Source organism: Lathamus discolor, chromosome 1 (genome assembly GCF_037157495.1).
Source record: "Lathamus discolor isolate bLatDis1 chromosome 1, bLatDis1.hap1, whole genome shotgun sequence".
Lineage (NCBI taxonomy): Eukaryota > Metazoa > Chordata > Aves > Psittaciformes > Psittacidae > Lathamus > Lathamus discolor.
The window spans coordinates 106,273,962-107,269,760 of NC_088884.1; the positions used below are offsets into that span (position 1 = coordinate 106,273,962).

General features: G+C 40.5%; 1 protein-coding gene and 1 long non-coding RNA gene across 13 annotated transcripts; both read left to right on the forward strand.

Moving 5' to 3' along the window:
* The first annotated feature begins 383,023 nt into the window (after positions 1-383,023).
* On the forward strand, positions 383,024-901,970 carry ADGRL3 (adhesion G protein-coupled receptor L3). 9 transcript variants are annotated; one of them, XM_065689629.1, is made up of 24 exons: positions 383,024-383,050; positions 384,009-384,154; positions 473,337-473,403; positions 561,937-562,189; positions 620,292-620,505; positions 677,331-677,440; positions 717,704-718,504; positions 752,457-752,537; positions 791,999-792,304; positions 794,416-794,519; positions 802,696-802,881; positions 806,677-806,715; positions 819,479-819,662; positions 820,483-820,605; positions 822,613-822,821; positions 823,494-823,670; positions 834,309-834,518; positions 835,022-835,242; positions 842,377-842,443; positions 843,843-843,934; positions 861,687-861,855; positions 864,701-864,826; positions 867,409-867,505; positions 890,263-893,391. In XM_065689629.1, exons 4-24 carry the CDS (start codon positions 562,135-562,137, stop codon positions 891,066-891,068), a joined length of 4,377 nt encoding a protein of 1,458 aa, XP_065545701.1. In that variant the 5' UTR covers positions 383,024-383,050; positions 384,009-384,154; positions 473,337-473,403; positions 561,937-562,134; the 3' UTR covers positions 891,069-893,391. The 9 variants fall into 9 exon arrangements, with proteins under 9 accessions (XP_065545701.1, XP_065545755.1, XP_065545693.1 ...); XM_065689683.1 differs by lacking the exons at positions 383,024-383,050; positions 890,263-893,391 and adding exons at positions 383,199-383,563; positions 898,730-901,970; XM_065689621.1 differs by lacking the exon at positions 383,024-383,050 and adding an exon at positions 383,199-383,563.
* A 56,117-nt stretch (positions 901,971-958,087) lies between these two features.
* On the forward strand, positions 958,088-985,394 carry LOC136007299 (uncharacterized). Of its 4 annotated transcripts, none has more exons than XR_010609597.1 (5): positions 958,088-958,117; positions 976,069-976,251; positions 978,856-978,930; positions 979,796-979,969; positions 980,739-985,394. It is a non-coding gene; the product is annotated as an uncharacterized LOC136007299 (long non-coding RNA). The 4 variants fall into 4 exon arrangements; XR_010609595.1 differs by lacking the exon at positions 958,088-958,117 and adding an exon at positions 958,163-958,348 and having other exon boundaries at positions 979,796-979,985; XR_010609594.1 differs by lacking the exon at positions 958,088-958,117 and adding an exon at positions 958,163-958,348.
* The last annotated feature ends 10,405 nt before the right edge of the window (positions 985,395-995,799 follow it).

Below are 995,799 nucleotides of genomic sequence, written 5' to 3' on the forward strand. Positions count from 1 at the left end.
CATTGCCCGGGTTATTGACGACTGTGAAACATGTGCTGCAATTAAGAAAGCTAAATGGTTAAAGCCTCTTTGGTATGGAGGACAATGGCTGAAGTACAAATACAGGGAGGCGTGGCAGATTGATTATATCACAATCCCACACCAACCCGCCAAGGCAAGCACCAGGTGCTTACCATGGTGAAAGCAACCACCGGATTGCTTGAAACATCCGCTGTGCCCCACGCCACTGCCCGGAACACTATCCTGGGCCTTGAGAAACAGATTTTGTGGTGACATGGCATCTCAGAGAGAAATGAGTCAGACAATGGGGCTCATTTCCGGAGCAACGTTATAGACACTTGGGCCAAAGAGCATGGCATTGAGTGGGTGCATCACATCCCGTACCATGCACCAACCTCTGGGAAAATCGAATGCTACAATGGGTTGTTAAAATCTACACTGAGAACAATGGGTGGTGCGACTTTCAGACATTGGGATACACACTTACCAAAGGTTGGTCAACACCAGAGAATCTGCCAACAGGGCTGGACAAGCCTGGTTGGGACTTTTACATACTGTAAAAGGGGATAAAGTTCCTGTGGTGCAGATAAAGAATTTGCTGTCAAAGACAGTATGGGTTATTCCTTCTTGAGGTAAAGGCAAACCCATTAGTGGGATTGCTTTTGCTCACTTCTATAGCCCACCAACTAGATGTCTTCAGGTCACCAGCAAGGGGCCCTGACTTTCGTTCACCCATCATCCCAACAAAGAATGAACTTTGACAAAATCAGACAAACTCAGCAGTGACCAGACGAGTTCTGTGGTGTCATCAGCAGGAAACAATCCAGCGTTGCACACTGTCTCTTCTGCTCTGAAAGACTTGCAAGAGATGGATCCCCATATCATGGACTGGATGAACTCAGCAGCTTTATAGGGATTGATACATGGACTAAGGTATGATATATCTTTATCGGTGGGTAAAGAACTGGTTTTGGTGGATAAAGAACCGGCTGGATGGCTGCATGCAAAGAATTGTGGTCAATGGCTCCATGTCCGGCTGGAGACCAGTAACGAGTGGTGTCCCTCAGGGATCGGTGTTTGGACCAGTCTTGTTCAACATCTTTGTCGGTGACATGGACAGTGGGATTGACTGTGCTCTCAGGGAGTCTGCTGGTGACACCAAGCTGTGTGTTTTGGTTGATATGCTGGAGGGAAGGAATGCCATCCAGAGGAACCTTGACACAGTTGTGAGGTGGGCTGATGCCAATCTTATGAATTTTTACCATGCCAAGTGCAAGGTCCTACACCTGGGCTGGAGCAATCCCAGGCACAGCCACAGGTTGGGCAGAGAAGAGATTCAGAGCAGCCCTGCGGAGAAGGCCTTATGGGTGTAGGTCGATGAGAAACTGAACATGAGCCGGCTTCAGTGTGCGCTTGCAGCCCAGAAAGCCAACCGTATCCTGGGTTGCATCAAAAGGAGCACGACCAGCAGGTTGTAGGAGGTGGTCCTGCCCCTCTACTCTGCTCTCGTGAGACCTCACTTGGTGTATTGTGTACAGTTCTGGTGTAGGACATGGAACTGTTGGAACAAGTCCAGAGGAGGGCCACGAGTATGATCAGGGGACTGGAGCACCTCCCGTATGAAGATAGGCTGAGGAAGTTGGGGCTGTTCAGCCTGGAGAAGAGAAGGCTGCATGGAGACCTCCTATCAGCCTTCCAGTATCTGAGGGGGGTCTATAAAGATGCTGGGGAGGGACTATTCATTAGGGACTGTAGTGACGGTACAAGGGGTAACGGGTTCAAATTTAAACAGGGGAAGTTTAGATTGGATATAAGGAAAAAATTCTTTACTGTTAAGAGTGGTGAGTGTCGTGGTTTAAATTGATCCACACAGCTCGTCCACTCACTCCCCGCCTTCTTCCCCTCCCTCTACTCCTGGAGGGACGGAGAAGGGAATCAAAAAGAATGCAACTCCCACAGGTTGAGATAAGAACAGTTTAGTAACTAAGGTATAACACAAATCACTACTGCTACCACCAATAATAATAATGATAAAGGAAATAACAAGAAGAAAGAATACAACACCTCAACACCAGCTGACCAATAACTCAATAACTTGTCCCACTCCCCCCAGCCGATCACCGACCGATACCTTGTCCAACCCTGCTGTCCTAGCCCTTCTGGGTAACTCCCCGTTACATCCTGGGCATGACGTGCTGTGGTATGGAATACCTCTGGCTAGTTTGGGTCAGGTGTCCTGTCTCTGCTTCCTCCGAGCTTCCCCTCCTCCCTGGCAGATCATGAGGCTCAGAAAGTCCTTGGCCAGACCAAACATTTGAGCAGCAACTAAACACATCAGTGTTATCAGCACTGTTCCCAGGCCAAAAAAATCAAAACACAGCACTGCACTAGCTAGTAAGAAGGAGGAAAATGACTGCTACTGCTGAACCCAGGACAATGAGGCCCTGGAATGGGTTGCCCAGGGAGGTTGCGAATGCTCCATCCCTGGCAGTGTTCAGGTCCAGGTTGAACAGAGCCTTGGGTGGCATGGTTTAGTGGGAGGTGTCCCTGCCTATGGCAGGGGGGTTGGAACTAGGTGATCTTAATGTCCTTTCCAACCCTAACTATTCTATGAATCTATATCTCTCTCTTTGTGTTTGTGGATATATATATATATGAGACAAGAGTGATGGTATATTGAAAAATGTGGGATCTGAGCATGACGTGAATGGTATGGAACAAGGGCTGGATACTATCCTGGGTTCAGCAGTAGCAGTCATTTTTCTCCATCTTAGTAGCTGGTGCAGTGCTGTGTTTTTGACTTTCAGCCTGGGAACAGAGATGATAACACCGATGTTTTCAGTTGTTGCTAGGTAATTTTTACTCTGACCAAGAACTTTTCTGAGTCACATGCTCTGCAAGGGAGGAGGGGAAGTCGAGAGGAAGCAGAGACAGGACACCTGACCCAAACTAGCCAAAGAGGTATTCCATACCACAGCACGTCATGCCCAGTATATAAACTGGAGGCAGTTACCTGGAAGGGCTAGATTGATGCTCGGGTCAGGCTGGGTATCAATCGGCAGGTGGTGAGCGGTTGTATTCTCTTCCCTTGTTATTTCCCTTATCATTATTATTATTGGTGGTAGCAGTAGTGGGTTTGTGTTATATCTTAGTTACTGGGATGTTCTTACCTCAGCCTGTGGGAGTTACATTCTTTCGATTCTCCGCATCCCTCCAGGAGCTAGAGGAGGAAGAGGGGGGGGAAGTGAGCAAGCGGCTGCGTGATTCTGGGTTGCCAGCTGGGCTTAAACCATGACACCCAGTTTCAAACATTATTATCAACATGTAACAAGATTACTATAGTGGTTTTATTTCTAGCTGTGCAAGATTACTATAGTCCAAATATTTTAAGACAGATAAGAATGCATAAGACACAAAATAATGTTAGTAATTCATTGCACAGGTAGACTTTTGTTGCTAGAAGAACTGAAAATATTGTAAGAATCAGAAGAAGAATATGCCACTAAATAAAAACTTACAGAATCTATTTTTGAACAATAAGATGATCATTTATCATATTAGGGGTTCATCTAAATATACTGATGTTTCCTTAATATTTAATAATGTGTTGATATCTATATATGATAGAGGTTGATGTACATTTAATTTCAAAATGATGTATCTGAATACAGATCTACAATAAAGTTTCAAACAAAGCAGGAAAAGAACTGAGCCTCCTTGTATCCTTCAGCTAAAAATCAAAACAAGCTTTTCCTTGAAGTTGCCAGGAGCACTGGGCTCTCCCATAGCACAGCTATAAACCACATATGCAATCATCTCACCGCTGTACTGGAAAATGAAATCGTGACTAGTAAGAGTGCCCAAAGCTGCTTTTGAATAAAACTTCTGTGGGAGGAAAAAAACCCAAAAAACCCAACCACAAACCAACCAACCAACCAACCAAAACCAAAAAACAAACAAACAAAAAAAAACCCACAAACAAACAAAGAAAAGAGAATTATCTGAAACTTGGAAAAGTCACTGAATTCTATTGCAGTTACAGAAATTGAAAACAGGTTGAAAGGGTCTTAACTGCAAAATCATGTGGTCTGTTTTTGGTTGTTTTTTTTTTGTTTTGCACTGTAAACTGTACCTGCCCGCAACTCAGTTTCCCAGACACAGGGAGTCAGGGGGAAGGCCACATCAGAAGCATATGCTCTCTTAAGCAGAGGTCTTTGGGAAAAGCCATCTATTAAGACCAAGACCCCCTATTTCAAGCACCTGAGTCATGCATAATGTTATTTCCAAGTACCACAGGTGCTTCATATCTGTTTTGAATAAATCAGTTAACTTCTACAGAATTGCTTCTTTAACTCCATGCTTTGTGTATGATTAAAAACAGAAGCACTGACATCTCTTCTGTAAGGGTACTTATGGCTGCACAGGAAAGAGGAAATAAAAGAAGCTTTCTTGTCTTGTTTCACATTCCAAGGATATTTAGATACCTGGTTTTCCACATATGCAGGTACCTAGCCAGCCTTACCCTGAATATGGCTGGTACATCTCCCTACACTGATCAGAATGCAGAGTTTAACACCCACTTATTTGGAAAGAACATAATTAACACAATAGAAAACTTTGTTTTAAATGTTGCCATGGCTGAGCTTGTTGAAAATTAACCTCATATTGAATTCCTGCAGTTGATGCTTCATTTACATTTCAAATGGGACTTAGATCCATTGAAAGAAGTTTGGGAAGTGGTGTGTGCATCTTTATTTTTTTAAAAAGCTTTTAACATCCAGAGATTCTTTTCTTCCTCAGGTTTCACACTTGGCAAGTAGTTGCAGGCTTCTCAGTGATTTTCATTTTGACCTTTTATTTAATAAAAATATGCTAGATACAGTTTCATTTACTTTGCAAATATTTATGATTGTTCCAGCCTTAACTTTTTCCCTATCATACTAACAAATTAACAACATGACACTGAACCCAATGCAAATGCTTCTTGCCAGAAAAAGCATTCTAAAGAAAGTCATGTTCAAGTTCATCAGAATAATTTAGGAATCATTCAGAACATAATTAGAGCACCTAAGCAGAGATCTGAACTCTTTTTAAGACCCTAAAGGAGAATTACACTTATGCCAGTAACTTCATAACTGATTAGAGACAGATTGAAATTAATTTGGGGGTCCATATTTTGTGCTACTTTGTCTACTTTGAGCCATGGTAACATTTCCCAAAACATGCTACCACAAACCACATGCACAAAACAAGGTTAATTTCTTCATAAAAGCTCATTATTGCACAAAACTTACAGTTTTAAGTTCTTACCAAACTTCTGATAGCCTTCAACCTCCCTTCTGTGATTGAGGGCATACTCTCTGCTCTCACAGTTTCCCTTTCCTACACCTATTCCACTATGGTCTGTTCAGCTTCTGTAGAAATTAACACAGTAATCTTTGGGATTTACATCTCTTTATATTGTGTTCACTTGGGTTAGACACTTGTAAAAGTTTAATTTATAGTTTGTGATGGCAGCTCATTATAAGGATAAAATCATAGAAGGGTTAGTGTTGGAAAGGACCTTAAGATCATCTCGTTCCAACCTCCCTGCTATGGGCAGGGACACCTCATCCTAGAGGTGCCTTCCTTTCCAAACAAATACTTCAAAAATCTGTCTTTAAAGCAGTTTCCATTCATACATAGAAAAATTCAAGCTAGCATCATTCAAATACAGACAAATACAGACCACATGAAGATCTATCAGCTGCATACAAAATATGTATCCACTTATTGTCAATTTTTTACTTGATTCTGTGCATAAACAATTGATAGCAACAATCCAGTTGATCTGAAGTGGGAGTTACTGTTTTTGCCTCTTCACAGACTTCCTCCCACGCTCTCTGCTCTACTATGGAGTTTTGAAGACTCATAACTGCATACTAAATAGAACTACTTAAATCTTGTTGTACTAGAATAGTAACTTATGGGCTAATCAGTACAATAACTAGGCTTAAACTGAAACCACATAATGATCCAGGCTTAATTCAGGAAAAGAGAATATTGAAGATGAACATTTATGGAACCATGTTACACAGGAAATGTCTGCTGGACTGACTGCAGAAAAAGAAGCCCAATGAATCAGAAAACCAATCCAAATAAATATCTAAATAGCAGATGATTGTGTTGCTAGGACTTAAGCACCAATTTGTTTGCTCTGTATAGCAAAAAATGCACTGTGGTGACCAGAACAGAGCATTGGTTTATGAGCAGAAAACTATCTCTCCAGTAGTATGTTTGAATTGCCTCAGGTTCTGTCACAACATCAGTAAAATAGATTGCTACCTAAAAGTCAAAATGAGACATCAGGCACGGTTATATTTTCTCTATTGGAAGTACTTGTGAAATACCAAAGCTTTCTATGGAACAAACATAATTTTCGTCCTCCAGTTTTCTTAACTTCAAGCGAACAGGTCATAAAAAAATCCATTCCCCTCTCAATGAGGCTGGTGACAGAAGTAAATTTACCCACATATACAAGGTACAGAATAGAGCAGTAATCATGTAGCATATTTGGTGTGCACGAGTTGCTGCACAGGCCCTCCAAAAAAGACAGACCTTTATTTAAATATAGAACTGCAAGTTTAGAGCTAAAATTAATGATCTGCCACTGGATCACTGCAACAAGAAACATTACATTGCACAGACTCAGGCTGGGTCTGAATCTGGCTTAATGTATTATAAAGTTCAAAAAACTCTTGTGTCCGTAAGGCTCCAAATAAAATTACTTTCTTTCTGCATTTGTACATACATGTAAATTAGGTTATAACAAACAAGATGAGCTGCATCTTAAGAAAAGTAGTTTAGAGTGAGAGTTATGCTGCAGTCTTCTTTCATTAAATATACCTTAAATTAAAGCCTAAGTACAAGAAATCGACCTAACAACTTCAGTTAAGGAATATCCTCTTAAATGACTTTTTCCTATGTAACATCATGAAGTCTTACAAAAAAAAAAAACCCATCTTTATGCCTATTTTACTAACTTGCCACACTTTAAGAAGCTACCCATTTAAAAAGAAAACACTTCTAATTTACTGTTCCAGGTAATAACACATTAGTAATCAAAGATTAAAACACACCTTTAAAGGAATTAATTCTGTTTAATAAATAAATTTCTATCAAATAATTATTCTTTTTATTATTTTAATTAGAATTTGCCAAATGTACATTATTTTTACTACTAGAGCAGGCAATAAATTATTTATGCATTTAGTTTTATACAGTTTACAGGCTTGACAAATTGCTTATTCTGAATGACTAAATAATCTATCACTTTTTTAGTATAAAGAGGGCAAAGTGCAAAAGAATCCTAATAAATTTACTAAACACTTGTCTATGTACAGAATAAAATTAAACAAATTAAATTACAAGTTCAGTTGGACACATGATTAAGCAGGAGAATGTTCTCAGGGTGCCAGAGCTTGATAATAAATTGCAATGAATCTAATAACTAATTGCTTCTTGCTTCTAGAAATGTCTGCATTTTAAAATGATTTCCAATGCAAGCTCAGGGCAAAATGTGTTCTTTTTGCTTTTTCCAAGACACTTGTTCAATCAAAGCAGCACAAATAACCGAAGTTACTCCTCCCCACTCCACATATGCCCTCTAAATATTAGTACCGCATGTCAAACAAACTAATTCCTCAATCTAAAGTTTTCCATGGTAGGTGTACTTCAGTAGCCTGTCTCTGGGATGATGAATAAATGCCTTCAGGAAGAAGTAAAAGAAGGACCTCTACTGTGATGTCCCCCCAGCATGTGCTTCCAAACATCAGCAGCTGTTGTTCCAGCTGTATAAGGAACAACATCCAATAAAGGAACTATTTTCAGACTGGTACTGCACAACAGAGTCCCACTCATTATTATTTTCAAGGAAACATTACACATCATTTAGAAAGCCAAAGACACTTCAAGATCACACTCTTTTATTCCCTATAGACAAAAATCAAACCAATATCATATTTTATACACAATACTGATTTTTTTAGGAAAAAAAAAAAAAAGACAAAAAGGACTAGATATACAAGGAGGACATCCAAGGATGGTAATAAAGCCTTCCAAGGACAGTTTCAGGTGAATGTAGTAGCTAGAAAAAGCAAAAGCAACACAGGCTATACTAATGAGCTGTAGACTGTCACACAGGAACAGTTATGTCCTTGAAAGGTGAGCACAGAACTCCAAAGGCGACCCTGGAGTTCATTATGCCCTTTCTGACAAATTACAGAGCCTTTTACTGTTGTAAATCTCCATCACATCAGTTCTTTGGGCAAAAATCAAGTTACCTTATATCTTTCTCCTAGATAGCCAAGCAACCCAATTTATTCAGTTTTTATACAGTGCATGCTCTCCAAACACCAACTCAGTTTTGCAATTGTTTGAAGAAAAACAGTACATCTTTTTGATAAAGTGACAGCTAGACTGTGCCCAAGTATCACTGCTTTATTGTACATATTTAGTTTGGGTTTGTTTTTTTTTTTTTTTTGCCTAGTCTGCTCAAACTGGTCTAGCATGCCAGATAATATTCAGAGATTCAGATTTAAAGAAAATGCAGAACTTGCCTAGAAACTGCAATTTATCTTGCCCTTACAATTCTTCTGAAAGAATGGCCACAAAAGCAGACAGATATCAATCCACCTGAAGAATACCCTCAGTGTCAAATTTGTTTGAAGTGTTAGAAAAACTCTAACAAATTTCGGAGAGAAACCGAAGGTACTGACATACACTAAATGCCGCAAAGTGCTTGCTGTAATGTTGGCAACTGAAGAACGTAAGCAGCAACTGTCACTAAAATACAAGGGTTCCTCCTTTTACTGCTCCTCAACTGCCAGGCCTGCAGTTTCTGCAGCAGTACAGTGTTTGAAACCCCAGCTTTCCACAGCATACTCTCCTACTCTTTTTCATTGATGCTAAAAACTCACTTCTGGAGACAAACAGCTTGAGGCACAGACTACAGCTACAAGTTTCAGAAGTATTTGGATAGGAATCATTAGATCATCAAGATTTCTTTGAAAACATGGTTAATGTTAAGTGTGTGACTCTAGAGTATTCAGTTGGCCATAAACTGTCTCTGACTCCCAGTTCCTCAAATAACTAGTGAAGTAGTTCTTCCTTTAAGCAAAGTTCTCATCTGAGGCTGACTCATGTAATTGACATCTGACTAAAACCAGGGTTTCCCATATCCCAGGAATATTTTCACTTGATAAAACAGTTGCCAATCACACTAAAAACTAGATTTCAGGAGTGCCATATAGCCTCTGCAAAGGCCTGACTTGCAAAGCTTAGCAGACAGTTAAGCACTGGGAGAGAGGTTTGGCACTTCTTTCGTGTTTTCAGGAAGCCTGCCCCAGCAATCAGACCAACCTCTTGTACTACAACAGCACAGAAGTAGCTACTGCTACTGGGACTGCCCTTTTACAATAGGGAAATCATAGCCAGTCTCATAAACATTTGCCAGCCCTCCTCCTCCTTCCCTTTGATTCTCTGCATCAGTTGCTAGGCCCCTACAAAAGAAGGGACTAATACTCACAAATGTCACCGAGCATGAGCTAAGAGCTTCCACCAATAAGCTCCCTAAACCAAAGGTCCAGTGGTGGTTGCCTGCCTAGCACTTAAGATTCTTTCTAAGCTTTCAGTAAGCCAAACCACAGTAAATAAACCACCTCTGTAAATGAGTGACCTTCACCATGAAAGTGAGTAAAAGAAGGCCAAGAGATGCAATCAGGGTAATTTTTAATGAACCTGAATGACTTCTCACAGAGTACCTTGGTTTTTCCTCTCTTCTTATACCCAACCTTCACCATTCATATATTGAGCACCTGCCTGTCTTTCTAGTGACACTGAAGCTGTGCTTTAGGTCTCAGTTCAACCAATAATACCAGTGCCAATGTGACTAAAGTATCCAAATAGCTACCTGGTCCCAGATGACTGGATGATTGGTTGTGGAAAGCAACAAACCCCCATGTCTCCCTCCTCCTTCCAGAGCAGCTAAGTAATAAATTAGGACTTCTGTTTCTGCAGTTAGTTAAACATTGGGGTTTTGGATTACCAGCTAGCACTGATGTAAAAGTCAATCACCTAGGTGTCCACTGAGATAAGATCCCTTGACCTCTAATCCTGATTTTTCACTACTTCTTAGGAAGAACAGGCACAGAGGTTTTCAGCTGGCATTAAAGCTTCTTCTTTCCAATTAAAAATTATAGACAGTAGTAGGTGCAGAAGGAAAGAGCTTACAATTAATAAGGCAGATTGGTATCATAGATGATCAAAAAGACTATTCAGTTAATTTTCCTTCTCTGCCACCAAGTTTCTCTACAACTTACAGGCAAGCAGCTGCAGTTTGTGCAGTGATACTCTTGAGGCACCCCCAATGCCTCCTGTCAAGCCAAACCAGAATTACTTAAGCCATGACTTATATTAAAGTTCTGACCAGCCACTTCACTACATGTCACCACGACTGGCAAAGGTTTATCCTAGCTATAGGGTGAAATCTCATCTGATACTTAACACACACTTACCATATGGGACAAATAAAAACCAGTAAAAGTAAAAGCAGCTGCTACCCATTTCCCAGTAGCCAGGCCATCCATATAGAAAGCTGGCAGTCCATGTTTCAAATCCTTTTTCTGTCAGGTGGGATTTGAATTCAGAAATCTCAAATCCCCAGTGAATGACTATAGCTTTCAAAACTGTGGAGGAGGCCTCTGATGAATATTCCATACTGTACAGAATATTTAATCATTCATCAGCTCCTTAAATCTAGTACACAAAACGCTGACTGGGGAAAGCTGTATCCCAATCCATGCTGAAGTCACTAATTTTAGAAAAAAAATCTTAACTTCAAAACAGACTGACTGAGGACAGCCCACCCCACAATGTTACATAACCATGCATTAAGAGGTCCTGCCTGTGAGAAAATGAGTATGAGCTGAAAGCCTACAAACAAGTTTGAAATTTGAGTTTCATGAAAGCTGGGAAAAACCCCTCTGATCACTGGACTTCTGCACATACACCTCTGCGTCCAATCTCACAGTTTAGCATAAACTACTGCTAACTACAGCCCAGCCCTGCAGTATTTTTCATTACATCAGGCAACAAGTGCTCTGGTTTCATTATCTATGCCTCACTGTGCATGCTGGTGACTCTGACACAGCACCTGATTTGACTTCTTTCAACAATATTCATGCTGTTTTGCAAAACTTATGTTAGGTGACATATGAAGATTCAAGAACCAGATTCAGATAAACATGCATCAATGTTTTTTGCCAGCAGTTGTCTGAAGAAAACACCTGCTTTTCTGCATAATCCATACGCTGGGTGCTACCATACAGTTTTGTACCCTGCTCATGATTCATCATGTTTCTTTAGCATTCAAATGCACTCAGAGGTATTTCATTTATGAACTAAGCCTATGGGGGTGCCAAAGAAACAAACAACCACCCTTTTTAGAATAACCTAGCAACAAATACCAGTCCAGGGCACAGCAATATAGGTTCAGATTCCCCTTCACTCAGTCAAGGAGAGAATAAGAGATGTTCTCTGTTCTTTCTGTGCTCCTGCACGGAACTTGAAAGAACTTCAGCCACTAGTCTGGAGCCACATTCACACTTACTCATGAGACACGATTCCTCTTCCACACACACTTTTATTGATGTCTTCTCTTCTGCAGCAAGTTTTATGCAACAAAACTAGTGGCTAGAGAAGACAAGTATCTTCTCCATCTGTGTTCAGTGTCTACTTTACTAAAGGAGAGCTAAGAAAATAGCTAACCCCAAAGATCTGTCACACCTAAATGTGGGTTAGGCACTATGCTCATCATCTTTGCCAAATTCTTTCGCTCTTAAGGACACTGCAGACAAGAAAAATGTAGCACTCTTGGCTAGATGGATGGCTACGGAGTTTGTATTTCAGTAATAAATGTGACAGTTTTGGACACCTGGACTAACTGACTAAAAAGCCAGCACATTTCAGGAAAATTTGAGACAGCTTCTGGGACACAAGACCATTAGAAGAAATTAGGCTTATAGTGATATTTTATCATTGATGTTTTTAGATACAAAGGCTTTGTCATTACCTTAGAAACACTCTAAAATCCAGAGAATTGCAGTGCCATTCAAAGAGGGAAATTTCATATGAAGTCTTCCATTCTTGCTGAAAATTTCCACAAAAGGGAGAGAAACAAAATCATAGAATGGTTAGAGTTGGAAGGGACCTTAAACCTTCTCAGAGAAGATTGTGCCTTTCCTGGTTTAATCCTTTATTTATTTGAAGCATTCTAAAATTCAGCAAGAACATTCTAATAATAAAAAAACCTAAAAGGTTATGAAAAAGATAACGCAAAGTTCTGTTGAATTGCAAACTTTTATGAAAGCTGTTTTCATGCTCTTTAAGAACTGGGACATAACAGAGTAAGGCAGCTTACAAAAGTTGGCTGCTGCTGCATGCTACCAGGGGACCAAAGGTAAAATATATATCAGAGAAAAAAAATAAAAAACACATATTTCTAGAGTCCCCTGATCATCCTCGTGGCCCTCCTCTGGACTTGTTCCAACAGTTCCACATCCTTTTTATATTGAGGACACCAGAACTGTACACAATACCCCAAGTGAGGTCTCACAAGAGCAGAGGGGCAGGATCACCTCCTTCGACCTGCTTTTGATGCAGCCCAGAATACGGTTGGCTTTCTGGGCTGCGAGCGCACACTGCAGCTGGCTCATGCTCATTTTCTCATCAACCAACAAACTCCTCAGGGCTGCTCTGAATTTCTTCTCCACCCAACCTGTAGCTGTGCCTGGGATTGCTTTGACCCAGGTGTAGGACCTTGCACTTGTCATGGTTGAACTTCATAAGGTTGGCATCAGCCCACTTCACAAGCATGCCAAAGTCCCTCTGGATGGCATCCCTTCCCTCCAGCATAGCAAAAAAACCACACAGCTTGGTGTCATTGGCAAACTTGCTGAGGGTGCACTCAATCCCACTGTCCATGTCACCGACAAAGATGTTGAACAAGACCGGTCCCAACACCGACCCCTGAGGGCCACCACTTGTTACTGTCTCCAGCCAGCCACGGAGCCATTGACCACAACTCTTTGCATGCGGCCATCCAGCCAGTTCTTTATCCACCGAGTGGTCCACTTGTCAAATTGATGTCTCTCCAATTTAGAGATAAGGATGTTGTGTGGGGCAGTGTCAAACGCTTTGCACAAGTCCAGGTAGATGACGTCAACTGCTCTACCCCTGTCCATCAGTTCCATAGCCCCGCCATAGGAGGCCACGAGGCTGGTCAGGCAGGATTTCCCCTTAGTGAAGCCATGCTGGCTGTCACCAACCACCTTGTTGTTTTTTATGTGCCTTAGCATGCCTTCAGGGAGAATCTGCTCCAAGATTTTGCCAGGCACAGAGGTGAGACTCGTCTGTAATTCCCTGGGTCGTCCATTTTCCCTTTCCTGAAAATAGGGGTTATATTTCCCTTTTTCCAGTCATCAGGAATTTCACCTGACTGCCATGATTTTTCAAATATGATGGACAGTGGCTTAGCAACTTCATTCACCAGCTCCTTCAGGAACCACAGATAGATTTCATCAGGTCCCATGGACTTGTGCATGGTCAGGTTCTTAAGATGGTCTTGAACCAGATTCTTTCCTACAGTGGGCCCAAGGTCTTCATTCTCACAGCCCCTGCGTCTGTCTTCCAAGACTTGGGTGGTGTGGTCAGAGCATTTGCAAGTGAAGATGGAGGCAAAGAAGTCATTAAGAACCTCAGCCTTCTCCAAATCCTGTGCAGCCATTTCTCCCAATAGCTTCTGGAGAGGGCCCACATTGTCCCTAGTCTGTCTTTTATTTGCAATGTTCCTATAGAATCCTTTCCTGTTATCTTTCACATCCCTAGCCAAGTTTAGTTATAACTGGGCCTTAGCTTTCCTAATCTGGTGCCCAACTTCCAGACAACATCCCTGTATTCTTCCCAGGCCGCCTGTCCTTGCTTCCACCTTTTATAAGTCTCTTTTTTCCCTCAGAGTTTCCTCAGCAGCTCCTTATCCATCTAAGGAGGTCTCCTGGCCCTCCTGCTGCACTTCCTTCTAGTTGGGACTCAACACTCCTGAGCTTGTAGCAGGTGACCCTTGCTTATCAGCCAACAGTTTTGTCATTGTCAGTGAGGTGACATCTCTCTCGTGGGGTTTCCTGCCTTGTCTTGCTTGGTGGATCAAGCAACAATCTCAAATGACAGCAGTAACTTTGTCTTGATGGAGAAAAATTTCACATGTAACCTGGAAGGTGGAATTTATGCTAGATACATAGTCACTGAAATTTTAAGAAAAGCTTCTGTTCTGTTCACCATGTTTAGAAACACTGTGAAATCCAAGACTTAATTCTGCACTTCATTACTTTTACGGCATTACAAGCCCTTGCTTGATTTGGCATATTCCACTCTTTCATTCTCAGTTCTCTTGTTGCTACAACTATTTCATAAGGCTGTACCCATGCCTTTACTTCATTTCTTTGTGGTTTTGTCCTGAACAATCAACAATTTTAAAAGGATTGTAATGAATGGTGTTGTCCCTTCAGCTGCAAGAAGGGTCATTGCATGGTGTAAAAATACATTATAAAGTTATGGGACTTGGTTTGAAAACAGATGAGGAAGGGAAGCAAGGTAATGTAAGTAAAATCATAAAATGAATTTTTTGTATCATTAATTCTGATAACTGATCTTATTACTTTGGAAAATTGTTATGGCATTCTGCTAGAAAATACTTATCCTAATCTAAATTTCAGAACAGCGTTTTTTGGCGAATCACTGTAAGTGCTATTTTTAATCAATGAAGTAGAGCTAATTTAGATTTCAGAGGCTTCAAAAATGAGAGTGGCAAAGCCACTTCTCTTTAGCATATCATATCCTCATTCATGTATACATTGCCATTTAACCTGAAACTATTTTGTATGATGTTAGCACAGATCTCACAAAACCTAAGGGCTATGAAAAAAATAACGAGAAGTTGTGTTAAACTGCAAACTTTTACGAAAGCTGTTTTCATGCTGTTTAAGAACTGGGACATAATAGAGTATGGTAGCTTACAAGAGTTGGCTGTTGCTGGCATGCTACCAGGGGACCAAAGATAAATAAATAAATCAGAGGCTGTAATTAGGTGGTTTATGTGCAAAATAACCCTCTGAGCAAGGCTTAGCACCAGCTGCTGCAGTTGATATAATTTTCCTATTTTTGTTCACCTTCAAGGTGTGGTGGGCATTCAGGAAGACCGAATAAATCACTGTCTCACCCTTACATGAATCTACCAGAAAGATCCTTTTAAAGCCTTAATTTTGTGGAGAAAACAGGCTGCAAACTGTGGTAGTTACGAGGTGTCAACCTTGCTATCTCACCCCCCATTTCTCTTCCACACAGTAAAAAAAGAGCCAGTCCCATGACATAAAGGAGTCCTGTAATGTCTTTTACATTAACTTACAAAGAGCTCACAATTAACTAGAACAGTCTTATTCAGTCACATGCTTTCTAGAGTTGAGCCCCATTTAACAGCAGTCCGTTCTTCAAACTACAATAAAGTTATTACGATCAGTTATATTGTCACTAGATATGGTTAGAATATTGACTTCGTCAGTGTTTTTGTTACTATTATCTTTGTTCAAAAAACCCCTCCAAATCTTTCAATAAAATGTTATGAGAAACAAGAGCAATGCAAGTGTTGCATCAGTTCAAGCTGTGGTTTTGGGAGACCACCGTTTGTCACCATAGTTTAAAAAAAGTATTTACATATCATCTGATTAAAACTAGAAAGAACGCCCTGCTTTGAGCACAGGAGAGGCCTAGATGACCTCCAGAAGGTTTGTATTCCAACCTGAATATTGTCACTGAGAAAGAACACAGAAACTGTATTTCAAGCAAGTTTGCTGGCAAACCTACCATGTATTCATTCTTGACCAGTCCTACATTTGAGTTGCTACATTCACTGCTAGGCAAAATGTCTTTTCTGTAGTGGTTTAAAAACAACAACAAGCTTTATCTTTTTCCTCCCTAATATTTTTCAAATATTTTCTTTATTTTCCAATTTTTTCTCATTTACCCAGTATGCTTTACCTACACCTTAGCTGCAGATGTGAGAAATCAGGATGCATTATCACTGTTACCTCTTGCTGGCACAGCCAGACTTTTGCTGACCTCCACTCCAGAGCTATTCTTTCCGCAGCTCTGACCGTGTTGCCTGACATATATCATATATGAGACACATGAAATATATGAGAAAGGAAGAATTGGGGTATGCTGTAATCCATAATTAAAGTTTTTTTTGCAACCTGTGGAGCTTCTAATGATATGTTCAGCAACCCCATAGAAAAGCATTAAATAGACAAGTCAGCTGAACAGCAGGTGAAGCAGAAGACTTTGCAGTACATATTTCTCACCCTAAGGCCTGGGTCCACATTTCCTCTGCATGAAAACCCACATATAAAACTGATTCTGCAAAGGAAATATAAAACTGACCCTCTACCACAGATGCTTTTGCCTTTGTCTCACCACCGGATGGAATTTCTCCTTAAAACACATCATATCGCCTCATTAGACAAACGTCCTTTCTGGCTCAAGAATGTGTGCCCACAGTGTTATGGTCAGGTAGGAGAAAACTGCTGGGACTCTTCTTTCTTGAAACTTTCGCCAACCTGGCCCTAAACAAACATATTTTGTATTACAGAACATTGTCTACCTTCTGAGAGTTTTGCAAGGGAGAAATAAAAAGAAAGGGCCCGCTCTTCTGTTCAGGGGAGCTGAAGAGGTTCAGTACTACCAAAACCAGAATCAAATGTCCTCAGAAAAACAAACAAACAAATAAACAAATAGATAAAAATCTTCTGAATCTCAATCAAATCTCGCAGCTTGTTTTCTCTTGATGATTCTGGACTAACATGTATAAAGATATTAATTAAGCTATAAACCTTTTGTTGGAATTAAGCCAGTATTGCCACCTTGTATTATAGGATCATATACTCATAGAATTGGTTTGGGTTGAATGGGACCTTAAAGACCATCTGTTTCCAACCCCCCTGGCAGGGACACCTTCCACGAAGCCAGGTTGCTCAAAGCCCCATTCAACCTGGCCTTGAACACTGCCAGGGATAAGGCAGCCACAGCTTCCCTGTTCTAATGTCTCACCACCCTCACAGTAAAGAATTCCTTCCTTATATCTAATCTAAATCCACCCTATTTCACTTTAAAGCCATAACCTTCTTGCGTTGAGAGCCCCTGAGTTAGATGCAGTACTGCAGGCGAGTCTCAGGAGAGCAGAGAGTCAGAATCACCTCCCTTGACCTGCTGGTCACACTCCATGCACTTGCACTTTGTACTCTTCTTCCTGTCTTCCCTAGGTCTACAGCACTTGGATTCATCCTTTTATCTTAGTGTCCCATGTTCATCCTTATTATGCCTCCCAGCCAGCTCTCTGTAAGCCTTGCTAGGCAAAAGCATCACAATTATCTTTGCCATTTCACTTCTTAGCCTTTGTCTCCCCTTCACTTACTTCTTCTCACTTTCTTTTTTTCATTTCTTCATGTCCATTGCTTCTCAGCATCTCTTGACATGTCTGTCTGACAAAAATCTCATCTAAAGCATTAAAATAGATGACAGAAGGCTGAGAAGAAACAGCTTAGTGATGGCAACTTTTCTTGACCACTGTCTCCAAGGGAAAGAAGAAAGGCTCAAACACAGTGATTTTATCCTGAAAAAAAATATTTTAAGCATTTTAGGATCCAGCCATAGTAGATGGATACTATGAATATTCTGTTGCACGTTATCAGTATGTACCTCTTTTACTAGGAAGAGTGATATTCTATTGTAGTCTACTGGTGAACATACATTAAAAGTCATTCTTGGCCTAAGTTGCAGAGTATGTGAATGTGTTAGGGCTATGCCCCAGCAAACCTAATAGTTTTGTTTATGCAGTTAAAGACCATGCATTTTGTCTGGAAATTCCCATTTCAGGCCTTGTCGTTTTGTCCACCTTCTCATCCTCACACGGCTCACCTAGCCTATGCAAGATTCCTTGTGTAAAGACAGATGTGTTTGTAAGCAGTTGCAGTATTTTCTCGTTAGACAGTTGATACATATAGAAAACATAGATTTTTTTTTTCCAGGAAAGGCTTTAATTATCTGATTTTTCACAAGTTATCTCAAACAGGGTATTCTTTCAGATGTTGCCCTGGTTATATATTTAGGACATCTTGTCTATACTTCTTACACCATATCAAAACCAAGTCTTCATGCCTAGAGGAATGTGGACAGGAAAAAAAATGTACTGCTTCACATGAAAGTGCATTTTTCATACTAGTATTTAAGGAAGGAAAAAGCACCAGCTGAAAAACAAACTTCTGTTAACTAAGCCAGCTTGAAATATTTGGACTTTGAAAACATTCTGTCTGGAAACACTGACTTAAGGGATACAGGAAGGAAAGAAAAGAGCATTGGAAACCAGATGAGAGGGAAGATGTATGCATCAGTAATTTATAGACATGTGCTTGGTTTCATGGGCTAGCTTGGATCCAAAAGTTCTGCATGACGATTATTCTGTAGAGCCCAGGGTTCTCTGAAATCTGAGTGTGGAAAGAAGATAATTCACCATTAGACATTGCTATCACCTCAAAAATTAATATCTCTTGATGTGGCATATGCATGAGACTAGTCAGGAAGTGTTAATCATTTCCGAGTCCATTCAGAGTTGTCTCTTGTCCAGTAATCTCATACTTCTAAATATTGTTGTCCAGAGGTCATCAGCCAGTCATTCAATTGGTTTTCCTTGGATACCATTGTGATGTCTACATGTCTCCTAGACTTTAATAGGTAGATCTGTGAAGTAGGGAAGAATAATTTCCAACAGGCTGACAGGTCCTAGCAGCACATACAGGCTTAGTGATCTCCCAAAGATCAAGCAGGTTTGTGGCAGAGCAGTGATGGTTATAACTGGGGCTTTCCAGAAGAGATTGGTACAAGCAGGAATCCTTGCTTGTGGCTTTTTGAGGCACTTCCATGTCACTTAGGGTCACTGCTTCAGGAAATCTGAAATCACAGGTATCCTGGGTTTAGCAGTAGCAGTCATTTTTTTTCTCCTTAGTAGCTGGTGCACCTGGAGACACTGGCGAGATGGGAGGTGGGGCAGCAATCTGCTTCAGTATTTGCCACTCTCATTGTAAAAAATTTCTTCCTCAAATCCAGCCTGAATCTCTCCTCTTTTAGTTTGACACCATTACCACTTGTCCTGCCACAACCAGGCCTGCTAAAAAGTCTTGCCATTTTTCTTGTAGTCCCCTTTTAAGTACTGGGAGGTTGCCTTAAGGTCTCCACAGAGCCTTCTCTTCTCCAGGCAGAACAAGCCCAGTTGTCTCAGACTTTCCTTACAGAAGAGGTGTTCCATTCCTCTGATCATTTTTGTGGCCCTCTTCTGGACCCTCTCCAACAGGTCTGTGTTTTCCCTATACTGAGGACTCCAGAGCTGGATGTAGTGTGGACCTACCATTCTTCTTGCTTTTGTCTCCTTTCAAATAATTGTGATTATTCCTGCTGTCAGATCTCTACCCAAATGCCTGGTACTTGTGTCTGGGGTTCTGCATCCTTGATTTAAATGCTTGTATGAAGAACTGAGTTTGCATACCCCAAAAGATATTTCTTGATAGTACTACTTTTTAATTTATTTCTTTTGAATGGGTTTTCAGTCATGCAAACATAGGGCAAATCATACCTCTCTTTTAAGGCCAGTTATAAAACTTACAGATACCTGCAGAATATTAATGGTGTTTTAAAATTATTTATTTATTTATTTTTAAATTCAAGGTCAGAACTATTTTCCTCTATCCCCTATAACATCTAAAACATACAGGCCCCCAGCTTTTGGGGGGCTTCTAGAAATTATGTTAATAAATTCCTTATTATCCCTGAGGGGAAGTTGTTCAGCCCATAAAAAGAATCTCCTTTTCCCCACATATCGAGACAAACAGTAACTCTTTTGTGTGTTTATAACCAATTGAAGGAGCAAGTTCCTGCCTGCAGTTAAATCTGAACTGAGGTGGTGATTTAATACAGGGTTCAACTTTGCCTGACATAAAGATACGTGGTTTACCCAGAAACTCTGATGTTGCAAGCCAGTTATCTCTGCAGCCTATTTATTATAGTTTAAATTTTGTCTGAGGATTTGAGGGAGAAAAGAAAAATATATAAAAAAAAAGGTTTTCTTTTCTGGGGGATGTTTGGAGAAAGGGATGAAAGTGCTACAGTTTTTCTCTGCTTTTCTCGGGGTGTCAAAAGGACATGAGCCCTCTTTGACATATTAAATGAAGATAATTAATTGAAAGCTTAGTGTGTAATCACTCATGCCAGAAGTTTACAGTCCTTAGAAGAAGGAATACTCTTCTTTAATATACTGTCTACCACAAATTACCTGTATTACTTCATATCAATTTCAGTCTTGGAGGGCAACATATAAACAGTAAAAAACATGTTTCATCCAAAATGGATCCATAAAATACACCCACTATTTTTGTCATTGACACTTCTCTGTAGTAAATGCATTCATGAAAAGTGCTTGCATACGTGGAAAAATTTAAAAAAAAGAAAAAAGAGGAAAAAAGTAGTCTTAGACTGAGGTAGTTACAGGGAAAACTTCAGGAAAATTCATCCTGTTCTGAAAAAATGTAAGGCATTCTGTTATGTAGAGTTTTCTGCTTGTTAACAAGAGTGCTCAGATTACCCAACACAGAAAAGTTGTAAAGTGTCAACTCTAGTAAGAAATGAAGCTTTGCTCCTCCTAAAAATCACTGGCTGCCTCACATTCCTTTTTTGATTCAATTGCTGTTTTTTTTAATGAAGGTCAAACTTTCAATCCCTTTCAATAGCACTCTAGCCTCCATAGCATACTTCTATCTAGCAGATTTATGTTCCTCCACCTTTTGCCTTCCTGATGTAGCTTTTGGGCTTTCTTAGGGAAGTGTTAACATACGATGAGAAAATATTATTTTTTTCTCCACTGTTATTGTCTATTTGTGGGGTCCATTTTGCCTCAAAGCTTTTGGAGTTGGAGAGCTATTAGTCTACTGATGAAAGACTGGTATCAGCTTCACAGTATGCACAGAAGCCAGTGCAGGAGAAAGACGGTTCTGAACAGGGAATTGCCTTCATATCCTATGCTCAGTGCCATTGGGAACAATGTTGAATTTTGCCAACAGCATGTTCTGTTTCTGTCTGTCTTCCACCCAGATGACTCAAGGGGCCATAAGGTATCACATAGGAATAGTAATTTCATGCCTGAGGGAACTCAAGGGCACAAGAACCACGTACAGTCCCCGTTTCTACAGAGCTACGGTCTTACCCATTACTGGGTTGATCCTGCTGAACAACTACAGCTAGGAGAAAATGGACTTGAGGGGAGACACACTTCAGTTCTGAAGTTTGTTTCAGAACATTATTACTTTCTTTGCTTTCAGTTAGCTAGTTGTAAGAAAACTAAAGCAGTACAGTGGTTATTATCAGTGAGACCTCTAATTCCCAATAAATAGCAATTCCTTCCTCCCCTGAGACTCAGTGAATCCAAAGGCACTGTTTTCCAAACAGCCTGAAAGCTCTATCTGTGCTGAGATAATTAATCCTGCCCACTTCCTTTTCCTGGGACATGTGTAAACACGTGGGAGGAGTGGTGGTGTAAGGAATACTTTTACTATGCTGCATATGCTTGAATTATGTTCTTGGTTTCCTGTGGAGATGGGTCTGAAATTAGACTCTTCAGACAATATTTGATACACTGGACTCTTTTCTGAAATGTTGAAAAAAACTTAGGCGAGTTGAACACCTGCTTGTGCAGAGGTGTTCAACAACTTCTGTCAGTTGTGGAATCCTGTGCAGGACCTCCTCCCCAGTCCTTCAGCTGCACAAGAGATGCAGAAAAGCAGGTGATTTTCTGATGACTATCATGAGCAAAAAAATGAGAATTACTGCCTAACACTCCACACTACAACGCATCCTCTTATTCAGCCTCCAGATCCAACTGCAAATCTCCAAAGATGTACTGAGGTGGCACCTTGTCTGAGAATGCAACACTTTGTTTCTCCTCACTTTGTTTTCATGTTCACCTCATGCTGTCTGATTTTTCAGAGAAATGGGATGTATTTCAGGCCAGAGTTAAACTTGACTTTATCCTGTTACAAGTAACCTGCAGGAATCCTCTGCAGGAATCCCTTTCTTTCTGATAAATTACAAGAGCAGAGAAACGTTAAACCATTCAAGGATGAAAAACAGGCATTGTAAAAAAACAGAGAAGTTATTGTTGTCTTTATATCTGCTGGTTTGTCGCTGAAGACATTCCTAGTGCTATCTGGTTACCTCTGTGTTCTGAGTTACTCCATAACATCTTAGTTTGTCTCTACCAAAAGTAATGAGCTGATAGCATTTGAGGTCTCAAGCCATGACAGCTAGTCTTTGGAAAGGTATGAGTGTCTAAACCTATTCACCTTTCAGGTAATGTGACCTGGCTAGCATAATCTTGTTCCCTTGGTCTTTTTGTCCATATTTGTCTTTATTCAGCCCCCCTGGCTCAGTTTCCTGTCTCAGAGTAACTCCGAATTAAAAGTATTACCTCCCATTAAATTAGTCATGCTTGTATTTAGGATGTGCTGTCATTCTCCTGCATGTCTGATGATCATGGTCATCACTTGTCTTCATGTGCCATCCACTCTGTCTCATAGAGCATACAGGTAAGAGTGCGTGTGACAGCTGGATAGCACTTCTTCATTAACGTAAAGGCTGGAGGTTTGTGTAAATTCACATGATTCACTGATTTCACCACATTTCTGTTAGCTTACACCAGATGAAGGCTTGGTCCAGTGTTTTTCTTCCTGCTTTTCCCCTACAAGCCTCCGGAAAATCTCTTATGTGCAAGCAATGAAGAAACACCTATCCTTATCACCTCTTCAGACTCCTGAGTAGTATAGACATATGATTCTATGTAAGCACAAAGGGAATGTCTAATTCCCACTCTTAAAATGATAAAATAGAAATACTGCTCCCATGTGTAGATGACTCAGAAAGAAACTTAAAGGTGAATTTTAATTTAATCCTGAACCAGAAACTCTGAAACCTGGAAACCAAGTCTAGCTGAAAGGCTGTGGCACTTGGCTCTCCACGCTGGAGTTTTAAAGTGAGAAATAAGCCGGAGTTCTGCTTTCTCTCAGTATCAGCAAGGCTTCTACTATGCAGATCTCCCATGTTACTGAAGTGGTAAATCCTTTTAAAAGCAATAGAAATTATGTAACTAGATGTTGACTTCAGTCAGAGAACTAAAATTCAGATGCAGCCATTTAACTCACTTGCAAGCTCTAAGAAAAGAGCTTACGTACTTTTAAGAATTTGTGGCTCAGCGCCTGTAGGACGGATATTTGTCTGACTTAACAAACCTGGTCAATACAGTCATGAAGTTAGTGTAGCTATCTGAATTTACATTTATGTATCGCAAGCTCTGGTTTTTGAACTAGCCTATTTCAGGCTTTTTGACAGAATAGCAGAGTAAAAAACATTGCATTTGAAAGCTTTCATTAAATTATCGGCTTAGGCAGTCAAGAAAGAACTTCCTAAAACTTGCAGGAGGGAAACAGAGAAGTACATTTTCTGCTTAGAGAATATACCAGAAGGGAGTTCCCCTGGAGAAAGGAATCTCTCTGAGACCTGGTTTCTCTATTTTTGCAGTCAGAAATTGTGGTAAAATTAGGCACTTCAAAAATCAAGCATAGGTCTCTCAAAACACCTCAGTGGCTATTTGCATTTCTTCTGAGCCAGTCTAATACCTTGGGAAAAGACTTGCTAGGTCTTTCTGGAAAATGAAATGCAAGCACTTAAACATGTACCTACTAAAAGGTGATTAATTAACTTTCTGGGATGTTTTCTATTTGGTGTAATTTACTGTAATGCATCCATCAGGACAGTTAATTTAGTGATGCAGACACAACTTGAAGAAATGCTACGCCAGCCAAAGTTAACGTCTTTCCCTACCTTGTGCTGGAGATTACTAAAAACAGTTTATTGCTAGCTGTTGTAGTCTCCAGTGGTATCATAGTTCATCTACTGTGTTCATCATCCTCTTCGTCTGAGGAAGCAGAATTTCTCACTGACTAACCAATGGCTGTGTGCTTATTGATTGATACCTTTTTGGATTAACTATTTTATAACTGCCTCATCCTGCTAGGAAGCTAAGCAAAAGAGCAGTTTCACCTTCTTGATGCATGCTACAAATTGCCTACATCAGAAGAGGTTTCACTTTTGAACTCTTTTAACCTAACTGGTAGTCAACAAAGCATGACAGATCTTAAGCTTGATTCTGCTTTTGAGGTGGTGGTGGATATACAGCAGGACAACATATTGCAAACTCAGGAACCTGCTTCTGCCATGGGTCTTCTAAGAGTTGCAATTTAGACTATCAACTGCAGTGTTTCCACTCATGTTGCCTACTTCAGCAGGATATACAAGGAAAGAGTGAGGCATTCTCAGACAAGGTGCCACCTCAGTACATCTTTGGAGATTTGTAGTTGGATCTGGAGGCTGAATAAGAGGATGCGTTGTAGTGTGGAGTGTTAGGCAGTAATTCTCATTTTTTTGCTCATGATAGTCATCAGAAAATCACCTGCTTTTCTGTGTCTCTTGTGCAGCTGAAGGACTGGGGAGGAGGTCCTGCACAGGATTCCACAACTGACAGAAGTCATAGCAAGGGAGCGGATTAATGACAGGTCCATCCCTTAGTGTACTGCAGTATGCTATTATGGATCCTCAAGATAGCTGGGAGCTAACTACAAAAGCTTTGTGGCACAAAGCAGCACAGAAGCTTCTTACTATAATCCCAGTGCAGCTGCAGTACAGCAACACTGCCCAAAGTCATTTTCCCTGGTAGGTAGACTATGGAACATAAAGCAAAGCAGAAATGCAATGAGCAATCTAGAGGCTTCTGGTTCTAGCACACCTGAGACTACATATGGAAGAGATTGCAGTGATTTTATAACCTTTCCTTGCACAGTTGATTAGTTGCTTTATTTTTATAGTGTGACCACACCTTTGTTCTCTTCACTAAGTTTGTCATACTTCCATGTGTTGCCATGAGTCAGTTCATATCCTTAGCTGAACTCTGTGCTGCACCTGTGCTTCAATTTCTGTATCTAGGTATTACTTACCACACATACAGCTTTTGTGTTAGACTCATTCAGTTTCGGTTTTACTTTGGTTTCATCTTCTACTTATTGATAAGCAACACAGGTTGCTTTGCTCCTTCAACATCCATTAATATTATTTTTCTGGAAAAAAGTTTGACTTATAACTTTTTTTTTTTTAATTGATGAGAGGAAATATAATTTAGCCCTAAAGCCATTGTCTTACATTCCTTTTAAATTAATGAAAATAGTATGGATATGAACTGGCTTTTTGGACAGTTCATTTTATCCTTTAGTTGTTATATTTTCTGAGGGATTTTGTGGAATGATGAACTGGAAAACAGAAATAGGACAAAAGCTGGAGTGTCATCACATTGCTTTGTTTATTGATAAAATTTGGCCAGGCAGCCACTAGACTTTTTAAACAAATGCAGATTTTGGAAGTGTTTCATCTTGTTGGAAAATCCTGTTTCTTTTTTGCTTAGTACAAGTGCAACATTTTCAGAGAGTGAACTGCAGACTAGAAGGCTGAAGAGCTGCGTAGCCTCTTTGAGTGAAGACAACTAGCAGCGGAGTCCTTCAGAGGTTTTCCATTGCCTCTTCTGAGGAAATGACAGTAGCATCTCAGTTCTGGAGAATTCTTGCTTTACTGCATGCTGTGACAAGAACTCCTTCCTCTCTAAGCAATGTCTTTTGAATGAATCTGAAGGTCAGTTCCAGTGACAGCTCCCTTATTGCTTTTAGAAAGTATGAAAATATATATCCTTACAGCATAGATCTCCCAGGGTGGTTTGAATAATGTTTTTCTACTTTACAAATTGTCTCTAGGTAATGTACCACAGAGGAAACCCTTTATGCCTCTGAAGGCATATGTCCTGCACGTTGTGTATCAGCTCTGAGGTACATATATTTTTTTTAACAGTATCCCTTGTGGTCAAGTCTTCTTCCATGCACACACCATTTCTTTATTACTTTTATGGGCAGTGCATCTGCAGTGTCCATTACATAGATTAGTGTTTACTGTCTCTCAATGTGTTACATTTAGAGTACAGCTTTATAGTACATCTCCTCTCCACTGTCTTACTATTAAATACTGCTGTTCGGCCTTTCCTGATTCTGCATTTTTTTTTTTTTTAGGAAAAAGCTTTCTTCCAGTTGTAGTTATCTGCTCTTTTTCAATGCATTTTTTTCCCAATGCTATAAGTCAGTTCTCACAAGGGCTGGCTAAAGGAATAGGTGAGAACACAGCTAAATGCAACTTTCAGTGAAGCAGTGAAGTATCAGGCCTGTTGTACTATGCTAAAAATCATTTTCAGGCCTTAAGATCAAAAGTACTTACAACCCTAGCATAAAGAAGCTAAAAATGTGACTTGCAGCAGAAATATCTCCCTGTATTTGGACTGGGGTTCTTTCTTATCAAGTGCTTCTTTTTAAATATTAGTAGTCCACTAATCTGATTGGCTGACAGATCAGTTAAGTGATCACATTTATCTAAGGGAAGTAATGGTTTTCATCTGGCTCCTCCTTGAGACATGACAAGATCTGTGTCCCTTTACTGCCATTAGAGCTCTAGCACAAGTGCAAGAGTGGACTGTAGGTTACTATATCTGGGACAAGAATAGCTGAATAGTTCATACAATGTTTCCTGAGCCTTTACAGTTAAGCTCTAAAGCGCACTTGGTCCTATTTGGACAGGGCTGGAATTGCTATCCTGAAAATAATGGTGGCTCAGGATGTGTTGAAGCAGCTGTGGGCTGTTCAATGCTACAGTGGCAATCTCTACTGCATTATTGCAGCCAGAACTGATTCCGAGTCTTTACCAGAGTGCACAATCATGTCAAGCACTTCAGTTACCAAGGAAAGGCGGGAGGAATTTTTGAATTACCAATAAAACAATAAATAATGTACAAAGAACTTGAGTTGCAAGGCGTTTGAATATTTCATGTATTTGGAAGGAAAAGATCCTTTAATACTTAACAGAAGTAATTATCCATGTTTTGTGACTGAGGCTGAGAATGTATTCTAAATGATTTCACAGATGCATTACCTTTTACTAGTTTGTCTAAATTGACCTCTTTTTAAATAAAGAATGGCACATACCAGAGAAAATAATACAGATTCAGCTCGCTACCTACCCATTATGGTAAGGGTGTTCTTTCAGAATACCTGCCTGTACAGAAACTTGCAGATACAAATGCTCATCTTCTGCCCAGTTTGAATCAATTTGCCTAGAACAGGTAGACTTGTCCAGAAACAGTTAGACAGGGAATCTCTCTCTCTGCTCAGCTTCAGAAGGAAGACTCCGTGCTGCCTTCCTTCCCCATCACATTATCTTACACGGGGGTAGGGCACGCATTCTTTCCTTGCATGTCATGATGCAGTGTTTTATTTCTCCCAGCACCATTAAGAAAGACTTTAATGTGGGGTATACGATTTCTTAGGCTGGGCATTTAAAGAAAATGCCAGAAGACGCTTCTGACTTGCAGCAACTTCAGAATCAGCCTTAAGTATAAAAAAAAAAAAAAAAAAAAAACCCACAACAACAAAATAAACATATTCCACTATTAAATCCCTGCTGAATAGCCCAAAATCCAGTTTCCTCTATGGTATAAGGTAAAACTGCCACGAAATCTTATTGTGGTCTTTCAGTACTTAGAAGGAGTATATAAGTAACATGGGGAGAGACTTTTTAGCAGGGCCTATTGCAATAGAATGAGGGGTGATGGTTTTAAACTAAAAGAAGGAAGCAATGTCCTTTCTGTTTCAGGTTAAGTCAAGATGCCTTAGTCAACAGCTTATAAGCAGATTCCCATCTAGTTGCTATACTGGAGAGTCCTAAGTAGGGTGTAAACATTCCCTCTTTATCTCAGCGATGCCATCAAATTTTGGCTTCTACATGCTTGTTTTAAGACTGTCCAAGCAGCCTTAAAGTGCAATGTGATAGCATGGAGAAAAGGCCAGTGTAAAAAGGTCTCCTGGCAGAAAAAGAGATTGCATCCCTTGGTGTGTAGACATACTTTCATGCTCCTTGCCTTTGAACGAAACCAGCCTGACCACCAACTTCATTGCAGGTTATTTGCTTGTTTAGTGGTATTAAGGTTCAGCTGTCACCTGTTGTGTAAGTAGCCAAGGTTTCTAATGTCTATCTGCTATTCAACTACTTTATTTACTTTATTAACAGCTGATGCCAAGTTCTAGTGCAACTCTCTGGCATACTCAGCCTTTGAGCACAAGGGGGTTTCAGATAAAGAAAAGAAATGAAATTGACTCTGGCTAATAAAACCGGATAAAATGAATCAACAGCCTCCTCATACAGTGAGCGAAAGGCAAACCATAACTTGATGCAGATTGCAGGTGAGCTAGAATCCAGTGACCTGTGCCGACTGGTAACAGGAGAGATCTGGAGCAAGCTTGTGGGCATTTTTATTTTAAATTCTTCATAGAGTCTGAAAAATATTCCATGAGAGTGCAATTCAGCTAACAGCACTTTGTAATTAATAGCTCTCACTTGTTTTTTCCTCTTACACGGACACATTTGCATGCAGACAGTATCCGTCTCTATGTGAGCCCTTCTGTTCCTACTGATCCGTCAGCTGAAGTCATAACCCTTTGCTTGTGACATCAACATGAGTTGCTGTGTAGGTGATTATGATGTTAAGGAGAGCAAATTATAACTTCAGGGGAGGAATGAACAGAAGGAGCTGTTCTCGGAACTCATACTGCTTGCAAGCAAATACCCACATTGTCATAATACAAATGCTACAGTGAAAGACTGGCAGAATATAGAACCTGCAGGCAGAAAATAATAGTAAGCAAAGTAGCTCCCAAAAGTTCTCCATGAATAATAGACTAATTGGGAAAAAAGAAAAAAAAAGTGAATATTCATGAGTTGCTAGATTTTACCTTTTTTTTTTTTCTCTGAGCAAATATCCCTTCTGAAACTTTTACAATTTCAGTGCTTTTCTACTTTTACTGTTTCAGCTTCTTAGGTGTGTGCCTCTGTCTGCAGGCAGTTCTTTTTGAACGCAACCTGGCTACTCAAAGTCTACATTATACAGCAAAGTTCTTCCCTGGAAATGAAACTGCAGAACCTAAGCCAGACTTCACAGATGCACACCAATGTGTTGGATGTTTGGGCATTCTTGCGCAGAGAAGGCGCAGGAAATGGAGGAAGGTTGTCAAAATTATTTCAAATGTGTGCTTTTTAAAATATATCACAGCAATTTTCTGCAACTATGGTGTACAGGTTAACTATTATACATATCTTGGCAATCAGGTGACACAAACGGACCTCTGATGCTCACTTACTTTACTTAGCATTTTTGTTTTTTACTGGTAATTTCTCACTAAAAATATTTAGTAGAAATAATTGTGACTAGAAAGATCAAAGTTTTATTCCACTAGATATGGAGAAGAGAATAAATTATTCATTGCCTCAAATTGTTTAGGTTTCTGAGAATACCATAATAGCATTTTAGTAAACATTTACTACCAAAACGTCACCCGTTGAGGGTGAGGTTTTCATTATGTCTTTCCTAGTGCCTTAAATGGAAATTGTGTTAAAAACCCTATTAAAAAACCTGAAACTAGTTTGTTTGTCAAGGATAAAGTTAAATAACTTTAGCATATGTGCTATATCTACATTTGTATTACAACAGCCTGTTGACTGTTATTACCTGTACTGCTGACTCTTTACTACTTCCTGTTTTGTCAGTGTTGTCTTGGAGACATTTCTGATTTTCTGTCTGATTTTGGTTCTAAGGTGAAAAGAAAATTGAAAGTCTTCAGAAGCACACTTTTTAGTACTAATTAAAAGATGGGTGGATTTCAAATACTGGTCTATTCTTTTCCCTTGAGTCAAGGTCACTCTTAAACCTACACAGCTAGAAAAACCTGCTGCTGGGGAAGTCGTCAGAAGTAGGGTCCATTTCCCCTCCACTGGTGAAACAGAAAACATTTTTCTTCCCTCATGTTATTTGGAAAACTTGCAAAATATTCACAACCAAATTAAAAAAAAAAAAAAAAAAAAAAGAAGGAAAAAAAAGTAGTCAGTTTTCAGGTATACTTATGACCCCCAAAATTTAACCTCTTTTCACACTTGATTCAGGTGAGCTGAATGTGCTCTCTGACTTTGTGCACAGTGAGTAATTCTCTTTCATTAGCATTACTCCTTTCTCTGTTTGGCTTTGCTATTCTAGGTTTGCTTATACCAGGTAATCTTCCCTGATTCCTAGGGGCTATCCTTAGGCAAACAAGCAATACTGCAGACACCATTTTCTGGTGAACCCAGTCACGATTTGTAATCTCAGTACTTGTCCACACACTGCAAGACCAAGCCTGAGTGCAATGCTAGAATGCTGTCTTATTTATTTAGACTTTTTATCTACTATGGTCAGAGGTAGCTCCCTGTTTGGAGGAAAATGCATAACACCTTGGATTCCTTTAACCATGAAGCCTCCAATACTAATATAACTGGACCTGTGATACAAAATAAGATACAGCTTCCTCCTCCTGTTAAGATATCTCCTAATCTTCTTTTCAATAGGTCAGAACCCCTTGATGTATTTCAGCAATCATATGGAAAGCAGGACCTGATGGGAAAGGTAGTTCAGATCAGGAGGTCAGGTCATGAAATGAAACAGGGACCATTTGGTGGCTGAACTATAGCTGCCAGGAGGTACCACAGTAGCATCTCAGAGTCAGCTGAGGTACAGTTACACACCAGAACCTGTATTTATATTATCATGTATTTGTGATAACAAAGACAATTTTCATTACCTAGGATTAATGGTTTTCTATAATCCGGCTACAAAAACTATCACTAAAACTTGTTTTGCAAATGACCTTCCAGTGGGACTGGACATAGGAAAAGAATAAGTGCATATAAAATACAGTGGTTAACTTGTGCTTTCTTTAGCTATGTAGTATTCTTTGCTTGTACAAGGTTTTACCAGCCATAGTTGACAGGGATAAGTATATGTTGCACCACTGGCTTAAATATTAAACGCATCTTTTGATGGATGAGCTCAACCTAGTTTCTGAACTAACTAGTACCTCCTTTTTTCCTTTAAGGGGGGAAGGAAGGGATGGGGAAAAATGAGATGGCTGTGGCAATGCTAGTTATTTTTGAGTTGGAAAGCAAAGAAAGATGGCTGCTGAGGCTGAAAGGAAAACATAGTTGAGTTTGATTGAGCTGGAAATGCTAAGCTCATAATGGAGATGGGATTTATTTAATGAATAACAATATTCTTTCTAATTAAAGGGCCTGATTCACCGCTATTTCTGGCTCTGGATAGCACTACTAGTTTCTAATGCCTTTTGTTTTGTGCAATAGAGAAAAGAATAAGCACCTTTCAACTTAAAGCGGAACACCCATTCAGCTGTACTTTGGCTGTTATTATATGCCTACTAAGTCATGCTGAAAGGGGTGAAAACTTCTGCAAAGATTTCCTGGCAGAATCTTGGACCTCTAGGTCTCTGCTGGAGAGATTCCCCTAAAAGTAAAGATACTCACATGCTACATGAGAGAGTCCCATAGGACACAAACAAAGCCAAGACTTACCCCAAGAGCTGCTGGAGGATTAATGGTTTTTCAAATCCTATCAGTTATCTTAGTGTCTAAACACAGATTTTTTTAATCATACCTCTTGGCTTTTCTTTTGGCTTCCTATGACTGAACAGACAAGCAAGCCTAACCAAAGTGAGCTGTGGGATAATTGGACAGCTTTAACAACTGGTCTTGAAACTTCTGGATATAACTTACTCAGTGCACCAGTGCTGAACATTGGAAGCTGTCTGGGCTGCTTTAAAAACTGATGAGATCAAATTTCTTTTGTTATTATTTGGTGTTTTCTCTCAAGACTTCATCTCCTGGTTTTAGTTAGCGCCAGTCAGGTCTACATTTTGGACAGCTTGGCAAAAACTGGAAGATAAGGGTATGGCATGCTGTACAGTGTGAATTAATAGACTGGCCATTTCAAAAGTGTCCACCAGGATTAGATGCTCATCTCCTATTAAAACTAATAAGAACTGGACTGCCAGCTCTAGGCAACTTCAGAGATTGCAGCCATAGTACAAAGGGCAGTAGCTAGGATGGTGGCCAAGGAATTTAAAAAGAGCGCAAGTATTTCTCCACTGCATGAGTCGTAGGAGCAGAGCAACCAGTGCATGACAAAATAGGCTTTTTATCCAGCTTCTGCAGTTACCAATGAACAAAAAGCACAACAGGGGGATTTTTTGCACAAAGAACAGATGAAGCATTTTATGCAAAAGCCAGGAAAGTGGATAAGTTAAGTAGAGCTGCTTCATGTCAGCTTCTATGACACTCTAGCAATAAGCACAAACAACAATTAACACAAAATTCTTGCAACTGGTAAGTGGGAGTCAGATGTCAGACTCTGAATGAGGCCATGCAAAATTTCCCCAAAGAGGTTGTTTTGAAACTCAGTACAGCCCAGCCACGGCACAATACTGAGGTGCTTTCAGACAGCACTAGGTTTACCATTAAAAAAAAAAAAATGCATATAAGTTGTGAATAAGCATATTTCAACCCCTTCCAGTTATTTCTGTGATATGAGGCTCTGGCTGAAGAATTTAACTGTGGCACAAGAATGCTTTGTTTTGAACCAGATACTGTTATGCCATGACATGTGGAACAAGAGCTTAATAACTTTAGAAAACAATTGAGGAAAAAATAGACAAAATGCTCTTTCATCTTAATAACAAAGATGGTGGAGCCATTCTGTCAATACCAATATATTCAAATACTTTTAGACTTTCTTCTCATTATGCACAAGCTGTACTTTGCATTTTATTTGTGAGTATATGACAGCCATTTCATTTGAAACGCATTTCAGCTTGAGAAATCATGAGCTGGATTCTCAAAAGTTTACAAAACAGGGCAGCCTTTTTTCTTGATTTCTGAATATTATCAAGCTAAGAGACATTCTTAAAAGTGCAATGCTGTTGGGGCCTTGCACTGACCATAAGAGGAAAGCTCTTCTCCATAGGAAATTGTAAGTGGAAGGAACTGTTATGTTTTACAGTAAAAAAGACAATGAAAGGAAAAAATATCCATGTTAAAGAAATCTGAAAAGTTTAGGCATATGATTTTTAGAATAAAATGGAGCGTGTGCTACAAGTAAGATGCTCAGAGAGCTTATTTGGTCCCACAGCATCTAGTTTCTTGCCAGCCTTCAGAGTAGAGCAGAGTAGAATAGGAATAGAAATCAGAATAGAATAGGAATCAAAATAGGATAGCATAGCATAGCATAGACTATTCTAGACTAGAAAGCCTCTTCCAGTGGGTGTGTTGGTTTTTTTTTGTCTGAGAACTCGGATATGTGCTTACTAATGCCTGTGGTTAGTAACTGTAGATGTGTAGGCATGAGGGTGAACGGTCTTATGAGGAAGGTTTCCCTTATGATTTCCTTGGCTATATGAATAGTCTTGCACAATGAACCAAATTAAGCTCTGGTGACCAGAGCCCTCTCCTGGAAGATGAGAGGGAAAATAAATCTCTGTTTGTTTCCCAAATGTGGTTTCTGACCATTCGTTTTCTCAGAAGATGCATACTCCTTTTCTGTAATAGTTTAGTGATCTCCTGCTGAGTAAAGGTCAAAGAGCTGTGCCGCCTACCTCTCTGGAAAGGTTTCTGATCTGTACGTCAAAAAACAGAGGAGGTGAGGGAGCATGGGGTTGACCTCTGCCCTCACTGAGGGTAAGCAGCAAGTTACCCAGAACATGTCAATATGTTGGCTGTTTTGAACATTACCTAGATGTAGTTAACTCCTACATGTATGTTTTGCAAATGCTAAGTTAGGTGTTTTGGTGCCAGAGACACTTGCATCTTTCTCAAAGTGACATACAGTGAGCGCCAAGGAGGTCTAGGTTCCAGTCTAACATCTTAATAGTTACAGGTTTGTCTTATATAAAAGTTATAAATCCCAAAGAGGTAAGGAAGGGCAAAGGCTCAGGATCCTGTAGATCATTTCAGTACTGCTTTTTGTCACCTGAGTGGAACATGTTTACCACATAGTTTGAAAATTCAGTGCAATCAGCAATGTAATTTGCCATATTAGACTTAGTTGCAAATTGTCTTGCACTTCTTTTTCCTGGTTGTAATATGTTTGGTTATGCAGAAGGTGTGAGAAATGTCTATAGAGGAAACAAAGTACATATTTTCTCCTAATTCAAGCTAGTTCTGTGATTAGTATGACAATTAGTTTTGTGGTCAAATAACAGTAAGAGAGTTGGGATCTTTTCAAGGGGAAAATCTTTTAAACATGAGGAAGAGGAAATGCAAGTGGTATTTCAATATTAAACTTTAAAGTATTTAGAATAGATTAGTATAATTAAAATTCTTGTAACCCATAATAAAAATAATGACCATGTTCTACTCTTTCTCAGTCCTCTGAAAAAATAGATACTGGTTATTCTAACCTCCACCTCACCTATTTGGATAGATAGTTTAATTTCAAAATAACACAAGGAAGAAGTACTCCCAAATAGATCATTAATTTAATACTTAATAGCTCTCAGTAACTAGAAAATACCTGCACATAGCATGATATACTCAGTGCCCAGCAAATAAGAGAGAGCTGTGGAGCAGCCAATCTAATTACTTAAATCTGCCTACCCAGGGAAGAGTCTTCCTTTCCCTCATTAGCATTCTGAGCCACAGCTGTAGCCTAAGAATAAAGACATGAGATGAAGGGCAATGAAAGGAAAGTAGGGAAGTATATACAGTTTCTTATTTTGCTGAAGGAAAGGAGGGTAAATGGCATAGCCAGGAGCCACAGAGCACCAGGTGAAAGCTGTATTCTGTCCTTTATGTGTGACTGCCACGGGGTGCTGCATGCTGTTTAACATTTCGTTTTGCTGAAAGACTTGCATGTTTCCTAATTACACCTGCTTTGCACCTGGGCTAGGCAAGGGTGTCACATTAGAAAACTACAGGGACAGTCTTTGGTCGAGGAATCCTATATCTGCACTGATAGAGTTGTGACAGTTCTTTTCTCTTCCTCTCAAACTTTTCATCACCCCCTTTCAGGTATCCTCCATGCTGTCTAGGAAATCCTGTTCCCACTCTTCCTTTCCACAAAGAGTAGCTGCAGACCCTCTGCTAAACCAAAATCTGTGCATTGTATCTGTTGCATCTATTTGTCAAGTTGTTGTTAGCATAAAGTTCCTGTGCTTTTATTAAATGTTTCTATTCAAAGGAAAGTGTATAATTTGATAACAAGGTCCTGACTTGTACACTTTACTGATTTCACTCCTACTCACAGATGAGATACCAACAGGGCTGCTTAGAGGTGGGAGAAAACACGTCTTCAGTCTTCCTTGTAAGTGAGATAAAGGAATTTTGAAATTTAAGCGGGTAAAGCAAAGGGGGACATGACCCAGGAAGTAGGAAACCACAGATGTCATCTGTTCTGGGACCCAAAGTTGACTCAACTGCATGCATATATTCCATAAAGACCGTACACAAAAAGGACTTTAAACTCGTATAGTTGTCTTACTGGAACAAGAAATAGGGAAAATTCATATATGCATTGTGATATAAACAAACCTTTCCTCTGTTCTTTATGGAAAGAGGTCTTTCCTTCATAGTTCAAGTCCATCACAGCAGCTTCCTGGGCAGAACAAATTCCACAGAGTGCACTCAGAGCCTCTAGCAATTTTCTTCCTCACAGACCTGTCTGGACATTTCCTCCTTGAAGCTTACCTAGGGTTCTCTCAATTGGCTCATCCCTGCTTTTCACCACTAAACAGTGGTACTGGTGCTTTCACATACAGCAAGTCACCCTTTAGCAGCAGCAGCCACAAAAAGGCAAACAGGCTTCTGTGCTGCATAGAATAAACCTCAGGTGGCGAGCTACCAACCTGAATGTGGAAGCTTGTTTAAGTAGGAGGTTCAGCATTGGTCTGAATACATATCCATATAGCAGGGATGGCTATATGGAAGAAAGATCTCTGAAGCCTGAGCAGGACTGTGGACCCAAAGGAGGCTGTCCTGAATGCTGCAAAGCATTGAGCAAGGCTGGTGATGGTGCATAGCTGGTTTTGTATGAAACTTGCAGCCTCTTCTGGTGGTGCCATGTAAAATAAACACTTGTGTAGAAGTTTTGTGGGTGTTTTTTTTAAGCCCATGCGCATGGTATATTAGCAGCTATTGCATGTTAATGAAGCAATGTGTTGTATCCAGCTGGCTGAATGTGGTGTTGCATTTATACCATGGGAGTGTAGCAGCCTGGTGCTGCCCATTCAGCACATCCTGCCTTGGCTTTCTGCTTTTGTTTTAGCACAAGCTGGTACATACAGCCTTTACTAAAGATGCTTGGGAGCAATCCCTTATTCTGGTTCAGTCTCAGGTAGTGATGGCAGTCTAACCTCACTTCAACACAGGCAATGAGCTCTTACAGGTTTAGAGTAAGTTTAAAGCTAACTTTATATCTGTAACACATTGACTACAGGTGTCTTACCTGTTCATTGTCACTATATGTCCAATCAGATTAATTGTTCTATATTCAATTTCAGAAGATGAAGTTATTTTCTGGGGCTAATGTTTAATATTTTTCCTGGAGATATATATATATATATATATATATTTACCCCTTAACAAATCCCAGTGCCCATCTCTTTGGAATTTCTAATGTTTTGGACTTCTCTTTTTACAGTGCACCTGTGGGATGCAATTTACTGGGCTAGGCCAGCTTGGATTTATTCTTTTCAAGTGATCACATTCATTTATTTATCCTGCTGTCACTCTTTACTATTGTCTCCCTTGTATATGCTTATGTGAGATTGAAAAAGACACTACCCTGCACCAATTTAAGCAGTTGACTTGCAAGTTAAAGGTGCAGGCTCAGGGAAGTATATTCTCACTGAGACTTTCTTGTTCCACACACAGTGCTGAGGGAGGAACACAGGGCATGCATCCCATATGACTGTGAAGGACAGCATTCAGGAGGCTGAATCCAGTTTTCTCTTCGCTGGGGTGAATCTAAGATAAACAAACATACTCGTTTCAATCACTTTAAGTTCCTTGGTAATATGAAACAATTTTATAGCGCTGTGTCTAAGCCACAGGTCATTCAGCCACTTGTCATTGAGATAAATGACTACACAAGTACAGAGGATAGTTCTGAGAGTGACTTTGTGAAAGGGGAGCCTACCTTGACATGAAAGATACTAAACCTGTATTTATTAAACTGTGTAATTTAGGGCTTGAGCTTGGATGGTAGTCCAGACTACCATGTTATTGGTGTTACTTGTTTGGTTTATGATCTGGGTCATTTGATGGGAGTGGTCATCCAGACCAGGAAACCTGGTCACAGGGCTGGGCCAGAAAGGTCATATATTGTCATCAACACAGAAATAGTGAAGTCAAGAACTTGAGCCCAAGCTCTAGCAGGTATCAAGTGTAGTGAATGCCAGATGAGAGGTTCTGGGGCATCTTCCTAATATGAGAGATGGACAGTGAGAAACTCAGGAAACATTAGATTTGAATTTGGTCAGTTTTTCAAGTGGTTGTGATTTGGTGGCTTCTGCCTGTGGGTTCTGGATGACGTGAAAGACTGGTCCAGCTCTGCAACCCATGGATTGTCAGAATCCTTCCTCCTTTATGCTGTCTGTGGGTCTTCTCTGATCTAAAAAAACCCTAATTGTAGCTGTGTGGCATATGACTCTTGAAAGAATTCAAACAAATGAGGAATTTTCGGGAGTTAAACTTGCGTATTTCAACATATTTGAGCTAAGATTTTCTTTTCTCAGACAAGTCTTTAACAAACAGAACAAGAAAAAGTAGGAAAATTGGCTTTCTGCCAAGAACAGGGCTATAAAAATTTCAATATATCTGCAACTTTTTTGTTGCTATTTTAGAATGACAGCATTCTTTCATATATATTGCTTCCTTTTAAATAAATAACCTTCACTTTATATCCTACTTAATTCTGTATGTAAAGGTCTGAATAATATACTATGTCAATTATTTATTAATGTCAAAGTTAATTTTACTAAGTAGATGAAAAGATGAATTGGTTTTGGGGTTTATGCTTTGCCAGTGATAAGGATTTAAAAAAAAAGTGTTTCTGTTTACAGAAGGAGTTAACATTTTATATAACTTGAATGCTTGAAATTTATTGCTCATAGGCTCTGAAATCCTTACCCTTTTATTGGCAGCTGTGTAAAATGCAGAACATACCTGTGCAGAAGGATTAGCAAATCATTATGGTTAAAACGACTGCAGAAGTCATCCAGCATGATGGCAGGCTTCTCTCTCAGTCCCAGTTTAAAAAGAAATTCTGAAACCCTAAATCTGGTCCTAGAAGCCTGGATGCTGCTTTCTTTTACTGAATTGAATGGGTGTGCTTGTTAAATACCTGAGGATATCAGGAGATTGGGCACTTGGAGGTGAAGCAGTGATGTATACTGATGTGCCTGCTGCCAGTGAATATTTTGGTATTGATGGTGCTTCTGCTTCGCTTTGTGCTAGTAGGGGTTTCAGGGCTGTGAGAAGACTTGATCTGGATCTGTTGGTTAACAGAGAATACACATGAAGCATTGCTTTCAATTTGCTGGGAGGTGGGCAGAGTATTGAGTGCTAACTACCAGAACGGAATTGTCATGGCAGACATTGCACTATCTGTGATTCTTTCTCTAACGCTCTGAGATCTGAAAGGGTTCTGAGCTGCAGTGTGAGAGCACTAATGCAACACTGGGAAATCTAGCAGTTTGGGTTTTGGAGCTCTGTTGTGTCAGTTTTAGATTCCCTGTGAATTCCCATCTTAATGGATTGTCTGGAACCTGATTAATGCTTCTTGCTGTAGAACCCCAGCTGACATAAGGGATTGCTTCACTAAAAGAGCTTTATTTCGTGTACCTTTCTGGGAATGCAGAAAGTGCCACCATTGCTCTGATCCTCTGCCTGGCAGTGTTTGATAGCAGAGAATTCATAGCGAGGTGCATGAAACCTCACAGTATCACTGTGTGATATAAGGTAGTTATCTGAAACAAATACTTTTAAACTGCTTAAGGACTTGAGAAAATCATATCCTAAAGCTCCATGCACATGCTTGCGCATTTTCTTAAGAACTATGAAGAGCATAATAAACATGTATTGTTCAATATATTATCTGTCTGTAAATAGTATTGTCCACGGGTAGCTCCTCACTTAAACTGTTTGTTTAACAGCAAAGCTGAGGCAAAGTATTGCCTCTGATACATAAAATGCAGTCTGTGTCATTAACATTTTTGAAGGGTAATCAGATGGTTAAAGTCTCTTATTAATATTATGGAAATATCTCTCTCTGCACGAAACTCTAAAATATATGTATCATGCAAATTACTTGGTTACCCAGTCATCTATTTTGGTCTTCAGAGTTTGACAGTATGGTTGAACTGCCTGCTGCAGCCTGTAAAAAGGGGTCAGATTGCCTCTGGCAAGCTGCTTTTATGGCAAAGGTTTAGAAGAACTTACCTAAACTCAGACTTTTAAGGCTAGACCCTCAGAAGGTGTTGGTATCTAATTTCTTCTCTTAAGAATAACAGAAGCATCCGATACCTCTGCTTGGCTGCTTCTTTTGGGCTTGTTGCATGGAAGTTGTGCCCTTTCAGAAATCTAGTCCCTGCTGTGTTGATAGGCAGGTATAAACAATTACAAGTCTATGTTACAATGTGAGCAAAGGCACAAAGCAGGGCAAGCTAAAAGTGTGGTTTGGTGGGGTTTTTTTGTTTGTTTGTTTTTTTGGTTTGAGGATTTTTTTCTGGCAGCTAACAGCTTCCATTAAAACCTTTTCTATTCTTGTACTGAAGATACAGATAGAGAGTATTAAAACACAAGCAATGGCCAACTTTCTCAGCCTATCTTCATACGGGAGGTGCTCCAGTCCCCTGATCACCCTTGTGGCCCTCCTCTGGACTTGTTTCAACAGCTCCATGTCCTTTTTACGTTGAGGACACCAGAACTGCACACAATACTCCAGGTGAGGTCTCACGACAGCAGAGTAGAGGAGCAGGATCACTTCCTTGGACCTGCTGGTCACGCTTCTTTTGATGCAAACCAGGATACGGTTGGCTTTCTGGACTGCAGGCATACATTGCTGGCTCAACTTCATAAGGTTGGCATCGGCCCACCTCAGAAGCATGTCAAGGTCCCTCTGGATGGCATTCCTTCTCTTCAGCATGTCAACTGAACCACACAGCTTGGTGCCATCAGCAAACTTGCTGAGGGCACACTCAATCCCACTGTCAATGTCACCGACAAAGATGTTGAACAAGACCAGTCCCAACACCGATCCCTGAGGGACACCACTTGTTACTGTCTCCAGCCAGACATTGAGCCATTGACCACAACTCTTTGTGTGCGGCCATCCAGCCAGTTCTTTATCCACTGAGTGGTCCACCTATCAGACTGATGTCTCTCCAATTTAGAGACAAAGATGTTGTGCAGGACAGTGTCAAACCCTTTGTACAAGTCTAGGTAGACGTCAACTGCTCTACCTCTGTCCATCAGTTCCATATCCCCAACAGAGAAGGCCACCAAACTGGTGAGGCAGGATTTCCCCTTAGTGAAGCCATGCTGGCTGTCACCAACCACCTTGTTGTTTTTCATGTGCCTTAGCATGCCTTCAGGGAGAATCTGCTCCAAGATTTTGCCAGGCACAGAGGTGAGACTGACTGGTCTGTAATTCCGTGGGTCTTCCATTTTCCCCTTCCTGAAAATGGGGGTTATATTTCCCTTTTTCCAGTCGTCAGGAACTTCACCTGACTGCCATGATTTTTCAAATATGATGGACAGTGGCTTAGCAACTTCATTCACCAGCTCCTTCAGGACCCACAGATAGATTTCATCAGGTCCCATGGACTTGTGCATGCTCGGGTTTTTAGGATGGTCTTGAACCAGATCCTTTCCTACAGTGGGCCTAATGTCTTCATTCTCACAGCCCCTGCGTCTGCCTTCTAAGACTTGGGTGGTGTGGTCAGAGCATTTGCAAGTGAAGACGGAGGCAAAGAAGTCATTAAGAACCTCAGCCTTCTCCATGTTCAGGGTAGCCAGTTCTTCTGACAGCTTTTGGAGAGGGCCTATGTTGTCCCTAGTCTGCCTTTTGTTTGCAGTGTTCCTAAAGAATCCCTTCCTGTTATCTTTCACATCCCTAGCCAAGTTTAATTCTAACTGGGCCTTAGTTTTCCTAACCTGGTCCCTAGCTTCCTGGACAACATCCCTGTATTCTTCCCAGGCTGCCTGTCCTTGCTTCCACCTTTTATAAGCCTCTTTTTTCCCCTCAGAGTTTCCTCAGCAGCTCCTTATCCATCGAAGGAGGTCTCCTGGCCCTCCCGCTGCACTTCCTTCTAGTTGGGACTCAACACTCTTGAGCTTGTAGTAGGTGATCCTTGAGTATCAACCAACAGTCTTGGGCCCCGCTGCCCTCTAGGGCTATATCCCATGGAACCTTACTAAGTAGGATGTGTAAGGTCCTACAAGCATAGTGAAGTGGTGTCATGAATGACATAGCTGATTAATGTAGCCTTTTCTTAGCTGTTTCTCAAGTGATGAACTTTGTATTTTTTATCTAGAATCAAAGTAAATAACCATGAATGGGACGAGAAAAAAAAAAACAACCAAAACCAACATTTTCCTTTTTTTCCGCCTTCATTTGAAAGTTTTTGCATTATTCAGTGGGGTTTCTATTGTATTGCCTGTTGTTTCCCATATTCCTAGAGAGCAAGAGTGGCAAAGGACAAATATGTTGAGTCTGTATGATGTAAGGATGTTTCTCATTTTCTTTTGAGAGCAGGTGTCCATGGATTTTTTTTTTTTTTTTTTTTAGGCTGCTAGAGTGGTAACGGGAGTTATTTAGAAAAACTAACAAATTGAAAAGTAGCTGTCTACAGAACTGCTCTATGTTCATATGTTTAGTCTGTTCTAGCCATACCTCCTGAGACTTGAGCACAGAGGAGAGGTCTGATATTTTCCATCATACTCTTGCAGGTTTGGGTTTCTGAATATCTAAAAGGAGATGCTAGCCTAAAGTGCCTCACTTGGGAAACTGAGATTATTAAAGACGTTTGATCTGCGTATTCCCAGATGTGTGAATTTTGTGGGATATTCAGTGTGAACTTCCTGACATGTGGTACTGAAAAAAGTTTGAAGGGAAAATGGAAGATGTTATACTATGCTTCTTAGTGCACTTGAGGAAAATAAATTGCACAATGTTAAATTAAATGTCCGTAAGAGATGATTGAATGTGTACGCTGTAATTTTAGATGGGACCCTCTGTACTTAGAACACTTGGACAGGATGCTAAATTGATCATAGAACGAATACTGCCAGTCCCCCTTGTCTTGCCTTAGTTCATTTATATTCTTTTCAGATACATCATCGGGTTTGCTTTTCTCAATTTTTTGTTGTGAATTTTCTACAGGTCTCCTGTAGATTCATGTGTCAAAAGTATTAAAAATAATGGAGTAGAAAAATCTGCAAAGTAAAATTGAAGTCCATTAATAGGAAATGTATACACACAGAAATGCAAACAGAAGTCTGGAGGCTTTCTTCTTGTTTGTTCTGAAATTTTAGAGGATGTCACCACAGTAGAAGTTGGGATGTGTTCATATGTCATAGAAATGCGGAGGTAGACCTGTGCAGTTAGTAGTTTTCACCAGTGTGATGGGTTAACCTTGAGCGGCTGCTAGACGACCACCAAGCTGCTCTCTCACTCCTCCTCTTGAGCAAGACAGAAGAGAAAATATGATGGGAAAAATTTGTGAGTTGAGACAAGGTCAGGAGGATCACTCATCAATTAATATTATGGGAAAACGGACTGTTAGGGGAGATTAATTTAATTTACTGACAATTAATAACAGAGTAAAATAGCATGAAATAAAAAATAAAAATCTATTCCCCCCACCCCCCCACACCCCCCCCCCCAGCAAATGCATTCTACCCAGGCTCAACTTCATTCCTGACAGTCCCTCCCTGTTTATGAGAACAAGGTCCAGTATAGACCCTTTCCTCACAGATTCCTCTATCATTTGGAAAAGGAAGTTATCAGTGCATTTCGGGTACCTCCTGGGTTGCTTATCCATCTACACCAACTACTCTGTCTACTCTACCTACTTCAGTATGGGATCCTCTATGGTATGCATTGTGGATGTCTTTTTCCACCGTGGTCCTTCACTGTCTTCATGGGTACAACCTACATCATCATGATCTTCACTGCTAGCTGCAGGGGAACCTCTGCTACAGCACCTCTCATGGCTTAACCCCAGGGGCAACTAAATACCACATTGCCGCTGGATCACTCTTCAACCCCCACAGAGGGATGGGGAGAAGAACTGGAAAAAAGGTAAAAAAAACATGGATTGAGATATACAGTGTAATAAATGAAATAAAAGTAAAACATAATAATAATACAATAACAGTAATTATTATAATAGGAAACAAAAAAGAGAGGAATAAAACCCAAAAGAAAACAAGTGATGCATGATATAATTGCTCACCACCCACTGGCTAATGCCCAGCTTTGTCCCTGAGCAGTGCCTGACCCCTCCCAGATAACTCACCCCAATTTATATGCTGGGCATGATGTGCTGTGGTATGGAATATCCCTTTGGCTAGTTTGGGTCAGGTGTCCTGTTTGCTTCCTCCCAGATTCTTGCACCCCTTCTCATGGCAGAGCACGAGAGACTGAAAAGTCCTTGATCAGGGTAAGTGCTATTGAGCAACAGCTAAAACAACAGCACAATATCAGAACTATTCTCAGAATAAAGCTAGAACACAGCACCAGCTACTAGGAAGAAAATTAGCTCTATCCCAGCTGACACCAGGACGATGAACAATTTCCCTTCTGCGCTTTGTCAAAGCCAATGCCATCTCATTGATATACAGCACCTTAGGATGTAATTTATTTAGAAAACTTCACAAATTAACGTGAATCTACAGCTGCAGGTGTGAACCTAAGATTCTCTAGATATTTGAACATAGATATTCCATGAATTACACTGCAAATCCCAAACCCTCATTGCAACTAAAGAAGATTTAAAGTCAAGTGACTAAAACTATATCTTTTTCTTTCAGAAGGCATATGTTTTCAAAAGTACCACCTTCTTAATATTAAGCTTTTAGTTATTTTTTTCCCATTTAAATTATTTTCCAGAACACACAAGGCATATGCCTTAATGGAAGGGAGTTTTTCCTCTATTTCTCCATTTATAGTTGTCCCTTGGGTAATCAAGTAGCACTCTTTAGCTGACTCTGGTTTAGTGCTTCTTGGAGTAGTATGAGTTCTAATGCTCTAAAAAATTATGGGTTTTGTGTGTTGCTTGAGCTTTCTAAGCATGGTGGTTTCACACAGAATTGCATTTCAGGCTGTTGGTTAAATTTGATTATGAGGTGAATATCTCTATGTTAATCTTCTACTTACTTTTATGAGGATAACTGGCGAGGTTGTAGAGGGATACCCGATTAATGATATGAGGGAGCAAATGAAGAGTGAGTTCAACTTTTATAAGTGCCAATGGATTTAAGTAGGGCAGAGATGTTATGAATATTTTAAATATCAAAAAAGCTTCAATGGCTGTATTACATACCACAGAATTCACCCAAGAGATGCCGGGCCAAAAGAATGAGACTGAAATAATGCAGTCTTGTAGGAAGATGTTTCTTTTAAGAGAGAAATAGGTTGCCATTTAATTTTCCATTGGAAGCATTCATTTTTATTGGATAATCAAGCTTTCATTCACAACCAAAAAGCTTATAACTACTCCTTTGCAAAAATTCTGCTTAGAATTTTGAGATGTTTTATGAAAAGCAATTTCCTGTTAGTAAGACAGCTATTTTAACTGATTTTTTAATCTGGGAAAAAAAAAATAGTCCCTCATTGCTTTCAAGTTTGAATGCAAAAACATAAATACCTGAATTTTGAGAAAGCCAGAAAAAGAAAAAGGAGGCAGAGGATGAGGAAAGAAACTGAATGGAGGTAAGAAGTGCATACCAGGGTGATAAAGGAAGAGCTTTCCTTCCTTCTGTATTTTGGCTCATTTTGACATATTTTTCACTTTTACACTGGAAGATGTGTTCCATATTTTCCCTATTAAATGGTATGCAATAATAATCCATCTCTACTGGAAAGAAAAGTAGAACTTCACAATAGGAATATTATTCCTGTTTCAGTCTCCTGCTTGTTACCTGCATTTGCAGGAGAGACTTCAACCACTTAAATAAGTTGTACTGTGTGATTGCAATCAAATTGCAAACTGCTTGAGTCATTTATATGGAGAAGACATGCTAATAAAATGTCTTTGGGTATAGACAATGAAAGTAAGTTTTCTCTTGTGAGAAAAAAATCATGCTGCAAACCAAATTCTTCTACAGACGGAAGCCAAATTTAAGGAGCATATATATGGCCAGATTGGTTTGTTGTTTTTTTTTTTTTTTTTTGTTCATTTAGTCAGAAATGGTTCCTTTGTCCCTTACAGGTTTATAGGTGGTGTAAAATGAGAGATCCTCTTTCAGCATGGACAGCTCCCCTGAGTGAAGTGAGAGTACAGTTTTTATAGCTGTGTTTTCCCATTTGATGCCTGTGTAAGGCTGTCAAGATTTCAAAAGCAAATTATATTTGTGATGCTTTTTGTTTTCCATGGGAATTATCATCTTCTAAGGAGTCAGAAGACTCTTCATCTTTAAAATCTAGGTCTAACTACGATTCTTCAAGCTGTACAGTTTCTAAAAGATCTTTTTTCTGTCACATGCTTTTTTTTTAATATATATATTTATTTTTATTTTCATTTCTTGGATATCTAGTTCACAATGAGTGAACTAGCTGCTAGTAAGGCTGCTAAAATGGAAACTCATATAATGGCTGGTTCCCAGTAGAACAACTGGTTAACCTGCTCAGGCTGTGGACTGGTCTTCAATGTCATGTAGTGAGAACAACCCAAGAAATTCTTCACCATTACTTTTCCAGAGCTGAACAATTCCTGTGAGATCACTGTGTTTTACATGGGTGCCAATGCAGTCCACAAGCTAAACATATACTGCTGGGCTATTTGATATATTTAGTGCAGAGATGTGGACGGAAGAGCGTGCCTTAGAGCAGAACCAAGCAGGGCTTTTAAAGAAATTGAGCAATAAGGTATTGTAATTGGCACCTGTCATTGGGTTATCTTCCCTGGGTTGCTGAGATGGAAGGCAGTCAGAGAGCAGAATGCAAACAGCCATCTTTGAATTTATTATCTTGCAGATAATACTATCTCTTTCTCTCAGAAGATGACATTTCTATGAATTAGGCCACCAAATGATGTGACCTTCCTCCCAGGCAATTCTTGCAAGCAGTATTTAGAACTAAAAATACAGACACAGCTACTTTTGTAAATGCTCTTTTCTGTCTTAACTTGTAACTTGTTACTGATAATCAAGAAACATATTTTATACACCCATTGTCACAAAAGAAACACCAATGAGTGGATTCATTTTTCAAGAACTTTTAAAATTAGCTCAGGCTTTTGCATGTGTTCCATGTTCTAAGAAATACCCATGTGCGAAATGAGGAGCAAACCTCCCCATTTTGAAAGGGGTGAAGCCTAGCTACTTTAAGGAGCTTTACATCGGTGTATTGCAAAAGAGGAAATTGTATGAAAGTGGAATTTGACATGTTTTTTATTGATGATTCAGCAAAAGAAACTCAAAGCAAGAATTACAAAGGGAAAACTGATAGGTACTTGATTAATGTTTCCTGACTTTGATGATCAAATCCGCACAAAGTTTTGGAACTGAAATATGGACAATTCACATTATCCTGATCCTGAGGTATTCTGAGTCTCATATAAATTACTTCAGCCTACAAGGAAGTGCACAAAACTGGATGCGAATTTACACTTGTTAATTGTGCAGCATAAAATGTTCAGCAAAGCTACTGATCCTCACAAAGCCTTTGCAGAAATGGTTTGAAAAAAGGGACAGGAGGGCAGCCACAATATTCTTTTAATCCCTGTGATAGTTTTATGCAATAAACAAATTTGTTACTAAAACAAAAATGGTCAATCTGCTCTGTCCAGTGAGCCTTTTTGTCTCCTTATTAAAAAGGAAGGTACTATCTTATGCATCGCCTATGACACTACAGCAGTATTGTTACACTCCTTGTGCTTCCCAGAAGCTGGGTATTGATTCCAAAGCATGCCATATCTACGGTTAAAACCTGAAATGCAGAAGGCTGGGAACTGTGCTGCTGCTTCTGGAAAATGGCTTGGCTCTCAGAGTCTGGATTAAGCTCCTTTCCTCTCTTGCTACTGCTTTTCTGGTGGAGAGGTATCCCCAGATGTCTGTACACGTATGACTATGTTTACCAATTACTCATTTACTGAAACATCTTGAAGGCTACTGCCTCACTGTAGTGAGAAGCTAAACAGCTATAAAATGTCTTCCTAGTTTCATGAAGAGACATCTTATGGCTTTCTTGAAGTGCCCTTTCAGTTGCCCTATCTTGCCCTGAATTTACTGTTAGTGGGGAAGGACATAGCTGCATCATTATTTATTCATTTATTCTTCTGGCAAGCAGTCTGCGAGTTATCTGGAATACAGTTCCCACTAGAAAAGCCATTTTTACTTTGAGTGAGCAGCCTCTCCTTTGTGGCACTTTGCAGTGTGATTGAGGAGGCAACATAATTAGCCATGGCATAGCTGGAATCACCAGATTTTTTTTTAGTTTTACACTCACCCATTTTTTGACCTATGAATCTTTCTTCACTTATTTAGTCATATTGGAATAAAGTGTCTCAATCTAAACAATTAAAATGTCTAGATGTAAACAACTAAATGTCTTTTTGTTTTCAGAGTGCTGGGTTTTAAAACTGTCTTGGTAACCAGTTAAACGGTGAGTATCTAACATTTTGTTTTTCTCAAAGTGCAGGATTGTTAAATACTGGAATGCTGCAAAATATTTTTGCTAGATACTTCTGCAGTATGATGGTCTCTTTTGTATTAGACGACAGAAAAAAAGCTCTTATTTAAAACTATCCCCTTCCAAAAAGCTTGGCCAATAAAATAAAGTTTGAAAGAAAAGACTTGCTATTCTATTCAGTGTTTAGCATATGTGAGAGTAAAATAAACAGACTACCTGTGTTATCTACATGAGTTTGTAGGTGGATAAACTGAGAGTGAGTCACAGCAAAGGTAGCTCACGGAAGGTCTTGTAGGAATAAGGCAGTAAATACCTTTTCACTGATGACCTTCTGAACGGATGTTTCATGCTTCAGTCTACAATGCTGTCCTGATAGAAAGATAGCTACTGCTACTGCTCAAAAACATGTCTCTGCAGTATTGATGAACAGGTGCACTTTGGGATGAATGCATTATAAATCCAAGGAACTTATTAGGGCAAAACTATTTTAGGGTCTGATTAATTTAAGTAAATATTGAAGGAAGGGGAGGATGCTGAAAGGGAGTAATCCATTTCAGTGACTATGCATGACAATATTGCTGAAGTTGGTAAAGATACGTCTATATTTAAATGTATCAGGATTCAGGACACGTTTTGTGATTTACTTATTATGCAGAGAAAATTATTACTGCCCATTAAAATATTACCTTTAACACAAAATAGAAAAGTTGACTGTTGCACCTCAGAGTTGCTAGCTACTAAAAGTATAAAATTAATGAATGTATGAAATATTTAATTACATGCATAAATATCCACGAACAAAATTAATTACTGCATGAAATAAAAGTCATTTATTGCACATAGAGGATCAAATATTAAACATGTGCTGAAGTAAAAATGTGAGCATTTTCATAACTCATAATTGATTTAGATTTCTGTTGAAGTTTTTTTTTATACTGTACAAAAAACATAGATCAAACTCAGTAAAAAGATAAACTGTATTTTCAGTATCTGCAGAAGGTTAATAAAATAAATCTTTGTTCCTGGAGAGGATCACCTGTATGTGCAATTGATCTCAGATATCATTTAGACTTCAAGAAATTAATGAAATAGAACATATGCTTAAGAGTTTGCAGGACTGTAGCCTAAGCTTCCATCATAATGTAATTTCATGCTATTAGACTATAAGAATAAGTACATCTGCAGCTATTGCAGTTCTCCCAGATAAACATCACTCTCATATTCTGATTATTGATACATCAATCCATTGATCTGGCAAACATGTACTTGATATGCAATGACTTAGGTTGTGTTAATCTTTCAGCAAATCCTGTTGCTTTATTGCTAGCTTTGTTCTTCTGCAGTGTATTTAGCTAGTTCTGTTTACAACTCCATCTGTGCAGGTTAAATATTCTGTAGGTTGAAATGAGCAGGAATAAGGTAGTATTATTCTGAACACCTTAAACCAGGTAGTGCCAGTTGCTGTGTCTTAGGAAATTTTGAGAGGCAATGGTAGGAATAGCATGTGCGTATGTATTTAATTAACAATGTTATTTGGGATTCATCTGTGTTAGTGTCATTCTTCTGTTGTGTTTAACAAAACTACTGGAGGTAAAACAGATGCAGTGGTTTTATGAAAATAGAATTACTGCCTGTACCTACTGGGCATACAGGAAATTGCTAATTTGGGGGAAGGATAGGAATACAAAGTGCCTGACTGCTTGAGGAAAATGGACTTACAGGTGGATCCATCCCCTGCTGAAATATATAATACAATAAGTCTTTGAACACTGTTAGCCATTAATAGTGGAAGTAGTAAAAAAGGTTGCTGGTTTATTGATTAGCGTGGGTGGCAAAAATTTGTAACTTAACAGCTGCTCATAAGCTTGAAGAGAAAACATTTCCCGAAACTGCAGACTGCATTTATACTGTTCTACTGGCAGAAAACTCGGAGACCCCTCGTTACAAACAAGAAAAAGAAATAGTTTGTAGATGTCATTCTTTTTTTTTAAGAGAAAGATCATACAGCATTGTCAGTTTGGATGGTGTTTGAATAATTTGTCAAATTCATCATTAGTCTCTATAACCTAGAATAGCTAAAATATTTGCCTTATTAGATGGTGGCAATCATATCCTGAAACTGACTTAATTAAAATCTACCTGAAAATGTAGGTTATAACGTAGTTCCAGTCACTGTCTTGAGAGGATAGACTTCTAGTTATACTTACAAGTTGGCATTTGAGCTGTTGTGTGCAGTTCTTGTTTGAGTGAGAGCCATAGCAAATATTACAGGATGCTAATAACCTGTGTTAACATGATGCTCTATAATTGGAAGCTAGCAGCAAAAACATCCCAAGAATGACCAGAAGTTGCTTGCAAGTTCTAGGCACAAAGCAAATGAAACCAAATTGCCATTTTTCTGAGGTTCAGTTGTGTTCTGTGGCAATGCCATTTTTGAAGGTAACTTCAACAAGTTTTGTTATTTAAGCAAAATTACTGACAGCCTTATCACAACACGTATCACAAGTGTATTGGGTTTTTTGTTTGTTTGTGTTTTTTTCTGATTATTTATCTTAAGTTTAGTTAATTATCATCCTGATACATAAGTTAATACCATTGCATCCTACAAAAAAGCTGCCATGATAGACTGGTGTTCTGTGTTCCTGGGCTGTTATTGAGGCTAAGAAACTCAGAATACTGCAACAGCAGATTTCCCTTAGGAGGTGGCTCATAATGTTTCCTATACACAGTAAAAGCAATCACTACATAAAATGAATGCTCATTCTGAAAGTCCTATAGACTTTGCTTTCTTGCCTTCTCAGAGTGCTACTGTACTTCAAACCATAGACAAGTTCTGAGGTTAGTTTTCAAGGAAAAGTTTTGCAACTGTCTCTGACTATAATTTATGAATTGCTAGTCTGAATCCTTAATGCAAAAAAAGGGAGAGATAGCATCGATAGTGGCCTCTTTGCAGGGATTTTTGGGTACATTTAAGATAGTAACAAATTGGGGTGTTGGCTAACTAAAAAATAGATGCTCTAGTGGGAGGTACCCTGTGGGACTGGAGCCAGAGGCAGCTGATATATTTTACTTGAAGGTGATTAGGGACTTGTTAACCCACAGGTACTGTGGTTGAGGTTGTCAGCAAATGTTACATGTGTTTAAAGATATTCCATTGTTCTTCTGTGAATGGCCAGGTACTCTGTGGCAGTGAATGTTAAACAGAATCCATCGAAGCATTTAAACAGCATATGTTTTAACTTCAGTAGCTGTTCATTCTAAATACCCTGCAGTATTTGAATTCAGGTAACTCGTTACAGACAGTGGAGGTGTAAGACCTGTTTTCCTGTACAGATAAAGTGGAAATGAAAATAGATTCCCATCTACAGATGTGTCAGTTTCCTGAAAGAAGTGTTGGCAAACGTACCAATTGAATGCCGCATTACTACAAACAGTGGAAAGATATATTAAAACAGTTGAGTAATTTATGCCATGTTATTGGCAAAAATAGCCCACGATATGTAAACTTCTTACTAGATTATGCAAATTTAACATAAGCAGTGGTATTACAGCATATTACTTAAGGTTCTGATGTGTGCGTTAAACTGGATTCACTTACAGTCTTTATTATATTGTGAAGAAAAGGCCTTGGATGAACCTGGAACAGAATTGAGTTAGGAAACTGCTTTCCTATCTGGAGTGTGTGTCTGAAGTAGGTAACAAGCAGCTGTCAAAATGTAGGGGAAGATCTCCCCCTGGAGTGCCAGAAGCTCAGGGATTAGCATGGTTAGCTGCTTGCCTTGTAGGAGACTTGATTTAAAACCACAAGTTGATCAGACAAACCAGTGCCCTAACCCTCTATCTTACAACTGGTTACTCTAACCGCTGGCTAGCCTGCAGTTGATGTTTGCCTCTGACTTTTACTCCAAGCTCCAATTTAGAGTTGAGAATTCATTTCAACCTAAACATTTATCAAAGTTGTGGACTTCTGCATTTGCTTATCAATAATAAGCTATTATTTTTTTCACTGAACAAGGTAATTTATCATTCATTTTCAGAGTTTTGTGAAGTGGAAAGAGACCAGAGGTATCAGAAGCTAGTTTTCAAAGCCCCGTTTTCCTGTTATTTCCTGTCAAATTTTTGTTGGTTTATTTTTTCAAGGGGTGAAACACCATGAAACCTTATCCCCTCTTTTCCTATTTTTGGAATATTGATAGCTCTGTCCTGCCTCAACTGTTACTTTTCCTGTAAATTGATAGCTTGGGGTATTAAATCTGCTTGTTAAAAACATTACAACATTCTGTGTCATACAAGGGAGAGAGGATGCATAGTAAACATAGTAAACATCTAATGGGTAGAGAGTTCAGCTTTATGAGGCATTGTAGAAGTAGCTTAATTTCATGGAGGGAAGTGCCTTAACTACTGTACAGAGTAGAGGTAGATCCTAGATTTTGGTGGTAGTTGTTTTTCTTCTTTGCTCCTTCAAAAGGCTGGGTCCTGATAAACCTAAGTGTAACAGTCCTAGAAATGACATAGGTTGATAGCTTTAGCAACTGAAGCCTTTTTGGGCCTTCTCTAGCAGAAATTCAGGCAGGATGGTCCACCAGAACCTGGATTAGTAGTGCAGGTACAAATATGCTAAAAAGAGAGGTACAGATCTGTCTTGGGTGAGAGATGTCACATCCACAGATCTGTCTTGGGTGAGAGATGTCACATCCAACACAAAACCTTAGTCTAGCTGTTTTTAGCCGGAAGGATGGCATACAGCTATACTGCAAAGTATGATGAGCTAAATCACTACAAAACATGATCAGCTAAATTATAAACCCACTGGCAGGGTCAGTGAGTAAAGATATGGTCATAATGGCCTTTCTGATCATGTAGTGCAACTATGACCACTGTGCCAGCAGAAAAATTATTGTATGGCCTTCAAATGTGAAGGATTTTAGTAGCAATGTAGATCTTGGGGGACTGACCAATTGAGAAAAGAGTGATAGAGACCTAGTCTGCTATCAAAGGACTCAACATGGATCCAGCAACTGTTTCCTTAGTTGCTTTGGAACGTATATAGTTATAGGATGGTAGAAATCCGTGTGGTTCCATGTTGTTTCAAGGCACTAGATACTGAGTTTGGAATTTTAAGTTGAATATCTCAGTTACATTGAGAGGATTCAAAAGTACTGGTTAATGCTATGAGGACCCTGATGCTGTAAGTGCTGGCGGGATAACACAAGTTTTTGAATCAAGAGGTTGTTTTATAAGAGACAGTATAGCTGACATGCAGAAATAACTTCAAAGGGTACTGAAGCAGAAATGTTGGAAAGGTTTACACTTGCACATTGTTTCTTATGATAGGGAAAAGCTATGCATATATCATTGTGGTTACATGTCTGCTAGTACTCCTCTGATCCAATGCTATCCTTTTCATTGAATCTGAAAATTATGAACTTCATCATGTCTTGTTAAAGTGCATGAAATTGTGTTTGCAGACACTTAGGCCCAATATAATTGCACTCTGCTAGTAAGATGTAACGCAATACAGATACACTTTCATAACCTCCCTTTGTTTCTCTGCGAAATGTTCCAGAGCAAAAATAATCTCAGCTGTTTCACCTCCAGTTGTCTGCTTCTGAAACTTGGAAAGTAACAGCCATGCATGATTTGGTTAACTTCGTGATGATACCATCTACCAGTGTCTTTTTCAGTGTCAGTTCTTAATCAAATCCAACAAGTAAAACTCAGTGAGGGATAATTAAATTAATCTCTTTCTTGCAACCAACTGCCCTGCACTGTCCAGCACATACCGAATGTAAGAATGTCAGCTACCCACAAAAGAGAAGCACTGTAAAATCTTGGGATGGGTCCCATGCTAATATTGAAAATCCTTCTAGTCAGTACAGGCTGCTCTGTGTGTGATCTAAATGTGTAACAGCAGTCAGAAAGAGAGGACAAAATGGTAGAATCTACATTGGGCCTTCCTGTAGCTTCACAAATGGATGTGGATTTCTTCATGTTTTCTCCTTTAAGCACGCAGACTGCCTCTTTGGAAACTCTGGGGTCTGGAAGTTTGGACTGATAGTTTTGAGCGGGAATTCTTAATGAATTTTTAATTCAGGTCTGCAAAATGTCTGTAGGACGTGTTAAATGAAGGGCGAAAGCTTTACCTGATGGACAGTAAAAGTTTAAGTAATCTGTGACACGTGCCATCTCAGACGTTCCTGAAGAAGCCTCTGTGGTGTTCTACTAAATTTTACAGCAATAAATTACTTCAGTATTAATGGACAGGATTTAAAAATTAATAAAATTAATCCTGAGGTGGAAAGGGAATTAAAACAAACTACTTTGGACTTCAAGGTCATTGTAATTTTATTTTCATCCAACATTCTGCATCAAAATAATTATTTCAAATGTGTGCAGCATTGGACAGGGTCTTGGGTGACAAGGTCCAGTATGAGACATCTGTTCCCATGGCAGGGGGGTTGGAACTAAATGATCTTAAGGTTCTTTCCAACCTTAATTATTCTATGATTCTATGGTTCTATGAATTCGTGATACGACTTCAGGTACCTACAACTAAAGAGCTACAAGGCAGCATTTCATGTTAACGGGTTGAAAGTACACTCTTCATGGTTATAGTGAAAGTGTAGAGAAATCCAAATTTTATTTTAGCTTTTACTATTTGAGCCTGTTTGCTGTTATGCAGTAGCTCTTCCTTTTTACAATCACATATCAGAGTGTGAGTACAGTGGGGTTCACCTGATTCCACTTCCCCAGTGCAGGAGGACTACCTTCACTGCAGGCTTTGGAGGCATGCTAGGAACACAGCATGTGTGTACTGAATCAATTACATTTCAAATAAGTGGTGTCATGCATTACGGCATCACTCTGTACATTACTGTATGTACATAGAATCATAGAATCAGGCATGATTTTGTCTTTGAATTTGCATGTGAATCAGACTAAAATTTAGAGATGGGTTTTACTCTCTCTCCCTTCTTACTTCAGAGATGTATCTTCATAAAGAATGAGCAATCTTTTGAAGTAACATTTTGAATTTTCAAATATATTACAGTTTGAAAGCAGAGGGAAGGATACTGAAAAAGATCTCAGGAAAATAATAAAATCTATCACAGGAGCAGCCAAATGTAATGATCAGCCTTACAAGAAAGTTGAAATTCCTACTTTACTGGCTAACCAAGTACTCCAAAATTAACAAATAATGTTTCAGAGCATTCTCTGAACCCTTCAACACTCAGACTGTGTCTGAATTGTTCAATACTTCATTGTTCAATATTTAGGTTCCTTGCTTTGTTGTTTGTTGTTTTTCTTTAAGAGTAAAATGTAAAGCATTCTCTTTTTTCAAAGACAAAAACCTTCACACAACACACTGAAGACATGGAAACTGGAGTGTTTTGCTAAATTCTTATACATGTAGTACAATTAATAAAAGATGATGTATTTGATTGCCTGAGCCTCACATAATTACTGTTTTTGTTTTTTCTCCTTATGACAGCTCCTTAGAGGATTAAAATCTGTTTTTACTAGAAATTGTGGCATTATCTTTCAATTATGGCAAATGTCAGTGTCTCAAGTTAGGGTTCAGGCTTTGGGTGCAATAGCAGTGAAATTTCAATTCATCATTCACATCTGAATTTCTAGTTGGCTGTCACATGGCATAAGTGTAATATTAAACACCGAAGGCAACATGAACATTGGAGCTTCTCCTGAGCCTTGGTTGCCATGTTGCCTCAGTCTTTTGCAGGGCAAGGATTTTTCTAGAAGACCTCTCATGATTTATGCAAGATATAGGGGCATTTACTTTAGAGCTCTCAACTCCTAAACTAGCCTTGAAAAATAAATTGTATCTGTCTTGTTTAAATTGCTGCAAATTAAGGGACACTATATCAAACAGGTGAAATCAGAATTCTGACCTTTGAATGTGCATAATGTTTCTCATGACAAGTGTAAGTTGTTACAAAGACTGTTCTTCAGAGCATGACCTGATCTTTTCCTTGAGAGATGCTTATGCAACATATCACTTAAATACTAAATTATAGCTACAGCTAAATTGTTCACAGAGCTATTAATTTGGCTGAATGTCTAGCTGAAATCAATAAATCTAGCTGACGTTATGAGACCCTGATAATAGTATTTTTTGATGGGTTGCAACAGAAAGGTTCATGAGCTTCTTCATTAGCAGTAAGTCAACAAATAAAGCTAAGTACTCTTCTCTGCTCAGGTAGTAGCTTGTGCTTGTTAGCACTGGGCTGGGTTCCTTTCCTTCTTGTCCCAATGTCTCAGCATGGCAAGCTTTTTGCTTTATGCTAGCCTAAAGCAGAAAAGTGACTTTGCTAGACAGGCAGCTTGTGCTTCCTCATGGAGAATGCATGCCCAACATATCAGCTTCTACCCTGAACTTGTGAGCTTGAAGAAGAGGGACCAGAGAAGGGGTGTGCTTGGAATTTCTCTACCGTCTTCTAACATATGTCAAAGTGTAAGACAGAGATAGGAAAATTTCAGGATTTCATCTTTGCTGTCCCAAACCACACCCCTTGCTCTTTCTCCTAAATCTCTCTGCCTTGTCTAGTATAAACTCGCAATTATCTTGGACAAGCACCACAGCTGGCTGTGTTTTGCTCTCTTTCTCCTCTCACTTGGTTTAAGCCCAGCCAGTAGCACAGAACCATGCAGCTGCTCGCTCACTCCCTCCTCTTACTCCCCACTGCTCTCGGAGGGATGGGGAAGAGAATAGAAAGAACTTAATTCCCATGGGTTGAGATAAGAACAGTCCAGTAACTAAGGTATAATACAAAACCATTACTGCTTCTGCCAATAATAATAACGATAAGAGAAATAATAAAGGGAGAGAACACAATTGCTCACCACTCACCAGCCGATACCCAGCCTGACCCAAGCAGTGATCTAGCTCTTTCGGGTAACTGCCCCCAGTTTATATACTGGGCATGACGTGCTGTGATATGGAATACCCGTTTGGCTAGTTTGGGTCACATGTCTTGTCTCTGCTTCCTCTCAACTTCCCCTCCTCCCTTGTAGAGCACAAGAGACTGAAAAGTCCTTGATTGGAGTAAACATTACTTAGCAACACCTAAAATCGTCAGTGTTATCAGTGTTGTTCCCAGTCTGAAAGTCAAAAGCACAGCACTGCACCAGCTACTAAGAAACAAAAAAATAATCATTACACCTGAACCCAGGGCATCCTGACACCACAGCTGCCCCATCCCCCGGCATGCTGTGCTATGACCCTGAATATTATAAGATTCAAGAAAGAGCAAAAAAAAAAAATCCACTTGGTCTGTCTCTACTGGAATGACTCCATGCTCTCTATGACCATAAGTCAAGGAAAACCTTCAATAAATTGGCTTGGTTGTTTGAGGTTTTCAAGAGATTCTCAATAGAGAATCTGATATTCATGGCTATGGGGTCACAGAATCTGTTCCATCCCTTTCAAGCCTAGCATGCGTACTCCCTCCTGTACCTTGTGACAGTTTGGTATAGTGACACTGAGACATGTCAAGGTGTTCTGCTTCTGCCCTTTAAGGAAGATGTATATTTAACTCAGCACTTCCTGACCACCAGCTCTGTGTGGGTCAAATTTTTAATCAATTTATTTTATTTACTGAGGAGCATTCCCTATTAAGACTACAAGATGACAAGAAAAACTGATTTATATTAGCAAAATTAATGGCATAATTTCTGTGGAGTAAAAGCACTATAGTTAATGTTATGATAGGTATCAACTTATAGCATTACTAATTATGACTGCTGTCAATTTATAAATAGCAATAGAATATCATTAGGTATGTGAATCATGAAGAGCTAACTTAATAGTATCTTGTCTTGTTATCAGCTACATGAAAATTAGTCAATGGTTGGTAGACATCTTGATCTTCTGCTTTTTGGAGTTTCCACAAGGCCTTACAGTCTTAAATGGAATGGTGTAGTTTATTTACATTGACATTGCGTCTCCAAATATACTTTATGGAAGCTGCACAGCTTCAAATCTACAATATGAAATATATTAAAATCATATTAAAATAATAGAATCATAGAATAGTTTGTTTTGGAAAGTACCTTAAAATCATCTAGTTCTAACCCCTAAAGGGGTGTGTCTGTTACAATACAGCCTCACTATATATCATCTCTAAGGCACCACAGTGCAGTACTAACAGTTAAAAGCCAATTGATTAAAATAAACTACATAAAGATAATTTCTGATACAAGCTTTTACATTCTTCTATAAGCCCGAAAGCGCATATATCTTTAGGTGGAGTATTTGAAAACTTCAGATTCTTTTAAGATCCAGTTTGTTCTGGAATAAGTTTCACCAAAGCAAGTTATGGCACAGAAGAATGAAGTGTATGTGGAGTATGATAAAAGCAGATATTTCAGGGTAAATGTATGCTGGAGAGTCAGAGGAAAAAAACCTCAACAACCCAAACCAGTATGCATGTATAATGGGTAGTACTGACTAATGATACAGTTCAACACACAAAAAATCAGATTTTTTTGAGAAAAGCTTGACATGATCTAGGTTCTATAGCTACAAAAGGGATCAAGCTTTTTGAAGTCAAGGCTAATCAGCAGGGTTATAGGACTGGAGATTCACCACAGTACCATTTTATTAAATGGGCAGAAGTGGGTGAATATAAAATACCACCCTCATTTCATATTTGTTCCATGGAGGCTTAATGAAGCTCCACATACTGGTATTTGCAGTCATTGACACACAAGTTATTGGCATTACCTTAGACAACAACTTATTGAATCATCCATAAAAAGGTCCTAGAGGCTTATTCCATGCTTGATGGAAGAATGTGAGTTGAATTGTCATGTCACTAACTGTGCAAATTAGTTCAAACACATTTCAGTCCCTGAATGAAGTAGTAAAAGACAGGGTGGTGATTTATGGATGTAGTTGCTCAGCCTTTTAATTTCTTCAAGTTCAGGCATATCCAGACATGAAGTGATTCTGAACATCTGTTAATGGTGACACTTTCCAGGATGTCATTGTCATGAATTGAAGAGGGGAAAAGAAAGTAGACAAGAAGGCATGTTTCCCTTATAGACATTGCAGTCCAGGCATCTAGAATAAAATGTGCCCTGCGATCCAGGAAGAGAGAAATGCTTCGTATGATTAAATATTATTTATGCATTTGCACTAATGGCTAATGGCAAACCTACAAAAAATATGACCAGATTGTAAAAGTGATTCTGGGAACCAATTGTAACAGTGACTTGGCCTAGTTATATACTACTTCTCCATTATCCCAACAAGCAACGGCATGCAATGTGTCACTGTTATTCCACAGGCGGAGGAAACTCTTTAAAATTCACAGATATGTATGTTTGCTTTACCCACAAGATTTTAAGTACTTAAATATAGAATTATTGTTTTTAATTAAGAAAATATATAGTATAATTTGCTAACATGCTTTACATTGCTAGAGGTACAATTTGAATATATTAGTGAAGGACTTGTATATCATGCTGGGAAGCAGAATTGGATTATGGCATACTTCTATCTTCCATAATATGTTGACGCTATAGAGTTATGGAATTATGGAGAAGACTTGATTATACCACAAAAGAAATTAATTTGAAATAAGCTTCATGGCTAGGCATTGATGGAGAAGATTGGACAGCTCATCTATAAATTCAGCTAACAATTTCTTTCTCCTAGCTTCACTCCTGTCACTTCAGAATACAGGATTCCTTAAGCAAAACTGTGTGAATAATGCAGCAATATGTTCTGAATTACTGAAGGAATACTCCATCGTCTCAGTACCGATGGAGCAGAATTAAAATACAGTGCTTTGCAAAAGAGCCCTTGGTTTTGGATTTCTAGAATACCTAAAAGTTGGGGTTTTTTTTAGCAATAACTTTCAAGATGTTAACAAAATACCTGAAATACAGAAACTGATCTGTCATGTTAGCTATGCTGCAACAGTATGCAGTAGGCATTTCAGTACTGAAAAACATATCCTGAATAGTTGTGCTGGAAGTCGCAGTGCTAACAATCATGTTCTTTTTTCCAAAGTAAACAGAAGTGTAATTGAGCTGATTATAGTTGTTTACTACTGAACTATTTGACTTGCTTTATCCATATTAGCCAGTCCAAAAGAGGCTTGTTAACAGCGTGCTACTTCTCTGTCTGAAGTCAGTGATGACTATACTTGCCTTTCCTGATACTGTGCCTAAATCTTATATTTTATCATACAGCATGAAGAAAGAGAACTCTAGTACAGTTTCAAACAGCCTGTGCTAAATGATCAGTTAGTATTTTCTTTCAAATATCGACATTTTAAATGCATCAAAAAGTGCATTCAAAGAAATGAGAATAACTACGTAATATATAGAGTTACTTCACAATAAGCTAATTGGTAAACATCTTTCACATATAATCTGCTTGGTAAAAAGTGCTGGCAGATCTTTTGCTTTGCTTGTTCCAGTACAAGTGTAATTTCATTATATATATAAATTTTTAAATTTTGACAATATTTTAAAAGAAAAGTTTAATTCGTATTTTTTTAAAATTCCTAAGAGTTAAAAAAAGCAAGAGATAAGGGGCAAGCTTGGTGTTTTGGATGAGTATGTAATCTGAGCAAAGACTTTGTTTATAACCTGAAAATTTCTGTCTGCTTCTTAACACTTTTAGTGCTCCTGACTTCAGAATAGCTGAACTTCCCACCCCCAGCCTGATCATTTTTCATATAAGCTTAGCAAAATATGGCCTGAAATACTTCAAGCCCAATCAAAACATTACACCTGAGCATACATCCCCTGCCTTCCCTGCCCCATGTCACCACTCCATCCCTTGACATTCCCTACCCCATCCCATTTCTTCTTTCACTGATACCCTCCTCCAGCTTACTGTTAACCACAGCACTTAATACAAGGTGCTCTAATACTGGTGTAAATAAGGGGCTCGGTGAGAAGGAAAATATTTCAGTGGCTTGGCATTCATATGAGTGCCCCCTCTTCCTATTTTGAGCAAACATCTGTGCTTACTAGACATATATTTGGACTTTGCTATAGATGCTCTTTGAAATAAAAAAATGGGAAAGGAATTTAAAAAAAATGCCTCAGTATCCTATCAAGACATTCAAAGGTATTTGAAGTTTGAGGCTCTGAAAACGTGTGCATACTAAGCCGAGTGTAATTACCTAACTGTAAGTATTTTTTTTAGATATTGATATAGTAGAGTAAGCAGGCATGATGCTTAAACACATGCAAAGTTAGTTTTTCAAGAAGGAAAGTCTGAAATTTAATTTGTAAATTAAATTTTCTAGTGTCAGTATTCAGTTTTTCAATTTAAAAATATCATGACACACTGCTAGTGATCTAATCCAAAATATAGCGTTTAAGCCTCAAAGAGTGCTAGGTCTTCAAAGAGCCTTAGAATCCAAACTTTCTACATCCTACCTGTAAGAGGCAAACTATTGCTATTCTCAAAATTATCAAGACCAAAAGACCTGTATCTTTTCTTCTTTCATGTATATTTTTTTCTCAGTGGTGGCACAGAAGAGCTGACAGGCCTCTGTGTGTGTAGTTACACCCTTTTTCCAGGCTGATGGACCTCACCCTTAAGCTGTTCCTGTTGCTAAAGTCTTTGTTCATCTTGTCACCATCTTCTGACCCTTTTTAGCATTGCTGTTGTGTCTTTTCTGAAAAGATCAGAGCTTCATACCATGATAATTTGTAGATATTGCAGAGATTTAATGCCATAATCTACTTCTTCCCTAATAATTCTGAACTTTTTCTGTTGTTTTTGTCTATTGCTGATCAGTGAACTGATATTTTAATGTGATTAACTGTTATTACGTTATGATTCTTTCCTGAGCAGTAACAGGCAGCTCAGAAACTGCCTTTATACACTTATGTTGGGATTGGGTTTTCTTGTTTTACTTCACAGTGAATGTTATCTGCAATTTTAATGCCCAATCGCTCAGTCTTCTTCCTGTGCTCATTCATTCCTCAATATAGAATTAGATTTGCAAGTTATTGGATATACTTATCAGCCTCCCACAGAAATGGATGTTGATTGCTGTGAGGGTTCCTTGTGTAAAAGCTATACACCTCTAGATGGAGTCAGGAGTTTTCATCTGGGTCAGGCTGGCAAATGTAGCTGAGTTTTGCTGCTTCTCATCAGCATTAGACATGATGGACTAGGGGCAGCTGGACACTAAGAGACTTCAGTAGGTTTAGGGTTTTCCTCCTTAATTTCTCCTGCTCTCGTTCTGTGCCACAGGATCTTTCATGAACATTGAATTTGTGGGGAGAATACTGGTTAAGTTTGAAAAAGGCAGAGTATATGTTCCAATACCTTCTTCTGGACCTCAGACATGGATAGCTTAAGAAGATTAGTTATTTGTGGGGAGCTGCTTTGCACACCTTGGGAATTGTTTATGCTTTCCATTTAAAACCTCCTATGGCAGTTACGTAAGACTTGTTGCTTTTTGATCTTTTCAGCTGTAAATATTGGTGTTACATTACATCAAAATTCAAATATGTAAAGGTTGTCAGTCAGAGGGGCTGGTTTCATGCCAGCTGCCCCAGAATGGGAGAGATTTCACTGTCCCATCTCTTGGTGACAGGGAAGCAGACTCACAATCAGGTAGGTGAGGTCTGCTATAGGAGCATGTCATACTCTAATAACTGTCAGGGATGAGGATACTTTACGCTTCTGTATTAACAATCGCCCTAGTAAAAATGCTGTAATTGAAGGCATATGAGAACGTTTTTTGGCAGTAAAGCTAACTTATTTCATAGAAACATGAGCTATAAAGGGGAAGTCCTCTTTCACTGGTGTAACTTGTACTGTTGGTAAGAGGACTTCCTGGTACAATTTCAACCCTTCTAGTGAAAACCAGGCCATCATAAAACCAGACATTACTGAGGGAGCATAATAGCAAGTAATTAACTGCTAAGAATAATACATCTAATGTTTCTAGAAAATGGAAGGAATGCACCGAAAAAGCAACATATGGTGCTGAATTCTTTACAGGGAGAACCTTTGTGGGCCTGCTCTTCTATTTATTCTCTGTGGTTTCCTTCTCCAGTGAATACATTCTGGCATCTGCAAATCCTGTCCTTGGCTGCATAAAGAATAAAAATCCATGCTTTACTACAGAACCACTAACCAGCTTGGTGGGGCTCAACCATTCACACCCTATCCTGAGTGCCATGTGCAGAATAAGAGGCGGATTTAGGTCACTGGCTCACTCCAGCTCACACTGGTCCTACTGGCACATAGGCTTTACTGTGTGCAAATAGCAGCTGGAGAATCATAGACATATTTGCTTCATGGTAGATGGGTGCACACAATGAGCAAACTCCTTACCCTGTCCCTCATTATGGGTCTTTACAGCAGAGTTTCTAAGATGGGAGTTTATGCTGAGATACTGCTAGGTGAGGAAAATGCATTATCTGATGGTATAAGTTGGTCTTTGATGTTTCAGTACCATCATAGACATTTTTGTGAGGTTTCCTTATAAAGGCCAAAGGTGCCTTTTGATCTCTGGATGCACATTTAACCTGAGGTACAACTCTGAATTGCACAAAATCCTTTTGCACACAATAGGTTATGAGAAGATGTTGGGAATTAGGAGAACATCAGAAAGCACATCTGAGTGAGAACATCCCAAGATATTGCTGACAGAGCGCTGCCAAAGCAAGATGAGGAGCTGGATGCAGGGTAATGGCATCAGTGCATCTGTTGAATACACTGATTCTTGGGGGTGCATTAGTGACCCCCCCAGGGAGAAACCTCGTCCCACAACTGTGTGGCACATGACAAACACATCCATCAGGTTGACCTTACAATTTGGAAAAGTTTGAAGCCGCTGTTCCAAGGACAATAGAGACTTTTAGAAATGTTAAAAAATAACCCAACAAAACCACAAAAAAACACAAACCCACCAAATAAAACCCCACCAAAAAACCAAATCCCTGAAATCCCAGAAAATTAATGAAAACCCCACACGTTTTTAATGTCAGGGAAGATCAGAAGCAATGTAGCTTCAGGGAAAACTGGTTTTGAGTATTTTATGTCACTTGGCGATGACCCAGCAAAAGTGCCAATACTCAATGTGCAAGCTAGAAGAACTTCTCTTTTTTAGATTTGTCTCCAGCAAATCTAGAAAAAAGATCATGTTTGAATTGGTGTGAAGGAACAGCTGCACTTAACAGCGTTAAAATTATAAACAGCGTGATGTTTTTGGCAGTTGTATTATACCCAAGCAAATATGTCAATAGCAACTGTGCAAAAACTAAAATTAATATTTTAATGAAACAGCCCTTTGGAACTTCACATAAAGAAACCTGCAATTTTTTATTTTTTTTTTTTAGTTAGGAAAACAACAGCAACACTTAAAAAATGGCTGTCTGGCTCAGTTCTGGTGTGGCCTGTTTCTGGTGGTTGCTCATGCCTTGTGCCACCCCTAAGAGCATAAAGCTAGATTCTGCATTTGCTGTACAGGAGAATAATTTGTGCTAACTTCCTATGGGGATAAGACATTCCAGTAGTCAAAATATGGTCAGACTGAAGACAATGTTCCTATATATAGGTGTTCTCTCTACTCCTAAATTTGACAGTATGCACTGTAGCTGGGCATGTTGTAGAAATGCTTCACTGCTTCTTGCTGAAGAAGGAGTGTCTGTAGTAGAAATTGAAGCTGTCATGCTGTACTGCCTGTCTAAATTGCAAGCAACGATAGAGAAGGCATGGGGTATCAAACACTCAGAACTCAGCTTTTTCTTTGAAAGGACAAATTAATAATTTCTTTGCTTGTGAGTCTAGAACTAAGACACTACTGCATTTCTAGATTTTGAGGAGATACCAAGAGGTGGGGTGAAATCTTGGTAGCTATGTCTTTAGTTATCTCAGGAAAGAGCAGCAAAATCAACTTGAATGGGCATATTATTGATTTCATAATGCATTTCATTGGTTAGTGAGTTTGATGTGCTAAATCTTTGATTTATTATTTATTTTGCATTGTTTTCCAATGCTAAGCATATCACAATGTGTCATCTCAGTGCTATAACTGTGCTGTAACACAGGTACAGGAGAACATAAACGTTTTCTGGCTGAATTATGAACTATGGATTTACGAAAGAACTGCTATGGCAAAGACAAAAGGAAGCTACCTCAGAGAAGGAAGTTTGTGAAGCAAGCAGCAGGATAGTATGATCCTCAAGAAAAGAAATCAACCCAATGGGAACTGAGTAGGGTACAAAATAAAAAAAAACCTGAGAAGTCAGGACTGATTTAGATTATATATAATGAATGTTGAGAACAAAGAAGAGAGTCCTTTACTTTGTCACTTACAGGCTAGCATTCTGAGGGTTTCTGTTGTGAGGTTTTCTTTCCTGCAATCAATAGGGCTAAAAATACTGTTAAAGATCTTGATAAAATGTGAAAAGTGAGCAATGCTGCAACATCTGCTTGTAAACAGACAGGGGACTTTCATGAGGAGAGAAGCTGCAATGCTTTTTGAAAGACAAGATTTCAAAACAAGGTATATTCCTGTGTATCTCCTATTAAGTTCAATGGGAAATATAAATATTTATCTGGAGAGTATATGCCTACAAATTTAAGATGAATATCTGAAGCATATGAGAATGCATACGAGAAATCTGACATTATACTATGAGAAAAGCAGCGAGAAAAAAATGTAGAAGATTAAGTAAATACATTATGTAACTTGATGAATAATAAACAGTATGAAGTTTGTTTATTCATTTATAGCTCTGGTTGGTACCCAAATATTATGCAAATTTGTCTCCTAACACTGTGTCTAGCATAGCAATGTATTTTTATTTTGGCTCTTTGCTACTTTGTACACAGTTTTGCTGTTCATGCTGCTGCACAATAGGTCTTCTGATTGCAGCATGCACTATAATTTAAACCTTGATTAAAAAATGCACACTCTAATGGATCCTTAATGGAGTTCCTTTTTAACGAGGAAAGTAGAAGTGGTAATTAATATTGAACACAAGAAGGTCTGATCCTCGTTTATGTTGAACAATTTTATACCTCTACAGCATTGTAAGGATTCCTTAACATATGACATGTGTTTCCAGCCATGCTAAGATGCACTTGTACTAACAGAGTAGATACAAAAGCTTGGGAATAAGAAAGTCTCAGGCTTTTTTTAAGTTGCGGCTTGTTTTGTGGGGACAGTCAGATGCAGTTCCTCTTATGGAGTTAGCAACGTGTGAAAAGAAAATAACAAAATAAGACTTCTACTGTGTCTCCTGGGGGATTCAGCCTCACAAATATGTGGAAGTATGATCTGACCCAATGATGGGCTCCTAAGCTGATGAGAAAGTGTATTTATTTTTTGTGGTGAAAAATCTCAGTAAAATCTAGTATTGTCCTTTTAGTCACACAAACAACTACTTTAACAAATTATATTTTAAGATAAAATTTTAAATTATGTTTTTACTTTAAAAATGTATTTCAAATTAAACCAAAACAGCAGTTCTGGAGGAAAATGTTAAGCAGCTGTTGGTTTTCCATCCAACATGTGGAAACCCATGCATGGCAATACCACAAGGAACTCCTCTGCTCACCCCAATGTCATGCTTGGCACTAGAGATAGTGGACAGATTTCCCAGCAATTCCTTGCTTTGAGTTGCTGTCTGATGTAAGCCAATGCTTTGCACACTTTTTAGAGCCGCACTAGTGAAGGTGAGGATCTAGCTATGGTGTTTATATAAGACTGAGCTTATGTTATTTAAATAATCTTTAATGTTTAATTTGATGTTATACATTACTTGATGTATACTTACCTATACATTAAATCTTTACAACTGTGCTTTCCTCCTTTCTGTTAATACTTTTCATCTTTTAAGACATCCAGCCAAATCAATAGGACAACTTTGAGCCCATTTCATGTGATCTGCAGCTGGACAGCCCTCATGCAGTGAATGATCCAGAGCTCTTTCTATTGCCAGGCCCTCTGGTCTCATTTTTTATTGCTATTGCCTGCATGTTAGTTGTCATGTTGTGAACAAGTCAGCTGCCTTATCCTTTTTTTCTTCCAGCTGAAAATATTATGGAAGCTTTTGCATGACTTTTCTTGAATTTACTGGATTTCCACAGGGACTAATATTCCTTATGCTGGTTTGAGCAATGGTGTCTGAATGCATTTATCACAACCATTTCCCTCAGTACCACAGGCATCCTCAGGAGATGTGGGGTGAACATATTTATTTTTGCTGTCAACAAAATCTTTTCTATGGAAAAAAAAAAGTTCATAATTCTTCAGTGGCTGTCTTTCCCATTTGAGTCTCAAACTCCACTATTTCGTGGTCACCGCAGCCAAGGCTGCCCTCCAGCCTCACATTCCCCACCAACCCCTCCTTATTGGTGAGAACAAGGTCCAGTATTGCCCCTCTCCTCTTCGGTTCTTCTATCGCTTGGAGAAGGAAGTTTTTATCAACACATTCCAGGAACCTCCTGAATGCCTTGTGCCCTGCTGTGTTGTACCTCCAACAGATATTGGGGTAGTTGAAGTCCCCCATGAGGACCAGGTGTTGTGAATGTGAGCGGTACCTATCTGTCTATAGAGGGCCTCATCCTCTTGGTCTTCCTGGTCAGGTGGCCTGGAGCAGACCCCACCACTGTAATGTCCCCTGTCCCTGCCCTTCTTTTAATCCTGATCCGTAAGCTCTCAGTCAGCTTCTTATTCATCTTCAGGCAGAGCTCTGTGCCCAGCAGCTGTCTTTGACATAGAGGATAACACCCTCTCCTTGTCTTTCCTGCCTGTCGTTCCTAAAGAGCCTATATCCTTCCATTCCAACACTCCAGTTGTAGAAGGCAACATTTCCATTAAATGGCAAGTTCCTAGAGGTAAAACATTCACAGAAGTTAGTAAATGTATTTGATGCAAAACTGTAGTCAGATGAATTAATAAATCAGAAATAATGTAATAACAAATATAGCTGCATCCAAATACTGGTGACAGCTTAGCAGTGGGATCTAGGTGCCCAGGTTACTAGCTTAATTGAACAGCACTTTGCATTTTGTAAACTCCCCAGAGGCTGTTGATAGCTCTTCTAACATGACTGAGTCTCTTTCTGGCCTCATTCCTTGCTGGTTAATTAGGAGAGCACCCAAGCACCTAAGAGAGTGTTTGTCAGAGGTGGCATTCTTTTTCTTTGGCAGCAACACTTCCATCTTCTCCTTCTTTCTCCAAAGGGAATCTCTTTTTCTCAAGTTCAAATCTTTAAATAACTTCTCTGAGCAGGTATTGGCATATTTTGTCATCTTAGTAACTACTGTCAGATTTTTCCAGTGTTTAATTTTTTACTTTCACCTTTTATTCAAAATTGATTATATTTTAGACCTAGCAAAAATAACAACACTCCCCCCACCCTCCAACTGCTGCTTTTCTATTTTAATGACAGAATATTTTTGAGGAATGAAGTGCTAATTATAGTTATTGCTCTCAGTTCTATTGCTGCTTTCGGGGAATTTAAGTTACAGGCTTCAGAAAGATTCAGCATACAAAAAGGGTAGATTTTGATCAAATCAAACAGCACTGGAAAAATGCAAACACGTCAGTTTGAAATTGTTTTTCTAACTTTATTTTTGATGCTTATAGGACAGGAGATGACTCAACTTCTGCATAGAATTCGGGATTTAATAAAGGCAGAGAGTCTAGGATCTCCACTGAGGTGGAGAATTGTGATAACTGCAATTAGATTTCAAGCAGAGGAGCAGGTGACTTCCTTAGGAAAAGTGCAAAGGTGGTGAACTTTCAAAGGATTATCAATATGAAGGAGATAGTTAAGAGCAGAATGAAGGAGAAAGTGGTTACAGAAAAGGCAAGATGGCAGGAAACTTTAAGAGCACCCTAATGGGAGGCACATTAAAACAGGGTGAGGTGCATTTACATAGCTAAAAACCCCCACAATTAATTGTTTTATTTAAGACAAAAGAAATCAACCTTTTAAAAATATAATAGAGAAGTATAGCATAGCACTGAATAGTGTAGCACAGCATATTTCATCTGGAAGGGACCTATAAGGATCATCTAGTCCAACTGCCTTACCAGTATATGGCTGACTGGAAGTTATAACATGTTGTTAAGAGCATTATACAAATGCCTTTTAAACACTGACAGCTTTGGGGCATTGACCACCCTTCCAGGAAGCCTGTGCCACTTTTTGAACACCCTCTCAGTAATGAAATATTTCCCATGCCCAGTCTAAACCCCCTGTGGTGCAGATTTGAACCATTCGCATGTGTTCTATCACTGGCTCCCAGGGAGAAGAGATCAGCACCTTTCTCCCCACATCCCCTCCTCAGGAAGCTGTAGAAAACCACGAGGTTACCCCTCAGCCTCCTTTCCTCCCAGCTAGACAAACCCAATGTCCTTAGTGGCTCCTCATAGGACATGCCACCCAGCCTTATCACCAGTTTTGTTGCCTTCCCCTGGACACATTCAAGGACCTTAACATCCTTCTTAAGTCATGGGCCCCAGAACTGTACACAGTACTCAAGACAAGGCTTCACTAATGCAGAATACAGCAGGATAATCACCCATTTTGACTGGCTTGTTATGCTGTGCTTGATGCACCCCAGGATGTGGTTTGCCCTCTTGGCTGCCAGGTCACATTGCTGACTCACCTTGAGCCTGCTGTCATCCAGCACCCCCAGATGTGGTTCTGCAGGGAAGCTCTTCAGCCACTCTTCCAGTTTATACATTACTCTGTCCCACATGCAGAATCCGGCATTTGGACTTGTTAAATTTCATCTCATTAATCATACCAGCACAAGACGGCAAATTTTTCCTGTGTGGTCTGTAGACCAAATACATCTTCAGTATTTTGTGTGTGAAACATTGCATTGTTTCAGGTTCTTGTATCAGCCCGAATGTTTCAGCAGATGCTTAGGGCAAGAAGCTGGTATTTAACATATAGGCAGCATGCAGTACCCACCTGTTGTATACCAGCCACTGCAAGCAGCTTGAAGTTGCTCATTCCAAGCCAGCCTTGCCACAGAGTGCAGATGGCAGGAGACAGGAGCAGCAAGCAGCCAGACATCATTTGGCATCCAGGCCTCAGCACCGGCCACATGTGAGACATGAGCAAGGCGAATTAGCGTGTTCTTATTGCCTGACTGCTGCCAAGGGCAGATGTCTGCCAAACCGCTGAGAACAAGAGCAGCCAAGAGCTCATCCTACTTACCCTTCCCCTGTGAGGATGACACAGCCAGGATGCCAGGCTGATGCTGCGATGTGGTGACTCCTGTAGCACTGCAGATATTTCAGGGAGGCTCAAAATTTCAGTGGTGTGTTACCTAAGTCCAGGACCTACGTACAGAGTCTGAAAGTCCAACACATGCAGAGCACATTCTATACTTCTACACAGAAGAGTCGAAGTTCTTCTGTGAGGCTGTAGGAAAGAGCAGAATGGCCTTTCTAACCTCAAAACAGAAAAAGTATGCATCAGTAAACAAATAAGCACAATAAATATTTGTGGCCTTACAAGCAAAGACTTTCTGCATCATAAGAATACCAGAAATAGAAATATAGGTTCCTTGACAATGATCTACAGGAACAATATAAATAAAATGCCTACTGAAGACTGATTAATGACCTGGAACAGAAACCTAGATGAATTTAGTTAAGTTAATGAAGTACGACAATGATGCAAAATTACTTCAGAAGGTCCTTTCTTCCATACATTCCATAAACCCATGAGACTTGCAGTCTGCTCTAGAGGCTAGTATCCCCACAGTTCCCTAGGCTTTGATTACTGAGCTGCTCAGCTAATAAATCAACACTCTTGACCCCTCATATGTGAGAGGAATAGTGTGGGAACCACTGTTCTTCCACACAAGACCTTATTCACGCATCCTTAATCAGTGGCAGCCAACTGAAAAAGGTCACTGTTCCTATTTGCAAGAACTTAATCTACTAACTTTGTTAAGATCTGGTGTTGCTGTTGCTGCCCAAATTGTTTCTGCATAAACTAGTGTTGGCACTCTTTAAAATAGCAGGTCTTTAGTAGCCCAGTTTTCAGCTAGAATGGCTCAAGGAGATCTCATACTGTTGTATTGAGTGGCTTGGGCTGGTTGTGTGCAGGGAAAGCCTTCTGTTGATACATGAGCAACTAAATGGGAAACGTGGAAAAACAATAGGTGTTTCCACTGCACAGAGTACAAAACTTCAAGTGATTCTGTGAGAAATGCTTAGTTTTGTGGCAGCCTGAAAACACATTAGGCATCATAGCTGTAAAGTCTGTCTCACATCTGAGCACTGAAGTTCAAGTCCCTGCAGGATTCAGGCAAGCATTAGTCAGCCTATATTTGGTCTGTGCTTTCAAGATTATTACTACAAATAGAAAAGCATGTAGCAGGGTTAGTTCTTATTTTTGGCTTCTGTGTGTTGTGTTTTGTCTTCCCCAAACAAAGCTAAAATTCTGGAGCACAATTCTTTGTAGTTTTCTACTCAGACACACTTGATAAATGCTAGAATAAGTCAGATTATAAATTTGTAGCCTGAGATATAGATCTACATATATATTTTTTACAATGATACAAGATTTATAGTCTTTCTTGTCATTTGCATAGCACTCTATATCTGTGTTAAGTAGTATAAAATGAGTAAACTCCTCACTGTTGCAACTGGGTGGTATTTTACAAAGGCTTTTTGAAGACACATGTCCAGAAAAGACATGAAACAAGAACAGGGCATTTATATGTAGTTTTGGTCTAGTCAAATTAGGCAAAACGTAGCTCAGTCAACAGAAGGATGATGAAAATAGCTGGAGAAAAATGAACAGTACAGATACTGAAAAGTTTCAGGGAAGGGAAAAAAAGGGGGATAAAAAATTAACTGTACTGAGATGGTAAAAACTTCAGTAAATAATGTAAATTTGCCAGTTCTTTATCTTGTCATGTAGTGACAGAAGGATAGGTATATATTAAGTAAGGAAGATAAGAGTAGAAGTTTCTTTTCTACCAAACAACAAACCTAAGGAATCTGTAGCTGCTTCTAGAGCTGCTGTTAAAATTTAGAGGATTTAATACAAAATAGCCCTATCTCCCCCATTGCCAAAGCCATTGGTAGTAAACTGAGTCATATTAAATTAAAAGTTATGAGATATGACTGCCCTTTTGAGGACAGCCAAAAGATGCCAGTTTTTTAAAAAGAGTCAGCTGGTTGAACAATGCATATTATGGTACACTTCAGCCTCTTATTCTTTCCTTTGGTAAATGGGCTGATTGTGATGAAGGTTGTTGATGAAAATCTAAATATATCACTGAACTTTTCTTGAGCCGTGGCTCAGGAATAAGTAAATGCAAGTGTTCAGACTTTAACTGCTCTACCTGTATAATCTTTCCCTGAATTCTGTTCAAATGCAACAGTCAGATTTATGGCTGACCATTTGGTTTTCTCAAATATCCTCATACGACTTCACTGATTCCATAATGGTGACCATTCGTGAAATATTTGTACTTTACTGAAAATATCATCTAAGGAGCAGTCTAACAGCTGTCCTATTCCTCTGCTTTATGTCTGATCACAGAAATTTGTCAAGATCAGACTGAAAAACATTACTGACCATAACATGCATAAATTTGCTTGGTTTTATTTGACTTCTACATTTTACATAAAAAACAAGCTCACCCCTCTTGTATCAGGAAGCCTTACAGCTTTATTGTCTAGAGAGGGCTTGGCTTCACCTCTCTTTTCTCGCTTTCATCCACACACTTTCTTGCAGCTCTTATACATAGATGAGCAAACAATTATTTTCAGCGCTCTTTGGATGCTGACCTGAAAAACGAGCAATATTCATCTACAGTCAGGGGTTGTCATGAGTAGCCTGAGGACAGCCTCCATAGCAAATAAATTTCAAAAACTAATTCTCTTTGCCTAAAATAAACTCTCATGTGCAGCAATTTTGAAAAAAAAAAAAAAACAACCTTTTAAATTTATATCTCCAGCAATATCTGGTGAAATAGTAATAAGAATAAACTTGTTTTCCAAGTGAGACAGTTGCATTTAGTTGTTGTCATGATGGGGGCTGAACTGCTTGTTACTTCTTAGCTTGAAGGGGCTACTGAAAAATCTGGGGAAGTCTGGAACATGAAAGTAGAGATTGTACAGATGAGCTGCATATTGGTGGCTGCAGTTCAATGCAAACTGAAGATGGAAAATTGACCCCTTTTGGCCTTTCCAGAGATATAAGTGATCTTCTATTCAGTTTGGTTTTTTTTAATTTATATGATTTAGTTACAATGTCCTGAATACAATATTTTGCAGGATTTAGCAGGAGGAAAGCCAGATAGAAACATTTAATTTTAAGCCTGTAAGACAGGATTTTCCAAAGCACCTAACTTTTTAATGGAATTTCAGTATCTAATTCCCCTAGAGGTCTTTCACTGTCCCACCCAAATGCATCTGGTTTTCATGGTAAATGAAACTGCAAAACACACTAATCTTTCAGATACATTAAGTGGAGTTATTGGCATCAGAGGTTGCATTTAGAAATTTGCCAGTATGACTATTCCTGTCTCTTTTTTTTCCTTTGAGTTGCCTGATCTTTATTCTACTCCACTTGAAGCTCCCCATTACTCCAAAGCAAAATCCTCAAGTGATTACCCAGGTGTGAGTAATTCAGTATTCCCTTCCACCCTTCCACACAAATAATAGGCAAAGTAGTTACACTCATAAGAAAGTGAGCAAGAGTATTTGAACTAAGAGAAAGATATGATGCCAGGAAAGACTTCTCTGACATGCTGAAGTTCAATATTAATCCCAGTTTTCAAACCTCTCTGTTTTAATGGTTGGATGGTCCTTTGAGGATAGCTCACCCAGAAATCCTATACAGAAGTAACCTTCTGTCCCTTGTTCGGCTTGTTAAAATACGAATGTTTGCATTTTAAACTATTCCTGATTTGCACATAGAGTACAGACTGCATGCTGCTATAAAATTATTGATAGAAAAATAAACAAAAAATTAAGGAGGGGAAAAGATATGTTCAGAGACAAAAATGATTAAATAGCTACAGGGTTGTGTCTTCAACCTTATTCAGCATATTTGAAGTAAGATCCCATGTCTACTCACCTCTTCCTTTCTCCTGCAGCTCAGAAGATTATGATTAGATTAGCTATGATTAGACACAATCTTCTTGACTTTCACAGCACAGCCTTCACCCCCAGTACGGAAAACACCCTACTCTTGGAAGTCCATGGGTAAGCTGAGCTTGGTGCAAGTGTATTACCAAAGTTGAGGTATGCACATGCTTTGGGAATGCAGGGAACCTACAGACGTGGCTAAGTCAATGGCTTAATAATGGCAATGGCTTAACAATGGCAAATAATCCAGTAACGAGCATTTCATACCTCTGCAATATTTCCTGCAAGGCAGGAGTATTTTTGGTCTCCAAAGCTTTCCCAGTTGGTGGGTGTTCTACTTTTCTTAGAACTCTGCTTGAGCACAAGCTATTTTCCACGCCTTTTTGACGCATGATGGTGACTGTGAGCATTCCTGGAAGTTTTGGGTGAAACTTCTCCACCTGCTTTTGCTTCTGTCAGCCAGCTGATGTCAACATTAGCTTACAAAGTTTCTGGCAATACTGAAACACTATGGACTTGTGCTTTTGTTCATTTTGTCAAGGCACAATACAAAGTTGTGCATCTTTGTAAACTTACCTGAAGATCTCTGCCAGTGAAAAACTCACAGAATATGCAGAGGGAAGGTTGTCAGTCTGGGGGGATGTATAAAAGTGACAGCTTGATCAAAAGTCAGGACCATCCAGTACCAGGCAGGTAAAGTGACTGACCATTCTTTGGCTAGAAAGTGGTGTATAGATACAGTGTATGCCACCTCCCCTTCCTTCTTCCCTCCCTCCACACCGTGGACTTTGCATAGCAAACCAGTTGCAAATTAAAAAGGTTATTTAATGACTTCCATGGACTTGATGATCTTAAAGGTCTCTTCCAACCAGATTGATTCTATGATTCTATGTATTTTCCGATAACAATTTCTAACTTTCAAATAGGGAAGGTATTGGTTTATTCCTATGAAGTAGGTACAGGCCACACTGCTGGCTATGTTGATTGATGAAAAGCTCAACATGACCCAGCAGTCTGCACTTGCAGCCCAGAAAGCCAACCTCTTCAGCCTGGAGAAAAAAGGCTTTGGGGGAGGGGATCTGATCAATGTGTATAAGTACCTAAAGAAGGGTGTTAAGAGGATGGGTTGAGATTCTTCTCAGTGGTGCCAGGTGATAGGATGAGAGGCAAAGGGTATAAATTAAAATGCAGGAAGTTCCACCTAAACATGAGAAAGAACTTCTACTGTGACCATTTGAATAAGTTATCCAGAGAGGTTGTGATGTCTCCTTCACTGGAGAAATTCAAGAACTGTCTGGACAAAATCCATGAATAATGTGCTTTAGGTGACCCTGCTTGAGCAGGGAGGTTGTGCTAGATAATATCCATTGATCACTTCCAAACTCAACCATTCTGTGATTCTGAAAGAAAGGGAAATGCAGCTTGTGAATCAAGATGCTCTTAAATCCCCTTTTAAGAAGCTGCTACCCAGGATTTCAGGACCAAAATTTCATCTTTCATACCAGAAAAATTTTGTTCTATATCAAGACTTAGGGGTATTAACTAGCACTTCACTGGGGCACAAAAAATGGGAACTGCCTTCCTCTATATGCCATGGAGACAGAGCTGCTTTCAGTGGCAGTCGAGAGTACCTGAATTAAGCTTCTCAGTTTTCTCTGAAGAGTCTACAACAGTTAAAGATATAAAGCATGAGTAAGCACTCTAGCTGTTCTTCTTGGGGCTGAACTATAAACTAAGGGTAATAGTTGTGGGTGAAACAAGGAAACAAATGAAAAGATGTAAATTGTAAATTTAAAAATATTCATGTAAAAGAAAGGTATTGCAAAAAGCAATTGTAATGAGGGTTCCTCTCAAACTTAGAGTTTGCTTGAAAAAGAATAGAGTCATGAATCAATAGACCTGAATCAATAAAACTTTGTGATTTAGACATGGCTTGTGACGATAACTCCTGGTTTCAGCTGGGATAGTTATTTTCCTTCGGCTTTCTGAATAATGCTGATAACACACTGATGTTTTAGTTGTTGCTCAGTAGCACTTACTCTGATCAAGAACTTCTCAGTCTCTCATGCTCTGCCAGTGAGAACAGGCACAAGAAGCTTGGAAGGAGCAGAGATAGGACACCTGACCCAAGATAGCCAGAGGGATGTTCCGTACCAGAAAGTGTCATGGCCAGTATATAAACTGGGGGGCAGTTGGCCAGGAGGTACAGATTGCTGCTCAGGTAACGAGTGGTGAGCAATTATATTGTGCATCACTTGTTTTTTCTTGGATTTTATTCCCTGCCTCTCTCTTTCTCCTTCTCATAATAATAATTGTTGCTATTATTACCATTATATTTTACTTTATTTAAATTATTAAACTGTTCTTATCTCAACCCATGCATTTTTACCTTTTCCCATTCTCCTTCCCATCCCACCAGTAGTGGGGGGAGGAGAGTAAGTGAGCAGCTGAGTGGTACTTAGTTGATAGCTGGGGTTAAACCAGGAGAATAACTTTGCTTTCCTTGCATAATGCATGGCAGGAACTCACACGGGGCCAAAGACAAGACAACAACTTGAACTTCAAAAAATTTTCAGCACAGAAATGTACTTTACAGCTGTATGTCACTGCTTCAGAAATGGAGTGTACTCATGTGGCTTCAAAAAATTACCTTAGCTGTCTAAGGCAGCTGAAGAGTTTTCTTAGGCTGCTTCTCTGGCAAACGAGGAAAGAGCATCTTTTCTGAAATACCATTCCAGATGATCCAGATTGTCTATACAATTACCTCTAGTCCTGCTTTTCATGGGATGTCTCTGTGAAGGAACCACAGAGGCAGGCTTCGGTAAAGCAGCTGGGAATTGCTGTTATCCTCCTATAGCTTAACACATAATGTGTGTGAAACAAGTTCTAACATTTTTGACTTATGAGTGCTTGATTTTGCAAGCTTAATTTTTGTTTAAGAGTATTTTTCTGTTTGTTCAGCTGTTTGATACAATGATAAATAAAGAGGGTAGTAACCATGTAAAGACTTTTCACATTCTAAGCAGATATTACAACTAGAGAGAGCACATATCAAATTAAGATTATAGCAATCTTTAGCCTTCAAGATGAAATGAAAACCTGCCCAGGGAATCCTTAATGGATACGATTACAAAAGGCTTAACTTTAAATTTCCTGCTGAATGTTTATTAGAACTCTGTCAATGTATCTTTCATGTTTGCTTGCGTATTTGTTCTGCCCCTTCTTTTTAATAATATCTCAAGAACTTGAAAATAAATTGTGTTTTATTATTCAAATAGATTTTTCTTCAGCTTTTTTTAAATACTTATTTGCTGGTTGGTATAGTATTTCTTCAAATGTGCCAAGCATCTGACTGCAATTTGACTAGGGTTTTTTAGGGGGCAAGAAGAGTTACAAGGAACAAGTTTGGCTTTCCAAAGAAGGAAGTACAGCATAAACACTTTACAAGCAATGCCTATGTCAGCTTTGAGACAAAATAAGAAGGTGCAGACTCTGCTCTGACAGAGTTGAATGCTAATTCTATTACAAGTATTTTAAAGTTGAAGTTAGTTCTGCAGCTAAGGTAGTTTCGAAAGAGATTTTTGTTTTGTATTATTGAGAAAAAGGAAGTAAATATATATAGACAAAAGAGGGCCATGTTTATTATGATGCCATCATTTGTAAAATGGGCATCATGAAAGAGTATTCCTTTCTGTTTTTCTGCCCTTGTAAGGTACTGTTTTGTGTTTGTAGCATTCTCATGGTTCTCAATCACTCACTGTCACACAGTTGCCTTACATTTGTCCTTTTGGAAAATAATCAACATTCCCTACTTTCTTCTTAGTAAGTTGGGGTAAAAAATTTAAGTGGGAAAAAATAACTAAAAGATTAGTATCAAGAAGAAGGTACTTTTGAAAACATATGCCTTCTGAAAGAATAAAATATATATACATTTAGTCACTTGATTGGGACTATAAAAAATGGCAATTTTTTTTTATCATATGGATTTCTCAGAATTTGTATTTTAAACCTTTTTTTTTTTTTAATTGTAATGAGGGTTTGAGATTTGTGTATAATTCATGAGGTAGCATGTGATACCTACGTTCAAATATCTAGAGTATTTTAGGTTTACATCCACAGCTGTGGATTCACATTAACTCATGGAGATTTCTAAAGAAATTACTCATATCCCAAGGTTCTGTATGTCAATGAGATAGTATTGGTTTTGATAAAGCTCAGAAGGGAAATTGTGCATTGTCCTGGTTTCAGCTGGGATACTCATTTTTCTTCCTATTAGCTGGTGCAGTACTGTGTTTTGGCTTTAGTCTGAAAACAATGTTAATAACACACTGAAATTTGAGTTGTTGCAAGTAGTGCTTACGCTGATCAAGGACATTTCAGTCTCTCATGTACTGCCAGTATGGAGGGGCACAAGAAGCTGAGAGGAAGCAGGGACAGGACACTTGACTCAAACTAGCCAAAGGGATATTCCATACCACAGCACATCATGCTCAGAGTATAAACTGGGGGCAGTTACCCAGAAGGGACTGATCACTGCTCAGGAACGAGCTAGGCATCGGTCAATAGATGGTGAGTAATTGTACTGTGCATCACTTGTTGTTTTTTTTGGGGGGAACATGACTGGAGATGGGGTTTATTCCTTCCTCTGTTCCTATTTAATTTTAAAATTATTTTATTATTCTTATATTTTACTTTATTTCAATTATTAAACTGTCCATATCTCAACCCTTGTTGTGTGTTGTTTTTTTTTTATTTCTTTTCCAATTCTCCTTCCTATCACACTGTGGAAATAGGAAGAGTGAGAGGCTGTGTGGTACTTAGTTTAAGCTAGCACAGAGAAAGAGTTGTCTTATTTGAAAAGCAAATAGGAATTTTTTCCTGGAAGAAAACACAGATTTATATTGGTTGTAAATTTTCTGACTGTGTGACATTCATGTTGCATGGACTTCATGCTACTCCTCTACACAGATTAATTTAATCCTTTAAAATCTTATTATCTTTTGTATTACGAGTGTGCTGAATTTCTGTACAGTTTTTACTGTGTTTACATACCTGTGCCATTGACTATGCTTCCTTTTTCCTGGCATGAAGTTGATGGAAGCTGTGGGAGTTGATTCCTTATGTAGAGCCTGGCATGATGAATTTGTGTCTTCTTAAGAGAAAATGAGGGCACTCATCACCTGACTGCTTTCATGCAATATTATCATTTATATATACAAAGGCTTTGCAGTTCACTGAAGATGGAAGGACATTAATGGAGTGATAGATGTTCTGGAACTTGAGATTTATCAATTACCAATCATTTTAATGTGCTTGTTCCTGAGCATTATAGGCAGATTTTTGGTTTTGTACTCCAGACAGGCAGAATAGTCCTCTGGCTGAGAACTCCACAGATATTTTCTCCATTTGTTTGGAAAAAAAGACTGCCCCATCTGAGCAGCTCTTGTGGGACAAGATATTCCATTTAACTTGTATCAGTAAGCGATGAGGTGGGATACTTTGAGAGTTTAAGCTGGCATCCCAGCTGAAGATGACTGCCTGTTTGTTAGGAAAAAGGCTCCTAAAGTAGTAGACACATACAAAAAAATTCCTTACCAGGAGAGAGGAACATTTTGCAGCTCTTTCTCCATGGTAGGGGCCAAGATAGAAGTGAGTTAAAAGATTTGTTCTGGTTGCCAAGGTTGGGTTTTTTTGTATTACATCTGGAATGATCTGTCTCCTTTGACTCTTGGGCAACACCCAGATAATGGGTTGAAAGCCTATTATTAGCATTAATGAGCTATAGAGGGAAAGGGAAATGCTCTACCCATCATTGAGGGACTACAAGGTTGCAAGTAGATTCATCTAACAGCTCACAGAACATCTGGAGCAGAAATGGAGCACACATTCATATCTCCTGAGTCCCAGCCAATAGGTCTTGACCTTTTGCATGGTGCTATGCATCTTCTCACCATTAAAAGGTTGCTTCTTGTTTTGCTTTTCTCCACCATAGCACATTGTGGAATTTCTTTACTACAAGATGTTAGTAATAATAATTTATCAGTCTTACTCAGGCAAAATAATTGCGTTGAGATAGAAACTTCTAAGCACTTTGTAAACATATATTCCCCAAAATCATTTTCTTCCATACACCTCTTTTCCAGGACAGCAGAGGGGGCAATAGCATGCTAACAATGCTGGGAATGTAGAAAAAGTGTCCTGTGAGTTGTCACCGTTGTGCCTGTTGCTTCGGAGTGGACCTGATGTATTTAAATACCCTAGATCCCCAGGGCTTTGGTACCCAAGTATGTGAATAAAGCATAACTCCTAGTGAAGCAATGCTTTTGTGAAATTGAGAAAGTTTAAACATAAATTGATAAATTGTGGTCCCAGGCCAATTACTTCATTCACATTATTTCACTCAATTGTGAAGCCCACTGCGTATTCCAGAGTAATTGAATATTTGTATCCTTAATTACAGTCACCATTAGGGAGATTAAGTGGCTCTGTTTTTCACAAATGACAAACCTGCCTTAAAAACCATTTCTTGTCCTTGACCTTGGTGGAAAAGATAAACACATATACCATTCACATGATACAGCTGACACGGAGCACATGCAGAAGACAGGATAATGTGGTAAATGTCTTGGGGCCATGAAAGGAAGGTGGAAGTGCAGCAATGCAGAGACAAACTCAGTGAGCGGTGGATTTTTTTCCTTTCTTTTCTTTTCTTGATTCAGTGACCAACCAACCAACCAAACATCATCCTGAGAGATGGGAATTAGTTTTACTTGGACTGTAACAGCTATTCTGGGGGAAACTGGAGTAAGAGACAAATGACAAAATAAAATATGTATCAATTTGGAAAGTTCCATTTGACCCAAACAAAAATATTTTCAACAGTTCCAAAAAAAACCCCACCAAAACCCAGTAGCTTTATAATGAAAAAGGCGTGCTTTTTGAAACCAAAGTCTCGAAAATATAGCTTAGTGACAAAATTACACAGCTCACATCAGTACTGGAACAAAGCCCAAATTAGCAAGAAGCAATCACTCAGGTTTAGGACATCCATGCAACCTCTTTCCTGGCTGACACTAGTTTTTCCATCAGTGGCATTGTAAGGTTCCAAATATCTTGAGTGCACCACAAGCACCCCTGGGACAGCTATGCTGTACATCTCAGACAAACTGTGTCCACCTCACCACCCTCTTGGCAGGAATATTGATAGCTCTACATAACTGCACCTCCACACTGGTCCCATTTCTCTGCCTGCAGTGACAAGGGTCTTCTCTGCCAGTTCTTGTCTTGACCTGAGAAAATCTTGATTGCTTCAGGGAGCCCACACACAGTGTGCCAAATCCACCTGAAAGGGACAAGTTAAAATAGGCCATGCCCTGATATTCACAAGCACATGGTACCTGTGGAATTATTTATGTTGTGGCTCAGCTGCAAAACAAGAGCAACCCTCCTAGAAGTGCTTACTTCCACAGTTTGCTGCCATGGGTCAGGTTAAGCTGGAAAAGAATTTCACTTTGGTTCCTGCATTTTCTGTGTTCTCAAAGGAATAAAGCATACTTCAGGTGTTATACAATCCACTGACAGAAGTACAGATTTGGGGTCAGAACAGAATGTCTGAAAATTTACTGAATGACCAGGAGAAAAGAAGGAAAGATGATGACTGGGAATATGCATGTAAGGAGGATATTTTGAAGCAGTATTATAGATAAAGAAATGAGGTGTTATAAATCTCATAACTGTGCACAAATTCTTTGGCTAAATTGTTAGGCTCTGGGGTTGAAAATTTATCAATCCAAGAAGTTAGCAAGTCTTGTATCCTTTAACCTTGCTTGTCAAGCCAGAAATGGCAGCTCTAAAGTATGAGTGAGTTTTGCGTATGATCAGTGTTAGCCTGACAGGATGGAAGAGCATTCCCGTGTGCCAGCACAAGTTATGCTCTTTTGATGACAAGTTGTCAGCAAGGACACATTAAGCCATATGAGTTAAATATCCCCACTTTCTACTGTGTTCTTTGTCTCCTTTTGCCTGTGAATTTGGACAGCAATCATGCAGCAGCTAGGAAACAAGAGTGTGCTGGCGTCCCAACTGGCATAAGCCAGCTTTATTCCCTTGACACCAACAGCACAGAGTAGATTAACATGTACATAATGTCTAGCTTCCAGATGTTGTTGATCACCTTAGGTGAACATCTTGGAAGAAGGCTGTGCTTCAACTACTTAAAGAGGTATTTTTAAGGAATAAGAATTTACTTTTTTTTCCAGCAAGGAGCTTAGGAAGGAGGGTTTGATGAAAGGAAGCTTAGAAAGGCTGTTTGATTAAGATGTTCTATTCACTGAAAAAAAGTAACAGCTTTTTTTTTTTTTTTTTCTAATTGTTAAAAGCCAAAGAAATGAAAGAAATGTGCCTCGATTTTAAACAGAAACTTGAAAAAGTTTTGATGAAAAGAGTCCTTCCTTTTAATCTAATTCAGGCGCTAAAAATCTCAGATACTAGCTTTCCTTCCCCTCTGCTATGTGATCTTTACCATCACACCTAGAATACTGTGTCCAGTTCTGAGCTCCTCAGTGCAACACAGACATGGGCAAACTGGAGAGAGTGCAGTGGACCTCCACAAAGATGATGAAAGGACTGGAACATCTCTCATATGAGGAAAATGTGAGAAAGCTGGGACTGTTTAGCCTGGAAAAGGGAATGTTTTGGAGGGGATCTTATCACTGTATGCCAATACCTGACAATATTGTGTAAAGAAGATGGAGCCAGCCTCTTTTCAGTGGTGTCCAGTGACAGGACCAGAAACTATGGACACAAACTGAAGCACAGGAGGTTCCTCCTGAGCATCAGGAAAAACTTCTTCACTGTGGGGATGATCAAGCACTAGCACGGGTTGTCCTAAGAAGCTGTAGAGTCTCCATCCTTGGAGATATAGAAAAGCTGTCTGGATATGGTCCTGGGCAACTGACTTTAGGTGGTCCTGCTTGAGCAGTGGGGTTGGAAAAGTTGACCTCCAGATGTCCCTTCCAACCTCAACCACTCTGTGATTATTACTCCCCCTCCCATATATTTTGTCAATTGTTAATTCCTTCTGTTGAAGCTGCAACAAACCCATGACCAGTTAGGAGCTGAGATAATATAATAAGACAGGCTTTCTAGCATGCAGTTTTACCCTTTAATGAGATAAGTCTCCCTGTAAAAGATCCTTTGATGTTGTTCACCTCCCACGAGATTGGTTCTTTGTGGTTCTTCAGCCCTGTTTTCCCAGAGCATCCACTAGTAGAGTGCCTCAAGTGAGCAACAGTTTTGTAGGCATGAAGTGGTAGTCTTAAAGAGTAAACGTGAGTATCCAACCTGAAGCACACAGGCCCTTAGTGCCTTTGGAGACATCATTCCTTCTGCGTTCCATGCTCTACCTCACTTGAAGCCCAAGCCCAAATAATGAAACCTGTGGCCTGCTGGTAACTCACTGTGCTCTTTGGACCTGGCTAACGTGCAGCATTGACTCTTTATACTTAGCCAGTAACATTCATGAAGGGAAAAGTAAATCAGAGCTCCAGGTCTTTCAAATTCATCCCACAGATCTATAGATTTATACTTTGTTTTTCTAGTCTTTTCATATACTTCACCAAAGTATCATGCTAAAAACTGGTGGCAGTATTTTAGGTAAGGCCTTAACCAGTGCTGAATATAGTGAAAGCAGTATGTCACAAGAGATCTGTGTTGGGTCTGGGCCTCCGATGTCATGCTGTATTTTGTCACATTGCTCCATGCTTTCTTTAAATAGTATAATAAAATTAGGCAGGTGTATTGGGAAGTAGAAATTTTAAAGCTTTTGTTTTTGTTTTAAATTAAAAGATGCAAAGCCATGCAATTAATGATATTTTTCACACAATGTGAAATAAGCTAGGGAAATTTTGATGTACAAATTCATATGTATCTGTCTTTCAAAGGCAGAACTTGGATAGCAGTTGGACAAAGAGGACAGCCCCCTGAAGATAAGGGAACAGCCAACAAGCTTTCCCTCCTGTCTACTTCCTAAAGATAAGAACTTATCTTTCTACTGATCATACACTTGCAATATATATAATGTAAGAGAGAGGTAAGTTTGTCTTCTTTAACTAGAACAAAAATGCTGATTAAGTTTCGGTTTTCAAGGAGTTATCATAAAGGGGATATTTTTTATCATTTATAAATGCTGAAGAACAGAAAAGGAAAACAAAAAAGACTTTTATTTTATAGGTTTGCCCTTTCAAAGTTTAATGTAAAGAAAGATAATATTGTCCCACTAAAACTTAAAATTAATATTTTCTATTAAATGATACTTTTTAATGTTTTCTGAAAGAGCTGATTGATTTTTAGAAGGCTTTTTACACAACTTGTAAGCTGAAGCAAGGCAAGACACTGCATTTGCAGTTTTAGTTTTAAACATTGAATAACTGTATCTGTATAAGGATTATTAATAGAAACAATGATTAAGTAATATATTGTAAGCTTGAAGGGGAATTGCTACAAAGTTGACCACAATGTGCTGAGTGCCATTGATTTTCTATAAATGTAATGTAGACAAGGAAAATTAAAATTAACTGCAAAGAACAAATAAATATATTTTTTAAATCTGTAAGTAGATGCAGAAATTTCTTTGATATGTTCAATGTCCAGCTTTTCCCATTGTAGTGGGAACAGAGTATTCACTAAGAACTGACTGTTATATATGGTGACTGAATTATAGGCAGCGACTTTGACGTCTCGAGACGGTTAACTAGTTTAAAAAGCTTTGAGGAGATTTTTGTATGCCTCTAATTTTTACTAGAGGGACCTAGTTGAAGAAGATGTTCTTAATTCCTCCCTTTCAAAACTTAATCATGATGTAGAGTAGCAAAGGCACAAGGGACAGCCTGTTTCTACATAAAGAGATGAGAGTTGAAGTGTAGGTATACGATCCTTGTACTGCAAAGTACAAGGTGATTTCGGCTGCATTGCCATAGTCTCTCATTCTTTTCAAAATTAAATAGGGAATCAGCGTGCAACAAAAAAACTGCTGGGCAGCACACACACACACACAAAATTATGCAGAGTCCTTCAAATGCTGGGGTCTGTAACTGTTTTTCCCTAGAATTTCATTGGCATGCTGACTTCTTTCACTGCTGATGGTTTCTGTTCTTTTTTCATGTCACTCATTTTCCAAGGGAGGGGAGGGAGGATGGAGTAAAGGAACACTGGGAAAACTGAGCTAGGCTAACATCAATGACAGCTTTGAAATGCAAAACAGTAGGGAGGGATCATCAGGGTGAAAGATGCTGTATAAAAGCAATCTGATTTTTAGCTCAGACCACAGCAGTTCTTGCTACAAGAGCAAGGAGTGAGATATGGAAATTACTCTTAGGTTTTTGGTTGTGGTTTTTTTTTTTTTCCTTCTGTGGGTAAACTTAAACCAAAGAAAGCAGGTGAAGATAACAGGTTTCTCTATACTTCTGGATTACTTAGGATGGTGGTGCCTCTGAGCTTGTATTTGTAGTATGCATTTTCCAGAATGTTTGCACATGTCAATGGTTACCTGACTCTGTTGCAGCCCGAAGATCAGATTTTCAGTTATTTGCAACCTCACCTTACATCTAATGGGTAGGTAAAGCAAGTGGCCATGTCTTTCTATAACCAGTAAATTGAGAGCACATGCATCTAGCTAAGTTAGAGGCTCCCTTACTTCTCTTTGCTTTTCTTTTACCCACTAAAGCCCAGCACTGTTATCTGTGAGGAGGAAAGTATGTCTCAGTTTTCTTATACTCAGGAAATATACCCAGGAAATGTACCCAGAAAATATGCACACATGTTTTTATGACGGAAACACTTGATATGCCTCTGTTTGGCAGAGTACTACGTTACAAGTCTTTTAGTTGTACACAAAATGCTATCTGGAAATCAAGATTAAGCTAGCAGGAGGAACTGAAATAATATCACTATAGGCAGAGGTCCACAAAGGTGAAAAAAAAGCAGATCTGCTGATAGGAGAGTGTTGGCATGACAGTAAACAGCAGGATTAGAATAGGTAAATGTTTCTGGGTTGGTGAGAACTAGCTTTCTATGTTGTGAACAGAAAAGGAGGTTATGGGGACTAATCTTGGTCTTATTTAACTTAACAGGATTCTTTTGAACAAGAATTTTATTCTTTTTCTCTTCCTACTGGGAAATTGGAAGGACTGTTTATACAGGGTGTTTGTCCTCTTTATGGCTAAATGCCCTTGTCGTTATCTTTGTTTTACAGAGGTTATCCTAATGAAATCCTAATAAAAACATTATCATAAATAATAGGCTGTGATTATGAATTATGAACACTGTTGCCAAGGCTTCTGCTACCCACTTTCATGATATCGTAGACTCTCATCATCTTTCTTTTCCCTGAATTCCAGAAGGTAAAATGCTTCAAACAAAAGCTTGGATAAATCCTTGCTTGTCTGCCTCAAAAAGCAAACTGTCCAGACTGATAAGAATGATTACGAGTAAAGTCTTTGGTAAATATGAATGAGGATTGCATTATTCATGATATTTGAATTATATTTATACAGTAAATTAGAAGCTTGTTTCATGTAAATTTTCCCAGGGCAAAGTTTCACAAATTTCTGGCAAATCTGGTTACTGTTAAATTTCAGTTACTGTGACAATATAAACCAGCTTTCTGCTCCCAACTATTTTCCTAGCCTGATGGTGCTTTCAACTTGATTGCAAAAATAAAAGGAGCATTTAATTGCAGTGAAAACATTGTGAAGGCCCTTTGCACTTCCCTCATCACTCAGAAATTCAGAGAATGTTTGCCTTTTCAGTATTTGTCTCAAGTTGACACATATCAATACTTTATCTTAAAAATAAGTTGTTGCTACTTGCAGTCTTTATTCCTACACTCCATGGACCTTTCTGTCCACATTTACTTTCTTTTTTTTTTTTTTTTAAGAATTCTTCTTCCTCAAGAAGAATCAAGTTTTATGTTGTTTATGAGCAAATTTTCATGTCAGTTCTGAACAAAATAGCCATTTTCCATACAGTTATTTCTGAATTCTCAACTTCAGATGCTGTAAAAGATGTTGCTCTTTCTCAATGCTTGTTCTCTCCACCTCTGAACATAAGACATCTTTGGATCCACCAAGTTTTGGTGGTTTTTTTCTTTTTTTAAGAATACAATTTTCCTGGTGTTTAGGTTTAGGTCATACTTCATAGCATAGTCCTCTGCTCCCCAAATGTGACTTATACCCAAATATCTAGACCCCAGCATTCAAGATGAAGATAATATTACATGTCATCTGTGTTACAGGATTATCCATATGCTCAGATTTTTGTATATGAGAGGCTAGTCAGCAATGTATTTCAAAAAAAAGGATGCTTTGTTTGCTTAGTTTCTTTCTAGCTAGAATAGCAAGCTGATGCTCTCCATTCCTTGCTGTGTAAATTGTTCAAGTCTGTCAACCTGTGTGTCAAATTTTGGCATAGATGGTATCTCATTCATGGATATAAGAGAAGTTTGTGCACGTGTATTTCTCTTCATTGTTTGAGACTGGAAAAATAATAATTTCTTAAAAATTAGAGGAAGATGAACACTTTATAGAATAATAATAAGCTTGAGCATGTATGTATTTGTTGGAATTTTTTCTATTTCATTGCTGGTGGAAGGAACTGTGATGGCATCGTTGTATGGCAGCCATTTTGAAATCTGTGGTTGATCATAGACTGTATTTCAGTTCACAGAAACCACCTGTTGTGGTTTAAACCAAATGTATAACTTAAATCCTTAAAACTCTCAAATTGTTAAAACTGGTATATCTATAGAGGATGGTCAATTAATTGTGAAACACAAATGTACTGCGTTGTCTTTGATAAATTAAGCTTTAAATAGCCATCAGTTTTTAACTAACAGAATGATAGAGCATTTTGTGAAATCTCCTATGACTACAACATGCATTTTTTTCTATGCACTAAAACTAAGTGGGAGCCATGCCTTTAGCTGAACTTCAGAACTTTGAAATGCCTTTCCTTCTGTAGCAGAACAATAGCTTTTCATGTAAATGTTTTGTTAACTGAAATGTCCCTCAAGTAATGCATTTAGGGATGAGAAATCAATATATTTAATTTTTGAGTTTTTTCTTTGCATTATTTTATAAATATGGAGTAAAGAAATTACTGAAATGAAAAGTGATTTTAAGATAGAGGGTTAGATTGTTTTGTTTCACAGAGGTAAAAATAAAATGTTTTTACCTGTCTATGAGGAGAGGTGCTCTGCTGGACCTTGGCCTCACCAACAGGGAGGGACGGGTGAGGAATGTAAAGCTCAAGGGCAGCCTTCACTGCAGTGACCACTTTGTGGTCCAAATTGTGGAGTTTGAGATCCTTATGGCAGTGAGGAGGGTGAGCAACAAGCTTACTACTCTGGGCTTCAGGAGAGTAGACTTTGGTCTCTTTAGGGATCTGCTTGGTGGAGTGCCATGAGATAAAGCCCTGGAGGGAAGAGGAGCCAGAGAAACCTATGTAATATTCAAGGATCACCTCCTCCAGGCTCATGATCAATACATCCTGACAAAGAGGGAGTCAAGCAAGACCATCAGGAGGCCTCCATGGATGGTTGAGTAAGGAGCTCCTGAACACACTCCAGCATAAAAAGGAGGCCTACAGAAGGTGGAAGCGAGGATGGGTAGCCTGGGAAAAATATAGAGAAATAGTCATGACAGTCCAGTGAAGTTGCTGCTGACGGGAAAAGGGGAAATATAACCGGCAATTTTAAAAAGGGAAATAAGGAAGACACAGGGAACTAGAAAAGCCCGACAAATCTGGTGGCTTTCTACGCTGGGGCCATAGTGTTGATGGATAAGGGAAGAGCACCTGACGTCTACTTGGACTTGTGCAAGGCATTTGCCACTATCCCATATTACATACTTGTCTCTAAACTGGAGAGGCATGGATTTGACAGATGGACCACTCAGTGAATAAGAAACTGGTTAGGTGGTCACACTCAAAGAGTCATAGTCAATGGTTCCATGCTCAAATGGAGATCAGTGGCAAGCGGTGTTCTTCAGGGGTCAGTACCGGGACTGGCGCTGTTTAACATCTTTGTGGGTGACATGGACACTGAGAGTGTACCCTTAGCAAGTTTGCCACTTTCTTGTTTTTTTGTGGCAGCTCTGTCTGGGTATATATATGTTGGTATATATCAAATATTGAGGTTGTTACGCTTAAGTATTCACCAACAAAAGTTTACTTTGAAGTTGGGTTTGTGAAATTACCATTTGCATCATGCTCATTACTCATATAAGCCACATAAAAAAGGAATTGTATGTAAAGTAAAAGAAGTAATTAACTAAGAAAACAACTGAATATTTCCAAAAGCTGGCTTGCCATTTGGACTCCAAAGATATTCAGACAACTTTGAATACTAAGGTGAGATTTTTTTTCAGTATGACGTCTTGTCTTTGAGCAATTAATGGAGACAAAAAAAGGAAAACAAAATTTGCCCCAAAATATATTTATTGGTAATTTTTTTTTCATCTCAGCTCACAATATATGAAGGGAATTTATGAACTGTTCTGAAATCAGAGTAGAAAGGTAGCAAATATATGTTCATTTATTTTTGTTCAACATGTTTTGTAAAATGTTTTTTTGCTAAAAACTCTCTAAGCAGCATGAGAAAGCTAGTCTGCAATTCCATTGAGTCTTTTAAGGAACTATCATATCCAAAATATAGATCTGAAATTCTCAGCATTTTGTGACTTTGGCCGGTTTTGTGGTTTTCCATTAAAAAGAAACAGAAATTGTTTTTAAATGAGAATGTCACCCTGAGTGCCACAACTCATAAATCCAGACCTTGTTTTAATTTAGTGTGTCAGAAAAAGGCACACTTGTTCATTATGACATTAATTTATTCAAAAGACTACTTTGTCAGGGAAGCCCAACTACTATAACACTAATAATCTCAGGCTATTCACTGAAAAACAAGTATACTTCCTTCTTATGATGTATGGAAGCATACCTGGGTTAGAAAAATGGGTTATGCTTCAAAATGTGTTGGGCTTAGTACCACCAGAATATAATAGAATAGAATAGAATAGAATAGAATAGAATAGAATAGAATAGAATAGAATAGAATAGAATAGTTAGGGTTGGAAAGGACCTCAAGATCATCTAGTTCCAACCACCCTGACATGGGCAGGGACACCTCACACTCAACCATACCACCCAAGGCTTCCTCCAACCTGGCCTTGAACACTGCCAGGGATGGAGCACTCACAACTTCCCTGAGCAACCCATCCCAGTGTCTCACCACCCTAACAGGAAAGAAATTCTTCCTTACATCCAATCTAAACTTCCCCTGTTTAAGTTTGAACCCGTTACCCCTTGTCCTGTCACTACAGTCCCTGACGAACAGTCCCTCCCCAGCATCTTTATAGGCCCCCTTCAGATACTGGAAGGCTGATAGGAGGTCTCCATGCAGCCTTCTATTCTCCAGGTTGAACAGCCTATTGTCATACGGGAGGTGCTCCAGTCCCCTGATCATCCTCGTGGCCCTCCTCTGGACTTGTTCCAACAGTTCCATGTCCTTTTTATGTTGAGGACACCAGAACTGTACACAATACTCCAGGTGAGGTCTCACGAGAGCAGAGGGGAAGGATCACCTCCTTCAACCTGCTGGTTACGTTTCTTTTGATGTAGCCCAGGATATGTTTGGCTTTCTGGGCTGCAAGCGCACACTGAAGCCGGTTCATGTTCACTTTCTCATCAACCAACACCCCCAAGTCCTTCTCCTCAGGGCTGCTCTGAATCTCTTCTCTGCCCAGTCTGTAGCTGTGTCTACATGAATTCCAGTGAAAAAAGTGGCAGAATTAGGATGTAGAAAATGCTGCCAACTGGGTAAAAAAAAATAACCAAGTTCTTTTTGTGCTTCCTGTCAATATATGAGGTGCTTTGGTTATCTCCTTTGAATTTCTGTTGGGGAAATGGAACATTATTTCTAGAAAAAGAGAAACATGGGCTTAAGTCTGTCCGACTCATACTTGACCCTGGTTTCCTCGTTTGGAAAGACACAGAGATGGATGCCCCTGAAGAATGATTAGGACAAGGTGTTTTAGCTAGTGTCCATGAGTAAGATGGAAAGTTTAATATAAAGAATGAGAAATTGTGATCTTTCTTACAAAAAAAAATGTTGCCAGTAGAAATATTTTTTCTGCTAGTATAATGATGCCTAGTATTTTTAAAGGCACTGCATATTCCGCCAGCATGGAGAATGAACTTTGTAATCTTTGGTTTATACCCTTCAGCTGGACCTGCCTCAGACAACACAGTGCTTATGTAGATGTGAACCTCTGTGAGATTTATTCGGATCTAGGAAATCTTAATTATTTGTTATGACACTCTCTAATCTTAATGTGACTTGCATGCCCCAGAATGCTTTTGGAAAAAGAGAAGCTGTTTAGAAAACTAAAATGCCAGGAAAAGAGTGGGTATGTGTAATGATTAAAATCAGTTTCCTTAATATATTCGAAGAGTGAAATCTTCCCATTTAATTGCTAATGTAAAAGTTAATATATTAGTCTGATATTTTCACACTTGTTTACAGAGCAGTACACATCAATAAGGCAGGGAAAGGCATTGCTATGCAAATTATGTGTGACTTTTAAATAATATGGAAACATTTGCTGATTAACAACATCTGGGCAAACCGGGGTATTATGTTCTGTAGCCAAAGGAACTCACACTGCAAATCACATATTAATGCTGGTTTGATGCGGCCTGCTTTTTCCTTTTACATAGGAAACGGAAGGAGAAATACAAACCTTCTTTTAGAGAGGAAAGAGGTAGGAGGCAGAGATGGTTTCTTTATGAGAGGAAAGAGAAAAGGAGACAGCAGTGTCCTTTCCTATGCAATACCTCTGCTTCCATGTGTAGAATCCACACTGAGTTCTGGTAGCCAACAGCTATGGCATGAAAACTGTCATTTTCTATTCATCACTTAAGAAGACATATATATAGTATCATTTTCATAATCTAAAAACACCCATGTACTCAAAAATAAAACCCCACAACTACTAATCAGGCAAACTCTTGTCCATTTTTCTTGAAAATTTACAGGTTTGATATGAAGTGAGAGTCTTCCCAAAGAATAAACCCCTATCTTCTTCCCTGCCAGAGGATAGCTAATTTTGAATTTTCTTGCAATGAGCTGTATTCCATAAGGCATTGACTACTCTGTTGTCTAGACTAGTTCAACCTCCCACTCTGCAGGGGGCAGCCATGGAGGGGTCTTATTCCCTATCCTTATATCCCTATTAGATAGAGGAACCCCTTTGGCTTTCTAGAACCTTCTTGCTGAGACAGGGCTGTTTGCCAACGTGGGAGGTGGCTGACTGAAGGAATGGTACAAACTTCTCTGTTGCAAGCCTGTGTACTGGTGGTATACACAGACATTTGCATCACTTCTAATTATTTCTGGAAAGTATGAGGGAATATTGTCACTCTCTGCCTTTGGTGGGGCTGAGGGTGCATCATTCACTGTGCTAGCTGTTTAGATCCTGCTAAAAACCTCTTCTTCATGAAGACTTCAGCTTCATGTGGTGCACTCAATTGTGGAAGTCAGGTCATGACATGGTAGTGCTGACAATATTTAGCCCCCTTGGATTCTCCTGCTTACCAAGAATCTGGTTTTAGGGTAATTTCTCACTTGCTTTTCAGCCTAAGCCTGATATGGGGAACATCACTGTCAAGGGAGTAAAACCTGAATGCAGGTGAATGATAGGACAGTCCCAGCTGTCAGAGTACAGAATGGACACAGTGCAGAAATGCACAATTTCCTAAGCTGTGGTTTGAATTTTGGATTTGCAGCTGCCTTTGATATTGCTTATATAAGTTGTTGTTTTTTTAAGTTAGAACAGCATCCAGAAGTCTCAGTTGGGATTAGAGCCTCCCAGGGTTACATGGAGCTCAAACTTCAAGGCAAGTAAAAAAGTCAAGAAATGTACAGTTGAAGCTGGTGATAAGGTTCTGATTTGTTAAATCCAAGTCACTATCTCTATGGCCACATTTTTCTGCAGCTACTCAGACCGACTCTGAAACATGCCAATAACCCCTGGTCTGTCAGGGAGACCAAAGAAAATGCAGTCTTTTCCTTGGGCAATTCCGAAAACAATTTCCTGAATGTCTGTCAGATCTTCTAGCTTTCAGGATGTGCTCAGGAGCAATTTTTCTAGTAGATGAAGAGAGGTTGCTAATTGATTCTGCTTAAGGGTTGTGGGTTAGAAAGGTTTATTGTCCTTACTGATGTAACATCTTTGTATTTCCAATTTGTTTAATGTGCCTGGAGAGTTGTACTAAACACTCTGCAAATCAGGGCAAGGCAATCATATGCTTAGTTTTTGCTATGAATTAATCATCTCAAAGACTATGGCAACCTCACCTTTACCTCTTCTCCTCCCACACTGTCTCTCTCTACTTACAGTGTCTTCCTTGGTCCAGACATGCTTGAAAACCAAAAAGCTGCACGGACTGAAACAAACAATAAGAACCTGCAACAGTTATGGTGTGAAAAAAATGGGCTTTGCCATTAAACAGAATCAAAAGTCACTATGAATTCAGGTAAATTTACTGATACATAGTTCAGATGTTGGCAGAGTTTCAACAGGTGTGCTCCCGTTAAAGAGAGAAGTGCTTCAGTGGAATTTCATTCTAACAATCATAAGGCTACTTTTCTCCCTCACTTTAATTTCAACCACAACATAGATTGTAGTTTACTTTGACAGGAGCTTAAATTAAGGGTAGGCCTGTAGGTAGTGTATCTTCTATCCTGGGAATTCTCAATTTTTGCTTTCCAGTGAAATAAAGTAGCTTACAAAGATAGAAAAGAGAGATGAAACTCATTAATAAAAGAACATTTTCTTTAAAGACTGTTCTGACTTCTACATAATTTTTTTTTTGTTGCTTTGATTTGGTGGGGTTTTTTTGAGAGGTGTTACCTTTTTTGTGTCATTAGTTTGTGTCCTTGTGCTTTTTGAAATGTATTTTCCAAGACTGCTTGCTTTCATTGGAGGCCAGTCAGTTTTCTAGTTACTCTTTCTAACCAGAAGCACATCCAAAGTTTAATCCAAGATCCAGCTATTTCCTCAATACTGTGGATATTTAGTATTTCAATATACTTCTTGTAAATAAGCCTTCCAATTTTGAGTGCATTGAATACATTTACCTCCAAGAGGATTTTGAATGAAAAAAACATATATATCACAACTGATTGGAATCTGTTCTTCAGAGAATTAGCATCTACATTTGAGTGTTAGATGACCCAATACAATTTGTTAGCATGATGCTTGTTTTGTAGCTGTCCTAATTCCTGCGAAGTCACAGCAAAAGTGGATTTGCAATAAGGGTTGGTTTTGTTTCATTCTCTGGGTTGATGGGTTGCCAGATTTCAGATTTCAGTGCCATTAGATGGACTGTAATAGAAAACATGTTTTTCTATTAGAAGAGCTATATTTTGTAGCTATAAGAGACAGCAAAAAGGCAGTCTCTCATTACCCTTTTCTACAGATAAATCCACTGTGCATATTCACTAGTTTATTCATATTGATTTTTCATTTTATAAATCACCTTACCATGCAGCACCTTGACAAGCTAACATATTAAAGCACAATATATTAATATTTACTTGCTGCCTAAAAGCCACACACAGACTCTCTTTACTGTCTAATGATACTCAAGCATGAACAAAAAGAGGTTCAAAAAGGAGATGTTTACAATTGGAATGTATCTGATTTATAGCCCCCAAATGTGAAATTATTATAGTTGCAGTAATACTCTTTTGCATAAGCTGCCACAAGTAGAGAGCAGCTTGGTCTGTAAAGACCCATTTTCTAAAATGGGAGAAGTCAAATGATTGGCTCTTCAACATCCAGTAGAAAAATCATAATTTGGAAATTTACTCAAGATGTCAAGAACAGGGAAGGGAAGCTAACTGAAGTTGAAAGAATGCAGCATTTCTTGTGCACCCATTGGGAGATAGTAGAGAAAGGTCTTATTGCCCAAATGGTTGCATTAGATGTGAACTATATCCCAAATAACATAAAGAAGATTAGTTCCCTGAAGCTTATGATTCACCTCTTAGCTGTTTAAGACAAAACCTCACAACTGGAGATGCCTCCGATGCAGTGGCAGCTGGAATACTTAGGAAAGCCATCCCTAAGGAGTGGGGCAGGACATCTTCTCCTATTGTCTTTGAGGGAATCAACTGAGGGAATCAACTGTCTCTCTCTTTTGTTGGGGCCTGCAGAAGGTTTCCCTCTTTTTACTTGCTCTTTGATATGAAGGATTGTGTATTCCTTTCATTCATCAGGTGGTTGTGGCCCACTGAGTGGGATGTTGTGGTCTTTTCTCTCTTCCCAGGGAGGGAAAGTATAGCAAAACTACAGCCATTTACATTGGTGCATGGGGTAAGGATGTTTGCTGGGGCCGGAGATGTGTGTAGAGCTTTCAGAAAGCTTTATTTGGATATGTGCTCAAACATGGTCACCCCTGGTCACACATTTATATTTTAAAATTACTTGAGGACATGTAAGGTTTCTTCTAAGTCTGTGTTAATGTTTCTGTAAAATGAGTGTCTTGCTCTCTGCTTAAATCGTGTGTATGTTCTGAGGAAATTAATGAATTTATCTTTTTCAAGTAGCTAAGGGTTGCAGTTGAAGCAGTAGAATTGAGATGCTACTTTTATTGGTGACTTGTAGCTATTTAGCTGTATAAATTTGCCAAAATTTAAACTTTTTTCTTTTTTTAAAAAAAAATTAATCTGTATTTTTCCTTGCCTTGGTTTCCTTTGTCTAAATATATGAAAATATCGTTTTAAAAATATAAAAATATATTAAAAATATAAAAATATTAAAAAAAAGCAAATAATGTTAAGGTTAAGAGAAATGTAAAAGACTTTTGTTGAACTGATGACAACAGTGTTCAGGATTTGTTAAGGATCTTGAATGTCCTGCCATCCCCATTGCCTGCTAGTGACTCTCATTCTGGGGTCAGGCTTTGTAAGCCCATGTAGTACTTCTAAACAGGGGATAAAGTGACTGGCGAGAGTGTTGGCTTAATCATAGACAGAACTGGGACTCTCTTCCACCCTTAGCTGAAATTAACCCTACCAGTCAGCCACCTCCCTCAGTGTTTAGGTTTCCTCTGTAGCTGATGAATTAGAACAAGTTCTGTCCAGAGTGCAATTCCTCCTAACCATGTCAAGAAACTTCCTTTTCTAGTTAGTGATGGGAATCTAAAAGCTGAAGTTCAAGAACAGGGAGGTTGTGTCGCTAACTTGGAAAACACTCTTGTGAAGTGGGAGAATGGAGGAAAAATTTAAGAACAAATTTTTTCACATAAAAAGTCCTTTGTTATCTGTAAAGCTAAAAGCACTTTACAAAATCATGTGATTATTTTGTAACATTCAACGTGTGTACAGAAACTATAAGCAATTTGTAAATTTATATAAAAGCTGTGTTATAGTGGATAAAACCTGTCTGTTAAATTGGAGATCAAGCTCTTGTTATCAGTTCTGTCACAAATTTTTGCCATCACCTTTGACGGGATGTTTGGGGCCGCAGTCCCTGGAAAGTGTATTTCCCACCAGGGCACTTCAGCGAAATGATTAGGGGTTTCTGCTTATTCCCTGTGCCCATCAAAGATTTCTTTAGAAATCTGTTCATGTTATTCTGCTTCCTAAGAAGTAATGAAGTGCTTACTGACCTGTGGCCTTTCAAATTTATCTTCTATTCCCCTGCTGGCAACAAAAATATCTCTTTGGACAGGGACAGTTTTCAGGCTCTCATTCCTTCATTAATAGGGATGCCCATGGGGTTCTCTCATTGAATAAATACTTATTTCAAAAAATCACTGAAGATTTTTACTGCAATTTACTGTGAGTGCTTGCCAGCATTTTTTCTCCTTCCTAGACGCTGTAGAAGCTTTGGATTTTTGTCACAAGTGTTGCAGTCCTGGTGTTTTTCCTTCTGAGAAAGAGATCTTGTGGTCTGACTAAGAGAAGTTACCGTTGCCAATATGATGTGTAGTTACATCTTTGTTCACTAGAGGTTGTTGTGTACATGCAGGCTCACAAACTGCCCGCTGTTCAGGGATGCCATTGAAGGGAGATGAGGAATTCAGTTGAGGGAGGAGAGAAAAGGGATTTTATTCATAAGGGCTTGGGAGTCTTGGCTTTTGGGTGAATGGTCACTAGTATACTCTGAACATTTTGTTTTTACATTGTAAGATTGAAAATTCAAGCTCCCTGCATCTTTGTTCACATATAACTGTATAAAGGGACAAGTTACAAACTCAAAACTAGCATCCTTTGCTCTAAAAGCCTCTAGATTTTAGTAGCTTTGTGGGTTCAGAGAGTATTTTCTCTACATTGGACCTTGAAATGTGCTGTTTCTTGCAAGACTGAAAACATTCTTCACTACTCAAAATTCATGGTTGCTGTGCCAGCCTTTTGTGGACTCTCCTGGATAACAACATAGATTCACAGGATGGAATAGTGCAGTTTCTGAAAAAAATGGCAATTTTTTTCTTAAATCTCCAACACACTGAATTGTAAATGCCAATGTGAAATCAAACAAAATAAACAAAAAACCTCACCCAGCCCTGCATTCTCAGCTCTCCATGCTCCACCCCACACTTAGTGCTCCTAGCCAGAGTATGAGCCTATTACATGCCATTTTGTAATGGAAACCAAGAGATTAAAACCTAACAGGGGACAGACTTTTATCCATTACCACAGACCAAAGACAGATTTTGTTGTTATAATGTGACATGGGAGCAAGCCATTTGCAGTCACATGACAGGTAGAACCTATCCAACAGACAGAGATATCCAGGAGACAGATGTATTATTATTGCCTTTTTATTTCAGGGGGGTTGGATGACAGCTTTGCTTATGTACTCACCACAACTGCTGATGATATACTGCCTATGGCAGTGTGGGGTTTTTTTGATGGGAAGAGCAGTGACTCTCCAGAAAGAACCTCTGTATGAGATGCCCAGCTGTCTTTCACAGGCTGTTCTTCTGATGCCAGATCTGTTAACCTTCAAAATCAAAGAGGATGCTTCCAAAACTTCTTTGTCTGATTAGAACAGAGAAGAAAGTATTCAGTACTCACTATTTCCTTTATGATGGTTTAAGAAACAAACAAACAAACAAACAAACAAAAAAGCACAAGATAGCAAGGCAGCTGTTCTCTCTATGTCTTCTTTCTCTCACTTTCTCCCTTCCCCAATCTTTGCTCCCTTTTCTGAGGCGGCTTAGGACAGAAGCAGATTTGAAATATGGTCCTGCAGACCTTTCTTTGTAAAGCCCATTTTTCATTTATGTAAATTACAAGGAAACATGTTAAAGACCAGGGTATCATAAAATGTCATCTATCCTGTACTGAAACCACAGGTATTTGATATAGAAGGAAAAGTGGAGTTATCCTGAAATAAATGGAGACTGAAGAATTCTACAAAATAAAATACATGTGAGAGTAAAACAGAGCATTAACTTTTGTTGCCTCCCTCTACCTGCTCTTGGTGAAGTTAGGAGGAAGGAAGAGGAGAGGTGGTACTAAATGACAAATTCAAATACTGCAGGCTTCAAAGGACAGATCACTTTGCACAACACATTGCTGTTAGGTGCTTGTTCAGAGAGCAAACAGGCTGCCATGTAAATGCTTCATCCCTGGCATGTTCAAAGCCAGGTTGGACAGAACCTTGGGTGACATGGTCTAGAGTGAGGTGTCACCCACTGGGGGGATTGGAACTGGATGTTCTTAAGGTCCTTTCCAACCCTAACTATTCTATGATTCTATGTGTCTTTGTGTTATATTGACCTTGTTCTGGACAATGGAAAGGGATCACTGTGTAACGAATGGCAGATTCCTGCATCTTAAAGCAGTTTACAAACTTTTCCATTACTTGGTTTTCCTCATAAAAACCCGGCTGGTAGAGAAAGTCATATAAAAGCATGACAGAATTTAAATTAAAATCCACAATAGTCTATGTGGAGAAGTGTCCTCTCTCCCACTTTGAGTAGTAAGGCATCTTTCTAAATCAACTAGAGTGGACCTAAAATTATGTAAAAACATTTTAAATTCTATTTTGTACTCATTTTTATGAATGCTCTGAATAATAAATCCCTACTTTTAATCTTTATGTCGTTAGCTCCTACTTGTTTACTGTTTTATACTTCACAGGGTTTTTTTTGTGAGGTTTGCTTCTTTAACCATGAAGTAGTCAGGGGTTTATGTAATTATGAAGTCCTGTGTTTTCTAAGGAAACTAGGACAAAGATTTCCCAGGAGGAATTAGCAAATAAATGAAATCTTGAGGAATATAAAACAGCAATGAAACATCAGCCACCAGGTTTACAGATCTCTGATATTTGACAACATTTGATTTAGTTTGTTCTTAAGTATTTTAACTAAGGGATGTTATGTGTTTTACTCTGTGCTGCTGTGTTGGGGTTTAAGAAAGTAGACACAAGAAGATTTGGACTCAGTGAGTTTTGCCTTGTGTCTTATGAGGTTACTATATACTCATCTGCTTCATAGTTTGTCATCCCTCTGGTACTGTTCATTTCTTTGTCCTCCCATTTCCTTTGCTTTAGGCAATCAGTATTTGTGGCAGTGTTTGATACCTTCTGTGACTCTGCCAGAAGCAGAATGACATATTTGTCATGCCAGATTTGCCTTTCTTTGTGCTCACCTGCGTGTCTGTAACTCAGCAAAATAAAATTTAAGGTGAACTTTCTTCCTTTTACCTCTTCCTTGGACGAGACAAAGCTTGTGCTTCATTAATCTTTATTGTAAAACCTGAATTCTGCAAAAATTTGCTGTGGTTTCTCTCAGTAATATTTTTAGTTAAGATGCTGTATTTTGTTTATGTGGCAAGGTTTTCTTAACAGGAGGGAGCTGCAGGAGTGGATTCTGTTGGAAGACACCAGAGCTGCCCTCATGTCTGACAAAGCCAATTTCAGGTGTCCCTAACAACAGCAACTTTGGTAGCACCTCTAGCATAACATTCAAGAAAAGATAAAAATCACTGTGCAGCAGCATCTGGGAGAGAGGAATGAGAAAATGGGGGAGAAACAACTATGCAGACCAAGGACAGTGAAGGAAGAGGAGAAGGCGCTTCAGGTGCTGGAGCAGACATTACCCTGTTGCCTGTGGAGCAGGGTCCTGGCAGGAGTTGTGGTTCATGTAGAGAGAAGTCCATGCCAGAGCAGGTTTTCTGGTAGGACTTGTGACCCCATGAGGCACCCACACTGGAGCAGCCTGCTCCTGAAGGGCTGCACCCTATGGAAAAGACTCATGCTGGAGCAGTTCTTGAAGAATTGCAGACGGTGGGAAAGATGAACTTTGGAGAAGTTCATGAGGGATGGTATCCCATGGGAGGGACCCTACACTGGAGAAGGGGAAGAACCTGAGGAGGAAGGAGCGGCACAGACAATGCTTGCTAAACTGACTGTAGCCCTGTCTGCTGCTCCCCTGTGCCGCCCAGGGGGAGGTAAAGTCACGAGTAAAGCTGAGCCTGTGAAGAGAGCAATAAGGGAAAGGCATTTTTGGATTAGTTCTTAGTTCTCATTATCCTAATTTGTTTGAATGGCAATAAATTAAATTAATTTCCTCAAGTCAATTCTGTTTTGCCCATGATGGTAATTGGAAAGTGATCTCCCTGTCCTTATTTCAACCCACAAGCTTTCTGTTGTATTTTTCTCCCCATCTTGTTGATGGAGAGAGAGTGATAGAGTGGCTTGATGGTCACCTTGGCCAACCAAGGTCAACCCACCACAGATGCCAGTTTCTCCGCAGGAGTCTGAGCTATGGTACACTTAGCTCCCCACAAGCTGGTCTTTCTTTTCAGAAGTATTGACAAGACAGAAGATAGAGCAATGACTGGAGACATAAGGCCTCTGAGCTACAGCGTCCACATGCATAGGAAAAATTTGTTAACTTAAAAATCCAGATCTCATACAAAACTTCCTGTGGTCTGTTTATTTGCATAGTTTTTACACATGTGTTGGGCTGTTTTTTTTTTTTCTGGAAAGGAAGCACTTATAATCTTTTTTTACATATTGCATGATGCTGTCTGTATGGTAGTGCTTACTTTTAGTAGAAGCAGGAGCAGTGGAAATAATTATTGCAAGGCTTACAATTTGCTAGGGAGTACTCATGACTGCCTTTCCACCTAATTATCTGGGACCATGTAGTCTTAATTATTCAAAGAAATAAAAAGGGTGTTTGTAATCCCATTTGGAGATGCAAAGGAATATCTGTCCATGCTTTGCAACTGGCTGCATATATGTTAAGAAAATGCACATCTGTGAAGAGAAATAATTTGAAAGACAGCTAAGGGGTCTGTGTCTGTGTTTGTGCATACTATGTATACATTTATGAAATTGACTTTTATGCCAGAAGTACATTTTTCCTCTAAGGCATTATCATTTCAGTGTTCACAGTGGGTCATGTTGAAGGTTCGATGTAGAAAAGCCAGTTAAACTGTAACATTAGAAAGCAAAGAAACAACAAAAGGTGAAAAGTAGGCTCAGTTACTGACCTTAATTTCTAAATGGAAATGTCTGTCTAGGAGAATTTGAATGAATTATGCTGAGATTTAGTTCTGAACTCAATATATTTAGTAATTTTTTGAACTCAAATTGTCAAACTTCACTTATGTGTACTAGTGGGAAGTTTTGACAGGACTCAGCATCTTTTTCTGGTTTAGGGGATGAATCCCATCATGGAATAAGGGAGTGTGCTTAGTTGCAGCATTCAGGTAAGACTGATGGTGGTTTTTTGCTTCAGCTGTATAAATCTGTACCTGAAACTGTCTTACCTCTTTTAGTTGTCACTGTTCTTTGCATACTAATGAGACCTCCTTGTTTCTAAGGTTTTTGCAATACCCCAGCTAACCGCTGATGTTAGGAGGCTGAATTCAATGTTTCCTATATCCCAACCTTAGAGATTCCCTCCATACTATGTAAAATCCAGCACATTTTCTTCTACCCTGAATTACTAATCAAGTTGGTGAAAGGCAAAATGGTTCCAGCTTGCATGGAAAGCTGTAAGGTTTTTGGTATGCTGTAAGCAGTGTGGAAAGAAGTCTGCTCCAGCGGCCCGATGAGGTGAATGCTGATTCACTGTTAGCTTTGATCTCTGGCTAGAAAGGTTGTCTTATTCCTTACAAATACTCTTTTTCATCTGCTTTACAACCCTTTTCCTAAAAGTATTTAGATGAGTTCTCAACTGAACATAATTGAGTTATGGTGACTTTAGAAATGTCTGCTGAGCCTTGCTAACCAGCTGTGTGACTATTCAGACTTCGCTCCAAGTCCAGAGTAAAAATATTGTTAGTTCTAATGACATCACTGTTTTTTGAGATAAATGTGGACTTGATGTAGATTATTTCCTTCCTTTTATGAGTATGGACAGCTACCTGTATCCTGAGGGATTTTTCATACGACAGCTGATCAGACCAAAATAGAAAGAAAGGCCTGCTGAACTGCAAAGATAAACACACCATACTTATGGGATGCTAAGTCACAGAGCAGCGATCCAGTCACTTACTCTCTCTGCTGGGTGGGGGGTACATGTTCACTGTAAGATCCTCATTGGTCTCAAGTCTTAAAATGTTCGGTAAGGACATGCGCATTAATCTTGTGCTGCCTTTATCACTCGGGGGAAAACCTATTGTGTGCTCCGAATTACTGAAAGTTCTCATAAACAATGACTTCTTGTTTGTTTGCCTGATTTATTGAATCAGAGACTGAAGAGAGTGAATAGCATATGCCATCCTTTTACTTATTAGAAGTCTGCATAGCTGCTACCTGTACAAGGAGGGTCTTTTGGTATGTACTGCTGGATAGGTTCTTCAAGAATCAGATGCATGGGATTTATAAATCACACACATAGTCAGTGATTGTCTTTTGTAACAAAGTAAATCTAGTATAGTCTAGAATAAATACCTATGAATATCAAAACTTTTCTGGAATCTGAAATTGCAGCAGAAATAACTTGGGCAATATCCCACATGAACCTCTCCAGCTTTTGATTATAAAAATCGTAAAGCATTCTTTACCCCACCTTATTGACTTTCCTTGACCTCTGTTTTCCCCATGAGCCTAAGCAGTGAAATATGTGCTGCCACGGTTCTATGCAAAATACCACAAGCTACCGTTCAGTTACTGGTGACCTCTCTATATTAACCACCACCTGGTGTGTTACCCAAGTCATGTCAACAATGCTAAGAGGGTTTGGTGGGGTTGATTCTCTTCTTTTGGGATTGTTGTGTCTTTCCTAACACTACAAGACCATGTGGTATTAGAATTACTCTTGCATCTCTGTGCAATTAGGGACCAACAGAATAACTGTATAGCTAAAAAACTATCACCACCACCTCATCTCCCAAAGCAAATGCTAAAAAAAGAGAAAAGTCTTAACTTTAGGAGTGCTATTTTCAGTATTTGCATGAAACTGAGATCTGCATCTGTTATTGTCCAAGTGGACAAGAAACTGGGGAATATCCTAGCAATTCTGAATATGTTATGGTATCTGTTCAAAATAAAGAGGAATTTGGGGCACTTCTGAAAGCTTGTTTCTTACTATCCAAGATCTCATATTCGAGTAAAATATGGTTATTGCTTATGAAGAAGCTGACGGTTCATCTCTCAAGGCCAAACTCTGATCACAGAATCACAAAATAGTTGGGGTTGAAAAGGTCTTCTGGATATTTGCTAGTCCCACTCTGCTGCTCAGAGCAGGGTCAGCTAGAGCACGATAAATATCTGATATGAAAACAATAGTTTTGGAAAGGAGTTATATGGTCTGACTTGTCCTGTGTTTTAGGAGGCAAGATTTAACGCTCCAGGAAATGCTGTCAGTCTCTGGTCCTACATTACTAATTCTGAAGGTAGAAAAGCCAAAGTTTTTGTTTCAGGAGCCCAGTTTCAATGACTCAGTGCACTGTTCAGACTTGTCTCTAATACTGCCATCAAGGACACCATGCCTGGAGACAATGCCTTGTTTGGGGTCCAAGATTAAATTGTTTTGCGTAACATCACATACTTCTCCAGGCCACCCCATCAATACGAAGGGGCCAAGCAGAATCTGATTTCCAACTGAAGAACTCTTTAGTGGCATAGAAAACCTGTCAGGGATGCAAGGATGTTATTCCTACTATTAATACAATGTAGAAAATATGTGACTAGTATGACATGATGTTTGTTAGCTGCATAAATGATTTACAGTGTTTAGCTTTCATTAAGCTGGACTGTAATCAGATCCTTGTTGTGGTAGGTCAGATGCTTCCCAATATCCTAAAAGAAATAAGTTATCCTTTAGATGCCACTAAGTTTGTTCTGCAACTAGCTTAAACTGTTCAGCAGCACTAACTGCCAGGTTTAAGATTTATGGACTGAGTGAAGAACCAGTGTTTGATATGAAACCATCTACCCTGAATTTTTCTTCTCCCTTTTTCTCCTTCAGTAAATAAACAGCAGCATGGCAATGACAACGTGAAGGAAACTAGTTTCCTTACTTGTCTGCCAGAACTGGGAAGGCTGGAGATCATAATACAAACTGGATGTCATGTTTCAAACCTTGTGCACAACGAAACTATTACCGGCCTTGCTGTCTGATGGGCATCTTGCCAGCAGGTGCAGATTTACACTCCTTTGTTTAAAAATACAGTGAACGCATTCTTTAATATGCAGTCTGGTGCTCATAAACCATTGCATCATCCACATTCAGCTGCTGTGTTCCTGATGTTCTCAGGCTGTCTTCTGTTTCTTGCTACTTCCCAGTTGTCTTCCCATCCTTACTTTTTGACCTTCATTGTTTTTTCTCAAAACCAAAAAATATACAGCTGTCTACCCACCCTTGCCACTAAACTCCTGTTTTACCTTGAGGCAGATACTAATATGCATACGTAATGCATTCCCGGGCTGAGTTTCCTACATAGTTTATACTCAAAGCTCAACAGTGTTATAGAGCTCTATTTTACAAGGTGCCGACATCTTTACGAGTTCTCTTTAGTTTGTATTCCAAATATGTTGCTTAAACTGTTAATTTGGCTTGTTTGCTTACAAATAAGCTATTTATTGTTTAAATGAACCCTTTTTGGCACTTTACTGCCACTTCCTCAATACAGAGTGTTTAACATCTGTCACAGGTTTGTCTTGCTGTCAGAAAATGTCATGCAAAAGCTACTGCTTCCTTAAAATGACAGAAGCCAAGACTGTCATTTTCTCACTGCACATTGCAGCCCCAGGCTTTCAGGCACGCTTAAATTTACTTACATAAGTAAACTGATTTCAAGGGGCCTATGCACAGGAATATGATAGTGCCAATCTGAGTGTTGGCATGGCTTAGACTATGATTAGATATCTCTGCAACCAGTGTCATATTGTTCAGCTCCAGCTGATGAAGCTGCAGGTAATATGAGCTTTTTTAGATCCAAGTTGAGTGGCAGGTGCACAAGAGCTACAGGTTTGTTGTGAAACAGCACTGTTTAGTTGATACTCTTCTTGTGCACTCATCACATTCAAGAGTTACCGAGTTTGCCAAGGGGTGGATATTTAATTCTGTCAACAAAATCCTGCCACTAAAGCAGGGGGAATAGTCATCTGCCTTATGCCTGATGGACTGTAGTTTGTTTAGTCTGATATATTAAGGCTTCAAAGGTCAATCAAGCTTTGATTTGATATTTTCTTAGCCACACTGAACACAAGAACTCCCTGAGATAGAATATATCCTCCATGGAAGCACTGAGGTATTAAAATCCCAAAAAAATTGATGTTCGCTGTTTCAGTGTAACATACACTTCAAGACATCTTGTTTTCCTGGCAATACAGAGTAAAATCTCAAGATGCTTGGATATGTTTGCCTTCAGTAACATCCAAAACGGGATGATAAAATTGGAAGCTTCTGGGAAAAAATGCTTTTCTTTTATCAGGTACATTATGCTTAGTATAAGAGTTATGTTGATAATATACTTGGTTTTGTGTCTGCTCCTTATTTCCTTATCAATATTAAATTTGAGATGGAGTGGGGTATGGCTGTTGACAAAATCACCATGCTGGCTAAAATTGGGGTCATGCTGAATTTGAGTTCCGGCTTCCAGAACTTTAACAAAAATGGACATCACTGACCTTTGATAAATTTACTGTTCTGAAAATAACAAAAGGTGGGGGGTTTGGTTTTGAATTTTTTTTTTTTTAATGGAACACAATATTGTGTTTCCACACCACCTTACTTATCCTGAATTGGTTTCTGTCTTTCAGCTAGTGTAAACTTGACATAAACTGTGAATTACTGGTTTGGCTAGCAATGTCACATTTGTGTTGAATATGTCAGATCTAAATCAAATCCATATTGAAAATACACTCATTAGATAGTCACAATTATAAAGGAACAACCTAGGAATGGAAAGGGTAAAACTGCTTGTTGTCAATATCAGTCCTTTTCTAAATCAAATAAGCAGGTGATTAAATGACTCAGAAGTGTCTGATGATGGGTTTATGCCAGGTTGTAGAGGAGTTACTACGTGCCCGCCTTTAAAGTCCTTGAATTATTCCCATTCTGTCCAGGGACTGCCTCAGGGTGGGTCAAGTAGTTTTGTTTCATAATATTTTCAAATTACTAAGCTCCAGGAGCTTGCTGATCTGCAAGCTGATGAAGGAAATCAGAATAAATAGTTGCCTGCGCATTTCTAAATTACTACATACTGCACTGAACATGCCAAAAGCTCTCCTCCTCCTCTTTCCCAGCCCTTTCTCTGTTTAATACTTTGTCCTATGTTTTCTTGATTATACTGGCACGACTGTTTGTATGAAAAATTAAACCCAGAAAATGGATCTCAGTGAAGTATTGTGAGCAAAGCATGCGACTGGGTGGGGTTTTTTTCTGTTTTAAATTGATTCTGCTTTGATAAACTTCAGAAGATCCCCTACAAAATGTGCGAGTGTCTAAGACCTGAGCTTTACCAGTGAAGAGAATGAGAAATGGGGGTCCTAAATGTTGTTTGATCATCTGGAAATTGAAGATGACTTATACTCTCTTACCTGCAAACGCCGATTGTTAAATGAACTTTGCTTCTAAAGCATTAAGGATTATTATTAACTTCAAAACAGATGAGTGACCAGGTACATTTTAGTGACAGTAAAAAGATGGTGATGTACACATAAATGAAGCTGTTTACAGCAAGTGTATAGCGGAGATCTTTTAACTTCCTTATGTTCCTTATAATAAGCAGGTAATGAGAGCTCATACAGCATTTACACAACGAAAAGGGCCATTTGAAGGCTATCTAAGTAACCTGCAGTTACCAGGAACACTAAAAAAAAAAGCACATTTTACTATCTCTCTACTGTTAAAAGCTCAGTTTTAACTTGAGGGGGGAAGAGGTAATTTTGGAAGCCTGTTTAGCTTGATTTATTTGTGGCTTGAGAGCTCAGATACAAAGGCATATTTGCAATTTAATTCTTGCTGCAAGGCTTGCCAAATACCCTGGGACTTTAATGAACCTGAGCAGGGGGGAGAGACTTCTTTACTTATGAATATGCTTTAAATTAAAAGTACCAACTGGCAGCAGAATTTTGAAGGCTGGGTGCACAACAGGGGGAAAGAGCAAATGGTAGAGCACTGCTCACATCCACAATAGAGGACATTTTTTATCCCTGGAAAGGTGTGCCCTTATAGAGACTTTGAACAGATAATTTTTTCCACCATGCTGCTCCTTGTCCTTTTTCCTGAATGCCAGATTTAAAAGCCTGCTTTACTGTTTCTCCATTTTGATGTATGCTGAGTACCAGAGTCAGAGCACCTTAGGCAGTATGTGCTTGTCTGCCAATTCCATAGGAAGCAGAAGGAACTTTGGAAAAGTTGAAAAATAAAATTCAGCTCTGGAAATTATCTGTCACATAAGTCACTTCTTCCTTACAGTAAAACTGAACTAATGATTTGTTAATAAACAAAGGAAAACAGAGAGCCCAATCCTAGCAAAGACACAGGCAGGGTCCTATGGTGCAGGTGGACAAAACTAGTCAAGCTTTCTTTGTCAATGATAAACATAGAAACTACTTTTCTCCTGAAGCTGAAAGTAGTCATGTTTTCTTTCTGGCATGGAATAGACTTAATTCTTTTTTTCTTCCCCTGCCCCTTTTTTGAAGCTGCTGTTTGGAATGTTGGTGCACCTTGCTTCTGACATGACTTGCTGTAGCTTTTGACATGGAATTGCCACAGCATCAGTAGCAGTCAGCAAGTATTTGCAGGAAGCAAGCACTGTGCCCCTATTGCCTCAGAGAGACTTTCTTTTTGAACTCTGACTGGTCCCTTGGGTTAGTGTGAATCTCAGGACATGTGCAAGTGCCATGAATGTACTCCAACCTTGCCTGCCTCCCAAGTAGATTCCTGCATTCCTCTCAACATAGGAATCCTTCACACTCATGGGACAGGACAAGCGGTCTTTCTGTGCTGCTCGAAAGGAAGTAGAAAAAGATTTCATTTTTTTCCATTGTAGCTATACAGGGAAGTCAAGGGGTAAGCTCCTGGCTGTTCTAGTCCTCAAAGAGGCATACTTCTACCAGGAGATCTTATTGCAGTTAGCGGATTTAACCACAGTCTGTCATGTACAATGATTGGCAAGGATGCTTTAGCACATGTTACCACTTAAAGGTTAAAATATAAGCCAGCTTGCAATTAGAATACCAAATATACTTCATATAGATGTGGTAGTACCAGTCAATTTAGTGTCTTGAAAGAGCCTTACAAGATGAACAATTGCTTTAAAAACTCACACCTGACATACAGACCAGTAATGGTTCTTAACATCACCTTTCTTGGAGAAACTCCAGAATAAATGTGTCACTATATTTTAGACCTATTCTGAGCCCAGGTGTGAAGCATATTTCATTCAGGAGAGGAGCAAGATCCCAAGGTGGGGACTGCTTCCTTGGAAATACCCATCAGTGAGCCCTTGCTCCTGTGAGCCTAAGGGATGTTAGTTTAAATTCATCAGCAACTGCTAATTGCTGTAGTACAGTGGGAGGGGAGAGTCAGTCTCCAGAGCACTGCTGTAGAATAAGTAATAATGCTAATAGTAGTGTGTGAAATAGCTAAATGCCAAATCTACATTAGGAATTACTTGCTTTGCAGGTGTTAAGAAGGTCGTACTTGTCAGGGGTTTTTTTTTTTTTTTCCAATGATTCTGGCATTAATTGACAAAGAAAAAAAAAAACCCCACATTTTTTAACCATGAGTCTCTCAGCATATGTAGATTTTATGCAGTTATTTGGAAAGAGGTATTTGCAAAAAGCTTTGATTCTGGAATTTATTTTTTTATTTCCCCAAAGAAATGCCTGTACTTGCTGATTGCTGGGTCATGGTCAGAGCTCACCGTTATTGTTGTTACTCATTCAGTGAGCTAAAAAGAGTGAAGTTCTTTAACTGCCTGCAAGTTCTAAATGAGCCTAGACTGATTTTTTTTGTGCAAAATGCTGCTGTGTTCTCAGAGATGTTAACTACTGCAGGAGGTGCTGGTTGCTCTAGAGTTTAGAAATGAGACCACTTTTTTTGAACTCTCAGTTTTAGGGAAAGAATCATGGATTCATTAGAGTAAACATGAAGCATCATTGCCCTAAGAAAATAATAAAAATGAAAAAAGAAAACAAATTAAGCTTGGATTCCATAAAGCTGTTTATGAAAACATGCCTTTTTCCGTATGGATGAGAATCTTGCAAAGGAAGGACTGCTTTAAGGTGAGCTTTTGAATAGAAATTTTTGATGAAAAATTTTTGAAGCAACACTACAACATACAGATTTAAAATCTTAATTTCATTCTATTGTGTTTTACAATCTTGACTTCTGTGGTTTCTGAGCTATTCTGATTTTAGGGGATAAATATTTTCCATTGCTGTATACAAGTATAACCCAGAAGGGTTTGTTTTGTCTTCGGGTTGTTTTTAGGAATCTTGCTAACTGAATTGTATAATACCGTTAGATTGATACCATGGCTTTATACAATCAAATGCTGTCTTGCTGGATAACTTGGGGTGAGAGTAAAACATGCAATAAACTGTAGATGTGCTCTGTTTTTTGCTTTGTCACTATACTGTGCTTGGACGAGTCCTGAAGCTCAGACTGTTTTGTTTGGCAGATTGCTTCTAAAACAGCAGCTTGAATAAAATCATCCCAGGCCTCTCTGAGTCAAAATGAGTTCTGGCCACTGGGGAAAACTCTGCTCAGTAGGCTGGATAATGTCATTTCACACTGTTCATTGGAGGAATTAGGGAAGGAAGTTAGATACCTTTCTATACTAAACAGCTTTCTAATCAGTATTAAAAGCTGCTTTCTTAGTTACTGTTCTCTCTTTAGAAAGCACTGCTCAATACTTGTCATTTTATTGATGAATTCTCAACATTTTTAAGGGGTAGATTCTCAGCTCTGCCAGCCTACACTGTTGAATATAGTCAGTGTGGGAAAACTTTTGTTTTTGATGTTAAATTGCATGCTTGATCCCTTCATTGCTGCTGTAAGTGATCAACTAAAGAAGCACAGGTTTTACTTTAATCTACACCTGACTACAACCATTAGGTGTGCATGTATTTGGATATTCTTGGGCAGATATAGGCTGTACTTAACCTAATATGTAAGAGATTTGGGAGTGAAGTAAAATGAATTTTTATTGTGTTTCCAAATATGTCTTCCTAACTAGCATAGCCAAATGCAAACTCAGATAGGATTTAAAGGAAACCCAGAAAAAACTTCAGAAGGTATAATCATTAGAGAGGCTGTGCCATTCCAGCTAATCAGTTTTATTTCCCTCCTCTCTACTTCTTATCCGATTAATGGAACTGTGCTTTTGAGTAATAGTTTTATAAGTGGACCCATACTCAAATATTGCTTGCCAAAAGAAATTCCATTTAGTGTAAATGAAATGTTGCCTATTTGGAAAATCAAATTTCTGGATATGTATTCTTTGAAAGTGTAACGACTACATATTCAACAATAAGTTACCGATACCTGGCTGCAATACTATAACACACTGCCTTTGATGCTCTCTCTTTACACTGCCTGCTTATTTCATAGCATCTTGTTTTAAGGCACCATAGAATTGATGTGAAAATGTTTTGGAGTCTTTGATGCTCAACTGAAACACAGAAAATGACCATAAACATGTCATCAAAACAGGAACTTCTGCATTTTTTTCCCCCCAAAAGCTACCCAATGTTTTGGTGAATTAATCAGGTTTGATGCACCTTTTCTTCTTTATGGAACAGCTGTCCATTACCACTAGTGTTATTCAAAGCCCTTTTCTGACGGTGAAGCAATAGTAGCTGTAGTACTCTCTAATACCAGGTTACTAGTAAATGAGCTGGACCTAGCACACAAACCATTAAATAGTAGCAGAGACGATGCTGCACTGCGTAAAAAGCATACTGCCTTGTGGGATGCCGGCCTGCAGAAGAGTTGAGTGGAAAGATAACCAAATGCATGAAAACAGCTGCTGAATAATGCAATAGGGAGAAAACCCTCTAGGCGTTTCTTTGCATGTGCCCCAAAACATGGGCACAAAATATGTTCTCATTTCTCTCCTTTGTTATCATGCATATTAAAATGTCTCCATCACATCAGGTGAGCCTATATGGTACACTTTGCAGTAAGGTTCCATCTGCTCAACTAGCTCTGCCAATCTGAGATGTGCGGAATAGTCTGTATGCTCTGATGGTTTATGTAGAAGAGGCCAGGCATTAAGAGAACCAAGCATATCACTATCCTGATGTGGGAACCTGGTATGTCTGTTACTGCAGGTCCAACTGATGCACCTATGAGGAGGACATCCCACACATAGCAGCTGTGCAGTACTAATAGCCAGGTATGTTTCTGTGCTGCTTTTTTTCAATCAGCTCTTTCAAACTGCATCCAGTGGCTTCAGCTCTGATGGAGGAGTCTAGGAATGCAGCCTAACTTTCTAGGTTTGACCCAAACATCCTCTTTTGCCTTAGGCCTGTCTTTGAGACCCAAATACTTGGATTTGAGGACTTGCTTGGAAGTTTGGAAGAATCTGAGCTTGTCTTCATCCACTCTGTCTCCAACTTGCACAAGGGCAAAACCAGCTGTTGCCTCCCTTTACCTCCCTGGCACAGGTTATGTAATTCTTGCTATCACTGTAAACTAGAAGCTTTTCACTCAGGAGGACTCATAACATTTGTAATTCATTTCTGCTTGCCAACAGACAGCAACTAATGCTACTGGAGACTGCTTTTTCCTGTTCCCTTTGATATCTACTATGCCTTCACTACTACAGCCTCCCCAAGGAGGACAAGACACAAATGCATGTTGATTTAGCTTTGACTGTTATATGACATATGCAAGTAAATATTCAGACTACTTGACTAGTTCCAGATGCAGTGGCTGCCTCTTATGAAAATATATAACCTGCAAACGATCATTGTGGTATGGAATTGAGTGAGAGCTGCCTCACTGGGTTATTATTAGACAATAAAACAATACCTGCAGAAAAAGAAAAAAAAATAAAATTGCTTTGGAATTCTTCTCTCTGATCTGCTGCTCCATTCAACTCATGTCTTCTGAGGTGTCTGCATGGACTATGACCTATTTCTCCAAGCAGATTTCAGTAGAGAACTGCATGAAAAGGCAGTGTAGAAAGTGCGTAACACTCCTTTCTGTGTGTTGACTGTAAGAATAGAAATACAACAGAACCTTTCCAATATGTCTTCAGCTAATGGAATTTGGAATAAAAATGCCACAACTTCCTATGTCTGGAAATCTGAGAGGGAGTATGAGCACTATTTCATCCCAGCTAACCTGCTTATGTATTCTATGCTGGGGAACAGAATGACCTCTCTTCTTTCACTGGGATGACTGTGAAATTTCCCATTCTGGCAAAAGCAGTGCTCAGGTCCTTAAAAGTCTATAGCTCTGTTTGCTGATGGTGAGAATAATTTTTGTTCTGCATGTTTAGTTGCCAGCCACGTCCTTCTTGGGATGAACACAAGTGCCTCGTGCTTTCCCCTAAACACAGATTTATGCAAAACAGTATCTCCTGCCACCAGGACTTACTCCTTGTACCAGCTGCTGATGCTGATCTAAGTCTGAGCAGGCATGGACCTGTGCTACACTTCTCAGACAGACTTGCCTGAGGGCTGAGCTACGTTTCCAGCATATGGAATAGTTGCAGAAACAGATTCATCACCCACCCTTTGCGAATGTTGTGTGGAATCAACTGAGTCTGCCTGGAGGCAGTTGAAGCTGTTGGGGAAGGGGACTTCAGCTGTATTGAGTTATCTGTCTGTATGACCACACACCCAGCCAGGTTGTGGGACTTGGTCCACTTTTGTAAATCACAGTGAGGTAAGTAGGACAGGTTGTGATTGAATAGACAACTGCTCACTGGGGCTTTGGAGCCACCAGCACCCCTCTTGCCCTACCAGAGTCTTCAAAAAGCAGCTGGATGATAATGACTTCCCCTCACTTAATAACCATACCTAAATTTCAACCAAAGATGAAAGGTTTCATAGTCTATTACAATACATCAACCTATGTAGTACAAACATTTAATTTTGTTTTAGTGCTAATACTTTCTGCCAAAATACCTGACACTTAAATGTTTATTTAAAGTAAATTTACTTGTAGTGGAAAAATGTACTCCAAAATATAACGCTGAAAGTATGCTTGAATCCAGAGTCTCTATAGCACTACTGGTAATTGCCCATTTCTGTGTTGCTGTTTGATTGCTTTTCAAGTAGGTTCACATAAGGCAATTTCTCCTGATGTCCCAGGAATAGGATTATACTTTGCATCCAAGCTTTGGCTCAGTAAGATTGATGCTACATGTTGCAGAGTTTGCACACCATGCCATGTGTCACCATGTTGCCTTGCATATTCATAGGTCTTAACACCTTTTTAGGGAGATTGGGATTCTTATGGAATTGGTGGTAAGAGCTGTCCCAGGACTTGAAATACTTGCTGATCTGAGCTGGTTCTACAGTCAATGGTAAATAATTCAAACTAAAGTACTTTCCTCTATATGTACCAGTATTAAGGGGACTTCATTTACTTACTTTCAGTGGTTTCATCCTCTGCTGTTCTCACCCTGCATTATTCATGTGCAACCTTGCAAATTACTTCTTGTTCTTGCAGCACTGATATAAATCATAGGGCTATTTTCTCTGGAGGACTTCAGCCTTAAGCTCCACAGCTTGTTTTCAAATGAAAACCATGTTCAATTAAGGTGATTTGTTTGCTGCACAAAAATTTAAGTATCTCATACTGCCATTTATAGAGGGGGAAAACTGAGATGATATAAACACAGCATGAATATGTCTCAGATTTTCTGCTTTCACCCTCCACCTGTCTCTTTTCTAGATATTTCCAGCTGAGATGCAGTCTGCTGGAAGAGGGGTGTGATGACAGTGCTACCAGCAGTGTAGGCTGTGAGGCGATCTGCTTTTGTAAATGACTATAACACACCATCATACGCGGTTGCTTGTCTCACTCTGTTCACAGAAGTGGAGAAAATGCTAGGATTCATCTTGCACACACTGGCTTGAAGTTAAGTTCCTAAATAAATAACCTTGTTTTCAAGTCTGCTTACTAGATACTAACCAAAGGAAAAGTGGAGCTGGAAATAATCATCCTTCACTAATATTGTGGGCCTTGGTGTGTGTGGGGGGGAAATGCATGACATTGCTTTGAAACACGGTGTTGTCTGGGGTTTTTATGCCTCTCTCACAGGAGGAGTTAGAAGGTTATTTGGCAAATGAAAATTCAAAGTCATGGTCCTGTGTTGGTTCTTAAGGTTTCTGCAGAGCCTATCAGTGGCTTAGCTCATTGCCCTGCTTTGAGCAGCCCAGCCTCCTGTGCTGCCTTTGGTACATATACCTCGAGTAACGTCTAGTTCTCATTCCTGTAAAAATTGGTCAGGCTGTCACTGATTTGCTTTCAGACACAGTCCCCGTAACAAAGCTTGTTTGGTTAAAAAAAGTGGAATTTCTCTTTCTGTGAAGAGGCCACGAGGAAATAAATCTCCTCCTGTCACAGAGCATATTGTCTGGCCTGTGGGACTAAGAGACCTATTTGACATATTTCGCTGACACTTTTTCTTTCAGCATGGGTGGCTTTTCAGCCAATACTATGCAGGTTACTGGATGGGAATCTCACATAGCTTCAGTCAGACCTTTTGACTTTCAGCAGCTCTGTTCTTGGCTCTGTGTGTGGAAGTCTTTTGCTTCTTAGGCTGCAGATGAGTTCAGTTCTGTTGCCTTTGCCTCTGCTGCATTTGCACCAGAGTTAATGACTTTCATGGAGCAGGTAATGGAAATTCTGGCCAGGGTATCTTCCTGGGCAAACCTGTAATACGTGTGATCTTAGGGCCAGCTCCTCATAAGGGTGAAGTAGAATTCCTTGGTGTTTAATACTTATAAACTTCCTGTTCTTACTCTCCAAGAAAATAATCATTGTTTTCTCTCTTTATGAAAATTAATACTGCTTTCTGGCTTTCTTTAATATACACTGAAGGGTGGGTTGGTTTGTTTGTTTTTCCTGATTTCACTAGTATCTTCTAAAGTTTACCATCAAGACATTGCACCTACAAGGAATTTGCAGGGTGAGAGATATTGTTACCATGTCCCACAAGGAGAAAGAAGTATATTCATAGTGCACATCAAGTCCATCCAAGCAAAAATCTCTCAGTGTCATTAGAAATTATTTCAAATTACATTAATAAAAAAAAATAAATTATATAAAATAATGCATGAAACATTAATTTAATTCTATATGATATTAATTTCGAAATTAGAGTAGGCTTTGAGTTTTGTTATTCCAATTAATCAAAACACATTAAAATTCTCTTGACTCAATTTTTTGATTGCTGTAGAAGAGATTTGCCTTGCTTAATACCATCACAACTTATGAGAGGGGGAGAATACTGAATACATCCACATCTGTTGAGTACTCTCAGTTGTCTGGTAAGACAGTAGAGTAGCATTAACAGAGCTATTCTTATCTGTATTCCATGTCTAGTTAAATCAGAAAGACAAATCAAAATGCAGTGGTCCTTCAGCTGTGCAATAAATAAAAATCCTGTCTTTTCAGATGCAAACAGTATTATGCCCCTTGTTCTGAATGGGCATAGCCCTGTTTATATCTTTAAAGCTTATAGGTCTGACTTGCTGAGGATGTGGAATTTAACACTTCTGACATCTGATCCTGTGAATGGCCCTACTTAGGCTACTAATACCACCAACTCTTGGTTGCATTTGCCTTGGGCATGGTAGAAGTAGATGCATGAAGTGAACCAGTAAACCCTAAGGGTTTTCGCATTCCCATTACACATACCCCTTGGGATTTATTCCAGGTTGCGTTTTGCCTGGTTCAAGGGTCCAAACATCCTGACTCAACACATGTGGTATGGAGCTCTCTCAAGGAAAGCTATCCCATGAGGGTTTGCTTGCTCTACCCACAAGACACAGTTTGAGCTGTTGTCCAAAGTGCCACATGTCTCTCTTTGATAAATGAGGGTGTCACTTGAGTGGACACATCCATGTCCCTGCCTCTGTTATTCCATGCTGAGTTTGGACAGCATTTGTTGCTAGATGTTGTGAAAGGAGGGGTGAAAGACTTAATTCTGAAGCTTATCATCTTATCCAGAAGAATAGGCAAGGGATGATAGAGAAGAAGAGTTGAGAGTTTACAAAAAGAGCCTAGTAAGACTAAAAGGAAGAGAAAAACAGCTTGTGACCCTGTTGTGAAAAGGTGTGTTGGGTCCTGAAGATCCACTTTCAAAGAGGGAATTGTGTATGAAGAAGCTGTGAAAGGTCTGCAGAGCAAATAACTTTTCCAGGGACATGATGTAGAGAGCTCATAGTATAAGAGAAATAAAAGCTGAACAGGCATGGGGTGAGCAACAGAGACAAAGAACAGGAAATCTCTCAGCTGCAAATTCCTGAAAGTGAAGGGAGTACCCTGAGGAAGTATTGCTACAGTCTTGCCTTGTTCTTACTTTTTCCAGTCATAGAATCACAGAATGGCTTGGATTGGAAGGGGCCTTAAAGATCACCTAGCTCCAACTCCCTGCTGTAGGCATGGACACCCTCCACTAGGCCAGGTTGCTCAAAGCCCCATCCAGCCTGGACTTGAATGCTGCCAAGGATGGGGCAGCCACAGCTTCTCTGGGCAATCTGTGCCCATGTCTCACCACCCTCACAGTGGAGGTTTTTTTCCTTATGCTTATTCTAAATCAATCTTCTGTCAGTTTAAAGCTGTTACCTTTGTCCTGTCACTACATGCCTTTGTAAAATTCCCTCTTGATATTTCTTCTAGGCCCCCTTTAGGTACTGAAAGGCTTCTCTAAGTTCTCCCCTAAGCCTTTTCTTCTCCAGGCTGACCAAGCCCAGATCTCTCAGCCTGCCTTCGTAGAAGAGGTGTTCCAGCCCTCAGATCATCTCCACGGCCCTCTTTTGCACTCGCTCCAACAGGTCCACATACCAAAGCTGAATGCAGTCCTACAGGTGGGGTCTCACAAGACATGGAATGATGATCATTACAAGAGATGTAATGATCTGTGGGGCTGTGGGTCTTGCCTGATACCTGTCCAGCTCAGGATGAATATTTGTCTGGCATTTTAGCAGCAAAGAAATGAGAACAAATAAGGTGGGAAGATGGTTTTACTGAAGGCAGTAAGTGCAGAAGTGGATGATAGAATACAGAAGAGAAGCATGCACGGTGATCAAGTGTAGGGTTTGACATATTTCTGTCTGTATGCTGGGAGCAGTGTTGCAACTTAATGTAGCTCTGATGTTCAGGTCACAGTTGAAATCCTGGTTTTGGCCCTTTCTGTCTCTTCCTCTCTTTGCTCTGCTTCTTTGAAATTTGTTATATAAAGTCTTTCCCTCTTTCAGAAAAACAGCCAATCTGTGTCTGGTAAAAATGGTAACTGCAGCAAACAGACCTGTACTGTTAGTGTTGTTCTGGGATGCTTCTTGTACTTTTATGCAATCATGTAATGGTCTTTAGTTAACAAAACCTGATCATAGCAAAGTTTATTGCTGATAATGAATAAGGGATCACTCACATACACAGTTTAAACACTGAAGCTTTTTGGAGAGGGAGGAGAAAAGCAGTGATGTGCACAGCTCTGTGGCTCACAGCTGTTCCAGTGCTGTGGAAACTGAGTTGCTCCAAAACCCGTTGTGCATTTTCAGCTTTAAGACACTTGTATGCACACTTGATTACTCTGAATGAGAAACAGTCAGTAAGTCCAGCAAAGCATGACAAAACTGATAAACTGTGGGAAGCTTGATAAGGCTGTTTGTTGTCAGAGTCTCAGAAGGATGGGACTTGGCATGGAAAACTGGGGGTAGAGAAGGAAGACATGAAAACAGACTGTTGGGAAAATGCACTGATGGATAAGAGACTTATAACTAACCTGTAGAATTGGTAGCTATTGTGTGTAAACAAAAAAGATAACTAGGATCCTGTAATTAAATTGAACTATGTATTAGATATATGGAACTGTTATTTTCTCTTTCTGTAGATGTGATAGATGGAAGCTTAATCTATATGTTTCTGTGAAATTTCTAGATCAGCCACTGTATTGATGTAGGCATGTTAATATATTAGCTCTGCATGTGTTGAAAATCACTTTGTATTAATGTGCCCAAAGCCTCCAAGCTCCAGTCAGAGACCGGAGGAAAATCTGCAGGGTGCATGAGAGAGATTAAGGAAGCTGAATGGAGTTTCCATGCAGCTAATTGATATACCAATAACAAGACAGAGAAAATACAGGGGAAATAAAAATACAGAGACCGTTAATATTTAATGTAAGGTAAAATGTGTGTTTTATTATTAAAAAGTAAAAATCACAAGGAATATGCATTTGCCATTAAACTTTTTCATAGAATTCTTTAAATCGCTGGGATGCATTTGTGAGTTGACACCAGCCAGCAGCCAGACTCTTCACACAGCTGGTCACTCGCTCCCCTGACCAATTGAATGGGCAGAAAACAGAAGGAAATTGAGAAGATTCATGGCTTGATATAAAGACAGGTTAATAGGGAAAGTGAAAGCTGTATGCACAGACAAAGCAAAATAAGGAATTTATTTGATATTTCCCTTCATCTGGCAAATGTTTAGCTACTTTCTGGAAAACTGGACGTCGGTATGCTTATCTGTTCCCCTTCTTTCCCTGAGCACAATGTCATATGGTATGGGATATTAATTTGGTCAGTTGGGGTCAGTTGTCCTGGTTGTGTTCCCTTCAACTTCTTGCTCACTCCCAGCCTACTCACCGGATGGGCATAATAAGACAAATAGAAAACCTCTACACTGTGCAAGCGTTGCTGAGCAATAACCAAACCACTGGTGTGTTATCAATACTGCTTTAGTCACAACATTATGACACAGCACCATATGGACTGCTATGAAGAAAGTTATTTCATTCCCAGCCATAGGGGAAAAATACATTCTTAAATACTGGCAAATCTTAATGGGCAAAGAATGGTTCTCCCACAACACCACGCTACATGTCCCCCAGTCCTCAGTGTATCATTGCAGTAAATTTTCCCAAAGTAATTGCTGTCAAGGTAAGTTGGGAGGTAGGGTCAACAAGAAAGAGGGCTCTGGCTGGGATTCCCAGCTGTTTTGTCATCAGATGTCTCAAAAAAGCACCTGTGTGCCCTGACCAGATAGAAGGCTTAAGAAAAGCAGATTGAGTTTCCATTGGGCACAATAATCTGTTAGCCCACAATGTCTACCATTAGTATTCTGAATTCAGTCGCACAACCCACCAGTGACTTCCATGCCAAAATAAGCCTTTTGCAAGCTGAACCTAACTCAGAGACCTTGATAGAAGCCTAACTTAGAGACCATATAAATTATTCTCTGTAGGAGTTACTCTCCCCTCAAGTAAAGAGAAACCCTCCTTCCAACTTCAGAGGAAGTCTGTACTTTATTTGTGTTGTGCTAGATAAAAATAAGTAAGTACTGTGTGGCTGTAGTATCTCCTAGTTTGTGAGATCTCATGCAGTTATAAAAATCTGAACTCAACCCACATTCTTTGGAAGATATACTAGGCCTGTCCCTAGCAGGGAATTCTAGACGTAACAGCTAAAATTTGAATTTAAAGTTTGGGGCTGGATTTCTACAGGATTTTGAGGTATAAAAAAAGATTTCCAGAATGGGCTAAGGGCCCCCTCCTTTTAGAAATCTTGGTGAAGTTGAAGTGCCTGAATGATTTTGGTAATATTGTTAAACGTTCTTATTCTCATTCCATAAGGTGCCTGGGCTTACCGAAGGTGAGTTTACTGACACACAGCAGTCTGTGTGATTAGGCTGCTGCAATGTCTCTTGTCAAATGAGGAACCACGGTGCTCAGAGTTTCTGATGGAGCTTTGGCAGCTACTCTAGAAGAGGGTTCTGCAGCACTCTGCTCTTGCCCAGAAAAGCTGCCCCCACAAGACTCAGCAGGTCCTCAAGAAGCTAACATTGTGTAGTGAGCATCCACTTCTACAAAGCTTCTGCATTCTTGTACAAGGGGAGTGTCACTTTCAGGAAATGCAATGCTCCCTTGCTATCAGCTTTCCTTCAAATAAAGGCTCTTGTCAGCTGTTCTGTAGCAGGTGTCAAAGCATTCGTTGGCATCCATTGCTAAGGGGAAGTCAGGCTGAACATGAGTCTAGTCTCTGAGGCTGGTCAACACAAGCCAAAGACTGCACAAGGTGGACAGCACACGTAATTGGCTGATGGCCTGAAATAGCCAATATCAAAAGCTATGAAAAGCTTGGTATGGTCCAAAAAAGGCACAAACATCCCTGCACACAAATGCTTCTCAGATATTTAATGCCTTTATTTTAAGTGACCCTTCTAAGAAAAATGGACCAGTCTAGGAGGGTTGCCAGAAAATTAACATAACATTTCTGCTTCCTTTATGCGATAATAGCCAAGGGGACACCTGGAAGGCCTATAAAACGATGGTGCCATTTGACGTCAAGTCCCATAGTTACAGGTTTGTGTTATAGATTATCATACACCCTGGTTCCAAAGCTGCCATAATTTAGAGCAGGATATTTAAGATCTGGTCCATTTCTACACCACAGATAGCTTAATATCATGCCAGTTATGTTGTGATCAGATTTTATTTCTAAGGGATGGCACTATATAGTACACTGGGCCCATAAACACTTATGAAAAGGTGCTTTGCTTTTTACACACTGATTTTCTTTCCACTGAGATTCTGCTGGGAAAGGTTGCTTATGTGGGCAAGTGTGTATGTGATAGCTGCCGAAGGATATTGTCATTCTACTTGTAGACCTCACTGCAAACTGGAAGCTTATGCCAAAACTATGAAAACCAATAATATTCATTTTATTTTTATTGTAAAACAAACTGTACTAAACACATATTTCCTTTAAAATAAAAGGTACTGTTCTTTATTGCGTTTTCCTAGTAAACCCAACTTCATTAGTTTTATTGCACCATTTTTACTCATTAAAATTTAATAACATTTGTTGATGAAGAAAGGAAAGTTAACTAAATTTTAAATAATTCAGTTCTAACTTACTCCCTGTAATATATGAAGATGTCACTTTGCTTGCTGGATCATTTTGGGCTGGATTCTTAAAGGCCCGTCAAGATTTTAGTGGGTTCCCTCAGATTTAATTAACTGCTTGGTTTTATCTTTCATTTGAGGCTCACTTTGTGGCTGGCAGAGTCTTCAGAGGGAAAGAAAAATGAAAAACTTTAATGTCCTATTCCTGTCATTGCCCATACGCCAAATGTGACTGTGGATCTTTCTATATTGGATAAGTGGGGAAAAGGAGTCACATCCCCTTTTCTTGTATTAATTAATGCTAGGGTTTTGTGATTGTCCTGGTTCCAGCTGGGATAAGAGTTAATTTTCTTCCCAGTAGCTGAAGCAGTGCTGTGGTTTGGCTTTAGTCTGAGAACAATACTGATAACATACCAATGTTTGAGTTGTTGCTCAGTAGCGCTTACCCTGATCAAGGACTTTTCAGTCTCTCATGCTCTGCAGGTGAGGAGGGGCACAAGAAGCCGGGAGGGAGTGGAGACAGGACACCTGACTCAAACTAGCCAAAGGGGTATTCCATACCACAGCACATCATGCCCAATGTATAAACTAGAAGGAGTTACCTGGAAAGGATTGATCGCTTCTCTGATCGGCCTGGGTATCAGTCAGTGGATGGTAAGCAATTATATTGTGCATGATAGATGTTTATCTATTTTTCCTTTACCCTTTTAGTTTTATATTCTCTCACCTTGTTATTTCCCTTATCGTTATTATTAATGGTATTAGTATTGTAGTGTACATAATTTTGATTATTAAACTGCTTTTATCTCCACCTGTGGATTTTACATTCTTTTGATTCTCCTTCCCATCCCACACAGGGATGTGGGAAGGGAAGGGTGTAAGTGGCTGCATGGTACTGAGTTACCAGCTGCGTTTAAACCACAACAGTGATCAACATACTAAAATAATTTTTTACGGTAGAATTTTCAGAGGGGGAGGACACCAATACATCTTGAATAAAAAGGAAACATCTGATTTCACCAAAACTCTCTTCTTTTCCTGCAGCATGTGCAAAAAAAAAAGTAATGTTTTGGAAAGAAACAATATTCTGGTCCAGTCAGAGTATTTTAAACACTTTTTTGGCCTCCTTGAGCTTCAGAGTCAGTTCTCTGGAAAGTCTTTATAGGCAGCCAGAACAAAGTCTAGAGTAAGAAATAAGCACATGTTCTCATGTGCTAAGGGAAACTTGTCACTGGTGGAACTTGGTTGTGATGTTGGGTGATGGGTTCTTTGTCACAGTCATTTACACTGATCAGGATGTCTTCATAGAAGAGATAAGGTAACATCACAGAGCATTCACCGAAAGAATGTTGCATGGACTTTACCAAGCAGAGAGGCTGTTGATTTTCAGGCTACTAGCATTGTGTGACCATGAAAATGGCAGTTCAGGTGTTGAAATCTGCTCATTACAATATTTAAGGCAGACTAGTAAGTATTGTTGACATCTGTGGGAGGTGCGGCAAGAGCATCTAGTACTCTGTGGAGAACTGTGGTTAAAGATGATCTTGGAGAGGAGCTGATGAAAGAGCGACTGTGGATGATGGGGAGTGGTAGAGGATTCCTTGAGAGGAAACAACAAGAGCCTCACTAGTTTAGTCTGGCAAAACAAAGACTGGGGAAACACCATCTAACTTTGTAAACATCTGAGATGGAGCAGCACCAGGACATGAGAAAAGCTATTGAAGCCAAAGGGCCAAGCTGTGACTGAACAAGGGAGGTTACCATGAATTTTTGTAGTGCAGAAATTAGGAGGATGTTCCTGTTACCTCAGTGGCAACTTTCAGGAATGGCCACCAAGTGCAAGTGCTTAGGGAAAAGAGAAAAAGATAGTTCAAGGGGGAACTTTTTAGACCTTTGAAGAAAATCCTTTGAGGTAGGGTTATTAGTAGAAGGGTGTTGCCTTCAAATGAAAGTCTCTTTCAGGTTCAGGTTCTCTATAGTCATGACTCTTTTTGGTCTAAAATCTGGCGTGTCTAGGGTGTGTTCAAGGTAATTTTGCTCATTTGCTCGCAGTGAAATCTTAATGTGACTCCAGATTGAAGCCTAAGAGAGAGTAGCTACATTTCTACTACAGCTTTACTGCTGTTAGCAGCTTTCTCATTGTTTTGCTTCAATGTTGCACGTCTTCTGAAGTGATGTTGCAGCCTTCAGATTACTGATTGACTGGCAGTGTGGTGACACTTCCATAATTATGGTCTTCTGTGGGTGTTAATAGTTTTTGAAATGGTATCACAGCTTAATGATTCAGCAAAATTCACTAGTATTTTATAAATACCTGAAGTTACAGATGTTTAGCAGGTGCTTCTATTCCAACTCATTTCACTGTGCAGCAGAAACAGTCTACACTAAAAATGCTTCTTTGAGCCAATTTGCTTAGTTGAGCCAATATTTTCACTAAGAATACATGTCACACATGCATTTATTTGAAACAGATGTTGAATGTTTAGAGCTTCAAGGAGGTTAATAACATTGAGACTTCTAGAGAATAAATAAGAACACAGTTCATTTCCTCTCCTAGCTGTCAAATGATGCAAATATAACTTGGAGTTTTGTACTGATTTTAAAGGAAATAGGTTGTCTACCTATGAACTTTTTAGACAATCATGAAATTAGTTCATGTCCAAATTTACATTATCCTTCATTACAGTTGGTTATTTCAGGGGATGCTTGCTATTTTCTTAAAAGGATTCTGCTATATTAAACAAAGAGCTTCTTGGGATTTGTGTTTATCTACCAGCTTTTTTAAGAATTCATTAAAATACGTAAGAGAAATAAGAGTAGTCTCACTAACTAGCATCTTCGAAGAAGAGCTTGTGCACAAATATGTCATATTGGTTGAAACAGGATAATGCAAGATGTTTACAAAAAGGCCTACTTATTAATTAACTCCCTTTTTTCAGAATTGATCAACCGGTAAACCTAAAATTTCCAGACTTTTGCACTTCCATATTTATAACCTTTGCCTTTATGCTGCTAGTTGCATTGTAATCAGTTGTGCTGTTTTACAGAGCTTAGGTTCCAGTGTGGCAGGATTTGCACAGTGACAAGTGTACTTTTTTACTTTATTTAAAGTAAATAGGGGTGAATATTGACGTATGTGTGTTTGTATCTGATTAATAAAGACAGATTAACTTAAGAAAGCTTATGACACTTCTTATGCTGCTATATAAATTGGGCACAATTCTAACCTATTTATCATTTTTAAATCAGATGGTCAAACATGAGGCTGTTACATTAATTTGCAAAATGACGTCTATTTGCTGGGCATAATGTTAGTTCTTTGGGGTCTGTCAAACACTTCTAAATGAAAGAGAACTTAATGGTAAAATTATAAGAATTTAGAGAGGATTGAAAGCAATCTGCTTTCATTATTTGAAAGCAGTAGCAAATTCACAATTGCCCTTCTGGCATGTGGAACATGTATTGCATTGTTCTAAGTATTGTATTCTAAAGTGTAAATAACTTGGTAATTTTAACAAGTAGTTACTACACCAGAGCTCTGGCTATCTTCTGAGGGTGTTGAAGTGACATTTTCATTGCTGTGAGCACAAGACATGACAGAGTCTATAGGTGGCAGCCACTTAAAACCTAGAAGGGTCTTCCACAATAAGTCTTCAATGTAACATGCAGTATTAACACAGTTGTGATGCTGAAATGGCTGTGACACCATAAAAACTGAAGAATTAAGTCATAAACTCTATAGTTGTCACCTCAGGCTTTTCATTTTCATTATAAGGAGACCTCTTCAATTAAAATAGTTCAAAATGAACCTCTTCTATGTCCAGAAAAGTAGATCATCTGGAACTAATGACTACTAGTCTACTGAATATCGTTACTGCCAAACCTTTCAGATTGAACTCTAGGTCTCTTCAGAGTGTATTTTATAGCTGACTGCTAATACAGTCACTGCTTTGCTTATGGTCCAGATCCAGGGCTTTCTACTGAAATGCCCAACCAAGCTCATAAAGGGCCTGCTGATGTACCTGGTCGTGATTCTTCCAAGCACAGCAGCAACTTGGCTTGATAATGCATAAAGGTTTCATTCAGTGCTTCTAATGAGAACAGGTATTTTGACAGATTTTCCTGTTTTCCTTTTGGTTAAGAAAGAAAATTCTTATACTGCTGAATCAGGAATTAAAGGTCTCGTGTGCAAAGACTCATGCCTCTTGCAAATGGCTGTACCCTGGCACAAGAAAAGCAAAGCATACAGAAATTTGTCACACAATTTGAAGGAAACTTTTCCATGAAGTGATGTTTTCTTAATACTGCTTAGTACTGCTAATCCAGTAATAAAATTATAAAGGCCCCTGTTTCAGAGGAAGTGATAAATTGCTGCTTGGGTGTCTGAAAACTTTGACAATGAATGTAACATTTGATCAAAGCTGAGTGTCAGTATTTTAGAGCCATATGTTTAAGTTCACAGTGACAAAATAACAGGGTGCCTGGGTACAAAACAGAGCAAAAATGAGTTTCTTCTTCAGAGACCTTAACAGGTATTGACTACTGCTGGAAATGTGGCTCCATAGGGGAAATTTAAAGACATTTACGCATTTACCATCTGGCCCATGAAGATATAGAGTGCCCTGGGAGAGTGGAAATACCATTTTTGTTTTTTGTGTTTGGCCTTTGCGTAAGTACCTGCTTTGTTTATGAATGCACTATGCACCTGCAGAGCCAAGGCAGGGAGGGGGAAATAACAGTTCATTATCCTAGGGATAGTGGGGAAGGGAAGGTGGTCTTGATGACCTGCCAACGTGTGCTTGCAGCCCAGAAAGCCAGCCATACCCTGGGCTGCATCAAAAGGAGTGTGACCATCAGGTCGAAGGAGGTGATTCTCTCCCTTTACTCCGCTCTTGTGAGACCCCAAATGCAGTACTGCATCCAGCTCTGGGGTCCCCAACACAAGACAGATGCGGACTTGCTCAAGTGAGTCCAGAGGAGGAGTCAAGACACTGGAATAAATATAGCTGAAAGCTTTCTACATTTTGCAAACCAGTTTTCATTTGAAATACTGATATACAAACAACAAATTATTTGTACTTGAGAAAAATATGTCTGAGGTGGAGTTTTTGGAGCTTATGTTTGTGTTTTACAGAACATCTCCTTAAACTATCCAAGAAAAGAATTATTTCACCCAAATGTGGCATCCTTGTACTATAATATTTCCTGAAAGCTATAGCTCTTTTATATTCCTCATCTTCTTTTCTGATTCAGGCTTCCCCTGACACTGCTTTTCTGTGTCTGTCTTTGATGCAAATGTCCCATTGCTATGGCTGGGACTCTGCCTACAAGGGTCAACAGGGCAGAAGACACTCTGTGCATCTTGCTTCATCAGATGCCACGTGGCAGCTTTCTGAAATGGCTGTTTCAATTTTCAAACTATTTGGTGTCTTGAACTGTCACTGGATAAAACAAATCTCAGTTCTGTATATGGAGAAGCAATGATTATTTTTTCCAAATAGTTTTAGTGGTATGAAAGCTTTAAAATAAATTTTGTTTATAACTGCTGTAAATTTTAGAAAGCCCTGAGTTCTTATTACTCTTATTGTGGGCCTTCTTTTTCTTTTTTCTTTTTTTACCTTTTAGAAGATGTCCATAACAGTCTGCGGCAGTCTGGCAGGACCAGACTCATCCCCATGGAAAAGTGCCAGCACGCATTTTCCAAAGAGGTTTTTTGTTGTGGGTCCTTTTTTTTCTTTTTTTTTTTTTTTTTTTTCCCTGAGAATGTAACCTTTAACACAGGCTCATCATTAACTGCAGTCATTTAACATGAAATGCCTGTAGCTGGGTATTTTCCCCAGTTACCGTAGCAACATCACAGGGCATCAGATGGTGTCGATAAACAAAAATCCACTGAAACATCATTATTTTTGTGCTGCCTCTGTTAAGACAGTTTAGTTTATCTAGGATCAGGTGGTGATGAGTTCAGCTTGTATTTTTGTTCCTTCCAATGACATTAGGTATGTTCATGCATGTGTGGCCTTTGGTATATATTGCCTGTCTACAACTCCTCCTATTCCCCCCAAGGACTGCTGTGCTGGAGTTTGTAAAGAGTCATCAATCCCCCTGCCTTTTTGCTGCCTGCAGTCACTGCAGTTCCCTTGCCGATGACCGGGAATGTCACTGTGAGGTGAAGGGGGCTGCTTCTAACAAGCCTTTTATTTTCCTCTCTGCCACTTAATATTTTACAGCTTCTTTTAACATGACTAGGAAGTAGCAGTCTGTGCATTCCTCCTGGCCTCATATCTCATCAGGTATCCAGGACCATTTGCCCTTATCCTAAATACACTTGTCAGGCAGGTGTTTATCTTGGTGCAAGACCACAGACTTGCTTTTTTTTCTGGCACATAGGAGAACAAAGATGAAAAGATCTGTATAGTTCTCTATAGTTTTCTCCCATTACCTCAGTGAATTACCATCTAAAGACGGATATACCTTATTTCTTGGAAAGGCTTGAGGGAAAACATCTTCAGTATAAGCCATCTGACAGCATCAGTTTCCATATTGAAAAGCTGTTCAAATATTTACAGAAGTGACCTCACTTCTTTTATGAATATTGCCCTTGCCCATTTAACCGCATCTCACAATACTTAAGATCCCATGGAAACAGAACTAATTAAAGCAACACTCACAAAAGCCAGTGTAAATGTCATATTTTAATGCAAGCATCCAGTACCTGAACACAAAACCACAAGCAGAATTTAGACTACTACAGAGAAACAGTGATTTAATTTTAATTTTCTGACATTCATGACACTTGGAGAAAAAAAAAAAAAAAATCACTGAATAACTAAAAATTATATATGAGTTCTTTATAAACACTAGATATCATTTAGAAGAAAGTGTTTTCCTCCCACTGTCAGAAGGATCAGAAAACCTAATTAGTGATGGGCCACAAGGCAAACCTGGTGTAGCTCTGAGTCCACTTGTTCGCAGACGTAGAGTAATTCAGTTGCAAAATTATGATGCTGAGATCATTTATACAGACTTTCCAACAGTAGTGCAAAACATTAGAATAACTCTGTACGGTTACACATTGTTTCCTCTTTTTCTATCTTTTTCCCATCCAATATACGTCATTATCTGTATTCTAGATGTCAAATTTTTAGCTTATGTGAAATGCATAGCTTCTTTTCCAGCACTATACATGTGTCTCTTGAATATATGGGTCAGTACAATGTCTGAGACAGGGTTTACTCACCAGGATGTGTCTTCTTACTACCAAAAATTTCAGCCTAAGATTTTCAAGAAGTCCTATGAAGTACTACCTGAGTGCAAAAGGTTTGTCCATTTTGAAAAAAAATACTTCAATTTTGGATGCTAGAATATAGTGTAGTACCAATATAAACAGTGAAGAGCTTAAATTGTTCAGAAGTGTGCATAACTGTAATAAAATGGGGCACAGCCCACAACAATTGGAAGGAAATTCTCATGGCAATTGGAAAGAAGTCCTAGTAGTTATTGCTATTAGGACTTGGGGTTAGAAATAAATAAAAGACCTTTTTCTATGTTAGCCTCTGGTTCCTCCATGTACACTTCTTGCTTGTAGATATATAAAGAAGCTTCAACGACAAGAAAATTACAATACTGATAAGGCAGTGTCAAAACAGTTTGTTACTGTATAATTTGATCCAGAGAAACATTCTGATTCAATTCAGGGGGTCACAAGTCATTTGTAATTCTGTAGAGAAGTACAGCATCATGAGTTCAGAAAGTCTAACTGCTGAAAGGCAGCAGAAATGCTGAATAAATTCATAATCTGAACTCAAGCTAGATAAAATACTAAACAAGTGGTTCTTTCTAGAGAGAAAATAGTTACCATTCTGCTTTTGTGTAAGTAAAATTGCAAAAGTGACCTCCCTTCTTTTTTGTTTTTCTTTTTTTTTTTTTTTTTTTGCTTGTTTGTTTGTTTGGGGGGTTTTTTGTTTTTGTTTTGTTTTGGGTGGGTTTTCCGTTTTGTTTTTTTTTTTCATTTGCTTAACTGAAGAAGAAATTTCTGCTGGCGAGTTTAGAACCACCCAAGGCAGGCCTGAAAACTGAGCTTTAATTGTAGTTAACTGAGTTAATGGAGGCTGTCATTTATTGAATAAAATTATTAGGAGTCAGTGGCCCAAAAAATATCACAAAATGCTTGAACAAGTGGTCAGTACCAGCCTTATACAGATGTAATAGCTTTTGTCAGGATTACTTCTTCCGAGAGCAGTTAGTATTTGCTGTAGAATTTACCTCAGTAGACATAAAGTTTTTAAGACTTCTTTTTTGGTAGGTTAATCATATTACATAGGTACAGCTTTATAACTTAACACAGAGATTGACATAAGTCCTTGTTTGTCTCAGAACAAGAAGTTCTGAATGTGTCAGATGGTTAAGAAACAGACCACGATGGTACTGCTTGCTCTTCATCTCCTTGGAACATCTTGGAGCTGAGGCTTGCCAGCATCAGTGGCCAGGAGTGTGTCATTGCATTTGAAGTAAGACTGGCTGAAAACTTTCCATTGAAATGTTGAGGGATTCTCCCCAAGGAAAAACAGCTTTTTCAAAAAGCTGGAGGTTCGTGTGTAAATTTATGCAAAAAGCGATTCCTCTCTTGGGAGAGGGGAGAGAAATGTTGAATGAAGGCACTCTTTGTCACCAAAACAGAAGCAGCTTTTCAAAGCTTGTAGCCGTCTTTTTGGCATCTGGTAAATACGCTGAACAGTTTTCTTGGGAATGAAATTCTAAATGCTTATATATTTATTTTTTCTTATGCTGTTATCAGATTATTATTTCAGGTCAACTTAATGCAAACTTTACGTGATAAGAGTTTTGTACTTGAAGATTGGCATTGTTATATTGATTGTGGTTTTCTTTAGTTTTTTTTTTTAGGCTTTGTTGTTCAGCCAGGAAAATGGTGTTGAGCGAATATAAATGAAGAGGTCAAACACCTGCACAGGGATTAACACAGGGAGCAAAAAAGGGTGGGGAGAAAAATATTTAACAACTGGATATGCACTGGTGTTTGTGATTGTGCTTTGAAGCTATACTTCCCAGTTCTAATAGGAAAAAAGGAAAAAAGAAAAAAAAAAAGAAAAAAAGAAAGATTGACAATGACAGAGCAAGAAAACAAGATAAACAAAACAAGATACAACCAAGACATTTCTAGTACAATTTCTTTAAAGTAGACTGCCAATTTAGATTATTTGCTGGCATCTAGGCAATGAGGGTATTGACACAAATATCTAAATCACATTCCCACAGCTTTTACAAACTGCTGCTTCTTTATCTACTTCTTATTGAATACATCTTGTTGAACCTTTCCTATGCAATTTAATTTCTCCCAGTTTGGAATTCTTCTCACTTCTAAAAGTCACTCTATTTCCTATAATTGCTTTGCACTAGCCCAGTAAGTTTTTTTGTTCTTGGTTCAGTTGTTATCGGAGTGGGAGAAGCTCATATCTGTGTGGTCCATTCATTAGTGTGAATAAATGAGACGGAATTTTCTACAGGTGATGTGCTTGCTATTGTTTTCTCTCCTCCAAGTTGTGAACAAATCACAGAAAGAATTAGCATGTTGATTACGCAGCCTTACTTCTCCTGACTAATGAATGGCTGAACAGAGAAAGATTTGTTAGTTGTAACAAATCTCTACAGAAGAGAAATAACATCCCAACGGAAAAGTGCATATATGAAATGTGACTGACACCGATTCTGTTTGTTTAAGGTCTCTTCAGTTTTGGGGACTTTGGCTGCTGTGTGCTGAGTTTGGCTGAAAAAGTCTGGCTACTATACTAAGATGAATAAGTAAGGAAAGATTCTAAAGGGATCTTGGAAGTATTGATCAGTTTTCAAAAAGCATTGTGTTTATTTCTCTGCATAAGTGGAGTGGAATGCTAAAATTTGTATGTTCAGTATGGCTGGTTCAATGTGTTAATGATTTATTGGTTTTTCATGTAGAATGCATGTTTTATACTTAAAAATATTGTGCTAAATGAAATATTTTTTTGTTAAACATCTTTGGTGCATTTTTTTGTAGAGAAAAAAGAAAAAAAAACATGAACTTTGGGAAATAAAAATTGCCTCATTTAAAAAAAAAAATTAAGAAGTTAATCAAAATTGTTAGTGAAAATATTGCTCCCAGTCTTTCAATTAATATAAACTTCTGTTAAAATGAAATCTTCCTGCCTTTCACCTGCATGATGGAAAAAGTTCAATTAAACTGCTGAGAAATGCCGCAGCGTTGTTGTCTGTATTTTAGTATAGTCGGGGAGACACAAAAAGCTTTGAAAGGGTTCTTGTACATAAATGATGAATCAGGAAATACATGTCTTTACAGTGAAATCTTTAGAAAAGGCTAACTGGGAAAACAGGATTTCTGTTCTGTGAACAAATTCTTCAGGGCTTGTTTTTATCCTACACATAAGAGAGGGATGGCAGAAATATTGAAATGTTGAAAATGACGGTATAATTACAACTGGGGTGGAGGGAAATGTTTTCTAAATTACACTGTTTGGTTTCATGTCGGTTGATGCTAACCTAGAGAGGACAGGTTTGCTCTCATATTTCAGCTGAGCTGTAATGCTATACTGTCACCCCTTCTATTTGAACCAAGTTGTCTGACCATGTGCTCTCACAGGAATACTGCCATGTCCAATCTTGTCTTACGAAAGCCAAGCAAAGAGAATTTGTGCCAAAATGCAGTTTTGCTCAGAATTTTCTTCTTTCTTATTTGTCTGTTATTCCCTTTTGACACTTTTTTGTTAATTCTTTCTTCTTTTTAATGAAAAATGTAGTTGAAAAAATAAAAAAGTAAAGGAGAAAATATGATTTTTAAGTGAACATAATGTTAAAGGGTTCTTTCAGTGATTGAGTAAGTTATAATAAAATGCTTAATCTTTTTGCCAGCAATTTAACTGCAGGTGCAAGAGTGTGTTTGCACTGGAACAGTCTGTGTAGTGCAGTGGAATACTTCTTATCTAAGAGGATGATATAATAACAAAACAATGGTTTCATCAAATGATGCACTGTCATAAAACTCAGTATTATACATATAACATCAGTTCATAATAGAGAGTAATGAGTGTATAACATATTTAAATACATTTTGCTTCTGAAATGGGTCATGAACTTCATCTCAACATTATCACATGGGTTTATCTTAACCAGGTGGATGTGAATGCTTTCTTTGTTGTCCCCCACCATGTTGCCCTTGGTCTGGGTATTTCAGGTCTCTCTTTTTTCCCATAGCATCTGTCCAGCAAGTCCAGAACATCACGATCCAACCCAGGAGTTTCCACTTGAAAATAAGCTTGTGAGGCACTCAATGATACTCAAGTGAATGGAGAAAAATTGTCATGTCTATTTCAGAAACAGGATCTTAAACAATAATCTTTACTGTATGAAGAAAGTGTCAGAAAAATAAAATTGCCGGCACTAAATTACTTGATAGCACTCTTACAGACCTGCAATGTTTTTTATCTCCAAAGTGCTTTACTCAGGTTGTTTCTAAAGAGAACTGCTGCTTTGAAACAGCTCATAGTCGTATTTAAAGGTTGCTTAAATGTCTCCAAGCATTAACAGTACTAAGTTCAAAAATTTTTGAGCCATTTTATAATAAAACAAACTTCTTTTCAGTTCCAACCATGACAGAGGACAGTTGTGTTCCCTTAAGAAATATTTTTGCCAAATTGTAAACGAACGAACCAACTCCTCAAAATCCAAGAGTTTCCAGTGTTGAATGACAGCCTTTTTACTTGTTTTCACTAAAGGAAGGCCTGTGGTTCCTGGGGGGTCCCAGCTCTGTTGTTTTACTCTGTACTCGGCACATCCAGCCCTACAAAACAATTTTCCTACTTTCAAACCACTTAGATGAGCAGTAAGCATCTCTTTGAATGCATTCAGCTAATGTACCATTACCCACTGGCATAACTACTGTAGATCAGAAATGCTTTGAGTATATTCTATCCTGTAACATTTACTCTGCCAAGGCTTTTGCGGATTCTGTTGGTAGCTTCAAGCTGCTCAAAAAAGGGAAAGAAATAACCCCTTTTGCATGCAGGCCTTTTTGCTTCTTGGAGAGCAGAAGTGGCTCCCTGTCTCTGATGGACACATTCTGCCTAGAAAAGCTGTTCCTTCACCCACCATTATCACCACTTTAATAACACTACTATGATGCTGACTGGACTTTTTAAGCATCTCTTGTGTTTTTAGCATTCATTGATGCAGCAGCGCTGTGTTAAGCAGCTGAAATGGCCACAAGGGACTGCCTGGCTCCTAGCTCTATGGAGACAGAAGGAGATCCTCAACAGCTTTCCCACAGTAGCCAATGATCTTATCCCTTCTGCTCATGTTTTGCCAAGCATAATGCTGTAAGCAAATATAATCTTTCATCTTCAGCTGTGCCACATGAGCAGGGTACTTCCTCAAGCTCCTCATGTCTGAAGGAAAGCTTGCGCAAGGTTTAGCTAAGTGTTAAAGTGCCTGTATTTGTCTAAATAATATGACAGTATATGCACAGGTGTAATGCCAGATGAGGTCCCCTCAGCTGAGGGGGAGTACTGTGGTGCTGCTGTGTGACCCAGCAAGATCTTGTCCTGACGCCAAGGGTTTTGTGCCAGGAATAACATTGTAATTCTAAATCCACTGCTGGCTGCATGGTGCAGATATTATTTTAAATGTAAAATATATGCAGAAATCACTATTTTATAATGGTTTTATTGGTTTGTTTTGGTTGTTGGGTTTTTTTTTTTTTTGTTTGTTTGTTTGTTGTTGTTGTTGTTGTTGTTTATTTGGGTATTTTTTTAAAAAACCCAAACCCTTCTTTGAGGTCTGCTGGAGAATGTTTCTGCTCAGATTTATCCCCTTCAGATTTTCCTAAAATCATTCAAAAGTGATTTTTCCCAGCCATGAAACTGTTTTGGTTTATATCAACTCCTTGTTTCATTTCCCTGGCATTTACCAGATCACTGAGTCTTGCGAGCATTGCCCTCTGAGTTATAGGGAAAACAGCTAAATGGGAAAGGTGAGCTCATGCAAACAATAGAAAGCTCAAGGCAAATTACTGGGTAAATAACAGATGCTGACAATTTTCCATTAATAAGCTTTTTCACCACAGGGGTCTTGTGTGTATTTGTTCTGACTCTGCGGTCAAGAGAAAAACTTCAGTCCTGAGCACTTGGATATTGTGATGCATCTTTGGTGCATCACATAGATAAGTAAATCTTGCAGTGGTGTAAAGTTCATGTTCCAGCACTAACTTATGAAAGTATAGGTAATGTGCTTCTTAAGCGATTGCTGATCAGTTGGAGTTGGTGAACTCAAGATAAGTTGCAGCCTTCTGTATCTTATAATTTTCCTTTAAATTTTATTTTCACAAAGTATAAGAAAGCTGAAAAGTCTTTTCAGAGTGAGTACTAGCTCAACTTCCATTGCCCCTTGCTCAACCCACGTATTTTAACAAAGACTACAACCAAGAAAATAGAGGTCATTTGCACACCGCAACCTCTTATGTTATCACACCTTCTCTATTGATAAAAAATGCTGACAGGGCCTACAAGTTGTTAGATCCCAGCTATTTCTGTGCCCTGCCTTCTTCAATTATGTTGGGGCTGATTGAATACCCTTCCCTGATATGAGATGGGTTCTCTCTTCCAGCAAAGTGTGAGCCACACGCAGGGAAGAGTGTCTCCTGATGTTGCTCTACATTGCATCTTTCTTTACAGTTTTACTGGAATAAAAATATACACTGGAGCAGACACCTGAAAGATAGCAATGTAAAGAACAGTTTCTATAGCATAATTTCAAAACCAGTAGTGCTTCTTAAAGGGAGAGGGTATATGATATTGATCTTTTTGCTAGAAAATCCTATAGGTCTTAGGTATAATGCTTTCTTTTGTGTGTGTTTATTCCACCTATAAGTTGATTTGATCTATAAATTGAATTATTCTTAGAGATGTCCAATTATTTTCAGCCCAGGCCTCAACTAGTGCAAAAGTGAGCATGGTCCTCCTGCAGTCCAGTTATTCTGCTTTGTGCTGTCCAAGATACTGGTTGTTGTTTCTGAGCAGAGGGAAAAAATTGCATTTTACACTGGGTTGTGAAATTTGAGTTCACTGAGAAGCTGAGAATGTGGCCTGAAAATTTTCTACAGAAAGTATTTTTTGGTGGAAAAAATTAATTATTTAAGCTTGTCTTAAAAAGTCATGCTACTGGTGTCAGTTCAATGTTGATTTGATAACTAGTTCATGTCCAACAAAGGAATTTAAATGAGAAATGTCTTCAGACCGAAAAATCAATGTTACAGTGAACAATTTTTCAGAATGTTTTCTCATCAAAAAGAACAAGAGAATAGTCTTTTGCTCTGCATTCTTTCAGAATGTGATACTCACAGCCTCCTTGTTTTATGTTTGAACTTTTGGATAAAGAGTCAATTCCACTTTCTGGGAAGTTGTAATATTTAATTATAATCAGGAAAAACTTGACAACTTGAACTTCTAAAGCCATTAAATAAAGAAAAATCCTGTGGGTATTTTCTTTTTTCTTTATCTTCTTTTATTTTTTTTCTTTAATCCCAGAAGGACTGATTTTTCAGCAATCTCAGGATTTCTGATAGCCTGTTTTTTAATCCCTCTCTCATCCATCTAGCCAATTTCTTCATACCATAATTATTTTTGTGCAGAACTACTCCTTTAATAAATATGATGAGCATGTAAGCTTCAGTACTAATCACTGATCCTTGAAAAGTTTCTTTACAGATCATTCCTGCTCTCTCTGCCAGCAACAAACCTATACAGTTCAGTTTTTCAGTCTCTGTTGCTGAAGCAGAAAGACTGCAATTTATAGGATGATGCTCAGCTCACCCTGGCTCAGAAATTGAACAATGTGGTTACAACCAAGAAGCAAACTAGATCACCCAGTAGCAGTGGGCAAAGTTCTGGTAGTTCTTGTTGTATGATTGAAATCTAAAGACCACACTCTGGGTTCTTTGGCAGATGTGGAGTTAATACACTGTGGTCCCTCTTTCCCCATGGCATGCCTTGTCCTCCTGGTGGTAGTACTTACCTCTGTGTCAGGCTTCCCACATTATCTCTCCCACGTGGTAAGACTGAGTAAGGTTATCAGCCCCTGCAGTGTGAGGCACCAGAGACGATCTCTGGGATCAGGGCAGGATCAATGCAGAGGCAAATTTGCCTGCCTCTGTCTGCATTAGTTCTTCCCACCTCTGTCTGAAGCATCTGGTGTTGGCTGTTCTTGAAGAGAAGGGACCAAGTTAGATGAATGCAGCCTGGCATGTACTGTGTTCCCAGCCAGCACTGACTGTTAATGAACAAAGCTGGATTTGCTGTTTGTTCTCTTTCCACAATGCATTTTTCATAGAGAATAAATATTGAAAACACCTGAGGCATTTAGACAGGCTTGAAACTCCAAAGAAACCTTTTTGCTTAAATGCTCTGCTGTCTGAATCAAATAAAGTGATAGAGATAATAGATGTTAAGTTATACCACTGGGTATCTATGCCCGATTGTTTCCCGGTATTTGTGAAAAAATCAAAGATTCTGATAAATCCAAAACTGTTTGCAATCTATATACCAGAATCCTGCAGATGACACATGAAAAGAAAAAGAACACTTGATAGTGGTTAAAGAAGGCATGTTTTGCTGTGTACATCCAGTGTCCTTCAGTATGTTGTGAGTGCCATAAAACTTTAGAAAGAAAATTCCACCTTTCCTGACTTCCTGTGATGTTTTAGCACTGTTTACACCACTCTGAATCAGATGCCTACCATATGGACCTGGTATGTATTCATATCAGTGCTGACACCAATCTCCTTCTGCAAAAAAGAAGGGTGTTGCCTCTTCTGAAGGATCCTCCGATGCCAGGACTAGGTGTCCATGTATTCCAGAGGAAGATGGCTGCTTTTAATGGTAGAGAGAGTGTCCCTGTAATAATCCTCTTGGTGTTCCCCTGTCCCAGACTTCTCTGTTCTACTTCACTGCAATTTATCCTGAGGCTGCCTTCGTCCCCAAGTCAGAGAATCAAGGAGAGAGCCTGCAGCCCAGGCTGCATTCTGAATGTGTGAGTAGAACTGGGCAAAGTTATCATCACATCAAAATTCACTCTGCAAACCGTATCTCTCCTAAGCTCCTTTCGTACTCTGGAAGCTCAGGTCAAAATCATTGGAGTTCCAAAGTGTTTTAAGCAATGCCAGGGTTAAGTGTGGTTGATTTGGAAACCGTGCAGGATCTACATCCTTATGTTGCCTCAGCCTCATGTTTGGTTAGAGTGCTTGCTTGAGTTTTGCTGTCCCAAGCAAGTTTGGGAACTATGAGGCACACATGTAGCACAGGTCATATCAAGAGGCTTTATTTTCTTTGCACTGTGAGAGCAACCGCCTCCTACAGATTTAAAGAAAAAAAGAAAAAGGAGAAAAAAAAACCCTTGTGAATTCACTTGTGATTTCTCTCTAGGTCTTGGCTCTGCAGCTTTGCCTGTTGTAAAGTGGTAGACAGCCTTCAGTCCTCCATGGATATAACCATTTCGCAAGTTGCAGTCTTGCTGCTGCTCTTAGTCACTATAAAGGAAGTTCTTTTATCAACAGTAAGTACTAACTTCTGGAGTCCTACTTTCTTAAAACAGGACAGGGAGAGAAGATTATGTGTTTTGGGAGGTAAGAGCATCTGTCCTATACTCTCACTGATTACGGAAAGGCTCCAAGCACACAATAATTTAGAAAGAACATTCTGGAACTGCTTGAAAAATGTGCTGAATGGGTTGAGCTGATTGCTGTGCAATCGAGTCAGTTTGGGATCAAGAGGAAAGACAGGTGAAAAGAAGATATCCATCTCAGGAACAACATAGGGCAGGTGATTGTTTTTATTAATTTTTTTAATTTGTTTTTATTATACCAGAAGGTTTTACACTGGTGTGCTGGTCTTCTCATTGTAAAAATGTGTGTGTTTTTAACAGATGTCAGCATGTCTGTACAAGGAAAAAAAGTTGGGGTTTACTACATGAAATGACTTCTAGAAGTAGAATACTGGAGATGCAGATATAAGTGGTGCTATGTTTTGGAAAATAAAATGTTACGTCAGTATTGGTTTAAGTGCAAATTTCTGAGTCGTAATAGAGTTTCATTCTGATTATTCAGAAAAAGAAAAAACAAAACAGCCAAATGAGTTAAACCACTGGCACATAACCATTCTAACAAAAATGGAAACCCACAGATTCCACTGAAGTATGACTCTTGGGGAATGTGGGAAGGCCTGGGGGCTGTACAAAGGAGCCCAGGAGAGCCAGGCTATGAAAAGAGTTCTGAGGGGGAGACAAACAGCTTAAGAAAAACATATCAAGCTCCAAATTTATTTGGTTCAGCTTAGGCTCATCTGCAGAAGAGTTTTGACTCACTAAACAGTTATGAGAAAGCATAAGGAAAAGGGATTGTGTGATCCTGGGAGAAACTGAATGCATGCATAAGTGGTAATTAAAATACATCTATGCATAAGAAAATCTCTATCTTCCCATAAGAGAAGCTTTGAAGCCCCAGGAAAGGACATTTAATGCATTTTTGAAAGTATTAAGTAACCTTTCATAGGATCCAAAACAATTTTTGACTTGTCAGTGTATACAGAAGGTGTAAACTTCCAGCTTTTCTTTGGATTTCCTCAAAAAAACTGTCTTCTTGCAGTCATTCAGAGCTCTCATCAGGATAAGAACCAAAGTTCAGGATGATCAAAAGTTCAGGGTATCACGAAGTGATGAATAGGAATGCTAGAAGGATGATCAGGGATGATGGCTGATTTGCAATGACGATAACATTAGGGGATGCGCTAGCTGACTTATAGAAACAGCATCCTGAGCTGTGGCAACAGCTTGTGGGTCCAGCTTCAATTAAATGCCACATGACAGCTGTCACTCCACATGTCTGGATGACTCGCTTTCTCAAGACTGAAATTAAAAAGCCCTTGGCCTGTGTTTCCATTTCTAATCAAGAATATTTATGTGGAAGCTGGCACACTCATCTCCTGTAACAAGGATAGCCTGTAGTCAGGCTGCCTGTTATGGGGGAGTGCTCTTCATTCCAGCAGTAGCCTCTGAACCCAAAGAAAAGCAGTCCTCCATGTTCAGGACTCTGGAAGGTGAAATGCGAGTCTTTCCAGCCTTGCCAGTTGTGGTAACCCCTCAGCATATTTGTGCTTACTGGCCTGCCTGTGTACCCCAACAGCAATATTTCCCTAGCCAGGTGTTTAAATGAAGATTTCAGGCATGTGACAACCTAGATAGTAGGGTAATTACGTGTGTGTTTTCCAGGAATATCTTCTATATGCTTATGTTTGATAGGCTGACAGACTGTCTTTTATTACTATAAATTGCTTTTACAGTGTTTTGTTTCAGATGTTCTGTCTTACCAAGAAGTTTTTATCACCTGGCTCAGGAGAGACAGGAACTCTGTTTGAAACAGTCTGTGAGAAACATGCAAATAGCCTGATCCAGACTTGGATGTGAATTTTCATTGCTCCAAAAGGCAATGTCCTTTTAAACTGGGGCTTTTGCTCTGTCCTTGAAAGAGACAGGAGCTAGTTGCAGAATGCAGATCTGTAGGAAAGTTTTCAACATCCTGCTGTGTGATGTACTATACCTTGGATTAAATTTCAGGTCACTTTCTAGCACTGGGTATTTCATTTCTCATCTGTCCTGTGAGTCCTTTACTGTACAATTGTTGATGTCTCTGAAAGCTCCTGCCAACAGTTTGCCATCTGTTTTAAACTAAAACCATTTAGTTTCTCTTGATGTGAGAGAAACCCATCTGATTGATATGAGAATATGAACAGTAGGTGGCCAACTTATCTCTATTTAATGAAAATGAAAACTCACAGACAGTGTGGAGGGGCTTTGGTAATGTTCTCCATATATAGATCCTTCCAGAAAGTCTCATGTAAATCTAAGTGCAGCCAGCTCCTAGATGAGATGTGCAGGATTACAGCTCTAGTTCAAGGGACTGGTCTTTCATCATCACCACTGTTCATTTAAAGTATGCATGAAACTGTTAAAGAAAAACCTTGTTTTCTTGTTTGAAAAGATTCTCAGATATCTTAATTTGCGAGTCTTTAAAATGTCTGTTCTTATGCTCTTTGATGTTCCTTAGTTGCCCCTGGCATGAATCGAGAGAGAAATAACTTCACCCTCTGTCTCTTACAAGATGAATGAGGGTTATCAGGTGAAATTAGCAGGAGGCAGGTTGAAAACAAGCAAATAGAGGCAGTTCTTGTGTATGGCACTTCTGCCCAAAGCTGCACTGGCTGCAATGGTTTTAGAGGGTTCAAGTGGAGACAGGAAAGTTAATGAAGAAATGTACACTGTGAGGGTTTATAAGACAGAAAACCAATGTCTAGCTCAGGAAACTGGAGGCTGGGGAGCATATGAGAGAGATATAGCTCTATGTTTGATTTACTGTGATATTGCTTCCTAGAATACATCTTTTGGCCACTCAGAGGATCCAGAGCCCTTTGGTCAGATCTAGCACAGGCTAGGGATGCAGGGTGGGATGAAGGGTGAGGCACATGATTAACTTTGCTTGTGGATGGGTTGTGAACATCTCTGTTGGATACAGCATAGAGGGCAGGCACTGATTCTGCTGCCATGGACATGGACTGCACCATGCTATGCTATCATCTGCAGAACAAAATTTTCCTTCTGATGAACTGACAGTGACTGCCATGGGACAAAGAAATCCTCTCCGAGCCTTCTTTGACTGAAAGTGGTGTTGGCTTTCAAAAGTGCCTGTCATTACTTCAGGACATTTTTCTCAAATTACAGATCTAAAATGGAAGCAACAGTGAATTATTTTATATTGAAAATACCCATTTAAATTGAGATGAATCAGTGTGAAGCAACAGAGAAATCAATAATGTTGCATCAGAAAAGCTAAAATCTATAGGAATGCTGTTTTCTGGTGGTGCTGGATTTTAGCAGAGATAGTGACTCACAGTTTGAAGGACTCCAGCAGCAGGTAAAAGACCTCAGAGCAGGTCCCACATGTACTGATTTTTCTGGGCTTCTTAGGTTGAGCTTCCCACCAGTACAGCTGGAAAAAGAGGCAGGAGTAAAGGTGGACAGAGGCAGCTGTAGTGAGTAGGAGGCAAGTTCAGAGATAGGGCAGAAGCTAGGATGGAAGATAAGGAAGCAAGAGGAGCACTGCCTAGAAATCTACAGAGGAACAGAAAGGTCTACAGAAATCGTGCCAGTTAAGAAAAAAGATGTCCTGGAAAAATAGGTGTATAAGGGAGGAGGCAGGCCAATCCACAGTATGTTGCACTGTGATGAAATAAAAAGGCCACAGCCTGCAAACTCTTGTCACTTAAGAATCAGGTCAGATTTATGGCTTTACGAGCTACTGCCCTTTATGTTTCTGCCATACTTTTTAAAGTGATCTAATGACATAATGAAACATTTTTCAAAAGCTCTCATTGGGGGATAAAGAAACACACACCTCAGTTCTTCTCAAAGGCTCTTTTACTCCCAAATTAAGCTCTCTTGAAATCTCTCTAGTAACTGTTATTTATAATGTAGCCCAATTGTAACAGTCGCATCTGATTTTTTCCCTTTCATCTATGAAATATTAATGATCATTTAAGGTGCTTGAGAGATAAAGGACAATGGCTCAAATTTTATTTCTTCCAAGTTGCACTTTGAGAATTATTTCCTAGTCTGTCTTTTTCATCATTCCTGATTTGTGAAATGTAATTGAACCAGTGATAGAGAAAAGGAGGGAACAAAAGGAAATCAAAGCTGTGTTTGATCAGTATTGGAATATGTATCAGTTTCAAACCAAATGCTTCTGATAGCTTCCAAAAAAAAGGATATAAAGAAAGAAATTGTATAAAGGGAGAGTCATCTGCAATTGCATTCAAGATCACTGTTAACATTAATTAACAGCACAAAATAAGGGACTCTCAGGGGAGTATTCATTTTCCAAAGATAAGGTAATGGTGTTGTATGTGGTAAGTAATTACATGAATTGTTGCCTTGATTACATCACTTCAAAGAAGGCAGTAACAAATCAGTGCACTAGGCTAACATTTTGAAAAGGCTGCTCTACCACACATGTTCATAGAAGAGAATTTTTCTACCTGCCCCCTCCTCCTATTTCTGAATTTTCTCCTCACTTAGTGTGCTTGAAGATGTATTGCTATCAGTGGCGCATAGCATGTAGAGGAGCAATTGGTGCAGTTCCTAGAACTATTCCTGTAGAGATCCTGCAAGAACATGATGTTGATACGAAGTTTCCCAACCCAACCCGAAACACACTGTGGGAAAATAAGAGTAGGCAGAGAACTTGCCTTGGTTTATTGGAGGTGCCATTCAGGAAAAATGAAAGTCAAAGGGGTCTGGCTCACAAGTGTAGCTGTACCCTCTTGTCTTTAGTTCCAGAAAAAGATATAGACTCTAAAAGGAGTGACAAGCACTTGCCAAAGGAGCCTGGGTGACATTAGAGTTCAGTATAGAAAATGTTTAAGAATTTGATACTGTCCTGCATGACATTCTTGTCTCTAAACTGGACAGGCATGGATTTAATGGACGGACCACTTGCTGGATAAAGAACTGGCTGGATGGTCGCACTCCAACCAGAGCTGCAGTCAATGGCTCAATGTCCAAGAGGATACCAGTGATGAGTAGTGTCCCTCAGGGGTTGGTATTGGAAACACTGCTTTTGACATCTTTCTTGCAACATGGACAGTGGGATTGAGTGCGCCCTCAGCAAGCTTGCAGATTGCACCAAGCTGTGTGGTTCGGTCAATATGCTGGCGAGAAAGGATGCCATCCAGAGGGACTTTGACAGGCTCAAAGAGGTGTGCCAGCACAAATGTAATGAAGCTCAACAAGGCCAAGGGCAAGGTCCTGCCTCTGGGTTGGGGCAATCCCAAGCACAAATACAGGCTGGTTGGAAAATGGGTTGAGAGCAGCCCTGAGGAGAAGGACTTCAGGATGCTGGATGCCAAGAAGCTCAACATGAGCTGGCAGTTTGTGCTTGCAGCCCGCAAACCAACTGTATTCTGGGTGGCATCAAAAGGAGCTTAGTCAGCAGGTCAAACGAGGTGATTCTGCCCCTCTGCTTTGCTCTCATGAGGCCCCACCTGAAGGACTGTGTTCAGTACATAAGAAGGACACAGACCTGTTGGAGTGAGTTCAGGGAGGGTCATGAAGATGACCTGAGGGCTGGAGCACCTCTCCTATGAAGACAAGCTGAGAGAGTTGGATTTGTTCAGCCTGGAGAAGAGAAGGCTCAGGGGAGACCTTATAGTAGCCTTCCAGTTCCTAAAGGGGGCCTACCAGAAATCTGGAAAGGAACTTTTTACAAGGGCATGTAGTGACAGGACAAGGGTAATGGCTTTAAACTGAAAGAAGATAGGATATTAGATATAGGGAAGAATATTAGATATAGGGAAGAAGTTCTTTACTGTCGGGGTGGTGAGGCACCTGAACAGGTTGCTCAAAGAAGTTGTGAATGCCCCATCCCTGGAAGTGTTCAAGGCCAGGTTGGATGGGGCTTTGAGCAACTTAGTCTAATGGAAGATGTCCCATTGCAGGCGGGTTAGAATTAAATGATCTTTAAGGTCCCTTCGAACCCAAACCATTCTTTGACTGTATGATTCAAACTTTGAATATTACCCATTTCCGTTTAAAAGAAATGGAAACTTAATTTTGCTCAGTTTGGGTCTCCAAATTTCCTAAAGCTTTCCAAGACACGCTATTTTGGTCAGCCTAGTGGCTACATCTTAATTTGCTGGGTTTTTCATTTGGGAAGACAATAGATCTTTCCTCACTTCTAAGCAGAAAAGACCAGATAATATTAGTTGTCTGCAAATCAGGTGTCCTTCAGTCTGTTTGGTTAGCTCAGCTCATTCCTGTTAAGGACCAGGTCTGGTGACTGATTTATTTATGATCAACAGCAAAATCTGAATTCAGTTTTGAAGTTACTCTGTCAGTTTGCAGTTGAGGGCAGGAGAGGATGGGAGAAGAACTAGATTTCTATTCATGTCATACCAGCTGAGGCAGCTGTTTCAATCTTATGCTGTCCCTGCGCTCCATGCTGTTCAGAAATACAGGTGCTGAACAATAAAATATGTTGAAAAACAAAAAGGTAGTAGATATCCATATAAAAACATGACAGAAATGTAATCTTATTCTCATTTATCTTTTGTATGCTGATAGTCTGATTTCTTTTTCCTACCTCAATTAAAATTTCATGCTCCATTTAAAAAAAAAACAAAACCAGACAGATGAGTCAGCAGCTCACTAGCAGTGGGTTTAGGTTTTCTTTGGGTTTTGTTTTGTTTTCTTTTCCTAAGGAGATTAATGATTTTAGTTAGGAAAAAAACCCAAACAATTAGAACATTAAAAGCACCACTTTCTCAAAGTTGAGAATATAAGAAAGAAAAGGTTAAATGGATAAATAGAAAGGAAATTGTTCTGCCTTGCATATCTCTTTCAATGCACTGAGTCACAAGTAATCACTTAGAATTCTTATTGCACCCATCCAAAAATAGTTGTTCTTTAATATTGCACCTTATCTTTTCAATTGAACATAACCTCACCTTCTACTTGTGTTCCTAAAATTACTTCTCTCTGTGGCCCGTTTGACAGAAATGGTACAAAATATCATCTGGTTTCAGTTCTTGGCTCATATACTAAAATGTTCTTACACTCCTGAATTATTCTCTGGCTTTTAATTGTCTCATTTTTTTTCTTTCTATTTTTTTTTCTTTCTTTTTTTTTTTTTTTTTTAATGAGGTAAGGGACTAAGGTAACTTTAACATTGTCTCTTTTCCTCTTCAAAAATCAGGATTTGAAATTTAAGCAAGTCCTTTTTGGTGTAAGGAAATGATTCTCTAAATACTGTTCCAAATGTGAAGCTATAAATTTTGAGCAGCCACCTCACACCCACTCTGAGAAGCACCAAGATTTTCTCACAGTGACTGGTGTCACTACAAACATAATGAGAAGCACTGTCCTAAAACCATTCATATTGTTACTGCACTCAAAAATGGTTAAGAATGCATTTAGAAGTCCAATGGAGTAGGACTCTTTCCTTAAGTCTCCCTTGCAACTGCTATCCAGAAAACATATCAACCAGGCAAGAGTCCTTCTTTTTTGAAAACTCTCTTGGATGATGATGATACATGTGTAGCTGATGTTTTTAGCCCTTAGAGCTAGGAGACAGATATAATTCAGAAATCATCCAGCTTCATAGGGTGGAGAAAAGCATTAACTCCTTTGGGTGCCTTGCAAGAAATATATGTGAGGTCTTATTCCACTGGCTGTCCAGACTGTGGGTTTGGCTGGAGCACACTAAATACATTTTCTTGTCTATGCATCCGGCTGCCCATTAGATGGGAAGTAGGTTAAATGTGACATATTGCTTCTCTCAAGATAATTTCTAATACATGAGAAACAGTATGAAAAAACCTAGATAGGTACTCATATATGAAATTACGTATGACTACATCAGACCAATTTAATGTAAATATGGTCCATATATTTAATATTTATAACAACTTAAATGCCTGCTATAACTATTTTCTTTCCAAGGATGAGTTGCTGTGAAGGTGATGCACAGACTTCATTATTGAGGGGAGCTTAAGATATCTGAAATTATCAGAGAGAACTTTGTGAAGACTCCTCTGTGAAGACTTTGTTTAGGCTCCTGAACTGTGCAGTATGTGCCAAGTAGGATTCTCTGCAATGCTTAGATGTCTTTTGCTGGAATTCAGGCCAAGGGGCCCCTCTGCATCTGAGGGCATTTTGAATGCCTTTAAATATATTTGGGATTCATTATTCATGCAGAGACCTGAGGGAAGCAACTGCATTTTAAGAAGTCATCAGCCTTTCCAATCATACTGACTCTCCTCTGGAAAAAGCTCATTTGGAAGCATTTATCCCATTATTTCATATCCCAAGACAGCTACGTTGGTCTAGCTGCAAATTTTTCCTAAAAATCATTGGATTTTTTAAACCAAACAAATCATCTTCTAAAGAATATTTCTGTGGAAAATCTGAGCTTTCAAATATAACACCTCCTTCCCTACAATTTCTTATCTTTCTTGAAGTAGTCTACTCCAAATGAAGTCCAACTTCATCTCATCCGTGGGATAAAAAGTTTAGGACTGACATGGCAAGCCAAATCTTTTGGAAAATTCTGGCATGTGAGCACCAGTTCTGCCCTCTCTGTTAAAAAGTCACATTTGTGGAGGTTTTTGTGTCTCTATGAAGGATATGGGGCCTTTACCAGAACACGATGCTTCAGAAATTTTTATTTCAGTGGTTGCCTCACACATTATGACCTTCAGGATATCTAGACACATAGCGTAGGCATCTCAAATTCTTTGGGCCTATGTCTGCTGGAGCCTGTGTTGCTTTTAGGCTCATGTACTGCGAAAGCATAACCTAGCAGTGTAGCAGTAAAGAATTGTGATCACACAAGTAAAAGTGGCCTTCAGGATGAGTCTAGAGCAAACTTCCATGGTCTACAAATGTGTCTTCCAGGATCATTCTGAAATTATTTTAGGAAAGGCCTAAGTCTGATTGAAGAAAAAAAAAGTTCTGCAACTGCTTTTAACAGGCTGAGTAATGGCAGAAAATTATTTTGAGAATCCCACTTGAAGCATCTATTTTTGAATCAACTGCTATTGGTGGATTGATGCAGAAAAAAAAGTGGATATTTTTGAATAACTGAGAATAAAATTTTGCTTTGACCTTGTTCACATGCCTTTTCATCTTCTTCTCAGTCATAGATTAAATGTATACAGATGTCCATGAAATGCAGGGTTTTAAATAAATGCATTTGGCTTAGTAACCATACCAACATGAGGATAATTAATCATTATTTCATCATCCAGTTGGGGAAATAGAAGCTGAACTGTGTTACTGTGGTAACTGTTCTCATTGTTTGACTACATATTTGGGAATACCACATTTTGAAAGACTCTTCACATCATTTGTGGCACAAACAAACATCTTCTTTCCTGTTTAAAAAAGGAAAGTATTTAATTTTAATATTAATATGCCAAGAGAAAGCCCATGCTACTCTTTAAAAGTGTACTCCACATCACATCTGATAGCCTTGGACATAATTAATTGCAAGTGGAATGTAAAGGAATAGCATGCAAAAATCTCTACTGTAATTCCGAATCATGTGTTGTGCCAATATCTCACTCCCTGCCAGTGTGAGATGATGTACCCTACGTATGGGGTTTGATGTACTCTGGCATCTGAAAGAAACTGTCAGTAGATTTTGGAGATAAAAATGAGAGAACAGCTGCATAGCTCCTAGTAGAATTTACTGACTCCAGGATAATACTTGCTAAGGGTTGTTTGACAATCAAAATCAGTGTGTGCTCCAAGAGAGAATGGTAGCATCACCCAGAGAGGAGGCAAAAATTCAATTCCTAGACATCTCCCTGCCTCCAGTTGTCTGTAAGCAAGCTTTCTTCCTTTTTTTTTTTTTTTCTCCATTACAGCAGTCCTTCCTCCTACTTATTTGCTCTGACCCTAACACTTATCCCTGCTATCTAGCAATGGTGAGAAGGACCATACTAAAGTCTGTAGAAACCTTATTGTCTTTGAGAACAGGAAGATTTTTACCTAATCTGTATGCCTTGATGAAGTAGTCATGATCTGAAACAGGAAGATAGAGTACTGAGATTGAAAATCTGCTCATCTAAGTGACAAACCAGGTAGCAGAGAGCACCATTGCTGCTTAAAAGCAGGATCAGAGCCTGATCGGAAATGCTTCCTCTGGAGCTCTAACCTCTGTACTCCACAGTCCTGGGAGACAGTATAGGCTTCAGGTCAAGCATGCTACCAAGATAAACACCGTGTCTAAAAATGGAGTTGGTGCTACCAGAGAGGAAGCTATGTATATATTCAAGAACACCTTTATCCTCTTTTTGGTCCATGTTGGAACTCTGTGTTTAGTCCATCAGCTTTATGTATCCCAACACTTCATTAATTAGCCTGGAGCCCTTGAAGAACCACAGCATCACCTGCCACAAGGGCATCCTGGACTGGACTGGACTGGACTGGACTGTTGGAATAGAAGGATATAGGCTTTTCAGGAAAGACAGGCTGGGGAGATGAGGAGGGGGTGTCACCCTGTGCGTCAATGACCAGCTGGAGTGTGCAGAGCTCTGCCTGGGGATGGATGAAAAGCTGATTAAGAGCATATGGATCAAGATGTAAGGGAGTGAAGGGACAGGGGATGTTACAGTGGGGGTCTGTTACAGGCTACCTGACCAGGAAGACGAAGTGGAGAAGGCCTTCTGTAGACAAAAAAGAACAGCCTTGTGCTCACAAGCCCTGGTTCTCATGGGAGACTTCAACCACCCCAGTATCTGCTGGAGGAACAGGGCACAAACCATCTAGGAGGTTCCTGGCATGTGTTGATAATAATTTCCTTCTCCGAGTGAAGGAGGAACCAACAAGGAGAGGGGCTCTGCTGGCCTTTATCCTCACTAACAGAGGGCCTGGTGAGGAATGTAAAGCTCAAGGGCAGCCTTGGCTGCAGTAACCATGAAATGGTGGGGTTTGAGATCCTGAGGATGGCAAGGAGGGTGTGCAGCAAGCTTGCTACCCTAGGCTTCAGGAGAGCAGACTTTGGCCTCTCAAGGTGTATGCTTGGGGCAGTGTCCTGGCATAAAGCCCTGAAGGGAAGATGGGTCCAAGAAAGCAAGCTGGTTTCCCCTAACACTGCCTTCCATCTTGTCTATTTTAGGCACTGATTCAGGAAACTCTTCCCAATTACAAACCATATACACTCCATGTCTTTCTGAACATAGACACTAGCATAGTAAAATTATAATGAAAAAGTAAGTTACATGAAAAAAGGCCTTTTATATATTTTGTCTCAGATTCAGTGGTTGTAAGGTACATGGCCTGGCGCAAATTATTTCAAAAGCATTTTTTTAGTTCTGTGTTTAATACCTGGCAGTACAGGAAAACACATTTCGAAGACCAGGTCCTGTGTTTGGCAGCTGTGAAACCTTCAGCAACAATTTTCACCTCTTAGCTTTGAACAGGTTCTATTAAGGGCAAGGGTTTTCCTTCCATATGTGTTTCCTGGGTGCTTTGGGGACTGTAGCCTTGACCTCGAGTTGGATTTGACATTCACACCTAGTCACTGTGTAACTGTTATTCTACTAGAAAAAAGCTGTCTGGTGTCTCTTTAAATCAAGCAGTCTTTCCCAAGGTAGTGCACCTGTATTAGCTTTTCTAGAAATGCCATAGGTTTCTATGTGCACAACAAACACTGTTCCATTGATTTCAGTAAGGTGATAGCTCCCTGAAGCACTACTTTTTAAGGTAACTAAAATAGAGGCTTTGCTATCTAAATTCAAGCATCTAGTTTGACAACAGTGATTACTTTGTTTTAAATCTATCATGAATGTAAGATACTATGAACTGTGTTTATTGTTTTATGCCTGTTTCACACTACACAAGTCTTTCAATAGAAAAAATGACCAACAGGGCTCTACAGTGGGATATTGTTCTCCTTTAAAACATGAGTCCTTCAGAAAGTGATATACAGTGCCACTATAGGCAGATTGGATACTTTACAGGTTATAAAGGTTTGGTTTAGGTTAAACTGCATAAATTATATTGCCTTGATAGTTGAGTAGCTGAGGGGCATCTGTTCTAATTCTGAACAGACAACTGTGATGAGAAGAGCTGGAACAGTGGATAAAGACACACACATGTCAACAGAAATCAATCTTTCCAGAAGGTACCATGACACCTTATAGCTCCTTGAAAGCCCTTTCTTTCATTCTACATTTTAAAGGGTATGACAGATAACTGTTATGGTGCTGCCAAATTACAAGCAAAAGTGTAATCAAGACCATAACTTTGTAATTATTTTGTCTTTGCACTATATCTCATTCAATCTCCAAAGCTCCAAGCTTCATGGATGTATCAAACCATAGAATCATAGAATAGTTAGGGCTGGAAAGGACCTTAAGATCATCTAGTTCCAACCACCCTGCCATGGGCAGGGAAAAACATGGAATATCACTGGAGTATCAGCAAGCCACTAGAACGGTTCAACTTATTTCTTAATTTGCTGCACTGGTAAAAAATAGATGTCCAGATTTCTATAAGTGAATATGTGTGGCTACAGCTGAGGACCAACATGTGCTAGTGGTGTCCAGCCAGCATGAAACCTTCCCTTGCTGAGCACCACATGCATATTAGGGAGTCACTGCTATGTGCTCAATACTGCTCCTGTCACTTATATCCCTAATCCAACTGCTTTAATAGCAATTAGGCTCTGAATTAAGAATCTCTGTGAAGATCTCCTGGTAAAAACTGAGAATATAGGTGCACGTTCTTTCCTCCATTTCCTTGCTGTGGGCAACATTGTAATCTTCTGGCTTTCTTCTGGCTTCTCCTGATCTTGATGATTGCTGTGTCCAGGCTTTCATTATAACCACAATGTAGCCTGCCTATGCCTCTGCAAAGGCAATTGACAAAAGTGGGTGGTTTAGGGAAGTCCATGCAGTCAGACAACCAGGATACATCTCGCTCCTTACTCAGCTCCAGTGCTACCCCTTTGTATGTCATCTTGAGCATTATACTTTACTGGCCTCAACACAGCAGAGTGCTAGACCTGGGCTCAGTTTTTCAGCAGCTGTTTTCATTTAGAAAAAAAAAAAAAAAAAAAAAAAAGATAAAATAATCTATTTGGCAATACTGAAAAGTTTTCAAAATTGTCTCAGATTTATAAAAAAAAAGTAGAAAAAAATTTTGAACCAATCCTTATTTTGGCATTTTTAAGGTTAACGTATTTATTTCTCTATCTAAAATGACTGTGTCATAGAGGAGGAGAAAAATGCTTAATGTAAAGTCCTATATGTAGGACCAGGAGTTAGGTGTCCTTCAAAGAAGGAAGGAGGCAAGCAAAACTAACTCGAAGACTGACATTTTTATAGGGCTTTTTTTCTATGATGATATAAATATACAAAAGCCTCTCACTCTGTCATCTGAGTACTATGTTCAAAAGTACTGAAAAATATCACAGGTCAATTTTTTCCAAAACTGTTTCTGCCAAGCATATCTGCCAAAAATTTGTTATATCTGGCTGTTTTCTGAGGCACATGGAAATGTATTCTTTTCAAAATCTCTCCTTCAAAGAACCTGTCAGCCAGTAGCAGAACTACCCACACACCCCAAACCACTAAATTAACTGTTTGGTAACTCAGACTCATGAGTAACAGAGTGTAGGAAGCCTTCTTAAGCTTGATAAATAATTTATTTTCAATTTAAATTACATCTCTCCTCATAATCTTGTTTCTCCCTACTGACACTGTACAATTGATATTTTGCCTGTTGAGGCAAATCCGTCAATTTCTGGTGCTGCTCATCTTTGCCTCATTCAGCACACTCGCAGTGATTCAGTGTTGAGTTGCCCTGAATGTAAACAATGTGCCTGCGATCTTGCGTGCTGATGAATTTCTCTGATATGCCGATGATGTGTTATCTTTATAGCTGCTGTGGCAAGGCATGTGATTTTATATGTTGTGTCTAATAATACCAGCCTGTTCCTGCAAGAACTGATGACATCCAGAAACACGGAACGTGTTTGCATTAAACCAGGAGTGTGCTGAAGTTAAAGTCTGTCACTTCATGCAGCTCTGGCTCTTGGTGCTCTCTTCTTCATCGAGTGTCTCTTTGAAAAATTATTGCTCTTGCCACCACCCATTGATACCACAGATGTTCCATTATGATACTTCAAAGAAGGGATTCCACTTCCAGGTTTTGACACATGACCAAATAAAGTTCACAAAAAACTTCTGTAGTGAGGTTGTTTGCCTCAAAAACAGCTATAAATTGCAATGGCCCTGATATAATTTTAATCTTTGAGGAATATTTGTCCTGCATGGCTATCATTTGGGGAACCAAGGAAGCAAAGATCAAGCAAGTAGGAACACACAAGGTGAGGACATAATCTGGAAGGGATGAAACCTAGGTTTGGTCATTGTTCTAGGCATAGTCTTTGTGGTTTGAATGAAAGTCTGTGGATCAAATGCAGAACAGGAGGGATGCTCCTTCCTTTAGTTTCAGAGTCTTGAGGCTTTCAGTGTGATTCAGAAGCTGGTGCAGATCATACAACATCACCCTGTGGGAGGCTTCACTCCTGCATGCAGGCAGAACCCAAGAGGATCAGACACCATGTGAATTAGGTGACTACTATGCAGAGGTTTGGAGCTTGTTGCTGGTCACTAGATGATGGAATTAGACTCTTTAGGGAGCAGACGTGAGGCAAAAAAAATGGTATAGAAATGTTGTTCCTGTTTTTTAAAATGTTGCCATTGCTACTATTTCGTGGTTTTTTGTTTTTGTTTTTTTTTTTCCCTAGGGTATGATTCTTCGGCATCTTTTATGCTGTAGACAATTTGCTGTGCTCTGTTTCAAGCAGTTAGGCTATCATAAAAACATAGAATAGGGTTGGAAAGGATCTTAAAATCATCTAGTTTCAACCCCCTTGCCATGAGCAGGGACACCTCACACTAAACCATGTCACCCAAGGCTCTGTCGAACCTGGACTTGAACACCGCTAGGGATGGAGCATTTACAGCTTCCTTGGGCAACCCATTCCAGTGCCTCACCACCCTTACAGTAAAGAACTTCTTCCTTATATCCAATCGAAACTTTCCCTGTTTAAGTTTTAGCCCGTTACCCTTTGTCCTATCAGTACAGTCCCTAATGAAGAGTCCCTCTCCAGCATCCCAATAAGCCCCCCCTTCAGATACTGGAAGGCTGACAGGAGGTCTCCATGCAGCATTCTCTTCTCCAGGCTGAACAGCCCTAAATTTCTCAGCCGATCTTCATACGGGAGGTGCTCCAGTCCCCTGATCATCCTCGTGGCCCTCCTCTGGACTTGTTCCAACAGTTCCATGTCCTTTTTATGTTGAGGACACGAGAACTGTACACAATACTCCAGGTGAGGTCTCACGAGAGCACAGGGGCAGGATCACCTCCTTGGACTGCTGGTCAGATTCCTTTTGATGCAGCCCAGGATACGGTTGGCTTTCTGGGCTGCGAGCGCACACTGCAGCCGGCTCATGTTCATTTTCTCATCAATCAACACTCCCAAGTCCTTCTCCACAGGGCTGCTCTGAATCTCTTCTCTGCCCAACCTGTAGCTGTGCCTGGGATTGCTCCAGCCCAGGTGTAGGACCTTGCACTTGGCTTGGTTGAACTTCATAAGGTTGGCATCTGCCCACCTCACAAGCGTGTCAAGGTCCCTCTGGATGGCATCCCTTCTCTCCAGCATATCAACTGAACCACACAGCTTGGTGTCATTGGCAAACTTCCTGAGGGTGCACTCAGTCCCACTGTCCATGTCACCGACAAAGATGTTGAACAAGACCGGTCCCAACACCCATCCCTGAATGACAGTACCCGTTACTGGTCTCCAGCTGGACATTGAGCCATTGACCACAACTCTTTGCATGCGGCCATCCAGCCAGTTCTTTATCCACTGAGTGGTCCACCTATCAAATTGATGTCTCTCCAATTTAGAAACAAGAATGTCATGCAAGACAGTGTCAAATGTTTTGCACAAGTCAACGTTTTGCACAACATCAACTGCTCTACCGCTGTTGTGGGCTGGCTCCCTGCATCCTCTGGTGATCAGTTGTAATACTGAACCTAAGTTTGTAAGGTCTTAATCACATTGCCTTTATAGATCCTAGATGTGGTACAGGAATGAGCTAAAGAAGACAGGGAAAATGACATTTTACATTCTATCAGGCTGTGAAATACAAAAATTAAAATAAGGGCAAACACAAAGACCAAAACCTTCCAAAACCATGGTTCCTTGAAACACCTCATGTCTTCATCTTTAAAAAAATATGCTATACCATTTCAGAAGAAATTATCATCTGTGCTATATGTGGATCCAATCTGTGATAACAGATTAACTTTCACTGACTTCAGTCATGGGACAATGTCATCCCCCAAGCTGTCTTCCTCTTTGCTGTCCTGGTTTCCCTTAGATCTGTAGGAATGCATTGAGACAAGAGCATTTAGCTGACTGTTCCCAGTCACACCACAAAAATGTTTATCTCTGTATTGACACAGGGTGTCATGCTAATCTTCATGTAGTTTTTCCTCAGCTAGTGATAGCTCCAAATCAGATTATTGTATAACAATGTACTTCTTTGAAATGCTTCTCTAGATGTTTCATGTTAATTCAGTTGTAATGGACCACAATCAGGCAATTGCAATGGTACCAATTTTCATTGCTTTCATAGAAATTGAAGATAGCTTGGTATGTACCCAGAAAAATGCTTCTCCAAACACAAATATATCAATCCTTATGTTCTTGGTAACAATAAATGCTCTACAGCCTTCCAAAAAAAATATCATTATTGAGACACTCATTATAAATGGCTGAAGGTTTGGGGTACAGAGTGTGCTTGTGGGTTTGTTTCATTTGGGGGGTTTATTTGGTTATTTGTTTGGGGGGGGGTGTTTGCTTTTTTACACATGCAGACATGCAACATGTCTTAATGATGTAAATGAGTACAGGATTGCTTTGGTAGGGATCTGAAGGGAAAACACTAGACAGAGAATGAAAATTTTCTTGATGCTGATAGAGCATTAAAAAAATGAAATAACTCATAAGGTATCTATTAAGGCTAAAGTAATGTCAATGGATTGTAAAGAGTCTTCAACATCACATTAGCAAGGAAGAAAATCCAACCCATCGGTATTGCATTGGTACACATGAGACAGTGACATCCATAGGAAAACAGCTAAGAATGTGTTTTCAGGGCCTTTTCCTTATGCTCTTTATTCTTCTGATCAGAGGGGGAAACTATGTCAATCTTTCTGTTTGTGAAGATTTGCAATACTTTTAGTATCCTGGAGATAGAAGCAACCAGTGACATACACATTAAAAGCCATTATGTCTGGAGTCTGCAAGTGGATGTGTGTTTCTAACCCTACCAGTAACACAGAATAGATGCACTCTGCATCTGAAAATAGCAGTGAGAGCCTAGGTCAGTGTTTAGGGTTGTGGTCAACACAATGGATCTGTTACATAGCAGTAGCTGGGGGAAGAAAAAAAACCCAATCAACCAACCAACCAACCAACCAACCAACCAACAAACCAACCAAACCCAACCACCCCCCCCCAAAACTCAACCAAACAAAAAAAAGCCCAACAAAAAAAAAAAAAAATCCAAACAAACTGAAGCTGCTTTCCCTCTTAGATCAGTCCAAACACATTGGAGACATCTCTCTATGTGGGACAACTTGGCTGCCAGAAAAGGCAGCCATCCTCTCAGAGAGGTCATTGCTCAGAACAGTAATTTCCTTTTTGATTTTTTCCCCTCAAACCTCTATTTCCTTGCTCTTTGAGAACAAACACATTATGAAATCTTCAGGAAATGGAAACAGAAGAAAACCCCAGCTCAGAGCAGAATTTGGGGGTAACAGAATTAAATCAGTGAAGTAAGATTGCAGCATGCTGAAGGCATAGTTGCAGTACCAGAACAGAGAGATCCAGCCCAGGAACAGACTAAGGGACAAAATTATGTTGCATTTGACTAGAACTCTGAAGAAAGCAAAAGATCATCTTAGATACACCCTAGCGGTGTGCTTTTGAATACTTCCCTGCCAAACCTCACACATTTAACTTTTGCTGACAGCATTTTAAGGATTACCCATTAAGACATAAAGACCATATAGATACAGAACACCTTACTGTAACAGTACTCTGCAAAATAAAAGGAAAATCTTCATGGCTATTAACATTTTTTTTTTGAACTTTAGTTAACACTAAATCCAGCAGCACAGCAGGAAGTACAATTGTGGCTATCTTTCCTAGAGGAAACCAAGAAAAAGTAGACATATATAATTCAGTTATTCAGTAATTTTTCAAAAGCTTAAGAATGTGGTTCCTCTAAGAATCTCAGGAGATCAAACTATTTTTCCAATCATCATTATTACAGGGTAAGGTTTTAACGTTACTGTTTTTCTTATTAAATTAATATTGGTTTGCAGAGTACAAAATTGAGATTAAAACCCATGAAGAATCAAATCTTACATGTAGCAGCACCATCTTTATGCCTAAAGTGGGGTAATGAAAATTTAGAAGGTTCAAAGTTTCTGACGAGTCAATTTGTGAACCCTTTACAATTAATTCTTCTCAGAATTAATCTCTAAATTTCAACTCAAATTAAGATGAAAATTCTGCTTTTCTTGTGAAGCAAGTAATCTGTCAAATATTGCCTCAGGAGTTTAAAAAACGATCTATTTTTCTCTTTGAAAATTTGAAACATTTCATCAGTACAAGGTATGTGAGAAATGTGTTGATTTCCCCCTTATTTTCTCACAAAAAAAAAAAAAAAAATCCCTTTTAAAAAGTTACACTCATGGTTCTTTTTGTAGCATTGTAACATCTATTCATATTAAAAAATCTTGGTGGCTTTTGAACGGAACTACCCTTTGTTAAAATTACACCTTTGTGAGCACTGGTTCACAGCCTAGCTCTGTGTAAAATAATCCATTTCTCCTGAATGCTCCTCCCTTTCTTATTCTTTCACTGTCTAAAGCTGACATAAGTGCTAGTACTGATGAAGAGAGAAACATAATCTCATAGGTCTAGGTGACAGTGAAATTTTATGTGGTATCTGAGAAAGAAGTGGATCAGGAGTAGTTAAACAGCTCAGGAAAAAGCAGAAACTAAATCAGGATTCCCCTTCCCCATACAGTGAGCCTGGGAGTTCTCCATGTTAGTTGCTTTGATGCATTTTGCAGATCTCTGTCTTACCCAAAGTATTTATCATGCATTAATGTGCTAGTAAGGGATTTTGCCTTAAATTGTACAAATTCAAATTCTTTCAAGTTTTCAATAAATTTCTAAATTTTTTTTTATGTCTTCTATTTTTCTACCCACAGAATGAATGCAGAAATTAATTAGCTTGAAATTCAAATCTGAAATAAGAAGTAAAGAGCAACTCAAGCAATTCTGACATGAAAGATTGTCTTCATGTATTTCCTAGCAGTCCTTTAGATGTGACAGGTTATTAAACTATAATGTATGTTCCCATAGTAACTCCACTTTTCTTAGTAAGCTTTGTTTCTGCATATATTTATTAACTTTTGACCTTAATTGAAATTATGATTAAATATATTGCATCATTCAAGCCTAACTGAGAGAGAAGGTAAAAAAAAAATCCAAAGAAGTTTCAAAAAATAAGAGGGAGAAAAAGGAGCACAACAGGGCAGTTTTCGTGTTGGGCAGCTTAGACAAAAAGGGTTAGAGATAATTGTATAAACATATGCTATAAAGCATCGTGCACCTCCCACTAAGAATTTCTGATGTGTAAAATTACAAAAGGTTTGTGTAGGAGCAGGATAAGTCACTGGTTACAGGAAGGGAGTTTCTTTTTTCTCTATTTCTTATGTAAACAGTAGTTGATAGAAAGTAGCAAAGGATACATAGCTTTGCTTTCGGACTTTGTAGGTCCAGTGAAATTAATTGTGCTATTCTGCAAATAATCTCCATGTATAGTCTTTCTACATGAGGGTCCTATTCTAGCATCTGTCTAGCGATACTCATGCTAGACAGCTACAGCATTTTCACAGGGAGTTAAAGATGACACCTGTATACCTATCAGAGGCAGAGCTTGAAAGTCTTTTGTAACCCTGTTTTGCAGGATTGTGAGACATTGGAAAAGGTTGCCCAGAAAAATTGTGGATGCCCCATACCTGGAAGCGTTCAAGGTCAGGTTGGGCAGGGCTTTGGCTTTGGGCAAGCTGGTTTGTAGAAAGTGTCCCTGCCCATGGCAAGGGGAGCAGCAGGAGGAGGGGGTGAACTAGATGACCTTTAAGATCTCTTCCAACCCAAACCATTCCATGGTTCTATGTCTGTGTGTCCCTTGAGATACTCTTTTGAAGACAACGATTCCTGCAGAAGTAAGAACATAAGGGAGAGGGCTCTTTTCTGACTGTTAGCAGCTATAGCAGAAGGAATATACACAATTGGTTCTCTAGATAGTATTGTAGCACACAGTACAGTGGATAAAATAGGAGAGATTAAATGAGTACCCAGTTTCTCCTTTGAGGGCTTAGAACAATGCACACCGAAATACAAGACCATATAGAGGCCCATAAAAATTACATCTTTTATACTTTGCATGCCATTAGGTGAAGTCAGTGGAACAAATTTAATACAATTTAACGAGATACATGTGTGACAAGGATAACCCCATTCTCACAATCACTTCTAGCTGGAAAATAAAACCATGTGAGCAAGTTTAACAGAATTATCATGTCTGCAGCATCTGACACAAGTCATACATCTGGGGAAGTTTTCTCCACCTGGGAAGTTCCCACCAGGAAGCACTTGAAATATCCTAGCAGTATGTCACTGTCTATAACTGGGATTTTTCTCTAATATATTTAATCTCCCTAGCTGAAACCTGCTTTTCTATAGTGAGATCCAGCATCAGCTGGAGGGCCAGTTTCATCTCTGGCTTGAGTTTTCTTCCTGGACCTATGTGGAAGACACTTGAGCAGCTTTTCCTATTGCTTCATCACCATGGTGTTTGAGTCCTTTGAGGGGAAATGGTTACTTGAACCCAAACACTTTCTACAGCTAAGTCTTCTGGTGGTCATATCCTCTACTTCTCCCAGCTTTCTTTGACAGAGAAGAATAAACAATAGCAGTGTGCTCCCCTGGTATCTTTTAAGTGTACACATGCCTCTATATGAGCAACAGCATGGTCAAAGGAAGGTTTCTTGCAAAGAAAGCTGGAGGTCAAAATATCAGGAGTTGCGGTGATTTCTGGGCTTCTATGTTACTCTGTTTCCAAAAGCTGAGGTATGTCCCAGGATGTCTGGTGTTCTACCCAAATAAGCTTTCCTTTTCTAAGTTTCACACCTGGATGGAATGAATATGTATGGGTACTCTTCAAGTGAATGAGCTGGTCTGGTTTTGCTGTCACCGAGCTCATGGTCAGTTAGGCTAAAATGATCAAGTTCATGTTGTTGCTCCAGATCTGTAGCTTACAGTGGTCCTCACTTTCATTGATATGTTAAACTAACACTAGCTCCTCAGGCTTTCAGGACTGCTATCATTTTCCTCTTACACATCTCCAAAATACCGATGTATTTGATACAAATAAAGTATCCATATAGGCATGCATGTTATGCTGGGCACTCCACTGAACATTAGCAAACAATCAACAATTACCATCTTTACAGCAAAGGAACGCTTTCTGGTATAACTATACTGTCCTACTGTGGAAGCTCCAGGCAGCCCAAATCACAAAAAAAAAAACAACCAAAAAACAAAAACAAATAAAAAAACACAAACCCAAACCCAAAAAACCCAAAAAACTATTACAAAAAAACATGAAAGCAGAACTTACCTAAAACCAAAAAAAAAACCAAAAACCCATTAGAAAAAAACATGAAAGCAGAACTTACCTAAAACTCTAATGCAGGGCTTTTGCTTCCTTCTTTTGATATCTGTAATGCTCAGTGCATTTTCAGTGGTTCCTAGAGTCTTTACCAGCTCTAATGAGAGAGAAAAAGACAAATTCACCTCTGCTTACTAACCTTCATGTAACATTGCAGGTCACTACTATAAAGCCATTAGTTAGTAACTTCTCTTTCCTCAACCTTGGAGATTGAATAGTACCAGCAAATTGATGTTTAAATCACTAGCTATTAAAAGCACTTGGGGTTTGTTTAGTTATTTTCCTTTTGCAATCTCAGTTTCAGAAGAGTCTTGCATTGTCTTACATGTCAAAACCAAAATGTAAAGACAAGGTGTATTTTCTCCCAGAAATAAGCAGATCTGAAAACCTTACTTGTTTATATTTGTGGGTTTAATAATGTTCCATGCTTCTTTAAGCACTTTTGGTCTGTTTGGTTGCAAGGGAACAGGATGTTGTAGCTATGCCAGAATGTTTTACTGGAGCATGGAAAAGATGGAAGTGAATTATAGATACCAATAAAATGGCACCCTGTGTCCCCAAGCTAGCAGACACAAATTTCATTAAAATTTGTATATAAACCAGAAAATAAATTTACCCTTACCCAATGCAGCCTATTAATCAGGTGCAGAATGCTCCATGCAGATTAGCATCCCCTTCACCCCAGATGATCTAAAAAGAAACACAGGAGACATCTTAAATCCCTGGTATTTACTAGTGGAACATTGTTCTGTGATGTTTCACTAAAAAAAGCCACATGCATTAGCAAGCAATCAACTACTTATTGCTTCAAATGGTATCCCAAATTTGCCTTGATTTTCTTGTTGCTCTCTGTTCATAACAACATTCCAATGATGTGTGAGTGATCTGAGGCTATGACCTCGAGTCACTCCACCTAAACTTCCCATTTCTGACTTTCTTGATAGCAGACAGGGTGCAGCAGTACTTTCATCATTAGTTTCCCAAACACACAGTGGTCCAGGAATTAACAAATCAGGTTTGGAAGTAAAAAGGTTAGGAAATGGGTAGGGTAACAATTACTTGTTACCCATGTACTAACTGGCAGATTGGCCTTGTGTGACACACTGATACAAAATCCATCACTGATACACCACCATCACTGCAAATAGGTAGCTGTAGGATCCCAAGGACAGAGTAGCAGGTTTGGGCTCCTCTGGGGAAGTCCAAACAGCTGCTACCTTCTGCTAATGCCATCTTCTTATTTATATCATTCTCAGTTCCTCACAATGTTTTCAGGGGATCAGGTATTAAAGACAGAAATACATTAAATTAAAATTTACCTTATTTATGTGCTGTGCTGGGTAGCAGGTTGCCATAAACTGATCTGTTGATAATGTAGTATGAATGACTTCTCTAAGAGGTTTTCTAATAAATTACTGGAAAAGGTAGCTATACTGAGTGATCATTTTACCTTTTTGTGTTTTTAAAATAATTTTCAAAGGGAAAACCATAGTCTATTGTAACTTAAGTTACTGAAGTTAAATATTTGTGAATGAGATTCTAAATCTTTGGGTTCTGTTATACTTGCACGTGTTCTTATATATACATGTGTATATATATTTATATGTAATTTTCTTAGTTCTGTGTTTAGTAATGTAACAGAGGAGATTACTGATCAAAAATGTTGTACTATAAAAAACAGAAACACGCTTAAAGATGTGAATATTATATCAGGGAAAAAGTTAAGCTTGAAACATATTTGTTTGTATTTAAGGTTTAAGAATAAAAGCTGAGAAACTCATATTCTCCCCCAAGGTTTCAAGGTATCACATCTAGATTTATTGGAGCTCAGACTTTTATTCTGTTGTGTTTCAATCTGTATTAGTAACATACAGGCAATTGGTATAGCCATATTGCTCACACTACTAAAAAGGAGTAATTTTATGTCAGTAGTTTTGTTCTAAACAAGCAGCTGTTTCTAGCTGAGAATCAAATCAGCTTACCTCCATAATCTAGTGCACTGAGCTCCTTAAATTAGACAGAGATGAGTATGCATGGCCAGGCCTCCAGACTTTTTCAAAAGCTCACATCAGCTGCTCAGCTTCTTGGAGTTGAAAGGCACTTTACAAAAGCTCTTCCCATCCCTTGGGGCTGATAGGCTGACACTGAATCAAAAGGCCAGAGAGTTGGTATACAGCTTGAAAAGCAGTAGTTAGGATGCATTTCTCCATAGAGCAGAAAGTCCTGGCAGAAAAAAATCTGTCTTCACTTGAAGGGAGAACCTCCCAGAAATTCATCGTCTTCTGTACTCTTTGGGACACCCACTTTTTACCAGGAAAATCACCAAAACAATCCAGGGCCCCCGAGACTGCAGCTTCATTCCTGTGGCTAATAGTTTATTACTGTGGCTAGGGTATTAGGCCCTTTATCATCACTTTTGCATAACTACAACATGACATGCAGGTAGAAGAAAATATGGGGGATCTTCTTCCTGGTTAGCATGTGCAAATACTAACGTATCTTTACAAAACTTCTTTGATCTTCTTTTACATTTTTTTTTTCTTTTATGTCTCAAATTGCTTTCCTAACAAAATGTCAAGGTAGATTCTTCGGAGATGAGATCTGAATATGAACTGCTCCTTTGGAAGGAACTCTCATTTGAAAAAGTTCTGGAGGGAATAATTCCAAGCAATTGGCAATTTCTTAAAGCTCTCTTCTGTTCTGTTCTATCTGCTGTAGCTTTGCATGGCTGGTCTTGTTATTGAAGCCAATTTATTATGCCATTTAGTCCAGCTTGTCTCAAGTTACCACTTTGGTGGTAAAAACCAACATTGATCACCATTATGGAAATATTTTTAAATGTTTTCCTGTCAGCTGAAATGGGACCTTTCTACTTTGTGCCTCTTGTGTTCCCCATAATTATCCTCTGTTACTGGTCAAGACTGAGAGAGAAATTTCAACACTGTCATCCTGGTCACTCACCCAGCCCGTTTTGCTCAGTAGTCATTCTTGTGCCTTAGTTAACATTCATTAGCAGATAATTGCTTCCAGACCAAAGGTGGGTAAACTGTAATTAGAATCTTTCTGTCAATAAAGGTTTCAGATCCTCTAATGAGTAGGTAGACATGTACACTGCTATGCTCCCTGCATAAGTATTAGTATTCCTATACTGGCACCAAATAGGCCAATTAGTTTTGCTGTTTTTCTGTGCATGTGTGTCTGTTTTAATAATGAAGCACCCTCCATTAAATCCTTCATTTTCCTAATAACTTTATTTTTTGAATGTGTCTTTGCTATCATTTGGCTGTAAAACACTCAAACCTTTATCCTTTATCCTGCTGTTGATGCAGTTTTTATTATACACCTTGATAGTGCCTACCATCGTAGTGCCATGGATCATGACTACATAGCATGTGCTGCCTTAGCAAGCGACCAGTGTTTATGCCACAGTATAACAGGTGGGAAGGGCACCCAGCTTCTCACTAGCTGATCTTCAGCAGGACTATACAACCCAGAGATTTTCTGTGCATAGGACAAATGTGTGTACACTGTAACACATCTTCTCTATGGCAATAACAGAGCAGCATTAAAGCAGTATGCTGTAAGTTACCCCGAGTTCCTTTTCTTTGTGTGGCCAGCACTGAGCACATGAGGGACAGAGAGGAATTACTGAGTTTCATTGTTTCAGCCATCCTTGCTCTTTTGTATAACTTAAAAAAGCCACTGGAGGGGCAGGTGGGGATTCAATCTGCTAGCAAAATACATGTTCTTCTTCTCCTAAGCACCATTCCCCAGAAACTCAGCTTCAGCAATACTGAGTTCAGTGCTAGGAAGGCTTTCACAGGCTTAATACACGTCAGCTTTTCAAGACTAAAAACCGATGTTAAAACTTTGGGAAAAGCCTCTGTGAACTAATGCCCAACACTGCAATAGAACTGCCAGGAGTGAGTATCCCTGGATATGAAACCTTAAAGCCCTATGCTTTTGAGTATAGAATAGTCACTGAAAACTATTTTAGTTGTTCAGGTAATATCTCTGTAATTGGGTTTTATTTTAACCTTACACTTGATTTCCGTTGAAGTCCGCACATGTTTAAGTGTTTTGCCATGTCGTGTCAGGTCATAACACTTGTGGTGCAATATTTTAGGCAGACTTTGGATAAGAGAGTCTTGAGAATTTTTGTAGGGAGATCAAGCTAAACATACACTGTTTCTAATGAGTGGAAAATCCCATCTTTCCTTTCTGAACCAAATTGAGCTATGATTGGTGTCCCTATCTGCAGACCCCAGAGAGGGCAATTCAGTGGAAGAAATTATTAGCTGCGTGTGCTTTAACAAATTTGCAGCTCCATGTAGGTGATGGGAGTGAGGAGGTACACTTCCTGGACAACCAGTTCTGAGTAAGGCACAGCTCTCAGGTGAGCTCAAAGGACAGAACACTTAATCCTTGTCAGGCTGGTAATTTTCAGCAAAAGTTTGTGGTTACATAATTCCTTATCTGGATAAAATAAATGTCTTCCCTCCACCCCAGAGTTTCTTACGGGAAAGAGCAGAGCGATTTGGGAGGGTCTGTATGTGCTTTGGGGAAATCTAGACCTCATATGAGCACCAGCTTGTGGTGCAGAAGCTGCCCTGGCATGCCATGGCACAGCTGGTATTCCAGTGAGAAAGAGGACTTTTGCAAAACGAGGTCACTCTGGCTGTTGCTTTTACCTGTTTCTGGGAATTTTTCTCAGCTGTGCTCTCCATTCTCATTCTTCCACATACAGAAATGGCATTGTGCATTAACACTCAGTACATTCATTTGCACCCACTTTGATTTCATTTGATTTGCCGAAAGACTTGCTAAAAGAGTCCTCCAAGGAAAGTGATCTAAGTGGTCCCATGCCCATTACCTCAACTATACAACCGCTTCTGCATTAAATCACTCATATTACAAAAGAGAAGAGACCAAACAGCACTGCAATCTTTTTCTCTCCTTCACCAAGAAAACTGTTACTAAAACTAAGTAATTTCTAATTAATGTCTTTCTTTGATAAATTTTGGTGATTTTCCATTAGTGAAGTGTTCACAACATGATGACAAATTTTTCAAAGGTCCTCAGAATTGCTCACTGAATGGTGTTGGTAAATAATCCTTAGTATTTCGCTTATCCGTGAACAAATCCTTGCAAATCATAAATCTCAGAAAACAGAGCAATTTTGACTAGACACACCTATCAAATGGCATATTCTTTTGTCCCATAAAATCTGTGAGACACTGTGAGTTTTTGAAGCAAACTCGTTCTATGAGATACTCCATTTCCATCTTTGGTGAATATTCTAATGCATTCACTGCTCTGAAACAATGAATCTTGTTGTAGATAATCTCATTTGCAAGTCAAAATAATATCCACTGAGATGACTGGAAGTCCCACTTACTTTGACTGTCAACTCTGAGATGGTTCCTAGCTTTCAGCTTCCTCTGTACCTGCTAGCTGTGGTGGGGTTAGAGGTAGCAGATCTCCTGCTGTGGCAGATAGAAAGGAAAGAGTTACAAGAATCCACCCATTCCTCCTCTACCTTTGTATAAATTGAAACTTGCTTAGACTTCTAAGAAACCTAAATACCTCTAAGAAATACTACTTCATCAATTCCACATAATTTTGCTCTATTCTTCTTGTTAATTCTCTCTCAGCTTCATGCCATCCTGGCCCTTTATAGTGTGTTCTTTTTTTTTTGTGGTTATGTTTTAACACTAGAGCAGATGACCTATACACTTTACAAGCTGCATACCCCATCTCCACTTACTACACAGTTGAGAGTCTCTGGACCCTAATATTTACCTCAGAGATCTGAGGGAGAAGCTGCAGGGTTACTTCACAAATGAATGATGCTAGAAGCCTCCTGTTGTAGGACTGGTTTGGACAGATAGATTTTCTGGAGGCATTTGTTGCCTGACCCATCCCAGACATCTACCGTAAGCAAGCTAAATCCTGTCCTTGCGGACAGCAGGAAGAAGCAATATCACCTCTCATCTGACACAGTGTCTTGTTCTCTGTCAGCTCTTGCAACTGAAATTGTCCCCCTCTGCTTGGCATAGAAATTTTACTGTGGATCAGGAATACTGTTGGAAGTTATGCTGTCTGTTAGCATCAGAATAGTTAATTTGTTCTTACCATAGTTATTATCTTCAGCATTGTTGTTCTTTCCCTTGGATTCATTAATACATTTGTCCCTTGATCATCTGGCTACCAATTAAAATATGTGGGTTCCTTCATTTGTTTCGGGAGAGTGAGAAAGCAGTTAACTGAGGAAGTCAGCTGTTCTTAATGATGACTGTATTTTTGCAAGAGAAGAGAACCATACTTTTACTCTAGTCTCTATTCAGGCAGAACAGAAAATTCTGGTTTCTCTTTGAGTTCTAAGAGTCTCTTGTTTACAAGGCACAACTGCTCTAGTTCCTTGCTGTAGCAGGGGACAGAAAATGTTTCCATGTAAAACTTCGCCTGTCCCTTTCACTCTGGCACAGAGCTCTCCAGCTAAGATTCCCCCACTGACCTAATTATCTGTTTATTTTGAACCACATCTGGCTTTGTGCATCACAAAAAGCAAACAACCAAATGTGGATGACCCCTCCTTCCCGAAAGACATCAGAAGATCCCCTGGAAAGGCTGGAAGAGCACTGTAGCATCCTTTAATCTCACAACTTTCACATTCGTGTCTGTGTTTTACATTACTGTTGCTTCATGGCTCTTCCCATGCTTACATTGACTTACTGAATGTTCCTTTCATACTCTTACTGGCAGTGGTTCTGGCTCTTTGCAGGATTTAGAGACCCATTTTACTTTCATTGCTTTTCTTTTTTAATCTATGTTCTTTCCAAGTGTTCAAACGCTTGCCTGGAAGCTTAACTTACCCAACTGTCACAAATAATGCTGTGCAGAAGCACAGAGAATCATATCCAGTGAGAAGTCTGCTTTTGGCTGAGGTTCTTAATAATGAAAATTAATCTTTTCCAGGGTGGTGTGGTGGTCACCAAGGAATCACGTAAACTGATTACTGGACTGGGCTTTGAGCAACCTGGTCTAGTGGAAGGTGTCCCTGCCCAATGGCAGGGGGGTTGGAATTGAGTGATCTTTGGAGGTCCCTTCCAACTCAAATCATTCTATGATTCTAGAATTATTTGGGTCACATACCCAAAACCAAGCTGTTTTCTCTCATGGCAGAGCATGAGACTGGGAAAGTCCTTGGTTGGAGTAAACGTTACTTAGCAACAACTGAAAACATCAGTGTTATCAGCATTGTTCCCAGGCTGAAAGTCAAAAACACAGCACTGCACCAGCTACTAAAAAGGAGAAAAAGTGACTGCTGCTGCTGAACCCAGGACACACAAGAATAAGTCAGTCTTGCCCATTAAAACAATGTGAGCCATATTTAAAGAATTCTATAAAGTAAAACAGTCTGTGAAGGGCTTCCAACATTGGAAATCTGTTAATTTTCCTGTAAAAATTGTCCTTTTGACTATCTTTTCTACACACAGTGAACACACATTGGTAAATCTTTTTTTTTTTTTTTTTTTTTAATGCTAAATAAAGAAAATACATGTTTCCACTATTTACCTTACAGATAGATTTTCAAAAAGACTTACAGTCCTACAGTTTTAATGTGTAGCTGTCAACAGATGAAATAAGATGAAATCTTTGTGGAGATGCAGGCCTGAAGTTACTAAACAGACCATTTAACTAGTCTACTTTTTCTTTAATTTCATATACCACATAACAAACAGAAAAGAATTCCAAAACAGAATATCTTCTAATGTCTCTGTGAGCTACTACAAATGAAGACCATCAAATACCCTCTGAAATCTCTGTTCTTAGAATTTGAGCTGACTGCATCTTAGAATTTGAGCTGACTGCAGTCAGTATTTAATTCTGTTACTTGGGCAGTCTCTCACATTCCTTCAAATCTGCACTATATTTCCCAGTGCCCTCAAAACGGCTGTATTAGGAAAAAGGATAAGCTAATGTAGAAAAGTTTAACTGTGATACTTGGTTGCTGTATGTCCCCTGAAAGAAATCATAAAGCACCAAAAGCACAATTTTATTTATTTTTTTTCTTTTCTTATGTCAGGGGGAATCTTATCTCTCTGTACAACTATCTGAAAGGAGGTTGTAGTGAGGTGGGGGTTGGTCTCTTCTGCAAAGTAGCAAGTGATAAAACAAAAAGAAGTGTCCTCAAGCTGAGCAGGGAAGGTTTAGGTTTGATGTCAGGAAAAAAGTCTTCTTTGAAAGGCTTATCAAGCATTTGAACAGGCTGCCCAGGAAAATGGTTGAGCCACTATCCTTGGAGGTATTTAGAAGACTTGTAAAAGTCATGCTTGAGGACATGGTTTAGTAGTGGACTTGTTAATATTAGGTTGGATTCAATGATCTTGAAGGTCTTTTTCAACCTAAATGATTTTATGATTCTATGACTCTGCTATGCATACCTGTGTGGTTTCCTGGGCAGTAACTGCAATCAGTTCATCACAGCCCTGTAGAAAGCCAATATGCCCCACGTTTTTGCCTCATGGTAGCTCAGCAGGGGATACAAAACTAGTCCACTATATCTCTCTACCCTCTTTCTTGAGAGTGTGCTATTTGTCAATCCTAATTACAAAGATAGCAATGCCTGATTTGTTGGGAGACAAGAGAGGCAGGTGGCATGTTCATTTATTAAAATCCAACCCACACCTTCTATTTTCCGTAGCTCTTTGTACCTTCATTAGGATTTACATTTTAAATAATCAGGAATCTAATAAGCCAGCATGGCATCTCATTATCAAGGTTGTGTCTTCAGGTCTCTACATGAAGGGAGAGTTGTGAATTTTTTTCCACTTCATATACCTTGGTTTAAGAGCCTGCTGGCTTGCTTACTTCAAAGTTTCCAGTTGTATCAATGTAGCTTCCGACTTGGCAAAATGCAAATTCAAACCTTTCAGCTGATTCCAAATGGTATACAGTGAGGAAGATCTGGATTTACAAAGCTCTGGCTTGCTCAGTGGAAGTGTTTAATTAGCCATTAACCAAATATCTCCTTTTGATGCCTGGGACCAGGAAGGAGGGGAAGGCAAACAAAGCTTTGTAGGCTTACAGTTTATTCTAGAAATCAGTGGAAACACATTTAGTCCTGTTCTTAAACAGACACAACGTTAGTTATGGCTTAGATACAAGACGTTGAGAGCAACTCAGTGAGAAAGAGGGTAGGACCATATATCCTCTTTGTGAAAATCAGGCGCAGGACAATAATTAAGACAAAATCACAGTATCTTCCTGCTGCTTTCCAATCACTATGCAGGTAATAACAGCTTTATAGATTAAATAGCAAGCTGCATCTTAGTTAGGCAAGTACAACATAAAACCAAGACTAATGTTTAAAGAAATTAGGTAAACATAGTTAGTGAAGCATTGCATCTCATTCATATTAATCTCCAGCAGAGACATCATTGTTTCAGTCACTGATGCAATCATTTGCTTGCCTAAGTATTTTGCTTCCCTCTGTGCATTCTCCATTCATTCTTCCTTTCAGCATTCACCATTTTCCTTGCAGGTGCTCCCAAGGTTAAACTCACAGCCCTCACCCCCTGTTCCCATTTATATTAAAAAATATCTGCAATGTACCATTAACCTCTGTTATGTGGCAGAACTACATCAGCTGGTAGGGGCTGGAAGCATAGTAAAATGTTTTTGTGTTTGAAGACTGACTGGTAGGTTGTTTTCTGCAAAGCCCCACAGTAGACTGGGCTACACTGCCAAGAAAGTTGCTGGAAAACCAACTGTGGTCAAAGGTGGGCAGCCATGTGGCAGCAAAGAAAGACTAGTGCCCCAACCACTGCACTATGTGGTATTTCCTTGCACTGGCTATGTAGGATAATGGGGTGAATCAGATTGAAGGGCAAGTCATCATTTGCACATCTCATGCACACGATCCTTGCTAAATGATACCCTAAGCTAACAGCATGGAAATAGGCAACTAGCAAAGTTGGGTTGATGATTGTCATGTTCTCTTGCTTCTCGTGTCAATGACTTTGCTTGTGCCCTTAGTGACTTGAGTAAATGCACTTGGGAAACTTGGGAGGACATCTTCTTGTCAGACAGAAGAGCTGGGAGCAACAAAACAAGTGAGCAACAACATAAGTCTTTTAAAAGGATCACATTCCTTTGAGCAGCTATATTGCTACGGTTATGTAGGCTCAGTTCTGGTGCAGCTGCTGTTAAAGAGTATATTACTATCAGTAAGGCTGTGCTGTTGACAAGACTCTGTAATTGCAATTCCACCCTCTGACAGAGCAGTGGAAACATAAGAAACATAACTGGTGGTAGGCGTGAACTCTTTGCTACCTGAGATACTCGGTTTATGTTTTTTAACTCTTGACTATATGAGGATTTTAACTGCAGTCACACTTTGTGACTGCAGTTGTGAACAGATGTACTTGACATGTGAGTGGTTTGAGAACAATCAGGAATTAAAAGAAAAAAGTATCTCTTTCTGCTATCCTCCTTTTCAGTATTAACCTTCTTCTATGTAGCTTGGACAAGGGAGTTGTTTTGGTACATTTTTTTGTTTCTTAAGAGAAAAGAAATTCTACAAAAACAGAAGAAAGAAATGGCATTGAATTAGCAAAGATAAAATATGTGAAAATGCAAAGCAAAGAAAAACCAATTGTAAGGAAACAGCATAAGAAAAGAACCTCTTAGCCTCACCAGATGCTCTGTGGGGCAAAGTCTTCAATCAGAAATGTGCTGAGACTAAATTATCCCCGGATCTGATCTAGATCAAATAATTGAAAACTCCCACTGCTGTAACAGAATCAGCTTGCAGAATGACCACTAATTTCTCAGACTGGATACTGATAAGACAAAGCTGTTGCATGTATCTAATCAGATTTATATTTCAATTCCATAGCACACTATGTCCTATGATTTAAAGTTATCACAGCATGGTCGGTGAGATGTGTAGATAAGATGTGCATTTTCTTTAGTACTGAAACATTCTCTCCTGTCTTCACAGCTCTGATGGTAATTTCTGAAAGCAGATTTTCAGAAAGATATATTAGAAGAGGTGTCAAGATTAAGCTACTTCTTTGTTTATTAATACCTTATTAACACCTTTGACCTCCAGATTTTGTTTCTATGTCTGCTAGAGAGCTGCAGATAAACGCCTGCACATGAATAGAAGCATTCTTTACTTTCTCTACCCCTGTTATTTGTGTCTGTGGTTCCCCCCATCCCCAAAAGAAAGACTGCACTCTAGTTATTGTGATCCTAAACTACATGACCTGTCTTTGACTCTTTCCCAGAAGAAGGGGAAAGTGTGGAAAGACAAACTGTGAGTCTTGCTTGTGAAATAATACATAGGAAAAGGAAGCAGAAAAAAGTATTACAGATAGAATAAAAATCTTACTTTTAAAAATCTTTCAATATTTTTACCTACTGTGACTCCAATAAAATGGTAAGAATTCAGTAAATGGTGATTACTGCAGGGGGACCTGGTGTTTATCCTGTTTCTCCCCACTAAGTTACTTCAAACTTTTCTGTGATCTTGTCACTTATTCTTTTTGAGGTCTGACTAACAGTTCTTATTGCACATTACCCACTGTGGTCTTTGGAAATTGTGCAGTGTCACCACTGAGAGTTGGATTTGTCCTTTATGTCCTGATTCACGGAAATATATGCACTCATATCAGCACAGATCAGCTTTAAGGTGAGTACTTTAAGTATGCATGACATTGGGTTACCTTGTTGGATTACAATTTAAGGAGTGTAGATCCAATGATGTTCTCTATTCAATGAAACATGAATCGTCACTCGAAAACAGTCAGGGAAAGGCGGTGCCAAGCATTACTGCAGCTGAGCAAAAGCTTAGTGCTCTATCTCAATACTAAAGTGTCAATTCTTCTCCATCATCAGATCTTCTTCAGTGTTGTCTTATTGATTAACTGTTTCTCTGAGGGAGTTATGCACTTGCTGCTAATATTGCTAGTATAAGTGGTTCAAATTGGGACATCATCTCACAATGCAACAAGAAGTTCTCATGTGAACATCTTTTAGGAATAAAGTTTTCTTGTAAGAAATTATATAGTAATTGCATAAACTATACAATATAACCAAAGGACCAAATACAGTAGCTCAAAGGACCAGAAAGGGGGGTTGGAACTAGAGGATCTTAAGGTCCTTTCTAACCCTAACTATTCTATGATCCTGTGAAAGGAAGAACATCTTCCTCCATGAACAAAAATGGTCTGCTCTACACATTGCCCTGTGGACAAATCCATCCAGTATCTGCCTGATGCTACATAAAAGTGGAGTTCCCAGCAGCTGAAAGGAAGTAAGCTTTTCTCCTATACTCCTATATATACCTATACTCCTCTTTTTATTCTGTCTTGTTAAAACAGCTATTTTAATAAGCCAGATGTTGCTGGGCCTTTCTTACTGAGATCCAGGAAGAATTATCATCACGAAATCATCATAGAACAGTTTGGGTTGGAAGGGATCTCCAAAGGTCATCTAGTTCCATCTTGGACAGGGACACCTTCCACGAGATCAGATTGCTCAAAGTCCAGTCCAATAATCAGTTTATGTGATTGCCTGGTGACCACCACACCACCCTGGAAAAGATAAAGTTTCATTATTAAGAACCTCAGTCAAAAGCAGACTTCTGTGTGCAGAAGTGGAGCAGCGTTCCCCAACTTCTCTGAGCCTCACCACTGTCATAGTGAAGAATTTCTTTCTGTATCTAACCTAAATCTACCTTTTTTCAGTTTAAAGCCATCATCCCTTGTCCTATTACTATACTCCCCGATAAAGAGTTCCTCACCGTTTTCCTTGTAGGCCCCTGCTATAGGCTATCCCCAGAGCCTTCTCTTCTCCAGGCTAACAAGCCTAACTCTCTCAGCCTCTCTTCATAGGAGAGGTGCTCCAGCCCTCAGATCAACTCCATGGCCCTTCTCTGGCCTCACTCCAACAGATCCACGCTCCTCTTATGTTAGGGCCCCCAGAGCTCAATGCAGTACTCCAGGTAGGGTCTCATGAGAGTGGAGCAGAGGGGGAGAATCACCTTCATTGACCTGCTGTTGGTAGATACAATTTGTTTTGCAGGCTGTGAGCAAACATTTTCTGCATACACTAAATTTTTCATCCACCGATACCCCTAAGCCTTTCTCCACAGGCCTGCTCTCAATCCACCCCATCACTCAGCCTGTTTTGGATTGCACTGTTAACTTCTACCTCTCTCACCCTAACTCCCACCAGAACAGAACAGTAGCCCACAGGGAAGTTCTGCTGGGAGCATAACAAATATTCCTTTGTGCTTCCTGGCACATAGTAGAGCCAAGAAAAAAAAACCCTAATTATAAAATACGCTTTAAAAATTAAATGTTATTTGCTACTAAACTTTAATTCTGACTTTAATAAGCTCAGAATTTGTTATACTCTCAGAGGAATGATTTATAACTCTAAAGAAAGCTTTCTGAGCTGGTATTTTTCCATCTGCTCTTCAAAAGAAGGTAGTCTAAAATAAACAACAGGCATAAAATGGCACAAGTCACTAGTTTTGTGCTCATGAAGCATGATCCTGTGGATGGGCTTGAGGGGACAGCAAGAATCAATGAAGGAAGAGTACAAGCAAGAAAGTATCATGGGCGTCTTTTTGGCACATGGCTGTTGCCAGGGAGACTCTGTCTACAGTGTGTCTATAGTGTGGTTGACAGGTACAAGAAACCCTTCCCACTCGACATACTCCAAACCTGTACATGAAGGCCTCTCTGGGCATGCCAAATAAAGCAAGATATATTTCCAACACCAACTGCCACTTACACCTGGAGAATTACAATTTTAATGATCTGGTCTTTATAGCAGGATTAAAATTATCCCCAGAATGTAACATAGATGTGACTGAATGTCAGTGGCTTATTCAACTGGAAGCCTTTCCCACTGAAGGGTGCTGCACAAAGAAAGCAGAGCACAAGAGGCAGGGTATGCATCTTCTATCTTTCCTGAGTGCTTGACACTGAAGAGGAAAACACAGCAATGAGAATTACGAAAGTGTGCTTAAAATGTAGATTGAAGTTACACCTTTGTTGTAGTCTTGAGTGCAATGAGGACTGTGTTAATGAGGGTCAGCACTTGTGAAATTACGTAACAACCCTTGTGCCATGTTCTACATCAGCTGTATGGGTTTACAGTATCATTGCAGTGTACTTGACTGAGGTCAGCTGGCAGGACATCAATATCATTGACGATTTGTATATTGCTTGCATCTTTCTGGGTCTACATTACCTTCTGGAAATATTATGGAGGGTGAGGAAAGAAAGGCCTCTGACATCTGAGCTCCAGGGTACTGAGTATACCAGTAAAGACTTCACTTGCAGCAAAACCACAGAGCTGATAATAAGAGTATTACCACAGAGTTGGGATACTAAGCTTTGAATTGAACTTAGAGGAAAAACAGCAAGGCATCACACAAAACTGAGCTGTTACATTTCATCCCATTCTCTTTTCTGTCCAGTAGATCAAATCTGTTCCATTTGTAATTCTGCTATGCATCACTGCTGGATGATGTACAGGTAATTATCTCTGCTATGAAAGTAACTTGGCCATTTGGTTCTATACCTTGGGAGGGATGTTGAGGAAAGTGCTGCATAATGAGCTGCTCCTGTGATGCCAGGGGAAAAGGATTCAGAGCTTGAGATGGTCCTGGATGGCTCATGATGAGAACAGATGCATGCCTTCAGGGCTTGCCAAGCTGGAAACTCTCCTCCTCTTTTGTCATGGTTCAATCTTCCCCATATGTAACATGCCAAGGCTGCTCAGCTTTATGTTTGCCAGTTGGGAGAAGTGAGGCCACAATTCTCTTTCAGTCTGTGAAGCCTGATCCAAGGTGTTTTACTTCGACAGGATGCTACTAACACAATCTTCCAGGACAACTGCCATCACAATTTGGTCCATTGCAAATATAGTTGTTCTTGTAATTCTGAGCAAGCACTGTTCTGTTTACTGCTCTGTTACGTGAACAACTTCATGTAGCCAGACAGTGGATATTTTTCATAAGCCTGGCTACTTCAGAGCTAGCCAAAACAAGTGACTAATGAAATGGGTCAATGCAGGCTGCAAGTTTTGTGAGATGATCAACTTTTAATGTTATACTATGTCTTAACAGATGTATAGCCATGGCTTCAGCTTTGTCCTGACCTCTATCAAAACATTGTGCCATTCTGCCTGATCCCTGAGGAAATTCGCAGAATAAATGGTGTCTGGAAATTTGCATAACATGAGCTTGTATGAAAGTGACTCAAGTAGATTTTATTCTGGTTAATTCAAGATGAACTTGCTAGGGATTATTATGTAAGAATTTGTTCCATCCATATGGCATCAGGTGGATAGAACTATACGGAGAAGAGCAGCAGTACTAGCTAAGCTGCTGCAGCCAATGTAATGAAGTTATTGTTATGCTCCTTGGCCTCTGTACAGTATGGGGTGGCGCCATCTGTGAGACAGAGCTTGCAGCTGGGAATGTTGGGTGACAGTCCTTGTGAATGAGTGGCTAAGCAGGAGGCTAGGTGGCTTACTCCCTAGCAAGCCCCACATGCTCCACAACCCTAGGTCCAAGACAGCCCTAACTCTCTCAATCCAGAGATCTCCATGTTCTCAGAGTTTGCAGACAAAATTCTATTGCAAGGCATCCCTGCCAACAAACCTCTGTTCCTCATCACAAAAGGCTTCACCAAGGTCACAAGTGTTGATTGCTTCATCTAAAAATAAACAATTTTGAAAACACGAAGCCACTCAAAGAAACAATTCTCTTAATCCAATGTCTGTGAAGTCTTAAGAGAAAACATTTCAGTGTTTTTTTGTCTCCTATCAGATGGAATTTGAACAAATTTAAAAGATGCTTGAAAACCTTGCTCTTATACTCACCTTGACTCTTGTCAAGAAAAGATTCTTCATATCTTATATGCAATGTCAACATTATTTTTTTCTCTAAAATTTCTGAAACATTATTATCTATTTCTCTGGACACTGCTTCTTTAACATGACCTTTAAAGTTATAAAAACAAGTTATGGAAAAGTAAGGGAACAAATCTCTGCTTCAAAACAAGAAAATCAAATCCAAATATCATTTGTTTAAATATTCGCTTTCATGTTTGCCACAAAGTGTACTAATCATATCTCAGGACCTGTTAAGCCTGAAGGAGAGCAGGAGAATACAATGCCGAACACTTCAGAAAAAATGGTTCTTGCCAGGTTAACATTTTAAATGAAGTATCAGCATAATTAATTATGAATTCATTTTATAAATTCAGAAAATTTATTGAGATAGAATTTAGAGAAACTAACAAACTTTAGTGTCTTTACCTAAGTAGACTTCCTTGATTCACTGAGGTTCTGATATTAACTAGATTAATTGGAGAAGAGAAGCCTCAGGTCAACAATCAATCTTAGTGGTAGTAGTCCATTATTTAGTACAACAGGGCCACATGCATTACTACAATACAAATATATGAATCAATTTATTGCTGGTAATAATTCTGATCATTATTGATATTATTATTCCCATAGTATGTATCTATCTCAAATGTCAAAAACGAATAAAAAGGAAATCCTTCATAGTTCCACTATGGAAACCAGTGAAAGCTACAATGACCTAGAAAGTTTCAAATAGTATTAAAAAAGAAGTCTTGGTCACTATCCATGGGATGAGTGCCTGGATTTTCAAAACCACTTTGAAGCCTTCTCCTACACTGTGATAATATCTTGGTCTAAAGATACGCAGGAGATCTAAAAGCTTGAGGAAACAACTGCTAGTCCTTCAGCATGACATGGGATAGTAATATCAATTAAGAGCAATAACGGGTGGTGAACTGAAAATCTTGGTTTCTGTTAGGACACAGCCTCATATTTCTGTATTCTGCTACATGAAGAATTAACTTTGTAGCTTCAGAAAATTGCTTCCAGTGACAAAGGAGAAAAGAAATTAAACAGGAAGTGCAACATATCCATAGTAAAATTACTAATATGAAAACACTAGAGATCTGTGCTAATCATGCATGAGGTGAGTAGCTCGAGAGAGGACGCCTTCAACACCTGAGCAGTGGGGAAGCTCAGCGTCCGGGAGCCTCAACTCAAAGCAGAAGAGCCACCGAGGGAGCCCCACGTCCTCGACAGGGCCTGCCCAGGAGCCGGCAGCTCCGCTGACGCGAGCAGGGACTCACAGGGGGCGGAGCCAGGAGGGGCGGCACCAGCCCTGACTCGTTAAAAACCCGACCCATGGAAGGCGGCGACCAGGGCGGGTCGAGGCAGTTTGCGCGGGCAGGCGAGCGGGATGGTGAGCGCTTGCCATATGAGCGGGGCCGGGTCTGGGGGCTCTGCTCTGGCTGCCCCGGCGGTGGCCAGCGTAGGCACCCAGACAGAGCCGATGAGAGGGGAGGCTGCAGTGCAGGGCTCCGAGCGTAGGGAGTGCCTGCACTGGTCTGGTGAGGGAAAGGTGCACGATGGGCAGGGCTGCACTCGGTGCTCCCTGGTGGAGGCCCTCCTGCAGCAGGTGGCTGAAAGATGTCAGGGAAGCTGAGAGGAAGCTGAAACAGAGCTGCTTGCTCCAGGCCCAAACTGTGCAATGGCCTCAAGCATCCATTGTAGCTCATGGACAAAAGAAGGAGGCCGTTAATGCGGGAAGCTGGCAAACAGCAACAAAACAAAACAAAAAAACCCAACAAAACACCCCCCCCCCAAAAAAAAAAAAAAAGGGGGGAAGAAGAGGACAATTAAAAGCAAGGGGCTTCCTCCTAAACCTTATTTCCCCACCAAGAACTGTTTTGCAGTTCTGCAGGGGGCTAATGAGGAAACATACTCGCACCATGAACAACTGGCTGATACACTGATAAAGAAGATCACTACTGGTGCTGCCAGGAAAAAGCGGCAAGCCGTAGTAGTAGGGGACTCTACTCTGAGAGGTGCTGATGCACCCATCTGTTGGCCTGACCCAGTCTCAAGGGAGGTGTGTTGCCTACCAGGGGCTCGGATCAGGGATGCTGCAGAGAAGCTGCCTGCTCTAGTAAGCCCCACTGACTATTGCCCACTTCTAGTGATCCACATGGGTGCTAGTGATACAGATAGCAGTAGCCTGGAGAGCATTAAAAAGGACTAGAGAGTCCCGGGAGAGGTGGCTAGGGGCTCTGGAGCTCAGGTTGTATTTTCATCAATTCTACAGGATAAAGGGATGAGGACCTTAAAAAGGCTAGGAGGATTGGCCAGGTTAATAAATGGTTAGAACAGTGGTGCCATAGTCAGGGGTGTGGGTATTTAGAACACGGGACCCAGTTTAGGAGGCCAGGTTTACTGGAGGCCGGTGGAACTGGTCTGACAGTGAAGGGGAAGAGTAGTTTTGGTGGGAGGCTTGCCAGGCTGGTCAAGAAAGCTTTAAACCAGATGGTTTGGGAGAGGGGGGCATTATTCCGGGGGAGGATGTTTTAAACAGGGAGGATGTTTAAACCAGACGTTTTGGGAGAGGAGGGCATAACACCGGAGCAGAGAGGGAAGAGATCAGCATCCAGGAGCCTCAACTCAGAGCGACAAGAGCCACTGAGGAGGGAGCCTCAAGTCCTCAACAGGACTTGCCCAGGACCCAGAAGCTCAGCTCCCGCGAGGGGCTGACTCACAGGGGGCGGAGCCAGGAGGCGTGGCACCAGCTGGGAGTGGTTAAAAGACCTACCTAGGGAGCGCGGCGACCAGGAGTCCGGCAGAGAGGGTCGAGGCAGTTTGCGAGGGCAGGTGAGCAGGTAAGGAAGCGGGCTAACCGCCTCATCAAGAGGACTCGCCTGGAGTACAGGAGGAGGAAGGAGTGCTTATTTGTGTGGAGAGACGTAGACGGATTGATTGACCAGATAGATCATGGTTACAACACGATCAAAAGCTATAGTGGGTACTAATGTGGGTATCCAGACTGAGCCTTCCTGCAGACATGCAGCTGTGCAGGTCTCTAGCTGCAGTGAATGCCTGAGCTTGACACTTGTATTGGAGGGAGCCAGTGACACTGCTTGCGTTCGCTGTGAAGCAAATAAATGATCTGCTCATGCAGGTGGCTGAACTGAGGGAGGAGGTAGAAAGGTTGAGAGCCATTAGAGAGTGTGAAAGTGAAATAGATTGGTGGAGCCACACCCTAAGGCAGGGGCAGAGGGAAGTGTTTCAACAAGTGATGGATCCCCTTCCCTCCTACCATCAGACAGAAGGAGAGAGCTTAATGGACAAAGATGTATGGAGGGAGGTCCCTCCTCAGAGAGGTAAGTGAAAACCCTTGCAATCCCTTCCTCCCTCCCAATTGCCCTTGAATAACAGGTATGAGGTCTTGGAAATTCAGGGCCAGGTGAATGGAGATGGTGAGGCAAATCTATCTAGTGAGTCACCTAGGGCTTGTCACTCACCCACATACCTCAGAACTTCCCCAACCAAGAAGAAAAGAAGAGTAATTGTGGTGGGTGACTCCCTTCTGAGGGGAACAGAAGAGCCCATTTGTCGACCGGATCCACCCCACAGGGAGGTTTGCTGCCTGCCTGGGGCTCGGATTAGAGATGTTAAAAAGAAACTCTCTGAACTGGTGCAGCCCTCTGACTACCATCTGCTGCTGGTTTTTCAGGTTGGCAGTGATGAAATTATTACAAGGAGGGTAAGGGCAATGAAGAGAGACTTCAGGGCCCTGGGACGGCTGGGTAAAGGGTCTGGAGCGCAAGTGGTGTTTGCCTCCATACCTGTTGCAAGCAAGGGTGAAGGGATATATAGGAAGAGTCTGCAGATTAATGTATGGCTATGTGACTGGTGCCAAAGGCAGGGTTTGGGGTTTTTCAATCATGGGCTGCTGTATGAGACGCCTGGTTTGCTGGTGGCACGTGGGATACACCAGTCACAGAGAGGAAAAAGGGTGTTGGGGCAGGAGTTAGCAGGGCTTATTGACAGGGCTTTAAACTAGATATGAAGGGGGGGGGGGGGGTTTAACTGGGCCTGTTGGGGACAAGCCCAAGAGAAACATGCTAGGGATTGAAGGATGGCAGACTAAGGAGGACTATCAATCTCTTGTTTCATTTGTGGGAAAGGGTAGTTTTTTAGATCCTGTTCCGCAGGGGAAAAAGGGTACTAGGACTCGCTCCCTGAAATGCCTGTACACCAATGCACGCAGCATGGGGAATAAACAGGAGGAGTTAGAAGTCTGTGTGCAGTCTGAAGGTTATGATCTAGTGGCAATTACAGAGACATGGTGGGACAGTTCACATGACTGGAATGTGGTCATGGATGGCTATGTCCTTTTTAGGAAAGATAGGTCAGCAAAGCGAGGTGGTGGAGTTGCTCTTTATGTGAGAGAGCAACTAGAATGTATTGAGTTCTGTCCGGGGTCGGATGAGGAGCAAGTGGAATGTCTGTGGGTATGAATTAAGGGACATACTGGCACGGGTGATACAGTTGTGGGGGTCTATTATAGACCTCCTGATCAGGGCGAAGGTGTTGATGAGGCTTTCTACAGGCAACTGGAAGTAGCCTCGCGACTACATGCCTTAGTCGTCGTGGGGGATTTTAACTACCCCAATATTTGCTGGAAGACTCACACAGCCAGTCATTCACAGTCTAGGAGGTTCCTCCAGTGCATTGATGATAACTTCTTAATGCAAATGGTGGACATACCAACTAGGAGAGCAGCGCTGCTAGATTTAGTACTCGCCAACAAGGAGGGTTTGGTCGAAGTGGTGATGGTCAATGGCAGCCTTGGCTGCAGTGACCATGAGATGGTGGAGTTTAGGATCCTGTGTGGGAGGAATAGAATACCTAGCAAAGCCACAGTTCTGGATTTCTGAAGGGCCAACTTTGGCCTCTTCAATCAACTGCTAAGGGAAGGTCTCATGGGAAAGGGTACTAGGCAGTAAAGGGGCTCAAGATAGTTGGTCAGCATTCAAGGACTGCTTCTTCCAAGCTCAGGATCAGAGCGTCCCAATGAGTAGGAAATCAAGTAAGGGATCTTGGAGACCAGCGTGGTTAAACAAGGAGCTGCTGGGCAAACTCAAGTGGAAAAGGAGAATCTATGGATTATGGGAGGAGGGGCTGGCCACTTGGGAGGAATATAGGACAGTTGTTAGAGGATGTAGGGAGGCAATTAGGACAGCTAAGGCCTCCTTGGAACTTAATCTTGCTAGTCGGGTTAAGGACAATAGAAAGGGCTTCTTCAATTACATAGCAAATAAAACTAACACAAGAGGCAATATAGGCCCACTGCTGAACGAGGTGGGTGCCCTGGAGACTGAGGATATAAAGAAGGCAGAGGTGCTGAATGCCTTCTTTGCCTCTGTCTTTACTCCTGCAGACTCTCCCTGGGGGGCCCGGATTCCTATAGCCCCAGAAGGAGTCAGGACAAAGGAGGGGTTTGCTTTGGTAGATGAGGATTTGGTTAGGGATCAGCTATGCAATCTGGACATCTGTAAATCGATGGGTCCGGATGGAATGCACCCACGGGTGCTGAGGGAGCTGGCGGAGGTCATTGCTAGGCCGCTCTCCATCATCTTTGGTAAGTCGTGGGAAACGGGAGAGGTGCCTGAGGATTGGCGGATGGCAAATGTCACAACAGTCTATAAGAAGGGCAAGAAAGAGGACTCAGGTAATTATAGACCAGTCAGCCTTACCTCCATCCCTGGAAAGGTGATGGAACAACTTATTCTTGACTCCATCTCTAGGCATATTAAGGATGAGGGGGTCATTAAGAACAGCCAACATGGTTTTATGAGGGGGAAGTCATGTTTGAGCAACCTTATAGCCTTCTATGAGGAAGTGACTAGGTGGAGGGATGATGGTAGAGCGGTAGACGTGGTTTTTCTTGATTTCAGTAAGGCATTTGATACTGTCTCTCACAGCATCCTCATAGATAAGCTAAGGAAGTGTGGGCTTGATGATCAAGTAGTGAGGTGGATCAAGAACTGGTTGAAAGGAAGAAGGCAGAGAGTTGTGATCAATGGCGCAGAATCTAGCTGGAGGTCTGTGACTAGTGGAGTCCCTCAGGGGTCGGTGCTGGGACCAGTGCTGTTTAATATTTTCATCAACGACCTGGATGAGGGAACTGAGTGTACCCTCAGCAAGTTCGCTGATGGCACAAAACTGGGAGGAGTGGCTGACACACCAGAAGGCTGTTTTGCCATTCAGCAAGACCTGGACAGGCTGGATAGTTGGGCAGGGAGAAACATGATGAAATTCAGCAAGGGCAAGTGTAGAGTCTTGCATCTGGGGAAGAACAACCCCATGTACCAGTACAGGTTGGGGGCTAACCTGCTGGAAAGTAGTGAAGGGGAAAGGGACCTGGGTGTCCTGGTGGATAGGAGGATGACCATGAGCCAGCAATGTGCTCTTGTGGCCAAGAAGGCAAATGGCATCTTAGAGTGCATTAGAAAGGGTGTGGTTAGTAGGTCAAGAGAGGTTCTCCTCCCCCTCTACTCAGCCTTGGTGAGGCCACATCTGGAATATTGCGTCCAGTTCTGGGCCCCTCTGTTCAAGAAGGACAGGGAATTGCTTGAAAGAGTTCAGCGCAGAGCCACAAAGATGATTAAGGGAGTGGAACATCTCCCTTATGAGGAGAGGCTGAGGGAGCTGGGTCTCTTTAGCTTGCAAAAGAGGAGACTGAGGGGTGACCTCATCAGTGTTTACAAATATGTAAAGGGTGGGTGTCAGGATGATGGAGCTAGGCTTTTTTCAGTGATAGGACAAGGGGCAATGGGTGTAAACTGGAGCATAGGAAGTTGCACGTTAACATCAGGAAGAACTTCTTTACTGTGAGAGTGACCGAGCACTGGAACAGGTTGCCCAGGGGGGTTGTGGAGTCTCCTACGTTGGAGATATTCAAGGCCCGCCTGGACAAGTTCCTGTGTGATGTACTGTAGGTTACCCTGCTCTTGCAGGGGGGTTGGACTAGATGATCTTTTGAGGTCCCTTCCAACCCTTGGGATTCTGTGATTCTGTGATTCCATTCCAACACTCCCAATCAGTTGCCAGCACCTATAATGAATGCTCGGAGTAATGCAGAGATGTTCCAGCTGCTCCAGCTAATGAGCCGGCTTTTTTTGGAGCTCGGGTCAGATGCCACTATACAAATGCCCGTAGTATGGGGAACAAAAAAGGAATTAGACATGTGTGCATGTCTACGGGGATATGATATCATTGGTATCACAGAAACATGGTGGGATGGCTCCGATGACTGGAGTGTTGGAATGGAAGGTTACAGGCTCTTTAGAAAAGACAGGCCCGGCAGACAGGGAGGGGGAGTTACTATTTATGTTAGGTATAGGCTGGAAAGTATGGAACTCTGTCTGGGGACAGGTGATCAGTCAACAGAGAGTTTGTGGGTCAGGGTTAAAGGGAGAACAGCGATGGGAGACATTACTGTGGGGATCTGTTACAGACAGCCTCATCAAGAGGACTCTGCGGATGTAGCACTCTACAGACAGATAGGAACAGCCTCACGTTTGCAGGCCCTTGTTCTCATGGGGGACTTCAACCACCCTGATAGCTGTTGGAGGCACAGTATGGCCAGGCACACAAGCAATCCAGGAGGTTCCTCGATTATGTGGAAGACAACTTCTTTCTGCAAGTAATAGAGGAGCTCACAAGGAGTGGTGCCATGCTTGACTTTGTGCTCACCAACAGGGAAGGGCTGGTTGGAAATGTGATGCTCCAGGGCAGCCTTGGCTCTAGTGATTACAAGATGGCCAAGTTCGATATCCTCAGGACTGTGAGAAGAGCGTGCAGCAAACTCACTGCCCTGGACTTCAGGAGAGCAGACTTCAGCCTCTTCTGGAACCTGCTTAGTAAGGTTCCATGTGATATAGACATAGAGGGCAGGGGGGCCCAAGTCTGGTTGACATTCAAAGATCACCTGCTACAAGCTTAGAAGTGGTGTGTCCTGACTAGAAGGAAGTGCAGCAGGAGGGCCAGGAGACCTCCTTGGATGGATAAGGAGCTGATGAGAAAATTTTGAGGGGAAAAAAAGAGGCTTATTAAAGGTGGAAGCAAGGACAGGCGGCCTGGGAAGAATACAGGGATGTTGTCCTGGAAGCTGGCCTCCAGGTTAGGAAATCTAAGGCCCAGTTTAATTCTAACTTGGCTAGGGATGTGAAAGATAACAGGAAGGGGTACTCTAATTACATTTCAGATGAAAGACAAACTGAGGACAACGTGGGCCCTCTCTGGAATCTATCAGGAGAACTGGCTGCCCTGGATTTGGAGAAGGCTGAGGTTCTTAGTGACTTCTTTGCCTCAGTCTTCACTCACAAATATTCTGACCACACTACCCAAGTCTTGGAAGGCAGATGCAAGGACTATGAGAATCAAGACCATAGGCCCACTGTAGGAGAGGGTACAGCTTGAGACCATCTTAAGAACCTGAGCATGCACAAGTCCATGGGACCTGATGAAATCCATCCATGGGTCCTGAAGGAGCTGACAAATGAAGTTGCTAAGCCACTGTCCATCATATTTGAAAAATCATGGCAGTCGGGTGAAGTTCCCGACGACTGGAAAAGGGGAAATATAACTCCCATTTTCAAGAAGGGGAAAATGGATGACCCATGGAACTGCGGAGCAGTCAGTCTCACCTCTGTGCCTGGCAAAATCTTGGAGCAGGTTCTCCTGGAAGGCATGCTAAGGCACATGAAAAAAAACAAGGTGCTTGGTGACAGCCAGCATGGCTTCACTAAGGGGAAATCCTGCCTGACCAATTTGGTGGCCTTCCGTGATGGGGCTACAGGGGTAGAGCAGTTGATGTCATCTACCTGGATTTGTGGAAAGCGTTTGACACTGTCCCAACATCCTTATCTCTAAATTGGAGAGACATCAATTTGACAGGTGGACCACTCAGTGGATAAAGAACTGGCTGGATGACCACATGCAAAGAGCTGTGGTCAATGGCTCAATGTCCAGCTGGAGACCAGGAACAAGTGGTGTCATTCAGGGGTGGGTGTTGCGACTGGTCTTGTTCAACATCTTTGTCGGTGACATGGACAGTGGGATTGAGTGCACCCTCAGCAAGTTTGCCAATGACACCAAGCTGTGTGGTTCGGTTGATACGCTGGAGAGAAGGAATGCCATCCAGAGGGACCTTGACATGCTTGTGAGGTGGGCAGATGCCAACCTTATGAAGCTGAACCATGCCAAGTGCAAGGTCCTACACCTGGGTCGGAGCAATCTCAGGCACAGCTACAGGTTGGGCAGAGAAGAGATTCAGAGCAGCCCTGCGGAGAAGGACTTGGGGTGTTGGTTGATGAGAAACTTTACATGAGCTGGCAGCTTGCTCCCGTAGCCCAGGCAGCCAACCGTATCCTGGGCTGCATCACGAGGAGTGTGACCAGCAGGTTGAAGGAGGTGATCCTGCCCCTCTACTCTGCTCTTGTGAGACCTCACTTAGAATATTGTGTGCAGTTCTGGTGTCCTAAACATCAAAAGGACATAGAACTGTTGGAACAAGTCCAGAGGAGGGCCAAGAGGCTGTTCAGGGGGCTGGAGCACCTCCTGTATGAAGCTGTTCAGCCTGGAGAAGAGAATGCTGCATGGAGACCTCCTGTCAGCCTTCCAGTATCTGAAGGGGGGCTTATCGGGATGCTGGAGAGGGACTCTTCATTAGGGACTGTAGTGATAGGACAAGGAGTAGTGGGTTAAAACTTAAACAGGGAAAGTTTCGATTGGATATAAGGAAGAAGTTCTTTACTGTAAGGGTGGTGAGGCACTGAAATGGGTTGTCCAAGGAAGCTGTGAATGCTCCATCCCTGGTGGTGTTCAAGTCCAGGTTGGACCGAGCCTTGGGTGACATGGTGTAGTGTGAGGTGTCCCTTCCCATGGCAGGAGGGTCTAACTAGACCATCTTAAGGTCCTTTCCAACCCTAATTATTCTATGATTCTATGCCATTATCATTTGCAGTCAGGTCATACGTAACAGCAGTGCTGTGAAACAGTTGACAGTCATGATTTGGTTCCTCACAAGGGAGCTCATTTTGTGATTTACTATTAATATTTAGAGCATGATAAGATTCAGTGTATTCTTTTGTGTTGGGTTAAGCATTGTCCTGCAGGTGTCTATCACTGCTAAGTAGTATCACCACATCTTTAAACATTCCTGCAGTTTTCGCTTTGGGACAAAGAGACCCCCCCCACCATGAACCCCTTACTCTCACTCTTCAATCCCCTTCCCCAGGTCTTGTTAGAAGGGTAAACTCAAAGTGACCTGAATCTAAAAGCTGACCTGGTCTATGGTCCCTGGAATCAGGCTCTGTAGTCTGGAGTCTCAGAGTGTCGGACCCTGAGGTGACACACCTAGAAACTGGAAGCTCAATTAAACTGAAATAGGCCACCCCAGCAAACCTTGTCTCACAGGACAAGGAAGCCAAACTAGACAGCTCTATATATTTTCTTTCGTGTTTCCATTGTCACTCAGCCTGCTTAAAACTTGCTTGGGCAACAAGACAAAGCTCTGCAACAGACTTATAAAAACTAAATTGGTTGTATGTCAGGATGCTTGTTTGTTGCTTATCAGATATGTTCTAGCATTTTTTCTTTGCAGGAACAACTTCCCAGCTAGGAGCTAAATATTGTAATCACTGTCATAATCAGTGAAAATCACTTGCTTTGAAAATAACAAAAATATTATCATAATTGTCAAAATGATTGTTCAGTAATTTAGGAATACTTGTTATCTTGCTAGCAGTAAGGTGTGAGCCTGATCCAAAGCCCAGGACGTTCAACGAAAAGCTTTCCATTGGCCTCAGAAGGACACAAATCAGTCCCTGTACTAAGATACAGGAAGAAAACGCCATTGTTGTGAGTGCTGAGGTAGCATACATAAAGAAAATACAAGTGCTAGGGTTAGTGATGTGATTCCTGGAAATAACATGTAAAGTATAATAGCATCCAAACTGGTAAGTCAATGCAAGACAATATTCTTATTCAAGTTATTAGCAATTGGGATTCATAGATGTCTCTACCATTCACTGGATGTCCATTCTGGTTTCTGGCAGCATTTTAAAACTCATTAAATGAAATATTAAACTAATAATAATAAACAATAAGCCTGATCTCGTTACATTCTGGTTAATTATAAAATCATATGTACCTAGTTTTATAAAAAGCAAACTGGTCAAAATGCAAATTGTCCTCACAGAATAGCCATGTAAGGAAAAAGCTAAAGAGGAAAAGCAGGACATAAATCATCTAGTCAGTGAAAAAGAATGTAGGTTCACCCTTCTTGCAGTGCCTGACAATAAAAATACCCCTCACCCCCACCCAATATAAAGTGAATGTATCAACTAAAAGCCTGAAATGCCATTCATTTTATATAGGATTTGGGTTTATGACTGTACCTTAATCCAAACAATTCCTGCACTATTGTTCTGATTTATGACTGGACTGCTATTTATTTAGTGGAAAGGCATCCTATTAGGAAATGATTGTGTCTTACTTCTAAGGAAACAGCAGACAAATCATAGCAAACCCTTTTTTGTGATTACTCGGTGACACTTATTAATGAAATTAAAATTCAGGAGAAAAGATTCTGATAACTGCTGAAGCAGCAGCTCACATTTCCAGATTGTCTGCATGAAAATGACATTCTACACCCCTTGCAATAATATGATGCTTTGGGAAGTGATTGTGGACAATGTTTTCTTATTTAATTAATAGAGGGTTGCACATCATTCAGCAATAAAGCCTGTATGCTCAGCTCTACTGAAAATCATATGTGACTCAAGTAGGGGTTATGCAGGATTTAGGGTCTCCTGTCAAAACCTGCAGTGTTCCAAACCTTCATCAGCTGCCATCTCCCATAGCAAAGTCCACAATTTTCAACAAAGGGTGCAAGGGAACTCTCCTGGCACTACCTGTGGAGGAGAAAAAGTAGTAGCAGACATTGCTACCTCTTAAAGTAAAGCAAAGATGGACCCCCTTTAAAAAACAAAACAAAACAGCTTGGATTTTGAAACACGCGTACTGCTGAGAAGAAAGGGCAGCTAGACAATTTCTCGTGCTTTGATAAACTCTGGCCCCCTTGTTACTACCTTTCACGACCGTGGGATTAAAAACACTCCTGCTTGATTCCTTAGCCTCTTACAAAAGCAGCTTTATGCCTTGTATCTGCACTAACAATCAGTAGAGTAATTAGCAAGCTGCCCATTGAGACACACTTTTAGTGACTGGAGTAGACTTAAAGACAACTCAGAAGAAAGGAGAAAAGGTGATAAATTCATTTGCAACGGGAGTTAATGCGTATGTTATGCAGTAGTGAAGAACAACCTGAATGCATGTGCAGCTTCCATCATAGTTGTATCTACAGCATGTACTTTGCAGTTTCACACCTATTTCTGTCTAATAGATACCTTCTATTCTTTGTTATTTTCTTGGCTCTCTTACCTCACTCGCATCTGCTGGAGAGTTTGCTTTTGGTGGGTTTTATGTGCTGGGATTTTCAAAGTGGCTTAAGGCTATTGACTTTCAATAGGATTTGGGTAGCTAATTGCCTTTTCATTTGTACTTTACAAATTCCAGACATAGCTCTTCTGTGAGTTCATTTTAGTCTTTTACGACTGAATTTCCTGAAATTTTATATCTGTCTTGAAAAGAAACAAAATAAAGTGCCCGTTTTTTTTTTTACTGTAAACCAAAGAATATAGTTGTCCTTCTTCCTTTAAATGTCAAAAGCTCTAGGTCTCTTATCTATTTAAATTAAAAAATACTAACATCAAATGCATTAATTCAAGTCACCTTGAGATCTTGATTCCAGCCTGACAGGGAATCTGTGTGGTGCAGTGGGTCTCTGTAGTCCTTTCTCTGTGTGTTACATGCAGTGGTGCTTTAGAGCCTGTTAAAGGGGCCCAAATGCTGAAAACTTAATGTAGTCTTTGGACTGCCCATTCAGCCTATGTTATTGCTGACTAGAAACTTGTATTTCATTCTTTCACAGCCAACCTACATAATCTATTGCTGTCTGTGAGGTCTGACAACCAGCTTTGACCTCTAGTTGATCAAAGAGTATCTTGTATTTTGTCTCACTGGTGGTTAGCTATGAGTTAAACCCTGCTTAGTGCCAACCTCAGAAAGCAAAATGCAAAAGATGTTTGGTACTAAACAGAAGTAAATTATTCACCTAACACAGCAGATAGCTCCACTAACAATAAAAGAAGAAATAGATATTTTGTAACGGTAGCAGAAGTCTCCCAAAGGCATTCTGAAAGGCAGAAAGAGAGACAGAAAGAGTGAATAGAAGAAGTAAACTGCAGAGTAAGCTTTTTTTATGAACTGCTACCTCAGCATGGGTGAATCAGTCAGCTACACAAGTGAGAGAATTTCACATAGTAAAGAAAACAGGAGAAACCAGAGGTTGTAGGTAATGTATAAAATGCAGGGATAGGTGGAGAGAAGCATTAGTCACTTGTTGCAGTTTGCTCTTTCCTATTTATCTCTGACTTTACTGACTGTGTGGACTGTGGTTTGGCTTCAGGCACTTAGTGCCCTGCTTAGCAAGGGATAGGGGTAGCCCTACAGATGAGATGTGTTGTAAATAGCTTTGCAAATAACTTAAACAGAAGGAGATTTCACTGGAAATGGAAAAGAAGTAAGAATAACAAAGGAAATAGAATATTCTGTAGCAGCTTGGTTTTTTGCCTACGACATTAGTCCTGTGTGACTTTCAGAGGAAAAACTATAAGAAAAGGACCTCTATTAGAGTAAGAATTATTTAAACTCCTCCAAAAAGGTGCTAAATAGAGTTAGCAAATTCTTAAGGTCACACTAGCTTTTGCAGGATTATACTTGCCTAATAAAAGAAGAGTCGACTGCTATTTTGCCAATTAATTCATATAGAGCTTCCAAGATTATTTTGTGTCAGCATACCTCGTGGCAGTTTTAAGTTTCCCATTGTTTCACCTTCAAAAGCATCACCAGACAGAGGGATGTGCAGAAAAGTTAGTGTACCTGAACCTGTGCCTAGTCAAGAGTTACCCCTCCTATAACCCAACTACAGTGACAGTACCACTAAAGGATGGGTATGAGCTGTTTACAGGTAAGTTAATACCGATGACAGTACCAGCTCCATTTCCCTTCCAGGATTCTGATTAATGTTTCTCAGCATTATTTGTCATAAAATTTGGAGTCATGGTTGCTGCTTCTCAGCTTTCCCAAGCACAAAATGTGACTCTTGCTGATTGAGTTATCAAAGCAACCGCTTTAGAGTCTCACATTTCAGGTTCAGGAAATAGTCCTTGTTCAGCAAAACCATGTAGCCCTTTCTGACCACATACTTCGTTCTTGCAAAAATTTTAAAGTGTGCATCTCCAGCAGAACTCTGCAGTCTGAAATAAAGAGCCAGAGTTTGTAGCCTAGATTATCACAGGTTTGGATCTCCTGTGAATTAAACCAAAGGAATAAGTTAAATACACACTGAACAGCATTTTTCAGACTGAAATTTCCCAAGGACATTAGAAGCTTATGTAGAAAACAAAAAAACCACAACAAACATCACCACACCTCCCCCCAACATACCAGTAAAAAGTCCATTTGTGTGGTATCTGCTGTTTAGGTCCTAACTTAATCTTCACCATGGTACCTTCAGACCAGGCTGTATTAATTTCCAGAACTTAAACTAAACAATCATGCCATCCTGCATGGGAAAAGCATAATGTGGAATACAGATAGCTGCTAGGCTAACCCCATTTTTGAATCAGAGCCTGTTTAAAATACAGGAAGCACCTGCAGTTTCCGCTAAGTAAACTGCAAAGAAATTGATTGTAAAAAGATCAAAATCAGATACATAATGCATGGCAGATTCCACCTTGATAATATCATTCATGTTGGGAAGAAATAGCCTGAGATGAGAGAAACAACAGCAAAATCCCCAGGTTATAAAGCTCATCTTGTTCAAAATGACACAATTTAATTACATTAGTAACGAATTTCTGGTAAGTCATTGTATAATTAGGCCAATTTGAGTGGATATGTCAGCAATTACTAGCACAACTGCATTCACAAGTTGCAACTTAATTATTTTATTGAGTGTCAGTGCTCTATATTTGGAAAATTATTGCATTTGGGTAATTGTAATGAACCAGCATGACAGAAAGCTAGTGACAAATATAAGCACATTCCTTGTTTTTGCTGCAGTACTGTAATGAGGTAGAAGACTAGGAGTAGCTGATCAGCCTTTTTTAATTTGTGCTCCTGTATTAGCATTCCACACAATGCCACTAAAAGTAATTCAGTTTGTTAAAGGTATGACCACCAAGCGGTCTGGACAGAGGAAACTTCCTTTTCATACCCATCTCATCTGCCTCAGTAACTCAGAGCATGTTTTCCTGGAGCTTCACCTGTCTCCTTTTCCCCATGACAGTTCAGGGAAGAAAAAGCATTTTACTTGCACTCTCACTGGGTCCAGAGACTCCAGGATAGTTCGTATCTATATGCTGGACTGTGGAAGCAAATCTTGTCCTAGAGGCTCACAGAGCATGAAGGCCAAGGATCTGAGTAGCCCATTATCAGCTCTGGAGTCAGCCCAGCCTGCTTCCTTCCACAGCTGTGACAGATGTGCTGAAGGATAGGAGCATTAGCAAATCAACTCCTGTGCAAAACTGCATGCTCTTCCTTCCCAGCCATTTAAATTTTACTGCCTGGTCTCTCAGATAAACAGTTATATTGTTGTAGGCCCTCTAATGAAAGGAAGAAGGCAAACTATTTTTTCTCATGAGTAAGGGACAGGGTTGATCTCAGGATAGGTCTCTAAGAAAAGTGCTGTAAAGACGTCTTTTGCTGTTATGCAACGAGGGGAAATCTTTCATAAACTTACTGAATTCTTGCTCACCAGAGACAAGCAGAAGTCATCAGAACCTTTGTGTGCTTTGAAAGCATTAAGACCATCAAGAGGGATGCTTAAATTTATAGTCACTTTTATAGGCGACCCAATAGCATTTCTCATCTGGGGACACCAAGACTTAAAATGCAACTAAAGCTAAGAAATTTTTTCTACAGAGGGACAAACTGAACTTCAGAGGCCTAACTTATGAGGTGCCAGTTAAAAGATTTAAAGTAGGGTCAAGCCCAAGTCTTCAGTCACAAGTCACAATCCCATGATTGTCTTAACCCATTGTTCTATTAAAATAAAGGGTAATCTCCCCTCAGATAAAAAATGTTTCATGGGATCGATTCTTTCCCTTTGCCAGCAGAGCTATTCAGATGTAAACTTTCTGTGACCAAAAGTCAAACCACTCTAATAATGTGAATTTCTTTAGGTTACTCGTTTCTTTCTCTTTGCTTAAAATGTTAACAACCCTCATCCAAACTCTGATTTCAAATAGAAATCCTAGCAGTGCTCTATACAGGCTATTTTGATTTGGAGATTGCAGGAGACAGAGTGGATAAAGTTACTAAAATTGGCAAAATATAAATAGCCACTTGGTGTTATTTTCTGTTTCTTCTGTTCAAAGAGTCACAAGGATCATCTTCCAGTTCCCAAGCAGGAATTGGATCACAAAGTCATTTCAAATAGAGCAAATGCTTCTACCATAATTTATGGCAGTACTCTCTTTGTGCGGGATCTCAACATCCCCCAGGTTCCTACAAATGCTGACAGGCCTTGTGTCTGTCTTCTCAGTCCAATGGAAATGGAGAGTGAGAAGCAGAAAAGACCTTGCCTCTGTAAGCACTGCTTAGCAATAACTAAACCACTTATTACCAACACCGTTTTCAGCACAAATCTTAAGCATAGCCGTCATAAGCTACTATGAGGAAATTAAACTCTTTAATATAAAAGCAACATTTCTACTTACTAAAAATCAGAAGAAACAGAAATCAGAAGAAACTTCACTTCCATATCCACTTTTCAGATTTGGAGCTTTAATTCTTTGAGTTTCTTCATGGCAACAAATTCCAATTGCATCTTTCAACCCAAGGGCAAATCAAAGTTTGAAGCTATTTCATCCTCAAGGGAGTTAGAACCTAAATAATCTGAGTAAATTCGAAGTTTGGAAATATTACAAGACACCTATGTGTCCTGTACATTTCTGACCCTACAGAAACACTTCTGATCTTTATATGTCTGCTACTCATCCAAAACCACACATTGTCTTCATGTCAAGAAGCATTTTTATTAAAAATCTCGAACCTCTGTTCCAGGCATGACACCTTTGCATCTTCAGGCTGAAACTGAGCTATTTAAAGTGGTTGAATAATATGACTGGAGATTTTACAAGCAATCAGGAGCTAGTAGAAAGTGTAAATTAGAATGATTATGGCACCGATCATGTAAATTCTTGTAGTAACTAATTACCAACAGACAAAGTACAATCTTTTTTCTGTACTTCTGTCTGCAGAACAGTATCAGTGACCTGGGAAGAATTTATGCTCTAGAGAAAGGCTGACTGGAAAGATAATTGGAAAGAGAAAAATGTGAACAGGATACAAAACCCTGTGCTGCCACTGAAAGATATTGTCAGACTAGTGTTCATGGGCATTCTAGTCTCTGGTTTAGTTCCTGGAGATCATTAATTAACATCATCTGTTTTGGAAATCTGAAGAAAGAAACTGAAAGTTGGAATGGGAAATCTGCTAGGGACTACCTGGCTACTCCAAAGAGGTCCAGACTATACATGTGTTAGAGATACTTTGAAAGTGAGTTATATAAAGGTCTCTAAGTCTATCCAGCAGACCCATCTGATGCCCATCATTGTCAGTTTCAGATGGGAGTTGGATATTTATATATGCCTAATAAAGAACTATGTAACTTTGAGAGCCAAAAAAAAAAATAAATATCACTTTCACATGAAAACTGTTATTTGTTATGGAGTAGCATCTAAAACATGCTGTTTTGTTCTGGTGCATTTAAAATCCCATTTTTCATTGCTGGCAGTACACATTTCTGAGACCTCTGAGGATGAGCTTCAATTATAGAATCCATCTATCTGGGTAACAATAGGCGCAGCACTAGACATCTGATGTTGTTTGCTTAGCAAATGGGAGTTTGTTTTGAAGTGAAAATTCTGCTAATTTTCAGAAATACTTTAATTATGAGAATACTCTTTACAATCTAGTATTTACTGAATCAAGCTCATCAAAAGATTTTTTTTTTTCTTTTCTCATATATGTCTCTTGCATACTTTTCCATAGGTCTTGACAGTCCTCCTTGTCTTAGTTTTCCTGCTAATGTCAGTCAGCAGGAGTATTTATGAATTATTAATTCAGCAGATGCTTTGAGGAAATCTATGTGGCAATTGCATTAAAATTATATTTTCCCAACTTATGACTGTCAGTTCCTCCCTCCATTTCTCAATTAAAATTTGTTTCCCATTTGTGACTGAGCACTTTCACATACTTTTTGAGTGTATGAGTCTGCACAGACGCCTTCTTGGGAGTAAGTTAAATAGAAAAGGAAAACACATAATTTTTACACACAGACCCTATGCCACTACTTAAAGTATTTTAGAAGTGTTGCAAGAGAAACATAATGTTAAAATATGCAATATGTTTTGAATACACTTGCAGTTCATTGAACACATTTCTGTTTGTAGCTGAGCTAAAAGACCAGAAAACTTTGAGATCTACAACTGATTGGTAAGTTTTAACTGTTCATTTTCAGTGTTATTACTTTAAAATTTACTCTTAACAAAACAAAGCAAACAAAACCCTCTGCAAATTCCACCTAGACTGGCTACCCCAGCTAGTCTACAGATCAGCTCAGTGAAATGAAAGAGATAGCAAAATGAAATTTGCTGTAGGTACACTTAAAGTGAAACAGTCTTTGCGTCACACTGGAAGTGATTGCTCTAGGCTGACACCTGCCAGAAACAAGACCTTGGGCTTGTACCATGTGGATAATTCCATTAATATATTAGTTTGGTATTCCATTCTTCCATGAAAATAGCAGACAAACTCAGCAGCAGTCAAAAAAGCATATAAGGTTTTAGTATATTTTAGGAAAACAGTAAAACATGAAAGATAATTATGCCACCATATGTATGCATGGTTGTCATGCTCTTTTAATACTGCATGCAACTTGAAAATGGAATTAAGTCTGAGAAAGGCAGAAAGCAATATTGAAACTCTGAATCAGCTCCCAAATAAGGAATGACTAACTGATTAGTTAGCCTGGGCAAGAGAGTACTGAAAGTAGATATGTTAGTGGTTACAAAACCATGAATAACACACAGGGGATGGAGAGGGATTGACTATTCACTTTCTTCCAGTACAAACATCAAAACTAATCAAATGAAGACAGCAAAAAACACCTGTAGCACAAAATAAAGGACATGGTTCTTCATGCAACAGGTAATAGAACTACCTGCTCAACACCCATCCACCTTGTAGATGAAAGAATTTTGCATGAGTTCAAGGGGAGACTGGATGAAAGCCTTGGAAGAAAGAGCCATGAAGGCATTTCTAAACAGACAAACAGATGAACCATGTCAGGAAATGCCCTGCTCTGCAAGTGGTCTAAGAGCAGGAAAGTATCATATGTGCTCTGCTGGAGATAGAAAAAGATACTAGATGGGACCTGTGAGTTGAACTAGTTCAGCTGCTCTTATCAGTGCTTTCCACTTTTTAATTTCTCTGTATATATTTCTCTCCATACAGTTACACTGCACACTTATAGAGAGTTCAAACAGGATCTTCCCCCCCCCCCAAAAAAAAAAAAAAAAGGCTACAAGCCATAATCTTTCTTAGATTTCAAATTGAGCTGTTTTGTCACAGTGTTCTAGCTTACTCCTCTGAGGAGGGACACAGCAAGGAGACTCCTGTAGTGAGACCTCCTGAACATGCCAGTTCCCTAATTTACTATGTAGAATAAATAATTTTTTTTGTTTGTTTTCACGATGTTGGTCCCTGAAGCACTTTGTTCTTAGGAGGCTGTTGTCTTCCCCTGGGGGGGGGATAGTTGGAAATGATCCTGTTTGAGAAAATAGAAAGCAATCAAACACTTTTTTTTTTTCTCACCTGAAGACAGGATAAAGGCTTTTCACACAGATGTAGAAAAGTTATACAATATTAATCAGGTTTTACTATCATTATCATCAAATAAGCTCAGATTTTACCTCAAGCACTTTTCAGAGAATCGCTTCTGCCACTTTTTGTAATGATAGCAAAACAATTAGTAGAACTTTTCAATCGTATGGCTTTTCTAGATCTAGAAGCTTGTCTTGGTGTAAGAATACTATGGGAGAATCTGTTGTTGGTTTAAAATGAGGGAAAATGGAGCAGATGAATGTCATTAACTCCTGAATTTCAGTGGTCTTTCAGAACATGCTCAGCTTCCAGGTCCTACTGAGATACGCCATACTTAGTCTGGGCTCTTAATACGGTATCAAGAGGGCAACCAGACATGTAAGACTAAATGTTGTCATGAAAGACTGTCTTGTCAGTCATAAACTTCTTTGCATGCCTTTTGATTATGAGCATTTGTGAACATATCCAGGGTCAATCTGCCATAAAGTGTAATTAAAAAGATCACTATTTTGTGTGATGTGTTGGATGGAGAGCCTGAGCTTCGCAGGCAGCTCAATTCTGACCCACCTGTAGGACAGAAAATTCCCCCCTTTTCCCAAAGTGACTGCAAAGAGGCTGCAGAAGTTAATGGTAATGGGAACAAATAAATACATGCTTTCTTGATCATCTTCGGATAGATTTCAGCTGAAAGGAATAGTGTGAACTTGGTATTTCTGAGAAGTTTGAGTGATCTGTGAAATCACTTGTGGAACACATAAATAGCACGTGGAACACAAGGGATTGAAACATTCATTGTGACATTTAATTAAACTGCGGTATGACACATACTTCTGGTGACATAAAGGTTAATGCTGTTAAGCTCTACTGAAAAATATGTGGAATCTTTTATCTTGCTGCTTTATAGATTTCTTTTTTATTTATCTATTTACCTCACAAGGTTTCAGAACTGATTCTAAGGGAAAATTAACAGCCATGATAACTCCTCCTTTTATCAAGATGTTCATCCTTGTCTTCTTATCTCGGCTTCTGGATTCATGTGATTAGCTGAATATCTTTTCCTTTATCAGTAGAGTTTATTTTGTATTCTGGTGACAGGTTTAAAAAAAACCCCAACAACCAGCCCTGCTGTCACCAAAAAACCCCACTGTACTCTGAAAATCTGAATATAGAGAAAGTAGAGTCCCTGGGCACTAGTATGCAGAAAGCTGACAGGAAACATGGCAGCCATCTTTTGTAAAATGTCCCCAAAATTTACATATTCTTACAATTTGAAGTACTCTAATCTATTGTTTTCTCAGCATTTGACGCAGATAAATTTGCACTTAAGTTTTTTGCACAAACCATTACAGAGATTTTTTTCCTGATAGCTACACACAGTATTTTCAACGGAGATTACTTCCTTTGGACAGAAACTTTGAATAAGATAGATGTGGCACCAGTTGTCAAAGTGCCAGGATCTGACAACTAAAGCTGATACAGCATAGTACCACTTTCAAGCCAAAGTTTTTTCTGAGGTAGATGGAAGAGTCTTCAATCAAGAAAACTGATGAATTGATTACATTGTTGTACACGGGCAGAGAGTGAAAGCAGCATACTAGTCATTACTGAAATGAGATTGTGGAGTTAGAGATGAGGTGGAAGGGGGTGTAATGAAATTGGGGAAAGCAAAGAGGATGGGGGTGAGTGAGAGAAGATAAGGAAGGGCCGACAATGCTTATTCAAAAAGGTAGAAGAAAAGACCAGAGAGAGGAAAAAAAAAGGGGGGGGGGGGGAATCCCAAACACAACACAAGTGAATGAGAAGGTAAACAGAAAAACAGAAGGGGAATCTGCATGAGCCAAGTATTATCCTCTCATTTACAATCAATCAGATTTGACTGAAATTATCAGTTATTTACAATGGGAAATCAGTGTGGGAAGATGTTTTCTAGTATTTCATGTGAAAGATGAATGCACCTGCAGAAGGAAAAAAGGGTAGTAGTACTGGAAATACCTAGAAAAAAATTATGATCCAAACCAAAAGCCTTTTATTTCTCAGAGTTTGGGGTTTTCTGGTTTTGTTTGAAGGAGGGTGGAGGCCTTTCTTCCACACCAGGGGACTAGTAGGAGCCGTGGGATTATTTTCTAAAACAGGAGTACACAAATTAGATCATTGCAACTATTTCACAAATAATCCTGGTCTTTCTCAGAGCAAAAAGAGAGGTACACGTAACACCTTGAATTACAAACATATAAGTCAAATACAATCCAAATTCACACGTGTGTGTTCAGGGACTCTAAACTAGGGCTATATCCATCCAGGTACTTTCACCTTTCAAACAACAACATAACAGCTCTGGCATTTCAGGTGGTAATGTGCACAGTGAAATTAAGTTACCCATTGATAAATGTGTATTCAGTTACTCATTTGACAAAGCCGCATCAAGATCACTAATTGGGAAATAGAATAGGTGTTTATTTGTGTCTTCTGTCTAGCAAGTGAGCACTGGCTCATGAAGTGGCACTGGCAAGTGTAGATGGTGATTCTCACCAGCTGTTTCAAGCCAATGGCACCAGAAATGCACAGAAGTCCATTTGCATGGGAAATACGTAGACTCAGGGGAAATAAGTGTCCATCCAGCCAAGGGGGGATACACTGAGGAACAGTGATCAAGAGCATTCTTAGCATACAGTCAAACTGTGATATCCAGGGAGTCATCTAGAGTGCAGAAGAGTTTATGAAGCACGAAGACGTGAGTCCCAAAAGAGCAAGAAAGGTAATAAAAAGACTCATGAGGGGCTGAAAGTTTCATTACATTCTAAGCTGAGAGAATCTTCTTGCATGACTTAGAATAAAAGTCAGGCTTTCTTTACAAAACTCTTGAAATATACAAATCAAGTAGATACCATTTATCTCTTATTATTTCTATTCTGATAGTAAAAGTGAGAAGGCTGAAAAAAATAATAACTAAAGGCAACGTAACAAGGAACTTCCAAAAGGAAAAGCTGAGAAAGGCTTATCCAGGAATAGATCACTGTGGAAAACAGATTCAATAAATGAACTTAACACACATGCATTAAAGAATACATATATACTATATTCATTACAAAAATTAAGTCTTTGCTACACACCAATTCAATAGAACCAAAGTTTAGTTTAGTTTCAATAGAACATCAGTTTAAATATTTTCTGAATCGGGGTGCAGTTTAGGTGTGAAGGAACTGTGGTTCTGCTCTCTCTGTGCTTAGTAAATTTGGTTCTGAGTGGTGCACAGGTTACTTTCATTCTGTACCTCTCAATTATCATCTGTGGGAGTACTATAGAGTAGCTAACTCCAACATAGACAGAACTAATGAATACTTCATGGGACTCTCAGTTATTTTTTAATCACAGCTCCTTTATGAGTTGATGGAATTTGTGTTGACTTGATACAAAGGGAAAATAACACAGCACTTTCTGAAATGTAATAGTGACTACAAAGCTAGAAATAAGCTTAGTTAATATTAAAAATATGAGAAGTACAGAAGAGAAATATAAAGTAATGGTTGAAAACTAAACACATGGATTTGAAAGAATTTATCAGAAAGATCAGTGTAAAAGCATAAGACAAAAATGTTAACTTCTATAGTATGACACTTCTACTCATATTCATCTAGAGGATCAGCTCCTTCCATGAATGTCCCATGAAACCTGATTAATCTCAGATGAGGTCTAAAATGAATTGCAAATCAAATGAGTAAGAAAATCTAGCCTAAACTTCCCATGTTTTTTTTAATTTTTTTTTTTTTTCTCTGAGAATATTGGCAGCAGTATGAAAACTTTAGGTACTCAAAAATTAAATCTTTTCTTCGCCTACTAAACTCCTACCATCAAAGTTAACAGCCGAATCAAAATTGTTAACTCTAAGGTTAACAATTCCAATAATTTAGTTATTTGAATTAATTGGATCCAAGTTTTGTTCTTCCAGACCTCTGTTATTAGGACCAATCTTATGCAGAACTACTATATATGTCAGATTTCAAAACATCCATGTGGCAAGCCCCAATTCGTTGGGCTCATGCATTATTTAAACTGTTGTAAATAGAGACTGTTCTAAAGGCCTTTGAAGTAAATGAAAAGACTCCCACTGACTTCAAAGGACTTTGCATTAGGCCCAGAGTATTTTCTTTGCAAGACTTTTGTACTGGATAAAATTTGATATAGTAGGGAAAGAAGGTGCAAACAAAACTATTCACGGTCTTAAAACATCTTCTTCAGAGAAGTTCTATGAATATCTCATATCAGTCTGTGGTAAACCCATAAGCGCATTTAATTTAGTATAGTTCTTTCTGAAACAAACAAACAAACAAAATATATGGCATTCTCTGGCAAAACTGAAAAAAGTATCTTTTGGGCATCATGCTTTGTGTGCCTCTCCTCATCCAGGGTGATTTTTTTTTTAAAAACTTATGCATTACTGTATTATTTGGATTTTTTGTTTCATACAAAGGTAATTTTAAAGAATAATTTTTAAAAATAAAAGTCTGAAAATTTTCATTTCAAGAGTATCAGATTCAAATATTTTGGAATTCAAAAATTATTTTGTAAAACCTGAAAAGTTTTAGATATTCAATAAAATACTTTTTGCTTATTTTTCCACAGGTTTTACTTGGATTTGTGAATAGATTGGAGCTCCCACAAACTATATTTCTATTAGCGAGGTTTTATTAGGTGCCAAATGTAATGCTTAGCCATAAAAATCCAACTACTGCTTATTTCAGTGGAAATCAAATCTGTGAAATTCAGAGAGATCCCTGCCCAAGTTCCTATGTATCACAACTGAATTTTATAGCTCTTAACATTTCGCAGTGAATCCACATTTTTTTGAGACCTTTTGGATATATTTAACTTTAGCTCCCCATCTTTTTCTTCCCTTCTTCTATATTTATGTGCAGGATTCACATGTAGCATACCCTGAAGTATCTAGCAGGTTGTAGCACAGGCAGGTATCCTTCCACCTTATCTCCCTTTTACCTTATATGTAATAAGATGTGGGTCTTGGAAAGGGTTAAGAATATTTTACTTTCCCTTGTTATCCAGCTAGACACTCCAAAATAGTTTGGAGGAGGTTGTTTGCCATACAGTATACATGCAGTCTTCATAACATTTTCAAGGACATAATTTTTCATTAGCAGTTTTTAGTTCAGCAGCTTCTTTCCACAGGCATGTGGATATATTTTCTCTTACATACAAAATCTTGATCAAAAGTAGATGAGTACTTTCAGATCAGTAACAAATAACTTCATCATTTTAGGTGTGATTTATAATAAAACCAGATGGTTTGTTTTCTTTTGTTTCCACTGGATAAATGCCTGAATAAGTCCCTGGTGTTTGGGTTAGTGTGCTACAGTTTAAAGGGTGTGATCCAAACTGTACCAAAATCAATGCAAATCTTTCAATTGATCACAACAGTCTTTTGATCTGAATTTAATATATCCAACAACTTAATTTTACTTACTGCCAACCTGATGTTATAGATTAAGCTCTATAATGAGGAGACTGTGAGATAACAATTTCAGTTTCCAAGTTTGAAAAAGCTTATGTACAATCTTAAATGAAACCACAAATACAAGGCATTTCAAACAGGAAGACCTGTAGGAATGCAAGTCAGGAAAGAGATGTTAAATGCTTCCTAGACCTAGAAAAATAATTTGGATGTGTGCTCCTGTTTCTCAGGCTAGGGAGTCTTCTCCAGTAGTAGGCACGGTCATGGAGGCCAAATGACTCAATGACCTCAGTTTACTTCCACTCCAATGGTAAAAGCAATGTCAGATCAAAGACACCTTCCATAGCACTTGCAAAATAATGCTGAGTCCAGTCAATTCCTTAAATTCCAAAGCAGAAGAGTGGAAAATGTGGTTTTTCAAGGCCTCAGCAACCCCACATGCTGCAGTTCCATCCTGAGATTAACTTGTGCCCTCTTGCTCATGGGCTTAGTACCTCACAAGTGTGCTGGTTTCCAGCCAATGTGGTGACCTCTCAACTTTACTGCTGACAACAAATAAACTCCATTTCCATGCTCTTCCTGTAGCACCAGCTGAAGTTAACAGCCTGCTGGAAACCATCTCTGGTGAACAGATATGCCATTCCAGTCACCTGGCTGGATTGACCCTGATTTTTTCAACTACCTTGGATTTGAAGATGACCAAAGTTTCATCTTTTTCATGTACTAATACTATTCTCTGTGCTAAAGACTGTCAGCTGGAGACAAACTATCACAAAGAGCTAACCTGGAATTGCATTTGAGACTGTGGAGGCTGATATTTGTTCCTGCTGAGCACTAGACACTGATTCATGGAAGAGAGAAAAGTGCTTCTTCCTTATGCTAAGATGCATATGCCATTGATCACTTTCAGTCAGTGTTACTAACAAAGACAGTGAGCTCAGGGCATGGCCAACATGTACAGCTTTCTTACTAAATACAGGATATTTGTTCATGCTTAGCAATTTCCTTGTGATGAAACAGGCAAGTAAAAGCACGCATTTCATGTCATAAATTCCAGGGCCTCAGAATAAGTCTCTACAACAGACAATCCAGAGGAACTTCTGGGTACAAAGGGTAGGAAAATTCACCAGCATATATATAAATATCTGCCATACCTGGATGATCATAAAAAATATATATAGGAAACTCAGAGAGAATTAAAATGCCCCTAACACCTGCATCTGCAAAAAGCAGTGCCCAAAATGCTGTGCAGAATCAAAGGTTAACTGAGGCACGAAGGAACAACTGGTCAACCCCAGCTGTACAAAGCAGGGTCAGCTAAAGCAGGTTTTCCAAGACTACATACCATTAGATTTTGAATATCTCCAAAGGTGTAGACTCCACAATCTGTCTATGCACCCTGTTCTCATGTTTGATCAACCTTAGGATTTTTTTTTAATTCTGCTTACACAGAAATTTCTATATTTAGGCTTGTCCCTATTTCCTCGTGTCCTGTCATTGAATACCTCTAAGAAGAGTCTGGCTCCATCCTCTTTAGCCTTCAGTCCCTAGTTCCCTCCCCATCCCCCAGTCAGATATTTATACACATTGGTAAGATTCTCCTGGGAATAGATCTTGATAGCTGTATCTATGTGGTCAATTTGTCTTCCTCTTTTGTGCTGTAACCATATCCTCAGACTACACTACATGAAGGTCTAACTGGAAAGGCTACATCGTAGCAGACTAAAATCAGTTCTTGCTTCCATTTATAGATTTGTGGATCATGCTGGGTGATTGACTCCCTCACAACATTCTTTGCTTTCCATTTCTGCAGTCTGAGGATTAAATGCTTTCGGATCAGCGCTGGAAAGTGCTGAACAGTATTTGCCTCACATCTGTCTTGTCTGTATAGCACCTAGCATGTTTACAGTTGTCATGGAGGTTCAGGGAAACCAAAGAATGTCAAAACACCAGGGTCTTGGGAGGAGATCTCAGAGGTGAGAGGATTTATTATGTTATTGACTGCATCAAAAATTGGACAAGGGAGTCCACAAAAATAAATCTGAACCATGAAGAATTCCCTGGTATCTCTAGAGCTGTCCCTCCTGACAGATGCATGTCTACTATCAACTAAAAACTATTAACTAAACTAAAAAACCCTCCTTCATCCTATAATTTATTGCTTGTTTCATGTCCCTGGAACCTAAGTTTTTTGCTAATATTCAAGTGGTGTTTACATTGCTGTAATTGCGGCCTACAAATCCTTGTCCCATCCCTAATAAGCAAAGAAAAGTCTATACTTTTGCTGTTTTACAGATTTTGAAGGCAACTATCAGTACTCCTTTATCTACAGAATTTAGACATTATCACCTTAGTACTGTCAGGCTCCTGGAATGTTTTTGAAGAGCTCCTGTCATGTTCTATTCCATCACGTGCTTTTTTTGAAGGGTAAAGCCGAAAACAAGAACAGCATTTAAACTGGGACCTTGCTGCTACCAAGAATGGAAGTTTTGCTGAGAATGTTGTCTATATGACAAACCTTCCTGGAAGTATCAAATGCTTTTTGCAATAGAAGAACCAAGATTGAGAGCCTTCAAATAGTTTGAATACTCACCTGTTGCTCTGGCTCATGAAGTTATGATATTAGCACGCATCCATACTTTCACACATCTACAAGATGTGGAAGATACCAGTTTTCTGAAAATACATGGGAAGTTGAGTAGAAGTTGCGTCTAAAGCAGCATGAGTCACTTTTTAAGATGAGTCACCCCTCATAATGTTACAATGAGACACAGCTTAGTCAGTGCACAAATACATGTCACCCATCGCAGACATCTTTGTCCTTCCTGAAGGAAGAAATTTTTCATTCTAAGGTAGGTTCATCACCCTTTAGGTGGACTAGCGGCAGAGTGCCCAGCAACACAAACTATATCACACATTATTTCTATTGTTGTCATAAAGAATTAAAGGCTCCAGCTAAGTCCAAAACTCATTGTGGGTACAGACAATTAAACCAGTGGTCAAAATAGATCAGAGCTCACTTGTTTGGATGGCTGTTTTCAAAGTTTTTGATGGAAACTTCATGCCATTCTGCAAAGATACATGAAGATACGACTGCATCCACAACCAGAAACTTGTCTGTGGGTGGGTGCATATATACATGGAGAATATAGGGAGCATTGGTGCTGATGAAATTCTATATGGTAGTGATTTTACTTCATAATCCATTAGGCACTAGAATGTAAGCTGAGAGTTTAACAAGAACAGAGTTAAGGAAGCAGCAGTGAGCTGTGTCTGGCTCTGGCAACTTGTAAACACACCAAAAAGTGGAACTTTGAAGGTTCTTTCCAACCCAAACAATTCTATGATTTTATTTGGGCAAGCTTTATCTAGCCTAAAGTTTGATTTATCTTCTTCTGGAAAACTCCTATCTTCGGCTTCACTCAAATGTATCTTAAGGAACAGGATGTTTAATGAAAATGAAACTGACATTCTTGGTTTGCACTAACCACTCCTCCTCCACAATGGAGATGGAGACAGTGTTTGAATGACTTTTCTGCACCAATAATTTGGATTCCTGTAGCAGAAAATTAATTTACCTCTTCTGTGTTGAAAAGAACCCCATGTATATTCCTGGATCCCAGCTGGACTAGTAAGGAGGAGAAAGATGCAACAGCACATCTAGCTGAAGAAATAGAATACAGAGTTCTTCCAAAAGACAATTATATTTTCATCAGATTCTTGATGGCAAACATTTCCCTGTTGTGTTAAACACAATCCAAGTGAAACTTGGGAGACAAAGAAATTACAAATAAGCAGCGAGCAGAAATAAGTTATAATAACTCTCTTCATGCAACACAGGACAGTACAGTGCTACACATGGAAATTGTGTTAAACAGTAGAAGTAGTGCAGTTTTTCACCAGATACTAGCAAGGATCACTCCTTTCCTATTTATTTTCATATTCTTAAATATCTGCTTCTGAGCAACAGCACCCAGAGTGAAAATGAGGTTACTGGTCTGGATGGATCTTCTACTGTAAAGCTACTCTCATGTGTTAGGAAGATCGCGCTTCTACTCAAGTGCAGAGTCATGGCTATATAAGTACTCTATTTTTAGAGCCAGGATGAGCACATTGAGCACAAGCTTGGGTTTTTTCAATCACGGATTTCTGTTCAAAACAAGGCATAATTCAGCCCAGCACACAAGTTAAGTCCTTCTGGCAGGTCAATACAGCATAGCCACAAGCAACCAAAAAACCTGTCCAGTCTGAAGGGACAGAAATATTAATGCCTACATCAGAGTGAAGTTGACCGTTCCTTTTGGTAGTTTCAGCCATTCTCACAGCCCTTGCTTGCCTGAAAATTTATACATATTGAATAGATTTGTTTCAAACCACCTGCTTAAGAGCAGCGGCTAATGAAAAATAGAAATGGCCTTGGAACAGTTACTGGAAGGCATGTGCCATTGAATGAGAACAGACTAGGGAGCTAGATGGGGGGTGTCAGCTCTGACTTATGACTAGAAAAACTTGCCTGACTTTCCCTACAGAGAATAGTGATTAAATAGGGTGAGACTAGATTGTCAAAGGTCCTCTCCTAGCCTGTGTGTCAGAGCAGAGGAAGAAGATCAGGGTAGTTCTACTTAAGGCCAGTTATATGCTCTCAGAGCTCAGCAGAGTAGACTAACCTTCATATAGTGGATGAGCAGTGTCCTGAGTGGACCAGACAGTTTCGAGGAAAAATCATCATCACAGTCTGGTCATATTTACCCTATTCTCTCCTTAAGATAAATGGCATTGAGGAGTGGCATATAAGTGTTCTTCTCTTGTACTAACTGACAATCCAGCTATTATAGTGGCCCAAATCCTTATGCAGATGCTGGTTGAAGCCTTTTTTTTTTAAGAATTGGGTCATTTGTCTGCTGGGGAAGATTCCTTGGAATTTCTAGTCCTTTCGGCAAAGCAATTCCAGAACTACAACGAAGCAGCCCATGACACAGAATACCTGTAGACCAGACTACAAAATTAGGCTCCCAATATGAGTATTAAAGTACTACAAACCCAAAGTGTTGCTGTTGCTGCTACACACTCAAGAAGATGCTGTTCACCCATATATTTCTATAAGAATATTTATTCTTTCACCTAGAAGGTTCTGCCTGAATCTTAAATACTATTTAGCATACTACGGGGTTTATTTCTGAAATGCAGAATGCAGTCTACAAACCAAATAAACTTTTTGGAACAAAATTTTAACTACATATAAAATCTTTATATAAATATATAAGAATACAAAATACATATAATGAAATAAAGAATTCACTAAAATAAATTCCAATAGTCATTTGGCAAATACATCCTAAGCCTTAATGCATCTCAGAATGTATTAAGACACAAACCAGGATTCTGTGAGTCAAGCTTGAATTTTATACTTTTATGTTCATAGGTTTTAAAGTGATATCAGAAGCAACTTGTTAGGCTATGAGAGAGTTTCCAGTTGAATTCAAAAAAAACACATTCATTTCTAGAATGCAAAATATGGTATTGAAATATGCCATAGAAAGATGTAAGGGACAAAAGAAAATGAAATATTTTTAATTTTGTGCAGAGAAGACAATAAAAACATTGACTTTTTTCCCAGTTATGCAAACACTAATATTACAAAACTTGCTCGAAGGTAGTCAGGACTACAGTGTACTTTTCCAAAGGGTAGGAAGGAAACAGGAACAGAGGAAGGAGCCCAGATGAAACAAATTAATAAGCAGCCCTAGCACATGGAAAAGAAGCTAGTGTAAACTAACTGGCTATTTAAAGAAGCATGTCTTCATTGGGAAGGGAATCCATTTTTCTCCTATGCTTAGCCGTGTCATTGAAATATCGTTAGATCATACAGCTAAAAATATATGGAGAATAGAAGTCTGCCAGAGGTTATTCTGACTAGCTATTTGTCCTGTTAAGATTTGAGTAATTTTTCAGGTACTCTTGTCATGACGATAGGTCCACAACAACTAGCAGTGCATGCTCTGGGTATCATTATTCCTTGAACACACTTTTCATTTGATATGTGATTATTAATCATATGCTTTTCCTCTCTGGCATTGACCACCAACTATCCTTGTGTCAGGTTTAGCTTAGTGCTTACTACTTAGTTACTACTTCGAGTACTTGAATCTCTTGGCCTGTTTAGTGGCATGCATGACCATGGCAGGGATCATGAGCGACAGCAGCTAGAATTCTTCCCTAAATATAAGGGACACTCATCCTGCAAAAGGATGTGTTGCAACATTAAATTACATGTAGTGTATGTGCTCATCAACAATGGTATGAGAATATACCCACTGCAGTTCCTGGAAAAAAATGCAATGTAACAAGAAAACTTGATGAAAATATTTCACAAAAATGTCCTGGTTTTTTTTTTTTCTGTTAAAGTTACATTCAATAATGGTTCCATCCACATAAGTCCAAACAATCTGTGCTGGAAACTTGCCAGCTATTTAGGAGTTCACTCAATTCAACTGCCTCAAGCCCAGGAGCCTGAGGAGAAGTAAGGGTGTATAATTATGGATTGCTACAGGAGTGAAACTAATGTTTCTTCTGTCCTGCTTGTAAGAGAAGAAAAACACACAGAGAGGACGATGGTAACTTGATGTAACCTTTGTATTTTCCTGTTCTTGACAATCACTCAGGATTGAATATCCTCTTCTCTTCCCCTTCCCCAGATAAACTTATTGGCTCTGGAAGCTCCTGTACTGAGGATTCACTCTAGTGCTGTCCCCCACCACCTTTCATCAGGTCCTGGTTTTCAAAAGCTTCCTTGGGAGTCCAAAAACTTTCACGTTTCTGTCATTTTCTGTCTCCATCATCAAGGTGCAAGGTGGCTCACCTCTATTTTACTCACTAGTATCACAGAGAGACATGGACTCAGACACAGACACACACATTTGCCTTTCTTTGATGCTGTCCCTTTCAAAGGGCATTTGAATCTGAAAATAGGTGAGAACTTGAATCTGCTATAGCTCATATTTGTCTTTTAAGCAATACAGAAAATTTAACTGACTGATTTAAAACTAATCAAAGAATCATTTAGGTCAGAAAAGACCTTTCATATCATCAAGTCAAACTTAACACTGCCAATTAGCACACCACTGAACCATGTCCCAAGCACCACATCTACACATCTTCTAAATAACTCCAGAGATGGTGACTCAACTACTTCCCTAGGCAACCTGTTCCAATGCTTAATAACCTTTCCAGTGAATAAATATTTCTTATTATTCAATCTAATCCTCCCCCAGCACGATTTGAGGCCGTTTCCTTATGTCCTATCATTTGCTACTTGAGAGAACAGACCAATGCCCACCTTGCTACAACCCCCTCTCAGATAGTTGTAGAGAGTGGTAAGGTCTCCCCTGAATGTCCTTTCCTCCAGAATAAACAACCCTAGTTTCCTCTAGCTGTTCCTCATTAGGCTCATTCTTTGAATAATTCACCAGCTTTGTTGGTCTTCTTCAGGCACAGGTTTGTTTTGGTTTGTTTTTTTTCCCCTTGATACTGAGGTACTGGAATGTGTCCAAATAAGTTCATTACAAATGTGGGAAGGGATGAAGGCTGCACAAGGGAAGGAAGAAAGCTGGCTTTGGTGGTAGATGTTAAAGATTTCAGAATGGACAAGATCAAACAATATCATTTGATAAGGTCAGTCCTACCTAAACCAGTAGTACTTGAAAATTCACTTTGACACAAGAAACTCAGTGTGCTGAGAAAGCCTTGTTCCGGGAAATAAAAGAAAATCCATTAACTGTGTGTGCACAGCTTTGTGCATATGAACACACATATGAGGTACCTTTGCCCAACACACTTCAAACAGATTATCTGGCCAGCTAGCATTCAGTGGGTATAATTAAATGCCTTTATTTGGATGGGAGATTTTCAATTGTGGTTGTTAAAGGAGCTATCAGCTGAAAGTATTGAAAAAAGATTTCTTGATTCTTATTCCTAGCATTCTGTCAAGTTTTGATTTTTCAGTAGACTTGCTGCACTGCATTTTTGAGCTGAGACAAATCTTTTAGAAGACAGGGACTACACAGTCAGTGGACTTTTCTCCAAGCTCTGATTAGCTAATACTCAAGGTTGAGTTATTCTTGAGAAGCTGTTGTTAGCACAGAGCTAAAATTCCTGGAGAAAAAGATTAACCTCCATGTCATCGGACCCTTCTTTTTCTTGAATTAATAATGTGGCTTTAAATGAAGCACATTAAAGTAAAAATAGGAAAAGTGATGATTCTGTCTCCACTGGAAAACCACCATGTATGACTTTGGGCTCTCTGCTATCCTTCTGAACTCATGGCCTACACCTTTCAGGCACCAAAAGTCTTACCAACTTACAAAAAAATCACAGCAAGTAGATAGACTTCTGCATCAGCCATAAAATTCTGCTAGTGTTGCTATGCTAAGGTTAATACCGTTGCTGGCATAGACTTTCTGGTTGTGACACCATATGTAAGCAATCATTACCAATTCAAATTCAGTACGAATAGGAAAAGTTTAGTTTGTCTGGCATGGACAAAACATAGATTTTCCAAGTGGTATTAAATATACAAGCATCAATACTTTGAAATTGAATTATTTGAAATAAATTTCATGCAGAAGGATAGTAGTATGTTTTGGCAGTGTGTTGGTCGGCCTTTTTTCTAATGCCTCACAATTTTTTTTCTAGGTTAGATGAAGGTATGAGAAAAATTAAAGCCAACACTACTCTGAGCTCTACCTTCCTCATGTCTCACTGCAATATCATAACAAATTATTCAGATGAATTGGCAAACAATCCTCTATTTTAAAATCTTTCTACTAGCTTTCTTCTTGGAAAGGACATAAACATTTCCACTCCCAAAATGAATTCTCTTAGATCAGCAAAATATTTCACATGTATTTTAGACTACAAAGACATATACCATGGGCCACTTCCCATATGTGAATTTCCTGGTAAGTATTCCCTATAGTATTGTGAAGAGGCTTCCAGAAAGCAGTTCTAAGTTTTCAAAATTGGATGACTAAATTCAGACAGTGTGATCTCTCTCCTCTTTTTCTTTCAGCCTCCAGTACTCACAATATAAATTCTGCAAATATATGGGGGTGTGCAACCACCAGTGGAGCACCTGGTTCAGCAATGAGAAGCATACCAGAGCACAAGGTAGGAAGTCTGAAAGCTGAAATGTCTCCAGAAGTCAAAGGAAGACCTTGCCTGTAAGACTGAAGATGTTTATGCACGCACCAGTAGTAGTTAGGATCAAGTGTCCACCTTAAATAGCATCTCTGTGCTATATGGGCCACTGATCTAACCCAGTGAAACAATTCTTATAGGAAGGGTGATACTTCATCACTAAAATGATAGCTATAATAAATGAAGAACAACTTGAAAATGTTCTATGATAAAAATTCATGTGTGTAAAAATATATTTGAAGCCTGTGAAAGATAATAAAGGATATTTTTTAAGGGTTTTATTAGAAACAATCTATCAGTTTGCAGTCACTGGAATTAAAAATTTAGCAAATCCTTATTAACACATAAGGAAAATTTTGTGGAACATCAATTAACGGCAAATAAAATATTAATAAAATATTCATAAACATAACAAAAAGCTAGATCATTACCATTGTCCCTTATGAGCCACACTTCCAGTATAGACAAAGATGTCCTTTGCAGAACATTTTGGGAATGCTAAGATTCCCACTCCATAAGCATTTTAATGAACACCACTATACTAATCCTAGGAATAGATCATCTTTGAAAACATACAAACCCAGACCCTTCCATAAAATATTTATATATACTTGTTTTCATTTTGGTTTTGAACCACTGTTCTTTGCATTAATCTATTTGGTGTACTACTTTCTACTAGACTAGAACTCTTTTATTGAGAATATATCCTTCTGTTCAGTATGACCATCCAAATCAATTTGATACAACCACTTTTTATTTGTGATGCTTGTCTTTTAAGTTATGATATGCAAATGAAGTTAAAATCCTCTTTAAATCTGTAAATCCAGGCACTATACAAAAAAGTTTGTATCTTTATGTATATTATATACTGATTTACAGTAATAATACCTACCATCACATTCTCCAGATACTTTCTGATATTTTTTGAAGTATCTGTTTGGCATGTAAGATTGTATATGAAGGAACAAAACAGTTACATTTGCTCAAGGATATCAATCAAAAGGAACAGAAAAACTAGTAAGTACCTAGAAATGAAGGAAACCCACATTGAGATCTCTTTAATGAACCAGGCAGGGGAAAAAGCTGACACTGTCCTTCATCCCTATTGAATATACCAGGCACTAGAAACTGTATCACTCTTGCTGTCTTAATTATTATAAATTACTTATTACATAAGGCACATCTGCAAAAGGGAGACAGAGAAAATCATACAAAACCAGTCAGCAGCCCAGCAGTTCAACAATCCCAGGAGGTTTGTGCTCTGGCATTTTTCAGGTGAGTCTGCCATTCTCTCCCTCATCTTACTCCACAGCTGATCGCATCCTCCTAAGGAATGTGGTGTAGAAATAAAGAAATCCCCTCTAGGAATTTTTTGGTTTGGTGTCATCTAGTGAAGTCTCTCAGGTCTCTCCCATCATCCAAATACTCAGAGACAAAAGGCCAGAGAGAGACAAAAGTCCAAGCTGACTGCTGTCCACTTTTGCTTATAAGACATTATTCATTTACAGCCACTAAGCCTCACCTCCACTAGTGTTCAGCACAAGAAAGGATGGAGCTAATCCCTTCTGCCTTGTCCCTGACATGACAAGGAGGAAGGTTATGCCTGCTAGCATGGTGAAACAGAAAGCCCTATTCCTGAGCAGTGCACAGAGGTTTTGGGAAAAGGGTGGCCAGGTCAGGTACCATTACTTGGTTCCTGACAATTCTACCATGATATCCAACTGGCAACGCCTTCTGCACATTATTTTCTGTGGTTCTATGAATCATCAGTTCAGAAACATTACTCAAAGACCACATTTTCAAACTCCCCACTCAGCTTTCCCCTGTCAAAGTAAGGAATCTGTAAGGGCCCAATATTTAATTTTCCTTAGTCTCTCAACTTGAGTTTATGATATGTGTTCATGCAAAGCACTGATAAAGAACTACTAGGGAAGAATGATGTGTATTTACGCATGTAAATGCCAGTCATGGGGAACCACAGACAACCTCACAGAATCACAGCCCTGCATGGACAGGCCTACCGTTGTAATCAGAGACACCGGGTTCAGTCCTATGAAATGATAAGCCACAGACAATGTGTCTTTTGTGCCATGGCATGAGATGCAAAGACAGACCAGTCACATCAGGCCTTAAAAAGATGGACACATATCTGTTCTTGAAAAGACTATCTCTACTTGGCCTAGTTACTGGACTTGAAAGCATACCAAGTCCTAGTGAAGAGAAAATGTGGCCTAAACTGTGTGGAGGCAAAATCCCAGAAGTCTGAGTAAGTGGATCCTTCCACTGCTGAGGTATTCAACAGATTCACCTAAATTATATTACCAGTTTTCAGGTTTAGTGCAAAGCAGTGACCATATACTGGACATTTCCAGCAGGAGGAAATTTCAGATTGTTATAGATGCCCTTCTATACTGAGAAGAAGTTTACTCAATGCATAAGCTATTGCTGTCTGGATTTGGTGAAACAAAAGTGAAGTAAAACTCCCATTTTACCTACTGTCTTACTGGGATTTTTTGCTGCACAAAAGGTAAAGTTGTTGAGCCCTTTATAGGAGGCTGCTGTCCATCTGACAATACAGCTGGAAGCATGTTTTCTCTTTTTGACAAAACTGCTGTGGGGAGATTTTTTAAACTTTCTGACTTTAGTAGAGGATTGTAAAAATAATGTGGCAGGGGAAATAGTTTGCTAAAACAGCTGCAGTTTGGTTTTATTTGTCTCTTTCCTCCTTAGCCAATAATTCTTGATAAATGTTATGGGGCTTCAAAATTCAGGTTGAATGGGCTTGGTAAAACAATAAAAGAGTAAGTGGTTTCGTTGTTGAAAGATTACTTTCTTTTTGATCTACAAGCTGGGACATTGCTAGAAGCAATGGTTTTGGTTTTTCCTTTTAAAATTTTCAGTGAAAAGAATTGAAATAATTCTGGCCACTTTAGCAATGTACCCAGTTCCTGATTCTGCACATGCAGTAGAGGTATGCGTCTGTTGCAGAAATATCTGTACCATCTGCTACAGAATTCAAGATCTGCCAGGTAAGAGTGCGTGAGATTGAAAATTACAAGTTTCCTAAGCATCAGTCAAGAAAGGCCAAAACTCCTAAGAAGTCATCTGTGTTATCTTGGAAGAATAGTGACTTTAATATAACTCTTCCCTTTGAGACACATCCTTTCCTTCTCTAGATGATCTTCATATCCTCTTTATGCCTGATATTCAAAATAATTTGTGCTCAACTGGAGTCATGAACGTCTTCTACGTACAATCCTTCTTTTATCCTATACACTATTTACACTTAATTATTAATTTTTAGTTTTATGATCAATTCCCTCTCCCATCTTGTTTTATTCCCCCCTGCCCCCCTCCAGTTATCAAATATGTTCTTTTAAGACTACTGCTGAGGTAGTCATTCACTGAGAAGAACCTACATGTGGTATGACTTCCATACTTTTTTGAGGTACAGAATACCAGTTTTGAAGACAAGAGAAAGGTATTACCCTTAAAACTCATGAAAAGAAACCATATGTACCAGATCTTGCCCAAACTGGGAAAGCAACAAGAGCTTTTATAAGAACATGTTGCAGGAATAGAGTTGCAATCTGTAATCCTATACAAGAACACCAACTGGTGTCACTAACTGACACCAGTTCTGCAGCAAAGATGAGGAAGTTGGCTCTGAACAGCTTCCATCTTGCAAAGGTTGCATATCCTAGCACATACCACACACGCTGCATGCAAGTCATTCAGCAAGGATGCTCTGTCTAACAAGCTGTGGCTGGGTGACTGTTGCCAAAAAGACTGAATAATCAGCAGCCAGGGACCACTAGCACCTACAGCCTACACCCAAAGCTTAACAGATGCAATTCCTGTTGAAGCAATGAATATGCGTACTTTAGGAAAGGGCTCATGCATGCACTGTGAAAGTTACAAAGCAGCGCTCACCAAAACATTAAGGTTAACTTTTTGCCATAATGTGTAAGGTCATTTCAATACATGTTTTCAGGGAGAAATGAAAGAGAATTATTATGTAATTTAAAATAATCCAGATAGGCTGGAATTTACCTCCCTGAACTTTATAGTTTCTTTACAGACAGAATGAGACATCAGCACTCCAGATGGTGATTCATTCCATCTCTGTTGGGAAGGAATGAATCAACCTCTGGTTTTAGAGCTCTCTCCGCTGATTACAGAGAGGGCTTAGATGATTAGCTTATACCTACCACTATTTTAATCACAGGTAAAATTAGATGAGATGGATCCTACCCAATCTGTGTTCCAGATGCCATACAGTTCATCCATAATTATTTTTCATGATGGAAAAATACTTTTAATTGATATAAATTTTATCTACTTACTGCTGTACAGAACTTCTTCCGGTCAATAAATATCCATGTCCAGCAGCAAATAAATAAATAAATTTATTACCAAATAAGATAAATAGATTTTTACCTATAAAAATAAGTAACTAAAGATTGTCTCTGCTAATCTATTATTCTACAAAGTTTACTCTAGTAACAGCTAAGACACACAAAGCCTTTGAAGGCATCATGATGACTTTATCTCAGGTGGTTCCAATAGTTAAGATTTTTGGCCTGGGATCACTGACTGCTGAAGTAGAATCATAGAATAGTTAAGCCACCAATTCAATAGTGTTTCATCCCCACAGTGAATACAAGGAACAAGGAACAAGAAAGGTGCTTCATTAGCAGCCACAATTGCTGTCTTTCTGGAGTCCATCCTCTTCTTCCCATTTCAAATTCAGAGTTCAAATAAGAGTCAATAGAAACACTTCCTGTAGGACGCTGGCTAGCACAACCCTAGCAAGTCACCTGTATTGATCAATGCAATTAGTAGGAAAATTGTGACTTTGAGAAAAAAAAAAAAAACCACTTTTTTACCTAAGCAGCAACTATTGGAACATGCTTTTCCAATTATGTCAAGTTTTGTCTTCTGGAAAAATTGTTGGTATCTCAATATTTTCTGTATTTATTCAATCAAGTGTTACTTTATCCAGATATATGGTTGGCAAAGTAGTTATACCGAGCAGAGCATGGTTCTTTTCTCATGGTTTAAAACATTGCTTATTTTTATCATTTGCTTTATATAAAAGAATCATCTCCTTATTGTGAACATACTCATGTACTAGCTTCTAGTTATTTCCATCTCTCTCTTGTAGTTTAGGATGCAGTTTCTCAAAATGAATGACATTTATTATCCATTCGTCTGTTCTAACTTATTTTTCCACTTCAGCTGCACCTATTGCAGTGGAAATGTGAGGCAGCATAGTGAGAAAATTAAACACAATATTTAAAGTTTCTTTGCTATATCTCCTTTTGGGTCCATCTAATTCTTTGACAAAAGGTAGGTCTTCTGCTGTATTACAATTATTTAGTGCTTTTTACAAAACAGATTCATCATCTCTGAAACTTTTCCACTAACAAGGCTTTTTAAAAAACAAGTCATTCATTGAAAGCTTTTATGTAATTGCTATTCTGTGAGATGTCCTGACATGTCACTATTTAGGGAAAAATCTTGCCACCTGTTCTGAAACTAAAGTCACACACTGAAAAAGCTGAGTCTTGCTAAATTCACATGGCCTGGAAGAGGGTCACTTATATAGCCAGCTGTTCTTGTTAAGCAATAGTGTGAGAGTTTGTAGATTTACAAGGGAACTAGAAGGCAAGCAGTTTCCTCTCTTTCTGCCATAACTTCCACTTGGATTCCTCTACTTGTACAATTTTGAACTTACATAAGATATAATGCCTTCCAGATGTGGAGTGTAGCTGAAAGAATGGAGGAAGAACACTTAAGAAAGCAAATACAATTTTAATCCTTGGGGTTTGGGGTTTTTGTTTGTTTTGTGTGAAGTTTTTCTCTTTTGTCTTGGTTTAAATCTCCTTAGTTGCTGAGGATTATTACAGTTCCTCTGATGTTTCTGTGCATGTTCAGGCCAAAATTAAAAGTTCCTTTCTAACAAGTTTAAATGTTTTCACTGGAACACTGTAGCTATGCTGGAAAAACCAAAATTTAAAGGTTGTTACCTGTGAGCTTGATTGTTTCTACATTTTTGTGTGTAGACAGAATCCTGGAAAGTTTGTGCGTGTATTCTCTATCTATTTTGCTTGTAGTTTCCAGGGGAAGATGGAAAAATGCATATAAAGGAGCATAAAAGCCAGGATTCAGTTTCTTGGAATTTGTCCATGAATTTTATTGCCTGGTGAAGAGTGAGAAGGCAGTAAATTAAAATTAAAATCTTGATTCTTTTGAAACTTTCTTCAATTAAAATATAAGTGTATGTCTCACACAAATTTGGCTTTCATTTTGTGATGAAATTTTCCCCTAGAAGCAGTCTTCATTTTCTGAACACTTCAAATAGCTAAAGAAAAAAACAAATTTGACACCTTTCCCCTTGTTAGACAACAAAAGCTCTACCTGCCTTCATATATAAATTTTTCAGTCACCAGATGCATTTAGTTGAATGGGGAGAAATTCACCCTGGTGTAATGCCATTACCTCCCTGGAGTTTCTGCAATATTGAATTTGGCCCCTAGGAATTCATTATTCAGGCTGGCTAAGCAATGCCATTATGCTGTTCTTCCATGCACGTAGTTTAGCCAGTAGTTACCTTGGGGATAAGCACAAGGTATGGAATATCATTTGGATAGGTTGCTGCAATTTATGAATGACACTATTAATGTGTTGTAGTGAGTATGAGCTATATGGTTTGCTAGGCTATCTCCCATTAAGCCTGAAAGAATCAAAAAGTAGACAAGTCCCCACAAGCTGTTGAGTATTTACAGTATCAAAAATCACATAACACCATATTATTCACTATACTAAATCTAAACTATTCATGTCTACTTGAGGATAGATTCTGTAAGTTACTTGAGAGGCAAAGGAATACTAATGAGATTGCCTGATGATTTCAGAATAGTTGCTCAAAACTGCACTAACCCATGAGGACATAAAATGTAAAAGCATTCCCTTTTTCCTGCTGTCTCTGACTAAACCCCAACTTCCCCACCCTTGGAAGTTCTCCTTCAATCATAAACCACTTAAAAAAGTTGGAATTTAGTTGTGGGGAGAAATATTTCAAAAACATTTTTCTAGTCATGATATTCATGTATACTCTGAACATTTTTTATACAGCTGCAACACAGAAAGCCCTGAGATTAATTTCATACAAGGGAAGTTCTGCTCCCTAACCTAGTCCCCTGCATGTTCTGAAAACAATTCCTATAAACTGCATAGCTTCCAAAGCAGAATATATGTACCTCTAAGAAAGGAAACTGAAAGCAGAATCTCTACTGTAGTCTCCTATTATTTTCTGGGGAAGTAGTTATGATGACACAGCTAGGTGCTTTCAGCTTTCTCTCTTAATATTTCCTGCCAAGAACAGCTTCTCTGTTAAGCTACCTATTTGGTGGATAGAGGTAGAACAAGACGTTTAATTAAAATGTCTTTCCAGAGGCAAATGGTTTCTTAAAAATCTTCATTTAATTAACTTTTCTACTTCACATCCAACAATACTGTATATCTCAAAACCACCTGTATTTTGACAAAATCCTGAAAAACATCAAAGAAAATGGAAATGGAGAACACAGTTTCTCTAGCAATTGCCAGGTTCTCATGAATGCAACCTACAACTCCCATAACTCCCATCTTGGTGCTGCTGAAACAACGCCTTTGGTTCTGTCTCTGTTTCCCTTTTAGCCTTGCTCTCTCAGTGCCATATAGACTTTGTATGACTGCATTATCTGCTTCAGCAGCTGACCTTCGTATGCCTCACTCCCACTCGCCTGTGGGTATAGGAAAGGAGTGAGGGCTTTTTGGAGTGTGAATACTGGGAGCCAAGACAATTATGGAAATACTCCCAAATAGCAAGGCCTGATGAAGATACAGTTCCTCTTTACATGCACTGTTTCAGGTGCCAAATTTGGTATTCATAGAATGTTTTGGGTTGGAGGGGACCAGACGGTTTAGTTGGTGAGTGCAATACTATTGGTACTACAACAAGGATTTGTTTGTACAACCATGTTATCCTTTACAATTCAGTGCTAGATGAAAAAAAAAAAAAAAAAAAAAAGAACACAACAAACAAACAAACAAAAAAAAACACAAAAAAAACCCACAAGACCAAAAAAACCTTCCAAGTCCCAACAAAAACAACAAAACCTTATTGATTGTGTCTGCTATTTTGCTTTCTCCTGGAAGAGGCATATCTCCAAAATTTTGTTTCGTTTTAGTGATTAAAGCAGTGCTGTGAAGTTCATCACTGGTATCACCTTCCTACCATTATCTAAAAAAGATAACTCCTGCAAGACATTTCCATGACTTTTATGCATGTTTTGGTGTAAACCCAGGATTCACTATACGTTATGCAAGAAGGCTAGTCATCATAGTGATTACAAGCGAAGGCCAACTAGTACTAATTGGGCAAGGAAACAACACTTACAAAGGGCCAGTCACTTTTTCAAACTTTTTTATGCCATAAAATCTTAGCATCTTTGGAGAAGGCATGGAAAGGGAGAGAGACGTATAATGCAATAATTTTAGATACACTATCTATATAACAATGATGTATATATAGTTCTGAGCTTCAATAGGGTGCAGCAGTAAGGGTCATATGTTTCTTTCATAATCATCACACACTCGTAGCTGGCCTGTGCATTTCCTATAGGGAACGAGCTCTTTAAAAAAAAAAAAATAAATAAAAATCTCTTTTTTCAAGCAAATTGTGCTGTGAAGATGTTAAATCCCTAGAGATCCTGAGCAATGGTGTTGGAGTTAATAGAGATAGATCAGCAAGATCATCTAAATGCCAGTAATTTCAACGAAATGGGAAAAGGAGCAAAGACGTGTCTATTGACCAGCACAACACAGTCCAGTGTGCTAGGAGCATGATACACACCCAGTTATACTGTGTAGCCAAGAATGAAGGTCCCAGGGACTTATTTCCTATAATGTGGTCCTTCCTGTAGTTGTAACTCTGCATTCTCTTTCATAGATGGAAAGATGCTGATCTCCCAAAAGCAGGGTGCAGAAGTAATTGCCATGACTTCACAAATATGACAAATAATGGCTTGGCAACTTCATCCACCAGTTCCCTTAGGACCTGCAGACGTATCTCATGAGGTCCCATGGACTTCTGCACTTTCAGGTTACTTAAATGATCTTGAACTTGATCTTCTGCAGGAGGCAGTTCTTCATTCTCCCTGTCTCTGCCTTTGCCTTCTATGACCTGGGCAGTGTGGTTGGAGCTCTTGCCAGTGAAGACTGAGGCAAAAAAGTCAATGAGTACCTCAGCCTTACTTCAGCATCATGTTGAGGTTGTGGTTCCTTCTGAGGAAGGAAGCTAAATGAATGATGAGCATGGGCCAAAAAATTGATCTTGCTATATTGGAAAGATCATGGACAATTCACACATAGCAAGCCATATCCAGGTGTACTTCAACAGTTTCTAGAGAAAATTTGAACTTATTTTCCTAGAATAATTGAAGAGCTAAGGGACTGTTATGCATTTTCTTACTGTAGTGGCAAAATTATCAAGGAGTACATACATTTCAAAAAAATAAAGTCCAATTTTTGTTGCTTGGTGTGGTGTGAATAAATCTGACCCTATGGGACAATAAAGGTGTGAGGCTTGTTCAGTATGCCATACAAGAAAGACTTTTTGGATACAGAATAGCAGTATTCTTTGAGAAATCTGTAGAACTGTTCAATAACACAATTACAGAGATAAACAATGAAAAAATAGCCAGGAGGAAAGAGAGCTATAAACATGTGAAAAAGAGCAAAAAATATGTTTTCAGATTAGATTTAATGGAAATAGATGGGCAGAAAGATACAGCCAAGAAGACTGCTAGACATGGCAAATGAAACAAAGGAGAATGCTCCAGCTGTAAGTATCCATACTTTTTTCCTTATATTGCAGACCCCAGAATGTTTTTTCAACTGCAAAAGCATCATTGCTGCTGTTTTGCAGGTAGGCAAACTAAGAGCGATCTGAGGTGACTTACCAAGATCTGATAAACAGCTGGGTCGGAAGTGAGGTATAGGTTTCCCTGTCTCATCCTTCTGCAGCCGTGTAGGAAGAGCACAGGGAGAGCTATAGTCCTCTTCAGGACTTGCTGTGGGATATGCGTGGCATATGACTTGACCCTTCCACATAGTCCTATGTCTCAATGCTCTTTCCCTGAACATTTCTCACTGATCCCAGAAAACACAAGATACAGAGCTAAACAGAAATTTGATCTGACCCAGAATCTCTTGGGTTGTACAAAGATAAAGGCCCGTTTGTCTGATGCTTTGAGAAATGGGAAGGATTCCTTCCTCATAAACATACCTTCTTTAAAATTTTGAAAAGACAATGTTTGATTACTTCATATTTTAATAGCCACATATCTCAGAACCTTGAGACCCATCTATACTGATTTCTGGGAAAATGCCAGTAATCAGCCTGAGGGAAATATCAAAACAAACTCCTCACTGCAATGAAAGCAAATATAATAAAAATTTACAAAAATCAATTTCAATAATGTGACATTTCTACCGGTGGCTGTTTACATCCTATACAAAAGAAAAAGCAAATAACTTCTTTTTTTTTTTTTTTTAATCATCTCAAAAAAAAAAAAAAAAAGGCTGATTGTGAAACAAAAAGTACACCAGAAAGCAAAGCGTTGAGGCACAATATTCTCATATCAACACTGCCAGCCTTCACTCCCATTATCTGGGGCAACAGATGTAGCTCATTATCAGGCTCTCAAACAACTGGGTAATCTCTCTGGCCTCATCCAAAGCTGACCAAAGGCTATGGAACACCCGCTTTAGTGTCAGTAGTACTTTTGGTCATCTTTTTCAAAGCCAGTTTGACAGAGGTAGGACACTGGGGAGGAGGGAAGAGGGTGATGCATTCCTGGTGATGTATTGAACTGAGAATCTGACTTCTCCATGCGAACCATGCACTACTGAATACCACTGATTTCTTCCGAAGAGATCACACTTTCCTGAAACCTTCAAATAATTTCAAAAAGCTAGCTCAAGTCTTTAACTGCTATGGGCAAGTGCACATCTATGTCTTCTTTCAAGGAAATGCAGCACTTTGCATTTATTTCAGCACTGAAGTCCTATAGGTTATATACTATACATTTTATATGTCATGCAACATATAGGTTCATAAAAGAACAACCCCTTCCTAGAAAACATATTTCTAGTCTAGTGGAAGGCGTCCCTCTCCATGGCAGGGTGTTGGAACTAGATGTACTTTAAGGTCTCTTTCAAACCTAACCATTCTATGGTTCTGTGTACCCATTTTCTATAAGATAATATGCATACTATAACAGAAGTATTTTCCATTTATTATACCCTTCTCTATTTACTGAAGGTACTCCACCAAAACCATTTGATTTCCTTTTGTGACTCCATTTTATGTTATGAACTTGAGTAGGCATGTCACTCCTTACTGTGGGATAAGTGAAGCATTAACATTGGTTGATTCTGACGAGTAAGTGGCATGCTGATCAATTTGGTCTTTTGTGAAGACAGGACACTGGAAATATTTCTCATGGTTTTACTAGCTCACAGTTCTTAGTTGACAAGCCAAAGAGTCACTGATAGACCTGAACTCCATTCAGAGAGTGGCTGGTCTTGCAGCAAGTTTACTGATGCATTAAGACAAACCATGAACTCAGAGGACTGAGATAATTTAGACAGATTGGATGCTCAACTTCTGTTCAGTGATTGGATATGATATCACATCACATCTAACTTATCTATACAGTGTTTCCTAACTAGTCACAGCAAAGTGCTTTCTTTACCACGAATCTCAGCTGATAATTGCTCTCATGCCACTCACTAGTTTCAGATAGAAGCAAATGCAGTGTTCTTAAACTTTTCACTTATAGTAGGTGGGTATCTAAGTTTTCACTCACTGTACCCGTTGTTAATTCACCTGCAGTGATTTTGTTTTGCCCTGGACTTCAGGACAAGAACAAAGGACTTTAACCCTTTTTATTTGAAAGGCTTTTCAGGTACAAGAATGTACTTCCGTGCCTATTCTGCCTTTTCAAGGGCGCCTCCAGTATTGCTTCTGAGCTGCTGCAGTATGCCTCCCATCCTAATGATGGCAGAAAAACCCTACACTTCACTCTGTTGACTGCAAGTAAAGCAGACCAGATCAGGGGAAAAGTAACAGGGCACACCCTGCCACAGGGTTTCAAAAAAAAAAACAAGCAGAAGACCATCGACAAAGTGAGAGATGCTCAATATATCATTGCAAGCGAAAAGACTGCAAGTGTTTAATTTAGAACTTGGGAGTTACATAAAAGACTGAGCTAAATCTATAAATGGCAAAATCAAGAGACCTTTTGCTTGCATCCTCCAAACTAGAAGAAATACCATAAAATTATCAGGCAGTACATTTTACATAGATAAAGGAGGGGAGGTCTGGCTACTTATCTTTTGTTTATTTTAAACACAGTTATTTACTAACCTTTGGAATTCGTTGTCAGAAGGTATTTCTAGCAAGATCTAGCAATAAGATAAACTTGGTATCTTTGTGATTGCCTCCTGAAAAATTATAGTAGATGGGGAATGAAATGAGTGTGTTCACGTAACTAACTGACTTAAAGCAAAAAGATGACTATGTAAATACAGGTGTTTGTGTAAGACCTGAATGAATATTTAAGCAATACTTTTTAAAATTCATTTTCTTCTAGTAGCAAGTTATAAAATTCTCTTGGCATGGTCAGCTTCTGAGTCAGCCAAAGTTAGTCATGCATCTCCTGCACTCATCTTATGGTTACATTATACAATCTGACAAGTAAAACTAAACTGGAATCAAATCAATCACCTGATCCTAACAGAGAACATTGGTTTTTTTAAAAAAGAAAACCAAATCAAAACACTGTTTCTGATTACAAGTAGCAGTCATAAACTTAAGCCCTTGCTACAATAAATCAAATGCATCATCCTGCCTTTTATGGGCTAAAAAAGAATATTTTTTAAGGGGAAAAAAAAAAAAAGTACAGCATAAGCAGCTCTGGGTTTTTTTTTAGATCCACCTATGGTGAAGTACAGTCATTGCCTGATTAATGTTAGTAACATTTTCATTCCTTCTAGTTTACAAGTCTGTACATCTGTCAGATCAATTGATCTATTGCAGCAGTGACAGGAGCAGCACTGAATTTTCTCATTATGATCAAAATATGCTGAGTGTTTATAATTTACAAATTTTATATAATCTTAAGCTATAAAAATGTATTGATATTATATATTCTTCTGAAGTGAGAAAATAGGGGAAAGGAGAATATGCTAAAGTGGAGCTCATTCACATGAGTTACAGTAGCATGATATTGCTGCTGTAATCTGTGGGAAGACTTACAGATTCATGAGTAAGGTTAAGTTTAAAACTTGAAATGTGTTAAATTGGGTAAAATGCAAAGACAATGTGAAAAATAAATCCTTGTCCTCCTGGGCTGGTAGTAATTTTCCTGCCCTAATGCTCATGCAATAGCTAGGTGACATGATCAAAGAATCATAGAATGGTTTGGGATGGAAAGGATTAAAGATCATCTAGTTCCAAAGCCCCTGCCAATGGCAGGACACCTTGACTAGACCAGAATGCTCAAAGCCCCATCCAGCCAGGCCTTGAACACTTCCAGGGATGGGATGTTCACTGCTTCTCTACCACACGCACAGTAAAGTACTTCATTCCATCTAATGTAAATCTACCCTGTTTCAGCTTAAAGAAGTTACCCCTTTCCTATCACTACCACAGGAACAGTGTCAACGTATCAGTTAAAAATTAATAAAACCCCTGGAAAGTAAGCTAACTAAAACAATACCCTCTAGTATACGTTGTCTTGGGATCACTAAATAGGAAATAGACATTAGTCTCCAACCATGGCCTTAGGCATCAGAGTCCCCATGTGGAATATGTAAAGCTCCCATCAAAGAATGACTCACCCATGTCTGAAAGGTGCAGAGGTCAGTTCTGTTAATGCCAGTGATGATTTAATACACGTGTAATTGAAAACACAAATGGAAGCTTTAACAGGGCCCCTTTTGAGAATGGTGCCATGTGACTGGAAAAAAATGTATGACACTGAATGACCCTGTGAAGATAGAGTTACAGACTGGCTGTGGGGAGGGGCTAAGGGATGAGGAGATGAAGCAAACTATCAGTGGTGGATTTGGCAGTCCTGGGGTAATGGCTGGACTAGATGATCTTAGAGGTCTTTTCCAACCTCATTGATTCTATGATCAAAGAAGGAGAGTCATGAGACCAAACACTGCCTTATTTCCCTGACTCATTTCTCTGACCAAGCAACCATCCAGGCAGTCAGGATTTCCTTTCCATCCCTACTAACTAGACAAAACTTCTTGAGGAATTTTTTTAACTATATGTGAAATCAGTAAATGCACATGTACATTGTCCTCAGTTGAATGGCAATGGTTTCAGCAGAAACGCTCTTGGAAAGTTTTCTTCTGCCAAGCTGTAGAAACTCCATAGCTGCCTAGCAGATCCAGAACACCCAGTGCAAACTTCTGTTCTGGGAGAGCGGCTATCCTCTTACATGTAAGAATCTATAAAACAACAGATACTATTTGAACCTCCATAATGTTTATACTCATCTGTTAGGTAAGATGTTAAATGCCTCAAGGTCTGAGTGTTTAGAAGAGTCCCAAAGCCTTTAAAATTTGGTGTTACTTTAGAAGTGCCACTGTTAACTCAGGATCTTTGCCTTCTAAATAAAGTGGCCATTCTCCTTCTAGCCCCTATTAAGGTTTCTAGCCCTTAAGCTTCTGGTGGTCATGAGAAGTATAATCTAATTGTGCATGTTGTGCAAAAACATTCTTTTCATCAAAGGATTTAAGCTTATTTCCTACTGTCAAGAGTTTCTAGTTCCTTTTCTGTACAGCAGTTGCAGGTTACCCTTCATAATATTCTTTTTTTTTATTTTCCAAGTTTATTGTGTCACCTTTGATTGGCTCAGTCATTGATGTTGTTCAATTAAGATCAATTGCAATTTCAGCATTACTTTGAACTGCAGCAGTGATACACCTGATCTGTAAGCCTCGACTAATTCAACCTCCCTTTTCAAAGCTTTTTTCCATAACCCTATTCATTCTTGCTGAACCTCAATTAATTTTGCATTTTATTTTTTCAGATCAAGTGCCCAGAACTGAACATAGCTTTTAAAGTATGGATGAGATATTGATATAAAGAAAGGCATTTATAATTGTTTCTGTACTATTGTTTATGCTCTAGCGTCCTCCTATTTTGTTGCCTTATCTCAACAAAGCTGCAGATCAAGCAGAAGACTATATTGATCTGCCAAAAAATCTTTTGTCACATTGTGTTAATATCCCATTCTTGTAACTTTGCCTCATAGCCTAAGACAAAATTTTTAAGATTCTGAATTCTTAGAAACCCCTCACATTCAATATTGCAACTTTCATTCAAAAGATGGTCAATAGGGTTATACAAGGCAACCACATTTTTAAATACCTTCCCTTGTTCTCTATGGAAGGGAATTCTCCAAGTATTACTTCCAGTTGGTTTCACTTTCTTTTCACAGTTCATATTCAAGATGAATAAATCCAAGTGATGTAAACATTTCTGTACCCGTGGCTAGCTTTAGAAAAAAACAGTCCTTTGGCCAGCCCTGCTGGGATTTAGTTTTGTATGCACACTTGATTTTCCTGGAATTATGAATTTCCTTTTGTCTGATATGAATTGTATGGCTGTGGCAACCCCCCCCCCCCCCCCCCCAGTCCAGAATGAGGGTTTGGAAAGGGTTCCTATCATTGTGCCAAGAGATAATTAACTTAGCAATGTTAACACACATGCTTGGCATTCAGTTATCAGACAGAGTAGGAACAGAATGCAACCTGATTTCCACCACAGCCATCTACTGACCCTGCCGTCTGCTCTGTCCCAGCTGCCTATGTATCCGCTGTTCGTCTGCACCCATGGCATCAGTTTGTTCAGACATCAGTAAGCAAAATGGTTAAGTGCCAGGAAGCACTATGAGAAACCCATGCAATTGTTCTTTTTCCTCTTCTAGGACCCTTTTCGTTCCCTGGCTCCTCAACAGCAATTTCATTGTCCAGCTCCCCTCTTCTTTCTGTGTTGAACAACAGGACACTTCAGGCTGGTTTCTGGCTTCCTAGAAAGAGCAAATCAATCTCAAAAATATGTATATGCTGTGAAAATCTATATTCTTAAAATGAAAGTTCAACTGAAATCGCTGAAGTGATGTTTGAATTCCTGTGGTTCAAAATCTCTGTGTTGGAAAGCCACCATTTGTCATGTTTGGTGCACTTGGCCAAGGAAGACTGAAGACAGCATTTCATACAGGGATTCTAATTGGCTTGCAAATATTTTATTATTGACAATGTAAAATGTTTCGGCTTCAGAAGTTGCTGCTTGGAAACAACGCCTTTGGGGTTTAGGGACTCTGGCTACAATATTTTCCTTCAAACCAGCTCCTTTTAGCCCTCAATCACGATGTTAAGAATCCTTGCTTGCTACTGTAATTGTTATTAATTACTGTCCATTCATTTCTTTATTATCTCCTGCCCTGAGAAAATGGTTGCCCATTACTTGGTGAAGGCTCAGATGACAATGAAATTTCCTAGCAGCCTGGATAATATAACAGTTACCTGAATCATAGAATCGTAGAATCATAGAATCAATCATAAACTGTTTTGAGTTTGAAGGGACTTTAAATATTGCCTATTTCCAACTCACTTGCCATGGGCAGGGACACCTTACACTAGATCAGGCTGCTTGAAGTACCATCCAACGCAACCTTGCCCAGGGGTAGGACATCCACATCTTCTCTGGGAAACTTGTTCCAGTGCTTCACCACCCTGACAGTAAAGAATTTCTTCCTAATATCTGTTCTAAATCTACCCTTTTCCAGTTTAAAGCCATTCTCCCTTGTCCTGTCACTACATGTCCTTTTAAAAAGCCCCTCTCCGGATTTTTTGTAGACCCCATTTAGGTAATGAATTTAGGTAATCCACTTACAGTTCCACCTATCTGGAGGATGTTTTATAAAGCAGAAAGGAAGACAATCCCTAAAAGAACCAAAACAACACAACAAAACCCCTCACAGATAAACAAAGACATATCCACCATAAAAAAAAAAAAAAAAAAAAAGTAGCCTGACACATGTCCTCAAGTTTAGAAATATTTTACATTATTACTATTAAGACAGTAGTAGGTTTCTTTCATTCTTGTGGATACACTATATTCTGTAAACAGCCATTATTGTTATATGTTAAGTTTTCTAAAACATCCCAATTAAACAGTCTCTCAAGTGAACGAAGGGAACTCTTTCTTCCTTGGAGGACAGTAGAATCAGTAAACCAGATCGGAAGTCATATTATGAATCTCGAAACAACAATCTTGTTTAAAAACAGCCCACAACATGCTTTCCCTGGCTTGGAGCAACAGCAAATCAATCATGTTGCTATCTATGGAAGAAAAAATTAACGTAATCCTTCTGAAAAAACTCTGCTAAAGGTAGATTTTAGAAAAATGTTAGCAATCCCAGCAAGTCCAATGGTCGCAGTATGAATCTGAAACGTCACTGAAACCCTTTGAAAGCCACTCCTAAATCTTGTGTCAGAGACCTTGGTCAGTCAATATGTTTGGAAAGCCAGTGGCAAATCCTAATTTTTTGAGTTGGTGTGCACTATAGTTCTCACCCAGTTTAACTTGGATAATGAAATTATTTTTGAAATTTAACTCTTCCACATCTGAAGTCCAACACCTCAAACTTAAGCACCTCAATTTTATTTCAACTTTATTTTTAAAAATGATATTATGGGGAGGTTCCTAGGATGGCTGAGCTATGGCCAGTCTATCTGGACTCAGAGTGGGAGGAAGACAGCTGCACTTCAGGATGCAAGTGATGTTGATGGCATTGGGCAAATGTGTGATATTGCATGAGCCAAAGCCAGCACCAGCTTCATAGGAGAAGGGTGAGAACTGGGACAAAGTCAAGAGACGCAGCTCTAGAGATGATGATACTGTGGGCTGGGATCTGAGCTTATTGTACAACATCTATGGAAGTGGGATCTAATGTCAAATTGTTTGCTAGAATTAAATTGTACATTGAAGGCTAATATTTAATCTTGGAATACATACTTGGCTACAGTCTTGGAATACATACTTGGCTACAGAAACAATGGTTGCCAGTGAACTCTGAGCCTAATTTTAATCAATATTTTTTGAGCAGAATGGACAAACTGCAAGAAGTTTCTAATATCGCAAAGAAACTGACCTATTCTGATGCATGTGTTTGACTCTTTTAACCTTATAGAACTAATATTTAGTTCCAGAAGAAGGAAGAGAGGGAATTTCAAAGTGAAAAGGGAAGAAATAAAATGCAAAAACGGAAATCACTGACTTGGGCAATGAAAAATATGTTCGTTGCATGTCGAGGAGGTCAGTCTAGTTAACAGCATCAGTGTGTGCAAGGTTTGGAACAACTGCAAATCTAGCACTCCTGGCTGGAGAGCTAGGGCAAAACAGAAGTTAAAAAAATAAAATAAAATAAAATAAATAAAATAAATCCACTACCACCTTCTTCGCAGCTCACCTTTTTATATTCCAAGCAGATACAAACAAACTCCATATTCGTTCTCTCTGTAGTAATACTTATTTTGGAGTGGGATCAGCAGTATTCTCTAATCCCTATTTCTATTAGTAGTCCTTAGAAAAATTTCAAAGTGACAATTATAAAGTACTGAACCCCGCTACATCAATATGCCAAGCAACAGTTCTTCCTCTAAAGCAACACTGCTTTGTGTAGGAGACGTTTCCTATTCAGGCAGCCCCTTAGACAAATGGACAGCATTTGGGATAGTTCCCAAATATCAGTGACTGCAAAGCAGGCTGAAGTTAAAGAAGGCAGTCGGCCAAAATATTTATCTTTCTTTAACACTGAGAAAGGGTCCTTTGAAAAGTGCCAGGGCAGATTCTGTCCATCCTGATTATTTTGAATAATACTTTGTTCCACCAAGTCTACCCATTGAAATGGAACTGGAAATACCAAGAATCTCCATCAATGCTGTTGGGCTGAGAGGAATAAATATGAGAAGAAAGAATAAAAATCAGATTATAAAATTTAAAAAAGCCAAACACAAACAAACAAGAAATGAATGGACCCAAGATTAAAATAAAATGACATTAAAATAAAATTACATAAAATAAAATGGCATTAAATAAAATTACATAAAATGAAATAATAAAATGAAATAAAATAATAATAAAATAAAATATTCTTTTTTTTTCATCTATTTTTTACTCCACTTCCTGTATTGAGAGCAGAGGGCTGCTTTCTACTCTGTTTTCTGGATATTAATACATGTCCTACTGTAAAGAGGCATTTTCTTGCTTTTTATGGTAGGATGGGTATTAATTATGCCTCTTTACAGTAGGACATGTATTAATATCCAGACCTGATTAGATAAGTATTTTTCCCAACATAGTTTGGTTATGGTTAGATTGCTGTGATACTCTTCTTATGAATCAGCACTCCCACTCAGAGCTATGCAAACCATTTTAATATGTAAGTTTTTAATTCTTTAAGTTTAATAGCAGAACTCACAGGTTTCAAACAAGTGTTGGAGATCATCAGCCTGTGGCTCAATACAGCTGAAACACAAACTGAAACACCCTAGGATGATAACAAACAACAGATAGAATCATAGAATAGTTGGAAAGGACCTTAAGGTCATCTAATTCCAACCCCTGTGCCTTAGGCAGGAACACCTCACACTAAACCATGTCACCAAAGGCTCTGTCCAACCTGGACTTGAACACTGCCAGGGATGGAGCATTCACAGCTTCCCTGGGCAACCCATTCCAGTGCCTCACCACCCTTACAGTAAAGAACTTCCTCGTTATACCCAATCTAAACTTCCCCTGTTTAAGTTTTAACCCGTTAGCCCTTGTCCTATCACTACAGTCGTCAATGATGAGTCCCTTCCCAGCATCCTTATAGGCTCTCTTCACATACTGGAAGGCTGCTATGAGGTCTCCATGCAGCCTTCTCTTGTCCAGGCTGAACAGGCCCAACTTTCTCAGCCTGTCTTCATACGGGAGGTGCTCCAGCCCCATGATCATCCTTGTGGCCCTCCTCTGGACTTGTTCCAACAGTTCCATGTCCTTTTTATGTTGAAACTATATCACCCAAGATTCCATCCAACCTGGCCTTGAACACTGCCAGCGATGGAGCATTCATAACTTCCTTGGACAGCCCATTCCTGTGCCTCACCACCCTCACAGTAAAGAACTTCTTCCTTATATCAGCCTGAACTTCCCCTGTTTAAGTTTAAACCCATTACCCTTTGTTCTAACACTGCAGTCCCTAATGAGGAGTCTCTCCCCAGTATCCTTGTAGGCCCCAATGGGATGGAATGAATGGATGGAATAGGAAAAGTAGAAAAAAAAATAAAAACACAAAAACCCCTAAAAACGTGTGGGAGAATATTAGAAGGCTAATGCAACATGGACCTCAGTCTTATAATTTTCCAGTACTCTGTCCCTACCAAAGTAGCACAGAAATAGAAAAGAAGGTATAGAATAGCTTTACAGCATTTGTCCCACAAATTATATTTAAATGAGAGAAATAATTCAGAGGACAGGACAAGCAGAAGCAGAGGTTTCAGATACAGTGTCAGAAGAGATTAAAACTATTGATGGAAAAGAGAGGAAACAGAAATATCAGAACAGGAGATTTTTTTTTCCTTGCAAAAATAATCTCTGGTACTTCCAGGGTGAAACTGCTTTAATCTGCCTAGGCTCAGCCAGCCATGGAGAGAACGTGGTCTCCTCTATGACAAGACTAGTGGCAGAAATGTATAATATGGCCTGATTCTGCTGAAAGAAAATCTAGAGGAAGCTCCAGTCTTGTTTTAGCTGAATGCTAACAGCTGCCTTCTAAGAAACTCAGACAGGAGCCCCAGGTTACATCCTACAAACTCCAGTGGACAAGAAAATCAGGACTGTAGTGAGAAACACAGCCAAGCATGGGACAAGTTAGAACAAAATGAGAATAATAGGAAAGCAATACTAAAGGGGAAGGTTTTGAAAGAAAAGAGCCGCCAGTATGCCGCCAGGCATCTGTAATGCTGAGGGCAGAGAGAGAAAAAAGCTGTGGGAGATCAACTTCTATAGAAGTAACAAAAGACAGTAGCTAGAATGAAAGAAAACGGGAGGCATAAGGAGAGAAAAACTCTTTAAAATAATCAATTCAAGGTTGACACATAGATATCATTGCTGAAGGCCATGTTACCCATGAAGGTCACAGATAGATATCTTTTTAAATTTATTTACTTTTATAAGGTTGAAATTGACACTAAAACCCAAACCGCTATATTTTCCTTCCCCTCTATTACATGATCCTTACCCTCACTGGTAAGTCCACATCTGGAGTATTTAGGGCTCCCCAGCACAAGAGAGACATGGAGCTACTTGAGACAGTCCAGCAAAGAGCCACATATATGATTAAAGGACTGGAGCATCTCTCGTGAGGAAAGCTTGAGAGAGCTGGAGAAAGGCATGTGCAGAGAAAATATGATATGAAGTGATTTGATAGAAAGATTTGAATTCGTATGCTACTCCCAAGAAGCAGACAGCAAAAAGTGGCCATAATATTCCAAACACGTGCACAAATTGCTTATTTTACACAAGACTCATTATGAATTCTGCATGTCATCTATTTAACTTCATCTATTTTGAAGATTTTCAAGAAATTCTACCTATTATGTGTCCTTTTACTGGATCAGCAGGTGCCTTTGATAGTATCAGCTTAGATACTTTGACTGCAGCCTCAGAAATATATATATATCACAAATGTTTTAGACATCTTTAACTTTTTGACATCTTTCCAAATGGTAATGGCGGAAGCATACTGTAAGCAATACCTTGACATGACCTAAGTCATATATACTGTACTGATGTGTAGTATACATTTCCACCACCTGTCAGAAATTCCTGCATTTAGGATTTTTGACTTTTGTTCTGTTACAGGTCAAGGAGCAGATACTGCCTATCCTGGGCCTCAGTGAGCTTTGGTTGGAGAGAAAGGAATAAAATAGAATCAGTTAGAAAGAAACTGCAGTTAAAGTTGCTGGGAGGGAAATAGTCTGGGTAGAGTTTAATGAGAAATATTAAGTGCAATACTTAGTCCGGCCTTACAGCTCATCACTGCAACACATTCTCAGACACACATGCACACAATCTAAACCATAAATGTAAAAATGCTAAAGTTCTGCATAATTAGCATTATTCTTACTTCCAAAATTGTGTTTGAAATATTAATGTGGTAAAGATTGCAAAGCAGTGCATTAGGCAATTCAGAAATGACAGAAATCACCGGGATTCATTTTACACATGAGCAGTACAGTCCAGAGCTTAATACACAGCAATTACCAATTTTGCTAAAAGAGCTTGCTGGCTCCTAAACTTCATTTAGCAATCTGATGCTCTCAAGTTTTTTAGACCACTTGGGGAAAAATCACCACATTTTGGAAACTTATTACTGCACAAGGGATTAGTAGATGTTTCCACCATCCTCTTTGAGCTCAACCATTAAAGAAGAGGGATATAACTTATTCCTTAAATTCTGCAACTCCCAGTTTTAACTCCCCACAATCAAATCATAAAGTGAGGATGACTCTTTCTGGTTAACATGGCCATTGCCACAGCATCCCCTTGCAGCTCTGCAGAGGAGTAACCATGAAAGTTTTGTTCAACCGTTCAATGTCAACAGGCCTGTTTTGGGCCACTTGAAGGGGGCTCTTACCCCACTTATACCTGTTCCTGGAACACTGTCCTTTGAGTGCCCAGCTTATGCTCAGAGCAGTGAAAGTCCTCACAGATTTTCAGTGCAGCACAGTAGCAAACCTGTATTATGCTCATGCAAAGAATGATTTGTCAGAGACTTTAAACTTGGACAAAATTTAAAATTTGTCCAGTGATTCCAGAACACAACTCTCTGAGACCAGACAACCATGCTGCAAGTTCCCTTCAGAGGAAAACAGCAGCCTTTCCAGAAACTTTCCAAGAAAGTTGTGACTTCCCAGAAAAGAAAGCAAAACCAAAACCAAAAAAACACCACCAACAACAATAAAAATATCAAACAAAAAACCCAAACAAAGCTAAACCCTAAACCACAAAACAAAAAAAAAGACTGCTCCTTATTTTATTTAATCGTTTTATCTGAGACTTTAAAATAATGAAAATGTAATAAAAAGAGCAGGCTGAGACAAACTGCCGTGGGAGGTGTTGGCTGCAAGTATTAAAATATGGCAAAGTTTCGTGTGGCTGAATATAGGCTCTTATAGGGGAAACTGTAAGGTAAACTGAAGGACTGCTGCTGTACTTGCTCTGCCTGTTTATGGCACCACTGCCGTACATTCTGCCATGTGTTACAGGCTTTTTAAGTAACTGTTTATTCTGCACTGTTACCGACTGCACCCTCAGTTTCTGGAGGCCTCATAGGGAAGCTCTGATTTTCTAAAAGCTGTGCCATGACTATGTGGGCACCTGCAGCCTTTGCAGTCCTGAAATCTCTTAACAGCTCCCACGGAGCAAATATATTATTGTAAGTTAAAGGCTGGTTAAAAATAACTAGACAGTGACAATCCTACACCAGCAGTGCAGCAATCTGAAAACATCGGAATTCTCGTTGAGGTACAGATCCAACTCCTCAAAACACATATTTAACATCTAAGGATGTTAAATATCCCCAACTAAACAACCTAAACCCCATAACTGCCACCCCTGCCCCAACTGTTACTCCTATCCCAACTGCTGCATCTACCCCAGCTTCCAACCACTGCCCCAACTGCTGCACCTACCCCAACTGCTGCACCTGCCCCAGCTGCTGCCCATTGGCTACTCCAGGTGTGCCAGCCCTGCCCTCAGCCATCCCAAGTGCCACCAAGATGCCCCATCTGGCAGCCCATCACAGGGTGCAGGCCAGCTGTATCTCAAAACCAACCACACAGAAGTCAGCAGGAGAGGGCTGTGCAGTGAAGCAGGCCTCTGGTGTTTTTAACCCATCAAAGCAGAGTTGCACATTAGGGCAGTTGTGCCAGGTTCCTGCTGTGCTCACGGTCATCCCATCTTGGTGCTTGTGGTCTGGATGACACCAGTGCTGAGAGCTGGCAGTGAAACATAAAGCGAAGGGATGGAATAAATGGTTTCCTTGGGGCAGAGAGCTAACAGAGCGGAATGCTGAGGTGCTGTGCCAGGGTTGGCCTAACTGTGCATTTGTTGATTTTCTCACACAGACTGTGCTAAAGTGACAAGAAGGTTAAAAGCATGCTGAAGCAGTTCAAGAAAAAGACCAAACAAACATCAGAAAGTCATTGTAATTATCTCCAACTTCAATATTATAAATCCAGAAAATTCAGAGATATGGTTTAATTGAAAATAAAGTGTGGAAATGCCCTACACCAACAACATAGAAGCTGACTGCTTTTCCTGAAGAAGCTATGCAATAATAATGCAGTGATGATTAATGTGTAATAGATACTGTGACTACGGATCAGAATACAATTACTTTAAATGATACATTAAATTTAAAAAGAAAAATTGTCATTTTGCCCCATTTTGACTCTAGAGCTTTCAATGGAGCTGCATACATAAAACATGGTTAAAGTACTGATGCTTAGTACTATAGCTATAGAAGAATCCAATTTTAAATTAGTTTCATCTCATAAATATGTTAGAATATTTACTTAGAATTTCATGTAAAATTCATTCTTTGACCAGTCAGTACTATAATTCCAAAGAAGCAAGATTTATCTGTAGTGAAGAGACCAAATCACTGCTTTACATGCAAACTCATCTCACTCTAATGAAGAGCAAGAACTTCTGTGAAATTTGAAAAAGGAATGAACTCACATGAAGAAAACAGGGATTCACCTTCCTCTGTCTAAATCAGACCTTAGCAGCAGTTTCAAAGAGACATAAGTAAACTAAAAGAACAGGAGATGCAATGGCAAGTGAAATTTAATGTTGACAAAGTAATGCATTCAGTAAGAATAATTTATATTCCTACCAAGCTTTAATTTAGCTATTTAAACCTGGAAGAAAACCCTAGACTAAGCTAGACTATTTCTCCTACCCAAAAGAAGCAGTTACAGAATGTTACAAAACATTCAGCATACAAACATACAAACATACATAACATACAGCAGTTGCAGAACAGTTCCAAAAATGTTAAGATTCTAAAGGAAGCTTGTTCTGAAAATGCTATACTAATGGTGGTTCTTCATCAAAGGTGTCACAAAGCACTGTATGTCATAGACAGAAATGGATGATGAGAATTACTTGAGTGTAAGGAAGTGTCTCTTTAAGAAGAGCCAAACACTCAAGTCATTAATTTCAGAAAACAAAAATTCAGGACCTGTCATGATAAAAGCACCCACAGTATTCAAATACGCTGTAAAGGGAAACAACTCTTCTTCACAAGCAGGAATTGAAATCTGAAGATAGAAATCTGAAAGCTAATTATGAGAAAAATTTTCCCATCTTACACATTCCCTTGTGAAACTCATTGCTACTGTGTTGGTAAAATCAGGAACTTGGAAAAACTCTGGGTAAGAGGTGGATATGGAAATTTCTCACAGGGCTTTATACTATATCGACAACAAAGAGTTTTAGTAGGGTTATGGGCCTGACTATCTTGTCATTAACCTTACTCCCCTCTGAAATGTCAATTAAAAGCTGCTGGTGAGAGGAAATACAGGCCTGGATGGACCAGTCATCAGATTCAGCACCACAAAATGACACTTGCCCTGCCACTGTTTCTCTGCTCTTTTTCTATGGCATAGCCACCTGTGACTGGTTTTTAAAACCTTTTCTTTGAAGCATATTAACCTTCTCGCCATCCACATATCCAAATATACTTTACATACGAGTCTAATTTCTCATATTGATTTCTTGGATTTTGGATGTGAAGGCAACAAATCTTTTGTAATCATCTTCCATCTAAAACATTGGATGATGCTATCTTTTTCTTAGAGTGCATCTTAATCACAGATCTGTTTATTTCTTATAGACAGAAAGACCATAAGAGGTTACTTAGCATATTATACAGGTATATAGTATCAGAAGGAGCCTATTTTGATATTGCCCAGTTGCCTTTTTACTTTTCACTGACTCGGACAACTGTTTCACATGTTCATATACGAGATTAGCATCTTTGGATGTTAGCTTCTATTAGTAATAAGCATGTTTGGACAGTGCCTTTTTTTTTTTTTTTTTTAATATCTGTTGACCAAGGCTGTTCTGAAAGTAATAACTTCGCTACACAATACATGTTCACATTTGGAGGTTGTTTGTAGTGAAGAATTTAATAGAACTTTTAATGCTATATGAGAAAGAAACTTAAATGACATGAGAATAGGCACTTGTTTGTAAAATAGGAAACTTGGGTTCAATTCTGTGCTTTAAATGAAATCACATTTCTCAGCTTGAGCCCAGAGTTATGCTAATATGTTCATGTAATCCTCAGGAAATCTGCCTCAAAGCATGGATCCTCTGAAATTTTTAGACTAATTCCAAGGCAAATACCCAGCTTCTCAGTGATGGCTTTCTACCAGTCTCTTAGCTGAATGTCAATACCTGCACAAAACTACTAAGCTGCCATTAAAGTGGGGCTCCTGGGAGAAGGCATGGCATGGAGCACAACACTGCAGTACCTGGAAGGAAAAAAGTCACTGCAGGTTGCTTACCACAACCTTGTGGGTACGGTACCTCCCTTTGAACGTGTTGGTGCACCCAGGGTTAGAATGAATCATCACTGCAGCATCAACACCATATGACTCTCCTCATTAGTGAATACCTGTTGATAACTTAATAGCCTGAAGAAGAGCTGAAAAATGAGACCTGGTGCTGGCAGCCAGCACATCTATTCAGTGGTAAATCTTTCCTCTTCAGTGGTTATTCAAAGCACTTGCTACTACACTCTTGTTTACAATGGCTTAGCTCTGTTGATATTTATGAGTGAAAAGAACACAAGGAAAGGAGGCAATGTGGTATCATCCTAGGAGAAAGAAGTCTGCCTACAAAAAAACAGGATTAATCACACATATCTGAAAACAAACAAACAAAAAAGTCATCAAACCTTGGGAAAAAATATTTCTATACCAAAAAAAAGGTACCCCAATGATATTAATGATATTTTATATGGAGGGCAGAACTGAGAGGCAAACCCAAATTATTTTCCACCAGAAGAAAGGGTGGAAGAGAGGACTGATCTAATCCCTTTTTAGTCCCAGGGAAGAGAGAAGTGGACACATCACTTTTACTGGGGCCTTTGATGAAAAGCATTGAAAGGTCTCACTTCAATTCTAATGTGGAATAAAAATATATATGAAATAATATTCAGTTCCTTAGGAATACAGATGTCCTGTTTACCAGCTTTCTAGCCTTGCACTGATGGGTGAAAAGGGAGCTGAAGGGTCCCCACACAACTCAGCTTAGTTGAAAAACTTCACCAAGATGCCTGCAGCTATGTCCAAGAGTAATAAGAATGCAGTCCAGCTATGATATCTAGCTTGAGATTGCTGTTGCAGCTCTAACCAGATTAAGTTACATCTAGCCAGATTTAATCTCTGCAAATTCTGACCAAATGTCCTGTTGTGACATTTCACAAGAGTGTATTTTTGAGATTTAAAGGACAGAAACTCATTATAAACATAGCACTGCCATAGGGGGAGAGGGCAGTGATGCAGATAGTAAGCAATAATGGCTGTACATCACAATAATATTTGCTTGTGGTTTCCCAAATCAGTAGGCAATCATTGCTTTTCTTTTGGAAGCCATCCTACATCAAAGGACATAGACAAAAATTTCATCGTGGCAATTACAGTCATCATTAACAAGTTCTGCACAGCCTCTGACATGTAGCTCAGTTTAGAAACACAACACTAAAATAATACCCTCCCTATACAACTTTTTGATAATGTTGGACAACATTATCTATTCTACTTATGCAGTGAAATGTAAAATAAACAACAATGTTCATAAAAGAATATTTGCACTATTTTTCAAAGCTCAAAAAAGTCACAGTTCCAGTTTCTACATATAGATCTCACTGATTTGGGGAAAAGTACTAAAAATGCTAAGAACATAGTACTTCATGGAAAGCTTTGCACAAACTACCTTCAGATATAACCCTCTTCATTAATTCCTTTTCTTGAGTAGAAAGGTTTGCATTCTGTATTCAGAGTATGTGCATTTACACACACTTTGCATGTGGGCAGACATTTTCCTGAAGTTCCTCAATTCCAAACACCTCAGATTTTTTTCTCTATTTGCCTGTTTATTCTAATGAAGAACAAGGACAAACTTGGAAGCTTCCAAAACTGCCACAAAAAGTAGTTCTCATTCTCTGGCAAGCTTTAATCTCAAAATAAATTCAACTTAAATTCATGTCCAAGAAAGAAAATAGTTTGTCTCAAAGGTATTAACAGCACACATGCACTTAAATATGTCCGGCTAAAGACACAAATGCACATACAAGGCCAAGGTTTTCAAGATGTTTTGCAAAGTTTTGGATTAGACCTCTTCATATTTACGTTGTCTATGGAAGAAACAGACACACAGCTGTCATTCTAATAAGGAAATGGAGAGTCTAGGGAAAGGATAAAGTTAGGCAAAGGATTCAGTTGTGCAAAATCTGTACAACTGTTAACATTTACAAGGGGTCTGCTCTTATGGTGAGCAGAGGTCGTTAGGTTTTCAATACCATGATAGAATCATAGAATCATGGAATAGTTAGGGTTGGAAAGGACCTTAAGATCATCTAGTTCCAACGCCACTGCCATGGGCAGGAACACCTCACACTAAACCATCCCACACAAGGCTTTGTCCAACCTGGCCTTGAACACCGCCAGGGACGGAGCATTCACAGCTTCCCTGGGCAACCCATTCCAGTGCCTCACCGCCCTAACAGTAAAGAACTTCCTCGTTATACCCAATCTAAACTTCCCCTGTTTAAGTTTTAACCCGTTAGCCCTTGTCCTGTCACTACAGTCCCTAATGAAGAGTCCCTCCCCAGCATCCCTATAGGCCCCCTTCAGGTACTGGAAGGCTGCTATGAGGTCTCCACGCAGCCTTCTCTTGTCCAGGCTGAACAGCCCCAACTTTCTCAGCCTGTCTTCACACAGGAGGTGCTCCAGTCCCCTGATCATCCTCGTGGCCCTCCTCTGGACTTGTTCCAACAGTTCCATGTCCTTTTTATGCTGAAGACACCAGAACTGCACACAATACTCCAGGTGAGGTCTCACAAGAGCAGAGTAGAGGGGCAGGATCACCTCCTTCAACCTGCTGGTCACGCTCCTTTTGATGCAGCCCAGGATACGGTCGGCTTTTTGGGCTGCGAGCACACACTGCAGCCGGCCCATGTTCATTTTCTCATTGACCAGCACCCTCAAGTCCTTCTCCGCAGGGCTGCTCTGAATCTCTTCTTTGCCCAACCTGTAGCTGTGCCTGGGATTGCTCCGACCCAGGTGTAGGACCTTGCACTTGGCATGGTTAAACTTCATAAGGTTGGCATCAGCCCACCTCACACGCGTGTTAAGGTCCCTCTGGATGTCATTCCTTCCCTCCAGCGTATCAACCGGACCACACAGCTTGATGTCATTGGCAAATTTCCTGAGGGCGCACTCAATCCCACTGTCCAGGTCAGCGATGAAGATGTTGAACAAGACCGGTTGCAACACCCGTCCCTTAATGACACCACTCATTACTGGTCTCCAGCCGGACTTTCAGCCATTGACCGTTACTCTTTGTGTGCAGCCATCCAGCCATTTCTTTATCCACGAAGTGGTCCATCCATCAAATTAGTGTCTCTCCAATTCAGAGACAAGGATGTCGTGTGGGACAGCATTGAACGCTTTGCACAAGACCAGGTAGATGACATCAACTGCTCTACCCCTTTCCATCAGTTCTGTAGCCCCATCATAGAAGGCCACCAAATTGGTCAGGCAGGATTTCCCCTTAGTGAAGCCATGCTGGCTGTCACCAAGCACCTTGTTGTTTTTCATGTGCCTTAGCATGCCTTCCAGTAGAATCTGCTCCAAGATTTTGTCAGACTGATAGGTTTAAAACCCTTACTTAACAAGATCTTTGGAGAAATAGAATAAATAAAGTGAAACAAGGAGAGAGAAAGAGAGAAACAGTGAAAAGTTTAGGTATTGAAACATTCAGACTCCCCCTCGCTGACATTTGTAATCACATTTTGAAACTGATGGAGAGTAGTACATCTACTCATTTATAGCAAGGTCTGTACAGTGAGCTTGGATATGTTCAGAGATCGTATTTTTAATGTTTTCCTGTGTCACTAATTAGATTTTGTTTATGAATCAATTTCTCATATGGCTAATCTTAGAGGATGAAGTGTGATTATTTCTTTGTCTTTTAACTTATTTTATGCTTTGCCACTGAATATTTTAATTGGATGTGTTTCACTGAGTAATACAGAACTGAGTTAGGAAGGTATTAGTCATGTTGAAAATGCTGTTATAGTCCAAGAAGAGGATGAAACATTAAGAGTTCAATTTAAACGTATTTATGGATATGTTAAAAGAAAAATATTCTAAAAGCATATTATAAGCTGATGTCCATTCACAAGTTAGTCACTGTGGATAAGAATAAATCTTATCCTTGCTCATTTAAATAACTTTTTGAATTATTGCTAGCAGAAGTATATCTTTTTAGGAATGTATGAAATGAACTGTAACCCATTTGAATTAAATGGAGATGGGCCAGTTTTAATAAGTGGATTTTGTTCTCTTCTTTCATTTTCATGAAGACCATGAAAAATTAGACCAAATTACTTGGCTGCCTCTTTTAGCCCATGCAGAAGGTAAATAACACTTGTGCTTGCCTTGTACCAGCAAATGGCATGAAGCTGCAAAATGAGTTGCTGTATGTTTTCATTGGAGGCCCAAAAAACAATATTAAAAAACAATTACCTCAATGGACTTTTGGATCAGGCTACTTGGAAAGAAATCATAGAATTAGGTTGGACTATCTTTGTCCAAGTGAGTGCATTTTTCACCACTATTTCAAACAACAGCAAGGAGGGGAACTGAAAGGCAACCAAAAGCTTTTTCAAAGATCTCACTAGTGTTAGAATAATACATATGACTGAATGCTCTCTTCATATAAATTCAGATATTTATGAAACATTGTCAAGTAGTTGCTCTGTTTATTACACAAAAGTAAACAATACCATTTAAAAATGACAGTTAAAAATATTTTGGAATATTCTCAATGTATTTTTTGTTCTTTTAAGGTAGAATTAATCTCATCTAAGTTTCGTCATATGAAAGCTGATGTTTTGTCTCAGCTAGACACTCTTTGGACACTTCTTGAGGGAATTTTGGAAATCATAAAGGCAGTGCAGCCTTCTGAGATATGATTGATTGTTTTGTCCAGAAACTGTAAAGGGAACAAACAGAAGGAAATAGTTTGGATTAGATGCCTATTATTTTAAACTAATCTTGTTAAACAAAAAGAACCCATCTTCATACAGATGAGAAAAGCCTGCTTTAAGGTGCCAAACATTTACAATTGCAGTACTGTCTTTTAGTTTTGCAGTTATAGAGGAAATGGAATAATCAAATAATAATACAGGAACTTATAAAAGTTCTTGGAAATCATTTTCCAGTCTGTTCTTGTTACAGGAAAGTCTGTTATCTCTAGCCATTTCAAGGCTTTTAGTAATGTACAATTTACGGATTGCCTTGGGTCATACGAACACACACCTTAAAAATAGCTAGTGGGAGACTGAATTGAAGGTTACAAGCATAGGTAGAAGTGTCTTCTTCTGATCTCATTAGATAATGGCCTTCCTCAATTTTGAGATTACTCTCATTTGTAGAAAAAGCTTTTTATGGGAAGGGAGATTAATTTGAACTGTGGGAGGAGAGTCCTGCTAGGAACAAACTTCTCTTTCCATCCATACCAGAGAAAAGATTTAAATCCCCCAGTTCTTTAGTGCTGCTGGTTCCTTAGGAAATCTGGAAGGATGGTAACCTCTAGCAATAGAATGAATGGGTGGCTGCTAGCAAGAACCTCTTCAACCCTCACAGTCTGCTCTAGAAGAGAAGTGCTCACAACCCTAAGCTAAATGCAAGGTAAAGGAATTCACAGGTAGCATGCAGCAGAAAGTCAAATATTTGTGTTCAGTGGAACAAATCACTTGATCATAACCTTCCTAAAAGTGACTTGTGTGAGCATTTGCTGATGGGAGAGTGAAATTATATCACAACACTTAGCTTTGTTGATATTACTCAGTTACATTTCATTTCTTATTCTTTCTTTACAATATTTTGTTGTTTCTTAGAAAAGATTCTTTGGCAAGACAAAAGGGTATCAGTGATTATGCCAAAGGAGAAAAAAATCCTTGTTACTCTCTTTAAAGTTAAAATGAGTAATATCAAAGTTAGCATTTTTTAAAACATTTCTGTAGGTTCATGGATGATTTAATGATGGTTGTGTTCTAGTGAATTTTACCATGCTTGATGCTTCTATTTGAGTTTTGATTCAGTTTCTAATGTATCCCCTCTGCTAACTTCTGTCTGGGAAATTATGATTGGTAGTGTGAATTTTGAAGTGAAATATAAATGTATTTCTTTTCCTTAAAAGAGCAAATGAGCTTGAGAAAAAAGTACATTGAAACTAGATAGTTTACAATGAGCACCAGTCCCTGGAATAAGCAGAGTGAGGGTGTATATACTACCTTCCTTCACATTAACAGTTCTCTAGTAAGTTATCATCTCACCAAGACAAGATGATAAAGAAAATTCTGAGAAAGGAAGAGCAGATAAAACTGGGAACATCTAGGCAATTCTACCTCTATCCCAGGCAGGTGGCAGCTTTTCTGGCATTACAGAGACTTCACTAGTACATTGAAATTAATCACACAAGTTCACATTCAGTGGGGTCTCTGGTTCAGTATTTACAAGGCAGAGGTCTTTCAGATTGTGTAACTTCACCTTTTTAGTGGTGATGGGGCACTATAGCCAAATTAGACTACATTAATCACCCCACTGTATGTTTAGCTACACAACCACAGAAATGTTTTGAAACTAATAGGCAAGAATAGCTGTCTCAAAGATTTCTGCAAAACCTCAATCCAGGTGTGACATTAGGATGGCTTGTCTGCAAAGACAAAAAAAGTTGTCACGTATAGCTACTGTGAATGAGGAAAAAAAAAAAAGTGATTTTATTTTAGTTATGGCTGTATAATGTCTGCATCTGAGAGAACTATTCTTGAGAAAAAGTAACTCTGTTTGACAGTAACAACACTTTACCTCACTGAAGTAGAAACATGATTTTCTCAAATCATGTTGAAATGAAACCTGATTTTCTCAAATTAGAGAGTGAGGGAATTTTCTTGCTGCTTACTTTTTCACCAAGGTGAATAAAAGAATAAAAGACAAAAGCAATTTTTTTCTGTGTTCTTGCTCCACTCAAACACTAAATAAGGGAATACTGATGAAAGACAGGCCTAAATCACATGGGAAAAACATCAAAGACAAAATAAAGTAAAGTCTTCTGATTGAATTGTAATGTTGCCACTTCTCATGCCTTTTCTGGAACAAATGTTGAATGGAAATGGTTCATTAACTTGTTTGGGAGTTTTGGTTGTGGTTTGTTTTGGTTTGGGGTTGTTTTGTTTGTTTTGCGGTTTGGGTTTTTTGATTTGGTTTGGTTTGGTTTTGCTGTTTTGGAGTTTTTTTTAAAGGAACAAAAAAGAACAGGAATCTGGGGTGGAACATTCTTCCCTTGGTGGGCCAGTGGGAGCCATGGGGCAACCACAGGACGGGAGAAGAGGTTTAACTCAGGGTGAAGATTTAACTCAGGTGCCCCAAATTTAACAGGTGCCACCATGCACATGAATAGCATCTACTGTTATATGCAGGCAGTAGCTTTTGGATGTGCAGTTGATGAGTGGGAAATATGAGAGGGGAGAGCATGGAAGCCCTTCCAATGACTGCTGACTAGCCCTTGCTGGCTAATTAACTGACAAACCAGAAGTCTGACAAAACATAAATCATGAAGAAGATTTGTGAAGTGAATGCAATTGTGGCAATGAGGTTAAGGACGTTTATTGAGAAAAGGGCCTGTTTAAAGACAATAAAATTTCCTGATGACAGTACAGTTTGGTGAGAGGCTAGAAAAGCACCAAGCTGCTGTTAAGAGTAGCTCCTGTTAAGAAGAGCTCTGCCAGGAATAAGTATGTGTGGGTTGAAGTAAACATGATTCATAATTAACTTATGAATGTTAATCAAAAGTCCTGTGGGCTATCTCTAGACTCCTAGTGTATTCAAAGCCTCTCACAGAAGGTATCTCACAGAAGTCTCTCAGTATGAAGAGATGAAAGATGATTCCAAAGGGACCTGATTGGGAACTTGGTGGAAAGTGTTCCTGTGCAGTTCTGTGGTTGGTAATATCATTGCCTTTCTCATGACATCTGCCACTGAGATTAGCTTATTTGCTAAATCTGCTTGGGCAGATTAGGATATGGTACACTTTTAGATGCAAAATCAGAACTGAACAACAATTCAGAGCGATGAAGGCTCATTTTAAAAATTCATCCTTTGACATGGCCAAGAGCAAAAAGGTGCTGGGTGTCTGTCCTGGGTTCAGCAGCAGTAGTCAATTTTCTCCTTCTTAGTAGCTGGTGCAGTGCTGTGTTTTTGACTTTCAGCCTGGGAACAATGTAGATAACACCGATGTTTTTAGTTGCTGCTCAGTAATGTTTACTCTGACCAAGGATTTTGTGAGTCTCATGCTCTACCAAGGAGGAGGGGAAGCCGGGAGGAAGCAGAGGCAGGACACCTGACCCGCACTATCCAAAGTTGTATTCCATACCACAGCACGTCATGCCCAGTATGTAAACTGGGAGCAGTCACCCAGAAAGGCTAGATCACTGCTCGGGTTGGGTTGGGTATTGGTTGGTGGGTGGTGAGTGGTTGTATTCTCTTCACTTGTTATTTCCTTTATCATTATTGGTGGTAGCAGTAGTGATTTGTGTTATACCTTAGTTACTGGACTGTTCTTACCTCAACCTATGGGAGTTACATTCTTCCAATTCTCCTCCCCATCCCTCTGGGAGCAATGGTGGAGGAGGGTGGGGGGGAGTGAGAGAGAGACTGTGTGGTTGAGTTGAAACCACGGCAGTGTCCTGCTCTTCTCCTCTCATTTCCCTCCTCTCCTGTTCCAGTCAGATGCATATAAAGAGTAAACATGGTTAGAGTCTCCATGTGGGTCACCGTGGGAGATGCTCTTGGACTGGGCAATATTGAGGTGGTACAGCAGGAAAAAAGAACAGTATCTTTAATGTAATCATAATCTGTACATTTTCATTTGAAGTGTGAGAATCTGATAATACTCAGTGCTTGCAGAGATTTCCAGTTTGGCCGCAGAGCATGCGAGGTTTATGCGAATCACTGTCAGAGGGCAAGTTTAAATTGTGATAGTACCCTATATGTAAAAGCCATATTTCTGCATCAAGTAATAATGTTGTGTCTCCTGGGAAAGGAGTGGTTGAAATCCATCCCTTGTCACACAGTAACATGCACAATAAATGTAATTTTAAATCCATTACAATGGTGCCAAATACATTAAACAAAAATATGCAGAGGATTTATCCACCAGAAGATTTATACAGATTTCTGAAGTAGTACATCATCATGGGAACTGTCAATTTGAAAATAAAAATTGTCAAACCATCACTGGAACTTAATAAAATCTGTGACAGAAATACACAACAGCTACTAAGTTTTTTAAAAATAAAACCCTCAGCAAACCCACTCCACACACAATTATCACCTCTGTAGACTGCCAAGGAAGCAGTAAATTACTGAAGGATACCAAAAAGAGAAATCTCGTATCTAATGTAATTAATATTAGCAGCGCACCAATTATTACATGTAAGTACCATTGAAAAGCAGACTGTTGTACCTTTAATGGTGGAATCCAGAGGGTTTAACATTCAAAAGATAAAATCCCAGCTAAAAGGTGGTCATTTGTTTTCTCATATTTTTTCGTCTTGGATTTGGATCCCTCAGTGGGCTCCTGACTTGTAAGCCCCACACTCGTTAGCCTCCTTGTTTAAGCTGAGAAAAAAAAGCAAAAAAGTAGTTTTGTCACAGTCTGCAAGTAATTATACAAGAAGAGATTTCTCACACATTGCTTTGGGTGAGCCTTTCCTACCTAAAAGCTTGCCAGGTTTATGTGTTCGAGTTCCAGGAAGCCAGTCTGATGCCTCCTTTGGTCTGAGAACACTACAATGTAATCTTTCCCTTCCACGTGCTTTATGATCCCTTCACCCCATTATTTCCTCGTAGACACAAGATTATATTGCAGTGCTGTCCCGCAAGCATAGGGCTATTGCTCCCTGATTGTCTAGTAATTTAAACACATCTTTCTCAGTTCCCAGATCTTGTGGGTTCTCCAGATTTATAAATTGACCCTTCAAGGACATCTGGCAGTTAAACAGGCACAAAGCCAACATAAGCATTCTATACATGGTTGATCTGAAATCTGATAATATAAGTCTTACTTAGTGCTGTCCTATTTCCCTAACTCAGTTTCTGCATCATGCCTGTCCTTTTTTTGAAGGTAAGTGAAGATTTTGGAAGCAGCCTAGGATCATTCAGTATGACATAGCTTCTTTGCACCACGTGAGCTCACTTTGCCAGCAATCCTGCTTATCTTATTCACTAGTTGTCAGATTCACTTGCAACAAAAACATGCCTGGCTCTCCTTCCCAGAAGACTGACACCTGTTATCACTTCTTTGCCAGTACAGTTTTAAGGTGTTACACCAATAGCTATTTACAAGGAAATTCTTGAGCTGTAAACCTCCTCTGTTGCAGTGACAGGATTACCCTCTGTTGTTACAATCTCACTGTATCACTGGACTTCTGCTTGGATGAGAGGCATTTATTCTCATATGGTTTCATATTTGCTCTCATTTACTATCATATTCTTCATGTTAATTACATGCCAACTCTTGGTAAAATTTCATTAACCACCAAAGTAAATGATAACAAAGAAAGCAGCAGTGTTCCATTCAAAAAGAGAGTTTATGGTTTCATATAGGAACCATAAAGTGATATGACTAAGTGGTTTATTAACAGATCAGGAGGAGTTATAGTGAAATATGGCTGAGAGCTGAAGCAAGACTATTGCAGATTAAAAGAAACCCTTTTCACAACAATAAAATTAACCATTTAAATGACTTGGCAGAGGCTATGATTTCTGTGTCATTCAGAGTCTTCATGGTAAACTTACATGTCTTAAATGATCCGTGTTGGGGCCTTTTCTCAAGCTTGCACAAGGAAGCAGGCTGGACTGATTATCAGAATGTTTCCTGGCTTAAAAAACAGTAGCTTTATTTTATGTATGGTGGCAGTTTCACTGCAAAACTATTTCAGAGGAACTTGGTGGTAGTGCATAGTGTTATAACCTTGAAGAAAATCAACAGTAAAATATAGAAAACCATAGAGAGCTTTTCTATGAAATGACTGACCTGACTGAAAGAAAATAAAGAGAATTGCTTTGGGTCACTATTTTTCAAGAGTCTGGAGATTTAGGTGTTAAGGTCTTCACTCTGGACTTTAATGAAGATGATGTTAAATTGAGCATCTTCACTGAATCCCGTATTGGGGATCCAGAGGTTTGAAGTTATTGACTAAATACACATCGGCTTAAATGAAATCTGGTGAAAAATTTTAATTGTTGTGACACTAAATAGAATTAAATTACTGCAGCATAGCAAATTCACTCTGGTTTAGATCAATGTGTTTTTGACAGCATTTGCTAGTGGCGAAGGATGCTACTATAGTCAGTTCCTGTAGCTGATGCACAATATGTCGTTAAGCTGTGGCAATTCATTTGTGCATCTTCATGCTAATCTTCCCAGCTGTTGGTATATCCTAGATTATGATCAACTTTGTATTATTATACTGCAACAACTGACCTTCTATTTGGTTACAACTTTATTCAGCTTTGTAAAATGCTATTTGGTCTTTTAATACCATGTCTTGTTAATACCATCCTGAAACTCTAGTACCCTGTAGGCTTATTTGAGCTGATGCCCAGAATGTCCTTAGCTGGCCTAATTATTTATTCTTGCTGAACCTGTAACCCAGACATACATTCATGTGTATTGCACACTGTTACCTTTACAATATTGTTATCTATTAACCCCACTTTACAGATGGTGAACTAAAGTAACTAAGTGATAGTGATTGGGACTTTGAAGGACTCAGTATACTTACTCCTGCTTCAAAAAGGAAAATTGCAATGGGTCTGGTAATAGAATCAAACTTTTTCAAGGCAAAACACCACTGAAGTTACATAAGCACTCCTGTTTATTTTACTACTCCCTTTTGCACAGGAAAATACCCAAATCTGAAGCAATATTTGCCGTACCAACATAATCTGGCTTTATTTGCATATTATTGTCATATCGTTTTTGAAATCTGGCAGGCAGAGGTAAGTATGGTCCTGCTTTGGCTGTGGACATCTGGTCACCCTCAAATGGAGGCAGCAATGCTAATTAATTCTAGCAAGACACAATGCCTTGTTTTGTACTGCCATAATTCACTGAAGGCAGTGAGAGCTATACCTCTCTCTGTGAGGTTACAAGCAAGCATGTGATTGGAATATTACTCCAGATTGATTTGGAGAAAACTCCAGGAACAAACTTGCCAGTGAAGTTTTCAAGCTGACAAGCAGGTATTCTTTATTGCGGCGCCAGGAGACACGGGGGATAGCTCCTCCTAACGTGTGTGTCTCTGTTGCTCCACAAGCTGTCCTTATATAGTCCCTGGGCATACATACATTACGTCATTTTCCAGAAAGCTCCCCGCATGCATACAGAATTGTGGTGGTGGTCTCTGAGGGTTGTTTACTTCTTCCAACAATCTTCAACACTTCTGGCAGCCTTTGGAGCACGCGCAGTAGATGCTCATACCAGTTTAATTGGTTCGTTAGCACCGGAGACATAATAATCCTCCTATCCTCCTACTTATCAGTTAGTTTAACTGTAGCCCATCCTGGACACCTGCCATTCCCAGATACTCCTTATCCCTGTGTCCTGTTCTTCTAGACTGTTTTTCTTAAAACTCCGTCAACTATAACGATTTATCTTGTAGAAGAATGCTCAGTATGTTCTCTAGCTGCACTCTATTTTTTTTCTATGTATCATGCACTTTAGTAATTTTCCATTGCTACTGTTACAAAGCCATTACTTAACATTACTTAAAACTGATTCTAAAGGTTTATATATTCCATTTTGTGATTTTCTGTCCCCCTTGTCTCAATATGTATTTCGCATTCTTCTTTATCCTTGATTTACCTCAAAGAAAAGTTCAATTACTCATAACTGGGATAAACACCAGGTTAGTTTGCTGAATAGACCTTTAACCACAAGGAAAGCTTAATATTTGCTAAGAACACCACTGATTTTGTTTATTGCAAATCAACTGCAAAGTATTTTAAATAAACAACTACCTTATCTTTACTTTCTTGACATCCACCTCTGCTCCAAAATCTCACAAACGAAGAAAAATCAAAGCCAATACCTTTCAGTTCCAGTAATCTTTAACTGCCTAATAGTCATAAGTGCCTTCAAAAATACCTTGTTTAATGGAAGAAGTGATTTAATAGGTAAGGTAGCAAATACTTCACACCAGCAGAAAAAGACGGCAATTTAAAAATTCCAGTTGCTCTATTTTAACAGTCTTGGGGTAAAGTGACATTTTCAATACAGTTGCCAATTATTTATGATTCAGCTTCTTCCTTCACTGGATTCATCTCCATTCCAGATTGTTGCATAACATGCTTTTACAAGAAAACTGCAGCTATTGAAACCCAAAGCTGTATGGAAAGACATGGCTAAGTGAAATACTATTTCAGTGACAAAAGTGATATAACAGAATATTGAGGGGGAGGGTCGGATGACAACAAGGGGTACACAATAAACACACACACAGACTTCATTCGTATGCACACCAGATCATATTATTAAAGCCAACTTACTGGCTTTCTAATATTTCCTGTTGGATATCACCGAATATTGTGATGGCAGCAGCAAGAGAAGGGTGAGTAATAACTTAACAGTAATTTCCCTAGTGCTTGTAAATAACAAACATTGTTAGCAAATGAGTGATGGAGGTCAATGGACCATACAGTCATTAGATGGTTTAATGATATGCTGCAAGTTATCTTAGGGCACAGTGCACTAATGACATTCCCAGCCTTCCCTGCAGCAAATAACCTCTGCAACCTGAGATAAGCTGTCACGTTGCACAACACAATACAATAGCAAATGACCCCAAAAGAAAAATTATTTTCTGTTGGAAATTCAATGTGCTTGTATCCATCAAAATCTGTGCTGAGGAGAGCACTGTCCTTAAATCTGTTTTGCTAATTGAGAAGCTATTAAAGGGCAGAAACCAAATGTCCTCAGACTTGTGGCTTATGGGTAAAGAGGTAGTTGAGTCAATTGCAGAATACCTAGCATGTAACACCTTGTTTTGTTTTCCTGGTAGTTGCTTGGTCTTTGCAAAGTCATAGTCCAGGGAGAAAAACCATGAGCAATAAGGGCTGTTTTGTGATAGAGGTCATATGAAAAGTTTGTAGCAGAACCTATAATCTAAAAATCTTTAAATTTATGAAAACTGGTGGGTCACTTGTCAGTTGCAGATTTTGGAGTAAGATGGTAACCAAGTTATCATAGCAGAATTTATATTAGTATGTTAGGTAGGTATAAAAAGGTAAAGTAACTTCAGTGCTACCCCAAAGCTGAAGGGGACCCAATAATAGGTAGTCAGCCACAGCAGGGAAGCATTGATTTTTTTAAGTCTGAAGCATCAGTGACACCGTACTGTGTCTATAGAACCCATTTTGCTCAAACCAGCAGACCAAATGCATACAGCTTTTTCTTTTTGTTACCCCTTCTGTGTCGGTACAGAGAGCTGACAAATCAGACTCTCAATTACTGTGGATGGGATATAGTAAACTTAATGATGTGAGATCGTGTAAAACAAAGTCATGAATGACACTGTGGCAAAGAAGGGACAAGGTATCCAAGGCTTGGATTTTCTCAGAAGAGACACTAAAAATGAAACAGAAGAGTCTCACTTGAATTCTTCTATGACAAGTATGTTTATGTATAGGCAACATATCTACTAGTTAATTGATTTAAAGTAAATTCAAAAGCACTTATTCAATGTTAATATTATTTTAATTTAGAAAGAAAAAATAAAGCAGTAAGAAAAAGTCTGAGAGCACAAAGAAGATGGGGAGTAGGGACTGGATAACCACTGCAGAAGTTACAGGAATCCCCTTTCTCTTGCGATAGGAAGGCTAGCCAGTAAGGTCATGAGCAGGAAGCCATTTACTTCATCTGATGGGTATTACCTGTTACTATGTAACTTTTTAATCTGGTGATTAGTTAATATACGATTGCAGTAGTATGGGTTCCCACCTATTATCACTGCCTCAGCACCCAAAATTAGTACATATAAATAGCAAGGACATTTAGCAAGCTGAAGACGGTGTAACCACACTAAATTTCCAAAGTCTTCATATAAGACTAGAATTGTCAACTCTGTAATACAGTTGTATCAAAGTCTTAAAATTAAGAAACTATATTCTAATTAAATACAGCCTTTGTTACCTGTTCAGAGCACATAGTACTATGAAAATGCTTTAATTTAGATGACTGGAAAAGCCAAACATTGGGTGTTTTCCACAGTAAACAGTGTTTTCCACAGTAAACAGTGTTTTCCACAGTAAATATCATTTTCCTCTCTTACCATCATCCTGATGAGCTACATGAGAAATAATGGACAAAGCTGTAACACAGATCATCTGTTTTTTATAAATGTTATGCTTGAATATTGCTGAGAATGCCCATGTGCAATTTGCTTGACTTTCTGGGAGGAGGGATGGAGAAAGGAATGTTCACTCCCAATATTTTGCACACACAAAGTTGCTGAGACAAATATAAGAAGGACAAAAACAGAAGTGAAATTTATCATATGCTATGGAGAATACTTGTTCATTTATCAGGCTTCTTGATGGGCAGGATTTCCAAAAGGCTCAGCTCTCAGTACCTCCCATTTAGTATAATTGGACCACTTCACTATCAGATGAGGTCTGTATCCTTCAATGAGCTCCTACTTCTAGAGGAGTCATAGGAACACTATCCTACTGGAGACTTTGGCTTCCTCAGTCTCATTTTGTTTACATCAGCCAAAGTGTACAAAAGTTAGCAGAAGACAATAGGCAAATAGACATGGGCCAACAGATGATCTTTTTAGGTCCCTTCCAGCCCTTGGGATTCTGTGATTCTGTGATTCTGTGTAACAGTGTGATCACCCAAGTCTTGTTTCCATAGGCTGACAGGTCACAGAATTGAAGTCAGGCTTCTGAAAGCTAGAAAACTACATATCCTGCTAACTGAGCAAAGGGATGTTTTGAGACCTATAGATGAGAAATATGATTTGCTTTTTCTACTCTTTCTCTTTTTCTTGGCTATTCTGAACTTTCACAATGCAGCACATAGGAGCACTTAATTCACCACTGAAAATCAGAGGCCTCCAAACTACAAAGCACCTTTCCAGGGTTCATCTGTTAAACACACAGCTAGCCACAGACATCGTAAGAGCTCTGGGTTCTTGTGTCTTTCAGGATTAATCCAATTACTTGAAAAACACCTGGGACCTAGTGAGAATGTGACTTCCAAAATAAAACATGAATCATGTTTGTGGGTATGCACTGTCTATCTCTTGAAAGTGAGATTTCATCCCTTCATGGTGTTAATTCCCACTAGAAGTAATGACAGCCAGTGAAGACTCAATGTCAACAAAACATTACCACACTGCAAATAGGTTGCAAAGCAAATAAAATAAGAGATTAAGGCCAGATAGTCTGCAAGGATTAGAGTACCTGGCACTGGAAGGAGAGCTTCAACATTAGAACATGATCAGGAAAGACATAGGGCATTCAAAACACCTAATCTCAGACCCAGGAGCAACCCACTGCAGCTGTGTTGTTTTTTCTGGTGTGATACACAGAGATGCCACCAAGCTCCCACTCACCTCTCCCCTCATGCACTTTTTCTCTGACTTGTTTTTCTGTGTAGCTAACATAAAATTTTCAGAGGCTTCCAGAGCCATGACAGAGCTCTGCAGAGTGGGGCTGTGCTCCTGACAGTGCTGTTCATTTAATACTTCTAGGATGTCTAGGGGGCTAAGCTGCAGCTGGTGTACATCACAGCAACATGAAGAGAGCTCTTGGAGAGCAAGTGGGTGTTTCTTATTTTAAAACTCTCCACCCACCCCTAGCTGTGTGGGACAGAGTTAGTTTTAATGAAGTCCAAAACCTGGACTTCACCCAACTATCCAGATCCTATGATTGAAAGAAAAAGAAAAGACTTAGGTAGAGGCTTGACAAAACTCATCAAACTTACCCTTATTCATGTTACCTCCCCACAAACCTGAGATCTGTCATATCTACAGACCTTCAGTTATTCCATTTAATTACCCCTAAGTACCTAATCTCTGAATGTTCTCTTTTTCCTCCCTCCCATATTTCTTATTAGCTAGATAAGGAAACAAGTGCAAGGCTTGTTTCAGAAGGCAGGTTCACATGGACTTCCTTGGTTTTCCACACTTTGCATGACACAAAGTGAAACCTATTGAAACAGCCATAGCTTTGTAAGAACAGACACAAGAGGTTTTTGTTTCCCAAGTACACTGACACCTGTCACTGAACAGATAGTCCCGATACAGATAACACATGTATGAAACAGTAAAAAAGGTAATGTCAACCTTAGATGTTTCATCTAATTTGGATGGGATTTGCTATGCTAATTTAATGTCCTGCTCTGGAACTTGCTCGGTTTTCTATTAAAGGTTTCTCAGCTGCAGGGCTTAATTAACCAGGATTTTATTTTGGGGGAGGAGGAGTATGAGGAATTGTCTTAAATGGGTGTCATTCCATTTTTAAAGCCTCTCTTACTCTACATCAATTGATCACATAATTATGTGTAATACATTCTAGAGTAACTCAACCTTTGGTCTGCACTACACGGGGGAAATTAACCAGCAGAGCTGTTTGGTAATAACTTCCGTTATTGCCATTTTGATATAAATTCAATTATTCTGGAATAACTCCCCAGTGCAGACATCCAGTTCCAGAATAAAACTGATTTTATTCCAGAATAATTACTTTGCTTCTGAGGGGGAATAATTATTCCAGAATAAAGTCACTTTTATTTCAGAATCATATATGAAGCCATTTACTTGGGAATAGTTCCCCAACAAAGTTATTGTAGTGTCACTTAATTTTGTCATATTCACAAAAATGTTACTAGCCTTCAGCAATGCTGTGACCTATTATCTATGTTTTCATGCTAATCTTCGTAAAATTATGCACTACGATTTAAATGGAATGTGTTAAACTGTGTGAATTTTCTTTCGTACCTTATCTCACACATAGACAGTTCAAGATTTTGTAATAAGCATATATCTAATCTGAAAAAAAAACCAAAAAAGCCCATTTGAACACCTTCCTCTGCATAAATTATATGTTATGATCTGTCAGTGCAACCTGAATTTTATTTTCTACAAATCACAAAAAACAGTCAAACAAACACAACCAGCATGATGCTCACAGAAACCTATTTTGGATTTGGAAATTGACTTGTTAAACATGTAAAATGACTATAAAGGCAACTTTAAAGCAATTATATGTAACAGATCCTCATAGATCCTCCTGAAAGCTATGCTAAGGCACATGGGGGATGGGGAGATGATTCTAGACATTCAGCATGGCTTCACTGAGTCCCCCGCAATGTCCTCTCTAGAGAGAAGGGTGTGATGGGTGAATAGGTCAGTGGATAACAAATTAGCTAGATGTTTGAATCCAGAGAGTAATGATCAGCAGCTCAATGTCCAGGTAGAGATCAGTGAGAAGTGGCATCCCTCAGGCATCTGTATTAAGACCTCAATCTCTTGAGAGGTGAGCCCATGTGAATATCATGAGGTTCAGCAAATCCATGTACAAGGTCATACACCTAGGCTGGGACAACCCCCAGTATCAATACAGGCTGGGTGATGAATGTATTAAGAGCAGCCCCGAGGAGAAGGACTTATCAGTACTGGTGGGTGAAAAGCTGGACATGAGCTGGCAATGTACACTCACAGCCCAGATAGCCAATTACATGCTGAGCTACATCTAAAAGAATGCAGCCAGCAGGGAGGGGGAGATGATTTTGCCCCCTTACTCCACCTCTTCTGAGACTCTTCCTGAAGTACTGCATTCAGTCTGGAGTCCTCTGTACAGAAAAAACATGGACCTATTGGAGTGAGTCCAGAGGAGGGCAGCAAAGATGATCCAAGGCCTGGAGCACTTCTGTGAAGAAAGGCTGGGAGAAGGGCTTGTTCAGCCTGGAGAAGAGAAGGCTCAGGGGAGAGAGACCTTCTTGCAGCCTTTCACTACTGAAAGTGAATAACAAAGATAGGGAAAGGCTTTTTAATAGATCTTGTAGCAATGGGTCAAGGGGCAATGGTTTTAAACTAAAAGAATGTCTATTCAGACTAGATAAAAGGAAGAAAATTTATGATGAGGGTGGTGGAACAGGTTGTAGTGTAGTGGATGCCCCATCCCTGGAAGTGATCATGATCACTTGGATGGGCCTCTCAGCAACCTGATCTAGTTGAAGATGTCCCTGCTTATTGCAGAGGGGCTGGACTAGATGACCTTTAAAGGTCCCTTCCAACCTGATCTATTCTATAATTACATGATTCTATATTTCGGTCATAGTAAGGCTGCAGTCCAAATCACCCAGAAGTATAAAAGCTGAACCTTGGAAACACCATTAACTCACTGATTTTCATAAGTATAAACATTAATAATCTGGTTTTCATGTCTGAGATTTTTCAGCTTTATTTACTAACATTTTGTCAGTGCTTTAGCTGATGATATGGCAGAAGTAGAAGTTCCCAGGTCTAGCATTTAAATATAATGGCCCATATAGAGGGCCAGCAGAAGTTTGGAGCCACATCCCTGGTTAGCCGTACTTCCTCTGAATTGGTTTGATGTTAAAAAAAATATTCCCATTGCATCTGAATCAAATCCTGACTCCGTATTGAAAAGATGCAAATTAATAGGCATTTTATGAAAAATTTTCTATTCCCGTGGTTTCAGTGATGGGAAGCTGAAAGCAAGCAAGCAAGCAAGCAAGAATATATAAAAGAATATGTAAAAATATATATCATCTTGCTTGATATAAAAGCAAGGAAGCAAGCAAGAAAAAATGTTACTTAACCTTAAACAAATATCTATCTATAAATTCAAAGTTTAAATTAAAAAAAAAAAAGAAAAGAAAAGAAAAAAGAAAGGAAAGGAAACCTCTTATGTATAAACAATATTGTTTGGTTTCAATTTAGATCAGAAAGTGAAGTTGATAAACTAGTATTTATTTGAGGTTAGAAATGTTCTTTCACAGTTAGTCTGCTGACTGTGAAAATCATGTATTTTGAGTAGGATCCTGACAGCTTCTGAGCTTGTTCTGTCAGGCACTCAGCACCTGTCAGAAACAAACCCTTAGGTACTTCTTTTTAATACTCAAATTTATATATATTCTATGTTTAGGGAGTTGGCAAATAGGCAGATTGGTGTGTATTTTGAAGAAACACTAAATGGTTCTTCCACAGTATAGTTATAGACAGATTTCATGGTCATTAAATCCTATTTTAACTTTATCCAATAGCTTTTTTTCATTTCTATTGGAAAGATATTTTTACACTGAAAATTGTCCTGATCATGCTGAAAATGAATGAAGATATTTCTGCAAATTTTGTGGAAAGATATTTAGGATTATTCTGGAATTATTAGAACAAATTGTGCCCTGATTTTAATAATCTGTTCTTCAGTTCTTTCAAATCTTCAGTTCTATCATATTGGGGTGAGGTGGCTGTACGTAGAATATAGAGCTTATATTTAAATAATTAAATTATATTAGTTTGGGATCTTTTGGAGGAGTTGGCCAGTGGTTTCAGGGGCAAAATTTCAAGGCATGTATATGATGCCTACCTTGGTTTTAAGCTTGTGAAGACATAGAGTACACTATAGTCACATGACAATCTAAGTTGATTTAAACTACAGACTAGTCTTAGTCTGCAGATGTAGTCTAGGGTACATCTTCTGCACATCTCTCCATTCTTTAATTAAATGTAGTAATTCAAATCCATCTCAAAAGGTCCCACCTGGAAAAGAGAAGATATTAAGTTATAAAAAAATCTCAATTTACAAGACAAGGAGGTTTCCTCTGAATAATCAGCATAGTTCCAAGGGTATGGAAGAATTTAGTTATATAGGTATTTAAGAATTTACATTCTAATCCATTCCATTCAGAGTTGTTTTCATTTAACAGATGGAGAGAGTTTTGCAAACAGTTTTTGCACCTGCAGTATGAAGTAGCTCTCTTCGGTTATACATTTTGGTGACAGTAGACAAAGTAGTACAAAGTGATCTGTATAACATTACTGTGTTCTCTGAGAAGTAGTTTTCTGAATATTAAAAATGGAAAGCTGACTGAAAAGCCTAATAAAACAATATGATGAGCAACTCCTTAGCCAGGTTATATTTTTTATTTTTTTATTTTTCTCATTGATGCCTGAAACTGACACATTTGTTCGTGCTTTAGTTGTATCATTCAAAAATAGCCCATTTCTTTTGACTTTTGATAGTTTTATTTTGTCTCAGACTTGGGCATGCGTAATTTCGAACTAGAATGAGTTTTTCTAGCTCAGGTTTAAGAGTCATCTTGAGAAAATTTCGATATAATTGTAACAGTTTTATTTTCAAGCTGAACTAGCATGTATTAAATGTCATAAATCTGCATTTTTACAAAGCTTGATACTAGTTTGCTATACTAGTAGGAAAACAAAATTATGGGTATCAAGTGCTATTCACACAGAAAACATAAATATTTAGGGCAAAGCACATGCATAATCTAAGAGCCATTAAGGGATTTAGGGCTCTTTTTAGGTGTATGGTTGGTAACAGCCCTCTCTTAATTGTACTCTGCCATCTGCAAGCACATTGCTGTACTCACACCTGACAAAAGGTACAACCAATTCACAACTCCTCTCTTTCAGTAACTTGATTGTGATGTTCCTGTGCATTGCCAAAGGTAACAGAATTACTGCATGCAGACTGCAAAATGATGGTGGTTCTAGGGTTTGGTGCAGTAGTATTGGAGCCATACATTTTCTTCCTGTGTTTTCTTGGCTAGAAATGTGTCCTTGTACTTCCTACTTCCGAGTCCAATGTGTTGTGAAGTGTCTGATTTGCTTGCAAGCAGTGCCTTCTCAGGAAGTCCCAAGAGATCAGATTTATTGAGAATACTGCAGTTAACATTGGACTGGCACTTCTGCATGTCTGGAGTCAAAGTAAAGCTCTGCTGATTGGACAGGCTGATGGGATGCCAGCAATCCCAAGCATGAGCCTACATTCCTTAAATTGATTAGTTTGTACTATTCAGCAACTCATTTTCCTTATGTCAGCAACATTCTTGAAAGCTTTGACTCAAGTCATGAAGTGTACTGTATGTAGGAAGCAAAGAATTTTAATTATACACAGTAATATGGGGAAAAAAATAATGAAACCTGGTGAAGAAGGGGGAGGGGGGCATTATAAACTTACCCAGATACTAGAATTCTAAAGCAAACTCCATTCAGACTCCTGTAAGAGTGATTCTTTTTTTCTCAGTCACATACAATCTCAACCTTAACCCACTTAGTTGTAGTGCACAGTTGTACACTTATAGTGCCTGTGAATGCCTATGCTCAAAGTGTGGGGCTACAAGCACCTAGACAGTAAATACCTGTCTGAATTCTTCATGCATTTCCCCCAAAAATCTGGTAATGGATATTTGGTATGCTTTTGGTTGATATGGCAGAGCTTATACAAATTGGCAGCACCACCCTTGCTCCAGTGGCTGCTTGGGCCAATATCTGCCTCTGAGAGCTGTTGAAAGTATGAAGGTACTGTAGGTCCCCACAAGTGGTTGACAAGGGAATATTAAAGTTTGGACAAGCCATAGCTTCTTCAGTCTCACCTCCAAAACCCAGCTGAATATGTTAACAGGGCAAAAAATGGAAGATTTAGACACTGCCCACCATGGATTTTTTTTTTCCTTTATACTTTGAAAAGGATTTACAAGAAGTAAATTGAGCAGCTAGCCGAAGCTATGTTATCAAAACACTGAGAAATTCAACAGGTATCATCAGATTTCAGTGAACAAATGTCAGGCTTCCTGCCCTGCTGCATTACTTGTGCTCTGTGGGAACACAGTTAATATTGTCTCAGTATTGCTGAAGCAAATCACAGAACAAAACCTGCTGATGATTTTCAGTTTCACATTTCTTTTCTACATCTTGTTGCTAACTTAATTTCATGAACGACATATACAGATGCACTGGACACCTGATTTATACTTCATTACAAGGCTCCCACGTTGCATGGTCTATTGCCTTGCCCTTGTATGCATGCATGGACTTGATTAAAAAAAGAATGAAGGGGAAAAGAAGGGAAAGGCAAGGCAAAGCAAGTCAGGGAAAGGAAAGGACGGGAAAGGAAAGGACAGGTAAGGAAAGGAAAGGCAAGGCAAAAGGCAAGGCAAGGTGAAAGGCAAGGCAAGGCAAAAAGCAAGGCAAGGCAAGGCAAGGCAAGAAAAAATAAGCAATGTTTTCAGAGGCACTCAGGATATGTTTAAGCCTCTAGATACAGTGTATTTTCAGAGAGAATTTGGCTCCTAATAACTTCCACCAGTCTGTATTAAACACCCATAAAAAATTGGGTACTTCCTGTGAAGAATAATAATTTTAGACATTCTGGTCCTGTCATAATTTAAAGCCAGATGTCTCAGACTGTGAAACTGTCACCCCGAATTTTCCCTTTTCCTGTCTAGCACAAGGACCTTACTTTGCAGACTATCACACATACACCTGTCTTTGCTTCACATGTTGGCTACTGTATTTTGTCAGAATGTCTCCCCCTGTGACACTGTGTCAAACAAGTTGAAGACACAGTTTTTGTAATGCAGAGTGACACAGCACAATGTGTCATGTCAGATATATTAAGCACTTTAAGACATCACAGCCCTGGAAGATTTCACACAAAAAGAAACAATTTTTTGAACCCCCAATAAAGTTATAAAAATCCACATGGGATTTGGTATTTATACCTAAGCTTTAGAAGTGCCTCTGTTTTCTGCTTTATGTAGAATCATGTGCACATTTGGCTGTAATGTTAAGGATGTAATTGTCAACAGCTTTTCAAGAGCGTTGTTTTGTAAGGTCAGCCTTAAGGTTGTGTGTTTGGGGGATCTTTTTTACCTTTTTTTTTTTTCCTATGGACATTGAAGATGGCAGCAGAATTGATCCAAAAGATATCAGTATCCTCTGGTAATTAATTCTTTTCCAAGTGATAATGAAGTAGGATTTTATTCAATTTTCCTGTTGCTTTAGCTTCATGTCTTCCCTGTTTTTGTCATATGCGATGATGCATGGCAGCTGGACACACTCAGTGCTGAGGGCTGGTGTACAGAGGGGCTCTGGAAAGCTACAGTAGTACCACCTAGAGGTTTTAACCCAAATTCATGTAGAAGCATGAAGGTCAAAGCCCATGTGATGAGCTATTAAGTTACGAGGATAGGTCAGAAACCTTCCACCTCTCTTCTTTCTTTTTGCCAGGAAATTTATTCCCAGAATAAATTTCTGTACTGTGCTAACAACAGCACTAACGTTAAGTAGACTAACTAGGAGACAGAGCCACATTCTTATACCTTTACATTTTTTTTCCTGATTTTCATATTTTTTAAATCAGTTATTCTGATTAAGACTTATTCTTATTTTGCACTAAAACATAAAATTAACTACCAAATAAAGACCACTGCCTAAACATAGGAAAGAGAACCACTGGGAAGAATGTAATGAGAAGAGACTCCAGCACAGCCACAGAAATACAGTGTCTGTTTAAGTATGAAGATTAATTGACATTTGAGAGATAAACATAGAGGACTTGTTAAGTTTACTGTTGCCAATGCAGTGCCACTAGATTTGTTTAACAGTCTAAGTTAGGTTAAAAAGAACAGTTCCTTTTGTCAGACATGAGTCCCAAAACTTCCTGTATGACTAGAAAGAATACCATCTTTGAGAGATAAGTTTCACACATGAAACCAAAAGGAAGAAACTCCTCAAGCCTTTATAGAAATTCTGGGACTTTTGAGTCACACAAGCAAAGTTTTTACAGGGAGGGAGAGTTTTCAACGCTCATAATTTCACGTTAGTTTCTGGAGGATTTCTGAGGAGTCATATAGAAAAGACTTTTAGAAGTTCTTGACTGAAGCTTAGGGAAAAAAAAAAAACCATAAAATGGTGTCAGCCTGCAGAATAGAGACAGATCAGTCTCAACATATTGGAGAGAAAGCTCAGTGCTCAGTGGACTAGGTTATCAAATCACAAATCACACAGTCAAAGCAAAACTGCGATACCATAAGGAGCCTTAAAAATTCATCGAAGACTGGTCTAGAATAAGGAGCATAAGAGATTACTTGCTTCCTATCTTGAGCACAAACATAGACTTCATCCAAGCTTGAAACAGAGATAAAAACACATCTTGAAAAAAACAAAGGTTGGGGTTTTTTGTAGAAAATGGATGAATGGTGAAAATATGCCTGAAACCAGGTTTCATAGAGATAAAATGTAACCATAGAAAAAACTATGGAGGGACAGAAGTCCATATGAAAAAAATGAGGAAAGCAGAACTATATATAAATCTGGAAATAATAAAGAAAAAGCAATCTTCCCATAGATATGCAAAGCCCTAATATAAAAATTTTCAGCATAATTAAAAGTTTGAGAAAATGTAGACTGAAGAACGCAGTATGATTTTCTATATGTAACTATGTCCAAGAGAACATAATGCATTGATGACAAAACCTTCAGCTTCTTCCACCATAGTACACAAAGAGAGATGGCCTGCAAAGGTGTGTTTCAACTGGCTCAGTCTTTGCCAGCCCCAAAATAGGTTGTCTACCCTGAAACAGAAGGGATTCCTCTACAGTCAGTCCTAGCGAGGAGGTACTAAATAATCTGAAGAGAAGCACCTACCAAACTTCCTTGACAATAAAGGAAGCCTAGAGCACAGCTCAGATTGTATGTCCGAAATGAAGATGGATAAAATTACCTGGGTTGGATCCCATGAAGAATTTGAAGATTCAGATCTCATGAAGGGAGCCAAAGTATCAAACAGAGGCTGTTGGCCAGGCCAGCGTGGGACTAAACCCCAGGGATCTGTGTGATAAAAGAGACCTATAGAGATGTACCCAAGAGTTCGTAGTGCCTGCACTAACTTTCAGTGCAAGAGGTAACTGTAAAATATTTACTCCGTTAATGGTATGAAAAATTTTTGTTTGAGCTGTTGAAGCTCAAACTCATTTTACAAGCTCTAGAATAAATGGAGCAACACATAGTACTGCTTAATTATCATGAACAATGAACAAATATCTTCAAACCCAGCAAACTCAATGTTAAACATGAAAAAGCTCAAACACATTAGGACTTGAAAGTGCCTGCTCCTGGCACCAATGAAATTTTAACCTGTCCCTTTGGAATATCATGCAGTACCAATGTGATTTCAACAAAAGCACTTGAATACCTTTGACCCAGATAAAACAAAACCATTTTGTTAAACACACCATGATTGATTTCCTTGCCTTCCACTGTCAACAGCAAAGAGAAGTTATCTTGCATGGCTGCTCTAATCATGTATGTTCACACCATGAAATTTCACCTGTGAGTTCAGTTTAATCAGTTGGCACATGTAAATTAATGGTTTACTTGCAATGCCCTGAAAAATTCATCCTGTGCACAGAGAACAAGTGCTGTCAGCTTGCAGAGGTTACACTGTGGTTTTATTACGTCAGTGCTTTGTTAAGAACAAAACTCAACTTTACAGTGCAATGAGAAAGTGTCTCTGAAGTCCAGAGCAAGGCTTCTGTGGTCAGAGTCCACCACTATGCTCCCTCCCCAAACTTAATCTGAGAGAGTTTCTTTTCTAGAAGTCTTTTACTGCTATTGACTGCCTGTGTCATATGTCTTCATTAATAGCTGTGGCTTCTGTTAAGTTTATTTACTTACTCCTGCAGCTTTGAATGAAGGACTGCTTAAATTTAATTACTTTCTAATTCAGCTTGAATAGTTAATGTAGGGCTTTTAATTGATAGCTCCTTCTCAGTGATGTTTTGTATCTCACCCTGGTCTGTCCCCTTGGGGGTTCTGGGTAACCTCATTGTCAGGGTTGCTGATTCAAATTGAAATGGATACAAGAAATCCAGATTCGACACTGTGCAGTGTAGCAAATGCGATCCACTTTTAACTTCCAGGGAAGTATGTTCAGAGGGGAACAAATGACTGCTGGGGACAGGAGCACATGGATTACATGTCTGAGAGGTTAGGTTGTCACTGCCTACCCATCTCTTAGAGCCTAATCCTGTCTTAAAATAGGTATGGGTGGATTAATCAGAAAGACTGAAGCAGATATAGTTACAAGTTCATCACTCTAGAAGAGTTGTCAAGGGACAGCTGGCCAGAATGAAAAACATCAGCATAAACTTTGCCACTAAATTAAGCAGCAATGAGCCTAAATGCTTTAATATAACTGTGAAATGATTTTTACTTCTTTTGAAAAATTCTCAACAACTGACTATGTTGTTCAATATTAGAATAAACCAAAGCATCACTCCTCTACTCAGGAAGCCAAAGACTGGTATTTCCTACTCTCCCCTGGGACAGGTGAGACTGAAGTCTAAGGCTCTGGCCTGAATCAGACCCTCTCAGACATGTGTTTTACTTCCTAGAGGAATGCCTTGACTACACTGGACCTTAAGGTGTTCAGGAGCAGACAATCATCCCACCAATAGTTCTGAAGGAGGGAAGAACCTTACTGCTCAGACATAAAGTAAATAATAGTTAGGGCCAATACAGATGGCCAGGGTTTTGGTACAAAGTGAAATGATCTTATCAAAACAGAAGTAACCGTTATGAACTGTTTAAATGAGAACTCAATATCTTAAGATATAGTCTTTGTTGCAACAAGCTTAGAAAATTGTTAAGGTAGAAGCAGTGCCTACTGAGTGATGCTGCAGGATATGAGTCACCACTCAGAGATTTGAATGAAACTTTTTATATGAAGTGTTAAAGAGATGCCCTGTGCAGTATCCCAGACAGACTACTTAGGATGCCATTGACTGCTAGCACTCAACACTTCTTCCTTCTACAAAAAAAAAAAAAAAAAAGGATGTAGAAGCTCTTGTACATGTCAAACTTACAGAGAGGAAAGAATACATGGACTATACTTGTACTCTCAAGTTTTGCACTGAATGCTTGATAGGAATACTCTAGGAAAATCAGAAGTGCAAATATAAATCTTGTAACTATTTCCAGATGGCTGAAACTATCATTTCACTTAGAAAGCCTATTATGAGTTCTTCATGTTATTATTCCAACAGATGTAAAACCAACAACATGCTAGGTACTACACTAGAGAGTATTCTAAGACAATTGTCCAAAGTTACTAAGATGTTTGGCATACATAGTACTCTTAAAGAAAAGGAAAAACCTTGTTCTTTGTGTCATAATCTGGAAACGACATTCTTATATGGTGATCATAAGCTCCAAGTCTATGGCAGTGTATCCACACAGTTTTAGAATCTGCTTCCTATAGTCTGGAAATACACAGAGATTTATGTAGAAATCTGGCTTGTACTGAGTATCATAAGCAGGGCTACATGAAATATTTGCTTGCTTGGTTTTGCGGGAACAACTGATAAGCAACAGCAAGCTTCCATTTGTATATCAAATCAGTCTTCTATTCACATGTACAGAATATTACTATTGTATAAGGATTTAACCAGGCAACATTTTCAAACAGAAACTGTAGCCATACATTCTTGACAGAGATCATACTTGGTCATAAACATATTAATATTTTTTTGCCGTCCTTTCTGAACTTTCTCCAAGTCAGATGAATTGCCAGGCAGTTGGGATTTTGTTTGGTTTTGATTTGGTTTGGTTTGGTTTTTTTTTAAGTTATTCTTCAAAACTCTCTTTTTGCTCTGTAGTTTCAGTGGAGATTAAAAAAATGTGCCTATGTATGTTTCTGAATGTGCACCTGTGCTCTTCTAGTCGCTGTATTTATTTGTTTTGTTCCTCCATTTCTTCCTTTTTCGTTGCATATCTGCCCCCAGTGTGATAGAAATTGCTGCACTCAAACAAACTCTTCCTTTCTCCCTTGGTCAGTTCATCTTTTTCATTTGACCTTGGCATATTTTCTTCTCTGCCGCAATTCCTAAATATTGTTTTCTCTTTCAGGTTCAACTTTTTTGACTTACTTGATCCCATCATCACTTTTATGATTCTTTCTTTAAAAAACATCATAAAAATCTTTCATTTGTTTTCTGTTTTATGTCTTTGTCTCCACTTTCTTTCTTGTAAAAACTCTGCCTGTTTTCTCTGGGAGCTATTAGTTGTCATTCACTGTTTTAGTGCTCCATCACTCTGTTTTCTTTATACTATAGCTTTAGATAACAGAGAATATGTAAAAATATACATAGTTATGTAAAACTATGCATAGACAATACAAGAAAAATACAGCACAAAAATTAGGAAAGTAGACTCTAGAGAACTATATAGCAAAGGGCAAATGCTGTTAGATTGTTTTGATACTAGAACCTTCTTAGATCCTACTTTGCTCCACACAACAGACCTGATAATGCAGTGAACACTTGTGGCTGTGTGCACTCTGTATCGGGTGTATACACTTCTTTCTAAGACTATGTATGAGAAAGGCAGAATGAAAAACTATGAGCAACTATTTAGATCAACTTTTACCTCTTATTGCAATACTTTTCACAAAAATATAGAAGTTAAAATGCAGATCTGGCCATATACACAGAAGTCTTTGAAACATTCAGACCTTAAAATTTAGTATTTTAGAGGTGCTGCTGACAGCCTTTCCTTCAGCATCTCTGACTTTCGGCCTCTGCTCTCTGGGCTGCTGTTATCACTCAGCCTTTCATTTCATATTGAATATGTTAGTAAGGGATTTCTGACATCAATAAATGACAATCACAGTAAATCACAGGCATATTCCAGTTGGTCAGAAAACACCTGATGTATTTTAATTCATTCCCTCCAGTAGCAAATACCTTATGTTAATGCATCGTCAGCCCAGGATCTTTATCAGAAACTTAAGTTCTAAGATAACACCTTTATTTTTGTTATTAATTATGAGGTCTGGGTAAATGTGACAAAATATTTCAGGTGAATAGTTAGCATTTGCAAAGATGTCTTCTGATTGTTTTCTACCATGAATTTATTGGAGACTGGTCATCAGAAATGGTGAAAAATGTATAGTCAGATTGGAGGGAAAACAAAAATTTATTTCATGTTATATGAGGTAGTTCTTTTAAAAAAAAAAAAAATTTTTTTTCAACCAATAGGTGAACCTAAATAGGGCTTAGAACTTGAATTGCCACACGCCCTCTATTAAGACTCTATTCTCCAGTTTAGCGCACTGGATTGAATGACTAAAAACTATTAATGACATAATCCAAAGGAAGTCTGAAGTCCAGGCTCACATAGAACATGCACTCAAAGCAAAGCGCCACTACCTGATGAGTAAATATTAAGTAAGATTTTAAAAGAGTATTAATTCATAAATATTACCCAGAATTTAACTGAATGCTTTGTAGTAATCAACAGATTAAACATTACATTTTGCAAACTGCTCCATGGCCTGAATGAGCCATTAGATGAAGTCATGCATGGTAGTGTACTTTATAAAATCCTTAACTTTCACAGTTTTATCCAGTGATTGTTTAATGTGAAAAACATCCTTACACAGAGAGCTTGTGCCTGCTCCCCAGCTGCTTTACATTACTTAACATTAACTATCCAGGGTGACTGCTCAAACCCTTAGAAGACAAGGTCATGTCTGTTTTTACTCTCCTTTTCTGGTCAGAGTAATCTTATAGGCGTATCCATCTGCACCTTCTACACTTTGTGGGAATGTACAAACTTCACATACATACAATCCTCTCATGTACTAGGGCGTTTCCTGGTAGACTTCCCCATGTGAACCCTTGTGGAACATATACAGATGAGTACCTGACTTCTAGGTCAGGTTTATTTATAAAATAGGCTTCTTATTCAAACAAATCTATTTTCACTTTCCATATATTATTGTCTTTTTTTTATTTAATCCTAAATTAGCTCTCCAGAGTACCAGTTTTCTTCCTTTCTTTCCCTGGTAATTGGTAATTTCCAGTATGGGAATTTCAATTGCTATATTCTCCACTGTCCTGAATCTTCCTCGAGGACTAAAAGTTCATCCTGTATACATTGGAAAACTCATTTACCTCAGTAGAGCTGTACTGGTTTATATCAGCTGAGGACCTGACCTACGTCTTAAGAAGTATAAGTTGACAGCAGGCACTCTTTTCAGAGAAAAAGTAAGGAATTTGTTACCTAGCTGTTCTTTCATTTCTGCAACTGACACCTAAATGTTTAAATTCAGCACCCAGCAGTAGCATAGGTGGTGATACTCAAAGACTTTATGTACTCCAAGTAGTCCTTTGGCATAAATCCTTGAAGGGTCAGAGTCTTAACAAACACAACTGATGTACATGTATTGGTTCATAAATTCTGTTTATTACATCTTTGACTACCCTCTGTTTCTTTTCTATACTGTCCTCTGCATGCAGAGAAAGATATTCCCCTACAGCTTGTGCATGCTTTAGCCCATTTTTGCTGCAACCAACTGAAATACTGGAACAGGTTTAGTAGCAATCGATTTTTCAGGTTTTGTCTTTACAGCGACAACAAAGAGATACTAATGAATAATCAAGTAAGCAGATATAAATAATTAAGAGAATTTCTTATTATTTTTAGAACATGCTAATTCTGGCTGGATCCTGTTCTATAGAACAAGAGAATGCTTTGCAAAATCCCTGTAGTATTATAGAAATGTTACCTCTTTTTTCACTTCTTATTTGACTTTCAGATTCTTATTCCGTCTTGAAAGTGTAACACAACAAAGTCAACCAACCACAAGAGATTTTTAATCAACACTAATTAACCATTCAATTTAAAATTCAATTGCTTTGAAAAATATTTTTTTTTAATTTCCTGGATTATTTTTTCTTTTAAAAAAGGTGGGGTTATTTAATTAAACACCACAGGTTTTGCTTTCCAGGTTCTTATCATTTTTTGGATGGATGTTGTCTTACTTGATAACTGACAAGCAATCCTGCTACAATAAATCAAAAAGTACTGCTGGATGTGAAAAGAAAACACTTCCAATGTGGTTTTCCTGTGTAGCCATATGAATTTAATTGATATTGATAAGCAGTACATTATAACTTGGGTGAGAAGATGTAGTTGATATTGAATCACACAAAAATTAAAAAATTAACTAATATTTGTCAAAATATATTTTTTTTTTTTAAAAAGGACTGTAGCTCCTCATGAGTTTAGAAATAATTCCAGTATTATTTCTTTAAATGGATGTTGAATGGACAATACTCTTTAAAGTTCAAGTCAGGCAGCTTTAGACCATCAAGAGACTAGTCTCTTCTTCCTGCTTACTCTTGCAAGATGGAAATGTCTGTCCTTTCTTTGTAAAAAAAAAAAAAAAAATAAAGGCTTTCCTTAGTGTTTTTACTAGTTACCTGACAAGAGCAGCCCAGGTATTGCTCCATCAGTGAAGCACTCTGATAGGGACACTGTCATCAAAACAACAAAGGCTGTATCTAAATTAAGAGTCCTAGTCATATTCTATACTAGTGTTTCAATGAAAAAAGATCAGTGATTCTTCTCTATGCACAAAAATCCCAAAAGGGCCACAAAATCCACTTGATTTATCACTGCACACAAGGTGACCCTACCACAACAAACCAGCACATTATTGTTGCCTTAATCATAAGCACAAGACACAGAATGCTTCACAGAGCAGGATATTTATATATCTAATGTGTTTGACCGGCTGCTCAGATGAGCAGATGAGCACAGAAAAACACTGGGTGTGTTTATATGATAGGTAGCCAACTCAAAACACTCTTTTTCACTTGAACCCAGGCAGTTTTCATTATTTCATTATTTCATTATTATTTCATTATTTCATTATTATTTACTTATTTATTTATTTTAGTGGCTATTTGACATCCCTACTTAAGCTTAGAAAAGCCTCCTGCTTCATCATTCAACTCTCTCCCTGCCATATGGTTGCTCTGATTCATCCCAGCCATCATCTGGTGCAGTGCACAGTTCAGGGATGTTTTAAGTTTTACCATATTTAAGGGCAGGAGGATTGATATGTTGCTCATCTTTTTGAATTTCTGGATTTGGATACATAAACTAACAACACTCATTACTGTCTGAATTAATGTTATTTCTATCAGAAGAGTTGTGGATGTAGAAGATGTCAAGGAGAAAATAGGCAAGCACTTATCCTTAGGTTGCTTTTGTAAAAGTATTTTGATTCCAGTTCTTTTATGCCCAAGGCTGAGAGACCTGTAAATGTAATGCAGCATACTCTCTCTGTTGCAAATTTAACCTAATTCCCTCTCAGCAAATTCAGCTGAAAGAATAGACTGTGTTGCGTACAAGAGATTTATTTAAGCAGCAACTGCTGTGGTCTGGTGTTATATTTATTCACAGAAAAGTTTATCTAAATGTGTTTTGAAATGTAGAAGATAGATGACATTAGACATCATTACACACTGGTCCATTCTGTAAGTACTAACAAATCATTCAAACAAATAGCTCTACGAAGGGAAATGGATGCAGGAAAAGCATTTTTATAAAGGCACAAGACAATGCGTTCCCACTATTGAACCTTGATATTCACACTTTGCCTATGACCCAGAAGCATGATAACAATTCTCTGCCAAGCCTGAAATCTTGAAGCCCATATCTCCCGCGTAAACAGTAACTAGCAGATAGACCTACTTTTGTATCCACAGTTTCTTCAGACAAATGTGCACACATCTATGTACAGTTTTGACCAGTCACTAAACAAATCACAGAGAAGAAAGAGTAAGCTGAATGAGAACTAAACAAATAAATGCAACCACTGGAAAAATAATGTGTATTTTCACACTTTAAAGTCATAGACCACAGAATGTTTTATCCAATTTAACAAGATTTCATGTTAAAAATATTCACAAAGTAATCTATTTCCTAATGAATAAAAACTGTTTGAATGGTTGACTGGTTAATATTGTGTAACACACAAATTTTTTTTGCATACATTTGAGCATATAAAAGACTTTCCTATGTTAAATTGCATCATTCAAGCATGTCCCTGCATGATTCATAGAACCCATGTAAAGACAACAAGAGACATTCATAAGAGAATTTTATTTCCTTTAGCCTTTTGGGGAGTCGTATAAACAACAACTTTATAAATATCTTTGCACCCTGTTTCAACTAGTGGGGGAAGATATGACTTTAGATGTCCCTACTTCAAAGATAGAACATTTTTTCTTTTCTATTGTGTATCTAAGCAGAATAAAAATCTCCAGTCTTTAGTCATATAGGATTTACATTATATAATTGACTTTGTCTAAAAAAGAAGGTATGTTTCTTAAACTAAGCAAGATTTGAAGGAAAGAAAGTTTGCCATTTTTTTGATTGGCTTTTTTGTTTGGTTGATTATTTGTTGGTTTGCTTTTTGTTTTTTTTCATTACTGCTATTTGTAAAACAGATAAGTTTTCAAGCATACAAGCTTTTCTTTAGGCTTGAAAGAGAAGCAGAAACCTTCGGAGTTAAATACAAACTGAGAACAATAATTTTGAATTCATTAATCATGCACATCATTTGGGAGAAAAGGCAGTTGGTATCTCAGAAACTGAGGAATGATACCTGCAATAGAAGAGATTATAAGATAGCTATGTCCTGTGAGGGAGGAAGGAGGGGGGAAAAGAGATGGGCAATTTATCGTCAATTGAACTTGCGGGAATTAATGGGTATGGGTAAAAGAAATTATAATGTTCTATAGAACTAGTATGTCTCTCTTCAATTCATGACTTTTGGCATCCAATTGTGTTGTGAATTTTAGTTCCCAGTTACTTACTTTGTAAGTATTTTGCAGGTTTTCTTTGAGGTTAAGAACTGAAAAGGCAAAAATGAAATTAATGTTTTGTGAGAAATACTCTTTCTCAGGTCTTTGAGTATGCCTTCTTTTTTTTTTTTTTTTTTTTTTCACCGATTATTCACTCATTCTGGTGTTTCGTTTTTTGGTTTCAGGCATGTAATTTCCTTGAGAAAAGCTTATGTACTTGCTAAAGTATGTCATATATGGGATGTGGAAGCTCCTGATCTTATAATGATCCAGTAGTGGACAAGGTATTGTAGCAGCTGAGAATAACATGTGCTGACAGTTTTTACATTTGATGTTTAGCTGTTATTATGGCTTTGTTTAGTATATGTTGGCTGCTGTCATGATAAGCTTAGAAAAGATCCACACTGAGGGTTGGAGAGCTGTTGAAGGTGATGCCTGTAGATAAGATGGACACATTGCATTTGTAGTAGATTTCAGTAAATGACTCCAGATGATAAAGGTGTCATTTATGCAATCTTAGGTAAAGCATAAATATAAGCATACACATGGTGGAATAGATATTTGAAACATGTCTTCAAAGTGACCCATTAAAAGTCTGCCACATTGCAAAACTCTCTATACGATGCACCTGTGCTCTTACTGTCAGATACAAAACATGAAGTTATGTGTGAGAATGAAAAGAAGTCAGCTGACATGAATTTCTGAGGGTCAGTGTCCACATTGTACATATTCAGGGTAGTCTTAGAGGCTTCCATGATGTAGAGTGTTGGTATGTGAACAGGTAACATCTGTCACAATAAGGCTGATCCCAGTGACATTGGTTATGTGGTGTGGTTTATGAAGGAGGTCTGCTCTGTCCTGCAGCAGGCGTGCCCCTTTGATGAGCACAGATTGGAGGAGGGCAGTAAGAGTGGAATGAATGCAATGCAAGATTTCCCTTGATAAAGTGCTGGGGGCACTACAGGAAGTCTTAAGCACAGAAGGAGTTGCTACATAAGATGACACGAGATGCAGCATCTTCTTCAAGTTCCACTAGCCTCTCAGTGTAGTCTTTGTGGATCTAGAGTTATAGATCTTTTTTTGCCTGTTGGCTTAACCACTATGTATGAATGGTGTTTTAAGCACTACGCAGGATTGTTTTCAAAAGTAGTTGTGCTAATACTTTTTTTTTTTTTAATGTTGGAGAACTTTTAATTTATTTTTTTTATTTTTTTTTTCCAGGAGAACTCTTTGATGTGTTGGGAAATCCATCCACAGACATGTACAAAAGAGGTTTAAGCTGGCACTGGTGTTTGGTAGTCAGTCTCTATCCAGATGGTCTTGATGCAGTCACTGGACCAGGACTGTTGAATTTCTCTGAATTTGCAGCAACTAGAGCTGAGCTAGGACAACATAAGGTTTCTGCTCAGTCTTACACCCAGGCTGTCACTTCCTGGTCTTACAGTATTGGCTCAATTTCTTTTTTTTCAGCAGCTTCACTGCCAAGAGCTTCCTCTTCTAATGGTCTTTCAGGGCAGAGTAAAATCCATCTGGGGTACAGGAGAAAAGGAATGGACATCTAAGAATAAGCAGCTCAATCACCATGTTGCTATCCATGACAGGTTACAGCAGTCTTATTCCTACGTCCAGCTCTGCCTTGTTATCTTGTCTGTAAGTACAGTTTGACTGACTGAAGCATTTTCCAGCAACCCTTTTTCGCCATCATTTCAGGCCCTCTGCAGATTCAGACAGTATCAGATATACCTAAACTACATTTAGACTTTCCTTCCATAAATGCAAAAAACCAACTGTTTCCTTTCAATGGAAGCTGAGATGAAGAAAGCCATGTAACCCTGGAACTTGAAGGCTTCTGAAGCCACTATAGTCTCCCTTAATCCATCTCTGTATATCATTCTCTCTTTTATAATCAACAATCACTATTCCTTTGAAAACCTGAGATGCTCAGAAGGTAAGAATGTCAAAGTAACCTCAACCTAATCTTCATCAAGTGCTCACTAAATACCAATAATTTCCAAAGCAGAAAAAGTGTACTATACTGTTCCACATCTAATATTTTATAAAAAACACCCACCATATTACTTACATACATCAGCATTTAGTAGGAAAGAAAACATGGAAGTAGCTGATGAGCTCTTGACTAACTTGGTATTCTTGTCAAAGTTCTGCATGGTGGTGGAAAATCATGTAAACAAATGGCCAACCACAAGCAAATTTTGCCAGTTTATCTCACTATTGGTGATCAAGCTGCTAATACATCATGGCACTTTAATTCATTAGCAGTAAATGTTCTATTAATAAGCACCTCAGGCAATTAAAATAGGTGGTATATTGTAATAGGTTACTTGCAATTGGCACTTTGAACAAGGTAGTGAGCATAAATTTCATGCAGCAGAAGCAGTGGTGGCAATAACCCCAGAATGAAAACTGGATACATATTTGGTGCTGTTTACTTTGTTGTCCACAAAGTCATGTCAGGTCGGTGTAAAAACCTGCTGAATACAAGAAAAAAAGGCAGGTGGGTGTTAATAAGAATGGCTTGAAACTCTGTTAATCTAAAATCCAGATGTTTTTATTAAAGAATTCAGAAGCATTCCCAAAGCCAGCACCAGCTGCAGGTGTTGCTATGCCATAATTGTTTAGATGCTATGGCAACAGACACTGTAAAAAACATTGAGACAGATAGTTTTACATCACTTTTCTTCATTTGACCATTACTGTTAATTCCTGTGCACCTACTGATTTTTTAGATTCAAGTTCCAATTAATTCAAAATCCAAAACAAATCTTAGCTAAAACATCTGTGTTTCACTCTAGTAATACACAAATGCAGCATACGCTTTTAGTCCATGCATTAGATCTCACTAGCTATCATTCCCTTGTCCTCTAACCCAAACACAACTTTTTTTCAGCTTCAAACAATCCTCATGAAGGGTTTTGATCACCAAGTATGAAAGAAAACATGATTCCAAGATTAAGCCAAGCAGGTCTTGAAGACCTAAGAACTGTTCTTTCCTAGGTACACTGACAATAACAAGTATCATGTGGAGCAAGGTAAGAGTTACACATATCATATATATTTCGTATGAGACAAATCACAGGTCGAATAATCCTCTAGCACCCTACCTAGGCTCTGAAACTACCCTTTTTATCACTTTTGCTTCACTCTACCTCTAGGGACTAAAGAAAGGCACTGTTAATTCATTATTAACAAAAGAGAGCAATTAGGCTAGCTGGTACCTGAGCTTAAACAAGACTGAACAAACCTATCAGCAATGCAGTTATGTGGAAGCTACAATTTAAAATAGATAAATGTGAAGTGATATGGAGTGGGAAAAAGAGCCTAAGTAATTTTCACACTCTGCTGGGATCTAAATTACCTAGAGATCTAAATTACCTAGAGTATTTCAGGAATAGGATCTAACATTCACCATTAGCAAGCTCATGTGCTGCTGAGAGTTTAGAACAAAGAAATCATTGGGCAAAATACTAAAACTGGCAAGGATTGCTAAAGGAACAGACTACAATTTTATAATTTGGTGATACATTCTTTTCTTCTAGTACTATACACAGGGTAGTCTGTCTCAACTCCAAGTTCCAATGTGCCACAGACAGTAAAGCTTTACATGGACAGGGTATGAGAGAGTGGAAGAGAGATTAACTATTGAGAATTGTTATAATAACTAAGGCTATTTAGTTTAGAAAACACAGTATAAGAATGACCACCTAAAATAATGAAAGGTTTAGAGGAGAGAGATCTGGTACTCCTCCACAGCCACTCCCAGACTCATAACATATTATAAGAGAAAAGTGATTAAATTACCAGACAGAAAATGTGAAATGAAGAGAAGGCAAAGTGTCTTAAAGAAGCACATGGAATTCAGTGACACAGGAAACTGTTGAGGAAGAGTTTAGCAGGATTTTAAGAGGGTTGAGTTATTTATACTAACAAGTAAAACTTTTTTGTCTACATAAATTTAGGTCAAAAACATAAGCGACTTAAACTCTTCATGAGGAAGGAAGCTGTAGGTAGGGTTTGGCAGAGAGGCATCTGGATGTTAAGGGGGATTCTGCCTTCCTTTGAACTTCGGAGATGGCAGATTCCAGACTGCCTGTTAGAGCAACTTTCACATTTGTGGCTCTCAGGAGCTGCTGAGGAAGGAAGCAGGAGAGAATAGAACAACCTGGCAGTTTGTTCAGATTTTGATACTTATTCAATATACATGAACCAAAACTCGCTGGCCACCAGGTTCTTGTCTGTAAAAGCTAGGCAGCTGCTAACTGGCAATGCTGTTCCTTCCTGCTGTTTCCTCAAAGTGTAACCATGTACGCTCAGCTATAACACTGTTACGAAGAAAACTCTGTAAACTAGACACTTGAATTATTATTATTTTTTAACATAATTTGCAAGAGTTTGGTAGACACTTGCACACAAAATATAATTTTGCCAGGTCACACAACACCACTGAGAGATTCGAGAAAACAGAGTGAAATCCTCTAAACTTCAAAATTAAAAAAATGTGTTTTCTGCATTATAGGAGTTTGCCCTGAACAACAAAAGCATCATGATGTTGATTCTCTTGGTAAAACACACTTTTTCAGCACCTTTCAACTGGACCCTCAGAAGGAGCCCACATATTTCCTTTAAAATAGGTAGGCAACACTGCTAGCACATTGGTCTTGATGCCCAGATCTTGGTATGTTCCACCAGGCTTTCATACTGTCCAGGTGGTTTAATGTCTCATTGGCCACGATGTCTGGCTCTGGAGGAAAAACAACTCAACCCGTTCACACCACTATTCAGACAGATGTTGAGGAAACTGGTACAACTTCTGAGCATAAATACTTGTGAATGACTAGTTTGGGATTTTAATCCATTGTGGCCTTCGCTTCTTCTAACTCTTCTGTTGTCATAGTTTATCCATAAATTTGTATTGTAAAATGGCAAAAGAAAAAAAAATAAATGAAAACCAACAAAACAAAAAGAAGCTATAAATGCTGGTATAAAATAAACAAACATCATTGTGTTGTCTAACACGAGCACATAAAGTAGAAGGGAAATAGTAAACCAGGGCCCTTTTAGTTCATTTAAAAGAACAAGCCAGTTCCAAAAGGCCCTGACAATTACCAAAACTATACATGGCAGGGAGAAGACCTGAAGACTCTCCCACTCCCATGCAGAAGCTGGAAGGAGGATAACATAAGGCAAAGAATTTTAAACCTTTTATAGAAAATTACTGTCTTTGAGAAAAAATATGAGAAAAAGCAACTCACCATCCACCCATGTCCCTGTCAGTGAAAAAAGTTGGCCTATATCCTGTCGGCTAGCCCATTTGAGTGAGCAGTAGGAAGTTCAAATGCTGTTCTGAGGTGTCTTCTTTATCTTAGGGAGGTGGCCTTATCAGAGTCCATAGAGATATGCTTGCTTCCTGGGTGGCTCAGTCAATCATTACAAGTGGAAAAGGATCAATTGGCAAGACTGCTTATGTGGCTTGGTGGCTAGGCTGCATTCTTTGTAGGACACATTAAATGATAGATCTGGGTATTTTGAACTGTACTTTCAAAATTTTGTGAAAAGCATGGGAGAGCCTAGATTTTGTTTTGTCAAAATGTCAAGACTGTTGCTTTGTCTTCTCTTAAACATCTCCATATGGATCTCTCCTATGCCACTTAGGATGTATATGAGACATTGCCGTAGTAAATCAACCTAGCATTTCAGCATCTTTCAGCTGAGGCCACAAGACTTAAATTACAAGTTGGGAGGCCTGCACAGATGGCTTGCTTGGCAAGCTGCTTCTTTCTTTTCTTTTCACAGAATCATTAGGGTTGGAAGATCATTTAGTCCAACCTCCATCACCCTTGCCAAGGCAGAGCCACCTAGAGCAGGTTACACAGAAAGATGCACAGGCGGGTTTTGAATGTCACTAGAGAGGGAGACTCCACCACCCACCTGAACAGACTATTCCAGTGCTCTACCACCCTCAACATAAAAAAGTTTTTCCTCATGATATGGTGAAACAAACTTCTGGTGTTTTAGTTTATTTCAGCTTCTAGTTTGGGGTTGTTTTTTGGTTTTGTTGTGGTTTCTTTTTGTTTGTGGAGGGCTTTTACGTGGGCTTTTTGTTTGTATTGTCTTTTTGGGTGTATTTTTTGTTTGTTTGTTTTGTTTTTATCACTGGCTTTATTTTTATAAGATGTTTCATTTGATACTGCTCCTAGTCTACCAGGTTTCCAAAACTTAAACATAATACTTTTGCACAGATTTTAAAACACTTTTGAAAGGTGAATGCTAACCACTTTTAGATTCCTAAGGTGATAAACTCTGTGAATCACTACAAGCCTGGTTACATGTGTGGCTTTGCTTTATGGAAACACAACAGTATCTCCATAATAATAATTCTGTATCTGATTTAAAAAAAAAAAAGGAAAAAGAAAAAGGAAGGGAAAATAGATGGTGTGGGTGGCAACATGCTACTCTTCTATTGAAATTGTTTCCATATTATTGAAATGGCAAAGTATTGGCTCATCTTGTCATATTATCTGTATTACACATGATACATAATCTATTTTAATGTGGTTATTCACATATTCACCTATTCAGGGTTATATTTTTCAGCTTTTGCAAATCAACAATTATGAGAAAAGGAAAATCAAAGTATTGCACACTGTCTCACATTAATCCAACTGAAGCTACAGTGAACAGATGCACAGCATAGTATTATACAAGTCATAAGACACTTATTTGAATGGGACATTTCCAACAAGAAAGCATTTATAACACAACATTTTTGTTGCTATGAGGAATGTGACTTACTGAAATGCATTGTTGTTTTTTGTTGTTTTTTTTTTAAACAGCTGAAACTAGGTACATTGCCAAATCTGGAAATCCTACTATATGATGTGTGATATAACAGTAGCTGCCTAAACTCCTTTGCACTATGTTGTTCTGGTTCCCACTGACATCACTAGGACCAAGGTGCCTATGTATCTCTGAAGGTTCAAGTTTCCTGTAGCGTAAGGATAACATTTTCAAACCCAAGAGGCATACTTACAGCATACACCCTTGTAAAAATCTTTGCTCTTCCATATCTGCTGCATCTCATAATGGCTTTTGTATTTCCCGTATTTGCTGTTAGCTTAGGTGTGGATTTAAGTCCCAGTGGAATCATAGAATCATAGAATGGTTAAAGCTGGAATGCAACTTAAAGAACATCTAGTGTCAGCCTCCCTGCCATGGGCAGGGACACCTTCCACTAGACCAGGTTGCTCCAACCCCATTCAACCTGGCCTTGAACACTGCCAGGGATGGGGCACCCACAGCTCCTCTGGGCAACCTGGGCTGTGCCTCACTACCCTCATAGTGAAGATTTTCCTCTTAATATCTAATCAAAATCTACCCTTTGTCAGTTTAAAGACATTACCCCATGTCTTGTGATTATGTGCCCCTGCAAAAAGTTCCTCTTCAGATTTCTCATAGGTCCCCTTAAGCTATTGAAAGGCTTCTCTAAGGGCCTAAACTCGGGCCTAAACTCAGACCTAAGGTCAAACACATGCTAATCTATTCTGAAAGAGAGTACTGAGTTATGCCATCACAGAGGGCTAATTACCTGTTGTGGACTTTGTGGGGATTCATTTGGGTTTCTAAACTGCTTAGTGTATTGTCAAAGTGTCCCTTTTAAGAGGTCTGAAGAGCTGTATTTCCCTCTTTTTCAAGAGATTGCTTTCATCAGTTCCTTCTAACAAAATCAGTGCCTCATTTTAATACATTTGACACAATAATGCTCTGCAGCTGCACACAGAAGCCACAGACAAATTGAGCACTGAATTAACAGGCCTCTGAAAACTTCCCAACAAAAATTCTTGACAGATTTTCTCTGTTACAAAAAAAAAAAAAAAAAAAAAAGGTAACAAACCTCTCACAAAACCCTATAAAATATCAATCAGTGTATTGTCGTGTATTTACAATATAGATCCAAACAGGTTTTGTTCTGGCAGTCATTCTGACTGTCTCAAAGGTATTTCATTGACATTTGACCCTTCTGATACACATTTAAAAGGATGAATTATCAAGTTTTGGGGCATTTCTGAAGCACAGGGAAACAGCCCTATTAATGCTAATTTTCACACCTACTTGTTGATTTCTCAGATACAGATAAAAAGGGATTTTGGGGTGTTAAACTATTAGAATTCACCTTCAGGTGATAGGAGCCTGTGCCAAGGTTGAGGTGCCCATTTAAGTAATATTCCTATATTTAAATATCCTTTTTCATACCATATGAAAGATTATATTTCTGACATGAATCCAACCACTGCCTTTTGTATGTCGCTAAAGATTTCCCAAGCTACTTCCCAGTAATGCCTGATTTCTAAGTCTGAGGACCTTCAGGGTGACAAGTGCTGTGGTATATATGTGTTACAGTAAGAAATGATTTTTTATTCAACTCAAGGAATTGCGTAAGGACCTTTTTTTTTTCTTCTTACAAAAAAAAAAAAATTAGATCTCCAGTAAAATGGAAACTTGTACTAATCATATTTTTAATCAAAATACATCAGGTTTATGCTAAAAGCTTCATGTTTCACTTGCAATTGGCTATGAAAACAAAATAAACTCCTTTTGGTTAATACTTTTGTAGAGAAAAATCATTGCTTCCTAGCTATTTCTAAATTTGCTCCTGATCTAATAAGCGAAGTACAAAAGAAATAAAAGCAAAGAGAATATAAAATTTAGCCATTTATAATGTATACACAATTGACCCTCTGGAAGGAGGAATAACCTGAGAGATGCATGCCAGATTACGTTATGCACAAACTCGTCAGATATCACAACAACGGGTGTAACATACAAGCCTGTGTAAGAAACTTTGCCACCCTTGCAAACAGCTGCAGCACTTTAATGCAATGTGCTAAATGAAATTTTATGCTCAGAAGATTCCATTAACTTTTGTGCAATGTAGTCTCAGCAATATTTAAGACTCACTTTGAAAGTCTCCAGCTGGCAGCTATTTTCCCATCACCAAATATATTCCTCTTTTTCACATTTTAGGTCAATTTTCTCTCTCTACTGTGGCAGGTCAGAGAACGTGAATCTCTCTCATTTGCTGATCTTTGCCTCCTCCAGTTTTAGGCAAACACCTGCAGCTATCCACTAGTAACCTTCTTCCACTTTCCTCTGGCAGATAACACTTGTTTTGGCAGCTTTTTCTTTCCAGGTATTGCTTGAGTTCAGGAGCCTATACACTGCACAGTAAAACAGATGCACATCAATATCTGTGGCATATAGTATGTAGGTATCACATATTTTTGTGCGGTCAGTACTACTGTTGTTTTTCCTACCCTGATGTGTACTTTAATTCATATCTACTTTGTTCACCTGTATCATATTTGTGGCTATACTCTTCTTCTACATAGTAAGAGGATATGATGGCACAATGATAACAATTCTCCGTATTTCCATACATACAAATTCTTGATTTTCCTCCACTGCTCAGAGAGGAAAATTTGTGCTCTATCAGGTCTGGGAACAAATGCTTATCAATCCCTAAAATCCACAACTACCTATTCTGGCAGGGTCAATTTATTCTTTCGTTCCTCAGAAATAGGTAAACAGTGATTGGGGATCTGCCAGATAAGATTCAAAAAGTGACATCCTAGTCTCTTTGCATGAATATTAAACTCAAAATAGTTAAGACTGGGAATTTGTTTTGATATTCTTGCTGAAAAAGCTCAATTGCAGCAACTGTTCAGCAGCTCAGCAACTGGCATACCTGAGTTGCCTACCTATTTTCTGCCAAGTGGAATTATTCTGATGCATTCACTTTACATCATCATATCCAGTTCTCCATGCATAGCCTGAGCACTCTTTGGGGTGGAAGATGCTAGGTGAATGTCCAACATTTGTGATGATGCTAGCATTACACCTTTAAAATTCCTGTTTAGTTTTCCACTTTTGAAGGAAATGGTTTCATTTAAATAAATGGATTGTAAGGCTAGGTATTCTAACACTTAGCTCTGGCCTGTATCAGCTATTTGAACTCCAGGGAGAGTTGTCTATTGGCATCAGTATCAACAGATTGAGGACAATGATAAGTGCTTTGAAAGACTCCATGTACACACTCATTTATTCAAATCTTTTTTGTAAGGTTAAATTAAAGGTACACATATCAGAAGTACTCAGCACTGATAACTGAAGGCAGCTTCTTTATAGAATACATTCCTTGTCTACAGAAATCAATCATCATTAATAATAATTATTAGTCATACTGGAGTACCTAGATGTTCTTTCCTGAAGAGTCCTATACAGTAAGGCTCTGCCTGAGCCCCAGTTAAAGATAAGATTAATCTCCTAGCTTCAGTGGCTCAGAACTGGACACACAGAGAGTCTGTGACTCAAAAATCTTATCTTCTAAATAACCAAGACAGACAAAGCCTGTCTGAAAACAAATCTGGCAAACTTGCACGCTCAACACCTGCTGACTTCTGTTCACTGATCCAAGCTAAAACAGGGCTCTGATGTGACTACCTGACTAGCTGAATAAAGATATAAGTGCATGACTGTGTATATGAATCCTTGGTCACTGTTTTTCTGTGCAGAGGTCCAAAAGTATTGCATGCCTTTGTCATGGGGATATGAGAATAGGACTCTGCACCCATCACAAGCTATTAAAAGTAATGTGCTGGATACTTCCAAAATACCACTGTCTTTTATTAGAACACTTTACTTCTTAATAGTTTTATTTAAATCTTGGCCAAGCAGGCTTTCTTCATCAGGTGATATATACAAAACATGCCACATTTGAACTTCTAAACGAAACTAGTCTGGCTGAGGAAACAATAGTCATGGAGCAAAAAAACAGCTGTGGATTCTCCCTTATACACAGAGATGTTCAGCCTTTTCAAACCTCGATAAGAAAACTCTTTCTAATTTTTCACCTCCTCTCCCTCTGCTCCTTCACTTTTTAAAAATTATTTTCTAAGTAAGGAAAGATACCAAAATTAAAGCCTGAGTACGCACTACAAGAGGAAAAAATAAATCTGGCACTAGTGAATTTCTCAGTAGAGAGGTTTGCTATGAAAATCTAAACACAGAAACTGTCTCATGTTATTTTCCCGATCTGAAGGATAACACACACTTTCAAGTTCCTTACTGGGCTCATGTGGAACAGTTTGACTTCTGGTCCAACTCTAGAAATGTGCTTGAGCTCTTCCTTTGTCAAAGGAAATTTAGAAATATCTTTCATTGTCATTTAAAATCAGCATCAGTGGAGGCAGGGGAAGAGAACATTGGCAAGAAGTACTGAGTTCATGCAGGTGAGTAGCTCTTGGTACATCTACTGAGCATACCTTTCCTGTCACCCCTGTGCTGCAACAGGCAGAAAGCAGGTCCCCTGAAGAGAAGTTCAGGGCAGCTGAGGTATGAACTTGGTCTCATCTGCCCTTGACAGAAATACCCATCTCTTTCCACAGATCACAGAGCTGACAGACACTGTGTACTAGTAGTCACTGTGAATATGTTGCTCTCTCCACAGGACTCCTCAATCAAGATCATCAGGGGGTCCTGCCCTACCTGGATGACCGGTGTGACCCCTTAGTACAGTTTTTATGTTCTACATCTTCAGCTCTTATCAGGTGCCCCTGTGGCATATCCCACATTACTGACAGAATACAGCCAATGCAAGGTAACTATAACAAAAGGAAAGCAGTGTTGCACAATTTCCAGCTATGTCTTGAGGCTCCTACATTGTAGCAGATAAATCAGGCTCTCTTTTGAAAGAGTCCTTATTAATTTGATGACATGTGCACATAAAAGTTCTGGATTCCTAAACAACTCCCCCAGTGCCTCCCCCATAAGCTGAATAATAACCATCTGGTGGAGCAATTTTTAAAAAAGTACAGATATGCCAGAATTTACTTGGCAAGGTTTTAATCAAACTGATGGAGGCAAACCCACAGTCTCCTTCACTCCGCAAGCCTGATTCATCCACAGACACCATCCTTCCTGTGCTCTGGAGGAGGCAGGTGTCCTGTGGGGGAAAAAGACCCACAAAACCCAAATCAACAACCTTCAGTGTGTAACTGCTTTGTTAAAAATCATTCTTTCTGATTTTATGACTACTATTCTGGGGAGCAGAATAAATTTCACCTATACTTGTATTTCTAGCATTTCTTAGCTCCCAGTTCTCGATTCTGAAAACTTCTCAATATTCTACACAGTTGTGGGTTGGTTTTCTGTTTGGTTGGGTTTTGTGTGTATGTAACTGTAATTGCCAAACATTACACTGGTTTTATTTCAATACTGATTTTCTGCAGTGTACTTGCATTTTAAATTTTTGTCCAGTGAGTTTCTAGGTGAATATAAACTATTTAGATTTGGAATATGAATTTTTACAGACAAAGTTTTCCTTTGATAGAGTTTCTTTCACAGCACCAGAGAAAAAGAATAATTTTGATTCTGTTTGGATCAGACTGTCACAGATGGAAAAGATACAGTGATTATGTACACTGACAACAAGGCCTTATGCTTTAGAAATTACCTTGAAACAGCTCACATTAGGCTATTCTGACTCCTTTCCCAAGACTAAGACTTTTATAGGGAATATTATAGATTCACAGTTGCAAAGATGATCACATTGCCCCCAATTCAACTTTGAGAGAGAGAATTATAGTACCCACTGGAGTTACTAAGCCCACCAGAGCTGCTCCTGTGCTCACACAGGCAAGTGTCTGGATTTTTTTTCTGCTACTGCTAGCTGTTGAGCTGCAATGGAAATGCTGTGTTCCTTTATCTGAACAGGCATGGTCTGTTTTCATGCTGTAATGTCAGTGCCGCTAGACTCTTGCATGAGAACTAGATCTACCCATAAACTGAAGCACTCTTGCACTTGTGCAAAGGTGTAAGGATTCCCCCCCATCATGAACAAGACTCCTCAAGTGTGGAGCAGGGGTTATCGCAATCATCCATCTTCAGTTCAGAGCCTCTCCTTCCAGTCAGGATTTACACTACTGCTACTGAATGATAGGAAGGCAGCTAGATTAAAGCAATGGCTAGTCTTCAGTAATTGGCAGCATTCAACAAATGCAAGTGTTGGAAAAGATGCTGTGCTTGGCTGAAAGGGCAAGCATCTGCTATCTCTTTGTCTTGATGATCAATTTGCTAGAGTTTGCATTTCAAGGATTTTAATCTCTTCCCTACACCAGGGAAACAATATTTCATTTAAGATAGAGGTCCTTCTTCAGCACCCCTCCCGCTGCAGGTTGTTGATTTCAATACCACATGTCAGAATTAATCAATCTGGGTTTATTTCAAGGTTAGCTAAAGGAATTTTATTTCATTTGAGTAGAGAAATAATGTTACAGAGCACAAATAGCATATCCATTCAAAGCAAAAATGCTTTGACCTCTGCAGTTGGCCTCAGCAACCTGTAACAGATTTTGCTGATCTTTTCCCTAAATTCAAAAGAATTTAGAAATAATTTGACACCTGAATCAGGAAATAGGGTTGCTCCCTTCCCCTTTTTTGATCAGTTTTGGGAGATGTCTGCTCTGAGCAGTTGTATTCAAAGTCTTTCTTAACATAAGTTGTATTAAAAAGATTTGCAAGTAATTGATGAAATGTTTTCAGTAAGTCAAATCAGTTGAGTTGGCTGCTCATCTTGTTTCCACTATATAGCAGCTTAAGAAAAAACTCTTTTTACACAACCCATTGAATGTGCACTCCTGCAAATTGTGCTGAATTGCTGCACAAGCCCCATCCACCTTGTTTGTGCTTAGATACTGTGACTGTATTTCTGACAGTCAAAGCAGAGAAACTTTTGTTTCAGTGATTTTTCTGAACTGCAGAGCACAAAACTACTCTCACTCTGTATTTGCAAGTGCCACTACTTCTTGATTCTGACTTCACAATGGTGTTGGTTAGAAAGATTTTTTTCCCAGTAATGGGCCATCTGACAGAGATATCAGAAAACTCCAAGCACATTGTTAACATTTTCTGCCAGAAAAGCCTTGACAGTGTCTACCCTCATTCATCTTTTTCCTCTGCCCCACACCTAATTCATCACACTGAATACTCATTCTACTAGGCTGCTAGTTCCTGATAAAAAACAGGGGCAGCTCAGGTTGCTTCAGGAATATTTGTTTCTTACTTGAATGAAGAAAGTGATGTTTTGTTTGAGGAGCTAAAAAGTGAGGGAACATTCCAGGCATCATAACCAGGCTTTGGTTATGTGAGCTGGACATGTCCCAGTGAAAGCAAGAGACATCGCCCTTGCCATTTATCAATGACTTTCCAGACAGAGTGATACCCATGTTTTTACAAATATCTAATGTGACAGAGATTGTCAGGGAGAGATTTACTGGGACTAATCGCAGAACAGGGTAGGAACCTTGCAGTATTACAATATTTCCTACTCCTCTCCATAATACAGCTGTATTCTCAATGTCAAGTGGAGCCAGGTACTAGTAACAGAGCATCTGCCTTACTAAATATTAAAGCCTCAAGTCATTGATGGCCTTTTGTATTGTGTTCTTCACTTTTGTGTTTGCCTACTGTAAGTGATAAGGGTAAAAAACTAGTAAATATTAAGAAATTAAGGTGAAATTAGAATAAAAAAAAAAAAGTTTCATTAATTTTATTTCTTTTTTCTTGGATAAAATGCCAAAGAGCCAGATCTTCCATGTGACTAACAGTCTGGGACTTGATTCGGCCAATGTTTCAAAAAAAAAAATCTTTAGCTGAAAGGATTTAGTGTTATTTAGGGATATTTTTGCTAGTAGTAGTAATAATAATAGTAGTAGTAGTAGTAGAAATTTGAGTGTTTTCATTTGTTCTTGTTCTGCTAAAAATGCTTCCTTCTTGCCTTGATATCTTTCTCCTCCTCACATGCATATCAGTTATTCTATAGACTGAAAAGAACTTGTGTTTCATAAAAGATTAAATAATTGCATGTGTGTACAATTTTAATCATCCTTCTAATATTATAACAACATTTGGAGAAAGTCCCATAACCTTGAGCCACATAAATGACTGTTACTTTTCTTAAGAAGAGCTTTCATAAGCCATTGTACAGCCATAAACAAAAACTGAGTACTTGTTCATGCCATGAATTTGGTCTTCTACAAAAATGTTAGTTTTCATTGACCAATAAGATACATGATTGAAAAATGCACTTCTTCTTTGCTATAAGCAAAATTATTCTGTGCACTGAAGCAATAAGTTTTATGATGCTTCTCCATAGCTCTGATTTTGGCAATATGCTCAGCAGAACCGTTTCTGAGACAGGTGCTTGAAAACCATTATGTGATTTGGTATATTATTTTTATAGATATTGTTTAGCTTGCTTAGCCTTAGTAGCTGAATTTACTGAGGCTTCATGCCACAAGCTGTGAGCTTTCACCTAGTTATGTTGAATTCTATGTAGTTAAGTAAAAGAAGCCCCAAGAGCCAGTTCAAGATGGAATGAAGATACAATCATCAGCAGAAGCAGCAGTCTTAGATATAAGAAAAGAAACAGGCCATCTAGAGGCAATGAAAAGACTCAGTGAAGAATGGGAAGACCTCAGACTCCAATACTGCTATCAGTCTGAACTGTCTTGTGAGGAGTAGAGAACTTAGATCATAAGGGTATAATTTCTCAAGGATTACTTTTTTCAGGGTCCCTTTTTGGAGGCATAAAGCTTGAGCAGCAGTGCTAATGAAAGATAACTTTATAGAAGAATTTTCTTTTATGCTTATGGAATCAGCAGAAACCTAGAGTCAAACCCTGTTATGATGGCTGGCATACATTAGTTCCATGGCAAAGCAAAGTTTCAAGCACTGCTTTAAGGAGTTGGCTGAACCACTGAGCTTCATTAGAAGTGTAATTGGTCCCTGGTTCAGATAGAAGAATTGCAGTAATCTATGCAGCATGGTAGAGATGACGTTTAAATCAGGTTTCTTAAAAATGCATATTTAGTACACTTCATTGACTGTAAAATAATTCTGTGTTGCATAATTATGTTATGACAGGGAGCAAAGTTTCTAAACATCTCAAAGGCAAATGATTATAGGCCCAGAATTAAGGCATTATTCTCTCCTAAAATATAAAGTAGAACAACAAGTGGTTTATCTCTGCGAAAGGTCTTTGCATCATACTTGAGATTATATTTGAAAAAATCCTCTTGATGTTTTCTTCTTCTCATTTTCTACCCTTCCTAATGCTATCTTAATTCAGCAATACACTCCAAACCACAGGCAGGAATGAGGATTAAATTCGCCAAATGGTGTCAGTGGCTTCAGGTATATCAGAGTACCTAAATCTAGTAATGAGAATTTCAGGTGGTCAAAGTAGGTGTCTCCTGAGTGTAATTCAAGACACTTGGGTTGGACAGTGAAGGTGAATGATGTTGCAATATCACTTTTCTACAAACCACACCATTATTACACCTGAAAGCTTTTTTTGGTGTGATTTTACCTTCTGCACTGCAAGAAGACCCATCTTGTGACTAGCTAGCCTCATGTTCTGCCCATCAGGGGAATGTGAATTCATGGAACGAGGGCTGCCTCTGCTTACGAGGGGAATCTGCATGCTATCATCTTGTCAAGAAGAGAAAATTAGCAGATAGGGCAGTGGGAATGGCTGAATTCTAGGTTAGTCTTATCATGAAGATCTAGTACCTCTTTCTTTCCACTCCTTAAAGGTTAGGGAGACGTTAGTTTATTAGATAGCAGTATTCCTCTGGCATATGCTGGAAAACAGTGTGCTCACCGTGAACTGTGTGTGATAGGAACAACCACAGTTGGAGAGAGAAGGCAGACCTTTAGCATAGGAACTCACATTTTTGTTAACTCCCATGTTTGACCTGCACTCAGCTACCTCATTGCACTTCTAGGTGGCTCATTGAGGCACAAAAGAGTATGGCTTGCCTGGCCAAAGTGCCTTTTTTTTTTTTTTAGAGCAGTAAAAAATGCAACATTGATATTGAAGCCTAATATTTTGTTATCATCATGCAACTTTCAGCCCTGAACCAAAGAAAGCACCTTTCCTTTTTCTAGGGGCTAGATATAGAATAGGTGAAAATTCTCTGAAGGCCCCCAGGAGCAGAAGCATCTGGAGCTCCACTAACAATGAGACGTGAGAACTAGAACATTAGCAGCCGTTTTAAATATACAGGGATTGCCATAGGAGAGGGAAACATGATTTATTCTTTTGATTAATAATAAATCATGTTGCCTTTTCAGAAGACATCTTTAATGCTTTATATTTGTCACATATCCTAGATAATAGAATACCCCAAATATAGCCCATTAAATTTAAGTACTGGAGGACATTAACAGAACAGTCTTTTGTATGTGAAATAAAAATGGGAGACAGATTTGATAAATTATTGGTCATGAAGAATTTGAACAGCCCATCTTCTCCATTCTACAAATGTAATAAATTTTTTAAGATCAGAGTGTATGTCAAATGGAGTTCATAAAGTGGAAAATGACACTATTTACTTTCATCAAATAAAACGTTGTCAAAATTTATGGCTCTACACCTCAGAAATCTGTCTGAATGCTACTGTTACTCTGTGTAACAGTTTAGCAATCCAAACTAATGGGGCACTAAACTAAGTTATTCCAGCATAAGTTCTTAAAAATAAATTAAAAATCCTAAATTCGTAACTTGAAGCAACACTCCAAGATTTTAACTGCTGCATAAGGAAAATTTTATAGCTTTTCCTAATTAGCAGGGAATTTCTTCTAATGTCAGCTAGGAAATCTGACCTGAAATGTACCATCACAGACCTTGGAATGAGATGTGGTGACTTTAACAATCTTAAGACACAGGCACCCACATATCATCATAATAAAATAGTCCTGTTTCAGTTTAGCCAACATGATATTTCATTGCACTCTACCAGCTGTATTTCTTTAGTACTCATTCACAAATCACGTTCTGTATCCCTGTTCCAACTACATTGAAGAAAATTGGCCCTAATAAGTCCCCAGTCTCATCTTTCCAACTAAAAATTGGATTTTAGATTGTGATAATGCAGGCAGTCATCTTAATCCACCACTAAAGGTTTTGGGGGGGTTTTTTTGTTCCTTTTTTCACCTCTGCCTGGCAATGACCATGACTGTGGCATTTACCATACTTTTCCCTTAGTCCTTTAACGTCTGCTCTGCTTGTCCATGACTACACCATTTATTAAAACAGTTGGGTTTTGACAGGGCAACATCCAAATATATCCCTGCCTACTCGTGAAAGCATCCAAGTTCATGAGATGCAGTCCCTAATGTCATCATCAGTCCTGAGAATAGGTTTTAGAGAATACTGTTGGAAAGTGCTCACAACAAAGTGCATATTTATAGGTAGGGATTACTGTCCTCTGACTGTTCTCTCTGAAGTCTGGAAATAGATATGTCTACTGCAGGTGTGCTTTGGAGTGAAGCTGGTTTGCCTCTCAGAAAAGCTTGGATGCTCTTAGAAATAACAGAAGCTATGAAATAATCCCCTTGTAAATAGCCTAATGCACAGCGGTGGCTCTACCTTCTGCATCTGTCTACAGATTCCATATTTGAAAAATGCTTTGATTGGAAGAATCGATCTTGAATACAGGTTCATGTAGTTAAAAATCCCAGGTGTAAAATTAATGCCAATGTGAGTAATATTCTGATTTACCTAGATAGATGAAGCAGCCTGGTAAAATATCAATAGAAGTCTCAGTTAAAAATCTATGCCCTAGATCAGAAAGATAACTTAAATACAGTGTCATTCATACTTGTGAGGAGTTCATCTACAAAGATAGTCAAGGCTTTTTGATATTTTCTTCTATAATGTAATTCACTGGGCAGCTGGAGATCCTCAAAGGTCTAAATGTCGAGTTGGCTGTTGTTTTTACTACCTGACTCTCTGACTGTAGCTCTCGTTTCTCTCCTCAAGTCAGTGCATCTGCTTACTATGTGAACAAAAAGCACCAGGCTAGGTTCTGTGACCTAACTTTCTCCCCAGTAATGTGTATCCATTTGCCACAAGCCCAGAAATGAGCCATCACTTGGCCAAGAGGCAACTGAAGGGAGACAGGGCAACTTGCATGAATGCAATAACTTTCAGTACAGAGCCTCCAGCAGCAATAGCTCCCCTTAATGTTAAACAAGAACCAAAGCCAAGTTAGAAAAAACATTTCCCCCCCACCCTGCCTCTTTAAACAGCTTGGACTGAGACCCATTTTCTTTTTCCATGCTCCAGCTAGGAATTCTCAGTTAACATTCTTGCTAGAGGAAATACAGTACCTGCATTTCCCACTGCTGAAGAGCCTAGGTAGAGATGAAAGACCAGCTCCATCCACACATACACACACGTATCCATCTTTAAACTCCCTCTTTAATTTGACTAGTAATCAGCGTAGGTAGTTACTGTCTGATAATTATATGGCATTGAGATGTTGTTAGCCAGATTTGTCTCATTTCAAGACACTTTATAGAGTTGTGTGATGACAGGCGAGGGATTGCAGCCAATCATGGGCCAGAGAGTGCATAACATACCCTGTAAAATGAGTCTGACACATATAGGCAAGGCAACAGGGTGCAGAATTTTAAGTGCGAGCAAATAGGGTTTGGCCCTATTTTTATGAGCCTGTGCGATCTAACAGCTTACACATTTCACCAAACAAAATGCTACCATTAATATTTATACATTAAAACTTGAAATCTGTGACTCAAGGAAGGACAGCAAACTTGTTATTAATCAGCGAGAAGTGCTATTGATAGTTCTTCAAAAGAAAAGTAAATGAAAGGTCTTCTTTACAGACATGATTCTTTACTGTCAGGGTGGTGAGGCACTGGAACAGGCTGCCCAAAGAACTGGGAAATGCTCCTCCATCCCTGGCAGTGTTTAAGGCCAGGTTGGGCAGAGCCTTGGGCAACATAGTCTAGGGTGAGGCGTGCCTGCCCTTGGCAGGATAATTAGAACTAGATGATGTTAAAGTCCCTTCCAACCCTAACCATTCTATGATTCTATGTTTCTGCGATCTCTAACAAGAAACAATTATATTTAAAAATGCATAGCCCGCAGGCCTTTCTAATGCTACATGTAATAAGAACTTTTTTTAGCTTGGGATTAAAATTCAGCTTTTTGTGGTGAACTTTCTCAGCAACACTAGAGTCTGAGGCAAGGAAAGACTCGAAAATTAACTTTTGTAACCATTTTGAAAACAGATTGTAATCATGAGAAGAAATTCAAGATGCAGGGAGCTATTAACTTGACCTGTCAATACTTCATTACAATGTGCTTCATGTCCTCATTTCAGAAAATGTCAGAAGTGTTTAACATACACTCTCATTTCTCATTTCTCAAAGCTAAAGCTATCTATGATGAAATCAGCATGGCTTTTGCCATGTGAAAGCACTTGCACAGTACAGGAATAAAAGAATGCTGTCATGGGTGTGCACAACACCACTTGCTCAGCTGGTGCTTGTCCCAACCCACACAGCTTACCAACATACTATAGGCCATGGATCAAATGGATCAAACCTTTCCTTCTGCTTGTAACTCTAAGGTGTTTCCATTCATACGTCACACATTGTGAAGCTTTACCTTTTCGTATTATTAGTACACCTGCAGGAAATTATTTTTGCAATTATCAGATGCTTCAAATTCCCTCTGACATTTAATCAACTACAAACCCAGCTTATTGCGTGATGTGTTCAAGTGCCATGAACATTATCCCTTAAATAGCACATCTTGTTTTATGGTTTAATTAGTTACAGTTAAAGACATCTTATTGTATTCATGCTCATCTAGATTTTCTATTTGCTGTAATTAGCAGATAAAATAAAGGTATAGAGTAGTAGTAGAAATCAAGTGTATATAATTTCAACCATTCTAAAAATTTACAAATAAAGACATTTTTCTAGGGTAATAAATGAGTAAGAACAGGTTCTGAAACACTTAGCAGATTCTGATGTTATCTTAGAGCACAGAGGTGGAGTCAAAGCTAATAGCATTTTGTTTTTAAAAAACAAGCACAGCACAAGAACCGTTCAGAAGTACAATGTGTCAACACCCATTACGTTTTTCAAATTCCTAGGTCTGAAGTGAAAAAAGAAGATACTCTGCTCTTATTTCAGTGATGGAATACATCATGGTGGGATTCTCTGTAGTGCTCTGTCTTGATCTATCTAAATCTACTCCAACTAACTATGGGACACGGGTCAAGCTTCAACAGTCTTGTCCATCGGGGTTTCCTGGCTATGTGTTTGGTACATCCTCAACAGTTGCTATAATTTGCAATAACATGATCACATTCACCATGCATAGTAAAGCTAGGAAAGCAAATACTGGTCTTCTCTCTATGCTAGAAGTGGTAGGATATACATTGGAAGAGACAGATAAGGTCTCCATTCCAATAGTTCCTACATTACATGCTTAAATATAACTGCAACTTAGCCCAGCTGGTCAAAGCTCAGACTTCTTTTTATGCCTAGCTCAGTGGTCTGCAGCACTGCAGCCATTGGGAAATCTACAGACTATTTGTAAGCCTTGGAAAAGGCAATTAAACATAAGCTGGGTTTCAACAGATTAAATTGATTTAACAGCAACCTACATCTCCATTGAAAAATCGTAATTCAGAGATGGATATAAACTACATCTCTAATTCAGTATGGTTCTCTTCCAGGTTTTCTATCCCCAGAAACAGCTATAAGCAGAAGTGTTTTCTGAATTACAACACAGCGTGGAGGATACCTGAAATTTGCTGCTCAGGCAGTGTTCTAATAATGTTTAAGACACCAGTTCAGCAAGCATGCATCAAGACTTGAGGGATGCATTCTTTCTCACTGAAGTCTGAAAATACAGCTGGCCAAATTCTTTTCAGAAGATAGTAAGCTCAAAAATGTGATTTCATGGATTTTGTGGCTGAATTTGACAAATGTTTTGAAGAAAAAAATTGTAGACTGTAACATCAAAGCATTTCAATGTTTTCAAAAATGGAGTTTTCTATTTTTGATTTGGGAATACTGTTCATAATTCAAAGTGAAAAAAAAAAAAAAAACAACTCTCTCAAGTCCTAGGAGAACTTATTTACTTTGAGACATGCCAACATGTTGCAATATACTCAGCTGTTTCCTGTTGTATTTTTATTTTAATAAAAGTTTGTTTTCTATCTATCTGCCCAAAACAGAACTTTTTTTAATTCAACACCACCACCACCTTTTTCAGTCTCTAGTCTTTTCTTTTAATTCATTTCCACTGTCTTAATATTGCAACCAGTTTTATTATTAGTTACAAAACTTATCAAGTCAAAACAGAAGTCAAATGTGTTAATGTTAACATTAATAATTTTAAGATGTTTTCAAGCACGATTAAAATGCAGCAATTCCATTGACAAAGGGAAATAGTATGATCATCCCCACATCCAAGCTTATTCACCACCAGCTGTAGGTGAAGGGGTTTTACTCACCAATATTCTCTTGCGCATTCAGGCTGGAAACATTCATTGCACTGATTTCTTCTCTGCGCCTTTCTTCCCCCAGCTTCTTCTCTGTGCCTTTCTTCCCCCGGCTTCCTCCCAGCTCATGCCACACTTCATGGCTGGCTGCAGTGGCTGAGTTCCCAGAAGTCCACATTTATCACTCTCTGCCCACCTATTGGAGTTGCTTCTGTAGTCACAGTTGACTTATTAATTAGAATCATCAAGGGAGGCAGAACTCATCGCTTTTCCCGGTTCTGGGAATTCACTCAAGAATAACATCAGTAAACAGATCTTCCAAAACATATGTACATGGAAATGCCTTGAATGGCACTTCTTGCATAGATTTTTCTCTTCCACAGGCATGTTGCTGACCTTCAGACTAGCTCTGCATGTTATTTATTTTCCTATGTAGGAGAATGCAGTTTGACCCATCATTGTAACTCTTGCATAGAAAATACCCTTTTGTCTTCCATCTGAAAAGGAAAAGTCAGGTGAGTTTTAACTTGAGAGCTTGATGAAATACGTTAATATAATCTTCAAATAAATACTTTTAAGATTTGTAAAAAAAAAAAAAGTAGAGAATAAATTAAGTCATAGAATAATAGAATCATAGAATTAGTCAGGGTTGTAAAGGACCTCAAGATCATCTAGTTCCAACTCTCCTGCTATGGGCAGGGAGACCTCACACTAAACCATCTCACCCAAGGCTCTGTCCAACCTGGCCCTGAATACCACCAGGGGTGGACCATTGACAGCTTCCCTGGCTAACCCATTCCAGTGCCTCACCACCCTCACAGCAAAGAACTTCCTCCTTATGTCCAATTTAAACTTCCCCTGTTTAATTTTTAACTCATTACGCCTTGTTCTATCACTACAGTCCCTAATGAAGAGTCCCTCCCCAGCATCCCTATAGGCCCCCTTCAGATACTGGAAAGCTTCTAGGAGGTATCTGAACAGCCTTCTCTTCTCCAGGCTGAACAGCCCCAACTTTCTCAGCCTATCTTCATACACGAGGTGCTCCAGTCCCCTGATCATCCTCGTGGCCCGCCTCTGGACTTGTTCCATGTCCTTTTGATATTGAGGGCAACAGAACTGCGCACAATACTCCAGGTGAGGTCTCACAAGAGCAGAGTAGAGGGGCAGGATCACCTCCTTCAACCTGCTGGTCATGCTCCTTTTGATGCAGCCCAGGATACGGTTGGCGCACACTGCCAGCTCATGTAAAGTTTCTCACCAACCAACACCCCCAAGTCCTTCTCCGCAGGGCTGCTCTGAATCTCTTCTCTGCCCAACCTGTAGCTGTGCCTGGCATTGCTCCAACCCAGGTGTAGGACCTTGCACTTGGCATGGTTCAGCTTCATAAGGTTGGCATCTGCCCACCTTACAAGCATGTCAAGGTCCCTCTGGATGGCATTTCTTCCCTCCAGCGTATCAACTGAATACACAGCTTGGTGTCATCACCAAACTTGCTGAGGACGCACTCAATCCCACTGTCCAGGTCACTGACAAAGATGTTGAACAAGACCAGTCCAAACCGATCCCTGAATGACACCACTCGTTCCTGGTCTTCAGCTGGACATTGAGCCATTGACCACAACTCTTTGCGTGCGGCCATCCAGCCAGTTCTTTATTCACCGAGTGCTCCACCTATCAAATTGATGTCTCTCCAATTTAGATATAAGGATGTTATGTGGGACAGTGTCAAATACTTTGTACAAGTCCAGGCAGATGACGTCAACTGCTCTACCTCTGTCTATCAGTTCCGTAGCCCCACCATAGAAGGCCACCAAATTGGTGAGGCAGGATTTCTCTTAGTGAAGCCATGCTGGCTGTCACCAACCACCTTGTTGTTTTTCATGTGCCTTAGCATGCCTTCCAGGAGAATCTGCTCCAAGATTTTGCCAGGCATAGAGGTGAGACTGACTGGTCTTTAGTAAGTGGAGTATTCTAATTTTAAACTGATTGATTTTGCAGATGTTGACAATCCATAATGTAGCATAATTAGTTGATTTATTATTCACATTATAAATTTCAAGAATCACAAATTTAAGGCCATGTAATCCCTTACAGTCTTTGTTGCATTGCAGATTATATTTATTTCTATTGGTTTAAATTGAAAACCTCAATATACTGAAAAACTTTAAATTGAAAATTTGAAATTAAAAACTTGAAACTTTGAATTGCAAACTTGAAATTGAAAAACTTAATATACAAAAAACCTCAAAATACTTATTGAATCTTACTAAATAAACTATGTTTGGATAAAGAGGAGATATGGTAGATGATAAAAAGATCTTGTGCTCAATCCTTCTGAAAATATTAGTATCTCTTCCCAGGTTTTTCAGCTGGCTGTCCTAATTTGTGGTTTAAAGATGCCATTATCAAGATCCTATATAGGAAGCAATGCTATGAAAATGCTTATGTATGTGCCTGATGCACATGCATCTTTTTCTCAGATTGTTAACAGACCTTTTTTCTGTAATGAATTGCTATTTATGTTGTGTTACTTATCTGCTAGCATATGGTGGTATTTTCCACTCTTTCATTGCCAAACATGATTCGGATTTCCAGCAGTATCTTTCAGAGCTGGACACACAGATAGCGATGGTAGCAGCAAGGCACTCTGCAGAATATCTTCAGGGATCCTTTCAAAATCATTAATTAATTCCAAAAATTGCTGACTGCAAATCATCTACCGCTTTTCTACCTGACTGCATAAGTCTCTTTTGTCTCAAGAGCCACAATGGTCAGACTTATTATTTCATGTATTTTGTTTTGGACAACAGCTTTATAAGCAAATGTTGCTTATGCAGGTATTCAGAAAAATCAGGTATCAGAAACTGAGAGTATCACTGCAATCAATGTGAGTTTGACCACATAAATGCACAAAAAACACCTATCTGCCTTCCTGTTATAAGTTTCCTTTGACACTATATTCAGTCAATCTCATCAACACCCCAGAAAGCCTCAATGGCAAAGCCACAAGCTTCAACCCATCAAACCCTTCCAATCTAATGTCATTTACAGAACTTCACCAAAGCTGCTTTCTGCTGTTTAACTAGTTTATCACTTAAACCAGTCATTTAATAATCCACAAAAGTCTGTGATAATACGCTCTGCTTGCAGTTATTGTAATTAGTCATGTCTGTTATTTTAGATCTGATTTCTCATGCATCTCCAGAGCTTTAATCATTCAAGGTAGATCACCAAGTAGCTGGTTGAGCTAATTATTTGAACAATTTAAAATTCAGACAGTTAATATTATATCTACATATTCCCATGTGCACTTGCATATTCTGCTCAGGTCTACAGAAGTCTAGCAAAACTTCAGGGACAAATTGGTGTCAGTTCTAACAGTACGAGATAAGGGCACTGTTAACCCATTGCTGCTGTGGCTTCTTCTGTCCTAGGTAAAATGGGCTGGCATGAAGACTGAGTCTGACAGTTAGATCAAGGCACACAGTCAAGAGATAAGAAGCTGAGGCTACATGAAGTTGATCAATTAAGTTAAATTTTGACTTTCCACTTTTTTTTTTTTTTATAGCAGGAAGCATGAAAATTTGTGGATGGCAGACCAAAAACGGAAGAGAGTAATATTTTGAATATGATGTTATTGTACGGGTAGATTTGAAAAATTGACCTTGACACCAATCTGTACAATGCGATTCAAAACGCTGGTTTCTTTCCTACATCTCATGTCATGGAAAAGACTGGCAACACTGCATTGTAGCTTGCTTGGTGTAGCATTGGGAGCTTTCTGGCTGCTATTATTTATCAATGTGGTCTCATCAATGCACTCCTTTCTGAGCTCCAATATTCTAGGTAATTGTTTTTTCCCAGTCATTCTTGGCTAAGACTTGTGCTTCTACAGAGCCTTTGCTCTTTGAAGCAGTGTGCAGGCAGCCCAGATGATATGCAGCACCTTCCTCCCTCCCTTTCATCCAGGTCCTGTTGTTGCAGTGATGGCTTGCAACATTCTGCCTCCTTACTAATACTCATTGCCACATGTACAGTGTGAAAAGATTGCTCTAGTTTTGGCACCAGACAACAATTAGCAAACTTTATGCCTTCTGATCTGAAAGTGCTTCTGTTGTTGGACTTCAGGGACCCATATCTGCTGTGCCCTGACATGGGCTCTGCTGCTACCCAGCAACCCAGCTAGTGGGAGTCAGTGTCAAAACCACTGAAAGAGCTGCCCTCTTCCTCATTCTTCTTCCTCCTCTTTTTTTTTTTTTTTTTTTTTTTTTTTTTTTAGAGATACAATACCTTCCATTCCCTTTAGATACAGATCATTGAGAACAGAAACAGGCAAGGCAGCTCCTGAACTGTACTAAGAAGCTTTGAATAAATGGTTCAGGATAGCACTGGAAGCATGAATCCCTTGAAATGGAAGGGACAAATAAGAATGTGGCATCTATTCAAGTGAAGAAAACAACAGTCTTTACAATCTTTAAGTCAGTCTTGTGATTTGGAGAGAGAGCTGACCTAATCTGGAAAGTCTGGGGGTTGCTGCTTATAATTATTCTTCACTTTCACTATAAACATTTTCTTTCACAATTAGATCTGAAAGAATATACCAGTAACTGTCTTTTTCCACATTATAAAGGGAGTAAAACATTAGGTTCATAAAGGTTACTACCTCTTAGCAGAGGAGGAGGAATGGATTTCTATTACTGGCTTTGCCTCCGCTGTCTGCTTTTGAATGAATCACATACTGACGTAATCTGAATTCAGAATGCACTTGACAAAAGGATAGAACATTTGCTTGCCTCACTGTGCTTGCAGTCTACACTGGACTGGCAAAGGCTTTTCTATTTACAGGATACGTCAATCCATCCCTACAGATTTTATCAAAGTCTCGGAAACTGAAGGGATTGGGAGTAACACGAGATTTTCCCCCACCGCTGTGAATCTTGGGGCTGGGGGCAATGAATACGTCTGCCACAGCCTCATGTGCACTTTTCCTGATCTGCATCAATAGTGAGGGCAAGGGCTAATGTGGGATAATGTAGAAGAGTCAGTTATCTTCAGCTTGTTTACGTGTGTCCTCCGCAGTTATAGGTAATGCTCAAGAAAACGAGTGTGTGTAATAACTCGGCCGTTTCACACTGCAGGGCAAAAGATCATTTTTTAAGTTCTCCTGTACTAAACTGTATTTTTAACAGGTACTTATCATACAATTTTCTAAGTGTTGTTGTGCATCAGGCAGTTCATTAAGATTTATATTAATTTCATTGAGTGTTTTCCATTTACAGTTAAACTAAGATATTATTTCACCAAAAGCCAGATGTGAACTTATGAAATAAGGTACGTATCGTGTTCAGTGCATCCCAAGTCCTGCAGTACACCCGCAGCAGTATGTACTATGAGTCCGATGTGAGCCTGGGAGAAGGGCTCAAATTGAACAGTTATGATCTGCATTTTCACTGATGCTTAATGCACTCCTGAGGCTATGGGCACACCACTCTAGTCAAAGACAGTCTTTGCTATAGTAATGTTTTTTTCCCAATAGAGGTAGATTAGAATAACACATATATATCACCTTCAATCAAAGACAGATATTAAGCCAGTTGCATACAGTTATAAATATGTACATCTCTAAATAGAAATATGAATAGTAAACATATTGCTTAGCACAAAATAAAAGGTAGGAAAAAAATCTGAAAACTATGTGTGCTGCTTGATAAATGGCAGTTCAGAGAAGTTCACTGAGACTGAAATTTTGGCAGCACCCAAACCCTAACCTTAAACCTAACACTAAGCATAACCGTAACTCTGTTTAAAAGTTTTAAACCTTACCCCTGGAAGATAAATTCTTTACGGCTACTGGATATCTGTGGAAAACTTGCTTTCTGTGGTGTGATTGGCTGCTTCTTGCATCTTTTATGTTTTCTTTCCTGTAGAGAAAAGGAACTAGAGATTCCCAGGATGATATTTTGAAAACAGCCAGCATGGGCCTGTGTCTTATCCTGCTGAGGCAAATAGAAGCCTTACCTATGATTTTTGGAAAGCAGTAGAGTTTCATTTGCATTAGAGGGCTTAGAAAACACTTCCCTGCTGTTTTCAATCATCTCTTTACAAAATAATTGCCTTTATTTATATTCTATGTGTTGTTTCAGAGCTTTTGCAAAATGATCAGATGTTTACTATTAGAAAAGGCTGACTTGTGTTTCCCAGCATGGGAAAGAAACCTACCAAAATGTAGTATATCTAAACTTAATGATACTACCAATTTCTATTTGCCTGGGCAGTGAACTGCTAGCTGGTCAGGCTCACAAAATCAAACACTCATTTGCATGTATACCCGCACAGCTAAATCCCATCAAGCCAGCTTTTCAGGTTCCTTGCCCAATAAGCTTGAGTCTGTTTCTTTCTTCTAACAAAAGTGACTCTCAGATGGAGCCCAATGCATTTTTATTTTCATAAGTCATTTTTTCAGATCGACAGCCCAATGTATTTGAAAAAGAGGTTCTACGTTTTTTTGGGGGTTTTTTTGTTGATTTTTTTTTTTTTTTTTTTTACAGCACTTGCTCATGTAGCTCTATTCTCCCTGTAAAGTATATAATATGCAATAACATTTATTTCAGTATAAAAATTGAGGTACAGAAAAATTCCAAGGAATAAAAGCTGTTCCTTTGTTTCTGGTCAAGCACAAAATACCTATTACGAATTTCCACTTTCTGTGTGTACCAGGCTATTCTTTGGTTCCAGCTTTGCCCTCAAAATTATGCATGCAATTCCCGAGTAATACAAGAGAAAACTATTAGCTCAATGGGAATTAATGGGCAAGGAAAAAACATCAGCTTCAGCAGGAACAAACAGTCTGATGGGAAAACTTTGTTTCTCAAAAAGGTCAAAAGGGAAACCAGTGGCACAGTTAAGATAACACTGCACAGAGGAACTAGTGCGGTCTTTGAGACATTTAATTTTTTGCCATCCCCTAAAAAAAAAAAAAAAAAGAAAAATAAATAGAAAAAATTGTTGTCTATTTTAAGTGTCCTTTGGACAGCTAAATACTTCAGCCTTCCCAAATGAGGGATGTGATCATCTAAAGCATTTCTGTTGCTAAGAAACTTGCAAACATTAAAGCCAGAACAATGCATTCATCAGGCTTCTGCATTTGTTAAGGCATCCTCACAGAGTCCTGTGCCTTCTGTGCTTTTGTAGTTGGCTGGAGGTTGAACTTAATAAGCTGGTTTCATGCTCTGACATGGTTGCAAACAGCAAACTAACCATTTCACCTCTTTGCAAGGTCCCAAGAACAGGACTGGCTGGGTTAGTGAAGTAAAGCTTTGGCTGCTTATAAAAAGGTGACTAACCCAAAGTGGACTGAAATGAAAAATGCTAGGTATTTATACTAGGTATTCAGTGATATTATACAAAACAGTCCTACAGAACTTAAGTAAGTTTTGCTTGTCTGTAGCTGGACAGAGCTCTATACAGCTCATTTAATCAGCTAATTTAATAAAGAATTAAACTTTTTAAACCACAGTATCAAATGCCAAAACCGTTGAAAAGAAAATGACAGCATTGTCTCTATAAAAGGGTTAAAGGTAGCATGATTTCCCTATGTAGCGATAATTACTGTGGCACGCATTCAAGGAGCTAAATAATGCATTGTTGAAGAAGTGGCAGCTTATTTTTCCAGAGAATAAGCAAGATACTAGGCTTTAAGACTGGAAACTTCACTTAAGTAAGTCTATAATTGCAAAAAAGCACCAGGGGTTAGCAACCTGAGTACAGAACTGGTCACCAGGATCACCTGATAAATGTATGCTACTTGCATTTTGTCCCTTAACTGGGTGTGGGTGATAACTGTATACTACTATACATTTTGTCCCTTAATTGGGGGTGGGTGATAATTGAGAATAATGCATTTCAGTCCCCTTAAGAATTTTCCAAGAGATCACAATGTTCTTGTAATGGCTGAAATGTGAACCCATTTCCCAATTATTCCTACTAGAAAAGGTATTGTATTTCTCTGAGGCTGGTACACAGTGACCTGTACTCCTGTCTCGACATATGGTCTTCTCTTTTCAAGAGAAACTCAATAGCAGTAGAACACCTTGTGATTGATCCTTTGAATGTTAACAAGCAAAGAACATGCCATTAATAAAATCCAAAGTATGAAAATCTGTCTGTCATCAGTATGATGAATCTAGCCCATAATTCCTCAAATCAAATCCCCCTGTGAAAGCAATGGCTGTTCACAGATCAATTTGTCTGTGGATTCAGAGTAAATCAAAAATGAAGTGCCCAGAAGCTAAACTTTGAGTTCATCTAATTGAAAAAACATTCCAGTTGCTAGGTCAGATTATTCACACAGTAAGCGCATGGCTTGCTTATGCCTACAGCTACAGATTGAAGTCACCATTTTCAAAAAACTCTTTCCAGTGAAAGTGAGTGCTTGGCACAGGTACAGAAATGAACCGTCACATGAGGAGTGAGTCTGGTGTGGACATTTGCTGTATACCCAGCCATAGTCGCTATGGGCCCACTATTGCTTACTTTTCCAGAGATTTTTTTGTACTGGGGTGTTTTGCTCCTGAGCTGGGGAGAGAACATGACCTCTACCTTGTCCTCCTGTGAGGACAAGCAGAAGATCAGTGAGCTTGAGTGAAACCATGTCCAAAGGTTGAAATAAAATGGCTTTCTGAAGCTTATTTTGACCCATACATCAAAAGCTTCCCTATCGCTCCAGAGCCAAAGGGTTTAGACTTAGCAGTGAGCCACTAATGATATGTAGCTTACGATTAACAAACCATTTATGAGTGGATTTAAAATCAAAGGGGTTTTTGGGTTACTATTTATTATGCCTTACTCTAATGGACAAAAATAAAATAAAAACAAAAACAGACAAACAAACAAAAAAAAAAAAGAAAACACAACCCCAAACAAACAAAACCCAAAAAACCTCAAAGGGCAATCCACAATAAATAGTTCTTTAACAGACCTCAAGTATTCAATCATCTTTCACCATTCTTGTGCATTAGCTTCCTTTAAGTGTGGACAGGAAGCACGAAATCTAGTAGATGTGCAGGTGGTGATCTTGTTTTCTGTTGACTTTCCCCTTCACCCCAAGAAAAATTAGAGATCCCAGGCAGCTGAACCTATGCTACCTAAACAGTGCAGGATGAAGTCATAAAGTCATGAAGCAGTAAAAAAAAAAAACCAACAAAACAAAAAAACCACAACATTAAAACAAGCTGTTTAGATTTAGCTATTGGGAAAAAGTGCCTGGGTTAGTTCCAGTTACTCTTTCATGTAAAACTTAGAAATAACTTCATGAGGATAGGCAGGACTTCTTTGCCACCTGAGCTCTCTGACTGTTATGCCACACTTTTCTCCTCCCTCTTCCGCTACTGACAGTCCCCAAGACTTGAATTCCATTTTGCTAGATGGAAATTTTCAGCAGCTCAGCTACTCCAGCTCAAATAGCCTCTTGTCAAATGAATGTATCATAAGACGAACCCTTCTCTTCCACCCTTTGCTGCATACCTTTATAAACAGCTCTAACCTGTACGCTGTTACAGAAATTATGATGTACATCCAGCTTTTGAAGGAAAAGATGGAACCCAGCATTTATCCTAAGCATATGATAGCTTTCGAGTCTCTCTTTCTAGCTTTTAAAATGTACCTGATTAAAAACGTATTTTGTTGTCAGTCTCCTCCCATATTTGGTACTACTAGGTGGTGTAAGCATTTGTCATTACACTCTCTGTTGAAAAACCTGTACTGAGACATTCAGAGGCTTTGTCTCTGGTTCCCATCTCAGCATTGTGGGCATCTGTTACTGGGGTCTGGCTATTAAACTCTAATTTACTTTAATTCAATTTTGCAGCGCAAAATTGCAGCTACTTTGTTCCATCCTTCTCCATGCTTCTTTAAACTCTCAGAGAGGATTTATTGTATCTTCACACTACACCATCCTGTGAAAAGTCTTCTCTTATGTATGACTATGAACAAGCACCTCCTGTGGAATGTGAAGACACCAGATGATATCTGCCCGGGCCAGCTGAGGATCCAGCATATGATCCCCAACCTACAACAAATCCTACTGCCTGCATAGTACCAACAAAGCCACAGCTCTTCCTCAGTGCATGTATGCAACAACCAGGGTACCCTGTAGATAACCTCATATGGTTCTAACAGAACTATATCAAACCACACAGGGGGAGTCCTGTCTACCCATGGCAGTAAATAGCCCCAGAATGATCTCTGGACTTTGAGATGTCTCTGGCACTTTTGAGTGTGAAGTGCTCTTGGCTGTGAGGGAAGACCTAGTAGGAGGATGGGAAATAGCACTGCTGTCTCTAATCATGACCAGGTTTCTTAATTTTTGTCCACAACAACCACTTAATGGATGTATATGTATATGTATATGTACATGTACATGTACATGTACATGTACATGTATATGTATACGTATCCAACCACTATATGGATATACAGCTACAAGGAAAATGGAATCAGGCACCACTGGAACTGGACACTTACTTCATGAGGATTTCACATGTTAGCCTGTGCTTCCCAGAAACAAAGAGCAGGAGAATCCCCAGAATGAAAAGCCAGTGTCAAATTTGGCTATTAAAATCTGACAGAAAAGCAGAAAAGTTTGTACTGCTAAAAATCAGCTGCTAAAGAAAAGAGGAGCAAGAGAGAGGAAAGGAAAGCTGAGCCCTGAGAAGCAGCTTTCCAAGAGCCCAGTGCAACAGAAATACATTAAAGACTAAACTTTTACTAGGATCAGTAAACAATAAACATGGGCAATCAGGGAAATGCAGAAATTGATAAAGAAGTGTGTATGAAGACAGTAACCTTGTAGATGAAACACTAACCTTGTGTCAATCAGGGAACATAAGGTACAGCCTTAGAACACCACTACTGAAAATGAAACCAGAACTGCACACACTGAAGACAAATAAAAGCTTTTTCAGTCTTATAAAGCAGCAATCTTGCTGAGGGAGCACTGTAGGCTTTGAAAGACAGGGCAAGCATACAGAACCAGGAATCTCAGCGGCTTCCTCGCATCTGTGCTCACTGGGGAGATGTGAGGAAGCAGGAATAATTTTGCTGCATATAGACAAGGAAGGAGAAAAATAACTAACAGGTGAGGAAGGTACAGGAAGACTGAGAAAAGAATTAGACCAGTCAAAAAAAAAAAAAAAAAACAAAACTTCAGATAGCTCCAGGACTTAGCAGAAAAGGATCTCAGATGAAATTAGAAACAAACCATTTGCAGACATTTGTGATATTTTCAGTGGTGTTAGCTAGGGACTAGAAAGAAACTAATCTGATACCCCCTTACTTAGGATGGTAATAAAGGAGGAACCATGAAAATACAGCCCTTTACAGAAAGGTTAACAGATGTTTTCTAATGAAATAATTATTTGATTTTTCTATCAGCTGGGTGGGAATGTGGCAGAGAGTATTGATTAATGAAATGCAGACTTAACTTTTTATTTTTGTTCTTAAAAAAAAAAATAAATCCCACCACAACAAAGCTCAAAATAATAGAAGTTTTAGATTCAAATAAAGTTCTATTCTTTTTTTTTTTTTTTTTTTTTCTCAACTGCCTATGTACTGTTATTTAAAAAACATGGCCTTTAATAAATGTCCTCATGGTCCAACTCTGCTTTCAGTTGGAAACTGCAGTGAAGTCACAAATCTGTGATGATGACATCTAATTGTTTCTGTGGAAACAATAACCATGTCACGATTCAATATTAGTATTTCGCCAAGGTTCAGAAGAGGGCAAAAAAAGCCATGGAAGTGCCAAGTTTTACTTGAAAGCATGCCCTTTGCAGACAAGTAGTTGAAAGATAGCACCGTCACTGTTAATTGGAGACGCTTAGATATTTTTAATTCTGATGCCTCACTAAAATGTGGTAACTCCCTATGAAATGTGGCAGAGCCCTGGTTTGTCTCTTTTCTGGGGAACACGAATATCATCAAACTTGTACAGGAGAATGTGTTATGTGTTTTGCACATCAGATCTAAGCTCAGGTATTGCCTCTGACACATTGATGCCAGGTTTTTACATTTATGTTACAATACATGAGATTTTACCTTAAGATTCAGTTCTGGGCAATACCTAGTTTTATATTAGCACCATAGCTTTTGCTTAAAGAACATCTATGAGGACAAATTTGAAAATATGAACCAAACATGCCCTGAAGGAAAATAATGTATAATAAAAGCTTTCAATATTTTTTTTCATTTTTTTTTTTTTAGAGAACACCTTTGTTTTTTAATCCAACCTCATTTTCATCCAAAAGGTCTGGATCCTGATGTTTTTCTGTTTGCTGTTGGGAAAACTTCTTGTATGAATTCATGTGAAAATACAATTTAAACATTACAAATAACATAACTGTTCATTTAAGTTACCAAAGATAGAAGCTGATGCTTTTCAATACAGTTGCTCTAATTGCTGCACACAACTCTGTTGCTTGGTTTTGTCCTGCTGTGTGACTGCTCTAACCTCAGTGGGTTTACATGATACATAAAAACAGATGCATAAACCAAAAGAAGAAAAAGAGCAACTTGGTAGACCACTGAGCAACAAGCAGTACTTTACTTGACACCTTAGTAAGCTAAAAACCATCTACATGAGCTTTTCTGCCCACTGCAGAAAAGCTTGAAAAATACAACAAAGACATCACCTGTGGATTGAAGTGGTGTCATTTTTAAGATACATTTGCACCTTCCAACTTTTGGGGACTGCCAGAGAAGCAGGGACAAGCCAGAATAATTTGCATAGCCATAGGACCCCTTCAGAATTGCAATAGCTTCCTCTGGTTGCTTTGTAAATTAGCAACATCCAGAATCTCTGCAACACTGCAAGAAGCTACCAACTGTCTTCTGCAGTGCCTGTTCTGATGGACCTCACAATGCTCAGAAACAGGGTGCTGTATAGTTACATCTCACCACATCAACATTTCTACCCTGGATTTAGGGCAGATTGAGGAGCTCTCCCTGAAAAGCTTTAAGGAGTGTTGGAGTAGAAAGAGTCATTATTTCATTACAGCTTCATTGTGGAGCTAAAATGACCCTGAGAATTTTCACTTTTTCAAGACCAATGTTCCTACCAGTCAGTCCCAACAAATCCTTCATCCCCTTTATAATGATGGAAGAGACTGTTTCTGAAGGCTTACCTTCAGAAACATGGTGTTTCCACAAATAGCCCCCTGAGAAAGGACAGTTTCTGGGTTCTAAATAAGGCTGCTCTTTTTTAAATAGTTAAAGTCTTTCAGGAGCTTCAGTAAGAATTTGGTAAGCAAGACAAAAGCTGTCATCTATCATAACTGCATTACACACAGAGCCCCATCCTTTCGTCTGAAATATTTTTCCAACCAGGATCTCAAGGACTTCAGCAGTAAAACCTGCTGGATTTCAACAGGCTGGACAAAGCACCCAGTGCCAGGCTTTATTTGTTTTCATTTATATGATAGCTGTTCTTCTTTTCCATACCAGCAACACTGATAGTGCTGCACTGTCAGATACTATTGGCCAGTTGGGTTTGGACCTCTCCATACCAGTAGCTGGTCTAATCAGGATAGCAGATGGTTGTGTGGTCTCCAAGCACACCCTAGTGTGTCCGTAAAAATACAGTTTTTGAAAGGACTCCACCTTATTCCGCATATATGGATTCTAATCAAGGCAATAAATGATGTACTTTAGCAAGCTGTTATAAAATGCAAGTCTAATTGAGCTGCAGCAGAAAGATATTTTCGAACCTTATTAGACTTGTTTACCAGTTTAAGTATGGGGAAAAAACCCAGACTCATTATGAAGACATCAGAAGTTGCCAGTTCTGCCAACTATGCCATTGGTGAATATGCCAGGAACATATTCCCGCTGTCAATCATTTTATTAAAAAATGCCCAGAAAGCAAAGAAAGTATAAAACTTCATTTCATGTGCTATGAACACTATTGAGCTGAGACAGGTGTCTGGTTTACCTCAGAGTTTATTGTTAACTAGTTTTTTTAATCATTTTTAGAAAATTTATTATTAGCCATCAAATCTATTAATTATTGGCTCAGCTAGTAGCTTAGATTTGTTGAAGCCAAAATCCAAAAGTGTACTAGTTTTGCAATGCCCTTGGCTACATGAAAAAGAACAGTAACAGAAACTCCTTGTTTTCTGTTCCCCAAGACTACTTGAAGAGTAACCATCTTGACAAGCTTTGAAAGAGATGCAAAAACTATCATGCAAATCAACCTGAAACTGCAACTTGCCCATCCAGCAACGACATAATAGCAGGGTTTGAACCTGAAGAGTATCATTTGGTTGCAGCTATGCTGAAAGGACCACACAAGATCAAGCATCAGATCTGTGGGTGAAGTAAAATCAACCAGTAGATACAGGGACAGAATACAGCACACTGAAATGTGGTGAAACAATGTAACTATTAAATAAAATGCATGTGCAATTTATTTTAAAATTTAATCTGTAAAAAGAGTGTTCAGCTGAACTAATTTCTCTCAAAGCTTTGCATTTAAGAGTATGTGTTTAACATTAAGGCAGATTTTCTAATGCCAAAACCAGAAAGTGACATCTTTTCCAGATGTAGAATTTAGTAGATCATGTCTTGAATAATTATTGGCTGTCAGACCTGAGTGAGCTAGTAATTGGAGCTGTATAGAATACAATATATTGCCAAACAATACAAAACCTTCAGTGAAAAGCAGAAATTACATCTCTCTAATTTGGGCTTTTTATTCTGAGGGAAAGCTTAGAGGTATAGATTGAAAACATTGGATTTTCTTTCCAAATTGAAAAGTTAAAATGAACAATAAGCAGTTCATGGGAACATTCTTTATATGTGCTATGGTATTTGCCTCCCCACATTCCTGTGTATGCATGTTATTTTCTGTCAGAAAATGTGTACAACTTATGCACTTTCCCTAGCCTACTCAGAGGAGACAGACCTGAACATCAGCTGTTTCTATTCAGCTCAGTGCTGCTCAAACAGTTTATAGTTGAGTATAAATTGAACCATCAGAAATAGGATCTCAGTCCTTTGAAATATCAGCAGATCAAGTCCACTGCACAAGCAGGAGCTGAATTTTCAATCCAGAAGTCTACATCATTGTCAAAAGCTCAAGATTATTTAGGTGAGCTGATTTACTAACACAGCAACTAACAAGATTTGTGCTCCAGTTTGATTTATACTTTGGATTCATCTTGTCAGACTGTAAATAATATCTGCTAAAAGCAACATTTTAAATGGTCCATTTTCAGTTAGCTCAGATTGCTCATAAGCCTGCCATAAGGCTATAAGACATCTCAAACACTAGACTTAAATTCTGCTTTGTCCTGGGCTACCATGTAGGAAAACAAAAAAGGATACTGGGAAACACTGTGTGAGTGGCTGGCAAGAACTTGACTCAACATGTGCAAAGGCTAAGCACACATCCCAGTTCAGGGTATCCTGGCTCACCTGCTCCGCGAGTTAGATCCATGATAAAGGGAAAGGACCAGACCAGTGTTAGTCTGCCTCTCTTCTCTTTACTGACTAGGAGCAGGAGTATCTAATGCTGATATCACGGCTTCACTGAAGTCAATGGCAAAATGGTCTTTAGCTGCAGCAGGTCTTTGGGTTTTATCCTAGGGGAGAAAAAATTGCATGTACACTTCTCTCACTTTTCCTATAGAAAAATGAAGTGACTTGGGGAACTTTGTCACATCAGTATTGAAGCTAAATCAAAGAAAAGAGAAAAGCAAAAAAAGGCTCTTTCTTTTCAAATCCTGTCAGGCATCTTCACAAAGTTGTTCTTTCACATGTTCACACTTTTACTCTTTTATTGTTGACTAAATCTGAATATCACAATGAAAAAAAAAAAAAAAAAAACAAACAACCAAAACAAATACAAAAACCAAAGAAGCAATGAGATGAAAAATCTTTTGGTTTCTTCCTTTCATATCCTAACTTTAAAAGTTTTTCTGAATGTTAATGAATGAATAAAATAGAAACATGTTTTGAACAGAAGGCAGTGCATTTTCACTCAGGTTTGGAGGTACATATTAGAGTTCAGGTATATAACATGAACTTAAAGTAATGATCTCCAGACAGCTCCCTACAGGGAAATCAGTGCTATATATAACAAAGCCAGTTCACTACGTATTTTTCTGTCTTCAGCATGCTCAAATAGATAGAAGTTCATCAGGGTACAAACAGAAAATGTGACAAGGGCAGACAAAGCTCTGCAAACGGCTGCATTAAAAGGTTGCACATCACAGGAAAATGTGTCCCATTTTCTTACAGATCCAGGGGCCAACTGCATCAAGCACGTGTTTGTCTATGCTGAATTTTCATACCTGTGCTGGACTAAAGCTCCCATAAAGACATGGCACATTTCTTCAGATGGATGGTTTACTTTGAGCAACAGGCAAAGACAGATCCTGTGTACAGCTGCAGGATGCTTCCAAGTTGCAGCAGCTTAAGACAGGAGGAGCTGTGTTGTGAATCCTTCCCCATGTAATCAAAAGTAGACATGGGGCTCAGCATCCTGGCATCCATCCTGCAGTAGCCCCACGCCCCAAAACAGCTTCCCAAACAAACCTCAAATTCTTAGTGCAAAGGATTGAAAAGCTAACCATTTTAATTTGGGGGATAGAAAGATGTTCTGCAGCTGAGCTGACAATTCTTGATATTTAGTATTGATCAGATGGTCATTTGTTGTAATGATGTCTAAACCAGTCAAGCAGATGCCATTTTGATAGTCAATAGTGCCATTTTGATTTATGAGTGTGGAAACATCTTTGTGTGTATGCTACAGAAGAATGCAAAACTTCACAGTCTTTGTTTCACAGAGATGTGTCCAGGTAGATTGGGGGGAGGTGTGTGTGTGTGTGCATTTTTTCATTGCTTTTTTGTGTTGTAAAACCAGAATATTTCACAGAACAATGGCGAATTTGTGAAGGCTAACAATATGGTGCCAAATGTATACCCCAGATCTTCACCTCCAGAGATAAGGAAGGCAATGGCTGTATAGTCTGTAATCCAGGATAATTCAGCAGGTTTGCTAATCTACCACGTCAATGGAGAAAGTTTATTAGGATAAGTTTTACCTCAAGAAGTTTAGCAGAGAAGAGTTGATAAATTCACAGCATGTGAATTCTCCATCCCTGACAGTGTTCAAGGCCAGGTTGGACAGAGCCTTGGGTGACATGATTTAGTGTGATGTGTTCCTGCCCATGGCAGGTGGGTTGGAATATGATGATCTTAAGGTCCTTTCCAACCCCAACTGTTCTATGATTCTATGTATTCAAGCAGTCAAAACATTTCACTTTTATTCAGGGGATGCTCAGATGTGGCTGAAAAAAATCTCTCCAAAGCGGAGGCCATGACGTACACGTTAAAGAGAAATCCTAGCCAAATCCTGCATCAAATATCAAGGGCTTGCTTATTGCACAGTGGAAGGAGGCAAAGGAATGTAGTTGTAACATGGGCAAAGTTTGGGCAATAGTAATGATAATGAGTATAACTAATAAAAGGAGGCAATGCAAACATGCTTTAGAATAATCTGAGAAAGATGCAAAGACCTGTGTAGCATAAGGAAGGTAAAAGCTCCATTTTATCATGCTAGAAAATTACCCCCAAAAAATGAATCTACAGCTCTAATTGATGCAATTCAGAGAGACAGTGAAGATAATCTGTGTATATAATGACTGTGGTGAGAGCATCACAAGGTAATTGCAGTGTACTTTATTTTTTCCACAATGTATCATCGCTCCACCTATGTTCCTCTGGAACAAATACCTTTATTTGAATAGAAGCATATAGATTCCCAAATCCATTTATTTCATGCCAAAACCTGCATGCCATCTCCTGTTATTATGTCAAGAAGCTGCAGTTTTGGATAGCTGTGGCTGTAGCACAGTGTTTGGTTTTGGCTCCCTTTCATATCTGTACCCACAAAATCAGGAACTTTCTCAGTTTGTTAACTTTTCTTAACTGGTTTAGGGAGACCTATGGAGGATGTCCTGCAAGAAGGCATAGTATTTCTTCCCCAAATGCAGGTCCTTCATGTATTACAATGCTATTTTAGTTGAGATACCTAATGTCAAACCTCCTCAGTGAAGGGAGAAGCTGGATTTCCACTTCTATCATTTAAATGCTTCATCTATCACTTTCATCGTGTCTAAAATAAAGACAATTCATCAGATGTCTTCATTAGACCCAGCTCACTAGTTTTCTCTAAAGGATTCCCTAGATTAAAGTAGAAAAGTAAAAACATATTATTTCATCCTTATCAAGAAATTACATGCAGTCATAAGACAGATACTGAAGAAGTGAGATACAATATACTTTTCTCTGGTACCTTTTTTTTTCAATGTGATATATGTTCTATAACTAGTCCTGTCTCTGCTAGATACACAGGAGTATGCCTGTTGCTGCAGTCCTGTGACATGTTATGTCATTAGTGAAGAGAGGTTGTTGAAAATACCTTGCTTTTTGCCATATATTCCAATGGAAATTTTTCCCCTCTCTTATAGCAGCTTTTCAAAGATTGCTTTTCTCTTACTGGGGGAAACAAGAAAGAAGAAAGAAAAAGAAAAAGCTGACATCTCTATTTTTTATTTTATTTTTAATATAAATGTTTAGCTTTTGGATAAACACGTTAAGATGCTCTTAATACATTCATACCGAAGCACTTTTTTTTTCTATGAACTTGCAATCTCTTTCTTAAAAAGGATTTTCTCTTCACAGGGCTTTGAAAATAAATTAAAAAAAAAAAGAAGCAGACAAGATATTTTAATCTGCTTTGTTGACCACATATGTACTGCTATTAAAATTAGCAGTATGTGTTTCTAAAACTGCTTGTTATTTTTCATTGAACATGTACATGCATTGCAAATAATTTCTGTGGATCAATAGATAAGTATAACCTTTTTTATATAAAATTATGTTAGAAATTGAAATATAAGCAATCAGGAAGCCTCAAGATGCCTATTTCATCCATTTCTAGAAAGAAATGATGGTAAAATAAGGATTTCCAGCAGAATACATGCATGAATAAAGAGAAAGAAACTATTTCCATGGAAAAAAATCATCTGAAGCCTGGAAAAGGAAGTATGTGAGAGCCTACCTGACTGCATGTAATTTTTAACATGAAGTAGGCAAGGTGAAATATCCATTGATGGGATGTGGCTGACTCCCCAGAACAGGAGCACTGAAGACCCCAGCCAAAGGCAAGCCCCTGCAAACAGGCTTAGGTGTGCCAAGGTGGGCAGATATCTCCATCCTGGTGTCCTAGGCTCATGGAGGGTGGGGACTAATTTGCTGTTGCAAAAGGGTTGGTAGCACTAGAAAAATGTTCTTGTGCACCTGCCTTGTGATTCAGGACAGGGCAGTATGCTTGAAAGATGCATTAATCACTGTAAATCAGCTGGATGTTTTGCATTAACAATTTTATACAACAGATAGGAAAAGAGGTATTTATCACAGCTAAAATGTTACCAGCACCCAAAGTGAAGATCACTAGAGCATTTGAATTATATTTTCCCTGTATTAGCACTTTTGTTATTTCCCACTGAACTGAAATTTTCCGAAAGCTAGAGCAAATGCAGAACAAATACAATTCCTATTGCAAACATGAATGCATGCTGTGCTTGAGAAAGAAAGAAGGCAATTCTCCTGGTTCTTCAAATAATCTTTGTAATTTTAATAGACAGTTTACAAAAGCTGGGTACTGGCAGATCCCACTTGGCAAGGGAGGCAGGCCTTCCCAAGAAACCCGTGAGTGGTCTGATGAAAATGAGATCAGTTTTCGCAAAATGATGAGTCTTTAAGAACAGGATTTTGCATACTTCTGGCAATTTTATATATTTTTTAATATAACAAAAGCATTAGGAATGAATATAAGCTGTTCTCTGCACACATGAGAAGCTAACTGACAGGCAGGCTGGAGTTTCATGTCTTCTGAGGTACATGCTGAATAAACTGTATTCTTCCTTTATTCACTGTTTAATAAAATGCACATAAAGAGCCATTTTGCTTCACTTGGACTCCTGAAATGATTGAAAAATGAGGTTAAGCAAGCATGAGGGGAGCACAGTGGTGATTTAGAGGTTGCTACAGACCCAGAAATCACAGAAGGCCCTGCTGTTTTCTCTCCAGATCTGCTAAATGCAAGCCTGCAGGCACCCCATACCAACGCAGCAGGAGGTGAGAATCATCCTCCTCTTTAAAAGCAGAAAATACCAGGAATGCCCAAAATCTGGCCTCAAGATCACATATCACAGAATTCAGGTATTAACACAGTCACTATCTGGATTTTCCTTGTGGATTGCTGAGATTGCCAAGTGTAGAAGACTTTGATACCGTGACATGGCCTTTGTGCTAAAAAGTCTTTGGGTTTTTTTTTCCCAGTTCTGTGCTGGGTGTACTGGAATATAACTTGATCCTTGTGAGATTAATTCTGGATCACTGTGTTCTTGGTTATGTAATTTGTCAAGATGTACTTTTTAAGGAAAAGCAGGTGCTTGGTACAGCTTCTCACATCAGAGTTCAGCAGCCAAATTCTCAACTCATGCATTGATTTTGTATCAGTTGAAGGGTTCAAAAAATTGATACTTCCCACTTTTATGCCCAGTTTGAAATGTTCACACTGGTTGCTTTGCACCTGACTGGTTTTCAATGGCCAGGCTGCAAATTACATCTGTGTAGGGGAATAGGAAGAGACAGATGATTTCCACGCGAAGGTGCTCTAGGAAGAAGGTCTTGTAGATGCTTTGTATGTGACCACTTAAAGCTGCTAGGATTTTATTGTTCCTAAAGACTCCTTGGACACCCACATCCCTGATTAGGTATATTTGCATTATTGAGTGCTACATCCTTTTTTCATAACAAGGAAGGCCAGAAAGACATATTAACTGACCCCGTTTGCTTTCCAACATGTGGCAACACCTGTTAGTGCTAGGACTCAGAAAAGGATGAAGAACCAGTACCTTTGGGGGTAATTTCCCTAACTTATCCCAGGCTTTCACACATATACTGACCAAGCAAGATAAAATGGATATTAAATACTCAAAGACAGCATGCTTACTGTGATCTACTTCTGTTGATTTCCAAGAATTTTCATAGATAGGTAAGCACTATCTCTGTTTGTCCAAGAATGTGGCTCTGGGGCACTCAGAGACCAAGTGGACAACTCAAAGCATTAGTGGCTATTATTACTATTCATTTTCATATTGTATCACTGTCAATGGAGACCCATTCCTGGGTCAGTTCCCTAGTCACTGCATGGTTACAAAACTAAATGGCAGTTCATGCACAAATAAGTTCATAACCCAAGTAATAAGTTGTTTTAACAGCAAATGTATTCAGAAGAGCCTTCCGTCTTTTCTGGTTAGCCAGGAAATGAGGCTTTTTTCCCTCTGTCAAAGGCCTGGCAGGAGTCATCCTTCATTTGGACACATCCATAACAAACAGCTCTCCCTGAGACTGACCACAGCAAAAACCAAACCTGGCTGCTGCATTGAAAGCAATTTTGGGGTACATGGAAGTAGAGGCGTAGCTTCAGCCTAGGCTGCGCTCCTCATCTCTGGTGATGCTGGTGACGGTCTTTTGAGCTCTAAACGCTGAACTGTTTCAGGCTCACTTCTGCTTTCACCTGTTCAGCCAAGAGCAGGACAGGGCAGGAAAAAACAAAAAGAAAATCACCTACAATGCCTGTAAACAGCGCTGTATTTTTTTTTCTAGAAGTTAGAAGTAAAACTCTTAATATGACTAGACATGCATATGAGCACGGGCAGAATGATATGTCGATGTATGTATGTATTGTGGCAGAAAGAGAGACAAAAAAGAAACCCCAGGTGGCCTCGAAACTAAAGATTATGTCCTGCTGGGAGCTTTTAAATTCCTGTGTAAAATACTTCACATCCTGAAAAATAATCGTGTTTAAAAATAGGCCCATACAATACATATGATGGCATTACTTTATGTGAGTTCACATGCATTTGACAAAAATGAGAATCATCAAGCAAACTATAGGTTTCATGCAAGATGCTCACAGTAATTTAGTTTTTGTGACTGATCCAAGTTCAATTCTTACCTTGGAAGAGAAAACATTGATAGATTCCAGTGCAAAGCAATTGTTTTAATATAGTAAATTGAATCCAAACATGAAAATAAGATGGAAGACTTACGTTCCAGAGCTGTAGGCACACCTAATTAGAACTCCCGGCTGCATACTCCAGAGAATCTAAATGAATTGGGAATGATGTATTACTAGAGGAAGTAAAATAATCTAAGCAGGAAGACATGGCATAATTTTGTTTTAGCAGGTTACTTAGATATGTAAAGATTATACTGATAGTTGTATGATCTGAAATTCAACCAATGCAACCAGAAACATTTAAGCACACTGCTATAAATCACTGTGTTGCTAAATAATATTATAACTTCCCATACACAAGGCAGCTGGCTTTCACAATTGTTTTAAAATACTTGTGACCATACGTTGTTATGGTATGACAAGTTTGTGGCATCTGACAGATGAGAGCTGCAGACTTGAATGCAACCAACTGGTACAATGAAATGTTTTCAGGTTTTGAATGAACATTATTCTTGCCCACAGTGTATTGAGAACACTCTAAAATTGTAAGGAGCTATCAGCAGTAACACACAACAATAGTTGTGACATAGCTCTCTGCAGGTGACTTTGCTACAAGATTGAGACCTGGTTCTTCTAATGCAAATGGAGGCTGTTCATGACTTAAAGTATTCACAGAACACTGGGCAGGGACAAAGAAAATATGAATACCTGTTGACAGATGGGGTAGAGGATAGACTAAGAAAATCCCTACCAGAATCACATTAGGGATATTCAGTCTAATGGCAAATAAGTCTACATGCCTACGCAACAAAGTTGGCCAAAGGTAATTAGAGCAAGTGTCAGAAGCAGGATGGCTGTGTTGGTATGGCATGAAAACTGGGTCACATCAAGCAGCACTACCAGACTGGCACTGGCCAGCTCAAGGGCTTTTTCATGATCCTACATTGGGCAATGCAGACATTTAAATAATTTGTCCAATGGGAATGAAGCCCAAAGCACTGAAGCTTCAATGTTTTTAAAGCAAGAAAAGCCATTTCATGATACGTGCTTAATTTTTATGAGCATCCTGTTCAGCTTTATCCTGCTGTCCTTTTTATGTCTGCCATCTCCAGCCTTGTAGTAGTAACATTTGAACATGAGAGCTGTTTTCAAACAAGCACGCAGAAGTGCAAAAAAGATATTAAATGTCTTTTTTTCATGCAGACAGAGCAGCCCCCTAAGTGCCCTCTGCTGAGGGCCACAACATGAGCTCAGCCCTATGATTAGGCACTGCAGTAATGAGGTTTTTCTGTTTCACTGAACACAAAATGACTTATGTGTTACTCTTAAGATGGCTGCCTTGCAAAACTCTCCATCCTACCTTCCCTGACCTTGTAGATATGCTGTAAAAGCAACAAACAACAATCAAGCAGGATGATTTTGATAATTTTACAAAACAGAAGTAGCAGTGCAAAGAATGGCCAAAATCAATCTGAAATGAAAGTCCAGAAAGAAAAAAGTGGGTTGGACATTTATTTCTCCTGACAAGGAGTTAGTACTCAAAGTGGATGGAGTGCTGTCACACAAATAATTAAGAGGAAAGTTACTTGCAATAGAAAGAAGAGGAAAGTAAATGGAGAGAGCTTTAGTCAATTTTAGAAGGATGACCCAACTAAAAAGTAAAAAAGGAAGGTAAATTAAGTTGAAGCTAATGTCTACAGGAAAAATGTTGGTGCTGATCTATAATTAATAGACAAATATCCTGTAAAGCCAAGAGAGACCAAATAATTATCTAATGCAATGTCCTGCATTAGAGCTGTGAGGAGTATGGGATTTTGAGATTTTTGACATTAACCTTTTTTCCAGTTAAGACTTAAAGTTTACTGTTTGAAAATTCTTCATGAGAGAAAATGCTGAAAAGGCTTGTCTGAACTCAAGAAAATGGATAAAAAAGAGATAAAATAATAAAAGAGTGGAAACTTTTTTTTGATTCACAAATTTTACTTACAATAAAAGGAAAAAAGGATGTCATAGAAAGTAGCATGAAATGTTTTTGAGAATGAAAAACTGACATTTGGCTTTGAAAATATTAAATGATAAAATTCAGAGTTATGGGAGGGGTCTTTTTCTGTCAGAAAACATGTTTGAAATTAGCTTCTTTGCAGAGCACTTTGATTCTTGTGAAAATAAATTTCCCTATGAAGAAAGATGATACTCAGATTCTTCTAAGCCAACCTTTATCCCACATAGCTCAGGCTAGACAATGTTGCCCAAAGCTCACGTTTTCTGGCTGTGCAAAAGCAGACTTTTTAGAAAGGTATATGATCAGGGCAGAAAAGCATCAACAGATAAAGATTTCACCATATTCTCAACATGACACTGGAAGATTATGAACCAAGTGCTTAGGAAGCACTCCAAGGGACCAAATGGATCAAAAAACTGACCAAAAAAGGGACACAATTATATCCAACTTCTGCAGGCTTTCTAAGACAAAAAATACCTTTAAAGGAGGTTTTATACAGAAGTATGCAAGCCCCATCTCAAGGGTAGCACAGGTGATTTCTTTCAAGTGGTTGAGAAGACAGTAGACAACAGCACAAACTTGCTGTGGAAATGGTTTTATTAATGGCTGGGTTTTGCATCATGTTATTTCTGAAGCTATGCCACGTTGAGTCAGCGAATATAGTCTCAGGATGGTGCAGAATTTCTGGTATGGAGGGCGTGGGTTTGGGGTGTTTTTCCCGTCTCTGTTGAAGACTGGCCACAATAACCCATCCAGAAAGTTGTGGAGGTAACTGATGGATGGGAAGGCTGTTGAACCCAGAGAAAGCTGCAGCAGCAGGTGCTGGCAAGCAGGGTCAAGACTAACAACACTGAATGCCTGGTCAGTTAATGACCAGTTCTGTGAACAGGATATCTCAGAAAGAGCTATTTGCATCAGCAAAGCTAAAAAAGATAACTTGTTTTACTTTCCACATAAACAAATGAGGGTTGCCCATGCTGCTAGCTACTGTACTACACAGGAGAGTAACTAAGGGGAGTTTAAGTCCCAATCCTCTTGAATGAGATCATGCATACTGTCCTGGGTTCTGCAGTAGCAGTCATTTTTCTCCTTCTTAGTAGCTAGTGCAGTGCTATGTTTTGACTTTTTGGCCTGGGAACAGTGTTGATAAGGCTGATGTTTTCAGTTGCTGCTCAAATGTTTGGTCTGACCAAGGACTTTCTGAGCCTCATGCTCTGCCAGGGAGGAGGGGAGGCTGGGAGGAAGCAGAGACAGGACACCTGACCTAAACTAGCCAAAGGGGTATTCCATACCACAGCAGTCATGCCCAGGATGTAACCAAGAGTTACCCTGGAAGGGATAGCTCTCTGCAGGGTTGGAGGAGGTATCGATCGGTGCTCGGCTGGGGGGAGTGGGACGAGTTATTGGTCAGCTGGTGTTGAGGTGTTGTATTCTTTCCTCTTGTTATTTCCTTTGTCATTATTACTGGTGGTAGCAGTAGTGATTTGTGTTATACCTTAGTTACTAAACTATTCTTATCTCTACCCGTGGGAGTTGCATTCTTTTCGATTCTCCTCTCCGTCCCTCCAGGAGCAGGGGGAGAGCAAGAAGTGGGGGAGTGAGTGAATGAGGTTTGTGCTTGGGTTTAAACCACGACACTTACATACTGAAATGTGCCCGTCTCCTGCACAGGGTTTGCTGTATATGTAGAAAGAGTATATTCCCTTTAAAAGCTTTTTTTGCATTCAGCCATTCTTCCAAGTTGCTTAATACAATAACAGAGTAATCAAACAACCAAACAACCCACCCCTAAAAAAAAAAAAAAAAAAAAACCAACAAAAAAAAAAAACCAAACCCCCCTCAAAAAAAAAAAAAACAACAAAAAAAAAACAAAACAAAACCCCCAAAAAAAACCCCACCCAAACAAACAAAAAGAAATTTAAAACAGCAAACACATTAAATAATACTGGCACATTGGAGAATTTAGAGGACTGAAGGATTCTCTAGAGTTTCTCTCATTTTGACCCATTCTATAAATAACTGCAATATAGAATGTGTTCCAAAATAATTGCAATCAGGTTAGAAAATGTCAGTTGCTCACCTATGCATCCTAAAGAAGTGTCTGGATTGTGCTTCTAAAGCTACATGAAAAGAAACTCAGCTAGAAGCTTTTGCAAATTCAAAATATTTTGCTGAATGACAGGAAAACTAATCCTTGGGTTATTATTAGACATTATAAAAAATTTTTCAACATTCTGGATGTTCATATTTTTCTTCTGCTCTTTTAATGCAGTGCTACTCTGAAAAATGACTTTGTTGAAAATGTAGTTGAAGTGAGTAGTTGAAGTGAGAAGTGGTTGTGGAGACACAACACAAAATTCCTTGAAATGTTCTAATGTTCGGAGGTGTGTGCTCTGTTCTTTCTTATTTCCACAGCCTTCAAGGGTAGCATCAAGTCTGATAGCCAAAACTTGAAGTGCCCAGAATAGTTAGTCTCTCCTGACAACCTGAGCCAGCTTCTTGCTCGGTATATCTGTCCTTGGTACATAGTTAAAATCAGATGCCTTTTACAGCTCCCATTAGCTCCAGAGCAGCAGGGTGCACTGGCTTTTTGTGTATGCGTTATCTACTGAGGGCCCTGCAAAACAGATGAACTACTTCTGCACTTGACTGTTGGAGGCTTCTGGTCCTGCCCTTAGCATAAGCTGAGACACCAGCTATCACACATCACCAGCAGAATTTCCAAACTGCTGGCTGCTACCTCTGTGAAGATTTACTGAGGATGGCATTAATGTGCCTCAGGAACCAAAATACCAAAACCACAGGACCAGCAGCTCCCATCCCTAGAGAGATGTGGATGGCAATAACCTCCCTTGTAATCTCTGAAAGTAAGTGCAAGGAGCTAAAAAGTGCGATTGTTAGGGAAACCATGGGGTATCCCTGACCTTAGGTGGTGGGAAGCAGCATCCTAGGATTGTATTCACGACACAATTAGAAGCAGTCTGTGAGACGTTAGAAATTCATTACTCACAATGATGTGTGAAAAGGAGCAAACAAATGATTCACTGGGAACAGACTGCTAGCAAGGCAAACAGCTAAGGAAAAAGAACCCTTTTACTTGTAAAGAAGCACTTTTGATGCAGGATTAGTAAGATACAATAAACATACCACTCTAAAATGGCATTTTGACAGAGCAATTTTTTGGAGCGAAATCACATTCTATGTGGCATGCTTAAGCGGATGCTGAGCAAAATCAAATTAAGACAGGATTAAAATGGTGCTTTGAAATTATGTTAGTGGTTCTTTTTTTTAGGAAATATGATTTTATAGGACAATATTATGTCGAATCAAAATGCAGACATAAAGAAAAGGTCAGGATATTACTGAGAAAGGCGACAGTAGTTAGCAACGAAAACTTCAAAGAGTAAAATCAAGCATCTTTTCCCAAACACAGGCCACTATTTTCCCTTCATTTTAAGTTAGCAAAATTAAGATAATTTATACAAACCACCAAGAGCTGTACACTTCTTCCCCCTTCTGTGTGTATTTCTGTTGATACAGTTGTGGAATTTCATGCTACCATCTTAAATATTTTTCTGATTTCATTTTACTAAAGAGGGGATAAATTCTGTTTCATCATATCTTGTACTGAACAGTCATGTTCTGAATGCATATGGGTTAATTTTGAATAATTAATACCCCAAATCTGGTAGATTTCCCAAGTTACAAATCCACCTAACAGGTGCCTCAGTGAAGGCGGCTCTGATTTGCAGGGGCACAAGAACAGCATCAAACAGGGTGGATCCCCATGCAACCTCTTTCTGTAGCTGTGCTTAGGTACTCAGAATTTCAGCTGGCATTTCAGAGATCATATTTACCCACGGAGGAGGAAAATGCATGTCCTGCGATAAGGGACTCTCAGGATTTAACCCATTATAGGAAAAATTATGGGAAAAACACAAGCCATGTTACATCCTATTGGGTTCAAACAAGGGCAAAGAGGTGATTCAAACTAGCCTGGGAAAGTTGGTCCACTTTCTATTGTCAGAATCAGTGGTTTTCGTATATTGTCAGCAAAAGAAATGTCACAGAGCAAAAATGCTGGGAAAATGAATTCTAACCTTCCAGAAATTGTCTAGATGGGTTCTCTCTGTTCCCTCAAGTAGTACAAAAATATCTCATTCAGTAAGGTAAAAATGTTTCATTTTGATAATAGGTTAACGCATAATTTATTATAAAAATTATATGATGGATACATGTAATAAAGGAGGTGTGTAAATTCAATATTATCATGCATATTTTATTATGCCATGCAAGCTGAAATGAACAGAACTGGAAAAGTAGAAACAAAACACATACACATTATTGAAATGAAACATTCATGTCTTATCAAAACAAAACAAGAAAATAGAAATGGTTCATTTAAACATTTTCCTGTCAAAAAAAATAAGCTGAAATTGACATCCTCCCATGAAATGTTTTGATTTTCCTTCTCTTCTGGGAAAAGGTATTCGGAAAAAAAATATGTCTGCCTGCTTTCATTGCCAGATACATGCAGTGTAGCATTTATTACAATGTTTTCTAAAGTAGAGATCAGTCCTGATGGACAGGGCTTGTTCTAAATCTCTTTACTCCAATTTGGAGACACAGGTTGAGATTCTAGTAGAGTCCTTGTGAGAGGTGATTCTTAAAATGGTACATCTGGACTAGTCAGGCTGTGCACACAGCAAGCAGATTGCTTGCTAATCCTCATCTGATTACTACCACTGAATCTTTCTTTGATCTCTCTTTTATGTCCACTAGTGTGATCAGATCATGAGCAGTTGGAAACTAGAGCAGCATGCTTCCTCTTTGTCCTATAGCACATAGCATATGATGTCTTGGACCTCTGACTGAGTTTTCCAGATATTGTCAGAGTACGATAAGTAATTTGCACAGTATTTGCCATCCATATGGATGGTATTCTTCATGTTCATTTGTGTGAACACTTTTTCTTCATATACATTTTTCTCAGACATACCCAGTCAGTGTACTACAGTTTACTTATGTTTCCCTTCCTCCCCCCTTTCTTTTTCCTAATGAAATGTTTCTTTGACCTTTAAGCATTAATGAAGGCAGATGACAATGTGCACAAAATGTTTGTCTTAATTGTTTGGGGTGACATGGCTTCATTACGAAACATCTTTCAGAAGCTTAATTACTCCCAGTGCTGCATTTACAGCAAAAGGAAGGTATCAAATGAGGCAATGAAGAGAGTTCAGTAGTTTTGATCTTATTTTCTGAATTCAGGCAATCTCACAGTCTCTCCATTTATTAATACAGATAATTTCCTCCCATTCCTCACAACTGAATTGTGTTGCTGTTTGCATGCTGATGGGGCAAGCAAATGGGGATCTGCATTTGTTGCAATCTGATAATGGATGAGAGCTGTTCATTCAGAGATAGGCAGTTCCTCTGGAGACCCTGTGATTTGCCAGAATATATTACATTTTCCAAGATTATTTAACAGCAGATAATTGATATTGCATGCTCAAATGGCCTTTTCAAGGACTGAGTAGAGTGTGAGGGAGAGTAAATGTGAGCCTCAGAAGACTAATGTCCTACCTGCATGTTGTGATAGAAATGCACAACTGCAAACAGCATTTTGTAACTTGCCAATATAAAAAAGAGAAGCCACTGAGCAATGTGTAGTCAGACGAAATATGTCTTCAGGAGGCAAAACCAGCAAAGCTCAGTTGAAATCAATGTGTCTCCTCTGGTTTACATTAGTAAAGAAACTAGCCCAGCAAGATTACTAGGCGGGTGCAGCAGGAGCTACCATAGGTAAACAACAGTTTTAGCAGTATGGGGAAATACAGTCCTTAAATCAAGGCCAACTCTGGTGAGTATGCAACTGGAAGAAGAATGCTTAGACAAGTTAATTCTATCTTCTCTGCAGTAGCAAAGGCATGTGCTGCACCTCATTCTGAGTGGGAGAGGTAAAAAAACCCTGATGGCTCTCTGCCATAGGCTGTATGGAGTGGATAAAGGGCATCAGCTGTTTTAGGGCGGCTGTGAAATGTGTGTCTAAAACTACAGTGGCCTTTGTAGTCAGCAAAGTGCTCTGAAAAACCCATAGTGGGGAGATGTAATACTAGTAGAAATGCTTTAGTAGAATTGAGTGGTGAAGATGTAACAGAGCATTGTACAGACCATTTCTCAGCTCCTACCTCTATGGTGCAGTTTGGGTCATGTTTTGGCAGTCTTGGAAAGCAAAGCCTTGTGTAAATGCCTCCACATGACTGAGGTAGATTTGGATGGACCTTGGATAGGCTTTGTTATCTTTATGGCTACAGCAGCATTGTTGTAGTGTGTCTTCTACCTTTCAGGCTCAAGAACTTGAACCAAATTCAGATGTGAGCCTAAATAATGCAAAAAAAAAAAAAAAAAAAGTCTAAACTGATTCACCTACCTCTTCCTTAGCCCCTTAGCTGTGTTCTGAGCACTTTTGGCTAGCTGCATAGATCATGACTTAAAATTGGAGGAGCATATTCAAACTGGAACTGCTTCCAGTCATGTGTCCTCCCAGCTGTGCTAGATGCAGGTAGGCTGGGCTTTTCCGGAGATGTACAAGTTTTTTATTCCACCTTGTTTTGACCACTGATTTCCATGTGTATTTGGCTTTTATTTCTTCCACTCCGTTAAATATGCATACTGCTCCAACCAAGGTTCCCTCTAGGATTATACTGCCAATGTTTTCCTAACTGTCAGAGTGAGAAAGGGTGAATGTGTGCTATGCTGGTGGATTCTTGGGTCTAATATAAACAAACACAAAGACTGCATACAGTGTTTACTATCCCTAAGAGATCAGCAAAATCACACTTAATATATACTCCTGGATGAATGTGTATTGTTTCCTTACCAATTCCCTCCTATCCAAGTATAGTCTGGTAATATCTAAGCATCATCATTTATGCTTCACCTGTGCTGCCAGCTTTGAGCTGAATGTAAGGCCAGGAAAAGTAGTTCAGCTCTCACATTTCTTGGTCCTGGCTTCTCAGGTATGATTTGAAGAAAGGCTGAGTTCGCTATTTGCTGTGCAAACAGTTCCTGATGGGTCTTTTGTTTTTCCAGTTTTGCATCTGTTGCATGATAAGTGTATTTCTAAAGGGGACTGTCTAAATATATTCATACTCCCCCCCCCCCCCCCCAAGGCTTCATCAAAGAAAGTTGCCTAAAGAACAAAAAGATGCTCAAATATTTTTGTCTAACAAATGTAGTGAGCTGGTTATACTTGTGAGAGGGGGGTTGGCTTTGGTTTGTTTTTTTTTTTTTAATAAACATTTTTATTTTGGTTTTTTTTAATGCCATGGGTCCAATTTTGTCACAGAACTGTTGGTACGGAAATCCATCTTTTTGTATTTGATGCTTAAATTATTCACTCGTTTATTGTCCCAGAAAGGATGCTGAAAACTTAAGACCCTACAAATGAGATCTAGGAAGGAGCAGGTTGTAACATATGGTGAGTGAACAGTGAAAGTGAGTGGAGAAACCCATGTACCCCGGAACCCTTAGCTTCCTGTTAGTGTTTCTGTATAGATAAGCTTGAAAAGAATTCTTTTTTGTTTTGCTTTGTTTTTTTAATCCATGTGCATAAATTGGTCACTCTGATATTATTGTTTTACATAAGGGGTAGAACTGTAATCTGAGAGCAATGTTGGTTTACTTCCTCACCATCAATTATCTTGCAAATATTTGGGAACAGTGAACACTTTCAACAGAAATTAGATGGGTGAATGTGAGTTGAAAAGGTCATGTTCCAGGTGATTTATCTGCAGCAAATAATTCAGCTGCTTCATAAAACCACTTCTGCATCTGGCCCTTTGATTGCCAAACCATTCATTCTTTCTAATGCAACAGAGAAATACTTATTCGAAGAAAAAAAATAAAGAGATGCTACAGTAGAGCAGAAGGCAGACAATTTAAACACAGAAAAGCTGCAATGTCATGAGGGATGTACAAAAGCAATCCTTTGTTCCTTTGTCCTTCTGCCTATTGGGGGAAAAAAAAGCAAGCCTTTATAGTAAATGTGTTAATTCCATTTCTAAGATAGCTATTTGGGAAGAGGTTTTGCATTGTTGGGTGGCTGCACCAAAATCAAGATGAAGTCAGAGATATTAGAATAAAGGGGAAGGGGGCCATATCACAACTTTCCTGGTTGGTCTGTTCTGTGAAGATCAATAAAGAGGATTCATCGGTGTTTGATCACTGGCGATATTGCATGAGAGAGGAGTGCAAGTACTCTTCTGAATGATGCTAGCAAACTATGAACAGTACACATTCTTTTGTACTATATTTGCATAGCTTAATGGAGTTTTAAAAGGTCATAATCAAAGCAGTATACACTTTGGAGCTAAGAACTACATACAATTGTGTTGTTGCATTCTTAACTGCATCTTTAGAGTGGTGGTGGATTTTTCTTCTTTTTTTTTTTTTTTTTTAACTATGGGGAATTTGGAGATGAAAACTGCCCCTTTAAAAAATTATTATTTGCAGTGGGGACAACAGAGCCTACAACTCATCTGGGCAATATGCTCTTAAACCTCTGTCCTCCTTTGTTTGCAGAAGAGGTACTTATAAATGGAGTAAATGTTCATGACCCCAGTACTAATGAAATTGGCTAGCATTTTTTTCAGAGTTATGGGAAAAGAGGGCAAGGAATGGTGCTGATAATTAAAGACTGATGTTTGATATTTGGTGTCCTAAAGAAACTTATGTTTTATGTTGGTTATGTTGACAGCTGGCTGAAACATACTCAGCACTATTTTGGACCACAGACTGGGACCATATGACCTTTAAAAAGCCCTCAGTTTGTTAACTCTGGAGGGAAAGGCTCAAGCTGGGCAATCACCAAAGGACAGAGCCACACATAGAATATAAAGGCATCAACTACTTTAAAAAGTAGATGTGAAGTGCCTTGTGTTTGCTGTGACCAATCAGACCACCCTGCAGCTGAGTACACACTGTCTTTTAAACCCTAATTATGGGATGCATTGTCCTTACCAAATGTCCATGCTCAGCATGGAGGGCTCCGAATACATCAAAATCCCATCAGCTCTACCAAGTTGTTTCTATCAGCTCTTTCCCTGGGCCTAAAACACAGCATATGAGCTAGTAATGAATCAGCAGATCACACAGATAGAATGTTAGCTTATGTTCATTTTTGCCAATAATCATTAGCCATGTAACTGATTTGCTTCAGCATGATCTACTCATAGACTAAACTATCAACTCAGAGAAATCTGCCATGAAGTCTCTACAGCAAGTCAAACCTCTGAGTTACCCAAGGAGGTCTGTTAAGGATATGTAGTGGAGATACAGACCTTCTGTGTCGTTCATTCCTTTTCCAGCCATCCTCCACCCCATGGATTTCCACCATGGTAAGAACACAGGTTGCATGTAGGCAGTTGGTGTTGGTCTTTCTCTGCTGAGCTATTTTTCAGGCAGAAATGAAAATGTGTTCATTTATTACCAGTTTCTCATCACGTGTTTCTTGCTGTTAAAGAATCAATTATCAGTGGGATTTCAGTTGTCTATAGTATCTGATCACTTAGATCACTGACAAATTAATATTTCATTCCAGATATAGGATTTTGATTGTGTTACTCTGATAACTGTGGGAGCAAAAGGCTGCTTTGTCCTTCTTCAGGAAATAGAGGCTGGTTCCTCAGTTCAGGCTTTTGACAAATTGCCCACAATTTATATGAAGGGCCTTCTGTATTCCTTGCAACTTAGTAATGGCTCTGATGCAGAAAATGGGTTCCTTCAAGTGTTTTTCCTCAGGGAGAAACTAGCTGGGGAACAGTCACTGGAGAATAAGCTGGTTTTGCAATAAATCTCAAGTGGTTACATGGGAATCACCATCCTGCTTAATCTCATCATGCCCTTGGAGAGGAATGTGGATTCCCAGCAGAACTAATTGCACATTTGCTATCTCAGGGCTGAGCCAGATAACTCGCATAATGCAGCTTATCAAGATACTGTGAGTCAGCTGAGGTGTGGTAGCTGTTTATGCAACACCCATAGATCCTGCCAAAAGGACTTGACTGCACTGCGGGTCCTAAAGGACTTGACTGCACTGCGGGTCCTAAAGGACGCTATACCATGGCTTATATGGTAACAGGTGCTCAGCCTCTGTCGTATTCCTTCTTTACCCACAAGATCTCAGGAAGACCTCTGAGTAGCTCCTTCTTCCTCTCCTCCTTTTACTCTTCTGTTTTTGTCAAACACAGCAAAGAAGTGGTGTGCAAGGCAGGTGATCCTTCTGCTGGGACTTCTAGGCTGACATTTCAACCAAGAGTGGAAGCCACCTAGGCCTGCTGGGTGCAACTCTCTTCTAGTTCTTCCTTTCCCAAATTGGAGCGAAACTCATTGGTTTGGTGAGACCCAGATAATGCCAGTGCTAAGAGCATTTCAATGACCCTCCTCTGCAGGCCATGGGTTCCTGCCATCATCTTGCTGTGTTTGTGCCAGGTCATCATCTCTGAGAGAAGATAGCACATTTCCTTCTGAAGACTGCATTTAATCTATTTATGAAAAGTATGCCCTTTTTTATTCATTTAGCTATGTTCTCTGATTGGAGTTCTTCAGGAGTCTTATTTTTTAATCACTGTTTTGCTCCAAGGACAGGAGGAGTTTAAATAAATGAATGCTCTACTGTTTCTAGACGTCTCCATGACATCTCCTCTGAACCAAAATCTGTGGGTCTGAGTCATCCTTGCAGTATTCCAATTTCATGCTGAAATCAATGGGGCCACACAGGATGAAAAGACTAATGCAACAATGAATTAGCAAAAACCTGGGGTCTGTAGCATTCATCTCTGCAGTGCTCCATAGATGACATTGCTTGTTAAACTATGGGTGCCGTTGCTACCTTAAATTACTTTTCAGAGGGATAACTTCCTCATGATTTCTTGGGATAGCAAGAAAGTAGAAGATTAATGATGTGATATTGTCCTTATTTATTTAAAATCTTTTTCTCCTGTGGTTTATTATCACAGACACTGGATTTTTCCCTGAAAGCTGTGATTCTTTGACACATCTAAACATGCTAAGGCATATGAAAAACAACAAGGTGCTTGGTGACAGCCAGCATGGCTTCATTAAGGGGAAATCCTGCCTCACCAATTTGGTGGCCTTCTGTGATGGGGCTACGGAACTGATGGACAGGGGTAGAGCAGTTGATGTCATCTACCTGGACTTGTGCAAAGCGTTTGACACTGTCCCACACAACACCCTTGTCTCTAAATTGAAGAGACATCAATTTGATAGGTGGATCACTCGGTGGATAAAGAACTGGCTGGATGGCCGCACACAAAGAGTTGTGGTCAATGGTTCAATGTCTGGCTGGAGACCAGTAACGAGTGGTGTCATTCAGGGATCAGTGTTGCGACCGGTCTTGTTCAACATCTTTGTCAGTGACATGGACAGTGGGATTGAGTGCATCCTCAGCAAGTCTGCTGATGACACCAAGCTGTGTATTCAGTTGATATGCTGGAGAGGAGGAATGCCATCCAAAGGGACCTTGACACGCTTGTGAGGTGGGCAGATGCCAACGTTATGAAATTGAACCACGACAAGTGCAAGGTCCTACACCTGGGTCGGAGCAATCCCAGGCACAGCTACAGGTTGGGCAGAGAAGAGATTCAGAGCAGCCCTGCGGAGAAGGACTTGGAGGTGTTGGTTGCTGAGAAACTTTACATGAGCTGGCAGTGTGCGCTCGCAGCCCAGAAAGCCAACCGTATCCTGGGCTGCATCAAAAGGAGCATGACCAGCAGGTCGAAAGAGGTGATCCTGCCCCTCTACTCTGCTCTTGTGAGACCTCACCTGGAGTACTGTGTGCAGTTCTGGTGTCCTCAACATAAAAAGGACATGGAACTGTTGGAACAAGTCCAGAGGAGGGCCACGAGGATGGTCAGGGGACTGGAGCACCTCGTGTATGAAGATAGGCTGAGAAAGTTGGGGCTGTCCAGCCTGGAGAAGAGAAGGCTGTGTGAATGCCTCCTAGCAGCTTTCCAGTGTCTGAAGGGGGCCTATAGGGATGCTGGGGAGGGACTCTTCATCAGGACTGTAGTGACAGGACAAGGGGTAATGGGTTAAAACTTAAATGGTGGAAGTTTAGATTGGGTATAAGGAAGAACTTCTTAATTGTAAGGGTGGTGAGGCACTGGAACAGGTTGCCCAGGGAAGCTGTGAATGCTCCATCCCTGGTGGTGTTCAAGGCCAGGCTTTACAGAGCCTTGGGTGACACGGTTTATTGTGAGGTGTCCCTGCCCATGACAGGGGGTTGGAACTAGATGATCTTGAGGTCCTTTCCAACCCTAACTATTCTATGATTCTATCTATTCAGTATTGCCATTTATTTGTTTAGGCCAAGATACCTGAACTTATCATGTCAGATATTACAGTGAAGCTCTTGCAGGCTCAGGGAGTTTGTGAAATGGAAATTCCTCTCCTGTTAAAAGAATTCTTCTTTCCTTAGAGGAAATGTCAGGAACATCTTAACACCTTTGTTTTGTAAGTAAGTACCCTATTTTTAGCAATGCCTGTTGAAAACTGTGTAATCGTTTCATATTCTGAATATTGGTTTTTAGGCCTGCAAAGGTTGAGGGAGTGACCAGGAGTTATCACATTGACAGAAGTTATTAAAAATATAAAGGGTGATGAGAAGGGCTCAGCGTAACTACTAACATCATATAAAAATGAGTAATGTTCAGCTTAACAGTTTTGATGCTGTTTCCATTAGCATCATCTATGAAAGCTACAGCAGCTGTCTGCCCTGACAGTTAGTCCTCTCATCTACCCCAGCTCACTACTAATTTGTCCTCTTGGATTCTCCTGGCCTCAGCCTCAATCTCAGCATTACCCACAGTATCCTGACTTCTGGTAAAATGGGGAGAAGGCAAAGAAAAAAAATATTTAAAAAACCCTGCATAACCCTGCCTGAAAGAGTGGGGAAACTGTTTTGAGTTCCCTGTGCAATGCTCCTGTCATGCAAAGAAATGTGATTATTTAGGAGCTTATGTACAGACTATGCTCATTCAAAGACGCTCACACATTCATCCCAAGACACATGCTGATCTAAATTTCTGCCTCTGAACAAGACATGATGTAAAGTTTAGTGCAATATATTTGGCAAATGGAGCCAAATACCACTTGATGAATCACCAGTGCAATCCACCAGTATCGCAAGCCTATAGCAAAAGTCACTGGTGATAAGGTTTTCCCAAACGGCACAAAAATTATGAATGTGATGTTCATAATGTCTCCAAGTAAGCAGCTTTAATCCTGGTCAATATGAAAACAAATGCAAGCAGTTTCTGGTTAAATCTCTGCAGTAAATCCTCTGATTACAAAGTATATGCCTGATAAAATGGATCACAGGGTGTGAGTAGATGGCACAGAGTACACTGTCCTCATTGTTTAGCTTGAGAGAGACACATGAAAGTTACTTGGGTTAGAAACTGAGTGAAGCAATCAGCTGAAGAGCTCGGAACAACAGCATTATGTGCTATCAAACTAAATCTAACCTGCTAAAAATATGAGCAGGGCAAGCAATGAATTTGCCTGTTACTTCAGTGCCCTTACTGATGATAAGACACTGCTGAAACCATTTATCTCATTGAACACATATATATTTAAAATATGAACACTATCCAAGCCTTTAAATGAGGACAAGCTCTAAAAGAAACCCAGATATTACACTGGGGAATGTTAAGAAAATTTAGTTGGTATAGCATAAATATTTAGAGTTAAGCTTTCTATACCTAGATACAGACATCAACAGTGACATCAGTCAATGTGTAACCTAAAGCTTTGTACTGTATGTTAGTACGATTTTTTTTTGTAGTAGAAAGTAGACAGATATAATCCCTCTCCCTGAGTAATGGAAATGAATGATTTTAAGCATGAGATTAAAGTTTTGGATTTATAAGTTCTTTTTTTTTTTTCCTTTGAGGAGGCCCAGTTGTGGTTTGGTTTGGTTTGGGGTTTCTTTTTTATTTCTTTTTAAAATACAGCTGGTGTTACCAAAACTCTGAAACTTGAAAACGGAAAATGACCTGAAACAATGGAATACAACCCTCCTATTTTCATTTTTGAGTCAAGCAAGAAACAAATTTTAATTGACTGTAAGTTACCTAGATTTTTTAAAACCTTTTTATTTGTATAATGCATTTGTTGTTAACACTCATGATGAAGTTTTGTTTTAATACATAGATTTTACTCTTTTGACTTGGGAGTTCCTTTTAAGTCTGCAGTTTCAATTTGGCCATCTTCATGGCTGTGTTGAGGAAAGAACACAGTGGTGAAAACAGGTTTTGCAAAACCTATCAGTCTTGGGTTTCTGCCCAATGATACACTACAGGACTTGGCTATATAAATGTGTATGTTCTTGAAACATCAGAAGTGAAGAGAAATGGAAATCAGCTCTATTATGCCAGTCAGTATATGTAGGCTATGTCTAATTCAACTAGCAGTTCTGAAGAAGGCTTCATACACAGGAGCTATCAAGGTTCAGCCTCTTGAATTTGCAGTGAATTGAATTTGATGGGTTGGTAATCTCATCTGCTTTGCTAATAGCAACACTGGCACCCTTCTAGACACACTTTTGACCTATTGTGTGCCTGATCTGTCAACAATGGAGTTACCTCTGTACTTGGCATAAATAGAGTAGATGTACAGATGGAGTAGATGGCATAAATTGAGACTGCTATGGCAGTCCTTTGGTGTTTTGTTCCTGCCTGAATAGAAGGTTCAAGAGACATCATAATTTCCCACAGAACACGTCCAACAGAAGACTGTTGTTTTCACATTAATTTTTCTTACGGACCTGATGTCAGTATTCATATAAAGTATTTATTATATTTGTGTGTGGATGGTAGGGGGCACTGCTTTTAAGACAAGAAGAAAAAGTGGTTAATGGACAGAGAGGGTTTTAAGATTTCCCTCCTCTGCCCCCAGCTCCCCAAAGAAAGGAATCTTCATTTTTGTTATATTTTCTTTAAAAAAACTCAGACTTTTTAAACCTAAAAATTTTCATTCTTTTTTTCCCCCCCTCCTGATATCCCTTAAAGATTAATAGAATATTGAAAGATGGAGGCTTTCAAGTGTTTTAGGGCTAAGACTACTTTCACTGAAGTCACTGAGAGCTTTATGACTAATTTTAGTAAGGAGGGGGAAGGTGAGCAATCCTTGCCAGCTGACATCAGACAGGGAGCTGAGTACCTCCACGGTTGCTCATCTGTTGACAGTTTGAAAGTATTTTGCTATCTTTAAATAGATCACACAAAAGGTCCCTTCTAAGCATGCTTCTGAAAACAAGGGAAAACTTGCAATAAGTTTTCTTGGCTGTTCTTGTTTTGCTTCTTTTCTTCTTTGCTTGGAAATACCACCCACCGATTTCTTGACTGTTCTCCATCCTGTACCGTTTCCATCCTCACCCTTTACACACACAGCTATGTATGACTACAGGTCTTTGATCCTCTGTGATCCAGCTCTCCAAACCACAGAAATGCTGAGTGGAAGGGATATGTCAAGGTTATCCAGTCTAATCTCTCTCTCAATCTCTCCTTAAACAATATTTGCACAAGAAACTTAGGAGCATCAAACTTCTTTGCCAACTGATAGCGTCTGATGAAAACTTCGGGACACCTGCAGCTACATGATCACTTCAGTCTGAAGCCTGTTCCTCTTCCTCATCTCCTCTGCTTATCTATCGTTATGGTAGGCTGCCTATCTTTTCAGCTGGTCACTTCTAGTTTTTGTTCTCTCCCTCTGGTCCTTCTCACTCCACACTGAGTTGTCTAAATTTTTGTCAGTTTGAAAGACTTAATTCCTCCTGTCTGTATCCTCTACAAGTTAGTATGTTCTTTTAGCTTTATGCAGAGATAGTTTGGGCTTTTTTTTTCCATCAAACAAAAAAAAACAAATAGGCACAAGACTGTTGGGCACACCTGGAAGAAAAGGATAATCAAGCACCACAGAAGGTAGGAAGCAGTGGTTTGATTTCCTTAATGCTGGAGCACTCTACAAGAAAAAATCACCTCTCAAGTCATTTGAGTTCATCTACCAGCATATACCAAGATAGCAGCTGCACTGCCTAGTGATTAAGGCCATAAAAATAGAGTAAGAAAGCTTGCTTGTTCTTTCTACCCATTTCAGACAAGAGTACAGCCATTCCATGAGTCTTACTTGGCTTGAAATGGCTGCCCCTCCCCTCTGATGAGATGGAAGAAGCCAGGGAGATCATACCGGGGCATGTTGTAAGCAGAGTACCACCGGAATAAATGCATTTGCTGCAGCTAATGCTGCTACTGAGTTATGATGCTGGACTGTTAAAGCATGGACTTCAAGGCACAGGAAGCATGGAGAAAAGTGGAGAGGGAAAGGTGTGCTGAGATGGTAGGCTTGGAGAAAGAGACTAAAGCAAAAATGATTCTGCCAAGGAACTGTGTGCTGCTGTGCTTCCAAACAAAGCGTAATGGCTAAGACAGCAACAGAGTCATTCATTAGAATGACTGTTTTAGCTCTTCAGACAATTAGCCTGATAATTATGCCACTTATTTATTATAATAGCATACAGTTAATGGATGTTATACAAGGGAATTAATGACTCTAAATTATTTTAGAAATACCCTGAATGCAATCTTTTTAAATAATAATGCAGACCATTTCCATAGGATGTTTAAATAAGTTGCAGATTGCCATGTCAGGGCATCCTGCTATCAAGGCATGCTGACCTCTGTTCAAAAGCCATACTTGCTTTTCAGAAAGTCAAATGTCCATTAAGGAATAATATCTCTCGCCACGGGGCTGGGAGCAGGAGCCCAAGGCTGCTGTGCGCGTTACCAAAGCAGAGATGTTTTTCAGCTCAGTAGCAAGCAGTGTACACTGGTTAAGGCTCTGCTAGTGCTTTGTTTCCATAAAAACAGGGCAATACATTGTCTGCCTCAGCCTTGGTTTGGTTTGTGTCCTGCCTCTTTGTCAGATAAAGATAGTGCCTTTGCGTATGGGCAGTGACAGGCCTATTTATGATCTGCTCAGCACATCCTGTCAGTGCCAGTTAAGATACCTTCACCCAAGGGAATGCTACTTGTTATGCTCTTGTTTAAAGAAAAAAAAAAAAAGGTCATTTGGACTGAAAATACCTCTTTTCCTAGCCAAAGTGGGGGAGGGTTCTGAACAACTGTCTGCTGAAGCAGCACATCAGAGCAGAGAGGGATCAGAAGCTGGAAACTGCCACAGCACAGATGATGATGACTTGAGTTTGCATGGATAAATCAAGCAGCATAGTTTTCCAGCCCTTAGCCTATGTTTCAGTTGGCTGATCCAAGGATCCATTTAGTGCAGTGCAACAGTGTGACCTTGCCTTGTTTCATTAATTGCCATTAAGACATGAGAAAGTCCATGAGCTAAAGTACTTGCGAATGAGAGAAAGGGATTGTCAGCAGGTCCAAGGATTCAACACGAGAAATACAGCCTTGACAAAGATGTAAAGCTCTAAGGAAAAAAACAAAAACAAAAACAAAAACATTCAAGGAAGAAGATGGCAATTTGGCAATGTTGAGCATCAGCCTGTTCTCATGTAGCAAAACAGACAATACCTTCCCCATCCACTGTGCTAGAAGGGATGTAGTGGCTGCCTTGTTGGGGTAGCGAATGTGCCCTTCTTAGCCAATGTCGGACAACCAGCAGCAAAGGTTGCTTCATTTCCCTACCCCACTGTCCCACCTGCACTGTTTGTATACTGCAATCAGATTCGTTCCCATATCTGGCTCCCTGTTCATGCCAATAGAGCAGAGACAAAAGAGTCCAGCGGTGGCTGCTTAGTGCCACACTGTTCTTTTTAGATACCTCCAGCCTGCGTTGAGGCTGCGAACCCACAGTAGCTTTACAGGGCTGACGTTGCTCTCAGCAGGGACACAGCTTTGGCATGGTGGTTGTGCAGTCTCTGTGTCCCAGCCAAGACCAGGGCTGGGACCTGTGAATCCTAACTACAACAGCTATGCTATTGTTCAAGCTGTGCATGCCAGCCAACAATGAATGGTTTGCACTGATTTGCAGGGAGCAACCTGGCTCCTGGCCAGTTGTATACCTAAAGCTGCAATATTCAATATCTCCATTTATATCAAAGGGGCAGGATGGTGTGTACCTTTATGTGTTTCTTGGGTTTGTGACACTGTGCTGTATTTTTAAAGAATGACAAGCTGTTCTGTTCTACAAAGCAGCACTCACTGAATGAGACGAAATTGCCAGGCACTTAAATTAAGCGTGCATGCTTGCATAATGGTGGCTAACCTATAAGGGAATGAGAACTGTGTAAACCTGACAAATCCAAAAAAATAAAGATAATTATGCCTTCTGTACCAGGTATTCTGACAACACGAACAATATGTGTTCAGGAAGAATAAAGTTTCATTGAAACAACAGGGGAAGTAATGGCACCTAGTATTCATGGGGCTGTAACAGAATATTGTTTACAGATCTCCACTGCTTGTGAAATTATCTGTACTGATGAAACTGGATGTACTCTAAAGCAAAGATTGAAGGAGTATAAAACATGTAATATTGTAGTTACAAAGCACATAAAATCTTATTGGATCTGTGATAAATATTTGTGCCTGAGCAATTTTACTATTTTACAAACTACTTTCTCTGGGGATGGTTAAATAATACAAGGACACCCTATTTATCGCTTTAAAGTCTAGTAGCTCCCAAGACCTATGACGAGGGTGTAATGTACCTGTTCTTAAAAGTGTCCAATTAATTGTTAAGTCTTGTATTGAAAATATCGTTTTTTTATTAAAGCTGCTATCAGTAGAGAGATGTATCATCTCTTGGGCTTCATAAAGGTAAAATAGGTTCCTGAAATTATGTTGTTTTGGAATTGAAGCCATATATTACAAAAAACTCCCCATGAGGAAGGGGGAGCCCATAGTGCAGCGTTTAATGGAAAAACAGATACTGCATTGCTGCAGTACCACACTTTAGGAAGTTGAATGTGAGGCTTGGAAGAAGCTGTGCTGCACATTTAAAAAGTGTTTACCTAAACAAGCAGGCATGTATTTTTGCAAGATGTGATAGTGGAGAAGGAGGGCTTTTAAAGACAGAGATGAGACTCCCTGAGTGGCAATGAAATCTTTTCTCTAATTGTGTATTTTAAATTCCATAAAGATCTAACCTGGACAAGTAAATTTTTTCTTTTTTCTTCTTTTAACCTGTTATTTTTATGCATTTGCACTGATAAGTTTTCAGGTATTTGTCTGTGTCCTTTTTTGGTTATTCCTGGGTTTAGCCTTTTTCCCCTTTCTTCAGAAGTCACTACCTTTCTTCATGTACAGAATGAATTTACAATACTAAAATTAAATCCTCTGTGTTGATTGCTTTCTCTTTTCCTACATCACTTACTTTCTTTTCAAAATATCAAGCTTGCTCCTATCTCAACTCTCCAAAGGAAGAGCTTACCTCCTCTTTTTTCTAATAGCATCTTATCTCTCAACTTCCTTTTTGTTCACTAACCAACGTGGATGTTAATCGTTTGTTCTTGGAAACAAGCATTACAATCGTTCTTCATAGAGGTGCTTGCTAATTACCTCTCAGGTCAAACAGTCTCAGGGTATAGTTTGCATGTCGCTCACATTGAGAATATAGTTTGCATAATGTTCAGATTGAATCATCAGTGTAGTTTCTGGAGAATTCATTTAGAAAGCAGAAGAGGCTGCTGAGTCTCCACATCTGATCTGCCACAATTATACTGGGGAGGGCAAACACCTCTCAGCCTGGCACAAATCTCTATACTTCTGAATACCTGGCTGACAGTATGTAAAAAACACGGAATAATGAGTTCAAATGGTGTCTGTCATCATGCAGCAGCAGTGCAGGAGGTTTGGTGTAGGGCTGGTGCTGTGTGATACAAGGGGTTATCAGTGTTGCCTCTCTGAACAAGATAAATGTTCTGTCCACCTTTTTGTGGAAGGAAGAGGGAGGTAATATTATAAGGAACTGATATAGCTGCATGGTTTCATGTTGGATGGTGGCAAGAACAGCAGTATTTGGGGGAAGGTTCTTCTGTTTTGGAAGCAAATTCAGCCAAAAAGCTACCCAGTAATCTCAGGGTAGCCTCTTGAATTTGGGGCATGCAGGGAATTCAAGGACTGCATAGACTTTGGCTCACTTAGACTTTTGTCAGATGAAAATATCTTCTCAAGGTAATGGTCAGCAATCAAACATCTACAAGAGCAGGGATGCAGTAGGGAGAGGCAGGCTGCCATTGGTCATTTGCAGAGCAGTTCCATATGATGTATGTTTGTTTATTGCCACCTATACACTATTGCACGCATCTCTGGGGCTGTTTGGGGGGTTAGAGCAGAATATTCTGTATTATGGAGTAAGTGCCTCGACATTAATGTTCTGTTTTTCCTAACGCTGAAACTGGGCAATGTAGCAAGTGGGTTAAAGTAACCTAACCTTAGCCAAAATGACCAAAGCTAGACAGCTATTTTGACTAGGTTGTTTTTCAGAGTCATTGATGGGCACAGCCTCACCAAGGCAGTTTTACCCATTAGCTGCAGCTAGGTGATTTGGACATGTTTAAATGCCAGGGCAGGAAGCTCAGTGCTGTGCAGCTGTAAATAATTTCATAGTATCCCATCTGTTTAAGCATCCTTAACTGGCTGATCACTTTCTATTAGTTATCTGGTCAGAGCTGAGATTAAACAGCCACATGATCTTAGAAGCAATTTGGGCACCAGGCCACTCTAGGCAGCTCACAGAGGTATTCAATTACCAGCCCTCTCACCCATTTCATTTCTGGAACAGTAACGTAAACAAAGGTGTCTGCAGGTAAAGTTGAAAATCTGGATTGAATGATCAGACCTGCAACACATCACATGGGTTTTATTTTTGTGTTGTACATCTTAGTTCTGAGCCAAAACTGGATATTGATTATTTCTTGACTGGTATTGACACACCTCTGGGAAAACCCTTGGCTCTAGCTGCTCTCAACAGATATTTAAACTAACAATTTTGCTGCTATCTTCATAACAAGGAAAAAAGGAGCCAGAAAGGTAAACAGGAGATGTTTAGCCACATCCAACAACAGTCATCACTCCCAGCACTTTTCTGGGAAATTGCTTTGACAAGTTAACTTAGTGGCTGCTGTTAAATGCAAGCTGATGAGAGATTTTCTCCTGAGCATTGCTCTTTCTTAGACAAGAGAAAAGAGTTGTGTGGGAACATAGCAAGAAAATGTATTGGAAGCAAGCAACTGAGATTTCTTCAGTGTAGAAAATTTTGTTTCCATCAGCAATCATTAAGGAGAACATGATTGTTTTCTTTAATGCCTTGAAAAATCTAAAAAGGACATTTTCATCCAGGTTACCAGTGAGAATAAAGGAAGAGGTGATCACAGCTACCAGGTTTTGAGAACACCTACAACAAGAATGGTGGAAAGATAGAAAATCTGTCACAAAGTCTCATGTAAGAGACACAGGACGTGCTTAAGCAAAGCTGACACAAAATCAAGACTTTTCAAAGTAATACCTGCAGTAAAATATAACTATTCTGACATTGTCAGTCTCTGCAAACATCTCCTGGTGCATTATTTTACACCTAGTAAAAAATTTCCCCATCAGTAATATGTGATTTTTATTGCACAGTACATATCTTCAGAAATTCTCAGGGAAAAGTGAATTATTCAGTGCTTTGCTTCCATAATGCCATCTCCAAGAAAGAAACCACAAGAGGGTAGGCAGCTTGGGAGAAATAAGGTTAGGAAGGGGGCCACAGAAAAAGACTGAGATGTGAAAGCACAATTTAATAAGACAGACGAAGTCAATTTTTCTTTCTCTTTTTTTTTTTTTCTTTTTCTTTCACCCCAATAGATTTCTGTAGAAAAATGGCCAAGAAAAGAATTTGTCCACAGTTCTGAATTATTTTGGTGACAAAGGCAGGCCTTGGTGTCCAGAAAGGAAGCAGGCAACTCACCTGAAGACTGAATACAATAAATGTAAACAGTGATAGGCTGTTTGGGGCAGAAATAAAATGACCGCTAGAAACTTTTTTTCCTTTTGCTCAAGTTGCTTCCCAAGACACATTCTGAGTACATTCTGATACTCCCTGATAGCTGCATTGAAATCAACGTGCTGACAGAGTGCCAATTTTGGCATAACAAAGTGCATGCATTGTTCAAAATGCTTATCTTTGAATCTATTTAATGATTGTTTCATATGCCACATGCTGGGTAATAGTAGGAGAGGGCTCCACTATTTTTTAAACAAAATCAACTAGATTTTGGCTATGAAAAGACGAGTCCTTGAGGCTACTATAAATGCAACTGTACTTTAGCCCTGTGCTCCTATAGTCATTACTTGGTGCTTTCCCCAGACTTCTGGTTGTGGCCAGTGCTGCTTTAGCTAAATTGTTTATTGACCACTACATCTTTTTTTAAACGATGTTGTGGGGTTAGTGTCTTCAGTGGAAATTCCCCACCTCCATAGACTTACCCAGTTTAAGTACATGACCACAATTGCTAGTGTTTTCAAACCTGCTGGATATCACATGCCTTTGGTGGCGGGGTGTGAGCCCATCCTTTTCCCCATAGGTTTAGGGACATTCCTCTGTCCTACTAAGTGTCACAAAGTGTTACCAGTATAATTATTGTCTCCTAAAATGGTGTCCTGGCTCACTGTCAACCTTGACACCTTACCTGTCAATTAAAAGTCTTGGGATTGTCAATCCTTCCATCAGCTGCCCACTGCTTCTTCTGCCTTTACTACCTGGCAATTTTTTCCTGATAGCTTCACTTGGGTGTTCATGCATGCTGCTTGTCACAGTTGGTTTATGTTGTTGCAGTGCCCCATTTTGTTCTAGTGGTGATTCTGCTGTCTTGTCTTTCCGTAATATTCCACCAGCCATTGCTATTTGGAGGCATTTCTCTGGGTTTTCATCTGTCTTTCCGAACAGTCTCATCTTTAGTATTAGAGCTTTCTTGTTCACAATTGCTTTCTCATTAAGGAATTGTTAGTTTTCAAAGCTATGTGCAAAAGACAGATTTCTCTGCAATATAATGTAAGAAACTAGTTTCTATTTTTTATGCTACTTGATTTCTGTCATACTTCCTAGAGAAACTATCCGTCTGATACCTTCTCCTGCCTTGGATCTCACAAGACAGCACATTTTGGCAACTGCTGACAAAATAAAAAGTTTAAGTTTGTTCTTGTAGCATTTTGTTTCTGGAAAAAAACAAACAATCAAACCATGAAAATGAAGGAGTTTTTTTCCTGACTTCATGTCCATAGTTAGCTTTGCAGAACTGGATTGTATGGTGATGGTCTCAGAGTCCACCTACACGTAAAATCAGAGACTAGGTCCTTGTTCTCGTTATTGGCCACATTTACCTAAGAGCGCTAGCACCTCAGTCACTGGACTTCTCAAACTCCCTTCAGTTTTAGTAGCTTATTGACCATGATGTTGAAGTGATCTTGGTTTTTGGAAAATAGAGTTGATAGGTTTTGGCTTTGGAAGCTTCACATTAAAGTGCAAAAGCACCTGATGCTTTTTATATTCCTTTTCCTTCAGAGGCAACACTTGATTTCTTTCAAAGTATAATGTTTGCTTCTCAAAAGGAAATTTGAGATTGTATAACATGTAATTAATGTATTCACAAATTCACAATTTGCATTTTCCAGTTATTTCTACAAAAGCCTGAAATGCTGGCTCTGTGGATGTGCTGGGAAGCATTCAATTAGCTTCTTTCCTTATAGTCTCTATAGATGTTAGGTCTCTCATATCATATGTTGCTTGTAGAAAAAAGTATTCCAGTAGCCTCAGACCATCCTTTGAGAAAACAGATCTCTTTCCAGTTCATGAGCTGGAACAGGAAAGTTGGTCATTGCTTTGTGTACCGTTACAGACCAATTGACCTAGCGTTCTGTCATGAAAAGTCTCTGCTTATGGCTTAATTTTAGACCCAGCATCTTGGAAAGATTTAGCATTTATTCTTCTTTTTAGCATTGGTAACTTGTTCTTTTTTTTAACATTGGTAGCTGTAAATAGTTGCACAACACTTTACCCTGGAATAACAATGACCAATGCATTTGACACACTTTTCTTCCTTAGATATTTTACTGTGGGTTTTTTTTACTTCAAAAAGTTGTTCATGCAGTTTTCCTCCCCCAGGCCTGATGTATATCTGTCTTCTTGTTCTAAAACCAATATATGATAAAAGCAACTTCAGGAATAATGCAGAAATGGATTAAATACTTGCTTTTTAACAATGAATTCTAAATACCATTTATAAATAAAATAGAATATACAAATGCATAAGCAGCAATGTCTCTGCTAATGGGAGATATTGTTCCATGACTGCCTGCCCAGTCAGAAATCTGTAGATCCATAAACAAAGACTGGTTGTGGGCTTGATATTCTTTCTGTCTTACCTACCTATTTCTGTAAAGTTGTGCCTACATCCTTGCACAACAACAGGCTGGGGAAATGTTATTTCTGTTCCTCAGGGGAGGAAAACCTTACAATGCAAAGCATGTACTGGTAATTTTTGCCATGTAGCACAGCAGCTCTTAGCGTGGAATCTTCGTTGCTTGCCTGTATCTTTTCCTAGTCTTTAACTTGACCTAATGCTATTTGAGAAAGTGCATGGCTTTCTAGGTTGTGAACTAGTTCTCAAACAACTCAGAGTCCCACTTCTAGTTTTCTCCATTTGTAAACTTGCGCCTATATCCCATGCTACATGCAGTGGCATGAACTTGTCCATAGACTTGCAGAGAAATGCTGTATGTGCTCACTGGAGTCTCCTGAGATGCTTGTTGCCTGTTTTTGTAGTGTACCTTTCAAATTAAAGTGCAAGGGTGCCTTTCACCCCCAGCAGAGAGCTTGTTGAAGCCCTGGGCTGTCAGATGCAATTATTTACAATGGAGCTTAATAAGACTTGCAGTTAAAAAAAAAAAAAACAAAACTAAAATAAAAAAAAAAAAAAAACCCAAACCAAAACACCAACAGCAAAAAATGACATTAGGGTCAATTGTCCTTCCTTCAAAATTGGTTTCATGGAATTAATCTCTCCCAGGGAGATTTGAGGCACTCCTGGAATTACTGCATAATCAACTCATGTCTTCTCTGGGGACTACACTACTATGAAATCAAATAATGTTGTAATCTTGATGCGAAAACCAACTTCAGTCAGCACCTTTGATCTCTAAGGTTTGAGAGTGTCACTGAAAGAATTACTATAAGCCTGACAGTCCTCCGATCAAACTGCAGCAAGCATTGACTATGAACTCTTCCAAACCTGCAACCCAAGCAAGAAAGGGCCAAGGCAGGTCTTAATGACAGGACTCCAAAAAAAGACTTGCAATACACGAGAGAGGTATTTCAGGGACTATTGCTTTTTTCAAGGGCTTTTCATAGTCGTAGCACTGCAGTTTGGTTTAGTAACTGCAGAGCTAAAGGGATTACCTGTTCCACTGCTGCATATAACCATGGCCTAGACCATTTATGCCCTACAGCAGTCCCATGGCCTAATTTGGAAGACCTAAATGGTATCTTTTCACTCAAAACAAGAATTTCTGTGCAAAATAGTGTTTCATGGGAAGGGCATCATTCTTGTTTCCTTGGTTAGGTTTTTTTTTTTTTGGTAAAAGAAAACCTTACAGAAAAACAAAATAGGAGGAAATACTCTTTTTTATTGCTTTGGTCAGTATTTGCTGTTTTCAGTTTCATTTTTAATTGGTAACAACGGAGGCTGTTTTCACTGGGATTTTTTTCAATGAAAAAAATTCTGTGAAAAATAATTGGTGTTTTCAACTGCCAACATATGAAAGTCCTACAAATGCTAATCCTGCAGCTAAGGCTATTAACCCATATTTTTGCACCCTAGCAAAGCTGTGTTGGAATCAATGGAGCAGAGCACATTTGACAGCAAGAATGATTATAAGATCAGTGGCCAATTAGGAAAAAGACAGCTCAAGACTGTTATGATACTGGGAACTAAAGCACTGTCTTCTTAGGCAATAGAGACAAAACACTGAAAAAGAGTCCACTTGGTTCTGTAGAAAGGTACCAAGCACCAAACACACATTTTAGTGGATCTGGTGGAAAAAAAGGTCTTTTTAACAAAATTCCACTGTAGATTTTTAAATTATTATATCTAGAGAAGAGAAATATATCACAGCCTTTTGAACTCAAGTTAATATTGGGATATGAAAAATATTTGGTTTTCATCTCTACCAGTTTTATTGCACACTGTAATTGCATCTTGCGCTGTACCAAGGGACACTTTCAGCTTGCCTTGCCAGCTAGCTTCCACAAAAGTTATGGGGAGTTTTATTTGATTATTGTGCTAGACATTGGAGAAAATTTCCATATAATGTCTGTGTTTCAGCCTCTTCCTTTTAACTATTACTTCACAAGTGGTTAATGATAATCTGATAATTCTTTTTATTTTCTTATTTAATATTTTCCTGTGGAAAGAAAGGCTAGATCATGCCATTCATCTGTGTTTCCTTTCTCCATAAATTTCTGAACCTTTTGCCACCTCTAAAGCAAATCTGACAAAGGGCAGGCTTTTAATTTTCTGCAGATACTGTGGAAGGAGACAACAGGTCTTGATGGATATGGCTAAATGAAGGTGATTTGGAGATAAGCCAAAACTGCCAGTCATCAGGGTCATTTCACAGGAGGGAGCCATTACAAATAATCCAGCTATACAAAAAGCTCCAGTTACAGCTTGTATATTCTAGGGTACCAAACCCAGTCTGCTCTCAGGTGCAGAAGCGTTAGACCAGGCACAGGCAACTTCAGAGCCGATGGAGAGTACCATAAATGCTTACAGCATGCAATCCACACAAAAATGTGTTGCACTGGGTTTTGGGGTTGTCTTGGGCTATAGTTGAAAGAGCAAATACCTTCCACGCACAGAGAAAAAAGAGGCCCATTTCTGAAGCTTAGAAAGTGCTCTGTAATTCATTAAAGGAGCTCAAAGTGTTATTAACTCTGAAAAAGTCATGATCCAATCACAGATAGTCTGCAAGTACAAACAGATTAAATACACCAGATAGTTTATCTGTTGTATAGGAATTGTTTTGTTCTGGCCATTATTTATGCTATGATTTAACTTTAATTTATTTTCCTTTTCATACTGTTTTCTTCTTTTTAAGATTTTATATATATCTATTTTTTCTTACTGTATTATGTCCATGAAATTAAAAAAGGAAAATACTGAGATGCTTAAACATCTCATTAAAACCTGCTTGTAATCCTCCGTCTGGGTCAAAAACTGCTGTTGTGTTCAGCATTTCAGAATACTGTAGCTTTATTAATCGTCTAAAATTCTTGTAAATCACAGAATCACAGAATCCCAAGGGTTGGAAGGGACCTCAAAAGATCATCTAGTCCAACCCCCGCGCAAGAGCAGGGTAACCTACAGTACATCACACAGGAACTTGTCCAGGCGGGCCTTGAATATCTCCAGTGTAGGAGACTCCACAACCCCCCTGGGCAACCTGTTCCAGTGCTCTGTCACTCTTACAGTAAAGAAGTTCTTCCTGATGTTAACGTGGAACTTCCTATGCTCCAGTTTACACCCATTGCCCCTTGTCCTATCACTGGATATCACTGAAAAAAGCCTAGCTCCATCATCCTGACACCTACCCTTTACATATTTGTAAACATTGATGAGGTCACCCCTCAGTCTCCTCTTCTCCAAGCTAAAGAGACCCAGCTCCCTCAGTCTCTCCTCATAAGGGAGATGTTCCACTCCCTTAATCATCTTTGTGGCTCTGCGCTGGACTCCTTCAAGCAATTCCCTGTCCTTCTTGAACAGAGGGGCCCAGAACTGGACGCAATATTCCAGATGCGGCCTCACCAAGGCTGAGTAGAGGGGGAGGAGAACCTCTCTTGACCTACTAACCACACCCTTTCTAATGCACCCTAAGATGCCATTTGCCTTCTTGGCCGCAAGAGCACATTGCTGGCTCATGGTCATCCTCCTATCCACCAGGACCCCCAGGTCCCTTTCCCCTTCGCTACTTTCCAGCAGGTCAACCCCCAACCTGTACTGGTACATGGGGTTGTTCTTCCCCAGATGCAAGACTCTACACTTGCCCTTGTTAAATTTCATCAAGTTTCTCCCCGCCCAACTCTCCAGCCTGTCCAGGTCTCGCTGAATGGCAGCACAGTCCTCTGGTGTGTCAGCCACTCCTCCCAGTTTTGTGTCATCAGCAAACTTGCTGAGGGTGCACTCAGTTCCCTCATCCAGGTCATCGATGAAAATATTAAAGAGCACCGGTCCCAGCACCGACCCCTGAGGAACTCCACTAGTCACAGACCTCCAGCTAGATTCTGCGCCATTGACCACAACTCTCTGCCTTCTTCCTTTCAACCAGTTCTCGATCCACCTCACTACTTGATCGTCAAGCCCACACTTCCTTAGCTTATCTATGAGGATGCTGTGGGAGACAGTATCAAATGCCTTACTGAAATCAAGAAAAACTACATCTACCGCTCTACCATCATCCCTCCACCTAGTCACTTCCTCATAGAAGGCTATAAGGTTGGTCATACATGACTTCCCCCTCATAAAACCATGTTGGCTGTTCTTAATGACCCCCTCATCCTTGATATGCCTAGTGATGGAGTCAAGAATAAGTTGTTCCATCACCTTTCCAGGGATGGAGGTAAGGCTGACCGGTCCATAATTACCCGGGTCCTCCTTCTTGCCCTTCTTATAGATTGGTGTGACCTTTGCCATCCGCCAATCCTCAGGCACCTCGCCCGTTTCCCACGACTTACCAAAGATGATGGAAAGTGGCCTAGCAATGACCTCCGCCAGCTCCCTCAGCACCCGTGGGTGCATTCCATCCGGACCCATCGATTTACAGATGTCCAGATTGCATAGCTGATCCCTAACCCAATCCTCATCTACCAAAGCAAACTCCTCCTTTGTCCTGACTCCTTCTGGGGCTATAGAAATCCGGGGCCCTCGGGGAGAGTCTGCAGGAGTAAAGACAGAGGCAAAGAAGGCATTCAGCACCTCTGCCTTCTTTATATCCTCTGTCTCCAGGGCACCCACTTCGTTCAGCAGTGGGCCTATATTGCCTCTTGTGTTAGTTTTATTTGCTATGTATTTGAAGAAGCCCTTTCTATTGTCTTTAACCCGACTAGCAAGATTGAGTTCCAAGGAGGCCTTAGCTGTCCTAATTGCCTCCCTACATCCTCTAACAACTGTCCTATATTCCTCCCAAGTGGCCAGCCCCTCCTCCCATAATCCATAGATTCTCCTTTTCCACTTGAGTTTGCCCAGCAGCTCCTTGTTTAACCAAGCAGCTCCTTGTTTAACCAATCACTACTGTGGTCTCTCTCCAGTTTCTTGTAAATCAGGTATATTGCAAAGCAGATATCTCGATGAGATTGTCCAAGCACTTTAACTGCCTGTACAGTTTTTGTCTTCCTCCACTCCTCTGATACAATGCCTTTTCTTCATAATCACTGCTATGCATATAGCTTGGAGTTTCACTGAATTACTGGAAAGGTAGAATGAGGCTTTCAAAGGCAGCATTTTCATGCTTATAATTTTTATTGGTATCATCTTGTTTGTGAGATATATGCAGGTCTCCTACAATATCTGTGTCACAACCATCACAGTTATTAAAGGGATTATTTTTTCCTTGAGTGGCAAGATTTAAGGAGTTAAGTGGGAGAAGGGCAATAAAGGGCTGCAGTTATATATCACAATATCAGCCTCAGGAGGAGGTCTTTACAGGAGCCCTCTCTGTGCTCCTGAGGTCTTGAGGAGTGGCATTTCTAAGGTATAAAGTGGGCACCTATGTTCTAATCTCTTTTCAGGAGAGCCCAGCACTGGGTCTTGCTTTTGAAGCAAATCTTGTCCTGATAAAAAGCCTGCAACAAGACTGCAAAACCTGCTGGGCAGATGTGACACAGCTATGAGGTGATAAAGAACCAGTCTGATGGTGCTACTGGGAGAAGCAGTGGCTGTGTCCTACCATGGGATGGTGAATCCTGCCCCACTGGGAAGCTCTGGGGTAATGCACCTCTCTCCATCCCTTTCCACGCATTCGGTGATCTAGCTTCTCTCACCTAAGTGATGCTGTAACTTTGCTGCTGAAATTCTCAGCATTTTCTTTGCTGTTTACATTTTACTCACCCTCCTGCCACTGCATTGATACTTCTCTTTAGTGTCTCCATTTGTTTTTTAGACAGTAGTTTTGATTGCATCATTTGGTTATAACAGGACTTCATTGTCACTGCAGTAGAGACAATAATACCCTTTACATATCTTGTACCTATAATTATTAAAATAGGTTCTGGGGCTGACTCTGACTTTATAAAGAGACCACAGCGTACTAAAGAGGCACAGCTGCAGGGCCAGACCTGGATCTAATAGAAGTCATGGCAGCCTCCGGTGAGTGCATGATCCTGCTGCATCCCTTTCCCCTGAAAATGAGGCTTGAATACATAAGCTGCTGTGTGTCTCTTGGTCTGCTGCCCCTTTTGGTGAGATTAAGCTTGCAACTCAAAAATCACTCAGTTTAAGATTTAGACGTACCATAGTTTAAAACCCCAAACTAGATCACTACAATATTTGTGGTTTGCTTGGAAACGAAAGTGAGAAGAGTAATTTGTAATAGTCCCTGTCAAACGACATGTCTTGAAGCTCAGAAAGGAAATTCTGAATCAGAGATGTCACCTTGCCTTTAATGTGTCCTGTTTTTTCCAGGCACCAGTAGGTCTCCCATTAATATGTGATAGATGGACCAGATGGGCTGCAACAGAGCAGGAAGATGGGTTACAGGGAGGCTGCAAGGCTTTGACTTCAACTTAATACCACTGGTGTTGCTTTAATGCTACCCCTCAGCTGTTTGATTTTAAAGGGCAGTAAGTCTTTGTAATAGTGCTACATCCTAAACTGCTGGACAAAGGGCACCCATTGCTATGTGGTCTTAGCACTTAGGAAAATATAATAGCCCTCATAAATAAAGACACAAAAAGCTGTCACCTGGCTTTTGGAAAGTTTGCAGTGGGTGAGGATGGCTGAAATCACAGCATCCACTTTTTAAAATCCCTACGTCAGTTTTCTGTAGCCCTGGACTGGTAACAGCTTCCTGCCTGTCAGGGGTGCTGCAAAGATTAATTATACACTTGCCAGATTATGAGACAATTTCAAGTGTTATTTTTATTCTGACTAGCACTGTTTAAACCCTAATGCCTCTGAGAAGAATTTAAGTGGCTCCCTACCGTCTTATGCTTGCATTCACTTTTAAAGGTAGTTTGCCTTCACCATTTTACCCTAGTCCCTAATTTTACCAGGCAGATTACAGCTGAGGTTTTCAGTGCAAGTTTTGAGTCCTATTGTCAGCCACAGCAGAGGGAAGGAATTTGGCAGGGAAGAGAAGGACCCTTCTCTACTTCCTCCATCCAGCTGCTTTTTCCCAATTTCACAGGCAGTTTTGCTGCCTAAACTCAATTACATCCCCTGTGCACACTGAGTGGGCTGCGTTTTGCATCCTTCTGCTAATGAGGATAGCAGAAAAACTTAAAGTTACCCCTAGCCCATGGAAACAGGATCCGCGCAACAGCTGTTCTTGAAAGGTGGTGGCTCAGCGCTCTCCTTTTCCTGAGTGTTGAAAACTCGAGAGCAGTTTCCTATGCCTGCGTGTCTCCTGGCAGACGAAAAGTTTCTCTCCTATCACCAGAAATGTTTTGGCAGACTTCCTTTTGAATTTAAAGGAAGGTAGTTTTAATGTGTGCTTTTAATGACTCTTTTACAATGAGGCCAAGTTTGGATTCGTCGATCATTTTCAGATGCTCAAACGCATTGCCCAGCAGAGGGAGCAGAGGGAGCGCTGTCTATTCGCTGCCTGTGGACTGTAGCGTTCAGAAAGGCATCCCCGGCCCAACAATCCTCAAGTGTCTTTCCTCAACCCGTATGTGGGTCAGCATGGGTTAGTGTGCCACTGAGCCATGCAGACACAGCACCCAGGAAAAAAACAGCCTTTGGCCTGCCCTGATGGATGCTACTGATGCAGCCAGAGCACCAGCTGCTAGAAATATTTTCTGAATACCTGCTTATTTAAACGATATATAAGAATGTATTTAAATGGCATATAATAATTTTAATATACACTGATTTGCTGAAATATTTAAATTAATTAAACAATTAATTAACAATTAATATATTGTTTTCGTATTGTGTAATAAGATGTATTAATTACTAAGATTTAGTATCCAATATGGTAATTATTTTAAATAGCATATAACAGTAATTACCCTTTGACAAACTTGGTTTTGATTTACATGGATGGCATCCAATTTTCCTTAGAGAGCAAACCATGTGCATGGCTCCATGAGCAGCTAGAGCACACTTAATTCTGATCCTAAGGACAATTTCCACCCTGTTGTATTTAGTTCTGTGTATTGGCCAAGGGGTTTGCTGTTCTGAGGCCCCAGTGGGGCTGGCAACTGGAAGCTTTTTCTGCTTGGAGGTTGGGCTTGCTCAGTTGAAGTGGGATCAGCACCAATACCTTGCATTGCTCATCCTACAACAGACAGCAAAAGCACAAAGTAGAAGAGAGAAAGTAAACATTTCAGTGTCAGAAGACAACACATCATTATCTGATTACAGTTGGTGCACACCTGCCTTTCATCAGCTTGGTTATGACTGTGTAAGCCCATCTAAGGGTTGTTTTCCAATTAGTCTGCAAAGGTTATAAAAATTATTAGATAAATATTAAGAATACTTTTTCATGTGTTTACTAAGTAAGAAACAAGATAGCATCAGGTTTTCTTATAAAGCAGTCTAGCCACATCAACACAAATCCCCTCCTTCCTCTTACAATAATGTCATAATCATTGGTACTACTGTATTTAGGTAAACATCTGATTCCAACAGGATTTTCTTTTTTTTTTTTTTTTGGAACTTAAGAGAATTACCTAAACAAAGACCACACTTTTCTTCCTAAAAAGAGTATAAGAGAGCAAAATGAAAAAAAAAATTATATTTTATGTTAGGTCGTTCATTGAGCCAATATTTTTCTCCCTTGCATCATTTTCATGTCTTTGATTTAGAGCAATAATTTTCACTGAAATGAAAATTCACCCCAAAATTTCAGACTTGCATTTATTTGAAGCAGCAAAGAGAGAATAATTATTTTTAAAAGTCTTTTTCTCTGAGTGACAGAAGTCAGAAAAGACAATTAAAAATACCACCCACAAAAAAAAAAAAAAAAAAAAAGGAAAAGAAAGACAAACAGAAGTTTTTAAAGCCTCCCATTAGGTTCAAGAATCTTTGGATTAGCCCTCAGAGGACAGGCTCTGCTCTGACTCGCTCCTCTCTAATTCCAGAGTGATTTGAACAGGAGCTCCTTCAGCCTCTGCAAACTTTAGTAAACATGATAATTGTTAGTAAACAAGCTAATTAACTAAATTGGGCTTTTGTTACTAATTTGTTTTGTTTCAGCCTAAATATGTATACAAGGTGCAAAGCACTGGACCAGAATAGTTAATAGAAGAGCATACAGGGAAGATAGGCTATATTTCTATTTGTGTTCAACAACAATAATTCAGAAGCATTTCTTACCAGAGGCATGTTTATAAACAAGTTACACAGGCTGAATATACTTTTGAAATCAATAGGAACAGAGTATGGAAAAAATCCATGCTATTTCAATTTCAACAATTACTGGAGAGTTAACCAACCTCTGAAAAAGAATGTTATCAGGATTGACATGTTTCCAAATCGCATTCTGATTTTAGCTAAGCCTTATCTTCTGACAAAGAAAGGTTTTGTTGGAAATCTTCCAGTTTTGCTTCATGTTATTAGTTTTTTCTTCTTGCCTTTTTTTAATACCATGATTTTTTTTTGTGCACCATGTAATTGGAATAGAAGTAAGGGTGTTATTCTTCCGGCAGTTATATTCTCTTCAGTAGCTTTCTTTTAAGTAACAAGACACCACAGCAGTATAAATTAAAAGGCTACACATAGGCACATCAGGTGGCTCTGATGATTTACAGGAGTGGCAGTTAACAACGGGTAGCTTGTTAACCGGCACCGTCACATAAGACACCATGTAGGCACTGTTACACGAGACTGGAAGTGAATATACATGTGCATTTACAGTTCCTTAAAGATGTATTCTACCTCGTTCACAAGAGATCACACCAGCTTTTTCAAAAATATCTGATAGAAAATACCTTTGTTCCTGTGAATGGAAGTGGGTTTGCTTTTTGTTTTGCTTCTTTCTTGGTGCTTTTATTTATACTTGTATGAGAATAGTTCTTCAGCTACCACATTTTACATGTTTAAAAGCTTCACAGAGCTACTGCTTAGAAAATGTGGTAATTAATAACAGTCTGAGATGTAAAAATAGATAACTAAATCATGGTAGCAATCAGAGCTCTGACCGTTATCTCAACCCCATCTTCAAAGATGTGTGATGATTCCTCAGAAACTTTTCTTTCTCCATAGCATACACACAAGGGATTTTTCAGGAAATATTTTTTACATGGGTGGTGGAGCCCTGTCCTTTACAATCACAGGAACTGGCTGCGCGTGGATTGTTGCCCTGGGGTTTGAGCTCTGTCTGACGTCTGGTGCCACAGATGAAGCAGATGAAAGCAGGGAGTTTTGCTACATGCAAAACACAAACTAGAGAGCTAATTAAGCATCGCTGGGCTCCCCACTCACTTCAGGAGATGCTGGGCCTTTACCAGAAATAAACAATGTTCCTGGGAGCATAATGGCAGATATTTTCTATCTGTACAGTTAGAAAACCCTTGGGATCATGAAAACAGCTTTATGAAAAAGCAGTTGCAAGCCTTGTTCTCTGCCACGCAACTGCTGGGTGCTTCCTACTGTACCAACACACAGTACGATCATGTATGCTGAAGTGAACAGAAGGACATGAATGGAAATAAAAGACAAAGATAGTGATGAAAACTGGCTCCTGGTGCTTACACACTAAGCACTGAAAACAGCTTGAATCTTCAAAGCCTTAAACAAAAAAATATCACAGATGAAGTCACTGGGGTAGGAAAACAGCAAATCATGTAGTTTAGGCTAGCACTAAGGTGTTTGCACACAAGTTCTTTGCACTGAGCCAGGAAAAAAATAAGGAAATTACAGGTAGCAGGTGGAAAACAATACAGACAAGGGGAAAAGATATAAAATTCCGTTTTTTTCTGTATTCCTTTCAGAATGGGGGAGAGCAAACTGTCTCATATACATTCACATGCATGCATACCCTTTCCAATGGTAAAGACAGAGGAGAGCCTGGGAGGTGAGCACTGCCATGGCTGTTGTGCACATTCATTTCTCCCAGACGAAACCACTCAGTCCTGTGCCCTTGAGGGGAACAGCCCCACAGCAATCCCGGGTCCCAGGCTCACAGCTCCTTTCTCTCTGAGCTGATACACCTATTCCTTTTTAACCACATAAATGTTCAAAGCTGTGATTTCAAGCTTGACAGTGACTTCCTAAGAAAGCAGGTCAGGCATCTAACTCATCATGAAAAACATCCTTTTTTTTCCCCCTCTTCTCATCTCATTCTAAATCTATTTCACCTTTACAGAGGGATTAGATACCAGCACTCACGTGTTTGATGCCTTTTGCTGTGAACTCAATGAATCCTTCATATTCCACCTTTCTACTTCGTCCAAGATCCATAAAAAGCCCAGGAATCATTACTTTAACAGTGTGATGACAGTTTAATTAGATCAAGAGTGCAGTGAAAGGGGGAGCATTGGGATTGGAGGCAGTTGTGAATTACAGTAGGGATATTTGCTGCTCAGCCTTCTTCCAGCCCACCTACAGAAGGGCAGCCTGGGGACAGCTGCTGGTACTTGCATCTGGTTTTCCCCACAGATACTGTGTCCTTTCCAAGGACTAGTGGTTGATCTACATGATAGGGTTATAGTGTCAGTTGTTTTTTGTTTGCTTTCCGTCTCTGAAGCTTATGATACGAAGGTTTGCCCTCAGCACTAACTGAATGAGCAGTGAAGAATAATAATGCAGGTACATTGCAACCATAACCTTAGCCTCACCAAAGCCTAACAAAACTCACTGATGCAGAGAAATACATGCTGCCACCTTAAAATTCTCTTAAGAAAAAAGAAAGAAGTCTTGAATTTGGATAGCTCTGTTTTAAGAACATTCATTCTTGTATGGACGAAGTGCCTTTCCCCACAGAGTCCATAGTTATTTAACTCAGAGTCACAGTGTTTCTTATGAGAGAGATGACTATCATGGGTTGTTTTACAGCTCTATAGAGTATGATAGAGAGAAATGAAGCTAGTTGCTGAAATAGCATCAGGGAGTAAAGTTTAGGCACTTGGACTCCCACTTTTCCACATCTTAGATTTTAATGATTGCCAAGAAATAAAGAAAATAATCATGTTTGCTTTTCAGCACTAATTTATGTATGAGGTACACTACTTCCAGTGTGCACACTCAGGAATCACAGGTGGGAGCCATTTTATAGACATTTTCTAATATCTTATTAACAAAGGCTAGTTTTCAGCTGGTTATTTATCAGTCTCTTTCAATAAAACAGACATTTGCTTATTCTATTCTTTATCTACTATTTGTTATTGTGTGGTTATTGCATTTCTTTTGCAATGTTCTCCATTCTTTTGTATTTCTTTTCTAGTATTCTGATATATGAATGTATAAAGATTCTTTGAAAAGAGTTTTGAGTCTGGAGAAAAGTCACTGAGACAATAGTACTTTCTTGATGCCACCATCCACTGCATTTTCTCTGCAACACATATCACATTCCTTTCTATGCTTTTTCTTCTAAAATGTTAGCTAAAATCTTACTCTAACTCTTGCATGAGAGAGGAAATATGTTACAGGGAAACTCTTTCTTACCTTCAGTTTTTCTATTCTACATTTAGGTCCCGTTTTACCTTAGTGTCAGCTCACCTGATTTTTAATACATCGATTCATAGTGCAACAATGTCAAAAAAAAAAAGTGTGATGCATCCTATCCAGATAGACAGCTAAGATACAGAAACTTGCCTAAGGTCAAACGTGACTGCTTGTGGAAGATTAAGGACTTAAACCCAAGTCTTTCACACACCAGCATGCTACTTCCAGCACCAGACGTATCAGACACTTCAGTTTGCTGCTGTCAAAGCCCTGTCTGACTCTTACAGAGCATCTTTTGGGGACATCTCCCAGAAAATTTAATGCCTGGGGTCCCCTTATCCTCCCCACTAAACATGTTGGCCATTCTAAAAAATTACCAAAAGAAATCCAGGTGAGTTATGATACAAGTTGGTTATTATTTTGACTAGGACCAGCTGGATTTTCATATGGTGCAGACTGGGCTGCCATTCTTACCTCTAGTGTCTCTCACACTGGGATGGGTTTTTCACCAGTGACCTGCAGAGCACTGAGTCGGTTCTGCGAGTTTACCTCTGGCTTCAGGGGACTTCTCTTCCTGCTGTGGGTCTTTGCCATTGCAAGCTTTCATTCCCCATTATTGCCCCCCGGCCTTCTGTGTGTGTTGCTGGGGGAGTTCTTGGCTGCAGGCTGTAGGTCCACTGCAGACTGTGCTTGGAACCAAGTGTCTAACTCATTCTCTGCCTCCTCACTGCCTCCTGCACCTCAGCCACCTGCTGAAGGATGTCCTCCACCTGACCACACCGTGTGCAGGTAAGTCTGTAACTGCTGAGTGCTATCCCTGTCCTTATCTCAACCCGTGAGCTTTTAGTCATATTTTCTTCCCCTATCCTGTTGAGGATAGGGAGTGATAGAATGACTTGGTGGATACCTGACAGTCACCCAGGGTCAACCCACCATGATACAATTATCAGTGTAACCTGTTTTGGTGAAACTATCTGCATTGTTCCATAAGGGTGCTATGGGTTTATGTGCCAATATTTGTTCTTCTCTGAGCAAAGATGAAATTAATTGAATTAACTTTTGTATGCCACATTAATACTACTGAGCTGAAAGGAGGACATTGCCTGTTGAGCTTGTATGATTGCTGCATTTTGTCTTAATGCAGAGGTATTTTTATGAAATTTCTTAGCAAAAAGCTAGCATCAATTCATCTTTAACAGCATCTATTTTATAAACTCCAATAAACATGACATAAAGTAGAGAATTAAAATGGGTTACCTACATAAGTGCTCTGGAGGCATCAAGCATCAAGTAGTTTGCTTTTGTCACCTCTCTGCCACTGCAAGTCACCCAAAAAAGCTTTCCTGTAAGTGAGCTAATGATAAATCTGCAACTCTGAAAGAACGGCTTTCTATCTTTAGAATTCAGCTATGCTTTCTTTTGTGTATATAACCTATTTATGGAATGCTGCTGTTGAACTTGAATGCAAAACAGAAAAGCGCTCTTGCCTAAATTGTCTATAAATACCTTCTGGAAGGGCTTAAGGGGTTTTACTGTCCGTGTTGTTGTGAAGTCCTCAGTGTACTGTTTTGCTCAAATATTTGCTTATTCCCCATTCAACATTCGTCTTCTATCTTCAAAAAGTGACCTCCTGAAATGTATATCCCACCTTTTTGTATGAGACTGCTATTTTTATATAATCCCAAGAACATTGTTGCTGTGTGGCCTCCTTGAAACAAGAATGTACAGAAACATGTGCTTGAGAATTACCTCCTGGGATATATCAAGGCATAGACGATCATATGCACTTTTTAGAAAGCTAACAAAGGAAAGAATTTTAGCTGAAATAATGTTGTAAATTACTATACTAGATCAGACTAATGTTTATCTGTCCCATATTCCCATTTCCAACAGTAGTCAGAATCAGATGCATATGAGGATGGTGGAAGAATATGCATGGTGAAAGTATTAGAGGATAATTTGTACCTAAGAAAATTTTCCTCATTCATTAAGTATGGATTCATGCCCTCAAGAAGAAAGGCTTAAAGTGTTTTCTGGATTCTGGGCTTTGGGTCTGGTTTAGGTTACTTTTTCTGGTTTGACATCCTGTGTCACTATCTCATCCTTTTTTTGCTACGGTGTCATGTGTCAACAAGTTGTGTAGGCCGATCATTCAACAAATGTGTAGTTTCTTTGAAGAGCTTTTGTTTACCTAATTTTATGACTCTTTGAATCTCTTTGGAACTTGGGCTGAAGGCAGGAAGGAGTGGACTTCTCTATAAAATTAATGACTTTGACTTCCCAGCACAACCTCCTCTATGGCTCGAAGCAGAGGGGGCAACTAGAGTAACAAGGCAGCTTGCACAATTTCAATCCAAGTTGCATAGGGCATTATAATGCTCTTTTGTCCTCCTTGTAATTAAGTTGTGTGATGTTAGTGAATACTCCTTTACCTTGTGATGTGGTTGTGGCTGTGTTTCAGGGTACTCCTCTCACCAGCCTTCAGCAACACTGAGGATATCACAGCTCTTCAGTTCCCTGGGACAGGAAGGGCTGTCTAAGGCAGGCATCAAAGCTGAACAGCCAAATCACTGAGTATATTATTCCAGTCAAGGGGCAAACTGCAAATATTAGGTTTGGAAAATGCACGTTGAAATGCAAAATTATATTTACATCCATGCAAATGTATGTGCTCTTCCAGAGGTATTGAAGTAGTGAAAAGCAAACTTTAAATAAGCCAAACAAATTTGCATTCAATTTCAAGAGAATATTCAAGAAGAGAAAACTGCAGCCTACACTGAGCCTCATTTGACATTGTATATATGAATGTTGGCCACAGATTTGATAGCAGTAGTGTAATATAAATTTGCATAGGTAACCAAAAAGAAAATTTCTAAGCATAAGTAGAAAATTGTAAGTTAAACATGTTAAATTTTTCAATGGTCAACTAGCAGCCTTATTCAAAGATTAGTCTATTTATCTGTTTTTTATCTATTGTAAGTCAGTCAGTTAAAAAACATAGATTTAATACATTTCCTTTCTACTGGAATTCATGGCATTTTGACACTGGGGGGAGGGAATACACCTAAAACCAAGAAATATTTTACAAAACAAAATTTAGAGCTACCGAGTTTATAATAATTTGAGATTTTGTTTTGTTAATGTGTGGTATGTGTGTATCAGTTCTTACCTTTACATTTGTTTAATGTTTCATAATGTAAAATAATTTTCAAGGAAAGCTCCATTCTAGTGAATCTGAAACAAAATAGGAATTTGTCAAACAAGAATAGTCCTTGGATTGATACGGCTTGAACCAAAGCCTGGATAGTCAGAAATCAGCCCCAAAAATGAATGTCTTTATAAAAAGCATTGGGGAATGTGTAATCCAGAAAACAATTTACCCCATCTGAAAGGAGAAAAAATGTCCACTTGAGAAACTGTGCAAGAAGCTAAACAAGCTGACATCACCATCTCTTGGGTAATATTATGTTACAGGCTTGTCTGGTTTGTTTGTTTGTTTGTTTTCTCTTAATCTTGTACAGTTCAAGTCCCACAAGTACTAAATGCCTTGTGAATACTCTTGTATTCACTTGTACTCAAGTCTTTGTAGGGTTGGAGGCTATAACTAGGGGTATTTCATGTGTGTTACCCCTCCAGGATGCCCAGAACAGAAAAAGACACAAAGGCCAAGTTTACCTTGGGAAAAGATAACAGTAAAAGTGGGGTTTTTACTGAGAGTTACCCATTTCCATGTTGTGTTTCATGGGATGCTTGCAAAATGAGGCCAAGCTTCTTCATGCCCGTGCTTCATCATGAGAAATAGGGGTTTCACGAGACAAGACTTGCCTTCCTTACAACAGTAGGATTATGCAGGTAAAAATGAGAGCATAATAAATCCTTGGTACAAGCCAAAAGCCTGGTAGACTTTTGCACAGCATCTAAGCAAAAGACAGAGTCTTTGGTTTGGCAGTAGAAGTTGGCTGAAGCTTTGTTAATCCTCTCACCAAAAATGCCAATTTCTGTTAAGAAAATAAAACATTGTATTTCTTCTTGTTTTTATGCAGAACTCATCATATTAAAACTGTGGAGGAAGCTCCAGGACTAGAGGAAAAGGAAAGTAGTAGTAATAAATAGACATGACTGGCTGGGGTAAAATTGGGGTACTCAAAATAGCATTACCCCCAGATGATGTCAGAGCCTTAACTCTATCTGCTTTATAATGTGATTTAAATTAGCAATAGAAGTCAGTCTGTTAGTACTCTAAGGCCCTAGTAGAGGTCACGTATTAAAATGCTGAGACATACTTAGGTTGCCTGTTCAAGACCAAGGAAATAAAACTCCTGCCTTAAAATGCATCTCTCAGGCATTTTGTTACAACAAGCTTGTTTGTTTGTCTGAACTACTTCGTATCTAAATGGAAGGGAAGACATAACCTTTCAGCAAAGGTGTGGAGAGATATATTGGGAACATTTCTCCATGTTTTCAGGAAAGGTGGAACCCAAGAGGCAGATGTAGCCCCTAGCCCTATACATCTGTGCATCCTTCTTCCCCATGTCTTCTCCCTTCAGTACAGGCTCATTTGTCAAAGAGAAAGGAATGGTTCATCCAACTGTTAATGCTCTGTGCTGAAGTTGGCCATGGCGTGCAAATGTTATTTCAACAACTTGGTTTGTGCAATTAAATACACACTTTAATGTGCATAATCTGAGCAGTTGGGTTGATTTTACATCAGTGCAGGAACCTTAGCTTTCAGTTTCCATGAATTATGTGTGTTTGAATTCTGAACCTTACTGCTGTACTTATGTAGGCATTTGCATTTAATGGCACAGCTAAGCTGAATAGGTTTGTCATCTCTTAAACTCTTAAAAGTTTCAGCTCTATGAAAATCACTTGCTGAAAATAAGAACAACAGCTGGTAGGTTTCCTGTCTGAAATGCTGTAGGCTTGATCATGAAAAGAGAAGAAACACAACATCAACAATATCTTATGGATCTTTTGATAAAGTTTTATGACCATTGTCTTCATATATTATGCTCCTTGTATCTAAATTATAATAAAAATTAAATAAAACAAAATTATGTAATATCCCTATCAAAACATAACTACAGAAGGATGCATGACAGAATCACCAAAGAGATGACAAGAATATAATACCTATCTAAAAGGCTTTTTATTTTTTCTTAATAAAGCAGCCAAACAATGTAGAGATCTGAAGGTAGATGTCAGAAACATTCAAAACAGATTTGCTCTGACAATGGGATACAGTTGAAGTTATCCCTGATTTCAAGGCACAGACCATAATACCTTTCCTGCTGCTGAGGTGTATCAGCAGGTCCGTTAAGTTCATCACTAATGCTGCAAAGCATGGATGCTTTGCTGCTTGTCATTTTCCTGCATTCAAAGAGAAGGTTCACTAGTGAGGAGGGTCACACCACAGCATTCAGGGCTTCTGACACCACAGTGTTTACTCACCCAAGTAAGCACAGGGAAGTGGCCATGCCAACACTATAGAAACTGGTCTCATGTGGTGGGAAGAGGGCCACCTCCAGCAAGCTATGTAGAAATCACCATTAACTAGGAGCTGGACTTAAAATAGCATAATCAAATTGTTGTTTGGAGATAGGTCTCTCAAGTACCTGCAGAAGAAATAAAGGAAGCCTTGCCTCCAGCAAGGCACCACTGTAATCTTCTTGGTGCTGCTTGATGTAAACACCATTTCATGACTAAAGACCACATTGTCCAAAGTACTTTGGTAACCAGCTCCCGATGACTTCAGCAGGAACATCCAAGTGTAGTTGAGGGTGTGGGAGTAAGTTCCCATCACCTTAGCTATGAGCATATAGTTAAGCCTATATGGAGGCATTGAAACAATGGGATAATTTATTGCTCCATTCAGTGTGTATGAAATCTGGTATTTATAAATCTGATAAATTCTTAAAGATTAAAAGATATGTAGTTGAAAGAAAAAAAACAGTAATTTCAATTATATATACACAATTTGCTAACAGGTTATAATTCTTTTTTAAAACATTTGGTTTAGCACTTTAACAGTAATTCTACTTCCCCTTAAAATTTTGTTCTAAGCACTTCCGTCTTTACCTCAAATTGCTATATTCTTCTCTTTAGAAGGTTAATATCAACAATTCCTTCTTTTTAGGAAAAAAATGTAGAATTTGACATCTTTAAAATTGACATATTTTAAAAATACTTTGCATTTATCTGAAGTCAAAAAAATAATCTTTTTCTCATGAAAGCAACTTTCAAAGTTCAAAAATACATTGACTCTAGTTCAATGTTTTTGACAAGTTTGTATAATAAATTATCTTATTACATGCAAACATTAGTTGCTTTTTAACCTCATAGTCACCTGGAACATCTAAATCTTTCACAACAAAAATAGAGATATAAAGGTGTAAAATGGAAGAAGAAAAATAAAACTCTCAGAGGAATATCAAACCTTTTAGCTGGAGGGTTAAGTATTGGCATTAAAAAGAATCTAATTAAAACTGAAAACAAGGGTATAATAAATTGCCCAACTATAATAAATTCATTATGTATGGATAAAAGAAAACATAAAAGTCCATAATAAATACGTTTTTCTTTACTACAATTGTTTGTAAAAATAATTTAAGCAGATTATTCTGAGTTCCAGACACATGTTCTCAATAGTCTGGTGGGTTTAGTAGTGCAGGGGTACCAACACTGCTTGGGGAGGTAGAGGATGTGTAGTAACAATAACATACAATGGGATAACAACCTCATATAAAATTTTCACCTATTATACAAAAAACCAAAACTAAAAGTAGGAATCTGATGTTTCTCATCATTAAACTTCAAATTATACACCTTGTGTTTCTGTGATTTTACATATGATTTAAATACTAATGTAATGCTAGCTTTTTGCTCCTCTCTTGTACCACCAGGATCCAATAACTGGGTTTAGATTTTCCAAAAACCTGGTCTCCATATTTCAGCCTCTAGACAATCAAGTTTCCAAAGTGGCTTAACCCTGGCAGTTTCCCTCACAGCAGAGAAAGAAGCAGCTCCTTTGTTCCAAATACTCTTACAAAGCCACGCTTCAGCTACGTAGTCCTAACTCTAGTAAGAGTCATGGTCAACTGTAGGGTTCATAGGGCTCATACCTGCCTGTAGAATCATATATGTTAATGTAAATTAACTTTTTTAAATTACAAAACAGAAGACTTTGCATGATTATTGTAATGTTTCCTCTCCCGAGTTTCAGGGGCTGGGTTTCCCAGGCCTAGAAGGAAAATAGTTGTTGGCAGTTGTGTAAGAAGGATATGGTGTCAGAAAGATAAAAAAAAAAAAAAAACAAAAAAAAAAACAGGAACAAGATTTAAAAAAAAATAGTTAAAAAAAAAAAAAGGAAGGAAAAAGCAACAAAAATGGCAGTAGGACAGCTACTGCAAATGGCAACTACCTGCAGTCTTTTCACCAAGAGCCTTTGGTTTTCTACAAATAGTGTGTGCAGTATTTGCATGCAGGCAGTGTCAGAGGGCAGACTTACACAATGATTGGGATTGTGCAGAGAAGCTGATTCATCAGGGTCCAGTGCATTCTTAAGGAGAAAATCTAGAACGAGTGCCATTATTTCGGAGTACATTTCTCACTCACTGAGTCAAGATTCCCAGGAGCTATGAAAAGCAATCATGCGGTTCTCAAGTGATTGGAAATGTCATTATAATGTAAAATGCAGAAAACTTAATCTCCATCACTTTCCACAGCTTTTTTCCTTCCTGGACAGATGTTCCTTGTCAGCTTCTTGAAAAATACATGGACCGTAGTACATACTCACTCTGGTCACTGCTAACCAGTGGTGTTAGCCTAAGTTTTACTTAAAGGCAAGAATAGGAACAGGCAAACTTTTACTCTAAATAAAATAAAAGCAGCTTGCTGGCCAAGTTGAACAAAGAGGTATTCTAAAAACTAGGAAACAAGGTAAACCAACATATTCTCACCACAGCAAATGGTGTAGACAGCTGTGTTCAGAGATTGCCGTAGCATTTGAAAGCAAGGGCTAGCAGAGAGCATGAGACAGATGGTGCTCTGAATCCTAGTGAAAGGACCTCCAAAATCTTTTGACGCTCCTAGCCCAGAGTTCAAGGAAGAGGATGAGTTCCAGATATATTGCAAAACAAAAATCATCCTGGTCCCATGTCTTCTTGGAACTTTAATCTGCTGGGCACAGTCACCCTCCCAAGGCTATCTGAACAGTGAAGCTGGGCATGATGTAATGCATCACTTTAGCTATAGAGCTGGCACTGTGAAATTTTGCTTGTGTGTATTGCCCCACAGATTTCTGCAAAGTACTGTCTCGGATTTTCTCTATTCCCATTTAAGCCATCCCAGCCTGTCTTCCAAAAAGGAAAGAGTTAAACCAAAAGCTGATATGACACAGCCCCCCACTCCCCTCAAAATTCTTACAAAACTGAGGTCATAGTGATCATCTTCCGTTATTTTTTTTCTATTTACCATATTTACAGTCCACTACTTGTCAATCTGATCACCCTTACCAGGCAAGCATTTATTTTGAAGAGAACAAATGAAATCCTGCTTGACCCCTAAGTGGCCTTAGGTCAAATTTCTCTTCAGAAAACTTAGAAATGGGTGACATAGAGAATTAATTTCCCTGTCTGAGAAACTGTGGCTCCTTCTACATGCTGTGACAATTTTGGGAAGTGCAGGTGAGTGGGAAAGTTTGTAGGATTACTTGAGGGTGAAGAGCTATTTGAACTAGGGAAAAAAAGATGTAATGCCTAGAAGTAAAAGTTGTATTGCATAAAAAAATCCAGACAGACTTTAGACCATTGAGGCTGAAACAGAAGTTGTCAAAGTGTCTGTTATGACCTAAGCAATGGCTTCACATATCAGGTGAGGTTCACCCCTGCAATCTTTTGGGACAGTCATGAACTCCAGTAACCAGTGGCAAGACTATTGTCATTCCCGCTTGATTATAGAAGTATATCATATATTTATATATAATATAATTAAAAGTATAATAAAAACATAATTCCTGCAAGGTGTAGTTCTTATACTAACCCAAGCTTGTTCTTTCCCTTGCCATTGTAACAGAACTGATTTCTCCCATCCAGAATTAATCTCTTCAGTTGCAAGCCTGTGGCAATGAGCAGGCTTCTCAAAAAGGGAAAGAAGAAGAAGAAGAAAAGGTATTTTTCTAACAACAAAACAAGTTGAAACCTGAATTCCCAACTTAGGACATAATCAGACAATGCTCCAAGTTTTTGACTGCCATGGGAATAGATCATGAATAAAGACTAGATATAGACCTGGATAAACTATATTGATAAGGAATGATACATTTTAAAAAAGGATTGATTACAAAATGGTAAAACAAGCAGGCATTACCATGTTTTTTTTTTTTTTTTTTTTCACAAGGGTAACATACTTATTTACGTTAGCCTCCTACAGAAAGATATGGTCTCAAATTTGCTAATATGGGTATGCTTATGGATGCATTTATAATGTCTCATTCCTTCAGGTGTCTTTATTTTGATTAATTAATCCTTTGCTGTTAGGCTAACTCTTGACATATTTTTCTTTCTACCTATGTTTAGAAAGTCCTCAAATTAGAACAGTATGAAGAGTTTCCTCTCCTCCCCTAAATAATTTATTCATGGAAAATTGCAGGTTCCATCAACCCAAAGCTACTCATGAGTCTGCATAAATTCACTGAACAGAGACAACAGAAAGCAAAGAAGAAAAACTTATCGCCAAGCTAGAGAACTAGAAGATGATAGTGAAGGTATGCTGCATAGTTCAGTTCTCAGAGAATCCAATGTTTTGGTCCATCCACCATACAAACAATTCACCTATCTGTAAGAACGCATGAATCATGTTGCAGAACTATAGTGCAGAAGAACCAGAGTACAAGAAATTCCTGTAGTGAATCTGTCCATCCCTCCAGTACGCTTCCCAATGAAATATGTGTAGGCCAAGCACAATGTGGTGTTTCCCCAGAGTGCTCTCTTAGATGCTGCAGCGTGCATTCCCAGGAATGGGGTGGGTAACTTGGCATTTAATAACTCTTCAAGCATTTATTTTCTTGGAATGTGCCTTATGGCTTTTTCACGTGCACGTAAGTTGTCAGCAGCTATATCGCTCTGTGGCCATGAGTCCCCCAGTCTAATGCCATGTGTCATGAAGTAGCACTTGTTTTCTTTGCTTTGAACCTAGTCTTGCCTAGTTTCATTTGATGTCTTCTAATTTTCGAATTGGAGGAGACAGGGTTCTCCGTGCCTTCTGATGGTTTTATGGTCCAAAGCCAAATCAGAAGACCAAAAAGATGCCCTTTGCTAGGACACTTTTTGTTACCCATAGCTACAGTATAAGAGCTGCACATACAGAGGGCTTTACAGCAGCTGGGAAGGAGTTTTTTCATGACTACCAATGATATGTGATGAGTCCAGCTGAACTGAAAGGCAATAGGTCTTGCACATTTTTACACTTAAATCATTTATATGCACTCTTTTTAGTATAAGTTTATCTCAGAATCAAAATAGACAAATTCACCCAAGTCTCATCTGCAGACTTTTATTTCTCAGCATTATCTTCACATGTAAATGTAAGATGGCTAAATCCTTAGACTTTACTGCTTTTCTAGCTGGGCACGTGATTCCAGGGTTTTGACGCAACCATTCACAGTTTGTTATTCAATGGCTTCTAGCAGGGCTGTAGGTAGCAACACTGAAATACTTGCCTTCCAGAGTAAGAAAAGGGGACAATGTGAAGAAAAGACTTCATGTAGCTGCATAGGGAAGGACAAGGGTGGCTGTGGTCTTCCACGTGCCCAGTTAAGCACCCTACCACCAACATGTCAGCAGGGCAGGAGAACAGTTATTTGTGCTTTGCTTGTGGTCCAGATCCCCAGCTGCATCCCAGCATGGTCTGCTGCAAAGCTTCAGTGAATCGCACCCAGCATCCCTGTAAACATTTTCCTTCAACAACAGCCCTGCAGGCTGTCGCCATGTATTTGCATTACTGCACAAATACTTTGTGTTCTGAACAATGTAAAAATCATTGCCCATTGTGTGTTAGCTCCTTCAGCATATTCTGAAAATAAAACATCCAGTGGAGTTGTGTAACGTTGCGTCTGGCTCTTGGTGGGTTTTTTTTCAGTTGGGATTTTTTGTGGGTTTTTTTCCCCCCACTATTTTCATCCTCTTTCAATGATCTGATGGTGAAGCATCTGTCACTGTAAAGCAATCTTTTGCACTGATATTGGTGCTTCTTAGGCAGTTGAAATGAAACATCTTCTTCTTAGCAGAAGGATGGATTTCAGCTATCAGCTGGCATACAGGAATCATTCCACCTACCTGTGAGAGGCAGCACTTTCTGGGGCATAGCTGGGCTACTGTTTATCAGCATGTGACACTAGGGCATTGAAATAAAAATATTATATCAAGCAGAAAATGTAGGGTAAGTCCAGATGGGCTGACCGCAATACAGTTCGAACTGAGACTTATTTTTCCCTCTGTGTATTGTGTCAGTTTATCTCACAAAAAGGCTTTGCATTTTTTGGTTCACTGAGGATCTGGCTTCCAGTTTAACTTTTAATTTTTGTATCTGTATTGCTGTAGAAACAGGGATTCCCTTTGGAAATAGTGAATTGTTTTGCTACAAGCATGACTGCTCTACAGCCTCATTCAACCGCTATCATGGTGTGCGTGGCTTCGTATCACCTCTTCTGCTACAAAAAATAAACCAATCCACAACCTATGCACCATTAAAGCTCCATCCCAAAAAGAGGTATGAAAGCATCCCAGATGTTGCATATAGCAAAGGCCTATATAAGATGCAGTCATGATGGGATGATTCCGTCCTTTTAGCTCCAGTAAGTTCATGGAGCAAGTAGAAGAATAACAAGTTTCAAATGTATATATATAGGCATGTATGTATGCGCATGTGTGTGTGTATATATATATACACACACATGTATCTATAAATGTGTATGTGTGTGCATGTGTGTACATATATATGCACATATATATAGGGGAACTGCACCTCAGTTACATGGAGAACAGGAATCAGGCAGAGACAGAGCAGAAAACCTGCTGAAAAGTCTTGCTTTTTTCCTGGTAGGGCATAGGTTTATCAGAAACAATAGGAAGGAGAAGAAAGGTTTCAATGAAGAGTCCTGGGAACAAAGAAATGCATGTATTAATATTAGAGAAATATGGGCATATACAAATCACTGATTCTGAATGATCTCAAGGTATTCAACTGACTTCCCTCCTACCTCCCACCCAATTAATGTAAAAGGGTAAAAAACAGCTAATAATGTAATTTTTTGTCACAAGAATCCTTGAAAAATGCATTTTGTTTGACCAGGTAAAATCAGCTTTCTGAGAAGGACAAACAATTAATGACAGAATAGATATTTTCTAAAAAGAAAATAAGTAATAAAAATCAATTTCTCAATGAGTAGTATTTCAAGGAAAAAAAAAATCACCCTGATTTTCTACTATAGCCCAACAACTACTACTGAAAATTTGAGAACAACCAGGGACCCATCAACATATTACTGAAAGGTGAGTATGGTATTGATTTTTGGAAGGAAAACAAAAGTAAGAGGTGGTAGTTCTTCATAATGAAATAAATCCTTACAAAAAATGAAAGAGCCAATATCAAAGGAGTTATCACTGAACACATAAAGGTAAAAGAACTGTAGCATCTCTGGCACATGTCATGAGGAGTAAATCTCCATGGACATATATATATATTAATATACATATTTTAAAAATATAGACTGATTCACGACCTCTGAAGTAGAGTTACACATAATACAGAAGGCAGGTGCCTGTGATCATTCATTAGAAGGAAACTGGCTCTCATGCATTGACCAACTCTTTTTTGTTCTCCTGAATTTTTTCTGCAAGATACTTTTCTTGGTTAAACTTAGTCTCATAAATGCTATGCTTTTGCCATTTTATGGTTTCATTTTTTGCATTCTTAAAATATTCACTTAGTGCATAAAGAAGGTGAAACTACTGTACTATTTAAGTAACCAATCACATCACAGAAAGCATTAGTCTAGAACATATTAATGAAATTTGCCAGCAACCCACATACTAAAACATGTTTGCGTTAAGCATTTCTTGAAAATTTTAAGTAAAAAACATATCAGCAGCAATCAGACTATTTGTACCATAGTTCATGAAGGAAAATACAATGTAAATTCATCAATAAATTATTCACCAGCTCTGCTTTCAAGTGTAGTGAGAGCTTTCAAAAAGTCCATGACAAAGGGTAATACTAAGCAACAGTGCATAAAGTGGAGTGGCACTATCAGGTAGCATAAAGTAGAGATTAGTGGCAGGTCTTGACTTAGTCAACACCCTCATTAATGATTGTAAAACAGAAGTAAACAGACACATAATAAAATCTGTGGATAGCTGTGAGGAACTGTGTATGCCAGCATGAAAGAAAGAGGAATAATACAGAAGAAACAGATGTCAAACAAAATAACACTGCATACTAAAAATCAAATAAAGAAAAATATTCCATGCATACTTAAGAGGAGAACCACAAGCATGTCTCAGATTAATTTTCCATCAATCACCAAACACTGGTAGCCAGGTAATAATCAGAGTGGTTCCATAGAAGTGAGTGGAACCACCACTGAAGACTGAAGGAAGAATGAACCTGTTTGCCCTAGCTGATAAGCACCCTCTTCTTAAGGAGAGTGGCAGAGAGCACAAAAAGGTCTTTGGTGTTCTACAGTGAGGTGCACTGTTTGTGTTGCAGAGGCAGCAGCTCTTCTGACATAATCTACAGGAAGTCATCATCCTCTGTAAGCCACCCCATTGATTATACTATTAGTACTTTTAAAAATCTGTAAAATTACCATTTGAAATGCTTAGAAATGAGGGGTGAATAATACCAAAGGTATTTTCATAAATCTTTAGACTTTAAATGATGCACCTAAAGGTGGTAAATTAGTAAATGACTCACAGAACATTACTTGCCATGGCTGTCCTACACCCCATACAGAGAAAGATGTTGTTGCTGAGGCCTCAAAGTGCTGTTTTGCCTGCTGTTTTCATTAGAAGCGATTCATGTTTTATTTAGATAGCTTCAATCAATGTGTCTCTGTTTTATTTTTCAGTTAAATCCTGCCAACGTAATCAACCTCATCTGCAAATTGTTCTACATTGTCAGTAAGTGACTGCCTTCCAGTATTGTAAACTTTGTGCTGTTAATTGTTCTTAGAGAATACGGAAATATTTCTTAGTAGCAGAGTAATCATTTATTTGACAGTGCAGTGGTGCTGTGTTTATTCTGAATACAGAATTCATCTCACACAGTTGGTTTTGGTATTTTTGCTGTGTGGTACCTAACAGGTTGTCTTAGTGGGGGAAACTTAGAGGGGGAGATGCCTGCTTTGCTGCTTTAAAAGTAGACTGCTGACAAATCTACTTTTTGGGGAATTGGGGAAGATGAATCAATTTGGAGCTGTGTTTGATGAGAAACCTGACATGACCCAGCAGTGATGCAACCGTATGCTGGGCAGCATCAAAAGGAGCGTGGCCAGCAGGTCGACCGGCTTTGCTCTTGTGAGACCCCACCTGGCTTATTGCATCCAGCTCTGGGGTCCCCAGCACAAGAGGAGACCTGTTTGAGTCCAGAGTGGGGCCATGAGGATGATCAGAGGGCAGAAGCATCTCTCCTATGAAGACAAGCTGAGAGAGTTGGGGTTGTTCAGCCTGGAGAAGAGAAGGCTCCAGGAAGACATTATAGCAGTCTTCCAAAGCCTAAAGGGGGCCCAGAAGAAATTTGGAGAGGAGCTGTTTACAACGGCATGTAGTGACAGGACAAGTGTGTGTGGCTTTAAACTGAAATAGATTTAGATTAGATATTAGGAAAAATTTCTTCACTATGAGGGTTCTGGGACACTGGCACAGGTTTCTCAGAGAAGCTGTGGCTGCTCCATCCCTGGAAGTGTTCAAGACCAGGTTGGATGGGGCTTTAAGCAACCTGGTCTAGTGGAAGGTATCTCTGCCCATAGCAGGGGGGTTAGAACTAAATGATCTTTAGGTGCCTTCCAACCCAAACCATTCTGCGATTCTATGATTTAGCTAGACTTACCTGCTCTGCTAAGGGAAGGTGCCTAGATATGTTACTAGTCAATGACAGAAAGCAAGTAGTAGGAGTAGGCTGTTCTCAATGTGGATGGAGCTCGCTGATGGAGTTCTGCAAAGCTGTGTGCTAGGAGCTGTGCTGTTCAACATGTTTATAAACAGTCTGGAAATTGTAGGAGGTTTTAGGTGACAAACAGGGAACAAACAGAACAGACTTTTAAATCCTAGTACAAAACCATAGTTCACTTCCATTTTGAACACCCTGTGCTGCTCTGGACCCTTCACTCACAAACAAAACATGAAAAATACAAGAGTGACAAAGATGACAAAAGGTGTGTGCAGTTTCTCTGTGATGTGCAAGCAGGCCGTGACTCTTGCCATGGGTCAGACTTGACTGAGAGGGGATGGGGGTAGTCTCTGGAGCCACAATGCTAGAAAGAGCCAGATGAAGAAGGAACTCATAGGGGTGGTGAGCTGCAGCCTCCCTGAGGTTTTGTCAGGGCTGCTTTTATGGGTGTTCAGTATCTGCATGACCTCAAGCAAGAAACAGCATCAGATTATGTGGCAGAAATCCAGAGAGAATTACTAAATGTGGAAAAAGACCTCCACATGTAATTGAGAGTACCTGAGAGAAAGTACTATGAGTGATTGTGCTGGTTTTGCTCCTCCTGGGATGTGGCTTAGGGCCACAGCTGGAGCGCATGTGTGGTGGTAGTGAGCATGTGTGCAAGCTGTTTGCATCCAGAACATGAACCATACCCTGCGTTTAAATCTGCTGAAAACTGAGCAGACTAGTCTTCCTGATCAGACCTTATCTTTGAAATGATGACCGACTTCTGGGACTTCCTTCTGTACTTGCTTTCTGCTTCTGCAAACCTGAACATGACTCTTGGGAAGAAGTATTGTGGATTGACAGCTTCAGCAACTGAAAAAAAAATAAAAATAGACATGATAATCACTATCAGAGACAGTCTGCAAAGAGAAACCGAGAGCTTAATTATGGCTACAAAAGAATGGGCTCTTTGTATGAGCAATGATAAAATAAAGAATGAAGGAAGTACAGAGCTTAGGAATTGCAGTCAGGTTTTGTAGACTGTTAGCGGTTCTGTTTATGATCATACCAATATACCTAGAGATTTTTAAAAGGTGCAGCATAGAATAGCAATAGAGGATGTGTTGCAATCTTAGTCCAAGTGAGAAACACTAATGCATAAAAATCCCTCTGAGATTTTTTTCCTTTTTTTTTTTTTGCTGTTAGTAGCTATAATATATATGCTAGAAGATCCAGCATTGTGGCCTTAGAAAGGAAGGAAACTGTACAATCTTGATCACTGCTTTTTGACTTCATAAGAATGCCAGACTGAGAATGCAAAAGACAAACTTAAATGATCAGCAATGACACAGAAAGTATAATTGCAATTACTTAAAAGCTACTTGGGAAAACCAATACAGTACTGTGTATGTTGGAAGCATAAACCATGTACCTTCCCCAAAATAAGTATAATACATGGTAATGACATTCAAAACTCATTGATAGCTGGATCTGAATTGGATCCCCTGAAAACTTGGATGGTGGAGTGGAAAAACAATTACAACAACAGCAGTAACAGTGTCCAGTGGTTATTACTAACACATCTATTGAAATGCGTACTCATGTTTAGCATTTAGCCATGCAGCTATGGATAAAAATTGACTGGTTTTGGTGAACACTGAAATGTAGCTGTCTGCAACAGAAAGAGATTCAACCTGATGATGCAGATGGCCTCTCCTTTCCCAGTATTCTTTGTACAGGAAAACTGTGCATGAAGGGCAGCTAAGTATGGGTATGGCCTGAAATGCACATTTCTGCCTTGCCCCCTCTGTTTGCTCCAATTTCTGTGCACAGGATCAGATCTTCAGCCAGAATGGACAACTCAGCTTCAAACTCTCTTTAACCCAGGGGCAGTCTCAGGTTGCCAAAGAGACAAATGAGGGTCCTCATGATAGGCAATATTTTATTGCCCCCTCTGAATTAAACAATAGCTTTATTTCTTTGCGGAAGACCCTTACCTTTCAATCCAGGTGTAAAAGTAAACATGCTTTTCTTCAAAAGTATAAATAAGATCCAGGGATTTGTAAGAAGGGGATGCTCAAGGTCAGACACCCCCCCAAAAAAAGCAAAAAAAACACCAAACACTCCCCCCCCAAAAAAAAAAAAAAAAAAAAAAAGCCATCAGTTCACAGGTATTTGGTCACAGAGCCAACCTACAACTCACCTTCCTGTATGCCAGTCCTTGGAAGGACACCAAGGAGCAGACAGCACTAGAGATAGGTACCCTCTGAGCTAGTGAAGTTTCACATTTAAAAGGGAAAACCAATGCCTCAACTAGCCCATCAGTAAGGTCGGCAATCCTAGCAGGAATCCTTAGGCCAAGACCTTTCATACAGAAGAGCATGAGTGTGAACAGCTGGTAATTAACAGAGATATCAAGGCAAGCAGTGGAAGTAATTACAGAAAAAAAAAACCCAACACTTGCCCACCCCCAACAAATAAAATAAACCCCAAACAAACAAAACAAAACACAAAACCTTCCAAATAGAACAAAACAAATCCCAATAAAACACATACATCACAATGCAGTTGTGTTTTGACTTGGAACAGTGTGTCAGGGTAAAGTGGTAGGCTGCCCTTAGACTGATCACAAATTTCATGGGGACAGCTGGTTCCTCCCTTCTTTACACACAAATGTTTACCTTCTTCAGTATGCAAGTAGACAAACAAAACAAAACTCAAAACCTGTATTTAAAAAGGCTATTCTATAACAGAATTTCAAAAAGCAGAAAGCAAGTAACTTATTTTTTAACTATGTTTAAATATATGATTGGCATCCTGGAGTGATCATCAAAAAAGTAGATGTTTTTGCATCATATTTGATGCTGTTCTCCACTGCCACATGTAAGGTACCCAGTTCCCAAAAACTGTCATGAACAATCATATGGCACCAGGTAAGCAACAATGGAAAAAAAAGCTGTACTGTAGCTCCCTTGCTGCACAGATCACTTGAGCAAGTTGAAGCTGAGTACCAAAGGAGAAAAGTGTACTGGGCAACACAAGTAGCTAGATGCTCTTGCGCACACTGGTTTTCTGAGCTCAAACTACTGCAGATAGATAAGCTGAAGTTAGCTGAGGATTGAGCCCAATAGCACGTTGTTTTGGAAAGATCATCTTGGTCATTGTCCTCAGTTTTCAGAAGCAACCGTGCTCTTAAAGAAGTAAAAACTGCTTAGGTTTTGCTTGGAAGACAGAACCAACACCATCTCCAACTCATTTGTAGCTCAGCAGTCTAGTATTGAAACAGGAATTTGCTGCTTCTGTTTGTCCCTTCATCTGACTGTCTTTATAGACTTCAATTCTATGTGTTGTGTGGAAGAGCATAGAAGATCAATAAAAGGCAAAATTCCCATTGCAGTTAGTTTGAGAAGTCATACTTAACTTCTGTCATTGCTAATGGCATTTGGGGGTTTGACTGTTGCCAGTGAAAGAGCTTGGTGATACAGGACACATCAATTGCCAGTCAATTTACAAGGCCCTGGTATGCGATACAAATCTCCAAAATATATTGAATGTCACATCTGAAAAGCAATTCCAGTGCTTGGACCTTATTCCCTGACTACTGCTCTAAGCATCTCTTCAGTATAATAATATCATATTCTCCAAATCACTATGCTGCTCTCATCTTGGCTCACCAAGAAGTTGTTGTGTATACTAATCTGTGTGGTGCATCCTATACATTAGGGTGTCTGGCTTAATTTGGAAATCTGCTTAAAATGCATACTTGAATTATTGATTGTACAGCTCAGAAGATGAAATGAGATGGGGTAGACTTTAAAGTTATGAATAATAAACTCCTGCTCAGCCAAAGCTACTGAGTGATGATTTCAAGCTCAGAGAGATGCTACCACTACACATCTTCTATGTGCTAAATCTCAGGCTACCTACAGTCCTTCCTACATGTTTGTTATTTTTCTTAATAGCCATGCAGAAGTAGGGATTAGTGTGTAAGGGATTTAGGAGCACAATTCCCACTGGCCTGTGGTGAGATTATGCACCTGAAGAACTCCTTTGAAAGCCGCTCCAGACATCAATTGCTGTCAGATTTCCATTTGGCTGAATAGGTGTTCTGATAGGTCACTGACCCCCTTTTCTTGTGTGTTGGTTGATAACATTTTTATAGTCCAGCCTGTTATCCCTCATACAAGACATTAGGTATATCTTGCTTGCTCTCTTTTCCCTGTCAGAATTCGTTTCAGCAAGTGTTTCTCAGCTTCTTTCTTTGCCAGCCCTAATGTGAACAAAACTAATTGGGTTCATCTGCAACTGTACTTCTGAACATCCAAGACTGCCCAGCATTTGAGTTGCCCTTTTTGCACTGTTACTGTATCAGTACCTTGGTAATGGGGCACTCAGAATTTTACACAGCCCTTGGGGGTGGGTCCACTGGCCATATCTTGCATTTTAATCATCTCTTCCAACTTCTTCTGTGCCTCTGCTGGTACATCTCAGTGTTTTGTTTGCTTTTTCTTTGGCTGCCAGACACTGCTATTCGAAGATTAGATCTCCCATTTGTCTTGGATTATTTTCCTGTGACCCAATCAGAAGAAGCATTGAAAGATTTATGAAATTAATGTGTAAAACAAGGATGTGCCAATCAACTGTACAGAAGGGGGTAAAAACATTATTTGTGACTGCTGATACAAGTTAAAATAAAACTGGACTTAATAACAAATCATTCTACTGATTTCTGAAATGGAGCCCAGGAGGCAGAAAGACTATGGAGAAGACTAAAAAGATCAATTGCATGTCTCTGCTCAACAACCCGTTTCTTAAAGCCCAGATTTTTTGGTGTAATTCCTTTGCCTATGTTTTGGCCCAGTCTTATTTGATTTATGTTTTTTTTTTTAAATTGTCATTAAGTTGTACACATGAGTATCCACTCACGATTTCACCTTACATATGTATCACAAAGGGAGCTTCTGTTGTATTTGGTACCAACCACTCTACCTCGTTTCATTATTTGAAATCATTGAAATCTGTCTTTGCATTATTGATTTATTTCATTTTGGAACCTGATTTGCCCCTAACCATAGCATTTAGTTTTCAGATTAATTAGGATCACTTTACCACTGCAGTATAACCTCAAGTGAGAAAGTTAATTTCCTATTCAGTTTAGAATTTTGCCATTAATACCATGAATACTAAATTCATATCACTGCTGTCGAAATCCTCAGAGAGTGCCTTTAAAACACCAGCTTCTTAGCTGTGATCATTTCCTACTTTTGTTTCACAAATGGCTTTAAATCTTCTCATAGTGTTGCAAGAAGAATGGTATTTTCCCTTGGTTTCTTCTTTCAACCCTGGCTGCCAGCAGATAGGTGAGATAAGTGGTTACAGATGATATAAGCATTACAGGATAGATGGCTAAGAGTACTGCAGAAACACTGTGCCCAACAGTCCCCAAGGGGCAATACAATATTTCTGCCAGTAACTCAAATTTCTCTCAAGCCCAGCAAGCAATGTGAACTGGAACCTTACTTTCCTGGACATCAGCATAATTCAAACTGCATGCTAACTCTGCAGTGGATGCCAGGGGTGGATTTCCTCCTCTTCTTTGTGGGAGATTTTGGTTTCTCATAGCTGGTAAAGACTCCGTGGTCCTGGCTGATGGAGTCATGCTCAGTTACAGCATGCAGCATATGGCTTCAGGTACTCTATAGATTAAGGTGAATACACTGATTTCCTAGGGACTATGGGCACCAATTATCCACGTGGTATTGTGCTCTTCATTTATGAAAAACATCTTATTTTCCTGAAGGCTACAAGAGTAAATCAAGAAGCAGCCCAGAAATTTACTGTCCACCTTTTTGGTACTAAAAGCCATTCTACCTCCTTTCCTCAACCCCAGCCACTGGTTTTGCTGTTTATTGGATTTCTCCTGGTTTCCCTGAATGTTTCTGACTTTTACCAGCAGCTGCAACCAATAAACCCCCTTGCCTCCAAATCTGCTGCCAGTCCCAGGGAAACCTCTCTGGCGGCACAGCTTATTTTACTCTGCTATTTCTGCTTCCTGTTGTTTCAGCAATAACTATGTAGAAGGCCATTAAATTGCTCTTTCCATTTAGCCTGGCTGAAGCATACTCAGCACACCCATCTGCTTTAATGTAGCTTCTAGATCAAAGCCACCCTTTTACAACATCCAGTTGCATCTTCCAGCCTAACCTATCCATACACAAAGAGAGGCTTCAAGCGTCTATTTGAAAATATAGCCAAAGCCAGCTCTGAGAATTCATGAGTTCAAATTAATGAGAAAAAAAAAAAAAAAAAATAAACCCAAGTTCTTAAAAGTGACATTCTAGTGACATTTTTTATTTTCTCCCAGTTTATTTAAGTACTTGAAGAACAGAGACAGGTCATGCTTTCCAAACAGTTGAAGTCACTTGACATCATAAAAAAAGGCTGTATTGCTGTATTGCTAAGTTTCAATTAAGCTAAATTATTAATGACTGTTGGGTCTAATAGCCTTATGACCTCAGCTACAGACAGATTCAGGTCAGCAGTTCAAATAATTCTTATGCAGAGCCATTTTGCAACCTATGTCTAAGTCACCAGTCACCACCAGTCTTTCATAGTGGGTTTGCACAGTCTTTCCAGTTGCAATGGCATTGTGATTGGAATAGATCTGGGTATGCAAGTCAGGAACAGCAGTTTGCTTGGACTGAATACCATGCTTTTCAGGGCAACATCCTATCTTGAGCATCCGTGCCAAAAAAGTCTTCCCATGTCCCTGAAATATACTGCCTATGCTTCAATGAGAGTTGAAACAGCGCAACAACCTACCAAAAGAAGATTGCAGTAGGAGTATTTCTGCTATTGAGATACTGAGACCTCATCTGCTGTGCAAGGCATTGGACTGAATTATACAGGCTACAAGGAAATGTGTCACCTGCAAGTCAGGGACCAGATGCCCATGGCCCTTTCCCTCCTTCATACTGATCTGATGGTGGTAATTGGCCAGTGTGCTACCCCTTAAGTGGAAAAGTACTTTTTTTTTTTTTACATTCTACGTTTTCAAAATAATAATAAAAAAAGTTTATTAAATTTTCCATGTAATATGGGAGGGGATCTTCTGTTAGTTTCTTAATGCTATTCTTACTCCTTGAAAAATGGTATTCAAATAAAGGTGAAGGTACATATCAGAGGGAGAAACTACAAAGGAAGAAAAAAATTAGATAGTAATTCTCCACAAACCAGTCATTACAAATCCCCAGAATTAACTGAACTGAACGTTATGTGAGAAATGCACCATTAAAGTACTGAAACTGTCTTACCTCTGACTTTTTTTTGACCCTTCTGAAAGCAAAAATTCATGAGAAAATGCAAGATGTCTTCTAAAATCAGTTTAACTTCAACTGAATCTGCAAAGATGAAAATACTTTAAGCAAATTATATAGGTATGGCAAGACATCTTTCCACAGCAACTGAAAAGCATTATCACCAAGGCTCTTTTGAACTTAAGAAAAAACATCTTTTTTTTTTTTCCTTTGGCTTGCCAAAGGGTCTTCAAGGTTTTATGCAAGATGGCAGCACAACTGCCGGCCTGACTACCTAAGCCACAGATGTCTAACTCCCCTAATTGGAGCTGTTAGGCCATGAAGCATGTGCAGAGAGAAGCAGGATGGGGTGGGATCTTCTGCCACTAACTGGGGTTGAAGCAGAGGACTTTAGAATGCTCAGCCCACCCAGGATGGCTGCTGGCATGAACCACAGAGCTTGTGATGATGCTCAGATGAGAAAAGCATCACAGCACCTGACTTTTTGGATAGCTACCTCTACATGTGTCTTAAAACTAGCAGTGCTGAAGTTTCCCATGGTAAAATCCCTGTTGGCTAAATTCTCTAACAGGTTTGTAGCCAGAGCAAGTGGTGGGAGTAAAATACGTCTGTCCCTGAGCAACATGGCACTTTCTCTGAATTTATTCAGCCAGGGGTTTTACCAATGGAAACTGTGGAAGCTGCTAACTTTCAGACACATATAGGGGTAGATATCCAGAAGTCAGGCTAAGTATGCATCTCAATGCTGATTTCTGCCTGTGATTTACTCCTTAATTTGTAATTTTTATGAGTTCAGTGCAAACAATCTCACTGAGGCTTGTGCCTAAAAATGGGCATGGGAAAAGGCAATTACATGAAGAGCTCCACCAGTAGGGAGGGATTGCAGACTGCTTTACTAAACCAGGGCTACAGAGGATGTGCCGAGTAAGAAGAATAAAACACAGAATGTGCAGTCTTGAAAGAGTCTAATTCAGCGCTACTATCTACTGTTAAAGAAATTGGTAAGCTCCAGTTGTGGAGATTTTATAATGGAAATATGGGTTTATGAGGGATGAGTTGAGTTGTTCTGGATCTATAGCAGGAAGCCCATGGTGTTTATTTGTGTCACTCTATAGCATTTGTTTTTTACAGTTGATGCATCTTTGTCATGACAATACATCACATAGGAAAAAAAAAAAAGGTGTAAACCAAACAAGCCACATAATACTTGATCATGAAGTAAAGAAAACACTATGAGATATATTTCGTGCAGAAGAACTGGTTTAAAAAAATAATAACAATAAAAAAGCAAGCCAAAAAAGCATAAATATGTACCAATGAAGTGGTCCAGATGACATACATCTCTAAGAATAAGGTAATTCATTACTGACTGTAATGGCTCAGTGACAGTTGTTTATGGAAGTTCATGGAAATCTGAGAGAAAGCTAGAGAGAATATAGGACACGGATCTTCAGAAAAAGAAGGGGGGAAGGAAAAGGAAAAATAGAAAAGAGTCAGAATCACAAGCAAATACAGTTCACTAAACCTATTTTTAATTCATTGTAAATTAATGAAATAATCAATAAAGCTCTGCATCTACCTGGGGGATAATGGAATAATGATCAGAAAACGATGCGGTGCCAAGGTGGTCTGTGTGGCATCCTCCTGAATAAGAAGATGATTTGGAACCCAGAATACTGGGTAAACATGTCTAAATAATACAACTTGAAATAGTCTGGGTTTGGTGTTCTTTGGTTTTTTGTTTTTTTTTTTTTTTTTACATAGGGGAAAACATTCTGGAAACATTTAAGGCTGCAATTAGGTTCTGTTACAGGTTTTCCGGTGTAAAACACTGCACTGAATTTGAAGGCCGAAGGGCCAACAGCCTCTGCAAGCAAAAAAAACCTGAATGCCAAGGTGATGGATATGGAAAAGAATAGGAGTAGATTATAGAGAGTCTTACAAAATGATAGATAAGCACAACAAATCGATGCACTTTGGAGTTGCTTGTGCAAGTAAGTTATATCTTTTGACTGCAGGGAATAACTATTTTTTATGTAATCACACCTGGGATATGGCATTAACTTGCAACACCTCATTACCTATCCTTACAAAACATGAAAGAATTCGAGGGAATTCAGATCTGAAAAAAACCAAAACCTATCAGACTCTTGGAAAGACTGATACACAATGAGAGATTAAGCAGATTAAATATATAGCTTATCTAATAAATAATTAAGCAACGGAAGGACAATGAGTTAAAAATATGTAAGAGGAGGATAATTATTTTGGATGATGCATGGTCCTAATTCAGCACAGTGCTTAAACACATGCGCATATCCATCTGCCCTGCAAAACACATGCGTGTGATTTCAATGGAGCTTAAGCACATCCCTAAATTTAAACATTCATTGAAGTACTTTGATTAATTGGGGCCATAACCGCAAGTAATAGTATGAAATTAAGAAACGGAAAAATGTAAGCTGAACAGCAGGAAGATCTTCCAAACAGTGAAATATATGAGACTGGGGAGTAATGACTCAAGGGAATTGGTGGAAACCTCAGCCCTGGACACCTTTCAAGTTTTGTTAGATAAGTACTGGGAAAATCGCCTCTGGGGAATGATCTTGCTGTTGTCTCTAGAGACCACAACTACAAGACCTAATGCAACTTTTCTGTCTCTAACTTTTTCTGGGCTGGCTTGCAGTATTAATCCTGAGACACTATTTTAATGAGCAATGATTGTGCCACTTCAGTGGTCTTCTGGAGCTCTTCCTTGCCTACCCCCAGAACTGATTGGTTTTATCATCTTCATTATATGTAATGCCGTAAGAGAAAACAAACAAACCAAAACAAACAAACTACCACACTTTAAGCCTGGTGGTACTCTGTCTTTTCCCCAGTCACTGACTAAACGTTGATTTCATTCTCACCTCTGCATTAAAATAGAGCTTAAAGATATATAGCAAATCTAATTTCAACTTGTAGGGCTTTGTTTCATTCCCAGAGCATGTATGGTTAATATCATCAGAGATATAATTGTATCTTGGAAAATGTCATATCTCTGAGCATCCCAGCAGAGGAAGTATTAAAGATTTGGGTGGGTTTGGTGGTTTCTTTGTTATTTCTTTTTCTCCATGTTGCCCCTAAAAAAAGGGCTGTTACAGAAAAGGACCTTCCCAAGGATGGAGTGGTAGATTCTCTCAGGGCTTTTCCCACTGGGGAGGATGACTTTGGTAAGCCAAATGTGAGGCCCCAAACACAATGACTATTTAATTGCTTTAAAACATGCTTTTTCTGAAAGTAAACATTTATAAAAGGCTGTGCATCATTCACTAGGGCTTTTGGGGGTATTCTGCAGTCTTGTGGGAAAAGCCAGGTGTTCTCTAACCTGACTTTGCAGATGTGTACTGGAAACAAAAATTGATCTGTTATAACTTTTAGATTTCCACTCCACTCCCTCAAAATGTCACCACAGTTGACATTATTCCTTTATTTTTGCAGTGCCAGTGAGATAGGCCATGATTTTATTATTGAGAAAACAGCATTTATGTTTATTGGTCTTAATTTTCCACAGCACATCAATGCATCCAGAATAGCAGTTCTTAACCTAAAATACACATTTCTATGCCTGTCTAACTATTGATGCAGCTGGGAACACATGTCAGCATCTTCCTGACTCATGGTCCGACTTAACAAACAAGATTAATTAATTCCTTTATCCCACTGAACTGGATGGTCTTGTAAGGTCTGTCTTTGGATATCCTCAAGGGCTTGTTAAAGAAATGGGTGGTCAGGATAATAAATGGAGTGGGTCTTCTATTGGGGTGGACTGGGTGGTGTCATTTGGGCCCTTCCAGCTCTCTTGGCTACAGTTTTCTTATGTTTAAAGCCAGGAGTGCAGCAGCGTTCCCCCAGGTAGGCTGGGTTACTGGTTTAAGGTATGGTGTGTTGTATGTGTCAGCACTTAGGCAATTAGAAAACTTTTTGGGTTATTTTTTGTCCTTTTTTGTTAAAACAGTTTGGTTGGTTTGGGTCCTTCTCTCCAAAACTAAAACCAAAGGTATAATGTGATCCCATGTTCCAGTCAAGCACCATTATTTCCAGAGGTCCCTTGTGAGCATTTAAGATATCAAACCTTAATACAAAGGTAGACTTCTTGTCCTCTGACCTGGGTGTTCTTTTTTCTCCAGAGATCAGGGGATTTGTGTATTCTACCTCCTGGGGGCCCTAAGGCGGGGTCAGAGTGCATTCCCCTGGCACCAGTTTGCTGTGGGGCTGCCCTGAGCAGGGAGAGGGTCTGTGATCAGCAGGTAGGCTGCTGAGTGCCACAAAAGTGATCCGAGGGCTGGAACAACTCTCCTGTGAGGAAAGGCTAAAGAGAGTTGGTATTGTTCAGCCTGATGGAGACTCCAGGAAGACCTTATTGCAGCCTTTCAGTACTTAAAAGCGGCCTATAAGAAAGCTGGGGAGAGACTTTTTAGCAAGGCCTGTTCTACCCCTCGATAGAATGAGGGGCAATGGTGTTAAACTAAAAGGGGGAAGATCAGGCTGGATGTGAGGAATAAATATTTTACAGTGAGAGTGGTACAACACTGGCAGAGGTTGCCCAGAGAGGCAGTGGATGTGCCACCCCTGGTGACATTCAAGACAAGGATGTGATTCTGAGCAACCTGATCTAGTTGAAGATGTCCCTGCTCTTTGAAGGGGGTTTGGACTAGATGACCTTTGCAGGTCTTTTCCAACCCAAACTATTCTATGATTCTATGATTGACTGCTTGGCTGGGGACAAAAGGCTGAGTGGCCAGTTAGAAGGTAGGGAATGGTTCTGTGCCAGGAAGACAGGCTGATTGGCTTTCAGGGTGGAGGGGGGGTGGAGGGGGGGCAATAGGCAGAGCAATAGGCAGAGCAGTCAATTGGGAGGTGGGGAAATCAGCAGGTGATGGTTCTTTGCTGGAAAGACAGGCTGCGATTGACTGTTTGGATGCGGACAAAAGTCTAAACGGCCAATCAGGAGGTACGGAATCTAGTGTGGAATGGTTCCATGCCTGGTAGGCAGACTACGATTGGCTGTCTGGGAGGGGAGCAATGGGTAGAGTGGCCAACTGGGCGATGGCAGATACTTTTGGAAGGAGGTGCAGGGGTAGCAGACAGGTTGCGGAAAGAGGGTGCAGTGCGGACACGCGGGGCAGCGCAGCGGTAGCCCCCGGTGGTAGCCCCCGGTGGTAGCCCCCGGTGGTAGCCCCCGGTGGCAGGAGCCGTGCCGTACCGGCCGTCTGGCTGCTAGGTGGAGCCCGCGTCCGCGCAACTCAGATCCGGGCCCTCGCCGCTCCCCCGCCCCTCGGCTCGTCGCCCGCCCGGCTCCGTGCAGCCGCCTCCGGGCAGGGCAGCATCGCTGAGCTTCCCGCCGCTGCCTCCTCCTCCTCCTCCTCCTCCTCCTCCCCGGGCCCCCACTCCCGCTGCCGGCCCAGCCCTGCGGGGGACGCTGGTGCTGCGGGTCCCGCCGCCTCGGAGCACACTGTCCGTGTCTGTACGTGTGCGGTGCGTGTGTGTGCGTGCGCTGTGCAGAGCTGAACCGAGCCGTGCCGGCGGGGCCGCCCGCCCGCGGCCATGGGCCCCCCCCGTGCCCGTTAGGCACCGCGCGGGGCGCGCCGGCGGAGCCGCCCCCCGCCCGCCTGTCCGCGCCGAGCCGCGCCGGGGCTGGCGGTCTCCGCAGCGGGAGAAGGAGGAGGAGGAGGAAGAGGAGGAAAGATCTGGGGTGTCGGCGGAACACGGGGGGCTGAGGACCACCCGCCTCCGTTTGCGCGGGCGCCTTTGTGTCCCCCAGCACCGGTGGAGCGAGGGGCCGCGGGCAGGGGAGCGGATGCAAAGAGCGGCTGGTGCTGGAGGGGGAGCAGAAAAAGGGGGATGGTGGAAGATTTCTCTCCCTTTTTTTTTTTTTTATTTTTTTTTTTTTTCGGTGGTCTCTTCGGCAGCGGCTGTTCTTCTCCAGCAGCGGCAGCAGCAGCAGCAGCAGCAGCAAAAAAAGCAGAGGCAATGATTCTGCCGCATACGAATCGCCTGGCCGGTGGTGCCGGCCCTGGAGACATCACCTTGCTCTGAAGTTGCCCACCTGGAGGAGGTAAATTGGAGCGGGGCTTTGGTCCAGAAGGGTCGGCGGCGACGGGGGAGAGAAGAGAGCGATCGCCTCCCCCCATCTCCACACACCCTCCGTCCTCCGGGGGGAAGCCTGTGTAGCAGAAGAACACGGCAGAAAAGGAGAGACTTTCTCCTCTTCCTTTTCTTTTTTTTTTTTTTTTTTTCTTCCTTCCTTGAGAGACGTTCCTTGCTTCGCATTCCCTCTTTTTTCTCCTGGTTGGGGGCTTTGGTACTGTGGTCGGGTCTGCTTCCTACCCCCACCCCTGGTTTTAATGGCTGGATTGTGGCAGCAGCTCCCTGCTGCAGGTTGTTGAGGAACTGATGGAGACTTGCCTCTCAGGAGCCGGAGGTGACTAAAGGTAACTAACCAGCCAGCGGATGGATGCTCACCAGCCATTGCCTGGCCGTCAGTTGCACCCTTGCCTGGTTGCATTGGGCTGAAGGATGCCAGCTGCCCTGGGTGCACGCTTGGATTGAATTATTTCATAATAAGGATAGTTTTGCCTTCGGGGGGGCTGGATTCTTCAGGTAACGGGGGAGCATCTCTCTGGGTCTGGATGCTGGGAAGACAGTGAGGACATGGGGTGTGCTTCTAGTTAAGAAATGCCTTGTAGGCTCCAGCTGGATTTGGCCGTGGACAACTAGGGTGGTGAAGACAGTGGGTAGATGGAGGAGATCTGGTAGGTTTTCTTCTTCTTCTTCTTCCTTCTGTTTCTTTATGAAAGGCACCACGTTGGACCGGTGGATTTGCTAGTGTTACACTGAGAAATTTCAGAGTTTCATGTGTCTCTCGCCCCTTCGTGGATCTACATTTCTATTTAATTGCTGAAGGGAGCCTCGAGAGGTAAATGCTTGTTTTCCTGGATAGCAGGAGGCAGTGAGTGAGCAGGGGGCATGGATGGAGATGTTGCTGAACTCGGGATGGGAGGTGTGGATATGGGGTGGTAAGGTAGAAGTCTGTATCCAGACCAATAGCCCTGGTTTACAGGTAGGTGCAAGCTTCTGTTTCTCTTGAAGCCAGAGAGCGAAATGTACGGTACAGGTAGATACATTGCTAGAGATGTTCAGCGCTTCCCACCTCCTGACTGTGCGATTGCATTGCCGGCTCCGACAGCATAGGGCTGGCATTCATCAGAAGGATTTTTGAGCAAGAAGGCTGGTGTTTATGGCTGGAGTAAGAAAATTGCCCTTTTTTTTTTTTTTTAATGCCTTCCCCCCCCTCCCCCCCAACCTCTTGGTTTATTTGCTTGGTTAATTATTTATGTTTGTTCCCCTCACAATCATCTTTTGACTGTTTAACTTGGAAATATGGTTGTTAGGCTGATGATTGCTCCCTGCCATGAGGTAGAAAACAGTCCTTTTCTGTTTCCCAGTCTACAGTCTACCTCAAGCTGGTGCCCTTTATTGCTAATGAAGATGTAGGTACAGTGCCTTGGGTATCTGGGGAATTGCCTTAAAGGGCTGAGTTTGATCAGCAACCGGGTGTCTAGGGTTGTCCACAGAAACAACATAGCCCCCCCCCTCCCCCTTTCCCCTATAGGCAGGCAGATGTTTAGTTTTGTGAGAGGGGTAGCAACATAGGAAATTAGCCTCTTTTTCTCTCCCTTTTCCAGGTAGGCATGTGATTCTTCTCTGCGGTAGTTAAAACAACTTGTATACCGTGAAAAGCAATGGATTGTTGTCTGTCACTGTAACATCCATCGCTTCAGCCAAACCAGCCCATGTCTATTGTATTTACTTTCCTTGTATTGTATTTAGATCACTCATTAGGGGGTATTAGTATTTCCACTCCCCCAGTCCTGGTTCCAGGCAGCTAGCTGCTTAGGAGGAAGATGAGATGCAGAAATTAAAAAGGGTGAAAATGCCATCTGTGTCTGGATATAAGGCAGATAGGTAGTCTGCTGGTTGCAGGTTTTTTTTCTGTATTACAGCACTGAGTGATTATTCCAGAGCATTGGATTTTCAAAGCTGTCACCCCACCTTCCCTCCCTTCCCCTTTCCCTCCAAATCTTTGATGGAGTAAAAAAATAAATGTATTCCATTTTTGTTGTGGAATGCCATCTCTTAAAGAGCGCAGCCAGTGCTTCCTGCTTGGTATGGAGTAGTAGCATGTGCTATGTAGAGCTCATTTATCATCATTGCCAGGGGTTTGAGATATGAACAAGCTTCTACTGTGCATTCATTAGGAAAAATCCTTCCATTGAGTTTTTTATGGGGGTAAACCAGGTGTTGCAGGTTAAAATGGGCAGCTGTCAAAAACTCTGCAGTTGTCACTTAAGAATACCAGACTAGGAAGGGAGAAAATCTGCTCACCTGTGCTAATGTTGGGTAACAAAGTTCAGGTTGGGGCTCCACTGTAAAACTGTATTTTATTTTTTTTTTTTCCTAAAGGTAAAACAACTGCTCTCAGTCCCCTTGTTGTGGTTGCGGCTGCTCGTTTTCCAGCCCCTCAAGAGTACTTTTTCCCTTTTTAGGCTTGGTTTACTAAGAAGTGACTGTTGTCTTGTTACATGCTAGCAAAACATAAAGTGGATACAGTTCTCTGATGTGTCTGTTTCCAAAAGACTGAAGTATCTATAAAGCTAGTGTCAGCCTGTGAGTTCTGTATGATTTTTATTATTCAATAAAATATGACTTCTCTCGTTTCTTCTGGGGCCTGTAAGGGGAGGTTATGTTTAATTTTGCATTTAATTCCAGAGCAAGCTAAATGGCACTGCAGATTGATGACAGTGAGAACACCTACTCCTACTTTGTGGGGCAATGAGATTTTAATGGTATTTATTAAGTTTAAGGCTAGCAAGTCTTTGCCTCGATGGTTTGTTTGACAAAAATAGGAGCTGGTTTTTGGTTTCTTGGTGCCTTCCAGGGACAGTGGAGCAGCTTGTGTCAGCCTAGGAAATTCCTCCCTGAGTTCATTCCCCTCCTTTGTTTGCTGCAGCTGGTGCTCAGCCGCGTGTCCCACAGGTTGGGATGCCTTGGGGACTGTGATGTGGTGGAGGTGCTCAGCTTGCCTATCCTGGTGTTAACTGCAGAAAAGACTTTTTCTTCCTGCAGCAGAAAACAAATTGCCCTGTCTGCTGGTGTGAAAATGAAGCCAGTGCCCTGTGCTGGCTGGGAGAGAAATGCAAGCAGGTTTGTAGGTGAACACACATTGAGCTGGCTGGCGGATGAGCTGGATGCCTGTGTGATGCCTAGTACTGCAGGGCTGTTATAAAAACAAACAAACAAATAAATATTAAGAGGCAGGTAGACCAAATGGTCCTCCAGGACTGGAGAGGAATATGCATGACCTTTAGCTTTGGTCAACAGTCAGTTGGAGGGTGTGATGCTGCCATCAGGGTTTTCACATTCAGAGCATGAGCGTATGCATCATCAACACCAGTAAATGAGATGCACACGGGAGAGTGAAGTCATTGTAAGTGGAGAAGCTGTGGGAATGGGTGATTTATTATTACAGATTTTAATACTAATAGTGTTGAGACTGGTGTAGATTGACTAGGAAACTACTTCATGCATGACATGCTGTAAAGGATGGGCTGAAGATTGATGAAAGAGATGGAATTCAGGGAGCAAGAATGGATCAGGGGAAAGCTAAAATATGGAGGATGGGCACAAGGCTTCCTATACTTAAGTTCTGGGTTTTTTTCATTATGTTATGTGGTGGATGTGGAAGAAGCCTATGACTGTGTTTGGAGTGATTTTGACAGAACTTCATACTCCTTAGAGCATTCTTGTATATCATGAGATGCTTGGAAGAACAACTAAATTATTATTTTGGAGCATTCGTGATCTAAAAGTAGGCATGACAATATTGATATATTGCTTGGGACAATACTGAGACACCAGGAGAGCCCTGCAAAATAAAAGTGTTTTCCTGCCACATTTGATGATAGGCTGCTTATTGGGGTGAGATATACTTGGTGAGCATTGGAGTATTAAAGAGATGTTTTCTGTAGTTCATGCGGACTTGCAGTTGATTCCTGCTGGTCCCTTTCTTGTTCAATAGATGTCCTCCTGCTAGGATGTGAATACTAGAGATGCACCATGATACCAAATTTTGAGTGTACATGCACACTTCAGTTTGTGCTGTTTATCTGTGGATAGCTAGGATGGAGAGCTAGCAAATGTGTAATTTGTAATAGTTCACTCTGCCCTGGGGTATTTGTAGGAATGTAACTGTCCCAGGCAAGGCAGCGTTGCATGCTGACCTGTGACTGCGTCATCTCCCAGAATCATGTCTGCCTTGGCAAATCTTTGTCACGATCCACACCATCACTTAATGTCATGGTCTTTAATCCCTTATTGAGATGTGTGTGAATATGTCCTTAGTTTTGAAGGTGCTGAGATGCTCCAGCACTTCTTGATCTCATCCTGGTGCCTGAAGGGGTGGAAGCTCCCAGAGAAGGCTGCTGAAGTAGAAGGAGGAGTTTGCTTTCAAGCATCTGCTTTTAATTCTTGGCTACTTTAATGGCAAGGAAACCACCTCCTACTCAAACCTGTGATGTGATTCTATCTAAGACGTTATCACATTGCCTGTTTTTAGCCTCTGAGTTTGTGGTGTAATGCTTGCTTTACATTCCTCGTTAGATAATCTCTACAGCATAGTCCGAAATGCGTGTGTCTCCTGCGTGCAAGCTGAGTGTTCAACACTGTAACTTACTTGATCAGTCTTTTCAGAGAGCCTTCTGATTTTGCGTTTGCCAGTTATTGCAACAAGCATCTGTATCTATAGCAAGGTAGCTAGTCCTTTCAGGCAATAAAGGCTTTATTTTAATTGTGTTCTGGCCCACGGTTTTACTTACTAAGCAGTGCTCAATGTAGGATTTTTTCCTAGCCTATCTGAAACATCTGGTTTACTCTGGCAGAGAAATGAGGACCAAACCATTTTTTAAATGGCTTTTTTCTTCCCTTTTTACACTTTTAATCTCTGCTTCTTCAGGCCTACTCCCATCCAAGGGAGGTATCAATGAGTTTGCAGTGGGATTCCTGATGTAGTCAATGGGGCACTTCTCTTGGCTTCCCTGTGAGGGGAAGATGCTCAAGAATCTCAGATGTGATCTCTTCTTAAAAGATGCTTCGGAATCTCAGGTGTGGTATCTTTTCGTTTCAGAAACATTCCCCCACTTCAGCGTCATGCTTCTGCTGATTGTGTTGTTATGTCTTTGCCGGAAGTGACATTTCAGGTTGAACAAAGCTATGTATGCCGGTGAAGTCTTGAAATCTGTAAAAAAAAAAAAAACAAAAAAAAAAAAAAAACAAACAAAAAAACAAAAAAACTTCTAAAATCTGCTTATGAAAACAGTCAAAAATTAAAATCAAGACACTTCCATTTGAGACTTACCCGCTTCAGTTTCAAGAATCATGAGATAGATACCAATTCTAAAGAAAGCAGAGTTTGGAATCTGTCCTAATTAGGCAATATGAAGTTATATATTTCATTTAAATGCCTCATAGTAATAAACTTTTACACAGCATCCATTGATATATGGCCTCACACTACCAGGATTTTTAATTTTTTTAAAGCACCTTAGTCAACATGTGAGTAATTACACAGGAATTATTTCAGTGGTTACAAGTGTAACTGCTTCAGCAGTCTGAAGCACAACTGCGATTCATTGCAGTGGATAGCTGACAGGGAACAGCTTTGAAATATTTTGCACAATATTTCTAGTAGGTTGGATCATAGCTTTGCTACTATTAATTGTAATGGCTTTGCTGACTTGATTGCAGTTGCATTGATTTATACCAGGTAAGGTCATCAATTTTGAACTTTGCGGCGGAGTTATGCATTTCTAAAACATACAGGGTAATATCATAAATACAAAGGATCAACATGAATGTTATTTTACAACAATGCAAAGTTAAAATGAAGTGAAATAAGACTCTGCACTTCTGTAGAAGTGGTGCTCAAAATGTAATCACGAATTGCCGTACTATAAAATCCTGTGCAAAGGTGTCAGCGCTGAACAGCACTGTTCTGAAAAGAGGTCTGGTTTTAACCTGGCAGTTTCAGATAAGACTCTGAGTGGTTTTATACCAACAGCAAGTAGTTTGCTTGTAACAGACATTGCATACAATGTATATGAGTTTTTACAATAAGCCCCTTTCCCACACTGTGGGAACCAAAAATGCAGTTACAGAGGTGAGGACATTGCATGAATAGGCACTGTTTAAAATTAGAGGGATAGAAACATTCTGAGCAATGGAGTCTTAGCTCATCCATTTATTATATTTATTACAGACACATATATAGACTTATAAATATCAAGATTTGGGGAAAAAATGCAGATCTGATTTTTTTTTTTTTTGGTTAAACAAAGTGGAAAAGGTGTATCTAAGAGTTGCACCTATACCCAAAACACATGTATGTGCATCTCTGTGTGTGCACATACATAGGTTTTATGAAATGATGCTGCTGATGTACAGATTATTTTTATTTTTGTTGCTGGAAAAACTCTCCCAATTGATTTTTCTGATTCTTTTTTGAGTTCTTGACATGTAGGTGCAGTGATGAACAGTATCAACAAAATACTTGTGCATGAGCCTGGAGTTTTAAAATTTTAACTGACCTACTGCTCATGTAGTAGTCTGACACCAAAATAAAAGTTACATTTTCAGATATAATGAGCTACCTCACATTTTATCAGAGTTGATCCTTCGTTATTTGTTGTAGGAGCCTGTTCCCATTGTGAAGTTGCTGATAATGAAATTTTGTTTTCACTGCCCTACCAGTGCAGAAGAGAAGTGTCATTGTGTTGCAGAATTGCTGTTTGGGGCTTTCTTGGGGATGTCAGCATTTTCCTTCAAGCAAGGACTAGGGGTATGTTAGAGCTAAGTATGCTAGCTAACTTTGGACTGGTCTTAGATGGTGAATGAGCTGCCAAGCTGTTAACTGTCGGGGTTTTTTGTTTGTTTGGGGTTTTTGTTGTTTGTTTGTTTTTAACATACGCGTGTGTTGTGTTGGGAGGACACCAGAAGAAAAGGGAAGTATTAAGCAGCAGCAACACCGCGGTTCTGTTTGATCGGTGAGTCTTGCTGTTTACAAGTCCTGCAGAGGCACTGCGCTGCCTTGCCATTCAGTGCTGTGTCATAAACCAAGTCTTGGCTTTAAGCTTGTGAGAATAAGGGAGGGACCCAAGCCCAGTTTTTGATGTTCTGCATGGGTGGGTACCCTGAATACTCAAATGCATTCCAGTGACAGCTGACTCTGTAAAGGGATTTTCAATAGCTGTGTTTTTTGTTTTTTTCTTTTCCTTCTTTTTTCCTTTCTTTTATTTTTTATTTTTCCTTTATTTTTATTTCTTTTCCTTTTTTCTTCTTTTTTCCTTTCTTTTTTCCTTTTTTCCCACCTTTTTTCTTCTTTTTTTTCCTTTCACTTTTCCCCCTTCTTTCTTATTTCTCCTTTTTTTTTTTTTTTTTTTTTTTTTGCTTGACTGCTGGAGGAAAGAGCAGAAAAAAAAAAAGCACTTATCGTGGTATCCCTTTGAATAGGTTTCACCTCTGGAGAGAGTCGAGGGGAATTTCAGGGGTCATGTTAGCTCCTTTTCTTTCATGCTGCCCTTGTGTATGTGTTACTGACTGACACATCATAATTTCAAAATGGTGCTAATTCCCATCACACACTTGAAAGGGGACAGGGTTTTGTTGGATTTTTTTTTTTTGTGCCTTTTTTTTTTCCCATCAAAATGTATGCCTCAGGTTTTGTATCAAGAAATGTCTGCTATATAATGTGAATCCGTATTGGCCACTTTTGTCTTTGTGTTCTTTTGCATTTTTGGGGTTTGTTTGTTTTGTTTTTTTTTTTTTGTTTTTTTTTTTTTTGTCATTTGTGTTCCGTACCCCCATGCCCCTTTCCTCCACAGTAACAAAAGTCTTTTGGATACTGTCCTGGATCACTTTTTATATTAAGGCTATCTGGAGGTACAGAAAACTGGTCTGCAGTCCTGTAGTAGATGTAATATCCAGAGAACAGCCGTTCTTGTTTCCAGCACACCACAGACTGCTATATTGGACACTGCAACTGAGCTCAACTTTGTTGGAACTGTGTGTGTGATCTAAAATGTTATTTCTTTGGATTTAGGATATTGCAATCAAGGCCTCTAATCATTTGGAAATGTGGTGTATATATCCCACTTCCTTCTGAGGGAAATTATGATGTGACTACTGCACTTGCAACTCCCACACTTGCAATTTGCACAGACTTCTTTGAGAAAATGTCATTTTGGATTATCTCGTTTTTAAGAAGGACAGTAATATTGCAATTGCTGCTTTATCTGGTATAACTCCAAAATGATGTGTGTCTCCTTGTGTAAAACTCATCCTGATAGGTATTTGAAATAAAGGGATTATGCTGCATAGAGAGATAACTTTTGACCTTTTGACAAGCAATCCACAATTACAATCATAATGTACTTTATAGATCTCCTTAAGTAGGTCACCAATTCTGAACAAGTCTTGTTGCCAAAGACGGTGTGATGCAGTTTCGCTTGCGGGAGTGGGGAGCACTTCGCCGTATAACATTGACGGTTTTCCAAAGGAATGCTAAAATACAGCAAGGAAATTATACCTCTGCAAGTGTCCTTCTTTTGATGAGAAATACAGGTACATATCATTAAGCTCATGAACATATACCCACCTGAGCAGCCTGTGTTTTCAGTGGGGCTGAGTTGTTGCGTAAAACTCAAGCACCTGTAGAACAAAGTTGGCCAGTAGACTTAAGGAGTTGTTTGTGTCAGCCTAAACTGAGAAGTTACAGTCTTTCCATTCAAGGGGAGAATTTGGGCCTCTGCAGTGTCTGTTAGGGATGTTTGTGGCAGGTAGAACAGGATTTGGTGGGAAATGTATCTAAGCGCTGTCTTGCTGTTTGTATCTTCCAGCTTTGGGAACAGCAGATGGGGGGTTGTCGTCTTCAATGCCTTTACGCTTGACTGCTCTCTCTTCCCACAAGAGTGAAGGGCAGATCAGCATAACCCATGGGCCAGGCTGTAAGGGTTGGGATGCCACCTTTTGTTTGACCCTTTTCAAGCTGTGGACTTGAGCACAGCAAGGGTCCAGGGTTCCTCCCAAGTTCGTGTAATTTGGGGGCAAAGCCTATTCCAGCAGTAGTCATTGTTGTAAAGCTGCAAATTAAATAAATAAATAAATAAAAATTTATAGCCAAAGTAATAGGTAAGTTAGTGAAGAACATCATGGAAGTCTGGTCTGTAGTAATATAAATGTATTTTGCAGCTGTAGTAACATAATGCAGTTGTGGTTTTTTGTTTGTTTGTTTGGGTTTTTTTTTGTGTTGTTTGTTGTTTTTTTTTTTGAGCTGCTTTCTCCTGTTACTACTGCAATAAAACAAATGGCAAAGTGTATTTTGACCTAGGTGTGCCAAGTCTACTCCTAATTTCTAATCAAATAGTTCTGCTGGGCTGCAGTAGGAGCTATTGCCAAGCACCAAGGAGACAGTCATGTTTGTTTTTTTTTCTCTGTAAATCACTTTTCCTTTTATGCCATGGACATTTGTGCGGGTGATTCCTTGTTGACCACAGAGGTATGGGTTTTGTTGTCTTTCATTTACGTTCTCTATTGAATTAGCAGAATTACGTGGTTTTGTCTGTCACACTTGTGTGGGATACTGCAGTGATTTAATTTAAAATGAGAGAGATGTCTTCATTTTAAGGAAAACTATGGCTGAGTGGTGAGAGTAAGCAGGTTTAGTCTTTACCAGAAGGCCTAATTAGAAGAAATCCCATGTGCGGTTGACCTTGACTATTGAGACAACCCTCAAAGAAGAAAGAGCACTAAAAATTAGTATGCTGGCAGTGCTGCACTTTTATTATTTGACGTTATTAAGCAAACTCGGTGTGTATTTCTTTTTTGAAGCGTTTGATTAAATGTGTGATCTTATCTTGGCAAAATGGCGCACTGGGCTACAGACAGTGGTGTTCAGAAATGAAATTTGTTTAGAGCCTCTGTACAGACATTTATTCAATGAAACCTTTCTTGAATAATAGATGTGACAGTGAGATAGCTGTGCAATGTGTTTTGGGGATTGGAGCTTTTTTATTTTTTTGGTGTAGGGAGTTGCAGTGTGAGAAGATAACACAAATACATAGGAGTGAGAATATGATATATACGAAGGGATATTATCATATATTGCAGAATCGGGCCCCAGTTATCTCAAGACTTATCTCTGAGCCAAGCTTTGCACACTTCAGCACATCCCTGTTGGCATGTTGTTTGGCATATCAAGTGATGCATATACGTATCTAGCTCTGTATTGATAATCTTATCTTTTAGCTAGAGCTTTAAAGATGCTTAAATTTCTGTCAGGAAGAAACAAAATCCCACAAACATTCACAAATGACAAACCAGAGAAGGATTGGTAATTGACTTGTGGGGTCAGTGCTGATGTTCTTAAGTAGTTCTTTGGTTTATAATAGTCCCATCAAGTCAGTGAGACTAAGGGAATAAGTCTAGTCTATGCATAAGGAAGGCTTCTGTTGTGTCCAGTGATGACAGAATGTGAACTGTAGGCAAATATTCTCCTCTTCTTTTTTTCTTTTTCATTGGAAAGACAGTACTTATTAGGCACAGCTACTATGGGACCCTCCATCAGGGAAAAAATTACCTAAATGGGGCTTTCAGTTTTTAAGCATTATCAGAGATGCAATGGAATATATCTGTTTTTCCAGCAAAACAGTCAACTTCAGTATTGTTTTCCATACAGCTCACAGGGATAAGATTTAATTGAATGTGTGGGCCGCACAAGATTTTCAGCTGTTGACACATGATTACACACCTTGCTTTTCCCAACATGCAGCTGAGAAGGAGCATGAATACCTGGAAATATTTTTTTTGGTTGGTTTTTTTTTTTTCCCCCCAGTAGTGGACTTACAAGAATATACTGTGGTGATCTCTGAGGGTAAGAGATGTGAATTTTCTGAGCAGTTTAGTCTTCCCGTGCAAAAGGGACGTTTTTATATAGAAAGTTTGCTTTTGCATAAAAGGAGTCCCAGAGTGCCTCTGATGTAAAATTGTGTTTTGATCAATCCCCATCCACCCCACTGCTCTCCTGCATTGTATAGCAGCTGTCTTTACATCAGGTTAGATGGTGATTAAGTGCTTTCTCCTTTTAGAGGTAAAACCAAAACCTTCCCTTACAGATGTTAGGAGATGTGAGCTTCATGCCTTAATGATGTGCTGAGGTGCCAACTTAGAAGTTCTCCAGCATATGATGCTCCGGCTGTTCATCATCTTTGCTCTTTAGTTAATGTGGTATTTTTTGTCAGAAGTGGTACAGCTTTCAAGACTTTTTGATAACTTTTAATTACAGATATATTTTTCTTTCCTGGTGCACAGCTAATCCCACCAGATGCCAAACACAGGTTCATGAAGCTGGATGTAAAGTACCAAAATTCATGTCTCTGGTAGCCCTGTACATTTTGCCATGGTGCTTTCCTGGGCTTGAGGGATAGTTTCTGTTTGCAAGGTGATTTATGTAAGTGGTGTACAGCCTGTAAACATGTAGCTTACAGGCATATTTTAAGGTGCTTTCCATAGATCTGCAGCTGATTAGGAGTTGTCTTGTAGCAGAGATAACAAACTCAGAGGCATGGGTCGAAGACTGTCAAGCATGATCATTCTAGGTGGTGTCCCCAGGGCTGGTTTGGTGCTGAGGCTGGTGAAGCTGCCTGCCATGAAATCATCCCTCTGGAATGCTGGTAGGCAGTGAGGAAGAGCTGGGGCAAGGGCAGCCACATTTGTAACCCCTTTGTCAGTTGTGTGAGAATGAAAGGCGTACTTGGCCCTGGTGTGAGCTCAGTGATGTCCTCAGTCAGGTTATGTCTCATATGGGTACCTGCATGGAAATGAGGTAATAATCCAGCCTTTAAAGAAGCCTCAGACAACAACAAACATTTTAAAATAGTCCTTTATGCTAATGAAACTTGCACATGAAAGTATAGCCTGCTAAAAAAGGTAGTGGTCCCATTATGATCTGCTTAAACTACAAGCTGGTCAGGAAAATGAAGATGGCAAATTCACTGGACTGAAGTCTACTTGACAGCTACTCTTCTACAAAAGTAGAAGGTCTAAGTAGCTCCATACACAGAGCTTTCTGAGCTGAGTTTGGTAATTTTTTTCTGAACTGGTAATGGTAACCTGGTCTATTTTTTTTCTTCTTTCTTTTCATATGTAAATGCTGCAGAGCTATAGCATTTCATCTAATTGCAAACTCTTCATGGGGCTCTAAAATAAGAAAAATCCATCACAGATAGATTTCTAGGGTGGCTGTTTAAAGAGGGAGGTGCCATCTCTTACTGATATCTTGTTACTCCTAAAGCTAAGCCAATGTTTTTAATTAAAAAGCAAAACACCAAAACAACAACAAAAAATGCAAAATAACAAAAACGCAAAACAACAAAACATTTGCTGCACATGGTGGGTGTGCTGGTTGGGTTGGTCCATGCTATGAAGGCATCACTGATGCATCACTTCCTGAGAGACATGGCGGCCCGTGGCAAAGGAGCGGCGTTACTCCTGTACCAAGAGGTATTTTATAGTCCCATTTACCTGTCTGGAAGTCACCTGTGCAGAACTTGAGGAGTCTGTGCATTTGTATGGTTTTTGGAGTTTCAGTTCCTGCTGAAGGTACCACATCTGTCTCAGTGGCAAAAGCTAATGCTATGCAAATACTATCAGAAAGGTAAAGTTCCTCCTTACAACATCACCCTAGGACTCATGGGAACCTAACCAGCCATGCGTTACACAAAACCTATGAGAAGGGGATAGTGCTCATGCTGGAAGCGGCACAGGGAGTCTTGCTACAGTGCATCCTAATTGTTCCACTTGGCAATAGACATTTATGTGGGTGTACTTTCTACCACTGGAATTTTTGCCTGATTTTGCCTAAGATGCCTGATTTTTGTTAGGGAGTAAGGGACTAATCAAAACCATGCAGTTAAACTTGCGTGTGTGTGTGCAGTAATAAGGTTCAAAGGTTGCTGTGTAATTATGGAATGAGGATCTGTTTGTGCCCTGACAAGTGTCTTCCCTTCCAGCAGATCAGGGGCTGATGCCTGGCTACCCCATCCTTTTCCAAGTCAGGTGCCTACTCTATTTTCTTACAGTTTCTCCACCTTCATTTCCAGACTTACTACGTCAGACACCCAGGATACGTAAAGATGATTGATGTGTATCTACTGATGATATTGTAATATGGAGAAAAACATTTAAATTAAACAAGAGGACATCTTTGATCAAAAGGGCGAGATAAAATAATAGCTGAGGTACTGCTTTGTTTAATGCAGGCCTGAGGTGTCAGGACTGAGATTTCAGAAGCTGGCAAGAAACTTCATCATTTGGGATGACCTGGTTTGAGGCACAAGTTAATCATATTGAGACATCTTGATGTTGCCTTGCAATGTTTGTGCTGTGGTTTTCAGCTATAGTTGCTGGTGTTACATGTAGCAAAAAAGATGCTGGCATATGCCTATAGAGGAGCATGACCAGGTAGCCACGTGGTTGCCTCCATCGAGTTTATGGAGGGGACTTTTTTTTTCCTTCCCTTTTGCCTTTTCTCACCACCTTGCACATTGGTTCTCATCTTATTTGCATTTTAGGATATCAGGCCAATGAAAAATACATTTCCTTGTTTTTCATAGTGGTATGATTTTCTTCTTGTCTCTGTACTGCTCTTGTCAGATACGTGTGTAGTGAAGAGTCAGTTTTCACTTTAAACTTAGAAGAAGGTGTCTGTAAGGTGACTTTCCCTTACTAATTCGGCTTCAGCCAATGCTCTGAGATCTTTGAAGTGATATGGAAATGTCCCTTCATTTGCATGCTTGGATGGAGGCCAGCAAAGGTTTTCTTGTGTGAGCTTGCTTTGTTTGTTTTCCTCAAAAGCTGTGTGTTGATTCAGGCCAGTTGCTGCTGATACAATGTTTGGATATAGTGTTCGTAGCTAATTAAAAATAGCCACTAATTGAGAGCCGAATGTTGTGGACTTGAATTTTGCTGCACATTAGCTCAGATAAGAATTTTTCTAGAAATGTAAAAACCGAACCTACTTGAAGAGGCTTGCAAAAATCTGCTTTGTTCAGTTTGGAGATGCATTTGAGAAGTAATTTAGTGGCAACTTATAATATTGCTAAAATACGTGAGAAACTGAAGTTTCTTTGGAAAGTGCTCTGTCTTGTCACTTTACCTATAAGTAATAACTTGCAGGTTATCACTTCATATGGTTAACAGGGCCATTGCCTGCAGGTACCACCAGCAGAAGTATTGAATTCACGTTGCACAAGTGTGGCATGGTGTAGTCCCCTTGTGCCACATGGTCTGTCTGCTGGACTTCCTTCAGTCCCCATGCTGACTGCAGAGTATCCACAGAGCCACATTTGGTGATTGCCTGGCTGGTTGCTGTTGTAGGCTGCTAATGGATAAGCTTCGAATGGTTTTACAGGCTCATTAGGAAGCTTTTATTGCACTGCTGAAGTGTGGTGCACTGGAAGCAGGCATTGTTCTGGCTTGTTTGTTTAGCTAATTGGTATTTTTATAATTTTATTCTGCACCCAGTTTTGCTGTGGTATTTGTGTGTGTGGCTTTTGTGGTGTTTTGATTTTGTGGGTTCTTTTGGGTGTGTTTTTGGTTTTTAAGAAGTCTAAGGTAGGTTTACTTTATCTGGCTGAACAGAGGTGTCTGTATGCAAACTGATCGTTTAAACTGGTCTTCTGGCTAGTGGAAAGAGGCAGGCACTTCTGAGGCATGATTCCTTTCCCTCTCGTGTAGACATTTGAAATAGGTCAGATGAATTGCACCCTAAAAAGCTTATTTCTCTCCACTGACTATAAAGGAAGTCAAAGGCAACAAGCTCAGAGACATTTACATTGCAGATACCTCAAGGTGGAGGGGTGAATCCCACCGCAGGAAATTACTCTCCTTGGCTTGCAGTGTGTTTCCTATTTAAATTTGAATCTCTGTGATAAGCTGGTACCTGGTGCCACAAAGCTGATCCAGCAGGAGGTGGAGAGGAATTGAAATGGTCCTGGTCTTCACAAAGGTAATGCCCAGGAGGAGCTCTCACTCAAAAAAAGACTGTCAAGAGTTGAATTGGTATAAGGCATGTACCTTAAATATCACAAAAATAAATACAAGTGTGGTGGAATATGAGTGATTCCCTCCTGTTAGTTTTTGTGCAGTCCTGAATGTTGAGAGTGGGACTCCCATTGTGTTCTTTTGTAACTCTGTGGCTTTTTTTCCCCAGGAACATGTAGTAACCTGCAAACCTGAGCAATTACACCACTACTCTCCTATTTTCTTTCAAGGACTGAAACATAAAACTGTGTGAAGCTGCTGAAAAGGCAGATACTGGGAGAAGTGTCTGCTTCGAGTCATATGGAAAGGCATCCATTCGGTATGTGACCTGGGATGCTGTGCCAGTTGGTCAGAGGGGAGATTCCCAAGCTGCAGCCCTAAGCTCCTGGTCCCTGGCTAAGGGTTTAGCAAATGAAGCCAAGTCCGATGAATATAGTGTCCTATTAGTCTCCTAAGGCTGAAAAAGGAGAAAGGAATAAAAAAATAAAAAGGAAAAAAAATCCAATTTCTACCCTGCTTTCTTGAGTTGAGAGCTGCAGTTTGGAATGCGAGCTCCAGTGCAAGTTTTGGCTTCTTCCCCTCTACCCTCAAATCAAGCCCTTTCATTTTGCCATCTGTTTCTGTGGCTGTATGGGGAACCAGGCTGGGAAATGGAGCACTAATTTTAAAAATCTGCATTGGGTTTGTAGCTGTTGCTGTATTGTTTTTGCCTGGGACTGGTGTCCTGGCTGGTTTACAGCTGATTTTTGTGTAGCTGCATGGTAGCAGCACAAGCTGCAGGGTGGAATGGGTAGTGCAGAGCTGCTCAAAATGTGTATGAGGTATTCTCTTGGGTGTTGGTTGCTCTCCCAACATTCCTGTTTCCAGTCATAGGTGCTCTGGAAGTTAGTCCCTGGTGTCTTGGCTATATCTCTTGCTCTAAGGAACACTGAACATTGCATATATATATATTACACATGTATATGTGTGTGTTTGTAGGAATATGTACATATGTATATGAGTATATACATACAGATATATGTGTGTATATGTATGTAGGAACTTGCTAAGCAAAGTGTGTTCTGTTCTTTTTCTTTTCACTGTTTCTAATATATGCCAATAAAACCAAACAGAATTGAACCTCGTCATGATGCAAACTCATTTTACAACTTGCACACAACTTTGGAGAAAGGCACGAGAGCAAACTGCATCTTGCATCTTAGAAACAGAGCTATATATGCATCGCATATGCCCAAATCCATCAATATTGCAAATACGTAGCACTAAATTCAGTCACCTTGTTCCTAATTATTTGGTGCTGATTTCTTCTCTGCACTGTTGCTTTCAATTTTTTAAGCAGGTGACTGAATCCTTGAACAGCCCTTCTTTTTGAATTGGATGGAGTTGGAGATTTTTAGGACTGTACTATAGTAGTAACACAGTGGTGGTTGATCTGTTTTCTTATTGGTTTGTTCTTTTTTTTTTTAACAGCTGCTATCGTTTCTGTGATGCTGTTATTTGGATGATTTTGCCCTCATTAGAGGACTAAGGGAAGATTTCTTTGTTCTTTAGTCTGGATGTAAAATGGCATATGTTACTTTCTATAAATAAAAAAGAGAGCTGATAGAAGTATTTGAATACAGAATGTCAGCTAATGATGAAGGAACATTTAAAATTTCTATTGTTCTGAGTAAGTTTTAAATGAACAATGAAAGCAAAGCAGATGTTGCTGTGTTTACTTCAGTGTGGCTTAAAAATTCAATTTGTGCTTTGCAGTCATAATTGTCAGATCAAATTAAAAAAATCGAAGGGAAGCCACATGGGGTTAGATCCAATGAAGGACTTTGTGTGACTCATTGACTAAAAAAAAAAAAAAGATAATATTACTTGAAAATTTTAGCTGCTTTTACTGAAGATGACCAATTCTGATTCAGAATACTAAGAATGTTCTCTCTTCAAAGTTATCTGGTAGCCCTCGGACTTGGTAATTTTGCATCAAGTCATTGAGTATGAAGCATAATCGTGCCTTCCATAGTCTTATGTTTATTACAATGGTCCTGCTCAAATTTAGGGCATTTTTTATTGTTTGTGTCTCTTTACAGCATAGTCCTGTTGATTTGTTCCAATTGCTGGGGATCTACCAGTGCTTCAGACATCTTATTGTCAGGTCAGCATTATCACCTAGTACAGTGGGCAAGTGAAGTGGTTTAGCACAGACCTGTTCCTGAAAATTTCTTTAGATCATGAGGTCACGTGTGTTAGTTTTGAATAAAATTAATTTGCATAAAACCTCCTTTAAGCACTGTGAAGGTTATAACTTTGTAAAGTTTCTAAGTGTGAGTTCAAAATCTGTCTCTGTTCCTCTCCAGGGCAACACTTGTAGACAGAACCAGGGACCAAGGGATTTAAGCATGGTATTTTAATGATATCTTAGTTGAATCTCTTTTTCATTAATTTTCCTAATATTTGCAAATTTGAAGTCGTCTTTTATTGGAGAAAACTAGGTTTATGGTTAGATGTAGGGACTCTGGTCAATACAGCTTTAGCATCTGCCTCCATAAGAAAGAGATGATTGAGTTTGAATAGCACTGAGGCGTTGCATTATGTCCTGCCTTTCCTACTGAAGGACACACTTGAATAGAAAGGACACACTTGATTAGACAAGTCCAAGCACTTGTTTTCTTTCTGAATATCATTCTGGTTTTCTGAAAATTTGCTAGTCTCTTGTTGTGAGAATCTGAAATATTTTAATATAGGTTTTTGTTCCTTTTTTTTTTTTTTTTTGTAGCAGCTGTTAATACAAGCTGTTCTTGGAGCTGCTCTGATTTCTGTAGTACTGGTGTTTTTTTTTGTTTTGTTTTGTTTTTTTTTTAAAGAAAGTATGTAAATTTGAAGCTCCATTAGTAAAAATGGAGCATGAGGACTGGCTAGCATGCATATTGTGAAAAGACAGTTGCAGCAAAAAATCAAACTTGTGTACAGAACATGTGTACAGATGAAACATTAGAGGATGCGCTTCATGAATTGTATCCTAGCAAGACAGCAGTCCAATTTCTCTAGACTGGTAAGGTAGTATTTTGATAGCTTTTTCTACAGGTGGCTGTTTTTTTAAAGCTGAAGCCTGAGTATGTGCGGTCCCTAAGATTCATACTGCTAGAATACTTTGCATGTTTTTAATATTTGGCCTTTATAGCTTATGCATTCTTGTGAATAGTGTTTAATGCTGTTCTGGAATGGCATATGTGCTTGCTCTTTTCTTACAGTGCTTATTTTTCCTATTTTTACTCGTTTGTTTGAAAACAAAATCTTAAAAGGAGTATGAGAATTACCAGTATTAATCTTCATTTTCCATTAGTTGTGTTGAAAGCTGGCATCACAAATGCTATGAACATTAAGAAATATTTTAATTAGGTCATTAGATCCTATGTGATTTAGTGATTGCTGAGAGAGAAAAAGATAACAGGGGAGGTGTAAACAGGCAAAGTCTTAATTCAATAAAGCGTTATGCAGACGCACTAATAGGACTTAAATCCTCTCTTGTATAACTGAGCATAGGCTTTGCTGGGTTTGAACCTAAAACAGATTTCCACCTCAAATGCATAGGGCTCAGCATCTTGGCAGAAGTTGGTGGTGTAGTGCAGCTGGTGAAGTTGGTGTGTTGTGGCTCTGAGGGCACCATTTCTGCCTTAACTGTAAGTGGTTCTGCATGTTGGGAATGTCTGCTTTGGTACTTTGCTGTGATTACTGGGAGTGCTGTTAATCTATTGGGGGAGGGGGGGGAGGGGAAAGGGCTGCTAGTAAATTAGTAAATTCTACCTCGGACTGGAAAATGACATCTTGTTTCTCATTTACTCCCTGAGCTTCAATGGATGCTTTCACTGTGGCAATGTGTGTATTTTTATCAATATAATAGAGCAATTCTTTGTGCTGGAGGAAAAAAATAAATTAGTTTCCTAAAAGGCCCATTGACTGCCTGGATTTTCATGTCTTTCTAGTAAATGGCTTATAGCAGGAAATATTGGGTTAGATTTCAGAAGTAAAATAATCCTTGACATTTGCTGGGGGGAGGAGGAGGATGTTTCTTTAGCCTGCTTTACTAAACAGGGAAGAGTTTCAACATACTAAATTTTAAGAGATGTTTAGTAGGCATGAAATGTCATATCCTCTGCAATTGGATTGTAACTTTTTCTTAGAACGTAATCAGTAGGATAAATATTTTATCACATATTCCTTTCCTACCTTACACAGAGTTTTGCCAGGAAAGATGATTGTGCATGTCAGTGTGCCCTGTGTCATGCCCTTGTAATTTTTGAAGCTGTTACCAAATTTGATTATCAGAGGAGGAGAGGTCTCGAATTATTTTCTTCAAATTCTGTGAATGCTGGTGCCCAGGTTTTCATAAGCTCAGGTTTTGTTTTGTTGTTGTTTTTCTACAAGTGGAGACTAGTGAGACCTGATCCTCAAAAGATGTATTGAGATGATGCTGATAGTACCTTTAACATGGCTGTGGTCTATTTATGTCATCTGAAGTCTGGCTTTAATTGATGGATTTTTGTACCTTTTAAAGTGAGCATAAATTTTATGAATGCTTTACAGTTCAAAGTAATAAAATATCTGAATTGTCACCATTTCTTTGTAATTGTATCACAGGACAGATTCCTGAGTAAAGTATGCATGTAAACTTTTAGCCCATTGAAATATGCATATATAATTTAATTTGCATACATTAAATTCTTAGTTTCATTAATGATTTAAGATTCTTTTGCAGTTGGAAAGCTCTGTCACATTTTGCTTGATTGAATTGCCTATTCTGTTTAAATCAGACTTGGTAATATTGCTTGTGCCTTACAGAATGATACCGGTAACTTTGTTAGACCTTTTATCAACATGACTAATTTATAACTGGCTGCAGTGTATTATTAGCCAGAGATATATTACGGTGTAAGGCTTCCCCAGAGTGGAAATTTTAATGTGCAAGTAAGATGGCAATCACAAGGGATATAGCTGAGAAGGTGAAGGAAAGAAACCTTGACAAGTTATGATAAAAGAGCATTGTTGTATTAGCGTTGTTAAAAAGTCAGTAACCTCGACTTGTGATTTCCTTAAAGATATTAGCTGTTATAAACAAATCAAAGAATTGTTTGTTTGTTGTTTGGGATTTTTGTCTATTATACTACAGTAAAACAATAAATGCAGACTATTTTAAATAAATTTTAAACAGTAGCATGTTAAATGAGTGAAGAACCTTATTCTACTTCTGTCCCTGTGCTGGCTTGGAAGCTGCTGTTGCTCATGGGCTTTTTCTATTCGGTGGAATTGTTTCTGTATTTTGGAAGGTGGTAGGATTATAGCCCTACTAAGACAAGTTTTTTGTTTTTTTTTTTGAGGTGGCTTCCTGTGCCTCATGTTTAGCTAATAGACATCCTTCTGGCACATAGACATGACTGTTAAAAGGTGGCTGTTCCTGTTGGGATTCTGCTGGATCGCTTCTTTTCATCTAGTAAAAAACTCCAGTTACTACAAGTTTTCTTCAATTTCCTTGGAAACTAGACTAGTCTGTCTGATTCTCTGATAACTTCATAATCCTACCTCAGGTAAAGACCAGGAAGAGTCAATAAACTGCATGGGGTGTGTACTGACTCTCTTGATGTGTTGCGGTGGTACTTGGCCCTGTTCCATTGACTTTCTATGACAGCGTCTGAGTTTGATGCTTTTGGAACTTGAGTGGACTTCCAGGAGCTCCTGACCTACCCTTCACAATGCTTCTGGAGTCAAGGCTGGGTGAAGGCAGAATTATTTCAGCACCTCCATCTCCTACTTCACCAGGAAATGCAAATGTATTTATCCAGAATGGAACAGCTTATAAAGTCCCCATTCAAAGTTTAACAAAGTACCCTCAAAACCTGAACCTAATGTTTGTCTGTTGGCTGAAAATAACTGGGGAGAAAGACAAAGCTGCAGAACAAACAGAAATACCTGCTTGTGGAGCACCCGCCTTTCCAGAAAGGGGTAGAGAAGACTTCCAGATTCAAGAGGGTCCTTATCTATTCAGAGCTGCTTTACCTGTGAAGCACCTGTACATTGTTTTGCTGGAAAAACTAATTGAAGGGGAAACTAGCAAGCAAGGTCTGGGAAGTGGCAGTTCCTTTCATGGAGAGAGCAAAGCTGCTGTGCATGAGAGTGCTTCCAGGATGAATGGATGGAGGTGTTGGGCAGTGCGAAATCCCTTGAAGAGAAAAAAAAAGATCGGGGGCAAAATTTGAATCAACAGGGGTTGAGCTAGGAATGGGTGAAACAGGAACCATGTCTTTTAGGCAGGCAGTTGGGTGGGGTTTTATGATCTCAGTACTGAGTTCACAGGGTGTATATGTTTTGCATCCAGGTTTGCATCCTGCTTTTGATCCTCCTTCCCTGCCTACTGTGCATGCTGCCCTATCTAAGAGGTGGTTGATAGTAAAGGACGTAAATAGATTGTAATTGCCCATGAGAGTCCTAATCCTGTAGGTGCATGTGTTAGTTGTAGAAAAGAGCAGTCTCACTAAACTTAAGTGGGATAGCTTAGCTATTTAAATGTACATGTGTAGATTAGTGTGGTTATTCCCCGAGATGTTGTTTAGGGCTGGTCTTGAGTTTCTGGTGCTATGATTATAGAGAAGCAAGGATTAAAGAAGAAGAGAGAACATGGACAATCACTAAGAGCAGAGAAATCACACAGTGCTGAAAAATTCCCTATTTACTGAGTATCAGATATGCTCAGAGAACATTCTGACACTTGCTCTTGAGTACTCCCAGTTTGCACTTTATTAATTGAAGCAAGGACTAAAATTCCTTCTTTGTTGATTGATTGATTTTTATTTATTTTTTTTTTATTTTAAACTGATTAATGTTTTCATTTGAATAGCACTGCTGACTCTGCAGAAGATGTGATCTTTTAATTAGCAGATGTCAGGATTAGCATTAGTATTGAGCTGTAATTAGCATTTGTACGCATAGCAAAAGACCTGGGCTCAGCTTGGCAGCAAGGAGAAAGAAATTATAGGTAGTGGTGTAACTTGGCACTTTCCCTGCATATCTGTAATGTTCTATTTTTATTTTTTTTTTTTATTTTTTGTAAAGTGAAACCCACAAGTATCGTGATCGAGGCATGAAGTCTAGTGGATTAATTGCTGATAGAAAAATTACATACAAATTATTGGTATATGTTCTGCTAGTTAAATGATAAGTTTTGTTGGCCTAATAGAATTTAATATATCCAGTTGTCACACACTGTTGCTCTTAAATTGAAGGCCGTAAAGTGGTAATAGTTGCTTGGTTAGACTGCAGCAGCAGTGTACATAGACATGGATGCCTCTGGGAATGTATTTTGTGAGTGGAGGAGACCTAACTGAAGCAGGTGACATTCAGGGTTCTTAAAGTTCCACTTCAGATTAATTTAAGGAACAAATCTATGTTGACTTTCTGCTCCTATTTGCAGAAGTGTTTATGTGAATGGGGCTATATGTGAATGGGGCTATATGTGAACATAGGGGGAAGCAAGAGGCAGTGTGTTTTAGACAGAGGGACTCAGGTACAGAAAGTAGTGAAATCTGGATGTCTCCAGGGAAGGAAACTTTTCTTCTGCTGGTGAAAAACAGCATTATCCCCAGCTGATGGAAAGAGAACACCATTGACTAATGTGGGACTTAAAAGCTGACTATTGGTTATTGCGGGGAAATCTATTCAGTAGCATTTTATCCATGTAAAAGAAAAATAGTCCTTTTTAATGCTGCCAGAGTAGTTGAAACAATGGTGATTTCTGTGACCATTAATCAAACAGTCAAACAAAACTTCGCAGCTCTGCTTTTGATACACCAAAAGGAAAAAAAGAAAAAAAAAAAAAGCTACTTGATTATGGGCAGTTTGGGAATGGAGGCTTAGAGTTTGCAGTTTTGGTGCTTGGAGGAAAAGGAGCCTTCTGTCTCGCACATATCTACAATAATGGTCATGACATTGCAATATAAAATGAATTTGCAATGTTCCCAGGGCTGGATAGGACAACAGGATCCTATTTCTGTCTTGTGTGCATGGGTCATTCTTTCTGATTTTGGTTTCCTCATTGCATCTAAACCTCACTGAAATGGGGTTGATGATTCTGACCACCTTTGTCAATTGCTCTGAAATTCTTCACTGATAAGTGCCTTATTAGGATGATCGTTTTTTTCTGGTTGCACTTGTTTTAGTGGTTTTAAACTCTATTGGAGGTAAACAGGACAAAAAGAGAGGCAAATGTTGAGCATGTGAAGCTATGAAATGATGGTTTAAAAATTAAAATGTTTTGTGAGAAGTCATAGAACTGAGCCTCAAATCCATATTTTTTTTTCTCTTCCACTTTAGAGCTGAATTGTTTACAAGTAACAAAAATTTCAAAATCTCATAGTAGATTACAAGCTGCTCCCTCTTGCATTTCCACACCACAAAGATAAAGATTGATCTATAATTGATCTATAATATTGAGATCATAAAGTGGTAAAGACTGAGCTATCATCTTACATGTATAAATAATGCCTGTATGCAGAACCACTCCCCCCAAACCAACATTCTCTTCCATCCAAACCCCTGCTCCAATCTATGGAAACAGCCAGAAGTGATCCTAGGCACTTAACATATGCTGTTTTGTGTGGGTTTATAAGATTGTGTTTTAACTTCCCTCCAGTGCTTTATTTCTGAAAGGAAAAATAAATGCTATCAAAGGTGAAGGCTTTTCAAGGTGTTGACCTTTTGAGGGAAGAGTGTGGTATATGCATAGCAGTATAAAACTTTAATGATCCTTCAATAAAACAGCATTAAAAGTGATGGTGTGTCTGATTTGTCAAATGAAGGAGTTGTACATCTCACCTTCCAGATGAATACATACAGCTCATAGAGGAGGGCAATACTGTCATCATGACAAAATTGGAATGATATTATTCCAATATACAATTCAATAAAACTAACCACAGTAGTGGAGTTATTGATTTAAACTCAGTTAAAAGCAGTTCACATATTTAGTTAAAAATATTTCTGATGAATATCAGGTCTGGTAATGTGATTTCCTTCATTCAATAGCAGAAAAGAAGTTTTTATCAGTCTGAATGATCAGATAAAATGTTAAGAATTTGATTTTTGCTCCATTGGCCTGAGCAGATTGTCTCCTTAGCAGTGAGAGCACTTCATTTTTTCCAGTGTATGTGTTTTAGGTGCATCGTCATGGGGGTTACTTAATAACACACGCCCAAGGTGAAGGGTCCTTTTTTGCTCAAAGCAGCCACTGCCAGCTGTAGGCATGATTATTTGTCATGTAAATATATGGCGCTGACTTTGTCTGAACCAGAGGAAAGAGTCTGCTGTAATTAGTTGGGTTTTTCCTTGTGTAATTAGCAAGTAATCTGCTCTGACATCTAAGTACAACATATGTAGTCAACATGCGGGTAAATATGTTTAGTGAATTGTAAAGCAACATTGCCCTTTTTTAAGTGGTATTGCAGGAAAGCTTTTTGCATACACTGGCTCTCAAGGCTTTTTCTTCCTAGCTTAGTCTCTAAAAAATAGTCTCTAAAAAAGAGCAGTGGAACTAGTGAAGGGTCTAGAGAAAAAGTCCTATGAGAAGCAGCTGAGGGAACTCACGGGAGACCTTATCACCCTCTACAACTACCAGAAAGGAGGTTGTGCTGAGGTGGGTGTCTCTCTCTTTTTGCAAATAACAATTGATAGGACAAGAAGAAATGGCCTCAAATTGTGTTGGGGTGGTTTTGATCTGATATTAGGAAAACATTTTCACTGAAATGGTTATTAGTTTATTAAGCATTGGAACAGGCTCCCTGGGGAAGTGGTTGAGTGGCCATTCATGGAGTTATTTAAGACATGTAAATGTAGCAGTTGGGAGCGTGGTTTAGTGGACTTGGCAGTGCTGGGTTTACAGTTGGAGTTGTTGATCTTAAAGGTTTTTTCCAACCTAGATGGTTCTATGATTCTAGGAGTCTGTTGAAACATAAGGATGCAACAGCATAGATCAATTTCATGTGAGGGGAGGTGAAAATATGTAGGATTGGCATTTGTTTCTTCCTCTTGGTAAGATAAATCCTGCAATCCCAAGATCAACATTGCCCTTCTTTTTCTTTCCTGTCTTCTTCCATTTCTTTTTTCCTTCCTGTTTTAAATCCACTTTTAAGAGGGCAGCACAGTGATCAGTGCTTTGAGGATTTAAATCTTGCAGTAAGTCCACTATTTTGTTAGTTCTGTGTTAGACTCAGCTGTCAAGAGTAGCTATCAACTGATGCATACTGGCACTTCTTTTCCTATAGAAGGATGTTTTGGAAAAAATTCACACATCAAAGAAAAGTGGATACAGTGTGCTCTCTCCACTCCTTCTTTCAAGAATTGTGCTTGACCCTTTCCAAAAACTTTATATTAGGGTCTTTGCATTTGACTAAACTTTATTCTTTCCTGTTTGGCTTATTCATAGAGATGCAAACCATTTGCTTCTTTCAGCAGCATATCTAACTGATTTCAGAGCGAGGAAGAAAATAAAGCTGCAGATCATGGTGAAGGTTATTCCTCCTTTGAATGTTGTATTTCAGTGTATTATACCATTTCAGTTAACAGGAGAGCTGTACTCAGGAAAAAAAAATGACAAGAAATGAACCATGTCTGCATCTGCTCATGGCAAGACCTTGTTCGTCAGGCTGCACCTCATTTTCTTTTATTTGTCATTGCATAAATACCAAGCTGCTTGGGTTGATGGTACCTTACCTGTGCCAGATATAGCTGCTGCCCTGCTTCATTTGCTTTACATAGGTCAGGTAATGCTCTAAATGTCTTGGGGAAGGAGAACTCAAACAAAAAGATAAGGGTTGTCCTGGAAATGGCTCTTGGTTGGTGATATTAGGGGTTCAAGCCCAAAGTTGACATAGTTAACTCAGCCACTCACCAATGTTACTGTCTTGAGGTTAAGAGTGTAACCTTGAGTTTGTTGTTTATGTATCTTTGATAAGACTGTTTTGGAAGAGAATTTCTAATTTCATACATGCTATCAGAGGTTGTTATGGTTTTCTTACACTAGGGATCTGCACAAAAAAGTATTGTGGAATTTTATGGTACTTGTTAAGGTGAATTTAACACACATTTGTGCTTAAATATGAAAAAAAGAAAAGAAAGAATGGCCAGTGCAATGGACAGAATCCTACTGCAGTATGTGGTTCTACAAGAAGTCTGCAAAGATGCATCACAAATAAATTCCTTATATGCACTGGCACAGACACCAATCTCAAGAGTGTTTGCATGGGGTACATCAGCATGGCCTTGGGTCTACCCCCCAGTCCAGCTCTGCTGCCCAAAGGTGGCCCCTGAGCTCCTGCTGCCCCTGATAGCTCCTTTTCTAGGGTAGCTATGGGACAATGCTGAGGCTGTTTCTTATTGCATCACCAAGAGAAACTTCAGTCTCTTGCAAGGTGTCCTCTGTCCCTGGCATTCCTGCTTCAAGCCAGTTCAACCCTTTCTTGTAGTTTGGCCTTCTTGCCCTCTGTGACAGATCATTCCCCCATCACAAATTACCACCTAGAATTTCCTCTTCAAAAGCAAGGCTTGCACAATATTGAGCTGAACGGGGGAGACCCTACTCCATGCTATGTCATGAGTATGTTTGCCTTGTTTTGGTCTTTTCCACTGTATGACCTGCCCTCACTTATTCCTGATTTAGGATTTGTTCCAAACTCAGGAAGAACATTTTGTACAGCCTCTGTTGATGCTGCTAGTGCTGCTTACCTATTCATCATCCTACAGCAATCTCTTGCAAAGCTTTAGGTGATTAAAATGATAAAATGATAATAATGATAGAAAATCTCAATTGCGACTGTGCTGAAATGTTGAAAAGTTGCTGAGTTTCATGGAGCACAGTTCACTTGCTGTCATGTCATTTGGAGTTTTTATGAAGATATTTTTGTTTTGAGATTGAAATTTTAAAAAGTACAGCTGATGTGCTCACATATACTGAGCCCTGACAATTGCACAATTGGAAACATCAATGCCTATCTAGCTGTATCCTTGTGAGCCTCTTTGCACAATTGTGTCATGATCCTGGTCTGTAAAAGCAGTCAAAAGCTGGGGAATGACAGCAAAAAATGGTAGCAATAGAAATAAAAATAGAATGTTTGAAGTTGCATTGAGGGGAAACACTGCCACGGAAGTCACAGCATACCCGGGGATTTAAATGGGTTATTTCAATGTCCCATCAATTTGGTCTTGTTTATTAATGTGAGCGTAATCTTTTGCTTTGAGTAAATCAGGGCAATGAAGCTGCCATATCTCTCTTGGCTTGGAGATGTGATGTGTTGAGATCAGAGGGCCTGCAGGTACGATGGTACTGGAGGGATGGTGTCATCTAATGGCTTCAGGCATTTTGCAAACCCAGAGATGAAACAGAAGCAGAAATAAGCCCTCCAAAAAGAAACCTGTCTTTGGATATAAGAATAGGTTACTTGAGAGGTGATCAATGTGCAGAGGAATTATGATATCGGATGAGATGAGCTAAGGTTTAACTCTCTGAGGGTTAAAAATCCCCTGCACTGGTATAAACTGCATGTGATGGTTTGGCCGTTTTCACCTCCTGGGGCTCAGTTATATGTGCAGGTGATGAAAAGAAGCTCTGCCTGTGGTGTGGGTGCATGTACAAATTCATTACCCTGAGAAAATATCCCCACATTAATTGTATCAGATCAGTTATTTGGGGAAGAACACTGACCTTTCCCACCTTTCAGTGTGTTGGGCCCTCAGAGGAGCAGTCATCTGAAAGGGTGCTACTCTGCCCTGCCAAGCAAGGCTGGAGGGCTCTTATCTTCTTCCTTCCGCCTCGATAATAACACTTGTCATCTTGCTGTGCATGTGGATTTTTACACAGTTCAGCATGCTTTCTAGCAGACACCAAAATATTAATTATAATGCTGTAAAAATTAATTGAAACACAGCATAATCTCTGTTAAGTAAGGTCACTGAAATTGTCTTAAAATAGACCCCTCAAGAAATAAGATGAAATCTCTTGACAGAGAAGCTTGGCAGATTTCCTGTGCCAGTCCTCTTGAGATGCTTCCTATTGCCACTGAAGTGCATTCAGAATTCCTGTATTTTCCCTTAGAGCACCTGCCATTCAGAGCAGCTTTCCTACACTGCTCATCTCTGTTAACCCATTTATAATATTTTGACCTCCCTTGCCCAGATGGTGGTGATGGGAACCAAGCACTAACTGGTGGTCTCTTTGAGCAGTGATTTCTTGGGAGAAGACATGGACCCATGGAGGACATGGATGGAGATCCGGTCTGGCAGTTCTTTGATTTCTGTTCTAAATCTAATATCTGAATTATCTGTGATATCTTGCAAGGTTTTAGAGCAGAGCTGGCACAAAACATTTGGTTGTTAATATCTCCCCAGCCCCTGAAAAGCTGGCCCTGTGAAATGGGTAGAAGGATAAAATCCTACCAGCTTCCCAGCAACCTACGTCTAATTATTTTATGGTTTTTAGGAATGGTAGCCATGTCTTTTACATCCCATTTCAAGCCAGCTAGTACTAAATCTGGTCAGAACTGGGAGCAGAATGTATGTTTGCAGTAGAGAGTGTTCTTATTGAATTGGCTATAAGTTACACAAATGAATATAATCAGAATAGTTTCAGAAACATATTCTCTAGCAAATAGATGGCCCGTAACTGCAGTACAATAGTGGGATGCAATCTAGCATTTTAAGGATGTTGCCAATGATGTGGTTACTTTAAGAAATTCAGGCTCCCATGTGGTGCCTTTGCTTGCAGAAGCTGCCTGAATAGGATTTCTGACAGTTTGCAGTTTTGGGTGGTACCTGCTGTATTTTCTTTTAAGGTAAACTGCTGTCTGGAAGGGTAAAACCACTTCCTGCAGTCAGACAGAATCTAACTGGACCAAACAAGCTTCCTGACGTGTAATAATGTGACCTTTTTCCAGTGCTAGTTTTCTCTTTTGGTGTTGTAAAGTCCTTTTCTCAGAGCAGGGATCAATGGCCTGCAGAGATAGAAACCTTCAAGTGGAAGGAAAAAAAAATAAGAGAAGAAATCGGAGCTTCAGGTGAGTGAGGTGATAGTGTGGGTGGAGGAGCTGCTGTGTTGTCTGGATGTTTTGATGGTCTGTGCCTTTCACCTCTGCACTCCAAAGATGAGCCCTTCTGCAACCACGTGTTTTTTTTTTCTTTCCTGTTGACAAAACCTGTGGAGAGGAAACATGTGGGAGTCTAACTGTCCTAAAGCTATAGAAAGAGGCTGCTTGGACATCACAGCTACGTGAGAAATAAGACCCTATGTTAGTGCTTCTAAGGTGCTGGCAGCTGCTTGCACATCTGGGAAGCAGGTGGAGAGAAATGCTTTTCTTAGGCAGGGCCAGAAAAGAAGCATCCAGAGTTTTGCAGGACTGGGACCTGCGTGTCTGGAGCAGAAGACTTGAAACACACCCTTAGCATTTAAAAAAGTGAGGTGAACTTGACCGGTGTCTTTCTTCCTCTTCCCAGAGGGCTATGAATAGACAAACCTTTCACCTGCAGGCAGTGCATCAGTACACTGTGGTGGGTAAAATGTCTTGTAAATGCTGGGAATGGTGAATAGTAATATTAATAATGGTGACAATAGCCTATTCTCCTTCTCACACAGAGCTGGTGGTAAGTAAAAGACTATGGGGCTTTGGTGGGACAGGAGGGATCTCAGACCAGAGGCAGCCTGTGCTGGGGATGGTCTCTGCCTTTCTTTTTTTGCTTATTTTTGTTTTCAATACAAATTGCGCTGTTTTGGAAGGAGCCTCTTAAGGGAGAGAGGATAGCAGTGTAGGCGTGAATTTTTAATTCAGTCGTATAATAGAGGTTTAAGCAAAAAACCTGGATGTCTTAGCCCTCGATGTTTTTCTGTGTTTTGGGTTGATATAAAGATATCTCTATGTAGTAGTGTGAACTCTAGGCATCTGTGGGCTTTGGACTCATGCAGCAGCCAGTGAAGGGATTATGTTGCAAACTGCAGCAATTAAACCCAGCAGTTTGTTAGGCTTCAAGGAGGCATGCATTGCCATGTAGAAGTTGAAATAACCCATTGCAGCAGAAATCTGAAAATCAGACAGCAGCCTCCTCTTAGATCTGGTGTCTGAACTGTGCTATATCCATTTTTTAAAATTTCATAGAATCATATCATAGAATGGTTTAGGTTGTAAGGGACCTTAAAGCTCATCCAGTTCCAGCCCCCTGCTGTGGGCAGGGACACTTTCCATTAGGACAAGTTGCTCAAAGCTCAGTCCAACATGGCCTTGAACACTGCCAGGGATGGGGTAGGGATGTGGCTAAACTTTTTCCAGGGATGTGGCTGAAGTTTGCGAGGGAAGAATGATCAGATTTCCTATTGTGATGACAAAGGGTGGATACACTGTCAGAGTGATTAGAGGCTCAGGTTACCCCAGCAATTGCCTTGTTGTAAATATTCAGTCCGTCTCCTTATTCTGAAGCCAGCAGCCTGTAACCCTTTTAGAAATGAAATGCTACGAGGTTGGGAGCCAGCAGACCCATTTGGAAGTGAATTCTTCCTCTGCTGTTGGGTGTTACAGCACTAAAAATAAATTAAAAGGCTCCATTGTAGGATATTATTACTAGCTTATGATACAACTCAGCTGCTGATGGACAGTCTATTATAACAATTCCTTCTGTCTACTGACAGCTCACTAGGTGCTTGGAAATGTCAGCTATTGCCCCAGGATATATGGAGAGGTTATGGTTTAATTTTCAGGTCTTCCATGCTCTCTGTGGGTGGAGAGTAGCAGGGGGTTGGCCCCTGCAGTCTTGCTTCCAGCTTCTGTTTCTCAGTGTTTTCTTCAGCCTACCTGAAAGGTGCTCTTGCAGACCTCATTGCTTCATCAGACTGGTGGTGTTTAGTGTGTTATGGTCTCCTATGCTAGTAGTTACATGGGTTTTTTTGGCTTTATTGAATCTATCTCAATTTGTTCATATGCTGCCACTCCTTTTTTTTCCTGTTAAGGAGGGGCCTGCTCAGCCCTACTGGTATGTTTGGTAACTGTATAATTAGAAAGCTAAAAATAATGTACTGAAAGCAGCAGTTTCACAGGAGGCGTCCTAGTTTGGTGACACTGGGCTCTGACTCATTTTTGCTTAGCTAAGAGCTGAGCTGGTTTAAGACAATAGGGGGTATTGGTCATTGCCTTTCTGAGCAGCTACCTTTTGCCTATGCATAGTGCAGTGTAGCCGAGATCTGGCCATCCAGCTCCAGTTCTGATAACGTCATCGTACTGTGGATGGAGATTTATTGCACTCTGTGTTTATTTAGGATTTATTATGAAGCTTACCAAAAGCCTACCCAGCACCCTAAATATCTTGGTGTGAGCAACAGTGATACAAATCAAAGAACAAACCTCCTCATCTTTGACAGCCAGCAGATCTCAGCTTTATCAGCAGTGATGCTTTTATCCTTAAAGCAGTATTCATTATATTTCTAAATTATTCTTAGTTTTTTGCTTTCTTTGCAGTGACAGGCCGTAAATTCCTCTTTCTCTCATGCTAGTTGATATTATTTATTCGTAGTGTGCTGATTCCCAGAATCTGAACCCGAATCAGGACTACGTTATACCTGGTTCTTTACAGACCCATTGTAAGAAAGGAGCTCTCTGAAATACTGAGGAAGCCTGTTTTACCACCTCACTTTATACTTTGAATATATGCTCTTCTGGGATAGAGTTTGAATGAAGAAAAAAGGCAAATTATGAAATAACGGTTTCATACTATGCTGTTGCATCAGGTGAAAATCCCCTTGTTGCTGATTTATTGCCACTTTTATTGCATGTCTTCAAGTATACTCTCTTTCTCATAAGGCGCCATCCCTAAGATTTGTATGGTCCTAGGTGAGTATCAGCACATTGACTGCTTCACCTCATAGCTGCCTGGAAAACTTTTACTTATGAATCTTAAAAATGGTGGCACCCAAATACAAGTGGAAAGAATCCCAAAATGACTTGTCTTTAATTGTTATTCTGTGAATCCCTTGCTTGATCTTCTGTGGGCTGATTTGTGTTCATCAAACACTGAATACCTGAGATGTCATCAGAGTAGTGGGAAGTCAGGACTGTCTTTATATCAATTTAAATGTACAGAAAACTCATAGGGCTTAATTTACTAAAATAACAACCTTTGTTGTTTAGCCCTCTTTTGGTGACAAAAATCAGTGAACTTCAGAGCTACATAAAAGTCTGCCTTTTTTTTAACAGATTCTTTAAAACTTTATTTTACCTCTTAGGTGAAAAAAGGAGTAAATTTACAGTTACAGTTTGTAAGCCATGCTTAACTCAAATTATAACAGATCATTAAATGTGCTGCCATTGGCTTTTGAAGGGAAGCAAATGCAGCCCAGTATAAACTTCCAGTAAATGGTGAATACTGATAACAGATAAAAATGTATGAGAAACAGGTTTTGGCTGAAGACTTTTAACTTTCATTACAAATACTTTTTAAAAACTCTGAGACTGGTTTGCCTTACATATACACTACTTTTGGAATCCTTGTTTCCCAGTTGATGGTCTGTTCCAACACACAGAAGATTTGAGGTCATGCCGTAAGAGCAGCAGAGGTGCATCTGTTCATTGGACTGGATTTGGAGATAGATCAATATGTGGACATGCAGAACAGGAGGTGGACATGGACCTAAGCAAGCCCTAAAATGGACTCTGTTAGGTCATCTGCGGGGCTAACACATACAATTTGCATGTGTACATAGCACAACCGGGGTGGCATTCCTGCACGTAGCTTGATTTCTCCTAGCAGGAGGCCCTCAGGAGCACCAGTTTCAGGATAACATAGTTGCATGAGTGGATCACAGATGTACTCCTACATCCCTGTGGGTGGTTCCCAGGGAGTTTTTGATGACAGGTTTTGGGTTTGCATGCCAACTTGACAGTTACTTATGGGCTGACCTACAACGCTGCTGAATGTGTTGATCACATGGCCGATGAAGTCGGTGGTGGGTGTCACCACAGTCTTAATAGTGCAAGATTATATACTTATTAAGGGAAGGACAGGCCCCGAAATGGGGTGGATCCAGTCTGTTCTACTGAGAATAAGCCATAGAGCAAAGACAAGGCAAACAGCATGAACCCTGAAACCTGGCAGCTGTCTAGGTTGGCTGAGGATGTGTTGGGTAGTCCAAGTCCACGTGCAGCTGAGAGTTTCCCTGCAGGGTGGTGGTAAAGTGTGTTTTTCTCTTCATTCGAGGCTGAGCTCACAGTTATCTTGGAAGGAAAATGGCTGTGTCTTTTCTTGCCTAAGCTTTAGGGAAGATAAGGAGGGGTGCTGTTCTAGGTGGAGGTGCTGCGATGGGCAGGGTTGGGCATTCTGGATCATGGCACAGAGCTGAAAACTGGCATTTCTGGCTATGTGATGGTTGGCCCTCAGTAAGAGGTAGGAGTTTGAATTTATTCTTATCGAGTCAGTGAAAGAGGGTATAACTGTTTTCAGGAGGGTGGAAAAGATGTGTGTGTAGATGCATTTATTTGGGTGGCCATGGGTCATTTCATTGCCAGAGCACAGTGTGGCTCTTTCACCTATTTGTTTGTTTGATAAATAAAAAGCTACAGAATTTTGGAGGAAAGGCCTTGAATGCTGATTTGGTATCCAAACGCATTCCACAGCCGCACTGTGTGCAGGGAGATACATCTTTGTGTCCCATTTTAAAATTTTAATCTGCGATGCTGTAGATGAGGTGTGGGATGATGACTGACATTTCAGCTCACTTCATATTATATTATTTTTAATCAGAAGCTAGTATTCAACTTTAAATAAACACTGGTGAGTCAACTTCACTGGTCTCATTGAGTGGTAATAAGGACTGTGATTTTATTCTTTACTGCATAATTAATCGCAATACCTTATAAGTGATATTTTGGCTGTTAACTTTTGATCCTGTAAACTCAGTTTGGGGGAATTCTTATTAAAAATGACATGCAGAAGCATTTCTTTGTGTCCAGGATCACATTTGCTATTGACAGGAACTGAGTATTTTGCTGCTTAGGCTGTAAATGAATTACTGACCTCACAGAAGTCACTGGGATTTTTGTGAATGATTTTGCAGTCTCTGCCCATTCCTGTCCTCTAGTGTCAGCAAGCTCTTTAGAAAAGATGAAAACTTCAAAAGGAGGACTGTGCTGTATCAGAGCTCTAATTAAATTACTAAAATCTGTCCTTCCTACCCTGTTTTCTAAATTAACTTGTAAATAATCTTTTAACAGAACATGAAATCTGCAGGCCACCTGCAAGAGAGGGTGTTCTTTCCATTTAATAATATTTTCTCAACAGTGGTACAAAAGAAATGCCCTGCAGAGTTTATCACAAACTCCATGGAGAATAAACATGCAAAATGTTACATCAATAGTGTTCCTATGTGTGCAGTGCTTCAAGATCTGCTGCTATTAATAATATGTTCAGAAAGCATGGGTGTGCAAAGGAATGAAGATGTTATATGCATATATATATATTTATATATACACACAAACTGTATAACCTACATGCTAGACTTTACATAGCACTCTATCAGTTTCATCCTACTGCTGCCTGCAAGACTTTCCTGGACTTAATTACATGCTAGAGGATCTTCACAGCATCAAATGGTAAATATGTTATTAAAAGGAAGAGCTTGGCAGTGGCATAAGCTACTAATCAGGAGTGCTAACTGTAAAATGTTGGGTGATGACTTCTCTTTGCTGAGCTCTCTTGCCACACGTGTATCCCAAACATCCTGGCTGCAGGTGAAAATATAGTTGTGTCATTGAAGTGAGCATAGATGTGTAGGCACCTGAAGATTGTTTTAGATAATAAACAGTTCCTGTACAGAGCATCAACCTCAAAAATTGAGTCCTGGGGATTTCTACAGAAGAGAACCTCAGTTGCTTTTGCTCCAGGAGCAAACCAATTTGCTTGTGAGAGCTGGTGAACAAGCTGCCCGCTGCTGACTGTGAAGAAAGCAGTGCTGTGAATCTCTGCAAAGAGTTGAACTCTGAAAGAAATCACCTTTTCTCATGTCCAAGCTGGGTTACTTGGGTTACCTGTGGCACTGCAAAGCTGCTTTTGCCCCTTGCCTCTTCTCCCCATTTTGTTCTGTATGAAACAAGACCCCCTCTATGGGGGAGAGAGAAAATTCACAATAATGAAAACACACTTCTTTTTTCAGACCTGCTTTATTGGGCTTTTTTTTTTTTTTTTTTCTTTACAGTTTTTTAAACACCCATATGGGAGCTCAGCTTCAGGTGTATCCTATACACAGCTCTGTGGGTATCTGCTTTACGGACAAGTGCAGCTCTGTCAGTCTCATGGGGCTGCAACTCTTCCTCCAGTATTTTGGGGCACTTTTATCTGCAAGATACATGGGCTTAACTCCTCTGATGGAAGGAAAAATTTCATGAACTAGCAAGTTCTAATGCTTTGCTGCCCTGATAGCAGGAAGAGTCAGCTCAGATCCCAGTGTGGGGCATTGCAACCACTGTTTGTCTTCAAAGCAGGAGATAGCGGCCATCCAAATCATCCCACCATGTGTTCTGCACTCCTGGCTGGCCACATTTTTCCCCTGTTGTTCAGCATTCATCAAAACATGACTCTTAGAGAATAGATTTTCTGTGCTCTGAGGGAGCCTCCTGAGGTGCTTGCTTCAATTGGGTAAAGCAGCAGCATCTCCTCCTGGCTCAGTGCTTGGTGGATGGTCAGACTAGACTGTTGGAGTGTGAGGATGGACTTGATAGCTTAGTGCCTATACTCAATGTACAGAACATATACACACACTTTGTTTCCAAATTACTGTTTACGTACCTGGGTATGTGCATTGCATATATGTGTTTGCAAAATCTGGGTGTGACCAAAACCAGTACAGCATGCTCCCCTCCCAGGACATTGTCTTCCCTGTAATAACCCAAATTTGTGTATTTGTTTTGTAGGTCCCAGGGTGATAACTTAAGACAGGCTCACTTTCTGGGCAATTAGAAGTGCTGATATTAATCAGCAGGTTTAAGTGGTTGCTTCTGGGTAAGAAGCAAGATGTCAAAATCAAGATTTAGCCATTAAAGTCAATCTTAATTACAAGACCAAGTATGTTCTGACCACAAGCTTTACATTGGGTTTCCTTTTTATTTTTTTGCCAGTCATGCCTTTATAGCAAACCACACTCATATGTTTATTAGAAATAAGATTAAAAAAAACCCAAACCCAACCTTTCTTTTTTCAGATGGGGGGGATTTAGGTTTGCTCAAAATGGAAATCCAGATTCAGGACTTTTTTCCCTCAATTTGTTTTTAGCTTCTTGGTGCAGCCCAATCCTATTCATTTTCACCCAGAAATAGTATCATTTTTAGAGCACTCTGCCTGCTAGAAATGTTGCATCTACCAGCTTGACCAGATTCCTCTTCCTTGTAATCAGCACAGATGTCATACACCACCTTTCTCATCTCTGGGTCCGAAGCTACAGTGATTTTAATGGGTTTAAAGACAACTTCAGAATTAATAACAGCAGTGTTCATTTATTTCTATTGCTTCTGACAGGTTATGCAGATGTTGCAGTTACTGTAACATTTTGCGTGCTTCAGATATTAGATGTCCTTTGATAATTTTACAAGATATATTTTGCCTAATTATTTCGTCCCTAATTAATTCAGTCTGTACTTGACGTCATGGCAGCACGGGGTGCACGTGCTGTGGATTCATGGGAAGGGATTTAAATTCCTGGGCTTGCTGGGACTTGCAGAAATAGCTCTTTCTTGCCTCAAATATAGACCAGCAGCATCTCTGTTGTCCACAACCAAACCGATCCAGGGGTCCTTGGCTTCTGCTTCCCTCCAGCTCTTCCTGGCCGTGCTGCGACACTCTTGCTATCCCTGCCAGCCACGGGTGACCCCAGGCAATGACCGTCTCTAGTCCCACCCCTCTCTCCTGGGGTAAATCCTCAGCTTGTAATGCTGGAGGATTTCCCTTGAAAGAGCTTGAGGAAGGAAAAATGTTGTGGACAGACTGAAAAAGTGGCCCTTCTTGTGGATTTGATGTGTCAACTACAGTCAGCAGTCAGGCAGTATTGCTTTTGTTGCATTAGTTGGATGGTTCTTGTTTAATGTTAGCAAGCACAGTGGAAGTCCTTAAATGCCTCTTTTTTTTTGTAGGCCTTTTTTTGTATTTGAGACTGCGTTATTTAAAAATACCAGCAGAAACAAGTAAAGAGTAGAAAATGAAATGAAAATGCGGTGGAGGCAGAAGCTAAGAAATTAATGAATTTATGTGAAGGAAAAAAGTGGAATTTTGGTGGTGTTTTTGTTTTTTTTTTTTTTTTTTGTTTGTTTTTAAAGTAATCAGATTTTAAATATTGAAAATGGGAATAGGTAAAAATCACTGGGAAAAAAAAAAAAAAAAGACTCTCCTTCTTATCAGTGAAGCCAGTGCTGTGCTCATGACAAGTTTTTTCTGCAGGAGTAAAGTCTGTGTGGAAAGTCACAGCACAGGGCAACCTGGGTGTTCATAGAGTCATACAATAATTTGGGTTGGAAGGTACCTTCAAAGCTCATCTAGTTCAACTCCCCCTGTGATGAGCAGGAGCATCTTCAACTAGATCACATTGCTCAGAACTGCATCTGGCCTGGCCTTGAATGTCTCCAGTGATGGTGCATCCAACACCTCTCTGGGCAACCTGTGCCAGTATTTTTTCCACCCTCACTGTAAAGAGTGTTGTTTTGTTGTCATTATTGTATTGGCCCCTATCAGAGCACCTGTGTGCAAACAAGACTCTTAGCTCTGTGGTAATTTCAGGGCTGAGGAACGTGGTAATTACAGTCAGGGAATTGGTATTGCACCAAGTTATTTTCTAATTTTACTGTATGGGACTTGCAGAGTAGAGATTATTTCCAAGCCAGTTACTCCAAGAAGCTTTCTCTAAGCCCTTGTTTGTGTGTTTGCCAGTAAACTGTGTATTTTCCGTCTTCTGTATGAGAAACATGCCTTTTGCAGGAGTGTTGGCTCCACAGGGAAGGTGAACCTTTCTCAAGCTCCATCCTGGCATCACTAGCAAGGTGCTTTCATGGAGCAGCTCTCAAAATCACTTATGCCTTTAACTGGTATCAGTGTTGGCCTCTCCTTGTTCTATCTTTTTATGTTGGCCTCTCCTCATTTTATCTTTTTACTGTGTCATCCCACATAAGTGCTGCTCCATGCCTTTGATGCCAAGCAGGCAATTAATTACAAGTGGAGTATTTGTAAATTTTGGAAATTTAGATGTCTTGCTTATTCTGGATAAAAGTCATGAGTAGAGAGGTTAAAGAAACCTAGACTGGTGCCCAGCGAATCTTAACCAGATTTGGTGGTGAATCTTGATTTCAGCAAGATTCTTTGCAGCCTTTTGGGCAGACATAGCTCATTTTCTAGAGTAATGCAGAGCAGCTTTTAGATGCCCCACATTACAAGGTGATGCAGTTGAAGCTGTGGCTGTCCTTCATTCCTGTCTTCTGGCAATCCAAAACCTGCTTTTTTTCAAGTTAGAGAAAAGTTATGCCTGTTCCTTCTCAATTTTTAATTTGTTCATGCTGTATAGTAGCATTACATGTCGTATACTGTCAATGGTATGTAGTACCCTAAGTCATATCACAAGAGAGCTCTGCTGTGCGCTATGCTGGGGGCACTGAGGACATGGAGCTCACTTGTGCCATCAAAAGAAAGTTATTTCTCTATCTTGCTTCTCAGTTTCCTGGGTTTTGCTCCACCTAAAGACTCTGAGATAGGCAATGTGGGTGGCTTGATTAAAAATGAAGTCTGTGCCCTGTTGTCTAGTCAGTAGGCTGTTCTCCTCAAGTCGCCCTTGAATAAAAGGAAATGAAGGTGGTTGTGAACAGAAACATTATTTTATGAGTAGGGAAAATTGTCCAAATCATACTTATCGAGTTTGTTGCTTTTTTGGTCAACCTGAAGCACCATGCATTTTTTTTTAAAGGCTGAAATTACTCAAAATAACTGGATTTGTAGTTTTGAAAGTCAGTTCTAAAGTAATTTTGTGATCATTCTGCTGACTGAGACAGCGGCATGTTATATTTCTGCTCCTCTTGTCCCTTAAGACCTTCATAAAATGAGATCTTCTACCTCATGAGCCTGTCAAAATGACTGCATTTTAAAGTAAATATGAAGACATCAGTGAACATAATTTTCTTTGAGTTCAGTCTTCACCTAATGGCTTTGACAGAACATCCAGTTAATTTTGCACTAGGCTTCTGCAGCAATCTATCCTAAGGAAATTACTGGGGATGATCAGATTTCTTTGTTTGTGAGAGTTGAATGCTGCTGAATTGCCTGCTTTCTCCTTGCTGGTGTGGTCACACGCTGGGGATGGCTTTCCAGAGAGCTTGCTGCTAGGTTACACAGAAGTAGAGGTCCTCCATGGTGAGGAATATCTGCCTTGGTGTCCTTCACCCAGGCTGGCATCGCAGGTGTGTTTAGTATGACATTGGCTCTCTAATTGTGTATTTCCTGGATAACAGTAGGTGCAAAACCTCAAAGCCTTTTCTTGTGTAGTTTTGGGGTCATTCCTTCTTGCTCTGCCAAAAAGCCTTTTATTCATGCTTCCAGTTCTTCCAGCACATTGCTTTCCTTACATTTAAATACCACATGGGTGAATATAAAACATTAACCATTAAGCCATTAGGCTAGCCATGTTTACCGCCCCACAAAGTCATGTATTGCATAGTGGAAAGTCATTGCATTTTGCACACCAGCAGTGCTTTTCATTAACTAGCAGAGAAGCTGATGTGAGCTCTCTTGCCCTGGAAATGTCTTGCATTGTCTGGCATTTCTGCACTTGTGGGTGCTGGTCCAGTTGTTTGGAGTTTACTATTTCCTTAAAAAAAATGGTTTAAAGCTGAGAAGAAATGGGGAGAAAGCCACTTCTCTTAAAGAAAAAATAAACCCAAGCATTTGTGTGCACAAGAAGCAAGAAAAGTGGAATATGAGGGGAAAGAAGAAATAAAGCAGTATCCCTTGCTAACTGGGAGCAGGGCTTATGCAGCAAATCCTGACCAGGGCACATTCTCTTCCTCCTTTGCACTTTAACACCGTAAACCATTCTGCCATTCTCTCTGCCCAGATTGGTCCTCCTGCAAGAACTGTGTTCTTGCCTAGTACGGAACACAAATATATAAAATTACTCAGTCTTGATAGGTTTACAGTAACAAAGGATATTCTGGACAAATTGGTGCAGGGACTTTGATCTCAAACTATTCTACTCTTGGACTTTAAAAGCAGTAATTTTGGACTTCAAGTCTCAGTTTAGACTTAAAAAGCAAATGTTGTTTAACCTTAAAAGTAATAAAATGGAGCACAAATTTACTACCTAGCATCTAATATCGTTACAGAAGGCATCTGTTTTGCAATAATGCTTTGGGTTTTTTTGAAGTTTTCTTTTATCATTAAATAGTCTTTTTGAGTAAATAGTTTAATCAGAAAAGTTGGCAGTATAACATAGATTTCATTTTTTCCAAGATAGCTTTGTGTTAGTTTTTTTGGTGTTTTTTTTTTGTTTTTGTTTTTGTGGGTTTTTTTTTTTTTTTTTTGTTTAATTTTTTGTTTTCCCAGAGTACTTATGGAAAATCTTCCTATTTTGTGTTTTCAGTGGAGAAAGATTTTATAACTGGTTCAGTAAACTGTTTCATGCTTTCATTACAGGTATCACTGTATTTTAAAACATTAGACTGTGTTTTCTTCAAAATCGGCAAACATAATCATTTCCCACAAGAGGTAGGTTTCCATTTTCTCCAGGTCTGTACTTTATTGCACTAAACCTAAGGGGGCTGGATGCAAGCTCATCCATGCCATTCCCAGATTGACTCAGGGATGTTACTAGTGCTGGTCTGGGCCAGTTGAGCTTTGCTGGACTTTTGACCTTATTCATCTCCCTGCATATCCACAGGGCAAGCATTTAGCCAGGAATGCATCTCATTTTAGAGACAAAGCCCCCACCCCCATATTTACTGCTGCAATTTCAAGAACACCAAGTTGCTTTGCATCAGTATCACAGAATCACCAAACCAGTTTTCTGGGAGCTGAAAGACTTTATCTTAGTAGCTACTGAGGTATTCATTTCTTGTTGCAATCAGTTGTTAGGCAGGATTTGAAGGCACTCCTGAAGGTTGGGAAAAACTCAGTAGATGCCATATACTGATTTTCTATCCTCTGTGTAAATCACAGACTTAACCATGTAGGTTGTGCTGCCCAACCAGGTATTTAGATACTCTCAGCTGTAGACAGTATGCCCCATTTAAATTCTACATGTTATCATGTGCTGAAATCTTGCATAGGTGTATTTCTTTTTATATCAAAGAAAAAAAAAAACCCGCAAAGCACAAACCTCTTTTGAACGTTTCCATTCTTTTCTTTAGTGACTATGAAAGGGGATGTTTCAATAGCAGTCTTTGCATTGGGAGTTTCTGGGTTAATGAGATTGAATAAGGAAACCCTGGAATATATGGGTAAAACATGTTAGCAGCAATTCTAAATTTAGATACTTTACTAAGTATCTTAGTGAGCTGCTTTATCAATGCTTCTACTTATTTATCTTAACTTTCTGCTCCATGTTATTTTCAGTGCCATTCTCAAAATCAGGAATGCAAAGAAAAGCATTGCTAGAAAAAAAGAAAATGTTGGGGTTTTTTTCTTTGTTTTGTATTGTTATTTCCATCTCTTTCTGTTTTTTATCATCCATTAAATGATAGGAGCTGAAAGGCCCAATAATTTATGAATTTTGAAAAAGCCTTTTTCAAATAACATCGAAGTTTAATTCTGCATTGCCTTTGGGGAGTATTTTTTAAAGTCTGTGGCTAATTCTTGTTGATTTCAGTGGGAAATAGGAGCTTAAATGCCTTTTAAAAATCTTTCTGGTAGCACTTAGTGCACTTTACAAGTTAGTGGGATTTGTGTGCTTATGTCATTGAAGTACTTTTGACAGTCACATTTAACAGTTTTGTAGGCAGACCCGCCTTTTGAAGCTATGGGGATTTGTTTTACTAAGTTGCTTAGGAGCTGCTGATAACCTGAAATGATTGTGGGTTTCCTATTTAAAACAAATTAAAGTCCCCTTTCTTTGTCTGAGAATCATTTTTCGCTGCCTTTTGTATTTCATGGTAGAAACCATGACAGAAGCAGCTGCTTTTACCTAAAGTGATATAGAAATTTTAATTACAAAGACCAAAGAAAAGCATTTTACTGTTAATACAGTGTGTATTACCACTCCTTAGGCAAGCAGGCAGATCAGTTCTTATCTGACTTTTGCACTCAGATTGATCCAAGGCTCTTCTGTGAGGCTGGTTGCAGCCTGAAGGTGTGATCCTGCCCCCTGTTCAGCTGTTTAAATGTACAGAGGCTACCGTTGAATTCCCAGGTCAAGGTTTATGTCTGCAAAGCCATTTATGTTAGAAAATTCTCCGGTTCCAATTTTAGGTGCAGCTGCCAACTTGATACGCACTTTTTCCATCCTTTTTTTTTTTAATTATTTTTTTTTTATTTGCATGAACCAGTAGTTCTGGGGTAGGCACAGTGGTAAATCTCACAGCAATATGTTTGAGAAGGGTTGCTTTGGCAAAATGCTGGACATACTTTTGGAAGAGGGAATGGTGCCTCATGTGGGGAATTTTTTGTCTTGTGTGAAAGTTATTCCTTCCTAAACCAATTCTTATTTATCCTCTCCTGTCTGTTTTCTGTGTATAACCTGCTTTCCTGGCTGCTGACAGGGTCCAGCCAGCTAAATCATAAAAATAGGCTAGATGGGAGATGGGTCTTTTGAAAATCTGCCCCTAATGTTAGAGCATTTAAAGAAATATGGCTGCGAAAATTTACCAGCTGTAAGTGGTGATATGGATAATGACTATCATTTTCCACCTCCATTAATCTTCCATTGGGTTTATTGGATACCTCAAGACAGGGTTAAAGCTAAGCATGTGCCAACCCTGGATTACACCATCTCCTTGAATCACAGTCTTAGTGACAGTGATTTTAAACTTACTAAAAGGCTCTGAGTGCCTGTAAAAATATTTCTAAAACATTGCTTTCCTGGAATAGAGGCACACCAAGGAGATACTGCAGTTGGCTTCATGTAGTGCATCCAGAGAGGGGCTGAAATTTCCTGGTGGTTTGCAATTAAAAGAACATTATGATAATAAAAGCTGAAACAATCTAAAAACCAAAAAACCATAAAAATAGTGAAAGAAATTCGACCTAGAAAGCCTGCTTTGGCTCCTAGGAGAATTTTGCAGTTGTTGCAACTTAAATTGAGAAACAATTGTTACACCTTAAATTTAGGAATTAAGAATTTGTTTTCTGAATACTGCTGCCAGCTAGCATGCTTGGAGATGCCGTAGGAAAGCTTAGGGATTCACCTGCTAAATTTAGCTTTCTCTGCTCCTCAAGACTTTTGCTTTGCTTCTCTCTCAAAGTATCTCTGTGCAGTTTTTCCTGTCTTAAAATACAGGGTGATGTAGAAGCGATAACTTAAACCTCTTAAGCACACATACACACTTATCCCACCTCTCACCAACACTATTTAGAGGGATCCTCCAGACCTTGCTGACCCCTCTGTGGGGTTTCTTCAAAGGGGGAAACTTTCAGATACTTAAATAAATACTTTCTTTGAAATGGGTGTAAAGATAGCTTCTGGAGCAAAGCCCAGCTTTTGCAGGAGTCTGTTGGACAGGTGTGAGAATCTGTGGGCTGCTGGCCAGTGTCAATCCAATACACTAGGTCTGCTGGCCAGTGTAAACCCAATAGCGCATCTGTGAGGTCTTGCAGATTTGAAGTGTGGGGAAGGAGTCTTGCCAGCCCCAAAGAAGGGGCTCTGAAGGTGGAAAAAACTACAATTAGTTTAGGAAGGATTCGTTGGCTTGATGTTTCATCATGGGATGCTGCCAGCATCTCTGTGAAGAGACTGTTTGCTGCTGTGCTGAGGGTCCTGATTTCTCTTAGCCATTTTTAAGTCTCAAGTAAATGTTCAGTGTGTAACTTTATAGCACTTCTGGTTTATCTTCCAGACTGGTGGCATCAGTTTGATTGCTGTGAAATCTCAATGGATAGCAAAAGTGTATTTTAAAGTAGCAAACTGCCATTGAATTTAATAGGAATATGAAGCTGTATTGCTGAAGGCTAAACTACATGCTGTCTTTAGAAAACAGGGCAGATGTCTGTTCTGGTCTGAATTGATCCCAAGATGGTATAAATTCCCAAGGGTGGCTATTGTGTTTATTGCTAAGGTGGGTGATGAGTTCACGTGTTATCTGTCTTACCCTGGGAGCCAAAGACAGTGTGTCCCTCAAGGCCTGTTTTCAACTCTTCCTTCGCTGCCATGAAGCTTTGGAGCTGAGCACAGACCTGAGGTCTTTCCTGAGTTGGGGTGGGTATGATTCTAGCTAAATCAGACTCATGTCTCAAAAAATATCACTTGGCCATTCCTCCAGCTTTTCTACAGCAGTGAGAATTCTGAATCAATCTGTTAATTTTGATGTACTGGTACCTTGCCTGTAGTGGCATGAGCTTTATTGAGTGAGGTTGCTTTTGACCTTTCCAATGATTCTTCTGGTTGTTGTTATCCCATCTGGGTGAATGAAGGAGTTGGCGGCCTTGGCAGATCACTTGCTGTGCTTTATGCTGCATTTGGAGACAAGAAATGCTTGCACTGAGATGGCTTTTCATTTTTGCTGTTCAACTTGGGTGGCACTCTGCTTCCCAAGAGCTGATACAGTAAATCTTTGCTGAGGTTTGTAGTTTCCTAAACTCATGCGATGCATCATCAGGATGATGCTAGAGCAATCTGTAAAAGGGTGCTTGCTGTGCAGGTATGCATTTCTTATTTGTCTCCACCATCAAATAAAGTGCAATATTTTAATATATTTTGCATTGATGCGAACCATTTGGGTGGATAAATAATGCAATTTGTATTGTGATTTTCCCTCTTAAGAAGTAATAAACCTCTTTGGTTTAAATACAGTTCTCTTTTTTTGAGTAATTTGAGTATCAGCTGGCCCTGTTTTTATTACTGTCCTCTGGTTTACTGTGAAGAGATGGACACCTGAATTTTGGCATGTCTTGGGTTTGAAGCTGCTTTGCTTTTGCATGGAAGATGGCAATGGTTCTGTTAGATGCTGTTAAAACTTATTTGCTCCTCAAATTGAGATATGGACAGCTGCTCTTTTCTTGTTCATGTCTTGGCCGATATGTAGAGAGATGGGTTTGTTATGATCACTGTCAAAATATCTTGATTATTTGTCCTCTATAATAATAATCATAGTAATTGTAATTATTATTTCTTAATTTTAGTTCAGTGTTCTGTTCATATTTCTGAATGGCCTGACGTGACTCATGAGGTGTCAACAAAAAATTTAACTTATAACCAATGAGGAAATAATGTTACTCTGAAATAGAAATTTGAGCATCTCTAGCTATAGGAGAAGCCATTTCTTGTCTACTTGCTTGTTTTGACCCGCTTGCTGTCACAGCTGAGCACCTCACAAATTTTGGCATGGAAATCTTCCTGTTATGTTGGTTTACAGGTGAGGAGTTGGGGCAAGGTGATACACCAAGTCATGTAGGTGCCCTGAGTACATCAGAGAATTTTTTCACTTGGCTGTGCACCTCCTGAGCCATGGAAATTATGTATATAGTTGTAACATTAATGTAATGTGGTGCTCCTGGTGGGAAGCACAATTGCAATGCAAGAGCCCTGCACAATTTTAGCTTAATTACTTGAGTTGAGTGAAGAGAAACCGAGGACTTGCCTTCCTCCCAAGGCTTGGGGTACAACAATTAAAAAACATGAACGAGAAAGAGTGTCTTTGTGCTTCCCCAGGGCTAATAAAATACTGAAAACTGTTGCCACCTTCTCACTGGTTTTTAGTCCCCTTGGCTTTCTAGGAATCTTTTTGTTCGTATGCAGGTTAGCAAGTGGTACTCCTATCCTTAAGCCTCACCCTGTTAAGGCATAATCGTAGTTGTCTGTGTGTTAAGTTTTCTCAGAATTTTCTTTCCCACGTAGATGTTATACCTGCTGGATCTGGTAATTTCTTTTATAAATTCTATTCATTTACGAATCTTAGGAAATGTTGTTGCAAGGTGCGTGTTTCTTGGTAACATGATTTTTTGTTGTTTTTTTTTTTTTGTTGTTGCTCATGAAAGTAAGTGAAAAGCTGCTTAAGCTGGACCTGAATATCTATGTACAATAGAAGTCCTGTTGGATCTCTTCACACATCTGTGAAATAAAATAGTTTTTTGTTTTCCTTTAGATACTTTTGTTCCTACACTCAGAAAAGATCAACAGGTCATTGGGATTTCAGCAGCCCTCAGAGTCCTTAAGGAAAGGAGAAAATTCTGGAAGCACAGAAGGGAAGTGCTATGATCTGAAACCTGCTGAATTGTTGAGCAGAACCTCCCAGTGAAGCTCGTTGCTAACCTTGCTCTGCTGGGAAAACAGCTTTTGCAGATATCTGGGACATGCACAAACTACTGTGAGCCAGGAGGACAGGGAGGAGGAGAGAGAGGGCTTGTTCCCATGGCAGGTCAGCTTAATTGCTGGCTAATGATGCTGTGTGGGTGAGCAATGTTGGTAAGGGAAGATCAAAGGAACAAGATTTTAAGGTCACTGCCACTTTACCAGCTCCAAGCAAAAACCTTGGCACTAAGGGAGAGCTTCTGTTTTCAGGACTACCTGTGAAATATGCTGTATTTTTTCCCATCTTGGTGATGGTGGAGCTGGTGGGTACTGGTGGAGGGTTAAATAAACTCTTCCCTGCTTTGCAGATTTGAAAGGCTGAGACATTTCTCATCTAAACTTGTTTGTTCAAGCTCATTTTGAAGGTAGTTTTGTATATTGAACAAAACTGTAATTCCCCAAATTCTAAGCTCAGATGACTAAATCTGAGTTATAGACGTCTGCTTTTTAATATCTTAATCGGGAATGATTTGTATCCAGGGAGCAAGTAGTCTAGAAATGCATGTATTTAAGTCAGATACCAGTGAAAAATACTGATTGTGTTGTGCTGGACAAGAGACCAAAATGCTTCATATCTTGGAGCTGTACATAGGCTGACACCAGTGTAGACTACAAGGTAGCCTCTTTTGGTGGGTACTAGAGATGACATGCAGGAAAGGAATGTTTACTTGATAATTTTAAAGACTCATGTGCACGTAGCTGAGGCATAATTATGATAAGAATCTTGAAACTTTAATAAGTATGAAGCATGTATTTGAACAAGATGGGCAACTTTAAACACCCATGTTTTAAGGCAAAAGCTATTTCCAGAATTTATCTTGTTCTTGATATGCTGTGTAAATATAACTTGCAATTTGAAATATAACATTTTTATAAATTATCATTTTAATTGCCAATAATTGGCAACAGTAATTCTGTTGCCAGTGTGCTGCTGTCTTATGCAGAACATTGCCATGACACCTGACTTGCTAGAAGTTTTTAATGTTCAGATAAAGTTGCTGTTGAATTGCATCTTGTGGTCACTGCCTCCTGCAGTATAAATACACATAATGATGTTGTTTAATGTGACACATCCTGTTTCACCATATTGACATTTCCATTTTAATGCACTATACCTGATGGTGAGGCTACCTTTAATGTGTGCCATGAACATAAAAATCATCAGCAGAAAAGAAAAACAGCCCACTTGAAGAAATGATAGCTAATTTAGCATTGTGTTACTTCTGGGAAAGTTTTATGTGTGAGCAAATGTTGCAGTTTCTCAGAGCATGCACCAAACCTCAAAATGTGTTCTGCAGCCACCATAATTAAATGGTGATTGGGCTGCAGAAAAGATGCTGCTTGTCCCAGGGGGAGCATCGCTGCTTCTCATTCATTTAGGCTATGGCTGTTCTAAAGGAGATGCAGTCACACGATGTTGAGGTTAGACTATTCATGGCCATCACTTAGGAGCTGAATTTTAACTATGGTTTTTTAAACTTTTAAAATAGGGTTTAATATCTTCAACCTGAGATATGGAGGGAGGAGAGGGAAGGTCTCTGGAGATGCTAGGGAAATAGACCTAGAAAGGGCCAGGGGGCTTGGGGAATAGTGCTTCCAATAGAAGGAAGTGCAGCAAAGTTGACTGTTTTCAGCAGGGAGCAGAGTTAATTTTGTTGCAATTTTTTATTTAGCTGTAAAATTTTAGAAGACAGAGGGTTAAAAATGTAAGATTCTGCCTTTTTTTTTTTATTTATTTTTTTTTTAGTGCTCCTGAAGACTATTGAGAGAGTTCTAACTTGTAACACAAAATTTAATAGACTTTTAGTGCATAAGGTAAAATGCCATCCTTGGATGTCTTGGGAGAAATAAAATCATATTGCCAGGGTATTCTTCTGTGCCAAGCCTGCCCCATGGGCACTGTGTTTGTGTACTGCAGTTACACAGATTAATTGGAGCTTCGTTTTGCCCCCAAAAACCATCCACATATTCTTATGGACCCCTGATGAAATAAATTCATAACCTTTTCTTTTGCTCAGAAGAAGCAGTGATTGTGCTTCGGCAAGTGTAAATAAGGAGTGACATGTTTGGCAGAAGTGGCTCTGAATTGGCCCTTGTCTCCCATTGTGTCCCTTGCCAATTAAAGGTCATTTGCAGGGCACAGCAGTGGGGACACAGGGGCTAAGCCTATTGTCCACACATTAATGTCCACTGAGATCAGAGGCAGCTGGAAAATTTGGGGGCCAAACCTAGTTCTTGTATGCTGGCAGGATGAGGGCAGGGCAATGCTGGGAAAGGCACACGAGCATTCCTGCCTAACAATGCATGGCAGCCTAACTCTGCTTGAATTTTCCCTAAGCTATCACTACCTCTGTTCCATTCCTTTGTATCTCATCAGCAAGATGCTCTTTGGTGCAGGGACTCCATCTTCCTGTTGGTATTGCTGTGCCAACGAGATCCTGAAGGTGCTGGGATAATAAGAGCAGACCCTCTTGCCAATAGCATGGAACCCTAATGGTTTCTTCCTACAAAACATTCCTTTGAAGGATGTCAAAGGGCTTTAAAAGCAGTCTGAAGGTTGTGGTGCCCTTGTTGGATGAACTATTATGGTCTTAATTTAAGATGTGGCAGAACCAAGTGGAGAGATGCCTTTGTTTCAGCACATTGAAGTATTTCTGCCAAATTTGGGGGTGGATATGCCATGAGAGCTTCACATGGTAGTGTGGTCCAGGTGGTACCCAGTGTCAGATTGTGCCAGTGCAGTGATTTACCCTATCTGGAAGGAGTGGCCCTGTGTGTGGGCATCTGCTCCTGTGTTTTATTATTTTGCTTGCTGTCAGGTTCCTGCATTTTCAGTATTTCTAGTGTTGTTATTTAACATTCTGACAATATTAGAAAGCAAATAGCGAAAAATTTGATTCTCCACTGGAGCCAATGCGCCTTTTTGGAGGCTCAATGCATAAGAGCAATGGAAATCAGCAGCTAAAATACAGTCACTGCTACGCCATATATGTTTATCCATAATTTACCATTGCTGAAAGCAAAAGGATAAAATGGGTTTGACAGGGAGGGATAATAGGCCTGGGACTGGAATTAGGAGTTCTCCTAAGTGTAACACAGAGGTAGACATCAGAAGGCTTTCCTTTGAACGTGCAGGACGAGTGAACTCTGACTGCAGTGTTTCTATAGTTTAATGTCAGGCTTGAGCACGATCTTTTGAATTTGTAGCCAAGACAGAAGAAGTAATGGTGCAAATATGCCAGGCAGCAGAATTAATAACAGGTGTTAAACCGTATTTCAAGAGACGCCACTACTCAGAAAGCATATTTCTCCAGCCTCTTCAAGCCTGCATTGTTTTGTAGGGGCTTTATTTCATGTTGGGCATGACAATTTGATAGCAGATTTCTTCATCCTATATTCTCTAGGCAACTTCTCAGTGTTGCTGTCATATCTTGCAGGTTGTTGTTTTTTTTTTTTTTTTTATCATGAATCACATGTTTGTCTTTCTGTAATTCTGGTGCAGCTCCTGGAATTAGAATATTTAGTTCTAATTTCAGGATTCATAAAAAAAATAACTTTCAGCATGAAAACCCAGAACCCAATGTCAGCAAAGGTGCACTAAAGTCTTTCTAAAGGTATGCTGATGAATCTCTCTTGTTCTCCAAGTAATAATACTGCCCAGGGGAGTGAAGGAGGCCAGGAGCTGAAGACACTTTATAGCCACAGGTTCCTGCTTCAATTTTGTTGTAGTCTAATCAGTGTTTCCTCAGAGAGACATGATGAGCTGATGAGTCACCTGTAGAAATTAATGTCAAGGCAACTTTTTCTTCCAGGTCTGAACTGCATCCCAAGGTGAAACCCTGGTTTCTTTGAAAGGATTGCCAAAATCAGAATGACTTGAGGCAGTTAGAGTAGCACAAACAGTTTTTATTGCACTGCTTGCAGGTACAGCATTATAGCGATTGACAGGAGAGATGCCACAGGCAGTACTGAATTCGACTGCTGCAGTAGGAAATACATGGTTTAGTAGAACGAATGCTAAATCCAAGAAAAGATAACTGATACCATGGCTCTGCAGAGGTGCCCTTTATCCTACAAGTATGTCATGGCCAGGTTTAGGCATAGCTTGTCCTGTGGGCAATGGAGCGTGCAGTGTGCTAAGCCCTTTCCAAGCACTTCATGTGAGGGTCCAAACAGCTGGAGAAGGGCACAAAGCCAGATGCATCCCCCAATGGGTGTCTCTCGCTCCTCCCCTCAACCAGGAATGCTGTTCTTCTGATTTATGATGCCCGCCTCTAAGTTCAGCATCAGCATCAGCATCGCTTGTGTCTGCTATCTAATTTCTCATGCTTGACAGCTTTCATGTGTGTGCTGGCTTTCCACTTCTTGATCCAGCAGACTTCTCGGTTTATTGCTTGCATAATAGTCTTTTAATTGAACTTATATTTGTTTGGATAGCACTTGTTAGTGTAGCATGAATCTTTGTCACGTTTGCTTGTCTTTTGCAGAGTTCATATACAATCCCCAAAGTAAGTGGTCTGAAACTGGAAGCTTGTTTCCCCTTGAGGGGAAAGGCAGCTGCTTTGGGGTATGGTTGTCTTTTTTCTTATGCCCATCCAATGCCTTGCATCATTAAGATCTTGACCCATACGGGAGACACCAATAATGGGGTTGTAATTTTTTTTTTAATGTAAATGGAATATTTACATAAGGAAAATCCATCTGTAGTTGTTTTTAATACTCTCAAAGAAATGAGATAAGCAAAGGGACAATGGGTGGTGGAAATCCTGGGAGGAAAGGGGGTTGCATGGTTGGATGTATCTACTTTGCATGTCAGAGGACCAAAGTCTCCCATGGAATAAGCAGTTCCCCCTCTCACAGAGTCTGGGTCGAAAGGCCTTAAGACCTTGAGAATTACTGACACAGGAAACATGGTAACAGTACTGGAAAGGGATAAAAGAAACAGGACCGTAGTAATTCAGTTAACAATATGTTTGACAGAATACATTCATAACTCTTTCTACTTGGGGACACAATTTGCTTGCTGTATTATGCTGGTAGAGATAACCCTTAATTCCTTTCATATCCTGTTTTTGAATCATTTTGTTAAACAAAGGCCTTTGAGTCCTCCTTTGTTGCAGAGAACAAATGGTGAGATTTTGGGGACTGTAGCTACTTTTGTTATTCACAAATTCCAGAGCCTTTCAAAATTCTTCATTATTCACATTCTGGGCTTCACCACACAATCATTCATTATGTCAGCAGCTGCCCGGGGAGTCTCACTTCAGCTCATTCAGCCAAATAATAAGCACTGGGACAACTGCTTCTGCATTAAAATAATAATAAAATAATAAATAGAGGTCTTTGCATGTGCAGAACAATATGCCTATCTTCTGCTTTTTGACACATCCCTGCCTGGAAGTCAGTGATCAGTTTAGCTCTGCATCTGTGTTGAAATGAACCTGGGCATTCAGGAAATTATCTTCTGAAGGATGTTTCGATATGGCCAAACACTTATGTTCTGACCAATTTCTGGACATGTTTTAAACATGTTCTCTTACTTCTAAGGCATCTTATTTGTATTCCAGTCATTTGACAGGAGGATTTGAGGTGCTAACCTGTCATGCCTTTGCAGTTATGTTAGCATATATGTGTAGACTTTCGGAGATAACACAGCCCAGCAAGTAAAGTGGTTATTCGTGATGTGGAAGCAGGATTGCAAATGAGTGACCAGCACTATGAGTTTATGTTTCTTGATGCAACCATTTTATTTTTCCTAGTGAGTGCATCCAAGGAGCTAATAATAATGTGATGCTTCATTCTTCCTCTTTAATTAGGATAAGGAATGTGATTTACAAAATAAAGCGGGATTGTTCTGTGTATCTCCTGTGCAAACAGTTTGCTTTAGCTTCCTGCGCAGATGTATGCAAATGTAAATGTCCCATCCCAATGTAAAGTATCAGTGCTGCAATCTCCCTGGCAGCTGGCTAATCCAAGCTGGCTTTATGTAGATGTCATGCTGTCCCACAATCCAAAGTGATGATATACCGTGCCTGTTCATCACCTCGTTCATCTAAGTGGAATTTACGTGCTGATTCAGCTGAGCAAAGGAAAACTGCCTATGGCTTTTCAGGAACCTTTTTATATAGCTTTGTATATATAGCTTGTATAGCTTTTTATGCATCAGCCAGCCTGTGCATGAGGTTGCCACCTTTTGATGAACTCTTCCTGCCTACACAGACGGTGCCACATACAACTGAAAAATGCTATTGATTGTGTGGAAGCAGTTCACTCTGTTAGGGGAAGTAATTTAGATGTTTATGGGAGATGTGAGTAAGAAAATTTACTTGTTCATTTACCTATTTATTTGTTTATTTAGGTGAGCATGAGGACTATATGAAAGCAAATGCATGCTCCCCAAAGGATGACATAAACCAATTTTAAGACTGGTCTGAAAAAGTTCAGTAAAGATTTTCTCTCTGGGCATGAATACAAGGTCTGGGCAAAGGTTTCTCGTTGTCCTACCCAGCTGGCCTCACTCCTTACACTAGGTAACAAAAATGAAAGGGAGAAGAAAAGCATTTAAATTGTGTTTGTGGTTGCTGTTCTTTTTTGGTGAAGCACAAAAAGCTTGTATTTTCAAATGACATAATTTGTTTTTAAATTGTAGGCCAGCAACAGAAGCCCCTTGTAACCTGCCATCTCCTCTGTCCCTTGCAGATGGAGGCATTGCCTTTCCAACCTGAAGCTAAGCTTTGATCCACACAGTCTCCACCATTTCTTACCATGACCATGCTGTGGCCACTTCATAGTTATGGTCAAGCCCTTTCTTAGCCTTCTTAGCCTGTGCATCCTGTTAAACACAGCTACTAGTTATTTACCCACATGATTTGCCCGGTTATATTTTTTTTTTGGTGGTGGTAGTGGTGCTGGAGATCTGAGCTTTGTAAGCTCTTGTGGAACTTGAAGCCCAGATGACAGGCTTGTCCCAGACTCATGAGCCACATTCCTAGATTGTCACAAAGAGACTTTTCCTTCCTCCTTCCACACCCTCTGTACATGCCAATTTGGCTCTCGCACTTATTCCTTCCATTTCCACACCTCCCTACTCCCTATCTGCAGAGGATGCTCTCTGCTAAAGCATCTCAAAAGGGTATGGTTTTGATGATTTTCAGATGGCTCTGGCCCCAGCCCCCATGTCCAGCAGCTCCAGCCTGGATATTGGTAAAGTAGCTCTTAATCACTCCTGGCTTCTTCACCTCATACTCATTTGTCTGCTCAATCTTTACTTTTATGAGTGTTTTTCTATCCTCTGGGTTTGTGCCTTTTACTGTGGTGCTTGCGTATGAGGTGGGAAAAGCCCCTTTTTCCCCTGGCACTTGCCTGGAGGAGAGTTGCAGAGGTAGTGTGAGTAATGCTTCCTCTTGGTTGAAGTCAGTGCTGAGCTTCACCAGTAGAGATAGGCAAAGGGCTCTTCCAGCAGTTCTTATTTTGGGAAGCCTTTGTGACTCTATGTAAAAATCCCCTCCTATCTTCTCCAGGGCACTCAAGGCACATTGCAAAGTGAGATGGGCTGTAGTCTGCACGTCCAAATCTAAACGTGTCTTGCACTAGAGCTAGATATGTTCAGTACAAAAAGGAAAAAGGTCATAGATTCTGATGAAGAAAAGTTCCTTTGCAAGTTTTCCAACTAATTTTTTTTCAGGTTTTGGATATGACCTCCCTAAAAAATGGAAGCAGTGCCTGTTTGTGCTATAGCTTCCCAGACCTTGGCCAGCACCCTGGTGCAGTTTCAGTGTTGTATTGGCTTGGCAGAGCCTCGTGCATACACTGTCTGCAAATGCAGAGGGATATTTTTATGCTGAGTGTTCAGTTCACATTTTCAAAGCTCGGAGTGCAGGCTGGACATGAAGAGTAATGCCTGATCCTCTTAGTCTGAGTTCCTCAACTGCTGAGGCCCTCTTTGCAAAATTAAACACAAGTCCGAAAAGAAAAATTAGTACATCTATATCAGTAGTTACACAAGTTATGTAGAGGTTGTGAGGACAAGCATAATTTCTCCTGGCCTGTCTTCTTCGCAAGCAGTTTGCTTCTTGTACCTGCTGGTGGACACCTCTGTTTGGATCAGATGAATAATTTGCTGATTCCTTGTACTACATTGGCTCAATCTCTGCTGACTATAAAAGGAGCCTGTTGATTATTTAGGCTGCTGATAGCTCTGTTTTAGCCACGAGCCCTTGGGCAACTGGCTCTTTTGATTCATTGTCCCTGGAACACCAGGAAAAGAGGCAACTGCTCCAACAGCCTACAGCTCTTCTACCCCAGGAGGTGGAGAGGCAGTAGGTGTGGGGATTGGAGCACCTCCCAGCCCTCCTTGAGGGGCCTATGTGGAGCCAAGCTCCCTCCTTCAGCATTTAACCTGCCCATGGAATGCTCACCCTAAAACCTGTTTGGCATATCCCAAAATTTGGTTTACCCTTGGCAAACCTACCTGTCAGTCAGGACTGTGCTCACAGATCATGTGAGAAAGTTTCTCCATTCACTTACCCTCCAAGGTCTGCTTCCTGGGGTTCCTTGAGAGGGTCCAGGGTTACAGTGGCGTATCACACAAAATATGGCAAAGTATGCAGCAACTTTCCCATGAATTAAACTTAGTGCAGGAGTAAAGAACATATCTGCCAGTCACATTACTAGAATGGACATGCCATAAGCATGTGAGAAATAAACTCTTTAGAGACATATAAAGATGACTGTGTTAAAATCCATACCTGTTGGGTGACAGCGCGGCACATGAGCTGTCCTTTGAATTTCAGAAAGCTGAGAGCTGCCAGAGAAATGGTTGTGCACAGGGCAGGGGGTGTGGGGAGGAGGGAAGAAGGAGCGAGAGTGATTGGTAGCAAGTCCCCTGGTTTTCCTGAGCTTCAGCATCCCTTTTCCCTGACAAAGGCAGCAGCTGTTGCTGCTGTGCGCAGATGTGGCAGAGTCCTCCAGGTAGGGGAGAGCTGCCACTCTGAGGAGCAGCTGCTCCTGAATTGTTAATTTCCTCTGCTATTTCCCTCAGCTCTGAATCTCACTGATACTTCCTGGTATGGTGTCTGCCTCTTCCAGCCATATCAGCATACTTTTTTGCTTGTCAGGTAGTCGTGTCTATTTTCTTCTCCTTTAAAGCAGTGAGAAATTAAGGCCTTGCTCTTATTTTCAGGAGCATCTCTGAATGTTTGCATACAGTTAAATTAGTCTTTCGTGTGCAAAAGATACCCACAAAAGCAGGTATTCCCCTTTCTTCCCCTGACTACCCCCTCCACACACAAGCTTTAAGTTGTCTCTCCAGATCTCCTGCATCTAAATGCATTTTGATTACTTCAGGACATGAGTCTTCATGTTAGAGGTGAAAAATTCCTTTTAATCTTGTATTTTGCACTTTACTTACCGAAGTCAATAGTTTTCCATTACCTGCCTTAGGTTTAGATACCAGCTGAATTAAAAGGTGCTGGTTTGACTTCTTGACTTTTGCAATTTGATCATATAGACTTTGATCTTCTCTTTGGTTTCCTACATCTGCTTTTACATTGGATTTATATGTGCCTCCTCTGTCTCAGCTGTGGCTAAGAAAGTTCACTGTAGTGCAGGTGTGGATTTAGTTTTCTATATTTCTGCTTCTTAGCTATTAGGAAACACCTTTTCTTAGCACAACTAGTGGTCTTTGCTAACTTGTTTCATCCAGGGAGGAAAGGCATACCTCCATTAGTGTCTCTGTTAATAAAGCATCTTTGACAGAAGGCACTATTTTAGTGTAGCACCTCCTGTATTGTGGTCTAGAAGCTGTTGGCAGGGGTTGTGCTCTCAGGTGGCAAACCCCTACTTTTCTAGGGTCTGTACTTTTGGTACATTCACATTCAAGGACCTGAGCTCACCTATCGTCACCGTTTTTATAGGTTCTGGTCCTCACTTCATATATACTTCTGATGATAAAGTTATGTTTACAGGTGGTAGATTTATTTATTTATGTATTTACTTACTTATTTATTTTCCAGAGAGAGAAAGTTACTTTCCTGAGAAAAAGGTGCTTATGTTTTAAATGGGGAAACATAATTGTTTCACATTCTCTAAAACATCATCATAATATTTTATTGTTCCAGCTTCACAAAATAATAATCTTTCAATAATCAAGGAAAAAGTGAGTAATTGTTTGAGTTAATATCTTTTAAACACTGAAAAAAACCCCAAATTTCCCTTTTTTGCATCCTGTAGCACCTGCTTCTAGGGCTGTTGCATTCCTACTCCTGTTTGATAGCCCATCATTCTTTGGAGGTGCCTGAAGGATTGTACCCCTTCTTTCAATTTCTTTCAATTTCAGCTATTTAAGTTCAAGCACTTTTTGTGTTTTCAGAAAAGAACAAAACTGAACTAAAACCTTGTTCAGACTGCTTTTTTTTCTCAGACTAGAGAGGACAAGCTTTGGCCATAAATCACCTGGAAAGCGTTTGGTTCAGTTTTCACCAACAGAACACAATAATGGAGGTTTTAGTTTTGGCAGTATTCTTGGTTTGACTAGATTCCTCTTGCTGCTTCATTGTCTGTCACCAGTGATCTCAGGGTGTCAATGTTGGGCCACCCTTCACTGAGCTGTGGCTCCATAGACTGCTTGCTTTTCTTTTAACTTGTTGGTTTGAGTTGTTCCCAAAACTGTTCGTGATTTCCTCAAGCTGCAGGGTATTACAGAACGATGCTCTGTGTTTGTTCTGCAAACCAAAAAGCAGTTCTGAAAATGGTCTATGCACATTTGTCCAAATGAGAAAATACCCCTGCAGTGGTGGTCTCAAACCAGGCTAATGACAGAGGATGTAGAAATTAAATGTGTAGATTACAAAGGAGCAAACCTGCCCCATTCTCACAGTCCAGGGCAATTAAGAGCCTTAATTTAACTCACAGACCTGTATGGCTACATTTATTTAGTCTGTTTGCTTACAGGAGCAGATGTACTGATTGGGACTCTGTGATCTTTAGCTTTACAATTAGCCCTGTCTCTTGCCCTGATGAGATGCTGACGGTTCATCCCCTCTCCTGGTGGCTGGCATGGGTAGCGGGGTTTTCTGGCATCTCCTACCATGAGAAACTCCTATCACAGAGGTCACACACCCTGGCTATCAATAACCAAAATTGCTTTGCATTCTGAACTTCTAGTGGTATATTTCTGTAAGAGAGATGATTGCTCTGAATGGTCCCTGTTAGCATGCATTCCTAATGAAGGCTACACCTGGAATCACCCACACCCATCAAGGTACGAATGGCACTTTTACTGCTGAGTTCAGCATTAAGCAACAATGAGATAATTTTACAAACCCCGTGCTCACCGCCAACATGTCTTTAGTGTTACTAAGCGAGGTGTATTTTTAGTTGTGATAAGCGTTCTACATGCAAACAAAGCAAGCAGCGAATCCTTGCTTTCAGTTGTAGTAGTAATTTTATTTGCGTGACTTTGTGTATGTCAGGAAAGAATTCCCATTTCTTCTACGTATGCCACTTACTGTGGAAAGGATGGGAGTACATAGTTCAGTTTACTGCAGAGGTCAAAATTGCAGATGTCTAAAACTACTATGAGGAGAAAACTGGTCACAAAAGAATGATATACGAGGTCTTCAAAAAAGTGGGAGAACCCAAGCAGCAGTATGTTTGAGAGGAAGCTTACTTCTGCACAGGATAGAATTCGTTTTTGTAAATTACTCTTTTTGTAGTTTGTGGCTTTGTTTTTTAGCATCAGATTGCCTTCATCTTGTGAGCTTGTGCAACTGGAGTTTATCAGGATTGAGTGACATGGAAGTGTTTGCATATTCATAAATCAGTCTTTTTAAGGCTTCCCAGTGGGACTCCTAACTATGCTTAGTCTGTTTATCCACTCAAATCCACCACTACGGTGTTTTAAAACTTGAAATCATAACTGCATTTGAATTTTACCATGAAATAAAATATTGTAAGTGAGGACACATGTTAGCAATCAACACAAAATCTTTCAAATGAGCTCTTGTGCTGCAGGACAGAAGGCTTTTTCCAGGGAAGTATTGACAGACCCTTGATCAGTTGAAGCCTAGAGCGCTGAAATCCATCAGTAGGCATGGAGGTTAACGCAGAACAGGTTTTGGAGGTGCTCAGAACTTCTCAGTGACGGGCCAAATGGTTTTGGTATTTTAACAGTGGCTGGCTGAGCTTCATCAGGCTAGCTGTAAATCATGTCACAGAGAAGGTGCAGAGGTAAAAGCAGGAAGAAGAACTTGCTTAAATTGTGCATCTGGAGCTACCACAGCTTTTTTCAGTCTCTATGTGCCCTTGAGTGCTGATGTTTTGACTGGACCAAGTTTTCCACATAGAAACAGGGGCCTTGTTGAGTTGTTCCTCTTATCTCACCCTGTGTCATTTTAATGAGCTGTGGCCAGTCTGTAGGATTGCTGATTGGTTTTGTTCAATTAGCAGAGACTTTCATGTTTCAGAAATGAAAAATCATATTTTTTTATATTTTATTGCTGGATAGTGGAACTGGCCAGCTGGGGATGAAATTTGCAGAAGATAAAAGCTATTATTCAGAAGGATTAAAGTTAGGAGTCATGGCTGTGATTTTTCCAGAGGACTGGAGATCTTATGGGTCACACTTATTAGAAGCCCAACTTGGGGCCTCTTTTAAGAGGTTTCATTTTTAGAGGGCAAATATGTAGCATTTAAAAAAAAAAATTCTGATGGCAAATTGCTGTGCATGCTGAAAGGAATAGTTGTTTTCGTAGCAAACAACTGGATGATTAAAGATATTTGTTATACTAGAGAGAAGTATAAAAATCACAAATTGTGGTGCATTACAGTACCATGGGGAAACCTTGGGAAAAGTGCTATACCATAACATAAAACACTGCAGAATGGAGGAGCTGGAAACAAAGGCGCAGGCATATCTTTGTAAAAGCCTGGTGTAGTTGGCAGAGGTTAGAAAAAGAGGAGCACCTCATCTGTCCTTCTTGAGGGCAGAAGGAAACTTGTAAAACTAGGAGGTAAAATTCTCATACTTACCAGGAATTTTGTGATTTGTAAAGCTCCCAGGCATGTCTTTTTTAATATATATTTTTTGTTATTAAACTGAAATTATTTCCACTTCTAAGCTGCTGTGAAGTTCCTTAATTCATTTGGCATGCCTTGGCCACGACAATAGCAGAATAATAAGAAAGACCTCTGATCCTGGTGGGCAGACATTATACTCTACTGTATAGCAACCTGAATTTCCTAGCAGTACTCTTATCTTCTTCTCCTTTAAAGCAATAGAATTCAACTTTGCGGGCCCTGTCATCCAGCAGTAATTTTCTGTCACTGCAGGATACCTATCCCCTGTTTGCAACTCAGATGCATTTTAACACTTTATCTTGTTAGCATACATCGTTTGAGGACTTATGTAGATGAGGTATCTCTAAGCTGAATTTCTAAAGACTGAATTTACTGTCTTGTTTCAATCATTCAGCACTATTTTTACTGTGGTTACTTTATTTTGGTCCTTGCCTTATATCTTCTTTTTGACAGATTGAAATATCGAGAAATAAAAAAATAAATAAAAAAAACTTCTGACATTTCCCTATTTTTAAATACTGTTGGTAGTTCTTGTCATATAGTTAGATTTGTGTGGGATATTTCTTTACCCGTTGATGACCAAATTAGATTTGATTTGATATTTAACTTGCTAAGACACAGGAAAAGGGTTGGAGAGAACACAAAGAGGACTTGAGAGAAGTTGCAGTTGGAAAAAAATATGCGTCTAAGTGAGAGAACTTAAATAGCTTAAAGAAAACAAGAATAAATCAGAGGATGAGAGAATAAAGAGAAGCATCAGGACCGTACGCAGGATGCTGAAATGTTCTCATGTGTATAAACTCCTGCTTTTTACCTGTGATATGGGAAGTCAAGTCAGATGTTGATTTATGAAGGATCAGAATTTCACCTATTATAGCTGGGAATTTCTCTTGATTTATTATTTTCTGTGTTAGGCTTGTGTATAGGCTGGATCTTTTGGTGGGAAAGCAGATGTATGGAAATCTGTGCCTCCTTGCTACACTACAGCTTGTTACAATGTAGTGTTATTCAATGACTGTGAGCAGTTTCATTGTCACTGAATTTACATTTCCTGTGGCTGGATGTGATTTTTAGATTAACCATTTTCATGTTTGACTTTCTTTTTAAGATACATTGTATTGCTGTTCTTTGAGCTCTGTGGAAATTGCAAGATAGGTTTTGTAAATCATAGATGCGTAAAAAAATCTTCAATTAAAAAAGTCAAGAATTCTTGATCTCTACAAGATTAACTCTCTATTGTTGCTCGCCTGAAAAATGGTCACTCTAAGCAGTCAGTGTAACTTTTCAGTGCAAACAGACCAAGTCGCACAAGTATGCTTGGTTCTCAGTTTCTCCCCCTACAAGTAAAATAGGTGTGTTGGCCAGGTTGAAGCCTCCTATTAGCAAGCTGGCTTGTCAAGTTGTGTGTTTGTACAGACATTCCATCTGCAGCAAATTGTCCCTTCCAGAAGGTGCCTGTGGAGATTTGGGAACATGTGTGCAAAGCTCCTCATCTCTCTTCTCACCTTGCTTCCTCCCTCCACAATGGCCGTGATGCTGGATCTCAGCATCTGCTCTTGTGTACTGAGGAACACAACTAGGCATTGTGGGCCAGAGAAGCAAAGCAAAACCTAATTTGGATGGATGGATGGATGGATGGATGGATGGATGGATGGATGGATGGATGGATGGAAGGATGGATGAAGCCCCAGTTTTAGGGCTCTGAAGAACTGGTGATCCTGTAATACCTGTATCAGTGAGCATTATCAGGAAAGGAATCCCTCCTCAAAAGCTTTTTTTTAATCTTTGGCTATTTGTAGGATATGTTGTATTTCCTCATCTCAAAGCTAGGAATTTTTTTCTTAAAAGCATGAAGGATTAGAATGATCAGCAACACATGGCAACATAGGGTCTACAAGGACCATAGCATCACCAGCTGTTCTCCTTTCTCAAAGGTAGTTCTGGTGTGGGGTCAGAGCTAAAAGCTGTGGTGCCGGACATGGGTGAAGGTGAAGAAAAGCAGAGGAGCACTGGGAGACAAGGCACCTGCAGCAGGAAGGGCAGTTGTTACCTGGCTCAGAACATTTTAATGAAGGGAAGATGGGATCAAAAGAAGAGCTGTTTGGGCAAGTTGTCTTTTTTTGTAATGCAAGGCACGTTGCTTGAAATAAATTTGGGGCGGAGGAATGAAATGATAATTTTAATGATGTAGCAAAACATAATGATGAAATATAGTTCCTCAGGGGTGCTGTTTCATCATAGCATGTACCTTTAAAAACATGGACTTCAGGGGATAGGAATTGTAGCATCTATCTGTGCAGGCTTTTATTTGACATGGTTGGGTAGGCTATTGAATTCCTACTCCCTGCCGTTAGCTTAGCTGTGTACTATATGTTCTCTATGTTCTCCACAATACCTCAAGCTGAAAATTGATCTTCAGTCAATACTGTGCGATGATTCAAACCACTCCCGTAATCAGCACTGCTCGTTGAATGAAATACGTTGTGGGAGGCCTGATTATTGTCTCTGCCAGGACTGACCTGACTGAAAGGGCTATCAGACTGTCTGAATTCGGACACTTTCGACAATTGCCATCAGGAATTATCTACGCTCCCAGAAAGGGCTAAATTGAGCAGAGATGAAGTGCTGGTGTTTATTGATTCCTTAAAAAAAAACCAACCCAAACCTAACACCTTTTTACTTTTTTTTCCTCCACTTCTCCTGACTAGGTAGAGGCAGCTTCAGCTGCTTGGTCTGGGGTTGAGATAGCATTGCAGCAGCAAAGATTAATCTTTTCTGACCCCACATCAAATTGTTTGCAGCGTGCACTGGAAGGTTTCAGAGCTGCTCTTTAAGGAAAGACCATTTGTCAAAAATGCATGGTCCTCTTGGATACCTGCTGTGGTCAAGGTAAAACACAAGAGTGCTGCAGGTGGGGCTGAGTGCTTGTCAGTCTGTATCAGCCTTAATATACAAGCTCTTGATCTGTGAGTACAGGGAAGAGGAGCTGAAGACTTTGAGTGCCTGATTAGAAAGGGATTCACTCTGTAAATGTGGTTTCCATTGGGTCACCAGTTGGGATGCCTTTGTCTTACATCATGAAGCTTTCTGGAGCTGTAACAGCAAAAAAAACATATTACACTGGCACAATGGAGGGCATATTAGCAGTTAATAATATTTAAACACTTGACACTTGCTTAGATAATGCCTTTTTGGTGGTGGTGGGGGGTGGTGTTTTTTTTTTTGGTCTTAACCCATGTACAGGAGTACAGAAGGTGGGGCAGATTTTTTTTCTTCTCACTTCACCAGTGTGGAAATTTCACTTACACTGATACCACCTGTATTGGGAAACCCTGTTTCCTCCTACAAGAGTGCATGCCACTGAGTTTTATTAAAGTGTATTTAAAATAGCAATATAGAATGAGGTGCAAGTACCATAACTGTATTAACTTCACAAGTAATTTTTAAATTTAGTGTGGATTAGGGGATGTCAAGTTTTAATCACAGAAAACTAAAGTAAGGCTTGTTGGTGAAAACACATCACTGTGCACTGTTACCTGCCTAGCTGAAGAGCTTTAGGCAGTAACAGTACATGGTCCAAGCTTGCTAATGGCACAGTTTGTCTCCTCAGCAGCAGCTCTTTTGCCTCTGACTCAAGGACTTGGACTGAAATCTTAATTCACTGCAAAGCTCTCATTGACAGGTATGGAGTTTGCTTCAGCTCTGTTTGATGGAGTGCTCTGGAAGCTTTAAAGACGTTCAGGCCAAAGTCTCTTCACTAGGGGTGTTGTGCCTGTTTGTTACCAGTTAACCTCTAGTCTTTATTAATAGAGTTAAAGCTTTGTGGGCAGGCTCTGCCCCTGCTTAATGCCATTGCATTGTTCGCACTGGCTTCAAAAGGAGGAGGCACTTGGACTGGGACTCACAGAAGCCCTGAGGAGTCTAAGTCCCATTCATTTCCTGATTTCAGTGGGACTTAAGAGTCCTAAATCCCTTTGTGAATCCAAGCCATAATGCTCTACTATCTAGGCACAAGCATTAACAAGAGTTCTCTTTTTATCCTCTTAGCATGGTAAGCCTGGAAAGTGGAGCTCCTTATTATCTTCCCTGTGCTCGTGAAATAGGCTGAAAATATGTGTAGCTGTTTAAATATGGAAGTTATCTTCTTACTTGAATCTGAATTGTCTTCTCTTTTCCAGAACTACGGAAACAAACAAGTCTGGATGACCATGTTCCTTTCTGGGCTCAGACTCTGTAGGATGGGTGTTGGGATGGAAAATATGTAACCTGAGTGAAGGGAGAGGAGTACATAATCACTTTAACCCCTATCTGTCCTTTGTCCACCCAGCTTGGTCCCTTGGGATGCACATGAAAATAACCTATGTGACAAACCCTTTGACTGCTGGTAACCACACTTTGGAAGACCCCTGTGCCATAGTGTACACAAGACCTTGATCCACAGACCTTGTGCAGAAGCCTGGTACCCATTGTGGGATTTCAAATGTAAACCCTTGGTAGGAAGCCTTCATAATAGCCTCTTGCTGTCATTCTGTCAAAGCCAAATGAGTTTTTGCATCTGCTTGCTCATTTCTAAAGCTGTTGATGATGTGCCTGGTGCTCAGCTGATGAAAATTAGCTGAGCACTGCTGAAATCAGGTCAGTGACTGTGTTGATTTTTCTCATCTGAGGAACTGATACAGGCTCTCTGGTTCCCTTTGTAGCTATCTTCATCCATTCAAGAGCAATGTGAGTCTAGAAATGATTATGAATTAAAGAAAGCTGTATGGTGTGTTACGTCAAATGTAAATAATATATAGGCTTGCAGAGGATCTAATGAATAGATGTTGGCATATATTCTTGATAGACTGGGAATTCTTATCCTGTTAATGGGTCAGCTGTTAGCCTCTGTGTTAAATAGGTTTGATTGACAGAAAAGCAAAATGATGAGATGTATTTGTTGCTATGATGATCCTAATAAACAAGGGGTGTCTAGTTTTGAAAAACCTTTTAACTAGAGTAAATGAAACACCCAATTGATCTACAGTGAGCACAGAAAACTGCTATAGATGTGCCAGTCAAATCTTAATATTTACAGCAAAACATGTTTCCAGCAAGTAAGGCTTTAACTTAACTGATTTTGTGTCCATTTTCCAATCCATGAAGTATAAGGACTTAACCATCTTCCACTGTTCCAGAGGGGAGCAGGGTAGCAACAGTTTTAAAGTTGATGGGGCTAGAGAATGTAGCTTGGTCTTGCATGTAGGGGCCAGGGATAATGCGGCTAGGCGTAATTCTGCTCTTCCTCTAGCAAGCCATCCTGCTGAGCCGGGATAAGCTTCTCCAGGGAGCACTGCACATAGAGTTTCTTTCTCCTTCTGTTACGGATCACTGGTTTTAATGGCTTGTGCCACAGTTTTCCCTGCAAACAGGGCCCTTCCTACTTTTATGTAATTTTGTGGGGAAAAAAAAGAAGAGTGAATTACGAGTGCTGCATGGAGTTTTGTAATTGCAGTTCACAAACTAGAGAGGTATTGATGGTGGAGGTTATCACAAGGTTTTGCATCCCTTAAGGGACATATTTTCTTTGTGCTTGGTATCTGATTATCTCTTAGATTTGTTGGGCCCTAAAATCCTTGAAGGGGATCAGAGTACAGCTCTGAAAGTCTCTTTTTGCAGGGCATTTGGAGGGATGCTTTCCTTTTTCTTTCTGAATTACCAATTTACGATTGCAGAGGGCAGCGTTCCAAGAGGATGCACAAAGTACTTAACTTAGCAGTGCTGGCCTAGACATCAGAGAGGGGAGGGCTGGCCTTACAGTGGGCTCCAGACTACAATTCAAGTGACCTGTGATCGCTTGCTATTGATTTTTCATCTGACCTTGCACAAGGTGTGTAACCTCCTCCTGCCCTGGTTGGCCATCTGCACCACAGGGACAGTGCTACCGCCTCTTGGTCTTTGTCTTCAGACGTATTGAATATATATTGTTCAGGGCAGAAGGGGTTTTACTAGATGGATGTGTAGTACTTAGCAAGTGGGAGCTTAGGACTCCATTGGGATTTTTGAGGACTATGGTAATAGTAAAATAATGAATGATATCTTGCAAGTTGCTTTCCTCCTACTTTATCTCCATTGCCATGCTGACCCTTTTTCTGCCTGTAAAGCTACCATACTGGCTTTGAAATTGTCTCCTGTGACTGCTAGTCTGTGCAACAGCTGACAGGTGATACGTAACTTATACAGCCAATGGGCATTTTGCATTTTTATTTCATTACCAGTTTCAGATACCTTGACGTGGGAACAGCCCCAGCCTGTAAACTCATTAATTGCTGAAGCTGTATTAAAAATTTAGTGGCGTAGCAAAAAACCTGAAAGAAGAGTAACCTGGCATGCCCTTGAGAAGTTCAAGCTGTTATTCTGCCATCAGGGATCATTGTTGAAGCTTCTGCAAAACTTAGTTGCATCCTTGAACAGATATACTGGAACAAAACCTTAAAATGCTTGCTTGAAAATCTATAATTAGACTTGCTGGGGAATAGTTATAAAATACATTAGACTGAGTGGCTCTTAATTTTTTTTCTAAAGCAAATTAATCTGTTTCTCAGAATTGCTTTCTGTAGAAATGCCAGTTGCCACAACCAGCAGTGCCCCAGTGACTCTCAGGAATGTATAAATTTAAAAGTGATTAGCGATTAATTAAACAGAGCTCCATCATCTGATGGAATGGCTAAAATATACATTTGCTTTATCATAAGTTGGCAATAAAAAGGATGTACGTGTTCTTGGTGGCCAAAGGCACTGCCTCATATTGTGGAGGTAGTGTGCTGTCCTGTTGACTGTCAGCTTCTTCAGATTTTCTTTTCGTGACTTTGGTAGTGTGGTAAGAGCACAGCATGGCTGGTATTGCCTAGGGCATCAGGGACCTTTTATTCAGGACAAGGGAAATGATCATGGTCCCCTTCTGAGAGACAGCCAAAGATTTTCGCTTTAATGATTTGTGGTTTCCTTGGGTAGCAGCTTTTCTGATAAAGAGGAGCTTGGATCCGACTATTTAATCCCAAGGTCTAAAAGATGAATCCTTTCTTTCCCAAATTAACAAAGAAGAAAAAAGAGGGAAAAAAAAAAAGCCTTCTGCATGTCTGTGTTTGACTTTCACTGGCAACTTTTCCTTATCCAACTGTTCGGTGCTAAAATGTGTGCTTGTCGGGGGTGGAGAGCAGTGTTGTAAACACATGATGTTCTTCAAACATCAAGCAAATCTAGTGTGTCCCCCCCACTCTCTATTTTGAATCACAACTGCTTTTTCTTAAACCTATTGGAAATAGTTTGAAAATCCCTGTTGTTTACCTGTAAAGGGTGAGCATAGCTGTAAGATCCTGTGAGACTTGATTCAAAGGTTTTATGGCTCAAATCCAGAATGTTGCTTTAGCACACACCTTCCTTTTTTTTTTTTTTTTTTTGAGTAGATATTCCTATTCCACCTTCTGGAGCCAACAATGTCTTTGTCATCAGTGATCAAGGTAATTCCAGTAATGAAAAATCACATGATTTTTTTTCAATGGTTCCAATTCATGCTTGCTTTTTTCTTCCCCCTCACTCTCATTGGAAGGATTATAAATGTGTGAGAAAATGCATGGCTATTCAGGTCAAAATATCCTTCAGCAATGTTTTTTTATGTTTTGAATCTTACTCTAATATCCATGTCAGAATTTTTGAGGCTTAACTTTTTTGATCCTAGTGTATCTTCACTTTTTGGCTGCAGGAAGCAAAGGGGGTTTTGTAAGTGCAGGAAAAACAGCAGTATGCTGTGTTCATGTTGTTTGCAAATTCTGTTCTGAGACAAGGCTGGATGTAGCTCTGCACTGAAAAGCCAACGTTCTCGGTGCATCCTTGCTGATACTCTTCACCTTGGCTGGCTTGTTATTTCTGAAGCCCATGAAGACCCTACGTGTGGTCAAACATTGCATACCATGCTGCTTACTATCTTCAGCGATGCTGCCTCTCCTTCAGATACCGGAGTGCCATTTGAAGCACTGTCTCATGTCAATGCATCCCACCAGCTGCATTGAGAAGGCTTCTTTATCAAGTTGTCACTTGCTTCAGGGTGTATCCCTTCTCATTGGGCAAGGAGGTGAGATAGCCAGTCTTCCCCCCGGCCTATTGGAAATCCTGGAGGAAAAAAGGTAGAGAGCTCTTGATGGAAAGTTGTCTGCAGTCTTACTCTGTAGCAGATCAGCATCGTTGTGCTGATCTCAAGTTTTACAGTATCTTTTTTTTATTAAGTTCTGAATAAGAAAACTGACCCTAGGTGGTTGTAAGATGTTACTGTGCAGTGTATTTCTCCTAAACTACTACAGTGTATCCTTGCCTGAGGCATTACCACATGCTATCAGATTGTCAGAGTAGAGTTGTATCCCCCCAAAAAAAGAAGGACCCTCCCCCCGCCCCCCCCCCCCTTTTTTTTTTCTGGCCTTAAATGTGGCAAGATGGCAAAGAAATTCATTGTAAACCTTTAGGCAGTCTATGCATTTATTTCAGCCCTTGAAAATAATCCAGTAAACAAGCAAACAAACATAATTTTGAGTGAATGGTGAAATGCTGTGTTTCTCTTTAGTACACTCCCTGCAGTCTTCAAAGACAAGTGAAATGACTGGTGGAAAGAGGATTTGTTTGTAGTTAAAGGGCCACCCTTTATCCTAAAAATGACCTGATTGCCCAATTTATTTTTCTTTTCCCCTAACCAGCTGTTATAAATAGCAGCTTCATATGGACTGGAAGGGTTGAAAGTGTGTCTGATTTTACATTGCTCACCTTGCATTTCCCCTCTGTTCTTCAAAGATTTGCTGTTTGTGGGTTTGTTTTTTGACTCTGCCTTTCCCCACCCCAAACAAACAAAACCCCCCAGACCATGCCATTTTGTCAGTGGTATGAAAATATCAGGGTCAAGTTGCAGACTCGGTAGAAGAATATCAAAATCTTTTGGTTTAGTTTTGTAGGATGGTACCTACCAAGTCAGCGATGCCTCCTGTTGTGCAATTATGTATCCTAGTCCTAAGCACATTTCATGCCATATCTATGCATACTATGTATGTACATGCATACATATATGTGTATATATATGTGTGTGTGTGTGTATATCAGCTAGGAAATTTGAGTAAGCTATTTACAACAAGGTCCTTAGCTTGCAATGATATCATGTAGCTGACATTCACTGCACCCTCCTTGGCACAGTTACAAGAGGGCAAGAAATAAGCAGACACCTCTGCGGCACTGTCTGAGCTTTGAAAAGTGATCTGCTGGCTTTGCCAGTGGCTGTATTTTACAAGCTCTCTTTGGGGAACACCACATGCCCCTGGTAGTACCAGTGGTGGTGCAGGGGCAGGCACCCAGGGCCTGGTTTAGGGGTCTGACCTAGAGTAAAGGAGTGAAGTTTCATGTTTTCTTTTTGCTTTTCATGGTATGGGGCCACCTGTAGCCGTCTTTCTCCTCCATGGAAGTTACTGCTTTGAAGACATTAGGGTTTTGGGTTGTACATCAGTACTGCACTCCAACTCCTGTTTGCAGTATTTCCAAATAGTGTAAGGGATTAAGTGCAAACCTGTGTCTTGCTGTAACATGCAAGGAGAGGATTAAAAGGGATTCCTATCTGTACCAATGTTTGCAGAAAGGAGGCACCAGGGCTCCCCTCCCCTGAAGCCATTCCCTCTCAGCAAGGTTAACCTGCTTGGTAGCAGAGGGTAAATGCTCTCTGGAATGCTTCCTGAAAGCCCAGTGCTCAACAAGTTTAAGAACGGCTGAAATCAAGTGTGCTCTGGGCATCTCAAACCTGTCCCTTATTACTTCTGCACTGCTGTGTAACCTCACATCCTGAACCCTGTCCCACCAGTCTACAGAGAGACAACAGATGTTCAGTGAGCAGCTTCATAGCATTCTGTATCCTCTCAGCTGCTGGCCTCTTATTTTATTTCCTGCAAAATATTGAAATGCTGAAGATGATCGCCTTACCTCCATCCCTGGAAAGGTGATGGAACAACTTATTCTTGACTCCATCACTAGGCATATCAAGGATGAGGGGGTCATTAAGAACAGCCAACATGGTTTTATGAGGGGGAAGTCATGTATGACCAACCTTATAGCCTTCTATGAGGAAGTGACTAGGTGGAGGGATGATGGTAGAGCGGTAGATGTAGTTTTTCTTGATTTCAGTAAGGCATTTGATACTGTCTCCCACAGCATCCTCATAGATAAGCTAAAGAAGTGTGGGCTTGACGATCAAGTAGTGAGGTGGATCGAGAACTGGTTGAAAGGAAGAAGGCAGAGAGTTGTGGTCAGTGGCGCAGAATCTAGCTGGAGGTCTGTGACTAGTGGAGTCCCTCAGGGGTCGGTGCTGGGACCGGTGCTGTTTAATATTTTCATCGATGACCTGGATGAGGGAACTGAGTGCACCCTCAGCAAGTTTGCTGATGACACAAAACTGGGAGGAGTGGCTGACACACCAGAGGACTGTGCTGCCATTCAGCGAGACCTGGACAGGCTGGAGAGTTGGGCGGGGAGAAACTTGATGAAATTTAACAAGAGCAAGTGTAGAGTCTTGCATCTGGGGAAGAACAACCCCATGTACCAGTACAGGTTGGGGGTTGACCTGCTGGAAAGTAGCGAAGGGGAAAGGGACCTGGGGGTCCTGGTGGATAGGAGGATGACCATGAGCCAGCAATGTGCTCTTGTGGCCAAGAAGGCAAATGGCATCTTAGGGTGCATTAGAAAGGGAGTGGTTAGTAGGTCAAGAGAGGTTCTCCTCCCCCTCTACTCAGCCTTGGTGAGGCCGCATCTGGAATATTGTGTCCAGTTCTGGGCCCCTCTGTTCAAGAAGGACAGGGAATTGCTTGAAGGAGTCCAGCGCAGAGCCACAAAGATGATTAAGGGAGTGGAACATCTCCCTTATGAGGAGAGGCTGAGGGAGCTGGGTCTCTTTAGCTTGGAGAAGAGGAGACTGAGGGGTGACCTCATCAATGTTTACAAATATGTAAAGGGTAGGTGTCAGGATGATGGAGCTAGGCTTTTTTCAGTGATATCCAGTGATAGGACAAGGGGCAATGGGTGTAAACTGGAACATAGGAAGTTCCACGTTAACATCAGGAAGAACTTCTTTACTGTAAGAGTGACAGAGCACTGGAACAGGTTGCCCAGGGGGGTTGTGGAGTGTCCTACACTGGAGATATTCAAGGCCCGCCTGGACAAGTTCCTGTGTGATGTACTGTAGGTTACCCTGCTCTTGTGGGGGGGTTGGACTAGATGATCTTTTGAGGTCCCTTCCAACCCTTGGGATTCTGTGATTCTGTGATTAACATCCTTTTGACTCCTTTGTGCTGTTTGTTGCAGATGTATCGCTGTGCTCCAGAAGCAGTGATTAATATATTTTCTTCTTACCATTGCAAAATATCTGTCTGATCTATCCATTTACTTGGGCGGCTCTGCAGATTGGGAAGTCAAGGTTGGAGAACTCTCCCTGCTGGCTGAAGGTTTGCGGTTAGACTTGCCTACATAGTGAGAGTGTGTTGTACTTTGTTTATTCAAAGCATGGGCTCCCCTGACTTCAGTTGTTATTTTATGTGCATTAAACTTCTGCAGTGGAGATCCTGGGTTCTCATTTCAGCTTTCTGACAATATTTATCTTTCTGGAAGTTCAACTCATACTTCAGCTTCTCAGATTCACTTCTGTTCAGTGGGGGAGTCCAAACTAGAAAAGGATGGTGTTGGTGACTGGGAAGGCTTGAATACTGACAGTGTCTCCTGCCTCAAGACAGCTCAGGTCTTCACAGAAAGACAGAAAGGTCTTGAAGTGTGTGCACTGAGCACATGGGAGTGATGCAAAGAGACTGGAAGGGAAGAAGAAAAGGCATCTGGCAGCATGAGAAATAGCCGGCATCCAGTGTCTGGTTTGAGAAAGTCAGAGACAAGAATTAATTCCCCTTCCTGGGGGCTGAAACAGAGAAACTGGTAGCTCTCCACTGAAGCATTGCGGAGCGCTCAGTGTCTCCCAGCGCTTGCCTGTTGTCACCTCTCTGGGTGCTGCTATATCTGCCTTCTGGGCTCTGCGTGCTTCCTAGCCCCACAGTATTATGCTGAATATGCTTTTTCTTTGCACAGCCAAGTTCATTTTCCTGTGGTAGAGTCCCTTGTGAGGTTCCCTGCCTCAGGAATTCAGCCATCAGTCTTCAGGAAATGCTGCCTGTGGGATTCAAAAATTGGATCATAGAATCACAGAATGGTTTGGTTTCAAGGGATCTTAAAGATCATCTGTTTCCAACCCACCTGCCATGGGCAGGGACACCTTCTACTAGACCAGGTTGCTTAAAATCCTGTCCAACCTGGTCCGATTTCCCTGCAGAGAAGTATAATGCCACCCCCTCGCTGTTCCAGTAAATTCTTCCTCCCTAGGAAATGAAATGGCTAAAAAGAAAAAAAAAGTTTCTGTCGACTTTGGAAGCAAGCCTCTGGTTCAATGTCCCTTTGTTTTTCCTTTTTTTTCTGCCTTACTAGTATTTATGGAGATTTTTGTCGTTGTAGAGGAGGTGGAAAGGAGAGGAACACTCCTAAAACACTCAGTCTTTCCTCTGAAATATGTGTTCCTTGTACTGCCTCATTTCCAGGCTTAGGCATAATGTAGCTATCAAAGCCACCCTCTTGGCCTTGTCATGCAGTGTAGCATATTCTTGCCCTTAAGCAAGGGAAACAGATGATAAGCTGAAGCTAGTTGTCCTTGTACTGAAAGTGCCGCCATGGGTACATGTCTGATACATAAGCCTCACTTTCCATTAATCTGTGCCTTGTGCCAACTGCTTCTTTTCAAGATGGTGTGACATCCTAGGAAGTTGTGGTATGGGGAAATGGTGAACGTGTTCTTAGTTCTGCCCTGCCGTCTGGCAATGAGAAGTGGGAAGCTGAAGCTGAGCCAGGAGCAGCTTACAGACGAAGGGCAAACGTGCAGGTGCCTCAGGCTGAGAAATAGTAACCAAGAGCAATGTTTTTAGAAGTGAAGCGTCCTCTCTTCTCCAGTCTCGGAGGCTAAAAGGTCTTGTTATCTGTGGATGGCTCATGGTTCCCTGCTGGAAGGTGACCTGTTGAGGCCCTTGAACACACTACCAAGTGTCCCTTCTCTGCCAGCCTCCCTTCTGACAGGAAGGAGGCTGTCAGTGCAGAAGAACATTATTATCCTCTCTTAAGAAGTGGTTTATCGGTTAGTTTGCAGGAAGGCGTCATGTTTTAAAGCTTTATTAGAAGAAGACTTCAGCTCCTCTGGAGATCTATAGTGTTGATTCGTTTGTTGTTTATGTTTGTACCTTACCTTACAGGCATGCTGTCATTACACCCTTGTGAAGCAAAGTGTTATTTTCCCTTTCTCGAGAAGTAAAAGATGGCATTTTTCTTCCCACTGCTTGTGCATACACATATTCAGGGTTTGTTTTAGTTTTTATGACAGGAAAAGTACTGACCGATAGCTATAGACTCCCATCTTAGACTTTGCTGTCATGGCAATGAGTGAGAACCTCTGCTCTTGACTTCAGAGGGTTCTGAGAAACCTTGGTAGATGAGAATGCGCAAGATGTGATTCAGGTCAGGAGAGGAAATGGGAGAAAAAGGAGTGTTGCTGTGGATAACTGCAGATCAATTCTGAGAATTTTGTTTTCCCTTTTGAGCTTTCAGCCAAGTAGGCTGCCTTCATCTTCCATTCCCAAGAAAGAAGGGGAAACCACTGCATTAGCCAGAAGGAATATAGCTGCAGGAGGAGCACTGAGAACACCCAGCAACATTACCCCTCACGCTCACAATTGCTTGTTTGACATTTGTAGTTCCTGGAAAGATGTTTGTGCCTGTACTCCTCTCTGAGGGTTGATGTTTGCAGAAAGTTATGGTGAGCACAGGGCGTTGCTCAGATGGTTTCCTGCCTGCTGTAAAAAATGCCAGACCACTTGATTGCCATCCGACACGTGGAGGCCTTGCAGTACATTCAGACTTGCCCCACTGTCAAAGTCTATTGCTTAGTATTCCAAAGACAACCTCAGAGCTGTTTGATTCTGATTGCAGTACAAGGCTATCAAACGGTTTCTCTCATGGTTTGATTATTTTTTCTTTCACTCTTTTTCTAGAAACACGGGCCTGAGCTTCACCTGCCATCCCCTCCAGTCCCTAATTCAAGTCCAACAGGAAACACCAGCAGCACTGCAGCTTTCAGAAAGGCAGGTGTGTCCTTTGGCATGACAAAGTTATTGCAAATACATACGACTTCTGTAGGATCAATAGCAGTTGATTTTGTGATCCAGTTTCCCATGTTAAGCAAATGGATTGGGTACCAAGTTGGACACAGATTTATGTGCTACATAGATAGGAAAGGAAAATAATTGCCCGAACATCAGAAACTGTTTCCTGTGTTACAGTGATACTAGATCCTTTTTCCTTATAATGTAGCCACTGAGTTTCATTCATCCTTAATGATGAAAGATATACTAGCTGCTTTCTGTGATGTATCCCTTGCTGTTTTCCTGTCGATGTAGTCAGCAACGTGCAAGACAATTAAGATTATTTACTCTGCAAAGTGCTATAACTAAAAGAGAGCTGACTTGTAAGCATCTTTGAGGATAAGCATAGTAAATTAGTAAGTCTTCTGTTATTTTGGGGAAAAAGGAGGAGCTGCGAAAATGGTCCAGGAGATCTGATCTGTAAAGCCTTTTAATTTATTTGCCTTTCCCGTCCTTCCCTCTTTTCCTTCCTTCCCTTTTCTCCTTTTTTGCCTGGTTAGCTGGGTTGAATAGTATTTTATGAGCCATGCTATTTAAATTTAGGCTGTGAACTGACTCTGACTTGGAAACTTCTGTGAAATACAGAGATGACCCAAAATGGGATTTTACTGCATAGTGCCCAGAGCTGTCATGCTGTCATTGTTCTGAAAAGCTTGTGATTTTTACTGCTCAGGTGATGGGTGGCTCTCAGCAAACCTGGGGTGCACGATTCAAGTCAGGCTGAAGTATTTGAATACTTGGGAAGCAGGGGACTGCAGATGTGCTGAGCAGAATCACAAAACACACATTAGCTTTGCACAGTTCTCTGAAAGTGGTAAATGCGGTCCAAACGTTTACTTGAATTTCAGCAGAAATTAAATCCAATACAAATTTGCTTTGGGCTTTGTTTTTGAAACATGACAACTGGACAGTTTTTGCAGTGTTTTCCTGTTTTTCTTCATTTAAATATTCATGAAAAATATGGGAACAGATACCGTTAATAAATAAATCTTTCAATATTCAACTGACTGTCTTAATATCCAATTCTGACTACAGCAGCAAATTGTGCACATTCCTTTCCTTTTGTAGCTACAGTAAAACGTGCATGATGAGGCTGAGAAAGGTAATTAGAGTTAGATGTAGTTCTTGCCTGAACCTTAAAAGTTTTGTTTGCAACAGGAGTTACCTTTAGCTTTCCCCTTTCTGGAGCAGGGCACAGACTGACCAACAAGACTGCACTCAGTATGGTAGGAGCAGAGAGCTGAAATACTCTGGATAGTATTACACAGAAACCCAGAGCAGGTGAGCCATCAGTCCCTTCCAGCCTGGAAATGGGAGAATCTGGGCCAGGATTCAGGGGAATGCTGCCCAAAGTTAGGCTTTAAAATACAGCCTCCGCAATCTCAGACATTGTAAGTCTCCAATGGCCACCTGCAGATGTTGAAAGCTGGTTTGGGAGCCTTGGCATACCAGAGGATGAGACTGCTTTATCCAGGTGTCTGAAGACAGTTGGCTTTAGGATTGGTTTGAGAACCTCAGCCTTGTTTCTGGGGGGTTTCTGGGCTGTAGGAGCCCAGATGTGTGTTTGCAGCAGTGAGGATGTTGCCTGCCTGATCAAGGTCTCATGTGCGATCATCAAATACATGGTTCTAGCAAATGATAAAAATACGTAAGGAGGCTTTTTTGTTTGTCTGTTGTTTGGTTTTTTTTTGGGGGGGGGGAGGGGAGGTGTGGGGGTGTGGGGTGCTTCTCTGCTCCCAGTAAGCATTGCTGGGTGAGACAGTCCCTCTCAGTTTCTTTGTGCTCTTCATCCTCCTACTCTGCTGCACCGAATATCAGCCTTTAACGTTTTTCACCTCGTTGAATTCACTGTGTATATTAGTACAGTGAACGAGTCATCTGGCATATTTAAGTGCAAACCTTAGAAGAAGATAGCTCTAAAATTTTCTTTTTGACTGGAAGCTGATAAGCTCATTACATATGCAAAAAAGGATGCATATATCAGGCAAAGACAATATGTAACTTGGTAGTGAAGACCAGTCTGAAATACAAAATATATGCTATGACGAATTTAAACACCTTACTAAATCACAGCTGTACCATTTTATTAGACGTTGTTTCATAAACTATGAAAGCTTTAGCTATCATATAAATCTGTCTCTTAATAGGCAGCAGTTACAGTTCTTTATAATTTATTTCTCAGACACTGCTCAGCAAAAATGCACCTTCCTGGCAGCTCCGTTTTTACACATTTTGTTTATCACTGCAAGCCCAAATTTCTTGCCATGCTCTCTCTGCTTGTACTATGTGAATAACAGAGATATAATCTAGAGGTTGTGAAGATAGGAGTTAGAAAGAAGTCCTTGTGTTGCTGGTACTGAGCAAAGGGCTTCTATAAGCAGCTTCTCACATTTCTCACCTGGGTCTACCCACGGCATAGGGTTTGCTTAGCACCAAGGGCAGCAGGACCTCTTACAGTGTTTAAAAATGAACATGAGAAATATGCATCAGCCATCACGTATTGCTGGTATCCTAGTTCAGGCCAGTTGCTACAATTTTTATTGCCCTAATGTGATGCTTACTTGAGTCACTTGTTCCAGATGTGGGAATAGGTGTGAAAATCTTTGATTAAGTTCTAGGAGATCCCACCTGGCAAATATTTAATAAATTACAATTTGAGGATGTTGAACATGACTTGTGATGCTGGTCAGGTATGCATACAGATTGCCTTTCAGGGTGTTCTTGCTTCAGCTGTCACAGTCTCCTCCAGATGTCTGGCATGGAGCAGCGTTTGGCATCTAGGAATTGTGATGGGTTTGCCCATTCATATTTTTTTAGGTCATTAGTGTCTCTCCAGCTATTCCAGTTAGTCAAGACAAGGGTATTTCCCAGTCCTAAGTCTACAAACATTGCTACATTTTTCTGTTTGTGGTTTTTACTGGTTAATCTTATACTGGATGAAAACACACTTCCTCTCAATATTCTGATAAATAGCTAGCATTGGTTTTGGTTTTATTTCTGCTTTTCTTTTTGTTTTCATACTGTTTAAACAGTTCTAGCCTTCCTTTGTCATATGGTTGATATCTTTTCAACCAATATTCTTACTCTGTTAGAATGTTTTGATCTTTCTTTCTCTGTTTATACTTCTCCATATCAATGAAGAAGCACCAGCAGGAACAGGGATAGACAGATTTCTCTGTAATGTTCAGCAGCTGATGCTTTTTGGCCAAATGACCTCTGTAACAGTTCATGGAAAAAGAAGGGGAATTTAAAACAATTTTTTGTTCTAATTACTAGAAGTCTGTCTTCTTTGTATCAGATCAAACCATTAGTAAAATCTCATGATTTTAAGAGTTGATGATTCCTCTCTTATATTGAAAACCAAGCCAACTGTGAATAAAACTGTGGTGTTCATTGAGACTTCCTTGTGCTAAGCTTCTTTAAAGGAACGTCTGAGAAAAGTGCACTTTTTCTTAATACTTTTGTTTGTTTTTAATTCAGAAGTGACTAATAATTTTTTTGACTCACAGAAAAAATATCAGCCCAAACCAATACACCTAGAAGATAGTCAAATTCTAACTGTTAGGTCCAAATGAGTACAGTTTTCTAGAAATTGGAAGTATCTATAATGTGGGCTTAGAAGGGGTACAGAATTGTCACCCTGGGGGTTGATGCATTTGTTATCAAGGGACCACTACACAAGAGCTCTGCCAGTTCCTGCAATAAGTTTTTCTCACAGCCATCTCATTCAGAGTATCTCTGTAACTTAAATATGTACTCATTTAAAAAAAAAAAAAAAAAAGCTAACCAGGAATGCTTTCCTGCATTTTTAATTTGTCTTTGCTTTTGACAGGCTACTGATGACATTGCAAAATGGAATGAATATTTGATTGCAGAGTTTATAGCAAATGCAGGTCTAATTGTTTAAGCCAATCATGTTTATATATCTGATGCCATCAAGTTTCTTTTGGAAAAATACAGCAAGATCCCAGTCTGGCAGAGCTCTTCACCACATCCTTAATTTTCCTCCACATTAATTTTTTGAATGCTGCTGAGACTCTTCAATTATTTGAAGCTGAGAAGGGGGCTGGCTTATTTTCCTTCTGCAGCAGTAATGCTAAGGTTTAAGCCCTGTATTAAGTATGGTTGTGGCAGCATGCACCAGTGAATCCTGATACTTTAAAGCATGTGTGCAGTTAGCACATGCTTAAACTGGGCAGTTGGATGCTTTGCAATACTCAGGAAATGTACCTGTCAACTGAATGCAAAAGGAGTGCTACCAGGAGCATCCATCTTGCCTGAGATTCACAAAGAAGCTGAGAAAACACTGTTTTTGCTATTTGGTCAGGTGTGTCAAATGCAAGCGGCAGCTTTGCAACAGAAGAACTCTTCTGTCATGGATATTTAAGCAAGTTATTAAAACACTTATTCTTGTCCTTTCTGTGAAAAATTGTGGTGAGTAGTTGAGAGACGATTTGCTTATGCTGGCTAACTGCAAACAAAACTTTGTCTTTTAAAAAAAATAGGGTGAAACTAAGCAAGAAAATTTAAAAAGTAAAGAAAAAATAAAAAGCTATTGAAAAGCAGTGACCTTCTCAAACACACAGACAAAATGTGTGTTAGTGGGAGCTGGTTATGTGCTACCTCTGGGAAGCTAACATCAACAATTAAAACACATATGTCTGTCCTGAAAGGAAAAAAACAGAATTGATTCGATTCTCGGTTACCCTTTTTATACCACAACACACAAGTTGAGGCATTTGTTATTATTTCCAGAATTTTTACTGAAAAGGGAGGATTATACAAATTGGCTGGATTTGAGCAGGTAGTGGCAAAGCACCTGTTTTAATTGTGTGCCTATGAGGAGACCTCTTTGGTGGGGTGATGCTTCACCCGCATGAGATGGGGTGATGCACATGAAGGCCAGGCTTGAGTGTCTAAACTTTCATTAAAACTCTTGCAGAGTGATGGAGGAGGAAAGCTCCTGAAGATTTTAATGGGATTGCAGGTGTGTGACAGATGTTGTTCGGAACACCATTAAAGGTGCAAGTGCTACACATCAGAAAAGTTTGCTGCATGCCTAAAGCAGTTCTTGCTCGCTTTTGGCTTGGGACATTTTCGAACACTCAGTGCTGGAGCTGCTAGGAGCCAGGGTCTTTCTCTTTGTAATCTGTTCCTTTTTCTGGTGCAAAGAAGAAAATATTTTTAATGTGAAATCCATGTTAAAACACACACAAGAAAAGCCCCTACAGCTGTTTGAAAGCTGTTTGGAAGTATGGCATATTAGAAATAGCCCCAGCTGAAATGGATTAGCAGGCAGAGTTCAAGTGAGGAGGTCAAATGTGTAAACTGAATGCAATTTATCTTGTGGCACTGCAGTTTATCACTTGGTTGCAGAAATAAAGAAATACCACACAGATGCACATATTCACACCTAATAATTTAAGAATAACTGGAAAAGGTCTTAAAAAACATTCAAAGTCTTCTGATGACATCATGCTATCTGGGGTAATAAACCAAAGATGGTTGAAGTCAGTTCCAAAATAGCTGTAGCCAGAGATGTCTTTATATGCCTGTCTTTATATGTATTTCACTTCTCAGGAAAAAGATACTGAACACTAGTATTGCATACTAACTGTATGGGGAGACACTGGTAAGATTTTTCCTCTCACGGATTTTTTCATGCTACATTTCATTTTTTCTTTCTTTTTTTTTTTTTTCCCCCAGAATTATTTACAGAAATTCTTTAGTGTCTAGATTAGCTGCATTTACAGATCTTTTAAACTTGTGGAATGCTTTGCCCCTTCAGAAAACAAGAGAAAATTTAGGCAGGGCATGACCATGCATTTTCCTTGGAGCCTCTTCTTTTGAGAAAGCTTTATTACATGAGTTAGAGGGAGCAGGAGGCTTTTTAACCCCTTTTTTTAACATTTTCATCTTTCTCTAGAGGGATTCTCACTGGATTTGGATAGCAGATCATTGGATAGTTGAATTCATGAGTGGGTCTGTATAAAGACCCCCTGCTTCTCTGGTGACTTCATATCCTGTCAGCACAGGATTTCCAAAGCCCATGCTTTGCCAGTGCCACCAGTGTTGATGATCCTTCAGTGCATCAGGACTGTGTGTGGTATTTTCCTTGACAGGTTGCAAAGTTCACAAAATGAGCTTGTAGAAGCTCTTTTAAAAGTCATGGAAGATGCTTATGAAAATCTGTTCATCCTGGGACTTGTAGATCAGATTGCGTTGCCTTGAGACAGTCCAGCCTGTTAATAACTTTTAGTCCTGCATTGTATATGAATATAATCTAAGGTTGTGCATGTGTGTTAATCATTCTCTAAAATAGGAAGGTATTCCTCTGCAGTTGTAAAGATGCTTACTAATAACACTGAAATAGAAAAAAATTATGGGCTTCCTTATGAAGGAGGAACTGTGACTGGTGAGCCACTTGGAATTAAAAGGTCAAGATAGTTATGCATTTCAGTCACATTGAATGCTAAGTTTAATGATAAGGACATTTTTTGAAAGACACCTTAGGTAGCATAAACTCCAGTGAAGGATGTTAGTGTCACATTAATAATAATTATTTGAAAGCGTGACAAACTCATCTTGAGCAGCCTCTATTAGACACAATCTCAGAATAAAATTTAAATTAGGAGGTAATTTCTAGATGCAATTAAAAACTTGTCAGAGTGGAGAAGCAGCCACTTTCTGTCTTACTTTGATTGCAAGCACTGTAATGAAGTGTCTCAGCCTGGCATTTTCCTGCTTGCAGCTTAAGCATGGGCAGTCCTGGTGCCGTTTCTGATGCAGTTGCATTTCTAATGTATTATGCTCTGACATTGTTTTTGGAAGAAAAACAGCACAAATTTGTTTTCTATGGTAATTTTCTTTTAATGACTTTTTTTTAAGCAAGTCCCTGAAGTATCAGTGGCCCTTATTTCAACCATAAGAGTTTCAAGATGTGATCCCTGCAGAAAACTATTGACACGGCGTGTTTGCAACTCTTCCTTATCCTCACATGCCAGTTGCTTAGGGGATAGTAACTGGAGCATGTAGCCTTCCTTTCAGTGTGCCCTCCCGAGCTGTATAATTTTGAACTCCTCCTTTGCTTTTACCTGCTTATCTTTTATATTATTAAGAAACTTGATACATGCAAGAAGTGCCTCAACAACAGCCTCGGGGCTTCCTTGGTTTTAGACCAAAACCATAGCACTTTGCTGTTTATGAATCCCCAGTCTCCACTTCCAGTGACCCCAGTCTGCTTCTGGCTCACACTACCCGTGTAATCAGAACATGGATGGACTTTTTAACTGTGACCATCTAGCACCAAAGCTGAATTTCTGTGTCCCCCTAGTCTGTTTCTCCTCCCTGCATTTCTAAGAGCTGTTTACTTTGTTTCACATTAACAAAATGTGGGGGATGGCATTAAGGGAAGACCATCGATGAGCCTAAGATAATTACTGTATGCTAGTTTCCATGTTTTTACTTGATGTTTCCCACAAGCAGGCCATTTAATAGAAGATTTGTAAGTATTTTGTTTTGATTTCTCACGAGGTTGGCCTTTTCAAAGGAACTGGTGAGGGCTAAGCAGAGAAAGCTCATATTAACACAGCATTATTGGACTTGATGCCCCTCAAACCTGTGGCACCAGTGGCTATGTTGAGATCATGTCTTAGCTCACATATAGTCTGTGACTCACAGTGACCATCCCTAGCTGGTCTCCATGAAGTTCAGTGAGATCCCTATAGGACTATTCCTTTGCCAATATGTTTACCTGGTTCAGGATGCCCTTGGGCTGCAAGCTGTGGTGGACCTTCATAAGCGCCTCCCCATCTGTGGTTGACGCTAGTTGCAGAACTGGGGTAGGCATCTTGCAACTCCTGTTTTTAGTTGCAAGTGTCAGGATAGGGATGTCTGGTGGCCTGCAGTTCAGCTTGAGGGTTGGACATATCCCATCACCGAACCCATCATGAAGCCTATGATTTAGGTTTTAAAATTAAAACTAACTATGGGTTGAATGTATGCACAGGAGAAAGTTTGTGTTAACCCTCTTTTATAAGGATATTTTGAAAAATGCTCATAATATTGACTTTTAGCATGGAAAAAAATAGAGCAAATATGTCCTAGGTTTGGATGGTGGTGTCTGGTGGGATTTTTGCTTTGTGTGTGTTGTTTTGGTAAAGACTGGAAGAGCTCTAGGGTTGTGTAGTGCTATGCACTTTATGGCACATTTAAATGTCTATAACATAAATAGCTTTACCATCAGAAGGTATAAATGTCAGCCTATTGACACATTATAAAGACACAAATGGAATGTAGCCTGGCAGACTGGTGCTAGTTTTGAGATTTAATAGTACATCTGTATCATTTACCCCAGTGGGAAATAACACAGGATGTTGCCTTGTAATTTTTTACTACTGTATAATAAAATGTAACCACAATAAATGGTGTCTAAGCAAGTAATGCAGCCGATTCTGGATTTTGTCCAGTGTGTCTTTACTACTTATCTTAGGTTAGCTTTGCCCCTACCCCCAGCTATAGGCAACATACTATTTTGACTGGATAAAAATTGAGTGCGGATCTTTTTAGTGTGTTGTGTGCATATATATATAAAGAAAGAGACCCTCCTGTGCCAAATGCATCCCACCTGTTAATTAGATTATGTTAGCAGTGTACTGGTTCATTCACCTTTAAATCACTCACATCCTAATTTGAACTGTCCTTGAAAGAGTCTTTTCTGCATTTCTGCACTTCAAGAATGTTTTTGCAGGTTGATTGCTTTCCCAAATGTCCTTACTGTGGTACAGTGTTATGTGCAAGTAGCCTTTTGATAGGAAATTCAAACAATGATATTTCATCAAAGTGTTATTGGACTCATGTGAACTGAGAGCAGGGATTTGGTGGGTTTATGTTGGTTGAATTTAACTCTTTGCATATTCCCTGCCCATTACTAAGGGACATCTTATACCGTTCAGCATGCTCAGGAGGTGCTGTGTGCTGCCCAGTGCTGGTCCTCCCTAGCTGCAGTGTCTGGGCTGTCGCATTGCTGCAGGCTCTGATTTTTTTTATTAAAGGCATGAGAAGTCTGAGAAAGGACTCAGCATCCATTTAGGCACTTCTGCAGGGGCCCTGTAATGCAGGAGGTCTCTCTGGGTGCTTTCTAACGTCTGGCCTGTGATGTTCCAAGTGAAAGAAAATAGGAAAACATTATTCTGTGTGTATGACAGTACTGCACATTTGTAAAAAGACAATTAACATAGAAATGAGGGAGGCTTTTGATTCATCAAGTAGATTCAACAGACTGTGTCATTTCCTTGATTTTAATTTTAATTAGGATTAATCAGTTTTATCTCCTAAGGTCTTTGTGAGAATTTACATGAAACAGAAGACTTTGGTCAGCGGTGTGCCAGTGTAATAGCCCCTACTTGAAGAAATCCTGCTGTGGCACATGTGACCAGCATTACATTTGGCAGGACTCCAGGCTCCCTTCTCCTTTCACATTAAATGCCTTGCTGTTGCGGGGAACCCTCCGAGTCTTCCAATACCAGGGTCTGGGCTTCACGTAGCTGTTTGGTTGCTTGCTTCTAAAACCACTTGGGACCAGTATATTGCTTGGAAAAAAAATCCCTGGGACGCCAGCTTGAAATAATGGCTGCTTTCTTCTCCAAAGAGAGGAACAAAATGACTTGCTTAACCTAAGCAAACTGGGAGCTAGAGCCAGTTGAAGCTGACCTTTTTCTCCTTAAACTCAATATATTTCACAGAGTGTATGGGATTGGTTGGAGTTTCAGAGGTTCTGTTTGATATGTTAGAAGTGGAAAATGAAGGAAGGGAGCCAGGTAGTTATATAGGAAGGAGAGAAGCATCCCAGTGGCCCCGTAGGGGAAGTGGCGAGGTTTAAGTGCGTGTTCTGCATGATGCAGAGCAGAAGCATGACTGCAACACGCCTTAGGTGAGTGTTGCTGGATTAGCGCTGGGCTATGTCCTCCCTTTCTTCCTTTTTTTTTTTTATTTCCTGTTTTTTGCATCTTTTTAAAAGTGTCTTTCTCATACTGAGAAAAAAATAAAAAATAAAAAAAATTGAAAGCTGTTACAAAACCAAATTAATCTGTCTGGTTTAGTTGCTAGACGTATTTATGAGTGGAAAAATTTCATCTTGGAATTTAGAGTAATTTGCAAACATGATGAGCATTTTATTATGTTTTTCTATACCTAGAATAGATGTCTTTCTTTCTATGAAAACTTCCATATAAAGTGTAGGTGGAAATTTAACTTGCCGTTTGTTTCCTTAGTGGAAAGAGTATGTTTGTTCCAGAAAAATGAAACGTAAATGTTTTCTTATTAATTGTAGAGATACCAAAATATCATCCATGTGGGCCCTACAACACTAAGTATCAAGGGTAGGCTTTAAGCTTTTTGTACACTCAACAGATCCGAAAGCCATTAGACCCATGAACAAAAAGAAAATGGAAACAGAAGGCAAAAAATGCTGAAGGGAAAATCCTGCTGAAAGCCCACAAAGCATTTTCAAGCGTACAGAAATGACCTGCTCCGTTCCTGTTACACAGAAGTGTTAAAATGGGAGCAGGCCACCCCTCTCCCCCAGATCATTCATCTGTTATGTCTGCAGTGTATTTAGATTGAATCCTTTCCCAGATGCTGCAGATCTGTCAGTTCACAGGGAAATTAATGGGACTTTATCATTTGCTTTGAGGAAAAGAGGCCTGGACTTTCTCCTGCTGTCTTTGGCAGGAAGGAGTGAGGAGCTTTGCTGTCTGCTTTGTTTGAATAATGCATCTTTTTAAGGGTTTTGGTTTGTTTTTTTTTTTTTTTTTTCTTTTTTGCCAGATAGCCTAATTTGTGTTACTGCAATATACCATGTTGGAAAATTACAGAGGTTAATGTACAGCTCTGTGATACACAACCCTAATGGTAGACTCTAATGTTTTTTAAATGGTAAACCAAAGGCATTCGTAATACGAGTTGCAGTGAATTGCCTGCAGTACTTGCCAGAGATTAGTTTAGCATTGCTTTTAATATTTTATGCACTGAAGTTGTTTGCAAAGACTAAAAGCTTCATTCACCTTGCACACTCGTGCTTTGTTCCTTTCCTGTACAAAGCACAACAGAAGCACTCTCTTGCTGATGAACTATATGGCAGGAATTTATTAAATTCCGATTGTACTGCCTTGGAAAGATTTTACTAGTAATCAGTGAAAACTATGTCAGATTTATGGTGTCATAACTGGGCCAGGTAGTTTGAAATCTAACCTTTTGTAATATCACTAGTTGCATATAAATATTTTTAAGTATCTAAACCACATATGAATGTCACAGGAGGTTTTGACTTTAAATGTTACTGTAGAGATTTGACCGTATATAATCCCATTAAAATGGAAGAGTACAAGGTAAAACGATCCATTTGCAATTATAATTATGCATATTGAGATTGACCATTCCTTAAAAAATTGGAACTGCAAGGTGGAGAAGGGCACTTGAGCAATCACTCTTTGTTGAAAGCATTGATGGAAGAATAAAAAAATTGATTTGTCAGTAATGTGCACGAAAAGGTATAGGAAGCATTTCCTTGGAAGGCGAAGGGAAAGTAACATTTTTGCTGTCATGGTTAGCTTTGCTTGGAGAGCCACCACTGAAACACATGATCAACCACAGAACAGCAAGTAACACTATGAACTACTTAATCTGCTTTTGACAATTGATAAATAAAGTGTTAGTTGATCAGCTTAGTAATGGAGAGCCAGCATGGCCTCATGAATTCTCCACAGAGGAGGTGGGTTTTGTTCTAGCTCCCTCAGTGGCCTCCTGTTTGACATTGAATAACTATTTTTTTGTCTCCGTGCCTTTCCTTTTGCTGTTCCTTGATTGCCTTGTCTTGGAGTTCTTCGTCAGAGAGATTTCTTTGCATTGTGTTCCGTGAACAATGAAGTCTGAGCCTAGCCAAAGCCTCTAGGGGCATCTCTAAATTATAATTGTTAGCTTTAATCACTTTTGTCAAAAGAGCCTGGTAGTGGAGGATGGCAATGTGCAGGATTTGGAGAGACCTGTAGCGTGCATGTTAATTAAGTCGCTGTAGGTGAAAGTTGCTGATTTGATTTCATAGGGCTGATGCAGAGATGCTAACACCCAGGAGTGACGCTGTGCTGCGCTATATGGGTTTTCATCTCCAAAAGCGCAATGCCAGGCACTCACTCCTATACTTGAACATAACCAGAAACTATATGCTTGAGGCAAACAAGGCTTTTTCACAAGCCTCCTGCTTAAACCTTTGTGGGTTCTTTTGGGGTCCCTCTGCCATTATTATTAATGGCTGAAGTTGGACTGCTTGGCTTTTTGAAGTGGAGACAGTTGCTTAAGGGTGAGTTGTCCTATCTTATTGGATCCTCCTCTCAGCCTTTGCTGTTGCTGAACAGAAAGTGTTTATTGTTGCTCTCCCTAATAACAGCTTCCTTTTTGGGATGGAGGTGCAACATGACACCAATTGGCAGATTAATTGCCCTTCTTCTGGCATCTGCTGATGCACAACAGTATGCCCTTGTCCTGTTTGGGTGGATGCATTACTCACCATAGAAGACAGTTCGGAAATATTTAGCCATATGAATGCCAGCAGTCATATTAATAAAGGCGATCTGTGTTGAACTATCTATGTTATCCATTTCAAGGTAAACACTGCAAATAGATAGAACTCCAGGTGAAGCAAGGGAGAGAAGGTGATTACCGTTCTCTGTTAGCATCTCACGTGAAATGACTTTCCAGATTGTCCAGGCACAGTATAACTGGGGCAGAACTGGATAAGAAGTGATAAATGCTTTCTGAAAAGAAGTACTGTAGGGTTTAGAGAGGAGCAGGTTAGTCAAGTGGTGAGGAAATCAATAGAAAAATCGAAAATAATCTTCCCTTGTATACCGGGTAGATGTTGTACTGCTATATTACCCAGGAGTCAGAAGTAAAGCAACGTCCCTTTCTTTAGTGTGCCTATTGTATCTTTTAGGGCTGACACCAAATGGCTATAGTTCGTGTAGTGCACCCATTGCCGGTAAGCACTGACTGTCTAGCAAGTATTCTGCAAAATCTTTGCTGTGCAAGAATCCCTGTATTGTTCCCTTCTTATTTTAATAAGAACAAGAATTCCCCAAACTATATTTGAAATCTGCATAGAAATAGCATATGGCAGAGGCCAACTCAAGGTTATACATTTGGCATTTGGGGAGCAAAGGCAAGAAAAAGGAAAGATTTACCAGTCAGTACACTCACATTATGATAAAATAAAGGTGAGCTGGGAGGAGAGCATATGTTGAATCCTAAAATGGCACAGAAGAGCCATAAACCACTATATGTTGTGCTATCTCTAGCCCTTTATACTCCAAGCAGAAGTGAAATCTGGGGTATCATAAATGAAACAAAGATCTTGATTTAATTTCATTTAAAAAGCCATTGCAAGGTAATGGGGTAGCAAACATTAACTTCTTCAGACTAGGCAAACCACCATTTCTGTGCTTTATATTGCTACCATCAGATCACAGTTATTCTCCAAAAGCTTATTGGAAGAAGGTAGATTAGTCTAAACTAATGGCATTTTTCCTAGAAATAAAGTATATGGATACCCTCATGAGGTGTTGCCTGGTCTTTTCTGCACTTGTAAAAATGTTTTTTCCTACTGAAACTGTATATATTTGATCAAAATCCAAGGCTGAAAACAGCTAACATCTGGAGACTTTTTCATTTGCACAGTGAGAAATAATAGCTGGTACAGAGGCAATTCTGCTGACAGGCAACCTGGAATAGGTCTCTTTTTCTTCCAGAACATCCATACTTGCCTATTACAGAGAAATCACTCAAAAAACACCATGTGTGCTGGGCTCTCAAGCCTTGTTTTAAGTTTTAATTTACTCGTCTGACTTCCAAGGTTACTGAATGCAAGTGATTGCTCCTTTAGTACATAAATAAGATGAATTATGTGTTGGGGACCAATGCCTCACCCTCCTTTTCATACTCTAAAGGGAGTATGTGCCAAGCAGTGCATAGAGGCTGGGGTGAAACTTTATTTTTTTGCCCTCAAAGATTAAAGTAGGACCATTATAGATCAGCTGAGCTGTGAAACCAGAGCCCTAGGACCACTTTTTGGGTCTGCAAAGTTTTTAAGATATAGGATGGTCCAGGGATGCTATGGAACCACATCAGTCTAGGGAAACTGTGCTGCAGCCCCAGCTGGGAGAGGCCTAGGGAGAAGCCCACTGCTTCAAGTGAAGCAATTGTCCCCAGTTTAACACTGAATCCTATTTTAATCAGGCTTTATAATTTTTAATACAGTTCTTCCAAATGAAATGACCTGTGTTCTCCCCTATAGGCTGCAGAAAATAATCTGGGTTTATAATTAATCTTCAGAGCAAAATTCAGGCAGGAGGACTCGTTGCTATTTGCCTTGAATTTTATTTTATTTTAAATTCTGTTTTCGAAATGTTTAATTGGGGTGGCCCATGGCTCCAAAGTCCTGTGCCACCCAGCTTCACTCAGACAAAACTGATTCCACCAAAGTTCTATCTATCTGTAGAAAACCCAACTGTGAGTAGCAATTTTTTATGTGTAATTAATCCTAAGAAAACCAACAATTCCAGGAGGTAGACCAATATCTATGCATTTCATGTTTTCCCCAATTGCATTTAGCATCTAACACTATAGTTAGAAGAAAATACTGAAGATGTAAGGGGACAGAGGAAATTTAAGGTGTAACTGCCGAGGAATAGGAATTAACAACCTTGCAATCCTAATTTATTTTACATTCTTTTCAAAGTAGGTGTTTCTTTGTTATTGTAGTGCAGCAACCTCTAAAATCTCTGGTAAATCCTCTAGTATAACAGTAGTTTTTTCAGATCACATTAGAGTCTCTTATGATGAAGAAGATACTCATGTACCTTCACATTTGTTTGATAACTACTTGTATCTCTAAGGTGAGGTTTTTTTATAGTTGGCAGTGATAGCTTCCACTGATTTTTCATCCAGCCATTGTTAGCTATGTGCTAGTTCTGTCTTCCCATACAGAGATGTGCTTTATAGAGATTAAAAATTGTTACAGGCTTTTAAAACTCGGATCTGTTGAGCAAAACCAGTTTTTCATTGCTGTATCCTCAAGTGCATGTATAGCAGAAAGTTCATGAGTGTCTCGTAAGTCCTCAGGGGCAAGTATAAATGTTTTTTAATTTTTTTCTTTTTCTCTTTGTTTTCAGAAATGCTGAATTCAGTACTCTGCAAAAAATAGCGTGTGGAATTTTAGCACCTGAAGAACAAGAAAAGGTAATTACTGGACCATGTAGTTTGGCCTTATTTGTTAGCTATGCTAAAATATTAAACTGCTAAACCTGATGACACTGTGTGAGCCTACAGCACCATCTCTGCGTATGGGTGTGTATTTTCAGTTACTCAGGCATGGTTGCTTTTGAGAATATTCCTCATGGAAAGGGAGCAGGGGAACAAAAGCAGCAGAACATAAAAATGCTGGAGCAAAATGTTAGGGAATAACACACTGTGAGTTTTTGAAGTGCATGTAGAAGTGAAAAAGGTAGAAGAGGGGAAAAATGAAAATCAAGGTTTATATGTACCAATGGAAAAAGCTGTGGACTTCCCTACATTTGCAAAATGGCTTAGCACTGCCTTGCAGCAGGTGGGCAAGTACTGAAGGAAGTTCAGTGTTTATCAGTGCTACAGCAGCCTCCTCATGTTTCAGTTCCATAGTAGCTTGTTGGTTAGTGCACCCTGCCTCAGAGGTCATGAGCTCCTCTGCTGCCTGCTCGCCTGCTCCTTGCAATCAAGTTTCTTGATCCTCTTGGGTCATGACATTTTGCTTGGGCAATGCAGCTCAACAGGGCTGTGGCTCAGTTGCTGCTGTTAAACAAAATGCTGTTCATCAAACTTTCATGAGCCACTTTGCCAGGGGCTGCATCTTGAACGACTAGGCTCCAAAAAGCAGCAAGGAAAGAAAGCAGCGCTGCTCTGTACTGCTCCCATCTCCTGTATTTTCTTCCACCTTTTTTCCAAGGCTGAGAGGAGAGCACCCTTGTGGGACCTTCTGTGGTTTTGCACTTTGCTTCTTTCTGGAAACAAATGGTGCAGAATTTAGGCAAGGACAGCATGGTCATGTTGAAGACTGGCAGTCCTGCTTCAGCTGGTATATCCTTCCAGCTATATGGTGATCCAGAACAGGGATCAGGACCCCACACCCTTAAAGGCTGTGTGTGGCTTCATTATTACTGTGGATAACCTAGAGGAATCTACGTGAGCTGAGCCTTTCAGTTGTTTTTTGTAATATTTAATATAGTAACTTCAAAGTGAGAAAAGATGTATATGGATGTCGCATTATGGACTATGAAAGGAAATACATAATGTGAATTACTGTACATTTGAGTATAGCAAAGTAAGCATAGTGAGATTTAAAACACAGATGTAAAAGATACAGGTAGGGGATGTTGCAGGGGTCAGGAAAGCTTTTGTGTGAACATGTAACATGTTCTTACAAGAAAGTACATTTCATTGAATGGGATTGAAAAATGCATGTGAGTGACATCTTCTGTTCTCTACATCCGCGGTGCTGTACTGACAATGATTAGCACTTGCATTTTGGAGGCAGCGTGGACACCAAGATGACAAATGCAAACAAATCATCGGGTAGACTAATGCTGCCTTCTTCATGTATCAGCATTAAAATTTGCTGGAAGCCCATCTTCCCACCCCACAAATGAAAGTTCCACCTCAGTTCTCAGGAAGGATGTGGAGATACACAGAGAGGGCTTAAATTTGCAACTTGCTTTGATTCTTCTGTAGTTTTATTTCTTGTGGTGGACTGTGGATGTATCAATTTAATGCAAAATTATGATAGAATACGAAAAATAGCAGATAGAGGGAGAAGTTCTAGGAGCAAATAAATACTTGATCAGAATCCCTTTTTAAGAGGACCACACTCACTTGTAGTTTGGGCTCACAGTGTTTTGAATTACCTTCCCTTTGTCCTAAGAAATGGGATTCATTTCGTTGAATTTATGGTGTCATTTAATACTCTGTAAAGCCTTATGTCGCCATCACCATCTCATCTTTGCCCTGGGACTCTCATGTTTGGGCACTTAGCATGTATGGGAGATGTAGAATAACTTTACTGGGGAGTCAAATATTGCTTTGAGTATAAGTTGGGTTGGTTATGTCAAGAAGATTGAAATATCCGATTGACTAAAAATCATGAATTTCCCAAAGTGAATAATGGAAGTTGGTTTATACTTTTCTCCCCCTCAGCCTCCTGGAGATTACAGTATGATGCAATGTGCTGGCAAAGAGACACTGTGCCGCAATGTTGAGTTTCATTGGTATTTCACTGCTCTGTATAAGAAGGTGAAATAGTAGTCTCAATTACCTGTGCAATTTAAAATTATCTCAATGAATCCAACTGTGTTTATTTATGCTTTTGGTACGCTTCTAAGGAGATTAAAAAAAAAAAATAAAAAATCAGTATTTCTTTTTTAAGTAAGAAAGTAAAAGTACCGCAGGATTTATCATGGCTAAGTACTTTCCAAGGACTTGAAACGAAACTACCCACACTTTAATGCAATGTGGTTCAAACAGGGGAATTATTCCCACTGGGTTTCTTAAAAGCTACAGACATTGCTCTAAAGTTTAAGCATACACAGTATTGTAAGAATTTAAGGGTATGTATGTAGCAAAAAATGGCCAGTCATTGTTATTTTTGATTAATATGTCATATTTATCAGCTTTTCCTGTTCTCTAAGGTGAAGTGATTGCGTGCAGCTTTTTTTCAGCTTGTGAAAGAGATCCCAAAGAGCAATTTAGCTCTGTTGACTGTAATTCCTCTAGACTTCAGCACCATCCTTTCATTTGGTACTGCATGGTACTAGGTTGCAATGGCTGGGCTGGGAATGTATCAGATGTATTTCATTGTACTGAAGAAGCGCTAGCTGGTCTGCATGCGTGCTATCCCCTTGGAAAGGCTTTGCCCCACCTTATGGGAGAAGTGACCTTGATGGAAGTATTCACCCCCATGAAATAGGGGTTTTCTGCAGGTGGAGTGGATTTCATGCTGTGCGGCTGTTAGCATCAGTAAACGGGGTCCAAGCTTCAGAAATTGAGACTGCGCTTTTATTACCTGCATGGCCAGGCCAAAGTGAGATATCCCGAGGCTCAAGGGCATGAGAAGCACTCTCTTCTTTTGTTCTTGGTGTCTTTTTTTTTTTTTTTTTTTGTTAAACTGGCTGGCCATGACATTAAGATTTCTAATTAATTTAGAAACCACAGGCAGTTGAAGAGAGTGAGCAATGTAATAACAGGGCCATGGGGCAGAGTAAAAGCACATCAATTATTCAGGCAGTCGCTGCTGCTTATTCCCTTCCCGGAGCTGGGCTGGCTGTCAGTGTGTGTCAGTGATGCCGCTAATGCCCTTCAGAATTTACATGCATAAACAGTGGCCTTTAAAATCTGCATAAGGATAACTTCAGCATTTCCAATGATAGCTGCAAGCAGCATGCTCTGTCTAGCAAGTGCTGGGGCTCCAACTGGTATTTCGGGTGCATTGTTCAAAACCAGGATCTTGGCAGGTGTGTCCACTGGAAGCCTCTGCCACAAAGATTTTCTCCTCAGAGAAGTTGAGGGTCTGTCTGAGCCATGGAAAAAAAGAAGCAATCCTGCTTTAAAATGCAGATAGTGCCTGAGAGTGTTCTCTCTTGGTGAGTGAAGACCAGCATCTCTTAAAATGCATCATCCCCTCCTACTATTTCTGTGATGACCTGAAGCAAGGATGCCACGGATACCACTGGGGCTGGACCCTCTGCAGTTGCTCTGCAGGGGTGAGGGGCAGGAAGCTTCTTCCTCCTCCTTGTTGCTGTGGCTTTTTCATATCCTGTGCTTTGGCTTAGCAGTGGGAAAGTTTGAAAATGAGGAAGCTTTTCTGACTGTGAAAAATTAAGATTCATGGGACTGCAGTGATCATCTTACACGGTGCCTTGCAAAAACTTATGTTACAGATGCCACAGCAAGCAACACTGATTTCTGCATTGAATCAGCAAGGGGTCTGAAAACTGGGAAACCTGTTGGATTTTTCTGCCATGGATGACAAGCGGAGCATGAAGCCTTATTTTTGTGGCTGGCTGGTGTGGTTATCCCTGCTGCTGGAGGCAGCCACATTGCTTTTTAAAAAATGAACTAATTTGTGAAGGTGGCAAAATAAAATGAGCCTCACTAATTATGTGTTGTGCTGGCAAAATGACCAGCTTTAGTTCGGAAAACGCTGCTTGTAATTAACGGTGAAAGGCTTTCTTCTCTGATCTGTGTAGCCGTTTATGAATCGCTTCTCCCCATGGAAACTTTTAAATCTGTCTCACTGGAGAGGAGGAACAGGTAAAATGGATTTGCTTTAATAGCTGTGGTTGTAACTTAAACACTTGAAGTGATATTAAGCATCTTTCTCCATTAGCATTTCATGTTGATCCTGATGATATACCAGCCAAGGCTAAGACAGGATCAGGGTTCATTAAGTGGAAGAAACTAAACTCCGTAGACAAATGCTTTGGCTAAATGGGGCCTTCACTGCACTGAGAACAAGAATGCAATTAGCTGAAATGTTTGTTTACAAAATCTAATTCCTGGGGAGTATCTTCTCAGATTGGCGCTTACATCTCTTGGGCTGTTTTTGTTGCCAAGGCTTGCAGCTTGACGGATTTTGCAAAGCTCAGTTATAGCATGTATATATTGAATGGGTTGAACTTTGCATGGTAAAGCTGAACTCAACGGAAGACTAGGGGCTAAGCTACAGATGTGCCAGAGTTTATTTGTGCATTTCCCCATGTATTTTACAGTTTACAGTTGAATAATAATAATTAGATGTTCCAGATATTAAACAGGGTAGGTTGAAGAGAAGCTGGAAATTGTGTAGATCTGTGTGTTGTCATTGCTATTCTCCTGTACTCCACCTGCAGCCTAAAGCAGGGAAGTCACAAATGGGCCCTAGCTGGTGAGGATGCATCTCTCTGCAGGAAGAGCCTTGTTCTTCTGGTTGGTTGAGTAACGTGGACACACTCAGAAGGTGACTTTGCCCATCCGTGATGCGACTCGTGCTCTGAAAATGCTGCTTCTTCTTGGGTTGCAGAAGAAGCCAACAGGAAACATAAAGGCTGCAATCCAAATATTAGGGTCAGAGTTTTTTTCAAGGTGGCTATTTTATTTTTGTGTGTGTGTGTGTGTATTTTTTATTGTTGTGTTGTGTTTGTTTAAAGTAAGACCAGTAACATGGTTGAGGCCTTATATTTATGTGAAACAGGAGACAGGGAAAAACTGTTGTAGGGAAATTAAACATGGCTTCTTGGAGCAGGATGAGGAAACCATTCTTGACAGGAAAAAAAATGGCTCATACCACTTTTAATATTGGCTGTGCAGGAATGGTGGGGGCTTAGGTGCTTCATTGTGTGCCTTCATGAGAGTGATGAAGTGCCAATGGAGTGATTTGATTTTGTTGATGTGTAGGCTTTGTGGAGTGTGAAGGATCAGGCCTTTTGAGTGTGTGTTGATGCCAACAAAACAGCATGTATTAATTTTAAAGCATGTAATAAAACATTGCTTTGCATACTAGGATATGGTGGCGGCACTATTTATTAGCTTATTTTCTTCTTACTCTGTGCAGGGTTCTGCTTTCTTTGCAGTTAGTTCTTGTGGCTTCCTTGCAAATGAATAGAGTGACACTGGGCAAGTAAGCATTTCCTGGACACATTTGCCTTGTGTGTCTGGTGGCAAACATTAGACAGTTACCAGAATAATAAAATTTCCTCCCCGTTTGCTGAACGCAGGATATTAATGGAATTGTCAGTATAATCTGTTCGGCAATGGCGTATAGTCATGTTAAATGATGGGGAACAGACTAATGAAGACCATCCTACTGATTGATAAGTGTTGCAATGTACCAACCCCGCAGTAACTGAAATAAAACAAAGCTGTTTTTGCCTAATCCACACAGCGGTAGGCGATGTGCAGGTATATCCACATACATCCTACCGAGTAAGGCTGCAATGCAAAGGGTGAGCTCCAGACCTCTAGTATGTAGGGATGGGATGGGACTGCTGCACAGCTCGATAATGAGCTCGTTGCAGTATTGTGGGTCTTGCTGCCTCCTTCCTTGCAAGTGACATTCCCCAGCAGCACTTCTCCTTCAGCAGTGAAATGGGAGTTGCAGGAGTTGATGCAAGGGCTTGCTTCTTGAGAGGAGGTACTCAGGTCCCTTGGAATACAGTACTAATGTAGCATTTAAGCCAGCACTTTTTCAGTGTCAACACTGGGAATGAAAATGATTTCCTTCATTTGAGTTGTGCCCAATATTACATGCTTATATATGCTTGAGAGTCTGTTCTCAAGACAGTACATGTCCTTATTTCCTGTAAAAGCTAATTGCACTGCTAGGAGATCCTCCTAACTTAACAGGATACATGTATTTATGTCTTGAGGATTTTTTGCTGAGGTGAAAGAAATCTGAAATGGTGCCAATTTCTATTAGAAATGTATTGTTCTTCCCTGTCCCTTTCTCTTTCTCTGTGTCAAATTTGTTCTGGAAATTGAAAATATTTCATAAGATTGAGGCACACCAATGTAACTGAAGGCAAGCAGCATTTAACTGAGCTCTAGGGGAATTCCTTGTGCAGGTGGCTTGAGGCTGGTTTTTTTTTTTTTTGGTTTGTTTTTTTTTTTTGTTTTTTTTTTTCCAGGGGGATAGTCAGTAGGAAGCAGCATTGCTGACAGGGTTGTATATATTAAAAGTATAGAAGATGGAAAGCACTGTGGCTGAGGTATGTCCCTTTGACTCTGCTCAGTCGTGACTTTAGCAACCACCCCAGATGCTACCAAGATGTTTGGGCAGATCAAGGGATTTGTTGCCTGGGTTTACCTTGGGATGGAGGAGAGGACCAGTGGTCAGGGTGACTGTATCTACCCCTTCCCCGAGCAGCCCCCTTCTCTTGGCATCCCATGATGCAGTTCCACAGACAATTGCACCACTATTAGAAGCCGGGCCTTGAGGTTTAGTAACAGCATGATTTGAATTAAGTCTCATTTAGTTGAAAGTTTTAAGGACTCCTTTTGCTCCCTTCCATGCAAAATAAATTGGAGAGTTTAAATGCACTGTGTCTGGCTTGGAGGCATTTCCCTGTGGTTTATTGCTTTGTTTTTATTGATGGGCTGTGTTTGTTCTCACACAAACTGATTAATTTGAACTCGATGATTTGTTTCACAGGACTTGTTTGCTTAGGGATGAAGGCCGAATTAAGGGGTTTTTATGGGGTGGAAACTTCAGTTTCATAGACTTCATCAGATCTCGTTTCTACTCCCTGCAAAGTTTGTAGAGACTCTGATAAAGTGGCCCTTGGCCAAGCTGGGAAGACGAAACCTGCCAAGTAGCTGTAGGGAGAACAGGAGGATACGTTAAATTACAGACAGCTTTTCAAAGTTTCAGAATGTCCTATGGAAGCAAAATCATGGACCCTTTAAAAAATGCAAGATGATCTGATTCTGCTTTTTAATTTCCAAAAATAAGAACAAAATTGGAACAATCAATCCAATTATATTAAAATATGAAGATATGCTAAGTACAGCATTAGATATGTATTTTTTCACTATAAATACACCCCCGAGGAATCATTCTATTTTTAAGATGAACTTGGTATTATGATAATGTAAAAGAAGTCTATAATTTGGAATTCCAATTGGAGGTGAAGAAATTTAACATGTCAGCTTCTCTATTCATTACTCCAGCAGTCAAGACTAACAGGCTGTTCCTTCACCTTCGCTGTCAATCATTTAGATAGGCTAATTATGGATTCAGTTAAAAATATATATATATCAAAAGAGAAAATGCAGCAAAAGCAGGTTCAACATACTAATTAAAAAGAAACAACCCGAACAAAAAACAGGTCTGTAAAGATACATTTAGTCCTATGTTGTATGAGCTTCATGGCCAAAACATTCCAACTATTACTCTGGTCTTTCTGGAGGTGCCATATGGAAGAAGTTGAGAAGTAGTTTTCCAGTATTTGTGTGTTGGAAAAGAACTGGTGACAGCTGCCAGGCACTTCTTGGACTGTTGAGAAACACTCTCTGACTAGCATTTAAAGAAAGAAAGAAAAAAAAAAAAGAGATGAGGTAAAACATGAAGTCCTATACTAGTATTTGGGTCTTGGTTGTCCAGAGGTGGTCACAGATGCTGGGGGAGGGGAGGAAGCACATTTTCGCTGGCTTGAGATTTCTATGAATTTTATGCATTAGTTTTTGGAGTTTTAAGCTTTAGGGTCCCCAGTGCAGCTCTTCTTTAGCACTGAATTTAGAGGGGACTGTTTAGTTTTAAGATACAGGATGTAATTGCATTGACCTCTGTTCTGCTAGTACTAAATATTCAATATGCTTCAAAATAATTCCACAGAACTATAACTGGAAAATCAGATTCCTGATTGAGATGCATAAGTATAGTCACAGGTCTAGTAATCTTGTTTTAAAGCAGCAGCATTCCTTTGAGGTAAGTTTATTATGACAAAATATACATGGCCAAACTTAAATATAGTTAACCTAATATGATCAGACTGATTTGGAGCAGAGGTAGGTCAACACTAAGTGCTTTTGAAAATCTCATCCCAGTTCTCTAGAGATTAAAGGCTATGAGTGCAAAGCATCAGCCTAAGTCATGACAAAGAGGCGGAAGAGATGTTTCTCAGTGGAGAGAGGCTTCTGTTGGAAAGCAGGAACACAAAACAGACTGGAAGGGTAAGAATTATCTGCAGCCAGATGGGGAAATACCCAGCTGTGCCCAAGGCACGAGGCTTGCAAGTTAACCCGCATGGTTGCATTCATGACTCTCCTCTACTGGCAGTGTGTGTATTTGAGCAGTCTCCCTGTGTTTGGGTAGGTAGGAGCATCTTCTTGTGTTTTGAGCAGTACTGCTGCACTGAGGGAGTGCAGATGAAAACCTTAAGGTTGCTGGCCCAAATTTCTCGTTGGTTTTACTGATGAGTTTCTTTTAAAAAAATGCTTGTTGCAAAGGCAGCATCCTTGGGATTTGTAACATTCACTGGAGTCTCACAGCATGAGAACATATTTTTGGTGTAACATTTTCATTTCAGTACCTAAAAGTCAAGTACTATTTTAGGCATTCGAGTGAGTAGTTCTGCTGTTGTACTGGGAAGAGGCTAGAGGGCTTTCCTCTTGTATATCTGTGAATAGCTCATGCAACTGATTTAGTTAAGGAGTTGAAAACATAAGGTCTAGCAAAGCAGTGGAAAGAGTACTGACACCCTTTGCATGCATGGCTTCCTACTGAAATAACTGGAGTTGTGTTTTTTTGAAGTGAATCTGAGTTTGACTCCTAGATCATGTAGATGTGATGAGAGATTTGGCTGGATCCAAGCCATGCAGCATTGGTCCCTTTGCAATCAGTGAGGTGACTCATTCTAATACCTCACCGTCAGATGATCTTGCTCATTGCTAGTGCTTCATCCTGCACACATCCAGCCAATGGAGGTGCTTCTCCTATCAGCCATGGTGTCCCAGCATGAGATGCATGCAGTCTTCTGTTGCCTCCTCTCAGCACCAGCTGTGTTATTACAAGCCCCCAGAGGAAGGCATTCTTGACAGTCTTTATAATATTGAAAGAGTCACTTTGTGTCCCCTTCTAACTGTTGGAGTTTATTCAGGTAACAGACTGATTTTATGATGAAACGTTATCTTGGACCACATGTGTGCAATTTTAATAGCAATTCCTGCTATAAAATAAAAAAATCTAGTATAAGCAGTAAGTTTAGCCCTTAAACTGCAGCAGCACAGTGCCTTTTGGAAAGGTACACAACCGCTTTACGTATAACGTGTATGAGTTAAACCTCCTGGGTTGCTTTCCATGATCAATGGTTTTATACAGGAACACACACATCTCAGTAAGTGGATCTAAACCTATTGAGGCTTATCCTTTGAGACTGACTTTTGCACATCCATATTGTACAGAGGCTGTAAAAGATTGGAAAGACATGTCATTGGCATCTGTATATCCCTGGGCTGGGCCTGACAGCTATATATAAGAAAAATGCCCTTCAAATGCTTAAGGTAGAGGATAGGAAAAAATCAGCACATTGAGTAAACAGATGGGGTGGGCCAGCATTAAGGGCAGGATGGTTATGGTAAGTGCAGTGTGCAGAAGTCACAGTACATCAGCTGGCTAATCAGTGCCGAATGATTTGTAGGCTTCTCAGCAGAGGTGAGTTTTAAGGAGGTTTGGAGGAGAATGGTGTCATGGCTCTACAGATTTGTACTCTTCACCTGCAGAAATAGGGACTCTGGGAAGAGTGTAAAGGCTATTACTTCAGTCTGTTTTTCTGCATTCTTTTATATGTTCTTTTTCTAATGTATTTTTTCTTCTTTTTTGTATTTCTTTTTTCTTCACATTCTCTACAGAGTCTCTCCAATGAGACAGGTTGATCGTGGGCCCAGATGCCAGATGCTGCAAATGTCATTTTTTTAAACCAGCTAGGAATCTGGCCTGATATTTAGCAATCACTTAGTACTTTCATCTTCAAAGTACTGTGCAAACATTAATTAATTCTGTTGGGGAGCACACAAGAAAGTGCTGCTGGAATAGTTATGCAGACTGCAAAGCAGGGAGAGATGGCAAGGACAATGTTGCTGGGCTTGGGAGGTTTATACTTACATATATAATTTGGCAAAGGGGCCCACAACAAGTGGTTTCATAGGAGAAAAATCTTCTTTAGGAGCCTATTTTTTCCACTGATCAGGTACTTGGTGTTTCCAAGGGGAGAGGATACCTCTCTGCAGCTGCTGCCTGTTTATGGAGATGGGTGACCTGGCATTCCTGTGCCCACAGCCACCCTTTCAGATGAGTTCAGGCTGGCAGAGACAGTAACCTCAACAGCCAGGCAAATGCTCTGCACATGCTCAGTGCTGAGGCAGAGAGAGGCTGTGCAGAAGTCAGGGCTGCAGTAGCATGCTTTTCATGTGAAAAATGTATAAACTGCTTGTGGCACATGCACATTTGGAGATGCACAGTGCTCTGTTCTGCAAATATGCAAAACCATTTTGCCCGTGTGGATGTTGGCTTTGACAGGAGTGAAAAAGCACAGTAGAGCTGCAAAAAGGACTATGAAAGATGAAAGCGTTTCATCTGCTCTTAAGGACACCCTCAGGAGCCTTCAGTGTGGGCAACAATAACCTGTGCCAGAGTGAATGAGGAGTGCTTGCACATCCCCTGCCACTGGCTCTGCGCAGTCAGGAGAAGAGTGGCAGCTAAGGAGCAACAGGAGCACATTTCATGTTGGCACGGTTGGCAACATCTTCCGGCTGCACCCCTAACTCTGCTTGGCATAAGGTGAGCAATGCTTTGAGACATGCGTAGAGCGCCTCTTTTGGGCTAATACACCACTTCACAATATTCTAACACTGGATCCACTCAGCCAGTCCTTATTAAAAGGGACCTTTAAATGATCACATTGACAGATGCTGAATTATTTAGCAGTGAACCACACAAGAACTTATATGACTTGAGTGATGTTGTATTGACTAATTCCAGGTCAAAATAGGCATCTAGGGATGAGGAGGTATGTGATTAGCTGGTGTTATGAGGGTAAGTTGGAGTGAGTAGCACTGATGGCCCGAAAAGGGAAGGCAGTGCTATACCAGAAAATAACATGTCTGTAAAGACCTTTTGCTTGTTGGATGTCTGTCAGGGATTGGACACAAATCTGTGCTTTGTCCTGAAAGGCAGTTGGAGGCGAGACATGTCTTCCTATTGAATAGAAACAGGTCTCTGAACAAAAGACAGATTCAGGTTGACAGGATGGGAGCTGGGTTTTGGCTTGACTTTGCTGACCTTGCTTGGATGAGAAGGCAAGGGAGAGCTTTAAACTGCTCGCACAACTCAATAGCACTTAACGCAATGATAATTTTTAGAAACTGTGCAGATACATTTAGAAAAACTAAATTTCTTTTCACTTTGGCAAAATAGAAGGCTAAAATGTCCCTGACTGTGGGTTTGTGTTCATTGAGATCCATAGGTCTCTACTGATAGTTTTCCGAATTTATTTTTCAAGTTGATGAGTTAAGGAGCCAGGGAAAGAGCGATCGCGACCAAGGCAGTTACTTTTCTACGGACTATGGTCTATGAACTTAAGACAGTAAAATTTTATCTAGAGTTGCAGAGTTTTAATTTCCCACTCTTCTTAAGACTTCAGTAGATTAATGTGCTCAGAAATATTTCTTTTTAATCTCAAGATATTACCATGCCTAGGTTTGCATGAAAGGCAAGGCTGGATCTCTTGAGGCTCACAAGCTGTAATTGGAGATGTTTATATGAAATTTTAGTGTTCCATCATATCATACCATTTCAGGAGTGAAAAAAAATAAACTTAATGAACCTAGATCAGACAGATTTGTGATGAACTCCCAACGAAGAGAAGATTTGCAAGTAGCTGTGATTTTGCTGTATGATTTTAATTTTATGGGCCCCCGTTGTTCAGTGTTTTCTTCAGTGTAACTAAGAGTTGCATTAAATACTAAACAAATGGTGTGATGATTCATAAAGAGGGTCATGAGCTCCATATGTGAGTTAGAAATCTAATCTCCAGCTGGTTCCACTATAATCCATGTCATATGTCCAGAATCAGAGAACTCCAGTGTCTTTGAATAATTAGGTAGTGATCAAAACAGGAAAAAAAGCCCCAAAGATTCCATTTAAACTATTTTCTCTTGGAGAGGGCTGTTTCTTCAAAGTAAAATTGCTTGTTAAACCTTGTCAATTTTAATGGCATTTTCTTTTGAGTGGATGTAAGACAAAAATAATTTGGAAAATGGCAGGATGTCGTCTTGATATTTGCAGAATTGATAATTATTTTTTTTAGTGTAAAATGACTTTCATTTAGTACTGTAATTCTTACTCTGTTTTAATAAGAAAAGAGGGAAGTGAGGATTTTTCTTTTCATTGAATGTAACTTATTTTAAGTAACATAAAATGACTTTCTAGAATATTGTTTCACCAAAAAGAAAACTTGATTAGCTTTTTTTCTGATAACTATATTTAATTGTAATACTAGTTCAGGCTATGGAAAAAAATATCTCCAAGTCTTTTCTTTGAATTAGGAAATTAATTTTTCCCCTACTTTCCCCTGGAGCCCTGGAAAAATACCTGTCAGCCATACATCTCTGAGACAAATATGCTGAGGTTTTTCACAGGTCTTGCAGAAATGCATCCTCCTTTGCATGACAATTGCAAGGCAATGCTGAGGGATGCCATGTGAGCTAAAAACTTGCCCGTCCTTTGTAGCATCCACTCATGACACAATGCACACACACAAAAACTCCAGTGCTCATCCACAGACTTTCCCAAGAGGTTTTCCTATGCTGCAAGTGCCTTTCAGCCTACACACAAATGCATGCATGGAGTTTACATGTTGGCTTAGTTATATCTTGACTTTGAGCTATAAAAAGGTTTCTATTTGGGGAATTTGGAGACTAAGTATTGAATCTATCTCCAGAAGTGCCACGGAGGCAGTGGAAGTGCAGGCCCTATTGCAGTGGGGTAGGTTTGTTCATGCATGGCTCTAACTGGGAGTGCTGCTGTTGCATTTAGTTGGTCAACTCATGACACATGCCTGAACTTAAGAAGCAGCCATATGGATGAATACAGAACTGAAGTTTTGATGTCTATAGTGTCTATAGACCTCTGAAACTACAACTTTACTTAGTGTCTTATGGATGAGGGCTGTCTTTCTTGCTGTGTGGCTTGTGTCTTACCAGTTTGGTCAGAAAGAAGTAGGGTATGATGTAACCTGGTGACCTGTCCCAGGGTATTGACTGCTTAAAATATGAGAATTATGGTAGGCTTATATGGGTTTGGGGAGAGAAAAAATAAGGCCCAATTTAAAAAATTGAAAAAAAACCCCAAAAAACCTACTTACCTGTGTTAAAAACATGCAGTTAGGGAAGCATGCAAATGGTTACGCAAGCAGAAGTTTGGTATCTAATTGTAAATTAGATAGACAGCTGCAGGATATTGATAGACATATGGCAGGAATGTAAATAGTTTTCTTGCACTTTAGAGACATCCTGGAAAGCTGCGTGTAAACTCTCTGAAGTGAAGAGAGAAGAGATTGTTTCCTAGAGAAGATAGTTTTTGAGAGAAATAATGCTAATAAGTAATCTGTGTCTTGTCTGGAAGGCAAAAGTTATATTTTGACACTCACTTATAAAGCAGCTTCTAATCAGACTGTATATTCTTGTTTGGCTGATGAGGAAATAAAGCTGGTGAAGGTGGTGGTTGTATTGTGTAGCTGGAGCCATTGTAGATGAGAGCTAGCTCCTCCATGGGATTTGCCTGCTAATTTCAGCATAATCTCCTGGCAGATGCTTCGTGTCTACCAGGATTTAGGGAAGATGACAAAGAGGAGGGTAAACAATTGAGTAATTCAAGAGGGAGTGTCAGATTCCAGAATGTAAATTCACATGTCAGTGGCTAAAACTGCTTGTTCTTCCACCAAACTGAATGTACGCCTTGCCTGCATACCAGATGTAGGGGTTGCCGCTATGCATAGTGATCTTTAAAATAATATCTTAGTGGAATGCAATATTGTGAGGCACTTATTTTGGCTTATTTTGCAAGCCAGCAAAGCTGTCTAAATATTTAATGCTCTTTTGTTAATAGTTGGCTTTGCATAAGGTGATACTATTGAAGCAATAAAAAAATCCCTATCTAAGAATAGCTAAAGTTGTTCTCATATTGTCTAAAAGATATAGCATGAGTAAACCTTGAATAGCATGATTGATTTCTGGATGGGTGTCTAGTGACTTATTTGACTTCTTAAATAATTCTTGTAAAGTTCGCGGTGGGCCAAATTCTGGAGCTTTTGAGGTCAACAGTAGCTATTCCAGTTAACTTTGTTGGGCTCATGTGTCTGCCTTAGGGACAGATTTCAGTCCCATAGCTTGTTAATTGTGATTTTAGTGAAAGGGACAGATTTACTTAGCAGCTTGATGTAATTTTTTTTTTTCCTTTAATAAGACAGTTTCTGAAACATGCAAAGAAGCTTTTATGGAGTGGAAGCAGTGAAAGGAGAGCGAGGAAAATCAAAGAAATTCAGGCATCAGTAATATTTCAAAAGTATGTTTCTTAAGAGAGTTTTCCTTAACTATCCTTCAAAGATGACATGATGGAAAATTTGTTTATTAATCAACAGTGCTGTCTCTCTGGCTTAAGAACAGGGGGTTTGTGTTGTTTGTTTTTTTTTTTAAATGAAGGTTTAACATCTTGTTCACTCTACAAAGAATTTTTGGAATTCTAAAACTTTAAGTAACCATAAATTACTTAAAGTTCATGTAGGATTAATATGAAAAGAAGAACACTTTAAATGTTGTTCCTTAAGAGGTAAGCTTAGCCTGTGTACTCATAGAGTTATGTCACTGGTATATCCTTGCCAAATAATTGCAAGCATATAGAGCAAATCAGTCCCTTGGAATCAGCTGACATACAAATATAGTATATGGTGTTTTATTACAGCAGAGCTTGAGAATTGCAAACCCAATTTTCCATAGAAAAATCGCTTTAATACGATCTGAGTGCCATGATTTGGTTCATTTGAAATCTTCTAAGTCAAGCTGCTTGCTGGTGTTCCTATCAGGACTCTGTAATTCTATATTTATTTATAAAGGCCTGATTTATAATAGAAATTATGCCCAGTGCTTGTAAATAAGAAATTGGAATATTTTTATGGTGAGTGTGTGTGTATATTTAACCAGATTTTTTTCTCATTTATGAAGTAAGAAGGAGTGGCTCTTACAACAGTCATTACTTCCAAAAGTTACTCTAAAAGATGAGATCTCTATTCTCCTTTATCACAGAATGTTTCTGATTTTGGTTTACAGCAGAGAACTTTGCAGTCAGCCCATGGCCATAACACTGTGGTTGTTTTTTTACCTTGATTAGACCTGTATTTCAGTAGCCCCAGCTGGTTTCTCAAAACATTTCTATATTGGTGTTTCACTCACAAAATAGTAAGTTATGCCCCTGGTAGTTGTAGTGGCACTTTTAGCATTTCACTGGCAGGTCATTGGCATTTTAATGACTCTACAAGATCATTTCTGCTCCAAACTGGAGTCTGGAGAACAGCATGACCCATGTTTGAAATTATTTGCTGTGGAAGAGGTACCCGGTAGCATTGAGTTGTTTTCTGACTGTCAGAACCTTCGTAGATGTTAGTGCTTGGTGCTGGAAACTAAATAGGTCAGGACTGTTAAGTGATAAATGTCTTTTCTTCTTATGAAAAGACTGGTTAATATTTCAGTTTGTGACTTTCTTGGAGAAGGGTAGATAAAAGTTTGTACAGGTAAAAGAAGCCTGATGCTCTCTTTCAGTCTTACAAAGCCATAAGTAGCTATTTTATTTTCTACTATATGATTCTGCACTTAACATGGTTAAATTGAGTTCAGTAAGTGATGAATCAGGCCCTGAAAGGATGCTTTGGAATGAATTCCTAAACCACCAAAACCTATTTTTCCCCTGCTGTAGGTGGATGGAGCATCCTCCATGAGCTTTTCTATACTGAGACTTTCCCATCTTCCCAGTCTCTTGTTTTCCATCAGTGTGGGTATTTGGGTCACTGTCTCCTGGCTTCTCCTTTCCCATCCCTAACTTCCGTCTCTTCAAATCTGTCTCCTTCTAGACTCCTGTGTGAGACTGATAGGCATCTCTGTGAGAAAATGAAGGGTTTGTATGTGGTTTTGTTTGAGCAAAACCATTGCCAATTTCTACTTGCCTGCTTTAAAGCCCTCTTAGGTGTTTTTCAGTGCTTCAGCAAATATGTGGTCATTATATTCTTCTGGCTTTCTTTGTCTCTGTCTCTCTGGTCTGAGTCCCTTTAGCTGTGCCAAATGGCACCATGTCACCACAGGAGCCTGTAGGTCCCTATCCCATCAGAAGGATTCCCTGGCCCTGGTAAGGAAAGTACTCACTGGCAATGAGATAAGATATCTCTGTGAGATGTCCATTTCTGCCTCATCTCCAGCCATTCCCCGCTAAGGTAACGCTAAGTCTTGTGAGCTGAAACTGTTTTCTGATAGCTGAAAGGTAGAAAGGGAAGAGGATTTGGCTGCTGCAGAAAATGTCAACTTGTTTTTTTGGAGGTGGGAAAAATCAAAAAAAGAAATACCACTCATTGTATAGACCATGAAGAAAAATTTAATATCATCACTCCAAGCCTTTGGTGGTCCTTCACAGGTAGTGTGGCTTTTCCCCAGACAGGTGAGCTCCCTACCTGACTGCTTTCCCCAAGATGCTTTACAGCTGTGTGACTTCCATTTTATGCACTGGTAGATTCACAGAGATGTTTTATCAAGGAAGCATAGGCTAGAGGAGAAAATTAAGCATTTCAATGTTCATTGTAGTGGGCAGACTGATGAAAAACTCTTTCCAAGAGTTTTGACTTGTTTTCAATCTCTTTGAAATAATCCCTTTAAGATTCTTGGTGGGGAATTTTGGTTTTGCTTAATACTTTCTTGGAGTTTTGATGAAATGCCAAAATTTGTGGAGCTTTTCGAACTAGCTCAGTTTTTGCCCTTCTGGAAAAAATAGGGCAGAGATAAAAAGTCAGAGGACCTTTCTTGCCTTTTTGCAGGCTGAAGGCATTGTTTCTAGCTAGAAGATTAAGGGTGTAAAACTTTTTCAGAAGAGCTTATCATTCAGAAAGTCCCTTTATTCTTGCTAAATGTGGCACATTTTCAAAAATTGTCCCTGGCTAGAGAAGCTGAGAACTTCTAAAAACTTATCCCTGAATTATTCTACCTATTTTAGAAGCCTGGACTTGCTTTTTTGGACAATACACCAAGCTGCTAAGAGAGATAGAGAGAAAGAAAAAATAGAAAATATCTCCCCACCTCCCCTCCCCCAGGTATATTACTCTCTGCAGTGCCAGCTCATGCTGGCTGGTTGTCTTGATTAACTTATTTTCTGGATTGATCCAACTGAAGTTTGCATATAAATTACATATTTACTAATGTACATTTTTCTTTTCCATTGCTTTGGATTGACAGAGTCTGCACCCTCTGGGCTTGCAGTGTTTCACTCTCTTATGTGTTGAAGAAAGCTCAAAGGTCTTTCCCATACTTATTCCCCATTTTGAAATGAAAATGTTACATGCTGAAGTTGAGCAGTGCAGTGTTCTTTAATGCAGTATGCAGTTTGCACTCAGATCACTTGCTCCTGTGTATAATTTATACATGAATCATGAATTACGTTTGGATCCTCAGGAAGAGAAAATAAATTGAGTAGAGCCACATCCAATTATGTAATGAATTCCTCACGGTAAAATTTACGGTGGGGATGTTGCAAAGTGGAATGCTGATAAAAGATTTCTGAAAGATTTGTTGCAGTATCTCCCAATAAAAATAAACCTCGGTCCATTTTAGGCATAGAAGAGCCATTTTGTTTCAAACAATAAAATATTTAAAGGTGCATGGGGTTGTTTTTCATTGTAGCTTAAGTACCACCGCATAGCTTAAGGAAGAAAGAAATACTTTGATACAGTCTTACCAAACAAAGCTCATTTCCAACTTGTTTTAAAGAACCTGCAATATAACTCTTTTTTTTTTTTTTTTTTTTTTTTAATGGCTTTAAAAGCACCTTCTAGTCTGCAGCTGACAGATTATATTTTGTGCAGCTATTTCGTGACCCTGGACTTGACTTTTTTAAACAGGCTGCTGAATCCTGGCTTACCAGGCAAAATAGAGCTCGTGAGCTTGTATAAAGCCAGCGAACGACTGGTGGCAGTGCAAGAAACATTAATAATTTTACCTGTGTTTGTGGCATTGATTTCTTTTAATAGCTTCCTATTTGCATTTCCTTCCACATGCTTCTCACTGTGCCTTCACCTGTTGCTTTTGATTAATTTTCATTCAATACTCAGATAGCCTGGGCATGGGCTGTGTTGGTGCAGGTGTTCTGAGCAGGACATCCATGCTCATTCCAGTGGGATGTCCTTCTTCAAAACCCATAACGTGGCTCCTGAAAGCTGCATATTGATTGCAGCCAAAGGGTGAACAGGTGGATACATCCGCACCATTTCTATTAAATGAATCTCCTTTGGATGCTGCAGCTCATGTTAGGAAAAAATCATGACAGTGACCAATGACTTGTAACATATAGACATCAATAGCTATTAAGGGAACACTTCCCCTTCTTTGCTTTAGATTTCCTGCCTCAGCAAATCTTCATGCTACTTTGCACCAAAAATCATGTGTCTGTGCTGTGGGGAGCCAGCTCTGGTGTGGGAAGGGTAGAGGCTCCCAAGAGCTTTGCTTAAGCTACATGCTGTCATCAAAGCTTAGGTTTTATGAAACCAGAAGTCCAAAAAAAACAATTGAATAAGGAAGATATTTTATTTTCCTAGATGAGTAGAATACTTCAGCAGCTCCCATGGCTTAATACCATTTCCTTGATTAATTTATTTATTAGTTTAAGTACATGAAATGTTGAAGCACACCTATGCAGGGGAAGAGCCTGGGATTTGTGCTTCTAATTTCTGAAGGTTTTTGGAGTTTCCCATGGTGGTTTTAATTTTGCTGAATTCTGTAAGGGTAAATCTTGTCCCTCTGGCAAGCTGATGGTGGGAGGTTTGCCATCATCTTCAGCAAGCTGAGAATTTCCCTGAATCGAATTAAAAATAAGTGCCCTGATAGTGTTCAAGTTTAGACTGAGAAAGAAAACATCCTAACTTTACATAAAAGCAGCCTTAAACTGTCAGGGCAAGAGCTCTTGTATGGCCTGATGTCACCTCAACTGACAACGCTCACACAGTCCTATGAAAGAGGGTGCTGGCTTATAAGGATCAGCAATTCCTGCTGCCCCAGTCCCCACATGGTCATATGGAAATGTTCAGGATGCATGGTTGAGGCAACCTCAGAAGAGCTTTTTAATGAGAGAGGATAATCTAAGCAGTCATTTAGGTGACCATAATCTGTGGTTTGTATCAGGGGAACATTACCAGACATTTGCATGCATGAGCATTACCAAACCAAAAGGCATGTCTTCTGATGGGTTATTCTGATGGTGATAACACAAGTCCAATTTTGTCCCATCAGATCAAAGTGATATTCAACAATTATTTAATATTTACCCTGTCTTAATCGAGCTGAATCATGTATCAAGTGATTTTCAGATGGGCAGGTTAGAGTGGAGGTGATCGAAGCTGGATGCTTGTGCTCTCACAGCTCTGCTCAAGCTGTGGGTTTGGTGAAAGTGTTCTGAGAGAATGCTCTTCTCCACACAAAAAGCCAAAACAAAGTCAAGCCAAGCTATATAGTTCCTGTGAGTTCACAGCTTTCCCCATAATCTAAGCTAAGCAAAAGTTGTTCTGTTTTTGTATTTTTTTTTCCAAGTGCAAATTTAAGCTGAGACAATGATTAGCAACATGTTTGTTTGTTTGCTTGTCACCTTGAAGGAAGAAAGGTCAAATATAGTCAGCCTGAGAGCTTCTTTGACTTTCCCCCTTGATGCATTTGATTAGATTTCTCATGTAATATGAAAAAGAGATAGTACTTTGAGTATGACAGAGGTTGCTGGAATGGTCTATCCATGTAAGACTTTTTGTTTTGGTTTGTTTTTTTGCCTCCTTTTATTTCTTGCTGGCTTCATAGCCCGATTTGTAATTTTTTTGAAAAAGTGACAAGTTTAAACAACCCTTCTTGCAGAAAACAGGCAGGGTGTTTTTACTTTTTCAGAAGGGAAGGCTATAAATAAGCACAATGTACAAGTAAAAAGACTGCTGTATAAGACAGGAAAGAGGCATGTTAGAAAATGGCCAGAATGAAAGTCTTACAGTTTTTTGCATATATCTATGTATGTATTTCTTCCCAGGAATACATACATAAATGCTGTATGCATAGCTCTTTGAAAATTGACTAATTATTTCTTAGTTTTCACAATATTTTTTCACATGCATCTCCTGGTTTTGTTTCATTTTGGGTTTCTTTTCCTTTTTTCTGTCCCAGAGGACAGGCTTGTTAGATAACTGGAACTGTACATGTTAGGCTGTGAGCTCGGTTCAGTGGTTTTCATGATGGGAAGCAATTGCAAGGAGGAGAAAGGCAGTATGCGTTGGTGGGTTACAGAGCAGGCTTGCTGCATGTCACAACAGCTGAAAACCCCTGAACAGTTTGGGGTGTTTTTTCCCCTCAGTCATGTCCTGGTTCATTGGAGTTACAGCTGGGAGGATGCTTCCCTTATTTTCTCTCCTGCGGTACAGTTGTCACTCTGCCTATGTAGGGATGGCCACCAATTTTCTTTAAAATCCCAATACAACTTCCCTCTGTGCCCAATGGACTGAGGTGCCCTGTGGGGTTCTTCTACCTACACATATATACTCATGAAATGTTTCAAGTGTGTTTCAGTGCACATATAAACCAAAAAAAAAAAAGAGGCTGAAACAGCAGAGTGGATTTGCAATATTACCTGTGTCATGGTATTGAAACTCATTTTTTTCTGAAATGTCTTTCTCCTGTGTGCTGTCCCATCCATTTCATCTTCCAGACAAATGAGTTTGTAACTGCTTCAAATCCAGATCTTTTTGCTGTCATAACTTTTGCTAGTAATGCAAAGCCCCAGAGGGGATTAGCCAACCTGAACATTCAAATTTTAAACTTACTGAAGTAAGTTTTAAGTAGGGAGAAAAAGCCTTTCTCAGTAATTTTCAAATCAACTTAGTATCTGTCCCACTATACCTTCCTCTGCACCTCCTGCAGTAAAACTGGGGGGTTATTTTAGTGAATGTAGAATGAAAGCCCTTGAAGGGAAAAATCTTGCTTATCTGTGCAGGACATGGAGAGATGGAGAAATCTAGAAATGCCAGGACACAAAGAGGACTTTTCAGTCTCCTGTGTGGTGAAATGCTCGTGTGGACCCTGACCCTAACCAGCATCTTGCAGTCAGTAATTTCACCTTACTTTTAGATTGGGCACCTAAACCTGCTGGATATAAAGAGGGGAGAGTTGAAGGTCTCAGGATTTAAATCATAGAAGCCATACTCCAAAGCAGATACCATTTTACAAAGGTATCAAAAGCCAGATCTCCTTGGTTGGTGGCAAGTTGCTGAAAAAAAGTAATTGTTTGAAGGTTTTATTTCAGTTGATTTGATTCAGTTGATCATATTTTATTTGAATAACTAAGTCACCTCTCTGAGGATTCAGAGGCATGCAGAACTGATTGATTGACTTTTTCTCCAAACCTTCTTCAGAAATGAAGCAATACTTGGTATAAAAAATGAAGACACATACCTTAGCAAATGCCCATAGGCTGGAGTCTGTAAAAGTGAAGACAGGAAGACAGATTTACTGTCACACCTGGAATAAAAAAAAAAGAAAGAAATCTTAGAAAATGGAGAAAGCAATAATGGGCTTACTGCAGTCAAAATAGTGCTATGGGGTGGTTTTGTGTGAAGACTGAGATTTCAGTTATTTCTTAGCAAAAGGGCTTGAACTGAGAGCATGTTGGCCTATAGTCTCATTGGTGGGAGTAGTTCGTAATGGACAATTATGGGCTAAATGGGAGGGTTATGTGGTGTTTATTTTATTTTTGTATTCAGAAATATTCAATACTTAAAAAGTAATAAAAAATCTCTTCTTGGGTAACTGATTTCTATAAACATTTTGTGTTTGCTACATTGATCACCTATGATACTAAAAGTGTATGGTGAAGTGCTCTTTCTGTTTCTGGTGAAGTTTGCTTGTTAAGGAAATGTTAGCCTTTCATTTCCCTGCACAGTTAAGTTTAAAGCCACTGCAAACATTTTATCAAGGAAATTGAAGAAGATACCATAAAGTATTTTGAGTAATTAAAATTGTCTGCTAAAACCATGAAATAGCTGGCATCAAAGGTGACTGTTTGGCTGGTTATACCCATATTTGCAATGGTCTTCAGTAACTCATGAGATTAATGAGGGTGAAAAGTATGTCGGGGGGGGGGGGATAAAAAGTAGCTAGAAGAATATCTGGGTGATGTGGATTTGGTGACTTGGTTGTGGAATAAAGCATGGATTTTTGTTACACCAACCCTTCATCTGGTTATGATGCAGGTCTTATTTCTACTACGTCTTGTTCCAAATGTGAGAATTAAGGAGTCTCACTTTAATATGAGTAAGATATTTTGGTAAATGAAGTAGAGACCTCCCTTAAAAGAAGTTCTGCATGTTCAAGAGTAATTTTATTTATTCTAGAGCAGAACAAGTTGTTGAGGAATTTCTTGTCTCTGTATCAAAAAAAAAAAAAACAAGCAAGGAGGGTGAGAAATGGTCTTATGCCATCCTTGGTTGTTAGTTCTAGTCAGCTTAAAATGTGCAAATTAATAGCACAAACTAAAAGCCAGATTCAGATGTGGTGTATTGTTAGAGGCACAGCTGTAATTTGCTTATGATATATTAAAAACCAGAAACACCTCAAGCTGCATTAGGTGGTGCTGATTGCCAGTTCCCTCCTACATAAATGCCATTAGATGCCTAAAGTTACAAATTGCTTTAATAACTTTCACAACTGATTGGTAATCACCCTGCAGTTAATGAAACAGGGAAAACACCTCTCGCTAAATGCATTGTCTTCATTTCCTCCTGCATAATTTCCAAGGTGTAGAGATCATTTTCAACAAATCTTATGCTAGAAAGGTCATCTGTTAAGTTTTACTCATATCCATGTTCCTATTTTCCTTTCTTAGTTCATATATATATATGTGTATATATATGTGTGTGTGTGTATATATATATCCAAACCAGTTTTCCCATGCCCTGTTGTCCAGTGTGGTTTTGTGCATATGCTCAAGCATTTGACTGCTGGTTACCTCCAAGAAGATCTTTGCAGCTCAGTGAAAGTGATACCGTTAGATGAGACTTCCAAAGCTGTTCTTCCTGTGTGTCCGTCCAGTATCACGCTGTAAACTCTCATAGCAGTGCACTTGCAGCCTTATAAAACCACATGAGTTGGAGAATTGCAATTCAGGATAGATTTGTTTGGATGGGGTTGGAGGTTTTTTGTCTTCCCAAAGTGGTAAGAGTTAGAAGAATTAGCCTCTGGAAAAGTCCCATAAAATTGTATTGTCGTTTAAGGGTAAAATTAGTGGCCACTTGTTAATGATGCAAGAATTAAATACATGGCACTGAACTGAGTGCAACACTTTACCTCTTGCTGTTGCTAGATTTCAGAGGCATTAATGTCCGTTAATAAACATCTGAAGGTAATTTCAAAGGGTGGAGGAGGCTAGAGAAAAGAGCACAGCAATGTTTTATAGTTGAGATTGCCTATATATTAGACAGCTCTGACAGAGCGTGTAATTAATTTTTTAAGTGTTTATACTAAAGAATAAATAACTAGTAATACATATGGCACATTATAAATGTTTCAAGTGCATTGTAGTTGGGGTAGATTTTAAACTATGGCTTTGTTGTGATTTTGAACAGTCAGCATAGGTAAGACTGGCCATGTAGGGTCAGGTTTTCTCAAGTGCATTTATCACACATTTAAGAGTCTAAGTAAGGTGGCCTGATTTTGGAAAAGTATTAACACCCAGGCTGTGTATCAGCAAAATTCAAAAGTTTCGTGGTGCTTTCTGCCATCCTTGCTGTCCTCAAAAAATATCAGCTGATTTCTCCGGCAGTCTCTCTGCTGACAGTATCTAAACTGATGCTGAGTACTTTTGAAACTCTGGTCCTTAGCTTTTTATATGATCTATAATTTTATATGAAGTGCATCTGAAGAAGAATATGTATGATTCATATACACATACAGGAACCAGCACAGAGGGATAATTTTAATATAAATCCCAGTGCTCTCTGTTTGTTATGTTCTGAAATGTTGCATAGAATAATTCAAATATTTATAGATGGTAGTTCAGCTGGTGCTTTGCTTGCAGCATTTGCCTTTTTTCATGTCTCAGTTGAGCTGTTCTTCCTTCCTTCCTTCCTTCCTTTGCACTGAAAACACTGCCTGTGCCCAGCACTGTCCTTCTGCTTCATCCTTTGGTAAGTCAAACTGTGAAAAATACATCTCAGGATCTGGGGTTCCATTTTCTGTCCTGGTCCCTGAAATCATGCTAAAGAGCAGGGCTGCATTTCTTTGCCATGTGCTCCATCAGGAATGGAGGAGTTTGCTTTGCTTTCTATGGAGTGTGCCCTTTTGGGGCTCCTAAGGCAGAGGAGTTTATTTAACAGCTCCTTGTATACAGAAAGTAAGTTATGGCTATGCTAGATGTGAAGTGATGATTAGAAGGGTGTTAACATCTGCATTTTCATGCTGACCACACACAGTATCTTGGCCTGGCAGTCCTGCCCTGGGGGCTGCTTCGAAGCAGCTTCTTTGCACTGCAAAAAAAAAAGGGACTTTTTTTCCTGCCGGCGAAGCCCCAGTGTGCCCCAAGAAACTCTTAGGTTTGAGATGGCCTGGAAAGCAAGGGTGATGTAATTACCCATAGAGATTCACATCTGTCACCAGCACAGGGAGAGGATTTAAGCTGTATGTATAAAGTTGCCTGTTTAGGAAGTGTGTGCTTTTTCTTTTTACTTGCGCTTTAATCTTCACTGCCTGGCTGGGAAAGAGAGAAGCAGTAAAGTTGTCAACATTGAGAAGCATGGTATAATATTAAAATGCTATAGTTTCCATTGAACAGATGATGGCAAGAAGTTATTTTAATGGGTTTGTTGAGAATTGTGCTTTCAAAGACTTTTAAATTATTGCATACTGTGCTGCTGGGATACGTATGGGAAACTGCCATTTTAATTAGGAAGATACACTTGGAAACGAAAAGTAATTTTTTAAACGTAATTTCCTTCATGTTTTACTGACCGCTTAAATTTATTTACCACACAGACCTAGTGATAAAATAGGGTTTTATGGGTTAGTTTTTAATTAGAAATAATAGCTGGTAGAGTTGAAGTGATTAATCATCTTATCCGTATAGGCTGCAGTAGTCCTAGTGAAAGACAGTTGTATTGACAATTTAGAGAGTGATCTAACTGCTTGTTTTATCCTTAAACACCACCAACACCACCACAATCACATTTTGACTTGGATAAGGAGGAATCAGACTGTCTTACTCTAGTGAACTTCATATGCGGATGACTAAAGGAATACCCAACAAAGCTGGGGTTTTGGCCTTTTGGATGTCACTGACATCCAAATTAAAGTAATTAAAAGAGTAAACCAATGTCGTGGCTTTATTTCTGCATGCAAATGGCACTTGGAGGGAGTCAACCAGTGATGACAGATTTATGGTGAGAGCATTCGTGACCGCGGGCTTGCTGCTGAAACACAGGGGCAGATGCAAGTGAGTATTGTTTCAGAAAGGATTAAAGATTTTTAATCAGCCTTTTATTTTTTGGATTAGAAATATGGGAATAGAAATTACCAGAAACGAAACTCATCAGCTTTAATGACCTCAGCAGAAAGAGAGCAAGATTTTGGGGAGCGTAGCATGAGGAAAATTTTACATGTAATGCCAGTTAGCTTTATAAAGCTTCACATTGAGTCATGTATTTCCTTTACGCTTTCTGCCTGGGGAGGTTTTTAATCCATATTTCAAAATGCAGCCTGTAAGAAACAAGAGCCAGTGTGCAGTGTGGTATACGTTTTAGCATGTAAGAAACAAGAGCCAGTGCTTATCATTTTCTGGAAAGTAATGAAATGTCATGGCAAGTGCATGAAATAAATGTATTTTTATGTACTCATCTTAGAAATCAATGGAGTGATAAGATTCAGCTTTTTATTAAAGGGTCTTTCCAGAAGTCTGCATCCACGTGTGGGCTGTCTGACTGCTGCTAATGGCTCTACCTATTTTTCACCCTGAAGGTATGCTAATTATCTTTACAAGAATCAAGGCACTTTCTTCCTTTTCAGTATCCATAGGAACCCGTTGGGGATGAAAAAGCCTGACATTTTGATTCCCAGCTTTTGTTTCCCTAATCAAAAATAAAGACATAATGGACAAGAAGAAGCAATTTTATTCAGTCTTCTGGTCACGGGAAGTTTTATGATTAGCTTGAATCCCATTGCATTTTATTAAATTATGCTTCTGAGTTTGCAGAAGCTCCTTCAAGGAGAGCCCACTGCAGCCCAACTTGCAGTAATCTGTGTTTGCTCGTAAGCTCAGTGTTCACCAAGTAGGCTTGAAATTTCTCATTGGCTTAAGTTCTGAGTTCCATGCAGAAACCAAATCACCCCCTGCCTGCGTGTTCCCCCCTGCCCTATCCTGCAGATTTGGCCCGTCCTTGCTGGTGCAGGCAAAAGAGAGGCAGGACTGCATTACATTGCTTTCTGATTTTGTTAACAAAACAGGCTTTGCAAAGCTGCTTAAATTCAATTTGCATTTGGAAAATGAAAACATGGTGCAGAACGGTCTGCTGGGAGATTTTCATGCAATGCAGGTATATTTTCAGAAGCAGTAATCAAATATTCTGGTGCCCTACACACATAGTTTCTGGTTTCACTTTGATCCTTTTGTTTCATTTGGGATGAAAGTGAATTGCTGTTGTTGCTTGCCCATTGAAGAAGTCCATTCACAGGACAACTGAAATGGTAAGCTGCTCTTAAAGTGCTGTTTATTGGCTTAAAAAACAGTTGAAAGGCAGTTTTGTCATCCCCCACACTTCATCTGGAAGTTCATGTGTACAGCGAAAGCCCCTTTGTCTCTGAGGGAGACCTGCGGTAGTTGACACTGAGCCTAAGCATGTATGTGAGAACTGCATCATCACTGGTGGGAATCAGGGGGAATGCACAAAAACTGGTTGGGATAATTGAGTAGACGTGAAAAAAACCCCATAACAATAGTCTCTGTCCATCTAGGTACAACTTGATGCTCATAATGTTGCCAAGGTATCTTGGTCATATTTGTGTATTTATTTTTGTTCTGCTGACATTGACTGTGCCTGCCTGTAATGTTTTTCTACTGGTTGTAGGCTGAGAACTTTGATTTACCCTTGTAGAAACCTTTCCAGGCTGAATTTTCTTGTATTTCTTTTCTACAATGAGGCAGCTTCTTTTAAATAAAATATCTCAAATAGTCCTTTTAGCTAAGGGATTCTTCATTTCCAAAAGTGCAAGGTTTCTCTCCTCTTCCCCCAGAGTACCCTGAATTCAGTGTGGAGATGATAGTTGATTTGTATGGGGCTGAAGGGCAGGTTTTGGTAGCTCTTAACTGCTCATATGCCTATGTAGGGGTGAGTGGCCCCACAAGCCGTTTTCTTTTCAGAGGTCTTTGGGAAAAGCTGCGAGCAAGACTTCATTTATTCGTTAGACAGAGATCCTATTTGATAGTTTACAGCCAGTATGTATGAAGTAAGTATGGCATTCATTAAAGAGGAGACATGTATTTTATCTTAGCTGAGGAATGGGGAAACATAGGCCATAAAGCCAATATTGTAATAGTCTCCCTTTTTAATAGCAAGCTGTGTGCTGCACTTCTGAAAAGCAAAGCCTGGAGTTCTGGGGGCTTAGCTGATCAGATCTCAGCATGTTGGTGTCGTCCCCGTCCCCCCCCCCCCCCCCCCCCCGCCTTATAACCCTTGTTAACTTTTCAACTTGTCAAGTATGTGGTGGTTTATGAAATTTTAAAGCTAACAGTATGCTGTGCAAGGATCACAGTGATATGCTAGACTTTTGAGTACATCCTGACATGAATAAATCATGAAGTCACAGAAAGTTGCAATTAAAGAACCCAAACCTGGATGCTTGAAATATTATACCCAGGCTCATGTGACTTTAAACAGGAATCAGGGCTGGAAGTGGTCCACACTTGAATTGGAGATCAGCAAAAAAATGGTTTCTGTAGAACATGTGTCTCTTCCAGGGCAGCAGACTGATATTTACTGACCTTAAGTGGAATTATTGTTGCTGGAGTTTATTCCCTTCAGCTGAAACAGGTAGACATGATCCCACTGGAGGTGGAAATAGCCTGGTCTGGTTCCTCCTGGAATGGCTTCCTTATAAATTAATCCTTCATTTGATGCTTACTTACTTGGTGTCCTTCCTGTATTTTGCTTGAGTCTCCATAAAGACGCTGCAGGTTATATTAATGATTTGCTAGAATCCATTATAGCTTTAGCAGTTACATTGCAACTGTGGGTCAAGCAAGGGTTGCATTAACATTTCATCCCATCTCAGGCTCCCCAGTTGCCTTTGAGGTATTTCTGATTTTCTGCAGACTTGAGATTAGCAGTCGATGCATCTCGTGCTTGCATCACTTCTTATTTTAGCTTTCCCCTTGAAAAAAATGTGAAAAAATGAAAAGAAAAAAAATCACCGTTATGGCTCTGCACTTAAAGAATGTCTCTAAGGGAGTCCTGCCTTGTCCATCAGTAGGGATACCTGGTGATTCACATCTTTGACTTCATGTCTGTGAGTAATCTCCCTGACTTCAACAAGATTACCCAGGTGTTTAAAATAAGACTGTTTTGTAAAGGTCTGTGGGATTATGAGCCCAGAAAGATCAGTTGTGTGACTAGTCACTGAGATTTTCTTTTAATTTCTCCTTTTATGAGTTTGAAAAGTCAATAAGAAATAATGCAAAACACATGCATGATTAAAGCAGGGACTTGGCTGCAGTTATGCCAGGAAGTTCGCAGTTAGGGTTTCTAGAGGAACCCCATCGTGTTTTTAATTCCTTGTGTTTTCACACTATAAAAAAAAAAAGTGTATTATGTGTCCACATATATGGACTGATAGCACTCCATCTAAGGTAATTTTTAACTGAAAGCAAATCTGTTTCATCAGTCTGGCTGGGTTGGGTGGACACACCACTTTGCCTTGGTTTCGTGTGGTTTTATTTTTCTCTCAGTTGTTTCTTGATATTGCTCTTATTGCTGCAGTTTCCAAATAGCTTCCAGCGGTGCACATCTGTAGGTGTTCTTTCATCTGCTCCCCAGAGAAAGAAGAATGTGGATTGAGTATTTTGGTTGGGAAGGTTTACATAATCATGCACATGCTTATGTGTGTAATGTATATGTACGTGCTGCATTAGAAAAGGGAAGTACAAAATTACTCTTAAACCCTGAGCTGGGGTTGAAAGAAATTGTTAAGATTTGAGGATGCTGGTGACGTGAGATATACGTAGGTCTTAGACAGACGTCAGCGAGGAAGAGAAAAGAAGAAACATTTTGTTTCTATCAGTTCCCATCAACATTGCAGTGAGGAAATGTGTGTGCAGTAGTGGAAAACACAAGATCCTCGGTAGGGGTGTAGGAATAGTTCTCTCCCACACATAGCCCATATAGGAAAAAGAACGGGAAGGATCTAGTTTCACATATCTTCTTCCACAGTGTTTTTCTTCTCATTTTACTTCAGTTAATAGTGTGCTTGAGCTGGTTTCACTGAGATGTTCCTTAAAGTGGAATAATTTGAGCAATCGTTCTGCCCTTGTCTCCCCCTCCTCTCCCTGTATCTTCAGTAATTGCATCCTGGTTCATATTCATTTGGTGTGCTAATTGTTAGAGTTAAGAGACTTGGCAAGATGCTGAGGAATTAAAGTGATTGCCCTTTTGTCTGCAGAAACAATGGAAGCTAATAATTATTACTGTTATATTTTTATTGTTAAAACTTCTCTCTCCTGCTCTTGGTTTCTGAGGCCTCTGTTTTTCCATTGCCAAAGAGCGATGTGATTTGGTGTACACAGGCAATACTTCAGAATTCATCACTCACAGCCACATCCTTCCTAGCCTCCTATATATTAACAAGCAGATGTGTCATCCTGCAGACTGCTCAATAATAGATCTTTTTAAGAACTGCTTTTCCTCTGTGTCGTTCAGGTACTCCAGAGCTGGAATTGAAGCACTGCTTTCATTTTATATAGAGATATCAGGAGATACTCAGCGTAATGTAGAGTTGTATATTTGCATTTGCAGAACATTTTGTCTTCTTTTATTCTCTTTGCAGACACCAGGTTTGGAATGCCAAATAGCACATCAAGATATACAGTGTGCAGGGAAAAAATAATGTCAATGTCTGGGTTTATTTTTATTATTTTTTTTTTAATCTTCCTTACAATGCTTTCAAAGGAGCCCAAGGAACACAGTACATCAAACCTAATGTTCCTTTTCGCTTTCAAATACCTGCAAATTTGATACCAAATTTGATAGAGCCATCCAACATATCTCATCCCTGCTGATAAACATATAAAGAAATTACAATAGTCTTCTAAGAAGACATAATTAAAAAAGCCTCAATGAAGTTAAGCACCTTTTGAAAAAACAGTACATTTCTATTCACTTAGCACACATCTGGACCCTGGCTCATGAGTTCACACTCATTGCTGAATTGCAGGTTTCTAAGTTCCAAAACCGAATGCACTGATCACCAGCAGGCTCAGCTGAGGGACATGGGGAAGGCCCAGTTTTCCCCTCACCAGGCTGCTTGCTTCCTGAGGATGCAGGGATACTTCCCTCGTTGAAGCAGCGCTTGAATCTCATGGGTTTGCTCCTGCAAGCATCACTAAAATTTTGCTTTGCTGTACTGCCAACTCCTTTTCTAGTGGTTTCTTTTGTCCACACTATCCATAACCTTGCAGATTTTGATGAAAAACAGAAACCTCCTGTTTTCTATTAATTTGGACTCTTCCTGCCTTCTGCTGAAAATAAACAGTGCTCTGATGGGCAGGAGGTGACCCAGCTGGAAGAGGGCAAGGATGTGAAAATGTGTTGGAGGGAAGAAGGCTGAGAGCTGTTGGGAATGGCAACTGGCTCCCACCTCAAGCCTTTCCTCTGGATTGTCAATGATTTTAAGGGAAGTCAGGTTTTCTAGGACTCTAACAAAAAAATTGCTATGTAGAGATAGCAAGGGGCAAGTTGAAGTAACATGTAAGGAATGCTGATGACCGCAATGGTGCTGCAATACAAACAGCAGAGCATGTTATTGTTATTATCCAAATATTATCCAGTTCCTGTAACATCTGGGAGCCCCAGATGTGGGCCAGGACCAGATGTAGTAGGTGCTGTATGACTGCAGAGCAGAGAAGGGCACCTGCTTTGGAGCCCCCTCACTGTAGGGTGCCGTTACAGACAGGGTGTAGGGAGGCTGTGGACAGTGACCCACATCAGTTGTTAGCCTCAGCATGTCAGAAAGCAAGATCTATTAAAAATCTACCATATAAATGCACTATGGCTGCAAGTATTGCTGCATGTGTTGTTTTTAGTGGCAGTTACAAGGCCAGGGGTGTTTTTGTACCATACTCAGTGCATATCATAAAACAGATGTGGAGTCTGTCTTCTGCCTTGCAGCAAGGGAGGGCTGTAGAGAAGGATTAGAGAGAAGTTTTCAGCAATGAGTGGCTCTTCTTTCCATGCCAATGTAAGAGAAAGCATGTTCGTTTGGGTTTCGAATACAGAAATTCAGGGGAAATAGTTGTAGTAGTGGCAGAGTAGAACTGTGTTTTGGTAGCAGGAGAGGTGATATTCAAGTTGGAGAAAAGCAATGAAGAAAAACCTTTCAGCTAGAAGCACAGCATTTATTCTGGTTGTGTGATGTAGAGGTAACCATGAAAGAAAAACATAGAAGTGGGATGTGGTCAAAGCAACGAGGTGTGGAAAGGATCTTCATGGCAGCTTTTAAGAAAAACCAAATACGTCAAGATGATTTTCTGCAAGGCCACAGGAGAGGATGTTGCAGTAACCCAGATGTGAGTCCTTGGAGAGGAAGGGCTCAAACTTTTTACAGAGCTGTGAGATCCATTAAAAAAGCTGTGAGTGCCTTCTTGGGCACAGCAAGGAAAATCTGCTCATGTACCACACAGCCTTAGTAATCCAAGTGTACCCTGGGTTTTAGTGAGCTTGAATAACCTGCTGGGACCATATGTAAAGCAGAACCACAGCAGAGAATAAGGAGGGCCACAGCAAAGGGATCAGTGGTGTCCCTGAGGAGTGGAGAGGGAAAGAAAAAATCGGTGGCAGGGGGAAATAGGTGGGTGACAAGATGTCCTCCAGGCTGCTTCTCACAAACTAGTTAATATCTTTATTACAAAACATTACTGGAAGGAAGGAAGGAAGGAGAGCTGCATTCCTGGGCTTCCCAGTGCAGGAGCAGCGTCATTTTGAGCTGCAGGGAGTCTGGTTTTCTGAGTTGCATTATGGCACTCAAACTGATTCTAACATGAGATCTTGTGTGCAGTGTGTCATAGTTCCTGTTTTGTTTAACCTTGTTGTTTTAATTTTTGAGTGAAACATTAGCTTTTAATTTTTCTTGCTTGCATCTACTAATTGGTCACCCATTCACTCTCAAGTTCTTTATAGCGGTTGAATTTTACCTGCCTTTCGCAAGGCAGAGGGCTGATTGTCAGCTCTGCCTCTGTCCAGCTGCCAGTGTTCACAAATCATAAAATAAAAAAAAAAAAAAAATCAATTCATCTTTCTACCCTTCTTTCAAACATGATTGAAAGCAACTGGTGGGTTCAGAGGTACAGGGTGGGGAGGGAAAACAAATAAGAGAGACAAAAAAAGCATTGCTCTCGCTTCCTTGCGAAACATGCAAAAAAAAAAGGTTACATTTCAGAATCTGGGGGAGCTGGAGAGCTGCTTTTTGTTTTAACAAACATAACTGTTGCTGTGGCGTGGGCAGTGTTTCTTTGGTTAATTGGTTGGTTTTCCCCCCATTTAATTTAAATGTGGTGAAGTTTCTGCTGAAGCTGCAGAGTAATTAATTTTCTTATGCAGCCACAATATTTGTAATCTGGTGGGTTTTAAAGCTGGAGGAGTGTTGTCCACCTTCTGCAAGTCCAAAGAAGCATGCTCAGAGCTGCAAGGAGGCACCTGTACCAGCTGTACGAACCACCTGGCATGGTGCAGAACTTTGGCGATGGAAAGACTTCTAAAAAATTTCTAATTGATTCTAAAAATTAAGTCATTATGTAAATGGTTGTAATTCTGGGCTGCCCAAACAATTTTCATTAGGAGGAATACCAGAGAGGGAGTTAAGTATACTTATGTGTAATGAAGAGTGGACAGGTCCTGAAGAAAGGCTGCAAAGTGGAGGGAGGAGATGCTTGCCCCCCCCTTTACCAGCTCTGTTTGTGAGATACCATTTCACAAGGATTCTCTTCCTTTTCGGTTTTATTTTACAGGGGGATGTCTGTGAATATCTGGCATGAGATTACACTTTTATTGTCTGCCATGAGTCCCCCCTAAGGGTAGAACAATATGGAGATGTGCAGGCAATGCTGCATTACAGGGAAGCATTAGGGTCCTCTATCTCCACCAGTAATGACCAATTAATGACCACTGAGATGAGCTAAGGAGAAGTCAGGACCACTAGGAGCTTTAACTCATTATTTTCTGACCACCCATAGACAAAGAGGCCATTATTTCTATAGTTTTATTTAATGAGTATTTTGGATGACTACAGGACTCACTTCACGCCCAGGGGGCTGTCTGGACATTTTGCTTCCAGTCTGCAAGATACCTTTGTAAATCACATAACTGGAAGAAAATCCCACATCTCAGTGGTGGATGGAAGAAGTTTTTTCAGCCGCTGCTCAGTTAGGACAGGCTGGTAGGATTTCTGAGAGGACTTGGCACCAGCTTTAATGTTGATGCTCATCAGCCCATCAGCAATGAATTTAAAGGTGTGCATCTGCTTATGCCGAATTTGCTGTGCAAAATGAAGCACAGATCATGCCGTCTTCACTCCCACAGTTGAGTTCACTATTGAAAACTCTCATAGGTTTTGCTGGGCCAACTCAGCGAGAAAAACAAAGAAATAGAGAAGAAAGTGGCAGGTGTACTCTCATATCTGTTGAATATCAGGTATTAAAACTAATAGTGAAATGGGAAATACTTTAACAATTAAATCTGAGGAGCAGGCACTTCAGGTGAAATCCTACCTCTACTTAAGCTGTGGGTATGCTATCATTTTGTGTCCCTAGGGCATACACTGCACTCCATACATAGAGTTTTTTGGCTTTACTAGGCACATGGTCTTGTCTCAGAGCTGGATGTTTAATGACTGGTGCTAATAAAAATTACTGACCAGTCAGGCTGGCAGAGTAAAAGGCTTGGAAGGAGAAAAGGAGGCAAGAAAATCTTGAGAGTAAAGGTGGTTGGATTGGACTGGTAAGGTGATGGCATTAGCAATGAGGGGAGAAAGGTGGAGAAATCCAGATATGATGCTACTAAATCCAGTTGCCTTGTTCGATAATAATAACAACCAACCAGCAGTTGTGGATGGGACCTTTGCCAACAACAGCACAAGTCAGGGGAAATGTGGCAACTGAGAAGGCTCTTACATCTGTGGGACCCGACTGTTGACACCTCAGATACCTCACTTGTGCTAGTGGGGATGTTCTTCCACCTGCTGCTCTTCTACTTCCATCAGCATCGATGGTCACCCCTACTGAGAGCCATAAGCATGCATCAGCAGAATGTGTCCTTTGTTTTAAAAATTCAGACTCCTGGTTTTATTGCTTCATCCTGCACAACCTTGCACAATGCAGCAGTGTGATCCCTCCAGGTTTTATAATATGGGCTTCCTTCCTGGAGGTCTGGAGGGATTTATTAACGAGCTCTTCTGTGTGGCTGCTAAGCAAAGTAGTAGGAAAAGATAGGTGAATGTCTTTTTTGTGTTGAACAAGCATCAAATATGAATGCTTTGTAATAACAGAAAGGAACAGACAGGGGAGCCCTTGTAAATACATTTAGAAGAGACTGTGAAGGTGATACAGAAGCAGGTTTGTATTTGTGGCTTTGGGATGGAAGAACAATTAAGTGTTTCCATATGCACCCCACACTGCTGCTCCCATTCCTGCATCCTGAGAGCCTTGCTGGGTCTCCATGCACACCTCAGACAGTACATGCAGGCTGTAGTCCCAGAGAAGGGAAGGGAACAAGAAGCTGATTTACTTTGGTGCTGCAGGGAGTGAGTGGGATTTCACTAGCTGGGCTGCCCATGTGCTCTGAGTTTGGACCCCCAGCCCTGCATTGTTCCCTGTTGGATTATGGATCCCAGCTGTTGCCCCATCTGTGCACAAGGGGGTATTTACCTCTTCTCCTGGTAGGAGGCTGACAGGTTGGGTGCTGGAATGAGTCCTGTTATGCAGTGGTTTGTTCAGATTCTCCTGGTGGTAAGGGGGAGATGTGAGAAGGGGTGGTGGTGTTATGGGAGGCAGTGGCTTAGTGATTGCTAAAAGAAAAAAAAAAAAAAAAAGATTTTTTTTTTTGTTTTGTAAGTTGCTGTTTGTGAGGTCTTTCAGGCTTTATTCCTCAGCAGAAATGGGGTTTGAGTCAAGACTGCTGTGTCTGCATCATGGCTTTGGGTCTATGCCTGTTGGCAGCACCTGTCATGTATGCCTTGAGTGGTATATCACAGTACCCTTGGCTCCCCTCTGTTCCTTGAAGTTGTCATTGCCCCTTCTTTTGCTTAGAACACAGGTAATGCCTTCAATAGTGTTACAAAGGCTTAATGTTCATCTCAGATATGCAACCCAGAACTGGGCTGTGCCTGAACTTAAAATGCTCTTAAATGAAAATTAACAGCTCTTAAAAGGTGTGTCTCTGGATGGTGGTTGTAATATTTTTCAGCCTGAGGCTGAAAGGAGAAATGGGAGATGGAGACTGTATTATTTGCTTCCTCGTATTACTGCACTTTGAAAGGGTTTATAGTTTATATTCTTTTGGATATTCAGGCAAAAGCAGAGGCAGGACACAAGGAGGCTGCAGATAGCGTCATGTATCTGAAGCCCTGCTTTCATTATTATGCAGCGCAAGTGGTTGTTGGCACAAGGACAAATTCCACTGTAAATTATGCGTGATTTACATGAGAAGCTCATTAATTCTCTAACACCGGATTTAGATGGTTTCATTTGTAAAGGGTGTCATTTTAAACACTGCTCAAACATATTTCCCTGTATCTGCTGACTCAGAGTGTGTGCTGAAAGATGATAAACGATAAATTGTGTATATGTTCGTAAATACATGCACACAGACACACATTAAAAATGGTATCAATTAGAAGGTATACACTGTGTTTAGCAATGGTGCCTGTGGTACACAAATTAGCTGCCTATTAAGTTTTGCCTGCCTCAATATTTGCACGTAGTGGACTTTGCAGGTTTTTTGTGCTGTGCTTATTGGTGTAGATGTAGTGTCTTTTCATTTTATTTTTAGTATTGAACCTGGACCCTGATACTTATTGTCTGCCACTACAGCCCTTATTTTAAGGGCTTCCCCTACCTGAGTGAATGTTTGTGCTGGATTCCAAAGCAGCAGGACTCAGTTATGAAAAAGCAGTACAATTCTGCAAGACAAGCAACAAGCAGGGTGTTTTTGTTTCTTTTCCCTTACGTATTCCCTTTTTTTCCCACCTCTGCTGTAATTCAGAAGTTTGACTAAAAGAATACTGGGGGGGAGGGAGAGGAGGAATAATTCCTCAGTGGAATTACTTTTTTACTGGATATGCTGTCTCTTGCTCCAGAATAGATACAGATGATAGGCACACTAGAAGTACCTGTTGCTGCAGCTTGTATGTTGAGATAATGTAGTCCATACTTTCATTTAATGTCGCTTTTGCATTAAGCAGTGTGACCCTTCTGCATTAGCTGAAAGAATTATATGCTCATTTTCAGTTTATAGTTTTAATCCAGCATCTGGAGCTATGTGTTCTCTGATATAGGGCTGACACTGAAATTTGGACAATGGTCTGTTTTATCATACATTCATATGCCGTCCAGTTTAAGTTGCAGCTTATAATTATTTTAAATGGGCAGTTGCTCTTTAGAAACTCTTAAGCTTGATGCAAACAATAAATGTGGGACAAGCTGCCAGACTCACCTTTGAAGTCTCTGGCCTAAGGAAACTGTTCCTTGACATCTCATTACTTTCATTCTCTTATTAGAAACAAATGTGGACTTCCTATATGTAGATTAAATGTGGCATGAATTAAGAAAGCTGAGGTAGACAGCAACGAAAGAGGAGAAATCATGTTGCACTCTGCTGTGGTTTTGTTTATCAGGACATAAGTCTGAATTTATTATTCTTTATGACTTGTAAGGTAGTGCATGAAAAATAAAAGGAATAATATTTTTTTCCTGTGACTATCAATCTACCATTCATAGAATGGCAGAATGGTTTGGGTTGGAAAGAACCTTAACATCATCTAGTTCCAACCACCCTGCCATACACATTTAAACAATTTTGCCACAGGGAAAAGAAAAATGTGTCCATCTTAACTAACCTGAACAGTGGTTGTTCTTTTGCACGTAGCAGGGCTTTCCTTCCTTTGGGTGATTTTTTTTTTTTCTGTTGCCTGGAGAAAGTGTTTTTGACTCACAAGGCATAGGAAAATGTAGGCACAGGGTTTTGATGGAGGAGGAGGGAAATTCTGTAGCTCCCTGCTTGTGAACAGCACATGTCAGACCTTCCCTGACCTTTATTGTTTGTTTGGCTTGGCCCTCAGGCTGAAGTCTTGTGTCATGACCTCTCTGCAGCACTTGCAAGGAGTGGATAAACTTGTTCTTGAAAATAAGAATGCTGGCGACATTTTTTCTTTTTTTCTTCAAGCAAAAATTCTTGCATAGAAGCTCTTTATCTAATTGATTTGAGGAAAATTTTGGAGAGGAGGGGGAAGAGGGGAAAGAACAAGAAACATTATGCTATTATTTTTATTGCCCTCAACTTGCTTCTTGAGGAAGCACATCAGAATCACAGAATCAACTAGGTTGGGAAAGACCTGTAAGACCAAGTCCAACCATTACCCCAGGACTGCCAAGTATACCACTAAAACATGTCAGCCCTCATCTACATGCATTTTTGAACACTTCTAGGGACAGTGACTCCACCACTTCCCTGGGCAGTCTGTTCCAATGCCTGATCTTCTCTGTTAAGAAATTTTTCCTAATATCCAGTCTAAATCTCCCCTGGAGAAACTTGAGGCCATTACCTCTTGTCCTATCTCTTCTTGGGAGAAGAGATCAAGTCCCCACCTCACTACAATGTCCTTTCAGGTAGTTGTAGAGAGTGATAAGGTCCCCCCTGAGCCTTCTCTTCTCCAGACTAGACAACACAGACTTGTTTTCCAGATCCTTTGCCGGCTTTGTTGGCCTTTTCTGGACCCACTCCAGCACTTCAATGTCTTTCTTGTAGTAAGTCCTGCAGTTGTTTTGTCTAATTTAACAAGAATTGCAAAGGAGGTGACTATGCCTCCTCTTCCTTATACCCCACTCTGTCTTGGATATGTTAGGGAGGAGGTAGGATGGAATACACATGGTTGTGGATTGCAAAGAGCCGGAAATACTATACCTAAAGTTAATGCTTGGCAGGATGGAACACTCTTTAGGTGGTGCCACCATACATCCTCTCTATATAAACCTAAGCCATTGACTGTAAAACCCGATGTTGGCTTGGTTAGTTTTCTGTAGCACTTCTTTTTTTTACTCCTGCAGGTGTAGTATGAATTTTTCTTTTGTAGTTCTTGGTTTAGCTTGGCAAAACTTTAGGTCTAGAAAAGTGTTTGAAAATTATTTCATGTTTTTTTTTCTGAGGAAATATTCAAAGGTTAGTTTTGTTTCAGCTGTCCCGAAATACTGTACCCTCAGAGGGCACTAGTGATTTCAGTCAGCTGCTCCCTATAAGGAGGTCTATGTCTGGTGTAAATCTGTGCAAGTATCATGGGGAAAAAAATTGTAGGAGCAGTGCCAGATGATACCATGTGTGAAAAGCTGATTCCAGCTGTTAATGGTGCTCATTAAGCATCATGTTCTTAACACTTTTCAGTGTAGACAAGGCCACTATGAGAACTCCCTTTCCTTTCCCCAAGCCCATCATGCAATATACTGTCTTTAGTAGAATATTTAAATTCCTTCTAAATTTTTATGAAAGTTATATCCATAGCTCAAAATGCAAGCAGAGTAGCTAGTGATTGTTACTTTGGTGAAGGTGAGTGCCCCTGTTTTGGTTATAAACACTGTTTCCATCCTGAAAAACATACAGCTCTCAGGAGGCAAGATTGACAAAAGGTGAGAGAAGAGTTATCTTATTTGAAAGAACTCTGCCACGGCAGAAAGTTAAAAACAGATCCCTGGTTTTGTAGACTCCTAAGTCTACAAAGTATTCCCATTTGGAGAAACATAGTGGAATACAGGAGTGAAATTTCCTCTTATTTCTCTAAGGGAAAGCTCCAAAACCAGTTGTAGCTTATGTTCCTGATACATAAGAAGCCAGGACAAGGAATTGCCTAAAATAACAATCTGCAAAAACTACTCTCTATATGTGTATAGTCCTACACATATGTATTAAAATAAGAAAAGTCTTATCACATTTTTGCATGCGTATCCGTATGAGGATGCTTGGGGTTGGTTTCTGCATTGTGCTGTACAGTAGCAAAAGTGTATGTATGTCATTTTGCTCCTAGCCAAGACACTGAATAAAATTGGCAGTTAATGTTATGCAAAGTGGAATGAGATGAGCATATCACCTGTAATATGACAAGGTGTTAACTTCTTAAGTTGGAGAAATGATCTGGACAGGCTGAAGTTTTAATCTGACTCTTGACTGTTGTGCCAAATTTCAGCTGAAGAGAATGTTTATAATTAATTTTGGAGTGGCTTAATTTTTACACATTAAACAAACTGGTGTCTTGTTTTAGGCTCTGAAACAGGGAGGTGACTGGGCATGAGTTTGTGTGTGATTTATTTCGAGAGGCTGGCTTAGGGACTCTGAATTCATGCTTGGGGTTGAGCTGGTGCTTGGCATTCATGCGCTGTGGAGTTATCTCCTTCAAATGGCAATTTTGCTTCACCACAAAGTCTGAAACTGAGATGCACAGATGAAACTCAAATGTTAGAAGCCTGTCTTTGTGGTGATTTGCTGCTGGTGTAACTCTAATGGCATTAATCACTTAATGAGTGACACAGCTGTAATAAAAACCTGAAGACTGATGATGTTTGCAATACCATTTCTCATCCAGTCTTTGGCTGCTGCTCACTGTTAGACTTTGCCCACCCTTTCCACAGTTGAACAAACCTTAGTTGACCAACAGTGTTTTTTGCCTTTGCTTAGGATCCTGATTTATACTTCTGTCTGAGCAGTAGCAAAACCCAGGTCTGCTCTGTTTCTAAGGTCAGAGAAAATCTGGTTTATAGCCATAGGTGGGAGCTCTAACAAGTGGTGATGTTAATATACCAAGTGAATGATATTTTTTTTTTTTTTAAACTAAAGAAAAATTACTCTTAAGGCCAGGGGAGAAGTGAAGCAGTACGTGACAGACATTGTTGTCTCTTTAGTGATGCTATGTACAGTTCTCTGTAGCTTACAATGTTCCTTCCCTTGTCTTTGCTGAGCAGTAGCTGCTGTGTCACCTTCTCACTGGACCCCCTTCCACAATTCATGTGTTCTGGTCTGGCCATGCACCGCAGGTTAATGTTTTATTTCTGAGTTAATGAGTGCCTTTAAGATCTTTTCTCTTAGGGGCTTTCCCAGTGAATTATAAGTAACTTGTGTTTGTCTTTAAAATCTAGTCCCACTGAAGTTGAGAGACAGCTGAAAATTATTATGGAGGGAATATGCTAGGTCTTAAAACCCTACAAGTGGTATTTCATTACTCACCCTCCTCTCCCCCATGTTTTTAATTCTTTAAGGATCCCTAAATAAGAACTTTTTAAATCAGATTAGTAAGGAGCAAAAGCATGGCATGGAGTAGTAAGCCAGATGCAGGTCATGGTAGCTCAAGTGTGCTGTTCCCTAACACCCACTCAGCTTTCCTTGTAGCGGTTCCCCTAAGAGAACCTGGAGACTGAATGCAAGCTGAGATTAATCCCGAGTCTCTGGCCTCTGTTTGCTGAGGGCTGGAACTGTGCATTGAGTTAAAGTTGTGTAAACTGAGAGACGGAGACAACGTGATGTTGAGAGCAAGCCTGGATCTTGGGAACATGTTGCTCAAGTGACTAGAAATTAGGCTCCTATCCTTGTGCCAAACCAGAGTTAGGTCATGCGGGCTTCAGAACATTTTTTTAAAAAATAGTGTTAAACAATAAGATGGATTTGATGACTGATAATTTATTACTCTTGTCTTGCTATTTCTGCTCTTAGCTTTGACTTGAGCTGTACCCTTGAGGTACCTCGCATATAGGGTGCAGAGTGCGTGTAGCAGAGTGCTGAAAATTTGACCTAAATACTGATGTTTCAAAGTGCAGGATTGAGGGGTATTTCTGGAGCAGGTAGCGCTGCCATGCTGTGTTGACTAAGGGTAAAAAGAGGGAGGAGGCATTTTTCTCATAACAGTTTCTCCTCTTGCATTTCCAAAATTTTGCTTGAAATTTTGGCTCAAATAGGTTTGGGCATTGCCTTAAGCATTTTAGTTGGAAACTGTGTGTAGGTGCTTATGCATGTCTGCAGCTTTCATAGTTACATTATTTTGTCATGAGCATGGTTCTTGATCTGAGTTTTGTGTAGCAGAAAACCACTGAAAGAGCAAATGGTGAACAGATATTCAAGGCAACTTATGGCTAACAATCTGATGGAGGAAGTGGGCAGGAGTGTATGAGTCCTTATCGCTTAGCTGTTTTCATGAGTCTAAAAGAAGGTTTCTTTGATTATTTTTTTTCTTTTATTTTTCTTTTTTTTTTTTTTTTAACCTTTACTGCTTGCTACTCTAAGGAGCCATATCAAGTACAAGAAAACTTCACCTATCTAAAGCTACTATTGCAGCTGAGAAGTTAAGCTGTGGGCCTCAGTTGTGAATTTGCTCCATGGTTTTTTTGTGGGTTTTTTTTTTTTTTTCTTCCCTCCCCTCTCTCCGTAGCTCAGCCTTATACGCATATGACTGTGATACCCATAGTCAGCTTATGGGTATCTAGAAGAACAGCATGTTATTTCTGGTGTGGTTTTTCTTTAATTTTTGGGTTTTTTTTTTCTTTTTTACAAAGATGGCAAGTAAAACAGTCTGATTTATGACCATCCTGGGATGTTCTTTGTCCCCTTACAGTTTTTCTGCAGTGATGTCAGATGGAAGAAAATATTTCTCAGATTCTTAGAGTTAGTTATGATGAATGAGCGTTTGCATTGGCCATGCACAAGGATAGATGCCACATGGACCTTGGTGGGAAGTAGTTTTGATTACTTAAATGTGGATGGTGCTCACTCAGCTTCAGAAGAGAGCTCCTCTGATTGATGTTTTTAATGAGCTAAGGGAGAGTATTAAAGCTGCCTGCCTATCTACCTACAAGCCCTCAGGGTTCAAGAGCTAAATCACTGTGAAGCATCAGAAGTAGAAGAGGCTATCTAACCAGGCATTTTCCCTGGGGTATATGGTATTCATGTGTGTGCATATCACACTTTTTTATTTCTCTGTTTTCTCACAAAGCAGCATGAATGACTGTTCTGAACAGTAGCCTTGAGTAAGTCTTGTGTAGCTGAGCACCTGAAAACAGTATAGCATGTCCAATTTCCTTGCTGGTTTGAGAGACTGAAACAAATTCAGTCTTTTTTTTTTTTTTCCCCTGATGTAAGGATATGAAAGGGGAGCGTATATGGAGGAAAGACTGTTTGTGTGCATGGGAATATGGTTGTGCATGTGTATTCGTTGTGTGGGCAGATAAATGCCTGGGATAACCTGGAAGGTATATCTGTGAGTATGCTACTTTATAATAAAAATAAACAGAAAACCTTTGGTAGAAGAACTTAGTGCAATCAAGGAAAATATTGGATTCTGGGTGTTATTTTGAAGTCCTCCATCAGAATGGAAGTGGCATAATCAATATGTAGCTCTTTGGCTGTTAACTCTTCAGATTTAGCTGAAATCACATAATAAATGAAATAGATCTTATTCCTGGCTCAGGCAGAGAGGGTTATGTTTAACTGGACTCTCTGGAAGTCAACTACTTGAAAGCTGCTAACTCTTCACAAAATGACGATGCCTATAGCTGTAACCAGCATCATCGGGAGCCCAACTGAAATGCCTTTATGCTGAAGCACACAACATGGGAAATAAGCAAGAGAAGTTAGAGATGTGGGCACGCCTAAAGGTCTACAACCTCATTGGCATCACAGAGACTGGTGGGATGCCTCCTATGACTAGAGTGTTGGAATGGAAGGGTACAGGCTCTTCAGGAAAGATAGGCTGGGGAGACAAGGAGGGGGTGTCACTGTCTATGTTAATGACTGGCTGGAATGTGCCAACAAGGCCGAGTGCAAGGTCCTGCATGTGGGTCAGGGCAGTCCCAAACACAAATACAGGCTGGGCAGAGAATGGATTCAGAGCAGCCCTGAGAAGGACTTGGGGGTGTTGGTTGATGAGAAGGTCAATATGAGCTGGCAGTATGCCTAAAAGATTGTCTTAGTGGGGGAAGCATATAAGGGGAGATGCGTTCTTTGATTCTTTAAAAATAGACTGGGGACAAATGGGAATGATGGATCAATTTGGGGCTGTTTTGGATGAGAAGCTCAACATGACCTAGCGATGTGCACTTGCAGCCCACAAAGCCAACTATATGCTGGACTGCATCAAAAGGAGCGGGACAACCAGGTCGAGGGAGGTGATTCTGCCCCTCTACTGTGCTCTTGTGAGACCCTACCTGCAGCACTGATTCCAGCTCTGGGGCTTCCAACACAAGAGGGACATGGACCTGCTTGAGTGATTCTAGAGGAGGGTCACAAGTCTGACCAGAGGGCTGGAGCACCCGCATCCTATGAAGACAGGCTGAGGGAGTTGGGTTTGTTCAGCCTGGAGAAAGGAAGGCTCTGGGAATACCTTATAGCAGCCTTCCAGTATCTAAAGGGACTGGCAAGAATGCAGGAGAGGGGCTTTTTACAAGGGCATGTAGTGACAGGACAAGGGAGAATGATTTTAAACTGAAAAGGGGGAGATTTAGATGAGACATTAGGAAGAAATTCTTCACTGTGAGGGTGGTGAGGCACTGGCACAGGTTGCTTAGAGAAGCTGTGGCTGCCCTATCCCTGTAAGTGTTAAAGGCCAGGTAGGATGGGGCTTTGAGCAACTTGGTCTAATGGAAGGTGTCCCTGCCTATGGCGGTGGGGTTGGAATTAAATGATCCCTAAGGTCCCTTCCATCCCTAACCATTCTGTGATTCTATAACCAAACAAATAATGGTATGATTTATTTGTCTTTTTTATTTTTCTTTGTCACTGATGCTGGCCCTGCTTTATCATGAACTAAATACAATAATTTGTGGTGTGCATCCTGTTTGTTCTTCCTAATTCTCCCAGTTATTTCATTGCCCTTCTGGTCTCATGGGAGTCTCATCATGCCTTTCCTATCCTAGGGTATCTTTGCAAGAAATGATCTTCCTACCATTGATTTGAAAACCTCTGCTGTAGGCAAAATTGCAGGCCAGTATTTGGACGGAGTTTGCAGCAATGGGGAGCATCTGTAACTGAGATAGATGTCAGTGAGAGCAGTTGTATTTACCACTGCTTGAAATGTCACCCAATGGTTTTAAGTTCAATACTCAAACCAAGTCAGTCAGTATTTATGAATTATGGAAATTTATGGTTAAGGAAACAACACTGATTATTTCAATTAATTTCCACAAAAAGTTTTAATGGATGCATTTGGAAAGCCTTAAAAGCCAATATTTCTGATTGCAAATTGGTTTTTAATAATTATTATTTCTTGTGGAAAAAAAAAAAAAAAACCCAAACAAACAACAAAACCCAAAACACCATACAAACAGAATCTAAATGAAAAACCCTCTTGTGTTCTGGAGATGCTGTCATGAGAAAGGCCTCCTAGGTAGCATCTGTTCACACTTCCCACATATTGTGTAAATATATCTACTTCAAGTATTTAATCTTCCCAGAAGTCATGCTTTCCTCTTTTCTCCAAACAAGAAAGCTGGAATCATCTCCCTCCTTACAAAACCCACCTGTAGCTTGGCAAACTACCAGTTTAAGGTTGTTTTCGTTGGGTGTGAGTTTTTTTGATAATGCTCCAATTTTAAGTTTTGCATAAAAGCTGTAAATGTTTCTGGAGTTATGAATGATCTCATTTCCCCCTTTCTCCCATTCCCCGGGAACATTCCTAATAAGTTACTCAGTCTCTCTCTCTTTTCAACAAGGAGAACTTAAGCCATAAATAAAGCAATACTTGAAACTGTAAATAATGTTTGGATAGCTTGCGCTGAGGGCTTCCCAAAGAGAAGAAACGATTCTGTCATGGCAGTTTATCACAGGGCTGCCTGGTGTCGTGCTGGAAGCTGATGGTGTTGCTTCAGAGTATGCTGTTACGTGAGCAGAGTGCCTTCAAGTTCCTGCAAGTTGGGTCATGTTATTTTTTTCCCCAAGGGTTCCTGAAAAAATGGCTTGTGGCTGTTGATTAGAGTGGGGGAAGGGGAAAAAAGGAAGAGGGAGAATGAAAGTCACCAAATACTAACTGGTGCCAAGAAATTCCACACTAAGGCTAAAACTGCAGTCTTATCTCAGGACTTGGTGTGTGTAGGGGGGAAAATGGCAGGAACATATGTCAATGACAGATTGCCAACCTTAGCATTTAATTCCTGGCATTTTGTGGGTTTATAGGATTTGCTGACAAAAAGATGAGGGGGAAGGGTTGAATGGGATGTAATTTCCTGAGTGTTATTCTTGAAGGGAAAAATCTCAGCTCATCTTCTTTTATTTGACTATATTAGAAATGGCCTCAACAATTGTGTTTTTTCATTAGAGTAAATAACTTTTGAGTTATGACACTTTTTTTTCCTTTAAAAGCAGTGTCCAAACCATTGAAGAAATATGCATAATTAAATGCTTTCCTTATTCGAACTTCATTAGATAGTAGTCTATTTCTTTCTTCCCTTGACATGTTTTAGCTATGTTGAATCATGGTCTCTTAAAATGTGTGTTTACAGAGATGTGAGCCACCCCAGCCTGCTGTTCCACAAAGATGTGTAAGTGGTATTTTGAAAACTCCTGAGAAGCACGACAGTGAGGATATTAAAAATTAAACCCTATATTGTGCCCAGGTGCTTATTTAGATGCTAACTAGCCACAGTATGTGGAAATGCTGTGTACTTCCTCACTTTGCCTTTTTACCTCTAAATTTCTATCTAGCCATTGAAATATCCTTGGATCAGGAAGCCAACTTGCTTTTGGCATGGGCCCTTTAAGCGGAACCAGCCATTTTAGCAATGCAATTATAAATCCTGTTGATCTCTTGGGAATTTCACCTGAGTAGCTCTGAATATTATACAGTGAGTGGACAACCTAGAGGAAGCTATTAAAATTTTGCAGGAAAACCACAAAACAATTTGAATTTTCTTCCCCCCCCTGCCTCCCCAGTTCCTGGAGGAAGGAGACTGGAATTAGAAGGCTTTCCCTTGGAGGTATGACCTGTTTCTTTCTTGACCAAGGCAATAGCTTGGGAAAAGGAGAGTGCTGCTCTGATGGAGATTTTGAAGCCCTTTTGAGGAAAGCTTCTTCTATATGTAAAATGTCTTATAATAGTCACAAGAGGCCCAGGTCTATTAAAGCGTACATTAATCTACTGCTGTTTTTCTCATTGAGCAAGAGGACATGGAAAGTACTTTTAGAAGCTGGGTGCCAGAGTTTGCAAAGTGCTGCGTTGCACCATCTAAGGAGAAGGCAAAGGCCCTATCTTCTATTTGTAAATCATCTCAGAATGTTCTTTGAGTTTGAGGTCCCCTGGCATTACAAAAGCAATACACAAACTTCATAGTTTAGGGAATTTTTGTTTGGTTTTCCTGCTGATGTTGTAAGTTTTGCAGGCTATAAACTCTGTGCTGGTCATGATGGGCTCTTCCTAACCTCTGCAAATCTGAGACTACAAAATGCATCTAGGTCTGAGCTTGTCGATGCACCTTGTAAACTCTGCAAGCAGCACCTCCAATGGAAATTTAAATACTCCATGAGCCCTTTGTTTCAGGTTTTATTGAGCTGACAAACTGCTTTAGCAAAATGATATGTTTTATAATCTTCATGAGTTAGTTGTTCATTTCAGGGCTCATGAAATTTAAAAGCTAGGCAGGCCAGTTGGCAGTACTTGTAAAGCCTATGAGTCTGTCTTTGCAGGTTGAGAGACTTAAAAATTCCCAACAGAGTGTAGATGTCCATTATAATCTTCATAAATCTACCATGAAAGGGTTGGGACAGTTTACAAATTCCTCTGGTAAACCACAAGATCATAGTACCACACATGGCATGCCATTTCTTTTGGTATTCTGTTAGGGTCTTAACATGCTGAAATCCGTTCTTCTTGGGCTCATGAGGACTACAAAGCCTGTGGTGAAGACAAATAGTGTTTTTAATCCTGCTCCGAGGCTTTGTGGGTTTAAGCCCACATGCGACTGCCATCTTCTGCTCCATTTTGTTTGGTTTCCCTACCAAAGTCTTTCCTCCTGTTGGGTGGGTGACTTAAGCCTGCTCCTTAGCAAAATGCATCTCTGAGAAGGTAGAAACCCCAAATGAATGGGGTGAAGGTGCATGTGTTTTTTTCTCTGTAAAACATGTTTGAATATCACATATGTAAGCACAGACTGTGGTGCTGGTGCATGTATGTGAGAGTGGAGGAGAGAGAGGTGTGAACAGAAGCTTTATGTGGTCCATTTATCTTGAAGAAAGGCAAGGAAATGCTTGCTTTGCCCTGTGGTGAACCCATGATAAGAAGTTTAAGGTCTGTCCTTTTTAGCACATATAGGCAGGGGAGTTTGGAGGGTGATTACAAGCCTGAGTTACAAAAGGTAGTTCACCTTGTGATATTCATGATACTTTCCTGAATGGGGCATCTATGTAAGTCCCTAAGTGCTAAAGAATGGGCCTAAAATACTTTGCTCTCCCTGTCTGGGGCAATGGCAGAGTAGACTTGGTACACAGAGGGGATCTAGTCTGTAGGTGGGTGCTACTTGGGACTCCAGGGCAGGGAGATTTAAGCATTTCCGAACTTGATTCTGTTTTTGTATAAAATGATTGCTGTGTTCTTTCTGGAGAAATATCTGCCTGTATAAAACATTTTGCCTGAAGCTTTCATTAGGATTAGTCAGCAAATGCCCCATTTTAACCATAAAGGATCAAGTCCAGATTCCTGTGGTGGGTTTCTTTCCCTTAAAGGAGACTCATTGACTTCTATGGCTTGTGTGCGAGCATGGGCACATATGTACGTGCGTACCTTGTAAATTGTTGCAAATTGCTACCAGCTTTTGTACTTAAGGGGAGGACGGAAGGACCAAGAAAACCAAAACAGGAGAGGAAAAGGCCTACCCTCCCTTTCAAGTATCTCAGGATCTCTTAACAAAACCTGCTTGCAGGGCTCATTTGACATTAATGAAGCACTGACAAATATTTTGCAGCTGGATTAGTGCTAATGAAAACCATTAGTTTTGCAAGGGCCTGCTTGCAGAACTTTGTGTTGCTTAATTTCAGGTTCTTGGATTGCTCAAATCTGGGAGAGTGTCTGAACGGCTCTGGCTGAATTGTTGCCCTGTCCTAATGCTCTGGGCTAGGCAGTGGATGATCCATATCATGGCTTGGTATCCTTGAAGCCCAGTTCATGCAGGTGTGTATGATGGGGCTTCTGGTGCTAGAGGGAAAAGTGTAATAATTCGTCCTGAATGCTATTTAGCTGCTTAGTGTGCAGCTGATAATATTTACCCCTAAAAATTAATTTCTCGGTGAAAACAGCTAACCAGGTGCTTCTTCAGAATTTCTGCTTGTATCTCTGAAGTGATACCAGCTCATATCAGGTGGCAGTAGGGTGTTTATTTGTAGAAAAAAAAAACAACCAGGTTGGGAAAGGAGGACTGTTTGGCTCAGGCTCCATCTCTTATGTGCCTAACTCTGGGTTTGTTGTACATTACAATACATAGAGGGGGTGGCTTGCAGTTTGCCCTTGTGCCTTGGAACTGCTGTATTCCCAACTTGGACCTTCTGCCTTAAAAGTATTTTCTCTTAAGAATACTGCCTGCCTTTATTTTGGGGTTTGCTGCATTTAAACTCTTTTTCTGAAAGGATTGCAGTGTTGCATGGATTTTATTTTTTTTTCTTTATACATTTTGTTTGAAGGAATGATGTAAATGCATGCAAGTAAGTTGCTGTTGTGCATGAATTGATGTATTTCTATAAAGTATTAGAACATGGAGTGCTTGATTTATAACACTGAATAGTTAATGTGAATAAGTCATAAATTGCAACGCTAAGCTTACTGGGCATTTGAGATCCCTGCTTTGTGTGAGTTAGTGAATAGAGCATTGAAGGTTTCTTCTATATGCACCTTGTGGGCTTTCATACGTTGGTTTTAAATAATTTTGTCAATTCAGTGAGGCAAAAGAAACAATCTTGTAGGTTTTGAAGACATGGGGAATGAGGTAATTTCTTTACTCCTCTGTCTGTCCCTACCTTCTTCCTCCTTTTTTTCTGAAAGTACGTGTTCCTGCAGAGTGCTGCACTGATGTCCTGGAGCTAGAGCTCTACTCGCTGACAGCAGCAGTACATCTACAAGGTGAGGAGGCCAGTAGGATAAATTGCAAGTTGAAGAATTTTAACTTTTCCCCCCCCCCCCCCACTTAAAGGGCAATTTACTATGAAGGTGTCTGTAAATTTCTTGTGTCCGTGTCTGCAGTGAGATCCACTGAGAAATGTTGGAAGTAGCTATAAGCTATGTGTGGAAAGACTGATATTTATTTATTCACTTTAGATCTGAAGCTGTGCCTGCAAAATTAACATCCTTCTGATCTCCAAAAAATCCCTATACTTGCCAAGTCCAAGTAGGGAATGGGAGGGAAGACCCAGGTGCCTAGCAGTAAGGAACTACTTGGGCAGTACCAGACTGGCTTTTCTTGTGGGTTTCTGAGTGCTACAGACAGCCCTGATGTTGGCATCGGGTTGGGGGGGGGGGCAAGGCAGACGCATCTTTGAAGTGTCATTTTGGGGACAGGAAAATACTGCCACAGGAAACACCAGGAATCTGGTTTATAGAATCCAGAATTACTTGCTTCTGGTGCTGCTGCCCTGTATTGAATTTAAGGCCCGATAAATAAGTACAATGTTGATAATGTATAAATTATTGCCTCTGGAAGTAGAAAAGAATTATTATAGCGTAGTGATGAAAGACCACTGATAGTGCACATTAATGTTCAGAGGCTTACTGACCATCTAAACAAATGGATGGTTTGCCTTGGCTAATTATTTAAAGGAGGAATTAGTGACTTACAATCAGATGTTAGAAAAGAAAGCATCCACTATTGCATGGCAAAGCTCAATTGTTATAGACACAAATGGTAGTGGCCAGTATTGGACTCATGCTAATGGCTTCTCAAACTGTTAGACTGGCTTTTTTGTCAGATCTCAGATTTGGTCTGACACCGGCAAATGTCTTCTATCAATTTAGCTTCTCTTTGTGTTTTCCCCTTCCTGTTCTCTTTTAGTCATTTGACAATAATTTACTACCTTGCTTAGCTTTTTAGTCAGTTGTCTCCCACTCCGGAAAGCCAGGTTTCTTAAGTGCTTCTATGATGCCAAGTTAATTGCCCGAAAATAAGTGCTTGAAGATGGATCAAGTATTGTCTCATCAGCATTCAGCATCCCTGCCAGAGGATGGGAGGGGGGAAGGGACACAATACCAGGAAGGTTTGAAGAAAAGAGATGAGGAACAAAGGAAAGCATGACTGTCTTGCAAATGGCCCTGGCTAGGGTGAGCCATCAAAGCTCTCCTTCAATGAGACTGAATTCCTGCTGTACTTGGAGGTTGTCCTGTGAAATGTCATCAGTACTTCATTGTGGACACAGGTGGAATCGATCTCCCCACCCAAAAATGAGAGGAAATACTATGCTTTTGGCTGGCTCTGATCTTGATTCCTTACTAAAGCAAAAGCTGAAGCATGTACCTACCTATTCAGGCAATACCTGCGTTACCACTGGTTCATTTTCTCTGCCCATGTAGAGCAAGATGGGGAGTCAGTGTTCCTTACTTCTTAGTATGGTGAGGATAAATGCGCAGTCCGAGAGATGTCAAAAATTCGAAGCTATGCAAGACAGATGGCAAAAGTTAGAAGTGAGGAAAGCAGACAAAAAATGACAGCTGGTACCTGCAAGTTCACCTTGCCACTGGTACATAGCACAGATACAGCACAAAACTGAATATAACACAGCACCTTTTCCTTCTTTTTTGCCATGGGTGATATGCAAAAACAATTATCCGGATATAGAAGAATGCATGTTTGAGGCATGCATTCTTTCATATCCTAATATGAAAATGGTCTTTAGAGGATAAAGCACCCAGCGTCTCCTTTTAGGCCTGCAGGGGACTTTGAAGGAGCTGTGGGGGTGAAGAGCAAAGATAGATGCCCAGCCAACACCAGTAACAGATACTTATGCAGTAACCAAAGTGCAAGTTGAGTCCTGCTGAAGCCCTCTCTGGTGGGCAGGTGCTGGCAGCTCCTAGTGATAGCTTGAATGTGTTTGGGGTACCTGCTTGTCACCATAAGGTGTGCTCCCCACATATGGGAAAAGGAGGGGGGCTGCCACCCCCTCCAGACTTGCCAGCACCACCAGGGCTTTGCTTTAATCCTTCTTTGCCCAATACAGCCAAGGCCACTCCCTGGGATTTAACAAATCCTCTACTATTTTAGGCCTCAAGGGTATTGGAAGTGCTCTTGATCCCTCCTGCCCCATTCTTCCTCTGATTGCTTATGTTTCTGTGTGTTAGACTCTGCATTCCAAGGGTTTCTTGCAGTCCTCTCTTTCTGGGAACCACTGGGCAGATTTGCCCTAAAGGTGTGTATACTTGTGTCAGCCCCTTACCTGACCTCAGTGAGTTTCAATGCCTTTTCTGCTTGCCTTTTAATCTGGGAGAATCTCCCTGCTCTGGAGAAGAAGGCTTTTATTCTGGCTTGTGCATCATCAGTGGATTTGTTAAGTAAGCTTTATATGTAAAGACTCTAGCAAATGTGATGCCAGTGCTATAGGGAACCTGACTTTCACATCCCACTGGCAGGGCCTACAGTCAGAAAGACTGTTCTTGAACTAGCAAATTTGGTATAGGCACATGAGCCTATGCATAGCCTATTATTATTAGCCAATTTGGAGAGCATATGTATTATTTTGAAACGTTTCCTACCTTTCGACCCTCATCTTGACATCAGAAACATTGCAGCCCTTTACTTGATTAGGCAGCGCTGGAAGTAAATAATTATAGTTGAAAAGCACTCTAAAAAATATTAAATATTGCTTTAATAAGGGCTCTCCATCTACATTTGTGCCTTTTGTCAGATGTGCAACCCTTAATTGATGCATCAGACTTTACCATTCATCTGTGAATGTAATCCCATTTTTTGCCTGCATTTTTGAAGGACCTGTCACTGCTGTATCTATGCAGCTCTTCCATATCTCATTCGCCAAACAGGTTGGGGCTGGCAATAACCAGAAAGAAGTGTAATGAGCCAGAGAGAACCCAGCATGCCTGCTGCATATATTCAACAGCATCCTAAGTTCTAAATTTGCACATATACCTTTGTCAGTGCTCATGCAGTAATGTCAGTTCAATAACATCGCTTCAGGACACGAAGATGGATTTTACATTTATAATGAATGAGATAATTTTATTATTGTTGCTAGCAGCAAAGAGGTTTAGAGATAGTCCAGTTCTCAGGCCTGTGAGAAGTAGAAATGATGAAAGAAACATTGCAGCATTCCTCAGCACACGTTTGATCCATCAATCACCCAAAGTGCACACTCCTAAACCATTAAAGTGTGACATCTCCTCAGACTTTTGAGTTTACTGACTTTAAAGCAGCAAGTCAATTAGGAAGCCAAACCTAGGCTGGGAGGAGAAGGAAAAAATGCTATTAAAATACTAACTTGACATTCTTAGGTTTGTTTGATAGGCTAACAGACTGCTAATATTTAATTTAAAAAACCTGGAAGCTGTCCAAAGCAAACTTATGAATAACGTAAGTCATATTAAAGCAAACTTTCATTAAGCTACAGTTTTCTCATAATTAGTTTCAGCACAATGATACAGTTTCAGAGCAACTATGGCTCACATTTGTTAGAGGCTTTATTTTGGTAACAGAGCTTTCTGCTAAGGGTTATTTCCAGATTTTGTGGTGTGATGAAATCAATGGGGGATTAATAAATCTGGAAGAAAACTTAGACCAGGAGGCCAGTTCTTGTTCTCTCCTGAAAGTCGGCTGCACATGGGCATTGCAATAAAATTTAACCTCTGTGTGCAGCCTCTGGGGTTCTTCAAGGGTGAAATGTGTTGGTTGCAGTTCTCTGTTGGAAATGCCACTGTTAGTTACCTGCTGAATGACTGGACAGGAAGAAAAGTGCAAAGAAAGAAAGTGTAGAGTCATTCTGAAAAGAAACTGTCTGCTTACATGACAGGGCAAGGTAGTCAGATGGGTGTACTGGAAATAGCTGCTTAAAGATTTGACTGCTGTGATAGATTCTTGTGGCCCTTGTGTGCTTGCTCCCTGTCCATTTGTTGCAGTGGTGTGTACTGTTGCTGGCATCAGTTTGAATGTGTCTGTGGTGCTAGATGCACTGAAAGTCATAAAGCTTTTGTTACAGGAGATTTTTGCCTGGTGTAGTATTTATGATTTTGCCTTCCCTTCCCTAAACTACATAAAGTTGATTGCTCATGAGGGGAGGAACATGCACAAAAATATCCAAAGGGAGTTAGGAGCCCGAATTCTCTTACCTGAGCTGTCCTTGATTCCTTAAATAGAAACACATCCAAAAATACAAAATGTATCCCAAAATAATTAGATAGACATTATAGTATGTAATTAGTGACTCTTTTCTTATTATTGCTTTAAAGCTTGCACACATCCCAGTAGTTCCAGCATTTCACCTAGTAAGGCCTCTAAAATACTGAGGAGCAAGGGAGGTTTTATTGCTCTTTGGTGTGTGTTTATTTTCAATGTCCATGCCTTAGAAGACGTAATATGCACATGTGACAAGTGTTTGTATATCCTAGGTGAGAAGAATGAGCTGTGGGAGATAAAGGGGTCAGTGGGTGGTGTCAGTGAGAAGCATTGGCTATGGCTGTAGTCATGAGTCCTGCAGCTGCTCCTCAGAGGCATGGGAGTTCATGTTCTTGACAGCTTCCCTTCCAAGGTCTTCAGATTGGCTCTTAATTGGCAAGCTCATTAGTAGGCTTGCTAACAGGAAGAAGATCAAGCCAAATTTGTATTCTGTCAGCACTTGCTGTGAGAAGATAGTAATGAAATAGCTGATTTTACAGTGCCTTCTTTGGTGCCTACTTCTAATGGCTTAGGTTTGTAGGCCTGCTATAAACCCCAATAAATATAACAGCCATTAATAACTGATTGACCAAAGGGATTTATGTAATCATGGGATTACAGACTCTAATTCCTTTTTGCAGTCATGTTTCTGCATTTTATTGATCGAGGAACTGTCTGTAAAACTGATTTAAGCTAATGACATGACAACGCAAGGGTGGGTTTAATGTTACTTGGATGCTAAAAGACTGTGTTGAGTGATACTTGGGCTGGTTTCACAAACACTTGAAGGGGGAGGTGAGAAATGGCTGTATGTCTTTAGTACAGCTTCTCCGCAAGTTGCAATCAACTCTACCTCAGAGGAGGTGGCCATGCTGTGTTGGAGTAAGTTTACCTCCTTACAGTCTTTTTATCTATGAGAGATGTGCTCTGCTGTAGATAATTACCTTTCTTTGAATGCTGACATAGAATGATAGGATGGTTTGGGTTGGAAGTGACCTTAAAGATCATCTAGTTCCAACCCCCTGCCATGGGCAGAGACACCTTCCACTGGACCAGATTGCTCAAAGCCCCATCCAGTGTGGCAGTTACACTGTTTGGACTTGGTTGCGAATGGGAATTAAAGGGGTTTTCAGCTGGGGGGTGGGTCTGGAGAAAAGAAAGAGGTGCTGCCCTTCTAGAAGGGAGATCATGGCTGGGTTATGGAGGCCAGGAAGGCTGGAGCTGCTGGGGACTGTAATTGAAGATCATAGAGGAGGAGTAGAGCTGAGTGATGGTGGGCCAAAATGGTCCCTGGGATAAGGGTGGCTAGTGGCATGTGTCCTCACTGCCTGACTTGACAGTGGACAGCCCCCTTGGCTTGCAGGGAAATCTGTCATATGTGTGTCTATGAAACACCTCTTGAAAAAAGGGTGTCACTTGGTCAGAACTATCCCTGGTCCCAAGTTTCTTCTATGGCTATCATGTTGTTGCCCCAACGTGTTTCATCAGCTGCAGTCGCCCCTTACCCCTGGTTGGTATGGAGCAATGGGGCTGATGACACCAGCTGTCAGCTCTTCCAGATACTTGAAGCTCGTGTTCTTAAAACCCCTTCAAGTCTGCTACAGAAATTAGTAAAGAGCGTTTTTTCATCTGAGGTGCTTACCTGAGTGTCTTTCCCAACTGTCCAGGTGTTTTGCCTGAAATCTGAACTGAATTTTCACCTGAAAAACAAACTTGTTTTTTCCAAGATGTTAGTGAAATGAATGCTGGTTGCAGGGGAGTTTGGTTTGCTGAGCATAAGGTGTTCCTGTATTAGTAAGGTGGAATTAGTCCAGGTTGCAGGGGTGCTGTGAACAGGGATCCGCAAGGCACTGTGAGGCAGCGCTTACTGAGCTGGCTTGTTGCTATGTGCTAAAGAAGTGCAACTCAAGATAAAGTGATGAGACCTGGGTTGATGAAATTGTATGTCAACTCATCAATGCTTTAAGCAGGCTGTGAGAAGTGCCTCTCGTGAACCGTCTTTTTTTTCTCATCTTAAAGTAAACAAAATTAAGCTGAAAAAACACTGAATAGAAAGAATCAGATGGCACTGGTCGACAGTCAGTGTTTGCAATGTGAAATGTGCTCTCAATTTCCCAAGGCAGAAGATGCAGGTGGTGCCACGTGTTTGATGCCTTTGAACACCAAATGCACCAGCTACATCTGAAAGGTATCAGCCCCCAGATCTGAGCAGCGGTGAGTGCCTATCAGCTCTGTCAAGCAAAATCCTCTGTGAAAAGTGGCTGCTAGTAGAAAAACAGACAATACCCAGAGATGAAATGCTTTTCATCTGTGTTACTGAACTGGATGTTTTTCCTCAAGCTGCTTTTTTGCCTTTTTTTTTTTTTTTTCTTCTTTCTTTCTTTCAGAAAAGCAGCATTGACAGCTGCATAGTTACTGTGGATATTAAGAAAACGCCAATAAAAAGTAATGAGCTTGCTGGTTGATGCCCTTGCTCTCTCACATTGTGGTACATAGGGCAGAGCTTTTTGTAAAAGCTGTGGATGCCATTTTTTGCTGTGGTAGGGTTCAAGACGTTACGCCTCCTAAAAGCAAGGATTTCTGGGTAAGATACTGCTATTTTTGTTTCCACCCTGTTCCTGGCCAAATCATGCCTTCTCTGCTGGTGGTTGGTGCACAGATGGGCAAAACTGAGGGTGAGCTGCCCTTCCCTAAAGGGAATCTTGGTGTTTCCTTAACAGCTCCATGTCTTATGGTCTTCCTGAGGCCTGGTATAAAAAGCAATATCCCAACTTTTTGTTTGTTAATTATCATCTTAATTTTTTAATTTACTAGCAGCTCAGAACTGAGCATTATTACTTATATGTTGTATCTGGGCTCTCTTTCAGGGGACAGCATGAATGAGCAGCAGACGCTGGATTAATGCCTTGTCCTAATCTCCTTTTATTTGCAAATATCCAGTTCCTCGCAGATGGCTCTGAACAACAAAAAGCATACACTGCCTGCCTCTCGGGAAAATTAGGTTGTTTGTGGCCACTGCTGCTTGCATTATAATCCCTGCTGGCAATTTCCTCTTTTGTCACCAGAGTGAGGGTTCAGTGGCACTTTGAAGCATAGCAAGGTGATATTTGAAGCAGCACCCTTTTGGGCTCTGAAGCAAGGCAGTGGAAAGAGAAAGAAGAGGACTTTCTCTCTCTAGAGATCAGGAGGTTGCATTTCTTTCTTTACATCATCATTTCACCAGTGGCATTACAAGGGGGTTAGGACAACCAGTTTATGTGAGCATCTCTTCCTGTAGCACAAAATTCCTTCCTGTGACAATGAACTAACTCTGGAGCTAATTTCAAGTCAGACTGCCAGCTCTCCATCTTGATTGCTGTCCCCAAGCTTAGCAAATGTGCTGTGAGGCAGTACTCATTCGTGACTTTATCTTCAACTTGTCAGAACGTGATATGAGAAATCAAATTTGATGTGATGAATGAAGGGCAGGGCTGTGCAATAACTAATCTCATGAAAGGTGCGGGGGGTAAAGCTGCTTACCAGGAGATAATTAATAATAAAAAAAAATCAAATGATGAGATTAATCTTTGTGTCCTGGCTATGTCTCAAAGACTGCCAGCAGAAAAATGCAAGAAGCTTCCAATAAAGAGCAAGTGTTGCAGTAGGAGAGGAGTCTGAGGTACCACATGCCAGCAGAGGTACTGGGTGACAGTGTTAAGATTTGTAACAGTCAGCTATGTAACAAGACAATCTACCTGCAGATGTCAATGTCACATTGTTAGCCCAAAGTGAAATGATCTTTTGACTCACTAGCTAAGAAAGCAGGAAATTGCAGAAGATAATTAGTTACCAATGATACATCACTAGGGTACTCAAGCCAGTTTTCTGGGTGCTGTCTAGGTAATCTAGAAGCCAGCCTGGTTGGTTGGTTGGTTTGTTGTTGTGGTGGGGGTTTCTCTTTTGTGTTTTCTTTATACGGAGCATTTCTGAGCTATGAAGGAGACATTCTTTTTTCTTATCCTTTTGGTGGCACTGCTGCCTGTGAGCTCGAAGTGCCAGCTCTGCCTGCAAGCCAGCCGCAGGGGCACTGCAGCTCCTGGATCAGCACATGGAGGCGAGCCCTGAGCAGCAAACTCCAGTGGCTGCCAACAGTTCAGGAAAGGATCTGATGTCTTTTCCTTCAGAGTTAGCAAAGTTGCTCAGACCTTTAGTTTGTGGCTGCATACCTGTCAGGGCTGGTTACTCCACTAAAAATAATCAAAAGTTTGGCTTCTCCATCACTTGAACACCTTTAAAGGTGGGATTAGTTAGGAAAAGTGTTCCTGTGGCATCTTAAGTTGCATTGAAAGTCTGTGGGGCACAAACATGCTAGTAATGAAAATTGTAATAATAATTGCAGTGTGATGCCTACTTTTGATCAAGTCTATCATGATAGCAATACCAGTGAAGTTGTGGCAGAAGAAGGATCCTTTGTCACTCTTCCTGGCACTTGAGTCAGGTTGATCAAACATGCTGCTGGTATGTTGACACGTTACTTGCAACTTTGGCAGAAATATGACTGTACCTTGAGGTTTCTGCATTTTTGGAAATATGTGGTTTATCTTATTTAAAGCCTATAAATTGAAACAAGTTATGTGCATCTTTTTTTACCCAGTTACAAGCTGACAAAATCAGTCCAATATATGGGCCCTGACCTAAACCCTCAGCCAACAGTGGGTTCCACACCAAGTATGGGCAGTGATGGGAAACAGCCTGACTCTGGAGAGGAAATGGCTTCTTCTAAAGTAGTGCTTTCAATTTAGCCTTTGCTCTGTTTTTTCTTTTATCATTTCTTAGAAATTTTTATTCTGTAATTACATTGAAATTTGCAAAAGTTTTTTGGAGAAGTTTAACCAGATGTGCTCTCATATGAATATACCCTTCTAGCTAGATCGTTTGAGTCATCTGAGTGCCTAGGGCATGCCTTTGTCTCCTCTGACTTTTAGGGCAGGAAGGCTCTTTTGTTAAATAAAAAAAAAAAGGCTGTTTCCAGATTGCGTTTAAGAGATGTCCAGGGTTTGTGCCATGACATCCCATTCTGTCATAGCTGCTTCCTCATGTTGTTGGTTTCTGACCATCTTTTCAAGGCAGTGGCTCTTCCCAGGTGTAACACCTCAGGTAGCTGTCTTAAAGATCCCCTTGGAAGAAATATGTTTTTTGCAGTGTTGAATGTACTTATCTCAACTTCACTTAACCCACTCTTTAAAATATTGTACTCCTGTCCTTTTCCTTACCCATCTCCAGTGCTTATTCTGTGTCTCTGAATTTAGGATTTTAAAGGAGGCTTTGTGGTAAATGTCCTCCTTGGAAGGAATTTTTTTTTGGGTGGGTGGGGGCATGTTTTATGGGTGATTTTGTAGACTTGTGCAGTGCAGGTTGAACCCCCAGGAGGAACAGATGTGGTATAACTTGAAAGGGCATCAGTATCTTGCTATCGGCTCCTGCTGCTTTTGAATATTGGGACACATTTCTGGGTAGCAACTGTATTGCTAAGCATGTTGCATGTTGTCCAAGCAGTGGAAGAAATTGACCTTTGGAGGATTGTAGGTGCTTCTGTTGCAGGGGGAGGTCCAGTTCCTTACTGAGGTTCAGCTGATTGCCTGCAAGTGGATTTTAGGTGATATGGGGAGCAAATGAAGCTTACATTTATTCCCAAACCAGCTAGGCTGATGGCAGAATGGGGATTGTCCCATGGAGCTTGTCCCTAGATGACCAGTAGCACTTTACTGCAGGGTCAGCCATGAGCTGCCGCCATATGAACATCATTACTTGAGTGGCCATTGTGTTCTTTGCTTTCTATGGGAGTGTGTCTGGAAGAGGTCACTGCAGGCCAACCCTTGCCACTTTGGTGCAACACCTGTTCAGCCTGTCCCAGAGCTTTTCTGCTGGTGTTCCTGATAAGGGGTGCACACTCATACTGACCAGTGCTTAGGAAAAGTGCCCTTGTTTGATTGTGGGGTTTGTGGTTTTTTTTGTTGTCGTTATTGTTGAGCAAACTGCCATTATCTAATAATACCAAGGCTGATATATCTGTAGTTTGGTACAACAGATCAAGGCAATGCTGTACAATCTAAGAATAATGCTGTCTCCAAAGCACATGGAGGAGGATTAAACGGCTTTCCAACAACCTGCTGCCATCTGTGCAAGCCATTTCCTAAAATACGCTGGTAAATGCCTGTGGGAAGAGCTGCAAGTCTGGTTGTGTTTGCAAACTGGTGCGTTAGTCGTTGGTCCTGTCTGCAAGGTTAGATGTTGGCAGCTTAGGTGGAAAGACAGCAATAGGAGCAGGGCAGGTACAGAGAGTGTGGGGGGCTAATCCCAACTCTTTGGAAGTGGTGGGGAAAGAGAGGCGGTGAGCGCCAGAGAATTAGGAGGCTTTGAATCCTTGCTCAGCAGAGGGTGCCTCCGAGAACATCAGTGTTATTAAGCAGAGACTGGCCACGTTTGAGCAGTGAGGCAGTGGTGGTGTTATTATTAAACGATCTCTGAAGAGATGAGGCTGTTATTTCTACAAATGCACTTTGAGCCAGATCCTGCAGTCTTCCCTTGCATTCAGCAACTTGGTTTTCTGAATCCCATGGGTCTTGCTGAGAGCTACTGTGTGCTAAACCCTGCTCAGCTTGAATATTGGTGAAATAATCTGGTTTTATTACCCTCAGTGTTATATTAAAACTCTGTAATTAAAAGGGGGAGAGGGATCTTCAAGGAATTCGCCATTTCATATCGCTGTCTCGCTCAAATGTATCTTTCAGAGAGAAGCCTTCACACTGAAGCGTGCATCTCTGCGGAAGGAAAAACAAATACCGGCTCTGACATAAGCCCCATTCTTCCTTGAGGCCTGTGAGATAGCAGCATAAAATGTGACATTTAACATCAGCCTTTTCTAAAGGCTTCTGGATAATTGTGAAGGATTCCTTTGTTCAAACCAGCCACTTCTCACAGCTCTTCTGCAAAAAACTCCTGAGGGGAGGATCAAGAGCAAGAAACCCTCCCCTCTGGTCTGAGAAACACTGCATTAAGACGTCTGTTTTTTAGCATTTGTCTTATTGCAAAACTGATAAGGTTTCAGCAGTCTTGCTTGTTTTCTTTTATTTTTGCCAGAAACTGGTGGGTTCATGACCGGGAATTCAAAGCTGCTGTACTGATGCTCGCCATACTTGAAGGCAGTCAGGACTGTGAAGAGCCCTGTCCTGCAAAATGATCTATTATTCTGATGACCTGTCTCTGTGGGAAGGCAGGATTAGTCACTGTAGTTTATTTGGTGTCCTGCTGTCAGCTGTGACTTGTTTTATATGGAAATGGTGAGCTTTTTGGTGTAGAAAGTGTCATTCTTCCTGCTTGAAGTTATACCACCTAGGGCAACAAGACTTTCAGCCAGAACTGAAGTCTTCATTCAGCTGAAATTATTCCAGTGAAAACATTTTGGTCTGCTACTGGAAGACCCAAAAAAGAAGGGGGTTGTGGTGGGGTGGGTGGAGAATCTTTTAATCATGGTAAGCAGGTTCTCTTTTGAGAGAACTTTTACTGAAAAATCAGGGAATCAATTTGAAGTTTAAAAGTAAACTTTTATAACTTTACTAGTAAACTTAGTAAAAGTCTAGTTTATAATAAACATACAAGTTTTAGCAGCTGAAGTGGTGAAAAGCCCAAGCATGTCAGACTGCTTGGGCAAGGCCATATCATGAATTACAGAGATATAAGCAGAATGTAGGTTCCCAAATCCCAGCTCCTTGCATTGCCCCACAGCCCATACAACTTCTCATCACCAAGCAGGGTAAGAAGAAACCTTTACTTCATCATGATGTAACAAGCAGCACAATTTGACATGAAGTTTAACTCAAAGAAAACAATTTTGAAGCTTGCATGCACTAACTGGTTTGTGATCATGTACCACTCTCTTCCCTTAGAGAATGCCGATTTGCTGCTCTGAATGCTTTGCATGAACGTTAGGTCTTGGGTTAAGACTGTACAAAATAATCCATTTACATCTGGCTTCAAGTTGAAGTCGTAAATACTTCCCTGGCACCGTGAGAGAAAGGCAAAATGGTTATCCCAAGTCACAGCCCTCACTGGGGTGGTGCTGACACTTCCCTGAACTTGGGTGCTTGAGCTGAATTTGAGATTGGCAGTGAAACCTGAATGCAGGTCAGCACAGTGCTGCCTCAGAGGCAGTAACAAAAACCCTTGCTTAGTGCTATTTATAATCTTTTAATTTACATTCTGGCCTGCTGAGCTCTCCAGGAGACTGAAATAATGGTGACTGTAACTTAGCCCCTAAGAATGAACCAGCTCCAGAAGGGTTGCTCTCTTCTGCAGCTCCTGAGTCCAAACTGAACAATACTGTTGACCTGTCTTTACCCTTCTCAGATGTGCCTTATAACATGGCACAAACACAGGCAATGCAAACAACCTGACTGGCACAGGTAGGATGAAATTTTATGTAGTTGTGCTTCCCCCTGAAAGGTTCCCAAAATGAAGGGTCAGGTGACACCAACCTTCCCCTTTTGTTCCTTGGACCATTTTGTTGAAATTGTTAGGATCTTGGTAGCATGTGTGTTGCAAGGGTCTAAAAAATGGAGCAGAAATACTGGAAGGTAATATGAATGAGGAATAAACTCAAAGTAAGCTGCCTGTGGAATCAGGGGAACTGTATTCTAGTGGATTGCTTGAGAGCTGGTGACTTCTTCTGTTGCCTGGCACAAGTCCCATAACTCTTCCTGTGTTTCCATCTTCAAAACCATTGTGTGCCTTGTTGGCTTGTTTGATCATATATAATTGATGGAGAATTACTTACCTGGTGTTTTGTATGTAGCAATTATAGGTTGTTACAGCTAGGAGAGGTTATTAGCTCATCCATTTTAACTTCCAGCATGTCACAATTTTTTTATTTTTCAAGATGTTTCTCTGTATTCCTGTTGTCTGAGTTTTAGGTAGTCATCAGTATTGCAGTTATTCTTACCCTTGCTTGTACTCAGGAATATATTGTTATAACTCTTAGATATCTCTGAACAAAGCTATGTCAAGGAGCTCTTCCCTCTCCTCTCCTTAGTGTGGCTGCCAGCAGTCCATGTGTAAGCAGCATGTCTGAAGATGGGCATTGTTGAGGTCTTGCTTCTCTGGCTGTCATCACTGTACTTCTTACTAATAATCGTACTGTATATGTTTTGGGGTTTTTTTTTTTTTCCTTTCTTTTTTCTTTCTTTTTTTTGCTTGTCCCTTCATCTGGTGTTGAAACTGTAGTGCCATAATTAAAGTGCTTTGCTCACTAATTGGAAAAGGCTGCTTTTGGTCCTATTGAAGCAAAGTGCGACATTTATGCACTGATTTTGCATTTTGCACCACTCCTGCTGAGGGCAGTTCTTGATTCGGAAACTTAAGGTGGTAGGTGTCAGGATGATGGAGCTAGGCTTTTTTCAGTGATATCCAGTGATAGGACAAGGGGCAATGGGTGTAAACTGGAGCATAGGAAGTTCCACGTTAACATCAGGAAGAACTTCTTTACTGTAAGAGTGACAGAGCACTGGAACAGGTTGCCCAGGGGGGTTGTGGAGTCTCCTACACTGGAGATATTCAAGGCCCGCCTGGACAAGTTCCTGTGTGATGTACTGTAGGTTACCCTGCTCTTGCAGGGGGGTTGGACTAGATGATCTTTTTAGGTCCCTTCCAACCCTTGGGATTCTGTGATTCTGTGATTCTGTGCTTTCTCATGGAGGCTGTACCTGCAGATAGATACCTGATTCATGGGCAAATTACTGTGAGATACGCTGTACCAGTACACTGTGGTCCACGGGCACACATTTACAGTTTTCCTGCAGGGAATATGAAATAATTTGAGATATTTTACTCTCCCGTGGCAGTTATATCCTGCTTAGCATGGAATTAAGTATGTGCATAGATTTACTAAGGAATGAAATGCAGGATAACTTATTTCAGAATACAGTATTTGGGGCAGTGCAGGCTAACTCTGTATCATAGAATCATAGAATAGTTTTGATTGGAAATGACCTTAAGATCATCTAGTTCCAACCCCCTGCCATGGGCCGGTACATGTTTCTGTCACAACAGGCAGAGTTGTTCTTCTGTTTGCAGGCCATTTCTAGTGTTGTTTTGGCCCAATTCCCACAGTCTTCCTTCAGTCATAAGAGAAGCAATTGAGTCTCAGGTAATAGGGCTTTTTATTGTTAAATTGTATTATTATAATTTACAAATTATGATGGCCAAGATAAAAAAAAAAGTTTTCAGCTAGGTATTAGTTCCCCATTTATTCGTATCTATCAGTATTTTTCTATTGTGGCAGAATGCAGTTTGGATGAGGCTGTAACACAGCACTTGAAGATGATGAAAGAGGATCTACTCAGGCTAAATCCTTGTCTGTCTAAGGCAATTTTTTGGTACTTGGGTGTATTGGCTGTTTTGGCCTTGAACAGTTTAATGAGCTGCTTCTTAAGAGAGCGGAGGGTTCTTCCAGCTTTGTTGCGGAGGCTGAGTCTCTTGTTGTCATACGCTCACAAAAAAGGATGGTGGCTGGGTAAAGGGTTTTGTGCCTCTACATGCACAACATGAGTGGAGAAATAGCGTCTGCTGGTGACAGGAGATGCTGAAAACAACTGTTTCGAAATTGCCTCTTCCATCAGTTTCATTGTAAAACTCTCTGGTGTCTTTGAAATATCTCATCTCCTTTAGTCCCATTATTACATGAGAACTGTAGCTTCAGATTTGGTCTTTGACCTATGGAGTGAACAAGAAAAAAAAAATAAGCAGACCACTCTGGTAAGAGGAAACATCTCCCCTTCTCCACACATGGTAAGCCTAAAAGGAAAAAAAAACAATCCAGTCAGTCCTTAAAGTATGCATGTGTATATATTTTTTCTCTTTTTAAAATAATTGTACTATTAAATTAAATATAACGTTATTGTATTTAATAATATTGTTAGTATTATTAAACATTAAATAATAAATATCAATTCCCAATTTTTGAGGCAGTAATATTGAAGAGTAGTGGTCTGAAAAACAGAAGCAACTTGGGTGTGTTAGGGTATAGTGCTGTAGAGAAAGAACAAAGTGTGAAGATAGCATAGGGTGTATTTGTCCCACCAATTTTGTTTTTTGTTTTTTTTTTTTACAACATCAGGCATGAAGTTGCCAGCTCCTGGAACCTGATCCTTTGATAACTACAAATTCTTTTTGTTCCTGTCCTGTGTTCATGCTTCCCTGATGGTATATGTTATAAGCAGATAAATGAGGCACTGGATGGTTAAAAAAAAATAAAATAAATAAAGGCTAAGACATGAAATTTGGCCTTGAATTTGATACTCACCTGTTCCTGCATTAGGTGCAATACATATTGGGTACCTTTAAACCTGTGTAAAAGAATAGAAGCTTTGGAAAAAAAAAAAAATCACACTTGTGTACATGCACACTATTTACTGTTGGTCCAGTAAACTCCAGGGAAAGGTGTTTCATCATCCACTGGCTGAGAGTTTAAAGCCAACAAATCCCTCCCCTGCGGAGATAAAGCCCTTGTGAACAGTTCATTATCATATTCTCTGTGTAAGTTCTCCTTTCCTTCAGAGAAGCACCTATTTAACAGCTCTTGTGTCAAGGGTCTTGGGAAGATCACTGCATGTTCATGGCTGTGCAGGCTGGCAGTCAGGAGGAGAGAGAATGGTTGGCATGTGAGTGCTGTTGCTCAGCATGTCCCCGGCCATTCCCTCTGCCTGTTGAAATGAGCTACTGTGGGAGGTGACATGTTATTTCCCACTTCCGTGCTGAGAGCATCACTGTGTGGGGCAGTGGGATGGCAGCTTTTGCTTGCCTGCTCTATCTGCCTCCTCACAGGTGCCTGGGATTTGTGTTCTTGGGGGAATAAGTGCGGCCTTGTGCACAGGCTAAAAAGAAAATTGTTCGTGTGCTTGACCTGCATTGCAGTGGTGCCTGGCAGTTTGCTTTTTAAGCTAGTGCTTTGATGTGTATTTTCAGAGCGGCTGTGGCACGGAATGAGGGACAGTGACTGACCTGAATTTTTGGTGTTAAAAACAGGCATGCAGTTTCATCAAGAAGAAAGAGATGTCAGACTGGCAAATTATGTTTTATCTTGAGAACTTTACAGCCCTTGTTTCCCCGAACTGCTAGTGTGGTTTCCAGTTGTTTTCCCCCTCCAATGTAAATTATAAACTCTTCCAAGGAGGAGGGTAATAGAAAGAACTTTGTACAAAGCATTCAAGAAATAATGGTACTTATATAAACAATGGCTGTTTCATCCCCCCTGCCTGCCTTTTTTATTTTCCTTTGGTCTTTCTACCCCTCTGACTTAATGAAAGTTGTTTCTACAGAGGCGGCCTTTTTGTTGCACTGCCTTCTACAGCCGTACTTGGGCTGGGTAAAAGTTCATAGCCCTTTAACAGCAGTTGGGTGAAGATACTGGGTAGGTGTGCTATGCTGAAGAACATCCTTTCTGCGTAGAATCATAGAATCATTTAGGTTGGAAAAGGCCTTTAAGATCATCAAGTCCAACCTAATGCTAGCAAGACCTCCACTAAACTATGTCCCTGAGCATCACATCTACATGTCTTCTAAATAACCCCAGGAATGGTGACTCCACCACTTCCCTGGGCAACCTGTCCCAATGCTTGATAACCCTTTCAGTGAAGAAATCTTTCCTAATACCCAGTTTAAAACTCCACCTGCACAATTTAAGGCTACTTCCTCTTGTACTATTGCTTGATGCTTGAGAGAAGAGATCAGCACCCACCTTGGCATAACCTTCTTTCAGGGAGTTTTGGGGAGTGATGAAGTCTCCCCTCAGCCTCCTTTTCTTCAGACTAAGCAACTCCAGTTCCCTTAGCTGCTCCCCACAGGACATTTTTCCCTGGACCCTTCACCGGCTCTGTTGAATTTCTTTGAACATTCTCCAGCACCTCAGTGTCTCTCTTGTAGTGAGGGATCCAGAACTGAACACAGGATTCGAGGTGCAGCCTCACCAGTGCTGAATATAGGGGGATGATCACTGCCGTTGCCCTGGTGGTTGCACTATTGCTGATACAGGCCAGGATGCTGTTGGCCTTCTTGGGTGCCTAGGCACAAGCTGCTCATGTTCAGCCATGGTCAATCAGCACCTCCAGGTCCTTCTCGTTTGGGCAGCTTTCCACCCACTTTTCCTCAAGCCTGTAGCATTGCATGGGGTTGTTATGGTCCAAGTGCAGGACCTGGCACTTCATCTTGTTGACTTCTACAGAATTGATCTCTGTCCATCAGTCCAGCCTGTCCAGGTCATGTGTATGCTGGTAGCAAACCTGAGGAAAATACTACCAGCTCCATTCCTTTTTGCCAACTTACTCCATCAGCTGTTTTCTGAGATTTCTCTGTTGTGAGTAGTGTTGCAGGGTTCCCTCTAGAACATGCCTTCCCAGGGAAAAGGGATAGTTAATTTCTCCTTTCTCCCTTGTCTCTGACTGAATGCCTGATTTCACTATTGCAGTCCATCCAGTGTTCTGGTCAAGGTGATGCCAGGGTAGACTGTCTTCTGCTTCACATTTTATGAAGTTGGATGAAGCTGACTTTGCTTTGTATCTCTGACCCCCCTTCAAACATTGTGATGCTTTCTGGGCTTCGTATCTCTGTGTGAGCCAAATTCTCACTTGAATTTCCATCTTCAGCTTGTGAGACTTCAGATTTGTATAGCTGATAGCTAATCCTCCACAAGAAGTGTTACGGATAGGATGCAAACCCCAAAAGCAGATTTACTGTTGAAAGAGAGTCTCTAAATGATTGAGTTTTCCAGTTTTGTTTTCCTATAACCAAGAATCACATAGGAATTTAATGCTCTCCCTAGTCCACAGGAAATTAGCTCCAGGTTGAATCAAAGGACATCTCATGGGAGCTCCATCTCTGTGAAACACTGCTGGAAAGCAAATAGCTTCTGCGTTGGGTTTTGTTTCTGTCTTATAGCCTGCACATCCAAGTCTGTCTTTCAAAAATGGGGACTGGTTTTGTCGTGCTTGTTCAAATGCTCCAAACATCCCCTTTCTCTGAAGGCAGAGAAAGAAGCTTCTTTTTGGTGTAACAGGACTTGCTTGCTTGTGTGGCTGTGAATCCCTGTGACATCCAGCCTGGTCCAGTGTAATACATGGGTATGCAAACCTGAACAGAGCCTGCATGGCTACAGAGAGGGCTTCCATTCATCTCCCTTTCTGCTGCTGTCACAATTTAGTTTTGTTCTGCCTTTGTAGGTTTTGCTTAATGTTTAGTATTTCAGGCCAAGAACCATGTCTTTTAATCAGGCTGCGAATCACTTGGTACTTTTTGAGAACTGTGTAATAGTGATTTGCTGTCAACCTCTCAAAGCTGCAAAGAAAGTTAAAATAAATTCTTACCAGAACAAAGGGTGATCACCTTTTGATGAATAAACTCACAGGCAGTTAACATAGTAACTATAGTGTCTCCAGACATCTGTCCTCCCCTTTTTGCCAGCTATCCATATGGCACAATTTGTAGGCAGAGAGTGAAAAGAAAATCCCCTAGGGAATGTGTTGCTGTGTTTTATGGGACCATTCCCTTTCCAGCCACTGCCGTGATCCAACCCTGAAATTGACCCCTATACATGCAGAGTAAGGTGGTGCTGCTTCATAACCAAAACCCTGCAGGGCTTCAGGGCCCAGAAAGTACCCGCTGTCATGGTGGCCTCTAACACTCTGTGAAAGATTAAACTGCTCAGGAATAAAACTTTGTCATGAGGAAGACTTTGCTAGTCATGGAGGGAGGGTGTGTTATGGATGACAGGGTCTTCTGAATATGTGTGCTGGTTTTGGCTGGGATAGAGTTAATTTTCTTCATAGGAGCTGGTGTAGGGCTATGTTCTGAATTTGTGCTGAAAATACAAGGGATGATGTTTTCATTATTGGTGAACAATGCTTACAGATTCAAGGCCTCTTCTGTTTCTTGTGCATGCCCAGCCTGCTCACTGGTGGGACGTTGTAAGAAATTGGGAGGGGACACAGCTGGGACTGTTGACCCCAACTGGCCAAAGGGATATTCCGTACCATATAGCATAATGCCCAGCATATAAAGCTGGGAGAAGAAGAAGGAAAGGGAGTGGCGGGGAGCGACATGGATGGACACGCATTGGGAGTGATGGAGTTTGTCTTTCCAAGTAGCTGTGATGCATGACAGGGATGACACAACACCTGCCTGCCAGTGGGAAGCAGTGAAGGAATTCCTAATATAGTTTTGTTTGCATGTGTAGACTTTGCTTTACCTGTCTTTCAACCCACAAGTTTTCTCACCTTTGCCCTTCTGATTATCTCCCCCATTCCCTCACCCCATGGGGGAAGGGGAGAGGGGGTGAGGACTGAGTGGCTATGTAGTGCTGCCCTGCAGAAAAGGCACTGGGGTTATTTATCAATGCATTTTCTTTGTAGTTCTGGAGATCAGAAAGTCAGATAGTCTAAAGACTGATATAAAATATACTGTACCTCCAATCTACTGTACCTTCAGGAATTCCAACATTGTTGAAAGTGGCTTTTGCTTTAAATTCCCTTAGTCTTGGTATACAGCAGGAAGAAATAATCTAGAACTAGCCAGAAAAGAATGTAGGTAGTGGATAGGATGGAGAGGAGGGAGAAGAGAAAAGCAAATAAATAAAAGCTTGCTTATTTGTTTATCATTAGTCATTAACGTAGGAGAGAACTTATGTCTGGTGTCTTGCTTAGATGATTTCTGTCATAAGTTTCTTGGCGGATGATGGCACAATCTAGTCAAACTATGTTTGCTTCCAAGTTACTTGCAAATGTGAGAGTTTTCTCTGTGTGACTTTTACTTTCTCATTTCCTTAGATCCTGAGCAGCAAAGAGATTGTAGATTGTTTGATAGATGGCTCCAGGATAACCTGGTCACAAAGATTTTGTGTGCTTTTGAGGATTAGGGGCTGAGGTAAAAACATCTGATGCTTTTGTGAATTGGCTTCATCACCCTTTTATGGCAGTGAGTTCCCTGACTTAGGTGGACAGGAGGAATTTCTTCAAGATGTTTTGATTTTTCTTTTTAACACTTCTACGTGACCCTTGATCTCATCTGGGGGAGCTCTTATGTGTCCAGGCTACCTGACTCTCTTTTGCACATTGTCACTGAGCCCCTTCAGTGTTGCTTTAGAAGTGGTGTCTATTCTAAGAGATATGCTTCCATTGTCTGCAGGATGTACGGATATGGAGTATTTCTAGTTGATCCTGCTTTGCTGAGCCTGAGTTACTGGTTTCCTTTGCCCTGCTGGAATAAGGAGACTGTATTTGTGCTGAGTTTTGTAGAAGCAAGGAAGTTTCTCACTAGCATGCGGTGTGTTTCCCCTTTTGAGATTGTGAAACTGCTTGTTAAATTAGTGCCAACCTAGTAACTAAAGGGGTGGTGGGTGCTTACTAGGCAACTTTGCATTTGTGGTCCTAAACAATGTGTTGGTTTTGCACCATCTTTTATAATATGCAAAGGAAGCATTCATTTGCTGCTAGGGATATTAAAGCTTTGGGGGGAGTGGGGATGAAGCAGGGGAGAAGCAAGGAAGCACAGGAGTAGAGATAGGTCAGTAAAATAGAAACAAATGATTGCTGGATGCATTGTAACTGTACTTTCTGACCTAAACTTTTTTTATGTCCAAACGTCTGGAGTCCTTTCCATATGCCTTTGAATAGGTCAGCAGTATTACAGGTTGAAATCCAAAAGACTTCTTTATTCAGCTGGAAGGGGGAAGTATTTGAATCATGAGACTTTGCGCACAGCTCATTAGTGCAGAGAGGGGATAAAATAAATTGGGGGAGCCATTAACAACAATGATTAAAATTTATCATAGTGGTACCATAATTGGTACCTCGGCTGAGCGAGAAGTGAAGTACTCCAAGCCAGTTGTATTAAGTGTTCACTTCTGAGAGGCTGACAGAGATTTATGGCTTCTTTTCTGTAAGTCCCATTTAGTCTCTGTAGCACTACATCTTTTACTGATGCACATTAAGAAAGTTACTTTTAATGGCTGGACCATTTCTGTGAAGGGTGTGTATAAATCTGATTATTTTGGAGGAGAGGACGAAGCGTTGTAGACCCTGGGCTACCTTTTGAAAAGGCTGCATTGTTTTTACACTATTTCTATAGGTGTTGGTTGACTGCTTAAATGCAGCCTGAGGTCCACCTGGTGAAGGACAACAGCCATGTTCTCACCTCGCTTTTTGACCTACTGAGGCGCTTTGAGACTCCCTGTTGGCTTCAAGGCACTCAGTCTCAGATAAGAGTCTTCCACAAACTGTTATTCCCGCCTGACTGACATTAAATCTGTGTTAGCAATTTAATGATACACTTAATATGACCTGGATTGGGGTCTGAAAGCAGCATTAGGAACCTGTGTCTCCTCTGCTAGGTGACTGGGAGCTTTGGCAGTGGTTTCCATGTAGGGGCACCAGTAAGAATGACTGTTATGTGCTGTGGGCATAGGTGAGGCTGCTGGAGAAATCATGCCTGATTGCTGTGGGACTGCTTGGCCCTACCAGCAGATCACTGTGGGGCTTGAGCTGGGGCAGGTTGGGGGTGTTAGGGAATTGCTGCTTGGGGGACATCAAAGGGAAGCCTTGTGGTAAGGGGTTGCCATGGGGCCTGGGGAGGAAGCCATGGGCTTCCACCTGGTCATGGTGGGCCACAGAGAGCAGCTCCAAGTGCCCTGAGGGTGCCACCCTTGCCAGGACCTCTATCCTGTAGCAGTGAAGGGAGGGGAGCAGGGCTGTAGGCAGCTGCAGTGACCAGGCAGGGCTTGCCCTGAGATGCCACTCATGTGTGTGGGACCCGTATAGCCCCTTCCTACCCCTGCCACTTCGACCAACCTCCCCAAATCTCTGGCTTGTTAAAGAAGTCCCTTTGGAGGCCTCTGACAGAACACTGAAGCTGTTGACCCCAGCACTTTGTGGGGATGCACTCTGTGGTAGGAAAGCACTAGTAGGTAAGCAAGTCTTCATGTCTTTGAAGTCCAGGCCTTTTTAAAAAATAAAATAAAATAAAATAAAGTGTAAAAATTATTAAAATTTTGTATGGAAAATTGTATATATGTAGAGTATATACACATGCAATTTGCATATCCTTTACAGAAGAAGCCAACTTTTTCTGTCAGTACTTGCTGCTACTGTGTGGTCTTTGAACTTGTAATCTTCCTAAACATCTCCTGACCCTCCTAGCTGTCTAGCTGGTATTTATTGTTTTACTGATGTGCTTATCCTCTAGCTCTTTTCTAATCCTGCCCCAGTTTTCACCCAGAGACCAGGGGAGCAGCAGGAAAGGAGGGGAATGTAAGTGCATCCCCAGGAGCCTTTCACCTGGCTGGGAAGGAAGAAGGATATGCGAGTCTTCAGCGGTTGACAGGCTTTCTATCTCTGGATGCACGTTAAAATAAGCTCATACATTAATTTCAGCTGGTTTTGTCTCTGCATAGTGATGTGCTTTGTCTTCAGTCCCATGTGCTCAGCAGGAGAAGTTTTCAGCTGGGCAGAGGATGTCAGAAACCAATGTAGGTAGCCTCGCTGAGTTGCCCGAGGTTGTCATAAGTGTTCAGCCTGATAAATCTGTAGCAGAATAATTTAAAAAACAATTTTTGTTCTTAACATAAATTATTTTGACAAATGTATAATGAAGAACATGCTACCAGGGTTTTTGTAATTATCCAAGTGTGACTTCAGGTTTTTAGGAAGTATTAATTATGCGTTTCAGTCTTCAGTTTTTCATTTTGCAAGGCGGTATGAATATTTCAGAAGGTGAAGAAAACAGTAGGGAAGTATAGCTCTACAGAATCAATAGGTTCACACTGCTGCTCGTTCAGTTAGTGGGTTACCAGTATTGGCCCTGAACAGTATTGATTGAGCTTTCTCACTGTTGCTACAGGATAGCTGTGCTTTACACCATTGAGGTACAAGTCGCATGTTTTCAGTTCACTTGATTTTCATGCAGACTGCCTTTGGAATTGCTAGCCTCACGGACACAATTATTGGCTTTGTGAAGATGAGCTCTTGCTTTGCTGATTATCTCTGCAATTGTTTCTGTCCTGCCTCCGATAACCATGCTGTGGTATTTCTGAATATTCCTCTCTGTCCTTTTGCTTAACTTGGGAAAACCTCCTCAGGCATTGCTTGGTTAAGAAGATAGAGGAACATGTTTTAAGTGTTGGAGCTTGCTGCATTTCGCGGGAACTTTGCCAATTTAAATTAAGTGATGAGAGATAGAGATGCTGAAGGGCTATGAGGAAGGCTTAGTCCTGGTATCGTCTTGAAGTATGCATTGCAGGAATTCCCTGAAACTATATATATGTGACAATGGCTTCATTAGATAGGATGAGCAAGTCTGACTGCCACTTTCACTTAAACTGGATAAAATCCTGGTCCTGACTGAAAGATTAGTATTCAGAAATTAATCAAAGGTGCTGGCTATTTTTGAAAGGAAAGGTAGTGTTTTTCTGGGGGAAAAAGGAATATGGAGGTCCTATGGATCACAAGTACTACCCTTCATACTTCCCCCACCCCTCCACACACACTTTTTCCTCCTTTTTTTTCTTTTAACAGACAGTCCTTAATTCCAGTTATTCCTGACATGAGCTTTTTAGGTCTAGAGTGTTTGCTTGTATAATTCTGTCATGCCTGGTAGGGAAGACTCTGATGCTGCCTTTCCAGTACCAGTCATTTGTAGATGAGAATAGCTAGACCCAGATTAGGTCAGAGAAAGATCAGTGAAAGAACACTTCAGTCTCCCCCTCACTTCTTTGAAACCTAAACATTAGTGAATGTGTTTCAAGGCACTAGGTGAGAAACTGAAGTACATAGAGGGAGCTGAAATGCAAGTCTTGCAGGGGAAAGTGCTTGAACTGATTGTGTGGTGCTTGAGGATGGCAATGCTGGAACCTTCGCTCTCTCACTCTCTTCCCTACTCCCCACCTTTTTGCCTGGGTAATGCTGAAGTTGGTAGTGATGGACGAAAGAGCACATTGCATTCATCTGTACTTCTGGTACTGCTGAGTTTGCCGTCAGGGAGCAGACCCACTGTTTGGCTAGCTGTTACGGTTTAATTGTGGTTGACTTCTAATTACTCAATAAAGAGCATATAATGCCAGGGTAATCTGTGTTCTCAACTACTCTTGACCCATTAGCTTTCAGTGGTGTGCTGGTCTAAAGTAATGAAAAGCTTGAACTCATGCAGTGTTTCTGGACAAAAAGACAGTGGGCTTGGGACTGAGCCCAGTGGGGTGGAGGTTCTGGGTATTTAGGAAGTGAAGGGTATATGTGCTGAAATATAATTGATTGGTGGAAAAAGTGCACATGAAAATGTATGTGGCTTTTGCATTGGAGGAGGATGGGGCAGAAAGGACTTGCCCTTTTGCTGAGCGAAACGTGATAGAAATATCATGGGGAAATCAGGGTCAGGTAGGGCCTTTCAGCACTAGTCTTCATTTGCAGAGAATGGTGATTCCTCCTGGTTCTCCTCTGAGCTTGTAGTAGGCTGCCTAATGGTATGACTGTTCTATGCAACAGCGATCTGAGTCATCACACTGGACACATCTCCAATGAGTAAAGAGAAAATTACTTTAAATTATTGGCAAATTTGAGGATGAAAAAAAAATCCAGGGAGTACTATTTTTTCCATCAAATTGACTTTTTTAAGCTAAAAACCATGTACCAGCCCAGAATGTTTCAACACAACTGAAATCTGCTAAGAGCACCTTAGTTTCTTAAAATGAAATGCCACAAAGTGGAACATTATCAGAAAAGAAATTTCTAACTGGGTAATAGGAAAAAATATATAGAAAAATATTGATAATTTGATTATTTTCAGGAAAACATTAACAAAAATCAGAAAAATGTCATTCAGATCAGCAGTGCTGGGGTAACAGCAAATCTGTATCTTCTATTGTTCTGTACATAATTCTGATTCTCAAGGTAGAGATGAAGGTAACTTTTCCAGGATATCCCTAGTACATGCAGGTTGGTTGAGAAGTTCCAGCTGTATGTCAGTTATGTGATCCAAGGGCCTCTGCTGCCTCAGAATGAAATTTGGCTCTGCCTCTAGGCAACCCAGGATGATTCCCTTCCTCTGAGGTGGTTAGCTCCTTCCTCTTCAGGTGGTGTGGCTTGTAAAGACTTCAGACTTGTAAAAGCACCTAATTTTCTTGTGTTTGGAGTGAACCAAGTTTATCTCAAAACAATATTTATTTTTTTTTAAAGGGCAGTTGTGAAAGGAAATAAAATTCCTAGAAGTTTCCCAGTCCAATTTCCATAAAAAGGTGTTTTGATTGTCTGCTGTCAAAATGTGACTATGGCATTCAACAAGATTGCTTGTGGGTGAAGCCTTAGCCTCTAAAATTAGTGGACTTCTTTGCCAAGCATTGCTGTCTCCCTCCAGCTTGTTTGGGTCCCTGTCCATCCCCCCCTTCACTTAGCTGATCTGAGACCCACATCAGTGGTTTTGATTCCTGAGGAGGAAATCATGCATAAATTCCTTAATAAAGTTCTGATAGCAAACTGTGCTCCACTTGGTCTCTCCCTACTCCTCACCCTAAAGCTTTCTACAGCCTGAACTCTACTAGCATGCCATGCTTCGGCTTTATACACATAGATTTCTGAAGCATTTGATGCGAAACTGTTCCTGGTGATCGCATCCAATTTACAAATGCTATTTCTGTTTTATTCCATAATGAGACAGCCCTGGCTGAGATTTTGCTCTGTGGGCTTCTGTATAATACGCTCCTGAATTATACTGGCTGCATCTGTACAGAATATGTGCTTTGGCTATAGGCATTGTAAATTATGTGGTCGGAAAGGACACCAATGCTAGGAAGCAGCCTACCTCTTCTTGCCCCTAGGATACATGCTCCCATCTTCTATCCCTATTTCTATTACAGTCCAGTCAAAGCGTGAATGGAAAAATGCTTAGTATTGCTTTGCCTTTTTTGTCGTCGTTGTTTGTTTTTGTTTTTTGTTTTTATTTTTGTTTGGTTTTGTTGTTGTGGGGTTGTGGTTTTGGGTTTTTTTTTGTTTGTTTTTTGGTTGCTAGTCAGTTTGGATTAGCAGAAAGTCTTGACCTTCTCTTAGTTGAAATACAGTTTTATTTCAATTAAGCCCATTGCCTATTTGGGGTCTCTTTGTTTTGGAAGTGAAACTTATGTAAATGTAAGGTAAGCAGTGCATGAAAGGATCTTAATGTTAGACTTTTAGCCATCAGTTGGCTCTGTTAGGTCTGATAGATTTCCCATCACAGGCAATCTGTGTTCTTGCTTGCTCAGATCCACACTGGTGCCAAGTGCTAAACAATGACACTGTCTATCTTTCTGCACAATTTGCCAATTTTGGTTACTTTTGAAGCCCAGTGTTCCTGCTTTACCCTTGTGAATCTCCCTTACAGGGAGAACAAACTGAACAAAGGAGCAATTGCTTTAGCAAAATGTTTAGGGCTGATTTCTTTGTTATTTATCTAGTTTTATAAAGTAGAATGCTTACTCCTCTTACAGTAACATAAGTCAAAGTAAAACATAATTTGTTGCTTACCATGAATGGCTTTTCAGCTAATCAAATGAAATACTTTATTGCAGTTCCACTTCCAGCCATGACCTTATGTTACAAAGGCTTTACTTGCTCCTTGCTAGGGTTAAGGTGGTGTCCTTTCCACGGAAATCAGCAGGATTTTGCTAGTGAGCTCAAACGAGCTAGCATTAGAGCAATGCTTTTGAAACTTGCTTCTGCAGAGGATGAGAAATATGGTCTTCCTTTCACAGGAAACATTTCGGGAGATACCAGAATTCTCCTTCTTCCTCCCCCCTGCCCCCCCCATTACCCCCCCCCCCCCCCAGTTAATCTTGCATATCAAACATAGCTATATTTCAGTATTTATAGAGTCCCTTGCAAAATGCCACAAGAGACAGGCCCATAGATCAGATTAATTATCTTGCCTTATAGTTGCCAGTGGTGCTTAATTTGTTCTTAGGAATTGAATGTGACTTCTACAATTAAATGTTTCTCCTCAGCTGCTGAGAAATCTTGCTTTTTCTAGGTGGAAGCACTACGTTAAGAAGAAAATCAGATGAGGATTTCTGTATTTTGTATGTGCCACCATAAATAAAGGTGTTATTGCAAATTTGACAACTATTACACTTAAGGTGCATGGAAATGAGACTTTTTACTGTTTTCTTAGTAACAGTGGATACAGAGTAGGTTCATTGCAGAGTCTCAGTGGTACAGTCATCCCATTTCAGTCTGTCTGAATTTGATTTTCAGTTGCCTGTGACTGTGTTTGCATTGTTTTATTGTAAGCTTAGTGTGTACTTAAGAATGTGAAGTGTTACAGAAGTTCATTGCTTAAGTCTGGCAAACTGCAAATGAGAGTGTTGAATACAGTTGCTCCAGTCCTGCAATAATTTATCTAAAATATTATTTTCAATCCCTTAATTTCAGGGTGAGTCAAGTAAGAGTAGGTTTACTTGGGAGAAAAAGGCACTGAGAAAGTTTAAGTTTACTTTGTGGTTCCCCTGCTCCCTTGCATGATACTGCATTATTTTCTTGGACTATATGTAACATTCTGCGGTAAAAACTGCCTTCAATTTTCCCATGGATCTTTTAGTGACTGTACCTATGTAATAAGTCATTAAGGAACGTGTTTAATTTGAAGCTTACCAAGGCAGGCACATTTTGGATTGGCAAATTTCAAAATAAGTCTGTTTTCTCTTTTGGCTGCTTGCTACTGATCCTCAGCTGAGGCATGAAAATATGTCAAGTGTGTCTTATTCCTTACTCAGCTGCCCAAGACAATTATTTTAAAAAGTATGTTCTGATTGTCCTCACAATTAATTTCTGCAAGAAAGCACTCAGAATTAATTGTAGCCTTTTAAGCCGCTCAAATATTTTGTTGTTCAGAAACTTTGTGGTACCCTTTAAAAAGTACACACGCTTACTGTGGATAAACCATTCTGCTGAAAAACTTTCCTTTTGAAAAAAAGGAAGTGTTCTGCCTCTAAAAATACCTCTTGCAAGAATTACTGTCCAGTCCCTTTGGAGAAGAACTGGTCACCACATGGATCTTGACGATGCCAGGTTTTGATGTGAGAGCAGAGGCTCCAGCTGGTAATTCTGTTGCAATTTCAGTCCAGCTTAAATGTTCTGTTTAGTTAAGATCTTTCTTGTAAAGGATCTAATTCTTGTAGTTTCAGCTGGACATAGCTGGCATTTGTTTCACTTCAAAAGGCAAAATAGAAGTGTGTGTTATCTGCATTATATAAATACTTTAGCCACCCAGAGTTTCTAGTATGAATTTTTTCCTTTGTAGTATTAAGTGTTGTCTTTTAGGTGTAGACAGTGTCCTTTTTGGATTGCCCATAGCTCTTATGCATAGTTGTATGATGCTTCTCATTAGGAAGGATACCAAAGAAGTTGCAGTCTTTCAGTTAGCGTTTCAGGAAGGACTGCTGGCTTGGGGTGCCATCAGAGTACCTTCACATACAGCTGAGCCCTTATGTTTTCAACAAACAGGAGTTCAGCAGCATTTTATACAAGACTGGCTGTAGTCTTAGTCATCAGTGTTGTGAGGGCAATAAGAGGGATGCCCTCACTTCCATAAGGTTTGACTGGAGCTTAGCAATCTGGCTTGTAATGGAGCTTCAGTGCTGAAGTAGTAGCTTGAGAATAGACTGGGTTCATTGCTAACCTAAAAGATGTCAAAAATACTCTTTTGGACAGGGACAAAACTAAGTCAAGTGCAAATTATTGGGGAAAGGGGGAGAGGAAGTGAGCGTGGAAAATAATTTTGTCAGAGCTTGAACTGTGTTCAGTTGCTTGTTGGAAGGGCTGCTTCTGCAGGAATTACGTAAATGTTGAGTATTTACTACTCGTTATCAAAGTCAGCAGGAAAATAGTCTGCTTGCTGGCTGATGCTTAACTTCAGATTTGAAGGGCACGTGGAAAGCAGCAGTTGCTACCTCTCAGCACTTCTGTTCTCTGCGTATTTTTTCCCCATTCTTTGTTGGTTGGATAATATGAGGGAGGAAAGCGGAAGGCAAAGGGAAACCTGTGTTTTACTGTGAGAATGTCCAGGACCTTTCATAGCTAAGCTTTGGATTAGATGGTGACCTCTGTTAGCAGAGTATAAATAATAACAGAACTATCTATGCAGAAAATGATTGTGATGATTAAATCTCTTTCTTTTCCCATCCCTTGCCTCCTTCCCCTCCTCCCCTCCCCAAGATCAAAGAGGTTAGACTCTCGATTAAAGTGCAGCAGAAGTCATTAGTATCGTAAAATGTGGAAATCCAATCTTTTTCTTCTTATTAAGCAGACGTGTTGTAGGGAACTGTAAATACTTCTTGTTCTTTTATTTGGCCTATTGCTTTTTCTATTATTTCTATGTGTGTAGCTTATTGGAAAATACCACACCTAAAAAATTAGGTGCAACATTTATTCTTCTGCATGCATTTCTTTTTTGTTTGTTTGTTTTTGTTTTGGTTTTTTTGGGGGGATTTTTTGTTGTTTTTTTTTTTTTTTTATGATGCAGAATGCTGCTTTTGTGTTACTTTCTTGCTTTCTCAGTCTGTCTATGCACTAGCTTTGCCTCATGTACCTGAGCTTTTCATACTATCTCAATTTCTGTTTATTTTTCTGGTTTTGTCTTTTTTGTGTGTGTGTGTACTTATTTTTTTTTTTGGGGGGGGGGTTGGGTGTTGTTTTTTTTTTTGTTTGTTTTTTTGTGTGTGCTTCTCCTAGCAACCACTGGGCTGCTCTAATGTCTCTAGGTGTTTGTTTGATTTTTTTTTTTTTTTTTTGTATGAATACTTAAGGTTGACTGCTTGTGTTGAAAAATGAGACAAAGTTTCTTACCTAGTGATACTCATTTCTGAGAGTGACTGGAAACCAAGAAATTCTAAGATTTCTCCAATAGAGTAAGGTCAGGAGGTTTTCATAGATTTTACTTCTGTCCAGACTCTTTCTTAATTTGCATCATTGCGTTGAATAATGTAACCTTCCTAATATTTTCCAAGCCACTTACACTTAACTAATCACTTACACTTATCTTCAGCATAAACCTCATTGATTTTATTTCTCATTGAAAACATCAGTAGTAGCAAATACGATCTTATTGGCTCCTAGTCTGTTAGAAATAAAATTATATTAAATGTCTTGTGGGGTGTGAAGAGGTTAAGTCAAGGAGAGTCGTCCAAGAAAGTCATCCTGGTGTAAAACATAAATCTGATTTATATTTAAACTACATGTCACCCACCAGCCAAAAATAGCAATGATCATTAAAACCCAATTTGCTGCTAAACATTAATAGACATTTATTACATCATAACAGATCTGAAAGACAATTAAACTTAACTTTTTCCTGAATAACTTTCTTGTAAAAATGGATTATTCACCTGGCTTTTGTCATTAATGTAATTCATCAAAAATTCTTTTCATTTGGAAGTGTGTGTGTGTGCATAGAGTTGTATGTATAGGTGATCTCTTCTCATTACTCTCCTGTATAGGTGATCTCCTGTTACTGTAATTCTTTCAAGAGCAGTACATTTTAAATGGAAAAGGCAATTAACCTTGCTTATACTGCCTGTTAATTTCCTAATCAGCACAAAAAGTGAAGGAAATTACACTTTCTGAGTGCAAAACAAGTAATACCTGTTGCTGTCCGTTTGAGAAAAGAACAGTAATCAAGAGCAGAATAAAAAGGCACTGGAGGCACATTCTGCAGACAGGAAATAGATTACAACTTTGCTGCTATTTTCAGTGCAATTGCTCATTCAAGTGGTACTCTTCCCTTGTTTTATTACTGCATATAGTTATACATGTGAGTAGTGAATGGAGCTGGAGTAAGTCAAGGGCTGATGAAATCCAGCATTTTCAAAAGTACCGATTCCTATGACAAATGCAGTTGTGACGCTGGTATTTTGGTTCATGCGTTGCTTTCTGTTGGGTCGCAGCTGCTGTGGGTGCCATGAAACAAGCCATTGTAGAGACCAGGCTTTCCACTTCAGCTCAGAGGTGCTCAATTCTCTGTTGTTGTTGTCTTTAACTGCTGTTAAATATTCATGTCCAAACAGCTTTGGGACCATCTGGCCCATGTTGGATTATGGCAAGAGGTGGGCATAAGACTTGGCAGTCCTGGGACAATGGTTGGGCTTGATCTTAAAGGTCTTTTCCAATCTAGCTGATTCTATGATTTTCATCGTCTTCTCTGGCGTATGCTGCTTCTCAGGAGCAAACAACTCTGTAAGCTTGTGTACCATCCTCCCGTTCCTGACTGGTATGTGGGGAGATATAGCCCACCTACCAACCTGAGCTTTGGGCTCTCTACTGATGAGCTGCAGGCAATGAGGAATGGCCCACACCTGCACTCCACTACACCCTTCAGGAAGAAAACCCACCCTTAAAATCCAATGTGTTGTGATGGCAAATGGCACTAAATACTTCTCTCCCTTTATATCTGCAGCTGCTGGACAATTTTGGGTAATGGAACTGAAGGAGATTCTTTCTTGCCAGAAAGAGAAAAGGAGGGAAAATTAGAGGTGGTATGAAGGAGACAGAGTGGGAAGGGACAAATGGGGTGGATAAATGAATATTTAAAATTATTTTAAAGGCTGCAACCAGAGGCATTTAGGAGTATTCCTCCTGTGGTCCCAGTATCACACTTCACTTAAAGATGTACTAGTTTGAACTCTCCTGGAATTTTCTGTCACATCCTTTTTGCTAATTTTCTCCTTGGGTGCTGTCACTTCCTCACATTAAAGTAAGACCCAGTGCAGAATCTGTGCTGTCACAGTTGCAGCCATGGTAAGGCACTTTAATAAATGGGGCTGGTACATGTGGGAGAGGTGATGCCTCAAAATATGAACTCTGCTAATGATAGCAAAGAGAAGTTAAAATTATGCTGACCCTGGTGATATGCTTGTCTGCACTTTCAATGCATGCACCACACGTTTTGTTTGTCACAGAGAATTGCCAAAGGCTCTGTGGAATGCAAATAAGCATTATGAGAGTATTGTCAAACCCAGGCTTTCAACATCATGAATCATTCACAGAAAAAATTATGAGATTTGATTAAAAGTCATGCGAATTTCAAATCAAATAAATATGTTGAGTTATGTTTATTTACCACCAGTTGACTAAGACTGAGCTGCATTTGGGTCTTCAGCATTTCTTCGTAAGGAAATACTTACTTGAAAAGAAAGCTGAAATTTTCATTATTGCAAGGAGCTGCCACATACTGAGAGTTTTGTAATGGAATAATAAGTATTGGCAATACTGTGTGAAGCATTTGCCTATGTATTATTTTCTCTCTGTAAGGATACGCTGCAAACTAAAGTGTTTGAGAAAGATGGCATATTAAATAGGTATAACTGCAGAACACTGTTGTTATAATTGCTGTATACAAAGGTGTTTCTTCAACCCATCGTCCCATGTAAAGTCCCAAGATGTGTGAAAGCTTCAGTTCTAGTTTGGTTACCATTTTCTGCTTAAATTGCTTTGATCATGGATTGAATGGGAAAACCAACAAGCAGCCGATAGCTTCAGCCCCCCCTTTGACCTTTGGAAAAGCACAAAAGCCTCCATTTCACCTACACAGGAAAAAAGAAAAAAAACAACGAACTACTATATTCAGCTCGTTTGTATTTGGGTATGCTGTTATCAAAGGCTTGATTAATCTGAAATGAATTAACTCAGTTAACACTTGAGAGTTATTTTGCAGCAAATCCCGTAGTGCATCTAAAGAGTTCTTTGTCACTTTGAATTATAGCCTAAACTGGTGGTTGATGAGACTTGGTTTGAGCTGGCAGTGGTTCCTTGCTTGCTTCTCTCAGGTGAGCCTAAGTAGCACTGCAGTGATACCTAAGAATCTAGGGTGAATGAAAACTTATTGCTGCTGTTGTTGCTTGCTTTTAAGGTTTCTAAAATTACTTTTCAGACTCCCGCGTAGACATAAAGGAGGAGAAAAGGGCAGAACAATACAATATGGATGAAATGAGTGTTAATATACAGGAATACACAGTTAGGGGCAGAGGTGCAAGTGCTCATTTTGAACCTTGTTTGGAAATAGGGACTTAGAAATACTTTGTACTTTTGTGCATAAGGGGTGAGAGGGTTGAGGAATTTCCTTCTGAGTTCACAGCCCCAGCAGATGATAGGAGCAGGGTCTGCGGTACTCAAATTGGACGTAGATGAGAGGAGGTTGAACCACAAGTTTGTGAGTCCACTCACCTTAAGAAGGCTCACTGTGTCTCTCCTGGTACACCACATTTAGCAAACTTAAAACTTGAAATGAAGAGTCAAAAGCCATGCCCACCACTTGATATACTGAGAGCTGAAAAGCCTGTTTTCCTGAACTTTGTTAGAACTCTGACTTTATAAGCATTTGCAGTATAGAATGAACCTTCTCCTGGGCTAAATGCAAGCACAGATAAAAAATTTACGGGCAATTCAGTTTGTGTCTCAAAAACATGTTCCTGACTTCATAAATATGCTTATGGAAAAAAACTGCCCATAAATAACCATGTCCCTGTAGCGATAACTTCAGCGAGGGGCTAGGAGTGAAAGTGCATGTGGTTCTCTTGAAATGGCAGGACTGCAGCCGGCTCCTGCCCTGCTCCCCCTGTGTTATACTGTCAGTAATGTCTGTGTGACCTTTTTACATGGAGGCTGTGTTGCTGCACTGTGTGTGCCACTGCAAAGTGACCGTGGAACCACATACTGAATACCTAACAGGGAAAGGATTTGAAATAGGGTGGAGGTGGAAGAGGCAAAGCTTTTCTTTAATAATGTTGGGAAAACCAAACCAAAAAACAAACAAAAAGAAAATTATTTTGTAGCAACTCATGACCAAATGTGTTGCACCAATTATTATTTTTAGCCATTCATGATGGGAATAGCAATACAGGTCATTCTTTTAAGAAATTTTCTAACATTAGATAAATTTTCTAACATTACATTGCAGTTAATTTACATTTGCAGAGATTTCATGTTAACTGTTTCCTTTCTGGGGTTGTTTATCTTCCCTCTCTTAGAGAAATTCTGAAAATGTTGTCTGGAATAAATTGTCTCAAGTAGCAGATGCCGAGAATAGGGAATTATATCCATGGTTCCAGCTTGAGCCATCAGCTTCAAGTAGTTTAATTACTTCCGAACTTTTCCCTTGTAAATAGTGGATTTAATCAGTGTTTGTTAGAAACATCGTACTTATGTTCTACTTAGTAAGCAATTTCTGCCAAAGGAGGAGATAAATTTTTTGTTAAATACAAAGCAATCCTTTCATCAATTATTTGTTTAAGCTAGTTTTACTATGTGCATTTCCAGGGGTGGGTAGAAAACTGGTGCAACTAAAACTAGAAAAGAAAACCAGGGTATTTCTATCTGGCTTTTGCTAATGAGCCCCCTTGTAAAACATTCTTGCCCTTCCTGTGGCTAATGCTCTAATTTTCTAGAAAATGCTAGGTACCTGAAGAAGGCAGGTAGCTTTTGCCATGTGAAAATGGTAATGTCCAGCTTTGTGCAGGTGCAAATGCTGATGTTTGCAGGAGGACAGTAATAAGATAGATTTCTGACAGGTTTGGCTTGTGCTGCTCTAAATTCTACTTTCAATTCAGCCTATCTGTTCACTCACCAGATGAACTGGTTTTCATTTTCCCCCTCCCTGTAAACTGTCAACAGATGAGCTCAGACAATGCTCTTTGTGCTCCTTGACATCAACTGTTGAAGAACAGGCTTGGGTAGATACTGAGTTTGTCAGTGTATCTAAAATGCTGTTTTATGCACAATGCCTTGATGAATACTTCACTGCTAATCTCTTCACCACAAGGCTTCAGTTTCCTTTGGCTTCCTTCTATTCTGTCAGTACTACTTTGAGTTGGATTTTTGGGTACTGCCACCATGCAAATGGGGTTTGGGTAATACACAGCAGCAGGAGGGTTGCTCCATTCATTTCCTATCTAGCTGTTCCCCTGAAGATACACAGTTCATAAACACACTGTGATTATTTGATTAAATGAAATGCGAAACCACCCAGACTTTTGTAGCATTACAAAGTGTTTGGTTTATATAGTAGTGCCGCATGTTGTTAAACAGCTTTGGCATTTCTCCACACACATTGTGGAGTTGTTAAGATTTGTGCATGAGCTTAAGCCTAGGTGGTTGAAGTCTTTGTAGGAACAGGCTTAAGCGCAAGGTTGTGCCAGCCAGGGTGTGCAGGCACAACCCGACGGGCTGTATCGGTGGCTTTTTCTACTCTGCCAGGAAGGAAAGTAGGGCTGGGAATACTGGGCCAGATGCGCAGCCAGAATAAATGGTGCATAATGTGGAGCTGCTCTTACTGTCTCTGTTTTGCACAGAAGCGTTGTGATTGGATGATGCTCTTTCCAGCAGGAGAAAATGTTTGTTTAATTATGATTCTGGTGGTTACAAGACATAAGTTCCCAAAATTGGTATTTGGACTTTGCAGAGGGCAGGTAAATTCTTTTGCTCATTCAGCCCCAGCCCATGAGATGATGGGGGGGGGGGGGCGGGAATAAAAAATCATTGAATCCTATCATGTAGGGGTACAAAGACAGATAAAAATCATTTTAAAGGCCATTATGCAAATATTTTGTTGACAACTATCCCTTCTCTGGGATAGATAGTATAATTAATGTCTGACTTCAGTTTACACCCAAAAATGTTTTTACTGCACCATAATGTTATCTCTTTCAAACAGATTTAGGTTATTGAGAACTTTAAACAAATAAGAATCAGCAAACAAACCTCTCTTTCTTCACTGCCTGGCTGAGCTTCTGCTTCAGGGCAGTGTACCTGTATCTGGATGGGTTTCCCCCGTCTCTGTATGTGTTTTTGTAGAACAAAAAGCTTCTCACTTTTAAAACTTTACAGGCAATGTTGTAGAAAAAGCATGCATAAATAATGGCCAGTGGTGTACTTTGATGTATACTTGTAGCCTAAAAAAATTAATTGCTGTTTAGAATGTATAATTTAAAATATTAATGAATCTTGTTCCCCTTGGAAATCGGGCTTTAAATATTATCAGTGACCATTCTGATTAGTCTCAGCTCAAACAAAGTTTTACTTTCTAGGATGTTTATAAAGAAGCCACTTGACCTTGGGCTCTTTAGTTACTCCTGTTACAGAGCTGAGAAAAACCTCTGGAAACTGCTGTATTTGAATGAACAAATTGCACGGATAGACTGGGGAGGAGAGTGGGAGAATAAAATCTTGGCAGTGGAAGCAGACATATTTATTGAAAAAAATAAAAAGAAGCTTCCTTATAGACTTTGGTTCTGAACAGTGTGGGGTTTGATTTAGCTGATCTGCAAAGATAGGAGGTAAGACAAAGGCCACTTTGTCATTCCAGAGTTTCGGAGTTATACCCACATCACAATGGCATGCAACACAGTTTTTTCGTATAGCTTTTTGGCTCAAGCTGGGTTTTGGGTAAGAATGAAAGTTGGCAAAAACGGCTTCTTTGCTCAGAGAAGAATAACTTCTGTTGATCAGAGATTTTTGGAGAGATTTTTAATTAGACCAGTGCTGTGAAGGCTGCAGAGTCTAGGGAGTTCAAAACAGATATTCAAAGTACTTTTCAATTCCTCATATTTCATCATCATTTCAAAGCCAGTAGGGAGCTAAGTCTCAAACTGATGCCATGGTTTAACTCTGTATAGTTATTTTTTTTCCTGCCAAGTTTGAGTCACTGAGGCCATCTAGCCCCTTCTTGAGAGATTAAAATGATGGGAAGCTGGTGTACTTTCTCCAATTAAATGAGTGTTTCTATTCAAGCATGGATTCAGATTTCCTTCTGCTTTTCTATCAGTGTGTGGGATGGACAAGACCACAGTGAGTAACTGAGGAAATGGACTAGGAGTGGCTGAGTGAGTCACAGTCACCATAGAAAGTAGCTATAGGGTAAGGGTGAGTTTTGGGCTCTACTGGGTTCAAAAACTGGTCCAGACTCTGTGATTGAAAGCCATACTGGACTCAAAACAAAAATAAAAAGAGAGGCTTTTAGGCATATCATTGGCAGACATACTCCCAAACCACATTGCTAATTCCACTGCCTAGTGTCTCAGTGTCAGCCTCAACAACAGAGGCATGAGGGAAATGCATAAAAGGAATGAAAGGTCTCAGCAGAAATGTGCAGTAGTGCCCAGCCACTCTGTGGAAGCATTGGCTTAACTTCTGCTCAAGTCATTCAGGATATGTAATCGATGTTTGCATAGATAGTTTTTGACTTGTGTGTCCACCTGCATTACCTGTTGTGTTGGAAGTTAAAGAAAAAGTGGGATTGTCGTCTTGGTGTGGATGTGTGTACTTACATTGGAAAAAGGGTTCTCTTTGAAGGGAAGGAGGAGGAAGGCCATGGAGTGCAGCTCTGCCACAAGTCAAATTTTCTCCTAAAGTACTGTGCTTCCTGTAGGTGCTCACAATTATGGCCTAAACCAAGTGGAAAAACAATCTCTTTTGTTGGCAATCTGTTCACTTACCAGTGTGATGACAAATGTGCTTTTTCAGGAGCTTGCATTTACTCTTTACACTACTGCCCCTCTCTCTGTATACAAAGGGTTTAGTTGGAAAAGAAATGGCTGGGGTGGAAACTTACTTGTGTTTGAGATCAGCACAAAGCTTAGGCACCAGTTAAACCTATTTCAGCGCTGGAATTCATGTTGACTTGTGATTTATAGGCACACAAACATTTTCAGGAGAGTTGCAGTCTCTTTTAGGAGTCTCATGATTGCATACGATGCAGTACATATGGACTTGGTTTTACTAATCAGCTTTTGAGTCTGGGGACTCTCAACTTGTGTGCATCATTGTTCTGCTGTCTTAAGCCCTGTTTTGAGAGAGAGAGAACCTCAGTGGTGCACAAACTGTCTCTCTGCACAGTGACAAGTTTTAATCCCTCTTATAGGTAGGAATATGCCTACATCTGTAGGAATATGCCTGTATCTGTAGGAATAGCATGGGGGAGGAAGACATGTTTGCCTTTACAGCTGCTGGCAGCAAAGAAATGCAGCAATACTTGATTGAAAACCAGTATCATATTGTTTTACTAACTGCATTTTTTTTTACCTTTCTTTTTTGTAGGTCTCAGACTCTGGATACTGGCTGTGGGATTTTTTTTTTTTTTTTTTTAATTTTTGGGGGGATTTTTTTTTTTCTTCCTTTTTGGATGTGAATTGAAGGCCAACAGTTGAAGTGTTGGAAGCAAGTGCAGGAGGACATTCACCTTGCTTTATTTGAACCCTCGTTTGCTGGGATACTTTCAAGCCCTCCTTCACAGTCATGTGGTCATCACAGCTGCTGTTCTTCACAATGCTCTTAACACCATTAGCCCATGGTGAGTGAGAAATGATGTAAATTTGCCTCTGGGAAGGGAAGAGAGTATAAAAAATAGTAATGATTTTTGCCTGTCTCTTTTATCTAATGGTGTAGCTTTTTTTCTAGGATGTTGATTTCTCTCCCTGCTTCTATACCAGGTCTTTGAATTCCCAGACTACATTATAATCAGTTACATCCTGAAACAAGGGACTGGTCACACACAAAAGATTTCTGTTACCACATGTAGCTGCTATGTTAAGGCAGACTTTCTTCCTCATGCTCAGACCTATTCTGTTGGCTGTGTGTCACTGAGATTGTCTCTCCTGGCCTCTCTATGGAAATGGATTTCCCTTTTGTGAATACCATCCAGTAAGGGGCTGCATACCCCCTTTAGCCCCAGTTCCAGAGCGGGATCTTACTATCACATTAGACTCTGATTTCAAGCGTTGCAGTGGATTTTTCCATGCCCTGCTGAAAGACAGGCTTCCATAATCTCGGTGATCTTGAGCTAAGAAGAACCAAAACCAGTAGAGTTGCCTTTGCCTGGCACTCTGTGTAACTGCTCAGCAATGCGGAGTCATTAGATGTAGCACTAGCACCATGCTGCACTGCTAGGCTGCAGCTAGGACGTATTTCAGAAGCTAAGCTTCTTAATTACATTATCCCAGAGACTCTACCACCATTGGTGATGGTGGGCTTGGCCTTGGCCAGCAGCCAGCCCATCTTGGAACCGATGGCATTGGCTCTGTCAGACACAGGGGAAGCTTCCAGCAGCTTCTCGCAGAAGCTTCCCCTGTAGCACCCTCTCTTCCTCCCTGCCAATACCAAAACCTTGCCACTCAAACCCAGTCCAGAGCCCTAGGAGAAAAAAAACAAACAAAAAAAAAACAAACAAAAAAAAACACCCCAACAAACAAACAAACAAACAAAAAAAAAAACCACCAAAAAAAAACCCCAAACAACCAACAACAACAACAACAAAGTGGTGATCTTAGTAGCCAAGAAAGTGTTAAATGAAATTGGACGTGTTTAGTTCTTTGGAATGAGATTTTGAGGCCTGGGGTGGCGGGATTTTTATATGGGAAATGCAGGCCCCAGAAGTAAGTTGTCAGGTTTCATAAGTGATGAAGGGTTCAGGAGATCCTATCCTATGTACAGTGATGGTTGCTCAATGGTCAGAGCATAGCTCTGGAAAATCCAGCTGCCTGATTCTTCTGATGCTTAAATGTAAGGTGAGCCTCAGCAAGGATCTTTTAATTACAGGTCGGTGGGAGCATGTTTGTAAATAACATGACTCCTTGTAGATAGGCTGTGGGCCTCTGCTTTTGAAATATTAATCAGATTTTTTTTCTGTCTTACATGCACTGTGTATCTTCTAAGACATACTAAAGCAATATTTTACAGCAAAGGAGGACGTTAAAAAATTAGATACATGTATCTATAGAGTACAACCTGTCTGCTTGTATCATTTAACACCTTTGGGCACAAAGGTTATCTGTACTATCATTCTTCAAGTAAAACTCCTTGGCGACTTGAAAATTAGAATTAATATTTAAACTGAGCCAAACAATTGGGGTGGAATGAAAAAGCTATTACGAAAGGTGCTCTCCATTCTTCTTCAGGAAAGAATGATGACAAATGTCTTTATAATTAAACAATATCAACAGTTAAACCAATTAATAATTTAACTATGCCTCTGGCAGTTCTGTTTTAATTTCACAATGGTACTGTAGCTGGAAAATCCTGCCCGATAGTTACAGTAAATGAAAATGTCGCAAGTATCCTAGGAGTTGTATTGTGCTACAGATGAGCAAACACCAGAGCTGCAGAAACTAGGTGCCTGGAAATATTTCTACCCTGTATGTACTTCTGCAAAGTAAACGTACAAGGTAGCTGTTGTGGTGGTTGTAGCAGTAAGTAGTGGTAAATCCGACCACCAGACATATAACAAATGCATGTGTTACCTGATCCTGTAAATTGCTAACGATAATGCGGTAGAAGATCACCTTTGGACGGTGGAGAGTAAGGGCCTTTGGTCAGAGCCAAAGGACTTGGTTTGATTCTCCCTGTTTTGATCTCAAGATTGGCCAGGATGCAGCTATTATCTTAAAATGTTGGCCTGTTACCTTTCTTGGGGGAAGTAGGTACTGAGCATGTATCTTCTTGTTTGAGGGTGGTATGTTCTTGACACTAAATGAAGGGAGAAGACTGCAATTTAGCTGTGTGATGTTTGATGAGTATGGTTCCTACCAGCTACTACTGGACAGTTAAACCCATCCAATCTCCCATGGAACTGAAGGACACATGCATAAAAATAAAAATTGAATCAAAGGTCAGAATAAATAGTCTAATGGGGCTTCCAAGGCTTTGAAATCAGAGATTGAATATCTGATGGCTTTCAGGTGCTCTTCCTTGCTGCCCCTCTTCTGCAAGTCCCGCAGAAGGTTGCGTAAAGTGAATTTTAAGCTGGTATCAATGCAGAGGTTCCTGCTATTCTGAAGGCAGTATATGTGTGTTTAAACACATGCTGCATCCTCACCTTGCATACAAAAGTAGTCCAGTTAAGCCCTATTTTTGTTTTCCCCTTCTAATAATCCTCCTTCATTATAGTGATTGCCAGGGTTGATACAATCTACTTATACAGACTGACATTACTGTGTCTTATTCCCTTTATGAGTTTCCTGACACAGTCTTCATCTGTAGTGGTAGCTACATTATAGACAGGTTTTTAGGCCAGTGATCTCAGAAACTTGCTGTGTTTTTTTTGTCTGTTTGTTTGTTTGTGGTTTTTTTCTTTTGTTGTCATTTTTTGACAGTTTTTTTTTGTTGTTGTTGTTTTGTTTTGGTAAGTTTATTGTTGTTTTGTTGTGTGTGTTTTTTTTTGTTTGTTTTTTTTTAGCTATCTTATTTCTTGGAGTATATTCTGCGTCTTAGGTTGCGATGACAGGTATGGAGTCAAAGACTTATCTGCAAGATGAAAAGTAATCTTTCAGAGTACTGCCCTGGTACCTACCATGTCATCTTGTTGATAAGCTGTAGAAATAATGAAAGGGGAAAAAGTCACAAATCGTTGCAGTTTCTTGGTGATGATGTTAATCTGCTGTATTCCAGATGCACAAGCACTATACTCTCCGGTTTTGCTTGGACTGCTCTGAATCATAGCTCACAAAAAACCCTGAAACTATGTGAAAATACTTGAGCTAACAGCAGATTTGGGTAGTGGATGGTTTCTTTACTGTTGCCCTTCCATTAAATGGAAAATAGCTTACAGCTTGCATAGAAAATACCACTTGAACCAGTGGGGAAGCCCTGAGAATGCTATCCCTTCTTCTACTTTCTGGCAAAGCCTGTAAATCTATCTGCTGGAAAAATTTAAACCTATTATACAGAATTTTAGAATTAATCGTAGAATCATACCATCAACTTGGTTGGAAAAGATCTTGAAGATCATCAAGTCCAACCTTTGTCCCAGGACTGCTGAATCCACCACTAAAACAGGTCACTAAAGGAGTCATCTACATGTTTTTTGAAGGCTTCCAGTGACTGTGACTCTACTACTTTCCTGGGAAGCCTGATCCAATTCCTAATCACCCTTTCAGTGAATAAATTTTTCCCAGTATCCAGTCTAAACTTTCCCTGGTGCAGCTTGAGACCCTTGCCTCTTGTCCTATCACTCACTGGGGAAAAGAGACCAGCCACTTTCTCAGTCTTCCTTTCAGGTAGTTGGAGGAAATTATAAGATCCTTTGTCCAGACTAAACAACCCCAGTTGCCTCAGCTGCTCCTCATCAGATTTGTGTTCCAGACCCTTCACCAGCTTCATCGTCCTACGCTGGACCTGCTCCAGCAACAAAATGTCTCTCTTGTAGTGAGGGGCCCAGAACTGAACACAGGATTCGAGGTGCAGCCTCACCAGTGCGGTACACTGGGATGTACACACCTTGCCCTGCTGGTCACACTATTTATGGCACACAGGCCAGGATGCCATTGGCCTTCTTGGATGCCTGGGCACAAGATGGCCCATGTTCAGCTCTGTCAGTCAGCACCCCGAGTCCTTTTCTGCTGAGCAGCTTTCCAGCCATTCTTCCCCAAGCCTGTTGATCCCTTCATCCAGATCATCAAGAAAGGTATTAAACAACACTGGCCATAACACAGAGCCCTGAAGGACACCACTAGTGACCGCTCACCAACTAGATGTGACACCATTTACCACCACTCTGGGCTTGGCCATCCAGCCAGTTTTTAACCCTATCCAGACCATGAGCAATCAGTTTATCTGTGAGAATGCTGTGGGAGACAATGTCAGATGCTTCACTAAAGTCCAGATAGACAGTGTCTACAACCTTTCCCTCATCAACCAGGTGGGTTATCTCATAGAAGGAGATCAGATTAGTTAAGATAGAAAGCAGCAATACCAGGGAATTAAAAAACCAAACCCCACAATCAGAACATCAACTGGAACAAAACCAAAGGTTTTGGCATCCTTGGCAAGGTCTCTGCTAAGGACAGAGTTTTTGCACCGCTACCTCCTTTTTGCTCCTGTTTGGAAGTTTTTCCCAAAGTGTCTGAAGGAAAGTGTTCCTTGGCTTGGGTTCCCCCATGTACACCTGAGAAAACCTGATCCTCTTTGCTGCAATGGGTGGATTTCCCAGAGGCGTTTTCTGGAATGAGCAGCTGTTCTCATCTTCCTCAGCCTTCCTCCCCTTGACCCCAAACAAAGCAGATTTCTCTTTACCCACAAATGAACACTGTCAAAGTTCACCCGAAATGAGACTGACATGACAGGCAGTAGCTCGGTTTGTGAGCCTGGAGAGACATACACCTGCTCTGTCTGTCACATTACTGTCATGCTCATATGTGTCTGAGAGTTGAGATTTAAAACTTGCAGGCTGCTGGACAAAAATAATAATAGGAATAAAAGGCTTCAAAAATACATGCTGTTAAGAGGAGCGTAGGAAGGATACCATAGTGATCACTGTCGGGTGAGGTTTCGCATGTCTCCAAGTAACCAATTTTAAGCTTTGGAAGAGAGCTGAAACCCTGTTGCATGCAAAGATCTTTATCATTCTATCAGATTGGTTTATCACTCTTTGTTTTAAACTTTTTTTTTTTTTTTAATATTCCATTGTTTGCATAATTTCATGATAGGTAGCAAAGAACTATTTTGTTGTTGTTACTCTAATGCTTTAACAGTCTAATCCAAAAATGGACAACCACTTACTAGTCAGAGCAATAATCCAAATTGCCCAGTTTCTGTTGGAGATCATTACAAATGCAATAAAATCAACAGACACAGTGATCTGTCTGTTTTATCTGATCCTAAGCTCTCAGCCTGTAGTTGTGTTGTGAGAGTGAGCTCTCATCATCCTGGTTCCCACTTGGACAAAGTGTCATGTCAGTTATGGAGGTTAGTTCCTCCTTGGTATTGTTTCTGCTTGGCATTATTTTCTATCTGTTTTAACCCTGTATCTGATAATCAATTGCAGACTGCTCCCTCCTGTTGATCTGTGGGGTTAGTTTGTCATTGCTATGATTACTTACGTTTCTTCTTTTCTGGATATACCAATGTGATTTTTTTGGGCTACAACCACATGCCCAAAGCTAAGCAAGAGTGAAGCCAGAACAAGGTAGGAAATAGAACTAAAACCTGGCTGAACAGGACAAACAGTAGGTATCTGACATTAGAGTAGGTTTGTTATTACAGCTAGTACAGGCTAGATGAAAGACATCTGATCCTAGAGAAGTTGCAGGTGTTGTAAAGGTTTCTTAAATAACTTTGGACACAGAGCTAAGTTTAAGCTACAGCAGGTTGAGTTCAGACAAAGCCTGACAAGTCCTGGAGCCTGGTATTATTATGAAGCTTGAGGCCTCCTACTGATGCTAGACAGCACCAAACTATCAGGGCTACAGCTGCTGCTGGCCTAAATCAGAACTTCCAAAACCCAAGTTGGCTCCAAGAATTTTTGCAGCATAGCTGTGAAGTGACCTCCCTGCCATTTAGGGACAGATGCCATCTTGTCTCTCTGTATGAGAATTAGTTCAAGATGAGGCTAAACTACTTTATCATTTGCACAGTAGAAAATGAAATTTGAAGTCCTTTCAAGTCATTGCAGCTGCAAGAAAGAGAGCCTCATCTGCTGTCCTGTTCTCACCCTCTGCTCTTCTGCACTGTCTTCCTGATATTTCTGGGAGACAACTGTGGTGAGGGAGGGCTGTGTCTTTGTTAAAAGGTAGTGCTCGAAGGTCAAGCTGATCTCTCTAGACATTAGCAGCTTCAGGTGCTGAGCCATTTTCTGTGGGAACAGTGGAAATATTTATTACTGAACAGTGCTGGTAGTTGCCTGGTGACGATGATTCTGTTAAAGCAAGCAGCATTAACTTTACAGGGGGGAATATATGATGTGAGCAAGCTGGGCCTCAGTGACAGAGTGCTGCTTAATGTGAGCTGAACATTTGCCTCACTACTATTTTAATACCGTGGAAATACTGTCAATGCTTAAAATACATACTGTGTTTCTTTTATACTTGTACAAGTGTTCTGTTAGCTAGTGAATGGTGGATGATTGTCTTTTACTACAATACTCTTTATAAAGTCACAATGAAATACAAGAGACGTGTTTTATTAGTTGTGAAATAGGCAAGCTGACTTCCAGGCTTCTGCCTAACTTCATTGTTTTATAAGATTCATCATCCCTGAAATATTTATAATATTTGCTATTCTTGGCAATTTGTATTACCTGCAGCTGTGCCACCTTTCTGTAGCGGAGCTACTGATTGAGGAAGGCTTTTCCGTGATAAAAGGGGGTCTCTGTACTGTGCATATACTACAGTGTTTTCATCACTAGCAATGTACTAAAATCAGGAGTATTAAGTTCCCCATCTGATGACTGACCAATCTATAAGCTGATAGAGGGTGAAATTCAACCTTGCAAAGACTCTATACACCATTAAATTTTCACTTAAGCCATTAAGCAGTGCAGAGGTCTTTGTGCTGACCCACTTCTTGAATGTCTAAATTTTACACTAATTAAGGAAGGAGAATTTAAGGAGATTTTCTGGTAAAGTTGCTTTTCTGTTGTTGGTTTGGGTTTATTATTTTTTTTTTTTTCTTTCAGTGTTTGGCTAGCGTGTCTGCTCATAGCACCTTCCTGCATTATGGAGGGAAACAAGATCATCTACTGTTTTCATTTGCCAGTTGTACCAAAGCACACTTTCCTTGGAACATGGAACCTTTTGCTCTGAGCACAGCTCTAGTTGAAATGAAGCTGGAGCTATAAGATTTGAACTATAGAAGGCAGCTAGAAGGTGACTAGGGCCCAAATAATTGCATGGAAGTTATTCTTTCCTGTAGGCTTCTTAACATGTATGACATACAATGGCAGGTATGTGATTTTTTTTTTTTTCTGAGCTACAGCAGAGAAAATGTGCTTGCTCTCACAGCAATAGGAATGGGGAGTTGTGTTACCCTGCAGGCTTACAACCCTAAATGCTTGTTTCATTTGTAACCAGTTTCCTGAAAAGACAGTTTATGTTCTCTCTGACCAACTCTGTATGCTCTGATTCTTTTATATTATTTTTTTTTTTTAATTTTTCTTTCTTTGGTGGCATTAATTAATTCATGAGGCCTGACAGCATGTGAATTACAGTGTAGTAATTCACGCCCAGTACATTCAGGCACAAAGATGAAGGCCAAATTGGCTTCTCTGCAGCTAAGTGTGAATTATTACCTATAATTTAATTCCCATTTTTTTTACTGTGGTTCTAAAAATGTTTTTGTTAGTGAACTTCTTTAAGAAAAGTTACTTTTTCGAAAAACAGAACTGAAAAGTACAACAGAAATTTTGTCACAAAGAGGGATAAATAGCCATGGAAGATAAGGAGTTTTGCTGAATACAAAAATCTTACATTCGTGCAGTTATTAACCCTAAGTAATGCGTGGGTATTGTAGTGCAGACATGCTGTCTGATAAGCTGACCTAGCTCTAACTATTCATTTCATATCAGCTACCAAGCACTTGCTAAGTAGAATGACTAGGTTTATTTGTTCCTGACCTAGTCTTGTTTTGATCTGGAAACATTAGCTCCCAAGCAGTCTTTTGAGACATCTAATATTTTTCCAGGTTAGGTTATACAGATGCGCATGTCAAGCACTCTTTTTGCAGCCGGTGTGTTTGTTTTCAGTCCTTGCGAGTGCTGGGTGAATAGAGAAGACAGGTTGTCTGCGGCAGTGTGGAAGAGCAACAGAGGAACAAAGCTAGTATACCTGCTCTGCTGGCATGTTGGGGAAAAATAAGCTAACCTGGAAGGTGGCCTAGGTGGTACTGGAGAGGAAAAACCAAAGGGTTGTGAATGCCTTAAATCTTTCTCAGTATTTCTTTGTCTTTATACAAACCTCTAATACTCTTTTGGTGAAGACAAAAGGCAAAGCTCATCCACTTAAAAGTTGCTTGAGGGTTAACAGGATAGAGCCTTCTTCCCAGTGATTTGTTTTTAAAGATATGTATGAGGAGCAGCCATGTGCTTGGCACGTTATTCATTGACATGACAGGATTGCTGGGGCACTGCTTGGCTGTCTCTTCCTTTTGGGATAGAGGATGATGTTGAGTTTATTCATCCAAAGCAATCCTGGTGTGTCTCTCCTGCAGCAGTCCCTGGCTAGCAAACGCAGTTAGCTGGTCCTATCCCCCGACTAGTCCTTGTTATAGCTAAGTGAAGAACAAATAAGTAGCAGTTATTAAAAGTGGGCTTTTCCAAGGTACTTACTGTCTGAGTAAGTTTTACTCATATGCTTACTAGCTTCTAGCTGATGACTATGTTGGTGGGGCCAGGGCTATTTCACTTTTGTTAGATACCTGGGGTTTAGGAATATTATAGCCGCCCAAGGGAAAAACATGAAAATTTTCCATGTAAACAGTAAGTGTCTGTAAAACAATTACTATAGTTTGGCTTTAGATGTAGATGTTTTAAAAAAAAAAAACAACAAACCAAGCAAACAAATGGAAAACAAACAAAACCAATCCTGCCTGCCTTTCCAAATAAATACATCAAAATAATCTTTTAATACATCCTTTTGGAGTTAATACCAAGCAGCAAGGACTGGAAAATGTAGTGGGACAAAGCTGACTAATATGGGTACAGGTGTCCCTTAGCCAATACCCAGAGCTACCACAGTGCACCAGGAATATTTTCACATCTGCAGCTGTCTCTACATATGAGAAGATAGCTTGTACCTTGTCTTCTTGGACATGCAGGATACTCCAAAGGGACTGGTGTGGAGCAAGCTGAGGTTGAATGATTCTGGTGCAGTAGAGGAGAAGTGGAAGTGAGCAGCTTCCTTTTCCTCATCCCAGTGAAAAGGGGAGATGATTGCCTACCCATTCCCTGTTTGTTTTCACATATTTTGTTATTACCTGAATGTGAAAATGAAGCTCTATTTGGCTGATTACTAATCTCATCTAACACGTCGTAATGCTAAGCATCTAGATAAAGCTTTTATGGGGTGAAGTTGACAGATAGCTACCAGGGGTTGGAGGGAGCCTTCTGTTCTGGGCTGTGTAATGGGGTTTGATAAATGAGGCTGTGCATCTTTTTGCCAATCCTTGGAGCAGTGCAGAGCCTGAAGACAGCTTCACAGGCAAAGTAGCTGTGTACTGTTAGAGCAGAGCCACCCTTTCCAGCAATGCTGATGGGAAGCCATGGCCAGGTTTCAAAAGCATAAAAGCAGTATGTGCCCATTCTTCCCATGCAGCTACTGTATTACCTTTCTGGATGTGCAAATGCCCACACATGGGATGTCACTCCTGTTTCTTTTCTTAATAAGTTTAGGTAAGATTAAACCATTGGAGTTGGGGGGGTGGGGACCCTAAACTACTTCTAAGGGTTCTCTCATTCTCTCATCCATTTAATTTGGGCATGTTGAAGTAATTTAAGTGACAAAAGAGAGTGAGGGAGTGAATTAAGGCCACCTTCAATCTCATACCACCTCCTCCAGGTTGCTGCTAACCTGCTTCCACAAGATTTGGGCAAATCTGCTGTCTTCCTCTGTTAGGAAGAGCACCCTTTGCCCTGCAAAAACAGAAAGCAGAAGCTCTTTATTGAAAATGAAGTTGCTGATACCCTAAAAAAAAATCTCTAACATCCATTTTATGAACTCCACAGTCATGTTAAATGAATCCTAGAGCCATCTGATGTTTATTACCGCATGGCGTATTCACTGATGTTCACTTGGTTCTTTTAGTGATCATGATTTCTTGACTTGGTTATGTTGTTTGGTAATGTGGTTTTATTTGAATTTGGAAGAGATTTCCTGCTGCTCAATAAGCAACCCATCTGGGAAACATGCTCAGGGAAAGGAAGAAATTAAAAACATGTCAAAGAGTTCAGAAGCTTTTTCCCACTTTGAATTTCCCTGATTCTAGGAGATTGTTTGATGTTGGGCAGCCCTACCCTGAATATACCTCCCAGTGCCTGGCAGGACCATCTCTGTTCTCTCATGAATCTGCTCCAAGCTGTGGGATGCTCCATGGGTTTTTAGCCAACACCACACAGATGCTGCAATCTGCTTGTCACAGAGTGTAGGTCTGGACTGGTGGGTTTTTAGTTACTTTGCACTATTGAATGCATACTTTAAACTCAAGGAATCGTAATTAGAGCAACATCTACTTTTATATATCTGCTTGTGCTTTGTTGTGTTGGGCTGTTTTCTGCAGTGCCTGTTACGTTTGAGTGTCTTGTTGTACATCTTGAGGTGTGAGTTTCATGTAGGATTCATGGATGCTGAAGATCCTCCCCAGACAGTCTGTAAGTTACAGTAGGCAGAGGAAGAGGCTAGAAAGATGCAATTTGTGTATCATCACTCCCTCCTATGCTGTAATCTGTAGAAACTGAGATACCTGATGGATTTTAGAAGCTCAGTCAAATTGTTGGTTGTTCTTTAATCTCCGGAACATGAAGCCATAAATAAATTGCATTTTAATACTGAGTTTTTAGGGTCTGATCCAAATCCCATGGCAAGTCAGTGGTTCCGTATAAATGCACTTTGAATCTGTTCTGCTCAGCCCAGAGGGGTTATTTTGGGGAAAGCTGGACTGTAATGTGGAAGTGATTGTACCCTGGGCTTGCCTTTGTATGTATAACCTTCTCTCAAATTTTAGTGCTTACAGTGAGTTGACCAGATTGTTGGCTGCTTCCCTGCCCCAAGACCTGCAGGGTTGTGCTTGGTCCTTATTCCGTTATTCTCTTGAGACACTGTTCTCCTTCAAGCTTTTCTAGGAACAATTAGCAGTCATCAACACTGCTGATTTAAATGAGAGCTATTTTTCCCCTTTTCCTGTCTGCAGCTCTTGTTGCTGAAGATCTGTCCCCAGTTTTTAATTTGCACTGTTTTGTTTCTGTTACTGAAATGCTGGAGGCTTCACTAAGGGTTGATTTAGTATCAAAAGAGCAGACAACAAAAGCAAAACTTGCTTTTGTATGTCAGTCTTGTGTAATACTTCTCACTCTAGAGGGGTGAAGGGGGAAATGTGCATGTCAGTTTATAAGCAAGGTAGTTAAACTAGCTGTGCTAGTTGTGTTGAATTGGAGTGGGGCTGGGAGTTTAGCTCCTTCGCAGTTCAAGCTGCGGATCAATTAACCTGCATGGCAGTGTCTCTGCAGGCAGGGAGCACCATAGTGGTGCTTCGCAAAGCCGGGGGCTAGTAGTAACCAGCTGCTGCTTGCCGTATATGTCTCAAAATACATTATCTCCCTTCCCCTAACATGTCTGCTCCTTGGCTGGAAGAGAGCATTCAGTACTGGTGCTGACAGGTGTTACTGTAAGCAGGAATCCCCTCTATTGCTCCATTGGAGGCATGGCTGCACTTTTCAAGATGATAGATTCATGGCTAAGTCTTATTTATCACTTAAAACAGTATTTTGCTAGCATCACTGCTGACTTCTATTTGTCTGTAATTTGTAACATGTTTTAGGGAAGATGCCTACTTGTAATAGTTGTAAGAAAATGCAGGTCACTGAGTTTATTTTTGTGTATATTTATATATATGTATGCATATGTGTGTATGCTTTAAATGTATTTTTCACACTGTATATTTAAACCTATAGGGAGCTGGTCTATCTAAACTTGGAATGAAGCAAGGAGCTTTTAACATGCCTTCGTTTCATTGATGTGGCTTGAAATTTGGCCTGGCATCACAGTTCGTAATCTTATTGCACAAAAATTAAAAATCTTGCTGTTAGATATTACTCTGGGGAAATTCTGAGGATTAAGAAATCTAATAATGTTTAGTTGTTTTCCTTAATTTAATTGGGGGGGGGGGGGGGGGAGGGGGAAAGCCTCTTGGTCAGTTGCCAAATATGTAATGAATCCGTATCATCATCAGACACCTTAGCGTTTCAAAGCCCTGCTGACGAAAGTGCTTGGAAGTCATGTGTTACAATATCAGACAGCCAATAAAAAGTAAAAGTACTTGCTTACCTTAATGTTTGGTCTGACAAAACAGGTCTGTAGGCATACTTTGGGAGCTGATGGGCTCTTATTTGAGGAGGTATTTGTGCGAGTCCTTAGCATTTCTAATTCTCTGGACACAGAGCAGCCGCCATGAGGCACTGACAAGCGCATCCTAACACCTACAATCCTTGTTTCATGCTGGCTACCTGAATTCATAGGAGACTTCAAGGGGTGTAAGACAGTAAAATGGAAGAGATGAGGCACAAAATGGATGAACCTGTATGTTCTGTATAGTGTCCTTGGGGAACTGAATTAAAAATGGGGATGGGAATCCTGTTTAGTAGAAACCCAAATGGTTTAGACTATTTGTTATATGCTGTGACTTGTAGCAATGGTGACAAAAACTTCCTAGCATACTCCAGAAGGAGGGACTGCTCTATTTTGATGCCTGTCTTGATGTGGATTTATGTTTTGTCCTGTGCACTCTTTGCCCTGGTAATTCTGGCTGTCCCCTGTTTAACTATATAATATCTGAGCTTTTCCTGCCTTTTTCTGACTAAGGTGTTGAATTGTGGTCTTTCTCCTCTAACGAGCCAGCAGTTCTTGCACAGTATAGTAACTTAATTACGTAGGGTCTGCACTGATTAGACTCACATCTTGAAGCTATGCAGCTGTGGAACATCTGGTGACAACCCTGTTTCTCATGGCCTTACTCATTGCAAAAATAGAGCCTCTTTCTTTTTGCATAGTAAATATTTGACAGATGCAAATTCTCTAGCTCTTGGGGGAGTGCCGACATGGTGAACTTCATTACCCCTTGTTGGCCAGTTGGCAAAATGCAATCAAGAATAACTTCTGAGGATAGCTGGCGTATCCAGTATCACCCTAGAAAGCCATTACAGTGAGAAGCTTAAAGAAGGGCAAACTTAGGGCACAAAAAAGTGGATGCAAGGAGACAGGATCAATCTGTCTAGCACTCATGAAAAATGCAATGCACTAAAAAGGGTAAACTTTGAAGTCAATGACAGCTGTGAGATACAAACCTCTGTGAGAGTTAGACTAACAACCAGTTTAGGTGCTGAGACCATTTTAGTGCACTTCACCTCAGTGTGTGATTTTTCTTTTTAAATGGTTTACACTAGGATATAGCAGTCTGAACATCTTATGGAGATGGTAAATGCAGAGCTGCTAAATGTTCTTCAGTTTTTATAAATATATTAATTGGTGTTTATACAATAATAATGCTTAAACTGCTACGGCATTATGTGTGAAGCCAAATACATATATAAGATATATAGTAGCCAGATACATTAGCTGGAAAGTAATAGAAATGGTAATTACAGTTGTGGGTAAAGAGCTAGTTAGAGCCAGGAAGTAATAGTAATGCTAGTTAGAGCTCTCGGAAGAGTTACAGCAAAGATATTTTCCTGGGGAAGCCTGGGGGAACATTTGGTTATAAAGCTGAATATGTAGCTTTGACAACATTGGAAAAAAAAAGGTCTTTTGAGTCAACTTTACTGTGATGCCTCAGGTGAGTTGCAAATCCCATGGCTTCAAGTGTGTGTTCTTTTCTGCTGGTTGCGCTCTTTGTCTGAAATGCTTTTTCTGGGGTGACCCACCTTTCCTCAGCAGGCAAAGAAAGGAGGTGCCAGACTAGACCACTTAAGCTGTTCAAAATTAAGACCGTGTATGCAGAGACTACAAGCTTCTCAGTTCTTGAGTGGAGGTTAATCAAGTTTTGCCTTTTATTAGATTATGGAGTTCTAAGCAAAGTTTAGGAGAAAATCATGCAAAGAAAATGAATGAACTGTGAAAGCTGTGTATTTCATGCCAGTAAAATGATGCTATTGTATAGTAGAGGGAGTGAAGGACTGTTCTCATTATAAAGATCCTTAAATAACTTGCATTATAATCGACTTTCTTTTTCTCTCCCTCACCTTCATTCTCTTCCCACTTCCCAAACAAGGAACAGAGAACCCAACACTTGCCCCACCTTAAGATCCCAAATGCAGAAGATCATCCTATCTGTGGAGAATTGTCACTGTTCCTCAGAGGCAGTCTCCAGGGTAACTTTTTTTGCAAGGTCCTTAATGGGATGCATTCTCAGACCTTGTTCTGGGAAACAAAGCTTTTGCGTTATGCCCTGAGATACACTGTATTATAATTGTTTGAATAAATCTGAGAGCTCGAACCCTGCAGAATGTACAAGGCTGTCATGCCAAAGTGGGGCAGGATTGAATAGGTGTCAACAGGATGTCTTGCTAGCAAATGTAACTGCTTATGTATTAAAATAGATGTTCAGTGAAGCAAGGTGCTGGCTTGAATACAGACATACCTGGTTTAAAAGCATGCTCTTTGTTTCAAGAGCTGTGCTGTTCAGAACAGTGCCTCACTTCGTGTAGGTCCTTGCTGAATATTAATTAATGGCCAGTTAACTAATTAATTGACTCCTTTTGAAATAGAGAGCTGTAGTAAATAATTTATTTCTTCACTCGGAGGTTATGTGACAATGAGATTGTTGACATGGCACATGCAGTCTATCCCTTCAGCAGGAAGAAAGGAACATAAGAAAGCATCTTAACTCTTCTCCTGCAGCTTCAGTGACATCAGGAATTTTTTTTCTGATGTGTCCAGTGCAAAAAGACCTTAAAAGTCAGAAAACTTTTCTGTCCCTGTGTGGAAATCGGAAATAATCTGAAGAAATTTCTGTGGAGTCCTTGGGGTAGTTGCTAGTTGAACTTTACCATTCTGAAAAGATAGATTGTTTGTTTCATGGGCAAAGGAAATAATAGAGACTGATTTCTATTTTGGATTCTTTCCTTCTCTGGAGAAGCTAGTAGGATCAAGGTAGTAGGATCTGCCCACTGCCAGGGTGCTCACTAACTTAAAACCCTGAAATTGAGTTATTTATGCTCTCTGTCCTTTTTTCCAGACAGAAAAATGGACAGCAGTCTAAAAGTGGTTAGGGGATACTGTCCAGCAGATATGCTCTACATGCTCATATTAGCTTTGATACCCTTGGAGAACAAGCCAAAACAAGCAAAAAGTGTCATCCTGTCTGTTATATAATTGGTTCATCACTGCCTGCTGCTTCCTTGTGTGGATGGCATCTGCTGGCCCAACCTCTTCTCTGCATTAGCAAGGAGGAGAACTGTAGGCGTCGTAGTCACTTCTGACCTTGAACGTGAAAAGTAAGCATTATGGGAGATGTGGGCTGTTGGTGTACCCATGCAGTTTCAGTCTAGCACTGCACGGACCCCATACAGGCATGTGCTCCACATGACCATTAAAGCATGAGTTGTTTTATGGTATTAGATGCTGATTGCATGCAATCTGTCAATAGGACTTGTGGCTGAGCAGAAAAAGGATGCTGTAGAAGTCTTTTTGTAGAGATGGGGGTCTAAGAAGCAAATGCTATGACACCATTAAAATCAGGTAATGATGATGTTGAAATGAAACCCTATAGGGTGATATTATAGATAGGGCTTCATTTTCACGAAGTTTCTGGACTTGACACCAGTTTCCTTAATTTGACACCTCTTTGTTCAAACAGAATATCAAAATGGCACTTAAATTGCACTGTGAGTGAAGAGCTTAATAATAGCCGTGCAGTGTAACATGTTTAAATTAAAGTGCAGTGTTGTTTCAGTCTGGGGTTTCAGATTTAACTTTCAAATGCTTTTCATCTCCATATTGCATATATGATAGATGCTTTTTATTGGTAGAAGGTTATAAATACTATTTTCATTTATCTGACCTAAAGGACCCAAAGTTTATTTGCATTTGGGCAGGAGTTTACAGCACAATGAATTAGCAGTAAACTGATACTTTACTTCTTGTGTTTTTTAAAAAATAATTCCTCCCAGGCTTTGATTTTTCTTTTGATTTCTTTTTTTTTCTTTTAATTTAAATACCGTAATGTATTTATACACTTTTGTTTGGTGTTTTTTGTTGTTGTTGTTGTTGTTTGGTTTGGTTATAATGTTGAGACTGCTTTTGTATTCCTTTTGGATTTTAACTTGAATGACTTAAATTTCACAGGTGTACAATGTTATCAACATTGATTTGCGATGCAGACACTTGGTATGCTGTGTACCTTATGGATATAGCTTGGTACTATTAGTATTTGTATCCTGTGCTATTTTTATTTTATTCCACCTTTAATTCTGCTGCTAGTACCAGCTTAAATCTGCAATGGCAATAATGAGAATTTAGGAAATGTTAAAAGCCAAATGTCCTTAGTATGATGAATCTGGTCCCCACTGCTGAGGTGCTATAGCTTTAGCGCAACTTGTAAAGTTTTAAGAGCCAAAAACTGCTTGCCGGGCAATTGTAGAGTATCTAGCACAATATCTTTGCAGGCTAGGTACTAAGTACATTTCATTTTTCATTTAATTTAATTTTCCTCGTGCCAACATCTATTCCTCTCTGCAATTTTCTGTTATTTCCATCTGCTTTGTGGTGGTAGTGTGATCAACTGTTTTGTCTTTCCTGCAGACATTTCTCCACTATATTTTTATCGATGCTGTGGTTTCCACTTGGCCGCTTCACATAGGGAATATGAGTGAATGTGTCTGAAATGTGGGTAGCTCTCCTTTTTTGGTAACAATGTACTATTCTTACACGGTATGTACTGAAACCTCAGAGTTGGCACTTGTAGATGCAAGCAGTATTTTAGTATCAAAAAGCAGAAGTTAGAGTGAAGAATTCAAGGAGGGAATAGTCATCTGTGTGTCGTAATACTACTATCACAGAGTAATTTTTTTGCAACTGTGGTTACAGCTACAATCTCTCTCAAAGGTCACTTAGCTGTGAGCAGGAAGCAAGGAATTATCACAGTAATGCTGTAAATCTGCCTTTGGAGATACTGCATGGCGGCAACATGAATGGGCACGACACCACGTGCTGGATGGGGATAGATTTCTGAACATATAATGGGGACACTTCTTGGTCACTGTGTACTTTCTCCAGGGAGGGGTGAAGTCAGAGAACAGCTGTAAAACTCTCATGACCTGGCAAACTCTCCCCCTTTTCACCTGGGCTCAGAGGGTTTATTCATTCATTGATTAATCCATTTATTTTCAAAATGGACTGCCTACTTTCCCTGACTGGTCTTGGATGATGATAAATTGAGGAGGCAGTCCTTCTCGGAATAACAGTTTGGCATCATTCCTTGCCTGAGGTGATACTTTTCTGCCTGGTGAATAGAGTGTTGCTACAGAATGGTATCTAAAGAGGAGCAACAGCTCTTCTTTGAGATGGGAAAGGCACATGGTATCGGAGACAGTCTTTCTCAAGGAATTGAGATAAAAATAGCTAAACCCTACCTTGTTATTCATTGCATCCTAGTGCTTACTAAAGTCTAATTTATCACGTGCTCCCTTCCCCCCTTTGTGGAGAATTATAAGTATATAATCAGAGAATGGTTTGGGTAGGAAGGGACTTTAAAGATCACCTAGTTCTAAACCCCTGGTATGGGCAGGGACACCTTCCACTAAACCAGGTTGCTCAAAGCCCTGTCCAGCCTTGAATGATTTTTTGAATATGTTCAAGGAAGTCATCCAGGAAAAATATTTAAATAAATTCTGCCCTCAATCATTCTTATCAAGTATTTGCTTAATTTTGGATCAGCAAGGAGGCTCATCATTGGAAACAGTCTACACACATGGGATTCCTACTAAGATGAAAATAGTTTTTTAAACTCTTGATGTTAAAGACACTCTACAAAAATGCTAAAAACTTTCACAGTGGAAATAATTCACTTGACTCATGATTTTAAAGAAAATAATCCTATTTTAAGGCTTGACATTTTTCCTACTGCAGCATGATTTTTCCCATCAGAGCCAGCTGTTGGCTGAGTTTTGGTGGAGACTTAGTCAATATGTTCTTGTTAAAAAACCTCATAATTGTAAGGACTCCTGGAAACCTCTTACATTTTATTTGTCCTCAGTGGATAGAGTAAAACAAACCCATGTGAAAAATGTGATTTTTATATTAGATGGCCAGACCAGAAATTTGAGCAGTATAAGAATAAAAGTTATTTCTTTTAAGTCATTTGGGGGAAGAGGTGTCGATTTTCTAACTAAAGGGGGAACTTCTAACCAGGAGGAAAACTCTTGACTAAAACCAGCTTGAAAGAAACTATAAAGTATTATAAGTCCAATTTAAATGTTTTGGTTTTTCCCTTCTTAGTATTTTTTTTCTTTTATTTAATAATGTTTTAGTCTATCATTTCCTAGATTCTTTCAAAATAAACTTCAGGAAGGTACTTGACTTTAGAAGTCCTTTTTTGGTGACTAGAGTATTTAAATGAAAAAAAGTTTACGATGTGTTAGGTAGAAAAAACTCATCCTGTATCACTGAAGTTGGCATCGTTGACTTTTATCTTGTGATATTATTTTGCATGCCCTGTGATACTTATGTTTTTTTTTCTTAAAAGATCTACTGTGTAGGAATAAGTTATTACCCTAGGCTTTTAACTTCTGTTTAAAAATATATAAAAAAAAAAAAAAAGCTGGTTTGCCCTCAGTGTAGTGCAGGGAGCCTTTTGAGGACATGACTTAAAGTTGCTGCCTCTCTCAGACAAGTAAGAGTTTGTCTTAGGTGACTACAAATAGTGATGTGTGTGTCTATGCATTTCTCACAGTAGTTTGTTTTGCTTTCTGTTTGCATCTTGTGAGATTCATCCTGCTCTTTAACTTAATAAAAATGAGGGTTGTGTGCTAGGGGTTGTGGTTAATGGAGAGGGATCCACTTCTCTGGAGGCACTGCCTGCATCTTTTCTAACCTGAGTTACATGAATAATGGTTTAGGCTGTAAAGGACGTGTGAGGTTGACAGTGGATACCGTTAAGTAATAGGAAATTCTCCCTTACAGAGCTGGTAAGACTTAGGCTGTTGCATGCATAAGTCCTAAGCCTTCAGTTACTTTCCATGTTCTTTGCCTTTTCTTCCATTGCTGCCTTCCTACTTGTCTTCAGTACGCTCCTTCTTCTCATGCTAACTGCTTGTCACTCTTGCTGCTCCTCGAAGTGCTGTTGGTACATGTGGCAATACCATGAGCTGGGTCAGGGGGCTGGAACAACTAGGAAAAGTGATGAGCTTTGGGAGAGATTACAGGGGTTAAAAATAAATTAAAATGGAATGAAATTGCCTGTCTTAGAAGGGTGAGGCAAAAGCTTTCAGATTTAGGCCTGTGCTGATGTAACACTTGAGGAATATATTCAGTGGATTTGACACCATCGGGTAGTTTAGTAAATGAACGCTGCCCCCTACTAGTGTTTGATGTCATTTGTTAATGTTAGTGTATAGGAGGTTTTGGGGAGCCAGAGCAAAGGTATGCAGAATGTATAAAGTAGTGGATGAAAGGTAACTTTTTCTTTACGCTACATGCTAAAACACAATATGCAGGTTATAATTTGGAGGGAGGTAGAACCAAATACATCTGAGGAGCAAAGGTAAATTTTTTCTTTGTTTTTTTTTTTTTTTTTTTTTTTTTTGCTTATTATGTAGGTTACTTTTGAATGGTAAGGCTGGTGTGTGCAGGAAGACAGCTTTTACAGGCACAAGAACTTCTCATGTGTCATGTCAGACTTATGGGAAAGAAGGATGGCAAATGCTCGGGTGCCTTGTCTTGGTGGGTTTTGCATTTTATTAGGTGATTTGCCCTTTACTTCTTAACATTCGTATAGTCCTATTGTAAGATAAAGTTGGCTGGAATGACTTAGCCAAAAGAATGGATGGGCAGCAGCAGAAGGCCCCAAAAGCTTTCATGACCTGCAGTGTCCAAGCAGTGATCTCCAGTGTCCATGGGTGCCAAAGGCACACAAACACGCCCTTCCATGATACACTTGATAGCTTTGTCTGACTCTAACTGATGTGTCAATTGACAGTCACTGGCATGTAAGCAACACAATTAAGCTGTAGACTTTAAACACAGAGAAATTAAAACTTGAGTAATATACTTCTTTTTTTTTTAATGTATTATTTCCTAAAAATTCTATAGTACACCCAGCTGCAACGTACACTTGTTTGAGTGTGTATCTGAATTCAGAACTGTGTTGTTACTAACTTCCTCAGTCTTGAAATATCACTGTCCTCTAATGCAGACTCCCAAACAGTGGGACAGTGTGGTGCAATCAGAAGGCTCATGGAAAAATGCAAGCTTTCTGTGCTAACCAGCTTGTAGGAAAAAAGGTATATGAAAACACCGTTATATGTACATCAGCACTGAGAAATGCCAGAAAGGTAAAGGAGTGTGGCATGTGTGTATTTGTCAACATGGATGTCTCTAGAAGTCTATTATTAATTAGAAAAGTGTTCCACTACAAATTATGAAAATTAGCAGGAGACTGATTTCAGTTACTCTCGTTTGTTCTCATTAACACTTTAGCATAATGTGCAGTTCAGTCAAAGACAGGAACCTTTTTTTGTGCCTTTTGAGAGTGCCTCAAAAAGGGCCTGGATTTATCCTCTACTTTTTAGCCTAATTAAAACTGATGATTAAAACATGCAAGTCCCTTAAGATGACTGTGTAAAGTGATTTTTTTTTTTTTTTTTTTTTTGTGGTAAGCTGAGTAATATTTAATGTTCAAGGTAAAGCTGTCAGAAAATGGAATTACAGCATCTCGTTATGTTTTGTATTTGAACTTAAGTAATTAATATCAACACCACTACTGATTGTGGATATTATTATGGAAGATTATACACAGTTACTGAACTCACATATGAATAACTCTTCAGAAACACACAGCCTTAAGCCTTGCATCTCTAGTATTGAATAATAGAGGATGGCAGCCTTTGTCTCACTTGTCTCACCCAGGAATGAAAGAGACCTGGCTGTGTGCCTGCCATGCATTTTGGAGAGGCAGTCACTGTGTGAGTGCAAGTGCCCAGCTGAGCTTTATCTTTGTTCGGTCAGGTAGTGATGGGGGTAAAGGAGCTGCAACATCAGATACTCAGTATGACATCTGTGGTTTTGGTGGCTGGATCTTGTGCTATTTCAGGCTAATTGTCGGGTTAAAGCTGCTTTTATGTGCTGTTTTGAGCCTTGATGTGTCCTTGATGACACTTTCTTCCACCTCTTATTTTAGAAATCTCAGATTTGCTATTTCTGTTTGAAAATGAAACTTCGTTTTTGTCTATGCATTTATGTGGTTTTTGCCACTTCTAAGTGCAGTGAAGTTTATCCTGCAGAAGCTGGGCTCAGACCCTCTTCGCACACTAATGAGGGTGCTTCTTTGCAGCCAGGCTACTCAGAAGGGCAGAGGCTCTGCAGGAGAAGTTGAAATTTTGGGATGAAGGCAACTGATTGAGTGCTGATCAGCCTTTTTCTTAATAGCATTGTTTCCAGCACTTCTTGGAGCTGCACAGGGGACTCTCCACTTGTGTCAGCTCCATGAAGATACAGGCATAGGGTGGCAGGAAACAGGCAGGCAATCAGTCATGCACACTTTCCTCCTTGTTGGTACCATGGCATGCTGCAGAAGCCTGCAGAAATGAGCCCTTGGTGAGGGGTTCCTAACCTGTGGCTGTTGTACAATGTGAAAATGTACTTTAAAATGCTGCACTGGCACTCCTGCTTTTTATGCACTGCTGTCATATTATTTGAGATGAAGGGCTCTCTTTGGCTGTCACACAGTGCATGATTTGGTCTGATTTGATTTTGGCTAGTGATTTAGACAAGCCACATCACATGGCTTACTGGTACAAAAGACCCGGCAGAGCTCAGTACTGTGAGGTGCTATAAAACGTCTTTTGCCAGAAGCAAAGTAATCTCATTGCTGGGTGGCTTATATGGGAGCTCTGGGCAGCTCAAGTCTCACAAGATCAAACCCTGAGGATTACAGCCATTATTCCAAATTTTCAAAGCATTGCTCTGGGTCACATTATCTATATGTAATGGGGCAGTGGGTGTAATTCATGCTTGAGGAAGCAGAGACAAGCGTTAACTCTGCTCCTGTCTTATAAAAGCTGTTGCAAACCATCTCTTGCAAGAAACACATGCACAAAGAGAGGTAATGTCAAAATGTGTGTGGTGGACTGTTAGGGAGCCTGATGTCCCTAGCATCTCCGGTGATGTGGCAGGACCTGTATTTAACCTGATGAACAAGAACAGTGCTTTACTGTTGTCAAATTATGTTGAGAATTCACTGGGGGAATGAAACTTTAACCTTTCTTGCTCCATTACGTGGGGGTGTTTGAAGGATAATCGAAGGACCTGTTGAAAACAATTCCCTTGTATAAGCGGAATATAAATGCTGTAAGTGCATGGCTGGTATAATCCTGAGGCTGCTTTAGCTTGTCTTCTTGCTTGACTGGGAACTGCGTTCAACCAGACCATCCACAGTGTATCTCTTAGATCCTTTAATCTCAGAAATTGCTTACTTGCTCATTCTTGGGTAGGAATGATTGGATCACCCCTTTTTAAGGACCACAAACCTATTTTGTGCTCTTCAGGGTCTTATGTTGTTTTTGCTATGGTGGTATCCGAGCACTTGTCAATACTGTGGGGACTAGTATGAGATTCAGATGTGTTCTGCTCTTTGCCCAGCACATGAATTGTGACTAGAAGCCTTGCTGCAGTTTGGTTATGCTAGTATTTTGTGTCACTCTGAGATGGATGATTTGGCTGAGCTGTACGTACAAATGTAACCCTCCAAGACAGTGTCCCTGCCTCCAGTTGACTTGCAGAATACGGTCCTTGCCATGCCCTAAGCCTGTTGCTTTACCTAGATGTTGGGAGAAAGTTGTTGCTGGAGCTTGAAACCCATGTTTGAGGTTTCAAGGGTTTTGGTTTTGGTTTTGGGGTTTAGGTTACCTTTTCAACCCAGGAAGAGTTTGTATGTGGATGATTATGTACTAGTGTTTGTGGTAGTGTCCTGTCCTTGTTTAGTTCTCTACTATGGCTGTAATCTTAGCATTGGGATTGATTTGTTTTGTTTTGTTTTGTTTTCCCCAGTTTGCTCTGTCTTGCATACATTTCATTCTCACATTGCCCTGCATCCATACTTTAGAGGAGTGTGCCTTGGCTTGCACAGACTGTGTATTTGCCCAGATAGGCAATCCTGTGTTGGTTTGGAGGAGGTCCCACCGCTGCACACACAGTACTTTGTAGATACTTGTTTTTCACTCCAAAAAAAAAGTGTGTCACCAGTGGTATGCGAAGCTGGCTCTGCTTTTCTGTGCTCTGCCTGAGTTGTGCCCTGCAGCTGCTGATTGACAGCTGCTCTCAGGCCTTGGTATGACAGTTGACATTACACCGAGTGGCACCAAACCAGAATCCCTGAAGGATTCAAGGGAAGATGATCTGGAGAGCAACTGGTTGTCTGGGTTATATCTCCTATTGTCCTGGGTTTACCAGGAGCCGTTTTGCTCCTTCTTAGTAACTGGTGCAAGCTCTGTGTTTTGACTTCCAGCCTGGGCAGAGAGCTGATAACACCGATTGGTTTTAATTGTTGTTAAGTAATGTTTATTCTGGCCAAGGACTTTGTGAGTCTCATGCTCTGCTGGGGACGAGGGGAGGCCGGGAGGAAGCAGAGACAGGACACCTGACCCAAACTAGCCAAAGAGGTATTCCATACCACAGCACGTCATGCCCAGGGAGGTAACTGGGAGTTACTCGGAAGGGCACGGTCTCTCTTCGGGGGGGTCGAACTTGTTCGGCGGTGGTATTGTATTCTCTTGTTATTTTCTCTTATCAATATTAGTAGCAGCAGTGATTTGTGTTATACCTTAGTTGCTGGGTTGTTCTTGTCTCAACCCGTGGGAGTTGCATTCTCTTGATTCTCCTCCCCATCCCTCCGGGAGCGGGGAGGGTCGGGGGGGGTGGTGGTGGGGGTGGTGGTGAGTGGACGAGCTGTGTGGATTGGTTTAAACCATGACACCTATAGAGCTACAAATACCATGGAGGTAGGGTGCATTGTCTCCAGGCCCTCTTGTCATCCCTCTAAAGGGCTCCCTTTGATAGGGCCCTGTCACCCTTTGGGCTTGCCAGCAAAACTTTCCCAATGACAGTTCCCACTGTCTTCCACATCAGCATGCCTGGGTTGAAATGCACAGATGAATTTGCTCTTAGAAATTTTCTGGTCATTGTTTAGGTAGCTGGTACTGTTCTGAGATATGGACTGGAAGGAGGATGGGATGAAAATGCTAATGTGAGAATATTTTTATAATTTCTTGGAAATGCAACCTGCATGTTTTCACACTTACTTGAAAAATAGAAGGCTTTAGCCTTCTGTGTGTAATAGGTTGTAGTGAAATGTAGACATGGATATAAAATGAAACAGAATCTCTAATTTTGCTTATTTGAATTACTGTCCTTGAAACAAATTATGTTTTCATTCTGTTTTATATCTAAAAGAAAATCATAATCCCTCATACATTTATCTAAAGTGTAATAGCCTTTTGTTTGTGCTACTCACTCTTCCTTTGGGGGGAAAACAGGTATTAATTCTGCTTAGGTTTTTGCAGTTACAGTTTAGCACTCCTTTGTACAGCAAGTGTCAGATTAGCTTAAAGCTTTGGGCTTCATTGTTTGGCACTTTGCGACATGGAAACACTCTTTGAATAGGTGTAAATAGCAGTTTATATGCATGGTAAGTGTCGGGAAACCTGGATTGTTGGGAAGCAGCTTCTGAGAAGTGTTTTATTTGAGCTTTGTGGTAGATGGCCCATGTTGTGTTGGTGGTGTATCATGTACATCCATATTGGCTTCTCCTTTTCTTGAATGTCATGAGTGGAGGGAGGTAACAGAAGGGAAAATAAAATGCACATCTTTGGTACTCTCTGTCTTAGCTTCTTTCACATACTGTGTGGCTCTTTTAACTTTAGTACCTGGTTCAGATTCCTGGGTGGGGGGACTCAGCAGTAGCTTGCATCTGACCTCATCCCTTAGGACTAAGGATCATGGTGATTTGATGCCCTCTAAGAGCCAAGGTATTAGGCTCTTAGAGGGCTCAAGGTAAGGGAGGTATTAGTTGTTGGAAGCACTTGGGCAGTACAGAAAGACCTGGAAGACATACAAGTTAAATTTCAAAAGTGTTAGAAAATGCCTCCTATTCTCCTAATAATCTTGGCGTGTACTTCTGAATATAATTAGTGCAACATTCATAGCTGAAGAAGCAAGTATCTGATTAGAGATTGCTTTTTTTTCCTGTTCTGAAGAAGGCTAATGATTTAATTTTCCTTTCAATGTTCCTATACATGGAAGTTAAATAATTTAGTTGTTTTGCTTCCTTATTGGAGGAAATCTCTGCTATAGAAAAATTAGATCTGCTTTTACATTTCATTCTCATAGTAAAAGGAACGTGAAAGAAATTTCACTGAGTCAATGAAAAATAGCTCTATTACAATAGCTACTAAAGGTGAATTTTTAAAATTTATTTTTTAATGAAGCCATGAAAAGCATTTGTTTTTAGCAGTGTGCTTAGGTCTCTTTTGCTCTGTTCCTTTTTTTTAATTAAAATAAATCTTCTGGTTCCATCTGTGTTGATGCACTTACTAAATAATTTGGTAAAGAAAGAACTGAAGTAATGAGGCTTGAAGTTAACTGGAAGGGGAATGCAGTGGACTTCAGTTGTATTGTTTCCAAAAGATTTTTTTGTCTTCTAAATGTTAGAAGCTCATGGTCCTTTAAACAAATCTTCACACACAAGGTCACTGTAAACCATTTGTGCCAGGAGTTAAATGTGCTGTGGATGCTCTGAAACTGTCTTTACATTTTGAGTGAGACACATGAGGATGCTCTCCACATTCACAGCAGTTGTTTCTTCTCATCAATCTCTTCACTACTTGTTGTTTGGGTTTTGTGGCTTTTTTTTTCTTCCTGCATTTTCATAGAGATTCTTCTTCCCTCCTCCTTTAAATATCACTTCCTTCTTCCTTACCAACTTCCCTCCTCTTTCCAAGCCACCTTTTGTGAAGAGTTAAAAAAACCCCGACAACCAACCAACCAACCAAAAAACCCCATCCAACCAAGCTTCCTTCCCCACCTTATTTTTCTCTCTACCCTTTTGCTCTATCATCACTCTTTGCCTTCATCTTCAGGATGACCCCTTGCCCTCTCACGCTTGAACTGTTGCCATTTGTCTCAAGATGTGTCAGAATTTAAGTTCTCTGGGGCATAGAGTGTGTCATCTGTGTCATCTCTATTCTGTTGAGAAGGTGCCATGGACATTTATGGCAATGCAGTTGTTGTGATGGTAATGGAGGAAGAGAACAGCAGAGTGGCTAAATTCTGCCTTTGCTGAAACTTATTTTTTATATAGTTTTGATGAAACAGCCTGAATTGTGGGGAAATACTGAAGGTCATTAAAAAAATTGTGAAACAGTGGTCCTTGTATCCCTGCTTAACAAGATCTGATCCTATTGGCATTATATCACTGGCAGAATGCTGGAGTGCCATATTAATGTCAAAAGCATTACGATAACTGACAGCTACATTAACTGGGTAGGCATTTGGCCTCAACTTGAGCCTAGCATTTTTTTATAGGTGTGCTTGGGGCAACACGAGGGTAGTATGTGGAAAAGTTACTGGGCTCTGATATTAACTGCTAGGTATATTAATGTGAACACAAGCATTGCTCTGTCTGCAAAGGCTTGCGTTGCTGGAGAGGGAGTTTGGGGATGCTGTGCACATAGTCTGAAAGGAGATAGACTCCCTGCATCTATCAGGTTTTTTTTCAGCAGCAATCCCTTAGCGCAAGGGGAGCTGTACACAGGCAATATGAGCTGCCTACTGATCAGTCACACCACTCCTACTCAGGTGGGGATTTTTAGGGAGGTTTAAGGGAGCTACAGCTGAATCCAGAAAAGTAATTAAGCACTTCAACTGACATTGAAATCTGTGGGAAGTTAGGAAGTAAATAAGATATCAGAAATTTAGTACTCTTGTGGATATCTATGTTCGACGTTCAGCAGAGCAACTACTTTTTAAAACTACCAGCTCTGAACTATGCATGGGTTTGGGTTTTCCTGTAATGTCAGTATTGTTCCAGAGGTCATGATGGAGCTGTTTCCTTTGAGCTCAGTAGTCTCAGCAGGTGACAGAGATGGTGGGTTCTGCCTCCAGAGGCAAGGAGGAAGAAAATGTATTCTCTGCACCAGCTGCCCAGCTCTTAGAGGCTTGAGTATTCATTTGCCCAGTAATTTATTGAACAAAAAGGGCCTTTTTGATAGCAAAGTGTTCACCTGCCTTGACTAAGTTATTGTGTTTTAATGTCACTTTCCTGGTGACCACAATATTTCTATATTTATATTTTTAAAATTCCTGCTGGCAAATTAGAGTTAAGAAATTGCTGTGTTGGAAAAAAAACATGGCTTACTAAATTTTTTCTACACAGATGAGTTACATTTGTGCAGCTTGAACAAATGCCATCAAATTGCACAGCAACAACTGTGGTTTAATTTGCCTGAAGAATTTCTGTTACTTGTGATGATATGCAAAAGAAGATGTATCCTGGGCTGATTTCACATGCCAGGCTCATTTTTCTGGGGACTGGCAGTGAGGCATTGTTGTTTTCTGTTTACATTTTTTGAAAGAACCCTGAAAACCTGCAGTCCTTGTGTGTATATGCTGTGCACATTTAATATGGAACTTACAGCGATGGTAAAATCGGAGCTCTGTAATGCCTTTCCTGAAAAAAAAAAAGAAGGCAACAAAACACACCCTCCCCCCCCCCCAATAAAATAAAATAAAAAAAAACAAAACGCCAAAACCCCAGTCCTGAATAAACACAAACCAACAACAGAATACATATTAAAAAAAAAAGCAAACAAAAAAATCCAACCAACCAAAGAAACACAAAGCCACAAACAGAACAAAAGAAAGCTGGTTGTCAGAGTGGAATAACACTTGCAGGCTTTTGCTGCATCCAGGGAGTGAAATTGGTGAAGAGTTGAAATTTCAGCTGGCTCTGGAGATGTGCAGGTTTTCAGAGATAAATGATGCTAAAGAGACATCTATGGCCTGATTTTCCACAAGTGGAAGTCGGGATATACTCATTTTAACTAGTGTCTGTGCTTCATATGACTTTACATGCCAAATAAGTCTTCAGTAATGTTTGAAATCTGTTTACTTTTCATTTTATGGTGTTGATTAGTTAAGAGGCTGCTATTAATAGAACCAGGAGTTTTCAGTTTTTCTGCCCTATGCTTAGTTAGAAGAAAGTGTTTGGACTTTGCCCCAGGCAAAGCGGAAAGCAGCAAGGACATGGTGTGCCTATTAGGCAAAGCTTGAAGTAATGGGTGATCTCATTCTTCTGATGAGTTTGAAACTTTGTCTTTTCTCTTGACAGAAAGCAGAAGACTTGCTAGTACAGAGGAATTAGCTTAAACCAAATGCATTGGCACAGCTGGTATTGTAGAGTCACAGCAGTCTTAGAGCTAGAGGGGATGTTGCTGAGCCAATACGGAGGTAACCAGCAGGAATATAGAGCTATGCATTTATTAAAAAACAGCTTTAATGTGGTGCTCATCACATAAATAGCAGTGACTGCAACTTCAAAGCTATCACAAAAGCAATAATGGCTGTGGGGGGAAGCATAGGGGAGAGTTTATCAACAGTTACATTAATAACCCAGGACTCAGGTTTTCATCTAGCAATTAGGTGAGCAGCAGCTGTGACCTGCTGGAGTTGTCCATTGCTGTCAGTCTCAGGAGCTGGTTCCCATGCCACAGCCCGCGGATGTTGTCCACTCCAAGGTCACCCACAGAAACTAGTCTGTAGATATTCAACGTCAGCTCTGCTTATGCCACATCACATGCCCTTCTGTTAAAAAAGTAAGTTGTTAATATGGCTATCATAAATCCAGCCTTCTGTTAAAAAAGACAGTAAGTTGTTAATATGGCTATCATAAATCCAGCTATTCAGCTAATCTTTAACGGGTGTCATGATCACTACACTTTTACTAACTCATTCTCTCCATACTGGCAAACTTTTGAATGATGAAGTTACAGTGTGCCCTAACTTAAAACTTTGCAACTAAGTGAGATCCCAATGCAGGAAGAAATTATTAAACTATCTGACCTGACAAGAACTTTCAGGTAAGGGAATAAAATTCTGCAAGCTCCTAATAGTGCTGTCTTTTCTGTTTGGTCCTGATGGAGAATGACCAGGTAGATGCTTGCATTTCAGATTTTCCCATTGGAGTCGGAGTTTGACTCAAAGCTGGAGCTGGAAAGGAAGATTTTTTATTTTTTTTTTTTCCAGATGTCTCAAATATCAGAAGCATGGGGTGAAAATGGCAGTGCTAATTTTAGCTCAGAGGAAAAGGGTTTTGATGGTTTTGCTGCTAAAACTGCTTCACCTGAATCCTTATTTGTGTTGTGTTGCAGTTGTTGTCAAAGAGGTTACTTTCACCAGAAAAAAAAAAAGAAAAAATAACCACAAAACAAGAAAAAAAAAATTGAAATTTTGAGATCTACCTTCCAGTGCTGCAGCTAGTTCCTAAAATGTATGATTTTCATCAAGGTTTTGCCATAGGCAATGGGGTTTCTTTTCTTGATGCTAAGAAATTATAATTTATGACAAATATGGTTGGTTTTCCTTATATCATCTATTTCTCATATTTAACATTTATTGTAGATAGTTTTGTTTGGGTTTTTTTCCATACAATCCTAATCGCAAAGGATCTCAGTAGAGTATGGTGTAGCTGTGACTGTGACAGTGTAGACTCCTTACCTGCTAAGAAAAGCCAAAGGAAAAAAAAAAAAAGTTTTATCGATCATGCCAAAATGATTTTGAGGGAAAAAGAAAGGAAAATTTTCCCATCCTGATTGGAATGTTAGTCTCTCAAATTTAATCAGTGTACAATTTGGGAATGGGGAAAACAGCATGAACACTCATCAGTGAAAATATTGAATTTACAGTATTTGGAAGCATCACATTTTAATATCAGCTTTTTTTTTAACTTGATTGAAAAAAGATTAATATGTGATTGGGAATGAAATGACATTCAAGATTAGTTTAATCTCTGCATTTAGGAGATGTGTAAGTTGGACATTTTGGCAATTCAGATTTTTTTACTTTAAACGTGTTTTTCTTTTCCCAAAAAGATTTCTCAGCGTTTCCCCTCTTCCCATGAACAGATTTAGTTTTGACAGGTTACTATTTTCTGATGAAAGAACAAGTTTCATCAGAACTTTCTCAGCCAGCTCTTCTGGGGCCTATATATACTGAACAACACCAGCTTGACAAGCATACTTTCTTAATCCACGTGTGTGTCAAGGAAAGCATAGAAACAGGTGCATGTTATGCTAGAACAGAAATTTAGATTCTTTGGGCTTTTTCTAACTTCTTGGTATTATGAAGTAATAGTGTGACTTGAAGATGAACTACTGATGGTTTACAGAACTTATCATTTAAATAAAATATAAAAATAGGTAGGTTTTCACAGTTCCTTTGTAGTGGGAAAAAATTAAATCTGGTGAAGTAGCAGCGAACTTTTTTGTTGCAATATTGTGTTGTCTGTCATTGAACACACTTATGCTACGTTGGGTAAATTGCAAATTGCTACTGTGCGGGGAAAGCACTTGTACACATGGCAGGCCTTGTAGGATGCATGCCTATGTTCTTCGTAGAAAGAAACTTGGTTTTCCATCCAGAAGTAGATAGAACACGTTCCTTTTAAGAAATGTAAAGAAGGTTTTACAAAGACACCACCACCTTACAGGTGGCATTCAGGTGGGTCCACAGATAAAGATAGCAGAAATACAGCCAGATGCAGTAATCTTCAGGTCTCTGGCAGGCTGGCCTCAGCTGTTTTCTCCCATTTACAAGTAGCGATATAGGGGAAGGCTGATTTCCTCAGACCTTTGCTCTCTAGTTCATCTTCTCGGTGTTATCTCCAGACCCAGATAGCAGTTGCTATTCCAAAAAGTGCTGTTCTGCCACTGATGGTGCTTTCTGCTCATGCTGGGCTATCCTGCTGTGTGATGTGGTTTCTGGCCTTCCCCAGCTCACTATCTTGAAGCTACCCCTTTGTGCTAATGCACACAGGAGGCAGCAGCGCAGATGTAGATGCTCCAGTTTTCACTTTAGTGGAAACACGACAAGTTTTAATCATCATTCCTACATCTTTTAAACCACATTATAAAATGGACTCTAGACAGTAATAGAAGGAAGAAACCTCTTTTTTTTTTTTTTTTTGTTGGGTTTTTTTTTGTTTGTTTGTTTTTTATATGTGTGTTGCTTCTCTTCATGTCAGAATGCAATAACCCTGCCATGAAAATTTGTGCAGTGCTACAAGGTCCTGTGCATCCTCCAAGTCTCATTGGTCTGTGGGTCAGCAGTTCACCGTCTTGGAACAACTGTGGCATAGCTTTTAAAGCTTCAGTTGACTTGTAGGCTAGGATTTTAGCCCCTAAGTCATTTTGCCCTCACCTTCACACAGTGGAGGAAGCTCCTGTGTGCCTGTCCTGCAGGCAGTAAGGAGGTGTCATTCATGTAACTTTCATGCCCAAACGGAGGTGTAGGCAGAAATGTTCTGGTAATCTGGGATTCTTGGACTAGGGAATGATATCCTGGACTAGGCTGGAAGGTAGTGGTTCTCTTGCTTTTCCTTCTTGATTTTTCTTTTTTTTTTAATTTTTATTGTCCCCTCCTCCTTCCATCTCCCAATTTTGAAAGATCACCTTTGTTACTTTTCAGAAGGTGTAACACCCTAAAATACAACTGTAAAGAATCTTTAAGGAGCCTGAAAGTTGCAATTTCCATGTTCCTTAAGATAGGAGAGAGGGAGAAAGAGTAATGAAGTAATGGGTTATTCAGGCCTAGACATTATTTTCAGCTGGATGCTGCTCTATGTCACATGATTTTGGCAACTTCTGCTAAGCAAAGTGACTTTTGAGGTTTCTTTTGGCTTTATTTCCTAACTGCAGTGAAGTCGTCTTAGTCAAATAATGTATTGTTTCAGTGACTTTCCTCCTTTGATGGTTCTTCATTGACTATTATTTGAAGACCTCTGCAGCTACTTTCTGAAATAGCCCTGTGATTGCATTTGTCCAGGCTGTTACTGTATTTCACTACAGCTCTGTATTTTCAGTTTATTATATATATACTTTATATACATTTTTTAAAAGCTTGTAAAATGTCATTATAAATCATGGTACTTGGTAAGCTTTTTGTGTCTTTTATTAGGCAAATCTTAAATGGCAGTCTACTGTGTAAGGTAATACCTTACTAGTTTTATGCAGCCTATAGATTTTATTAAAATGTGGAAGAAAAGGACTTCTGGTGTGTGTGACAGAGTGAGGGCAAACCTTTCCCAAATCATTGTGTAGGTCTTGCGTGAGGCTTGCTGGGAGAAGGTGTAAAAGCTGAGTGATGTGTATTAATAGAACCAAGCTAAAGATCATGGGATAGTGCTTTATTATATTCCAGAAATATTGTATCTTTTTTTTTTTTATGGTGATTTAAAATGGCAAGAAGAAAATGAAGTCTCGAAATTCATTTTACTGTTAAAATGTAGGTTTGCCGTGAGCTTACAGCAGGACCAGTAGCACAATTAATTCTTCTTATGCACTGACAGAGCAGTTTTACAGCTGCACCATCTGTCTGGGTGTGGGATAGACAGGATTTGATCAATATTTATTTCATAATTAACCCCTAGGATGCTGGCTCACATACAGGAAGAAGGGATTTAGAGGGTTTTGGTTCTTGCAGGGTTGGAAGCAAGGGGTGGGTTGTGAAAGATTTTTTTGGTGACTGGAAAGCAGAACAAGATCCCACTCTCATGTGGACTGGCTTTTCTGTTGTGATGGAATATTCTGAGACTTGAATACAGCCTTTGGGTTAACTGGGCATTGCTTATTGACATATGTGCCCACCTATGGGAGCTAGAAGATGGTAGCTTAGCAAAGAAAAAAGTATACTGGATTCCTGTGATGTTTGGTATGGGTTGAGCTAAAACTACAGCTTCTTCTGTGCTCGTTGGGTTTCTCTCTTTGCTTTGTTACTATTCTTACCAAACATAGAAAATTAATGATCAGCAAAATTTCTTTTCCTTGATTCAAAAGTCAGTAACTTGGAGGGATGCAGAAATACAGACCTGTATGCAACAATATTATACAAGTCATGTTCTTATATGAAACAACGCTAACACTGTGCCAAAGCAGAGTATAAAGACATACTGGAGCTGAGGTCTCTAGCCAGCCCTTGTTTCCACTGCTTTTGTGCTAATGACAAACCAGGCCTTGCTGCTGTGATTGCATTTGACTGTGATTGCATATTGGTGTTGAAGACGTGTTTGTTCTGTTTGAATCCTTAGGCTTTAGTGATAGAGGCAGGTAACGTGTTTGGTTCCTGTTGAAAAGTTTCCTTTAGTGATTTTTAGCTTTAGTTGGAAGGTTAGCATGTGAGATGTGTTCTCCCTTGCTGCCATTACCACCTGCCTTCAATGCTACCATTGAACTCAATGAGACTTTTAAAATAGAGTTCAGGGAAAGTGGTGTTAAGCCTGTGGAAGCTTTGGTTTGGAAAATGACTTTTACACTGTTGTAATGATATCTTAATAGAACAACAGGATGCAGGGGAGAAGACAGTAACACATGTACTTCAGATTTTCTCTGCACAGCAGCTGGGTGGAAGTTGACTTATGTTAATTAGCTCTAATTTCCCCCCCTTTTTAACTTTCATACTGATTTTTATTGGAGGGATCATACCATAGAATCATGTCATAGAATACCAGGTTGGAAGGGATCTCGGGGATTCTCTGGTCCAACCTGTCTTGGCAAAGCATGACCTACACATGTCTCATCGCCCTGTCCAACCAAATCTTACCAGTGCCCAGCACTGGGGAATCCACACTTCCCTGGAGAGATTATTCCAATGGCTGATTGTTCTCATTATGAAAAAATTTCTTCTAGTGTCCAATCAGAATTTCCCAGTAGTAACTTATGCCCATTACCTCTCATCTTTTCTGGGTGTTCCCTTGTAAAAATGCAGTGTCCATCTTCTTCATAGCCACCCTTTAAATACTGGAACATGGTGGTAAGGTCTTCCCTTGAGCTTTTTGTACCCATCCTGAACAAACCCAGCTCTCTCAGCCTTCCCTCACATGGCTGCCAAGTCCTTTGGTTATGTTTGTGCCCCTCCTCTGGATCCTCTCCAGCCTGCCCTCATCTTTTTGGCATACTGGGGACCAAAACTTGAACACAGTATTCCAGGTGTGGCCTGCCAAGTGCTAAGTAGAATGAGATAATGACTTCTTGTGGATCTGGTCTGTAATCTGTTCAGTCCTTGGTGTATAAAACGAGGGCAGGAGTACTGCTCTGTCACTTATTGTGTGGCAGGCAAAAAAATGCCAAATACACTCAGGGAACTGAGCCTGCGTTAGGTGTAAAATAGCCTGGACTGGAGACTGCATTTTTCAGACTCTAGTTAAGTCCTTATGTTGCTCTATCAACATGTATGATGGGAATAAGTCAAGATAACAAGGTCAATATCCAGAGAAACTGAAAACATCTAACAACCACCAGGTTGTGGTATTTGTTTTGCGGAGCTGAAGTAAGGCATAATCTGGAAAACTGGGTCAGTGTAGTTACAAGTACCTATTTTCTAATCTCCTTTAGATCTTGCTTCTCTCTGTCCTGTTAGTGTGTTGGTGATAGATGACTGCAGGATCATTGAATACCCCTGAATACTGCTGTGAATGGAGCTGCTGTAATTTGTCACTGTATTTTCTGGGTGGTTGCTTTTTTTCTTTATTATTTCTTCACTTTCCTTGCTTTGCCTGCTTCTCTCTCTCTTGCCTACCAAGAGAGCCACATGGGAATTCCAGAGAACAATATTGAAAGGCAGTACTGATCACTTGATCTCAACAACTCAAAGCGGGGCTAAAAAGTCTCTTTGAGACAGCACAGGTTTACAGCCACAACTAAAACACCCACCTAGAGCCATAAACCGCCTAGCACATACATATGAAAGATGTATTGCAGACTTTTTGAGAGGATTGTAGGAGCAATTTTTATGGCAGCCTCTGTAAGTATGTAGGAGCACTTGCAGTGAGGCCACAGGACCACATTTGACATGTAAGAGAAGCCGTAAGACCAGGGCAGGCATATATGTTGCTTCCCAATAGCAACAACTGGCTGATTACAGCTTCCCCAGCTTTATGCAGCCCTATGAATTTTAGAAGTCCCCATTACGTAGTGTGGTGCTATGCTGCGTTAGTGTTGATGTACTCCCCAGCCATCCCCATGCAGGATCCTGACCTGGTTTTTCCCTTGCTTTGGGTTGCATCAAAGACAGGCCTTGCATAAAAGCAATGCCAGTGGGATATTGCGGGTCGCGAGCTCTCTGTATGGGGAGAGGTTATGTGCAGAGGTGCTGTCTCTGTGTTTCATCTCATTGGAACTAAGTCATCTGCCAATTTTTTTTGCATGTGTGCACACATGTATGTACCAATTCTGCCTGCTTAGGGATTGTGTGTTGCTAGGGTGTTGTTCATGGAGTCTTCCAGCACTGGAAAGAGACCAAGCAGCATGATGGAATGTGGAATGTGCCTGCAGAGCAGGAGCATTTGAGGGTCTGGGCTCTTCATCAGTGACTTTCTAGGTGAAGATTTGGGGAAAATTGATTTATTAACGTGAAAGATATGTTTATTTTCTCTTCTATGTCCTTCTCAGTGCTTTGTATTTCTTGCATCCCTCTTTCTCTTTGTTTCTGAAGGAATCTCCATAGCAACCTCCCTGGTGATGAGAGGAAAGAAGCCAGGGGAGGAAAGAAGCCAGGCTAGGAGAAGCAAGAGAGAGGCGGTCAGGATGTGTGCTATAGTTGTAGCTCTACCTTTGCTAATTCTGTTCCTAAACTAATTGTTCAGTTTGGGGTATTATCTAATATAAGTGTAAAGTACGGTGGTGCCAGTGAGACCCCCAATGGGCATGAGTTTGCAGCAGTGCTGGTTAGAAGAGACTCCTGGAGATCTGTAGTCCAACTTCCCGCTCAAAACAGGACTGCTGCCAACCATATATCAACATGAGTGTGATTAAAAGGAGAAGAACAAGAAAACTACTGTCACCATCAAACTAAATTAAAGCACTGTATGCAAGATCTCAAACATTCTTGAGGCATTTTGAAAAAAAAATAATTCCTTGCAGGAGCAGGATGGTAGAGAAAGGAAGATATGAGTCTGTGCATAGACTTACTTGATGGATAAAGATGAAAAAACAACCGTAAAATTTGTTTACTGACTTATGGGAGAACAATTGACACAAACGTATGACTGCAAAGCTGTTGCTTGTAACACTGCAAAGCTGCCTGGGGTTTGCAAGTGTCTTTCCAAAAGCAGAGCAATACTGCTTCTCGTTGCCCAGAACCAAGATGTGGGAGAAGGCAGAGTTTACTCCACTGACAACTCTGGCTCCAGCACGTAATTTCTGGAGACGCTAGAGACTTGCTGGCAGTGAATCCACATGATGCATGCTGGTTGACAAGGGAAGTTGTAGAGAAAGCTAACTGAAAGACCCAGTGGAGGGCTGAAAACCTAATGCAAATCCCCACGTGTGGGATGCAAGAACCCGGAGTGTGGAAGGTATGGACTTACTGTCTTCATACAGGAGGTTGCCAAACATTCAACTGCCATATTTGCAGCTATGCTGTGAGTCAACAGCCCATTCAGTCTGCTCTGGATTGCCAAGCCAGCTGCTGTGTAATCCCAGCCACGCGGATAAGTGGAAAATATAAGCCTAGGGAAACATGACCAAGCCTTAGTGAGATACAGTGCAATCATTCTGTGGATAGCAGACAAATTGCAGGGATGTTGTGATAACAAACCCATGCAAGAAGAGAGGTTTTTGCTTGGAGGCTTGTGCAGCTGACGTACAGCAATACCACTTGTTGTGTGGCATGGGTCTAATCCTGGGACAACACCAGAGAATACCACAGGGCAGGGGGACAAAGCAGATATCTGGTCCCTGTCCAGTATTTGAATGTAATGTGAGGATGCAACTGAGGGAGAGGAATGTCTACAGGGCGAGGTGAAGGTAAAAATAAAAAGAAGCCTTTTCTCTCAGCCTTGTCTCCTACTCCTTCCATCTGTGAAATGTCTGTGTGGCTTCTGAAGCATGTAGCATGATGTACTGCTAATGCTGATAGAGAAATCCTTGTATCACATGAAATTGCTCATCATTGATGGATGGCAGGTGGCATCAAGAGAACCCTTAAGAAAACTGAGGAGTTGGTCTAGTCTAAAAGCATTAATGAGGATGCAGAAAAGAAGCTGTTACTGTTACGAGGGGAAAAAAGATATGCCACTGCTTATCTAGTGACAAAAATGTTATTGATCTCGGTGATGGCAAGCTGATCTGGATGATTTCCTCAGCTTCCTGACCTCAGGAAGTTCTTACGGTATTTCTGAGAGCCCTTTTTTCACACTGGAAAGGCTTCCATGCATGAAGATGTGCGCCCTCAGCAAGTTTGCTGATGACACCAAGCTGTGTGGTTCAGTTGATACGCTGGAGGGAAGGGATGCCATCCGGAGGGACCTTGACAGGCCTGTAAGGTGGACTGATGCCAACCTTATGAAGTTTAACCATGACAAGTGCAAGGTCCTACACCTGGGTTGGAGCAATCCCAGGCATAGCTACAGGTTGGGCAAAGAAGAGATTCAGAGCAGACCTGTGGAGAAAGACCTGGGGGTGCTGGTCGATGAGAAAATGAACATGAGCCGGCAGTGTGCGCTCGCAGCCCAGAAAGCCAACCGTATCCTGGGCTGCATCAAAAGGAGCATGACCAAGAGGTCGAAAGAGGTGATCCTGCCCCTCTACTCTGCTCTTGTGAGACCTCACCTGGAGTATTGTGTGCAGTTCTGGTGTCCTCAGCATAAAAAGGACATGGAACTGTTGGAACAAGTCCAGAGGAGGGCTACGAGGATGATCATGGGACTGGAGCACCTCCCGTATGAAGACAGGCTGAGAAAGTTGGGGCTGTTCAGCCTGGAGAAGAGAAGGCTGCGTGGGGACCTCATAGCAGCCTTCCAGTGTATGAAAGGGGCTTGTAAGGATGCTGAGGAGGAACTCTTCATTAGGGACTGTAGTGATAGGACAAGGGGTAACGGGTTCAAAGTGAAACAGGCGAAGTTTAGATTGGATATAAGAAGGAAGTTCTTTACTGTGAGGCTGGTGAGGCACTGGAATGGGTTGCCCAAGGAAGTTGTGAATGCCCCATCCCTGGCAGTGTTCAAGGCCAGGTTGGACAGAGCCTTGTGTGACATGGTTTAGTGTGAGGTGTCCCTGCCCATGGCAGGGGGGTTGGAACTTAAATGATCTTAAGGTCCTTTCCAACCTTAACTATTCCATGATTCTAAGATGGTTGTTGATGGCATTCACAATGCAGAAGCACAAAGATGCTGCAGAAAATTATCGCTGGCAAGCACTATGTCAAGGTCTGTGTGCTCCTAAAGAGGGGATGATGCAGAGTATGGGCAGGCTCACCCTGTTTTCCACTGCTGATCGCCTCCACCCTCCTCATCTCTTACCCACCATCTCTCTGCCCTGATTTGCTGTCTGAATCATTGGGGGGGGGGGGGGGGGGTGCGTAGAATATAAAAAATACTCCAAAACACTGTGTGGGATCCAGCTAAGCTTTTTTGGTTGGGCTGCAAAGAAAGGTTTTCTGTAGGTTCTGTTTGTTTGTTTTGCATAGCTGTTTTAAATTGCATTAAAAAAAAGAAAAAAAGAAAAAATATCTTTGCAAGGTATTTATATTGCTTGGAAGATATTTCAATGGAACAGCATTGGCTGTGTGTTTAACAATCTGAGAGGGAGATATTGTTTGAATGTTACTTTCCAGTTCTGGTATGCCTTACAGACTGTGTTGTTCAGTATGAATCTGGGTAAATAACACATTTAATTGAAACAACTGCTGCAAACTTCTGCCTATGGCTTTGAAGTTAAGTGAAGTTGTGGCACCTCTTTATTTAATTCTGCTAATAAAGAGAGTTTAATTTTAGAAGCATGATATTTTATTGTGTTCTTGCCTGGCACAAGATATATGGAAATAAACTGTTTACTGGATTTACTGTGCTCTGTGTGATTGTGGTGAACAGGGATGGTGGTGCAGTAAACATTAATAAAAATGGGAATTGCCCTCTAATTTAAGGGTGCTGGACCCAACCCGTACCAGATGGGGGTTGCCACTGTGAGGAAGGGATAATTTCCAGAACTGTCTCCATGTGTGACAGATCTCTTAACATACATCAGTCAGAATAATTTTGTTTGTTGTTGTTTTCTTGTTGTCTCTGGTGAATGAGGATGGAAGTACAAATGCCTTATGGATGTCATCTGAGCCTTTGAGAGCTTTTTCCTGTACTGCTTAAAAGGACAGGCTTGTTTTGCCCTGTTTTGGGACTCTCAAGGATCCTGCCATAGCCTGGAAGAGCCTCTACTGGGTCTATTTTGTATTCCTCAGGCTTTGCATCTGCTAGGATGGCCTTATGCGCAGCCCTGTGGCTGGCTGTCAAAGCTGTCTGCAAAGAGAGACACGATCAGGTGGTGTCAAGGCAGGGAAGGCTGATGTGATGATTTCTCCTCATGCTCTTACTATGTTCAGGGATATCTCAACATGCTGCTGAAGCTCTCCTGTCTTCTTTTGCGTTAGAGCAAGGACCAGGACTGAGCCAGCTTCTAAATTTGCTCATGTTGAGCATCTCCTGCAAAGCATGTGCTGGGAGCCATCCCTACACGGGAAAGAAATGAAAGAGGAGGGGGTACGGACTTCGTCTTCAGGTTAGAAACAGGATAGTGAATGAAAAAGGTCAGTTTAAAGTTGTGACAGTGTGCATTAAAGCCAAGTTTTAAGGGGTTTATCTCCCACTTTTTAGATGGCTTATTTGTTTAATTCTAGTCAGATCAGTGAATTAAACTGTTTCGCTTCACCTCACTTAACTTCTGTGTGCAGAGAGGCCTAAGCAATTGATATGACTTTTGCTTTTTGTAGCTGTTATTTTCTCAGGCGTGTTTTTGATTATTATTGTCTCTATTGCAGTTATTTATTCTTCTGTAAAGAGGGGGCAAAACATTCCTACTCTGTCTGTGTTTTATTCCTTTGTCCTCATATGAAACAGTTAAGAAAAAATCTCTTTTTAATATCACCTTTTAACTGCCATCTTTTAAGAGGCATTAAAAGCAGAAAAGTAATGTATTATTTTGGATTTACTCTGGAAATAGATGATTTTGAGATTATAGGAGAGTCATCTCATTTTGCTGCTGAAGAACTGATGATGCAAGTGATACTGCATCTCTGCCATTCCTGTACTTGGCTTTTGACATAAAGCTCAACTTGCTCAAGAAGTGATAATATCCTGGCAAGGCATGTGTGTGCTCGTGTCTGTGTAATGTAAATCTGTAAGTTAACAATGTAGGATTGTTTCACCCAAGCAACTATAACCCGAAGCCCTTTTTCCCCCTTCATTTATCTCTATAGCAGTAAACAAACATTTGGATTTGATTTGTGTGACAATATTATGATGTACCCATCTTATTGTAGGCTTCTCATGAAGTCTCACTGAGTAGCAGTTGATGTGCTCTCTGCAGCCTGTTGATCGTGATAGTGGAGGGACTGATTGGCATGCTGTCTTCTCCCTGCCTGCTGATATTAATATTAATATCAAAGAAAGCTGTTTGGTTCCCTTTCTCCTGGGCAACTGCAGGAGTCAATCACCACTCCCTGATGTGAATGGCAACAAAGAGAAACTGCTCCTTGATTCAGAGCAAAAGAACCTAAGTGGGTGCTTTGATTTCAGAGAAACTCTGCCCTGTGAGGGATCTGCAAGGTTAGTCTGTCAGTGTTCTTCCGAATTGTGACTCCACAGCATTTTGGCAATAAAGAAGAGTGAAAGATAAGCAGGCAGGCGTTGTGGATAATTTTACGTTAATAATGATGACTTATAAATGCCACTCTAAGACAAGTTATTCCACTGTGAGAGTCAGACCATTATTAAAATATCTAGCTCTATAAAGGTGCTATGCTGGTGGTAAATGGGTTATTGACTTTTGGCTCCTATTTTGACTAAAACTACTTACAGGATGTAAGAACTCCAGCAAATCCCAGTGCCTAAGGTGGTAATGTATGCTGTAAATCAATAATATATTAGTAATAAAAATGACCAAAGAATGCCTCCATTAAGGATTCATAATAGAAATTTGTTTAGGTTATATACTCTGTGTATTGATTGCTTCTATTTAAAGATGAAGTACATCTTTGAAGCAGAGTGCTTATATATGTAGCTGCCTACATTTTAAATCCATCTATTTTTAATATGTAATAAACCTAAATAGTGTAGGGAAATATGTATGAATAGAAGTCAGTATTTTATATTGCAAAATATTATGGGAAAATAATCATGCTGAGAAGTCACAAGTAGATGTCTGATTTTGCTGAAACCTACATATTGGGTTGACATACCTGAACAACATAATAAGCAATATATGAGACAGTTACTGTTGGCAGCTCCAGGCTTCCAGGTAGCTTACATTTTTCTTGGCTTTGTGCCTTAATGTTGAATTGCTCACCTTTCCATGTTGTGGTATATCGTATAATGTAACATGGTGTTATATAGTAATACTGTGCCCATGTGCTTTGCCTGTGTGGTGTGGACAAATTTGTGGTACAGAGCTGCAAGTGGAATGGAGCCCCTGCTTCTATGCAGTGCTGCTGGCTCTCTGCAACTCCTCACATCTGATGTGGTTACCTGTGCAATCAAAGAGGGCTTATGGGACCATGCTAGGCTTGGGGACACTTGCAGTGCCATGACTGGGAAGTAGGATTTGAAAAATAATGCCCCCAACCCATCCCAGTTACATCATACCAGAAGCCTTAACACCTCTGCCTTTGGTTTATACTGTAGGGTGTCCACAGCAAAGACTTTATGTAGCTAAATACTACCTAGAGATCAGTGAATAGGCTTTGCAGAATTATAATAATTTAGTAGATAACCATATTGGAAGGTTGAATTAAAAAAACCCACAAAGTGACATAAACACAACAAAATGTAGTGTCTTACGTACTCCTTCTTCCATCCTCCTAAATGTGGCTGACTGGTCCAGGGTCCAGCAATGGGTCTTCAGCAATGAAGAGGTACATCCTGTAACAGTGAATGGTTGAAAACAATTCACATGCCATACCTACAGTCTTTATGTCTCACTGCAGCAAATGAAAAATGTTTTAGAATACAGAGATTATGGTTCATTATGAAAACAAAGCAAGCCTCTGACTGAAATCCCATCTGTTGGCTTGCATTAAGCAATTCCCTTACTCCTCCTTGCCGTTTTTTATTCCTAGGAATTCAAAGAAACTGTCCTGGAACATTTTCATGTCTATTCATGACCAGTAGATAAAGATAAGATACAAACCTTCTTCACATGGATGAGCACAGCAGGTATCTGCATAAAAGCAGACTGAGGGTTTTTCATTGTTGCTTTGTTTCTTTTTGTATTCGAAGATAAATTCAGCAGGTTCCATGTTGCCAAATGTCCTACTCCCTTCTTTTTTTTTTTTTTTTCTCCCAAATTTTCTTAGATCTTTAAAGTAAAGAGAGTCCTATGATCAACAATCCAGACTGTTTGCACAATAGAGATCTTGCCCAGTAATTTGTGAATCAGGCTCCCGTGTCTTCTGTATGAGCTGTAACGTATCTTCCAGAAAAATACTTAGTCGTGATTTAGGGACTTCAGCTGATAAGGAATGCATCATATACCTAAGTAAATCGTTCCATGGTAAATTACACTGTTAAAAATATGTACCTTATTTCTAGCCTGAATTTATCTGGCTTCAGCTTCCAGCTCTTGCATCTCGCTTGCCTTTCTCTGATAGATTGAAGAACTCCCTACTGTCAGAAATATCTCTCCTCTATAGATACCTGCAGATTGTAATGGTCTTTCAGACTAGTTAGACAGACTAAGCAGCTTTGGTGTCTCACTTGTAAAACTGGCTTTCCAGGCTGTACTTGATTTTTTTTTTTTTTTTTTTTTAATTTATTTTCTTAACTTATTTTACAAACCCTTGCAAAGTTTCTGATAATATTTTTGAAATTTAGATGCCACAGTGTACATGTTTCAGTAATAGATACATTAATACCATATGCAGGGTGATTTCATCTTCCCACTTCTGCTTGTTATTCACCTCCTAATACTCACAGAGATCATGTTTGCCCTTTGAGCCACTGTGTAGCGTTAAAATTCTTATCAATTATGAAAACAGTCTTGTTTCAGAGTGACTGCTTGCGAAGCTCTTGTCTCACATAATGAACACTTTTTGTATTCCTATGTGGACTTGTATTTGTCCATGTTAAAGCATGGTCTGCTCAGTGTATAGATCAATCCGCAAAACGACAAGGTCCATGTCATTACTTAACATTTCATCAATTTTTGTACTAACTGCAAATTTGGCAAGCTTTGAGTTTACTTTCTTTCAGATCATCAAGAAGTGTGTTGAAACATATTGAACTGATGAGGTTCTTGCTGAACTTTCAAAAATGGTCCAGCTGGGATGACAATTCCACACTTACAATACTTTTTGAGAAGCAACAGCAAATGGATTCTTTCTTCTTTGTGCAGCTGGACTTTTAATGGTTTTATAGCCTTGATTTCCCACCTTCCAACCTCCTCCCACCAAGGCTTTCTAGTAGCAATGTGCCAGTATCCCAGATCAAGTTAAAAACCAGCAAGGGCTTCCAAAGAGAGTTGTGGGGTTTTATTCTGAACTACCAGGTAGAAGATACCTAATTCCACAGAATGAAAAATACTGAGCTGTTTGATACTATATCTTTCTCAATATCTGATAGAATAAAAAGCATTTCTTTATCACAGTGAATTATGGATACATTTGTCTGCTTCTTCCCAAGTACAGATTAGAGTGAGTTACTAAATATTTGTAGGGGGTTGATTTTTTTGGCTTGCACACCTTACTATTTAAAAAATACTGCTGCTGCTTTAAAATTTTTGCAGGCGTGATTTTTCTTAGTTTGATGCTCCACTCTTATTTCATTTGTATTTTGAGATTTTACTACTGCATGTTTGCGGGTTTTTTAAGCGAGGACAGACTGTTTAACAAAATAAGCTTTTTTTCATGATTGCAGACTTGGGGATTTTGTCATCTGGAAACAGACTTCTCAGTTTACTGCCTGCATTTTTAAGCTGAAATCTTTATTTCTGTTTAATTTTGTGTGAGTTATTTTCATCTATGAGGAGCTATCCTGAGTAAAACCTTCAAATGTGTATGTTACCACTCAGGACTATGATCTTACTTTACTTTCCAAGGCATCAATGTATTATTGGTGCCCTCACAGTATGAGTTTTCCAGCAGATATTTTCCTAATAGCAATGCAATGAAAAATTTGCTGAGACATATTTAGGAGTAGCTCTTCCTCATTTCTTATCTGATTTAGGGGCTTTATGGCAACCCTTTACAAGCACAACATCCCGTGTGTTAGCATCTCTATCAAAAGCAGTAAGGAAAAATATTGCATGAAAAACTACATGAGATGATGGGCTCAAGAACAGGCTTGCTCAGTGACCTTTGATATTTTGTCCAGGTAGTTCCCCCAGCCCCTGAAAAACAGTTTTTTAAACCTACACATGCTTTATTACATAATAATGAGGAGAATGGGAAAACCATAAGTAGAAAAGTCCATTTTTTTTCATTAAGGTTTTTCCTTGTGCTCCAAAAGTGCCCTTGGAGGACAGTGACAGCAGGATGCTTTCCTGGAATATGAACAGCAAACACAAGATGATGCAAATATGCAATATTTTTTTTCTTGGAAGAGGCAGAAAATTCTAGATGTGAAGTATAGATAACTATAAGAACAATGCTTGAAATAAGTACAGAAGGAAATGGGTATTACAGGTATAGGAAAAAGGTTCTGAAATGGATCCTTTGTTAAAGGTATGTTGCTATTTAGAAAGTGCACTTAAATGTACTGTATCATAATTACATTAAAAATTTAGCTAATAATCTCCTAGAAGCAGTTCTCTGGCAACCTTTCCATGGTCCTTTTTTCAACTTGGAAGAATCCTTCAGAAATCTTTCAGGAAAAATAGTACAGAAGGGTTTGGCAAGTGTCATCCCATAGGTCAGTGCTGAGTGGGGGTCTTGGTGCCTGCAGGCTGTCTGCCTCCCAGTCTCGTTGGAAGGTACCCCTAACCCTAGGCTGGGGTCCTGAGGATTCCTGCCCTGGATGTGTTGGCACCCTCAGCCTTACCCATCAGCCAAACTCAAACAATCTGAGTGAAGCTGGCTAGACTATCTTCTGTCCTGGGAGGTCAAAGCCAGGACCCTGCAAGCCTAAGGTCAGCATTATTCGAGGTCACCTAAATCTGCCCTGGCCTACAGGGACTGCTTTGTTTGGGGTTCTGGATCCTACATCTCTTCTCACTGATCAGGGGAACTGTATGCCTCAGGTGCTGTTATGTGGCTGAGCTGCAGTGCTCAGGTGTGCCTGAAATAACTTTGGCATTCTGATTCTCCAAAGGCCTCCTCTGGGCATCCTCTAGTGTCCATACAGCACTGCCTTGTCTGGGGCTTGAAAAAAGCCTGCTCTTTCTGACCCTGTATCTATAGGGAAAGGAAGAATGCAACCTTTCATCAGGTTATTTTGATGAAAACCTTTCTTTGCCTTTAGCCCTGATACCTCTCGCTGGTTTTGCTGGGCAATTGGATCCAGGGTTTTGTTGCCAGAGAGATCAGCAAAAGATTTACTTCTTTCATCTACCTCTTGAAGGAGGAGAATTTGGAACAAGATTAGTGATTGTGTTTGAAACAAAAAAAAAAAAAAGGAAAAAATAAAAGAGGAAGGGGGGTGGGGTGGTGGAAAAGCTTTCCATTCATCATAGTTTCTTGCAGTGGGTTGTTTGGTTTTTATTTCCCCCTGAAGCAAGTTAGGTTGTTTTAAAAAAAACATATTTTCATTGAACTGTTAAGTGTTGTGTTCTCAAATACAGTATCTGCATGTGTTTGTTACCCATGGTGGATGGCTATCTTTTTCTGTGCCACCATAGCCCCTGTCTCTAATCTGCGTGAATTTCCTCTTCTCCTTAAAATGTCCTTTGGGGCACAGACCCTCTTTTTGTTCAGTCGTGCACAAGGATTGACTGTGAAGGAGCCCTACGCTTTCCCACAGGACAAGTAATAAATCATAATATCCAGCACTGTAGGGACTTTCATAAGACAGGGTTGCCTTTTAACCCATACTGGGTTGTTGTTTTACTGAGCACAATGTCTCTGTGACCATTCATACTTAGTACTGTTGCTTTTTAAAATGCTTTGTAGACCATTGCTAACAGCTTTTGAAGGCTGGAGTGGAAAATGAGTGGAAATGTGTATCCTGGTGTCCCCTGTTTACTTTAAACTGAAATTGTGGGGTGTGGAGGGCAGAATTAAGAGCACTTTTTTCCCAGATAAAAATGTTGTAAGGCAAGTTTGGCCATGCTGCTTTGCCCCAACTGCCTTGGCTTGGCAATGGCAGTCCTGGTGCTGCTGCAGGATAAGTACTGCCTCCCTACTGTGAATCCCAGGAGCTGTTGAAGCTGTTCACCTGGCTCTCCTGGGAACAGTTAATCTATTCAGGGTGTCTCTAGGAGCTTACAGGTGAGCATTATTTCATTATTATTTTTTTTTGTGGCTCACCTTGAAATGAGCAGTATTGTGTGTGCATGTGTATTTTAGATGTGTATATATACACAGGTATATGTATATAGTGTTTCTGGAACAATGCACAGGCTGCATTAGGTGGAAAAATAATCACTGTGTTCACTGTGAGCAGGTCATTACAATACGAAACTTCATTCAGAATTTCAGTTGTGTTTCCTAGTAAGCGAACCATTTTGTGGAATTAATTTAATTCATTAGTTTTAATATTTAGTTATTTTCCACTGAGAGGAAGGTGTATCTGGAAGCAAAAAAATACCTGATTTCTCTAAAAATCTGCTAAATCTGCTCTTACTTGGAATCTATTTCCACTTGGAGCAAGTGTGTGCATTTGAGCTCATCCCACAGATTTAATTCTCATGTTGTTTTTCAAGACTGGGGAGAAGTGAATAAAGCTGGCCACTGATCACATGAAGGCATATGCTTCTGCAAACTTCTTTTTAGCTGTTAGCATATGTGAGGTGAAATCTTTGGTCTTTTGAGGTCAGAGGAGAGTTATGTCACAGGCTCTGGGGAGAGTCGTGATTCAGAGGGTTGCAAAAAATGGCTTGCCACAGCCTACTGTTGTGTATCAGCAGAAAGGAAATTAGATCTCCATGCCTCTGCTTCTGAGATGGAGCTCATAGATGTCATGCTATGGAAATTGTCATCCAGCAGTTGGAGACTGGGTTGTCTTTGTAGATTACTTGCAGATCTTGCTGATAAGCACCCACTGGTTTCTAAAAAATCAGTGACCTTTAACATGTGTTGCATAGGGGACCCCAAATTTCATCTTTCTGTGTAGAAAACTGCACCTTTCATTTTGCCTGCTACATATATACCATGCAATTATAGAAGTGTGTGTATATATATAAAATACACACACACACACACACACACATATATATATATATATACATGATGGTCTGCAATTCTGTGAGGAGTCAAGATCTGAAAGCAGTCTCAGGCTTCTTTAAAGCTTTCACAGAGTTTTTATAAAACTTTCACAGAGTTATAGCTAGTGGAAATAACAAATTACCTGTTTTTATTTATGGCAGAGATTCAAAGGAGCCGTGATGGCTGAAACACCAAAAAAAAATCACAGTTAGCTATTTAACAGCCTACAGTTTAGCCAAATTACTTCCTGAAGATGGCTTCTTCAAGGTTTGGGTAACTTTTTGTAAAATTAACTGTAAAGGAGTCATTCTTGACCTTCAGTGATGTAGAGCAATTGGTTTAAATAATAAACATTTGAGGCCACAGACAGTTATACAGGTATTTGAATGACAGGCTCTAATACTTGGGGCAAAATTCTTCTGTTTTTTCTGCTTGTCTTTTTCTCTGGACAGTTCTTCAGATTTTGCTCAGTTTATCTTTCTGGGCATTACAAACTTAAAATAGCTTTACTGCTCTAATAAACAAATCAATAAACAACACAAAGTAATCCTCACTCTGCTGTTTATAAGTTCCTTTAATAATTCAGATATTTCTGCCAGAGCAGAAGCGTTCTCCTTCAGAGGCTATTCAGGGAACTATAAATCAAAATTAAACTTCAACTTTGAGTAGGTGTTACTCAGTAGGAATCTACTGTTTGCTGTCACTCTGCTTTTCAGCAAAGTTCCAAATACATACAACCTGTCTGATCTGTGTCAGCCTTGAAAAGGATTTCTGAATCTGCTGAGTTCAATTGAGCTCCTTCTTGTTTGGTTGGGTTGGATTTTTTTAGTTTTTTTTTTTTTTTTATTATTATTATTATTATTATTTTCCGGTGGTGGTTGGTTGGTTGGTTTTTTTCTCCTATGGTGAGACAGAAGTCAGATCTGGGCTCTGTTGTATGCAGCCATCGTCCATGTCAGACCATTTCTGACTTCTGAGGATGCATTTGTGTCTTGTCTCCTCCAGTTTACCCTCATCTTGCTTGCTTGTAGCTCATGGCTGCCAGCTCGCAGTACGCAGTGTTGCAAAGGATGGAGAAGAGCATGTCTTCAGCACTTAAGTGTTACCTATCTGGGGACACCACTAAATCCTACTGAAGCCCAATCTGTTGACATAGCTAAAAAGACTCTGCTGGTAACAGGAAAGCTATTCCAGATTTGCCTTATTTTAGCAAGGGTAAAAAATTAAGCTACTGTTTTAAACGGAAACAATAAAGTGTAATATTAAATGAACTTACAATTTAATATGAAGTCCAAAACCAAACAGATTATTTTTTACTTAATGTTCTCATACTTGTTTATCTAACTGCCTCTATGATTTTATCTACTATAGTGGTTTATAAAAGTTTTTATCTGAGAAAAAATTAACCTTACTGGCTAATAAAGTTGATCTTAATGGCTACAATAAAAAGCTACAGCGGAGTAATTTAAAATTGGGAGAATTTTGTTATTACTCAAATTCTGCCCGCTTCACCATATTAATTTGTGTTGTATTGAATTCGAGACTTCAAGGTTGCTCAGAAATATCAAAGCTTCACTGTTTTGCATTTGGGTTTTGGGGTTGGTTTGTTTTTTTGGTTTGGTTTTATTTGAGACAGTGAAGTGTCTGTAGTAACAGCAGTAACTGAGTTTGATAAGTAATAAATGGCATGGCCTTCCTTATTGAAGATGCTGGTGTGATTTATGATATGCAGATTTGTGACACAGAACCTAAAGCTTCTTTTATTGAGAACACAAATGTCTCAGTGTTACAGACTAGGTTCTGATACCCTGATGTTTTAAGTAATGTGACTGTTAGACTGGAGGGCAAGTTTAGCAAGGGTTGATTATATATCTTACGCACTGAAGTGCAGGGCTTTAACCTCAGGTGCTTCCCCTATCTGTGCACCATTTTCCTATACTTGAAAGTTAATTCATGTGAAGGAAGCCTGTGAATTTCAAGAGCAATTGTACCTGAGTATCTTCTTGTGCGTGCATGTTGTTACAAATTAGGTGATCCACTGTGAAGGGAAAGATATTTGGGAATACCTTTTTTCCTATGATGGGGCCTACTATTAATGCACTTGTATTCAACCTTCCCCTTAGAGATAGTGTTTCATCTGTCTGTTGTTCTTAACCTGTTGCCTCTGCTTTTAATTAAATTAAGTGACATTTAGCTTGAGCATGGGACTGTGCTTCTGACCTCTGATTTGAAGATCGGTCATCAGGTATTTTTTTGAAAAGCACATTAAATTCAGCCTTACTTCTTTAATTCTAAAATCTTTTGCTTCTTTTCTATGACCTTAGCTAACCTTTTTTTCTGAGCTGTTACAACTCTACAAGCCCAGCGGAAATCTCTCTTCTCCCCTCTTCCTTCCTCATTTAGTTTCTTTGTGGACCATTGACTTTACCTGCCTCATGAAAGGGGTCCAGCGAGCACCAGAACTGGGTGCGGGTCCAGCAACTGAACCATGACTGGATATAGGCTTGGCAGATGGAAGCAAGACCCACTCTCCCTTCAACAACAGTGATTTGGTAGATTTGGCTTATTGTAGACCACTGCCTCCTTAACAGCATGGAGGGTAACGGTGACCCATAGTGTTGCCTTGCCTTGCAGTGAGCTCCAGTGTAAATATTAGCTGCAGAGGTACTCAGCTCTCTTTAAGTGAGAGATTTGTAAGAAGAAAGCTTGTCAAAAGAACATTTCTTGCAATTCTCTGAGTATTTCCCATCACTCGCTAATGAGGATGGGAATGGGGAAACAGCAGTACTGCTGGTTGTACTGCTTTCTTCAATTCAACCCCACATCTCCCTGGGCCAGTTTGCTTTCTTGCTTCTCTCCCTTTTACATGTCCTCAGTCAATTCCTGCTGTTGGATTATTCCATTCATAGTTACCATCTGGTTTCTGTGGTCTTGCAAGATCTTTTATCATTTCATCTCCTTTCCTCGCAATGACCCATTTCCCTTGAAAACACCCATCCTTATGTGCAAATGTGTCTACTTCCTCTTTCTTCTGGTGGATTTATTTTCTCTTTACCGCTTTAGGAAGAGCCGATCTAATACTTAACAAGCATAAGTAAATCTGCTATTTCTTACTAATGAGAATAGCTCTCCATACTTTGAGTTAAGGTTTGGGAAAGTGAGGGGAGAGAAGAAGGGTATTTACCAGCCTAGTATGGCACAAAACTGAGGAATATCAGTGAGTGAGAGCAGCAGAAGTGTCCCAGTATGTAGCTGTCTGGTGCTTAATCGTCTGGCTTTCTGGGCTGCCAATGGGCGGTGGGAAAAGCCAGTTGTTTCTGCATTGCCCTTTTTAGAACTGACCTCTAGAGTATCTAGAAATGTGGAAGAAGGAGATCTGCATGGAAAGAAAATATATTTTCTGCGAGGCTGGTGCTTGAGGGCAAAGGCTTGCTTCAGAGATGTGCCATTTGGACTTGGCTAGGCTTTTTGTTATGGTCCTGTTTGCATCTTTGGCTATGTCACCTTGGAAAATGGGCATGTCTGTGTGTGGGGTTTGGGAGTCCATATAGACAAACCCACTCTGTTTGCTACACCCTTCTCTTGTGTATCCTCTTCATCATGGGCGAAGGTGTCCAATATAAACACGCTGCTGAATTTATTCAGAATTGTATTTTCTGTTATTCTGAATTCTATTATTCTATTGTATTTTCACTCACATAACCTGGGAGCAGATCCTTAGCAAGTGTCACTTCAGTGTTATAATGGGGGTAGATAAAGCAATTTAGGGAACCATAAGGTAATTGACCTCAATCTCTACATAAAATATACAGGGAAGGGCATAAAGGGTGTTTTAGCTTTAATTTGATTGCCATGACTGGGGTGTTGCACAGTGAAGTGTCTCTTTTCTGTCTTCTTTTTTGTGTATTTCATCCCATCCGGTAAGGGCATACGCTTGCCATTTGTGAAGTCTGTCCATGGGTGGCTGTTTGCCAAGTAAGGAGGATCACTGCTTCTGGTGAAGGTGCCCAAAGGAAGGTTGCAATTACTATCTCTTTTTTCATAACTTCTATAAAATTAGGCCAAGATAGGCTGGGGAAATGTGGGTGATTCACACGGGGAAACCCATTCTGAAGCCTAATTCTTCACTTTTGGAGGAATTTACCTAGTTGTTTTGCTTTCCCTAGCAGATTTTGGAGTGCTTAATGGAGGAGATGAGATAATCTTCCCATTTTTATAGATGAGACAGTAATCAACTGAGGCACAGAGGGGAAAGCTGGTAGTGGAGACCAGCATTGTCCGGCTCCATCCTTGCCCTGCTGATGATTCCAGCCGTTTGGCCACAGTCTGCTTCACTCTTCATTTCTGCCCTAGGGGAGCTGGATATGGATGTTGGAAGCATTTGCTGCAATGTCCTGGCACTAGCTGTTGTCTATACAATGCATCTTTAGTTTCTCTGAAGGCTTAGAGCAGAAGAAATGCTTTTCCACGTTATCACCCTAGAAAAGACACAGAGTTCTTTGCTATTTAATTTGTTGTCAGCATATGTAGAGAAAGTGGGAGAGAGAATAGTATTTCCATATTTGTATACTAATTACAGTTTTTCAGAGAACTTTGAACCAACCAGGATATTTTTTAAGCTTGTCAGAACAAGATTGATATTTGTTAGCAGTGAAAATACTGCTGAATGGGAATATGGTACATTGGAGAAATGTTTGTTGTCGCTATCTTTAACCTGAGTTTTGTTTGTTACTGATGTTGTTGTTGAGATCAGAGACCAGGTATAATTTGGATTAAGGAAAAAGGAGACAGAAAAGAAGCACTGAGCAGTGTTTGCACACTGTAAATTAATGCACTAATGAGACTTTGTATCTTAATAGGGAAAAGTAGAGCCCTGATTTAGAAAAGTACTTAAGCCTGTACTTCTTTTCAGGGAGTGACAGAATCATATAAGGCCTATTGATTCAACACCTGAAATAGATTTCAGCTTGTACTCATATCTGAGCAAGCTTTAGCATAAGGGAAGGGATTTTTTTATTATTACTTTCTGTTATTTATTTTTCCCCACAGAGTCAAGGTGAACTGTGGGAATATTAAGTGCTGCAAAATTACAAACACAGAAGCATTCCTCCAAACTAGTAGCAAACCTCTTCCCCCAGCATATTGTACTTGTCTTTGAGAACAGTAAATCACATATTTAGCTGGGCAGACCAAATCATGTGCAGAGCTTGTGAAAATAATTATCTATTTCCAGCTTTTGTTTCACCACCTTAAAACATGCACTGAAATTTCACCCTGAAAATTCTGAGCCAAAACATGATTTTTTCCGGGTAAATTGCATATAAAACCTAATTAAAAGCATCATCCCGCACTTTTCTTTTAAAAGTACATCTACTACCATCATGCCTCTAAATGTAACAATGCTCAACAAGTGTCTAGCAGCCAAGAAGACACATAATTTGAAGGCTATTTCAGCATTTGATTAAGCACACAGTGATAACTACAAGCTCATGCCCTGCAGGCATGACAAGAGGCAATTATGTTCTGAGGTCAAAAGGGAGGGGGAGAAAAAGCACAAGATTTTGATGACTTACTTAATTTTCCAGCTCCTGAAATTAGCAGAGACAAAGAAGTTCTAAATCACCCAGATAAAATACTGTCATTATCTGTTGCTGTTTCACCCTCTGCTCACACTTTGCCCTCCAAAAGCTCAGGAGGAAGATTTTCTACCAAATGGCTGCACTTAGAAAATTCAAATTGGCACACATTTAAATGTTAAAAGAACGCTTTTCAAAATCTTTTAAGTTCTGCCATATGCATTTAGATGTCTGTCTGCACATAGGATCCTGGAAAAAGACACCTGTTTTACAAAGTAGTGAGCAGCCGTCAGCTCCTCTTGACTTCAAGCCAACAATTAGGTCACTTATTTAGGAGATTAAATAAGGAGTTCAGCAAAAAGCTGCAAAGATAGGGAGCTGCTCAAAGGAGAGAGAAGTGTATTAATGAATTAATAGAATTGTGCTGTGTATTTCATGGATGGGCTTTGTATATTATTTCATAACAAAAGGCAAACGAATCTTTGCTCTTCACAGGAAAAAGTGGTAAAAATGTTCAAGTAAGATTATCATATAGTGATGCAATGTCAAGAAATGTGCTTACAAGGAGATAAAGATTCAACCTCTAATCTCCCTTCAGAATATTTACTGCAGATATGGGTAGAAAAAAGCCATGCAGAGCAATTGAATTGGTCAAGGATGGCAGAATGGAAAGCACACCATTACTTTCTTGTGTCATACTGTATTACAGTATTCAACTATTCCTACAGTTTGTCCAGGGTGCCACATTTCTTTTATGCCATATAACCAGCAAATAAATGTTGACTCCATGATACATGATTCAGGGACTGTAGTGATAGGACAAGGGGTAACAACTTCAAACTTAAACAGGGGATGTTCAGGTTAGATATAAGGAAGAAGTTCTTTACTTTGAGGGTGGTGAGGCACTGGAACAGGCTGCCCAAGGAAGTTGTGAATGCTTCATCCCTGGCAGTGTTCAAGGCCAGGCTGGACAGAGCCTTGGGCTACATGGTCTAGAGTGAGGCGTCCCTCCACATGGTAGAGGGGTTGGAACTACATGATCTTAAGGTCCTTTCCAACCCTAACTATTCTGTTATTCTATACCATAGTAAGGGTATGTAAGAGAAAGCTGTCCTTCTGATGGCAAACAACTGAGTGATTATGTGAGAAACTAAAAGGTGAATTCCAGTAAAGCCACATCTGGAAATATTTGCATCTGTTCAGAGATTCTTTAATGAGAAGCAGTATATGAGCTGTTATTTTTGGGGAGGAGTATTTGGTTTGGGTTTGTTTTTTTCCTGGGGAGTACTGGAGGCTGACATTCATGCAATTTTAATAAATCAGTGCATAAGGTCTTATGTACAGTAAGAGCTGCACAAGATGCAAGAAATGTATCACCTGGTTAAGAAACATATAACAGCTTTTACTAAACCTTTGGTTTTTCGTATTAACTGTGAAATCCTCCACCAGAAGCCTGAAGTACCGCATCATCATTGTTGACAGAACTACTGTGAGATTAGGCTGCTATCTTTGCCCTCAGATAAACTTCTATTTTAATAAAATCATATTGCTGGTAGGAGTTCCTAAAGTCTTATTTCCAACAAAACCCAAGAGCTAAGATTAGCTGCCTATGTACAGGATTGCTTTTGATAAATATGATTAAATAGGTGGTACGAGTCAATTCTCAGAAAGTTAGTTTCTATGATTTTAAGTGAGGTTTTCCTTAACCACCACATTTAATGTCTGCTTTCTTTGAAAATATAGAAGTTACTGCAAAAATGTATAGGAATTAACATAAGAAATATATTTTCTGAAGCATGTGAGTCAGAGGCTTAAGTTTTGGTTTGTATAGTAAAAAGTAAAATAGTGTTAGCAATTGTCTTTGCCATTTCTGTAGTCTACATTAGCCTTTTAGAGAAAAGTATCCAAATTGTCCAAGGACTGGTCCAAACAATAACCCCAAACAGCTAGTATTGACTGTAAACCTCATTTTGCCATTTTCTTGGCAGTAAATAAAAGTCATCTATGCGTATAGCAGGAGGAGGAAGGGCACTTGGCATCAGTTTTGTGCCAAAAGCTGCTAGAAACCTTCTGCCTCCTGTGTCACCAGTCTGCTCAGGTTTAGTACAGTAGAGGCTCAAAAAGAGAGCTCACCAAAGCTCTTTTCCAAATCAACAGCCTGGCATCAGATGTTTGTTTATGGTTGTATTTTTCAACTCTAAATACTTCTGAAAAATGTGTTACTAATTTATGCATGCCTACATATTGAAGAAATTTTAGAAGCTTGGGTTCCAATCACATTTCAGTAAATTCAAAGTAATTGCATCAGAGTGTGAATCTTATTTCAGATGACTGAGAGTAGAATCAGATCCTTTGCTTTGACTTCAGTGTTCATTTTGGACAAACTTTGTTTCTCTTGAAATTACCTTTTAGAGTTCAGCTCCTAACTGGGCTTGTGAATGCTAAAGGTAATGCAGGCAAATGTAAAATACCCCCCATTGCTGTAGAGTCTATTGTTTTGCAGAGCAGGGGCTGCTGTGGACAGACCCCTTTAAACAGACTTAAAACCTCTTGATAGCGTTTGTAGGGGAGGCTAAATTTGCTGGGCCTACTGACTGCCTTTCTGATGAGCTTCACTTCGATCAGCTATTGTTTGTAACTTTGCTTCCTCCTTCCTTCACTCACCTTGCCATTATTAGTGACGTTAAACCAAGGGTAAGAATGAGGTATTGCATTTCAGAGATTTGCACTTGTCATCCTGGCTTCCTGCCTTCTGTAACAGGAGAATGTGGGCACAGTAATAATTTACTGCATTACACAAATGTATGGTGCAATATGAGCTCGGGGCAAAGCTGTTTCTCTGATCTTGAGGAAGGAGGACATCTTATATGATCCAAACCCTAAAGCTATGTAATTTTAGAAGCTGTTATTCAAGAATAATTGCATATCTGTCTCAGGGGTTTGGTGATTAGTCCAGAACTCTGGCACATTGGCAAGGATCTGATTGATATTAGAGTAATCCCTGCAAATTTACAAAAATGAGAGTGTTTATCTTTCAATAATACATATCTAAATGAGACAACTGACAATAATAGAAGGCTTCATGGAAGTTTGAGTAGATGTTGGATTGCTGTCTGCTAGGCAGACAGAGTGGCATTGATACAGTTAAGGGGTATACTGAGAAACATCTGTATGCTTTTATTTCCATAAGCAAACTCAGTGTGCATATGTCATGGGGAAGTTTTATGTGACAGAACAAAAGCAGAATGGAAGGGATTTTTGGTTTTGGGGAGCGTACTTTGGTGGTTTTACAGTGGGGCTGGGAGGTAGTGAGTTCTTAAAAGATGCTTTGTGTCAGATGGGCCCTTGATCTGTTACAGGGTTAAACCTTCCCTGACTGCTCTGTGACCATCAGATGGATACAGGCTTAGTTTATATGTTTAGTTTTATGGTTGGAAGGAGTACAAAATGGAGCCGAAAGGGCACATTGCCCCTACAGCTGGAAACATTTTTGGTGTGGGTGATTTTTCATTCTTGTGGAATAAGGAAAGGAAAAGGGTTGGCTATTGTTTCGGCTCGTGGCTGATATGCTTGGCTGGTGAATCAAAGTATTTGGTGCCCAGGTTCACCATGTATTTCCTGTGAGATCTTCTGTGGTTGAGATGACAAGACAATCTATACTTCATATGGATATTTGGGGGATTAATACATTCAAGTTTTTCAAGCTGTTGAAGACCTTTAGATCAAAGAGGCTGTAAAGATCGGAAATATTATTGCATTTTGTCATATGATGAGTTTATTCACTAATATTTCAGGGCTTTGTTTTCAAGGTTTCTCAAAGTGTGTTTCTTTTTTCTTTTGCAAACTGTAGCCTGGATTTCTTTTAAAACAGGTAAGATTTCTGAGAGCTCTTTAAATTAACTTTACGAGTGTGTGCCACTATTGAACATCCAGGCAGATCCGACACAAAGCTGAGACTGAACTTTAATCACTCAGTGTCCTATATATTGGCCTTTCCATAGAAAGTATCACTGCAGGGCCCAAACTTCGGGATAGTTGCCAGAACCTGCAGGCCATTTGCTGGCATGCTGCAGGCTACAGCAAAAGCCATTAGTCTCATGTTTTCTAAGGATCAAGAAAAAGGAGCAGGAGCAATGCAGATGTTATTACATCTGTAGTAGGGCAGATGCAGTCTTGCTGAGCAGGTGGGATCCTGGTGCTTGGATTGCTTGTTGTCAGAAAATTTCCCCCAGTGGATTGGGTACAACACAGAACTGTAATTTTATATTATCAAAGCCAACTAGCTTTTTCACCTGGTAAGTAGAAGTAATAACAATGCCATAGTTGCTGCTGATTTCTAAAGCCCTGTTTAAAAGGGATCATTAGCTTATTTTTGAGATGAAAAAAATCAAGTTGCTGTGTGGAGAAGTGATTTCTCTGGGCTGCCAGCAAGCCAGGACCTCATTTCTGCAGACCATATCTCAAAGATACCAAAACTGTCTCAGTACAGCATATGGATAAAACCTGCTGCTAAATGTCATTGTGCTTTTAATTCTTGCTTCAGTGTGGAAAGTAAATGTTTGCTGTCTTTCTGTGTTAATCCTTGCAGCTTTCAGCCGTGCTCCGGTCCCCATGGCTGTGGTCCGAAGGGAGCTGTCCTGTGAGAGTTACCCCATAGAGCTTCGCTGCCCGGGAACAGATGTTATCATGATCGAAAGTGCCAACTATGGGAGGACTGATGATAAAATCTGTGACTCTGATCCTGCTCAGATGGAGAATATCCGCTGTTATCTGCCAGATGCCTATAAGATTATGACTCAAAGGTATAGTATTTAATATTCTTTGTTTGCTGACTGTTGTTTTTTAATCTGGTATGTACACACCAATTTGTGTGTGTGCATGAGAAAATGCAGGTACTTAGTCCCTGTGTATGTGCACGGAATTAAAGCTGTCGTTGCTTGACTGTGGGTTTAAAAGAGTTAGGTTAGCATCATGCAATATAAATAATAACTGCTGTAAGTACTACCAATCAGTTATCTTGATACTCACTGCATCCCAATTTTACCTCTGAAATACCTAAATGTCAAAACTCTTAGTGAACTTTTAAGTGGAGTCTTTCTCAAATACACATTCACTCTTTTCTGTGCTGTATTCAAACAGATGGCCAGTAATCGGCTTTAAACAATTAATAATTTGTTCAGAATAATTTACATTTATCAAAATACAAAAAAAACCCAAAACAAAACAACAAAAAAAAACTTTTAGAGAGGATCTGAATTCCCAGTCAAGAATTTGCATTCACACTGGTTTTGCAGAAGACTTGCTGAATTTCTCTATAATGACCATTACTACTAACTGTGACTACTGCCTCTGGAAATGGTAAAGAAGATACACACCATGTAGACAGATGAATTTATTCCAACCTAGAGGTATCCTGGTTATGGAAAGCCTTTAACTGTTGCTGAATTTTTCAGGGTATTTTCTGGCACAAGAGGTGTTGTGGGAAGAACAAGTCAAGTACTTGACATGTAATTGCATTCAGTGCATTACTCCTAATAACTACACATGAATAATTATTCAGTACATTTGGCTTTTAATTAAATAGTAATCAAAATGAGTATTTCAGGGTATTAATAATGGTACTGACATAGGCAAACTGTTGCTAATTGAAGTCATGACAACAGTGTTTGCATAGTGACCTAATGGCTGAAGCAGTGCAAGGTTTCAGTGGAGTATCTTGCTATTGTTTGCTGTGAGACATTTTGCACTAAAAATGGAGTTCTGTAAGCAACACAAAAGAAAGCATGAGTTTCATCTATATTTGACATGCTAACAGCTATTCTTTGAGCTCCCTTTAGAACTGCTCTATGTCAAGGATTTAGATCTCAAAATGCTGAGAGGTATTGTGAAAAAAATGGTTCCTATAAGCCCATTATTTATGTTGAACCTCCTTGCCTATCTGGTTGAAGTCCTGTTTGTAGGATTGTACTGGTTGCATTTTTCAAGACAAATGAACATGCCATCAGCCAGTCCCTTGGATTTGGCATGGTTTTAGTGGAATTACTGTAATTCTTCTGTTCAGGTTGTTAGTGGCTTCAAGCAGAAACCCTTAATCCTCTGCATATTGGCAGAATAAAACTATGTCATCCCCTTTGTGGGCCATTATAGAGAACAAAGTATTAATATTTTTATATGTATGCAGTAGCGTCCTCCAGGCACTCTCTTCCAAGCCAAATGCAGAGCTCTGCAATCTTCTGATCAGTCCCCACATGTAGCAAGTCTGCAACAAACATTAGTCCTTTTGTCAGGGAGGGCACATACTCGTGTGTGTGCCCATGGTGCTAGGATGAAAACTCAATTTGATTGCTCAGCTCCAGATACCATCACTGCAGATTCAAATGGCTTAGCAGAGAGTTAGCAGGAAAGTGCATCTGTGGGTTAAAGCATCTCTGTTTTCCCATTTGGGCAGAAATGGTGCTGTAGAGGATGCCCATTGAAGGAGAAATTTCTTGCAAGGGAAAAGCAAATCCCTACTGACTGAATATTAATATCTGTGAGTCCTTGCCTGTTGCTGTTTATTGGTAGCCAGGCTCAAGAAAGGGTGGTGGCTCTTTCCATTTAAGCCATTTGATTATCAGTTTTCACCAAGAGTGCAGTTGTGTTATTAATTGGGTACTATTGAGTTTCTTGAAAATAAATATAACCTGATTCTAGTTAAAAGGCAGGTTAAAAGAAGAAAAATACTCTATTTTGCATTTTATGTCAGTCTCATCTCTTTTTTTAATCTCCATTAATTCAAAGAGTTGAAACAATTTAAAAATAAAACCATTAAAATGAAATATGTTCTTCAGATGCAAACCAGTCTGCCAGCTCACAGCTCGAAGTATGCCTTATAGCTGAGCCTCAGAAAAAAGTACTTTAAAAGGAGAATTGTGACAGCCTAGTAATTGTGGCACTAACTGTGGCATTTTTTCTTCTAAAAGCCTCTACCTGTGAAATTAATAAATTCAGCAGTATTTGGGTGGTTTTGCAGATGAATTAAAGCTTTAATACAATGAGCCTGTCTTTGCTAATGCTGCAGGGTGGGAAAGCAGCTACTTGGAGCTAAAGATTCTCATGACAGTGTAACCTGCATGGCAATTGCAGCTGTCTGCATATGCAAAGAAAAACAATATGTGCAGTAAATTCTTATTATACATTGATTAATCATTACATTCGTAGATACACAGTTGCCTTGTAGATTTTAGAGTAGGTTGTCTAACTGTTGGCATTTTTTAATCAGCTGCGCTGTACAGCTGACTTAGACACACTTTGGCATGGCTGTAGGGAGGGAGAGAGGGAAAAATGGGAAGAAAAGTGTGTGTAAGACAGAGATGTTGTTAGCACGTGAGCTGAGGCTGCGAATGAGCGCATTTACGGTAGCTATTAGCAGTTACTCCCTCAGTGCACACACACAAACCTCCCCACCCCAAAATAAAAAAGGAAATTGAACAGGTGAGTTGGTGTGTTTCTTTCTTCTGTATGTTTGTTTAAATTCATTTTGTGGATGAATATGTGGGGTTATTTTGAAGGGGAAAGGCATAAATCTGGTGGTGTGTTTGTGGAGCCTCCTGAGCAAAGGGGGACAAAAGGAGAGGTCTTAATGCAAATGTTGCCCTGAAGAATCTCTCAAATCGTGAGAGTATTGCTTGAAGTAAAAAAAACATTTAAACAACTTGTAGAGAGCTATTTTATAGGAAATTATATTGCTGCGGCCTGTTTTGTTTCTTATTTGCTATTTCTTCCTTCAAGTATTTGAGCAGCAGCTGCCGATTAAAAACTCAGAATGCTTTATGGCCTGAATTTTTTCTGATATGGTTAGAGAAATATGTATTTCATAGCATGTTTGCTTTGGAGAAGTGTCTTTTTGAGGGCCTTAACAAACAATTCTAACCATGCCCGTTGTAATCTGTGTGCACTGTACCATGGAAGACTTCACTATGTCCTCCCCTGAGAAACTGTGCCACAAAATTAACATATCATCCATTCAAACAGCCAGGGTTCTTGGTGAGCAATAAGGAAGAACAGCCTCCTTATTCCCATAAGAGTTGCCTTTGTTTTTATAATGTTAACACTGCCGTTTAGTCTATTAAGAATCACCCTGAACAAAAAATAGCTTTCAGTGTGCTCTCTTGAATTTCTTGTTGATGCTTTCTACCAAGAAGATGCCCAGCTCAGGAAGACAAAATCCATGTAAATCATTTTGTGTGCTGGTGTTTTCACTACAATTTGGTGGAGCTAGTTGCCTCATAAAACTGCCACCCAAATTTAAGGTTGCAGTGTGAGCGAGGGAATTAAACATTTAGTTGCTTCCTCCTTGATTCAAACAAACATGCCAGCACGTGCTGCTTTTTGAAGCTCATGCTTCAGCATTTTGTGGAACAAAGACAGAGCTTTCCTGTGTTGAATGAAGCCAATGGAATGAAGAAGATGGGTAGATCAGGTTTTACATGTTTGTTCACACATCTGTCTGCTGTCAGTACCCGCCTTTGTGCTTAACTTTGTAATTTGCAACAGCCTGTTTTACTGAGCTCCTTATCCTTTCCTGTAGGCTTTAACCTTGAATGTTAAAATGAGGGGGGGGGGGGGGGGGGAGAGTCAGAGTAGAATGGCTGGCATATAGGTACACCTACACAGATCATGCCCATTTTTTTGCCTTAAATGCGAGATCGAGGTTTTCCTTTTGCTTTCCCAATGTCAGCAGTAAAGGTATTGTCATCTACCCCAGCCATTGCCTGCTACTCTTAAGCTGGAGGAAGGAAAGGAGGGATGGAATAGTAAGATGAAACCAGCAGGTGTAACAGGGGAGCAAGGGGGGAAGTGTTCACAGGTCTCAGAAGCTATTTCTAAAATCCAAGCAAAATTCCTTCTGCCTTTTCAAAATTTGGAAGTTAGAAAATACAGAAAGTTCTTGCTTGGGAACTCATTATCTCAGCAACTCAGCTCAATTTGCAAAGGGGGCAGATTTTGCCTCTTGCCACAGTAGAGTGTTGCATAGCTCGTGTGCTGTCGTTGCCACTTCTGGCCTGGGGATGAGGGCTGAAAACTGCTCAGCTCTCTTTTTCTCTCAAGAAAGCACTGGAGCTGTTTTGTGTGCCACAGGAAAGACACCTCTTGCCCAGAGCTTCCTGCTGCTCCCAGGACAGAGAAGCTGTGGCTCCTCCAGAGGAGAATGTGTAGCCTGCACAGTGCATCGCGACTTGCACCCTCTGCTCTGCTGCAGCTGGTTATGGTTCTGTCTGCCCTACACAAAGCACCCTTGTGTGGCGCAGCTCAGGACCTGGCAGGTGGATGCTGCAGCTCTGCTAGTCTGCTCTGCTGACTGAGCAGATACAGAATTTCTAGTAGCTCTGTGGGAGGCACAGCTGGGAGTTACTAGATGCCATCATGTTGGACTGCAGTTGCTTAGCTGAGCTAGTTTCCTTTAGGTTTGAGTATAATCTGTGTGGTTTGTCCCTGTGGTTTCAGTATTGACATCATTGATGAAGCCTAGAGTTAAAAAAAAAAGTGTAGTTAAGAGTGTAAGACTGTTGTCAGCTGCTTTCCATTTAGTTGCATGATTCAGAGGGCCTGATCCTTTCATGTGAGGAGGAGCAGTCACAACTGTCCTGGCAGTGAGAAGGACAGCAACAGGCACTTTGCACAGTGCTGGTTAAAATATAGAGATCCTATGAACCAGCTTGCATTACACTGCAAAGATTTTTTTCATCTCCTGAAGGGCTGTGTTTCATCAGTGTTTTCGGATGATAACCTGAAAAATGCAGGACTGCAAAACGAGTGCCATTATTATTGTAATAATATTGCAACTCATGGTGTGCTGTTATTGATGCTTATCAGCACCTGTGATTTTCAAGGCACTTTTCAAATGCCAGTGATCTGCTCTTGCACTGGGAAATGGAGAGGCAGGGTTATCTGTATTTTAGAGACAGCGTAATTCACGTTAACCATTTTTAAGTGGCCACTGGTTTTGATCATACCAATTTTGGGTTGTTCTCATAGTGTTTTTTATATTAAGTAGCTTGTCCTGATGCATGTGGGAGGCTGCACAGGACAAGGAGAGCTGCAGACCCGGAAGCTCTGTAATAACAAGGCTGTCAGTAGGACTGGATGAGCAGGCTTCAGCTCAATTGCAGCACAATTGTGTCTGCAAAATTAATGGCATATTTCTTAGGAAACAGCCCTCTGCTTATACGTTGCTATCACCTCTGACTTGGGTACTGAATGCCCCATTTGATAAGGACTGCTCCACCTTCCCTTACATCCCAAGTACATTTTGTGAAGAGTGCCAAGATAGTACTAATTTTTCTAAATATGTTATCACACAGATGGCATGGGAAATGCATTTCTGAAGGACTGAGATGTTGCAATGGGAAGCTAGGATTTTCTCTTTCTGGGAAGTGTAAGTCTGGCGCTTTTGAGATCTCCATGTGCAAAACATCAATAAGGAAAAATACTGATGTGTAAGCAGTAGAAATAAACAGGGAATACTGTAGCTCACGTTCCCTGAATTCCGATTTTAGAGGCTAGAAAACAAGTCTCATCACCTGGTTAAACAGTCTCTTTTCTCACGATGCAGAAAGATATTTTAAAATTAAACAAAGTCTACTAATCTCATCTGCACCTTGGACCTGCGACAAGGGCACATATACCATTAGTAACAAACAAAACCAAAACCACCAGTAAGTGCTAGTGGAGCAATGTGCACTGAGCTTTTGAGTCACTCTAAAAAAGGCTGCTATTTCCCAGCCTGTACAGTCTTAATTTATCCTACCTCTTCCTTTCCTGAAAATGCTCCAGACCCAAGCAGAGGAGTAAATTCTAAGAGTGACAGCCCCCTGGAATTGCCCTGGTACCCTAGTAAATCAGGGCTTGTCAGCCCAAGCATCTCAGCTGATTGCAGATACCATGGTAACAGATGAAGGGGAGACAGTAGTTTCTGAAGGTAATTAGGTTCCAAACTATGGAAGGCTCTGCAGACCAAAAATAATGCTTTAGGCTTCTCCGGGTACCAATTAGCAGCTGTGGTTGGCTATAAAGCACCACACTTAAAGTAAATAAATAAATGGATAGTTGTGTTGTGCTGTGGCTGCTGGTTTTTGGTTCCTTTTAGCACGCAAACTCAATGTGCTGTCATTTGAGAAAATCCAGGCTTAAGCTGAGAAAGCAATGGGCAACCGGTGGCCTTCACGGCCAAAGGGAAAGGACTTCCGGTAATGCGCAGGCTGGAGGAACCTGGAGGTATTAATCATTACTGTACTCTAAGACAGCTTCATTTTTTCCCCCTCACTGGCCTTAACTGACAAAGAGAAGACATGGGATAATCTCTTGGATAAATCATGTCTTGAAGTGGCCTCAGAAGTGCTGAACACATGATGTGCTGAAAACCATGCAGGGAAAATTCAGGTTTATTACTCCATCTATTACTTTACTAGTGTGAAAGTGGCTGGCTCCAGCCAGTCAGAGAGAAGGGACTGGCCAGCCCTTGACAACCTGCTGCATTGTTTGCTTTTGCCAGTGAAAGAAGACCTATGTGAAGCATAGGCATTAATACTGCATTTATTACCGTGTTGCAGGAGGTGGGTGCAAGCACATATCAAGCTTTCCTGTAACTGCAAGGAAAGCGATCAGAGAAGATGCAGCTCTAGCTCCTTGGGTACTGCTCTCTGTTTTTGCTGAAACATGGGTTTGTACCATGAAAACCATTATCTGAGTTGCCCAAAGAGCAAAGTTTAAATCCAGGCATCTGCATTCTGCCTATGGCAACTCCTGTTCAATGCGTAAGTTGCTGAAGCGATGAACATAGAAGATTCTTTTGCTCAGTCTCACTACATTTTCAGTCTGCCTGAAAATAACAGCCTTATAAGGACATCACAGGGCTTGGTCTTCAGACAGTCTTTTTGTCACAAGGCTTAAAGTGATTTAGAGAATTGCAAGATGGTGTATAAGGTTTATTCAGGTTAAATGGATCTATACTATCTTAAGATAACAAAGGAATAATTTGGTTTGAGTAATAAGATACATGCATGCTCCTTCTCCATTTAGTCTTCCTGCTAGAAATAATGGCTAAAGCACTGTGAGGTAAGATGACTTTGAAGTAGTGCATCTATATCAGTTTCTTTTGCTTTTTTTTTTTTCTTCATGTACAAAAGAGCTCAGTTAGACTGTGCCTGAGGTCAAAATTGGGTTTGTACACAGGGGATTGTCTGTTCTCTGGGATATTTCAAAGCTTTCATTCAGCAGTTTTGACTACATCATTTGTGGAATCTTTGGAGCTTGAACTCCATATTCAGTTCCAAGATGTGTAAACCTACTGCTGGCTTATACCACACTCACTCTGTGTATGCCTGGATTTTCTGTACTCCTCTTTGGGGCTGGAAGTGTTGTCTGTAGGCGTCACTTATCTTTGTATGCTTGCAGTTTGGCATCCACAGTACAGTTTTGCGTAATGACCCTGCTGATGTGAACTTGCAAACAGGCAAAAAATGGGCATTAGGCACAAATCATTCATTTGCCAGTGTCAAAAATATGGACTGATGCATGCAACGTTCCTGGATCATCAACATGGTCCTTAAATTTAAGTGCGAGCTTTGTTAGTGGGATGAGCTGAAGTTTATTTCAATCTCCTTGGGGAAAAGAGGGAATGAATAGCTTTTATCAGAAGCAGTGACCCAAGGAAAGGTTTTACTGCCATTGTGATTCAGGAGAAGGATTTTATGTATCAGTAAGCAGAACGCATAAAAGATGGCGGGCCGCAACTGTAATGGAAAGGAAAGGCAGGATATGGAATTTATTATTGGAGCCATCTTCTATGCATTATGTATAAGATAATACATTGGTGTCAGTTATTTACAGTAGAAGCCTTAATTCAGGTGGAGTCCTGCTGACATCGTAAACTGGGAGACAGTGAGTAGTTTACAGGCAGTAGTACAACCTCCAGACTGAATTATGGCCTTAGCACTCAGTTCCTAGTAGGCAGTATATTACATGCTGTTACCCAGAGTAGGACTTGTGACAAAGAAGGAAAACCTTTATTGCAGAGACACAGTGAGGAATGGGAGATGGAGTTATGGGCAAGAGAACCGTAGAAAACCATAAAACTAATACAAGGGAAGAAGGGAGGATTTGGAGTTGTCCAGAAGAAAAGATGCTGGAATGGAAGTAGAGTTTACCCATGTAGTCACTGGTCTGTCCCTGTCCCCTATCCTGCCTGCCTCAGGGCAAGATGTGGCATCTCTGCTACCCCATACTTTTTTTCATCCTGATTCCTTATATAGATGGGCTTTCACTCCAATGCCCAAGTTCTAGATTGTCTTTGTTAGCATTAATTGCAATTGCTGGATATTTTTATATATATAAATGGCCAAATCCTTTCTGAATCTCATCAAGTCCCTGATCATGATGACTTTTAGGAGCTCTTAAGTCCAGTAGGATAATAGAGTATCATGTAAAAAACAATTTCTTTTCGTCAGGTTTTAGTTTCACTGCCATCCCTCCTCAAACTGTGTGAACAGAGGCACCCAAGCTACTTTTTTTTTTCCATTTCTGTTCATTAGCTTGTACACGTTTGTCATATTGTTTCTAACGTATCTGTTCTTCAGGGGAGGAAGTTATGATCTTTCAAATATTTCTTCTTATAGGGGTTGTCTTGGGTTCTTGCTAAAAGTATTTGAAGGTTTTTTGTTAGTTTTCTCTGAATACCCTTTAATTTGGCATTGTCATGTTTGAGACAAGATGAACAGTACAGCGTTCTGTTTCAGGCTGCATCATCTACCTGTATCAAGGTAAGATGTTATCTTATTATTTGCTGTTCTCTCCACCCCCTCCCCCCTCCATCCCCTTTTGGGAAGCCTACTCAATTGCTGAAGGTTTTTTTTTATTTTAAGTAAAATCGAAAGAGGAGGGAGAAAAAATGTCTGTGATAAATTTGAGAGTTTGAGGCTATTTCTGCTTTGGGAAGCCTGCTTTCTCTCTTCCCTTCCCCAAGTGTCTTTGAATTATGTGAAATGTCCCTATTTGACTCAAGAGTATTACAAACCACACAAATATAATTATGTCCTTCCCCAAAATGCCTATTCTGTTCCTGATAAATTATTGGTTCTCTTGGTCACTTGGAACAGATTGTTCCACTTAAATGATTACAGCAGTGCCCAGCTAGCACTGACAGAAAGTAAAGTTTGGTCCTTGATGTCCTTGACATACTAGCAAATATGTGGAGTAAAATATAAAAGCAACCATCAGGTTGGAGAGAGCAAGGTTAGTTCTGCAGAAAACACAGTGCTTGTTGCAGGTGTCTGGATCTGAATCACTCACCATCCTCAGGCATGTTGGTGGACTGAAAGTGTGCTCAAGTTGGTATTGTGAGTTATTTTCCCCTGGGTAATGGAGAATTGCATGTACAAAGGCAGATGAGTAATATCCACTGTTGATATTTGGGGGAGCAGGGGAGAATTTTTAGGATCTTTCTAAAATCTGCAAGTGTCAGAAGTGATCCTTGGCACCTTTTGAATAACTGGCAAAGTTGTTGGCAGCTGACCACAGGCATATCATAACCAAGATACCTTAAAAAACCCAAACCAACCCCCTTAACTATACATACACACAAAGAACATAGGTCACCTTCAATGCAGTGGATTAGACTGAGCTCTGGAAAATCAATTTTGGTTGAGTAGTTGCACTTGTAGCTCGATGTAAAGAGTTAAAGCCAGGCACTAAACAATGCAGCTAATGTCTGTGGTGTTGGGCTGCAATCCATGAAACACTTTGTTGCTTGTGTAACACCCTGCGTGTGACAGGGGCTGTCTGAAGCCAACACAGGAACAAGCGTTCCAGTAAATGTCCACAAACTTTGTTTTTATGGCCTGGATGGCATCCAGATGGCAAAAGTGCCTGGTGGGTCATCTCACTAAGCTGCTGGAAGTCAAGGGGGCCTAAGGACAGCTAAGCAGCTACCTACTTTGCCGCAAACTGTTCATGTGAGTGGATTGACAAGCAAAGGGTGAATTGCATCCCTTCCCCCATATCTAATGACTTCAGTCTTCTATGCCAAGAGGTGGCTAAAGTGAAACTGAAGTTGTAAACATTTGTCAATTATTTAAAAACCAAAAGTACTCTTTATAGAGTGAAAGGAGAGGAAGAGGATGGAAATTTTCTTTTATAGCGCTTAAAAGGCACCTCATTGCATCAGCTTGCAGATTCAGTGAGTGTTGACACAGCTTCTCCCAAAGGTGTTTTTTTTTTTGCCAGGAGACTTTGGGTGGGAGTGGAAACCTCCTGAAACTAAAGTATCCTTCAGTAGGGCCTGTGTATTTGTGCTAGTATTGACAATAGGTGAGGTAAATGCTTATGTCTTTACAGCCTTTCTCTGTAGCTTACATTTTGAGCATTTAAAACACTGGAAAGCACTCACTGCAGCCAGGAGCCTTACTCCCACTGAACTGGCATACGTCCTGGGTTCCCAATGTCCAGAAATTGCTTTTGAAAATGCAAGTTCACTCTTAAGTGGCTCTAGTGCCTTTTAATGTTTTGCTCATGATCTAATTTGGATCTTAAGTATACCAATTTGAAAACAGCCTGCCTGACATCAAGCTCTGATTTTTTTAAACTTGTGTGGTTTAATAAGATTAACTTGCTGCCATTCTGATACAGTCTTCAGTGAAAGCTTATTCAAATTAAGAATCAGTCAGAAGAGAAGTAGCCTCAAGCATAAAGTAGGAGTGAGGTGGTGCCAAAAACTGGGACTCGTATAGGCTCTGTTGTGTCACCCGTCAGTGAGAGCAGAAACATTTAGCTGTCAAATTAATGCACCAAGGGGTAAAAAAAACCCAAACATAATTAAGAGATTAAACAAATATTCCCTTTTTCAGCTGTCATCTTTGGAAATGTACACAGATGCGCACACATGGAAATGAATACATAGTTCAAAAACTTTCATTTTTGAGACTGTAGAATGCGTATTAAAATATGTTAGAACTGGGCACTTTCTTACATGTCTGCTTGAATTGTGAAGAATAATTCACTAGGAAAAGCATGGCCACTAAAATGAATTAATGAGTTTGAGGAGTATACCTGCCAAATCTGTGTTTTGAGGCTCTGCATAAAAGAATTAATTCAGGTTTTTTAATCATGTTAGTTTCTTCCAGGGTTTCCTTGTGTTTCATCAGCTGATCATCTTCACCATTAATTTAATTTCCTCAGTGTTGCTATGGGAAATCCTGATTGTGTAACCTCTTATGACCCAAGGTTACATCTTAATCCTTTTCTTCCCAGGAGAACAACCTCAAGTTTGGCATGTGCTACGCGATTTTCAAATGTGTACCATGCTGATAACATGTATATGGAATCAAGGCCCTTCTGGTTCTGATTTGAATTCTGAGTATGTCGGGCATTTTTTCTTCTTCCATGAAGAAGAGAATTCTCAGAAGTGTTTCCATGCATAATTTCATTCTACTGTTTCAGCAGGAATAAGACAGCTGTGAAAGAGGAATGTGAAATCAAGAGCTCATCTCTTTTTTACTATCTCAAATTTTATTAAGCGTGTTATGGAAAGGAAGATATCTATAGGACAGATAAGGCTTTGGTCCCAGTGCAGTGTTGCTCATCTAGAAAAGAAAGAAAGCCACAGTGGCTGTGGTGCTAATTTAAAATGTGTTTAGCATTGGCAGCAGGCATGGCTGGAGTACTTATTTGTGAATATGAGGTCCTGAGGTAAACGCTGGGTAATTTTGATATCCCTGTGCTGCAACAGGAGCCACCGTCAGCCGTTGGTTGCCCAGACCTTGTCCAGGGGAGGGCTTAACTAGAACAAAACGGTACAAAAATGTTTTGACTACATTGGAAAATAAAAGATTTTGAGAGACTGAGATTTGCAGGGGTATGTCATTGTAACAGTGATAAAAGTGTACCTGTCCTGTCTTCTACGGCAGTTAAAAATATACTGAAAAGCAAGATGGTCTTGCTACATTCCTATATGTTGTAGCCTGGGTGTCTCTGGATAAAGCTAGTGCAGTAACGGTTAATTTGCTTACAGAACAAAAAGTAGCAGGTAAATTTTCTTTCTGTAGGTTGACAAAAGTGTACAAAATCTAGTTTGGTTACATTAAGCATTTCTTCTATACTTTTTTTTTCTTCTTCCAGATGGCTATTGCCAAAACAGACAGTATACAATAGGATGTTTTAAATACATACATTTCTTTAATGCATGATATTTGGCATGTTCATATATGCATATAGGTTTGCATATATGTAGAGAAGGATGTGCATATAAGAAAGTACAGCAACATGTCCACAGAAATGTAGCAGAGGACAGCCTTTTATAAAAAGAAAGCATCACAATTCTTGCCTTCCATGTACAGAGTAGAACTGATCTAAAATCAAGAAAGTAGAAGTAACTAATAATTGCTTCAGATAATTAAACCCAGTATCAACATCCAGAAGCCCCCAAAGGTGTTCCAGTATCCTAGCAAATCCAGGTTGTTAATAGGGTATATATGTGTGTGTATATATATATATATATATATATTTGTTGGTCATTTGTTTCTTTTTGAAACTGCAAAACAAACAAGAATCTTGCACTACCTCAGATGTCTGTTAAGTCTGTGCTGCTCCACCATGCATAATGCTGAAAAACTGCTGTCTTAATATGCTACACAGGTGTGCCTTTCAGAAACTTCTATGATTCCTAATCAGTGAACTTGTGCTGTGACCATATATCCCACTTCTTCCCATGGTGTGTAAGGCTGTGGTAGGCAAATGGGGTCCAAGGGAGGTTGTTCCATGATATGACAAAGAATTTAGCCTCTGACTTCAAACTGCTTATTTTTTTCCTTATCCAAGGTTTTAGCTTTATTATCATCGTATTATCCTCTCATTTTTAGGCAATGGAGAAAGCTGTAACTCTTGCTTTAATAACTTCTATTTTCTCCTGACTTTACATCTGCTAGATTTTTTTCTTTCTTCATAGGAGCTTCTCAGTTACCTTTTGCTCCTAGATAATCACTGTGTTTTCTCTGTAATTGTGAAACCTATGCTGTTGTTGGTTATTTCTAAGTAATCCTTGTATCTTTTTTTATGTGGCTGCAGGGACTTTTATTAGACTATATGGAAGTCTAGGTCCTGAACTTTTCTAGGTGAGCTGCACTTTGATGACTGCAGTTGGATCACCCTGATTTTTCAAGTGCTGAGGATTTGCTGTGTTCAATACAGTCTTTGTGTGGCTACACTAGCAAATGCCTTCTGAGGGGGTATCACCACCAGGAAGGGCAATTTCTATTTTCACTGACTTCCTACTACCTGAATGGGAAGTGGATGGATAGGCTATCCTTCACATTCAGGCTTCGCACCGAATAGGGAATCCGTATCTCAGTGGTGTATGCCACATAAATGGAGAAGAATTTTATGCAGGTTGCACAGTCAGCCAGCACAAAATTAGGTTAATATTTTTACAAGGCTTTTGTTCTGTGGCTGTCTTAAAAATCCCTCTGGTCTTCCTAGCTCCTTATGAGGTGGAGTCCCTGATTTTTGCTGGGCTGTGCGTGTGGCTCTGCCAGCGTTAGCAGGTAAATCCATGTTCATATTCCTGGCCTTGTCTTCTCTCTGAGAGGGCAAAAACCCTGAGCATGGAGGATTTCCTGCCATTTCTGCTCAGCTTTAAGTGAGCGGGCATGCTTTGCTAAGGCTCTGATTATCTTGAGGTGGTGTGCAAAGTAATCTGAACAGCAGAACAGGGTGGAAAGTACAGGACTGTATGCACAGGGCACAAAACCAGATAAATGCATAGCCTAGAAAGCATTGGTTGTGGTCAGTGATGTTCTAATGGTTCTTTGAATCATCAAGAGCTTGATTCTGGGGTAATTCAAAGCACTGTTGCTCACTAGTGGCTCAGTTCAACCAAGAACATTTCTTGAGTCACAGTGGTCATCCTTGTGAGTAAATGTTTGCCGTATCCAGCCTATCACTTTTGAAGGTCCCTTGCTGTGGATTTCAGGAGGCCACAGAGAAGATAACAAAGGAAGAGAAACATGCTGGGTGATAGAGAGAATGAGGGATATTTTAGAGTAATACCTTAATTCGAGGAATTGGCTTTTTTCATCGTATTAAATTCATCAGTCATGTAGAGCGCGGAAGTTGATTTATGGCTGTTAACTATATTGAATTGACAAACATAACTTCTTGAAATTTAGTGGCCAAATTAAAGCCTCTCCAGGCATTAATAGATTAGACCGCTTAAAACGATTAAATTATTTATACTGTGCAAATAGGATAGGATATTTCTAGAGTGAAGCTTGTATTGCTTTAGACATATTTTGGTATACATGTGATTAAAGCTCTGTTTGTAATTCCTTCTAACTGACTAATGGCATGGAATGGTGGAGGATTAGAAGGACCTTGGCTGAGGCTTAAGAATTTTTATTTGGAGAACTTTGGAGAAAGAAAAAAATATGTCTGTATGGCTAATGCTCTGTTCTTCTGCTTCCTATAAAGTCTAACAGCATCTGTTTGTAAAGGAGTTAAAGGAGCAAAAAGAGAGGGTATTAATAGCACAGTATGTCTACATAAACCACAGTATTATGCATATATACTGCTATTTTTATTGCTGTACTATGTTGATCAAGTGATGTCCCGTCATGATAGGTTCTGCATATACATAATTCCCCACCTGGAGACCTTAAAACATCAGTGTATTTTTTGTGAGTGTTCATGTCATGCAGTCGTATCATCTCCAAAGGAAATGACTGTGCTGCAAGTGGCTCATCCTTAAGTGCTATCCTACCCAGAAAGAGAAGGAAATAATTAAGATGACATGAATTATGTAAAACAGACTTGAATAAAGAGTGACAGAAGGGCTGGCTTTGACAGCTGGATGTTAAATGGAGTTTGTTTCTGTTGTTATAGATGCATGAACTTTTTTAAAATGTATGATTTATTTAGATTTATTTAAGGGGTAGAGGAAAGAAACAAGAAATCCCTGATGCGTAGAATTGAAATAATGAGTTGCTGTACACACATAAATAGTCGTTACAAAATACTTTATTGGTCTATTTTTGCTGTATTTATAAGGACATTTTAAGACTCGTTGAGTCTGCATTTTACATGCACACAAATACATGCTGCATTTTAGCCAGCAATCCTTACTGCTGTGTTTTACCCAGCAATCCTTACTGCCTGCTTAATTGACTTAATAGCAGAAAGATGTGAATACTCCTGGCTGCTCCAGCTTGGCTCTGGGAAGAGAATGAACTTTTTATCTCTTCCAAAAGAGAATTTATCCTGAATGGCTGTATCTCAAACTGTATTTTATTGCTCGTACCTTTAAGGAGGCCAAAGCTGTAGGTGTGGGAAGGCTTTCTACTCTAAGTTGCTATCAAGTCAAAACATCTACAAAGGAGTACTTAAGTTACATTAAGTAAGTGGGGGGAAACAGAGCTGTTTCCAAAAGAAGCCTTCAGATGGTTGGCAGGGATAGAATTGATCCTCTGGTTATGATTGTATAGTGCTCTGTTAATGTGCCCTCAGCAGCACTGAGGACTAAGGATTTATACCGTGAGGGGAGGAATGGTTTCTTCTGTATTTGTTAGACTGACTCACATCCAAAGTCATCTCTACTATTTGCTTGTGACTTTTTCACTTACGCTGTGTGCAAATACATGCTATCACTATATATTTTCATCTTTATAAATAATTTCTTTTCAAAATCTGGAGTATTCAGCAGTCCGTATTGATTATATGGAGATTAAACTAGAGTAGTGCTTAGGACACAAGTAGTCCTGAACCGGGCAGTTGTGGTAAAATTTGCCTTCAGGGCAAATTCTTGCCTTCTCTCCTCTCTGATCCTTGCTGTCACTGACTTAGTAGGCTTCATCAGATATAGTATTACGCATGTTGTTCTCCATTCTCTCACTTTTTTTCTTTATTTTTTATATTTTTTATTTGCATCCTCATATTGTGTAACGCAATGAGAGGTCTTAGGCACTCTTGGAGCAAGTAGCAGAGGTTTTTGTTCTCCTAACCAGCTGCTTTGTCAGTGCTATGCTTTTGCTTTTCTCAGTGTGAACACCTTCTGGCTGTTTTAAGGTTTATATATTGGTTCGATGTAGAGAGATCTCTCGTTTTCTGCCTGTCCATGGCATTTACTTTCCTGAAAGTTGTTTGGAATGAATTGGTGTTACTGATCCTTCTGTTTCTGCTGATCCTTTTTGTGGCAGAAGTATTTGATGTCTTTGCTGCTGACAGCAGGATTGTCTGATAGTCTATGTCTCTGGGTGATTGCTTAATTACCTTTGACACTTGCAGATTACTAATAATAATACAGTAAAGATTTTGTCTCTTTGGTTCTGAAAATTGTAAAATGTGTGGTTTGCTCTCAAGTATTTTGTGATACTTATGAGCAAGTCAAACCTGAGACTTTCTTTCCCGTTCTTTTGTATATAGTCCCAAAGCTGTCTCTCAAGTTGCTCTTACATGGTAAAATTGAGTGGTTTGGTAGGCACACAGGCAGAAATGCTGATGGACAATGGCATGGTTGAAAGCTCTGATCCATTCTCCAGTGCAGACACACCGCTGTCAAATTCAAGAGAGAGGAAAAGGACACAGCTTCTCACACCCTCCACTCCTCATCCTGATTCCATCCAGAAACATGCAATGAGTGGATTGTTGGGAAAATTCTTATTCTCTGTTGTCCTAAAATGGAAAGCATATATCTGTGTCAAGAACTAAGTTGTAATAATTGTATTTCATTGTTGTGTACCCCTGTTGCTTGTATTGGTGACAGACAAATAAGAATTTCAGCAGGGCAGTGGGAGCTGAGTTGTATGGTATATGCCTCTGGCATTTCTCATGTTCCTACAATTTTGTTACTTTTATGCTTTCTCAGAAGCAACCTGAAGAAAACAGACTTTCTCTCAATTGAGGTGTGCAGCCAATTCTGTTTTCTGAAACAAGAAGTAATGCTCTTAAAAGTCTTTCCTGTGATGGGAAAGTTGATTGCCTGTTAGTGTGTCTAGATCTGTATCTAGATACAGTAGATTGATTGACATGTGAATGCAACATAAGAATTATTTTTAATCTTTGTTTGCCTGCTTATGTTATTCCTTGATAAAAACGGTTCTTTCAGTTTGTCAAGAGAGAAATGACACCGTAAGATCATAGCCCTGTGGGCAATTCCCACCAGGCTCAATGGAGGACTGTGTTTCTAGTCATGGAATACAGAGAATGTTGGCTGAGCTTTTGTCCACCATTGCCCTTTCTTCACAAGTTAATGCATGTATTTGTGGGAAAAGCATGGATCCTTCCTATGCTAGAGATGATGACTTTGTACTAGGTGATCACAAGGTGGGACATTGATGGCACTGACAGCAGCTGCTAACATGTGGCACAGTGGGAAGGGAACCTCTCCCAGATCCTTGGCTGCGCCCCCTGACTGTATCAAGGTAGCAGCAGAGCTTGGCATCTTCAAGGAGAGTTACTAAGACTAAGCTGGACAGGAAAGCTGGGTGTGACAGGATTCTGCTAGGTTTCATGAGAAGTTGTAATTTGTCCCTTACCTCTGTAGTTTAAAGGCACCAGGTTTTTGATCTTACAGAATGGCAACTATTGCATAAAGTAAGGATAGACAATTTCCTCCTCAGCAAGCCATTTTTATGTGTGCTTTGGATCAACAGAAATAATGAAATGCTTGTCAACACAAATTCTGGAAAGAATGTGTTGGGGAGACTGACACTGTAGATTCTAGAGGAATCTGGCTCTCCAGATGCCAAAAGATGGTGTGATTCAACTAACTTAATAAAAATATGTACTAGCAGGTCCCATTCAGGTTACTGAAGAATGCTTTTGTGTGCTGAATCAATGTTTAGAGGAGTGTTGTGAGCAGGGAGAAGTCCCCTGTATAGCCATTTGCAACTATTACTGCCAATAGCCTTTCATTTCTGTTCAGTTTTCTGCTTACAGTTTACTTGATGTGGAAATGGGTGTCATATATTAATTTTAGCATTAATTCGTATAGGGCAGGTTGCTTGTGAACAGTAAGTAAAAGCCTGTTTCTGAGAAATATTAGAAAACTCTATGTTTGTGACATTCTTGTGTATTAAAATACATGGTTACTTCAATAAATGACAAAAAAAATATATTGGGTAATCTGTAATGCTCACTTGGAATCCTTTCCACCACCATTAAAAGGGTAACAGGGAAGAATGTCAGCGTCTGTATTAGGAAAGTCTAAATTTTAATTAAGTACTTTATGTTGTTTAATGAAGATGTCTCTGTGCATAAAGGTTTGCTTCTGTATCAGATAGCTCTGTTGCTTGACAAGAACTTTTGTCTCTTAGAGAAATTTTGACTGAAAAATGCTTCTAAGATGCTGTAAGCACCTTTGAGGGAGAATAGATGTGCATGAAATCCTGGTGAAATCTTTTACAATGCTGGATGGTTCAGTTTAGTTGGCATGGGGTGTTTTGTGGGTCTTTCGGGAGGTTGTTCCTGGTATTACCTGCTGTGTGCTGTGTACTAACAAACTGAATGTAGAGAAAGATGAGAGCACAAGGCATGCAGCAGGCACAACCTGGAAGCGGACAAATTTGGTCAGTATAAAATGGGGTGATAGCAGGGATGGAAGTCTGTGTGATGGTCAAGAGAGAATTTCTAGGAAGTATTTCGGAAAGGAAATTGGAGAGAGGACCTGAGGAAGAAGAGGGAGGCATCTTTTGGGTGAAGACAGATCACAGATACCATTGCAAACCTTGGTGCGGATCATCAGGCATCCGGCTCACTGATAGTGTCCTCTGGGGCATGTAAGAAAATGGAGGCAGTCCCTTACTTCCATCACATTCCAAATTAGATTGTGCCCATGGGGGAGTTGTAATTTAATTATCTCAGAGAACCTCAGCGTCTCCTGGATACTGGAGTGGCTTCACAAGCATCCCTATGACTTCACTGCGCATTCGTTATCCCAGCCGCTCTCCTGTCATGCCTCCCGCTTTCCAGTTGATAAGAGCCTCTGCCTTTCCATTTGGTTGATTAAATGCTGTAAATTCTGCAGTGAGGGGCAAAGCATTAAATTTCTCAAGCGTGTCTGTGTGTCTTATCGTGGGGCTGCTTCCATGTTGTTAACAGTATTTGATTCACAGTGAAGGAAAATTGATGACCTGAATCCTCCTCACATAAGAGCTTCATTGTTAACATCTCTTATTCTCAGTCACCACCCTTCCTTTTTTTTTTTTTTTTTTTTTTTCCAAGCCTTCCCGTTCAATTTATCAAGTATGCTTTTGGCAATCAAAGGCTAGAAAATCACTTTCATTCTTGAGGAAGGTATTGTGTCATTTTATCAAGATGCAGAGCTCCCAGTTCTTGAAGAAAAGCTTAAGAAGCGGGGGCTGCAGCTTAGCACCATCTCCCAAGTCAGGTTAATGGAGGTTTGCAGCCAAGGTGACAACAGACCATTCCCAGTAAAAGAAAGCTCCCTCACATGCTCGAGGTGTGGATAAAAAACCTTTCTCATTGCATCAGTGTTCAACGCTAAAATGCACAGGGTCAGCTCTGGCACACACTAAACTTGGGGAGGAGGCTTTAAAATGCCTGACTTCGAAGCTGTAGAAAGATTGTGTGTGGATTTAAAAGAATAAAGAATATCAAGGGAGTAGATAGAGGAAAGAATAAAGGCAATTAAAATTGGTCAGATGATGAGTTCAAATAACCTCCTGCTTTACTGATGGCAGAATTTCAGGTGGATTTTATGGCCTGAGTTGGCTGGCTCTGTGTGGGCAGGCTGCTCTCAACATTAGTAGGAACTATATAAAATATAGTAGGGACTATATTTTGTTCATGCTTATAAGATTAATTCTAAATCTTTGCTACTGCTTAATACAACCAGTAGTGGTCCTTTTTTTATGTAGACCCGGCATTAGGAAAAGCAGACATAGGAGAACACAAGAGTAAGTAAGGATGCAGTTAGCTGTGGAGTGGACGCACATATAATTTAAGTGTATGTTCAAGAATTGTCTGGAAGACAGACTTGCTTGATGATGTTTTTTAAATGAGGCTGAGTAGGTGACTAATGCAGCTGAAACCAACTTTTTTTACTGTGTGCTTCTAGCAATGATACTTGGGACTCTCCAGTGTTTTGAGGGATTCGGCATTTACTGTTTGTACAGCCTTCACTCTAGAAGAATGGTGGCATAGTTTTCATCTCTGGATTGACAACTGAAAGGGAGAAGGCATGTCATTTTGCAAAGGAGATTTATTGGGGAATACCAGTGAGACCTGATTATTTTCTGCCCACTGAGCCCTTTAAAGATGGGCTTGGAAAGTTTGGTCCAGGAAACACAACAGTTGTCATATATAACCTCAAACTGGATATTTCAGATTTATGTAAGAAAGATGCATGCAATTGCTATTTATTGGGAAAAGACATTAAAAAACCCTATAAACTTAATTGAAAATGACTGTCTCCTGGTTGCCTTTTCAAATTCAGTAAAGCTGGTAGATCTGCCTGCTCTATGGCAGCTGTAGTACACAACAGGAAGGGAGACTTGACAGCAGGAAGGATGGTTAATGATACCAACATAGTTATGCTAGTAAAAATGAAGGAAAGAGTAAGAAAGGAGGAAGGGAAAAAAAGTATTACTTCACTACCTAATTTAAATACCTTAATTTATCCCTTGCTTAGCTGCTGCTATCTGACAGTTTTCATTCTGTGTAAGCTGTTGTCTTTGTAACCGCAGTAACAGTCGAGATTTGTCTCTGGAGTTGTTTCTCTTTCATCATTGGTGCTTGTCACTGCAGCCTTCCCCAAAAAAGTGGAAGAAACAGCTTGTAATAAATTATCAGTCACTCTATATGATTCACTCTATTTTTGTCCTGCCTCTTTAATGTCCTGGGTAGTTCAGCCCCTAACCAGGAATTTCTCTGACACATTTCCCATCCATTTAGCCAATTCATATGATAGGTAGTACAGTTGAATAGCTTGAAGCTGTAGGGCATGAAAATCAGTGGGAAGCGGTCAAAAATTGCATTTGGTGGTTTGCCACCTAGGATTTTTAGGTGCAGTCCATTTGGATTTGCCATGATGATTTTGGAACATTTTCTTTCCTTCTTGCATGTTAACCAGTTTTTGGCTTGCAAAAGTATTACTGAAATTGCTTTGACACACTAATTGCATGGTGTTACGGGGTGGGGGTGGGAGGAAGGAGGGCACTTGGAAGGTCCTGAATAGTCTTCCAATGGCACTTAATATGACAGCAATCTTAAACTAGCAACCTTTTAATTTATGTGATGCTTTAAATTAAAATAAACAGATGTTGAAGCTTTTTCAATTAGTTCTTTCAGCCTGTTTTGTTTTCTGATGGTCGTAACAGGTAGCGTATGCTTTCTCCATTAAGGGTTTTTTGTTCTTGTTAGAGGTTTAGATACTTATTGCTAATTGATTGTTATGTTGGTGTGGAACTCTCTGCATCATGGGATCCACACTGTGATCCAGCCCATGGCGCTGGCTTGATTTGATCCCACAACACAGCTAATTTATTTATGTTTTCAAGATATCAGAGCTAATTACTCAGAATACTGAGGAGAAGGGTGGTTTTGGTGTGCACCAGAGAACACTTAAAATTGAATTGAAGGAAGTTCTCCCTTCTTTCATTGTCCATGTGCAATTTCACTGCTATCACAGGTCTCTTACTTTCAGTGTTCTTGAAAACTCCAAGTAAGAACCGAACTATATCCGTGTTTTCTGTACCTGATTACCATTTGTTGTATATACATATGTTTTTTAACTCTGATGTAGTTCATAAAGTTGAACTGTCAGGTATGTTTTGTAACAAAAGTCACTTGTTGTAGCAGTGAATTGTCTTCACTGAATTCCTTTTCACTCCAACAGGGTTTTCAATGAAAGTTTACAGACACTATAGTCCAGGCAGGCAGCCAACGCAAAAAGGATTTCTGTTTGTATTTCTTTATTTCAGTGCCAAAGGAGGATTAGCTTGTGCTGAAAGGGGTAGAGAGGTGAGCTAGAAATGCTTGACCTGATCTGTACTAGTTATTTGCTTACTATTTTCTTTTGTGCATTCTGCAAGTCCTTCTTTAGACATGTGGGCAACAACAGGTTAAAAACCATTTAGACCTGCCAAAGTTTTACAAATCTCTTTACTAGCTTTATTAAAACAAGTCAAAAGAAGCCCTCTATATATCGCTGCTGTGTTTCGTGTTTTGTTTTTTTTTTTTTCCCTTTTATTCCCTCCCAATCCATCTCCCTACCCCCACAGGACTTTGGGATTTTCTTTTCAGCCCACACATGTCTAAGTGCCTGACTGGTACAGGAGACACATTTTCATAATTCATTAGCTTGCTTTTCCAACCCCAGCTTGTCAATACCCCTGACTCAGTGTTATGTTCAGAGCTTTGTTGGGTTGCCTGTGACCATGTTTGGATGAGTGCTGCAAATTTTCTGTAACATATCTGGTAATTTACTTGAATGTAGCATGATCTGGAAGATGGGAACAAGCCTTTGATCTCTGATACTGTGATATCAGCAGGGGAGAAAACAAAAAACACTTCAGAGTCAAGATGTGTTAAATTAGTTGGAAAGTAAATTGACAGAGTTGGCAACAAATACACGCTATAAAATCGCTAACCCTTTGAGTAAAGTATGGGTATTTTCCAGCAGTGGAAAGGAGTTTGCCCTAAAGCTTTTGTCCAAGAAAACTGGCTAGTAGTAACAAGAGTAAAGGCTTAACACTTCAGTTCTATAGACAAGAACTTCTTTGGAGATACCACAGGAATTCCTTAAGAAAATGAAAGTTGTTAATATGGCAAGAAGCTCTTCACTAATCTTAACTATTTATTTAAGGCTGCATTTCCTATTAATAGCCTATCAGGCTGCCATCTGTGCCAAAAATTCTTAATGCCCTCTTTTTTTTAAGTCAATGTAGTATTTTATTTCCCTTCCATGAGATGCATAGTAAAAGAAACGTAGTTCATTTAACAGCCAAAATATTGCAGACTGTCGATGCTGTCAAATGGACCAGCATAGTAAGGCTTTGAAATATCTGCAGTATTTTGATGCTAATATACAAAGCATAATCAACAAGCTTCTCTGATCCAAAAAGAAAATCCACCACTCCCCAAAACCAACTGAAAACCTGAAGTCTTTCCACTGTCACCTTTCAGTGAGCTCGGAATCCTCCTGCTTCGCATTTTGAAGGCATGTGTGCATTGCTGAAGTGGTAAATGTGGCCTGTACTATAAGTTAGTAAGTTAATTTCAGTATCCTGTGCTTTTGTTGATGTTTTTGAAATAGCTATTTAACAAGTGGGTATTTAAAAACTTTTGAATCACTTTGTAGAAGTCTTCCTAGAACCCTTTTCTAGAAGGCAGCTCTCTGAGCAGAGATGCCACGTGGTCTGAATGACTTGTGTGCAGATGACTTCTGCATGATATCTGACAGGTTCTTTTTGGGAGCAGGAGTGGGATGGGTAAATCCTCAGTGCATTGCAAAAATAAATGTGCAACAGAATAGTGATGTTTAAGCTTAGGCAAGGAAACCATAGCACATCATGGAGTGGCTCTGAATTAAGGCAGATGTGCTGGGCATGGAGGAGAGCAGCTACGTCTGAGAAGCAGAAGGAAGATCAGGAGTTAAATCAAACAAGGAGTTAGCGCAAAATTGTTACTCCACAGAGAAGTATGTCGAATGTGGCCATTCTCTGCAAGTGCATATGTGGCAGCGGTTTGTATGCAGGGTTATTCCTCAGTCTGCATGTATTTGAGGTTTTTTTCCAAGCATTCCTCTCTTTTTCATATGATCAAACTCAATTATTGAACTGTGGACTTCCTTCCTTAAAACCTCATGTGGCTAGGTTTCCCGGTAGTCAGACTGGAACACAAATACCTGAGTAATTTAAACAGGTGGCCATTTGCAGCATAATTACTGCAGTTGCTAATGATAAGTAACAGGCTCAGCTTGCAAACCCCAAGAATATCTAATTTGTTTGCCTGCCTGCAATGGATTGTCTTCTGTGCAGAATACAGATGATCCTGCTATTACAAGCTGTAGAAAGGAAATTATTTCAATTCATCCACCCTAGTCCTGGAAGCCCTTGCAAGCTATTTGCAGGATCAGTGCCATTGCTTGTAGAAGGGCAGCTTTAATGATATCCCAGTTTTGCAGAGAGGAGAGAAACACATCTAGCAGCTTTCTGAATTTTCCAGTACCAGTGGTTTTGTGCTTACTGCTAGCAAACTGGCCATTTTTTCTCCTTAATCTCTAGCTGGTGAAGGCATGTAATATTAGACTATTCTGATTTTTACAAAAATAATTTTATACTGGCTAATTAAAAGTATTTATTTTTGTGAGAGAAATTTGTGCTCAAAAATGTCAGGAAGATATAGCTTCTTTTTATGTTTTTTGGTTTTGGTTGTTTGTTTGGTTTTTTTTTCTTAAATCAGTGTCATGTTTTTAAAGGGATTAATGTGTGATGTTTAAGCATCTGCGTTTGGTGGTACTACTCCACAGTCAGATTAGGTTCATTATAAGGAAAATACGATTCAGGTGAATTCTGTATCCTTTTCATCCATTTAATAAAAAAGTCAGAATGATGAAATAATTACTTTCTGTACTCTTTTTGGGGACTAGGGTGTTTATTTTCTTTGATCTTTGAAAGCTTGTCTCCCAGTAAATAGTCTCAGCTGCCTTCTGGGGAGCTTGGAGTTGTAAACCTTATTTATGCCTAGAGATGTCTTAAGGAAAATAAATAAATAAATCAAACAAAAAAAAAAACAACCCAAAAACACACACACAAAAAAAACCCACCCCACAACCCCACCCCCCCCAAAAAAAAAAACCAAACAACAGGAAAAATATAACATAGTTTAGCGTGCAAAAGCCAAGCATTCATGGTAAAAGGAAATCTAATCTAAACATTTTTAGACTGTTCAATCAGAAGCATTTGTTGATGCTACGTTTTATATATTACCCATGGTAGTAGCCTCTTGTTTTAATGAATATACTCTTTATTTTGAAATCTTCCTACTAACTGGTGATGGTATTAATCCATATTTCTCAGGAAACTGCTGCATCTTGTTAGAGCTCCTGAACACTGCGAAATGTCTGAGTGGACTTATCAATAGAGTTATCAATTGTATTTTGAGTAACTCAAATTGTCAATACAGTGCAAGAGGGCAGTGTGCAGATGCCCTTGTGAAGAGTTACACTTTCTACAGTATTCACAATATTTCTGGTGTGTTTTGTGTTACTTGACTAACATTTCATTTTGGGAGAACTACATATTTGCATACACCTGATCTTACTACTGCTCGTTGCTCTGTTCACAGCTTCCAGTTTTCTCCTTACCATCAACGATGTCTAAATCAAGAATACTAATGATCTGATATCTGTTGTAGTTGGAAAGCTTTATAGATAGTAAAACCATTATTAATTATATCTCGTTATTTTTTCCACCAGAAGAACCATGGTATTTTCCACTTTCTTTGGTGATAGTGACAGTACTGTCCCATATGCCTCTGTTGCTTAACAGTCTTATTTTCCATGTCATTGATATCTTACTGGCCATGCACCCATTTTTAATACTTCACAGAATAAATCAATGTTCTGTATCTTTTGGACGAAGATACTTTTGGTTGTATCCAAGCAAGCTGTCATTACAAGCTGCCAGAACTTGGACTGCTTTTGTGGGGCATGTTTTGTAATGGCCTTAGAGTTTTGGCATGCTATGTTGTGGAGTCTGATTTCAGTCAGTGCTGTCTAAACACACTGGATTTCTCATCAATTACAGTGTTAAATCTTTGACAGACTCTGCCAGTCTTTGGGTAAACGCTTCCCAATTCCTCATTTTGACAGGCAAAGGAGGAGAGGGAAATGAGAACTACTTTGCACAGAATGTCCAATATTGAGAGTGTATGATTATTTTTTTTAGCTGATTTTTTCCACAGTTAATAAATATATGGTAATTTTTTGTTGTGGTATAGTCTGTTCAGATGCTTTGCCTCAGAAATGTCCTAGTATATGTGTTCCAGTCTATTTTAACTTAGTAAATCTGATAATTCTTTTAGTTTTTAAAATTATTCATTTATATATTTTAAATTGATGTTGTATTTGCTTTTATTTTTTGGTTTTCTTTGCACAAAAAGGTATTTTTTTGATTGAAAATGAACACAGATGTTGGTATTTGTAGCACCAAGGATTTCCTTGCCTTGAGTCTTAGAGTTACTGTATTTCTGTCAGAGGTGTCTTTGAAGCAGTGCTTCTAGCTTCAGGTCCATGGCTGGCTGATTCTTTCCTGCTCAGAAATTCAACTGGATTCTCTGTGGAAGGAAGCATTTAAATATACATGAGTTGCCTTGTCGGCTGTACATTAAACCCAACATCTTCTTAAATTACTGGGCCCTTTGTGCATATGCGCTGCAGTTTCATCAGTGCCTTCACAGTGTGCACAGCCATGATTTCTGGACATGCAGTAGCTTTAGTTGGGCTACCAGTTATCCAGACATGCCTGCATTCACCGTTGTCTATGTACAGGCAGTCCTCAGTTATCCACACAAAATTTCTAGGAAATTTAAGCAAAAGCAGGTCTTAAAATGTGCTATTGCCCTATTTTCAGTCATACTCAGAATATTCTTTCATTTGCTGAATGGCATCATCTTAAATATGTTATACCTGTATATTAGATGTGTATATGTGTATGTATATTGTGTGTTTATATATATGTGTGTACTTTTTAAGTGTGTTTAAAAAAAAAGGTGGTCACATTTATGTATATATATGCCTCTAGAGTAAGTAAAGTTGTACTTCAAACTAGGAATTTAGTATTAACATATCCCTGTACATATTGCTCTGTGTGAATATGTACAATATTAAATTCTGTTATTAGGAATATGATTTTATACAGATGTGATTAACATCTGAACATAGTGGTTGGAACCTTGTTCCTATTAAAATCATTAACTATCTACCCATAGTTAGTTGGGAATGGTATTTCAATAAGCATAAGTCATTGAACAAAACAGGAAAAATAATTAGGTGAAAGTAAACCTGATTTATTTTACTAAGCCTATTCTTTTTAGTTCTTAAAATAAACAATATTTTAATTGGCTCACTGCAGAGTTAAGTGACCACTAAAGAGAGGAGTTGGAAGTCCATTAATGTTCAGTGTGGTTTTCAATGCTGCTGTTACTTGCTTTTATGTGAACACAGACATTTAACATAGGTAAATTAATGGAAATGTTGTAATGGTTGTACCAAATGGAAAGAGATGGCTTCCTGTTTGGACTTCCCTGAACATCAGGTTTTCTCTTTTCGGATGGAAACCTAGACCTAAGTCTAACAAAGTGCAGCTTTTAATGCAGTCTCATGGTTCTGGCAATTCCTTTTGCATTTTGCATCTCCCTGTACCATAGAGACCCAGCTGCAAAAAGTACACTACTAAATTGCTAGCTTGTGCAAAATGCAAGGTTAAGACAGTCTTCATGCTCCTTCTAGCTATTTGCATCAGTCTTTGAGACCCCCTTACCATCATTTTGCTAAGTCATCCCCTTTTTAGAGTGGTCAGTTGGCCAGAACGGGCAGCCTGCCCATGTCTGTGCAGCTGTGAAGTTATCTCTCCAGGCCATGCTGTCAGGACTCCTGAATCCCTTTGTAGCTCTTGGAAATTTGGGCTGATGTTTGACAGTGTGTTTCCTCATGCAAATTGTAAGTTGTTATTGCTTTGTTTTCAACAGCTTTGAGATTCTTTTTGGCAGTGATTTTCAGTGTGTCTCCCTCCTGACCATCTTTTATTTTTTAAAGAAATGTTTTCTTTGGGTTTACTTCAGGTTAAGGAATTTGTATGGGGTGTGACAGTTGCATCAAGGTAATTCTGTTTTAATCCCTTTAGCTGTCATTGAACAGGGAGGCAGGTTCTTATTTCAGGTTGATGTAGGGAAGCAGTAGTGATGGAAAAGGTTATATTGTTTTAAAATGGCTGAGAAAAGCTGCTGTCTATTGCTCTTCCCACCTTTTGTTATCCATAATGGGCTTTGGAAGAGCCTTCACTCCTGCTTTGGGTATAGGGGTCTTCATATGAGGGTCAAGGAAAAGGAAGGGAGGGAAGAACTGCTAGCATCCTTTTTGGAGCCTGGTTAATGGCCTAGTTGCAGGGCAGAATCCCATGATGGACAAAGAGGTTAATTAATGCTCTGCACACACAGAGTTGCAGTGCTAAAATAAGATTTTTTGCTCTTGATTGTCCAGTGTTTTGTTGTTGGTTTTTTTTTTTTTTGTTATAAGTAGGATGGCGCTTCTCACATGCTTCCTGCAAGCTTCAATTATGCTATTAATACAGCTTCCTAAAGTATGTGAGAAAGCTGCTGCAGTCGGTAATTTAGCAACGCAGACTCACACTCATGACAATATTGAGCAACACTACAAGCATGATTTGTAATGGTAAATGGGCAGAGGATGAACCTGAACATTCAGCACATTTTCAAATCTTAAGCCTCCAGACTTTGAATTAGGCTTATGTTAGCAGATCGTGGAAGAGAGGTTTTCACAGATATGACTGAAGGCTGGAGCCTGATTCAGTATTTTGTCTGTGTGGGGATACTAAAGGAAACTGATTTTGAATGTGGTCTCAAAATGGATTAAATTAATTTAAAAGGCTGTTGCAGTTACTTCTGACATCCAGGGCCAAACCAAGTCCAGAAATGAGTTCTCATGCCTTGTGGGTTGCTGACTAGCAGAAAAATTCAATGGAAATTTGTTGACTAGAGTCAACAAAGGGTTTTATTAATTCAATTAATAAAAATATTTTCTGTCTTCCTGCTGAAAAAAATAAAAAAAAATAAGCAAGGTTGCTGAAAAATAGGGTGTCAGCAATGGGCTTAGAGAGGTTCCTATGTTTTTTCTGTCGTTTGAATTAAGCAGCAGTTGAGCTTTCTTTTGGGATACGATTGTTTCTTCTTAGTTTCCAGCTATAGTTGTAGACTTCTTTTCTGATCAGGCCTGGCCCTGTGTCCCTAATTTGGCCTATGCAGAGGCCACTTTTTGTAGATTCTATTTCTGGCAGTGTGTTTTGGTGTTTGTCTCCATGTTCTCTTGTCAGCTGCTTCCCTGGAATTAAGAGCCTTGCTCCTCCCAAGGTCCGATCTGCCTCTCCTGCCTGCTAACTGTGCATGCCTTGGACCTGACTAGATGTAGTCATATGAATCTTACCAATGGGAATAGACCCACATGCTGACTTTTTTTAAGCACATAAAGTTTTATGTTTTCCTTTTATTTTGAGCTAGCTCCTTATTGGCTGGCACAGATCAAACTGTCTGGGAGCTGCATGAAGAAGTAGGGCTCAGGTGAAAGCTTTATTCATTCCATCTGTAATTAAATGATTTGTTCCAAACTTACGAATCTCTCCTCCCTTTTTCTTTTGCCACTTCACGCTTTCAGCTTCATCTCAGGCATTCCACTCCCTGCTCCCTTTTTAGATCATGTTTCCTTCATTGTCTGCTTTCTTCTTACACCTTGTGTGGGGTCTCTTTTATTTTTTTTTTTTTTGTGTTTTTTTTTTTTTTGTTTGTTGGTTGGGGTTTTCTTGTTTCTTTTTTTTTTTGTTTGTTTGTTTGTTTTGCTTGTAGGTTTTTGTTTTGTCTTGGTGGTTTTTACCACTCCCTGTGTTCCTCCTAGCAGCCTGCATTTTTGCAGTTGTCTTTGTGAAGAAACTGGGTTGTCTTTGTCTTTTTGCCTGAGCATCTTCCTGTGAAGTCAAAGCTCCTTATTTTTGTCTGGCTCCTGAGCCTAGCACGATTTTGAGTCTCTTAAGTTGTTTGTGGGTAAATTAGCTGGTTCTTCCTTCTCCTTGCAGTTCCTTTCCTTTATACATCTCATATGTCCACCATCAATCACTTTGTGCCAACCTCAAAGGCTGGCAGGAGAAGCTGGCATCTCCTGCTTCCCCCCTCCTCCTGGGACCCCACTTCCGGACCATTCCATTATCCCTGCAGATAGGACTTGGGGCTTTTTTTGTGCAGAGCTGGCCCACTCCTTCACAGATCTCATTCTGCCCTTGGTGCATCGTCATACCCAGCAGCTGAGATGTTCCTTCCCTGTCAACTGCATTGAGCTGTGCTTAGGTGGTGTTCAGTCTCTGCTGAGTTTTAGTGCCTTCCACTTTTTATTGACTGACTCTTATTTCCCGCTCTAGTTCGCCATTAAATATATCCTATGCCCTCACTTCTTATGAATGTTATTCTGATTCAGATATGGTTGGAAAAAAACACATCTAAGCTTCAGAGGGAAATTTTGACACACGCCCCAAAGAGAAGACTTCCATTATGAGAAGTAATTGGAAGGGAGAGGGTGGTAGGCTGCAGTGGGAGAAAGGAGGTTAAAATTACTTTGGAAGTCTCAGCCAGCTCTCCGAGATAGGGCACAGTGGTGACACTTCTGAAGGTCTTTGTTGTTTAACTCTCACTCTGCCTGCCTAGGATGGTGGAAGAGCTCCATGAATTGAAGAGTCCTGGCATTACCAGTGCCTTTCCATAGCTTTATCTTACCCCTGCTGCAATCCTTAGCCAAGCGTGAGTTATGCTTAGAGATATTAGCCAAACAGGGCTGAGGCTCAGGTAAGCTGTCATGACTTTGTATGCTATTTTTGTACATTGCTGTTTTGAGATGAGAGAAGGAAAAAGGATTAGGTTCATATAGGCATTCAGAGGTGTACATATCTTAATTCTCAAGAAATGCTGTTAGGATCCTTGGAGAGATATACTGCAAGCCCACCATCTAAGCCAATGTTAATGCACTCTTTTTGCCCTCTTATCCACAAAAGTAAGGGTAGTAAGAAAAATAGTAAGAAGGGTCCAGCTTTCTTTGCTTTTTACTCAGTCAGGGCCCGCACCCTGTGTGCAACCAGTGGAATTAGCCTTGATTCTTAAGCAGCTTGCTGGCACTATCTGTAGCTAATTAGAAATCTGCTGTTACAGTCAAGTTTTCCTTTCAGAATGTTAATTAATTTTCTAAACCTCTGTTATGTTGAGGAATGGGACCACAGTGGCAAGATAAGAAAGATCTGGCTTCTTTTCCAGTTCTGTTAGCTTCTGTATTCCCATCTTCCTGTGTGCTGATCAGCCCTGTGATAGCTCGGATGGGGATGTCAGCCAGCCCTGGAACAAAATGCTCCTTTCTGCTCTTCATTTGATATTCTCTATGTGTGCCCTGCCTTTATTTTGCATTCTCTTGCAATATCTAATTGATTCTTTATGAGACCTCTGTGCTCCATCTCTTTCTGTGTAAAAGTGTCAGTGCTGTTTGGCATTATTGTTATGAGGCACAAGCACTTGGGGTCAGGAGACTGGCTCTGTGTTCATGTCATCTCTCTCAGTGCTGCAACTCCCCTGTTTCAGTCTGTGACCCCTTCTGCCCATGCAGCCAAGCCGCTCTTTGGGGCTTTGGGGCGTACACATAAAGCCATGAGAAGGAAATGCTTGTAGCCTCTAAATTTTGCAGCATGTCATGTTTCTCTTTCCACCTGTGTAACAGAGATAACTACTTTTAACCCATCTCTGTCAGAGCAGTGTTGAGAGATTTAATTAGCTGCTGTCCACAGAGCTTTGGAGGTGTAAGGTAGATCTGAAATATTTTTAAAGGTCTAAGATTCGTATTGCTGAGTTTTGCTCTCTTTCCCATACAATTACAGTGTGGATGTACACAGTATGTCTGCAGATATTTAATAGTTAAGAGTTCTTATGTGTCCTTAGAAAAGACATCACATCAAAACAACACATCAAAGTGAATTAAGTCCTTTTGAAATAATCTTTCTTACTGTATGTGGTTTAGGACCAGCTGAAACCTCTGAAAAGCCAAAACAGGGAGCGAGAGAGGGAGAGGGGGAGAGAAAAAGACACTTATTTATGTGAAGTCTGTCCCTCTGTTCGACTTTGTACAGCCAGAAACTGAAAGAAAGGCTTCCCTAGTGTGTCCAAGTTCCTGGTGAATGGCTCCTTTGGGTGCGGAAGTGAGCACTGCGGATCCTTTCAGACGAAAGGAACAGTTAATGAGTGTTTCTCTGTTCTTCGCTGCTGGAATGAGACACATCCCTCTTTCTAGGTCACTAAGTTAATCAAGTCAAGGATTTCTGTCCATTGTCCTTCTTATCAGTCACAGCTGCATTTGCATTAGGAAGCTTTCTGTTTCTTTAAGCCTCATTCATGTACTGATTAAATCCCTTTCCAAGTCTGCAGAAGCAAATGTCTAATGTATTATATAGCCATCTCCTGACCCAAGTAAAAAACAACATACAGTAGAATACGTTTAAAAGCAGATGAAAGAAAAATATCATTGCTTTGATTTATCTGATCCTCAGTGATAAAGCATAGGGGCAAAACAAATGGAAGCTCATGTTTCTAACGTGCAATTTTTAACTTGATGCTGGGTAGCATCAATATCAGTGTGTGCCTGAGCAGTCTAAGGTGGGAAGTGAAATTGCTCTTCTTGAATGTTTGAGTAAACATTGCTGTAGCCTCTCATAATAAACAGCAGTAGCTGTTGCAACTTATTAGATAATAAATTGTTCCTGGCAGTACATTTCCGATTCACAAGGATGACTGAAGGATAGACTTGAGATAAAAAATGCAAAAATTACTGCCATTGTAATCAAACAGTTGCAGCACTGGCTTTTAAAAAGGTAACAATCTGCCTATGGCTATACTTTGGTTTTCCCACTGGTTCATAGTTTTGCTGCTTGGAGGCATAAGTTCAAATGTCCATCCTACTGATTATGAGTACAGTTTTGGACAAAATAATAAAGATTTCTTTGTCCTCTTGTGACTTTTGCAGCCCTCCAACATCTCAAAGGGGGCACCTCATTGTTGCTTGGAGTGGGTTTTTTTCTTCTTCTGGATCTCCTGAATTACCGGCAGAGCTTAATCTTCTGCAGCTACAGTTCTTGCTTTAAACAGTGTCGGAGAAATGCCCTTGGTCATCATCTTACCTTTCCTGTGGCCACTTGTGCAGTTTCCAAATCTTCCTTGACAATGTTGGGAAATACTTTTTGAGGAACAACACTTTGACCTCTTTTATATATTTTTTTTTTCTTTGTAATAACATCACCTAGGTTTCTGTGCTCAACAAATGTACTTTACCCTTCCTCATAGGTGTTTCTGCAGGTTCCTTTACAGAGGACATCTCTTACACTGTAAGCAATGCCCTGAAGCTTGGACTTTTCCATCCTTTCTCAGCCTCATGAGCATGTATAAGTTTAGGTCCTTTGCAGCAAATTTCCTTTTGCTCCCATTTTCTTTCACTGCTCCCAGGCAAATACTCAGCTCCCTTCAGCCCTGCAGAATTCAAGTTCTATGTTCTAATCAAGGACCCTTCCTCAAAAAGCAGCTGAATGAAGATCAGCAATGTCAACAGGAAGCAGCAGGATAAGCCTCAGAAGTAGCTATTGCAATACCAATGCAAGCAAGGTCTAACAGCAATGGCTGTCCCACTGATTGCTGGATGCCATGGTACTTCTGCAGCTGAGGAGTGTAGGGTCTTCTTAGAGAGGAGAAAACCACTCTGTGAAACTTCTTATTTCAAAACAGGAGTGATATTATGTGAGCTAACTGCATAGTTGTATACAAACTTCTCATCTTAAAAGACATTACAATGCAGTTGAACCAACCAGAAATCCCTTTCCTTTCTCATGAATCTGCTTCATGCAGAAGGCTGGGTTGTCTCTTGCTGTGTAATTCCCCCTCGATCGTGATGCAGTCAATATCTTGTATGTGCTTGGTTTTGCATTTTAATGCCCACACTTGTCCAATCCTCTGAAACACTGTAAGTGTCCAGAATTAGGGACCAAGGAAGGTCTTTGGCTGGCTACTGAGGTACTGAAGATCAGTGCCTCTGCAGTAACTAAGAAATGTGTATACATGTATTCTGAGGGACCCATATAGTAACTTCATGTCAACTTGAGGTAGCTTGTAAGCCACTGAAAAAGGGCTGCACTACTTGGTATTTCCCAAGAACACATTTAGCTGCTGGAGAGCAACTACGTATTTACATGTGAAGTTAAAAGATGTGAAGAAATAGAAGCAACTCTTGGATTTAATTGAGCCTGATTATTCTGTGCTGCATGAGCTTCTGCCATTGTGGTGACAATATAAAGCAGTTCTGGATCAACACAAGATCAAATATTTCTAAATTGTCCAGAAAACTGTTTGGAGGTTTTTTGTTGAAATAAATAATTGTTGAATCAGAATATTTGCTTTTAAAAGCTACATAATGAATCTGAATGAAAATACGTAAAATAAATTTTAAACTAAAAGACTTTTTTCCTAAATGACAATGTGAATCAACACGTTCCCACACAACATTTTAGTTTGATAATTCATAATTTTCCAAGGGAAAACAGTCCCTAAAAAATATTTAGCTCTTACAGCTATTTAGATTCAGCTACATTGATAAGAAACAACATGGTGGTTGTTCCTGTGGAAGCATGCAAGTGTCTGAATACACATGGAGACTGGAGCGGCACAGACTTTGGAGGTAATAGCTCTGCATTCCTCAGGGAACAGTGGTAGCTCCATGGGTTCTTTATTGACTGAGACCTGCTAAGGATGCAGCTCACTAAATATGCAAGATAAAAACTATCTCAACCCCCCAGCGTACTTAAGAGCCGATGACAGACGAGCTACAGATTATTTGAATGGTTTAATTATTCTTATCATTCTCCACATTAATCTGTGGTTTCTAGAACTGCACTTTGATTAAAATTCTTTGATTAAACAGATGAGTTGACAAGACAAATGTTCCTCGCAGCCCTCTGAAGCATGGTGCAAAATTATGAACCTTTTCCTGCTTCAGTTTTCACTCCTGCTTTCTCTCCCACCTATGGCCAAGTTGATTTAGGATGTATCAATGGGGATCTAAACATCTTTTGGAGCAGTATCTCATATGCAAGAAAGCGTATCAGTTATAACTGAAAGGGAGAGAATGGAGTTTCTTAGTACCTTTTGCAGAAGGCCGTTGTAATTTTTTTTAGTTGGTGAAGTACTTACAGACATTTTAGGTCCCTTTTTAACTTCAGTAGTAAAAAAAATCAAGCAAAGGCCTTGACAAATAAAATCACTCAGTCTCTGTTGAGAAGTTCAGGCTGCATCTGAACAAAGATGTCTGGTTCCCTTTGCATTGTTGTAATTGGGATTTGCCTGAAATGGAGGGCAATACAGAAGGAGGCAGACAGTGTGAGAGAGGATTAGGAGTGGATGCTAAGGGAGACCCCAGCTCTGTGTCGTTGTAATTATGACATGAAGTAATGTGGAGGGGTAGTCTTAAGAGCGGATGTTTAAGGGTATATTGGCACCAGAGGAGTCGAAGGCTGAATAAGAATTTCCTGATATGAGGGGAAAGCCTTTAAAAACATCTCAGCACTGATCTGCAGTCTGGTCTGCACTGGGCCATTTTGCCAACGTGGTGGATAGCATAGGAAGAAACTGTGACATTCCACTAAGGTTCATAATTTGATCACAGACTTGTTAGTAAAAGATTTTTTTGGCCAGTGTAGCTGGGTTTACAGAGAAAATAAGACAAGCTGTGCAAGCAAACACTTTCTCTTATCAGCCTTGTTAACTTCACAGTGGTGTTGGTTTAATTTGTATATGGCAATGCCAAAAAGAGGTTTTTATGAAGCAAGCATTATGTTTATTACATGCAGATATTAAACCAAATTGATCATAATTTGTAATAATTTTAACAGGACAGTTAAAGCAGTTTGCTGACTTTGATCCCTGTGCAGACCTTGGACAGAGGCTGGCTCCTCCAGACAAGGTCTTCTCTCTTGGATGGCACAAGGGTCCTGGATGCTCTTCTGATTTCAGAGCATCATTTTGATCATCAAGGCTATTTCAGAGTCTTCAGGCTTGTCCTGGGTTCAGCAGTAGCAGTCATTTTTTCTCCTTCTTAGCAGCTGGTGCAGTGCTGTGTTTTTAACTTTCAGCCTGGGAACAGCACTGATAACACCGATGCTTTCGGTTGTTGCTCAAATCTTTAGTCTGACCAAGGACTTTTTGAGTCTCATGTTCTCCCAGGGAGGAGGCGAAGCTGGGAGAAAGCAGAGATAGGACGCCTGACCCAAACTAGCTAAAGAGGTATTACATACCACATCACGTCATGCCCGGAATGTAACTGAGAGTTACCCGGAAGGGCTGGTTCACTGCTCGGTTGGTCTGGGTATAGATGGGTAGTATTGTATTCTCTTCCCTTGTTATTTCCCTTATCATTATTATTATTGGTGGTAGCAGCAGTGATTTGTGTTATACCTTAGTTACTGGGCTGTTCTTATCTCAACCCATGGGAATTACATTCTTCTGATTCTCCTTCCCATCCCTCTGGGAGCTGGGGGAAGAAAGGGGTGGGGGGGAGTAGGCTGCGTGGTTCTGATTTACTGCTGAGCTTAAACAACAACGCTAGACTGCAGACTCATCAGGTCAGAAGTTGTGTTTCAAAGCAAAGGAGGCACTTTGGTTCCACAGTGGGTGTGCCTCATTGGTCTGATGTAGTAAAAGTAATTGTCCTTGTTGGACACAGATAATGAGAAATCAAGGCAGATTTGATAAGTGTACCGCTGTAATAAAGTAACATACTGATGTAAGACCACCAGTACTGCTGAACTCATGTGCCATATGGCTTATTATTTACTTTTTCCTCCTAAAATGTATAGGTGAAGGTTCACCAAATAGGAGGAAATAGCTTTCATTTTGCTATAAGTGCTTGTCTGTTATTTCACTTGACATAACAAATTTCAGGTAAACAGGTAAATTACTTTCACTCCCCTGGTTTGTTTTTTAGATGCAACCAGATTTTAACACTTACATCATGACAAGAGAGCGCTGACCATTTATCACATTCAAGAGTGTCCCCTTTAAAAGGGAAGGAAAACCTAAGGCAGCCTATGACCCAGTTTCTTAGCACTGGGCATCCCAGCACTCCTTAGCACAAAGATAATAGCAGGTGCAAAACCACAGTGGGTTTGATTCACTGCAGTGTTCCCGCACTGGGGAACTGGAATAACTGCTGAAACCAATACTGTTGTTCCAGTGTACAAACAGAGCCTCTCCAGGGTGAATTTCTTCCCTTGCAAACAAAGTGGGGATGGATTTACTCACTTAGTTGGTAGTCCTCTTAATTTTACATGTGTGAGTAACTGTTCTTGACAGGGGTGTAATAGAGTCTACATTTGTGGCCTGGAGAAATTTATTACACTTTTTCTGCAGAGCTATCTACTTTCCTTCCCCCCATCCTGTTTCTAGTGGAAACTGTCTTGTTGTTTGTCACTGGTCATCACACATCACTGCAGCTCACGAGGGAAATGGCAGTAATTCAACTTCTTGGCTATGGATGTCAAGCTTTTTCTGTTGTTTTGTGATTTGACTGATGTAAGTTTGCTTTGTTTTAAGGTAGTGGTTAAGAAGGCAGGATGAGTAAAGCTACAATTGCATGAGCTGTAAATGTACCTTGGCTCTTTAGGTGTTAATGATGTTCCTGGAGCAGCATGGTTGTGCTTCAAAGTAGGGAGGAAGGAGGAGCAGGGAAGGCAGGAGAGAGCAAAGTCAAAATGGTAGGAGAATCACAGAATCATAGAATAGTTAGGGTTGGAAAGGACCTCAAGATCATCTAGTTCCAACCCCCCTGCCATGGGCAGGGACACCTCACACTAAACCATCCCACCCGAGGCTTTGTCCAGCCTGGCCTTGAACACCGCCAGGGATGGAGCATTCACAGCCTCCCTGGTCAACCTATTCCAGTGCCTCACCACCCTAACAGGAAAGAATTTCCTCCTTATATCCAATCTAAACTTCCCCTGTTGAAGTTTTAACCCGTTACCCCTTGTCCTGTCACTACAATCCCTAATGATGAGTCCCTCCCCAGCATCCCTATAGCCCCCCTTCAGATACTGGAAGGCTGCTATGAGGTCTCCATGCAGTATTCTCTTCTCCAGGCTGAACAGCCCCAACTTTCTCAGCCTGTCTTCATACGGGAGGTGCTGCAGTCCCATGATCATCCTTGTGGCCCTCCTCTGGACTTGTTCCAACAGTTCCATGTCTTTTTGATGTTGAGGACACCAGAACTGCACATAATACTCCAGGTGAAGTCTCACAAGAGCAGAGTAGAGAGGCAGGATCATCTCCTTCGACCTGCTGGTCATGCTCCTTTTGATGCAGCCCAGGATACGGTTGGCTTTCTGGGCTACAAGCGCGCACTGAAGCTGGCTCATGTTCATTTTCTCATCGACCAGCACCCCCAGGTCTTTCTCCGCAGGGCTGCTCTGAATCTCTTCTTTGCCCAACCTGTAGCTGTGCCTGGGATTGCTCCGACCCAGGTGTAGGACCTTGCACTTGTCATGGTTGAACTTCATAAGGTTGGCATCAGCCCACCTCACAAGCATGTCAAGGTCCCTCTGGATGGCATCCCTTCCCTCCAGCCTATCAAGGAACCACGCAGCTTGGTGTCATCGGCAGACTTGCTGAGGGTGCACTCAATCCCACTGTCCATGTCACCGACAAAGATGTTGAACAAGACCGGTCCCAACACTGATCCCTGAGGGACACCACTCGTTACCGGTCTCCAGCCTGACATAGAGCCATTGACCACAACTCTTTGTGTGCGGCCATCCAGCCAGTTCTTTATCCACTGAGTGGTCCACCTATCAAATTGATGTCTCTTCAATTTAGAGACAAGGGTGTTGTGTGGGACAGTGTCAAATGCTTTGCACAAGTCCATGTAGATGACATCAACAGCTCTACCCCTGTCCGTCAGTTCCGTAGCCCCATCATAGAAGGTCATCAAATTGGTCAGGCAGGATTTCCCCTCAGCGAAGCTATGCTGGCTGTCACCAAGCACCTTGTTGTTTTTCACGTGCCTTAGCATGCCTTCCACGAGAATCTGCCCCAAGATTTTGCCAGGCACAGAGGTGAGACTGACTGCTCTGTAATGCCCCAGGTCTTCCATTTTCCCATTCTTGAAAATGGGGGTAGTTGTTCCTGGAAGCTTTTGGCAGCCTCATCAAAACTGAAGGACTGAATATATCTTGAAAATACTATCCCTAGATGGTAGAAGATGCTGAAAGTTGCTGGAGCAACAGCAGGATGTTTGTTCTCTTGTCATTTCCATTTCATTTTTGCAGATGAAGAGAAGACTTCTACTGTCTCCTATACAAATGGGAGTTACTCATGTGCTCTAGTGGAGCGTGAGGGTCTCTGAGCTGTCTTTCTAGAGCCTTCACTGGCACTAAATAATCTTTGTAAATGTATAGGTTCAGGAAGAAGACAACGGATGAGACTGGATGTGATTTGTCAGAGACACTAAGATAAAAATCACACTTAAGATGTGAGTCTCTGTGTTAGGATTGAGAAAGGATCTCACTGAAGTTAATGCAAGTCAATCATATGGACTAACACAGTTTGGTGGATGAGGAGTTGGCTGGTTGGTTGCATCCAGAAGGTAGTGGTAAAACACTGGAACATGTTGCCCAGAAAAGTGGTGGATATGCCATCTCTGGAGACATGCAAGGCCAGTCCGGATGTGTCTCTGAGCAACCTGATGTAGTTGAAGATGTCCCTGCTCATTGCAGTGTTTGGACTAATGACCTTTGATGGTCCCTTCCAACCCAAACTATTCTATGATTCTGTGGCCCTGGGCCCTGTGAAGGACAGTACCGTGATGGTGTATCCACATTCCAGCTGAGCTAGAAATGGCCTGTGTAAGCCTCAAGGACCACTCCACTGAGCTTTTTGTGTAGCAAGTGAGACACATGAAGGCTGCCATTATGGGAGCTTGAGTGGAAGGGAAGGGAAGAAAAATAGTGACTTCTTAAGGTGAAAAGGGTGACCCGGGAGCATTTTAGCCCTCTTATTTTTTTATTGCTCTTCCATCCCTAGCATCATTTGGAGTTTCTGTAATTTACTCCTGCTTGGGAATGTGTTGGTGTTTTAATGTGCCTTATTCAGTTTTATCATAAGTCAGTTAGGAGCAGGTAGAAGCTAAAGTGATTCTGCCATGCTTAAACAGGGGCTTGTATCAGTTTAACTAAATTAGTTTAATTAAATCAAGCAGTACTACATTTCTCAGTCTCCCCAAAAGGTACCTGTGCTTGTGCATATGCATACACAGCAGGTGCATGTGTGCTGAATATGTGTGTGCCTCCATGTGCAAGCAAGGAACTTTCTAAATATCAACCTGCATATCTGGTCATTTATAGGTTTTCAATTACTCCAGTATTGTGCCTAATGGAGAGATGCAAATCCCCCTATAAATTCAGCTCACTGCTTTGGCGGCTTTGCTGACAGACTAGTAAACAATTTCTATGCAGAGTGCGATTTTCTAGTTTAGGAATGGAGCCACTTAGATTAGAACTCAGTGTTTTAGTGAGAAATGTCTAAAACGTTTACATAACCTATTTACATATGAATACAAACATTACAGGCTTTATATTAACAGCCCTTGTTGTTGCTCATTGCTATGCATAGAAAAAGACATCAGCATTTCTAGTAGCATCTACAAAATTATAAATATGTGATAGAGTAATTACTGATTTGGAAATCCAAATTATATTAAAATGATTGTAGCATCTGTGTCTCCAAAAACCTCTCCATTTGTCAATTCTAATCTTTTATTGCTTAGGCAATAAATATGAGTCTGATGTCTGTTTACGCAGTTCTTTATGCATCCAGCTCCAACCACACCCCCCCTCCCCCCCCCCCCGTTGTGTCCCACACCCCACCCCCCACCCCCCACCTTGAAATTTAAGAAGAAAGTGGAGGAAGGCAAGGTTTGATATCAAGGTATCTGAAATTGGTCCACAGCTGTTTCTCTCACCTTTTCCTTACCCCACATTCTCAAAAATATGAGACTTGATGGTAACTCTTGCAGACTTACCTGAAGCAACTCGAAGTTGCTAGGAAGATAATGCAGCAGTTGATGAGATTTTGCCCTCATGGTAAAAACTGTTAAGGCAGTTTCTTCCAGGAAACAGCAGGATTGGTTTGGGGCTCTTTTATTGCAGACTGTCTTGAGCCAAATGGTTGTGAAGCTCCTGTAAACTAGGGAAGCATTTGGTGTGCTCTGTGGGATGGGTGAGTAGAACTCAAGCATTACTGTGGTGACTGTGAAGCGAAGTAGAAACCAGAGGCAGGTTCTGATGCCTTTCGTTGTAATGGTGCTTTACTTCCAGAGGAAATCATGTAGGTCTCAGCAGATTTGGGTAGCAGATTTCACACATCAGTGAATAGTAGCAAAAGTAATTTTTTTTTTTTTTTAATCTGTGGTTCTCAAAAGACTTTTCAGAGAGGTCATCGCAAAAGAGCAGAGACACCTCTCTCAACGTCACTTTGCCTCACAGCAGAAATCACGGTAGAGGCCTCTTTGCTGCTCCCTGTCTTCTCTTCTGGCCACTAGAAGTCACTGGCCAAGGGAATTTATTCATGGGTTGCTCAGCAGTAGTTATTTGTAGCAACATCTGCTCCCAGCTGTTTCAGTCCTTGACCAAAATTTTGATCAGGGGAAGTCAATGGGAGATGATTTGCCTGGAAATAATGTGCTCACTAGGTAGAGCAGTTGCTGATGTCATGGGTGCTCTGATAAGCTGAGCAGGGATCAACAGTGTCACGCCGACCTTTACGAAGGTATTTGAGAATGGGTCTATTTTTTTTTATCTTGCCTAATGATGGGGAGTGAATGCCTCTTCTGAAGTGGTGCGTATTTCCCGATTTTAGCTGAGCCATCAGTGATTCCCACCTTGGCTTTAATTACAGTGCTGCCTCTAGTTTTAATTTCTCTTTACACTTTCTTCTTACACCACACAGGGACTTAAAGGCCTGTGTATGCATAGTAACAGTTCCACAAGATGAAATGCTGCTGTATAAATAAAACATTCATCACACCTGCAAGGGAGGTTGGAATAAAATCCCACATATTTTTACTGCATGAGCAATGAAAGATTGGATATGACAAATGGGTTGACAAATGGTATGCAGTGCATAAATAGCATTATTTATTTACTCAGTCATGTTGGAGTAACTGAGATGGGGCTTGATGGCTTTTTGAAGGAGTTGTCAGAGTATTTGTAAAGGCAGAGGCTTCAGGATCAAGCCCAAGCTCTGGCACTAGCAGGTAGATGCCTGTTAGCTGGAAAACTCAAGTGTCTCTTTCCCAGGCCACATGGTTGCAGGGAGTGACAGGTAGGATGAGGCTGATTGGGACAGAGGGAATGTCCTAGTTGGTCAGTATTTTAGGGTGGTTTGCCTGTCAATCTGTTTGCACTAAGCTGTTTCTCAGCACCATCCATATGCCTGTACTGGCTAATTTAGTACACTGAGAGGCACTGGCTATTTATACACACATGTCAAAAAGGCTGGAGTGAGATGAATGGTGTTAAAGGCACTTACGACGTAAAGAAAAAGCATCATCTCAATGTTTGAAGAAGATGCAACTTTCCATAGGTGCACTGAGAAAAAGGAGGAAGAATTTGGATGCCACCTGTGGCTTAACAAGCTTGTTTACATACAAAAAAAGTAAAATGCTCTTAGTCAAGTGTTATTTTTACTGCCTTCAGTGTTAGCAGTAGTGGATAGGTGAAGAGTTTCTTTAACTCTGAAGGTGAGCTGAGATGTCCTCATCCCTGGCTGCTTACTCTCCAGCACCTGAAATACCGTTCACCACTGCTCCCTATTATAGCCAGACTGCAAAATGGGTTGCCAGAGTATTGCAGGTTTTGAAGTCACCACTGTTTTAATGGCATTGCATGGAACTGAATGTGTTGGTGGTTTTTTTTTTCTGTTGCTGCTGTTGCCTGTACATTAATTGATCAATTATTCACCAAGCCAGATAACAGCAGAGCCTGCCTAATATTTTATTCTAGCAGTCCAACGTACACTAGAAAACTAGAATGCCATTTTCATCCACTACCAAAATGCTTCCCCAATTGCTCAGAAAAAGTGGAGCCCATTGCAAAGAGAAGAGGTTGGACTTCACCGTCATAAGGGCATTCTGCCATAGGATGTGAACTAAGGGCATACGGCCACCCATAGAACTAAATTAATCTCTTTCAGATCCTGAACAAAATCTATGGTGCTGAACTACTGCAGAGAGCAGGAATGAAGTAGGTGGGTGCAAGGAACAAGGCATCATCAGACCAGTATGCTTATCACTAATAGTACTGATAGGGTGCATGACATCAGATCTTCTTGTGACTTTTAAGCCTGGGAGGTGTCACGGGGTTATCAACAGTTAATTTCTGTGAGTTGTTGAGCTGATGCAAGGACCTCTGCATCCAGCACAGAGTACTGTAGGACCAAAAGCCAGTTGGCTTAGCTGGGAAAATACAGCAGGAGCCAGGGTGCATTCAGAAGTCACGCTCTGGCAGTGATGTCAGTGCTGAAAAGTTGCTTGGCCACTGCCTCTGCTCAGCAAGGGACACTTTTGGGGTTTTTCTCCCTCATGGAAAAGAAATTTTCCCATGACCTCATCAGAGCTTCCAGGGTTTGAGCATCCATAGTCAGTTCAGTTAAAGTCCAGAGGTTCTGGGCAGCCAATGAGTGTTTCCATGCAGCTGTATTTGCTTTCATTACTTGTACAAGGCTGAGGAGAGATTTTCTTCCCAAAACTGGATCTTTTGATACATCAGAGCAGAGGAGCTGTTTGTATGAAGGCAGCAGAAGAGGTGGGCAAGACAAGCATTTTAGGGAGGAGGGTGGTGAGGATATAGTGTGTGGTTGACAATCCTGTAGAGAAGTTTGGCACAGTCACAATGAATTAGTGTAGCTGAGTGAGAGTCACGTGTATGGGGATGGTTGTTTTTATTAACAATTTTCGAAAATCTTTGGATTCAAGGGAGACTTTGCGTGAAACATTTTAGAAATCTCTTTGGCGCAATGAATAGGCAAAATTTTTTGTACATTTTCTTAACAGGTGTATCCTCAATTGTACACTCCCGCTACCCAGCTCAGACCCTGTTAATGGTCAGTGGGTCCTATAGATAACTCTTCACCCATTGAATTCTCTGGGGGGTGGATCAGGCCCATAAGAAAGAACAACTGTACAGCCAGCAATATGTTTGTGGCGTTTTGGTTTGGTTTGTTTTTTCCCCAGGAACAGGTTGCTTTTTTGCTTCTTGCAGTAAAATGAGTAGTTGATGCCTTCCTCCTGGCAAAGCTGAAGTACTCATAAGCTAGCTCATGATATCGTTGGGAGTAGACCATATTGCACAGGTACAGTAGGTCTCATCACAGGTCAGGTCTAGTCCTCTCCACTGCTGATAGGTAGCAGAGCAAGCTAGCCTGCCTCAAGGAGCATTGATGTGTAAAAATATCCTGTATCTTCTTATCCCTCAAATGCAATAGAGGAGAAATGTGATACGGGAGACAGGTTCTCTTGGAAAACCCTGTTGCCCAATGGAAAAGCTTCACATGGTTGTAGCAGTGCAGCTCCTTGTCATAAAATGGAGGACTTTGTTTGCTTTTATTAAGTAACAGAAGCTTAATTAAGTTTCTCCTGAATGTAATAAAGCAATACAGCTGAATGTAGGTCACTCCCAAGTAATTGTTTCACTGCTTTAGCAGCTGTTTAATGCTCAAGTGTTAAATAAGAAAGCTGATTTTTTTTTTTTTAATTTTTTTTTTAAATGGGGCTAAGTGGTCTCTTTCTCAGGGGACTCTGAGGTTAGTCTTGGCCCTTTGAACCTAATTAATCAATGGTGAGGGTCTCTGAGTGCTGGCCATAGAATGTTCTTTAATTGCTCACTTGTGCGGTCATTTGTTTTGTTTAACCTGCGATGGATTAAACTCTGCTATAAAGGTCCTTGCTTCTGTCATGTTCACTCCAGCCATGCAACAGCAGGCTCCCTGCTCGATTCCCAGCCCCCCTAGGGACATGGCAGGGAGAAAGGGAAGGAAGTTCCTCCCCGCTTTTCTTGCCGTGCTGCTTGGACCCACTGACTTTTTTGCGGTTTCCCCCATGGCTGTCGGTGAGCTTCCCGGGGCTGTGCCCTTGGCAAAGGGAGTATCATTAGCTGTTAATATAACCCAAGAATTCTCCAGATAGCTCCCTCGCTTTCTTTCATTAAATGTGAAACTTTAGAGACAGAAACTTTAATGATTTTCTGTGCGTGTGCATGTGTGTAATACTGTATGCTCTACTGGGACCCCTCTGGCATCCCACGTCTCCAAACAGCTGTCACACAGCTCAGATTCTTTTCCAAACTGTCAATCTCCAAAAATATTTCCTGCTCTTCTCAAGTATGGAATTTTGCTCCTGAGTCAGAGGGTCTGCACAAAGCGATGGCTGGATTTGGTGACAAAGTTAGGGCTGTCAAAACATTAGGGCCAGAAATAAGATCTTTTATACCAGCTGGGTGTGTGGGGGGACCAGGACTGTGAATTTCCAGGCTACAGTGGAACTCTGCTTTCACTTCCAGTCCAGTGAATTGTTTTGAGACAGTGTGTTTCTTTTAATGCTTGCCATTAACATTCAGAAGAAAGCTAGATCATTTTAAGATGTTTCAAAAATGGACGTTAAAATTTATCTTCCTTTTTAATAGATCCACTGCACCAGGGCACCCAGTGGCTTTAGAAATGTAAGTAATGAAAGACAGAGAACAAATGTGAACTATAGAAATGATTTATGGAGACATCTGATGAATTTATCCTGCATCTTTACCCTTTCATCCATCTCCCTGGACTTCAGCTGGTATGTCTGAGCAGCATCAGTCACATATTTTAAAGTTGATTTGCCGGAGACATGCTCCATGCTCTGGAATGTGGATTTCCCAGTTTTTGCCCTGCCTCAGGCTCCTGTGCAGGCGTGGGTTTTTTTTTTTTTCCTGCAGAGCTATCTGGGTTGGATTACCACAGTGGTTAGGCACTGTAATACAGCCTGCTGCCTGAAAATGCTTAATAGCCAGCAGCTTCACTGCTGTCCGTGAGAACCGAGGAATAGCAAGGCATGCTGAAACAGCTGGCCCTTTTTGTAGCTCCTCCAAGAAGAACCAAGCTCTTCAGAAAAATTCAGCTCTGGTAGGAGGCAGAGCCTTTCTGGAAAATTTGGCCTTTGAGCTTAACTTCCCTGTAGGAAGCTTTCTTGTAGGAAGCTTTCTTGTATACAGCAAACTTAATTCTGTGAGTACAGCATTAGGCAGGCGCCGTAGTATGAAATAGGCAATCCTCCGCTAACAAAAGTGTTTTCTACATCTTCACAAAGATGACTAGGATTTGCAGAAGCCTTGTTGATCTGTTTCTGTCAGTTGTTGTCCCACAGATGTTCAAAGGCTGCTTTCCTATCAGACTTTTTCTCAGGATAGTAATTTTGGCCAAAACTGTATATATTTTAATCATATCTTTTAAAGGCAGATAAGGTATGTAATGAGCAAGTAGTGTCCCTTTCAGTATGGTGACCAGATAAGGGTGAGGCAGGAAAAGAGCTAGTGGACATACATAGCTGAAAACTGAGATTGATATATACATAGATATGTTGAAAACTGCACCAGAATTGAGGAGGGAATGGGGTGGTGAGAAGGCAGGGATGTTTGATCCCTGATTTCCCCCAGCTAAGTGTTGAGCAGAGTGTGAGCAGGCCTTACTGGAGCTGCTGGACAGATGTTCTCAAAAATGAATCTCTCCAACCCCTCCCATGTTGCTGTATGCAGCCAAGAAAGTTCAGTGCTAGGGTTAGACATTTTGAGGAAATTAATAATGGAAATTTCACGTAATATGTCTAAAAATAGGGTGGAGTTTTTTTAATTTTTGTTTTGTTTTGTGTTTTGTGTTTTTGCATTGCCATTTGCTTCCAAATATGCTTTGACTGGGCAGTGCTGGGCTGGGACGTGTATGAAGGGTTTGTGACGCTCTGCTTTCTCTTGAGCTTAGAATCAAAGTGCAGGCTGCCTTTATTCAAACTTTGGGATGAAGATCAAAGAGTCAGAGTTGGCTATGTTGGAATAAAATAAATAAAATACCTTCTAAATATCAAAACCATATTTAGTTCATTTCAGGATTACTTTTTTGGGAAAGTTTGGTTTGTTTCTGACTATTATATGTACTCTTTTAATGTGTGAGACACAGACAGGGACCAGGACTCCTTTTCACAAGGTGCTGTACAAAGTCAGGCATCATTATCAGATGCTGTATTAACAATATTCTACTCTGGCATGCTGTTTGTTTTACTTTGTGATATTATCCTTTTGTCTGAACTGGTTTAGCCATGATGCTAAAGGCATAACTTGTCAAATGTTGATACTATGTCTCACTTAATTGGGAAGCTACCCCCCCCACAGTAGGAGGCTGAGGGGTAATTGCTTCCTTAACTAAACTCTATGGACCTTTACTAAAAATCACCTCAGTATCATGCCACAGAAAAGAGTGATGAAGAGAGAGGTTGCTCTGGGTTTTAGTAGTGCTGCGTGAATGCCTTTGGTTCACTCCTGAGTTCATCAGGAAGTTCTCCAGCTTTAACCTCGGATGGTGTTAGGATATATTCACTTTTGTTTCATTCAGTCATTCAATTATTATGTCAAATTTGAGATGGAGTGCAGTACAAATTATTTTGGCCCAAAATCTTTCTTTAACCTTAGTCACAGAGGTGAAAAGCTAATATATTAAACCTATTAGCCCATGAATACAGATTACCCTTTTAAAGACAATATTCTCTGATGTCAGTTTTTCCTTTTTCAGGAATCAGTCAGTGGCTGAGATGTGGATATTGAGTGGTGACAGTAAATGGCAGCACTGTGGGTCTTATGGGCAGCATAATTTTTTCTACTTTAAGAAAATGTGGGAGGGGGATGGAATGGAAGTAATACTGGATTTTCCTTTAACAACAGGACATAAAATCTTTTTTTTTATTCTTTTTTTTGTTAATGCATTTTAAATGTTTCTAAATGTTCACATTCAGATTTGGTTTTTGCTCATCCAGTGCTGAGAAGCAGATTTGTACCTCACAGTGCTACAGGGCTGCAGAGCCTTGGTGTCTGCCACAGCATGGGCTCCAGGTGTTGTGGAGTTGGTGGATGGGTAGGTGATGGTAAACCAAAGGCCTTGAACATTCTTCGGAGGTACTGTAGGGAAAATAATGCTTTGCCACTTACTGTGGCTATCCCAGCTCAGGGTAGCTGCACGAAAGAAAGAAAAATGGGCTTTAACTTGCCTTGACTTGTTAAAATGTCAATGAAGACAAAGTAATGTGGAGCGCCAGCTGAAATTCAGCCCAGACCTCCTCTAGGCTTTAATTTGACCTTCTAACCCAAATTAAAAGCCAGATTGTTTTCTGTTCACTGTTATTTTAACTAGTGCTAACTCTGCCTAAACTGACGAGTCTTTTATTGGTTGGTTTGCTTTAGGTGTTTACTCTCCTCTCCAGATATCCTGTCAGTGTTTTTTAAAGTGGATTTTTATTAGGGTGCTACAGAAGTTTATGGAGTTGGAAAAAGTAGAGTACCTGTAAAAGGGTAGTTCTGTAGATCTTTAAAAGATGAGCTTTACAGCCTTAAGGCTTGCCTGGTTTGGTTTTCAGCCCTACAGACTAGCGTCCAATAAAAGACTTTAGCCTACATTGCAAAACTGGCCTTGCTTTTGTCTTGCAGCAGGCGCAACACTGTGACTGCTTAGATACACTCACTACAAATTTGCTTTCCATGCTGACTCAAACCTTTTGTCAAAATATATCCAAATGCTTGGACAGACCATCATTGTACTGTTCTTGTGCTAACAGCGAGTGTTTTTTCCACCAAGCTTGTGTTTGGGTTCCCTGCTGCCGCAAGGATGATGTAGCCAGGCACATTAGCACAAGGCACTTTGATAGGTTCTCCTGTTGGGGTACACATTCATTGCCTTTGGGGATTTCATCTCGCCTCCTCATTGTGTTAATCACAAATAGATAGGACAGAAAGAAATCCAAGGAAATTATAAAATGTAAGACACAGTACATAACAAAGCACAGAGGACAGAGCTTTCACTGCTTGGGGGGACACACTCCTTTGGAGGATGATGATGAGCCCAACTTGCAGATTCTGCCCAGGACCTCAGATTCCTGAGCAACGGGTGTCCCTGAAAGTGAAGGAGATGCACCACATGCAGTGGTGCCCCAAGGTGTCATTAAATATGTTTGGGTTTTGTTTGGTTTTTTTTAACTTTGAATTCCTTATTTCTGTCTGCAATAATTCCTTTCTCCCTAGCGCTCCCTGAAGTGCAAGGTGGGCATGTGAAGATAGAACCTGCTTCTCAGACACCCTGTACATCTGGGGCCCCCTAATCTTAAATCTTGCGAATTGGCTGTTAAATGCTTCTTGTTAAATTTTAAGAGCCTTATCAATGTGTTGAAACAATGTAATTACTTCTTCTTTTTTACTTCTTTCATATGTAAAACCAGTATTTAAATTATTTCCAGAGCCTGTTTTCCATCTTGCTCCCAGGCTTTCCATAATATATCAAGGTAGTCCCCTCGGTGACCTTTACAGCTCAGATTTGGTTTGGCTCTGCAGGGTTTTCCTGCTGTTTTGCTGGCTGGGGTTTTAGTGTGGTTTTGGTGGTTTGTTTTTCTTCAGTTTTGCTTTGCTTAATATAAAGTAATAATTGGAGGAGCGAGTTGGGTTGAGACTATAGCAAGAGGACTTTTTTCCTGTCAAACATCATAAGATATTAGAAGAACCATAGCAGTTTATATGTATCTCATTGGCATATCTCCACAATGGCACTTGTTGAAACCGCAATTAGAATGCTCTGCCTCTCCTTGTATTAGTTTGATCACACAAGAAGCAGCCTATCTGACAGCTCTAGCACCTGGATAGATAATTAAAACCTGTCAATAAAACAACAAAATGCAGTGTATAGTGGGACTTGTCTGTGCTAGCATGAAACACTACAGATAATTATGTTGTGGCAGAGGTTGGAAAGCCAGCTTCTCCATGCTCTGGAAGATCAATAAAAAGGCCCAGTCATAATGAAGAGAATGTTAGAGAAACTGGATTTTCATCTCCCTGTCATTAGGTCCTTTGCTTTTAAGGTTTTGCAGAGGCAGAAAAAGATCCTGTTGAGGAAATCTTTGTTTCTGGAAGCTAAACAGGTAGAAGATTTAGATTTGCTTCTGTTCAGTACATTATCGAAAGCAAATATGGTGAACCTAAGGCTTTTCTCAGGGCTTGCAGTTTTGTTGTCTCCACCCTCCACTGCTTCTCTTCTCTGCTTGCTTTTTTTTCTTCCTTCTTACTCCCCTTATTTGCAACCCATCACATTAACTATGCTTGTGAATGAAATTTCTTTTTGCTTCCTGTTTACTTTCTCCAGGGCATTAATTTTCTTGTATTTTTCCTCTTGGCCCTTCCTAAAGGGTTGATTTGGAAATATCACATATTGACAGGGGAGAATATACTCCTGGCTGACTTATTTGCTGTGACAGCCTCTTTCTTAAAGCAGTCATTCAGAGAAGAGATTTTTGTGTTTCTAGAGAAGGAAAAGGATGTCTTGCAGCGTTGCCATGAAGGATAATGAATTAAGTCTGTCTCTTATTGTAAAATCATTAGAAAAGTATAATAGACCTTGAGAAAGAGGCTTAGATATTGATGTCTTGGCTAGGCTAACATGCCTAGGCACATGATAGCTGCCTTCTTTTTGCGTAAAAGAAAAATAGTCTATGTAAAGTAGGTATTTCAGTTGAGGGGAGAGGTAAGGAATATCTTTGGTTTTTGTCCGTTGATGCTCATGAATATGTGTGAGCTGGTTTAGTTGGCATTAAGAATTATTCATTAAGAATCCCTTGTTATAAGTTGCTGTAGGTGGAGGGTAGCACCAGCTACGAGCAGGGCTTTTTATCAGCAGTGAAGGATGGATATGGCAGCTCAGTGCTTTCTGCACAAGTCCAAGCTCATGGTCTGATTGCCTATTCAAAGGGAGCAGGTGGCTTCCCCATTTATAGTGATTTCCGGTACACCCTATTTGAAGGAGTTTGCATCCATGCTGTCACAGTGTCCTGGGTTCAGCAGTAGCAGTCAGTTTTTCTCCTTAGTAGCTGGTGCAGCGCTGTGTTTTGACTTTCAGTCTGGGAACAGAGCTGATAACACTGATGTTTTTAGTTGTTGCTAAGTCATGTTTATTCTGGCTAAGGACTTTGTGAGTCTCATGCTCTGCCAGGGACGAGAGGAGGCTGGGAGGAAGCAGAGACAGGACACCTGACCCAAGCTAGCCAAAGAGGTATTCCATACCACAGCATGTCATGCCCAGGGAGGGAACTGGGAGTTACCCAGAAGGGTACGGGTTCTCTTCAGGGCGGGGATTGAGCTCATTCAGCGGTGGTATTGTATTCTCTTCCCTTGTTATTTTATCATTATTATTACTGGCGGTAGCAGTAGTGATTTGTGTTATACCTTAGTTCCTGGACTGTTCTTATCTCAACCCGTGGGAGTTCTATTCTCTTGATTCTCCTCCCCATCCCTCCAGGAGCAAGGGGGGGGGGGGGGGGGGGGGGCGAAGAAAGAGGGAGAAAGTGAGGGGAGTGAGTGAACAAGCTGTGTGGCTCGGTTTAAACCGACACACAGGAAGTACCTCTCCACCTCAGAAGGGCATGTCTCTACAGGATAAGGACCAGGAGAAAGAGGGTGTGTTGGGGATGAAATGGATGTTTGAGACTCTAGGCTTCTTGTGGACCTGTGCATGGATTTCTGGTTGCTTTTCTGGTGTCCATAGCACAAAGAGCACCTACCCTCATGATTTTGGCCCCCATTTTTCTTCTCTGGGGAAATTGTCCCACCTGTATGGGGAGCTGGAGGGGGCTTACTGGTATTGCATCTGTGATTATTAATGCTGTGAAAGGCTTTGGTTTGGTATTGATCTCTTATTGTATGCTGCCTTTACATTTTTGTCCTGGCAAACATATTGCCCCAGACATATCTAGCCTGATGCTGTTGATATGTCTGTGCTATTAAAGTTCCTGGAAAGGCCTAAAATAGACATCACCTGCCAAATTATTATTTTTGCCTTTCTTTCTCTTTTGTTAAATCTATCTACAATGTCAGCACTCAAAAAAACCCCAAAGATATCAGAGCAAGAATAAGCAGTTGCTTATGTCTTCGAGTGTTCCTGACTCACTATCACAAGATGACCTTGTCACTTAAAAATCATAAAAATGTTGCTTGGGTGAAGGAATGGAAGTTTGCTGAAGGGAAATGAAGTTTTGGGTTGTTGTTGTTTTGTTGTTTGTTTTGGTTTGCTTTTTGTGGTTGATTTCGGTTTCTTTTTGTTTTGTTGTTTGTTTTGGGTTTTTTTTTTCCCAAGTCCGAACTGAGATTTGCAAGCAGGATTGAGCCCTGCAGCTCATTTGGAACTCAAATGCTTCCTTCAGCCCCACTGGTATAAATGCACAACAAATGCCACATGAATTATTACTAGTGTTTCACATCAAAACTCTTAAAAGTCGTTTTCCACTGGAACTGGGAGAAGTTCTGCAGAAACAATCCATGTTTGCTGTTACAGTGCCTGTGCTGCACTGGATTGACACCTCTTTTCTAGGATAAATATTTTTCTACATCTTAAAAAAAAGACCAAACCATGTACCTTAATAAGTGGGAATAAATGTAGCTGCAAAGAAAGCATAAAGAACCCCCCTTTATTTTTTTTGTTTCTTCCTTCTCCTTTCCCCCCTCTCTTTTTTTTTTTTCCTTGCGACTGGAACAATTTATGCTTTTGCCAGGAGGTAATTTTTTCCTCTCCAAAACGTATACATGACTAATCTGAATTTATATTTATGAGATGTTGTGTGCTTAAAGACTGTTAAGTACCTCAGACTTCTTTTTAGCAGGGTTTGGGATGTTGTCTTTTCCTGAACATACAGGAATGCATGTTGCTGTCAGTGTCTCGGGTTGTGGTGATAATGTAGATCTTGGGTTATGTGTTGGTTTCTGATCTCTTTGTTAGTCGTGTTAGGCATCTATGCCTTGGCAAACTGAATGTGAGATACTGCCCTTTTAATTGAGCACACTTTGCTCCAGGGCAAGTGTTTACAGAGGAACCTGGGTACTGGCAAGTCATATTTTCCATATCTTAGGAAATGGGAAATGCATCAGTCTTTTTGCCTTATTAGACTGAATGCTGTGGCAGCGTAATGGATTATTTCTCATGAGTTGTGTGGACACTCCTGGTTCAGGCAAAGTGTCCACAAATCCCAGGAGCAATTAGGGAGGTAGCTTGAGATGTGCAGGGTCTCTGAGAAGCAGGTTGTATCTTCACATGCCACCTTGCACTTTAGGAAGCAATAGAGAGAGATGAATTATTGCAGATACAAGTAAGAACCTCAAAGTTAAAAATAAATAAATAAATAAATAAATAAAATCAAGCCCAAACAACAGTATTGCTATAAATTCTTCATCAGATTTCATGATAAATAAGAATTAGGGGAACTAAAACTACTTGAGAGGCTCCTTTAATTCCTCTGTGTCTCCAAGAATACACTTAAAATGTTGTACAAACTCAATAAAATGGCAGATGCTTCTTTAATAGGCATAAAATTGTCTAGCAGGTCCCCCAGATTCACAGATTCCTCCCACAATTCTCTTGTTTTCTTGGTGTCAGAACATGTGGCGAATGAGAAAGTACCCTGAGAGGCCACTGGTAACTTTGGAAGGTTGCAGCATGAGAGCAAAACAGGGAAAAGAGAAGTAGTTTTGTTTGAAGGAGCTGATGAATCAGTGCCTGAAATAAGAAACACTTGTCAAAAGGCAATAATAACAGGTATAGATGGATGTAAAAATGGTGAATGTAGTTTTTTTGGAGTACAGTTTTGCTAGAGCCAGTGATGCAAACATTTCCTGCCCTGTTGGAGGGGAATCTAGTAAGATGCAGGGCTGTGTTTCTAGCGTAAAGTTAGGGGACCTTAGTAGTGCTTCTGCAACTTTCCTGTAGAAGAGACAGATTTATACTTGAGTCAATGTAGTGCTGTTTCTCACTGAAGCTTGTAACTCCCATTAGTTAGTAAAGGTCTTCCTTCAAGAAACAAGAGAAAAAGGAAAAGGGAAGCAATCAAACAAAACAACCCCGCTCCCTCAAAAAAAAAAAAAAAAAACAAACAAAAACCCACAAAAAAACAGAACACCTCACCCCTGGAAAAAAGAAAAAAAAACACAAAAAAGAAAAAAAAAGGTTTGGCGCAAGTATTACTGAGACCCAGGCACCAAGAAATCCCAAGATTTAATGTTTAAGCCCATTATTTACAAAGAAGAGCTTGTGGGTTGGTTTTCTGGAATGGAGTAAGGTATAATTACATGTTTCTTTTCTTCCTTCCCTTTTCAAGGCTGCAAATACATCTTCTTTTACATATCTCCTTTTCTGTGACAGTCCTTCTGAGTGAGTTCATGTCATCTGGGCCTTTAATCTGTCTGGAAAGAAATATGACAAAACTGAAGGGATCAAAAAGCTGTTGTGAAAGTGGGGAAAAGTATGAGCAAAAGCACAGTGAACAGCTTTAGTGAGCGGGGGGGGGTGTTAATCACTTTCTCCCCTTAAATTTTTTGTAGCTTCATGTCTGACAGTAACAATTGGTTGAACAGGTATAGGGTTTTTTTCTAAGATTTTTAGTTGAAATTCCCTTAACTGTGCTGGAACCTGCATGTTTCACCCTGGCGTGATAAAAGAGGACTCAAAATGCCAAGTGCCACAAACAGTTTTGCTACCCATATGAAATGAGAGTGAAAAAGAGAGGAGATTGAAAACACATGCAGATGAGCCCTAAATGTGTCTGTTTCTCCCTCTATTTCCAGTTCCTCGTAATTTTGGATGCAGACTTGTAATTTTAAAATGTCTCTTTGATTCGTTGCTCTTATTCTATGTAATGTGGCCAGAGCTATCCCTTACAAGCCAGCCAGGGCTGTCCCTACAATTGATTAAGGCAGTGCAGTTGCTTTTTGAAAGGCACATTGAGCCCAGTAAAGGATTTTTGTTGAAAGTAAAGTTTTGGATGACGTTCAAAGCCTCTCCTGGAAGACTGCCCACTTGCAAAGTCTAAGCTACCTGTGATATCCCAGCCAAGCCACCTGTCTGTAAGTAGCAAGGGTGAGGACAAAAGTTATTCTTTTTGTTAATGGAATTGTTTTTCTGTGTATATTATAAAACTAGTCACTTGTGATAACTGTAATTTTTTACTAGAAAATATGAGAATGTCCCAGCCCTCTGGATTATCTGTTATCCAGCAAAACAGCCTGATGAGTAAGTGTTATCAGCTCTTATTAATCTTCCCATAAAATTAAAGAAATTATGAAGCTTAAGGCAGTCACTAATGAATCAATTTTAATTTATGGGCTCAAATAAAATCCGCATTAAGGCTGACAGACTGTAGCCTCAGGTAAACATAAAGCATTTCCACTGCAAACCTAAGTGAGTTCTGCACTGGCTGTCACAATTTTTTCCAGAAGAGGAGGGTCAGGGTTACAGGAGCAAGCATCTTAGAGAAAGTTAATGCAGTTGTCTAGCCCTTAATGGTCTAGCTTTTCCTGGCATGCAAAAGCATACGATTCAAAGACTTTTTCTCTCTTTCCCCCTGTCCATTCTCCCAGCCCACCCCCAGCTCCAACAAACAAGCAGAGAATTTCTCCCCATAGAACTTCAGTTTACTAAGTGCTTTTGCATTCCCAAAATACACAAACATTTTATAGAGAGGTGCTTGTAACATGAAAGCAAGACAAACATGGGTTTCCGTGTACAAGCAGATCAATCACCCATGGATGTGAGTGGCATGTGCCACGGGGAAAGCATCTTGCAGGGTCCAACCTCAGTGTGTGTGCTATTAAACTGAAAGATACTCATTGAGTGGGCAGAATAACTTCCTTCTCTGTGCGTTGCATGGCAGGACCTTCAGAGAAAACAATGTTGCCTACTGGAAAAAATGCATCATCTCAGGAGAAGTATCTGTGCTGGGCAGAATGATGGAATAAGACTTAGACATGTATAAGTAATGTGTGTTGGCTGTGTATGTAAAACTACTATTTGGGGGGTTAGACAGTTTATTTGGTTTTGACTGGTTTTTTTTCCCCGCTAAAGTGTAGCCATTTCTAATCTTTGCTATGCATTAAACATTATTCAAGATGACTTTTTTGTGGGAACACCTGTAGAAATATTTTGTAACATGTGTTTGTTATACTTGCTATAAAATATACAATAATTATTTTTGCCATAAATGCCATTGATTTAGTCTTTGCATTTTGTTTGGTGGGGATGCTGTTATTTAAGGTTACTTGAGGTCGCTTTTATGGAGTTAGTGTTTCAAAAATTTAGAGAACCGCATATCTGTAATAATGGGGGGGTTGGGGGGGTTGTTTTGTTTTGTTTGGGTTGGTTTTTTTTGGGGTGGTGGTGTTATATTTTTTAAAACATTCCTCTCAGTTTGGAAATAATCTCCTGAAGTATAAGGACTGCTTGGAGTGGAAGGTCTTGTGCCACTATGCTTCTTCTCTTTTGGCAAGAAGCTGATGAACACATTGGTATTTGCTACCGCTTTTGCCGAGCTTCCCCAGCTGATGCTAAAGTCCTTGCTTCTGCATGTTCAATCCTGTTGATGCTGGAGGGGCTGCTCAACCTCTTGACCTGTCCTTCTGTCTGGTCTGTTTTCTGACTCTCTTTTTGTCTTGCTTTTCAGATGCAGTAATCGGACCCAGTGTGCAGTAGTTGCTGGCCCTGATGTGTTTCCAGACCCTTGCCCTGGGACATACAAGTACCTGGAAGTGCAGTACGAATGTGTTCCTTACAGTATGTATCTTGATACATTTGCATTTGTTTCTTTAATAGAGATCTGATTTATTGTGGAGACTGGGCCAGCCTTGAGCTTGTCTCTTGTTGCCCGAGGGCAAGTAAATGCTCATTGACAATCCACGTGCGTCATATGAAACTGAAAAATTGTTCTCTATGCAAGGTTTGTGCTTAGGTTAAAAATATTCTCATAGTGTTCCATGTTTTCCTTGTTACACAGTTTAACAGTGACATACTGCCTTTTGGAAAATACTTGGTAAGCCCCATTAGTGAAAGCAGACCAGAACAATGAAGCACTATTGCTAGCTTATAGCTTCTCTTTCCAGAGTTTTATGTTTGTAATCATATAGCTTTGACATGCTTTGACTGACCGATATCCATGCAATTGGTGACATTTAATAACTGCCTTAAATACTGTATTGTACCTCTGAGGAGGTAGAAAGCCAGTGTTTTGGGAAATCTGATGTTTGCTGATAGAAAATACTAATTTATAAGCTAGCAAAGTTATGAAGGCAAATTACAGGCAAGTCATTTAGCCTGAATTTTTGAGGGTAGACAGACAGTCATGTGGGATTACAGCAATATGCACTGAACAGGAAATGTCAGAGCTACAAAAAGTCAAGTGTACCTCAGAATTTGTTTTCTATAGAAACTGAATTTGTTAGATGCAGTTATGGTCCTGCTGTCAAAAACGGCATACCTCAAAAAAGGAATAACAACAGTAATACTAGGAGTGCACTTTTTATTTAGCAGCTGTGAAGGGCTGAGCAGTGAATAGCAGTATGTGTAGGTAGGCTAAAGCGCATAGCACACCTCTAAAATAATAAAGCAGGCATAGGAATGGGCATGTTTGAGCCACAGAGTTGTATTGAGAGAGCAGCAGGAGACTTCAATTTGCTGAAACACAAGATTTGGCTCAAGGGCTAAGACCATCTTCTTCATTGCCTCAAGCATGAGCTGCAGGAGAGCAGATGTGGCTGAGAAATGACAAGCATGCTGTCTGGAGGGGAAGTGAGAACTGAGAATCCCCTGGGTGGTCCCCATCCCTCATGCAGTAGGTGGCTGCCTGCCTGCTGCCACAATGTGGGAAGGCTGTGCGGGGTTTTGCGATTGTGGAACTGCATCGTGAAGGGTGCAGCTAAGACTATTTCTCTGAAAAAGGAGGACCTTCTCTACCGAGGGACTCTTTCTCTCTGCTGGTGGGGGGCTTGGTGTGTCCATATTTGAATTTTCCAAACAACAAATTTGATGGTTCTAAATGCAGTGATAGAATATTTTTTATGGGGTGTCTGCTATGGAAGGTGACATCGGTGACATCGGTGACATCATGACCATGGAAAAAGTGACATCGGGGGCTCAGGGTCTGCCCTACTGAGCTCATGCCCAATTACCCATGTGGAGGTATTCCACTCTAAATTAGGTCTTTCATTTTACAAGCAAGACTGCTTGTGGGGAACGTGAGGGGAGATCGGTTTCTACTCATCACAGCAGGTTGTATTTCCTTGTGATTTTTAATGTGCATGAGATATGCTGTTCCCTCCTGAGACTGGGCTGGTAAAGCAATAATCATTACCTAGTACCCCTCCATAGCTTTTGTTGCATGTAAAATAAAGAGGAATAGTGGTGCCTTGTGAGAAAGGTAATATGTGAATATTATGCCCTGAGGCGTTAATCGGTCCAGTGTACAAGATGTAAAATAACTCTTGTGAGAGGCTGCTCAGTACCAAATGAACAGTAGGGATTCAGTATGTTTTAATGACCTGAATGTGGAGGCGAAAACAGCAACAAGCCACATGGCTTTTGCAATTAAGTTAGTAGCTTTGATGTCCGTTTCTTCTGTTTGTTGATGAATCAAATACAGTGCCTCTGTTAATAGAATTGAGGTAGGGGTGGAGGGATGGGAGAGGGGAGTGGACCAAAGGGTGAGTGCCTTGTAAAGTAGGATCCCATCTCCAGGGATTGTTGATCTGCATTGCCTAGGAAATTTAGGGTCAAAAATTTGTCAAGCACAAGCGTGTTATTCAGTGTAGCACCAGGAAAGTTGGATGTGCTCAGGCAAACTGTGTCCCTCCATCTGCAAATGTGGAGTGTGAAACCTAGGGCTCCTTTATGTCCTTCTCCTACCTCAGTCTCCACCTGGCTTTGTTACCACCTCCTTTTCTTCCCACTGAAAATAAGTCAGCTCAGCTTTGCAGGTGTTCCCCAGGAGTGCCCCACAAACAGAAGCCATCCAAGCAATGGGGATCGTGTCAGCTTTGGAAAAGGAGGTCAGCAAGGGTGTGGTTGGACCAAAGCTATGTCTGGTGTATGAAATCTCTTTCCCCCTTGATGCCTTCAGTGTAAGTCCTTTCAGGTCCAGCTTTCTTAGCATTGCTGCCCACACAAAGCTGCCTTACATGGTGCTTTGCTGGAGGAGGGGAGTGGGCTCTAGTGGCTCCCTAGCACTTCTCGCTGCTGGGGGAAACCTTCCTTAGCTGCTGGCATTTCCTCAACGGCTGTGTGCACCGAGCCCTGAGTGAATGGTGGTGTCTGCCATATGGCCATCTCCTGAAGAAACACAGCAGTTGCATAACAAAGGAATTAATATTTCAGCAGGCACTTGTACTTGTGTGCAATTCCAGCTTGCTTCATCTGGTTGGATGGGTTACTCCTTACGGTTTCAAATTATTCCTTATGGACAGAGAGAGACAGTTGCTGGCTCAGCAGCAGTAGGGAGTGAGTGCGCATCTCAAGAGAGCAGCATTTAGGAGTCATCTTTAACAGATGTTGTTATGACTGACCTTAGACACTTACGCTCAATGCAGTGCTAGTGTATACACTCCCTTGGAGAAAAATTATGGAAGATTTAAAACTCCATTGGGTAGCCTGCTCCTCTTGTGATTAAATTCATTTATTAACTCTTACACCACTAACTCGTATCATTTTCAAGAGGAAAGCATCCCCCTTTCCTCTCAGGAAGGGGAAAACCAAACCTCTTGTAGCTTCAGTAGCTCATATATTTTAAAATGTCCTTTATATCACCCTTCACACTGCATTCTTGTCTGTTCACTAGAGATACCCCTGACAAGGAGGTTCATGAGGCTGCAGTTACTCTGGACATGTGGGGAAGACAACAAATGATTATGCAGATAGCCTGGTCCTCTCCTCATTTTCTTTATCCTCTAGGCAGTTTATGTGATGGCAGATGCTGTCTACCAAAATGGACAGTTATTTAAGACCTATGGACTTTTTTTTTTGCTCTCTGACAATGAAAAGCAAGTGAAAAGCAGGTGATTTCAGCAGGTGAAAAGGTACCGGGCTTAATTTGACAGGCTTCAGTGGCATCAGTTGTCCTGTTTTTCTGGTATCAGGAAAAGTCATCAAATTAATTTTGTCTTTCTCAAAGTAGGCCTTAGTATGTAGTGTTTATTTCTCTGACACCTGCTTTAAATACTGTCCCTTTTCTTCTGAAATTATTACTCCCATTTTATTGAGCTGTATTTTCTTTTAATCATTACTGGCCAAGAAAGCTTTTCTATGGTTTTATATTAAATATGTACTACTGCAGACCTGCAGTTTGCCATTGCCAGAGCTCTGGACGCATGCCACGTTGCAGAGAGATGTCTGAAACTGCATTTTAGGCTGTGTTGCACTGTGAGTAAGTATGACAGACCCCACTTTGTAAGGATCCCTTTGATCCAGTACGCTGTTGTTGTTTCCTGGTGCATCCTTCCCCTCTTCCCTTCTTCCTTTATGCAGCAGTAAAGGAACAGGGTAATGAGAACAGCAGTGGTGGAGGTCATTTTGTGAAGCTAGGTCAACACTCATTGCAGAACACTTCAGTATCTTCTGAGGTGCTTGTACAGTCCTGTTGTCATGGTGCCAGTGCATCTAGGAGTGTAATTATTCACCTTTGTAATGTTACCGTAAACAACAAGATTTTATATTGATAATCTGATAAAGATGAACTAACATATGGGTTTTTGCAATGCAAATACAGCTTTGGTATGCACACAACACTTTACAGCTCAAACTGTCCCTGGTTTAGTGGTCCTTCATGTATTTCTGAGGTGTATAAAGAGAAATAATAACCTACTAAAAGCTGATGAGCCTCCTTTACTGTCCTGAGCACATGCCCTTTACGGGCCATGGCAGCAGCACTGCCCTTCATGGGTGACACCCTAAGTCAGAACAGGGGGAGAGTTTTCCAATAGGTGAGCAACAGTCTCCCACTGGCTTTGACTGAAATTTAGGGATTGTCTGCACTTAGTTTTTATTTTGGTTATAAAAAAAGGTGTGGGTTGAAACCACAGAGGTATTTTTGAATGCTTTTTCTTTTCATTTCTCCCTAGAGACAACCGTTCAGGCTCACGAGGATCCAAGTGTGGTGTTGGAAAGAGGATTTAGCTAGCTGAGTCAAATTTACCTTCAGTTTTTTCCTGAGCTCTCAATTCCCTTAGGTTGTAGGTTTTAGAGTTCAGGGAGTAACTTGTGCATTGTGTCCTTCAAAAACACTGTTTTTTAATAGAGAGTTTAATTTGAAGTATAGGGCAGGACAAAGTAGAAAAAAGGTGGGGGCTGAAGGAGGAGAAGCCCATTGCTGCATTGATGGAAAGGATGGCAGCAGCAGGAGGGAGTGAGATGGGTGCTTCAGGCATGGCATATATCTCACTGTGATGATATCTTGCCTTGCACCCAGGCGACAAGTTTTCCATCAGCTTTTAATCTGAGATCTATTCAAAGGGCTGTTTCCTGCAAGGGAAAAATGTTTGTGGCTTCTGAGGAAGGATGAATCATCCTTCCTTTCCATTCTTCTGGGTAAACAGGCTAATAAATGTTACAAAGATTTTCCTGCTTCTTTCCTTAAAGAGATTTTCCTCCTTCCTTAATGCTAAAAAGGAGAAGGAAAACAACACTTGAGCATGGTTCATCTTTCCTTTTCGTAAGATTTGGGGTTTTTTTCTTTTTAAACATGGAACCTGAAATCACACTTCCCAATTGCTGTATTGATGGAAGGAAATGTCATTTTTTTTTTTGCTAGAAGTACTCCTTTTATTGCTGACAGAAGAGTAGAAGGGCTCACATATCAATAAAAGTGAGGGATGGTAAGTGTGATGTGGGAACAGAATTCAATAAAGTTTTATTGTATCACAAGTGGGCTGAAGTGCATTTAAAAACATTAAATGAAGGCTCACAATATCTGCTCTGCTGGACCTTAGGGCCAGTGAATAGACAGATAATTGAATAATGACATTTTTAAGAGAATACAAGCACTAGACAGCAAACTGATATTTTCATTGCTCCAACATTGCTGGTGGAAAGGGAAAGAGGGGGGAGAAGCTAGGAGAAAATTGCAATCTGAAAACAATTTAATGAGACCACTTTTCCCATGAATATGGTTCTTAATTATTTCTGGAGTGCTGTAAGACCATTATGTGGCTTCCAGGCTTTCCCTGTGTGCCTTTTCTTGTCGCCTTCCATATCGGTTGTGAAGCAGTGTTTGCCCACGGAGAGCAGTGCTGTGTTTTGTTAAACAAATGAAGCTTGTGGCTTCTCCAGTTTTCTTTCACTCTGGGTTTTTGTGGGTTTTGTTTGTGTGTTTTTCATTTCTTTACCCAGAGAACTTGGTCCCCTGAGGCCCACTATTGAAAATGTCAAGTGTTCCCAAGGGGTTAAACCTGGCTGTTGGCACTTTGATCAGTAATGAATGAATTCCTCCCTGAAGGGAGGCATCCTTTGTTTTATTTAGTTAAATAAATGGTTTGTGTGCATGGGCTAGGAACAGTAATTAAACAAAACAAACAAAAAAACAAACACCCCCCCAATCCCAAACCAACCAACAAACAAAACAAAACAAAAACCAACACAAAAACAATCAAAAAAACAACAACCCACCAGACCTAACTGCCCATTATGATTATTTCTTAGTAAGGAATCTTTACTTTGTATCCTGCTGACAAATTGCCTTTCTTCCAAAGCATACAATTTCCTGGGCATTACAAAAGATCCATTTTGTTTGTTTTTTTTTTATTTGCTGAAATTCCTGCCTTTGCTTGTTGGTTATTTATCCACGTAGGCAGAAATGAAGGACATGTTACTTCCTCTGTCACGGGATGCTTGTGGGGAGAATGCACCTGTACAACAGCCAGTTGGAAAGCACTCTAACTAAAATAACTTGATATTATGGTGCTTTGTGAACCTGGAGGCTGAGCTATCTGCATAGGTGTGTACATAGTTTTCTAGAAGGGAAGGAAAACTAAGTGTTGAGAGCTCGGGGTAATAAACACAGTGAGATACATGACAACGTGATTAATTTTTGAATCTGAGATGAATTTGGTTTAAATTAAAGGAACAAGGTGGTTTCAAGTGTGTGTGCCAGTATGGTTTAAAGGTCTGCTGTCAACAAAAACACTGGATTTTTCTGTGAGGAAAAGTTAGATAAATGTTAGGCCACCTCCATAGTATGAAGGCCACCACTACCTGCTCCATCTATGATTTCCAGCCTGCTTCTGTGAAAAGCCAGCTCCTTCTTGCTCCCATTATCTTGGTCTTTTCCTCTAGGTGTGGGAAACTTCTTCATGTCTCTCACTTGTGCCAGATTGAGCCTTTGTGTGAACGTTAATCTTTTCTCTGTTGCTCTCTTATGAGTGTTCAGCTGATCACCTGCTGAACTAGCTCACTGCTCACCACTCCCAAGTCCCAGGCTTAAAATATTGAAGCACCTCTGTTCACTGATGCATTCAGTCTTTACAGCACACATTGCTTGAGAAAACTGTGTCTTCACACACAACAGGTTATGTTCCCATGTACCTTTAGTGTACATGCTATCTTTATCATAAAAGTCACCACAGTGCTTCTACCTAATTGTATTAGATGTGAAATGTTGCAATGGAAGAGTTGGAATCTGTTCATAGCCTGGACACCTATGAACTTGTCAGCTAATCATGGGGTGTTTTATTGCACATTTGCTGTCAAAGTCTATAAGGACATTATTTGATGGACATGTATTAATACCACTTAGAAAAATAACTTGGTAGCGCACAGGTTGGTATGGAAGATTCATTGCAGTGAGTAAGTGTAACTTCAGTCACATGAAAGTTTGAGAATCACTTCCCTGACGATCTTATTTTAAAATTGCACTCCTAATTAATCATGGAAGTAAGGTAAGCCTTAAAATGAGCTCTGACCTTTAAGGTGGACATCTACAAGCTTCATAGTTTGTGAAGAACTTGCATCAAGCACAGTGAAAATCAAGTGTTGCAGGAGGTGGCAAGGGAGACGTTAACTTCCTCACAAGTAAACAGAAAGATGCCCTGCACCTCTGAATACTCCTATATGACTTTATCTTGATCCTATTGTAAGAATTTCATTAACTCCAGACTTTTCTGGTTTAACTCTGAAGAAAAGTATTTTTTGTAACATTACAAAGTGGTTCTTTTTAACTGAAGGCTGTATTAACTCAATATGATGATGAACTATGAGTGGAGCAGCCAGCAGCGTGCTCTATTGACAGGCATCTATCTGAATGGCATGGTGTGGTGGGCTACATTAGGTACAAATCAAACACCCGTGGTCTGAACACAAAGTCTTAGGGTCAGAAAGGTGTATTTTTATTTTACTTATTTCTTATTTACTTATTTATTTTATTTTCTAAAATTCAGAACGTGGTTTCTTTTTAATTGAGCATCTTTTGAACATGTTGGACACATTGAACACAGATGAGAGAAACAGCCAGAATAGCCTCATTCTGGTGTGAAAATTTGGGTATTCTGTTGATAGGTGTAATTGAGTAGATTAGGTTTTTTCTCTTCTAATTAATACTTAAGTAGGTGGATAGTTAAATGGGTGCCAGTGACAAGTTTGCAAGAGTAAAATTCATAGGCTGAATATGAGGGGAATATGGGGAGCATGGAAAGCATGATTGTAATTTAATGTTCAATGATATTCTTATTTTTTGAAGCAAGTACAGCTGGGAGAAGGTTTCTTTTTTTTTTTTTTTTTCTTTGGAGAATAAAAAAGATTTCTGTGGCAGAGCAAGAGTTAAAATTAACATCTTACCCCCACATCACACTCACAAAGTTTTCAGTTTAGAGATCCAGACTGAGGATCAAAGACTTTACCATAGATACGTGTTTCTCACATTCAATGTTTTTCTTCATGTAGAGCCCCGTCATTTCTTCCTAGGGCCTCTATAATTGGTTTATTATGGAAACTGAAGGTGGAAAACTGTGGTGAGTAGTGTAACCTATTTCATGAAGATTATGAATATAAGAGAGTAACTTATTTCCTTGTGTGACTTCTGTGCACCGTTTATTTCTTTCCAATCTTGTCCCACAGCAGCTGAACTTTTAGGGCAAAAGTGTATATTGTTGGTTTGGGTTTAGCCATTTAAACTAAAAGTTGCTTAGAGTCTTTCAATCTGTTGCTTGAATGCCTTCAGTCTCTGAGTGTAAATCAAAGGTCATTAAATCACAGGGAAACTTTCAGCATCAGGAAACTTTGGCTAAGGTTCCCAGTAACTTTAGGCTATCTGAAGTCATTAGTTTTTTTTTTTTTTTGAGAAACTCATCTTTGTTGCACCCAATTCTAGCGTAGTAAATAACTGATATTGTCTGAGCTAAAATGGAAATTTTAATAAATCCTGGGAAGAAAGAAGAATAAAATTCTGGTGATTTCCTTAATATATTAATAAGCTGCAATCCTCCCACCTCAGCAGCTGATGGTTCCAGATCCAAATAACAGAGCATCTTTCTAATGTCTGAAATAGATCTGTATTTGCTTGATGAAGATATTGATAAAACAAAGCAGCTTGACCCCTGCAAACATGCTTGTCTGCAGTGCCAATGCGAAGATGCCACTGGTTTTAGGTCGTTTATAACAGTTCATATGTTTTTCTCTTTCTAACAGGTCTACTGCTAGATAGTTGCCACCTGTTTTCTTTCTAAACACAACCCCATACTTCCCAATTGTCTCTGAACAGTTCTGTCATCATTAAGAGGAATGTTTTTCTTTCCATCTTTAATAACCCATTGTCTAAATTGTGCTATTATGCCAAGTACCCTCTGGAGACATTGATATGGATTTTATACATTTTATAACACATCTACATGGAGATAATATTTATATTTCCATATTTTATTCCTATTATACTTTCATTTTTCTTGCAAGAAACACTACAAAGGTTTCTTTCATTGGTGCAGGCAGTATAAGGAGATTAAGACCATCCTTGCCAGGTGCTATTATAAATCCACAAAAGAAATGAAATACATTTATTGGTTTTTATTCTGGCCAATGGGGAGAAGAGAATATGTGTATCCAGTGGTTAAGTTGAGGATTGAAGTTCATTTCTTCTAGCACATGAGGGGAGGAGGATGGGGGGAAATTTGAGTGTACTAAGGCAAATCCCTTTAGTGTGTGAAATATGAAAACACATCTTTCCAGATCTAAAAATACAACTTTGTTGAATTTCTTTATATTAAAAGGGCTCCCAGGAAGAGAGCCAAATGCATCTGAATGTATTACTTTTTTACTCATTTCCTCCACTTTCCTTCCTAACAACATTTCCAGTCGACTTTTAATAACAATATAGGCCTGCATGAAACCGCAGCAGTTGTATATACCTCAGTCTCTGGCAATGGAGGAAGAAACACAGAGCATGTAGCATTTGATTTTGGTTAGCTTCTGTCTCTGTTTCTAAGAGGAATTAAATAGGAGCAGGATTTGTGGGAGGCCAAGGCTAAGGGGTCCTCCCCAGTGAATCCTTTTGCAACAACAATAAAAAAATCAACTTATACCCTACATATTTCCTACCCCAAACCTCACCAAAAAAGTGACATGGCATGTCACTTGCCTGGGCTGGTTGCCAGGCTATGCAGAAATATTCTTAAGGATTTTTTTTGGAGTATGTCTTGCTTTTGGGGCATGACAACCAATTCAGATTATGAAAGATTTATTCCAGTTGATTTCCCAGATGAATGTATTGCTGAGGGTCTAAACTAATCTCCTCCTCAAAAGTATTTTTCCCCTCCATGGGTAACTTAAATATGTCTAATGTAGTTTTAAAAAATGCCTTAATCTCATTTATCTTTAATTTCTCTGTTCCGCTCTACAGGCCCACATAAAAGGATTTACATTGGGTATTTATCCCTTCCAATATCAAAAGCAAATTCCCTTCCAGATCTCAATTTTCACTGATAATCCTCAGAGATGTATAATTTTAATTTACCTTGCAGATGACATCTACCTGGTTTCTCTCTCAGCTTTATGAAGGTATTATTCAGCTGCACCTCATTACCTCTTTTCTTCTCTCTTGCATGTGTTGAATGGTCTCTATGAGTGAAACTATTGTCTTTTCCTTTTCTGGGGAGCACACACTAGTTTAGCAGAGGCTGGGGCCAGCACATCACTGTGGAATCCAGCTGTGTCCTTTCTTTTTATCCCAGGAGAGGCAGCGTTGGGCCTTTGTCATTTTTGCTTTAAAAATTAATAATCACATATTTTTCAATTTAAGCTTTTGCAGAGGCTTGTGGGACCACACAGACACACAGTCACACACCTGAAAGCTTCCAAAACCTCAGATGTTCAGGCTTGCAAAATAATGGTTCTGCTAAATGGAACGGGAGATATTGCGCTCTGTGGGATTTTGAAAATGAGCCCATTAGGTGCCCTCATGAAAGCTAAGTTCCCCTGGAAATCTGCCTTTAATGTCTATATATGAAACACTTTGGAGTTATTCCACCTATGTTCCTATTTAAAGCAACAAATTTTGCATTTAAGTGTTATTCTGAGTGCGACCTTAAAAGTAACATAGGTTCAACTTTTCTGTGGTGAAACTGAAAGGGTCAGGGGAATGTAAAGTCCACATAGCAAATGCAGACTTATGTTTGAAAATTTGACCCTAAGGAGAAGAAAAATCAGGAAAGAATGCATAGGTGAAGTTGGAGGTATTTTTTTATTATTGTTATTGGTAAGACTTGGCACAAACCAGTGAAATTCTAAGATAACAGGTATTCCAGCCTTGCTTGGGAGATCAGGAAGGAGTGGCAAGTGGCTCTCTTCATTATAAAGTGACACTATATCATTCCTGATGGTCTTTATTTTTTTTTTATCATATGCTGAAATTAGTCCTGCTTCAAGTATAATTGCATTTGTATCATGTTGCTGCTTTTTGTGTTTATGCTTGGGTTGGCACTGCCTGAAAAAGGAGAGACTTGTTAGTCAATACTCAGTATAAAGCTGAAAATATGGAGGCATAGAGTATTAAAATGTAGCAGGGAAAATACGATAGTATCCAAGTACTGCCACAAGTTTGACATGGTGGGGGGTGTGTGTGGAGACTGCCTGCAGTACATACAGGCACACCTGAGCCAGCTTTGATGCTGTCTAGGAGATGAGATGCAGAGGCACGAGCTGTAACAGAGGTATAAATTTGCCATATTAATATTTGTACGAGACACAGTTGTACCCCTAGTTTCACTAGCGTTTTTCCCATTTAGACTGCTGGGGCACTTATACCAAAGCATGTGCCTAAATGCTTGATGAATGTCAGCTTGCATGTTTACATTTTATGTATGCTCTACACAAATAACAGAAGCCTAATTTAGGGGTCATTTTATGTGCTGAGGCTGGATTTTCAAAGAAGGAACAAATGGGCTTTTGTCCATTTAAAGGCTTGCTCAGAAGAGTGAACATGTGCCATGTACATTTTCAATGAAGTCAATAATTAAATATGTTCCATATGACTCCGGTGGGGAGGATATTAGTAATTACCATAAAGTGACAAATCTACATTCTGTTGCTAGTACTTTGAAAACAAAAAGTCAGTGTTTCAAACAATATGTCCTGGTTCAATTGTCATGTTTAAGCTAAAGTAATGTCTTAAGTTTTGAAGGTTTTTTGGTAGTTTTTTTTTCCTTGTGTTTTTGTTTGTTTTACACAGTCTAAATAAAGGTATAGTAGTTTTCTTTGTGTATATTCTTTTGATGAGAACCCACTGAAACATTTGGGAGTTTTCATGTTGACTTGGAGGGAATTTGGATGCACAGAATGAAATCGGGCAGTGCTAGAATAAGTGCAGCCTCGGTTATTAAACAGAGTGAGTCTGACTCTTCAGATTTGTGGGTTGAGACATTTGTGATGCAGTGATGATAATAGGGAGACATATTTCCAGTGCAAAGGAAAGGCATTTCTTTATCCAAAAGGGCTGCTTTGTTTTCCCATGTCCGTTCAGAGAAAAAATTGAATGCTTATCAAAGTCTCAAACCAGTTCTAGAGTACACAAAGCAGTCATTCACATTTTTCCTTGATACAAGAAAGATTACAGAGCTGTGGTTTGTATACACAGGAAGAAAGCATGAAATGCTAAACCTCAATTAGGGTTCAAAATGGCCCATGTAGTGTCAGATAACAAGTCTAAAGAAAATATTTGACCAATACTTTTTGAAGATGCTCACCTGACTAATAGAGATGAAGAGAAAGCAGAGACCTTCAATGCTATTTTTGACTTGGTCTTTAATAATACTGGTAGACCTTTGGCTTCTCTGAGTCAGAGGACCATGAGTGTGGGGACAGTGACTTTCCACTTGCGGACACTGCAATTGTAATGGGTCAGCTGTATCAACTGTTCACAAGTCCATGGGGCCTCGTGGGATTCACCCCAGAATACTGAAGGAACTAGTGGATGCTACAGCAGGATGCCTCTCGGTCACCTGCCAAAGGTCTTGGGAGTCTGGGGAGGTCCCTGCTGACTAGAAACTAGCCAATATTATTCCAGTTTACAAGGGTGTGAGGGAAGACACAGAAGACTACAGGACTGTTACTCTAACTTCTGTACCTGGAAAAAGGACAGTACAATCATCAAGCACAGTTAACATGGGTTCACAAAAGGAAAGTCCTGTTTAATTTGATATCCTTCCACAGTAAAGTCATCCACCTAGTGGAGGAAGGGAAGGTCGTAGATGTAGTTTTTCTGGATTTTAGTAAGACTGTTGATACTGTCCCTCACAGCATCTTTTTGGACAAGTTGTCCAAATGTGAGAAGAGCAGGTTCACAGTGCACTGGGTGAAAAAGCCAGGGCTCAAAGGGATGTAGTGAATGGGCTGCATTTGTCTGGTGACTGTTAACAAACAGTAGCCTTCAGGGCTCAAATTTAGGGCCAGTTCTGTTTAATATATTTATCAAAGATCTTGATGGAGAAGTTGAATGCACTATTAGCAAATTTACTGATGATGCTAACTGTACTAGGTTTGTGTGAGTTTTGGTACTGTATGGAGCTCTGAGCTACACAATTTCAGAAGGATGTGGAGGTTTTTGAATTTGTCCGGAGATTGACAACAAAGCTGTTGGAAGGGCTGGAAGCCATGTCCCATGAGGAGTGGCTGAGAACATTGGGTTTGTTTGGTTTGGAGAAAAGGAGGCTGAGAGCTGGCCTCGTGGCTCTCTACAGCTCCCTGAGGAGAGTGGAGAGGGAGGTGCTGATCTCTTCTGCCTGAAAGCCATAGGACATATGGAAATGGTTCAAAGCTACACCAGGGGAGATTTAGACTGGACATTAGGAAATGTTACTGAGGGAATGGTCAAACAGTGGAAGAGGCTTTCTAGAGAGGTGGTTGATGCCCCAAGCCTGTAGTGTTTGAGGTGTTTGGCCAATGCCCTTAATAACATGCTTTAACTTTTGATCAGCTCTGAATTGGTCCTGCAGTTGGATTAGATTGATTCTTGTAGGTCACTTCCAAATGAAAACATTTTATTCTAAAATATGCCTTGTTTATCCTTGCATTTTAATAGCTCTGCTAATATAGTCAACTGCTCTGCATGCTCACAGAAAGATCTAACAATTTGTTTATTAACTGTTTGAGGGAAACAGTGCCAGATTATATAAACTATCTTTGCCACAGGAATATGCTGATGCTTTGCAATGACTCAATGAATGGGTCTCATTTGTTTGCCTAGAGACAGCTAGCCATTGTTGGCTATAATATATGGCAAGAAAAGCTCCAATGAATTGCTTTGCAACACTTCTTCATCTGTATGTCGATACTCATGTTGAAATGGGTTTTCACAGTCAAACTCAGCCCAAAACTTATCAATTATGAATGGCTACAACAGATGGTATGTATTATTATTTTTAAGAATGAGTGATATGTTTCAAATGAGAAACACATGCTGCTCAGCAGCTTTATCTGTCCCTTCTGAGGCAAGAACCAGCTCCCTGACCCCTTTTTCCCTTCCACTTGCTGGATAACATCCTATTTTAATAACCTGAAAATGAAGACCGTGAAATACTGCATGATGGAAAACTGAGCAGACATCAATTCCGGTGTAAGAGGATCCTGCTCTTTCTCAGCTTGGTGGGAGTTGCACCTGTCTTGGCAATGGTGTAATTCATGTTTGCAACACAAGTATCGATCAGCCTTTCCCAAGAGGAGTTGGGACAGGGAAGTTTTGCAAAACTTCTTACCTGAAGTTTCAAGTTTGTACAGTGTTACTGCAAGGACCTGGCTGATAACCTGAAATCAAGGCGTATCGTGATGACAATGGTGGATGCTTTTTCAAGTGCCTGGCTTCGCAAAAAATTACTGTGTATTCCTTTAGTGTATTCCATTTTCCTTTCAATCTACATCTGTTGCATTGCTTTCTTTAAAAAATAAAACAATTGTGCTAAATACAGCAAGTGAAAGGTTGTTGTGGAAGAGAAGCCTGGATCTTGAAGAGCAATTCACATGACAGCAAGGCTGTAATTCATTTGCATCCAAATGACTGCAGCCCAGCAGTCCTCAGAAACTGGACCAACAATCTTAGAGGCTACATTCTCTGAGTGTGTGCCTATTTTTACTTACAGACATGAAAGTCTATGGACATGCCATATCAGGAAACAAATAAACTGTATAAGCATCTGCAGGATCGGTGCCTAATTTGGTAGAGAACAGTCCGTTAAAAATCTTCATTGCTTTTGCAAAATATGCTGCAAAAATGTTTGGCTATGATGCAAAATACATCATTAAGGCACATAGTGCCAGAATAAATGAGCCAAAGGTATTTTGTGATAGCAGCCATTTAAAAATAAAATCATAGCCATTTGCTTCCTTTCTGATTTATAAAACTGCTACAACTTCTTGGATGAAACTGGGGTTAGAAAGCATGTATGTTCTTCCTCTGGCTTTTTAAAATTCACACTTAGTGTTCATAACGCAGCAAAATATTCATTTCTGTGTCCTTATAACCAATCATATTAGTTATTCCCCTGCTGAATTTAGTACTTATTCAAATGCATTCTCTGCTCTCCTTGAAAAGAAATTTTGGCTCTATTTCTTTAGCGCAAAGCCCTTCCTTAGTGCCTAGATAACAGTGTTATCTTATTCTGTAATGCTTCACCATACAAAGCAATCTAAAACCCAAGGAAGCATGCCAAGAGACACTGGGCAAAAAGCCCTTATGTAAAGTTTGAACTTGTTTCCCTTAACAGTACAGCGTTTACACAGCCCTCTCTTCAGGCAAAGAAAATAAATAAATCAAAACAAAGCTCCAAAGTTAACCAAGAACTCAAGCTCTAGTTTTGATATTTATTTTAGTGGAAAAAGAAATAATTTTTTTTCATTTTTATCAGACTAAACTAGAGGAATTCTGCAGAGCTCTTTGCCAACAGTGGGACAAATTCCTTGTATCATGAAGTTGGTCAGATCTTGATGCATAAAGTTTCCATTTTAAAGCCTATTTTTTTTGTGGTGGGATTCAATGCTTTGTGGGTCATGCCTTATCCTCTTCATGTGGTGGGAGTCACACAAGATCTAAAGGATATATCTTCCCTAGAGCTCAGAGCAAGGAGAAACAGACTTAGATACCAATGGCAACCTCGGTAGGAGGGACCCTCCTGCTACCCAAGTCCTGCTGCTTAAAGATGCACAAGATGTGCATTTTCCTCCTCCTTCTCTACGACTTGTCATCATCCTTGTCATGATGCTTTTTGTCCAGCACTCAGCTACTGTGTTTAATATAAAGTCAGTTATCTTTGCCATGCAGTTTGCAGGCTGCATAAATCTGAGCAGGTTGACAGACCTCTTGCAAATCAGGATGTGTGGGAAGAAGACTCAGGTACCCAAGGTTTGCTGTCTTTCTCGTGTATCAGAGTCCATGGAAGTTAAGTGTATAAATGCTGTTAAACAGCATAGACATGTGAGATATCTGCAGAGATTTATTGTTTTGCTTTCCCTTTGCCTGAATTCAGGGACAGAGAAATAGAAAATTCACCTTTCCTCTCTTGTTCTGTTGTCTTTCCACTTCATTTCTTGCATTCCCACTTAGTCTAACAAATACATCTACACAGCTGTAACTGAGGCTTTACAAGCTCCAGCCTCTTGAATCCAAATGCTGTTCTTTGCTGTTGATCAGTAGACCTCATCTTTCAGAAGCAGAGGCTCTGGGAGGATGCTGGCTTGTAGATAATTGGATTTACTATTAATAAATCAACTCAGACTTTTTTTAAGTTTTTCTTACCACACCAGCAAAAGCAGTTCACTCCCAGGAATTGTCCAAACTTAATGCTCACATGGCTTTTGTAGTACTGTTTGGTGGTTTTTTTTTTACAGTGTGTTTTACTTTGGTTAATCAATAGGGTCAAGAGGTGAGAGTTTGTCTGGTTTATATCACTGTTTGTTTGAAGTCAAATAAGTAGCCAATTACAGTTTCCAATATTGAATGAGGAGAGAGTGGTAGTGTCAGCTCTTCTACAAATGGATATTAAATTACATGTTGTAAAAGTGGCTAAAGATGATTCACAGCAATAATATGACCCAGTTATGTGCTTATTGCATTTAAAAGACAATTGGGGGGTTGATTTCTTTGCCAGCTGTGTGGTAGTTAATGATTGGTAAGAAAGCATCAAACTGAGAGTAACTTCTGTTTCTAAACACAGCTCTTCATGCTGAATTTCAGAGACTCCCAGTATGAAAAGCGTATGTGGAATGGATCTAAAAATAAACAGAAATGTGGTTTTATTGGAGACTAACAGTATATACTTTCTGTAAAACTATTCTTAACCTATACTAAGAAATTATGGACTTGCTTCTAGATGCACATAATTGCTCTGACCTACAGCTATATGATTCCTGATTAACTCTGTCCATAAATGAATGTCCTAATACAATTTTGAAAAGTTAGCAGTAAAAGCCAAAATTGTTATTTCCTCTTCAGACTGACATTTTTACTGCCACCATTAGTTTTAAAACATCAAGCAAGCTCTGTACCCGAGTTCTCTGTCCAGTATCACTGTTGTAAAAAATCATTTCTGGAAACAATTGCACATATGATAAACATCAGTTTGAAAATTCAGTTTATTTCATAAAGAATTTTGGGACAGCTTTTCATAAAATAAGTCAATTAGAGTGTTCTTTTTACAGCCTGCAGGTTTTCTTTCAAGCAAAATAGCAGTGATTTGGTTTGGTCTCTAAAAGCATAGGCATTAAAGCTCCAAAGAACAATGTGCTACAGAAAATGTTGAATTGGAGGTACCTAAGAGAAAATTAATGATACAGGGTTTTTTTTTTTTTTTTTTCCCTTTGATTTTAGGTTTTATTATGTATGTAGCTTGTTAGTTCCATTTAAAGAAATGAAGATGCAAATATTTCTTGCATAAAACACATTTTATTTGAAAAACCAGAAATTCTTTCTCATGTTAATTAAAATGTAGCAGCATCCCCATGTGTCTCTTCACCCAGTGCTGCAGCAGAAACATTTGTAGTGATATGGCAGCTCTATAAAGAATCATAGAATAGTTTGGGTTGGAAGGTACCTTCAAAGATCATCTAGTCCAACCCCCCTGCAATGAGTAGGGACATCTTCAACTAGGTCAGGTTGTTCAGAACCATATCCAGCCTGGCCTTGAATGTCTGCAGGGATGCATGGCAAACTGTGTGATGCTCTGGACAACATACAAAGAAAACTGGTTTTGCTCATCTTTCTAGTTGAGAAAAGGTGCAATATGTGGGCCTGAATTTGGGATTGCTGGATGCTGGCATTGGGGTGTTTGGGCAGGTTTTTGCCTGCCTTCATATGGGGGTGGAGCAGAAGACAGAATTTTAGCACTGTTGTTTCAACCTTTGAGCTATCCTTTTAGCTTAAATCCAAAGAAAAATTGTTTTAGTTTCTCAGGGAGATTGCTGATCTGTTCTGTTTGTGCAGACGCAAGGCTTCCTTACTAGTCCAGTACCTAGTGGAAGAGCTTTGCCAACTTCATGGTCCACCAGACTCCAAATGTGATTGTCCTGGACTCAAAAATATTTGATAACAATGAATTGCTGGAAATATAAATACTCTATTGTGTGTACCTGCAGCCTGCAGTTGAACTAAAAGCTCTGAATACTTTGGGCTAGGCACATGGAAATAGTTAAGTGTTTTAAAAACCCAGTCGTGTCTCTGTAGGGTTTAATCTGCAAGAGGTGATTAATGCAGCCTTGTTTGATGGTTACCCTGCTGAAGGTGCTTTGCAGTGGACATTGTGTACTGCCTTGCACCATTCCTGGCTGCTCAGGCGACTGAGTAATTGTAAAAACGGGAGTGAGAAAGATAGCAAGCTTGGCAGGCAAACCTTGCAAGTGAAGTAATAGATTAAAAAAAAATAAAAATCTTCTTCCATTTAGTGTGAAGTTATCATTATTTAGAACTTTCAGACACACCTTTTCTTTTTATCCAGAAGAGCTTATCCGTGACTGTTTAACTGCTAATGGTGCAACATTTACAAATCCTGTGTCTATGTGCTTCGGATAGAATTTTACCAAAGGTATTCATGTTAGGATTTCATTGTCCTTAAGCAAATTGACCAAATAAGATAATAAAAGTCCCACTGATTTGGGGCTTCTGCATCTTTGACAGTAAGATATAAGCTCTTCCAAACTTTTAGTGGTAAATTATTCTTAAAGAATTGAATTGTATCAGCTGAAAGACATAGAAATAGAGTAACCAGATCAGAGCTGAATGCCGTTTGTCAGTGTTCCAAAGCAAGACCTTTGCTTCAGGTCACTCCAAAGCACTCCAGATCACTCAGTTGATACTGATGATCCCACTACAATGGATGCCATGATTTGCCATACAGCATTCTAGGGGAAGATGAGTTCTTCATAATAATTAAGTTTGTTTGGGCCAGTTGTGTCTAGGTGTTTTATATTTCAGTTGGAAGTGTTGCAACATCAGATGTGGAGAGGACAAGACATGCAGGGTGTTTTGACATTCCTGTTTAGTTCTTGCTAACTCCCTGACTCCTTTGTGTTCTATTTCTGTTGTCTGGAAGGAAACAGAGTCTTGGCCTTACAGTGTGGTGCTGGTGTGGCAAGTTGCATTTCTATTACATAGGTATGAAATCTCCATTCTTCTGTTTGCTGGGCATTACTTTTAGAAAAACTAGCAGATGCAGTCAATTTTTTTTCCTATTTTAACCAGGTTGGTTGTGATGTATGTCTTTCCCCTTCCCCCTTCTTTCTTTAAAATATTAAGTATAGGACTTTGACATGAATTGAAGGGTTTTTACATATACCCCGCCCATCTTTCCCTTCTCCAACTCTAATATATGGAATAATCCTGGACAAGTTGAAAACTCTCAACTCCTCCTTTGTTTCCCCTCAAACTGCAGAGCATTAGCCTAGGATGGTGCTATAGATGAATATAATTTTGGCTTACAGTTCCTGAATGTGCATGGTGCCAGGAATTGTGTTTGGTTTGTTTTTTTTTTTTTTTTTTTTTTACTCTTAACAAAGCATCATTTCTACATGTTTGCTTAAATGCACAAATGTGAAAAAATAAAACCCTTTTTAAAAAGAATTTTCAAGCACTTTAAAATTACTTTTTTATCCATAAAATAAGATTTTTGTCTTTTTATTTTCCTTTGAAACGTTTTCTGAAAACTGCTGAGCAGCGATTCTCACATTCTCTGTGTGGAAACTGTTCTGTACAAGGGACCTCATGTGTAACAGTGTTGCAAATCTAATCAGGAATGCTTCATGGACCTGTGAAATCATTGCTGGATGAAACATTTTAACAGGGAAGCCAGCCATAATTGCCAGAGAAGGTCATGATTGTAAATGCAGTTTTTGGCTGGGTGTGACTTGGGTGAATATTGATGGTCCAGGAGGAAAACTGGTTGTGCCCTAACCTGTTGGCTGCTATTTTCCATCCCAGTTTTCCTCTTGCGAAACATGCCCATTATATGGCTAAAGGTTGGAAGACAAAGCAGAAATTCTGATTACAGTCAACAAGCTCAGCATTCTGCACACTCAGGTCCCTGGCGTGATGATATTGTGTACAGCAATGCCATTTTCCACTACTGACTTTGTGAGCAGGAGCCTTCCCTGACCTGCTCTATAAATAAAGACCATGTTGCATACAAAGCCCAGTCCCCTTTAGATTTATTAACAAAGAAAGCAACAAAAAATAGCATGCTGAGCTGCTTCCAGGGCTTCTCCCCAAGGACTGCACTGTTCAGACATAAAGTCCTTTCCAAACACCATATGCTTTCCATTTATCCTTCATGCAAGTAAGGGTAGCAAGATGTGCTTTGCAGACCTGCTTAACCCTTTCCTGAAAGGAATTGTATCTCATACTGTCTCTTGGGGGAGTAGGGGCAGGTGAGGGTTGGTGTTTCCTTTCATCTCGGTCTTCACAGCATGTATTCACTGACTTTTTGTGTAATCTAATAGACAGATTCTTGCTGTTGTAGTAAGGAAATTCAAAGGTCCTGTGACTCCCAAGCCACTCTGTAAGTATCACATGTGTCACTGTAATAGGCTACGGTCCTGGGTTCAGCAGCAGCAGTCATTTTTCTCCTTCTTAGTAACTGGTGCAGCGCTGTGTTTTGACTTTTGGCCTGGGAACAGAGCTGATAACACAAGTGTTTTAGTCTGACCATGGACTTTCTGAGCCTCATGCTCTGCCAGGGAGGAGGGAAAGCCGGGAGGAAGCAGAGACAGGACACCTGACCCAAACTAGCCAAAGAGGTATTCCATACCACAGCACGTCATGCCCAGGATGTAACCAAGAGTTACCTGGAAGGGCTAGGCACTGCAAGGTTGGACGAGGTATCGGTTGGTGCTTGGTCAGGTGGGGTTGGGCGAGTTATCGGTCGGCTGGTGGTGAAGTGTTGTATTCTCTTCCCTTGTTATTTCCTTTATCATTATTATCATTGGTGGTAGCAGCAGTGATTTTTGTTATACCTTAATTACTAAACTGTTCTTATCTCAACCCATGGGAGCTGCATTCTTTTCGATTCTCCTCTCTGTCCCTATGGGAGTAAGGGGAGGGCAAGAAGGGGGGAGTGAGAGAGCGACTGCGTGATTTATGGCTGACTTTGTTTAAACCACGACAGCTACTCTTGCAGTTGTGGCCAGGCACAGCTGAGAACATAACAGAGGACCCCACTGGTACTTGTTTTTCTTGGCATTTATTTTCCTGAAGCACCTAAACATCTCATTTTGCTTTCCCCTGCTGTCAGTGCTAGCCCTATATGGTCTCGCAGTGATTCTGAACTCCAGCTTTTGCTCTTGTGTTTTCCATTGTCTTATTGTTCTGGTCCATGTTTTTTGAAGGTGGCATCTTGGTGATCCTTGTCCTCTTCTGGCATTGCTAGGAAAGAAAAGAGTAAGACCTAAATCAAGAGCCTGCAAAAATGCAAAATGGTGCAGCTCTGGTGGTTGGTATTAAGCATGTATCCTTCCCTGTGACCAAATTGGCATCTGTCAGTCTCGCATACCTATACAGCATGTATGTATGTGCAAAGCCTCTTCCAGATAGACTTCTCCCTGCAGTCTAAGAGCCTTATACTGTGCAGATATCAGGAATGTGGGAGAAGGAGCATCAGTGAGAGTGCCATATGCACTGGTACTCTGTTGCTAAAGAAGGGAAGAATGGCAGCACCCTTGGACCATTTGCCTTAGGGGCTGTGGCTCCAACTCCGCACAGTTTCCCTGTGTTTGGTGCCGATTGAGCAGCATCCCTGTTCCCATCTGCGTCAGATCTCATTCATGATTGGTGACCATGCCGGCGGCATCACAGCAGCTTTGGCTGTTGGAGATGATGGCTGTCACCTCCCCACTCCAGGGATAGGCGCTGCCAGCAGGTTCATGCAAAGACAGCTGCCCTGACAACAGGGTGCTGAGGGGATCTGCTTCCAAGCTGTTGCCAGCATCATGATGGGTTGAAGTGCATCCAGAAGGCGATTGGCACTTTGTCCAGAGCACAGACCATGGCCTTTGCTCTTTGGAGCGGACTTGTGTAAAAGAGGAGCAGCTGTGCTGTGCACCAGCTTTAATCTCCTAGTGGCTTGCCAAAGTGCAGCCCATTCTGGGTGTTTAACCTTGTAATGACTGAGGCCAAACCCAGCTCAGAGGAAGAGAAACAGGCTTTTGACAAGCTGAGGAGCATTACTTTTAGGCTTTTCTCCCTCCTGCTGCTTGATGAATCCAACCATAGAATTGGATCTATGAGGAGGTTGTCAGTAGGAAATGCTTGGCCAGTTGGCAAGTCAACACCTGAAAACAATGCTATAACATAGCAAACCTTTTCAGTTTTTAAAGCAGATCTCCCCATGAGCAGACATTCCTCACTCTCAACTAGACTGCTGACAGCAGCTGACAGGCATCCAAGCAGGTAGCAAGACAGAGAGAAAATAGCTTTGAGTTCATTGAAAAGACATCAACATCCAAATCTGACTGCTGCATCCTCTCCCGTGCAAACATATAGAAGTTCACAACATTGAACCTGTGGGGCTAGAGAAACAGAAAAATTATCTCTCTAAAGTGAGGCTACCATGTTGTGATCCCCCAGCCATCCTTAAAAAGAGCCAGGCAAGGTGTCCTTGCCAGGCTACACACAGCACACTGGAAGGATGCCGACAGCTGCATTTGGAGTCATCATCCCTTGAGAAAAGCATCTTTTTCACTCGTTATGCTTGCAGGTTTTCATATTTGATTTTGGACTATGGTTAACGTGCTGGAATCCAGATTTGGCACCATTTCCCAGCTCTGCCACGGTTTGCTTGGGCAAAGCAGGTAATAGTTTCCTGCCACTGTTCCCAGATGGGAATCTTAATCAATCTTTAATTAACTCTGACTGTTTTGTTTGCTTAGTTTGCAGGCTATTGGGAGAACAGTTTTTTTTCTCACATTAGCAGTGGTCTGCTGCCTATTTCTGCTTTGGCCCTGGGATATTGCTATAGGAGAAGTACCATGAAAAATAACAGGACATTTCCTCAATTGGTATCTTTGCTGTTGTGGCAGTCACACCCACAGTGGAAATACTGCCACTAGCTTGTTGATCCACAATTTTGTCTAAGTTTTGCATCCCTCTAAGTGTTCAGAGAATTAGTTTTGCAACATGTGAGACTTGTGTCTACAATAGGATTAAGAGGAACAGAATTATGTACATCTATGAAAAAGCCAGCCTTCTTCATGGCAAAACCAGTGTTTTAGGAGTTTTTTTGCATTTCACCTAGTCTTCATATTATTTTTCTAACTTTGTGAAAGTATAAAAAATGCTTTTCATTTCTGAAAGTCCTTTGCTTAATGGCATCAGCATGAAAAGTTGAGAATATATAGTTTTAAAATTAGTATTTCTTTTCCTTGAATATGAGTTGTGAAGTGATTGTTTCATCCCTTTCTTTAGGAAAATGAGCCTGGTGATATTGTCTCTCTATATTTGGTTGTGATGCAGAGATGACCAGAATAGTAAGCAGTGAAATACATTTTCTGAGAAGAACTTAAAATTGCAATTCCAACCCAAAGTGGCATGTTGCTTTGGATGGAAATTATAGATAATTTTAAAATACCTATTTTGGTGGTGTTTGGGTTTATTTGAAGACTTACAAATAGTTTACAGCTCTCTCTTCACCTCAAAATACGTATAGAGAAAATAAGAGGAGATTTTAATGTGCTCTTGCTGTTTATGCTATGGATGCATTCTCCTGGCTACACTCATGCTTCAGGAAGGAATGAGACTTGTTTAGCAAGTAAAGATATATTGTGGGACATCCAGATCTCTGAAGAGTTCTAACGTACTAGACTTGTCATCTCAGTTTTTCATTGAACATATTTCTCCTGTCCTTGCATTCATGCATGGCTGTGCGTATGTCAAACACAGTTTCATTTCATTTAATTTTCTACAGATTGTGCCATGAGCACCTGGTTCAGTTTTCCTCTGACTTCACTGTATGAGCTGGAGCAAGCTGTAAAATCCCTGTTTGGTTGGTTGGTTTTCCTTTTTGCCATCCTGAAAGCTGGAGTATTCCTAGAGAGTTTGTGATCTGAGAATTGCTGTAAGCTAATGGATAGTGAATTAAATACCTGGCCAGCTGTGCCAGGCCACTGATCCTTGCTGTGCCAGGGCTTCAGGGTGTTGGTATTTGTGTTGGCTTCCTTACCTGTAAAACAGATATTACTTGATCAGGTATGGTTTGGAGGGAGTAGTGTACTATGAGTATCTACTCATAGCATTAAATGGAGAGTTCAGGAGCCGTCAATTGGAGGTGTATTTTACAAACTGTCAAAGAGGTCCTCTAAAAGATAAAAGCTTCCAGCTTGCATTTCTTGCCTGTTGGCAATAACAAGAGCAATGCCATAGTCTTGCCTAGAAGCTTCCCCATGGCTTAAAAACAGAGGCATCTGCTGGGGTTATAAACTGCTTAGCGGCTCGGCTCAGCAGCAGGGGTTCCTGTAAATCGATCAGATCTGTCATTACCTATAGATTTCACTCCTGTCATGAGTAATTCAGTCTTTGCTGCACAGCTGTGGGAATGAGAGTGGCAGAAATTCTGGCTGGAAGAGATGGACATTTTGTCACATAAGGAGAGGACAAAAAAGCATGGTGTCTTGTGGATGTCCCTTCAGAGGAGGGATTTGGGGATTTTTTCAGGGGTAGGGATGTTTTTTCTTTGTTTTAAGGCACCCCGTAATACTATGTGAAGTGGCATTTCTGTGCCCATTTTGTATTCCTCTCCTGTGGTGTGTTTCACGGGTATGTGTTCTGCTGTTTGAAATCATGAATCACAAGAAAAGTCCTAGCCTGTGAGCCGAACCAGCCTGGATGCACAGCCCAACAGTGGACTCCTTTGCTGTGAGTCTGGCCTGAGGTCATCAAAACCTCAGTGCACACCAAAGGACAGGATAGCCCTGCTGCTGCTTCCTTCTCTTCCCCCCTGACAGCTGTGTCTCCCAGTTGCCTGGGAGCATGCAGCGCTGGAGCCATCCAATCCATCCACCTTTTCACTTCCCCCATTTGAGTGTTTCACCAGAACAGGCAGCACCAGCTACTGAGAGCCCCTGACACCCCATCCTTTAGCTTTCAGAGAAGATCAGTCTCTCAGCCAAAGTAATACTTACATTTCCATCCTTTCTCCATGTCTCAGGTCACATGCTCAATCAGCTATTAAGCACATTGGTGCTGAACCAAGATATGGGTTATTGTCTTTCTGAAACTGCTGAGTATCTGTTCTCTTTAAATCAGGGTTGGTCATCTGCTAATTTAGACTAATGTCTTAAGAGCTAAAGATAAGGCCTTCCACTTCAGTCAACCTAGGTAGAGCCATCATGGGGACCTTATTCTCCTTCCTTCTGTTTTGTGCATTAGCTCAATGAGAACATAGTAACGCATCGAGAGCTTAATTTTTTATAGAAGTATGCATTTGTGAAATACCATGCCACAGAAGCTCCTTCTAGCAGTAGAGTAGGCTTCTCCACTTACTTGAGGCACTGCTCTTGCCTTCAAGTTGTGATGGAGATGCACAACATCTTAGGCTTTCCTGTGCCTGTTGAGGTCAAACAGTTGATTAAACTTTTTCTGGGTTGTGCCTAAGTATGATCTGAAATTTTAGTGTTGTGTTACTGCCAGGAACATGTGTTATCATGTTGGTGTTTTGCTAGCCATCAGAAGCTGTTGCCTCTCTCTGAGAGGTGAAAGTGGAAAACGCAGGCTGTGGTAGCAATGAGCTGTGGTGGCTACTAGTTGAGATGTATTCTGTTGTGTGGTCTCTAGGTTGTGTTTCCATATCAGTCTTTCTTAATGGTGATGCTTCTTAAACTGTTCCACTTCAAATTTTAGCCTGGTGCAGCCTCAACTCACCAGCCTTAGGTCACCTAATTGTGCTTACTTTAGGTCTAACTCTCAGAAGCCCTTTCCTCCCAACCCCAAGGTTACTTAGTAATTTGGTGCAAACCTGAATCTTCAAAAGCCTCTCTTAGGAGACTCTATAAGGTATGCTTGTGCTGTTCATGGGCTCAGGCCATGGCACACTCCCATCAAATGTGTTGAGTAGGTCCTGAATGCAGAAGAGAACAGCACACAATGAAAAGGGCTGTCCTCTGTGCCACCATATCAGCATGATGTTCCTGTGGGAACCTCTGGCAATGTGATCTTTTGATTCTTGCACTTCTACCTCATCTAAATTGTTAAAAAGAGATTTCAAAAGAGAGAGCATTTATGTGAAGCATAGCCTTGGCATCTAGCTCTGTGCCCTAGACCTCGAGTCTCTTAGCTGTATTTCTTATTTTCAGATTACTAAAAGCTGGGCTGGAAACTGAACCTTGCCCTTAATTCCTTTTTCCATTTTGAAGTAAGCAAGGTAAATAAGTGTTGTTCAATGTAAAAACTAAGCCTTACCAAAGTAGACGGATTTCTTGAATTACCTTATAGCAAAATGAGTGTGTTATATTGTCACTTTTTTTTTTTTTACTCTAGCAAGATTTTATTTTTTAAATCTATTGATGCCATGGGGAAAATGCTGCATTGGCTATGAAATAGAGAGAGGGCACCACACACTGACCGCTCCAATAATGTGCACCAGTAAATATTGTGCCAGAGCTTCAGGATCCTAATTTTTTAATTATAACGTATTAGAAGTTAAGCTGTTGCAAAAGCACACAAAAATTTCTCTGAACCTTCATAAATTCTTGCACTTTACATTAAAAATAGTCTCTTTTTCATTAATGATGAAAATGATAGATCTTAGTAGTGCCTAATACTCAGTTCATTGCAAATAGTACCAAATTTCTGTGTATTCACCACGTATATTTTATTGCTGTAATTTGTGGTTCTCCCAAGCAGAATAATATTTTTACTTCACTGAATATACCAGTGCAAGTTAAAGGTCTCGAATGTGTTCCTTTAAAGTGATAGTTCATTCCAGCTAGGTCCCTGCTTTATATCAGTACTTAGTCATTAAAAAATAAGTATAAAATAGAGTGTCATCCTTCTATGATTCTATGATTCTTAGTCCCAGTTTCAAACAGTGGGGAGCCAAATCCTGAAATCTGTAAAACATTCTCTAATCACACTTATGTTCAGAGCATGCATTTGTTAAAAGCTCTCCCTCAATGCATTTACCTGTGTGCTTGGTTAAATAAATACACCCAGAACCAACCTGTCAAGGGTCTGCTTGTGTGGTAGCCTCAGCTGGTAGCAGGTTTGCTTGCCGCAGTCCTGTCAAGAGCACTGCAGGGACTCCCAGCTTCATTTCTGCTTCTTGGTCAGCTCTGCATATATGTGAGGGTTTTGTGTGCTGTTTGGTAGGTAGTGATTAATGGCTGCTTGGCATGGAAGGGAAATGTGTGAAACAGAGGCAAAGGAAGATGCTTGTGCATAGCAGAGAGAAATTTGCTCAGCTGCAATTTGAGGACACTCTTAACATTCATCAGAACCAGCACATTTCATGTTGCCTTCTTTTCTGTCCCTCTCGAGGAAGCAGCTATGCCTGTCTTGCACTGCACAGGCATGCACCCAATCTCTCCCATTTCCCCAGGATGTCTGGAGTGTGAACTGGAGAAAAGACATGGGGGCCTTTCACAATTCAGCAAGGCATGATCTCCTCTGAAACATCTGCCTCTCAGTTGAGATTTTGTTGACTCTTGAGTACTGAGAGATGGAGTAAAGGAGAAGATTAAATGAAGACTCCTAAGCAGTTTTTTGCAATACTTGCTTTAGTGGGTTATAGATGGGATGTGAGTGTCAGACTACTGCAGAATCATTTTTTATTAGAGTGACTTGGAAATGTGCCTGAAAGTGTAAACTATGCCAGTACCTGTGCATTACTCATGTGAGTGTATATGCGTGTGTCACACACTTGCGTTAATTATTTAAATCTTAAAATGTTGGAACTCACTCCTCTGCATGTGAATGTGCATATGTGCCCACACACACATACAGCACACTTGCATTAATTACTTAAACCTAAAGATGCTATAAGTCACACCTTGATTATTTTTTATTTCTTCTTCTTTTTTTTTAAACAGAAGATGTTGTTAAAACTTATACCAGGTTTTAAAATCTTGTTCTAAAGGACAAGTTCCTGAAGAAGTCTAACAGCTCCTGGTCTTCACTTGCTCTCCAAAGTGGTTGTGGTAAAATCCCACCTTTCCAGCTACTTTAAAGGTGTTCCCCCATTTCAGAGAGGAGGAAGAAAAAGAAGTGTGGATTTGTTGTTTGGCTTTGTGAAAATCCTTTTTTTTATTTTGATGGGCATTTTATTACAGCATCCAATAGGAGACACTTAAGAATAAGTACTATTGAGAGGGTCAGTTGAGACAAAATCCTGCCCTTGCTGTTTTCTCAATAGCTTAAAAGAAGTGGTGTTTTACCTACCAAGCGTTATTAAAGGAAGCTCAGCCATAGCAGCTGGTGTCAGCAATATGCCTTGGAATCAAACAAGAAATATGGTAGATACTCCAAGATATGAGATAAGTGCCAAGGCTTACTCCAGAGCAAAGAGCTTTTCAAAAAATGCTTTCTCTGAAGAGCATCAAATTTCACTCACTTCTCACAGCACAGACATGCCTTGGCAATCATGATTAGCCTCATTTGGGCCTGTGGAATCCATTATTTTATAGCTAGTCTCATAGCTGGCAGGATGACAAACAGTTTATTCCTCGTTGGAGAGAAATTGGACCAGAAGACACAGAGCTTTAATTCAGCATTCCCTCACCTAAGACATTTTTTCCCTTCTTGCTTATTGCTTAAGGCAAGACACCTAATGTTTGCCTTGATGGCTCTGTCAGGCTTTTGACATCTCAGATTTATCTCATGCCTGAACGAGGACAAATCTTTAATGAACTTCAGGCTTTTGTTCCTTTTTAGTTCAGGCAAGGAAGGTTTACAATTCATCTGGCAAGGAAGATGTAAAGAGCTATGCAAATAATAGTAATTCTTAATTAGCTAGATTTGCCTATTTGCCAAGTCATCTTTCCACGCATTTTATGTCCCAGGAGGAGAAAGAAGTAGGGTGGTTACCTAGGTCCAGTTACACATGAACTGAATGACCAAGGGCAGTAAAACCTAGACTCAAACATACTCACAAGAGCTCTCTGGGATTAGATTTTACCAGGCAAAGTTATTTCCGAAACACCTGTTTCATCATGAGTGTTTTAACTATTCTGTCGGTCTGTCTTTCCATGCGCCATGTCTTGAGTGCTCCCAAGCCAAGCTGGCAGCACCAGGAATTAGGTATAGAATAGATTCTTTCCCTGGGAAGCTACACGCAACAGCCCTTGAGGATCAAACCCTGGTGCCAGCACCTTTTCGCCCACCTTTGTGTGCACAGAATGCTGTCTTGATGGAGAGGAACAGCATCTTCATAGTTTTTTTATGCCCAGACCTTTTCTAGAGAGGCACCATTAAATAAGCATTCTTGGAAGATGCTTGGCTCTCCTTTTTTTTTTTTTTTTTTTTTTTAACCTTTTTAAACCTAGAGCTGTAAGTAATGAACAGTAATGCCTCTCTCCCCTTTTATAATGAAGCTCACAGCCTGGATGAAGTTTAATTCACACCTCCATTGGAGGGACCAGTTCTCCGCATCTTGCTCATCCTAGCCACAGGGCTGTATTGCTAAAGAAAAAGCACTGCAGAGGGTCAGCCCTGCAGCCCTTACATGCCTTACTGGATCTGGTCTTTCACTTCTTTCTTTCTTTTCTTTATTATGGGAGAATGATGTTCAGGTGGCTGATTCTGCTATAATTTAAAGGCAGCTCACTCATCTGCTGTTGTGCTGGAAACAATAAGAGGCCAACTGCCAAGGAAAGTTTGGCTGGATGACTTGTAGCTGTAATTGAATTTCGCACAGTACTTGTATGGTCCTTTTTTTCCCCTCTCGTGCTAACTCATCTTGCTGCTTCTTTTTAGTTGACAAATTTAAAAGAAAAATTCTGATGCATAACAAGTTGAGAGAGTTGCAGTGTATTAAGAAGTTACTGCTGGTTTCTGTATAAACTGGTGACAGCAGGGGGATATGCTACTAGCTACAGGGTCACAGTGGAATTCTGCCCGGTTCATTTTTTTGGTTGTGATTGTGGCGAGCCAGTGCTCTGGCAAACACCCTTTGACTAGCATAAAAAACCTTTTTGTTTCCCAGATACAGGGGTGAACTGTTTTTTCATGTTCCTTTATCTCTGGAATCATAGAATGGCTTGGGTTGGAAAGACACCTTAAAGATCATCTAGTTCCAACCTCCCTACCGTGGGCAGGGGCACATTCCACTAGACCAGGTTGCTCTAAGTCCCATCCAGTCTGGCCTTGAACACTTCTGGTGAGAATTGTTGCAGTGTCTCACCACCTGCATAGTTCCTAATGTCTAACCTAAATCTATTCTTTTTCAGCTTAAAGCCATTCCCCCTTGTCCTGTCACTACATGTGCTTGTAAAAAGTCCCTGTCCATATTTCTTGTATGCCCCCTTTAGGTACTGGAAGGCTTCCCTAAACTCTCCCTGGAGCCTTCTCTTCTCCAGGCTGAACAAGCCCAGGTCTCTCAGCCTGTCTTCAATAGAAGAGTTGCTCCAGCCCTCTTCTTATCTTTGTGGCCGTCCTCTGAACGCACTCAAGCAGGTCCACATCCCTCACGTTGGGGGCACCAAAGCTGAACAGGACACTGCAGGTGGGGTCTCATGAGAGTCGAATCACCTCCTTGAACCTGCTGACCACGCTTCTTTTGATGCAGACCAATATACAGTTGGCTTTCTGGGCTGTGAGCACACACTGCCAGGTTATAATGAGCTTTCTGTCAACCAGCACCTCTTCTCTGAAATTAAAATCTCAAGTGCAGAAGAGATTTATGCACATTAAAATGTCAGATATTTCTTTTGAAGATGAACTTAGAATATAACAATGCTTGCTGCTACTTCCTCCCCCCCTTCCCTCAGTGCTGTATATTTCAGGACTCATTATATCTTAAGTGAATTATCTTTACTTGAGAAAAACATATTTACCTCTTGGAATAATACATTCAGAAGTGCAGCACAATCACATTCAGTATCTGCTGAAGTTGATGAAGTGTCTGCTTCTTCAGCGAAGCCAGTCACTATGACTGCTACCTAGAATAATAACAAGAGGAAAGAGGCAAAGAAAGAATAGAATTTTTTTGTGGAAATTCAGAAAATCTGAATGTTTGCAGAACCATTAAAAGCTAAAAACTCTGTCACTGATCTCTGCTCTGCAGAATAGCAGCAGCTCCTGCAGGGCTGGACACATGAAAGGGATTTTACTGTTTAACCCCAAAACTCAGAATCCCAAAGTTTCACTGGCCTTCTGCAGGACTGATTTTTCTTTTTTCTCTTAACAGAATATTTAAAGGCATATTTTTCTCTGTGTGCTTTGGTACCTAAAATTAGAAAATGAGATCCTAATATTTAAGTTCCTAGAAAATAGACCTTGAGGGGACAGTGCCATGGAAAAGCATTTGTTATTTCTTGGGTCTGGGGGAGAGTCCATTTGATGGGTCAGGCCTCTGATGCCTGTCACCCATTATATAAATGTCTAACAAAAAGATGGCTTCCTCACAAATAACCTGAAGTTTTATCTGTAATACAGAGGGCAATTTTGTAGGAAACTAACTTTTTTCATCTCTCAGAAACCTCTAGTGGACAAAAGTTCATGTATATTAGTGGTTTCCTGGGTCCTGATGACTGTAAGTTACACTGACAGGTGTTTTAACATTAATAATCTTTAGTATTATTTTAGTGAACATCTATTACATTTAGTTATTATGTATTAAAAAGCAGATTGAAAGCACTGACATTTTAAGGAAGCCCAAATTAATGGTTTGAAAGGTTTCATGAATTTATCAGATGAATGGAAATGTAAGGGAAAAAAAATCCACTTATGAAAAACGACAGCTTTGATTTCTGCAAATCTATAGATACCATACTTAAGGATCTAATTTAGGCTGTGGTTCGTGAAAGCATTTATGGATTATTGACATTTCCAGTATCCGTACTTCACAGTGAAATTAATTAAGAGGTGATAATTTGGGGAATGTGTTACATGAAGCAATTGTAATGCAGGTTACTTGTAGAGCACCTTAATTCGCTGGTGCCTGGGTATTATATGTAAAATGTAATTTGGAAATGGAGCAAGTGAGATTATTCCTCCCTTTTATTAAATAAAGGATTAGCACTTCATATGCTGTAAAAGGCAAACATTTCTCTTGTGCAATAAATAAAGATTTTATTTTTTTTCTTTTTCCCAGCTTTATGTGAGGGAGTCTAATGTGCACACAGAGGTATGTACAGTCAAGAAGAGAGAAGTACACTTTTTATTGAAACCTTAAATTTTCTTGGAAATATAAATAATGTTACAGATTGAGTGGGTCCCACCATTATAATAATTTAAACCTAAATAAACTTTAAAACTTACTTTTCAGAATAGTTTCGGTCTGGTGGAGAACTGCAATGGAGAGGCTTGAAATGTGTGTAGTTCTTTCCTAACAGAAATTTGACAGCCATGAGAAAGCTAATTCAGTGCAACATAATTGATAAAAATAATTTCTTCATTACTTTGGCTGGAGAATGAAGCTCTGAGTGCTTTACATTCAAGTGTCAGATTGCTCTTGGACTGCAACGCCAGGACTCTGTTCCCCATTTAAGTGCATGTACACACTTGACATTGATACAGGTGAAGATCCCCCAGGTAAAGCAGTGGCAGAAAGTGCAGTCAGTTATGTATTTATTTATTGTATCTTGCCAAAGGAAGCTCACATTGTTCTTACTCTGTAAAGGAAGGGAAAAGATTTCTAGAAAACTTGCCATGTTGAGGAGGGAACAAATACTTAAAAATCACAGTAAAGTGGGATTAGGTGGCTCAAATGGGAAGATAGCAACAGTATGTATTTTCAAAGTAGTCTTAGAAAACCTAATTCTTTCATTCTCTGTGTTTACTCCTGAGCCAAGGCTCAAGAGGGCTTACCCTTTTGCATGTTAATTTTTTTTCACATTAAAAGCTCATGAAATGAGTGCTTCGCTGAGGCTAACAGGACTAGTGGTAAATTCTGGCTTGGGGGCATCTTGATGTTGAGGATGGGGATGGGGGCTTTTCACCATGTCTTCTGTAAGCAAGAATAGCTTCAATGAAGGGACTGAGACCAAAGCCCATCATGTTGCTGTTGCTTTTCCTTTGTCTAGGGGCAAAATGTCATCTGACCTTCTCCTGGCTACAGCTTGCTTCAGTGGATGTGACTATGTTTCTGTTACTAGGGCATTCAGGGTCCAGTGACCACCCACCTGTGTGACAGAAGGGCTCCAGGCTTTCCTAGAAGGAGCATGGGGATGAGAGAAACGGTGGTATATTCTTCGGTTTGCATCTGTGCTGCATGAATGCTGAGCTTGGTTATGTGGTCTCTTTTGTCATTTTAATTATATGTCAGAAGAAGAAAATTAAGCAGAGATGGGTACTTCTGCAGCATTTTGAACTTTCGGCTGCCAAAACAGCATGTGTCATATAAATGCCAAGCCAGCTAACTGTACTTCTAGCAAAATTGTATGTGGGAGTTTGAGTGTCGTTTAAGTTCAAATTAATAGGAGTATTCTCAGATTTTTTCATATTTTAACATGGCTTTGAGCAGCCTGGTCTAGTGGAAGGTGTTCCTGTCTGTGGCAGGGAAGTTAGAACTAGAACCCAAACTGTTCTGTGATTCTATGATTCATTCCTTGGGTTTAGATAAATTTATCTTAGATCAGGCTGCTGCAGAGTTCAGCTTTTCTTAAACTCTGTTTCCCAACTCAGATCTGTCTACATACCACTTGTGTTTCCTGACAGTAGAGCTTCATGATAATAGAGCACCATGGGTTTGAAATGCATACAGGTGTGGTCCTGTTCAGCCTCAATGGCTGGGTCCTGGGATGGGGAGCCAGAGGGACAAATGAGAATCTGATGACCCTCCAAGAATACCTGTGTTCCGTTCTAATGTTGCCTCTGATCTGTCAACTGATGCATTTTCTCAGGGACCTCAACAACTTTCTCAAATTTTAGGTGCTGAAAAGAGAAACTGCTCAGGACTTCATGTTCCCTATTACTATTAGCGTGGCTGGGAATACATCCTACCCAACAGCAGATTTTCCTACACCCTAGAGGACAGTTTCTCTAGCACTGACTACGGAGTCCTGTCATCAGTGATCCACCATGCTCTACATGCTGTGAATCTGATGCCACCCTTTCCTGTATATCGCCTAGTTGCCTAGACTACTGCCTTCTCTTTTAATAGCTAAAAGGAAGTATGTTGTCAACATGTGCTTTGGTGCCCTGAATTTTGACCATGCCTCTTGTTTACTTTAACCTTCTTTTAGTAGGGGAACACTGAGACTTCAGCACCCAGTCCTTGTCTTTGAAAGAGTGCCTTCATTTCCAAGCAGACTTTATATGGGTGTGCTTTGGGGTGCCTTGCCAGGTTTGTGGCTTCCAAAACATGTTCCTGTTCAACCTAAAACCCACAGATAGTGAGTGTGGGTGCATGTATTGGGAAGAAGCATGCAAACTGGAAGAGCTCTCTGTGGATACTGTAAGGAGGCTCTCAAGTCAAAGGTTGAGAGAGTTGTGAGTGATTTCCTGTTAGCACAAGGCTGGCCAAGGAGATTGGGGTCTAGGGATTAGAGGGAAAAAGAAAGGCTCTAGATCCCAGTCCATCCATATATGAGGAGCCTGGGTGCAAAGGCAACTTCCAGACTTCATTTGATTATTAAAGGGAGCTCAGTGCTTGAGCCAAGCACAACAGGGCTCAGAGCCAAGTAGTGAGTCGTCTATGCAGCGGTCACCATCTTGCACCATGGGTCATTTATCCAGGCAGGGCACAAGGCCAGTGCTCTGCCTTTTGGGAATGTTTCTCCCTACCTCCATGAATTTTTTCAGCTTTGCCTCCCCATGCATTCTGGTCCAGCTGGTTGGTGGAGGCGAGATGCCATGGTAAACGACATCTGGCATGAAGCACCCTCAGCATGGCTGAGAGACTGCATCTTAGTCTACTAAGGTCAGACTCAAAACCTTGTTTTCTTGGTCCTTCTGTATTGTCATTAACTATGTGTTTAACACTGAGTCTCTGAATATTAAATCAGTTTGACCTCTGAAGGACAGGAACAGAGAGTGGATATCATTTATTCTGCTATTAAATGTTTGTCCACAAAACAGCTGGCAAAGTACAGGGCACAACTTTTTACTTACTTTCACAATTTTAACATCCCCCCTACTCAGGTCATAGAATCATAGAACAGTTAGGGTTGGAAAGGGCCTTAAGACAATTGTTTTGCCAGTAGTTTTGTGCTGCTGTTGTAGGTTTGAAGCAGTGTCGGGGAGAGAGCTCTCTACAGGACTCTGCCACTCCATGCTTATGCCTTAAACAGTTGAGTGCAACTCAATGTGGTGGTAAGAAATGAGCAGTTAATGTTGTTCAAGTGTTAATTGTGCCAAAAATTTAGAGTGTATTTTCAGAGGCTTTGTCCATCGGTACTAAGGGTATGTAATTCATTTGTGTGATTTCTCTGAATGGCTGACAGAAATCTGCCTGATTGCTCAGGAGTAGGCTTAATGGCTTATGATCGCACACTGGTGTTGGTTTTTCTTCTGTACAAAGAAACAGCAGAAAATCAGGTTACATGGAAAGTCTTGTTTGTAACTCCCCTCAAACCTGGCAAATGTTTCTTGATTTCCATTGGGCCTCCAGTGCTGTTGAAGCCAATGGCACTGGCCTGCAGCTGGCATAGGAAATTGAGGTGAAATACCATTGTTCTGCTCCAGTGCAGCAATAGCAGGAATGGAAGATGCCACTGTAAGAGAAATAAATGTGTACGTCTGCTTTTTCTGTAGATCCGCAGGTAGGTAAGATGCCTTCTGTGTTATAAGCAGTATTTAAATTCTATAGACTGGCACAGGCATTGCAGAGATGTACAATTGTCTGTAATTGGGCATAATTAAAAAAAAAAAAAAAGAAATTCCAGTACTTTATGAAGATGGTTTTGCAGTGATTTTGCAGAACTGAAGGGATAGTCAGACCCTAATTAGACCCTTCCTTTTAATACTGTTCAATGAGCCAAATCCTCCACACTTCCCATGCAACCTGTTTGAATAATATGACATCCCAATAAAAGCTGAGTAATTATTGAAATTCAAAAGCATTAAGTCTTAAATCAGCAGGAGCAAAATACGTATTTGTGATACATATAATGGAAAGCACCGTGCAGGAGGTCACCAAAACACATACCATGTCTGGAATTATAAGAGAGCTGGATATGGCACTGACTGCTAATAACACATATGAGCTATTCAGGAGAACGGTAATCAGTGCTTCAGGTCACTCAGCTCAGCTGGTCGCAAATATATTATCTCCTGCAAAAGCTTCTCTCTTCATGCTTTACAATATCACACTATTGTTCGAGTGTATTACAAAAGCTTTTGCTTGTTTGGAAACATAAATTACTACCTTCTAGGCTGCCAGAGGTACAGTATACCATAAGCCAGAAGAACCAGTGTGAAGCCATACATTTCGGGATCTGTCATGTTGCTTTCTTGCTTTTGCCAAGGACATTTAATGTTTTTCTGCATACCTTACTTAACTGTGGCCAGCCACAGCCTGGAATGGGGAGAGCAATTGCTGTGTGGATTTCTTTGGTTTCTGGGTCTGGTGCTTTTTAATCTTGCTGGTTCTTTCCCTCGCAAAACCAGGTGCTTGCACTGAAATGTGTCATTTCTGCTCCTTAGAGCCCTGACAGCCACATGGTGAAAACATTTGCCTTTAACCTTAACTTGTTATGAGGTAGACTCAAAGCCCAAATAAAAAAGGCTGTTCGAGTTTGGAAACATTCATTCTGGGAGCTGCAGTTGGCTCCGGATGTGCACCTCCCTGCACGGGGAAGTGCAGATCTACATGTCTAGTCAACGCATTTGCAGTCTTAGCCTGAAATCATTCTTCCATTGAGCTTGCAGTTTCCCATCCAAATGAATGAGACTTTTGAATGCAAAGGGATTTGCAGTCCCAGCACCGGAGGACAGTCATTTGGCAAGTGTCTCAGTCTGGAAGAGGCCAGGGTGAACTCTGGGCAAGTAAAAACAAAATGCATGTGCATACCTTTGCATTCCTGTCTCGCTTCTCTGAACAGAGATCTCTCAGCTGTCAAAGCCATACTATTTTACTGGCAAGTTCTTGCTTCTCCCTCGGTGATATTTTATGAGGCCTGCCTTCTCCTACAGTCTTGGAGAAGAGGCCCTGCAGAAACAGCAAACCCCAAGGCTGGGAGTGCAGAAACTGTTTGGTGCCCCATGATGCTGTAAGAAGAAGGGGTCTGTGCCATGACTGCAGGGGGCTTTTGGATGATGGCTCCAAGGCCTCTTGCAGGAGGTTGTTAGCTGCAGAAACTGTTACTGAGCATTTAGCAATTAGTGAGTGCACTAAATTTATTTATTCTGACTGCAGAGGTCTTTGTCCAAAGGGATACAGCCTCTTCAGCAGCATTATTATTATGCCTGGTGAATAATTCACATCAAAATATCCAGCAAGTTATGGAGTTGGGCTTTTTAAATAGTGTTTAGATATTTTTAACTTGTTAACATGTAAGTCTTTGGGATCTGGAAAATCATTTAAGTATGACAGTATTTAATTTTATTTTTTTCCAATTCCTACTGAAGGTTGTTTCTCCGAAACATAGGCAGGATCTACAAACACCTAACAATGTGCTTCATTTGACTACCCTAAATTGTCTGTTTGTGTCATAAGGGAATATATTCATGTCTGAAGGCAATATTCTCCTACTTAAAGTAGGGATCTCTATTTTACAGGATTTTGGTGAAATATATGAAGATGTATATTCTATAAAGTTTCTCTCTAGAGTTTTTATTCTATACATAAATCTGTATCAGTCGTATTTCAGTGTATGGGTATTTCATTTTGCTTTATGAAACCAGTCCAAGGCTGCTGCTGACAAGGTATCTCAAAAAGTTCATTTTGGGGCTTGATATGTCCCAAGTGTTGAGATTTTTTTCTTCTTAAAGATTTTTGTAAAGTTAAAATTTATCTGTATTTTGTTCAGCTTGTCTGCATATTATCCAGTGTATATCAGAAAGGCTTTATCTATACATATATGTAAAATGTTCACATACTAAAGTAAATTAATAAAGCTTCCTTTTCATATGAAAGAGGTGAAGAAAAGTACCTGGCCAATACAGTACCATTAATCTATTCTCTTTTCTCCTTTCTCTCTTTACCTCTCTCTCTACAATAGAAGTGGAACAAAAAGGTAATTAAATACCTTTCAAATTATATATATTACTTATGTATAGGCTGTTATTTAACAGTTTAACGTTTTAGTTGAAATACTTTGTCATTAATTCTCACTACTTTTTTGTTAAAGTTTATTTAGTATCTCTGCTGCTCAACTTCACCAGACAACTCATTTTTGCTGCAAATTTTTTACCAGTGCCACATTTTTTTCCATTAAATTTCTGTTCAAAGGTTTAGATAACTCACTCTCTTCCTGCCCCAAAGAATTTGGAAAGTGTGCATACATATGTATGTGCACAAGTATATCTAATTATGCCATAAAAGCTTCTCGGAAACAGCACTGCTTTATCAGCAACTCTGGGTGGTTACTTAGACTCCAATAGAGCAATATACTTTCACTCCAGTTACTAAATCTTATTTTCCTCCTGTCTCACTCTCCAGAGGATATTACCAATTTCTGCATTTCTGAAAATAATTGGTTACGCTCCAACCAGGGAGCACGAACACAGGATCCCATCTGCCATCCCTGTGCTACCAGAAGCCTGTGGTGGGATGCCTCTTCATGCCTCCCTGCTGCCCATTCCATCGTCATGGTTATTGTACTACTCATGCTCATGGAGATTAGCATTACAAATAACCAATCACTATTCTCCTCCTGAAGCGTGTGAAGCACCTCAGGTCAGGAGGATGCTACTGGGGATGACAAGGGCTGAGCGAGCCAGTTTTGCTCCACAGCATCCTTCCTTTTGTCTCCCCGTCCAGCTGGCTGACCTCTTGGCGTTGGCATTCCCACGATGCCAAGGTTAGCTGGGCACCGTCTGAGCCTCCTCCCAGGTGCTGGGCATGCCCTGGCTCCACTCAGCCCCCCCGAAGTCTGAGCAGCAAAGCACTCCGGTTAGTCAAACTGCTCCTCTGTGCTCCTCTCATGTAACAATAGAAGGTATATGTTTTTAAGTTTGAATTACTACTATATTTAACAGGACATTTTTTAACTGATTAAAATCTAGACCTTGGGTTCCTCTCCGGTGAACTTTATTCTTTTCCTTCCTTCTTTCCTTTCTTCCTTCCTTCCTTCCTTGTCTTTTCTTTTCAGCATCCATACGTCATTCATTTTTAATTGCGTGGACTGCATGTTTTGTGTGTCCTGTAGCAGCTTTGAAAGCCTCATTTCTAGTTATACTACAGACCTGTAGACGGATGTTTCCCTCCTCCCCACTCTCCCCACTCCCTTTGCTTTAAATGCTCTTCTGAGTTGCTAAGGGATTCGCCTCTGCTTTGCTATTGGTACCTTTTAAATATTTTGTATCGCTTGGGCTGTAAAGATGGGAATTTCTCTCTCTTATTTCCATTTCTAGGCCATTTTTCTGTGGATTGTTCTAATAAATATGTGGATCAATTCCTTGGGAGTTTACCCCTTCACCTAGTAGGTACAAATTCACTGCAGAATATAATGGAAATACAAAGCCAGAAATTCTTTGGGGGCACATATTAATTTCAGAGTTTACAAAGCCGAGTGGTCCAAGTAAGTGCATCTGTAAAAACAGATTTGAAAAGGAATAAGAAAATGAGCCACAGCAGATAGGAAAAGCAGGGAGAAAAAAATCAGTTTGATGGAGCAAATCTTGTTCTAGAGACATGGCCAGTGGGACGGCTAGTCTCCAGCTACAAGGCATTGCTTTTGGGTTTTCTCTGATCTCAAGTATCCTCTGCTCCAAGAGCTAGAAGCTGTTGAGATGTTTGAGCCAACCACTCATTAACTTTGGTTTCTTTTGTTTTAAATTCTTTTCCCCTCCAACAGTTTTTCTTTGCCCTGGACTGCTGAAAGGAGTATACCAGAGCGAACACTTATTTGAATCTGACCACCAATCTGGTGCCTGGTGCAAGGACCCTCTGCAGGCATCTGACAAGATCTACTACATGCCCTGGACACCGTACCGGACGGACACACTGACGGAGTACTCTTCCAAGGACGACTTCATTGCTGGGAGACCAACCACTACCTACAAACTCCCTCACCGGGTGGATGGCACAGGGTTCGTGGTGTATGATGGGGCTTTGTTCTTCAACAAGGAACGAACCAGGAACATAGTCAAGTTTGACTTGCGGACAAGGATAAAAAGCGGGGAGGCTATCATAGCTAATGCAAATTATCATGACACCTCTCCTTACCGCTGGGGAGGCAAGTCTGATATAGACTTGGCTGTGGATGAGAACGGGCTGTGGGTAATCTATGCAACAGAACAAAATAATGGCAAAATAGTCATTAGCCAGTTAAACCCTTACACGTTAAGGATTGAAGGGACGTGGGATACTGCCTATGACAAGAGGTCAGCTTCTAACGCCTTCATGATCTGTGGGATTTTGTATGTGGTGAAGTCTGTGTATGAAGATGATGACAATGAAGCCACAGGGAATAAAATAGACTACATATATAACACTGACCAAAGCAAGGATAGCATGGTGGATGTACCCTTTCCAAACTCCTACCAGTATATTGCTGCTGTGGATTATAATCCCCGGGACAACCTCCTTTACGTATGGAACAACTATCACGTTGTGAAATATTCCTTGGATTTTGGCCCACTGGACAGCAGAGCAGGTAAGGCCTTTAATACTGAGCCATAGTCTGAATCAGGCTGTCTATCTTTCTCGCAAATAGGGTGTAAAATTGAGTTAGACTTCTGTCTCACTGATATGTCTATGTTTCTGTAAGTTAAGTCCCACCACAATGCCAATTATGGATATTAAGACATTAACATGTGCAGATTTTTTTTTTAACTTAGCTTGAAATGAAATGGAGAAAGGGGTGTGCTGTAATTAAGCTGAAACAGTCTTCAAATGTCCACACTCTTGTTCGCATCACAGGGATAGCAGTCTTTTCTCCTTAACTGAATTATCCTCTGTACATCAGATTCTTTTCCCTTCCTCAGGAATTTTGGCAAAACAAAGCATGGAAGATGCTATCATTGCAAACAGCCAGGAGGAAAATGCCAGCCAGTTTAAATGACTTCATTCAATTAAGCTGAGGAAGTTCAGGCATTCAGGGAAGCCAAAGCTAATTGCATATGTGAGCATGCACCCAGTAGTGTGTGTCTAGAGTTGCATGAGGAATTGAGGAGGAAAACTTCCATATTGTTATTTAAAATTTCTCTTTCTTTTTCAAAGCGTTTGATGGCTTACTATGACTCACTATACTTTCTCTAAGAGAAAGTCCCCTAGAGGATTCCTAGCTTTTCCACCCTTTTTCCTGTTAGAAATTATGCTGGTAATTGCTTAGTCTGATTATATTCCTTTATCTTCACCAACTTCTTCATTGTTTTGCAAGTATTATGTTCACAGTTGGCACTGTATTAGTAACATAACTTAATCTATATTGTGGTCAAATTCATATGATGGTACAAGAATTTCCAAACAGCATTTTCTCATATGCTGTTTGGAATGAACATATAACCTGGTATAGTTATCAGGTAGTTTCTACGCTGGACTGTGCACTTCAGAAAATCTGAAAAAGTAAGAAGAAATGCCGAATTAAGGTCATTTGGGCAGTAAACTATTTGTTTCTTAATGACAATTCCCAAAACATTCTTTTTGTTCATCAAGAAACTCAGAAGTGGATTAATTGATTCAGGGCTTCGAGTTGCAAAAGAGAAGTTGAGAGGTTTCTGTTGCTGAACTTTTTTTTTCCTGTGTGCAGCCTGTTGTGTGCATAAAAATGGATCAAAAGATGCTGAAAGAAACTGTGGATATGAAATCCATGGGAGGGGTGGAATAAAAGTAATAAAACGGCAGTGACTTTCTTATTTTTATACAAAAATGTAAGGAAGAAGGGAAGGAAATCTTGAAGAGGCAGATGAACAAAACCAAGTGACTGTTAAGAGAAGAGCAGGGACATTTTCAGTGATGTTGACCTCTTCAAGATCTCAGATGAGCAAAAAATGAAGTAATACTTCTCATTCTTCTAACTTAATGATGAGCATGTACTTTCTGAGTACTGGAGTGAAGCAGAGCAATTTGTGAGCTATTGGTTATCTCTGAGGAGTGAAAATCAATTGCATCCCTCTATTTCACAGAGTTTCTCTCCTTTTCAGCGAAATATTTCTAGGTATTACACCAGACTCTACTGCTGCTTTTTCCTGTGGTGACTCTTGCCAGTAACATCATCTTTAAGATAAAAAAAAAAAAGCCATAATCAGTGAAAACCCCAAATTTTATGCTTTCCTGTAAAAAGGGAAATGTTTTTCCCCCTTTTTGCAGTCTTAAACTGGTGTGATGGGAGAGCAGGTGAAAATCTGGAAGAGGGCTGAATGTGCAAGGTCTGTGATGTGCAAGGATTTGATTTGTCACTCTTTGAAGCCCCTGCTTTCCTTCATGTTTGGATGAGAATTTAAAATCCCCCAATGCCTCAGATGAAAAGCTGAAGCTGTTTTGGGCTTTGAGTGGTGGACATGAGGGGGTTAATCCGGTGTCAGTCTGGTTAGCCTTCTCTGATGTTTCTTTCATGCAATTTTTGATAGCTTTGTAATGTGGGGACAAAGCTGAATTCTACATGCATTTCTCTTCTCTGAAAATTGCCAGGATTTCCTTTTTGGCAGAAATGCATAAGGATCCCATTACCTCACTATTTTATGGGTTTAGAGGACTTTTGAGAGGACTGCTCTGAGAGCAAGTGAAATTTTCGATGAGACAGCTCAAATGGGCCAAGGCATTTCGAAGTGAAGAAAAATGCCTTTGCAAAGGAAGTTTATTGCTCCATTACCTTCAAAGCCTGATTAGTGGGAACGTTATGAGTCAGTCAAACAGGAACACTGATTTTGAATTGAATAAGTGAATAACACTTGTTTGACTGTAGTTGGGTGTTTGTTTGGGGGTTTGGGGTTTTGGTTTTTTGTTGGTTTTATTTTTTTCAGAAAGGAGCCAGGAGGCCAGTTCTGTGTGACTCTTTCTTTTCCAAGTTCAGTGCAACACATTTTCTGGTTAGCACCAAATTTCATGCTGCGTTGACTTCTATATAATACTGAATGCATGGCTGGCATAAGCCCAGCTCGTCCACCAAGGAGCAGAACAGGAGCCAATGCCACACTAGGAAAGCAGTGAAGGACCAGGGTATTTTATTTAGTTATTTATTTAGTTATTTTTTTTACAGAATGGATTCTGGATATGTGTTTCTCCTCTCCCCTTCCAAAATTGCTAGTGTTTGTTTAGAGCATGGCAATGTTCAGTGCAGCCATTTTCCATAGGGTTACAGTTTGAGTAGTAAAATGTGTAAAAAATATTTGCTTAATTAGAAAATAAAAGAAAGATTATAAAATTGATGGGTTGAACAAATTGGTTGTTAAAAGACAATTAAGTGTGAAGTTTTAGGAGAAGAGCGCTAAAAACTAAACATTGATCTTAACAAAAAAAGTAATATATTTATCTATCTAAATAGGCAGTAATATGTTTGAAACATTTTTGAAATCTCTAGTACCATACATTTCAAGGCTATCTAAAATAAAAACAGGTGCTGGGGGCTCCAGTTCACTTAGAATCAAGCTTTTTCAGTCATTTTCCAAACCATCCAGGGAAAATGGGAGGAAGCAGAAATCGCTTAGCTTATAGGAAGGGCAGGGATCCCATCCTCTTGCTCTTCACAGTGATGAAACATTTTCTGTGAGTTTTAATTAAAGGTCTGTTTGTGTGTGTAGGTTTGGAACATATTTGAGACCTGCGCTATCTCAGAACTTCTCTCACACACTGTTTAAAAAAAACAGCTTTTACTGCTCAGAGTAAATGATTGTCAAACCCTGGAGTTGCTGTGCTCAGCTTCTGTAGCCGCTGAAGGTACCAGGGAAGACAAAACATTCTGAAGTCATAAGTGAAGCACAATGCTGGAGTCAACTGATCTAAAAGCAATTTAGCCCTCTTGGCTGAATTAAAAGTAATTGTTCATTTTTCTCAGAAATGGGAAAAGCTGCATTTTAAGGATTTGACGTGCTTTTTTTTTTTTTTTTTTTTTTTCATCTGGGGTTGTTTTCATTTATCCCAAAAGCAGTTTTGAAAGCAAGCAGTCCTCAGTGGCTGCAAAGTCCAGGAAACCTGTCATTGATGTCTACCTTCAAGAAGTGAACTTGAAGATACTAAAAGCTTTCGAAGCGTATTTTCTCTGTTTATGCTGTTTGGCCTTAAAAGTAGGTTTTGTTGAGGATGCTTTTCCATAAATACTCCTGAGCTTTTGTGTTATTTCTTTGTAGATGCTTTTGAGTTTCATAGAATTGAAGAATAGTCAGGGTTGAATGGACCTTAAAGATTATCTAGTTCCAACTCCCCTCCCATAATCAGGGACACCTTCCATTAGACCAGGTTGCTCCAATCCCTGTCCAACCTGGCCGTAAACACTTCCAGGGATGGGGCAGCCACAACTTCTCTGGGCAGCCTGTGCCAGTGCCTCACCACGCTCACAGTAAAGAATTTATTCCTAATGTCTGGTCTAAATCTACCCTATTTCAGTTCAAAACCATTCCCCCTTGCCCTATCACTGTATGTCCTTGATTCCAGATTTCTTGTAGGCCTATTTTAGTTACTGAAAGGCTTCCTTAAGGTCTCCCTGGAGTTTTCTCTTGTCACAGAATCACAGAATCACAGAATCCCAAGGGTTGGAAGGGACCTCAAAAGATCATCTAGTCCAACCCCCCTGCAAGAGCAGGGTAACCTACAGTACATCACACAGGAACTTGTCCAGGCGGGCCTTGAATATCTCCAGTGTAGGAGACTCCACAACCCCACTGACCAAGCCTAATTCTCTCAGCCTGACTTCTTAGGAGAGGTCCTCCAGCCCTCTGATCATCTTCGTGGCCCTCCTCTGGATTTGCTCAAGCAGGTCCATGCCCTTCTTGTGTCTTGGAGTTGCCACAGCTGAAGGCAGAACTCCAGGTAGGGTCTTGCACAAGCAGAGGGGGAAAATCACCCCCCTTGACCTGCTGGCCATGCTCCTTTTGATGCAGCCCAGCATACAGCTGTCAGCCAACAGCCCCAATTCCTTCTCAGGGTTGCTCTCAATTCAGTCTCTGCCCAGCCTGTAGCTGTGCCTGGGATTGCCCCAGCCTAGGTGCAGGACTTGCACTTGGCCTTGTTGTACTTCATGAGGTTCACACAGGCCCACCTCTTGAGCCTGTCAAAGGTCCTTCTGGATGGCATCCCTTCCCTCCAGCATGTTGACCGCACCACACAGCTTGGTGTCATTGGCAAACCTGCTGAGGGTGCACTCAGTCCCGCTGTCCATGTTGCTGACAAAACAGTGCCAGTCCCAGCACCGACCCCTGAGGGACACCATCATCACTGCTCTCCACCTTGGTCATTGAGCTGTTGACCACAACTCTCTGAGTGTAACCATCCAGCCGATTCCTTATGCACCATGTGGTCCGTCATCAAATCCATGTGTCTTCAATTTGTAGACAAGGGCGCCATGCAGGACAGTGTCAAACACTTTGCACAAGTCCAGGTAGATGGTGTCAGTTGCTCTTTCCTTATCAAACAAAGACCCATCATAGAAGGCCATTATATTTGTCAGGCATGATTTACCCTTAGTGAAGCCATGTTGGCTGTCATCAGTCATCCCCTTATTGTCCATGTGCCTTAGCATAATTTCCAGGAGGATCTCCTCCATGATCTAGCCAGGCGCCGAGGTGGGACTGACTGGCCTGTATTTTCCTGTGTCTTCCTTTTCTCCCTTTATAAAAATGGGGAGAAAGATTTGCTAATGGTTTGCTAATTTGAAGTGATAGTGAGAATAGCTCTGCAACTCTAGTAGTGTTTTGCATTGCATTCTTCAATAATTTGAACCCAGAAAAGTGCTCAGTTTGTTTTTTTGTGTCCCAGTAGATATGTGCAGAGAGGGAAACAAAAGTCTATTAACAGAATTTTCCACAACCTAATCAGTCTTAATATTCACCAGAGTTACCTGTTTTAATCATCACCCACTTGTGATAAAGTCTGGGTAAACAAATTCAAGAAAAACATCAACAAATCCTCATCTCCAAAAAGGTAAAGTGCTCCCATCCCACTTCCCAGCACCATGCTTGCATACAAACACATATCTCCTGGCTTTGCATTTCTGCATCTCCCTGGGCAGTCATGGCTCCTGGATGGGTACCAGGTGGATGTTACTGGTCAGCAGAAAGACCAGAAGAAGAAGAAAGTTTTGTCTTTTAAATGGCTTAGGCTCCCCATGCCAGGGCCAGTAGCTCTTTTGTAGGAGTGTACGATATGCTGGCTGAACATTTAGACCAGGGGTAGGGACTAGTGCCTGTCCCATAGCTTATCAGTAAAGGACTTGAACCAGGATAAGGATCCCTCTGTGCATCTCTGGGACTTGTATGTCCTGACAGCTGTTCCCAGTGGCATGGGAAATACAGAGCTCCTGTTTTTGAGGAGGTGTTTTAAATTATGTCCAAGAGACCAAGGTATTACAATTTGAGGTGTTAAATAGATGTACGAAGTTAATAAATAAATATGCCAAATACATAAGGGAGACAGTGCTAGGATATAGAGCTTCTAAAACAGCCTCATTGTGCTTAAGTGTCAATAGATTGCATGTTAACTCTGTGGACTGCCAGTCTAGTAGTTATCAAATGTGGTATGAAGGGCATATGTCAAACTTTTATTCTCCGAATTCTGTTAAATATTGTGGGATGCTCTCTTGACATGTGATTGCAACCATTTTATTCAATAAAGGTGGTTCAGTTGTTGGGTTTTGTTTGGGGTTTTTGTTGTTTTGGGTTTTTTTCTAAAGCAGTTTTACAATGCAGATAAGGTGAACCCTCTGTCCTTATAATATGCTAATTAAGTGCATTTGTGTCTTGGGTAAAAGATGTGGCAGTATGGTGATGAATAAGAACTTTAAACACATATGACACCTCGTTAAAATGTAATTTTCACATCATAAATCTGAGGCCTTCCCTTTGACAGCTGAGTAATGTGGATAGTGGGCAGAGAATCTTGAACATTTCAAAGTTGTCACGTGCTAATAAGGTAGCTGAAAGCAGCTTCCTGTTCTGCTCGCCTTTAATGCCCTATATCCTTGAGAAATGCATCAGAAGGGCTGCCAAATCTTAAAACCCACTTGTGCACAGGATATGAATTGACATCGCTTCAAGATCCCATTGCAATACGCCATGCTTAGTATCTGAAGTTAAATTTGGGCTGCAATTTAAAAGGCCAGCTGAGCTTTTTTCATGAGCTGCTTCTCTGGTCTGACAAGGGCCTTCTTTAGGAGGGTGCTGAGTGTTTAATTGCAGCTTCTCCTGTGCGTTTTTGTTTCTAGCTCCTTTCCTCCCATCTAGGAGCATCCCTAGCTCTCTCGCTTCTGTTCCTCTTCATTGCTTACAGTGACAGCTGCTGGTTGCACAGTGTTGCTGGAGGTTTTCAGAGAGATCAGCGTGTGCTCTCAGCAGCCTCTGCTGAACACGTATCATGACTGGGTCCCTGGCACATCTTTCATAGCAAAGCTGGAATCTCAGCCAAATTTGCTGGCCAGCCAGTACCTTAAGCTTAGAAGAAAAGGAGGATATTTCACCTACCCTGGAGCATGCTGGGAATCCAGCATTGTGTTTGTTCCCCATTTTGATGTCTTATCTTATATTTTGAGCCTCTTTATTTTTATCCTGTTTTAATTTTTTCCCTCTTCCTAAAGCAGTGTTTGATTAAAAAAATATAAAAAGTATCATATTACTGGACACTTTTCTGAAATTAGGTATTTCTACCTTTTTTTGGTCAGGAAAGCTTGAGTTTGAGCTCTTTTCTTCTACCTTCTCACAGAAAAATCCTTTGAAAGTGCAAGATTCCTTAGCTTCAAAACGTTCCCTTTGTGGAGCATTTAATGAATAATAATACTGTTTGGTTAGCACAGCATGAGTATCTTCACTGCCTCTCCAGTATGAATAAATATGTGGTTTCTCCATCTTCCTAAATGAAAATGTACTTCTTTCAGTAGGACTATAGAACAGGAGGTAGCCTTACCAAATGGAGGCGGAGGAGCCCTTCTTTTCCTCAAGTCACTCCTCCAACTATAAGGCACCTGTTCAAGCCAGCTTGAGAAAATCATAGAATCAGCTAGGTCAGAAAAGACCTTCAGAATCATGAAGTCAATTATCTCAGAACTGCCAAGACCACCACTAAACCATGTCACTTCAAGCCTCATCTCATGCTTTTTAAACACTTTCAGGGATGGTGACTCCACCACCTTCCTGTACAGCATACCTAACACATCTGGGAGCTAAACTGAGATGATAGTGTTATATCCTCTTTAGAATCAATTGTTACCATTGCAAACCAAACAGGAATTTGCTGTAAGACCCTGCATGCCGTGAGCTGGGGTCCTGTTCACACAGGCTTACAAGCCGGAGTGCTTGGGAACTGGGCTGGTGGGCAGCCAGGATGCTTGAAGTAGGAGAAGGGCAGCAACAGACAAAATGATTAAGCTAAACTGCACTTCAAGCTTCAAAACAAAAGGAGGCCAGAGACTTCAGCACTTCATAATCCTGTCAAACACCAGGAGGGGGAAAGCACCTTGCCAAGAACATGTCAGAAAAGCTGAGGCGGCTGTTCCTGGCAGCAAGCATGAGATGTATGGCTGAAGATAGCAGTGATTGCATGGGGATAAAAGCATTAAGTGCGTATGAAGGATAGTCTTTTCCTCTTCTGCAGTGAGATCTTCAACTTCAGGAATCAGCCTGAAGTTGTGATTAATTGTTGTTTCATTAAGTTCAAGACCACCACAGTTGTCACACTGACATCCACCACAGCTTATCAGTCTGACACGCATACTTCGCACCAAACCCAGCCATGAGTGTGCCAGCCCTTTGGTTTGAGCTGTTTGCCAGAGGCAGAGAGCGAGAGGTGACACATAGCAAATGTGCAAGGGCACTTTTCACAGGAGGAAGTGACTGCATCATGTACCATAGTCAGCTTTTAGCACTGTATTTTTAATCATGGTTTTCAGTAATTAGTGCACTGTTTTATCACTTGACCAGTGGATTTTGCTGGCTTGTTTGCAGTGATGGGGGTCTGCACAGGCTTAGGGGCATAAACCTTGAGAAAATCCAGGATTGTTCCATTTTTGAGCTGTTGCCTCTGCCAGCTCCTCTCTTCCCACCCAAAAGCAGGAGTATAACCTGCCAGGTTTTTTCTCAAGGCGTTACCCTCTCAGCTTACATTATATTTGTGTATCTGATTCCTCAAGGCTGGTCACATATGGTCCAAACACCTTCTGTTCTCTGCAGTTCTGCTCTGGCCTGGCTGCAGAGCCACTAGCCTGGCTTGGGATGTGGCCTCCCAGATGCTTTCTTCATGCTCCAGCTTGTTGGTTTTTTTTTGCTAATGTATTTTTAAAATGAGCAGCCTTTATTCCTGTTTCCCACTGAAAATACCTCCACTATGGCAGCTCATGGGTCTGTATTGCTCTCCTCGCTCGTCTGTCACTGATTGTGTTTGTTCTAGAAATGACTACTGTAATATTTTTAGCAGCACTTATTAAGATTCGTCTCCTGAAGTCGAGTTCAGTGTTGCTAATTAACTTTTTTGATGCCGCCCTCACTCTCCATTGCTGCTATGCCAGGTTTTCTTTCTTTCTTTTAACCAAGAAAGCAGATGTGGATCACAGAATCACAGAATCCCAAGGGTTGGAAGGGACCTCAAAAGATCATCTAGTCCAACCCCCCTGCAAGAACAGGGTAACCTACAGTACATCACACAGGAACTTGTCCAGGCGGGCCTTGAATATCTCCAGTGTAGGAGACTCCACAACCCCCCTGGGCAACCTGTTCCAGTGCTCTGTCACTCTTACAGTAAAGAAGTTCTTCCTGATGTTAACGTGGAACTTCCTATGCTCCAGTTTACACCCATTGCCCCTTGTCCTATCACTGGATATCACTGAAAAAAGCCTAGCTCCATCATCCTGACACCTACCCTTCACATATTTGTAAACATTGATGAGGTCACCCCTCAGTCTCCTCTTCTCCAAGCTAAAGAGACCCAGCTCCCTCAGCCTCTCCTCATAAGGGAGATGTTCCACTCCCTTAATCATCTTTGTGGCTCTGCGCTGGACTCCTTCAAGCAATTCCTTGTCCTTCTTGAACAGAGGGGCCCAGAACTGGACGCAATATTCCAGATGCGGCCTCACCAAGGCTGAGTAGAGGGGGAGGAGAACCTCTCTTGACCTACTAACCACTCCCTTTCTAATGCACCCTAAGATGCCATTTGCCTTCTTGGCCACAAGAGCACATTGCTGGCTCATGGTCATCCTCCTATCCACCAGGACCCCCAGGTCCCTTTCCCCTTCGCTACTTTCCAGCAGGTCACCCCCCAACCTGTACTGGTACATGGGGTTGTTCTTCCCCAGATGCAAGACTCTACACTTGCCCTTGTTAAATTTCATCAAGTTTCTCCCCGCCCAACTCTCCAGCCTGTCCAGGTCTCGCTGAATGGCAGCACAGTCCTCTGGTGTGTCAGCCACTCCTCCCAGTTTTGTGTCATCAGCAAACTTGCTGAGGGTGCACTCAGTTCCCTCATCCAGGTCATTGATGAAAATATTAAACAGCACCGGTCCCAGCACCGACCCCTGAGGAACTCCACTAGTCACAGACCTCCAGCTAGATTCTGCGCCATTGACCACAACTCTCTGCCTTCTTCCTTTCAACCAGTTCTCGATCCACCTCACTACTTGATCGTCAAGCCCACACTTCCTTAGCTTATCTATGAGGATGCTGTGGGAGACAGTATCAAATGCCTTACTGAAATCGAGAAAAACTACATCTACCGCTCTACCATCATCCCTCCACCTAGTCACTTCCTCATAGAAGGCTATAAGGTTGGTCATACATGACTTCCCCCTCATAAAACCATGTTGGCTGTTCTTAATGACCCCCTCATCCTTGATATGCCTAGTGATGGAGTCAAGAATAAGTTGTTCCATCATCTTTCCAGGGATGGAGGTAAGGCTGACCGGTCTATAATTACCCGGGTCCTCCTTCTTGCCCTTCTTATAGATTGGTGTGACCTTTGCCATCCGCCAATCCTCAGGCACCTCGCCCGTTTCCCACGACTTACCAAAGATGATGGAAAGTGGCCTAGCAATGACCTCCGCCAGCTCCCTCAGCACCCGTGGGTGCATTCCATCCGGACCCATCGATTTACAGATGTCCAGTTTGCATAGCTGAAATAGCATGTGGATGCCTTGCCATATTCTCCTTTAGTGTCAAAGCAAGCAGAAGATGTATTGGACGCTCTTCATACAGCTGGCCTTCATACTTAGGTTAAAGAGGAATAAAAAGCTCTTCACGAGTAAGTTACAAAATTGTTGAACCCTTATGAAGAGCCTTGCCTCGACTTCAGGCAGCTGTGACAATGCCTTTAGCATCTCCCCATCCTTCAGATGTGGCAGCAAGTCAATTTTCCAGACACCTAAGGTATGACTGTGCTGATAAAAAAGTATCCAAGGTATACATCAGGAATGAAAAGGTCAACCTTATCTTCACAAGTCCAGCTGAACTCTTATGGTAGGGTTGGATTTGATGGGCTGCTGATAGGAAGAAAATTTATGTTGAAGGTACAAAAAGAATCTTGGTAGCTACTTTGAAGATCTCCACATTGTGGGAGAAGTGGTATCAGCCATGAAAGGCTGGGAAATGTTAGTTGGCAATATTGTCAACAACCTGACAGGGGAAGATAAGTAGATCCCAGAAAAAACAGAGAATAGGTACTTTGAATAACACCTTCTCAAGTGCATTTTGGCATTCGCACCTATGCTAAATCAAGAAAGCTGTGTTCTGAAAAAGCAAGACTAAACCAGTGTCCATTTCTTTTGAGTGTGCCAGGTGTGCATGAGTAAAGGTTGATATAATGAAAATGTTTCTGGAACAAAATCCTGAAGTTCCTGCTGAGTTTCAGCTCAGCCATTATTCAGACAAATCCTCTGACGTTGGTAGGGGTTTAGACTCGGGGCTTCAGGAGTGAGTCTACAGTGAATTTATGTTTGCCCCTAGAAGGAATTGCATTTTTCCAGCAACAGGGTTTTTGACCTCCTGATTTATGTCTAAGGCATCTGCAGACGAGATATAAATTGTGAGCTGGAATAAACAGCGAATATCCATGTGAATTTCTGCTGCAGTATCTGCCCTACCTTTTTATGTTGAAAAGACTTTTTAAGGGTCTGTTCATGATTAGAGAGCAAAGCAGATGATGAAGGCTTAGGTGAATGACATGTGTCCATTAAAACAATGTAGCGATTGTTTTCTGTAATGGGATTTTTTCACTGTAAATAGGATTTTTTGCATGATTAAAATGTGCTGAGAGAAAACAGGTCTTAAGGCACCAAAACATGGGATTCAGTTTAAAAAGACTGGCACTGAATAAGCAAACTGGGTGTTTCATGTTACATAGCTCCTCGATTCTGTGTTCTCACAAAGTACCAGCTGCTTGAGACTCAAAAGGGAGGAGGGGGAAAAAGCAATGAAATGTCAGAGCTGAAAAACTATAGAAATTATACACTGGCCATGACAAAAGATGGAAAATCGGGTGCCTTTGTGACAGTTGGAGCTGCCTTACTGGGCTGCCATTCACACTTCCTTCAGATAGCTGGAATAAATTAACACAGCCAGTGGAGAGATGGGGCATTAGGTAGCTCTACAATTCTTTTTCATCTGTCGATGTTTGGGATGGAGAAATGAAAAGGGATGTATGTGTGCTGCAAGCAAAGGTAAAAAGTAAAGGTATCATCAAGTATAGACATGCCACCAGCCATCCATTCATAGGGTCTTTCCAACACACCATGTGAAGAAGAGCTCCTGTGAGCACTGTATATTGGCCTCTCATTCAGTTGCCTCTCTGTGTTAAATTATTCCCTCGGCCCAAAGCATGCATGAAGGATGCTGTGGCTTGCTAAGGTTGAATTCATGTGATGTTTTGCTCTCTGATATTAGTGAATTAAGCAAATGGCAGGTAATGTTTATGTGAACACTAAGGCTCCAGGAGGAGGGAAATATTGAGGGAAGGCTGCATAGAAAATAAGGGATTTTTATTTTATTTTTAATTATTATTATATTTCTGTGAAAAAAAAGGTTTTAAAATATATTTGCTTGGCAGGAGTATATGTATACGCTAGAGGGACTAATAGGAGTAAGTATTTCTGGCCTTCTCCATCTAAGTGCTTGCTTTTCTCTCTGGACAGTGACTGACAAGTGTTTTCTTGGTGCGATATTGACCATGTTACAAGTTATTCACAAGAAATATCCTTGGAGTGACTGGAACAGATTCTATTGATAAAAATGTTGTGCTCCGCACCAGGCAGGTATTGGGATGGGTGAGGAACACCAGCACCTGAAAATCAAGCCAAGGTGGAAAGTTCCCTAGCAAGTTTCTAGTTGATTGATGTAGTTTAAGGTGCAGATTTATCCAATGTTGAGTTAGGAAAGGTGCCTCTGTCTGGTGCCTTGCTTGTAAATATAAGCTCTCATTATGAATAAACAAAGCCTCCTCCTGAGCTCTGTGGGAAGTAAATGAAGCTTTAGAGTAACCTAAAACTGCATAGTCAGAACATGGTGTGTTGTGTAGGGCTGCTGTAATGTGTTCTTTTCATATAAATGAGTTTAAATTGACTCTGGTATGAAGAGTAGAACAGAGAATTAAATTAGATTAATAGATTTTTTTAAGACCAGAAGGGACCATTAGCTCATTTAGCCTGACCTCTGTAATGCGTTCGATTGGATTTCATCTGCTTCCTCTTGTACGGAGCCTAATGACTTGACTTTTAACTGAAGTGTACCTTTCAGAAAGGCACCCAGACAATCAGTGCATCACTTCACAGAGTGCTTTTCTTGGGTGGGCATTCTATCCCAGTGTTAAAGAGGTAAAATAATACCCACATTATAAATTGTACTTCCTGGTCAGCAAGTCCTTTTTGCGCCTCTTTTGCAACATGTGTAAAAGTCAAAATGTGCTTCTTGGATGTGCTTTGCACTTTACTCAGACAGTGCTCAGGAGGTTGCCTTCTGTGGGAGTTACTGGTGGGTCTGAGGGGTTTTTGTTAGGTTTGGTGTTGTGGGTTTTTTTAATTTTAAAGTGTTAGAAACTTGCTACAGGGAGTGGGAAACTCCTGAATAAGCTGGGAAAGCAAATAATTCACTAGCAATGAGAAAATAGCTTTCTGGGCACTAAACCCAATAAAGTATTCTGCTTTCAGATGCATACTTTATGAGTGTCACTAAAAGTGTCTATAAACTCTGCTTTTTAATTAGAAGAAATTGCCAGTCTGCAGAGCTTGCACACTGCTCTCTTAATGCCATTTCCATTTTTATTTGAACCAGAGTGGTAGGGAGTGACATTTAAACCTCAGAGTTTGTCATCAAGTTCTAATTTTCTCATTGATGAGAACATCTGTCCATTGGAAAGGGCAAAAACTCATTCCAGCAGTTTTTTTCCGTAAATTATTGGAAGATTTAATTCCAAATGATTGTTGGTTTGTTGGTTTGGGTTTTTTTTTGCCTTTTATTTCCCACCATCTTTTTATAGGAGCCTGTATTTACACTGGATAAAAAAAGATGATGCACCAAGGAAGTGAACTTCAGAGGATACAAAAGTGCTTTTGTAAATAGCCATTAATTGTGTTAAGATTGTTGTTACACCAGATTTTTCATGTCAAAATGTACTGGAAAAATCTGGTAGAAAGAGGTTATCATTTTCTTAATATGCAAATATAAATTGGCTGCACTATATAATGCCTTAATTTGAATTGAAATGCTGTGCTGTCAAAATGTATTTTTTCCTTCTAACAGCATATTTTCTGATATTTTGGGTAAACCTCACCTTCAGGCATTTCTTTATTGTTATTGACCACCCAAGAGAGGCTTTAGGAAGTCTATAGCTTTATTAGATTAAGCCCTGTGAGTAGTAGACATATTATTGCTCCCTTTTTCTCACTTTTTCATTGGAGAGAAAAAACCTTAAAATGGTCATGTATCAAGGAAGGCTAGGGGAGGCCTGTCTTGCATTTACAGTGTAATTTGTGACCACAATGATCTTGTGCGTGTTTGGAAGTTATCACCTCAACATAGTTGACAGCATATGCATCAGTTGTAACCAAAGAAAAAAGATTCAGATTATCCAAAATGACTCTGCCAATGTCTTTGGGGACAGCTGGTATAGGGTAATACCAATGGGAGTTTTGAGCTACAGATGTCTATGCAACCTTATTTCCACATTGAAGGTAGTAAGCGTTACCTTGCTGAACCATGGTCTTTATCTGTTTAATTCCCCCTGCTTATGACAACTTCTAGTTTGGGTGAATTTATGTAAAAAGTTTCTTTCTACAGTTAGTTGACATTTAGCAGTAATCAATGTTTTAGTGAGTAGATACAAAGCTGTAAAAGCTGGTCCTCTCCAGATAAAGGTTTTGTTACTGTGACCTTACTGTCCTCTTCCTACTCTGATTTGAAAGTTGATTTTAATCTGCAAAAGGAATAATCTTTAAAAATGTAGCATGCATGGGTGCATCAATTTAAGTCATCTTCCCTGGAAACCTTGTGGGATACAGAAGCAGCAGACATGAGCTTGTGCATGCCTGAGGTTTATCCACAACTTTCTGACATGATGTTTAATGTGATTCTTGCTCCTGTGCATGGACTGCAAAGACTGGTTTAGCATCATGATGCTAACCTGATTCTTCTGAAGTCACCTTGCAACATGACCTATTTCCTCGCTCGAGAAGCTTAGAGGAGCCTATTGAACCTCTCTGCCACAGAGGTGAGGATCTTTTGAAGGAGCAGTGTCACTGGTCTTTTGGAAGGTTATCTACTATCATGCAGCTCCAGGCTGGACAAGAATTACCATGCACTTCTGTGGGTGTGTCTTGACACAGAGGTTGCCTGTTAGCCATTGTAGGTCAAGTCAAAAAGTGGTTAAGGCTGTTGACACCAAACAGGGAGCCAGGGAAATTTGAGGTTTCTGGCTGGATGCAGTTGCGGTCTTTAAACAGTTGTAGTTTGAAGATGGACCTAACAAAGGGGCAGGGGCTCCAAGAGAAGAAGCTCTGTGTATCACAGAGCTGCCAATAATGATGATAATACATCTCCAGTAGATCTTTGATTTATCTCCTCTGCCACTTTTGAGGTATTCTTTTTTTTTTTTTTTTAATGAAGCCAATTGCTTTTCCGATGGCCGTGTTTTAAAGAGAGATGGCATCAAGGGGAGAGGAAGACTTAGCCTCTCTTTCTACTTGGAAACCACAGAAAACAATCCAGTACTTTTGCCTGAAATTTTAAAAAGGAGAGGTTGTCAAGTTTTATGAAATTCCTTAACATGCATGCAGAGGCTCTGACCTATCATTAAAGGTGGCACTTTACGTAGCTGGAATGATTCATTGAAGAGACGTCTTCTAGACTTCAAGCCTTTTAGTAAAAGCATTATTTGTTTGTTTAGAAACCTGTAAGAAAGTGCTTTGGATGTTGAGGTTATTTTGTTTCCTCAGTATCTTTATAAACTTTAGTTTTTGTTGATTCTAGAAAACAATACAGTATTTTTGGCTATCCTGGGCTTGACAGTCTTCTACTACAAGAGATTGATCATTGATTTTTATTTTTATTATTATTATTATTATTATTATTATTACATATTTAACAATAAAGTTGAGTGATGTTCTATTCGCAGCTCAGCCTCCAAGGAATGCAACTGTTTCTCATTATAAAGGGGGGGGGGGAAAGTAATTAAATTTTAATTATTTTCCCTTTTATCCAAATATCTTCACGCGGTGCAAATTAAATAAAATTATTTAACCATGACAAGCAGTTCTGCCAGTTAATCCCTGAGAAGAGAAGCTGGAAAATGTATGCCACATGCACGCAGGCAGTCACACACAGATTCCTGGAAAAAAGAAACCTAGAGGAGTCTAAGACAAGCATGAGTTAACCAGCCCAGTGGAGCTGTGAATGGGAGTTTAAGTGCTAGTGAGGTCCGTCTGCAAACTGATCTGAGCTCTTTGCAGATTCCTATCTGATACGCCGAAGAATCTTTTTCCCTTCTGGCTTAATAGCTAAAGATTAATTGAAGTTCAAGAACTCAGTATTTTTAGTTGCTTTTATACTGAAATTTAAAATGGGTAATTTAACTTTGAATTGATTTTTTTTTTCCAATATGAGCTTTCAGTATGTGCATATTTTTATCTCAGCTGAACTTGGGTTTCCTGAATTACAGGCAAGATTACCAAGAGATATTCATTAGAAAAACATGTTTATTAACAACATAAAGATTGTTGTACTGAATGCCTAAAAACCGGATCCAGTTATTAGAAAAGAAAATCTTTAAGGCAATTTCAAAGCATTAAAATAAAAATTCATCTTGCCTGTCTGGATTTGTATACCTGGTTTCATTATCTAGTGAAAAAAACGGGTGCCTTTTGTATGGGAAGTAATTCAAGGTCAAAGTTGGCCCCATTTCTGAATTTCCACAGATTAAAAACCCTACTTGAAGTCAATGGTCATGTTCCATGGAAGTGACTCTTCTCCAGAAAGACCTCATCTCACTTCTATAGGGAGGTTCTCATGCGGCCTTGTCTGGACTGTGAGATGGTTACTGGTTTGGTAAAAGCCATATCTGCAACTCTGAGATGTTTGTTTATTCAGACTTAATCTTTTAGCAGCTGAAATCACACACTGAGCTTAGAGTCATCTGAAGCTACTGCTGGAAGAAGTAAATTGACAATAAGTTGTGCACATTTTAGGGAAATACGTGTGTGTATGTATATATATAGATAGATATTTGCACATTGTTTTGATGTATTTGAAAAAGGAGGATTTGTTCCAGGTCATCTTAAAAATAGATCCTCTCACACCACAATTTCCTTCAGAGGAGGGTGGATTTTTCTGACTAATAACTGGTTTGGCCTCATGTTATGGGCCCTCAGCCCTGCAGGGCAACATAAAGCTCTTGTTGATTTGAGCCCTGTACCTTGCACTCGCTGAATTTTTAGACCAAGCAAAGAAATTGTGGTTTAGCTACCTAAAGGGGGTCTAACGAGGAATATTCCGTATCCTTTCTAGCTGGAACTATAGCTATTTTGTGGCAGTTTCATACTCTGCCCTTTTCTGTAGCTCATAACTTTCATCTGCATGTGGCAATTGTTGGAAAATCTCAGCAGTCCTTGCTGAACTGACAAGGGAGAGTCTTAAGTTTGTCGATTACTGGGCAGGAAGATCAATCATGCATCCTGCATTTTGCTGTGGAGGAAAAGGAGCAAGCACGACAAGCAAATTACTGGGTGATTTATTTATTTGCACTTCTGGGATAAAATCTTTTATCTTCATGAATCTCAGTGTTAGGTGATATATTTGTCTATATAAAAAACAATACCTTAACTGTGCATAGGGAGAAAACCTTCATGTTTCACTCTAGCTGCATTTGATATCCACAGTTAATTAGGATTGTCCAGTGTTTAATTACATATTAATGTGAAGCTATGTATTTCATCTCTATTGCTAGATGCTAGGGCTGAGATTCAGCTTCAGGCTTGCACGGAGGGATTGGCATTTAGCAGGGGGTGAATCTTGTGCCAGATTTTGTGATGGTTAGGTGAATCACACTAACAACAAACCAGCAAGGGGAGCTGAGACATGCATGAAAATGTCAAATGCCAGGAGTAGAGACATGACAAAGAGGTGGCTAGCAGAACTAACTGTGAGTATGGTCTTTTTTATGAGGCCATTAAGTTAAGCAGAGATTACTTTGGTTAAATATTACCCTTAGTGCCTTACAGGGTATCACTCTGAATAAGAGGCAGGGATGGATCCAGGCCCTGCATCTTCCTGAACTGAACTGAATTTCTTTCTGAATTTCCTGCTTTCCTATAAGCTTATTTTTCTGCTTGATGTCATTAGGTGCTCCTTCTCCAACCAGTCTCTCCTGAATGCTTGGATGCTTACCATTTTCTAGCTAAGTCATAGTTTGCATCCTCAGACGGTCATGGTATTTTCTCATTTCATTGCACCCCATAGTAAGTTTATCACCTGCTCTTTTCTGTCCATGTTATTGTTGTATTGATAGTATTTTAAATTGAATTCTGGACCTTTGGTCTGAAACTGGGAGATGTGGATCAGATCAAAAAAGGTTTGCTGACATGAAAGTGTGCCTGCACAATCTCTGACAGCAGCCTGTCCTTCAGTTATACATACTGATAAGTTCTGATGTTTCCAGTGCATTAATTTGTCTGTGACAATTTTCTTAGTTAAAATTTGAGCAGTCAAACTGCTGACCTTAGGCAACCCTAATTTCTTCCTCTTAGAGACCTCCTGCTCAATAGGAGGTCACTACTGATGAAATTCTGGTAGATGACCATCCACTTGGAGAGATTATGATAGAATATCTATGCTCTCCTTTGTCCTGCACCCACTGAAAATGTCAGATGCATCAGCTCACTGAATCATATTATTTTAGTTCAGAAAAGCATCTAAATGAGCCAGACTTTATAAACAGGGTTGAAGACCCTTACCAGCTTCTGGTAAGGGTAATACCAGCTGTTTGCTTGTCTTCCTATCTCTCCCTTTTTGCCCAGCTGTCCCTAGTAAGGAAGCCTACCAACAACTGCGAAAGGAGGCTGACATGGATAAGGATTGTTGCTGATGGCCCTTCATTATATTTCAAATCCCAAATGTGTTGTATTAGAAATCACTGTAAAATGTCAGGTTTGGCCTTCCTGCACAATAGCTTCTTCCCAGCTGAATACAGTTCATTACCATTTATGTTTACAGTCCTGTCCTAGGCTGGAGAGGGCCGGATACACAGCTGTTATGGAAAGGTGCAGCCTTGCTGAATGCTGTGAAGTTGCAGCCATTTGCACAACCTAAAGATTTGGCCATTTGTCTTGAAACTGGTTTATCATCTCTGCAACCCCAGGGCATGTTGCTCCTTGCTTGCTTAATTGCCAGTTTAATCAAAGCCTGACATGCTGTTTCAAATATGATTTCTCCTACTGAAAACTCAAGCTGTCACAGCATTCCTGTGCATGTGTCTGGTGTACACCATGAATAGCTAAAATCTATGACTACTTGAATCATAGCAGACTTGAGCTGCCCAAGTGCTCGTGACTGTTTAATGATGTTCCCATTCCCAACTCATCATTAACTTTCTTGTTGGAGGTTATCCCCAGCAGAGCTGGTAGGACAGAGCATGAGTGCTCATCTGCTCCAGTGTAAAGTCCAGCAGCCTGACTTTGTTACCAGATCACCGGGGAAGTGGGTGTCTGGGGATCTATTCTACTTCATTTTATAAATGCCCACCCCAGTACCATTTTTCACTTTTTTTTGCTTCCACTCTACATTTTGCCTTCAGGGCTGTCAACTCTAGGGACTGTGTTCTTGAGCTCAGTGATGTTTTTTTTTCCCCAAAGCCTCAGATTCTGATTGCAGGATTTTCAGTTCTAGTTAAAAGTATAAACGTTTTGCATTTCTAAGTGGAAAAAGAAGCTTTAGAACACTGTTCCTGAAGACTCTGAGGCACAGTGAGGAAAAGCCTAAATCCATAATAGTTATTTCTTGTGGGTCTTATTTGTTTTGGGGTTAAAAGTATTAGGATCTCAGAATTTGGAGTGTCTCTCCTGACTTGTACATGCTTGAGGTTGACTTTGAAATGTTTTCCCATTTTTTGAGCAATGGCATTTCATTTCAGACACCTGACAAACAGGATTTTTCAGATTCTTTTTTGTGATTGTCCTGGGAACTCTAAGCTTGTTCCAGTCATTTGTAACTTTTGTAATCAGATTGACGGAGGTACCTGGGGAAAACCTCCTTCCCTTCTCATCCAGCTTGTAAAGCAGAAAGTGTATTTACCCTCAGTCCACACCATAAGTATTTTGTTGCCCCCACTTTTTCTTGCAATCACTCCTTTCTTTTGGTCTCACCCCTTAATAAGATTTTGCAGTGGTTTTTAAACCTCTGCTTATGCTGAGCAGAAAGCCACCTTTGTGTTAAGCAGCAGGTAATTTGCAATCTGGCCTCTCATCTGTATGAAACTAACTGGACTATTTTGGCTGGCTTGTTGCAAAGGAAGAGCTTTCAGAGGACTTGCACCCTGAACATAGTAATAAAGGGTTTGACAGGGTCTCCAACCTGCTGTGAAGGTGAGAACACTTGTCCTTTTCGTAGATGAGTCAGGGTTTATCTCTTCTTTTTAGGGACTTTTTTCCCCCTATTTACTGGCCCTCTTTGCTTCTGTTTGATTTGCCTCGAAAGAACAACAGCACAATTCCTCAAATCCAGTAACTCAAGAAGGAAACCTCATCTGTAATTATATTATCCCTGGAGGGAAGGACAATGAAAGCTTGAACTCCTTCACAAAGAAATTGCTTTTACAAAGGAGCTTTAACTCACTTTGAAATAGTAGACTGGCATAGAGAGCAGCACAGCTACCTTCCTCAGTGGTGTTCCCCTCCATCTGCAGGGGATTTAGAAAGGAGGTAGACTTTTGGATGAAGCTTGCCCAGGGTTCAACTGGTTTCCTTAAAGACTGTTGTTTGCTTTTAGAAAAGTGAGTTAATGTTGCTCTGAAGGTGTCATTGCTACAGTGGGGTCACAACTACTTCTACACCAGAAAGATTTTTTAATCTCTTTTCTTATTCTTTAAGTAAATCTTGCTGCTCCAGGAACCTTTCTGCAGCAAGTGGGCTCATTTGTAGTACAGCTTCCTGAAAGCAAAATACCATCTTCTGTCATGCAATTCTTGCTGTAGTGGTCACTGAGCTGTTCAGCCAGTGTTACTTCAGTTGGAACTATCGAGTCAATCAGAGCTAGAATGGCCAATATTATTGAGGCTGCCTATTCAATCTCAAGAAACTCACCCAGAAATGATACCGCTCTTTTGAGTGACACCAAAGCCACTAAATGCTATTAGATATAACTTTAAACAGGAAGGATTAAAGAGAGTTGCTCTGTCCTTTCCCTGATCCAGGAAAGACTAGCATGTATCCATTCTGGGCTCCTCAGCAATTAGGTAGTCATTACCATTTCTCACTGTGAAGCTAATTGTTTAACTGTTGTGAATCCCGTGTCACTCAGGTGTTCTTCCTTGCTTGAGCTGGAGGAGGGTGAAGCAAGAGCTTCATGTCACTGACAGAGGCCAGGTTGGTCAGGTAGTTGTAGCTTGAGTTTGTCAGTTCCTTAATTGAAAGATCATTTAAGAAATCCAAATGCAAGGTTAAGGGCTAGTCTGTTAGAGGAAGCTTAGGTTGAGATGGTAGGGCTAGCATATATGAGTATGTAAATCTGTATGTTCATTAAAGCAACTAAGGGGCTGTAGATCTAAAGGGAAAAAAAAACATTTGCATTGAGGTATTGGGTGATTGTGTTTCAGAGATGATGGAATGTATGACTAAGGACAGTTTGGATATTGTCTGTTGCAGAGGAAAATATTCAGCAGCTAAAGCTGCCTATTAATTTTATAACATCATGTTTCACTGCTATGAGGCAGAAGGAACTGAAAGAGTTTTCAACTGGGCTGAAACACACCACCTTTATGTGTACTTTTCAGACCCCACGGTCTCATTTTCAGTTGTGCTACATGTCTCCCGTAATCCTTTTTGGGGACAGACATCAGAAATGATGCAGTGTAACATGCCTCTTCCCCCCCTACATGTATGCAGCTAGATCAGTAGGATCAGGAAATTTGGCAGTGCCTCAGGACCCTTGCCCCAGCACTAGCAAGACAGAGCAGTGCTTTTGCAGACCTGTCTGCTGCCCTTGCAGAGGGCAGACACCCAGCATGACTCATACAGTGCGAAGGAGGCTCAGGTGAGAATTAATATGTATTATTCAAGAAGTACCAATCAGGATCTTATTGTTCTAGGCAGTGTGCAGACTTATAATCAAAACTGTCATGCAAAGGCCTACAGTAACATTGTGGGAGCTAAGATAATCCAGAGATATGCTTGAAGGGCCTTAAAGAATTTAGGTTCCAAATGCAGAATATCTGATGCTAAAAAATTATATTTGATCTTGTATGAAACATCTGGTCTGTAGAATGATGCTTAATGTATGGACCTCTGTTCTGCACACAGTTATTTTGGAGTCAGTGAGCTTATGCAGTTTCTGACCCATTGCAAAAAATGTTTCAGTCCCTCACTTTGTAGAAAGAAGTGTAGGACAGCAGCATGAAGGGAACAGATGATGAAACCTCTTGTGTCATTCCTGTCTTTGTGAAGCAATGAAAAAGGGACACGGTGAAGTTTATAAAGCCCACAGTTGATTTCACCAAAACTAAAATTGGTAAGCTACAGACTTAAAATCTCTTTATGATCAGCAATTCTTCTGCATGAATCTCTAAAAAAACCACAAAACAAGCTTGTTTAAACTGGCTGAATTGAGCTCAGTTTACAGCAGGTAGGTAAAGAGGAAAAATTAAAAAACATCACCATGTTTTGACACTTGGCTAGAAAAGCTGTGGAGAAAGATCCAGTGAGCAAGACATCAGTCATTGAGTTGCAGAGCTGTGTTACACACAAAGGTGAAAAGAGAGCAAAACTAACTCACCCCCAAATTGGCTTTGCAAGGCACTTTTGGGCTACTTGGCGCTGCCTCACCTTATAGTATGAGGGATTTCTGGAGCTCCCGATCAAGGTGATAGAAATCTATGCTCTTTTACTGTGACAGGAGCATGCTTAATCTTTGCTATAAAGCTGTAAGAGTGCTCCCAGGATTTGACCATCAAAAATTGTATTCAAAATTGTCACTGATGCGGAAAGGTTACAGATATATGCACATCTAGGGACAAGGTTTAAAAACGCTTAGATTTCATTTTCTTTGGCCTGAGGAAGGGGGAGATAATTCTTAATGATTATTGGGGGAAAAAAAAAAATCCCAGTAAGGTTTTCTTTGGATGACTGTTCTAGCAGCTTGTCTGTTATTGGCATTGGAGATAAACTCAGGCCTAAAAGCTTTGCTTCCTATACTGTTACTGTCTGCATTGAAAATGTATTGACTCAGTCCTTGCTGGCAGTCAGAATGTCCATATTGCAATTACTATATATGGGTTAGGGAAACTGCTGTATTCAGATCCTCTATCCACATGCAGTGGGGAGATGCAAGAGACTTTTGAGACCTTTCTCTCCTTCTCTCAGATTTCTCCATTCAGCTAGGTTAATGATGTACAGCATGTCAAAATTAGGTGGTGTCCCATCTTCTCCTTTTCTGAGATTGAACTGAAAACATGGATTCTTTAGGAGGCTTTGATTGAGAGAGAAAACATGAAAACAGAGAGGAAGTCTGTCAGAGTTGGATCAGTTTGCCCAAACAGCTCAGTTTTTCGGCTGACAGCATTTTAGCACTCAGAGGGGAGTTGTCAAAATCTCTCTACAGGCAGCCTTGTCCTTCATGCTGAGACATACCTTATAGTATCTCAAAAAGAAAGAAAGAAGAAAAGAAAAAAAGAAAGAAGATGAGGTGGCTTAGGTTACTGTCTTTTTAGGCCATGGAGAAAATGCCCACCCTTGTTTGATTTCTTCATCAAATAACATAGTGTTAATCTCATTTACTGCTTGATCACTCACTTTGGGATGGAGCCTGTCCCCTCTTGCAGGGACTCTGCACTGTAGCTGAAACTTGTCAGCAAGCTGGAAGCAGAGCCAGGCAGGCTGTACTGCCTGTCTCAAGCCTCCCATTGCAGATCAAAAGAAGTGATTAATGAAGTTAGGGTGCACTGACCCACTTGGAAAACAAATTACTCATCTCTTTGTACTTCCTTATGAGAGCAGTAGAAAAAAAATCCTGTAACAAAGAAAGCTGCTTTAATGCTTTATTGTCTGGGTTGCAGCCACAGTGAGGATTAGTCACCTAAACCCATGGAAGACAGGAGTTAAGGTTTGTGTGGTGTGTGGTATCTTGTCATGCATCTGTGGAATATGGAATTCATTGAGCTGGACAAGAGGATTTATGTCAGGAGCCAGAGAAGAAGGCCCATGTGGCAAAATTGGTTCTTGGAGGCTTGAAATCACAGGCTCCTGGAGAGAGACTTATCTCATGTAGAAGGTGAGTGGAGGTGGGGTTTCACGTTCTTGGCAGAGGAGAGAGAGAGAAAATGACAGCAGAGGTATCAGTATGACATGGGGATGGAGACCATGCTACCCATGTAGAGACAGGCTCGAAAATAAAGGCAGAATTGGAGGGGACATCTGCTATAGGCTATCACAAATGGAGGAAAGTGAGAGTGACAAATACTTGGACCTCATCTCACAGTATTTGAAATCACAAGACACTTCAATTACCATCTCCGAGTGTATGACTTACGGATCTACCTGTCTGCTTCAGATGTGTCTCCTACCACCTAATCCAGTATCTCAGCTGATTTCTCTGACAACCTCTTCAGACGCTTTGACACTGAAATTTAAGCTAAGCATGGCAAGAGCTACTGGCTGATTTCTTGTTTTCTCTCACTGCTCCCCTTTCTACATGAAGAAGAGTGGCACAAGTAACAGAAAGACAGGGTTGTGTTCCAGGCTCTGCCTGTGAGGAGCAAGCATGCTGTAATGCATTTGGCTTTCATTAAAACCCTTGACCTGGAGCTGTGAGATGTAGCTCTCTAAATTATGCTGGCAGGTGGATTAAAAGCTGTCTGAAAGGCAGTGAAGAAAGGTTGTAATTGGTGCAAGTCTCCCTGAGGTAGGGAGAGAGTCTGGTGTGGAGATGAAGGGGATGTCCAGATACAATGCCACTACTATTCCCAGCTAAAGTTTTAAGTTACAGCTAAACTGATAGCTGTCCGTATCCCACCCCTGGCTCTTTTATTCTTACCCTTCCCCGTGCATCGGATCTGGCACTGCTGCCATGGCAGCCTGAATTTTTTCTGCTCATTGAGCCAGTGGAAAACAAGTAATTACTGGGTTTGGTGGGTCATTTTCCATCAGATCAGCTCCAGTTTGCCCCGTGCATGCATCGACAAATCTGCTGCAAGGGAGGGGATGAAAATGCCCGTCCATGTCCCATGGGAATGAAGAGTGCTGTGAAATGGGTTAGCTATAATATTATTCTGCACCCTTGGTTGAGAGTGCCCAGCTAAGAGAGATGGGGGAGACAAGAAACATGGGTGGTTTTGAGAGCCCAGCAGCAAAGGGCAGGTCCTAAAGGAGCACAACCAGAAAGAAAAGAGCAAGCAATACAGACAAAAAAATAAGGCGTAAACATCTCAAGGCAGGGAGGCAGCAGCCACCACCACCCACCCAGAAAGGGAAAACAGATCAAACCTTTCGATGATGACATCTGCTGCTCAGCTTCTGGGAGGGAACAGTGAGTGATTCTGAGGAGATACCTTTCAAAACAATGTAAGGAACCATTTTCCATCTGTGAGAGATGGATCGAATGCCTTTGGCTAGGTTTCCCCCCAAAAAAACACTTCCTAACTTCTCCATCCCAAGTCTTTTCAGCCTTGTCTGAGGCAAAACAGCCTGGGCTTGACCCACTAGGGCACTTTGACTTCTGGGACCAGAGCAGAATAAAGATGGCAGGAGCTGGCGCAGAGCTGTTTTTATCAGATTAAATCTTTGAGAGGTGGGCAAGAAAACCTCTGTGGTTTGCTGTATTCACCATTGCTAAACTCACTCTGGGTGGTTTGTGGCTACCAATATTTGTCATCTGCTGCAGGGCTCTGAGGACAGCATTGCTCTGAATACCCCAGTCTCCTCTGCACCAAAATTGCTATCCTTCTCCCTGCTGTTTTCCAGTGCAGGTGACTGGTAAATTGTATTTCATAGCACAGCAAGCACATCTGGGAGGGTGAGAATAATACGATGTGTCATGTTTCCTTAGCCTGCCAGGCAAGTTTTCAGGGAGCAAAGCTCAAAAAATGTGCAGCCCTGCAGATCAGCGCCCTGCCTTAGGCAGAGAGGAAAGCCAGACCTGGGTATGGCCCCACTGTATGTGCTGGCATGTGGGGGAAAGACAGGAGGTCTTTAACATTATTTAATTATAATGGCATGTATGAAATATTTCCTGGGTTTTTTTCCTTTTTCTTATTCCTCCTCAGCCCTAATACCAGGCTTTCGTACTGCAGGGTAAATTCTGAGCCGTGTGCTGCAGGATGCAGACCATTGCTGGAGCCAAGGTGCTGCTAAATCAAATGTTTTAAGTCCTTAACAGAGGGGTGAGGTTCATCCAAACATAAAACACAAATTACAATGTTTGCACAGCAAAACGAGGAATCTCTGTGTGACTTGAAGAAGCTTCTTCACCCCTGACTTCAGCTGGGATGTGAGTTTCTGAGTCCTGAATGCTCCTTTGAAAATATGCAGCTGCCACTAATGAAAAGCCTGCAATTGCTTCAGCTGCTATAGTACTCAGGCAGTTTTTAACCCATTCTTTTGGCATTATTTTTGACCTTATTTTTTGCCTGTATTTGAAACCTAGCTTAGGCCTTCCCAGGTAATGGCTGTCACACAAGGAACTGTTTGGTCATCAAAAAGGCCATTTTGATTTCCTTCCTCTCGCAGTTAAGGTTGTTGTTTGTTGTGACAGAGTCAAAGCAGGAATAGTACGTCCTTGAAAAAGACTGGTTCATTTTATCATGCTTTCTGCTCACACAAGCAGGCTGCCAGTTGCTGCTTTTGGATTTGCATTTACTTTAAAACACGAGATGCATGTGTGACAAGGATTTAGCCAAACATCTCTTCAGCTCACCCCTTTCCCTGCATCCTTTAATGAGCTTTCTGCCAAGAGCAGTCCTGCATCTCCTACACTCAGACTTTAAATTACACCTGTAAGGTGGCATGCATGAGCACACACTATTGGCATTTGAAAGACCTGCTATTATTTACATTTTATGACAGCTTCAAAAGCAGTGTATAGCTAAACAATATATAGAGTTGCAATATTGCAACTTTACTCCTGTCAAGAATAGTATGGAAGAAGAAACATTTGCTTGATATGATGGCTTTGCACAGAACTGTAGTCTCTCTGTCAATGCCCATTGAGGTTGCTGGTTTCTGTAACCTCCATTTTCAGAAGGCAGCCATGACCAGGAGCCAGCAGTCCCTCCATGCTCAGTCATCCTTGCAGTACCCTATATTTCCTGCTTTAGTTACGTTAAGCTTGCAGTGTTTTCTGGTATAAAATACAAATGGCAAAATGACAAGAGAGTAGTGATAATGTAGTCAGAGAGTGCCCTTTGTGAAACAGGGTTTTCTTGTATTCATAGGCATGCACAGCTTCGAGGGAAGGACATCGAAACAACCTTGGGAGGGAGAGGAGAGGGAGTGGGAGAGTTACTGTTACCCTAAGGAGTTAAAAGGGCAATGAAAGATGAAAGAGAGATGTACGGATGAAAGAGAGATGCTCCATAAATGTCCATGAATAAATGAAGTGGTAGACAGAATCAGCGCTAACTCTAACATGTCTGAGGTAGGGAATGGCTTTATAAAAGCTTTATTTAAAAAAAAAAAAAAAAAAAGCTTTTAATGCAAAATGGAAAAGGGTGGGGAGTGATGAAATTATGTTGGTAAAGGTAGTCACTGATGAAAGGCAGAAAAAAAGCCTACCAGAAGTCTGAATAAATGCCGAGTAATAGGTCTGAATTAAATTTGTTTAATGGCATGTCAAAAGAATTTGTTAGCAAACCTACCAGCTTTTTAATTTCTCTTTCCATATGTTTTTATATATCCCTACATATTATGGAGTTCAAAAAGACGTGTGATGGAGAAAAAAGGACAAGAAAAATGTACTAACTTTGGAAATTAAAAAGGATGAGAGTAATGATCCTGGAAATTGCAGTCCAACAAAGTGGAATGTAGTCTTCAGCTAGATAATAAATTCATTTTTTTTGCAAATATCCTGTTAACAGAGGATTGCAGAAATGTGGCCACAAAGTAATGTTGTTTTTACATGTCAGATCAGCACAGGCAAACTGGACTGCTTTTAAAATGATTTTTTTTTTTCCAGTTACATGGGATAAAAGGCCACAGCATTCAATTTATACTTGATCTGTAAAGATATTAGTAAAATATGTATGTTCCCCATAACTTTTCCTTGGAATATATATTCACCGTACCTCATGTGTGCCCATCCCATTGTTATAGAAAAAAAAACGTATGTGAAGAACTGAAATCAAAGTCCCGGGAATCGATGTGCGGTGTCACGGTTATTAACTCATTAGTGATCCAAGCGTGTGAGCAAACAGAATGAGGGATTCAGTCCATGGAGGTTGCTGCATTCGGAGGTGCGGATAAAGGGCAGTGAATTGGGAGCGCTGTGTTGTCAGAGGTGCCAGCACAAAATGAAATTAAATTACCTGCATGAAATGCTAGCTAGACTGTCTAAGAAGGATCTTTAGAACTGGTGAGCCCATGGAAGACAAAAACATACCAAAAGAGGCTGGAAAATGAGTGGAAAACTGAGCAAGAGATGCAGTCTGACATGGCAGCAAAAACATGTGTTGCAGTGATCATCGCCAGGTGAGGATGGTAAAGAAAGGAGACTCTCACTACTCAAGGCAAAGAGTTTAAAACATGTTTGTTTAAAAAATGTATCACCTGGTGGTTTCTCATTGCAGCTGCTGGAACTGTGTCAGGCACAGGGGAGAACTGCGATTTAGGTGCACAACTTGTCCATGCCCACCGGAGTATCCTGGTCAATGAGCAAAGGAGCAGTGGGGGAAAGAAAGGACCAACTGTTCTGGTGATTTTAGTTATTTTGGTGGCATTGCCAGCACCAGAGCTTTAGAAGACAGCTCACAAAATGTTGAGGAGGTCTCTCATCAAATGTTTAAAAAAGGCTTATTTTTTGTCTACAAGATGTTAGTGTCCTTTCTTTTTTGCTGTGGGTGTCCAGTCTATTCAGGTTTTCTCTGTAACAATGCACAGTAAAATCTCAGGGAGAAAATGAGCAAGGGTCAGGCAGAAAGGTTTCTCATGTGGATACATGAAGATAGAAGTTGTGCTTTAGGAAAGACAAATGTCATGGGCACTGGGAACTCAGCATAGGGTCAAGAGGGAGGTTTCCCCTGTTAGATGCTACTAACAGTGTGTATGTTTCTGGAAAGAATCAGGGGGAAGTGTTTTTAATAGATGAACAGATGAGACTGCTTTGTTGCTAGCTTCCTCGGTTAGTCTGTGTATTCACTTCTTTTTTCCTGCAGTTTTATATCATGGCATCTATAGATGGCTGAATCACTTAGGGGCAATTTTTTGAAGATGTGTAGATGTTTATTTTCTGTCTATGAGCATCCAGATCCCTTTAAAAAAAATCCCTTAGGCCAAGCTATTATGTTTCCTTCAATCTTCGCAAAACATTATCTTTGTTCTTCTAAGTTATTAGCTTTTTAAAATGCATTGTATCTCTCATGTCAGGCTTGAAATTAATGGCCAGCCAGGCACTTTTTCTAATCCACAAACATCCTTACCCAAGGAAGAGCATGTTACCAAGTAGTCTTTCAAGGTCATATCTATTGCTCAAAAAACTACCACTATCAGAAATGATTCTTTTCACATTGCCACAGTATGTGCATATTGCCTGACTACTATGGATGTTATATACTGTCCTTGTTGAGAGAGTTGATATGAGCAGAAGATGGGCAGTTTGTGGCTAACCGCATCATATTTGTTGTTTGCCCTGTCTCACCTGAGTTGGTTTTGACATTTAGGTAGTGTTGGCCGGATCTGAATCTTTTTGGTGTAATACAAAAAAAGCAGATAAGAACTGAACCCTGATTGTCTTCCAGTATTAGTCCTTGTTGCCTCTGGCCCTCTCTGCACCACTCCTGACAATCACAGGGGGCCATGGCCATGTCAGTGGCCAGACCTTGCCAGCAAGAACTATAAAGGAAACAGCCCAACCTTAGCAATTAGATATGAAACTGGCAACTTTATCACACATTACTTTGATGATTATGTTTGATTGCTCTTTACTTTTTTACCTGGGAGCTGGCCGCAGAAACACCAGATGGCTACAGTCAGGGTGGGATTTGGAGAAGCCTGTGCAAGCTGTTATGAGACAAGTCATGCTCAACTTCCCATTAGCAACAGAGACATCTTGACCTTTGGTATTTTGTCAGAAGATGTTTTTGTTTATTTTTTTAATAACTAAATCTGAGCCACACATTTAAAGAGATGCAGTTATTTTTGGAGTGTCCTGCAAAATTCTGAAAGGACCTGCCACCAGCCATTTCCCCTTCTATACGCACTTATACCTGGCCAGCATTGCTTAGTGTGTGGGCAGCTCTTCAGGTCGAAGAATGGTCAATCAAATAGGCTAATGGATATATAGATGTGCGGGTAGAAATGAAAGCCTGACAGCTGGAGAGATGGTCACTCAGGCAAGGGAGACCATGCCCCACCTCCCGGTGCTGCACCATTGACAGCTCAGACCCAGCATGCAGAAAAAGCAGCTGAAGGACAGGACAGTTTGGAAAGGGAGATGTTGAGTGTTTCTACCATCTTTTTTTTCTTTAAGGCTTTCACATTCCTCTTTTCAAGTGTTTTTCTACAGTTGCTGGAACTGGAGAGGGGGAGATTGGAGTCACTCATTCCTAGACCTGGGGCTTGCAGTAAGCATCCGAAACTGCAAAATGGAGAAACTGCAAAAGAGACTGGGAGTTGGCATCACTTGGCAAAACTTCTTCTGTCAGTCTTTGTGACCAACTTGAGTTGCACCAGTGATTATCAGCCTCAAAATCTGGCACAGGTCCCTTTGGTAAAATTTTGGGGTTTTAATGGATTCAGTGGCAAAACTTGTAATACCATTAATACCAGAAGGACCAGCACTCTGATCTTAAAGTTTGGCCTCCTGACTTGGAGTTTTCTTTGTGTGCTTGTGTATCGGTCGCATTGCTAGGTCTTGCTTCAGGCACAGCATCCTCTTCTCTTCCCTCAACCCTCTCAGATGTCAGCATTGCTAGTAATAATAAGAAATTATTATTTATATATATATAATATATATAAATATATTGTGATAATATTGAAATAATGTGATTCTGTTGATTAACAAGAAGGTTTACAAAGTATCTTCATCCTGAATGTATAACTGAGGCCATGAGAGCCTTTGTTCCTTGTACAGTAAGACTGTGATGAGTCTGAAGAGCAACTAAGCTGGCGTTCATGCCCAGAAAATGAAATACAACAGTTGTTTGCATTGCTTCATGATAGACAAAATACTAAACCCAAAATTTGATTGATTAGCATTGTGAGAAGTGTACAGTCTAACCAAAGTCAAGTTTAATATTTTCTTGGAAGTAATGTGTTTTACATCAGCAGCAAGTGGATAAAAGCTTTCTGCAACTTTTTCCATTTATCAGAAGAAAGCATTTGATGCTCCTGCTTTCTCCATATTAGGTAAAAGCTTTAATAAAACATTCATAAATTTCCATAGTTATTACTGAATATCTAGAGAAACTTGTAGATGTTTTGTTGTCTTTTATATACTGTGAATGTATAGTCTTTACTCCAGCCTAACCCAAATCGTTTTTGTATTTGGGATCACTTGGTCCCGTGAAGACAAGGTGATAAAAATCAAATAAACAAACAAAAGAACCTAAAAATCCCAAACCAAACCAAACCCATTTGCTAGCAATGGGCCCATAGAGCAAAAAAGGCTGTTTGAGCTGTATGAGACAAAGCATTGCAGCAGGTCAAGTGAAGTAATCCTGCCCCTCTGCTCAGCACTGGTGAGACATATCTGGGTGCTGGGTCCAGTGCTGGGCTACCCGGTACAAGAGAGATAGGGGCTTACTGGAGCAACTCTAGCAAAAGGCCACAATGATGAATAAGGAACTGATGCACCTTTATGTGGGGAGAGGCTGAGAGATCTGGGACTGTCCAGCCAGGACCAGATGTGGTCCAGGGGATCTTAGTGATGTATGTAGGTCCCTGATATGGGGGGAAATAAAGAAGACGGAGCCAGCCTCTTCTGAGAGGCAGCCACTGACAGTACAAGAGGCACAATTTGAAATACAGGAAATTGCACTTAAATGTAAGAAAAAGTTTGATTGTTTGTTTGTTTGTTTGTTTGTTTGTTTCCTATGAGAGTGGCCAAGCGCCAGTACAGGCTGCCAAGAGAGGTTGTAGAGTCTCTATGCATGGTGATACCAAAAATCAGACTGGACATGTGCCATAGGCTCTTGTTGCCCTTGGGCTGGACTGGATGATTACCAAATTTCTGTGCAAACCTCGGCTATTTTGCAGTTCAGTGGTATTTTTGATACAGTCTGTCTTATGGTTATAAGGCACTGATCGTGTACATTGAGCAGGTTGAAGTGAGAGCAGACCATCTGTCTGTTTCTACTGCAGAACTGGGCAGCTATTAAATGATGACCTGTGCTCACTAATGACATCAAATGGATTTTTAACATGTAAAAGAGAAGGAGAATGCACTGTAACTTGTTATTAGCTATGAGCTCGCCTGAAGCAGATTTCCCATGTTAAAGCACTTAAAAGCAAATACAGAATTTATGATGTGTTGGTAGATTTTAAATTTAGCGTCCAGTTGTTGTAATGGCTAATAATGTAAATTATCTGAGTCAGCCTCAGAGTAAAGCAGTAAATATATCCTGCCTAGACACACTGTTTTTTCCCCCCCTTTCCCATTAATATTTCATCCCCCCAAAGAGATGTTTTCAATGTACTATGTGCACCAGCATACTGCACTCGTGGTATTCCTGGGTGTCATTTACAAAGAAGCCTGAAGACTGTACCGCTGCTCTGCTGCCTTGATGCTAGCTTTGAAATTGCTTGGAGCAACAACAGGAAGTGTCAACAGGGAGCCGTATTAATTATTTGGAATGTGTCTCATAAGAGGAATCAACGGCTTTTATTGCAGCACGAATATTACTTGAAACGGGAAGGTTACTCTAACTGTTATCGTAATCTATGTGTCATTAACTTTCTGTGTTTAGAAAAAGAGATTAACAACCCTGTAAATTGTTACAGTAAATAGATGAACTATAACAACATTTTTATTATAAAGAAAAAGTTTATTTATAAGTTTATTTATAAGTTTCTTAATATAGTTACCTCTAAATTACTGGAGAAGAATTAAGTCTTTAGCAACTGGGAAACTGCATAGTGTTTTGGGGAACCAAAAAGCTTCCACCCAGGTGAAATCAATGCCAAGCTCTGCAAGCTGATATCTTTGTCTTCTGCAGGTGGGAAAAACAGATGCATTTGTACTTCATACCATGCTTCCTTCAAAAATTGCTGTGACACAGAAATGCTTGCTTCCCTCTTAGAGTGAGATTAACAGATTGAATGGCCTTGTGTGAAATTGGTTGTCTTCCATAGCATATGGCCTTTTGAGAGAACATCATGCAAAATATATGTGGTAGTTGTAAAGGAGGTATAACTAAAGGTCAGCATAGTACCCATGTCTTCATGGAAATAACAAAAGAAATGGGAGTGTTTTCAACCGTTCATCAGGGGTCTCCAAAATGGAAGTTCATTGTGAAAAGTACACAACCAAACAAAATACTTGCAAATCTGTTTTGAACCCAGTGCCATTGAAATCCTTTATGTTTCATTATAGCCCTGATAGATCTCGGTAGGAAACAGTGGAACTAAAACACTTATTTGTCCACAGGGCAGGCTCACCATGGGCAGGTCTCCTACATTGCCCCACCGATCCACCTCGATTCGGATCTGGAAAGGCCGCCATCCAAGGGTGAGTCAGTGACACAGTCTCCATGCACATGCATTGCAAAAACCTGCCATAAGCATGAGTGTACCTCACTTGTTCATAGAGCCTCCATGGTAAAGTTATCACCCTCCATCCAGGGACACTCTCAGGAGCAAATTAATTCCTGCAAGAAGACTGTATGAGAGATGACTGTAGCTCATGTGCCCCATTACATAACTTTGAACATATCAGCTTGTTCACAAGTTACTCTTCTGTTCCCATTATTTCTGGAGGGACAGGTATACTTTTGGTCCTGCCCTCTGCCTTCCTCTTTTCCTTCCTAATGACAGTGCACAGGCACAGGGGACTGGTGGCAGGAGAACTAAAAAAAAACCAAACCAATCAAGCAAATAAACGAAAAGCAACAACAAACACCGGTGATGCACAGTACAGTTGCTCACCACCCACTAACTGATACTCAGATTCCCCGAGCAGCGATCAGTCCCTTCCAGATAACTCCACCCAGTTTATATACTGGGCATGACGTACTGGGGTATGGAATACCCCTTTGGCTAGTTTGGGTCAGGTTCCTGTCTCTGCTCCCTCCCTGGCTCTTGTGCCCCTCCTCACTGGCAGAATGTGAGAAACTGAAAGGTGCTTCATCAGGGTAAGTGCTACTGAGCAACAGCTAAAACATCAGTGTGTTATCAGCATTGTTCTCAGACTAAAACCAAAATGCAGCATTGCACCAGCTACTCGGAAGAGAAATAACTCTATCCCAGCTGAAACCAGGACATCTTTGCAGTGATTATTGTCATTCTGCCCTAACACTATAAGGCTGCAAGTATGTTTTTGTGTGCACATTTCTCTAAGAGTTCATGATTGTAAAATGCAGCATGTTAATGCAAGATTAATCAGAATAGGCACTGTCATTATGTAACATGAAGAAAGCTGTTTTCCAAATCTCACTTCTTTATCCCTCTTTTACATTCTGGGAGACAAAAACCTTTGTGTTGATGAATTGCAGCTGTAACTATAAACCCTGCTCCTCCAAATAGCCCAAGGGCTTTGTGGGCTAATTGAAAGCATACAGTTAATGTTTTTGGATGAAAGACTCCCTTAGTTCTGAGTGAGCTTTTCCACCAGCATCCATGTGGATGCTCTAGATCTGTACTTTGATTGAATAAATATTTACTGGGCTTTTTCCCTTTGTAAGCATGAATGTGTTTTCTTAGCTGATGCAGTAACAAAAACTAAGGAATTGACTCTTGTACAGAAGCAGCCTCAACACTATTATTCCTTGGAGATTCCCCTTGCATCTCTGCAAGGTGGAACCTTGTGTTGGGTGGTGGAGATTCAGTGTGAGGATGCTGGATTAACAGTCCTTTCTCCAAATCTGGTTTTGTTGTGAGTCAGGCTGGTCACAAACAATCTCCTGGAAGTCCACAACCTCTATTCAGCTTCTTCTGGACCACTTGAAAACTTCCAGTTCTGTAGTAGAGTTTACTACCTTGCTTTTTTAGCAGAACACTACATTAAGGCATAGACAGTTATGACTTCCAGGACTTTCTTGCTCCAGTCTGTCTTTGATGTTGGATGTGATGATTCAGAGCTTATTTAGAACAGGTAAATCTTTGCTGTGGTATCTGGAGCCAGCCAATGCAAGACTCAAGGATGGTGGAACAGCAGCGGCCAAGAAACCTGTGCCTTGCTGTCTCCAAGATGAAAGAGCCATTGCATGAGTGCACAGCTGCCTCTGCAAGATGAATGGTGCTGACACCAGAAGTAGGGCAAAATGGGTCAGGTAGAACAGTTGCAGCTTGTGCAGAGAAGATAAAATGGAATTTATCCAATGTAAACTGCTACATTAACTGCTTCCACCAGGGCCTTCACCTCCCCATGAGGATTCTTAAAGAAAAGGCTGCTCAGAGTGGAAGGACTGATATTACTGCTGCTACGTGCTGGTAAAAGGACTCGAACCCTCTTGTGTAACTTAATAGGAGAAGGCCAGGGAGGCAGTCAGCTCTGAAGGCATCAATCTATCAGGTGGTGACTAGGGAATGTTAAAAATGTATTAATTGTTACTGTCTTCTGGGGAAAGAGCAAGCATTTCCTCTAGCCCTGAGATCTGGCACGTGTAGCAATACTTCTGCATCTGCTGCCTCATTTCCAACCTCAGTGCCCAAAATCCGTTGGAATGTTGTAATAATTATGGGTGTTTTCTTTTTCTTTCCTAAGTCTGTGAGGGTGATGAAGGGTTTGTCTGCATTTTCTGACACCTTACGACATGCTCAGGTCATGTTTCAAGCTTCATCCCATAACCACAAGAGTTGTTTCAAGCAAAGGAGGCAAAATCATCTCTGTCCTGAAGCTCTCGTTGATTCTTCACATTTCCAACAGCTGGAACTCTAAAAAAAGAGCAGCATTATGACAGTCATCATGCATCACTAATGCTTTTGGCTGTTGCTTTGATGCTCTTCATTTCCCTTCTGCATCGCCCCTTACACAGAGATGAGCACCAGATGCAGGTCAATGTTGCAGTTGGAGTGGCAAAAAAAAGAAGCCACCATATAATTTTAATTGTAGTAAATGGAAATAGAGCCAGGGTAGGATTCACAGTCCTCTCTCCAAATCTGCTGTTGTCATGAGTCGGGTTGGTCATGTACATGACCTCCATTCACTTTCTTCTAAACCACTCGAAAACCTGCAATATAAAAGGGGGAAGGATATGAAAGCATCTTTCCTTCACGGATTATCAAAAAGTGATACAGCTTTAGTGCTCCTGTGGGTCTGTGCAGTTGCAATGCTCAGCTGGCAGATTTACTTGTAACTGCCTCTTCCTTCACCTTTTTAAAAAGTTTATCACTGGTGACATTTACACACATCATTTATGCATGCAGGGCATTTTTACCTGCTTTTCAGAGCCCTGATGCTGGTAGTGAAGAGAGTATAAACCTCAGTAGTTTGCTAGTACATTAGTGTCATCGTGCATTACGGGGTAATTACTCTGAACCACTGCTCTGTACAGTAATGCAGTAATGACATTGTAAATCACTTAATAGAAATGAGGCCCTGAATCAGCATTTTTTATCAAGACACTTCTTATTCCCCAGTCCCTTTTTAATTTGAGGGTGTTTTAAAATTAGTTCCATATATGAAGCACTGTGAACCATTATTTTTACACCTCCTCTCAGTCTAACAATCTGGATGTGATTACATGATTTTTATGCAACTGTTTACACCATCTGCATGCAAAATAATTGCAGGGGTAGCTGAGACCTCAAGTGGTGATCTCATAGACTGAAGATTAAAGCTGTGTTTAAAAATGGATCAGTGGTTAGTGACAATAGCAAGGAGTTTTATAGAGGAGGGAAATGCTGATACTCTTGCTTAGAAAGGGATTTTATGGAATTATCATGCATAGCAATAAATTAAATTTCACATTTGGACTCAAATTCTGCCAGGTACTAAACCACAGCAAATAAAGGAATTAAACTCACTGAATCCACATACTAGAACTATTTATAAAGCTTTATAGAATCAGATTTCAGCATATATGTGGAATCATATCGAACATGAAATATATACCTAGTGTTTAAAGCTAGACAGTCTGAGGAGCAATCCTCTCATGTTGAGCTAGCTATTTGCAAAGGTTTCCTTCAAAGTTGAAGCTCAAGGAGTAGTTGTCTTGGAGATTGATATGCTTGAAGTCAGTACATTTCCAAAACATGAATTGGCAAGCAAAGCCATGTATTGTTCCCCAGTTCTAGAAATAAATAGTAAAGGAGATATGGAAGGTTCTCACCCTTATGTGCAGAGTTCTGTAAACGGGGTTATTTTGGCCCTAGTTAAGGCACTGAGGAGTTTTTCTCCTGTTAATCACAGTTGTGAGCTTCAGCTTCCATAGACACAGAATCTCGCCCTACCCCTTGGGCAGCATGTCAGGGAGATAGACAGAGGTCTTTATGGATTTTCCCCCTTTCTTCTCCAGCTCAGTGGTATGTCCCTTTGTGCTTTTTTCAGTCAAAAGCTAGATCCATTCTGCAATTTTTCTCCCTCCTTGCATTTGCAACATCTGAAGAACTGTTCCTGAATGTTAGAAAGACTGTGAAATCTTATTACCAGAAATAGAGCAGGGGTTTGGATGAACACATTCTGGGTCTTTTTATTTTTTCTTCCTCCCAGAGGTCCCAGAGAGGGTCGATGGCTTTGCAGATGATGATGTGGGAGGATCTGACAGCTGGGCTCATTACACAGCCCCCGTCCTCCTTCCCAGGTCCAGAGAAAGGAGAACACTGGGCAGTGAGGCCCAATGGCACTCCTTGCCTTAATTCAAGCTGACACACAGGGACATTCATCCCATGCTTGCCAGGCCCTGAGACTCCAGCTCTTTTGTCTCTCCCTCCCTTGGCCCAGTGCTACAAGACAGGTGCTGTTGAGGAGCTCCTGCTCTGGACTGATGTTGACTAGGAACCTCCTCTTTCCATTTTTTTTCATTTTCTGCTTTAGTCCCCCTGGGAAAGCCATCCCATCAGCTCAAGAGTCCTTTACAGTGTTCTTTTGTTTCTCCCTGAGGTCCTGCTTTTACTCATCCTACTTCTTCCTTTAATGTTAGTTACATCTATATATTTCCAGCTTCTTCTGGCAATATTATTTTCCAGACATCCTTCGGACAGGAGAGTCCAGAGGAGTGGCCAGTTCAGTGCCTTTGAACAAAGAGAGGACCATGCACTGGGGGCTGGTTGGAGCCCCCATGCTCAGGAGCCCTTATTCCATTTTTCTTTATGCAGTGTTGGGGTGCTATATAGTGTTTGTCTCTTCCTTGGTCGTGTACAGGGTTTTCTTCTTTGCTTTTGCTCAGCCTTTTCTCCAGGTATGACTGCTCTCAGGGACTCCCCTTCATGACTGCCCTGAGCCCACCAGAGGATTTCAGTCCCTCTGCTGTGAGGTATGAGTGTTCATTGCAGCAAGCCAGCAACACACACACACCATTTTCTCATCCCACGTGGCAAGCACAGTATATGAGGCACACAGGTAAATGATGTTGCACTGGTTGGGTGAAAGATAACTATTCAACATACATGCACAGTCAATAGAAAGGTTGTCCAATGACTACAAGTTTCATGTGCGCTGTGAATTTTCAGCTGTCTTGTTTTGAAGAGGTCTGTACAGATTTCTTTGTTGTGTCGCTTTGCTGTTTTGTTTTTTTTTTTGTTTGAGCTCTGTTTTCTGTTATGATGGGCAGATTCATCTCAAGCCCTTAGTTTCCAGGCCTGAGATGAGTCTTCCAACAGCTCAGGGTAGTGACAGAGTGAGTTTTGAGCAGTGTGGTAGATCTGGTTGCAGGGTATATTGCCAGCAACGGAGCTTGTTTGGGTTGTAAAGACGGTGGAGGGGTGAACTCTGATATAAGCATGTGATGTAGCAGCTTTGAACATTGCCCACGCTCTGTACTTATTAATTTCTCGTTAGGTATCATGGGTGGTGATAACTAGTATCATAACTGAAGTAGCCAGAGCTCCTAGCAGTCTTGCAGGCAGCCTGCAGTCCTCCCGTTTTCATCAGCAAGGCACCATTTTGTGTCCTGTAGCTACCCATAGGCAGAAAGAGTTAATTGCATGCCGTTTGCTGTTTTCTTTTTTACTATGGTGTTGAACTGTTGCTCTTATTTCTTTGGAATGTGTGTTTTTGTTGCAGAGGGGCACCTTGGGGCATAGCTGTTTATTTATAAGATAACAGTGCTTGCTCTAGCAGAAAGCTGGAGCTAACAGTCTTTCAAGAAGTGCTAATCCTGTATGCTGGTGGGAACTGTTCAAAGTATTTAAACTTGGAAATATTTAAGGGTTTGGGGAGAAGGACATGACACAACACAGCCTGAGCATTGTTTAACACCTTTCCTATTATTCCTAATCATCTAAAACCAAACCAAACCACATTTTAGCTGTCTTTTTTTAACAGCTACCTGGTGCCTTGTAAAGGAGTTTTGCTGTGGGAGATCATCATGAACTGATTTAAAGATACCTTGAAATATTATTCTTTGTAGTCTGTTTGAAGCAGTCATACAACCTGATAAGCTCAAAATGGATGTAGACATCCACCCAGGAGATTTTTTTGACAGTGGGTTTCATTTTCCACTGCGCTGGCTTGTGCTTCTTGCCATCAGTGGTGGAAGTTTTCACCCACCTGACAGCGGCAACAGCTGGAAAGCAGAGTCAGCTATGGTGGGAGCACCCTCAAGCATCACTAATCTGAAGTGAATGTCCTATTACCAGCTTGAAAAAAAGCTGCTGAACCAATTCAATGTGGAAAAAAGAGCACAGTGCTGAATACAGCATGAGACCCTTCTCAAACTCTTTTTTTTTTCCCTCTTTTCTGCCAGACTAATTTTTGGCTACACTTCTTTTTCTGAAATATTTATAGGGCAAATAACTGTTTTAAATGAGCAGATGGGGGAGACACAAGACAAGCTGTTAAATTAATAAACATGTGTGGTGCTTTATCAGTAAGGGAGCCCATTTTGGCATTTCTTCTGGATGATTTGTATGGCCTATCACCATTGCACCTGGTGCAGGGACAAGAAATGGGCACTTAATAACCAAACAATGTGCAAACTCCTTCCATTATAACTTCATTATGTCAGATATAATCGTCTATAACTAGATGTCAAATGCATAATTTATGTCCAGCTCCCCTGTGGAATAGTGGCCATATGAATGAATGGCCCCATTAATGGGAAGAAGCTTTTACAGTAACTTTTTCCCCTCCTGGCACGTGGTCCATTTTGTCATCTGGTGTTAATTCTGGATCATTTCAGGGCTGCAGAAAAATGCCTGTTATATTTATATTTGTGTAATGGGAGAAAATGGCAAATAAATCATAGGAGAGATCGAATTTCAGGTCTACTGATTTCCTAAGATATATTCTGGTTTAAAAGTGAATAGGACTGGTCTGCAGTGTTTTGATTGAGAGGCATAACCGGTCTTAATTTTACCTGTTAGAGACATTAAAAAGGCTTACGATGTGAGGTAACACTTCCTATGAGAGCCCCTGCCACAGTTGAAGAGCTTAGCCCTTGGAAAGTCTTTATCTGCCACTGCAGCCATGCTGCTTGCATCCTTTGCTGTATGTTGCATCTTCTCTTGTGTTATGTCCTATGGTGCTGATTTATAGAAGTGCTCCATGCTATATGTGATGAAGTGTGTCATCAGCACCTGAAAGGATGGAGGATAGGACAGCAGTGTTTTTCTAAAGGAGCCCTTTGGAAACGTGTGTGTTAGAGCAGGACATAGGATCCCAGTTGTTCTATGCAGTCTGTGGGGATTCACAAATGAAATAAGGACAAATTCAAAAGATCAGGTTGTTGTGGGTCTGTTTAAAAAATGCTTTTTGTGCATTTTTATTATTTAATATTTTTTTAACATATGGCCTTCTTTTTGGATTAAAAGCTGGTAGAGAAGCAGATATTCTAAATTTGGGAAGATGATTTATTAGTAATACACCTAGGAAGCTACCTCTGATATTGCAGTATTGGTATATTATTGGCATATTGTTACTTAATGAGAAAACCTATTTTATTCTATTGTAACTACAGGGGTAATATTTTTTTTTATTCTTCCATAGGTATAAATCTGGATGAAAAATTATCCAGCTGATACCATTTATAGAGTTTCTTATGCCAGTACCAAATTTTTTCAAGGCTAAAGAATGAATGGTATGTTTGTCAAACAAAATATTTAATAGACTTTTGACTTGGCTTTCTGAATGGCATGTATGCTAAAGTATTTGCAGTGGTGGAATATCATGTTACATCTATAGCATCTTTTGCTGGAAAATATTTTTGGAATTCTTTAATTCTTTTCATTCTTGTTATTTTTTAGAAAGAAATGTAAGGTGAGGTTTAAGGCAAGTTGGGAAAAGCAACTGATAGAGGCCTATGCTATTCAGTGGTGTAGTTTCACTGCCTTCCAATAGAATGTAGAAATATCTTACTAGTCAATGAGTAAGCTTAGTGTGCTCTCATTGAAGTTCATCAGACTCAAGCCATGCATCTCTAGAAAGGCAGGCAGCTCATTTCCCATACAAGCAAATAAGGTTAAGCTCTGACGTACTGCTGTTGACAGCAGTGAGTAGAAGAGTTTTGTGTTCATTTAATGACTCTTCAGCTGTGCAGTGGGATTTTCTGTAGGTAGGCAGGTTTTTTTGCAGCACTTGGCTCTTGGAATCATCTCGGATTGAATCAGAAGTTGCTGGAAATGGGAGATTTCCACCAGTCAGTGGTATGGTGCTTTCTAAAATGTGTGAGTTTAGAGATTGCTTTGGCCCTTGAATTTCCTTAAGGTGGACTGTTGAATTTTAGTTCTTCCCTCCCTTTGTATGTTGTTACAGAGGAATTCTACTGATGTGACATAATCCATTCAGAGGGAAATTTACGCCTATGAATTAGGTACCTCACTCTTGAAAGATGCTTTTGGAAACTCCAACCTTAATAAATGCGTACCAAACACTGATTTATACATAAACATTATGGAACCCTGTTGCTAAGATTGTATCTTGGCTCCCTCATAAAAGGCATCATGATTTAAGTCTTTCAGCCAAGTAAATTTGGCTTGATAGCTGGAATATTTGCTCCGAAGACAAGGATTGCTATCCTCTAGCTCCAAATATGGGTTTTTTGCCTTTAGATTGGTTTGAAGAAGTTCATTCTCCTTGAAAACTCACAAGAAGCAGTATTTAAAAGACCTTGATTGCCTTTGAGAAGAGATATTAAGGTTGCTTAAATGTAATTATAAGGGTTAGCAGGTGAGCATGCATGAGGGTGCAACAGACATGGGCTGTTGTCCAGGGAGCTTTCAAGGATGGAAAGTACCAGCTGGTCTTGGGGCAAGGAGAAGACTTTGCCCTTACCCAGCTGAGGATGCTGTTCTTTTTGCAGATATGGTACCCAGGAGGTGTTACAGAGGGCTCTAGATAAAGAGTTAATTTGCAGCAAGTATATCACTTCTTTCATTGCCGCTGTTTTTTGGAGAAAATTGCTTGTGCTTTCTTCATTAAAGAATGACCACAATTAAGGATGCTCTCATGGCAGTCTTAGAGACTTTAGATTGTTTCTAAGTCCCATTTTTGTCTTTATTTCATTATGAGTACTGCTTTGCAGAGATGTGTGTGTGTGTGTGTGTGTGCTTGTCTGTATTATGCCCAGAAATTTAGTAGTAGACATGCAACAAAATAATGCTGTTACTGAGTAAACAATTACTTTTCATTTTCTGGAATAAAAAGGAATGTGTGTCCATAAATCTTCTTCTAAATAATCTGTGGTGGAGAGTAAAAAGAAGATGAGGATTCTAAAATCATGGAGGCCTTTCACAGTAGAATCCTGTGTGCTACTGAAGTGTAACAAGCTTATTTATATTTTATTGTGCTTCTAGATCAAGCTGCATTATGGACTGCATTCCCCTGACACTATAGCTGTTGCTAAGGAAGAGGTACATTATGTTAATATTTCGTGATCATAACTATGCAAGCTGGGTTCTGTACATTGAAGAGGTTAAAGGGAGGGGGAGAAGTGAAGTTAAGGCACCATTTTGATTAGAGTATCTGCAGATTGTCACTCATATTTAGAGGTAAAAAGTAAGCTTGAATTTGAAAGAATTCACACAGAAAATTGGAGAAAACCAAACGAATGAAAGAATTTGTTCACTGAACTTTAAAATTGTTCAGCAGGTCTGGTGAGTTCACCAGTGCTGCTAAGAGGGAGCCTGGCAGAAGCAAACTGAATGCTTTTACCGGACACATTCAGTGAGAAATTTCTCAGCTTTCTCATGCCTTAATGTGTTTTGATAATTTAAACAGAGCATTCACCCTTAATTCCCATTTCCTGACCGTTTCCAATGCTAGTGTCTATTATGTGATTTTGGTACATTCTGATTCATCTAAGCTGATTGACTAAGAGTTTACAATCAAGAAGTAGCCAGCACAATATATAAAGTAAAATGGCAATGTGTGTGGAGTCAAAGAAAAGGCTAGAGTCATGAGCAAGATATGTCCATACTGGTTATTTAAAAAAATATGCTCTACAGACTGTATTGATTAGTATTTAAATAATGTTTACACAACAAGTAAAATAAACAAAGAAGGATCTTGGCATTCCTCCTAAAGGAATGTTCTGAACTGAGTTTCCCCTTTCAAAACTGTTTTCTCATTAATACTGCTGCCAAGGCATGAAGCAGCCTTGAAGAGAGCGACTGGATGGGTAGGAGCTCATCTCAATTCTGGCATGCCTTGCTCCTAGCTGATTTTACCAGGACGGTGTCCTCAGGAGTATCCAGGGCCATGGCACACGAGAATAGGTAATTTTTGCCTCCTACTACCGTCTCTCCCATTTTCGAACATGCAGTATACCAGAGCTGGGTTTGCACCTGGATTGGTACAGTAAGAATTATCCCCTCTTAAGCTCAGCTTCTAAATTAGGGGGCACAGAGCAAGCTGATGTCAATCTTGTTTGCCAGATCCTCAGCAAGCAGCATCTTTCAAGCAGGGCTGGGAAACCCGTCAGGGGTTTGCCAGCATCCTAACCCTCTTACTGGTTGTTTAACATCAACTTCAGTCTCTGACCTTGCCACGATGAGCAGAGCCACCTTTTTTCCCTTTTGTCTCTTCCCTCCTCATTTTCTGTTTTGCTCAAACCTTGTACAATGGGTTCTTTGACCCTTAACAGGGCTTTAGGAAAGTTAATACTACATTTTTTCTAGACAAAACTGTAATAATTTATGTTATACCTCATTGTGTGCATCTGATCATAAAATCCATTGAGAAGCAAAGGCCTGGGAAGTGTCACTCGCTTGGGCAAATTAAATATAGTGTGAGGGAAAGAAGTAGTTGGCCCTGGGAGGCAGTGAGTACTTCACACTTGAGGTGTGTGTTGTAAAGAGAAAATGGAAAGAGTGATGGGCTGCCAGGATGTAGACTGGGGATGAGGTCAATGGAAGAGAAGTACCAGAAAGTAAAGACAGCTTGCATGGTTTGTTCAAAGAGGATGGGCATAGAGGGCTTTCTGGGCAAGCCACATGGTTTAGAAGAAGGCAAAATGAGATGGAAATGATGGGAAGGGGAAAATGATGTTTTTAAACTATACTTTTATCTAATGTATATAGAAATTTAAAATCCTTTAGCTTTCAAGAGTTGAAATTTTCACTGCTTCCAGGAACTATGCACAGACTAATCACATAACGTTTATATTCCTGGTTTCCTATCCCAGGCACCCATTCCTACCTGCTTGCTTCTTTCCAACTTTTGCACCAAGTTGCTGCAATTTAACAGCAAAAATCCAGAGATTTCTTTCAGCATTATTAACCACTCATAACCTGTCCTTTTGGGCAGTAGCACAGAGCTCAACCCAAATGTTTAAAACAGCCCAGTATGTTCATCTGGTTTTTTGATCTGTGGAAGTCTCCTCAGCCTGGACACCCACATGTTAAGCTCCTGTTCTTTCCAGATCATCATAGCTGTACCTGCTGGCTTCCAAGGTCATAGGCAGGGAAGTTCAAAGCCCTTGGCCTCTCCATAATCTACCCATAGTTTTAAAAAGTGTGTGCCCCTTTAAGTTTGTGCTTATCTTTAAAGCACATTGCTCTTCTACATTGTGTTTGGTTAAATAACTACAGCTTGGTGTAGATATTTTGCATACAAGCTGACAGGGTTGACATTGTGAGTATTTTGCAATCATTTGTTTAATTAGCTGAAGCTCTCTGGGGAGAAGTTTATGAAATGGCATACTCCCAAAGTCTAATTTAAATCTGGTTTGCCTTTTTTTTTTTCTTTTTTTGATGGAGGGCTTCTAATGCAAAACATTAAAAAAGGTACAAGTGAGTAGAAAGCAGCAAAAAACCTTCTGTAATGGGCAGTGCCTCAGGAACAAACTTGCCAAAATGCAGAAAGGAAATTACATTGGGTAAAATGACCTACAAGAGGGGAAATTGGAATTAAGTCTGTGCAGCTATCTTGTCTTTTTCCCCTTTATTTTTTTTTTTTTTTATTCCCCTCTGTTTCTTTTTAGTTCAATGCTTAATTAAACCTCTCCTTTGTTTGGAGGTTAATTCCTTTTCTAATCTACAGCTTTTTTTACAAAGGTGTTCATTACTGGAGCGAACAAAGGCTGCTGACTAGAGAATGGCAGGTGCTGATCCTCATCTACTGGGAAGGGATTTTTTTGCTCACAGTGAAATCTCGAGGCCATCCTTTCAGATGCAGGGCTGCTGTGTCAACTCTCCTCTGCTTTCAGTGAAATGGTTCCTCAGAGAGGCCTGAAGTTTCTGCTGTAGCACTGGGACTGTGCTCACTTAATGCGATTGCTTAGAGCCATTCGTGCTCTGTAGACCCTTAAACCTCCCATCAGACTCTACGCAGAGATCTCTGGTTTCTCTCTTGATACTTACCTACCTATTGAAATCACTGAGAAATTAAGATCCTAAATATTTAATGAGATCCAAATTGATCTTTGTGAGTCCCCATGAAGCAGTGAGCTCCTGCACAGGTAGTCACAGTGTGCCCTCATTGCTGGAGGTAGGCTCTCCTACTTGCTGGCGTAGTGATTCTGAGAGTACCTGAAGTCTCTGAGGTTTTGCTGTAGTGTTTGTAGAACATGCAGAGCACATGTTAATTGTATAGAAGTATTTATCTTGAATAGACTAGGATAGCAATGTTAAATTTTGCTGCTGAGCTGCAGTACTGGGGAGCAGGCAGCATTTGATGGCACAGAGGCTGGCTCAGCTCAGGGTTGCCAGTCTGTTTCACTTGAATGTCATGCTTGCCCTGGCAAATGGAAGTGAACACAAGAGCAAGAACTAAAACAGCCTTTGTGGAAAGCCTAAAATAATGACATAGTGCACGAATAGTTAAATGAAGACCCCCTTACTCAGCATAATTCTTTTAGGGGCAATGGGGTGGGCCACATCTCCAGGCATTGCTCTTCCCATGTGGTCCTTCACTGTCCTGTGGTATGGTATTAATAAAGGATTACTCCTTCTAAACAATTGGAAATGTTGGGCATGACCTAGGAGCCATTGCTAGTCACCCACAGGCCAGATTTTATTGTTGTTTCTTTGTTCTGGTTGTGTGGTTAGTCATTTCATGCATTCAGACCTATATCTATTTTCTGTGGAAAGGGATTTTTTAACTGTGGCACTTTCTAAACTTGTGGCTGTTTCCTTCACATACTATTCTTAGAAATGGCAAATGGCCTTTCTGGGTTTGTAGAAGCTCTAGGTTTGCAGGAAAAGAGGTAGTTGTGGAGCTGGTCATATATTACTGACACAGCATAATTCATGTTCAGGTATTTCTGAAATTAGCAACCAATACATGTCATATCCTTTTCATGCAGAAAAGAAATGGGATTGTAATCTAAAATACTTTTGTTAGTTTTGCTCTCTGGACATCATTGTTGGTAACCTGCACAAATGGATAAAACATTTTACACTTTCTGACTTTTTTTTTTCCGCAGAAGAATTGGCAAGATGAGAAATGGCACAAATGGCTGAAGGAGTATTGACTTTTGCAATCAGTAGCTAATGAAATTAGCATATTCCTTCTGTTCTGTTTGCACAGACGATTACAAATTACATCCAGAAAACATGCTCCCAGAGGTGTGTTTTGGGGTTTTAAAAGAACACTGGCATGGCAAGGAAGGAAAGAGTGTTAGCACAAAGCATTTTACCGCCATTTGTAGCTAGCTCAAAGCTACAAGTCTTGCAAAAATTCAATAGAAGAAAAATGTGTGAGGAAAGGAAACACAGGAAAAAGCAGAGCTGTGTGAACAGCTATGTAGTACAGATTGCATCCAGCAGTGCAGGAGGTTCTGGGAAACCTCTTGACCATATTATGTGAGTAGTGAGGATGGAGAAAGAGAGGTGCATGCTGAGCAAGGTAGGTTCTCCCCCCGCCAAAGCCAAAACTGCATCTTTAAGCATTTCCAGACATAAAGGTTGCTTTTCTGAGGTGACTTTTTATCCAAAATGCTTTCTTAGTGCTTTAAGAGATAGTAGTACCTGCTCCCCCTGCCTTGTCAGGTCAGCATGGTAGCATCTCTCTCAGGTAGGTTCAGTCCAAACAGCGAAGTGCCTGTGCTGCTGCAGGCACTGCTGTTTGAGACTGAGTGGACTTGAACAGTTGTACAGACTCACACCCAGCATGCCTGGAAAGGGCTCACCTTTAACCAGGTAGGACTAGGTCAAAAACACTTGTCAAATACCTGTCTCCTGACGGCTTTAGGGGATAGAGGTCAATGCAAGATGAGGAGAGATTGCATCAATGAGTTTCAACGCCGGGTGTTTGCTTACTGCATCTTGTGAAGGAACTGAGCTTTAGTTTCTGGCTACCTGGCAGCATTTGAAGTGTATTCACCACCTGGTACCTCCCTATTTCAAGGATGGCAGGATGAGGTAAGACAAAGCATCCATCTACAGCTTGCTAGAAAATGCAGAGCAAAAAGGGCTTCTAGTGAAGAGTCCAAGCTACAGTTACAGTCCTGTTATTTTCTCTAGCCAAATCCCATCAGGGATGTGATGGTATTTCTAGACTGGTTTACTGATTCACTCTTCCAGCCCAATCCCCAACATAAGCCCATGTAGAGCTTCATCCCAGAGGCGTTGACCACCCCTGGAGTGATGCTGCATGACAGAGAGTGGTCTGTGAGTGCCTCAGCCTCCGAGTTATTATTTGGATGTGTAGTTCTGCCCCTAAATCCTCACATCCCCCATAGGATATATAAACCAGCATCTTTCAGATTCCAGTGCTAAAGAGGTATAAGTAATGAGCAGATTTATTGACCATAATTGCACTTGAATTAACTAGATGTCTGTGTAGTTGGTGGCTCCTGCAGCCTGACAACCCTCCTGCAGCACTGGAAACCTCATTGCTTTGCTTCGCAACAGTTCCTATGCCAGGAAGCTTCAGAGGGCACAGCTCTCTTGGCACAACTCTAAAATAACTTGGCAAGTAAGCTCTGGAGGCTTAAACTCTTGCCCCAGCTGGGAAACATAATGAGCTAGCTACCTGCACTCTTTGATCTTCCCTTTATTCTCTGATTTCCACAGAGTTATTGTTTGTTCACATAAACCGCCCCCCCCCCCAAAAAAAAAAATAAAAATAATAAAATAAAAAAAAAATGCGGGCGTCTTGGGGGGTGGGTGGGGTGGGAACAGAAGGGGAAAACAGGAAGAGGATTGGGAATACTCCCTGCAGTTTGTAGCCAGGGCTGAGATGCAGCCTTGGCTCTGCTCTTTGTGTCCTCAGGGTGGTACTGCAGCTGCTGCTTCCCCGAGCCTTGCCAGTTAATGGGGAGGAGGAGGCACATCATACATTTACTTTGCTGCTTGGAGGTTTGTTTTAACCTGCATCCCTGTATTAAAATGGCATGGATGCATCTGCTCATGTGCTTTGTTTCCTGAAGCTGTGTCAGGGCTGTTGGGGTGAGTTGCAAAGGGGGCTTTTTGCGATCCTATGCTACATGAGGAGGGTCAGAGTTGGGGACTGCAAGTCACTGTCAGATCAGCAAGAATTTAGCAAAAATCTCTTCTTCCACTCAGTTGCCGCCTCAGGAGACAGGGAAGGACTTCTGTGGGGAGCTGGCCAAAAGCCACACAAGTGAAGAATAAAGGAAAAAAAATATATGGGGACCTTTTGCTAGGTCCAAAGATACTAAGATTTTTTTTTTTCTCTTCTGGTGTTCACTTAAAGACTGATGGATGCAGTTTATCAGAAATCTTTAAAGAAGCTGCTATTACTGACTGGATAGTTGAGACATTTCTGTACAGCACTTTTCAAAAGGCAAAGGTGCTTCACACACTTACAGCAAAAGCCCCAAGCAATGATGAACCATAGCCATCTGCAGCATAGTTACTGAGGCTGTAACCCTTAATGCTTCTTTTAGCCAGGTTTGTTCCCAAAGTATGGTATTACAGGAAGAAAATAATCATATTGTGGGATTTAAGCTGTTGCATAAGGGAGTATAGTATATGATAATTAAAGTTGTGAGTATAGCTAAAACTCACAGAATTTTACAGTGCACAGACTATAATGTACTACAGGGCATCCATCTTCAGTAGGAGGAGTTCAAATCTGTGGAGACTTTAATCTATGAAATCACTTGGGCATTCGGGTTTTTCATTTGGCTTTCTACTCTATTTGGTTGTGGCAATGTTTGGATAATGTCAGGGTGGAAATTGGTTTTAGTCGACTTAATTTAGTCCATAGCAAGATGTACATTGCCTTGAAGCATGATGCAGTTCCCAAGCAGCAGGAGATGGGCTTCTCTTCAAGTCAGATACTGGGCTGTAAAGTAACAGGAAGTGGTGGAAAGCACAAGGTGGAAGTGGGTTTAAATGGCAGCAATCTCTACCCTTGCTTCAGGGAGAGAGCTATAAATTGCTACTCTGTCTTGGCTCTTGCTCTAATGCAGGTTGTTTCTCTGCTTTTTGTTGACAGTATTGTACTCTTTCTTTAAGTGGACAAAGGTAAAAACTTACAAGTAAAAGAAAGTTATATAGCGTGGGGCAAGGGGGGAGGGGGGGAGAAGGTCTTTCCGAATACCTCATATTGTTGGATGTGGCTACTTCTCAGATAGGAAAACTCTTTCCAAGGGTGGATGCACATGGATGAAGATACTGGGTGAGAGTGAGGGACAGTTGAAGTCTTTGATTGAATGCAGTTGGTAGAAAAAAGACAAAGAAACATGGTGCAAAATCTCCCAAAGCCCTGAAGTCATGCATGGCTCATCCAGCAAGCGCACTCCAGGCTGGAGTCATCTAGTCACCACCCTTTTACTTTAAAAACCAAAGCAGGAGTCTCAGCCATGTGAAGAACTATTTAAGAAAGAAAGAAAAATAAAAAAAAAAAAAAAGAAAAAGAAAGAAAAGAAAGAAAAAAAAAAAGTGTTGCTCACATATTTTGGTTGCCATGGTTTTTGGAGACTCTGGTATTCACTGCATTCTAGATAGCAAATACAGACATGGATAATTTCACCTGGAAAATTGGTGGGATTTTCTCTTCTTTTACAAGTGAAAATTTTGTCTGTTTGTTCTTGATCTACAGTTTCTGGGGGGCTTTTTGTTTGTTTATGGGTTTTGTGTGCATGCATGCTGAAATGAGACTGAATAAGATCAATAATGAGCCTGTTGTGCTCTGCTTAATAATTCTGGGGTTTAGCTGGAGTAGCTTTGTGGTAACTCAATGCAGTGAAAGCCTATATCAAAGATACAAGGTTGTGAGCCAATTTTTGGCTGAGTTGCTACTTTCTCAGCAGGCAGATTCAGCAATTACACAATGAAACTGATGGGATAGTGCCTGAGTTTTTGGCATGTGGGTTGTAACGGTACTGGCTGATCAGAGCAGATGATGCCATGATGCCTTCTTGTTCTAAAAGTCTGTGAGCCAGTGGAAGTAGAGTCTCCATTTGCATTTTTGAAGAGAGGTGGTTTATTCGAGTGTGTATACTGTTATGGCATTGTACTGGGCTGCATTATCCTTGCTGGTTTGGTTGGAAATTAAATTTCCCTTTTCTTTCTCTTAGTGGTACTTGGGATTTGGTGCATTTTTGAACTGTGGATATATCCAACTTCAAAAGGATTTTGCATTTGCACATGGGAATAGCTGTCTTTATGACCATGGCCTTAAAATTTGCCATTAACTAAAGAAAGGACATTGTTTCATAGCTGCACACACATTTTATGAAGATATTTCTCGTAGCCTACACAGTGTTTTGGGGGAAAAAAAAGCTTTAACTAGGATTCAGGAGAGGCTGTGCAATTCAGAACACCATTTGTTCATTCTGTGTTCAATCTCTCCTTGAGCCCAGTGCACTTTATCATTAATCCAGCTGGATTTGCACTGCAAGCTGTAATGTAGCAAGAGAAATGTATAGTGTGGTACAGGTCTTACTGGGTGAGAAATATGAGAGAAAGAGGCTTTTCAGCACAGAATTACAACTGGGACTGATGCTTCTCCTGCCTTTCTCTAAAGAGATCCTGATTGTTGCACACCACTTTAAATGGGAAAAATCTGGGGCAGAGGTGGAGAGGAAAACACGGTTTACTGGAGACAAAGTAGTGCATATCCCTTCATGTTATTTGAACTGGAGACATCAGTGGAGATAGCAAATTCATTTCATTTTTAGTTTTGCTGAATATTCCTTTTCTCTGCTAAAGGACACATTTTGCACATTTGCCTTTGACACCTGTAGCCATTTGCTGCACCAGTAAAAATGGAGGGTAAAAATATCCCTATGATAATTCAGTAGTACTTTACACCAACTGTAGCATCACTTTGCACAGGCATAAAAATGACTAGATGAGGTACAGAAAATCAGTCTGTAAATCCATAAAAATTGTGGGGTTTCTGCATCTACTGATTTTCCATTGTCTGTATTCATTAACAGAAAGGAAAATGGATGAATTAGTTCCAGGCAGCTGTTCATCTAACTTCCTCAAGCTGCTTACTAAATATCCTAAACACACTTGCTGAGTGTGTTTAGGATATTTTCACTTGCAAAGCAGTAAAAAAAAAAAAAAAAGTCCCCAGCTTCTGTTATGTCTTCTGCTTTCTCTGTAGCCTTCTGAGGCCAAAGAGCCTGCTGCTGCCTTTTATATTTCCCTGAAGCCTGGCTCTGATCACATGGCTGCCTTCAAAGAAAGATTTTGTACTGAAGAGTGGTTTTTTGGAGGGATCCTTCCATTTCCCTAAACGGTTCCCAGACCTCAGCCACCAACTCTTGTTGTTGTACGTTTTTTGTTAAGAACAGCCTGAGAGGTGCTGAGCTCTGCTTGCTATGTTGGTCCTATTTTTTGCATGCAAAACCAGTCTTTAGGTTGATGAGAGGGGACTTCTGAACTTGAATTAACAGTGGGGAAGCTTTGATCCCACTGTGGCAAAGGACCGTGACTTGCATCTGTCACTTACTAAGAAGTAGAAAGGCTTGATTTATGAGAAGCCATCGTGTTCATCCTGCGTGTTTACAAGGATGGGGAAGGGTGTGGATTAGGCAGCCTTTGGCAAGAGATCTATAAATTTGTAGCCCATGGGGAGAAGGGATTTGGAGCAGGTTTGGGGGTGTCCCAGTGCCCTAGGCACAGCAGGAGGAAGAAGCCAAGAACCCAGGCGAAAGCCAGCTCTCACTCAGTGACCTGGTGTGTGTTGGAAGGAGGGTGGAAGGAAGCTGTACATGCTTTCAAAAGGAAGCATTAGCCTTGCTCCTTTGGCCTAAAAAGCACTGGAGAGCAGTGAGATGAGCAGCCCTGCCAACAGAGCCAGGCTTGAGGCACCATCTCAAGCAGGAGACTGAGGAGATGCAGCCAGGAGAAGGACAGATGCTTGGATCTGCCTAGAAAACACAACTTAGTAATTTGGGATACAGATGGCATGTCAGAGAGAAAGGCTGCAGAGATTATTAATATGGTGGGTGGCTTTCTTGGGAAGGGGACTTCTGAAGCAGTTACTTTTCTCTCTTTCTGCAGCTTGATGCTGCTGATTACAAGAAAAGAGGATTATTATAGATATTACCTATTTAGACACTAGAGGTAGTACATAATGCTGAAAACTGAACTTATCTCCGATTAAAATTTAATTGCTCCCAAGCTTCCACTAGTTACTTGCATTAAGTTTCACACCATTGGTAAGTGCTCATCAGCCAGTGCTGGATTTAACAGGAATTTGGCAGATGTTAGTGGAGTGCTGGAAGAAATCCAAACCACAAGATCTGTAGCATATCATATGTTTGAAAATTTATTGGCAGCTGAGAGAAAAATCACAAACCTGGAAATAGCAAGAACTGGACACACATCTCATCAAATAGCCGAAAGGTTGGATTGTCACCTCCAGCACCTGGAAGACCAGCACAGGTGATGAAGTGCTGTATGTCAGGTGTCTTGGGAAGGTGTAAAAGCAGCAGATACTACATTATTAGCTTTTAGAGTGCTTTATGTGAGGGATGTTGGTATCTCCATGGAAATCCTTAGAAGGAAAAAAAAAAAAAAAAAAGACAAAAAACCCACACCAGTCTGTTCTGAGGCAATTTAGCAAATTAGCTGTGTTTTATACAACTTAGGTTTTCATCACAGATTTTCCTTGCTCCTGAGGACATTTATTCAGGAACAGGGTCCTTGTTCACTAAGAGACTAATCTATTTCTATTACTTATTTCCTTCTTATTGCTTTCTGTGACTTAGCTTTATATTGAAGTATTAGTGCGTAGTGTTACGGTAGCCTCAACAGCTGTAGCACAGTGAGCTTGCAGATGCCTCTTGTAGATGAACCAGAGCTGAATTAAAATGTAGGATGGCACAATTCCTTTTTGAAGAAATATTTAATTGTGTTTAAAAAGAAATAAAACACACTTCATGATTTAGTTTCATGTTTAAATGTATGCCAGTATCTTGACAGTGGTTGTGACAGGAGCTTGTATAGAGAAAAGTAGATCTCACCTTAAGCCTTTTTCAATTGAAACAGTGTTTGGTGGAGTTTGTGCAAAAGATTAAGTCTGATTCACTCCTTGTTGGGACTGAGCTGATGGGCACAAAAATAGAGCAGGACCTGCCTTGTGCTATTGCAACATTTGACCCTTACATATGATTTCATTTGTATATAGCAAAATGCATTTCCTATGCTCTTGTCCTTTATAATGAGACCTGGGGTCAGCAGATCTCTGTTCCTAGGTAGATGCTGCTTGGGAGATACGCTGGATCCCTGTTGCCTCATCTTTGGTGCTGATCTGGCTTTTTCTCATCTCCTGGGGAGTATGTGAGTGAATGAGAGTTTAAAAGTTTGAGTCTGTGGCTGAGAAATTAATTTAGCTTATGCTCTTAAGCATTGGTTTAAATAACCTTAAGCCTAGGCTTTAAAGCTATCCTGAACTGGGGACTGTGTGCTGCCGTGCTGTGCACTACCAGGTTAGTATGTGCTAGTCTGTTTCCTTAAGTAATGTCTGGTATTATTGCTAATAATTAATACAGTTTTTATAGAAAAAAAAAAGGTAAATCAAAATACCTCAATAAGTATCAATCTCTTTCATTTCCACATGCAAAATGCATCAGTGCTCCATTTCACATAGTATTTTCAGAAGATTTATAGAATATACTGTTCAAAGCAATTCAGAAATACCTGGATACAAATTCTATCTCCAGCAGTGAAACTTGTTCAAAAGCTAATAATAAAGGCGATATTTTTATTTTTTTTTTTTTTTTTTTGAGCACCAAGGCAATCAGTTTGGAACTTGAACAGTGACATGGGAGGCAGAAGGTACATGTAGGCTGGCACAGGGCTCTTTGCCAGTGAGAGAGGAGAAATAGGGCAATGCAGGTGTTCTTCAGGTTTTTCAGAGCAAATCTGAAGCAGCTGTTCTTTAGTCCTGCAACACTGCTCTACCCATGAGTGCTAATCAAACCTGACTGTAATAACGACTTGCCCAGCTTCTAATTCTGTCCAGCAGATGCAGTGATGTGTACAGAGGTAGCAAACCATGTGAGGGATTTCAGCCAGCTTGAGCTATTTGAAGTGTGATGGGCTAAACCACCCATTGGATTCCCTCTGCCGTCAAGTAGAGGGGCATCTCCAGATTGAGATTTGGAAGAGCACATGCCAGAATTGCTTATTCATGTAGATGTGTGAAGAGGATGTTTATGGTTTCCTGGAAATTATAATTATTTGAGGTTGTGATGTAAATATAGAAGTCAGTGCTCATCAAGGTGCACTCAGGATTTCACAGTTAGCCTGAGTGAAATGGGGGCCTTATTCTTGTAGGGTTTTCTTAGTTCTGGTCACATGTGCAACTTCATTAAGTTGGACTCCCGAGGCCTGTGCTATGGGAAAATGAAACTTTGAGGAAAGGACCAATCCCCCTAAATAACCTGATACTCAAAAGGCCAGTGGTTTTCAAAGGGAATGGGAGATACTGCTTTCTCAGGCTAGTTGTTAGAGACTGACACTGACATCCTGTTTCTGAAAGTCTTGACCTAAATGTCTCATCCATTGTGTTTGCTTTTTTTTTTTTCTAATGGGAAAAATAATGAAGTGCAAAAATTGAGGGAAGGAGAAGTCTGCAAGGTCATACTTGACCCACTACTAAGGGCAGTGGCTGCAAAGGACTCTATCCATACTACTGGGGATAGCCCATTCTTCTTGCAGCCCCCCTGGATTTTGCTCTCAATGAGGAAATGATTTTCTAAATATTCAGTCCAAAGAATTTGCTTTATTGAGTTAGGACAAGAACATTTCAAAGGGACTAATTTCAGACAACAAAAGAGCCTCAACTTGTGCCTGCTTCACAAGCTCCTTCACTGACCCATGATGAAGGGGTTCCCCAAGGAGCACACACTTGACTCCTTCTCTTGGCACATCTCTGTCACAACTTCTTGATGTTCTCAGGACAGCATTTGGGTAGCTGCCCCACTTTTCAATGGCTGAAGTATTTTTCTAGCTCTCCATAGGCTCTTTACATCCTTGGCCTATCTGCCTGGGGATAAAATGGACCTTTCTTTATCTGAGAGCTCTTGGAAGATGCTGTGATATGTCAGGTGTGCAGTGGCATTGTCTTCCCTAACACTTCTTCCTACTACCAGAATTGTAGACCTGGAATAAATATCCAGCTGCTCTTCCTGAAACCTAAAGCTTTTCTGCATGGATGCAGTAAGACAAATCCTTATCCTTGTCTCCTGCTGACTGCCCAGATAATGGGCTGTGTTCACAAAATCATTACTTATCATCATTTGCGCCATTGCCACATTCCAGATGCACGTCTGCAGCAGCTTGCCTAACATTGGTCACCAGTGATGGTGTAGACTGAATACATATTTAAGACAAAATTGAGGATGCCCTGCAACAAAGAAGGTTTAAACAGGGCTCTGTTGTGCTCCCATCTTTCTGCATGGCAGGGTGGTAAGGAGAGACAGGCAGCAGGGGAAATTTTGCTGACACAACTGTTATATTGTCAGCAGTCAGTTGGAAAGTTTTGTTGTTCGATTAAATGTATTCCACTATCAAGGATGCCTTTGGCTTCAATCTGAGTTATTAGAGGATTGAGTGTCTCATAATTAACTTTTTTTTTTTTTCTAGTACTCTTGGTTATTGATGGCAAAACCAGATCTTTACCTACAGTCCTGGGAGAGCACACCTGACTTAGAGAAACTCAAATCACAAATGTTTTTAAGGGTATCAGTTTTGGTTTTGCTTGTCTACTTTTTAAAAAAGCACTTTTTTAAAAATACAAATTATATTGAGACAGATGTTTCAAGTGCAAATCTTCTATAATATCCTCTTTCGTGGTGTTTGATCAATTAACCCAAATTGTAATTTGTTTTGTGGAGGAAGAAGGGTATGCACAAATATACACACACAAACACAGCTAGTTCATCTCGTGGTTCTGGGAGTGGGAAAATGGATGTTGTTTCTACCCTGCAATCAGACTTTAGCGCTACTCCACTGGTTATGGTTCCCCAAAGGTGGAGAAAGTGGTAATTCAGCAAATATTACCTCTGGGATGTAGCACATCAGCCAGAAAGAAAGCTTTATATTTCCCCTCCCTATACTCTGCTGCACTGGGTTCTGCAGAAGGAAAGATGTTTATAAATACTAGACAATGCCGGGGGGCATTATGAGCTTAATTTGTGTTCAGTGCTCAGGTGGGCTTCCTTCGGACCATTAGACCCCTACCTGGAATATGAAAGATTTGTCAGGACTGTTTGGGACTTGTGTTTGGGATCCACAGCCCTGGACAGACAGGCCCCATAGGTGTCCTTTGTGCACAGATGTACCTAAAGAAGTCAATTTATAAAAGCCTATAGCTCTAACAGGGCCAAGACTCAGCAGACAAGGGGCAAGGCTCGGCTCGAACAGAAAATAAAAGCCACTGAAGCTAATCTGGAACTTTGTTGGGCTGTCCTAGTTTCCATGGCTGTCCCATCAGTAGCACTCAGGAATGAGTTGGTGATGGTGGCAGTGAGCTCCTGCCATAGTAAAGCATGGAGCTGGTGAGGGTCTAATCCATTGCTGTCTTATCCTCTGGGAATGGTTGCTGCAGGGTTAGCAGGGGGTGATCTCCCACTTCTTTCAGGTCTGATTTTTCCTCTCTCTGATAGAATATCCCTAAGTGGTAGCATGCTGCATTTCCAGGTACCCTTCATCCCAAAGTAATCCTTAAAATAAATTATAAATAAAAGCTGAAGGCACCACCCCACACTGTAAGTTATGGCCACTGGACTTGGGGATGAGGAAGGTGTCAGATGTCAGGTAAAGAAGGTATCAAAAATTGTTGGCATTGGGAGTAGCCTTGCTTTCAGAGATAAGGGAGCTTAGAGGTGGATGTAATACTGAGGAAAGCTTCAGGTCAGGTTGTGTTTGCCAGTAGAAGCTCTTCTGCGAAAGGAAAGCAAACGGAAAATAATTGAGAAATGAAACTGGAAGCAGCTTGTTATTAAAGGGGCAGATATATAAATGGTTTGTAGGAAATAAGAGGCAAGACAGGCAGGATTAAGTTTTGGATCTGTCCCATCTTGAGGAAAAGAGCTAAAAATAGTGATTTAATGTCCCCTTTAGTGGAGGTAAGCCAACACTGTGCCCAGAAAGCTCTTATGCAGGTTCCACATGAATGAGATTTTATTCAGTGTGCAGGGAGAGAAATCTGGATAAGAGGGAGAGTGGGAGATTTCTGAATGTTAGGCTGAAATTTCAGCAGGGATTCTATCACCTATGAGGGCTTGGCCTCAATGGCACAATGTTCCTGTTGGCTGATGAAGGCAATCTAACACCGCATTTCCCACTTGGAGGATCCCTGCAGGGAAATCGTCTCCGAAAGAAAAATGTTCAGTGATACTGGCTTAGCTCATACTGCTTTCATCCACCCAGGCTAAGATTTAGATACTATCAAAAAGGAAAAAGAAACCTAGAAAGGGCCAAATTAATATTAATCATAGGAGGAAGGAATTGTTAAGCCAGGTTGGTCCTTGTGTGTGACTTCATTCCCATTTTACACCTTCTGCATCCTCTTTCCCTTGCTCTCCAGCTCCGTCCCATCGCATTCAACAGGCTGTTAAGCTGGCCTGAGTCAGCTCTGCCGTTATTTTGTTTCTCATTTAGACAAACACCACAGCGTGGAGTTGCCTCAGCTTGACAGAAAGGGGCACAAAATTTTCTGTTATGTTCTTATTGGAGTCGTGCATGCTTCAGCTGGCAAACAGATTGTCAAACATCCTTGAACAATATTTTCTCAGAATGCAAGTGAGAAAAGAAATCTAATACCTGCTTTTAGAATCAGTTCCTTCCTTTTGTGTTTTATTTGGTTTTCTTTGCACACATTTAAAATTTCCTTTCTATTAGACCATATTCAGCCTAAGTTGCTTAGGGAGATTTGTTGTCCGGTGAGTACTTGCTCATGTTTAAAAGTTGACTGAATTGAGAGCTGACTTTTCCCCTTATCTCCACCCTTTTCCCTCAGTGGTGGGGATTGGAAGTAAATAATAGCTGTTTTGGGGGAAGAACATCCCCACCCCACCCAGAACAGCAGCCACTGGTAGGCTGAAAGCTGTGTGCGGCAAATAGGTTTTGGGTCAGCATGTCCCAGTATTGTATTGTATTGTAACAGTGTATTGTAGGCTGCTCTTAGAGATGCTGTTGAGTCTCTTCATACAGGATGCACATTGCTATTACTGAAGACAAAATCTCAGCTGGGAAGCATAATTCACATTGCTGCCCCTGGAGCTGAAATGATGCATGTTGCTGAAATAAAGTTGTATCTTCCTTAGTTACAAGCTGTTGCCTCGTTGGAGTCTGTTTGACCGGACATCTCAGACTCTTATGAGATTTCTGTGAGCTCTGCTCTGAACATAGTTGCAGACAGCAATAGTTTAACTGAATCAGTGTCACTGTTTTAGCTCAAATATGAAGTTTAATAAGGACAAATAATAGCTTAATTTGGAAAGACATCTTGTAGGCAGGGGGACTGACCTTGTATGAGTGACTGCTGCCAAGAGGATTAGAGTCGTATGTTGTACTCAGAAATGTACTGTGGACATGCTGAGCTTGGCATAGAAGATGGGAATAGTGGTCCCTTCAGTTCAATACCTTGTCCGAGCTTCAGACTTTGCAGGAGATTCCTCTGGGAATAATGTGAATCAAAAGAAGGGCTTATTCTTTTGCATTACCCTGTAATTTCCTCATACAATAGCACAGGAGGATCAAAGCCTTCCCTGTCCTTCTGCTGTTTTACTGTTAATCCTTGGCACATCTCAGCACTTCCCAGGAGTGTACTGTGGGCTGTGATGATGATGAGAAGGAAACAAGGACGTCAGGTTGTCTGGTTAGGGTGGAATTTTCCTCCACTTCTCCCCACCAGTCTGTTCTTAGCATCCATACTGTAGTTGTGGATTTTCTAGTTATCCACGGAAAGGATTAAATCTTTCCAAGCACCAGCTAAACACGTCAAGGAAAGTGAGCAAATAGTTGAGAGGCTTGCAGTTTCTTTTGTGGCCCAGAGATCTGCTGTAAGAGACACTGTTTTTCAGGAGACAAAGTCATAAATTGCTTGCTGTTGGGTGGCATTTGCAGCCAAGGCTTGGGCATGGAAGTGTTGATACAGTGAATGCAATGGCCCTCCAGGAACCTGTAAGCTCCTGCTGTCATCAATGTTGTGACCCACTTACAAAGAGCACCTCTGGTCCTGGGCAGATTGAACAGCTTTTGAGGTTACTTTTTTTTTCTGCCCGTAGACTGGTTGACTTGGATTTTTAAATCTAATCTCTCTTTTTTTCTCTCTCTTGAAGCAAAGTCACATTTTTTCTCTGCCTTGGAACAATCTCCATGGCAGCGGAACAGAGCAAGCAAGCCGCTTACCGCTGCAGTGCATACACTTCTAATTTCTATTTTGCTGAGCAGCTCCAGGTTGGCATGCCAATCAACTCCGTGTTTCTAATCAGTGGTCAGTCAGGCTCTAGCATTCTTTACTGTGAGGATGGTGAGGCACTGGAACAGGTTGCCCAAGAAAGCTGTGGCTGCCCCATCTCTGGCTGTGTTCAAAGCCAGGCTGTAAGTGCCTTAAGCAACCTTGTGTAGGGTGAGATGTTCCTGCCCAAGGAAGGGGGGGTTGGAACTAGAAGGTCCTTTCCAACCCAAACCATTCCATGATTCTATGCTTCTATGGTTTATTTGAAGGTTTCAATATTTCTTGACTTGGTTACTGCTGACCACAACAGTCTATCATAGGAAACCTTCTTTCCTTCCCATCTTAAGTCTGACCACCATACTAGAAAGTCTGTTATTTCCTTCAATTCCAAATGAGTTTGGTGCTATGCTCTGGGTTTTTTTACTATTCCTGGCCTGACATCTCCTCTCATTATAAATTATTCTGTCTGCTTCAGCTGCATGCTTTTTCTCATTTACATTTAAGCTAATGGAAGAAGAGTTGCTTTTGATTACATAAGTGAGCTAGATTTTGGGTCAGCATTAGTGTAAAATGAGTTCTGGCTGCATAATGTAAAATATTAGGGATTTTAAGGGTTTTAGTACCTATAAAGCGTTGCAATGACTGGGAAAACTAATATACTTCTTCCCTGCAAGTTGATGAAACTTCTTGATGCATGCATGTGAAAGGCTTATGGCTGATAACATTACAGGTCTCAACACGTGTACTAAAGTATCTGCTTTGTACAAAATAAAAACATTTCAACATTTGTTGCTGAAGAGAGGAGAAATAGACTTGTAGCCTGATGCATTTATTTTATGTTACGTTTGAGAACTGTAAAATGAGGTTTAGGCCATGTGCTAGAAGTATACAGCAGCTCTTTAGCCCTGCATTGTAGCAGTAGTTTTATCCGATACTTAAATATCTGTAAGTATATAAGGATCTATGCTGTATTTTAGAATGAGGTACAGATTGCTTGTCTACGCTTTTTCTTCTTTTCCCTCCCAGTCTTCTGTTATGCTTTTGAATCTTACAGTCATATGAAATACATTCATATTTAGCTAGACAGCAGGTGTATTTTTTAAAGTATGTGCACTGGACTAGGCCTGACTTTTTCTTGTCTCTCCTGTCTCTCCTCTTTTTTCACATATTGAATATATGTATTTTTATTATTTTTTTTCTTTACAAGAGACATGATTCTTTTGTTCAAAGTATCACATAGAGGCTTTGAAGCAATACCGGGTATTGAACTGTATAGGTGTATACATACAAAGGCACGGAGACTACATCGTTAAAAATCTCTAAAGGGTACAATTTACTTTTCTTCATTTCTCTGTCATCCTGTCTGCTTTTCTTTGCCAGTTTCCAATTTCCTCAAATTCTGCTGATGCTTCTGAGGATCTTCAATGCCTTTGTCAGTAGCCCAAGTGGATTTGGTGCAATTTAGGCTTCCAGGCCAAGAGTACATGATGGAAAATCCCTGTTCTGGCACAGCAGCACCTGGATGTTCCTTTGTGCATTTGGTGACTCTGGTTTGGACCAGTAATTCCCCTGGGCATGTAAACTTTAGTGCCTGACTGCATACCAAACCACGTGCCAAACCTGGGGAGGCAATCATACAGCTTTGACCTAAAGTATTTTCTTTTCAGTGCTACTATTAACTTTCTTGTAAGTTTTTCTTGTGTTTTTGTTTTCTGTGGGCCCATTTCGAAGTCCTACAAAGTCAATGGGTATATTCCTCTGCTTCACAAGGAAAACATGCTTACATGGCAATGTGGTGGTCTGACCTAGCCATTGACAAGAATAATCTGAAAGCTGACAAATATAATGCTAAAAATAAGTGTTGAAGGTTTTCCACCTCAGACTTATGTACTGTCGTGCGGTCATCAACCCCTTGCATAAGAGTTTGAAACTGTCTCAGCTGAAGCTGACTGCATGGGAGCTGGTATCCCTTAATGGTGCAGAGCCAAACAGGTTAGGTTGAATCCTTTTCTGATTTTTGGATGCTGTTCCTTCCTGCTTCTGAGCTTTCTGCTGTGACTTTTCAGCTGAGATGACTAGCCATGGCAATGTCTTCAGGCTGGAGATCTTCGCCATCTTGAGGTATATGAATGCATATTCAACATCACTACTAGCATGCCAGTGTCCTCCCTCAACAAAAAACTAGCCTTTGGGACACAGATGAGGGATGCTTGCATGACAGGCTTTTTAGGACATCAGTGTGGACTTAAGAGTATACCAGATTGCCTGTGTCTGTAAGTACTGAAGTGTATTATGAAGACCAGAGAACCTTGAAAATGTTACCCAGTTCATTTCACCTTAAAAAGCCCTGTATATTTCACAGTTTGTTTATTTGTTATAAATCCGCTTTGTTGAAGCAAATGTGTTTTTTGTAATATTAATGGTGCTCTCATTGTTAAAGCCCTCCTCAGAACATCGGATATTTATAAAACAAATTTAGACACCAGTTCTGTAGTTAAGTATTGTTTAGGCAGATCCCTGAGCCAACATGAATACAGCTATTAGAATTGAGCTTTATAAAGTATTGACATTTCTCCATAAGTAATAAAGAGTTTTGGAAGGGAGCTAAACAGTGTTTTATGGTTTGTTAGGAAAATGGCTTTATTTCTGAAAGTAGCTCAGTATTGATATACTCACAATGGAGTTTTGTCAGCTTCTTAGGATTGGCTTACATGAAAGATTTTTTTTTAGCACAGGCTTGTTCCCTTCCTCCCTTCCAGGGGCAGAAAGCAAATCACTGGCACATCGGGAGAGGGTTGAGCTGATCCAAGCTCCAAAACAATATGCGGCCGAGAGGCTGAGTCCATGCCTGCCATCTGATTTACAGGAGAGGTCTCGACATCTGCACATCCACATTGAGGTGCACAAGAGCATGCTCAAAGGATGAGAATAAATATCTGTTCTCAGCATCTCCCTATTTCTGCTGGTTTTAGTGGTCAGCTCTCTGCGTAGTTCAGGCAGGTTTTCTTGTAGGAGCAAGGATAAATGGAAGAAATAAATAACATAGAATCCAATGCAGTCAGAGACTGAGTGAAGCAGGTGCTCTGGAGAGAGAAATCATTTTGGCAGCTTTGGAGAAGGATTTAGTTTTTTGAATCAGGTTTGAAATAACCAGTGGATTGAGCAAGAGGAGAAAATACATGGGTTTGGTGAAAAACAAAAGGTGATCTTTTGCTGGCAGGTGTATCATTCCTGTTGCTCTAGAGGATGCTAAAAGTACAGTATGGATATAACATCTACTGTACAGACAACAAACCTTGCTTTCAGATCTCCAGTTCATGTCTGGGAATGCTGTACCACCTGCTTGCTGCTGAAATTAATCCTAACATGTTAGAGAAAGAAGGGTATAAGTAACCTTAGCTCCACCTTCAATTTTTGTGGTTTATTCCTTTTCCCCTCTTTCATTTTCGCTGACCAGCCCACCCCAAGAATGTGTTTGCACATAAAACAGTGGGTATTGGGGATGTTTTGGAAGCCCAGCAATGGTATGCAAAACTGGGAGGGACCTCAAATCCCAAGCCTTGTAGCAGCTGAGATCAAGGTGTGGTACACATGGTGTAAGGGAGATGCATAGTAAATGAAAAAAGCAGCCTGTGTGATTTTAATCTTCCAAACTAGACAGGAGAAAGCAGGGTCAGGCAGCTTTCCACCCACTTCTCCACCTATACCTCTTACACACTCATGTGTTGTGGGGCCAGGGAGCTGACTTCTTGTAGTTCCAGTGGGTTGTGATTTTAGGTTCAGTTGTACTATGCCCTCTTCCTCAAGATAACAGCATAGCACAATCAGGTGTTAAATATTAATACAGAGATCACAGGAGTGTAGCTTAGAAGCACCGAAACATTGAGGATTGGAAAGTCTAATCTGTCCTTTTGAAAGCTGTCCAATTTCTTTTTTATTTACAGCATTTGAACCATTTCACAAATTGGAAAGCAACTATCCAGCCATTTCACAGGCAGATTATGATATGTTTAAAAGAGTCCAAGGCATTTATCCAAATGCAATTGGCCATCATGCCGACTAACATCTAGATTGGAGATATTACACAGACAGATGAACAGAGGCTATTTGAAGATGATAGTTTTCTGTTATTAAACTTGTGTTTGTAGCTCACAACTGAAGAAATGTTTTGGATAGTTGTATAAGCTGTCTGTGGCCCTCAGAAAACGCTAGGGTGTGAATAGTCATTTTATGACTCCTGCATTTGCTCCCATTCATTGCAAATGCAGAGATGGAGAACTCTTGGAGAAGTACCGGCTCCATCTGGCACTGCCTCAGCAGAGCACATGCAGGTTATACAATTAAAGATGCAAACTGCAGGCAAAAGTCAGGAAACATACAGTAGATGAAGCTACAGAGAGGAAAATTTGCTTTTCCCTATGCATGTGATTGTTCTGCATAGAAACTAAAAGGTATGTTTCAGCTTGCATGAATAAAACATATACATGGTTTAATTAAAAGGTTAAAAAAATAAATACAAACCTGACAATCTCAGCCTCCAGTAAATCTCTTAAAGTTGTACGTGTAGTGCTAACATGTCTGCACTCTAACATGGTCTGAAAAAAACCCGACAGTACCTGTTATTGAAATCAAAAGTGATTTCTCTAACAATGGGATACTGGGGAATTCCTAATGGGCTTCTCTTTAATAGAGTTTGAAGGATTCAGGTTGGAAGACAGTGTATAAGATCTGCACCACTGGTTCTGATAGATGTGAACCATGCCAGGGGACAAGAGATTGTTTAGGAGGTTAGAAGTTCACTCCATACATTCAGTAATAATATGCAGCTGGTGTGCCCTTAAAAAGAGATTGTAAGCTTTCTTTTTTTCTTTATGAAATAACATGTGGATTAAAAAGAAAAATATAGTAGTAGTCAGATTTTATACATCCAAATCCAGAAATTCAAAATAACAATGTATGACAGCATTTTTGAGAACTAGAACGATTTGAAGCAAGATTACCTAAATATAGCTCTTGAACTGAACTCTCAAACGTATTAGATTACTCCATTTGTAAGAAATCCTGATCTACTGTCTATTAGATCAGCTCTTCTGTAATCTTTTCCTGTTTACCATGCCTCCTATGGGCATTTCTAAAAGCATTACAGCATGATACTGAATAAAATGCTCAATTTTTATGTCTTATGCATGATGGTCCAGTTAAACTTCTGCCTGAATGTTCAGAATCAATTGCAAAGCCTGGAAAGTGCAATGTGACATTAATGCCCACGTTGAATGGGCACCAGAGGGCACAAGACTTTCACAGAGGTGGATTTGTCAGAGGTCCCGAATAGGAAAACTGAAGATTTTAGGAACTGTCTTCTCACAGATGACCATAGTGAAGACAACAACTGATGCTCCTGTGCTGTACCACTTACTTTCCTGGTATTGCTAGATATAGTAATGTGCTGTAACCAGTGATGTTTGAAACATAGAATCATAGAATAGTTAGGGTTGGAAAGGACCTTAAGGTCATCTAGTTCCAACCCCCCTGCCATGGGCAGGGATACCTCACACTAAACCATGTCACCCAAGGCTCTGTCCAACCTGGCCTTCAACACCACCAGGGATGGAGCATTCACAACTTCCTTGGGCAACCCATTCCAGTGTCTTACCAACCTCGCAGTAAAGAACTTCTTCCTTATATCCAATCTAAACTTCCCCTATTTAAGTTTTAACCTGTTATCCCTTGTCCTGCCACTACAACCCCTAATGAAGGGTCCCTCCCCAGCATCCTTGTAGGCCCCCTTCAGATACTGGAAGGCTGCTGAGGTCTCCACGCAGCCTTCTCTTCTCCAGGCTGAACAGCCCCAACTTTCTCAGCCTGTCTTCATACGGGAGGTGCTCCAGTCCCCTGATCATCCTCGTGGCCCTCCTCTGGACTTCTTCCAACAGTTCCATGTCCTTTTTGTGTTGAGGAAACCAAAACTGTACACAATACTCCAAGAACAGATTAGAGGGGCAGGATCACTTCCTTTGACCTGCAAAATGTGGTCTGATGTCTCCAAAGTAAGCTATTTTATGAGTGATACAGTAATCTCTTGGAGAAGAATGGGTCAGAGAAGAAAAGCATAAAAGAAAAAAAGTGGCTTCTTTTATTCAAATGACATTTAAACTGGGGACCTGACACTAAGAGCCAAAAAATGTATTAAGTGCTTAAAGACACACACACACACACACACAGAAGTCCCACAAAAACATAAAAGTTGATATTTCAAAAAAAAAAAAACCAAACCCAACAAAACAACACAACCGAAAAAACCCACAAACAGGCTGCTGCTTGGGTTCTTACTTTTTTCAGGCAAAACCTGGAAATTTGCAATAATAGCAAGAATGTTTTTGACAAAATGACCTTTCCATAGCAAACTGGCACGTGTAATAAACAGTTGATCATTGTCAGAACTGTAGAGTTTTAATTCAAAGGAGCTCTGGTAGACGTATTTTTTGGCTGTTGAAAATTGGTCCCATGTGGTGGCTGCTTTGAATGTATTAATTGTCTTGCTGAGAGTTGTGGTGCAATGAGAAAGGAAGAGTTGGGGTCAGATTGATTGGACTTGGGCCAGCTGCAATGATTATGGACACTTCAGTTCTCATTCTTTGTTGTTTTATGTTAAATGCTCAAACTGAGATTCAGAGGGAAAAACTCAGAGTCTTAAGTGATTCCAGCTTGAAATGCATTGAAATAGCTGAGTTTGCATGATGTCTTGGACCACCGCTGTAGGTTTTCCCCTAGTACAGGCAATTCAACATTTCGCCAAATCCACCACACCATCTGCCCAGGCCAAATAGTGTAGTCACATGTGGGCAGAGTAGCTTTGGGCATAAAAACTGATCCGCTATTGAAAGAGGTTGGAAAAAAAATCCAGAAAGGGGTTTTTCCATTTGGCAGCAGTCCACAAGGGAATGGACCTTTCTTCTCTCAGATGCAGCATCCTCCTCCTCTGCTATTTCAGACATGGGTAAGAGAGAGAAAAAAAGAAGAGCTACATGTCTATTCCATTGTTGAAGACAATATGCCATGTTGAACACTCTGGGGCCAGCGCTTATCTAACTCTTTCTTCCCACCAATGTTTTTTGTGAGTCTTTTGTCAGTCTCAACCAATAAAGCTGTAGCAACAAAAACCACAACTCCAACCTCTCCAAAATCACTGTATGAACTTCTACGTTTGTACACAATTCTGACTCAGCTTCCCCAGATAGCGGCATGTGTGAGCACAGGGGAGAGCTGTTTGATGTGAAGCGTGCTTGGCCTTCCCCTGCAGTAAAAATAAATCAGTTTCTCTCAAACACATGGAAGGAGCTGTACATAATTTAGGGGTTAGTCTTACCTTGTTGATTCTCTGGCCCACAGTTCCTGGGTGGCACTAGCATGTGGCTTTTGGTCTTCTGCAGACAACCATCATGAAATGATTTTGCAAGGTGATGTATTTTGTAGTGTAGACTCAGTATAATGTTGCAATCCACCAGTGTTTCAACAGCTGTGTTGGTGGCTACCTATTTATGCAGCTCTTAGGGATGGTACCGGGTGTGCAAGGCTCAACACAGATGCTTCTTGACTTCAGTCATCCTTTTCTGTCACCTTGCTGTGAGTTTAGTGAAAAGTCAGTCCCTCAGAAAAGGGGAAATGAAAATTAGAATATATTTATTTTCAAATAACAATTCTTTTCTAGGGAGTTTCAGAAAATGTTCTGAAATGCTTTTGAAAATGCTTGTAGAAAACTAATTCCCATGAGATAAGTTTGTATGGCAGGGAAAAGGAAAACAGCTGTGATATAATCCTCCAACTGTATTAGGTTTTGGGTTTTTTTGTACTGCTTCTTTCAAGATGTGCCTAAACCTTCTTATTTGCTATGTAAATACAACTTGTACCTTCTTTCAGTAGAAGAAAAAGTGATAAAAGGGGATGTTTTTTCCCTGTAAGCAAAGGGTGTGATTGACAAATATGAAAAGGGCAAAACTAGCAGAGAGGTAGGGAGGCATCTTCAGGTTCTGTGTTTCTCACAGCCTTACTGAAACCAGCAATGTTCATTTGTCTTAGCACAGCAGCAACTTGTGCAAATAATTGTGAATGCAGCCTAGACGTGCTCAAGAGGGATTGCTGTATCCAAGTGGTTGAGGTGCTGAACTCCTTGGATTAGTTGTACCTCAGTTGCTCAAGCATTGCACCAGCTGCAGCACAGGGAGCAGGCATGGGGCTCTTGGCCACTGGCACCTCAGCACATCTGCGTAAGTGTCAGGCTCAGGAGCACAGAACTCTCTGGACAGTGAAGTCATCATGGTTTGCTTGGACCTTTTGCATGAAACTTGGAGCGTGGCCTCTCTTTCCAGTTACGTGAGCAAACACTGGCTCATAGCCATCAGGCTAAACCTTTGGATTGCAACCCCCAGGGGAGAGCCTGACAGATGTCTTCTGTCACCTGTTACCTAGCAAAAGCCAGTGAACCTCACCCAGGAAATCTTGTCTGCAATTTGTGCTCCAGGGGCAGCCAGTTATCTTCATTCACGGGACAGAAAACACATGACATCTCTTAAAAAGGGTTTTCAGTTATTGAATACACTGGGTCATAGGCTGGATACTTAGGTGCCAGAAGAAAACTACGAGAGAAAAGGTAGCTTAGTAGTGATCACAAGTAGCCTTGCTTGAAATCAAAGCTGCTTTTGCAATAGGCAAACACTAATCAGTGTCATCTGGGAAAGCAGTCTCCCACGTCTGGGAGCGCCAGGAAGAGGTAGGCAGAGTAGAAGGTAAGATGATACGTGGGCTGGGTTTTCCTGGTAGCAGATATGAAGCGCTGGTCTTAGGTCAGTAGTGCACTTGTCATGTTAGGCCAGGAAAGGGGAAAACAAGGACATGGGTAAAGGGGGGAGGAGGACAGATTTTTCCCTATGAGTGAATCTCTCCCATGATTTTCCTTCCACCCAAATTCCTCCTCCAGAAGCCTGAGCTCTGTGTAAAGGTTGTGAAATAAAAGGAAGAAAAGAAAAAACTAATGATTTCTTTTTCTTGCTAGTCAATGTGTTGGGAGTAGAGAGGCTTCTCTGGGACTTGCAATGACTCCCCTGGGGATGCTGGAAATGCTTTGGGTTTTTTTCTTATAGCTGCAGCTCTAGGCTGAATGATGGCAAAACTTAACCTTCTGCTATTAGTGCCAGCTCTCTAGATAGAGCAGGGAAGAAAAAAAGTGAAATACCACTTTGGGGTGTTTCTGGGGAAGATGTGTTTCCACAGCCTGTGGAAACACCTAAAACAGTGCTGTGTATCATGGAATGGAAGTCTGCAAAGTCTTGGATTTGAAGCCTAGGAGTAAAAACTGAATCTTATCCAAAAGCTGTCTTGGAAGTCTTGTTATGGCAATGCATGGTTAAAAAAAAAAAGTAGTAAAAATAGAATTTATTTACTGTATATTTCAGTTGCAATAGTGTTGATGATTTTACATTTTTAGTTGTACTAGTGAGATTATACATTTTTAGTTGTAATAGTGTTGATGATTTTTAAAGGTTAGCACTTGCCTATGAGCAAAGATTGTATTATGAAGTATTATCTGAAGAATCCTTCTGCTAAAGCTCTGCTGCAATGCTGTTTTATCTGAGTTAAAAATTCACAGTTTATTGGCAGCCTGAGTTAAGCTGGAGGTTTGATCTCTGTTCTGTGCTATATGATTTAGGTAATTTTTCACAGGTTGCAGTCTTCTTTTCATGGTTTTGCTTGGATTTGAGAATCATTTATATGTAAATGATCCTGATGTCTTGTTCTTTCACTTCTTACCAATTAACTTTGTTTTAAAGCGCACAGTTCTGTGAGCAAAATCAGCAGCAGCGCTGCCCGGGGCAGGTGAAACTGGGTGGTGCTAGCATGGTGATCATGTTTGCTGGAGCTCATTACCAAACTGACTTGCTGAATAATCAGACCTTTGAACTGAGTTCAGTGGTATCCCATTCATCTCACTCCGTTAGGCCACTTCATGGCAGCTCTTTTATGTCTTCTTATAATTTGTCCTATGTAAATAGCTAAGGTGTTTATTATTAAAAGCAGCAAGAAAGCCCAGTTGAACAAGAAAAAAACTTGGAAGAACAAACCCTCAAAGCGATTTCAACTCTAGTGCCAAGGGGTTTATTAAAGATAGAACAGCTCTCTTTTTGTGACTGAAGGAAAATGCCATTAAATCCATTTGTCTTGCTGCTACAGTAAACTTGCCAGAGCTATTAAAAAAAAAAAAACATGCCAAGAGATATTCAATGGTTGTCAATGAAAACTAGACTCAAAAATGCAGCATCCCTGTGTGTGGATCAAAGGGAACTCCAGGGTGTTCAGGATATGTTTCTATATGCTCACAAATGACTGTAAGAATTATTTTAAGGGGAGGTTTGCTAGTTTTGGCTTTGCAACTAAATCTGCTGTATCTGCTTGGTACCTCTGCCTGTAGTGTACAAGCGTAGGTTGTTTTGCAAATGGAAAAGAAGTTATTGCATGAGTGAATGGGAGAATTTGCAGGTTGCTATCTACTGGGCTAATCATTACTATGAAGAAATAAAATATGTACTCATGTACCTGCGGTTGTAAAATATCTGCAAAAGCAATATCTGCAAAAGTTCTCCACAACTTCTTCTTGATCTAGGACAACTTTGAGCAAAAGCTAGAAGGAATCTGTCAATGTCTGCAGGAGTTTGCATTCTACTTGTTGGAGTTGCATTACTGCTCACCTTTTTGAGGCTGGGGTTTTCCCAAGGAGAGTAGAACTCAGATTTTTAAACTGAATGTTTCCTTGAAAAATACTGGTTCCTCAGAAAATTGTGTGTATGATGCTGCTGAATTTTAAAGTTTGAGGGCGATTGTCTCAGGCTTGGAGTAAAATTACCTAAAACCAGAGGAAGTGCATGTTTCAACTGCTGTGTTATTGATTACTCTGAGGCAGAATTGCTCACAGCACCATGGTCTTAAATTACTTAAATAACAAAACCCTCTATTTTACACTGAAGGCAGGCCTCTCTGTGTTTGAAATAGATTGGCTTGAATGAACTCCAGTGACAGGAATGTCATTATACACATACATTATAATATTATACTAATAGCATTATAATATTTTACTAGTATTGCACAAATAGTGAGTGTGGTTGTCTTCACTGGACCTAGAAGAGAGGACAATCTCCACTCTCAGGAGATTGCAGGATGAGCCTGCTCACACAGCTGGATAGCTAAGAGGCTGGTCCTTGGGGTCACAAGGTGATTCTCACAATTTAATTTCTGGCTAGGTTGGAGTTCACACTTGGCTGTATTTAATATAGAAACTCCAGTTCATGTTGCTGGACATGGAGCAACTGTGTCTCTGAAGGATTTTTGATGCTCTAAGAGGTGGGATGGTAGGGAAATGTTGTGGCATGGGAATTAAGGAGAGAATAGTATCAGGCAAGGATCAGAAAAGCCTATTCACATGGCTTCCTTACCTGTCTTTCCCAGACAGCCGCAGTATTTCCCCAGGCAGGGATTGAGGGGGCATTTGTGAATATCTGGCATTTAATTGGAGTAAAAGCATTATGTTGAGAGAAGCAGAAAGGTGCTTATTTTGGGAGAGGCAAAAGAGATGGAAGAAGCAGGCTTCTTCACAAGCTGTACACGGCTTGGGCAATGGAGGAGCAATTGGAGGTAGCCAGCCTCAGTTTCCCCACCTGAGATTTCAGGTCAAGACATAAAGAAATCCCCAGGAAGCTCCAGTCTGTGCAAGCACCTTGGTCTAAATAGGAGTCAAATTAAGGTAATTGTAAGGTAGGCATCCTTCAATGTTCACCACTTGCAGTATTTAGGGGAGCTATTGCAGGATGTTTGTAGGTTATAGGATGTAGGATGTATTTGTAGGATGTACTGTAGGATGGGTTAATGCATTTCTAAAGCAGGTTCCCCACCTTTTGCTGCTTGGCTGCTCATCACAGGTTTTAAATTAAATAGCCTGTTGAGCATTAAACTGGAGGATTTGGCTAGGCTGACATGCACCTTTGCATCTGCCACATGGCCTACAGCTCAAGGGGCCAAGCGCTGCTGTTGGGATGAAGCAGCAAGGCATGAACCTGAGTGAAAATGAACAGCTTGCTCTGGAGAACAGTCTTATGTTCATCCCGTTGTGCACTACTGTTTTGGGAATGGATTTGTGACGTGGGGCTTTTTTTATTACACCATGGAAAATATTTTTCTGTCCAAACCAGCTGGGTCTTCAGTAACACTAAAAAATTAAAAGCACTTCTGTGCTAGGTGTTCCCTAAAAGATGGAAAATAAGATTTTTACATTAAAATGCCAGGAAGAAAAATGGTGAGGGCATAAAGTGCTGCTTTATTTTCATCAGATGCTATTGCTTTTGGAAAATCGGTTGTGCTCCAGCAGTCATTATCCTCCTGGGTGCATCTCTTGCTTTGTGCTCCAGCTTTGATCTGAAAGGTGTCTGTGAAGCAAGCCTTGCATTAGCTGTAGTTCCAGCTACACCCCACAGAGGTAGAGGGGACATCCCTGGGACCTAGGCTTGAATCCCTGTTTTCCTTCTTTTTTTTAATCAGCTACACCTTTGTTCCAGGAGTGTCAACATCAGGGGCTCTAAGCCCAGGGAGCACCACGGCCAGCACTACAGCACGGGTAGTCACCAGCAGCAGCAGCCGCCCCACCACGACTTCAGCCTCTGGCAGGAGGAACAGGAGCACCAGCACGCCATCGCCCATGGCTGACGTCCCCGATGAAATGACCACTCACCTCCCGCCTGCCTCCTCCCAGCTGCCGCCGGCTGGCTCAGAGAGCTGCGACCCCATGGAAGCCCGCGATATTATGTGGTCTCGAACTCGGCAGGGGCAGGTGGCAAAGCAGCCATGTCCTATGGGCTCTATAGGTGAGTTGAGGGATGGGAGAACACAGCAAGCTATCTCTGTTTGCCTATGGGATATTGTGAGTGTGCAATGGGATTGCTCGCAGGCCCCTCTGGCACGCATGCTTCCCTCAGTAGATCACACTGATGCATTGCTTTGGTGAATTGTGGCAGGCAGCTGGCAGGGCCCAAAATACACTGGCCACGTTGTGCAGGATCTTTAACATCCCAGGCTCTGGCCAAAAGAGAGTGCAAGCTAATGACCTTGTAGGGTTGAGCTTGATGTGCTATAAAAGCTTCTGCTTCTGGAAGTTATATACAGTGTGCCTGCTATCTCTGGTTTTGCCTGTATTTGTAGATCCTGGGCTCATTGGCTGATGTGTTGATGGTCAATGCCTTGCTTGATTGAGAGTGGAGGAGGGAAGGGGGAGAAATAAACAAAACTTACATTTTGAAGGTCTTTGCAGCACTGTTTGAACTTCAAACAGTGGCCAGCATTTTGGACCACTCCTGAACCAGCGTGAGTGATTTTTCAGCCTGCAGACAGCTTCCAGTGTGATCAGCAGGGAAAGCAGGGGGGGGAAACAAAGCCAAATCTTTCAAAATGGTTTATTGCTTATTGGATTTTTCTCCTTTTCTTCTACTCTTCCCCCCCAAGTTGTTTTCTTCCAAAAGATTGCTTTTTGAAATTTTCTGTCCAAATGAAAACATAGTCGAATAAAAAATGGGGTTTGGCATATGGCTCAGTTTGCCATATTTTAACAAATGCAGGCTTCTAAAAGTATTTGTTTTTCAAGTGAGTCTTGGTGTCCAGCTGAAAAGCTGCTTGCCAAGAAGGAATCAGAAGTTGGAGAAACTTGCATGAAAATAAGAGATGAAAGGATCTGGCTTGCAGAGGAGACTCTGTTAAATTTACACCTGTGTATATGAATACTGACTCTCTGTTGAATTTGGAGAGGTCACACTGATAAAAATATATGTTAAAGTATGATGGGCATGGAAAGACATCAGTCATGAGAATAGATAAAGACCATTTTTGCTACCTTTCCAGCCCCATTTGGTAAAAATAATGCCAAAAGTGTTATGTGGTTTCCAGAGAAGGGAAAGGAGGGTCTGCACTGAAACTGTGGAAAGAAATGGAGAGGAGAAGAGGAAAAGGAAGGCTGGATGCAGGGAGCCCTTTTCTAGGCACAAGAGCTGGATGAAAACAGCTAAGGAAAAAAGAAGATAACCCAACTTTTTGATAGGGGATGGCAAGAAGCCTTCCCCGTCTCTAATTTCAGTGATTCATGCAACTCGTTAAAAGCTGTGGTATATTAGCAATGAGCTTCTTCCAGCTCCCTTGGAAGGCATAAGCAAACTCTCACTGGTTTCAATCGGCGCTACCATCAGACCTAGCCTTGTAATTCACTCCGCTGCTGAAAAGTTTGGCTCTGCACTTTGTATAATGCAGACTCTAATCCACGTATTCAGGCTTTCTTGCTTTTTAAAGATCTTTAAATGCACCATTTCAGATGCATTTGTCTTTGTCTGGAAGGGCCCGAGGTCCTTTGCTGTCTTTTGCAGCTGGGATCTGGGGTGGCACTTGCCAAACAAAACTCTCCTGTGAAGTCTCTCTTGACAGCAGGGGGTGGACAGTAAAGCCCAATGTTACATCTTGGCATTCATAGTGTTTAAAATTTTTGTGTGTTTCCACCCAGATGGTTCAATGATTATTCAGAGCAGTAAAACCTATAGAAAGCAGCATGGAAGTTGAGGCACAGGGTCTGATCCCAGGGCACCAGCAGTGGAACAGAGCACTTAAGGTGCTGGCTCAGTGTTTGAGATGCAGCTTTGATTTGTTAGTCCCTGGAATCTTTCCTGCCTGGCCTAAGGCAAAAACCTCTGTCCGTAGTCTCCAACAAAATGGAGATAATGTCCTTGTGCTACCTCATGGGTCTTTTATGTCTTAGGGCTAAGATGATGGGAGACTAGGACACTGAAATGACTCGGAAGGGTCCCATTGAGATCCTAAGCAGTACTAAGCTCCCATGCTTTGTATGAGGTGTCTATCATTGTGAAATGAAGCCTGTAACATGGAGTCTGGGTGCAAAATGCAACTGGTAACACTGAACATAATGGCTTTCCTTCTCCAGGTGTTGCAACCTTCCGGTGTCTTGCGCCAGATGGGATTTGGGAGCCCCAAGGACCTGATCTCAGCAACTGTTCTTCTCCCTGGATCAACCACATCACTCAGAAGGTAAAACCCTTCCCATGTGTTGACCACACTGAGCCTATGCACTAACCTTCCTGAGCTCCCTGGTTGTTTTCACAACAGGGAACCCAAAGTGACCAATGCATAAAGCATGAGCCATGCGAGGTAATGAGGAATTGTAAGAAGAAAGCAAGACTGTAAATATGTGATGGAAATTAATTCAAAGAGGGTGAAGGAAAGGCAAAGGAGGGGGACTGTAGAGCAGGATTTAACTAGAGTGAACCGTGGTTCTTGTTTGTGTCAAAAAAAGGAGGAAAAGAGGGGAGGAGGTGGGTGGTCATGTGGAAAATGCCAACTTATTGCAGAAGGAAGCTTTCGCTTTCATGCATCCCCAAGGATTTTCTCATGCCATGCAAGCACAGGATAAACCCTATAGTTGAGAAATCTTTACCAAAGAAAGGCAGGCTCAATATGAAATGTTTGCATTGCACTTCTGACTTTCTGTTTTTAGCTTCTGCCCAAATTGTAAAGGAGCTGATGGAATAGAAAACAGTGCTGCAGTAATGCATATCTTTTGACTCTTAAGTCCCTTGATGAATGTTTTGTAGCACTTCATCATCTATCAGTGTTAAAAGTGCATTAACATGTGACAATAGAAGTTCAAGACAAGCAGAGCTTATTTGACAGCAATATGTTAAACGTTTTTATTATTAATGCACTGTGGTGCTTTCAGCTGATTTTATCACAAAAGAAGACCAGATGTGTGTTTACGCCACAGAGTTTGTGGGCTGAATCCTTATTACTGCAATCTGTGGGGATTTATTCGCTCCTTTAGCCAGAGTGAGCGAGTCCCGGTATTGCAGGCTAGCTGTGCTGCTGCGTGGGAGCAACACAGAACTCCCAAAGAGCCAGTGCTTGCTGGTGAACAGGAAGGGGCAACCCTATAGACAAGGCTCTCTGGCTTTCTCCTACCTGTTTCCCATCTTAACTGAGGTACAACAACCTCTGAATCACTAGCACATACAGCCCTGATCATCACTATATTGCACCATATATATTTATACCTTTCCCTCCCCAAAGACAAGGGAAGATATTAATTAACATGGGGCTGCTGTGACATGGCACAGCCATTACAAAGCCTGTGGTCCTTCTGTCCCACATGGGAGGGTGGGCAGCTTTCCTGCCATGCACTCAGCTAGCTGATTAATAAATATTGCCTTTGCTGGTATTAGCAGCTGTGCAGCTCTTGTTTTATGACCCACGTACTTATCCTGGAGGGGTTAATATTACTTACGCTAGCTATAATTCACGAAGGCAGCTGGGAGACCTTTTGCTGCTCGGTGAAGATGTCTAGGCAGTTAGCCATTAGCAGAGGGAAATAATAGCTTGCACTGATGAAATCTCCATCAAGGTTAGGCTTATTTTATTTGAAACCCCAGCTATCATTTGCGTAAGAAATGACCCCCATTTAATTTGCTATGTGCTTTCAAAGCAGGCTACAATTGGAGAGTCAGGTTTACAGAAATGCCCAGCATGTTAAAATTGGGACTGGAGATAGTTTGTTTTAATTGTTATTATTTTTGTGGAGGAATTTAGTTATGTTCAGCTTTGGGAAGCTTCCACTGGTTGGTAGGAAGACTGTAGGAATCTGCAAAATGACTCTGGATCCAATATTTGATGCCTAAGTAGTAATCCACTGGGATCTTGGAATATATGTCCCAACCTCTATTGAGAGCTGCTAGAAAAACATGAAGACTTTCCAGGAATGACTTTTGAGAGGAAAGCTCTGACAGGCTTGCCTATGGGCATGTGCTGGGCTTTGCATTCAATAAGATACTTAGAGCAAACACATTCTAAATTACTAATGAAATAATCGATAATCACTTGGTTTCCCTGCCCAAGTAAGAGGCTTGGAAATCATCACTGTGCTTAGAGTTGGAGATTGATCCACCCATAAATCAGGTACTGGTTTCTCACATCCTTGCTGTGGATGGGACACTTCCCTGCCCCAAGCTTGTAGACTTTTTCCAGCACCTATCTAAAGCTGAAAAACAAGCCTTTCTCCTCTCAGCAAAGCCAGCTCCACTTCTTGCTGCTGTGGGAGCAGCTAGAAGAAGCAGAAAGCCAGCCGTACTTCAGGGGTAATCACACCCTGCAGCTCAGCTGCCCTGCATCCCCAGTGTTTGGGTCCTCCTTGGCCACCTATCCCACAGCATCCACGGCTGCAGCACAGCTTACAGAATGGGTGGAAATGCTACTTTGTCAGCCAGGGTTCATACCTGCTCAGCGTGTCTTCATTCCTAATCTGCTTTGTCTCCTAAAAATACCCTCTTCTATCACCTGCTGGGACCAAGCTGCTCAGGAAGAAGGGTGGTGGGTCCCCTGGAGAGATTTCAGCCAAGCCAGAGAGGATGGTAGGAAAATGCTGTGCTTGCTTTCATGTCTCTCTAAGTGAAGTAAGGATTATTACTTGCTGCTTTTCTTTTTCCTGCTGTGCTCAAACCGTACATTGGGTGTTTGCCTGCTTGCATCATGGTATTAAGTTTTACAACCCTCTATTAGCTTCCATTAGGGTTATTGTGCTTGATGGAGGATCAGAACAAATGTCTGCTTCAGCAATTCATTGGCCTCCTGACATTTACTTTAACTTTATTGTTGGTGGCTACCATGCCCTTGTAACATAGCAGGAGAATAAACTTGCCAGTGCGATTGAATTATGCACTGCTGCCTGGGTTATTTCTAGAGTCAAGCAGTAAAAGGAAGCAAAAAGGTCAGTTTTGGATGCATTGCTTTGTCCTGATCATGAGGTCATACATTCAGTCTCAGCCTCTTTGTTTTACCTCTTGCTTTCATCACTACTGTCATTGGTGCAGTGTGTGACTTGTGTGAAAATATCTTTTCCTTGCTGCAGCTTTCAGTTGTGGGTGCTTCCTAAGAGGAGAGGCACCACCATGCTCTGCTTCAAGCCTTGGAAAGAGAGGAGGCAGAACAGAAAGTGTTTTGTCCTTCATGAATGCATAAAATCCTCAAGAATCTATAAAGCACATGCCAACCATGTTCATGTTGCCATCTTGAACAGTGTAGATAATATAGTCACAAAGAACAGATAAACCTTAGGGGTCAAAGTACCTTCATCAGGTCTTGTAGATTTGCTAGGTTGTGTCTGGCAGAGGGAGTGGAGTTTTGTGGAGGACATCACCACATGATCATGTCAAGGCCTGAGGGTGAAGTTGCAGTCCTGATGACACCACAGTGAAATCCTCCATCCAGATTGATTTTGACAGTATGTTTCCGGAGTGCCATCATGTGCTGGATTGGAGCAGATGCTATAGTTGATGGGTTATTAAAGGTACATTAGATGCAATTTAAGTTGTTTGAATATGATAGTTTCAAACCCACTTTTTCAGTGTTCTCTAGTTCAGCTGTACTGTAGGAAGAGCAACAGTCAAACTCTGTTGGATAACCAGTGTTTATAACTAGTTAGTTATAGCCTTAGGTATCATCCAATAAAAGAAAAAAGCAAAGTTAAACAGAACAGGATGTTCATCTTCCAAAAAAAGAGGATGGTAGATATGTTCTGACTCTTTTCTATGAGTGTACACATGTACAATGAAACCTCTGCCAGGGAAAGAAAATGGCCATGAAGACTTTACAGTGTCAGAAGTTAGCCCACAGTCCCTCTTTCAGCCTTGCTACCTGGCTGCTGGCAGCCAATGGTGCCTGATAAAACCTGTCAGATGTTTGTCCCTCCAGAAAATAGCGTCGACTCCATGGCCTTTCCAGCTGACTGGTCCATTTTGTATATCACTGTTTTTAAAAATCCTGGTTCAATCTTTCATGCCATCTTTTGGGTTTTTTTTTTTTTTTGTATCAGTCAGCCTCAGGCTGCAGTAAAATATTTTTGCCTTTATGACCACTGGTGTTTCAGCACATTTGCTCCTTTCCCAGAATCTTTCTTATTTCTTCTGAATTTTCTTCCCTAAATACTTTTTTCCTTAAATTTTTCTCATTTTTATTCTACTGTCTTCTTTCGCAGTCATTTGCTTCTGAGAAAGGTAGGGCTGAAACAGAGCAATGCAATATGGGGGAGGTCATTGTTAGTCTTCCCAGAAAAGGTTCCCTGCTTCTGTTCTTTGGCATATATGAAACAGGCAGAAATGTATGCCCTCTTCAACAACTATTATTTCACAGTCTTTTCAGTCATAAGAAGACACAAGATAGTGATACAAACTGGGAAAATATTAGCAAAGTGCTGCACAGCGTGATTTCAGGTATGCCAATGCTCATTTGTAAATCTGGCCTGAATTCTGCTCAAATGGAAGAGATGAGCAAATTTTTTGACAGAGCTAGAAAACTGTATTTTATGTGTTGGCATTTTTGGCAAGGAGCATTTTTTCTTTCCTTCAAATTAGCATTCCAAGACTAGATTTAATCAATTTGTAAAAGGGGGAGGGGAAATCATCCAAAACAACCAGAAATCCAATTTATTTTGAACAGATTGTTTTATTTTATCCCAGAATTCTTTTTCTTGTTTGTTTTTAAATCAATTTCTTCCATAATCAAGATAGAAAATAATAATAAAAAAACACTCAAATCAGAAAGAGATGTAATATTTTTAACTCCCTTTGTTTCTGAGCCTCTGAGTTGAAAGCTCAATTAATTGCACATTTTTTCCCTACTTCTTGCTGACCTCTCAGTGACAGTGTGACCCTTGAAGAACCTCCAAGGATTGTGCCTGTTTTCCTGTCTGACTATGTCAGTGTTTGTGTTAAAAGAGTATTACATTTTGGAAGAAATAACTTATGAAGGGCTTGTCTTCCATGCAGCAGTGGTGATGAGGAAGATGTAGAGAGGGGTTTTATTAGAAGGGAAGTAAGTTAGTAATACATCCTCTTGGGCAGCAGTGAGCTTTGCTGAGCATTATGTAGAATTAATCAAAAAAAGGGCTCAGTCCTATTGGTATAAGAGATCAGACATATATCTTAGGCCTGGACTATTCAGCCAAAATTTGGGACTTGTAACAGAAGTTGGATTTGACGGGTCTGCATGGGGGATACTTCAATATTGGTGGAAAATGCTCAAAAGAATTGGGGAAATTAGCATTAACATGTCATATGGCCATCATTTTGGATACCCCTCTCATTATCCACACAGGCAGAATGGAAAAAGTGTCTCAGCACTGTTGAGACTTGTAACTGCTTTTTCTGGTGATAATGAATAAGTGTGGAAATGAATGTCAGTGCTAGAAAGCAGCTTCATCATCTGTCAACCAGACACATTGTCCCAAGGGAATGACACATATCTCTGTTTTCAGGAAACCTGGGTGCATTAAATGAGTTTGGGTAAACACTTCTTTGTCTCTGGGGGTCACGGATTTTGAGCTTTAATGTGCCTTTTCTTGGCCATTTCTTCCATTGTTGCCTATATTTGGGGTGTTTATTCGGTCACACTAGAATTCCTCTGATTTGCAGGGTTTAGGATCAGTTCAAGATAAAAGGAGAAGGGTTTATTAATGACAGACCCACACCACTTTTGCTGACAGGTAGGAAGAATGGCAGCCTGCAGATAAATGCCACCAGGAACTTATTGCAGGGAACTATTGGGTTTGTCTTTATAGCAGCTGACCAATTTTCCCTGAGTATGCTAGTTTGCATAGGTGCATGGTCCAAGAGAAAATGTATGCATCAAATATTGGGCAGAAGGGTTTTTTTCTAATGTATCTGTAATAAACCATTGCATTTGTGCAGTTTTCTATAAGGCTTGCAGAAACACCATGTTACATACATGCTAAGCTCCAGTGATGAAATGCAGGAAAATGTTGAAATTGATTTCTTTACATAAAGAGATTTGATGCAGTCATTCTTTAATGTTCTGTGTTCCAACAGAAGAGGTCAAAATTCAGCTTCTATGCTGATGTGTGGCTTTCTTCAGCTGCTTCTGAGAGCAGGCAGCTGTAAGAGGAAGATCTGGTTTCTATGGCATTAGCCTTGTGTGTAACAAGGAAGAATAATTCAATTTTTGAATATGTTATCATTGCTCTAATGGGAAGAACAACACATTATCTCTTTTATTTATCTTCTCTATATCATCATATGCTTTAATTCTCTGAAGATGAGCATATGAACATCTTCACTTATATTTCATTAAATCAGATTGGCTGTTGCTGTCAAATTGATGAAAGTAAGTTATTCATTTATAACTCAGTTAATTGATTTACAGAGAGGTAGAAACTCAGCTTGCAATCTTTCCCTAGAATCTCGCTTTTATAATAAGCACCAGAAATTGAGGGAACAAGAGAAATATGTGATCTCTAACTGTCGGAAAATGAGACAATTGGAAATTTCATATGAAAAACCCAGCAGAGCTGGCCACTGAGCCTGAAAGAGAAGTGGGAGCTTCATTTAAATGTCATCCTGTGCAATTTCTCCTTATCCTTGACATATTCCCCATGGGTAGTCATTCCAGATCACAGAGTGGTATATAACAAAAAAAGCCCAGCAACCTGCAATAGTGTTTTCGTAGTGGGCTTGTAGAAAGGAGATGGGACAAGCTGCCTTGTTCTCAATCTCCATGGCATAGAAGAAAAGAGGGCCACCAGAAAAGGAGAGCAAAACAGAGCAAGAAAGGGGGAAAAGTCACAAGGGGAGAGTTTCCCAAATAATTGCACAGTAAATTTCTCTGCAGGTGATTTCTGAGTTTTATGACTCAACTAAACGATAAAAGTCGTTTAATAGATTCAGCCAAACAGCCTACTTGGTTTTCCCTTACAGCAGACCTTTGCTTGAAGTCTTAAGCCTTTTGCTCCTGTGTTAGCATGCTTTTATGTGCTGAGAATCACTAGTGTCGTTGCAGGCGTAGTGGCTAGTGTGTTAAGGAGCATGCAAATGTGAAGGAATGCAAAGTGGTAAGTTAGCACCTGATTATTAAATCCATATGATGGGAATTGTGAACATTTTTATCTTGTTCATCTTGGTTGTCATCTATTTTTGTTCCTTTTACAAATAGCTTTTTTTTTTTTTGCGCAGCAATTGTAGCAAAAATCATCATCTCACTATGAAATAATCTTCTGGAATCAGAAACTTCTCTTTCTTGACAGGAGACTATTTGCATGTTTGGGTTTTTTTTTTTCAAGTGCCGTTAGGTAGGTTAAGGGTACAAGCTAACTGAAGCCCTCCTTAGCATGGGCTTCCCATGAGATGCAGCGTCATCTTTACTTACATCTGTTGTGGTGCAAATAAGCAGCAGCCCCTCAATTCCAGCAGTGCCCTGTGAGAAAATCAGAAATTGTTGTGTTGAAGCCCATATGGTGACCACAGCTGGAAAAGCCAGTTGTGTTTAAACCATGCTCAAACAAGGTGTCCCTGTCCATGGTAGGGAGGTTGGAATTAGATGATCTTTCAGGTTCCTGTCCTGGTTCCAGCTGGGATAGAGTTAATTTTCTTCCTAGTAGCTACTGCAGTGCTGTGTTTCGGCTTCAGTCTGAGAACAATGCTGATAACACATCAATGTTTTGGTTATTGCTCAGTAGCACTTACCCTGATCAAGGTCTTTCAGTCTCTCATGCTCTACCATGAGGTGAGGCACAAGAAGCCAGAAGGGAGCAAAGACAGGACCCCTGACCCAAACTAGCCAAAGGGGTGTTCCATACCACAGCACATCATGCCCAGTATATAAACTAGGGGGAGTCACCCAGAAAGGACCAATCGCTGCTTAGGTCGGGCTGGGTATAGGCCAGCAGGTGATGAGCAATTTTATTGTGCATCACTTGTGTTTATTGAGGTTTGGGTTTTTCCTTTTCCCTTTTTAGTTTTATATTATCTCCACTTGTTATTTTCCTTGTCATTATTATTAGTAGTAGTATATTGTACTTCAGTTATTAAATTGTTTTAATCTCAATCTGTGGGTTTTACCTTCTTTTGATTCTCCTCCCCAGCCCGTCTGTGGAAGGGGTAAAGGGGTGAGTGAGAGACTGCATGGTACTTAGTTACCAGTTGAGCTTAAACCATGACAGTCCCTTCCAATCCAAACAGTTCTATGATTCTACGATTACATGATCAAACCATGAAGAGCCTTGCTGTAGTTTCCTTCTTGGAAACTTCTTTTCTTCCTCTCTTCTCCTTCTGGGGAGTTGATCTGTGTAATACTGTGGAGCTGGAAGGGACTGGAGTAACATCATACTAACAGCCAGGGACAACCTTTTCTTCTGCTTTCTTAACTGCAGATGAAGTCGGGGGAGATGGCTGCCAACATTGCCCGGGAGCTTGCAGAACACACAAAAAATCACTTGTATGCTGGTGACATCGCATACTCTGTGTCTGCCATGGTCCAGCTGGTGAACTTGCTTGACGTGCAGCTCCGAAACCTGACTCCGGGTGGGAAGGACAGTGCTGCACGCAGCTTAAATAAGGTAAAGACAAATGGTCTTGGGAAGGGACAGGAGGCTGAAGAAGGGTTTGGCTATCCCTGGAGAGCTATTATAAATGTCTTGCTGAATGACTGCCATTTTAGGGCAGTGATTCTTTCTTAGTAGACAAGAGTACCTGGCAGATTTTTGTTTACAGTGTTTTTTATTTTGCTGAGAAACAAAAAGGTTGTAAATGCCAAGTGTACTACTGGTCCTGGGAAATATATACCCTTAAATGTGTACATATATGAACTCCAGGTACTTCATTGTGGTCTCAGCTTTCATAGCTCAGTATGAGAATGACTCAGGTGATGCCGCAGCAGTTATTTTGGACATGTGCCAGTGTGAACAAGATCAGAATTTTGCCCAGTGTTTCCAGTACTAAAGCTGTCTGTGAAATTCGATATAATATGATCCACAAAACCTGAATATTTAAATCCCCAAGCGACAGAGTCTAAATTTTTATTTTTTCATCCCATAACATTATAAGATGCTGATGTGAAGGTCAAATGAACACTTTTATGCATTAATATAAAGAAATAAAAGCAGAAGGAAGCATTATTTACACTGGAGAACCATTTACCAAAGGCACATAAGATACCATCATGTTTACACCTAAGGTCTTCTGGATGGTTTAATATTAGAGGGCCTTTTAGTGATGACCCGTGACTTAACCCAGAAGCACCTTACTGCATGACGATGGTGTGGTTTCTGTGCCCTGTTTGAGAAGAATTATTAGTCCTTTTGGCATTTCCAGAGTTAAGTGGAATGGTTCCACACTAAAGGTATTAGAAGTCTCCCATAGTGGGAGGAAATATGGGCTGTGGAGTCTGTAAGAATGCATTTAAAGTTGAGGGTTTCCTTGGTTCAAGGCCCTCTTCATCACAGAATCTCATGTAAATGCATGGGATAGGACTTACGTATGATTGAGATGGTGAATGGTACAGGCCTAGTCATCAGAACAAAGAGCAGCTGAACCCTGTGGCTATGAGCACATGGTTGTATTGGCCACCCAGTTAAAATAAGACACAAAATACTGTTTTCAGCTGCATAGTTGGCTCCGACAGCCCTGGCATTCATGTAACACCAGAACTTGCTCCCAAGGTTATACAGTAAATAAATTATCCCAGCTAAGCCTGAAATTTCTTGTGTATCTTCTGAAGAAAAATACTTTTTAGAGTCATAACGTGGGTTTTTTTCTTGTAAGTTGTTATTGTAGACCTATGCTGTTTTAAATACAAAGGGCTTCTGGATTGTTTAAGATAACAGCCGCTTGGGAACTGAAGTCCTGCATCTCATGTGCTTTGCATGTGCTGTGAACTGGGTTATCCTGATGCTTTTAATTAGTGCTGCTTCCAGCTATTTTATAACAATGTAGGTAATAATTGTATTAACTGTTACATCAGCATAACATTATTTGTTATAATCATACCATGGTTCTTTGTTTGAAATGATGGTGATGTCTGACAATATCAGGTAAAACCAGCAATTAATGTCACCTACTAATGGGTTTCACTTTCTAGTCTGCTTGCTCTTCTGAATATGCCTCAGCCACACCCAACATTTTGTCACTTCAGCTTTGCAAGCACATATTTTTCATCTTTTTATATCCCACCTCCCGATATTTGTTTTGATTACATGAAATGGGGTTGTATCACAGGGGCAGGTATAAGTTACTGAGGGGAGGGGAAGTCTGGACAAAGGAGAGCACTCCTCAGCTCAGCTGTCACTCCTGGAATCTCCCTTGCAGGTTCCCCCCACCCCCACCATCAGCTTTGCACAAGCAGCTCATACAAATCAATTGCACTCCGCATTAAAATTCTGGACCGTGTGGAGTCCTGCAAAACAGCGATGCGAGTCAGTGATCCAAATGACAGGCTCAGTAATTTACTTGCTCTCATTCCCCACTTAATTCTTTAGAAGAGCAACTGCGCTGTGTTCATTTAAGAATGCATGAATTCAACTTGGAAGTGGTATTGGGCAAACAAAAGGCAGCAGAGTTACTCCTCCATTTTCCTCTTCACTGATCAAGAGTATTTTCAAAATAAAAGCGAAAAAGTCATTTGCAAAGAGTGTTGTTTAGTCAGAAAGAAGAAATAAAGTAAGCACTAACCATTAAATATTCTTTTAATCATTAAAGGAAATGTGCTGGGAATCTGAAAGTAATCACCTGTGCTGGTTTGTACTGCCTTTTTTTTTTTTTTTTGCCTTTTTTTTTTTAAGCTGATGTACAATGAATTGAAATAAACTGGCATAATCAGAATTTTTAAAAGCCATCATCTTGCAGGAGCCACTTTTCTGTCACTAAAAGCTTTATGCTTTCCACTGGATCAGGTTTAATTAAGGTAATAATTGTTCTATTGCAGACTGGCAAGACCCCCAAGTGGATAGCTCTGTAATTTTCAGCAAGGTTTTCTTTGATCTCCATTTGTTTCTGTAAAGTCTTGGTACTGGCCAGGTTTACACAAAGGAAGGTTTCTACTGTTACATATTGATGAATTAGAAACTTAAATTAGGCATTGTGTGATACCTGGGTGTGTTTTGTTTATTTCAGAGTCTCAAAACTCTTAGGGACAAATTTGACTCTCAGCTGTACTAAAGAGATTGCACTGCTGTGAGTTGAGAACAGAAGTTACCCTGAATCTCTGTTGATGTGCAATTTCCAACCCAGCCACATCAGCAGAAACAAACATAGCCAGGCCAGTGGCTCTGAGCAGCCTGATTCTGCAAGGTTTAGTTGTACCAATGCAGAGTTCACCAATTCTAGCTCATTGCTGCAGACTGCCTGCAAAGTCCTGGAGAGATAAATAAATGATTGTTGGAATTCCGTGACACACTGAAGTGCAGTTGCCAGGCAGGATGCTTGCAAGTGAACATCAAAGTACAGTCCTAAACGTGCTCCTGTGAAAAAGGTGGGATTCTTTGTGGAAAAGCTGTTCAGCATATAAGCCATTTAGGCCCAGGAATTACAAAAGAAAGCACAACTGGCATGAGAGGATTGGAAAATGCATTCCTGGGGAAGCAGTTTAATCCAAAGGGGAGAGAATGTCCTCAATAAGAAATACTAGATCAGATTCCCATTTCATTGTTACATCCTCTTCAGTGACCTTTTATGCTATCAGGAGCCCTGGGCAATGCTCTGTCCTCTGGTGCAATGTGTTACCACACTTGATATTTGCCTGAGCTGGCTTTAAGCAGCTCACAGCAGTGAAGCTGGAGTGCTATAGGTTTTGCCTTAAGCCACAGACCTGAGAAGGTGCATCGGGATGGGTCCATAGAAGTCCACCCTGTGTCAGGATGCAGTCCTGCATACATCTTACTCACTGGAGTTGATTCTGCTCATCCAAAGCTCGGTTATACCTCACTGTGCTATCAGCGCCTGTCTGACTGCAGAGCCCACACTCCTTATGTAAATAACCATCAGCCCCATCCTTTCCAGCCTTTTTTGACATGGAAATATCATGTGTGATCTCCAAGCTGTTAAGGAAAACATCATCTCTTGAACATCGCTACTTGACTTCAGTGTCTCCTACCATCTAACAGCTGCTCTTGAAAAGTTGCCAGTTTGTGCTTTACTTCACTGAAAAAGGACTAACACATATTTCTGGAGCCAGTCCTTCCAGCCTTGCACTGCTGTCTAATTTGCATGCTTCCTTTGGTATAGTTGGTTTTCAGGACCTGTTTAAGAGACAAATGCGGTTTTTTTTCATAGGCGTTTTCTTCAATTTTTTTTCCCTTGTTCTGTCACTAACTTGTTTTTTCTATTCCGTCTTTAATCTGCTGTCTTTATGGACTCAGCTTCAGAAAAGGGAGCGCTCTTGCAGGGCCTATGTCCAGGTATTTCTTGTGGTTTTAATACATGTGTCCAGTTGTTTGAATGACTGTGAAATGGGTCTTGTCTCTGTGAATAATCTGTCTATTACCATCTTTGTGGCAGCAAGTTCTAAGGTTAAGGTTGCAGGATAGTAATTTCATTCTTCATATCCTCCCACCTGCCCATTTTCTCTCAGACTTGATGAAATTTTGGGCAAAACCTTTGAACAAGAGAGTGGAAAAAAACACAGGAAAGATCTGACAAGACTCATCCAGCCATAGGAATATGCAGAACAGTATGGAAGTAAAGAATGCAAAACTCCAGCTGAAAGAGGTGTCTCCATACCAGCTGGGTTTCGCTTATGGAATGTCACTCATACCATTGCCACCTGCATTTCCTTAGTTTTCTTTCTTCCCCTCTTACACTTGCAAATTTAGAAACAATTTGAAATGGTAACACTCAGCATGAGGGAGGAGGTAGGATCGTAATGAAATGCAGGGTGTCCTCAAAGAGGGATGTGGGAAGGAAGAGAGTGCTGCAAACTAAATATAGGATTAGGAACATAGTGTCCCATAATGTTCACCCAGCTGTGGCCCAACTTTTGTAGGCTTACATTGTGACTTTGTGAAAACATGAGCAAAGTCAAGCTTCAGCACTCTGGAAAGACCTGATTGTAGTCTTTTCAGAAGTGGGGCCTTGGATTATGTTATCTATCCTGTCACCTTGCCTTAGAGCGTTTGCTCCAGACTTTTATATAAGCCTGTTTGTATACTATCGGTAAGTTAATGCTGCTTAAGAAATGTGAACGTTTTACTTTCTAATTTCTGTCTTGTGCTTATGAACACTGATGTTTTACTTATGGGTGGTTGATTGTTATTTATATGTGTACGTATAACATGCAGAGGTGTAAAAATGAACCACACGTTTCTGGAGGGAGCTGTCTAGACCTGTATTTTCCTGAAAAAATCAACTTCCTACAGTTGGTATTGACTTTATTTTTTTCAGTCAATATTTCATTTAGTGTGTGTGTGGGGGGTAGATGTTTTTAGTTTCTAGGACATTAAAAAACAGTAACCCTCTGTGCTAGCAGGCTGTCTGTCATCCCTTTTATTATGGTCATGAAAGAAGGTCACTTTTTCCTTCCATATACATTAATGGATAAAGATAAGGAATTACACATCCCTTGTCTGGAGTGACTTCTCTTAAGATCCCAAAGGAAGTAACTAGCAGCAATGTAGGAAATTTTACAGTGCAACACTCACTCCCAAGCTAGCTATCTTGGCTACTGGTAGTACTGGAAATATGAGGCTGGTTGGACCTTGAACCATACAGTGCTGTTGGGGACCTTGGGTGCTACCTGACCCATAGGTGTAGCTGCATGGACATACTTTAAAGAGTCAACACATGCTCCTGGTCTTTTTGTCTTCTTTCAAGCAATAGTGAATGGTGAATTTCATATACTCTACAAAAGGCTTGGCATTGGTAGAATAAGTCCTGCATATTCTGCACAAACTTCAGCCTACCCTTAATTTCAAGGACTTCTTGTTTTTCCCTCAGAAAGGCTACTTGTGTGTTTGAACATTAATCATGCACCTACCTCTTTAGTAGACAAAAACTGATGAAAGCTCATTGCCTGAGCTGTTTAGTATAAATATGGACAAAGCTAGTAAATATATTGAAGAGGACAGCCCTGTAATAGAGGGTTTGAAGAATGATTTAGATGACCTAATTAAATCTTTCCAGCTTTGCTTTGTATTATATGGAGCTAAAGTTGTATATGCGGACATATTTTCATACAGTATATTTCCTTTTGGATACTCATCTAGCTAAAGTCATCTAAAAATCTTGTAAGGGAGACTTCGTCTGTAATAGCAATTAAATGTAACTGCGAATATTCTTGTTACAGGCCACTTGTCCTTTACCAGGCTGTAAAATGTCTGGGCTGGCTAAGGCATGGTGGAGATTTCTCAACAGATTTTAAATAGTGAAATCCTGGACTTCATGTCAATGGGAAATGGGAATTAACAGGGATATATGCCACTGATGGCAGAGAAATAGAGTTTTCAACCTTGCTGACATGATCTGCTTGTGCTGATCCCATTATTGTGACAAGCACCCATGGCTGAATTTTTCTTATGGGGCTGGACACATACTTTCAGTTCTGTGTTCCCTAGACAAAGGATAGTGCAATACAAAATTTATGTGAGAGATGTCCATCAATTGTAAATATCAAAAATGCAATTGAGAAAAAGTGGGGGTTTTGGGAGGAGGGTGATTTGAGAAGATAATAATTGCTAAAAGCAGTCTTACTGTTTTCTGTGGGATGACAAATTTATGTAGTCATGACAGCCCCTGTAGTGATTGGGGTGTAAAGGCCTCTTAAGCATAAAATAAATGAATATAAATAAATATGTAAAATGGATCTGGAAATTTTGTGAATTATTCAAACATGAGGCTGGGAATGCCATATCAGATTACCATCTCATCTCTCTGTGTAAGTTTATAATTAAAACAAATATTGATTTAATTTGTGCAGTGTCACAGTATTGGTTGAGTTAAAAACCCAGGGATTTTATTTATGGGAGATAGAGGTTACAAATGCTGCTCCTTTAGTGTTGCAAGTATGGTAAATGATCTTTTTTTGTCTCAAAAATCCAACACAAATCAACCTGACAGGTGATGTGATAAATAGGTATTAATATAATAACTAAGCAAGTGATGGGAGATTTTTTCAATCACTGTGATATGTAAGAAAAGCTACATGGACTTTAATTCATGATACTAAGAGTCAACCTAGTCTGGGCTGACCAAGGTGGATATCCAAGTTGGACTGAGTGGCCTTAGAAAGGCACTCCGTTGGCTAAGGAGAGCTTGGATCCGATATGTGTGACCTTTTGGACAGCAGTGATATACATCTCTCATGCCTACCTTTCTGCAGTGTACTGTTCTTGCACTCTATTTTGGGAAAGGGATAGAAAAGTCATCGTGTGGGAGAATGAGTCACAATGGGTGACGCATTTGATTAGCATAGCTTCGTTTAGTGACTGGTATGTGGTGAAAGCCGGAATGAATATTCTGTAACGTTTTCAGAATTGATATTTGTTCATTTTCCAAAGGAGTTTCTCTTTAAACTGAAGCACTGAAGGTGTAGGAAACACAAAATGTTTGTCTTTTTGGGGAGCTGTAAAGCTGGGTTCAGTGTCACAAATTTTCTCCATGCCCTTCAGCAAGTGTCATGTACTCACTGTTTCTCAGCTCCCCAGTTTAAAATGCCGTGGGTACAATTCTTCTGCCCTCTGGGAATGGAGGTGGGATAGTAATGAAAAAATGAAAAAGTCTGAGTACTCAGATTTTGTGTACAGTGAGGCCATATTAACACAAAAAACTTAAGCATAGAGAATATTGCTGTAAGATTTAGTAGCTGAAAACACAAGCTTTAATAAAGGCTGATACCACATTCAGCCATGTAGAGACTTTTTTATCACATATGTGCACCTGATTGTGAAATCTGAGCTCACCTCCTTGCTTAGCTTGGATTTGTGGGCTGGAGCTTTGGGGCATCATGAGGCCAATGAATTTCACTGTGGTGCCAGCCTGTGGCCTCTTCCCAAGTGAAATTTCATGCTGCATTTGGGATGCAGATCTCAGAAGACAAAAACTTCTCAGGATTCTCATTTTTTTTTTTTTTTTTTTTTGTTTGCTTGTTGGTTGGTTGTTTTTTGGGGTTTTGGTTTTTTTTTGGGGGGGGGGAAGGGAGGAGTTTGCGATTTTTTTGTGTGTTTTTAATTTTATTTTTTTAACCCAATTTTGGTGACTTCAAAGCTGAAAGCTGGTGGATATGATAGCTTGAGCAGCAGCTCAGCAGCTTTGTGGGAAGGGTGGAAGGAGGCAGCAAAGTGTTGCTTTTGCAATGTTTTCCTGGACTACTGGTGTTTGCTGCTCTCGTTCCTGCCATCCTCCAGGCTGTCCTGTAAATCAGCTTGCCCTGTTTTGTAATTCTGGGCTTGCCTGTACAGCAAATGGCCAAGATATGGATGTGATCACAAGAGCTTCTGGATGTAGGTGTTATCGGAGCCACCAGTGAAGCCAGTGCTGAATTCCTGGCGGGTTCCAGGTAGCAGGCAGTGATGGGTGTCTGCAGTCAGAGTTGTCATTCTGGTTCTCCTGGAAGTTTTCTAATGTTTCACACTTGTAACATGGCCTGTTTGAATTGCTGTACTAAGCAAAAAATAAAAGGCTTTCCTCAGAGGATTCAAGGCATTAAGTTTAGCGCTGAGTAGGAGAGACTTTGTTTTTTCTTTGCTAACCTAGTAGCTCTCAGCAGATAAAAGGTGCATCTGGGACTTAGCCAGTACTGTTTAAAATGGATTAATTCTGTTTGTCCCACTTCTCTCTTGTTTGCTTGGCTGGTCCCAACTTTGTGAAGACTAAATGAAAGAAACTTTTAGCTCTGAGAGGGAGCATAAATTGAATGATGCTGCATTTGCTTGTGTTCTTGTTGTGCCCGTGACAAGAACGACTAACCTCCATTTATATAGAAAGGGCCAAATCAATGAGGAATTTCAAGTTCCTTGTTTGGTCACTTAATTGGCTGTATGACAAAGATCTCTGCAGTGCATGTCAAACAGCTTTCAGGGTCTTCTAATGATTTGCGCATTGCTTGATTCCTGTTGCTATTCTGCACAGCCTGTCAGGCCAGGTATCATTGTTAAAGTGGCTGGAATGAATTGGCTAGCAGTGCACATACAATGTCATATATTAACTATAGCTACTGGGAGTACTTCTAGCAGCTTTTTCAAGAGATTAAGATGTTTGCCCATCATCATCAATGTGCCCAAAACCTTCACTTAATATAATTAAAAGGACATCTGAAAGAAGTGTGACTCACAGGGGGTTCTATGGTTTGGTAGTCCTTTGTTAAAACTCTGTGAACTTAATATACTTCACAGTCTGAGAAACGTGCCCTTGATTTGTGTCAGCAGGAGCAAAACTTGAAATCCCCACTCTGCATGTTTCTACCACAGTGAGCCTGTTGTTAAGGGAGAATAGGATCAAAGCAGCAGCCTTGGGTTTTCACCAGGCTCTGAAATTCTTCACAAAAATACTAAAAATGAAGGTGGCAGCCTGTTCCTCTACCTACAACTGAGCTACAGCTGTGGTTGTGTGTCCACATGTAACATAGCAAAACTTGGGAAAAAAGTCTGGCATTTTCTGTGTTGCTATGTGAGTAAGCTCTCTGCTATAGGCTGAGTCAGTCCTGGAATCTGGTGTCACTGGTATAAAGTCTCAGTATAAATTGCAGTAGAGGTCAGTGCAGATGTTCCCTTTGATTTGGAATTTGGAGGAAAGGTTGGGTCTCATGGACTCCCTAGAAGTTCCTTTAAAGGCTATGGATATTCTGTCAAAGGGGCATTTCTCATTTGCAAGCCATTTTCCTTTCTTACTACAGCTTTGCTCACTTCCCCAGAGTAATTACTCTAGCAGTTGCTTGTATCATCTCAAATCCCAAACAGTAGGACAGCAAATACAGATGATTCATAAATGCAGTTTTCAGCTTATTCTGCGGGGAAGATCTCATTAGATGAAATAGATAATATGTTATTTCCTTCTTCCCAATCAATTCCTTTTATTCCAGTCCTACAGATGCCTTCTGACCTTAAAATATTCTTCCTTTTATACTAAGCAAAGCAAAACCATAACCTGTAATTTGTAACCTTGTTCTCTTTCTCAAACCTCCTATTTTTCTGTGTGCTCCAATTAGGAGATTATTGGTAGTTCGAGGCCAGGATCGCAAATCTTGCATACCTAGTGCAAGACCATTAATCCCATAGTTAAAATTTTTGTAGGTGGCATTATTTTAATAAAGGTCAGTGCCTTTCTTCTCACTGCAGTGATTTCTCAGTGCCACTGAAAATCAGGCCATTTCTGAGTCAGTACAGTCCCTGTAGCTACCGCACAAACATTTGTTGTAGAGTTGAGAAGGTTGCATGCTCTTTCTTGAGAATCTTTGCTTTCAATCTATGGAGCAATTTTAGAAATTCCTCTGCAAGTTTGGGGGAAGTTCCCCTTTTTGTTGCCTTTGCCATCAGTAGTAGGTTTTGGCTCAGTTCACCAAAAGTGATACCAGCAGTTTCCAATAACCACTCTGGTACTAGATATAGGCTAGTGCTTCTGTCTTAGTTTTTAGGTCAGAAGCAGAGATTAGCAGTAGATACCCTAATGATTTATTTTTAAGCGCTCATTGCAGTTCAGATAGTTTCAGTCTGAACATGTGTTTGTCCATTTCATTGAATATTATAATTGTTTTGTGATGACCTTAGTGCTTTGTAAAAAGCCTTAGACAGTGGCCAGGCTTCCCTGTAAAAAATTGTCTCCACTTATGCTTTGAACAGAGACAAATTTTAATCTGGAATTAAAAGAATAAATGGCAAGGTGAAAAGCTATCCGAGGGTAAAGAGCCTTATCATACAGATTTGAAGGCACTTCTCAGCTAAGAAGTAGGATTTAATGGCATCTTTTAGCCAAAATGACATTTTCCCTGTTTAGGAGGCTGAAGAAATGGCATGTGCATCTGGTTTTGACCTGAAGTTTCACAGAGTGCATGACTGTTCCAGTTTGATTGGTGACCCTTATGTAGTGGGATAGGGGTGCTGTTCATTTGTCACTCTAAAAAGACATGTCATTTCCTGAGCTGGTGGGCCATTTCAATGCAATAACTCTGCCAGAAGCAGCAGCTTGCATGCCCAGGTCCATGCTTTCATGCTGGTCCTCTCCTCTAAAGGGCTCATTCTGGGTCCAGCAGGTACATTTGGAGTTAATGGGACTTACTCTTGTACTGGTTCCTTTTCTGGCCAGAGGCAAAAATCGCACAACTTCCAGCAGAACTTGCCAACAATGGTGTTGATTGTGCTTTTAACTCAATTAGTTTGGAATCTTGCAAATATTGATAGCTTAAAAAAAGGTTTTGTTTTAGCAGTGGGTGTTTCATATGAATACAGAACAAAACGAGCTGTTCTTAAGCAAAGAAGCAGGTAAACTTTTTTAAAGTAGTACTTCTTTCCAGTAGGAAAAAGGAAAAAGGAGCATAATGTGATCATTGAACCATATCCACATTTCAGTGCCTCCGTTCTATGGTGAGTTTTTCATTTTCACTGCACTGTGGAACCGAAAGGTTTTTCAAGCTTTTTTTCTCTGCTGATTTTCTGTAACACCTCAAGCTGCTATAAAAAAGTGGGCTACTAGTGTTTTTGCATACTTCTAATAAAGATAATGGTGCACTTTTTTTGAGAAGTAATTGAGACCTCAGGCAGGACCAGAACCTCAGATGGTAATCACAGCCTGAGTCTGTGTCTGTGTGGTTGTGCTCTAAAGTCTTAGCACTGCTGTTCTCAGAAAGGGAGGACAGATCTTTTTTAATAAAGGGTGTGCCAACAAATACCTTTGGTACAGGGGTAGATGTGTGAGCACCAGCCATGATTTTCATCTACTGATGCAAAGCACAGCCTTGTTGCTATACCTCCTTCTATCCTAGTTTTTGAAAGTGCATTGCATGAAATATTCCTGTGAGATCAAGGAAGACAAGAGTTGGCAGCATGAGACAGGGCTTTAAGAATTATAAAATGCAGATTTTTTTAACTAGAGATATATTTGCAAAAGTGATGTTTTAATGCCCTGTGCCACTGTCCTCATTCTCTCAAAGCTCTATAGGGCATAAGACCTTGATGTAGGTTCCATGCAAATAATATACACTGTGTGCTCAATTTCTTCTTAAGGAGATGCTCCTTTGTGAGGAAGGACAAGCTGCATATTTGAAAATTACTCCGCAGAAGGATTCAATCAATATTCCCTGTAGGGCCTGCTGGTATTCACTTGTCATGAAGCAGTATTTTCTCCTCTAATAAGTTTTTGAGGGGTTTTGTTCTTCCATCAGCTGCTTGGTGAGAAGCCAAAATGAACAATAAAGGTTTAGAGAGGTCCTAACTCCAGGAGACCTGCTAGTTTTCTAAGGTTAGGGTTACTGTGCTTAAGCGCTATAGCACAATGCAGTCTGGTCCCAAATTTGGCAGTGAGTACATCTAATATCTCTTAGTGATTTCCAGCATTGATTCCCAGTTAAAAACAGGTCTTACATTACAGGATCTGCTTCTGTCAAAGAGCAGTGCCTTGTATGTTGATACAGTGAAAGAAATAAGTGGATGTGGTGTCACTGGATATATACTTCCCTCCCAGGTTTAAACTGTGTGTCACATAGCTGGATATTCTCACCAAGCATTTCTAGAGGGGGAGAAAATAAAAATAAATGAACAAGCAAAATTCAATTTTATGGAATGAAGCAGCTGTCACAAAGGAAATCTATGGGATATGTACAATTGGCCTTTTAGTAATATATAATTACTTTAAGGCTCCTAATTAGTTGCCTTTTGACAATACATCTTTTAATACAAATTTGCATGTGTCTGTGAAGGAAGGTTTACATTTTGTTTCTGTTTTGTAACCTCAGGACAGAATCAAGAAACTACGAGCATATGCCCTTATTTGGGAAAAAAAGTCTCCCTCTGCAATTTATTAACATTTATTTACATTGAATACACATTCTCTGGTGCTATATAACTGCATAATGAAAGGGATCACCATCATGGGATTTGTCTTCTATGCTTGGCATGTTCTTGCTCTTCTCTCAATGTCCAATTGTAGCTACTGCTAGATATATAAAAGGTCCACTGAGTCTAATATTGTCTGACCCAGGATGATTGCTCTTTACAGTCTTTTATTTAGGGGGCTTGGCTTTGCATGTATAGATACCCTGACATCATACAACTCCATCTACATATCTCAGGATAGAAAGGCAGATGGAAAGTCTTTCTTCTTGGCTCCCTTCTGCCATACCCTTCTTCCCTCATTTGATCTTAGGTTACAAACAAGCAAGCTGTATCTTGTGAAAGCTTTTCCCTGATGTAATTTGAGTCACTGTTGTCCTCCTCTCTGGGTATATGCGTGCTTGTGCTGCCTATCTGTTAAGGCCCAACAAGGAGCTATGGGTACTGCTATGCTGTGAGTGGTGTTAAGGTACGTTTGAGCTCCAAGCCCCACATTTTTGTTTTGCGTGAGGCTCACAAGGGTGCTTTGGAAATTGTTTACCCTGTTGAGCTGCGTTAGGAAAAGGGGAGGAATCAGGCAGAGGAAGAGAAGAAAATTACAGCAGAGGAAGTCCTTTAGTTTGATAAGCAAGGTTGGGGTCTTCATTGACATAGACAAGCAGCACACTTTATTAGGTGTTGGGTTCTTCAGAGGCATGAGTAATCTCATGTGACTTTGGACAGTTAAATGGGGATAATACTGTAGTTCTTTATACTTTCAGTGGGGCAAGGAAACTAGAGGATGTCTGACCTCTCGACTTGGCTGTGTGTTAATTTTTTGAAGTGAGGTGGGATGCAACTAGGTAAGAACTTTCCTAGCTTCCTCTGAAAGTCCCCATCTTTATCAGAATCACCAGGGATCTCAGGAAAAGTCTATCATGCCATTGGCTCGCAAGCACACCTATCTCATGCCTGCTTCATTTCAAAGGGCTTCTGTCAGGCCTAACCCTTCTACCACTGGTCATTGAGAAGGCTTTCCTGGGAGCTTGACACTGTTTCTTCTATTCTAGAGCTTTATCAGACCACAGAGTCCTTGGAGCATGTGCCAAACCCACCTAAACCCCTGTCATTCAGCTTAAATGCAAAGGCACAGGTTGATCCTTGTCCCATGTGCCTGCCTTCTCACAGTTCCCACTTCCCTGCCCAACTTTTCCCAGCTGACATCTCTGTCTCAAGAGACATTTTTGCTTTAACAGCTGTTTTGTTTCATTTAAACACCTACCTCAGCTCCTGTCCAAAATGCAAACATTTCATTAGCACCTCATCTCCTTGGCTTTAGCCGCAGCACTCAGCCATAATGAAGTGTGCAGAACACTTGATTAATGCACTGAGGCAGGTGAGGGAAGTGACCCTCTGGGAAAAGCTATGGACTAAATTCATCTTGAATATAATGGCAATGAAGACATTCTACTAGCTTTGTTCAGATACATGCTAAGGACCTGACCCAAAGTCCTTGGAAATCTTTCTGGAGCTCTTGCATCAGACCCCACATCCAAAGTAATGCAAAGTGGCTGGCTTCAGGTTAGTCACTTCAAGAGGATGAAGGCTTACCAGCACTGCTGTCTGCTGGGTGGGGAATACATATTTTGTGGAAAGTGGCACATTAGGCCTGATTGGCCCAAATTATGCAGGCGTACATGCACACACATTAGAAAATAAAAAAATGCATTTGATAATTTAGAATAATTTTTCTGGGAAAAAAAAAACAAACTTTGCAGCAGATGTTTCACCATAACACAAATATTTCAGCATCTTTTTCATGTTTTGACAAATAGGCATTACCTTTCCATCCAGAGCCAGGAGATAGATATGCTGCAAGCACTCTTTCCACCATTCAAATACTGATAAAAGTATCCAGGAAGTTGTTTTAGGAGATTTAAAGATGCCAGTAACAGCTGACCTAAATGAATGTAAGGCAAATCGTAGTCTGCATGATAACATTGAAAGGCGAAGAAAATAAAAATCCTCATTTTCTGCTTTCTGTGGATAAAAGATCTTTGCAAGAAAACACCATGTTGTGTAGAATCAGCACAGCAAAATAGTCAAGTTGTTTGATCACTGGAAAAGAATACTACCTCCTTTTTGCTTGTTATGAGATAAGCTACTAAAGTGAATTACAGGGTTGGTTTTTTTTTTTTTGTTAAGAGCTACAGAGATCAAGCTTCCAAATTTTAAAACACTGGAAAAATAAAATAAAATAGAAAATACACTTAAATGCTGTGGATTTTTAGTATTGCATCTTCACTGTTAAAGTCAGTCAGCTTTTCACATGCACATATTAAATGTGTTAAGATGATTTATAGACTATTTAGGAAAATCAGTTTAATAATCAGTTTAAGAAATTGATTTATGGTTAATAAATTCCACTTACAGCAAATGAGAAAGGGATTCCAGTCCTGGATTGTGAAGGCTTGACAGCAAAAATATTTTTGCAGTAGCATTAGAGGACAAGATTCTCAGCCTTTTTGGTCTGCTTCAGTGGTTGAAGCATGGGTACTCCATACCTTGAAAAACCAAGCTGTGAAGCTCAGGAGAAATGTTGTATATTAATGAAGGGACCAGGGCAGTAGGTGCCAGGGAAGGGAAGCTCTCTTTAAGGTACAGGAGACCTGTTGCACAAGAACAAATGAGTTAATTGATCATGAATAAATGTAGTTTGGAGAGTGGGAGCTTTGTACTGTCAGAGGAGCCCAATTCTGGCTCAGTCTTCCAATAAGAACCATGGTAGTATAAGAAACCTTCCAACCTCAAATACATTTAGGATAAAGATGCACATTGCAATGTCTCAATGAAATGTCTGCTATGGATTAAAAGCACCAGCAGTGGCTTGCTGTAATTACCTTGCTGTAATTGAAAAATTATTAAGGTCACCTTGATTTAGCAATAAAATCAAATTCTTGTTGGATGTGATTGTATTCTCCCATTGCACATTTGTATCTGACCATGTCTGGTGAGTGAGTCAGGATGCCCTCTGTGCCATGTGTTGCCATCGTGACACTTCTCCTGAGGGCTACTGGAGAATGTGCTATGCCGTATCTTCTTTTCATATGTCATGGTGTACAGGTGGGTTCAGAAACGCTGTCAGGAGTAAATACTGAAGTACTTCCATGAAAGTGAAATCATGGGGCATAGTTTAGGCTTGCAGCGTGATGAAATCCCATATTACCTGGCAGTGGGACAGGCCTGCCTGGTGGCTAGACACTAACCAGCAGAAGAAAGCATGAGCAAATACCTTTTATTTTTCCTTTTCCTCTGCACAGTCATTTCTACCAACTGGTACAGCTGGTCTCATTAAAAAGTGATAGCTGGAAGGTAGTTGAGTCAGCTCTGGTTAGTAACTAAGCGGGGGTTTTAGGCTGAGCAAAACCTTCAGGTTGGGTAGGCTCTACTGCTGTAATTTTGCCATCATGGGGCCAGCATGGTTTCATGTGATCCTGGATATGCATCCAAATTAACCTGTGGGAAGTTCTCCATGGGAGAGCTCTTTGTGCATGGCAGCCCAGGGCAGGAGGTGCACTGCAGGAGGGAGTGGAGTTGTTACTGCAGGACTGACTCCTTTCTGAATGGAGCAATTTGAAATGTAGTGTCTTAACTTAGTCTCTATGGTCACCTGCTGCTTCTCAGGATGAACTCAGCTATCTCTGTGTCTTCATGACTGCCTGCCAGAGGTTATGTGGTGGGAAATGCTCCAAGGAGTGTAGCCCTTGCAGATACTAGATACCTTCCTTGGGTGCTCCTGATCTACTCTTGAATTCTGCTGCTGCAGGAAGCAGCAACCTGCTTCACAGATAGGTTTTGAAATCTATTTTCCTTCATGTTTCCTTAATGATTTCATCATCTCCCCTTTGTTCCCCCACCCAAACCCTTAATTCCTTCTTATTCCAAGTCCAGAGCTACTGATCACAGAAGCAGAAAAGCACTATTCCCAGCCTGCCTTTAGAATAAAATTAGTATTTCCTCCCTATCCCATCTGATGGGACAAATGATACCTAGCTCCCTTGCAGGCAGCCCCAGTGAGTGGGGAAATCAGATGCTGTCCTCTCTCTATAAACTGATGTGTGTGGAGGATGGGACTGAGCATATGTCAGTGGTCTCAGTGGTGCTTCAGGTTTGCTAGAACTCTTTCGCACTTGACCTCTCTCCCTTGCAGGCCATGGTGGAGACAGTGAACAATCTTCTGCAGCCACAGGCTCTGAATGCATGGAGGGACCTGAATGCAAGTGAACAGCAGCGTGCAGCCACCAAGTTACTCGACACTGTGGAGGACAGTGCCTTTGTGCTGGCTGATAACCTGCTGAAGACAGACATCGTCCGGGAAAACACTGACAACATCCGTAAGGGACAGATCCTATAAGTACTGACAGCAGCTGGAAGGAGAGTAAAGACTGGGAAACCTGGCTTCAGTCTTGAACCCTCGATTAGCTGGAGAACAATTTTGCTAGATATATCTTTGCCCTCTTTCTGAAGGACTTAAAAGTCTTTCCAAAAGAGCCTAAAGGAGTAAGGCAGCTCTCTGCCCTTGAAATCCTATGCAAAATGGGCACCTAACCTGACCCTATTGCCCCTGGCTTTGAGGTCAAAATCTGCACTAGAGCAATGAGAGCACTGCTTCACAGGAAGAATCTTCAACATAATGTGATTTTGTTTCATTTCTTACAAATTTGTGTCTTTATTCAGCTGATGGTTGATTTTAATTAAAAAACAAGCATGATGGAAGGCACCAGCACTCCCACTGTGCATATGTTAAAAGAGAACAACTCTTCTTTCTATTTCAATGAATACAGATCCTGAGCACTGATAACATTTACAGAAAGTACCAATTGCCAGTGGCAAAGAACTAGCATTTTCAGATTTTCATTTTAACCATTGTCCTTAATATCCTGAGGTTCTTGTTTACAAGAACTGGTTGTCTTTTGTCTTCCACAGAGAGTAGAATTTATTTGCACTTTTTTTTTTCTTTTAATTAAATTTAAAACTTCTTCAGGGCAAAGATTTAAAAAGCAATAGAAGCCCAAACCAAGTCTAGCTTGAAGTATTGGAAATAGAATCCTCTGTTCTCAGATGGTCTGGAACATCATTTTGTAGCTTTGAAGTATCTTGTCGAAGATTATTTCAGTAGAGATTTTTCTTAGTGTTGATCTCTCTTGCAAACAGAGCTGGAAGTTGCAAGACTAAGCACAGATGGGAATCTGGAGGATCTGAAGTTTCCCCAGAACATGGGCCACGGGAGTGCCATTCAGCTGTCAGCAAATACCTTGAAACAAAATGGTCGAAACGGTAGGTCCAGCACCTCCAGCCATGCCAGCCTCATGAATAAGCCATGCTTTAGGCATTGTTTTGTTTTTAGCCAGTCTCAAATATGGTACTAATTGCTATGTTAATATGTAAGTTAATGGTAGTACCAGTTGCTAATGCCTCGACTGCAAATTAAGTTCACTGATTTGGAGTGTATTATATTACTAAGTGAATCGCAGCCTTCAAAAGTATTATGTGCTGCTAAAAACACATCAGATCCTTATATGTGCTTGGGGCACAGTGCTGAGTCCAGAGAAGTGCTTTTAACTGATATTGTGGCAGTAGGAAGCTTCAGATGGGCTATGTGGCTTGTCTGAGTAAACTGCTTCACAGTGGGGCACTATACAAATATCTGAAAAAGGTATAGGGAAGAAACAATAGTAGCAAATATTAATAATGAGCCAAAATGTCAGAAGAGGTTGATTAACAGTTATGAGTCTAAATCTTCAGTGCTTTTCTCTCTGAATCTTATGAACCTCCTGATAAAGCATAAATTAAAGCTGATGTCATATGTGAATGCTGTCAAGTCATTTATTTCCAGATCAGGAATTTGTACAGACACATTTGTGTCTGCAGCTCTGCTGCAGACCAAATTCAAACTCGCAGGCTTTCTACTAATGGGCCTAACATGTCGCTTTGTTTGAGTTCCTTTAAAACTCAACCTGTGTAGAGGGGGAAGGCACTCTAGTAGGGGCTTTGGTCACACTGCAGGCAAAACATGGAATGATTGGGCAGTATTACAGTCAGACCAGATACACTAAAACTGCCAATAATTTATAAAAACTGTTGAGAAAAAAGTTTGGTGGTTCAGAAAGAAAATTTTGCCGTTGGCTTTCTCGATTGAATTTGGTACTTTTGCATGTAGAATTTAAAGAGAAGTGCTTTTTTAGAGACAGTATAAAATCCAAGATACGTAGCAAAACTCTAGTGGGGAAGGAGCCACTAGCAGACTTTGGAGATTTGTAGGGAAAGAGAAACTGTGTTGGCAGTGAGGAAGGGGAAGTCTATATTTCTAAGCATGGTGTCGCTGGATATGTAGTCAAATCAGGAAAGCCCCATCAATTTTTCACCAGCTTGGCACCCACCTGGAGGTTGTCATAGAGCTGGAAATAAAATTATCATAGAAGGATTTAGGTTGGGAGGAACCTTTGGAGTCATCAGTGCTTCACTTTCCTCAGAATCTGGGGTGATTCCTATAGAAACAAAAAAAAATCCCTCCCCACAACTTATACATATAAAGGCAAACTAATCACATTCAATTCTTATTTATAGCCTGTGAAATAATATACAAACAGAAGGCAAACTGGATGATTTCAGTTAAAAACAGTTGGCTGGTAGCCTGGGTTTTCTGCAGGTTCCCTAAAGATTTTTTTTTTTGTGGAACAGGGGATATCTGATAGGCCAATTAACAAAAAAAGTACATTTTTAAATGAAATTTCTGCAAATTTTTTTTATCCTTCATATGAGATTGGAGTTGTTGGAGAATTTTGGATTCCTTCTCCCAGATTTGTCCCCACATTTTTCTGAGGTAGTCTTAATTAACAAACTAAATTACAATTTTATACTGGCTCTGTGCAGCAGGCCAGAATGAAGCATGTTTCCCAAGCATAGCCTGGAGAACAAAGTATTATGTCAGGTGGGAAATGGGCCACCTGGCCTCTCTTCTCTGGAGCTAGTTACACCTACTAATGCCAAAAACAAGCCCACCTTCTCTGTCTGTCTTCTGCCGATCTGTTTGTTTGTAGAAGTTTGTTTTAAGAGAGGCAGCTCTTGCCCTTATTATCCATGAACCACTTGTTGCACCTCATGGTGCTCGTTAGGATTGATAGGAGGTGAGTTTCCATATGCCACATCTTGGTCCTTTCACATTTTCTCATAAAAGTTTTGAAGTTGGTTAGGAGAAGATATTTTTCATCTAAAAAAGACCACAAAAAAACCAACCAAACCAGTGCACTGACCTGGATGTCTAACCTCTTACTACTCTTCTAGGTGAAATCAGGGTAGCTTTTGTGCTGTACAATAACCTGGGCACTTACCTCTCCACGGAGAACGCCAGCATGAAGTTGGGAACAGAAGCAATGTCGACTAATCACTCTGTCATTGTCAACTCCCCTGTCATCACAGCAGCAATAAACAAAGAGTTCAGCAATAAGGTTTACCTAGCTGATCCCGTGGTGTTTACTGTCAAGCACATCAAGGTGAGTGAGTTTGAAAAGCACTTTTTTCTTTTCCTAAAACAGAGTGATGCAAAAGTTGGCTCATGTGAGGCCCCAAGTAGTCCTTGATTAGATTTTGAATTATACGTTTGTTCCTTTGCACTTTGTGTTATTTATGAAGAATCTCTTCTATGCTACATTAATAAAAGTAGAGTCTCCTTCGAACTGATGCCCATTGCTCAGGTGCTGACACACGTCATTCTGTAATTAAAAACTACCAATATATTAGACCATAATATTATTTTACCATGGTGGCAGGGGATATTAGAGGAAAGTGGAATTACAGTGAAAGAGGACAGCTAGTCCTTCCTCCTGTTAGCCAGGCACAGTCATTGCAAAAGTTGATTGCTTAAAGCAATTAATTTCTCTGTTCTGCAATGCAAATGAATCAATCTGGTTTTGAAGAGCTGGATTTAGTCTATGGCTGAAATTAATCAAGAACAAAGAACTAAGTTTGCATTAGCAAAGAGAGCAGCAACAATCTAACTTGTTGGTATCAGCAAGTAATACTTGACATATAAAACCACTGCTGACTGTTTATCCAAAATTAAAGGGTGAGATTTACCAAGTGCCTCTGGAAAAAAATAAATAGTGCATTTAGAAATCTATGAAACCCTATCATTTTTATTGCATTTATTCATTTCTTCCCTGCAGCAGTCAGAAGAAAATTTCAATCCAAACTGTTCATTCTGGAGCTATACAAAGCGTACAATGACAGGGTACTGGTCCACCCAGGGGTGTCGCCTTCTGACAACTAACAAGACACACACCACATGCTCCTGCAATCACCTAACGAACTTTGCGGTCCTGATGGCACACGTGGAAGTTAAGGTAGGCATTGTCGATTCCCAGGCTGCCTGTGCACTGGGCAGGAAAAGTGGCCAATATAACATCATTTTGTTACTGCAAATGAAGCTGAGCAGGGAAATTGCTGTGTGACTGTAACTCAACAGTAGAAACCATCTGATATAAAGCATCCTTCTGCTATATGGTGAAACAGGAGATAGTCACACCAATGCAAAGCCTGTCTTGAGCTACTACCATGGTCAACTCTGAGCTGAGGATGATAAGTGAGCAGAATTAGCTGTTGCCACATCCTTTGCTTACTGGTGCAGAACGTGTCCTAGCTGGGTCTTTGCTCGTGGGGCCCTCACTGTGGCACCAGGGAGTAGAGGGCACTCTGAATGCTGGAACAGAAGTGTGCAGAGCCTGCCTCATGGGGTGCAATCTGTGTGTCCTGCTAGCAACAGGTGCAGATACACTGCTGTACATGTTTGTGCGAGGTGCATGTGTGGAACCAAAAGTATTTTCCAGATTCCATCTAGGGACAAAAGGTACATTCTCTGTGTCTCATTATGTGACAGCAAGATACACATAAAAGGGAGCTCCTTATACCATCCTGTACATCTACCCAAAGACAAATGGTTAGCTCGTTCTGTTGCCTGCATTTAGGTCCATGGTGTAATTCCGCTGGAGCTAAAGAAGTTACTCCTGAAAGAAGTTATTAATCATGGTAGGAGTGGCTTGGGGAGTGATGTGCACATATGGGATTTTATTCAAGAACAGGAGAATGGTTGAGATGGTCCTCCATTTCCTGAGCTGTCTTTGCTGTCTTTGGTTGAGAACAGTCTCAGCTGCTGTAGAAAAGAGAAGGCCCTGATGACCAAAACATTTTGCCCTAGTGATTTTCTGTGTTGCGGTACCTCCCTTTCATGTGCCTGGCACTACAGCAAGATACATGGCTCTGAGCTAAATATGGATCTGGCGTCTTCCATGCAGGCAGAAGGTTTCAGAGCCACTTTCATGGCTGCATAACAGCAGCAGCTATTATGTTTTTAAAAGATCTTTTCTCAACTCTTCTTCCAGTGTCACTCTTTCGTATATTTTGTTTTCACTTGATAATCTGAAGAGGAATGTGAAGGGTTGCAATAAAATGTATATATTAAAGAACCATCATGCGTGACCAAAGCTTAGAAAAAAAACAAAGAAATGGGAGGCTGGCAGCACATTTGCCACAGCAGCTGCATCCAGTGGAGAGGGGCAGGATAGATCTGCTGCTGCTGTAGGATGATGTGTCCATTCCATTCTGCAGGAGTCACTATTGGTCCAGGAGACATACCATTAAATGGCTGTGGCATTATCCTGGGAGATGTCTGAAGAAATGTTTTTTTCAGAGCACGAGTTTACATGTTAATGGCATTATGCAGTCCAGGTCTGGTTTTGCCAGTTTCCTAAAACTGCTTGAATTTTCGAAAGAAATGTGTGTTTAGCTCATTATCAACTGTCTGGAGTTAACAGATATACCTGAGTCACTGAAGTCGGAGGTTGCACCTGGGAAATGCAGATAGCTTTCCACTCCACTGATGTGAATGAGGGCAATCCCTACTGCGGAGTGCAGATACAGGCTAGCATGGAACAAGCCTCTTCTCAAACCGCAACTAGGTCAGCCTTGTCTGCATGACATTTCACTCAAACTTCATTAGACTAGTAGTGCTGGTGTTATCTCATCTTGCAGAAAGAGAATGTGAGACCTTTGGTTGTCCGTCAGCCAGCAGGTTTGAAAGAGCTACAACTGGAAGCTTTCCAAATGCTGAACCAGTGTGCTATTAGCTAGTGGGTGTTTCTGCGTGTTAATGAGTGTCCTTAAGACTTTCAGGTCATGTTTTATCATCTGGATGCAGCCAAAGTATCATTGTTCTAAGAGCCAAATTGCCTCCACTTTATTGACTGTTGTGATGCAACTGGATAGCTTTCTGGCATGTTCACTTTAGCGATCATCCTGGTCTGAGGACAAAGGTACCTGTGTGTCCTGCAAACATCTGCAGCTCCTCCCTGCAGCTGCTCATCACCTTGCTCTTTCTGGTGGCACCATCCTACTCTGTTTTGCTCGTGTGACTGGCCGTATTGCTTGGCAAATCTAGGAAGTGACTTGTATGACATTCCTTCTGCTGTTGCAATGAGTTGATTTTGAAGTCTTGGCAGCAGAATGCCTGCTGTTTTGGAAAGGTGGAGGTTTAAAAATAAATGGTGGTTGTTGTCATTTATTAAATCTCTCTCATCTCTTGTAAGCATGCTTTTGAGCCATTTTGTTGTTTTGTGTCCTGTACAAAAGGCGTTTCTAGTCTCAAAGATCTTTTTGTCTTCTTGGAGGTGGAAAGATCTGTGAGGAAAGAATGTTGCATGCTGGCGCAGGACCTCTTACAGCAGTGTTCTGGCCAGTGACTATGATCTTTAAAGAGGACTGTTGTACACATAATAATTAATAATATTCTGGGACTTTTACAACAGAAACAGTTTTCTCTTGTTATAGAAATTTGTAGTTTACTGACTTCAGTTTGTTGGATTTTTGGATAGAGGGAGCATCCTTTGGTGTAAGCACCCTACCTAATGAGACCAAACACCAAGCATTGTGAGAAGTGGACATCGGTGTCCTGCTTCTTAATCAAAAGCCAGCACCAATTTGACAAGTGTCACATCTGTCATGAATGATCTCCCTCCTTGGTAGGATAGCAAAGACTGTATTCTTTGGAGGAGACCCTGGTGGCTGCTCTGTGTGTTACGGGCTGGGATTTAGTTAATTATTAGCAGAACGTTTGTGGCAAGGTGGAGCTGGAAGGTATCACTGCTGAGGAAGTGATTGATGGTCATCTGGCTCTTTAGCATGAAAAAGCAATATGTCTTTGTCCAAAGGGGAAGAAAATGACATTAGCTTACCATGGTGGCAGGGATTTATTGGTGTGCTTCAAGAGTAGAATTTCCTGGGTTCAATGCCAGTCTTAAGAGGAGGAGATTTTCATTTGAATATGCTTCCTGCCTCTTTAAATTAGTTGGGCCTAGAGTTTCCTATTCGGTTATGCATTTCAGTGGTGTAAATAATGATGCCCAAGATAAAGAGCCTGCTGTGCAGATGGACAGGATGTATAGGTACTGGGAAAAGCAATAGACCCGCACCCGCAGGTACCCCTTTGGCTGCTGTCAGAACCCCAGTTAGCATGGGAAGAAGACAGCAGGACCATAATGACCTGTGAGCTGGATCTTGCTGATGCATCTTCCTGGCAAGGGCTGGCCTTCATTACAGAACTGCAGCATTTGTTGTCCTTTTGAACAATTTACAAGTCAAAATGAGAACCTCTCTTTGGAAACAATTTTTAAGACTCGGAAACAAATCACTGTTTAGCTAAGAAGTTTGTTTGGCTTGTGTTATAGGAAAATTATTATGATTTTACAGATATTTTGTTAAATTATGAGGTATATTTAACATAGATGAGGTCTATGTTAAATATCTATCTATTTTTTGAATTAGGAGGATATTAGGTAAGATCCTTAAATGCTATAAAAATGGTTTCCATGCCGTGGGACAAAGCCATTCTTAAATAAGCCATTCTTCCTATGTAATTGCTGCAGAATTATTCTAAATTTATAAGCTGTTTTTCATATAAGCTTGCTCTTTACATCTTATTAGTTATAGCAGATGCATCTTAAATGTACCATGGGGAAAAATATGCAGACAGAAAACAAGTTCAGAGCTGGTGGGAAAAATACAATTAAAAAAATCATCCAAAACAAAATAAGCAAAGGTACCTCAGGGTAGATAAATGTTGCTTATCCGTATGTAGTGAATGCCAGAGCTTACTCTTCTTTTAAAAATAAGTAAAACAAGGAGGGGTTGTGTGTGTTTTAACTGTAGCAATTAACGGGAAGCTTTCAGATGTTATTCTATACCATAAACACATTACACCTTGCTAATTATTTGGGGAATGGAAGCATAAGGCAAAGTAAGGTGAGAAAAGAATAAAAATGTATGAAGTTTAAATGCAATGCAATGATCTGTTGCCTAAAGCAATACAGCCATTTCAGATATAAAGAGCAAGCTGAAGCTGTTGCAGTGCTGGCTTATCCATATATTAGCACTGTAAGATTGACCAATAGTGGATGAAACTGGAAGTAGGTGCAGGATTGCAAAACCACCCGAACTGCAAAATTAATTTATTGAAACTGCTATGTAATGAATTTTGGAAGACAAATTGTTTTGTACCATCAAAGGGGTTAACACTAAAAAAAAAAAAAAATCAACAAAAAAGAGATATAGTGCACATTGCAAAAAAGTAACTTATTCTAATGTGGTTTTAATAAAAACTATTTTAATTAAGCGTAAAAGTTATTAAATGTGCTTGTCTTCAATCAGATTTTAAAATTCAAAATACAGCAGTATTGGAGCTTGTGTTAGGAACAGAAATATGAGATTTTATGAACTCCAAGAATAAGGAGTTGTAAACAGCACATTTAATTATACCTTAGGTCAAATATACATATTAGGTCAAGTAGTCTATGCCTACAAGGTTCTGAGTTACCAGCTGGGCTTAAACCATTGCAAAGGTTGATTCAGTATTGTACCTGGTAGCAATGCTTAAGCTTTTTGTCTAGGTGGGCAGGAAGTCACTCAGGGGGCTTCCTTGACTTGCACACCCTTAGTTTGACACACGCTGGCTTGGGTTGAGCCCTAGTTGTCTCTTCCTGTTGCTAGCTCCAGCTAGGGCTGGATGTTTTGCTGGTCCTTGTATGTGTGTTTCTCAAAGCATTGACCCGGATCTTCTCAGGTAGCCACTTCTGGGTGTCCAACCTGAAAAAGAGCCTGGTTTCAGAAAGGTGTACTCTGAGCCTGTTCTTTCCCCCTAGTCTAAAGGGTATGCATTTGCTTAACATTGCCCTTTTCGATTCTCGAATCTGCAAGCCAGATCTAGTTTCACAATAAGGAGCTGTACCACAGAGCATGGGGACAGCATGAGCCTGCAGTATTTTCTGATCCTCTGTCCCAGAATGAACAATTCAAGTAGCTCCTGTTGCGAGCGCTTAGCCTTGTGCCAAGTCTTGTTGCTACCCTTTTCCTTTCTGGCTGACAACAGGGTGAGTGTGAGAACCAAAGTGAAGGTAGAGGCCATGGTGTGGTGGAGCCAATGTACCAGCTGTCTCCTGGCACCAGGCTGGGTAAAACCATCCATGCAACAGCAGAAACTGACAATGCTGTGACCAGATTTTTTCCCGGAACTCAAATTAACAAGCTGGCAGCTTGGCTGGGTAGATGTCTACACTGAGTTTTGCACAGCTGCCATAGCTCATTTCTTGGGTTGGAGATGCCTTATGAGTAAGCAGAGCTGCGCTGCCTTGCTAAATCCAGCCAGCATAAGAGGGCAGGATGATTGATGCAGTTATTGTCCCAAGCCTTTCCTCCTGTCCACAGCTGAATCTGTCCTCAACTACATCTCAGTTGCAGTGGTAACCTTGGGTATCAGTGATTACGAGAGAAATGCTGGCCTTTTGCTACATGCCCTCACCTCACTGTGTGTTGCAAACCCTACACACTAACACAGAATTTGTAAGACTTAGCAAGGTAAGGTCTGTACCCGTTTCTCTGTACTCATCTACCCCTATACCACTTTATTTTGGCTATGTAAATTTCTGTGGCTTGTGCTGGCTGCTGCTTTTAACAGTCACTGGAAGGCTGTTACATTTATGGAAGAAGCTTGAGAGAAAGGGTTCTGCTGGGAGGCCTTCATCTTGCTGACGAGAACAGAGGAGCAGGAAGTTGATCTGTGTGACCTGTGCAGACTAAGAAGACAGCTTTGAAGACTAAGGCAAGGAGAGAAAAGGTGGTTAAACCACCTTGCAGGAGTGCTCAGGGATCTAAGCCTTATATCAGATGGTCATAGTTTGAAGAGTGTGACGTTGCAGATTCTTCAGGTGTGGCTGAAATGGCTTCATGTGGGAATTAAGCTCTCTTTATGATAGAATCACCTTTGCAGAACACAGAGTGGAAATGTACCAGATCTGTAGATGCTGTGTCTGCTGTGGAGCACAGCTGCCCCTCCCTCAGTGAATGCTTGAGAAGAGGGAGATGATGAGTGCTAAAGCAGTGGGATCTCCCCAGCACATATCCTGCTTGACCACAAGGAAGAGAAAGCCCCCTCAAAACCTGTCATGCCTGCATAGCCATGGCCAGCCCAGACACTCTACAGGAGCCCTTGGGGTTTCTTCCTGGTCCCTGTAGTCTAGCTGATGTTGGCATATCTGCAAAAACATTTACCTCTTAAGTAGCCCTTTGCAATTAGCCATGAAGCATTGCAGCCAGATTGTTGCAGTAATCCTCTCTCAACAACAGCAGTGGGGGGAAAAGGGCAGAGGAAGCCTGCATGGCCCCAGATAGCTACAAATCTAAGGAGTAGAATCAGCAACATGCAGGAGTTCAAACATGTCCCACTTGGGTCTCTGCCCAGCCCAGCACACTGCCAGCTCCCACCAGGCACTGAATGGTCATATCTGAGCTAGTTGATGGCACTGTGTTTTTATTTACTGCTAGCTTATTCTTTCACTCCCAAACATACTATTCTTTCCGTTCCTGGAGGGACAGATTAGGCAAAGGTCCTATGCTGCTGGCAGCTTGGTTTGGCTGCTGTTTTCTTCTACTGATGTTTTTAATAAGGAAGGAAATGGTTGTTCATCTCAGGGAGAGCCATTCTGTCATAAGCTGACATTCCCTGGGATTTGTTTTTATTAGCTCTGCTCTGGTTTACAGGCACTGACAGAGCTGCTCATTGATTTTCTCAGCCCAAATAATATCTAGGCTGCCTGCCCACCCTGCTGCTGTTGTGACCAGGGCTCCCATAACTCCTCCTGCACAGGTTTCCGTCAGTGCTCTCCTCCTGCAGCTCTTGGCCCCACTGGAACAAAAGTAGGGCTTTTTTCCAGAGCCGGAGAAATCTTCTTTAACTGGGCTTTGGAGTCAGGCTCATGCCTAAATCATAAATGTAAAAGGTATTTAATATAGAAACCCATCCATTGAAGTGGATTCTTTCTTTCAATTACTCAATAAGTCATTCCTGTGCTGCAAGTAATCTGCATGTCCGTTTACCTCTAAAGCTACTGTAACTTAGTGGTAACAAAACTCATTGGCTTGCTTTCTTGACCATGACAGGAATGGTCATGAGAAGACCATGACATGTCATGGTCTTGACAGCCATGGTGATTTTGGGCAGGGAGATGTTTGTTTGATGCTGTCAGGAAATTGTCCCTTAGACTGATGCCTGGTGTCTCCTACGGGCTCTTCTAGTAGTCCAGATGTTTGGGGAGATTATGAAGAAGCAAAATTTGACTGTTATCTATACACTGGTGGTATCAGATGTATTTTGCATGCCTTAGGGACCCTAGGGCTTGCAGGGTGCTGGAAGGATATTGCTAGTATGTGCATCAGTTATTTTATCCTTAGTCAGGGAGTGCTTGTACAGTACTGGTCAGGGTAAGGCATATGCGCCTCTTGCATGTCTCTGCAGATGGGGGACCAGGCTTGGAGTTTGCAACCCAGGTATGAAATCTTTTATTTATCATACTTGACCCTGGGATATACCAACTGTATAAACCAGGTACATTGCTCCCTTGTTTGTCACATAGCAACCAGATGATGGCAAGGATAATCTCATGGCATTGAGAAGTGTTTACCACAATTCCTCCTTTTATATATAATATTTATATATATTTATATATAATATTCTGCTTTGTGGCCTGTGGCAGCATAGTTTGTCTTCAGCACCAGACGAATTCCCATTTGTTGGACTTGTTGGTGTTAAAGCTCTGGATGTGCCTGGCCTGGGGACAGCTGTCACTTCCATGGGAAGAATGCCAGTGTTTATCAACTCGTCCCTGAGCCATCATCTCTGCTGTGGCAACTGAAATAGGGCATCCCAAGCAGGATGAAGCGCACTCAGCCTTTGAAACCCAGCTCAGTCTTGGACTTTACTAGAAAAGCTACAAATTCATATTTTTCCCCTGAGGTGTTTTTTAAATTGCTCTTGTTCCCAGTTTATTGTTATTATTCTCTTTTGTTTGTTCTTTTGTGAGTTTGCTGAGTTTTGGGACGGAGGTTGCAATTAGAGAGAAGTTGTTTTTATGGTTGTTTCCCAGCACCCCAGGGATGGATATTATGTACATAAAATAAGTATTATCATTACAATTAATATTAAAAAGAAGAGTAGTAAGAGAGAATAATAATACAGCAGTGAAGACTGTGTTTCTTTCTAAGCATTGTGAGCTTTGTGAGCAAATGGCCTTTCCCTGAGGAAGACCATGAACCTAGATGGCAGGATACCTCTCCAGGAGCAAAACTACCCCTAATTCCTGCATCGTGTCTTAAAGTCATCAGGGATATATTACAGGAGCTGCGACTTGTGAGATTCATCTCATGTAGGGGAATAAGGCCTCAGAAAGCTTTCCCTATGCCAAGCTAACTTTGTTTTGGGATAGATGAATCTGTGCTGTTGGCCACATCTGGGTGGGATGGATCCATCTGGCCAAAGTCTGCCTGGTTTCTTTTTCCTTGCATCCACTCACATTAGCTGCCTTGCCTGACTCACCCAGACCAAGAGCTTTTGGTCACTTCAGCATGTCAGGGTGACCTAATCAGGTGAGCTGGCAGGGTTGTTGAGGGAGGTGTTCTCCTGCTGTTCCCCAGCAGCATCACACAAAAGAAAGAATGATTTGCAAGGTGCGAGGTTTGCATTAACATTTTTTTGCACTGAGTTAAGAGGGATGGATATGCTGGAATGACACAGACGTGCGGCTGCCAGGAAAATGACGTGTGCTTCCTCTTCTCAGTTTTCTGGGTGATGCTGAAGGAGCTGGCTAGAACAGGCCTTTCTGTCATGATCTACAGTAAGCACACAATGATTTCTTTCCTCTCTGTTGGCCTTGTGACCCCTGGTTCCTTAGGTATTTGAAATACTCAGGAAGAGCTGCAAGAGCATTTGAGGAAGGGAGCCCTCATCTCTCCGCCTCCAAGTCTCACTGGAGAGAAAACTTCCCAGTATGGAAGAGATGGAATGGAAAGTCACTCCCCATCTTTCATTATTATTTGATGTCTATCACTCATGCTGATAAAGCCAAAGAGCTGAAAGGTTTGAGCTGTTTCTCCTGGGTGCTGACATAGCAGAGTGTATATCAGGAAAAGCCTGACATTTGATGTGGCTTTATCATTGGCAAGCAGGCAAATAAAATGGATAAATTAATCACCTTTTCCCTCCATCTGTCATGAGCTTTTATCCCACAAGGAGGAGAATATTTCCAGTTTGTCCTGGCTTTTTGAAGCGTGGCACTATTGTATTTGCCAGCCTACATAATGCCTAAGTCATCAAAATGCCAGGGGTGGAGAGGAATGTGAATACCACTTATAGCACAGCCTGGAAGACCACAAAGCTGGGTTTCAAGCCTGTCCAGTCTATTTGAAAAGCCCCCAGAGATTTCCAGCCAATCTTTCCCTCAGCTCACTGACTCTAACTGCTTAGCTCTGAGCGGCCGTCTCACGTATCACAGTGTTTTTCTCATTTCTCATTTACATTTAATAAGTAATGATATCTCTAATTTCACTGCGTCTGGTGGAAACATGGGGGGTTATGGGCAAGCTTTACAGCCTGAATAAGGAATCAAGAGGAGGGATACCACTGGTGTCAGGGTCCCAGAACCCCCTCCTCTTTTCTGGGAGAGATGTGCAGTGCAAGCCCAGGAGCAATCCAGTGGTGTTTTATCAGCAGAACTAAGGCACACCTATGCTGCCCCTCACAAAACTTTGTTGCTGGGTTGCTTGATGTTGCCACTGCAGTGGCCATACTTGCATGGCTTTGGGGTAAAACCATGTTACAAGTTCATCACAGGGAATCTCACTTTCGAGGCTGTCTTAAAAATCTCTATTCTGTTACAATTTAAAAGGAAATTAATGTTAAAAGTTCTGTCTTTTTTTCTGGGTAGCATTCCAGAGATCAGGCTGACTTCCCAGGAGTTTTAAAATATAGCTCTAGGGTTTGAAAAAGAAAAATTAAACTTTCTTTCGCCTTGCCTAGTGGAAAAAAACAAGACAAAACAAAACACAAAAAAACCTCAAGACATTTAAGTGATCTTTTTCTGTCCAAAGGCTCTAAGCTTATATGTCTCTGTGAACATTTAAAGAGAGTCTTTTTTCACTGCTGGTAAATGGTGGTAATGGACTTGTGGTTCTAATCTGCACAATCTTGTTAGCATGCAACATTTTTACACTGGAATCACAGTGTTCGAAGATTCTTTATACTACGCGTGCACACTCCTTTGCCATGTTTGCTAAAGATGGAGCTGCACACAAGGTTAGCTATGACATCTTGGTATTTTCAACAGCAGCATAATTGTTTCTATGATACTTTGGGGTCTGAGTCTGTTCAGGGCACCTGCAGCTTGCCAGACACTTTGAAGTCTGTGTTTCAGGTTGTAGCTTTCTTGATGCAGGGTTCAAGTGTAGGTCCATTTAGTCTTTTTGCTACTGGACCCCTGTGCCACGGTTTGATGAGTGGATACACATATTTGGGAAAGAGCCTCAGACAAAATTTCACTCTGTGTCTGGGATGGATTAGAAGTCACGCAGCATGCGACTGACGATTTGTTTGTTTGTTTTATTTCCAGCACAGCGATGCAGTCCATGACCTGCTCCTGGACTTCATCACTTGGGTTGGCATCCTGCTCTCACTGGTCTGCCTCCTGATCTGCATCTTCACCTTCTGCTTCTTCCGTGGACTGCAGAGTGACCGCAACACAATTCACAAAAACTTGTGCATCAGCCTCTTTGTGGCAGAACTCCTCTTCCTCATTGGCATTAACCGGACTGACCAACCGGTAAGAGCCAAAGCACTTTCTGCTCCTGCCACAGGCTCTCATCTCAGTGCATATGGGATGTTTGACCGTGCAGTGAGATGTATTCCAGCACTGCCTTAATTCAATACATGACTTCTTGAAGGGTTGGGCCCCTGGTTGTTAATGAGGAGTCATATACTTGTGCCTGCTATTATTTCAGAGGCTGTATGTGCATTATTTGTAAAATAGGTGTTATGTTTAATAAGCAGGTTGCAAAAGTGCATTTATATTATGTACATCTTTACATTTTTATTTGCCAGATTATGTACATACATGCCTTTCTATCTTTGAATATAACTTATAAATGCAGAGATGTGTTTATTTTAAAGTAGTTCACTAACATTTTCCAAGTGAAAAAAAAAATTCTTCCTTTGGAGAAGAACTCCCTCATTCTTATTAAACTTCCCGGTAAGAGTAATCCTGACTGTTGCATTAATTCAGCATGGTACAAACACCTTCCTTTGCTCTTTTCAATCCGCATGCAGATTGCCTGTGCCGTCTTTGCTGCCCTCCTGCACTTCTTCTTCCTGGCAGCTTTCACCTGGATGTTCCTGGAGGGGGTGCAGCTCTACATCATGCTCGTGGAGGTTTTTGAGAGTGAACACTCCCGGAGGAAGTATTTCTATTTGGTTGGCTATGGCATGCCTGCACTGATTGTGGCTGTATCAGCAGCGGTGGACTACAGGAGCTATGGCACAGACAAAGTGTGAGTGGGATTTCGCACTTGTCAGAAGAGATGGGAGTGGGGATGACAAAGGAAAGCAAAGGGCCCAGAGACCTGGCAGACAAAGGAAGCTTGTGCAGACAGCTCAACCAGGAGGCATGCCTTGGTTTGTCTTTGTGTCTCTAACACACTCCATGATAATAGAGGACAAATTCCTTATTATGAAATGATTTGCAAAGGTATTTTCTTGGGGATGTCAGTTGGGGAAAATTTTATCACATCATTATATAATATCAGCAGAGGTGGCTGTCCTAAGTCTCAGTTTGGTACTGTATCAGCAAGGTCATCCTTCTTCTCTAACCAAAGAGTATTTTTCATTTGGATAATGAAACATTGCTTTCTTCTTCCTCTTTTTTTAAGTGTTGTGTCAAATTAACAGAGCCTGCACACAAAATAGGTGGTGACCATGGAGTGCATTAGACTCTTCGCAAATTGGAAGAGCTACGTCATTTATCATTGTGAATATTCTTAAATGTTTTCAACATTGCCAAAGCTCGTATCAAAGCACAGCTCAGATGATCATGCAACACTGTCTAATGGAAAACACAATGAAAATCAAGCCTTTGATTTTCTTTGCCAGCTTTGTTACAATAGCACTAACAATGTGTTTTATTTACTTTTTTATAACATTGTGGGTTTTTTTATTTACTTTTTTTTTTCCGCTTTCTGTTGTTGGGCTGTCTTTCCCCTGACATTTTAATTGAATTAAGAGCTCAATCTGAAGGCATACATAGCAATGAGCTGGTGGCGTTTTTAAAAAGCTTTTTTAGCATAGGTTGGGTCAGGCCATGGCACTAGTTGATATTCTCTTAAACTCAGCTGCAAAATTTTTGCCTGAAACCTTATTGATATATATCAACCTGATTCCTTACGGAAGCAAATCTGTAGAGCAGTGGAACTGCTCATGACCCATTACCTTCCAGCTGGTAGGCTTGTATCCAAGCTGGATATTTGCCTCATGTTCCTCCCATGAGTAGGTGAATAGCAACCTGAATTTGTATAAACGTCATAGTTTGTGGAAGGGAAATGGCACACACAGTTAAAGACAGTAAGTTTTCAAGAATCTCCACAGTTTATACAGAATAGTTTGACTGACTTTGACAGGCTTAAGGGGCAAAGAAAAAGTAACACAACAGCTGATTACAGTTTTTGGAGAAGACTGTTCCCATCAGCTGCTGCCTGCTTTTTGACCCAACCAACTCTTCCATTCGCATCCCCTCTTGAGCCATATATAGGCTCCCATTGAAACATCCTGCCTTATACCTTTAGAGAAATTTATTCTTACAGTGGTGTTTCTGTGGAAGACCTTTCTCTTCACAGTGGCCTGTATGGGGCACACTGAGCCTTAAACATGTTACAGCTGAAGAACCATGAGTCCAGCTCCCTGGAAATCCAGATAGGATGCTCTTGCAGATTTGCCATCACTGAAGCTGTGTCCACACCTGTCTGGTTCACAGTCTCGTGTTTTAGTGGCTTCTTTCCATGCTGTTCACCCTGTAACTCCTCCACTGTTACCATTGCAGGGCTTGTAGCACCAGAGTGATCCTTTTGATTTCTCTCTTAATGTTGTGGGCTGCCTACCAAGAAAAGCCAGTATTGCAGCTAGTTTGCAATGGAAGCTAGCACTAACTGCATTCTCTTCTACTGCGCTGCAACTGTTGGGTGTTATGTATATATATATATGGACCTTTCTGAAGCAAGCAAAATAAACATATTCTGTGGGATACACTGCCTTTTACTGTCAGGCTTTGGGTGTCTAAATGTTTCCATGGTATGGGAGATAGAGGCAGAAACTTTGGCTGAAATTTGCTGGAGGTAAACAACAAAACTTTGCTATCTTTGTTTTGAGGAGGCAGCAGGAAATTCTCTCCCTTCCCACAGGATAAAGTAGTATTTTTCATTATTAAACGTGTATATATAATACTTTGCAGATAAATATTTACAGAGATTTGCAGAACCAAAAATATTTATTTATAATCTCTAATTCCAGAGTGCAAACTTTTATCACGTTCCTCTAGTGGAAAATAAAAAACATACAATATGTTTTGTATAACTATCATGCTCCATCTGGTTGATGGATGATGATGTATTTTTCTGTGTAATGTTATTAGAATGGTAGAACTGATTAGAATTTGTAGTGAACTATATGCCAGGCATACATAATTTGATTGCAAGAAGTTGCTTGGTTTTGCCGGGTTTTGTAAAACATCCTCTGGAATATATTACATGCCTTCCTCCATTATTTATTGCATTTGTTTAAGCAGGACTTATGGAGCTGTTAGTGTTATTTGTTTTTTGCGTGGCGTTTGGTGCCACCATTCATACATCTCAGAATGATTTGCTTAGACACCCAATGTAGGTTTTCTTGATTTCATTTTCCTTTCAAATCCAACCCTCCTGTAACACATGTCCAGATTACATAGCCAGGAACAGGCAGCTGTTCCTCTGTCTGTTTCTTTGCTCATTACTTGGTGCTTATGATTTTCTGAAGCATCCCAGACTAGTATTCATATTGGCATTTTGGAGTAGCTGTACAGTAAAGATACTCTCTTACACTTAAATATTCCAGTGATTGGAATTGATCCTTTTCCTTTTACTACTTTTTGTTTAAGAGCAGTTCAAACCATTCATATTAGGTGGCTAATTTCCTTTTATAACCAAATAGCAGTGTAGTGATTCCATTAAGAGATCATCCCATTCAGGCCAGTATGGACTATTCATGTGAGCAACCCGTTTGCCCTTTTCCCCCAAATAAATTAGAAATGTTGTATCTCACCTTGTTCTGGTTGTAATTTCTAAAGTAAAGGTGAAAATCAGAAAGCCCCACTGTAGACAGTGTGGTCCCCCAACACTGCCTAAGCAATTCTGTCAATTCTCATGTGAACTTTCAAGTGACTATTTCTTACCAGCCAGGTCTTCAGATGCTGAGTCTTAAATGACAACATCTCAAGTTTTGCTGCAAAAAAAGCGAAGACACTGGAATTGCAGTTTTAGACAGTTACGCTTGCCTAGTCCTGTGTGTTAACCAAATCCATCCATCTCCTGGCCAGATCTGATGTCAAGCACTGCAGTGAGCAATGCTGTAAAATGCAGAGGGGAAATAGCATTTACAGTTGTTAGTGTTTGGAAATAATTTGTGTCTAAAATTCAGTAAAAACTGGATTAAGGTTTTAGCAGCCTCCCTTTGAAAGGGCTCACTCAAGTAGCAGACTATCCAAAATCTACAGCAAGAAGCCATTCCATATTCCTGTACTGTCTTGGGATTCATATCAATTCCTCTTACAAATCTCAGAGGAAAGCATCTATGCTTTGAATGGCTCGATATATTTTAGAAAACATAGGTATATTCATCCACTGGTGATCAAATTCATCGAGACAGGAATCTCTTTATTGTTTCTCCCCCCCTCTGCCCTTTTGGTATGCTATAAAGCAGGATATACATGGTAAGCAATCCAGCTGTCAGAAAGCAAAATGAAAGCCTGGTGAATGTGCACAGCCTCCAAGTCCATCAGCCAGCTGCCGACATTTTATGCATGTTAATGTTGCTTGGAAAATAGCTTCTAACAATATGGTCTGTCTTGGGTGGCTCCACTGAACTTGTTTTATTTTCAGTATTTGTGCCGGTTATTTGGAGGAGGAGGCATGAGCAATGTAGATGCTGGACTGCTTAAAGCAGAAACTATATTACACCCTTGAAAGGCATTGTGCATACATATCCCATTACACCACCCAGACAAGGAGGCTGCATAGCCATGTGAAACAAACCGCTGAGCTCCCATGAACAACATGATGTGTTTAAGGGTCTTCAAATTTTACGGTCCAATGGCAGCTAATGATTGTTTATTGGTTATATTTAATGCACACCAGGGATAGTTTAGTATTTGATTTCTCTTCATGCAGAAAATAGAGTAAACCCTTTGTAGTCTTTATTACTTGAGAAAAGCTTTAGGTGAATATGGCAACTTGTCACTGTGGAAGAGGAAATTAAAAAGTAAAGAAAAGCAGCACCACGGAGCTTGTTACGAGCACTGAATATGCTTCTTCTCTTGGAAGAAGCAATGGGGTTTTGAACAGCATTTCCTTCACCCGCAGATTTCCAGATAATCCACTCTGCCCTGAAGCAGCTTGTTTGCTTAATGGCAGCAGAGTCTAAACTTGTAATGTGGTAAGCCCATGTTCATGGTGCAGCTGTGCATGGGGGGTCAGAAGTAACTCAGCCCAAGATTAGCAACTTTGGGAAGTGAGTTGCCTGATTGCTTCCTTGTTTTGAGAAGCTTATTTATGCAGCTCATTGTGCATGTGGTTTTTTGTCTTTGAAGGGAAGAAAAGCTCAGTGTGGCACTTGTCTGATTAGCAATTTACAGCTCCTCAACGCAATTGGTGAGATGCCTGTGTTTTGATGCTTTGGTCTTAGTTTGCATTTTTAATGAAGTATGACTTAAATGTGTTCAAAGTTGTCTCCCTGATGACCACAAATGCCAGCTTTTTTAAGTCCTTCTGAGGACTAGAGGCAGTCCTGCAACTTTCCATTTAGTCACTTAAGACTCTCATAGTCAGTTTTATGGAAAGGTGATTTTTCTATTCAAACAGAAATGACATCACATTCTTTAAAGTATGCAGAGGGAGAAAAAAAAGCTTTCTCTGTTTTTTGCAAGCTCTACTTTTCCTTAGATGAAGCTGTCTCTTGTCTGAAGGGGATCTTTTGCTCTGTGCCTGTCCCCTGCTTATTCTGAGGGCAGGACCTGGTGCCTCCACTGTTTCCCATTCACAGCATCCATCTCTTGCCACTGAATTATGCTTCAAAACCAAAGAGATTTTTTTATGGGAATAGTGCGGACAATTTTATCCATTTAGCTGTCTGAGAAGGAAACCAGTTGCTTCATGCTTCTTTTGCTCAGCCCAGCACAGCTTTTCCCTCATGCTGTATTTCAGTTTTCACTGATTTTCCCTGTATCCCAATCTATATGCATTCAGAAACAGCTGCATCAGATGTGACCATATGGCTGGCCGTCATGCTTTAAGGAGTAAAGAGTAGGTTTATGTCTTTCCTCTTCCCTGGGCTTTCCAAGAGCTGGCTCACTCTCCATGCTGAAGGAAAACCAAGTTGCTTGGCAATTAAAATACACTCTGCTCGTGACACCTGTGGAATTATGGGCAGGGGATGTTTTGGAAGTTAAACTGGCAAAAAAGTTCAATTTATTTTAATTAACAAATCACACACACACCAAAAAAAAAAAAAACCTCCAAAAAAAACCCCCCCGCACACACACACCCAAAAAAGAGAAAAAAAACCCAAACCCCACCTCTGACTCCTCTCCCAAACATCAGCACTCTTATTATCAGTAGAAAAAAGTTGTGGGTCTGGGTATTCCCTGATTTATAAGTATCAACTGAGGCATAAGAACTCATTACACTTTTATTTTTTCCCCCTATGAATGGGGGAGGTATAAAGTCTGAAATTCCTTATAATTGTGTGAACTGCTGCTATGCAGATGTCTTCTTTCAGGGATGGAGGGAAGGACTTTTTGCAGGGACTTTATTACCCTTGAAACCTCTATTCCTCTGTAAAATCTAGTTGCAATTGAACAACATTTCAGGTGTTATTATGGGTGATACACAGATGTCATGATTGCATAAACCCTTTCCTATAATAGATCAGACTCAAATAGCTTCTAGACACTCATGTGGTTCCAATACCAGCTTCATCTGAATCACCTTGAACTTCAGCAGCCAAAGAGGAAACAAGATTTCCCTGCAGTTGCTCTGAAAGCCTGTTTGCCTCTTGCATTAAGATTTCGATGCTGTTACATGATGATTTTGGATGAACAGCTGCAGAGGCAGTTCAGGAGTAATGGTCACGGAAGTGATGGCATTTTAATTTGTGACAAATAGCAGCATAACTATTATATATAGTTTGATAGGTCTCCAACACTGATGAGACCTGAAATTTGTATGGTCAGGGAGGCAAGTGAGAAGCTTTCTGTACATTTTTTAATTTATTAATATTTTTGCTGCTCCCAGTCAGAGAGGTTCAGGACATGTTTTATTCTCTTGGCAGGCTGGTCTCTTATGTGGGGTACAGACCTTTCTGCCTGTTGCAAAGTCCATTGCAAGGGAAAAAAAAATATCAGCTTGTGCTCTAGAACTGACATTTGTGAGAACTGCTATCTCTTCCACCATGATAAATTCATATATACAGGTCCTGTCTTTTGCCTAATTCTGAAATTCCATCTGATGTTTAGTGTAAGAGTGGTTTTATGCTTTCTTAGTCCTCTGTGTATAAATGGAGCTGTGATTTGCAGCATTGCAAACACGACAAGATATTATTATTTTAAACATCGTGCAAAAGTTTCTTGGAATTTATATTCGTCTGTCTTGTAACCAGTCACTTCCATTTTATCTTCCTGTCGCCTGCAATGAACTAGGAATGGAAATGTAATTTCCCAGGGGCCTTAAAAAATGTGGGGAGTATTAAACGCGGTTGAAATTAAGTGATTAATAATTTAGTTTTAGGTCATGAATCAACTTCATGTGATAGCGCAGACCATATGCAACCCTCGAAACATTAGTGGAAACAAAATGCTCCGGAGGTTCAGGGAAATAAAAAGCTCTAAAGGGGAAGTTGCTGAACCTAATTAAACCTCAGCCTTCTGTTACCCAAATCGTGCTTCCTGTTTGCACCAAATTTGCTCTGATCTGCTTGCTCGAGAAATGCCATCTTGTTTGACAGTTGACAGACAGCTTGTGTTGCATCAGAGCTGGAGAGAAAAGAGGAGCATAAAGCAAAGAAGAAGCTCCATGGATCCTTATCAGTCTTCTTCCTCAAAAAAGCCCACAGTTCTAAGTATTTTTTTCTGACAGATGCAGAAAGCCTTTGCAGCCATGCCTTGTGCCATTTTCTCCCTGCTTCCTCCAGAGGTAATTATCTTATTCCATCAATAGCGCTGTCAGAAATTGGGCACATAATTCAGCATTTAAATGAACAAGCAGTGTAATATTTCCTGTCTCCCACCGGCGTGTTTTGCTGCTCACATTCTTCTCTGTCACTCTCTCACTCTTGATGTATGTCCTGGGTGCAGTCCTTGAATGCCTTCTTTCCCCTGTGTTTCATTACAGATGTTGGCTCCGACTTGACACCTACTTCATTTGGAGCTTTATAGGACCAGCGACCTTGATAATTATGGTAAGAACTCCTAATTAACTACTCCATCTCTCAGGTCAAGAAATAAAACTTTTGCTGTCCCTTCACGCTTTATCTTTAATTTACACAGATTAATTTGAGAAAGGCATGTTCTTCTTTGACCCCACCTGGCACAAGCAATTAGACCCTCATTAGGAGAGGCTCTTGGCATTGCAAAATACTTGATCAAAATGGGCCAGGGAGCTTTAGAGCGGGCTTTTGCAGAGTTTTGTTTCTCCTGCTGGACATTTAGAATTGCCAAACTATTCTGATGCCCCTCACTGCCCTGCTTTTGCATTCCAGAGCAAAACTTTGTACTGAACATGCAATAAATCTGAGTTGGGGGGAACAAAATAAAGTCCAAACTGGAAGAGAGGTTTGATGGGCTTTTTTCCTTCCTGGCACAAGTTGAAGCTCATCTAACTTCATGGTTATCATATTGCCGCTGTATCAGCTAATACAGCAACAAGGTAGACAACACAGCTTTAGAGGCAGCTGGAGTTTTCTTATACTTTAATTGCTGCAATATGGCTTAAATAAACCATCCTTTGTTTTGGATAGAATACGGGCTGGCTAACACAGCAAACCAGGCACTCTCATGTCAATGCAGAGATTGTCCTTGCTTCTTCTGCAACTGGGAGCTGTTTCAGCAGTCTTCCACATAAGGGGGGGGTGGGGGGGGTGTAGGGTGTGGGAGGAGGGGTGTAATGCCACCAGCTGCAACTGTTGCATTATTTTCCCCTTAAGCAATTAATTCATAAAAAGGTATCTTCCCCTTCTGATATGTCTCAAAACCCGGCCTGAGCTTTTGGGGGAAGTCCTTTCCAAGGACTAGCAGACTTGTTGAACATTGAGGCATTGAAACACCATCGCATCTTTTACAGAACAAATCAAACTCTTTTTCCTTTTAATTTTTCAACTTTGCATTGTGCTAAGCATCTTCAAATGTCGTAATTTCCCTGCCCAACTTCCCTGTTCCACCATATATTCACAGAAAAAGATGCTTGTGCTTCATTACCATGGGGCTAGCTAAGCAAGATGCTTGGAAAGACTTTTCACAACTGCACATCTCTAAGACACAGAAAAGCAGTTACAGCAAATATTTTTCATTGTCCGTAACATCATTTGGAGCATTACAGTTGATGTTGGAACCAGCCCCGTATCAGTAGCATACGCAGCACCACAGCTTTCATAATATTGTGTCATCACCAGTCCTGCAGTCTACAGGCCAGCTCACCTTATAAAATGCTTGGCAATTTTCTGTAATTCAGTTGCTATAAAACTGTAGTGAGAGCTAATTTCCTACAGCGATTCATCTGTTACAGAAAAGAAGCTGACTTTCTCCCCATCATGTTGTGTCGTGTCATGTAACCAGTTTTTTTTCCTTTCCTTCATATCGCAGCTTAATGTCATCTTCCTTGGGATTGCTCTCTATAAAATGTTTCATCATACTGCTATACTGAAACCCGAATCTGGATGTCTTGACAATATAAAGTAAGTTGGTGGGTTTTTTTCTTTCTCTCTGCCTGTTTCAGTCTTCTGCTGTTTATGCCCCTGTTCTTTTCTCAGAAGCATACTGGGAACCAACTCTGCTGGCAGCAATGATAACATAAGCAGTATGTGTTGTTGTGGCACTACAGAGTGGTTTTTAATAGGTACCAACAAGTGGCTGATAATGAACCACTGCTTTTATTGGGATTTGGCTGCCAGTGGTGACATTTTCAATTCGATTGTCCATGAAGGAAGCAAAGTTGTATTTGCTGTCCTTGAAGCAGGTAACCTCCTAGTCCCTTTGTGTAAAAGGAAATTTTGCCTGATAATTACTGGCTAATTATATCAGTTTTTACAGGGAAGGTGTTGAAATTGTTGATCATTACTATTTCTCTGTGCTCTGAGGGTGGCAGCCTTACTTCTTTTCTGTTTGTTTTGGCCCCTGACAGATTTAATAACCCAAATTCTCCCCAGAATCTGATTAGTTTCAACATAGTTGCTGGGAGTTTACCTGGGGGTACCCACATCAGAGGATGTGCTTGCTAGGCAAGGCATGTATTGCCCTTGGACTTGCTAAACATCTGAGCTTGGGCATCTTACTGTGTAGCAAGCTACTTCATTATATTGATAGAATATTAGTCTCCACAGTGCCTGTTTATTCAAGTACCTCTGACTTTAATTACTCGCTTCAAAAATACAAGTGGGATTTCAGGTGCAGCACATGATAAGATGGGGAGCCTGCTAATTAATAAAACCACCTAATGAACTTCAGGAGGAGGAAATTGCTGGAAGTCAGTACTTTACTGCCCACCCAGGAAAGAAGAACGTTGTACAACATGGTTGAAAGTTGGTTCTCCCTTCTCTTCCTTTTGAGGAGGCATGAGGGGAGCTTGCCTAATGAGCAAGCTCTTGCAATGAGTGAATTGCAGAATTGCAAGACAGTTCTCAGTAAGGTTATTGTTCTTATAGCAGAGCTGCTCTCGCAGATGTGTCTTTAAATTACACCATCCTCCCTTAAAATTTTCCCAGCAGGCAAAGCATGCGGTGCCACTGGCATGTCACAGCCTGCCATGGGCCTTTGGGTGAGGGTTTAGTTTCTTAAGTGTAGCTACTTCTTCAAGGGTTGGGAGGAAAGGGAACCAGGGCCTGCACAAGCACAGGAGACCTCAGTGAGGTCAGGGAGCTGCAGGGTGTTTGTTCGCCATGTCTGTCCCCGTCCAGGTTGCGGGCAGGCTGCTCTGCAGTGTGCCTCTGTTTCTCCTGCCATAAATAAGCTAATAGATGAAATTAGAGGAGCAGTCTCTCCTGGATGTCCAGTACCAATGCCAGCATTATAGTCTTTCATTTGGTCTTGGATGAGGTATTAAAGAAATGGTACGTTTAATAACACTTATTAATGTGACTACCCATCATGCATTAGTGCTATGGGATTCCTTGCTGAGAACAGCCTTTATAAGGTTACCCATCAAAATCTGTCTAGAAAGCTTTGCAGTATGACATTTAAATTAAAAAAAGGAGGGGAAGGGTGCGATGATAACAACAAAACCCACATAATTAAACACAGAAATAATAACTGCCTACAGTATAATCTTGCTTGTGTTAATCTCTAGAATTGTTGTTTTAAATGCCAGGAATTTATGCAGCTTGTTACATTAATTCTAATGTCATTGTGAAATAATTTATAGCTCCTTTGGCAGATGAGTGTCTATTTCTGATTTGACTTCATTAAAACATTTTGAAAACACAAGCAATTTAAATAATTCTAAGTATGTTGCTGATACCCTTCCAAATGTGTTGCTTCATTGCAAATGACTTTATGCTTGAAAAGTAAGAAAAATGTAATATAAACTCAGGGAGACCCCAAGCTCACCCTAGGAAGTTCATCAAAGCAATAATTTCAGAAGGGACTTGATTGTAATTTCTGAGTACCTAAGCAGCCTAAATCCAAGGTGTGTGTTGCCTCAGTATCAGTTATGCTTGAGCTAGGAGAAAGCACAGCTCTTTAATAGAGAAGGGAGCTTTGAGGGAGCTTTTCTAGGGATGTGAGGGGCTTGCAGCCTCTGGAAGACTTTTTGGTAAGATCACAGTTGTCTTCTGGGTAAAATTGTAGTCTTGTTCTAGGTAAGATCTTGGTCTTCTTCCAAAGTCATTGGTTCTAACTCAGTTGCAAAATGTGAGTGAAGTTCAGCAGCTCTAGAATAAAAAGCCACAGACCACATTATTTCACAGGTGAACAGCAAGGTCCTTTTGAGCTTACCTCCACAGGTCTATACAGTTGGTGAAAAGACACCCAGATCTGTTTCTCAAGACATGCACTGCCTTTGCTGGCTGTCAGCATGGTCCCAGAGCCTTGCATCTTGTTTTATCAGTTTATATTTAAAAGACCAAACCAAACCAAGGGCCTGCATTGCAGGGCCCCTTGGTGCCATCTGCATGTGACAGTTTTACGGCATGGAGAGAGCTGAATGGGAATTTGTTCTCCCAGTTAATTTCCTAGCACTGTTCTGTGTTAGGCTGTGGTGAAGCTCTCTCAACATAAATCCTGAGCCTGTTGAACAACAGCAAAATACTTGATTCCCTATGGCAACGTAAAAATAAAGGACATAAAATATTTTAATAGGCTGTTAATAAGCTCCCCTGCAATCTGATGCTTGCCTATGTCACTTTAAAGGTTAGAAATACATTATGAAGTATAGAAAATAGAGAACCAAATAACTCCACTTAAATTAATGAACTTGATAAGGGATCAGGTGTCACCTGGGATACCTTTAATTACTGCACCAACAGAAAAGCCATTCAAAGGGCAGTGCCTCAAACAGATGCTGTGTGGCTGAAAGATTTGTAGGCACTGTGCAAAGTTATAAAAATAACTTCTCTAACCTTCAGGAACAGTCCCTGGTTATTGTGCCAGAATGGGAGGATCTGACATTCCATGGTGGAGCCCTGGTTACCCAGGGTTACCGAGCAAGAGGTCTGATGTTCTGGTACAGAGCTGGTTTATTCTTTACCCACATTAACTTGTCCAGCATAGCCCAGCACTTTCAAGCGGGAAGTAGGGTGAGTCCTTCCCCCTGTGCCAAGAGCATCCTCCTTGTATAGCAGGTTGATATTGAGCCGATTCAGTGGCTTGCTCCTGCTGACAGTGAGGTTCATGCTCTTGTCCTGCTTTGAGGGATATGGACAGAAGATATGAGCCTGTGTACACGGGATATGTTGTTTGGAGATGCAAGAGTTTCTGTGCCTGCTGCTGATGCCAGGAGGGCAGACTACCTCCCATTTCACAACATGTGCCATCACCAAAACTAGCATACTTTTATCTAGGGCCCTGAAAAAGTTCAGTTTCTCTTCTTTGTTCAACACACTAAAAAAGAAATTTTAAGCGTTCAGTCAGGGTGGGGATCTCGTTTGACTTTTAAATATATCTTTAATATGAAGCTACACAGACAAGGATTCTGAAATGGCTGCCTCTTGGGTGGCGTGTGCCCATATTCTTCCCATAAACGCAGAGCAGGAGGGGATTTTCCTTTGCAGCCTTTTCCAATGGCCGTTTCCAGGTGCTTGACATCCACTCTGGTAACTTCTCTTTCATCTCTTCATGCCTTGTTGGCAAACATAGGTGAGCAGAGGTGGGCAGTGAGGAACATTGTTTAGCCTTTAGTAGCTCTGCCCACATCACTTGTATCTCGCTCATGGCCTAGGAGAGCATAAGTGGGATGCAGAGGGTGCACAGAATTGTTCACGAGCACAAACTGATTAACTGTCGACAAATGTAACCGAGAAGACATCTTTTTGGAGTATTGATTCCCCCAGCTCTTACAAGCTTCCAGGGAAGACAGATCTTTCAAGCCAGGGACTACACAAGCTTTTTGGATGGCAAAAGCCTGCTGTGCTGTTTGCATCTGTAGCCTGCAAGGTGGAGAGTATAGGCGTATCAATGTGGTATTGATGCACTCTTGCTAGCAGATGGCTACTTGCAAGGACTCGTTACTAGCTGGAATACTTTAGAGCAGCTGTGAGACTGTTTTACAGGAGGTTGCTGCCATGTGGAGTGATTTTAGAAGCTGAGCAACTCAGTCTCTTCTTCACGCTTTTCCATTGTGCTGTGTAGATGTTAGATGTGTGAAATGTCTCAGACTGTCTTAGACAGGACTATAGTGAATCTTTTTTATATTCACATTCCTGTAGGAAGCCGTATGTGACAAAGGAAAATACATCTATATATGAATAGTCCAAAATGGTTCTTCAGTTTTCCATCCATCAACTCCTTTCTGGGTGGTCAGGCATGTACTGTGGCTGCTTGTGGTCCCTACACACCAGGTTTTCATCCGACCCATGCCGGATGCTGCAGCAAGACAAACCATCTACATGTTTCCAGATGCTTAGTCCCCATTTTCTGTGTAAAATCGAGGGTTTCAGATGAACCCCCTCCCCAAATGCCTTTGTGTGGTGTGACAGTGCAGTGCTTCTCTGCAGACATTCAAATACTGCTCATTTGTGTCATTGTGATGTTTGCAAAAGGAAAAAAAGAGGGGCTAAACTGATCATAATCCAGGTGTGCTCTTCACCATATCTACTGAAATCTGAGGTCCTGTCTTTGCTATATGCTGTTACTGTGCACAATGTAGAATGCATTAGTTATTTACATGGAAAACTGGCAGAAAATTGGGTGGGGAGAGCACTTACTTGGCTAACAAAAGGCAAGTCTTATAAGCAGATTGAAAGGATCCATTAATGGGGCTGAGCAGCTGATGTGCCTAAAGTTAGAAAGGGCATCTCCCTTTCAGGGAAAACCTGAAACCTGATTTCTCCTAGCAGAGACCAGAAGCCATCCTTTCTCTTCCTTACAGACAGAAACATCCCTTTGAAGTTCCTGTGGGCACCCATCCCCTCTGCCCAGGTGCTGTATGACTGTGGTGGGGTCTGTGAGCATTTCCCCCAGCCAGACTAGACTTCCTGACATTCTTCTGCACTGCAGTATATGGAAATGAGATTTTATTTATTTACTTTGGAAGGGCAACGTTTTGGCTGTGGTTGCCAACTGCAGTTGTGAACCGAATAGAAAGAAGGCAGGAGGCAAAGGTCTTTGTCAGTTTGCTTCTCTTTTTATCCCATTTTATTGCATTATTCCTTTAGCCAGGGTGTAGCTTGGCTCGTGCCACAGGCCACCTGGATGATCTTTAGAAAGCCCGACACTTGGGGACCTCTTCAGAAAGGAGCATGTTGGGCTATAGTCCTGGGTTTGTTGGAAAAGCTCATCCAGTGCAATAGAAACCACTGGAAAGTTATCTTGGAAATCTAATTTCCTTTCTTTCAGAAAGGGAGACCTAGAGACTTAGCTGGGAGCTCCTTCTGTTGCTAAAGAGGCACTCAATTAAAGGCCTTGAGATAGTTTAATCTTGGCATTAATCACTGTAGTTTTGTTGCAGCTTTCTTCCCTCTTGTAGAAATATGCTCCCATCCCATCTTCTGCAACAGTAGAATAAGCACTATATCAAAAAACCTGAAATTCCCTGGAAAAAATGTATTTATTTCAAACATACAGGAGAGAACATGTTAATGTGTTGTGGTTAGATTCACAAGGACACACACTGAAATCCCATTAATGGGGATTATGCAGAAATGTCCTGCACTGCAGCCTTCATAAATCAGTCCCTAGATAGAAGACCAAAATGAGCCTTCCTCAACTTGCTGGCTGCTACTTACAAATGGTCCCTTCTTGCTGGTACCTATACAAATGGTCTGGGGCTAAAGGCACATGGCCTTGATTTAATGGATGCATTTAAAAGTATATGTTCTCACAAGTTTCTGACTTGAAACAACGCTTACACCACTGTCCTTTAATTTTTATGCTTGGTTTGTTTGGGGTTTTTTTTCATAAGAGTCTCTTGCTCACAGGCTTACAGAAATAAATCTGAGAATGTGCAACCTAAGAGCCAAAAGTGGGAGCCAAATGCAAAGACTTAACTTTAATTATTACTATATAAAACCTCACAAAGCCCAGTCCCCGCTCTTCTAGGGAGTGTGGCCTAGGCTGGGGAAGGCAAGGGGCAAGGAGGATCAGGCACAAAACTGAGAAGCCCTTTTTGAAACTATGCCTCCTTTGCAAACCATTGCCATATCCCACTCTTCCCATATGTTGTATGGGTGTAAGTGATTATCTGCTCATTTTCTTGCTTCAACATACGTATTTTATTTAAAGAGACGTGACTAATCCCAGCCCCCAGATAAGCTTGTTGTTTCAGTCCTGTGGGTTTCTTAAGTCATAAAGAAACCTTCAGAGTTAGGTAGAAAATTGAAAACAAAGGTTAAATAGAACTTCCAAAAATCATCTGCGGAAATGCTTAAATTAAATCCTTGATTGAACACAGCAGTATTGTGCTGGCAGGAACAGAGGTTTACCAGTCTACTTTTATTTACTCAGCTGATTGAAATGCCGAAAAAGTAAACATCCTGGGTTTGGAGCAGTGAAGAACGAGTTAGACTTTGGAAAATGCAAGATTTCTTCTCTTTTGGTAGGAAAAGCTTACATTACCAATGGGGAACAATAATTTGTAACAGGTATCCTTTTACTAAAGGAAGATTAATTTGTTCTTTATTATAGTCATTTTAGAAACAAGTGGAAGTAGGAAGACAATAAGGATTATTTCATCTTTTTCTGGTAGGATTTCAACTCATCTGTTGGTTTCCAGATTTTTTTTGCTTAAGCGCAAGACCCTGCAACTTGGAAATAGTTTGTGATGCCAGAGGGCTTTGAATTGAATATTTCGTTGGATTCACCCTGGGGACTTGACTTGCAGAACAGCAGCACTTTAATCTTCATTACTTCTGGGTTTGCAGTTGCTTGGGAGTGCACAGCAAGGACATGGTACAATGAAAGGGTCCAGTTCTTGAAGCATGTCCAGTGCAGCATCTGGGTGCAGACAACCCGGTCCTGGCCTTCTACATTCTCAGTTCCTGGTGAAGTAAAGGCTGAGGGTCTGTGCCAATGTGCAGACTCCTTCTTCGGAGCAGCAAGCAGGGAGAGGAGGTGCACCCACGCAGCTTTGAGGACTTGTGTGCGTTGTCGAGAGAGATGTAAAGGATGAGGTACAAAGGGTTTAAAACACAAGCTAGTGAATGCAAACACTTATAGGAGCCACACTGAACCGCTGTTAAACATTACCTTAAATCCTGACTGGCTGTTACCTATAACTTATAATGTTAAATAAAATAGCAGTGCCTGTAAAGAATGAGCTTTCTGTTAAGATTTTCATACAGCCTTACTAACAAAACAGAAAGACTGAGTGGGCTGTTCAAGAATAAGGTGTTGAAATTCTCTCCTTCCCCACCAGCTGTGTTATATGCAGTGTTTTTGGACTCCCCTGACTTCTGGAACAGCAGATCCAGGGATGCCTTTTGGAGAGGAATCATCCCTGGATTCCCTCTTCAGGAAAGGAGAATCTCATCCTAGGGAAGAGAAAGAGAGGCCAAGACAGTGGGTTAGCCATTTAGTTGAGTCTGGATAAATTTCTAAATTTAGCCAGGTTTGGATAAGAAACTCTGTGTTTTATTGCTGCTTATGCAAGCAGTGTGTTCTCTGTCACCAGAAAATTTGACAGGAGTGTTTTGCAACAATGACCAATAATCTGGGCACTTCTGAAAGTGAGGAATAGCTTTTTCTCTCCCTTGGAAAACATCCCCCTATGCAAAGTTCAGATGTTACCCATGGAGTACTGATGTGGGCATTAGAAACTGCCTGCCTCACTTTCCTTGTACAGGAGCTCAGGCTGTAATCTTTGTGTTTTATACGACCTTGAGAGAGAGTACCATGCCTTCACAAGCCTGATGGTCAGCTTAGCACCTTCCTAGATCCTACGTAAGAAAGCATCATGCTTCCTAGTCCTTGGGTAGCTTGCTACTGCTCCTGTGTAGCCTTCATCTGCATCTCCGCATGAACAAACTTTGAACAGGAAGCCTAAAGCATACCCAGAAAAATCACCTGGAATTGTCACAAAATGACTTACACACTTCCTACCAAGAAAAGATATGGCACATTTATATTTTGCCAGACTGCAGTTTGTAAGCATCTCAGAGGCAGAAACCCTCCTGATGCTGCAAAAACATCTGAGATCACACTTCTTTCTGGGTGCCTTTTTCACCCAGTGATGTTGGCGGCAGTACCCAATTATGTTTGTTGCAATCTGCTGCACTTTGAATTTTTCACAGAAGGGTTTGGTTAATATCTGACTGTTTTGGCTTTGAGTTTTGCTTGTTTATCTATGGGGTTTGTGATGGCTGTGGTAATGTTGAATGGTGATTATAAAGCAGTAATCTTCCCACTGACAGGTGTCATCCTTTCTGAATTAAAAAAAAAAAAAACAACTATCAATCAGCCGTTATTGCTTTGAGAGAGTATCCTGGAAGATATTAAACACGTAAAGTCTTCCTGTGATCCCATAAATCATTATTATTGTTTTAAAAGGCCATACATTTAAAGTATTTTGCCAGTAAGCCCTGCTGGTGGTATTGGGATAGAACAAATGTGACTAAAGACTTTCCTGACTCTGTATCATGTGGAAACAATCAGACTGATGTGGTTACACATCAGTGTGGCTTGAATAATCATGCCATGCCTTTGCAAAGTTAGGAGGAATTAAATAAATAGAGTAATAAGTAATTCAGAGTGTAATTAATTACTTACAGAAAATGGGATGAGCTTAACAGAATTGCTCTTTCCAATTGCAATAATTAAGAACAAATCTCAAGAAAGCAGGCCATAACTTCCCTGGATGAGTTGAGGGGGATTACCTTTGGCAGAAAAAAATCAGGCATAGGTTGCCCCAAATCCTGGGCTTGGGCATTACGTAGGGCCAAGGAAGGTTTGGCCTCATTTATCTGAATAAAATTTTCAGGTGGAATCCAAAAGTGACTTTCAGTCTATAAAGTTTCCCTTATGCTGGAGGTAGGACCCCAGCTGAGACATGCAAAGCCAGGGGTTTCTTCATGCAGATGAAGCTGTGACAGGCCTGCTGCCTCCCACAGTGGTTACAGAGGTCTCCAGGGGACTGGTCACCTCCTGTCAAAAATGGTGCAGGAGTCAGAATTTAAGACTTGGAAATGATAGCTTGAAGAGGTGCATGATAAATACTAGCAGCCTAAGGTAGACTATTAGGAATACATTTGGCTTCATGCCATCAAGGTGGTAACTGTCACAAAATGAGAAGGCAAAATCCCTTAAGCACTCCTTTATTGCTTGCAATTGATTTTTCTCACCATGAAGATGCTCCTTCACTAATTAGCGATGAACCCGTTTGCTTTATGAGGGGAGTGCTGGACTTTCTAACTCCTTCCTGTAGATTTTCAGCAGTTCAATAAATCAATCTTTTCTAATCCTTGAAATTTAAAGAAAAAAGGGAAAAGAAAACAAACATCCATACTGCCTTATATTGGCAGGCAGCGGGGAGATACAATAGCACGCTTTATTTTGTCTCTCTCTTGTGCTTGCCTGCAGGAAATGTCTGTCTCTCAGCTTTATTTGTGCCATATTAAAATGAATTCCATGGGTCTTTCCAAATGCTTTCTAGGGGGCACATCATCCATCTATTTTTATTTGGGTTTCATCACCTATAACAGCTACTAAAGGTCCTGCGTACTCAGTTTGGCATTTTTGCTTACTAGCTAAACTGTGTTATTTTGGGGCCCGAGCACTAAGTGCATGTGCTTACTTGAGCCTTTTTTTGCTGCTGGAGGGATGGAAAAATACTTGTAGTTGTCAAACAAATGATAAATTCAAGTTAGATAAAGCTAAACCATAAAAGGTTGAATAAAATGATAACTCCTGAAGTTGATTAGCTGTGTAGAGTTTTATTAAAGGCCTAGTTTTAATCTAAAACATGGCTCAAAACCTACACTTTTTTAAATATAAAAAAAGCCGAACAACCCTCTTTTCAAAATGTAAGGCTACCAGCCAGTATTCTTTTTAAATGAGACCTGAATAGCTGCTTTTTGATAACAGGCTTTCTTTGTTCAGCAGCATTTTAGGACCGATCTGTGTGTAAAGATGAATTCTTGCCTTAAATTCACCTTAAATGTCACTTTCTCCTGCTGAAAAAAAAAGAAGAAAAAAGAAAAAAAAAAGGCTTTAGCAACCCAGGATATTGCTAATCTACATACATGGAAGTGGTTTGCACCATGTAATTCAAGCTGCAGATGGTCTGTGCCTCTGTATTGGACTGTCAGTGTATGTTCTGGCAATTTGGCTGCCTTGTTTCAAAAAGGTGCATGTTGCGGTTTTAAAAGAATAGGCAGCATGAAAGCAGTTCCTGAGCTTAGAGTGCATTGGGTTTGAAGTTCCCTAAGCATCTAAATAAGGTTAGAGGGTAATTTCAGCAAATTTTAGAAAAGTTTTGGTCTGGAAATGTCACAGGAATATAGAAGGTAATATGAACGATGCTTTCTCATCATTGAAGGAGAAAGTACTCTGGGAAATTGAAAGACATCTAAAATAAGATTTTGAAATAGTTTTACATGATGTGTAATTAACCTTAAGAAGTCTTTGCCCCAAGGTAAAGTCAGGGCTTTTTTAAGATTAGAAAATGAATTAGGTATTTATATGGATTGGTAGACCATTCACTATTCATCATCTGGGCTCTGAAGAAACACAAGGGAGGTGAGGTAACATTTTGCCGGTTAAAGGAATAATGCAACCGCATTAAAAAGACGGGCTTTTTAACTTCAGGTATTTGAAAGTGAAGCCCTCACCGAAGCCATCATTCAGATTTCCTCAGCAGACAGTAGAGAATGGAATTTCTTCAGGGAATGGTGAAGCCTCAGCTACCTTAAATACCTGTTCTTGAAGGGAATAAATTGCTCTTTGAGGGTACCAGTCTCACATTAACTATAGCGGGATCACAGTCATGTAGTTTAAATTCAATGGGCTGTATCCCTTACTGTTAGGAATTGGAAGAATATATCCACATCTGGAGAAAGCACTTCAGATGTAGCATCTCAAGCTGTGCTAGACTAGATTTTCCAATGATTTCTGCTTCGACTAGTATTTGCTTGTACCACTAGTGAATATAATCTCAGTTTTCCAGTTAGTAGCTCTATTTTCCTATGAGCTAAGGCTCTTCCAAGGCTTTTCTCTTGTCTAAGTGATGTTTTTTTATGTATTACAGATAATGACACAGTATTACTGTAGCACTGATAGGTTTCACAGACTTTACAAGGGGAAAGAAAACCCCATTCTGAGTAATTTTTGTCAGGCACGAATTGTGTGGCTAACACAAGAGTTAAGCTTCTTACAACAGTTGAGTTGTTAAAATGAAAAGGAATGATCTGTATTTCGTGAGGGATATGAAAGACTATGTCCTACTGGCCCTATATGTAACGTTTTGAAGTGTTTGGGAGTTAGGCATCTTTGAAAATCTCACTTCTTAAGCACCTGCTTGTTTGGGTGGTGGGTCCTAGGCACATCCAGGTTGAAAAGGGAGTAAAGACTGTGCTGGTCTTTTTGACGGTTTTCTCGTGAGCTTCTTTGAAGTGTTAGCCTCAAGCGAAAAGGTAATCCGAGTTTGCCAATTTTACATTTTGTCTGTAGAAAGATGAAACGGAGCCTTCAGCTGCCTTGAAGAAAGGCTATTACAGATCACTGAAAAACTTTCTGGGAGCCTGGATAGCAGCTACAGAGTAAAAAATTTCCCTAATTCTCTCTTTTTATAAGCTATCACTGGCGACATTTCAACAGTAAAGTCTTCACCATAAAATCTCAGTGCTTGTGAACACAGTAATAGAAATTCATGCCCTGCTCCTGCCCACATTGCTGAGCTGAGAGCTCCAGACTGTCTCATGTCTTCATTAAATTTCGTTGCATCCTGAGGGAGCTGCTGGTCCTGTGGTGCTAGATGTGCCAGAAGCATAACGGGAACTTGCCCTGGTGATCTTGCAGGCTGAGTGGATAAGAGGGCAGAGAGAAGCAGAGGGATTTGACTAACATCATGCTGCACAGCTGTGGTGGGCTGGAGGTCCCCCCTGGTGCCGCTGCGTGGGGGAGTCTTTTGATACCAATGGCTTTCTGTGTCAATGGTGGCTCCCCAGATACATTGTAGGTGCCAAGGTTACACTGCCCTAGCCTATGTTTTGATAAGCCAAAGGATCTAAGCTTTCCTTGCTGTGTCTTGGAAGCAGGAACTCAGTAGAGCCACCTGCTCTCTACACTTGCTTCCTCTTTCCTTCCTAATGCTGATGTGCTTTGCATTTGTGTTATTAGACACTGCCGTTGAGTGCCCTAGGGCAACTCAGATGTCCTCATGTGGCTGGCAGATGTGGCACAAGATCTAAAGCAAGCAGCTGTCATGTGGCAGCTGATAACCAGGGGATGTCCCTGCAGGGGTGGCAGCCAGGGAAGTTGAAGGGGATGGTTGGATGCTGGAGAGGAGCTGCAGGGAGCTGTTAGTGGCAGGAGGGGGGAAAAGAGGAAGAGAGAAGGGGGGGTATGGAGATGGAGGCAGGGACGACTGTGGCCCAGGGATGTTGTAGGTGCTCAAGCTGAGATTATAGAATCATATAATAGTTTATATTGGATTGGAAGGAACCTTCAAAGGTCATCTAGTCCAGCCCCCCTGCAATGAGCAGGGACATCTTCAACCTGATTAGGTTCGTCAGAGACACATGCAGCCTGAGCTTGAATGCCTCCAGGGATGGGGCATCCACCACCTCTCTGGGCAGCCTGTGTCAGTGTTTCACTACCCTCATTGTAAAACATTTCTTCTTCTTGTCCAGCCTGAATCTTCCCTCTTTTAGTTTAACAACATTACACTTCGTCTTATCACAACAGGCCCTGCTAAAACGTTTCTCCCATCTTTCTTATAGGCCCTTTTTAAGAACTGAAAGGCTGCAGTAGGGTGTCCCTGGAGTCTTCTCCAGGCTGAGAAGACCAACTCTCTCAGCTTTTCCCCATAGGAGAGGTGTTGCAGCCCTCTGATGATTTACGTGGCCGTCCTCTGGACCCTCTCCAATATGTGCATGTCTTTCCTGTACTGAGGACTCCAGTACTGCAGGTGGGGTCTCACCAGAGCATAGTAGAGGGGCAGAATCACCTCCCTCAACCTGATGGCCACACTCCTTTGGATGCAGCCCAACATGTGATTGGCCTTCTGGGCTGCAAGTTCACATTGCCAGCTCATGTCCAGTCTTTCTCCACCAGTACCCCCAAGTCTGTCTCCTCAGGGGTTCTGTCAATCTCGTCATCCCCCAGCCTGTAATGATACCAGCAGTTGTCCCAATGCAAGTCCAGGACCTTGCACTTGGCCCTGTTGAATTTCAACATAAGGTTTGCATGGGCCCATTTCTCAAGCCTGTCCAAGTCCCTCTGGCTGGCATCCCTTCCCTCCGGCATGTCAGCTGCATCACTCAGCTTTGTGTCATCTGCAAACTTGCTGACGGCACACTCACTGTCTATATCATTGATGAAGATATTAAACAGTACTGGCCCAGTATGGACCGCTGAGAGATGCACTTGTCACTGGTGTCCATCCAGACACTGAGCCACTGACCACTATCCTAAGCACAGCTTATTTGTGAGTGATGTGGGGATGGCCACCTTGTCCCCCATGATCTATCTTCTACTTGTATCTTGCTGCTCAGAGTGAGGTCAGGGCAATTGTTACGAGCGTGGCCAAATCCAATGCATTTGACAACTGTTCCCTCCCTTTCCCAAAGACCCACTGTGACCATGCCAGGGGTCAAGATGGGACTTTTTGTGCAAAAAGTGCAAAGCATATTGGCTGCTTCTTCACTGCAGCAGGCTGCTTTGCACTGTAGCTTGGCAGAGTCCTTTCTTTGTCCTTCCCTGTGAAATGGGAGTAAATAGACTAATGCTTTCTGTCACCCAGGGCTTTAGAAGATCCTAATGCCGTTATCTCAAAAAGAAGATAATGCTGCAGCCTGGCTCAGAAGTTAGTAACTTGGGAGTTACACTTAAGGAAAAGTAAACAGCAATAAAGAGGTTTCTGTGATACACTACAGCACCACAGGTGGAGAGTGCTGGAGGCAGGGTGAAGTTTTGCCACCTGAACGCATGAAAGCCTTCTGTGGTGGCTTTGTTGGAATTTCAAACTTCATCTTCTCCAGAGATATCCATAGTTTTTAAAACAGATTTCAAAGTCAGTTGTCAGTTGCGTGATCAGAACCATGAGGGGTAGCTGCAGCTTGCAGCTAATGATGCTTGCTTCTGTGTATGAAGCCAGTGTCCACGGTCATGTTTCAATTCCCTGGGACAGCAAGCAAGGCTGGCTGGCTTGTACCAGGGGTACCTGATGACAGTCTGCCTTTGTTTTTGGTGATGGCTGGTGGGAGAAGGGAGGGGAACTAGCAGTAAGCTATATTCTCTATGTCTTTATATTTCTAATGTTGGTGTTCTTGTCTTTATGTCTATGCATTCTTTAGCTATGAGGATAACAGACCCTTCATCAAGTAAGAATGACCTGAATGGCTGATAAATTTCATTTATCAGTGTGGTCTCATGAACCAGCTGTCAGATCAATATTGAAAAATCATTAAAGCTTCTGTCATTCGCATTTGAGGCAGAAGAGCAAACTGTGCAGGAAATACAGGGAAACTGGCCAGGCATACAGCTAACATGCAGAGTAAATGTGCTGCATGTGTACTGCCAACCAGTTGTCACCTTATTGGCTTTATATTCTTTGATTGGACATAAACTCAAGGTGAATGTTCCCAAGTTAATCCTGTGTAGTACAGACTTGTTATACCAATAGCGACCCTGCGGTCCACTGTGCTCTTGTTACTGAGAGTGCTTTATAGTAACATAAATGCATAAGTAAATTTCCAGAAAGGTACATGGGTGATAATCCCCATGATTCCCATTCTAGTTAATGGGAGCACTCCAAGTAAATCGTGTTCTGTGCATTGGAGACTGTCTCCTTACTTATTGGAGTACCTAATTGTCCCTAATTGTAAATCTCTGATTTTCAATTACACCAAAATATGGATGGTTTTGTTTATCGCCATGAAATTGCACTACAGGAAAGAGAAACTATGAAAAAGCAACAGCAAGTCTGTACAAAAGCAAAACAAAAACCACAAGTTGCACCAATAAAAACTGAGAAGAAAGCAAAAAATGCCTAGAAATTACACACCACGGTTTTTCTCCTGCAACCAAAAAGTAATGCACAGTAGCACAAATAAAAGCAAATCAACTTTGCAGTAGACTTTCAGTTTGTTCTTCTGGTGAAGAGTCCTTTGTGTTCATTCTTGCAGCACCATTCTCATGTTCTCTTTCATCGCTTGGTTCTTTTCATTTCTGCGGATACGGGATGGAGCTATTCATAGTAATCTCCATGCCCTCTTTATCTCCAGGTCTTGTTTTCTGAAGCACAACACTGTAACGCGTGCAGTTTGCACTGCTGAGGGTCTTCGAACCCCAGATACCTTTCCATCACTGAAGGTAGCATATTTCCACTAAATAACTGTTTCACTGCTGCACACCTCTGCAGCCAAAGGTTCTTTAATCAGATTCAAGAACTGGCTGTGCTTCAGAGCAGAATAGTTTTCTGATATTCTGGGGATCATTTTGAAAAGAGTATAAAAGCAAGGGGAGTTAAAAAAAAAAAAAAAAGAAAGTGTTTTTCACTTAATTTGTTGTTCCTTTTTAGGGGTAAAATATTGTATTTTTTGAATTGGTGTGCAATTAAGATGATAATGTGCTCTCACTGATGGTGGAATCTTGGGGAAAAAATATACCAAGCAGCTAAAGCTGTGTACTTTAACCAGTGGCTACTTTTCTAAAGGGTTTTGAAAGTGCATTTTCAATTTGCCTCATGCTAAATATTTATTAGCGGGATTGACTGGAAATGCTTCAGAGGAGCTGTTCTGGTCTGCTAGCTACATAATAGTGATTTTTAAAGAACTGCCTTAATAAATGGTTACCTTAGGGAGCTCTTCTGGTTGTGTAGTTAAATAATCTATATTTTATAAACTTCAGTGAAGACTTGATGCTGTATTTTCATTCTGATACCTTAAAAAAAAATAAATATATCAAGACCAAAAAAAAAAGCACAAAACAACATAAATACAACATTGGTGTGCTTCTTTCTGCTTGTGGCAAGCCTTGCTAAAAGGACAAGGATTCAAGGCTGCAGCTGCCATGGAGTCCCCATAGTGGAGCTTGCCTTCCTGACCTCTGCAGGACTTATTTTTCCCCTAAGCGGCTGCTGCTTCATCTTTCTCCCCCTCACTCCATGCTCTGCTTAGCAGATGGAAACCCAAATATGCCCTAACCCTGGACAAGTTTCTACAAGGCTGAAGTGGCTTGGAAATGTGGGTAGGTCCTTGTCCCTATGAGCCCTCCTGCAGCACCCCATGCTGCTGTGGGGCGGACAAGGAGGGAGAGATGCTGGCTGGCTGCAGGCTCATCTGCTTTGGGGAACCAAAGAGTTAAACAGAGTTAAACAGTGAGGAAGGGGTGCAAAGATTGGATATAGTTGTATTCATTTTTATGTTACACCTAACATTACTAGGGGAAGACAAGAAAATCAAGGCCTTAATAGAAAGGGTAAAGGGATTCTCATGGTGCTGCTTGCTGCGCACTTCCCGCTGTGCTTCTCAGCTAGAGGCTGACTTCCTCCCCTGTGCAGCAGCAGTTCCTTTAAAGTTGTAGGTAATGTAGCATGTGGAAACTAGGGAGATGGCTAGAAGAATGACCCAGTTCCTTCACTGCTTGTCACACTTAGTCTCATGCCCTGGTATTGGAAGATCAGTTTGTGAGAAGTTAATTTAGCAGATGACTGAGTTATTTAGCAGAGTAGCATAGAATACTTCTCTGGCCATCCCAGATCTTCCAGGTTTCCTGAAAGTGCACAGCCATCCCATGCCCCCAGCACTGTTAGTCCAAGCAGAAAGTTCCTCGAAGAAAGAAAGTAGAAACTGCAGGCTACCCATGTTTGCTTGAACAACTTCTGGGGCCAAGTGGTGGCTGCACCCATACTCCCTCATTCCTTCTGGGGTGGAGCAAGTGATATTGTTAGTTTTGCAGCTGATGTGAGGAAGGATTGCCTTTCTTTTTCTCCGAGCAGAAGTGTGGCAGTAGCTACTGTTTTGGCAAATGTGGTGTGCGAGTGCCTGGATGTGTATATATATTTCCCCTCATCACAGGGTAGAAGAAGTGTGAAGCAGCATCACACAGAGCCTCCCTGTGCAGAGCCGATCTGGCAAGCGGTGAGGGCTTGCCCACCTGCTTGTAGTTGTTTATCTGGCTTACAAGCATATGGGAGACTAGCTAAAATGCAGCAATACATGTGTCTTGGTGTTAAGCATAAAGAAGCTAATCCAGCTGGCATTCCTGCCCCAGTGAAACCAGTGGACACTAAAAAAGTGACATTTAGAGTTGTTTTGGTTAGTTTATTTTCTTTTCCTGCCATTTGCAGAAATAGCATCTACATGTCATTTACATACACACTGCTTTTGCATTTAAACAGGCAGGGGATGGGATGAAGAATAGAAACATTGTAGTTACAAATATGCTTTGGTTATGATAAATATCGATGCTCATAACACTTCCATTTCTGTATATTTTCTCAAGCTTGAAGATTTGTAAACTGTATCCAGCTTGAAGACAAAATTCGCTACAATACATTTTGATGTGCTCTTTGCTTTTTGCTAAAACCATGGGCAAAGTCTTCCTGCCTGTAGACATGTGCCTTCTTTTGTAGATAAAAAATCAATCCCTTTCTTCTTTTCTTTTTCTTGTTTTTCCTAACAGGTCCTGGGTTATAGGTGCCATAGCCCTACTCTGCCTATTAGGACTCACCTGGGCATTTGGACTCATGTATATTAATGAAAGCACAGTCATCATGGCGTATCTCTTCACCATATTCAATTCTCTGCAGGGAATGTTTATATTCATTTTCCATTGTGTCCTCCAGAAAAAGGTAAGACAGTTTCCAGCAGCAGAAGAGGTGGTAATGGGGTGTTTTTGTTGCCTAACAACCGCAATGTAACATCATCTGTGTGCCCTGAATTCATCTTACACAGATTTATCTCCATATATTTAATAAGGGTGGTATTTAAACCAGCAAGATGCAAGGGAATGAAGTGATAACAAAGATATGTGGCAGTGGCATTTCAGCAGCCTGGGCGCTGGTGATGAACAAGGGAAAAGGCAGCTGGCAGTTTGTAGGGCTTTACAGTAGTGAACCTGTAAAAGGGCTTTACCTGCTATAAGCCAGATTTCCTCTCCCATGTGCTAATTTGAGATAGGAGCAACTCCACAAGCATCCGGAAAGTCCTCATGTGGCTGAGCGCTCACAGCAAAATGGAGCTTTACATCCTCATTTTCAGTCCCTGTGGGAAATCACGCTTCTCTACAGCAGCATGTATGGGCTGATAGTATGTAACAGGGGCTGCTTTTACCACTTTTTTAAGAACTGAAGGACCTGTGCTCTGCAAGAGCTTTTATATTACTTGGTCCTAATGTGAGCTTTTGGAAATCTTCCTCAAAGCAAGCACAGTAAGTGCTTCTTGGTGGAACTTGAAGTATGCCCCAATTAACATTTGCAAGATAATAGTGGAGTAAATTAGTTAAACTTTGGGGGTGGAGGGGAAATCAAAATAAAATCTGTGTATATGCGGATCAAACTTACAGTCTCTGACAATCAGTAATTAATATTTTTAAGAACCATTTTTTCCTTCACTAAAATTTGGTAGTACAGAAGTCTTCAGTTCTGTACATATCTGCTGATGTTTTTTTATGTGCATCTTTGTTTTAAAGGGCAGTTTCTTATCTGATATAAACAGAGGGAAGAGTTTATAAGTGGATACATATGGGATGCAGTTTCGCAGTGTAACCACTGGCTTTTGGTGAAATAGCTTACTGGATAAAGTCAGGGCCATGCTGAGGTCTGTTCTCCATCCAAGAGCCCCAGGCTTGCTGCATGTTTTCCTATACAGGGAGGGGAGAATTGACCTGTGAAAACATAATCAAAATTAGTAGTAGCAAGTGAGCTCTGTGAGAGATGCCTGTAGAGAAGGATCTGCAGAGCTGTGCAAAGATGTCATTCTTGAAACCAAAGGAAGACTTTTGGGTTTCAGAGTTTTGTCCTGTCATTTCAGCTCATATTTGTGCATCTTAAAAAGCTTAAAAGCTTTATCTAGATACAACTGCTTAAAAGCTTTATCAAAGTGCAACAGCATGATGATCCCAAAACCTTCAGTGAGAAAGTTTGCAGGCAACATGGTGATGAGAATGTAGAAAGCATCACCATTACTAGTTAAACCTGCAGGTGCCTCTTTGACAAGAAATCTTTATTTCTCCACCCTTCTCATTGGTCCATCCGCTCGTCTCCAGTGCACCTCACAAAGAATCAGTCCATAACCCAGCATCTCAACACAGCACTGCAGGCTCCTTGGTTATCTGGGTGCTCACTTGGCATGGAAGAACCATTCTCTTTTCTGTCTCAAGCCAGTCTACATCCTTAAACCACCCCTGGTGACTGTGGGATCACTTCTGATATATGGCTTCATGGAGGGAAGGAGAATGCAGCTGATTCCTTGCTGCAGGGTAGATACATCTGTCTGACCTAAGAGCTGAGGGAGGAATTATATGAGAGGAGAAAGCGAGAAAAATATCCCTTCCTTTCCTATCTATCATGGACTAGAAAATCAGAAAAAAGCTACAGAGAGGCAAACAGTGGGTGGCTAATTAAAGCAATTGAATTATTTTCTCTCAGCAAAGGATTGATGAGGCACTCGAGCATATTGGGCGCTCATGGTATTGTGTTTGTCTCAGGCGCTTAAGGAAGTGCCTAATGAAAAAGCTGTAATTTCCTATTTAAACAGTTGTTTCACACAGTTTTGAAATGCTCATAGATAGTCTGGCAGAATTTCACAGCTGACTGTATGCTCCAAGGAATGTCAACTGGTGTTTTGGACATGCATGGGATTTGAGGGGCTTTTTTTGTTTGTTGTTTTTTTTTTTTACAGTACACAATGTGACCTGCTTTTGGCTTTTCACTACAGACTGTTCATTTTCAGTCTTGGCCCATCTGGTTTCTGAGTATTGCTGCCCATGAGAAGTCACACCTGAAGCTCAGTCAAAGCTTAGATCCTGCCCTGGCACAAATCAGTGAAGTTCCCCTAAAGCAAAGAGGGTGGTACAGCTTTACTCCAAATAAGGAGTTGGCCTGGGTTGACTGCAATGCCAATTCAAAACATGACTGGCTTGCACTTTAATGTGGGAAAGCAGGCTCCAGCCACCCCTGTGCACCGGGAATGTAATCTCTGGGGATGTTAGCTGTATAGTTTTCTGGAGTTTCACTTTGACTGTAAGAAATAATATAAAATAAATAAAAAAAAAATCAATAGTTTTTATATGTTTCTCTTGGAATTTCTCTTCTTAGTCCCCTGCCAGAAGCAATAACTTTTAGTACCTTGATGAGCCAATATGCTAGTTTATATCAAATCTATGAGGATATTAATTTTCAGTCATAAATAGTGTATCTGTAGTATCTCCTATGTTCCTTTGATGTGCCTCACATGAAGCTACAACCGACTGGTGTCAACAAACAGCTTTGCTTGCATAAAAGCTGTCCCTTACACCATCATAAATGATGTAGCTCATGTATCAAGGTCTTTCAGTTGCAAGGTGTAATTCTTCCCCACGTACTGCAACAGCTATGGTTTTAATGAACCACTGAGGAAAAATCGAGGGCTGTGTTAAAAATTGGAAGGCAGTGGGTTGCAGGAGGAGCTAACCGTCTTTGCTCTTTCCTTGGCTAGGTACGTAAAGAGTATGGAAAATGCCTGCGCACACATTGCTGTAGTGGGAAAAGTACAGAGAGCTCTATCGGCTCGGGAAAGACCTCGGGGTCACGGACACCTGGAAGATATTCCACAGGTTCACAGGTAACTCACCTTTCTTGTTCACACCCCTATCCTTTGCACCTCCATGCCAATATCTTTTGTGGCTATGCTGGGAGAGTATATCCTTTCGGCACCAAAGGAGCTGCCTTAAGCCTCTCCACAGTGCACCCACAGAGATTTCCCTCCCTCCTGGACCTGAATTCAACACAGTTATTTCCCTTAGGATCTGATGGCAGTTAGTGCCTCTCCAGAAACCTTCTAAATAATTGTGATGAGAATAAAAAGTCCAAATTTGCCTTCTAGAGGAAGGTGGGTAGTCATCACCTGGGCTGTTCTGCCTGCTCTCTATGGGAATCAGGAACTGGGAGCATTTTGTCTGCTATGCTGCATCGCAGTGCATCCTTACTCATGAGCTGAAGGTTGACACTGCTTTTGCTATGTACAGGAATGATGCTGTAACAGCCAAGTATTTTTCTTGCTAAAAGTAGACTACAAGAGAATTGCAATAGCCTTTACAGTGAAAAGGCTTCCTTTCTGGCAATCAGTGGTTTGATCGATTCCTTGCTTCATTCAATTTGCCTTAGTTTATAGATATCTTAGGAGAAGCCATTGTGGTCAGATTATCTTATTAAGTTACTGAATTTGTTATGCCTTGGTCACCTGAAAATTCAGGTTTTATGTAGTTTGCGCACTTAGCAATTTTGAAGCTTGTACATACAGATGCAGATTTATGGATGAACAGTTCAAATAAAATGAAGAAGCTTACTTCTTAATCAATAGAAACCAAACACAAATTTATTCACTATTACTAATGAAAGTAATTATACATGGCAGTTCCACTATTAAATTATGAAAGACACACAGCAAGTAACGGTTTATAACCTCCCAGGAAAACCTAATTTGTGATTTATGTCTTGGAGCAAATTATTATTTATTTTCAGCACTCTGGCATTTACATAGGTGTGGATGCCATGCAGGCCAAAAAAACCAGCAATAAAATATGGAGCCTCTCACCAGTAGGTCATCACATCCCACAGTATTCAATAATGTTTAAAACTCACTATATCCAGCAACCTTAGCAACATTGAACGTTTTTGGCTTACATAACTTAGCTACTGGGTTAGGTGCTCTCTTCTCTTAGAGGAGGTGATTTTAATAGGCCCTCCCTTTTGGCAGTCTCAGCACAAGAAAACAAGTCCTTTTGAGGGTGGACTGAGTCTCCTGGCAGCAGTCCTTTCATGGCAGGTGAGGTTTGAGGTACCAGGGCAGATTATTTTGCCTGCAGAGCCTTGTCCTTGGAAGGATGGAAATGCCTGAGACCTATCATAGGCAGGAGAAACCTCACACAGGTGATGAAGAGTGGATGGAAATCATTCTGAGTTGTTAAAAACAACTGACTCCAAGCTTTTGAGTAGAGAAGTCCACAAAGAGGAAAACTCCTAAGATCCATTTTTTCTGTGAAAGCACTTAGGAAACATAATAATTAATCCACAGTGGGTCATGTCAGAGAAATACAATAGATTAAATGTCCAGGTAAAAATAATTGCTGTAAAAGTCCATGGGCCTCATGTTACATCGTGTTTCCATTTATAGAAGGTTAATGCATGATTAGGATAAGCCATTACTACATGGTTAATGAGTAGACTAGGGGGCACTTTTAATCTGTGACGACATGAATAAGCACTGGAAGATCTTGCATGGCTAGGATCCCACTATGGGAAGCACTGGCTTTTTAGCAATTAGGAAAAACATGGTCTGTCACAGTGGAAACCAGCCTTCCCAATCCCCCAGACCACTAACACCACTTTAACACAGCTGTGGGACACATCCATCATACTCTGAGAGATGAAGTGAGAGAGAGTTTTCCCTGGACACATGGTTGAACTGCTTGCAAGATGCGTATTGACTGAATTTTTGATCTTTTGCAAGGTCTCTTTGGAGAGAAGCAAGACAGTGGCATAAAAGCCACAGACGTAGATACTCCACAGTGTATTTGAGAAACAAAGCAGAAGGCAAACATATTCAGGACACAGTTTCCCCAGCAGCAGAAGCTATGCCACAGATGGTAAAACCATTCCAGATTTTTCAGTAGGGGAACAGAAGTCATCCATTCGCGGGGATTTTTTTTCTCCCGATATTCCCCAAGATGGATAGTAGCTATAGAAAACTTCTGTTCATTCAAGGACACCAAGACACAGATGAAGGCTTCTGCTGCACTTCATGAAAAATAAGACACAAGCTATCTGAGATAGAATAGGAAGCATGAATGTTCCTGTGTCTCAGTTATTTTCCCATTCTTTGGTACTATATTGGTAAAATCTGTAGCTTTCATGCATCTGGGTTTATCTTGTATATGATTTCTATTGCCTTTTTTTTTTAGTTTAGATGTATGCAATCCAATTATGCACATCTTTGAGGCAGGCGCTTGTGTCATGAAGTTAGGCAGGTATGGTCTGGCATGTACAAGGTGTATTATAACAAACAGCAACTGCTTGCTTACAGCTGGCTAGAAACAAGTCTCATCCTGAGCTAGACATGCCAATAGACAACTTTAGTGAGCCAGAAAGAAACCTATGTGCAGCTGCTAAAATTTCATTACCTGCTGTGGTTCAATCCCTCTTCAGAGCCGGATTCGTAGAATGTGGAATGACACAGTTCGAAAGCAGTCCGAGTCTTCCTTTATTACTGGAGATATAAACAGTTCAGCTTCACTCAACAGAGGTAATTATAAACAATTTTTCATATCTCTAACTCTTGTGTTGGCTTTAAGGAGTAGGAAATGTGTTGCTTCTCTCCCCTCCCCTTCCTCTTTACCTGAAATTGCACTGGACCCCATTCTCCCACATAAGAAAAGTCACAGTGATAACTGGGAGGAGGGTTTTGGTGATTGTTGCTTTTTTTTCCGTTTTCTTTACTTTTACACATGCATTTTCAAGAATTCTAATTTCTGGAAGGGAGTTAGGAAAAACAAAAAAGGATAAATGAAATAAAATGAAAATGAGATCTCCCTTTTTCCTCAGCAAACTGCTAGAGCCAGAAGCTGCTGAGGTGTCAGGCCTCGTTGCTGATAGTGAAAATGGGCTGTTATGGCACTGTACAGCCTGTGTTAAGCATCACAGGAATCCTGAGTGTCCTGGATATGTAGCAATAGTGTCGTCTTTATGGAACCAAAAATGAGCAGCAGAGCATAGATGTGAGAAAAAACTGTGCTTGGAAGAAAATTGTCTGTGTTGATGTTAATATATCTAGTTTGCAGAACTGACTGATGTGAACTTTATAGACATCTGCAGAGGGAAGGCTATCAGAAACGTATATGCCAAACAAAATGTGGTGCCTGGCACAGATGGAAATCTCAACAGGTTTTTTAAAACCAGTCTTTTTTCAGGGAGTTGCAGGAAAACAACTGCAAAGGAATACCAGGAAAGAGCCTCAGGGATTGGTTTCTTTCTCCTCCAGTACAATTACTTTATGGCTTAGCTTTGAGCAGCCAGATGCCAAATTCTGTTTTGTATATATGCCCAGTTGACGCTGGAATAAAGAGTGGATAGAGTTGGGATTACTGGGCCCAGGTGTTCTCTCATGATGGTGAAAATCAAAAATATTTCCAGTCCTGATGGTTGAACTGCAAAGCTCAACTGAGAACTGAGTTGGAATTCCGCTTTTTATTCAGTCTTTATTCACTCAGAATTCACACTGATTTTAGGACGAGTTTTGCCTATGGACAGGCTTGATTAATTTTGACTGTGCTGTTAGTAATACCGAGTACTGGGTAACTAAGGGTATACAATTCCGTTCTCTGAACACTATATACATCTCCTGAATCAGTGAAAAGGGGAAGGCAGTGGAGATGTTAACTCCCTCAACTCACTCTGGTGGTTTTTCACTTTGTACTGAAGATTCATTAATAAAGAGGGCTAGAAGATGCCATTACTGCAAAATGAATGATTTATCCACATGCATTGCCTTTGCATTTCTCTCTGTCTTTGCATCAGAGACTGGACAGCTGCAGCCAGGGCTAATTTAGAGGGGGATCGGTTGTTGCACAAAGGTTACAGCAAGAACCCTTGTTTCCCTTGGCCATCTATAACTCCATCTTGGTGGCAAACCAAAAGGTGCTGTGCATGAAACGTTCACTCCTTTAGTTAGCTCAGAAGTTGACTTGCTCTCCAGTGCAGCCGAGGCTACAAAGGGGGTCACAACAGGATCTTCTGGACTCATCAGCAAGAGAGAGGCATCTCTCCTATTTCAGTTTAAGCTTTTTTTTCCATCTGAAGAAGCAAGTGTGACCATAAATTGGGAAAGCTGTGAAGAGGTTTCAAGTGGGCAATCTTCATTGCAGTGTGGTGAGAGCCTGTTACTAGATGTGCCTGTTATTTAAAGATCTGTTGGGAAAAGAACTGATGGGGGAAGCAACTTCAAAGTGGATTATATCTAGCTATTTTCCTTTTGTACCGTTGGATGAGATGAATCACCCAAAGGGCCTTAATCTCTCCACTGACTACAGAAGCAGCCTGTTGACTGTCTTGGAAGGAAAGCCTTTGTAGGTGGGACACTTAAGTTACTTGAATAAGTTATACTATTATACAGGGGCATCCTCCCTCTTTTTCACACAGGCAGGCACAAGATTTGTTGGTTTTTTTTTTAATTTCCTACAAAATGGAGGTTAAAACGTTGGGAGTTAGTATCTCCAAAGCAACAAGTGGTCAGTTCTGCTAGGAAAATACACCTGACACCTACAGTAATCCTAACTGCATGGGGTCCCAGATATTTCACACCTTATCCTGTTTATTCCATTTGAAAAGTTCATTGTCTTAAGGTTGTAAAGAGCAAACTTTGTTTCTTCAATCTCTCCAGAGAGAGCTGGATACTGAACAGACCAATGGGGCATTGCAGTTTTCACAGTTCCTGTCTTCCTCTTAATTTTTAATACCTATCAAGCTTTAAAGTATCCGTTTCATTAATATTTAATTTACAAGTGCGCAGTAAAAGCTCAGAGGAGTCTAGTGTGAGCCTTGGATTGTATGGTTAGTAGCTTTCCCTGTCCAAGGATGACACAACAGGCTCGCATACATGTTCAAAAGTCCCTCTGCAGACCTCCCAGCCTAGACACCTTTTACATGAAAGTATCTGTATTATCCCACATTAAACATTCTTTTTACACTAGTATTTTTCCAAGAGCCTTTAGACATTAACCCCCTTTCTAAAACAGGGAGAAAATGATCCTTCCTCCACAGAATCATCCCATCCTTCAGTTCCTGGCCCAACCATGTCTTGGACCACTGCTGAGTTTGTTTTTTTTCTGTCATGGAAGCAGAAAGCAATGAGACATGCTCCAAGGGAGGTTCTTTCCAATTTAAGCCTTTTTTTCCCTGATATCATTTACAGTATTCTTGGTCCCCTGCTGCTTGATAAGGCCCTAGGCAAGACTGTTCTACCTATCCTTATGATAGGTAGGTAGTATGATAACCAGCACCCCATCCACTCTTCTTCTTCTATGAAGCTCCTGAGTGTCAGTCTGGAATATGTTATCTGTGTTAGTTCATCCCTCCTTTATATGTGTAGCATGTATTTTTCCAATTTAGCAGATACCACACTGCTTATGGCTTTTTTTTCAGCACCAGATCCTCTGTTACCTACTCCCCATCACTTCCCCCCACCCCCAAAATAACTGGCCATTATGTTATTTTTGTTATTCTCATTTATTATACTTGGAATTTTGGGCATGACCCCAAACTTGCCTGATGTAATGTGCTCTGTAATGAAAACTGTACTCACACTTGATTCCTAAGACTTACAGGACCATTTCAGATATTTCCTTAAGGTAACATCTAATTGCAGCTTAGTCCAAAATGTTTGTTTCAGGCTCTGTTTCCCCTTGCTGCTCATTATGGCTTACTAATAATGTGGATTTGGGGTTATTATACCACAGAAATCAGGAGCAAGGGAACAGAAAACAGCTGTGGATTTCCTCTTCTACTGTCAAATGAACAGCATGTCAGTCCACCCCATGATCATAGAATAGAATCATAGAATAGTTAGGGTTGGAAAGGACCTTAAGATCATCTAGTTCCAAACCCCCTGCTATGGGCAGAGACACCTCCCACTAAACCATGCCCCCCAAGGCTTCATCCAACCTGGCCTTGAACACTGCCAGGGATGGAACATTCACATCTTCCCTGGGCAACCCATTCCAGTGTCTCACCACCATTACAGTAAAGAACTTCTTCCTTATATCCAATCTAAACTTCCCCTGTTTAAGTTTGAACCCTTTACCCCTTGTCCTATCACTACAGTCACTAATGAAGTCCCACTCCAGCACCCTTGTAGGCCCCCTTCAGATACTGGAAGGCTGCTATGAGGTCCCCAAGCAGCCTTCTGTTCTCCAGGCTGAACAGCCCCAACTTTCTCAGCCTGTCTTCATACTGGAGGTGCTCCAATCCCCTGATCATCCTCGTGGCCCTCCTCTGGACTTGTTGCAACAGCTCCATGTCCTTTTTATGTTGAGGACACCAGAACTGCACACAATACTCCAGGTGAGGTCTCACGAGAGCAGAGTAGAGGGACAGGATCACCTCCTTCGACCTGCTGGTCACGCTCCTTTTGATGCAGCTCAGGATACGGTTGTTTTTCTGCTCTGCGAGCACACACTGAAGCTGGCGCATGTTCAGTTTCTCATTGACCAACATCCCCAAGTCCTTCTGCGCAGGGCTGCTCTGAATCTCTTCTCTGCCCAACCTGTAGCTGTGCCTGGGATTGCTCCGACCCAGGTGTAGGACCTTGCACTTGGCATGGTTAAACTTCGTAAGGTTGGCATCAGCCCACCTCACAAGCGTGTTGAGGTCCCTCTGGATGGCATTCCTTCCCTGCAGCGTATCAACTGAACCACGCAGCTTGGTGTCATCAGCAAACTTGCTAAGGGCACACTCAATCCCACTGTCCATGTCAGCAACAAAGATGTTGAACAAGACCGGTCCCAACACCCATCCCTGAGGGACACCACTCGTTACCGGTCTCCAGCTGGACATAGAGCCATTGACCACAACTCTTTGTGTGCAGCCGTCCGGCCGTCCAGCCAGTTCTTTATCCACCGAGTGGTTCACCTATCAAATTGATGTCTCTCCAATTTAGAGAGAAGGATGTCGTGTGGGACAGTGTCGAACACTTTGCACAAATCCAGGTAGATGACATCAACTGCTCTACCCCTGTCCATCAGTTCTGTAGCCCCATCACAGAAGGCCACCAAATTGGTCAGGCAGGATTTCCCCTTAGTGAAGCCATGCTGGCTGTCACCAAGCACCTTGGTGGATGTTTTTCACAATCCAAGGGTATTCCTTGCACTCCCACTCCATAGCCCTGCCCAATTTTTTCCCACTGTGGGTCTGGCTGGATGTTTCTGCTATCTATTTCGCATCTACCCTGTTCTCTGCACCTTTTGCCAGAGTTAAAAATTTGCAAGGGTGTAAAAGCTGAACCAAGCTGATTACCTCGTGAATAGAAAGGAGAAGTCTCCCTTTGCCTATAGGCTGTTTGGTGTAAAGTGGTCTTGATAAAAGCGCTCAGATGCAGTGCTGAAAAACTGAACCACAAGGGATGCATGTAGGATGGACTGTTTGCTAAAACACTATTTTGAAGGCTGAAAAGTAGAAGGTACAAAGAGAAAGCAACAGACAATTTTTCTTTGTGATAGGTGCGTGAGGGAAATGCAGAAAAGATGGCTGCTTAGTTGTAGCAGCAGTCTTGGCACTTAAGCTAAGGACAGTTTTGAAAAAGAGCTAGAGATTAAAAGCAATTAACAACACTACTGTTATTCTAGTTCTGCTGTACTTGTGCTTTGGTAATTTAATCATGGACCTGTGCTGCACCTATGGATGGAGGCAGCAGGGAAACGGGGTGTCTCTCAGCACGGTGCTGATGGCAAGAGTTGATTGCAGGGGACCACTGTAAGCATGAGCACTGCTGTTTCTCATGGTGCAGCACAGGCCCGAGCTTTGGGTATGTCCAAGTGGCCACCTCAGGAACACGAGGGACAGGTTTGTTGGCACCTTCAGACCATGATTGTCAAAAAGCACTCAGATAGCTGAGACAGCCTTGCAAGCAAGCAGTAATAGTACGAAACAGCAATGTGAATTCAGCCTATTTTTAAGTAAGAGATAATACAGTAATTACTGTCTGTCTTTCGATGTGAAACAACTGGGAGAGAAAAAAGAAATCATCATGAGCTAAATGATACTTTGTTAGTCTTCAGGTTTTCAAGTTGGGGCAGGGTGTGATATTTTTTTCCAGAGAAAAAATGGAAGTTATCTGTTAAAGAAAGGAGTGTTCCTGGTTTTGTTGGGGCTTGGGAGCAGCAGAAACAAAGAAGAGTTTGTCACTAGTATGAGGCAGTGCTTTGTTATAGGAAAATGCACTGATAGAGCTATGTATAGCCATTCAAGTTAACAGATAAGGGAACATTATCTTAATTTGTGGTGAAGCTTACTGTGTCTTAATGTTCAGGGGTTTGGGGTGTTTTTTTCCTCTTTGAGGAAATAAACAGACTAGGACTAAAGCCACCAGGCTTCTTTGAAAACAGAAACTACTCCAGAAGTCTGTTGCCTCGTGCTTCAAGTGCTGTACTCCCACTGTAATGCTCAGAGTCACGGCTTACAAACTAGACAGCAAGTTTAATAGTTTATTCCATTAACAGTCTTGCTATACAAACTGGAGTATGTGTGCCTCTTGTCTTTTGGCTATGCACATATATGCTTTATGTCCCATCACACACAAAGCACTGCAAATCATCCCCACCATGCTCAACCACAGAGGCCTCCTGGAGGGACTTTTTGGTGGTCTATATTGCTGCTTCATTTGTCTGAAGGACAAGAAACATCAGGGAGATGTAAGAGCAGCTTACTCCCTCTGTTTAATGAGGGAGAAGACTTGGGAGCTGAGGAGAAATAAAGCACAAGCTGTGCGCTCACTAATGGGACATGGTCCCACAGTAGCTTAAGCCATTAAACAGAGGTGGGTGCTGGTTGCAGGGTCCATCCACAGCTGCAGACAAGATAAAGAGATGAACCATGTCTAGGGTCTAGCCCAGAGCAGCAGGAGATGCTGGCAGAGACAGGGCTGGAAGCTGGGTTATAATCCAGGTCCAAGCTCCACCCAGGAGACAGACACAAGGCAAGGACTGGGTGCTCAGGACCAAGCAGGGGTTGTAGGTCCCCAGGGGGTCATCAGGGCTATTAAGTCCTATCAAGGGTTATCATGATCCCAACAGCTGATGCGGGATTGGAGCCTAGGACCTCTGGCAGTTCTTACTACAGAATAGTGAGTCTTAAATATGAATTCATCCTTGTGGCCCTGAGGGTTTGTTCATGATGGGGCATGCCTTTGCCAGTAAACCCCATCATAAAGTTATCACAAAGCTCTAAGATCCCCAGTATTGGCACAACAGATATTATTCCTGGCTAGGAAAGCCATACTCACTCCCTGTTTGTTCCCGTGCAAACGGGCTGAAATGGGAAATGGAAATAGGGATATAGTTTGCCCCTGGGACTTGCTTTTTCTTCCCGAATGCACAAGTGTCATTGCACGTCTCAGCTTCTAAGTAGCACTCCAGAAGAAATACTTGATTTCCCTTTGCTTTATTGTTTCTCCCTTGCGTTTTTATATCAACCACAAAGATTTAATCTGAAACGTACACAGGAAAAAGGGAAATTATTGCTACTGTTTTCAGAGATAATCAGTTTAATGTCAAATTCATGTGGATTTCTTCATAATGAACAGAGCAAATTGAGCTCAAATTCAAACAGTGGGAATCTGAGTCAGAGAGGAAAATTAAAATGAAGAACATTAATATCCTGATTTCTAACCCAACCGAGACCTGATTGTTTCCTAAATGAAATCTTCCCTCAAATTCCTCCCGCCCACTCAAAAATATAATTAAGCTGTGATTTCCAGGCTGAAATTGTATCTGTGCTGTTAATTCAGCAGGAACAACAGTGTGTGTTGCAGGAAGGCTGGGTGAAGTTTGAAATTATCTTCAGGTGGCCATATTATCTTACATTTTTAGGAAGCAGTTATTTAGAAAACATGGTAGAAGGTGAAATTCCTCCTTTGGTAGGAGACTGTCACTCCAGAAGATGGGAGCTGCGGGTTAGCACTGGAGCAATGCAGTGAGTCAGGTTTGGGTCACTCTCCTCAGATCTTCCCTTAGGGCTCAGAGGCAGTGGTTGTGTCTCGATATTACAAGATGAAGATGCTTTGGTTTAGCTCTCTGCAAGGGTGGTGGGTGTCATGGTCTGGACTTAACTTGGCAATTTATCAGTGAAAAGGGGCACAGCTTGGTGTGATGAAAAGGACAGACAAGCAGAGGAGGTGAAAAGAGAAAGAAAAGAGCAAAATGGAAAAAGGAAAATCAAGTCAAGATTCCCCTGAGAATCTCAAACCCCATCCCCAGTACACTTCAAAGAGTGATTGCTGCTCATTATAGCCCATTTGTGATGCTGACCGTTTGCTGCCAGTAACTAGATAAAGCAGAAAGCAGGTGGAAATTTGGACCATGGAAGTGCTACCGTTGTCATGTGTCAGTCTTTCTCAAGGTGCTTGTTCAGTCATTGATGCATTGATATGACCTGCATGACAGTCAGATTTCTGCTGAATTTATGTTGCATATAAAACAAATAACAAGCAGCCAAGCTCTGGGAGAGGTGGAAATGCCTCTACTCATCTAGATAAGATATTCAAAGGGCGCCATCAACTGATCTATCACAATCTGTCTAAACACTTCTTACCAGCTTTGAGTAACACCTTTGGCTCTTGTGGTTTAAAGGTATTGAATAGTAAATATTTTCTCTGTTTTCCTTCCTTTTTTTTTTGGTTTTATAGTTGCAGCAAACAGTGCCCCAGTTTCTCTTGTGATGTCAGTCAGTTTTCGTGTTATGTCTTTCAGAGATGGTTTTATGGTGTGAGGATTTTTCCATTTTAGCTTTGCGAGTTTTGGCTGTGTGAACGTGCAAGTTGGCAGACGGAGTTAGTGATGACCACTGACATTTTTGAACATGTTTTCAAGTTTGCCAGATCACTTTCTTTTTTATCTTATATTCATGTTCCTGCTGTGGTACTGGGTTTGGTACTGCACAGGGTTAGTGCAACATACTCCAAGGTGCCTACAGTTGTCTGTCTCCTTCAGACACTTTGCCCTTGTGGGTACCATTACTGTGTGACTGCAGATGTGGCGTGGAGCAAGTGGTGTGTCTGTTTAAATCTGAGCTCCTCCTGGAGATGCTTTAAATGCTTTGTGTTCTATTTTCAGAAAAAGTGGGTTTTGGACAATAAATGCAGAGGACTTCTCAAAGTTGAACCCAGGTGGCTCTTGTAGGGGCAGCAGCCTGTGGACATTCAGAGACCATAACCTGCCAATGTGCAAATCTTGTTTCTTCGTCATCACTGCTTTAAATCTATGATCTAAATCTGAGACACAGCACTTTCCCCCAGAACCTGTACTTTTTGAAGACTGCTGAGAGGTGTTGATGCTTAACACTGTCCTTGCTATCATTGCTGAGTCAGTAGGGGCAAGGTGCTGCATGAACCTCAGGGATGTAGCAATCCCTGCTTTGAGCATCTCCTTTCTCAGTGGCTAGTAAAACATTCAGTCCTGGGAAATTTAGTCTTTGTTTCAAGGGATTCAGTCCTGGAGCCTGGACGCCTCCAGTTTAGCCACAATCAGCAAGAGCAATGCCAATTTCCTCCTGCCTCTGGAGTACATTTAAAAGTTTGGTTTCTATTCCATTTCAGTCCAGGCTGCCTCTTGAGAGGGCGATAATGGTTTTTAGAGGTGTGTAAGTGCCTCGTATATGTTTGGTGGAAATCAGTGATCGAGAAGCAGGGTGGGAGTCCCTGGCAGCATCCGTGTGGCGTCATCCAGCACTAGCATGCAGGCTGTTTTCTAGCATCTCGTTCAGTCACAGTTTCTTGACTGCTGTGTCTTCTGCTTTTCACCAGGGAGATCAGTGTTCAAGAGTGCTTGCTGTCCCAGCACCACGGATGCTTGTAGCAGTGCTCACAACACCAGGGAGAGCCTGCAGAAGAAGTAGTGTAGACAATTTATATCAGAACTTAGAAATTTCCACTTTACCAAATGCAGGAGGTTGTTCTTTAAACTCCCATTCTCACCACCACTGTCATTTTCCTGATGAAGCTCTTCGAATTCATCCAACATGCCCTTCTGCTTCTTCTGTTCCCTCTTGTAACCCCTACAGACTACATGTATCCTCCCCTAACCCTATGGATATCCCTTTCTGGGGTCACTTGTCCAGATGGAGGGCATATTTGGAGGGAATAGTCCACATGCACTTGCACAGAACCAGCTGCGAGGGATCACTGTTTGCAAACCATAAATATCTGCAACCACCTTAAGCAGCTGCTGGTTTGGCTAAATATCAGCATCTGGCCTCAAAATGGCCCATCCTGATAATCACATGCGAAGTAGAGAGAAATTTCAGGGGGATGACAGCAGAATATTTTCTGTTTGTAAGGGAAACTCAGGAGCCTTTTTTTCTTTCTTTTTCCTTTTTCTTTTTTTTTTTTTTTTTTTTCTCAAATAAGCCATACATTTGATGCCAGGAAAATTACGATTTTCTGCATTGAAGATCAAAACTTAGGGAATTTAGTTCCTATTTTTGCCTACGTGCAAAATGAATCCCATTGTCGATTGTCTTCTAGTTTATTTTGCCTCTCTGCAGACTAGAACTGAGTTAGCTGAGATATGTTGCACTGATTTTAGTGAGTGACGTGACATTCTTCCTTTGGGAGATATTATGAACTGGCTTTGATTTTAGGATTGACAGCCATATAATTGGAAGTTCAGTCATTAGGTGGATCAGATTTAAAGAAGAAAAGTAAGGGCAAGGCAATTTCTGAAATCAGAGCGGGCTTTGGGGAGTATTAGATCCAGCAGAGTATTGCTGCAGAGCAATTGTAATATGATGACTGTGAAGGAGGAAAAAAGAAAGCATGGCTGGTTATATAGATTCCTATAAGTATGGTCTGATTTCTACCATAGGCAGGGCTCTCCACTTCTTGGATAAAAGATCTAATGAGAAATAAGCATAAGCAGGAAAAATTAGGGATAATGCATGTTTGTATAGTCAAGGTACCATGAGGTATAAACCCTTGGAAGGGGGTAGTGTTGGTAAAAAGAAATATCACATCCTGGGCCAATGTTTCTGCTCCAGGCAGTTGAGAAGAAATCAGTGAGTAGGCAAATATTTATAAATTGGTGTAGACTAGCTGTGTGTTTTGAGCATAGTTTTTAGATTGTAATCCAGAGAGGTTTGTCATCTGAAATCATTGCAGAAGACAGGAAGGAAAAAAGGGGCAAAGAAATTCTTTCCCTCCCCTGTCTCTGCATAAAAGCACGGGGTGTTTCATTTGGCAGAAGATAGCCCAGAGCTTAACAACCTCATTTGCTGAAACTCCATTTCACTGAAGTCAGTATTAATAGCTTCTCAATGAATAGATTAGATGCTGCAAGTGACAACAAACCTATTTGAGAGAAATTTAATAGGGAGGTTTATTGAAGTTTATTAACTGAATCCTGTTGGCTATTATAGGAACTCAGCTCGATAAATCTAAACGTCAGAGCATTTGTTGGAGGGAACTAGGAAAAGATCTGAAAATACCTGTTGTCCTCCAGCAAATATGTGTGATTTCACTTTTCATAATTGCATTCATTGTTGAAATAAATTGCAAGTGAACACAGAAGACCAGAATTCTTTAAATACTTGAAAACTCTGCATGTAACACTGAAAAAGACTCTGCTGAATGCTGGTATGGAAAATCACAAAGAACACTAGAGCTTTGACTTCTACAAACCTACTTTGAATGTATTTTCTTTCCCTGGGAGTAAAGTGGAATAAGTAAGCTAATGATAAGTGATACACAGAACCAGACAGAATTTGCAAACTGAAATCAGGGCAGAGAGGCTACTCCAGTAACATTTGAGTTCAGATGAGTTATTTGTTAGAGTAAGGCAGCATGTGTTGTGAAGTTTTTTTAATGGACACTTAAGAGAGGATTCATTGCCAACCATACCATTGGTGTCTGAGCTAAACTGTACTCCTTGATAGACATCACAGTACCTTTAGGGAATGGTCCACGTTCTCTCTGGCTGTAGCTTGTCTCTGCAGGGTGGTCTGAATTCAAGTTTATGAAGTGTGAGAAGCTGAGGGACTTGATTTATGATGGGTGTGAACAGCAAGATAAGTTGGGTGATTCAGGAAGAAGAGCAGGCAGGAGTACAGCACTGTGCCCTATCCCCGTAAGAAGAGAGCTGCATGTTTGGCAAAATGGGGAGAAGATATGTAGATGAAGGTTGACTGAAAACACAGCAGTACATGCTTTTGGTATTGTTTGTTTCTTCTTCTGAAAAAAAAAAAACAAACCCAAAAAAACCCCAAACAAACAAACAAAAAAAAAAAAACCCAACCCTACATTTTGGGACTGCTGGGTCAGAGGCAATAAAACATTCTGTTGCAATTCAGATGTGCTTTTTCTAAGCAATTTATTTTTATTTCTACTCTAGTGAAAAGATGACATCATACAAAAAAGTCAAAGTCAGCTTTCCTACAAACTGGTCTTTTGGAACAAAAAGCGAAAACATTTCATTTGGAAAATACTGATTTTTGTATGGACATTTTTAAAGCATTCAGCTGATTCACTAGTCCATTCAGTGTAACTTGTTAACTGGTTTGGTCCCCTTTCTCAGCAAAACTGTACATCTAGCACATCCGCTGGGAAATAGGGCAAGTCTCATCATCCTCAGTGAGTTTCCACCTTGCTAAAATGCTTGTAGCAGGATGGAGCTAATTTTGTCATGCAATTGCAAAGATCCAAAGCCAAAGAAGAAGATACACAAGGATGTTATTACCTATGTGGACAGATGATGCCAGCTAAAGGAGCGCTGCTCAAGCCATTTCAGCCTGGTAGAGCCAGGCTGAATGACATCATTTTTCAGAAGGTCTGGAGGAGCAGTTAGATCCATTTCCCACCCTGTTCAGTAGACCATGCAGATGATTCAAGTTAACCTAAATGCCTTTGTGTGGCTTTGTCAGCCAGCTGCCCACAAAAGATTAATTGAATTTTTTCCTGAATGATGTAGTCCAGGGTCTGGCAACATGTGCTTGTTGTCATCCTTTTTATCCTTTGCTTTCAGTGACTGGGTAAATCACACTTTTGTTTAACAAGATGCAGTTTTCCCTTACAGTCATAACAGCAAATTCTTCCAAAAATTATTTCTATGTTCAGTGTTTTCCTGCATCAAGGACATCAATTTCTGTCTTAGAAAGAGAAGAAACAGGTACTATTTGGTTGCATGCTGTCATTAAAATGATGCCTACTTTCACAGGCACACAAAGCGGCTAACTGTAGTTATCTGAATCTTCTCTGTGTGGTTACAGTAATGGTAAAAAATGTAGGATTTTTGTTTTCTTTGCCCTGTTTGGTTTCCCTGTCAGATTTTCTCAGTTTGCAAGTCAAAAGTGCAACTCTCTGCATCTTCCCCTGAGATCCTATGCATCCTGAGGATGCACAGGCTGTGCTTCTCATAGCCTTTCAAACCCGGTCAGAAAGGACAGATCTTTGGTAACTGAATCACGAGGATCCCCTGTGCTGTGAAAGGGACAGGATCATATGCATGTTACCCAGCTAATATTTGCCTTCTGTTAAAGCATTGTTCCTTTCTCCTCATGACGACAACCATGAACTGAGCACTGGCATTACCAGAAACCTAAATTTGAATGTACTTTGGGGTATCAGAGCTGGCCTGGTAGCTGTGTTTTGCAGTGAATTTTAATCTTTGGTTAACTATCAGTGGAAAAAAAGGGGACTTGGAACTGTAATTATACTGGTGTGCTTGTAGGGAATATTTTTTAGAACTATGATTTCGCTCTTAAATGTTTGCTGGTTGTGATGATCTCATCACACAGAAGAAGGAGATGCCCAGGTGAACCTGTGGATCTGAAGCCTCATTTGTTTACCATCCCAAAATTCATGCTCCCACATGTACACAGCATGATAGGGATGTAGAAATGGAGTGCATTTGCTGTAAGTAGGGTATCTTCAACTAGCAGAACTGAAGGTGTTTCAACACAGCTGAATTGAAGGCAGTCACCCTAACTAAAGCAAATAGAGTGGTGGCTGTGTGCTGGGCTCAGATGCTTCAGGAGGTGGAAAAGGAGGGATTTGTGTTGGGAGTGTTATTGCTGAAATGTAGGGAATCAAGGATGCCACAGGGCTGTGAGATTTTCTGGGATAAATATGTGTCTCACCACGGATGCTGAGAGCCAAGGATCCAGCCTTATTATAAAAATAAGTGATGAACAACTGCTGCTTGGTGAGGATATTAAGCACGTTACCAACACTGAGCCAGACAGTTGCCAAGGGGCACATCTTGAGAGTGTTCTGCTGGAGAGGAGATTCAGGGTAGTTGATGGGCACCTGCAGTGCTGCTCTTTCTGCTTTTTGGGTCCCCAGATACATGTTGACCCTTGGATTCAGAACTCGAGCATCCAGCCTTTGCTGCACACCCACATGTGGGGCTGCAGAATATGCCTCTCTTCTTTCTCTTGTGGTATTTTGGGAAAGCATGCTGCTTTGATCCCATGCTTGCTTTACTGGGTTTTTGTTGGCTGTGTATTACCAAAGCTATTTCATGCAAAGAGGGTCATAGTCTGGTACTCTACCTGCTCCTTCTGCTTATGCCTCGTCTGCAGACCTAATCTGCTCATCCTAATAGTCCTGTTGGTTGCTATAGCAATGATAAAATGTTATGAAAAAGGCAGAATAATTCTTAAGTGGATGGCTGGTGTTCTTTCTCCCTCCTGGGAAGAAGAAACCCAATAATGGGGGTTTGTTTGGTGTGTTACTGTTTTATCTAAAGCTTTAACTGTAGGCTTTTTGGAGCCTGAATGCAGTCCTTCTCTCTCAGCATCCTTTGAGGCTGGAAACGTTGTAGCTCCAAAGCAGTTAGGGAAAAACAAGGATCCAAATTAATGAAAACAAGGTACATACCCTTTTGGTTTTAAGATGCCAAAGGTAATATTTATTGTGACCTGCAGAGAGTGTGAAGTTTGCCATGGCCAGCCCACCATGATGGGAACGTGCTGCGGAGCGCTTAGGGCCGTTTGGTTTCTGAAAGTATTGAAAGATAGCTGAATATGTTAGCTGTGGGTTTGGTTTGGATTTGCATCAGTTGAATTACTCAGCACTACCATCAAAAGTGGTATTTTGATAAGTAAATTTAAAAATTTTAACACCCTCAGCAATCCAGAGAGAAGGCAGCAGAAGATGCAGTGCTTTTGCTTAGTAGCTGCGTATAGGAATGAGTGACTGTTTCGTTCTACCAAGCCTCCTCTTTTACACACCTGAGGGAGCAAAAAATGACTTGTTCTGTATTTTCAACTTTTTTCCAAGTTTATAGTCAGGATCATATATCTGTGAAAAAAGTTGTCAGAAACAGTTTAGTTTCTAACAACCAGAAAGAGCCAGGTTTGTGCGAATTTAGCTTCCTTCAGAGCCCATCACCCTGGTTGAACATCGGCAAGCAAAGCATTAAGTGCTGACACAGATTGGTCCCTTCTCCTCTCTTGTCTTGCTGTGAAAGCATCCCCTATGTGAAACAGCTCTACCTGCCCAGCTGTGGTAGAATCAGCTTGTTCCTGCCTGCTAGGGATCACTGTACAAGATCAGATCAGGGATATATTGAGTGAGATGCTCTTTGTGGCAGCTGCCATTTAAAAATGCCTCAAGCTAAAGCATTCAGGACCATGTGGGCAGGTATATTCTTCTCCATATTAAATCTCAAAGGGACTTAGTTGGAGATTGGGTTAAATCTCAAATGGGAGGATTATATCACTTCTGAATTTATGGCTGACATTAACTCTGGATATTTCTGTTACCTGAATAAAAGTGAGTCCCTTTTTGAATCTTTTATATCCTGGCTTGATTAAAACCTATTAGTTAAATTCAAGTTTGCCTAGTTAAGCATTCATATAATGTTTTCTTACAGGAGACAGCTTTGTTTCCTTATTCCCAAACACAGCAGCTCATCTTGCTTTCCATCAGCATAAACAAAAACATCAGGTGAGAGAAAACAAGTCTTTTTTTCCCAGCTGCATGTGTTGAGGAGCCTCCCTGGCATGCAGCCCCCATACAGCGCTGCCTTCTATTTTGTCCTGTGCTCAAAAGCCTGATTAAGTGATCCAGTAAGGCCATATGCCTGGGGCTGAGAAAGGCTGGGGGAGGATGAGGGAGAGGCAGGAGAACAGTTTACTCTCTCCTCAACCTGCACAGACATGGAGAAACACCATCCCAGGAAATGGAACGAGGCCAACATTCAAGCACCACAGGAGGCAGCTCCAGAGGCCTCCATCTAGCCTTAGGTTTGGCCAGATTTTGTTTGTTTTTTAAAAATAATTGGTAGGTGTGAGCTTTCAGAGAGTTTGTCACTAAGGGGATTTGTACCAGCCAGAGACCCTTGGGGCTTATTTATCCTCAGCAATTCCATTCAAAGCAAACAAAACAAAAAAAGAAAAGAAAGAAAAATCAGGTAATGAGTTGCAGAGAAGAGATTGTACCCAGACACCCACATGCCTTGGAAAGACTGACTCTGCCATTCCACAGGCCACCTCCACCTCTACCCCTAAAAGAGGTAGCCATTGGTGAAGGCATCCCTGCCAGGATTGCTGCATGTGGGGACTGGCTTTTTGGTTGTTTCTTTGGGATGAGGATATCAGGCATTGGTGACAGGCAGGTATCATGAGCCCTCTGACAGCCCTGTCCTCACTATCTCTAGTTGCCCTGCCAAAGACTTACTTTCCTGGTGGAAAGTTTTTGTCTTAACAACTTAGCACTGGAGGTAAAAGCCATGGTGTGCCCTTAAGTATTGCTGCTCTAGGTCTCTACCAATGGTAGTGGGAATGGTCTTGGAGACCATTTTTGATTCAGTCATCTCTTTGGATCGCAGAGGGGATTTGGAGCAAAGGCTTAATGGGCCATCTAAAAGGTGGGGAGAAGGCTTTCCTTCATGGGTTGATGCTTGCAATAGGAATCAAGGTAGGTCTTGGCAGCCACCTGCCAAGCTGTGATGATCCTGAAAAACACAAGTCCAAAGGCTGCAGCTCCAAGGGATAAACTGAAGCAGGAGGATAACTGCTGGCTGAGTGCTTGGAAAAGACGGCAGAGTGGTCGAGGAGTGGGGAAACAAGGTGATTACAGGGAAATGGAGAGTCTTGAAATGTGTGTGGCTGCTCTCGCTCCTGTTCAAAGTGCCTGATAGATCTGTGGTGCTCTTGCCTTCAAGGATGGATTTGAGTGTTTGTGGATCTGCTTGGTGGTCATACCTGAGCAGTAGCTGAAGCGAAACTTGTCCTCTTAAACATGAAAATATGCTACCCTCTGATAAGTGCCAAGAGCCTTTGGAGTGGCTGTATTCTCCATCTTTCCTTTTTAATTCTGCTTTTTGACTGTAGATGTGTTGCAAAGGGCCAATATAAGTTATCCTAGCCAATAGTGGGAGTTGAATGTGCTGGTTTCTGTTAGTCATTATTTTTTTTCATTCATCTGGCACTTTGCAGAGAGTTTTTGCCCCCACATTGTGTAGGCTGCTGTCTTACTTTCTTTTTTTGTAGCAAGCATGTGAGCATAGCCTTGCTTACACTCCAAGCGACTGAGGAACCACCATAAATGTAGCTTATCTGCTTTCTAATACATTTTCTTTTGCATTGGTTTGGATTTGTGCATTGTCAGTAACATCTGTTCTGCTTTAGTGGCATACAGTTTTCCAAGTCTAATTAGCTGGCTGCTTGTAATCAGGACTATTTCAACTGTTGTCATTCTGAATGTTCTTTTTCCCTTTTTTTTAATACCACATTTGCCTGATTGACCTTTTTTGTTGTTTTGTTTTGTTTTTTTTCTCTGTCTTTCTATTGGGCTGCTCCAGGAGCCATGGCTAATCATCTTATAACCAATGCTCTGCTTCGTCCTCATGGCACTAACAACCCTTATAATACATTGCTCGGGGAAACGGCGGTCTATAACAACCCTTCTGTCAGCATGTACAACACACAAGGTGTGCTGGAGTTCCTCTCTAATTTTTCTAGTGAGAATTCCATTTTCTGTGGCTTATTTTGGCCCATTTCTTTCTTTTTTTTCTTCCTTTTTTTTTTTTTTCCCTCCCCATTGCACACACACCGTTGTTTTTTGTTTTTTGTTTTTTTTGGAACTGAGCACAGAAAAAGATCCCCTCCCCTTCCTTTCATTTCGATGCATCTTTCCGTATTTTGGAGGCTTTTTTTCCATGAGCAATCAAATTCACTTTGAGAGACCCTCGTCAGTTCTACTAAAAGAATTCATAGTGGTTTTGATTTTGGGTTTTTTTGTGGTTTTTTTCCCCTCAATCTCCTCTCTTTTGTGTTGTTTTGGTCTTGTGTGTGTATTTTGTTGGATGTATCCATTCCACTCTTTGTTATCAGCATATTTCCCTGTTAAACCATTCATTTCAGAAACAGGAACACCTTTGAAGGTAAGTGAAGCTAAAATGGCCTTTGCCACCAAAGCTACTCGCATTTGAAATGGCATAAAGAAATGTGGTCAGCTGCACACTGGCTTGTACAGGGAAAAAAATGCAGAATAAAGCAAAAATGCCCTTGATCTCTAAGAAAAATAATAACTGAAGCAAGAAACATGGGTCACCTCCAAAGAGCAGAGCTTAGTTATTGTAAGAAATGTTTTGCCGTTTGCATTAATACATTTTATATGTGCTACTAGAAAGAAATTATAAAAAAAAAGAAGAGAGTAGAAGAGGCATATGGAAACTGGAAGCTCTTGCATACCCTCCTTTCAACAACGTAAAATAAACAGATATGAGTCAGTTGTAGCTAATGAAGGTTTCTGTTGTAGAAATCAGTCTCTTGTCACCTACATGTTTGTCTCTGCTCAGGGTGTGGGAAGGGACCATGTTTGTAAGCTGATGTCCTAGTGCTTCTGTGAAGGAGAGGCAGATGTATTTAAGCAGGACCTGAGGAGGAGCTGGGGAGTGTGGAGCTCTGCCAGCTCCCATCTCTTGGTGGCTCCATCTTGCTCTGCCACTTCCATGGGATTGCTAAAAATTTTTTTTGGCTTACTTGCAAGGAGGCTGAATCGTTACAGGGTAACACTGCTTTCGAGCACAAGTATGTCAGTACTCTGTCAGCTATCTGCTCCCATTGAAGGCATCCCTTTCCAGTAAAGGATATCTAAGGAAGGGAAAATAATGATGGTTACAACGCAAGCAGGAAAACGCCCTTTATATTTTATGGCAGCATATTGTTTACAGAAGAAATAGATACTGAACTGTATCACCTGGGTATTTTCTTTCAAAGCATAAGGAAAGCACATGTGTTTGACCTTTTTACTGTTCATTAATTTCCTAAACTGTGGTACCTTGGTGCAATAAATTTGCTTCCAAGAACACTTTTTTAAAAAGGGCTACTGTTAAACATGAAATGCTCTGAATTTTAAGAACTTCAGTGTACTGCAGACGTTGAAATAAGCTTTGATGTTCTGCATAGTTCCTTGCATAATAACATTGAGGTTTGGGGGGCTTTTAAATCATGTGGCAACAGGTAATGCTGGGTCAGAATTTAGGCTTAAGAGAAGTCCTGACTTTCAGGTCTGGGTGCCTCAACCAGACTCACGTGATTTGGGTGGAAATGTGACAAAAAGTGTTTAATGTGCATTTTAATAATCTTGTGTTCTTCTAATTTTTAAGGATAGATTCTGATACAGTTACCTGAGCTAACAACATTTTATTCCACAATACAGTGTAGTTGTTTTGCAAGTGCTATTCAGTGAAACACAGCCAGATGGATAACCAAGAAACCTACCCAGGCTTCATCCTTAGGAGATGAAGAGAGTGGGACCAGTACTGATCCCATTGACTGATCCTCTGGAGCTTTTCTATTAACTTCAGAGGGAGCAGAACCCAACCCATTCTTTTTAGGAGTCTGCAAGCTAAATAATTACTACAGAACTGGTATAGCTATTGCTTTACAAACTGGTTACTGTCCCTGGACAACTACAAACACTGAACAGAGGAAATCCTGAAGCAGAAATGAAGGTTAGAAAAATCAACCAGGCCCTAATGGCTTCACAGAAGTTCTTTGGGATTTAAGGATGCTGCACCAGCAGGCATGCTAAAGCAATGATAGTGCATTGTAAAAGTAGATGCTGTCACCACCTCTGGGTGTGCCTTGGCTGGGATCAGCATGTGACGAGGGCATCGCTAGCTAACATCATCCAACTAACTCATTTCCACATCACTAAGGCTATTACTTTTTTTGCACCTGCATCTACCAGTTCTGGTGATGGCCACTGACAAAGACAAGACACTGTAAGAAATCTGAGGCCTGATCTGACCCAGCCCTTCCTTTCCTCCCTCCCCAATTACGTGTTTTAAGATACCTTCTGCTCAAGCCGAAGCTGCCTGTGGAGCAGGAGCCCTAAGAATAAACCTTGGGAAGACACAGGGAATCAGACCTTAAAAGGCCAAAGTCCCATTTTCCAGTGGCAAAAGGGATTCCTCGATAGACACAGAGTGTAGAGGTTGGAGGCAATGGTAGGTGAGGAGTCTGACACTCTGCAGAACGTGCCAAACACTCACTGCTGTTGGCAGCTGATGGATGTCCGCTGGCTCAGTCTCTCAAACACAGGAGTTTCTTGAAATGGCCTAACTGCTTTCATGAGATTTAATTTTAAGAGAAAACGTCAATCCTGTTAGAGAGCTCTGCTTAAACCCCAACGTGCCACAGATCGTTGCAAAGTGGGAAGCTAAGAATTTTCACTGGCTCTTCATCTTCATCTCTGGCTCTTCATGTTTTAACCTTTTCTTCTCAATATCTTCATTTAGCAATGCCATTATTCAAACTACTATTCTTCTTACTTTTTTTTTTTTTTTCTGCAAAGTCTATGTAGTTTGCCATATGTTCAACTAAAAAAAGAGCAGACTTATCAAAGTCTATAAAATGCCAGCAGCCCTGTGATGAGCAAAGTCATACTCTTACAAAGCACTGTTGCAAAGGATGGACGGCAAAACATTTTTAGTAAGGAAAAGGATTTAGTTTTCAAATTCCAGGGGTTATTATAACTAACAGTAAGTAAAGCCATTCATTTTAAGAGTTTGGAAGTGATGTTGACAGTGCCTGTCTTTTCAAGCATGACCGTTACCAGCTTTAGACTTTTGTTAAATTTCCAGGCATTATTTCTTGATTTGTGTTACACAATGAATGTTTTATAATGGCATTGGAAAACGTTTTAAATGTGATTTTTTTTTTAAATAAAAATGTAGCCTACTGAATATTGCGCGTAAAATAATTTTCTGTCTAAAATGTCAATATTTTTTACCTGAAATAAACCATGTAACAAATTCGTGTATTCTGGGCAGTGGAAATTATTTCTGTTAACTCTTTTTTCTGCACATCATCAATTTGCTTTTTACTCATGTTTCTCCTACTGTCGCTGTAAGCTTACTTGTTGTTTTTTCTTTCCTTTTCTTCATGCTGTCGTTTAGAGCCCTACAGAGAGACAAGTATGGGAGTAAAGCTAAACATTGCATATCAAATGTAATTTTTTTTAGTTCACTTTTATTGCATCACATATAGATGATGTAGCTAATAAAGGAAATTCATCTCAGTTTTGAAATCAAAAGAATATGAATATACATATGTATATATACGTGTATGTGTGTGTATGTATGTGTGTATATATATGTATGTGTACATATATATATATTAGATGATGCTTTCTTTGTTTATTTCTCGTTTTTGTGATATAGTTTACCCAGTGTAGTTTCTCATATAATTTTGTGTATGCTTTTTTTTTACACTTCACTTTTTTTTTGCAAGGTCATGGCATTTTTATATGGTGTGTTTCACTGCAGACCCCACTCTGTTCTTACCTGTGATGCCTCCCATTTTATTTCTCCACCAATCCCCAGATTTATGCATTGGCAGCAGAAGCACAGCACTCAGCACCTCAATGCATATGTTACTCAACATGACCATCAGACAGATGCTATTGTGCCCATCACCCATTACCTACAGTTCCCCCCCAAGTGCACACTTTTCATTTTTCTTCAAGCATTGTGACACAGTTGGAGAGTTTCCACCGTGAAAATCAGCGGCTTTGCTCTATGTCTGTGATGGCTAGTTTATTTTTTGGCATAGCTCCCTCATTTGCTGCGAAACTCAAGATATGTCAGCACCCTCTAAGCTTCAGAAACCTAAAAGGTGACAGACACATTCAGGGCATTTCACTCAAATGCAAGAAGAAAGCCTGCAGCAGTGCTTTCCAGCCCTTGACATGCAGCAACTAATCCATCGCAGATATAGACCGAATACTGTATTTTCAGAAGGTACACATGCCATGTACCAAGCATGGTATGAGCAACTGTTCATCTGAAATTGTCAGCTAATGGCTCCTCTAATCCATCACAGCTTGCTGGTAGTTGCTTGCCATTTTTTGGCAATGACCAAAGCCTTTAGCTGAAAGGTCGATGCATTATTTCATGAATCCCCACACCTGTACTCCTTCCAAAGAGGCCAATAATCCTAAAAAAGAAAGCGTGGTGGCTTAACTGCTGGGCCTGATTTTCTTCTCCCTTGTCCACTCATGCTGCATTGCTCTCAGAGTGCTTCCCCACCATGTCCCATAGCGTGCTGGGAAAGAGCCAAGCTACAGCTTTACGTTGACAGTGTTGAGACACCTAATGGAGATGCAATAGGCATTTAGTTGGAGGGCACCCCAAGACCCTGTTACTCCTCACAGGTTCCCCCAAGACCGCTGTTCAGTGGCAGTGATGGTACTTGCTGTACCTTCCACTGCTTTGCAGGTCAAATGAGAGCTATTTCAAAAGTTTTTGCAGGACCCCACAGCAGCTGCCTCCAACATAGATTGTATTATAAAATTCCCACCCAGCCAGTGTGGAAAAGTAATTTTGGCCATGCCCTTGTTACAGGAGAGGTGTACAGCCTTGTTCCAAAATAGCCTGGGCCAGGAAGCACTTTGTGCCACCACCTTGCTCATCTCTGAATCCCACCATTCAGGCCTTACGCCTTTTCTCTGGCAGCCTGCCCAGCAAGGGTGATTTAGACCAGTCCAGAGTCACCTATTCCTCAGCTCCCTCAGGAATACACAGAGCAAAGTGCAAGAGCCGTAGGAGGTACTGGCCAGGACAGGCTATTCCTTCCTGCTGGCTGTTGCCACACCAAGTCACACACTTGACAGCTCTTTCCATTTTTTTGGTGGGAAGACCTTAAGCTGCCCTACTGTTTTGGCTGCAACACTCTTCTTGCTGCCGAGCCCCTGCAGCCATGGCAGCCTAGGAAGGGGGTTTGAGTGTGCACATCCCGCGTGAGTGTCCTGTTTGTACAAGTCACCCTCTCTTGTGTAATGTTTTTCAGAGGGGCTTCTGAACAATGCCAGGGATACAAGTGTCACGGATACTCTACCACTGAATGGTAATCACAGCAACAGCTACAGCATCGCCAGCGGCGAGTACCTCAGCAACTGTGTGCAAATCCTTGACCGTGGGTACAACCACACCGAGAACGCCCTCGAGAAAAAGATTCTGAAGGAACTCACCTCCAACTACATCCCTTCCTACCTGAACAACCATGAGCGCTCCAGCGAGCAGAGCCGCAACCTGATGAACAAACTCGTCAACAGCGTGGGAGGCGGGAGTGAGGATGACGCCATCGTGCTGGACGACGCCACCTCCTTCACCCACGAGGAGAGCCTGGGCCTGGAGCTCATCCATGAGGAGTCGGATGCCCCACTGCTGCCCCCCCGGATATACTCTGCGGACAACCACCAGCCCCACCTCTACAGCCGGCGGTGCATCCCGCAAGACAACAGTGAGAGTTTTTTCCCCTTGCTGACCAACGAGCACACGGACGACCTCCAGTCACCCAACAGGGATTCTCTCTATACCAGTATGCCCGCGCTGGCCGGCATGCCCATGACGGAAAGTGTCACCGCCAGCACCCAGACCGATTCCCCACCAGCCAAAAGCAGTGGTGGCGACGCTGATGATGTTTACTACAAAAGTATGCCCAACCTTGGCTCCAGGAACCACGTCCATCAGCTACACACTTACTACCAGCTAGGTCGAGGCAGCAGCGACGGTTTTATAGTCCCACCAAACAAAGAGGGAACCCCCCCGGACGGCAATGCAAAAGGACCTGCTCACTTGGTCACTAGTCTATAGAAGATTCAGCAAAAATTAAGCAAAGAGACAACAAAAAGCCCCTCCTTAACGCTCTGTTTACTGTTCTGAGTTAATCCAAACAGTGGTAATATTGTGTGTACTCCTAAATCTTCATGCTGTTCGAAAGGAAACTCTTGGACTTTTTTTACTGGAATTTTTAGGCCGGCCCGGAGAGGACAGTAACTGCTGCCCACCCCCCACCCCCCTTCTCCCCCCATCCTCCTTCCCTCCAGATAGACTTCATTATGTTAATGAAAGAGATAGATAACGGCACACTTCGTGGCCTTCTCAAGTTATGCCGTGTTTGTTTAAACAATCCTTGATGCTGTGTTGCTCTTAATACCAAGGACCTGATTTAAGAGGAAAAAAATAAAAAAAGGCAAAAACAAACAAACAAAAAAAAAGTAAAGAAAAAAATAACAGGCCAAAAATGTGCATTTAAAACTAGTAGCGATGATGCATCTAGGTGGGAGCGCTGCACAAAAACAAGCTAGCAAAACTCTTTCTTACCAATCCAGATCACCTCATGGGTTTTGGTCACTCACAACTTGGTTTCACTGCAGCGCCCTTTGCTGTGGGAGCAAACAAAACAAAAATTTAATGAGATGGAAGGGAATCCTAGAATTCTGTGCTAAAGGCATATTTTATGTTTTGCTGTATTAACGGATGATAAAAACTAATGGCAGATAAAGAGAAGAGAACAATTTCTATGTAATGTACAGATACTAGCATTGCACATATAGTCTGCTTTCTGTTCCTCCAGAACTTGCGTCCCTGTTAATGTAGTGGAAAAAAAGAATAACTTTTTTCTGTTGTGCTGGTCTTGTAAGTTTGTCTACCAGTAGGAGCAAGGTTTTTCATAACTCCTCCTTTTTTTCAGTTTTGTTTTGCCTCTTCCACTGTTCCTCACCTTCATCCTGTCCCCATCTCAGTAAAAAAAAAATAAAAAAAATCACTGGGGAAAAAAAATAAATCCAAACGTTGCTTTATAAGGACCATTTTTAGTAGCACCATCACCATTTCTTTTCAGCCAAGGCAGTCTTTATTTCCTCGCTGTACAACTTTCTACAGCCAGCGTATTGCTGGCAGACCTTTTGGCAGACTAGACCAGGGCAAACTTCCCCATTGACAGTGCACAACCGATCGTGACAATAATCCTGCGAAGCGTCTTCGGCAAGCAGCCCCTCAGCCAGGCCATAGGGTCGCATCCAGGAGCTGAGATGTTCATTTTATCGTCATAGCAGGGCTTCCACAGGAGATGGCCATTTCCCTGGAGGAGCAAAGAGCCTTCAGGGCTCAATCTGGTCCCCGGTTTAGGCACTTGTACTGCAGTGGTTAAGAAAACTGATTGATGTGTAGTGAGCTAAAAAGTACTTTGCAGTGATTAAAAAAAAAAAAAAAAAGTCTTCTGTTCATTATTTTTCCTAACAGGAAATTTATTTATTTGACAGGATTTTTAATTAACATAGGCTTTCTGGAGGTAAATTAGCAGCACGGAGTATGAATAATTATTTTTTTTCTTTTTTCTTTTTTTTTTATTTATGATCCATTTTGTACGGTCTCAACAGTTGAATGACCTCATTACTAATATTTGTTGTAAAAGTGAAGCTTGTTTGCCAACCAATAAACAACTGATCACGATTTAGAAGATACTGTATGTATGTACTGTACGATTAATCTCTCCTTTTTTGTTGTTGTTGTTGTTCATCTCTCCATTACTGTCTTCAGTACAAGTCTCCACTCCTTTATGGCATGGGTGAGCAATGCCAAAGAAAGGAGGCCTAAGCTGAGCAATTTAAGCACAAAGGTTACACAGCTGCGGCTGACTAGAAATATCAGGCTAACAGTACTTGTTTAGGGGTGAGAACAACACTGGTCGATACTTGTTGCAGGTGATTCTAGGTCTGTTTTGTGCCTACTGTATAAACTAGCCAACGACACGCGGATTATTTGAGTATAGTATTTCATGTGTCGTACCTTTTAATCATTGTAATGTTTTAATTTTTTTTTTTTTTTAAGTTTGGTTTTTCTGAGATTAAAAAACTGCTGGTAGCATGTCAAAGAGTAAAACAAGTCCCCGTTAGGCCTCCTCAGTCATTGTTTGCTGTCTCTTTATTTTCTTGCTCCGAGCATATGCAAAGCACCATCATTGTCCTAGGCTACATAACCCTTCCCAATCCCATGACTGCCGATTGCCCACTGGCACTTTGCCACTCTCATTTAGCTTCCCCTTTCAAATCCCTTGGGAGCAATTAGGATTCATCGTCAGGATATAGAAAGCCACAAAATAGACTAGAAAGATTGACAGTGAAAATAATCACCTCTGGACATGCTTTTTACTGGTTCTTCAGTATGTGATTTTTCACAAAACCCTCCTGTGACTTGGGCTTTGGGATGTGGTGCTGCCTCCATCCAAACTGCCTCTATCCGACTCCCATCAAGCTGGGTAAAAGCCAGAACATTTGGAAGAGGCAGGTGATGCCTGTGTTAGACAAGATATTCCCAGTACTGAGAATAAATGTAGCAGCAGAGCACCTCCATCCCAGGGTTGTCCTCACACGGAGAGATGATGCTTAGTTCTGCTCAGCAGGGACTTGTTGCGGGTGAGACCCAGGGGTTGGTGGTATTTGGTGGTATTGTGGCCTACAGAAGAGTCTGGTTGAGTCACTTGAGTCCTCCCTGCAGACAGGCAGTCAGACCAAAACATCTTGGGAAGAAAACTTCATTTCTGACCAAGCACTGATCACAGGTTGGTCAGAAATCCTACAGTTGTGCCTCTTCCCAGGTCCAGGTTTTGTGAAAGGAGCATTTCCCAGGAGATTGGGAATCACCTAGCTTCATAGCAAAATGTCCGCTGGCCAGCCAGGTCGTGCTTCTGCTCTTGATGCTGCCTCGCCGTTTCATTTTATTTTCCATGCCAGCAATGATGGAGCTGGGTAGTGCATGGTAGACTTACGCATGCAGGCAAAGCATTATTCAGTCCCATGTGGCCATACCAATCTATGTAGCAGCCCAAAGGAGGCTCTTAAGGCTTGAAATACGAAGTACCCCTTATTGTGGAGAAAGTAAAAACTCTTCTACTGTATTAGACCCCCAAAAAAAGTTTTCCAAGGATATGGCAGGATTGAATTCATGCAGAGGGTGAGAGACACTCGTATCAAACATTGCTGTGATAAAATGGGAGGCAGGTGATCAACATGGCATTTACAAGAGTGCCTGAAACTATGCAAGAATAAACTAGTGGTGGATTTGCTGGGATGATTTGAGATGATTGTATCCTATTGAAAAATCTTTGACTTTCTTTACTCTGGTCATTCTTCCCCAGCATTTCTATGTATTTCAGATTTATTAGTGAACAGGCTATTTTTCTGCTCTTCTCCATCCCTTTTTGCTCGAGCTTGTCTCTGCCAGCCTAACATGCCTATTAGTGCTTTGATTGCAAAAGAACCCTGTTTATTTTCAAGCTGATTATTTCTGTCCCCAAGCTGTTCTGGTGCCACAGGATTCACTCTTGGTGCTTCTTACAGTTTTGGAAACAGTGGAATCACAAAATAGAAGGAAAATATATATTATTAATTAAGCCAAAAATGGCTTAAGACTGTAATTTAGCTGGGGAGGAAGGCAGGAAGCAAGATCATTTTTGTCACTTTTTTCCCCTTGAAAACAGGCTTTTGTTGTGTCAGATAGTTAATTATGGGCATGGTGAAGCTTTCTTTGTTGATAAGTAGCTCTATAGATAAAATTCTTAAGTGACTGGCGGTATAGTGGTGTCTTCTGTGCTTGCCCATTTTCTGTAAGAACCATAGAATCATAGGGACACCTTCCACTAGATCAGGTTGCTCAAAGCCACATCCAGCCTGGCCTTGAACACTTCCAGAGACAATGCATTCAGAACTTCTCTGGGCAACCTGTTCCAGTGCCTCACCGCCCTCACAGTAAAGAATTTCTTCCTAATGTCTCAATCTAAATCTGTCCTCTTTCAGTTTCAAGCCATTATCCCTATCCTGTCACTACATGCCTTTGTAAAAAGTCCCTCTCCAGGTTTCTGGTAGACCCCTTTTAGGTATTGGAAGGCCGGTATAAGGTCTTCCTGGAGCTTTCTCTTCTCCAGGCTGAACAAGCCCAACTCTCTCAGCCTGTCTTCATAGGAGAACTGCTCCAGCCCCCTGATCATCTTCATGGCCCTTCTTTGGACTCCCTCCAGCCAGTCCATACCATTCTTATGTTGGAGACTCCAGAGCTGAATGCAGTAACAACCATAAGAGAATGTAAAGTTTTCCCCAAAACATGTGAAGAAGAACCGCAGGGGAAAAGGCATACAAAGAAAGACGATGTAGGCTGGAGGGTAGCTGGGGATGGGGGTATTCGTCACAGCTTTAGAGGTACTGTGTAGCAATGTTAACTTATCATGGTTTTGCTCCTTTCTGACTATCGATTACATTTAATTCCCTGAAATCTGTGGTTGTTAACCAATCTTTTTCCTTCCTCCCTGCCACCAGGTAATGAGCAATGCGATGCTTCAGAAGGCTGGGGGAAACATTGGTGGCAGTGGGAGGCGCTGATCTCTGGGGGGTTCTTGTGTATCTCTGTGTCCTTATTGCTTGTATCCCCCTTCCTTCTTCTGTAGGCACCTTGCCTCTCTCACATACCCCTATGCTCTTGATCTCGCTAGTTTATAAAGAATGTAATGCCCCATAGACTTGGCTAGACGACGGGGATAAAAATATAGCTCATCTTATTAGAAAGCTATCTCAGGAAAGTCTAAGAGCACTGGCTTGGTCATCTGTCACACCCTGATTTCCTTCATGTGTTTAGAAGGAAAAGTACTTTATTTTTAGCTACCTGCTGCATTCAGCTAGACTCTATGCAAATTTTATTTAATGAATATTTTAGGGTTTAAATAGTCTGTGCTCATTAACATTATATAAATGTCATGTTGTTGCAGGCTCTCCAGTAAAGGCATGGAGAACATCCTGCAGCATAAAGTTGAAACCAGAAGAATTTGGTGGTTAATACTCCCAGGGAAGGCAGCATAGCTGTCCTCATCAGGGATGTTAGCAGTGTGGCCAGGGGAGAGTACCTGAAGGAGCACCCCTGGGAGAGCAGCAGCATGTCCTGCTCTTCACCAAGAGTCATACTGCTGGGTGCAGGCAGCTAGTTTAGGGTCAGTTTTTCTCTTCCAGGGGCTTTGGGAAGTCCTAGGTATGCATGGATCATATACCAGATCATATGTCATCCCAGATCAGTTGGGATGGTCTGTCTGATGCTGAGACTAGCCAGGATAGCTCAGAAATCTTCCTTTTTCACACTGGACTAGCTTTTTACAGGTGCTTACTGTTGATTGTATTTGGTGCACCAGAGAGATGATGATACCCTTCTCCAGCAAAATGCCAACAAAAACAATCAACCTATTTGCTGTCTTTTTATTTCTTCACCCTCCACATATTTTCTTATCTTTCTACTCCTTAAATACACTGTACACATGTAAAAAACCAAGCTAAAACCTCAATAAATAAAACCAAAAATACTGGTATGCAGAGCAGTTATTACGTGCTGGAAGCAAATGCTTGATATTTTGACAGTGTTGCTTAAAACCCCAAACAACGACTTAAAAGACACAAACACAGTTGCTCACAGCCTCCTCAGCTAGTGTGCATGGGAATACTTGCACAGATGACCCGATATCTCCAACTGCCACTTGTAATCAACTGCATCTTATGTTACAACTTTGGAAAGGTTGTTTCAGCAGCACTATGCTCAATGGGTAAATTTATGTCTGTAATAAAACTGTTTTCAGCATGTCTTCTCCCACTTCTCTCTGAGACATCTCAGGCAGTTTAATTGAAGTCCCCATGGCAAGGCGGCTCAGTACAGGCATAAGCCCTGCAGTCTTTGTGTCCCATGGACAGTAAAGACTTCACCTTGCAGCATACACAAGCCTGCAGTAACATCCACTGATAAATGTTTTTGGGAGATGAATGTTAAAAAGCAAGTGCTCAACAAACTGGGTGGAGGATTTCTGGGTATGCCACTCGGGAAGCAGCAGCAGCACCTCACCCCAGTCATCTCTTAGCACTTAGTTGCACAAAAGCAAAAAAAGGGGTGAGAAAATGGATGTTAGGCAGGAGGAAGTTAAAAGGAAAAAGCCCCTAATTTCTGGCAAGGCTTCATCCTTTGGCTGAAATGTGCTGAAAGCAGTTTCTCAGGTGCGTTCCATAGGCAGCCAGAGAAAAGCATGGGGTTGTACCAGATTAGCCTGTAATGGGAGGCCAATTTGAGGCAGGCTAAAGCCTTGCTGCACCTGTCAGGTTCCTGCTCTGGCCAGCTCCTGGTTTCCTCACCTTAAAAAAAACAGGAAAGAAGGTTTTATGGTTTGCCACCAAGGACCTCAGCAGCCCTTTTTTTGGGGAAGCTCCCTCCCTGCTAAATAGATGAGCTGCTTTTCATGCAAGTGCCTCAGCTCTGCCCTTTGGTCACTTTCACCTCACTCTCCTTGCTTGCGTTGCAACCATTCGTACATAAAGATGAAAGGCCTTATTGCTCAAGCTGCTGTTCCTATCAGCCAGAAAGAGTGCTTCATGTTAAATAGGTGGGATTTTTGATTTTTTTCCCCAAGATACACTGTGTACCCAGGCATTTTTAGCCGCTAGCAGTTTCTGCTGCAATGCAAAGCAGCCCACCAAGCTACCAGCAGCGGAAATGAAAGAAGAAAATGCATCCCACTGCTTGGGGAAAAAAAAAAAAAAAGGAAAAAGAGAGATGAGCAACAAGGATGAAAGTCCCTCCTCTTCAGGAAAAAAAAAAAAGAAAAGCCAAAATAGCCAAGCTGGAAGGTGCCTTTTCTATGCTGATGTGCAGAGCAGCACAGATTTGCTGGCCTTTGGGTGGGTAGGAGATGGGGTGAAATTATTTATGCTTAGGAAATGGCACCAAGACAGCTCTTAATTCTTTTTGAATGTGTCCAGCCTATCTTAACCTCTCCCTGAAATATTATTTATAAAAAAGTCTGCATGTGTTCACCCCAGATTGCACATGGCTGCCTCTTCCCGACCTGTGCATGTAAAAGGAGGCATTTTCCTCCCCAGGGCTGCAGTGATTATAGAGGCAGCTGTAAAGCAGAGCACTCAGGATGTGAAGTGCCCTTCAGATAATGTGTGATAGCAAAACAAAATCTGTTTACTCTGCAGTCATTTATACTAACTATTTATTATTAAGGGGGGGGGGGGGGGGGGATCGCAAAGAATGCAGTTGCTCAAATAAGCTGGTACAAGCTGGTGGTTGCAGCCTGACTCTGGCATCTCTTTGCTTGAGCTGGGCCAAACCCAGAGAAGCAAAGAGACACTCGGCATTGCCCTTCATCTGGAGAGCAGTGGGCACCAGTGGCTGATGCTGCTAGTCCTCACACCATTTAATAAATAACTGGCTGGTGTGGGGCCACAGCCAGGTAAATCTGTACCACTGGCTTCAGCAAAAAGGGTGGGAGGAGTTTCCCAATGAAATGTTGGCCCTTAAATGCATTCACCTGCTCTGTACAAGCCTTCCTTCTCAAGGCAAGAGCAGGCTTCCTATGCTTTGAGGGTGGAAATGATCTTAAAAATAGCTGGTGGCTGTTGCAGGGTCCTACTTTGGGGCTTTACTTGCTCTCCCCTTGTTTTTCACAGAAAGCGGAAGGACGCCCAAGCAGGAGCCAGTCTTCAGGCGAGTGACCATGGAAGACAGTGTCATCTAGGGATGACACCCAACGAGCCTGCCTCAGCAAGCCCATGCCAGTGCACCTCCTTGGCTCCTCTGTGCCTCAGTTTACCCCTCCCTTACTGGGATTGTGTAACGAGAGAGACCGGAGAAACTAGCCTCAACCAAAACCCTCAGCAAACCCTTACATCCCTGAGGAGAAGACAGTCCATCTGGGATTCCCAATGCCTCATGCATGGCAGGACCCTGGGAAGTGCCCTCACTGCTTGGTCGCTCGCTTTTTTGTTAAGATGAGCAGAACAGGCGAAAAATGTCTTTTGTAATAAGAAATTGGTTTCGTCTACTCCAAACATTGGCTTTGCAACTTGAAAACATTTAAATATGGCTGAGCATGCTCAACCCCCCCATCCTGAGCCCCTCTCCGTGTTCACAACCTGGGCTGTATAAAGGCAACCCTGACGGATCCAGGTCCCTGTTGTAAATACAAACCTGCCTGTTTGGAGAGGTAATGAGGGAAGGAAAAGAGGGACAAAGAAATAGTCCTTATAACAGAAGAAGCTGAACTTGCCAGCAGAGTACTATTGAGTGGAGCTGTCACTTTTAAGTGGGGACTGGCGCGCATGTCCAGCAGTGGTTCCTCATTGCAAAGCTTCTTGTGGGGGGAAGCTGTTCAGATTTTATTGTCTTGTGTAAATAGAGATATTTTTCTGAAAAAATGAGCCTTAGTATCTTGAAGATAGCGTTTCTCAATCAGCTCAGCTGGGATGGATATATGGGAAACCATGGCATCTGCGTAGCGGAGGCTGTCATGGCGTTTTGGAGCTAAGCTGTGCTGCCATGGCTGGCGCAGGAGGCACCTGAAAGACAACAGATACATCCAGCAGAGGACTCAGCAGATGCTTCTCCTTTGTTCCTGTAAACAGGGTAGACTCGCTGCACCCATGATCTCCACTGGTGTAAATACTTAGCTACAGCCCCCAGTGGGCATGGGCCACTTGGTGCAGGGGTGGGGGAAGTGGGATGGCAGAAATCACCAGAGGGATGCAAACCCCATCCGTGTGGGTCCCCTCAGGATTTTAGCATTAATTAAAAAAAAAAAAAAAAAAAAAAGGAAAGAAAAAAGAAAGCGAAAGAAACCCTGAAGACTTGTTAATGGTGTTGGGCCAACTGTTGGGCTGGGTAAATGGAAGACATCTGCCACGTCAGCCTCTGTATGCAGTTCTCCTTGACATATGTGCAAGAGTGTGCAAGATCATGCCCTGTTTGGGTGGCTGCCAGCCAAGACAGGTCCCTGTGTCTGTGTACCTGTGTCCATGAGAGAAGAAGAGACGATATGGATGTGTATGTTTTATATGCCTAGACACATTTCAGAAGTCACAAATAACACTGCCAGGTCCAGCTTTATTAGCATGAGTGCAGAGTAGTGTCTGCATCAGTCTGGGGAGCAAGGTGGGCTAGGCTGGTAAGGCAGTGTTAGATGAGTAAAAGCTGATAAATCTCTGCTACACATTGAGTCATCACCCACTATCCCACACCATGACAGTGGGCATCTGCAAACACTCCTGGCAGAGCAGGGCTATGTTGGATGCAGGTAGCCGCAGCCTGGTACCTTGTGGAAGCAGGAAAGGAACTTTGGGGTTTCCCCTTCATCCTTCTCAATTCAAAGCTTACTTATGCTTTATTTACTCTGAGTCTGACCATGTGGATTCATGCAGCAGAGGGAAATTAGGAGAAAAAAAAAAAAACTTAAGAAAGAAAAAGAGTATTTTTGAAAACAGCCCATAATAATTTTCTCTAGACATAAAAGTCTCTTCGGCCTGGCATTTTGCAAGGAAGCAGGGCCAAGGTGGAAGTGACCCCTCCCTATTAAAAAGCCAGATAGCATAAACCAACTGTTGCACATCTTTAGCATAATACTATGCCCTGTACCTTTGCAAAGAAATGCCAGTGGGTGATAAACAGAAATTGAAAGCTGCCTCAGAGCACCGAGGGGTTTGGGCATCCAGAGTGGTAATTCACTTTCAGTGGTTCAAGGTGAGGTGCAGGGGTAGTCTTTTCCTCTTATGTACTTGAATACCTTCTCTGTTATCTGGCTTTGTGGGGCTGCTGCTACCATTAACACCTAACAATTGCCACTGCCAAGTGATTTATTTATTTAGCAAACCATTTATTTATTTATTTATCAAACTGGTGCTCAGGAGACACTGCTTTTGCCTGCCACAGGTGGACACCTCTTTCTTTGCCCACTTCTTCAGGCTTGTATTGTGTCCCCAGACAAAGTGGCCATCATCCTGGGGAGATTCAGGTTTCTGCCCACTACAGGCTTTCAGCCTTTTTTTCCAGGGAGAAAAATAATGCAAAATATGAACAACCCTCCCTGTCTTTGTGCCAGAAATGTTCTGAAAATCAGACAGTATATTAAGCAAAATAGATACCTCCAAAAGGTGTGAAAGCTCACGATATCTCAAAGTCTCAAGGGGACCACGCTTACAGTTTCTAGATCAGTGCTGAGTCCTGAGCCTGAGAATGCCTGACCCCGGGGAGATCTGGGGAGCTGCATGGGATTAAAAGGAGGGCTGCATCTGCAGGAAAGCAGAAATTCCCTGTTTTTTCACTAGGTCGCAGAAAAGCAGAAATCCCCTGGGTTTTGTTTGTTTTTCATTAGAAGGTCACTATTAGTTTCTCTCCCCGGACAATCCCATCATCCCGCACCTTAAACCCTTGCCATTATGACTAGAAGAGTTATTCTTGGAGGCATTTATGACAATCTTCAATGTCTCTCTCTCTCCCCATTGCTAGAGAGGCTGACACCCAGTAACTAATGGTGATTGTTGCAAAGATGAGACAGACTGACCCCAAGTCCTAATAAAAATGATGAATCTTGTCCACTGCCTCAGTATCGATGGTGCACAGGTTACAGGCAGAAGTGTGCCTGTAAGGAGGGGGAGGCAGATAGTCACAGAAGAACAGGTCTGGCACGTGCCAGGTTACAAAACCCACCCAGTTGCTGTGTTCCCCGTCTGTTCCCAGGTTTAATCCAGCCCCGAGTCAATAGTGATTGACGTTTCACCTGCTTTCCATATCTTAACTGGACTTCCTTACTCCTCAGGCATGGAACAAATCTTAATACAATGTAATTACTGTACTCCTGGTGATGAACCCGTATGAAAAGCTATCACGGAGAGCATTAATAAAATGTACATTATGAAAAAGAAATGAGCATTGTCTGAAATTAATAACGCATCAGATTTTTCTCATCCATGTCTCCTCATTACAGACCTGCCCTTGAGTTTTCTATTAAAATGACTTATTCAAACAACTTGCATAGCTGTGTTCAGCATGAAGTTATATGATGTAGATTTGCATCCCAGTCAGATGTACCGCATAAGACTTATTAATCTGTTACGTCTTTCAGGCATTGATTTTAGTGGCGTTTATATAACACTAGTATAACTAAAATGAACTGATTGATTCATGCGTATGGATTAGTTTGCCTAAGACTTTGAGCCTAGGTAGCTTTATCATGCACTGTAATGCCAGAATTCATCACTGTATTATTTACAAGAGACTGAACTGGCTGCATCTCAATAGCTGAAGAGATCTTCACTGTTTTATTTATGTATAAATGTTTACTTAATCAGCCACCAATTTTGTTTAGCAGAATTTGTTAGCAAACGGAAATTGTAAATGATAACGTGGTTTCTATTTTAAAATTTATAGGCTGTCATCTATAGCAAAACCCAAGATTTCCAAAGTGTCTTTGTCTACTGGCAATCAACAAGCTCTCTTGTATATGCTTTCTGGTAATTGCAATTAGCTGCTGCAATATTTACCAAAAAAAAAATAATATAATCTGAATACAGGAGATCAAAGCGGTAGTGTGTCAAAGTCAACATAAATATCCTAATATTTAGAGACATTGTTGCAAGTTGAACAAACCAACAAGAAGCCACCACCCAGCGCAAAAGCAGGAGCACCATGGTTTATGATGTAGCCACGTCTGTGGCTCTGCGCTGTATCGAGGAGCAGGAGGACTCCACTGGCTGATGCCTAGGGACCAAGTGATGCCAGTGTGCAAGGCCTGGCATGTGGATATGCCAGTATGGGGAGTTCTGCTGCCTTTCCTTACGAGAAAATCCCAATTCCAGATAAAATAAATGAAGCTGTAACTTGGTTGCTTGGCCCTTGCAACGTATTGGGGAAAACCTGCCCAAAGGTGCAAGGGAAGCATCTGTTGTTCACCATGCACTGCAGCTGGAAAAGTAGCCGGGCTACAATGTGGTATTAAGGGAATAACAGTCCAGGGAGGCCTAATCCCAGGTTCCCAATTTAAGGTTGCTTTGGACCACGCTGCTTCTCCTGGAGACCAGGGCATAGAAAGACTAAAAGGATTAATTAAATGAAAGAGGAGACTTTCCTGTTAGGAGCCATTTAGAAATATTTTTAGTGCAGAAGCACATAAGAAGTGACATGTTGTAGGCACATAAAATAATAAGTAGTGTCCAAAGAAGATGAGTTGAGTGCTGCACTTCACCATAGGTAATACTGCACGTGGTGTTATGCAGTGAAAGGAAGAGGTGAATTCTTAAATGTTGTTAAAGGCAATGCCTCATTACCCAGCATGGGATTAACCCATGGACTCTGATGCAATACACCAGTAAGATGATGTGCAACAAACCTCAGTAAAATATTGTACCATTTTAACAACAACAAAAAAAATCCTTATACCTACAGGTTCTTGTTACAGGGTCAAAAATAATTGCTGGCTCGCTGAGGAGCCAAAGAAACATCCCTGTTGAAGTCTTCAGACATACTTCATGTCATTGTGATGTTTTTAACCATTTTTATTTTTTTTTTAGGTAAAAAATTTCATTAGCGTTAGGTATGAGCAGGAAATCACTTACCAGCTGGCAGTACTAAAAGGGGAGTAAAACTTGCATGTCAGCACCCTGGGCTATACCTTCAAGGGTGGGGGCTCACAAGAGGTGGGTACTGGGGGCTTGCATGTGCCTTATGACCACTGAACCCATCACTCTAGAGGTGTTACGAGTTTGCTCACAGCACATGGGTAATGTTGCTGATGCTATTTCTGTGGCCAGTGCATGGCTTATAAGAGCAAACCCCTCTTCTCTCCCATGAGCAAACCAAGAAGAGCTACCACCATTCTGCCTTGAATCCATCCTGTGCTCCAGCTGGTTGATATTTAAAGCCAAGCACATACCCCATATTGCAAATTCACACTCAAAGTAAAGAGATTTATGGGTTGTTTTGTTATTTGTTCATGTTTTTCAACATGAAACTTCTTAGGTAGGGGCATGAGATCAAATGATGCTGTCTTGGTCAGTGATGTGGAAATGTGATGAGTGCAGCTGAGCCTCAGCAACCTCATTTCACCTAGGACTAGCACTCACCCTTTCTTGGGGCACAGAACTACATTATTAGTCACTTTTGTTGAACAGCCTGTGATTGTGATCTAATATGAGGGGCCCTAAATTGGGTTTTGTGGGTTTGGTTTTTTGTACACAGTTACTCAAAACGAATCAAAAACATCAGTACAAACTGAAAAGTCAGGGATGCTTTATGAGCTATTTATATAAGCAGAAGCTCATATATGCACCAATTTTGCAGCTTTCAGGATAGAACAGATGTTAAAACCCACCATCCTCAAGTATGCTGTGTGCTGATTCTGACCTGAGGCAGTGGTGATGCATCAAACCACAGCCCTGGAGCTGAGAGGCTTTACCTTCTCTGAGGAAGGCTATAGCTGTTGGGTTAGACATTCATTTGGGATGCTCACAACTAGGCTCAGACTGTTTCTTCTCATCCACCTTCTGTCTATTGACTGTGACTTCCACAATCTGCAGTTCATTAGTCATTTAGGGCAATTAGGAGATGCAGCTGACAGGGACTAAAAAAAACCAAACCAAGAGCATAAGTGTGTTGTGTGAAGGTTAGGGGCTACTTTCATGAGCTCTCTGCCCACCTGGATGTTAACTCTAGTCACTAACTGAAGAATTAACAGCAGCATGTCTGGGTGTTGTGAGGCAGTAGATGCCCCTTAGCAGCCCCAGAGGATGCTGAGAATGGTTTCCTCTATGCAGACCAAAGCAATGGAGCTGTGGCTTGCAGCAAATTTATAACTCCTGGCTGAACTAGAGACTAACCTTTAGGAAGATGTTTTAGGAATGACTACAGTTATTGAAGGATGAAGAACCTGTTGCACCCCTTGATACGTCACCCCATGTGCTGACTGTTTCTGCTGACACACGAGTACTGCATTTTGCCTCACATTTCAGCAATTAGATTTTATTTCCTATCTTATGCCCTGTTTATCCATGCTAATATCTCTCCTAGATCTTTCTGGGTAACAACTGCTGTGCAGGAAGGTATAAAATTGTAGGAAAGGCTGAAAATTTGTCACTATAAAGTCATCAAAATGGCCTTGACTAAAAGGTGTTGCTGTAGGAATATGACTTTTTTTCCAAAGCTCCCCTTCATGCATATGAGCTTTTACTTAGTCCTGTTTCAAAATAAAATGAAGGCATGCTTTTTTTTTTTTTTTAAAAAAAAAAAAAAAAAGAGCTGTAAAGTTAAAAATGAAGCTGTTGTGTGCATGCTTCCTTCTGCTTGGATGCACTTGCTGGCATCTGCTGCCCTGGGAAACTGAAGTCACTGATGGCGAGTCTAAATTCAACCTCTTCAGTATGTGTATTGACAGGGTATAAATCAACATGTGCAAGGTAGCGTGTGGACTAAGGGTAGCTTACCCTCATGCTGACACATTCTGCTTAGAGCTTTGCTGCCCAGGGAATGCAGCAGCTGCACAGAACTGTTTTAGAAGATCTAGTTTTTCTTTCAAGATCTTTTACCCTTTCTTATGTGTTACTGTATGGATTTGCCAGGGTTAAAAGTTCCAGTGTGCACTCCTGCTAAGCACCACCCAGGAGGATCAGCGGCTGCCCACTGCTCTATACCTGCATATTAAGCAGTTTCCTAAATGTGATCAGGCTGTTATGGCTGAACAGCTTCACCATGTGCCAGCTGCACAGGCATCCAGCAAAGAAATCAAAGGCATGATGTCACCAGTATTTCTTATCTAAAATTAAATATCTGTCTTAGGTCCCCAGACATGCAGAGACTTTGTATTAGAAACTGAGAGTTCAAACTCTTAAATCATCTCATATATATTTCACTCAAGCCAAGGGAATAGCAGACAGAATAAAATCATAGAATGGCTAGGGCTGGAAAAGACCATAAGGTCATCTTGTTCCAATCCCCCTGCCATGGGCAGGGGTGCCTCACACTATACCATGTCACCCAAGGCTCTGTCCAGCCTGGTGTTGTGGTTTAAACCAAGCCACACAGCTCGTCCACTCACTCCCCCCCCACACCCTTTTCTCCTTCTTTCTTTCCTTCCCCCCTCCCCCATCCCTGCTCCTGGAGGGATGGGGAGAAGAATCGAGAGAATGTAACTCCCACAGGTTAAGATAAGAACAGCCCAGTAACTAAGGTATAACACAAACCACTGCTGCTACCACCAATGATAATAATGATAAGGGAAATAACAAGGGAAGAGAATACGATACCACTGCCAAATGAGTTTGATGCCCCCGAAGAGAGCCTGTGCCCTTCCGAGTAACTCCCAGTTACCTCCCTGGGCATGACGTACTGTGGTATGCAATACCTCTTTGGCTAGCTTGGGTCAGGTGTCCTGTCTCTGCTTCCTCCCAGCCTCCCCTCGTCCCTGGCAGAGCAAGAGACTCACAAAGTCCTTAATCAAGGTAAACATTACTTAGCAACAATTAAAAACAATCAGTGTTATCAGCGCTGTTCCCAGGCTGGAAGTCAAAACACAGTGGTGCACCAGCTACTAAGAAGGAGAAAAAACTGACTGCTACTGCTGAACCCAGGACATCTGGCCTCAAACATTGCTGGGGATGGAGCTCAAAATATCAATTCTCTAATCTACCAAGATGAGGGAGGAAAAACTGTTTGGGGAAAATACTAATGGATTCACAGAAAAAAAAAAAAAAACTTGCCAATAAAATTGTGGCTCTAATATTCTGTACCTTTGCAGTGAAGCCATGATTTTCTGCAGAAAGTGCAACAGAGAATAAATGGGTCAATTCATAGAATCATAGAATCATAGAATAGTTAGGGTTGGAAAGGACCTCAAGATCATCTAGTTCCAACACCCCTGCAGGGACACCTCACACTAAACCATGCCACACAAGGCTTCATCCAACCTGGCCTTGAACACCGCCAGGGATGGAGCACTCACAACCTCCCTGGGCAACCGATTCCAGTGTCTCACCAACCTAACAGGAAAGAATTTCCTCCTTATATCCAATCTAAACTTCCCCTGTTTAAGTTTGAACCCATTACCCCTTGTCCTGTCACTACAGTCCCTGACAAAGAGTCTCTCCCCAGCATCCCTATAGGCCCCCTTCAGATACTGGAAGGCTACTATTAGGTCCCCACGCAGCCTTCTCTTCTCCAGGCTGAACAGCCCCAACTTCCTCAGCCTGTCTTCATACGAGAGGTGCTCCAGTCCCCTCATCATCCTCGTGGTCCTCCTCTGGACTTGTTCCAACAGTTCCATGTCCTTTTTATGTTGAGGACACCAGAACTGCACACAATACTCCAGGTGAGGTCTCACAAGAGCAGAGTAGAGGGGCAGGATCACCTCTTTCAACCTGCTGGTCGTGCTCCTTTTGATGCAGCCCAGGATACGGTTGGCTTTCTGGGCTGCGAGCACACATTGCCGACCCATGTTATTTTCTCATCGACCAGCACCCCCAAGTCCTTTTCTGCAGGGCCGCTCTGAATCTCTTCTTTGCCCAATCTGTAGCTGTGCCTGGGATTGCTCCGACCCAGGTGTAGGACCTTGCACTTGTCGTGGTTGAACTTCACAAGGCTGGCATCAGCCCACCTCACAAGCGTATCAAGGTCCCCCTGGATGGCATCCCTTCCCTCCAGCATATCAACCGGACCACACAGCTTGGTGTCATCGGCAAACTTGCTGGGGGCGCACTCAATCCCACTGTCCACGTCAGTGATGAAGATGTTAAACAAGACCGGTCCCAACACCCATCCCTGAGGGACACCATTTGTTACCGGTCTCCAGCCGGACATCGAGCCATTGACCACAACTCTTTGCATGCGGCCATCCAGCCAGTTCTTTATCCACCGAGTGGTCCATCCATCAAATTGATATCTCTCCAATTTAGAGACAAGGATGTTGTGCGGGACAGTGTCAAACGCTTTGCACAAGTCCAGGTAGATGACATCAACTGCTTTACCCTTGTCCATCAATTCTGTAGCCCCATCATAGAAGGCCACCAAATCGGTCAGGCAGGATTTCCCCTTAGTGAAGCCATGCTGGCTGTCACCAAGCACCTTGTTGTTTTTCATGTGCCTTAGCATGCTGTCCAGGAGAATGTGCTCCAAGATTTTGCCAGGCACAGAGGTGAGACTGACTGGTCTGTAATTCTCCGGGTCTTCCATTTTCCCCTTCTTGAAAATGGGGGTTATATTTCCCCTTTTCCAGTCGTCGGGAACTTCACCTGACTGCCATGATTTTTCAAATATGACGGCCAGTGGCTTAGCAACTTCATTCGCCAGCTCCTTCAGGACCCGTGGATGGATTCCATCAGGTCCCACGGACTTGTGCGTGTTCAGATTTTTATTCATGCTCATTAATTAACAGTGGAGACAGAGCAAGTGGCATTTAAAACAAGCCCGCACAGAGGGAAAATGAAATAATGATTTATTGTGAAGCCATAAAATGTTTGTTCTCACAATTAGCTTTTCAAGAGCAAGTTGCAGTGCTGTGTGATGCCATCAGCTAGGCAGGGTTAAACCTATGTTGGATGTGCCAGATCTGGCATTTGGGCTGCATTGCTGCTGCAGCTCTCTGCTGCATTGCTGAACATGTGAGCTGGATGATTCTGTGCCCTTTTTTCAGAGTGTGCCATATGTGTTTTGATGAGGTCTTCAAAGGTAAAAATAGGAGACATGATGCTGGAAATATTTTTCCGCATCTATGCTAAGGGGTAAACAGCCAGGCTCTGAATCACCTGACTTGCATATCAGTGGCTGAACTCAAGCATAATGAATGTCTCTGAGAGTGCAGTTCCTCTAGGGAGAGTATATTTGGGTGGTCAAATAGGATTTTAAGATCCCTCTCTCTTCTGCTTCCTTAATAAGTGCCAGCAAAGCTCCTATTTAGCCCCTGGCTTCATGGTTACTCATCTTCCCTCTCCAATCTTAGGATGTGCTGGTCCTGTACTTCCTACTTGGGCAAGTTCATGAGCTCCTAAATGGTCTCCTCCAAGGGAGATAGAGATGTTCCCCACTCAGAAAAGTGTTTTCTTCTCCTATGTGCATTTTTGGCTGTTTAGATGTAGGGAGGAGCTGTGCACTGGGCTCCCTTGGGATCTGGTAATGCTGTCCACATAGGAAATCATGGGGCAGAAGGCAGCACAGGGGCATCTCTGGGGACACAAGGAATAAAATCCCTGCCCTAGGCTGCTCTTACAGGATTATAGCCCAGGCCTGAGGCCCCATGGATGCACTGTCAGCTATGAAGTGTTGGTCCAAGATTTTTGCCGGGTCTGTAGTGGGAACCAATTCCCTTCTTTAATGCTCAGGCATTGAGTTGCATAAAAATCATTATCACACATTGTGAAATCTAATTACATTATTGCACACTGTGTATACATTGTGATAAAGTCAGTGGATGCAATAACACTACTGGCAATACACCATTCCATTAAAATTACTATTGCTGTTAATTTTACTTTCATTTGTTCTTCATTTACCCTGAAGAGCAGGATTTTGCTTGCTTGCTTTGGCAGGTGGATGAAGCTGCAAGACCTTACAAGAGTTGCAGCATCCTACAGATCCTACTCAATTTGGAAGCATGTAAGGTGGGGGATGAGGCCTACCATGCCCCCACTCTGTTACTCAGTGGTACAACATGCCCCTCCTGAGGGTTAGCAATGCTGTCTTAAGATGGGTTTGAAACCAGCCGGGTTCAATTGCCCTTGAAAGTGCCCTTTATCTCTACTTACTGTAGATCTTTGGGCACCTGTGCTCTTAAGTGTCTGAAACCAGATCATCTCAAATGCCTCCACCCTTATGTCATCGTGGTGTTCAGGAGGAAGAGGATAGATGATCCTTAGGCTTACTTCACAGATACATATTTGCATGTGACTGAATTTAATCATGCTGAGGTGTTCCTCACCACACTGAAGCCTAGGTAATGGGACCTGGAATCAGCTGAGGACACAAGGTAACCTCCCAATTAGGTCAATAATGAGGGTTAAAAAAGCAGGAGGAAAAGCAGCAGAACTGACATCTGAAGTGTTGACCTGAGACGGATTTGCCTCTCAGAGTATTTTTAGTTCTCTGTTTCCCCACTATTAACTTCTCATTGTAAAGCTTGCCTAGTGAATACAAGCTGCTGGTGGTAAGCTGCTGGTCTCTTGCCCTCTGGTTTCCTTGCAAGCTGTCACACAAATGAAATACAAGCTCTGGAAGATGCTTTCCGGCTTCTTCCCATCACAGCCTCTTCAGAAAGAAAGGACATGATCCCACAGTGTTTCAGTAGTATTTTACTTCTAAATGAAATAGGGTGCCAGGATTTAGCCCTGAACAACAACTAAACATTTACAGGAGAAAACTTGGTAGTGCTTGAGTCCCCTGAAATATCCATCTGCTGAGCCAAAGGTTGTCTAGGGTCCTGATTCTGGAAGCCAAGCATAGCTGGTTCATTGCTTCCCTTAATATGCCAAGGCAGCTCCATGTGAGCTTGGTCCCTGGCTTGAGTTGGGCAGAGTTTTAGCTTTTTCACAATATAGATCTTATTTTACATTGCCCTCTCCTAGTCCAATGTACAAAGCAAAAAATGCACCATGCCAAGTCCCAGCTGCTATGCTTCCCCTCCTTCAAGTACATTCAACTACATTTACCACTGAAGCATCTTCTAAAACAACAGTGATTCATCTAAACTACTCACAGCCTGCCTGGAAGTGGCTCATATATTAGCTTTTGCCTGTCTGTCTTGTTCAAGGAAAATCTGCTAGGAGACGCATATGTCTATGGAGAACCTGTGGATCAAATGTATAACAACTCTCTTTAACTCCACAAAGTGTGTCTACAGATGTGTTGGGAAAAAATGCTCTTTATGGTAGCCAATGGTAGCATTCTGGCTAAAGATAGATATTGCATTTCTAGGCTTTCTACACTGCTACAGGATCCTCGTGCACATACCTTGGCTGGGGGACAGAGGCAGATAGAAAGAAGGTGCTGAAATGAAGGAGATTATTGGGAACTATCGAGGGAGAGGAAAACATTTTCCTCTACTGTAGGAATTCCATCAGTTGTCAGACTGCATCAGGAAAAAGAAATGTGGGCAGTTAAGCTTTAATTCTTCCAGCCACCGAATATCTTTTTTAATCACTATGAGCTTGTAATAAGTTAAGTAAAAATCTTAGTTAACTAGTCAGCAGTCCTCCACTGGGAAGGTGTGTGTGAACCTAACTGTATCCTCTTGGATCCCTCAATTCCCGTTCTGCATACATGTTTCACATTAAACATAGATCTCTATCTCTGGGAGCTGTCTGGCAATCCTTCTATCAGGAGGTTTTTATCCTCTGGTTACATTTTTTTTCCATCCTTCTCTTGACAAAAGTCTAGGCAGAAGTGCCAAAACCCAGATATATAAAGTCAAAGGGAAATTGGGAGGCAAATAGGAGGAAATCACCATAAGGCATCCTATCTTCCTTTCCTGTGGAGTAAGGTCAAACTTCCTCAGCGAACAATTGAGTGCTATTTAGTATAACACTGCTAGTTATAGCTGTCAGGTTTGTATTGAACCTACTACTTGTTTTCATTCTGGTTTTTTTGTGTGTTTTCTTTTTTTTGGGGGGGGGTCTTTTTTTGTTTGGTTGTGGCTTTTTTTTGTGGAAGTCGACAATATTGCTGCCTTCACTGCAGAATCATGGCCACTGGATACAGAACAGACAAAAGAGCTTCCTTGCTAAAGACCTCTCCACCACTGGAGTGAATTATGAGCAGTGCTGGCTTTCCAGGTCCTGTTGAAGCAGATATTGTGGGAAGGAGTCTGGTCTCAGTCTCCCCGAGCCTGAAACAGAGATGTGAATATTGCTTGTGGACCAGCCTGTTTAACTTCATAAATAATTTGAACTGGGACATGGTAGCCAACACTGTTTGGTCTGAGCTGCAGATGAACCAACTGTTCTCTGCAGAGCGTGGAAGCTGCTGAGCTCCATGGGGGCTGGGAAAACTCAGGAGACCTGGGGTCACTGCCTTGGTGTATGGTTCGTGTTCAAGGGTAATACATTACAGGCAGGTGTCCCTCTTTCTTTTAATCACCTGTTGATTAATGTTGCTTCAAGCTTGCCCTAATTACTGAGAAATGCTGTGATGTGGCATGAACAGCAATCCTCTTCTGTTGATATCTGTTGTTGCACTGTGTGGAGGAAAGCAAGAAAAATCCAAACCCCTGCAAGAAATGTGAGCCTATTGAGGAATTAATGAAATCTCACGACTTGGAGGCCTGCAGATGCCATTCTGTTGGGAGCATGCCGAGGATGCCATAAAATCCCTTTGGATATGACGCAGTCAACATCTGGTGCCTTTTTAAAAAAAAATAAAAACTATAATTGTTTTAGGCTTTGTTGTCTGCCCATGCTGGTAATGTTCCTGCAAGGTCTAATTAGCTGACAAGTGACAAAAGAGCCTACTGTAGTGAAGGGGAGGCTGGGTGCCAGGTTCATTAGATAGGTTGGGCAAGAGCCATAACAGCCAGCAGGTGATAGATGCAGGAATGGTGTATTATCCCCTGCTTCATTACAGATGTGGGGGCATGTGGAAATGAGACAAATTGATAAACCAAAGGCTCAAAGTTTTGCTATTCATCTTAAGCAAAATCATATCTTCAGTCTTCTGTGAGTATAATGGTTAGGATCTTTAATAGCAGTTCAGTGCAAAAAAGAACAAAACCCAACCCTGACCTTCAGTCTCTTGAATATCTCCCAGTGCCTGTGAAAATAAGATGGAGAGGATTTGTGCCTGAGTTTAGCATGAGTAAGATTTCTAAAACCTCATGGCACTGATGTAGCTGTATTCTTGTTTGCCATCAGCGGTAAAATCCCCACTGATAGTCAGTAAAAGCTGAATTGGGTCAAGGCAGTGGGGGGTCCATCTGGTTTTATAACTGTGTCTGTGGGAGAAGATCATTAGCCATATACAGCAAAAACCTAGTACCTGCTTTGCTTAGATCTTCTCCTTGAATTGTTGCTTATTCTTAAATTAATAAACTTATTATCAGTATATTTATGTAGATATATTAAAGACGTTGCCGCATACTTTCAGGCAAAGAGGAGATACGGGTACCTCTGAAAGCTTTCCAGATCTGGGATAGGCTGGTTCAGCAGGTACCTACCTCTCCATCAGTGTGATGACTGCACTCTGACCATCTACTGCCCAAAATATGCAAAGCAGTGGGTTCAGATGCCGTATGCCATCTCCTTTGATTGTGTCAGTCCCAGTTTTGTTTTTTCAGTAATGAATCTATGACCCAGCCAAGCTCTGCTTGGCTATTAGCTTAACTATGACGTTGGAGCTAGGTAGTGTTCATGTATGGATTTGAAAAAAAACCATTAAGAAGCATTTTAGCACTGCAGATCACACCACTGTAGAATTGTTTCAAGGAAGATCTCTCTTCATTTGTCTTGGCTCTTCCTGAACAGTTAACTTAGAGGAGGTAAAAAAAGGAGTTCTGGGGATAGAGTAGTTGAGTAACACAAATATCTCTTGGTCTGTGCTCCAACATTCATGCCAAGATTGCAGTACTTTTCCTGGTGTTTCTGTGCAAATGCACTAGTAGATTCAGAGATTTTGCAACCATTAGTCTCATACCTACAGCAACATCTGGCTCATCATTGCTAGAATCCTGAATTATACTGCAAAAGTGGGTTTGATTTGTGCTAAAGTCACCCTGAATCGCACTTACTGATAGGAAGGAGTAGGTGCATAAAAGGAGATCATCTAGAAGTGAAGATGAGATCACCATATCTGCCATCAAATTCAAAGTCAATAGCTACATAGTTCCCTCCCACCTCCCCATTGCTCCATAGAGAGTACATGCTGTGGACAGTAAGAAAAATCCCATTAGAGATACCTACTCTGGGCATCCTACCACTTCCCTCTCCTCCTGAAAACAGGAATAACGCCACTAAAATCAGAGTTCTCTAGGATACAATTTTTTAAATTAAAAAGGAAAGGTTTTTCTCCCATTTTCTCCTCTCCTGGGTACCATGAAGTGAATATTTTTTTAATTTAAAATGCTGCTAACATTTAAACTGTCTCCCCATATTAAAAATACATAAATATATACATATAGACTCACAAGTTCATGTTTTGGCAGCCAGTTAAGTGGCCTGATTTGGTTTCAGTCAGATAAATGGGAGCAAAAGAAGTGATTGAATCTCCACACCCAGAAACCCTGTATGCTGCTTCAGGTCTCCATTTAGTTTATCGCCTCTGAACAAAACGAACAACATTTAGTGAAGCTATCTCTGCCTTGCCTAAGGTAATGCCCTGAAATTGTAGGGTAGCCAGAGGAGCAGGAGAGTGGGAGATGGATGGAAGTAAGTAAACCGTATTGAAATCTTTTGAAAGATTATAAAAGTTCTTTAAGAACAACAATAATACCATTCTGCAATACTCAACTGCCTTTAATGCTTCAGTCCCTTTATTCCTTTGGAAGCAGAGGAAATCCAAACCCAAACAAGGCAACAACGCTACACTCTTTATTTTCTTACAGCACAACAAAATTCAAGGACATAACACTTAACTTTTGATTTTAAGATCACAGGAAAAGTGGTGCCATCATCTTTACAGTCCTGGCATGATCTGCTTCTCAACTGAAAAGCCAGGATAATGATTTTTACTTAAAACAACAAGGATGACAAATGCAAAGTAAGAAATGTGCTGTAAAGGCAGAAAAAAAAACATTGTCCTGGCACTACCTGCGTGTTTGTACATGTATATGTGTACATAAAAAGGGAAAAACCCAGTGAGTTATTGAATACCAATGAGACTGGCAAGAAATGTTTTTCCCCAAGCCGTTGCATATTTCACAATCCTGTCACAAAAATGTCTTTCCTCCCACCTCTGACTTTCTATTATTGCTTTTCAACCAAAACAAAGTGAGACTAAAAGATTGAAGAGGGAATGATAAGTTATTTTCAAAGGTAATTTCTGTAGGATTTTTTTGTTGTTTTTTATTCATGTCCTGCCATGGTGACATAAGATACCTGGGTGTGCCCAAAATTATATTTGGTGATTTGGTTTAGTGGTTGTTTGGGATTTTTTGTGGGTTTTCTTTCTGGGAGGTGGGTGGTGTTTTTGGTTTTGGTTTTGGTTTTTTTGTGGGTTTTGGTTTGTGGGTTTTTTTGTAATTTTAAGTCAAATAAGAGTAATATTCATAACGCAAGAACCTTAGATGTCCTAGCTGGTACAAAGTGTCAAGCCTTCTTGAGCAGCCTGGCATGCCTCAGAAACAGGACAAGTACCAGAAGCAGTGCAATAATATTGGTACAGACATGAAATGAGCAATCCCAAAACTGATCAAGCTGCTCAGCCTTGTGCTTGTGAGTGCATATGGTATATCTGGCTAAAACCCTGATCAGTGCAGGATTAATACCCATAACATGATGCTTCTTGTTTTCACACATGTTGCAGCTGCAAATGTAGGCAGGGCTGTGCTGTGGAAGAAATGTTCTGCAGTATTTTTTAATTTTCTTTCTCCCAGCTTTTTAATCTCGTTCCCCATCTCTTCTAAGCAAATGCTTGCTTACCAAGAACTAGCATAGATACTTATAGACAACTGTGACACAAAGAATCATAGAATAGTTAGGGTTGGAAAGGACATTAAGATCATCTAATTTCAACCCCCCTGACACGGCCAGAGATGCCTCACACTAGACCATGTCACCCAAGAAATACAATTGTACTTTCTTCTGCTTTGGTGTATAGTTTTGCAAAGCAAGCATACACATCTCCATGAGCTTGAGGTTTTTATGTGCAACCAGAGGTCTTGGTTGACTGCCCCAAAGCCCAAAATCTCACAGAAATCAAAAGAACAGAAGAGCATCATTGAAGTGAGGCGTGCTAGAGCATTTTTCTTAATGGCAGCTGCAGTTTCCAAGTTTCTTCAGCTATAAGCATGTATGAGTTCATCCCTGGGACTTCACAGATTTGGCCGGCTGTGGTTTGAAATTTTACCTCGAAAAGCTGCAGTCTTGTGTATACAAATGGAAGGTGCAGGAGGCAATGACACTGCTTTGGGTTTTTGGTGTGAACCCACCACACACCCGTCAGCGTTTGTTTGTGACAGAGGAGCTGCACTTGCATGGAGCATCCCTTGGCCATGACAGTCTCCACATCTCCACTAAACTCAAAATCTAGCTCTTGCCCTTCCAGCAGAGAGCCCACCCCCTCCCAGATATACATTTCATTCTCTAATTTCAAGTCCAGGCTGCAGTGCTGAAGTAGCAAAGCAGGAAAGATGTAGAGCCTGGTTTGTTAGCACACCAGCAAGCAAATCAGTACCACTGATATCACCCCAAAATTGCCAACAGTGATGAAAAAAGGCCTTGCTGCTTTTCAACTAAGCTGCTGGAAAGGCTTGCTTTAAAGACCAGGCAATAATAAATCACTTGAATATGAAATTAAAGGCAGGGCTCCTGTGATGTTAGGGATGAGCCCACCTTTATAATGAGAAGCCACCTCACTTTCTGCTGGTGTTGATCATAGGAATACTGTTTTCCCACAGCTTTCCTCAAAGAAATACAGCACATTCAATTAACAGCTTCAGTCCATCTGAGCATTACACATGTTCATGCCTTAAAGAATGTGTAACAGCATTTTATAACAATATCTAATAGAGATTAGGACTAGAAAAGAATTTAGTATAATCCTGTTATGTAAGAGCAAAGATATTTTTCAGGCCATAAATCAAACGCTTCCCACAATGGAAAGCTCCTTCATTACCTTGTAATCCAGCTAGAAACTCCAAAAAAGCTTAATTATAAGGTATATGTTGTCATAAATAATGCACAAATCAAAATTTAATTGCTAGTACCTTGCCCATTTGCTTGCAGTCATGCAACCTCCCCTTTCTTCCACAACAGAGCATATGCAAAGCTTTTAGAAACTCCATGTGTTAAAAGTGCAATTATGGAAACAATTTTCAATCAATACGTGGTTATTAGGGTAACCTGCGTGTATGGTATATTTTATAACAATTATAATCCCGACAGGCCTTCCTGAGAGCACTATTTGCATCCTGGTTTTTCCCTTTCGGGTTTCAGTCCCAGCAGTGCCACCTACTGCTGAAATAGCTAAGAAAGCTGAATTTGTTATTTCTTTGGGGAGAAATTTTCAGAGACCATTATGTGCTGTTAGAACACAAGCTCACACGAAAACCAAAAATGGTTGCAAAAGATCAGCAATCTTTCAACATCTCTGGTGTAAGTGCAGGGGATGTGGAAGTTCTGGTATAGCCTTACCAGACTGCTCCCAGAAAGGGAAGAGGTAATAAGGATAAGCCTTAAGATCCTGAAAACAAGCTAAAAATACCAAAATTGTGTTTGTTCAGAAACAATCTGAGGTTTAATTTATTTGTTTGGGTTTTTTTTCAGGTTAAAATGCATCCTTGGTGGTACCTTGGAATGTTTTTGTCTCACTCTTCTCTAGTGCACATCTCCTTCCTAAAAATATAGCTTGTGGGCTGGTCTACTTCTTCCAGGATGCCTGTTTCCAAGTCAAAAAGGACATTTGGTTCTGCTCCAGGAATTTCAGTCTGGCCAAGGAGCTTCAGCTGTGGGAAAGAAGGGTACAAAACACTGTGCTGTACCTAAGGCTGGAGGTTTAGGGTTGCCCCTCACAAAGCATTTGTTACAGGATAAAGAGTAGAAGGGAGCAAGCATTTCTTGGTTGTGAATGTCAGTTTTGCAAACTGTTTTCCATTAAAATAAACTTTAAAATAGCATCACTCTGGACTTTACTTATATATTCATCTAAGTTAAAAGAGATGTTTCTCCGGTGTGCTACAGGTGAGGCAAAGTCCCACTGAACCCTTATTTAGGTAGGAGGAGGTCAGTTGTATTTTGCAATAAGTTGTCTGTAAGAACAAGACTGTGACCTCAACCAAGGTCACCTGAAAGGCTGGAGAGATGCTAGATTATTTGGATGAAGAGGGTCAGCTGGGTTCTGACAGCAAATGCTGGTGAGTGGTTAGTGTTCAGCAGAGCCTCAGTATTTGCAAGCAGGTTTAGACTGAGAAGAGAGCAACAAAACTTTGGAAGCAGCAAGAAGAGCACAGATAGTCTGACTACAAGATGAAGTCCAGAGAGGGGATCCTGTGGGGTGAAGGGCTCAGTGAAGAAAATCTTGAAAGTTTTCAGAAACCCATGGTTTTCCTCCCTGAAGTATCCCTATTGCCTGTTACAGAAAGAAAAGCACAAGGGATGGAGATGGCTAAGCACCTTCAGTGAAACCCTCGCCCTTTTTAGAAGGTGCTGAAGGTAGACATGAGGTACAAGCAAGGGGGACTAGAGGTGATTGCACAGCAGGTGTGCATGCAGAAGAAGGAGGCATCAACTTTTAGCTAAGGGTTGTGAAGAGAAGAGGTGTTTTTTCTCTAAGATAAATAGTGGAAATCTTGCAATGGAGACAGCAGTAATTGTCGTTAGATACAGTTAAATGCTGCTAAAACATGCTGACTGCCTTAATCCAACCAAGCCATGATTCTGAGGGCTGGGACCTGCCTTGTTTACATGGGTGGTGCTGGAAAGGTCCAGTATAGAACTGGTTGCACGCTCCCTTCTGCTTTCAGTTGGCCTGTTGATTGGTATTCCTAGCGTAATCCTGCGGATCATCACTGTGGGATCTCCGTGGACTGGCCCATCACCTGGTGACTTTGTTAGTGAAGTATTTTCTTCTGAAAGATACGTGACCCAGAAGGGTTGCAGGTTACTGCAGCTCACCACGGTCATTGCCACTATCTCTGGCTGGTTTTGTTATTTGGGGCTTTTTATTTAATGTGTCACTACAGTGCCATTTACAGTAGATCACTTTGTTTCATGAGGGGGGCTGCACTGTTTGCAGGCTGCTATGAAGTGCCCTAAAACTGTGTATTGTCTCCTGGCAACATGTCTGAACCTGTCTGTATTCTCACCTGACTGTATATATTTGATTTCTACTGGGAGTAAATTTTCTTAACCCTCTCTTCTATTTTTATTCAGCACCTGAATTTTCCAGGACCCATAAGCATGGTCACAATAAGGTTTGCTTGTTTGTGGCTTTAGGTTGCCTGTCCTTGCCTCTAAGCATTCAATATTTTCCTATACCCAGCTGTTCAATTTGACATCTGGGACTTGTTTACTACTCCTTTAATAAGCAGATTTTATAATTTTAACTTAATCTTTCTCCCAAAGTGACAGGGAAAATCGATAAAATAGTAACTGAGAAAACATGTCCTATAGGATCAGCTTTTGGGTTTTTTATATATGTATATATTAATACTGCAGAATAACCACATACTTCTTCCCTGTTTGGCAAGTATCCTCCATGACAAGCCAAAAAACAATTTTATGGAGAATGGTTAGTGGTTGGTTGTTGTTTTGAATTACTGTTGTGTCAGTATGACCTTTTCTTATGGTGGGCAGAAAAAAATTATGTGGGATACAGGAGACATGGAGGATTCCCATCATCATTGGAAGCATACAGTTTAGGAGCCTGGGACAACGGGACTACCTAAAGGGGATCCTCCCTTCCCAATAGGGAACATAAAGCCTGGGACGGTGAGGCTGCTGTTTTACACAACCCAATGCAATGTGAAGAGTCCATTTGCTGGGTAATTCATTGATGTCCCAGACCAATGTACCATGCCCCACTCTGACAGGAGCTGGTGATGCGCAGCCCAAAGATGCTTTTACTTGACTTTTTGGATATCAGATAGAGTGCTTATCCTTCCAGCCAGATTAGTCCTTCTTATTGCATTTCTCAAATGCACATCCAAGAACCTGTCTTTGCCAAATGAAAAAATAAGTATTGGTGAGGAAACTCTTACCTGGACTGCTTACAAGAGTGATTCCAGCCCTGAGTGAAAAATAAACTTTAAAGCATAATTTGCCAATATCCTTTTAAATCTGCTTATTTGGTCCTGACTAAATGTTTCAACCCAGAACATCTGCAGCTGCTCCCTTGCCTGTGAGAGAACTTGAATTTCAAAACACCCCCTCCATACACCCTGTGTCTCTGCTGGGAGCTCAGCTCCAGCCCATGGGATTAAATCTGGACATTATTAAATTCTGATCAGTGACAGAAGTGCCTTGAGAAAGCAGTGCTGGTCAGCTGCTTAATATTGTTTTTGTGGTGATAGGGAGGCAAATGTCTTTTGCATTGGCTAGAAAAAGCAGTTTATGTCATTCCTAGAAGCATTTTATTGCAGAAACACAGCTCAGAGTCATTCTTTACAGGCAGGCTGGTTGCCAGAACTTCAGCAGAAACAGGGAAGCTTGCAAATAATTAGCTAGACTACCTCTAGCAGGTGTCACTTCAGAATCCATCATTGATGATAATCCTCGAAGATTGCAGAGAGGTGATCTGACTGGACAAAACAGGTCTACTATTTACATATTTCCTTTGCAAGCAGCCACTCTCCTCACTAATGCACCAGCTCTGATAGGAAATGGCTTGAGAAAAACATCTGCAATTTGAACTACAGGGTAAAGAAAGCAATAAATTACTCTTTTAACTTGAAAAAGAAAAAAAAAAAAAAAAAAGAAAGAAAAGAATCTCCCCTACCCCCAAACAAATCAATACAGTGTCTTGAATCGGGAAGGGGTACTGTGTAATTGGAATACAGATCCTGCATGAAACCCTGATTCTAGCATGAGGTATTTAATACTTTCTGCCACAATAAAAGAAGAGAATTAATGGACTCAGTGGGAAATCTAGATGGCATTTAGCTCTGAATCAGACTATTATTTTACATTTGGCATTGATAGGAGTCAAAATGAGGCCACAAGCTCAAGACTTTCTCAGCTCCTTCTGAGTGCCAATTCCCTTTATATTCCCATGATCCCTGCTTGGAGGCTTCCCTTTCTCCAGCTCTCAATCACAGCAGCAGTGAACTGAAGTAATAAATTATGAAGCCACTTCAGGCTAAATGTGAGTAAAAAATGTATACATTTTTTCTCTTTTTAACTATGTGGCTATTGCACATACATGTAAGATGTAGCTGGCAGATTATAAAATATATGGTAAAAGGTAGACATTTATTACAGAAAATTTATTCAATGAATGCATGCTTTACCAAAATGAGCTGCTTCCCCTGTAAAGGATGGATTTTTTTCCTCACTGCTCTGATTCCTAAGGCATGCATTTGTATTCAGGGTGAATTAAATGGGGACAAGATTTCAACAAATTTTTGCACTTTATCAGGACAAAAAGCTGATAAATTTTTGTAATTTTTTTCCCTTCCTTTCCCCAATATGAAAAGAGCCTGGAAGAAATGGGGCAGCTGAAGAAAGCTTATGAGTGAAAGCAACATGGGCAACCCTCCAAATCCATCCTAGAGCTAATTTCCAAGAGGAGGATTTATTTGGAAGGCATCTTGATCATCAGCCATCTCAAAAGCCATCACTGCAGTGGCCCTCAGGACGTTTTGGATGCATTGAAAGAGCCGTGTTGCTGTTGCTCTCAAAGCTTAGCATTATGCTGACTGTAAACCACATAACACTGCGTGTAGAAGCCATTGTTTATGAACTTGTGTCTGATGAGTCCTCATGATACCTTCAAAAGTCGATATATAAAGTTATGAATATCTTGCTCCAAGCTAAATGGCAAGTGAGGAGCAGAAACGAGGCTGGGATTCAAGAGCTCCCAGTTCCCATGCCTTTCATACAAATCTTGTCATAGAAAGATGAGGTGTGAGAGCAACAGCACAATAAAAAAGATGATGCTGCTGATCACCAGGTGCTGTGCACTCATTCTGATGTTATTCTGGATGCCTCCCTTCAAGCAATCTGGCTTCCCTGTTAAGTGAAATACCTAAGGGTTGACCTTGACATCTGCAAAGCAACTTGCAGAACAAATCAAGAGTAATGCTCTTGCCAGATCCCACAGAGCAACAAGGATGCTTGATTCAGTCTTGGGGGTGGGGGGGGGAAAGTTATCCTTCAGCAAAACCAGATGTTGGGCAGTAAGGAAACAGGTAGGAAACTTGCTTCTGGAGGTCTTGTCAAAGAAAGTGCCTGTAGGTCTGCACTGGGGCCACAGAACTGTATGAGCAGCTCCTTGGCTTTGGGCTTGCTGGCCAATTTCATTACAGCCACATTTTTCACTTTCACTAGCTTGAAAACAGATGTCTAGAGAGATGATAAAATCGGCCTGAGAAAGACTTAAGAGGGGTTTCTCTGTCCTTCCCCAGAACAAACGCTCATAACAGAAGATTGCTTTGGGAAACTGCTGGAGTTGCCAGGACATTTCCAGGCTAGGGAAACCCCATCTGAGTACCAAGAAGAACGGCTCAGTTGTGGGGCTCATGTAACTTGGAGCTGGCTGGCTCCTTTCAGACCTGTGGTGTTTTATTTCAGAGGTCAATCGTGCTATGCAGAGGCTTGAGCTTAGCTTGGCAGAAGAATGCTTTTGTCTTCTCTATCTTCTCTCCACGATGACCTTTAGCTTTATAATCTGATGGGTTTAACGGTTTGATAATCTCAGATTTCTTGGTAGTGGATATCATGTGTCGGCAAGCCCCAAATTGTGCAGCCCCATTTTAAAAATAATTGTGCTGAAACAAAGATAAGATGTTGTCTCCAGCTATAGGGTTTTAATAAAGCCAGTGTATGGTAGGGCTAGCATCCAAGCCAATTATAATCTAATTGACCCTCCTAAGCCTTCTTTCTTATCTAAAAGCTTATACTTTGCCAGTCAGGTGCACGATATCTGTGGCTTGGAAAGCATAATTTTTAATGACCCATTATCTGCAGCATTCCTGATCCAGATAAATAAATGCAGGCATCCACCTCTAGATGGATGATTGATTTACTTACAGTAGTTGTAATTGGTCAATTAGGGAGAAGCAGTTTGCTAAAGCCAGAAAAATGAATAAGAGGTAGAGGGAGGCTGAGCACAGGATTTACCTTGACAGAGAAAGCAATTTAAACTAAGGGAATCCAGTGTTGCCTATTTAATACTCCATGGACTATGAAAAGGCTTTCCAGAAATAATTATTCTCCATATATACTGTTGAAACAAGAGAAAATTAAGCTGCTGGCAAACTAAAATCACTGTTTTCCTGTGAGCTCTGATGGAAGGAGCATGCCATGCCATTCTGCATAGGGGTGGGTGGTCTGTGAACATGCTGCAAATAAATCTTGCTGGCTAAATGAGAGATGAGGCCTCCAGCACCATCACAGCTTCTTGTGTTTGTGGTCATGTGTCCAGCAATGCCACAAAAGGGTTTGAACAAGAGAGGGGATGGGAACATGGCTTCTGTGGCATGATGAGAAATACCATATAGCAGCTCAGGCAGAGAAGGAATTGGAGAGGGAAAGTAAGAACAGGTAGATTAATCCAGACAAAGAGCATACAGTAGCTTGGCTGCATACATGGTGTAAATTCAGAAGAATATATTTGCTTCTTCCTTTTGAGAAGGAGTTCAAATGAGAAAATCAACACTAATTCCCCATGTTAAAGACTGAAGAAATTCACTCAAGTGCACTGTTCCACCAAGAGCAGGGCAGACCCAGCACAGCATCCAGATTTGTTGGGTGCTTCCGAAAGTCTATCCATTAGAATCGTTTGCAGGTTTCTTGCTGTGGAGATTTGCTCTGCTAGCAGTGGACAGCCGTTTTGAATCAGTGGCCCCAGACAGCTGGAGCAAACATCTGCCTTTCATCCAGACACAGCTTCTTTTGGGGTCCACTTTGCTCAATAAAGAGGAGCCTTGCCCTCAGCCAAGCCTTGTGCTGTTACCTTTGGGGGATGGAGTGGAAAATGAGCTTTAGACTGTATTTAGTTCATGTATTCCCAGCTTCTGCTTGAAGCCTCCCCATAGAGGGGTATTTCTTTCACTGTTTACTGGAAAGGGCACCTTGGGAGATGGACTTTTACAGAGATTGAGTTACACATGTAGAGTTGGAAGCACAAATACTTCAGCTTTGTGTCAGTAAACACCTTACACCACACTCCAATAGGCAACTGCCATAGCCATGAATTCATGTCCTATCCTCTGCAGTGATATCTGTCCTTTAAAATCTTTAGGCGACATCAGCAAGTACATGTAGACCTCTGCATCTCCCCATACTGCCTCTCTCCCCAGATGCAGGTGTCCCTTGGCACTGGGGCAGTGGTAACACATTGGTAGGACAACAGTCCTCTACAAAAAGCCTGGATGCTCATGATCCCAACACAAGGTGGGATGGGTCTGCAGCAAAGCAAGACCCCTCAATGCTGTTGTGAAATAGCTACTCTGTCCCCTATGTCCCACCCTCAGCACTTGCAGAGTTAACAGCTCTGTCCTTTCAGACAAATGCTTAGTGTTTCGGCTTAGTGTTTCCCACCCTGCTCACAGCGACACAAGGGGGATTTTGTGTGCGTATGCTCACATGTGTGTACCTACAGAAAAAGTTGCAGGCTTCCATATGCCAGCTTTCAGGTAGCATCCTGAGGAGCTGTGCCAGGTGGCACTTTCTCTTTTACTTGTTGACTTGGGAGCCATAACCTTTTCTATTCCTGCCTGGTTTCAACGCCTGCATTTTGAAATGAGCTTCGTGCTGCTTCATGCCCAGTGTTATTTGGACCAGGCAAGCTCTCACATTGGGGTCAGTCAGGAAGACAATTTGGTGCCATTGCCTGCAATATATAACAGAACCCATCTGCAGCTCTCAATGAAAGACATTCCTTTCTCCTTACTTCCTTGCTGTCCTAGCCCTCAAAACACAGTATTTCTGCAAAGTATGTGAAAGAGATCTGCAGGGACCAAACAAGAAGGGAGGGGCAGAAGCCACAGCTTTGTGCTACTGAAAAGAGCTTCGGGATTTTCTTTTTGTTTTGTCACTTTATTGTTTTTATCCCATGTCTAACTCTAATTTCTGCAGGTGCATTTGCTGTTGCCTATACCTATATGCTGTCTGTATCTGGTGGAGGGAAACGGGCTATCCATCTCTGGCCATCAGGAAAAATCAGAAACAATGTTTTTGTTAAATGGAAATAATACAGTTGTTGTCAGGAAGAGCCACACATGGTGCTCTAGGTGCCAATCTGCAGCAAATAACATGCTTTGGGACACTGACAGTGCTCACTCACCCTGACGGCTAAACCTCAGCAACAACTTTGCTGCTCCCTTCCGAAATGTTGGCTTCTGCAGCTTCTTGTGCCATATTTTGGCCTCAAAATGAAGTAGCCAAGCTGTGCCAAGCACTACATCATATACAGAAAACAATTCAGGTCCTATGGCATCAATAACCCGTAATTGCCCATTCCAGCTTCACCTGGGTTCTCACCTGCAACACCCACCCACAGCATCCATTTAAGCTCTAACCCTGGTTCTAGCTCTGTCTGGGTGTGTTGGGAAATGATTTATGTGCTGGATGAGTCTGTGGGGGTGGGTATTTTTCTCCTCCAGGCATTATGCAGGTTGAGTGAACCTTCATGTTAGTGAGTGGGGTTAAATAGTATCTGCCTTTGCTCCTGCTTGTACTGGTATCAAAACCTGCAAGTCAAAGCTGATTGATAACCTAGTGCCTAAGCTTATGGTCTGTTGCTTGCAAAGTAAGAAATTTAAATAGCAGCTTCTTTGTCCTGGGTTTGTAGTGTGCAGTTGTTTTGTTGTGAGTATAATGCAACATATTGTGGTGTTTGTGTGACCCATGAAACATTTGCAGGTGTTTGCTCATTGCTCCAGTATGCTTGTTGCGGGGGGAGGGAGGGAAATTTGAGCCCTTTGGGGAAGTTGCTTTTTCCTCTCTCAGTTGCCTCCTGGCCCCCTAGTCTGTCTCTGTTCCTTAAAACACTTTGGAGGGAGATATCTCAGGCAGTTCCTGAAGGAAAGGAGCAAGGAGCTGAGGCAGCTCATTGTCCTGCTTGCATTTGCGTTGCATTCCTCTACAAAGCTGAAAATGTGCACCCTCCTCTCCCAAGCCTAGTCTCTGTCTTGTATTTATTACTCTTAATGTCACTGTACCTGATTTCCATTCTCCTGAAATAATGCTCAGTTCTTCTACCCAGGTTAATTGGCTTCCAGGCTCCCTTGGGATAATTGTTCCTTACATTGTTCAAGTCTGCGATGCAATCTCAAGGGAGGAGAAGATGGGTTTTACCATGCAGGTTCTGAAGTAGGAGGAGTTAACTGTCCTTCCATGCTTGTCTCTCTGACTACCACCAGCTTAAGATGCTTCAGGGTAGCATATAGTCAGCAGCTGGTGTTAGCTGAGAGTAATCCTACCCTATAGAGAGGTGGCAGTGGTGGGGAAATCTACTTGGCAGAGGGTGAAATAGGTCAACTTCTGCAGCAGATAGTCCCAGACCAGGTCTAGCACAGAGGTGCAAGCAGCAACGCAGCCCAGAAATCAAAGAGCATGAAGCAGGGGAAATGCAAATATTTGTGCCAGGAGAGCGTTGTGGTTTCAGAATTATGCAGCTCTAACTAATGCACATTTCCCCTACATATATATGTATTTACTTAAGTACAAAGACAGAAGAGGTCATGTTGTTTTTTTCCATAGTGTGGCCCACCTATGATATTTGATAATGTAATATTAGGGAAAAGCTTTTAGTATGGTCTTTAATAAAATATCCTGACCTGACAGGTAGGTTATTGACTATTATAAAGCTGTTAGATTTAATATGAATCATCTTGGCAATCCCTGGTATTCATCACATTTTCATGAGTGGTGAACGTTTGTAGATATTGCCAGATGTGGTCTCAGAGTGGAGAGCAACTGAGATAAAAATTGCAAAAGCAGCTAAATGATGCATGGGCTGGAATTCTACTTCCAATCAGGCCCAGAATGGGCTGTGCAAAGATTTAAGTTACCTACCTCCCAGCAGTTTGAATGTCTTCTGAATGGTTTATGCAGCTGCCTTGGGAGAAAGATAAGTGGGCTGAAACTGGATAACCTGATCTTTATACTAATTTTATCACAGCGATTACTTTAAATCCCAAAACAGGAGATTATATAATGCATTTACTGTTGCAACTCTGGAGGGCTGCATAAGTGTTTTATCCCAGGCCTCGACGATTTTGGTTTCGCTTTGTTAAAGTCTTACACTGCACTGTATGACATGCCTCTTTCTTGGGTTACCTTTGGTTTTAGAATTTCCTAATCTTATTTTGTGTCATTTTGGAAAAAATCTCCTTGCTAGCTTCCTTAGTGTATGTAGTTTTGTCAGTCTCCAGTCAAAAGGGCTGATGCAAACTTCCCTGTTCTCTTTTCTGCACTTTCACAGCTTCCACCTTCAGTGTTTAAACTTATTTTGCAGTCATGCCCAGGGACGACCCCTGTGAAAGTGTTAGGTACTGTACAAACACAAATATTGGAACCCATGTCTATGGGAGCAAGAGTTGTGAAACTCCTAAACAGAAGGGGCAAATGCTCAGAGGAGGATTGCACTAAAGCTGCTCCTGCAGGTGTCAGTGGGAGACATATACTCTTACAAATCACAAAGCAAGCGCACATCTTCTAATTCCCCTGTGCTGGGATCCTCCCTTTTTGTTTTTTGTAGTAGAAGATACTAGTGCACAACCTCCCTGCTGAGCGTTCCTGTTTTCCAGGCTTGTGTTATTGAGTTTTGCCTTCCCCAGCTGGCTCTGCACCCTGTAATTCCATATCTCTACTAAGAGCTGTGAACACTGCTGTTTCCTCTTTCCAGGCTTCTGAATCAATTCAAAGGTTTATTTGAGCATTGAGAGGAATGAGCACCTTTGGAGTGAGAGATAATGAAGTGGTGACTAAAACAATCGAAGAGGTTTTTGGCAAATCAGTGGCATTGGTCAAAAAGCTTTGGTAACCAGCCTAAACAACTCTTTGATAAATAACATTGTTTGTCCTACAGAAAGTGCCAAAATACGCTGTGTGGACGATAATAGGTCAACTTGAAAGAGTTAAAATCTAATCATAGATTTGGTTTCTTTGATTGACAGACAATTTTCAAAAAGAGTGCAGTTTGTCAAGAAGTCATTCCCTTTTTCTTCCAGAAATCTCTCTTTGAAACCAGGGCAGGCAATTTCCTGCCTGTGATGGCATTTAAGACACAAGATACCCTTGTCTTTGACAGAAAAGGACATTGGTTTCATTTGAGCTTTTTCCCTTATCACTGACAACAATAAAATTGTCAAGTATGTGATTTGAAACATCAAATTCAATATGAACTTTTTGTGTAAGCAAGGGGCATTTGACATAATAACTCTTTTCTCCCATCTGTCCTGATATATGGGACATAGAAGTTGACAAATTGTAAAGAGTGGCTAATATATGTGTATGGTAACTTATGTATAAACTATCTACAGACCAACAAGGTTATAATGAAGTCATCTTCCAAATTTAATAATAAATTTCCCTTTGTCAGCATTGGTCCAAGGTAATGATGCTAGCAGTGAAGACAAAAGAAAACTTCATGCCTGACGAAGCACCTATTTTAATTGCAGGCTTGGAAATACTGTCAAATGCTGGTAGCATTATTTCATGTTTATGGAGAAGCTGGATGCATTTGAACCTGACCCAAAACCATCTCTCTCCATTCAGAACAAATCAATCTTATTGAACAGCTGATGATTTTGAGTATTTTAGTTTCTGAGTGCCTAAACAGTGAGGCTTGAACGTCATCTGGAATTTGTGTGTTATGTAGAGAAATATGAGATCTTTAGATATTTTTCCAAATACTTGCTTTGACAGAGTGTAAGTGGTGCAAGGCGTGGATGAGCTGGCTTATTGAGAAGAGAGTGAACTTTGCCTTGTGAACTATGACTTCAGTGTGTCTTCTGTCAAATTGCTAGCCTTTGTATGATGCATATCACTATGTTACAGCTGTGGTTAGGTGAACTGCAACATTATTTTTAACCCTGTGATTGGGTTCTTAGAAGGCTTTAGCTTGTCATGAGTATGATGTACCTTCCAAAGTTTAAGTTTTGTTTCCTTTTAGAAGTAAATAGGCATTGTCACACCTCAATACACTTCATGATAAAGACTCAATGAAGTGAGTCTTTATCATGGGAATTATCTTGAGCTCCAAGTATTAGTTTGCAGACCGAAAGCATCCAAATCTTAAAGCCAGATTTGCTTGTCAGGAACAGAGGGCAAAAAGCAAATAAGAAGCGGAGCTTGTATCAGGTACATAAGACACTAAGATGTTCAGACGAAAATTAAATAGAAACACATTTAAATGCAGTAAACTCATGTTAGTGCATGGTATATGACAGTAATCACTCTTCATGCTTGTGCTCTTGCCCCCACCCAGGTACAATGCCCTGCATTTTACCTTTAATATTGGGATCAAGTGCAAGTATGTGCATGGCTGGTTAAAGAGGTGGAACTGGCTGATAGTAACTTCTTGTATTGAAGTTGCATTCAACAGTGTGCTTACACACAAAGCTTGACCGAAGGACAACCAGCAACACCAGGAGGCTAGTAGGTGGTACTGCCTGCCTATGCTGAGCTGCTCCAAAACCTGTGGGGTCCTACAGAGGTGACCCAGCAACATGATCTGGTTTTATGTTAACAGGCAACAGCCCCCAGCCCAGAAAAATGTACTGGTTTTATCTTCCAGTCCTCTTTCCGTTCTGAAGTTACTACTACCTCCAGCCCCCAAAGGGCAAAAATACATGGTAGTATGATTTCTTTGTAAGATCAATTTAACTTTCAGTGCTGAGTAGTAGTGTTCTTAGCTGAATTATAGGAAAAACCTTGAATCTAACAGGGTATTTATTTTACTTAGCAAAAATTATCCAACAGTGAAAGTATAGTTGCTGCCATTGGAAATATGACTTTTGAATAAAAGTTATGGCAACAGTAAGATTCAGGTATGGTATATTAATTTGAATCTGCAATAAATCTGTCAGTATTGCAAGTCAGTTCAAGAGCTAAAATATAATTGTTGTAAAACACTGAACTGCAATTTATATATATTTTTCCCAGCTACTTGTGGGCTAGCAATATTTCAGCTCTATAATCACAATCTGAACCTTTTAAAAGGCTTTTTATACAAGTCAGCAGAAGTAGCATTTTATTACTTTTCTTTGTGTGGGATTCTTCTAATTCAATACACTTTTGGGGAGGAAAATGGTCTGGGCATAAAAATCAGCAGAGACCATCTTACACTTGCTTCTCTTTTCTGAAAGGTAGATATGTCTGTGTGTGCAATGAACAATTTGTCAATCAATTTAGGGCTCAATGAAAATGACTGACAATGTGGGGTTTTGTTAGACTTCAGATGCCAATTGACCCTGCAGACATGCTTTCTGTAATGGTATACTATTATAACAGGTAGATGTGATTAAAAAAAAAAATAAATCCATTAGTAACAAATATATTCTTAAAATATGAGCTTGCATGTATAATTCAGTGGGGAAAAAAAAACCCAAAACTGAACTTCTTTCAACTTGATTAAATAATCAAACTAGTTCTTTAGATTCTCAGCTTTCACTTCCAAGCATCTCAAGGTGTGGTTTTGCATGACGCTCACCTTGAATGCTGGTGACTTAGAGTTTGCTACCCATCTTCTCAGACAAGCTGTTATGGTCACTGAGAAAGCAGAAAGGGACATGAAGCTGAATATCTGCATCATGCTTTGAACAACTGGCTAATATTAAGGTTATGAAGTGATCCTCGTATTTGAAAGCAGGCAACACATCTGAGGACCTGTGTTTGAGCATCAACCCCCATCAGAAACCCTAAGGGTGATGCAGGAGAAGCTTTAATGTCAGCCCACAAAGGGTATAGTGCCTTCTGGGTTGCATTCCCATTAAACTCATCTTTGGCTGGGTTTCCAAGAGAAAAAACAAAACAAACCCTGACATAATACCCCCCCAAAAAAACCCCAAAACCAAACCAACAACAAATCCCAACACAAAACAAAACCGACAAAATAATCACCCACAAACTAGATGGTACCTTTCAAATCCTGACATTGGTTAATATAGTTTAATAATACAAAGGAGGTTCTCTGTCAGCTCTTAGAACAAACACAATAGCTTTGGGCAAAGTTATAAAGAATTGAAGTCCATTCACAGGCAGGAGTTTCTGGAGAGAAGTGGCCAGGGCCAAGTTCCCTTCATAAGAGAGAAACTTAGGCAAAGTTTATGGGTCCTGATGATTTTGGGTGGGTACTTACGGGTTATTGATGAAAACTGGACCTCAAGGATATCATATACTCTCCAATCACACTTAATCTGCAGCAGGGTCCTGAGAGGAGACATTGCAGAGGGCATGTTGTCTTGAGTTCAGACCTGCAATAGCTTGTCTGGAGACACACTGGGAACCACTTCAAGGAAAAAAAAACAAAAGGGAAAATACTCATTTGTCCTTATGAATAATTATTTTTCAAAAGCTCATGAAGCTTTGTTATGCCACAGGAAAGTTACATCTGCTGCTTGAGAGGAAGAGAAACTATAGGAAGAGTTACGTGATTGAGGCTACTGCAGCCTTTTCAGTTTTGCAGTCAGGTGAATTTAAGAGATTAAAAGAAGAGAGAAAAGGGTGCTCCTTATGCTTAAGAAAAAGATGAATACATCTTTGTACCTGTTATTCTGCTATGGTTTTGATTTTTTATTTTTTTATTTTTTTTTTTTAAGCAATAAGCGGGAGAGGACTTGACAGTTCTTTGGCAGATACTAGACAAGGCTGAATTAGTGCAGTGAGGCTATTGGCCATCTGCTTAGTCTGGTCTGCTATGACTTTTGAGGCTAACGCACTTCACACTAATAGGTTTTGATGGCCAGATTCTACACACAAAATTATAAGAACCAGGGAGTATTATTTTATTGTTACTTCATTGAAGTGTGGCATTTTCTGCTTCCTCTAAAGAAGGGTCTAGGTGCTGCTTGCACTAAGGTAATGGTCCTCTATCACCATCTCTGGAAAAAGAAAATGCAGAGATTAGCCTGTCCCAGAGCATTTACAGTCCAAGCAGACAGGAAAAACCACCTCAGAGTCAGAAGGGAAACAGAAGCAGTGTGTGGGGAATACAGTCCCAAGTAGCAGTTCCTATTGACCCCAAATGAGGGAGTTTCTAAAATCTCCAGTGGGAATGATCCTCACCTTGCCTTTAATATCACATTACTCTTTCCTTCGTCACAAAATTCCTTTTGTTTCAAGTCTTGCACACATAAACTGGGCAATTTACTCTCTAAAGACTCACGTAAGACCCTGTCTCTGGGCTCTGGGAGGGTACCAAGGGTGTGCCATGGTCATACCCTGCTTGTCCCTTCCATCAGCAGGAAGGGCAAGTATCTGCAAGGACATGGGCTGCTGACCCTAGTTCAGCACCTGATCTGATGTCTACTGACAGTTGCCTTTTTGATTGCATATCTTTTTCAAAGTAAAGAGCTTGCTCTATTTAAGGGGAGAAAAAAAAACTTTCAGATCCTGTTTGATGTGATTTTTGGGTTTCAGACTCAAGACATCATCTAGTTGTTGGCAAAGACAGCGAAAAACTTGAAGGACAATCCTCTTCAGTTGCTATTTCCCTGTAATAGGAAGATTACAAGAAAAGGTAATTTTTTGTGAAGTCTCACAGGCAAATGCACCCTGACATCCACACACTTTTTTTTTTTTTTTTGTTTGCATTGTGCTTGTCTTGGCAGGAGTTTGTTTTTGCCATTCTTCCCTATTCCTCTTCCCCTCTTGCTCCAGAGCAATACTACAACCCCCTTTAAGAGTGAGGTGCAGGTAAATGGTGCTTATACTGCATAGATTAAAAAGGAGATGCAGAGTGATGGGACACAAAAGCTTTTGAGGGAACAGAAAAACCTTCGTAAGACAGGGCATGTGTAGTGACACTACAAGACATAGTCCCAGCAGGTAGCCACTGTTAAGAAAAGACTTTGAATGTGCTGAACTGCAGAGAGTAAGCAGAATGGTCTGCTTATTAGACAGTGAGGGCTTCAGCAAGAAGCAGACCAGTTGCCTCTTCCCCTGAGTGTTCTGGAAAAGCACACATCAATAGCTGCCCTTTCTTGCCATTTTTTTTCAACTTTTTAGTAGAGTTTTCTTTCCATCCCATGACACTGCAGGCGAGGCGTTGGGAGGGCTGAAGGTCACAGATGGAGCATGCCCAGCAGTAGTGTCAGCTCTGCCATCCCTATCCCATTGTGCAGGAGCGACGTCTTCAGAAACCATTTTCCTGCCTGTTTGGCTGGACAGGGCTGAAGTAATTTCCTTTCTAAATATAGCTCTGCACAAGTGGTGGAGTTGAGCTCCTCTGGCATAGCAAAGCACAAGCAAAGGGAAAGCCAGATGGCTGATTCATACTGAAAGGCAGCATGAGGGAGTAGAGAAGACAGGCAATAACTTGGCACAGTTACCAGTTTCTTGGACGTCTTGGAGAGAGCATTTTACCTTTCTGTGACACCCTCTCCACTTACCCTTAGCTTTTCAAGCTTGGGGTTTTGTTTTTTATTTCAGATGGTGATATCTTCCTGTCAGGGACTGTATCTCTCCAAAGGAGATATTCACGGCAAACTTTAGGCATGCAATATATAACATATTTAACCAAAAGAAGGAAGCAGGTTCATCCTCCTGGAAATCTAAATTGTCTGTTTCTCTGATTATAGCAAGCCTTGGCAAGTAAATGTGGTGGTGACTTCACTAGTTTGTACTCTATCTGTGTGCTGCAGGATCTCTTTGCCATATATGGGATTACATTTCCCTTTAATCATCTGGGGTACATGAGGATGTGTTTATGCTGGTTTTATGAGGACAGACAGCACCTGATCCAGCAAATAGTTGCATAAGTCAGAGCTATCCTTGTCTGGGATTTTGGTCCTTTTGGGTAGAAGGTTGCTTTGTTTTTGCAAGCACGGACCAACAAGTAGGCAATTAATGACTCTGGGCCTAGTGTTATTTTTGGCTGAGTAGTAAATGAAAGGTTTTCCTCTTATGAAGGCAGAGGTCTAACAAACAGATTTCTCATGGCAAATGCAGATGGGTGTTTCCTGATCCTAAATAGGATGAGTGGGTGGATTGGAACTCTGTTTAAGGCTTGAAAACTGTATATTTTATACATGACTTTCCTCTGACCTTACCTGAGACCTCAGGCACTTCCCAAGCCTTCCTTTTTTTACCCACTCTGCCTGGGGGCAAATTTCCAGACTCCCTTCAGCCTGCGTGCTGCTCTCCTGGACCAGGGCCAGATGTGCAGATTACCTGTCGTGCCTCTAGCTGCAGTTCTTTTTCTAGAGCTGAAGCTTCTAGGGGTTGCAGCCTGGTAGTATAGCTGTAATTACTCAGGGAGTGTACTGGAGAAACATGTACTGAGTGTACTGGGAAAGCATGAGGAGAATAACAAAGGGCTGAGATACCATTTTCTGCTAAAACGCACACAGGTGTTCTTTTCAGTGTGCATGTGGTTCATATTTATCATGAGCAGAGAAACTGAAGCCACATTGTGGCACTGGCTTCCAGTGATGCAAACACCATTACAGGTAGCAAATTAAGTGCTAACACTTTAAATTATCTCCCCTTTTGTTTGCAGCCGGAAGACACAAGTCAGTTGGCAGAAGAGCTAAGTGACTCTGCAGTGATAAACACCAGAAACTAAAGAGAGGCAAAAGGTATGGCTAAAACCTCTTGCTTCCATGATAAAGTAAAGCTGGGATTTCTCCTAGGCTGGGGAAAATGAATTCAGTTAGTTACTGGCTACTTGCTAAACAGCCACTGGCACTATAGGTGAGACATCAAAGTAACTCCAGCTTCAGGGCTGCAGGGTTTGCTGCCTTGCTATTAAACCTTAGCAGATGAGATAAATCCTCCCAAATTGGAGCTTGATTAAAAAAATAGAACTTCAAAGCCTTTTAAGCATCTAAATAGAAGCTGCCACCATGACCTGGAAATTTGATTTAGTAACAGGAGGAAAAGTATATGAAAAAGTGACACAAACCTAAAGCTTACAAGAGCCAGTCCAATGTTAAAGGGGTTTCATCTGTATCACCACAAAATTGTGTCAAGGTGTTCAGGCCATTCCTGGTAAGGTCCTTGTGGTCCCTTGGAAACCTTTCCCATGCTTCTGGGATGGTATGAGTAGCAGCTGTCTGTTGTTTGCTTTGCCATCCTGCAACAGTCCAGATCTGGCTCACAACAAATACTGTGTTGGAAGAAGGCTAGCACGGCAATCAGCATGTGTTTGCTTTTTCTTAGCTGTGCATTAAGGAAGTCATGGGGGCAGAAACAGGGATATACTACAATGGAGCCTCAAAAAACAAAATCCAAACTCAAGCTGGGAGAAGGCTGGCCAGAGGTGGTTGTGTAGATCTAGTATATGCTGCTCTTATTGGAAAGAAAAGCTGTCTTTAGAGTGTTCTGGAGTGGGGGCAATGTTGTTGGTGCACTAGCTGATTAAATGAAACATTGCCTTTCTGCAGGAAAATGGGGCCTTTGAGAAGTTCCTGTGTGAGCTGCTGTAGTTTATTAGGCTATATTTAAGCAGAGCCTAGAAGTACAGTTTGCTGGCTTGTCTTGCTGTTGAAACTATCCTTTCTGATGACGTTTGGGCATCTTGGACCAGTTCCTCCATGCCCTTCTCCTAGCAGTGGGAAGCTGATTACACCATAAAGTATCTCTGCCATCCTCCTTGCAGTCTAAGGAAAATGCAAAAATCTCCTTTGAGGCTTGCATCCCCCTGCTTCATGGGCACACATAAATTAGTGGGATTTTAGACTCCTAAATCCCAGAGAGTTTGAAACCTTGCATCCCTGTGCAAAAGATTGACTTGGTTATTTGAAGAGAGTCAGACTGCCAACCTCCTGCAATCCCTGCAGAAGAGGTGAAATAGCTTCAATATTCCTTGCTTTATTCATCTGCCATGCTGAGCTAGACAGGGCTGAGCACAGGGCTTGCAAGGCAGGATCCAGGCTGTGCTAGTGTATCCTGCTCCAGCTGCAGCTTTATGGATAAAGCTGTTTATTTCCATATCCTGGGCTCCCTCCTATCTCTTCACCTCTTGCTGCCAGGCATCATTCTTTTCATAGAGCTAACACAACCACACTGTAATTGTACCCAGTCTGGTTTATTAAAACAAACAAATCAAGATTAAACCATTTATCTGATCTCTGCTGCCATAGCCATGCACTGATTGGGGAATGATGACTTGAGACTGGCAAAAGTAAATGAGCAAGGGGACAAAACGCATGTGGGGGTAATCAAATGCTGGCCAGGCCTTGATATGAGCAGAGCCTCCCTTCATTCTGAGCTGCTGAAGGGGTTTCAGACTGGGAGCTATTGTGGATTCACATCCTCCAGCAAGTTATCACAAGGAAGACAAATGAGGAACATAAACCATAAGTATGTTGTGGGTTAAAATGCTCTCATCTCACAGAGAAGCACATATAAAGCATGCACACCTGGAACCTGTGAGAGTTGTGGAGTCTCTGTTTATGGGTATGTGGCACACCAGGTTACTGTGCTGGCTGCTGAGTTGTTACAGTTGGTTGAGCTTCTAGCTTTGGTGTGATTCATGGTGTTAATGCTACAATTACTTTGCAGAGAATCCTATTGTCCTTTCATCTTTGTTTCAGTACTGTGAAGTAAACGAAGAGGATCTCCTCCCTCGACCTGCTGGCTAAATTCCTTTTGATGTAGCCCAGCATACAGTTGGCTTTCTGGTCTGCCACTACACACTGAAGGATCATATTAAGCTTTTCATCAACTGCCATTCCCAAGTCTTTCTCCACAGGGCTGCTCTCAGTCCATTCTCCAACCAGCCTGTATTTGTGCTTGGGACTGCCCCGACCCAAGTGTAGGACCTTACACTTGACCTTGTTGAACTTCATGAAGTTTGTGCTGTCCCATTTCTTGAGCATGTCAAGGTCCCTCTGGATGGCATCCCTTCCTTCCAAGTATGTCAGCCACACCACACAGCTTGGTGTCATCGTCAGACTTGCTGAGGGTGCACTCAATCTCACTGTTCATGTAGCCAAAAAAGATGTTGAACAAGATCGGACTCCACACTGACCCCTGGGGGAAACCACTTGTTATTGATCTCCACTTGGACATCAAACAATTGACCAAAACTCTTGAGTGCATCTATCTAGCCAATTCCTTATTCACAGAGCGGTCCATGTGTCAAATCCGTGCCTCTCTAGTTTAGAGACAAGGATGTCATGAAAGACAGTATCAAATGCTTTGCACAAGTCCAGGTAGATGACATCAGTTGTTTTTCCCTTATCCACCTACATCCCATTGTGGGAGGCCATTAAATTTCTCAGGCATGGTTTGCCCTTAGTGAATCTGTGTTGGTTGTCACCAATCTCCTCCTTATTGTCCATGTGCCTTAGTACAGTTTTCAGGAGGATCTGCTCCATGATCTTGTCAGGCACAGAGGTGAGACTGACTGGCCAGTAGATGTCTTCCTTTTCCCCCTTTTTTTTTAATTTTAGAATTGGGGGTTATACTTCCCCCTTTCCATCAGCAGGAGCTTCACTGAATTGCCACAACTTCTGAAATATGATGGATAATGCTTTAGCACCTACACCCACCAGTTCCCTTGGGACCCACAGATACATCTTGTCATGTCCCATGGACTTGTGCACATTCAGGTTCCTTAGATGATCTTGAACCTGATCTCCTACAGCAGGTGGCTCTTCATTCCCCTAGTCCCTGCCTTTGTCTTCTGTGACTTGGGCAGTGTGGTTGTAGCCTTGGCCAGTGAAGACTGAGGCAAAAAAGTTATTGAGCACCTAAGCCTCTTCCATGTTCCGCATGACCAGGTCTCCCATTTCCTTCTGGAGGGGGCCCATGCTTTCATTTGCCTTCTTTTTATTCCCAATGTACTTACAGAAGTTTTCATTGTTGATCTTACTATCCTTGCCCAGATTGAGTTCTGTCAGGGCTTTAGCTTTCCTAACCTGATTCCCTGCAATCTTGCTTTATATCTGTTAAGTATTATTTTGTTTCCAGTTTGTATTAATTTTTGTAAATTGGTCCCTGCAGTAAAAGCCTGTATAAAGGTTCTGTGCCACATCTTCTAAGCCTGCCTTAATGTCCCTGCATTTATCTTTTGAAGCTAATAATTAAAAGGAACAAAGTACGGTCTGTGGATTTCTGTCATGATGCCAGTTGAGTCCATTTTCTCTCTTGTTGGTAAGTATATAATCTGACTTGCATCCACAAAAGACTGTTTGGTGGGGGGAGGAGAGACAGTGGTGTCACTGTTTTTATTTCGTGTCTGGCCTGATGACAATAGTAAGGAGAATGGCAAAGCAGTTGTATCCCAGTTATCCAGCTACAAAGCAGGCAGGCTGAGTCCTTGATGTAGTGTCAATTTCATGTGTTGTGTAGGCAATTAACATTGATGTTCAAATAATTAATGATGAAAAAACATCAAAGAGTATGGATGCTTCAGTTCAGATGAACACCAGAAGCTCAGGTTGTTATCCAGGCTTGTCTAGGAGTTGTCTGAGTATATCTTATAACTGGTGTTTTGCTGCTGCAAACCATAAAAAGGCTGGGGCTTCCACTCCAAGTTTCATGTATTCAGAACTCTAAAAAGATCTAGGAGATGTTTTTATGGAGGATAAGCACGACTCTTCCATTTAATATGAGATGTTTTGTAACTGTCTCATTAAAAAACTTGTGATTGTTCAGTCTGAGATGTACTGCATGTGTTTATTTACAAGAGGTTATCTGTTACATGTTCTGAATTTTTAAGGGTAATGGTTGAATTCTTTTTAGGGTGATCTCTAGAGCAGGCTAAAATACATGGGAGGAGGTTGGCAGTGATGCCACAAGTTGAACTTGCAGTCCAAGACAGCCTCTCAATTCCCCTATTTCATACACTGAGGACATAATTAACCTATATATTTTCTAGAATTACGGCTATTGATCCTGCCTCAACAGTAACTGCTTTTTTTTTTTTTTTTTTTTTTATTTTTGTGATTTAGAGAAACACCTGCAACTAAAATGTCCAGAGAAAACAAGCATATATATGGAGTGGTCATATTTAAGTGATATATGTCAGTGGTCAGCACTGGAACTAGATGCCTTGACTGTCACTTTTCTACCTCCAGCTGCAGGACTTAGAGAACCTCTGGCCTTTGTTAAGTTCCATCTGCCACAGGCTCACTTAGCTTGCAGGACTTGCATGTTGAAGGACTTGGGTACTTTGAAAACTGGAGAACAAAATATTGTGTATCTATCTGCTTATATTTAACCTGACAAGGTGTTTGGTTTCTTCAGATTGGAGACACTTAAAAAAGCTAAGTGGGATGTCTGATATACTTCTCCAGCACTGTTCCTTTCTTTGCATCTTGCTTCATTGGACTAGCTCTGATTACATATCCAGCAGTATTTTAGGTCCTGCCCTACAATCATAAACATCTATTCTTCTTACAGAGGAGTGCCAGTCACTGTATTAATAACTGTCAACTGCAAGAAGGGGTGAAAACCAGAACTGAGCAGCAGGTGAGTCATTTAAAGGGAAGCATGTCACTGTGTGTGGCACAGAAATGCTGCTGGTGGGCCACAATGCAGATTTTCTTCCTTCATGTCTGTTCTCAGAATATAACTAGGTGCATGCTACCACATGTATGCTTGAAAAATGTTCTTACTGACAAGAATAGTTGGGTTTTAAAATTAAAAAAATATGAACCAAAGAGAATGAAAGTAGTCAATATTTTATTATCTGGAGAGAACTTTGATGTAGAAGTTGCATACAACCCAAATCATCTATTAAATTCATCTCATCTGTGGCCTGCTTGATTTCAAAAGCCTTTGAGTAGACTTTTACAAAGAAAGTTTTAAAAGTTCTTACGTTATAGGTAGCACTTAAAAAATCATGACTTATTTTTTAATGACTGCACATACCCCTTACCTCTTCCAAAGGTAGCAAACCAAACATCTGGCTTTTAGGTTCAGTGATGCTTGGATCATGATCAAAGGGAAAGGTTGCCAATTAACCCCCCATGATCTCTCTACCATGTGTGTTTGATGCCATCTTTTTTCCATTTGATTTATTTCATCTGAGCTTGATATGAAATCCCTTACCAAATTCAGATTAGCCATGGCTTTCCCATTGCTCTGACAGCACATCAAAGCTCCAGAGGACCCAGAAGATTGAATTATCTACTGTCTGAGTCTTCATTGAGCTGCTCAGAGAGATGTATCTGTGTAAGGAATAAAGGGAATAGATGATATCTCTGCTCTGAAACTTTCGTAAAAGTTAAATGGATGTGAGGTAAGACTAAGATAAACTTAAAACAATAAGTACTGTGCAGAAAGTGAGTTACATAAAATAAAGTTGTATACTTTATAGAAAATTGTTAGAAAATAAGTAGCAACAAAAATGTAGAATAACTTTGAATAATTTCAGTATATATTTCAGCAAAATGGGAAATGTTATGTTACTAAAGGTAATAGACTTGCTATTTGTATTAAAATAAAAACTCAGAAAAGCAAGGAGGATCTACAAGGTACTGTAAAAACTATACACATTTTCCATTGCTATTATGATCATCACTTACCCTTAAAGCAAAGGGGCAAACATTTTCTTAAATCTGTATCAGGGAGCTAAGCAACTGCCAAAAGCAAGCAGCAGTGTGGAAATCGTGCAGCTGATGCTTGAGAGGAACAGTTTACATAGAACAAAGGAATGAGAATTTAGCCGTTCAGGACCCAAAGTTAAAAGACTTGTCTGTGTACAAGACTGGCATGACCTCACCAGCCCTACAGAGGAACTGTACCATAATGGTGTTCCTTCTGCTAACTTCATCGCCAAAGATATTAGGAGGCTACATAGACTGCTCACCGGGTGAGGAGCACAGATCGGTGATAATTGAACCTGATTTGGTCTAATACCCTCATTACACTTGTGACAATAGCTAGTGGGCTGGGCAGGATTTTGCTGTTGCTATCTGGGATAACACCCGACTTGTCCTCTGTGATGATGTACCTCCAATACCTGCATAATTTATTCTATTTTGTGTGATAGGGGGTCATTTTGTACAAAATTTTGGGTCTAGTCATTGAAATTAGGATTATACCCCAAAGGTTCACCAGAAGTCGTGGAAGACTGGTACCAATTTTTGGACCTGTGCTGCATATGGCTATTGATGCTTTTTCAGTTTCTCTTTCAAATACATCTGCCACCTCCTGGTGAGCCAATGCATATTTTTTCCATTCAGGAGATCTCAGGGAGTTATTTCTTAGGGAGAACTGGAGTGCAGTCTCAACATGAGAAAAAAAGAAAAAAAGGAGGGAGCTGTGGTTTGCTGGAAGGATGAGCCAAGTTGCAGGGTAGGGCAATGTTTTGGGATGTTGTGTAGGAGCTGTATAGAATGGGAAGAATTATCTGTAACAGCACTGCAGATTTATTGACTGTTCCTTAGGCAATTGAACAAAACAGTAAAGCATAATACAGTGGCATTTGAAAAGGATGACTTACAAAGGGAAAACAGGACTCATGTCTGAAAACAGAAGGTTAGAAGAAAATAATATAAATGCAGAGTCAAATGTGGATACTCTCACAGGCTCTGGAGAAAGATCCTCTACTATAAGAAGTATTACATGTGTTAAGTAATAATTATGTTGCTTAAGGAGGTGACAGAGATCTGAGTTTGGGCCCATATTTCTTTTTTCGTGCCTTGTATATGTGTTGTGCTGTGTGATCAGATATGAAGACTATTGTGAAGAGGGAGATCAGTTTGCTATGTATGGTGGATGGGACAAGAAGTACTAGTTTTATATTGCGACAGGAGGAATTCTGGTTAGGCACAAAGAAAATATTTCTAACAGTTGGCTTGTACTGCCTGAACTTGAGCGATCCGCAGAGTTCTTGCTTCACTCAGGTATACTTAAGTGCATGTGTAAATCTAAGTATGTAAATTGCCCCATTTGTTTTCACTGTGTAACAAATCTAAGAATGCTTCTGACCTCCAGCCTTTGAAGTCTGGACATTTACTGACATAGATGTTGACAAATTTAGGCTTATGAATGTGGGTGGAAAGGAAAATGCTGAGTTGGAAAGGTAATGCTTTTCAGCAGCTGATTTGCATTATGGGCCAGCAACAGCCAATATTTGGTCAGTACTTAAATAGGAGAAAAAAACCCACAAACAAAAGCAAACATATGCACCCCACAACTCTCAAACCACACTTATGATGCTCATCAACATGCAAAATACAGTCTGCTGTGGGAATGTGTAGAGAAGATGCACAAGGATTTTTGAACTTCTATCTCTGGTACTTGGAGTTTAGTTTTCTCCTAATATGTTTATTCCATGCCAACAAAACTGTTCCAGTTCATTTCCTTAAAAAAGATATAAAGAAAAAAACAACCTTTTTATCTGTATCCTGAGATTGTATTCAGCTGTACAGCTGTTTTTAAAGTTTTGTTGTAGAATACTAACTCTTACCTACATCACCATTTTCCTCTCTAAAAACTTCCTTCATTTCCCTTAATCTATTTATATTAGCTCTTGGACTACATGAATTAATATTTCTCTCAAAACTTCCTGTTAACTTTAAGTGTCTCCAGAAAGAGTTTATCTTTGGACAAACCAACTTCCATAGGCAGATCACTAAGTTTTGTTACACAAAGGCACCAGAAGTCTTGTGCTATTTAATGTTGAAATGGGCTTTTGGGACACTTTGTTAACCATTTGGGGTCAGAATCATTTGTCCTTTACAGTGGAGTGCTAACATGATTAATCTGAAAGCCAGAGGAGGGTTAGTATCATCCACTGAGCCCCCTTTTGAAACATAGGGCAGAAAAATTCATCCTGCTACTCATATCTGTGATCCTGGTGTCCTTCCTTTACTTAAAACATAATTTCCATGAACAACAATAGTCTTGATTATATGAATTTAAAAGGAGGGAAGTCACAGTGTTTTCTTACATGTCTCTTGCTCATTGGTTCTTGCCAGGAAAAAATCTTCTTCTTTACTCTCAGTTGACCTTTTCCAGCTTTGATTTCTATCATGAGTACTCTTACTGCAAAAACAAGTCACTTGGAGCAAGTGAACAGCAACCCTGAAATGGTAACAGAGGTATGAACCCTGGCTAGTCACCTGCAGCACTTCTAAGTATACATCTTACCCAACTTTCACATAATCTCGGAAGCACAGGAACCCACAGGAAGGCTTTCAGGAGCAGAAGTTATGAGTGGCTTAAGCTGCACTTCGTTATTCCCTTTGCTATTTTCACCTCTGGAATTGAACAGGTAGAAAGGAGAGCATCTGGAGAAAATGGGATGGGAATCTGGGGGTAGGCAGAGGCACAGCAATGGGACTGAGCACTTAAAAAGCATGGAAATTGTCCCATGTAGCTAGACACTTTTCCCACTGTGAACCTCCAAAGACAGTGTTAAAGTTGGTTACAGAAATACAGTCACTCAGAGCTCAGCTTTCAAAATTAGGTTCTTAATTCAGCAATTAAACACCTGCACACTGATTAGTTATTCAGAAAGCCTATTTGCACTTGCCTCTTCCAGTGGATGTTAAGTGCCAGTTTAAGGTCTAAGTGCAGATGTAGGGGCATGAACAGAGTGTTTCAAAGTTGGAAACCAGGCTCTTTACAACAGGTTCATCTGCCTAAGACTCTTCTGCACTGCACAGAAAAATCAGCTGAGCATAAATGAAGAGAAGGCAAGGAATAAGGAGCATGAACCATTGATAGCTAATGTTATGAAACTGTCAGATGATGACTTGCTGCTTGACAAGGAAAATACTATTCTGTTGGACAGGGCAGCAGGCTCTTTAGCTCCATATTTATGGTATTTTATTGCTTTGCTTCCTTTTGGTTTCTGAACTGTTTTTTTGGTGCCTTCACCTGCAGAGTGTGCATGTCATTTAACAGAATATGGCACCTACTGAACCCAAAGAGAATGGCTACTCTTAGACACCCTTCTCCCATGGGGTAGACACAGTGTGTTAAGAGGTGCCAATGTACTTTAACTACCAAAAGAGGAGTGAGCAAAAAGCCTGAATGCCATAGTCTGAAGGAACAGAGAAAAAGCATGTTAGAAAAGACAGGCTGCAAAATGAGACACTGAAGGCAGCAGGGCAAACACAGCTCCTGTCATCAGGTTTCTCCCTGATTTGGGAACAGATGGCCTTTCGTTTTCTAGCTTCAAAATCCCCTAGGAGATGTAATCATGTATTTTCTTTAAATTCAGACTGACACACTGATAGTGTGAGCTACATATATCACAGAACCGAGGTATGGATTTTTGCCTTATTCAATGTAAACACAACAGAAAGGCAGCCTTGTCAGCCTCATGCTAATATCTGCTGGAACATTTCTTATGTGAAAGAAAGAAATCAGTTTTAGGTTGTGGAAGGCAGAGGGGGACAGGCTGGATTTCTGCACACTGACTGAGAAAAACCAGTAATATTGACAGTAAGGCTGAGGGAAGGGATGAAATGCCATAAACATATTTGTGTGGGACCTCTTAGAGGAGGAAAAAGAAATACCAACAAACAAAAGAATGCAACCTGCTGTAAAGAGCCCCACAAAAAAGAGTAAGAGGTGATAATTCCTCTCCACAGAAAATTTAGCTCTCAAAATGAAAGCCCCTTCTCAACCAGATCAAAGTTCCTCATCAGGATGAACAAAAGGCTGGAGATTTTTCCTGAAAATCCAAATTTGCTATAGTTCTGAATGGGAGAGAAAGAGCATTGGCAGAACACTGTCAAAAGTAACAAAACCTTAGCCTCTTTCTCCTCATGGGTGTGAGAAGGATGGGGAGAGCTAATGTGCTTCCCACTATCAAAGGGAGCAACTTTACTTCCCAGATAACAGGGCATTGCAGGCTGAAGAGGCATTTTTTGGAAGCTGCCTAGATTACCCCTAGCCTCAGCAGAGTTAGTTCAGCAGTGGTGTGCTAGGAAGACTGCAGCATCCCAAAGAAAATACTATTTGACCACTGTGTGTGGCTGCCGATCCAGCAGCATGGAGCCTTGCCACCCATTCTGAGGATTGTAAAGGTGAATACAGGTGTCCTGTACAGTCAAGATTTAGAGATTTAAAGCTGGTATTCATCAGTCTGTCATCAGCATTTATCAAAGCAACACCTAAAATGGAGAACCAGCCCATGCCAGAGCTAGCAGACCTTTGTTTTTGTTTAGCAATCCTTTTCTCTTGCAGTTGGGAGAAAATTAAACAGGAGCACTTCTTTACCTCTTCTTTGGTGCTTGTTTGCTTACTCTTCCATATTCTCTTGTCTCTTCCTTGCCTCTGCTCTAAGTCTTGGCACTAGCTGCTTGGAAGAAGAATATGAGAGAGACACTGACAACAAGCACCCAAAGATAATGAGGACCAAAACGCTGTTCTCGGCAAATATATGGAGAGCAACCACAGCCAGTTATGTTGGTAGAAAGAGGTCTATGATTATTATCAGTATCTTAGCAATGCCAAAAACAGCATTGACAGCAATAGAGCACCAACATGCCTGACACTGCTATGTATCTGTTGAGGGGGCACCCACTATATTCAGAGAGTTTGTGTTTAAAGCAGAAAAGACTGGGAGAGGAGATAGATTGACTTAAGAGGAATCATTGTAGGGCTAGAGCATTTGTTCCTGTTTTAACTCCAGTCTCTGTTTTCCAAATCACATAAATTAAAAAAATGCCAGAAAAAGCATCACCTCCTTGCCCTGTATCATACTGGTGCTGCTGAGCCTTGAGTAGATGCCTTTTTATTTGGGGTTGTTGATGCAACTAAAATTATTTAGCTGCTGCGAATTAAGAAAAAAAGGAAAACCCAAAGCCCAAAACCAAAACACCCCACTTGGTTCTTAGACTGAGACTGCTTCGTAAATCCCAGCACAGCTAAATAACATCTGGCTTTCTATAAATACAGTGAGCCAGTCAGTAACAGTGGGACTATTCACTATTTACAGAGCTGCATTTGAAAAGAAGTAAAATGCAAAGTATTCATTGAAGTCTGCAGAGCATCTGCCTGTAATAGATATTTGATAAACCCAGCCTTACATTCATTTCATCATCATATTCTAGTATTTAGATATCTTGTGTATGACTAGGTGTCTTATTTTCCAGTCACGGACATGTTACAGATGCAGGCAACACTGGAGTTTCTGACATGCACAGAAATGTCTTATGTGCAGAACAACCACCTTGGACCCCTGCTTTTATTTAGATATCTGCAGATGGTCAATCAGGCCCAATCAGCCTTTTATCCAGGTAAAGCCCTTTGCTGGATCAGGACAAATAAACACAAGCCATGCATTACATCAGGGATTTCTTAGAAACATCTCTTAGTTGTCATCACACTGCAAATCCCAGCCTCTTACTTCTGCACGCAGAAAATCAAAACAAGTTTTGCATGCAAAAGAATTTCCATTCACTGAGGCAGAGCATCTCTATAATCCATAGGACCTGTGACAGTTAATCCACTGACGTTGCAGTCCCTCCAAGAGTGGGCTGCTCAGCCAGATCATTGCAAATAAGTGTTTTAAACTAGGATTTTTGCTCATGCTGGAAGTAACAAAACCTGCTTTCTACTGCCTTTTTCTTTTCATGCTGATGCTTAATAAAGCTCATTAGACATTTCCTCAGGGGCTAAGGAGAGAGAGAGGAATTTTTCGTTCCCTGCAACCTAACTCAGTCACACACTCATAGGATCTAAGTGCTTGTTGAGAGATCCATCTGTTGTGTTTAGATAAAAATTACCAGAGGTTGAAAAGTGGCCTTTGGGTGGAAAGGTAAGGGTACTCACAGCAAGAGCCTATAACTACCCCTTCCAGGGAAAGATCAGACTGGAAGGGGTTGTTTGCGGCCATTGATAGAAGTGCCTGACACCAAGGCACTGCTCCTGTGTAGTGAATCAGCACTGGTTTCTCTCTCAGCAGGACTGCTACATTAACGATATTTCCCAGCGGGATGCTCTGCCGGAAGTAGCACAAGAGGGTCAGTGCAATTTCTTTGTGCTGTGAGGAGCACTAGAGAGCTGGCAAGGCTCCTAGATGCTGTCACAAAGGTATATTCACCCTTGTCAAAATGGGCAGGCCCCAGCATGTTTTGCAATTATGCTTGAAAAATGGCATATAAGGCACTTGAAAAAGCTGGTTTTAATTGTTTCCTCTTCATTGTGAATAGTCACAGGGGTGGATCCTTACATCTGTTTCAGATGGTTTTGGTTGTTCTCCAGTCTGACCAGGTATGCTGTATCATCTGTAGCAGAAGTGAAGGCAGGTGCCTCCCAGGATGAGGAAGCCTTTCTGAAGGAGCATGAATTGCTTTGCAAGGCATCAGGGATGGGCATGAGCTCTTCTGTATCAAACTACTAAAGCAAAGGAGGAATCTGAGTCTGGTTTTGGGGTTTCTTTTGTATACTGCCATCTATGTCTTTTGATCCTCTTCTATACAACAACAATAAATAATTTTAATTAGTAATTTTTGGAGTCTGTTAAATATCTTTCAGGACTGCACTGTCTCAGTGCCACAGTTTTCAGTATCACAATGATAGTGCAAGGCAGAAAGATGCTTCATTTCTAGTGGAAGCCGCTGGTGATGTGTTTTCTGATGGTATGGACTGACCACATGGGGGTCCTGGGAAGAGTAAAATCATGAAGTATGTCTTCCAGATGGTATTGTGTCAGCATTGCCAGTCTACCCACACACACACATCCACCCAGTACACACCACCTCAAAACTTTTCAGGCATTCAAGAAAAAGATGCAGAACTAAAACCAAACACAAATTCTAAAGGAAAAAAAATATACGAATTATGCCCACCCACAAAATCTGCACGGCAGATCCCCTGGGTGCAGTATGTTCATGCAGTGGGAGCTGTGTAGATTATGCCATTTGAACTGCTGCTTTTGCTACTTTTCCTTAATCAGCACCTCTCTTCTGTATTGTAACTTGATGGAAACATCACAGGAGATGGTAAGAAACATCATACTGATTTTAGTGATCTGTAGATTAGGTCAGCACCCTCCAAAGTGCATACAAGTTGGATGTCCCACCTCAGATAAGTCTGGAGGGTTTTACTGCCACTGTGGATACATGGCAGGAAGATCCTGCAGGTTGATTTTTTCCTGGGACTCTTTAGTGCAGTGGTATAAAAGGAGTACATTCTCCTGCTTCAATTCTGTCTAGCAAGAAAAAAGTGGAACAACTCTGAGCGGTGTTCATCAGAGACTGAGCAACTTCTTTCTTTAGCCTGTACTTGCCCTTGGTTATATCATCAACCATGAACCTGATGAGAGCTATGGTGGAAAATGTACCCATAAACCAAGCTTTGTACAGGCTGCACTCTCCTCTCACAAGCAGGCAGATGTGGCTCATGCTGAATGCTTTGAAACTCAGTTCAGTAGCAGCAAGTGCTATAAAATATGCACTACATAAATAATGTCAGTGAATCGAGGAACGCTGTCAGAAATCTCTGTAACTTTTGATGTTTAAATCAGTAATGGTAGAAGTTATTGTGCTTTTATGCATTTGGGAGGATGTTTTGACTTTATTTAAATATATTTATTAATTTAATTTGCAACCAGCATGCTCTATTACGGGAAGTTTATATCATCTTTAAAATAAAACATGCTAAAGAAAATATATTTTAAATTAAACAGGAAATTGGTGTACAGCGATAAAACCCAGTAACAGCTATATGTAACCAACCTGGGATAAAACTGACTAAATGCTGGGCATCTTCCTGAGCTTAATAAATCCCTTTAAAATGGGGAAGTGCAAAAATATTTCTGGTATAGTAACATATTGCAGGAAATACTCTTCAGTCTAAATTTAAAACATGGTCTAGAAGGAAGGCTTTTATTCTACTGCTGGCATACGGTCTGGAATAACTTTAAAGTGTATTTTATCTGTTATTTCTATGATACAAGCTTTTAATTAGTTGTAATCAGTGTAAGTGAGGGGAAGTGTAGCAGAGCACCACCATATAAAATGAGAGTCACATCCCTGACCTATGCCAGCCTTAGGCAGAAGATGACAGTGGCTGGTAGATATAGGTCTTGTGATATGAAATAACAAATTAAGTTATTAGTAATTATTGTTACTAATAAAATACACTTTGATTAGCTTTGCTCTGTAAATATAGCCTTACCATGTTGAGGGGCTTTTCCAGCCAGAAAAAAAACCCAGGCTGAACATGCCATTGGGTGTCACCCAAGAAGAAGGAAAGCATTTCTGCCCAGGCAATAAGTTCCCGTATTAAATCCTGACTCCATTGCTTCATTCCACATATAAGCACTTGCTGCAATGCAAAGCTAGTACTAAACAGGTGGGACTGCACTATGTTACTGGTGTGTGAGCCCAAACTGCCACAGAAAAGATCCCATTTAGGTTTAAGAGTCCTTGGACTTGGACAAAACAGTAAGAGCCATCTTGCCTGATATTAGCTATTCAATAATACTTTAGTCCCTAGTCATTTAGTCTCCCTCTTTAATGCAAAGGGCAAGGCACCCCTACAGAGAAATGGGTATATATCTGAAGGTGTGTTGTATATCAATAGAGGCACAATTTGGACTCCAAAACACATGTCTTGGTTTGTGTGGTAATATGTGGGGTGTAACTTGCCCATTCTGATCACTCTTCTCTTGTTTGCTGACTTGTTTTTTCACCTACAGCAGGAATCAGAGGTGATCCATCCATAGCAGTTATCATACAATGGGCAGACTCCTTTTGGAGCAGGTACTGAAAGAAAATGCTTCAAGCAGCATAATAAAGTATACCTATTTTATTTCTACAGAGCCATGTCTCATCAAAACCCTCAGATCCTCCTTCAGAAAACCAAGATGCTATGAGATATACACTAGCCTAAACCGCAAGCTTCTATATTTCTGTGAGTATATATTCAAAACAGATTTTGGAGGAAAAAGAGCCATCATCCCGATGGAAGTTCTTAACTAGGCAAAGAAAAAATATAGGGCCTGCATTATGTACTGCACAAACAAAAGATGGAGGGCAAAAATCAAACTGGATGTGAAGGTACCTGCTCAGTGTCATAGAGCAAGGCACAGCAGAGCAGCAGGGAAAATTCACTGGGGGCGGAGGGGAGGAGAAGAAACTTTAAGGGAACTCAATGGCTAAATATACCACCCACACTTTTTATTTCTTTATTTTTTTTTAAGCATAAAGCTACCTGGGGTAGCATTAGGCATTTTTCCAATAATGTTGTTATAAATAGTGCTCTGCAGTGCAGCCTTAACGTAGAATCATAGAATCATAGAATCATAGAATAGTTAGGGTTGGAAAGGACCTCAAGATCAGCTAGTTCCAACCCCCTGCCATGGGCAGGGACACCTCACACTAAACCATCCCACACAAGGCTTCATCCAACATGGCCTTGAACACCACCAGGGATGGAGCACTCACAACCTCCCTGGGCAACCCATTCCAGTGCCTCAGTACCCTAACAGGAAAAAACTTCCTGCTTATATCCAGTCTAATCTTCCCCTGTTTAAGTTTGAACCCGTTACCCCTTGTCCTGTCACTACAGTCCCTGATGAGGAGTCCCTCCCCAGCATCCCTATAGGTCCCCTTCAGATACTGGAAGGCTGCTATTAGGTCTCCACGCAGCCTTCTCTTCTCCAGGCTGAACAGCCCCAACTTCCTCAGCCTGTCTTCATACAGGAGGTGCTCCAGCCCCCTGATCATCCTTGTGGCCCTCCTCTGGACTTGTTCCAGCAGTTCCATGTCCTTTTTATGTTGAGGACACCAGAACTGCACACAATACTCCAGGTGAGGTCTCACAAGAGCAGAGTAGAGGGGCAGGATCACCTCCTTCGACCTGCCCATATTCATTTTCTCATCGACCAGCACCCCCAGGTCCTTCTCTGCTCTGAATCTCTTCTTTGCCCAATCTGTAGCTGTGCCTGGGATTGCTCCGACCCAGGTGTAGGACCTTGCACTTGTCGTGGTTGAACTTCACAAGGCTGGCATCAGCCCACCTTACAAGTGTGTCAAGGTCCCTCTGGATGGCATCCCTTCCTTCCAGCGTATCAACCAGACCACACAGCTTGGTGTCATCGGCAAACTTGCTGAGGGCGCACTCAATCCCACTGTCCATGTCAGCGATGAAGATGTTAAACAAGACCGGTCCCAACACCCATCCCTGAGGGACACCACTCGTTACCGGTCTCCAGCCAGACATCGAGCCATTGACCACAACTCTTTGTGTGCGGCCATCCAGCCAGTTCTTTATCCACCGAGTGGTCCATCCATCAAATTGATATCTCTCCAATTTAGAGAGAAGGATGTCGTGTGGGACAGTATCAAACGCTTTGCACAAGTCCAGGTAGATGACATCAACTGCTTTACCCTTGTCCATCAATTCTGTAGCCCTATCATAGAAGGCCACCAAATTGGTCAGGCAGGATTTCCCCTTAGTGAAGCCATGCTGGCTGTCACCAAGCACCTTGTTGTTTTTCATGTGCCTTAGTACGCCTTCCAGGAGAATGTACTCCAAGATTTTGCCAGGCACAGAGGTGAGACTGACTGGTCTGTAATTCCCCGGGTCTTCCATTTTCCCCTTCCTGAAAATGGGGGTTATATTTCCCTTTTTCCAGTCATCGGGAACTTCACCTGACTGCCATGATTTTTCAAATACGATGGCCAGTGGCTTAGCAACTTCATTCGCCAGCTCCTTCAGGACCCGCGGATGGATTCCATCAGGTCCCACGGACTTGTGCGCGTTCAGATTTTTAAGATGGTCTCGAACCAGATCCTCTCCTACAGTGGGCCCAAGGTCTTCATTCTCACAGTCCCTGCGTCTGCCTTCTAAGACCTGGGTGGTGCAGTCAGAGCCTTTGCCAGTGAAGACCAAGGCAAAGAAGTCATTCAGAACCTCAGCCTTCTCCAAATCCTGCGTAGCCAGTTCTCCCGAAAGCTTCCTCAGGGGGCCTGTGTTGTCCCTAGTGTGTTTTTTGTTTGCTACGTACCTGTAGAATCCCTTCCTATTATCCTTAACATCCCTGGCTAGGTTTAATTCTAACTGGGCCTTAGCCTTCCTAACCTGGTCCCTAGCTTCCCGGACAACATCCCTGTACTCTACCCAGGCCGCCTGTCCTTGCTTCCATTTTTTATAAGCCTCTTTTTTCCTTTGAATTTTCCTCAGCAGCTCCTTATCCATCCAAGGAGGTCTCCTGGCCCTTTTGCCGCACTTCCTTCTAGTTGGGATGCAGCACTCCTGAGCTTGTAGCAGGCGATCCTTGAATATCAACCAACAGTCTTGGGCCCCCCTGCCCTCCAGGGCTATATCCCATGGAACCTTACTAAGCAGGCTCCTGAAGAGGCCAAAGTCTGCTCTTTTGAAGTCCAGGGCAGTGAGCTTGCTACATGTTCTTCTCACTGTCCTGGGGATCTCAAATTCGACCATCTCGTGATCGCTGCATCCAAGGCTGCCCTGGAGTACCACATTCTCAACAAGCCCTTCCCTTCTGGTGAGCACAAGGTCAAGCATACAGTCAACATGCGACTGTGTCTGCCTGCAGGCTGCAAAGTGTGTCTCCATTTATTGCCTCACTTTCTTACCTTGGTTCATCACCTTAATTTGCCACTGTTACAAGCTGACAGCTTCCAATTACAGTCACATTTGCAATGCCAATAGAAAACATCAGGGCCCAGTTTTCAAAGGTCTGGTCTATTCTTTCCTGAGCAAGGGCTGTTCTTGCAGTCCACTCACGAGCTTGTTTCTAAGACTGTGATCTTTTCAACAAATGTGGTTTGAACTATTTAATGCTGTATTGTAGTGTAGCCTGTATGGAATCAATGTATCTCTTATTAGAAATGTTGCATACAGTTACTGGAGATCCCAGCTCCTGGAGGTTGCTATTTCAAATGTTTTATGCATTTATACAAATAAAATTACCTTTAAAACTGGATCAAAGTTTTCTGTAACGTTTTAATCCAAAATAAATCAGTCAGAGATTTTTCAGGTGTAAGCTACTGAATTGCTCATTCTAAAATGGCTCAGTGAGCGCCACACTAGTATGGAGACATGGAGAGTTCCAGGTTTGTGGTGAAGATTGGAGAAGAGCATATGGGAGCTACTGTTGTTGAGGAGGGCAAGTACAAAGCTTCTCAAAGAGATGAGCTGCCCTTCAAGAACCTGCCCTTCCTATGCTGTCCAGACACTGCAGGGCTTGAGACCAGGAGGCCAGATATTCCAGGTCCCAGTTCCCAAACTCAGTCTTTCTGCCCCTTCAACCAGCTTCTAAATACAAATTAGCAACAGAAGAAAGAGATGTCTTTGATAGAGAGCAGTTTCCTAATGGGACATGTCATTGCAAGGAAAATAGCAAAGCGTCTTGGTGATGCTCTGGAGAACAAAACTGCCCCTGAGGAGAGCATTTGTGGGACATCCAAGGGGGTTTGTATGGTTCAAACTGGTTCTGATCTCAGAGCTGATCCTCAGCTTCCCTATTGTTGGACCACTGTGTCATCCATTGTGGCCTCAGGATATCAGCCAAGCAGGTTAGCTCCAATATATGAGCTTCTGCATCTGGATTATATTTTTTTTTTTTCAAAACACTATGTAGAAGATGGAGCTAAATGAGGGACCAAGGGCAAGGGAGACTGAAATCCAAGCATGGAGCATGTTAAATGAGCTGTCTGAAATTCATAGCCAGCTTAACAAAAATCCTTCTGGTAATGGAGATGAGACTCAATTTCCCATTCAAATATATGACAGCGGATAAGAATGAAGTCTCTCCCATATTACTCTTCCTCACAGATGCTGATGCTGCACACTGACAAGAGGTACCACAGTTAGAGGGACGGAGCCCAGGAAGAGAGGCTGGAGCAGCTGCCACCTCCTGCTTTTTGTCTTCCATTCAAGCTGCAACCATCCCTCCTTTTTATAGTTAGTGGCCAGCAGAACAATATGCTGCCTCTCTGTACGGACATCTTTCTGCAGACTGAAAAACACTGCTGGTACCTTTAAGGAGACAAAAGCAAAGGTGAAATAAATGCCTTCTCTTGAGAGTAGGGCTATAAGAGAGTGCTGGCTACATCCTGAAGTAAGTGGGTGCATCCTTGATTTGGTAGCAGTTGCACTGGCCATGTCAGGGGCAGTCCAGAGTTTCTACTGGGTCTTGCTTCTTGCACCTTCATTTCCCTTGCTAGCAGCAGGTTTGAGAAGGGACCTCAACTTACATGCTTGGATCAGAGGCCATGACATGGGTCATGGCCTCTGACTCACTTGATACTGCTTCATGAGATCAGATAGAATTTCTTTGGTTACTTAAATAGGGGCAAGTCACAGGAAATTGTGAATTTCTATCCTGCTGGGATCTTCACGCAAACAGGTTCTGCTCTTTAAAATACAGCGTAAAGGACAATCCTGTCCTCTTTTCACAGGGCTTAAGCTTTTATGGCATAAGAATTTGAGAAGAAAGCAGGAAGGAACTAGTAGGACTGTGTGGTCCAGAAGTCATCAACTCCAGGCAGCTCCCTGTTATACTTAATACAGTTAGATTAAAACTAGTTTGTTTTTTTTTTTTGGCTCTGCTGCTCGTCATAGAGAATTGCTCCCAGCCCTGGGTACCTGTACTTTTGGAGATACAGAGGAACTACAGTAGCATTTCCCCACCCCTATAAACACAGTGACCGGTTATTCCCAGTTGAGGGGAGCCAGGCAGCAGTCACGGTGTAACTGCAGGACAGATTTGAGCATTGGCAGGACTATGTAAGCATGTCCCAGCCCCATTGCCCAAGCGCAGAACTGCTGCCCTGGAGTGTCCTTGGTAGATGCTGGCAAGGACCCAAGACACTGTTTTCATCGTGCACAAAAGATTAATCTCATCTGCGTTTTCCCTACCGTGAAACACAATGAGAGAAGTGGAAGTGCTGTCCTTGGGGCACTGGATCCCTAAGACAGAAAAAAGACTCTGCAGAGCATGGGGCAAACCTACCCCTGCGTGTTGTTCTTGAGGAGAATATTTTCCTCCGTGGTGAGGCTGGGGCTGTTGCAGGCTGCACCACACATGTATTTGCTGTTTCCCTCCTAAATGTCATGCAGCATGGATAAAAAACAAGCAGAGACACTTACGCCTGCACTTCAGTCAATCATTTCCCTAATTATGTGACATATTTAGGTGGGACAAAACATACTAAAACAACTGCTTAATTAGAAGCTGGTTAGACTTGTGTGACTGATTTGCAAATAAAATAGCTGTGCAGTTAGTACTTTGCGGAAGACCCCAAAGCCCCCATTGGATTTGGAGCCTGATTCTCTTTGCCCTTACACTGATGCAAAGCAGGAATGACACTCATCAGCCAGGCTAGGAAGGGGTAAGTTAGTAGAGATGGATGGGGAGGTGAAATGCCTTAGACAGCTTGGGTTGCCCTATTGCAGTTCCACAGCAGCACAAGCCGCAAAAGGCAGGGAATAAAGAGTGTAAATCTTGGGACTTCCCAGGGTGTTGTGCCCAGTATTTAAATCTGACTACCTATGAGCCGGAAACCAGTTTGGTAGTGGGATGAAGGGCGCAGCACAAGGAAAGAACAAAGCAGATTGGAAGCAAAATGCCTTAAAGAAATGTTTTTGCATTACCTGGTAGGATGAGGTACTGCGGCTTTACAAGCCATGGAAACAAGATAAAAATAAACTATGAATGCAGCCCTCTGGAATCTGCAAACAAACATGCAGAACTGGGAGAAACAAAATATCACAAATGTGTATGAAAGAACAGTTTCCTAAGGCACCTTTGTTCTTGCCTGTGTGCAATAAATTTCTGTCCTTTCCAAGAGAAGCAATGAGGAAGAGAGAGAGCAAGGTACCCTTATAGACACTGCAAGAGGGAAGAGTACAGATCTTGCAGAAGGAATTCATTATACTTACGAGCAACTGGGGAAGAGAAAGGGGCGGGGGGGGGGGGGGGGGAAGACAATTCTGGGAAGGTTTCAATATGTCTTTTCATCATGATTTCTACACGTGCTTCTATCCATGTAGCTGAGCATCCTGTTGTGCCAAGGCATTTGCACTGTCTTGTAGCTCTTTATAAATCATTCCTGAGCTACACAGGTTTTATGTTTTGAAGGGACATGAGACCTAATGAGAATTTTTCCCATCTCTGGCATGTCAGGATTGCTTATTGGAAGAGAAGCAGTCAGGTATGAAATGAATGAATAAGTAACTTTTTTTAATGTGATCTTTCAGTTGATCTTCCCTTGAGACTTCCTGTCACCCTGTGTCTGTTTTCTCCACTTGTCCCATTGTAAAAGGGTTGATCTCAAAAGGGAAAATACTATTAAGAACGACTTCTCTGAAATCATAATGGACTGGCAGGGGACAATTTAGTAGTGGGAGATGAAACTGGGGCACTGGCGATAAGAAATTAATAGGGAAGTTAATCACATACACAAAACAGCACTGAGCTAGGGAGATGTAAAACTGCTCTTTGATTTCATGCACAGTTTACTGTAGTGAACACCTTTTCTGAACATCAGCAAGAATACTTCCATGACCAAAGCCTACTGATGACCATCTCAAATGCAGGTTGACACTGGCTTGCAGGTTATATAATCTACCTGGGTGGACCTGGATAGAAATAGTGCTTACTTATTCATGTCACTTAATTTTAGAGATCTCCAGTATATTGAAGCCCATAATATCAGGGTCAGAGGAAGACAAAAGATATTAGATGGATAATGATTTCACAGCAGAATTCCAGTACTGTTGCCTTGCTGTCTTATTTTAAAGTACTGGCAAGAAATCTTTAGATGTGGTCTTCAGGAGCACCATTGGTTTTATTGTAAGCGGCTGCAAGCACAACATATGTGTGCATATTTTAAGCACAGTATTTCATGTTTTAAACAACAGCTTCGAGGAAGCAAAATATAGAATTAAAAACCGAGTTAAAACACCTCAGAAATACTTATGTTTGCACAGAGAAAAAGTCTAGATTTTTCCCTGATCTATTTCTCCTGGACTACTTAGAAATGGTACAAGTTATTCCAGGATGTCCCTGACTTCCCATGGTCATGGACAACTGCTCCAGGAATTCAGCATCACCAGTTACAACATGGCAGCGTGCTCTTTGTAGGCTCATTGTGGCTGTGGGCTGAAGGACCCATGAGATGGCTCTTAGGACACAAGGCACAAATCAACTCCAAGATTGCACGATACTAAAAAAAAAAACAAACGGGTAAAGTAAGGGAGGAGGGAGACCTTTAAATCTGCATGTTAGAAATGAAGCACAGCAGTAGGAATTACTGCCTGACAGCAGATGACTCTTTAATGTCCAGATTCACCTGGTTATTTGCATGTCTAACTTCCTTTAATTTAAAAAGACTTGACAGGCTACCCTTTATCTCTTCAAATTCAATTTTTATTTTTTTTTAATTTTATTTTATGTTATTTCTTTTTTCTTTTTTTTTTTATATATTTCACCTGTGCAAAGAGAGAATAATAGCTTCCCTTTATAGGGGTGATGTGAGGATAAAAGTATTAAAGACTGTGAGGCTTGGTTAGGGCACTGAGGAAAGGCCAGAGCAAGCTCATTGCACATTAGCTAGTGAGTGAGCTGTCAAGCTGGTTTTAAGACAGAAACCTAAGGGTTTAATCAGTGTGCAATATGAGGAAAGTAATTGGATCAAGTTACAAGAAATGTTTGTCTGGTGTTCACAGCTCAACCAGAAATGTAAAGTATGCACTCAAATATGAGGTAGCTGCTGTTAATTTGTTCTTAATTTAGAGGTTAGCATTTCTTATATGGTTTATATTCATAGAACTCACCCTGCTGTTTTGGTGTGATAACATGCCAGTTTGTAAGTACCCTCAAAACATAAAACTCTTTAAAATGTATATTGCATCTGTCCTTCATCTCTGACAGTCAAACAAAACACAAAATCACTCCAGATTCACCCCATGCGTATCACTGAAGTCCTTCACCAGGTGTCGTCACCAACCTAAAAAGAAAAACCTTTCTGTTTCCCTTTGCCTTACTCATGGCCATACAGAGAAAAGGCACTGGCAGAAGCCTTTAGCTGTCACAAGTGCTGCTTTGGCATTTTCAGTTGTTTTCAATAACCACTGATTAAAGCTTCCCTTCTGCTGAGGTCAGACACCTGTTTCTTCACACCACACCCAGTTCTGGTGTCTGCAATAGTCTTCAGAGCTAGGGTGAGTCAACTTTGTGCAATGAACTCAGGAGTGAGTATGATGAGCTATAGAAGTGTTCCTACATTGCAGTGTGCTTTTACAGATTTGTTCTTCCTCTTCCCAGGTGTTAGGAATTTTTTTTTTTTTTAAAGTAATTTTATAGCTTCTGTGTGTTCCCATCTTCTTTCAAACCATATAGTTCTGGATTCTGTTTTAAGGCAGGTTATTGGCATCACTGGACCTTTGAATCAGGTATGACAAATTCTGTATGATGTAAAAGCTAATTGCCCTGTGGTAGGGAATAAGATTATATTTGTTACTCCAGGCTTTGCATTTCTTCACCAATTTTATTTCATTGTTCCCTGAGCAGCTGCTCTTGATACCTATCCCTGTAGGAATATAATTACTTTTGTTCACTTTCCTTTGGGCTTTGCAATGCCTAAGGAGGATTTCAGAGGCTAAACCAGGAACTTTCAGTATCAGTTATACTTTTACTATTGCAATACAGCTGCCTGTTCATGGTCATGGCTTTTTTTACTGCTAATAGGAAAAGAATCTCTTGTAGTTGTTAATTAACACTGCTTCAGCTTTATCATTATTTTAACAGGATAGCCTCAGGATGAATTTAACCCCTTGCTCTTCTAGAAGCAGTTTAAATGACTTAGCCTTGTTCAAGTGTGTAGGATGAATTGTTGGCTTGGATTTGTTAAAGGGCAAATTGGTTGGTGGAGGGTGCTGCCCTGGTGCCACTGCAATCCAATAGGATTTTGGTATTGCTAGTCTCTGGGGTCAGACTCTGATTATCGCAGTAATGGGTAGCAATTACTAGGCTTGCAGTAAGTTGTACCAGTCTGTCATGTGAGAGTCTTGATTGCCCAGAGCAAGAATGAATTGCATTTTTTGACCCATTAGTGATCTTCAATTTTATGCAAAGTATTGCTGCTTAATTCACTTATTGAGGTTAAAATTGAAAAGCTTTGCTTACTTTGAATACTTTTCCTCTTAACATTTGTAATTAACAATGGTTCAGTAGGGAGAAATGAGAGATCAATAAAGCCTCTCTTATCTTTTAATAACCACCTTGTCAGGTAAATTTCTCTTCTTTAAAAGGGCTGCTGTGTTGGGTTCATTCTGAAGGCGGATTTGTTGCTTTTTTGGGTTTTGGTAGGTTTTTTTGGTTTTTTTTTTTTTTTGTTTTATTTTAAAAGGTTTTGGGGGGTTTGTTTGTTTTTTGGGGTTTTTTTGTTTGTTTTTTTTGTTTGTTTGTTTTGAGGTTTGGCAACTTTCCATCACTTGTATGTCAGATTTGATCACTAATTCCTACCGATGTCAAAGGTTAATGGAAAACTGTTATGTGTGTAATCGTACCTCATCGAGGAAAGGGGTCAAATAGGTTTATAGACATGAATCTCTATTGATTGCTAGGAGTATTTAAAATAATTGGACTTGAGCAATAAGATTATAGTTATATTTATGAAATGGGGCTATATGGGGTAACTTACATATTTGATATAGATTGCATCTGATACAAGTTCTTTTTTGTCTTAATATGCTGAATTTTTGTTCATTTGCTTATTAAAACTGAGACTAATTAGAATAAATTTTAGGTACCAGTATATAAAATTGACCTGGAATTGATACAATAACATGCATCTCCTAGCGAATGATAGGAGAAATGTGCCTTCTTTCAGTTATGAATGAGGGAATAAACTGGGTGTTACAAGCTGGACATTACTGGTGTCAAACTGTTTCCCCAAAAGAATGTGAGTATCTCTCTAAGATAAGATGAGAAGCATGCATCACAAAACATGAGTCATTTTCCCCTCCTCATAACTACTTGCTAGAGGGGTAAGAAAAATAAAAACTAAAAAAATTGAAATTATGAACCATCAAGTTCCATCTAAGTCAGAGGAACCCAGTGCAGAAATAGCTTTATCACTTGGAGAGCAGAGATCTACAGTAATGCCAACCACAGGTATCCTTTAGAAACCTACATCCTCACAGTGATCCCCATGTATTTCTATAGTCATTTAGAAGTGCAGTAACTATGGTCAGGAGCTAGGGCCCCAGAGGCCCAAAGCTTTGGAGTCCTCCTAGCCAGGAAGCTGCTTTTAAACTGGGAAGGAAACTCAAGAACATGACTCCAGCTACTGGCATTGAAGACCAATAACACAGAGAACCCAAAATCCATTATTTCTGAAAGCATGTAATTTTTGCCTTGTTTTCCTGATTCTACAAGGACCAACTTGCTGTTTCAAACGTGAGCCATTCACAACTTCAAATTCCAGTTTAAAATGTGCTGTTGATGCTGGAGGATATTCAGGTTTACAGTTCTGGGGAAGCAAGTGAAACCCTCTTGCATTAACAGTACAGAAATTCATCTTGCTAAGACTTTCAAGCAAGCAGCGAAGTTGTTTAGCAACAACTAATTTTTTGTTTAAACTGTTCATAACAATCGAAAGTTCACTCTTCTTTGCAGTTTACACTTAGAGAAGCATTTATATTTGTGCACTTCTAATAAGCTGCGGCTGTTACCAAGCAGTGTGAAGTAAATGAATGTGCCATAGCCAAGACATCATAAAATGGAAAATCTACTCAGTTAAAGCAAGTGGAAAATAACACTTTTAAGCATTTTGGTAGTGATTTTTTTTTTTTTCCAATTTATGTCCTGAAGAATGGTCATACTGGGGCAGACCATAGGTCTACCTGGCCCAAAATCCCAATTTCTAAGGCAACAGGAAAAGAGGCTTGCATACAGAGGTGTGTTTCCAGGTAGTACGCTAACAGTTAAGACCAAAAACCAGAAGTTTTTCTGAGAGCTCCTGATTTAACACCTATAATTTGATGCTAGTCAGTGTCATCTAACAAAAGCCATGTGGTTGTGAGTATTTCAAAGAGCTTCTTTCATTACATTTACTGAAGCTTTTTTTTTTTTTTTTTTAAAAAAAAGTAAGTAGAAGAACTTCACAAATCTGATTGTGAGCCAGACTCCAATCCTGCTACCAGAAGAAAGACAGCTTGAAGAAAAGTGGCCTTTTGGATCAGGAAAGAGGAAGAATAAGCTTCCTGTTTTATTTCTAAATTGGCACTACCATAATCAGCCTTACTGTTATAATTTCAAGGTGAATAGTTCACTTATCCCTGCCATCCAAGAACTTCTTTTTTTTTTTTTTTTTTCGTAATCCAGGCCCACATAGTTTAATGTGTCTTCCTTTCACAAATGCATGGTTCGTCAGAGGAAACTGGCAATTGCAGGCTGCAAGCACTGGAGTGGGATGTTCTGCTTCAGCAAACAGTACTGAGAGGTTAAGGCTGTTGACATTTTGATGTTATTAATTAGGTTTCAAAAACTTTGTAGTGCGTTATGCTGGATAGGAATCAGAAAATCCCTATATCTCTTAGCATGGTTATTTCAGCCCTGCTGTGGACTCAGAAAGTTAGCAATTTATGCTGAGTTTTCTTCACAAGGCAGAAAAGCTTTCCGTAAGTGAAAGCTTGGATGCTGCAACAACTGGGATATCCATGGGGAAATCTCAGCAAAGTTCAGACTTCCCACATGCGCAGCCCTCAATTACCACCAGCCCTGTGCTGACTCTTAGAAACAACTGTAAAAGCTACAATGGAATAATAAAAAATCATGCGGTTTTTTTTTCAGTTCCTCCCTCCCATGTGCGGCTTGTAAACTGTTTTACCAGTGTCTGAAAATTATATTGTTCATATAGTTAAGTTTTAAGTGCTGTTTTATGACTGAGTATATAAAGGAGAGAATGGAGAGATGCTTCCCATCCTCTAGCAGATTTGTTCTATCCTTTTTCAGCACTGCTGTCCATGGGCTGTCGTGAAGAGCTGAAGCATTCTCTGATAGCTTCTCAGTGAAAGCAGTTTTTCTTGCACGATGTCTTGGTTTTGTCTGAGAAGCAATTGGGGTCACACTTGCACTGGCAATTAGAAATTGATCTTCAAACAATCCACAAGCAGGGACTTGGCAACCCTCATTAACATGGCCTTTCCCAGCACTCCTGAGCTCCTGGGTTTCAGGGTGACCTGTTCATCCCCATGATCTGTCACCATTCACTTTTATTGTCTTTGGAGCTAACGAGGGAGAGAGGCTTGAGGGTTACAGGACTCGAGTCCACTGAGTCAGCTGGCAGGCATCTTGCAATGCCCTTTTCTCCCTGTATTGCCTGTGTGTAAGGGTAAAGCTGGGGGAAGATATTCTATGCACAAACTAGTTCCTTGAGGACCCTTACAAAAGAGCCTGGGATGTGAACTAGTGCTGTATTGAAGGGGAGCATGGAAAGCCAAACCTGTAGAGTGCAACTAGCTTTCATTCAGAGAAAGCTCCAGGAACAAACTTGCCAGTGAAGTTTTCAAGCTGACAAGCAGGTATTCTTTATTGTGGCACAGGAGACACAGGGGATAGCTCCTCCTAACGTGTGTCTCCCCCATTGCTACACAAGCCATCCTTATACAGCCACTGGCATACATACATATTCATGAGGCTACATATGGATTGCATAATTTTCCAGAAAGTTCCCCGCATGCATACAGAATTGTGGTGGTGGTCTCTGAGGGTCGTTTACTTCTTCCAACAATCTTCATCTCTTCTGGCAGCCTTTGAAGCACGCACAGTAGATGCTCATACCAGTTTAATTGGTTCATTAGCACAGGAGACATAATAATCCTCCTGTCCTCCTTCTTATTAGTTGGTTTAACTGTAGCCCATCCTGGACACCTGCCATTCCCAGATACTCCTTATCCCTGTGTCCTGTTCTTCTAGACTGTTTTTCTTAAAACTATGTCAACTATAACAGTTCGTCTTGTGCAAGAATTCTCAGTATGTTCCTTAGCTGCACTCTATTCTTTTTTTCTATGTATCATTCACTTCAGTAATTTTCCATTGCTACTGTTACAAAGCCATCAAACTTAACATTACTTAAAACTGATTCTAAAGGTTTATATATTCCATTTTGCGATTTTTGTGCCCCCCTTGTCTCAGCTTTGAGGACAGTCATAGCAAGGGTTGAAGTAGTATAGGCTTCTTTGTGGGGATGCTGCAGCTGAAGAGGACTTCAGTGTGAGGAAAGGTAAACTGAAGCTTTGCTGTGATGCTATGGTTGTTTCTGTACTCACAAAGATGTTTCTGACAAATATCTGTGGCTTGGGTTGGAAATTCAGTGAGTATTTTTTGATTAAACAAGACCCTTTACTCCTTTCACAGAATGGCTCAGCAGGGAAGGACATGGCTGAGTTGCTATTGAACTGAAAGAGGGATGTAAGACACTTTTTTACACTGGCTTTATTAATTCAGACATTGGCTTTATTAATTCAGAGCTGGTAAAAAATATATCTTCTCCAGAAGCTAGTTTTCCTAGGGAAAGCTACTTTAGCCAAAGGACAATCTCAACAGAAGGTACAATCTCACAGATTTGAGGGAATTTTAAGGGAAAGAATATAAACAGCAGGGGGAAAGGGAAATCTTATGGTTTTTAGAGGAGGGGGGGAAAGGAACACCTCTCATTTTTTTCCTCTGAAATAATGAGGTTTTAAAAAAGAAAAATTGAAATTTATTCTGAAGGTTATCCCATCAAAAGGCCTCAGTTCCTCTGAAACACCCACAAGGCTTTCTCGTATCTGTGCATTATGCTTCATCCGTACTGCTGGTGCTCAAAGCACCCGTTGTAGGGCAGGACCTCTGTCTGCTGAGTGCTATTCAAAGGCAGAATAAAAGGATAGCCTCTGCTGCAGCAAGTTTAAATCCCACACTCTTAGTCTTAATCTTACTTGGTATTTTGAGTCCTGCAGCAGATTTCGTGACACAGGCACTGTTGTATTGCTGTCATTGAGAGGTTTTTGCAGCAAGTGGGCTTTCATTCACAATGCTGTATTAATTGCTATTATGTTTTGCTTTCTGGTTGCAGCATGTCAGTAATCTGCTACTTACAAATGTCTACTCCCTAGGAACAAAATAAATCACGTGTATTTTTTGGAACCTATGCTGAGTCAATACTTAGGAAATGCATTTGGTAATAATATTGGCTCTAATCCTCCTGAGAGAAATTAATTACAAACATGTAGCAAGGTAATCAGGAAGCTACTCTTACTGTGTCATTGAGCAAAGAACACCAAGGCAAGTGGAAAGTTTCGATTGAATTAAAACCAAAGCACATTGTGTTTCCAGAGGCCAGATGGTGTGTGTGTATGTGTGTGTGTGTATATATATATATATATATATATATATATATATATACACATAGTATATATGCTATGCTTGGGAGACCTCAAGGTAGGGAGAGAGGGAAGACAAGCTGGCTGGAGCAAAGTAAGGAACTATAGCATGATGTTGTTATAACACGGCTGCTGATGTGCTGGTCCAAAGATACAGACCACTTCTAATAAGGTTGTGGATGCTGCTCTTGAGTTAGGATGTACATGTGTGCCTAAATGCCTGTACTTGCTTGTGAGGAAAAATTGCCCTGGGTAATGAGAGAGCACAAAACACCCCAAGGATTGAAACAACATCATGATCAACAGTGATGTGTTATTGCACTGCCCCTGTTGCACAATTACCTTCTTGCTACTGTCTTTCTATTCATTTCTGGTACTTCATAGATCCCCATCCACTCCTACCATCTTCTCTTTGCATCTGTCCTCTCCTCAAGCCCTCCTTCTCATGTAGTTGAAGAGCTGAGTTTTGTTTTGCCTTCTCTTTGGCCTTCCTTGCTGAACATTTCCTAGCACTGTAATACCAATTTGTTCACCAATAAACCACAAATGAATGTGGTTTTGTGGGAGCAATTACACATGTGGTCAAAGAAAACAAGTCTTTTCTGCTTTTATCCCTGTTGCATTGTTTGGGGTTTCTATTAGCAGCAGGACCTGTTCAGACGTCTGGAATATTAGAAGTATGTTCGTATATACTGGAATAATAGGCTAAGCATAAGTAAGGTGGTTAAAAATGTAGGAGAAATGCAGCTTATCCATGACACGTACTTAGCCCCAACCTCCCAAGCACAAGGTATGGATCTCTGTGCTAAAAAGCACTACTGTTCAAGTTGCGCAGGAACATATTATAGCCTGAGAAAGTGAGAAATACAAGAGCCACTTGAAAGTATAGGGGGAAATAGGAGCATCAGATCTGCTAGAGATTTTTCCCCACCCTGGAAAACGTCTAACCCTCAGTGGGACTAGGCTGGGGGACAATGGCTTGAGCCATCTGGCTCAGCTCTCATGTAGATGTAAATATTCTTGGTGCTCTTCAAACCTCTTGCAAATGGCTGTAATGTTCACTTTCAGGTAGTTCCTGCAAGTGATCCAAGTTTTTGGGCTTTTTGGTGGTGTTTGTTTTTTTTTTTTTTTGGGGGGGGGTGTTTGGTTGTTGTTGTGTTTTGGTTTTTTTTTTTTTTTTTGCAACATTTAACCCTTTTCTTAAAATTTCCAACTCTGTTTTTATTGGGAACCAGGTGGTTTTAATAGTTCATGTCCAGCTATCCTTATCCTCAGTCTTTACACAGCTCTCCTTTTGCCTCTTTCTTTTCTATTTCACTTCTGTGTAATTACATCTATTATTTTAAGATATAGTTTTTTAGATCTGAAGTATCTAGGAGAAAGAAAAACAGTTCAAAGAGAAGCAAAGAATACCAAAATCAAGATACTGCTGCTGTCTTTCAAACAGTGACAACATTGCCTTTTTTTTTCCTTAATTTTTAAAATGTTAAAGCTGAAAGCAGAGAAGATGCAAAGACTTGTGTGTGTTTAGCTTTCCTAAGTAGTCACATCAGTGCAATTTGAATCATTTGCATTCAGCATGCTTCTGTTGGTTTTAAGTAGATCATTGTCCTTTGGAAAAATCATTGTGTCTTGCATAGTTCATTCTTCAACCTATCTTTATAGAAGGTCCCATTTTTCCTTTGAAATACATTGTGGAATAAAAATTCAAGGCTGAAATCCTTCAAGAAATGTAATTTGCTATGGCTGAATGGCTGGCTTCTAATAAGATGACTTCTTTCATGTCTGAGGTCAGTAACTTGGTAACACCTTCCATCCCTGATCTCCGGAAAGTACCTAATGAACATGCTCCTCAGAGGCTGGAAAATACCCAAGGTCTGTGTTCAAGGTGCAAGAGTAAAAAATGTGACACTGGTTTTGCAAGATGCTGGCCTCTATCTTTTAATTAGGTGGAGTCCACAGATCTCCAGGCCTCCCTGAAGGTCTGACATTGTCTGCTTCTCTCTATTTAAAAGGCCTGGATGCGAAGAAATCCCCTACTGAATTGCACCCTCTTTCTTTGCTTTATCTGCAAGTATTAACAAAGGGCTGAAGCCCCCCAGGTAGCCTGGTTTGGGTCTGATCTGCTGGGCTGACAGGCATCTGGCAATGCTGTTGGAACAGGGAACCAGAATGTTCCAGGATGCTGGAGGTGCCAGGATGTTAGTAGGTTCATTATTATTAGTTTTGTATCCCCATGAGCCTGCTTCCCATGAATATTTGATAAAGCCTGAGAAGGTCACTACAGCTTGATTACTCTCCATATGGCATTTCTGCATGTCCCTGCTCTCTCTGCATGTGATTTTTATCCTCTAGCCCATGGCACTCTGCCAGATCCCTCTTTTTCCCTGCCTGAATAATTCATGGGAGAGAGGAAGATGAAGGAAAAAAAATACAAAATGAAGAGGGGTTTTATTGTTCATAGGTAAAAACTATAGGCACTCTAAACAAGCCTGAGTGCGAAGCTTTCCCATGCTTTGTGCTTGTATGTGTACGAGTCATTATGCAAACTAGTTATATAGGAATGTGTTTCTGAACACCCTAGGTGGCCTGCTTACATTTCAGTGGGTTTTGCCAGTTTAGGCACATGAATTAGGCTGGCAAGCCCTTCAAGGAGAAGTAAGCTTATTCAGCAGAGTCACTAGCCAGTACAGAGAGGTTGCCTGGATGGAGCATGTTAACCTCGCAAAGGAGTTTTGCAGGAGTAATCATCTCTATGTTTGCTTTTGGCTGGAACAACCTGTCTCTGCTCGGCTTTCCTATGCCTCTGCCCCATAGAAACCAAGCCTGAGATAGCTCTAGTAAGGCATACAGACTTTTATACATATTAAGTAATCTCCATTATTGATTTAAATAAAAAATATTTTGGTATTCCTTAAATAGGGAAGCTGAGGCAGAAAGTGATAATTCAGACTGGACAACTGAGTCAGTCTTCTGTAACTAAAAATCCAGTCTTTTGGTGCAGTTGGAGAACACAACACAAACTTGATGAAATAATCTCAGTATTTTCTTGTGCTACTGTCAAAGATTAACATCTTGAAAACTCCTGGAACACAAAGTCCTTCTGACACCTATCGTGGATCCCCTGGCTCTTTATGATGCTAGCCTTCTTCTCTGTTTCCCTCTGTTTTTCTGTACAGTCCAAAAAATCTTTTCTGTCATCTTGGGAGATGTGGTCCAGAGTTGACCAAATGGCTGAAGCCTTCCTAGGCTGCCTGGTAAATTTGTCTGTGCTAAAAATTAGAAACAGGCTTATGCACTTTAGATAATGGGAGAGCAGCTGAGAACTTCCATGGATGCTGCTCTTCTCTCACATCCTTTTCCCCTTTAAACCAGCCCCATCTGCACCTCTTAATCTTTTGACACAAGCTCTCTGGAGAAATATGTTGTGCTGGTAGAGTGCTTGGCACACTGCAGTGGACATGCACGAGACACCACTGCAACACCAATACCCACTACTGCCATCAGTATAGAGATGAGAGAAACCATTTTGCGATTACCACTGATTTTTCTCTCCCCATCATCAGGTGCATAAGGCAGAAAACACTTGGTACAGACTCTTGAAAACCTGTGATGGTTTTAATAAATTTAAACATGCTCAGTAGATTTTCCCTAAGGGAATTACAAGGAATAAAGATAATTAATGTGAGAACTTAGCTGGACAAAACAGATGGTGCAACAAAAGGCTCAACATGTTTCATGTGTTTCAAAACTGCTCTTATTTGGTGCTAATGATGATACCGCGATCTCCTTGTGTGTTAACTCTCCACTGATTCTTTTGTGCCCTTCTCTCCTCCTTTCTCCTTCTTACTAGGAAAAGTGCTGTCCCCAGAGTATGCTAGCTACTGTAAGACAGCCATCTGAGTAAAACAAGATAGTCTAGGTTTTAATAGACGTAATGATCTCCTGGTATGCAGAACAGTGTCATCTTTATTTAACCTGGTTTTAGCACTTGGCCAAAGCCACAGCTTTCTCCTCAAAGCACTTTTATAGTGGTGTGTGCTACCAGGGTTTTTTCCAGCTAAGATGGTCTCATGCGTGTTTCTTTCCTTCAATCATTCTTGCTTGCAGGACATTGCTGATGCAGGAGCAGGGATGGAGCCCAGCATCCTTGTGCCAGATCCATATAAAACAGTTGCAAGAGGAGGATGAGGACAGTAGCTGCTTTCTAAAACTAAGGTTGATTGGATGCCTGAGATTGTCTTTGTTTTTTATCCCCTGGTTCCTAATGCTCCAGGTGTGTATTAAATCGTCTATTCTTCATGTCAATACAAATCTTGTTATCAGTTTTCAACAGATCTGTCTCATGCCCCTGCTGTCTAAAAAAAGTGCAATGATGGCCCTATGGGCCAGCCATCAAATGCTCTGCCAACTCCTGCAGCTGACTCCCAGCAGTATCCCAGCTTGGCCCTGATAGTTTTGCCAAGCCCCTGGCATGGAAGCTGGTGCTGCCTCATGCTGTGCAGCAGGCCAAAGCAATCCCACTGGTCCTTTCTCTTGCCCTGGAGAATCCTGGTTATCCTCTTCTATGTAGCTATCTAAGTTAGCGCAAAGCTGAAAGGAGAAAAAAGCACCAGCAGGATCTCCTCTGCTTCCTAAGCAAATGGTATTATGAGAAGATCTGTGCTGTGGGCTAAAGAGGCAGCTTGAAGGGAGGAATACGCCCAATGGATTGGACTGATCAAAATGACCTTTGGGTCTCCCCATCGTTGACCTGACACAACAGAGATATTACAAACAAGCACTGATTGATTTTTATGTATGTGGGGTGCTAGGATGTGCTCGGTATGCCCTGGAAGGGAGTAAAGATTTTTACCAGTGGTTACAGTGGGAATCAAGAGAGAGAAGCAAGAAGTAAGGGCCTTTGAAAATCCCACTTTCAGCTTGCTTTTCAATGCTAACATAGAAAAAATGTAGCTCCCGTGTCAGCTAGGGTTTTGTAAAGGATGATAGATGATACCAGGATCAGATGTTGGGCTTTACAAAGACTTGGCATTGTTTTCTTTTTTTCTGAACAATTATTCACTGTGAGCTTCCCACACTGGAGAGTAATGAATTAATTTTTTCCTCAAAGGTTATCTTTAATACTGAACTAAATAAAAAGCCACTTAAGTACCAAATGACTGTAGCAAGGATAGATATTTTTTCTGGTCAATATTGGAACACTAAGAAGAATTGTTGGATAAAAAAAATTATTTAATCCCAAAGTGTCCTCATTTCTAGTATTTAATTAAGTGATGCTCTAAATGATAGTGTATCTTTACAGCAGAATAAGGCGGGGGGGGGGGGGAAGCTTTCCTCTACTCACTGCTGTGAATATCTCTGCTAATTAGAGGAATAGTACTTTAATGTAGCAAATATTATCTTCTGTTGTAAAAACTCTTTCCCCTCTTATGTCTAGTGAGAGGAGAAAAACATCTGAATAAACAGGCAGGAACAGGAACAGAGGATCAACTGCTGTTTATTTTGATTCACAAGGTGTTGATCCATCCTGCAACTTAACTCGAATGCTCTCTCTCTGACTACTCGTACGTAGGCACTGGGGTTTCCTAACGTCACAATGTCTGAGCAATGTTGCTGGGGGGCAGGTTTCTTTAAAACATTTTTTAAAAGATCTATCAGATAGCAGTAACACTGTCGAGAGAGAGTAAAAGGGAGCTTGTGCTTTTCCAGGCTGCTGAAAACTAAAGGGCCAAAACCGTCCCACTTGGTGTAATAAAACACATAAAGATGCAGTTCTGAGGGTTCCCTCTTCAGTCCTGTTTAGTGATGCCTTGCTAGTGTGAAAAAACATATTGAGGGCTTTCTGGAGCCAACATGAGTGTGTTGCAACTTGAAAAGCTGCTAGGTGCAGGTTTGTGCCAGCACAAGCCAGGCTGTGCCTGTGGTGAGCCAAATGGGTAGGAGGGGTAAGCTATGTAGTTACACACCCTTCCAAGGTCCCACCATCCTGAACTTCAGAAGGTGCATCTTAGAGCAGATGTTTTTCTCCACACTTGTACCATTAAGTATGTCACTAATAAATATATTCTTAGTGCAGACTGTGATTGCATCCTAGGGAACAAATAGAATATTGTCAGTTTATTATTTTAGAATACCAATAACTCACCCCATACACCTCTGCATGGGGAAATCTCTAATGAGCTGCTGTTCAAAATTCCCTGAAAGCAGTGGATGCAGAATAATACACACAAGCTGGAGGGTCAGGCTGAGCCGGGGATGTGTTGTGTGCAACAGTTGTTGACAGATTGCTGTCAATAGGATCACCTCTTAGACTACACTTGCACATGGTGGCAAGTTAGGCAGTTGCTGAAGAAGCTGACAGAGGTTTATGTGTCTACTACTCAGTTTAATTGTTCATGCAAAACTCCCCAATGCTATGATGAAACTTTGTGTCACTTGATTATGTTAATGAATCACTCATGCCTGTGGCCTTTAGTCAGCCAGAGGACACTTGGCCTCATGTCACCCTTTTATGCACTCTTTATATCTTCTCCTCAGATACCATGCGTTTCTTTTAATCAGCAAGACAATTTCCTCTGAATGTCACTCGGTCAGATGAGATTCCTCAGCACAAATAGTGGAAAGGGTGAGAGCTGCAGTTGCTGCGCAGGCAGGGAGACAGGGGGGTGCAGGGATGCTCTCCCTGGCTCCCCTCCTGCTTGGGAGGGAAAGGGGCACAGACTGGGAGAGCCCATAGCAGCTGCTGATCAATGAAGAAGGAGAGAGAGGTTTTGGCAAGGAAGAGGAGCTGAAGTAGGTGACAGTGATGTTGCATTTTGCAGAGCAGTGCAGAAACATGCCGATTAAAGCTTTCTGCAGAGGTTTTGCAGTTCAGTCACAGCTAGCCAGGCTCATCCTGTCATGGGATTTCTAGCTAGCATGGAAACCCCTAAACTTTTGCAGGGTATCCCCATCTCAAAAGTGGTTTTGAAATGACTTGCAGAAGGGTGAGAAAGACAATAGTCTTGTTTATTTGATTTTCAGGGAAGGCTGATTCTTTGGTATTCTCTTAGGCTATTGTCTCTGTTTTTTTTCTGACAAAAATGTTTGTTAAGGGCATCCAGAATTGTGTTTAAACTGGAGCTTAAAGAAAAGGTAATAATAAAAGGGGTTATGCAGACAATTATAATTTTTCACTCGTACTTTCTGAAAACTTTCTACTCCATGGTAGATTATTTTTGATAGGGTTTTTTTTTGTTTGTTTTTTTGTTTGTTTGTTTGTTTTTTGTTTGTTGGGGTTTTTTTTGGTTAAGTGCTAAGCAGATGCTCCGCTGTAATGAGAGGAAATAGAAGTGGAAAATGAGGATGCTCATACTTAAACAAATGAACAGCTGTAGGGAATGGAAAACAACAAGGTAAACAAATGAATACTTTGAGTAAATAACCTAAAACAAATAGAAGAAAAAAAAAAAAAACACAAACAGTCGGCCTGCACCAGTCTGGAGCTGGGATTACTCATCTCCCCAAACTTTTCACAGACTATGTTTTTTTTTAGTGGAAGTTGAAAATGAACTTTTCAAGCAATATTGTAGTATACCTGCATGTGGAAATCCCTGCCACTGTTCCACTGCTGGTGCTCATCTCAGAGCCCCAGGTTTGCAGTGATGCTCACTGTTGCCTTCTCCCCTACCTCTACCAAGTGAAACTGAGAGCTGGAAAAGGCAGGAGATATGCTGAAGGTGTAACCCAGACTCCCTAGATCAGACAGAACAAGAACTCAAGATCATGTGGGTGCTCTGCTGGTTGCTACAAAAATGCTAAGCTCCTGAAACTCTCACCTTTTATCCTAGGAGACATATATCTTTTACTTATTATAGACCATAGCAAATAACTTCCACACCTCTATAAAATTTGTAGCCTGTACCAGATACAAGGACTTATGCTATACTTTGTACAGATAAGGACATAGGTATCAGTGCTTCTCCTAGGTTGTGCAGAGGAGGAGGGAGGAGGGTGAAATCAGAAAGATGGAGGTGAGCCTGGGTGATGCAATATGGCAGTGGGACAATCCCTGGGTCAGACCTGGTCCCAGGGAGGTAGAGACAGATGTGCATTTCAAACTGGGCAGGAAAGCCTAGGTAAACCTGGGAAGGAAGGACAGCCTGCCTCTTCATAGGTGTTAAACGCTCTGCTTGGTGAAAAACAGGGTTGGAGTGTTTCTGTTCCTCAGGGACTGGCACTGGGAATTTTGATGTGACAGCCTTTTCTCCCTACTCGCTGCATCAGTTGGAACAAACTGCTTTTCTTCCTCTCCTATCTCTGCTTGACTTTTCCTCCTGTCTATGCTTAAATGTGCATCTGTGTGGAAAGCAGCTAAACCCAGGGCTTTTTTAGATCTGCTTTTTCTGCAGAGCCACCCTCCAGACGCTGCTCTTTTCTTCTCTATTATGGGGCTTTGCATAGCACACAGACAGTATTTAGGGAAAATAAGCCCCAAACACAGCTGCTGTGCTTGTGAAACGGAGATCAGTGTTGAGCATCATGTCACTGACTCTGCTTTCTTCTTCCTTACCACCAAGGGAAGTTGTTGCTGCCTGGCAAAGCTGGGTTCCAGACCCATCTGGGCAGGCTGAGTCTGGCAACGACACAGCCGGGTCCTCTGCCGTGTTGGTAGCTGTGGTAACAGTGAGCAAAGAGAAAGGGAATGGTAAGCACTAAGCCACACCATGGCTGTTGGTTAACCCAGGGATGCATGGCCTTTTCTGCTTATAAATCCTTGGGTAAAGAGTGTGTGTTGTAAGTCACCAATGAATTTTACTCCCCGACATATCTGCGATAAGAAAAAGACAGGCAGTACCTGATGTCTGAAAAAACATTTAGACATTTTTGCAAGCTTTTACATATTTTTAACTCTGTATCTCATTACCTGCTTTTGAACAAGGCTATTAGTCATTCTTTATAAGATCTCCTCCCCTCTCCCTGTCATCATTTATCCTTCTTAATTAACAAATGGCATCAATTAAAATGTCAAATATACTCTGCACAGAACATGCCCAAGCCACTCTCTGTCGTATGTTAAAATGAGAACATCCCCTCGCTGCTCGGCAGGGACAACGATAGAAAATCTTGTCTGAAATGCAATTACTTTGCAAGCCCTTTCTGTAGGTAAGCATGACATTTGTCTTGCACAGAGGAGCAGACTTGACAGCAGCAGAGCTTTCTTCTGAAGTACTTCCCAATTTCGATGGTTGGCTGCTTGGGGCAGGGAAAAATCTCATTGCTTGGGATTTATCTTAAATGATTTTAGCTACCTGGCCCCAGGACCGGTCAGTGCTAGGTGTATGGGCTCTCTCAAGAGCCATCAAGAGCTGAGGAGGAGAGAAGAGCATTACCAGGGGGTGATGCAAATCTCTGGTTTATGTGCCAATTTTAGGATAGGATGAATCACCCTTTCCTGCAGAAAGGCAGGTAGCTCTGGGGGAAAATGAAGTCTGCCTAAGCCCCAAATCTCCCCTGAGCACTAAGTACCCGAGTGACTGCTGTGACTAGGTAGTTAATTCTTTGACAGCTGAAATTAGCTGAGATGTTCTTGCAGTGTTTAGAGCAGCATGAGGGCAGGCTGACTTTTCATCAAGGGCCTCTTCAGGATGCTTAATCAAAATATATCTCAGCAAAGGGTATTTAGAGGACATGTCCATAATTTTCTAGGAACAAATACTACTTATCCACTAGGCCCTAATGGCACAAGCCATTCACTGTGAACACTCTGAGTATTTCAGGTCCATTTGCAGACAAACTGCAAATGAAGGAGAAATGAAATTTGTATAGCTCAGAACAGGCAGGTAATGTGACTCTAACCAAATTCCTTACCCCCCTCTTACTTGTGCTCCTGCTTTGCAGAAAAGCTTTACTAGTTTTGCAGGGACCTGCTGATTACTCATTAGGTGTTTGGATCATGATTTTTACCTAAAAGCTGAAGTCAGTGGCTCAAATCCTGTTGTATTAGAGGCTGTAAAAATACACAGTAGAAAAAAAAAAACAACAAACCAAAACCAACAAAATGAGAGTTTGGAGAGGACTTTAGAAATGAAGGCACTGTGTAAAACTGGCAAGACAGGGCGATGCTCGTTCAAATACAAGCATGTATAACCCAATGCAGGCTGCCAGCTGACAGTCACAACACCACATTCTTGCTTGGTAACGTTTTTGTGCTTTCTATGCCTACCTACTGCACCACTCAGACACCCTGCAGGAAGACCCTCTCCCTGCTTTGTACTACAAGTCCCAAGGTAGGGTGCAGTTTTCCACATCCTGAGCAGTGAAAGGAGATTAGGAAGAAATATTTCCCCAGTGAAACACAAACTGTCATGTGAAATAGCTCTTGCTTCTCCCAGCTAAAGGGCAGGCAGAACTGTTGGCAGCATTCAGACTGATTTATCAGAGAAAATCCAAACCTCAATAATTACATTTTTAAAACCACAAGTGCATTTAATCTTATGTGCATGCACCTCAAGAGACTCCCATGGCATTAAGCCAAAGTCAGAGAGGCTTTTACAAGAGAGAGGCCAACGTCTTATCTCGATTCAAATGGGGTAAAGGCAACGTGTGTTCAGGTGGCCTGTCACTACTGCATTTGTTTTCAAGACCTCCCTTTGGACTTTGTCTCTTGTTTAGTGATGTTTGACTGAGGTGAGGCACTCGCATCTTGAGAAGGTGTAAGACAAAAAAGGCGGCATTTGCACTGGCTCTCATAAAATAATTCTGATAGGCAACTTCAGTATCCATAAGTCACGCACATAGTCAACCTATTTCCAGTATGTGAAAGCTTAGAGTTTAGGAAATGTGGGTTTGTTTAGTTAATTCATTCAGTAAAATCTTTGTTGCAGAAGAAATCTTCACTTGGCAAAGCACCAAAGTTTATACGTAAGTTCAAGCAAACACTGAAATCCTGCTGAAGTTAAAAGGATTTGTTAGGTGTGTAATAGTACCTTTGTGCTCAAATATTTAGCTAACAGGAATGGTATTAAACATATGCTTACATGACTTTCTTGAATGGAAACCTGTGAGGGAAATATCCCAAATCGAGGTTGATGAAATCTCTGGAGTACTGGGTGAATGTTTCTGTGAGTGGTTTCTGGTACATATTAGGCAGGGAAGTATATTCTGCAGATTGGAGTGACTCAAGGCCATTTTTTTCTGCAGGATGTGAAAATCGTATTGGAAACAACAGCCCCGCATGGGGTAAAAAAATCTCTTCAAACCTTTAACATATGTAGTTATGGGCTTTAAAGTGACTGCTGCCAATAAGGAAAGAGGTCTTAGAGCTTCGACATCTGCTCAGTCCTTGTTAGTTGTTATGTTAAAAATTATTAGGGAAAGAGAATAGAAAATACCCCTAGGCTGCTGTTTAAATGCATGGTGGTTTTACATCTTGAGCACTGTGTGCAATTCCTGTTTGTCTAGCTCAAAAATGACATAGCAGAGCTGGGCAGCATCCAAAGCAAGGCAATAAGGATTATCAGTAGTATGGAACAGCTTTCTGTAAGGGGTGACTAAATGGCCTAAGGCTCTTTGGTGTGGAAAAAGAGGTGTCTGGGGGGACCTATGTGAGAAATCTATAGAAATGTGAGTTTGGTGGAGAGATGGAAGTCGAGTGCTCTTATAACTCAGGAGTGCGCCAGGAACATCGAATGAAATTTTCAAGTGGCAGATTTTGTACAAACAGAGGCAGTCTTTTTAATTTTTTTTTTTTTTCCTTACAGTGGTGAATAATGCTGCCAAGGTCATTACCAAAACGGAATCTGTTTTTGAATCAACTTTGAAGATGGGAAACAAGCACAAAAGTTTTTCAAGATCCTCTAATCCAACAGAAAAGGACATTAAAACATCCTGAGGCACCTATGAAAGGTCTTTCTCAGAAAATTGAGTCCTTGCTGTCAAAGAAAGTGAGTGTTATGATCTTTCCCATAGATTCTGTGACTAGTGGAGTTCCTCAGGGGTCGGTGCTGGGACCGGTGCTGTTTAATATTTTCATCAATGACCTGGATGAGGGAACTGAGTGCACCCTCAGCAAGTTTGCTGATGACACAAAACTGGGAGGAGTGGCTGACACACCAGAGGACTGTGCTGCCATTCAGCGAGACCTGGACAGGCTGGAGAGTTGGGCGGGGAGAAACTTGATGAAATTTAACAAGGGCAAGTGTAGAGTCTTGCATCTGGGGAAGAACAACCCCATGTACCAGTACAGGTTGGGGGTTGACCTGCTGGAAAGTAGTGAAGGGGAAAGGGACCTGGGGGTCCTGGTGGATAGGAGGATGACCATGAGCCAGCAATGTGCTCTTGTGGCCAAGAAGGCAAATGGCATCTTAGGGTGCATTAGAAAGGGAGTGGTTAGTAGGTCAAGAGAGGTTCTCCTCCCCCTCTACTCAGCCTTGGTGAGGCCGCATCTGGAATATTGCGTCCAGTTCTGGGCCCCTCTGTTCAAGAAGGACAGGGAATTGCTTGAAGGAGTCCAGCGCAGAGCCACAAAGATGATTAAGGGAGTGGAACATCTCCCTTATGAGGAGAGGCTGAGGGAGCTGGGTCTCTTTAGCTTGCAAAAGAGGAGACTGAGGGGTGACCTCATCAATGTTTACAAATATGTGAAGGGTAGGTGTCAGGATGATGGAGCTAGGCTTTTTTCAGTGATATCCAGTGATAGGACAAGGGGCAATGGGTGTAAACTGGAACATAGGAAGTTCCACGTTAACATCAGGAAGAACTTCTTTACTGTAAGAGTGACAGAGCACTGGAACAGGCTGCCCAGGGGGGTTGTGGAGTCTCCTACACTGGAGATATTCAAGGCCCGCCTGGACAAGTTCCTGTGTGATGTACTGTAGGTTACCCTGCTCTTGCAGGGGGGTTGGACTAGATGATCTTTTTAGGTCCCTTCCAACCCTTGGGATTCTGTGATTCTGTGATTTAGGGATCCCTCTGTTAAAGTCAGTTAATGTTTTCCTACTTACTCTTCTGGCTGAAAATCTGTCATTGACAGACATAAACTACCTTCTAATGGCCAGCCTTAATTTATCCATTACTTAGTTAAATATATTTATTCTCATACCAGACTTAGCCCTCAACTTGAGAGGTTTTTCTTTCCCTCTGGTGTTTTTTATTCTCATAATATTTTGTAAAATTGAAGAAAACAGCATTGCAGGGAACCATTTGTGGTCAACTTGCCCCTGTCATTTTCTCAAAGCCTACCCACCCAAATTGATTGAATTACCTGTTTTATGTTGGTGTAACACATTTCACAGAATCACAGAATCACAGAATCCCAAGGGTTGGAAGGGACCTCAAAAGATCATCTAGTCCAACCCCCCCGTAAGAGCAGGGTAACCTACAGTACATCACACAGGAACTTGTCCAGGCGGGCCTTGAATATCTCCAGTGTAGGAGACTCCACAACCCCCCTGGGCAACCTGTTCCAGTGCTCTGTCACTCTTACAGTAAAGAAGTTCTTCCTGATGTTAATGTGGAACTTCCTATGCTCCAGTTTACACCCATTGCCCCTTGTCCTATCACTGGATATCACTGAAAAAAGCCTAGCTCCATCATCCTGACACCTACCCTTTACATATTTGTAAACATTGATGAGGTCACCCCTCAGTCTCCTCTTCTCCAAGCTAAAGAGACCCAGCTCCCTCAGCCTCTCCTCATAAGGGAGATGTGAAGACATTGAGCAGTGAAAACATACACACTGCCCATGGTGGATCTATGCTAGTGTTTTGCTTCTCCACCTTTGTATCCAGGAACAGAAAATGTGCTGCTTCATTTTTAACTTCAAAGGAGGAAATTAAAGAATGAGGAAGGGCGATAAACCTTATGCTCTAGCCATCTAGGCAAACCTTACAGGAATAAATGCATAAAAGGAGCAGTCAAAAGGGTAAAACTATTGGATTATAGCATAAATGCTTTAGGTAGGAGCTCAGAGTAAATATACGTTATCAATGAGAAAAAAAAAAAGTTGGGGATTACAGTTAAACAATGTAGTAAAAGAAGCCACTAAAGAAAGATAGAAATCAACACACATGCAAAACAAATGCCCAAATTCTGGAAAGTTAAATTATAAACTGTAATAAGAAGAATTTCCCCCACCCATCATAAAAAAAGGAGGGGTGGTTGGGGAGATAATGTTGCTAAATGCAAAAGAATAATTTCTACCTCCCAAATGTATCAGAAATAAAAGAATATCCATCTACTCTGCAGGGATAATAAATGATTGAGGCACAATCAAGGGCACTAAGAGAAGGTCAGACTATGTAATAAAAAGACATTTAAAAAAATCGTTTGATGGAACCAAGGGAGCTTTCCCACATAGAAACGTCTCTTTCTGGGGTGCTTTTCTGACAAAATTTAATTTCTGACAGAAAAGGTTTCCAAGTAAATTATCAAGTAGAATAGTTATCAATTGAAAAAGCTAACTAATATTCACACAAGAGTTGTAAAAGAATTCAAGTATGGAAGTGCTGACCTACCAGCTGTGTCTTTTTCATGTACTCCTTCAATAGGCCTTGGTACTGGGAGAATGGAAAGTGGCAAATATATGCTTTTTGAGTAAAGTCTGGGAGCATCTGGTGTAAACTGTAAGTAAAAATTGAATGAGTAGGCTTTGGATAAATATGATACAGTGGGAGCAAAAAAATCTGTGTAATTTTTTTGAAAGAAAGGTATTACCGTATAAATATATTAAAGCTCTCTGGGGCAACATATATATTAATAAAGAGAATCCAGTCAATACAAAGTACCAGATTTTGAAAGTCTTTTGATGAAGACTCTTTCACCAAAGTCTTTTAAAGCTTTAATGGGACAAAAGAAAAGGTTTATTAATTTATATTGTTATTATGTATTATTTGTAATTAATTTCCTGTGTTAAAAGATAGAAGCGAAGAATAAATAGCCAGTCTATACAGTAGACATCCAGTAGCAATCAGTGCTAGGCCCTGGTATGCTGTGTATAGTCACATGTGATTGTAAGAGGGGTGATTGGGAAACAATAAAACTCCCTGGCAGTTATATGCTATTCCAGAAACACAAAACTAAAATTACTGCTGAAGTGTTAAAGATGCAAAGTGACTGGCTGATAAAAAAGCTGACAGAATTCAGTGTCAATAAATGCAAAGTAATACAATGGAGAATGGTGCTAAGTATGCATATATAACAAGGGGATTAAATGAACTGTTTTTCATGAAAGAGATGTTGGAATTAGCTGGTTAGTTCAGCAAAAAGAACAGCCAATGCTTTATTTTCCCTTTCTTCCCCTGTTGAAAGAAATGTTGTAGTATCTTTTTTGAGCTTGGTCTCAAGCACCTTCCTCCAATTTTTTCCCCTTCATAAGAATGCAGACCTGTGGTGTTTTTCATGCCTATGTGTCTAAGAAAGCTTTGCATCTTCCTAATTCAAAATGTTGAGCTCTCCAAGGCAGCTGACTTCCACAGTTATTTTCCCTAGGTTATCAAAATTTACTGTTCCAGATCTGGAAACAGCAAATTATTGATGTCAAAGAGAAACACTCCATCTGGGCACTCTAAGTAATTATCGACAGGAAGAGATCTCATGAAGGTGATGGCAAATTGTCCTTCAAGTCAAGATTTTCAAACAAGACTGAGCCTCTCCTGCTCTAAGGTCAGAGCTAGTTCAGGTTGGTCTTGACTTTGGCTGAACTCTGTTTCACACTACTCACCTCAGCATTCCTTGTGCCTTTCTTCTCACTATCATCTCTACTGTACATGCATTTCACCCGTACAACACACTGCATGAAACCTATTGCATTTACTAATTAGAATAGCAGTTGTTAATTAAGTTTAAATTCCAATGTACCAATCAAATTTTATTTCCTAATTGTACTACATTATCACTAATTAGAATAACAGTTTTTACTTAATGGATTATATTTAAATTAAGATGTCTCCATCCAATGTTTTTTCCCACTTACATTTTAACTAATTGGTACTGTAATTATTAAGTTATGTTGAAATTGAAATATATCAGTCTGGTAGAGAATCATATGATAGTTTGCTTACGTCTGTGTGATACTAGCAGGAATGATTAAGATACACCCCAGTTAATTATTTCTAGAATCAAAATAATTTCATAAATGTTTGAATAAGGAGTGAGTGTATGCTAGTCCCTTGCCACACTGTTAAGGAGGAGCTTATTATGGGCTCAGAAGAAACTTAACATGGCTATTAGTACTAATCAGCTCAGATCCAATCTGCAAATACTTAAGCCCAGGTTCAGGAAGACATTTAAACATATGCCTGTGGTTGTCCCACCATTCTGAATCAGTCTTTTGATTCCTGCTTGTCAACACTTTAAATATTTTTGTTATGACCAGTAGAAAAAAGCCTTTGAAGATTAACTGACCATGCTTTACCTTATTCTGCAATACCAGCCGGACACCAGTTGAACATTCCTGAACACCAGCTAACCCTTGCTGCTTACACCACCTCTACTTGTTGAGAGTCGCAAGATTGAGGTTGTGAGCAGTACTCATGGGGATGAAGAAAGGAAGAGCTACAGCCTTGCAATATCCCTTGTATATTTTTCTTTCAGTGCTATTATAAACTTAAAGAGGAGTGGGGTGGCTTCTGACAGATGTATATATACATACCTGTATTTGTAGTCACATGCCAGATCCTGTGGCCATTCACACCCATGCATGCTGTGGTGCATGCAAACAGAGGAGCATGAACAGATGATTAGGTCTGCTGTCTTTGACAAAATTGGTTTTGCACAGATGGTAGGGAGACGTTCCCTTCTGCATCCTTCAGCCTAGGCTTTGTCACATTTAGGAGCTGAAGAATGTTCCTATAGAAACTGCCTTTTGTTTTTGTGACCCTACATATAAATCAAGGCTGCTTGAAAGCTGCGAGGGAGCTTTGTAACAGAATCACAACAGAAGCAAATATTTGGCAAAAGTCTGTAAAGACTTACTACCAATTCCAGAGTTGCAATATTACCAAGAGCAGGTGGGATAGCTATAATGATCCAGCTGAACTGTATCAGGTTAACAGCCTTCCTCATAACAGGTGGCATTTAAAAGAAACCAGCTAGATTAAATAAATAAATATATGAAGTAAAATAAGGGTTAAATTGGGAGGGAAGGTTACTGGTGCTTCACGGACAGAAGAGCCCGTTAAAAACGAGATTAAAGTGCAAAATTTTGAATCAATGAGATTTGGAAACTCTTTGGCAGTATCACCTCACTTCTATATAAGTAAATGAGTGAATTTCAGAAATGGTAGATATTCAGTAATCCAATATCTTCCTTTTCCTCTTGGCCCATGCTTTCTAAACTTTAAAGGAGCAGACTGGAACTCCAGAGAAATCCATCTCCATTAAGGGGGTCTGAGTAATTTTTAAAAGCCTGTACAATTTCAGGACAAGTGTGAAAGAAAAGATACCAAAAAATCAGATTGTCCTCATATTAAACAAGATCTGGATTTTGGAAATGACATAACAGCCAATGTCATCAAAAGCTCCTACAGTGTTGAAAAAGAACAGAAAATGTCAATTGAAAACTACTTAACAGAGGCAGAAGGATCAGCTTGAGAGGTAGGAGATTATAAACCATGCCAGCAATGTACGTTTGAGAGATTGATTGTGTCCTTCATTGTGATGCAGCTGTAGACATGAAGGCAGAGGCTGTATGATTATTCTCTAACAGTGAACTATGAGGGAATTTTATCCATTTTCTTTCTAATTGACTCTTTGTAAAACCGTGTTCCTTTAAGCCTTGTTCCATCATCCTAAGAACTCCTGTCTGTACAACATGAAGAAATTATGAAAGCTCTGAGCTGTATTTTCATTCTGTGTAACTTATTTTAAGGCAGAATGTGGAGTCTTTTCCCCAACAAACTTTAGCAACTTTTAGAGCATAGTTGCTTTTGACTGAAATGATGAACACAGCTGAGAGTCATGGCCAGGGAAATTTGTCAAAGTTGGGTCCTCTCCAGAATAGACACTGCAGATCTGCCATTGCGTGAATACACAAGGGATGCAAACAAGCATTTGTGGACTAGTCATACTTAATATAGCGTGTATTACCCCATCCTCAAGATATCTGCATTTCATCCTCTGGCTTGGTAAACAATGGAAACAGGTGAACACCTTGGGTTGGGTACTTAATTGGTATAAATGCATGGAGCTATGCTGGATTACTGCAGCTGAGAAGCTGGTACCCGCACCATATCATAGAAATTATTTCATGGTCTTCAACTCCATAACCACCCTTGGTGTTTACAGGAGGTGCCTTCAGCTAAACCATACAGGGACTACAGTTTCCATGGTAGGAACATTTCTGATTGAGTTGATCGCAGCCAGAATATGATGTCAGGTCACACCATAATCTTTCTGAGCTGTGTATTGCTTTTAGTGATGTTTCGTCATCTTCCTATTTTCTTAAACTTGTGACACACTTGCCTTGTCTGCAAATAAATAAATATCTGCAGGTTTCGACCCTTGTCCTCTGGGTTGCAGTCATCCAGGGTGAAAAATTGCATTGATTCAGACTAAGAAATAGAAAGATTATGTGCAGCCTAGATGAATGCTGTAGCCATAAGGTTGCATGCAGGAAAAGCTTAAATTTCATTCAAGGTGGTGGTGAAGTCAGAACTATGCGATTCAGTTTTTTGCAGGATGTATCCAGTGGGGTTTGGTTATGCTCCACACTGTGGCTCAAAACTTCCAGAGCTACCATGAAATACAAACAGGCTTGTTGTCTGGTCAACTTTATATTCAAAGCCTTTCCTAAATCTGATTTACAATAGTGCAGATACATTATTTCATGGAAGCTACAGCTGAGCATTAACGGTATGAAATCAGTAGGGGGAAACATCACTGCAAAAGGCACTGATTGCAGAATTTGAACTTTAATGTACTATTTCTGTTCTCAGTAATTAAAAATGTAAGAAAATACACAAAGCACCATGTGTGTATACACGTGTATGTGTGACTATGATGACTGACAAACTAGTTAACAAAACTAAGGAACTGGTATTTGTTTAGTTAGACAGACTGAGTTTATACCAAATTCTATTTAGTTGTAACGCTGGTGAAGATGCATCTTCTTATCCCTCTTTGAAGTTTCTCCAGCACAGCCCCTACCCCCCACAGATGAGAATTCATTTGCTAAAAGGAGAATTGGCAGCAAAGACCATCCTGAGCTCTGTGGGTTGTGTCTCTTCAGGAGGCAGGATTATTGCAAACACTCCCTCTGCACTAAGATATTTAAACAGTCTTCCTGGCAATGTTAAAAATGTAAGGTGTACATGATTATGAAATATAACTGTACAATGACTTTCACATTGAAAAAGCAACAGAATGTTTTCCAGCTGCAGCTATCACAATGTCAGAATATATCACTCCGAGCATTTATTTCTGGAGGCAAAAAATTTCCTGCCTTTCTCACTCCTTCTCCAAGGTGTTCCCCTCCTTATCTGAGGGGCTCTGTTGTTTGAGGCAAGTACCCTTCATTGCTCCTTACCTCCTCTAACTGGCTGAGAAATCCAGACTCAGAAGGCAGTCCAGCACTAGTGAAAATCCTCCCTTTTCCTTCATGGGAATGAGGCAAGTTTATAGGTATTCCACACACCTACAGTATTGTTTCAACTATACTATAATGCAGCGTGCACCATCGTTATAATCTGTATTTCCTGACTAAACTCAAAGGATAGATAAACCCATGCAAAAGTAGCTATCTAAACAAATATCTCCAGGGCAGTTTTGCTGAAGATAAGAGACGTATTCCTCATATGAACACAGCAAACACCTGCCAACTTTCTGACTGAACAGCAGGTCATAAAGGAAGCACAGCTCAGAAGAGCAGAGGCATACATAAGCATCAGAATGAGAGGTGAGAGATAAAAACAGCTTTCGTACATATGGGGCTGGAAAACAGCTGAATAAAACAAACTCGGTGTGAATGCCAGCACGATTTTCTGCCCAACAAAATGTGAAGGCATATGTGTGGAGTGAAAGAAAATGGCATCACTGAATTCCAGAGCTGGAAGAAAAGCCAACTAGAAGGTAACAGAGACAAGACAGGAGCAGAAGCTACTGGTTGCTGTTGAGCTCTTTCAGACCAGAAAGACTGTGAGAAGATGTGGGATCAGAATAAAAGCACATTGTGGTGTGTTTGCCTTTAGTGAAAACTCAGAGGAACAGCAATGTCATTCTGTGGATTAAAATTTAACCGGAGTGATACAGCCTGGTCCTTATGGGTCAATTCCTTTGCTGCCATGAATAACAGACATTCTGTCCAAAGTGGTCAGGAGCTGTCCACTTATGCCCTGACCTACAAAACTCCAAGACTTGAGGAAACGAATCTGGGAGCCTAAAATACTCTCTTTCTTGTCCTTTGGAATCTGACCAAATTTCCTTTGTCAAGAGTCAAGTACAATTTCTCTTGGCTTCTCAACCCACTACTTGGTTGCAGTTGCATTTCTGTTGATCCCTCTTTATTCTTGCTTTTGCTGCTGAAGTTTTGATCTCTCTCATGACTGGCTTACCTGTCTGCTATTTTGGACTTGGTTATATTGTATACTCCATGGTTTCTTCCCATCTAGACTTGCTTCTGAGTGTTTGCCTTGCTCCTTGCTTGGTGGTCTTCAAATGTTCCTGACCACTGGACTACCTTCAGGCCATCCTTCTCGTTCAAATTTTTGGTCTCAGCTGCACTTTGGTCAAGGTGTTGTGTTCTTCTCTGGGTTAAAAAATCCTCATTTGGCTCCAGCCACCTGGCTTTTCTCTCTATGTCTGCCTGACAATGATCTTTACCACAAAATTCCAGAATCTGTACCAACTAAAAGGAGTCAAAACAAGAAAGTAGAAAAAAATAGGGTCACCTGCAGTAGTTAGGAATTAGACAGATGACCCACACGACCCAAGAGGGACCCTCCCCATCTTCCTTCTAGCTCTCAGTTCTGGCAAATAGTTTGTGTAGCTGACTCTCAGCATCCAAAAACTTGAGTATTTTTCCATGTCATCCTGTGCTTGTTAATGCAATTTGTGTGCTTTGACTGTTGTGATTATTTATTATTAAACTAAGAAAAGCATTGCTTGAGTCTGTCAGACTTTATAGAATCATAGAATAGTTAAGGTCAGAAAGGACCTCAAGATCATCTAGTTCCAACCCCCCTGCCACAGGCAGGGACACCTCACACTAAACCATCCCACCCAAGGCTTCATCCAACCTGGCCTTGAACACTGCCAGGGACGGAGCACTCACAACCTCCCTGGGCAACCGATTCCAGTGCCCCACCACCCTAACAGGAAAGAATTTTCTCCTTATATCCACTCTAATCCATTTTCAGGAATAGCTTGCACTACTGCACATGCCTTCCTATTACGTACAGTTTGCCACCTTCAAAAACATTGTTTTCATCTGTGTTTGTTTTAAACTGAGAAGCTTAAGGAAATGCAAAACCAGTTACAGAGGGAAAAAGAAACCAGTTGTTTATAGTATGAAGCAGTTAAGCTTTCAGGATAGTTATGTTTTTTAGCAAGCAGCACCCTAATTCTGCAAGCATTTAAGGGCATCCTAGGACTCAACACATTAGGTGAGGGTACTCTTGGCCCAGGTTCAGGCATGTCATCAGGGTCATCTTTGAAAAGACACTTGTATTCTGAACAGATGTGAGAGCTACAAGCCTGGGCTTGGAAATTGCTGGATGTATCTCCAGATCATCTAAGAATCATCTGGGTGCATCAGCACAGCTGGCAACTTCATATGGTGCTGGGATGTTGAGCCCATAGGGAGGAGAGAGCATCTTCTTCACAATCTGGATAGGCAATACAGTCCACAGACTGCAGAAGGACTGTCCATGTTGTCTAAAAGTGTCTGTATGGACGTCTGCAGAATTGAGACTTAGCTGTGGGATACAGGTCTAAATCATTCAACCAGAAAGTAAAACATTAGAGATAACTTCTGAGCTTTGAAAAGAGGGTATTTGTCATAAGAAAAAGTCTACTGACTTTTCAGCATGTGTTCATTAATCATGTAAAGTTAGTTAGGTTCTATCTATCAGAGAATTTTTCCGTATGTTATTCCCCATTTCTGCACAAACTTGATTTTTTGTTTGTTTTTTTTTTTTTAGAAATGTTTTGCTAGGGTGGTTTTCAGTAGCTCTACACATGTGTACTGAAGTGTGTTGAACTTATCCTGTTAGCACTATGAAGAAATACTGATGCTGACAAACACTTCGATGTGCTAATCTAAATCCCAGCAGGCACAGGTATTAAGAAGAGCTCTGAAAAAACACAGTAGGCAAATAGTTATAACTGGCCAGAATTTGTATTGTAATAAATCAATATTTGATTAGCAATAAATATTTCCTCTGCTCTCTCTCTTGCTTCATAAGACTGAAAACAAAGGTATGATGGTATTTGTCAAAGTTTACTGCATTAGTTTCATTGATCTCTTTTTGGACAAAATGGTAAAGTTCTCTGTTAACACCAGTGGGAACAGAGTTATGCCAACAGTAAACACTCTTTACAGCCTATCGGTTATAGATACTTGGACAGTGTAGGACTTGGAGCTGGGATTTACCAGAGAGAATCAGTTATGGATTAATTTCACAACTGGGTTGGTAAAATATTTGAGAGAAATGTCAGATCAGTGATAGGAAGCACTTTTAATAGAATGGTAGAGTGAAAGTTGTTTTTTAATTATGCACTTGAGGCACATTTTCATTCATGCTAATACCTAAAGATGCTCATCATTATATCATGAGCTGTGCTCAGTCCCATGGCGGAATCATCTCTAAGATTTGATTTATTGCACTATGACTTTAAAGGCACAGATACCAGACACATCACAGGGTTTTTATTCTCAGCATTTAGGCTTTGTTAGACACGGAGCTGCAACTGTAACATTTTAAAATGCAATAAACAAGGTTTATCCAAATATTCCGGGCATATATAGGGTGTTGCAGAGGGTTTCCTTTCTGCCTAGCAACTTTTTGTTACTTTTTGGTCACAAAAAGAACCACAAAGTCCCTTTCTGCCTCCTGGACTTTCCCTGCCATGCAGGATTCAGCCTACTAATACATCTTTGCTCTAAGTAACAGTAACTGCCCCAAGTTGGCAGCTCTGCGCAGCCCTTTTCAGGCAGGGAGCAAAGGGTCCGAGAACAGAATCGCATCTGAGCAAAAGTGAATGTCCCTCTCCTCTTCCCCAAAAAGCTGATGACTTTTTGAAGATTCAGTGTAATGAAAATGATCCTAAGCAATGTAATCCATCACAGCCTCTACTCATTGTGAGAAACAGGTTTTAACTCTCTCAGCAGCTCTTTCTTTGTTCATCAGTTATCTAGGAGAGATTATGACTGCTCAAGAACTAATGGTTGTCATATATATGTGAAGGTATTCCAGTTCAACTTCTGCCTTATAACTAATGGTTCAAATATCCAGTATACAGCTAGCTGTTTCATGGTCTGCAATAAGTTGTATGGTGCCTTTTTTCTTCCCTCTCTAGACAGATGTAATTTTTTGAGCTAAGAAAAGGATGTAAATAAATCCCATGTAATCCATAATGCTTCTGCCACAAAACCCCATGGTTACAAAAATGTTTACAGCATTTTTATTTCTTATGTGCTGCTGCACAGCTAACCTTTTGCATTAATAAACACTGTACACAAATGTTTTAGAAGCAAATTCAGAGATTTATTCCAGCAAATATTAGCCCATTCTCTTTTTCTTTTTTTTTTTAAATCTCTCTCCCTGACAAATCCTAACCACAGCTCTTCAAGATGAAGCAAGCTGTTTTAAAACAATTAAAAGTTTCTGCCTTTGCATGACTTCTATTGATACCACATCTGCTTGAGCGTGGTAGAAACCAGCTCCAAGCCAATTAAAAGGAGATGGGTGCATCATACAGCTCCATCCTCTCCTAGTGAACTTTTGACCATGAAGGCACCGTATTGATTAATTTAATTTCTTCCTAATCTGCTTGTACTCTGCTTGATAGCTTGGAGCTTTGCTCTCTTCTGTTTCAGTACAATGACCCTGCTCTTGAGAAAGCTGCAAGTTTGAAGCAAAGATTTCAAGTTATTACAAGATGTTGAACGCACAGATCTCTTCTTGGCTCTCTGCAAGATGTCATTTGCAAGATGAGGAGGGCTCTCACCCCCTAGAAGAAGCAGTTGTAAGGCATTATTTCACAGCTTTTAACATACCAAAAAACAATTTCACTCCGCACAATATAGCTAAATATACTCAGCCCTTCAGGGTGAATATATGGACAGGAAGAAACTATCTACACCCAGGTGTTCTGTTAGGGAAATGTGCATGTGCTATGCGGCTTTTAAGAGCTGGCCTGCAGGCAGGTGCTCATGCACTAGTCAGTGAAGTCAGAGGTCCCTTAATGAGTAATTATGCAGGCTGAAAGTACATTTTTACAGGACTGTTCCTTTTTCTGGTTTTGGGGTGGTGCTGTAGGTTTTTTTGTAAAGCTCACAAACTGCCAATATGTCAATCTTTATGTCTGTCGTGCAATGGCTTGTCTTAAGCAAAGTCTAATGAGCAGGGCCAAGGGTGCACTCTTGCAGGATGCACACCCTAGCCTTCTTACTCTTATGCTAGCCAGACGTAATGGATTTTCTTTTTGGCCTTGTGAGATAATGAGCCTTGGCCAACAGAGAGTGTTGGCTTCAAATGGGAGCTTCTTGGACAATAAGGAAATATTTCTTGCTTATTTTTGATAGCACTTGCATGCTAGATGTAAATTATGATGTGCAACAACAGAACAGGTCTGCAGATCTCTTCCTGTGAGCAGAAGATGTTTCTCAGAGGAAAGCATTTTACATATCTTCCAGAAAAAAAAAAAAACAGAGCAACAAAAATTGTTCTTATACAGAAATACAAAAAAAAAAAAAAAAAAAAAATACTGACACTTGCATCTTCATATTGGAAAAGACCTTTGCCATTCAGACTGTGCATTCGGGATCAAAGTGACAGGTAAAAGTAATGTTTCAAAACTAGTATACTGTGAATTTCCATTTGCTTAAGGATTTAATATTTATAAAGTGGCTTAGCTTTGAATTGCTATGACAGTATCACTGCATTAGAAACCTGACTGTCCTGATAATATAACTGTAACTAATTCCCCAAGAGGATCTTCGGCTAGTACCTGTTCCACACTATTTTATTTTTTGTTGAATCATGACATTCTCTGCGTATACAGATTGTGTCTTTGTGGCATGTAAAGGAAGTAAGAATGGCCTTTACCAAATTAAAGAAAAATGTGCATTGCTACTGAAGGAAAAAAAAAATAGTATAGATGAAATACAGATACTTGCATTTACACAACGTCTGGGAGACAAATACTGACCAGGTTTTTTTATCACCACTATAGCACTCCAACTTAATGGAAAAGACAGAAGGACATCACAGAATCTCATCAAAGGGATTTAAAGATGTCAGTCAGAGTTTCTACACTTACAGTGAATTTGGCACCTAATGTTTTTAGTTAGTCTTTTGGAGTTTAAAGATAATAGAAAATAAATAATGGAATGGATAGGATAATTTAGGAAAAAATTGTGTTTGAAATCATATTATCAAATAAATCACCCTCTGTGGGAGAAAACAATAGAGTGGGACCTTGACTTTACCAGTTGGATGAAGATAAGTATTCAGACTGAGACAACTAAAGCTTAAGAAGATAATAACTTGTCCATCAGGGGCAATGTTGCCAATTAATCTTAATAGCAACATATAGATCTCCTTAGTATTTCCATTGGACATGCTGGGAATATTGCTAACACCAGCATGGCCATGTTATTAAGGAATCGGAGGGACAAAAGGAAATAAGAAAAACCACAAGAGAGGGAAGGGCAGCTACTCACTAGAGATGAAATGGTTTCCTCTTATTTTTTTAAGCAGCATTTTTTCAGGTCCAAACTAGAACAAGTGTGTTCACGTTTACTTACTATGTGCCTCCTCCACTAGCATGCCACATTCTGAAAATCAAGATCAGAAACATTATTTTCCCAACAGGAAAGCATCATATATGCTGCTTATTATTCATGGCTTGAATAGTTTTTCAATATTACTACTTCTTCCATTTGTACTTCAGATAAAGACAACTATTTTCTCCTCATCTGGATATCTGCATAGAAGTGGAAAAATGGATAATAACATGGAGGTTGCGATTTGAAGAAAGCTTACCACTGATTTAGCTCAGCTCAGCTTATCTGTTTAAAAGTAAAGGAAAAAGATCTTCCATAATATTGTAAATTCTAGGTAAGGAAAGATTGTGCCCCGATTTAGTTGCTGGGACTGAGTGAAAAAGTGTATGTTTTGGAGTGTGAGTTTTTTTTCAGCAGAACTGTTCTGAATTTAATTTTTCAGCTCCAGTTTGTGAACAAAAATTGCATCATTCCATCATAAGAACAGTTAATTAGGAATGAAAACCCACTGAAGTCAATACAACAAATCAAATTACTTTTAGGACAAAAACACCGCAGTGGCTATTGCAGTAAAATATAAGGAACACCTCATGTCAGTTCAGTATTTATAGTGGCCAGCAGCCACTGTAAATTCCCGAGTATAACAGGAAGCAAACACCATGTGTGAAATGATCTCACCTCTTCAGGGTGCTGATTGCATGAGCAGCTCTGTTGGTGCTTATCTTTACACATATAGATAGATCTACCGAACATAACGAGCTTTAGTTTCTGCAACAGCAGGAAAAGCCCTGAATAAATGAGGGAGGTAGGAGCAGGGAATTGATATTAACAAAACGGGGGGGAAAAGGCCCTTCTTTTTTTTTTTTTTTTTTTTTTTTTTTTTTTTGGCGGGGGGCATTGTGGTTTGGTTGGTTTTTTTGGTTTTCTTCCCCCTTGTGAATGAAATGTACTGGCCTGTACTAGCACCAGTTTTGCAAGCAAACTGTGTCATTTGTGTTCTCTCACTTGCTCAGGAATCATCCAGAAGCCCAAAGCAGTTCATCAGCATGGAACTATGAAGCATGGAGCCTGCACATACCTGTACACTGCCATCAGACTAAATGTGTGACTGAAAGGTCCTGGCAAGGCTTGTGAAGTGAGGAGAAGGGGCAGGTGCTTGAGACAGGAGTGAATGTTTTGGAGAGCCATAGTCTATGATGGAGGAACCACAGCTAAGAGGTGATAGAAAAGATGGGAATGCACTAGTGTTTTGAGCTATAGGGATTGATGGGCATGGTTAATAGGACACAGGATGGAATGTAAGGCTTTAGAATTAGGTCTATGCTCAAAGCAATACATGGTATGAGGTATGGAAGGTACAGATGCCCACTGGTCCCCTGTATGCTTTCAACTACGCATAAGTAGGCTTAACCTACTTTACACATCTTTGAGGATGAAAAATTCCAAGAATGACCTATTTTCAAGTCCATCTGATTGCTGCCTTCGCAACTGCCCCTCTTTCCTGAAGGAGGAAAAGCCAAAGAAAAACTCAGAATTGATGAGCAGGGATCCCTGCACCAGCCAGGTGAGTCTGGGCAAAGGTAGAGGTATAGGCAGAAGGGAACGGAAGAAAGTGAGCAGCCTCCTGAAAAGGTATTGAGGTGGCACTGGGATACCAGGGATGGCTGTGAAGTGCTCATGAGTGCTGGTGCAGAAACTTTGGGATTTATACCTGCAGATATAATAGCTGAATGGAAAAGTGCTGTGTTACCACAGGGAATTTCCAAAGCTTTTTACCAGACTGTGTTCTTAGCAGTTCTGAAAATAAGACTAGACTGAAGCAGATGACAGCAAATTAAAATCGACAGAGGGCAGCTATTTAGCAATAGTAAGGGACACAGTCCAGCATTTCAGCTGTTGCAAGGTGCTGTGGTTGTTCAAGTGTTTTGTGTAGGGGAAAAGACTTGGTGATGAAATGACACTATTTTAAAGGTTTCTTTGCTTTTCTTGGGACATCTGTTGGGATGGCTGGTCTGGTCTCTCTGACAGGCTCTCTGAAGAGTAAATGGCTGCATGAGGATATTAAGGCTGGTATGAAATTGCTTTCTATGCCTGAATCTTCCCTGCATTTCCCCAGGAACATCTGTCTTAACTGGCCAGTTTCAGACACATTTGAAGGAGGTGGTAGATGCCTTTAGGATACTGGTTTCAAGAAACCCTGGGCCACAAAAAGAAGAAGACTAGTGTTAAGCTTTCTTTGGAGCATGCTCCTTGTCGGATACCAAAGAATGAAACCATGAGGTAAAGTCTGCTGTCTCTCCTTATCATACACAAGTGGAGGAAGATCCTTTTTCTTAGGGAAAAGATCAGGATTAAAATGAGAATGCTGGAAAACATGTGAGTCATCTTCCCTAGAGTTTCTGCTCATGGCTAAGGGAGGGTGGGAAAAGACGTATGACTTGCCTTGAACGGTAATGCCCAGGAGCCTCAGACAAAGCTCACATTTATTTTTTAAATCTTAATTATTATTTAAACTTTGGATGACTGCATATTTCAGAATACTCTGAGCATCCTATTAGGAAATGTGTTTATGGAAGGCAGGTTGTTTCACAGGGGCTTTTTAGTGAGATACAGAGGAGCAGTGTCCAGAGGATGAAATATGTTGGGGACTTTAAAGTGCAATAGAACCAAATGCCATCAATGCTCACAAGTGCACATAAATGATTATGAAAGAACTTCAGACTAATTAACAGAAAGTGCTTGTTTGTTTGGTTTTTTTATAAACAAAGAATGCTGAAGGAAAATTAACATGATTGGGGAAAATAAGGAGATGAACTTAAATATCTTGCTGAGGTAAATTGATTTTGTCAGCCTTAATATATGTGCCAGTGACATTTTAAGTATAAATGAGGACCTGAGAAGCTCTTAAATTTGAAGATGTAAGCTGATGAAATGCGTATATTCTTCCTGTATTTAAATTAGGCTTAACAACTACTTAAATCCTAGCTGATCAATCATTTCTGTAGTTTAACAGTCCTGAATTTCTCCAGCAGTTTTGATGGTTTATTGTCCTGTAACCAGCTTCACTGAATTGTTTTTGGTCAGCATCATTAGCTTTGGATGCAGGTACAAATCAGGTTCTCTACATTAAGAGAAAAGATGACCACATTTTGCAAACAGCAAATAAACACAGAGAAAATTCATCTTCAGTGTAAACATTTCCAAGTAATTTGATAACTTTTTTTGCTAAAACAAACAAGCCAACTCAAAATATTGTATTACATGTATGTTGCCTCTGTACGATACCTATATGGAGTACTGGTTACTGAAGATTTTCCAGGCCTGCTCTATTAAGTTCAGTTTGGGTTTCACTGATTGTGAGACACCATGTTTTCAAAGATATTTTCTTTGCATTTATAACACAATTCATGTCTCTGAAGAGAGACAGGGAGGGGGTAAATATCTGGTACAACTTAAATGATTGCACTGCTTTGTGCTACAGAATAAAAGCCTGAAGGTTTTCAGCATGCAGTGAGTAGATCAATGTGTATTAGGAGCAGACAGAGCCTCCCTGTTTATCCATGCTCATCCCTGCAGGCTGTAAGCTGTGAGTGATTCAGCTACCTGTCCTGGTAGTTAGACTTTTTTTCCCCCTCTTGCAATTAAGTCAGTGTATGGGACTATTTTGGAATCACAGTGATTTTTCACTGCTTTGCAGAGAGAAATGCATGTAAGTTGAAGGAGTGTGTGTTCGGGAAGCCTCACTGGGCTGCAAATACTGTACACAGAGATCACAGTCCTACCTTGTTCAATGCCATCTCCCTCCTGGACATCACTGTATCCTCTGCCCTGCTTTAGCCAAGAGAAATATGATTAGCAAATCATGGTTTTTCAAGCTGTGCTTAACTACAGTATTAACTTTGTCTGAGACAGGCCAGGGAGTGAGTGGTTCAGCTGACAGATCTGGAGGTGGGTGATTCACAACAGGGAGCAGAAGTGGCTGCCCTGACAGGGATCAAGAGGGTAGGTGACGACTGTAACCTTTCCAGACAACAAAGCTGCCACTGAGAACAGATGTGCAAATAAGTCCCACGAGTGCCATAAGCCACGTTCACCTTTCTTTTGAGGCAAAAAGCAGTGCATGTCCAGTGCAAAGAAGTTTTTCATTTCAGCATATACAAATCTGCCAGCCAAATGGACAAAAGGAAACTTTCCCTAACAAATCTTTACCTAGGAGCAGGATCTGTCTAAGGCACTGACCTACTGCCTCCAGAAAACCGTGCCTCCTGCCAGGCAAACGAAATTAAGAATTACTTCCCAGTGCAGCACTTAGGACACTGTTTAAATCTGAAGCACTTATTATTAGGCCCTTTAATTTGGATATGAAAATGGGACTGCCCATTTAGAAGCTACAAACTTCATGGTTTTGGATGTTCATCTCTCAGGGGAGAGAATTGTTTACCCCACCCACTAGCTTTCTGATCCCTAGATATTGCTGCCTTCCAGAACAACGGTTTTGACATGTTAATTTGCTGAAAATAAAGAGGATAGTTCAGCTGCTTGGCACAGGCTGTGGGTTTCTGCCCAAACTATTCTTCATGCTCTCAAGGGAAATTGCAGCAGGTATCCTTTGACAGAATGGGAGAGTTGGGATGCTCCTGGGACCAGATGCATCCAACTAGGAGAAGCTCTTAAATCTGAACCTCATTTACCCAAAGTCAAATGAGGATTTTCATCTTGCATTCTCTGTACACAGCTCTCCCTATGCTGTAGAGAAAGCTTAAAGCTAGATTAGATGAACTGGGCTTGTTGAGAGTCAAGATAACACGCTGAGCCCAGGACAGGGCACACAGGCAGCGTGTTCTTTGCTCTGCAGACCATTTCTAATTACTAGAGCTATTCACTCCTCTTAAGCTACTTATTAAAATGATTAGCTTAGAGCTCCTCCGCTACAGAGGAGTCCTAGAAGAAGTCTTTTATTTGCAGTGGCTTAACATTAACAAACAAATTGCCTGCCCCTGCTCTTTACAATGATAATCTAATGACAAGGACAGCATCTGCCATAAACAAGTTCTGTGCTGGCTGCTTTCAGTAAGACTTCTATCAGATGAAAAGATGAAATGAGGTTTTGCTCGGTTAGTTGGAGGAGGTAACAGAAACTGGCTTGTAAACAGTGGACAATTATCCTGGGAATTAACTTCCAAGGAGAGGACAGACTCTTTCGGAATATAACCATATGGAAAGTAATGCCAGGCAATTGCATAAGGTTTCTCACAATCACACTGAAGTCAACTCTGGAATGCTTGCTTTCCCTTTCCAGTTGAGCTAGAAGTTTATACTTTAGTTTGTACTAGTAAAATTTTAACGTCAGGTCTCTGCTCAGTATAAGCACATGGACACATGGATTTTATGGCCTTCACAGTATTGCTGCTGTGTTGTGGGTTTTTTTTTTTTTTTTTGGGGGGGGGGTTTCTTTTTTGTTTGGTTTTTTTTTTTTTTTTTTTTACTTTTTTAAGAATGGAGGAAAAATTGGGAAAAAACAGGCTAATTAGAGAAAACGGTCTTAATT

Excerpts from the sequence above, each read along its gene's own strand:
- ADGRL3 (XM_065689629.1), top strand. The coding sequence starts at position 562,135 with ATGTGGTCATCACAGCTGCTGTTCTTCACAATGCTCTTAACACCATTA. Across the intron at positions 562,190-620,291 it reads CTTAACACCATTAGCCCATG|CTTTCAGCCGTGCTCCGGTC; the intron begins GTGAGTGAGAAA and ends TAATCCTTGCAG. Across the intron at positions 867,506-890,262 it reads TTCAGCTTCACTCAACAGAG|AGGGGCTTCTGAACAATGCC; the intron begins GTAATTATAAAC and ends AATGTTTTTCAG.